Consider the following 998177-nt stretch of genomic DNA (forward strand, 5'->3'; position numbering starts at 1 on the left):
TTTGGACATAGAATTCGGGGGTGGTGCTGCAAGGATCGTATGGGGATCGGGCGGGATGGAACGAAGCTGTTTTTCTGATTCATGGTGGTTGTATGTGTTTCGTTCTTTGGTTTATAGAGCTGTGCATCACATACTAATTACCTTTACCTCCTTGACTCTGTAACCTACTGATCTAAGTGTAATCGTGATATGCCGACTTGCTGTACCTTATGCATACAGTAGACGAGCATCACAGATCCACTTTGGCTGTCGAACACATGGAACTAGAATAGGATAGCCGCGATAAGTTATTATCGTAATACAATCTTCCAGTCAGTCGAGCCAGAGGTAATGCCAGCCAGCCAGGTACATATATATCGCGCGAGCACGTACCTGATTACACCAAATATAAATTCCGCTGTCTTCACATCGCACGAACCCCGTCCCGCGTCAAAGTATCAACAGCAGATCGACTCTCTGATAGGTTGCTCGGGTTACCCCTTTTCTGGGTATAATTCTGGGTTTATATTGATAGGTCCGTCACTACTGTAGGTGATGGACAGTAGGGGCTACCCTACTGTACCTGTCGACCGGTTAGGTAGTCACTCCGTACTGCAATCTGCATAGCAGCATACTGTACTGCGTACAGTATGTATCAGACAAACAACGCAACGGCCAAAGCGCATTCCAGCATACTGCACCGTACTCAAAACAGACAAGTTACTAGAAAGGGGGCTAGAAGAGACGTGAGCCAGGGGGCTTGAAAGGAAAAGGGGGGACAAAGCCACACACGATGCAATACGAGGATGGCAGGGCAGGTACATGTACTTGGGAGATTGGCTACAGTAGATGGTCTTGGATCGAGGGATGTATTGTGACAGGGAAGGCATCAAAGAAGGAAGATGATCATGGTCCCCTCTTTCTTTACCCCGGACTCGAGGGTTGAACTTACCGTTGACTTATACGTCGGGGGTGGGGACATAGTCTAGGCTAGCACTAGCACCAGGACTACTGTACTCTAGGCAAGACCTGTCAGAGATGCTAAGAGTCGAGCTACTGTAAGAAGGGGGCAAATCCCTTCATCCATTCCCCATCAAATAAACAACTGGGGCCTGCCATGCGGATCGGATCCACTATACAGAGTGATGACCTCGACCCGACGTAGGCGACAGCTGAATCTGGTCACAGGTGGCGGGTCCCCGCCACTGCTTTCTTGGGAATAGATTCAAGACTGGACAGGAGAAGCTATTTCTGATTGAAGATCTACTGGCTGGCGGATGAGTCGGCATTTCATAAGGGACGGTGCTGGGGCTTCATGGAAAGTAAGGAAGTTTTTCTGTTCTTCCCGTGGCTGTACCGAGTTCACCCAGGCATTTTTAGCGTTTGGCGTTTGGATTTGGATTTATTGCCATTTTTTTGATCTTTTAACTTTTTTTTTTTGTTTTTTGTTTTCTTTTTTTGCCACCCGGTACTTTTCGCGGGGGATAAGGCTAAGGCTACGATAATGCCCGCGTCAGTAGGGGGTGAACGAGGAGTTGTTACTTGGTTTGGTGAAATGGTGCACAGTTAGGATGTGAGATTTGAATCCAAGAGACAGACTGTACAGAGAGTGCACAACGGGACTGCTGCCACTCATACTTCCTAGGTCTACTTTGATATAAATTTTGCCCGCGATAAGCGATAAGACTAAGCGGTGAGCGACATGCGGTCACAAGTAGCCCGTTTCATATTGGGAACAGCCCTGAATGTCAGACTAAGTTATCTTTATTTCTCACATTAATACCCCTGATTCTACTGATCAGGTCGGAGATGACCTGCAGATCTTATGGCAGACTGGTCGACTTAGCTCTTAGTACAGCCCCCGCTGAATCAGGACACTGAAAGTCTGGTCTAGACGGACAAATCCGGAGATCCTGAGAGTCAGTTCAGTGTACAGTACTCGGTATTCTCTAAAAATATGGCCCTCAAAAAAATCTTAAAGTTCTTCATTGGATATCCGATATGAGACTGCGCCACCCGATCATGAGTGGCGACCGGGGCCGCCAACTTGTACGTTAGAGTCGTCTCGGCGGGGCAGTCATCTCGGGGGTTCCCCAACCACACTGGAGACAAGGCTTTCTCCTTGTTCATCGTTGTTGTTTTCTAGTTAAGAGACGACAATAGACAGCATAAGTAAGCCCAATCTGCCTGACAACGGGTTCAGCCAATCACCGTCGCTGGATTCGGGCACAAGTTCGACTGCAGCCAATCGGGGCTCTGCAAATTCAGCCACTAGGCCTAATGCAGCTCTAGCGCGGGACAATGAAAATTTTTAATCTTTTTTTTTTTTGCGTAGGGTTTTGCCGCCCAGAGCCACACGATAAATATCTTCCCCCCTTCCCTTCACTTCTCCCCTCCTCCACTGCATCTTTTTTCGAGGGTTGGACCTCCTTTCTTTCTATTTTTCTATTTCTCTTCTGTTTAGAACAGGATAGAAATACCACCACGCTCGATTCCTTGAGCGTTGCGTCTGATCTTTAGACGCCCGTTGAGCTTGTTGCTCACGAAAAAAAAGATACCCCTCATAGAAAAAAAAAGGAAGGATTTCTCTTTCTTTACTCTAATACCCCTTCCCGTTTTTCTACGAAAACCGCCAAAATTTCTTCCAAAATGCCTGCCGCAAACGTCGCCTCCTCTCCTGCCACCACTGGCAAGGAGACCGCCCAGTCGATCGCTGTCCTCGAGGATCTCATCAAGAACCTCAACATCTCCACCAGCGCTGATGAGGCTCTCGCTGCCGCTGGCACCCTTGCCACTCTCTTCTCTGGTCCCATTCCCGAGCAGGCCCTTCCCTCAAAGGCCGCTGAGATCTTCAAGAAGCAGCTCGCCAACAAGAAGGACGCCGTTGCCCGTGAGCGTGCTTGCGAGGGTATCCGTGCTATTGCCGCCCACAACACAATCGCTCCCGGTGTTGAGCCCCACCTTGTTTCCCTCCTTGGCCCCGTCCTCGCCGCTGTCGGTGACAAGATGGTTCCCGTCAAGCAGGCCGCCCAGAGCGCCGCCATCGCCATTGTCCAGGCTGTGAACCCCAACGCCGTCAAGGCCGTCATCACCCCCATCATCGACTCTCTGGCCAACGCCCAGAAGTGGCCCGAGAAGATGGCCGCTCTCGACTGCATTAACATCCTTGTCGAGACTGCCCGCGCCCAGCTTGGTTACCAGGTTCCCACTCTCATCCCCGTCATCTCCGAGGCCATGTGGGACACCAAGGCCGAGATCAAGAAGGCTGCCTACTCCACCATGGAGAAGGTTTGCGGCCTCATTGTCAACAAGGATATTGAGCGTTTCATTCCCGAGCTTATTAAGTGTATTGCTAAGCCCGAGAACGTCGCCGAGACCATTCACTTGCTCGGTGCCACCACTTTCGTCACTGACGTGACCAGCCCTACCCTCGCTATCATGGTTCCCCTGCTCGACCGTGGTCTCGTTGAGCGTGAGACCGCCATCAAGCGTAAGACCGCTGTCATTGTCGACAACATGTGTAAGCTTGTCGAGGACCCCCAGCTCGTCGCTCCCTTCTTGCCCAAGATGTTGCCGGGTTTGAACAAGAACCACGACACCCTTGCCGACCCCGAGGCCCGTGAGAAGACCCGCCAGGCTCTTGACACCCTCGCCCGTGTTGGTGAGATCAAGGACGGCAAGATCCCCGAGGTCTCCCGCGCTGGTGACATCTCCACCGTCGCTGCCATCCTCAAGGAGGTCATTGAGGCTTCCAAGCACAAGGCCACCATCGCCTCTTCCGAGGAGATCATCAACTTCGTCGCTGCCGTCTCCGGTCAGCTCGTTGACGAGAAGGAGGCCGACCACGTTATCTGGACCCAGAACACCCTCCCTTACATCACCGCCATCGTTGGTGAGGAGGATGCCAAGAACGTCGCCGAGGCTCTCCGCAAGAAGGCTTGCCCCGACGCCGAGGCTGCCGATGCCGTCGCCTCTGACGAGGAGGAGGGTGTCGATCTTTGCAACTGTACCTTCTCCCTGGCTTACGGTGCCAAGATCCTGCTTAACCAGACTCACCTGCGCCTCAAGCGTGGTCAGCGTTACGGTCTCCTTGGCCCCAACGGTTCCGGTAAGACTACCCTCATGCGCGCTATCAACAACGAGCAGCTCGAGGGTTTCCCCAAGAAGGATGAGGTCAAGACCGTCTACGTCGAGCACGACCTCGACTCTGCCGATACCGAGCAGACTGTCATTGCCTGGACCCAGAAGAAGCTTGCTGAGGTTGGCCAACACCCTCCTCTCGAGGAGCTCAAGGACAAGCTTGTCAACGAGTTCGGTTTCCAGGCTGCCCAGATCGAGGGTCCCATTACTGCTCTTTCCGGTGGTTGGAAGATGAAGCTCGCTCTGTGCCGTGCCGTCTTCGAGAACCCCGATATTCTCCTGCTCGACGAGCCCACCAACCATTTGGACGTCAAGAACGTTGCTTGGCTCGAGAACTACCTTAAGACCTCCCCTTGCACTTCCATCATGGTCTCCCACGACTCTCGTTTCCTTGACCACGTCATCCAACACGTTGTCCACTACGAGCGCTTCAAGCTCCGCCGTTACCGCGGTACCCTCTCCGACTTCGTCAAGCAGCACCCCGCTGCCAAGTCCTACTACGAGCTCGGTGCCTCCGACATGGAGTTCAAGTTCCCCGAGCCCGGTTTCCTTGAGGGTGTCAAGACCAAGTCCAAGGCCATTATCCGTGTCTCCAACATGTCCTTCCAGTACCCCGGTACCCCCAAGCCCCAGATCCACGGAATTACCTTCCAGCTTTCCCTTGGTTCCCGTATTGCTGTCATTGGTGCCAACGGTGCCGGCAAGTCTACTCTCGTTAACGTCCTGACTGGTGAACTTATCCCCACCACCGGTGATGTCTACCAGCACGAGAACATCCGTATTGCCTACATCAAGCAGCACGCTTTCGCTCACATCGATAACCACCTTGACTCTACTCCCTCCGAGTACATTCAGTGGCGTTTCCAGACCGGTGAGGACCGTGAGACCATGGACCGCGCCAACAAGATCGTCACTGAGGAGGACGAGAAGGCCATGGACAAGATCTACAAGGTCGAGGGTACCATGCGTCGTGTCATTGGCATCCACTCTCGCAGAAAGTTCAAGAACACCTACGAGTACGAGATCTCTTGGTCTCTGGGTGACAACATCGGCATGAAGTCCGAGAAGTGGGTTCCCATGATGTCCAACGACAACACCTGGTTGCCCCGTTCCGAGATCATTGTCTCTCACCCCAAGCAGGTCGCTGAGGTTGATCAGAAGGAGGCCCTCGCCTCCGGTCAGTTCCGTCCCCTTGTCCGTAAGGAGATTGAGCAGCACTGCGCCAACTTCGGTCTCGATGCCGAGCTGGTTTCTCACTCCCGTATGCGCGGTCTCTCCGGTGGCCAGCGTGTCAAGGTCGTCCTCGCCGCTTGCTCGTGGCAGCGTCCCCACGTCATCGTTCTCGATGAGCCTACCAACTACCTCGACCGTGACTCCCTCGGTGCCCTCTCCAAGGCTATCAAGTCCTTCGAGGGTGGTGTTGTCATCATTACTCACTCTCGCGAGTTCACTGAGCACCTCACTGAGGAAGTCTGGGCTGTCAACGACGGTGTCATGACTCCCTCCGGTCACAACTGGGTTCAGGGTCAGGGTTCCGGTCCCCGTCTCGACGCCAAGGGTGACGATGATGAGGACAAGTTCGATGCCATGGGTAACAAGATCGTTGTCCAGAAGAAGGTCAAGCTTACTGGTAAGTTCTATTCCCCGTACCCCTTATTACTATATCTACAGTTACTAAACTATTCCCTTTTTACAGGCTCCGAGCTCCGCAAGAAGAAGAAGGAGCGTGCTGCCCGCCGCAAGCGTGGTGAGGAGGTCTTCTCCGATGAGGATGACATCTAAGCTATTCGCTTTTGTGCTGTTATTGATGGATGCATATTATGATGTGTTGATGAATTTCATATGCTTATGCTGAGAACAAAATACATTTCCTGTTCAAACATTCGTTCACTCCTTCCGTATTCCCCTGTATTCCACTCGTACTCCCCCCATTTGCTCTCGGTCAATCTCATAAATGTGTCAAGCCATCTACAGGCATGTTCCAATCCCGAGTGTGAGACAAGTCTCAGGGTATTACTTCCTAGTCAAACTATACAGTAATTCTAGACCTCTATGATAGCCGCTCAACCACATAACACAAACCCTCCCACACTATCGCTTCCCCGACCCAACCTAAATTAGAGCTATTCACCAAATCTGTATTTTAAGTTAATCATAACAATGCTAAACAGATCTCCCTTCCCACTTAGTAGTAGCTCCGCGCCAATTCTGCTGCAGAGCAACGGGTCCCATACTCGACACCTCACATAATCCGGATTCATCGTGCATCTCTCACCGACAGGACCATAGCTAAATCGGGAACCCAGAGCCTCGATAATAATTCCGATCAAGTACAGACGCACAATCTTCCAGCAATTGCAGTCCAGAAATCGAGCATAGCGTAATCATGGCCAGACTTCCAAAATTCGCCACGGTAGAACCACATCCGCATTTTAGCTTTTTCTTCTCCCCCATAGCTTGCTTCAATCAACCAAGTTATGTCTTCGCCAGGTGCCGATCCCCAGATACAAGCCGAATCCGCTGAGATGGCCGAGGCGGCAATTGCAGTTCCCCATACGGGGGACTATGAGAATACTGCCCCGGTCAATACTCAAGGCCCAATTGTTGCGGATGAATTCAGCGGCGTATGTACTGAGTTTCCGAAGGTCCCGAGCTCCGTATGCTTAACTTACCACCTTGGCAGGATGATAACGATGAGTTTGCTAGCGAGGATTCGGATATGACTTCGCTTTCTTCTAGTGTGCTTGACTATGAATATGAAAATGGTCGGCGCTATCACAGTAATAGAACTGTGAGTAAATCCCTCTACGTTTTCCGTGTGCAATGAGCTCAATTGCTAACCCTGAAAGGGACACTATATGTATTGTACTGTCGCTCCTACAAGATAAGCACATTTTGACCCGACAGGTTGCCAAACGACGAAGAAGAGCAAGACCGGATGGACTTGGTATGTGATCATGCATAGCTCTCACAGACAGAGGCAGAGGCAGATAGCTAATAGCTAATAAATACCAGGCACATCATATGTCAGTTCAGCCTGTTCTATTGAGCTTTCAATGCATTGCATTACTGATGACCTAGAAGCTGGCTTCTCCTAATGAAGGGCGAGCTACACCTAGCCCCCGTCACAAATCCCCAGAAGATTCTAGATCTGGGAACCGGAACTGGAATCTGGGCTCTGGATATCGCCGAGTAAGGCCCATGCCGTTCCTACTTACTATCCATTACAAAACTAACAACGATAGGAAATTCCCCCAAGCCCAGGTCATCGGAAACGATATCAGCGCCATCCAACCGAACTGGGTCGCGCCCAACGTGGAGTTCATCGTCGAAGACTTCGAACAAGAATGGCTCTATGAACCCAATAGCTTCGATTTCATTCACGCAAGATTATTAGCCGGGTAAGCCAACAACCCAATCCAACTCAACCCTAACCTCACCAAACAAAACCCCCATCTAACACCCCCCAGCTGCGTAGCCGACTGGCCAGAAATGTACCGCAAGATATACACGCACATCAAACCAGGCGGCTACTTCGAAATCCAAGAAAGCGCCATCTGGGCTTGGAGCGACGACGGCACGCTAAAGCCCGGCTCGCCCATCCTAGAATGCATGCAAGCCCTCGACACAGCGGGCCGTATCCTAGGCCGCGAAATGAACATCTATTGCAAGCTCAAGGATTGGATGATCGAGGCTGGCTTCGAGGATGTCCATGAGGTTACCTATATCCTGCCGTACTCGCCTTGGCCGCGCGATCCACATCTGAAGGAGGTGGGCATGTATCAGGCTTGTATGATTCAGCAGGCGGTTGAGTCTTATTCTTTGCGCATTTTCACGCAGGTTCTTGGGTGGGGAGAGGGGCCTGCTAGGATTTTTCAGGCTATGGTTAAGAAGCAGATGAGGGATAAGCATTTGCATTCTTATGTTAAAGAGTGGGTTTTTTCTTTGTTGTTGTTGGTTTTTTTTAGGGATGATGGGGGCTTGGGCTGACTTTTTTAGGGTTGTTGTTTATGGGAGGAAACCTTCTTGTTGATGGACGGGGAGCTGGAGTGATTGGTTTAGTTCTTCTTTTGCGCCTCGGGCTTTTTTATTCTTTTCTGGACGGATTCTTTACCAATATAAATGGTCATCAATGGTTCTTTGGCTGCTATTCGGAGTACCGGTGGGTGAGAACACATGATAATTCACTGGGTATCAGAAGATCAAATGGTATAATGTACACGAATTGACTGATCAAGCATCTACAGGCCCAACCTTGACATCAACTCTCCTCTGCAGCTTATCCATATCATCCACTCGGCGCAGCTGCTTCCTCTTGACCGCCTCCAAATCCTTGAAGCGTTTCTTACCCCCATATTTCAACTTCGTGATCATATCAGCAGCCTGTCCCCGAGTCAAATCCTGTCCGTTCACAGCACGGTCCCGAATACGAGCTGCATTCAACATCTTGATCTGACCAGGCGTGGCCGCAGCCCGACGCCAGGGTTTTCGCGTGCAGATATAGTGTTGATCGAATTTGCTATTGGCAAACGTGTCTGCCGACCTCACGATGGTCTCCAAATCAGAGCCGGAAGCAACCTTGCGCGGGCGCGTGTATTGCATGACTTCCGTTACAGGGTCTTTGAATTTCATGACGTGGTGGGCGGTGAACAGGTCGTTGTCTTTTTCGATGGTCATCCAACCTGATGCATCGGAAAGCATGTATCTGTCGTCGCCGACTCGGACCCACGAGTGCGGGCTGAGTGACCTGATGTGTCGCTCGGATTGCATGTCTCCGAGGAGATCGTATATGCTATCGTATGTTGTGAATTGAAGTTTCATGTCGTTGTCTGCTCCGTCGTATGGCTCGGCTATATCAGAACTGGGTGCTTGCTCTGCGGGCTTATTCAATTTCTCCTGTATATCTTCCATGCTGGAGTTATCCAGGACTTCATCGGGATCTAAGCCGAATAGAGTCGGCGAAGATAAGACGCCAGTTGCCAGGGAGGCTACCATATCTATTATATGGCAATCCTTTTTTCCAGGGAACAGTCGCAGTCCACGGCCGATCATTTGGATGAGCAAGTTTCGAGATCTGGTCGGTCGAGCCAGAAGCACGCAGTCAATGTTCGGGATATCTGTGCCCTCTGTGAAGAGACCGCAGTTCAACAAGACCGGAAACTCTTGATCTTTGAAAGCCCGCAACTCCTCTGCGCGCTTGCCTTTGGCTGTGCCGGCAGTAATATACCGCGCATCAACACCATGGCCCCGGAAGGCAGCAGTAAGCTGGCGTGCGTGCTCAATGTCAACACAGAAGACCAAAGTAGACTTTCGCTCTTCAGCATTCGCCATCCAAGCACGAACGGTGATACTGTTGATAGTTGCAGTATTGACAGCCTCAGAAAGCGACCCCAAAGCAAAGTCGCCGAAACTATCTTTCTTTACTTTAGACAAATTGGCCCCAGACTTGACAGTCGTAAAGACAGCGTTTGCCAACCAGTTGTCACGTATCATATCCACATAGTCTTTGTGATAGACGATGTGGTCAATAGCCGCACCCAACTTGAGACCATCAAACCGTGAGAAAGTAGCAGAGACTCCAACCAATATCGGTCCATTTGCCGATTGCTCATTCAGCCCAAAGTGTCCCAAAACATCGAGGTATGACCTTGCAACAATGTGATGTGCTTCATCCACTAATACGAGCTTGAATGCGCTAGGGTCGAACTTGTAAACGCGCCCGCGCGCTAATGTCTGTACCGACGCGATGATAATGTCCCCGGCGCCTGTCGCGGTATTCTTGCCCATTTCGATTTCAACCATTTTGTCTGGGTATGCAAGACGACAGTGTTTGGCGGCTTGTTCAACTAACTCTCGTCGATGAACAATGATCATGGTTTTGGTGGCTTTCGCATCTGGCGGAGGGATTCGGTCGATGAGCTGTGTGAAGATGACCTGCGGGGGTTAGTGTTATACTTGATAGACAAAGGATAGAGTCTTACTGTCTTTCCAGCTCCTGTTGCAAGTGATATCCCCAGGCGCCGATGGCCTTCACCCAAGTACTTCAAAACGGATTGTATAGCTTCTTCCTGGTAGTCGCGAAGCACAATGCCCGTCGGAAGGGAAGGCTTGGATGAGTTAAACCGCACATGGCGCAAGGAACGCAAGGCCAAAGACCTCCTTGCCAGATATGTCCTCGGAAGTCTCAATCGCGAGACACAGCGTAAGAACTCCATGACGAAGAGGAAATTACTCGTCACGAAGCTCAAGGCCAATCGGAGCAAACAGTGCAAATCTCTTATCGATAGTGGATCTCAGCTCTCCAACTTTTTTTGACCTCCACAGCTTTCGCTCATTTCATTCTGGTCTGGAGGCAGCTGTGATGTTCTGCTTCCGATTACACCGCATGTGCTGCGAACCTGCGAGCCCAAACGATGAGCGACACTTCTTATGAGCCCGACGACGCCGAGTCCGAGTCCGACTTTGAATCGCGCGCTTCTGACAGACGCTCGCCAACACCCGAACAGACTATAAATGGAATAATACAAGACGAATATAACGAACCAGCTCTCGATAATGTCTCCGATAAAATCGAATGGGGACTCGGCGAGGTGCTTGGGTCCCGCGTCCCGCTGTTGCGCGCTTCGCTCCATCTCCTCGGACCTTACAACAAGCTCCTGGCCGAACTGAAGACCGGTCTCGACTATGCTGCAACTAAGGAGGATGACGAGGTATTTGAAGTCAGTCAGCTTGGATCTGTGATCTGGACTTCTACGGAAAAAGAGGTCTTCTTCAACAGCCTTGATCGAAAAGGCAAAGGCGGCATCCGAGAGCTCGCGACTGCAATTGGAACCAAGTCTGAGCTGGAAGTTTCGGAATACATCAGGATTTTGCATCAGAAGCTGGAAGCTCACAATGCGTCTGATCCACAGTCCAGAGCAGCCATCCTGGGTGAATTCCCATCTGCTGCGCAGGTCAGCCAGGAGTCTAATGCGCTACTTGATGAGTATGCGGATCTGGCGGTCCTCAAAGAGTCCCTTACTGAAGCCTCGGCTGGAAGGGTGCAGCATGGAGACAACTGGATTATCACCGAATCTCGTGCTCAGGATCTAGCCGAGGACGAGGGTGAGAACAACACAATTCGAGGTGATCTGCGTCTAGCAGCCGATATGTTCCACCTCCGTAATTGGATCCGGATGTCTAGAAACCTACTTATGAATTATGGTGGTTCAAAGAAAGAGGATAATTGGTTCCACCTTTCTGTATCACCGACAAATATCACTGCCCAACACCAAATGCCGTCAATAACTGCAGGTAGTGCCATTGACCTCTACGCCCTGACAGTCAGCGTCACACGCCGCTTGGTCCAGTCATCGCTCTTTTTTGCAATGTCCCGTTTGCGAACGATGAGCCGTCGTGGTCGGGATAGAGCCAGTGCAGTCCGAACACAGGATGTTCGCGCTGCCATCGAGGTGCTAAACATGAAACACAAATCACCCTGCTTTGTTGAAATCGCTCGTCGGAATCAATTGGTCATAGTAGACAATCATCATCGCAAGGGCTTCAAAATCAAAAGGTTCAGCTACGAGGAGGCGGAGAAAGCCCTAACAGACAAGGACTATTTCCAGCCCCGGGAAGCAACAAAGAATGGCGAGAACGGCGAAGAGGAAGAAGAAGAAGAAGAAGAAGAAGAAGAAGCAGAAGAAGGAGAAGAAGCAGAAGAAGGAGAAGAAGGAGAAGAAGAAGAACAAGACCAAGAAGCAGATTATGATAGCGAGGATAGAAACAGCGAAGACGCCAGCGGCGAAGACAACTACGATGAGGAGGACGATGACATGGAAGAAGATGACGAAGAAGATCTCGATCCAGATCTCATACCGACTGGAGAAACCGACGAACCCCCTCATCCACCCTCAGCAACAACATACCCCGACGAACACGAATCAGCCCTGGACCCAGAAGAACAGCACGCAGATATGGTAGACGCAAACCACGACCGTCGCGACGAAGCCCACATCCTGCAACTAATAGAACAACCCATTCCAGCGCATCTCGCTGAGCCAATCAAAGCAGAAGACGCCGAGGACGAAGCCTCCAAACAAGCCCCCGAGCGATGCGCCAGAGAAGAACTCGTTGACTGGCGGGCTCGGACTCTCTACCGCAGTGATTGGGAGGAATATGGATATGATTATCCTGATCTGGAAGCAGAAGTGGAAATGCCTCCGCGGAAACGGACCAGATTCAACGAGTCCCTGTCTCCGTCTCCATCCGATGGAGACCTGGTTGGTTATGGTAGTTCTTCCGGTGATGATGGAGAACTTTCTGCAGGTGAACCAGCCCTGCCGGCTGGTGAAGAGAGCTGGCTTGGCTACTATCGTACGCATTTTGGACAATCACAGCCTCTTGATCAGAAGTTTGATCAGAAACCCGCCGGTGGCGACTGAGAATGGCAATGGGAATGGCAATGGCAATGGCAATGGGATGAAAACATACATGTACTTAACCTCGATTCGACGACTATACCCTACTAGCGCTACTCTCACAGCAAGAAAATACATTCCATCAAAGACATCTGATTAGAGAAAAGGTAAACATGTTAACGTCGATGTAGAAGAAAAAAATGAAAGAAGTATTCCCAACCCCCTAGTTCTACCCCATAGAACAATCCACTTTCTGGAAGGAGGGTGAATCAAGAAAAAACAAACTCCAACAGGGAACAAATAAAACTTCAGCGTGCGCCTTTTCCTAGCCAGAAAGTTCAGAATATTCATAACTCAGCGAAGACGAAAAGCAACTCCCTCAGTATGGATCCATGGGATGATATCGTACATTTATTGAGGAAAGCTACAGATCAAGCGTCTTAAAATCCGCCCCAGGCTGGGCACTCAGGGGCTGGGCTCCAACCCGGATGTCTCCACCGACAGGCTGGAAGCTGTAGTGATGCCCGACGCCGGTGGTGGCAGCATCGGCCAGCATGGAGTTAGTGTGCTCGTTAGGGCCCTGCAGGCTGACGGTTTGGAGAGCATCTTGGGCTTCCTTGACGCGCTTCTTGAAGGTCATTCGGTCCAGGAAGAGCTGCTGGCGAGCTTGTTCGAGCTCCCGGCGCTCGGCTTCGATGATCTCTTCCATCTCATTGAACTGCTGCAGCTTGACCTCGAACTTCTGCAGGGTCACATTGACGGCGGCGGAGACCAAACGGGTCATCTCGCGTTCCTCGTGGGAAGCCAGGGCGCCAGCACGGGCGGCGGACGCGGCCAGAGCAATTGTGCCAAGAGACTCCTTGGGCTTATCGGAAATTTGCTGCACGGCTTCGGGATCCACGTCCATGGAGTCTTCTGCCTTGACTGAATCCTTTCCTTTGTCAGATCCCTTCTCCAGTTGGGCGCGCAGCTCCTTGCGGATTTCATCGACGGAACGACCAGCCGCGGCAGCAGCCACTGAGGGCTCTGCCATCTGGGCCAGGAAGGCCACTACAGAAAGCACAGGGTTCTCGGACTGGCTAATGGGGTCACGGCCGCTTCCAGAACGCAGATCGGGAGTGTCGTCAATGAACTTGTCCTCAATCTCCAACCGCAAGAACTTCATAACACACTCTTCGCGAGTCCGGGTGCCAACGTGGCTGGCAATTTGCTCCCAGTTCTCGTCGAAGTTCTCCAGGCCCTCCAGCAACAAGACCAGCTCTGAGTCTGACCACGGGGCGTCCTTATCAGGAACATGGGAGTGGGACTTATCCTCGAGCTTGACGAAGTCTGAGGCGTTGTGGCTGGAAGGCATTCTTGCCTGGAGGAAACAGTTGGGGCACAAGTCATATTTGGTGTCTGGGACACTGGCGTTTGCTGACGTCGCAGTAGACTTGGCGTAGTGGAATCGAAGTTTTGTGCAATCAATACCGCAAGAGAAGCAGTGAGATCTCTTCTTGGGTTCCTGGGCAACATCCACGCCGTTGGATTCGCCATTTGTCTGCTTATCCTTATCACTATCCTTGATCTTTTCGTCGTAGATACCGCGGCGGAGTTCAAGATTGAGATCGTCCTTAATTGCAGGAGTAGAGGAAGCGGCACGCTGAGTGGCGGGGAGTGCCTTGCCAGATGTGACATTGTGGTTGGGTCCAGGCTGGAATGGCTGCAAACCGCGAGGGGTATCGGCGACGACGCGGAAGTGGCCGGTAAAAGGTGGGCCAATGTTGGAAGGCCGTGTCTGGGGGTCAACCTGCGGAAGTTAGCACGGGGGCTTCGGAGGAAGCACGAGGTTACTCACCTGGTAGTTGACCAAGCCCCACTGCTCAAGGAAGGAGTGAACACGCATGATAGCGCACACATCACCAGCAAGGTTACGACGGCAGGCAGTAACGGTCAAGTACTCGATGGGGTTAAGGCGGTAGGTGTTGATCATAAAGTCACGGTAATCTTTGTAGGTAGCAGGAGTCTTGCTGCGGTTGCGACCGTTAAAAAACTCGGCAAGAGCCTTCTTCTCAATGTGATTAATCGTGTTCATGTCGAACCATGTGGCATAACTGGGAAGGATAATGGCGTGTGTTTGAGTGACAAGCTGTTCGCGCGCAGCGGCCTCCAGGGACGACTTGGTGGGTGCAGGTTGGTCTTCTCCCACGGCATCTTCGAGCCCCTCGGTTCCTTCAACTGGCGGGTGCGATTCGCCTACTGCATCCTCCAATCCTTCGGTGTCAAGCTTGGCATCTGTGTCGGTGCCACCCATCTCGGCGTCTTGGGGTTCAGATCCACCGTTCTGGGGTTTGGGGGATGCGGGGGCGTCTAGCGGGTCGTCAGATACAGCGGTGTCTTCAACTTTCTTCACAGGCGAATCCTGGCGCGATTGCGCTTTATTCAATTGCATGAGCATGCGATGTAACACTGTGGCATTCAAGTGACATACCTGAAGCATGGCTGGGGGCGCGGTTGGCATCTGAGGCACCCATGCCAGTCATAGACTGGCCATTATCCGATGCCCCGGTAAGGTTGTTGTAAGTGTCGTCCATGATTGATTCAAGAAGGTTGTCGCGGTCGGCAGGTGAACTCCTTGCCCGTCTGTCAATCTGTCCTTGCAAAGCGCAACTGTGTTGCGGAGTTCCAAGAGCAGCAATCCAACAATGGCTTAAAATAGGGCCAGTGTAGATAGAAAACGAGACCGAAAGTGATGATTGGATATGGGGACAGCTGGGGGAGGTTGATGTCGCGACACGCAAAACTCGCGGGTGAGCGCCAAGAGCTGTATCGCCACTAACTGTTTATGGACTAGTGTGTATGGTATGGTCACGTGGTTTCTTTGTTCATTGAAGTATATGAATCGCCAGGGGCATTAGACCTGAGTATTTACACTTTCAGGTATCAATATGGATTGATTATGCGCTTAAAAGTATTCAATGGGTTACGCTGTGATAGTATCTAGGAGATTGCACGAGGTGTTGTGTCACACTTCCACAATGATCATGGTCCTTTATCGCTATTTAATTTGTGGAATACCAAGTGGTCATCAACCATTAACTTAAATTTTATCCATATATCATTTCTCTATGGCTAAGTCTGAGATCTAAAGTGTGAAACCAACCCCAACCCTCTAGTGATGCTTGGAAACTGCCTCAGCCCGATCCTGGATTGTCTTGGAAATAGCAGGACGCTCCTGCACACGCTTCAACCAAGCAGCAGTGTTGGGGTACTCCTTCTCCATGTCAATCTCAAACATGGCAGCAAGGACATACCACGGCACGAAGGCAGCATCCACAAAGCTGTACTTATCACCAACAAGATACTCCTTGCCAGCAAGGGCACGGTCAAGCACGCCGGTAACACGGCGAATTTCCTTGACATAGCGGTCGATAGCACTCTGGATCTTCTCTGAGTGGAAGCGGGTGAACCAGACAGCCTGGCCGAAGTATGGGCCTTGGCCGGAGGCTTGGAAGTGTAGCCATTGCTTGGCCTGGAAATAGTCCTTTGAGCCTGGGGCGAAGCTGATGGTATTTTGTTTATCATAGGTCTCAACTAGGTATTCGACAATGGCGCCGGATTCCCAGAGGGTAGTGTCGGTGTTTGGGTCTTCGATTGCGGGAACGCGGCCGTTGGGGTTGATTGATTCAAAGGGCTCTTTCTTCATGTCTGGGAAATCGACGATCTTGTGGTTGTAGGGGATGTTCAATTCCTCGAGGATCATGATCACCTTCCAGGGATTGGGGCCACCGGCGTGGCCGTAGACAGTGATGGGCTTGAGAGACATTTTGAGGTTGCAGGGATTATTCTGATTGAAGTAATGGGGAAATTGAACGTTCTTAAATGATTTCCTCTCCAAACCTTGGAAGACCCTGACTTCCCCACGATGATTTAATCACGTCCGGCTCGGTCATAGCTGACAAATAACAGGGCATGACGGGGCGGGATATCGGAGACTTCAAGTGCGGAATTGCGCCGTGAACATGCCAATGCTTTGAAACTGACCCGCAGGTAGCACTTTGCATTTTCTGTGATATCAGAGCTGCGACTCGTAGCTCTAGGAGATCTGAGAGTTGAATCATTGATATCAAGGTGGATTTGCGGGTTCGGCCTCAGAGTTGACGGTGATGTCAAAGCCCTGATCGACAGCATTGGAGACCATCAATCATAGTTGCAACAACGTAACAAAGTCATTATAGTAAGCCATGTCTAATTCAAATCTGCATGCAGTCAATAATAGTGGAAGTTGGCTTGGGTATTTCAGCATTGGCGCTGATCAAGCAGCTTGACCACCCAACCCCTCAGACTGCAGACTGGCGGTGTGAAGACTACCAAGGAGTACGACTCTTTCACCTAGGCATTTTGGCAAGAGTATCATTGATGTGACACATCGTCGAGCCATGGCTGTCCCTTTATTGTCTTGATGCATTCGCATTAAAAAGAACTCAAAAACAAGGCTGCTGCACCATGCGAGTGAAAGTGGAACTATTGTTCTAGTTAGAGTAGAAGATTGCGCAATGGTGGGTTTATTGGCGATCAGTGATTATCATTAACTCCACAGTATTGACTTGAAGAGGGAGAGAAAGGTCGACAACCAGGAGATGCAGTGAGAAAAAGGTTGGGCTAAGTAACACCCTGGACTGGACCGGACTACAATCCCTGCAGGGAACTCCGATGGCGTGTCTGAGCACATGTTTGGCTTATGGCGACCTGAGCTCAAGGCTACCTCGGAATACGTTTTGCATCGGAGTATTTCAAAGCAGCCTAATAGGTCTACAGTACAACACACTTGGTTGATAACGTTATAATTAGATCTCATTGTTCGGATTAGAACTCGGAGTAAAAAATCGGCGTCGGAATAAATATCGGAGTAAGATCGGACTACTGGCCAGAGCCTCTGGATCAAAGTAGATGCACTCATCCCTGTCACCTCTTCCAATAGAAATGTTATTTCCGATCATCCGACTCGGATCAGTTGAGCCTTGTGAATATACTTGCAGGGTCTGAAACCAACCCCGCGCATTGAGTCATTTCAAGCCACACTTCGTAAGCGACGCTTGGAAATCAAAGTCATATGCCAAATACGAACTAATATACGAACTAATATGGTTTTAATGATCATCCATGGAAATATGTCGCTATAACATAGGCGGTTCTAAACAATATCAAATGTCGGAATCTCAAGACCCTAATGATTCGTCTACTGTAGGTACTGTAGGTTTCTAATACTGTTAAAACCCCCAAGGCTGGTGGAGTCATGGGGCCAGAGCCCCAATACTCAATCTTCAGAGATCAAAACTACATTGTACAGACATGTGCAGATTTTCAGACCGACGTGGTTAATTGACCCTAGTGGATATAGCACATTAGCGCCAGGTTTAGGCCCAAAACGTGGCTCAGCAAAGGACTAGAACCTCACAAGCGTAGTCCAACCACGCCCTTTCGCATAATGCTTCTCGACTGGGAATCCAGTCATAGACGGCTACACTCCGCACCCGAGGCCTTGTGCTTGAATTGCCCAATCGGGACGCCGTCTTTGATCGGGGTTGTTATTTAGGCAAGATGATGGACGCGGCTAGTGGTCTCAACGTGGATAATATCAGAAGTTTTGTAAGCAGTTTGATTGATCCAAGGCTCGTGGCCAGTCACGGGTGCCCTTCGCGTGGTCTCAGTGCAGCTAATTCGATGAAATTTTGAACTCCGATTTTTTACTCCGACCTCTCGGCCCCACATTATAAGGCTGTGACGTCGATTCTGAGGCTTTTACTTCGTACTGTAGACAGAAGTCTGGAGTCTGTGGGTCGAAGTCTGATCTATCAGTCGTTAGTTTTTCTTTTCTTTTTTTTTTCTTGGGTGTCATAGTATGTCGGAGTCACGGAGTAAATTATATTGGGCATGATCAACATGGATCGCTATATAAAACCCTAGATCATCCCCATAAAAAGGATCATATTTCAATACAAATCAAGATCATTTCTAGATCAGAGCTCCCTCTCATCCCAGCCTAACCATCGACTTCACTTCTCAACCTAAAGTCATACTTTACTGACTCCTACCTTCGTCAACAATCACCAAACATCACATATCTCCAAACTCCATCCACTTCCTCCAAGAACCCGTCTTCAATCCACGTTACCACAATTCAAACCAGCGAAAATGCCTTTCACTTCTTCCTCAAAGTCCACAAAGACCATGTCGAGCGCAGCCTCCACAATCTCCACCTCCTCCACCCTCAAGGGAACAGACTCGAACAAGAAGTGGTTCTCCCTTCCCTCAAAGACAACAAAGACAACCGAATCCCAACCCAAGTCCAAGTCCACAGCCGAGAAGAAGGCTATCCACTACGAAGCTGTTGCAACCTATCTAGCCCTGCGCTAAATACAGCTTCAGTCTGGTGCATGCTCACATGCATTTATGGAATGGGAACAAATGACAACATTCTTCATACTGTCATCCATTCTCAAAAAGAGTCGATACATTCTCTTGACTTGGCAAGTCTGCAACTGTCAATTTTGAGATGCATTTGCTCGCCGGGCTGATTCTGTTGGCGCGTTTGTTGCCCTTGCTTGGACGCGTTCTTCGGGTCTCTTGTCTGGGTCCTCCACGATGGAATGATTGCATAGATACGATACCACTTTTACGCGCTTTTAATATTTGAATTTCTATGGTCTTGCTTTGCATGTTTTGGTTCTGGATTATGTCTTTCATATTTCAATCTCTTTCTTTTCACGTTGCTCTTTTCTTGTGACTGCCAACGTGACTTTCAAGTACGGGAATGAGAGGGATATATATAACTGTTTTTTTATCATTGTCACTAATTTGACTGGCTCTCAATAAAATTATTTCTATACATTTACTTTAACCGTATTTCATTTTAATATCACTTGAATAGAGTCGTGCATTGTCTCATATAGAACTGGAATCATCATAGAATAAGTTACTGTAGATGCATTCACATCAAAAGCAAAACCCAAATCCAAACACCATCACAAACGCTGGAATCATGAAAATAATACAGCCCCTAATTAAATTACAAGCCTGCCATCAATTCACCCATCGAAATGGGTTTACGAACAGCATTCGAGAATCCCTCATGGAAAGTAACCCAAACCTTCCTCCCAGCCTTGGAAGACTCATCCGCAGCTGAATTAGCACCCTCACAGTCCGCAGCCAGGGAAACAGGCGTCGCAACAACACGACCGAAGAAATCCCGCTGGACAGCTGCATCTCTGATTGCTTTAGCAGCGACATCATCTGATTTCCTGGGTCCCGTCGTGCCCAGTTTTGATGCGTCTGGTTGTTTGCGTGCTGTTGCTTTGCGGTATTCTTGGTCAAGAACTTGGCGGAGGGCATAGCGGACTGGTGCTGTGCTCCCTGATGAGTCGATGGTGCTGCCTTTTGTTTTTGAGAAGTAAACAAGTGAATCGATTGGTCTGTGAGTTTGGTCAGTATTGCGGGTATGTCTGTTATGGATCGTCTTTGCGTTCTTGGAGGTTGGTTCGCTTACGGCTCCATTCTGTACGCCCATCCTCCATAGTTTCCGTCTTGTTCAACCCGAACTTTTTCAAATGTCACTCCCATCCCGCTCATGACGCCCACTGCAGATTGGACGAGTGCCCGCTCTGACTCTTTGCGAACACTGGCGGAACTGCGCTGGTCACCGTTTCCGCGGATGATGACTGGTTTCACGTCTGGTGCGAGCATTCGAGTTAAGTGCGGTATCAGATCTGTGATCACGCTTTCGGATGATCGGAAAATTCGGGCCATTGGTGCAGAGAAAGAGTTATGGAAGGCAATCAATGTCGCGCGGTTGGCCTTCTGGGCTTCGAAGGCAGCGAAGTCGGCTCTTGGTCCAGAGAAAGGATGTGCCTCTTCGACGTCCTCGTTATCGTCATTCTTTTCAATCTCGGTTTTGCCCGCAGCCGTCGCGAATAGATGATGGAAAGCGACGACCGATTGGCTGAGATAAGGAATCAATTCCCATTCCTGAGATGAGTAAACCTTGGACGACATCGTGTCATGGAAATGGAGCCAGTCGTGCGCAGTGTTGGGCTTGGAGAAGTAGTTGTCATCCTGGTATTGCTGTATAGGATACGAGGCGAAACAATCCGACACACAGCGATCTTGATCACCGCTGGAATCTACCATTTCCCGTAATCGGTTAATGGCGTGTCGCTTGCGAAGATCTGCCACGCCGACAGGAACACGGGTGTTGGGGCCGTCATATTTATCTTGGAAGCTCATGCCGACAGGTCCATCTGAGAAGCCGGCGCCCTCTGTGAAGACGCGGTTCACGATCTCGCGGACACCGCCGCGACTTAGCTCCTTGAAGAAAGAGCTGCCTTCAGCTGATGCATTCAGGACTCGCTGCTCGAGCCAGTTCCGGCTAAGCCTGAGTGATGATGGTAAAGACTCGTTTCGAAGTTTGTGTGCCACGAATTCTGCGGCAACAAGCACACTACGGATGTCTCCCTCAGCAGACCCGGTAGTCCTACCGCTGCGCTGCTTTCTGCCAGCTAAACCCCAAGCTGCTTCACATAGTCTTCGAGCACCATCACTGTCGCAGGCGATTCCTTCGCGGATGAAAATCGCTTTGATTCGCTGAACAACGTTCTCCAGGGGTGCCTGGCGAACACTGACCATCTCGGCGATAGAAGATGCTCTAAGAGGCCGAAGACTGCTGTGATAAAGATCATTGCAAACCAGAATCAACGGACGCATAAATCTAAAGTTATCACCCTTGCGTTTCTTGCTGCCGCTGTTCTCTGTCGCCCATTTCGAGTTCCGCTGATCAAGTAAGACGAGGTCAATGAGAGCTTTCATAAAGCCTCCCTCGCCACTGCTTCCAGAGCCACCGACAACACCATCGACTTCATCAACGACAACACAGACGGGTTTGCCGGCACGACGGACCTTTTGCTCGCCGACCTCCACGTTCATACCCTTGACATTCTCTGTTCCCAGCGCATCACGAATACGACCTTTGACAACGTCCCTGCTGCGGTCATCACTGGCGTTGATCTCAAGGACTTCGTAACCGGCCTGTCTGGCACATACATGTGCAAGTGTGGTCTTTCCAAGACCGGGCGGGCCACTCAGCAGAAGAACCTTTCGATGCGCATAGTCATCTTCATCGTCCTTGGAAGCCTTTTTCGCTTTAGATTTGGCCAGGCCTGGGAAGACAATTTGCTCCCAGCCTTTAAGCCAACGGAGCACTCCTCGATGGGTACGCTCGTCACCAATGAGATCTGTAAACTTGCGAGCCCGGTATTTCTCAGTCCACATTGCAGAATCAACTTTTTTCTGTTTGGAGTTCAAATTGTTTGGTTCAATGCTCTCCTGAACGTGAGGCTTTGGCTTCGTCTTTGATGTCTCGGTTTCCTTGGCCGCATCATCTAGCAATTGATGTATGTCGATACCATAATAACTCTTCTTCGCTTTTCCAGGTTCCGTTTCGGATCGACTAGCAATCATTTGTTCATAGGAGGGAAGGGCCCGGGCCTTTTTCGTAGAAATACTATGTGTCTTGCCGGCGCAAGTCTTGATCTGGAATCTCTGGGGGGCCGTGGGCGCAGGTCTTGGTGTTAATATGGGGAGCTGACGGGAAGCCTTTGGTGTTGAGTCAATGATTCCATTTAGAATTGTAGGTTTCTCTACTGGCGGTATACCAGGTAAGGTCGAAGCGGGCTCCTGGAAGAAATGTGCGGGCAAGTCATGTTGGCTGTTCATATGCTCGTCACGGAATGCGTCAAGGTCGTCTTCATCATCTTCATCGTCGTCAACAAAACCTCCAACCATGCGCTGTCGCTTTGGCTCCGTTAATTTCGGGCCTGCCTCGGCTTTTCTCTTTTGCGCATCGTTGGCGGCATTTTCAGACGCTGTCGTGCCGGGCAAGGAGATGAACGGCATCTTCGAAACGGGTGGCGAAGAAGGCAAAAAAGATAAAGTTCGAATGGGAGTGCCGCTAATTGCTCTGGGCGTCGTAGCAGTATTCTTAGTAGGTGTATCTGCTAAGCGCCAGTCAGCGCCAAAACGTGGTAAATTGATATTGAGGTAGCGAACCAGGTCTTATATCGTCCTCACTGCGAAAAACATCCGATAAATCCCAAGCACGGTGCTGGATTACAACCCGATTTCGTGTTTGGTCGAGGCGGTTCTCGTGGATTGCGTCGAGATCGTCGGAGAAGGATTCGGACGGAGGATTGGCGGTGTTGGTGTTTTCAGCTCCTTCGGAGTGGAGGTGGAGAGCGGGGTCGAATGAGGACAAGAACGATGGCGACGACGGAAGCATTCAAGCGTTCGGACTTGTCATGTCTGTCAATTGAAGGTCCGATGTAATTCCCCTCTGATAAAGACGCGACGCGTGCTGGAGACGCGCTAGTCCCGATTCGGTAACATAGTGCTTTACGTTTAACATTTACATTCGTACTTCGTACAGTGCATGTACTGCATGTTATAAAAAAAGACCAAAGATAGAGAACAGATATAAAACGCACAGTAATTTTGTGGCAGCTTAGAATAAATATGTAGTTTAGATATCCTGTTCTACAAAGTGATATTGTTCGGCGATACCGGCTATATCAAAGACACCAAAAGTATGAAGAAAATGTTGGATTCAGAAAGCCAAAAAAGACCCTAATCCTCTAGTCAATGGTATACTGTACGGTTGTTTTAACAGACAAAAAAAAAGCACCAACCTACTCAATAGGTCATGATACAAAGAACAAACAATTCACACACAGCTTAAGCACTCTTAACCTTCTCAGTGAACTCAGGGACCTTGTCAAAGAGATCACCAACAAGACCAACATCCGCAATCTGGAAGATAGGAGCCTCGGGATCCTTGTTAATAGCAGCAATGACCTTGCTATCCTTCATACCAGCCAAGTGCTGAATGGCACCAGAGATACCAGCACAGAGATAGAGCTGAGGCGCAACATTCTTACCAGTCTGTCCAACCTGCAAACTGTTATCGGCAAAGCCACTGTCAACAGCAGCACGGGAAGCACCAATAGCAGCACCAAGCGAGTCCGCCAACGGAAGCATGATACGGTCGAACTCTTCCTTGGACTTCAAGCCACGGCCTCCGGACACGACACGGGTAGCAGTGGCAAGGTCGGGACGCTCAGACTTGGCCAATTCCTCAGACACCCATTCGGTTGAGGCGGGGGCGTTGGGATCAGCGCCCTCGGCAATCTCGGCGGAGCCGCCTTCAGTCTCGACGCCCTGGAAGGCGGTGCCTCGCACGGTGATCACCTTGATGTTGTCGGTGGACTGGACGGTCAGGATAGCATTGCCAGCGTAGATCGGGCGGACGAAGGCTGTTTCGGGTGTTAGTTGGCGGTGTCACATGTCAATATTTCTTCGTCGGTCTTCACGTACTGTCCTCGCTCTCGATCTTGGTGATATCTGAGATCTGCTGCACATCTAGGAGTGCGGCCACGCGGGGTAGCAGGCTCTTGCCGAAGGCGGAGTGGCCGGCGACAATGTGGGTGAATTCGCCCTTCTTGATGTTCTCAACGAGGAGAGGCGCATAGTTTTCGGGGAGGCCCTGCAGGTGGGAAAAGCGGGACATTAGCTGCTGTTTCAAGAAACATGCAATTCTCTGTATAGCGAATCAACCATACCTTTTCGTAGGCATCGTTCTCAACAGCCAGGACCTTCTCAACGCCCTTGATCTTAGCAGCCTCGGCAGCGGAGGTAGCCTTGACACCAGAGCCGGCGACGAAACCTGTTACTGAGCCACCGAGCTTCTGTGCAGCCGCGATTGCGGACAAAGAGGAGGACTGCAGCTTGCCATCGCGCTGCTCGAGGACTGCGAGGGTCGAGAGAAGGCGGGCGAGCGCCGACTGGTTCAGTGTGCGGGTGGGCTGGAGCTGGGTGCGGGCAGCCCGCAAAACAGAGTATCTGGCGATTGGAATCATGCTGACGACTTGATGAAAGAATCTGTGGTTGCTCTTTCAAGGTGGAAAGGTCAAGATTGAAGCTCGGCGATTCACGGTGATGTGATGGTGGCTATCGTCGGGATGCCAAGACCGCCGCCCGAGGTCGGACTCGGTTAATGCGGTGATCATATCGACTGATCAGGAATGAGGATAGGAGAGTGAGAATTTCTTTACGGCGTCTACTGGAATTTGGAGCTCCATTTGGTTGAATCATTTGATCTCGATTGCTAGCGTAATATAGAAATGCAGGAACAATAGACACACGTGATATTTTGTACGCCAGAAATACCTTTACATGCAGAAAACATTAGAGCTAAAACCATTATGAAGTCGACTTTCTCTTCTTCTTGCCTGCGGTCTTCGGGGCGGCAACCTTGCTTGTTTCGCCATCCTCGAGGGCCTGAGCCTTGAGCTTCTGGAGCTTCTCCTTGCGGGCAGCCACTAATGCGGCCTCCTCTTCGTCGTCGGCGGACTTGGTCTTCTTGGTCTTCTTCTCCTCGATAGCCTTTGGCTCAACAACAGACTTGCGCTTCTTTGAGTCCTTGATAGCCTCGGTCTCAGGGGCGGCCTCCAATACGTTGGAGTCCTCAACCCACAATTCACTGGCGAGCCAGATGGGCAGAGCCATGGTATTGGCACCCTTGATGTGCAGAGCCTTGATGTTCCTCCAACCCTTAACAACGAACTTCTCAGTCAGACCGTTGACAACAGCAGCGATGTTATCGGACAGCTGCTCGGGAGTGAACTTGGATGAACCAACGCGGACGGAAGCGGTGGTAGAGGCAGCAAGCTGGACGGGAGCGCAGTTTAGGGCGCGCTCCATCTCCTTGGCGACAATCAGTGGGGCGGCAAAAGAGGAGTTCTTTTCATCATCCTTGGAGTTGTTGTTCTTCTTAGGGTCCTTCTTGACACGCTTGCCATCGACCTTCTCGATCTCAGCGATACGAATAGGAATGGGACGCTTGCTAGACTTGTAGAAGATCTTGCCAAGGGTCTGGACAAGGCGCATGGCGATACGGTCATCAGCCAGGAAAACATCGTGCTCGGCAAACAGTTGGCGGCGGCTCTCGAAGCTCTGGTAGCGGGCCTTGAGTTTTGAGAAACCGATGACCTTTTCAATGCGGCCGGAAAGTTCCTGGGGGAAAGAGGAGTCGGCAATGATATCCTTGACACCGCGCTGGGGGTCGGCGGTGATCACACAGATGCTGAGAGAGGGAGATGTGTTGAGGGAGTGAGGGAGAGCGATTTTTCCGGGCTTCAGGCGGTTCTTGTCCACCACGTGCTGCTTGGTGGTGAGGACGAGCCAGACAGCCTCGTGATTGATGGCGCTGTCCTCGTCATCGGAGTCGTCACCAATCAAAGTCTTCTTGGTCGCAGACTTCTCCTTCTCATCCTGGGAGGACTTGATGTGCTTCAACAGCGCCGACGAAGCTTTGAGGGCCTAATTCGATTCCGATAAGTACTTTGCGCAATTGCGTCTCCGGAGTCATTATTACTAACCTGGGGCTTATCGAGCTGATAGGGTGAGCCAGAGGCCACCTTTGAGGTAAGTTGAGTAGTAGAGGAGCCCATTTTAGCAAGTTGTAGACTCGTTGAACATCTCCAATTTTTTTGCGATGATATCGGGACTCAAAAAAAAAATCGGAAGGCGGTGGCAGTTTGTCCGGCTTGGCAGTCCAGACCCCAGTTGGTGCCTTGCCGCCTGAGGCGCCAACTATTTAGATATCAGGCCAATTTTCATAGTCAACAAATCTGGAATGTTTAATGATGTAAGTTGGGTCATAGGAGAACTAGGAATGGAGCGATTAGCCATGAAAATCCAGAATTATGAGGCTTCCTGGTATTCAGGCTCATATTGTGGAAATAGTCTGACGACGCTAGACATTGCATACCCCAAAACTTCTTGAAAACATCGACAGGCAAGCGATCTCACCAGAGCCCGCTGTGATATCTGGATGTTATTTTGAGTTGATACGAGAATGCCCATATTCTACTCTTGTCTGCTTGTCAGGCTACCATGTCTCTCCTAAGCTGGATCGCAAAGTGGCAACGAGCAGATGCAACATGCAGAAATAGATTGAAAATAAATTCTATACACCCAATCTCAAGCCTTGTTGGAGCAATTGAGACAACAAACATGAGAGGTCTCTCCATGTAAGCCCCAGACAACCCGATTCATCTACTAACCTGAAATATTCCCATCATGGTTACATCGGCATATATGCCAGAGAAGAGATCTAATTTCGGACGCAAGGATTTTCTCAAGCAGTTGATCAACTAAATGTTAACAGCTGATCATGATGTTTCACGACCTGCACATCAACAAGGCGTGATTCGAGATGAAATAAGTTTGGAATAAGCTCTGCTGTCACTACGATGTTAGCGTGTTTCAGGATGTCTAGAGCTACTCCAGAGAAGACCCCTCGCTTCGAGCTAAACATGGATATGAGAATTGATCGCCTTTCTATAAATTGCCAAGTCCGCGGCGGCTGGTTTGATGGCTATTTATAGATATCCACGGGCGGTCAAGGAGCGCCTGTGAAGAGTACCATAGACCCCACGGTACTTACTGCACATGAAGGGGATGTACTGTTGAAAAGCGACATGAGCCAAGGGGCTATTTTGATGACTAGGTTGGCAGTGTTGAGGGCTGGGATAGGAGGTGCAGTGCTGATGCTGTAAGGTGAGGATACGGCTGGCACAGGAGGTTACATAAAGTGCGTTTCAAAATACGCAAGGGTTACAAGTATGGTCAAATCTGGGAAAATGCTACAGCGAGAGCACTGCTCAAGTGTTATATTAACGTTGGTGTTGTATATATAGGCACTAAGCCCTATGACTGGCGTTGACAGCGATTTGGAACACAATTCGATGGAATTAATTAACAGTGATATGAACAGTAGCTGTATAACCGACAAACCATGGAAACACCTCCGGTAATCATATATGAATGCATGAACGTGGAGAGGGGGAAAGCACGCCAGCAGTCACTAAACCAGGAGCCGCGCACGCCTCTCCCCACGATCTGTCTGATAACGGTAGCCGAGTCCGCCCAAACGAGAATTGTAGAGGAAAAAGAGTCGGGCCGATGGAGCTAGCATCGGTACCAGTTAAGATCCGTCGTATTTAGTGTTTGTAGCGTGGCATTGACTGTAGTGCAGGCACCAGCAAAACAATAGACTGGCATCATAGGGGAGCATGTGTGGAGCTTCCGGTATCCTACTATACATCACAAGACTTGCGGCTTTTGTCATTTAGGGTTAGTAAATGGAGCCCTATATCGGACTTGAAGTTCTGTTCGAGCAGCATTGTCATCACAAAGTATGTTTCCGAAGCTGGAAACACGACTGGAAATGGAGAACAACGTGGGTGAACTAGGATACCTCTAGCGTATTTCTAGTAGAGCCATGACGCGGAAAAAGCCGTACCGTGTACGCAATTAAGATTGCTGTGGATCAACACGACCTGCCTCTAGCTCGGCTATTACTTTACTTCCAATAGCCTGAATGCTGCATGTTACAGTAGATGTACAGTGCTTGACCGCCATCACTGCAAATCAAGCGCTAATGCAAAGTCGAGTGGGTAATGGAGCTGGGCTGAGAGGTTAATTAGATCAACGTGGAGTCGTCATCGCACGGTTTCGTTTACGAACTGCGATGAGATCACATTGGACTCTCCATTCGGATACTTTATTATACTTTCACCGTATGAACAAGTCGGATATTAAGAGAACAGAGTCAGGGGAAATCCCCTGCTGTTCAGTCAGGGGGATGGAGATGCATGTACCTGTAAGTCCCAAGTGATCTAGATAGGCCCTCCCCCTTGACGATCATGAGAAGTTTGGAATACTGTACAATGTGAACAGGGAATTGAATTCATCAAATGAACCGGTACCCATGGATACGCAAGGAATTTGAGGTTGACTCTGATTGGCGTACCTGAATAACGGGGGCCCCAAAGGGGCGCGGGTAATGTTTTCATTGGTGGCCCCCTGGCAGTTTAATCTCGTTTGAACGCCAAGGCCTCAGGGACCAAGTAAACAAAGCATGGTCTTGGAGCACCACGGGGAAGGGAAAATAGAGGAGGAAACCAGAAAAGAGTAAATAGGGGAGAGGACAAGGACGAGGACATGGCGTTCTAGACTTATGATATGCCAGTGACTAGGAGTTGCCAAGGGCATCCACTAGGCAGTGTGAGACTATACAAACTTGCTCCCCCTTTTTTTCTGGTCATGGATAGTAATCACGCTAACGCTTTTGGGACATGGCCCGACCCCCCTCCTTTTTGTATCCTCCCTTCTTCCCCAGTCTTCAGTCCTTTCGAAGTTTTCCCATCCGACCAGAGAGATTTAGTCTCTCTAACACACTCCTTTGACCCCCCCGAAAGCTCAACTGTCCTTCTCTACTGTACAGCCTTGTCGAAAATCCCGCGCTTGCTTAATTTGATGTACGTGCAATCTCCCGTTCTCTATATCTGCGACAAGTAGCGCGATGGGGATCCATCGTCTGCTGGGTCGAGGAACAAAGCCCTCCAATGTTGTGCGACAGCAAAGTCAAGCGACAATGCGCTACTTATTCAAAAGTGGAGCGTGTTCGAGCTATGCGACTTGATATGGGCTGGCGAGCAAGATGGACATAATATAGCGATGACACCATGAACTGGATGCGACTAACACATTTCATCAATAGTCTTCAGCTGAAACAATGAAGTTCACCAACACGGTTGCCGTTCTGGCAACGGCTGGTCTCGCGACCGCTCACGGCCACGGACACGCTCACCACCATAACAAGCGCACCGCTGAGACCGATGCTGTGAAGTACGAATTCGTCGTGCTGAACGACGGTGCTCCCGAGGCCATCGGCATCAGTGAGGCTTGCCAGGGTCTCGCCGATGGCAAGCTGAAGTGGCTCGATAGCGCCGTTGCCGCTGCCTGCTCCTCCTCCAGCACCAGCACTGCTGCTCCTACCTCCACCTCCACCACTGCTCCCACCTCCACCATTGCTCCTGCTATCCTCCAGGAGACCGCGGCCGCGATCACCCCCGCGAGCTCGAGCAGCACCGTCGAGCCCACCAGCACTAGCTCTGCTACTGCTACCCCCACTGTTGCTGCCACCAGTAGCTCCTCCAGCTCCAGCAACTCGGGTGCGACTGGTGTCACTGCCGAATTCCCCGATGGAGAAATTGACTGCGGTACTTTCCCCTCCGAATACGGTGCCGTTGCTCTCGACTACCTCGGTCTTGGTGGTTACTCTGGTATCCAGTACGTGACCCTGATCGATGACCTTGTCAGTGACATTGTCACCGCCGTTACTGGCGATGAGTGCCACAGCGGTGCCATGTGCTCTTACGCTTGTCCCGCTGGATACCAAAAGTCCCAGTGGCCCACTACCCAGGGTAGCACTGGCCAGTCCGTCGGTGGTCTGGAGTGCAAGAGCGGTAAGCTCCACCTGACCAACTCTGCTCACAAGACGCTTTGCATTCCCGGTGTTGGCGGTGTCCACGTCAAGAACCAGATGTCCAACGATGTCGCCGTCTGCCGTACCGACTACCCCGGTACCGAGTCCGAGACCGTTCCTCTGTCTGCCGTTTCTGGTGCCACTCACCCTCTGACCTGCCCCGACGGCGACACCTACTTCAACTGGGAAGGCAAGGCCACCTCCGCCCAGTACTACGTCAACCCTAAGGGAGTCTCCACTGAGAAGGGTTGCCAGTGGGGTGACGGCAGCGAGCCCATCGGTAACTGGGCTCCCCTGAACCTCGGCGTTGGCTACACCAGCTCGGGCAAGTTCCTGTCCATCTTCCCCAACACCCCCACCACCACCGAGAAGCTCGACTTCAATGTCAAGCTCGTCGGTGACAACCTCAGCGACGAGTGCCGTTACGAGGGCGGTACCTTCTACGACTCCAACGGTGCCATTAGCGGCAACAGCGGCTGCACTGTAAGTTATCTTCTCCACTTTCTGGATTCAATCCATACTAACCAGCCTCTTAGGTCGGTGTCACCTCCGGCAACGCCTACTACGTCTTCTACGACTAAATGTCTCATTAACATAGTCGGTGGCAGTCTTACCGCAGCCCCCAAAGCGAATGGCACGAAGGCGAGAAGAAGGAACGCTCTCATCTCCCTCCCACACGTGCACTTGTCTATACCATGGTTACTTGTCTGAAGTGTCGTGTTTTCTTTTCTGTGTATCTTAGGTTCTATCTTGTTTTATGTGTGACCTGGACCGAAATCCATACTTGTTGCACCTTTCTGTTCTTTTTCTCACGACCATGCTTTCCCCGGTCGATTACCTTTTACGGGAACGATATTGTTTTATTTTTATGGCTAGATTTTCTCTTTCTCCTCTGTATCTTTCCTGGATACCAATCAGTCTTGATTAAATCTATCCTTTCGTTCCTTTGTCTTCGGCTTGGTCGCTAGAACTTTGGATCTCTGCTCTCTTTACTTCTCGTTGGTTCTGTCACGGTTGAAGGGGTCGGTTGGAGTGTGAGCTCAATTTATCAGTGAATTTGTCAGTGAAGTTGACGGCAATGGTGACAGTGACGGTGAAGCAGTGGCTTGACACTTGAGAATGGACTATGTATTGCAGCTGGTTCTGTAACAGCGGGTGGTTAGCCAGCCCCTCGACTTTCGAAGCTGGCTCCCAGCAGAGGTCAGGGTGCCCTAGTCCTATCGAGATCTACAGTGCTTTTTCTGAATGAGCGTTTTTCTTTCAAGCATTCCCAAGTTGAGTTCCTCGTTCTCGTACATTATTCAATGATAATTATCGCATGAATCAATGACTACTTGATCATTAAAATCACTTCCGGTACAAAACATCAAGAGCAAAAAACATACAACAGCAAGTATTCGCTAGTGGTCACCCACCTAACTACTACTTACCCTCCGTGCAATTTGTGTGGCTCATCCGTGGTCAATAGTTCGATGAGTGTCGGTGTGAGACTACGCTAGTTTTAGGGTTTAAATGGGTGAGCCAGATAGAAACCTGATAAAGCGTGTACAATAATAAGAGAGACATATTGTAGAAGGTAGTCTGAACGCTGATTCTAGGAATCAACGTAGGCTCACATAGCCTAGTTGTATACGCATAATGTATCACGAAGGACTGACCTAGTCCCTAAAATTTAGTAACTTATAAGGACTCCATACTCGTTCTATATATAGGTCAGGTATCGAGGCTTCGACAGCCCCAGTCGGTGGTGGCCCTATCATTAGAATAACTTAACCGGTTTAATGACTTACTTAGAATTAGGACTAAGTTCCTTACTTTTCCCCCTTAAAAACTTACTATTTTAACTAAGAATACAAGAAATTAATTAGTGAAATGGGAGATGCTCGATGGCAGTCTGGTCAAAACAGACGGGTCGACAAATGGTGGCAAGAAAACCGAACAACAAGTCAGGTCTGTGAGCTCTAGACAGATGATGCCTATCAGGGATAATCAGATGCTATATCAAGGAGCATAATGATCATAAATCTTGAATCAGGAAATGAGTGGCATTGTTGTAACTGTCTATCCTTCTCTACAGTCGTAGGTTGCCCATAACCCGTCCTCGAGGATATCACTGCCTGAGGCAGTAATCATACAAGTGTCGTGATTTCCCCACTACATACCACCCCCCTTCATGAATTGACCGTCCCCTGGTCAATAAGCCATCATGATAACTCAAGCAATGTCCTCGCGGTCAAGCGGTAGGGGAGGATCAACTGACAGACCCAGTTCTTTTCTCCTGAAGAAGGAGTCTTTGCCGAAGGCGCGTTTCTCACTGTCTACCATTGTCTGGTATAGACGGACATACTCGTGCTGTGCCTTGGATCTCCATGACTTTACGTATTCAATGGCAGCATCCTCATTCTCTCCGAACAAGGTATCGAGCTCGTCGGCAACACCAGCTTCGGTCCAGCGAGAACCTCCTACCAAGCAGCGAGAGATCAGGTTGCCTGGGCAGAAACGTACTGCAGCAGGGAATGGGTACGGGATACGCCCATACTTCTGACTAGTAAACCCCGAGGGAGTTCTTGATGCAGGAATGAGGTCTCTATGGGCGGCGGCAAGCTCTTCCCATGTGTTTGACTCAGGAACGTCGAGAGTTGAGTGATCCTCTCTGATGCGGACAAACCATGGCAGTATCGTGCGGCGTATCTTAGTGGCAGGTCCTGTAGAACCGTGGGGTAACGTAGGCAGGCTGACCCTAACATCTCCGGCGCGACAGATCTCTTTCGTCCAATCCGTATGGTACTTGGCAACATCGTCACGCGTCCACATCCATGGTTCGATACGGCTGACAGGACCATCAGCAGTTTGCTGCCTCTGCCTAACATCAGACCACCATTCTTGTACGTGAGGGTGCATGCCGCAGAGTAACTCGGTGCAGTTATTCTCATCTTCATCGGTAAGCGAAAGGCTGCCTTGCAAAATGGCGCGCCCACGTCCAGAGTGAGACAAGTCATTCAGGTTCACATCGATGTGCCGAAAGAAGGTCTGTTCTCCTGGCAGAGTGCTTTTGGCGTAGTAAGGGTAAGAAATCAGACGCCATGCGTGATCAGGTCGTAGGAAAACGTAGCATGCGTAGTAGGCAGGGTCTTGTCTCACGACCTGTTGAATGATACTGTACCACATATCGCGTAACCACCCCAGGCGTGGTCGGTGAGGGCGTGGCTGATAGTGGTAGTCATACATGTCTATCTCCTCATTTGCCATAGCAAGAATGCCACCTGGGTGCTGGCCGTCGAAGTCCTCTTTGAGCCATCCGAAGAGCTGCGGGATAACGACGGTGCCTTGTTGGTTCATGCGGTCAAACAAGTCGGTAGGGAGTTGTCCATTGTCGGTAAGGGACGGCTGCATACGTCGGTAAAGACTCTCAAATGATAGCCAAGGAACATCCTTATCAAAGTTCGCGATCAGTGGCTGTCTAGTCTTATGATGAAAGCGGTAAAAGCTCAAAGTGTCAGTGCTAGGGACCTGGTTTTTCGGCTGAATAAACCAGGCGCCGTGTTCTGCTATCACAGTATCCCAGTCGTTAAGGTTCTTGATCATGAAGTCAACACGCCATGCTAATGCCGCATGATTCTTGCTAGCGCTTCTCATTCCAAAGAGGTCAAACACTCTCTTTGCATGGTCCTCACATATCTCAATCTCCGTGACAATAGTGACAGTTTCGGACAAGATGCCTCGGCCTAGCTTCCTTAGCGCTATCAGCTTTTGCCGCTCAGTAGCGTCCTTAGGCAGCGCTAGTATTCTGTTCATAGCAGCTCTCTCAATAGCGCAGCCGCAGTCCACAACGCGGGTACGGCGTGTAGCCAGCGAATCATTATCACCAGTGTCAGCGTCGGCGTCAAAATCGGGATCTTCAAGATAAGAGGGTGCGTCTGAGAGCGCTGAAGAGACGTCACTCCCATGCTCTATCTCAACATCTTCCTGAGGGTAGTCGGATTCTTCGTCCATGTCCATCTCCTCACTGACTTCTTGTAGTACGGCTGCCCCCGTGTCTGTAACTGGCAACGGGTTTCCCATGCCATGGGCACAGCAGTATCCATCTTGGTCAAGCTGCAGTCCCAGTCTTCTTAAATCCTCGATGATCAGTGGCCGGGTGTTCTTGCGGGTAAGTGCCTTTGATAAGTCTCCTTGGATCACTTCTTTGGTGGTGCGAATGCCACGTCCTGAAGATGACAGACGTAGCACGACCTCGTTATTGACAGACAATCTGAGGTCTTCGTAGCTGAGAGAGGATCGCACGAACTTGCTGGCAAGTTCGACCATGGTTCTGGACCCAAGGTGTTCGAAGAAGGCATTCGCGTTCTGTTCTCCCCATGCAGTGATGGCCTTCATCTTGATGCTTGCAGTGTAGGACTCTGTGGATGCCTGTCGTTCCTGGACCCTCTTTGCTTCTTTCCATCTGCGCCTGAACTCTGCGTGGTCCTCTTGTCCTTTCCATAGCTCTTGCTCGTCAACATATCCGTAAAGGCGGCTAATCGCGTCCTCGACGCGTTCGTGGTAGTTCTCTAGCTTCTCGAGTAGCTGGCTAGCAAGCTGGTAGGCTGCAGGTTTGTCACAGCCGCGTAGGATCTCGAGAGCGTCCTCGATAGACTCGATCTGCTGTCCTTGCAGCTGCAGTTCTTGGGGAAACCGTTCTTCGCTCATCGTTGCGGCTCGTGGGTTTTGGGAAGAGGGTAAGAACAGTGGGAGGTAGGGAGATAGGTGGTAAGGAGAGATGACTTTTCGGCTGAAAAACAGATGACTCGTAGAAATGAAATGAATGAAGGACTTCGAATGAAAGACTCGCAAACGCATGAGAGAAACTGAGTACGGCGGTTACAACTTGGAGACAAAGAAAACCCGAAATAGCATCAAAAGACATCAAAACGTAAAGAAAATTTACCATATCACTACCTCTTCTTCCTTGGTCTTCCAACAGGCCTACGCGTACGTAGCTGATGGGGTTGCTGTATAGCTTCTCCGTGAGCTGTGCCATCACCATCATCATTATCACGATCCCCGATTCCCCGAGGGTAGAACCTCTTCAGCCTATCACCATTGATAGCATCTGCTCCTTTGTCACCGATATGGCTTAGCACTGTGCCATCGAGTTCCCTAATCGAGTAAGACCCATTCCCTTTCACTGAGTCAATGAGATAAGGTCCGAGCCACCTGAAGCGGAGTTTCTGTACAGATGTCATGTCCGTAGACCTCTGGCTATCATGTAAGAGCACGTAGTCATCCTTCTTCAGAGGGGTTTGTCTTGTTCGGCGGTGATCGTCGAAGTAACTTGCATTGTTCTCCTTAAGGCGATTCATGCGTAGCACGGCTTCTTCGATATCCTTCTCGCGGCGCTCGATCTGTCTTGTCCGCATGGCAATAAGGTCAGAGCGGTCACGGACAGTTTCCCATGGCAGTGTGCTCCACGTGGGCATCTCCAGCTCTATTGGTAGGACTGCATGAATGCCGTATAGGAAATAATATGGAGAGAGCCCTGTTGTGGCATTGACTGTAACCCTATCCGCCATCAACGCGGCATGAAAGTGAGGTCTCCAACTGTTGATAGGTGCATGTCTTTGAAAAGGGTAACCTCCCGTCATTTTTGAGAGAGCATCTTTCAGTGTCCTCATCGCTCGCTCCACGGGTCCGTTTGAGCCAGGGTGGTAGGCCGATATTGTCACCTTTTTGACTCCTTTGTCTTTGAGAAATGCTAGCGTCTTGGCACGGTTCTCCGGACCATCATCCATAACAATCTCTCGCGGGTAACCATGCCGGCAAATGATATCTTCGAAGATAAATGACTGAACGCTCTCTGAATCTGCACTAGCCAGGGTCCTGGCTTCCACCCATCCACTGACTGCCTCTCTTCCCTGAATGACGATTTTGACGCCATCTTCTGCTGGCATATGAGTTGTATCCACGTACCATCTATCAAACATGCGAAGAAGAGTAGTGACATTCGCGGGCTCACTAAGTCTGACAGGGTCCCGTGCCTGGCACTCAACACACGTACGAACATACGAAGCCGCTTCTTCATACATACGTGGCCAGTAGTACCGATGCTTGAGCAGTGCGTAAGTGGCTTCGCGTCCTTTGTGGGCAAGTTCAGTATGCGTCCCTTCTAGGGCTCGTTGCTGGTCTTCTTTGTTGTCAAGGACTCTTCGGAGAATCTCTGTTCTTCCTTTGTAGCGATAGAACAAATGACTGTCTTGGACCACGAACTTTGTGCATTTCCTTCGGAAGTAGTAAAACTGAGACCTTGACATCTTAGGAGGCCGTTGTAGCGTTATAAGGAAACGCGCAATTTGCTGTGATTCGGCTGAATAACCATCTCCTAAAGGTCTTAGCAACGTTGCTTCTTGCTCAGGTAAATCGTCTTCTTCTCCGTCGTCAGCGTTGTCATCGGATATCATAGCTGCTCGGGCTGGTAGACAGCTCGCCCTAAGGTAAGAGATCTCCGCGTCAATAAAGTCATCAACGTCAACCTCGCGCCGCTGGGCGCTTAGCTCGCTAGCCGTGGGACTCCTTCTCGATAAACCGTCTGCTGCGCTATTTCTCCGTCCAGGTACGTGCTTCACATCAAAGTCAAACAGGCGTATCCAAGCCATCCACCTCGTAACCAATGCACCAGGCAAATCAGTAGCCGGTCTATTCAATTGGGCCACAAGTGTATTCGCGTCGGTTTCTAGTATGAAGTGGATGCCGTATAGCCAGTGGCGAAACTTCTTCAGTGCCATGAGGACTGCGCGGCATTCCAGTTTTCCCGAATCGTAGGAAAGCTGTGATTCAGACCACGTTCCTGACTCATATCTCGCCGGCTTTCGGACACCGTTTCTTTCCTGCATCAGCACAGCACCCCACCCCTTTCCAGAAGCATCAACGGCGACAATGACTGTAAGAGGATCGCTGGTATAATCGATTGGCAGGATAGTTGGAGTCGTGGATAGCTCAGTTTTCACTCTATCGAACGCTTGTTGCTGGTCATCCTTCCATGCGAATGTGACGTTCTTCCTGAGGCATCTGTAGAGCGGTTCCATGATGATCTGAAATTCTTCGATAAGAATACGGAAGTAGACCGCTAGTCCGACGAATGATCGTAGTGCATCCTTGTCAATAGGGGTTGGCCAGTCTAGTAGCTTGGCAACTTTGCTTTCTTCAGCGTGTCTGCCAGAGAAGTCGCAGACCCACCCAACGACCTCAATGCCTGACATAGCAAATTGTGACTTTTCGGCTGAAATAGCAGCTCCGGCAAGCTCTAGGAGATATAGCGTTTTGTCCAAATTTTGAAGGTGCTCCAGGACGTACTTGCGGATTCCTGGCCTGGCAAATTCACCGTCGTACTTTGTTCGTGGGCCATTGATAGCAACATCATCAAGAAATGGTTTAGCAACTATGCCAAAGATAGATTGAAGGATCCATGATATCACACGTTGAAACTGCGCAACAGAATTTGCGCCTCCTTGTAGAATTGTAGTTTGCCGCAAGAGGCCAATCGGGGTTTGAATGGCAGTGAGATCTCTATCTTCCTCAGCTAGCGTGATTTGGTCATACCCTGAGTATAGGTCAACAAGTGAAGAGAGCGCCATGCCGGCAAATTCCTCGGCAAATTCATCAACGTCCGGAGGCATGTTTGCATCTCTTCTGGTGACCTTGTTGATGAGCATTGCTGCATTGATCAGTCGGTATTTGCCGATACCTTTCTTCTTGACCAAGAACCAGGGGTTTCTGTATGGTCCGTCGCAGTGTTCGAGGACTCCCTTCTTTAGCCTCTCGCGTAACATCTCAATGATAACAGGGCCTAGGGCGCGGGGAATCTTGAACCCAGGATGTTGCCATGCTTCATGGGGAACGGTCTTGATACGCTGAGCAGGCATGACCTCTGGTCGAATCCGGCTCATATGGTCCCAGCTCCAAGCCAGCACTCCCTCCCTCTTAAACAGTAGTTCGCGTAGCAGCAGCTTCTCTCGCGGCAATAATCCGTTTCCCACAAGCATGGTTGCTTCTCTCTCAGGGGTCAGTCGGGCACCTCTCGCAATCGTAGCAATTCGCGGATGCAGTAGGTCATCGAACTCGGATTGGATGTCAGTTGCGCGGTACCGGGTGTGGTATTTCTCCAGGCAAATCCTCTGCCAGTCAGGGTTCCCGGCAGGAATAGAGCCATCGGACTCTGACGAGCTCACAGGTTGAACCTTATCTGCCTTTCGTTTGTATAGCGTGTTCACAGGTGCAGCGTGTAGCGCGCGTAGATCTGGTCTGAAGGTTGCCCAGCGCGATCCTTGTCGCGGCAGTAATCTTCTTCGCCACTTATTTGGCAGTCCATGGCGCGTCTCAGTCCTTGCAAATGACGTCCTATATTCAATGTCGGGGTAGGTAGGTGAGGCATGGCCGGCGTAATGTTTATGGTTCGGGGTAGGAACCCAGTTAGGTGCCTCAGGTTTTTGGGGAGACGGTTTTTCGGCCGAAATACCACCCCTCTCTAAACTAACGTCGCTCTCAGCTCGTCCGCTCTGGACAACTTCTTCTTGACAACCACCAGCGACGTCTCTCTTCTTCTTATCCACCATCCTGAGCAGCTTCTCGCCTGCTGCTACTGACAGTGCAGAAAATGAGCTCTGTCTGGCATCCGGGTCTTTGGCAGATGCTGCGATGCCACTTAGACATCTGCCTGAGCATTTAAAGCATCACTCTTCGCTTCACCCGGCCATAGCTGATCCTCATAAAAGGAGCCTCCCCCTCGTGGATGGTACGCCAGGAAAGAATAGCTTGTCCGTCGGTCTGGACTAGAGATAGTACAGATGACGCTGCCGTCTCCTTTCTCGGACGTCTGCAGTAGAGAGTCCTTCGCCCAAATCCTCCCTAGCAGCAAATCATTCGTGCATCCATCACCAACCATGGTATGCGTCCTTGTCGTGATTCCTCCGATGCTGATTGGCAGGTTCTCCACACATGCGCCTACCGCATACTCTCCTCCATCAACAGGCACTAGCTTCAATCTTGGCCTCAGGCGCATCTTTGCCTGCACGGACTGCGCGATCTCTCGTCGAACAATGTTAACAGATGACCCGGTATCGATACATGCTCGCACCTCTCTTTTGCCGATCACTACCGTGGCGAATAACAAGTCTCTGGAGTATTCTCGGGACACGGGCCCGGCTGCCGAGTCCGATAGCTGCACTTCCTGGAAGTTAACGTGAGAAGCCAGGGTGCTGGATTGCAGTGGGCTCCCAGTGACTGCGTGATAGTCTGCTACATCGCTAGCAAGCTGATTGATCTGTTTCTCGACTTTTGCCGGCATAGATGCCCCTGTAAAGTTGGACTGCGTGTGCGCTTGCGAGAGAACGTCTGTGATCCGCTGATTGATAACATCCATGCTAACTCCTTTCCCCATGCCAATCCTGATCTTAGGGGCAGAGCCAGCAAGTTCTCCAATGGTGAGGGTGACTTCCGTGTTCCATATCTTTTGCATGACGATGTCGGATAATTGTGACTTTCTTCTTGCAACTTCAGGGTCCACGGGCCCCCTTCTTCTAACAACTTGTTCCTGAGATATATCTTCCTGTCTCTGGGTTTGGGAATCCTCAGGCTGAGCATCTTGCATAACATCATCTTCAACTTGTGGCTGATACCTTCCAGCGTGAATACTGCGAGTCCTTGCGATATCAGGTTCACGTCTCCGCTTCGCGGCGCGTCCTTCAATCGCGTTCACACTTCCTATTGGTCCAGCTAGATCCTCATCGTCCTCGTCGAGAATTTCCCACACAGGCGCCGAACCTAAGAGGGTAGCCGCAACAGATTGAACCGGCGCTGAATATGACATAGGGATAGCACTATTCGAAGCTATAGCAGTGACCCTGCTAGAAGGTGCCGTTGCCGTGGTATACCCCTTCCACTGGTCATACTGTTCTTGGAAATACTCACGATTCAACCTTCCAGGCGTAACACGTAGGCGCGGCCCTGGTTGGTCCGCAGTCCCTAGTATCATTTGATTCATCTGGTCATAATGCATGATGCCACGTCCTTGCATATCACGGAGTGCCTCGCATTTATCTGGTCTCGAAAGATGAGCTCCTCCGCACGTCCAACAGCTTATTGGCGGGTTCACTCCAAGGTTGTTTGTCGGCGTACGTCTATCAGGCTCATACCGGTAATCATTTCGTAGGTCTTGGCTAGCCTGCAGTTTCAGAGTGAGAGCTTCCATTTGCGACCGTATATCGCGGATTTCTTTGCTCTGATCATGGTGAATTCGACCCTGTGTACTCTCAGCTGTGACACGATGCTGGTGTCCATCTAACCGTTCTTTGCCTTCTCGACCACCTCCTTGGCCTAGGTATCTCTGGAGATCTTCTTCCTCACGGACACAGAGCCTGATCGAACCCCAGGCTTCGGAATACTTGATCAGCGTTCCTCTCGGTAGTAGTCGCCGTGAGTGGCGTCGTACTACCTTCTCTTTCAGTACCTGGGGCAGTCCCTGGATCAACAAGTTCGCTCGTTCGCTGTCGCTAATCTCTCCATTCTGGAGAACGCGGTCCGAGACTTCGTCAAACTCTCTCAAGTACGACTGAATGTCGTCCTTCATTGTCCGAGTTTGTTGGGCCAGAGATTGGAGATACGTCTTCGTGTATCGAAGGCGTTCATCATCGGTCTCATAGAATCGCTCTAAGAACTCTTCTCTAAATCCTTCCCAATCCTTTGCGACCCACAGACTTTGTCTCTTAACCCATAGCTTTGTGATGCGGTCACAGTACTGTGGCAAGATCTCTAGCATCTCAGTCTCTGAGCGCAGCCCACAGCGACGACATGTCTCCTGTAACTTCTCCAGGAACAGGGTAGCGTCAGACCCGTCAAAGTACGGCGCTCCCAGAGTTCCTGGAGTAGGCAGAGGGGAGAAATATGGCATCTGCTGTTGCTGGATAGACGCGAGTTGCGCAACTGGCGCAACGGCTATACCTGACTGAACTGGCGCTGTCGGCTCAGGGTGCAGAGCGCTACGCCTGCCTGTCGTTCTAACTGACTCCGATCTCTCCCTAGCAGGCTCCCTATACTCAGAGAACGATGCTAGTCCTTCATTTTGGCTCCTTCCGCGGTCACGCTCCTCGGCGAAGTCCATTGTTGGTGAAAGCGGAGACTGTTTTTCGGCTGAAATCAATGCTAGCGGGGGTTGTCGATAGAGCTGGTCAAGGGCTTCCTTTTCACTTCCTCTTCTTGAGCATTCTTCCTTCCTTTCTTTTAACTTATAACTCAGGATAGCGTGAGTCAGCATTTGCTGCATGGTCATACGCCATAGCCAGCTAATGCCTGGAAATCTCTTCTCTGCCATCGTACGCAGCGCTGCCGGTCTCGCCTGTAGCAACATCAGCAGCGAATCCGCACTGCCAATGCACGAGCTGGATAACAGATCGCGATATAACTGGGTGAGTTCCCGTGTTTCCTGCATGTTAGCAAGCCCAACTCAGGCTACCTTTGCCAACAACTCAGCTGATAACACAAGGAACAGATGTGACCTGTCTCTCTTCCACGCTTGCTTCTCAGGGTCAAATGCTATCGCCACTTTCCTGCTGCTGTAGGCTCTGCCAGTTGTCAGACACCTTACGATCGTGAGCCTTCCCGGGGACGCCAATTTGAAATGGGAGATGCTCGATGGCAGTCTGGTCAAAACAGACGGGTCGACAAATGGTGGCAAGAAAACCGAACAACAAGTCAGGTCTGTGAGCTCTAGACAGATGATGCCTATCAGGGATAATCAGATGCTATATCAAGGAGCATAATGATCATAAATCTTGAATCAGGAAATGAGTGGCATTGTTGTAACTGTCTATCCTTCTCTACAGTCGTAGGTTGCCCATAACCCGTCCTCGAGGATATCACTGCCTGAGGCAGTAATCATACAAGTGTCGTGATTTCCCCACTACATTAGTCAAAATTGTACCAAAGAGGGAGGCTGATCGCGCTACGCGCGGTCAGAAAACATTGTGATCACTCGTTTACCGGACACGTTATCGTTAAAAAATACAGCAATGACAAGCAATTGAAGACAGAAATAAGGGCAAGGGTCTTTTAGGCTGATGGTGACTGCACACTGCCGTAGTCTTGGTTTTACTTACGCATTGTATCTTTCCAATTACGTACCCCGTTCGGCGTCCTCTAGCCTTTGGGAGGAGACCTTAATTAGTCAGTACCGTTTCTAATAAGTTAACAGAGGTTAGCCTCTATGTCATTATGACCATTACAAGAGAATTAGTTATCAAGAGCATAAAGTGCCTAAACTTGACGTTTATACTGTTTTCCCCTCGTAGAAATTGGGGCATATGAACCAGCTTCGTTCATCTACAAACCGATATTTCTGGTCTTTAGCTATCGTCTCACTATGAGTGTGCAAACATCCGCTACTGTGGCGCCGTCCGGTAACCCTTACTATCTAAACTATTGCGGACAAAGTGACGACACTTGCCTCTCTTGCGGACATGCTATTGGTGCAGAATCTCAAGCCCCTGGTGCCAATAGCGACTGGCTTAAATATTATCGAGCGCGTGAGTAAACCTATTCGATTTGACTTTAACTTCACCAATGTGACTGACGCAAGTGCTATAGTATATTGCACCTCAGATGGTGCAAGATTGAGTGATGTCCACTTTACCAATGTTGATTGGAGCAGTATGCAACGCGATTTTGGCCATCTCGGATCTTCCGAAAGGGCAGCACTTCGAGAAAAGTTTGGCCCTTGGTACGAAGTGTCCTGTATGGAACCTAGCCAGGCTCACATATTCCATGAGAGCTGCTGGATTGTTCTGAGTCGACAATTGGAAGAGGATCTGGATCTGGATCGTTTTTTTGAAGTCTGTAAGGAAATTGTTCCTTCAGGCAGGAATGCCTTGTGTGAGCAGGTTGTCTTTCTGAAAAGGGTTCATAATCTGAAACTAACACGGTTAAAGACGAATCATCATGTATGAAGTACGACGCAATGCACACTTATCCTTTAAAACGACCTATTGTTAAAGGCCTCCTAGCTAGGAATTGTCCTAGGCTCCCACCGACACAGAAAGGAGCCAGCCAAGATCATATCTTGTCTGAGACCGACTGCTTTCGATTACTTCCTTTGGAGATCAGAACTATAGTCGCGAGCAACCTGTCCACTTCGGAGTTTTTCAGGTTACGGCAAGTATCCCGATCAATGGCACAAGTCTTTGAAGTTCAAATATTCTGGATGACAAGGTTTTTTCCCTATGGAGAGCGCGGCTTCCTGAATTCTCTTTTGCCGAAGGCCCAACATGATAAAAGTCCAAAATATCGAGCCCCTAGGCGAAGAGATTGGAGACGGTTATACAGATGTTCCGTGAATTTGGATGTGTCTGATGGTCATCTCTTCGAGCTCCGCCGACGATGGCATAATAATCGATGGCTCGGGGAGAGATATATGATGACCAAGGCCAGTGATGAAGAGATAGAATCTCATCACAGCTTGATTCGTGAGCTGTCCTGGAAAGGTCTCTCTTTGAAAATCAGGTGCGACAGACTCCGTGATCAAGGAGATAGCAGGGGTCGGAATATATGCCCGAGGTGCAGGATGAAACACACTCCATCTGTACAAGCTATTTCGTTGAACAAATCAGTCCGCAGCCTGGTGGTGTATGTTCTGCGTGAATCAGATCACACTTCTATAACTGGGATTGGTCTGCTGGAAATGGACTCTGGCGAGCCAAGCATGATTTTGGGATACCGTATACCGGATCAATACGCTTTGATAAACATCCAGGGGAAGCAGCTCATGGGGTTTAACATTATTGCCGGGGACAACGAAATCTACGCAATACAGGCAGTCTTCATAGAAGGCTCTAGCAGATGGGTGGGTAACCGAGGTGGCTCGAAGAGATGCGAGTGGACTAGCAGACATACCTATGTGAACATGCACCATGATGCGCCGAGATTAGTGCGCCTCACCAGGGAGAAGGGGGTCCAGGCACTTTCGGGAAAGCTCGATGTGAGTCAAACTTCTCGACAAAATGAAATGAAATAGCTAATCTCTTTAGTACTGCAAATTGACCGCGTTTTATGTAGCATAGAATAACATGCTACGGGCAGATTTTCTCTACCTTTCAGGCCGAAGCCCTGAAATTTTGCTTATGTTGGATATGCCTATGGCAGATAATTATGTGATCTCTACTCGCTCTCGCTATATCTACCTTCGCTCACTCATCCTTACCAATACAGACTTCTTGCTTATTGAATCTTTCTCGTTATCCCCACACACAGCATACACAATAAAGAGTTATGACAAATGTAACTACAATTTCGGTTCGTATTGCGGCATTTTTATTTCTTTCTCTTAAAACGTTGCATCTTTGCCGACGACTGATATAGCCTTGGGTGAACCTTGGAATCTCTCAAGAATAAAACAGTGGATTTAACAGAAATAAATATCCCGAAATTTACCGGTAAAAATTAAGAACGATTAGCTGTGTGGATTGTGTGGCCGAGTGTACAGTATGCTCGATCAATAGTTCGGTGGGTGTCGCCCAGGCGAGCAGGAGGGTGACGTCGCTTTTGCATGACATCACCATGCGCACCTAGGGTCAGTGCGTTATAGAGACAGAGAAAAGAGGAGTGATCAGGTGAGAATTCCTGCAAGATAGTTATATCCCTTCCCAGAGAAGGTTTACTGGGAAGTTCATATACGAGGAAGAACGATGATAAGCTTGCAGCTCCTAGAAAAACCCAATAGTGAGTGTAACGTGTAAGTGTAACAATGGCTAATTTATAGAGAATGTACGATTGTACTTGTAGGTCTTAAATACCGGTTTCAGAGGCACCTTCCCATCATACCTAAAGACTATATCGCACGTCCTGTATACGATAGCATTTATCTGTCTATCGCTATATCAGGATGCCATTGTGTATGATGCACTTGCTGAGGCACTTCCTGGGAGTTCAAATTTGTGTGGGTCTTATATCTCTCTTTTAGCAAAGTAAATCACGGATTCAACCATGGAACTACCCCTTACATGCATATGGGCACGTGGTAGGTAATCCGACAGTCACGGAATTTGTTTCCAGTTCTCGGAGATTGTTGACCAAAGATCACAGTTGTATTGAGTGGGATCGAATACAAAACCGGAAGAAGACCTAGACCCAAGTCTCGATTTGAAGGGTTACTTACGCGTTAGTATCTGAGTGGACCATTGGGGTCACTCAGACTAATCTTGAGATGTATTTCACTAAATACCGGATCGCGCAGAATATCGTGGCCTTTGTGCTATTGCCCTCGTATACTGATAGGATATCTTCCGAGTTTTATCTTCCAAAGTCAATTCCAGCAGTAGAAAGAATGGACTCTGATTGGCTTGTGATACAAGTCGCGCCTTAAGTAGAACCGTCTGTGTTCCTCTTCTAGTAATGAGTACAGGTGCAAGGATGGCCAGCAATTCAGCGAAAACGACACGATTGAATGATCTTCTCCTTTTGTTCAGCTAAAGAAGAACCGCCCTTGACTCAATCAGTGACTACTTAAACAACATGTACGTCAATAACCGCCGAAGTCCCATTTTGAACAATACCGATAGCCTTCTTCAGTACCGATTGTAATTTTCCTCGGTCACTGACTCGGGCTGCATGTATGTTTCCATCACTGGCAGCCCTCGCGATACCGGAATAGTCTGGGCTCGGCTCAAAAGATATGTTCAGTTCTCCATTGCTCACCTTGGAGCCGAGACCGTCGGGATGAACAAGGAGCATGGACCGCCGAGGCGCATTCCAACCTGTGAAGACATGGTGGTTAGCTAGACTTTCACTTTGGTTATCTACTTGTGGTGAGGAGCTTCACCTTTGTTGTTGAGAACGACTGTGAGAATTGGGATCTGGTACCGATGCGAGATCCAGTAGACACTGGATGGAACACTAAAGAGGAATGTCCCATCACCCACAATTTGAATCACCATGGGCTTCGTCTTGGATGAGGATTTGTCCGCGCTGCTGAGAGCATCAACGGCAAGTTTGATTCCTAGGGCTCCACCACCACTCCATCCCAAGCCACCTCCACCACAATTGATCCATTGACCGGGGTTGGTAGGCCGGATTTGATCGGCCACAGGCACCGAATTGGTGACGGCCTCAATTGCATAAATAGTATCACCAGGCACAAGGGCCCTGAGTACTCGACATAGATATGACGTGTTCAGCGAGGAGGAACCCGGGGCGAGCTCGCATCGTTTATCAAGCTCGGACAACAGCTCCTGATGCTGAGCCTGAAGCGAGTTCCACTTTTCATCATAAGCGGGTGAGCCAAGGGCGGTTTGGAGGTCAGATGCAGAGTTGATGTATGTCAAAATTTGCGAGAGTGCGGTGAATGAATCTGCTGCATACCGCCGCGTGGTAGGGAGGTAAAACAGCGGCATGAGCTTTTTCAATGGGTCAATATCGATGTGAATTATATGTGCTGATTCCTTGGGACGGCACTGAGTCGGTATCCAGGGAACATCGCAATCAACCACGAGGATTAGATCGGCCGTTTCAATGCTTGGATCCGATCCATACCGCATACCGAGCCAACCTGGATGGTCAGCCGGAAAACACATATCACAGGCGCCAGTGTCCAAGACACGTAGGCCCTTGACTGTATTTGCTAATTCAGTCAATGCTTTGACAGCATCATGATTCCGACCACTATATCCTGTGATAAGAAGCGGCTCTTCTGCACTGACGAGCGCCTCCGCAACGTAACGAACATCGACCTCAGGGAGTGCGGCTGGTCCGCAAGGACCCCAGGATACGATGGGGACTTGATAAGGCGTGATTTCCTCTTCCATAACCTCTCGTGCGCCCATAAGGTATACTGGTCCTTTGGGGTCACTTGTGGCAAATTGCAAAGCTCGACCGACAATTTGTTTGATGTTTTTGCCCGTTTTGATCTCTCCCACGTAGCGGCAGTACTGAGCAACAATCTGCTTCTGGTCCGGGACATCTTGCAACCAATGACTGGAAAAATATTAGCTGGAGGTATTTTTGATTTGCTTCGTACCTGGAGAAGACTTACATGTACTCGGTTCGAGATCCTCGCATTTCGCCCTCTAGTGTGAAAGGTGACAACCCGGCGAAGATCAGAACAGGCGCCCGTCCAGTGGAAGCATTATGAATAGCAGCTCCCAGCCCAGATGTGCCAACATCGACATGGATAATGACACATTGAGGTTGGTTGGTCACGCGGGCGTATCCATCCGCCATGGACAAAGCGACCATCTCGTTTGGGCAAGTGTAAATCTTGGGAAATGCGTCTGGCTTCTCCTTGTATCCTTTCGCCATAGCTTCCATGATACTAGGATGATCCGATCCCAGATTTACGAAGCAGTTGCGCACCCCAAACTCCCATAATGCCTCAAAAAAGGCATATGACGCTGTGTACCTTTATCCATACTCAGCAAAGATTCTCGTTCATTTGAGGGGAAACTCTTAACTTACATTTTTTGATAGTCAAACTTATCGAAATTCTTTTTACCCAGGTTGCCTCAGTCCTATCCCTGGGTTTACCCGTGATTATCTTTATATCTGGCAGTGTAGCAAAGTCGATGCTCCACTCGGGTAATTCCCGAGCGTGATGAGCGGCAAGCGACTGCCGCAAAGTCAACTCAATGACGTAAAATCTCACAATGTCGTTGACTGACATACCAGTGTAACTGCCAGTTTTGTCAGACAACGGTAAATGCCACGGGGGCCGGTTAATCGGCTATACTCCATTCACAAAATTGGGCAATGCATACTGACAGTAAACTCGGAACATACCCGAATGCACAGAGCTAACTACCAGTTACTACTACTAATAGTAGTCATATCCACATGGGCCTAAAGGCTACCTACAATTCAATTAAATAGTACTTCATGAGCCTATCCATTGAACGAACGCATTCGATATCAAATTTTGAGTCTTCAAGATGTTGCGACTGTTACAATGTGTCCCAGCTCGATATCGTTTCCCAGCCCGGCCAGGATCACATACGTTCCGGCAAAGGGTATTTTGGACTTCTCCACTTGGAAGAAGTCAATTTTCTACAGGAAAAGATGCAAAACCTGGTCCAAGTTTTTCAGGCGACAAATCATGGACAAGATCCATGCTGGCAGCCGCAGGAGGATCACTCATCACCGGGCTTTTGCTTTTCAACCTTCGTGGGCAAGTGCCCATCGCAGACGCGGAGCACGAGCAGTATCGAATCAATGAGCAGAAGAAGCCGAGCTATGTATATGCGTCAAAGGAAGATCTAGGCAAGGTAAGTGGATGGGATACTGTTGACAGGCTGACCTTGTACTGATCCTGCTCTTAGGCACTTTTGGAAATCCGAAAAGAACTCGGAGAAGAAGGCATCAGCACCGATGATGATGATCTGAGACAACACGGATTTTCTGAGTGGTCCTCGATCAACATCGACCAGCTCCCTACAGCAGTTGCCTTTCCTAATAGCACCGCGCAAGTCGCCATGATTGCGAGAATCTGTTCCAAGTACAAAGTTCCAATGAGTGAATACGCCCCCAACCCCTGATTATTGAAGAGCCCCATTATAACGGTAATTCCAGTTCCTTATTCTGGCGGATCGAGTGTGGAAGGCCATTTCTCGGCGGCTCATGGTGGAATTAGTGTTGATTTTATGAACATGTGCGATATCGTCGAGTTTCACCCTGAAGAGTATGCCTTCCCCATCCCACCATTGAGCAAAGCCTATACAGAACCGCTCACGTTTAACAGCATGGATATTGTTGTCCAACCCTCAGTGTCGTGGATGGATATGAATGACAAAATCAAAGAAAGCGGGCTGTTTTTCCCGATTGACCCGGGCCCTCCTGTGAGCCACCTCTTCAAAAGTTGTTCAAGCAGCCAGGAGCATAAAATCTTTTGCTCACTTTATCCCTACAGGCAAAAATCGGTGGGATGATCGCCACAAACTGCAGGTAGGTTTATCTGGTTTCCTATATTCAAGCTTCTGGCCTGTCTTCTCAGCTAACATCCATGCAAGTGGCACAAACGCTGTGCGTTACGGTACCATGAAGGACTGGGTAATCAATTTGACTGTTGTTTTACCGGATGGCCGTATCCTTAAAACACGACAGAGGCCCCGGTATGGCTCATTCGCATTGAAATTTGTATGGAATGCTGATTAAATTGCAGTAAGTCATCAGCGGGCTATAATCTGAATGGCCTCTTTACCGGTGCCGAGGGAACCTTAGGATTCGTGACAGAGGCAACCTTGAAGCTAGCACGAATTCCAGAAGAGACCGGAGTTGCCGTCACATCATTTCCAACCATGAGAGATGCGACGAATGCTGCTATTCAGGTTGTGCGTGAGGGAATCCCCGTCGGGGCCGTCGAACTTCTGGATGACGTGCAAATGGATGTTATCAATCGAATGGGCGATACCGGGAGAGTGTGGAAAGCGAAACCCACGCTATTTTTCAAATTTAGCGGCACCAAGGTAGGCGTACAGGACAACATCGATGGCGTGACTCAAATTGTGCATGCAAATCACGGGTCCAAATTGGAGGTCGAAAAGGATATGTCAAAGCAAGAAGTTCTTTGGTTCGCTCGCAAGCAAGCACTGTGGAGTATGCTCTGTCTCAGAGAGTCCGGTCATGAGGTTTGGTCTACAGACGTCGCGGTTCCATTATCCAAAGTTTCTGATCTTGTTGGTAAGCTATAATTCGCTTATTGCATTCGCGACCGGCTTTGGGCAGCAGCTAACGCCGGAATTAGAGGTTTCAAAGAAAGACCTCGACAAGCTAGGACTTTTCGGCAGTATGCTTGGACATATCGGGGATGGTAACTTCCATGAAACAATTCTATACGATGGCAAAAAGGAATATGAGTCGGTGTCCAAGTGTGTTCACGACATGGTTCACCGAGCTATCGAAATGGAGGGTACCTGCACGGTCAGTCTTCTAATCGGATATCTATTATTTCTCCCTTAATGCTGCGGAAATTTACTAACTTCCGTATCTTTATAGGGTGAACATGGCATTGGACTTGGAAAGAAGGAGTTTATGGTGCGGGAAGTAGGAGAAGAATCCCTTTCTGTGATGAGGGCGATCAAGCAATCACTAGATCCCTATTGGCTGATGAACCCTGGAAAGGTGTTTGATCCTTGATGTTAATTAGTATCAGAAAAGTTCATTCATGTTAGTTGATTTGCAGAATTAGCTCCTAGTTTTACAAATTTTCTGGATAAATCCATAATTTAAAATCCATACTTTTAGACGGAGCTATTGAAGATACTCATTCACGGATGACACTATGGGCCATGCATCATGGCAGTCATTCCCAATAACTTTGAACGGTAGAATATTGCCTCAGAATATTTCAGTAGGAAAAACTTCTTCTCCAATATTGATGTAGGTATTTCTTTAGCCGCTTCTTCTTTTAGCAAGATTATAGTCTAGTGGGTCCAGTATTAATCAACATTAAGACTTCTCATTCTGTTAACTTGAAAAGTGAGACCGTCGCCAATTTCCCGAAAAAGAGCTAATACATCTTGCTTCCTGTTTTGACAGCTTTCGGTAGTCCCTGGGCGTAGGTAACTTCGCGGATCAGGTTCAAAAGCATCTTATCACAGCCACTAGCACCTTGAATCTCCAATGCAGCCGGATACTCTTCTTCCACCAGGGAAATCTTGCTCTGGTATCTGATAGCCCCAACAGGAACAGTCACCTCAGGGCTTTCATTCATGACCGAGAGCAAATTCCAGCTGATATAACCAGGTAATGCCGGAGCGTAGCCGTCCTGGGAATAGGAGATGTTCGTATCCCGATACCATGGAACGCCACCATTGCCATTGAAGGGAAACACTACGATGGCCTCGGAGCATGTTTCCTTGTCTGGCACCAAGACAGACGTCCGGTAGAACTTTTGGAACTCGGCCTGCAGGGAGAGACCCATCTGCCCCAATGTGGCGTTCTGGGGTTTCAAAGAGGAGCTGCTCGGCTTGTCCACTGCCACGTACGGGAAGCTTTCGAATTGTTCGAAGTAGTCCTTCCTGAAATTAACCATAAAATCATTGGTTCCTGAGACATAGGGAATGACCTGAGTGCAACTGAGTTAGATATTTGATAAGGGACAGTACATCGATGTCAAATCCTGGCAATGATATGATCGGACTCTGCAGACTTACGTTCGCAAAATAACCAGCCAAGCTGATGTTTTGCTTTGAGTGACGTTGCCAAAGAGAATTTGTGTCAATAACAGTACGTTTTACTCCAAGAAAATGTTCCAATTCCTTGACGTAGTCGTTGCAAGCTGTGGCGTAGTCGGGATTGATGTTTTCCCAGTACTCCTGAGGGAAGAGGATCCTCTTGGGGAACCTGGTGTAGTTCTTGATCCCGGGATCGGAGTACATAACACCACCGAGATGATTGAAAGCGTCGACATCACGAGCAAAATGGCCGGCGACATCAAAAGGTCCAAATTGTGTGGCAGTATTATTGGTGCTATTCTTGGTGGAACGGATCCCGTAGACACCGTTCATAGCAGCAGGGAAGCGCATGGCTAGTCAGAAATAATTGATATCGTGAGTTTAAACCTAAGAGAGGGAGAGAAATACTAGCTCGACTCACAACCTCCTGTATCCTCTCCAATACTATAGTCAAGCCAATCGTACGCAGCTATGGCAGCACCCGAGCCAGCAGAAGAGGCCCCGGGAATGAGGTGGGAGTCGCCACGGGGATTCTCTTTCAGTAAGCGATAGTGGTCGGAAATATTGGGGTTTAGAGGGGAGACATACGAATGGCAAAGAGTAATCGGGCCACTGCGCGACGGTGAACAGTGGGCTGGCGAAAAGTGATAACTTTGTTTTGCCCACGATTATGGCCCCCAAGTCGATAAGATTCTGAATAACTTGGGAAGTGACATTAGAAGGGGGATACATCTTTGCGTATGACCGACTTCCAAAGGTTGTGATGAGCCCCTTTATGGCGTACTGATCCTTCACAGCGACACGGTAGCCAGCAAGAGGCTGTTCAGGCGTAGGCTTATAGTAAAGTCTAGATGGCACCGCGATAGACATGGAGCCAAGTGGGTTCGTATCTTTGACAGGGAGCACCTCATATGTATCTCTGTCATTAACAAACGGTATAGTCGGTAATACGAAAGAGTTTGTATGGTCGTCGTAAAGTCGCCAGGCTTGGTGCAGCCCAGAGACTGTGGCAAAATACGGACCATCAGGAAGTATAGAACCGTTTTGGGGAGAGGCCCAAAAGATGTTGTTAGTTCCAAAGGCCTCAAGTAGAGATTCAGCATTGACATCGAAGTAAGCACTCTTGATACCTTGCAAGTAAAACGCTGCGGAGATGGTTAGTAATGTTTCGAGTTTGTCCGATCAATACTTAAAGAGATTGGAGGTATACCTGTGGAAAATTCCCGAATATAAACATCATCTCGAAGCAGAAAGTCAGAGATAGTGTTGTTAAGCCAAGCAGAAATGTTGCATTGATCAAGTAAAGTTACCACTGTGATCGGAAATGGCTCAATGGCGTTAAAATTATACATCAACTAGACACCATTCCACATTAGCACTGTACGGTAAATTTGGAATGCCGAATTGGATTCAATACCTCAACCTTAGAGGGAACATAATACTGCACGTCATCAACCTTGATCACATTTGAGGCAAAGGTGCAGGTTGCAAGTACTGATGAAACAAGAGTGCTGACACGCATGTTGCCGGTGAGATGCAGAGAGAGAGACCAGGTCACAGAATGGGGTTTTGTATATTTGGCCCTTATCTTAGGGCTGTCAGCCTCGTGCCAGGGGCTTCAGTCGCATCTAATTCGTAAAAGTTCTATAGCAGAAGTGCCAGTTTGTCTGATGCGTATTAGTCAAGCCTCATGTGGTATCTCAGAAGAAGCTTTCATGTCTGAGTCGGCCTCTGAGATTCTGGGTCGGGTAGTTCCCGATGGCCAAAATGCCTGTTATCTTATGAAGAAACTTTTTTATAAAAGTCAATTATTGGCACAATGCCAAGTTAGGTGTGGATCGAATCCACTTCTTAATAAATGATCAATGGCTTTTGCCCAATCTGGAAGTTAAAGACATAAGTTTAGGCTGCCTGCCAAGAGTCCGACCTGGTGAGATTCCAGTCACGGGTATTTCCCGGTGGCCATTATCCCGAACCTTTTGCCGACATAGGCCAGGGAATTCATTCGCGGCAATTGTCAAAGTCTAAATAGGAGCAGGACTTCGTCAGTTCTACCCCGCATCCTAATCGCGGAGTACGAAAGCCAAGTCCGGGGCTAGGATTCTGGGGTATCATCCAAACGAAGCCAATCAAATCCAGTTTTACGAGCATTTCAAATTCAAGTCATTCATGTTCAATGATCCGGATGATTTAAATACAAGTAGCTGCCCTTCTGCCTAATTGCCTCTCATTTATCTTTACGAACGTTATCCTATGTACATCTGAAGCTATCATCATGGATTCAGATATGAAATTGCAGAATAAGTTGGAGCTTGAACATTCTCATCATGACGATATAGGAGTCGAGAGTATTCTAAACAGCTATGAGGCTGCTGAAGAGCTCAAGGTCGTCAGGAAATGTGACCTACGCGTTGTGCCAATTCTGATGCTTCTATATCTCCTTGCCTTCCTTGACCGCATCAATATCGGCAATGCACGGTTACAGGGACTGGAGAGAGATCTTGACATGAAAGGTGGACAGTACAACTCTGCCCTTTTTTATTTTTTTTATTCCCTATATCCTTTGCGAGGTTCCGTGCAATTTAATAATGAAAAAGCTGGCCCCATCCACGTGGATTAGTGGAATCATGGTGGCGTGGGGTAAGTCCTCCATCCCGCTATATTTGGTAAAGTTGATAATGTTGACCTTTTCAGGATGTGTGACTGTTGGCCAAGGATTCGTGAATAGTTGGTCTGCCCTAATGGCCTGCCGATTCTTGATTGGAATATTTGAAGCTGGATTCCTGCCCGGTAGGTGTATGTACTACTAAAATCCAAGGCTCGGTTACTGACAAGATGATAGGCAGCGTCTACTTGATTTCACTGTACTATAAGCGGTTTGAACTTCAGTGGCGATTGACACTTTTCTTCAGTGCCAGCATTCTAGCAGGGGCCATAAGTGGGGTGAGAATTACTCTACCCATACGGAACAACCTGAAGCTGATTAATCAATCATCAATCTAGCTATTGGCCTACGGATTATCCTTTATGGAGGGGGTCTGTGGCTACTCCTCCTGGAGATGGATATTCATTCTCGAAGGAATCGTGACTGCAGTTGTTGCTGCAATAGCAAAGTTTCTGATTGCTGATTGGCCTGAGACGGCTCGCTTTCTGAATGAAAGAGAGCGCAGCATTCTTCTTGCGCGACTACAGTCCGATGTGCAAGTCTATCGCATGGACCGACTCGATCGGACCGCAATGCGCAGAATATTGAGTGATAAAAAAATATATCTTGGGTATGTTATCTGAAGCTTGCTATGAAGGAGGATCTATTTATGTCTAATTTACGACGAACAGCATAATTATGTACTTGGGTGCATTAAACACGGGGTATGCAGCTTCATTTTTCATGCCAACTATTATTCGCGACATGGGTTGGACATCCTTAATGGCACAAGTGATGAGTATACCAATCTATATCGTGGCGGCAATAATGACGCTCTGTATTGCCCTAATCAGTGACAAGACGAGACATCGATTTGGCTTTGTCCTAGGGGGTTGCAGTATAGCGACGTTGGGCTATGCTATTTTACTTGCACAGCGATCAGTTCCTGTTGGTGTGAGATATTTTGCTCTCTTCGCTATAACAAGTGGTGGCTATATTGCTCAGCCTCTTCTCATCGGATGGTTGAGTAACAATATGAGCGGACATTACAAGCAAGCCGTTGCATCAGCTATGCAAATTGGATTCGGAAACTGCGGTGGCTTGGTTGCTAGCAATGTTTTCTTGTCTTCCGAGGCACCATTTTATGCTGCGGGTTACGGTACAAGTTTGAGTTTGATTTGGCTATGCGTCATCGCGTCTGCCGTACTATTTTTGATTTTATTCAGAGAGAATAAAGTTAGAGACCAGGGAGGCCGTGATGAGAGATTTACATTAGGCTCTGATGAGGTTCAAAACCTAGGGGACGACCATCCCGACTTTCGCTTCGCATACTAGTGCGCTCTTTTGCTATGGTGAGTCGGAGGGAATACAATTTTCACTTTGCACTATAGAGTCTAGTATACGAAATAGCTTGGTATGAGGGTAGACGAGGACTCGGAGGTCGACGGGATGTTGTATTATTGATGTTTGCTGTCTTGGTGACTTGGCTTATCACGATTCGGCTTTGAATTTTACTAGTATATTGACCTGGAGAGAAAGATCCTTGGATGCCTACTATAGCTAGTTTATTGTCGCTGTATGATTTAGTCAACAGTGCTTATCAGTAGAGGTTGTTTTACTGTGGGCAACTCTCTTTCCTGTGTCTCATAGAACGTCTGATATCAGATTGATCGAGCGAAGGGTTACACATTCTAACTTTTCGACCAGCACGATTTATTGACTTGAAAGAACAAAATTGAAGTATAATCCTTAGTTCATTTGTATTACTTCAAGTTGATATTTTGGTATATAGCATGGCACTAATACTTCAAGTTTTGACACAATATATGACGGAAACAGAAAACAAAAAAGAAAAGAGAGAAAAATATGAGACCGTACAAGCACACATGCATTTCGGGAATCAACTTCCCCTCCCATTCGCTTTCTGCTTTTGAGGGACAAGAGCAGGGTCGGATTGTCATTGATGGCTTTTTAGAGCCTGGCTGATATACTCGCAAACCCGCGCGCGGGGATCATTCCGAATCCCCTCAGAGGCTCCAATCCAGCTAAAATGGCCCATGGTAGTCTCTACTCTCTTGAAATGAAACTAAATTTTGAGGCCGACAGACCATGCAATGGTCCCAGTGGCCGTTGATTTTCGGTGAAATATGCATCGAGGGCCTTTGCGGCTCGGGGGTATCTTGCCAGAATGACAAACGGTACACCATGATCTTCCTTTCGGGGCCGGTAGGCTTGGTGGAGATAGAGATATGAAGCGGCATACTTCCCCTATCAGCCCTCTACTCCCCGCTACTTTAATGGCCGGGATTTGTTGCGGTGCCATGCAATGGATGCCAACCGGGTATTATCCGAACGGCTACCGAATCAGATCCCGACCCCGATCCCACAACCTTAAATATCCACCTAAGTTGCCTTCTTGGTTCGAGCTTGCGTCGGGTAATTCCCGAGGCCAACCGCCACCCTTTGAAATAACGGGACATTCCCGGGTGTAAGAGGTACTCTGCTACCCACCTTCCACTCCACCGGCTGCAATTATTGTCCGGATATTTCCAGAAGACCATGGCAAACGTATCGGAAGAAAATGTACTCGGATCCCTGCCTAAGGCCGATTGAATTTGCTTTTTGCGTTTGAGCTCATGTACTGACCCTATTCCGATTGGCTATCTAGGCACATCCACAGCCCAGTCTTACTCAAGAACCATCCTCGAAACGAAGGCGTGTCGCACTGGCATGTCAACATTGCCGAGAGCGCAAGGTACGGTGTGACGGAGCGAGGCCAGTTTGTGGTGCGTGCCAGAGACGCGGAGCTACAGATCAGCCTTGCGAGTATTTAGTGATTGCAGAAACGGCCAAATATCAGACAGAAAGAGCGTTGGTGCCCTTGAATTGCATATCCCGGGCCCTGAGTGATTGTCCAAATCTAACTTGTATTAGGTATATCCATTCGTTACGTGCCCATGTTGCAGATCTGCAAGAAGGAGCCCCTCACGAACCACTCGAATCGCCGCCCCGCCCCCAGACTGGGAGCATCCTTCCAAGCCAAGGGTTTGGAGTACAACGCTCATCCCCAGTTGGTAACACACTTCCCATATCTCTCGGTGCTATGGGCGCAGCTTTACCAAGTACGCCCGAAGAAGCGGGTTACGATCAGTACTATGGGCGGTCATCTTTAGTGTCCTTGGTTAACCAATACGCTCAAAAGTCACCTGGCCGCCAATCAGTCGAATCTCAGGCTGGACCTGCTATACCAAGTCTTCTAGCCTCATCAACCAATTCGGCTGGCGCCAACACTTCTTCGACAAATATGGCGGTATTGCTATCGGACGACTTTTCGCTTCCACCCAGGAGATTGGCAGACTGGCTTTTAGAAGTATATTTCGCCAATAATCATATATTCTACCCCTGGGTGCACAAGGACACGTTTATGGCTTCATACGAGAATATATGGACGAATCAATCCGATGATGCAGACGCAGTTCTTCCGGATGTGGGTCTCGGCAGTCACAACTGTCCATCTCGATTATTCCATTGCGCTTTGAACGCTATGTTTGCTATCGCTTGTGAATTTTCCAACATGGATCCTTGCCAAAAACGAAACTCTTCCATGATGTTTTACGAACGAATGAAAAGCTCGATGAACATTGATATTCTCGACAGTGGAAGCTTGGCCCATGTCCAGGCGCTATTGCTGATCGCAATATATTTGCAATGCACGCCATACCCGAAGAGATGCTGGAATGTAATAGGAATGGCACATCGAATGGCTGTCGGGCTCGGTCTACAGAACCGTAGCCAATTCAACAATTTGACTGTTTTGGAAAAGGAAATCCGCTGGCGAGCATGGTGCGCATGTGTCCAAATGGATATGTATGGAATGCTTCCACTTTCGGAGACTTGCATTGACTGATTCGTTTCACAGAATTTCCAGCATGACAATGGGTCGTCCACCCATGACACCGAACTCTTCGCACACACCACTACCCTCACCGGTCGACGACAAATATCTTGCCGCTGAGGCTCAGCAGCCCGAAGGGACTATATCGAGTAATCAGTTTCTACACCAGAATATGAGACTGATAGGAATTCTTTGGAAGATCTTGTTAAAGGTCTACCGCAGTGAGGACGAAGGTCCAGCAGAAGAGTCGTCATCGGCCCCCGAAGGCTTCAAGGCCATCATGGACCTGGACAGATTACTGGAAGAGTTCACAGCTTCACTTCCCCCATCTTCGCGTGGGGCTCGTCAAGTCCTCAAAACGCCGACCACACCTTCCGTCGCCAATCAAATGTTCTACACGCTAGGTAAGCTTGCAGAGTATTCAGAATCATCATCTCACTGATGGCCCTTTTCCTAGATACCTTCATTTGAAGTTGCTATTGTACCGCCCAGCATTTAGTGCATATTGCTCAGGTGTTAGCTCTGAATTTAATCAGACACAGCCTGACTCTTGGTTAATCATGTACCAACAAAATGCGGCTTTAAAATGTGTGCGAGCTGCATGTGACCTCGTTCATTCATTATCGGAAGCAACGACAGAAGACGCAACTGGTGCATGGTGGTACGGGGTATTTTGTGAGTGTTTCCTAGAATTATCTGTTGTCTAATGTTTGATACCTTTTGCTTATCGCTAGTCTAGATTTAATAAGTGCTGGCGTAGTCCTTCTTCTTGCCGAGTCAAGCGGAGCAAGTCTCGAGGGTATCACAGCAGATCAACAAGAATATTCTTGGAACGAATGCCTTGAGACATTGAACCGAATGGTCTCTGTACATCCATCCGCTAGAGACTACTCTCTTGCTTTACATAATATCCGCTCAACCTATCGGTCAGAAATGAATAAAGGTAAGATTCTTTCTTGTCCAGGTTTTCCAGCCTGCTCTTTCCCTCAATATGGTTGGTCATTTTTGATCAATAAAAATAGGGCCCGACCGAACCCGAGACAGCCAAACGCCTCTCGATGTATTAAGCCATGACCAGGCGGATGGAATACAAGCCAACGTAATGCATGCTGACCATGTGGAGCCTAATACACTGAGTCCATTTTTCAAGAATTGGGATGCGGAACTGGGTGACATTATGTTTCCTGCTCAATTTCTACAAGAATTAGACGAAGGGCTTCTGCTACCGAATCTGTTCTAAGAAATAAAAACTTCGTTCTGTGGACCCTATTTTGATATGCCAACATCAGTAATCGCCCCCTAAAAAGATCCTGAACTCCCTTCCGAATATGCGGGTAGTTCCCGAGTTGTGAGTTGTGTGATCCCGACTACTAACAAGTACCGAGTGCCCGCAACGCCTATGCCCAGATCTATGAGTCCCCGCAATTAAAATTAGCCTATAGTAATCTGGAATCTTCCCTGCGCGGGGTATATGATTCAAGTCTGGGGAATAGATCCAGGGGGGCAGTTGATAGTGGCGAGTCGAATACAGCCTGTTAATTTCCATCAGACCGTACGATTGAAAGGCAACGGGCGCCGGCACACGCAAATTTTACCCTCATCTCATTGATGAAGCCAATGTGCTGTCATGAAAATAGTAAAGCACAGACGGCTTGCGTCTAAATGTTTCGTCTGTGCTTGTAGAGGTTTTGAGAAGACGACCCGCTGTCCACCTACGCAGCTACTACTATACTGACAGTGCCAGCCACAATCAATCCCGGATGTTTCCCGGTTGCCAGATCAAGGGGAGCACTGAGAGAGGGGCCAACGAAGCAATGGCGCACTTTGTGGATATTTCCCCACGCCCCAGTTGGGTAGAACGTGGAGATGACCCCAGCATGGCGAGACGGGTGTTGCTTCTCGTCGGCAGAATTCCCGGGATTTGGAATCCCTTCCTTCAATCTCTTATAGAAAAGGGGCTTGCCTTTCTGTAGAAATGAATATTCTCAGTCTCTACCTGTTGGTGGTTATACTACGGAATAGGCCTGTGCAGCTTGTATACACTCTCATCCCATCAACATGGATCCGTCAGCCCAGACCGATTTCTCGGTAAGCGAGCACAAACAAGGGTAGAAGAAGTAGTTTGCTCACTCATCAAGGCATTTTTCAATGTGATCAACAACAAGTTGTGCGCCTCTCTTCAAACTACGCATGGAATCAACCCCGCCAACCTCCAGCGGAATCCTGATGTTCCAGTTTGCAACCATGACGATCTCGATTATGCTGTTATCTATGCCCGGAAAGCGCACAGAGACTGGTCCAAATCATCTATTCAAAAGCGCCGAATTGCTCTACATGCCTTGAGTGATGACCTTGCGGATCATAAGGATGATTTTGTTAAGCTCCTTACCCAAGAGCAGGGGAAACCTCATTCCCAGGCGAGTATCGAAATCACCATGGCAATGAAATGGCTCAAAGAGCTTTGTGCAATCCAACTTCCAGAAACAGTCGTCATCGATGATGATGATTCTCAAGTCATCGAACGTTATGTGCCGCTAGGTGTTGTTGCTGGCATCGTGCCTTGGAACTTTCCGGTTTTGCTTGCTATTGGCAAAATCGCATCTGCCGTATATACGGGAAACTCCGTTATTATAAAACCATCACCGTTCACTCCCTATTGTGCTCTCAAGCTCGGTGAACTGGCGGCAAAGGTTTTCCCTCCTGGTCTGATACAAGTGCTGAATGGTGATGATAGTTTGGGCCCTTGGATCACAAGCCATCCGGGTATCGACAAGATCAGCTTCACTGGATCGACTGAAACCGGAAAATTGGTTCTTGCAAGTAGCGCGAAGACACTTAAAAGAGTCACTTTGGAGCTGGGAGGAAATGACCCTGCGATTGTCTGCGAGGACGTTGACATTGATGATATTGTACCCAAGGTAGGTATTGCCAACGGCAATGCTGTCTGCTATACTATATATAACCTTGGAAATTTTGACTTATTCTAATCTTGATTTCATTCAGCTTGCTACTTTGTGTTTTCTGAATTCTAGTCAAGTGTGTATGATGATTAAACGTCTATACATACACGAGAAGATATACGACCGATTTCGCACCGCATTTGTTGAATATACCGCCTCTCTCAAGGTTGGTAATGGCACCGAGCCAAGTACCTTTTTTGGACCCATACAAAACGCCATGCAGTACGCGAAGCTGAAGGAGTTGATTTACTCAGTCAAGTCCGAAGGGTTGAGTGTTGCATTAGGGGGAGCAGTTACTGAGTCGGAGGGTCTCTATATTCACCCAACTATAGTTGATAACCCACCTGAAAGTTCAAGAATCGTGCAGGAAGAGCCATTTGGCCCGATTATTCCATTGATGAGATGGTCGAACGAAGGAGATGTCATTGCAAGGGCAAACTCGACAAAGAGCGGCCTCGGCGCATCGGTTTGGTCAAAGGATCTGAAGCGTGCTAGTGAAATTGGGAAGCAGCTTCAAGCTGGTAGTGTCTGGATCAATTCCCATTTTGAAGTGGCTCCAAATGCCTCTATCGGCGGGCACAAATGGAGTGGTATTGGCTCAGAGTGGGGGATGAGTGGTTTAGTCTCATATTGTAACCTTCAGACTTTATGGCATAAGAAGAGATAGAGAACCATGATCGAATGTCTACTTTTCTAGCATTCCTTTTCAAGACATGATCTGGACTACATTGCGACTTTATCACCGTCTTCTGGGGCCGGCAATGAGTTCGTTTGCTTCGTGGCACCGAGGCTAAGAAGTCCCCGGCCTGCTGGTGCTAGAGTGGCACATGGTGTTGTTTTCTTTGCCTCCTTCCTTGTATTCACCCCGACCTAAGATTTTTCATCAGACTAACTTTCCACCCGATCATCATGCGCAGTGGATTGGCTTGGCTATTTGGCCTGACTGGTGCCCTGTCCAATCTGTCTCCGGGGAAGAGGGACAGTCCGGCGGTTCTTGCGTGCCATCCGCGTAGGACGAAATATTTGGCAACACACCCCCACCACTCATTCTGTCCAGCTCATTTGTCAAACTTCAAAAGGAGCGTCGCAGTTATTGCTTCATCATGAAAAGTGCGGGGAAAGTAAAAGACGTGCAACCGAGTTCCACTTACTCCTGGAAGACTTGCGACCTCAACTGCCTTACTGTGTACTGAAGCCCGGTCTGGGGACTTCGGACACGAGGCTAGCCCAGAACGCTCCAACAAGCCTCGCATGGGCAGTAACTGGGGAGCCTCTCAGGGATACTCCGCATTTCCTTGGTGTGCCTTGAATCTTTTAATTCTTCGTCCTCGTCCTTTTCGTTGTATCCTTTATGAAGGGGCTTTACCTAGGTCAGATTCACGCTTATTGCCCAAATAATCAGGATGCAAAATTTCAAAAACATTCCTATAATCATCAAATAACCTGCTAGATAAAGAATATTCTCAAGATGTCAACTCCCGTCGAAATCACCGAAATAATCTGCCGGAAGAAATCACAATACGGCCGATACATTAACACCAAGCAATGGGACAAATCTGACCAAGTGGCATTGCCTGATGCTGAATTAATGTTCTTCGATACTGACGGGTCTCTCCTAAAGACCGGGAATACCTCGTTTGCGTTCCCATCTTCTACAGCTTTTACAGAATTTTTCACTAATTTCTTCGCAAATGCACAGATGCTCCATATTTTCGGACCTGGAGAGTTGCAACTGAAAGCTATTGATGAGGTGGGAGCCATATGGGGGATGGAAGATCAAATTATCCTGAAACACGCTATGGGATCGGTTGAGATCAGAGGCGGAGGGTACTATCATGAGACTTAGAAATGAGAAACGGGGACTGGTTCTTGAACTCTCTGCGATTAGAGACGACGTACCAAAGACAGCTTTTTTGGCAAAGATTCTCATATTCTTGGAAAGGTACCTTAGCCTCTGGGTGATTTGAGACTATCCCTATCATCAGTTCAGAACAGTACTATAAGGCTAAGTATGTAATCCCAGCCCCAATTTCAGTATTCTGCGTTAAGGGGAGAAATATGGGAGAAAAAATTAGGAGCGTATGTCAAGTCGAATGTATCATTGATTGCCTTTTCTTGACTGCATACCCTACCAAATACCAATATAAATGCGGTGGGTGTAAAGTGTATGGGGAACCTATCTAACCAAATTTTATTTGATCGAAGGGTCACATTGTCTTTTCTCCCACTTAATATGCTAAGAAGGACTCCGGAGCATGTTTATATTTGTAGGGCTCTGGGGAGGAGCATCAGGCGGAGAAAACGATTAACTTGTACTATTTCGACAAGGAATCAGCAATGATTCCGTGGAGTATTGCGAAATCTGTCCCCATGTTCGTAAAAATCGCGGTCAATATCATCCTCGTGTGGTATATCTTGAAAAGATGGGAAATACGCGTCTCGTCAGTGCATTTTTACCTGCAAAGCCTCATCCCCCCCCCTCTCAAGAAATAATTCAAGTAGGCTACGTTGAAGATCTAGAATTCATAGGGTATATACTTCAAAGTGAGCGAGAGCTTGTTCTTCATAGTCTATAGGGTCATACTTCAGGCTTGGGCTAGAGAGCCAGTTGGAATTGAATTCCCTATGATTGAATCTTGCCTACGTGAACATAATCTGTTTCTGTAAGAAAATCCCGGGTTGGATAGTGCCGGGTGATTAGGCGGAGATTATAAGATGGACTTAAGGTGGAAGGAGGATAGTATGTTCTCCTATAATAGAGACTGACGCTGAAGGAACGTACTAGTGTCAGTTCCTTAAGATGACGTCATACTTGCTTACATGATTACCACCTAACAAAGGTCATGTGAATTCAGGGACAAAATAGCAAGCTACGCTGATTCTAGGAAACAGCGTTCAGACTACTTTCTTACAATATACACCCTTTTTTATTGTATACGCTATATCAGGCTTATATTTCGCTTACCCATTTACAAACCGAGACTAGCGTAGTCTCACACTTAAGAGGGAGGATTAGTTAGGTGATACAAGTGCTAGGGAACTTAATGCACAACCTCGGCGATTTTCACCTACAGTAGCTCCTCACCCTTCTCACTCCCCATCGCGCGATCTGAGAGCGGCGCTCACAAATTCTCATATCTTCGGACTGGGCCTCAAACTTTTATGTTCTTTTCCCTGTCTGATCTGGTAAATACAGTATGATCATAGCATGTGGAAAACAGGAGTTCCCGTCCGTTCAGCCGTACTCAAGCCACACGCCGGGGGTTATTAGTTGGGTGATCACCAGCGAATCCTCGCTGTTGTAGGTTGTTGCTTTTTTTGACCCTTTTTAATTGGGTCGCAGATTGGGCAATGGTCCCGGAAAGCAAAGATGGTCGCTTGCAGGTCAGACTCAACTACTCCGTGCATCAAGAGTGCTTCAGGTGGCATTGATCGACCGCCCTAGGCGAGCGACTAGATCAGATCGGACTTATATGTATTCAGAAGCCCGAGGGCAGCTGAACCAATGGCCAATAACATGCCTTTCATCTGGATCTCAACTCTAAAAAGCAAAAAGCCAGCGTGGGGCTGTGCACATCGATAGTAGTTCGCAAAGACCCTGGACCTTCAAACTAAAATGACGCGTCTGAAAGATGTGTGATTCAATACAGTATGGATCATATTAATGATCATCAGGCAAGGTCCGACCCCTTACTCGTGCATCAAAAATATCAAGTTTGGGTTTACAAATCTAAGAGCCCCCCGTCCTTCTCTAATCCAGACAAGTTAGTTTTGGCTGATGCTTTCTGAATGAATCATTCCTTCCACCCCAGAATCACAGCGTTCGCCGTGGCTCCATTTACCATTACAAAAGGTCGGGAATTCATATCAAATGAACATTCACCCTGAGGTTGCGTCGATCGTGACGCAAGCAGTGAGCGTCCTAGTCTTCGCATTTAGCGGGGTTTCATCCATTTCTATCCTTGTCCGACGATTGACAGGGAAGTCAAAATTATCGCTCAGTGATTCTCCAACGAACAGCTTATATGAGGACGAAGATGGAGTGGCAACGGAGGCATCCATCAAGGCTTTTTCAGATCAATGGCAGCGATTGGCTCTGGCTCTGCTGTCAGCGATATGGTTCGGTTGCGCGCTGTCCTTGACCATCATCGCATTGATCCCGCCTCAGACTCAACTACTTGTCCCAATCTGGCTACTGGGAATCAATTCAGTGAGTTTGATCATTCCTACTGTAAGTTATGTATTATGGTATTAATGATTGCAAATAGTTTGTGCTCTGCCTCGAAACGGTCGCCTTTTTCACCGAACCATCTTCCGTCAAACGCTACAATCTTGCCATTTGCGCCTTTTGGACCAGCAATCTCACCGTTAGCCTTCCTTGCCTCGAGCTCTGTATTTTCAGATCCGCGACAGTTCGCACATACTACACCCAGTGGGAAAATCATACAACTTGGCTCCTTGTTCTGCAGATTACAGCAGGACTCTTGCGAAGTGTGTGCTGCCTCTTGATCCCTCGTCGCCCTTCCGTCTATCACGATGGCCAAGTCGTCGACCAAGAGTTCTCCGAAACTCTGTTGAGCCGCTTTACGTACAGCTGGGTGAATGGCTTGCTGCAGTACACCCGGCAGAATAAGAGTTCCATAGGAATTGACAACCTTCCTCACCTCCGTGCTTCCAGCCGTACAGAGAACCTGCACACGCGCTTTGAACAAGTGCGGAGAACGAAAGATCTATGGAAGGCTATCCTCGTGGCACACTGGCCGTCGATCCTACAGCAGTACGTGCTCAGTTTAGCCCAATGCGTATTGAGCTTTGGCCCACAGGTCGCACTTTATGGTATTCTGAAGTCATTGGAAGCCCGTTCAGCGGTTTCGTGGGATAATACCGAGTCGTGGCCGTGGGTAGCCGCGTTAGGGTTGCTCTTGTTGCTTGGATCCGGTGTTGACTCGTGGCTTTGGTGGCTCATCTACTCAAAACTCGCAGTTCCAGTGTACCAGGAGTTGTCAGCCATAGTGTTTGCCAAAGCAATGCGATGCAAGGATGTGAAGCACACCACGACCGCTGAAGAATCAACAGGCGCGGAGGACTCTAAAGAGAGGGAGACAAGCGGACAGAACACGATAAACTTGGCTGCTGTGGATGCTAGGCGCGTCTCGGACTTCGCAATGTTCAATCACCAAATCCTTACTTCTATCGCGCAACTGGTGATTTCGTCGGCTTTCTTGGTTGGTTTGATCGGGTGGCGCAGCCTGCTGGCAGGAATATTCGTGGCCGGGCTGACGACGCCAGTTAATGTCTATGCAACCAGACGATACTCCGACGCACAGGAGGAGCTCATGAAGGCGACCGACAGACGCACCAGATTGCTGACCGAGGTGCTGCGAGGCATTCGCCAAATCAAATTCTCTGCCATGGAGCAACAATGGCAGGATCGCATCATCGAGAAGCGCAATGCAGAGCTACAGGTATTATGGAAGGTGTCGTTGTACAACAGTGTCCTGGTCTTTATCTGGATCTCGGTCCCAATCATGCTTTCGGCCGCATCGCTGTCCGTATATGCGGTGATTCACGGCGAGCTGACTCCCTCCATTGCTTTTACCTCCATGTCTGTCTTTGCGACTTTGGAGACCTCGCTGTCGTCGTTGCCTGATCTTTTCACACGCGGGCTGGAGGCCAAGGTCAGCATGGATCGCATAAATAAGTATATCACGTCTCCTGAGAAAGAGTCTCATACAACAGATGTGAATACGATCTCTTTTGAAAACGCAGAGATCATGTGGCCAGGAGATGGCGCTGCCAGAGGACCTGAAAAGTTGCACGGCGAGAATCAGTTCGTCCTGACAAATCTGACATTGAACTTTCCCCCCAAGGCTCTGAGCGTCATTTCTGGCAAGACCGGGACTGGCAAGAGTCTCCTGTTGGCCTCTATCCTTGGGGAGGCTGATGTGGTCACGGGGTCCATCAAGGTACCTCACGCACCCTCGCTAGACGAACGATATGACGATCAAGCCACGTCCGCCGATTGGATCATCGACACGGCTGTTGCGTACGTGGCGCAGAATCCCTGGATCGAAAATGCTACAGTTAGGCAGAACATCTTGTTCGGATTACCGTTCGACAACACGCTATACCGCAATGTACTTTTCGCATCAGGACTGGATCGGGACCTCAGTATGTTCACTGATGGGGACATGACAGATATTGGAGCCAACGGGGTTAATTTGAGCGGAGGTCAAAGATGGCGAGTTTCCTTTGCCCGGGCGCTATATTCGCGGGCTGGAATTCTCGTCATGGACGACATCTTCAGTGCCCTCGACACCTTTACTGGACGTCATGTCTATGAACATGGCCTGACTGGGCCCTTAGGCCAGAATCGCACCAGGATTCTGGTCACCCATCATGTGGGACTATGCTTGCCTCAAGCAGACTATTTTGTTGTGCTGGACCAGGGAACCATGAAAGACGCAGGATCAGTGAAAGACTTAATAGACCGTGGAAGCCTGACTGACCTTCTAGATGAGGTGACTGTGACAGCATCAAACGAAGACGAAGATGAGGAAAAAGTGGTACCAGCAAGAAAAACCCAGCGACATGAAGAAGTACATTCCGGCTCCACAGAGCAAGTAGGAGATTCCAACGATGCAAGTGCAGCGGAAACTTCCCCCCAGAAATTCACATCAGACGAGAAGCGCAAGAAAGGAGCCCTTTCCCTGTCATTATATAAAGCGTACGTCGCCCGAGGAAACCGCCTATGGCTTTGGGTGTTTGCTCTGCTTGCGTATGCTCTCTACATGGCATTAATGATTGGCCGAGTAAGTTTTTCGTGCAGTCATCTGTCCTTGCAACGGCTAATGGCTAATTCTACAGACCTGGTGGCTCAATGTGTGGACAAGCTCCCCCAATTCCCATCTTCATCATGCAAATCCCGAGTCAATTATGAGTTATGGAGTTACAAAGCTCATATCTGTCCAAACTGAAAGCAGCCTACAATATTTCCTGGGCCTCTATGTGGCCATTTCTGTCGCCGCCTGCGCGTTTGCGACGGTGCGGTACCTGGCCGTGGTAGTTGCCGCCATTGCATCCTGCCGTCAGATGTTCGACGACCTCCTAACCCCGGTGCTGCGCGCACCCCTTCGATGGCTTGACACGGTACCAATGGGGCGCATCCTCAACCGTTTTACTTCGGACATGTATGTCCTGGATTCGAAACTCGGCTTCACACTGTCTGGTCTAGCGGCCAGAGCATCACAAATTGGAGGGATCCTAGTCGCTGCCGTGATGGTGTCTCCATGGCTACTAGTGCTTGCCAGTATTTTGCTGGTCTGTTGCCTGCGACTCTCCTCCAAGTTTCTAGCGGGAGCACGCGAGATAAAGCGCCTTGAAAGCATTGCAAAGAGTCCCGTGTTGGAGCATTTCGGGTCAAGTCTCACCGGACTTCTCACCATTCGCGCATTCGGCAAGGCCGATGTGTACATCGACCAGTTCAATGCGCGTATCGATCGCCACGCCAGAGCATCATGGAATGCATGGCTCCTCAGTCGCTGGCTAGGTCTTCGCATGACGTTTGCTGGCGCCATATTCACAACCACCACCGCTGCGCTGGTTGTCTACATGCCCACTATTTCCGCCTCCATGGCCGGCTTTGTGATGAGCTTTGCCCTACAGTTCAACTTTGCCGTCTCCCTCGCCATACGTTCCTATGCAAACTTGGAAATGGACATGAATGCGACTGAGCGTGTGCTGGAGTACACCGCTCTAGAGACAGAGGACCAGGACGGCCTACAACCCCCTGCGGCTTGGCCAACCAATGGTCGCATAGAGGTTCAGGACCTAGTAGTAGGCTATGCCCCGGAACTACCACCCATACTTAACGGACTCAGCTTTGCCGTCGACGAGAACCAGCGAGTGGGCATCGTGGGTCGTACAGGCGCAGGGAAGTCGTCGTTAGCCCTAGCGTTATTCCAATTTCTAAAGCCGCGACAAGGCCGCATCTTCATTGGCGGGTTAGATATCGCGCAAATAAAGCTACACGCTCTACGCAGCCGGTTAGCTGTAATTCCGCAGGATCCGGTGCTGTTTTCTGGCACGCTACGGTCCAACATGGACCCTTTCGACGAGCATACAGACGCGGAGCTATACAATGCCCTTCAAAGGGTACATTTGCTATCGACTGAGGATACCATGATACCTTCCTCACAGGATACACCGAGCGGTTCCGTTAACCAATCCTGGCTGTCTGAAACAGACATCAGCAAGACTAACATGTTCTCATCGCTGGCGTCCCCAATATCTGAGGGTGGGATGAACTTGTCACAAGGTCAACGCCAGCTGCTTTGCCTTGCGCGTGCCATTGTCTCGCAACCCAAGATTATGATCTTGGACGAAGCCACGTCGGCGGTAGACATGGAAACAGACGGGCTGATTCAGAAGTCTATTCGCGTTGAATTTGGACGTAATGCCTCTTCGTTGCTGGTGATTGCGCATCGGTTGAGCACAATCGCTGATTTCGACCGTATCCTGGTCATGGATGCCGGACGTGCGGTGGAGTTTGGGAGCCCGCAAGAGCTGATGGAGATTGAAAGCGGGTTCTTCAAGAGTCTTGTGGAAAACAGTGGGGAGAAGGCTGTGGTTGAGAAGATCATTTATGATGAGAATTCAGCAAAGACACTATAGGCAATGCTTGCTTTACATATAATGGCATAATTTAAGTTTTCAAATTTGGTTCATGGCGTTTATCGCGAAATCTCCAGTTTGGCTTCATCTGATTTAAAAAGACTATTTTATGTAGAACGTTTCAATATCTTGTACTGTCTGCAATCATGCAATACAGGTGATAGATAAACAGGAGGGAGTAGCTTTAAAATCTGGTATTGATTGCCAACAAAATTGGGTCAAAAGAGGAGAGAAGGAGAAAGAGAGGAAGAAGAACCACTATCTAAGAAGATCTCTTTGACAGGCCCCAATAACCGTGCATACATCTCCCAACACTCCCACTGGTGGTTTATCAATTGCGCTTTCGTATCCCATCACTTCTCAGCTAACCTGAGAACGCATCAACAAAACCAGCAATCTGATCTAATGCGTTATACTCCCCATATCTTTCCTTTATTTCCAGACACCGCTCTTTTCTTTCCTTGTCAGACAAAATATCGCACACTGCCTTCTTCACTGCACAAGGCTGCACTCTTTCGCACCCAAGGTTGATAGCTGCCCCAATCGAAGCAGCCCGCGAATTTGTATAATATTTATCGAAGTAGACACCGGCAAGAACCATTGGGACTCCACGAGCAAGGGCCATCTGAACGGTTCCGAACCCTCCGTTCGAGACCAACACATCCGTGTACTGAAGCAGTATATCAAAAGGAATGAACTGTGCCAACCTCACATTGCTTGGCAAGTCGACTGTTATCTTCGGCCCCCTGACTAGAGTAGCAATAACAGTGACATTCTCGTCCTTCAGTGCCTCGATAGTGGGAAGAATCAGGTCTGTCGGATCGTTGTTGACAGCCCCTTGACTGACAACTACAATCGGCTTCCTTTCCTGGCCTTGCGCATGAATGACCTCGTTCCACCATTCGGGGAGGTTTGAAGGAACGCTTCCAACAGTGGGTAGGGCGCCAACAAAGTGAATAGACTCTGCAGCTTCGGTCCGCGGGTATTCAAATTCTGGGATCGACAGAGCAAGATAGGCATCGCAGCATGTCCCTTGGCTATGCATGAACCGTGGCAATGATTCGAGCTTATGGGCTGGCACTCCCGCCTCATGAAGTACACTTCGGAGTTTATCTTGAACATCTTCTGATCGGTAGATTTCTCTCTTTACTTCCCACAAATCCTCGGCACTGTCCGGAATTGTCGATTTGGAAGGAATGCCCAAGGTCCACGTAGCAGTATCAGCGCTATCATGCGGAATAGGCGTCGTGCCGATTTTGATAACCGCCTGGGGCTTTATGGCGCCAGGAGCACCGAAGTAGACCGGGAGCATAGCGCCACAAATGATGTCGTCGATGTAAATGATTTTTGTTTGAGGTCCTTCTGTTCGTTGCAGTGTCTTCAACACATCTTGGACGCTTTTGTATTCGTCCGGAATAGTGCCAATAAAGAAGTTTTTGAGGGCAGATATTTCCATCTCTTTGGCCCACGCAGGTGGAGGGTGGTTGTACTCGGTCTTCGTAGGGCTCCCGCCCGCACGGCCTTGCATTGGCGCAAAGAGGGCGCCGATGGACTCAACCTCATCTCGAACCGATTCACCGGCCAGAATGGTGACACAGTATCCTCGTTCAATTAGGCCTGATCCAATGACTTTTGCCTTTTCTAGGTGGGAAAATCGGTGCGTGGAACCGATGACAACGTGCACCTGCTCTTTCGACAATGACGGTAAAGTCCTCATGATGGGATTGATGACAGTTGCAAGGGTCGGACAGAAAAAAAATAGTTGAAATAGAGCTTGATAGATGAATTGTTTGAATTGACTGCGAAGCTGAGCAAAAATTGTCGAATGTGAAGATCATCCCAAGGAAGATATATGGCGACGACCTCACTACTTCGAGTTGGAAAGTATAGTAGGGAATACCAGTATTCACCTTGTATTGATCCAAAAAATACGACTTTTCTATGCAGCATGTCTGGGTGGACACGAGAAATCAGCGCAACCCTAGTATAGTACAACAGATCAGCTCAGAAACGGCACCGTCACAATCAGAATACTAGTGTGAGACTTGTTTTCGGAACAACATTTTTATTTCGAACTGTTCGAACGACGCACCTCCGTTTTTAGTAACAGTGAGCATACTCTAATACTAGGAGTAATAAAAGCTACTGGTATACGGTAATGATATCACTTGTCCCTGGTGTTAATGCCCCCCAGGTCACAGACAAATGCTGATCCCAAACAACCCCACTCCAAGCCCCAAACACTGATGGGGTTTCATGCCCCGGCGGTACTGAGAATGACATTTCTTTTTACAACAGGAATTGAGCATATTGATTTTGCACTACGTGGGGCTGGTCTTGGGTGGCAACACGGACCTAGGCAAGTCGCTCACCACGCATCTTGCCGGGGCAGCCCGCTGTAGTTCCGAATACTGGGCGGGTTTGCAGCTGGCATGATGTTGATTTGTTTCAAAAGTACCCCAGAGTTTCTTACTTTATACCACAACTTAGCGATTCAATAATTTGACCAAAGCCCTTTGCAATCATGACTACGACAACTACCATCAATACGGCAACGAAAGCAACCAATGAGCCACTCAAAAGTGAAGAGAAAGAACAGATTGAAGTTGACTTCACCCCTCAGGAGCACTACGGTGATTGGCGTGATGAATTCCATCGCGATGGATGCATTATTCTCAGGAATGTTATCAGCCCCGAGCGAGCAAAGTATTACGCCGACAAGCAAATAGAGTGGATCAAGAACTTTGAACTTGGCTTTGATGAGAATGATGAGAGTACTTGGACAGAGGAGCATCTGCCTGTTAGCTTCAGGGGAGGGTAAGAAGCTTTTGATGACCGGAAAGGCTGCGAAGTTTCTACTAATGATATGGCAGGAAATACTTCTACGGTGTGACCCATGAGAAGAGTGTTTGGGAAGCACGCACCGAGCCTGGAGTTATGGATGCTTTCGCAAAGCTGTGGGAGACTGAGGAACTTTTATGCTCCTTTGACGGAATCAAGATTGATCTACCACGGCGAAAAGATGTCAAATGGACCCCATGGCCGCACTGCGACCATAACCCAGACGTGAAGGGGTACGCCAAGTCTTTCCTGTCTACGGCTAACGACTAACTGTTATTGCAGAATATCATGTGTCCAAGGACTTTTGAACTTTGCCCCAAGTGGCCCTAAAGATGGAGGTCTGATATGGATGAAAGGCTCCGCAAAAGCTTTCAACGAATTCTTTGCTGAAAAGCGCAAGAATGAGGACACAGCAAACTTCGACCACAAGCACCAAGAATTCTTCAAGTTCCACGAGGACCATGTAAAATGGTTCGAAGAAAGAGGCTACGAGTTCACCAAGCTCATCCTTGGTCCTGGCGACTTGGTTCTCTGGGATTCTCGAACAGTCCACCACTCTTGTTTTGCGGAGGGATATCAGATCCGTCACGCGCAGTATATCTGTATGATGCCTAAGCGACTTGCGACTGAGAAGGCCTTGGAGATGAAGAAGTACTGCTTTGAGAATTATATGAACAATACTCACTTACCTCATCGGTGGGTTACTTCATTTCCATATGTGACTTGTTGGGATAAGGGCTAATTGAGTGGGAACATAGCAACATATACCCATCAACAGATAATCCCATCCGAAATGGCAAACTGTGTCCGAAAGACCGGAGTGAGCCATTTGAAAGGCCCATCCTGACCGACGCGGTTCTCAAACTAGCAGGTATAAAGCCTTACTGATTTCGCGATTCGTGCTGGTATGAGCCTTGCACTGCAATCAGGCATGATTTCGTTAGGGTTCAATGTTCTTTGATCTAATCATCTTTCATTTTCTGTGAATGCATTTTGTTACAGTCCGACGTTTAGGGAACCAAAAGACTTATTCCGGGATTGTAAATATTAGTATCATATAGCAGAAACGAAGAGATTGGATACTGTAGTAAAACCTTTCAACTTAGCTTTTGAGTCGTTCGACGTTCGATCCACGCCACCTCCTTATGACATTCAATTTCAACACCTGTATCTCCATCACTTTGGTATCTACTGTAGCTTCATTCCTTGTATATTGAGGCACCTTTTTACCTAGATTCGTACCTCTCTTTACATTCGTAGTTTTACAGAAAGCTGCGGTAAAAGTAGAACTAAACTACAGCACAGATTCTATCGCAATCCAGCAATAGAGTCGGACACGTCATTGATCACAGTTTCGAACACGATGCTAGTGGCATGTTGGAAGCCACTTCAATTTCCATGTTCGTCTACTACGAATGTTGCATTGGGGGGGCATCATTGCTCTCTTTTGCAAGTGGATCCCTGGTGAATTCATCTCCCATCTTCTCATACAGGTCCTCTTAGCACCTTAGCACACGGTCTAGATGCTCGAGCACAGCGGCTATACCGGCCGATTCGGATCTATCACCCACCACCGAGCCTTCATACTAGACACGCTAGTAGTTCTTGGAATTGGGTCCTTTGCATCAGTGGATCTGCTTGTACCCCAGCTGATGCTGTGGCAGTCGGAATACCTATCATCTCTAGGAGGAACGCCGAGCAAGCTCTCAGGTGTTAGGATAATCTTACGTAGTGTACATGCAAAGCACCTACCCCCTTGATCTCTTCGAAAACTGGGGACCGTGCGTGTACGGTACGTTTGCCGGGCGAAGGACGATCTCGGCGGGTCTATCGAGATTGGAGCATTGATGGTGCAGGTCCAGGTCCAGGTCCAGGTGCAGGTGCAGGTGGCGGATGCGGAGGTGGAGGTGAAGGTAACTCCCAGACGTACTGTAAACCGCGCAAGAGAATTGAATGGCAGTGGTAAATACAGTATTACAGCGCGGTATGTATATTACTCTCTGTATTACATGTGAAATCTCGTAAAATACCCACCTCTGGATCCTTGGCTGCAGGTAAACCGTAGCCGAAAAAGCAATCGTAATCAAGCGAGGTCTATTCGGTAGCCCGGACCTTTTTTCCGGACTATCTGTGGAGATATGGATAATTTAACCGGGTATTCATGGCTGCAGGTCCGTATGGAATCAAGAGGATATGAATCAAGGTTCGGAGCTTGGGCGCTACTGTAGGGTTGGCGGCTCGGGACGCCCGGCCGCGCAGCTGACAAACTGGTCTAACTCACCGCTCTTTGGGTGATCTATCTCTTGCCATTGACAGCATCCTATTTGTTCGAATATCAGATCTGAGCACTTGCAGGCTGTCCGTGCACTATCTCCACTTTGAACCATGTCAGTTCCAATTTCCAAGATCTAAACCTTCAGCTGGACTAAGTGACGCCACATATGCAATCGCAGTTGGCTCATTCCTCGTACATCAGGCCCCGGGGGCGTGATGCCAAAGTACGTAAGTTACCAAAATGTTTCAATTGTCAGAAATGTGACCTGTACACGCTAGTATGAGGATATCTGAGTGTTGAGTGAACCAGATTGTTTTCAAGTTTGTAAAAAGAAAACAAAGATTTCTGATGATGGTCGTCAGGCGGTATTGTTCTTTCTGCCCGTGCTACCCATTGTATTTGAACAATTGATTCAATAGTAAGTGTTGTATGCTTCCTTACCTCTTGAAATCGCCCAAAATGTCACTTCTTGATGAGAGCAAATCAGTTCTTCCGGATTCAAGACCAGCGAAGATTCTAGTTCTCGGACTGTGTCGCACGGGAACGAGTTGTAAGTCACAGACCAGCTATCTGTACATCGCTTACTGACTCAATTAGCCCTTTATGTGGCACAAAAGGAGCTTGGGTTGAAGCCGTACCACTTTCGAGACATAGTGTTCAACACTGAACATATGGAATTATGGCTCAAGGCTCTGAAAGCCAAGTTTGACGGGGTTGGAAAACCTTTCCAGGGGAAAGACTTCGACCAGATGCTCGGAGAATATGATGTCAGTTATTTTATTTGAAGAGTTGAGTACGTACTAACTTTTCAGTCTGTCGCTGATACCCCTGCCTGCTTTTTTGTGGAGGAGCTTCTTGAAGCCTATCCCAATTCCAAAGTGATTCTTACAGTCCGAAGTCCCGAATCATGGCTACGGTCAATGCAGAACACTCTCATCAAGGTTATATCCTGGAGATCATGGACCGTTCTTTCATTTGTCGATTACGAACATTCTGCCTTTTACTGGCCGCTTTTCAACCGTATAATGCGTGTCATGTCGAAAGGGAATGTCCCTTGGAAAGCGTCTTCTTCCCCCTCATTCCTTCAATTCTTTGATGAACATTATGCCTTGGTCCGCCGCGTGGTTCCAAAAGACAGGCTGCTAGAGTGGCATCCATCCCAAAGCTGGGACCCTCTATGTGAGTTTTTGGACTTGCCTGTTCCAGCTAAGGAATTCCCGCACGTTTGTACAGGCGAAAGCAACGTTCAAACACATAACTTGATGTACTGGAACAGATGGCGGCGAGTGATTAAAAATGGTGTCAAAATCGTCGGATTGGTAGCACTCCCTCTGGGAGGGATCTGGTACATTCGGTCAGGCGGCATGCTTGGCTAGTTGCCTTACTATGTGTCTGGAGCCGCGATACAAGCTGAATGAAAGAAGCAGTGGTGGGCTTGTGAGCGGCTGCTCCATTGACTAGAACCATTTGCTTGATTGATATTGATGACCATGGTCCTTTGGTGAGCCCATTGATGGGAAACAGACCAAACTTGTCCTGGAATATGGGTGGGAATGATTACTTGGATGGAGAAGGGGAAGAGATAGGGAAGGGAAGGGAAGGGAAGACGGTGGGAGGCGTATCGCCTTTATCAAGCAATGGAGCAATATAGCAATAGATGGTCTGAATTGAGATAGAAATGACACCACCAGCTGCTTAAATCTCTACAGACTTGCGTCTGATCATTGCTTTGTCTTTTTGCTGCTGTTTGATTGCTGCTCGTATTCTTTCTACCTAAGGACTGGGGAGGAGTCGTGTACGTAGTAGTCGGTCGTATAATACCAGTGCATACATGTATTTTATTACAATACCTTGGTACTGATGACCCAATATTACAATGTCCGGAAACTCTCGGTATTACAATATTGAAATGCGGTTCGAAGGTTGGGATGCACACCTGGGGATCTCTTTGTCCTATTACTCAACAATGGGCAGGTGCTCAATTCAACAACCAGAGACTCGACCAGTTTCGCAACTTTGGAAATAGCATTCACATTTTTGAATATACATATTCGGCACTATGCTAGCTTCCAGCCTTATTTCGTTTTTCGAGACACATTCCTCTTGGACCTCAATAGCAGTATCGTGCGCGCTGGTCTGCATTTTATCCGCCTCCTACGTTGTTTGGTCGCTTCTTCATGTCCCTTTCGATCGAGACATTCCGGTTGTGGGAGTTCCAAAAGGTCTTCTTGGCCGGGCAAGAGCTATCTACGACTCTATAGCTCATGGCGATGTTCCAATAAGAGAAGGTTATCAAAGGGTAAGTCATGGACTTTTCCAATACCAGTGGTTGAAAATAACATCGAATTTGGCAATGGCAGCACAACAAACTCGGTCAAATCTTTCGAGTGCCCTCTTTGATGGATTCGTTTTCTTTTGTTTATGTCATTCCAAGCCCACTCATCCCCCAATACAATGCAGCCCCAGAGGAGCGAGTGTCCTTTACGTCTGGTCTTGAGCATCTTGATCTTACACCCTATACTCTTCTCGAGCATCGCTTTACAAAGAACCCCCTTCATCTCGGCGCTCTGCGAAGTACACTGAGTGGAGGAAGAGAGGTAGAAATTTTGGCAGATGAGGTCGCCACGTCTTTTGCGACGTCTTGGAAATTCCCTACTCAATGGACGACAATTCCAAACCTTTACTATAGCCTTTTGGATATCATCACTCGCGATGTGAATCGCGCTTATGTGGGACCGGAATTTTGTAAGTTTTAACCTTGACTCTCGATCTTGATATGAGTTTGCTAAACGCTTAAGAAACAGGCAGAAATCGTGATTATATTGAGACCATCATTAACTTCACCCCCGAGGTAGTGAGATGCCGCACCATCCTGCGGATGATCCCTCGGTTTCTTCGTCCGTGAGTAGTTAGAAAACTGGAGTTTCCCCGCCTGGATATGTGAAAAGACCATTAATTCCAGACATAATTGCAGAATTTTTGCCCCTTATGTCCTTCGCCACAATCGAGCTCGTCGCGACAAAATCTACTCTATATTGAAGGATGATATCAAGAGGAGGAAGTCAATGATTGGACCCAAGCCAGATTCAAGCAAACCGGTAAGAGAAACTTCATTATTGCGAGTACGCGATGCCTTATCATTGACATAATACCATTTATCAGACCGACCTTCTTCAAGCTCTTATAGTCGAGGCAAACAAAAGCCCCCAAGCGGCCGCTGAGTTGGATCCCAAAATGCTAGTAACAAGGCTTTTGGCGCTAAACTTTGTCGGCAACCGCACCTCTTCAGTTGCATTTACCCACGCTATCTGGTCACTGCTACACTGTGAGTCCCAGCAACTTGGGTACTGGAGTGCCATGCAGAAGGAAGTCGAGAAAATATTTACTTCCGATGAGTCCATCGAGGTTACTCAGTCGAAAAAGCATTATCAGGCCCAGGGCGCTCGATGGATGCGGTGGAATAAAGGCCACACGGAACAGATGGGCCTAATTGAAAGTTTCCTCAAAGAGAGCCTGCGGTATAATACTGATACCAATTTGGAATGCAAGCGAATGATAATGGACCCCGCGGGATATCGATTTAAGAATGGCGTGCATCTCAAGCATGGCACAGTCAGTGCGGTGCCGATTTGGCAAATTCATCATGACCCAGATCTCTATCCCCAGCCAGATGACTTCGATGCACGTCGCTTCTACCAGGGAAATGACGGGACGCAGGCTAGGAAGGTCAGCATGCAGACGACGAGCGAGTATTTCCTTGCCTTTGGTGTGGGGAAACATGCATGGTGAGTGAGCTGTTCACAGTCCTAGTTCAATGGATACTAATTATCGCATTTTAGTCCTGGAAGGTTCTTTGCATCGCAGCATTTGAAATTGTTGATGGCTTTCATTCTGTTGAACTACGAGGTTCAGCCTGTGAGCCGCCCAGACGATGAGTGGTATGGCTCAAGCCATATGCCAAACATGGCGGCTGGCTTGACCATTAGAAAGAGAAAATTCTGAGTGAGGTGATTAGTTCTGAGGGCTATTACTCAAGTGGTGTTCCATCGCTGAGAGCATGTACGAAAACGAAAATTCGATACGATTTCGTTTACGTCTGTTGGATAGAGGCCATATAGATCACGAAATAAACATATCGTATTGCAATGATCTAAGGCGAAGAGCCATGTAGGAGACAAGCACAATGATCATACTATATCAGTAAATCACGGAAAGAGATGTGTGTTGAAAGGCTACGATGCAAGTAGGAATGATGACTGGTACGACCATACAATATAGATAATCTAACAATAGATTACCGAGGTGTTTAAGTCTGGCGATTCTCATTTGTGTGAGAATCTCCTTATATACCAGAAAACTCTGCCTTAAGCTAGTCCTGATTAGATTTCCCAGGTGATGAATCACTGCGGTTGCCGTCATGGCTCATTCATGGCATAAACCATGGCCGGCCACCATAAATCTCAACAATGTGATACCTGTGAGATATTGAAGCAAATATATATACAACAAGTTGAGATTGTCTTGGAACATTCTATGTACTAATAGACTCAGACTGTTGAAATGCACAATATTTCAAGTCTTCAATAGTCAAGACCATTTACGCATTGCACAGCACATTGGCACGAGGCTTTGAAATCCTCAATCATCACGCCAAACATGAACAGATAGCGATTTAGTCTATATCATGTGGTCTAGTTTAAATTTGAGGAATCCAGGGCAACAGTTCGCCGAGGTCGCATATGAATGTTGATACGGCCTCCTTGTGGCAATGATTCGAAAGTAGAGATCCGAACAAATGCCTCTGGTTCAACAATCGTCAGGGTGTTCTTCTTCAGTATTCCGGCAATCAAAAGAAGTATGATGTTGTGTGCGACACTAAAAATAAAACTATTAGCTTGTTGATCATTTCTTAGAAAATATTAATATCCCACCTTTCCCCTAAGCATTGTCTCTGTCCCCGACCGTATGGGTGAAGGTTGGCAGTCATCAGTTGGATCTTGGACTCATCATTGTTAATCCATCGCATGGGCATAAACTTCTCGGGATTTTCAAACACCTCTGGCAACATATGGCATGCCTTATTACTCATTCCAAATACCGTCTGGTAATTTTTGACATAGTTAGTTTGATTGTGAGCTTGACTAGGAATCAAGGTAGGCACGTACTCCTTCTGGAAGAAAATGTTCTCCAATATTTACTCCTTGCGGCCCAGCAACTCTTGGTAGGCGACCATTCACAGTTCCTGAAAGCCGATGCCCTTCCTTAATACAGCTGGTCTTCGGTGCAAAGTACTGTTAGTAAAAGTCATCTTACAGCAAGAGAAGTATGAGGAATCTTACCAAGTAAGGCAGCTCTGCAATTTTCTGCTGAGACGCATTTTGCCTGAAATGAGACTCGTAAACATCAAGCTCCGCTTGCAGAAAAAGCTGAACTTCCTCATCCCGCGCAATATAGAACAGTGTGCTTGATAGAGCAAATCCAATAGTGTTCACACCTGCAGCAAGAAGACTTCTCCCTTCCGCCATAAGCTCGCGTTTTGAAAGGGGTTGGGTTTTATTTCCAGCGTTGCAGCTCAGGAGGGTAGAAAGCACTGAATTGTCTTCGCCCTGTTTCAATCCGTCTCTTCTTGAGAGATAGTTCTCCACTAAATCATCTGAAAACTACCGGGAACGAGCCAGTCAGGATTTGCACAGTACACAAGAGATTTTACGGGACGATCAGTACTCACAGATAATTCGTCCAATTTCTCATTCCCACCCGCAGATGGTATACTCTTGCCCAACAGTTTGGCTAGCTGCCTCCACCATAGCAAGAACGGGTTACGGTTTTCAAAGTAGGTGTCACTGCTATATTGGATTGCACGAACAAAGCCACTGTCAAATCCCTTCTCATCCTCATTGATGCACCCGAAGGCGGAACCTGAGACAAAATTTGACAGCACATCTGCAGAGAACGAGCGGCTCAGATTGAAGACATTGATCGTGGTATGTCCCGCCTCAGTGAGACCGGTGAGCTTTTTCATGACGTTATTGTAGTGATGTAAGATCATCGGCATGCGTTTTTGGACGGCAGCTGGGCTGAAGCTTTGGGATAGTGTATGCCGCCGAATAGAATGTTTTTCGATATTAGTCTCTCGGAAGGCAGAGGAATATTGAGGTGTACCATAAAACCCAGGGTCTTTGGCATAAGTAGGGTTTCGACGATATATCTCTTTGTAGAGGGCTGGATCATTGAAATGGATATGTTTTGGTCCGTATCGAACGATTGGGCCTACAAGAGAATCTTTGAATTAGCCAAGAACCTTTCAAGCCTCTTCTAGATCCATTCAAAGTAGCAAGCTGCGCACCGTATAACTTATGAAGATCCTCCAGGTGGCTGGTGAGCTTTCCTTGCCGATAAACTTCCCAGTACCATTCGTACCTAGCCACACCCAAGTTAGCTGATGATAGAATAGTCCAGTGTGAAGGTAGGCACCAATAACTGAGGGCTGCAAGTTTCGGGCCTGGAAAACGAGACCATGGGCACAGATAGATCCGCCATGTCGAGAAGAGAACTCCGACTGCCACAGTGGCAGCGAGAAGAAAAATCATTATTGGAACAATGGATTAACACAATTAACACAGATGCAAGGATGAGGTGATGGATTGGAATCAGAGATTGAGTTTTCGTGTTAGTTTATATCCTCAATACAGTACCTTGCTAGAGCCGTGAACAAATGCAAGTATACGGAATGTATTACCACGATACACATGTGTGCCCCGGGCTGTGTATTAACGTTACGCTGTAAAGTTGTATCTGTTTTTTACCCCGCAAGGTTGCCCCAAAAGTACATGGGGCGAATTAGTCCGTGGGCCGCCCGTAGTCATTGACCCAGCGAAACGTACCAGCTACATACATATAGTTATGTATTGAACCAACTCTCTTCGATTCGATTACTCCCTGGACAACTTATTTGACCGCTCACATGACTCTACACCGCCTTCACATTTTGTGACGGTACAACTGTGTGTTGTCCCATGGGATGCACGCATGACTAACTGCCCCTGAAAGAAGCACAGGAGGGTGCAGGTGCACCTATGTGTCCTTGTCGAAGACTGCCCATGTGGGGGTCCCGGGATCACCTTGTCTTATGTGCGACGACCCACGTTGCAAACTCACCTGCAAGATTCTTCGCATCTTCACCGCTGGGCTAGCGCATCCGTTCACGCAGATGCCTGAATTTCCGTTCTGCCTCCGGAGTTGTGAAGTCTGCCCTGAAAAACACGTTCATCATCGAAGATGGGACTGTGTTGAGTCTGTTTCATGTGAACCAAGCCTCGTCCAACACAGACAATCTATCCTATCTGATGTCCATTGGCTGATGGTGACGATCTTATCCCGCCTTTGCGTCAGGCCGTTAAACGGGCGCTAACAACAGCGCACTGAATTCGGCATAGCGGCCGGTGAGAGTCAACTGACTATTGGTCATTTGATTTGACACGAGCATATCACTGGTGCATTCCGCCCCCGCACCCCCCCCCTCCAGGCATGTGTTGATAATAGTCACATACTCAGTGATCTGATCCCTCAAAGTCAGAGCTGTTTCCACATTTCCGGAATGTGTCTTCTTCACTCTCCTGAGAACCACCTACACGTAGTCCAAAATGACAGACAGCAGGCCGACCGTCATGGATAGGACTACGAAGCAGTGGGAAGTGATGGTACTGAATTCACTGCTGATTCTCTTCATCAATTTCGCCATCTTTTTATCGGTCCCACCGCAGACCAAAATCTTTGAAGACATAATATGCCGCAAAATGAACTGGGACAGTGCCTTGCATCTGGATCCAGTAGAGGACGGTAGATGTCGAGGCGCCTTGGTTCAGAGTGAGCTCGCTCGCATTAATGGATGGAAAACAACATTTGAGGCGCTTCCGAGTACGTTGAATGTACTGAATCATTATTTTGAGCTACTCGCTCATCAAATTTTCGAGCAGGCATACTACTATCTGTAGCCTACGGTACCCTTGCAGATCGGGTGGGACGCAAGCCTTGTTTACAACTCTGCACACTGGGGATGCTCCTCAGTGAGGTCTGGACCCGTGTTGTGTGTAAGTTGGACTCAGGTTCTTGCCGTAGGATATCACATATCAACCGCCAGGGCTAATTCTGTCATTCAAATATGTAGGTGTATGGTCAGACGTCTTTCCGCTGCGCCTTGTCTGGTTATCCGGTTTGTTGCGATCCATTGGTGGCGGGGAGCCGGTTATTGATTCCATCATGTGTGTGATGGTGATGGATGTCTTTGAAGAACGCGACCGGTCAGTTTTCATCAACACCTCACTTCCGTATGGGGATTTGATACCGAAATCTGTTCCGTTGTTGACATTATTCTTCTTCAGCGCAGTTGCCCTGCTCCGCTTACATTCAGTTTTCATTGTCGCCAAGCTACTTGCTGTGCCTGCCAGTGCAGCCTTGGTAGCATTGAGCTCTCCCTGGACTCCATTCTTGCTCAGTATTGGGATGATATCCGTAGCTCAGGCTCTATCATTTTTACTACCCGAAACTCTGGGCTATGCAGAACCACGAGAATCCGATGATAACAACACCAGAAAACGTATCACACAAGAAAAAGGCAATTTTGTACAAAGATTCGCCCAATGTACACGATTCATTGTTCAGAATCGAAACATGGTCCCAATTATAGTTGTCAATTTGGCAGCTAGTATCACGAAATCCTCGAGCTACTTTTTGCTACAGTATTCTTCCACGAAATATGGATGGTCTTACTCACTGGCAAGCCTTGTTCTCATGATACGTGAAGGTTCAAGCTTGATAACGTATCTCATCCTGATGCCGGCAGCCTCAACTTTCATTCGCCGCATTAGCCGCGACAGCGTCACAGCCCAAGCGAAACAACTTTGCCAAGCGAGTGGTCTTTTCAATGTCTTCGGATACTTCTCTATTGCTACAGCGGGCAGTCCAGTGCTATACATGCTGGCATTGGCATTCTTATCATTGGGATCTGGGTTTGACACCGCGATGAGTAGCTTCGCAACATCCCTGGTGCAGCCGGATCAGATCGCATCCCTGCATTCCGTGGCAGCGACAGCCAAATCGATCGGAGGGCTCGTTGCCGGTCCACTGTTTGCCCGTTTAATGCAAATTGGCTTTGAGCTAGGATCTGGGTGGTTGAGCATGCCATATATTGCGGCAGGACTTTTCTTTATAACGGTTCTGCTGGCAGTAACCTCAATTCGGATACAAGACCGTAACTTAGACGAGGCCGAGCGTCCTTTATTGGAATCAGATGTATAGGCACCTGGTTGCTGCTAGTGAGCATTTGAACATTTATAGAAATATAGAATGGCATTCGGAGAATCAAGCTTTTACTCTGAATCGATGACCCCAGCAACCCATTGGTTTGAATATTGTTATTCACCTCGCTCCAATCAATCATGATTGATGATAGGGCTCGAATTCTCCAGTTGGATGTCCAGCTATCTATCTATGAGCGGTGTGGTCTGGTAAGGGACAATGCGACTCAGCCAGCATTTCTAGATATTCGACCTCTCACCTCTCAGCTCATTCTTTGAGTTAGATCCTTGTGAGCCATTGATACGGGTTATTCGAAGGCGTAACAATACCGTGATAATTACAGCCGTTACATACCATACTTACTTCTACTATCTTTCCGTTAAAACCACGGATACCGTCATCCATACCGCCTGGTATGTAAATACTAAGGGATCGACCTTTATCTCTGCGGGGTCATGCAAAGCGAGATGCTGCTGCATAATGTCCGATTTCACGCCCGAGCGCTTACAGTACACTAGCTTTCAGACACCGAACAACTCCGCTGCCGCCAACGCACTGGGAATATGCTGGTATCAGTGACTTTGTCACGTTCGGAAAATTGGGGAAGTTGGCGGGATAGGCTACCAGAAGCTGTCTGCATGTACTTCTGGGGACAGTTTATCCACCGGGACTGTCCTGCTCTTACTGTCAATCATACGCATCACAAAGAGGCCAGACTAGGTGACCAAAAAGCCGCTTGTGAGCTCTGGTTAATAGATAATCTGCCTTGACAAAATTGAGTTTTCTCGCCGGCTTCTATTATACAGCTAGAGATGGCAGGTGTTGATCTACAGCAGTCTCTGGGCATCAGCCTGCCTCCGGGATTCTTCCTCGAAACCGCAGCAGCTCGGCCAGACATGTACAACTCCCTCTTTGATCCCTCTCACCCAATGAGCTCTCTCTGGCCCCAATTCATTACATCGACGCCTATTTCAGAAAAATACTGGTCACAATTGACAGCGATTCCGTTTTTCGCATCTTACCAGCTGATGATACTCCACAAAGATGTGGGGAACAAACACGAATCTGTGGTGGCTTGTGGAAATTCGATACCAGTATATTGTCCACTCAACGACTTGCCCGATGGTGGATGGGAAGCTGTCCTGCAGAGTGGCATTGAAAACTACCATGCCGGCCATAGACAGCCCCCCAATTTGCTGTCCGCGCTCGGTGTCACAGTAGTCCCTGCTCATCGACAGCACAGGCTGGCTGATATCTTGATCCAGGCTTTGAGATCGCTCGCTAGTCGGGCCCACTTCCAAGCCTTGGTCGTCCCATTGCGGCCAACCAGGAAGAGCGAGCATCCCATGGTGCCTTTGGAGGAGTACGTGCATTGGGAAATTGATGATCAAGCGCATCCTCAGGGTCGTATCCCGTATGATCCATGGCTGCGGAAACACCTCGCCTATGGTGGCCAAATTGTTCGAATTGCTCCCCGCAGTATGACAATTGCGGCGCATGAAGATCAATGGAAAGACTGGACAGGGTGTGACTTGGCTGTCTTAGCTGCGTCGTCCACGGCGACCTCGTCGGAGACCTATGTCGAAGTGCCTATTCCCCGTGCCCTGGTCCCTGTCCGATATGACCCCGTCTCCAAGATCGGTTCGTATGTGGAGCCCAATGTTTGGGTAGTGCACCCAATGCATTAACGTATCCGCAGCGTGTGGATGTTGAATGAGAGACAATTGGAAGTCTTTTTGGGTATTGCAGACCTGCAGTCAAATTTCAAGGCCCATCATATCAGGTGTGAGGAGAGTGGCCACATGCGAGATATAATTTGATGCTAAGTTGTACGTAAAGCCCCAGAGGAGGTATCAAAATATCAAAATCTTCATACCGTACCTTGACCTTCGAGTTGGAGAGATCTACAGTGTCTGTACATGCAGACTGAAACTTTCCAAACTCTCCAGGTCGTCAATTGTGATCGTTTGAGCAAAATTTACATCTTCGAATTTTGTTTTCATCTGTGACAAATGGCGCCTATCTTACACTGTATCGTTGAGGCAGACCCATGTCTTCATCAGGATGCCACTATCCAACCGATCTTTCATTCAAACAACTCAACACTGGTAGCCGTCCTGCGTGAAAACCAATATCAGTCTAGTGTGACCTACCACAAGCTCGACGATGATAGACTGATCCCAGATGTCTTGGGATATTCTTATCTTCAAGATGTTATAGACCAGGGGAACAAGCAATCCTCCGGCAAACTTCACGCCCGAGTGATACAAGCCTACTCAAAGATTCACTCTCTGCTTACTCCGACAACCAAATTCAGTACGATAGGCTCGTACACAAAGGCCCGAGAGCACCAAATCTCCTCGGTTGTTCTTCATGACAAGAGATGTGCTTTCATGGAGCGACTGGAACCGCCTCCAAACACGAAGTCAACTACAGTGAATACTGTGTTCGCTCAAGTCAATTTACAGACACCAATTGGCCCCTCTTTGGATCAATTCGTCAATTGCCGTTCATCCAATATCAAAGCAAATGATTTGAAGGACTCCGCCAACGGTCTTTATCGCCCTATCACAATCAGTACAGGCATATGCCTGTTCTCATCTCGCCTGCTAGGATTCATCCCTACAAATGGACTATCCACGTCCAATGACACTGCAAAGACAGTCATCCCCCCACTGCCATACAGTACGGCTCCAACTTTCTACGAGCTTGAAACATGCGCACGGATGGCGATGACTATTGCAGGCCTGGCCCTTACAGCTAGCACAGGGGGCGTAGCTGGCTCTCGACCAATTGTTGTGAGACTGGATGTGCCTTCTCTCCAGTATTACTGCTACCCATTGGAGCTTCTTGAAGCAGGACTTGTGAGCTTCGAATACGTGGAAGAGTGGTTCAGACTGGTTGATCGCCGGCATCGGCAGGTCGCAACCTTGTTGAAAGAAACCATCATTGAGGAAGTCGGTCGACGGGGCGGTCATGTTCAGGTAGAAGTCACCTCAGGCACTATAGCCGCAACTCAGCTTTTGCGTCTATGTGTGCTTGATCGAAGAGAGTTACCGAATGTGAACGACATGCTATTTGTGCTGGAGTGGATTGGTCCCTATCAGGCAGCATGGCGAGAATTCTTGGAACTCTCTGGTGATAGCCAAAGGCCCAAAGATCTTCGCAGTCTTGCACTAATGGCTTATGTCTTTGAGGTGATGTATCCTGCATTGCATCAGGCAACTACCAAGTCTCGACATGGGCAGGGCGAGCAGAGTGGTCGCCCTTTACTGATTCAGGTAGATGATATCGCTGAATGGAGAATCTTTGACCGCGCAGACAAGCTTCTCAAGCGCCTGAAAGAGCGACGGCATGGTCTTGATGCCCTTTTGGTTGGCGTGTTTCCCTCACCGCGAATCTTTACGAGTGAGGACCAAGGACGCTCTACCCTGTTCCTTCATGACCCTGGTCTCAAGATTTCGCAGATTTGTTCTCCATCTAGTGATGGGGAGAAGGGATCATCTGTTGTGGGTCCATTGGATGTCATTGGTCAGGTCTATGGAAGAGAAATCCAGGAGACACTCGTGCGACTGACCAAGAAACGTGGTTTGTCTACTACAGATTGAGTAGAACTAGATTAGATCCTCAGTTTCAACATTTTCAAGCTATATTATTATGAAAATTTTACATGTTATTGTGGTTTGTGAGAAATTGGATATCCGCTAGAATTCCAACCAGTGGGTTATTATCTAACCCCGCGGGCAACAGACAAGAACCTGTAGACCTCAATAGCTGTACCTTAGCTGTACCTGAATATTCGGCTCTTCTAAGATGACCCTCCTGCATCCTTGGCTACTAGGTACCCGATGATACTCTAGAAATGCATTGGGCATCTCAAAATGACACATGTATATGCAAAGCTCAATAGCTCCTCCTGAAGATAACAAAACAAAGTAAGTTTAGTGGCTGGAGGGGCAAGCCGCGCTGCATACAGTAAACCAAAAGTGAGGTAAATATAAATTTTCTATGATGCATATGCAACTAGTGATTAGCTACGTACTGCACGTGAGATTGTTTGACGCCACCTGCGTATATTCGCCCCTGCACATCTGCAACCACGGCCCCACGAGGCGCTCGATACATCACAACGATTCATTTACCCTCTGGAGTTTGCCGTACCTCAGGTACCAACTGAAATATTTTTGGGAAATCACTAACCTTACCTGGTATCCATCCATACATTACCACCCAGGCAACTGTATTTCGAGGTTCCCCGAGGCCCATATCTCGGTATAGAAATATTCATGGCTCTGTATTTGAATTACAATAATCAACGTATGGTATGGTATTTATACGGTAATTTGAGAGCCTTGTTCCACTGTACGCTTTTCGGGGTAAGCTGCACCTTGGTGTACTTTACGCTTGTAAATTAAAGGTAATTCCGGAAGTGCCCATACCTAGGTCCTTGATATGGGGAGCTGTGGGTGAAAGCTTTACTTTTTGTTTCTTTGGAAGCTCCCAGTACTCTTGTCTCATCATCGTGGTCAATCGGCCGAAGCATTCACATAGGCTACGCTTAGGGCCTCTCAAAATGCCGCGTGTAGTTATTGTTGGTGCTGGTATGCAAAATTAATACGTTCAAGTTATTGAGATCGATAAGTTTGACAATCTCTTCATTCCAGGACTATACGGCCTCATTGCTGCCAAAACATACCTCCAAGTGGTGGACCCTAATTATCCAAACAACCACCAGCAATGCCAAAATACCGACGAGGTCCCCGAATCCTTCCAGAAACCGAAATATTCTCAATCAACACAAGATGAAACTGAGCTTCTTCTCCTAGAATCTGGGTCAAGCCTTGGGGGAACATGGGCCGAGGAGCGGCTTTATCCAAATCTACTGAGCCAAAACTCGGAGGGTCTGTACGAGTTCAGCGACATGCCTCTGTCGGAGCAGGCCATGGAACAAGTCGAGGGCGAAGAGCAGACAAATCAAGACACTCCGGTGGAGGATCGCTTCATTCCAGGGTGGAAGTTGAGTCGATATCTCACAGCCTGGAGTCATAAGTGGCACCTGCCTCAGTACATGCGGTTCAATTGGCAGGTTAGTCACCTCAAGGAGAAAGAAAATTATACGATCTAACCAGAGGACAACAAACAGGTGACCAAAATCAGCCGCCTGCCAACTAAGGAATGGGAGTTGGGAATAGTCATTCACCCAGAACAACCTTCGCAGACAAGATCTATAACTATCATCTGCGACAAACTTATCCTGTCACCAGGACTGACATCCGTGCCGAATATCTTGAATTTCTCACCTGCAAGTGGCCAGCCCTCTGCCTCTGCAGACCATGTCATCCATGCCAAAGAAGTCGGTCAATGGTGCCGTGATAATTTGGGCTACCAGCCGATACCGGAACAAGATGCTCAATCGGGGGAGGCAGGTTCATCAAATGATAGCGCGAGACCAAGCCGTGTACCCCGGCGGGTTGCAATCTACGGCGGTGCAAAATCTTCCTTTGATCTTGTCCACATGTTTGCAACGCTTCACTCAAAAGACCCTAGTTTTCATTTGAGGGGATTAGACGAAACTGATGCGATTGAGCCGGTGCAGGTGCACTGGATCATTCGTGATGGGGGTTCCGGACCTGCTTGGATGTCCCCGCCTCGCTCCAATATGCCCAATGGCCAGAGTATAGCCAGTGACAAAGTCGCCAGTACGCGTTTTGTGGGCGTCCTCAGCCCGTGTACACCATTGGTACCGAAACGTCTTACCCTTCGTCGCTCGTCTAATTTCTTGGGTTGGAAGCTTACAACGGAGGGCTCATGGCTAGCCCGTATTCTTCACGGGAATCCGATAGGCCGATATTTTGTGCGAAGATTCTGGAAGGCACTTGATAAGTCGTGGGCAGAGTTCGCTGGATACAGCAGTGCTCTTGATGACGGGAAGATGGAGCGGCTCCGTCCAACGAACAGGTAAGCTCCTCAATTTCGCCTCTCTTTCTGATGGGATTACTGACATATCAAGTATAATCTACTGTGGAGCCCCATTGGGAATTGCCAACCAGCGTGGCTTCTGGGACGCTGTACGTGCACCAAATGTACACATTCACCGTTCCGTGATCGAGTCGGTCTCTGGGGATTTGTCTTCAAACGATGGAGTCGTCATCACTCTAGCTGATGGTACAACTATCCCTTTGACTAATCTTCTTATTCAAGCCACGGGATGGAAGCCCACTGTTCCTATAGAGTTTTCGCCTCCGTCACTGATCCTTCAATTGGGACTCTCATGTCCAGTTCCGAGAACTATCCTTACGAACACGGATGTCGGCCAAGATATCAAGATTGACGCCGAAATAAAAAGGCTGATTGAATACTGGGAAAATATTGATTCAGTGTCTGCATCTCGCATCCGGCGGGTTTTCGGGCCGAACAGTAAACCGCCAAAGGATGTGGTCTTCAATGACACGGCGCCAACAGATGATTTTGAAAACAGCCCATATCGACTATTCCGTCGCATGGTAGCTCCAGAACTTGTTGAAGAAGGCGACCGATCTTTTGTTGCTCTGGGCTTTGTTCTCACAGCTACCACTGCTGTTGTGGCGGAAGTTCAGGCGCTATGGGCAGCTGCCTTTCTCACGGGTGGTCTAGATAATACCAAGTGTTCCAAAAGTGCCGATGAAAATCACGATGCCCTCAATTTCAATGGGCTGACTCGCAATGAAATAGACAGAGATATCTCAGAAGATGTGGTCTGGGGAGGTTTGACTGGGGTTGGCCCTGGTGTGGATACCCTCACTGTTAGTTTTCTGCCTTGCCCCATTTTCAGACATACACTGACCATATACCAGTACAATGACATGCTTCTCCGAGATCTGGGTCTCTGTCCGTATCGGATGGGTGGCGGGTTTTTCAATGAGCTTACAAGTGTCTATACGCCAAAGGCGTACCGTGGAATTGTAGAGGAGTGGAAGACGAAGCGAAGGTAGATTTCTAGACCCAATATGAAGACTACTTGGGCGTACCAATTCCTTAAAGATAGTGAAAATTTCCACGAGGACGTTTCTCATCCTAAAAACTAAACATATTGTTTTTCTACCAGCAACATGACCAGTTCCGAAATGAGAGGGGTTATCTCTTCTGGCTTTCTCCAAACATCATCATGCGAACCAGCCAAGTCAAACCGAGTATGACATACCGCTCCGGGGGGAAGAGAACATTCCATCACAGTTTCAAACTGCGTAGACTGATCCAAAGGAACGAGTTCATCGTGAGGAGAATGCACCAACATCACGAATTGTGCATTGGACCACGATGATCCATATGTCGTTGCTTTCGCAGGGGATGCAAGGTCCCAAGTGCAACCATCGGGACCTTCGTTGTTTTCCGAATAATTATAGCCCCCTGGTCCAAAGGCGCTTTCCAACATATGCAAATATTCTTCTCTATACTCAACGACCGGCCATATGGAGCTCAGCAGTTTTCGAAAGTCGTAAATACCGCTAGCCCCCAAGATTGCCAGCGGCTTCTTTGGAGTTGATGAAGATTCGGGCTCGGCGGCAAATTGAAATGCCAATGTAGCTCCTGCACTGTGCCCGAAAAGAATATACCGGTCTTCAAATCCGTATCGAGAATTGAGGAACTCAATAGCCCGCTGCACATCCTCAAGATGGTCAGGGTGTCGCGCGTTGCGCCCCTCCGACGGATCACCAGACAAACGGTAGTTGACAGCGGCGAAACCAGCGATATGAGTCAGAACTTTTTCTTCTTTCAAAAGCTCGCTTTGTATATCGCGGAAACTGTTGGATTGTATATTGGGGTCGCTCCAGCCCCCTCCATGAATGTAGCTAGCATGAGGTTAGCCCTTGCTTCGTCAAAGGTTCCATATTACTCACATTAACCAAAAGCGGGGAATTGAATCTTTGAGCGATGTGTTCACTTCGCAAATGTCGACAGTGTGATAGGCCGTCGAATCATTAGAGAAGAGATAAGGAACCCCATTCATGTGTTGATATTGTTCAGCCATCATAGCGAACCGTGTGTGAACACACTGATCAAACGCTTCGGTCGATGATGTAGAAAGTAAATTGATTCTCTGCAGAGGAGAACAGGTTACTTCTCTGAATTGACGAGTGAGCTATTGCCCCTCTCTAATCCGGAAATGGCAAAGCTACTATTTATGGACTTAGTGTCAAATTCTCTCAAGACAGTGTATAGTATCTTGGTCTATCTAGAACTAGCAAGCTCAAGCTGATTAACTCTATTCTCATGTTGTCATAGAACATTTTCGAGATGATTGAAGCAACTTCCTGGTCAGACTCCTTTCTTCGGTACTTTTCTCCCGCCTGAATGGATGTGCAGGGGATGCTAAATGCTACTCTGACTATCCGAATATGAGTTTGTTACTTGGATGCCGGAGCACTGGGAGGAATGAGAGCTATGCGTCACTTGGTGATTAGATGGGGGACACGTAGACATCGGAAGATATCAGAAAACTCACTCTTGTGTCGAAGAAACATACTGGCTACCAGCAAAGTACCGGATCCAACGCCCAGGAGGGTAAAGATAGCATAAGGCTGCGTCTTAACTATGATTCCATATGCGTAGTTCATGCCAGCAGGAATAAGAATTCGGAAGATCGCATGAAGAAAGTTTAGCGCGCCCAGCAGCGCTCCCTGGCGCTCCTCGGGAACCATCTTAGTCAAACAAGATGACATGATAGGCGAAAGAGGAGCACTAGATCCTGCAATGAGTGATCCAGCAATGGCTCCGAGAGACGAGGGGAACAACCCAATTGTAATGTATCCTGCCGTTTGCAAGAGAAGACAGGTACGTATTGTGCCCAGCTCCCCAGGACCAAATGTCGTTTGGGCTTGGCCTTCAGATTGACTCTCGGACTCTTGACGCCGTTGAAAGAGTGACGCAAATAGCGGGAAAATAGCAACAAGAACCAATATACTCCATAGATTCACACCGGTGAGGAATGCGCTTTGAGCAGAAGATCTCCAATGGAACATATATGCGGAGTAGGCCAGTTGCAAGGGAGTGAGTCCCATGATCACTCCGAATACAGCTGCCTCTGTGAACGCGAGAATGAACATGTTCGTTTGAGAGGATCGATCCGACGGAATGAGAGCGCGAGCAGAAGAGATAACCCCAAAGAAACCCGGCTCAGCTTCTGATTTGCCTTGTTTTGCTGCATTTTGCTCTGTACTTCGAGGCTCTGACGTTGATCCAAGAGACTCAGGGAGCACCAGAGCGAAAAGCACTATCAGCGACAGATGGATTGTAAATGCTATCCAATACGCCTGAATCAGAGAATCAGAAATCGTGAGTAAGCCACCTGCTATCAAAGGACCGAGTGCAAGGGCGCTCATAAATGCTGCTTGTATGAAACTGAAACTTGATACTCGAGCCTCTGGCGTACTGATATCCGATATGTAAGCCTGCGAAGCAGTCGTCGCAGTGATAATCGAACCACTGAGACCATCCATGGCGTATCCAACGAGAAGCCATTTCACATCGACTTCATTGGGATAATACAAGGCAGCAAGAACAATAATGTCGGCTAGCAATGGTCCAAGTACACTGAATACTAGAATGGGTTTGCGGCCGATCTTATCAGAGAACCCCATGATATTGGGGCCTGCAATGGCCCCCAGAATACCAGAAATCACTTGACCATAAATGTAAAATTGTGACAAGTCGGATTGCACTTGTGTATTTCCGTCACATCGCTCCATGTCAAACTGGAAATTGGTTTTGTCTGGGGAGTGTCGCTGATGGCAAATCAGTCCCAATGTGGCATTGAATTCTGGGATAATCAAGCTGCCAGCAGTGATTGAATACAGAGTATACATAGGCAGTAGCCACATCGCCTGGTATGAGAGTTAGCATCTCGACACATTTTGAGACACATCTTTGGCCGAACACATTAGGCTTAACATACAGATGGCTTCCGGCATTGAATCCATAAGGATTTGAATCTAGGTTGCTTTTCAGTGGGATCAGAGGACTTGGTGAGAAGTGGCTCTATCTCATTTTCGGGGCCCCTTTTAGAAGTCATCGTGTAAAGAAATTGTATGAAGAAATGCAGAGCTACCAATTTGCATGAGAACCGGGAGTACAGGCTCATTTATGTAGCACCTTAGTTAGGCTGTAACATACACGACAACAGTGAAACAATACCATACTAGTATCAGCACAGGGACGTGCATCAAATTGTGGATTCAAGTCAACTGCTACTGATACCGACGGTTTCATGTGTACTACTTTCCACTCGTATTCAATGGTATTGAATCGATCCGTATTTTTCGTTACTCAGACCACCTTTTGGAATCGCACGGGAACCTCAACAGGCGGAAACAGTACCGGTCTCCTAAACATATGATCGTTAACAAGATATGACTAGGCTTGACAATAAACGTACTGGTCATAGGCAATACCCTCTGGGCAATCGACAATGGAAGTTGAAAATTCCATATAGGTTGCTGCGAGGAGCATTTTGATTTCTGGAGCGTCAGTACCCTCAAAACAAAATAGGAAGCTTAGTATATCTAACCATAAAGAGCGTATTCTCGCGCGACACATCCGTGTGTCCCACTCCCAAAATACCATAGGTGATTCCTCATCTCCTGAGGCTGGATTCTACCAGACAACCTGGGGTCAACGAATTCCTTGTTATCCAGCCATCTTTCTGGCCAAAAGCATAATGACTGAGGGAAAATCTCTTCATTCAAATGCAAGGCTTCTCGCGTGGAGCTCACAACAGTACCGGCTGGAAGGAAGATAGATTGTCCTGTGATATGTCGAGGGATCCAATAACCCCCATCTGGAATCAGGCGAGGTGTGAGAGCTTTGACTTCCGTGTGTGTTCTCATCAGTTCACAAACGACGGCATTGAAAAATGGCAGTGAATCAAGATCATCGATAGAAAGAGTATCGAGGGAAAACGGTTTCAACTCCGATCTAAGCCGCTCTTGAATATCAGTGTAGATAGATAATATATAGACACTGTACGTATGCACGACAGCCAAGTTCTTCTTTGCAGTTACTACAACATCAATTAGCGTCGTGAATGGACGGTTGGACCAAACTCTTACTGAAGTGGTCCAGCAGCTCCGCAGCGACCTCTTCCTCTTGTAATCCAGCACTGTAGAGTGCATCTGCAGTGCAATGACTAACTCTTCGATGAGTAGGTGCTAGGTTTGCCGCTCGATATGCACGGCACATTTCCAGACACCAGTTTTCCAGCTTGCACTTGGCAATTTTCGCTGCATCTGGAGAGCCAACACGAAAGTCTTTCAGCCATGAGCAGAACTGGATAAATTTGTTTTTGTCATTCAAAAATATAGTTGAGAACTTAGGTGTAAAAGCAAATGCAGTCAAGAAATCCATATCAAAGGCTTCATGCACAGGTCGTACGTCTCGAACCACGGAGGACGCATGAGGAATTTCCGCTTGCCGTATCATTCGCTCTACTAATATTTCACGAGTCACATCTCTAACATGAGAGGAGTCTCTCAAAGACTTTGAAAAGACGTTGCTGAGAATTCGTCGTCGCGCACTATGATCTTTCGGACGTGTCATGCCAAAAAGCGACGATTTCCTTTGATTCAAATCAGCACCCAGTCAATCATGTTGATCTAATATAAAACGTAATATACCCATAGAACAGCTTCTTTTCTGGACTCTCATACCACTCTGGCCATTTCAAGAAGCTGGCATAGAGTGTTCTGACTAGTGAGGCGTCCGTAACGACAACCTCGTTTTGTCCAATTCGCACCACTGGGCCTCTCTTTGACACAGTGGAAGATATTTGTTGAGAAAGAACACCCGGTGGAGTGTCAATTGCTGACTTGAATCTAGCTGAAAACGATGTATGTGGTAATGCCCATAGGGGAAAACGTTGGTAAATGATCCATCGTAGTGTAAGGAGCAGCAGCAGGGCTCCCACCACGGCGGTGAACAGTTGTGTTTCCATGCTGGCGCCAGAGGTGAAGGTAAATAGCATTGAGAAAGGAAAAGAATGACAATCAAATGAAAGAGAAACGGCGAAGAGATTCAACAACCTTTAGGTAACGGTGTGTGTTATGTACTGTGTACTTTACCGTTCTTTTTGCGTTTGAATACAGATCGCGTAATTTTGGGGTTGCGCACAGAATACTGCAGCTTGAGTCTCCAACTTCGCGTCTCCATTCCTTGTTCTGCATTTTTTATCTTTTTTATCAATGTGACTAGGTATTTCAACACTTTCTAGCATATCGAAGTTTGGAGCACCGTCATAACATACCTTCTTAGACAACAGTATAACTCTGAAAACTGTTAACAGTCTCATTTCGGCATGTCACTTCACTTGCTGCTTTGCAGTTTAGCGTTCCTCGCAACGCTCACACTTTACAAATGGCTATCTCCCAATTTATCACTCCCTATGGTCGGTATTGGGCCATCGCATCCGATGTCAAACCTTCTCTCCCGGATAGCCAGTGTCTTCAAAAGCAAAACCTGGATTGACAGAGGCTATCAATTAGTTTGTGCAAATTGCTTACAACATGTCGGAGATTATCTTCTAATTTATCACAGTATTCACGTGAAAATCGACCATTCATGGTATCTAGTCTTTTAGAAGAGCCATCTTTGGTCGTACTGCCTCCATCTATGACCTCAGAGCTCATCCTGGCCAAAGAAACCGATCTATCATTCTGGCATGCCCTTGATGACATCGTTTTCTCTGAACATGCTTTTTACTCTCCTCGTATATTATCTCTTCCGTTGCAAACCACCATCATGAGGCGCCATTTGGGATCTGGTGCTCAGCGTTTCATGCCCGAGATGATTGACCAACTCAGAAATACTCTGGATCGAGAATGGGGTCCCGCAAAAACGAAACAGTGGAAATCTGTCAATCTCTTTGATTCATTACTCAACGTGGTTAATAACATGGTGAGCGTGGTATTCGTTGGAAATGACTTGGGTAAGATGGGCCTTCTTGACCCTTTCACTTGTATTCCGATCTTTGTAGCTAATCTCCTCTGTGTAGCCAATGATGAAGAATTTCAGACTAGTATCACCAAACATACAGAGCAAGTCTTTTTTACAATGTCTGTACTCAGGTTTGTGCCTCGAAAGCTAAAAAGCTGGCTTTGTCCAATCATCCGTCGATCTCAAGACAAGTACAGGACTGAAGTTGAGAAAAAGCTCATGCCTATAATTACTGAGCGGTTGAGGCAGCTGAGGGAAGGAAATAATAAGAGTCAAGATAAGCCAGTATGTGATTCTTCGATGCAACAAGTACATGACTAACTCTCGTTTGGCAGGACGATCTACTACAATGGCTTATTGACTGTCAAGCATCTTTGAAAGACTCTAAAGAGCGATCAATCGAGCTTGAGCCGAGAATGATAGTTACCCGCATCTTAATGTCCTACTTTGTCTCGGTCTTTCTCGTTAACGTGGCACTCTTCAATGCCGTCTCAATAATGGAGCGACTGCCTGAGGCCAATTATTGGTCGGTGATTTATACTGAAGCCCGCAACATACTACATGTCGATCAGAGTGAATGGAACAAGCAAAAGGTCGATAATCTCTGGAAAACGGAAAGTTTTGTGAAAGAGAGCATGCGCTTTGTCGGGGACGCTTGCTTTGAAATGCGACGAAAGGTGAGGAACGAAAACAAGAAGAGACAAAATAAAGATTGGACAATATACGTGCAATCAAGTCCAATACAGTGCTAATTGTTCTCTCCTCCTTGGCTCAGGTTATGACTCCGAGTGGCATCAACCTTTCAGATGGCACCCATTTACCGTTCGGCACAACGGTAGGGCTTCCTTCTAACGCCATACACAACGATGATCAATTTTATCCTGAAGCGAAGTTGTTCGACGGTTTACGCTTCCTGAAGCTCCGAGAGAGCCATGATATGAATACAGCACGAGGATCATTGTTGACTGCCACTAGCAACACTTTCCTTCAGTTTGGCCATGGCAAGCATGGATGGTGAGTGTTGATATCTTTACATTTTTGAATGATTGACAGTCTAATGAATCCTCAAGTCCTGGAAGATTCCTTGCAGCCGATATCCTTAAACTTATACTTGCCGAGATGACTCTACGATTTGAGATAAAATGGGATGAGAAGCCAGAAGAAAGCAGTTGGTTTGGTAATTCCCTACTGCCGGGTCAAAAAACATTCATCTCTGTCTTTCCAAGAGACTTTGAGTAACTTGGAATGAATATCACTTAGAAATTTTGTATCGCACATGGTGTTAAGAATTCTGTGATCAATATAGGAGAAGGTTCCCAGGTGTAGGTGCATGCGAAATTAGGGCTACTTGGATACAATATACGTACATTGCTTTTCACCTTCAAAGTGATGTTCTTTCCTTCCAATAGTTCTCATTTTGCCTCTCACGTCCTCGCGCCGTCAATACTTTCAAGGTTGCCGAGGTGTAGAGTACAGTAATACTTACCGACATCTGAATACAATACCTAGGTATTGAGATTTTGGAATATTACACAATTACGAGTATGGTATCGTTGTATGTCAACTTTTCAGTGTTGTACTTTTTGTATTCAAGTAACGTATCTGTACCATATGTTTTGTCTCCACCTAGGCCCGGCCCGTACACGCCCACGGGTGTAAGAGGCGCCCGTAATCATGTTGCACTCTACACATCGAGTCTATCCAACCCCTCTTTGCTCACAGATTGTGATAGTGTTAAACTACCTACCTGGAACATACATCCGCTTTGACCTCGGCTATGCAATGTGACTAGGTCCGATGTGCATGGGCTTAGAGACCATCCGGCTATCATCATCGTTGGATTTCATTCGAATCTGCAGCCACAGTCTTAGTTCACGGATCTCGGTAAGAGGCAAACAGCGGTCAAGGATCTCACGTATATCTCTGCCAAGATTAAGTGCAGAACTAGGGCAGCCCAGAAGGCCATGCCGATTCCCGCACGGCCCCAAGCAGTGAGTTCCTCGAGGGATCCACTTAGATCAGCCTTCACGGCGACAATAGTACCTGCATGACCGCCATTCTCCGCCATGCAAGCGGGGTAAGTCTTCCATAAATGCGATGGCTCAGGGGAAACAGCAAGATCGTCGATCAAGGTACCACAAGAGAATGCCACGTAGCCGAGGGTCCAGCCCATAACCTCTGGTATAATTAGATACACTGAGGAGAATGATCCGGTCGACATTACAGCTAGTGTTCGAAGGATAAACTCTCGGTGGCGCCGAATGTCGATCGCTCTGTATCGTGAGAGATCTCGAGCATCGGGATTGGATGCCCCGTGGAGCTTGAGGCGGAGACGTGATAGAGTGACGTTAGTCGCGATGCAGAAAAATGAGGTGGCAAGGAAACAGATGGTCAGCACGCCTGTTAGCATGATAGATAAGCGAACTGAGGGGTTTTCAGCTGCGCCAAATGCATGCACAGCGACCATGATGCCGCTTGGTGCCCCAAATCCCATCATGATGAAAAATGCCTCGCCAAGGCTCCGGTGGATTGACATGTAGTTCTGAAGAAGAAGTTAATGTTCCACTTCTGTGGACTCGATTCTGCATTTCCGGGGACGGACCCATAAGTCACACATACATTGCGAAATTGAGGGATGAATTGCAAGAGTGCAATTACCGAGCAAGCTGTAGGCCGACAAAGTCAGCCAAGATCATCAACAAGATCTGTACTTAGACCTACGCAGAACACATGCGAGATGCGCACGAAATAATGCTGTGGAGTGGCCGTCAGAAACTGCGAAATTTCAAGAGTCAAGATAAAACAAGAGCAATTGAGGTTTTACTTTTATATCCGGCTATTCGGGTCATCCACGAATATTCGCCTGGTAGAGCATTGACTTGGAATGAGCCTTCAAAATCCAGCTTTCTCATATTCCAAATGTTAAAGGCGGCAAAATAACCTCCAATAACGGCCCCTTGGGTTTCAAAATCAACATTCAATCCTTGAAAAGGTAACAAAAGAGAGGAGATATTTCGATCAACTTACATAGCCAAAAGGTAGACCATTTCTGAAATCCCAATCTGTTCAGGTTTTTTTGTGCTTTAGGGGCCAATTTAGGCTTTGAAGAAATCATGTTCAACATTGATCGGAGGATCTCACTCGCGTTTGGTGATTGATGGAAGCTTCAAAAAGATAGACTGTCAAACGAGTATACAAATTCAAATATGTATCGATCGACTTTGGAATGATTACAACCTTGGAGGGGACCGCTATATATACTTAACTAGTGGAAGCGGTCTGTATAGCATCAGAGAGAACTTGAATACTTCAATTGCCTCGGAAATACGACTTAGGAAGGACCCGCTTATCGGGGCTTCCTTGGATATGCAGAGTGCAAGTCCGTGCCTTGGTAGTACGGTAGGTAGCCCGACGCAATTTCTAGAGTTGAAATATATATACGTGTCTATCTGCATTCATCTCAACATCATTTCCACCTTTCCAAAGTTTCAACATTAAAGCTGAACTGCACGTGGTTGAAGATGTTCAAGTATTGGCAATCGGATCTATTGAATGCCACCACTTGGCCCTCATTCTCTATCCATTCCGTGGACTTGTTGCAGTTCCAAGAAACGACAATATGCAATTTCAAAACGAGCAGTCCCCAGGTAATAGGGACATTTTTCATATGCAGTGTGATTCTGTATTTTGGATATGTTTTGGCCCGAGACCCATTGTCTCACGTTCCCACACTACACTGGTCCACTCCTTTGTCACGATTAAACCAGCTCTACACAACCTACTATCATGATCGCCATTTCGCCAATTATGAAGCGCACAAAGAAATTCCTGGAAAGAGAAAATTCCGCCCAGTGGTGAGGGTCGGCCCCAATGAAGTTAGTTTGATGACTGCAGCGGGTGTGCGCACAGTTTACGGTGGGAACTTTGAAAAGGCCGCTTGGTACGAGGTATTCTCAAACTATGGGTTCGTCCGCATCTCCTTCCAATCATATATTCTCTATTTGAAGTCATTGTAGCCAATAAGCTTACATATGTCAAAGAAAAAACAACATGTTCTCGTTTACGGGAAATGCCGATCACGCAGCGAGACGCCGTATCTTTTCCTCCAATTACCTCAAGTCGAATGTCTCAACCTCCTATGTTCAGCAGATTATCCAGTCTCGGATTCAGAAACTGGTAGGCTTTATTGAATCTGCAGTAGAGGAAGACTCCAAGAAGACTCAGCCTATTGTTGTGCGCAATATCTACCGGGCCATGCAGTCGGATATCTCAACTCGGTTCGCCTTTTCGAATTTCTATGGCACAGACTGGCTGGACAAACTGAATGGACGGGTAAACGAAAGCAAACACACCGGGATGCATGTCATGGACTTTTTCCATCAAGAACTGAGAGAAGCCACTTTCTTTTGGGAAAGCGAACCCCCGTTTCTGTATCTGAACCAAATGCTTGTCCCCAATGGCCCACCAGAGCAGCAGAATGCACAATCGTGGGCAGCTGGGCTGTTTCGCCGATTTGAAACTATCCTAGATGAGAGTTCTGACCGAGATGGGCTCGTTCGTCAAGGGGTATATGGGAAGTTGTACGCATGGCGGAACTCAGAGGGAGAACCATTGTCATTTGAGGACCGGGCCAGTGAGATGCTGGATCACATTGGTAAGCCGAGTTTGAAGTTATAATTTATGTCAACTAACTTGTCATCAAGGCGCTGGTCATGACACTATGTCTGCCTCTCTGGAATATCTAACGCGACAGATCAGTTTATCGCCTGATGTTCAAACCAAGCTTCGTGAGGAGCTTTGCGTTCAAAATGGAGGCAAATTCGAGACATATGCTGAACTTGACAAATTCCCGTATCTGCACGCTGTTGTCATGGAAGGTTTGCGCCTTGTTTACACAATCAACTTCTACCAACCCCGCGTGGTACCAAAAGGCGGTTGCACTATAGAGAATATATACCTTCCGGAAGGGGTACGGGTTACTCCTCGCTAGCGCGGCTGAGAATATCTGCTGACTGAATTTTTCTTTTCTGTGCCAATTTTAGACTGTTGTCGGATCGCAAGCATATCTCGTTCATCGACAGGATGATATCTTCCCTGATCCCGACGAATTCAAGCCAGAAAGATGGCTGGTTGATGAAGAGCGGGCTCGAGTTTTGTTACGGAACTTCTGGACCTTTGGAAGTGGACAGCGAGGTTGCATTGGAAGAGATCTGGCAATCTCAGGTTCGAATTAACCCATATCGACGATTTCAGTCCTTATAACTAACCTATCGTGGTCTCAAGTTCTCAAGAACACTCTCTTCTCTATATACTCGAAATTCGAAACTACTCTGACGAATGAGCATGGGCCGAGAAGACCCTGGGAAGGACACTATGCTATGGCGGAGGTGGTATTCGTCCCCATATCAGCCTGATATTTGATTGCTAGATGAAACATCTTGATATTGCGCCACATATCAAATCAAGATGAGGGGAAAGCCTTTGATGAACTCTTTGCATCTTGCAAAAGGTGATCTGGACACGCCATCGCCAATTCGTCACGGGTGAAAAGCTCCAAGATGCCTCCAGCTTGGTAGGGATTGGCCTCTCGACTCTGGGAAGGTACTTTGTCTTCTATAACATCCAAAATGAAGGCTTTCGTTCGCTTTAAAAGTGAGACTGCGTTGAGTCCGGAGCTGTAATGTCCACACGCTGCTGTCCAAATACGAGCACCCTCGGGCTTTTCGTAAGTTGTAAGGAGAGCCTCTAACCTGGCCAAAGTTTGAATGTGTAGAGTCAAGTCTCCGCCATATGCGTAGAACAGAGGACTTTGCTCATACGCCGAATCTCCTAAAAATATGGTACTCTCATCAAGATCCAATACCACCATATGCTCAGGCGAATGGCCAGGGGCATGTAGTAGCTGGAGATTTAGTTCAACGCCATTTGCATCAACAAGAAAGTGGCCGTCTGGCACACCGGTCAATTTTTCCAGATCAATTTTCAAGGGCGGTAAAGAGCACGATTCTCGAAGTGAATCGTGGTTTAGTCGGGAGTTTGCAATTATTTCAGTCAACAAAATCTGACTGCAGTAGATGTGATAGGAGCTGCCTTCGAAGCTTTCCAGTCCTCCTATTGATAGTTTGTCAGTTGAGTTAACGAGAATAAAGATAGCAGATTTGCAGAGAAATAGCCATACCAATGTGGTCGTAATGACAATGAGAGATCAGAATATAGTAAGGCAAGCGACCGTCGGGATTCAACGGCATTCCCTCATTTTGTTCAATAGGAACGGTCTCAATAAATTTCCGCAGGCTTGTGACAGGTAGCCCTGCATTTCTTGGATTATTGCACCCAGTGTCGATAACGACGATCCCAGTTGGGTATTGTTTCACGTAAATCAGAGGTCGCTCAATGTGGCGGTCATCTTCTACAAGACGGAAAGTGGTTTGGTTCAGACGGGTTGCTGTGAAACTGGTAACCGATGAACTTTCTACCAAATGCGCAGTCATTCGAAGACTGTATGATTCATGATCCTCCTGGTCTGTCGGGGGATTGCACATGGTGAACTGATAATGAGATTGGCTCAGCTGAGAAGCGGGAGAAAAGAAGGGATGAGATACAAAGCGACAACCATATATCTCACCAGTTGGCAATCTAGGAAGGAGTGAAAAGAAAAGCAGGAATAATCCAGGGCTTGGGAGAAGACTTAAGTACTACATGTGGCTTTGACCCCCACTAGGGTCTTAGCCTACTGACTTATCACGGATCCTGCATGATGAAGGGCTTACTATTACACTCACTTAGTTAGAGTAACTCCCTAGTTATTGACAAAGCCAAATCTAACTTGCTGCTCTCCATCGCTGTTTCTTTTGCTTTCTTGCTATGGCAATTTTCAAGCTCCAAGTCTATAGAAACATGAGGATGCAAAAGCTACAGACCCATCAAGGGTAACGATAATCTGGATTTCAACCACTCAATATATTGAACCTAGTAGGAAGACACACATTCATCGATCAACTCAGCACTTCTGCCAAAATTAACCCAACAAGACTACTCCTCGGTGTTCCAAGGGCGACTACAGCTTGAACATCATCCTCAATGTGCTGCAAGAACCGCTCCTTATCCCACGCCGGTTTGCATCCAATGCTCTGCAGAATTTCTGCAATAATATTGGTACTGGCTGAAATCAGATCCTGAGTCTATTAAAATATGAGACAAGACATACCCAGAGCCCCATAGCATCTGCACAAATTGTAAAGGAAATCCCGGCGATCCAGCCGGAGCCTGTTTATCCGAGTATGCGCGTGTCTCCAAATCAGTAGTCACGCTACGATCCCGAAACTCACTTGTCAAATGGTCACCAAATTCACTTAAGTGAATATCATGAGCTAATGCGAAATAATAGCCTTCTCGGTCATTTGGTTATGACTCTCCACGGAGGACCCTTTCAACAATCAACCCGTAAAGCACATTTAAATCGGAAATGTGTCCACCAGCGATCTTGCTTACAAAAGGTCAACAAATTAACTCATATGCCTCAACTTGGCGCATATCTCACGAACTAATCTAGGAAGTTGTACAATGCTTCCTGATTTACAATAGAAGGGGCTTTTGATTGCTCTCATTTATTAAGGTGTTATTGTATAAAACGCAGCGCCCTTATCGCGTTAACAGGCCTTCGGCGGAAGCAGATCATGGATGGGCAATTTAATGAGAATACCGGCTACTGTCCGAGCCTCTTCTAGTTGAAATTTCTGCTTAGGAACGTATGATCACCGATCCTCGAAGGTTGTTGACCAATTCTTGCGCTGGCGTCCGCGAGTCATATTCTAACATAGTAAGGGCGTATGGATTGCCCAGAGAAAAACAATCTTGAGCCATATCCAAGGGAGCTACCGAAGTTTTGAAGTAGGAAGGATGTTCAGCATCTAGATCTAGTTAGTCAACGAAGGGTAACGTGAGGCTAACGTCCACCGGCCTCATCCGTGATCAGCTTAGTAGCCCCCAAAACTATTAGTTACAGATTGTGGCCTACGAAGCGTGAATGTTTTCAAATTATAGGAAATGGATGATATCAATGATTGATTTGGCGAAGGTGGGAGTCAAAGTGCAGAAACAGCGGTCTGCAACAAAATCGCGTTACCACATTAGCACTTTCAAAAGCAGACGCTCTCACCCATCCTAATAGCGACGATATCATTTCGTGATTACTTTTCTACGTTGGATATATCCGACGACAATGGATCACAACGAACCCCTTGGCCTGCTTCACACAGCACAAGAAGCTGATTGGGTTGACAAAGTAAATATGGCTCGTGTTGACGGTCGTCTTTGCGACTGGGCTACGAGCCTCCATCCCGAAAAGCTCCCCTGTCGTCTCATTGGGGGCTTTCTCAATGGGGCGTATAACCTTGGCCAAAAGTTTGTTTTCGAAGACGAAAAATTTTGGTTCCTCCGCTTGCCCCGCGCAAGCAGCATTTCACCGGAACATGCAGACGAAAAGGTGGCGATGGAAGTTGAGGCTCTTCATCTCCTCTTAGAAAGGACGTCAGTACCGGTCCCAAAGGTATATGCTTGGGGCCTTGCTCAGGAAAGTCCCCTCGGCCTTGGACCTTTCATTTACATGAATTCAATCGACGGTGTCTGTCTTTCTGACATTCTGAGAGGAGGCGACTCGAGATTGCTCAACGAGGAAATCTCCGATACTGAGATTGAACTCATCTACAAACAAATAGCACAATTTATGGTACAAATTTTCAACATCGATTTCGACCAAATTGGCAATTTACCAACCCCAAAGATTAAATATAGAACACCTCGTCGTCCCCTTACCTGGAAGGCACACGAAATTCTGCGCGGAGGAGGCGTAAATACGTTTGGTTTGTTGTAGTTTTGATTTCAAGAATTCTGCTGATGATTGTAGATGACCACAAAGAAGCCTTTTCTACCAGCGGCGAGTACTTTCAATACATCAACGGACAAGATTGGCAACAACTACGGCTTCAACCCAACTCAATTTCTGGCCCTTGGAGCGGTATATCGGTATACGCATCATTGAAGATCTTGGAGTCCCTGATACCGGAATTGACTCATTCTGCATACGAACAGGGCCCTTTCAAGCTCATCTGCGATGATTTCGGGCCAGCAAATATGATTGTCCGAAGCAAGGAGGATCTCACAATCATCGGGGTGGTTGATCTTGAGTGGGTGTATGCTGGGCCAGCTCAGTTATTTGGCTCGGCTCCTTGGTGGCTTCTTTTAGATCGCCCAGTAAACAAAGCATGGGACTTTGAAGATGGCAAAGCCCCGAAAGCCACTGAACGCTATTTCAAGTGTCTGGAGATTTTTCAGCGTGTGTTAATGGAAGAAGAACTGAAGATGTCAGGAACTGAGAAGCTTTTCGAGCTCGTGGAGTGGTCCGAGGACACCGGTGCTATGTGGCTTCATATGCTTCTCTTGGCTGGCTTTTTTGACTCTCTGATCTTTCCTTTTATTCAGTTACGAACGCACAAAGGCGAAGACTGGTGGGATGAGCAAGTGAATAAGTATTGGGATACGGAGCAAGCGAAGACATTTATTGCTACCAAGTCACTCCATCTCGTGACCTATGAAGAAGTTCATAACAAGGTCAAGCATTACCAAAGCCTCATGGATGATCAGAAAATGGAACGGACAGATTTCATTCGCAACGTCTCCGCGCTCCTCGGCTGTATTTAATCATTCACCCATTCCTATTCCAGTTTAAATAAAAAAATTCATTAACTGAGTAAAAATTGATAATCACGTTAATACAGACTTCAAGAAGGCCACACGGTGAAAGCGATATTTCTAGATGTAGCTTTTGATAGCAAGTGTGAACATCCGTTCATAGACGAATAAGAATAAAATAACCATGGGCAGTGTTGAATAAAAGCAAATTTGACTCATCCGTATGTTGTCCTTCAGGGTTGCAGCTTAGCAATGATTTAAAGACTCTGCATAGCAAGAATTGCGTCACGAACATCAGCTCCAAGTACTGTTCCAGCATCAGTGTCGCGAGTGGAGCTATCACCAGATTCAAACGTCTTGTCTTGGACAAGGGACTTAGGTAGTTCTGATCCTGAAACACAGCGAGCCGATATCACCAGTGTTGACCGAGTAAGGTACGAGCCGGCGGAGGACCAAAATCGCGTGGCTTCAACCTTTTTTGCAACGGCGTCACTGGTCCCTCGGCTCTTTGCATTCATGTACGCAATGATGAAGCAGAAGTATAGATACCGTCGGCGAGGACGGTTGTCGGAAGCAAACGTCAACGGCTTGTTATCAATCTCCTGTTATATCATTAACATAATACTCAACTCTAGCTTTTGCAATACTGACCTTCAGTTTCATATAGCATCCACTCACAGTACCGATGGTGTTCTTCTTCCTTAATTCGTCTAAGACAATACACCTCCATTGAGTTGAACTTTTCATTGCGCCGGGCATGGGTATAATCGCGATGGTACCATGGTCGAAAAATAGCCCAATATTGTCTGCCAGTGTGATGCCTAATTTTCATGAGTCAGTCATTTCGGGGTTCATCAAGAACTCCATCGCTGACTTCGAATAGGTGGGAATCCTCCTTGGATGTCATAGATTTGGGTACAATATGGGCAGCTTTGATGTTCTTTTAGGGAAGTACAGTGCCCAACACATGACACCACACAAAGCCAGGTTGGCAATGCTCATTGAGACCATAGTACGCATAAATTTTCTTTTTAAACACAGATTGATCAAACTTGGAACCCTTCTGTTTCGCACTTGCACCAAGCACACGGGAGATGATAGCGTCGCGGTAAGCATACTCAAGCAGGCTTTGGTCAACCGTGATGACGATGAACGGAAGGACTTCAAGAATGGTTCAAGATAACATGCGAGGATTGAGGGTTGATCGTATTCAATAAAATGCCAAGAACAAAGTGAAACATTAGGGAAAACATGAGGTAAAATATGAGGTAAAATATGAGGTAGAATATGAGGTAAAATATAATATCGATCCAGGTTTCAATGATAACCATATGGAAATGGGGAAGCTGTATAGTTACCTATTGTTATTCAATCTTTAGTACTAGACATGTCAGTTAACTACCATGGTGCCTTTTTTCAGGGGTGGATTATCAGGTTAGTATAAGAAATGAGCGTGCTCAAGGCCAATTCTGACATCTGGACATGATAATGAAGAGGACTTCCGACAGTGATAAGGTTATTCAAAAGAAAGCATTCCTAGATCCATCTAAGTACAGAAAAAAAGCAATCAAACATGTGTTGTTAGGTAAATATACAATTCTTCGTCCTCCCTCTATTTTGTAGACAGATCGTTGTCGTATGGCCAGCCCTTAATAGAAGGAATGTGAGCTGCCAGAGTCGAGATAAAATGCGAGTGATCGGTCGTGGCTCCAATACCCTCGTGGTAAATCTTGCTGGTGGATGGGATGTCCTCATAGTCGATGAAAGGCAAGTTTACCCAAAGCTTACCTGCAGACTTCCCCTGTTTCTGCAGATTGCTCAGGAGGTCCTTGGCCTCCGTCGACTTAGCAGTTATTTCTCCGCCATGCATCTTCTTGTACCACTCGGCACCCTTCGCCATGTCGATAGCTTTCAGACCGTAATCATCCAAGCTACCCAGACCTTTGACAGTCTTCCATTTGCCATCAAGAAGGTTCTGGAAGGACTGGGCCTTGACGAAAAAGTAGCAATCACCATCCTCGCAGACACCATCAAACTGATCCAACTTTTCCTTGGAATAGTTCTTAGTGAGATCACCCGCGATATTCTGTGCCTTGACAACGAAGATTTGATCCAACTGCCAGCTACCGCTGACAGCAAACACATAGAACTGCTTGGTGATAGTGTGCAGGCTCTTAAAGTTCTTTCTCCAATTTTGTTGAATGTTGTCGGCGAAAGCACCTCCCTTCAGCAACTTCATCCAGCCATTCGATTCATCAATAGGCCTCTTCTTCAAGGGATCGTTAATGATATGGTTACCCCACTTCCAGACAGCGTCTCTTGCGGTGTGCTTGATCTTCTCCAGACTAGCTTGTAGCTTCGCAATGTCGTGGACTTCATTTTGAACGATCAAAGCCGCCTCGCTTTGTGAAGGAGCCATAATAGTCCCTTCCACACTGAGCACACCACCAAGACTGCCTGCAACTGTCCCAACTCCAGGAATGCCACCAAGGACTCCAAGGACACCACCGGCAATACCGAAGACAGTGCTAGGATCATCCGTGCTAATATCGTGGTCGGTGAACTTGGCCGCGATACTGGCAGCATTGCTAATCACGGTTGATCCGGCGCTATCGATCGCATCGCCGAGGGATTGCACAAAGTAGGAGAAGCGCTTCATTGCCATCAAATGGAAGTAGGCAACGGGAGTGATTCCATTCCCCTTACCCCGGCAGTCGCTACGGCTGGCCGCAATATCGCACGAATAGGTGAGTCCAACTTCGCAGTCGATCGATCCGTAGTTCCGGGTCTGGTCCGCTACATATCTCATGTAAGGCTTCTTCTCGTCCGCATCTCTGCCACCCATGCTGTGCGGGTAGGCGTTTCCACTGATTATACCGTTAGATCAAGGTCCTTTTGGGCTCTCATGCGGGCTCACTCACAATAGTTCCACCCAGTCGTCCATATGGAGCTTGTCCCAGCCTTTCTTGTTCATGTTGTCATCGCAGACCCACATGTCATCCTTTTCGGCTTCGATATAGGCGGGCACAGCTGGAACACCGAGAGCTCCCACGGCTTCAGTCGCTCGTTAGCTATGATAGAAAATAGCAATTTTTGCAAAAGAATACTTACCGAACAGTGCAAGAAGCAATGTATTGCGCATGATGGAAATTGAGAAAGCTTTGAGGTAAATCAGGTGTGATTGATGGTTTTCAAATTTGAATGCCGGGATTTTCGGTCTATTCTTTGATAGAGAAAGAAGAACTGTTTGGATGAATTGATTTACCCAGGGCAAGAAGCAGACCTTTATAGCTTTTTCGGCGAAAGCCAAGTGTTCATCGTTCAACTGCTCGATAATGAAAGTATACTACGCTTCCCTTTTGGCCCCTTCCTAATGTTGGAAACTGACTCCACCGTCGACATACGGAAATAGTGAATATCTTGGCAATGCTATGTATAGGCTATACAATCCCGTCCAGACTCAGGGTCACAGCTTAAGCTTCTCCACAAGGGACCCTGGCGCACGGGCCAAGCGGCTGAGCCGCATTTACAACATGGGGGCCTCCACTGTTTACACGCCAGTATCTGGAGAGTTTTGCATTCGATAGAATTATATCTATAAGGTTCTTACTGATGTGTGCACTGATCTTATTTCTTACGGGAGTGGTGTCTGTGCTACAAGACCTTGTATTAGTGATTCTTTCTTCTGTTGTAATTTTGTTCAATCTAGTAGAGCTGGTTGATATCATAACCAGCAAGAAATTTCATGCTGAAATGTGAATCCTGATGGATTCCAGGGTCTTCGCAAGGTCAGGGTCCTAGCTTAGTCTGGGCTCATTCCTGAAACGGTAGCCTTCGCCCCCAGGCGGCTGAGATGATAGTATGCGATATTGGTCTATATGGAGAAATATGTCTGCCAGGATCAGACGGGAATTAGATTGTTTACTGACGATCCCAAAATCTCTATAAGTGAAGACATCTAACGACTAACTAAAAATAGATCTAAAGATAGAACGCACAGCCTTTATGCCAAGACCTTTGGCCTTGGCGCACAAGGGGGGCGGCCCGTGGGCGGCCCATGAACCATTTGTCTACTCCACAACAGTAAATCGACAGCCCGTAGGGACATAGTATTGATATCCACTAACAAAGTTATTGTACCTTGCAGCTCTAGAGGATCCTGGCGTGGCTCCTCCTCCCGTTGCGTTCCGCGATGCTGAACGCCAAGCCAAACTACATCCAGGGGAAAGAGTTTGGCAAAGGCTTGATGTAGTAATTACGAAAGATGCCTTGCGCTAAAAGGCGAGCATCAGGAAACGTGGACGGAGAACACCGTATCTGAGTCTAAGATTTGAAATGTAAACACACATTGATCAAGGGAAAGCGCCCCATAGTCCGCTTGGCTCTACTAAGTTTGGCATCGGCAACTCTACAAAGGTGTATCAGGCTGATTGTATTTTCGTTTGATCTATCTCAACACCATGCGACTGACAGGATCTCATTCCCATATCACAGCAACCGGGTTTCGCCGTGATCGTTTCTCCACCCTGAAACTCACCTCCATACGGTCGGTCTCCTCACCAATCATCAACTGAGCCCAAATAGAGCCTCTTGGGAGGTATACTGGTTGCTCCTTAAGCCCAGCATCTAGCACTGAGCCACATAGATACTTGTCTTCGAACATAAACTGTGTTTCAACCTACCAAATCTTGGGTCTCATGAAATTGCATGAAAATTTAAGCGGAACGACCTTAAGATATATAGTGACGAATTCAATTGGCCACTTCGTTTAAACTTTTGAACTTGATATACTTCCTATACATTGTTGAGATTTATGGTGGCCGGCCATGGTTTATGCCATGAATGAGCCATGACGGCAACCGCAGTGATTTATCACCTGGGAAATCTAATCAGGACTAGCTTAAGGCAGAGTTTTCTGGTATATAAGGAGATTCTCACACAAATGAGAATCTCTAGACTTAAACACCTCGGTAATCTATTGTTAGATTATCTATATTGTACGGTCGTACCAGTTATTATTCCTACTTATATCGTAGCCTTTCAATAGGTTATAAGCCCGGCTTGCCTCAATTAAGCCGGGAATAGCTTTATTTTTGTCTATTCAAGAATACCTACCTCCCTCCGAGCCCTCCGAACACGATGCTAGTTTAAACTAGAAACCGATCCCGGTCTACTAGGCCCGATACCGATCAATCGGAGCCTAATAGCGATACCGAGTCTATTATCTCCGTACCCGATTAGTCCGAGGATAAAGACAATAGTTTTCTATTAGACGACCCCGACCGTACAATACGTTATAATACGTATCTCTCGATACTAGAAGCAACTAGCACTTAACCCTATAATAATTTAGCCTACAATAAGCCCAAATTATTTATAGATAAGGGGAAAAGACCCTTTAACGACTTATTCGGTAAGAAATAGTCGGCTCTAAGAGAGTAATATAGTCTATCTTAAGACTAAAGAGGTTATTTAGACCCTTACAAAGGCGCTTCTAATACCTTTATAAGGTAATATAACCTAAATACGGGATCTAACGGTAATTAGACCCGTAATATCTCTACGAATATCGTTTAAATCAATGAATCAACCCTCGCGGAGCTTATAGAACGCCTTAATTCTCTCGAAAATAAGGCTAAATCTAGGGATTTAATACCGATAAACCCTAGTTCCGACCCTAGGTAAAGACCTAGGGAACGGGAATCAGACGCTAATAAAAAAGCTATTAAATATATATATAGGTCTCAGTAAATCGCCCCTAAACCTAGAGATAAGCTTAAAATTGAGCCCCTAAAATCATCTACTAATTACGTCTAATAGGCGGATAGTACAAATACCATTTGTGCCGGCGCGGCCGGATTCGGCGCCCCCCTCGATCCGGTTTGGCGTGGGCCCCCAGGTGCCCTGTTCGGGTTTAGCCTGTCCAGAAGCGGTTTGGCGCGGCGCTAGCCTCAAGATGGCATCCCGACCCATCCCGTCTACTTTGGGTTTAGCTCGTCCAGATGCCGTCTAGCGGCCCACGCCTTCCCCGAACAGGCATCTGCCGTCCTCCACCGCCGATCGGCCCCAACACCCACGAGTATATAACTCGGTGCGTCGCTCAACGTCCTCGCGCTCGTCGTGCTGCAGTTCCCTCTCGCCTGCCCCGTCCCAGCGATCGGGCTTCCGTGAAATGATACCGTATTTCCGGATCACACGGCACCGGACGCCCTGTTTCAGCTGGTTGCCTCGCACACGGAGCAGTGCTCCTTCTCCACCGGCTGGAGCGCCGGCGTCACGGTCTGCTGGTCCATCGCCCTGGTGTTTTTGTCAGCTACAGTTGCCAGTCCGCAATCTTTGCTACAGAGGACTGGGCTTCTGGATCCGCGCGTGCTGGCTCGTCCGTATGTCTCGGTTGCTCTAACATAGGAATCAACAGTGCCCGATTGTTGGCCGGGTGACTGAATAACTCTCGTCTTTGCACAAATGCGCCTACGATACGACGTAACCCGAATTTCGCTCTTTTGTGCGCTGTCTAATTTGCCTACATGTGTGCCATTGGCTGGTCTTCTCTCGCCGATCCCTCGCCTTGAAGCCGTGGCGCAGAATGAGCGGACTAGCACTTGTTCGCGGACCCCTTTGCCTCGTACAACGGCCTCGGAGAACTCCGCAATTGGAAACTCAAACACTGTGATTGTATTGGCCGCTGACTTGAAAGGAGGCCTTTGGCCGCGACATGCTATTTCCCAAAGGCGATCCTTCGACTCTGGCCCTCTTTTAGCAAGGCGCAGCAAGGCTGCTAGATGCATGCACGGCTGATCAGGCCAAAATTGATAATGCGACGCTACGGTGTTATCCAATGGGGAAAATACCGCATGCTGTAGCGCGTTGCACCTTGGTCATTCTTGCTCTGAATGTTGTTAGTGTATCACGTCTCCCCGCTGACAGGCAGCACTTCGCCCGGTGGCGATAATCAGTCCCATCCAATTTCCCCAGCCGCCCCAGATGGGAAGTCGAGGTGAAATGAAGTGAGACGGGGACTCGGGAAGTGCATATAAAGAGTCTTGGGATTCCCGCTGCGGCGAGGGATGCTAGACATGTGTTGCTCGCTTTCCGTCAATTCAATTCAATTCAGTCTAAAGGGCACCTTGGAATTGTTTTGTTTTTTAGATTATACTACACATTTCCTATTGTTCACCCCGACTGGTTCATTCTCTTCTGCCTCTCGTGAAAACTATGGCCTCTATCGACCTGGACAATATCATTCATTACCACCCTCCCCCCATCCCGAAGCCCCCTTGCAAACAGCCACACCTGACTACTTCTCTTTCCCACCCTCCTTCAAACCAGCCCGTCCTGATCCATCCTCTACCTTCGCGACCCCCGTGCCTTTCTCATGAGTCCCCGCAAACTTTTCATCCTCGTCGACAGAGTCCCTTTCCTGCTGTGTTATCTGTGACTTGTGATCGCGACGCCCATCTGAACGAGTTTGATAAAGAATTAGGCAACTTGGAAATAGCCGAATTCGGGAGCCAGGAGACTCTAGCATTATGCTTTGGGAGCAGGGAAGGGACTCAAGCAGAGGACATCAACGGCATCCATAGAAAGGAGCCGCATGATGAACACAGTGGTAAGTGATCTGCTCATCTGCTGGCTCCTCTAGCTTCTCAGGTCCCCATAGGGTGGCATCAATTGTTTAGGCGAAGATAAGAGAAATGTGCTGACTTCTTATTTTGAAAGGAGCATCACACAGCGACGATCGTTTTGCGGACGATTTAAGGGTCCTCTCAGACGGCCCTGCTACGCCGCAAGATACTGCCGCCTCATCAGACTCTGCCGAGACCGACCTTTCATCAGCCAGTGCACCCACTTATCCTGTAGAAGCTGATGGTTCTGTTTCACCGAACGAACCGTGTCCCGTTCAAGGTTAGTCGTGTATCTGGTGGTAGGGTTTTCTTAGGTCGCTTCTCATCATACGACTACAGATTTTTCACCCACTGAGCGCAATGAATCCCAGCTTTCCGTTTCTGGCTGTGAGACAGAGGTCAACAGCGTGGCGGCTGGTAATGTTTTAAGTGATCAGGCCCCATCACCTAATCCTAGCACACCTGTTCCAGCTGGGGATGAACCAGAACCTGCGAATCAGTGGAGCCCTGAAACTGGTGCAGAGTCCAGAAAATCAAGTCCTCTACCGGCTCCGGAGGTACATGCCATCCAGTTAGACCCGAGGGACCTTTCAGCAACTCGCGACAGCCACCTGGAAGTGCGGAGCGACGGCAACGACATCCACTCAACAGATTGTTGTCTTGACGGCGAAGCGGTATCAAGCCCTATCTCGCCTGTGCTGCAAAAAAGAAAGCAGGAAGTCTCCAGATCAGAGGGAAAGGATTCACCAAGAGATTTATCTAGGTCGTGCTCCGTATCCGTTGTTGTGCCTGTGACCCGACCCCGTGGGATACCAAGAACAGTGTCCACTCGAGCCGGTTCCACACGCTGTACACGGAAAAGGAAAAATCGAGCAAAGCCCGCCTGGAACATTGAAAGCGATGATCCTGACGACAGTGACTATACAGACGGGAACGATTCTGGTGTTGGTGTCGTCGCCAGATTGCCACGTCTAAGAAAGAGGCAGAGACGAACTGCTGCAGCGAAGATCCAGCCCGCTCAGACTCGACGTGAAAGCCTGCAGCGCGTGTTTTCCTCGCCGGCTCCAGAAGAGGAAATTGCAGATCCACGTCCCGGCACAAGTTTGCAGGACATGCAAACCATTCCCATCAGAGGCTTTCTCACGCGGCAAATTGTTCTATCAAGAGTCATCTACTCCTGTACCTTCGAGGAAGATAGGCAGCGTTCTTGTCCGCATGGGCTAACAAAAGCTCCCGTATACGAGGAAAGCTCAGACAAGACAGGGCACACCACGCCGCCCAGCAACAAAGAGCCATCACCTCGTGCGACTCGTTTCTCACCCGATGAGGACAAACTCTTGATCGAACTGAAGGAAAAGCGAAGTCTCCCATGGAATCAGATCGTGACGCATTTTCCAGGGAGGACGAAGGGTGCTCTTCAGGTTCGCTATAGTACGAAGCTCAAGGACCGAGGAATTGGAAGTCTCAGGCGAGGTCGGAGCCGAAGGGTTACATGTCCTCCAACTGCGGCTGTGGCTTGACGCGGCTAAATTATATGCCTCTTTCCCTCGGTTAGTCGTATTTCCTGAGAGCAGCATATGATGCATTTCGTCGTGGGATACCCAAGATGGCATACATACAACCCGGGTGGTCGCCATCATTCGGGCTCCGAGGGAGGAATGCCAACTTGTGGCTTTGAGGCAGTCTTTTGACCGTTTGTGTTCGAGATGTTTATGAAATAGTAGTTTTATGATTCCATACGACGAAAGGTTGAGTATTTTCAAAGGCTCTTAATGGGTTGTTTCTATTTTGAGCAGGAGAGAGTAATCATAAGTTTGAAATCACTCCATGAGGATAGCTTACAAGTACCACGTCTTCCGCGTCATCCAGGCCAACCAATCCATCAACCGACTCACTGGTTAATATCTCCGATACGATGACCAGATGAGTGATTCTAGGAATTCTTACTTCGCATTTTGTCTCTTAGTGTGCAAGTGGTGAAACTAATTTCGATCCTCCCTGTATCGATGTGTCATTCGAGGAAGTCGCTGCCTCGACGATCAGGATTGGCAACAAGTATAGCCTTGATAAACTGAGCCATTTGTGGTTCCATCCCGGCAGCGTCGGTTGAAGGTTATCTTCGAGGCAAGAACTACAAATTTGTGCAAGAAAACCCAGGAGTACCCCATCTTCGGAGCTGACCTACTTCAAGAAGTAAGATCAACGCTAGATGGGTTCAAGGTCAATAAGCGGGATGCCAAACTTGAAGACCCTATCAGCGGAACGGAAATAAGTATCAACTCTACTTCGGATTCCTAGTGTAGTCGATATACCCGGATTTTCCATATACGGAGCTCTGTTTACTGTAACTGCGTCAGCGATTGTCCCTACTCTCCAGTGTGTCACGCTACGTCTTGTATCTGACTCAAGAATTTTGAATTGGATTGCTCAGCGGCCAGGTCTCTCCTGATGATAGGATCGGTGAGCGGAGAAATATTCCTCCTCAGTCTATTTTCGCCTGGGGAATGTGGCAAAAGTAAAATCGCCCTGCAAGTAGAGTACATATAGACAGGATAATGTCTGACAAGTCTTGGCTTTCCCTTTCCGTTTTCGTGCTCACCCCTTGCCGCTTTTTGCTCACTGAGTAAAACTGAGCACACCCCTGAGTAATTACATAAGCATTATTCTCGCTCAGTGAGCATCACCTGCCGCTTACGTAAACCATATGCCTGCTCACTGAGCAATCCGGTCCCACTCACTGAGCGTAACCTGAGCGCTCTGATTTGCTCACTGAGCATCCCGATCCTACTCACTGAGCGGACCTGACCGCTCTGACTTGCTCACTGAGCGACCTGAGCAAAGCGGGAGAGCTAAGTCAGCAGCTCACCTCAATAAAATGCACCACGCTAGCCTCATCCAATGCAGTCTTTGACCAACCCACTTGACCATTGTCCCCTCAACGAAAGGATGGCATGGCGGTCGATCCTGGCTGTTTCTTCTCCAATAGCACAGTGGACCACAGTCATTGGCATTACTATCTTGCGACTAAGCTACTATCCAACTCGTCGAATTTCCCATCCCCGATACCGTCTCTACTTGGTTGCGTAAAATATCCCACCCTCAATTTTGGATTTGCAATATCCAAGAATATCTAAGAATCTCTCAATCAAATGGTTTGTAATCCAATCTGGTGCTTTATTCTGGTTCTTTTTCACCTATTAACCTTCGACGGATTATCGCTGATGCTGCTTGCCGCTTGCTCCTGGGAATACGACTTCAGCTCTAGTGACCTAGACATCCGCAAAAACACACTTGCGTTCGACCGCAACGTGCTCAAAAGCGGTCGGGGGAGTAAACGATAACAAAAGGAAAACGAAAAACGCATCAACCACATGACCGCCCTCATTTTAGAGGCTATTACCTATGAACAAGGCCATTTACACTACCACACGTAGCGACCGAATGAAATGCGGTCGACGCTTATCAGTGCCTGCCTGGTCTTAGTTTCTTTCGAAGGAATGCTGCATAGTCCCATAAAATCCAGCGCATCAGCTCAGTGAAGTTCGCCCTAGACTGTACAATAATCTCAGAGTCCAAGTCAAAAGGCTGCTAATGAGTAATCTCGTGTCAATAAGTCCTACTTCGTCGAAACCGACCTTTCAACACGCCCAAGAAAAGAGCCATGCGAGAAAGGCGTATCAAAAAGGGCAGCGCAGAAAAGAGACACTTTTCAAAAAAGCATTCGAATACTCAACGCAATGCGACGCTGATGTCCAGCTTGTTGTGCGGATAAGGAAGACTGGCAAGATCTTTACTTTGACTTCCAAGTCGGAAGGGTGGCCGCTATCTGCAAAACAGCTGGTGTGTTAATCTCTCTGTTGCTTCCAGTGCATTTTTACTGACAACACTGACCGAGGCAGGATTTGACCCACCCACTACCAATCCGAAAAACGACGGATGAACTCGCGAGGCAATACGAGAAACGTGATACCGTTGTCAAAACCAACCTCTCCAATTCAGATGACACAGAGGAGCCGAACATCACAGACACCAGCGATCTATGTATCCGGGCGTCATGAGTTCTGATGTTCGAGATCTTAAGTTCATGATATGTAAAGACTCATCGAGAAAAATCAGGCATTGGCAAAGCAAAATGTGGCAGAACGTGACCTACCTTTTCATAGGCCTTGTGTAGTAACTTTGCCTGATCTAAAGTAGAGCATAATCCACTTGCATTTGGTAGAAATACTTGTCTAGCGTAGAGCCCTGGTCTCATCAAATTAATCCATGGAAAACTAGAAGGTTCTGAGGAGATCAATGGTATCTAGGATCGCCATCAGGTCTCCCAGGAGCATTCTGTGAAGGTCTCGGGAACTGTACGGGGATTCCTAGGGGTTCGTACGCTCCCAGGAACCCATATTTGAGCCCCAGGAATCAGATCTCCATTCCCAGGTACTTTTTGTCAGAGACAACAACGCACCGAGCAGTTCACTATTTCGTACCCAAAGCGTGGTCCTAGCACTGGCACTGAAGTTCCTAGGAGTCAGGTGGCTTGATGCCGGCAACGGATATCCCCATTCGCGCTGCTGAGTATTTTAAAAAGAGTCTCCCTTTTCAAATCATGTCACAATTTCAATTTTGAAACCAATTTTTACTACGATCCGGCTGGTTACAAGTCAAAAATGTCGCTTTTGGAACTTCCACCGGAAATCCTTCTCTGGGTTGGCAAGATCATCGACAAGAAGGACATTCGATGTCTATGTCTTGCGTCTCGAAAATCCAACTTCATCTTCAGAAAGAGCCTTTTTGATTGCATAGACTTTCAAGGTTCTCCGCCAATCCATTGGGCAGTCGAACATAGAAGCTTGGGCATCCTCCAGCTCTCTTTGTGTTCGAAAAAGGCAGACATCAACGAATATTCCTCCGGCCTTACACCCCTCATGCTGGCTACAAAGTTGCGATACGCAGATGCTGTTAACTTGCTATTACGCCATCATTCCGTGAGAGTCACACAGCGTGACCTACTGGGGCAAAGTGCCCTCTCGATTACGATTTCGCTTGGAATTGTCAAAATTGTCGAACTACTCATCAATGTAAAGAACATTGATCTCAATACCCCATCCTTTGATGGAAATGCACCTTGTACAATCGCGCTGACTTGTCGCCAACCGTATATCTTCCAACTTCTCTTGTCCGATAGGCGAACAAATGTCAATATTCGCGATCACCATAGCCAAACCCCGCTACATATAGCGGTGGAAATTGGCGACTATGGAGCAATTCAAATGCTTATGCGACACCCGCGAGTTGATATCAACTGTCTCAACCACCGCAATGAAACCCCGTTACTTCTGGCTGTCAAAGGATACACCGGTCGATTCCTCCCCATCAAGAAAAAGCTGGTCATCGTTGAATCCTTGCTTCTCAATTCATACACTGACTTGAACCATCAAGATGAGAATGGTCGTACCCCACTGTGGTATGCGGTGGAAAACTCCGATGCAAAGCTGACTGAACTGCTCTTGCAACAACCGAGCCTGAACCCAAATCGCGCCGACAGATTAGGCCAAACACCTTTGGCAAACGCTGCTGCAAAGGGCTCCTTAGCCTTGGTGAAAATTCTCCTTCAACATCCAGGGCTTCATAGAAGTCCTCAATCTGGCCATGCATTACCACCATTTTGGTCGGCATGTCGCGCAGGACAAACCTCAATGGTGGAATTTCTCCTCCAAAATTCGGCCGATATTAACCAAAAAAGCCCATCAGGGACGTCGCCACTTCAAATCGCAATCGTAAACCAGCATCTCGACATTGTCCGCCTCCTCCTCAGCGAAGAATCTTTGTTGATCAATGACCATGGCCATGACTCCTTTACTCCGCTCATGTTTGCGTCAGCTAATGGCTGGTTTGCAGTTGTCGAAATTATATTGGAGCATCCCGACGTAAATGTGAATGCGGTGGACGACGTGGGGAGGACATCTCTCTGGTGGGCTGCAGCAGGTGGGCATTATGAGATTGTTAAGTTGTTAACCAATCAACGTGGCATCATTAAGCGACTGGAAGATTCGAATGGACAGACGGCATATGCCATCGCCAAGGAACGCAACCATTTTAATGTCAGGTTTCATATCCGAAGCCCTTAGTCTTCACTTAGTTATTGAAATCCACAGCAGTATGGTTCTCTTCGTGCAATGCGGTAATACATGTATTAAGATCGTTGTTGCGTCATCTCGGCCACTGCTCATCGTTATCTAGGATCAATCAATTAACAAAGCCAGCGCTAATGAGCCGTATTCCAGAGCAGGGTGCCAGCCGTACAAAGAGCTTGGGCTCACGCTACCTTGATTGAAGCAAGGGTAGTTATAATGATGAGGAAGTGGTAAATTTGGAGAGAATTCAACCAAATAAGCCGAAGTTATCATACAAATGAGTTGGTGGTCATTTTTCCCAGTTTTTTTGGCCTTATAAACAAAGCTTCCATTTTGATCGCGTCAACCCAGGCTCGTGAAGTCTTTCCTGGGATTTGTAGAGATCCTAGATCTTGCGACCTTCAACCCTATCGGGCGATGCACGAAGGAGTATCGGCGCTGTTGGTGGCACTGATTGGAGGTAGCACGTGTTCGGGAAGGCTGTCACCGCATTGCTGCAGGAATCTGCAAGAATCCGGTCCATTAAGAAGGCAATATATCCGCCAAATAGTTTCCCATCGAAATAGCACATCTGTTGTGCAGGACTCAAGGACATATGAGACTCTACCTCCCAACCCAGAGGATGGGGCTTGAACTTGGGACGATAGCCCTGCAACAGTGAGGCCATTGCATCCGAGGGTTCCTGTGGAACAGTTGCAGAGCTTAACTTCAGGATATCAGTATCATTACTGTATGGAGCAGGATATCACTATTTCATTCGTACTCACATCTGTGCTCTTGGCTTATTTTGCTGCATTTATCACAAGATAATGATGGGAGTTGCTCTACCAATGATCGAGATCTGCGACCTGATCGAGAGAAGAAAGATAACATGTATTGCCGCTTCAAAGTTCCATACATTGTTGCTGAAGATCTTGAAGAATAGCTGCACGCTTACGGGCTCAATTGTGGTGTAATTTTATGCAAAGACTTGGGAAGTTCCAGTATTCCTATCAGAAGATTTTACTTTTCTTGAAAATTTGGTTGCCCGGGGTGCGGGTAAGACTGGACTGTATTTGCCCATGCGTTCGGTGAGAGTGGTCTCACATTCGTACACAAACGCCGAGGATCAGGATCCTTATAGAATTAATTTTGAACGCTCATTCAAGCTGGACCTGCTAATTGCCTAATCAGCCTCATCTTTCACTATTTCTTGACTACTCCATTTCATACCTATTATCCATCAAGTATATGCAATAGCAGATAATCAATTTTGAGAAGGCGGCAAAGCAAATCAGCAGCCTAAGATTCGGGCAGTCTGCTGTCTATGAAACAGGTTGTTGTTGACCGTCTGTTGTTGACCGTCTGTTGTTGACCGTCTGTAGTTGACCGTCTGTAGTTGACCGTCTGTTGTTGACCGTCTGTAGTTGACCGTCTGTAGTTGACCGTCTGTAGTTGACCGTCTGTTGTTGACCGTCTGTTGTTGACCGTCTGTTGTTGACCGTCTGTTGTTGACCGTCTGTAGTTGACCGTCTGTAGTTGACCGTCTGTAGTTGACCGTCTGTAGTTGACCGTCTGTAGTTGACCGTCTGTAGTTGACCGTCTGTAGTTGACCGTCTGTAGTTGACCGTCTGTAGTTGACCGTCTGTAGTTGACCGTCTGTAGTTGACCGTCTGTAGTTGACCGTCTGTAGTTGACCGTCTGTAGTTGACCGTCTGTAGTTGACCGTCTGTAGTTGACCGTCTGTAGTTGACCGTCTGTAGTTGACCGTACAACAGTTCATCCGGCATTGGTAGCCGCTCTTTAGGTTGTTGACCGACCTTTGCCTAACGATTCTTTCTGATTTCCTGTTGCGAATGGCCCTTTCGGATTGACAGTATTCCACTACCCTTGTCTTCGAGGCTTCATGGACCCATTTAATGCGCCTAGGATTATAGGTATAGGGCCTGGATCGACATGAGTCTTCATAAAACTTTGTTATGCGGACTAATAGTTAGACTTCTGTTCCTAGGAGTCCAGGCTTCAGATTTCTCAACTATTTGAGGGTTGATGTCCGTATCTGATAAAAGTTCATTGACAAAACGGAACGGGCACATACACTCACAAAAATTTACCATGAAAGGCCGCTCTATTACTGTATATGGGCAGCTGAAGGGCAGCTAATTCGGGACCCTATCAAGGCACGTTTCATAAGTTCAATGTTAGCCCCACAGCAATTTCAATTGGTTTGAATTATAACGCGCAATCGATTTCTTCTGGATCTCATAAATAAATGCTCCATTATTAGCTTGTATCTTATTTAAGTTCGAATTCTCTGCAGAAGCAAATTGTCCCTGTTTGAAGCTTTCTCGATTAGCTTCTCACTTACGACACCAAGTTTACAGCGAAGCTCTTTATTCCTTCCACATGATACAACAACGACAGTGATATGTAAGCTTTGTGAATGACTCGGTGATGTAATCACACAACGTTGATTTTTGTGTGTTTTTTCCCGATCTTTATTGTTCGCCGAAATCTTTATCACGTGAAAATGGCCCGCATTTGCTGATGCAATCAACCCCGCCAACACCCTTGTCTGAAAAATATTCCGGTCATTGTGGTCCGAAGCTCAATCAAACTTTTAATAGACTGTGAGCCGAACTCGGAAGTTACGAACATGTACCCAAATCATCATCTGACTGTCAAAACTCGTGTGTAGATATCCTTCGCAGTGCGCGCATGACTGAGGGTTCTCACCATTCACACATTCTTCGCCACGCATCAACACCCCCCACTCTCTGCTACCCAATTTCGACTTGGCTGCCTGAAAGATAGACTTTGCTTTGTTTCTATCGGAGGAGCACGTTATTTCTTGATGTCTTATCTCTTGGATTCACTCCCCAAATTTTGAAGTTAGTTAGCCGGTTCCCACCTATGCTTTTGAAGTTATCTTGGTCCATTATAGCTTATTGCTCTGATTCGAGTTGATTAGAAATAACTTCATCGACATATCGAGATCCCCTGTTTTGAGTAATACCCCGATACAACTCTCAGACATGGGAGAAACAGAAACTGAAGACTTCGGCATATCTGTCGATGACATCATTGACGACACTATCAAACTCGAAGCAAGAGCGAAAGAGAAGGTAGACTAAAAATCAATCATGACTATTTGCAGCTGTCCTTACTGAGTATGATTCTAGACCAAACAAGACGTCGAATTAGATCCGCAGTGGACGGATGTCGAGAAGATACAATTTTCGGAAAACGTACGCGCCGTATTGTTACGCAAAAGAAGCACACAAAACCAGCCGGGTGGCGTTGCTAGGGTGGAAGGAGAGTCTTCCAGATATGTCAGGACAGACAAACTGAAAGGGATAGTACTTGTTGCTGCATCGCCAGAGGAAAAGATCATTCTATTAGGCCAACCCTCCGTTCGCTGTTTCCGTCGTCGAAGTCCATAAGCCAGAGACATATTGACTCAAATCATATGCTAGTGTGCGGGAGAACTGAATTTTCGCGCTCCATCCCACGTTTGAATCAATATTGATGTCAATATATGGTGGTGATGGCCCGTACCACGGAATGATAAGCTGAACATACAGCAAGCTCGGATACCTTGATTGATAGTCTTGGAGAACACCCACGAGGTGTGTAAATTGAAAAGCTCTGGACGAAGTTGATTGATATTGCTGAACCCAGCTGATGAGTTGAGCAATGTGAAGGTCGACTATACACTGAGGCAGATGATTTTTGAGAATGTATAGTTGCAAACCCGGCATATCATCAATTTCGAATGTCACATTGTGGATTTCGTCGACTGACTTGATCTGTTCGGTATCTTCTAATTGTTAGAGCAAGCTCAAAGAAGTGTCAAGAGCACGTACGTGGTGGACCGCTCGGGGCTACTGAAGATGTGATATCTCGCGCATGACCCTCTGTCTCTGTAACTGGGTCTGATCGTTCAAATTGAGTAGAAGCGTTTGATGCAATCCCACGAGACATTTTGTCTGCAGAACATTTGCGTTTCTTTGGGGATAAAGCTGTAATGCTTAGCAGGGCTTCGAAGACAAATAGAAGATGGAATGTATACTTTTGCCAGAAGAAGTAATGTCCATTAGTTTTCCCATTCCATGCTGTCTATACAGCTCTTGCGTGAAATTTCTAAGCAATGCATTACCCGAATTTTCCTTCGACCACTGCTGAAGCTCCGGGAAGATGAAGTGCAGATTGAGCCGGCATAGCTTGGAATAAGGGTAGGATAGCATGCAAATTACAAGCATTGTTGAGCCAAGCTGAGTATTCACTTTTCGTAGAAACTTTCGCACTTTCATGATCCTGTAATAGGATGCATTTGAAATAGAAACAAGCGCAGTGTCTAGGAACAAGTCGCAATATGCCATCACATTGTTGTTTTGATCATCATCCAGGGCAGGAATACCAGACTCTAGAATTTGATGGGTGACTTCTATTCGCCGCAAAAAATCAATCTTACTGTTCTCTTGGGGCATGATTGGAGGAGGCATGGGGGGAAAGCGACAAGACAAGTGAAAAAGCAGAAGAGCAGATGAGAAAGCAGGAGAGCAGATGAGAAAGCAGGAGAGCAGATGAGAAAGCAGGAGAGCAGATGAGAAAGGACGAAGAGGCAGGCGGGTGCTGTCTAAGCATATCATGTGACCATCGACCTGGCCTTGCTGCCACGTCGCATATAATGATTGGATGACCTTTCAGACTAGCCAATTCAGACACTGCACGGTTGAGCCTTGACGGCAGATGGTTCAAAATAGCTGATAGGCAATCAACGAGGACGCATATGGATGACGCATGAAAAAACAGGAGAATCAGTGAGAAAACGGGAGAATCAGTGAGAAAACGGGAGAATCAGTGAGAAAACGGGAGAATCAGTGAGAAAACGGGAGAACCGGTGAGAAAATGGGACAACCGGTGAGAAAATGGGAGGATCAGGCACAGCAGCCAATGAAGTCGCCTCGTATTTGTCAAGCTGAACCAACCTACCAACTAACGGACCCTGCGTTCTAGACTTGTTTTATCATTGCTCTAGGATCTAGACTTTAGCCTTTTCTCTTGTATCTGATGTTCGCTTCGACCCCTTAAAATAACAATCTATCCGATGAATATGATGTAGCAAACAAGAACCATGCAGCAGCTAGCCCTGGCATTGGAGAACAGTCAGAGTAGCATAGATGCATCGTATCGACATAGCGGAATAGGCCTGCGTATTGATGGCAGCCTCGACGCTGTAAACATTCCAACACATCGCCGCTGCGTCTCCGTTCCCATGAAACCCTTCGGACAGCTGGTAGAGGCAATCTCACAGTTCCAGTCCATATTACCTGCTCTTCATACTAATTCCTCAATCGAGTCTTTCGGAAACCCATTTGGAAAACCAGCAAAGCACAGTGACTACTTCAGGAGGATTTGGTTCTCAGGAGACGCTCAATTTTACCCAATAGAGCGTTAATTTAGGGGTTGCTCGGGCATGGAATAATGTACATGCAGCTGAATGTATGAAATATGGGCTTCGAAAGCTATGCAGAAAGTACTCCGTATTAATACCGCTAGCTCATCGTAGTCGGCAAGTAAATCGACCAATAATTTTCACCACTGGAAATGAGTTGGGAATGATGCACCCTGTTATAAAAGAAGGACTTCTCGTGTTGTAGGACTCTGTCAATTTAAATTGCCTGTATCCATCCTGCCACAACATGTCTGATGTGGAAAGACGACTCGCAATTTTGCTGGAAGCTCTGGTGAAATCTGGCTTGGAATATATCTGTCCTCGATGTTACCAGCTCTTTTCAAACATTTCTGCATGTTACCATCATACTCGTCAGGCAGGGGAAGGAGAAGGGGGAGATGATATCCACAAAGGCCTTGGTTTGATCACGAAGAAAGACTTCCCCGAATTCCTTCGATGCTATCGCGAGGCTATTGGGTTTCAAATAGCTGAAGGTGATCTTCCCTTCGGAGATGGTCCTGGACGTCGCTCATATGATAAATGCTTCTCAATTGACTTCGTGCTTGACTACTGTGGTGAGCCCTCACCCTTGAAAACAGGCTTCGGGAGCTTTTACTGACATGGACTCAGTTCCCAGTAGAGAGACGATGAATGCAATGTTATTGGCCGTGATCAGTCTAGATAAAGAGCTTATGAATCTGGGTAAGTCACTGATGTATATCATGGAAATACTTGCTGAAAGATAACAAAGTAACAGCGCAGCAGCGAATCATTTGAACAGCTTAGATGATTTTTTCGCATCTCATATTACACTTTCGTTCAAAAAAAGAGCTAAAGCGCGGTATGGAAGACTGAGTGGGCAAATTAGGAATGAGAGGGGGGACAAACTTACGATCATCAAATTATCAGAAACGTGCAACAGAGACATGTTAATGTGTTAAAGTTGAAGCCAGCAGAAAGCTTAGATAACAGCGCGTCAGATACAAAAACAAATGATACGTTATAAACAAAGGTCTATGGGTTCATCTAATTTGGAAAATGATTGCGAAGATTGGCAAGCCGTATATTTTCCACAAACAAGTCGGAGCGTATGAACATAGAAACGAGATTACTAGACGATCTTCATACCCATTTTCATCTTCCCTGGCTTTGGTCGGTGGAGATTCAGGTTGCAAGGGTAAATGCAGCTACTACAGGGCCGCTTGCGATCTGGGTCGTCAATATGGCCAATGCTTATTTCACTCGTAAGTAATGCAGGAGAGGTAAGTGGATATTCTTCTTCTTGTCTTGCTGAATGAACAGGGATACTCATAAGAGCTAGCTTATTGCGGTAAAAACCACTAATACCGCACAGATTTACCATCCGCTATGGATAAGGCTCCAGGATAGTGATGACAATATATTGTTGCTAGAACCGAGAGCAGAACGATTAAAAATCTATACATACAAAGCCCATTTTCCTCTGACCACGTAGTATTCCACTATCCCCAGTAGCTCAATCAATCTTCTCTTGAATTTCTTCACGGACTCCGATTTGATGGTTTTGCTGTGCCTGCAATAAATATAGTTGCACACACTGTCGATTGCCTTGGAGGGCTCGACGAAGAAAAGGAGAAGCTGACGAGGCAAAAGCACTTGAGAAGCTGTGTGGAAGTGCTCGGTGAGAAGAGCAAAACTTTGGAGAGAGTTGTAGGTAAGGTCTTCCATCATGCTTTGCACTTGATGTTTCAAGATTTCGTTTGTGGCCAAAAGGTCTCGTCCATTGTTGTAGCCATTCTTCCGAAGCTTCTGACAGGACATAACGAGCGACTCAATCTCTGGGCTGAGATTTTGCTGGCCTTTGCTTACATCTTCTGGATCTTGGATACCCAAACACCATACATGCAAAGCTGTCAATGATTTCTGGGCTGATGTTTTGAGGTCGGCTTCCTCTGTCTGTTCGTCCGAGTAAGCATCAAGAAAGGAATGGAATAAGATTTACTCATACCATCTTCGTATCGATTTTGTAGCAAGAGCCAGAAGGTGGAGAGTGATGGCACAGATATTGATACAGGGACGAAAAAGAGGGACGGGGTTCTCAATCTGTATATAAAATTGTCTTGGGCTGGCCGCCTTTTATGTACTGGAATGAGCTTAGATGCTCTCGGGCCCTCATTATATCACAACAAGGGGTTGTTTGGCCAATTAGAAACAAGAACTCCGTCCCACTTTTACTACATACACGGTCTTTCAAAAAGTCGGTATTTGCATCTTTTTGAAAACTAAACTAAAGTCAGTGGGGAAATATTTCAAGCTCTTCGAAGTGTCGCGGATAGAGCGGTCGTCTTTTTTTCCTCATGAGCAGAGCGCTTAAGGTCAAAATACCGCGGTGCTCTATTGGATCATTCAGACGAACAGTTAGAATGAGGTATTCGACTGTTTGATTTATATGAGTAAACTTCATCTTACCGGATGACATAACAAAATTTGGCTCCCAGACCGTGTCCAAATTTTTTAAGTCTTGGATACGCTCTTAACCATCAATCCACGATTTATTTCTACGAAGGCTCCTATCTAGACGTTCCTGCTGATCATAGCTAATGACCTTTCAGTTCCAAATACGGACCAATGATTGAACAGCTCCTTGGTTACAAGCGGATGATTGCTATAAGCGTAATTTACGGCCTGGGACTCCTAGGAACATAACGGCGTTCATTCACTCAAAGGGGCTTTCCTAGGGGGTATCCGGCTGAACTGATTTGTCCAGGATCTAGATACTTGGAAATTGCATTAGTGGTCAGATACATACGTCTTACTGATGCAGATCTGTTTCAAAATGCGACTGAAAGGTCGCCACTAGCGCCAGCCCAGTCCGTATAAGTTTTCGGAATCTCCTCTGCTTAATTTATACGGTGAGACTGTACTTCAAATGTTCCAGGCATACACTGGGTGATCAGTAGGTTCATTTGCTGATTGATCGAGGGGTCACAACAACTAGCGCGCCGGGGCCCAAGGAGTAAGATTTGATTGAGACGCAAATTCTATATACAATTTCAGTATATATTATTTAAAAGGTACCCGGTGCATGAGCTGTGATGGAACTTCATGACTGCACCTGTGTGGTCCAAGTACATGTGCCTGGCAGTAAATTACAGCGATTGGGGCTGATCTCCGAAGGACCGACCAATTGGGGGGTCACGACAAACCCAAAAGAAGAAACAAAATGAAAGATCAGTAAAACTTATAAGTCTGGACCAAAAACTCTTATTTTAGGTCTATTGTAAGCCAATAGGATATTGAGGGATCTGATCACTATCGAAACTCCATGGCGCCCCGGAAGAGCATCCTCAAGTTCCCTTGTGGGGGTCGGTGGATAATCCTGCGCCACTTCGGTTTGGTCCGACTTGACACTAAAACGAAAACGCAATAAAATTACAATGAAATTATTGAAAAATAATTTGAATTTATAAATGCGAACTACAACAGAGATACTGGAACGGGGCTGGGCCTAGCACTCACCTGCATGTCGCTTGCGCCAATCTCGCTACATGCATACCATGAGAGACTACTGGGCCTCCTAGTCTTTTGTCACTTTTCACAATCACCTGGAACTTCTCTGAAAATTGAAATAGGCTTGCATATTCCCATCTGTCCTTTCTCCTTTCCTCATTTCATTACAGAGTACACATTCCACTCTACAGCCTGGATATTTATTGAATATCTCACTTGACCCACCCTCTCTTCTACGACTCATTTATTCTCAACCGTCTCAACCCAGCCTGTGTCAACATCGTTTGTTTAGGGGCATAAAGTGGCTTTCTCGCTCCTGCATTCCGGTTGCTGCTGACATTCTGCACCCATCTGATGACTTCATTGAGACACTTGCACATTGCAATCTCGAGAGTGTGAGTACAATCTGGTGCGTATCACCATAGGAATTTTCTTGTCTACAAAAGCATGATTCCCGTTTTTCGGCATGCTTTGTCCTACCAGTTCCCGCGCGCGAACGGTGAGGGCTTTCTAGCCGTTTGGATATCCATTTAGCCCTGCGTGTCGTCCTGAAAAAGTGAAAAGCAGTAGACTGATGTGGATCAACAGATTTTAGTGTCAAGCTTTTTAATAAGACTCAACTGCAACTTCCCACTGGAGAGAAAAACATTGCCTCTTGAAATTCCCTCGCCGCCATCAGCCTCTTGATGCGCCATTTTGGCTAAGATTCTACCACCCAAGACGGCTACATTCTTGCTACTTTATCAACGTTACGGTTGAATGATCTTTTCCGTATCTATACCTTGCTTTACAAGGGACCAAATCTCACGACTGCCGCTATGAAACGGTCCGCTTCAGCCCTTGGAGGACCTCAAGTATGGGACGCTGCTCCTGTATGTTGATAACGACCATGTTATTGCTCCTTACTGACAACTGCAGCCCATCACGACAAATTCTCATTCATCATTTCGTCCTCCTTATACTCACTACGCCATAATATATCTAGACCAAGATGGCAAGCTCAAGATTGACGAATCCTCATCCATTCAAGAGCAAAACGCAACCGTGTTCAACCCTGAATTCTGCCAAAACTTCCTTCAGATCCTCGGTGAACGCATTGGCTACCACGCCCCCATTGGCAGTAGGTGATCCAAGCAAAGAACCAGGTATCTATATATACTCACTCGGCAACAGAACCAGTAGATGCATCTCCCCGGCGGGTGAGACGTCGCAAGGTTAATGATACCTCCACCTCCGTGGACCGACTCCTCGAGCCGGCTTCTGATAGCGAAGACTTCTCTGAGGGACCTACTAAAATGGTTCCTCTGCGCATTGGAGACACCAAAAAAGTTTTGTCTTACTATGAGAATGCTCTTAATCACTTCCAACAACTCAATTGCCGCATGGTTGCCAAGGCATTCATCAAATTCATCGAGCCGCGCAAACAGGTTAGACACCCCTACAACGGTGGTAAGCCTCCACCAGGATCTCCACCCGGTACTACGGGTGATCCCGAGAAGACGAAACCCGAGTGGTGGCCCTCGGATGTCCTGCACAAGGAGCCTGACCATCTGCGCAAGAAGTGTATGTCATACTCAGTCAATATGCCAAGATTTCTTGTTGACCGAGTGACAGACCGCATTAAGCTTCTCCTTCACATTATCTGCCACCTTGGTAGCTACGGTGTCACTGCCGATAAGCTGAAGGAAGTCGCTGGGGATACCAAGCGAAGCTTGCAGCACCCATCCAACGTCGAGATCCTCTTCGAGATCCTCCAGGTCCGCAAGATAGAAGAACAGTTCCAGAACGGTGAAGTCGACGCAGAAAGGATCGTCTACACAATGGACCGCGGCCCCTGTCCCAAGGGCAAAGAAGGGAAAGAAACAAACGACGCTCTTTCAGTAAAGTTCGAGGATTCTGAGACCAGCGTGCAAGGCCATATGGCCCCAATCTCCTCCGAGCACGTAACAGCCGCTCTCACAACACCACTTGATACCCTTACCCCCACCCGCTCTCTTTCAAGCAGCTTCTCCGTGCCACAGCCCCTCAGCTTCAAAGTGGAAGGACCCTGTTGCGACCGCCTCTGCTACACCACACCATCTCAATACCCAGACAAATTCCCTTCACAGCCAATGCTCAGCATACCCGTAGCTCCACAGATGATCAGCCCCCACGACGTCTCCGCCTTCAACTACTACAATACCGCACCAACACCAATTAGCCAGCCATCAACTTGCTATCACATGACCATGGCCCCTCGAATATATGACATGTCGCAATCCCATATCGATCAGGGCTCGCAGCCTTTCCGCACACACTCGCTGGGCTACCCTCACCCTAATGGCCTACCTCATTCCGACCCTGTCTTAATGGGTTCAATAGCCGGGCTGGTACCGATTGATTGATTCGCGGTACAGCGATTTTTGTCGATGTGGTGGAAGCATATCCTCACATCTGCCCATTCACTTTGGGAGTGTCGTCTGTAAAAATGGGCTGTGTTTCTCTTTCATCTTCTCTTTTTCTGAAACTTTAATTTGATCTTGAATTATTCTTTTCACGTTCAGGACTTGGACATTGGCTTCTTTTTGTTCCTTTACCTTATTGGTGATGCCCTGGTTATCTCCTTTGTATTTGCTTTTGTACGTGGCTCGCTCTTTTTTTCGAGTCGCGAATTTGAATATTCGGGCTCTTTATTCATAAATAGACTTGCTGGATACTTGGAAGTTCTTTGCTGTTCATATCATCACTCTGATATCTTCTATTATCTCCTTTCTACCATGACCTTCTTTGTCTTCCAAGGTTCGAACGATGGCTTCTTTGTGATGAATCACGTCATTTTAAGAGGTAATCAATATTCTAAATGGGGGAGGGACAACCATCAATGATAAGGCATATTTCAGACTCTTGGGTTGATCGTCTTTTGTGTGCTAGAATAGGATAAGATGCTCTTGGGCCCTCATTATGTCATGAAGACTAGCAAGGGTTGCTTGACCAATCAGAAACACGATCTTCGTCCCACTTTTACTACATACACGGTCTTTCAAAAAGTCGGTATTTGCATCTTTTGGAAAAGAATAGTAAACACGGCGTTAGGGCACAGTGGAGACATTCCAAATCCCTCATGGTCAGGGATAGAGCGGCAATGTTTTTTTACTTAATTTCTGAGCACTCAAGGTCAAAATATAGGGAAGCTCTGTTGAAAATTCAGACAAACCGCCCGAGTGAGCTATTCAACAATTATTGTCATTCAACCCTGTCTTAGAGGGATACAAAACAAGCAAGCTGAATGCTATAGATTCTCTAACGAGGCTGAAGACAAGCTCTGTCTGAACTGCCTTGTTATTTACATCAAGATCGCTAGAAAAGGGCCTATAAGATAATTGGGTGGTATTCGCGTGGATGGTTTTTATCTTAATGACACACGGATAGAAGGTCATATCTATGAAAAGAAAATATACTAGAAAACAAATGGCACAATACAACGTCAACGTGCTAATTTGGAGATATAAATACTCAGGTAACGAGCGGATGCTCTTGACATTGAGTGCAATGGCGTTGTCAGATTAAAAGCTCATGCCTGGTGGTGAATTATTCCCAAGCGCCTCGTACCCAGGCTCCTAGTCTAGCACCGAGTCAGAAAATGCCAGTCATAGATGGGCCCCTTGTGGTACGGCAGCTGTGACCATATTGTCGCGATACGCTGAGTATGTGGAGATACCAGAGGTGAAAGTGGCTCTAGCTATGTTGGGAAATTCGACAGCCTCACTAGCATCGGGATGCACGAGCCGCACGGGGCCCATAGGGGAAGCCACTTGGATATAATTGGTTTGCTGAAGCAGCTCCTGGTGCGAGGCACCTGGAAATCCAATGAGTGAGGAGCTGTAATGGATGTCCTGCTGCAAGTGGCTTGCTGTGCAGACTTGACCTTTTGTCGTACCGTTCAAGCTATGTGATGATTCGGGATACATTGGCAGGCCAGTGGAATAGATTGCATTAGGCCAAGAATGGCTCATTTCGTGCTCGAGTGTCCCGTATGGCGAAAAACTTTGGTTGGCATTGAAGTAGCCCTCTTCCAGGCTTAGGTTGTGGGGGGGTACATATGGTGGCACTGGTGTCATTCCGGAAACTGTTAAGTCAGCTTCAGTCTCGGATTCGGACCAGGTCACCTCGTTTCGGTGGTTGACAGCGCCTTTTCGTCGCTTTACAGGGCCTCTTCGTCGCTTTGCAGGCGAATATTTGTATTCCGGATGGGCTGCGGCGTGAGCGTCACGCTCAAGCTTGGCCAAGTCTGCATACTTTTTGCGGACATCAGGTGGCTCCGAATTCCAGCCTTGACCCGCAATCTTGGAGACTGCCTGATGATTATTCACTCCAGCGAGCTGTTTGATTCGTTCCGAGTAAAACGAACGATAGAGCATGAAGGAGTTCATTGGCCGGGCGACTTTTCCCTTAGCCAGAGCCTCTTTCCTGCGGATTTCAGCAGGTCGAGCAACCCAGGTTTCCATATCTTTGATTGAAAGATCATAATGCTCAGTGAGCTTGCTGATGGGCTCTTCAATGTTCAAATCAGTTCTTTGGATCCCGTAGCGCAGTCCCTTCTCGGCCTTACCTGCTTGTAAACGGCGGCTCGTTGAGGAAGATGTATTTATCTGGGGACTAGATACCATCACCTTTTTGCAAGTCAATGTCCAGTCCTGCAAGCCAATTATTGTTTGGGGAGCATCCATACCATTTCAGGGGAGATAGCTTGAGAGAAGCTACCCGCACTTATCAATGGAGGAGAGACATGTTGCTGTAGGAATAAGCATCTTTGTAAACAGCACTCACATTGTGGACTAACCAAGCAAAGGGCTGTGTTTGAGTTGACATCATGAGGCATGCTCATGACTCTGTACACAGGTTGGTAGACACCAAGACCTGCGAAGGAATCTTCTGTGAAGCTGATTCCATCTGTTGACTTGGAAGGGGAAGGGCGAAAGAGAGCAGTAAATTAGTATCAAAATCACAACGTTAGATTTCAAATTAAATAAGAGAAGAGAGCAAGTAATGGAAGTGGGTTATATACTGTTGGGTGAATGACTAAAATGAATCCTGAAATAAGCCACCACTTTTCCCGGGAGACAAATTCCGCCTAGGCAGCTATGAGTTCCACCGTGAGAGTCATGCTAGTGCATCCGGGTCGTTAATGTTACTTGAAAACCTTTGGGCTGTGCTCCAAGGAATCAAATCCGGTCTCAAGCCCGTACCCAGCCCGCAAATGACTGCTGGAGCCCTGGTCTTAAACAGCCAATAGGATATCATTGAATACTCCCTCCTGATGGCTATCTCAATCTCACGATAGCGGCTTCAATTCAAAAGGTTTTCTCCAGCTGATGAGCGCCAAATCACCGAAATCAGCCTCATATGCAGTTTCCATCTGGCCGTCGGTGAATGTGCATGCAAACCTGAGCGTAGACTAAAGGCTCGAAGGTTTATCCCCAAATTCCGGAATTCGAGACCTTGAGTCTTTACTACGCTTCATATTTCATATTCTAGCAAACACTACAATGGAACATGGGCTCAGGCATCTAGCAGGAAGCCCTCAAGCTATTACCCATATTGAGGCTTTTAAATCAAAATATTTTATTGGTCCCAAATAAGAAAAAACTGGGTAGCTCACAATTCCTTGCCGAGAAGGAGGATCTGCTGTACATCCCTCCCCTGTGAGAAATATGGAGCAGCACAGCTTGTATTATGATTCTCAGTGACTTAATACCATTGTAAAATACCACTAATGAATATAAAACATCAGGCTTCACATTTCTAGCGTGATTTCCATGGTCTGGTGCGGTCTATGGATCAGTGGAGAGCGGTTATGGCCAGGCGATGTGATAGCTCATTGATGATACTGGGAGTGGGAGCAAGAGACATAAGTTCTAATTATAGGCTGTGGGTAATATTATTATTTCTTCACAACGTGTTTTTTTAATTCACTAAGGTAGCTGGAACCTACTAGGGCTTAAAGGGCCGAATTCCCAACATTTTGTCAATCCAGCTTTGAAAATCTCTCCCACGGATTACTTCCGCTCAAACCGCATGCTCAAGGTTTGTCTCTTTGACTCTCACCAAATTTGTTGGCAGATGAATCTAACGTTGCTTATTTAATGGCCTAGATCATTATTTGGGCAGTTTACCAACATGGCCAACAGTTTCTTTCATCTCGAAACCCCATACGGGACCTGTCAAGTCGCAGAAAGTCTTCGAAAATATAGTGTTTCATGGGATATGTATCTTGAAGACTTCCGGGAGGGGCCTGATGGTCCGGGAAACCTTCATCAGGTAACCGGCATTAGTGTGAGGGCCTGGCTTTGCGACTGGAAGAGAGGGAAAGTACGGGTGCTTTTAGGGCAACGCGCCGAGAATGACTCGTCACCAAATCTTTACGAAGCATTTGGTGGAAAATGCGATCCAAAGGAAACAGTACTGGAGGCTTTGATCCGCGAGTTCTGGGAAGAAACCAAGCTGAAAGTTCTGGTTATCCATGACGAAGTGCCCGAGGTCGATGTTTTTTGTACGCCGAATAGTAAACGATGGATTGCTCAAGTCCACTTCTTGCTCTCAGTCAAGCCGACTCGTGAATCCTTCTGCGGCGAAGAATTTCGCATCAAGTTGGACCCTAAAGAGCATCAAAGTTTCATTTGGCTTGATGGCAATCTTGGTGCACTGGGAGGTCTACCACTCACGAAAGGCTCTCAAAGTCATTTTGAGTCTGCAGTTGCAAAGTTCCGTGAAAAGGTACCTTGTCCCGATTGGTAAAAACCTTGGGTCTCATTTTAAAGAGCTGTTTGAACAATGGAGTACGACCGGATAGAATTGGTGGAGAAAAGACCGAGTTTGTTCAACCAAGGACACATTCCCGTCTACATGTATGTAGTTTGATAATCGGAGAGTCTATAGCGTTGATTAATTTATGCGATCATATAATACTGTGTAGTCACACCTTTGCATCACAGCTCTTAAATGGCGGGAGAGTTCGAACGGTAACGTTATTAGCTTGGCATACTCGATGAATTCCTCCAGCACTGCTAGGGACGCGGATGAAGACAGCCACCGTCTAACCATTCAGCACCCACACCGGCCACACATGAGTTCTCTTCGGGAGAAAACCGTCGGTGTTACTGCACTCAACTGTGATACCACTAGCTCTCTCGCGATGGCCGGTGTAGACTGTGCATCCTTGAAGCTCTCTTCCAGAGTTGATGGCAGGGTTTTATTGCACGGCTTTATCTTTTGCACCACCGTGATTTCATCTTTTCTTAGACCGGCTCGCTCGCTAAACGGTTTGTGTGAGTCATAAGAGCTGTCAGACAGCAGTATATCTATGGGAGTCACTTGGGTCTTGCTTCTATTCTGAAGAACATTATATCAAACAGGTTCCCAAGGCGCCCAATGAGACCTGACAGGCCCCTGGTAGCAAAAAAGCCTTTTGCAGACTGAGCAATCTTGTGAATAGCTATAAGTCTGTTCCTGTGATGTGATGTGTGCAGTATGAATGAATATATTAGCTAAGATTCAGGCCATTGTATAAGAAATTCTATATTTAGTCAATATTGAGGATTATATGTGCAGCTGTGCTTGTGGGGCATATATTCTCGAAGCCTCAAAAAACGGCAGATTGGATTTAATGGACCGGAGCTGTAACTGAAACTAGCTCTTTTTGCAACCTTAATGTACCCAATGGTCCGCCAGCCTTAGCATGGGCACGAAACTTCTTTTCAACCCCTTTTGCGGACTCATAGTTATCTCTGACGCTTGTATTAAAATGTCTCAACGTCGGTGTGCCATGTGGCTATCTTTAAAGCTCCCCTGCATGATGGGACATTTGCTGTGACAATGATGGGAGCGGAGGGCCCCAGTACCTTTCGGTGCTGTGTCCCTGCAATTCGTGAAGAGGATAGTGAGGAAGACTGGTAGGGTTGCTCAGGAAGGGTGATGAGGTTGATATTGGACCAACGGCTTCGGACTTCATGTCAGAACTGCGTGGGAGCACGAGGAGGGAGTATGGACCAACCGCTTGTGTGGGTACTCCCTGGCACACTGCTAATTTGAGAAATTCTAGATTGGGAATCTGGCGTGTATGAATGGGATGGTTGAGAGTTTGAATCTGTAGAGTTGCTTGCGAATCCTGTGATAGAGATGTTTCTGGGCTGAATGATGCCTGTGGATTGGATATTGACGTCTCGCGCTTGAGGCTGCGCCGTGTTCTGGACATTTGGACGCATTGTCTGCTGTGCAACATTGCAGTTCGTAATACCAGTAGATATTGACTGCTGGTTTGGGACTCCTTTGGGTGTTTCAGGGGACAATCTTGAGGGATACAAATCTGCCGGTGTGTTCTTAGAGGAAGGCTGGTCGGGGCTTCCTCCTCTGCCTGCAAGGGTGAACGAAAACAGTCAGTGTTAAACGCAGAGACAGATAAAGGGAAAAAGGGAAAAAGGGAGGAAGTCCAAATGACACATAGATTTGACATGCTTCAAGGGCTCCCTGACGATGGCGAGCACTGCATTAGAGAACTTACTTAGTGACCCCTCCTGGGACATATGTTGGTCATTTCTTCTGTGCTCGACGGAAATTCCTTTGGACGCTCGCCGGCTTCCTTGCCAATCAGATGAATTTTCTCGCTCGTTAGACTCCATCTGGGCAAGCGGAATTAATTCGCTTATATCTGGATCCGTGTGGTGGTTATCACCATTAATTGCTGTCAAACTGGCCCGATACTTTAGCGTGATAGCTCGATGGCCTCGATTACCAGACTGGGGGGTATGTTCGAACTTTCCAGAAGGTGTTGAAAGCACCATCTGGTCAGAAGAATCTTCGGATGCAGCCGGTGAATTTAACTCCTTTGCCTCTTCACTCTCATTACAAAATGCAGGGCTGCTTCGATATGGTCTTTCTCTGTTGTCTGGAACCTGTGGATGACCAAATTGTGACGGTCGATATTGCACTGACGGTGGATGCTTGGGGGTAGTACTATCATTGCCTGCTATCGTATGGGATGGCTCTAAGCTGGGAGTGTCGACGATGGTGTTGGTTGGTCGTGATACCGGCATAGTATCGGGAAGGCCATCTTTTTGACGGGAATCTGCCTTTTTTTTTTGCGACAAGCTGCACGAATGGCAGAAGATGTTCGAAAGTGTCCAAAGTCTCTCAGAAACTCAACTTCAAGTCTGTCCCTTGGTAGACTGTTCCGTTTCATGAGCCACCCTGGTAAACGGTCCAGGTCCTTGGCAATCCATGAGCGATGAGAAATCCCCGCTTGAGCTTGAGATTTCTCACGAAGATATCTTCTGATCAATTCTTCTTCCGCCAAAGTTCTCTCAGGGGTATCGGGGGTTGGCCTACCCATTCCGCGGTTTCGAGAGTGGTGCTCAGTCAATTCGTCAGTGGAACTTGCTTCGGGAATTTGGAAGACCGTTGGCGCCCTGGGAACAGTCAACGCACCGATTCCGCTTTCTCGGTGGCTTTCATTGTTAGAACACTCATTTGATGAACCTCCAGTCAATGAAGTTCCCAGTGAAGATTGCGGACAATTTCTTCCTGGTGGTTGGTTGTCATGCGCCGTATCTGTCTGTTCCACATGCATTGCACTGGATCCAGTTGGATGAATGAGTGTTTGGTCGAGCTCTTCATATGTTATATCGCCTTCAGAGTGGTGCCGGATAGGAAATTGAATAGGTTCTGATATTCGAGGGGACTCCGAGGATGAGCCCTGCAAGAGAGAATCAGCAACTGTCATTGACGTTGTGGCGAGGTCATTTGTTAATTTCTCAGTCGTTGGCCGACTTTTGGGCACCAGATCTGAAACTTCAGCCCGAAGGATTCGGTGAGCTGGCCATTCATTCTGACTTATATCTAACGAGCATTCAATCTCCTGAGATGCGCGCTGGCTCTCTAACGTTTGGTTCGCAATGTCGTGTTCAGATACCGCATGAGGGTCGCTGGACTCTGATTCGGGGTCAACCGGTTGAACACCATGAGCGACGTAGAGGCTTCCATCATCGCAATCTTCCGAATTCAGATGCGGAAGCAGGCTCGAGGATAGACTTAGAGCGTGAACCTCGATGTTCGACCTCGTGATGAATTGCTGGGTGGATTCCACCAATTCGAGCGGTTGGAAATGCGGTGAGGAGCGAGGTGTTAAAGACACAGGTTCTGTGCGCAAAGTCCTCTTGTTGCGCTTCCGAAAAGGACTTTTGCCCGTTAAGAAATACACTTTTGCCTCAATAGCGTGGAAGGTCCGCTTTTGGTTGAATTTTCGGTCAAAGTTTCGGGCAATCCCTTCCTGCGTTAGATACCTGCGTACTTGGTCTTCGAACCATAGAGGAAGCTGCTTCAATATTTCTGCAGGCCAAGCCCTGTTCTTGGGATCTGGAGCATCCATGTTATCAGTACATTCTCCAAATTTCTCACTCTCAATGCCATATTGTCATATACGACACTTACAGTTCCGCGTTCTAGTACCATTTTTTGAGCCACTAGCTTGCACGTCTGTTTCCAGAGTCTCGATAGGCATCTCATCGAACGAATATGCTTCAACCTGCGCTGGCGTACATTGTGCCGGCTCTTCGGCTGATTCCATGGGAAAGGGAGAGCCCGCTGACCTCTGACTCGGATTGTGGCGGAGTACTCGATCTCTTCTCAGTATTTCTTCAAGCACAGCGTTATTGACTTTGATCACTGAGTGCTGATGTAAGCAAGTGAATAGGACAGGATACGGATAATGTTGGGGTTGGCTTACCTTCCGACGCAAGATGGCTCACCCGTGATGTCATTTCAGCTGCCAGTGCCAATGTGCTTAGTTCTGTCTGCACGTCTTGTTCGTAGGACCATGGTTGAACAAGCTTTCGGGGTAATCCTGAAAGAATCATGTTGTGTTGGAAAGCAGACAACTCGATAATCACGCCCCAGTCCCGCATATGGAAATGGTAGTTCCCATTCCCTTTATATTCGGCCTGATAATTCTTTTCCTTGACAACGTCCAACCACGTAATATTGGCACTGGCTTCGTCGTTCTGTAGCTGAAGCACACAAGGTGTTGGTGCCTCAAACATCACTTCGATTGTCTTCACTAGGGCGTCGCTTATGAGGGGAACGTTCAGAAATCCAGCAAAGCTCTCTCGCCCCGCCAGTGCCTTGAAATGTGACTGAGAGTGCTGAAGTATCGAAGCCAGCTTGTCTTGAACAGGCTTGAAATTTTCAAGGAACACGCTTTTCATGTCTGGTAAACAGTTCAGCATGCCTTCAACAGTGGCAGTGTTGGAGTCCATCTCGAGCCTGACTAGATCTGACGAAATATTAGTTAAAATCCATTGGACACGTAAGATGACCACAATCACCGAAGACTGCCATATTCGAGGACAAGTATAGCAATGTGACACCGTTTCATGAAAAGGAGTTTGCGACGTTCAAGTGATCAGAGGTGCCGACAGTGCTAGTTATTAATATGTCCGTTGACATCACGTGCGTAGGCACCTAGGGAATTTATGATTCGCCTGTTGGACTATATATCACTCTGTGGGAAGCACGAGTTCCGGACCTGGCCCGTTCAAAGCTGAGTTTATGACTCGTCCCGGCAACCAAACCGTTATCAATACATAACTTTATTGCGGGTTGTTTTCTTTAATCTCGCTTCCAATGCAGGGGGTATGGGAAGTTACTGATTGGGCGGGGAATCGGTTTGTCCCCACCTTGGCGGTAAATTCCGTCATTTATGCCATGGTTCATGCGTGCGCGACAAGCCCGTCCGGTTGATCACCAGAGCCGGATAGTCCCGCGGCCCCTTCAGCTTTGACTTTGCCTGTGAATCATATAATAAACCTGTCTGGAATAGAACGTTAGTAATATCCTGAATAATTAGACGATATGATACCCGTTCTGTATGATAGCAGTCCTACATGTACCAGGCAAATCACTGAGCCAGTTCAGAATCATCATTGGTTCTGATGCTAACCATTGATCTTGACCACTCCTCTTGACCGCTTTGTTTGACCACTTAGGCTCGGCAACCACTTGCTATTATCACTAACCGCTCTGCTTAATTGTATGTTATGTTGGGTGTGTCGTCTAGATACAAGTAGACCAAGTAACGGAGATACACGTCTTCACGTGACCCTAGCCTCATTATCTCAGCAACCGGGATATTCCAACAGCTTAACCGCTCTGCTTAACCGCTTTTTTTGACCGCTTAGTAACCGCTCGGCAACCACTTGCTTTCATCACTTAACCTCTTTACCACTTGGTTGAACCTGTTGGTTTATTAAGTGATGCTTCAGTGGTCATATTATTGAGGGGAGTTGATTGTATGTTGTATTGGGTGTATTGTCTAAGATACAAGTGAAATGTTGAGGTAGGTGAATGTATGCACGTGATCCCAGCCTTTCATTCTCTCAGCGACCGGGATATTCCAACAGAACCACTTGCTTAACCGCTCTGCTTAACCGCTTTTTTTGACCGCTTTTTTTGACCGCTTTTTTTGACCGCTTAGTACCCGCTCGGCAACCACTTGCTTTCATCACTTAGCCTATTTACCACTTGGTTGAACCACCTTGCTTAACCGCTCTGCTTAATTACTTGCATTGCTACGCTGTTAACTCTTCCTTTTGCTAGGACAAAAACCGCAATCTGCCTACCAGTTGTAATCAGTGCGTTGAATCGGCTGGCATATAAAACTCTACACCTAGTGCGAACACAATCTAATTAAGAGCTTTTTATGGTGACAGTATCGAACTTGATATAAATAGAGCCAAGTGCCACATTGGGAAAGTCGATATCGAACAATCAAAAATTACTTGGAATCTTCTATTGAGATTACAGGCTGTAAGTCCAGGATTTAAGACAATCTTCCTCTCGGTACGCACGCAGAATGAAGGACAACATACGTTGTGCGCGTATCAACTGTAACGAGATACTGTAGTAAATAGATTTTGTGCAAGTCTTAGCTTCCTCGACAACGTATGATCATCGAGTACTGGTCCCTAGCACCACGGAGAGGTGCTGCACATTGCTAGGGGGAGCACAAAATTTACCTCACGGGGCTCAAGGCAATGAGGGAGCACAGAATTTACCTCACGGGGCTCATGGCAATGAGGGAGCACAGAATTTACCTCACGGGGCTCATGGCAATGAGGGAGCACAGAATTTACCTCACGGGGCTCAAGGCAATGAGGGAGCACAGAATTTACCTCACGGGGCTCAGGGCAATGAGGGAGCACAAAATTTACCTCACGGGGCTCAGGGCAATGAGGGAGCACAGAATTTACCTCACGGGGCTCAGGGCAATGAGGGAGCACAAAATTTACCTCACGGGGCTCATGGCAATGAGGGAGCACAGAATTTACCTCACGGGGCTCAGGGCAATGAGGGAGCACAGAATTTACCTCACGGGGCTCAGGGCAATGAGGGAGCACAAAATTTACCTCACGGGGCTCATGGCAATGAGGGAGCACAAAATTTACCTCACGGGGCTCATGGCAATGAGGGAGCACAAAATTTACCTCACGGGGCTCATGGCAATGAGGGAGCACAAAATTTACCTCACGGGGCTCAGGGCAATGAGGGAGGGCAGGAAGCCTGCTCCTACTCTTCAATCTGGGTGCGCATCGCGTTTTATCTACTCCCACTACGGGAATTGACAAGTACCATTAACGCAGCCCCAGCCTCGCGAAAATGCAATTACTCAAGATGACGATATACTCACAATGGTGAGACAAGTTAGATCACTTCAGGTAACGTCTCCTAACTGTACATGTACATAATTGTGTTGAATGATTTTCGCGGTGGTCAACCAACTTCGTGATGGGTGGATCGGGAGACCGGTGGATATCCATGTATCAAAAGTCGGGCATGTGAATCAAATGCGATGCACGAAACCGGTCTTCAGACTGCCTCCACAAACATCTTCGGTGGATCGTAATGTTGTGGTCAAATGGCTATTACAGTGCCGCTTGCTACTCAATGTTGCCCGTTATGTTGATTTATCTCGTAGAGACGTATTGCCCCGATTCCCTCTTCTTCCAGGTCTTTTGGTATTCATGTGGATCCGCCCTTTACCAAAACTGGGCAATGTAAGGAAGTTGAGGAACGGCCCCTCAAATTTATCCACTGCTGCCTTTGCCTATCATCCTTCCGCCCTCGTTCGCCTTTTCCCTACCTCCTTTGATTCTGAACTTTCTTTAACACTCGTCTAATATTGTCACGTTCTTTCAATGTCGTACGCGCAAACTCTACAATCCAGTCGCCAACCAGGATCTTATGAAGCACGATTCGCAAGCTTGATGTCGCCAGAAGAAGAGCAAAAACTGACAACAACTTCGTCCCGTCTCAAAGAAACCCCTGGCTTAGTTATCCGTAGCAAGGATGAAGAAGGTACCATCATTCGTGGTCATGGCCCACTGACAAGATGAGTGGTGACTGAATCGACATTCACAGCAGCACGGCACTCTTTGCGGCCAACCCAGCAAATCCAAGAGTGAGCTCCAAACGTGCAGTGATTGGTTTTATTGTGCTGACTTTCAGGATTACAGCCTCCACAAGCGAGTCACGTAAGTAAATAGCCTTCTTGATTTGGAAGACCCCTGCTCCGGTACCTTGCTAGTGTCGAAGTCTCTTTTTCAGATGATCAATCAATATGCTGACCAGAAGGAATAGGAAAATCGAACACTTTGTCAATAGTTGTACACAGAATGACCTCGCCGACGTATTGACCGAAAATCAGAGATTACTCAGCGAAACTACAGCTCTCAGAGAAAGGATCCAAGGATTAGAGAAAACACAGGAGAACATGAAGGCTCGTTTAGATGAACTGTGCAAGGAAAGGCAAGTTTCCACTATTCAGGGCCATCCAGCGCGCAAGAAACGGACAATGCCTCAATCACATTCCTTGGCACTTGATTCAAGTCGGAGAAATGGAACGTTAGAATAGCGTGCTCTAGAGATGTATATATATATTTTAGTGAAGATTGTTGTAGCCTTGTCCTAGGCCAAGAAAAAGCGCCACCACTGGCGGTACAACTAGATGCCGAAGAATGCCATCTGGTCTCTTGCGGTTCTTCCCTGGTATTCAATCACTTCGGGAAGAATGAGAGACAATAGCACAGTCGTGCTCTACCAATATGGGGTTTAAGCTGTTTGTGCCCTGTACGTGGCGGCAACTAGTAGTCTCATTATATTACATGGACTGGCAGTCAATCCCGTCGCAACACAATGCCGACTCATTGACCATAGATCAGTCTCAAATAGGTCCACCAAATGACGGCCAGACCTTCAGTGTCAACATCATTTACAGTCGTTCTCGAAATCGGCTTGACAGATACACTCTTCGTCACTCTTTCTGAACCCACCGCCAAGGCCTTAGCGCAGATCAATCATTGAGCGGGCCGCAAGAAATTGAGGAATACCGTAAGATGCCCTGAGTATGGTATTGTATTTTGCTCGTAAGATTACACAATGCGTACGAGAATTCAGTGGAATTCCATGGAAGCCGATGTGGGCCTCTGGAAATCATCCAGAGGTGGCCGCCTCCCACCTGGTTCCTGGACGATCTGCTAGATGACTGGTGCTACGTGGACTTCAATTACAAATGGATGAGCAGACAGGACTTGCTCTTGCAGCAACAGCATTATGCGGACTGCAGATAACGAGGGTATAGTTATTGCCATATTAGTCCGTCCAGCGCGTTTCGTCTTATGTCCTTGTAAATACTACTCACGGATAACTAATATTAACACCTAGCCTTACAACGACATCCAGCTGCACTAAGTCTAGGGTGCTATTGTGTCGAAAATTGGGCAAAATTTCTATGGCTGTAATTGGATAGATTAATATGAGCTATATCACCGAAAATATAAAACCTTAGGCCCAAATTCAGACTTGACATTGACCTAGATGATATCAGAATGCTGCGTAGGGAAGTCTTTCTGTGGTTACCGCACGTAGCAATATCTTGACTAAGCAGCCTTTGTGGCAAAAGCTAGTTAGTCACATGGATTGGCGACTATGTTAGTTACTACTGGAACTTTATGGAATATTCCGCAAGCAGGATAGGGCCGTATAAATTATCCGCTTCTCCCAGGCCCTTCTTTTTATAAAGGGATTAGAAAATAGAGGAAGAGGGGAAACAAAAATCATTAAGTACTACATACAAAACCCAACAAAGGAAACCCGCCCTGATAAGTGTCCCAGGGCAAGTACATTACCGTTTATCTTGAAACAGCTGGGCCGAGACTCGATCGGAAGCCACAGGACCCTTCTACCATTCAATGCTATCCATTGGCGGTGCTCAATAGAGATGTCTGGAGTTGGATGACGTGGATCAGACGTAGGAATGCCACACCTAGATTGGATGTAAAGGGCGCCGAAGTTGGTGTGGAGATACAAACCGCTATGGGAAAATTCGAGCGTAGTGACTACCCCTTCAACTTCGAAGGTCTGGGTGAGCGCACCCGTCGCCGGGTCCCAGAGCCGCACTGTCCGATCACCAGAGCCGGACGCCAGCAGGCGGCCGTCGGGCGAGAAGGCCACCGATTCAACCGGACTGGAATGACCTTCGAGGGTCTGGGTGAGCGCGCCCGTCGCCGGGTCCCAGAGCCGCACTGTCTGATCGTCAGAGCCGGACGCCAGCAGGCGGCCGTCGGGCGAGAAGGCCACCGAAGCAACCCAATCGGAATGGCCTTCGAGGGTCTGGATGAGCGCGCCCGTCGCCGGGTCCCAGACCCGCACTGTCTGATCGTCAGAGCCGGACGCCAGCAGGCGGCCGTCGGGCGAGAAGGCCACCGAACGAACCGGACCGGAATGGCCTTCGAGGGTCTGGGTGAGCGCGCTCGTCGCCGGGTCCCAGAGCCGGACTGTGTGATCACCAGAGCCGGACGCCAGCAGGCGGCCGTCGGGTGAGAAGGCCACCGAAGCAACCCAATCGGAATGGCCTTCGAGGGTCTGGATGAGCGCGCCCGTCGCCGGGTCCCAGAGCCGCACTGTCTGATCACCAGAGCCGGACGCCAGCAGGCGGCCGTCGGGCGAGAAGGCCACCGAAGCAACCCAATCGGAATGGCCTTCGAGGGTCTGGGTGAGCGCGCCCGTCGCCGGGTCCCAGAGCCGGACTGTGTGATCACCAGAGCCGGACGCCAGCAGGCGGCCGTCGGGCGAGAAGGCCACCGAAGCAACCCAATCGGAATGGCCTTTGAGGGTCTGGATGAGCGCGCCCGTCGCCGGGTCCCAGAGCCGGACTGTGTGATCACCAGAGCCGGACGCCAGCAGGCGGCCGTCGGGTGAGAAGGCCACCGATCGAACCGGACCGGAATGGCCTTCGAGGGTCTGGGTGAGCGCGCCCGTCGCCGGGTCCCAGAGCCGGACTGTGTGATCACCAGAGCCGGACGCCAGCAGGCGGCCGTCGGGCGAGAAGGCCACCGAAGCAACCCAATCGGAATGGCCTTCGAGGGTCTGGGTGAGCGCGCCCGTCGCCGGGTCCCAGAGCCGCACTGTCTGATCGTCAGAGCCGGACCCCAGCAGGCGGCCGTCGGGCGAGAAGGCCACCGATCCAACCCAATCGGAATGGCCTTTGAGGGTCTGGGTGAGCGCGCCCGTCGCCGGGTCCCAGAGCCGCACTGTCTGATCGTAAGAGCCGGACGCCAGCAGGCGGCCGTCGGGCGAGAAGGCCATCGATCGAACCGAACCGGAATGGCCTTCGAGGGTCTGGGTGAGCGCGCCCGTCGCCGGGTCCCAGAGCCGCACTGTCTGATCGTCAGAGCCGGACGCCAGCAGGCGGCCGTCGGGCGAGAAGGCCACCGATCGAACCCAATCGGAATGGCCTTTGAGGGTCTGGGTGAGCGCGCCCGTCGCCGGGTCCCAGAGCCGCACTGTCTGATCGTAAGAGCCGGACGCCAGCAGGCGGCCGTCGGGCGAGAAGGCCACCGATCGAACCGAACGGGAATGGCCTTCGAGGGTCTGGGTAAGCGCGCTCCATCCTTCTTCAACCTGTGGTAACTGACATATCCAAGTAGGAAGCGACCGCTTGAACTCTCTACGGATTATCCCCGTTCGGGGTGCAAATATAAGTCCTGCACAATAAACTTGAAGGGGAGCCTGATCAACTATCTGGTGATTTTTCAGAATAAAGCGCTTTGCATCGTGAAGGAAATCCGGAATCAGGGAAGAGCCGTTACCCTAAAGCTGTCAGTGCATACCATGTATGATTATCTTCGGAACTTACCGATGTGGACGTTTGGAGGCGATCAAGAATACCTGATACTTCTGACGTAAGGCCCAGTAGACTCATTGCTTCCACCCAGTGCAAAAAGTGTACCTGGAAAAATAAATAAGCATTGTGCATCATGCCAGACAAGTCCGTGCATTGTAACAGATGATGCGCCCAGTATCGACACGCGTATTTCAGTGGGGGAGGTATATAAAGCTGAATCGAATCATCGCTAATTTCATTCCTTTGCGTGCCTTCGCTTGGCAGTTTGCAGATGTTTTTCTCCAGGCTGTCCTGCATGATCTGACGGCATCGTTCTGCAAGACACTGGTTTGTATATTTTCCATCGATCCAGAATTTGCTTTTGTCTTTGTGGTGATCCAAAAGAAAATCTCGGAATGACAGATGGAGGAGCCTGACTGGTGTGTCGAAATTGTTTGGTACACTGAGCACCGAGTGGAGCTGGTCTAATCGACATTTGACATCATCTGACTCTCTGTCTATTAGGTGGCTTAGGGAGTTGATCGAGAGCGGAGTGGCAAGAATAATGATCACACCAACTACCTCCTTGAACTCTTTAAGTAATTCCCGTGACTCTGTTTCATTCTGTCCAGTGAGAAGTTGCTTTAGCACGGGAATATATGTGCTGTCCATCTTGGACACATAGGTTGATTGGTCTGTCAATATCGCTTCCAGTCGCTTTTGAGGGTTCCATTTTGCATCACCGATAAAACGACATAAAGTGGCAGCTGCAATGAACAAAGGGATGGTCCTATCAACCAATATCTTGGTAGCTGGGACTCCGGGCCAATCTGGTGGCAATGAGCGCCTCTGCTTTAGGCGCAGGAACTGATCCTCAAAATACAAGGATATGTCATGCGCTATCACTGGCTCTTCGATCTCATGTAGGGCCAAATCCTGATGGGCATCGGTGATCCCTTCGAAGCCCAGCCTGATCGGCAACTCAGGTCTGCTTGTCAACAAAAACCGTAGTTGTACGGAAGTTGACTTTTGAACTCGTGGCAAGAGCCGGAGAACAATCCCTATATCGTCTTCTGAATCGCATTCATCTAGAGCATCAATCACGATCACTCTTCTTGTGGTCTCTTCTCGCTGCTCAATTCCAGATAGTGGATCCAGTAGAAGCCGTTCAAATTGTTCCCTCAACACCTTTTCCGAAATATTCGGGTCATCCTCAATTGCCCTCTGAACTCGAGGCAGCATTTGAGGTATGCCGATGACCAGTTGCTCGGTCAATGTTGGAAAAAGCTTTTTTGCTGTTTCTCTGTCCTCTTCGCCTCTCTGAAAGAAGAAGCTCGCCCCGAGAAGCTGCTGCGCTTGAAGACGGCTTGCAACTGTTTGGGATATTGTTGATTTCCCTGTCCCTGCCATGCCGCTCAGCCAAAATATACATTTTCCGTGTGGCGATTTTGCCCACTCTTCGATTTCTCGAAGCAGGTCAATTCGGGTCCCTGGAAGACATTCACTGTGTTGATTGTCGTAAGAGTCGAATGCTGCTTGTTTTGCAGTCTGTAGTCTGCTGAGGTCTATCTTTTTGTGGATCGAATTGGTAGATCTCCTGAGTCAGCGTCAGAGTTGGCCCTTGATATGAATAATTAAGAGACCGGATTATGGTCCGCAGCCTACGTTTGATCAACCTGTAAGGACAAAGCAAATGTTGTTTTATACCACTCAAGCTCCATGATAGCAGAATCTACCTCCGACCGTACGAGCGGCCATTTCAAGGCTCGAAGGCCCCATTTCCTCATCCGTCTTTGCGTCGTTTCCGGATTGATTTTCTCTTTCAAATATGTAAGTGCTGAGGAGCATTTGACAATATTGTCGACCAGGTCTTGCGTAGCAGTAAGTTCATTGCCATTAGATCCACGGATCAGCCCATCGAGAGATTGAAGCACTTGGGCAAGGGCGGTGATCTTCTCTTGGAAGCGCTGAATATCCTGCGTCGCGTTCTTGACGTTGTTGAGATATTTCCCACATATTTGCACAATAGCTCCGGTTAACTGGATAACTGCGATAACACTTGCTGCACCCGAAAGAGGTTCCATGGTAAAAAAGCCTTCCACAGTATGAATGATATCAAAAGTAAAAAGATGCCGCAAGGGATGACAGACAAAATGGAGCTTATGCCCCTCTCTGAGGGGAAGGCGTCAAAGTGAGGCTGAGAGCAAAACTGGACCCTGATTGGCGCTTGCCCGATCCGATGAGCCACGTGCCTACCACAAGGGGCCGTTCATTTCTGCCCAAGAGGAAAACCATCCAACGATTAACCACGCCCGGAACAACTCAGCTCAAAATGGCATTCAATAGAATATTACGAACAAGGGACACTTAAGAGAATTGGAAGATCGGTCGAAGGACCTGTGAGTGTGTATTGGGGCCAGGTGTTGGTGCATATTGCGATGTATTGTCCCAGGGATCTAACGTTACACCTCGTTGGACGTCACAATCATCATTGCTAAAGAGAGAACTTCGCCTCATATCTCTGAGCAAACTGTAGCGAAAGACTTATGGTGAGTGACTATTAGTTGCGGCCTACGCCATTGGCTGCCAAAAAGGTTGTTGTTCGTCCGCGGCAGGGTCCAGGTCGAGAGAATGTATTGCCCACGATAATCGCTGAGATTCACTACGGCAAAGAAACACCTGTCAAAATCACCGGCAAAGGGAATCAACCCATGCTGCACATGGAGGAAATCTGAAGTCACCTAGCAGAAGACCAGGAACCGGTTGCTAGGCGACCATCCCGTATGGTTTGCAAAGTCCCACAATAGATTTCTACGGAATTCTTTCCATATCTCGTAAGGCTTTCGTAATTTACATGCCAAAATACAGTACCATACTGCGCACCTTTTTCGATGTCCATCAATTTGATGAGGCCCGCTCAATGATTAATCTGCGCTAAGGCCTTAGCGGTGGGGCCAGAAAAGAGTGACGAAGAGTGCATCTGTCAAGCCGATTTCGAGAACGACTGTATATATACACAAACACTCTGGAACCCGCAAGGTGGACAGGATTATGTCCATTGAGCTGTGTACATATGAGGTGGGCGTTGAAGATCACAAGCTTGCAACATTCCGTGGCGTTCTCGTAGCAGCCGCCATGCGATGCACAAACTTCCAGAGGTATGAAACACGTCGTGGGGCCTTGGATATCGGAGTCGGTGGCAGTCGGGTTGTAGAACCTAGTGAATCGTCAGCCCTCCTGTCTCATTGCCAAGAACGCCGCCATATCTCACCTGGTAGTCTCTCCGTTGTATTCGAGTCATTTATCAAGCGTCGACGTTCTGAAACGACCAGATGCTCCAGTGTATGGATCAAATCACGAGTTCTTGTGCGGGAACCTTTGGGTCTAAAAATTGGAAGAGACGGCAAGCAAGACCCCCGAGCTTCTTCGCGTCGGGCTCGTGGCGGCGGAGTCCCCGAGTTGGAAGGCTCAGACTCACTTCTCTGTATGGAATGAGGCTTCCGCAACAAATAATTCTGCTTGCATCTCAATGCCTCGCCGGTTCGTTTCACGCGGAACTGCCTGAAGTATGCCTTAGACCTTTGCTTCCAAGACATCCCTCGGTGCAGATGCAACCAAGAAAGGAGATTTCTTTTTTCCCATGAAGACCAGGCGATCTTCTCATTCTTAGAAATCTTGACTCTGGACATCTTGATGACAGATAACCCTCTGAATAAGAAAAGCAGTGAAGATGAGTTGAAAGATCAGATGCAGTGAGACTGTGAAAGGACTCCGGTTGAAGTCGGGGGTGGTCACAGGTTTATCAAGGATGGAACAGCTCCACAGTGGCCTTGTTTAATTGCGGTCCTCTGTTACAACGGTGGTAATGGGCTTGTCGGACAAGACCCTAGCCGATGGGTCTCCTTTGGATGCAATCGTACTCGGGTCGGTCTTTGGCATCTGTGTAGATACCGAAAGGAACAGTCTGAGAATGCGACAAGAGCAATATGCTGCTACCCAGCAGTTTCGTAGCTTGTTCAACTTGGACTGTGATTTGTGAGATCAATGTGGTGGTCTTTCGCATACTTCACCGGTTGATAAAACGGTCAATACCAGCCCAGTCATGTTTTGGTTGCAATTCGGTCATGGGCACAAGCCTCTTCTGGACCGGCTTTCGCGATGACCCCTGCGCTTGAAAGTGAAGGCGGCCGGAATAAAAAATAAAATACGCATAATATTCATATTCCTATAAACGAGCGTTTAAATGAGAAAGTATTATTAATTCCAATGAGCAATGATATATGAATAATGTCTAGTTAAACAGGCGCAAAATAAAGAGGATCAAGATAATAAACATGAAATAAATGTTAAAGTTTGCTTTTTGTGGGGCATGCCACTTGGGAAAAGCATAGGCCATCTTCAACGGCCATGTCGCCCATTCAAAATACGTTTTTTTTTTCATACTCTTTTTTGGGGTACACTCGGAGATTGGGCAAAAGAGGACCCCTCGGAAAACGGATTAAATTATTATTCTCTTGACATTGGGAGATGCTCGGCTCTGATGACATTTACTAGGCTTGTTTGGGTACTGGTCACTTCTCACTTTGGTTCTTTAAAGGCGCAAACTCTTGCATTTCTTACTATTCCCACTCTCTACTTCAAGTCTCTTCCACGATACTCTGCCTGATCTACTTGAAGACAGTGGCGATGGGCGTCCAGAGAACTCAGGCTAGCGGTTCGCAACGATACACAGATCGAATGACTCGATTGCTTTCGTCAGGCTCACCGGAGCCAAACAATACCGGGAGCCCCTCCACATCAATCATTGGCTCTGAGGACGACGATTGTTATTCTCAGCAAAACGATGAATCTGACGACGATGACAAGGCTACTTCCATGGATGGTTGCAGTGATGAAGAGGCGGCTCAGGGACAACGAACCAAGAAACGAATCAAGGAATTAGCCTTGGGGGAAGCCAGATCTGTAAAGTCCCTGAGCACTAAGGATCTCGCAGAGTTAGTGGTTGAAATGATCGAATGTATGGCAGAGTGAGTCGGAAGCTGTCTTATTGTGAGATATCACATTCTAACGGCTCGGTATATAGATTGGAAGATCGGGTACAGTAGGTTTCCCTTCAAGGCAAAACCAGAGTCACCACACTGACCCGCTTCAGATCTAGCGCAGATTCACTCGCTCGCCAGGGCTTATGGAATCAGGAAATGCAACGAGAGTTTCTAGAAAAGATTGGTACTAAAGGCACGTTGGCGAAAGAGATGGCTGCATTGAAGAAACAGGTGGAGGTTTTGTCGAGCAGTAGTGCAGTCAAAGATCGAGAGATCGTGGGTTCAAAGCGTCAAAGACTGTGAGAGAATACCCGAATAGAACATTCAGAGCTTCGCTTCCATGGGAGGTAATTCTTCGAACATCACATAGCAGTATCCAGAGGGTCACATGTCACCTTCGGCCAGGTCCCGCCGTAGAATCACCATTCGTGACGTACCATCCCATCGAATGGCTATCGTGAGGGTAATTTCTGTACTGCGAACAATCACGGGCAGATGAATATAGCAGCAGTGCTCTTTTCAGTCATTGATGGACAGATCTAGATGGTAAAAGGTCTCTGATTTGTCCGGGGAAAGCTCTGTCGTGCCGGAATCGACCTAACATGGCCCACTTTTCTTAGGGTATCCACCGTTCCCTACAGATCCACGCGCGAGTAAGATTATCATTTCCGTCAATCAGCCAATCATACCCCCAAGCCTCAATGTCGCGGTACGACGAATCAGAGCGGGTCTGTCAATGAATATCCACTTGGGGGACACAAATATCACTTACGCCCTTCTTTCATATCGCGACGTTCCGCTCACATTGCCTTTCTTTTACAAGAGTGATCTGCACCATTGACTCTTTCTCGCTTACGCCTACAATGCATCTAGCCATTACGGGGTCTGCAACATGATTCAAGAGATATAATTTTGCTGACCTGGATTTTTGATTCGCTGAGGGATCTACATTCTGTACAAAGAAAATCCTGTAGGTACCCCTGTCCACACTACTCCTAGTATAGAAATTACCCATCTTTTGAGCCGTGCATGCCGAGGTTCCTGCGCTAGGCCGGGCTCATTTCCAAATACTTCAGCGCAATCAACAGCAATGACCATTAATTACAGCTACGGCTGGAAGGCCTGATGAAGGATCTCAAATGCGTCAGGGTGTCAGTGGCAGATCCAGGGGATCACCTCGCATGGACTGTGCGCTATGCATGCCATGGGGGTAAGAAGCTCGCGTTCCGTGCCGACAGGGGCCGTCTGCGGCCCGATTCGGATCGCAATTTTCGGCGCAATGATGCACTAGTCTGAATGTGGTTACCAGGCCTTATACCATGCACAACGCGCCTATCTGCATCAACCCAATCTTGAAGGCGTCCTTCAATCCTTTAGTGCCATACAAATTCACCCCTTATGTTGAGAGTAATCCATGGGAATACTCAAAGACTAGATGGCCAAGTGGCCTGATAAAACAGCGTGGTTCAATCAAGTGTGATGCAGATTGCCCCAATTCAATCCCGGGTTGCCGCCAACCTCTTCTGTACGGTTCTGCTCTCAGAAAAAGATGCGTCTAGACTGCCAGAAGCGTTGCGATTTGCCCGGGATAGCCCCACCCGCAGATCGAGCCCCGGTTTCCTGAAATCACCCTTTCCCCTGAACGTGGGAGCCAAGTCTACGTCAATTGTTCTACGTTGGACAGCGACATCCTGAGACAGAATCAATCTTGCAAATTGCATGTTTCATAATCAACGGAGCAATTTAGAATCACTACATTCATAGCATTGTCGCATAGTACGCGGCTATAGCTTCACATAGTAGCATACATCAAACTCCACACAATTCCCCAAGATCCCGCACTGTTGCATGTGTCTCACTCTTGGCTCCAAAAGGACGATTTGCGGGTGTGTCAGGTGGACACGAGGACTGTTCGCTTTCGCGATCTGACGCTAACCTCAGATTTAGCCTAGACCAACGCGCGCAACCAGTGTTCGATGCAAATGATGCTGACCAATCATCGGCTCCGATCGGCTCCTGAATCTGCTCAAGCGCAATGACAGACTTGGATAAACAACCAAGTTATGTTATTCAGAGGCTGCTTGACAGATTGAATGATCATAAAAGTACATTCAAGTTAGCATAATAGCGGGCAAGATAGAGGCAGAGTAATGGGATCGTGACACACGGACTGTGCGCCATACATTATGCTCCATAATAAAGGTTTGTGTCGTCCAGACACTAGTCCCAATCTAGCTTAAGTCGAAAGACCAGGCCACCGGCGTCAAAATGATCGCATTACCGCCGTCGTACGATATCTGAAACTAGGCTAGTCAAAAAAGGTATCATGGACGAGTGTATCATGGGCTAAAAATCCGGACTAGTGCTGCAATTTCGGATAACGGATGATACGTCTACGGTATCAATCGTGAAATGCGAACCAGGTCATCTGCGCTTGCACAATGCTCAATCGGCGTGCAACATAGCCTCCGGTGAAGGGCCGTTGACGAGACAGTATCAAACAAGAATAAAATTTACAGGCTTGATCTACGCGATCTACGACGAAGATGGTACGACCGTGAAATTATAGTAGCAACCAATACCCATGTAGTGTTTTCATTGTCCGCCGCTGAGCTTTGCATATCCTGGGCAGCTCTTCACCCGTCCACTCAACGCTCCGGTTTGCTTGACTCTTCAACGTAACACGTACAACCCAGGCACACGGCGTGGATGATAGCATTGCTGATTCATGTCAATTGGCTACAGTCCATGAAATCTCCAATAAGTTACTTGCACTTTCTCTTCAGAATTGCGATATATATTGGCTGGCTTGCTGGAGAGGTTGCTGATTGAATTGGACCGGCGCTTGCTGAAGAGGCGGCTGACAGAACTGGACCGGCGCTTGTTGATTGACCGACGTAAGGGTATTCGACAGTGGATAGTTTGGGAGCGGGTTGGTACCAAACGAGGCCACCTGCCCGTTATGAGCTGTCCATGAGCCTCGTAGCACATCAGAATCAGACAATCCAGCAAATGCAGACTTATTTTTCTCAGCATTTCTCTCCTTCTCTATCTTCTTCTCGAGCTGGTTCTGCGCTTGTTGGAAATTGCCGCTGACCTCCAATAGTATGGGTAACAGATTATCGCCGGTCGTACAACAAGCTTGTGCAAACTCGAGTTGCTGTTTCAGAGTGGATATTTCGAACTCGAGCGTTTGAACCTTGGCCAGATTCTGGTTATTGGTGTCACTCAGCTGGCGAATTGCTGCTTGGGCTTGGGCGTTGTCCTCCTCTAGTTGCTGTATGGATCGTGTGAGCTGGTCTCGGTCTTGATCGGCTTCCTTGAACCCTTTCAAGCATCGTCGATGAACAATCCTCCAGTGCCTTTGTTTCGCAGTCTTTGCTATTGGCGAGGAAATCTAGATCATTCATTGCGTTGAGTATACTTGCTTTCAGGAAACAGTGATGACAGAACGTACCAATGGTGTGTAAAGGTCTACATCTTGAGTATCTGATAGAGAACCATCATGACCAGCGATAGGAGAGTGTTGAGTGTGCTTCGCAGCGGTAATTGACTTGGAGCGACCTTGACCAGTACTGGCGGTGGCTTGGGCCGCGGTTCTGCGGGAAGGCATATTGAACGTCAATACTCTAAGATAGATTCTCTCGCAGGGAGGATTGTCGATTTTTCAGGTTCGACCGTTCGGGGAGGCAATGTGGACTTTTATAGGTATCCAGCGTACTAGTCAGTAGCCTAAACAGTTCTGAACGATGTATAACAAAGCCGTTCAATGTGGGCCGCAGCATTGTGACATTGACCGTTCAAATGCCCAGTCATTGGTGCATGTCGAGACAACCGGCCCGCAATAACGGTTATCCTGCAATTTCAAGATATGGTTGCATTTGTGCGGCGATGACCGTTCGCTTTTTCGTCTCGTTCTCCAGAGAGACTGATAACCACCGGTTGACCAGAAGGTACAGTACCTTAACGGTGATCTTGTTCCGTCAACTAGAATTCTATGGCTAGACTTTGACCATTTGACACGAAGCTCTTCATCTACGAACCAGCATGTAGCGCCCATTCACATCCTCCATAACAATATCTTCGAATACTGACCCCATGCCCGCTTGAACGGTTGAAACTTTCCAGGCCCGTGCAAGTTCCCCAAGTAGTTCACTCGTATTGTTTCGTATTCTGTTTATGTTGTCTTGTCGGTTGCATATTTAGTATTCCACCCGATGTCGCATTGGCGGATCAATCCGTTGGCGGTCTCGGGGTCAAGTTGAGCCACGGGAACTCGAGACAATTTGAAACATGGGCAAAATCCTAATGCGCCATGAAGTGGGTTTACCAAATCGAATTAGGCCAGTTCCAGGACGGTATACCCCGGGTCTATTCGTCGCTATTGATTGCTCGAAGCGCGCTATCAGCTCACGCATACGGTGCCGCGCAGGGACCGAAGGTAACGAGATGTTCGTTTTTTTCCGAGCCAGTATTCCGTACCAACATACTGTGCTAATGATATCCGATCTACAGTATGATAAACGCCATAAGAAATTTGCGGCAGCAGTAGTTGCGCAGATCCACGTTCGTAAAAAGACAGGTTTGGGCGATCAGTGGATATAAGTCGGGGCGGCGCCGAAAGTCTTGATTCGTGGGACTTATAAACTGCCCCACCCTCAATCGATCGCCACTCAATAGTGCCGCCACTCAACCAGATATCAAGAAGGTATTGTAGGCTACCATCGACTACCCCTGTCGCTTAATTTCGGTTATGAGGTGATTAGATTCCAGATACCGGAATAGGCGACTCGGCTCAGTCTCGGCCGTGTGGCCCGCGTGGCCCGCGTGGCCCGCGTTAACCCTGTTACACGCGACACTGGCCCAGTTGACCTTCCCTAACGGGCTTAGCTTTTGTTTTTTCCTTCTGTCGCGTCAGAAGCCGCGATTCGTTTATTCTCTAGGCCAATATTAATTACACGCTATCAGCCGTGGGGGTGCTGTCAGTGTGATTGCATTATGGCTTCTCGGTCAAGTTGTGGTATTGTATTGCAATGCATGCTACCAGACTAACCTTCGCTATTCCAAAGCTGAGACGTCATCTGGTGTAAAGAATAAGGATTCGGTGAGGTTGGAATGGCCAATGCAATTTTTGGGCTCTCTTCAGCGATTCATAATTGGGCCGGTTAACCGTAGGTGGTAAACAGAGCTTAAAAGAACCTTTCAAGGCCCTCCGGACATACGTCTATTGAAGTTCCAAGACTATCCGGAGGCTTACTACTGACATAGAGCTATAAATATAAGCACAGATCCTCTGTTGCTCGAGCAAGCTTATTGCTGCGTGCGTCAAACTCATCTGCCGGTTCCTTAGTACCAATCTTTAATTTGATAGAATGGATTCCTCGGTAGGTTACAAAGCCCTCTTTTAAGCCCTGTCTAATTCCAAGATAGAAATATCTCCGAATTCTTGCGAGGCTCGACAGTCAAGCAGTCGAGGCGGAACGAGCCCAGTCCGTATTCAAAGAGGAACTGAAGGTTTCCAAGGCCGCTGAGAAGCAGGCGAATGAGGATTTGGAGCATGTATCCAGACTAGCGGATATCTTCTTCGAACTTAGCCAGAAATTGGGAAGCGTGGTGGATCATTTGTTGAAGGAGCGCAGTACCAACCAATCCGGCCAAGAGCCGGAGTCAACAAAGGTAATGCTTGACGTGTTGTTGAAACGATTAGAACTACAGGAGATGGGGGACAGCGGTGAGAACTCCGGTGACTCGGAAAGTGATGGCACAAGGGCTGGGGAACAGTGTAACTAAGCCATGGCTTAACGATGGTTCACCGTGCACCGTTCCTTGTTCATGTACATGTGTCTTTACTTGCAAATGGTTACAGTTATAAGTATATATTATATTCAGGTTTTAGTGGCTTTGAATTGCGTTGGTTTCTATATATACGTGCTGCAATTCCCGTAATTCGGCTTACAACACTTCCTTGAAACAATCCCATTCACCTTTTGTTTTATTTGATCTGACTATGGAAGCCCAACTGATTTTCTGTCGTGTCCAGAAGCTGACGCGGAAGCTTCAACATATTCTGGGAGAGGATCTGTCCAAGTCTAACCTCGCCAATTCAATACCACGTGCTGAGCCTTCTTCCCATTCCCTTGAAGCAGCATTCGAATGGGATCGCATTCGACGATCCGCAGCTCCATCGCCAGAGTTGTTATCTCAGGAACTTCAGAAACTGAAGATATATGAAGATAGCCATGAGTATGGAAGTCCAAAAGGAATATTCTCTTCTTATATCTATACTAAATCAACTATAATAGAGAGCTGGCAGAGGGTGATGAGACGGGGAAGGGGCTGTCCTCAGCAAGCCAGCAAACAGGCCCGTTATTGGTGTGAAGCAAGGATGGGGACAAAAGGGCAAGATAGAGGTTAGCAGACAAGCACATTTCGTATTTTTAGTTGGTTCATGGCTGGGGGTGCTTGCTGAGAAATAGTATATGTTTTCCAGATCAAAAGGCCGACAGCACTTCTTGCGGTGTATAGTTATCGGTCTTCATGATCTAGGCGCTGAAATGTATCCTTCTGAATTGACACTGTAGGACAGGCTAGTCGGCCAGCGATGCGCCAATGAAGTGGTCTGGTTCTCATCATTCTGAGGTTGAGTGGGTTCCTCCATTTGACTGGCTTGGGCATGTAACCGATCCATCCATCTCTGGGCGCACTTTTTGGATCTGGAGGAATAACGCCTGCATTCTGGGCATAGCATGTACGCTGCAGCCTCTGAGAGTCTTGTTTTGGGTGGATGACCGGTGGGGAGATCTTGGAACATTTTGAGACAAATCGCTCCATTTCTGCGCGACTCCTTGGACACGTGGTTTTTGCAACAAACTCCATTATCTTCAACCCATCGGCACTCCAGATGATGATTAGGGTCGCCAATAATTTGGCCGAAGATCGACTGAAGATAGCCAGAGCTCCAATTCATATTGGTGATAAGACGATGTGCAGTATGTACAATGCACATCAAAGAGAAGAGATATCAAAGCAGAGCAAGGGACGGCACTCGTAGGTATTCGGAGGCACGTCTTTTATATCAATAAATGGCTCGATGGAAATCTCGCTTGACCGAACGGTCCAAGCTTCTAGTGAAATTGAAGTGACCTAGCGACTTTTGTTGGTCATCCCTACAATTGCAGCTTCTACGTTGCACGAGCTTCTTTCTCCTAGGAGCGCAATCCTTATTCCTAGGAATCTGAGGACCCCTCTGAGTATTTTGCCATTACGGATAATAGAGACCGATGTTGCGTAAGCATTTATGTGGCCAATAGGTAACCTTTTTAACCAACGGTCAAAGGCTGTTAGGTACCCAGGAACGTCATCCTGGTTCCTGGGGCTCGAGTACGGGCTCCTGGGAGTGCATGGGCTCCCGGGAATACTCATTTCATTCCTGGGAGCATCCATTCTGTTTCCAGGAGCACAGATTCAGCTCCTGGGCGACTGAATGCTTCTGGGAGCCCAACATCTTCCCCGCGAGCCATCCAAGTCACTTCACAACCTCGTGCAAAATATTTTATGGTAGCAGAGAAGGATCACTATATATGCTCAAATAAATCCTTAGTGGTGTCTTTCAGTCGCCACCGCCGCCTTGATACATCTCTCGCCTCTCATCCACGTACCACGTTCAAGATGTCAGACCCCCAGTGGCTTTGGAATCCCTTGAATATATGTCAGATGGGACCTCTCAGGGATAGCAAAACCTGCTGTGGTGTTACCAAGAAAGGAGATGCTTGCAAGTTGACTGTGAAGAAAGAGACTCTGAAAGAAGGACGGCACAAGTTGAACGAACTTGCCCGAAGCCCATTTAACCTTTCTACTCTGGAATCCAAGCTCAGCGAACTTGTATCCTTCTTCCTCTGCGAAAGGTGGCATCGAGCACGTCAGCACGATGTTATTCAACAGCAATGGTTCAATGCAGCGGTGGATAACCAGGCTGTTGCACAACTGAGCTCGCACCAGCCTTTTCTACAAGTTATCGGGGAAGAAATCAACGGTCCGCAACAGGCGTCGACCATTCCTGCTTCAGAGACACATGAGTTTGCTTCAATACGGGGTGTTGCTGTGGCTTTTCCACGGCTTCTTGCCTCTACATCGTTAGATGCATCTCAGCCTCCTGGAAGGGATGTCACATCAGAAATGCTCACAATGAATCGGGTGCCCTGGAATGTTTCATCAGACGATCCAGCCATTCTATCCATTCACAATGAGCACGGTGGACTGCACTCCCTCCAGATTCACGCCGTCCGCCAGGACTCCTATCTAGATGGTGAGATGTGCCCCATTTGTCTTGAGAGAGAAAGCGATGAATGCGTCATATTACAATGCGATATATGTAAGGGGGTGGTTCATCTGGGGTGCATGGAGGGCTGGCTCGCCCATAGATTACCAGGAAATAACACCTCTTGCCTGCAACAGTACGTATCCCATCACCCTCTGTTACCCAGTCCATTCACTAATATAGAGACAGCCGATGCCGGGGATCGTTCAGTGCTCTCTTACGTTCATCGGCTTCTGGCGAATTAATAGCCGAAACACCTCTCGATACAACCTACACAGTAGTGGAAGAAACAAGTATTCCAACAGCCCCTCGACAGCGTCGGTCGGCCCAACCTACCCGGCGTTCAGACCGGGTTCCGTCAAGCACATCTCATATTCGTCAATCTCTGAGATCGAGACGGAGTCCCGATCGCTTCCGGCCCTAGGCCTAGGATTCGGGTAGCTAGCAGCTGTATGATGAATAATGAAACTATTTACTTTAGCGCTGATATTCATCGTGGATCTATCTTTGCATTTTCCCGGAGTTGAGAACAAACAGTAGGGAGTTCTATATTCCATTTAGGATGCAGGGCATTCAACCCGTTTGAATTTACGGGCAGTGCTTGGTCTGACATGTTTGGGCCGGTTCAAGACCGGTTTCACCGCGGGTTAGTTTGTCTAACCGCAACTTTCAAGACTTAACCGCAAATTAAACTGGGCACACATAAATACAAACAGCCAACATAGGGCGTAATTTTAGAAACAATCTTGCTCCGCAGAGTCAGCCGTGGTCTTGCACGTCTACAGCCTCACTATATTAGTAGCGATTGTCTTGGAATCTCTGGATACAGACTTCCACTTCTCAGTGAAGACAAATTGAGCAATACGACGTTGCTTGGGTACTTCAGAACCAGGACTGCTTCTTCGGCACATTTCTTGCTTGATGGATTCTTTGCAGCCCTCTCGGCCTCTGACATTGTGGCGTGATGGAACACCTGATTTGGCTGCATTTGAAGGCCCATCACGTCCTTCTGCGCCATCTGCTAGGCCCCAACCCGATCCAGCAGTCACCCCTTCTTCTTTGTCCTTTCCGCGTCCGGTTCCGCTGAAAGATCAGATTACAGCTCAGACGGTTGAGCCAATCTTCCAGAACCCATGGTTGACGTACGAGGCCATCGTGATGATCTATCAGGGACAGTCTGTCTTTCTGGCCCGAAACAGGAAAAACAAAGCAACCCTGGTGAATATTCATCTTTTGAAGCAACAACTCTCATCCGTCAAGCCATTGTTGGACACAATCAGCCAGTTCTCCCATCCCAGCTTTCTAGGTATGGTAGGGTGCTATAGTTGGGAGGAAAAGGTGTTTCTGGTCTGGGAGCCAGTAGAGCTCTCGGTGAGTCACATCCTCGCATCAAGGTGCACTATTACCGAAGGCGAGATTGTTGCGATTGTTCGGCCGGTACGTGCGACTCTCAAGGTCGACATGAAAAGTTGAACGATGCTCATGCCCGATAGGTCCTTGGAGGAATTCAATATCTACTCGGCCAGGGAAGAGCACTTGCCGTCTTGAGTGCTGATTCCATTTTACTGACTGAGTCCGGTGGTGTCAAAATTGGTGAGTAAATATCTGGACATAAGTGATGGACCACATGAGATTGACATTCATCACGTGGCAGCGGGAGTGGAGCAAAGTTGCCAGATCGATGCAGCCGAGATGGACGCAGCCACAATGAAGCTGTTTGCCTTGGCGGAGGTGGTGGAGAGACTGATCATGAAGAATCCTTCGCAATACCCATGGAGTGCTGAGGTTCAGGGTCTGCCTGCCGAGCTCAAGAGATGCAATCAACCGGAGAAGCTACTACGCGTAAGCCCGACCGCCCATCTGTCTCAGTCACGTGCTAACGAATCAGAGCAAACTGTTCACGCTATCTGGAGATGAGGGCGAATTGAAGATGCTGGTGAGCGCGGCCAACAAGACTGCTTATCACAATCTAGAGTCATTCAAGCGCACATGAGCGTGATTCTGCGGTAGTGCGGAGGATCTCGACTCCCTTTTTGCGGAGTCATATAAATACAGCCATTCTAGATAACGTTACATAGTCAGTTCATAATTGGCCTCCAGATAATGCCCTGAAATGATTTGAATCATCTTGCCTACGGTGCTAACTACAAAGCTTCAGGTCTGATTTCTGTCAAGGCAGCCCCGTGAAGCGCCTTACTTACTACTCTGTTTCGAGTGATCACACATTGATCCTGACTCGCAGACTTCAGGTAAGCCACTGGATATGTGAGACAATTACCGTATCATAATCTTCACATATAGGAATGTTGAAAGTAGAATTAATCACGTGTAATCTCTTGATTCCAACTCGCGGGCGGTATGTCACGTGTGTGTTGGCCATCATGGGTTAGGCGCTCAGAATGTTTTAGTAATTGCTTCGAGCTCGAGCACAATTACATCGTAAACCCCTTGGTAGTCTAGGCAATAGTGCTGTAGTATCTGTGTGGGGACAGAAAGGGTGTTCCGGATACAGGTGTACTTGGCATACAATTGATGCAACAAATATTTTGAGAGTGACACCAGGATATATATATTGGTTACTGCAAGTTGAACTTTCAACCACGTACCCCGTGAACTCGGCTGTCCACGATTGAGCCGGGCCCTTCGCGCTCAATAAGTCTTGTATAGATGCTATAATACCAATAACTGCACTTTGACACGTAGAAACGCGATTATGCACGGTTATCACTGTGTTGCGATATGCGTATAGTGATATTTCCCAAAACGGGGGTTCAACTCCAGACCCACTCAACAGCATCCATTGGTCAGAGCCTAGCGCTCGGAGAATAACACGAACACGCGACTCCAATGACAGTCAAGCAGCCTCGTCGCGTAGCGGTATCCCTAGCCACATGTCTCCCTCTGCAAAACAAACAATTCACACCTTTGAATTACAACAATTTGTTTCCATGCAAAGTCGGCAGCTCTCCTCCTGGGTTTGATGGTCCTGCAAAACCTGCATAGCCTTAGTAATCCCACTTGTGACACGAACCAGCTCGTCTTCGAAGCGAGTCGCTCGCGATGAACTATGATCCATCTCGTCCTGAAGCCGACAAAGTTTTGCGTGTAATGTGCGATTCTCGTCGAGGGACTCTTGGAGTCGGATGCTGGTGTGGTCGAGCTCGTCCTGAAGCCGACCGAGTTTTGCTTGTAAAGTGCGATTCTCGCCGAGAGAATCTTGGAGTCGGATGTTGGTGTGGTCGAGCTCGTTCTTCATTTTCAGATTGGCGCAATCCAGCTCGCGAATCTTTGCCGTGAAAGAGCCGCTGTCCTCCTCTTCACCACGGACTGGCCCCGACTATTTTCAAATTCAGCATCGCGTTGGCCTCAGACAACTATAGGGATCGCGTAGCTCACCTCTTCTCTTGGGATGCCGTCCCTTTCTAGCTGGGCAATCTGCAGCGTCTGCGGAGTAACTGCCTCAAGGGACCGGCCTAGTTCTTCGCAAATGGATCTGTACATGCCGACATTTCCACTGCCCAGATTTGACTGCAACAGGCTCTTCTTGGATTCCGTCACCGACCAAGCGTATCCATCCCCAGCCGATGGCTGTAGACGGACTTGGCTGGGAGCGACGACTAGGCCAAGTCGGTCATCTGACAATTAGTTTCGCCCAACAGGCGGAGGATCATCACATACATATATGGGCTGCCAGTGCCTCACGGCACTGTTGTCTGAGAAAGGCGCGCTTCTCATTGCTCGTGAGAACCATGACTGATCCGTCAAACAAGGCTCAAACCCTTGATATATATTCAGCTCAGGCGTGAGCGGTTGTGTCTCTTGACGACTTATCGGTCAATCGTAAACATCCCAGCGGAGCCAACCGGTCAGTGATGACCACAGTTGACCGGTGGAAATTGTCAGCTGGCCATGAAGTTTGGGCAGCGTTGACTCAACCACGACGATTGTATTCGCATCAAATGACCATCTGAAGAATTGTCTCGTTCGACTCATCTTTTGCAGTCCACCCTCTTGGCTGATGTGTCCAATTTCGCTTCTGCCGCTTGTTAGACGAGTTGGGCAGCCCTTCTATCCAAACAACGGGTAATGCGGCCACATCATTCGGATTCTCTCCCGCAGGAAGGACTGGCTTGGGAGGAAGCCGGTAGATGGCTGATACTGTGTTCTCAGCAACCATAGGAAAGTATTGTGACGAACAATCCAAGTGAGTGAACTCCACCATTTACTGCCTTGGCCTATGAGCCGCTGAGCGCAGCCACATGGAGCGTGTCCACCTGGACAGATGACTAGACAAACGGGAGTAAGATGCTTGGATTGGGCTCACAGAATGGCTGACAACTTACCTCGGTTTCCATGTACAAGCTCTGAGCGCAAGTCCATGCACTTTTACTCGTGTCGGTACAGACTGCATCAGAACAACTCTCTGTGGCATCAACCGAAGCATGTGCTTGACGTAGCATACCGTTTGAATTTTGCTGCAGGAAGAGACAGGCGCGGTCAAGAAGACCGTCGCTGATAACGAACCCAGGACATTGTCAACGATATGATCGCAGAAGACCACAGCGTCCTGTGCTGCCACATCGCAGGAATCTCTGCACGAAGATTGCCGGTGCAACAACTTGCGGTTGATGCTCAATGTATTCAGTTCTAAATCGAAAAAGGAATCGACATCGCTCATGTTGCTTTGTACAAGGCGTATCGTCAGGTGCTTTGTGTGTTTGAACATAGCTATACATGCGCGCACAGCTCTCAGTATCGCCCCTGCGAACGTCGATTATGGGGCGCATACTTTCGCATTCTTGAACAGCTCGATCTGCTCTTCTTCTGTCGTTCTGATTACTGAGATTGGGCGTAGGAATCCAAAATAGCATCCTTCCTATCTCACGTGAGTGTGGCCGAGAATCATTGAATCCACCTCACCAGTTCTGATACAACTCCCAAAATGCAGCATGTTGGTCTCATTTTTGTACATGATTCGGCTTTAGAGTGAGTGTGACACTCATCTGGCGCTCCAAACACCGAGCATCTTTGTTGGTTTGGATCTCTGCATTTCGCCTTGAAGTTACTCGCTCGCTTCTTTCTTCAGCTCGCCCTCGCAAGCAGAGTCACTGGCTTATAGGTTCATCAGTACAGAGAAAGCATAGGAGTCGGAACATAGAGGACGTACCATGGATATCCGAGTTGGGGAGTGGCTGGGGTTTTTATAGACGGATCTTCCCAGTGATCGCTGTGTTCTAGCCCATATATGAGATCCAGCGGTCTTCCAGCTTCTGGTTTGAACCCACCCCTCACTTTAAAAAAGCTAATTATTAACCGGTCATGTCTCATTTTTGACCGAGCGATTGAACCAAGCGTTTATGATGTGTCTCGCTCGTTGTGTCTGGCACCGTCATTTCCAACCATCAGATAATCCCGCCCTTACAGACTCGACTGTTAATTCGATGGCGTAGAAACCAAAATTGTTCTCGCACTAATTCCCCTATGATCATGACACTATGGGAGCGAACTCGGAAGAGCGTACAATCAACTTTCTGACATTGCTCAAATCTGAGCTGTGCTACCGAAGTTTCATCTTGCAAGCTGTTAAGTAAGGAACGACGATTTGGGGATATGTATTGAGTGCAACAAGTGAGTGTGACAAGGAACACTTTCCAGTACTGTAAACGTATGCTATGACGACGATAAATAGCATCGGCAGCCCCAGTCGAAACATTAGATTTCATCATCTGCAACTATGCCTGTCATCTCTCGTCAGCCAACGCGCTACTCAGTGGACGAGCTCGACGCTATGCCTTTACTTGGTCGCAATCCTAGCAAGCGACGGCCGCGGAAGTCTAAGGATACCAATAGTCTGACTAAATCAGCATTGCAGCGAGACCAGCCTACACTGCGACTGCGGTTTCAACAGCGATGCTTGAAGCCGGAGACGTGGTGGACATCTCTTACCGCTTTTGGTGCCTACGATGATATCTCGCACATGCTGGAACACGAGAAAGCCATTGCAACGGAGGAAACCCGACAGGAATGGATGCGACGTCTGCGGCCCATGCCTCACCGTCTAAGCCCTCCAGTCAAGCAAGGAAAACAACACAAAAGGAGCTAGATAGTTTCTGCGGGTCACAAAATGCTCTGAAAGGTCGAGCCCTCAATCAATAAAGAAATATCTGATTCAGAGTACACATTGGACATACATTTTCCCTGTATGGTATAAATGTAGATGCGCTCGAAGTCAGTTTTGTCGCTTTACTGTATCTCTTTGATAATTCAGTTCATCCTGTAGGGTCAGTCATCAAATCGACTATTGAATGAATGCCGAAAGTGTTCTCTTTAGTTGGTGTTAAAATACTACAGTATCTATCACTACATAGAGTTAGGAGAGTTTTATCATTGCTGATCGACTTTAGTGCCGCTTAGGGAAGGCTATTGACTCAACAGAGAACGACGGTAGGATTTTGATTGGTATATCATAGACGTAAATACACTAGCTTCGCACATTCCTCCCAGCACATCTTAGCCAGAGTGGAATTCTGCGCCAATGACGGTATTATTTGTGCTCGTTTGCATTGATATGATTCTCAAAGGAGATATCGATAAATGCTTCAGGACAATCCTATACCGTGCTACGTGGAGCAACATTGCCGGCTTGGACCGTTGAACCGTAGACCGTAATGGTCACTGTTCTATATGGTTGTACATAACACTGCAGCCTCAATTTGATGCGGCTCGTTCAGATCTGCCACACCGAGCCTTGGCGGCGGGACCAGAAAATGTTGCTGGATAGATTGAGCACGGAGTGAACGTTGAACGCTAGTTGGAAGTAGCTTGGAAATTAGCTGAGGGGGCTGAGGAAAATGAGGAAGCTGAGGACTGCGAACTTCGTACCACAGTGAAATTTGTCTAATGATGCCCCACCATCTACTGCGGACTGAACCAAGTTATAGTATAAAGGAACACTAGGCCCATGACAGAGGAAACAGTATCAGCCATGGAAACAGTATCAGCCATGGATAGTCCCAGCAAAACGCCAGAAATGAGTGATACACAAAGAGAGGCACCGCTGTACACACAGCCAAGTTCAACCGACCAGACTTTGCTTGCTGGTGTTGATACCCCGCTGCCGGTAAGAATAAGATATGAACCGAACGGGCCACGCTGACTAGCCAGACCCCAAACCACTCCATAGAGAAGCAGACATTGACTGTAGAGCCCTTCCGACCCATACTTGATGTCTTGAAGCAGATCGAAGAGGAAGATTCTGAGCTTGCATGTCGGGCTGCACGTCTCGTGGCGTACGTTCGGAGTTTGTGGGATTCTTGTGTATCCAAACATACAGATGTTCAGCAGCTCGAAGAAGAAAATGAAAAGCTGCGGACCGGAAATATTCAACTATGCAACGATGGAAACCAGTTGAAGCACTGCCAGGATGAGCAAGTGGCTCGCTTGCATGCTATTGATGATGCGTTGGATGAAGTTCGGGGAAGGCTTATCGGCGTGCTCAAAGTTTGGAACGAACGGTCTGTTGGGGACTTGGCAATTCTGCCAGAGGATGGGTTTCCCCGACGTTAGTCGTTGCCGCTGTGAAGGGGAATCAAATGTACAATGGTAGAAATCCAGCCCGACAATAAAACCTACTGTGTCCTAGACTAGGCGATTACCACAATTGTTGAACAGGTTGATGGTTCAGCGACTGAACTTCCAGCATTTTGCACAATGTAATATGAAATGATCATCCAGGTGATCAGAACGCATAATTGTAGCTGTCAAAGTCAGCCAAGAGTGATATTTCCTCGTACGCAGCCAAACTTACCTCTAGAGATAGCAACCAGCAGTTCTGGACAACCCCGAAGATCGCGACGAGAAGAAGCACCGCTGCCAACCCGGTCGTGCAAAGTAAAGCACAAAGTAGTTGTAATCGAGTCTGGGAATGGGTGGTTGTATACCCGTGCAGCCACCATAAGAGAGAAGCCAAGCTCAAATAGTCCACAAAGTGAAGAAAGAGCACAACACCCTGGAGTGGGGGGTAAACATAAGTACCAACGACCGTAGATATAATCTTGACCGAAGACGAGAGAACGTAATATACCGAGTAACAGATTCTCAATCGAGATGGTGTACTGATGAGGCTTTGCAGCAGGATGCTCATTCGGAGAGACTGTCTTGGTGGTCAATGTCGGAACCGAAAAATTGCCTTATACTCTAGCACCTACCACAGGTAAGAATGCAAACATGCTAGCTATCCCGAGTACTAACTCTCTTGGTGGATCATTGGTTCCAGCCCAGCTCAGTCCCATATAAGCTTTCAATAAGAGATCTTTCGGTACAGACACTGCAAGTTCCAGAGCCAGATTGGAAGAGCTTCCCCACAGTGCTCGACGAGACAATTCAAATCGGACGAGGCTGACAATGAGCAGTGCGGTAGCCAGGGCAGTATGAACCGTAGGCGAAACCTGCATGGCTGGCTGGCTGGCTTATTGGTAATACCCGAATACGAGGGAATTGAATTGAACTTATACTGAGGATGACCTGTAACTGGATTAGTTATGATGCATTTTGCAAAGCCTGATATCATGCATGGAAGTCTGAAGATGCTGTTCTAATCTGTAACTGTCTTCTTCAAACCACAGTGCCGTCTGTGAACCGAATGGACGCCCCTAGGAGCAAAACGGGTGTTCCCAGGAGCCCAGGATCTCCCGGGAACACCTAATGGAACCCTGGGAACCAGCTTTCCACTCCCAGGTCCCGAGTACCTTCTAGACTCACCAAAGTTTAGAAAAGGATTGGCTCAAAATCTACTCAACAAGCCCTGGCTCCTAGGAGCAGGAGTGGTTCCTCCAGGAGTGAACCGCTTACCGCGGGCTCATTCAAACTTTGTCAGATTCCTTATAAAGGTGCTTGCGTCCCCACTACCTCATACAGCAGGAATCAAAACCCGTTTCATTCAATCTTTCCTATTAAATCATCATCACGATCACTTCTTGGTAAGATCTCCCTGATTCCTTAGAAGTGAAGGTATACTGATTCTTGTCAACCTCCAGCTCACTGCATCTGCACCATCTATCCTAATGTCTCAGATTCAAAGAGGAATCCCATTGTTTTTTCGTCACGATGGCTATTATGAGATTGCATGCACTGTAATGAACCAACTGACGGCCTCTGATGTTGGCGCCCTTTTGGCTTCACTTCGTATTACACCCACCCAACGTATCAAAGAAAAGTTCTTACAGCCACTGCGAGACTTTGACCATACCATGCAACAGTTTGAGCCTTGGTTCCACGACAAGTGTCAGGTTCTCATCATCGGCCCAGACACCGTTCGATTGAATACCCAAATCTTCAAGGCAGAGGAATACTACAAGGAGAAGCGTCCACATCAAGCTCCGCTAGAGGTGTGCATTTTTGCAATTCCCCACAACTTTGAAAAAAGCATTGAGAAGATCAAACGCCTCAGTGACTGTTATGTTGCTTCCTCTGAATTCTCCTTGAGGGAGCGTGCAGCAGCGCTGATTACCGGAGAAAAGCTTCTTGAAATTGGTTTGATCAGACAGATAAAGAGCACAAAGGCCCGACCGAGCAAAGTATCCGGAGAGTGCCTAGATGTCAAAGTTTTTAATCTTTTTGTCGCGTCCACAGATCATGATCTTTATGCAGCGCATCTCATCAGGCTTGAATTTGCGGGCATGAGCTTTGGCATGGCGTGGAACATTAAGGATTCAATGTCGAAAGATAGCTGTTGGAAGGCAAGATACAGAATTCCGTACATTGAGGCTACCATCTCTGGCGATATAAAGGTAGCCGTGGAAGACCGTTCCCGTCGTCCTAAACCGAAAAGCCTGGTATTTGACTCTGAGTACCCGGATTGGGATCCGGAGACGACAGTTTCTATTCCTATATGTTCGGTATGAATTCTTACGCTTTGTCACAACAAATGCGTTTTTTTGTTAGCCAATTTGTGTGTAACGAGAATTGTAAACGGCGGACCTGTGAATCGCCTTTTCAAGTTAGCTTTGCCTTTTCGAGTTTAGCTCCTCAATACGCCGTCACTTTAACGCCGCCCGCATAAAAGACCCGTCTTCGCTGCTCCTGGCTTTTCTATTAATCTGCCTCTCTATCTTGCACTCAACCCTCCCCCATCCCCCGGGGGCCCTTTTTTTCTTGTGGCCCCACCGACTACCGCACATTTTCTTTCAGACCGACGCACTGTCCCTTTCACTTTTACCAGAGATGCCGCTTGATCCGACATCCAGCTTGCGATGCCTGTCACCCTGAAGCGTAACCATTAGGATAATACAGCATCCCGTTCTTTGTGTCGATGATCCTACTCCTTCCCTAGGAAATTCCAGCTGGTATGACGGCCTAGCAGGTTTTGAGGAATTTACTATGTTTGCTGGCTCTATCTACCGTGCTAGTCTTTTCGAGCCCCAGAGAGAAGACGGCTTAGCATAAGAGTACTTTAACTTGCGCTGTTTCATAAATTCATTTTCTATTTACAAGTTCTATACTGTCTCGTTTAACTTGTATCATGACGAAATCGTTTCTATGGCGGTATGTATTCTGGATTCAAAGCAGGATTAATACACAGCAACTTTGGCAGAGTCACGTTTGGTACTGTAAGTGAAACACATGATTACCATGGAACGTGAGTGATAGCGAGTGGCCGTAGTACAATCGGAATATTGAACTAAACATGCCTCCAGAATTCCTCCACCATGTAACCGATTTCACTTACGTGCTTGAAGTTTTTTAATTCTGACCGAACGACGTAGCGGCTTAGAACTCTGCATGGCCTGCTTCTTCTTGTGCCCAGCACTCTTCATGCCAGCCTCTCTCTTGGACAGTGGAAGTTTGTTAAAATCGGTAATAGGATCTTCGAACTGAATCAGCTTTCCCATGCTTTGAATATTCTCGAAGCACCTACATTCAAGCAAGGAAGGAGCCATCTCTCAAGCACTTCGCGTTCGACCCAGAGGCCAATGTGCAGATCAACCTCATTATCCCCATCCACACTCGGTTTGACATCTGAAACCCGCCAAACATCTAATGTCTGACTGCTATTTGTGTTCCAGGTGACTTTGATTCCGCATATCAACCATTCGTCCAGCATGCTATCAACTTCAATAGATCGAGGCAGGCTCCATCCATTGAATACCCATGGCAAACGCTCTCCGACTTTGGTCTTGTTCGCTGTTGCAATTCCTTCAACAAAATACATCATTGTAGCTTTAACGTTCTTGTAGCACTGGATACAAGATATCATCCTCAGGGGAGCCACAATATCCTGTTTTTCATTAGTCGCTTTGCTCCAAAAAACGAATTTGCGTACCATGGTAATAGTATATTGAATTAGTCCCTTATCGTCTAGACATTTGAACTATCAAAAACAAGAACTCCAGAGTGCTCATATAGGTCAAAGTCGAAGTCTCAAAGAGTTGGTAAATCAATGATCTGCTTATGTAAAAAATGGCATCCTGGGAGCGATACTAGTTCTTAGAAATTATGGGGTAGAAGGGTATTAATACCCACAGGGCAGCCAATGGCTAAGCAATTAGGAGAGATTGGGTAGACGCTCAACCACAACCCATGTCACCGTAGACGCTATGTATCTATCTCTCCTAGGTGACAGAAACAAAGTGCCGACGCCCATTTTCCAAATTGGTCTTCTTTTCAAACAACCAAGTTCTTGGGAACTGCAAACTCGACCTCGAAATTGTACGCCTGTTACTTGCCGGTGGTGCAGGTTTTAACATCCAAGGTCTAAGACAGGGAATGGAAACTGAGAAATCCTATTGTTCCGGAAGAGAAAGCAAGCGCGATAACCCCGGCAGGGAGTCGTTACAGCTACGCCATACAGCAATCTTGACATCGAGGATATTATGAGGATACGGCGCTCCACTGCTAATGATATGACCTCCTTTGCACTTTTCTTTCCCCAGTCTTTCTTGTCTCTCTTGTTCTTCCTTGTATAATTCGTCGCGGACCGCTTCTGGCACGTCTTTATGGCCCTCAAAAGCCCCTCGCTTCTCAACGTGAGTGATACGGCGTTTTATATGACGAGCTTTGATTAGATAGTATTTTTCCCTTTTAGGTCTACTTGATAATATGGGCTATACTGACATATTTGATGAATAGTATCGTATTAAATTATAGATGCTATACTAGATCGGCTTTCGCCTAAAGTATGTTCCTCCGTATTTAGCTATATGTCTCGCTCGCGAAGCATCCTTTGTGTGACGGAGGATTTCCCTCTCTCCTCTCCTTTCCAGCCGGTGAATTAAGCAGAATGATGATCGTCTATATAGTTAAAACTGATCTTTAGCATAAGTTCCTTACCCTTAGAGAAAAGATCAGACCACACCAGAAGCTATTTCTCGATAGTAGACTAATGTTACTGTACGGACATACCAGGCACCAATCAATATGGGGCCACAACTTGTTGATGGGCGGTCACGGACCAGTCGATCGACCGACCCATCAGGATCACGTGACGAACAATCAGAGCGATACGATTGGACGAGCAAGGCAGGCGCCTTTTTCGGCCCTTGATTTACCATCACGCAGAATACATGTTCAGCTGTCGGGAGGGCCTGATAGCACCACCGCATAGCACCATGTATTTAAAACATGCTAGGCTAAGACAATTGAACTCTAATATAGCTCGGGAATTATCCATTGGATTGTAGGATCTCCGTACATGCTAGTACTCATGAAACCTATTGAATTCATTGATTGAAGAACTATCCTGGAGAGTGCTGTTGAGAGCGTCTCAATGCCTGAACGCAGGTAGTCCGAGTTGACCCGGTTTACCACACAAGACACATGGAGGAGTAGGTAACTAAGTTAGTCGCTGATTCAGCCAATTTTTAGTGGAAGACACCTCCTCTAGCTTGACATTATCTGTTGCATTTGATTAACATGTAAAAATTTAAATTGAAAATCTTCGCTAACTGGTGTCTTCTATTTGTTGTGCATGCAGTTTACTGTTCCCTTTTTCGACTTTCACTGATGATCAGACCCATCATAATTTATGCAGCAAAGCGACTTTTCTTGCGGATCTGGGGGCCATATTTGAAAAAAAGGTGCCTAGCATGGCATAATATTAGTATATTTCCCTGTCGCTGGGTTTAGGGAGTGGGGGTCGGAACTTACGGGAATGGCAACATCGCCAGTGTGAGGAATGCGAGAAGGCATGATGCCCAATGGATTCCTAATCGATCGTACACTGCCATTGGAAGCCATGGTATTAGTTATGCTGTCCAAAACGAGTCGCAAGATCCGAACTCACTCTGAGTACCGAAAAGTGGGAAGATGCCCCCAAAGCTTGATCGAGCGAAACTATTCGCAGCTAAAGCACTGGCGGCATAGGCCGGATATGCATCAACAAGGAATGTAAAGATACCGGAGTACACAAGAACGACTCTATGAAAACACAGTTGATCAGAGTTAGTCGCCACTTCTTTACAAGAAAAATACATTTCTTTTTCCCGTTCGACGGAAACTCAAGTCAGTTGTTTGATCATGTTCTGACTGCTTACCCAGCTCCGAAAAGTGCGCTTCCAATAATTGGAACAATCCAATGTATACTCGGGTAAGTTGTCCAAGAAAACATGAAAAGGCCAACAGTGACCAAGGGAGCACCAGCTATAGCTGTGCACTCGTATGGCATCATTAGGTAATTGTGAATATGAAAGAGAAAAAACAGAACAAGAGCGGAAGGACGTACCTGGAGGGAGTCTCCATTCTGGGTAGTAATCGGAACCATCCTCGCTTATAGATCTGTGGTTTCGTTCTAGTCGGCGATAGTTTGAGCGCCAAAGAGAGTCAGAAAGAACAGCGAGGATCATCCCAACCAATAGGCCAAGGAACGTAAGTCCACGCTGCCATAACTCGAATCCATATACCTCCTGGAAAACATCCTGAAAAGCCCCGAAAAAAAGATAAAGAATTCCCAACAAGATAGCAGAGTATACGCAGAGATTCAAGCACATGGGCTCCAAAGTCAGGAGCATCATAGGCCTGTATATTGACCGCAGAATCAATTTCTTCAGAGGTTCCGAAACTTTCTCTCTAGGAGCCAGTGGCTGTAAACTTCCCGTCTGCTTCTGTAGCTCCTGTGCCTTTCGTCTTAGAAGTCTAAAGTAAACTGTCAGCCAACATTCGGATTAAAGGTAGTAGAGGTGACAAACAGAGCATGGTAGGTCTCGGGCACGAAAAAGCATATCAAAAGAAGTATTGCACCGGCCCAGCACAACATTGCATAAAATGTCCAACGCCTGTATTGCTCAAGGTCAGGTCAGTCTTGTAATTTTTAACTCCGATTTATCTCTCGGTTGTCAATTTTTCAGTTGTCAAGTACATACCACATTCCAAACTGGTTTATGAACCCACCAAGGCTACAAATTCATCGTCAGCCCAGTTTGAATTTTCTATACGAGAACAATGCACTCACAGAGGCCCAAGCTCTGGTCCGACAAAAGGACTAGCAGTGTAAACCATCATAGGAGTGGCCAGCTGATGGCGAGGAAATATGTCCCCAACTGTGCCACCTGCCACACTAAGAAAAGCACTACCTGCAAAGCCATCTAGAAACCGAGCAATGAGCAAGGTTTGAATGTTTTTTGCGACAGCGCATGGTATAAGGAAGACTAGGAAGGTTGCAAATGATGCTATGTAGATGACTCTTCGTCCATAAAGCTGGCTGATGAGTTAGCATTCAGTCAGCAAAGCCATCGGTGCTTGTATTACCTCGGATAAAGGGCCGAATACTAGAGGACCAGTACCTAGACAGAAAATATCATCTTAGTCTATAAACGGCAAATGTAAGAGGATTGACTCACCCATGCCCCAGATAAAAAGTGAAAGACCTAATGTTGCGACTTCCCGGGAGCAATTGAACTCAGCCATAACATCGCTATAAGTCGTTGAATATATGGAAGAAGTACAAGCACTTTTAACATTTTCTAGTCAGGCACCAACCAGCCTTTGTGGAAGTCATGATTACTTACACGCAAAGTGATCCCAACGATACAGTTGAAACTGCCACCCATTTCCTCCACGGGCTCATGTTATAAGGATGTGAGGCGTCATTTGTATCCCACTGAGGTATTATCGGAGAGGTTTTCTGATTGCATTTGGCAGTATCAGATTCCAACCCAGTATGTAGTCCGTGGAGGACATTATTTTCGGCTTGCATATCGGTCTGGCGTGAGAAGATCAATGGGCTTTACGAAAAATCAGAAAAACGCCTCGGGCATTTAAGCAATCCTGACTAGAGATAAAATTTTTAAAGAAAGTGCGATTTGACATGTCAGAGCATTCAAAGTTCGGCCCGAATACAACAGGACCGAACCCGGGCCGAATCAATCACGGTAAAATTGCCCAGTAAATGTGACCAACAACAAGAAAGCCCTGCTCCTTGGCGAGGATTGGCATGCCTCACTCCAAGGAGACGCTGCTAATAGGTTGATGTACAGTCCTGAAGTAAAGCCCCCAACCACGTTGCGAAAACCACGTTGCGAAAACCACGTTGCGAAAACCACGTTGCGAAAACCACGTTGCGAAAACCACGTTGCGAAAAAACTCCTACCTTGGCAACAATGCGAACAAAACAAATTGAGGCGTTTTTCGGCTTGTCACGGATGGTCAACTACGGAGCGGGATATTTGGGGCCCGATCGACCTGATCGGCGCACATGGTTCCAAACCTCCAAGACCGAAAGACCCTTCAGAGCACCCACTTGTCGATCTCGGTCCCTTTATGTGGCACTAATAGGCTCCATGTCTTCTTGAATTATATAATTCAATGCTGACCGTGGCTCTGTGTGCCCTTCAATTTTGCTTCTTACTATCTCACATCCTCCTTACCCTGCTTCCCCATTGCATTCTCCAGACTTTAGGAGTTCTGCACAGAGTGACTTGACCTCCTCACCATATCTATTCAACTACTCTACTCACTACCGGGATTGAGCCAGTTACGAAAGACGTGAACTCACACTCGTTATTGATCTGTTCCGTGCGTTGATTATCCACTCCACCTGGTGGTTCTCCACTGCCTCAGAATTGTTTCATTTGATGCAGCTGAAGCGTTGAACACTAGGCTTGGTGCTTACATTTTGTACCTGTAGTGCTCCCATAGAATCCTAGAGCCGCAATTTTGTCCCTGGAGGGTAAAGGTGTCTCCGCTGGAGCTGAAGAATGCTTCTGACAAGTAGGCTCATTGTGGATTCCGCGGCCTCTTATACGAATGACCTTGACTTTCAACCACAAACACTGCAATCTGCCACTATATCTTATCCCTCGGGTTTCTCACTATTCACCCTGCTGTTGCTGCTTGCCTTCTACGCCCGACCCAAGCAGCTCGGTGGTCCGGTGCAGTCCTCGGGAATGCGTTCCAGCCTGGCCATGGGTGCGATAGAGCCGGTGTCGAGCGAAGAGAGGTTGTCAGCACTTCCCTGTATTCCCGACAGAAGTCGAGCCGCTTCTTCGCAACGCACCAGCAAAGCGTTACGGTCCAAAACTTTGTACCAACTGGCCTATCCTCCTGATTATGCGCGCCATAAGCGATTGAAACTTGGCTCCAAGCTCCTTCTGCAGCTGCAGCAGATATCTGGAACCCCTCGACTCCTGCCCATCTTAGATATCTTGCCGGCATCAATCCACATACTGAAAGCATTCCGCAAGTTCCTGGCCGTGTTTCCCGGTAAGCATGGATTGTGTCCCGACAATCTTATCATCGTGATGAACGAACGATACGACCGGGGGGTATCTACCATCTCGGGAAACCACTTAAGCTCGAAAGATGAAAATGAATACAAGCGCCATGTTGTGGCTACAATCTGTCAGCTGCTCCGAGGGTGTTCTCAGATGAAGGGACAGGCGAAAATTTGTTTGAAATCGGGAGCCGTCTGGGAAGGGACGCCTCTTCCGAGTGGATCTTACGAGTTCATCTCACATACGGACAACGGTGTGAAAGTGATGCGTTGGGTCTTGCGCAGCAGCAAGCATCGAAAGATGCCTGCAACTCTCGAACTGCAGCCTCGTGAAGACAATAAACGATTCACCTTCAGCTCTCTCGACCCCACGACCCGACGACATCCAGTCATCGCATCTATGACTTGCAACCAGCTTGAAGTGCAAGATCAGTACTGTTCCATTTTGGAAACCAGCACAGCTGTCATGACGCCAAGCTTGGGCAGGTCTATAATCCATGACGCATCTTACGGTAGGGACACATCAAAAGACCGGAATACGGTCACTCTCGATGATGGGCTTCGAACTTTGATCATCATTACCGGTATTTATGTAGCTTTCTGTGAAGGCTGGTTGCAAAATTTTAGCTAGGGGATGCGTTCCTGTACACTGCCCCCAATTCGACGACCCATGTTTCGCCCACTGCCTTGAGATGTAGGTCACCAGCGTCACCTAAATATTAAACTAGTTTTCTCGATACAGTAAAGCCGAAGTTAAAAGACAGTCATTCGATGTCCGGCCAATGTCGACAAACGCTGTACATCAGCGTGAGCGTGGAGCACACGGCGCGCCGAAGCAAAGTCTCTAGGCACGATCAAGCTTACAGGGGACTTTTCGAAGTAGCCAAACACCGCATAGCCTCCATGCTGAGAAAGCGGTTGAACTAGTACTTCATTTTCACCAGCTCGGGCGAACTCAAACCTGAAACAGTAGTCTCCCCCTCCCCCCTGCGATGAAATTCAGTAGTGGCTGATAACTTCAAACTAGAAATTTGATAGAATTCCTGATCCGGTGAAGAAGGGTGGGGTCAAGTTGAACTTGTCGAATCCTGTAGTGTGATGGTTCATAAGATTAACCGCAAAATTTAGTCAACGTGGATACCGGCCGTTTTGGAGACCCTATCGAAAATCGCGTCTTTCTCCTGCCACATAATCCTCCTCTTCCGCGGTACAGAAAATCAATCACCTGTGTAGGGGACAGCCTTGTGTCCTTGTGGGCGTCCAGGATGCGTCCACGATAAGCGGGCTGAGGTCGAGGCGATCCTTACCCCGGGGATCGAGGCATCCGGTTGTTTCTTCGGGTCAAAAGGCTGGCTCTAAGTATCCTGACAAATCCTCTTTGGGCTTTGGTAAAATTTACCGTGGTCATAATCTGCTGTTCCTTTGACTAAAGATATCTGTGCTCAGCATGTTGGCGACCGATTTGAGCTTATTACAGTGCCGCCAGTGAAGATCTGAAACAAGTATTGTAGGGGCTGTGGTCCGATGTTGAGCTACCCTTGCAAGGTGGCCATGGCAGCCATCCTAGGCCTCAATCAGACAAACCCGGTCATTAATTATATCATTCCTTGCAGGCACAAGGTGGGGATATTTTGAAGTGGACACAAGAGACAACAATCTTACAAATCAGCGTCAGGATGCTCATTCTGACATATATCATCAAAAAATACAAGTTCTAGAAGTGTTGAATCGTGCTACACAGGGACGCACATATTTTTTTTATCAAGAATGTAAAAGCTTGCATTTATAGGTTGTAGAGGATACCACTATGAGTACAGAATGACCTCCAGCATCAGTCGGCGAGGCTTCGGTGCAATATTGAACCGGTCCTCCATCTCAATATCCTCTCCTTTCATTTTTTACTCAACAATAAGGTAAACCCGCCTCGCATCACCGCATCAACTGCAAGATACAGCTCTTCCTATGCTAGATTTTGCCCAATACAGTTACGTCTTCGTTCTGCATACCAACTACCGTGCCAGCAGGTAATATGATGTTCTCTACCTGGAACGCCTCATTCACGATCCGCGGTAGCGTGGAGATGGTGGTAGGGTAGAGGCGGAATGTCTCCTTGATCACAGCGTTGATATACAGGCTGTTCCGGAGCGCGAGGGTGTCATACGGAGGAAGACTAAGGACCTCTTCACGTAGCCTGGTCTGGACCGCCGTATTCTCCGGGCACGATATAGCGTAAAGAAGATAAATTAGTATCGTTGATGTTGTCCCACTACCTGCAAATATGATCCCCATTGCCTCCTCGAGTAACTCATCCTTAGTCAATCTACTGCCCATGAATGAATCAACCTCGTTCAACAACAGCGCTAGCAGATTCTTCTCCGTGGATTCCGACCTGCTCGCAGTCATCCTAATGAGATGATCGACCATCTCGCGCGACAGAACTTGCCAGCACGCCAGTTGGCAGAAGACATTGCCCACGGGACCAGGAAACTTTCGTCCGAGCCAGGTTGAGCGCAACCACGGCATTATAGATGTAATCGGGAGCGTCATTGCACTATCATCGATCGCTTGCATGAGAATTCTTGTCTTGTCATCCTTAGCCTCGGCTGCTGACAAGTCCATAGAAAATGCAGCCTGACATATAACCTCTAGGCTATAACGGCTGCAGAGCTCAAAAGCATCGACCGTTCTAGTAGGCGAGTCTTCACCCCAAGGATCATCTTGGCAACCAGGTTTTTGCTTTTTTGCGGACCATTGGATTGAGGGTTGCGACTGATTGGAGAGAATAAGGTAGGGCGCTGAGTCGTCTTCTGGCTGAATGCTGGTTTAGATTCCTGTCTGGGTCAGCGTCCGAGCTAGCATGGCCGGCGAATGCAGTCGAGGGAATGGTTAAGCTAACATCATCTGAAAGATATTGTCGTGGCCGACGAACGTTGCCCCGGTATAGAACTGGGGGTTTTTCACAACTGATTTCGAATCAGTGTAGATGGGCCGGTGGTACTGATGATCTCCAATGGATACTTCGTTGGGTCCGACACGCACGATTGAGCCATATTTTTGATGAAGTTTATATAATTCCTGCAGGGGAGTGATATATCAGCTTATTTGGGTATGTCAGGCAGTGGAAAAGGCGGGCTTCTACCTGGGCACGTCGTCCTTTAACTGTTGCCGCAGAAATTGGAAGTGATGTTATGCCCGCCCAAAACGGGCCGGGGACATGTCTCAATGGACTTGCGAAGATTCTAACCACTGTCTTTCCACGTAGAGGATGATGATATATGCGAGGCCCTGCTGAGGGCTTCGTAACCCAGCCTTTTCGATGGTGAGACCCAGTGCCATATCAAACATGATTTAGATTTTGGTGCAGAGGTTGTGTCGCAGGAGTTACGTTGGAGATTAGCTCAAAGAGGCGCTACGGTCGATTTGAGATGACCATGTGGAGCCGAAAGGGACGAGTCCCAGACATGAATTTCCCCCACAGCTTCCCCAAATTTTGGGTCGATTAAAAAGTTGGTGCTGGGAAGTGGAGTTAAGTCGGAGACACCTCCGCTAGTGACATTGGCTCTGCCAGTATCTCGATTATTCGGCAACTATTTCGGCAGCTATCTCGGGTCCACAATGAGCTTTTTTCTGACTTCTTGTACTACTGGGATCAGCGATCCAGGTAAGGACAATGATTTCTGGGTGCAAGCAAGAAGGTATCCAGATTAATTCAGACTTTCGAATATTTCACTTCAAACTCAGAAACTTGGTAGGTGTTTCTCTCTTGGAAGGAAACGCATATTTCCTGCACAAGAAGTCTGGTCTCAGTTCAAATTGACTGAGAGAGCCCCATGTAGAGTTACTCAGAGGGGACTGGAGGAAGAACAATGAGAGCTGTCATATACAACGGGTGGATGTTGTTCATATTATGATCATCTGTCATCAAAATGGAAAGACGCATCCGATAGATAGAAGTGGCGTTATCTCAACTCCTACATTAAGATAGACCGAATTCACCTGCAATTTTCTTGAAACTTGTGGATAACGTGATCAAATTCATATTTGGTTTCATTTATGAGCTCTACATAGCTCACTTGTGACAGCCTGTCAAGTCCTACATTCTAGTTGCTTGTAGCTACATCATCATGCAATTCTTGGAAGAGCCAAATAGCTCTCATAGTCACCTCCCGAGTGGATAACATGCTGGCCAATGTTTTCGTCCTGAGGCTCGCTGGGAGCCAATGCCTCAACTTCCGGATAGGACATATCGTGGCCCGAAACCTTAAGCAACATTCCTTCGCCTTCTTCAAATACCATACCAATGGGTGCGATAGGAATCAATAGCTCCACAATTTCCCCAGGTGTGATGGCTTTTCGTGTCCGATGATCGTAAGAGGGAAGCTCTGCCTCGCTGCCTCGCGGCTGTAGACTTACTCTATGAGAGGCACGAAGCATACCCTGTGGGCCGAGATGCTTAGCCACGTTCACATTGGGCACTTTTGGCTGGGGTTGAGGCATGGGGCTCCAGTTCAAAGATTCAAGAGGTTCGCCTGATGCGGAGATCTTTCGAATCTGAACAATCACATCAAGATCATCGTGTGAAGGGCAAGACATAAAAAGCCTTACAAAAGGCCGTCCGCACAGCTCTGTGTACTGTGGGAATACCAACTTAAAATCCTAGTGGTAGTTAGTAGAAGATAGGCTTATATCAAGGAAGAGATGCCTTACCGATGAATCCGTCAAGGAATGTCCTTCATGGGAGACAGCCGCAGCATTCTTCGGATTCAAGGCAGCAAGAGACTTCGTGGCAGCATCCAAGAAAAATTTCTCGGTTCGAAGACTTGCGGGTGGCCACTGAGCCTCAGGCCGTTCAACAACCGTCTTCGCTGGGCTGTTCTCGTAGCCAAGCAGAGTCAATCGAACTCTGGGGGTATCTAGCTCCCAACCGTTTTGTATGCCCTTCGCATAGAAATCGAAGAAACGTTGAAGATCATTGTTCGCCTCGAGGGTATATAGGTCATGCCCTACAAAAGTTAGTTTATCTCCGCAAATGGAATCGCGGTAAATAAGGTACATTCTTGAGATGCGTGTACACGAAGCCACTTTCTGTCAGTGCTTGCAGCATTGAACCCTTCGAAAGATCCGATAGAATGAAGTCCCGTCCTATACGTGTTTAGGAATAAATCTAGAAACCCAAAGGAAAAAGCCCCAACTCACGAGTACGAAGCTGTAAAGTATACTGGTAGGTCACGAATATTCTTCGTGCAGACCCTTTTGCTCTCCCAGTATGAATCATAGAGCAGGTGATTCGAAAGCATATCAGTTGCGCTTTCGACTCTTCCTAAGCCTAGTATATAGTGAGCCATAGGCAGCAAGTGAGTGATAGACATTCTAACTTACCAGCAAACGAGTTTTGAATCAGGCTAGAGAAGAGAGGGCGGGGAATTCCACCTCTGCAGATCTGCTCTGAATAGAAGTCTGCCAGACCCTCCCACGGAGCGATGGCTTTGAGGGCGGGATGAACGAAGCGAGACGCAAAATTGGTTTGCGCTATGGAGAGCCAGGAGTTTCCACTGCCAAAAAAAAATTACTAACGCCACCGTAACCCAGTGATAAGTGGAACTTACGCCAGAACAACAGATCCGCTGCACCAGGGCTGTTCAGATGCCCAAGTAATGGTATCATATATATCCTCGGCCTCCTAGGGTGGTTGTTAAAAAGGCATCAAATGTGATGAGCTTGCGTGATTTTACCTGGAGGCCCCAAAAGACCACATCTCCTTCGGAGTAACCACACCCCCGAGCATCAACATCAACCACGGCATATCCCCTTTCAGCCCATTCCGCAGGGTTAGGGCCTTCAAAGGTCTCGTAGCCACTAAGACGTTGGAATGGAATACCCATCCGGTAGGGCCCCATGTTATCGTAAGTGGTCACGCCGGTATCCACCTTACCGTACGGACTATAAGGTATGATTACCGGGACCTTCCCGCCATTGGTGGGTCGGAACACGTCGGCATAAATCTTGATGCCGTCTCGCATGGGAATGGCACAGTCCTGCTCCCAAGTAACATCAACTGGAAATGCTTGAAAGCCAGGTTGCCTCACGTGACCTTTGGGAAGGCTGGTGACTTTTCCGGGATGGAATCCCTTGGACCTAAATCCGGGGTGTTGCTCTGGGTGAGGAAGTGACTTCCAAACAATCTCAACGGGTGTAGACATTTTGGCTGGGTAACGTGAGGAGAACTTGATTTTGAAATGATTCCCTCCTAAGGTTGGAAAAGTTCGGTATTTAAGTAGCTTTCACGACGGACCTAAACTTGGAAGTGATCGATCATCAACATACTATAATGTAGCTGGCTAACTTGCCCTCCGCTGGCCCCGTATCTTACTCAGCGGAAGCTCGCTCAGAATGTTCCGTGCGTACGGGCTACTTAGCTCAGCGGGGCCCTATACCGTAATTCCTAGCCGATCCGGTCACCCAGCATCCGGTCACCCAGCATCCGGTCACCCCAAAACACCATACTAAATGCAATATTTCATAACTTCATACTTCAACGCTTAAGGCTAATTGTATATCTTAGAGTATCTCGGGGTTAAATATATCGTGCTAAATATTTTTATAAGCTCGAGAAAAGTTTATAAGCTCGAGAAAAGTTTATAAGCTCGAGAAAAGTTTTGGGTCGTGAAAATGTAGATATACATAACTACATCGCTCGATCGGAGCGATTTTTGGTAATGTAAGTATAGTGAAATAAGGCGTATAGGAAGGGGTGGCAGATGCGCGACTCCAAACTATTGAAATGCACTTTAATACTTCGACTAAAGAGTCGTCGCACTACATCGATTAGTCTTATGTCCTGTCCTACCTCCCACCCCAATACACCTTGGAGAAGCCCTCTTGCGTGGTAAATTTGCTTGTTGCGCCGATTCCCGCGCCTCATGCGACACTACCTAGCTATCTTTTACTGGCGGTTCTGGCTACCGAGCTAGCTGTAGCCCTTCTGCAATATATATGCCTCCTTCGTGAGCTATTTGCCGAATTGAGCGTGAACGTTTCTGGCGTTCCGTCTTATCCGTGCAGCGTAGGCTTACCAGACATTCTGGTTCGTGGTCGGCAAAGTGCCCCAACATGCCGAAATTGCGCATATTATCCTTGCTTCAACTTAGCCCAAACTAATTTGTTTCGCAGCAAGAACGCTAAATCGATCTAATATACGCTATGTTTATTCCGAAAGCCATATTGTGGTGATCCAGTGTCCCTTTCTCTGACCCTGCGCAAAAGCACTGCTCCCCGTTGGATCATGGTTGTCGCTGTTGAATCCCAATTTCTGGAATATCCCCGTTATCAACATTGGACCGCGGCTCTCATAGGCATAGCGATACGCTAAAATACGTGCCTATGCTCTACAGGCTTTACTTCCATCCTTTAAGGGAATTTCCGGGTCCACGAGAGGCTTGTGCACCTGACAAGGAATCTACTAAGAGAGTAAGAAAATATTCCCGGAGGTGTTTGAGCGACTGCACCGCAAATATAGTTCGTCCGATTTCGCTCGCTCCCCTGAACTGTCGATAAACACTGATTACAAAATAGGAACAAAGGCGCTTCGAATTGCGCCAAATGAACTTCACATTACCGATATCCAGTCCTACAAAGTGTTTTACCATCAGGCCAAGCGTTTCCCAAAGCATGCACCATTCTACGACGGGTTCAACCACCCACACCCTCTTTGCCGAAACTGATACCCAATATAAAGTGCAAAGAGGCTTGCTGGACCCTATGTTCTCGCGCTAAGATGTTTTCAAATCGGAGCCTGTCATGCGAAAGAAACTGTCGTCGTTACTGGAGAAGATTGATCGACTTTTCCCTTAAGGTCCTATCAGCGTTTATGACTCTGACTATGCTACCCGTAAAACCGGTACCACATGAATTTAACGTGCATGCTGAGCAGTTGGAATTGATGATATCATCTTACCAAACCCCTTATCTCTTGGGCTGTGGGCTCCGCTTACATAAGTCGCAACAAGGCGTACGGGACTTGTTCGCTCGGCTCTCCTCCCTTTGTTTGTCCACATCCCGATGCAACCACGACATGATACCCACTAAGCCCCACTTCTATTGAAGCGATTAAATTATTCAGCAATGTAATACAGTCACTAATCATACCTTGATTGAGTGCCCGATTTCCCAGGAGGAGAATAGTTAGATGAGAAACGCTCTGTCCGACTGCGGAGTCGCTCTTCAAAGCGAGAAGCTTCTAGCGCAGCTAGAGACCCGCGTGATTGTGGCCGAATTCATAATACGGGTAGATCTTTCCAAATAATTCCAAACAACCGAGCCGATGACTCTCGGTGTGGAAGAGGGCGACGAAAAAAAATGACACCTAAAAACAGTGTGACGGAAAGAGAAGGATAGCGCCCGTCAGGAGTGCAGTGCTAGGGCCACTGTACTCACTCGATGCGAGCGAACACAAGAGCAGCAGCCGACAGCCATATGGCTTCGTAAGGAGAGAACTTTGAGGACAGCGTTGAGTATCGTGGGTGAAGGAGGGGGGCGAAAGCGAAGTTTCGTTTAAGTTCCTTGCTTTTTCGTGCTTATGGAGGGAACAATATTCTGCAACGGCCACTCAAGGGGCTCGCTAGGCGAGCCATATCAACGGCTGTTCAGTGTGGGCTGGCAACCACCTTGAAGCTGTCGGCAGGCCTGACAGCACTCCCGCACAGCATAAATATAGTAGTGAGCTACATCAGGCCAACGTAATCATCATCATCACTAACCCGAATATATTCCAGATCATCTTTTGCATCAATGAGCGGGAGTAAGTTACCGCAACAAGTTCGCCCTACATGTAGAGTACCCGATGTCATTTTTTGCCTCTTGCTTCTTTGTTCTTCAATGACAATATTTTCGAAGGCTCTCCACTGCAAAGTCATTGTGTGCGAGACATTCGTCCACAGCTGAAAATCAATATTGAGAATTGTTGGTCTTTACTTGGCAAAGCGCCCCCACCTGCCGATGCCACCTAACGTGATGGGGGAGTCTAATCAATTCAGAATCAAGCCCAATCCTGCCGGTCATATTTACTGTATTTACCCCAAGGTTATTATCCTCTTATCCTTCTTCAGAGCTTTCATCTCGTTCAGTCACAGGCTATATCTTCAATGGATATCAAAACTTGGATGTCCCTAGCTACAATATGCGGGAAGTCATACTAGCGTCGATCCTTTTGCTGAATTAACTCCGCGCCCTTTATGGAAAGCGTTGTGATTCTTTGAAACAATTTTCCGGGCCTCAGGAGGCCGCTCAGTCTGATAAGTGGCTTTGCCAAGAGAGCAAGAAACGGTTTCCCGAGGAGGAGTTTGAACGACTGCACCGCGAATATGGTTCGCCCAATTGTGTCTGATTTCCCTGACCACTGGGTCTGACTGAATAATATAGGAACCAAGGCCCTTCGCATCGCACCGAATGAACTGCATATTACCGACGTTGAAATATACAAGGTCATCTACCATCAATCCAAGCCTTTCTTGAAGCTTGCACCATTCTATGATGGATTCAACACCCCTCACACTCTATATTCCGAGACAGATCCTCAGCTACATAAAGCGCGACGGCGGTTGTTGAATCCAATGTTCTCACGCCAAGGAGTTTTTAAATTGAAGTCAGTAATGCAAAAAAAAACTATCTCTGTTGCTCGAGAAGATTGACCGGCTTTGCCTGCGGGGCCCTATTAAAGTCTATGATGCCTTCCGGTAAGAGGCCCACCCACATGAATCGAAATAATTGATATGTCAATTCATTTTTCCTTCAGCCGCTAATGAAACATCGGTGTGTAGAGTGATGACGACCGAAATCATCATGAAATTCGCATTTGCGAAGTCAGCCGAAATGATCAATGATCAAACAGACTCTTTTGAATCGTGGTTCTTGCGAGGCTTTGACATTGCAGCGCAAAGTATATAAGAAATGCAGTACCGCCCTCTGCTACGAAAGCTGTCCAAGAAAATGCCCCGAAATTTGCTCAAAGAGTTGAACCCCAAGATTGCAAAAATTCTGGATATTCAAGAAGTATGCCATTGGCATGTTTATGTTTGCTCTCTTTTCTAAAAATTTCATATGTGATGAATCTTTTTCATCATAATGATTGCTGATCAAACTACTTTGCAGTACGCGGCATCATGTATGAGGCACCGGCAGACCCATGGAAATAACACGAGCCATCCTGCTATTTTTGAGAGCTTGGATTCATTGTCTTGACGAGGACAAAGTGACAGTGGCGATGGATATCCTTATCGCAGGGGCCGACACCACTGCATCGACATTGACAACGGGGCTAGTTCATATCCTCAGGGATCGGACTGTGTATGCTAAACTCCAGGATGCAATCAAAACTATATTGTAGAATCCGATTGGGGAATTTTCGCTTCAAGATCTCGAGAAATGTGCCTATTTGGTAAGTCTGGATCGGATAGCTTTACGTATTGTCTTAAGAGGAACCTTTTTGACTAAACGCACTTAGTCTCACTTTACAGCACGCAGGTATGAAAGAATGCATTCGACTTAGCATGGCAGTCACTGGGCGCCTTCCTCGTGTGGTGCCTGAGGGGCCACCTTTCATTGTGGAGGATAAATTGGTCCCCCCAGGCGTACGCTTCTCTATCTCTAACAAGCTAATCTAAGACTAACCTTGTGTTTTCAACTTAGACCGTTGTATCAATGTTGGCGTACACCATGCATACAAGTGAGGATGCTTGGGGTCCCGATGCAAGAAAGTTCAACCCTGAAAGATGCATCGGCCCAAGCGCGAGTAGTCTTGAGCAGTGGATGTGCACTTTCTCCAAAGGATCACGCATGTGCATTGGCCAGAAGTAAGAATTATTTCTAAGAAAATTAACTTGACTGTCACCAATGCTAACCCATTTCGATTCTGCAAACAGCTTCGCTCTTGCGGAGATCACCCTCACTTTGGGTTACATCATATCTCGATACAGCTTATCATTTACTGAGACGTCTCAGAAGTCGATCACAAGAGATATTTTTATATTGATGTACCCCAGTGGTGTTGAAGTGAAGTTTGTGAGAAAGTGACCTCGTTAAGTTGGCTAGTCTATCGAATAGTCCGAGTCACAGCGATACATACAAGTTTTCAAACGTCAGCCTGAACCATGAATAGACTAAAATTGAGCAAGAGTAATACTACGGAGATTGGCATTCTATAGGGACGTTGTGAGCGAAAGGCCATGAGACCCATTAGGCCCCCTCATGCTTTAATCTATGCGTTCCTGTCTCCCCGGAAACCCATCTGTCGTCGACTTTAGACCTCAGCCATGAACCTGACTTTTTTTTTCCCATAGCTCCGTCCCACCGAGACTTTCCTAGAGAAAATCTAGTAGAATCCTCGTAGAGTCCTGGGAATGTTCGATAATCATAAAATTAATCTCGGGCAAACAGTACCGCACATGACTACTATCCGTAGCTCTTGTTTCGTGGCTAAAGTGCACTCCGATTTCCGCTCTTGAAGGGCCTTGGAGTTATGATCAAGTGAATGGTGGTCAATTATGTCATTTTAATCCAGATTTGGCCGTCTGCGAGACCGCACAGGTCGCTCGAATGAATTGATATTTAGCATTTCTAGTTTCAGTAGCCATGGGCTTAGAGTAGTTTGGAAACAGGTCACGTCCCTGTCTTCTCGTTTGAATTTTCTTGGAATCATCTCAATAGAGCCACCTGATTACAACGCCTCTGTGAAGGCAATAAGGCACAATAGACCGTTCATAAAGTCAGGATATAAGCTAACGTACCTCCCGCCCGACCGAGTCGCCTACCACTATCTAGAAATTTTGAAATCGATTATCTCCACAAAATTAACTTCTTCGACTATATGAACATCCAAGTTGATTTCCAATAAACTCGGAACTCACGATATATATCTCAGAATAGATAGTCAAACATGCGCTTGAATGCAATATGAAGTCGTGCCGCTCATAGGATGTGTTCGATCGCGCTCCCGCGAGGGTGGTGTGGATCTGCTGATTGAGATATGATGACGTCAGACCACATCCGCACTAACGTAATTCACAACCGAGCGGCCACCACAACCGAGTGGCCACCCCACCAAAAAACGTGTCACAGAATCAGACCTTTCTTGTTTAATCACCCATTATGCCACCAATTCGTACTCAATCTGCTCAAAAACGTACAGAGCAAGAGGGTAGGATCTTACTAGCTATTAAGGCTATTAAGAAGCAAGAAATTGTCTCAATTCAAGAGGCAGCAAACCGATTTGATGTGCCTCGTACGACTCTCCGCCGCCGTATTGCTGGCCACGTTTCTCGCGATGAATCACGCGCCAATGGTCTGAAATTGACAGAGATTGAAGAGGATTCACTTGAAAAATGGATTATCTCTTTGGATTCACGTGGAGCAGCCCCTCGACCGTCAACTGTACGAGAAATAGCCAATATACTACTGGCGGCGCGTGGATCTATACCCCCTGTTACGGTCGGCGAAAACTGGGTTTCAAACTTTATAAAAAGGCATCCTACACTTACGTCTCGTTTCTCGAGACGTTACGACTATCAGCGAGCCAAATGCGAAGATCCTAGGGTTATGTCTCAGTGGTTTTCTCTCGTCCAAAAGACTATCCTTCAATATGGTATCGATTCCGCTGATATCTATAACTTTGACGAGACTGGTTTTGCAATGGGCTTAATTGCGACCGCAAAAGTTGTCACGAGAAACGAATACTATGGCCGCTGATCGCTTTTACAACCCGGAAATCGCGCGTGGGTTACTACAATTGAATGTATAAGTGCGTTAGGGTGGGCGCTTCCTCCGTGTGTGATCTTTAAGGGCAAAGTCTTTATCGAATCTTGGTTCGATGGCCTTCCGGATGATTGGAGACTTGAAGTTAGTACGAATGGATGGACGTCTGATGCAATTGGCCTTCGGTGGCTTGAAAAGCTCTTTATTCCGTCTACTTCGTTACGTACGAAGGGGAGGTATAGACTGTTGATACTTGACGGCCACGGTAGTCATTTAACACCACAATTCGACAAAATTTGCAAGGAAAACAATATTGTCGCAATTTGTATGCCTCCGCATTCATCTCACCTTTTACAGCCTCTCGATATTGGCTGTTTTGCGGTGTTAAAACAGGTATACGCCGAGCTTGTTGAGTCGAAAATGCGTGCCGGAGTCGATCATATTGATAAACTAGACTTCCTCGAAGCCTACTCGACCGCTCGAATCACGGCGTTTAAATCGGAGACTATTAAGAATAGCTTCGGTGCTACCGGTTTAGTGCCTTATAACCCTGATCGGGTTATCTCAAAGCTCAATATCTGCATTCGTACGCCTACCCCCCCCCCTCAAGCCGAGGGAGCGAGTGGGAGCCAAAAACGCCCTCAAATTACGTCCAATTACAAAAACAAGCTTCTTCGATAAAAGCCTTATTAAAACAGCGCTCAAAAAGCCCCCCGAGCCCGCTAAATTCTGCGATAAATCAGGTTTTAAAAGCCTGTCAAATCACAATGCATTCGGCAGCTATTCTTGAGAAGGAAGTTAGTGATTTACGCGCTGCAAACGAGAAGAAGAGGCAAAAAAAGGCTAGATCTACAAGGCAGATACTTTACGAAGGTGGCCTTACAGTGAAAGAGGCATCAGACCTGATATCCCAGCCTATACAGGCTAATTCAGCGCCAGTATTAGGTGAGGTAAACCAGGGTTTTTTACCTTCATTACCACGTACGAGAGCCCCACCGAGATGCTCAGATTGTGGAATCCTAGGTCATAAGAGAACTGCATGTAATAAGGGATCTCGCGTATAGTTTAATGAATTTATTAGCGTTTTGGTTGAGATAGATGCATTAATAATGATGCGTTTTTGGTGGGGTGGCCACTCGGTTGTGGTGGCCGCTCGGTTGTGAATTACGTTACGTCTTGAAGGTTTAGGCGGTGTAAAGAGCATTCACATTTGGCCTGACCCGGGGAGATCTGTCCTCGTAAGTACAAAGATTTCCTCCATGCGAAGCGACAATGGACACTCCTGCAATAAGCCGCAGTCGCTCACAGGGTAATTCCCAACGTTCTACTACTGCATGCCTGAGGTGTAGGAATCAAAAGGTGATTTGTGACTCCCCGTCTTCCGCGAAACCACGTCCCTTACTAAAACACAATAACTGCTAGCTCAAGTGTAGCCGTGATCGCACTGTATGCGCCCGATGCAAGAGACTTCATGCTACATGTATCTATCCGGAACCTCCAAATCGACGGACAACGAGAGATCAGCAGAGCTCCCAGCATACGCGCAGAACGGCTGCCCGCAGCCGAGAGCAAGCTACTGGTGGATCCCCTGTCATTCACAACAATTCTGGCCATGATTCACCAATTCAAGATGGCCCAACCCCTGGTAGACATACATTTATCGCCATGTCAGGCTGTCCAACTAACAATCTGGTAGCCTCTAGCTATACGGAAAGCAGTAAGAATCATGCCTCCTTTCCTAATGGTGACCGATCAGGAGACGAAGCTAGAAGCTTAAGCGGAGCAAGTCCAATTTTGTCTGATGTATGTCCAGGGGCATTCGATGTCACAAAATGTGCTATATGCATGATTTTGAATAATAAACTGACCATTCATGCTCAAGACATACCCGAATCACTTACGCAATATGATCTCTAACACTACAGTGTTGCCTCGTGACTCTGACCAACCCGCTTTGCCATCAATAGCCATCGGTCTGCCATTGCTTGAGATTTATTTTACTCGGATATACAATGCACCACTGCTGTTCTACAAACCCGCTATTTTCCAACAATATCTAGAGGGAAAAGTTCACGCGGTCTTACTCAAGGCCATCTTTGCGCTGGCTGCACTGTATGTTATCTGCCTTTTTGCGGGGCTACTAAGCTAACAATTGTTCAAAGGTTTCTTCACCCACAAAACGAATCCAGCAAAACGTATGTACAGCAACCATATGAGTTGAAGCTTTTAAGTGCATATCAATCAAACGGTCTGCCGTGGGCCAATTTCGCCACAAAAGAGGCAATGCACTTGGTCTTGGAGAATCCATCTCTCATGGTTGTTCAAGCGCTTGAATGCCTACAGCTTTACTGGTTTAGCACTGGGGAGCCTAGGAAAGGCAGCTTATGTCTTGGTAAGCCTTGAGCCCCGAGGATGGTCCTTCGTCATAGCCTAGATTCTATTTCCTATGAAAGGAATCTCTAGTTGACGTGTTAATAGCAATGGCTTATCGCTCCTGCCATCTTCTTGGGTACAGTAACAAGATGATTGGCGATTACAAACAATCTGATACATCATTGGAATCAGAACTTGGCCGACGATGCTTCTGGGCTTGCTGGATATCCACATCCATAATCATGGAACCAGAACCGTACATCAGGTCAGCTTGGGAAGAGGTTGCCATGTTACCACTTCCTAATGCTATATCACATACACCATCCATAAGCCTAACGGAGAAGATGGACCAGAATTGGTGTTCAATTCTTGTTGAATCTCCCAACTTAAACCACATCCCGCTCACGGCATCAGCATTCTTAGCAAAGATGGTGGGTGTCTGGTAAGAAGACGATCTACCTACAATAGCTCTTCAAGTACTGAGAATGATTCATTTACATTTCATAGGGTCAAGGTCCAACTTTTTGTTTCTGACTACACTTTCTCAACAACAGCCCAAAATCTCGATAATGCACGAAGACTATCGCGCTTGGCAACCGCGCTCTTTGAAGACGCAATTTCTACAAGGGACCAAGGTTGTAGAGTCGATGTAGCCTGTGAAAGCAACCTTCTAATCCTTGTCCATGACACCCTTTACCATCAATGCCAAATTACCTTGCACTCGATGGTCGTCCCGTTGTTTTCTCGTATGCCCACTGATCCCGCAATCAGTCCTCAAATTCGAAAGAAAAGCGCTGAAATTGTCATACATCATGCGGATTTATTTGAAGACCTATTGGCTCCTTACTTTAGGGGCCAAAACGATGTCACATGCATACCTCCTCTGGTTGGTTATGGTGCTTTCGTTATAGGTACATTGTTCTTGGCGATTACGATCTCCTGTCGAGGCGAAGAATATGATGAAACGCCTGTCGAAGCGCACACAACAAATCGCAGATTGGCTACTGTTGAATCTATTTTGCATTTATTGGATGCTCTTCGAGTTTATTGGAGACCCCTGCAACACCCAGTAAGTATACTTTACTGAACTCGCTGCGCTTTACTCACTATTTAATCTAGTGGGAAAAGCTCCATGCCGCCCTGCAGGCCGTTTTGCGGGTTGATATCTCTACAAATAGAAAGCTATCCCGATGTGCCGCGGCCCCAGAAAACACTCTTTCCGCCACGGGTGATACAAGAGCCTTGGAGGGTAGCTCCGTCGAACCTACTCGCCCTTTAAATTCAGCCCATGGATATTTTGTCACTGCCCGGCAGCCCACAGTTCGTGACAGCCATGGCCAATCAACATATTCCTCTCACGAACAACCATGCCCCTGGGTGATAGACGCACCAGAAGCCCATATTTTGCCGCAAGACACATTTGTATCCAGAGGTAACGGGCACGACTCGCAGCAACAGGCTACAATGGGATCTCAAGGCATATCAACGTCACTTCCCAGTGCTTTGCAAGATGATAGCTGGTATAATTTACCCTTTGCGGAAGTGGGTGTCGAGTTTGCTGGACTTGAGCCTTCTACCCTCTTTCAGCAAGGGTGGGGAATATTTGGCTAAGCAATTCTGCCCATTCTGCCCATCCTACCAACGTGTTCAATACATGATTGATTCCAGTGCTTGGTCCACCAAAACCGTCATTTCATGGGCCGTACGGAACCAAAGAATCTCGCTTTTTAACGGTTCCCGGCCGATTTGAACACGCGAAACACCATAGTAAATGCGATATTCTACGACTTGATTTTTCAAGACTCAAGGCTTAGCATTAGGTCTAAGTCTATCCTATCACTAGATATGCCTCGCTCAAGACATTTATCAGGTTAACAAGAATTTTTAAGGCTTCACACTCTTGAGATATATATCGGCGTACTAGACCAATGTGAAGGGCTGAAGCCAAATTGATTTAATACTGACTTAGCCAACATTCTGTTTACCAAAAGCTTGGAGAAGAGAATGAAATGGAACAAGCGGAACAGCGGGTCTAACCCGTCACAACCAGAGCGTATTCTTGGTAATGCGAGTAAATGATAATTTTTTGTGTACCTTACTTATGCCATGCTATTTTTCATGCTCAGAATGCTATACTATATAATACCGAAGAAAACTACTTTCTCATTGTTGATAGTACTGTGACCGAAGAAATTACATTTTTTGGTATGACAGTATGACGCTCTGGGGTGTCTAGGACAGCTGGGTGTCTGGGGCCGGGAATTACCTTATGAGACATTTAGTTAATGTACTCCACGGCCGAGCTGTCCACCTATATCGCATAGAGAATGGCCATTTTCCGAAACTGATATCTCAACAACAACCAAGGACTTCATGTGTTCTATTTTCAGACGACATCTTGAAACTGGCCCCATTCTATTAGTCAGGTACCCAATACCAGTCAATACCTCAAAATCCTCGAACCGACACATTCTTCCACTGGTTTTGTATAGAAATTTGGACGTATTCGGGCGTAGAGCATCATCGTACCACATTATAGGAGACCTCGACGATCTCAACAAATTTTCACAATCTTCAATTCATCACCTGTTGAAATGGATAGCCCGAGTGATCTGTGGGACGCTGAATTTTTGGCTCAATATTTTTAACTGATGAGACCAATTGAAACTGGATGGAATATCGCAATCTCGAATATGAGAATGTGGAGCAGTTACTTACGGCTGCCTCCTATTCGTCTTCTTCGTCCCCCGCCTTTCTTTATGTTTTGTAAGTGATTACGGGGTTCCGAGACAGTACTTCCATGTCGATCTCGAGTATCCTATGGGTCCTCTAAGACACGGAGGAATTATTCCCATCGACATATCAACAATGGACCAACTCTGCAGAGGCGTATTTAACATATCCTCTGCGTACCACTCATTTTATCAACAATCAATCAATCGCATATTTCTGATGGTTCCGGTAGTTCTCATTCGCCAACAAATTTACTAGTTCGTACGTTTTTAGCTGGTTCTGACAAAATGTTATCCGAAGATTCGGGGGCATTCAGCCCATGCCGGGGTCGGAGTCGGAGTCGGAGTCGGAGTCGGAGTCGGAGTCGGAGTCGGTCCACCGAACAGTACCGTGACCGTTTTCATCTGATGATTTCATACCGAATTTCGACCCTCCCGCTGTCTGTTAAATTGAGCTAGTTTTCTCTCTTTTATTTTTTTCTCTTGTCTTCTGCCAGACTCACTTGCGAAGCACGAGCAACATACCAAAATGTCCAGTCAATTTCGAGACATCAAGACGGTCGACTCCACGAACCACTCGTATACTTTTGAGCAAAATGTTTCCGTGCCGCTGAGCAACGGTAGTGTCTTACGCTGCAATGTGTACAAACCGAAGGCTGCTTCGGCAGAGAACCCATTTCCCGTGATTCTCACATATGGCCCATATGGCAAAGATGTTTCCTATCTGCAGTGAGTGGCTCAAACATATTCGTAGGTTCTAACCCCGCTAAGTTCTCTCAAACACAAGGTTCAACCCAAAGAGTTTCGCAGAAGTCGACCCAGCTCATCAAACAGAGCACTCTGCATGGGAGACTCCAACACCTCAGTACTGGACCGATCATGGTTACATTGTAATCCGAGCGGATGAGATTGGTATCGGTCAATCGCCTGGTGTGCTGCACGTCACTTCCGCAGCCACAATCGATGGAATGTGCGATTTAATTGAGTGGGCCGCACAGCAGCCTTGGTGCACTGGAAAGGTGGGCCTACTCGGCGTCAGCTACTATGCTGGCACGCAATGGCAGGCTGCAGCACGTCAGCCTAAAGGTCTGACGGCGATTGTTCCTTGGGAAGGATTCTCCGATCCGTACAGTGAATCATTGCGACATGGTGGAATCCTCTCAAACAAATTTCTTGACATGTGGTTCAATCGCCAAGTCGGACCGAACCAATTCGGGCTCCCTGGCCGAGCAGCGCGCAACTGGGGGCCTGATACAGTTGATGGTGATCTCTCCACAGATGACTTACGTGCAAACCGACATAAGGTCGATCGAAATGAGCTGCGATTCCGAGATAGTGAGGAGCAAGCAGCCGTCAATATTAACTTACAAGACGTCAATGTTCCTGTTCTGAGCGTGGCTAATCTTGGTGGGCTGTTACTACATCTACGAGGAAATGTCCTGGGATACCTCTGGGCGGGATCGGAATTTAAGTATCTCCGCTTCATCGTGGGGCGGCACGACTTACCATTCTACTATCCCGAGGAAGTAGAGGTACAGCGGAGCTTTCTCGATGCTTGGCTAAAGGGACAGGATCGAGAGGGGTGGACCAAGAAGGGGTCTATGCCTCCTGTTGATCTTATCCTACGCAAGGGGAACGTGGGATATAATGACCCTATCGCAGAGAAGCGCTACCTTCGCCGCAAGGAAAACGAATGGCCATTGGCCAGGACACAATATACCTCCCTTTTCCTAACCGCAGATAGGGGGCTTCAATTCGAAAAGCCATCCCTGCCATTTCCCAAAAAGGTTAGTTATCGGGCTCTTGGGAACCAGCAAGACCTTTCCAGCATTGTGACATTCCGTTCAATGGCATTTGAACATGAAACCGAGATCACTGGCCATATTGTGGTCCACCTCAATGTTTCTGTCAGTAGAGATAGGTATGGAACCACGCCCTCTGACATCGACTTGTTCATTTCTCTGCGTCATCTGTCGCATTCTGGCGAAGAGATCTGTTACACGGGCACCGCCGGGGAGCCTGTTCCAGTGACCAAGGGATGGCTTCGTGTGTCTCTGCGAAAGACAAATCCTCAGCATCCGCGCCACCGCCCCTGGCTGCCTTACCGTGACTATTACTCCACCGATGTTCTACCTGTCATTCCAAGCGAGGTATATCCCGTCGATGTGGAAATTTGGCCGACGAGTGTGGTTGTCGAAGAAGGTGGTCGGTTGGTTTTGGAAGTGAGCTCGGAAGACACCGCAGGGACTGGATTCTTTGGCCATGACGACCCCACTGACAGGTACGCTTCCAAATACAAAAAATGGGTGTTTGCTTTTCTAACCGTTCTACAGGTCGGAGGCTGTTTTCAAGGGTCAAAATCATATTAACTTCGGTCCTGACTACACCAACTACGTCACACTTCCCATCATTCCCAGTGAATGATTGATCCCTATTACGGTCCACAGATAGCTCTTGTTGATGCCAAATACTTAAGGCATTAACATACTATTTAGACAGCTCTCTCGCCCTCTCTCCTTCCCTTCCTCATGCTTAGTTTTTTCGTGAAATGCTATTACATTGGTTGATCTTCTTCGTCTCGTACCTAAGCGTAACAGGGCCCAAGTTAGGAGCCCTTGGGTCTTTTCGCCCATGGGAATGGAAGGACAGATAGAGAAACAGGAAATAGTAAAGAAACCGGCCAAAACTAGGCAAAGCAACGAAAGTTTTAAAAAGTAGGATCTCGAGCTTCTGAGATTCCGTGCATTCTGCCCCGCTCAAGTTGATTCCTAATCAACTTGATCTTCTCGTTGCATATATAGCCTCATTAACAATGTTTATTCCCTCTGGTACAATTGAAATAACTGATCTTCCTTTGAATTAATCACTAGTTAAAGTACGGACAGAATAGAGTTACATAGCATTTATCACTTGTCAAAGATTGACGAAGCTGCCAACGAATCATGTCAAAAACCTTCACTTTTATAGCTGCGTATGAAGAATAGCTCTACTAAGATGACTGAAACGCCACTAGATTAAGTACTAAGCTACACCCCGTTCTTCTTGCCCTCCTTTGAACCAATAGTAGCCTCAAACTATGCCTTATTTGCTTCACTCGTTGGCTTTTGAATCAAACTTCATTAGTTAGGCCTCTTTATATTTGTAAGTATACTTGCGCTTTTTTCTCTATAATAATGGCACGTATAAGAATATAAATCAATCGTCTAGTTAAATATAGATCGATTACGAGATATCCTAGAAAAGACCTTAATTTAGCTAGATACTGTTACGCACTTGCTTCCGGGTCGTCGCTATATTAGAAGATTCCCTAGGTTATAGTTGCCTGTCGTGCTGACTTCCAACCTCAACGATCTGTCTCTCAACCGTACCGCTGCCTAACAGGCCTTATACGGGCTAAGTCCTTTTGAGGGTATCGAGGAGCGATGCCAAGTAGAGCGCCGAGTTAGTCTATACCGAGATATAGGCCTTCCCGTGGTGTTGTCAAGTTATAATCAAGTTATACGAGTCACAAAGGTTTCTGAACAGTAGACACAAGTAACAATGGATGATTGAACACGAAGAACTAGACTAGATACATGAGGTCCTATATATATCCCGAGTTCTTCCTGTAGATGAGTAGAAAGTAGAACAGTAGAACTGTTCTACTCGACGACTTGTCGACTGTTCTACTACTCGCATGATCACGTGATAGTCGTATCATTGGTTATTGCGGTATAGATCTGATCGGCGCCCTACTTGGCATCGCTCCTCGATACCCTCAAAAGAACCTAGCTCGTATAAGGCCGTTTAGGCAACGGTAAAGTTGAGGGACAGATCGTTGACGTTGGAAGTCAGCAACCAGGCAAGTATAACCCAGAAGTCTTCTAACATAGCGACGACCCGGAAGCAAGTGCGTAACAACACACTGATACATCTGTTATGTAATGGAAAAAGAGTGCTTGGTCAGCTGTAGAAGGGTCACATGAAGTGCCAAAATAAGTTAAATTAGCGAATTTTATGCTAGTGCGGACATTCGTTGGATGTCCGCGGATATGACTTGGACATCCAACGGAACGGATTTGCCGCAGCCTAGCCACTAATGCCCAGATTCGGCGAAAATCACGTGAAAAGTTCCGCTGTCCGACCGGTCCGAATTGCTATTCGGCCACAAACGTTATAATTAACGACTGATTGTGCCCTTTTCACAATGCTCATGCTTCTCCAGCCCTATATAATTATTGGAAATTCCAACGACACAGTCTTTCCGAAAGTCAGCGCCCCTCCTGTTCTTTTCCCTGTTAAGCCCGAGCCAAGCCCATTCGGTTCATTCGGTTCATTCGGTTCATTCGGTTCATTCGGTTCATTCGGTTCATTCGGTTCATTCGGTTCATTCGGGCCTATTTCGGGATTTTATAAACTCTTATCACGCCGAACGGACCTCGTATTTCTGTCGGAGAAGGCCTATCTACTATGGACAAACAATCGCAACTTGAGCTCACGGGAAAAGAATAAAATTAATTACAGGAGGCGATTCTCAAAGGCTGTCCTACCGAGGACCCAGCCCGTGTGATCCAAGGAAGGTCAAAGGGTGCCTGAATTTCTATTCGTAGACTAACTACATATACTACGTGCGGCCGAAAGGGTCCGCACGTGACCGAAAGTGGGAGAGACGATAAACCGCCTTCCACACTGACCGGCCAGACCTCGGCCGGATTGGTGCCTTAAGCAGAAGAAGGTTGTCACGATTTGTACTGTATCCGGCCAATTGGAGATGTAAATGACTCTGTATTTCCATTACCCCTACTTCTCGCTATTTATGGGTCCATTCTAGTTACATAAGCTATGCCGACGGATCATCTATAGACCCGGTTTCATGCAGTATTCGTAAGGTAATTGCGACAAAGGTCCCGAGATGTCACTTTCAAGGATAATTAGGGGCAGAAAATTTAGACCACCTTTATATATTCTGTCTGTAATGTATGCACCGGTGCCGTTGATGTAGGAAGAAGCTTTCTATTTACAATGGCGCTCAAATTGATTCAGCTATGGCTGTAGTCGATGCTTCAACCCGAGCGCTAGGTGAAAGACCACGATTTCCGCCCAAAAGGCAATACACCGAGACAACTTCGAGTACTCACCTTAATCATGTTAATTAAAATCCCAACAACTCATGAAAATTCTAACCTCCGCCGAGTATTCAGAATAAACTCGGCAACCCGTTGACGTCCGAATTGTCTCCGTGCCGACTCCGAACCGAATCCGTTCCGTCTATCAATCCCGAGAAGCCCAGGCACAGTAGTCAGTCGCCCTGGCTCTCGGGAATGGAGTGTGTAGATCGCCCAATTAGATAGTCACTAAGTCTAATAAGCGAGGAAGAAAGTTTTATCCCGGCAATGTCGGGTACTAGCGACAACGTCGACCCGAGGAAACAGAAAACGGCCTAAAAGTTATGATTTGGAACCGTATTTGAGCTGATGGTCCGTGAAAAAAAATCCCGCAATCAAGTTATTCAGGAAGGCCGAAGATTGTTCCTGGCCTGGGAATACATAAAATTGCTTGGCACGACACATCTCATCTCGGTATCTTAGTTACCGATCGTTTTCGAGCGAAAATAAATGCTTAGATGACCGATGCCGAGCGGGCCGCTATTGTTAAAGAGCGTGATGTTCCATAGAAGACAACCATCTTCTGGATCCGAACCGCTTTCTTCCATTCACGTCAACTTTGATTTTCAGGAAGATTACCAGTGTTCACAATCACTATGCGCTTCTCAATGTCTCTCATGCTGTTGAGCGCGGGTTCTCTTCCCGTATGTCTCTTTGCTCGTTCTCCAGGAGAAGTTATTAACATCTTTATAGGTCGCCTGGACGCTGCCAACCCAGGCCTACGCGCCGAATATTACAGTCACAAATGCAACTACGGCAATGTACCAACTAAGCAGCGATTCCGAGTTTGCATTCATCCTCAGCGAGTACCTCTCCCTCGCTAACGAAGGAGGCGCTGCGTCAGGAGAAATCCTTCGTGCGGCTGCTGTCATTGAGGCTGGAGACTTCGAGAGCTGGTACAAAGAGTTCACGTTTCTCGCGGAAAAGATTGGCGCTCAAGCAGAAAAGGCTGAGAAGAACAAGGCTTTGGTTTCTGCCAGAGAAGCCTACTTCAGGTCGTCATCCTACTACCGCGCTGCTGATTTTTTCCTGCATGGCAACCAATCTGATCCGAGAATTTACACGGTGTGGGACAAGCAGAAGGTGGCCTTCAATAAGGCTGTCGGATTGCTGTCTCGTCCTGGGACTTTTGTCGAGCTTAAGGCTGATGGCTTCACGGTTCCGGCCTACTTCTACCCGGCCAACCCCCAACTTCCTGCCAACCAGGGTGCCCCAAAAAGGCGCCTTCCAACTGTCATTGTCGGCACTGGGTATGATGGATCTCAGCAAGCCATCTATCACAGCAACTGTCTTGAAATCATTGAACGCGGATGGAACTGCATTACCTACGAGGGTCCCGGGCAGCCTACTGTTCGCCGAGACCAGGACATGGGATTTATTCCCGAGTGGTGGGAGGTGGTTACACCGGTAGTTGACTACGCGCGCGCGCGACACGATGTCGATATTGACAAAGTGGCCCTTATGGGAGTCTCCTATGGCGGTCTTTTGGCACCACTTGCAGCAACAAAAGAACGCCGTCTCGCGGCGGTCGTTGCCCTTGACGGCATGCTCAGCCTTAAGCGTGCTGTCCTAACATTGTTGGGCACTCAAATTACAGAACTCTATTCTTCAGGCAACGAAACAGAGTTTAACAATTACATGACCGCTGCCCTTGCGCAAGACGTCCCAACCAGCTTCCGCTGGCTCATCGAGCAAGGAATGTGGTCATTCAATACGACGGATCCTTACACTTTCATCTCACGCATGGGTGATATTTACCTCGACAAGGAGAAACTTGACAAGATTGAATGTCCCGTCTTTGTGGGGTCCGGAGAGGATGATAACCTTGCGCCGGTACAGCCCGAGGAGATGGCGAGGTTATTGGGTCCAGAGAGGTCGCATTACTTCTTGTTCAAGACCGAGCTGGGTGCTGGAGAACACTCCGGGCTCGGAGGTGAGCAGCAAATTGCACTTGAGTCGCTGATTTGGCTGGATAAGGTCTTTGAAAAATAGGGCAATGGATCGTTTCATCCATAACTGAGCTCTACACTTGGATGTGCAAGTTTCGGTTCGGTTAGATTTGGGGCAGCATCGTTGTGTTCGAGAGCTTACAATAACATGTTAGTTTTATAACTAAGCACTGTCTCGAAAGTAATGGTCACAACGAGAAAGGAGTTGTTCTAGCAGACCATCAAGCTACTTGGCGCAAGGTGGCATTCCATATGATTTGCAGAGATCCACCATTGAATTTCATATAAATCCATGGGCTTCCTTTCAATACGCTATCGCATACTACTTTAACATACACGGCGCATTTACTGAGCTCCCTCAGTTTAGCGGGGCCTGCTCAATAAATGATCTACGCTTAGGTCTTGGCGGTGGGGCCTGGAAAGAGAGTGTATATCGGTCAAGCCGATTTCGAGAATAACTGTAGCCGCGGCTTGCCTACGATCGAATAGCTCCTCAGCCTGGTCATTATAGCACTAGATTAATACATCGTATTCAGCGGTCAGCTATGTACTTGGCCGCTAAAGCTGACCCTACTCTTATTCGAGCTACATATTTAGTGCAGAATCGACGATATAACATTTCTATAAGCGGATATACCAGTCGAGAAAGGCTGATGATGGGAGCCGCAAGGGAGATATGATGACCTAGAATATATTTCACAAGTGTGTTAAATAGATCTTAAAATTCTTTCATAATGTAGCATGTGGCGTATCTACCAGGGCACAGTTATAACTTTCAACGTTGGCGTTCACGGTTTATTGAACTTGAAATGCCCTCACAATCAAGTTGATTCAATGTTCACAATTGGCCCCGTCGTACCCTGCCCTTTGGCCATTGACCTCGACTGACCTTGCCTCAAGTCGTTGCATTTAATCCATAGCCTCCGAAGACATCCGATATGACCTTTGCAAGTGACCATGGGACGCAGACCTCGATCGCGTCCGTCGCGGATTTCGATATTCGGCTGGGGCTTGATCAACTTTCCTTTGCCTGCAACACGGCGTATGTTAAGGCACTTTTTTTCTCCCGATTTTGCATACGAAGGCCAATCTTCTGATGAATGAGCAGTAGTTCAAGAACATCTAACAATCCATATTGAAGAGCCCTCATCAAAGGAGTCTTTCCACGCAAGAATGTGTTGGCATCGGCACCATATAATTACCATATTCCTACACCACACCTCATAGCCAAACATGGGAGTAATTTTCTGTTATAGAGACCAATCACTAGTCATTTGAGGGTTAGCGTCGCCGTAAGTAAGGCTCCGAGAAAGAAAGTGTGTCTGGGTTGTAACCTGTTTTCGAAATTACATGTACGAGAAATATTAAGAAGAAAGATTACCGTAACTCACGGTCACCCTGGCTACCTCATCAGAAAACGCGTCAACCTACCAACCTATCAAATTACCAAATTCAACCAACTACCATACCACCAGTTCGCTCTGAATCCTCGCAGAAATCGGCTAATCAAGAGGGCAAGGATTTGATTAGCCCTTGATTATATTAAAAATGGCCGAATCAAATCTCTTCGCGCAGCAGCAAAGCTATATTATGAAGAAATGTCTGAAGTACAAAACAGTTGAAATTTGTCAAATTCTATAAATAGTGTTTCAAGGTGTTTTGCACCTAATTGAATTCATACTAACGAAATCCCACGCAGTAACCTACGTACGCGTGCATCTGAGGTAGTCTCTATCGCAGAGAGACGTAACCCTAGTCACAAACTGACCCAATTAGAAGAGGATTCACTTGTTGATTGGATTATCTCTATTGATACGCGTGGAGCAGACCCTAGGTCGTCTACTGTAGGCGATGTGGCTAAAATCCTACTGGCTGCGCGCGGTAGCTCCCCTCCGCTGACGGTTGGCAAGAATTGGCCATCAAACTTCGTTAATCGTCGCGATGAGCTTCGGACACGCTACTCCGTGCGATACGACTACCAGCGCACATTGAACGAAAACCCAGAAGATCAACAAACCGGCTTTGCGACCGTGCAAAGCATGATTAACGAACACGGGATACAACCGTAGGATATCTACAACCTTGATGAGACAGGCTTTGCAATGGGCCTTATATCCTCGCAAAAGGTAGTTACGCTAGTTGAATACTACGGTCGGAGACGTCTTCTATAGTTAGAAAATCGCGAATGGGTCACTGCGATCGAAGGAATTTGTGCAGATGGTTATTCGCTATCACTATATGTGATTTCAAAGGTAATGTTGCTATTGCTATTTGGTTCGATAACCTACCGAAAGACTGGTGATTTGAGGTCTCGGATAACGGTTAGACTACTGATAAGATTAGCCTACGCTATTTACAAAAGATCTCTATCCTGTTAACAAATTTGCGCGTACGCGGCCGGTTTCATTTATTGATTCTTGTTGGTCATGGTAGTCACCTTGAACCTCAATTCGACCGAATTTGTACAGAAATCGATATTATACCACTGTGCATGCCGACGCATTTAGCTCATCTACTATAAACCATTAGATGTTGGGTGATTTGTAGTGCTTAAGCGCGCGTACGGTGGCTTCGTGAGCGATCTTGCCCGTGGGATATAACCATATCGACAAGGCTGATTTCTTAGATAACTTCTAACGCGCGCGACTAGAAGCATTTGAGCTAAATTATATTCGAAATAGCTTTATAGCTACTAGTCTAGTACCACCAATTAATACGGAGAGGGTCCTTTCAAAGCTTAGTATATCTATCCGAACACCTACACCACCAAGCAGCCGGCCAAGCAGCATATCTAGCCAATTCACACCAAAAACGCCTAGAATCGTCGTTCAGCTACAAAATAAAGCTTCAATGCTCAAAAATCTACAACACCGGCGGTAAAAAAGCTTTCCGAGCCCCATGACTGATCCGTCAAACAAGGCTCAGACCCTTGACATATATTCAGCTCAGGCGTGAGCGGTTGTGTCTCTTGACGACTTATCGGTCAAGTGTAAACATCCCAGAGGGCCAACCGGTCAGTGATGACCACAGTTAATCGACCGGTGGGACTTGTCAGCTGGCTATGAAGCTTGGGCAGCGTTGACTCAACCACAGTTTAGCAATATTCGTCAAATGACCATCTGAAGAATTGTCTCGTTCGACCATGCCCTCATACTTTGCAGCCCACCCTCTCGGCTGATGTGTCTAATTTCGCTTCTGCCGCTTGTTAGATGAGTCGTCCCAGTGATGGCTATGTGTTCTAGCCCATATGTGCGATCCAGTGGTCTTCCAGCTTCTGGTTTGAACCCACCCCTCACTTTCAACAAGCTAATTATCAACTGTTCAAGTCTCATTTTTGACCGAGCGACTGAACTAAGCGTTTATGATGTATCTCGGTCGTTGTGTCTTGCACCGTCATTTCCAACCATCAGATAATCCCGCCTGATTCAGAGTAACTTACAGACTCTTGACTGCCAATTCGATGGCGTAGAAACCAAATTTGTTCTCGCACTGATTCCCCTTTGACCATGACACTATGGGAGCGAACTTGGAAGAGCGTACAATCAACTTTCTGACATTGCTCAAATTTGAGCTGTGCTAGCGAACACAACTTTCATCTTGCAAGCTGTTAAGTGAGGAACGACGATTTGGGGATATGTGTTGACTGCAACAAGTGAGTGTGACAAGGAACACTTTCGGGTAAGCGCGGGTAAGCGTTTGGTCATGGCGACGATAAATAGCATCGACAGCCCCAGTCGAAATATTACATCTCATCATCTGAAACTATGCCTGTCATCTCTCGTCAGCCAACGCGTCACTTGGACGAGCTCGACGCTATGCCCTTACTTGGTCGCAGTCCTAGCAAGCAACCGCGGAAGCCCAAGGGTGCCAATAGTCTAACTGAATCGGTATTGCAGCGAGACCACCCTAAACTTCGACTGCGGTTTCAGCAGCGATGCTTGAAGCCGGAGACGTGGTGGACATCTCTTACCGCCTTTGGTGCCCATGGTGATATCTCGCACATGCTGGAACACGAGAAAGCCATTGCAACGGAGGAAACCCGACAGGAATGGATGCGACGTCTGCGGCCCATGCCTCACCGACTAAGCCCTCCATTGAAGCAAGAAAAACAACACAAAAGGAGCTAGATAGTTTCTGCGGGTCACAAAATGCTCTGAAAGGTCGACCCCTCAATCAATAAAGAAAACATATGATTCAGAGTACACATTGGACATAGAATTTTCCCTGTATGGTATAAATGTAGATTCGAAATCAGCTTTGTCGCTTAGTCTCTTGTATAGTTCAGTTCATCCTGTAGGGTCAGTCATCAAATCGACAATTGAATGAAGACCGAAAGTGTTCTCTTTAGTTGATGTTTAAATACTACTGGATGGATCGAGATTAGTTTCACCACTTGCGCACTGGGATTCTATCTCCCCTGAACTCCTGTCTTGGCAGTAACTCAATACACCTGTAAATAACAGCATACATGTAAGAATAGCTTCTGCCATAGACCTCCATGGTTCTGAGTCAAACTTCTAGAAACCCTAAGAACGAAACAGGGGATGCTGGGTCTTAACATAGAAAATACAGAAAATACACGTGACTTGGTACGCTCGCAGTCTCTGGAAGCTTGGGGCCATGACACATTACTTGCTTCTTATCGGGCGGGAGCGGACTGATTACCGCGTCCTGCGCTTTATTTCAAGTTTCCTGGCTCGGTCAAACTAGTTCTCTGGAAGGGAGCTGATCATACGAACCCTCTTTCAAGATACGCTATAGACCTACCAGAGTCGATATCCTGATCCCCGCTCTTGGAAGTATTGTAACGATAGGCTAAGAATAAATCACGTAGGAATCCTGCAGTGTATTTAGTATTTGAGCCGCTACATTTTGCAAACAAGCTAAACTGAAGGACATTCCTGTGACGTTATCATTACGGAAAGAATTCTAGCGATAGTCGGTAACCCGGTATTGAGTGAAGTCGCTTTGTGTCGACGAGGGAGACCAAACCTTTCGATAAGTTTTGTGCATCAATATTATGCGGGGATGCTCTAGGGAGTATAATAGCCAATGAAAACCGATAGTCCGTTTGATAGATATGGATAATCTGCCAATAAGATCGCGGAGTGTTTCTCAATGGTGGGTCCCATAGCTAGGTTCTTTGTTTGCTATGGGTGATTCTCTGTTAAGCAAACAAAGAGAACTGCGAGCAAGGATGTGAAAGGAGAACAAACGGAACTTGAGTCCCTGGTTCTCAGTGTTTCTCCCAAATCCCACTTTCAAATCTGAACCTCTCTATCCACAAAGTGCCGTCACTCACAAAATCCTGCAATGTCTAAGAATAATCTTCTTCGCGAGCTTTTGCCTAGTGATCAGAAATTCAACAATCAGTATCTGAATCTGACCTTGCCGGCAAAACAGCGACGCAAGGTCCCTTTGGCCTGTACCGAGTGTCAGAGAAAAAGATCTAAGGTTAGAATTATCGTCCTCCCTTCGACGACAGAGCTGACCTAGCGCAGTGCTCTGGTACAAACCCTTGTATGACATGTACAACTCAAAATCGCGAGTGCCTGTATGATCCAGCCCGTGATCGGAGACGCAAGACTCATACCGCTGAGCTACTAAACTTCCGTGTCGCCTTTTTCCAAATGACCGCGAAGCTGCGCTCTGGAACGTCGGAAGAGATATCCTCGTTGATTCAGGAGTTTCGAAATCTGCCAACCGACCAAGAAGCCGTCAATTATCTTGTTCATGGACACGGGATATCCAGCAATGTGTGATGCTCATAGATTCTCGACTTTCTCAATTCTAGAATATCAATACTGGAGATGAAAAATAGCTTGAGGACAAATTCATGTAGCCAGGTACTTCTCTTTACAGTACCTACCGTCTTTGGCAGGATTCGGTATTAGCATTTCGGCTAAGGCGAAATAGGTTTAGTGCGTTTCGGGACAGGGTTTGAGATAGAATCTCCGTGTGCAAGTGGTGAAACTAATTTCGATCCTTCCTGTACAGTATCATCCTGTAGTCAACCATACCCTTTGGCACTATAGAGAGAGCCGATAGCAGCCAAGCTCCTGTAAGCAGAGTGCACCCAGAGAAAGGATCCTGTACTGGAGAAATTGTTGTGCACCGAACGGAAGGGATGGCGGACCCACATGCGGGAGGGCCCGAGCCCCCTCGCACGCCTGGAATGACAACGACCAACGCGTTGGACAACTTTAACCCAACCGCTGCGCCTCGGACCAGAAGACAGGCTCGGCCGAGCGATGGCCACACCACCGCAACGCGACCCGAGACCACGAGCTCCGGAGACAACAATGGACGCGTCACGACCCGGGAAATCTGCCGACTGATCGAAGGCCTAAAAGAAACTATCGCCTACCAAACCGAGCTCATCCAATCCACCAAGAACGAACTGCTAGAAGTGAAGCACGACCAGAACGTCCTCCACACGCAGAACGAGAAACTTCACGAGGAAGTTCGAGCCTTGCGGGCGCATATTGACGCCCTCCCTTCACCACAGGCCGCAAACTCATGGGCCACAGTAGCAGCGAGCCACCCACCTTCTCAACCAAACCACCAGCACCCAGACAAGGACCAAGGCTGCGTCCGAACCAGCACTCAGCGCTCTTTTGTGGACCCTAGAGACAATGAAAGCAACGGACCAAACACCTTTGGGCGATATCTCCCAACGGAGACCGCAAACCTCCAAATCCGCACGGCGCTGTCGAACGCACCGCCCACACAAGACGCCCAAGTAGCCGGGGTGGGCACCACCAAAACTGGATATGTCATCCGGTTTAAAGACACAGAGTCAGCGGAAGCGGCCCGCAACAGCACAGAATGGCTGAACGAGCTAGGAAACAACACAAAACTGGTCAAGACGCGGTTCGGCGTCGTGGTACACCGGACCCCGACTGAGGACTTTGACCTCGAAAATGCAAACACACAGGCAATTGCGAAAATCATGAAAGACAACGACCTCACCGAACGAGGACTCCGGATCGAGGAGATTGCGTGGCTGAAGAAGAAAGACAAGGCTTTGGGGCATCACGCGTCCCTCGGCATCTGGTTCGACTCCGCGGAAGGGGTTGACCATATTCTAGGCAAGGGCTTTCTGGCCGGCCGGAGATTCATCGACAGCGTGGAACGCTGTGAACTAAAAAGAAAGAGATGCTTCCGGTGCCAACGATTTGGACACCTCGCATGGTCATGTAAAGAAACGCCTCGATGCGGGCATTGCGCTGGCCAACACGAGCGAGAACGCTGTCCCCCGGGCGTGAGAGCCCGATGTCTCGACTGCGGTGGTGAACACCCAACCAGCGATCGCCAGTGCCGAACGCCGGCAACCTCTAACACCCAATGTTAGAGACAAACCTACGCATTTTACAGTTAAACATCATGAAATCGGGGCCGAGGATGGAAGCGCTTATCAACGACCACCAAAACCAGGACCTGGATATGCTCCTGATCCAAGAACCGTCTATCACCACCTATCAAACACACGTTAACCACAGCGCCTGGCGACTATACCGACCGTCTGCCGAGACCGATGCAGGTCGGTTTCGCAGCCTGATCTATGTCAACCGTAAAGTCTCAACCTCTTTCCATCGACAGATCACCTGCGACCACCCAGACGTCACGGCAATCAAGATCTGGACAGCCGATGCTCAGTATCTTATCTTTTCGGTTTACCTTTCATGTGTCCCGCTATTTACGCCGGGTGAGGCGTCGGCAGAACCAGCCCTCACGGCAATACAGAACACAATCATATACAATACCCAGGAGGCCCAAAAGACAACAAGCGTAATTCTCTCGGGTGACTTTAACCGCCATCATCCGATGTGGGGCGGCAACCACATCCAGCCACAGTTTGTCGAACACGCTAGCGAACTAGTCAACTTCTTCCAGACGCACAACCTCCATGGTTGCCTTCCGCGAGGGACAGCAACTTTCTGGCCCCTCAACGACCCGGGAAAGAACACCACCATTGGCTAGACGGTAACGAACCGACCAAGCCTGCTCATCAAGTGCCATCTCTACCACGAGAACTATGGGTCAGATCACCGCGCAACATACTCAGAATGGAACCTAAGACCCCAACGTCAGCCCACCACTAAGTTTAAGAAAGCCTACGACCGTGCGGACTGGTACAAGATTGCCGAAGACGTACGTCGACAACTGGGCCCATGGAAGGAGGTGAAGACGAGACCGGCACTGGACGAGATTGTCGGAAAGCTCACAGAGGCGACGGCTAGAGCGGTGGATAGACACACCCCTGACCTGCGACCAACACCATACTCCAAACGCTGGTTCACCCCAGCTCTTAAAATACAGCAAATCGAGGTCAATCAACTACGCCGGACGTGGCAGGAAAGCTGTGCAGATATTGGGCGACACGACGCCCGCTCCGCGACCCTCTTTCGAGAGATGCAAGACAAACGGCGACTATGGACCCGGGCTATCGAGAAGGCGAAGGTGGCACATTGGAAACAGTTCCTTGATGAAGCCGGGAAAGGGAAGCTCTGGAAAGCAGCCACCTATATGAAACCACAAGAGGCCTGGGGCTGCGTGCCGGCGTTGCACGTCGGTGCCGAGAAGCTCATAGAGAACGAGGAGAAAGCGCAGGCTTTCCTAGGCGCCTTCTTCCCGCAAATGAACGAACCCGACGAGGACTGGCACACCCGGACGCCTCCAGAACTCCCGTGGTATACCATCACCGAGCTAGAGGTCCAGCGATCCTTAAAAGCTGCAAAGGGATCATCAGCACCTGGCGAAGATGGCATACCAATGCTCGTGTGGAAACAATTGTGGATATACCTCAAGAAACAGATAACGGAAATCTACGCCGCGTCCATTAACTTAGGGTACCACCCGATGCGATGGCGAAGCGCGAAGATTGTGGTGCTGCGGAAACCCAAGAAACCAGACTACTCGGTCCCTGGGGCCTATCGCCCGATCTCACTCCTCAACACACTAGGTAAACTGCTTGAGGCAGTAATGGCACGACGATTGTCGTATCTTGCAGAAAAGCACGGTCTGCTTCCGGACACCCAGTTCGGAGGGCGATTAGGTAGAACCACTGAACAAGCCCTCTTGGTTCTCTCCAACGCGATTGACCGGGCGTGGTATAAACAGAAAGTGCTAACGCTGGTGGCATTTGACTTGAAAGGCGCTTTCAACGGAGTCAACAAAGTGAGCCTAGACGCTTGCCTTCGGGCAAGGAAAATCCCAACTGTGGCGAGAAAATGGATCGCGAGCTTTATGAGCGACCGCCACGCAAGCATTGGATTCGACGACTTTCGCACTGAGATGACGCCGCTGGCGAATGCAGGATTAGCACAGGGTTCTCCCCTGTCGCCTATCCTATTTGCATTCTTCAACTCCGACCTTGTCGACCAAGCCGTCACATTCCACGGCGGGGCATCCGCCTTTATCGATGATTATTTTCGCTGGCGAGTAGGCCGCTCAGCCGACGACAACCTGACCAAGATCCAGTCTGAAGACATCCCCCGCATTGAAGCATGGGCCCAGCGCACCGGGTCTTGTTTCGCAGCCGAGAAAACCGAACTCATCCACATCACCAGGAAGAGAAGCGAGCAGCTCCAAGGCCAAGTGGTTATGAACGGGAAGACAGTCGAACCGTCGTCCACCGCCAAACTGCTAGGAGTGATCTTCGACCACGAGCTCCGCTGGAAGGACCACATCCAGCAAGCGATCAAACGCGCAACCAAGGTCAGCATTGCTTTGGGTCGACTGCGGCATCTGCGCCCTGAGCAGATGCGACAGCTCTACCAAGCCTGCGTTACCCCGGTCGTGGACTACGCGTCAACAGTCTGGCACGACCCTCTACGAGACAAGACTCATCTCCGACATTTGAACACGGTCCAGAGGATGGTGTTGATCCGCATACTATCAGCTTTCAAGACGGTGGCCACTGCCACCGTGGAAGTAGAAGCACACATTCTACCAACGCACCTCCGTCTCCGCCACCGAGCGCAGAACACCATCGCAAACCTCCACACTCTGCCGCGCGACCACCCCATGTGGGACACACTGCGGCGAGCCCAAAAACGTAGGGACAACATCGGATCGTACGCTCGTTTTCCACTGGCGGAAGCCCTGAAGACCATGAAGCTCGAAAGATAGGATGAACTAGAGACGATCGACCCACGACCGCTACCGCCGTGGCGAACCGAGCCCTTCTCGGAGATTGAGATCCACTCAGACCGAGAGACGGCAAGGGCGCGGGCAGACGCCGTGCGCTCCACGTCCGCCACCGTGGTCTATTCTGACGCCTCGGGACGCGAAGGCCACCTAGGCGCTGCTGTCGCTGCACTCGACAACGACCACGAGGTTATCGAATCCCAGCAGATCCAGGTGGGTCCCATGGACCGGTGGTCAGTCTACGTAGCAGAGCTCATAGGCATCTTCTACGCTATCAGTACAGTGCTCAAGATCAGTCACCAGCGGCCAAGAACGGAACATAACGGAACAACAACGGCAACGATCCTCTGCGACAGCAAATCAACGTTGCAAGCAATCCAGAACAAAGGTTTCCAAATGGCGGGAATTTCCCTGCTTTATATACTCTATGTCGTTTAGCAGACTAAGTCTTGGGGAGCGAATGTGTTACATGACCGCGTGAGTAGATGTAAATCTGTAGATAGCTCGCTCCCTTGCCCTCTATCTCTCTTCTTCCTGTCTGTTTTAGCGCTTCAGACAGGTAATTCGAAGCCCAGGAGTAATTGATCCAGCTATACACGACTCCAAATTTGGAAACACAAACCAATGGATGATAGGGGCTGAAGATGTCAACAATTCTTTTTATGAGCGCATCAGACGCGACGCTAGGACAAAAGGGATCAGAAAACAGCGGGAGATGGATATCCAATTATTTAGCGCCTTCCACAATCCATCACATTAAAGCATGCTCAGATCCCACGAGGCAGACTCTTATGAATTCCAAAGTAGTTTGGATCAGCGTTAGAAGGACACTAGTGCATCTTAAAAACGGCATGAACTTACCCAGCAGACCTGACCAGTGGCTGAAAACACTACATCTTTGGGTTGCCTGATGAGGGTTTGCGCATTTATGCGCAAAACCTCATCAGGCAAGACGAGGCAGATATACTAAAACGATAAAATGGCGCCTGACCGGTTGGAGTAGACGCATTGGGATGACTCTTCGGATTGCATATTTGTCACATATATGGGCTACCCCGCTTTGTACCATGAAAGAAAAGCACGGACAGGTACGCAGGGCCATATTGGGAATTTTCAACTACTCTATCCATCTTTTTGGACTCTCCACCGACTATGTCTCAAAAAAAGCGGGTTTTTCAATTCGAAGGCAATGACAATGATTATATAGCGTTCCTTGAGAGTCAGCTTTCAGCTGCACTAAGCCAAGGAAACAGTCGGGTTTCTAGTGACTCGGCGACTTCGCTGTGCAATGCTTCCAGCAAACATATTGTCGCATTCTGAGTCGAGTAATCCTACGACTGCATTAGCGAACTCTCACCAGGGCACTTTGACTTTGACATCAAAATCGTCAACGAATCCTCAGCCCAGAGACCATCAAAATGGATGTTCAGTGTCTCAGGCTTCTTGCCCAAGCGGCCCTGGTTCGACTGAGTGTTCTCCTTTGCCGACTAGAGATGATCTCAAAATTCTCTACTATGACCCGATTCAAAATCGCGACATCGATCTTCCCGGCAACATTCTCTCCAAGCGGCCATCCTTTGAGAAAACGTCGGTTGTTGAGACCCAAGGCAAGAAGGAGCTCAGACATTTCATTGAAGAAATTACGAAGAATGATCATTGGATTAAGAAGAAGAAAGATCTTGGATTATCTCGCCCAGAAACCAATCAAAATACCATCGACGCCCTGTGTGGTGGACTGTTAGCCTCAAACCTGGACAATAAGTCAAACTTATACCCAAACGAAAACCCATCGGAATACAGCGCTTTGATTATGCGAGTATGCGACTATGGCGCGTTGGCAAAGGATAGAAAAATACAAGGAAATCTCCTCCTTCACATTGCCAAATACCAAGAGCTTGTGTTTGTGTCGTTATGTGTTGTCATGCTTGAAATTGGAACTCCGATTGAAAGTGTGGATTGGATGATGCGCCGGTATATCAGTGATACTAGCCCATCTAACCTCCGGCGACTTCGATATGGGTGTAAATGGGTAAATCGGTGCATTTCGAAGTTGTTGGAACGGAACTGGGGGTATTCAAGTTGGGAAGCTTTTCTATTATGTTGGTATTCTCATTGAAGGAGCTTCTTGATGCTGACCACTTCAAGTCCCGCGATCTATCCAACAATACGGAAGGTTTGCATACACGAAAAACAGTTACGAAACCTTCGTGACAGATATGGGGACACCCGATCTAGCACTTCCTCTCGCTGAGGATGGCTTCAGTCCGTACTGCCTTCCTTGTTTCATCAAGATAATCGCCGGCAATAATAAGTTAAAGTAAGTTGAGCTCGTGAATATTGATAAATACGTGCTTATTGATACAGGCTAGTTGATATTTGCAATAGTTTGGGCTATAGCATCCTACTCATTTCTCCGATATACGAGAACTACTTCAATAATGCCCCCCTGGACTTCAATCCTTTCACACATGCATACAGCGAACCCATCGTGGATTTCAATCCATTTACATATGCATACAACGACTCGGTGGTGGATTTCGACGCCTTCAACCAGGTGTTTCCTGGTGGCGCAGACCATTCGTGACACAAGGGAGGGAAAGAAACGGATGAAGCGTATAAGCCGGCAGGGAGGCTGACGAGAATGAACCCTGGTTTAGTAGCTACATGCAAGAGACAAAAGAAGAGATAGTAAGGTAAAAGCTGGAAGCGGAGTTATTGACCCATCAATTTGTCCCAATGCGATCAGCTTAGGCACATGTTAGCTATGGGAAAGGGCCGGGCGGCTTTCCTACATACCTTGTGATATGGGGCACAGCAAAGATAGCTGCGAGCCTAGGCTCAACTGTAACATTCCCATCGATTCTTCTCATCAAACCATGCTTGAAAGCACCTCCCGGCTCGCTTCTGGCTGATTCTGATATGTTGCAGATAGGTATAATGTTGACGGGGCCGGGTAAGTTCTCCCATTTGAAAGATGTGTGCCACATCCAGACTGTAAATTTCCAACCCTGAGAATAGAATTAGTAGGTCATCATCCATGGAAATTCCAACCATACTGGAAGGCCAACTGTTCTGAGAAGAGGCTGAACGAAAGGCGAAACCTCTTTGTGCTCATACTCGAGATTTCCCTTCCCATCGTCTTGGGACTTTATGCTGGAGAGTGCTAGTGCGAGAGCATCTAGCAAGATCTTTGCGTCTTCGCTGAGAGATGAGTCTGTCATGCTGAGTCGAGTTAGTACAAGATATGAACGAGTATTGTAAACTCCGGCAGTAGATCTCAATTGTCCAACGTGGAGTCAAATAAAGCGATAGAGTATGCAGATGGATGCGTGTACCTCTTTGTTCAAGCGAGAAAAAGTTTGAAGCGACCGAGGTGTAGATGAAAGAGGAATGAATTATCGTCATAGAATACTGGAACAATCGCGGGGTGAGAGGGGCACTTTGACGGGTCCCGTGACTTTCGATGCCCGTCTTTCGTCGTGGGCGCATGACAACCTTGTGAGATGACAGCCTGACCAGAGTATATAGTACTTGAATGCCAGACCCCCATCCTGATGCGAAAAATGCTAGAAAAAATCCCTACCAATACCCGACATGTACCAACTTGGAATCTGCGAGAAAGATTTTCCTTGTATTTATTATCCGAAATCTCGTTCCAAGGTTGTAAAGGCATGCTTACGTTATTGTTTGCTTGCTTGCCGAATGGGGACTGATCGCATATATGCGATCAGTCCCCATTCGGCAAGCAATGAATGAATAACTCCATTTACTCAACCACTCAAACTCGAACTACTTAATAACAACCTCATGGGCGGCGCCATATAATATCGGCCCCATGCCCTAGGTTCAAGACATACCTTCACCGAGATATCGCCAGCCCAGCGATCTATGGCGCACTGGCGACCATTCACAGGGTTTCCTCTCCCCGGATGAACTGCCAGGAATATTTGACCGAGACTGCTCAACATTACTACCGAACCCCTATGAACTCCGTCGGTCAAACGTACCAGCCATTTTGTACAGAGTGAATGGATGACCTCCATTTTATAATGGATTAAAGGCTCTATAAGTCCGAACTTTTGTCTACAGTCTACGCTAGAAAACTCATCTTTCTTTTTCTCTACTTATATTTGTATGTACATGCACCTCAGTATATTTGTGTTCTTCCAATAAGAGGTTGGAACCATGTCTCAATTATATGTCAACATTTTCCATTTAGCGTTTTGGAATGATCTGATCGGATGACGAATTGATGTACTGGCATTAATGGACATGCCCAAGTAGAATCCGATAATCGATTGAAAATAAAGATCAGTTGAGCCAACTTTGGGGCTGCTGTCCGCACTCTAGCGTTTTATGACAAAGTATCCAGATTGGGTGAATGATGAAAAGCCTATTACCAAAAGTCATTGCGGTAATTGACCGCTTCCTTGGTTTTTCAAAATCTACTGTTTTGTATGAGCCTGAAATCTGATCTTCGTACTTCGTTCACAATACTTTTCTGGTAAAGCTGAAAGCTATCTTTCGGGATCCCTTTCGATGTACCGAACACTAGAAAGCCTTTGCTTAATTGGTATAAATTTGAGAGATATTCCGTTCAAATTCAGCTTGGACATCACGAATGCATTTTTAAAAGATCACTCCCCGGTCATTGATTCCGAGACCTTGACACCCTAAAATCAAGAGTTTGTTGCTCCCTCCCGCAATGGATCTCAAAAGTCTTCTCGATCGTCAGGGTTCTCCACCCTTCCCTGGTGCTCCACCGCAGCAAGGTCCTTCTGCATCTCAGCACAACTCAAAGCGGTCAAATGGCTACATGGAAAATTCGATTCCATGCAAATTAGATCTCATAACAGGATCTTCGTCGGAAGCGAGGAAGCGAAGAGCAAACCGTGATGCATCTCGGCGATTTCGCAATCGCACACTGGAAGCAAAGCAGCTCAAGTCATGCGTGGAAACTCAGAAAAACAAGATCAAATTTCTTCAAACGCAGCTTGAGTTTTACAAATCTGAAAGGAATCACTATCGTGATGAGCTTCACCGCTATACTTCAGGCCAATTGCCATCAAGACCACCAACACCGCAACCCATACAGTCTACATGATCCCAAATCGCCATCTTCTAGTACAGCTCAACGAAGACGACCAATAGCAATATACAGGCGGTCTTTTGTGCTTTTCTTGTTCCAGCTTGAATTCCCCAAGTGTACTTAAAATCCGATAGTCTTTACCAACTGGGGAGATATCGTGTTCACATCTACTCTGTGAGATTCCTTAATTAAATCTTTCATGAAGATTTTCTTTTCTGGGTTTTCGGAAATACGATTTGGTTTTTTCTCATTCACGATTCATCTCGCACTTACATAGCAAGTAATCCGAAAGTGATATTTAAGATACAAATGGGGTTAATGAATTCAACTGGTCCCTCAAGTCGGAACGAAATAATAATATAGATTCCCAATTTCCAGCCAAAGGGTCAAGGCACATAAAATCGGCGCGTATTTGTGTAGTTCAAAATCATATTGATAACATAATGTATTGCCATATTTTTTTCTATTTGATTTGGGGTTGCTTATTATGTCATAATAGTAATAAAGTCTGTAAATTATCACTCACAAAACTTCTTAAATTTCACACACCAAATTAGCAAATGAGTGACGGAAAGGACTGGCTGCATGAATGTATCTTTTGTGAGCTCTTCAATCGCTACGCTCTTTTAATTCTGTACTCAGAGACCGATACATGGCGATGATTCCATACCTCGAGATAGATATAAAGTGATTTTCTTCTGTTCTTCAGCGTCCAAAAAAACATTTTTATCAACATGAGCCACCGCAATGAAGATAAACTCGGTGACCCTTCCCTACTCGACCGAATCGAGAGTCTGCCACCGGAGCTCATAGATTCGATTATCGAAGCCAGCATTTTCTCTGAACCAAACGGATCACACGAGGCCCTACACACGATGATGGAGCTATATCAAGAGCAAGTGAGAAGCATTATCAAGTCAAGAATTGAGGCTGTCTTCCAGAGTCGCTCGCTTCAGAACCAAATCATAGCAAATTGGAAGATGTTGCCTGATTTTTCCTATGATGAACCAAACCGGTTGAAAGTGGAAAAGGACGCATCCTACGACTTGGCCTCATGGTCTATCAAAAAGTGTTCACAGTGCTTCCAATTCTTGCTTCGTCGAAACACTATTGAAGCTGCATATTTCTGTCACACAGGAGAGAGCCTCTATTGGATTGCATATAAGGACAACAACCTCGAGCAGGGAGCTTTGATAGTAGCATCGATGAGCTATGAGAACCTGCTTCAGCCATTTTTGATAGATCGGTTGGGCGAACATAGCAAATCAATTTTGCAATCTTCTACATGGAGTGAGCCTTGGTTTAGAATTTGCTGGGAGCGCGTGAAATCACAACCACAGGGCGCATTGTCATCACTTGGGCCTTACGAAATTGGGCAGATTTGTCGCTTCGTGGATCCTGGGCTTGCTCAAACGCTGTTGGATCAAGGGTTGGAGTTAGGAAACGCCAACAGATCACCCTGGATCCACGTGGTGGCACAGGAAAACCCAGAAGCAATGTTTGAGTGGCTCTGGAATAAAAATTACCAGCCCCCTGGAAATATCTTGGAATATGCATCGACATGTTGTTGCACCAAGGCTGCAGGCTGGCTTATTGGTCACACTGAGTACCAAGACTGGAGTCGAGCTCTCTTTATTGCAGCTGGGAACACGGAAGCAAGAAGCGCGGAACTGTTTGAAGTCCTGATTCATCAAGAGCACTTTTTATCAAAAAGTGAAGTTTTGGTCTGCGATGTTCTCATCAAAATTGTGGATGAAGTGTGTGCGACATCCGATCAGTTTCACCTTGTTTACCGAGAGGGAATGTTTCCGGATTGGAAGGAGGACGAAAACGAGTTCCATGTCACAATTTTAGACTTACAAAAGATCGCGGAACGAAAGATCCGAGCGCTCAACCGGGTAGGTAGTGGAGTTGGACTTGTGGGCATGAAAGTGAAAACAAGGCACGCTGGATTGCACCAGTTGACGGAGGCTCTAGAGAAACTTAATTGGTGAAGTGTAGTTCACTGATAGTGATTACAATTTTTGCCAATATGTGATTGGCATTTGCGATACATGGATAGTAATGACTCTTTTGCCTTTTATGATGTGATAGACCATAGCACACTGCTGCTAACTTATAAAGTACCGTAATTCTACCCTAGGATCCAGTGGACTTTTCTTTTGGTTTTTCGCATCGATAAAGATGAGAAAAATTACTGTTCAATGGCTGGTAGAACAGACTTTGGGATGGATGCATTTTCAAGTTAGTGTTCCAGTCAATATTGCGTTTTGCTGGTCCCCAAATGATGATTCAGGTACGCATTAAACTTCACACGGATAACAATCCACCCCATCTTTGCTGACGTACGAAAAAAGACATGGAAAGAAGGCGCACCGACTCTCACAATGGGTCGCAACGATCAAACTCGACAGTTAGCGGCGATTGCATTGTTCTTCCAAGTCCACATTCCTTCCCAGAGATTCAATCCACCTCGACGATGAGACCGCGACTCGATGATGAATGCAGATCGGTGCAGCCAATATCCTCCTAAACCATTCTCCTATCATCGCACTGCGCCACTTGAAATGCCCAGACCTATCTATGAGTCTCCAATGAGTCTCCACCGAATACTAGTGTACGAAAGAGTGAAACTGTCGGGTTCCGCACCATATTTGGAACGATCTGGCCCCATTAACGGTAATACCCTAGAGCAACGACATGACCAGAGGGCTTGAGCCCATGATGAGCTATCTCTACATACTGGCGACAATGCATGTCTGTGGTTTCGTGATTTGGGGATTCACTGTTCCCAGGACATTGTGGATCATGAGAAAGGTGGACCAGATTTTGTCTTCGTGTTTCACAAATATGTTATAAATTTATAGGATATGGTCAACCAAATACTACATCGGGTGTTTTACAAATTCAAGTCTGATTCTAAATCGATGTGAGCGGACCCTTTGAAGCCAGGGTTTGATGGATTTTGATCCCTGTCCGAGCAGGATCTCCCAGAGAGCCACAATTTTGTTCAAAAGCCAGCTTGCCCCGGGATTTCAGCTGAAGCATTGTAAGACCAGTTCCCTGCAGCTACCATGGATTCTTCTCTTGGCACTCCATTATCTCAGACACCCGCATTGGTTCATGGACGCCTGTCATTCTCACAACTACTTTTCATACTTTGTTATACACATCTTCTTTCATGTCTACCTTCGGCGGTTGGAGATTACCGACCGATCCATGATCTACTCTGCCGTCACAAAAGGGACTGGGTTCCTTGCATTGGCGGGGAAGAGTTCCTCTGAGATGAAGCAAACACAATGGCACACGACCGACCAAGCGACGCAGAGAATTTGGAAGCAGATTCACAAATGGATGCTATCGCAGAATCTTGTCCCACCTAGTATATCGGCAGCGGAGCTTCGAGACCACCTGTGTTCTCTTCTTTGTCAGATCGAACAAGTATCCGCCCAAGGCCTTAATGCACTCCAGCTAAGGCGCGAAACATGTTTGGTACCAAGAGTACCTGTCAATAGCAAGGGAAGCGTGGTGCTTCTCTGCATGAGTGTTTCTGTGGTCTCAATCGCATCCGAGATCACCACCTTTGGCTTCACGGAGGACCCATGCGCTATGCGATTGATGCTCAAACATCTTCAGCAGTCGGCGCTATTCCCAGATGTTGTGTATTTGAATCAGATCAAGCCAGCGATTAGCTCACTCGAGTTACTGTTGTGCAGTGGAGATGACCTGATGGGCTCCCTACCCCAAACCAACACTCCGGTTTATAACCACTCCGCGAGGAGTGCATACGCGACACAATCAGACCAGTACAGGCAAGATACTGGAGTCCAGCAATCATATTGCATTTCGCAATATGAATTTACAGAGCATTGTGAGGAATCTTACGGGACACTGGCCCCCAGGAAGCGCCGGAAAATGGCCACTGCAAGGGGTACTCAATGACAGAGGACATGGAAGACGGTAGAGTCCTGATTAACCTCGGTCATCAAACATTTATCGCGGTTCACTATGTGGACGCAATTGCAAATTCAGACCAATCCTTAAAGTCGACCTAGAGGCTGTTAGTAGTGGCTCAAGGGGGGTTATGTCTGATTATTAACTGTCCAATAGCGTTGGTGCCCTCCAGCTTTGAGATAGTAGCTCATCGAGTGTAGATCGATCAAAAGCAGCATTCATACGGCTTATTCCATGTGCATATGTGGATTCCATGGCCCCAAAGAGGAGATCTGTGTTCAGATGCTTGAGCATGGGAGATAGTCGCAACGATGGACGTAAACAATAACCAGTGTGTGCTTCATTTTCAATGATCTCAAAGTGAGAAAAACCTACGCTAGCCTGGCTTCATGGCTTGTAAGTACCCTGCTTACGTGCAGCTGATACATTCGAACTACAAAGGACCCTCGGAAAAGACGTCACCGAGGATGGAAAATGCCTCAGAAAGAAATATTCAACATCTCCAGAACAGTCGAATCTACTTCGATGCCGCGTCAATCTTGCTCGAACTGATCACATTTTCCACAAATAGGTGCAGGCAATGGTGGCCACTTCCTGATTAGGAATCTACTCGCGTAGATTCCTTTCTGGGTTTAAAACCAGACTCGACCCGCCGGCGATGTCCGAGGTACCTCTTCAATATTATGTCTCAGCGAATATTTGATTTCCATGGCGACGATCAAGCCTACATCAACTTTCTCGAATGCCAGCTGATCAGCGCTCAATGGGCTAGTCTCATGGACTTTCCCAATCCTGCGGGTGAGGTTGTCATGCAAGAGCCGCCTTCCACGAGTAGCATTCAATTTGTGCAATACACTCCTTCGTTTCCTCCAGCCCGTTCTCAAACTGTTGAGCGAGGTGAGCCACCGTGGAAGAGGCAGCTTGACGACTTCATTTCTGCTCTTCCCACCGAGAAGACCTGGGACGAGGCGAGGGAAAGGGCTGGAATCAATACCTTAAACAAGAACCAAATGGCGGTGCGGCTGATGCTAGGTCATACGAATCCTCTTGCATTCCGCTCGGCACAAGACACTGCGATGATCTCTCGCACACTTCCATCAGAGAATCAGGACCTGGTGGAGAGAGGCTACCAATATGCACAGTTTATTCAGTACTGTTTGGGTGATCTCGACTTCAAGAAATCTGTGGTATCCTTCCAGAGCTTGATATTTGCCAGCTACTGCACAGTCTTGATTCAAGTTGGAGTATCGAAAGCTACGACAAATGATATGATGAGGCAATATATCGATCGGAACAACGATGATAGCACTCTCGAGGGGTATCGTCGGGGGGTGGTATGGATCAATCGATGCATTGCAGGTCTCCTTGCCAATGGCTGGGGGCACAAGAGCTGGGAGATCTTCCTACTCGGTAAGTCTCACGATCCCCGACGTGACTAAGACTAAGCACGACTGGTTTAGAGAAGCGGTCGTTGGCACAGTTTGCCCGATTCGCAGCCTACGACGCGCAAAGCTACGAACAGCTGGTGCAGCGGCTACAGAAAGCCAATGTTCCATTGCAAGAAGAGGGCTGGATACCATACTGTATCCCCTGTATCGTGCAGTGTTTAACGGGCAACAACGTTGAGTTCGTCATCACCGAAGCCATAGAGAATCTCCACTGACCGGCCGTGCTAGACTGCGGCGCATATGTCAAATTCTTGGCTACGGACAGCTCCAGGAATCCCTCATCCTATCTTTGTCCTCCGGGTTCCTGAATTCCTTCAAACACTTGGCTGGCGAGCCAGCTGAACAATCGGTTGGTACCAGCTTACCACCCGCAAAGGCTTCGCGGGAGTGAAATGGAACTATGTCTGCTCCATCCTCTCTCCCACGACCAAAAAGTCCGCCTCAGGGCTGATCACGATATCCATGTGGAATATGTAATAGTATCCAAGCAGCAGCGTTTCGACCCCGTCCCGGAGATTGATGATTTCAGGCACACCGGAAAGAACCTTGATGGGGATCAGGAAGGATGTACGGTACGTGGAGACCATTTTGTTAATGGATGTCCGAAACATCTTGTACTGGCGTCCCTACTTTGATCAATATGATTCCTGTGGCGTTGATCGTGTCTGACGAACTTGTAACCCCATCACTTCGAGGAGAGGGTTGACCAACGGTGCCAGTCTAGAGACCTCGTAAACTCGGTTTCTATGTTCATCGAAAGTGTAGTCTGCCCCCGGGATCCGAAATGCAGAGACCCATTGAACCAGTAGCCGTCGGTGAGACTCGGCCTCCCGCGTGAGCAGGAGAGGACCAACCATTCTTCTTGGATAGAGTTCATTTCCCATCTGTGCCATGGCAACGATGTTCTCTCAAGCCAGCTGGATTCGAGATCGAGGTAAATATCATGGACTGGCTGGACCACGAACCAAGATTGGCTTACCCGCTCGCTGGACCATGGCTCAAAGGGCGGGCGGGGATCGCGGACGGAATAGAATCACGTGAAAGGACGTGTTTTCGATGTCGGCCCTTGGGTCAGAAATTGCTCTTCGAGGACACACTTGGTTGCGTACGCTGTGAATTGGAACGTTCAGTGAAGAAACTTGGATGCACTAGAATATTTAGCACGGATTTGAGTTATATATCCCTGCATTGAGAGCCGTGGTCCTTCCAGATTTACAACAAGGCTTCTCATGGGATGTGTACTCTTAATGGTAATTTCCCGAGCCTGTGTTGTGATACTTGAAACTTTGCCACGTCCAGAAACCCGGTTCTCTTTTAATATACAATCAATTTCAGGGCTAGTTTGGACTAGCTTTTCGCGTAAAGTATGTCTTGGAAATGGCTGTATAAAACCCTTTCCCCCCACACGCAATGGCTCCTTTACACAATTACCGGAGCAAGCCTTATCTCAGAGCGGAGCCAGGACGAAGCAAAAAGTGGGAAAGTGTCGTACACCCTCTCGTTCAAAACTTCTTCTCGCTTCGCATTGCAGCGAGCGACCTTTTATCTGCGCAGATATGAAGCCAAGAAGGTATCGCAATGACATCGCTTGTATCTTCGAGTTGGTCATGACCGACAGCCATTTCTATCAGCTTGCAGAGATGCTGTTGGGCGGACTTACCGCCACGGAAATATCCCTGGTAGCGCATCTGCTCGGGATAACAGACAGTTTCCTTTACGCCAACAAATACCTCAATCCTCTCAGGGAACTGGATCCTTTCATGGTTTATTTTCTGCCACTTATACAGCAAGGCAATCGGCTCCTGATTCTTGGCGATGGTCTTGTTGCCCTGATGGAGAGAATCCAGTCTCCAGCCACGTACTGGGGTAATCCGGTGGCTGCACCGCCGGAGATTTGGATTGCGGCTATTTCGCCCACTGAGCCCCATCATGAAGCATCGGAAGCCTCTCATGACTATTTGATTCATCCGGCGGAGAGCAAGTACCTGTCCAGAGACCCTGATACTAGCATGCCAACGACGCGCTCCAAAGATACATCCTTGTTTCTGAGACCTCGACATCCTAAAATCGAGAGCCAGTGGTCGAAATACATGTGCACCGTGGGCTCATGCTCTTTTGAGATTGATTGGAATGATCTGTATAGCGACATACAGCCCACATCTACTCTTCCATACATCGACGCTACAGAGGAGCCCCACAAGATCAAATTCTCAAGGGCCGATGCCACACTGGAGTTCAAGTCGGATATTCATAATGAAGATCGCTCGATGGTGCTATGGAAGAAAAAGCACAGCCTCGCTTCAAATCACCTTTTCACTGGGAGGGCATTAGATGAAATTGGGAGGAATATCTTAGACGAGGTGAAGTTTTCGTTTAAGTTTCCTTTCGGAGGATGAATTCACGGATTAAATTCAATGCTCGACCTGTCCTTACTGGATACATGTCTTCCATTCAGACCGAAATGAGCTGCCGTCGGTAATGTTCTAAGAGTGTATTCATGCGAATCAGTTCAAAATCGAGCCAGCAGATGAGTCGTTGATCATTCGTCGCGTAGACGGACCGCGTCACCAGGTTGTATCGGTTTATCATTTGAACCAAAGCGCTGACTGCAGTCTCCAGATATGAACGACCGATTTCGGCTGCAAAAAGTGGATCAGAGCTCAACAGACGCAGATGACTCGCGTCAGAAAAATGGTCACGGATTCTCTTGACAGTGAGTTCGTCTTCAACTGCCAAGTCAAATTGATTTTTGCCCAGAGAAATGGCCAGGATGATAGCATATTCGAGACCGGGTTCTATTGATTGAATCTCTGATTGGATATGGGCTAGGACATGGCATTTGTCCGATCCATGGTCGCAAACATCGCAGTCCAAAAAAGCTTGGATGCGCATGGTCTAGGCGTCGGTTGTCAGTCATGATAATGGCAGCAACAAGCCGGCAAGGGATACTGACTATAAGACGTTCCATCCGAAATCCCCTGTGCCACACAGTAAAGAGTGGCGAAAAGCTTTCCATACGAATATTTTTGGGGGGAACCGCAGCTAGATATAGTGCAATTGGTCTCTGTTGGGAGACAAATAGTCACCGCTAATCCGCAGGAAGCCTCGTCCGGTGATGTACATTCGAGTCCAAAAAAAGGAATCTATTGGTGACATAGTATAATATAATTATTATTTTGGGATGACATAGCGCCATTGAGATCAATTTCAAACAAAATGTAAGTACGTATACCTCGCCGCCTCAAACGGCATTTCCTAGTCGTCGAGTATACCATGGGAACGAAGCTTTTGTGCCCAAACCATTTGATACATCAGAGCCATCATCGACTTTAGTGAGGCGGTGTCGGTGGTATTCGTATAATGAACGTAGATGTCACGGCCCTGTGTTTTATTGATTTGCTTGAAAAGGCCGCCAAAATATTCCACCGCACCCCACAAGGTGGTGTCTGAGTCGTTGAATTCAGGAAAATGTCCATAGATAGGTGAATGACGAAGCTTTTCTTCGAAAATATCCAGTTTGTCCAAGACAAGTAGAATGGGTTTGCTTTTGAAGTAATCGCCATTGGCGAAGGAGTCGAAGAGCTTCATTGCGTCCCGCATCTCGTTCTGCTGTCGCATTAGAACTCAAGGTTTAACAGTTTCGGAATCGACACGCACAGTGCAGTGACCATCATCTAGAGACTGGTCATAACTCGATAGCGGGACCACAAAGATAAGGTAATCCACGTCTCCAAAGCACGGCATCCACTTTCTTCTTTCTAAAGATTGACCACCTAAATCCACGATGCGCCAATTTAGGTTGGCTTGCGTGAAAAGGATTTCGGTAGCTCCTCCACTTTGACCATGGATGCGAAGAATATCCTGCAGTGAATGCTCAGAGTTGCCGTCCGAGGAAATTATCCGCATTTGATCGACAATGGTCGATATGCCCGAATGGTCGGGCCCTAAGACTCCAGTCTGGTTAGAAAAACTTCCCATGAAACAAATTGATCTGGCCCATACAGTACGCACCCAATAAGAGAAAAGTGGTAAAATTTCTCGCTGCTCTCTTTTCCGATTTGATAATTCCGTTGATATGAGAGCTACGACGTGATGCTCCATCGTCCCCATTGCTTGCTGTGGTTTTTAGTCCTATCCATCCGGCGACCAAATTCAATGCGAACATGAGTTCAGATCTGACAAGTGTGTTAAAAGGACACTGATCGCTATAATTTCCGGGGTTAATGATAAATGCTTAGTCACAAGGTGAATGACGACTCGATTGCGCACCCGACAAAGATGGGCTATCGAGTCACTTGTCGTCGTTTCCAACTTAACCGTACATTGATACAGCAGGAACAGCTGGATATATCCGTGACCAATAACTTCACCTCTTATTACTCCCAGAAAGACCAGTTGAGTTACAACAGTTCGTCTTGCAGCAACTTTTGGCAAACCTATTACGCCGTGAATGGAACTACCGCATGTCATAACACGCCCCCCTTCACCTGTCACCGGTTGTGGAATAACCCAGGACTGCCCTGAATAAATGAAAAAGAAGAAAAAACCATGGTAGCAATTTTCTGCACTTGTTGCCTGTCGATCCGAATAGCCTCCTGACCCGGAAATCTCGAAAGTCACAGGACATCAAAGCGACCTGGGACGTTCAACAGTATCATTTGTCGATAGCAAACTTGTCTTTCACACAATCCACTGCATGCATGCTCATTCCCGAATCAATCCAAACAGCGCCAAGGATGGCTTCCACCGTCGTTGCACGAGTGCCCAGTGTGATGTGGCCTTTTTGTGCCGGATGCCCGTTTATAAAGTCGTCTATCTCAGACGCCTCACCTTTGCAGCTCAGGTTTTTGTTACAGGCATTAGACTGCAACATATCGTTTCCGCTTTCTGCGTCTAGTTAGAAGTAGTGATACAATTGGTGGACCACAGCGCAACGTGCCGATAGTATCTTCGCTATTGTACCATTCATCCAAGAGCGAAGTGGACAGAACGGAATCACCAAGAAGTGCCAGTCGCTTGTTGCCTTGCAGGGGACGGGTTCCAGCTGGATGCACAGCCTCTTCCAATAGCTCAGTGGTATTGAAGTGATAGCCAAGTCGATCTTGAAGCTCTTCCATTTTGAGTAGACCTGATATTCGACGTAGGATTCTTGATGGATAGCTCAAGCCGCGATCAAATATCGTACTACTTATGTATCTCAGCGTGGCAAAACTGCGCTCCTCAAGGACCTGTCAAGTGTTTATAAGAGAAAAGACAGATGAAAGACAGACTAATCATTGACTGAAGACAACTTCCGTTCACGGATGAGCCGAAAATCACCAACTTTGAATCAGAGACCAGGAGACCAAGAACATGGATGAAGGCTTCTCTATTGACCGGATCCGAGCATGCCAAGGTGCATGAGATGTTGCCACAGAGAAGCGTACACCTGTACCCCGCCAGCCGATGACCAAATCTTGATAGTCGGTGAAGAATGCCAGCCTATACTAGTACGGTGACATAGACAACCGTGGTGAAAAAAGGAACTCTATTGGATTGACAAAGAGGAAACAAAAAAATGGCTGAAGTCCTCCAGGATCACACGTGAGAGGTTGAAAGTGACGGGCAGAGCTTGGATTGGTGCTGAAGGATCTTGACGCAAATATTGAACAACAAAACCTGATATCACGCCTATGACAAGCAATCACGAGATCAAAAGCATTCAGAGTTCCCAGCTTCCCACTATGTTCTGCACAAAGACCTGTGGATCAAGAAGTGGCGTAGAAATGGAGGGGTGAATGCGAGACAACGGAACCGAACTCGAGATGGTAGCATTGAACTCCACCCTGGGCCATATAGCTAATTGGAATAATGATCGTCCAGCGCTCTTCATACTTTGCGTGGTAGAATTCTGCGAGAGGATGCCATTTACTTGATCACGTATCCTCCATAAGTTGCTCAGCATTGACTCGACTCGTGGAAGGAAGAATGGATACTCCTCAACAGCCTCTTCAGTCTCTATATTGAGCTTACTGAGCCGGATTTCGATCCAGTCTACCCGATCCAAAAGCAAGAATGCGGATACATAAAGGAAAATATCATCGCCGCAGGTGTCTGGCGATAATGGATCTGGCCCCATCCAGCTGAAGGCTGGGAAGTTTTCGTAGCTGGGATAGAAAACATATTCGATGGCAGAAGTCTTCTCGGCCCCATGTTGAGCAGGCTCCGGCCATCTGTCGAGCGATGAATCTGAGGAGACGGTGCTGCGACTTTCGGCAAGGCAAGGTGGCGGTGTCGGCATATTGGGGAATTCTCTCCAGATTGACTCCAGATCAAGATCCAAATCGTAGTCTAGAAAGATCATCAGCGCCGACGTGGAGTACTGAAGAAATATAAATTGACCAATTTGATCAAGCTGCTTCATTGTTGTCATGATCACGTTGACGGAGAAAGTTAATGGAGATAGGACTTGAGGGTTTCATTGGGTCTAAATAAATATCAGAATGGCTAGCTTTTCTAGGCTAGAGCATCTCATCGAACAGATGAAGTAAAGAAACCTAGAGAGGCCCTCAGGCTTTGGCCATGTCCAAGAAAAGTCTATGCTACCCATTGATGTGTTCTCCTGATGAACATGCAATTCGTTTAGTTCAATTTCTGTTGGAGATGTGGATTGGTGGTGAGGTGTCGGGAAGGCCCGCTCATGCCCCACCCGTTGAACTTTCTACCGGTCGGTCCTGCCGGCATGGTTTAACATAAGAACCGCACCGGTCACACCGTGTTCTTTGCCCTTATGCCTCGAGTCTTGGTCGAACGAAGCGAACATAGCTCTTCTGTTCCGGCCGAAACTCATTGCATCCCACTTACCTGAAACGACTGTCTCTCACTATTCTGCAATGTTCCGATAACGCCCTGTTGTACAGAGAAGAAGACCTGACGACGATCCCACAGCAGCAGCTCTTGGTGATTGCAGCACTGCTGGAGCCTTTCTTTCTCCGCCACCAGCCATTCCTGTGAGCTTTGCAGGAAGCGACGTTCCTCTTCCAGGCGTATTTTGCTGGCCGACTTGATCGTGTAGCAGTCCCACAAACACAGATAGAGGTCCAACAGCTCGACAGCGGACGATGATAAGAAAGAGGTACATGTATCGTGCTGCAGGATCTGCATCATATGACTGGTCAGTGAGCAGGCTGCGTTGATCGAAGTGGTCTATGTTTTTATTAATGCTGGCCACGACAGGACAACGTAGAATCTGACCTTTGTCTCGCCCGGTGACGCTCGCTTCGAAGAGTCTATCGCTTGTTCGGAGCCCTCTTGCACGCCAACTGGGTTGCCCATCTGATCGGAAGATTCACGCTTCCTTTTATTCACTTGTCCTGCAGAAGGGTCCATTGAACTGTCGATACTCTGAACTTGGTCGTTATTCAGATGATAGAGATAGGAAGCAAGACGCAAGTCTCTTAGGCACATGGTTTCTTTTATATGGAGAGTTGAAAGGACAGAGTACAGTACAATATCTTCTAGGGTTAACCGATTGTAATCGAGAACAGGTGCCCACCACGCGGTTGTCAATCTCAATAACCATGCCCGCACTGTTCTGCTGCTATTCAATTCCATACAGAACTAGAAAATGTTAGAGAATGCCTTGCCTTGTGTGAAACCCCATGCATCTTCAGTCAATCATGCCCAGCCACACAAACATATATGAGGGACGGCAAGCAACAGCGGGTGTGTGCGGAAACCGGTCAAAGTCTCTTTAAACCAGCTCATTCCTTAAAATGAGAAAAATACGAGGGGCTTAACCACAACCATGGACAGTGTCGGTTTGCGGATTGCTTAATTGATAACTTACATCATCACATTCAAATACAGAACTCATCATTGGCATAAACTCACCCAAATCTCCAGTTCGTTCACGTCTTGTCCCAAAGCCCCAGCTTTCCGAGCCTAAGGTACTACCCTCAGCCTAACTTGCGGAATGATCCAATTCAGTCGCTCGTACATCAAATTGAAGACGTACTCACAACAAAGGATTCAAATATGATTTGCGCAAGCAGAAATCCGAGGGACCCGACGCAAATCACATGCCTAAATTAGCATAAACAAGCCTCTTTGATGGGGGCATGCGAGGATGGCTACCTCTTGGAGCTTTGAGTACTGATCCTAGACCGTTCGTAGCCTCTAGTAAAAAAAGCATGATCCTTGATAACTGACACGTAAATTACAGTAGTACTTCGGGAACAAAGGCAGGATCTCTGCGGCGTTACTAAACTGATCGGGAAGAAGCCGTCGAGGCGACTCCGATTAAAGTACAGACAAGCGCTAACCGCACCCCGGGTAGCTGCATAAAACCATTTAGGCCCTGTCATCACGCGTTCGCAACTCTACAGACAGAAAGAGCGTCTAAGCACGCAAGAATACGATAAGTAGCAATGCTCTAGTTCCTCTGATCACGAAAGTTCCATGGCACTAATGCTATGGCCCGAGAAGATGGCGGGTCAAATCGGGCCAATGTTCATTGTCACAAGGCTGAAAAGGATATTAGTGCCAATTTCTGAATTCCAGGCGATTATAAAAACCACATCTGAATACTGACGGGATGTGACCTGAATTCTGCGCATATGAGACTATTTCTTATGGCTCGGGTGACACCGACCCGGAAGCGGTAGACACAGAGCAAGAGACTCAGCAGATTCCAAGACCGCGGTCTCGAGACCTGCCGGGTCATTAGACTGCCCACCAACGTACCCTACGGTTTTGAGACGCGCACAGCCTTGAGTCTTAGATCTCAAAATGCCCAAATTCCATCATTGGCATCAATTAATATCTCAAAATGGCCCAGCCCTTATAGGCCAGCTCGGCAATGGTACGGTTAGGAATAAAAAAATCAAGAACGGTAGTATTAGGTGCCCAGAGGAAGAACAGTTTGTTGTTGGGCCAATAATGAACTCATCTGTGGTGAAGCAATATGGACAATGCTTCGAGCTTTGGAAATTCTAGTAGCGGTGAGTTTGGTTGCATATTCTTAGTTGCGTTCAAGCTCAATTTGTTGTGGGAGAAGAACGTTTGAAATATCTAGGTGGCTTTAACCCACGGGTGGTCCACCAAGTTTCAATTGATGGTCATTTTTGATACGAGAAACCGTCCATCAGCTCTCTTCCCTTTCTCTGCTGAAAAGCTTGGCCGTCAACGCTCGCCTCAACTTGAGAACTCAATCAAGGACTACCGCAATCCAATAAAGGCTTCCGCATATCAATATCTCGCGCGATGTCGGGTCCTCTGGGCAGGAAAATCAGGGAGAGAACCATCCACTTTCCATCAGGGCCTACTCAAAACTGACGATCCAATCAGAGACCCATAATCAAGCAAGCAGATAATCCGAAACCATCGAGTCGACGTATACTCCAGAAATCACAAGGACTCTGAACGTCAAGGGGGCCAAACCGTGTTGGTGCCTTTGGTGCCTGAGGCATGAGTTAACTCGAACCAAGGGGGTGAGTAAGCTGGTAAACCTCTGGACGCATTTCGCCCTGACGGGCCACTCCCCCGCGCCAGACAGCGAACCTCCTACTATGCTGACTTTGATTTGCATCATTCATTTATTTGCTTGATACTGATCTCAACAAAGGATGGAGGAAACAATCGCCGAGCTACGACATCAGCTTGAGGAAGAGAAGAAGGCGCGAGAAGAAGAGAAGAAGGCGCGACAAGAAGAGAAGAAAGCGCGAGAAGAAGCACAGCGCCGTGAAGTAGCGGAGAGAGAAGCGCGAGAAGACGCAGAGCGCCGTGAAAGAGAAGAGAGAGAAGCGCGAGAAGAAGCAGAGCGCCGTGAAGGAGAAGAGAGAGAAGCGCGAGAAGAGGCAGAGCTGCGAGTGCAGTCCAACACACTGTTTCGCCTTCTCGATCGTTGCCACAACTCTTTATCTCAATCGATCCGAGTCGAGACGGATGCGAATCTCACAACTCAGGGCGACGCGACCAACCCAGTGAACCGACTTTACCCCAAGCGCATAGTCCCTTGGCTTGACTTCCCTCAACTCCAAGAACAAGTCTGGAGGAAAATCGACCGCGCGGGCGCCTTCACCTCGCACCCACTCTTCCCTTCTGATACCCAAATCGATTACGTTGTTACGAATATCCAGAACAGGCCGATCTATTCGGAAGCGTCTCTTCGGAACTTTGAGCGAGATACAGTGGATAACTTTGTCGAGAAAGTCATTAAGGCGTTGCGAGATGATGAACTCCTTCGACATGAGTTTGGAATCCAGGGCCGAGTCACCTTCTATGACCGCGCGAATCTATCAGAAACTTCACTGGAGAACAGCTTGGGACAAATGAATCTTCAGGACGCGCGGACACAACGACCAGCGAAAACTAGGCATGGAAAAGGCAGAGGAAGGGGGAAAGGAGCGGCTCAGAAACAGGAGAGGGAAGGCATTACACGAAGACGCAATCGGCGCGCCGACCAGTTCTGCGTCCATGTTGTGGCTGATGAACGAAAAATACCAGTGTATGCAGTGGAGTTCAAAGCGCCGCACAAGGTGACAATCCCCGAATTAGTAGCGGGTCTACACCAGATGGATCTAGCTCGCGATGTCATTGACCAGGAAGGTGACACGTTTGAGTTTTATGCCACCCACCTCGTCGCTGCGGTAGTCACTCAGATATTCTCATATATGATTGACAGTGGAGTTCAATACGGCTACATCTGCACAGGAGAAGCTTTTGTTTTTCTCCATATCCCGAAGGATGATCCCACAGTTGTTCAATATTTCATGTGTATCCCGAACCAGGACGTGCAGGCGGACGATGAATTGCGTCTCCACCGGACCGCCATCGGTCAGGTGCTTGCATTCACCCTTCAAGCGCTAGCCGCCGAAGCTCCGTCTCAAGAGTGGCATGATGCGGCACACGATAAGCTAAAGACCTGGGAGGTCGAATACCTGGATGTGTTAAGAAAAATCCCCGAGACTCTCCGTAAAGACCCGCGAGCCTCCGATTATCGACCCTCGCACTGGAAACTAGAGCCGAAGACGCACAATACACGATCCCGTGCTCGCTGCAAACAAGACATGTCTACTCCAAAGCATTCGTCGACCGAAGGCAGTGGCAGTGATGAAGAATCGCATTCGCCCTCCACCGCTGCAGCGGCTCGCAGCAGGTCGAGCCGTGGCCGAGGCAACAACCGCCAATCAACTAAGGAAAGCGAAAGCAGACGAGCCGGTCGGGACAACAAACAGACCTCTTGGAAAGACGGGCAGTCTACACGACCCTACTGCACAATTGCCTGCATCCGCGGCATAGTCAACCGAGGCCCTCTGGATAAAGAGTGTCCTAACTGGAAACTCCACGGTGATCAGAGACACTCCATGGGACCGCAGGAGTTCACACGTCAGCTTCACAGTCAACTTGCCAGAAACCGAAACCACGGGTTTGAACAACTCCATGTCTGTGGTCGGACGGGTTACCTCATCAAAGCTACTCTTCTCTCACACGGATACACTGTGATCATTAAGGCTACCACGATGGAGAAGCAGCATCTCCTTCAAGCGGAAGTGGACAATTATCGCTACCTCAGGAGCTTGCAGGGACACCAGATCCCCGTCTGCCTTGGGGCCTTTACACCCCGCGTTGCGTATTGGTACCATGGCAAATCAATGGCGCAGATGATGATACTGAGCTGGTCTGGATCACGACTTCAGCATATCATCAACGATGAAAATTTTGGATTCTTTCACCAGGAGCGCGACAAAGCTCTGACCGTGCTCCAGTCGTGTGGAGTGGTCCATGGCGACAGTGAGTGGCGCAATATGTTGTGGGATGACCTAGGTAGCCGTCTGATTGTTATTGACTTGGAGGACGTGAAATGGTTGAAGCGCCCTCGTACCTTTGAACCAACTTCTGGAAATGCACGGCATGGTCATCGCGCGAAGGTGGGAAAATCCGGGCAAAAACTCTTGTCCAGCTCAACCGCTGTTTGCACATGACGCCCAGGCCCATGGCTACAACTCATTTGAGGCGATTCATGTTCTCGGCTTCCGATAATGAGTCGGAAGGAAGTTTTGATAAGTGATCGCACTTTCTGTTACTGGTCATAAAAACAATTTGCGCCAATTGTGGAAGGTATTCTAAATATATGTGATGAAAGCTCTGAAAAGACTTATTATTGGCGACGTCAAACTTATTTTCCTTGCTACAACTTTCTCGACCGCTCTTCTCCCTGAGTGTTTCACGTTTCAGATGTCCCGGCCCCTCCTTCTCTTCCTTGTCAATACTTTGCTTTCGTCACCCAGCTCTCCACGCAAGAGACAGCATCTGAAGGTGACTTCTTCCGCTCCAAAAGGAACGATAGAACTTCTGCCGGGCTGAATACTTGCTCCGGCATCTTGCTGGCGAAGTCACGAGCAAGCCCCTCGATCGTCTTGTCATCATATTCCTCATTGCGTTGCTTTTGGTTCGGCGACTGCTTGAAGACCGTGTGGAAGAGCTGAGTCGAGATGTTCTGATCGGCAAGCTTGAAATGCACTTTCTTGTCTGAGCGCCCAGACCGAATAAGTGCTTCGTCCAGATGTTCAATATGATTGGTCGTCATGATTAGTATCCGGCCTTCTTGAGATGAGACACCGTCAAGCACATTCAAAAGGCCGGATAGGGTGACTGCTGACTTTGACTCGGTTTCTTGGTCTGCGTCAACGCTGTCCCTGCGTCCCACCCCAGCGGTATCCACGTCCTCTAAGAGAACAATACAGCGCGGCGGAAGCTCAGCAAAAAGCTTCATGAGCTTGCTGTCCGAAATATTCGACAATTGAAGCGTATAAATATCCAGTTCGTGCTTCCCCGCGAGTGATAGACTGAAGCTGGATTTTCCAGTTCCAGGGGGCCCAAACAGAAGGTAACCTCGTTTATACGGGATGCCACGTTCTGCGTACCAGTCTTGCATATCTTGGTCGAGAAACTCGTCCACGTCTCTTAAAACATCGTCCTTTACCTGCTTATCCATGATGACTGTGGAGATGGGTCGGACCGGTCTCACTCTGGCTTTCTTCCACTCTCCCTCGCGGTGTTCAAAGACAGAGACTTTTCTCTGCGTATCCTTGAGATACTTCTCGCGACACTCTTCGATGATATCCTTCAAAATATTTGCATTAAGACCAATGGAAGAGATATAGAGATCTTCTCGATGCTCTTTGACCGCGCAGCGAAGGACAAGCAAATGCCCTTTATACCAAAAAAAGAAAGATCCATCCCAAGGCGAAAACGTCAACGGCTTTTTCTTTGTCGAACATTGGTCGTTTGTCCGCTGTGACGATCTTACTCGAGCAATCAATGAGTGGGCATTGTGGACAAATGATTGGTCAGCTATCCAATCAACTAGCATATCGTATGCTTCGTCGTAATATGAGACATAAATTGTCGATGCTTCAAATTGTCAGTCCCATCCGACAATAACAGGAGGTAAACGAACTGAAGTAACTTCTCACTATCTCCCAAACATAGCGGACTGCATAGCGGGCGAAGAGGATAAAAATCCCGAAAGTACAAAGAAGTCGTGTGTAGCTGTCCGGGTCGCCAGCAAGCAGCTGGCGTGCGGAGGCAGAGACCATACTGAAACCGGGAAAGATGATATCTATCGGAGACATTTGGGAGGAGCTGTGGTAGGAACCACCGTTGATGGTGTTCATTGTAAAGAATGACAAAAGTTTCCGAGAATGATTATATGGGTGCAGCTATAACGTTTCTTGAGAAGATGATTGCGAAATATTCAACTCAAAGTTACTCGACAGTATCGGGTTCCTTTATATGTTGGGGATCAGGGAAGAATGAATGGCTCTTATACAGACCTTGTACATGCAACAGCGCCAATCTCGACCGCCTCGCCCCTCGTTCATTCATCATTCTCACGAAAAACAACGTGCGTATGGCTGCACCAACTATCTTGGGAAAGGTCTATCACAGTAACAATCTCGCATCCGGATAGTGTTGCCTCTAACGAGGTGCTGTCCCCGCAAATCTTGCTGTGTGAAGGAGGTGTAAGATCAAACCAATGTCCAAATATCCTGAAAAGAGAGGCAAAATGCCCGAGACACGCGCCCCATCACAAGTTCTGGCCCCATCTCCATGCAGTGGCCTTGCATTGCAGGATCCACACCCCTGTTGACTGGGAGCAGCTAAGTACCCCGCTCTGGTCCAAAGTGACTTAAAAGCTGGGCAATTTGCCCACATAACCCCGACTAGGTGTACCTCCCAGTGATCAGTCCTTTTTTCCCAACAGTCTTCAGCAGCAAATCCTCGCATATCATGGATACCTACATTCGAATGATCAGCTCCTTGGACGAATTTGATCCTCAGGCTTTGGCCCCCGAAGATTTGGAGACAACTTTAACATCTCTGAAGCAGCAGCTGCTGAAAACGGAGGCTGCGAAACTATTGTTGCCTGCGAAGGAGACCTCTTTCAGTCGTGTTGCATTGGGGAGACTCTCTCATTTACTGAATTTGGTGTTTAGGCCTGATAAGCAGCACGAACCGAAACTGGCAGCTCTTAGGGAATTGGACTCTGTGTCTTTGATCATTTGTGGGCTGAGTCTTACCCAAAAAGCCATCGAGGTTATGCGGAAAGAACTCTTCGATATCTTGCTCGAACAAGCTGTGATCGCTTCTCAAACAACTGTGAAGATTATCGCCAAGAGTGATGAAATAAACAAGGTAGTCCTGAGCTCATCGGCCGACGAAGATTTTCTAAAAAGCAAGTTCTATCGTCCGTATCTTGCAACACATAGCTAACGTAGTCATAGATTATATCAGTCTGAGACGAATTGTTAATGGCACTATACGCCCAAGTCTTCAATACTCTCTCTGCGGAGGACCGTCCTGGTGCTATACTACGATCATCAAGCCGGAGTCTATGCAGACTGCATTCCCTCGGTTGCTTATTAAAGCTGTCCGCGGCTACGTCACAACTTTTCTCCCATCCGAGGGATCTACAGATGGATTAATCAGAGTAATGATTATGTTTGATCAGAACCTCCTTCAAAATCTATTCGGCTGTGCAGAGAGCGACACAATGGCTGCTGGTAAGTGACTTCCAGAACGCACTTGGCTAGTACTGACTTGTAGCAGAGCGGTTTTCCGTCGGTTGCGCTGTGAAGAATCAGATAGCTGTGGCGTTCGGAGATGATGTTTTCGAAGCTATTACAAGCAGTCAAGCCTGGAGTCAGGAAACCGGGGAGATTGAGACTAGGTGTGTGAAGGCAGATATATATCCAGCACAACTCATGATGATCAGTTTGACGGTTGGCTGGACATCATGTTACAATTTCGTAAATTCAATCTACCGGTCGTGATTTCGCCGAACCCCCCTTCGCCCTGACCCGTATGCCTGGTGGTAGCTTCATCTGTCCACTCCCCTCTGCTCGAAAAAGGATCGAGCCATCCCCATCCTGAAACAGTATCTCCTCGCAAGATTCGCATGCAAAAAATTGTTCTTCGGTCAGGGACGCATCGATCTGGTGAGCGGCTCTCTTATCCGACTCTTGAAATGTGGCGGTGGTGAAATCTTGCCAGCGGCTCGCCTGCTCAGGTCAGAAAGAGTATCATAAACACAAGGACATGTGCCATACCAAGTCGGACTCTGTCACCTTCGCTTCATTTGCCATCCGATAGAATCAGGGCACCAAGACTAGTGCACCGCGCGGTTGCCCAAAACAATCGAATGTCGAAAAGTGCGTTCTTCTGGGATAAAGGTGACCGGCTGCGTTCACTAAAAACGTATGGATTGTCGCTAGTAATTGTGAGATGTCGTTAAAATTGATGTCGTCGGCTGGCCGCGGCGAGAATATCAGGACGTTGGTCGTTTGGGCTTGACTGAGGGGCAGAAAGTGTGGAAGACGACGACATGATTACTAAGACTGCCCGATACTGCCCGTTACTACCCCAAGTTAGGCATCCATACTACGCGCTTCATCTTGAACCAGATAATGCTAAGTCATAAATCAGCCGTCAGATGCCCCTGCGAGACATTTCATTCGATGTCAATGTTTCTATCTGCTCTGATATACATAAGCCTGCAAGAGTAGGAACTGCGGATGTCAGCAGTCTAACAACAATGCGGTATCCGGCAAAAGAGGATAGTTCGCAATACGACCGAAATTGATGGCCAGAACTCCTCCAAAATCATGGCAAAATGACCGAGACAAGGGCTGCATGCATCATGAGCATGAGTTAGAATGCTATGCGGATCTTGTATGCCGCTCCAGTCAAGTTTCCTCGAAGGCTAGGCATTTTGCCTCAAAATTTCCTTCTCCGCAACATGTAACCCACCCCATTGTCCTGTTCCTCCTCGGTGGCTCTTGAATTAAATAAGACAGAGCCAAAGTGGTTAATGCAAGCCTAGCAAATGTATAAAACCCTACTTAAGCCAAGCTCAGGAAAAGAAAGGTATGGTTTTTCCTATTCGAAACAACGCAAATATCAAAAATTCAGGAAAAGATGTCTTTCGAGATGATTTTCCAACTGGCTACATCCGCAACAGCATCTTTCTGTTGTGGAACGAGTCTTCTTGTTTGGCTCCTGTCTATCAAGGCCTTCAGCCTACCAAGATTGAGCAGAGAATTTCTCATCTCCAGCCAACTTATTATAGGCAGTGCCGCCTTTTTGGGGCTGATCGGATCTATTCCGCTCGTATTGTTTGAATTGAAGTGGACGAAGGGTAAAAATCCAATCTCCCTTTTCTCAATTCCTATCGTACCTAACTCTATTCCAGGCCTATCTTGGCCAATACTACAGCAGGAAATTGGCAGTGTATTTCTTCTCCTCATTTTAAATGAGGTAAGTGCATTGAATCTGAAAGAGAGTGACACTGACCTCTCCAGTACCTAAGTGTTTCTACTTTGCAATCCTCGTTAACCCATATAATATCTGCCTTATTATTGATGGGAACAATTACTATTCTATCACTTTCATTGTATATTCCGGTGCGATTCGACTGATAATTCCTACCGTGCGTGCTTAATTGACCAAAAATGCAGGAGCACCACAATGCTTTGTTTTCTTCATATATGGTCATCAGCTTGGCTAGTCTCAGCTTCGTCCATGCCCAAATCATTCGAGCCTGGGTCATTTGCTTGAGGCCATGGCATATGCAAACAAGTACTTTCAAATTTTTTTGGCAAAGTCCGGACCTCAAAACTGCCAAGCACCAACGAGCCTTGTGGGGAGCTTCCATTGGTTCAATGGGGCTACTTGTCGTTTTATTAGGCTTGACAATCCTTGCCTGTATAAAAACTAACCTGCAGACTCAGATTGTGACGGTACGTGCCTTTGACTAGTCCATCATCATATTCTACTTACATGCTCCATAGCTCCAGATTGCTACAATAAGCCTAAGAAAGGCGGCACTTTCATTCTACCTCTTCCGAGCCCCGGAACGCAGTATGGAAGTCTTACTTTCGCATGGACACGTTCAACAATAAGACCAGAATTTAGAGTAGCGTGCGAAAGTCTACAACAAAGGATACATCTGTGTCACATAAGAGAAATTCAAGACTATCGTCACTTATTAAAATGCAGCAAAGAAGTAGGAGAGCCAATTGCTCACATTTTATACTTTGAGGCTGCCTCTGAATCTTGATAAAATACCTAGAACAAAGGCCTCATGTGCTTATGCCTTCACGGTGCAGCCGTCCGGGTCGTATGCAACTCCATCTATTGGACGCCCGCCATGTACCCCTCTCTGGTCAATGTTGCTCGAAAGTTAGGTATTTTGCCCGAGGACCCCCTGTCCGTAAAATGCGACGCATCTACCCGTCCTTTTCTCCCTTCGAATTCTCTGCACAGACCCAGTAAATGACAGCCAGTGACAGGGTACCTCTCTTCAACTAAGCAGATTTTGATGCACTCAACCGCATGTTTGCTGCGTTTTCAAGCCCTGATGATGGTCGTCCAGAAACGGATGGAAATAGGCAAGTGCATTAATTATCACAGCGCTAAGGAGATTTCTAATTCACATTCCTCCACGGACTTCCAACTGCAAGCTGGAAACCACGTCAGCTAGTGTGATACACAGTAGGTTAAGAACCTCACTGACCTGGTAAATGACAGGGTTCCCCTCTTCAACTGACGAGATTCGACGCACTCAGCCGCATGCACGCTGCCATTCATCTTCACAGATGCTCTGAACAAGGAGGAAACGCCCTCGGTGGGGCTGATCCATGCTTTTCGCATCCACAGCGCACGGATAGGATAGGGGGCCTTGGACCCAGATTGGGTTTCGCCGAAGCCTAATGATCAACAAAGCCACTCAGTCCTATCGATTGATTGGTGCTTGTGAGCCATAATTAGCGCCAAATGTAGGGGCCGTCACCCTCGAGTTTACGGGGAGGCAGCCTCAGTAATCCCATATGCATTACAGACCCGTCAAAAACAATCTGATGCTCACAACACTACACTTAATATAATGAACTCGCCTGATGTTATGCCCAGGTGACCTGTCATGTCTATTACCCCGCTATCTTGTTGTATAAAGAGAGTGCGAAAGTAACGATTGTCTCTTGAATTTCTCAAGAATCACTCTCGTGGCTTTGTTTCCTATAATATCTGGTCAACAGACTACCTACTCTGCACGGTCTCTATTGGATTTGGATTCTCAAACCTTGATCGTTGAAAACCACTTCTCTGAACCGCTTCTCTCAAGCATATACCTAATTGCCAGAGTCCTTACAAGTACAGTACACGTGCCCTCTATTGCAGACCGGTGGTCTCCCAACTAATACATGTATAGTCCCCGCCTCCATCATGACTTCCGAATCCGACATAACCCATCCCGTGGACGCGATCAAATGTTGCACCTGCGGACAGGAGAAGGGCATGGTCCACGGAGATTGTGGGGCTTGTCCTTCTTGCTGCAATTGCTCCAAGAAAAAGGACTGAATGATCGGAGGCGGGAGAGTGAATAGCTGCAATTTTTGAACTGTCACTGAAGCTGCTTGACCAACAACCAGTCGTAAAAATTCTCCTGAATAATGACTCCGCGGGCTCTCCTGAAACGGTTTACGAAATCCACCGCAGCGCATAAGAGATGGGAGAAACCAAGTAGCGGGAATTATACATATACATAAGATTCCCGTTCTGAAATTCATCTCATATTTGTGATCGTTTGAGTTCCACCGTCACTAGATATAAAATTACGTGAACTTAGGCTCCTTGCGAATCCAGAGGTTGCTGGCGTCTACAATACAAATGTAGTCCTTTCAGTGCAGAGCATATTTCAACGTCATCAGAATGGCTTGGAAGGCTATAGGCATCATAATCCAGCCACATTTGCCTTGTTCTCGGAGATTCAGCATCTGCCAATGGTTTTCTGTGAAGTGCAATGGTTAGACAAATCCGAGGATCGATAAAAGCGAACTTACTCATTGCCATTGAAGACTTCAAAGCCGGTGGAAATAATGAGCACAGGCCGAGCAAGGTCGGCGATAATCTGCTTCACTGGGGCGGCAGCAAAGGGTGATATTATGATCGATTCCTCGTCAATTTCCGCGAATCCTCCTGCACCGTGAGTTCCAACAATCTTGAACTCCTTCTTGGTCAGGATCTCTTCCGCGACCTCTGTATAATCTGGGTCCTGAGCAAGTAATGGCAATGTTTTATTGCCACGACAAAGTTGAGCGATAGTGAGAGCCATCGAATGCTGGATCATGCAACCCATAACATTTTTCACCTCAGAGCTCTCATCCCAAGAGCCGTGCTGCCTTTTTAGCCATTCAGGCGCGGAGCGGCAAAAATCACCGAGCCCGAAGCAGAGAACTTTCTTCACAGTGTTTTTACCGAGTATATCTTGGACCAAGGCTGCCAAGTGCTTGCAGGTCTTGCTATTCTGCCACAACAAGTGTTTCTCGTCAAAGACTTGCATAGGCTGTGCTATAAGCTCTCGGAAGTTTCGTGCAGTCTGATTGCTCCAATCCACAATGTAAGAGCACAGGTAAGTTTCATGTGGGCCGTTGGGTTGTGCTTTCACAAGTTGCCAATATTCTTGGTACTTGACATGGGGTTTCCTAAGGAAAACTTAGATTTCAGGCTCAAATTGGGTCAGAAGACCATACCCACGTACCAGATAGGATTCTGTACTTGGAACATGGGATTGGAAATTTGGATTATGCTTCCATCGATTCGACGGACTGAAAATCGCTCCATTGCATAGGATTGGCGCAATTGTTGTTCTATATTTTCGAGATCTTCTTTCGTCCAAAGCCTGGTACCAGAACTGTACAGATCTGCGACTCTTTGGCTACTGATCCGCCAATCCGTGCACCCGTAGTCGAGCGGTCTTAGAGTTTGTGGCATGGTCTCGTAGCTGCTGATCGAGCAAAGGTGAGGAACAAACAATACGATGAGTTGCCGGGAGGAAAAACCCAAGATTGTTTGGAAAGGGAAGAAATTTATTCGTGTACAAGGATCAGAAAAGAAAAGGCTAGAACTGAGCTGTGATACTCGATGATTGTCTGCTTTTGTGTATGGGTACCAGTGTCGGATACAGTGACAACGTTTGCTTTGAGGGATCAAGAAAAATTCGACCACTCTTCTGCTGACTACTTACCTAACTACTTAAGTACTAGTTAGTTAGGTAGGTAAGGGGGTCAAGAAAAAACCCAGGCAAGAGGAAGCGGTGATCGGTCTGGGGCCACATCCAATGTCATGCCACCAAATTCTATACCGCCTTATACCCTACTGCCAATCGGGACGAGCCCCTCATCCCGATTCCCGACATCTTGAATTGCTGATGGGGGCGTGCCCCCGTATTTCGTCGTGCAACGCTCTGCAGCACGGTTTGATATATCATATTTCCGAGCAACCTGCCCCCGTAGAAGTATGGATAGGTCAAGTAGATTACATATGGGTTAACCACCGCGGCATTGGCCTAAAGGAGGCCGAGATGGAAGCGGACTGCACTCGTCACGATGGAAATAGCTGGTCGGAGGAAATTTATTTTGGACAATAATAACATTTAAAATTTCCCCAATACTAGAATTCGTCTTATTCGCTCGCGTCTACTTGCTCATCCTCTTCGCACGCTCAATACATATAGAAATACCTATATCTGCACACGACAACTTACCTCTCTCTGCCTGCTTTGTATCATAAGCAGGCCCACAAAAGAGGAGTCTACTTACCGGCAGTACAGAAAGCATCGAGATATGCGAGCGAACCATCCGGCTGGCCCATCCGCACACGTCGCACCACGCCTTTCGTGTCAAAAATTAGTTCCATTATGGCAGAAAAATCCAGCCATCCCCGCAGCGCGGATCACATACAAATCAGCGCCAGAGAAATTATGAGCCTCCTATCGAAAGGTTTGCCAGAATAGGCTCTCGAGTGCGCAGTAGCGATCGTAGTAGTGCCACACTTCTGAATCCGTCCGGCCCAAAAATTTCTCGAGCCCATATAGCGCGAATCCGAATAGCAGAATCCTTGATTCAGCCCAGTCGATAATCCCTGTGATATTTCCGGTTTTCGGATTGACGTCACCGTGGCTAAGGACAAAAGGGAAGGCTTTTGAGATGAGTGACGGGAGCTCCTTGCGGACCCTTTCCAGGTTTGGTGCAAAGCGATACGGCAGCTTTCGAGCAAGAAGGTCATAATTTGATTGGAACTCCATAAGCAAGGTCGCGGTTTCATCTGAGCATGACCGTAGATCGCGTTCCATGACTGTGAAGAACAAGTTCTAAAATGTTAGTTCTTTTAAAATGAAGCAAAAACTTTGCTAGGCATACCTTGCGAAGCCCTTGATAGTGTTACACCGTCGGGACAGATCGAGGAACTCGTGCCATTATGCGCGCAGTCCCAGGAAGATGCTCCATCTCGTTGATATAGAATGGCCGCGAATCGCCCATGGTGCAGCTAGCCACAAATTCGGGATGAATTCCTTTGGCAAGGGTAATGTTACCCATATCAATGGTAGAGTTCTCATCTCGGAACTGGAAGAGCTTGGGCCCCGCTGTCACGGTATAACTGCACACTCCTTGCATCTGCAAAGCAGTGGACACACCGCCAGCGCGAGAAATGGCCAATTCATCGCATTGCTGTCTGTTACAGTAGTGTTCGAGTTGAAGAATCCATCAATTGCGCCGTCAGGATTGCAAAGAACATAAGTCGTCAACATAAGTCGTCATTGTAGTGAAGGGAAGTAGGACGGGGAGGGAACTGGGAGATAATGTAAAGAGAAGTGAGAACGGAGTGGACTGCTACAATCAGCCTTAAGAATCACCGCCATTTAATACTGTCCGCGAGCCTACCACGAAAAACCCCCCGTTGCTGTACCAAACGTCCCAACCATATCAGGTATAACTCATTGATATGGAATCCCAATGGATCCCGCCTGTTGAGTATCCCATACTCGACGAACTGGAGCTGTTGCGAGACTAGAGGCAGCGAGAACAACTGCACCGGGCAACCACGAAGGTGACTGGAATAGCGGTTGAACGTTCCAGCTAGCTGAGGAATGGAAATCAAATGATTGGCTTGCCCATAGATAACGACAATCCTTCTGCACTCCAGCGCCGCTCGCACGATTCTCGTGTCTCCAGAGATGATATACGGGAAAGCATCCACTAGTCATAATCGTTCGGGAATGGGGGATTTGCGGGATGGATCATTTCATTGCCTGGAAGGTTTCCAGTCTGGATGTGATTTCCAGAATCGGCAGCTTGAGGACGCTGGCCAGCCATAACAGTAGACGGTGACGTAGGCCCGGGAGGTGGAATTCTTCTTCTATTAAGCGTAGACAATCTCAACCAGAACCTGCAATCCAACCCATTGCAACCAAGGACGCCAGTGTGGGGCAGAGGCTGAAAACAAGACAGGTCCATACCGAGAAGTAAGATATGAGGTGCAATGCATCTTCCAGGCAACAATTCCCGCTACGCTCGCCGATGGCCCTCGCAGCGCATGCCCATGATAGTCATCTGCCCGTTCTTAGCTGTTTCTCCGTTCGGAAGGTGACCATGATATGGTTTTCGCAGTTGCAGTCTCGCATTGACCATAAGATGCAGCATCGATCAAGGCTCAGGGCGTGTGCGGCATTTTCGCTATTGGCCCACATGACTGAGCTGTCATTTCGAGTTTTCACCGACAGGGTGGAGAGAAACCGGAGAGACTGACAACTGGGTGCTTGGCCAGGCAACCGGGAGCCATTCTGCGAAGCCGGGCTGTGTAATGCAACCTCAGGTGGGGCTACCGGAGAGGGATATTCAGCTTCGAGGGTATACCGGCACTTTGCAGATGTGAAGGAGGTCCGCGGTCATCAGAGACGGAAAGGCGCACTGGCAGAGGGAGACCTAGATATCTTCGTAGCATGGTGCTCAATCACTACCTTAGGGAAGGAGTAGGATTATCGATACGAAAGAACAGGATGCCGTATCATCCCAGGGGTTACGGTCCTGGGTGACAGGCATTGCAAGCTGGGTGTCGGGTCGAGCGGCATCTCCGGTGAAAACGAAAGGGGCAGTGCGTCGGGCTGAAAGCAAATGCGCAGTAGTCGGTGGGGGCAGAGTAAAAGAAAGGGGGCGGCGATGAGTGCAAGATAGAGGGCTTGGAGGGAGGGGAAGAAGGGAAGCAGAGGGCGAAAGTGCGCGATCGCGTCTTTATGTCAAGGCGGCACAGGGAGAAGGTTACAAAACAGCGTATTGCGGTGCTAAGCCGGAAAAGGCAAAACTAACCGGATACAGTAATTCACAGGTCCGCCGTTTACAAGTTCCATACGCCTACTGTGGACTCGTTGGCTTGAATTCAAAAGCCACAGCTCGATAGTTTCTCGTAAAACAGACCATGACCGGAATTTACAACTTTCTTTGACCAAATTCCCACCATAGAACGCGTTGCAACGCGTAGCAGTCCGTTGCGAACCATGGAGGAAAATCCAGAAAGCGACAATCCAAATCTACAGCTCGTAGGGTGACTCCATCAGCCCGCCCCCTGGGCACGCTGAGAGAAAACGAGCTCCATCCACCACAGCACCGTCCCAAATGGAAGGGTCCTTCATATTGGCCACACAGAAGGGCAGTCTCGTCGTGTCGTCGCATGCAAGGCCGGCACGTCCCTTGCCATCACAGTCGCATGAAGAACAGTTACGGCGTATCAAAAACTGCTGGTCCCTGTATCGATCACCGTGGGAGAAGTCTCCAAACGCGAGGACCTGCAGAGCCGGCAGTCCGTCGGGGCCAAATGCCCAGTCGGCAAATGACACAAAATCCTCGGCCTCTGCAATCGCTGCAGAAGACGCAAGGACTGCCTCCTGCGGGTCTAGATACTCGAGTTGTGACCTGTCAAAGTACTCATCAAAACTGAGATCGCAGTTGTCATCAATGGGGGCATTCCAGTTCATGGAACCCGGCCACGAACGAGGACGCCGAGAATATTCTTTGCACATCTCATGTAGAAAGGTGGTAATTTCTCGTGGGATGTCTCGGTGGATTCGTTCGAGGCCGCTGAACCGCAGATGTAAGATCTGAAGCTGGGATTGCTTCGCCATAGGTTGAAGGCACCGCCGCTATTTCTGTTAGTATGCACACGTCAAGTGGACCGAGGAAGACTTACAGCCACAGATGGACTAGCGCACAGCGCCAGAGCAGACAGCTGGCCAAGGTCTACGATGGCAGACAGGTTTGTGATCCATGCGGGCGACACATCCCGATCATCCTCAAACAAGCCATCAGCGTCGATGGGAGCGAGTTGGCGCTCATGATAGACAAGGCTTTTCAACGTAGACTGGTGGTGTCGGATTGCGTCCTGGATGTCGGATTTTGATGCCGGGAAGTTGGATAACTTCAGATGCAGATGTTGCAGCCCACGGAACGAACACAAGAATCGCACAATCGCAGAGAGGCCACGTCCCTCGCCCGATTCGTGGAGCAGGTAATCAAAAGAGAATTCCAAATGCGTCAGCTGGAGCGGCTTTTGCGACCGAGACAATAGTTGTACGAGACGCAGCTGATTCGGACAGTCCCGCAGCGTGAGCGCTCGCAGGGACCAGAATATCTCATGATGCTCCGATGAGATATCCGGAGGCAGGGTCACCTTTGACAGTGACAGCGTGGACAGAGCGGGAAGCGTGGCCAAATTCCCAATCCCCAGATCCTCGTTCCGTGCGCGGCCGGTCCCGATACCACTGACCTCGAGCTCCGATTTTTGAAGCCCAAGACTTTCCCAGCACAGAGAACGGGCGAACGCAGATGGCACAAATCCAATGCACAGATGATCCAGGTGGCACCAGTTCTGACGGATGCACTGTCGCAGCAAAGCAACCTCGGACGGATGTTGGAGTCCTTCCCATGCAAACATCGTCAGACAGGAAAATCTAGACACGCCTTCCAAATGGTGCACAGTTTCAGGACAGGTCCCGTCAGTGACGAGTGAGAGGCGAGTGAGGCGCTGCTGGTACCGACTGAGATAGCCTTCCTGGTCGAGAACTCCTACCGGAACACATGTCCCTAGTCGCCATCTATTGCTCGTCAATCGCAGGTCTCGACGGATGGGTGCCGGTCTATACGGACTCAAATGTACTCAGTCGATTCGGCTTCAAGTGGGTGAATAGCAGCTGCAACTGATCCCTCACGTCGTCGAGAAATTGCCCATGTGCCGTCGCCTCGTCCGAGGAACCCAGTGTAGTCGGTGAATTTGGCAGCCCGGCCGCACGGAATATATTGTAGTATGCACATCGATTAAACCGGACTAGGTGAAAAGGGGCCTTGATCTGTAGGTGCCGCGCATGCTGGAGATAGTCCGCGGCCCGTGAAGGACCAAAGTTGCGAAAGAAGGGGTCAACATCCAACACATTCAGCGCCCACTCACTAGCTGCACGGAATGAAATAATACGGTAGATCCGAGGGACCAAAACCGCATACAGTCTGGACGAGGCTCGGCTGAGAATACGCAGGGTGGTGGTTGGCAGCTGGGGGGGGGGGGGGTCAATACTTAGATCAAAACATCAAACACATTGGCACTTACCCAATCTGCGATCAGCATGAGAATCTCACTTGGCAAGGTCTCCAGCATTGTACTCTGCTCACTTCACTCCAACTGTCCAGGACAGCGAGAGGTTTATAGCCACGCATATATCTGAGCATCCAGCCATGTTGCCCAGACATGCGCAGAATACCTTTCAAACCCGAGGGTCATGCATGCATCACGTTGGATGACAACCTATTCCATCCGGTTTCCGACAAACAGGCTGACCGCCAGGACCGTAACCGCTCTTGAATCGCAGGTTGTCATATCTTCTGAAGCGCACTGCCCGGCTGACAGATGCACCTGAAGAGCGGCAACCCACGGAATGATCACGACGGTGGCCATGGTATCTCCACCGAAGTAGCAATCAGAACATAATCAAATCGGTCAACCAAGTGGTCACTGTTCGTTACAGACAAGAAGAACGTTCAGAGGTGCAGCACTGATGAGATGTCGGGGCACGGTTCATGTGGGCACGGACCAGGTCGCGGTTGACGGTCAGTCGCGGTCGACGGTCAATCATGGTCGAAACGGTCGAAACGGTCGATCACGGTTGAAACAGTCAGTCGCGGTCGACAGTCAATCACGATCGAAACAGTCAATCACGGTCGAAACGGTCAGTCATGGTCGAAGTGGAAATTAACTGTAACTTCATCCAAGGGCACGCATTGAGCCAAGGGCCATTCCCTACAAAATAGGAAAAATGCTGCCGCCGAGTGACTAAGTCCTGGCGGGCAGTCTTTGCCTGTCAGTTTCATCGGAGCGTTACACAGACTGAAAGTAGAAGTGGAACATGGTCTTTTGTGTTGAAGAAAGCAATTTGAGCACTGAGCGTTCACCACGATTGAGATTGCACAAGCTTGTCACTACGACAAAGCACTGGGAGCTAGGAGCCCCTCACATCTATCGCCGTTGAATAGGAATAGATTATCATCACGGCAAGGGAGAAGAAAATCATACTTATAGCAAAACTACAAAAGCGGTACGAATATATAAAATAACTGCTTGATTCAGAAAATGCAACAGTATGTGTGTTCGAGATATATACAAAACGCAACGGATCCTTGGTACACAAGATCTCCGCTATCACAGTACATTGCAATCCAATAGAACGGGTTAACCGTTTCAGATTCCAGTAACAGGAATGTAGTCTATTTATACCGACAAGGAAAGGAGCCCAAGGTAACGAGCGATATAAGAGGCGCAGTAGCCATGATCAACTATTTCGCTCCACTTCGCTCTAGTGTAGAGGATCACCCAACGTTGTACAGCGTCACGATTTTGCTAGAATCCACCTCATACTTGACCTTGAAGCACTGCGGGTAAGAGGTATCTCGAATATGAAACCGCGTTGTAAGCCAGGACGATATGCATCACATAGAGACTGGGCCGCCAGCCATTCACCAGACCAAGCCTCTCCAAGGGACGCAGCAGATAGAACGTAGTGCCAAGTATATTCCCGAGGGCGAGTCGGCTGAACTGTACCGCCAATGCAGGCGGGCTTTGGAACGTCCCAGTCAGGGCATAAATGGCTGGTATTAGCGAAAGCAAGCCCAGTGAAATGCAGCTGTACGGAAACCGGTTCTGCGCTGCCCTGGCACTGGAATCGTAGACCACAAAGTCCACCAGAATCCCGACAGCAACGACGGTAATGGCAGATAGGTATCCAAGCCGGAGAGAGGGCTCATTCCGGAATAGCACCACCGCGGCAGGAAGGGTGGATGTCCAGATTAGAACTAAAATGGCACCAAACTCCAGATGTTGCCACTCTGCCGCATCGTTGCCCCGGAAAGCATCTAGAAAGCGATAGAAGAGGCTGGACAAGCACCAGATGATGACCCCTGCGCAAAACGCCAACACAGACAACGAGTCCAGAATTCGGTCTGGCGATGAGGGGAAATAGAAGAGCAGGAAATGAATCACAAACAGGTAAAAGTACAATAGCCCAAAGACATTGATTATGGTGAGGATGGCGAAGTCGCGCAAGGACTGCGCTTTGGGGTCTGCCATTAGGTTGTGGGTCGTGGAATTCTTGGATGATGGCGTGGGAAAGCTGGGGTTTTAAGCCGAGAAGCATGGATGAAGCAGGTGCTTCAATCTGGGTGGCTTGTCCGATCCTACCTCACGCAACCGAGAAAAGGATACCAGAAAGGAGAAAGAAAGACATCACGCAACGTTTTACAAATAGCATTCACCATCGTAAGGAAAGGTCCAAGAGGGTGGTCAAGAGAGGGTGGTCAAGAGAGGGTGGTTAAGAGAGGGTGGTTAAGAGAGGGTGGTTAAGAGAGGGTGGTTAAGAGAGGGTGGTTAAGAGAGGGTGGTTAAGAGAGGGTGGTTAAGAGAGTCAAGGCTAATTCTTGGTACAATGTTATGAAAACAACCAGCACGATAATTAACTTGTTTATGTTTCATATGTGAAATGCCGCGATGACTGCAGCTCAGGTGATATTCAGTAAATCCAGGGCTAAAAACCTCTTATAGCTGCATCTCGGGCGATTGTGGTATATTTAGAGCAAAATGATAGAAATGAAGGGTAATAAGCCGAAATATCTATGGCATCACGGAACATAAATAGCTATGGGTCGCCGGTTCTCTTCGTACTATCCATTTGAGAAAATTCTCAGCTGCATTAAGCCATGTCTTCCTCAAGAGCAGATGGAGTGCCAGAACGCAATCGGAGAAATTTGCCAACCATTGATTATAATGAAAATTCGCTTCAAAGACGAAGTGAAGGTGGAAGTAGTTCTCAAGCCAACGCTGCAGCAGCAGGCCTGCAAGGCTCGCACACCAAGTCAAATTCTCTCAAAAAAAAAGATGCCCATACAGACAGTCAGAGCCCGTCTGTTCAACCACAGTCTAAACCTTCGTATAGCCCTCAGGAGGAGCAGCAGAGGCCTGAAGGCTCGAGCGAAGCCGTTGCGGAAGAACCAATTGACCAACCAATGCCAGATCGTGAACCTGAAAGAGAAGCATCGGATTCTTCTTCGACCAGCTCACAATCGGATCATATCGCTGCAAACGGGGCTGAGCCCCATAGTCCCACTGCTGTCGGTATCAATGACTCCCAGGATGAAGTCTTGGTTGATTTGAAGAAGTTGTCCATTGGTCGCGATCATGATGGAGAGCCAGACGCCTGGAGCCGTCTAGGACGATCAGTCGTATTGCTGGTTCGATATGGGCCCTACAAAGCGGCAAAATACCGAGTTCAGTCTTCAAATGGTTACAATACCAAAGATTTGCAGAAAGTGTCGAGCCTCAAGACGCGAATTTCGCATGTTATGTACGAGGGGGAGAACAGTGAAGACCATTATCGGTACAGCAGGAACAACGTCGTCGGAATTGTCGGTGTGGCATTCCAGGAAACTAATTACACAAACAAGGAACCCAAGAAGGCCCCTACAGCCTATATCAAAGTCAAATGGGAAGGAATTGATGCTGCACACCAATGGATGTTGACTAATAACACCTGCTGGATTACCAAAACAGATCTGGTTAGACTTACTGACTTGGCAACAGCAGAGCAAAAGATCTCGGAAGCTTGGGATAAGCAAGAGGAACGCTACAACCACTGGCAAGGGCAAAAAGGAAGAGATAGCCCTGATCGCTCACCCAGCCCCTGTCCACTAGATGATTTCAAAGCACAAAAAGCAGAGAGAATAAAGCGCGAGAATACGCGACAGCCTTCCATGCCGATTCCAGAGAGTTTAGAGCAGTACCCAGAAGTGCGGACTCATCGAGATGAACAACCAAGGACGCAAAACAACCACAAGTCTGCTACAGCTTATGTAAAGCAAGAACTAGATGAGGACAACGACCTGTTCGTCGATAACTCTAGTGCCGATGGTCAGAGCTCGAGTAGTCAAAACGCCAATAATGAGAGCGCCAATGGTCAGAACTCCAATGTCCAGTACAGCAATCGCTTGAATAACGACACAAGCAGCGCATCTGGTCTAAATCCGCCTCCACCAAAAATCAGCAAATTCTATAAGAAATGGTTGAGAAGGGCAGACATTGAAGCAACAGATCTCAAAAACCTTGACGATGCATACTTTGCGAGATTCGAAGCTGCTGCATTTGTTTATGTGAACGAGTTGAGGAAGAAAGGCTACGTTGTAGAAGATGATATGGACATGGATATCTAGGGCCGAGACGACGACGACCGAAGATTTCTGTATCTAGAGTTATTCACCCAATCATCATGGCTGTATTGTAGAGCTATTGTAAGCAATTTCCATTCACATCGCTGGCGATGGGTGAAGTTTGCTTCGAATATGTTTTAACTTGTTTCCATTTTGCTTCTCTTTATTGATTCTCAGAATGAACACTGTCATTGAACTTCGGCAAATTTAGAGAACGGGAAAGTAAAAAAATGCATAATACACAATCAGTGGTTTAGACAGGGCTTTTATAGGACTAAAATCAACAGGGAAGTGGAGGCATTCGATTTGCTATCTATAAGGAGTGTTTCGGCATACATCAGTTAACACAAAGAGTGCAGTAATATAATGACCTTTTTTTTCAACCAACATTATTTTCAATTTGCCTGCTGGAATTTTTAAGACATTACCCTCCCAGGAAGCATTTCCATGATTCAAAAATATACAGTATGCGCATAGCGAGAGGTAAGGGTAAATGACATTAATCCAACAAAGAAACCAATCAACTAACCTACTTTATATGCATAGAGCAAAAGCGAAAGCTCATAGCTGGATAATTGTAACAACCTGAGAAAATCAGAGAAAGGGGCCTTCGTTCAGCTCTAATACACCATCTCTTATCACAGGGAAAGATCTTTATTTATCTAGTCAGCATGTAAAACAACAATGCACTTATCTATCACCGCTGGAAGCTGATTTACAGGTCAGATATCGCCTAGTTGCAAGAAAACTCACTGCGTAGGCTCCGAATGTAGTTATATTGAGGCCTGACAACGAAAAAACAAGTTTTGAAACAAGAAAGACATATAGATTTTCCTGGTACATGCTGCATTTATCTTGATTTATTAGGGACAAATATTCTACATAGTACCAGTTAAGTACAGCTATACTTAGTTTGTCAGTGGATGCACGGTTTCATTGGCGTCCACATGATGAAGTACAGGCGATGGCTCCCGTGAAGAATTCTGGTGTTCAAGTCCCTTCTCGTCTTCTGCTATCACTCTTCTCAATTTGACGAACTTATAGTAAGTAAATAAGAGAGAGAATACTATCATGAGAACAGCAGTCACGACGATTGTAACAATGGCCATTACAGACCAGTGGCCTGATCGGGATGTGTAAATGTTGACGAGCGTGGTGAGAAGCCCAGCGGCTGCATTCAATGCAGCTGGTCTGTAGTCCTGTCAATAGAAGATTCATAGCCCCTCTTTTTGATAAGTTTTACATGAAGATCTTGTTGATGAGCCATACGTAGTTGTTTTGAAGTTTTCGGAAAAGCACGGTCAATGCAGCGGCTCCACTGGCAAGAAATAAGCAAGAAACCACTAGCAAAGGCGGGTTCTGTATAGTGTGTAGTATATTCCGCCCAGTGGTGTTGCTGTTCAGAATTTCCTCTACCTGGTTTGATTCTTTCAGGGAAGTAAATGTTCCGGGAATTACCAAGTATCCAGCAAGCAGGGCCCAATTTGCAATGCTAACAGAGACATTGTATTTCCAATCCATCTGTGCATCTTCCTTTAGCATTGTTGTATAAGTCGTATCATGGCTGAATGTGTTGTTTGCAAGTTGTATGTCTTGAGCTGAATCAGGCTGAGCATGCCCCGCTCGCCTTCTCAGACTCTTTGATATACCGAACTGCATAGCCCACGAACAAGATTTGAGGTGTGAAAGTATTTTAAAATAGTTGAAAGACGAAGGGGAAAGGCAGTTCTTTTATATTAGCTGTTATGGTATCCCTGGAGAGGATTGACTGCTCATTTTTGTCTTGGCCATCGCGAATCAAAGGGATACCGCATAAAGTGGAGCGCATGGTGTAGATAGCCGAGCACGAGAGTGAGACCGCAAAAAATTGGAAGTGCCGATGTGACCCGGAGTTGAATTATAGCCTCGAACTAAGCTAACCCTTGACCAGAGAAAAAACTATCGGTATTGATATTCTGATGGGACACTGGCTTGACCTACCTCATGTAGCTTATGCGTGGGCCCATTAATAACAGGGAATTGTTCTGATTTCTGAAAATTATGCTGGAATAATATGAGGTCCAAATCATTCGTCGCTATATTGGAACTGTCAGATGGATTTATCAAGTAAGTGATGGGAGGACATCCTCAAAAAAATTAGACAAGATGGAAACCAAGGATATAAAAGCACCAGCTCTCTCAGAAAGCCATCTTTTCAGCGAAGCATAGAAGATAAATATGGCAGCGCTGCTCGATATCCTCTTTGACAGCACAGGCAGGTCATTGGTAGATACTGGGCGATTTGAAGAAATTGTTCAGGGGATGAGCCACCCAGACTCGCAATACCCTTCTCTTGTCTATTTCGCTGGCAATGGAAATCGTATCAAAGCTCTGCAAGCTTTGTTTCCTCGCAATAACATCACGCGCAAAGGACCTTCTGGACTCCTTCGAGCACATCTTAGTACAGCGACTGCCCATACTGAATACCCTGTCATATTTACCGAAAGTAACCCTTTTAGTCATGCTGGGTTGAGTGACACACGCTTGCTTAGGTGGTCTGAAGACAGACATCGAAGATATGCACTTAACGTCGGGGAGTCTCAGTCTCTAGCAGAACTTCAACAAGAAGTGATTACACAGAAGATATTACCATGGACGCAGGTTCTTTGTTTCTTTGTTGACACCATCTCTGAGATGCGAAATGTACAACAGCTGTTAGATGCACCGATTGGGACCCTATCGATCGGGGCTTCACATATTCATAGTATGATGCGTGTGCTTATTGTGCTATCAGGCAATTCTCAATTTGAAGTACAGAGCCCGGATGACGACTTTGAATTATCCAATGCATGGTTAGCGCAGCGCAAAGTCACAATTTTGGATCTCCGCGACCGAGCAGAAATGTCTCCGTCCGTTACATTCGACCCGTTGAGAAGCCTTATTTTTGACGAAATTCAAGAGATTCGAGCCTTACAAAAAGAAAAATGCCTCTTATTCTCAGCTGTGCATCTCAACGCACTCTGGGATCGAGGTCTTCAACTTCAAATAGGAAGTCCAAGTCCAGCTAATCTTGACTGCCTTTTGGTGGCACGAGAGGGCTTTAAAAGGAAAACAACAAATATTGATTGCCTCCTAGAGTTGAAAACGCAGGTTGCAAGTTCTGTTTCCTCCGAGAATGAGCTTTACAGCTTTATCGCCTCGGCTCTTCTTCTGGATGCCTATCCACCCGGAATGCATCGTAAGCAACTTCTACATCAATGAAATTACTCCTTGACCCCGCAGAAACTTTGTGTAAGTTATCACTAATCCTCTTGAGTTATAGTTTTTGAACCGAAGCTGGTGTTCAATGCCCTCTATCGGGCGCGTTGTTGGAATGCCTGGGAGGGGGAGAACCCTTCATTCATTTGCGATCAAATTTTACATTGCTTCATCAAGAGTTTCTCCGAATTGATGTCCAAGACATCGGCGGAAATTCGTCACGAATCGCTTGTACAATTTCATCGTGGATGGGGAGGGTTGCACTCAACAACAACTTGCTTTATTTGCATGTGTGGTCCACCAGAGCATATGCTGCCTTGCAGGCATGCAATCTGCGACAATTGCGTTGTTATATATGGGTCTAAAAGTTCCTACGCCGAGTACCATATCAATCTACCGGAATGCCCTATCTGTGAGGAGGCAGTGAATCTCACGATTCGTCAACTTCCACCAACTAAGGGGCCGATCGTGATAAGTCTAGATGGGGGAGGTATTCGCGGTATCATTCAGTTAGGGCTGCTGCGAGCACTAGAAAAACGTATTGGTGGAATATCGATAACACAGGTCGCTGACTTATTTGCTGGGACAAGTGTTGGTGAGCGTCCAATTCTTATTGTACAGACTACACCTTTGAATGAAATATACTGACCGTTGAACAGGGGCGCTTTCAGAACTGGATATGGTTCTAAATGGCTTATCCGCGAAGGAGAGCTGCGCGAAATTTCCGGCAATTGCGCATAGGATTTTCGGATCTCCTACTAAACATGCACCAAATTCCCAACTATATCGGTGTGCTACATGGATAAAGAATATCGCAGGGATCTTGGCCGATTGCCAGTATGACTCAAAAATACTGGGAGATATCTTGCAAAAGGTGGTCGACCCCCAACGCCGGTTGTTTGACGCGACGACGACGACAAGCTCCACCGGTTGTCGAGTCGCCATCATAACGAGTCGCACTTCCGATGGGAAAGCTTGTGTTTTGGCAAATTATCGTGGAATGGGCCAGCGAGAAGTGAATGCAGCATATCACTTCCTTATCCCTAAGACGGCGGATGAGAATCCTCACATATGTCAGGTGTGAGTTGCGTTGAACTGCTATTTGTCCGATGTATTATTCTTCGGAACAACGAAGAGAGCTGATGAATAAATCTCATAGAGCTGAATGCAGTGTTGCAGTCCCTGCGTAAGTATACCTATAGCTTGGAAGATGGTGGCTAATGACAAGCAGCTTGTTTCGAAAAAAAACTCTTCTAGGATTTGGATCGCTGCAGGATGGCGGAGTCCGTGCCAACAATCCCGTGGGAATTGCGCTGAAGGAGTCTATGGTCATCTGGCCTTCAGCAAAAACCCATGATCTACTCTTGTCAGTCGGGACAGGGTCATATTCTTCTATGGCTAAAACAAGCGAGGCTACCAGGGGTATATGGCAAGACAGTGCCATCCCACGCATGATTCGAGCAACAATGTCCTCCCCGTGTATGGATGGGGAGCAAGGATTTCGTGAGGCACTCAATTTCGTGCCAGATGGTGAAAGGTCAAACATATTTCGGCTGAATCACGAGCTGACCGAACCTCTTCCTCGCTTGGATGACGTGAGCAGATTAGAAGAAATGTCCAGAATGCAATACACTGTTCCGACTGAACTAGTGAGAGCCACCCTAGCGACCGCATTTTTCTTCTTCGAACTCGATGAGTTGCCAACCAAAAGACAAGGAGAATTCTTTTGTGAAGGCTCAATTTTGTGCTCACGATCATATTCCAGGGACCTGGTAAAGCTGATCATGGTTGAATTTCCAGGCGCAAGGTTTGAAACAGTCCGAGGCCACCACCTTGGAAACGTAGACCAAAATGATGGTTGTCATGTATGTGGGTACTACCGCAAAAAGGTGACATTTTCAATCAATGGACTTCATGAAATGACATCAATTGGGATTGCCGGTTGTTCATTCTTTCAAAAGATTGGCGGCTTTCCAAAATCCATGCAAGAGCTCCTCGATGATCAGCAAGCAAATTCCCGCTTCGGTCGTTTAGACCACTTGGTTGCTTCCTGGCCCCCGAAAAGGGATTGCTACTGTTCCCCACGGCTCAAACGTCAAATCAAATTCTTGGAGCCTGCCGTGATACACAAGAAGCGGCGACTATAAACTATTATAATACATTTGCTAAAGATCGAACACATTGTATTTTCCCTCCTGTATCTGACCGGTCAATATCTATTCTCGTTAGCTGGTGTCCAATCTATAATAAATTACTCACTGTTGCAAGTCTGACTTTCAGTAAGCTCTTACGTTCGGTTTGGAAGCATGGGAAAGTAGGAGGGGGGGGGGGTTGTTCCGATGTCGATAGCAAAACTTCGCGCCATTTGTCGCTCATCTTTTACCCATTTTCATAACATTTTTCTCAACTAGGCCGCAGAAATAAGAATAAACCCGAATATCAGTGTTCCGCCATATTGTACAGTGAAAAGCATTGTGAAAATACAACTTTGTCAAAGTGAGCGACCCGCAGGAATTTGACACTGGTTTGGTCTTAGCCTTTACAGGCGGGAATTTGAAAGAATTCAGCAACCGCCGCAGAAAAGAACGCCACTCAGGGATTGGTGCTTTGGACATATATAAGACAGTCGAGGTACCAAGAGGAGATATGCAGCTACTAAAAATGTCATTGAAAGCGACTGCGCGACATCCATCTACAGATAATGCCTCAAGCATTTACAGTCGCTCACCAGAATCTCCGAAAAGCATGTTGAATTTGATGCCAATGATACTTCCTATTCGACACGATCTTCCGGAAATAAATTCTCTAGATCATCAGATTGCACTGGCCCGAGGTTCTACCATGGCGTTGGAAACTACCCGAACACGTCTGAAGTGCTCAAAGTCAGGTAATCACTTGTCACTTCAAGAGCTGAAGGAGGAAAGGATTTGTCAGCGCGACCAACAAGAGAATGAGAACGACTTTTATCGGTCTTGTTTCCAAAATTTTCTCAATTTGACAAGGGCGATTATTGAAGTTTCACAAGAGTTGATGTTGCAGTATCACTTCGAGCCAGAGGCAGAACCGCTTGAAAATGAACGGGTGTTTCAAGCAGACCGCAAACTTCGTGTTGCTCTGGAGCAGTCCAGAATTCGAGAAGCCCGGGCCGAGCAGATATGGAAACGACAGTGGAAAGTCTCACGCGTCAACCATACCACGCGCTGGATTTGATCCACGAACGGCTGTGAATAGTCGTTGAATGATTCTTGTCAATAAATTTTCAAAAACTGCAACGGCTACGAAACATATGAAATGATTTACATAGATTTTGATCATAATCTAAATTCCAAGACATTATTGATGAATCTACCGACCTACAGGAATAATTGACGGGACTACTCCATAATTGGCAAAAATATTTAGATACCGTAGCGATAGTACTCCCATCTACTATGCTCCCTGGCAAACGATATACACGTTACAAGAAACACCGAAAAGCATGATTATTTGATCTAATACCGTAGAGCTGCTTGAGGATTACCAAATATCAGAATGAGAGCTTCACTTGATTGCTGGAGGATAAAGTCATAGCTACCTAAAATCTCGTTACCCATAATGGTAAATGCCCGTATTCAGGATCCTGCCTCGTTCACGATAATGAGTTTCAGCCCGCCCGGAGGCTGACCCTTATCCTTGGGGTTATTATTAAGCTTAATGTGTGCGTAAGATGCTCCAGCCTCGAATGGTCTGCTGGGGCTGATATTTTCGAACCTAACTAGCGAGTCTTATACGACGATAAGCTTCTCAAAGGGCCACTTGAAAGTTAATTGAAAATTAAATCCAGAACTCGGTTTCCCTTATAACCTAGGGAATATACGTGTATCCAGGCAGCAAAAGAGGTTTAGCTAGCGTTGTGGCGCTACATAACACCTACTTGTAGCGACCCCGGCACACAAGGCATGTCGCGCGAGCATGACAAGGTCCTCAGTGGATTGAAATCTTGCTGTGATAAGAGGGTGCTGGAAAGCTTCAGTCATGTCCAGTGAATGCGATATGTCAGATACAGAAGGTTTCACCATTTTCAATGAATCGATGGTTTCAGTTGAGGCTGCTGCTAAAAACGCAAAAGCGTCTGAGTCGACCGGCCACCGATCTAAATCTTCGACTCCGGTAATCCCTCCATCCTTTTCGTGCTTTTGCATAAGCGCCATCAGAACACTTGGAATAGCCTTAAAGTAAATTCTATGGCTCTCCATGGGCGATAATTCTGTACATTGATCCAAGCAGGCTGTGAAAGGTTATCAGCAGCATTTTTACTCGAAATAGTCTAGGACCAACCAATCTTTACTCTGCCATCTGTGCCTAGCAGAATCTTTTGGCACGAAAATGATCGATATGAGAGACCAAACCTCCTGAGATAGCATAAACCGTCGAGGACCTTTTTTGTTAGACTATCAGAAAATTTGGACCCAATGAGACGTACCTGCGACATGATTGCAGCCAGCTCTGTATCCGTAGGATATATACCAGGAGAAGAAACGATATTCGACATAGTGAGCGGAAAATCATCCACAAAAACATATATGGAGTTTGAGTCTATGTAGCAGTCTCGAGACGAAAGGATATTGACATGATCAAGGTAGCCAAATCGTTGAATCAGTCTTTCAGCATCCGCTTTGGGATATTGTCGTACAGCTTGCAACCGAGATGGATTGGAACGATTAGTCGCTATGATAACCTCACCCGCGATGTCGCATAAAAATGCTGGTCGGTATTTATTCCAGGGCGACTCTTGCCTCACAATCAACACCGAAGAAATATCCCCTTTTACTTTGCAAATCTGAGGAAGATGCAAAGTCTTGGGGGACCCCTGGATGGTCTTTTTTATATGCCGATGAGACGGAGAGCCACTTCCACGTATGGGTTTGAAGCTAGCAGTTATCATATCGTTTTGTCAAGAAATGTATGCGAAAATTTGAAATTGGCAGTGGTGAGCGCTATTTCCCTTAAATAAAGGGACTTCTCAAGAAATAAAAGAACAAGTATGAATGGGCTTGACAGCTTTGGCCATCAGATTCTTGGGGACAATCTTTATATATACGAAATCGAAGCTGTCTTCCATCTAAGAAGTCAGGGCCGGTTCACCGTGAAAGCGAGGTAGAGCACGCTTTGGCAATATCGACGATCTATGATGTCGGATTCCAGCTTGGTTCTGGTAGGCTTTTGGGCCTATAAGCTTACTCGCACCCAATTTCAACCGCTGTTGGTCTGAAGCACCCTCTCAGCATGAACCGCTGTAACAGTTGGAGTACCTGAATAGTCCTGCACCTCATAATACCGCTATTTGACCGTGTCTATGGCACGGGGCGCCCTCAATTTTGTTCAACAGTAACCTTACCGCTCTCAATATCAACCACTCCGAATATCAACCACTCCGAATATCAACCACTCCGAATATCAACCCTCCGAATATCAACCACTCCGAATATCAACCACTCCGAATATCAACCACTCCGAATATCAATCACTCCGAATATCAACCATTCCGAATATCAATCACTCCGAATATCAACCACTCCGAATATCAACCACTCCGAATATCAATCACTCCGAATATCAACCACTCCGAATATCAACCACTTCGAATATCAACCACTCCGAATATCAACCATTCCGAATATCAATCACGCCGAATATCAACTGCTGTCAATTTAAATCGCATTATAACGGCACTCAAATTTACCGTGGTTGGTTTCATTGCAAAGGAGTGATCGAACCACGCCAAAAATGCACGTTCCCCTTTCTAGCTCTAGAAATACTATTTGTGCGTTGGGTTTTCCGGAATTCCAACCTTCGCTAAAATTGAAAGACGCGACCAGAGTCCATCTATGGCATGAGGCTTTTACTTCGGCACAAATACTTTACAATGGAAAGCAGCTCTTAGTTTCCTCAAAAATGTGGGCATTTGCTATCGGGATACAAAGTGCGACAAATTACTCCATAGCTTATTGCAACGCCCCAACACAGTGATCGCTGGCAAATTTGGTATCATTTCATTGACCGAGTCAGGGGGTTCATAGTCAGCTGGAGACTTGTGGTCCGCAGGATTAGGATGTTGAGACTGTAGATATTAGCAAAGCATACATCCAAAACGCCAGATATAAAGTAAAGTCTCACTATCTCCTCTTTTGTTGGGACTGCAATGTCAGGGTGAGAACAGTACGTGTAGATGCGGCCGTTTGGCATCTCCATAACCACCCAACTTTTGATTGAATACAAGCGCCAGAAATCATTGTGACGGCGTAGCAAGTTATGACGGCGCTTCCGCAACTGCTCCTGTTTCTGTTTCTGTTTCTGTTTCAAGCGATCCTCTACCAACGCCATCTCGAAATTCGATGTTGTCTAGCAACAAAAGCAAGTAGACACCCACCGTAAAAGATGAGATTGTGGTTTAATGGAGTGAGGCAGCTCATGCCTTTTATTTATCTAATCCTGGATTTGTACATATAGAAATAATGCTCTAGGCCGTATCGGTCCAGGGGTGGCAGATTGGTTTCAAAGCCCTCTAAAAAGGCTCTGGTCGATCATACATCGGTCAAGTGAATTTCTTCATTTTTAAACATATAGTACTACACGCGTATTGATCAGTGCTAACCGGTTGGGCTTGGGTCAAACGGCTTTGAATCTAGCATTCCTCATCATATCGTTTCACCTCTGCAGGGACATTTGCCGGGACCTCAATAAAGTTCGCAAAGGAAGTTTGAAGGCATATTCAATGCATATTCAATGCAATATTCTATGCCTATTATTCGAGGTTGGCATTTCTATTAACCGCTTGGTATTCGGGAGATACAATGCCGCCTCGAGAGACGCGTTGCCAGTCGGTGCGAATAAATAACTCATTTGCATTATACTCGCAAATAGTCTAGCAATTGTTCAAAGAGATTTCACCATACAGTGACTACGCATCGCGGATTAAGACCTACAGTGAGCGGTATACGTCATACGGCAGTTGGCAGGTTAAACAAACCAGCGAATCTTCCTGAGAATGCTTTAGGCTGTTGCATTTGCGCGCTGGTTCGGCAATAAAGAGTGAACACATTAGTCTGAATTCCTTCGCAGACTTTTTGTTAGTCTAGTACGCTTAATGTATGAGCGCTTACACTATTTTCGAAAGAGAAAAATATTTTAGATTCGTTCATGTTGGTCCCGTCCACAGGAGCTGGTGCAAAGGCGTGCTTGTTGTAGTTCCGAGGTATAAATTGACATATTTTCTCAGAGGCAAACATGAGGCTATCTATACAAGAATGAGCAACGTTGATTTCCAACGAACTTGATTCTTTGTATAGACATCTTGGGGCTAATTTGGATGGCGCGGCTTGCTTCCTGATATGCACCAGCCTCATATTGAAACAGTGCTGTTCTTCTAGAGGCAGCCAGGAGCTTAAGAGAAGAAAGCGAACATCCATTTAATTCACAGGTAAATGAGCCTTTGAGAAGGGCCTGTTACATGAGGCAAGCACTGGAACCTATCCTTTACTACTCTTTCGAGCAAAGTCGTGTTCCTGATCAATTATACGTCTCAAACATTCCCAGCCAATCATCCGACTCGGTTCGTCGCTTTGTATCGTATAGTTATCATACAAACATCCGCACAAGGTCACATTGGGCCAAATCTATGAAGTGGTCGAGGATATGGAGCTCGATACTGTAAAGTGGTTCAGCCACAATATGAGGAGATGTCAAACTTAGGAAGCGGTCAATTACCGCTATGAGATTTTGGGATAGGCTTGTTCATCTTTCACCCAATTTCCCCAAGTATTGGTATGGTATTCGGACTAACTTCGGATACGGTGTCGTAAAACACCAGAGCACGGACAGCAGGTCCCAGAGATCGCTCAACCGATCTACAGACCTTCAATCAATTACAGATTCTATTGGACATGTTCAGTAATAGCCAGTACATCAATTTCTCGTCCTGACATGAGACCCTAAAAGTTCGGTTCTGTTGCGCCATTTCTGGGCTTCTCGTGCAGCCACGTGACTACATGATTCATGCTGATACTGAAATGGGAATGCAAAAAACTGGTGAAGCTGATATTTATCTGCGAACTGGAGAAGATCCCGGAGCGCCTTCTTACCACGTCTTTGTTCCAAAGGGGGAGATGTTTGAGACTTCGCTGGCTGTAATCCCAGCCAAACAGCTTGAATAGTCTACATTTGAAGTCCGAAACATGTATGATCCTCGTGCCTAGCGCACTGTACCAAATGACGCTTCGTGAAGCTAATACGGTCTGTGGCGCCGTCGATGTTGAGTTGGGTGTCGATGAAATTGGTGGGTAGCAAGCGCTGATGAGTTTGATAAGAAATTCAATGTTAAATCCTGCTGAGACGTACCATGGCTTGCACTTGAGAGCTGAAATTTCTGGGACAGGATATGAGGAGTGCGTAATACAGGTGACTTTGATTATATCAGCTCCAACGTCCGGGATCGCAATCAGACCAACCGACACTACTTATATGCTCGGCAGAACCAATTACAAGGCCAAATACCTGGAGTTATTCGGTTAGTTCTTAGGTCTAAAAGTTGAATCAAACTCACTGACCAAAGAAGATGTGAGTATGAGGGCGAAACAAATGGCTGTTTTCAGGTAGAGCAGCATGGGCGCTTTTTTTATTGTGTGAGAGGCGAAGTTACATCAAAATCTCCAGCTAGCAGTACTTATAGCTCATGAGATAAGATACAAGTTGCGGTTGTTTTTGAGATATGTACCAAGATACCAAGTATTTCGCCAAAAGTTCAACATTTCATGGCTTTCATCATTTGACTAGAATTGCTAATTATGATCATCCGAAGGACGAATTACCCAACGCAAATCTATACCTCACTTTTTTCGTGCCAATGCCCAGATCATTATAAGTTGCAACATGATCTGAGGGCGCCAACTCCACAGAGAAGCATTCAGCCAGTAATAAGAGGCTGAAACATACACGTCGGCAAGACACAGTTAAGCAGACATCAGTTCTGCATCTTCATAAGCGTACATGAACCCTTTAAAAATTACGATTCAGCATGCTTCAAATAACGTGGAGATAAGCCTGTACTGTAGGTAGATATAAATAGCTTGGAGCACTACATATTTGAGAGGGGCTGTGGGCGAAGGTCAATGGAGCTTCCAATCGGCTGTGACCAGTACTAAATAAGTCGTAGCCATCATATTGGCGCTTTAAATCTAACCGTGGTAAATGTCGGCCTACTTTGGTAACTTGGCATTGATATGAAAGGTTTCAATGGGCAACTAACATTGCGCAATCGCTTAAGTGCGGCGATCGACAGGAGGTATAATAAGGGATAGAATAGATGAGGACGAACGTTGAACGAAGAGTTGGTTGTTAAAAGGTGTAATTTAGGGGTCCGATACACGCTATTGATATATAACCATATTTGTTATTCTTGACCAACTAGCGCCTTTTTTCGGGCATCAGTCAATGACATACGCTTATTGAATAGTAATGGGCTCATATCCTGAGCAATTGGCGATGGGGTCCTAAAACTTGGACAGACTAATTTATCGACCCATGCGACACGCGCTACAACCGCAATAGCCTTACAAAATTGCATTGGCCCCCCATAAGATATATTCAAGTTTCCAGCTATCATATTCTGTCTTTGAATCTCAAAACTCATCAGCACAATCCAATTAGTAAGGAGATGGCAGAATGCAATGTTGATCGCGGCGCTCGAGACCCTGCTTGCTGGGATATCTGCTATAGTCAATCAATGCGAGTATCGTCTTGCACATTCGCAACTTTCGAAGTTCACGCTCTCAAAGCTACAAGCAGTCTACAATGGACTATGTCAGATTCAAAAGCAATAGCCGAAAGTTGGACCTCGCCACTTCAAGCCATACAAACTCGCGCCACTATCAGAGAGACGACCAATTGTGTTGCCAGATATTCCAATATTGACGATGATCTAGGGAGCAGCGGCATAGTAAATGAAGATTCACAGAGCTCTCACTTTACATTGCCTTTCAACAGATTTTCTGACGCTGACATCGCGAACGCAGCCAACGGTGGCCCAGATTTATTGCAATATACATGGCCTTCAGTTGACGCTCATCATGATTCTACAGGAGACTTTCAATCTGTTGTTCATATTCCCTCAAGCCAAGCCACTTCATACCAGGTGCCTCAAGCTACTTCGATGGATTCTTTATCTTCAATGAGAGTTTTTCAAAGCCCTGTGGATCAATCTTCAATGGTTAAGTTCGATGGTGATACTCAACTGGGAACTATGTACGCTGAATCTCGATCGGAGGCAACAGGCGTCAATTTAAAAGCCTCTGTGCCATTGACTGAGTTCTCTCGTCACTTTAAGCCTACACAAACACCAAGAAACACGCTCAAGTCCGGTGACCAAGATTTCAGCCCGCCCAATATCAAGACCAAAAGCCAGCTTGTGGCTTTAATAAACACAGTGCAGACGACCACCACGAAGACTGCAATAGAAGAATTGACGACGGATAATTCTCGCGCATCTCGAGCCTTGTCGATCCATGTTGTAGGCCTTATACTGGGGAGCATTACCGGTGCGACGTTGCTCTTTGCGGTTATTTTATATCTACACCAGTTTTTCTTTCCGCGGACTGGCGGGCTCAGTAAAAACGGAGGTTCAGTTTCCCAGTCAAAACCAGATAATACTACGGTCACACTCCCGGATGCGCCTGAATGTTTGGAGATATCAAGGTTCTCTGCATATTCATAATTCAAGGCTGGCACGAGCCATAATTGGAATAAGATGGTATCTCCTATTGTTTCTTAGTTTGGCTTTTAGATATCAACAGGCAACGAATGACTAGGCAATCAAATGTGATACAAACAAAATCTGACACAAATTTGTTATATCATTCCGTGTGCGGTTGCAGTTATATATAACTGTATCGTAGTACAAGGATTTATCCGATGCGCTACGAGAAAACAAAGACTTGTCTTACACGAGGGACATAATCATAGGAAATTACATCCAGTTAGCTGAATTAATATATTATTAAATACAAGTTTAGCAGAGAACAGGACGAGTCAGTAGTACTACGAGCCAGTGTTGGAGTTTATGATATTGGGTGCTCAGGATAGTTATTCGGCCAAGATGCATTGAAAGAAACGATAATCGTAAATGCTTTAATTTACAGTACAGTACATGTATTACTCTGGCAAATTTGCTCTTGTTCTACATCAGATGTCCCTTCCTACTCCAAATCGGGTTCCAAAGTATCGGAAGCGTTCCGTGTCTCTCCTTTCCGCTATTCCACTAACTGACCACGGAATACGGTCCCTCAAATGGCGCATGCGCCTTGCAGTTTCACTGGGTTCCATACCTGTATACTCCATCTTCTCCACTTTCATGTGTAACTGTAGAAGAGTTCGCATGAGAGTCTCGTTCATATCGCCCTCAATCTTCAGATTGATCAGGAATACCCATGTGTCGTACCACACCTCGTTCAAAGTATTGATTCCTTTGCGACCTGCGTACGCGCGAAAAAGTCCCTTTCGAAGCCAGGATGGATGACGCCTTTTGCGAACTTGATTATAATAAACACCATGGCACTGGGCACTTTCTGAAAATGCCCGATTCATGGTCTCCTGTAGAAGCTGGATTTGGTGATATGAAGTTTCCGCGGTAGCTCCATGCTTTCTACCTTTTACGTAAATGTAGTGAATCATCGTTTTTTTCCTGTAATAAACCAGAGTTCTGCTCGTCCCCGCTTTATATATTCTTCGTCATATTACATTGTCTCATAAAAAGAAGCCCTCAGAATATGCTCCTGTAATCGATTCTCTCTGGCTGAACTTTAAGTTGTCCCTAACATAGTGATACCATACAATAAATGAAACCACATGGGAAGTACTGCGAATTTAGGAGCACTCGATGTATAGAAAATAAAACAAGAAATACCCCCGGCAGAAATTGCGGTGCAAGCCCTTCATTTTCCGGTCATCCGCTAGCAAAATGGTAGACACCTGCCGTAGATTACCAAATCAAAAGTTGAAAAGTGAGGTACTATTGCATATATCTTAATCATGAGGAATTACTCGAATCCCTCAATTGGTATTACTTTCTTGCCAAATTAGTTCGTTAAATATTTTGAGTGACTCGGATCCTGTCCCCTTTCCGAAAACCTATAAAGGGGAACTTGAATATCCGTTCTCCCTCGTTCCTAATTTCTCTCTTTTCCCTGGTTGAGAAACTCAAAACAATGGATGCTGTTCCAACGAAGAAAAGGAATAATGAAGATTATTCTGAGCTTCTCCCTTCTGTCGCGTCAACTAAAGTATCCCTAACGTCCTGTGTATTGCATAATCCACTTGAAATGCCCGAAAAAGCAAATCATTTCTACAGTCCTGAGATTTCCGGGGATACCAGTGACTTATTGAATGAAAACAAGCTAGAAACGATACTTCCTAAGTGCCGGATTACGTTGGCCGTTCGCTCGAACAAAGAACATGTATCAGCACTACATTACACAAAAGAAAAAAGCACCGAGACTTTCTGCAAGCAAAACAGAGTTCGAAAATCTTCACCGAGCCAGCATGGCTCCAAAGCCAGTGTATCTATTATATCAGCTGCGTTAAAAGATAGAGCCCTGTTCAAGGCAAAAACATTGGGGCCAATAGCTTGCCGTAGTGCCCTAAGTCTGACTGAGAGGCTTTGCAAAACACAGTTACAGCTAATCAAACATCACCTTAAAGATCGCGGTGATTTTTATACCGATGGAGAAGCCTTGCTACGCGAGTTAGCGGCAGCGCACCCAAAGTACAACCGCATGATTCGAACACTGCCCATATTATTGCATCTTGTTCCTGGCGAACTCAAAAACAAGTTGATCACCGACGAAAACGTGGAACTGTTGAAGATAGGAGCTTTTTTGGCAAATAAATGGATTTCAAAAACAGCCTGACAAATCGCAAAAGTAGGGGAGTCCTTATGCCAATGTACCGCGATACATGTATATTCTCAATTGTGTAGGAGAACCAAACAGTTCTATTTTATTCTCTGCAACCTCATCTACTTACTGTAACATTCTTTCGAGGTCTAAACGTCTATAGCGCTGTCAATGGAGAATTAGAAAATCGATGGTAATACAGTAGGTCGAAGCCTTTTCACCCATTCAGTAGAAGGATAGCTCTTTCTGTCTAAGTTGTAAGCCTTACATACTGCCAGGAATCTGGGTCGAAGTAATGGCATTTCCAAGAACTAGACACGACTATATGCACAAGCCAAATTACTGATCAGTCTACTCCGCAGAGCTCATTGAAGTTGAATATTATTGACGGTGTAAAAACTCTGTTACCGTATATAGTCCGCTAGATCGGATTTTTCTCCCGGCACCGCCACCCGATAACGGAGAATATGTACACCTTGAAGAACAGAAGAGGATTATTTCTACAGTACCTCTAGGCTCGAGATTACTAGCTGGATGAACCTCGAACGGACAATATTTGTTAATTTGCTTGATTTTGGGTGTCCAACTGCATCATGACAATTACGTGGTGCAAGTTTCCTAATCAACGTTGATGACTGGAATTGGAGGAGAGCCACACTAGCTTCTTTGAATTTTTGGGTGCATTGTCACGGATTTATCCAATATCTCATTAGATTAGCATTTTGTAAAGGACTGAACAGAACATAGAGCTCAGGGAGGAAGCTGGCAAAAATACAGTCCAAAACGGAGCGTACGGTCAACACGGACGATTAAGAGACGATCAACAGACGGTCAACATACGGTCAACAATAAACGCTTAAGGAGGGATAAATGCCAGACTGTGCAACCTCTAGACCATCCTTTTTTTAAGCAACCATTTTAAATATTCGCACACTCATACCAAGAGCTCTCAAATTTAAAAGACCTCAAAGATTCCTATTATTTACGCATTTGGGCATGCATCTGCAAAAAGCTCACAGAAAAATAAGACGTAAACTTGTAATAGATAGATAGTATAACTATAGGCGGGTCGTGAGGTGAAAAAAGAAAAGTGAAAAAATTGCACGTTCTAACTCACCTTGGTTAAATGGTGGTGTGAATCGAAATCAACCTTTGAGTAGCCCAGAAACGGCAAATTTCCTGCCCCAGCGGGGTCAACCGGGTCATTTTTTCCTTCGGACAAGCAATTAAAGCCTCTGTATTTTTTTTTCTTGCCTGGTTGAAGAATGCAGTGCTATGCTAACCGTACTGGACGATCTTTACCAATCTTCACAGTCCGAAAGGTATAAAACCCGAAGCCTCCTCGTGCAGGAACATAGATAAAACAGAGTGATCGTGTCTTCAAGCGTGATGAACTGCACGGCTCATCGCTGCTACCTGGCAAAATCACGCAGTGAGTTGCTACCTCCAGCAATTGGACAGACACCTCTTCGTGGTGCTGGGGATCATTACTCAAATGAGAAATCGTTTCAGGAAGCTAAGATCTGTCCTTTAAATGTCATTTTCCTCCATTTATCAGCTTCTCATTTACTCCTCATTGTCTGTTGATCACTTCTATTGGTATTTGGTGACTGTCGTGCCGTACAAGGCAGCTGCTATCGGTGAATTATAAATCCAGTAGCTCTCTTAACAATCACACAGAGATATACCCCTGCCGCTTTTTTCATCTCCTCCGCTATAGTGCTTAAGTCCTCCGCTGTATATAAGCCCTGTATATTATATAAGATATCAATGAAACCGGCATGCGTTAGCTTAGTAGTTCCCTCAAATTCGCAAGTCGGACATGATTTCGCGAGACTTGAACAGAAGATGCAAAAAACTTTTTCTACCTGCTTCATACAGGCGATTTGCTCATTTTTAGTCTCCGGATTAATGACACTTACTGAAGACAAGTACGTTCAGAAACTGGTCGATTGATGCGAATTTTTGCGCAAAATATTTTTACTCAGATAGAGTTCATACAATTTCCCGCTTCTTGATAATTTAATTTCTTGACAGAAAAGCAAACAAAAGCAAATGGTGCAATATCTCCATGATATTATAAGTCTTTGCTGCTACATGCTAGGCTCTACAAATCTCCGTTATATCGAGGTGAAAAATTCCTGCAAGGGTGCCAGCAGTGTAGCAATTAAAGAAATAAAAATTTGGGGCTAGTTTTAATTTAGAATAGACTTTGCTGTACTAAAAGGCAATCCGTTTCAAAATTCAATCTCACATACACCCACCGCAAACTCAATTGTGTCGCCATCAGAGCACCTACATCTGCCTCCTTTGTCGGCGGCGTGATATTCCGATTCCCTAAGAGTTGAAGTTAATATATGAAAACTTCTCATCAAGGCAATATAATCTTACTTAATCAAGCAGATACGACCAATTGATGTTGGCAGAGCTTCCATGGAGCCACGGGTCTGGCTGTGGCTACTTTCCAATCCTAGGTATCCAGTTGAAATTTTTGCACGTGTATACACAGTACGTGATTTGTCACTGGGGCCAGGATATATTTTTCCAATGACGGTTGAAGTCAGCGCTTCGGTCAAGTCCGATATACCGAGGGTGAGGCTCGGAATAATATCAACTTCTGAGCTGGTTGTGATGGGGGAGTCGGACGTAAAATATGGACAGCTCTCGGACTGCTGTTGATCAGATTGCAGTCTCCTTTCCAATGCTTTTCTAGTTATGTTTCCATACGCTAGCGACTCTTCAGCAATCGATAGATGTATATTGTTGCATTGAAGGCCTGGACTGTCTGAACCTGGGCATTTTTAGAGGCGACATACCCTCTGTTGCACAAATCGTACTCACATTTGCCTAAAATTGCACTAAGTTTGCCGTGGCAGTCATTAGATAGTAAGATTGAGTACCCTTCATTGTCCTGGGTGTATTGAATTGCGCTTCTCGTGTTGGTACTTCGATTCCAGATATCGAGCAGATCGCAAGTTCTTTCGGCGAACTCATTGATTTGGAATGTTGCGCTAGCTATAGCAGCACATACTAGAAGTAAAAAGTGTCCATACATACTTAAAAGCTTGTTGTCGAAGATTGGAACTGGAGAAATCTAGACTCTTTATAAATAATGCAGTCTCCGCTATTTATCTTACCGCCTAGCGTTGTTCGGGAGCTTCTGTCTTTGATTTACACATAACACCTCAGGATCCGTTAATCCGGTTAAGTCTTGAAAAGCATGACAAAAATGCAGGGACTGTGTTGTTCTTCTAACGGGCCATTTTGTTGAGAGTTGTGCCGCTGCTTCTTCTGTTCATCGTCCTTTTGTAGATGGCGCCGCCTTTTAATGAGGAGACCACCGCGATGACTCCAGGAAATCATCAAAATAAGACCCAGAATTTAACCCTGACCCCCTCAGAATCACAATGTGTAGCTAACAGCCATCATCCATGCATTTTTAATTTATTCTTGATTGGGAACATTGTTCTAGAAACAAGTTCAGTAGACATCAAAGTAATATAAAATCTACCAGAGATCCCGGTATGAGCGTATCTGCAAGCTTTTCCGTCATGATGAACCTTTCACAGAGCCTTCTCATATTCTGTGTGATTCTATGGAAAGCTGTTAGGGGCTCTTCATGCAAGTTTATGTGTTTATTGGCTGAGTCTGTACAGGTCGGGAGTCCAACGAGTCAGGCGAGCAGCACTCGAGATAGCGTGTTCAGAAGAGAGGTACAAGTTCTTATTTTTCGGCTATCAATGTATGGCTAATATGCAAGGACAGATTTTAGAATCCCCAAGCTTTCCAGCTCCGACCCTTCCAAACGGTTTTGCTTCCAAGAAGCGAGACGTATTTTCTTCCGCCCCCCCTTCTTTCTAGCGGGTGACTTACTTACTCTGTATAGTCTCTATTTGAATGTGACTTTACGCATGGAATCGCATATGTAGGTCCCACTGCAGACAACATTCAGCATCTTCGTGATGAAGGGGAGAAAATGTGTGTCGCAGACTCGAACAGTTGCGCTCGGGTTTCTTACTTGAATCAATCCGGTCTTTTCTTTTGTAATTACGTAAGATGTAACAGCATTATCTTTATCGTATAGTAACTGACATCATGTTTGCAGAATACCAAGCAAGTTGCTGTTAAGTGCGACGACCTTGTTCCTACAGCGAAAAATCTGTTCGAACGCTGCCAGATCGCGAACTATTACACCTTTGGCATGGTAAGTAATGCGACGCAGGATACTAGTTACTACATCAGAATTGGCGGGCAGACAATGTAAATAAATACTCTGTGACTAGAAAGGGGCAAAAGAATACACGAGATGGTCTATATCCCAACACAGTAGTTGCATGTGACTTTTGACGGTAAGAGTTGCAAGCAGTAGAGTAAAGGGAGAGAATAACAATATATGATATCTGTAATTTATAGATAAGCCAGCTCCACAGATTGTTCCTGTCTTCCTGTTTGGTGGACTTTGAGCCTCGCCCGTCGTCACAAATTAGCTTTTGATTGTATTAGGCTGCCTTCATGTCACGGCTAGTTGGCCGAGTGAAGTTAATACATCTCTTTGATGAATTGTCTCTAAATTATCTGCATACTTTTATCTAGTAGTAGGTTTGGGGATTAAAGGACGCGGATAGGGGCTGAGAGAGGTTTGGACTTCCAGGCACCCTGCTTTGCATAAAGTGTTGGATCCCCTGTACTGATGGTATTGTCCTGTCACCCTGATACGCACTACTCATGCATGAGGGTTAGACCTGCAACTATCATACTGGGTCGTGACCCACAGAACTCCATAATAATACAACCATCATACACATGCTACAAGATAAAGAGATCTAATCGAGAATTATGGAGAGCAATGTACAGAAGTACAGTACAGGATTATCACGTGATGTGGAAATTATTAATGCCAAGCAAGCCAAGGGCTAACTATCAGGACCATTCATATTTCAAGGCTCTCGTTTAGATATAACTCACCCCATTTGCTATATAGTTGGGAAGCTCCCAGAATCGTAATCGTCCTCTGATTATCCTTCATATACTCCATTTGCCGATATTTCTCCCATTAATATTGAGCTGTTTACTTCATAACGAAGTCCTACACATAAACAACCATAAAAGTTGAACGTAAAGCTGACCGCCCTAGTTGTGTGCTTCAATTCCAGAAATTGCGAAACTCCATGGCTAAATATCTCAAACTTGAAAAAAAATATTAGTCTTCAACAGGATCAACTCAAAGGGCTTCTTTTATGACGACCAACAGAATGAACAGGCCTTCATGTGTCAGAATAATATTTCTTCACGGCCTAGTAAATTTGTTGAACAACAGATGTGTAAAGTCATCTCCGTTACTAAAACACAGTCATTCTCTTAGTTCATTAACTGTAGGATCACTCGTCTCTTACTATAATCAGACCCTTTTCATAAATCATTCATAGTTCTATCTCCGTCTCAGGAAGACGCATCTCGAATTGATATGCATGTCTTTCTTGTGTCAATTCCTTGAGGCTCGTATTCAACCACTCTTTGGAGGAATTAATTTCTTGTTGTTCGTTCTCGTTCAAACGTCGCTTTTTGCTCCTTCCTGTCTCGTTTTGGTTGGTCGCCTGGTGAAACACCGTTTGGGAAGTATCTGTACCTATATACTCGGCGTGCAAAACTAGGTACTGGTTTCCCAAGTAAAGCGAGTAGCAATCTCTCCCATTAATGCCCCGTGTTGGGTTGTCGCGAGAATATATATAAAAATGATTTCTCGAGAACCCTTCGAAGAATCCAGTCAAAGCGGATTGAATATTTGGCAGCTGCACGAGTGTATCAGGCTCACCGGGAATGATGAATTTCATGCTAAAGCAGCTCGGTTGAATATCCATAGTCGGAGCAACCGATGTGGGATCGAAATGGGGAGTAGAGAATACGGGAAACACACTTGCTGCATTTTCTTCTGGTGGAATGATCGTAGCCTGAATCATGTCTTCGAAGTTTGGATTCCATAGAGAAGCTTGAGAGCCTGTATCGTCGGTTTCAACTGAAGGAACGAATTGACTGTCGGACTCATCTTTGAGATAGCGGAAATATGCCAAGAATACCGATCGCCGAGCAAACCCTGCAGTAAGCCGGGGGGAGCTCCAAGGCTGTTCCAATACCTCCCGCGAAAGCGCAAAATGGTCTGCCTCTACTGAGTCTGTAAATGGCCTTCCACATCGCCCTTCTACTGAGATATCATCTTCCACGTTTGCGGGACAGTCACAGGGGATGAGGGGTGGTAATTCAACGAAGTGAGGCTGAAGCCCATACACAAGAGGTGTGCTTAGCCCTTTCTCCCTGGTCAACCAGGAAAGATGTTGCCATAGGTTCTGTCGTACAATAGTGTGATTATTTTCAGCGAGAGTTGCCGCGTGTTGTGTCCCAACCTTTGTCCGCGGCACGCGTCGTTTTTGATCCGTCATCTCAAACCCGTACTGAAAACTAAAACGCCACAAATCATAAAGATCTCCTCGAATTCCATTTTGAAGATTTGAGGTCATGATGGGGACACTTGTGACATATTGTTCAACTAGGCCTTCATCAATAGTTCTCCTCCGATGAGGATCAGTAATACAAAATTTCTGGAGAACGCTACGGCCGACCTCCAGAGTTTGCCTGTCTTTAAAGAATGTTTCTAGTGTCAGTATGGGATACTGAATCTCTTTCAATCGTTCCCAGATTTCAGAGCGGTCCTGAGTATCTTCAATATCAGGGAACAGCTCTTCTTTGGACATTCGATCCTTTAAGAACTTCAAGTCCCGAGCAGAGACTTTAGGTGCCCTGGATTGTAATAATTCGACAGTCACACCATCCAATCGCGCCAGGAGGTCAGCCCTGTCTCCCATCAAGCCGAAAAATGTTTTTTTTATGTGATTCAAATAGCAGCGAAGAGGCTGGTAAATCTTTTTAGCCCTTCGATCATAGATTTCTGCTTATTTCAATAGAAGCGATTTTCTTACCTCATCACAACGCATTGCCAACAATTTATGAAGCACTCCAATTCGCATGCCGTCCCAGATACCTGCTATGGGAAGTAGATCATCGAAGGCTTGAGGCAGTGTAGGATGTTTGAAAAAAGCTCGCAAATACTTTCCTTTTTTGCTTCCAGGAACCCTTTCTAAAGCAGCCCACCAATGGTTTGCTGCGATTCTGTTTACGGGGCCGTTTAGGTATCCCTCATAATACCTTATCCGTTGATATATTAGCCCATCCGGAGGGGTTTGATCATTTGGGAAGCGTTCTCGAAGTGACCGAATGAATTCCTCTTGTAAGAGTTCTTCACTAGCTTGAGTGAAATCAGACAAAGATCGAATGGGGGTGAGCGATCACTTTGCGTACCTACTTGCTCTGTGACATAGACATCCACAATCCACCATGAATTTGCAGGACTGAGCTGGTTCCTTGCCGCGATAATCAGACTTTCGTGGTCCTGTGCGCGCAGCTGGTAATCAATATCGACATCCAATTGATGAAACTGTCCATCTACCAGTCGGGGCCTGACGCGACGTTCCCAATCACATTCAGGAACCAATATAGGGACATGATGTTCTTCCATCAAGCGAAGACACCCTTGAGTGTTCAAAATTCGCTCAAGTCGAATGATATTCTGACGATTGCTCATTTGCCGCTTAAAGTTCTTTTCAAATACAAGACGAGAAATTTCAACACGTGCGGCCATCTTGAAATGCTCCTTGCGATAGATGGATAATTTATTATCTACCTCTTCTGCTTGGGTTTGGGTTACGCGCGTCATTTTTTAATGAAACGAGTGCGATGTGATTAAACTTGTCTGCTGAGCGAGCAGGGTTACTTAAATGCTCTGAGGAGGGAGCCAATTCATGTGTTGCGCTTCTTCGACGGACATACTATAGCAGCCCTCAACTCGAGACCTACGATGGCACACGTCCCTTTTCAAACGTGAGAGTGATCTTTAGTCTTTTCGCAGAACTTTGAGGGCGTTTAACCAGCTCACCGTTGGAATTTGAACCGTCCTAGTAGATCTGATGATAGTAGAATGCGAACAGAATTGGTCAAATTACTACGTTGGATCAAATTTAGCTAAAAATTCAAAATGAGGGTCGTGCTGCCAATTGCAAAAAAGAAAAGCAATCAAGTGAGTACATGTAAATCTGGGTCCTGATTTAGATCACCGTACTGTTGTATGCTTTTATAACATAAATATAAAACCCATCGCTCTTCTAAAGAGCACATGGTTTCTACGTGCCCATGAACGGGTCTCACTAAGGAAATTCAGCCCCAGAACACTCGACTCTTGCAAGACCCAACTTTAAGTTAGCGAAATGCTCCAGCGCGTGGGAAAGTTACTTCCTTTGACTTTCTCGATATCGGCCTTGGTCTGCCTAGCCGTTGTGTTCGCGGGATGCGTGTCGACCACTTCTCCCACTGAACTGTATTTCTTAAAGGCACGGTAATATAACATAAAAGTCAAGAACAATATATTAATACATGACAGGTAAATTTAAGCGAGTTCCCAAAGCTAGAGAACTTGCATCTACGTCGTTCCCTTAGTATTGCCGGGGTGAATGATATCGCAAGCAAAGCTAGTAGTGAGGCCAACAGTGCTGTGAGCAGTGCTTCGACGGCGGTTATATATGCCTCAGACGCTGCACAGACTGCAGTGAGCCAGATAACAGATGAAGTCCAATCTTTATCCAACGAGATCAGCTTACACCTTCCAGACTGTTATTATGTTGGGCTTTGGGGTTATTGCCAAGCACAGAAGGGAAAATCATCATATTCAAATTGCTCGCAGCCCAGTACCTCTTTCTCATTTGACTTATTAAGCATTTTTGGGGCAGTCTCCTCAGATATCGATAAGGTATTACCCGATGACAATAACAAGGTTCTTTCTGGATATCATGATATTTCTCGGTGGTCTATTTCAGCCTATATCACGGGATTTGTTTTCACATTCCTCGCTGTCATATTCGGTGTAACCACTATGTTTTTCTCTCGAGCAAAACTATTGCTTATCATTTCTTCACTGGTAAGACCTTGGTGGGTTGATTCTAAATGAAAAAGTCTGACTGTGACTAAGTTTGCAACGATTTTCATAACCGGTGCGTCTATTGGGATCACGATAATATACGGGTTGATTATAGGTGCCATACAAAGTGTTCTTCACCCTCTAGGAGCTGATGCAAATTTTGGGGCGCATTCGATTGCTGCAGCCTGGCTAGCAGTGGCATTTTCCTTTGCAGCCCTTTTGACATGGTTGATTGAGATGTTTTGTTGCTGTATTTGATGTAGATTTGGAATAGAACCTTACAAAGCCGGTGCATGCCATTTCAAAATCAATTTCATCATTTCTTTCTGATTCCGCTTAACTCCCGGCTAGGTATGCTCACTCTATATCTGGAGTGTATCACCTTGCTTTGTCAAGTAGGAAAAAGGTTGTTATTGGCGAAAGCTCTATCGTTGAGTAGCCACACTAAGTCTCGGATCACTAAATTCAGATGTTCGACAACCATTTAAAGAGAAGCAAATGATATAATTCCCCATTTAAGGTAAAAATCACTACAAAGATAAAGTAGATACGTTCTCGTTTGCCGAATCGACTCTTAAAAAGAGATCATCCACTGGCACCATTATGAACTGCATCGACCGTGGGCTATCACAAACACCCCGGTTTGCATGATTCTCAACATTGCCAGGTTCTTGGGCGCTATCGGTGAATTTGAAAGCTTCACGTGCTGAGTAACGAGGGTCCAGCTCGCAAAATTCTTCACAGGCCGACTGTGCCTTACGTGACTGGTCAGCCAGGATTTGGACTGATGCTTGGAGCTCTTGCGCGATTTGGTATACGGGGTAAAATTCATCGTACAATGAACCAGAAGCACCAGATTGGTGCAAGCGAATCAAGTCCTCGGAAGCTTGCTCGGTCTTGTCCTGGAGGTGTTTGAAAAGGGTGTAGCAAGCTCGAAAGTATACATTTTCTCCCTGTTGTCGGCCAATCTGTCGAACAACATCCACAATTTCCTCCATTAGGCTTTGCTTGTTCAGAAATGAGATGCGAAAAGTTGTAATCTTTCACAGCGGTGACATCTTATATTATAGGCCGACCTACACGGTTGCAGGAAATGCTGGTCACAAAGATGCAGAGTCTGGCGAAGCCCAGGCAATAACCATCCCTCATAAATGAGCTTTTTACTACTGGACAAGGACTTTGTGACTTGAAAAAATATCCAATGAAGACTATCATGCTCTTGGCCCGAGCGAGTAGCTGCCGCGAATGAGATAGGATATTGAATCACAGAATTGAGGGTGGCGAGGTAGGCGCTGAACTTTGCTAGATCAACATTTGAATAGGGAAGTTTCGGATCAAAGTGATCAATTACTTGATGGCATTGACATGATGGCGCTACTTGCTATATCATTCATTGGCTTAATGGATAGAGAAGACTGAGCCAGTGGTAAACATCCCGTGAAAGCTATGTTTGACAGTCGCTTGAAAGATGACCTCGGAAACAGGGCAGAGGAATTCAAAGGTGAGCATCTCGTCATCATAACCCACTCTTGACCACCCTCTCTTGACCATACCCTCTTGACCACTGTTGGAATATCCCGGTCGCTGAGAGAATAAAAGGCTGGGATCACGTACATTTATCTACCTCAACATTTCACTTGTATCTTAGACAATACACTCAATACAACATACAATCAACTCCCCTCAATAATATGACCATTGAAGCATCACTTAATAAACCAACAACCACCCTCTCTTAACCACCCTCTCTTAACCACCCTCTCTTAACCACCCTCTCTTAACCACCCTCTCTTAACCACCCTCTCTTAACCACCCTCTCTTAACCACCCTCTCTTAACCACCCTCTCTTAACCACCCTCTCTTAACCACCCTCTCTTAACCACCCTCTCTTAACCACCCTCTCTTAACCACCCTCTCTTAACCACCCTCTCTTGACCACCCTCTCTTGACCACCCTCTCTTAACCACCCTCTTGGACCTTTCCTTACGATGGTGAATGCTATTTGTAAAACGTTGCGTGATGTCTTTCTTTCTCCTTTCTGGTATCCTTTTCTCGGTTGCGTGAGGTAGGATCGGACAACCCGTCCGGATTGAAGCACCTGCTTCATCCATGCTGCTCAGCTTAAAACCCCAGCTTTCCCACGCCATCACCCAAGAATTACACGATCCACAACCTAATGGCAGACCCCAAAGCGCAGTCCCTGCGCGACTTCGCCATCCTCACCATAATCAATGTCTTTGGGCTATTGTACTTTTACCTTTTTGTGATTCACTTCCTGCTCTTCTATTTTCCCTCATCGCCAGACCGAATTCTGGACTCGTTGTCTGTGTTGGCGTTTTGCGCAGGGGTCATCATCTGGTGCTTGTCCAGCCTCTTCTATCGCTTTCTAGATGCTTTCCGGGGCAATGATGCGGCAGAGTGGCAACATCTGGAGTTTGGTGCCATTTTAGTTCTAATCTGGACATCCACCCTTCCTGCCGCGGTGGTGCTATTCCGGAATGAGCCCTCTCTCCGGCTTGGATACCTATCTGCCATTACCGTCGTTGCTGTCGGGATTCTGGTGGACTTTGTGGTCTACGATTCCAGTGGCAGGGCAGCGCGGAACCGGTTTCCGTACAGCTGCATTTCACTGGGCTTGCTTTCGCTAATACCAGCCATTTATGCCCTGACTGGGACGTTCCAAAGCCCGCCTGCATTGGCGGTACAGTTCAGCCGACTCGCCCTCGGGAATATACTTGGCACTACGTTCTATCTGCTGCGTCCCTTGGAGAGGCTTGGTCTGGTGAATGGCTGGCGGCCCAGTCTCTATGTGATGCATATCGTCCTGGCTTACAACGCGGTTTCATATTCGAGATACCTCTTACCCGCAGTGCTTCAAGGTCAAGTATGAGGTGGATTCTAGCAAAATCGTGACGCTGTACAACGTTGGGTGATCCTCTACACTAGAGCGAAGTGGAGCGAAATAGTTGATCATGGCTACTGCGCCTCTTATATCGCTCGTTACCTTGGGCTCCTTTCCTTGTCGGTATAAATAGACTACATTCCTGTTACTGGAATCTGAAACGGTTAACCCGTTCTATTGGATTGCAATGTACTGTGATAGCGGAGATCTTGTGTACCAAGGATCCGTTGCGTTTTGTATATATCTCGAACACACATACTGTTGCATTTTCTGAATCAAGCAGTTATTTTATATATTCGTACCGCTTTTGTAGTTTTGCTATAAGTATGATTTTCTTCTCCCTTGCCGTGATGATAATCTATTCCTATTCAACGGCGATAGATGTGAGGGGCTCCTAGCTCCCAGTGCTTTGTCGTAGTGACAAGCTTGTGCAATCTCAATCGTGGTGAACGCTCAGTGCTCAAATTGCTTTCTTCAACACAAAAGACCATGTTCCACTTCTACTTTCAGTCTGTGTAACGCTCCGATGAAACTGACAGGCAAAGACTGCCCGCCAGGACTTAGTCACTCGGCGGCAGCATTTTTCCTATTTTGTAGGGAATGGCCCTTGGCTCAATGCGTGCCCTTGGATGAAGTTACAGTTAATTTCCACTTCGACCATGACTGACCGTTTCGACCGTGATTGACTGTTTCGATCGTGATTGACTGTCGACCGCGACTGACTGTTTCAACCGTGATCGACCGTTTCGACCGTTTCGACCATGATTGACCGTCGACCGCGACTGACCGTCAACCGCGACCTGGTCCGTGCCCACATGAACCGTGCCCCGACATCTCATCAGTGCTGCACCTCTGAACGTTCTTCTTGTCTGTAACGAACAGTGACCACTTGGTTGACCGATTTGATTATGTTCTGATTGCTACTTCGGTGGAGATACCATGGCCACCGTCGTGATCATTCCGTGGGTTGCCGCTCTTCAGGTGCATCTGTCAGCCGGGCAGTGCGCTTCAGAAGATATGACAACCTGCGATTCAAGAGCGGTTACGGTCCTGGCGGTCAGCCTGTTTGTCGGAAACCGGATGGAATAGGTTGTCATCCAACGTGATGCATGCATGACCCTCGGGTTTGAAAGGTATTCTGCGCATGTCTGGGCAACATGGCTGGATGCTCAGATATATGCGTGGCTATAAACCTCTCGCTGTCCTGGACAGTTGGAGTGAAGTGAGCAGAGTACAATGCTGGAGACCTTGCCAAGTGAGATTCTCATGCTGATCGCAGATTGGGTAAGTGCCAATGTGTTTGATGTTTTGATCTAAGTATTGACCCCCCCCTCCCCCAGCTGCCAACCACCACCCTGCGTATTCTCAGCCGAGCCTCGTCCAGACTGTATGCGGTTTTGGTCCCTCGGATCTACCGTATTATTTCATTCCGTGCAGCTAGTGAGTGGGCGCTGAATGTGTTGGATGTTGACCCCTTCTTTCGCAACTTTGGTCCTTCACGGGCCGCGGACTATCTCCAGCATGCGCGGCACCTACAGATCAAGGCCCCTTTTCACCTAGTCCGGTTTAATCGATGTGCATACTACAATATATTCCGTGCGGCCGGGCTGCCAAATTCACCGACTACACTGGGTTCCTCGGACGAGGCGACGGCACATGGGCAATTTCTCGACGACGTGAGGGATCAGTTGCAGCTGCTATTCACCCACTTGAAGCCGAATCGACTGAGTACATTTGAGTCCGTATAGACCGGCACCCATCCGTCGAGACCTGCGATTGACGAGCAATAGATGGCGACTAGGGACATGTGTTCCGGTAGGAGTTCTCGACCAGGAAGGCTATCTCAGTCGGTACCAGCAGCGCCTCACTCGCCTCTCACTCGTCACTGACGGGACCTGTCCTGAAACTGTGCACCATTTGGAAGGCGTGTCTAGATTTTCCTGTCTGACGATGTTTGCATGGGAAGGACTCCAACATCCGTCCGAGGTTGCTTTGCTGCGACAGTGCATCCGTCAGAACTGGTGCCACCTGGATCATCTGTGCATTGGATTTGTGCCATCTGCGTTCGCCCGTTCTCTGTGCTGGGAAAGTCTTGGGCTTCAAAAATCGGAGCTCGAGGTCAGTGGTATCGGGACCGGCCGCGCACGGAACGAGGATCTGGGGATTGGGAATTTGGCCACGCTTCCCGCTCTGTCCACGCTGTCACTGTCAAAGGTGACCCTGCCTCCGGATATCTCATCGGAGCATCATGAGATATTCTGGTCCCTGCGAGCGCTCACGCTGCGGGACTGTCCGAATCAGCTGCGTCTCGTACAACTATTGTCTCGGTCGCAAAAGCCGCTCCAGCTGACGCATTTGGAATTCTCTTTTGATTACCTGCTCCACGAATCGGGCGAGGGACGTGGCCTCTCTGCGATTGTGCGATTCTTGTGTTCGTTCCGTGGGCTGCAACATCTGCATCTGAAGTTATCCAACTTCCCGGCATCAAAATCCGACATCCAGGACGCAATCCGACACCACCAGTCTACGTTGAAAAGCCTTGTCTATCATGAGCGCCAACTCGCTCCCATCGACGCTGATGGCTTGTTTGAGGATGATCGGGATGTGTCGCCCGCATGGATCACAAACCTGTCTGCCATCGTAGACCTTGGCCAGCTGTCTGCTCTGGCGCTGTGCGCTAGTCCATCTGTGGCTGTAAGTCTTCCTCGGTCCACTTGACGTGTGCATACTAACAGAAATAGCGGCGGTGCCTTCAACCTATGGCGAAGCAATCCCAGCTTCAGATCTTACATCTGCGGTTCAGCGGCCTCGAACGAATCCACCGAGACATCCCACGAGAAATTACCACCTTTCTACATGAGATGTGCAAAGAATATTCTCGGCGTCCTCGTTCGTGGCCGGGTTCCATGAACTGGAATGCCCCCATTGATGACAACTGCGATCTCAGTTTTGATGAGTACTTTGACAGGTCACAACTCGAGTATCTAGACCCGCAGGAGGCAGTCCTTGCGTCTTCTGCAGCGATTGCAGAGGCCGAGGATTTTGTGTCATTTGCCGACTGGGCATTTGGCCCCGACGGACTGCCGGCTCTGCAGGTCCTCGCGTTTGGAGACTTTTCCCACGGTGATCGATACAGGGACCAGCAGTTTTTGATACGCCGTAACTGTTCTTCATGCGAGTGTGATGGCAAGGGTCGTGCTGGCCTTGCATGCGACGACACGATGCGGCTGCCTTTTCATGTGGCAACTATGAAGGACCCTTCCATTTGGGACGGTGCTGTGGTGGACGGAGCTCGTTTACTCTCCGCGTGCCCAGGAGGCGGGCTGATGGAGTCACCCTACGAGCTGTAGGTCTGCATTGTGTCTTTCTTATTTGGGGCAGACTGCTATGCGGCGCAACTCGTCGGATGATGAACTTCGTCAGAGAAACCAGTTGTCTTTGGTCATTATAGTGGTCAAACTTAATTTGATTTGTTTGCTCTTTAAGAACATGTCTCCAGTCCAGCTTAGCTCTGTATGACGCCGTACCCTTTAGGGGCCTTTGCGGCAGTAGTTTAGTACTATGGTTTGATGGGCCATATTGCCTGCACCAGTAGTTTGCAAAGAATCAAGCGATACAAACAATGCAGAACGCGTATCGAAAGGCTGCAGTTTATAAACTCAACGCTTCATTCTGCATCGTAGAATCCATCACTTTCTTGGTCGATACCGGTCTCCATCGAATTCTTTTCCTCGCCCACAGCTCTGGCACTTCGCTTGTAAAATCAACATCGTTTTTTCACGGCCACAATTCCCACAATCTCCTATTAAGGGGATGTCAAAATATGAGTCCAGCATTTTCTTCATAAAATTTGGCACTCGGGTAGCGATTGAATCGTACTTTGCGCGGACAGGTTTCTCTTTTAAATGAGTACGAAGACTTTCTCTCGAAAAACGAACGGCGAGCTTTTGAAGTCCGTCATTATGACTCAATGGCGAAAAGAAGACATCAGGTATCGAATCAAGGTATTCAAAGGGGTCAAAGTGACCTAGGACCCTGATGAGATATTTTTCTGCGGCTGCGTCGCAAAGCTCCGGGATACAGTATTTATCGCCCATAGCGAATACTCTTGCATGTAACTGAAGAGCCGATAAGGACAGAAGCTGCAGTGTTGTTGACTCATCTGTCGGGCTATCACCGATAGACTCTGTATAATCACCAGTGTATAGAAAGTCCACCATTTTTCTGACAACGTGTATCGATTCATCTGTCATCTGATAAGTAGATTCTGCTGATTCCTGTGTTTAAAGGCAGGTTAGGTATCAATGGGGAAGAAGCTGACGTCAGGGAGAACTTGCTTTGAAATTCCCGTTGCAAGCAGCTCGAAAAACGGGAGACTGAGAACATAGTATGATCTTATGAACGTCAAGATTGACTCCGTCACAAATAATTTTGAAATCGGTGTAATCGCCCCTCTCACGAGATCTGCGTTGTTTAGTATAGCTTTGCAACTCTGGAGGCGAACGTACTCCGAAATCTTACGAATGATGCGTTGAATGTTTGTGGATGAAGTGTTGGACATTGTTATGTTTTCAGTATTGGTTTAGAGAACAAGGTATTTGCAGACAGCTAGCCAGTTCATGGATGTTTTGGAAAATTAAATATCAGGTGATACCGTAGGCTGAATATTTAGTCAGGGTCCTGACGTAATACGGTGATTTTTCCAGTGACGTAGGTACACTCGAGCTCTTCCCTATGTGCTAACCTGCTGATAAATAAGCTTTTCTTTATCGTGACCTAACGATAGTATCGGCCTATCAAATTTGCGATTGCTGTTTGACAGATTACATGGAATGCCATTTGTAGGTTCCGAGGATGTATATTCCGAGGATGTAGGCGTGAAATGATATATGAGCTCTTTAAATGTACCTTAGCATTGCCCAAGCCTGTCCAACCGATTCGTCCAATCCACATGCAGTCATTCTCAAAATGGGCGAAACCAACACAAACTGACTAACCCCTTCCTGGGCCCTACGCTTAGGCTTTTCGCGTGGACAAAATATTCACCAAACCAAATGCACACATCGAGTAGCATTCTATTAAACGGCTGCTGATAAGAAAACTTGACCGCCAATAAATTATATGGCAGCATAAAATAGATGGCATAATACTGCGGCCCTCACCTAGATGCGGCCTGCTCACTAAAGTATTAACGCTAAATCCCTGGCAGCGGAATGGGGAAAAGTGATTATAAGAATAGCAGTACCGACGCTTTCCCACTATTTTGATTGGAGTTTTCTGAGCCACTTTGTTTCGTCCGTGGAATTGAGTGGGTTGAAGGGAATGTACCCGTTTTCTACCACCCGCGTCTTTTGCCGGTCCCAGTCATATTTGCGTTACCGGGCGTAATTGACCGACAGTACAAGGATATTCACCCATAGCAATTCATCCTCTAGTTGAGTCGACTGGTTAATGAGGACAATAAAATGCGGCGTGGTTAGTGTTATTGTGGCCCACCTGTTCTTGATTACAATCGGTTAACCCTAGAAGATAGTTTACTATACTCTGTCCGTTCAGCTCTCGATATAAAAGAGACCAGGTGCCTAAGAGACTTACGTCGTTAATCCTATCTCCATCATCTGAGTTTCGACAAGGTTCAGAGTATCGACAGTTCAATGGACCCTTCTGCAGGACGAGTGAATAAAAGGAAGCGTGAATCTTCCGATCAGATGGACAACCCAGTTGGCGTGCAAGAGTGCTCCGAACAAGCGATAGACTCTTCGAAGCGAGCGTCACCGGGCGAGACAAAGGTCAGATTCTACGTTGTCTTGTTGTGGACAGCATTAATAATAACATAGACCACTCCGATCAACGCAGCCTGCTCACTGACCAGTCATATGACACAGATCCTGCAGCACGATACCTCTTTCTTATCATCGTCCGCTGTCGAGCTGTTGGACCTCTATCTGTGTCTGTGGGACTGCTACACGATCAAGTCGGCCAGCAAAATACGCCTGGAAGAGGAACGTCGCTTCCTGCAAAGCTCACAGGAATGGCTGGTGGCGGAGAAAGAAAGGCTCCAGCAGTGCTGCAATCACCAAGTACTGCTGCTGTGGGATCGTCGTCAGGCCTTCTTCTCTGTACAACAGGGCGTTCTTGGAACATTGCATAATAGTGAGAGACAGTCGTTTCAGGTAAGTGGGATGCAATGGGGTTTGGCCGAAACAGAAGAGATGTGCTCGCTTCTTTCGACCAAGACTCGAGACATAAGGGCAAAGAGCACGGTGTGACCGGTGTGACCGGTGTGGTTCTTATGTTAAACCATGCCGGCAGGACCGACCGGTAGAAAGTTCAACGGGTGGGGCATGAGTGGAGCGGGCCTTCCCGACACCTCACCACCAATCCACATCTCCAACAGAAATTGAACCAAACAATTTGCATTTTCATCAGGAGAACACATCAATGGGTAGCATAGACTTTTCTTGGACATGGCCAAAGCCTGAGGGCCTCTCTAGCTTTCTTAACTTCATCTGTCCGATGAGCTGCTCTAGCCTAGAAAAACTTGCCATTCTGATATTTATATAGACCCAATGAAACCCCTAAGTCCTACCTCCATTCACTTTCTCCGTCAACGTGATCATGACAACAATGAAGCAGCTTAATCAAATTGGTTAGTTATATTTCTTCAGTACTCCACGTCGGCGCTGATGCTCTTTCTAGACTACGATTTGGATCTTGATCTGGAGTCAATCTGGAGAGAATTCCCCAATATGCCGACACCGCCACCTTGCCTTGCAGAAAGTCGCAGCACCGTCTCTTCAGACTCATCGCTCGACAGATGGCCGGAGCCTGCTCAACATGGGGCCGAGAAAACTTCTGTCATCGAATATGTTTTCTATCCCAGCTACGAACACTTCTCCGCCTTCAGCTGGATGGGGCCAGATCCATTATCGCCAGACACCTGCGGCGATGATATTTTCCTTTATGTATCCGCATTCTTGCTTTTGGAGCGGGTAGACTGGATAGAAATCCGGCTCAGTAAGCTCAACACTGAGACTGAAGAGGCTGTTGAGGAGTATCCGTTCTTCCTTCCACGAGTCGAGTCAATGCTGAGCAACTTACGGAGGATACGTGATCAAGTAAATGGCATCCTCTCGCAGAGTTCTACCGCGCAAAGTATGAAAAGCGCTGGACGATCATTGTTTCAATTAGCTATATGGCCCAGGGTGGAGTTCAATGCTACCATCTCGAGTTCGGTTCCGTTGTCTCGCATTCACCCCTCCATTTCTAAGCCACTTCTTGATCCACAGGTCTTTGTGCAGAACATAGTGGGAAGCTGGGAACTCTGAATGCTTTTGATCTCGTGATTGCTTGTCATAGGCGTGATATCAGGTTTTGGTGTTCAATATTTGCGTCAAGATCCTTCAGCACCAATCCAAGCTCTGCCCGTCACTTTCAACCTCTCACGTGTGATCCTGGAGGACTTCAGCCATTTTTTTGTTTCCTCTTTGTCAATCCAACAGAGTTCCTTTTTTCACCACGGTTGTCTATGTCACCGTACTAGTATGGGCTGGCATTCTTCACCGACTATCAAGATTTGGTCATCGGCTGGCGGGGTACAGGTGTACACTCCTCTGTGACAACATCTCATGCACCTTGGCATGCTCGGATCCGGTCAATAGAGAAGCCTTCATCCATGTTCTTGGTCTCCTGGTCTCTGATTCAAAGTTGGTGATTTTCGGCTCATCCGTGAACGGAAGTTGTCTTCAGTCAATGATTAGTCTGTCTTTCATCTGTCTTTTCTCTTATAAACACTTGACAGGTCCTTGAGGAGCGCAGTTAAGCCACGCTGAGATACATAAGTAGTACGATATTTGATCGCGGCTTGAGCTATCCATCAAGAATCCTACGTCGAATATCAGTTCTACTCAAAATGGAAGAGCTTCAAGATCGACTTGGCTATCACTTCAATACCACTGAGCTATTGGAAGAGGCTGTGCATCCAGCTGGAACCCGTCCCCTGCAAGGCAGCAAGCGACTGGCACTTCTTGGTGATTCCGTTCTGTCCACTTCGCTCTTGGATGAATGGTACAATAGCGAAGATACTATCGGCACGTTGCGATGTGGTCCACCAATTGTATCACTACTTCTAACTAGACGCAGAAAGCGGAAACGATATGTTGCAGTCTAATGCCTGTAACAAAAACCTGAGCTGCAAAGGTGAGGCGTCTGAGATAGACGACTTTATAAACGGGCATCCGGCACAAAAAGGCCACATCACACGGGGCACTCGTGCAACGACGGTGGAAGCCATTCTTGGCGCTGTGTGGATTGATTCGGGAATGAGCATGCATGCAGTGGATTGTGTGAAAGACAAGTTTGCTATCGACAAATGATACTGTTGAACGTCCCACGTCGCTTTGATGTTCCGTGACTTTCGAGATTTCCGGGTCAAGAGTCTCTTCGGATCGACAGGCAACAAGTGCAGAAATTGCTACCATGGTTTTTTCTTCTTCTTCATTTATGCAGTAGGCAGTCCTGGGTTGTTCCACAACCGGTGACAGGTAAAAGGGGGCGTGTTATGACATGCGGTAGTTCCATTCATGGCGTAATAGGTTTGCCAGAAGTTGCTGCAAGACGAACTGTTGTAACTCAACTGGTCTTTTTGGGAGTACCACGAGGTGAAGTTATTAGTCACGGATATATCCAGCTGTTCCTGCTCTATCAATGTACGATTAAGTTGGAAACTGCGAGAAATGTACCCGTTCGAGATGTTTCGTGCCAGGACCGAATCAGTGAACTGCGTAACACCAATATCTCCGGTACAGTTAGGTAGTTTCCAGGCAATGAGCTGAAGTGGAGCAGAAAGCATCTAAAGTCCGTCAGCGAAGCAGCAGAATGAACATTGAATCTACTACGTTGGTGGCCGGCTGAATGCCAATTTCAGAGTATTGCATAGTCGCTACGGCGGAGGCTATAGCGAAAGTGAGCTTTGCTGCTAGTATTATAGATTTCATGGTCAACAAACGAGGATACTGCGAACGACCGGGCTAGGGGACTGCCCAATTTATATCACAAAGATAATGACGTCATACTCGCATTCGATCGGTTTGAACAGGGGATCTCACTCCAGAAATAACAGTATCAGCTTTTTGCACTTGCACCAAGGCCTTGAGCCAAGAAGCGGAGGGCCAGGAAGTATGAGATTTCCTACGTGTTGGACGCGTTTGGGCCTCAAAATGCGGTTCGACCGGGTTTTCAACCGGTCGGGAACAAGCAAGCAGAGTTGAACGGTGCCGTTTGCACGTTGTGAAGACATTTTTCCTTTACTCACGTTCAAGTGAGAAGACAAGTTTACGGGTAGCCACCTTGAGCGTTTTGCTATGTTCCACAGATGCAATATGATTTGCGTGCGATGAACGGTATCGCTTGACTTGAAAACCCTTTCCATGGGCTATTATCTAACTCGCTCTATTTTCTCTCGTATATTTCATAATCCGTGCTACTTCAGGATCACCTTTTCCTGATAGCCTTCAACTCATCTCTCTGCGCATATAATTATGAATTGGTTTATTGGCACCAAATTGTGGGTGGTTGCAAAGTATGAGCATGAGGAGTTCATGATTTATGCATCCCATGTACTAATAACTTCCTGAGTAACAGACGCAAGAGATCCCTATGCTCCTCGAAATATTCCCGAAACGAAAGCAGTCCAGTTCCTGTGGGCTGTGCTAGATCTACAAAACCAAATGGAAACACCAGCCTACCCGAGCTCGGCACACTTCGCTGCCAGCTTTGCCATGGTCGGCGGTCATCCTCCTATCATATCAATCACTCAATATATCCTTCAACTTCCCCTGGAGAAGGGATCTGCTCGCGAAGGCGAACCGGCTGTGCGGCGAAGAAGGCCAGGGTCCAAGTCTCCCATGGCACCCTCCCGGTGATACATGAACTCCCGGCAGAAGACATGGTTGCCAGCGCGCTGCAAAGCCGACAATTTTGCTGATACCGTGTCAATCGAGGCAGACGAACCGGACTGGATGCTTAGTATGCTTAAGCAGCTCTAATTAAGGTGTTGCAACTATGCTATCAGGGAGCAGAATGACGCCGAGAGAAGTTTAATTTTGGTGGCTGTGATTGTAGACTATCTATATCCCTGTGCCAGTTTATTTTGTACCCATTTCGAATGGTTGTCCATTTTGACCTTTCCGGTTTGCGTATTATTTTCTATGGGAGATGAATACTGTAGCTTTCGGTTGTCCGCTGGAAATGGTCGTACTTGGGGAACAACCTTATCCTCCTCTGCTTCTAAGGCTTCTTGTGGTGAAGCCTGGCTAGCAACTGCAGTTTCGACGCTACCAGGCTCTCCGCTATCCGACGCCGGACTCATATCGGGATCGAAAATGATCAGCCGAAGATCTCTTCCAGTATGTGGTCGAACAGTCTTCATCACAGCCTCACGTATCGGCGGGCCTGCACATACTGTATAGACTGTCAGTATGGTAGCGTGTTTTTCCTTCTTTTAGCACGCGATGGTGCACGTCGAACTGGGGACACCTACCCGCCACGGCCATAGCTCCGCATCGGTTGTCAAGATGCCGTGCAACTTCGTCCTCAATCTTGATGGAGCCATAAAAGTAGCAAAGCATTGCGTTGTGCTCGTAGGAGAGTGTTTCCTCGGAACTTGATTGAGCACGTTGGCAGTAGATGCTGAATCGCAAAATCTGAAGCATGTTTAGGTCGCATCGCCAGGACGGGTAACAATAATAGATGACTCACCTTGAACGCTCTCCAGTCGCGGTTGAAAAGGTCTTGCATCCACTTGTTTACCCACTGTGGGTTTTCTAGCAAACCTTCAATCAGCAAATGTGGCTCCTTGGCCCAGGTAAACATACCATCTTTGCCAACCTGGCGCTTCCAAAGAACCTCCAGCTTGCGCACCATCACTTCGCGCTTGCGGCTGGCCTCCACCAACATCTCAATGTATGACAGTGCTCGGAAAAAGCCAATGTCCTCCACCACAAAGATGATTGTACCGTACCGGTAGAAATCAAAAGGGTGTCCGTAAGGTCCGAGTATAAGAACTGGCTGCCTGGCCGGGGATGTCAGGGCGTCATGATAAAATCTTCGCGTAAGCCCAGGTTCGGGATCGGCTACCATGCGGACCATCCGCTGAGTTGGCCCATCTTCCCAGAAAGCAACATAGAATCGAGGAAGCTGGAAGAAAGCGCGAAAGCCGGCCTGTGGCATCCAAAGCTGCACGCACTGACCAGGGCGGATCGCTCGGCTGAGAGGAAGGTCTATTTCCAGCCAGAGGAAATGGCTCACCGAGTTCATGACTACCTCGTTGCTAGAAGATCTCCAAGGCTTCTGATCCCATAGGGCTATGATGCAGACCACAGCGCTGATGAAAAACCAGAGGCAAGTGGCGCCCACCAGGTACCATCGATATAGTGACTGCCGCTCCACGAGATGGTATATCAGCGCGCCAATCCCCGTTGCTGCAAGCAGGTAGTGAGATTTCAGCGCAAATTGCAGATGTCGTCGTTGGACCGCCGCACAGGTCACCGGTACCACGAGAACGAGAGCACAACCGGCCTATATTTGATGCGATGTTAACCTGCGCAATACGCATTGGATTCCGAGATATCTGTGACTTACAACGAGTGGAACGACGTGTTGTGAGCTTGCCAAGTTCATCGTTCTGGCAATCGTAACGAGCAGCGAACAGTGTAATAGAGAGTGGATTGCACAAATGCGGCCAGCCCAGCGATGGAACCACGCGAGCATCTGGCGATCCACGTGGAGCAGATCCGCTGGAAGACCAAAGCTGATACCGGTGCACAAAGGCACAAGGTTGATGACCGCCATAGAGCCCGCCCTTTTCTGTACTTCCACCCAAGAATGGGCTCGAAGCCGGAGGCCAACAATGTTTCCCGCTAGCATGACAGCCAGGGCTAGCGCTTGCCGGTAGCTGGAGATGTCCAGCCAGCGCATGTACCTTAGCAGGTGGACGAAGGCAAAACGTCTCCAGGGAACTAGTACCTTGGAACGGAAATGGCGACGACGAAATACATGGCGTCCTGTCCACGCCCAGGACCACACATCTCGTGCTAGCCAATAGATCAAGCAGATTGCTATAATTATGGCCGCTGAAATGGCATACAAGTTGGGAAGAGAAGTCTCAGCAATCCAGTGATACCACTTGGACCCGATCGGGGCCATTCTTTTGGCTGTCAGCCTAGAGAGAGCGATCATTTGCTCTTATAGAGATGCCTGTTAATTGAATGATGTCTATTGTTCTTCTGACTATGACTTTGGGTTCGTGGCCATGCGTAATCAGAGGGTTGCGGTTTCTTGCAACAAGTTCCTGGCGGGCAAACTATGATACGCTTGGCTTTCCGCGCAATCCCTTGTCAAAATCATCCCGCAGCAAACCGATATTTGCATGTAACGTACAAAATTGAGCACCATCTCTCCGGATATCTTGTTCGGTGACAATCCATGACAACGCCATTATTCTTTCCTCTCGCGGACAATCAATTTCAAAGTTGTCGTTTCGAAATACCGCAGAGTGTGGTACAAAAAGAAAATCCGGTCAACCTGACCTGATTGAAGTAGAATGAGAAGGTTGTGATTTATCAGTCGGGTCCGAGTATTGCAGCCTTTTCTTTGCCAAATTGGACCTCAACTTGTTGTTCTGGAGTTCTTGGGCGCAATTCTTTTGCTCGAGTATCTTGATATGCTCCAGCAAAGACTGATTCTGCTCCTCCAAACTGGCGTTTTCAGATGTGAGAGCCCGTAGCACCAGAACTGCTTCTTTGTGCTCATTCTGTATTCTCGACATTTCGGCATATATGCTCATAATGATGCCCTCAACTCTTTGGGTTGGATGTTGACTGTCTAAACTGATATTAGCTAGAGCTGTCATTTTCTTTGATTCTGGCAACTTACCTTGATGAAAGTTCGAGATTGGAAAGGGGTTCTGAAACACTACTGGTCTTCTCTGTGGAGGCATTTCGGTCATTTCTAGTTGAATGTACAGCTTATCACTTCCAGTAATTAAGTGGTGGGCGTGACAGACTCAATTCTCTGCGGTCATGGCCTCTATTTAATTGTTTTGTGATGACACAGCTTGCCGACGTTCATAGTACAGCCCGGTAATATTTCGTATGACATCAGCTGCCTTGGATGGGAGGGCACTGGCTCCTGGGATCGTGGTTTTTGCTTCCAGGGCCCAGTAGGAAGTTTCTATGAGCTTTTCTCAGGTCCCAGAAAGGTTAATAGTGGGTGCGCAACGTGTCCACTACACTTTGAGTCATCAGGCATTTACAGTACAGACGCGCTCGAAGTCAGTTTCACCTCCAATTACTCTCTTCAATTCATTCTGGAACTCTATTTTGCATGACGCTATTCCATTCATAGTTGGTCTATCCCTGAAAGACTGCTAACTAAAGGTACAAAAGTAGCTATTCGTAATGGAGTTGCAGTTGCCGAGAACTTGGTTGTTTGAAAAGAAGACCAATTTGGAAAATGGGCGTCGGCACTTTGTTTCTGTCACCTAGGAGAGATAGATACATAGCGTCTACGAGGACATGGGTTGTGGTTGAGCGTCTACCCAATCTCTCCTAATTGCTTAGCCATTGGCTGCCCTGTGGGTATGAATATCCTTCTACCCATAATTTCTAAGAACTAGTATCGCTCCCAGGATGCCATTTTTTACATAAGCAGATCATTGATTTACCAACTCTTTGAGACTCCGACTTTGACCTATATGAGCACTCTGGATTTCTTGTTTTTGATAATTCAAATGTCCAGATGATAAGGGACTAATTCAATATACTATTACCATGGTACGCAAATTCGTTTTTTGGAGCAAAGCGACTAATGAAAAACAGGATATTGTGGCTCCCCTGAGGATGATATCTTGTATCCAGTGCTACAAGAACGTTAAAACTACAATGATGTATTTTGTTGAAGGAATTGCAACAGCGAACAAGACCAAAGTCGGAGAGCGTTTGCCATGGGTATTCAATGGATGGAGCCTGCCTCGATCTATTGAAGTTGATAGCATGCTGGACGAATGGTTGATATGCGGAATCAAAGTCACCTGGAACACAAATAGCAGTCAGACATTAGATGTTTGGCGGGTTTCAGATGTCAAACCGAGTGTGGATGGGGATAATGAGGTTGATCTGCACATTGGCCTCTGGGTCGAACGCGAAGTGCTTGAGCAGATGGCTCCTTCCTTGCTTGAAAGTAGGTGCTTCGAGAATATTCAAAGCATGGGAAAGCTGATTCAGTTCGAAGATCCTATTACCGATTTTAACAAACTTCCACTGTCCAAGAGAGAGGCTGGCATGAAGAGTGCTGGGCACAAGAAGAAGCAGGCCATGCAGAGTTCTAAGCCGCTACGTCGTTCGGTCAAATCAAAAAAACTTCAAGCACGTAAGTGAAATCGGTTACATAGTGGAGGAATTCTGGAGGCATGTTTAGTTCAATATTCCGATTGTACTACGGCCACTCGCTATCACTCACGTTCCATGGTAATCATGTGTTTCACTTACAGTACCAAACGTGACTCTGCCAAAGTTGCTGTGTATTAATCCTGCTTTGAATCCAGAATACATACCGCCGTAGAAACGATTTCGTCATGATACAAGTTAAACGAGACAGTATAGAACTTGTAAATAGAAAATGAATTTATGAAACAGCGCAAGTTAAAGTACTCTTATGCTAAGCCGTCTTCTCTCTGGGGCTCGAAAAGACTAGCACGGTAGATAGAGCCAGCAACATAGTTAATTCCTCAAAACCTGCTAGGCCATCATGCCAGCTGGAATTTCCTAGGGAAGGAGTAGGATCATCGACACAAAGAACGGGATGCTGTATTATCCTAATGGTTACGCTTCAGGGTGACAGGCATCGCAAGCTGGATGTCGGATCAAGCGGCATCTCTGGTAAAAGTGAAAGGGACAGTGCGTCGGTCTGAAAGAAAATGTGCGGTAGTCGGTGGGGCCACAAGAAAAAAGGGCCCCCGGGGGATGGGGGGGGGGGGGGTTGAGTGCAAGATAGAGAGGCAGATTAATAGAAAAGCCAGGAGCAGCGAAGACGAGTCTTTTATGCGGGCGGCGTTAAAGTGACGGCGTATTGAGGAGCTAAACTCGAAAAGGCAAAGCTAACTTGAAAAGGCGATTCACAGGTCCGCCGTTTACAATTCTCGTTACACACAAATTGGCCAACAAAAAAACGCATTTGTTGTGACAAAGCGTAAGAATTCATACCGAACCTATAGGAATAGAAACTGTCGTCTCCGGATCCCAATCCGGGTACTCAGAGTTAAATACCAGGCTTTTCGGTTTAGGACGACGGGAACGGTCTTCCACGGCTACCTTTATATCGCCAGAGATGGTAGCCTCAATGTATGGAATTCCGTGTCTTGCCTTCCAACAGCTATCTTTCGACATTGAATCCTTGATGTTCCACGCCATGCCAAAGCTCATGCCCGCAAATTCAAGCCTGATGAGATGCGCTGCATAAAGATCATGATCTGTGGACGCGACAAAAAGATTGAAAACTTTGACATCTAGGCACTCTCCGGATACTTTGCTTGGTCGGGCCTTTGTGCTCTTTATCTGTCTGATCAACCAAGTTTCAAGAAGCTTTTCTCCGGTAATCAGCGCTGCTGCACGCTCCCTCACGGAGAATTCAGAGGAAGCAACATAACAGTCACTGAGGCGTTTGATCTTCTCAGCGCTTTTTTCAAATCTGTGGGGAATTGCAAAAATGCACACCTCTAGCTGAGCTTGATGTGGACGCTTCTCCTTGTAGTATTCCTCTGCCTTGAAGATTCGGGTATTCAATCGAACGGTGTCTGGGCCGATGATGAGAACCTGACTTTTGTCGTGGAACCAAGGCTCAAACTGTCGCATGGTATGGTCAAAGTCTCGCAGTGGCTGTAAGAACTTTTCTTTGATACGTTGGGTGGGTGTAATACGAAGTGAAGCCAAAAGGGCGCCAACATCAGAGGCCGTCAGTTGGTTCATTATAGTGCATGCAATCTCATAATAGCCATCGTGACGAAAAAACAATGGGGTTCCTCTTTGAATCTGAGACATTGGGATAGATGGTGCAGATGCAGTGAGCTGAAGGTTGACAAGAATCAGTATACCTTCACTTCTAAGGAATCAGGGAGATCTTACCAAGAAGTGATCGTGATGATGATTTAATAGGAAAGATTGAATGAAACGGGTTTTAATTCCTGCTGTATGAGGTAGTGGGGACGCAAGCACCTTTATAAGGAATCTGACAAAGTTTGAATGAGCCCGCGGTAAGCGGTTCACTCCTGGAGGAACCATTCATGCTCCTAGGAGCCAGGGCTTGTTGAGTAGATTTTGAGCCAATCCTTTTCTAAATTTTGGTGATTCTAGAAGGTACTCGGGACCTGGGAGTGGAAAGCTGGTTCCCAGGGTTCCATTAGGTGTTCCCGGGAGATCCTGGGCTCCTGGGAACACCCGTTTTGCTCCTAGGGGCGTCCATTCGGCTCACAGACGGCTCGGTGGTTTGAAGACGACAGTTACAGATTAGAACAGTATCTTTAGACTTCTATGCATGATATCAGGCTTTGCAAATTACATCATAATTAATCCAGTTACAGGTCATCCTCAGTATAAGTTCAATTCAATACCCTCGTACTCGGACATTACCAATAAGCCAGCCAGCCATGCAGGTTTCGCCTACGGTGCATACTGCCCTGGCTACCGCACTGCTCATTGTCAGCCTCGTCCGATTTGAATTGTCTCGTCGAGCACTGTGGGGAAGCTCTTCCAATCTGGCTCTGGAACTTGCAGTGTCTGTACCGAAAGATCTCTTATTGACAGCTTATATGGGACTGAGCTGGGCTGGAACCAATGATCCACCAAGAGAGTTAGTACTAGGGATAGCTAGCATGTTTGCATTCTTACCTGTGGTAGGTGCTAGAGTATAAGGCAATTTTTCGGTTCCGACATTGACCACCAAGACAGTCTCTCCGAATGAGCATCCTGCTGCAAAGCCTCATCAGTACACCATCTCAATTGCGAATCTGTTACTCGGTATATTACGTTTTCTCGTCTTCGGTCAAGATTATATCTACGGTCGTTGGTACTTATGTTTACCCCCCACTCCAAGGTGTTGTGCTCTTTCTTCACTTTGTGGACTATTTGAGCTTGGCTTCTCTCTTATGGTGGCTGCACGGGTATACAACGACCCATTCCCAGACTCGATTACAATTACATTGTGCTTTGCTTTGCACGACCGGGTTGGCAGCGGTGCTTCTTCTCGTCGCGATCTTCGGGGTTGTCCGGAACTGCTGGTTGCTATCTCTAGAGGTAAGTTTGGCTGCGTACGAGGAAATATCACTCTTGGCTGACTTTGACAGCTACAATTATGCGTTCTGACCACCTGGATGATCATTTCATATTACATTGTGCAAAATGCTGGAAGTTCAGTCGCTGAACCATCAACTTGTTCAACAATTGTGGTAAATCGCCTAGTGTAGGACACAGTAGGTTTGATTGTCGGGCTGGATTTCTACCATTGTACATTTGATTGCCCTTCACAGCGGTAACGACTAACATCGGGGAAACTCATCCTCCGGCAAAATGGCCAAGTCGCCAACAGACCGTTCGTTCCAAACTTTGAGCACGCCGATAAGCCTTCCCCGAACTTCATCCAACGCATCATCAATAGCATGCAGGCGAGCCACTTGCTCATCCTGGCATTGCTTCAACTGGTTTCCATCGTTGCATAGCTGAATATTCCCGGTCCGCAGCTTTTCATTTTCTTCTTCGAGCTGCTGAACATCTGTATGTTTGGATACACAAGAATCCCACAAACACCGAACGTACGCCACGAGACGTGCAGCCCGACATGCAAGCTCAGAATCTTCCTCTTCGATCTGCTTCAAGACATCAAGTATGGGTCGGAAGGGCTCTACAGTCAATGTCTGCTTCTCTATGGAGTGGTTTGGGGTCTGGCTAGTCAGCGTGGCCCGTTCGGTTCATATCTTATTCTTACCGGCAGCGGGGTATCAACACCAGCAAGCAAAGTCTGGTCGGTTGAACTTGGCTGTGTGTACAGCGGTGCCTCTCTTTGTGTATCACTCATTTCTGGCGTTTTGCTGGGACTGTCCATGGCTGATACTGTTTCCTCTGTCATGGGCCCAGTGTTCCTTTATACTGTAACTTGGTTCAGTCCGCAGTAGATGGTGGGGCATCATTAGACAAATTTCACTGTGGTACGAAGTTCGCAGTCCTCAGCTTCCTCGTTTTCCTCAGCCCCCTCAGCTAATTTCCAAGCTACTTCCAACTAGCGTTCAACGTTCACTCCATGCTCAATCTATCCAGCAACTTTTTCTGGCCCTGCCGCCAAGGCTTGGTGTGGGATATCTGAGCGAGCCGCATCAAAGTGAGGCTGCAGTGTTGTGTACGACCATATAGAGCAGTGACCATTACGGTCTACGGTTCATCGGCCCAAGCGGGCAATGTTACTCCACGTAGCATAGGATTGTCCTAAAGCATTTCCCAATTACTCATTTGAGAGTCATATCAATGCAAGCAAGCAGACATAATAAAGTCATGAGCGAACACTTCCACTCTGTCTCAGATGTGCTGGGAGGAATGTGCGAAGCTAGTGTATTTACGTCTATGATATACCAATCAAAATCCTACCGTCGTTCTCTGTTGAGTGAATAGCCTTCCCTAAGCGGCACTAAAGTCGATCAGGAATGATAAAACTCTCCTAACTCTATGTAGTGATAGATACTGTAGTATTTTAACACCAACTAAAGAGAACACTTTCGGCATTCATTCAATAGTCCATTTGATGACTGACCCTACAGGATGAACTGAATTATCAAAGAGATACAGTAAAGCGACAAAACTGACTTCGAGCGCATCTACAGTTATACCATACAGGGAAAATGTATGTCCAATGTGTACTCTGAATCAGATATTTCTTTATTGATTGAGGGCTCGACCTTTCAGAGCATTTTGTGACCCGCAGAAACTATCTAGCTCCTTTTGTGTTGTTTTCCTTGCTTTACTGGAGGGCTTAGACGGTGAGGCATGGGCCGCAGACGTCGCATCCATTCCTGTCGGGTTTCCTCCGTTGCAATGGCTTTCTCGTGTTCCAGCATGTGCGAGATATCACCATGGGTACCAAAGGCGGTAAGAGATGTCCACCACGTCTCCGGCTTCAAGCATCGCTGCTGAAACTGCAGTCGAAGTGTAGGCTGGTCTCGCTGCAATGCTGATTCAGTCAGACTATTGGCACCCTTGGGCTTCCGCGATCGCTTGCTAGGACTGCGACAAAGTAGGGGCTTAGCGTCGGGCTCGTCCACCGAGTAGCGCGTTGGCTGACGAGAGATGACAGGCATAGTTGCAGATGAGATCTCTAACGTTTCGACTGGGGCTGCCGATGCTATTTATCGTCGTCATAGCCATACGTTTACTGGAAAGTGTTCCTTGTCACACTCACTTGTTGCAGTAAATACATACCCCCAAATCGTCGTTCCTCACTTAATAGCTTGCAAGATGAAACTTCGGTAGCACAGCTCAGATTTGAGCAATGTCAGAAAGTTGATTGTACGCTCTTCCGAGTTCGCTCCCATAGTGTCATGGTCATAGGGGAATTAGTGCGACAACTGTGGTTTCTACGCCATCGAATTGACAGTCGAGTCTATAGGTTACTCTGAGTCGGGCGGGATTATCTGATGGTTGGAAATGACGGTGCCAGACACAACGAGCGAGACACATCATAAAACGCTTAGTTCAATCGCTCGGTCAAAAATGAGACATGACCGGTTAATAATTAGCTTTTTTAAAGTGAGGGGTGGGTTCAAACCAGAAGCTGGAAGACCGCTGGATCTCATATATGGGCTAGAACACATAGCCATCACTGGGAAGATCCGTCTATAAAAACCCCAGCCACTCCCCAACTCGGATATCCATGGTACGTCCTCTATGTTCCGACTCCTTTGCTTTCTCTGTACTGATGAACCTATAAGCCAGTGACTCTGCTTGCGAGGGCGAGCTGAAGAAAGAAGCGAGCGAGTAACTCCAACGCGAAATGCAGAGATCCAAACCAACAAAGATGCTCGGTGTTTGGAGCGCCAGATGAGTGTCACACTCACTCTAACGCCGAATCATGTACAAAAATGAGACCAACCTGCTGCATTTTGGGAGTTGTATCAGAACTGGTGAGGTGGATTCAATGATTCTCGGCCACACTCACGTGAGATAGGAAGGATGCTATTTTGGATTCCTACGCCCAATCTCAGTAATCAGAACGATAGAAGAAGAGCAGATCGAGCTGTTCAAGAATGCGAAAGTATGCGCCCCATAATCGACGTTCGCAGGGGCGATACTGAGAGCTGTGCGCGCATGTATAGCTATGTTCAAACACACAAAGCACCTGACGATACGCCTTGTACAAAGCAACATGAGCGATGTCGATTCCTTTTTCGATTTAGAACTGAATACATTGAGCATCAACCGCAAGTTGTTGCACCGGCAATCTTCGTGCAGAGATTCCTGCGATGTGGCAGCACAGGACGCTGTGGTCTTTTGCGATCATATCTTTGAGAATGTCCTGAGTTCGTTATCAACGGCGGTCTTCTCGATCGCGCCTGTCTCTTCCCGCAGCAAAATTAAAACGGTATGGTACGTCAAGCACATGCTTCGGTTGATGCCACAGAGAGTTGTTCTGAAGCAGTCTATACCGAGAACGTTGGTCGCTACCTGGGAAGACAACAAGATAGAACTATCTCGAAATTATGGCCGACAAGTGACATATCACGTGGTTCTTCACGAGGAAAAGTGCATGGACTTGCGCTCAGAGCTTGTACATGGAAACCGAGGTAAGTTGTCAGCCATTCTGTGAGCCCAATCCAAGCATCTTACTCCCGTTTGTCTAGTCATCTGTCCAGGTGGACACGCTCCTTGTGGCTACGCTCAGCGGCTCATAGGCCAAGGCAGTAAATGGTGGAGTTCACTCACTTGGATTGTTCGTCACAATACTTTCCTATGGTCGCTGAGAACACAGTATCAGCCATCTACGGGCTTCCTCAAGCCAGTCCTTCCTGCGGGAGAGAATCCGAATGATGTGGCCGCATTACCCGTTGTTTGGATGGAAGGGCTGACCAACTCGTCTAACAAGCGGCAGAAGCGAAATTGGACACATTAGCCGAGAGGGTGGACTGCAAAAGATGAGGGCATGGTCGAACGAGACAATTCTTCAGATGGTCATTTGATGCGAATACAATCGTCGTGGTTGAGTCAACGCTGCCCAAACTTCATGGCCAGCTGACAATTTCCACCGGTCAACTGTGGTCATCACTGACCGATTGGCTCCGCTGGGATGTTTACGATTGACCGATAAGTCGTCACGAGACACAACCGCTCACGCCTGAGCTGAATATATATCAAGGGTTTGAGCCTTGTTTGACGGATCAGTCATGGTTCTCACGAGCAATGAGAAGCGCGCCTTTCTCAGACAACAGTGCCGTGAGGCACTGGCAGCCCATATATGTATGTGATGATCCTCCGCCTGTTGGGCGAAACTAATTGTCAGATGACCGACTTGGCCTAGTCGTCGCTCCCAGCCAAGTCCGTCTACAGCCATCGGCTGGGGATGGATACGCTTGGTCGGTGACGGAATCCAAGAAGAGCCTGTTGCAGTCAAATCTGGGCAGTGGAAATGTCGGCCTGTACAGATCCATTTGCGAAGAACTAGGCCGGTCCCTTGAGGCAGTTACCCCGCAGACGCTGCAGATTGCCCAGCTAGAAAGGGACAACATCCCAAGAGAAGAGGTGAGCTACGCGATCCCTATAGTTGTCTGAGGCCAACGCGATGCTGAATTTGAAAATAGTCGGGGCCAGTCCGTGGTGAAGAGGAGGATAGCGGCTCTTTCACGGCAAAGATTCGCGAGCTGGATTGCGCCAATCTGAAAATGAAGAACGAGCTCGACCATACCAACATCCGACTCCAAGAGTCCCTCTACGAGAATCGCACATTACACGCAAAAGTTTGTCGGCTTCAGGACGAGCTGGATCATAGTTCATCGCGAGCGACTCGCTTCGAAGACGAGCTGGTTCGTGTCACAAGTGGGATTACTAAGGCTATGCAGGTTTTGCAGGACCATCAAACCCAGGAGGAGAGCTGCCGACTTTGCATGGAAGCAGATTGTTGTAATTCAGAGGTATGAATTGTTTGTTTTTCAGAGGGAGACATGTGGCTAGGGATACCGCTACGCGACGAGGCTGCTTGACTGTTATTGGAGTCGCGTGTTCGTGTTATTCTCCGAGCGCTAGGCTCTGGACCAATGGATGCTGTTGAGTGGGTCTGGAGTTGAACCCCCGTTTTGGGAAATATCACTATACGCATATCGCAACACAGTGATAACCGTGCATAAACGCGTTTCTACGTGTCAAAGTGCAGTTATTGGTATTATAGCATCTATAAAAGACTTATTGAGCGCGAAGGGCCCGGCTCAATCGTGGACAGCCGAGTTCACGGGGTACGTGGTTGAAAGTTCAACTTGCAGTAACCAATATATACATCCTGGTGTCACTCTCAAAATATTTGTTGCATCAATTGTATGCCAAGTACACCTGTATCCGGAACACCCTTTCTGTCCCCACACAGATACTACAGCACTATTGCCTAGACTACCAAGGGGTTTACGATGTAATTGTGCTCGAGCTCGAAGCAATTACTAAAACATTCTGAGCGCCTAACCCATGATGGCCAACACACACGTGACATACCGCCCGCGAGCTGGAATCAAGAGATTACACGTGATTAATTCTACTTTCAACATTCCTATATGTGAAGATTATGATACGGTAATTGTCTCACATATCAAGTGGCTTACCTGAAGTCTGCGAGTCAGGATCAATGTGGGATGACTCGAAACAGACTAGTAAGTAAGGTTGCTTCACTCCCCATGTAGGGATTGCCTTGACGAAAAATCAGACCTGAAGCTTTGTAATTCCGTTGGCGGACACAAACAGGTTTTCAAGCGTCTCTACAGGGATGTTCGGGCAAAATATGCTAGGCTGAAGAGCACAGGCGACACAGAAGGCCACACGTCATATGAACTGGTTCTTCGTACGACTTCTCTTCTAGTCCAATCATTCTAGGCCCAGACCAGTCCGGAGATGGTCTACAGGTGACCGTGGGTTGCGACCGGCGGTAAAGCCGGACGCTGTTCAGTGAGGATTGATTTCATTGGATCCTCAGCTTGCTGTAGCAGCGGGTCTCTGCAGTGGCCTTTATTGGATGTCAGTATAGCAGCGCTCTGGGGACGCTAGACAGTGACCCAACAGTGAGCTAATTCTGTAGATGTCTCTATCGATAACAATCTCTAGTGTATCGATTGCGCGAGGTTATTTGCAGTGGCCAAATCTACATCCTAGTCGCACGAACACCTTTTTCTCTTGATGCTTTCCCCCTCATCCTATCCCATTTCAAGCGGGCGCTTATTACCTCCCTCTGATTGGACAAGCTTCGTCCTGGGATAAGGCATAAGATTATAAATAGAGCGTTTACACCCGCCTTTCCGTCGCGAAGATTCGACCTCTAGCACTCTTAGCACCTGCCCATACATACAGAACCAAGCAGCTTCTAATGGCAAAACAGATAGATCGAGGTGCCGAATTGTTGACTTTTACAAACTCTGCATTGAAGCGCAGTGTCGCTCTCCTTAACACGGTCAATGGATACAAAACCCGATCAAAGCCTGTACGCAAACTGAGAGAGGAACTCGAGGATCTCAATCAAGTTCTTGAAATCCTGAGCCACGCAATCAACACCAACGATAATGCAGAATTCACTGCTCTTCAAATCCCCCTCCAGCGATGTGGAAACGCCTGCCGGGGGTTCGAAGAATCAATCGTGAAATATTCCACTGAAATTTGTGACGGAGAAATGAGCGGCCAAGACTGGGCAGAACTAAGGTACATTGGCGAAGATATACATGGGTTCCGCGACATGGTAGCTGGTTACAATTCAACTATCAAAATCGCTCTCGCCGGAGTGAATCTGTAAGTCGCCTGTGCTGGTTGGACTTGTATTACTGTGTTAATGCAATCGTCTAGTCGAAAGTCTCCTGTCACAGCCAACGTCTTGGATGATTACAAAGAACTTATCGAGAACACCACCATTGACCTTAAGGCGCATTTAAAGCTCATCGATGAAAAACTCGAGGCAATTGTCGCTAAGGATACGGAAAGCTTACATTCCGAAGTTGAAGATCTACAGCCGGTGAAAGAGGAACGACTTAGCTCCAAAGCATGCCTCAAGATAGCTGCACGTTTATCATGGCTAATTGAGCAGCGTCAGCGGGAAACAAGGCATCGTGATAGCCTCATTAACTCATCAGTCTCAACATTGGGGATGATGACCGACGAAACAGTGCAAGAAATCATTAGGTACTCTGACCAAGGCCGGCGGCGGGAGGTAGAAGCTTTGTCCCAAAAATTGCAGTTGGAATACCTCAAATTTACCAACGAGGAACTATACGGTGACTCGGCGGAGAATGATGGAAGTTCTAGGAGCCATTGGCTTGTGGAAGAATCAAACCCTGATCTCATGATGTTAACGGAAAAAGCCACGGATGCAGGGAACATTTCCACCCCTTCTGATCCAATTCGTGGAGCAGGTGACTGCCAGTGTAATATATCAAAACCTCCGTCTGTTTTTTCGTTGGCAACAATGCCATCGACCACTTTCACCACCGATACTCGGCTTACTGCAGATGAGATACGCACAGCCGTTGACGAGCTTGTCTGCATATTTTCGGAGGATGCAGAAATTGATTACTTGTTCAGAGACGCAATATCGAAACGACACATAGCTTCGGATCGCCTTGACCGGAACTTTCGAAGGCTCATGAAACGTTTTGCTAGAAACTTGAAGGACGAGGCACAAGAGGCAGTTGATCTTGACCTCGCAAACCTCATTTTATCAAGGGTCAGTCTAGTCGCCGAGAAAATTGGCACCAAATTTAGGCAGGAGTCTTCTGGGCTCGACGGCTTTCCTGAAAGCTCACTACAAATGCATGGGAGAGTCGAGGTCGCATTTCGCCATGCACAAGATATTCACGATTTCAGCAGTGACGAAGAGGATGATGGGGAGGAACCTGGAATCGATGATCGATTTGCTAGGCTGGTGTCTCATGGCCGCAGCTTTATCGAAGAGAGTGCTGCTTTCCAGAAGCTGCGGGTGGAATTCAAGGACTTCCTCATGCCGACTGTCAAACCTATCATTTTAGATTTCAGTTTCGATTCAAAGGAATGGATGATAAGGTGTTTCTGGAGTCTAGAAAGTCTTTTATTCAGCATCGGGCCTCGAGAGGAAAGTGATTCGCCATATCTAATTTCTGCCCGACATTCTGCTGTGTCACCAGCTCGAGAGATAATGCTCTTTTCTGAGCCTATAACCGATATTCATTTCACAGAGCTAGCTACCTCGTGGCACTTTTCTCGATCCATCGATTGCCTGGGTTTGAGCTTTAATCTTAACAACTTGCTATGGGCAGCAAGAATATCATGGAACCCTCGAAAGCTTTTTTCCAGCTTGGGCTTGCAATATTTAAACCCCCTGCTACAACATCGAATAGTGTTGCTATGCCAACCATGTCGTCAAACTGAGCCTCATTTTGAAAGTTCAACTCATTTCACGTGGGAGTGCGCGGGAGTGGAAAGCAATGTCGATAAAAGAAAAATCAGGGGGAGAATATCCTGGGATCCAGCGGAACTTCTACGCAGTCTCTATCTGCGAGAGAGAAAAGTACCAAAGCATCACAAGCGATTTAGGTGGACGAATGCGAGTTTCAACTATCTTCCATTTCAACAAATTGCTAACGGTCCATAGCGACACGGTAAGAGGCTATATGATGATTACATTGAACATGAACCAGGTGCACTCCAAGATCTCCAGAACTACTTGGATGCAACCACCGTTCCCATGAAAACAATCACGCCTAATGAGCATGGCCAGAGCCCCTCCCGTGCGGCCTGTCTCTACACACCAAATACCCAATGCACACAATCTACATCTCCATTAACAACTGTTGATATCGCCGACCAGCCTGTAACCAACCCCGCCAATTCTGAGACAAGCGATGTATTGCATTACATTGAACAATCAACGAAGCCTAGCCGCTCACTACTCCTCCTCGCCTGCATAAAACGCCACGGTCGACCCGTAAAACTCCACCAAGAATTTGTCACGCACATCGCCGACGATCGCCAACTCTTCCACGCATTACGCAAAATATATTTTGACCACCGACAGAGGCTTGAATCTTTCTGGTCTCTGAGGACGTTGCACAGTATCCATTTCATGAAAGTGTGTATTTCTATGTAACCATGCTTTGGGTATCAAAGCTGGGACATAACATCCCTGCTAATTTCTCCGCAGTTCATCTACGCCGGCAACTCATATATCGACGTCCGCTGCCATGCCGAAATTTGCACCCCCAATAACCCCTGCGCCTGTATCCCGCCCCCCAACCTTGTCCCACCCCTCGGCGCATCGTATCAATGTCGTCCTATCCCTCCAAGACAATCTCCGCCAGTCGGACCAGAATTAATGATGGACTTTTTCAATGATCCGAACAGCCGAGCCCCCGGTAGTGACCTAGTCATACAGCAATTACCGAAGAAAATGGACTCTGAGCTAAAATCGGATGGAACTGAAGTGATGACAGCGTGGGGAATATTCTATCGTGAGAGCTTAGATTGGAAACGTATTTGGGGAGTTCTTGGGTTAGCGTTTTTCCTACCGAGCCTTTTGTATGGGATCTTGTGGGGAATTCTGAGGAAGGATATACAAGGGGCTTTCGGAGTGGCGGCCTGGTGGATGACAGGAGCGACAATCGTGATAGGGATGATGGGAACTCTTATGTAGCTAGACGGTGGAAGGGTGTTTGAGGGCTTCGGTGCATTCCCTGTGTGAAATGATGTTAAGGTAAACTCCAGCCGGACATTCGATATATTCAGAAAAGTTATATCAGCACCCGAAATAAAGGGTAATAATAGACAGACTTCCTGACGTCCCCCGGGATCAGTTGGCCCAAATAGCTTACGGTATCACCTGACATTCGATCCCTGGCACTCAGAGGCGACTAGTTGAAAATGCCAAGCTATTTAGCCATTATTTGACTTCTGTCACAATACTTCCTCATTAAAGAATAGCCTGAACAGGTTAAATTTGTTAAAACCGCAACGGCAATAAACACGACAGTGGCATTATCGCTACAAACTTCAAGAGCAGGACAAAAGCTGAGGGATAAACTAGTGCGATAACGTTAAACTAGGGGAAAAGTGAGGACCTAGAGAGAACCTCCTACTGCACAGACCGCAACCACCAGGCTTGGCAAGAAATCGTGGATTCGACGGTGAAATATGGCACGCTTTTATTATGCTACTTTGAGTCTTTTTGAGCATTGACGGTCAATTATGAACTTGAAGAGCGCGATCGACGACGAACAGCAGTACAGTGCAGTAATATATTCTTCAAAGAACCCATACATGAAACATTAATTGAATAAAGGGATCTTTTTATCATATGCGGATCATACACCCGAAGACCTATATGCACCACAGTTCAACTACATTTCCAACAATAGAGAGGCATTCTGAGGAGGAAAATCGAACGCACTACCGATTCACATGACCAAGCGACTCTCATTCCGTAGGAGTCTCACCAGGGGGTTCGGCAGGAGGTTTGTTGGCAAACCTTTTCTTTGTTTTCTTTTTGCCACCCTTTGTGGGAATAGGAGCTGCTAACAGCTGCTCCGGCTCTGTGGTATGCTCCAGAGCATACCCATCTTTGGCAGGTTGCTCTGGTAGGTCCGGGCTGGGTGATCTGGACAGTGCGTCAATTGATTCAGAGTCAATCGCGTCAGCTTCTTCATGTAGCTCAACCGAGCTACAAGAGCTAGAGGACAATCTAGCCCGATTTTGTTGTACGCTAGCCTGCAAGTCATTGTTCAACTCTATAGACCTGGTCAGTACGTACACGAACGTAAGCTGAATTCGCTTACCAATGCCTCTGATACCAACGAAACGCTTGCACGTATCTGAACCTTTCGTTAAGATCCACAATTTCTTGTTCAATTGATCCCGGAGGCTCTGGCTCTCCTCGGATTCACCCGCTATTTGACAGACCAAGTCTTTGGGCATCTCGAATGCAATGGTAGGCGTAAAAAGCGTTGGCAGTGCACTGAGAAGCTTGACTTCGATTACTTCGGTCGCAATGTCATCAACAAAACGCTTGAGGGCAACCTATCTCGGCATCGCACAAATTAATCAGAGGATGGAAAAATAAGGTGGGCTGGCAGGACATACCATACCTTGTAGTAGGAGAGCATGCAGTCAAGTGCCTCCTCGGACGCAAAACGTGTCATGTCTGGTATAGTAGTCTGAAGGAGAGAGTTGAAAAGTCCTTGAAGATCGATGGCATGCAGCGCAGGTTCAGAGGTTGAAAGAGTATCAACACCAAAGTATGATTGAAGAGCTTTGCGGAAGGATTCTTTTTGGCGATCAATGCGAGTCTTTTGGAGTGTTTCAGTGAAGTAATGGTTGTAGGTGATGGGATGGCCTCCTTGATGCGGCATAAGGAGCTCTTCGCTTCCATTCTCCAAAGCACGTCGTAAATCCCCCAGAGCTGGCAAAATCACCTGTTTGAACAAGGTCTTTGAAGTGGCTTCATCTGCCACATAGGAAACTGCATGTTGAAGGAATTCTCGTGCAGCCGTCCAAGCCGCTGTAATATGGCTGTGCGTTATGTCTGCCCACGGGCCGCATTGTTCTTGAAATAGATCCTTAACTATCAAAGGGTTAAAGGTACCAGGTAACTCCCGACCCCTTGTCCTTTTGAGGAGCGTTTCGATATGCTGAACATATTCCTTTCTTGTTAGACATACTTGACTTTTGGAAACCAATCTCTGATCTTCACTTCCAAGGACATGGTGGAAATGGCCACGGCGAGAGATCTTTTCCGTGAATTGCTGATTCAGATTTTGAATCACTGCTCGGATGCGCTTCTGGTACCCATCTTTTGTCTTCGCATCTCCGAAAAAAGGCTCGCTGTAAGTGCCGTCCACGGCTGCTTTGGCCAGAGACTGGAATGCTTGACTGATATGCAAAAGATACGACCGTTGTTCATCTAGTGTTGCGCGAGGGTCGCCAAGCTTTTGGAGCTGCGACCGACAAGAATTGATCTTTGAATTTATCTCGTTGATCAGGCTTGGAAGTTCACTTGCAATTTGACCGAGAAGCAGACTGCTCAGACGATTTCGCAATGAGTCCACGCCCACAAGTGATCGAGGCAGGTCTTCCCAGATGCCTTGGGAGAAAAAGTTCCATTCCTGAATGTTCCGGTCGGATAAGCTGCACTGGCCTTTCTCTGAATCCATATTCCTCAACACGTGCCATCCTAGACGGAACTCCACGTCTTGGTTCTTAGCGAGCGATACAAATGAAGCCTCACTCTCGGATCCTGGGACCAGCGTATCTGGCTTGGAGATGACACCTAATGTGCGGTCACCGGATGGATCAGCGTCCCGCGCTAAACGGAGGACGATCTGGTTTGCAAAATCATTCTTGGCGGAGACAACAGCAAGGATGACGCTTCGTGATTCTCTCATGTATGACTGAACCACGTCTTGGACTAGTTGTACATCGGCCGCCGACTGCTGTCGTGTTTCCGAGTGGATCAGACCCGGAAGATCCACAATTGTGAGATGTGGTCGGTCAGGTCCCGAAACCTCAACACGCAGAAGGTCATTTGAAAATGCTTTTCCGTGAGTTGATATCCCCATTGCTGCTTTTGCATTCTCTATCAAGTTCGCAAGCCCATCGAATCCGTCGAGTTGTTCACAAAAGCTGCCAAGAGAATGCTGCTCTGCGTCGCTGCGCGATTGGTGAGGAACAATGGAAACCCGAACTCCCACTTGCGAGTTCTTTCGAAGAACCAATTCAGTTGGGAACCTAGTACACAAACTGCTTTTCACTGGAAAAGAAACGCCGGAAATTGCCTCGAGAACGGAGCTCTTCCCGGAAGATTGGTCCCCGCATACGATTATTTGCGGAAGCGAGACGTAGTGGCTGATGCCTTGTGATCGGAGAGTATCGATGGAATCCAAAAGGTCCAGCTGCTCTTGAGTACACAAGCCATCAAGAGCATCTGTTGTGAAGTTTGTCAGAGTCATGTTTCATTTGAATTTGGAGATAATTTGGAACGAAATACATGCACAACGTTAACTACGGCGCGCAAACCCACATATTTATAGTCCAGAGAACATCCAGCTTTACAACTGCCTCTTTCACCCAAAATTCCTTGTCCTGCGGATATTTCTGTACTGCAGTTACAGTGACGCGCCACATTTCAAAACGCATACCTCTAATCCAAGTTCCAATATTCCCTCACCAATCGACCATTTTGGTCGTATTTCCCATTCTTTGGCGTACTTCATCCTTCATCGTCCTCAAGTTAGCGTAGGCTAACGTCAACCTCAGCAACTTGGAGAGATGCGCTAACCGTTTTCATCCAAATCAAGTATGAGGCTGCAACCTCGTTGCCGTAATTTCTATTGAAAAATGTTGCCTATTAGACCTATATTTACGAAGAGATAGGAACCACCGGGGGGAGGTATAGGTGCGATGACACCCTGTGGCTTTGGGCGAAATGGCCATCTCAGTTCGGCAAGCACCGCGAGAAGGCGATTCTCTAGGCAAAGGGGCCGGTAGCAGAACTTTAGACACTGATAATTCCTACGTATGTAATGGTGAATGCAAAAACCACAAACAAAAACTGGCTTCCTTTTCGCTAAGTTTAAATATTGGCCTCTGTATTTCGGTTGTAGAAGTCTCGAGAATATTACGACCGGTGATTGGATCAATGTCCATGTGACACTCTGTGTACCGATTTCAGTAAAAAAGTTTACGGTATGTGATTGGCGAGTGGTCCTTGCTAGTCCTGCCTGACTCCCTAGTCGCGCTCCACTCCCCAGCCGTTGCTGGGCTAGCTCATTTGCGCGGTCGCCCATAAGATCCAGCTATAAAGCGCCTTGTTTTCTAGGGCACGACATGATTTATGGCTTTCTCATGCTGGTGCTATCCACTGGTCCCTTTCCGTCATGAAGTTTGCGGCGTTTGATTGGACTCCCTAGTCCTGCTGGACAGTTTAGCCTTGCTGGACCCCCCAATCTTACTGGACTCCTGGGATGGTCTAGAGGTGACCATATGGGTTGCGGCCGGCGGTTTAGCCGGACGCTGTTCAGTGAGGATTGATTTCATTGGATCCTCAGCTTGCTGTAGCAGCGGGTCTTTGCAGTGGCTTTTATTGGATGTCAGTATAGCAGCGCTCTGGGGTCGCTAGACAGTGACCCAACAGTGACCTAGTCTGAAGGGCCACCATAAAGGCCACATTGACTTATTGAGTTCAAATAGACACACTGAGGACCCTGAACCGTGGATGACCGCAGAGCAATGGAACCCCCTCTCCTATATAACACTATGGAAATTCGTTTATCTGCTTTCCTACATTTGGGTGAACAAACTTCTCGCCCAAGATGTGCACTCAAGTATCACAGGCAAGCCTTTATATTATCAAATTAATTTCTTATCTCTAAATATTGCGAAGGATCTTGCAATCTGGTGGCATTCATATTCTCGTTGGGAAAGAGAAAAAGCAGTTCTCGATCCATAGAGCTTTAGAGGGTTCTTTCCCGGACAGTGTCCTTCAGCCGTCTATGATTGAGGATGTTGACGATGTTGTCTTTGCTTGTTGCTGTGAGTTCGTGTACTCTGGCGATTATTCTATTCCATCCCCCACTTCAAACCTTCTGGGAAGTGATGCTGGGCAACCTCGCACTGAAGAAGCATCTTCTCTGCGAAATTTGGGACGATGGGATCCTTAGAATCTGATTCACAACATCTTCCACCCAAGGAAGCTTCCTCGTGTCTATAGGCACCTGCTGGAAAAGCTTGACCAGGCTCCACGAGCGGAGGTCGCTGAAAACTCGGCCATTGATCGTCGACATAGTTATGCGAATGTGTTTATGCGCCACGCTGAAATAAACCGTTTCGCTTACAATACAGACTGGACCTCGCTGCGTGTTTTGTCAATACACCGGCTGATTCAATCTCTCGAACACTTCAAACTATCCAAAGACCGGACTAGGGAAATCGTAGGGCTTTTGAAATCTTGTTTCGAGGACAGGGAGCACATAGAGGATTTGCAAGACGTGCTGCGAGACTATGTCGTGTGGAATGTGGAAGTTATGATGCAAGATACCGATTTCTCAAAGCTATTGGAAAGAGTTCCGTCTTTACAAAAGGCTGTTTTTCGTTCAATGTGGAAATAAAGGCTAGATCAAGAGCAATCAAAGCTGACATCTCAAGTGACAAAGCAAGATGAGAGCCACCCGCTGATGACGAATGGATGCCTACCCTTCCTTCACTGTATCAAGAACCGACGATTGCAGCATTAGAATCGTAGCAACAAGAAGACAATCCAATTTATATTTCCATAATCCCTTTGAGATCGATTGATACGTCCGGGATCAGCTGAACAAATATTTGCGATGATCGAATCGATAAATTACAGCTGGCTGGCTTTCATTCATGTCCTCATATCTCCGTCGCAATGAATAGCACCAAATTTAAGTTCAATCATGCATGCAGATGTCACCATGGAAAACGTTCTCCAATGATGATCCCGTGAAATCTTGAAGATCCAAGCCCTCGAGAGGATCTTTCAGTATCGCGAATAATGATGCGAAGGATGCGTCGGGGCAATCGTGGAAATCGCTGGACCTATAACTCGAATAACTTGTGTTCGAGCCATACCACCGTGGGGATCTGAAGGCCAGTATAGTTTTCACCAGACCATTGTAATTCAAATTCAAGAAGGGAGCCTTGGGCTTTGGTGAAAGCAGATTACTAGACTGCATCTGCATAGTTAGAGTCCCATACATGAACGAGCGACACTCAAAACAACAGCCCCGAGTACCATCTAAGAAGGCACCCCGTGTTTCATGAAGGGTAATTACCAAGTTGTGGATGGCATTCTCCCTACATTTGTTTATTGAAACTACCATTCAGTTAGAGATGAAGTGCTTTCAGAAATGGACCGCTCTTACCAATGACATTTGCAGGAATCGGAAGTCCAAAGCTAACAACCCAGCCGTCACTTTGTGACATCGTAATCAAAGTTGATCTTTTGAACTGAGAGTGAAGTTGAAAAAACCAGGCAATCCATAGCCATAAAATCAAATCTCGAGAAACTGTCGGAGGAATGCTCTCCTCCAGATTATCGATCCAAATATCTTTCATGATAAATAAAGCCGTCTTGCATTCATAGTAGTCTGCTATCACAGCAACCTTGGCGAGCATCTCGAGGGTCAGCTTCCGCGGTATATAGTAGTATTGACCATGAATAGCACGGAGTAAAATCAAAAATGCTTCAGTATCCCAGCTTTCTGTAGTGATTTCCACTGAGCCCTTCTGCAAGTAAGTAATGTTTTCTTTCCAACCCCCAGTCAATATTTTCTTGAAAACCGAGGAGGCAAAAATTAAATGCTTCGCAGATACTTGAATGCGGACGTGATTCAGTGTGCCAAATTCAGCAACGGACTCTTCAGCAGCAGATCCTTCAGCAGCAGATTCTTTGACAGCAGGCTCATCGGCAGCGGATTCTTCGACAGCAGGCTCTTCAGCAGTAGGCTCATCGGCAGCGGATGCTTCGACAGCAGGCTCTTCAGCAGTAGGCTCATCGGCAGCGGATGCTTCGACAGCAGGTTCTTCGGCAGCATATTCCTCAAGAGTGGCCTGAGCCGCTCTATATTCCCTCTCCTTCTTCCTCTTCTTCCTCTTCTCCTTACTATTCCTTGCTTTCTCTTCGGGAGGCGGCTGTTCGGGCAGTTCGAAACGGAAAGTCGAAAAGTTGAACAATGTCACAGTGCTTCGGAGACCATTACGTATCTCCAGTGGTATGTCAGAGGCTTTACCAGTAGCGGTACTTTCAAAAGGTTGTGCAAACGGACAGTCTGCATTGCGCAGTATTATGATCACCTCACCATCTGGATCTATGATTTGATTGGGTGGGTTCATGGTGATTTTTGGATTTAGTCGAAGCCAAAGTATCTGTGTCACACTTGGGAATGGGGCAAAGCGGGCTGCTAATACTGAAGCACAGCGTTGGTCGCTGAAGGGGATATCAGTATTGAATAACATGAGGGGCAACAGACTAGACCAGGGGCGGATCAGGCAGATCTCTGCCCAACCCTTCTAATGGGAACTAGACTTATCACTTATCGTTGATTGGGCAGGGCTAGCGAAAGCCGAGGCCGCCCATTTAATGCTCATGCAAGATACTGCCCACATTCACCCACATTCAAAGCACAGGCCGCACTCTGAGAAAGAAATACTATTCCACCAGAAAGCGCCAAGGTCTGTAAAAAAGCAACTGCAAGATGCAGAAAGGCTTTGACGCTCTACCAGTCCGAACGTTTCTCTCTCTAGCATCTATTATATTTGCGTAGGTTCTTCCAAAATTCCACGCTTCTAATTTTGGTACCTTGTAAATTGACTGATGGGTTGTTGAGAAGGGTTTGGAAACGCTGACAGCTCTGGAGACTGAAAGGGAGTATAACGGTTTGCATTCCCTGTGTGAAATGATGTCAAGGTAGACTCTAGCCGTATCTTTGCGAAATGCCACAATTATCTTGGCAGATCTTCCGTTGAAAAGAAATACGTGAGCATTATAGCACCAACGGGTCGAGATGCCCTGATGACAAGGCAATGCATGTGCTGGCAGGTGCATTAGGGGATTTCAAGTCCCACTCCGAAGTCAGGAACGTCATCATTGACCAGGGGTACCCCTAGGTGCGATATCTTTAACCGTAGTGGTCTCCGCAGTAGGCTCTTATTCGACCACACTGGGAAAAGCGAGATGCTCTACCGATGTAAACGTGGCTTATAGATGGCAGTTCTCAGCCAGACAGCCTCGCTGTCCCAGTGAGGATTGATTTTATTGGCTTACCAGCTTGCTGTAGGAGCGGGTCTCTGCAGTGGCTTTCATTGGGCGACAATATAACAGCGCTGCGGACGCTAGACCGTGACTGAAAGCAGAGCTAGGGCCTAGCCGGTCACTATAAAGAGCCACGAAAATTCTCTTCTGTAAAAAGAATATCGAAAATCTGTGCTTTCTCTGCCATCCTAATAATGAAGTGAACAATATCGCCGCCTTAGGCAGACATCTTTCTATCAAATAACCTTTACATAATGCGGCTTGCATATCATAATTAAGTTTGCCCCCTTTTAGATAAAGATTGTCCCAATCCCTAACAATTGCGCAGAGTCCTGCAATCTGATGTTGTTCATTTTTCCGTTGGTAAAAATCAAAAGTAGTTCTCAATTCACCAGAGTTCTTTTCCAAGAAAGGCCCTCGAGCCAGCGATGATCGAGAGTATTGATGAGGAAGTTTTTGGTCGTTGCTGTGAGTTTGTATACTCTGGGGATTACTCAGCTCCATGTCCCGTTCGGCAATCTCCCGGGAACGATACTTCGCAGTCAGAAAACAGGGAAACGCAATGCCAGGAAAAGGCGAACAGATGGGATTCTTCTAGCCTAACTTGGGATCTCTTCCACCAAAACGTGCTTTCGCTTAATTATGATATCGTGCTGGCACATCTTGGCCATACACCACGATCAGGATCTGAGAAGGGCTTACGCAATGAACCTTTCACGAGCTATGCAGCAGTTTTTCTGAGTCACGCTGGAATCCATCGTTTTGGAGTCAGAACAGGCTGGCTCTCTCTTAGTGTCCTATCTTTCTATCAGTTACTACGATTGCTTGAGAATACTACTTTATTTGAAGAACGGACGGGAGACATCGTTCAGCTATTGGTATTTGTTTTTGAGGATAGTCAGTACATGGGGAATTTGGAAACTATGCTACGAGACTACATGGTCTGGAATGTGGAGATTTTGATGCGGAATGCCGACTTCAAAAGTTTCCTCGGGCGAAATTTGTCGTTAGAACAGACTGTCTTTCGTTCAATGTGGGAATAAAGGTGAGTTTTTAAATTGAATGTGCTGCGATCTGTATGCCATCTTCCGTATATGTGGAGATCAGATTAAAATCGCTGACTAAATGTGCGCTAATGCAGTCATAACTAGCCAATGGTTTTAGTGTCAGCCCGAAAGGCGCAAGCCCTCAAAGAACCCGCAGTCAACTGTCCCTGTTTTACGCGAAGGAGCAAATATGTCAAATGCAAATAAAAGCTACCATTTATCAGCTCGCAATACACAAGATGTACACATATTTTTGGGGCGAAAGAGCCGAGAACTGGTAAAAATAAGCAGAAAATGGTCCCATACATTTTTCGTGCATCGCTCAGTATGTAGTTCCATATCAGACTCCGAGGCTACACAGTACTCCACAGATCGTGCACTCACATCACATATCGTGTATGGATCGAGTCAATCTTGAGAAGCCTGGATTATATCTTTTTTTATATAAGTCTATCGAATTTGGACCAAGAGAGTGAGCATTACCACCTCATCAGCAAGAAACCAAACACCATGAGCATCCAGTTATTGTACGTAATGTATGCATCACTACCATGGCGCTGAAGCTGCATGACTCGGTAATATTCACGCCAGACATTGCACTCTACTATCTTCATGTGCCCTCTTCTGACAAGTTTCATGATATTCCCAAGGGAGGTAAAGCGCTGAGTCCAGATCTCGGTGGCCCGAACAAATAAAGTAGAACCAAGGACCAAAAGTTTTCAACGCAAATCGTATAGAAAGCTCTAGAGGGTATTTTTGCTGACATACGCTGCCAACTGCTCATTTTCCCGCTGCTCGTGCTCGTCCTCCTCGCGCGCGGGATTCGTATGGAAATTCTCTGGTCTATATTCTCACTGGATACGGCAAATGTGATTCCATTCAAAATTGGAAGTAAACGGATACCGAGTCAATGGCTTTATTGATTCATCGCCAGCCTGTTCTGGTTTTTGAAGTCCCTGCATCGGGTTCGGGCATCGCCAGCGACTTCGCACGCGATGCACATCAGAAGCATGACGCTGGAACGCCATCCGATGTAGCAAGCCTACTTCACACCAGTTGCATTTCAGTGGTTCTTCTTTAAGATGAATAGCATCAAAGTGGCGCGTAACACACCCGGGATCATGAAACATCTGAAAGCGAACCTTGTCCGGCAGCCCTTCACTTGCGAAGCATTGAAAGCATGCCTCTGGCTGCTTAGCAGTTTCAAGGTACTCCCTGGTGGCACGTAACGGCTTGCCACATACAGGGGCAGGTAACCTTCGGCTGAGCTATCGGTCCAGTCGGCGAAGCGATTTCAGGAGCTTTCTGTTTAGGCCGACCCCTTAATGGGCCTCCTTCAAGGACATCATAATACTGGACAACCGCTGCAGCACCCGTATCGCGTCGATGCCACTCATCCTCCAACGAGTTAGAAACAGGGTAGGAAAGAAGACTCTGCACGAGATGCAACTGAAGGGGGTGCATAGTGTCCTCCAGGGGTGAGTCTTCGCTCTCTTCCTTGACTGCGGTACCCGACAGCTGCGCCTCGATATCCAAAAAGGCTTGCTCTTCATCAAATTTCTCTCGGATCTCATGCCGTAAGCTCCGGTGCAACCTTTTTCGCGTATTTCTCACCCCCTTCTCCCGTTGCTGGAGTCTAGGAAGCAGGCCGGGTTCCTGGGTCTCCTCGTACTGCGCGCGGATATTGTCTAGGTTGCGCCGTGCCTCTTCCAACTCAGGATGTTCTTCAACCTGTGCCCTTTGTTGTTTGGTCAAGTAGCGCGGGCGTCGCGTGTCTCGCCAACGGCTTTGCCGCATGACAGCTCGCATCAGTTCCACATCCGGGTCAAGGCCACAGATCACCCGGATCATGTCAGTGTCGATTTGCAGGGGATGATAGTGGTTGACAAAGGTGCGGGGGCTGGCATGCTTCATGATCAACATATGTTGCTCCTTGCTCACCCACCCTGCGGACTACATCAGCCACCAACTTGACAGGACAGATCAAATTCACAATATCCGCGGAAGAACTCACCACTCTCATTGATCACTTTACCACTTCCATACCGGAACTGATGGGCGTGAAATGCCCCTTTCCACCCACGTATCTCGCCAAATGCGACCAGCAAGGTGGAAATCGCAGACTTGGGCATCTGTGTAGTTCGTCGAATGGTTGGAACGCCCTTGACCAACTCCGTTTTGCAAAAGATATACCAGTCAGACTTTTTCGGATCTAAAGGCACCAGGAGCTGCTCACAGCCTTTGCTGATGGAAAGTTTCCGCAGCTGAGCCTTCGAAGTCAGCCCCTGATTCCGGAACGCCCGCGCGTGAAACAAGATGCCAAAAAGCAACGTGTGCGGGCATATCACCAAAGACGGCCCGTAAACGATTTCGGGAAGTGCAAAAGTAGTTCTGCTGATAGGTTAGCTGCATCACCGTAGTCAGCCATTCCAGAGATGACAAGAAGGAACTCAAGATATATTATATATCCGGAGGTGAACGGGAAATTGAGAGGATAGACAGAAATTGCGCTTGCCGTACAATTTGGTGAGACCGAGAAACTTTTTAGTTTCTTCGGGAGTAAGTTCGATCATAGGGACGGATGGGCCTCCACGGGGATCCTTCTGTAGGGAGATCTGCAGGTCCTTGAACTGCAGACTCAACAGAGCGCTTTTCCGGTGCAGCGTAAAGATACCGAGAGAGTTAAACAGACACACTTGGATACGTTGAAAGCCTAGATGGAATTTTTTCTCCTGTGTCGATAAGATCGTTTCATTAAACGGGCCGATATCCTCGATATAAACCGGCGTCTTCTTTCCAGGCTGCGTGTCCAAGCCAAACTCCTGGACCAAGGACTTGAGGTATATGGTGATATCTAGCAGTAGCCGTAATTATTCTGATAGTTCCTCTTTGAATATGGACTGGGCTCGTTCCGCCTCGACTGCTTGACTGTCGAGCCTCGCGAGAATTCGGAGATATTTCTATCTTAGAATTAGACAGGGCTTAAAAGAGGGCTTTGTAACCCACCGAGGAATCCATTGTATCAAATTAAAGACCGTTACTAAGGAACCGGCAGATGCATTTGACGCAAGGAGCTTGCTCAAGCAACAGAGGATTTGTGCTTGTATTTATAGCTCTGTCAGTAGTCAGTCTCCAGAAAGTCTTGGAGCTTCAATATACGTATCTCCGGAGGGCCTTGGAAGGTTCGTTTAACTGTTGACCATCCTACGGTTAACCGGCCCAATCATGAATCGTTGAAGAGAGCCCAAGAATTGCAATGGCCACTGCAAACCCACCGAATTCCTTATGCGTTACACCAGACGAAATCTCGGCTTTGGAATAGAGAAGGTTAGTCTGGTAGCATGCATTGCAATACAATACCACAACTTGACTGAGAAGCCATAATGCAATCACACTGACAGCACCCCCTCGGCTGATAGCGTGTAGTTAATGTCGGCTTAGAGAATAAACGAATCGCGGCTTCAGACGCGATAGAAAGAAAAGTAAAAGCTAAGCCCGTTAGGGAAGGTCAACTGGGCCAGTGTCGCGCGGGCCACACGGCCGAGACTGAGCCGAGTCGCCTATTCCGGTACCTGGAATCTAATCACCTCATAACCGAAATTAAGCGACAGGGGTAGTCGATGGTAGCCTACAATACCTTCTTGATATCTGGTTGAGTGGCGGCACTATTGAGTGGCGATCGATTGAGGGTGGGGCAGTATATGAAGTCCCACGAATCAAGACTTTCGGCGCCGCCCCGACTTATATCCACTGATCGCCCAAACCTGTCTTTTTACGAACGTGGATCTGCGCGACTACTGCTGCCGCAAATTTCTTATGGCGTTTTATCATACTGTCCATCGGATTTCATTAGCACAGTATGTTGATACGGAATACTGGCTTGAAAAAAAAACGAACATCTCGTTACCTTCGGTTCCTGCGCGGCACCGTATGCGTGAGCTGATAGCGCGCTTCGAGCAATCAATAGCGACGAATAGACCCGGGGTATACCGTCCTGGAACTGGCCTCATTCGATTTGGTAAACCCACTTCATGGCGCATTAGGATTTTGCCCATGTTTCAAATTGTCTCGAGTTCCCGTGGCTCAACTTGACCCCGAGACCGCCAACGGATTGATCCGCCAATGCGACATCGGGTGGAATACTAAATATGCAACCGACAAGGCAACATAAACAGAATACGAAACAATACGAGTGAACTACTTGGGGAACTTGCACGGGCCTGGAAAGTTTCAACCGTTCAAGCGGGCATGGGGTCAGTATTCGAAGATATTGTTATGGAGGATGTGAATGGGCGCTACATGCTGGTTCGTAGATGAAGAGCTTCGTGTCAAATGGTCAAAGTCTAACCATAGAATTCTAGTTGACAGAACAAGATCACCGTTAAGGTACTGTACCTTCTGGTCAACCGGTGGTTATCAGTCCCTCTGGAGAACGAGACAAAAAAGCGAACGGTCATCGCCGCACAAATGCAACCATATCTTGAAATTGCAGGATAACCGTTATTGCGGGCCGGTTGTCTCGACATGCACCAATGACTGGGCATTTGAACGGTCAATGTCACAATGCTGCGGCCCACATTGAACGGCTTTGTTATACATCGTTCAGAACTGTTTAGGCTACTGACTAGTACGCTGGATACCTATAAAAGTCCACATTGCCTCCCCGAACGGTCGAACCTGAAAAATCGACAATCCTCCCTGCGAGAGAATCTATCTTAGAGTATTGACTTTCAATATGCCTTCCCGCAGAACCGCGGCCCAAGCCACCGCCAGTACTGGTCAAGGTCGCTCCAAGTCAATTACCGCTGCGAAGCACACTCAACACTCTTCTATCGCTGGTCATGATGGTTCTCTATCAGATACTCAAGATGTAGACCTTTACACACCATTGGTACGTTCTGTCATCACTGTTTCCTGAAAGCAAGTATACTCAACGCAATGAATGATCTAGATTTCCTCGCCAATAGCAAAGACTGCGAAACAAAGGCACTGGAGGATTGTTCATCGACGATGCTTGAAAGGGTTCAAGGAAGCCGATCAAGACCGAGACCAGCTCACACGATCCATACAGCAACTAGAGGAGGACAACGCCCAAGCCCAAGCAGCAATTCGCCAGCTGAGTGACACCAATAACCAGAATCTGGCCAAGGTTCAAACGCTCGAGTTCGAAATATCCACTCTGAAACAGCAACTCGAGTTTGCACAAGCTTGTTGTACGACCGGCGATAATCTGTTACCCATACTATTGGAGGTCAGCGGCAATTTCCAACAAGCGCAGAACCAGCTCGAGAAGAAGATAGAGAAGGAGAGAAATGCTGAGAAAAATAAGTCTGCATTTGCTGGATTGTCTGATTCTGATGTGCTACGAGGCTCATGGACAGCTCATAACGGGCAGGTGGCCTCGTTTGGTACCAACCCGCTCCCAAACTATCCACTGTCGAATACCCTTACGTCGGTCAATCAACAAGCGCCGGTCCAGTTCTGTCAGCCGCCTCTTCAGCAAGCGCCGGTCCAATTCAATCAGCAACCTCTCCAGCAAGCCAGCCAATATATATCGCAATTCTGAAGAGAAAGTGCAAGTAACTTATTGGAGATTTCATGGACTGTAGCCAATTGACATGAATCAGCAATGCTATCATCCACGCCGTGTGCCTGGGTTGTACGTGTTACGTTGAAGAGTCAAGCAAACCGGAGCGTTGAGTGGACGGGTGAAGAGCTGCCCAGGATATGCAAAGCTCAGCGGCGGACAATGAAAACACTACATGGGTATTGGTTGCTACTATAATTTCACGGTCGTACCATCTTCGTCGTAGATCGCGTAGATCAAGCCTGTAAATTTTATTCTTGTTTGATACTGTCTCGTCAACGGCCCTTCACCGGAGGCTATGTTGCACGCCGATTGAGCATTGTGCAAGCGCAGATGACCTGGTTCGCATTTTACGATTGATACCGTAGACGTATCCGCCGTTATCCGAAATTGCAGCACTAGTCCGGATTTTTAGCCTATGATACACTCGTCCATGATACCTTTTTTGACTAGCCTAGTTTCAGATATCGTAAGACGGCGGTAATGCGATCATTTTGACGCCGCTGGCCTGGTCTTTCGACTTAAGCTAGATTGGGACTAGTGTCTGGACGACACAAACCTTTATTATGGAGCATAATGTATGGCGCACAGTCCGTGTGTCACGATCCCATTACTCTGCCTCTATCTTGCCCGCTATTATGCAAACTTGAATGTACTATTATGACCGTTCAATCTGTCAAACAGCCTCTGAATAACGTAACTTGGTTGTTTCATCCAAGTCTGTCATTTGCGCTTGAGCAGAATCAGGAGCCGATCGGAGCCGATGATTGGTCAGCAACATTTGCATCGAACACTGGTCGCGCGCGTTGGTCTAGGCTAAATCTGAGGTTAGCGTTAGATCGCGAAAGCGAACAATCCTCGTGTCCACCTGACAGACCCGCAAACCGTCCTTTTGGAGCCAAGAGTGAGACACATGCAACAGTGTGGGATCTTGGGGAATTGTGTGGAGTTTGATGAATGCTACTATGTGAAGCTATAGCCGCCTACTATGCGACAATGCTATGAATGTAGTGATTCTAATTGCTCCGTTGATTATAAAACATGCAATTTACAAGATTGATTCCGTCTCAGGATGTCGCTGTCCAACGTAGAACAATTGACGTAGACTTGGCTCCCACGTTCAGGGGAAAGGGTGATTTCAGGAAACCGGGGCTCGATCTGCGGGTGGAGCTATCCCGGGCAAATCGCAACGCTTCTGGCAGTCTAGACGCATCTTTTTCCGAGAGCAGAACCGTACAGAAGAGGTTGGCGGCAACCCGGGATTGAATTGGGGCAATCTGCATCACAATTGATTGAACCACGCTGTTTAATCAGGCCACTTGGCCATCTAGTCCTTGAGTATTCCCATGGATTACTCTCAACATAAGGGGTGAATCTGTATGGCACTAAAGGATTGAAGGACGCCTTCAAGATTGGGTTGATGCAGATAGGCGCGTCGTGCATGGTATAAGGCCTGGTAACCACATTCAGACTAGTGCATCATTGCGCCGAAAACTGCGATCCGAATCGGGCCGCAGACGGCCCCTGTCGGCACGGAACGCGAGCTTCTTACCCCCATGGCATGCATAGCGCACAGTCCATGCGAGGTGATCCCCTGGATCTGCCACTGACACCCTGACGCATTTGAGATCCTTCATCAGGCCTTCCAGCCGTAGCTGTAATTAATGGTCATTGCTGTTGATTGCGCTGAAGTATTTGGAATTGAGCCCGGCCTAGCGCAGGAACCTCGGCATGCACGGCTCAAAAGATGGGTAATTTCTATACTAGGAGTAGTGTGGACAGGGGTACCTGCAGGATTTTCTTTGTACAGAATGTAGATCCCTCAGCGAATCAAAAATCCAGGTCAGCAAAATTATATCTCTTGAATCATGTTGCAGACCCCGTAATGGCTAGATGCATTGTAGGCGTAAGTGAGACAGAGTCAATGGTGCAGATCACTCTTGTAAAAGAAAGGCAATGTGAGCGGAACGACGCGATATGAAAGAAGGGCGTGAGTGATATTTGTGTCCCCCAAGTGGATATTCATTGACAGGCTGGCTCTAATTCGTCGTAGAGTACCGCGACATTGAGGCTTGGGGGTATGATTGGCTGATTGACGGAAATGATAATCTTACTCGCGCGTGGATCTGTAGGGAACGGTGGATACCCTAAGAAAAGTGGGCCATGTTAGGTCGATTCCGGCACGACAGAGCTTTCCCCGGACAAATCAGAGAGCTTTTACCATCTAGATCTGTCCATCAATGACTGAAAAGAGCACTGCTGCTATATTCATCTGCCCGTGATTGTTCGCAGTACAGAAATTACCCTCACGATAGCCATTCGATGGGATGGTACGTCACGAATGGTGATTCTACGGCGGGACCTGGCCGAAGGTGACATGTGACCCTCTGGATACTGCTATGTGATGTTCGAAGAATTACCTCCCATGGAAGCGAAGCTCTGAATATTCTATTCGGGTATTCTCTCACAGTCTTTGACGCTTTGAACCCACGATCTCTCGATTTTTGACTGCACTACTGCTCGACAAAACCTCCACCTGTTTCTTCAATGCAGCCATCTCTTTCACCAACGTGCCTTTAGTACCAATCTTTTCTAGAAACTCTCGTTGCATTCCCTGATTCCATAAGTCCTGGCGAGTGAGTGAACCTGCGCTAGATCTGAAGCGGGTCAGTGTGGTGACTCTGGTTTTGCCTTGAAGGGAAACCTACTGTACCCGATCTTCCAATCTATATACCAAGCCGTTAGAATGTGATATCTCACAATAAGATAGCTTCCGACTCACTCTGCCATGCATTCAATCATTTCAACCACTAACTTTGCGACATCCTTAGTGCTCAGGGACTTTACAGATCTGGCTTCCCCCAAGGCCAATTCCTTGATCCGTTTCTTGGTTCGTTGTCCCTGAGCCGCCTCTTCATCACTGCAACCATCTATGGAAGTAGCCTTGTCATCGTCGTCAGATTCATCGTTTTGCTGAGAACAGCAATCGTCGTCTTCAGAGCCAATGATTGATGTCGAGGGGCTCCCGGTATTGTTTGGCTCCGGTGAGCCTGACGAAAGCAATCGAGTCATTCGATCTGTGTATCGTTGCGAACCGCTAGCCTGAGTTCTCTGGACGCCCATCGCCACTGTCTTCAAGTAGATCAGGCAGAGTATCGTGGAAGAGACTTGAAGTAGAGAGTGGGAATAGTAAGAAATGCAAGAGTTTGCGCCTTTAAAGAACCAAAGTGAGAAGTGACCAGTACCCAAACAAGCCTAGTAAATATCATCAGAGCCGAGCATCTCCCAATGTCAAGAGAATAATCATTTAATCCGTTTTCCGAGGGGTCCTCTTTTGCCCAATCTCCGAGTGTACCCCAAAGAAGAGTATGAAAAAAAAAACGTATTTTGAATAGGCGACATGGCCGTTGAAGATGGCCTATGCTTTCCCCAAGTGGCATGCCCCACAAAAAGCAAACTTTAACATTTATTTCATGTTTATTATCCTGATCCTCTTTATTTTGCGCCTGTTTAACTAGACATTATTCATATATCATTGCTCACTGGAATTAATAATACTTTCTCATTTAAACGCTAGTTTATAGGAATATGAATATTATGCGTATTTTATTTTTTATTCCGGCCGCCTTCACTTTCAAGCGCAGGGGTCATCGCGAAAGCCGGTCCAGAAGAGGCTTGTGCCCATGACCGAATTGCAACCAAAATATGACTGGGCTGGTATTGACCGTTTTATCAACCGGTGAAGTATGCGAAAGACCGCCACATTGATCTCACAAATCACAGTCTAAGCTGGACAAGCTACGAAACTGCTGGGTAGCAACATATTGCTCTTGTCGCATTCTCAGACTGTTCCTTTCGGTACCTACACAGATGCCAAAGACCGACCCGAGTACGAATGCATCCAAAGGAGACCCATCGGCTAGGGTCTTGTCCGACAAGCCCATTACCACCGTTATAACAGAGGACCGCAATTAAACAAGGCCACTGTGGAGCTGTTCCATCCTTGATAAACCTGTGACCACCCCCGACTTCGACCGGAGTCCTTTCACAGTCTCACTGCATCTGATCTTTCAACTCATCTTCACTGCTTTTCTTATTCAGAGGGTTATCTGTCATCAAGATGTCCAGAGTCAAGATTTCTAAGAATGAGAAGATCGCCTGGTCTTCGTGGGAAAAAAGAAATCTCCTTTCTTGGTTGCATCTGCACCGAGGGATGTCTTGGAAGCAAAGGTCTAAGGCATACTTCAGCCAGTTCCGCGTGAAACGAACGGGCGAGGCATTGAGATGCAAGCAGAATTATTTGTTGCGGAACCCTCACTCCACGCAGAGAAGTGAGTTTGAGCCTTCCAACTCGGGGACTCCGCCGCCACGAGCCCGACGCGAAGAAGCTCGGGGGTCTTGCTTGCCGTCTCTTCCGATTTTTAGACCCAAAGGTTCCCGCACAAGGACTCGTGATTTGATCCATACACTGGAGCATCTGGCCGTTTCAGAACGTCGACGCTTGATAAATGACTCGAATACAACGGAGAGACTACCAGGTGAGATATGGCGGCGTTCTTGGCAATGAGACAGGAGGGCTGACGATTCAGTAGGTTCTACGACCCGACTGCCACCGACTCCGATATCCAAGGCCCCACGACGTGTTTCATACCTCTGGAAGTTTGTGCATCGCATGGCGGCTGCTACGAGAACGCCACGGAATGTTGCAAGCTTGTGATCTTCAACGCCCACCTCATATGTACACAGCTCAATGGACATAATCCTGTCCACCTTGCGGGTTCCGAAGTGTTTGTGTATATATAAATGATGTTGACACTGAAGGTCCGGCCGTTATTTGGTGGACCTATTTGAGATTGATCTATGGTCAATGAGTCGGCATTGTGTTGCGACGGGATTGACTGCCAGTCCATGTAATATAATGATGCTACTAGTTGCCGCCACGTACAGGGCACAAACAGCTTAAACCCCATATTGGTAGAGCCCGACTGTGCTATTGTCTCTCATTCCTCCCGAAGTGATTGAATACCAGGGAAGAACCGCAAGAGACCAGATGGCATTCTTCGGCATCTAGTTGTACCGCCAGTGGTGGCGCTTTTTCTTGGCCTAGGACAAGGCTACAACAATCTTCAGTAATATATATATATACTTCTCTAGAGCACGCTATTCTAACGTTCCATTTCTCCGACTTGAATCAAGTGCCTAGGCATGTGATTGAGGCATTGTCCGTTTCTTGCGCGCTGGATGGCCCTGAATAGTGGAAACTTACCTTTCCTTGCACAGTTCATCTAAGCGAGCCTTCATGTTCTCCTGTGTTTTCTCTAATCCTTGGATCCTTTCTCTGAGAGCTGTAGTTTCGCTGAGTAATCTCTGATTTTCGGTCAATACGTCGGCGAGGTCATTCTGTGTACAACTATTGACAAAGTGTTCGATTCTCCTATTCCTTCTGGTCAGCATATTGATTGATCAACTGAAAAAGATACTTCGACTCTAGCAAGGTACCGGAGCAGGGGTCTTCCAGACCAAGAAGGCTATTTACTTACGTGACTCGCTTGTGGAGGCTGTAATCCTGAAAGTCAGCACAATAAAGCCAATCACTGCACGTTTGGAGCTCACTCTTGGATTTGCTGGGTTGGCCGCAAAGAGTGCCGTGCTGCTGTGAATGTCGATTCAGCCACCACTCATCTTGTCAGTGGGCCTTGACCACGAATGATGGTACAGTCGATAGCGAAAACGGCTTCTACCCCCCAGACTGCCTTTCTTCTCCCAGGCCCCACTTCCAAGGCACTAGCCTAGGTCTTTTAATGGCCAGACCACACCAAGCTGAGGGCCGCCGTAAAAAACAACGTACCTCGTACTACAACAACCAAGCTTCACTACTTAAAATTTAGAGCGCAGATGTAATTTTACCAACCAGCTACAGTACCGTACGCGGGCTTGGTACACTGGCCCTCAACTTCATGTACTCCGATCAATAGATGATCTGCGCTAAGGCCTTGGCAGTGGAACCTGGGAGAAGAAAAGCAGTCTGGGGGGGAGAAGCTGTTTTCGCTATCGACTGTACTGTACCTTCTTCATCCTTGCTACGGAAAACTAAGCCAGGGGTTTCTTTGAGACGGGACGAAGTTGTTGTTAAGTTTTGCTCTTCTTCTGGCGACATCAAGCTTGCAAATCGTGCTTCATAAGATCCTAGTTGGCGACTGGATCGTAGAGTCTGCGCATACGACATTGAAAGAACGTGATAATATTAGACGAGCGTTAAAGAAAGTTCAGAATCAAAGGAGGTAGGGGAAAAGGCGAACGAGGGCGGAAGGATGATAGGCAAAGGCAGCAGTGGATAAATTTGAGGGGCCGTTCCTCAACTTCCTTACATTGCCCAGTTTTGGTAAAGGGCGGATCCACATGAATACCAAAAGACCTGGAAGAAGAGGGAATCGGGGCAATACGTCTCTACGAGATAAATCAACATAACGGGCAACATTGAGTAGCAAGCGGCACTGTAATAGCCATTTGACCACAACATTACGAACCAACGAAGATGTTTGTGGAGGCAGTCTGAAGACCGGTTTCGTGCATCGCATTTGATTCACATGCCCGACTTTTGATACATGGATATCCACCGGTCTCCCGATCCACCCATCACGAAGTTGGTTGACCACCGCGAAAATCATTCAACACAATTATGTACATGTACAGTTAGGAGACGTTACCTGAAGTGATCTAACTTGTCTCACCATTGTGAGTATATCGTCATCTTGAGTAATTGCATTTTCGCGAGGCTGGGGCTGCGTTAATGGTAGCTGTCAATTCCCGTAGTGGGAGTAGATAAAACGCGATGCGCACCCAGATTGAAGAGTAGGAGCAGGCTTCCTGCCCTCCCTCATTGCCATGAGCCCCGTGAGGTAAATTCTGTGCTCCCTCATTGCCATGAGCCCCGTGAGGTAAATTCTGTGCTCCCTCATTGCCATGAGCCCCGTGAGGTAAATTTTGTGCTCCCTCATTGCCCTGAGCCCCGTGAGGTAAATTTTGTGCTCCCTCATTGCCATGAGCCCCGTGAGGTAAATTTTGTGCTCCCTCATTGCCATGAGCCCCGTGAGGTAAATTCTGTGCTCCCTCATTGCCATGAGCCCCGTGAGGTAAATTTTGTGCTCCCTCATTGCCATGAGCCCCGTGAGGTAAATTTTGTGCTCCCCCTAGCAATGTGCAGCACCTCTCCGTGGTGCTAGGGACCAGTACTCGATGATCATACGTTATCGAGGAAGCTAAGACTTGCACAAAATCCATTTACTACAGTATCTCGTTGCAGTTGATACGCGCACAGCATCGTCCTTCATTTTGCGTGCGTACCGAGAGGACGATTTTCTTATATCCTGGGCTTACAGCCTGTAATCCCAATATAAGATTCCAAGTAATTTTTGATTTTTCATTATCGAATTTCCCAATGTGGCACTTGGCTCTATTTATATCAAGTTCGATACTGTCACCATATAAAGCTCTTAATTAGATTGCGTTCGCAATAGGTGTAGAGTTTTATATGCCAGCCGATTCAACGCATTGATTACAACTGGTAGGCAGATTGCGGTTTTCGTCCTAGCAAAAGGAAGGGTTAACAGAACTATTGATTAAGGTAGCAATGCAAGTAATTAAGTAGAGCAGTTAGGCAAAGCGGTTGGACTAAGTACTTAAGCATAGCGGTTAGTAGAGCGGTTAAGTAGAGTGGTTAAGTAGAGCGGTTAAGTAGAGCGGTTAAGCAGAGCGGTTAAGTAGAGCGGTTAAGCAGAGCGGTTAAGCAGAGCGGTCAAGCAAGGCGGTTTAACCAAGTGGTAAAGAGGTTAAGTGATTAAGCAAGTGGTCGCAGAGCGGTTACTAAGCGGTCAAATAGAGCGGTTAAGCAGAGCGGTTAAGCAAGGTGGTTCAATAAAGCGGCAAAGAGGTTAAGTGATTAAAGCAACTCGTTGCCGAGTCTAAGTGGTCAAACAAAGCGGTCAAGCCAAGTGGTCAAGATCAATGGTTAGCATCAGAACCAATGATAATTCTGAACCGGCTCGAGATTTGCCTGGTATATGTAGGACTGCTATCATACAGAACGGGTATCATATTGTCTAATTATTCAGGATGTTACTGACGTTCTAGTCCAGACAGGTTTATTAGATGATTCACAGGCAAAGTCAAAGCTGAGGGGGCCGCGGGACTATCCGGCTCTGGTGATCAACCGGACGGGCTTGTCGCGCACGCATGAACCATGGCACAAATGACGGAATTTACCGCCAAGGTGGGGACAAACCGATTCCCCGCCCAATCAGTAACTTTCCATACCCCCTGCATTGGAAGCGAGATTAAAGAAAACAACCCGCAATAAAGTTATGTATTGATAACGGTTTGGTTGCAGGGACGAGTCATAAACTCAGCTTTGAACGGGCCAGGTCCGGAACTCGTGCTTCCCACAGAGTGATATATAGTCCAACAGGCGAATCATAAATTCCCTAGGTGCCTACGCACGTGATGTCAACAGACATATTTATAACTAGCACTGTCCGCACCTCTGATCACTTGGACCTCGCAAACTCCTTTTCATGAAACGGTGTCACATGGCTATAGTTGTCCTTGAATAAATGGCAGTCTTCGGTGATTGTGCCCATCTTACGTGTCCAAGTGTCCAACGGATTTGAACTGATATTTCGTCAGATCTAGTCAGGCTCGAGATGGACTCCAACGCTGCCACTGTCGAAGGCATGCTGAACTGTCTACCAGACATGAAAAGTGTGTTCCTTGAAAATTTCAAGCCTGTTCAAGACAAGCTGGCTTCGATACTTCAGCACTCTCAGTCACATTTCACGGCACTGGCGGGGCGAGAGAGCTTTGCTGGATTTCTGAACGTTCCCCTCATAAGCGACGCCCTAGTGAAGACAATCGAAGTGATGTTTGAGGCACCAATGCCTTGTGTGCTTCAGCTACAGAACGACGAAGCCAGTGCCAATATTACGTGGTTGGACGTTGTCAAGGAAAAGAACTATCAGGCCGAATATCAAGGGAATGGGAACTACCATTTCCATATGCGGGACTGGGGCGTGATTATCCAGTTGTCTGCTTTCCAACACAACATGATTCTTTCAGGATTACCCCGAAAGCTTGTTCAACCATGGTCCTACGAACAAGACGTGCAGACAGAACTAAGCACATTGGCGCTGGCAGCTGAGATGACATCACTGGTGAGCCATCTTGCTTCGGAAGGTAAGCCAACTCCAACATTATCCGTATCCTGTCCTATTCACTTGCTTACATCAGCCCTCAGTGATCAAAGTCAATAACGCTGTGCTTGAAGAAATACTGAGAAGAGATCGAGTACTCCGCCACAATCCGAGTCAGAGGTCAGCGGGCTCTCCCTTTCCCATGGAATCAGCGGAAGAGCCGGCACAGTATACGCCAGCGCAGGTTGAAGCAGATTTTTTCGATGAGATGGCCATCGAGACTCAAGCAACAGACGTGCAAGCTAGTGGCTCAAAATATGGTACTAGAACACGGAACTGTAAGTGTTTGTATATGACAAAATGGTATTAAAAGTAAGAAATTTGGAGAAATATACTGACAACATGGATGGTCCAGATCCCAAAAACAGGGCTTGGCCTGCAGAAGTATTGAAGCAGCTTCCTCTATGGTTCGAAGACCAAGTACGGAAGGATCTGTCGCAGGAAGAGATTGCCCAAAATTTTGACCGAAAATTCAACCAAAAGCGGACCTTCCACGCTATTGAGGCAAAAGTGTATTTCTTAACAGGCAAAAGTCCTTTTCGGAAGCGCAACAAGAGGAATTTGCGCAAAGAACCTGTGTCTTTGACACCTCGCTCCTCACCGCATTTTCAACCGCTCGAATTGGTGGAATCCACCCAGCAATTCATCACGAGGTCGAACATCGAGGTTCACGCTCTAAGTCTATCCTCGAGCCTGCTTCCGCATCTGAATTCGGAAGACTGCGATGATGGAAGCCTCTACGCCGCTCATGGTGTTCAACCGGTTGACCCAGAATCAGAGTCCAGCGACCCTCATGCGGTATCTGAACACGACATTGCGAACCAAGCGTTAGAGAGCCAGCGCGCATCTCAGGCGATTGAATGCTCGTTGGATATAAGTCAGAGTGAATGGCCAGCTCACCGAAGCTTTCGGGCTGAAGAATCGCCCACGGCCCCTCCAATGTTTTCAGATCTGGTGCACGAAAGTCGGCTAACGACCGAGAAATTAACAAATGACCTCGCCACAACGTCAATGACAGTTGCTGATTCTCTCTTGCAGGGCTCATCCTCGGAGTCCTCTCAAATATCAGAACCTATTCAATTTCCTATCCGGCACCACTCTGAAGGCGATATAACATTTGAAGAGCTCGGCCAAACACTCATTCATCCAACTGGATCCAGTGCAATGCATGTGGAACAGGCAGATACGGCGCATGACAACCAACCACCAGGAAGAAATTGTCCGCAATCTTCACTGGGAACTTCATTGACTGGAGGTTCATCAAATGAGTGTTCTAACAATGAAAGCCACCGAGAAAGCGGAATCGGTGCGTTGACTGTTCCCAAGGCGCCAACGGTCTTCCAAATTCCCGAAGCAAGTTCCACTGACGAATCGACTGAGCACCACTCTCGAAACCGCGGAATGGGTAGGCCAACCCCCGATACCTCTGAGAGAACTTTGGCGGAAGAAGAATTGATCAGAAGATATCTTCGTGAGAAATCTCAAGCTCAAGCGGGGATTTCTCATCGCTCATGGATTGCCAAGGACCTGGAACGTTTACCAGGGTGGCTCATGAAACGGAACAGTTTACCAAGGGACAGACTTGAAGTTGAGTTTCTGAGAGACTTTGGACACTTTCGAACATCTTTTGCCATTCGTGCAGCTTGTCGCAAAAAGAAAAAGGCAGATTCCCGTCAAAAAGATGGCCTTCCCGATACTATGCCGGTATCACGACCAACCAACACCATCGTCGACACTCCCAGCTTAGAGCCATCCCATACGATAGCAGGCAATGATAGTACTACCCCCAAGCATCCACCGTCAGTGCAATGTCGACCGTCACAATTTGGTCATCCACAGGTTCCAGACAACAGAGAAAGACCATATCGAAGCAGCCCTGCATTTTATCATGAGGGTGAAGAGGCAAAGGAGTTAAATTCACCAGCTGCATCCGAAGATTCTTCTGAACAGATGGTGCTTTCAACATCTTCTGGAAAGTTCGAAAATACCCCCCAGTCTGGTAATCGAGGCCATCGAGCTACCACGCTAAAGTATCGGGCCAGTTTCACAGCAATTAATGGTGACAACCACCACCCCACGGATCCAGATATAAGCGAATTGACTCCGGTTGATCAGATGGAGTCCAACGAGCGAGAACAAGGAAGCCGCCGAGCGTCCAAAGGAATCCCCGTCGAGCGCAGAAGAGATGACCAACATATGTCCCAGGAGGGGTCACTGAGTAAGTTCTCTAATGCAGTGCTCGCCATCGTCAGGGAGTCCTTCAAGCATATCAAATCTATTTGTCATCTAACCTTCCTCCAATTTTTCCTTTATCTGTCTCTACGTTCAACACTGACTGTTTTCGTTCGCCCTTGCAGGCAGAAGAGGAAGCCACGACCAGCCTTCCTCTAAGAACACACCGGCAGAATTGCATCCCTCAAGATTGTCCCCTGAAACACCCAAAGGAGCCCCAAACCAGCAGTCAATCTCTACTGTTATTCCAAAATCCAATGTTGCACAGCAGACAATGCGTCCAAATGCTCAGCACACGGTGCAGCCTCAAGCGCGAGACGTCAATATCCAATCCACAGGCATCATTCAGCCCAGTAACATCTCTATCACAGGATTCCCGTGCAACTCTACAGATTCAAACTCTCAACCATCCCATTCATACACACCCAATTCCCAATCGATTAGCAGTGTGCCAGGGAGTACCCACACAAGCGGTTGGTCCATACTCCCTCCACGTGCTCGCACGCAGTTCTGACATGAATTCCGAAGCCGTTGGTCCAATATCAACCCCATCGCCCTTTCTGAGCAGCTTTACCAGTCTTCCTCACTATCCTCTTCACGAATTGCAGGGACACAGCACCGAAAGTTACCAGGGCCCTCCGCTCCCATCCTTGGCACAGCAAATGTACCATCATGCCGAGAAGCTTCATAGATAGTCACATGTGCTGTCTAGCCCTCATACTATCCCGTGTCTACCTCGAATACTTCGATAATAGAGCTTCAATCAAATAAGTCATGGCATGGCTTAAATAATGTCAGGGTTCCACCCTCAGTCATTGAGCGTCGTACAGTTTCTGGCATATGTTTGGACGCTTCATTACAAGTATCAGAGATGGTTATGAGCCCACGGAAATGATTTAAAGAAATAGCACGGCCGTGGTAAGGTTACCTGACCATTAGATACATAGAAAGGTTGCAAAAAGAGCTACTTTCGCCGGAGCATCAAATACAAATGCGCCATTTATTCAGGCTTCCAGGAATGCATCACGTAGCGCACACAACATATCACAGGAACAGACTACGAGGATGAGGAGTACTTGGACGATATCTATGCAAATGCTTGAGATTGGTTGAATCTGTTTTCGGTCTCTAAGTTATCTTACACTGATCCATACAGGGTCAGCCTGTAATAGGTTTAGTTGCACCTTGAGACGCATCATAATGCAAGTAGCTATTTCGGTGGTCAAATGGGGAGGCTAATGGACAAGTGGTCAAGGTGACGAGAGAAATGGTCGGTCGGACAAGTGGTCAAGTGGTCGAGTGGTCAAATGGAGGAGGCGAAAGGACAAGTGGTGTGGAGCCCCATCCATGCATGAATCGTATAGGTCAATGCGCTCTGTCCATAGCACTGAAGCACCCGGAAGGAAATATCGGAAACCCCTATGCGGATTCATAGTGAGTGCGTTGCAAGGCCACTTCGAGAAGTCACCGCTCATCTCGGAGATGCATGAACCGCACATCAGAATAATTGACTTCGGTGTTGGTACGTGGCAGGCTCCATTATTTTCATTTCTTCGAACGACACTTCTAATAGCTGTAGTTTCTTGGGCAGACAACTATCTGTCAGATCTGATACAGTCTCCAGCTCTAGGAGCACCAGATTCCCCGCCTCTCTTCTAAGATAGCTATCCGAGGCATTGGCTGGACTTCTTCGGTGTTGTGAGTTGGCTGAATTCGGTCATTAATTTGACAATCGGAAACCTGAAAGAATCGTTGGGCAACAGTCGGTCAACAACGTAACCTGTGGATATCAATGCCGGATGAATCAACGTACGGTCAACGACAAACGGTCAACAAACAACGGTCAACGACAAACGGTCAACAAACAACGGTCAACGACAGACGGTCAACGACAAACGGTCAACAAACAACGGTCAACGACAAACGGTCAACAAACAACGGTCAACGACAGACGGTCAACGACAAACGGTCAACAAACAACGGTCAACGACACACGGTCAACGACAAACGGTCAACAAACAACGGTCAACGACAAACGGTCAACAAACAACGGTCAACGACAGACGGTCAACGACAAACGGTCAACAAACAACGGTCAACGACAGACGGTCAACAAACAACGGTCAACAAACAGCAAATGGTCAACAAGTGGTCAACAGCAGCTTGGATTTCAAAATAATGGTAAAGAGACAGGCAGCAATAATACATGGTGAAAATTAAATCGTTAAAAGCAGAGGGTGACCGGTCAAGCACATTCAAGGGAGCGATAATCGGCAGTCAATCCTTGTTTCCGTTGCCTTGTTGATTATACACCAGGACGTACTGGATATACTTCATGGATACGAATTGTCAGAAAAGTGAAATATACATAAAGCTCGCACTCAAGTTTTGAGTAAACGCAGGAGAATGCTCCGCAAGTCTCAAATCAGAAATCCTCAAGATTTCAATCTCCTAAACGTTCAAGCAAATGGGAAAGTCTCTGTAATATGTTGAGAGAAAAAAATTTAGACTGTAAGATGGAATTAGATAATTCAAAAACTGCACGGTTTAACTCCGCACCGGTGATATTGCTATGTAAAATAAGATCGATCTCGTCAACCATGCTCCAACAAGGGGCAAAAATGCAGCAAAGTTCTTTTCAGTAAGCTCAAGCTCATGAGCTTGAGACCCAACCAGCACTGGCTGTGCATCGTGCTCTCCCCTCATATTTTGGAGTCATAGATGGCTTTTGAAAATTAAAGACCAGAGTAAGATCCGATTTCGATCATCCCCAGGGCTCTTGGCCCAGAGTTGATAAGGGATAGCCATAAGATATAACGTTACAACCAACCAATGATGTCAAGCAACTCTTTTGTAAGTTTCCAAACCCAGAATAGGGTTCACTTCCGCCATGTTTCCTCGGTTTTCCGAGGGGCTGATCTTAATGTCTCAACCAAGCGACCATTTCATTGGTCTCATAGTCCCAGACAATAATACGTTAACCGTAAAACCATCAACATTCTGACTGATGCTGGTGAGGGGTCAACGCTGGAGCAACATGATAAGGTCTGGCGACTTGCACTCAGGGGTGCCAAGATCTCTTCGCTGGTTCCGGTTTGTTGGAAAGATACAGCGCTTCGACGAGATGCCCTAGAAGCTCAACGAGGAGGTATTTAGAGTATTTGATTCTAATTATCAGTTGTATGATAAGGAAAGAGGTGTTACAATAGCACCAATCCATGGCGTGGCCGTCGAGCTGTTCCTAGGAGTTAAAAAATTGCGCAGATCCGCTGTAAGCATTTTGCGCACATTACCATAAAAAGAATTACGACGTGATGAATGGTGTAATTGTCGGTATTTGAACAAGAGGGTGGTTTCTATGATATGAGTAAGGTGATTCATCTAGATTTCGAAAAAAATCCACAGAGAGCAAAGTGGTGAATCTGATTTCGCTCCATTCACGCATGCCAGGGCGGAGGGAGACAGCCTCTCCCAGATTCCAACAGCCGGGTGTTACGATACATTACATACCACTGACATTTCATTACTTACCTGACAAACAAACTGTGGCGAGGCGTTTTGTATTGTACTGTAAGGCTTGTGTAAGGGAAAGTATCCAGCCAAACAAGGTGTCTCACCTAAATGTGGTTTTCTAGGACATCTCGTAATCGATCTATATTCAACCAGACGATAGAGTTGTGTTATTGTACGTGCCATTATCATAGAGAAAAAAGCGCAAGCATACTTGCAAATGTAAAGAGGCCTAACTGATGAAGTTTGATTCAAAAGCCAACGAGTGAAGCGCATATTTTGAGGCTACTATTGGTTCAAAGGAGGGCAAGAAGAACGGAGTGCATTTGAGTACTTAGTCTAGTGGCGTTTCAGTCATCTTAGCAGAGCTATTCTTCATACGCAGCTATAAAAGTGAAGGCTTTTGACATGATTCGTTGGCAGCTTCGTCAATCTTTGACAAGTCGTAAATCCTGTGTAACTCTATTCTGTCCGTGCTTTATCTAGTAATAGATTCATGTATTGCTCAAAGAATGTAAACTCTCTGCACAAAGAGATTCGGCGTACCGCGGGCTTTATGGTCTGCGAATAAATGAATATTCTACAAGCCAGCCTTGATACGTTGCGCCTCAGTGAAGTAACGTATCGAGTGGACCCTCTCTGCATGGCTTTTGAACGCTTGATGTCCACGAAAGGCGAGTCCACATAGTTTATCAGGGCAAGAGATAAATTGGTCACTTTTGAAATTGTGGAGGTGCTTTTCGAAATGCTCTCTGGCCTTCCGAGTCGATGCAAAACAACATTGGTAATTTGGCTCAAACACACAGAAGAGACAGTACCGAGTTGTCAGAGAAATTGGACGACTTCGTGGTTCAGGAGATGGAGAAAAGCCCGGCTCTGCTGTCAATCAACCACGACTTAGCTGATGTTGATGGCCTCAAAAGATACCCTTATCCTTAGCCACTCTCTATAGGTACGCCTTCACTTGCTTTTACTCTTTTTGCGGCTAAAACACATTAGGACTGAATATTGGCCGATTTAACTTCTACGTGACTCTCTGTGTTACCAAGCAGTGGCAGGGAGAACAAGGTAGCTTCATCTACTATACACTCTTGCATGTCGCTTTTCTCCTTGTGAACAGATTGATTTAATTATTGAAAGGAAACGGAATCCTTTGATCATCTTGAGTTCTATCGGGGTAGTCAAATGTAATGTTACTTGCAAAAGAAACATAAACATGGCGATCACACCGAAAGTGTGACGTGCGACCAACTCACATGACGACGTGCATCTGTCATCTGTACTGTATGCTGAAGAAATATTCTAGACCATGCATCTTCAACAACCATGTCAATCGACGGTGGCCAATGGAGGAGTTAATTCGTAATTTTTGATTTTACGCGGGGTGCACTCGGCGAGTTACTAAAGCGGCTGGCTTGTTTAAACAATTGAGGTGGTCAAATGTGGATGCTTGCAGTGGAGACATCCTGAGGTCACCTCAAAATAGATGTGCAAAAGGCGGGCATTTTAGCGCAGTAACCCACGGTCATGTTTAGAAGGCTAACCGGTCAACAGTTGATGTATCTTTGTTTAAGTTGACTGATTCTTCTTTCTTTCATACCCATGAAATGGATTAGACATCGGGCTTGGTGGTGAAACTAAGCTGGAACCTGATCCATTTGCGGGCGTGTAAATTGAAGCTGAGCAGTTAGGTGAGACCTGATGGTCCGTAGGAATTGATTCACCCCTCTGATATCCTCACAAAAAATACGTGTTCTGACATGCCGCCGTATATTTTGTTTTATTTATGTTATGGTCTCACATTGTGCAAATACAGGATGGCACCATGGCAGATTCTTCCTCTTCTTCTTTCTCTTGTACAGTAAATATCTCATCGCGTCTGGCAAAGAATTCCATTCGCTCCATAATTATGAACCTTGCTAGGATGCTAGCTGTAGAAGCAGCTTAGTGACATGAAAGGATTTGGATGAGATGATGAGAGAGCTGTTTCATGGGGACATGTTGTCCTTATATAGCTGGGACTTCAAGCTCGAGTCGGCCGCCGTAATGAAAAAAGACAGGGTAGTTTGATTGGACTATCCCTAATTGGATGGCCTTTGCCGTCTTCTTTGTGCCTCATAGACATGACGCGTTATTTTGGGGGCAAGGGATCCTCCAGAAAACGAGGGCAGCCCAAATATCGTCAACGCACTAACCATCACAGAATAAATGGCCCTGTGGGGCCTGTCTCTATTGGGTAAGGTCTAGATTGAGTTACACAAATCAGGGGTGCTCACTGAGCGTTACTAAGGTGTCCCTGAGCACTCATTGAGCGATCCCGGAGCACGCACTGAGCATACCCGAGTGGTCAGTGAGCACTTACTGAGCACGTTGTGGATCAGTCATCATACACGTGACCGGACCTGAGCATGCTCACTAAGTTTGAGCCGGTGCTGATATCTACTCACTGATCCTGAGCCTGAGCGCCCTCATAAAGCGGCGGCAGCCCAGATAGCAAAGGCCCCACCCGGCAGACATTTTCCTGTCTATAGATGCATATGATTCGAAATTTACTCAAGCACAATGAACAGAAACAACCATCTCCGAGGCTACATTTCACTGAGCTCGTAATCGCCTTGATCGACGTGGCTGATGTTTGATAGTGGACGCCTTGGTTTTGCCTGGATGTTCTTTAACTCTCTGCTGCCTCTCAGGCTGCTTTTCTTGGCGCCCCCTTTTCCGAGATGAGCGCGTCGCATGCTGCGATGAAAATTCTTAGCTAGGAACAGGTTCTAGATTTGCGGCCTGTGCTGCTCTCCTCGTCACTCGCCGTGTAGAAATATCCGCCAACTTTGAATCGGTACTCATCCCTGGACATTCAGAAGAGCGTAAATGTCAATTCTTGACGGGAGGGTTGATGTTTTCATAATGGTGATAGGGCCGGGTGTCATCAATCGAGGATCGATATTTGTCATATAAAAATCGATAGAAGAAGCGGGAGTATCAGTGCCTTCCCGATTCTCTGATTCCATAGATATTTCTCTGGAAGATCCGTCACCATAGCTGAACTGTAGCCTTTCAGTGAGATGACACAATATAATATTGATATCATATTTGTGTTCGTTGTGAGCATGGGCTAAAAATTTGGTGATTTTGGCAAACTTCGGAAGAGTGTTACATGCTTCCTAGTTGCAGCTAATCCTGTCGTATGCACGAAGCAGGTGAGAGTCGATGAGATGACGACGAAGTGAGTCTGGTCGCTTTGAAGGAAATTTATGCGGAGGAGGGTTGGACACCGAGAGACGAGATTCACCGTAGCAGATGATGCAAACATCTTTTGGACATATTTGTGCATCATCAGACGCCAGTTGCTCCGGCTGTTCAGTAGCTATGTCTTCTTTTGCATCGAGATCCCAATCAACACGGATGCCTCGCTTGCTCGGCTCGCAAAGCAGTAGAAGCGCAACCAAGTCCTTGGTAACCTTGATGCGTCGAGCAAGTAATTTGTGGTTCTCCGGAAGGCTGATTGGACACGGATATTTGGCGGTTTGAAACTGCGACCCCTCGAGCCTCCTGATTCGGATTTTCCGCCATCAAAGCTCGTTATTTATTGTTCGTTATTTATTGTTCGTTATTTATTGTCTCGTGTGTACACACTGAAGAAAGCAGGCAAGTCATCAAATCCAGAAAGACCGCTTCTCAATAATGTAAAAAGGAAAACATTCAATAGCCTGTTGATATTATGAACCTAGACATGCTCATAAGCATAGACAAAAGTAGAGTACTTCAATTTGACAGAACACCTGCAAGCCTTCCAATTAATCGGTATCAATGTCCGATCCCATATCTTCTTTGGTGTAGTAATTCCGTTCAGTGCTGAGGCGATGAACCTCTTCTGCATGCCTGCGAAGATGCATTTCATGTAGTAGATTTTCGTCACACATATGACACCTTCGATCCTGCAAGTGCTTCTCTCGAAAGTGTCGTAGAGTCGACTTATATTCGCTATATTTCTGCGTGCGACGATGAATGGGAAGTTCGGTGTCACCATAACATTGAAAACATCGGCGAGGCTTCTTCGCCTTTTTGATATAATTTTTGGCTTTCACAAGAAGAATGTCTTGCTGCGAAGGCTCCGGAGAGCTGCAACTCTTCTTGGCTGGCTCTGGTAAAACGTTGGACTGCTCTTCATCGAACCCATCACTCGGTGCAGCCCGTTTACGTCGTCCACGCAATGGTCCACCTTCAAGGAAACAACAGTATTGGGAGATCGTAGCCACAGCAGCGTTCCTTCTTTGCCACTCCGCCTCCAGGGATTGAGAGGTAGGCCATGTGAATAGTTTCTCAAGAAGATCAATCTGCTCCGGTAGCATCTGGTCTTCTACTTGAAGTACCTTCTTCGCCTCTTCGTCATCAACAGCAGCCCCCGAGAGCTGTCGCTCAATGTCTATGATGGCCTGTTTGCGGTCGAACTCATGGCGCACCTTCCGTCTCAGTGCTCTTTCCAACCGGCCGAATGTATTGGAGGTTTCGCGTATCAATTTCTCTAATCGCGATTGCATCGCTGCACTGGGATCGCATTTGCACTCTTCGGCTTGCTCCTTCATTCGCCGAGTGGCCTCGACATATTCCGGATGTTCGCGAAGGGACGCTCGTTGCTCCGAAGTAAGATGCCGAGGGCGTCTCTTGTCAATCCACCTACTCATCCGGGTGATCGCGCGCATCAGAGACTTGTTGGATTCACGGCCGTTCATAACGCTCTGCATATCGGTGTCGATGTGTCGTGGAAGATAATGATTCAAGAAAGTGCGAGTGTCAGCGTGTTTCATGATCAGATTCTGCTGTGCTTCGCTGACCGCGCTGCTTTCGTTTAACATCTTTCCCCCCCCATAGCGAAAACGATGGGCGAACATTGACTGAAGAAAGCCATGGATCTCCCCTAGATTTCTCAGACGCCCAGACATGGCGCCCTCGGTCATCGGCTGGTTCCATTGGAGAACCGCACGTCCATTGACTACTTCTGTCTTGCAGAAAACATAATAGTTTTCGACTTCGCATTTCAAGGGTAGTTCCATCTGTTGTCGACCGCCTTCGACGAACAGCTTTCGAAGGCGCTCCATGGAGGAAAGCGCAGGGACTTCGAAGGCTTGAAGCCAAAAAAGTATACCGAATATAAATGTATGAGGGCTGAAGACAAGCGACGGATCGTTGATGATTTCGGGGAAAGGAAAATTGTTACTAAGAATTAGTGTTAATTTTGGGATCATCATCGGGTTCAACGCACGATACGATACATACACTTGGGAAGTTCCGAGGAATTGCTTTGTATGCTCCGATTTGATCTCCACCAAAAGTACGGGAGGGCCCCCGTCCGGATTATCTTGTATGGAGAAACGTAGATGGTGGAACTGCAGCGAAAGAAGAGCATGCAGCCGGTTCACGGTATAAATACCGAGCATGTTGAAGAGACAGAGCTGGATTCGTTCGTATCCAAAATGAAATCGTCTTTCCTGAGTTCGGAGAATCGTCTCGTTCAATTCAGTCAAGTCTTGGACGTACACCGGCTCCTTGCCCCGTTCTTGTGTATCGAGGTCGAATTTGTCGATGAGTTTTCGAATGCCCTGGAAGAACTCAGTCAGCTCCGAGGGTCAAACTAAGGGGAATAACTTACCGCATTAATCTCTTCGCTATCTTCAGCAGTTATCCTGGTCCGTGTAATTCTCCGATAATAACCCCGAAATCCTTTCCAATCAGCTTTCAGGGCGCTAGCTTTCGATGTTCCCTTCAGATGACGACCGCCCTCACCGTACTTCAGCTTCATGCAGTAGTTGAAAAATCGATGCACGTCATTGGGGGTAACCTCGCGCAGTGCCTCCACTGGGTCATCCCATTTCAAAAGCGCACCTGCCTGAGCGGCCTTCACTCGGCAGTACCTACGCCTCACATCAGTAATCACCTCCCCATTGCGTAGGTCTGAATAAATGCTCACTTGTCCCAGCGCTTTTCTATTCGTCGAGCCCGAACTTTGGTTTGGTCTGAGCGCCCATAATCAAGTGGTACGCTTGCAATGTCCTCGTCTGTGTCGTCATCAGGGTCATCGCTGAAATCGGGCAGAGCACCAGCGTCCGCTGGGCGGCGCGCGGGTCTATTTGGACGGGTTGAAGGCCTGCCACAATTATCAGGAAGACAGATGGGTTCCGGAGTTGTCAGCTCGGTTGAATTTGAGGCTTCCCCGGAATCGGAGTCATCGGTCGCATCGATGTCAGGCTGGAAAGACACCCCGGAAGTGTCACTGTCGGTCGCAGAGGATAGATCTGCCACGTCGGTCATGGTGCGTCTGGGGAAACAAAGATGTGCGCGAAGCCGCTCCAGACAGGTAGACAAATCAACGGGGATGACGAACGAATGTGGGGCACGCGCTGAAGGAGGGACTGGCAAAGGATAGGTGAGAGGAGAGCTGGGTAGGAGAGTGAGGAGGGACTGTTGGCAGCTTTATAGTCATGGACCCCATTGCCCCAGCGACCAATGAGCCTGGGATGGAGTGTGCCATTTTTGGCGACTTCACAAAACGAAGGTTTCATGGTAGCGCTCAAGGATCAGGCCCGGAGGTGGGTAGAAGTCGATGGAAAGCAGGAGCTGGGCTCGAGGGCAGTGGAAGGGGAGCCACGCGCCCAGGCACCGACATGACTGAACAAGAACGTGACGGTGCACGTTACAAGGGGCAGGCGAGGAGCGCGTGGCTCTGGGACCGAAAGTGCGTGTGTGGAAGAACTGTGCCGAGGAGGCCACTTTCAGCCCCCTTTGAGGCCAGAAATGGCCGTCTCTGCACAAATGTTTTTTGTTTAGGGGGAGAATATGTGTTTGTGCTGAGGGGGCCGTAAGTGGCTTTACCGGCACCTAGCGCTGTGGTATATTCTGGGTGCTGGTAAACCGAGGGCCGAAAAAGGCGCCCGCCTTATTCGTCCAATCGCGTCTCTCTGACTGTTCGTCACGTGATCCTGATAGGTCGGTTGATCGACTGGTCCATGACCGCCCATCAACAAGTTGCGGCCCCATACTGATTGGTGCCTGGTATGTCCGTAACACTTAAGGGGAACTAATAGATACTAGATATGGTTTCTATCGACCCTTCAACGGTATAGAAACGCGAGATTCTCGTATCCTTAGTATTTATAATCGAGATATTTAACGTCTCTCTAATAACTAAGGTCTAAAAGACCTTATATTTCGGCCGAAAAATAGGCTAACTGATCACAATCGAGGAATCTCTCGTTAGGGGGGGTGATACCGCTTAGCCTCCTAGATTGGATAGAAGCCGGGTTAATATCAATACCTAGTACCGCCGGATAGCCTATACGGGTATCTAGGGCGTCTAAAAGACGGCGAGGATAGTCTTAGGCCTAGATATCTCCGGGATATTAGCTTCGAAGTAACCCTACGCGTCCTACGCGACCGGTAGAGGCCCTTACCGTATTAGGCGTAAGCCTATTCTTTATAGATCGGAGAAGGTTAGGGATCTCGTATTTATCGATATCGGCGGCGGCGGTAAAATCGTACCCGCTATCGAATCCGGGGCCCGTTATTAGCTAGCTATAATAGATAACTATAACGGCTAGGCGGAGATTAGATTTCTCGAGAATAAATCTAACGCTAAGGTCAAAATCAAAGAGATAGTGAGATCTTACGAATAAGATAGATCCTACGAGGTTAGTTAAATTATGTCGCTAAGGTTACCTAACTACCCCGTATCCTCTAATTAGACGTATCCCTTAGACGATAACCTCAACTAATACTTACCCGAGATTCGAGCTATATAAACCGATAATAGCGGCGAATTCGTGGTCTAGAAGCTCTAATACTAGGCTAAAAATAGAGGTATTCGGTGGCATTTTATTGCCCCCTACGCCTACCAATAAAATAGGAAGATTGAGAGGTTAATAAGGATTCTTAGAGAGAGAACGCGATATATTCTCTCAGATTTAGGATTACCCCTATTTCTCTAGGCTAAGATTATAAGATCTATGGTTATAATTCGCAATATGACCGTCTATAACGGCCGAAAGATAGCTAGAAAACCCCTAGTCACGCCTTACGAGGTACGCTACGGCAAGAGGCCTAATCTTTCGTTTTTACGTGTCCTCGGTAGCAAAGTTTAGAAAGTCTTCTCTCGAGAGATCGTCTACTAAGACCCTTAGGGTCGCTACCTCGCTAAAAGAGCCGAGCTAGGCTTCTTAGTCGGTTATACTAGCTATAGTGATTCTTAATACCGAGTTTACCGACCCTACCAAAACCCTACTATACCGGGTAGTATAATATATATTGTTAGAGATACTATTATCGATAAAGGATCTAACTAGGATCTCTATAACAACCCCGACCTACCTACGCTAGGCAAGAATCACGGCATAGACGGCCCTCCTATATATTCCAATCATAAATATATATAGGAGAAGTATATTAAGCCCTCTGATTCTATATCCGAAGACGCGGATACGTATATCCTAGATAAATCTAAGTCTAAATTAGACCTAGATGACTTAGTTAAGGTATACTACACAAAAGCTAAGAGATCTAGTATCTAATATCACGAAGATACTAATTTTACCCAATCCTTAGTATTTTTAACGTCGGGATCTCTCTCGGATCTCCCGTTATAGTCTAAAATCGAGTCTAATTTGCCAAAATAGCTCGATTCACCTACCTTATTGCGAGAAGCTAAAGCTTCTCCGTACTAGCCCTAGTAGGAACGAGCCATAAAGTCCGAGATTACGCAATATAATATTCTTAGGGTCTAGTAGCTAGCAAATCCCCTACCGGATACCAAAATCCTCTCTAGACGTTAGGTATTTAAGCTCAAAATAGACGCTGATAGTAAGCCCGCAAAATTCAAAGTAAGATAGGTAGCTAGAGGTAACAATCAGAGAGAGGGAATTGACTATAAAGATACTTACGCGGCTATAGGCCGGTATAAAATATTACGTATCTTATTAGCTTTTATTACTATAAAATCCCTAGTTACTACCTATTTAGACGTCAACCTCGTATACCTTAATATATCTCTTAAAGAGGAGACGTTTATAACCTACCTAGATACTATACCTAAGCCTTAGAGCTATAATAGCTAGGTAGTTAGGCTTTTAAAAAGCCTTTACGGTCTCCGTCAATTAGCTACTAACTAGTACGAGACCCTTAAATCCTTCTTAATTAGTAAGGATTTTACCCCTTCTTTATCTAATTTATACCTTTATATAAAGTATAAGTAAGGGGGTAGTATTATTATCGTATTTATATACGTTAATAATATATTGCTCGCCGCTTCTTTAGAGAAATCCCTTCTTTAGATAAAAGAGGCAATTGCTAAGAAATAGTCTATATTAGATCTTAGCCTAGTTTCGTATTATCTAAGCCTTAAAATCCTACGTAAGGATAGCTTAATAATGATAGGTTAAAAAGCCTATATTGATAAGCTCCTAGAGCCGTTAGAAACTACTAAAAGTAACCCCCGGCTAGTTATCCCTATAACGCTGGAACTAATTCTTGAGAAATATAATACGCTAAAGGACCCCTATAACGTTAAAGCCTACTAATCACTGACTAGTAGTCTAAATTACGCCGTAACGGTATCCCGGCCTAATCTCTCTCTAACTCTAGGTATACTTATAAAGTATAACCTAATACCCTACGATATCCACTTCTCCGCTGCCTACCGTGCAATTTAGTATATAAAACGCACTACAAAATTCACGATCACTTACGGTATACTAGGCAAGGATTAGGAACTATAGGGGTACGTCGACGTATCTTTTACGTTAGATCCCGATACCCTAAAGAGCTATACGGGATAGGTCTTCTTCCTAGTAGGCGGACCTATTTCCTAGGTCTCAAAATAGCAAAAATACGTCATAAAATCATCCGTAGAAGCGGAGTATTACGTATTATTAGATACTAGATCTTAGGGTTTATAGATATATCGGATACTAGTTAATCTCGGAATCATAAAAGCCTCTTCTCCGATACGTATTTTAAGTGATAGTAAGTCCGCTATTACTATGGCAGGATCTCCCAAATATCTCTTAAAATCTCGATATATCGAGACTTATTATCACTAGGTCCGCGAGAAAGTGAAAGAAGGCAAGATCCTATTAGAGCATATTCTAGGAATTATCAACGTCGCCGATAGCCTTACAAAGGCACTTCCTAAGCCAAAATTCGATGCCTTTTGTGAAGGATTAGCTCTTGAGAGCTCCTAATTGGTCTATCAAGATTCCCCGCCTTCAAATACAGCAGATTTAAATGCTTCAGATGATAAGGGGGTATGTTGAGATTTATAGTAGCCGGCCATGGTTTATGCCATAAATGAGCTATGACGGCAACCGCAGTGATTTATCACCTAGGAAATCTAATCAGGACTAGCTTAAGGCAGAGTTTTCTGGTATATAAGGAGATTCTCACACAAATGAGAATCTCTAGACTTAAACACCTCGGTAATCTATTGTTAGATTATCTATATTGTACGGTCGTACTAGTCATCATTCCTACTTGCATCGTAGCCTTTCAACATACATGAGTCAAGATCCTCAATAGACTATCCATCCCAGATAAAATTTGGGCATTATATGTCGGCGGGCAGCTTTGGACCTAGGTGAATAGGACACGGCGATATTGTGTAATATCAATGGGACTGTCACCCTTCGGCAAATCTTCCATCAGGCCTTGCGTTTGTCTTTTTTGCTGCTTCTTTTGAATTGCTTTGTTTTTATTTCTTACTGTTTGTCAAAATGAATACTTTCTAGATTTTACGTTTTATGTCTAAATGTATTGTAGTGGTGGAATTTGTTAAAAGGTTACGATGCAAGTAGGAATGATGACCGGTACGACCGTACAATATAGATAATCTAACAATAGATTACCGAGGTGTTTAAGTCTGGAGATTCTCATTTGTATGAGAACCTCCTTATATACCAGAAAAATCTGCCTTAAGCTAGTCCTAATTAGATTTCCCAGGTGATGAATCACTGCGGTTGCCGTCATGGCTCATTCATGGCATAAACCATGGCCGGCCACCATGAATCTCAACAGAATTGCCCACTGCATGAAGTAACGGTCTACGGACGACTATGATTTTTGTGATAGCTCGACTATAAGTTATATTTAAGGCCTCTCTACGCATACTGAACAAGATAGACACATTCTTCTTTTCAGACCACCCCTATGTGCTCTCCTTTCCTATAGTCCTAGCCGACCTTCTATTGCTAGTATCGACCTGTCTATTTGACCAGACTGCCATCGCGCCTTTCCCATTTCAATATCTATAAAATGACAATCCAAGCACAATTGGCCACAGATTCAGAACCAGTTGGAAGCATTCGTACCGTAAGAGCGCCTTAGTAGGAATTTGAGGCTAGTAGTAAAATTAAGCCAAGAAACTACGGGGCGTCAGTGGATAAAAAAGGGTCTTGTGGTGTTTGTGGGTGAGACATTCCGCGGATATGCCCGGTTTTCTCCTCTTTTCTAATTTATTTCCTTCTTTTCACATCAATCCCAGGTCTCGGGCGCATCCTCGGATGCCCTATGGCCCCCAGAACAGTGCCAAGGATGAACCCTTATGGCACTATTGGACCGGGAAATTTCTGGCCCCCTGAAAAGAAAACTGTTCATATACGGAAGTATCGCTGGTTTCATTTCCCTTCTCAATTTCGAATCATTGATATTTCAACAAAATATGTACATGTCCAACAATATCCTGTACCTGGGATCCCTTTTGGCCCTGCAGGCCTGCAAGGCCATGGGAGCCTCTGCTACATCTGGCGTCATCGAAGTCGACTTGGTCTTCCCACGCAATGAGACATATGCGCCGTCGACACAGATGCCCGTCGTGTTTGCCATTCAGAACCCGCATCTGGTCGCACCACTCAATATGAGAATTATGTACTTAATCACGCCTCCCCGCGACTACATCAACGCCAGCTCCCCAAGCGAGTTCAACATGAACTCCACCAGCTCATCTGACAGCAATCCTTACTTCCTATACAATACCGCTGACTCGGCACGCACCGAGGGTACGTGGGAACTCACTTGGTTTGTGGAATACGGGCGATGCACCGGGTCTAGCGGAGATATCATGTTCTACCCCAGCAACTCTACGATTGACAGTATGATCTTCACAACTAAGAGTGGCGCCGCGAAGGCGGACCTCGTTGCTGCTAGCGCGGAAGAAACCTGCGCGACAGGTATTGCAGCGTGGAATGTGACGGGGGCAATGGATGTGGAAGGCGCTCGTTGGGGTGGCTATGACACCTGCGCGGTGGTTTCGGAGAAATCGCCATGGGCTACTGTGGACCCTTGTGCGGTCAAGTTTGACACTGCTATTGCCTCCAATATTTCGGTTGCTTTGAATATCACGACGGGTGGAAATGACTCGGATGAAAAAGACTCTGGAGATGGGAATAATTCCGGTGAAAAGGATACTGCAGACAATGCGGGTGCAGTGCATCTACCGATGGGTGGAGTGACTTTACTGACAGCAGTTTTCGCTGGGCTCACTTATATTCTTGTGTAATTGTTTGTTATCATTATTTCAATTTAGAAAGATAACGTTAGAATAAATAATAATCGCAGCCACCAGTTTCAGCAGAATTCAAACACCTGTGCTCCTCGCAAGGGTCTGTCTGATCGTGTCGATCAGACCAAACACACGATCAAACTGGGTCCTGTGCTGTTCAGGTGTGGTAGTCGGGATGAAAGCACGCGCGGCCACGATAATACCTGTGGTGTTCTCCGATCGCATGGCGTTGTGGATAGCCGCATTCTGCACGTCCTCCACGGTACGATTTGCCAACATCGTGCGAAGCTCTCGGTCTAACGCCTCAACTGCCGTGACCCGTGCTACGACAAACTCATGCTCACTAGATCTAGTATTCAGCGATCCCAGTGATGATGTTGAGGAGCGGTCTCGTGGATGGCGTTGGGGGGTCCCTCCGACACAGTTTCCACGAGCTGAACCTGTTCGGTTGATGTCGTGATACGGCACACGATGTGCCCATGGGCTATTGTTTTTCATGCAGCTGGTGCACTCTTGGTGTGAAATGTTGCCGACTATTGGGATTAGGACGGACTCAATGTTGGCGGCCTGGGCCGATGCGGTCGTCCATCCTTTTTCCGGTATAGCCGGTCGAAGAGCGTTGAACAGGCTCCCGAAGGGAGTCTGCTTCTATTAACATTCTGATAGCATCGGTCTTGATATATTTTCTATCGCATTTACGGTAGTGTGCAGTCGCCATCAGCTCAAAAGGCCCATATTTCTGCCATCAATTGTTTACTAATGCTGTATTTTTCAACTATATCTTAAGTTTACTAGCCCTGTAACTTATAGTAAGTACCTTTTAAATATAGAACTTCAAACTAAGTTTGCTAGAAGAACTATGTAAAATTATAGAAGATTTCTAGAAATATCTTCGACTCTAAGATATAAGTTAATAAAGATGTAGCACTCTTTCAGTTCTCTCTTAATCCTCCCTGTTTTCTCATTAATGTAAATGATCCTTCCGCTCTAAAAAGTGAAAAAAAAGGTAATAACTATGGATAACATCTATAGACCTCCTAATTCGTACGTAGTGGTAATAGGTAATATAGAAACCTTGGAAGGCGGTATAGGGGCATAGGCCCTTTGAGCTGATGGCGACTGCACACTGCCGTAGTCTACATGCTAGCTAATACTCAATGTACCCCTATTGTACCCTCGGTGGAGGCTAGGTGGAGGTACTATCTTCAAGCTAGGGTACACTGGGGGTAACTGAGTCATAGAGCTCGGGAGAGGAAAAGGAAGGCTGCGTCTGTGGTACGACTCAGATACTCGTAGCTACTTCTTAAAGGAAAGAAAAAGAGACAACATCTTTAATAACTAATAATTGATAATTGATAGACATCTTCTTTTGGGGCCATAGTCAGCACTGGGATAAGTATAATATTGAAACAGAAGCAAAAGAAGCACAGGAAAAATTGCCGGCGATTACAGCCGCTTCATACTTTCAGTCACAGCATTCACCAAATCAGGGCCTGCAGTTTTGCCAGATTCAATACGCCGAATGCTCATGAGGTCGGCTGCCAGACTCATTCCAGCTGTAACATTCCTCTCCGGACTGTTGGAACGCTCAAAGGTCTGTTCGGCAGTGAGATTCTTGGGGATCTCGCATCCGGAGATGCAACGGGCTAGTGTCTGCAGAGTGGAATGCTCGATATATGCACCTGCAGAGGGCCAAAACCTATTCGACTCCACTTTTCGCTCCAATCCGTGTACTGGTTCTCGCTTACACCACAGGTACGAGATCAGGAATCGCATGTACAGATAACGTCGACGAGGGCGGTTATCGGACAGGAACTTGAGAGGACGGTTATCGAGGTCCTTTTGAATTTTTAGCAAACCATCAGATAGTTCTCTGGGTAGTTACCAGGCCGTACCTTGACTCTGAGAATGAAGGGCGTATCTCCTATGGTAAAACCTTCTCTTTTGTAGATGATGTCCATGTTCAGCGATTCGTTAAGCACGATGCATCTCCATTCGGTTGGTACCGCAAATACCCCTGGCATTGGCACGATCGCAATATCTCCTCGATCAAGAAGGGACTCGACTTTGTGGTGCAAGGAAAGACCTATAGAATGGTCAGTCAAACTCCCCGGCAGTGCAAAAGAAAAAACAGAGTTTGAAAGGCTCACCATTTTGCGGAAGTGATACAACTGCATCCTCATCGCCAAACATATGTGCCAATTCTCTCCGATCCAGGCTCTTAGGCACAATGTGGGCCGCCTTCACAGATTTCTTGTCAAAAAAGCCGCCAAGGACATGACACCAGACCAAGGTTCCATCATCGCTGTCAAGAGTGGAATAGTACTTGTTCACCTCTTTCTTAAACCGAGCATGATTGAAACTTAACGCTCTTTGTTTCCCCTCTGCTCTCATAACTCGAGACACAATGGTGTCCTTGTAAGCTCTCTCCAGCAGCCCTTCGTCAGAGGGTGGGTCTGTTCTCAGTCGCTTGTGAACAGCTAGCGTCTCATTCAAATCGTCCTCTAGCAGATGTTTCTGCCTTTTGATCACACGCAAGGTGGAATTAGCAGCTCGAATGCGGATTGTGTAAGGTTCAAGGGCTTTTCTGTACTCTTCATCTATGAGGGCGCCTTTAACGTTGGCTTCGTCCATCCCTGCTTTGATGGCGGCAATGTAGGAGGTCTCATTTTCCAGTTGTTCGATCTTTGTAGCAAGGAATTCCGCGGCAGTGGAATCCACGGAAGCCATAGATATGTCGGAGATCATTGAAGACACACTGACTGATCGGTTTTGATGTTCAGTCAACGCCTGACGTCGAGGTGATGACATCAAAGAAGATATGCGCTCTGGGACTGGGAAGAGGGGGTCCATTTTTGCTCAGTGAGGCACGCAGTAATGGAGACCTGATAACAGAGACGAGGGAGAATCAGAAGAATAATGCGACAAGTTGATTTGGTGCGAGGAAGGTGAAATGAGGCATGGAGAGGGAAGGAGGAGGCGTGGGTCAGAGGAGAGGATAGGCAAAGTTTGGAACACTACGAATGACAGAACAATAAGAACAACAGAACAATACTGTAATAGAAAATTCAGCAATATGACAATACAACAATAGAATGATCTCAAGGCTCGTAGAGCCTTAAACAGCCTCGGCCCTAGAACCATGGAAGACATCCTGAGTCATAAACAAATCTATACCAACCATGGAACTGTCCTCAAGGTAAGAGACTACCCAGTACCTTAGTAATTAAGTCTTTTGTCTCAACCTGTTACCCAACTTGGAAGGCATAGGCAGTAATCACACAAATCTCGTGATTTCCCCATTACAATATATGTATATATCTACGCCTTAATTTCTAACGGTGGTTAAAATGAACTAGTGCGATAGCTCCTGGACCCTAATGCCCTTTTCTAAAGGCCGTCAGAAAAGGGTGTTTAGGACAAGGAGTTATCGCACTAGTTTGTTTTGACCGCCGTTAGAGAAGTAGTACCGAAGCTGAAAGAGCCCATTAAACGTACATCAAAATTGAGATTATAGGAAGGCCTTCACCGTAAGTTAAAAACCATAAGCATAAAGCAACATTCAAACCTCTAGTAATACTAGGAAAGTATAGTGGCTCAGAGTATAAGCCGGAACTGATGTAAAAAACAGTATTTTATCTTGATAACTGAGCAACTTTATGGCTGCGATTATACAAATAAATAGGTCGAGTTAGGCCCAAAACGGGTTTTGCGGAAGTCCAAATAACATTGTTTTATTTAGATGAACCAGCAGGTTTATGACTGCTAAGACCTAGATTTTATGAAAAGTTGGGCTTTCGTGGGCTTTGGCGCAGTCTACTGCAGGTTCCGATGGTGATTCGCCTCGACTGCCGTAACAATCTTTTCGTGGGAGTTGTTAGCTTTAGTCCTGTCGAGATCGACCCGTCTTATGCTACGCTTGTGTGAGCGCCGGTTGTTGTTTGTCCTCTCTGACCATACTATCTTTGGTTGGACTATCTATTTCCTATGGTGTTCCTGTGATAGTTCCCTCTGAGCGGGAGTCGTAATGCTCGTAGAGCCGTTTTCGCACTCTGTTTCCGACTCGAGCTTGTGAATAACCACTGGAACGCACTCACACTCGTTAATTTCTGGCTATTTTATGATCTATATATACTGCTCCTGTACCGTATATTGTACATACGACCACAGGGTGTGGAGAACAGGGCTTCCCGTCCGCTCAGCCGTACTTAAGCCACACGCCGGTAAGTTAGTAGTTAGGTGGGTGACCACTAGCGAATCCTTACTGTTGTATGTTTTTTTTTTCTCTTTGCCTCGTATTATGAGTTCTTTTTCCGTTTCATATAGCCGGAAGTACTTTATACAGAAGACATGTTGAGGTGTTTGTGCAAGATTGAATAGCTCTGGAGGTATAGGATGATCTGCTAATTTGGTCTTTGTTAAGCTCAACATATATGAAAATGACGTTTGGGCAAATATTGGATTAACTGGGGAATATGATCAGAGTTTGACCAAAATCCGGCAATAGAGTGGTCGAACACATAGTCTTGCCTTGTAATTGCTATCTTCCGGAGAGTCAAACTAAGCAAAGAATATTTCTACACCCTGTACTCCGTGACTTAAGTATTCTTTATGTCAGTCAATTATCTTGAAAAGAAAACACCGATCATGAGAAGTCACATGCACATATCTGCGCCGTAATTCGAGTGACTATTTGCGACGCCAAGAGTATGCAAGGCTACTCCCGGGGCCCTTACATCACGAGGAGAGCTGATGGTATTCTTTAAAATGGGTGGAAGCTGAACTGTCACATTCCGCTGAGGAAACACACCAGCTCACTGCCCCAGATCATGTCAATGTTCATGGCCATATATGCTATCCTACTCGATAACCCATTTGCTTTGACAGGTGTTGCAACTTTGATAGTGTTGGCTATCCATCGGTGGATTCAATATTATCAATCATGGGTGCGTATTCCCCTATTTCTCTTCTTTCAATTCATCCTTACGATACTGATTTTCTTATCAATCTTTTTATTTCGCTGATTCAATATTAGGTCAATGTTCCTGTCGTGGGAGGCAAAGGAATACTTCAGTCTTGGGGGGCCGCCCGTCGTTGGAGTAACTCTGCCCCCCAGTTGCTTCAAGAAGGATACGCACTCGTACGATCCATCTTCTTCGCTTTCCGATTTCGGATTCATATCTGACCAGCTGGTTATTTTGAAACAGCACAGGAATTTTGCATTTCAAGTAGCCACACCAACCGGTTGGGATGTCTGTATCTGCGACGATGCGATGATCAAGGAGTACCTCAATGCTTCTGATGAGTACCTATCTTCCACAGCTCCAATTCAAGGAGTAGGTGCTTTTATTATCATCCACAGCGATACTGAACTAATATTCGAGTCTACTGTAGTTCTTTCAGTCCAAATTTACGGCGCCCGGCTTATTTCACAAAATACCCAGCTCAATGATGAGCAAAGCATTGACCTGGTCCCGAACGCGCACCAGATCAGCAGACGAATACTTTCCAAGCTTCGTCGAAGAGCTCAAGTACTCGTTCGAACAAGAGATTACTAAACACATGGATGTTGATGACGGCTGGAATCAATTCGACTGTTATACAATCGCCCGACGCCTTGTAATGGGGCTTGTTGCAAAGTTACTGGTAGGCGATGTGTGTCGAAATCCAGAGAGCATCGATCTCTTCTGTGACTATACAGCTGAAATGATAGTTGGGGGACCATATATCCGGGGCTTTCCCGAATTTCTGAAACCGTAAGCTCTGCTCCATCTCTATTCTGTGTGCGTATATTGATGTTCGTTTTTGAAAAGTATTATAGCACGCTCATCTCGTGTTGTGAAGCTCTCAAACAGGATGCAGAAGCTCTTTCTCAGTCAGATCAATAGACGAAAGATCAAGTCAGAGGAGATGGCAAAAGAAGGAAGGCAGCCTGAGGTTAGTATCTACCTTTCTTTTATTCCAATTCAAGTGCCTCATTCTCTTCTTCTCTGCTCACAATTGACCTGACAAAATCTCCATAATACATCTAGGACCTAACAGACTGGTTCTGGCGATGGTCCCAGCAGAGCAAAGATAATAGTCTGAGTGAGTTAGACATCGCCCAGCTGCTTGCTGCAAACACTTTCGGAGCCAGCTTCAACACAACTGTGGTCCTTGTCCAGTGTCTCTACGAGCTTGCCACCAGACCAGAATACGTCAATCTCATCAGACAAGAGGTGATCATGACTCTTCAAGCCAATAACAATACTTGGACTAAGGAGGGAATCGACTCAATGAAAAAATTGGACAGCTTCATCAAGGAATCCCATCGGTACAACTGCTTCGATCTTGCCGGAACCCCTCGAGTTGTCAAGAAAGATTTTCAATTTAAAAATGGTCTTCGCATTCCGAAAGGGACAGTTCTCTTGACGCCAAATGCGGCAATGTTATTTGATGAAAAGTTTGTGAAGAGTCCCTTTGAGTTTGACGGTTTGCGATTCTATGACCTTGCCAATGGATCACAGACCCCCGAAGCATTCAGATATACTTCTACAAATGCTCATTATCTTCAATTCGGGGATGGAAAACACGTCTGGTAAGGTTTCTCCTACATCCTCTTTATCTCGGTACTTCCCGAGGCTATGAGTATTAATATTGACTTTTGATATTATGTTTAGCCCGGGTCGCTTTTTCGCAGCGGATGAGCTTCGGCTTATTCTAGCATATCTGATCTTTCACTTCGAAATCAAGATACAGGGGGTCATGCCGGAAAACTTCAAGATAAAGAGACATAACCTGCCGCACTTAGGATTGAATGTTCTACTGAAGAAGATTGAAAGATAGAATGGAGTAGTCATTGGTTGATTTATCGGGTACTGCTAGTCGAAGATGGTGTCGAATCAAATCTAACCAACTGAAAGCATATCCTTGCCTAGTTTGCGTGAAACAATTTATTTCAATAGATATTCTTCGGTTTGAATTTGAATGGGATTGAAATGGTCTGGCTCTGTCCAGAATCTCCTAAATAAAAAACCCGAATAGGAGAAACACCCAAAATGAACTAGAGTTACTAGAATAGTTAACTTACCACAAAGTCCAAGTATGAGCCCTGAAACTAGGAAGATCGATGTAAGTAAGATTGTAGAAAAAAGCCAGCATGCATGGTGACTTAAATGGCCGTTGTTCCATTGTGCAGCTTTTTTATGTAAGATACAGTATGTGTAGATGAAGATTAGAGGAATTCAGTCTAACTAAGGAATCTACATCAGGCGTGTGGGCGATAGATCGTCTAATTGCATTCACTGCAGTACTCCATGACAGAAGAAATTGCGGTGTAGTAATATCGTGCTGATATTGATTCGAAGTTTCTTTCTCGTATCACATTCCCATCTTGCATATGTATCTCAGTAGAGCAAATTTATCTCTGTGCAGGATAGATGGCCAGAAAGCTGCAACGAGAGTGTAACGCAGTAGCATATCTGCAAGGCGCTTTTGATAAATTTATTTTGCTTTTTTCTGTTCCTTTTTTTTTTCTGTCGAGACATACAGTATCTCAAAAATACCCATTACATGCACAAGATCGCTGGGATCGAGTACGATAGAAAACATTTAATAATATTCCATGGAAAAGCATGCTATACTCACGTGATTGGGAGTATAAATATAAATGATCGTCATCGAAATCGATATATCTCCGATCCATATCTTGTCCAGAACCTTTTTCAATTGATCAGAAAGTGCCCCTACATTCAGGTCAGTATGTCTATCCCACAAGAATGTACTGTGCTGGTAGTGGGCGGTGGGCCTGGCGGGTCGTATGCTGCCTCAGTTCTGGCGCGAGAAGGGATTTCCACTGTCTTGTTAGAAGCTGATGTGTTTCCTCGGTGAATCATGATCAATTCAAATTTAAGAACATTGGGATTGATAAAAGTCCTAGATATCACATCGGCGAGAGCCTTTTGCCATCTACGCGAGAATTTTTGAAATTCATCGACGTGTATGACAAATTCGAAAGCCACGGATTCAAACACAAGGTCAGCATGGGGATACTGCAAGAGAATGAGTCGATAGCCAACTAACAAGGGTATAGAACGGAGCATCTTTTAGCTACAATAGCAAGCCGGCAGCATGTAAACGGTAACCGTGATGCTACTTGAAAACCAGCGACTGATTTCGTACTAGACACGAATTTCCTTGCGTTTGGGGGACATGCCTGGAACGTGATCCGTTCTGAGTGTGACCAGATTCTTTTCGAGCATGCTGGAAATAGCGGCGCCAAAGCATTTGACGGAGTCAAGGTTAACGCTATTGAATTCAAGTCAAGTGGCTGCCAGGACGGCCATGGTGATTCAAGTCCAGCACGCCCCGTGTCAGCTTCCTGGATAACCAAGGACAAAAGTGCCAGCGGTACAATTAAATTCAAGTACCTGGTAGATGCTAGTGGCCGAGCCGGTCTGGTCAGTACCAAGTACATGAAGAATCGGCGATACAACGAAGGTCTCAAAAATATCGCGACTTGGGGATATTTCGAAAATGCTGGAATATATGGTACGAGTACTCCCGCAGAAGGTGACCCGTTTTTCCCTCGGCTCAAAGGTAATATTTCAAATCATTCTGATATTGCAATTGAAGCGCTAAAACCCACTCTTAGATGGAACCGGCTGGGCGTGGTTTATTCCTCTCCACAACGGCACAACTTCGATCGGCTTGGTCATGCAACAGACCAGCTTCACGGCTAAGAAGAAGGCGATGAAGTCGCCGAATACAAAGGACTTCTTCCTGCAGCACGTCCACGAAGCCCCGATGATTTCTGAACTACTGGAGAACGCCAAACTCGTGTCAGAAGTCAAGTCCGCCACTGACTGGTCTTACAGCGCCACAAGCTATGCTAGCCCTTATGTACGCATTGTTGGAGATGCTGGGTGCTTTATTGATCCTCTCTTTTCATCGGGTGTGCATTTGGCATTCACTGGAGCTCTTTCTGCTGCTGCCTCCATCTGTGCAGCGATAAAAGGCGACTGCACCGAAGAGACGGCAGCCAATTGGCACTCGGAGAAAATTAAAGAAGCCTACACGCGATTCTTGCTTGTGGTGACCAGTGCGTACGCGCAAATTACGGGGCTGGAGAACCCAATATTGAATGAGTATGACGAGGAAAACTTCGATCGTGCCTTCAGCTTCTTCCGACCCAGTAAGTCTCTGTTATACCCCCAGTCTTCCCCTGCGATTAATTGGTTCATATCACTAATCCGATAATAAAAAGTTATTCAAGGAACTGTGGAAGTCGGTGGAGAAAAGTTGAGTGCTGAAGATGTGGCCGATTCAGTGGAATTTTGTATGCGGGTGATTCGTAAGGTGGACGGCACTATGAAACCGACCTCGAATGGAAAGGAGCTAGGTGAAGATGAGCTTGGCGAGCTGACTTGTGATCGCATTAAGAAGGCGGAGCTCAAGTCGGATCTGAACAAATTCAGTGTTGATGTTGTACATGGGATGACGGTCAATCTTCAGCAGGGAGCCCTGGGACTGATGCAAGCTGCTTTATAAACGAGCTGGGATTAACTTGTGATAATGATACAGAAATTATGCAAAGCGGGCTAAGATATTGAACATTTTAATTCGGTTAAAGCTCTAAAACACTTGTTTATTCCTTCCAACAATATAGAGATGGTAGAGGTGGGCAAATTTGAAGAAAATGACGAGCAGATTTGAGTTTTCTCTCTAATTTAGTATGGCAATTTGGAACTCGGATTTTCGTAATTCTATCAGTGAATAAGAGTAGAATGCTTTGGCCTTGCCTATATCATGGATATTCAACTTAGAGCCTCTTCTGAAGCCTAAAGTCTGTATTCCATGAATCCGGCTCATTGAAAATTAATAAAGGCCTGACTATAGTCTAGTCCATGACTTGGTGCCAATTTGGGTGAACGCAAGCTAAATACCTACCTCGTGAGTTACCGCAAACATGCAAATTTGAGTTGACACTTCGATTATTATCCATGTTGATGTTCTACTATACTGTAGGCCCGAAAGTCTATATGGTCATCACCTACGTGTATTGAGATGGAATACAAGTTCAGTATTTGCCATCATATTCGATCAAGCATTGAAAGAGCAGCTCATCTCTCACAGCCTTTGTAGATCATCATGTCAATTTGCCCGGATTACTTCGAGCACCGCTTGTTGATGAAGGCCAGCAGTAGCTGACCGCCACACCTTCACCAATTCCAGTCCCACGGAATCGAGCAAGGCCCGAAATTGCATCTCCGTTCGTTCAAGCGATGAGCACAGGATCATCATATTCAGATCCATGATTGCATCCGACGGATGAACCTTTGCAGCTCCGTCTGGTAAGACGCGCTCGTGAATGAGTAGCACTGAGTCTTTGTTCATCGCGTCTCGGATGTGCTGCAAGATGATTTGTGTCTGAGAATCCGGCCAATCGTGCAGAACACGGCCCATGAAATAAACATGGGCACCTGGTACCGGCTGGGGCTCGAAGAAGTTATGCGGCATAGCCTGCACTGACTGTGTGGTGGTGGCTCTCTCCAGCTCTGGGAGCATACTTTGGACAACGCCAGGTACATCTTGAAGGACAAAATGGCCCCGGAGAGAGGGAAGCGCGTCGAGCAAGACTTTGATTTCGTGGCCGATTCCTCCTCCCACGTCCACAAATTGGATCCGTTCATCAGCAGAGGCTTCGCTCTGGAATTTCTGGAATCTTTGCGTGACAGGAAATATTTGCGTCCATCGCGCGGCATTGTCACGCATAGCACCGGCTTGCATTGTGCGGTTAAAAGCATCGAGCTGGGCCGGATGCGACTTCATCCAATCGAAATAATGTTCCTCTGTGTTAAAGACGTGCTGAAAAGGTCCTGCGTAGGCGTTTGAGGGCGATACATATTTTGTCTCTCTCAAGTATTGGGGAAGTTTGCCGTAAATTTGAAAGTGAATATCACTGGAGATATTAACCTCTCGTTGGGAATCCAAGCTCTTAGATGTGAAGACTCACAAGTTCATCATGATCCGACTTTCTAGATAACCGCCCTTTGCAAGATCTTTTACCACAGAATCCGGTTTATACATCCCTTCTGAGGTCACATTGAAGATTCCAGAAGCTGTCAAAGACCGCAATATGCGAGCTATTGATTTGAGGTCAGCGAGGCTTAAGGAAGACAAAAGGATATTTTTCTTACAAACAAGCAATGGATCTCCATCAACGTGGGATGCAATCTCGCAACCCTCAAATTCGTCTTTTGGGGAATTGTGAACATAATTGAAGATGTCCATATCAATCGCAATGCGGGTGGCTACCACTGGGGTCATCTATTCGACGTCAATTTACTACGCAAAATTTTCACTACACCGGAAATAATTACGGTATGAGTGGCTTTCTCTAATCTTGACCTCGGCTGCTCGATTACTCCAGAAAGCCTTTCGCAAGCCTGTGACAACTCCGCTCGTTGCTGGGGATCAATCGGCTGGCTGGAAAGGATCTCCGTTGCCTCACGGATTGACGAGACGAGCTTGGTGAGATCCATTGCATCACACCAGCAGCACGGATGAAATTGAATGAGAATAAAATCTTGAAGTAAAGATAAAACTTCTTAGCCTGAATTGCCAGGTGGCAAATTTCTAGATACTTTCGACAAAGAGTTGCCATGCAAGACGTGACCTGTGAATCTATCATCTTACGGTGATCTCTCAAATGCATCTGACTAGCGGTGAATGGATCTTGCATAAGATGGTATATTCTTCGATCAGCTGCATGCGGTGCAGAACAAAGGAATTCAAATGCATAATGCATCCCACGCCATTTTCATGCATCCCTCTTTTTTATAAAATCATTTTCGAAATTCAAGCCTGCATCGCATCTGAGAATACCGTATGAGGCTGCCGAGTCCAATGGTCGATCCTGTTCCTCGGAGAAGACCTTTGCTCGCTGGAGATGGTCCTGAATTACCTCCCCAACTGGCAGCCTGGTTCCGACTGCGGCTGCGCAGTCAATTGCATGCCTAGTATCTTTCAGAGAAAGATCCAAGTTTGACCATGGGGCTTCGCCTAGTACCAGTCGTTCCCCTAGTCAGCACAATTCTACTTTGTATCCGGCAAACTTACCCTTGGGTGGCATATATACTCCTTGGGTCAGTCGCCTGGAGATCATCGTCGGGAGAGGTCCAAATTGGGCTTCCAGCAGCTTCTCGAGTATTTCATAGCCCATCCCGCTCTTCTCCGCAAAGACATGAGCTTCACCGACGATTTCGGTCATACCAGAGACGAGAAAGTTTCTGGTATTTTGCTTAGTCGCTGTAATCAAAAAGAAACCCCAACATTACGAGAAAAAAGAAAAGAAAACCCTTTCTCACCCGATAATTTTCAGCAGAGACGCCTTTTCTGGCAGTTCTGCTACTTCGAGAAGATCACGCGCTATCACACCTTTGATGTAAGGGGATATCTGCTGTATCGCGCAGGGCTGCCCGGCAGCCACCATCAGAATCTTTCGCTCGGCAGCCATTGGAGCAGAACCAAATACGGGGCCTTGTCGAATCAGAATGCAAATAATGGCAAAAATAGGCCAGGCAACATACCAGAGACCAGAAAGGCCTTTTCCCGTGCCAATTTAGCGGAAATATCCTTGCTTGTATCTGGATGAACAGTTGTTGTATCCACAAATGTCTTGTTGGTCAGATCTGCGGTGCTGATGATTTCTGTGATGATACCTTGCAATGCATCATCATTGCTAGTCTAAGTGTTGTGATTAGGAATCTAAGAAGAGTCAAGTTGTAGTGCCCCCTTACCGAGATGAAGATGATCTTGCACTCGCTAATCAGTGCGGCAATAGTATGACATTGGATTGCACCGAGTCTCGTGATGGTTTCGCCTTTGCTGGCTGTACGATTCCAGAATCGCAGGGGTGGGTGGCCCTGGGCATGGATATGCCGTTGAAGGTTCGACGCCATGGCAAGACCCATGTTTCCAAGTCCTGTAGCAATTCTCTGAAGTTAGCCAGAGCTCAACTTCTTTTGTTTTTTATTGACAGGACATGCCAATCCACCCCAATTGGGGAGTCGTTGAAATAGTCATTGTAATCTGTCACGTTGAGAGCTGTTTGGCTGCACGCAGAGATGGTTGAATTAGTTTCTATATGTAGCCTGAAACTTGAGCTCATGGGATAGATGTAGAAGGATGGATTCCTAGAAACTCAAGCTTAACTGTCTCAGGCTAACTGCTTCAATTCCGTCTCTACGTCATACAGTACATCTCCATTCAACACACCGGATATGGACATGCCCCAGAACCGATTGACATGCAGCATGGCCCACATGTACCACTCCTTGAACCATACCGTCCACGGTGACTGATTGCGACGCATCCTGCCATTGCGCAATGCAACCTCGTTAATGCGCTGGATGCGCGGACGACGAATTTGATCGAATCGGTCAAACAGCTCCTGCAGGTTCGTGTAGTCACCAGCTTGATAATGGGCCAACAATCCAGAGAGAAGGATCACATCTTCCAGCGCCAAAGCTACACCCTGTCCGGCATGAGGTTGCACTGCATGTGCGGCGTCCCCGATCAACAGCACGCGGGGCGATCCCTGTGGGATCTCTGAAGGAACAAACCACCGACCGCCGAGGGGCATCCGATAGTGCGGGTAAAAATGCACGTCCTGACTAGCGTCCACAAGTTGCCGCAGATATTGGCCCCACTGGCCCTGGACGCAGTCGAGTACAGTTGATAGGGAGCGTCGACAGTCAGCCAGCTCGTTCTGGCGGTGAAGCATCCAGCCATCACGGACATCCGCCGAGGTCGACCCTTGAGGCAGAGGTACCTCTTTACTGAAGAACCAGAAAATCTGATTGGCAGCACATGGCGCAGTTGCCAGCATACCATGCGGCGTGAGTGTCGAATGCAGGCACGTCGCATCCTTGGGCTCCTTATTTGTCACATCGTCGACGATTGACGAGATGGCGGAGATCCCTGAATACACTGGCGCAATCTCCGAATCGACATGTAGCCTGCGCACCGAGGAGTGGATTCCATCGCATCCCAGCAGAAGGGACGCCGTGTCACTAGTGCCATCGGAAAAGGTAACCGTGACGGAATCCCCGCGATCGTCGATGGATTGGATCTGTTTGTCGTAGTGAATCGGGATACCGTATTTTTGCGCACTGTCTCGCAAACACTGGACCAGATCCACCCGGTTGATGCGAAGATAACCAAATCCAGTCTTTTTCTTGGCTTCTGAAGAGATATCCACCTCGCTCAACACGCTGCCAGATGTGGAGTGTAGGACGGTTTTGGTGATGTCGACACTGCGCGGCAGGATCGTGTCCCAGAGCCCGAGACGGTGCAGAACACGCACACCATTGGCAGGAATACCCAGAGAGCCCCCCAGGCCTGCAGTCTTGGGGTTACGGAGTTCATAGATGACCGGGCTCAGCTTATTGTTTTGAGCCAGGCGGATGGCAGCTGCGAGGCCGGTTGGCCCTCCTCCAATTATGATAACCTATGATGGTCAGGGTTTGAATTAACGCGTGGGAAAAAGATACAACAAACCTTTTCAAGATCGTACATAGTGTCTTTGAATCAATTCTGAGGAACAAAGATGAAGAAGGAAGTTGTCCTTTGATATGTATCCCTAGATACAGCCTCGACGCTGAATTGTCTCCGAACAATACAAGAAACGGTAGATATGTCGACTGACTGTACAGTAAATTTCGCATGCATGCAGGTCGCATCCTTGAGTCCATATTGCTTAAGAAGAGATTTACGCTATGCACTTCAAGGCAATTGGGCATGTTCTGGTTCAGGAGCAAGGTGCATGCAGACCTGCAGATATACAAACAGCCACATTACAGACCTCAAATTCACCATATATGATAAGAGATACATTTTAGGTCTCTATAACCCACTGTTGTCTATCATTATTCACTGCATTCTTCTGAGCCCTAAATGTCGTTCGCCAACCTAACCCTCCTCTTGGAGGCCGTCGCCGACCAGGAAGGCAGTGGCCAAGTCATCTGCTATCAACCTCGGAATACCACCAAGCCCAAGTCATACACCTACCGCCAGTTGCTGGAAGATGCGCAGAAGGCTTCTTGGGCTCTTCGCTGCCGTTCGGATTTCTATCCAGGCCGGGTGGTTCTCATTCACCTAGAGACACACTGGGAAAACATAGTCTGGTTCTGGGCTGTCATACTGGCCGGGTGTATCCCAGCAATGTCTACAGCACTTTCCAATAACCCTGCGGCTCGTATATCACACCTGATGCACCTGGCAACCACTTTGAAAAATCCCGGATGTCTCACAACAGCCGATAAGTTGTTCGAATTCGGCGGACAAGATGTTATCGCGCCCATCGCTCTTGAGTCGTTAGATACAGACAAACCCCCAGCGTCGGAATTGCGCAACGTCTGCCGTGACGCTACGCCAGACGACATTGCCATACTGATGTTGACATCTGGCAGTACCAGCAACGCCAAAGCAGTGATTCTCACGCACCAGCAGATCTTCATGGCACTTGACAGCAAGTACAAGGTGGTTTCATTGCCGGATAATACTTCGTTTTTAAACTGGGTCCGCTGTGACCATGTTGCAGCCATTGTTGAAATCCACCTGCAAGCCCTCTTTGCCCATAAAGACCAGGTGCATGTGCAGGCACCGGATGTCCTGTCTAATCCTGTTGCCTTTCTTGATATCATAGACCGTCATCGAGTCTCCCGTACTTTCGCGCCGAATTTCTTCTTTGCTCGCATCCGTACCGCGCTCGAGGCTCATGGCGACCGCTGTACCACATACGATTGGGATCTCAGCTGTCTGCGGTATATCGCCTCAGGTGGCGAGGCAAACGTTACCAAGACTGGTGTTGCGGTGGCAAAGCTGCTGGCTAGATATGGTGCTCCAGAGACCATCATTGCTCCGGGCTTCGGGATGACAGAGACCTGCGGCGGTGCCATCTACAACTTGGACTTCCCTCTCTATGATGTCGAGCGAGGTCTTGAGTTTGCATCCGCAGGGAAATGCATACGAGGCTTAAGCATGAGAATCACCACCTCGGAAAATGCCATGGCACCGACTGGGACCGTGGGAAATCTCGAATTGTCCGGGCCCATCCTCTTTAAAGGGTACTTCAATAACCCAGCTGCAAACGAGCAGTCATTCACCAGCGATGGCTGGTTCCAGACCGGTGACCTGGCTTCCATCGACGACAAAGGCAATCTCCACATAACTGGAAGGGCTAAAGAATCAATGATCGTCAACGGTGTCAAGTACAGTCCACAGGAGATCGAGACGGCCCTAGACCAGCCGGGCAAAGTTCCTGGTCTGGTCCCGAGCTTCACTTGTTGCTTTTCTTCATTCCCTCCAGGGGGTGATACCGAGGTTATCTGCGTGGTTTACTTGCCGAGCTACGCCCCCGGCGACGACGTCGCGCGAGCCAAAACGGCGGACACGGTGGCCAAAATTGCCATGATGTCTACAGGTGCCCGACCACAAGTTCTGCCTCTTGATAAGTCACAGTTACAAAAATCAGCTCTGGGCAAATTATCGCGATCTAAAATCAAGATGGCTTTTGAGAAGGGCGATTACAGCTCCTATCAGGAGATCAATTCGGAAGCGATCAAGCTACACCGGTCGACGGCCCGTGTTAACCCTTCCAATGAGCTAGAAGAAAAATTGCTTGACCTCTTCATCAAGTGTCTCGACCTACCCGAAGAGGAATTCGATGTGCAGTCCTCCCTGTTCGACATGGGAATCACCTCGGTGGAACTCATTAAATTGAAGAAGAAGATCGAAGAGCAGCTGAACCTCGCTCATGAAATCCCGATAATCACCTTGATGACGAACCCCGTTGTCCGCGACCTAACCATTGCATTGGAAGACCAGCAGAGTCCTCAATCAACGAGCGAGTATAACCCCACGGTGACACTGCAGTCCCAGGGCGAGAACACACCGCTGTGGCTTGTCCACCCAGGTGTGGGTGAGGTTCTCGTCTTCCTCAACCTAGCAAAATTCATGGTAGATCGAAAAGTCTATGCATTGCGTGCGCGGGGATTCAACGAAGGCGAAAAGCCCTTCGAGACAATTGAAGAGGTTGTCAGTACATACCATTCCGCCATCAAACGAAAGCAGCCGCACGGGCCGTATGCACTGGCAGGCTATTCATATGGCACAATGCTGGCATTTGAGGTGGGCAAAGTACTGGAGAGCAACGGGGACGAAGTGCGCTTCCTTGGGTCCTTCAACCTGCCGCCCCATATCAAGACTCGCATGCGTCAGCTAGACTACAAAGAATGTCTCCTCCATCTCTCCTACTTTTTAGATCTCATGACTGAGGATCGCGCGCGGGAACTGGCTGTGGAAATGCAAGACGCTACTCGGGAAGCGGTCCTCGCGAGGGTGATGGCCGAAGCTGATCAGGATCGTCTTGCTGAACTGGCCCTCTCGTCTGAGGCTATCACCAAATGGGCTTGCTTGGCCTTTGCCCTGCAAAGCATGGCTGTTGACTATGACCCTGCCAGTTCCATTGCTGGCATTGATGTCTTCTACTGCAATCCTCTGGCAGTGGCAGCTTCTTCAAAGGCTCAGTGGCTTAGTGAGCATTTGAGTAGTTGGAAAGATTTCTCGCGGTCGCCGCCGCGCTTCCATGACGTTGGAGGTGCCCATTACACCATGTTGGGGCCGGAGCATGTCTTTGGTTTCCAGAAAACATTACGAAATGCCCTTGATGCAAGGGGAATTTAAGATTCTTTTTTGGAAAAGCATAGAAATTAATTGAAAAATATACGTTTCTTCTAGTACAAATCCTTGCAAGCTATTCTTTATGATCATTAGGCCTCTTGTTTGATATTTATCGTCAAATCAGCCCTATGGTTACATAAATTACCCTGACAGAAAAGGACGCAATGCTCAATACCTGCCATAATTCATTGTCATCCTACTATTTAAGACTATTGGCAGAAAGAATGTGATGAAATCCGCGGTCATGTCTTGAATATCTTGGTCGATCTGCTTATGGGGCCTTAGAAAAGCAAACAGCGGGAGCTTTGCTAAAAGTAGCGAGTTGTAGGAGAAAGCCTTACGTGTGTCGAGATTAGAGTTGAATCGTTATAGAATGCAGACTCTGAGATCCGGACTGGCACGCGCCTCTAGCTCTAAATTGATCATTGTTGGCTTTCCTTACGGACACATCTACGTCCTCAAACCATGTTATATTCATCACCCATAGCGCCTCTATCAAAATCAATTGCCCAATCCGCAAGATCGAAAAAGTCGAAATCAACAGGGCCAGTATTATCAATATCCGCCATTGCCTCAAAGGATGCATTGTCTAGCGTATAAGGTGTCGTGGCCGGTTCTGGATGGTCAGGAGGATTTGTAGAAATGGATGTTGTAAAGCTATCCAATATGCGGTCGAGCTTGCGCGAAATAGCCTTCGAGGATTTGAGGCAGAATACATGATTGGTGTCACTAGGGCTTGAGACACTTTCGAGTTGATTTACCAGGACAGAGAGGTTGCGAATGAGGTTGGAGGTCTTCATGCTGGGGGAAAGTTCTGTTTTCCTTGATGAACCTTGGATAACAGGATCCAGAGCGGTTGAAAGGATTGCAGCACATGGCAAACCATATGAGAGAATCTTGTGTCCTGTTAATATAAGAGCTACTATGGTAGCGTACCTTCAAAGTGGAATACATACAATTCCAGGAAGATCGGGAGGTGAGAAAGAGGTTCTCCGGCGGTAATTTGCCATTTGTACGATTGTTTCGAGCATTTTCGCTGACACCTCAAGCAACTCTAGCTGGGGAGTCATGTTACCATCACTACTACCAAGTAATCGGTGAATTTGGAAGTTGATGTGCAGATATGATAGGTAGACTTTTGCATGCATATAGCAAAGAATGGGTGGGAGGTTTGATTTCCAGCAGTCCTGCCTGTATTGAAGATAATAGGGTAAACGGTTCCACGCTTGCTGGCAGCGATTGGATAAATCTCTATATTTTCGTGTTCAATATTCAAATCAGGGAGATAGGAAACAAATTGCATACCTCAGCTTGATAGTGTCGGCCGGTTGTATTGATCGGAATTGATATTCGACGGTTTCTTCACGAAACTGTGCTAGAATGTAACGTATTCGAACCCACGTTGCAGCTCTATGCTTCCCATCTGTGTTCCATCCATCCTGTGTAAGGTTGCATTTTGCTTGTTCTTGTTGGTCTGACGATGTGAAAAGTTCATCATCAGACAAGTCCAACGGTAGGCTGCAGTCTGCATGTCGAGAGTTTATTCGAGGTGGTCGATTAAACACTGCTGCGAACACTTTGTCGAGATAGTAAGCCCTAGCAAAAGTTCTTCGTCGACACTGTGCCAAGAAAAACGGCGTATCTGAGTATGTGGCTTCTCTGTTCAGACCTAAAGCTAGTAGATCTGTAGCGAGGTCGCCTACCCGTCTCCAAACACCTAGACCTAGGGCAATGTCAATATGCGAGCGGTCAATCCTGAACTAATTTACTAACTTGCGTCTCCCTCGAAAAGTGTGGTAAGTTGGAGACTTTCATGAGCAAGCCATATCATCAGATCAGTTGTTTGGGGTGCAAGTTCTCGAGACAATCGCAAGCTCAAGTTGCCATACCAAGCCATTTCCTGAATGAACCCATCATCTTGGTATTTTTCGCGTCTGTGACTTACAGCATAGAGAGATGATCGTGCTGCCATGGTATACAATAACCCTATAGTTTCTATGCGCAAATGTGCCCCGCCGAATAACGCACAGAAGGCCCCCAAGTCCAAGTCTGGCGTGATGATAACTTCCGATGAAGATGAGCGTAAAAGATCCTCTGCTAGTCGCGAACAATGGTGAACGGAGATTTCGTCGTCACTCTCTTCCTTTATATAGCCTGCAGTTGCGAGACCAATCCGAATGGAAGCGACCAGCTGCAAAACAAGCGGTCTAGGCACAAGTGCAACTTGACTGAATGAATAATACTCCTGCAGTCGTTTTTCAATGACTGGCAATAGTTTCAGTTGTGAGACAATGTCTTCGATGGTCGCCAAGTGCTCATTGTGGGCTTTTATGCTGTAGTTGTGATGCCCAGGTATCGTGGCCTGCGATGTCGAACCACTGGGGTCAGCCGACATGAACGGCCATGCGTGGAAGATTGGAGTTCCAGCAGGGGGATTGTTGACCTTATTCGAAGGTCCCTCCTGTGCCTCATGGTATGAGAGAGGCGGAGTTGATAGAGTCGGTTCTTGAGAAGTCTGTTGTTTGGTCAGAGGCGCAGGATGATACCAGCATTGTGAGTGGAGACCACGGCGTTGACAAGAGGCACAAATCGGTTTCCGGTGGTCACATCGGATCTTTGATTTCCGGCATGGCTCACAAGAAGCCAAGGAGCGATTACGCCGGCGACTTGACGTTGACATGGCAAGAGACTTCGAAAGACTTTCTAGCCATGTCAGTTTGGAAGGATGCAAGAGTAGATTCAAGTGAACCGGAATGGCATCCTTGCGATGCGCATTTTGATTGGCCAGTTGACATCCTCGCATTGTAATTTTGTTACTGTATCGGACTTGTATCGGCCTAGACGAGCTGAATAGTCCGATGGGTTAGGAATAGCTTCATGACTGCATATTGTTTGATAACTAGTGGAAAATGAAAGTCACTCGATAGTCAGAACTATCGAGATCACATTATTTCTACTTATTCTATACCCGCTATAAATGTTCTAAGACTAGCCTCACCCTCTAGAGACGAAAATTGTTCTGCTTGATTTGAAAATAAGAATATCAACTGAACAAAAACCATGGATCTCGTCGGAGGCAGTTCGTCTCAAGTTTCTCACTTCTGAAACTTCCCCAGGACTTCAATGTTAGACATGCTGTGGCGTAATATGACAGCTTCCTGCCTGATTCGGCCAAATAGATACAGGCCATGCTAAAAACACGCCCCTTTTTGTATAATAGTGGATGTATAACATTAGAGTTAGGATTAGCGCATTTTCAGTATTTTATATATCCTCTTATTCAACCTATTTTCACCTCATATTAACTAATGAAATGGGGATGGCGCGATGGCAATCTGGTCGAGCAGAAAGGTCGATGCTAGCAGTGAAACACCAACAACCAGCAAGGTAGCGGAAAAGTAGATGAGCTACTATTTCATGTAATATGATGCTATATCAAGGAGTATCATCATAAGTTAATAATCAAGAAATTGAGTGGAATTGTTGTCTATCTTTCATCTCGCAAGTTCCCGATCTCTCTCTATCCTGAGCGAGGACATGTATGTCTGAGTCACTCATTGTATAATATAATTTATTCTGATATATTTGATGCATTTTTTGAGTCAAATATGAGGTAAAAAATGAGGTGAAATTTGAGGTGAGGTATAAGGTGAAATATAATACTCAAAATGTGCTAATCTTAACGCTAATGTTTTACATCCACTGTTATACAGGGAGCAGTGTGCTTTTAACGTAACGTTTCAAATTACGCCATACGCTAGCTCTAGCATGGCTTGTAACAACTGGGATACTCGGGGGATAGGTAGAGTTGGTCCACAAAGACGTGGTGCATGGGGATTTCTCACCAATTACCAGGTGTTTCGTCCTTCAATCTCTAACGAGTACCCTGGCGCATTCCTTCTCGATCTCGATCAATTCGGGGCTACATTTGATCGCCCGCTCACCTAGCCGATTTACCTCCAATCTCCGAGTATGACGGACCGACGTGCGACCTTCAAGGAAGTCACTCGCAATTTGGAGCAGATTCGTGCCCAGCTGGGGGTGGTATCTACAACGGTCGAGAAGCAGAAAATGTAGGATGAGGCACACCCAAATCTCAAGAAAATGGTCCTTACACTGCAAACTAGTATTGATACACTGCTTGAAAAGGAGAGCACCGTCAATGCCATGCTTGATATGTTAGGTACTGTGTTAGTGACCTCTAGCAAATCAAGAATTCTCGGTAACCGGTTCATGGATTGGGCATTTGTTGAGATAACAAAAGAGGTCGAGGACATGGGCTTCAGCCCAAATTCGATGTTTGCTGTTCCCTTCAACTAAGACCCAGAACTTACCTAGAGGTTCCTGAAATAGCTATGAGCATGGGTGATGTTACCAAGTCGATGAAGCTCAAGTTGGGTGAATCGATTTCCCTTCGGCTTCCGTGATAGTCTTGCTTGAAATTCCCATATTGCTAGTTTTGCTTGTCATAATTTCTCGTATTGCTGGTCTCGCTTGGAACATGAATGTCACTTCTGATCTAGAAAAGGTAGCCAAGAATCATTTAAGGAAATCCGGTACGTAGGTATACTAAAGCACCTGACCCAGACTGCATCAAAGGGCATTCTATGATAGAGATATTTGAAGTATGCCGCCGTGAGGGTGTCAACGATTGATTGGAATGGCAGAATACCTCCACTGTGTGGGTTTTTATGTTCCCTCTTATGACGGCGCTCTGCACGTTGTTCGCTGTTGGTGCAAATGCCCTTGTGGAGTCGCAAGATCAAGTCGCACTTGACCTTTCGAGCCCCTGGGAGAGTGACACCGCTGACATAAGTCTTGGACCGGCTTCGATGCACTCCTCCGTGTTGAGGGGCTTCCAAGGTTGGTTCGCGACCATTACGTAGGGAGTCGGAAATTTGGGGGGAAGCATCCGAGAGATGACAATGACATCAAGGTGGTCGCCAAGTAAGAGCTCAATTACCACGCCCTTGGTACAGCCGAGGCTAAACCTCGCATCTGGCTTCCTCCCAACTCAACCATCGAATTGAATTGACTGGCTGTGAGGCTCAGTAGTCTCTGGAGATTAGTCTCTGGAGATTGAAGTCCGTTGAACACAGCCGATTGTTCATCGAATCCTTCTATGTCTTTCCAGTCGGTGGTGATGTCTATCTCCAGTATTGATCATGGAAGACAGGACCTCAGACTGCTTGGTTGATAAGTGGTCGAAAAACGAAGATCACATAGCGGGGGGGTCCACGGGGTGTTACTTTGACTTGTTTAGCCTTTGAAGGGGACCTCCTAGGTATAAAAGCGCACGTATAATCCAAACACAATCTATAACTCATCGACTCCATTCTTCACAAGCATATGTCGTCAAACAATCATTATCATGATCAGTTCATGTCAGGGAGTAGCCAATTATTTCCTGTGGTGGCGAACGCTTGGTGATATAGTTTGTGATCTATCACCTACCGTGATGCCATGTAGTGTATGCCCCACATGAGAGGTATAAAAATGCATCATTGTATCATTCCTGATATCACTTAAGATTCCCTAACAAGACTTAGTATAATTCTCACTGTTACTAGGTCTGCTTGCCTTTTCTGTGATAATAGAGATGAAAGTTGCGTTCCAGCTGCTATCTCGTCCGTAAATATATATCCTCATGAACACGGTGGAATCAATGTCGAAGTCATATTTGAAGTAAGGAATGTATACAAAGTGCTCTAAAATTATACATTAACCATTGAAGCCGCTAATGGCCATAGTCATTACAAGCCACTAGAGAAATTCCATTTGGAAAACAGTGCTTGAATGCACCCAAACACATGACCCCAGCACATGACATCAAAAATTCAAACCACCCGCCCCACTGTGCAAACCATACGCAAAACCCAGCCAGCTCCTAACCGCTTGTGTTTTCTTAACCATTGCAGAGAACCTTCCAGACCAATCACGTACCAAATTATATCAGAAAGCAAACCAACTCAACTGGGGGTGGCTGGGAGAAACGCGACTGGGCGGTCGGATGCCTATTTCGTGACAGCAGTGGGGTTGGTTCTGTGCTAATTGTATAGTCGGCTGGGTTTTGTTCAATACGTCGATGCCACTAGTATTGAAGGATCTGACCGACCATCGAGACTTAAGGGCTGCCTCGGTGGAATCAGATCATGATTTCTTATCATTGATAGACATACTTCATCCCAGCAACAATGTTGGATATAGGAAAGATCCCATTCCTGACGGTGACCGTAGCTACCAAACCGCGCTGTGAGGTCACAGGCACGTGACTTGAGACGCGGACGCGCTTTGTCATTTCCAAGTGTATAGAGTTGACGCCCTGAATTACAGCAAACAATCCTCTAAATCGCGCCCTTTCACGTTTTGGTCCATAGTGTGCAGGAAATGTATATCTCAATTACCTATGTAAATTAATTAGAATCGCGAATAAAAGGTGGAGGGTCCGGGGCGCCTATGGAACGCGTCTCGGACTGTAAGCGTGCATTTCCGCGCAGGGACGAGACGCTCCGCCCCAGGACATTCCACCACCACACACCTGCCTTTTTCTTCAATGCTTCTCCTCCTTACTCCTTGACCACTTCCTTTCCTCCCACCCACACCCTTTTCTTAAGGGGGAGGCCCCTGACGTCTTTTACGTCTCTTCCCATAATACTCTAGGTCTTTCTTTCTGTTCACACAACACGCGGTGACGCGGGTCCTCGACCTCGACTCTGGGTTTTTTTTCGTGAGTGTGAGCTCGTGACGACTTCGTCCCACTAAATACCATGGAGTCTTCTCCATTCAAGAGTAGCATTGCTGCTCCAGCTGCTGGCATGAAACGTCCAGCAGCGTTGCTGCCTGCCTTTGAGCCGTTGAGCTCATCACCCTCCCTTCCTCGGCCTCACAAACGTGTAGCACGGGAACCCGAAGTCTCGACCTATCCTACGCCTGTCCCGACCTCTTCGACTCATATTATGTCGTCGTCTCCTCCTCCTGGAGTCGCTGGCTCTCGTCCTTCGCTGACCCGGTCCTTTTCCGCCGCCCTCGAACGAGCTCCCCTGTCCGCCGTGCCTTCGATTATGCTGTTGGAGAGTGGTGAACCTATTCTGATGGGTCGATCCAGTGTCTCTTGCCATCATCAGCTGGCTGCCAGCCGCATGATCTCTCGTGTTCATGTCAAAGCTACATACAAGCCTGCTCCGAACCCATTCGACCGGGATAGGGTTGAGATCGTCTGCATGGGATGGAATGGAATCAAGATCCACTGCCAAGGGAGGAAATATGACCTAGCCAAAGGAAAAACTTTCACCTCGGACATTAAGGATGCGGATATCATGATTGATGTCCACGATGCTCGCGTGCTGGTGCAATGGCCCCGTGGTGACAGGAGGGACTGCCCGTCTACCGACTCGGAACAGACCAGTGATGAAGCTACACCAACTCAGAGACGCCAGTCTCGACGGGAGCTTCAGGAAAGTCCAATGCTAGAACGTCAGCGTCTGGCCTCACCTGTGTCCCCGTCGCCTGCTGTTAAGCATGCCATTCCCCCATCTTCACCTATCTTTACCCCTTCCCGGTCTCGCGTTGATGTTGTTGTCTTCGAGGATGAGCCTTCCCCATTGAAACGTCACAACACGGTCACTGGTGTGACCTCCCAAAGCGCCCGTCGTGCCACTGCTATGCTTAACACGTCACACGCGAGCGAGTTCAGTGACCACAGTAGATCCGAGGAATTCTCCGATAATGACGAGGAGAACGATCCTATTATCCACTCCTTCGGTCCATTTGGCGACAACCTTCTTCCCCGTATGGCGTCTTTCCGGGCAGGTGATTCTCCCGTTCGAACTGCTCGTTCCCCACGCAGCTTGCTGCCAGCCCAACCCCTCCAGCCTACACGTTCTCCCAGGCAACCTGCCAAAGCCCTTGAAGACCAGGAACACGATACCCCTGAGGCTAAGCCTCTGTACACCGATGAACGGTTCGAGCGAGTTCGCAACCACGCTGCCAACCAATTGGCTTTCTCCCGCCTCTCGTCCACACCGTTCTCTACCATCTTGAACAACCTCCCCCCTGCCTTCTGGCGATCCAGCCACTCGAACCTCTCTGGTCCCTCAAAGTCTGAGATTCGTACCATCCTCCAAACAACTAAGTTCATTGGAAGAGTTGCCCGTGAAGGAAAAGATGCAGCGGGCAAGCCCCTCGAGAGTGAATACTATTATATTCCCGACGAGGATGATGATGTGATGAGACGGTCTGCTGTGGTCAATGATCTTCGGAAGCCCGGGCTGCGCAACTGTCGGAAGCAGCACAAGGTTAGTTCCTCACAAGTACCCCTGCAACTCTGGACCTTACTAACAACTCATTAGCAATACTTCTGGCGTAAGCCTAAATGAGCCATTGACTAAAAGTCCTAATGTCTTTCCGTCATAGGATGGGCTTTCTCAGTACATATTTGCAGTGATTCTTTGTCACCCCGATCTATCGACCAGGGTGACTCGCATAGCGTGGCGTGAGGCATACCCTGTTGTTAATTCATTCTTCTTGTTTTTTTTTTTTTTTCTTTTCCTGCTCTGCTTTTTTGGGGGGTATTTCTCTTTGTTGTTCTTAGTATCGACTTGTACGATATGTGGTGTCCCAAAAGCGCCTGTATATCGGCTTGGTTCCGATGGGCCTGATAGAGCCAAAATTGGTTTACCCGGATGCTTTTTGAAGTCGACTTCTTTGTTTGCTTCGCATGGGTTTTATCACTCTTGTTGAAACCCGCTTTCATTGTGTGTTGCCTGTGTCTTTTCTCATTTGGGAAGAAACCCCATTTACCAGCTTTACCTGTTTGTCTGTCTATTGCCCAGACAGCCTACGACTATGTCACGCGTACCTTGCGGACTATGTTTGTACCTTACTCTCTGCCGTTGCCTCGTTGATTTTTTGCCTTTCCCTGGGTCTGCTTTTCGACGGTTGAACGCAATCATGACCTGTATGCTAGCTCGTCAATTTCAATATGTCACTATTATACTTTGGTCCCTTGACGTAGAACAGTGCAGGACGAGCACCTTCGGATGCCCTGCCACCCAATCATTTGGTACTCATGCGACGTTGGTGCGCAGATGTAGACAGTACATTATGAAATTCATATGATAGACATGAGTGCCGTAGCATCTATCAATGAAGTGATACAAAATCTCTCGCTACAGGGTTCGTCTCGTATTATCACCACCATCGCCACCATCCCATCACTATCCCATGTCAATGCGAGTACCAGCACAACAATTGAAATTAACCCATGGATGCTTTCGTGATTCTCAAAATGAATCAACAGTCTTTCCACACTCTTGAGCTATAGCTTCTCTATTTGTCGGGTTCATGTGCTTCCATCGCCACCACACGTCATACCCTATATCCCCATCCCCATTGAACATCGCCCATTCGATCACATAGGACATGCTCCTCTCGACTGCCTTGTACGAGAGTTTTCCAATCCATCCCACTGCAACATCTTCCGGGATCTCAGAGACCTCGCCACCTAGCTTGACTTTACATACCCCTCACCACGAGGTATATAAGAGACATACAGTCTGAGCTGGGTACGGTTGTTCTTTAAATCCAATTCAATTCAATTGAAATCCTCTTTCAGGAATAAGTCCTCCTTAACACATATCACCTCATCCCGCACTGCCGTATCTATTTCTAGTATATTATATCATCGATATACGATATACTCCAGTTTACTACCACAATGCCCCCAACCCAGGAACACAACCCTTTCGACGAGATGCACGGGCAGGCAAATGTCATTTTGCCTTCATCTCAAGACCTCGAGTCTCCCGAGAAATCAGAGTCAACCAATGCCACCCAGGATGAATGGAAGCCGACGTTTAATCGTCGCCAGAGCTGGAGTAATGAGGACCGGAAGCATCAGCTGCAAGGACAGTTGCTTGGGTCCGGACAGGGCAGCGAGATGGGGTTTACGGAGGCGCATAGTGGGGATTAAGGCGGTCGTTGGGTCTCAAATGGATACTGGTACTGGATCTGGTGCTTGGGCTTGGACTTAGTGCTTGCGTTAATGATGGATCGGCCTGAGGAAGTGGGGGTTTGGAGTAATAATGGGATTGAGGTCGAAAATTGAGCTTGTCTAGGTTTAGTTAGCAGTCAGATCGAAGTAAGCGCAACGCAATAAAACTATTCAGTCTGGATGACTCCTATCAGCATACCCTCCAGGGCTGGGATGAAGTAGGCAACGCTATCGCACGGTGGATAAGCAAAAAGTCCACCTCCGCACCGCCTTGGAACGTGGAACTCGGCCTCCGCCAGCTTCTTAGCTTTCAGCTTTCAGCTTCCGGCTTTCTCAGGCGATTGCTACTCTCTTCACAACCTCCATTCCCCAATGCGGCGTTTCAGTCACCCAAGCGCATTCCTTTCGGACATTCAGAAACGACCCCACGATTGAACCTGTGCACACACAGAAGATGGATCGCCAGCGGAAAAGTACAGATTCCAGACCCAGAGACTCACTCCACAAAAACTGACAGATTCTCACAGGGGAGCTTCGCGACCTGAATGAGCGAGCCTGGGCAGGCGAATCCGGTACGAGTGACCCCATCGCCGGTCGTGATGATGACGACGATGGATCTGGAACTGCCTCGCAGTCCCGCCCCATGACCGATCCGGTTCAGAGACTAACGACAACACAGACGTATTCAACACGAGCAAATCCCTCGATTCGGCGCTGAAAAAGAACACCGCCTTTATCAAGCGGCTTCGGACAGGAATCAGTGCCTCCGCCCTGTCCACTTTCCTCGCTGACATTCGTACCTTGTCGCTTCACAAGTACCTCTCCGAGATCATTTCCGCCTGCTATGAAGGACTGTGCAAGCTCAAATCACCCGGAGAAATCGCCGCAGGGGTTGAAGTCGTCAGCGCGCTGCACCAGCGATTCGGACCATGGGAGTTCACGCGACAGATTGGCTGGCTGCTCGGCCGCGGTCTGAGCACACCGGATAAGGCACAGTTGAAGGCTTTGACGCAGGAGATTCGCGAACGGGAAGAAAAGGACCGATTGTCTCGTCATCGCGTTCTTCTCAGGGTTATTACGGAGCTCTGGCTGGTTAATGTTCTCAAGACTCTGGATGACGTCGAGCGGCCTGAAGATCTAGGCGCGAAGGGCAAAGATGGTGCCGTTGGCATCGGGGGCAAGACATCAGACGCGCTTCTCAAGGCTAAATCGCCTGCCGTGGGAACGAAGGACCAGGACAAACAAGCCGAACCGTTCCCATTGGAGGTTCTGAAGGAATTGCTCGGACATGACCGCGACCATACCAATTTGCCGCTTGCTGTGCTCTTCGTGAAGAGTTTCAGTTGGGATATTGTTGGCTCGAAGCTCGCAGAAGATGGAAGGAAGACTGTTGAGGCGGATGGTGCCACGACTTCCAGCGATGCCCAGGCCGATAGTAATGGCGAATCGAATGCCGAAGCTGACCTTCCTCTGACCCCTGAGAAGACTCAGCAGCGATTCCGGAACATCTTGAACCGGTACCTCGACGACGTTAAGGCGCATGTTGTTCGGGACCAGAGAGCACTGGCAGCGCAGAACCGCCGCAACGCTGAAGCTTATGTGAAGAGCGGCGAGATCTTTGAGGACCGTCAAGCCAACTTTGAAAAACAGACGAAATCCTTGGAGAAGCTTGTGGCCAACACCCAGGTGCTATGTGAGGCTCTGGGGACCGAGATGCCTGATCTTGTTGAGAAAGAGACCACCGATGCTTCGGCCAGCGGTGGAATTGGCCTTGTTAAGACCGCTGATTACCTGCGCGGCCAGGGTGAAGGTGCAGGGATATGGGAAGACGAAGAAGAGAGACGGTTTTACGAGAATCTTGTCGACTTGAAAGGGAAGGTGCCGGCGATGTTGCTAGAAGACGGCAAGAAGAAGAAGAGTGAAGCAGATGAGAGTGGAAAGAAGACTGAGGGCGATACTAATGACTCGATAGAGGCTTCGAATGAGAAGTCCTCCGTTGAGGCAGATGATCAATCGACGACAATCGCGAGTAAAACTGTGGGCGCTCAGGTGGATTCCCTTTTGGCGAAGCTTTCTGAGCTGCAGACCAAGGATCAAGTCGACCAGTTTGCTCTGGATTTCTGCTGGGTCAACTCAAAGGCTTCACGAAACAGACTGGTCAAGGCTGTGTCAGATATCCCAAAGGGCCGCATTGATCTTCTGCCGTTGTACTCTCGCCTGGTTGCAACCCTTGGACAGTATCTTCCCGATATCCCGCAAGGAATTACCACCTACCTCGACGAGGAGTTCCGAAGTCTACAGCGGCGCAAAGCAAAGGAGTTCCTTGGTCAAGTACGCATGGGAAATGTGCGCTATCTAGCGGAACTCACAAAATTCGGCGTGGTCCCAGAGCACATCATCTTCCATTGTTTCAAGGTTTCACTCGATGACTTTTCACGCATGAACATCGAGATCATCGGAAACCTGCTAGAAAACTGTGGTCGTTACCTGCTGCGCAACCCAGAAACATCACCCCGGATGGCATCCTTCCTGGAGACCCTGAGCCGCAAAAAGGCCGTGCAACATCTCGCCCAGCAGGAACGTATGGTCATCGAGAATGCAATCTACTACGTGGACCCGCCACCACGCCCAGCCATCCAGCAGAAGGAACGTACCCCCATGGAGCAGTACATCCGCCGGTTGATCTACCTGGATATGAACAAGCGCAATTACACCAAGATTCTGAAGGCTATTCGCAAACTTCACTGGGAGGAACAGGAGGTTGTGGAAATCCTGGAACGCGTGTTCAGCAAACCTGTCAAGGTCAAATATGGCAGTATCCACCTTCTAGCGATTCTCGTCAGTGCCTTGTACCGATACCACCAAGACTTTGTCATCGGAATTGTCGACAACATCCTGGAGCAGATCACACTTGGCTTGGAGCAGAACGACTTCAAGTTCAACCAGAAGCGCATTGCAGAAGTGAAGTACCTGGGCGAGCTCTACAACTACAAGATGATTGATTCCCCGGTCGTTTTCGATACGCTGTACCGCATCATCACCTTCGGCCATGAAGGTGGTACACCGGTTCCTGGAAGAATCGCCATGCTCGACTTGCCTGATGATTATTTCCGTCTACGCTTGGCATGTACGCTTCTCGATACATGTGGCCATTGCTTTGATCGTGGCTCGGCTAAGAAGAAGCTCGATTTCTTCCTTTCGTTCTTCCAGTATTATCTTTTTACCAAGGATCCCCTGCCCATGGACGTGGACTTCCTTGTCCAGGATACGTTTTCGTCTATCCGCCCCCAATGGAAGCTAGCCACAGAGGTCGAAGAAGCGACAAGAATTTTCAGCGAGGCTGTTGCCCAGAATTACAACGTACAAGATTCGGAGAGACCGGTGGAAGCAGACATTGAGGAAGAAGAAGCGGAGAGCAGTTCGTCCGATGAGGGTTTTGAAGATGATGCAATCCCTGACATTGATGAAGAGCAGGAATCGAGTGACGAAGAAGAAGTGAGCACACCCCCTGCTCACTCTCAAGGACCCCAAATTTCTGACAAACCCCAGGCTTCCGGACCCAACCAGGATGTGAATGAAGACAGCGAAAGCGAATCCGAGGACGAGCAGATTATTGTCACCCGACAGGAGGAGGAGCGAGACCCTGCCACCGAGGCCGAATTCGATCGCGAGTTCGAGAAGATGATGGCCGAGAGTATGGATTCCAGACGATTTGAGCGCAAGACCGTTTTCGATATCCCCCTGCCTATGAAGCGGCCTCCCCGTGAGAACATGCCTAGCGATTCGAGTCCCGAGCCTGTTCCAGCTGTCCCGGTTGCACCGAAGACAATGGCATTCTCTCTAATGACAAAGAAGGGCAACAAGCAACAGGTAAGATTCCACATCCACATAACGACATATCACACGGCGTTCAGAAAAACTAATATTATCCAGACCCGCACCATCGACCTCCCATCAGACTCGACCTTCGCCATCGCCATGCGAAGCCAACAACAAGCAGACCGTGAAGAGCAACAACGCATCAAGAACCTGGTCCTGAACTACGAGGCCTCAAACGAGCCCGAGCCCGCAGAAGCAGCGCAGGAAAAGCGCGCCCCGACCAGCCAGCGGATGGACAAGGCCGGCGCCAACCGCTCTGCTTTCCGGTCTCGCAAACTCCAGCTCAGCGATGTCAACTGGTAATGAACACCGTCACCGTCCGGACCGAGGTCTATTCATCCACAAAGGCTCAAACAGATCCAATGGTCATGCAACATGCCATACCGTACCTGGACTGAGATCGGATGTATTTCACTACTTTTTTACCCGGCAATCCCAATATCAGCGCCATTGCTGGCAACCGACGGCCACAAACAGCCGTGTGAGTCTGGCTCGAGTTGAGCGTTCAATGAATGAGTATGTATGTGGCTTTCTGACTCCGCGATGACGACAATGTCTTGTCGCGAATCGAATCGAGACCAATCGCACACGCCCATCTCTGGCTATCGTTTACCCGGCTCTGTTGCAACGACCTACGCTGGACCGAGGCTGTCTTCCCTTCCTGCAGATTCCCCCGGAGACACCCATCATTTCGATAAGGACTTGAAGCCCTTCACGGGTGTGATTCGTGAAAGAGGACTGGTGCTGTTGATTCGGATGATGAGGGTGCACTTTGTTGGTGATGGTCGACTTTTACATGGGAAAGAAACAAGACTGGGTTCTGCTATGTGTGCGATTAACCACGCCCCCCTCCATTCAGCAGAGTTATGTATGACTTAGTAGCAGAGGGTATGCTTCAATTTGAACGCGCTTTATGTTTTGATGCTGTGAATTGGTAAAACGTAACTCAAGCGAGAGTCCTGTATTATTCTCATTAGGCCGAGGCCGGTATGTCATTTTGTGTGTAGAGGTCTTGATACATCATACACTACTTCTTTGTCCGGGTAATCTATCTCTTGTTCCCAGGTATGTGTTGGCCATCAATAGCATGCTGAATGCCTGCTTCATTCAAATTGCAATACACGCAACTTGAGCCAAATTCGTTATCGCAGCATTTCTGTATAATCTAATGGACTAATGGAATTTGTTCCGGTCCGAAAGATCTGTGTTCTCGAGGTAAACCTCGATCTAAGAGAACAAGGATTAGCAATGAAAACAACCCGAATGAAGAACAGCGTAGTTTACCTTGTTGGTCATCTTCGAATCGACATCCTTGCAGCAGAGACAAGCTCCAAGACCCAAGATACCAAAGGCCATTGAGACCATTGCAACGATGCTAGTGATGATTAGAAAACTGAAAGCCATCTAGGGGGGACCGCTGTAGGAGCTGATACTTACAACATAGCCTTGCAATAGGCTTGGCTGAGGGCTGCCTCTGCAGCAGCAGCGACGGCAGGACTATAAGATTTCAAGGCAGATGCGCCTTGAACCACTGCTGCAACAATATCTGCAGTCTTGGACTCGGGCAGACCGGCAGAAATGGCAGCAGAGGGGACGTAAATGGCTGTATACTTGCTGAGGGAGTTGCTGTAGACAGTCTGATAGATGGAAGTCGCAACTGAGACAAGTCAAGTTAGCAAAAGCCACAACCACAACCACAGCCAAACGCGCAAAAAGGACGAGAAACCATACCAGCACCGGCAGCAAATCGAATACACCCTGAGATCCCACCACTAACACCCAAATTCTTATGCTCAACGCCCATTTGCGTAATAGCAATACTCAAATAAATCGCCCACCCAAACCCAGCCTGCGAGAGGAAAATAAACGCAATCATGGTCCCCTTGTTCGTAGGAGTAACAAGACCAAGCAACGAGCCGAAAACAACCATGACAAAAACAGACCCTGTAAGCTGCCACTGCCAATGTCTTAATCTGCTGCCGAAAAGCGTAAGCAAGATTGCACCGAAGAAAATAGCAAAACCCTGCGGCAGAGACAGAATGACTGAATACTTCCAGTCTGCGCCGCCATTCGTATAGAAGGCGGTTATCATCTGCGGCCAGAGAATACTGGACGAGTAGTAGAACATGTTGACAACGCCCAATGCAATGACTGGCGCGGTGAAATCCCGACCCCAGGAACTGGAGAAGATGTATGTTGGCGTCAGTGGGTATTTCAGCTTGCCGAAGGTTTCCCACAGCGCGAAGCAGATCAGGACAAAGGCGCCGATTACCAGCGGTGCTACAACATGTGCGTCGTTTGAGTCGTAGACGCCTGCCCAGACGATGCCCATTAGGAAGGGGACTGCGCCGCCGATGAAGAGGAAGGCGCCGAGGTAGTCGAGGTTTTTGAGGGCTTCTTTGTATGGGATTCCGAGGCTGAATGAGGTGTTAGTTGAAATGAATTTAGCCTTGGAAATGGGATCGCGGTCTTACGGGTGCTTTGGGGGGTGGTAGAGAAATAGAAGTCCGAAGAAGGATAGACCTTGGAAGATGGCCACACCCCAGAAGTTCCAGGTCCAATTGCCCATTTCGTAGCCGTATCTTGCCGTCACTGGCGCTACGATGACGGCGATGTAGACAGTGAAATCGGCTATCACGACGCCGATGTGTCTCCATTTGTTTGGGAGGAGCTCTGGTAAGGCGAATGCTGCCATCTGGGGCTGCTGTTAGCTCGGCCCAGTGTCCTGAATATTGAGATCTTGCGTACCTGACAGTTAGCACCGCCAAAGCCGGAGATGACAAGGCCTGCAATGACTTGGTTTGTGGTTTTGGCTGAAGCTACCACAATGTGACCGACGAAACATACCTAGACACCTGTTAACATGCGATTCTTTTCTTGCTGTATACAGCTAGATCCTTACCAAGTTGCCCAGGACCAAGAACCATCGTCGACCCAGAAGATCAGTGTTGGGGCCACTGTATACTATCGTAAGTATAGAATCATCAAGGGATTAGGGCTAGAACGTACAAGATCAAGAAAGCACAGGTGATCGAGATAGTCCATGCCTTGAATTGCATCAGCCTCGCTCCATTGAAATGCCTCGAATATTGCATACAGGAACAAACCAAATATACCCCGTCGGATCGCCCATATCTGCGGAGACCATAGTGCCAATGGCAGCTGCGACGGGAACAGGCCAGAAGGAAAGGCCATATCCGCACGAGAGAATCTATTGATAGTGACTGATGAGCATTAATGCTCAACAAGTAAACAGAAACACTTACCGAAGCGACAATCCATGTTTTAAAGGCAACGACCGGCTCCGCCGGTACAGGGCCATTATCATGGGCAACAGTAGAAGGAGAGCTTGGCGCATCCTTCACAGAGCCGGTTTCCTGCACCGGGTCCTTTTCCGCGTCGACAGTCATAGTGTAGTTGAACAGGAGAACAGTGGGAAGGAGGGGGAAAGAGAAGAAGTGGCTCTTAAACGGCTTCTATCATAAGCTTCAATCGGCTAGATGGGTCCTTCAATGCAGGAAACACATGGCAGACACCCCTGGCAGCACTATGAGCTATGATACGATGGGATGAGCTAGGGTTAGGCTTTGACCAATGCGCAATGTGGAAAATGTCCCACTCCATTCAATTCCGACGAAAACTCAGAGCTGTGAGACTAGTTCCGAGTTCAGTAACGACCGGCCGAGTTCAGGGATCGGCTTGCACTAGAAGGACTAAATTGACTAGACTGGATATCATGATTAGAAGGACTAGAATTACGAGAATGACCCTCGGCTAGATAGTTGAGCTTTGCCAGATGCTCTTATAGTTTCAGATTCAGTCCACTATCAAGCCCTACAGTATCAATCCTCTGAAATGGGCTCACACATAGAAACCCGCGTTGCAATCGTCACCGGCGCCACTGTTAGTACAATGAACATGCACAGTCCGCGAGTCACCACTAACCCACAGAGCACCACAGTCTGGCATGGGAATTGACCTTGTCAAGGACCTCTGCGCAAAAGGATGGAGAGTCGCCTGTGTGGGCAGACGCCGAAAGGCCGGCGAGGCCCTCCTCAAGGATCTCCCACAAGAAAGAGCCCGCTTCTATCCCGCAGATGTCTCAAACTATGCACAGCTGGCAGAGGTGTTTCGCACCGTGTATCAGCTCTGGGGGCACATTGATGCGGTATGCGCCAACGCCGGCATTGTCGACACCTCCTCCGTCTATATTTACGACTCCAAGAAGAAGGGCGTCGACGACATCCCAGCACCCCCCGACCTCTCGGTTGTGGATATCAACTACAAGGGCGTGGTGTACGGGACACAATTGGCCATCCACTTCATGCGCCATAACCCGCAGCCGGGGGTCGCATTGTTGTCACAGGGAGCATTGGCGGTGTTTTCCCTCACGAGGCCTATCCCGTATACTGCGGCACCAAGGCTTCAGTCAACCATTTCATCCGCGGTGTCGCACCTTTGCTGAAGCAGAAAGAAAACATTCTGATTAACTGTGTCATGCCGGGGATTGTGAACACACCAATTGTCCCGCCAGAGATGATAGCAGCCGTCACGCCGGAATGGTAAGTTCTGTGCGTATGCACGCACACACACACACAAAGTAGAAAGTGAAGAGCACTGACATGTAACGCTCCAGTCTCACCCCTGTGCAGACCATTCTCGACGCCTATGAAACCTTCTTGGAAGATGCCACCGGCATGACCGGCCAGCTATTAGAATGCTCAGCCGAGAAACTGATCTACTGTCCAATGCCCGAGCCTGGAAATGGCCATATCACCCGGCGGGCTACAACAGTGTGGGAGCCTTTGTTCCGCATGATGCACGGCGAGGACTCCAACCTGTCAGAGGCGATCCCATAAGACCGGGGAAGAGCGATATCTGGCCCGAGCCTACCGTTGCCCTAACTCACGCTAACCGGCAAAAGTACAACAGGCTCCACTGGTGATGGTCAATCAAATGGTCGGACTGTGCTCAACAATCCTGCAGTACTGTACAGTGTATTTTGTCCTGCAGCAATAGACTTCTAGCCCGTGTGGGTCTAACGTTCATAAATGTGAGCTCTCATCTGCCATGTCATGTCATATCATATTCGAGAGTGTCTTTCTTGCCGCTGTCTCGGTCTCCACCTGTTTCACCTACCTTGAAGGGTCTTCTATTTGTCTATTGTGGACTGCCCATGTCCAAGCTTTGCTCCACAAGGGAGGGGCGCTCGTCCCGTACGGCCCGCATGCCACGAATCCTGTAGAACGCATGCGATCGATCCCTGGGTTGAACATTGCGTTGCGTTTGGGCCACTTGATCCATGCGATATGTGATTGTGCGTATTGTATCTTTGCATTCCATGTAAATCCTACCGGTTATCCTGCAAGGCCTGCAAGGATTTCCATGCCGGTGTCAGCTCGGGTAAACGCCTCGGGCTTGGGGGTGGATCATAGCCTAAATTTACTCAGCGGCATATTGGGGGCTAAATTTTGATTGGAATTGGACTCTGAATCCTGTGAAGAAAAGTCAAGTCTGAAAAGATTGACCGGAACTCCTTCCGGTGTCTTACTGTGTTGATATTTGGGTACCGCTATGGAGTCAAGCAAAACGTTAATAGGAGACTATCATGCCACCAGTGCGAAACAGATCATTGCCAAGCCCCTAATCTAGAAGGACACCGGTGGAAGGATTCACAAAGTTTGATGAAATCCACGTTAGTCCGTTGAACTACTGTGTTAGTTGGCCATGTCAACCCCGAACAAATCCCGCAAGCAAAGCCCATCTAATCAGCATTCAAAATAGCGCCCACCTGGTTCTCGACATCTGTGGCCGCCATGACTGCCCGCATCCCGTCATCACAGAAAGAGTGTTGATCACGGAAGTACAATCCGCCATCCGATATCTCCACTGCCACTCCATACAGCCTAGAAAGGGGCAGATGCGAGCCCCAAGAATCAGTCAACCCCTGGCCCGCGGGTTCGCCGCCGTCCACGAGCTGGAGGACGACACGGGCGATCATTTCCACTTCGATGAACCGCTCCGGTGGGAAGCTATCCCAGCCATTCGAGTCGACGAGGTTGGTTCGGACAATTCCCGGGCAGATGGCGTTGACTCGGGTCCCACCTACTGCGAAGTGCTGGGAGATAGAGCGCATGAAACCGATGACGCCGACTAGAAGAGACCGGGGGTGTTAGTCTGATACTGAAGTCTCTAGGATGGGCGATATATTATCTTTGATGTGATATGATGCTATGAGAATGGAGAGATCACCTCGACAATACCATCGTATGACAGCGTGAGATAACCAGGAACAGGGAACAAGAGAGACTCACATTTGGCCGCAGAATACAATGGCGAATAAAACGATGGATATAGACCACCACAACTAGCGGTCATCACCAAACTCGTACCCTTGCCGGCATGGGGCGAATGGCGGAAATAGTGCTGAGCCAGGTAAGAGGTCAGAACGACACCCTTCAAATCAGCATCGATTGAGAGCAGGTCTGGCTCTGGTGGCGGGGAGACATCCTTGCCAGTCTCTGAGTGAGTGGCGTAGAAATTGTTTCGCTCGATGACCCCGGCGTTGGCGAATACAAAGTCCAGACTACCACTCTCTAAGAAGGCGGCTTGAAACGCTGCTGCAAGATCGCTGTATTGGGTCACATTTGCGCGGTGGAAGGTTGTTCTCGGCACTTCCTTTGTGGTCTGGGTTCCACGCTCTTCGTTGATGTCTAGAATGTGAATGTGCCAGTCACTGCGGGCGGATAGGGCTTTTGTTACTGCTAAGCCCATTCCACTCGCTATATGATCAGTTGTTAGTCTTCGGACTCATAGACTCGTTTCTGAAGAATGAGCCTACCTCCTCCGGTAATCAAAGCAACTTTGGCCATTTTCATCAACGTAATAGATGTGTCTGTGCTGGTTTCTTAGCAGTGGAAGACGGCTGAGAACCGCGTGGTCCAAATATCAATGTATGGACTCTTCGTCGTACACTGCCCTGGAAGCTGTTAGTGGCTATTGACCTGCAGAGTCTCCACAAGATTGTCTGTCCTCGCGCCTGACAGATGATCAACCAGCCAATTTCCGTCTGAAACAGGCCTATTGTTTCTTGCAAAGACCCACGCCTTGGAAGTTCCATCCCCGGCACGAATTGTCAAATCCTGCAGAAATTAGACTCGTACCACATGCTGCACTCTTGACAGGCCCTTATGCACACTAGTAAGTAGTAAGATATTCTAGGTTGGCCAATAAATCACTAGTAAAACATGAGGGGCCGTTTTTTTCGTTGCCCAAAAAAGGTACCTTGCTCAACTCCTTCAATGGAGCCTTGTCTCTAGTAACCAGTTCCCCGGGCCAGGAACGATGGATACAAACTCGATCCTTCACACGGGACGTATCTCCTGAACGACTACTTTGTATCCATAAAGAAGATCGGAGCGAACGCTGTGTGATCAAGACCTGTTGCCCGATTTGATATATCGATTGCGGCGATCCCGCTGACTGTGGCGCCCTAATTGATACTAATATTATTCTTTCTTTCCTCTTTTCATTCATTCTTGGTGTGTTGGCTCTGTCAAACGAATCTTCCTTTGTCAATTCATATAGTTGCTGGTTTAAACGCCACCATGTCGGCCGATGCCTTGACCGTCGAGACTTTTACTGAATATGGCATCGGAATGGTCTTTCTGGCTATTCGGCTATACGCCAGGTTAGACATGGGAGGCATCCGTGGACTTCGACTTGATGATGCTTTTGCAGTCGCTGGAATGGTACGTCCAATGTCAATCCTAGTCGTGATACTGATCTCGTCCTGACTCCATTCCAACAGATCTTCTGGACTATGCAGACCGTCATCATTTACCTATTAGGTATGAACAGAGAAAAGCATAATGCTGTTTCCCCCGATTGACATTCAAACAGGAGTATTCGGCAACAACATCGGCCTAAACGACAAAACAGCCCTGTTAGTCCCCGATAGCAAAATCCACAACATGATCCTCGGGTCCAAGCTAGCATTCATGAACTGGATATGGTATGTTTGCTACATCTGGTGTCTGAAAGGGGTTCTTCTGTGTCTCTACTGGAAGCTCACGTATGTCAATCTCCACGACGGTCTCTGTTCACCACTCACATATGGCAGACAAGGAACCTGGCACCGTCACCTCGTCACAGCCGCATCAGGATTCTGCATAATCACCTGGCTTGGATGTCTGTTGACGCATATCTGTATCTGCACGCCGGTTGAACGGAACTGGCAAATCCAGCCCTACCCCGGAGGTAGTTCTCAATCCTCTACATAAAAAGAAACACCCCCAAGACTAACAGCAAACACAGACAACTGCACCCTCCGAAGCCCCCTATACATTGTGATCGCCGTTTTCAACGTGATGTAAGTTCCCTCCACATCAACATCAACCACAAAAAAAGCCCTAACCAAAACCCCCAGATCAGACATGTGCATAATTCTAATCCCAATCCCAATCCTCGCCAAACTCCAAGTCCCCCTCCAACGCAAACTAATCCTAGTAATAATGTTCTCCTCGGGCCTCTTCATAATGATCTGCACCATCCTCCGCGCTTACTACTCCCTGACCTCAATAACCAACCTCCCCACCGCGCTCGGCTGGGCCGACCGCGAATGCTTCGTCGCAGCCATCGTCGCCTCCCTGCCAGGCATCAAACCGCTCTTCCGCAACACGCGCTGGCTAGGCTCGACCAACCGCAAGAACACCAAGGCCCCGTACTACAACAGCGATGGCTATAATGCGTTTGGGTCGAAGGCGTCCGGGAAGACGAAGACTTTCGTGACGTCACGGCCGAGGAAGAGCGGCACCTTCGAGATGGACGCGGTTTTGAATACGGCCAAGGAGAGTCGGGATGGGAGTCAGGAGTGTATCCTTGACGGTGAGAGGGTTGTGTCGCCGGCGGGGTCGGTTGGTCAGGCTGGGCTGCGGGATATGGCTATTCGGGTTACCACGGAGTATACGCTTGAGAGTGAGGGGGTTCATGGTGTTGCTAAGGGTGAGGGTCTATGATGGGTGGATTCCTGGTTTGGGGCTCTTGGGGAGGCGTTTGTTTGGATTTGTTTTATATTGCTGATGAATGGGCATGTGCAAGCTGCTAGCACTGGATGTCTGTTCCGTGGGATCAAATGTTGTATATAGTAATGCTTTATCTGTCGAAACGGTTGTTGGGGATGTGTTTGAACAGGGATCAGAGGCTGCTTTGGGAATTCAGGGCTTTGCTCTTTCTGGGTCGGTTAAGCTTTTACGGCCCGTGGGAGGCACACCAGGAACTGGGATCCTATACGATGTCGACAGGGACATGTTGTAAACAGCAATATTTTGATCTGTCGAAATGGCTGTGACCCTTGATCTTTTTGTATAGAGTGGAAACCACTGCTTCTCTGAAGGTGATGTGCAAGACAAGATATGGAGTAGAGTAAAAATGCAACAAATCTATTCTATTTCCCCTCGTTCTTTTGTTTGTGCCAACAAAAACAGCGTGGAGCGTACCAGTACACATAGTTACACAGTGACAGAGTGGAAATATCAGGAACAGTTGGGGGCGCAGATCGGGGAATGGATATGCTCAAGGATGATAGGGATGAATGCATCAATGGATCAAAACGGGATATGGAGAGATGGCAGAGGGGTCTATATAATACATAACTCCAATCCATGTCCCTTGAGGTGCATTACAGAAGAGAGACAGTAGATTGCCTGGGGGGGAAGAGTGGTGTCAAAGAACATGCAGGGTGTCAAGGAGAGTTCAGCTCTAAGCTTTGCTGGACTCGTTCTTGGCCTCGGCATTCTTTTCCTCGGCATCGAACGCAGCCTTGGGAACGAGGGTATCGACCTCAGCAGCGGGCATGGCCTTTGCCTGGGTGTCGATCTCATTGGCGTGGGTCTCCTTCTCGTCGGTTTGAGGGGTGGCTTCAACATCGGCAGCGGCGGGGGGTTGTTCGGAGGAGGCAGGAGCATCGCTCTGGGGCTCGTCGTCGTCTTCGAGTTCGGCGCCATAGACCTCGGGGTATTGGCGGAAGCAATCTTGCATAGCCCTGAAAGACAAAGACCATTAGTAATTGCACATCTCCCCGAAAGTACCTCTTTCACATACTTGAACTTGTCAATGCAGTCAATGCCCTTGGGCTCCTCCTCGGAGAAGACGAAACAGCTGAACGCAGCCTTGAAGTCCTCTCCGCAAGGCCCGTGGGCCATGCCACCGAGGCACGGGCAGTCCCAGTTGATTTCGCCAGTCTCGGGGTTGAATGCTGCCTCCTGGCCAGCCTCTTCCTCAAGCTCTTGGGGGTTCACACCACCTGCCAAAGCGGCGGGCTCGGAAGCTTGCGCGGCGGCGCGTTCTTGACGGATCTTAGGGTTGATGGAATCGAGGGTCTGGGAGGTGGCATTATCGCCATTCTGCTTTTTGGGAGAGAGGAGAGAGACTAGAGCGCGATGATAGAATAGTCAGCGACGATTGGTCATCCGGAGATTTACCATTGGCGTTGGCAGAATTGTCGCGGTTTGTAACCCTCATTGAGAGACAAGGGCAACCCAATCGGCGATACATACACTTCGGCTCCTCGGAGAAGACACTGCTCGTGTTATAGTAGTAGATAGCACCACCGGCCAAGCCCAGCCGGACGACGGTATTCTTCCAGCTTCTCGACTTGGTCGGACCGGTGCTTATGAATCGGCTGGTCGCCGGGGTACGGGATGCGACAGCAGGCGCGCGGGCGAGCGCTCGAGCAGCGGGACGGAACATCGTGTATGTGGATCGAGAGAGTCTCCCAAAAAGGTGTTGAGGGGATTCGGGGAAGTCGAGGCGCGGGAGAAGTTGGATGTGGATTTCGGCCTGAGGATCGTGCTCGGTCAGCCAGTCACGTTCCACCGGCTGATAATTATATCGTCACGTCGGACTCTCACACGAACACCTTCCTTGTCTTTGAGATGCAATCTGATACTTCGATTTCAATGGAGTGGGATCCTAGTCGCTTCTTTCGTGTAGGAGGGAGTCCGTCTCCGTACGCTCTTCTCGTCCTCAATCAGCCTATCAATGAGAACGCATTCGGAGTATTAAGCCAATATGGTGCGTAACATAACACAATCAATCATCTCAGACGAATATACACTAACACTAGCTCAGCATCTTATATCATCTGTGCCGATGGAGGCGCCAATCGACTATATGACATGATGAAACTGAACGGGAAAGAATCTACCGATGTGAGACATATCTATACTACGAAATCTACCATGCAGCAACTCTAAATTGGAAGCTTGCACGGGGAAGAAATATCCCAATGGAAACAGCAGCAACTGTACCATACAGCCAAGATATCATCTAACCCGAGAAACAGCCCCCAAACGCCATCATCGGCGACCTGGATTCTATCCGACCATCAGTGCGAGAACATTACGAGAAACTCGGAGTATCAGTCATGGAAGACCCAGACCAATACTCAACCGACTTCACCAAATGTCTCAAATATCTCAACGCACACGCAGCAGAGATCATTGCCTCTCCCCGCCGAACAAACGGCCCAGCGACAGTCAAAGCAAACGGCAGCTCAAGCGAAGATAAAGATCCCTACCCACCGCCCCCCATTCCATTAAACGACTCACCCCTGGAGATTGTAATCCTGGGCGGTCTCGGCGGCCGCGTTGACCAGGCTTTCTCCCAAGTTCACCACCTATACATGATGACCCAGACGCAACGCACGATCCGCGAGAACGAGAGTAAATCCATATCCACAGGCTCAAGTGCTAGGCCTGCGGCCGGTGGAAACCTTTATCTTGTTTCGGAGGAAAGTATTACATTCATTATTCAGACTGGGATGAATTTAATCCACACGCCTGCGACGAGAAGGGCGGATATCATGGCTGAATCGCCGAAGAAGCGGAAGCGCGGCGAAGAGCATGAGCCGGAATACTTCTTTGAGGAGAATATTGGGATTATTCCGCTTTCGGCGCCTGCTTCTATTACGACTAAAGGCTTTGAGTGGGATGTCGAGAAATGGCATACGGAGATTGGCGGACAGATATCCACGAGCAACCATATTCGCGCGGATAAAGTGGAAATCGAGACGTCGGTTCCAGTGTTATTTACTGTGGAGTTGGCGATGAGGCTGAAGCGATCATCATGAGCGTGAATGATGAGATGACCGTACTGGATTTACTTATACTACACTCTGATACCCAATGTGAAAGACTTGAAACACAAATGGGCCATTAAAAGAAGGGAATAGAGGAAACGCCGAGAAAGTAATCAAAATCCACAACCAGACAACACCGAAGGCGCCATCCTCTGGCTAGAAACAGACACCAAGAAAGAGAGACAGCGAGGTTGCCCAAAAGAAAAATCCCAGTATCGCATATCGCATCATCCATACCCGAGAACTAAACTTGGGCCCATAAAATAAAACACAAGACAAGCCTTAAGAACAATAACGCAAACAGTCCAAAGCATACATAGCGGCAAGAGGGATGCGATAGCCCCTCAAGCAGGGGATATCAAACCAACGGGGAGAGCAATCCAGAAGAATACTGGATTGGCGGGGAAAGCGTCAAGAGAAAGGAGAAGAGGTAAATGTCAATATGCTAAAGCGTATTCAATCAGCCCAGTATTACTGGATCGCATTTCAGTCTCAATTTGCAATACGAGTGGAAGTCACTGTGCAGCTCCGCATCGTACAAGCATGGTATTTATGAACGACGCAGAATAGCCTCGTACAGAGATCCAATGACGCCAACGGCAGTGCCAGTGTACAGACCGAAGGTTCCGCCAGGAACAGAAGCTGAAATCTTTCGAAGAGCGAAAGTGCTGAAAACTCCCCAGAACTTGAAGTCGTTCCCGAAAACGATGTGTACCAGCAGCGCCTTGGCAATATTGAATGTCAATGGGTCGAATTGAGCAAGATTGGGACTAGAGCGGGTTTTGCGCGCAGAGGTAGACGCCTGCCAGCTCAAGTTGATGAAGTATGCGGCCATCAGAGGCAAGACAAGGCAGGAGACGAGCCACAGAGAGAAAGGCGCCCAGAAAGCCCCAGTGAGCAACACAAAGAGGTCAGGAGCTCTGATTGACATGGCGGGGATCTGCGCGGCCTGCACAGGAGGAGTCGTGGTAAGATAGCGGATGGGAACAAGTTCCTTTACAACACTTCCTCCTTCGAGAAGCAGGACTATGATCTCAATAGCCTTGAGGCTGCTCAAAGACTCGCGAACAGCGTGGCACCGATCTAATACGCCCATTGAGGTCCATGCATCTTCAATTCCCTCCCGAACCCGGTTGGTCTGGCGGTCAATGACATCTGTCACGACGGCAGGGGAAGGAGGCAAAGGTAGGGCGTTCTGCAAATCCGTAAGGGACGCCGCAATGGGCTCCGTGATGGGCGCCGCGCGCGACACCCGGCGTGAGCGCTGGCGCAGACTTGGGGTTGCGACCACATCTTCACCGTCCTCACTAATACATATATGAGTATGCGCGACGAATAGTTTGGGGGGTATGCTATGCATGGAAAGACGGTGTGCCGCTTACCTAGTATCTTCCTTTTGTTCTTTGGCTTCCTTGACTTCCTTGACTTCTTTTTTGGAAGATGCGCGGCGCGAAGGAGTCTTCGTAGGACCAGGAGTCTGGACTTTAGATTCGCGCTTCACAGGCGATCCCCGGCGAGGCGGCGAGGCCAAGCGCGAGTAGTATTCAGATAGCGACTTGACGCCGCCGAAGATGGAGGCATTCTCTTGCAGGTGGTTGTCAAGCGCAGTGGCAAGGTCCAGCTTGTTGAGACCATTTGCGCTATACCCCGACAAGTCAGAAATCAGTCAAATTGGCCCATGCGACCACGTTCGCGATTGCGCGACAGGTATAAACTCACCCATTCAGGTCGGTTGTCTCGGCGAACTCCACCAGATCGCCCTTCTTCAGCGACTTTAGATAAGGAAGAGCGGATGACATGATGGCAAGAATCAAAATGCGGATAATATCGGACCAATGCGCATCAAATAGGAGTAAGGAAATAAAGAAGTTAGAGGGGGAGAAGAGAGGATGCAAGGAGGGGAGGTGCATCGGTAATTCCAAGGTTGTTTACCGCCGATCAAAACAAAACACGCTAGCGCGTCCTCTTTGTTCAGCGCCTTTCCTTTTCTTTGATCGTATTGTGAACATTATTTACTCTAACTTAGAGTAATGAGAGTTGAATGAGAATTTATTGTACAACGGACTATAAGCCCAGTCTATTCTATCAGGTACACAGTATACAAGGTGCCCAATGCACCTGGGGTCATAACATGTAAAACCAAAACGCCGCCATTCCCCAAAAAGAAAGAAATATGTCCTGGAAATGCAGATGAAATGTCTCAAATCCCTCGCTCTTCCAGGATCTGGTGGGATTCGAGTTGCTTGAGCAGGTACTGGTACATGACCAGCATAGTCCCGCTTTGAATGCTAGTCCATACACCGCGTGGGCCCACGCCGCGGAACCACCCCGCAAGACCTTCCGTGCGGTAGATCATCTTCAGCCCAGTGAAGACGGATGACGTATCGAGGCGCGGCGTGCCGGGCGGTGGAATTGATGTGGAGGCTCCCGATGTGGAAATGGGACGCGAGTGTGCTCGTGAGTTATGGGAATGTGAGGATGCAGGTGCATGTGGGCGTGGGCTTTCTTTGGGAACATGCTCAACGTGGTGTTTGGTGCCAGAGCAGGGAGGAGTCTCTGGAACGTTCTTTTGGGTTTGAATGCGGGTCTTGACCACGTCCATCGGACAGGTGATGACACCAGCCATGCCACCAGCAGTGGCAGCTGTCACGATCTCCAAGCCTAACCCAATGTCCCGCTTTCCAACCCATTCTTTAGCCATTGACTGTTCTTTCTCGTAGAAAGCGAATTGAAGCGCGGAGAATGGCAGGTCGCGGAAAATAGTAGCCTTGTATCCGTGGAATAATGCTGAGAACCCTTCCTGGCGGACAATCGAACGGAATCCATCTCTCATATTGCGGTAGTTATATCCCGAGTTGAAATGCGGGTTGTTGAATCGACCTTGTAACTGAAGTCGTGTTTTCAGCACCTCGGACGGTACATAGACGACTGACGCAGCCAAGTCGGCCACGAAGCCACCCGATAGATATGCAAGACTGGGATTGATCCCTGAGTCGATCATGAGACGCTTGGTGTACTCGTATACACCAAAGAAAATCACAGTACCGGGGAACGAGCCGAGGAGGGCCGGCGTCACACCTCCATATAATCCACGACAAAATCCTTCTTGGCGGTAGATGGTTGCATACGACTGGCCCATCGATGTGTATTTGGGGGGAAAGTCGGATCGCCTTGTTGTCGTGTCTTGACGGTATCTAACGAGTGCATCAACATGTCGCCGCATGTTCCTCCGGTGCCACCAGCCAACATGGCCTATATTGGAGTATCAGGTTAGCCTTGCGCCAAGTATGAGGCCGTGGGAAACAATCATACATGTAAATATGGTGGCCGAGGCTCCTCCTCTTCCACCAGCGCCATAGCATTATCCTTTGCATGGCCTACTTCATTCAAACCGAGTTGTGTCCATTTTGAAGTCGGGGAGTCACTCGAAGGTGTCGCGGATGTGTCCGAAGGTGGCGTTGTCACGAACAGACCGGCCACTCGCGAGGTCAGGCTCATGGCAATATCACGCCGAACAGCAGCCCCGGGCGGTGTTGGTCAGGACCAGGAGGGAGATCGGGGGTGCTGAGGGATCGACTGGAAGGGTAGCACCCCTGTGAGATAAGGGTAACAGAAAAGAGCGACAAGGAATCAGGAGAGAGTTGATTATTATGGTTGCAAGTTGGTTGATCAGCCAAAATTCTGATCGGCTTCTCTCGCCGCCAAGCCCGATATGATTCCTGAGGCACCAATCACGGGGTTGTCATTGTCCTTGGCGTTAATGCCTGAGGTGTCAACTAATAACTACTTGGCTGAAAAGTGGTCTTTGTGCTTCTTTGGATTGTGTTTGGAAGGGCGTAAAGGTCCATACGTAGAAGATTGGAGGAATGTTCAACTGAAATTGTTCAAAATCACTGCGCACTTGAAATAGTAAAATGAATCCGAGACAAGGTATGTTGGTAAGCGAAAAGCAAGTACAAAAACTATGCATCGCAAAACTCTAGAGAATAATAAACACATGTCGTTGCGTATTGCATCATCATAGCGGCAAACCTCCTCGTCCGCATCTTTTCTATAGCTGAGACATCAAAGTCTCATACACCAGCATCCCCATGTTCATCGCTTTACGGGAGAACATTACAGCGGGAAAGATGGTTCCCTGAAGATCGTAATTTGCATCAGCACCTGTCGCAATTTTCCAAAGCCACGTTATTTCCTGGAAGCAAAAGTTCCTAGGGTCAAAGGCAAGGTAGTTAGCACATGTCTTTGCGACATTTACTGGGGCTTCTTGGCAGCGGTAGATCCACCAATGTAGCGGCTAATATCGGTGACCTCGTAAGCCTGGCGAACAACACCCTTGATGGTCTCCCAAGCCTGACGAGCCTGAGGAGGGGTGCTCTGGTGGGAAATGGAGGCGTCAGCACGGGCAGTGAGCTGACGGACAGCCTGCTGAACGAAAGAGCTCTGGGCGTAGCGGGCACGGAAGAAAGACAGGTAGACAATCAGAAGGACCCAGCTACCCTTGGAGAAGGTAATGGCAGACAGAACCAGGCGGAACAGAAGGGCGATCTCCAGGGTAGCGACAACACCCATGCTGGCATCGTAGTACTGCTTGATGAATCGGCCAATGGTCTCAGCGAGAGGCGACTGCTTAGCAGCAGGCTTGGAGGGAGAGGAGGGAGAGGCAGGGCCTGCGGAACCGGGAGCAGCGGGCTGCAAGGTCGGGATCAGGTACATGCGGCTGTAGGTCGCGACGTGGAAGACCGAGTACACGCTGAAGGGGAGGAGGGCCAGGATGAGCTGGCGGGAGTACAGCCAGACGAGGGCCATACCTGATGTCTCGGTTAGCTTCAACCATCTCCGTCACACTACAATCACTTACCAAGGTATTGCACATTCTCATCAGAGAGGAGCTTGGTGAAAATCTGGACGGGAGTGCCCTGAACACCGCGAGCGAAGTGTCCCTTGTACACAACGATTCCGTAAGTGACGGCGGCCGAGACAAAGGTCAAACGGTAGGCGATCTGAGCAGAGGAGGAATAGTAGTTGAAGAAGATGCAAGACAAGGTGTAGCGGAAGACCGAGAGCAACAGTGTCACATGTCTAGAGATTGTTAGTGACCGCCAATTGGGGCCGTCATCGTGTGCTCAGCAGGTCGACCTACCCAACAAACCAAGCAAACCTACAACAATCATCGCATTAGTATTGATACACAAAGCATTGGAGTGTCACCATTTGACACAAATCAAAGGATACGTACTGCAAGGTCTGCGCCAAAGCCTTGAGTCTCTCGCCCAGAGGCAAGGTCGCGGGAGGAGGAGGAGCCATGGGAGCTTTTTTTTCTTGAAACAAAAAGGTAGAAGATCAAAGATGCTCCTGGTGAGATGAAGAGACGAAAAGCGAAAACGCGAAGAGTTGTGGGAGATAAGAAGGTGGCTGGGGGAGAGCGGGGAGACCAGTTCACACACAACAGGGAGCTTCGACTCTCCGCCTTCGGCCGTAGTGACGTCGGGTATTCGGGATGATGCAACTATAGAAACTACTTCAGGCGATGTCTAGATCGATATCAAAGGGCAATTCTCGAGACGTTTTGGCATATTTTTGTCGAGTATCTGGCCTCTTTGGCATCGAGTCGGTGTGACAGACCCGCTCCAATGCACCAAGGCCTTTTGCATCCACCTGCAGGGTTCTCCAATAGTTCATAGACCGGCTAGATCATGGCAGATCATGATATCTGTGGATAGATACCATGTCTACGATCTTTATCTTATTCATACCGGTGAAAAAGAACAACAAGATTTGTGACATTGGCCTTTTACATTCGTGGTAAAGCAATCACTACGCCCAATTGGCTAAGATGGGTTGACGTAGTGTGTAAACTGGAGCCAAATATTATCAGCAACCTTTTTAATACATGTTTGCCAATGAATGTTCATAATAGACTAGAAAATCGACGGCTAACAGGATTTTATGTTTTAGAGAGACTATTGTTGTATATAGACTCAACTCATCTTAACTTGCATTTCGGGTCATTGGATTTGGCAATTGATGTGCATCTCAAGGACATACAGCCTAGTATCTCAAGTCTCGGATTTGACTCCTACTCTTAATTTTACTTACTGTTTAAGGATTCTACGCTATACACTTGCTACCAATATTCCCCTACGAGGCAGTTCATACTTAGGGTCCATCGAACTGAATATATCTAGAAGTCTTTCCAGAAACCCCCCATAAATTATCAGTCAGTTCTTAAACCTCGACTCATTCACACACACGAGGACTCAGTCCCATGTTCACACTTCAACACAGAGACCCCAACAAAGCCGATGTCCCGGTGTGATTCCCTTTTTCATCACTTCATAAAAAGAGAGATCAGAGATACCAGAAAGTCGACTGCCGCAGCCTGCTTAATTGCGTCATTATCTCCAGGTTCCTTTTTACTCGAAATAGCTTCCCAAGGTAGTATACACTAAAAGCCTATTCCCGTGCCCCTCCAATGCCAGATAAAGCGCGGGATCGAATACGGAAGATCTGCAAGAATCTACTCTATTTTTAGGGCAACTCGAATCTGCCCTGACAGGCAAGGCTCAGGAACACGAGTGCCAAGCTTCATCAATACTCTCATTGAGCGTGTAAACATCAGACACCTGCATGCCATCAAAATCTTCACAGGGTAATACGAAATCTCCTATTCAAAATGCGTTTAGCCCTGCAGATCTCCCTTCCAAGCCTCTTCCATTGCTCGCCCTGCACACCAGATTTAGAGGGTAATCTGCGAATACGAGATTGAGATGTCTATGAAATGGACACCCTATACGAGATTCATGGGGTCCAAATCGAGGCTGGGGTGTCACATTCTTCATAGCGAACATTCTGGACAAACCGATTAAGGATTCCTGGAGTATAAAGGCATTGTTGAATCCGCAAATTCCACTCAATCATCGACTCATACTATCGCAGACTCATTACTTCGAGTATCTCAGCAATCGACAATATACAAGAATAGAGCCTCCTCGATATCCGAATCTTCAAGATGCATTTCCAACTCACGGCCCTCTCAATTACACTACTCTCTTCCCTGATCAATGCCTACCCCATCACTGGTGACACTGTCAACTGCCGCTCTGGCCCGGGAACCTCTTACTCGGTAGTCAAGTCCTACCAGAAAGGCGTGGATGTTTCAATCACCTGCCAAGCATCCGGCACAGATATCAAGGGCGACAGCATTTGGGATAAGACTGCCGATGGCTGCTACGTTGCCGACTACTACGTCAAAACAGGTAGCTCAAGCTACGTGACCAAGAAATGTGAAGGCAGCAGTGGCGGTGGCAGTGGCAGCGGCAGCGGCAATCTACCTGGCCTTACATCTACCCAATCCAAGCATGCCAAAGCCATCATTGGAGAAGCGAAGAAGGAAGATCTCGGTCGTCAGGGTTGTCTTGCCGGTATTGCAACCGCTCTTGTTGAGGTGAGAACTATCGTGTTTAGCATACTCTGACATTCCCTGAATTATCTCTAACAAGTTGTCGACAGTCGAACATTCTTATCTACGCCAACAAAGAGGTCCCTTCTTCGCTCAACTATCCCCACGATGCCGTGGGCTCGGATTATGATAGTGTTGGCATCTTCCAGCAACGCGCCAAGTTCTATCCCGATATCGCTGCTGATATGAATGCTGCACAATCAGCTGCGCAGTTCTTCAAGGGTATGAAGGGTGTTAGTGGGTGGAGGACTATGGAGGTTGGGAAGCTTTGCCAGAAGGTGCAGGGCTCGGCTTATCCGTCTCGGTATGCGGAACGTGTGGATGAGGCTAAGAAGATTTGTGCTGCTGGGGGTTTGTAGGAATCCGACGGAATCCGTCTATTCCATATTATGGATCTGACCTCAAATTAACCATGGCAAATACACACAAACTACTGTAAGAACCCTCCGTATTATAGACTCGTAACTCCCCGTATGGAAATCACAATAGAGCTAGCAGTTACAGCAACTTAACAATCATATACTGTAGAACATACTGTAAGCACTACCACAAAAACCCTAGTCCATAACCCTTTCAACCCAAATCAAGAAACTTAACAACCAAAAAGACCCCAGACCCCTCATCCACAACCCCCCAAACAACAAGCCTATGGAGAATCACATGTACCTCGGCGCAATAAGGCTCCCTAGCGCAAAGTCAGTTCCCGTAGATCCCATCCCATTCCACCCACCCCATAACCCACGACGATAAAAAGCGTTCGCCCAAATGCCGTCTACCCCGGATCCAAACCCCGGACTTTGAATTGAATACGCGTGGAAGCGACGTTCCCCGCTAAGCACATGCGTATGCCATGGCATAACGTGTGGCTTACAGTATAGCATGTGCCATTTGCCACTTCACTTTTCGTTGACGTTAACGTGAACATTAATGTTAATATTAATGTTACCACGCGATGGACATGCAGCCGGGGTCTCCGTAAATGCCGAGTGCATTTCCAGCATTTGGTCGTGACGACTTGATCTGCGGGTCAATTGAGATATACTGTAAGATAACCTGGTTGATCGTTCCACTTTGGTGGATAGGAATGGGGCTGGAGTTTGGAGGGGACTGTTTGCCTCTTTGGGATTTCTGTGGAGTCGGTAACTTCAATATTGTTAACTTATAACGTTAGTTAATATGATGGGATTGACATCCAACAGAGCCCAGAGAGTCCAGTCCAGTTCAGTTCAATTCAATCAATATTTCCCCGAAAACTCTCCCTTCCAACCCCGACCCAAAACCAAGACCATCTCTCAATCTAACCTAACCCAAAATCTAGACTATCCCAGAAATCCCCATCCCTGGTCCCTCTCGCCATTACATACCCACAAACCACCAAAGCAAGTCAAAGCAATCTAATAAACTCCCCGAACCCCGAGCCCAACTCCAAGCCCAGCCTCTTATGTAAATTGACTTAACTTAAACTAACAGTTACTGTAAAGTCAATCTAAAGTAACCCCGGCCCGGCTACGAGATCCATCCCCTAACCTTGGAATACAATAACGTACAATAACTAAAGTCAAGTCCACAACTACAATAAATCTCACCTAATCAAATTACCACCAGTCAAACAGTAATACATATACACACTAGCGCCTCTCCACCGGGCACATGGCACCCGGAGTCTATGCTCCATCGGGACCACACTCCACCCCCCTCCCAGTTGCAGTTGCAGTGGCAGGCTTGCCCTAGTCCGCTAGTGCAGGAGTCCATGCAGGAACGGCGCTCCTGCCGCGTTGGGGCTGGTTGGTTTCGGGTGTTTCTTTATTATTTCTGTATTTGGGTTGTGGTTGTGGTTTGGGTTTGGGTTTGGTCTTGGCTTTGGCTTTGGGTTGAGGTTTTGCTTTCGAAGGATTCTAGATTGTTTGGGTCGGGTAGATAAGTTGCCGTGTTTAGGGGGTGGTGGTTTTGGCTGTGCATTTACTGTACTGTGTGGATTGGATTGGATTGGATTGCGTATCCACTGTTTGGGTTCGGACTGGTCTTGCAGACTGGAAGACTTAGCTCACAGTACTTCCTACAAGGTAGGTTACTGTACTGTATACCACAAACACCAATGCGGGGATAGAGATGAATCAACATCCAATATCCATCATGGTTGTAGTAGAGAACCGCAAGAGCGATATGATCGAGATCTAGATTAAAAAATAAATTACATTTCCAGATGAGTGGGGAGAGCATACGATGCAATCGATGATGTTTCATGTTTCATTGACGTATACAGTGGATATACAGTATTAAAAATAAGTCGGAATAACGTTACCGTGGACGTAACCGAGATCCAGTGAGTGGATTCTGGCAAGGTGAAACGACTAGACACTACTGTGGACACACGTGGAACATTTCCTACAGTAGCCTGAGGCCTGCAGGGTCAAGTCGAGGAATTGAGACATGCTCACACACGCCCTGTAACACCAGTGTCGCGTTCCAGATAACTCATATAACTTATTGTGGGAAGATAAGGGGGATAGAGGAATAGTAAGAGTCAAAAAAGGACCATAAATAATTCTTTTAGGTGAAATAAATAAATAAACTCATGTAAACGTCACAAATACAAAGGTAATAAAAACATTAGTCTCGAGCATACCCCGGGGCAAAAGTCGCCTGAGGATCCCACTCGCGGCCAGGCGTCGGACTCTCAGGCGGTCTAGGCCCGGAGAAGCTCATAGAGGGACGAATATAGCGGGCCTCCTGACCGAAATGGGCCCTGCGGTCGAACGTCGGACTAGGGCTGGCGATCGGACTGCCCGACAGCTCGTGTTCCTGGATGTGGTTGTGCTCGACGGGGGAGGGCGAGCGCATAAATGTATCCGGGCTCTTGACGGACGATGTGAGCATCTCAAAGCCCTTGTTATCGGCGAAGTGGGCGTGCGCGTCGGCGGAGACGAATTCGTTGTGGCGCGAGGCGCGCTTGAAGAGGTCGAGCCAGCCGGCGAACATGGAGGGTCGGGCGAAGAGGATGAAGTTCCAGAAGCCGACGAGGGAGAGGAGGATCACTACGGCGAGAAGGGTGGCTTCGTTGGGGCCGATGGCTGCTGCTTCCGCGCGGCAGGCGTCTTTGTCGCCTTTTTTCTCTACCAGGCAGAGGAGCCAGGGGGTGGCGGTTTTGACGTTTTGCGCGGTTGGGGCTGTTGCGTTGTCTAGTTCGATGAAGACCACGGCGAAGTAGATGACGTTGGCGATGATGATTATCACGAGGGCCACGCCGCGCCATTGGAGTTGGAGGATGCGGCGGATTCGGCGGTAGGCCTGGCGGGCGGTTACGGTGCGCACGCTGCCGTCGTACGAGGGAAGACCGGAGCTATTGGTGGTGGAGGTGGATCGGTCGAAGAGAGAGCGGAGGTAGACGTGGGTACAGTAGGCCATGGTCGAGAGTTGGAAGAACAGCGCCGCGACGGCGAAGACCATGATGGGGATCCAGTAGTCTTGCAGCGCATGCGTGACGTTGATATGGCAGATCTCGCCGAAGCGGAAGGAGACGCCCGTGAGGACGAGCATCACGGTCAGGCCCACGGCGGGAATGCCGAAGCCGCAGATGAAGGCTGCCCACATGAACTTGGGGCCGAGGACGACCTCCCAGCAGACTTGCAGATGGAAGGCGATGGTGCGAATGAAACTCCACATCACCACCATCCATCCGCCGAAGAGCAAGAATGACCCGGAGAAGGCACATGATAGATCGGAGTGCATGTCATTGGGCGTGATGGCATTGTGGCATTGTTCTGGTTTGGCGCCGAGGGGGATGATGAAGGCGATCTAATGCTGGTTAATACAAGGACCGTCCCTCGAATTGGCCTGCGCAAACCACTCACCTCCATGCAACAGATACCCAGCGTAAAGCAGATACTCAAATAGTGCCGATGAGTCCATTTGACCGGGAGCACCGCGTAGGACGCCAGCAGGAATATACAGAGTGGAAGGATGGCGACACTGATCCAGCTGGCGACATCAATTTTCTTATTCAACTCTGTCCGACATTAGACATTGACCATCTTGACCTGGTTCCATCCCACTCACCAGTGTCATATCTCCACTCCGCCAGTGGACAGGGCAGGCAACATGCGTACGTATTGTTGCCATAAGAGAGATTCTCGCAATACCGACCATCAACAAAGCCCCCGACGGAAGGAAAGAGAGACTCTTGTAGAAAGGGAACTGGACAGTCTCCGTTCAATGCCATGATGGGCCAAACAGCATCCCAACGTCAAAAAGATCGCAGGTCCAAGTGGGAACGGCACGTAGTATATAGAGCGCCAGTGGAGACTCCACGGTCTGTTCTCACCCGCATGGCAATTGGGTCAAACTCAGTTCCGAGCCCTTGGCAATGGTATGGTAATATTACTGGAAGCGAACAGGGGGAGAGATCGACATTCTTGACCGGACATTCTCAGAGAAGCAATAAAATAAAATAATAAAAAAACGAGATTTCAACCGACCTGCTGGAAATATGTGAGCGTTACTCCGTACAATAGCTGTGTGGTACAATGGGCAGTAAGAAGGGCAATGTGTGCCATCGGCCATGACAATGTTCAATGTGCCCTCGAACGCCACTGGGGACATCTGGTCTAGATTTCAATGCCCTGGTCGTTGAACTAAAATGATTTGACGTTAGTGTGCTACTGTACAAATGGCACCAAATTAGCCTGTACGGGGCCTGTACTCACCGTTACCGGCAACTCTGAATCCCCTGGGACATTCTTTTCTGAGGCTATACACCTGCTGACAGCTGACAGGTACAGGTCTGAGTCAACCTGGGAACTGCATATCGCCCCTGCCAAGTGTGAGTTGAACATTCCAATCCCACACTTTCGCTCCCAGTCTCGACAGGGAATGCCACTGTCGTAGAACCTCAACTATCACAATCCAGAGAGAGTCGCGTCAAATCACCCAATCATGCCCACCAACCCGCCTCCCGCCGTGATCACGGCCAACATTCGCCCTAAACAAGACCAATCGGAGATTCCATAGATTGATCCTCCCCGTATGCGATCTATCGCCCAGACTGTAAGCTGATTCTACAAATGGCGTACAGCATCCCAGTCCGCCTCCTCGTGTTGGTCCATGACTTCCCTCAGGATCAACCACTCGCATCAACCCGACCTGCCAAATCCATTCTCTCGGCGTCTCATACGCACATCACATCGACTCGGGCCATCGTGACGGTAGCGCCGGCCACTCAGCCCCCCCCCGCGACTCAACCAAACACTCCCTGCAGAGCGGCATCGTAGATCTGGCGCTGTGCTTTCCCCTCATTATCGTGATCGCTCATTTCCCGCGTGTCCAGTTGTGTTTCTTTCGGTTCCCATCCTGGACAGAGTGGCTGGGACGGCCCCAACGCCTGTGCCAGGTGATTGCCCAGGGGTTCTACTGTATGCTTCACATCCCCATGTTGATCACTCTTGTTTTCTGCGGGTCGTCACTCCCTTTGCAGATGCGCGTAGGGCAGAATGCAGAATGCAGAATGCATCTTGAGAATGTGGCCCGGAGTCTCAGGCAGAACAGGTGGGGTAACTAGTTAAGTTAACTTAACTTATCCTGGGAGTCAGGCATACATTTCAGGCATCCTCGAATTGGAAGTCAACGTGCAAACACTCAAACAGAAGGTAAATAGGGATACTTTGTCAAATCTCTGATGAATCAGTAATCAGGATCAGTGCCCCAAGGTGGCTATACTGCATTACCTATTGTGTAAAGTACAGTAGGGGCCTGGACGACACAGACACAGCATAAGTACTTTCTATCCCACTTCCTCGCTCTCTTATAGTTCAACCATGGTCATGATGCACAGCTGCAAACACTTTACACACTCGATAACTCATAATCATGGCAGTATCCTAGGATGCCATATCTCCATATTCAAAACCAGCTCATCAGGAACTGACTACTACTTGACTTATCTGATACACATGATGTGTATAACTTAACTTATAAGTTAACGTTTAATAAGTCGACCAATATTCACAAGGACAGTGACAGTAGCAGTAACCCCGAGATAGTGAAATGAGCCTATCCCACATTCAACAAGCTTCAAGTTGACCCCCACATGCTCCAGCATTTCACATGCAAGAAATCCATCAAAGTTAATCTACAGTTTCTGCCCTGTCCGCCCTAACCCCATTCCATCTCGTTTCTTCACATCCCATCACACTTACCCTGAACCACCCCCAGAAGTCCAGACCTCCCCCATGCGCCACCGCTATACTTTCCACTCCATCTCCCTCTCTCTTCACATGGCCTGATCCTCGTCCTAATCTAGGGAGTACGCAAGGTGTACATACCTACCTTACTTTGGGCACAATAGCTGTACTGTATTGTAGCTAAGTTATACTGTAGGCATTAGAGTAGAGTGGAATAAGGTAAGTAGAGTACTGTAAGTAGAGTAGTCCACACCCCCACCCCGGCCCAGCCAGATAAAGTAAGCCGGGACCAACCCAGTGCCCCGAAAGAACCAGAAATGCTGTATATGTAACTGCAGACTGACGCAGACAGCTGCAGACCAAATTCGAAAATAAATAAATGAAAATAAATCAAGTGTTCGGATAAGTTGCCCCCCGGGATGGTAAATCAGTGGGGGTGAGTGGATTCGGTGACATACTGTACATGGCTGTGGACTGGAGGAAGTTAATGACAGGAAAGCTGCGTCCTGGCGATTCCAGATTCAGAGCTACTGTATGGACAGAGTAAGTAGGGAGGGGTGGGTGTACTGTATGTTCTATCTAGAAGAGGGTGAGAGTGTGAAGAATGGCCCCATGGACATGGAGAAGCAAAAGTACAACTCTGTTCATGGCAAGACTAATGTACACTGTACAGTACTGAATAGGCACCCGCAGACCCCCTCGGGTAGAGTGTCTGGGCAGCCCTACCCCCGCTGATCGACGGGTCGGGCTCGGGTTGGCGAAAACAAGGATTGGGACTGGAAACTGACCCGAACGCAGAAATGTTCGGTCTGATTTTTGAGTCTTTTTCTTTTTCTGTGTTTTTTTTTTGTCTTATTCTTATTCTCTTGGTCTGGAGTTACTAATACTAATACTATCACTATCACTATCACTTATACTAATACTAAATATTTGGTCGTGGTTCATCACTCGTGTCGCGGGCTGTGATCTTATACACATCATGGCCCGCGATGTCTTTCACGCGGGTTCACTCATATGCCCCTTCTCGGCGTGGCGCGTGGGTTGGGAGGGGCAGAAGGAGGGGAGAGAAGAGGAGAGGGCTGGGTCAGCTTTCTATAGGGATGCGGTTTACTTCACCCCATATCTCGACTCCTTGTTATGCTGTCGCACAATGACAGCACTGAGCTCAGAGGATCAAGCATGAACTTCAAGCTGGTCGGTGGTCGGTGGTCGGTGGTCTTCAATTAAGATTCGTCTTCTCAAGAAGCAGGCGACCGAGTCGAGCTCTCCTCCCACCCCCACTCCTTCAACAACTGCTGAACCCGATACTCTGTCGCCCAGCCCAAGTCAGTCTCGATACTCCTGAGCAATCTGACAGTGGTTCGCCGTTCACGCGGATCAGTCAAGCACTGCCCACTAACGAACAGAGGCTGGAGCGAATTGATCCGCACACTACCATCCGGACGCGAAAGTCCTATCCCAACAATCTCCCGACTATGAAATGCAATCTCCGACTCGATAGAGCGGTAAGATTGAAGACGCAGAGTGATCGTGCTGCGACGACTGGTCGATTCGTGCGGTTTATTAATGAGAAGCAGGATGCGCGCCATGTGATAATGCTGCATGGTGGACGCGCACATTGGCAGACTGAACCAGATTTCTTGAAGAGTGGAGATGTCTTCGTTTTCAGCTGGTGAACGGTGATGCGAGAGGCGAGCGGAGTCGATTCGTGCGCAAGGCTTGAAGGTTTCTGGCACGCCATTGATCCAGGCGTCGAGTTCGGACTCGAGTCTATACCAGCGTTCGAGAAGGACTTGTTGAGTCACGCCGAGTGGGCCTGGCACGGTGCGGTTGTCTGTTAACTGCATGTTGTCGCCTGAGCTGATGAAGTTGACGATTTTGGATAGGATCCAGACTAGGCCATTGCTGATGAGGTCTTCTTTCATGATATCTTCGCCTTCTGGGTACCCGGCTGTGCCTGTGTTGCTTGGGCGGAGGAAACCCATATTATCAAGAAGCAGACCTGCTTCTGTCCAAAGGATCGTGTCGTCTGTGTTGAGCCTCGTGTGGCTTTCGTTGATGACTGCGTTTGTTAGTGAATTGAGTGTGATCTATTAAGATTGTAACTCACAGGCTGCCAGATAGTCCTGTCTGGCAAAATTCCAAAATGTCGCCCGGCGTGCTTTGGAAAGCCCGGACTTCTTTGGAGCGTGATACGAGCCATCTCCAGGCGACGGGCGTTGCTGGAGTGGCATCATTCCCACTTCAGCGACATCAAGCAGCGATTTCACACCACTCAGATGCCGATTCCATGCTGGTCCTGCCGCATCGAGGAATTCATATACTGACAAAATTGCCGTCGCGGCAAGCACTTCATCTGAATGAACACCATGCGAAAGTCGAATATCAGAAACCCTTCTCCGACGTTTACGCGGATTATCTGCATCGCCACACAACTCCGAAGCCTGCCATTGACCGAATGCCTCGGGCGTACTCAGCGGGGGCGGGCCTTCATCAGGTTGCAGCTCCTTCATCAACAGCTGGATTGCCTTTTCATAATACTTGGCCCCGTACCACGCAAAGTCAGGGTCTTTATCAGGCCACAGTTCCATGGCGGCTTGCTGTGTGCATACACCCCCCATGGGGGCTTTTGCGCCTTTTACACGGCCTAGTTGTTTGGCTGAGTATGCGCATGCTGCGAACTTTAAGAGCGGGTTGGATCTTGCTCGGACCGGGACGTATGATGCGAAGTATGTTCCTAGATCGAACAGGTCCATCCTGGATCTTTGTTACTCCTAATCTATCAAGCTGTGAGGGAAATTACTCACCATAGGCCCGGACCCTCGGAATAATGTCGAAGGAGGAACGCTGTTTCGAAATCTGTTTCTGCATTATCATCTGGGGCATGAGATATACTCCTCTGTGAGAGTGCCGGCCGTGATGGAAGTGTTGCATTCCTATCAGAAATTTGAATGCTTGGATCGATGGGGGGCGACATCGAATGAGAAGGGTTGAGGAGGAAGTTGATGTTGGTATTGTTGCTGGTGGACGACAGCGACATGGCAGGAGAAGCCGGGGGTAGAGCGACGCTCCGGCCACGGTGAGGAGAGGTATAAGAGGCACTATCCGAGATGGAGTGTTCCAGAGGAGAGTAAGGGAAACGGTCGTGCGATGCGACCGCCGACAACGCTTCCAATCTTTGTGTTTCGGCATCGCTTGTTCGAGAACCACTACTGCCCCATCTGTGGTTAGGCGAGTGCGCAAGTGCTGAGCTACCCGCGACACTCAGCGAGGCTTCGAGGTCGTCGGCGTATGGATCGGAGTTATCGACGAATATGACTGCAGGGGGTATAAGATGAGCATTTATCCAGGACATACACAACTTGTCCAAATAGGCATCCTTTTGGTATCTTACCATGTTTCGGAACATCCAACCAGACACTGTCCTTATCAAAAGTGTTCTTATACGAATAGAAACCGTTCAAACTTCCCCGACCTTCAGGTGACTGATCAGAACTCCGGTTCATCGACGCGTTCTGCTGATGGCGGAAAACGACTCCTTCGCTCGGGCGACATTCTCGGCCGCCCTTGCGACACTGGGAACATTCGGGCTTTTGCTCGTCGCCTAGCGATGGTTTAGTCGGGGTTCAGAAAAACATGGGATACGAGGCGCCGGGGCACCAAGATGACAGGCCCTACATTTCAGCTTGCGCGTTCGACACGTTAAGCTGTGGTTTATTAGTACTGGATACTGGGCATGTTTGATCCTACTTACCATCCAGTTCTTGATCTCATACCGAAATGGTATGAATGCGGAGCGACATTCGAAAGAAAGATGGGGGAGACAAAAACCTGGAGATCAACTTGCGGGGGGCGGGCAGGTGACCTGGGGACGGCCCCCACAGAATTGTTCCTGAGGCCTCTAGAGCAGTCTCCAGCGGCCTTGTGCTCAAATTGAATTCTGCCCTTTGTTATAATATACTTTTTAGGATCATTGTATTACTTCGTTTAAGGGTATTTGCAGAAGAAAGTAAGAAAACGCTTGACCAAATAAACAAGGTAGTGAGAAGGCTGATAGAAGGGGTAATTTTTGGAAGTAGAGCCACGGAATTTTTCGAACTGTTCTTTTATAATAGATTTCTATAACCCAAACTAAACCTCAGTATTTTCCTATATGCCACCTAAGAACTACCACGGTATATTAGTAAAGAAGGCTGCGTGATTGTAACCATGAAAAGGAAAAAAGGCGGGAAGGAGTCAATATCGGCAAAATTGGATTTGACCTCGAGGCCGTTAAAACTTACCGTAGCCCCAAAGGATTTGCGGATTTACACGGAGAAATGTCCGATTTTCTCTTGTACTTTACTCTATGGTCTCTATAAAGGTTCCAATGTCTCGCCTAAAGGGTATTGTATTAATCGTGTCATTGTCCACGCAAGCGTGGCTATCTACATGCCTCTCCAATGTCCCTCGCGACTTGCGTCCAGGTGACAAAAAATCGACATCTGGTATATGAAGTCACAAATCAGACGCATATTCACAAGGGAATCGACAGAGATTGTATCGGCCACATGTGCCAGAGAAAAAAAACTGAAAAAAGGGTGGGGTCGCGTGATGAGAGGCGCGAGAATACAGGTGAACAGAATAAAACATTAATGAGAGCTGGGTATAGCAACGTTGCTTTCGATGAACAAAACAAAAACGCCAACACTGAAGACAATCAGAGGTGTAAGGGTTTTTGGGGAGGGGGAGGGCATTAAAGGACTGGGGCAGTGGGGTTGGGCTGGCGCAGCGAGTTGAAGAGATATTCTGGGGGAAGACGCTGCATATCGGATGGGCGGTCGGTACCAAAAGTCTGAGGAGCAGCTGCGTAGCCCTGGCGGCGGCGCTGCACCTTGTTCAAGATGACACCGGCCAGGACGATGAGGAAGACGCAGCCAAGGGAACAACAAAAGGCCACCAGGACGGCAATACCGTTGGAGTGGTGCTTCTCGTTACTGCTGTAGGTATTCTTGTTTTCAGAGATGAATCTTGACATGCTGCCCGATGACCCATCAGACTTCGAGGAGAGGATGAAGGGCGTAATAGCCGTTCCATTGTAGAGTGCTGCAGATGCATTCCCAAAGTCTGGGATCACAAGGGATCCCATGATCAGGAGTGTCTGGTAATTGTTCAACAAAGAGGCATCGGTATGATCCTTCTTGACGGGAAGCAACTCCAGACCACGGATATCGGAGCCCGGGGAAAAGAGATCACCAGGAGAGTGGAATTCAGAACCATCGTAGCTCAAGAAGAAGGCAGAGCCGTTAGTAGCAGTACCTCCGACCCAGAACTTCGACAGGTCTTCACTAGCGGGAGTGAACGCAGTGATGTTTCCAGGAAGGTCTGACTGGGATGCACCCGCCAATGAGGTCCAGGCTTGGGACTTGGTGCTGTAAGTAGCAATCGAGGTTTCGTTGCCTTCCACGGAGAGGTCACCCAAGGCCATGAGGTTGGTATTGCTTGCCCACAGGAGCTCAGTCACAGTGCCATCGAGAGATATACCGGGACGGCTCCATTCACCGCTGGATGAATCGAAGTAACAAACAGAGGGACAAGGGAATGACCCGACTTGTTCGAACTTGCCTCCAATCCACACTTCGGATGAGCTAGGTCGGTTGACAATAGAGTTGACGGTGACGTTCGAGCCGTCAACGTAGGATTGGCTCGACGCAAATTCGTTCTTACTGAGGTCGTATATCACAAATCCGCTCAAGGTTTCGTCGCCAATCGTGCCTGTCAAATTCCCGCCTGCATAGAGGGTGTTGTTGTACACGAGCATCGAGGTGATTGTTGAATTGCTATCGATACCTGAAGGCAGGCCCGAGATGGTCTCGTCGGTGCCGTTCAGAATGGCAACGTTGTGAATGGTCGACCCATTGCTACCAGTAGCAGTGAAATGTCCACCATAGATGGTGAGGTTACGATCCTCACCAGTATCATAGGCACCGAAATACAGGCCGGTGCTCGAGTTTCGGTGGTCAATCTTCATCGACAAAGGGATGAGTTCGGCGCCATCAGATTCCAAAAGGGAAACTGCACTACCGGCCGTAGTACCGTCGGTAGAAAGGCTGCCTGCTAGAATAAGAGTGTTGTTATGCGAAGCAAAGGTCGACAATTGACCACCGAACTGCATCTGGGTGACATTAAGGTTCTGAAGCCAGTCCTTCTTGGAGGGGACCCAGATGGCGAAACCAGCGACAAAGACCGCGGGGTTTCCATCAGTAGCAATTATTTGGTCAAAGTCGCCGCTCACAGCAATAATAGTCTCATTTATCGAGCTTGATGCATTCAATTCAACGGGCCAAATCGAGGTGACAGGGCCGTTCAAACCAGCTCCAAGGGCGGACCACTTCTTTGAGGAGAAAGAGTAAGATGCCACATGCGCGAGGCCATCTTCTCCTCCATCGGAGGTATCAGTGAAGCGACCTCCGACATACAGGGACTTGTCAAGTGTAGCCATTGTCAGCACCGGGGAGTTCAAGCCAGAGCCAGATAAAGCTGTGGCATTTCCGTCTGTGATCGACATGATGTGGTGGATCTTGCTGTCGGAGAAATTACCGGCAACGTAAATTACATCGTCGTACTCCTCGATGCATGATACCAAAGCATCGTGATCAAGAGAAGTACCCGCCTTGTTAATGTCTGACTTTGTGAGATCGGTGGTATCCGCCTTGGAAGTCGGGTCGTAGTCGTAAAGACCATTGAGATCACCGCTGTCACCGCTGCTACCGCTGCTTGACAACAATTCGAACCGGACACGCGATGCGACAATTGTGATATCTCCTTGACCATCCTTGGCCTTGATGGTGACCTCTGGTCGGAAAGAGTCACTGTTGGCATCGACGTGGCCAGTGTAGAACGTGTCGTATTTGTCGTCGTCGTTGGTCTGGTAGAAGAAAGCAGGGTCGGGTTGGTCGGAGCTGGAACCGCTTGTAAGAGTGGCCGTAACATTGACAATTCCTCTGGAGCTGCAGCTGTCATCCTGGGTACAACCGGGGGTGTAGACCTTGATGGTGTAATTCCCAGATTTCTTGATATCGGGCTTGAAAGTGACAGCCGTGGAGGAAGCATCGGCATCGGTCACCTGCGCGGACACATACCCGGACTCCACGGTCCATGAACCAGTGCGTGTTGACTTGGCTGGGTATTCAATGCCTGCACAGGTTGGTTCGTTGTATTGGTCGACGGCGTATGTCAAGATCTGGTCTTGAAAGACTTCGATTCCGTTCAAACCGGCTCCTTGTCCATACCAATCTAGGAGTTCAATCTGAAGGCCCCGCATACCAACGGGGTTGACCATTGTAAATTCACGGTACTTCTCGTCAGTACTGCTGGAAAGCGGGCAAGAAGAGTCACAGTTGGCCTTGTTGCCTGACTCGTCGGTGTAAGTCAGGTTCATAATACCATTGTCGGGGAGCGCTCGGAGCAAGAAATCCTTAGTACCGCGTCCATCCAGGTGAGTGTTGTACAGGCGAATCTTGGTCGGGAAAAAGTCAAATCCGAGGTCCGCTCTCCAGAATCCAGGAGCGTAGTCGTGAAGCAGATAGGTGCTACCTTTGGCGGCCTTTCCACTGGTCGAACAGATGATGTTGCGGGGATCGGAGTAGCCACTTAACGATGAATCTGAGTCGGACGTGATGGTCGCATTTTGCAGGTTGAGAATTTGCGGTTTGTTAGATGAGCTGGTGCTATTGCCGAGGGAATCGAACGATCCTCCAAAAATGATGTGACCGTTATCCGCCTTCAAAATCGACTCCACGGGTCCATTCAGACCATTGAAGGAGAGGTCATTCCAGCCGTCGCCAGGCACCCAAGTAACAGCGTTGGTTGTGTTTTCGTATGTGAAGTTTCCTCCGACGTAGACGCGATTAGTGCTCTGGTCGCAAGTCACAGCATGAACCGAGCCCGAAAGGCCTGGCAGAGCCGTGATCTTGCTAGTATCCGGGTTGAAAAGCGCAGCACCGGGCGACTTGACTCCACCCAGGCTGGTAAAGTTACCTCCGACAAAGATACCAGCGAAAGTTCCATCTCTTTGCGTAAAGGAGCACATGGCCAGGATGTGCGCGTCGGATGATTCGAGGTCCGTGAGGATGCCGTTCGGTAACGGAGTCAGAAGGGATTGCGAACCATTGTGAGGAATCTGTTCCGACTGTTCCTTGTACTGGTAGAGGGAGACGCCATCAAAGTCGCCGGTGATTGACACCCGTCCCAGCGAGGTTAGGTCTAGTTCCGGAACTGATACCGACTCGAATGACAGGGCGTAGAGGGTTGGTAGACCCGCAAGAAGCAAGCCAGTCGCCGGCCCAAACAATGAAGAGAACCTCATTGTGGGAGCGACGACGGGCAGAAGTGTAGTCTAGTTGAAATGGTTGAAAGTGAGTGTGTGAAGGGCAGGGATTAAGAATCCAGGGCCGTCAGGCCGCAACGCGTGGAAAGAAAGGAATGTAAAGAATGTGGCATAAAAAAGATCCAAAGGAATGTAAATGAATGTATCGAGACCAAAGCCTCTCTGCCCGAGGAAATCAACGAATGACTAGAGGTGAAGAGAAGAGAAGACCCAGGGGGGCGTGTTTTTGCCAAATGAAACACTTGCATTACCCAAACGTATCCAAATTTACCAATTTTACGGGACTCCCGGCTCGACCCAAGGTCGACCGAACATTTGAGCCAATCAGAGGTGCGGGTTGGCTGGCTACCGTGGGTGGAGACCGCTGAACCGTGGATAATGCTCTATCAGTCCACCATGATGGACCTTGGAATCATCATGTTCAAGTATAGAGCTCCGGAAAATAGCCAGCAAACATGAGCGATTGCACAAGAAACATGTATTGGACCTTGCCAATTGTCAACTCATTCCATTCTAACCCTACTAGGACAGGGGACTCGGAGTAGAATGAGGATCTACAATACAGCACTAATTTGCCGGTAATGAGGTGGTATCAGCACTGTCTTTCCCCTGTGAAGTCATGTCCCAGCCTCGATCAGCAGTGCAATGTTATCATACCATACACCTACTGTAGCATGTTATAACTGATCAATGTTCCTACTCTATCTTCATCTTTCAACCATCCGCCACCCAAAACGTTGCGCTAAAACATCAGGTGGATCTGTCTCAGACTTGATCCGACTTGATCCAGCCCCGCGTTCGTTTCGCTTAATATAGAATTGAGGCCCACGATCTCGTTCGGTTTGCGCAATAGACACGCACTCGTATGGGGCGTATATCCTTGATTGGTATGTTTGAAATCCACATGCAGGATAGATTGTGGCTTATCCTTTGATATATACCGTCTCACCGCACAGTTCCAATTCCCGAGATATATATGCTAGTATCTGACTGGCTGTAATTATGCTCATTGTCTATGCACAAGCATCTAGGTAGCAACATTTCTCCTCGGAATCTCTGATTTGGAGATCCAACGTAAGATCCACGGGATCTCAGATTCTGTGGAGAGGCTTGCTCGGCAACAGTCAACATCGAAATGTGGGAGCTGAGCATTGGCAAGATACTCGCGCCCTGATCGGTCAGACGATGGTAGTTCCACTCTGAGACAGCTGTCACAATCTACTGTGCAATGGTCGAGATGTAAAGAATTTGGGGTTGCCGTTTGATATCTCGATTGTCGACTGTTTATATATTTCCAAGGTTGTGCTGAGCTCGCTTCATAATCACACCAAACCATATAAATATGAAGGTTCAATAGAAGTATCCTTATTCAAATATACCATAAAATCTAACGTGAATACAAAGATATACAACAACGTTACGTTCACCTAGCCCGCAAACTAAAGGGAGAGACAAAAAGAGTTGAAACCCAGCGCCGATATTCCATCTATGCCTCAGGTGTCAACACTAACCACTTTTGGCTTGAAGTGGCCGCCTCCCTACGGCGCGCCGCAACGCGAACTCCAGAAACTGAAATCTTAAAGCTGTCACTTCAGCTCTCTCTCGCCTTCCATCCCCCATCTTCATCGCACCTCCTAACCATTTTACTCACAATATCTACAATTTACCAATTTGACTGACACGACCCCACGAAATCTGCAATCTCCACCATGTAAGATCCTTGCGCAGGAATCTTGCCTCGGGGCCGACACTGACCATTCCGTAGGGAGAGCTTTGACAACATCTACCTTGACCTCTCCAAGCTCCCTGGAAAGTGCAAGCTTGCCGACAGTGGTCTGGGATGGCGTCCTTCTGGCGGAGGTGACACTTTCACTCTGGACAGCAACAACATTGGCGCAGCTCACTGGAGTCGCGCGGCGAAGGGCTTTGAACTGAAGATCCTGTCGCGATCATCAGGAGTCATCCAGCTGGATGGTTTTGACCAAGAAGTATGTCCCACTGATATTCGGGGTCCATTAGCTAGGTGGCTGACTGTCTACAGGACTTGGACCGTGTAAGCAAGGCCTTCAAAGTCTGGTATGGTATCAACGTGGAGACTCGCGAGCACGCAATCCGAGGATGGAACTGGGGTAAGGCAGAGTTCACAAAAGCAGAGCTTGCCTTCAACGTGCAAAACCGACCCGCTTTCGAAGTCCCTTACTCCGAAATTTCAAACACCAACTTGGCCGGACGAAACGAGGTTGCCATTGAATTTGCGCTTGGTGTCGGCGAAGGAGCCGAGGCCACCGAGAAGCCTGGAAGCACAAAGAACCGCGGCCGCAAAGCCGCTGCGGGTCCCGACGAGTTGGTCGAAATGCGATTCTACATTCCCGGAACAGCTGTGAAGAAAGAGAAGACCGAAGGCGCCGAGGGCGAAGAAGAGGAGAACGACGAAGAAGTTGAGGAACAAAATGCGGCCAACCTCTTCTACGAGACTCTCATGGATAAGGCTGAGATTGGTGACGTCGCTGGAGATACCTTTGCTACCTTCCTGGATGTTCTGCACCTTACCCCCAGAGGCCGTTTCGATATCGACATGTACGAATCGTCCTTCCGGCTACGCGGCAAGACATACGACTACAAAATCCAATACTCGGCCATTAAGAAGTTCTTCCTTCTTCCCAAGAACGATGATACCCACACACTTATCGTGCTCGGCCTTGATCCTCCCCTTCGTCAAGGTCAGACCCGTTATCCATTCCTGGTCATGCAGCTGAAGCTGGACGAGGAAATCAGCCTTGAAATTAACATGACAGAGTCAGTATTCTACTCTGGTTGTGTAACATGTGCTAATCAGTCTATAGGGACCTCATGCAAAACCAGTACAAGGACAAGTTGCAAGCACACTACGAAGAGCCCATTCACCAGGTTGTGACCAAGGTCTTCCGCGGTCTGTCTGGAAAGAAGGTCATCATGCCCTCGAAGGACTTTGTCAGCCACCACGGCCACCATGGTGTGAAGTGCTCCATCAAGGCCAACGAGGGTCTTTTGTACTTCTTGGACAAGAGCCTGATGTTCGTTCCCAAGCCCGCAACTTACATCCAGATGGAGAACATTGCCATTGTCACGATGTCCCGTGTTGGTGGTGCTGTCTCCGCCAGCCGCACCTTTGATATCACCGTCAGCCTGAAGGGTGGCTTGGGCGAGCATCAGTTCAGCAACATTAACCGTGAGGAGCAAAAATCGCTTGAGGACTTCTTCAAGGCGAAGAACATTCGCATCAAGAACGAGATGGCCGAGGAGGTATGTTTCTTTCCTTCCCACCCTACGACCCGTGCTAAGACTACATCTAGGCTTCTGGACTTATTGCTGCCGCTCTTGAGAATGATGCTATGATGGGATCCAGTGACGAAGAGGCCCGACCTGACCGTGGATCTGCCGATGAAGATGAGGAGTCCGTCGACGAGGACTTTGATGCTTCTTCTGACTCCGATGTGGCCGAGGAGTTCGACTCTGACCACGAGAGCAGCGGTGGCAGTGACGTTGAAATGGGCGATGCTTCCGATGGTGAAGATCAGCGACCAGCCAAGAAGAGCAAGACCGATAATTAAGGGTTGTATAGCATCAAAATACCAACATGTTTCCTACTCCAACCGCAGTAAACAATCGAAGTATAAAATCGGGTGGATCTCACGTGAACAGTGGGGCCTTAACCCCTGATCTCAGCACTCAGGAGAACCTGCTATCTGGCAAGACAGTCCTGTACAGTCTTGAGTCCCGGATTCTACGCAAATTGGTCTGGGAACTACCTGCTATTGGGCCTACTTGGGCTTCCTGCAGGCTGTAGTCCAAAGAGCAATTGACGGTGTGGCATGCCATCAATAACCACGCCATAGACAATCAATAAAGCAAATAGCAAGCAATGCATATGAGACGAGTCTACTCGAAATCAGACCTATCTGTACAGGGCTCTTACATATCTACTAACTAAGTAGTCTAACGTATAAGTGAACTTAACTGGGGGGAAGGGGACGCGGATCCAAACCAACTCCAGAATAGCTGGGCCCGACCTCTCATCTCCCCCCTTTCTTTCCCTAGTCACTCTCCCTCCAACCTTCTCTTCTCTTTCTGTTTTGTCCTTCGCTTGAATTTCAAGAGCTTCTCTGGTCCTTCGCTTAACTGATTTGTTATACCTACCCCCCTTTTTTTGATTTCAGGTACGATCCCCCTGGACTTCTCTCATTTCTCCCTCTTCCCCCCCGATTTTTTCTCCTATCGCGACATTTCGACCCCACTGAACCATTGGAACCAATTCAGAGATTGACATCAACTAGGGGATTTTAATACGCAGTTTTCGATTTCTTCAATACCCCCTTCAGATTCTCGCAATGTGTAAGATTTCCTGTCGCTGGAGCCGTGATCGGGAGAAACAATCCATCCCGGACAGGCTCCCTCCAGACAATATGCTGATAGGTTCTCAAGCTTCGCCGGTTGCGAACGGTTCCCCCGTCGCGTCTCCGGTCGCGTCTCGGGACTCGCCCACCCCCAGCAACAGCATGGATTTGCCTTTTGTCGAGCGCAGCAACCCCATGGGCTCCGGCAATGCCCAAACCGTCACCTCTCGCGACCCCAAGGCTGCAGCTCAAGCCGCCACCGATATGAAGAACGTTGTTCGCCGCAAGTTGACTGGATACGTCGGTTTCGCCAACCTGCCCAACCAGTGGCACCGCAAGAGTGTTCGCAAGGGCTTCAACTTCAATGTGATGGTTGTTGGTAAGTGGGGGGAATCATACGATCAGCCAAACCACCCAATGCTCACACAAAACCAGGTGAATCCGGTCTCGGAAAGTCCACTCTTGTGAACACACTGTTCAACACCTCGCTCTACCCCCCTAAGGAGCGCACCGGTCCCAGCGCCGATATCATCCCCAAGACCGTGGCAATCCAATCGACCAGTGCCGACATTGAGGAGAACGGCGTCCGTCTCCGTCTCAGCGTGATCGATACCCCCGGATTCGGTGACTTTGTCAACAACGATGACTCGTGGCGCCCAATTGTCGAGAACATCGAGCAGCGCTACGATACCTACCTCGAGGCCGAGAACAAGGTCAACCGCAGCAACATTGTCGACAACCGCATCCACGCCTGTGTCTACTTCATTCAGCCCACCGGCCACTCCCTCAAGCCCCTGGACATTGAGGTTATGCGCCGTCTTCACACCAAGGTTAACTTGATTCCCGTCATTGCCAAGGCTGATACCTTGACCGACGAAGAAGTTACCGCTTTCAAGCAGCGTGTATGTTGGATGCAATCCAGTTAAGACTGCCTAGGCTAATTTATCTAGATCCTTGCCGATATCGAACAACACTCCATCCAGATCTTCGAGGGTCCCCGCTACGAGCTCGACGATGAGGAGACCATTGCCGAGAACCAGGAGATCATGTCCAAGGTTCCTTTCGCCGTTGTTGGTGCTAACTCTGAGGTTTCCACCGCTGACGGTCGCAAAGTCCGCGGCCGTAGCTACCCCTGGGGTATTATCGAAGTCGACAACGAGGAGCACTGCGACTTTGTCAAGCTGCGCCAGATGCTGATCCGCACCCACATGGAGGAACTCAAGGAGCACACCAACAACTTCCTGTACGAGAACTACCGTTCCGACAAGCTCACCCAGATGGGTGTTGCTCAGGACCCCAGCGTTTTCAAGGAGGTCAACCCTGCCGTGAAGCAGGAGGAGGAGCGCGCTCTCCACGAGCAAAAGCTGGCCAAGATGGAAGCCGAAATGAAGATGGTCTTCCAGCAGAAGGTCGCCGAGAAAGAAAGCAAACTCAAACAGAGCGAAGACGAACTCTACGCCCGACACCGCGAGATGAAGGATCAACTAGATCGCCAGCGCGGAGAACTCGAGGAGAAAAAGAATCGCCTCGAAAGCGGACGCCCCATCGAAGAGAAGGGAGGCAAACGCAAGGGCTTCTCTCTTCGCTAATGTCTATGTCTATTACTCTCTCAGCCGCTGCTCGGTCTCTGCTTTCGTCTGGTCTATATTCCACACATCCCGAGACCCTCTCACTCATTCCCTTTTTATTTTTTTCCTTAACTTGTCCATCACACTCCCTTATCCCCTAACGCAACAGCTTTCTCACTGGTTGGGCCCATGCACCGAAAAGAATGGTTTTTTTCTGATTGATTGATAATACGACCCTGCGAGGGTCGGCCTGGGACCTTTTCACTTCTTGTGATGTACTTTTTGCTACGCCATATCTTGTCTTGCCGCTTTTCTGTGTGCCCTATTACCCGCTCATTTCGTTATTTTTCTTACCTTTTGGGACATTTGGTTGTTCGCCGCTTGTCCGTGTGTTAGTCAATTCAGCGCTTCAGCTTAATATGATCAGTAGATGTGCAATACACGTAGATGTAGTCTGGAGTTTTCAGTGTGGAACTAGACCCAGTGCAAGAAATGCAATCGAAGGAAGTAAGCGCTTCATCCTGCCTTTCTGTATAAAAATTTAAAGGAAGTAAGAGAAACCAATCTATATTCACCTATATACTTCAAAATCTACCAAACAACAACCAAGACAATCAAAGCCAAGAGTCTATAGTCTATAGCCTAGAGTCTAGACTTTAGACTCTAAAGCTTAGAAACCTCAACCCTCTCCCCACTCTCATCAAACTCAATCTTCTTCCCAGAAATCAAACTTTCCTGCAACGCACACCCAATCCGCACAGCAGCAACAGCCCCTTCAAGGGACATAGGCGCCGGCAAGTTATCAAGACAAGCAGCTGTAAACTCATTCGCCTCCGTAACAAACGCCTCGCGGAATCGGCCATAGTAGTCAGGCGGGATCTCACGACGCACGCCCGTCGACTCGAACAAATTCACCAGGTTCGATTGCGGCTGGGTGTTGACGGCGATTTGACCGTTTGTGCCAAACACTTCCGTGCAGTCCATTTGGCCGGCTGCCATCATGCGCGAGCAGTATAGTTGAGCGATTTTCCCGCCCTAATCAGTTAGTACCTTATAAAACCACATGATTTAAAACAGATATAGAGATGCAGCGAGGCACGATTAGGCCAGGTAAGGTAACATTAAGTCAGGCAAGGGAAGGGAAAGGAAGGAAAGGGGGGAACATACATAAAACTCAATAATTCCAACAGCATTATCGCGATCATTATGCTTCCTCAGATCAGGTTGCACAGCCGTAATGCCAACAGCCGTAACCGACTTGACGCGACTGTCCTCGCCAAAGAACCAAAGCGCAAGATCGATATCGTGAATCGAGCAGTCGACAAAAATGCCCCCCGAGAACTCAGCATAAGCGACGAAAAAGCCGCTCGGATCGAGCTTGTCGCAGGTCTGCGAGCGGAAGACGGACGGCGTGCCGATGTCGCCGTTGGCCATGCGCTTGTAAGCGTCGCGGTATGAGGCGTCGAAGCGGCGCGAGAAGCCGCAGATTACTTTCTGGTCGGGGTTCTTCTTTTGGGATTTCCTGTAGGCGTCGACGACTGACTGGGACTGTTCATGGATGTTAGCTTTTTGCGGAGCTCGCTTTTAGAAATGCATGTCTAATGCAGGCTGTTTATTTACGCACCACCTCGGGACTGGTGCTTAAGGGCTTCTCGCAGAGAACGTGCTTGCCTGCTTCGATGGCTTTGATGGCTTGCTCGGCGTGGACGGTCGTGGCGGATGCAACGACAATGGCTTGCAGGGTCTTTTCTTGGGCTAGCATGTCGTCGAAGGAGAGGTATGTGCGGCAGCCGAATTCTTTCTTTGCGGCGTCTAGTTCGGCTTGCACTGGTGAGGTCACGGCGATGAGTTCGGCGCGTGGTGTGAGGGTTGCGAAGTGGCGGGCGTGACGCATGCCCATGCGGCCGATGCCTGCGACTGCTACTTGGAGCTTTTCGGACATTGTGGATGCTTGGAGATGGAGATGGAGAGGGAGGCTGTGGATGATAAGGAAAGAAAGAACAATTGAGGAGTGAGGAGTGAGAAACTCGTTGGAAGTGGTCTTTAACTTATAGCTGCACCCTGCAATTATTTTCTGAGCTCTCACCCTTGGAAGCTGTGTAGTGTCGATCCCGCCGGATGTGGTAGTTCTTCGGCGACGCTTACTTTGGTCTTTGCTCCACATTTCCCCCGCATTTGCGGTCTTGCCTTTTTTGGTAAGTTCATTTGCCTTTTTATAGATTCTGGGGTTATTCCACGGGTTATTCTGGCTTCCTACAGTATGTGGCTTACCCTGAGCTGACCAATAGGCGACGATTACCTGATCAGGTAATTATCCCCTTCTGCATACTGTACGCCGAGAAAGCTGGAATCCGAATTCCTTTGCATTGGATCTGATTTCAACATTGGATTTGATTTGGTCTGCGTCGAATTCAGAGATCTATGTATATGCTCTCAAGTCCACTCGTAAATATTCATACTTGATCCATGCTTGTTGTGCCCAGCTTACTATTCAATCTTCAATGATCAATAAGTTATGTCAATGCTATCAAGATAGCAATATGACTCGGACTAGGGATAACAAAATCGTCCTACCTATCCATAGATGCAAGTTCAATTGTAAAAGTAGAAGAGTCTATTCAAAATTATATTCCATGGAAGTTCGTAGGACAGAAAATGACGGAGCGTCGAAGACGGAGCAACCCCGGATTCCCCGCACTTGAGTTATGGGGTTGGTGGCGCCGAGAGTTGCCTTCACCTGTCTACATATCTCAACTCTTTGCTTCATCTTCAAAAATCATACGATGCGCAAGACAATTCCCTGGTGAGGTCCCTTGGGTATCTTGAATCTCCACAATTAAACCACTAACATTGTGCCCGAACAGCCAGGAATGCCGTCGTGAGTCCCTACTCATTGGCATGTATCTACTGTATATTGACTGATCACTTCCTCACAGACCGCCATGTCAAGTGTAAGTGTCAGTGTCCAATCACAGTCACTGATAATCTTTGAGCCGTACCGCGCTCAGTTCCGAGACTCTGGTCAACCACCTGACACATTACAGGTGACGGCACAAAGCCGGTATGTCGGCGTTGTGAGCGTTCGGACTCGTCGTGCGTCTGGCAGGCTATTCCGTCTGGATTTCGTCATGGCTCTAGTGCCCGATATGATACCGACTTTGCCGATGATCAGGTTTGGGTGCCGGTTGCTCAAGGTGAGTTGCAATCTTGTCTGGTGTTGTGCACTCGCTCCACCAGTATAGTCTGTGTCATGACGTAGAATTGTTGAAAAATTATTGTTGACAAGGAATAGTCGATGACAAGTATGTCGATGAAACGGCCGAGATTGCACGAGGCTATCTCGACTTGGGCGAAGTGTCACCAAGGACGGTTCAACGACACCAAAGTCACTCATCTGTAAATGAGCAGCTACACAAAGCCACGCCAGATTCTTCTGTCCCCAAGCAATGTATTAGGAATGATACATCTGAATGTTATTCGTCCGAGCACTGCTTTCCTCAACAACAAGATGATATTCTTGCAACTTACTCACCTTACAACTCACAACATTCGCCGACGAACAACTCTTCTCTGTCTTCATCCCCTCATGTGTCCCATGGTAGCCATAATAGTCATGCATCGATTGCCTCACTGGATCTCATACCGGCAGAAATACCGCAAATCTATTTCGACGAGCAGGAGGCATGTCTCATGCGGTATTTCGCGGTTCAGCTTGGGCATTGGGTAAGTAAACACGATCAAAAAATACTGAATATCTATCTGATTCATTGAACAGTTCGACATATGCGACGGGGAAAGGCATTTTGCTTGTACCGTTCCAATGCGAGCACGCACATGCCCACCTCTGCTCAATGCAATCTGCACAGTCGCAGCAAGACACCTGAGTCGAATCAAGAAGTACTATGTCGGCAATCACGTTGTATACGGAGGAAAGTCTCTTCCAAGTCTCACATCCGCCACAGCCATTGAATACCACAACCGATGCATCTCATATTTCGTCTCTCTATCTGACCACTCACGAGAATCTCAAGATGAGAACCTACTCGCAGCCGCAGTGATACTACGTTTCTACGAAGAAGTAGACAGTCAGTCATAATATCTCCTCCTACACCCCCTCATAACACTAACAACATGAATAGTCCCCTCAATGGGCGAAGACACCGAGTCAGCCCTCCGCGGCATCCAAATCTTCCTCGACGCCCAAGCAATCCCAGCAGTATCAGGAACAGGCCTCCGCCACGCCGCATACTGGATAGCGCTCCGACAAGAAATCATAACCTGCTTCTCCAAGCAACGCCCCTTCCGACTCCCCCTAGGACCCTGCGATCCCTACCGCAGCTTCGAACCAGCAGACGACTACGTCTGGGCCGACAGACTAGTAATCCACTGCGCAGACGTCCTCCAATTCTGCTTCGGCTCCGAAGACGAAGAACCCACCACGCCCAACTCATTTCCCCACTACCAGTACCCCAACAACCACACCCACCACAGACACCCAACAACAGAAGCAGAAACCCGCCTCGCCCACTACGATGCCCTGGTATCATTCTCTACCTTCTGGAAAACCCTAGGCCCCCAATCCTTCAAACCAATCTACAGCCGCGCCGCAGACCCAGCAAACGGCCAAATCTTCCCGGAACTGTGGTACTTGAACAACTGCCACGTCGCCGGCCTCCAGCATCTAGAGCTAGCACGCATCCTGCTGGCAGTGTATAACCCGCGCCTGCCAAGACTCGGACCCGGGCAGCGCACAGCAATGCGATCAGTTGACGAGGAGATTCGCGCGATTGTATTGCGGCTTTGCGGAATTGCCTTGTCGAATTTGCATAGTCCGCCCGGCCTTGTCACTGCTAGTGCTGCTATTGGGATGTGTGGGGATCGGTTTTCGAGGCGCGAAGAGCAGGTTGCGCTTCTTGGGGTTTTGGTTATGCTTGAGGATGAATATGGGTATCCTACTTCTAGTATGAGGGAGCAATTGGGGTTGGCTTGGGGGTGGGAGGGGGGGGGGAGGGGGAGAGGATGGAGGTTGGTTTATGAATTTAATATCAGGACTATGACTATGCCATGTTTAGAGGCTTGTATGGTGGGTTGGTTGATGTGATGAGGTGAGTAGCTGGAACTGCTAGAACTCTGGAATTAGGGCTTGCGGGTCCAGGGTAAGTCGCGCCGAGGCTAGCCAACGGGAGAGTTGCCGTTCTGAGAGACCATTTCCCCGCGAAACTTTAGCTCTGGGGTCACTTCTAAGGAAAGCTATCGGGTCAAGCATGACTGTTCATTTCCTCAATCCAATAATTATAGTTTAACTTCTGGCTTGTTCCTTGCTCGGTGTTGTAATCTACGGCCCCAGATTGATTACGATGAATATAATCATGTTCAATAGGCACTCCGAAGAGTTACCATCCATTGACCCGAGTATGATGTGAGCATTTTTGATATGGTACACATACGAGATCCACCCTGCTCCTAAAGCAACTGGCCCCGAGAAAAAGAAAACACGCCTGCATCAAAGGAAAAAAAAAGATAGAAAAAAGAGCACAATGGTCCCAGATTACCAGGCCTCGGTATCAAAGTTCTCCTCGCCAAAGTACGAGGCAACAACTGTTCGGTCTGAGAACTTACGACCAGCCAGCGCCTTCAGGGCACCGGTGGCTGACTCGGCCTTGTCGAACTTGACGTAAATCTTTCCGGCACCGTGGCCGCGGCGGGGGACCTTGAGGGCGAGGACTTGTCCGAACTTGGAGCACTCTTCGCCTACGTCTTCGCGGATTTCTTCGTAGTCCTCGTCGTTGAGGAGCTCGTCAAGGGTGACCATGTTAAGGAGTTGCAGGACGCGGGTGGTCTCCAGGTCCTGGGATGTGGTCTTGGCGAACATTTGCATGGCATTGACGCCCATGTCCAAGCCGGAGGCTTGGGTGGTTCCGATGCTGGCGCGGACGACCTTGAGGTGGCGGTCGCCCAGTTCCATGCCGTTCAACCCTTCCACGGCAATGGGGGTGGCGGCTGGGTCGGCGTATTCACAGAAGGCGATGCCCTAGAAAGGTTAGCAATGATGCACGGAATCAAATTAGAATCAAAACTCACCCGAGACTCCTCGGTGGAGGCATCCTTGACCAGGACGAAGGACTTGAGCTCGCCGAATGACTTGAGCAGCATTGTGACGGGCTCCTCGGGGATGTAGGCGGGAATATTGGAAACGCAAATTTTGTTGGGTGAGTCGGGAACTTCATTCAACAGAACACCCTCCTGGTAGGGCTGTTCTGCGCCGGTGGGAACAATGTAATCCTTGGGCCGCTTGACATCAAGGCCCTTGTCGCCACTATCTGCCATGGTGATTCCGTCGAAAGCCAATGCAACTGTGGCATCATTGGGGTCCTTAAACTCCAAGAGAGCGAACGACTTGTCCTCGGAGACCTGAGCTGAGATACAGGGATCGACGTTTGAGATCACATTAAGACCATTAAGCTGAAGGTTGAAGAAGGAAATGATGCTTTCGCCCGAGGCACTGGGGGGGAGATTGTGCACGAAGAGACGCTTAGACTGGCGGGAGTTGGAAGGCTTGAGGGCAGCGTTTTCGCTTTCGCCGGTGGGAGGGTTCAAGAAGTCCTTCATGCGGCTGGGATCCATGGGTTGTTGACGGGGAGCTCCGGGAAGAGGGAACATTCCTACAATTGTTAGTCAAAGAAACGCAAAGGAAGTGACGGGACATACCAGAGATCTTTGCTTGCTCGGCCGTTACGTTCTCATATCCAGGAGGCTTGATGTCCCATTGAGTCAGACGACGTTGTCGGACCAGCAAAGAAGGCACATCGGTCAGGTCGGGAGTAGGCTCCTTGCGCCGCGGAGGTGTAGCGCTTCTCTTTCGCTCTCTTCGCTCACGGTCTCCACGATCTCCTCGATCTCCTCGATCTCCACCACCTCGGCCACCGCCTCGTCTGTCATCAAACAAGTCCCGACGGGGTCTATCGTCAAAGTCCCGGCGCCGGCGATCACCCCGTTCACCTCCACGTTCACCGCGCTCAGTGCGTTCAGGACGCTCAGGACGCTCAGGACGCTCGGGACGTTCACCACGTTCACCACGGTCCCAATCTCTCTCATCACGTCGGCCAGAGTAGCGGTCTTCACGTTCGCGGGCACGATAGTCGCGGCTAGATGAGTAGGAGTTAGGCTCGCGCTCGCGGCGGGAATCACCACCACCACGGGAGCCGTGGTGAGGCGATCGTGAACGTCTTCTTTCGCCACGATCACCACGATCACCTCGCTCGGGACGTTCACCACGTTCAGCACGGTCACCTCGTTCGGCGCGGTCACCTCGGTCTCGGTCTCGTCGCTCGTCGCGCTAGAATTGGGTTAATTGCCGTGGTTGCGATCAAAGGCTTGTTAGTACTTACGTAATAATCGCGCGAGCGTCCAGAGTCTGTAAAAAGGATGTTAAAGTGCTATTCAAAAGATGAAGATTCATTGTATCTTACCCCTGGAAGAATAGGTATCGCCGTTCATGTTGAGCTGTGTTGCGGGAATGGAGCTCTTTCGATTGCGAAGGGGAAAACTCACTGTCCGGGAGCTGCGGGCGGTCGGGGCACCACCGCCCGCCGGCTCGACCGGCAGAAACACCCCCATCGAGATAATCGAATCTAGAAACGCAAACAGGTTCTTTCAAGTCGCAAAGATGCCGGCATCAAAGTTGACTGAGTGGCGCAAGCTCCCTTTGAGCTTGAGGGAACTTTGCATAAATACAACTTTGAGATGTGGCCAATCATTTAGGTTCGTCGCAAGCAATTTGCCGCCAAAACTCAGCTAACCTTGTTAGATGGCAACACCTCCCCGACAATAACGAATGGCGATGTGTTCTCTATGGCCGTTTCTTGTCTCTCAAGCAGGACTCTGAATTTTTGTACTATCGCTCAACTCTTCCTCCTCATCCTCACCCCCATCTCGCGTTGCAATCCCTGAAAGATGGCGAAGATCCGCTTGTGCGCATTATCAACCATTACTTCAACCTGACGCCTAGTCTGACCGACCTATATTCCCAATGGTCATTGAACGACCCAAATTTCAAGAAGAAGGCATCGCAATTCACTGGAATTCGAATCATGCGCCAGGATGCCTGGGAGGCACTGGTCTCATTCATTTGCAGTAGCAACAACAACATTGCTCGCATATCACAAATGGTGGAAAAGCTATGCACGATATACGGACAAAGTGTAGCGGAAGTTGATGGCCGAAAGTACTATGACTTCCCAATGCCCGAACGATTGACCGGCTCGAATACGGAAAGCGAGCTTCGCAAGCTAGGGTTTGGATACAGGGCTAGATATATCCATGAGACTGCTCAGACGATAGCTGAAATGCGGGAGAAAGGTTGGCTGGATGCTCTTAGCAACCCCGAGTGTCCTGCATTCGGCGTGGAGCCCAAGACCAGCGGCGACATGAAACCAGAGGGGCGAGATGGTTACCGCGAAGCTCATGAGAAGCTCCTGGAGCTCAAGGGAGTGGGACCAAAAGTGGCTGACTGTGTAAGTTTGATGGGTCTAGGCTGGGGAGAGTCTGTGCCGGTTGATACTCATGGTAAGTGGTCTCAATTGACTGTATAAGTTCTTTCTAACATGCGACAGTATGGCAAATTGCTCAGCGAGACTACCGTTTCGGCAAAAGCTCCAGCAAGACCTTGAACAAGACTACCTACGAGGCTGTTGCAAATCACTTCCGCAAGCTCTGGGGTAAGGAGGCTGGATGGGCTCACAGTGTACTCTTCACGGCGGACTTGCGGACGTTTGCAGACAAACTTGCCGCTACAAAGAAGGTCGATGTGAAGGTGGAAGAAACGAAAACCGAGGTCAAGGTAGAGACTGATGTTACAACTATCCTCGCTGTGAAAGAGCCAAAGGAAGAAGATATGGATGTTAAGGTCAAGGTTGAGGATATAGATGGAGCCATCAAGACACCCCGAGGCAAGAAGCGCAAGGAATCAGTCAGCATAATCCATGCTGCTGATACAACAGACACTCGCAGAATTTCCAAACGGTTACGGCGCTGAACTTTCCAGTGGCCAGGACTGCTGGGTTCCGCTTTGTGCCATGGACATATTTGCATGGAGACTCAAGAGATGAAGTGATATACCATGTCATGGTTCAAAGCAGAACTGTACAATAGAACGAAGATTTAAAATAGATAAAAGATTTTTCATTCAGTATATATAACTATATCGATCAAAGCCTATAACCGCAGTTAGTATAACGGTCAAATAACTCAATGACAAAAGTATTAAAGAATTGAGGTTGATCAGAAGTCCAGGTAGATCATCGAGATGGCATCCGAAAACACCATCTCTGACATAAGAGGTACCAGAAAATAAAGTATAAACAAATGCGTTGTATCATCATGATAAAGAGGTTGGGTTGGTTGAGGGAAAAAAAGTGTAAACTGACCTGATATTGGCGATGATGGGTGCACAGAGACTTAGTCGGCGTGAAAATCGTAAAAGAAAACCCAAGTTGACATGGAAAACATCAATTCCAGTCAACTCGAGCGCAAAAAAAGAATTGCTGAGAGTTGAAGTTGGAAGAAAAGCAAACGCGCGAAGAGATGAAGTTTTCCCGCCGGAGGAAATAAGCGAGACACGTGACCCCACACAGGCCGTCTTCCCGCCCACATCTTCTACTCGGATTTCGATCTCTTCATCCACGCCGACAACCGACCAGATTTCCTCCGCCGGACACATCACCAACCAAAATGGGTCGTCTTCACAGCAAGGGCAAGGGCATTGCCTCCTCCGCCATCCCCTACTCTCGCACCGCTCCCGCTTGGGTTAAGACCACCCCCGACCAGGTTGTTGACCACATCTGCAAGCTGGCCAAGAAGGGTGCCACCCCTTCCCAGATCGGTGTTGTCCTCCGTGACTCCCACGGTGTTGCCCAGGTCAAGATTGTTACTGGTATGGAATCCTGGAAAATCTGCGAGTGAAGAAGGAATTGGGTTGACTAACATTTTGCGACAGGTAACAAGATCCTCCGTATCTTGAAGTCCAGCGGTACGACTCCCTCCACCCGCATAATCACATCCGTCGGGTGAAGAGAGCGAATACTTGTGTGAAGAAAACTTTTCTGGGTGATACCATGAACTGCCACTTTCAAGCGCAATGCTCGACTCTCTCCCTGACACTGGTCGCAGAAATGCACCAGCAATAAAGCCTCTGCTTGGTTTAGAATATCTTGACTGACAGAGAGATTGGAATACAGGCCTCGCTCCCGAACTCCCCGAGGACCTTTACTTCCTGATCAAGAAGGTAAAAATTTTCTCCCTCTGGTTTTCACCTATGAAGAATGTTCTAACCACTCAATTTCTAGGCCGTCGCTGTCCGCAAGCACCTCGAGCGCAACCGCAAGGACAAGGACTCCAAGTTCCGCCTCATTCTCGTCGAGTCCCGTATCCACCGTCTGTCCCGTTACTACAAGACCGTCGGTGTCCTCCCCCCCACCTGGCGCTACGAGAGCGCCACCGCTTCCACCCTTGTCGCATAAGCGAATTTTGGGAGGATGTGTGGTTGACGGAGGGAACCCATCGGAACGTCGTAATTGTCGTATCTGGGGGTTTATCTTCTATTAGATACAAAAAAGGATTACGATTACCATTTGATACCCTGTTCATGAAGATCTAGAATTTCGAGTAGTCGTAGACTGTTGTACGAGCAGAGATATTTGAGATCTATTTGCATCTAGACCTGTAATGATATGCCCTTGGCCACAAATTACAGGGTCTGGGTGCTCTTGGTCTTGCTAGAGCGTCTCACGTCCTTTCGAGGGCTTGTTTGACTTGGGAGTTTCACCTCTTCACCTCACTAACTCCAAATCCTTATAATACCACACTTTTGTAGACGTCAAATGGTTTTAGGGTGGTCTATACTATGACGCGCTCTGCTTAGCGTCAGTATGGGGGCTATCTGCTGCCTCTGAACTGATATTCGTTGGGTTCAAGACACAATATAGGGATGACAGTCTACCTCTCGCTATGCCACCGAGTAAGAACAATACTGATCTTCGGGTATCTGCCCATTTCCAACATGTATGGAAGGTGACTACGAATGCTGATTGAGTCACAAGATCCAGATTCGGTTCGATTCGTTTTGTATTTTGATCTTTCTTTTCATCACCGGAGGTCACAACATTCTTACCATTCATTGAGTTCTGATTTCCCTCGAAACAGCATTGCAAAGTTCAACCTTGACACCCGCAGACAAAAGAATATGAATCCACAGACGTTGAGTATCACTCAGCCGGTCATTCTCCGATTTGACCTCAGAAAACATCACTGTCCGTTTCTCATGGTTCCAAAGGAACAAGTCCGGAATTCCTCCACCACGCTGCTGATATTCTTGTGCCATCACCTTACAAATGGTCGCAAGAGCTTCGCCGCGAAAGCAGTGCACAATCTCAACCAAGTCCTCCAGGTCAAAAGACCAGTCAAGACCGACAGCACACGGTTGGGCTTCGCCCTCCCGAGCATGAATCTCCCGAATGATACGCTCTGCGTCCCCATTCGTAATTTCAACAAGTCGATGATTGATTTCAGATGTTCGAGACGGATAAAAGACATCCGTGTGTAAATCCAACGGACATGTCTGAAACGCCGTCTGGAAGACGTTGGGCACATATGTAAACAGTATATCGTAGAAAAGGTAACCAAACTGCAATTTCGGCGTTAGCTAACAGACCTCAGTCTTCTTCCATACCTCATTGTCCGATATACTCACCAAGGTCCGAACAATACCACCCTCAGAGTGATACCCCTTCCAGCCATGATCGCGGTACCAACTCAAACACATACTCTCGACTCTACACTCGCCTCCTTCCCTCTCATCAACCCAAACAGTGGCCTTACCCTTCTTCGGCCCATCGTCATTATCAATCCGGATGCCCTCAACAACCCGCTCAACCGGCTTCCCAAGCATGACATGTCCGAAATCATGCTGCTCCCGCTTAACAACCCTGAGAGCCTTTTCAAGCTTCGTAATCCGCTTCTGCAAGTCGTAATGGAAGATCAGATGACATAACGGATCTTCCAATCCCAGCTCACACGTCTTCAATGCAATCCTCTTCCAATGCTTCCGCTGGTTCTCCTCGCTGCGATCCCCACTCGGCATCAGAGCAGCCATGTAATGTTCTTCCAGCAAAGCTTTCCGCTGATACCATGCGCCGCGCCGCGCAGCATGGAAGAGTCGTTGAGCGAGGAGTTCTTCGAGAACTTCGTGCTCGCGCTTATGCTCCTTGAATCGGCCGAGCGGATGTAGGCTTTTGTGAATTATGCGGGTGAATACCCATGCGGGTGAGAATCGGCGTAGATAGGCGCCTTCGCCGCTGTCATAGATGCTGTCTTCTTTTTGTTGTTCTTGCTTGACTAGTTCTTTCCATCGCGGGTGGTACTTGTTTGCTAGGTCGATGATATGCTGGAGTGATTCCGTTGTGGGTGGTCCGTTGAATTCGAGGATATTGTCTATCGCGAATTGGGTTTGGATGGCGGCCTCGAATTCTAATAGGGCTTCTCTAGATGCGAATATCGCGTTTGAGCGGCAGACAATGTATTCGGGGAAATTTCTCTTGGTCATTTTGGCCAGGATTATTGTTGTGAGAGATTTTTCTGTCCACTCGGTGGATCTGTAGAAGACTAGATGTACTCGCTCGAAGAGAGCACGGGGGATAGATGAGAGTCGGATACATCCACCCGCGTAATCTAGTATCTTCTGGGTGAAGTGGCCATCTCTGTTGTTCGTGTCTTTGAGTCCTGTTTGTGTTTGGCTTGTTTCAAGTAGACCTGCCAGCAGCTCTTTCTTGGATTTGCCTTGTACCTTGGCTTCTTTTGCAAAGACCTTTAGCTCTTCGAGCAGCAGGAGGGACGACGCTTCTTCTAGTGTTGTTATTTCTTCTGTGCCCTCAGCAAATCTAAATGTTTCCTCGAGATCCTCGTTGGGTAGAGTTCGCTTCATCTGCAGGTCTTCGGCAACTGAGAGCAAATCCGAGATGTCAGAGTAATAGTTCAGTCTGTTGATACGATGCCACGCAGAGGTCTTGCGTAGAAATAGCCTCACGTAGCTTGAAAATTATTAGTATCGATATATAGTTCATTGGACTTAAGAGAGAACATACAGATATTGGGATTCATACGATAGCTCCCGCCAATGTCTGAAGATGTTCATTTCAGCCTCGTCAAATAAATGTGATTCCTCATCCAGCACAGTCTCCAGTGCCAGATTGAACGCATCAACATAAATAGAGCTTTTGCCTCTTTGCCAGACTCCATCTCGTAGTCTCACATGTAATCCAGGCTCAGCGTCATTCTTGGAAGTCTCATACTCCTCAATCGCACCCTCGTCGGTCTTGATAGCAGGAAGTGAAGTTTCGAGATCCGTTTGACTGCTGGGAATATAACCCAGATCCTCTGATACAGGCACAGGCGTATCTCTCGGATCGACCGAAGGACTTGGACTCGGCGGTCGTTTGGTCTCAGGCTCCGCCTCTGCGCTGTCACTCTCGTTCAGCTTCTCAGAATTCCGCCGCCGTTTCACCGGCCGCTGTGTCTCCCAAAATTCCAAAAGTGACATCGTGTCTCGCTTCCATAGCATCCAGTCTCTAACAACCAAAACTCCTCGAAGTATCAAACACGAGGCAGACGTGTCTCGCGAAACTTGGAAACACGAGATCACGTGCAAATATCACCGGAAAGTGTTTGCCCTGTTTGCACCCTAACGTCAGTACACGACAGAAAGCCAAGAGAAAATAGAACCCCGTTTGATACAGTAATGCAGAGACCTGATCTATAATAACACCCAACATACCAATGCCGTAAACCACCAACTCCCCTCTCCAGAGAAAGAAGCAAGCAACTCGAAAGCGCAAGAGAAAACAGAGCTCCGCTCCACAGCTTCCACTCCGCAAGCCCACCTTCACCACCAAAGCAACTTCACGGCATACCCCCACACCCTCCAACCACCCAACAACCCCAAAGAACCAATCAATCAACTGAGCCATCCGCAAACTCCCCCATCTACATACAGTAGATAGCTCCAACAGACTCGACACCACCGGAAACCACCACCACCGTCGATTCCGCTCCCGCACCGCAAACCCGATCTCCCGCAATGGGCGAACAAAACGGCTCAAATACTCCTATGGGAGATCTCTCTAGTCTGTCTAGTACACAGGTCCGGCCTGGTGGTGCCCCTGCGCGGGTTTATCTCAATGAGAAAGTTGTGCCGCATTTACTTGAAGGGATGAAGTCTGTTGCGAGGGAACAGTGAGTTCTGCGCCTCATTTCTTTTACGGGTATGACTGGAGGGGGGTGCTTATGTGTGTTTATTCTAGGCCTGCTAATCCTTTACGGGTTCTTGGTGAATTTTTGCTGCAGAGGAGTAATGAGATTGAGGGTGAGGGTAGGAAAGAGTCGGAGTAGAGTGGACTGGGGGATGGGTCCTGTTTCTGTTAGGCGTTTTGACTTTCATGGTGCTGGCGTCGTCGTTTTGGTTGTGGAGATTGGTTGTGTTTTGTCTATCTGGTTATTAGTCGTTGTTTTGGCTCTCGAGACATTGCTTTGGCTTTCGTATGCCTCGGAGTGTGCGCTCGGCACTTCAGCATTGTTTCGGTGCTCACTGTTTGATACCCACTCCAATATCAATCCCTTTCAGTCCTTTCAGGGCTTTGGAAATCAATTGAGAAGCTGAATATATCTGCCAAATATGAATTGACAGGGCAAGGATTCAGGCTGCGTGGGCGCATGTCATAAGCTACGGTTTGTCGTCGACAGCTCTGATCAACCTGACTACGGTATTGAGAATTGCGATGGCAGATTACGAGAGACTTCAAGATTTGAGGCAAGAATCAGTTCAGGTTGGTACTGCAATCTTCATCAGACTGCATATTGTGCAGAGATCGAAGGGCCAGCAACTTTCACACTGTAGACAACTTCATAGTGTACAAAAGACACATAATATACTGTGGAAGGTAAGCACACTTCAGTCCACCAAAAAGGATGAAGTAGAATCCAAAACATCAAATCTGCGGGTTAGCTTGTCACAAATCTCACCTTCAGCTTAGCCAAAATTCAAGCTGACGAAACATCCAAGAATTTAACGCCTGCGGAAAAAGGGCTGGTACTACAAGCGCAAAGTCGAAGGCTTTGGCGAAAAAAGGGCGAATGGTTGTTCATTCAAAGTTGTTTAGAGAGTCGAATACAATCGAGCCGGTTACTGGAGATGTTGAAGGTGTGAAGGTGTGAGTTGACGAAAATGCTGAACCATGAGAAATCCGAATTACAGCGATAATTGTTTTGTTCCCTTTTGCCGCTAGAAGAATTCCCGAAGGCGCGTCGCGAACAGACATAAAAGAGACACATCATCAAGCGACCGAAGTGTGACCGAAGGATTGGCGAGTCGGTCGCAGGAAGGCCGATGGTCCGTTTTGCTGAGACGAGATGCGAAAGAGCAATTGACAAAACAAGACGACGCCCCGTGGCCCGTCGCCCAAATCCCGCATTAAAAGCAATTCCAGAACAAAAAAGAGAAAATTTGGGGAGAGAAATGGGCAGAAAAACGTAAAAACCAGCGAGACAATTCACGGGCCGGTCTCCTGGTTAAGAAACTAAAAGAGATACCTTACCTGCCAGCGTAGCGGTCCTCGCCACCACCGCTGCGTGCCTGGCCTTCGTAGGAGCGGCTGCCACTGCCACCAGCACCAGCACCACCGCCGCCACCACCACCACCGGCGTAAGGATCGCGAGCCTCACGAGGAGGACCAGCAGCATCGAAAGAGGGAGGGTTAGCATCACGGTCGTAGTAGCCACCACCACCTCCACCACGGGGCTCATCACCACCACCGCGGCGGTCATCACGGCTGTAACGATCCTCGCGGCCACCGCCATAGCGGTCAGCACCTCCACGGTAACCATAGTCATCGCGAGACTCACGGCGACCACCATAGTCGCGGCCACCGCCACCACCACCACCGTACTCACGGCGAGGGTAATCACGGCCGTAGTCGCTGCGACCATAGTCGCGGCGGTCATTGTAAGAGTCGTAGCGACCGTAGCGGGAGTAATCATCGTCGCGACGGCGCCAGCCACCACCGTAGGGTCCACGGCGGTCATCGTAACGATCACGGCGAGGGCCACCACCGCGGCCACCACCACCACCACCACCTCCAGGACCTCCACCCTCTAACAAAGAAAGTGTGTAAGCTTGACGAAGAACAACGCGATGGAATGAGGAGGATGTAAACTTACCACGCTTGGGAGGACCAAAGTACTTTCCAGGAGTAGGAGTACGGGGACGGGCGCGACGAGCCTTCTCAATGCTCAAGGTGCGACCCTCAATGACCTCGCCCTGCAGACCCTCCTTAGCGGCGTCGGCCTGCTCAGCAGTAACCATGTTGACGAAACCGAATCCGCGAGACTCCTTGGTGTGGGGGTCCAGCATGATAGAGCAGTTGTCAACATCACCGTACTTTTCGAAGAGACGCGAAATGTCGGACTCGGTCAGACGGGGGTGAATGCCAGTGACGAAAAGGTTGGAGCCGGAGTTGATGGCACCCTCATCCTCTTCCTCAATGGGCTTGCGGGAAATAGGAGCTCTGTAGGAAATTGATTAGAGGAGAATAAGGTATCTTGATCAGAATGAACAAACCTGTCGTCGGAGCGGCCGTTGGGGGAGCGGCTGCGAGCACGGTCGCGGTCGGCTCGAGGCTCATCGCGAGGAGAAGCGCTGCGATCGCGGTCGTACCGGGGCTCGTCTATCCCAGAATCAGCAATCATGTTGATAGCATCAAACCAAAGTACTTACCGGCGTAACGGCCGTTGTCGTTCTCGTAGTCAGCCATGATGTGTAAAAGACTGAGAGGTGTGAGATGGAAGGAGGAAGAAAGCAAGTGAGGTTGAACGATAAGAGCCCGGAAAATCGAGCGATTAACACCCGAAAATTCAGGCAGAAAAACCGCCTCAGTAGTTCAAGAACTCTTGTCAAAATACTTTGGTCAAAGAGAGGGAAAAGGGGGAAAAAGGGAAATTAGGACAATTGGAAATTGGGCTAGTGCAAGCAATGGCTTCACGCTAAGAACAAACAGCTTATACGCGCCAAGACTCGATTGCCATTGGTCTTATTAGCTGTAGCGAAGCTAACTTAACTAAAGAACTAGAAGTACAACATCTCGCTAAAATATCAAATCCTGGACACCGTACGCCTCGCGCTCATGGACATGGTATTATTTTGAGCCGCGCAAACGTCGAGTCCGACGGTTATTCTGTTTGGAGGCAGCTCGAGCTCCATTGGTGGTGGCAGTGCCTCCAAGTGTTTCATCATCCACCAGGTCCTTCAATCCTTCAAGTTCGTCCTCGTCCAGCTCACTGAGCTCCTCACTCATGCCACGCATGACATCACGTCCTGTCCATCGTTCTTCGTGGACGGTGGTACCAACAGGGTCGAATGGCTGCATGTACCATTGGATGCCGCCTTGAGCCAGTGGTAATTCTTGGTCTTGTTCGGTTAAGACAGGTGTTGGGTGTCGATGATAGGCAAACAAATTGTTCATAGGGTCCTCTGCGGGTGCGCCGTCTGCGCCAGATTCGTCGGGGTGTTGTTGGTCTGGAGCAGGTTGAGTCTCGGATGGAGCTTCTGTAGCTTCTTCAACACCTTCCATGGCATCAGGGTGAGTAGACAGCTCAGTATCACCCTCGGGTTCAGCGGAATCGCGAGACATGACACTGTGATCAAGTATCACATCCAGCTCTTTCAATTCTTTCTCGAATGGTTTTCGATTCAACTCGCTTTCTTTCTTGATTGCGTCTTCCAGTGAGGGTTGGATGACCTTGATGATACGTTTGGCTAGCTTCCTCTTCTCGCGTTGCTCTAGGCTGAGTTCTGGGGCACGACCGCTGATTTGTGCCTGCAGTTCAGCAGTGTCACCAGCAGGCTCCACGCCAATTTCTGACGTGAAAAGACTTGCCAGATCAGTAGAGAATGTAGCAACAGATGGGTAGAAACGCTCTTTCAGTCTCTGTCGTATTGACATCAAGCCAGGAGCAAAAACGCCCTTTCCATCAAGCCTGGTTTGGTGTCAGTGAAAGCCATGCCAACATTTCCAAAGAGCCACTTACAGTTGAGCCTTCTCGAGGATCGGCCAGAGTAGGGGGAATGTAGGGAAGTAGACAAGATCCACGATGTTCCGTAACATCTCGGCGTCCTTCAACTTTTCCCTCTCTCGTTTCTTCATTTCATCACATAGCATCCGTAATCGGTCAAGATCTGTGTAAAGTCGTTCGCCAAATTCAATGCGACGTTGTAAACGTTTGTGCCCGGGAACACCCATGGCAACGTAGTCTCTTCGCGTCATCTCCATAGAAGAGAACGTCTCTAGCTGCAATTGAAGTCTCTTGAGCAAAGCTGCTCCACGTCGCGCCTCACGTTTCAGCGTCCAATATTTGGATGCATCCTCGGCATATTGCTTTCTTTGGCGGACTGTGAAACGTTGAAGTGAGGCAACTACCGAGTTCAAAACAACCTGAGGAATCACTGGAGCACCCGAGGGTAGTTTCCAAATCATCCGAGGTACGCGCTTGCGTTTGTTGCCACCAATGGTCAAAGTTATGCGAGGAGCTTGAGAGAGGTCGTCTTCAGCTCCCTCAATAATGGGATGTGAGGGACCGGTTGAAAGTGCTGCTGCCTGGCTGTCCCCCCATTGTCGACCGCTCATGGTATTGCGGTAATATTCCATAGCATCAGCTGTTGCCATGTCAGTTCCGTGCTCTAGCCGCCAATCAGGCGGGACATGCTTGTCACAGAAAGCTTTGAGAAGGTGGGAGTCCATCAGGCCATGGCCAATCTTCATCTTGAGATATAGCTGAGCTCTGCGTGCACACGAAACGTGGAAGGCTACGAAGCAGTTTTTGTTGCTGCATTGAATAGAAGCACCCATCCGCTGCTTGCAGATATAGCAGGTCAACTTCCAGCGACTGCGAGGAACCTTTTCAACGTCGGTGACTGGCTCCATGAGAGATGGGTTGCCAATAGAGACTTCTGGAATCCAGAAAGAGCAAAGCAAATGGGCCCATTTAGAGGAAGTAGTTTGCTTGAATGCACCTTCAGTGTTTGGACAAAAGATACAATTTGTGGCACCTCTCCCCAGCAGCTGGCATTTGCGACACAGCCACTGGCCCTCGGGGATGAAAGGAACACCATAGCATTCTTGATGCACTGCGAGGTCGCAACCGTCGCAGAAAACAATGGCATTTGCGTTTTCACAGTCGCCATCATCGCAAATAGCACACTTGCTATCCTGCTCTTCGCCTGGTCCTGCGGTTTCGCCATTGACGGCAGCTGCTGAGCTGGAACGAGGCCGTCCAGTCTGTGGTGGTTTAGGGTTCGGCTTTGGGATGCGTTTCTCAAGAGCGTGCCACTCCCTCTCAATCTTGGTCATAGTAATTTCAAACACGGCCGGTTTGATGGGTTCAAGCTGATCCTCGCGACGTTTGGAATTATATTCTTCCAACCACTTCTCGTCCTGTTCATCCATATCATACTCCACACGTCCAGTCGTTGTGTTAACATCATCTGTCATAGCCGGCTGAATGACATCCAGGTCATCTTCTTGTGTGCCTTCAGTCAAGCGAATAAAACGGCGGTCATGCCGGAGAAACAAATCGCTCTCCTGATATCCAACGGCTGCCATGGTACGATCAACATAGTTCTGGTGGCCCACGCCCTTCTTCTCGTAAAACGTGAAGGGATCACGCTGCCTGAAAGACGGCTTGGGGAGCGTCAACTTCTCTCTAGGATTAGGACCGGGTGGCGGAATAAACTTCTGTCCTTGATGGCTAAACATGGCGTTCAAGATGGCCTCAGGGCGACGTGGTGGGCGACCCGGTCGACGTTTCATTGGGAATGGAGATGATGCGTCGGCTGAATAAGAGGCTGGTGTTCCTGGGCTATCCAGCACATTCGCGCCACCTCCGAGACCCGGGGATTCTGTAATATCTGGAGTATCAACTTCCTGTGAGGTGAAGACCGCAAGCTTGCCATCGATATCCAAGTCGGGGTGGAACTCCTCCCATCCACGTTCTTCGCGTGGCTTATAGCCATCGCCTTGTTGAAGAGCGAGCGCAGCAGCCGTGGAAGAGGTATAGCGACCTCGGTTTTGAGTCTTATCGCGCCTTGGACGCGTCATCGAGGGGGGTGTTGTCGGCACAAGGGGAGGTGGCGGAGGAGGGGCCTGCATTGTTTCTGCGATCTCACGCGGAGCTGGACGACCTCGAGCACTCGCAGAGTAGCGGCGCGGGGGGCTGGGTTTCTTCGGTGATTCTGATTCTTCCTCGGCGACAATATTGCCGTCGGCGTCGATAAACCTTCCGCCGCCTCCAGGACCGCCGGGAATGTACCTGCGCTTCTTCAAAGGAGGGCCCTCAGGCGACTCGGGAAGCTCGTTGAGAGACGATTTCAATGAAGTTCTGGGTCGACTGCGTGATGCGCGACCGGAGTTCGAGTGCCGAATCGACGGCGCCATATCACCACGAGCGTAAGGGACTGGGTGTGGATCGTCGTCCGGGGGGAGTTGTCAATCGGACGGGTCCAAGTCGCGTTGGGCGGCCAACTCAAGCTGGGTGGCGAAATATAACTTGCACAGATTCACATGCGACAATCAGATCAACGGGATATCGCAATTGTCGCCAGGCCTGTCAAAGCTGAGAGGCGCGATGAGGAATGTTTGGTCATCTGGCCAAGGCGGAGACACCCGAGCTGTCGTGAAGTGGCCTCAGGTGTCAACGGAACTCCAAGCCTCCGCGTCGAGTTGACATATCAATTTCCTTGAGCTACCTAGCTATTGGCGATCTTTGCATTTTGTTCCCACTTCTCATTTCTACACAATATGAGCGGTCATGGCGAAAACAGGTATACATTTACCCTGAACATACTTTGCGCCTCGCAGCTTTACTAACTGCTCTTGTTCTTCCTAGATGGCGGGGTGGACCCAGTCGCCAATCCTCGCAGCGCAACGGCGGAAATCGGGATAAGACAGGGGGACAGGGTGGCGCGCGCGATGGCAATGCTGCCTGGAGCGCATCAAACGCCCCGCAAGAGCAACATGTCCCTGTACGGGGATTCAATGCCACGGAGGCCAAGAACATCTTGAAGAGAGGTATGGTTGTCCTTGTGACCTCGCTCAAATTGTACAAAGCTAACTTGGATTTATTCACGTGTTAGGTCCTCGTGGTATGCTATTATCTGCCTCCGTATTTATACACACCTAACTCATTGCCCTTTCTACAGAACCGAAGCCAAACGTCTACAAGCCTACCACAAATGACGCGCCCAACCGTGGTAGCGGAGCTTGGGGCACCAAGCGTACGTCTCCAAATTCGATCGCCTACTTGAACAGGAGTTAACATATATGCAGCGCATCTCATGGCAAACGGGAAGGACTTCTTCGTCGAGCTTCGCAAACAGATTACATCGCTACAGCGCGGGCTTCCTATCGGCGGATGAACGATGAACATAACGATGACGACTGCGACTCCTTTTTCTCGCAGTTGAAGTATTGCACAGTCGGCCGGTTCGCGAGCTTGGTTCATTTTCATGGGTTACAACGGCGCATCATCGATACCCTGCTGTGGAGGAGGATTTATGGGTGATGAGAGGGAGGTTACATGGCATTGGCGTCTCTGAAATTCCGGGTCTTATATGTCAATAATGCACAGTGAATTTTGCAAAAATTCTATTCATTTTCAGTCCAGGAACTCGAGCGAAAGGTATAGACATGGAGATGGTATTGCGGGCCTTAGCCTAGCCTAAATAACACTATTATACAAGAGAGTTCTCACGGGTATCACTAATATACACAGTACAGACATCCAAGAGCGAAAATCAGACCCGGTACCAACCAGCAGGACCGAGAATGCCTCCATCTTCAGCTTGCGGATCAAGAGACCATTTCCTGACAGGACGACCACTCAAATCAGAGCGCCACCCAGCCTCAAACATCTCAATCCCAGCCCATCCAATCATAGCGGCATTATCAGTGCACAAATGAACAGGCGGCGCAACAACCCGAATGTCTTGAAACCCACGCACATCCAAAAATGACCGAAGAACCCCCATCAGGAATCGATTCGCCGCAACGCCACCACTGACGACAAGCGTCTTGATCTCGTCCCTGTCATCCGTCCCACGCGGCTGCAGCATCTCAAGAGCAATGACAGTCCGCGAAGCAAGATGCTCAAAAGCAACGCGCATGGTCTCCCGACCAAGATCAATCCGCTCTTCGGTGGACATCTCACCATCTTTCTTCTTCTGGAGGATTTTGCCAACCATGCTCGACACAGAAGAAAAGCTGAACTGGAGAGTGCGCGTATTGGCGAACGGCGTGGTGATATACCACCCCCATTTGTTTTGCCGGGTTGCTAGTTCTTGGCCGCGGGTTTCGGGCGCTCTGTAATCGCTGAAATCGGCTTGTCCGCCTGGGAAAACGAATTTCTCGAGCGTTTTACCATACATTGTGCTTTTTGATTGTTGTAATAGCTCCGCGGGGAGGATGTCGCGTGCCGATTTGTCCAATGCCTCTCCAATGGCTATGTCCTCGCTTACTGCGATGATTTTATGCTCTGTGAGTCCGGTGGAGTGAACCAGGATCGTATGGCCCCCAGAGACAAGGATGGATAGAAAGGGAAATTCGGGCGCTATGGCTGGTGTTGGTGTCGGTTTTGCTGTTGCCTCTGCGCTAGGTTCATTCTCATTCCCATTCCCATTCTCCATGCATGAAACAAACCGGGGCGTTAATAAATGTGCTTGCATGTGGTGCACGCCAATCATGGGAATCTGCCATGCGACGGACAATGCCTTTCCAGTATCAAGACCGACAGACAGGTTAGACCGCATGCCAGGGCCTCTTGTAGTGGATATAAAATCGGGTATGCGGCGACATGACCCATCCGCTAGCTTGATACCATCGCCAGTCTTCGACTCCGGTAGATATTTGATCGCTTTCTGGACGAGATTTGCGAGATGTTCCTGATGCGATTCGAGAGCAATGATAGGATGGATGCCTCGGTGTGCGCGGGTGTCAGCAGTGATGTTCTCCAAGAAATGAATCTTAGCTGCATCTCCGGCTGCTTTTTTTGTTTTCTCGACGATGGCTACCGAAGTGTCGTCACTGTCGTTGGCGCGCTCTTAGCTTTCTGGTCTTTTTTTGGAGTCGGTGATCATTTCGGCTTACCATGACGTTTCGATCGCTAATGTGAGCAAGCCACGGCGGCAGCTCTGACATCTTCTTGTGACGCTTATTGCTGATCTGCGCAGAGCGACATGGGTTGGGAACAGCATTGCTGCAGTGCTTGACTTGATGAGCGACGCCAGGGGCGAAAAAGATCGGACCCGCACGGACCGGAGAAGCCCTCGATTGAAGCCCTAAGATTGTCACCAATGCGGTAGTTTATTGATCTACGGATTACGATTACTGATTGTACTAGCAAGTTTCTGCACTTTCTTTCGATCTGTCGGTGTAATGGTATCCGACAGACGCTGATATATTCACAGTAACGAGTGACTAAAATAAAAAAAAGAAAGAAAAAAAAAAAACAGCAGTACTCAGGTCATAATCTGCGATCCAATTCCCATCATAACATCATAAAACATAATCCCTTCCAAAACACTGATACATTGGTATTTTCCCAGCGACAGCACATGTAGTGATAAAAGGCTCAAAGTCGAGCTGGCCCAGAAAGTATTGACAAGACTCTGGGGGCGCAAAACGACGCGAAGGACACTGCTGTCTATATGAACAACCGGCTCGAGGTCCAGGGCCAGATGCACAGAGGATATACTGAAGCAAGTCTCTCTGTGTATTTGCCATCACTGTTGCATTCCAGGGTTCTCAAGCATGCGAAGGGTCGTGATAAACCAGAGATCCGTAACGCAGCGTCAGTGCAGCAACAGATCGCCACAGCTACCCAATTGATCACCAACAATCCAATCGTAGACGGCCATTAATGATACAAAATCTCAAGATCAGTTCACTGTCGGACCGTCCATCGTCGTTCTTCACGAGACATCTTCGTGTGTTTGCCATAGTACTCATCCGGATTCTCAATTGGCGTTACGCAGTGGACAGTGGGTGCGACTTTGAATTGAATGCGCTTGTCAACAGCTCCTGAGCGAGAGTCTGACTTTTTCTTGAGAATACTCTTCGTGGAACAAGAGTTTGTGTATGAATAGCTGGGCACTTGTAGAGTGGAGAACCTCATGGCTGTCGGGCTCGCGGCGGAAATTGGCGAGACTGGTGTGCGAGGAATAGCACTGGGCGATTTGAGGGACAGGGTTGGCCGTGTGCTATTCTGCGCAGCAGAGATACTCAGGGAAAGCTTTGGCTTCATGGAACGGACACCACCGGCAAGCATTGTGGCGGTAGGGTGCACGAAAGATGACGGGAGAAGTGGTATTTGAAGGAAGTATAGGACCGATGACGTTATGTTTTCTTGTGTTAACTGGGCGACTTTGATCAACAAAGAGATCCCAAGTTGAAATTGGAAGGCAAGGAGAGGAAACAGATTATTGACGTGCAAGACGTGCAAGGAGGTAAATGAGCAGAACTCGCTTGGGCCAGCCAAGACGAACAGACGAAAATAGAAGAAGCGAAAATAGAAAAGAAAATCTCAAACGTGTTTGAATATGGCCCCTGATGGATTCGGCGCCTATATAGCCCTGGGGTCGAGAGGGGGGGGGGGCCGTAAGCGCCCACTTGATGCACGACGCACGAATCACCACTTCATCACACGTTGGTTTCTATACTTGGAAAGCTTCGTTGTATCCGCCAATCAGCTGGTCTGCAGGATGGATCGGGCTCTAGTGTGATGTGATGGGCGTTCGGGTCTCGAGGACAGGCCAATGTGGTCGGTGTGCCCTGCAGCCCACTGCAGCCCTCTGCACTAGGGACACATTCTGTTCCTCTAGTGAGTCTAATTGGGACTTGAATGTGAAGAGTTCAAGTGAACTTTGCAGATATCCCAGGTGATGTCCCCGCATCATCACAGTGACGAAAATTACTGGCAAATTATTGGACCAGTCGCAAGGTTTATTGTGTGAATCGGTGCACAGGTTGCAGCCGAAGATAAGGCTATTTTGAGAATACCGTATACAGTAGTGCAGGACAAGGATTGGACTATGAGCAATCTACAGTACAGGACACAAGCCAAAGACCACTGGAAAAGACAATTCGATTGGAGCTTTCTGGCGGATATCCGTAACAACAGGGCCTTCGGTGACAGAATTACGACAGTTTCAGTAGCGCACTTTCAAGTGGCGACTTTTACTGAACCTGCAATATAGTACAGTAGTCTGTCTAAAATAGTGACCCCCACCCCAATGCTTAACATGAAAGCCGAAAGCAAGGTAATTCCACACTAAGACGAAAGGCTCGAATCTTAATACACACCCACTTTAATCGGCGAAATCCTCTTGATTGGAGGTAGCAGTGGAGCGTACTAGGGGAGCCAGGGAGGCCAAGGGCCTCGATAATGCGTTCGTATGAGAGTTTTCGCAGTTCGTGAGACGAGGTCATGAACGCATAAATGCGAGAGAATTGAGGTTCAAGGTACGAAAAGGAGAAGGGCCGCGTCTTTTTTGTTCAGTCTTATGTTTTGCGTGTCGAAGTTGGTAATAGACTGTGTGGTATGCAAAGCAAAAAGAATTCGTAATAGCTGGGATCGAATGACCGCGAGTGCAAAAGAGTACGGTACATGGATTGAGTCTTCTTCGCAGGGCTGATCATTGTGATATTGTACAGTACATTCTGCATTACAGTACTCGAGTACTGTACTCGAGATTGGGTCTACTGTAAATAGCATCATGCCAGGAGGTGATGCTAGCACATACTGCACAGTAAGAAGTTTTGGCATCACACCTAGCGTATTATATCTTCTCAAATTGTTCGCAACATATGCAGCCCATGCATGAATATCACGTTTAGCCTAACTTATCTCTTAACGTACGTACCAGTCAAGGTCACAATGTCTACTGTAGACTGATATCCAAACAGCATCCTAATATCTAGTCGAGATCATGATGTCTACCGTAGTCAAGATCATGATAACCCCTGAGCTGATCTTAGGATCCTCAATGCTTAAAATGATGCTATGCCGTAATGCCCATCTAATTTATCAAAGACCTGATACGGCGGAGAGTGAAGGCCTGCTGTTGCTGACGGTATTGTTTACTGTAAGCCTTTAAATCAAACTGGGTGGCGCACGCTATTGATTTTAGCTAGTTTGTAAAACAGGTTGGCCTTGGTCAGGTACAAAAGTAGATATGCGCCTTGACCGACTACAGTACTGACCAAGTGCATGAGCATAAAAAGGTACTGTACAGTATGATGCCACAACCCTAAGCTGCAGCAACGACTGAATTGTACTGGAAGAACAGCTGAAGATGCCGTGTACTGTAATTCTGTCATTAGTGGAGGTAAGTCTCAGTGCCTATAACGATATCAATGGCATTCTGATTTCGCTTGTGCTGCTCATTGCGTGATTGTCAGTGGGATAACAGTAGTTGAGAGAATCAGAACCTCGAGTGGATGCCCGTCTTATGCATTCTGCACTTTTCCAAAACCAACCTACTAGCCCGAGTTCTCATTGATTGATCTGCCTGTCAGTAGCTCACTCAAGGCTTCAGCTCCCCAATCTCATGATCGTCCTGGCTCATCAAAGCTCTCAGGATCAGTCGACCTTGTGTTCGATCCTCGGGGTTCAAATTACTCAATCCGAGACTTTCAAGGAAATCAGCCTGAGTCTTGTAGTATTTCTCCACCCATGCTTCCTCGTCCGGCGTCAGAAAACAAGATATCTCATACCGAAGCCGCTCAGACATAGACCAAAAAGCATGAATCGAATACTCAGTCGAGGAATTGAGACTCGACGGCCCAAGAACCGGCCCAAAGGGCGGGTCGCTCAGCTGCAGTTCCAAGTGGCAGAATACATGAGCTACAGGCTTGAAGTATGCCACAAGCTGGCCGTGACGCTCGCTGATGATACCAGATGCTGTTGGGGAGCTCACATGACATTCCAGGTTGTAACGTTCTATGATAGGGGACCCGATGATGTTGCACCGAACAGTTGGGGCGTGGAGGACGTTTTCCAGGCGGATGATTCCGAGGCTTGGAGGGCCCATCAGCGGAGGGACGGCGTATGTGGGGAGTAAAACGGTTCCAATTCCGAGGACTTGGACTTTCTCCCCAAATCCGGATTTGAACTCGGTTGGGAACGGTGTGTAGTCGTCACTGAACCACTCGCGATCTCTGGCAACGCTACCTCGCTCGAAATGAGTTAGTCTCGTGTCCTTCAGGGATGGTGATCTGTCACGGCCCTAGAGATGTGTGTATACTCACTGACAGTCGGAGATGGTTGAGTAGATCCAGTCTGGACAAAGTACAGGTCCCCCGGTACCTGCCAGTGGGTTGCTCTGTATGACGCTGTGTTCTGTAGGGTTTAAGGCCATGGCGCTGATATATGATCCTCAGCAACTGACAATGATTGGAATACCAGTATAGTATGCGAGGCATTTCAAATGAAGTCAAAAGCCGAGTTTAGGTGTCGATTCAATTGTCCAGATGAACGTGAGGTGGTCTTATTTGGAAGGAGCGATGGCTGCACTAGACAGTCTGCCCTAAATCTCGTTTGGGATACTGCAAAGACTTTCATAGCACAGAATCAAATAAAGAGTAGATGCCAAAGATTTTTATTAAATTACTACTATTCTCATATAGACATATCACCACTAAGCAAAAGACCAACCACCAGTCCGATCAGCAAAGAAATTATCGGGATCATACTTCTTCTTAATATCCTGCAACTGAGCATAAGTCGAGAAAGTCGAGAGCGGATTCTGATCGTGGCTAGCATCATTAATGAACAGCGGCAAGCCCTCAGCATTAGAAGTCGAAGCAACCAAATCCCGGAAGCTAGACTGAACCGCATCATAATCAGGCCCACTCATCAATACTGGCGTCTGAATCAGGTAATTCAACCAAAACCACGGGCCGTCAGGCATTTGCATGGCATTTCCACCTTGAGCCTTGCTGGCATCGGTCAAGCTCTTGGGGACAGGCTGGAAGTCCAGTGAAAGGAGGGTGTATTTGCCCTTGTTCGACTCGGCCCAGTCGCGCCATTTGTCCATGGCTATCTTGTATTCGTCCGTGTCGGCGCGGTGCACTCCGACGCGGAAGGTGTTGGGGCCGCGGGAAATTTCGGTGGAATATGGGATTGGCATGTTGACTACTTCGGGGTAAGTCTTGGGGCTGAGGGTGTTGAGTATGTGGGGGATGCTGGTGAAGTTTGAGAATGCACTTCCGGAGTCCTCCCCATCATAGACGAGGAACATGATGAGGATTTCGTCGAGGTTCAAGCCTAGGTCTGGGGTGAGGATCTTCTCGTATGTGCCGATGATGCTTGCTTTGGGATCGGTATTGTATTTGATGAAATCGTGGATCGCCTCGAGAACAGTGTCTTTCTGCTCAAAGGCATAGATGACATTTCCAGCGTAAAAGGTTCCAGCTGGGCGACTCTGCACTGTATACTTTGTCACAACGCCATATGCATTGCCGCCGCCTCCTCGGGATGCGAAGAAGAGATCCGGGTTGGAAGTGTTGGATGCCGTCACAATTTCACCGCTCGGTAGAACAATTTCCAGTTCTCGAAATGAGTCGCAGGCCATTCCGTACTGCGGCGAGAGATAACTCATGCCACCACCCAGAGCTAAGCCGGTTCCAACGCCGGCAAGTCTAGCGCCGACTACCGTGCGGCCATACTGTAGGTAGTAGTCATATATGTCACCAAACGTACCACCTGGCTCGTATGTAGCTAGTGTGGTCTCTGGGTCATATGACTTTGCATTAAGGCTGCTCAAATCGATGAGGACGCCATCGTCAACGGATGAATAGAAGGTGTTTGGGTTGTGGCCGCCGGCCTTAATTGCAAAGCGACTGTCCGCGGATCGAATGGCCTGAAGAGCCACAGATACGTCTTGAGAAGACTTGGGGTAGACAATGCAAGATGGTTTGTAGGCATCCTGGACAGTATTGTAGTACTCAATGCTGTTGATATACTTCTGATTGATCTCACTGCTGACGACCTTTGATGATCCCAAATGTGAGGTAATGTTGGAACAAGCTGCTGGACCTGCGGTAGTCGCGTATGAACCAATTGGTCCAAAAACACCAGCTATGGCAATGGCGAAGGATAGCATGGAGGACATTTCAAATAGTGAGGAACCCGTAAAAGGGGTAAACAGTCGCGTCGATGGCCTCAAGAACGGTATCTGCCCTGATCTAAATACTCGAACAGACACCTCTATACTTCCTATCCTTTCACGTGGAGAGGAATTGAAGAAGTTGAGGATGACCTCGGTCAACGAAGTTTGTGATTATACGATAGGAATACGATAGGGGGGATACGATGTGGATACGATGAGTTCCTGTGTTGATGAGCTTAATCGAGTTAAACGAGCGACGATCCTAATGTTCTGAGTATGCTAGCGATGGGCGAGCTTTTTGACTAGTCTGCAAGAATCCAATGAGTCTACTCGGCACTAGGGTCCTCCATACATGTTACTAGCGCGAACTAGTATTCAGCACCCCCATCTGCCTGACGATTAAGCTCCATCCCCTTATCTATTCTGTATCTTCCATGGTATTTCAAAATCACACTCTCAAGTACTCAATTGGCCATGCCCCTAATAGTTCGTACTGTAACGACCACATTCAGACACATCCTACGTTGACGCTTCAATCGTTCATTTGAAATGGCATCAACCATGAGAATAGTTTCGCTAGTAGTGAAAGATATTAGGCGCTTGCCTGCTTTTGTTGAAGGAAAGGATGTCCAGCCAATTCTCCCGCCGTTTTTCTCGCATCTAGATGCCAGACAAGCATTCCGTTGACGAGATCACGGAATGCATCTCTCTCCTCTCCCTCAAGGACGAAAAGACGGAAACTGTCGCGTAGGTTCCGGTCGGGAACCAGGTTCTCGTAGGACTGACTGATATACTGGTCATCCCGCAGAATCCATCTTGAAAGCCATCGGGGTTTCAAGTTGGGAATTCATGAAATTAGCAAGCACTGCTGGATCCTCGAATGAGACCATGATGTTTTCAAGCTTTAAATCTAGGCAGCCTGTTAAATGAGTATCATCGACGAGAAAACAAAGACGAAATTGAACTTAATCGTATGAACTATTCTGCATTCTTTGTGTAGATAATCATGCCCTGTAAGAAGAGCACGAATGTATGTTTTAAAGAGAGGCAGTGGCATATTTCGGTGGGCAAAACGCTGCTGATACATCGACAATAGCTCCCTCATAGGTGGATACACTGGCTTCTTGCGAACGAATGTAGGGAAACGAGAAAGGGATGGCTTTATAGTGTTCATTACAAAGTTACTCCCCGTAAAGCGATGGGAGAATGTGATGGTGATATGGATGGCTGTCGAGGAAGAATATCAAGGCGCGGCTGATCTCACAAACAAGCAAACGAGGCCGGCGAATGCTAGCTCGCCAATGTGCCCGCGGGCCCCGATACTCGTGTGCAGCATGTAGATTGCCATTTGGCCCTAATTCGATTTCTTCTCCAATATGCTTTGCTTCTATAGCTCAACTGTCATTGTTGTTTCCCGTATACATTGTAGCTTTTGACAACCATATTGTGATTATTATTATTATCAGGAAGATCCATGGAGAGACCGTGGTAAATACGGGGTTACCCTGCTATTCAATTTAGGCTCTGACGAAGGGCTCACCTCTCCCCTATTTTGACTTTCAACCGATCATGGAGATCAGATTTGATCAGATAACTCGTCCTATTTAACCTTCGGTTATCTGCTTGTCTACGACAGGGATCTCGGCCAATTCCAACTAGCGCGACTTGGAATAAGGCATTCACACTCTCGGTTAGACTGCTTGCCTCAGGCCCGTCATGGGGTTTCGGTGAGGAGATCTTCGCATTCGAAACAGGGAGTATCATCCATGTACGCGTGAGGGGGGAAACGTACATCCTCCTCTTTTGCCCACAGGCATCACTCAAATCACGACCATTGACTCCGCATGTTAGCTTTTGTACTGACTATACCAGGGAAGCTCTCTCCAACAGCAATTGAGTTTCCAAATTGCAGTGGAACGTGGGGGGGATACGGGGATGAATGGTTACTCGAATAGGTAAGTTGATGCGCCATGGAGCATTGCCAATTATTCCAAGTGCAAGTCTTGGGAAGGGTATTCCTAGACATTCTGCATTCTTGCCATGCCATTGGAAATGACCACATATAACTTAATGCTGCAGAGGCAGATGCGGAGAAGACCATGGCGGAGTTAAGCCGAGCGTGAAGCCTTTTTCTCTCCAACTCTCCGCATTCGGGCCATGTGACGTGCCACCCGGTTTTCCCCTGCGAATCCATTCTCTTGTCACTATTTGTTTTTTACCCCCCGTTCCTAGGTGGTGGCAAACGTCAGATCCAGGGTAACCAGTATTCTCGAACAATCAGAATGTGTTCCATTTAACAGACGTGGCAATCCCGTTCTTTCTGGTGCCTTAAAGATATCTGGTAGGGCCAGTCATGCGGAGATCTGTGCTCCAGAAGGAGATGTCGGTCACTGTGATTCGGCCCCAAGCCCGATCTTCCGGGTAAATAGCTCCTGGTGAAAATTCGATCGGTGATTAAAACTACTGTAGAACATGAGAATAAACATGACTGTAAAAGAGTGAAACTGAAACTAAAAATAAGAAAAGGAGCTTTCGGTGGAGAGAGAGTCCTGGACAGTGTAATTATTGTACTGGATTAAGTTATCCATTCCTTTTGACTCAACCCTCCCCTGCTCCACTCTCTCTCCCTTCCCCCAGTTTTGTGTGTTTCGTGGGTTTTGCAACTTTTGAGACTCTTTCAGGATTGTCACACAAAATGGCCAGCGTCAAGGAAGCCGTCAAGGAACAATTACTGGGTAGCCACGAGGGGCCTCAGCTGTCCCACCAGGCGCGTACCAACTTCATTCGCCATGCGCAGAAGGACGAGAATGGCGAGCTGTTCATGGATGAGGACAACTTCATCAATGCTGTCGCCCCCAAGCAGGAAGATTATGTGAGTCCTGGGAAATCCGATCAAACTAACGGGGAGCATTGGCTGATGGATGGTCTCCCGAAAAATAGCACAAGATCAAGCGCGAACAATACGGGATCCTCTTTAACGTGGCAGACCGACGGAGAGCCGGCAAGCTGAACGTCAACGACTGGGCCACCTTCGAAAACCTCCTCGCGAAGCCCGATGCCGAGTACGAGATCGCCTTCCGCCTCTTCGACCTCGATGGCTCCGGTGCCGTCAAGTTCGAGACCGTGCAGGCCCTGTACAACCTGAACAAGAGCGCCGACAGCATCCCCTTTGACTGGAACTCCGAATGGGCGTCGCTGTACGGCGGCCGCTCCAAGACCCGCCATGACATGACTTACCCCCAATTCGCCCAGATGCTGCGCGGGCTCCAGGGTGAGCGCATCCGGCAAGCCTTCCACACCTTCGACAAGGACGGTGATGGATTCATCAAGCCCGAGGATTTCCAGCGCATTATTCTCGAGACCTCAAAACACAAGCTGTCTGATCATGTGCTGGAGAACCTGCCGACCCTGTGCAACATCTCGACCAGCAACCGCATCTCCTACGCCAACGTGCGGGCCTTCCAGAACGTCATGCTGGAGATGGACATTATCGACATGGTCGTCCGCGAGGCCACAAAGAAGAGCACCGACGGCAAGATTACTCGCTCCGATTTCCTGAACGAGGCTGCTCGCATCACCCGCTTCTCCCTGTTTACCCCCATGGAGGCCGATATTCTGTTCCACTTCGCCGGTCTCGATGCCCCCTCCGGCCGTCTGTCACAAAAGGATTTCGCCAAGGTCATTGATGCTTCATGGCGTATCCCTGTTGCTGTGGCCGGTCAGGTTATCTCCACCGGACAGGAAGCCGTGGAGAAGACCAAGAGTGTCCTGCACGGCGTTTTGGAGTCTGCGCACCATTTCGCTTTGGGAAGTGTTGCGGGTGCTTTCGGTGCCTTCATGGTCTACCCTATTGATTTGGTCAAGACCCGTCTGCAGAACCAGCGCTCTTCTCGTCCCGGTGAGAGACTGTACAACAACTCTATCGATTGCGCCAGGAAGGTTATCCGCAATGAGGGTTTCCTCGGCCTGTACTCTGGTGTCATTCCTCAATTGATTGGTGTGGCTCCTGAGAAGGCTATCAAGCTGACTGTCAATGATCTTGTTCGTGGATATTTCACCGACAAAGATACCCACCGCATCAAGTACATGCATGAGGTTTTGGCCGGTGGTACTGCCGGTGCCTGTCAAGTCGTAAGTAAACCTACCTGTACTGGGAGCGAATAATGCTAATCCACTTCAGGTCTTCACCAACCCTCTTGAGATTGTCAAGATTCGTCTGCAGGTCCAGGGTGAAATCGCAAAGAACGTCGAGGGTGCTCCTCGCCGCTCCGCCCTGTGGATCGTCAAGAACCTGGGTCTGATGGGTCTGTACAAGGGTGCCAGTGCCTGTCTCCTCCGTGATGGTAAGCTAATACCCCAATGCACTCTCTGCGAACGATCATTCTAACCTGCGACCCCAGTCCCCTTCTCGGCCATTTATTTCCCCACATACGCCCACCTGAAGTCCGACTTCTTCGGCGAAACCCCGACCAACAAGCTCGGAGTCGTCCAGCTCCTGACAGCCGGTGCCATCGCCGGTATGCCCGCCGCCTACCTGACAACACCCTGCGACGTGATCAAGACCCGTCTGCAAGTCGAAGCCCGCAAGGGTGATACCAAGTACAACGGCCTCCGCCACTGCGCCCAAACCGTCTGGAAGGAGGAAGGTCTGGCTGCCTTCTTCAAGGGCGGTCCCGCCCGTATCATGCGCTCCTCCCCGCAGTTCGGTTTCACCCTCGCCGCCTACGAAGTCCTCCAAAAGACTTTCCCTATGCCCGGCACCGCCGAAGACATCACCCCAACCGGCCACGTCGAGCCCGGCGTCGGTGGCCAGGGTGCCAAGGCCCCTCTACCCTACCTCCGGTCACGGAACGCTCTCAAGCTCATTCTAGACTTGGACCAAAACATTGGCCGGGTGCAGGCTCCCCGGCCTGAACAGTGGCCTCAGTTCATGAAGGGATCTAAGGCGTAAGGATATCGATGTCATCTAAAGCCTTACGCGGCAATCTCTGTACTTGAGTTCAAGTTGTTTTTATCTTTGATAGCGATACTTACCTTTCTTTTCGCCCTTTTCTTTGTTACCTTTCCCTTGGTTTAGCATGAGATCTTTCTCACTTTTGTCTCGGACCTTGCTCTCCTCGTTACCCACGCCCTAATTCTTGTTTTGGGGGCGTGCGGTTGACTTGGGCGGTTGAGGTTGGGTCTTGCATTGTTGTTTCTCCCTCATCTGACTGGTTCCTTCGAGATCTGTGACTGTCTTGTGTGTGTTGTGTTGTGTGTGCATTGTATCAACAGTGGATAGATTTGGAAAGATGGTGTGGGTTGCGTTAGAGGACCCTGACTGTGGTGACGGGTTTTTTACATCATACAGAATCATATATATCTGGATTGGTTCCGGTGTTTGTTTCAAACATACTCCTAATTTGAGTAGGAAAGGGTTATTCTTAAAGTTGTAGATATATTTCTATCATTAGGGCGATACAGAGTATGGATAATCCCTAAATGTACAGTCGACCAATTCTTAGCCAACTGTAACTAGAGAATCATCCAATTGACAATTGACTGAGGCTGTAATATTCTGCGTTGTATATCCCGACAGGAGATTATCTATATACATGAAATGGGATATACAAGTGAACAAATGGGTATCGGAATTCACCAGGAGTGCGATTTCCCTGTACAGGTGGTGTTACATTCATATCCAAGGACGTTTCCCGCTCATACAAGCAGATTTCGAGTCCAACCCAAGGGAGGATGCGGACGTGGTCCCGTCGGAGTCGAAAGACCAGTCGGATATGGGTTGACACGATGTGCCGAGCTCACTAAGAGGAAGCTGCTCTATCAAGAACACGACCAACGAAACCTCTCAGTAGAATCTGTTCTTCCGCGCCGACTCCGTCGTGGGAACCTCCGGCTCCGCATCTGGCGTAGGTGCAGGCTGCGCGGGCTTCTGGGAGACTGTCTCGGTCTTGGGTTCCTCGAACTTGGACTCGGTAGCTTTCTGATGCCATAACGAGTCTTCGGCTTCGATCTCGCGCAGAACTAGCAGTGGAATAAGTTAGAAAATATCACTTCAACCAGCCAAACGCTATCTCGTAATCAACATACCCTCATCCCACTCTCTCTCCTTGGCTTCATCGCCCGTCCCGAGTAATTTCTCCACATCGACCTTTTCTCCGTTCTTCGTGCGCGTGATTACCTCGCGCAGCAGCTCGATCTTCGCATCTGTCGACCGTGTATATGCTGCATAGCTGTTCTTCAATGTGATCATGCGAATGGCCTGCGAGCCGATCAGTGTGAAAATGATAATGTAGAATGTGGCCGGATTCCACTCCTTGGACTTTTGTTTCGAGGGATCCTTGCGCGGGCGAGTGCGTAGGAATCTAGGAATCATCGCCGTCCATACTGACGTGTCTGCGATCTTGGGAAGGTGGTCGGAGGTCGAGTATGACCGCACGGTGGGAGCGCGGGATTGTCGGGCTGCAATCAGCGTAGAGGGTGAAGAGAGGATCTGTCGTCCAGCCCGGAGGGCCCTGAGTCCGAAAATCGAAGCCATGATCGTCGGCAGTAACACTCGTCGTCTACTGCGCGTTGAAGGCGGGAAAAGATCAAGGTCCGAGAAGTGGAAGCGTGCCTCAGGCTGTAAGGCAGCAAGGCATTAATGCGCTGGAAATAGTCTAGCGCTGTTGTTGCTGCGACAACGCGCCCGTTTGGCCCGATAGCGATTGCACATCAAAGGCCTCCAGACGCGATGACCTCAGTCTTGCAGCTAAGACTCTCCTAATGGCGGTTACCGTCCTACCGGCCAGCTCCTCGACGGAGTCTGTTAAGCAGGCTCTCCGTTCTACGACTACCTGCTCCGATGCTACTGTTATGTCCCTCACAACCCTCCTCCGCGGGTCACCCAAAGCAGCCGAAAACCCCACGAGACGAACGAAATCCACCCGCGAACCGGCGTCCACCACAGCTCGAACTCGGACTGCCCGTGTAACGAAATCTAAGGCTGGGAGTGAGGCTGCGTTGCAATCGCTTGTTGATCATGATGCTGGCTTGTCTTGTCAGGAGAAGCTGGTTCTCGCTACGGAGGTGTTCAATGCGACTTTGAAGTCTTTGACGGAGGCAGCGAAGGGCTCGACGGTGAAACGACAGAGTGAATTGAATGATGGCGTCGCTGCGGGTGTCACTTCGGCTGCGGAGTGCGCGAGGCTTGCTCTGTCTACATTGCGCGCTTTGAAGTCTGATGCTGGAACTGGCGAATTCCCGAATATGCAACTCGAGCAGGGACTGTGTGTTCTTGCTGGGAAGCTTATTTCTCTAGGATTGAACGACATGGCATATAAAGAGCTCCGGTTTCTTAAGAGGAGGATTCAGCAATATCTGGACGGTGGAAAGGCCGGGAAGAAAGCCACGGAAGCTAAGGACTCGACAGATGAGGAAGGAAAAGAACGAATGTCTGATTTGTTGACTTTCGCTCATCTCGCCAATGCGAAGCCATTGTACAGCTTGATTGTTCCGTTTCACTCGAATGTGATGCGATTGTTTGCTTCGGATCGACGTGCCTCGACTATTCAGAAACTTTGCCCTGCTTTGCAATTGTCCGACTCTAGCAGTCCTGCTCAGGTAATTTTGGCTGCTTTGAAGGCAGGGCAGCTATCGAACGACAAAGCTGCACTTCAGCTCCAGCTATTAGCCAACACTGTTCTCTCCCTCTGCTCTGGGGCATCGCTTTCCAAAGACGAGACATCGAACAGCCTTAAGCCTACCACTTCATTAACATTGCAACTGCTTTCTCTCGAGATAAAATGTTTGAGCTGGAAGCTGTCTGGTCACACTTGTGATGAGAGCAAGGAAGTTTTCGATCCTCTGCTTCGCTACTTTGGCAGCTTTTCCCACCGCAGCAAGGGAATAGACAAGACCGAATTTGCCGTTGTCTATAAGACAGTCACACGCCTACAGAGTTCCATTGCCGAAACCAAGAAGAAATCATCAGAATCTCAATATGCTACCCAAGCCGCGAAGCTTATGACTCTTTTAGGGCAGCTGGCTTTCGACGCTGGCTGCTTCGACGAGTCCATGAAACTGTTTACACAAGCCATCAATCCACTCTCCAAAACGCAAAGCCTTTCGCTGGCCACGGTAAGATGTAAGATCGCATCTGTCCAATTCCAGGCATTGAAGACATCAAAAAAGCTTCTAGCTGGAGCTTTAGAGTCTATCTCTGAGGCCACTGAATCACTGGGGCTGCAATTAAGAGGTAGCGCGAATGACTTGGATGAGCTTCTCGTTGAATCCGCAAGATTGAAAAAGTTAGCTCTTGCCTGGTTTGGAGAAGCCATTTCCAAGAGTCTCAGCAGCGAAAAAGAGAAGAATGAAGCTGCCTGTCAGATTAGAGAGTACGTCCAAGCATTCCTAAGGTTCCTCAGGCGCTATGTCGGTCGTCCGCCAACCGAAGACAGCGACGAAAAGGAAAAGGAAATCTTCAACAACCGCATTGTCATTTCCAAAAGCATTATTCTTGCAGCTGTCGACTCAGCCGTTGCAGTTGGGAAACTGTCCATCATGTCCCAAAGGCCGCCATGGGAAGACATGCTCCCAATCCTTGGTGACTGTCATCGCCTGCTTGCAACTATCGACTCCCCAGATGAGCAGGATACAGAGACCACAGAAAATCAGGGCATGGCACTCGTGAAGCTTTCAAATCTGTTTTGGTCGCGCTATATCAAAGAAAAGGAAGCTGGACAAGGCTACCGAGATCTGCTGCCTCTGCTCAAACAGTCTACCCAGCTGCTTACTGGCTGCTCACCGTCACAACGCAACACGGCTTTTGCAGCACTGAAATTCGAGCGAATGGCCCATCTTTACATTGAAGGCAATATGTATAATGATTCAGAGAAGATGTTCCGACAATCGATCGAGGAATACATTTTATCTGGTACATTAGAACAGATTGCCAAGAGCAGCGAAGGAATTAACCCAAGTCCATTAAATCAGGATCCCAAAAGTCCTGGCTTTATGCTTGGACGCGTGCTTTCCGCTCTTCTGAAGATGAAGCTGCGCAGAAAGGGTGCACAATCTTTTGCTGTCTATGATGACATTCAACTTGAATTTGAATCAAGAGGTATGCTTCTTGAGTGGCAAATGGACTTGCTCGTCGATATGCACAGCTACTCCTCCAGCGAAGAAGAGTTCCGCTCCATGCTCGGCTCCGTTGTTTCCTCCCTCCTGGACCTCTACGACTCCCAACTCCATCCAATCCGCCATATTCGTGTAATCTTTTCATCATTACGCCTTCTCCTTGAGCACCCTACCGCGCTAGATCCATCATTAATCGAAAATTTGCTTGAAGAGGGAACTGAAGCTTTGGAAAGTGGGCTGCAAGTCGGAAATGACACCGACATCGCTTCTTTTGCTATTCATATCAGCAACTCATTGCGCGTTCTCATCGGGTTTCACCAAGGCAAGATTAACGCAAGTGAACTGGACGCCACGCTTGACTCATGGACTTCTTTGACTCGAAAGTGCCCCGATTGGAAGACTCTGAGTCTCTGTGTCAACGACACAGACTACTGGATCTTGCAGCTGAAGGCTCTAGTCGATTACACTGAAATCCACGGTCTTTGGAGGGCTCAACTCTCCACTTTGGAGCTCATCCTGCGCGCCACAGAGCTCCAGCAATCAGGAGACATCTCCGATGCAATCATCATTCTCTCTCGTTTAGTACTGCAAAACTGCCGTCTGGGATATTGCCAAAGGGCAGGCGACTTGCTCTCGCGTGGCGAGCAGTATCTTACCCAAGCCAAAATTTCTGCTCTGGCAACCATCTCGTACAAAGTTGCTCGGGTGGAATATCTCCTGGAAACCGGCGAAGTTGATAAAGCTGCGTTGGTGTTCTCTGCCGCTCGCTCGTTATATGAGAAGAGCCAAAAGTCGGAACTGAATAACTTGAGTGTTTTGTCCAAGATTTCTTGGGAGAGATTGGTAGCAGATGCCGCGTTTGTTCAATCCCGATTATTCTCTGCTCAGGGCTCAGCCACTCAAGCTCTCTACTTTGCGAAACTGTCCGTGAGGCTGAATTGCCGAATCTGGGCCAAGGTTGAAAGAATTGCTCAAAGAAAGCAAGACAAATCTTTGCCTTCCACAGGCCCCTCTGATGTCGATGCTGTTGCTGATGGAGTTGCAAAGCTTGATCTATCCCAGAACGGATCTAGCCCAGATGTGTCTGCCAGCTATATTCAAGGTGCACCATTCTGGCCGCACCTAGGCTCTCATCACACCTGTTTGTTGAACCTCGCAACCTTGTCTGCGCACCATGGCTTATTCCAGGATGCCATTTATTATGGAGAACAAGCCTTGAAGATTGATAGGACACTCGATGCCAATGCTCGACTCCTAGCGGCACAGACACAGCTTGGTTGCCATTCAATTCTCGGCGGCCACCTGAGCGAGGGGCAAGAACATCTTGCTGCTGCATCTGAGTCCTCGAAGCAGACATCGAAAAGCGTTGAAACGGTTTCTTTCCAAATTGCACTTGCATCTTTGTACCAAACACGAGGCGAGCACGAAAAGGCACTTCGTGTTCTTCTCGAAGCTGATAAAATCATCACGATTATCATTTCCTCAGACACGCCTGCCAGTGTAGAGGCATCGGATGTTGCAGAACTTGAGGACAAGATGGACAAGCTGCGCGTTAGGGCGAACAGTCGCCGTACCCCAACACCCCGAACACCAACACCTACTACCACAACGACCACCAGACGCACCCGTGCAACCAGCTCTGCTGCATCCAAACCCGCTTCATCGAAGGCTACTGTGCCCAGAACAACCAGAAAAACATCAGCTCCAACATCTACCCTCTCCGAAGCCCAATCTAAAACTTTATTACGACTCAAGGGCGACGTATTAAGACAACAAGCCGATTGTCTGCGAGAATTGCGCGATTTCGAACGATCCGCACAAACCCTCGCTGATGCCCGGCAATATGCCGTTTCTCCCGAAAGCAAGATTGCCCTGGAGATCGGCGAAAGTGAGCATCTTCTGGCTGATGCAATTCGCCGTTTTGCCAGCCATGCTGTGTACTGCGTTTTGCCAGAATCCACAATCTCTCTTCCGTCGCTAATGTCACCAAGCAAGACGGCCGATGAGCCCAGTGCGCCTGCAGCGAAGCCTTCTACGCGAAGAGCCAAGCCTCCAGCTAAAACCTCTCGCACTAAGGCTCAGAAGGCTAGCGAGGATTTTTCGGTCATGCTTTCGAAAGCAACTGATTGCCTTGCCAGTGTCTTCTCTGATGCTACCATAATCGGGTCCACGCTTGATAGTCATGCTGCCTCTCGCTTGATGAGTCGGATCTCTATGCTCTCGCATGCTACTTCTCCTGGTGTACCGGCTACATTAGCTCAGTCACCGGCTAATATGAACGGTAAGTTTTGCAAGTTGCATTGCCTTTCAAATCTAACTTTGGAATAGAAATCGGACGCGTTGGCGCATTTGCCCGGGAGCGCATGGCGATTGATATTGACCGACAACTCGCCGACTTTGCCGATCCTCTCCTCTGGCCTGCTTCTTTCCCCTCAGCTGTTGAATTGGACACTGATTTGTGTACCAACTTCACCAAAGACTATGTCGACATCCTACCTGAAAGCTGGAACGTTCTCTCTTTGTCTTTGAGTGCAGACCAAACCGAGTTTGTGGTTTCACGACTTCAGAAAGATCGCTCTCCGTTCCTTCTGCGCCTTCCTCTCTACCGAGGAAACTCAGAGGACGATGAAGAAGAGCAATTTACTTTTGAGGATGGTAAACAAGAAATGCAAGAGCTCATCAAGCTGGCGAACGAAAGTGCACATGCCGCCAAGGCCCAAACCGACAAAGCATCGAAGAAGGAGTGGTGGAAGACCCGCGAGGCTCTTGATAGTCGTATGGAAAGTGTTCTCCAGAACATTGAGAACATTTGGTTTGGAGGCTTCAGGGGTGTATTCTCGCCTCTCTCGCGGGAGACCACTGCGCTGGCTCGGTTCGCAGGTACCTTCCAAGGAATCCTCGACAAGCATCTACCTTCTCGACAGAAGGGTGGCAAAGCCGCCGGCCCTCGACTTACACTTCATCAAAACGTGGTTGACTTGTTCATTGGGATTCGCGACCTTGAACAGCAAGAAGAACCCGAGGACACGCTGATGGATCTTCTTTACTTTGTGGTGGATATCCTACAGTTCCAAGGCGAGCGCAATGCTTACGATGAGATCGACTTCGACATGATGGTTGTGGATACTCTCGACGCCTTGCGTTGTTACCACGAAGCTGCCCGTGATGAGCTTGCATCACGACCCCCGAAACACACAATTCTCGTTCTCGATAAAGCCCTGCACTTGTTCCCTTGGGAATCCCTACCCTGTCTTCAGGGATATCCGGTATGTCGAGTACCATCTCTGGAATGTCTCCGCGACCGAATTCTTCAATTCCGCGGTTCATCGTCTGGGGCTATCATGAACCGCAAGTCGGGCGCGTATGTCCTCAACCCGACCGGAGATCTGCGCTCAACCCAAACCACCTTCGAGCAAGACTTTTCAAAATTCAAGTCTTGGAATGCGATTGTGCAGCGCGAACCCACCGAAGACGAATTCCGAGACTCGCTGGAGAAGAAGGACCTGTTCTTGTACTTCGGTCACGGAAGCGGTGCTCAGTACATCCGCGGCCGCACTGTCAAGCGATTGACTCAATGCGCTGTTACTTTCCTCATGGGCTGTAGCAGTGGCAGCCTGACCGAGGCCGGCGAGTATGAACCCTACGGCACACCCATGAACTATCTTCATGCAGGCAGCCCGGCGCTCGTTGCTACCCTCTGGGATGTCACTGACCGGGACATTGACCGATTTACCACCACCGCGCTTGACGCGTGGGGTCTTGTAGACAAGAAAGACAAGAAGAACCGCGAGGAAACGGAGCATGTCGGGCTTGACACGGCCATTGCGCGGTCTCGGAGCGCGTGTGTGCTGAAGTATTTGAACGGCGCAGCACCTGTTGTGTATGGAGTTCCGGTGTTCTTGGAATGAATGAGGCTAGCATTTGTATATATAAACCGAGCATTTCCCCACTGTGGGCAGCAATGACATTCGACTTCACATAATACTCTTTCACTCCCAAGGGAAAAATTGTCCCTTTTCATAGATCCGATGTGGACCTTCCCCTCATGAGGCACCGTTTCCCCCCACCATAAAACCGTCAACTCCCGCATCTTCTCTTCTCTTCTTCCGTACACGTCCTCTGCTCACCATGTCTGTCACTACGAACGCAACCATCGCCTCCTTTGGTGGCAAGCTGCTCAAGCTGAGCCATGCTGCCACAACCACAAAATGCGAGATGAAATTCAACCTCTACTTGCCCCCGCAGGCTCAGTCCCAGAAGGTCCCCGTCCTCATCTACCTCTCTGGTCTGACCTGCACTGCGGATAATTGTTCCGAGAAGGGCTTCTTCCAGCACGGTGCAAGCAAGAAGGGCATTGCCGTGCTGTACCCTGATACCAGTCCGCGTACGTACTTTTTTTCCTCTTCTTTTTCTTTTCCATTGCGTCATTTCCTCAATTGCACCTGTCGATCTCTCTATAATCAGCACTTGATGGATTTGATTTGCGCAATATACTGACATTAATTAGGCGGTTTGAACATCCAAGGCGAAGACGACGCATATGACTTCGGCTCCGGCGCAGGCTTCTACGTCGACGCCACAAAGGCCCCCTACAATGCCGGCTATAACATGTACAGCTACGTCACTGAGGAACTGCCCCAGACTGTCTTTGCTGCTTTCCCCCAGCTCGACTCGAGCCGTGTCAGTATCACTGGACACAGTATGGGTGGCCACGGTGCTCTTACTCTCGTATGTGATTCCCATCTCTCCCCTGTTCTATCGAATAGGGTTTTCCGCTATAGGTTTTTTTTTTTTTTTTTTCTTTGGCAAATTCTTACCAGAAAATTGTTTCCAGTTCCTCCGCAATCCGGGCAAATACAAGTCCGTCTCTGCCTTTGCACCAATTACAAACCCAATCAATTGTCCTTGGGGCCAGAAGGCCTTCAATGGCTATTTCGGCGATGATCAGCAGGATAAGTGGAAAGAGCACGATGCCACTGAATTAATTAAGAAGTGGACTGGTGGTCCATTGGATATTCTTATTGATGTTGTATGTATAACCTCTGACCTGCAACCCCCCTCCCCATTCCCATTCTCACTCCCATTCTATGCATTCCACCCAATATCCATATCTAACCAGTATATCCCAGGGCACCGGTGACAACTTCTACAAGCAAGGCCAGCTCCTCCCCGAAAACTTTGAAGCTGCTGCCCGCGACGCCGGACTCAAGGGTCTGAATGTGCGCTATCAGCCGGATTATGATCACTCGTACTTTACCATGGCTTCCTTTGCCGACGATCATGTTGAGCATGCTGCTAAGTATCTCTTTGCATAGTGTGTTTCACCTTTTTTTTCCTTCCCTTTAATGGAACATATATAATGTGATCTTCTTTTTTATTTTATTCTGCCTTGCTTTTTGCTTCTCGTTTCAATACAGTAAACTGGTTCTGATTCGTTGATTTGCTCAGTGTCAGTGAGCGGTCGAGTGTTAAGGTCAGGTCTGTTATTTAGGATGGAAAGTTGTGGACTGGGTAATGTATAGGGAGATGGATGAGTGCTAGACTAATTGGATTGGATTGGATTGGATTGGATTGGATTGGATTGTGTTCGTGAGCCTCTAGATGGGGGGTAAGTATGTATTTATAACTTAAAGAGAAACAAGTTAGACCCGTTTCAGCTTCAGTGTTTAATTCTGCGGCATTTTATAAATATGAAAACTGATATTGAGGCCACTCATTCCGTTCATTCCACTCAGGCCAGTCCGGTCCACAAAGATGGACAGCCTCCCAATTGAATAATCCACGCAACAAGCTTTCACCAAGAAGAAAAATAAGAAGAAAGAACCCCTTGTACCTATCCTCACGAGCTTAGAAGACAAGATATCGCAACATCAAACGACAATGATATTAACCACTATGTTGAGAAACGTGATAATGAGAATGGACATTGATATCGATACCGATATCAACAAGAAACATGGATATGGATATGAATATGGAAGTAAAATATGAAAAGTATCAGAGAACGAAACTCCACAATGCGAATGCACCATGAACAAAACAGAACAGAACCTCAGCCTGAGACAAAGAGAATGCTGAAACGAGCCCGGAAAGCAGACAATAGCAATAATGATCCGGATTCGACAATGGATGGTGGCAAAGTGCGCTATATACTAGGAACTTTTTGACGACAGGTGAATATTTTTTTGATTTTGGGGTTTGAAAGGTTTGGGTTGCTCCCGCGCGTCTTGGATCTAGCCTTATTGATATTTCTTGCGGGATTCATGTGCCCGTGTGTAAATCGGCTATCTTGGTTGGTAGATGGTATAGAAGATGGCGGATGGTGAAAGAAGGCAGTGGGAGGGGATGTTTGAGGATTGGGATTGGGATGTGATTGGGATGCGGTATGAGGATAGACGTCACCTCGTCGCGTCAAAACATAAATATGGCATGGGGGAATCTAGAAAGCAGACAGAGAGAAGGAGAAAAGGAAACTTCATGCGCTCAATCGTTGGATGAATGACTGTTTGGTGGGTTAGCATTATTGCTGGAGAGGAAAGGGAGTTGAAACCATACTGGGAAGAATTGCCGGAACCCTTTCACGTCCGACTGGCTCAATGCAGTCAAAAACTCCTCAATGAGAGGAGCACCCATGCCCATTCCGGGCAGTTCTTGGCCTCGTAAGTATTCTGCATACTCCATGCCTGTCTTGCTGTAGATGGTGCGTTGGAGACCACCGGCCTCAGCAAGGACCTGCTTGGCCTGTGCATCCTTTGAGTTGAAGGACGGCGTGGTTGGGAGCGCCCAGCAGAGAGGAGAGAAACGAGTAATCATGAAACCACCGAAGCCAGGGAGTGCGACTGCAGTTGTTGCTGCGCCGTTGGTAGGGGCGGGGGCAATGTCTGGCCCACCCCAGGAGCCCGCCATACGGACCAACACGGAGAATGCCATCTTGGCGGTGGTAAAGTCGTCGATGTCTTTGGCAAAGTGCTCTAGGGTGGTGATGACAGTCTCAAAGATGGATTGGTTTCCTGTAGAAGATCAGTATTGTTGGATGTAACCGGGATAGATATGAAACTTACTCTCGCTGATAATCACGGCCCCAAGATCATTGTTCAGCACCGCGAGCAAGAAGTTCAGGTACTCCCGCTTCAACTCGGCAAGCTGGATCTCGTCATCAGTGCCGGTAGTGGGGTCAGCAATGCCAGAGAAGACTCGCTGCAGGAAAGGGGTCAAGAGAGTGTCGAGGATGCTGTATATTTCACCCTTGAATCCGAAGATAACCTGGTCCAAAAGGCGAAGGAAAAGGGCCATTTCATCGCGCGAGGATGTCTGTGTCAAGAGTCCATCGATCCAGCGGGGCAGCTGAGGGAGAATTTGTGCGCCCAGAACACCGATGAGACGGGAGAATGCAAAGCGAGCAGCAGTTCGAATGTTGAATGAGGACTTGAGGGACTCAAGGGCAACAAGGGTAGCTTCAGCAACCTGGGAGAAAGCTGCCGACACCTCTGGAGCAGGAAGAGCAGATGGCGAGCTGGTGCCTGGTTGCCAGTCGGAAAAGCCTCGGGCGAGTGTTCCAAGAGCCATGATATCGTGGTGGATCTGGAGCAGCGCGCGCTCGTCGTTGGCCTTCGCGGCTTCGAGGTTACGCTCCATGTCTCCGAAGACAGGGTTCAACACAGACTGGGCATAGAGAACCTGCTTGTCGGCAGCAACACCGGGAGTAGAACAGATGATTCCAACAGACTCGAATAGATACAATTGACTGTTGAAGACAGCATCTGCGGAGCCCTCGTGGTCCTCAGAAGACATCTCATCACCATCGTCACCCTCGGAGGGCAGCTCAGCCTGGATAACCAACAAGTCACCCAGTGCTTCCACAACGGTCTGTGCAACGTTGCCAATCTGGCTGCGTAGCTGTCTCGCGAGACGCTGGAAGAGGTACCACGAACGAGTCTTAACCTTACGAACAGGGTGGTGAACGAGCTGAAGGAAGCTCTCCAAAACACCGGGGATGAGGTGAGTATGGTGAGTGAAGAACGAGCTGTAACGAACACAGATTTCCATGTACTGAAGCTGGGTGGCCGGGTGGGTGAAGGATCGAATGTCAGACTCAACCATGCGGAGCATCATCTCGATGAGACGGCTCGCAGCCACACCGGTAGGAGCACCCTTCAGGTAGAGACTACCGCCCTTGACGGCCATATCTCCGAACAAGAACATCTCGTGCAAAGCAAGATCAAGGTCACGCCAGTCAAGCTGACCTCCAGAGGCTCGCAGATTTTCAAAGGTAGTTCCAACGACCTCAGAGATGGCATCAATGTAAAGCTGCTCATCAGCAGAGGAGATAATCTGCTGCAAGACACCCAGTCTCTTGCGCAAATCTTGGAACTCCGCCTCATCGGTCTGTTCATCTTCGTCGCCCCAGTTAGAGGTCTCATCGTACCGCATCTTCGCTACAATGGCCTTGAGAATCGGAAGCAGAATAGTTTTGTTGCGCGCTTCGAAGGATGGGTTCGCCTTGGAGAGCTTGCGGATGTAGGTGAGGGTATCGTTGACGCAGGGAATAACAGTCGAACACACTTCGTCGTACTCGTCGGAGAAGAATCGCAGAATGTGCGGCAGGAAGACCTGCAAAAGGTTGTCTGCCTTCTCCTTGATAGGCCCGCTGTCGTTCTCCAAAACTCGCACAATATCGACAACTGTGTTGTTGACAAGCTTGGCGACGGTCTCGGCCAGATCTGTATCATACTTGAATGTGAAGCGGTTCTCTCGTAGGGGAGGGCTGTTTGACAGCTGCGTGATGATCGAGTCGAGGTTCAAAAAGACGATCATCTCGATTTTGTCGGAAGGCTTCATCTTCTTACCAATGATCTCCGTGAAAACATCGATAGCAGCATCGCGCACCCGCTGCTCGCCTTCCCGGAGCTCCTGCTTCTCGGCCCGTCCAAGCTGCTGGAACAATAGATCCAACATGGTCTGGTTCACGACCAGGCCGATGTCAATCCAGCTGACCCACGTGCCAACGGCCTTCAGACACATCTCGATGATCAAATCATCGCCGTCCCGCCAGACCGCCATAATCTCCTGCCACGAGTTGGCAATTTTCTGCATGTCCCTCTCACGGATCAAGTCCTTCAGTGTGTTTGCCTTGTCCTGCTCACCGCGGGACCTCGAAACCAGCACATCACCGATCTCCTCATGAATCGAGTTGAGCACGCGCAGGTAGAAAACAATTCCTAGCTGATTGTCCCGGCCCGAGCTAGCTGCGGACTTACAAGTCAGAGCGAGAAGATCGTCGATGCATGTCTCCCAGCCGTTAGCGTAGAGCGAAGAGAAGAGGTAGGTGACCGTCTGTGCAATTTTGTTTTGGATGTAGGGTGCATCGGGGGCGACAGAGGCTTCGGGTCCGTACACTTGGCGGAGGTAACCAAGCAAACCATCACGAACGACCAGCAGTGAGGCCGGATCGATCAGACCGACCTGAGCGGCACTATTGACAATTTCCAAGCTGACATGCCGTACGACCTCGGGCTGCTGTGGAGACTTGGTGAAGAGGGCGAGGCAGACCTGCCATCCGGAGGGGTCGGAGCGGAGTTGGTTGAGGTAGTCGTAGGCTTGCGATTTGAGAGCTTGGTCGGAGGTCGGATTCCAGGCGATCTCAATGGCATTTGCTACCTGTGCGGTGTCAATCATCTCGTGCTGAGGGGAGGGGCTGTAGGGCGGGGGAGGGGCGGTATGGGGATGGGTGTAGGGGAAATTTTGTGCATTTAAATTGAGCAAGGAATGAGAAACTCACCTGTTCTTCCATCTTCCCTGTCTCCCTGTAGCGTGGAAGGGGAGCGGAGAGAGGAGGGGTGTGTGTGTTGTTAAAATTGTTTTTTCAGTGGAGGACGATATCGTCCATGGTATCGTAATCGAGTTTCCGTGCCTGGTTCCGCCTTCGCTAGTCGAATTGAAGATCAAGATAGACAAAGGAAATTAGAAATCCAAGTGAAAGTAGTAAGTAAAGAGTTGAAGTTGTTTCTTTGTGAATGTCTCTAGGGCAAGGGGCTGCACAAAACCCCGTGTCCCCATCTTTCGTCATAGTTTTGCCTCGATACACTTCAACTTAGACCTCATGCCTCATGTTATATTGTATAGGTGAAGGATATATCCAGTCTAGACTAATTACTTTTAGTTGCCCTTCTCTGCCTCCTGCTGCAGGACCTGCTGCTCCATCTTCGCAAAGCCTTCGACAGCCTGGCCGTATTTCTCGAAGATGCCCTTCTGGTAGCCATCCGCAATTCTCTCAACAAATTGGTCTTCGTTCCACCGCTGACCGACCAGGTTTTCGAAGGTCTGACCAGGCTGTCTCTCGATACCCCAGACAGCCTTGTATGCAGCACCAAGAGCACAGGCATTGTCGCTAACATCGAGCTGATACACACCCTCAACACCACCAAGAATTTCACCGGCAATCTTAGCGATGGCCTTGTTCTTGGATCCTCCACCAACGAGGTACACCCGTCGTGGCTGAGCAGGAAGTCCATTACCAGGGCTCTGTGTTAGCTCCTTGGAGCGCAGACGGAGCGAGATCATCTGGCTCTCAACAATGGCCCGAGCTTCGTCCTGGGTGGTCCATCCATCAGTCGTCTCTGTCAGACTCTCTGTGTTAGGATCATATGTAAAGCGCCACTGTCCCTTGCGGATGTTAGGCACAATCTCATGTCGGGGGAAGAACAAGCCCATCTTCATCGGGTCTGTTGAATCCCGCTGGCCCAACGGGGGAGTCTGCAGTGCAACCTTGTCAAAGTTGGCCCAAGGCTGGGCAGGAGTGTCCTTTAGGCTCTCATTGAGTGCATCTCTGACATGTTCACGGGCTAAACCGCCATTTTTATAGCACAGCATGAACATGTACAGTCCGGGGGTGGTTGGGTGGTTGAAGAAGTGTGTTGCGGGATCGGGGACGTAGCTGGGGGTGGACATAAGGAAGGTGGTAGAGGTACCAAGAGACACCATGGCATCTGATGGCCGCAGGGGAAGCGACAGAATGGTCGCTGGGTTGTCTCCGGTTGCTGGGATGACTGTACAATCGGGGCTGAAGCCGAAGCGCTCCACGAAGTATGAATGGACGTGGCCCAGGTGTAGGCCTCCATCTTCCGGTACCTCCCCGAGCTTGCGCTTGAGTTCCTCAACCCCAAAGACACCCGAGCAGAGCTGGAGCAGGCGATCGTCGTAAACCCCCTTCTTGATGTTCCACAGGTTCATGCCGCATACGTCGGAGATGTCGAATGGGGCTACATGGCCCAGGAAGAGGGAGGCCAGGAAGGACGAAACCAGGGAGATTCTCGATGTATTCTGGTATACTTTGGGGTGCTTCCTCGTGAAGCGAAGGATCTGAGGACCTGTGAATCTCTAACGAAATGTTAGCATGCTTGTCAATCTGGATGGGCTCTGGAGATCTTACGTGGTGTGCTTTGCTTCCTGTGGCTTGTGCCAAATGTTCAGGATCACCAAGAACCGCGTCGAACTCATCGCATTCCTTCTGCGTGCTCGAATCCTGCCAATTGGGGCTGTATGGGTGGGAGAAAGCGCCCTCCAACTGCGCCTCAAGGGACTTCTTCGAATCCAGATTGCAGAGGAGCTTCTCCGCGTTCTGGCTCCAGTATACACTTCCATGTTGCTGTCCTGCGCCACTGATTCCCTTCACTCGGCGGAAGTCAAGTCCTTGCTTGCGCAGACTCTCCAAGACGCCATCTAGTGCCTGCAACCACAGAGCGACCGGAGCAAACACCTCGTGCTCTGCTTCATTGTTCATAACACCTTTTTTGATTGGGAAGCCATGCGAGTCGGCATCAAAGTCGAATTTGGCAATGTAAACGACCTTCAGATCCGAGTTGACAACCAAACCCTTCAACTGCTGCGTTGAAAGGTCGAAGCCAATGTAGAGTGGGCTGTCAGACGCCATGGTGGGGGAGTAACGTTGATAACAGAACACAATTACTCTGCGACAGCAATGGTTCGCAGAAATGGGATAGCAGTTTAACAATTGAGATCAGAGAAGAAGAAAAAAGGACTCGGTTTTATTTAGGCAAATACGCAGGGAGAAGGTCAATTTATCAGAGAGAGAGAGAGTGAGTGAGTGAAAGCGGCCAGATCCTGGGGGTGAACCCGCAATGATGTCAAGGGATAACTATAGCCGGTTAAGACTTGCCAACCCCGGTTGATATCTACACTTTCATACATCTTTCAGACTGGGAAAGATATACCGAGCGCCAAGTAGGGCTGTTATGAGTTCCCAGGCATATTAGAGCAAGTTCACCCCGAGACAGCCGGGTAAATAGGGTTCTGCTAAATTCTCGGTTGAATAGAGGTCTCCACTATATCTAAGATCGCAAGGCTTATACGGAGCACAGTAGTCCAAGTCGAGTATGTTTTATATATCTATACACAGTACAGACTGCTTCACGGGTATCATCAACTATTGGTGCTTGTGGTGACTCTCAGGCTCAGGGTCGGCACTGGAATCTTGAGCAACGAACTCATCAGAGAAGGTGAGCTCTTGCTGTTCCGCCGGAATGAAACGGACCTTGATCCGCTTCACACCACGAACGCCGGTTCCAACAGTGTGACGAACACTTTGTTCGATCGTTTGAGACCGGCTGATAGGCCAGGCGCCGGGAACAGCTAGCTCAATATCCATCAGGTAGTTCTGTCCAGACTTCATGCCTTGCACGTCGCGGATCTTGATATCACTGCCGTCCTCGAGCTCCGACAATGCTTTCATGGTGGCATCCTCTACCGAGGTTCGTACATCCTCGTCAACAGTGGTATCCGCCAATTCCAAAAGGGAGGTACAGGTGTTGCCCCAACCAGCTTTAATCACCATCAAAGAGATCAGGAGTCCACCAACCGGATCCAGCCAGGTGGCGTCCTGGAAGACATAGCTTCCTCCAATTGTGAACATGGCGACAATACTCGTGAGGGAATCGATCCGGTGGTGAATAGCATTGGAAGCAAGCACCGAGGATTTGCGCTCTTCGGCAACCTTCATAGCTATAGAAATGTCAGTCATTTTGGAGGATAAACACATCTTCGTCAAGTTTCCTGTACTTACTCGCACGGTAAAGCCACTCCTTCACAACAATGGATCCAGCAGCAATCCACGCCGCGTGGATACTAGGACCGATGGGTCCATGACTATGCGAGTGACCATGTCCCAGCATCCCAGAGTGAGCTACTGTTTCAGCCACCTCTGGGTAGAATTGTGCCAGCAGGACCTGTCCCGCATTGAGACCCATAAACACTCCACCGCAGAGCAAAAGTCCACTCACACCCAAAGCACCAATACTCTCGACCTTTCCGTAGCCATTGGGGAATCGCTCGCTCGGGGGCTTAAGGGACCAGGCGACAGTTCCAAGGGTCAAGAAGTCGGACACGAGATCGGTGAGCGCGTGGTACGCATCGGCAATCAGGGATTGAGAGTGAAAGACGTAGCCGCCAATGAACTTTCCAATGGCCATGCAGAGGTTGGCAACTAGGCCGATTCGGGTAATGCGAACGCCAGCATCGCGTTTGTTCGAAGAGGTCAGGTAGGTGTTGTCATGATGGTGGTGATGATGGTGGTGGCCGTGACCACCATGTCCGCGAGTTTGTGTCATGGCAAGGGGGGTACGGAGAGCTCGTGGTCTGGAGTGAAACAGAAAGGAAGAAGCGTCTTTTAAGAAGGGAGCGGAGGTAAGTATGCGACGCTGCGCGGATCCGAGACTGGAAATGCGGATAGAGTGGAGGGAAGGACGAAGCCTGCACCGCAGGGGCTGCGTCAGCGGCATCTCTCTAGTAGACACGCGAGCACGGCCAACAAGGGTAAATGGACAGGGTGTCTACAAAGAAACCTCAAGTCAGGACGAATGGGGGAATGGCCCCGATCATGTAATCCGCTTCTACCTGGAGATTCTTGACTTCCAAGGTTCGTTCTCCAATCTGCATGCTTGCATTAGTGATCTACTGCCGGCACTTGGGTCTCGGAATTAGGGAAATAGCTGCAAATCATGCTCAAACACAACTTGCGAAGAGTCTCAACGGGGCAATCATCGCATTCCTTTAATTTCTTTGTCAGCCTTGACGAATCCCACCCTTTGCAAGCCTCTCCAAGGTTTCCCGAGCATAAGCCGCGACCCGCAGCCAAGAACTGATCCGTTGGAGAAACCTCCGCTCTGCTTTCCTCCGCCAAGACATCTGCGACGGAGGATGCGTCCTCAATGACGACGCCTGCGATTCGAATCCCTTTTACGGGCCCGCTACCGCCAGCCATTATAGTCCCCCAGTCTGCACGTACCGTGACAGGCGCCATCGATGCTGTCAGTCGTTTCTTCACGGCGCCACCATCCTTCAATCTCCGTGGCGTCGATGTGGGGAGACATTCTCAAACCGTGCTACTGACTGGGGCAGGCATCTCTGTCGCATCTGGTCTGTCAGACTACCGAGGTGACCAGGGCACCTACCGACGAAACAAATCCTATCGACCGATCTACTTCCACGAGTTCATCTCACGTCATGAGTCGCGCAAGCGGTATTGGGCTCGCAGCTTCGTCGGATGGCCGGGTTTGGTGACAGCAAAGCCAAACTCCACTCACTGGGCTATCAAAGCTCTCAGTGACAAAGGCTACATCAGTTCTGTCGTGACGCAGAATGTGGACTCATTCCATTCCCTCGCGCACCCAGAACTGGATACCCTCGAACTACACGGATATCTACGATCAGTGGTCTGCACAAGCTGTCGGAATCAGTTTCCCCGGGCTGATTTTCAGGCGTCGTTGGAGACTTTGAACCCAGCGTGGGCAGAGTTCCTGGCACGCATGGTTGAGATGGGCGCACTGGACACCAACAATCCGGAGGAGCAGCGGCAGAAAGGCCTGAAGCTCAACCCAGATGGTGACGTTGATCTTGCAGAAGCACCATATTCTACATTCCGGTACCCCTCGTGTCCCACCTGCTTGGAGAGCCCTCCCGTGCAGAAAGATGGTACCAAGGGACATGTAGAGGTGGAGAGCGACGGCGCATGGTTACCGAATTCCACTGCTGGGATTTTGAAACCTGCAGTGACCATGTTTGGAGAAAACATCGACACATTGGTCAAGTCGGCGGCTGAAGAAGCAATCGACGATGCTGGGCGGCTACTCATCCTCGGTAGCAGCCTGGCAACCTATTCAGCCTGGCGCTTGGTGGAACGAGCCCACAAACGAGGCATGCCAATTGGTATCATCAATGTTGGCGGAGTGAGGAACGAAGCCATGCTCTTTGGAGACATTGAGGATGAGCCCAGTTCCCATGTGCGTTGCAGCCATCCGTCGCAGGATATCCTACCGACCGTTGTATCACAACTCCCTATGAATGAACTATAGAGTAACTCAAATAAAAACAAACATTAGAGGACCAAATTATCGAAATAGACCGTGAAAATGTCAGGTTTCTCATGTTCTGCCAAATTTCGAAAATCCATGAAGTTGCTCACTCAGCCAAAGTCGATGACTCCCGGGCCGTTCTGAGACGCGGGGCTCCTCCCTCACGTCTCAGCATGGATCGGCTTAGGGATCCTGCACATCCTTTTAAGATCGCCTCCAGTCTTGTCTCCCCAGGCTCTTTTCTTTTCCATTCTAAACCCAAACCAGGGCCGTCGGCTCCCATTCCACAAGTCATGGATAAGTCCCAGCAGCCCAGTTCCTTCCAGCAGCTGGAGAAGGTACGCCCTGGTCTATACCTATCCCCCCAACTCCTAACTCCCGCTAATCTATGATTCCTCTACTTAGCTCGGTGAAGGAACCTATGCTACCGTACGTCTCGATCCTCCTCTCGGTTTCCGTGGTTGCCCCGTCGTTCACCGCTGATACAGAATAGGTCTTCAAAGGTCGCAACCGCCAGACTGGAGAGATGGTGGCGCTGAAGGAAATCCATCTCGATTCGGAGGAAGGGACTCCTTCCACCGCTATTCGTGAGATTTCCTTGATGAAGGAATTGAAGCACGAGAGTATTGTTTCGCTATACGATGTCATCCACACCGAGAACAAACTCATGCTCGTCTTCGAGTTCATGGATCGAGACCTGAAAAAGTATATGGACACTCGCGGTGACCGCGGCCAACTGGACCCTGCCACCGTCAAGTCCTTTATGCACCAGCTTCTCAAGGGTATCGCCTTCTGCCACGACAACCGGGTGCTTCACCGCGATCTCAAGCCACAGAACCTCCTCATCAATAAGAAGGGACAACTCAAGCTGGGTGACTTTGGTCTAGCCCGCGCTTTCGGTATCCCAGTCAACACCTTCTCCAACGAGGTCGTTACTCTGTGGTATCGGGCACCGGATGTCCTCCTCGGTAGTCGCACCTACAACACCAGCATCGATATCTGGTCCGCCGGATGTATCATGGCCGAAATGTACACGGGTCGGCCCCTCTTCCCCGGCACAACCAACGAGGATCAACTGACCAAGATCTTCCGTCTGATGGGTACACCATCTGAGCGCACATGGCCTAACATCTCGCAACTCCCGGAATACAAGCCCAACTTCCACATCTACGCAACGCAGGACCTGTCCTTGATCGTCCCTCAAATGGACCATATTGGCATGGATCTGTTGAACCGCATGCTCCAACTTCGTCCGGAGATGCGTATCAGCGCCACTGAGGCTCTGCAGCATCCGTGGTTCCACGATCTGCCCCAGATCCAGGCTAAATTGCAGCAACAGCAACAGCAGCAGCAGATGGCTGGGTATGGAGGCATTGTCCCTCCCCAGCCTGCGTATTAATGGCCTAGGCCACGCATGACGAGATGACGAGCTCGATTAGAACAATGGACATGGGAGAATTCGGCGTTATACCCGATGATCGTGGTTTTGCTTTTTTCCTCTTTTTTTTTCTTTCTATCTTTCAAAGGGCGGAGGGCATTTTCGTTGAAGACGAGTCTGCTTGGAGATGTCACATTGCGATCCGAGGCAGATAATTTATTTTCTGCTCTATTCCAAAATCGAATGTTATTCAACCCGGACACTATTTAAGGAACAGCGCTTGGGCCTTGCCCGTTTAGTTTGCAATCAGTTGGGGAGTTTTCCTGCTTATGCTTGTTTCAAGTAGTTAAAAGACTCTTAGGGCCTGTTTAATTCCATCCCCAGGCAGAGAGAAAAGCGTTTGGCCATTTTCTTGAACCTCGGATAATATCCCGAGTCTTTTTTCGTTCAGACCTCCGCAGGTAATAGGCTGCTTTTTTCGACTTCCCAGGTTAGTTGCTTGGCTTATGCCATTTGTGTCAGGTCACCTATCCCGTTGAGGTCTATTCATTCAACGCTGCCCAACGTTACATGTCTTGATAGTACCTAACTGCGCATATAGTGATACAGGTCACCCCTTCCATGTCTCTGCAGTCTCCCGGTCCTTCATCCTCACATCTAACAGCAATTCCTGTACTGCCCGTACATCCCAGGCTCGCGTCTTCCCATTACTCGGCCGTAACCTGACTCCCTGCGGTGTGTTTGAGACGGTGAACCCATTTAAAAGACGTCCCTGGAAGCCAAATCAAACATACCAATCGGATCTCTCTTGGTAATTAGCTTTCATTCCTAATCCATATGCGGATGATAAACAGGCTATGTCCTCGACTCGGCCCGTAAGCCCAAGTGTAGCCCATTGATCACGAGCTTCTGATCTATTCTTTCTCTCTCCTTCAGTCTGCATCCTGATAAGATCATCTATCTTCAAGTCAAGGAGTCTCTCTTCTCGGCTACGTGCTCTATATGCCATGGTACACTATGGTGCTATCAGAACAGCAAATGTGGGCAATTTCAGCCACAGAACGGGTCTGCTCGACTATTTCCCTCATTGGCACTTTCGTGATCGTCTCCACATTCATCTGGTCTACATCCTTTCGTAAACCTATCAATCGTCTGGTGTTTTATGCGTCATGGGGTAATATCATGGCCAACGTAGCCGCCATTATAGCCCAGGATGGGATTCATATAGGGATTGATAGTGCGCTCTGTCAGTTTCAGGGCTTTCTAATTCAATGGTAAGTGTTTGTTTCTCTCTGTTCTCTATATCTCACCCCCATTTCACTGCTAATATGACCCGTAAAGGTTCATGCCCGCCGACGCCCTATGGACCTTTGCCATGGCATGCAACGTCTACCTAACCTTCTTCCACAAATACAACTCCGAGCAACTCCGTCAGCTAGAATGGAAGTATGTCCTGTTCTGCTACGGCACACCGTTCGTCCCAGCTTTCGCATACTTCTTCGTCACAACCCAGGCTCGAGGTCGGATCTATGGCTCTGCAATCGTGAGATATCGAGCTAACCATTTGGTACCCAGCATAGACTAACCCAGCTCACTTCACAGCTCTGGTGCTGGATCGCTATCCCGTGGGACTTCCTCCGTATAGCCATCTTCTACGGACCAGTCTGGTTCGTCATCTCACTAACATTCGCCATCTACCTCCGCGCAGGATCAGTCATTTATCAAAAACGACGCCAACTCCGAAACCTCGGCGGTATCGACTCTCTCGACCCTTATTTCGTACCGTCTGTGTCACCCTTTGCTACCCTGGCTGGTATTCAGGTTACTAGGGAAATTGCATGCTACTCGCCTGAGCAGCGGTATCCATCCACCAGTGGTCCACACGGTCTTCCGTCTCCTTCGTTCAAGCCATACTCTGTTACCATTCAGGGTGGGAGCTCTGGAGATGTGCCACTCAGCTCGGAACATAATTCACGGCTTACTTCTTTTCCGCCGCAGAAGGATGGTCAATTTAAGGCTGGACGGGTGGATATGGATTCTGCGTCCCAGCGGAGGTCTCTTGCTACTGAGGCTAATTCGGCTGCTTGGGCGTATACTAAGTATGCCATGTTGTTTTTTATTGCTTTGCTTGTGACTTGGGTAAGCTCTGTTTTTTTATCAGACTTTTGCTCATGAATGCAGGGTTTACTTCGTGCTGTGCTAACTACTCACATCTAGGTCCCATCTACGATAAACAGAGCCTACTCACTCGCTCACCCAGACAGAGTCTCTTTCGGTCTCAAATTTGTCGGTGCCTTCGTTCTTCCACTTCAAGGCTTTTGGAATAGTCTTATTTACGTCTCGATCTCATGGCCTGCTTTCAAATTGCTTTGGCAGGATATCCGTGCCCAAGCAGCTTTATGTCATATTTCTTGCTTTAAGGCAAAGCTGGAGCCTTCTCATACACGAAGAGGATCAGTGAGTTTGAAAATCCCTGTCGCGCTGGAGGAAGGTAGAATAGACCCTTGATATGCAAAATTGCTGCTTGGGTCTGCATGCAAGTACTTAGGGCTGAAATCTAGTTTGTTATTTCGCTTCTTTGGCAACATTACCATACTTGTTATGGCTTGATTCTCTCTATATACTTTTCCAGCTATTCAATATTTCAATAGTATTTCAACAGAAGTATAACCAACGATTGCGTAAAAATAACCAAATCACTCTATGAAACACGTGACCGTCGCGTCGCGTTGAATCCCGGCAATGGAACAATCACCAAATTCCTGAGCATCAACACACCCTCTACACTCCTTCAACATACCCAAAGGCAAGGCTCTCTTACAGCATCTCACTTCTCAGCATAATCCACCTCTTGCAACCACGCACAATGGCCGAACCCGGAACAGACACTCACCAACCACCACCGGCATCAACGTCCCCTCCCCCACCAGCCTCAATCCCACAAGCCCCCGGCCCACGTGCTTCACGTTTACACCAAGTATTCGATCAGGCCCTAGCGCGCACACTCCGCGCAAATTCATATGTGAATTTCGCAAGCTGCTTCCCTACCCCAGCGCGCCATGTCCCTGCCAGCTTAGAGAGTGTCTGGCGACAATTGAACGCGAAGCTGGAGGAAAGCGCAAAGGCAGAGTTTGAGGAGATTGTTGATGAGAGGGACGTTGTGCCGCATCTGAATGAACTGGATCGGCTGGTCGGGGAGGCTAGGGAACGGAGGGAGCAGGAAGAGGAGAATGAGGATTCTGAGAGAACTGTGTACGTTGAACATTACGCTCTACAGCATTCATTGGATATGGATGATGTGATTTTTTTGGACTTTTGATTTCGGGGCTTTTTCTGACTTTTCTTATTTGACAGCCCACATACCCTCGGTGCGGAAGATCTGTACAAGGCACACCTCACGCCGTATCTGCTGGAAGCGCAGTCAACCTTGAATGACAGGCTTCAAGTGACACATGCGGACAATGCGCAGCTGGCGCAGACTGTACAGTCGCAGAGACAGGAAATCGAACAACTGCTGGCGCATCTGGGATCTGTGGTCTCTGATATTGAGGGTGCTGCCTCGGCTGCCACGCAGTTCAGCAAGGAACATCATCTTCGCCAGGATGCGGTCCAGATGGATGAAGAGGTGAATGCTCGTTCGGGTCTGTGAGGCCTGTGTGTATTCGAGATGATTTCATTTGTTTCATGAGATCAGCGCACTCAGTTCCCTTCCATCGACCAGTCCGTCTTCCACCATATCCTGTGCTACGGCGACCAGCTGCTGCAGGGCAGTGATTTTGAGCTGTTCAAGCTTAGTGTTTTGGCCCTCCAGTGCTGCGGCAATTGCTTCCTTGCATGATCCGTCCCGTTCTTCCTCGGCTGCCCCATCGCGACGGGCTAATGCAGCGGCGCCACGGTAGTATGTCTGCGCATTGCGCAGGAGCATGGCGCCATTCTGTTTCGCCATGGCATGGTTCCAAGGTGCGCGGCCCAGTCGCCAGCGGTGCATCTCCACGTCTCCCCGTCCAACGTGGATCTTTGGCAGGTTGTCAGCATCTGGGTGTTTGGATGCAGCTGTCAGAGCTTCCAAGGCGGTCGAAAGTGTTTTCCAACGGACTGCCACGGCGTTCTCGAATGCCTCATCATCCTCGGATGGGGGAATATCGTTAAGCGATGCATTGAGTGATGTGAGTGCATCTGCTTTGGCGCATAGTCCTTCAGGGTCCGCGGAAACATCCAGATCCGGCCCAAACACCTGCCCAACCTCCTGCTGGTATGTTTGGATATCGGTGTGTCCGCCACGGTACAGGAGCTCATTCAAGGCACAGATGAACTTGGCTCGTGCCAAGCCCCCTCATACTGTCTGTCTGAGCCCTCGGCATAAGCAGGGAGCCGCGACTCCACCAGCTCTGACGAATACTCCTGCACCCAGCCAACACCACCAGCACCGGGGTTGAATGTCAACAAGTTGCACAATGTCGTCAGAGTCTCCAACTGCGCCACGGCTGTATCAACCAGGGTGTTCTTCGTAACAGGTTCAACAATCATGGCCCACTGCTCCTGTTCCTGCTCCGGTTCCTCACCCGAGCCCTCAGCTTGCGTCTGCATCTGCTCCACAGGCTCTGGCTCCGGCTCCTGGGGCGGCATAGCCCCAGATTCCATTGCCTCAATCTCCTCCTGTCTCTCAGTATACTTCATCTCCTGCACCATCAAACACCGCTGAAACAACTCAATGGCCTCTTGCAAATAAGTGCCAGCCTGCACCAACTGCTCTTCGCCAGGGTGCTTGGAGTTCGACATGGACTCCGCCAGACTCGTCAGCACCTGGCCCGAATTGAACAACACGTCAGCATTGTCCTGTTCTAGAACCAGCGCTTCCCGGTGTGACTGCAGTGCCACCTGCAGAATCTCCCCCTGTGGCGCTGGGAGTTGTGCCGCCAGCTTGGGATGTTGGGTGATTTCGTATTGGACTCGGGCTCTAGACGGAGTGTCAGAGATAGCTTGAGTAGAAATTCAGGCCAACATTTTCTCTTTTCACATACTTGTTATAGGCTAGGTCGAAAGTCCCGGGATGTTTCTGCAATCCTTCGTCGTAGTTTGTGATAGCTCGCATGAAGAATCGCATGGATTTGGCCGCATCGCCGGCTCGCCATTTCTCGCCTGCTTCTTCTAGCTCGACGCCCGCTGGGATTCGTTAGCTTTGTCTGCATGTAACATGGATACCCTTTGTAGGGTGTTTTTTGTTATGGCTTGTCTTGGACTCACCAGCAAGGTAATCATCGGCTGTCACTGGCGCCTAGTTCGAGGTATGAGATCATGATTGGACTGTGTTGTGTGCTTGTCAATATAACATACCTGCTTTGAAGCAGACTTCTTCTTTGACTTGGTTTCCTTGAGGAAGGACTTATGCTTGGGCATAGCTGTGGTCTGTTTCTGTCTTCTGGGAATTTGACTGGTATTGGGAAGAAGATTGTGCGAGGTGAGCTTTGCACAATTGTGTAATTGAGCCCGGCAGAATCTACGCGGAGTGAGGCGGGGTGCGTGTTCTATTACATAGCTTTTACACCGCCCACCTTATCGGGAACAACTTGTACTCTTTTACTTCTTTGTCTCTTTTTTTCTTTGAATGTCAAAGGGAGGGGGAGTTTGTATAAAGATACAACTAATTGTTCGATTACCTAGGCAACTAGTCAACCTATATGTAATCAATATAGCATGTACCACCTATGTACAGACATTGTCCTTGACGACCAACCATATTGTACTCCAACTTGAATACAGTTTGGACGGGATAGATACTCATATCATATGAGATAGACCACATATAGTGCTCTTTCAACCTCTGATTAGAATTAGTTTTTAACAGTATCCACTATGATTTGAGACGGGGTAGCACTCGTATGATTTCAATCCTGTACTTTCGATCTGGTGTGAAAGGGGTGCAGCATGCCGTGTTGGCCTACATACAGTATTGTACAGGTCAACTGGGCATTTGGATACATATCAGATGGCAATGATTCCCTTGATCATTTCAGTTACGTATACAGTAGACAGAAAATGGGTGTCCTCAAGTCAGGCTCCAGGTCTTGCAAAATGAAGATTACCCGCACTCCCGACAGTCTCTCCAGAACTTCAGGCCAACTTTAAAAGCCGAGCTTTCGCGTGGACCGCACGTGGCAAAGTGGCAAAAGAAGCTCATGATATCAGAGAATGTCTGAGTTTCATCACGTCGATCCTTTTAAGCCACCTCCCATCCAACCCCCTTTACAATTCCCCACCACTTTTGAATCACGACCCACCCCGTTTGGCTTCTCCTAACTTGCGCTTGAACTTTCCCAACTTTCAGCTTTAAGCTTCTGGCTCCCCGAAACCTGTCAACCCCTGCAGTCTCGTATGTGCCCCTTGCCCCTTGCTGAAGAATTGTCTCCGCTTAGAAGACGCTAACAGGTCTTTTCTGCACAGGCATCTCCCCCCATTTAGTCTCTACCCCAACCCGTGTTCATCTCCCGGCGCATCCCTTTTCACGACCTTCACACTATTCAAAATGGCTCGCCAACAGTCTCTCGATTCGGAGCGCCCCATCATGTCCCAGTCGGTAGGTGACCAAACTGCCACCCTGTGCCCCCTATGCCCCTCCTGTCCCACCCGGTGCAGGACATTCAAGATTCCCCGTCTAACACACCCGCAGAACCGAAACTCAAAGCGATTCTCCACCATCAGTGGAAACCCTTCGCTGGCTGCTTCCGATCGCACAACTGGTAGCCTTCCCAGCGGTGACCCCAGAATCGCCGACATCACCCACCTCCATGACGGCTTCGAGCGCCTCGAGAACAAACCCCTCACCAAGCAGCGCTTCGTGCCTACTGAGGAGAAATCAGACAACTTGAACAAGCTCGCTCTCGGCGCTAAGGTCGAGCGTGCTCTCGGCCGGAGAATGACTGGTCAAGATGCTGTCATGCGCAAGCCTCTCTCCGAGAAGGATGCCGCGGCAGATGATTCCTGATTTCAATCCTGTCTGCCAATCCGGAGGTGCGCTCGCAACTCTTTCATTCCACTATACTGCGTGATTTTGTCCCCAATCATTCTTTGTCTCTTTTAAATTCCTGTCCCATTTCTTTTTTTCCCCCTGGGTTGGAGGTCTACAACTTTTTTTCAAGCCTCTGTCGACACGGCTCTCATGATCGTTGTCGATTTTGCAGTCGAGCACCCTTTAACGTCTTATCATACCCCCTTTCTTTTTTGAGGATCAGTTTGCGGCGTTTTGACTTGAGATTCGCATTGTTTCTTTCTTTGAGTGTCAATTGTGGATATGGTCAGTCTTGTTAGATGGCTTGTCTTGCCTTGACTTTTTACAAAATCATATGTTTCTTCTTTCTGCAGCGTTTCTCTGCTGGATACTTGATACTGGCCAGTGCTTATACAGTCCACTGTTGTATTTTCCATAGATATAACCAATATTCGTTCTTTTGTACTAAATCTCGAGATTAATCGGACATATACTCCACAGGTATACAACGCACGAGCAGTGGACTCTGTGGAACCCCCCTATCTGCCCTATCTGCACTATAAGTCTTATTTTTATATTTAACCTCCAATAAAGCAAACGGTCAACTGCTCATCGCAAGCTTCTGATATACTAGGCCTGATCTGGACACAGTTCTGCCGGGCGGTGTCTCGCCAAGCCCACGCGAAACCCGCACGGAGTCACGAAGGAAGTCGCTTTTTCTTCGAAGGCGAATTTCCACAGCTTCATTCCATCTCTTTTACTTCCATTCTCCCTCCAACTTCTTCATCTCCGTCCTATCTCCGAGACATTTATCTTGATCCTTTTCCGTTTCCATCTCCAATCGGCTTCAGATCCCCCCCATCTTTCCGCCACACATAAGAGTCTTCCCGGATTCTCATTGCAGCTATACTTCACTTGCCGCATTCTTAAGATCACTCCGGGTTTCCTTGCCTCGGCTCTTTTCTCCTTTTCCTTTGAATCTCTTCAATTGCTTGCATTGGTGCCAGGTTCATTTCGCATTGTGAGTTTGATCCACATGTCCAATTCCGTCTGGGATGCGAAGACTAATGCGCATTCAGTGAAGCGAGGAAATCAAAACTGCTTCATATCTAGAACTTGATCGCTTTGTTCTCGCTTCCGCCTGTCCTAGAAAGCTTTTGGCTCTTGCGGTGTCCACTATTTCCATCGTGCTCAGTCAAATTTAATTTCATTCCCCAAAGACAAGACCCCTCAATCCGACGCTATGGCCGACATGACCCAAGTTCCCATCAATGGCAACTACCCTGCCCACGCCTATCCCGACTCCTTCAACCACGCAACCATGAACACTGCGGCCAGCTTCCAGCCTGCCCAGTCCTCCACTCCTACCACTGTTACTCCTACCGACCAGAAGAATGACATCTCCAAGGACGAGGTGGGCTGGTACTTCGTCGAGCAGTACTACACCACCATGAGCCGCAACCCCGACAAGCTGCACCTGTTCTACTCTCGGCGGTCTCAGTTGGTCTTCGGCACTGAGGCCGAGTCCGTGCCCGTCACCGTCGGCACCAAGGTACGTTAAATCTATCCATCGAGGAGAAGGTCTCTAACTTATACCCCCACCTAGGCTATCAACGATAAAATTAAGCAGCTTGACTTCCAGGAGTGCAAGGTGCGCGTCCTGAACGTCGACTCTCAGGCCTCTTTCGAAAACATCCTGGTCTCCGTTATTGGTGAGATCTCCAACAAGTCCGAGCCTTCCCGCAAGTTCGTGCAGACCTTTGTTCTCGCTGAGCAGCCCAATGGCTACTACGTTCTCAACGACATCTTCCGCTACATGGTCGACGAGGAGGAGGAGATCGCTGCCGAGCCCTCCACCCCTGCTCCGACTGCTACCGAAACCCCCAAGGCCGTCGAGGCTCCCGTTGAGGAGACCCAGGTGACCGAGGAAGTCGCTGCCACCAAGGTCGATGAGAAGCTTGAGGAAGTTGAGGCCAATGAGGAGGTTGAGCAGCCTGAGGAGGCCGTCTCCCAGACCAACGGTACCCCCGCTGTTGAGGAGGCCACCGCTCTTCCCGCCGTCGAGGCTGAGGTCGTCAACGATGAGAAGCCTGAGACTCCTGAGCCTTCTCCTGTTGCCGAGGAGAAGGAGGAGGTTCCCGAGAAGGACACCGCCCCCACCCCTGCTGTTCCCAAGACTTGGGCCAGCATCGCACTTGCTGGTAAGGGCCCCGCTAAGGCTGCGGCTGCGGCTGCTGCTGCTGCGGCGGCTGCCGCCCCTGCAGCCCCCAAGGCCACCGCCCCCGCTGCTCAGACCCCCGCTGCTCAGGCTCCCGCTGCTCAAGCTCCTGCTGCTCAGTCCGCTACCGCCTCCCCCGTCCCCGAGGCTGCCCGTCCTCAGGAGACTGGCTCCACTGATGCCGGATGGCAAACCGCTGGCCATGATCACAAGAAGTCTCAGCCTCGTGCTGGCGAGGAGCAGACCACCCTCGCTTACATCAAGAACGTCAACGAGAAGGTTGACGCCAGTCTGCTTAAGCAGACCCTGGCTCGTTTCGGCAAGCTGAAGTACTTCGACGTCAGCCGCCCCAAGAACTGTGCCTTCGTTGAGTTCGAGCAGGCCTCTGGCTACGCTGCTGCCGTTGCTGCCAACCCCCACCAGATTGGCAGCGAGCAGATCCTCGTTGAGGAACGTCGTCCCCGTGGCAATGCCTTTGGAGGCAACGGCTTCCCTGCTGGTCGTGGCTCCGGTCGTGGCCGTGGTGACCGTGCCGGTAGCCAGGGCCGTGGTGGCTTCCAGCGCGATGGCCGTGGAGGTTTCGCTCCCCGTGGCCGCGGCGGCAGTGGCAACGTTGCCGCCAAGGGCCGCAGCCAGGCTCAGGCTGCTTAAATAATTATACGATCCCGACGATCCTCCCCGTTCTCCTTCACACGTCGGTGCAGTCATCTCAATGGCTTCTCTTCGGTCGATCTTCTAGGATCTGTATTACTCCCATTTTGGTCCTTTTATTTTCTTTTTGCCCCGTCTCTTCTAATGACATGTTATGTGACTATTGCCTCCCCCCCTCCTTTTTCTTCCTGTCACAGTGCATATTAGCGGTTGGTCCGGGTAGGCTGGAAAAGTTGTGTTTCTTTCCCTTCCTCCTCTGGGCACTTTTGTTTTAACTCGACCTTTTTTTTTGCTTTCTTTTTTTATTCCTGGGTCGGTCTTATCTTCGACATGACGATCAACATATTTCTTATGATTACTTCCCCGTTATATCGCATTTCTGTTTCACTAGCATAGCAAACTTCAGGTTTCAACGGTGGTGCGCCTTTCCGGTCTTTCTTGTATCTCCTTTTTTTTTGACACTGTTTCTATGTTTTATGTATATGTAAATTGAGGAATTCTGGGACCATGGAGTATCAAATACGACAGGAATTGACTTGAAAGAGGACCTTGATATGGGGAAGATTCTAGAGCGGGGTGCCTCAGGCCGCAACGTTCAGCTTGAACTCAGAGCAACCAAAGTCTGAAAGAATTCAAGAATAGGAAAATCAAGCACAATTGCCCCCAGAAACGTCTAGAACTGCTTTATAGAACATATCAACCTGCAGGGGCATCACGTTGCCTGACCGACCGGTGGAAGTTGCTGGATCATCGTAGAAACCCACCCAGAGAAATTTCGGAAACACAAAACGAACCGTCCCGCCTCTTCTGCTTTCTTCATCTCTCTGCTTTGGTTTCTCCCCCCAGAGCTTCTTTTGTTATCACTCCCTTTTTTTCCTTGTAAGCTTGACCCTTCTACTTACCTTCCTTTCAATTCCTCTCTCTGTCTTCTCTCATCTCTCATCTCTCCTATCTTTCTAACCCACTCACTCTGCAGTCACACCGCCATCATGCCCGAGACCTTCGAGTTCCAGGCTGAGATCTCTCAGCTGCTCTCGCTGATCATTAACACTGTCTACTCCAACAAGGAAATCTTCCTTCGTGAGTTGATCTCCAACGCCTCCGATGCTCTCGACAAGATCCGCTATGAGGCTCTCTCCGACCCCTCCAAGCTCGATTCGTGCAAGGATCTGCGCATCGACATTATCCCCGACTTGGAGAACAAGACCCTCACCATCCGTGATACCGGTATTGGTATGACCAAGGCTGTAAGTAACTTTGCCACTGGAGATGACTCTTAATCTCATTGACTCATTTTCGTTTTCTTAGGACCTCATCAACAACCTTGGAACAATTGCCCGCTCCGGTACCAAGCAGTTCATGGAGGCCCTCTCCGCTGGTGCTGATATCTCCATGATCGGCCAGTTCGGTGTTGGTTTCTACTCTGCCTACCTCGTCGCTGACCGTGTCACCTTTGTGTCCAAGCACAACGATGACGAGCAGTACATCTGGGAGTCCGCCGCCGGTGGTACTTTCACCCTTAACCAGGACACCGAGGGCGAGCAGCTCGGCCGCGGTTCCAAGATCATCCTTCACCTGAAGGATGAGCAGATGGACTACCTCAACGAGGCCCGCATCAAGGAGGTTGTCCGCAAGCACTCCGAGTTCATCTCCTACCCCATCTACCTTCACGTCCTGAAGGAGACCGAGACTGAGGTCCCCGATGAGGAGGCTGAGGAGTCCAAGGAGGAGGATGATGAGAAGAAGCCCAAGGTCGAGGAGGTCGATGAGGATGAGGAGAAGAAGGAGAAGAAGACCAAGACCGTCAAGGAGTCCAAGATCGAGGAGGAGGAGCTTAACAAGACCAAGCCCATCTGGACTCGCAACCCCACCGACATCACCACTGAGGAGTACGCCTCCTTCTACAAGTCGCTCTCCAACGACTGGGAGGACCACCTCGGTGTCAAGCACTTCTCCGTTGAGGGTCAGCTCGAGTTCCGCGCTATCCTCTTCGTCCCCAAGCGCGCTCCTTTCGACCTCTTCGAGACCAAGAAGACCAAGAACAACATCAAGCTCTACGTTCGCCGTGTCTTCATCACCGACGATGCTACCGACCTCATCCCCGAGTGGCTCTCCTTCGTCAAGGGTGTCGTCGACTCCGAGGACCTTCCCCTCAACCTGTCTCGTGAGACCCTCCAGCAGAACAAGATCATGAAGGTCATCAAGAAGAACATCGTCAAGAAGACTCTTGAGCTCTTCACCGAGATCGCCGAGGACCGTGAGCAGTTCGACAAGTTCTACCAGGCCTTCAGCAAGAACATCAAGCTCGGTATCCACGAGGACGCCCAGAACCGCCCCACTCTGGCCAAGCTCCTCCGCTACCAGTCCACCAAGTCCGGTGATGAGTCCACCTCCCTCGCCGACTACATCACTCGCATGCCCGAGCACCAGAAGAACATGTACTACATCACTGGCGAGTCCATCAAGGCTGTTGCCAACTCTCCCTTCCTGGACACCCTCAAGCAGAAGAACTTCGAGGTTCTGTTCCTCGTTGACCCCATTGATGAGTACGCCTTCACCCAGCTGAAGGAGTACGACGGCAAGAAGCTCGTCGACATCACCAAGGACTTCGAGCTCGAGGAGACCGATGAGGAGAAGGCCGAGCGTGAGGCCGAGGAGAAGGAGTACGAGGACCTCGCCAAGGCCCTCAAGAACGTTCTCGGCGACAAGGTCGAGAAGGTCGTTGTCTCCCACAAGCTCGTCGGCTCCCCCTGCGCCATCCGTACCGGCCAGTTCGGTTGGTCCGCCAACATGGAGCGTATCATGAAGGCCCAGGCCCTCCGTGACACCTCCATGTCCTCCTACATGTCCTCCAAGAAGACCTTCGAGATCTCCCCCAAGTCCCCCATCATCAAGGAGCTCAAGAAGAAGGTCGAGACCGACGGCGAGAACGACCGCACCGTCAAGTCCATCACCCAGCTCCTCTTCGAGACCTCCCTGCTCGTCTCTGGATTCACCATCGAGGAGCCCGCCAGCTTCTCCGAGCGCATCCACAAGCTCGTCTCCCTGGGCCTGAACATCGAGGAGGACGAGTCCACTCCCGCCGAGGCTACCACCGAGGCTGCCGCTCCCGCTGAGGCTACCGGCGAGAGCGCCATGGAGGAGGTTGACTAGATTTTTAAACTTTAGTTTGGATCTTGGTCTTCTTTGCTCTTGCTAATTTTTTTTAAAGTCTTACGGGAAATGGGAAACGGGATATGACCCTCTGTGATGTTTTTTACTCTTTTTATTACCTATGTGTTCTACAATGAGATTTTATAATATTTCTCACTTTTCCAGCTCATCGTAGATCTGTAAACCTCTCCCTTTAGTAATCGTCAGCATATAATCTATTGTTCCCGAGCTCCTACCTGAAGTTGATAACTGGCCACATCATCCAGTTAAACATGGACCGTAACTCCAAGCCAGCATACAGTATTCGCCCTCGATGAAATGCTTCCCAACTAGGAAATCATCCCCAACCCAGTTCAGTAATCTTTGTGTATATTATAAATTCCCTGTCCCTAATTTCTACTTTCCAGCAGGATAGTAGACAGTAGCAGCGAAAACAGACTGGACCTAATTCTTTCTATTGACAGCAGTATTTACTGACATGAAGCCATAACGTTAACTCATAACGTGTATCATACTCCCCCTGCCCTAACAACAACCAAAGCATTTTTATTATTTCCCAAAGCCAACAAAAACCAATTTGCACATGCAAGGAAATAAACAAAGTACATGCCAATATTCTTTAAAATATCAAAAAGATCATATACATAAATAAATACGTAAAAGCAAAAAAGAATTGGACGGGCGGTGGATCGAACACCGGACTTTTCGCATGCAAAGCGAACACTCTACCACTGAGTTACGCGCCCAGTTGTGATGCTGTGATCTCGACAGTTCGAACCCTGACGAAGGGGTATTTCCACCGAGTTTGGATTGCCACTGAACATGAGAATGAAGAAACACAGTGTTAAACGTACGATATTGACGTGACTAGTTATCCAGTAGATAGATATGAATATGAAATCGCGCAGAAAAGGGCGAGGAAAGATACCAAGGGGCTGTTTATATACATGTGTAGACGTAAAGGTCTCATTGTCGAGGCTAGAAAAGTCACATAAGAAGAGATGGGAGGTTGAAAGAGGCTTCTATGCTAGATGAGTGCACTCAATCCAGATCCAGTAGTCTTAGGATAGCACGAAACAATACAAGATCTGACAAATACACAAGAAATAACTTATCAACGTTCACTGTCTATTGGTATACAAAAAACTAAAGCAAAGTGCCACCGTAGTTCAACTCCAACGCTATCAAAGCAAATAACACAACATAGATCGTAGATCATAGAACAAATTAACTTAAAGGCATAGATAGGGTTACCCTTTTTCCCAACCCTAAACCTAACCCGATATTGTTTTTGGAGACGAGCAAAAGACTTCGGTCATATTAGGACCGCGTGTTTGCGCAAATCACAGATCACTTGGATTCACTTGCATCCTCCTTTTGGGCAGTTGATGCCCCGCCTGTGACCGCGACCTTCGAGTCGTCTGATAATTTGGCCTCCGCCACTGCCAGTTTGGCGCTGGTTGCGTCCAAGGTCATCTTCAGGGCTTTGATGTAGTCAATGGCCATCTCTACGGCGGTGGCCTTGCTGATGGTTTGATTGGCCTTTTCTTTTTCTTTCTCCTTGTCGACGGGCTTGTTCCCGGATTCTGCAGTCTCCTTGGCGTTTCGTGCGTCGATGAAGTCTTTCGGGATGAGGAGCTCGATCTCTTTCAATGCACTGTTGATCCGATTCCGGCGGCCCTGCTCGGCAAGCTTGTGATTTGTGCGCTTGGAACTGAGGTTCTCGGCCAGAGCCTCCGGGTAGGAAACTCCAGACGGAAGAGTGCCATCAAGAATGTGCTGGTAGTTTGACTTTGATGCCAAGTAAAGAGCATCATGGGACATACCTAGATATAGTTAGTATAAGGTTCGTCAAATCTCACGTGGGATAAGCTTACCCTCGCCGCCTTTTACGAGGGGCTGGATGCTGGGGCTGATCTTGGGGCGCAGCTGCGGGCTGGCATGTGTGGAGCTCAAACTTGGACGTTTCCGAGAAGAGGCTTTCGAGGACTCTTTCCGCGGGACCGGTCCACTGGGAGATTGCATTGCAGTCGTACAGGGACTGGGAGCAAGCGAAGCAGACAGAGGTTCCAAGGCTGGCGTTCCATTGGTGGATAAAGAGGGAGTTCGTATGGCAGTCTCAATCCGGTTGATCTTCGGACGCAGCTGAGTAGATGTGGCCGCCTCTGGCAGAGAAATATCTTCCATCATCTCATCTGGAACATCGGACTCGGCAAGCTGGGCTTGACCGAAAGAGCCCGACGTGCTCTGCGCATGCGAGTTCCTCTGGAGGCGCATCAGAAGCGAAGGGGTCGCAGCGAGGCCAGGCGAAGGAACATGGGGAGCAATGGCGGGAGACATCCGAGGAGGAGGGAGAGCAGGGGGTGGCATCAATGGTTCTGATAATGGTTCGGGGGAAACCGAATCTTGACCAGAGCCTTCATTGCTGCTAATCTGTAGAGAACGGATATCCTGGTTCTGCGGCTTCGTGGAATTTAATTCCTGGGTTAGGCTGTTGTAAAACTCCTCTGAATTTGTCGCTAATGTGCTGCGTTTGCGTTGCGCCAGGATGTTGGGCGACTGCTTGACCTTCCGTGCATTGTTCAGCCGGGTAGTGGTCGTTGATGGGCGTCGGCGGTTATTGGGCTTGCGAATGATGCTGGGAGAGCCAGGAGCTGATGTCTCAGGGAGCTGGTTCACTTCTGCGGTCGTAGGAACGAAGCCCACATCCGACACTTGTCTGGCATGGAATTGGTAGCTGTTGGATTCGGCATTTTGAGCCTCCAGAGCAGGAGATGTGAGCGGTGTAAAGTATTCGCCGGGAATCGTGTATTCGGGAAGTCGAAATTGGTTTTCCAGCGGAGTCATGGCTGGAGATACGAGCGGGGTGTAAAGAGCCTAATCTGTTAGCACATTCATTCATGCCAGTGGGGCATCTTGAGACTTACCTGCTCTTCATTAATGCGCCCATATCTATCATAGATCTCGGGGGTCCCGTCCACGCGCTGCGAATAGCGGGCAGCATTTCCATGCATTTCAATGCTGTTCGGGGTTGGAGGAATCATCGTCTGGCCCTGCATGTAATGTTGATGCGTGGGTTGCGACATGGGTGAGGGTTCTTGCGCGCAGAAGCCCGGTGTCATCCCAGGGGCCGAGTACGCCATCTGGTTGACGTGCGAATGCGCCTGGGGATCATGGCTGAAATCCATGGCCATGCCCTCCATTTTGCCGGGGTACTGCACGGCATGCGACTGCGAGTAGGCCATCTCAGAAGGAGCCGACGTCGTTGGTAGGGAATGTTGCTGGGAATGTTGCAGATTGACTGGTCCGTGCCCTTCGATGTCGGGAAACGGCATATTGAACTCGAGGAAGTTGGAAAACTCATCCTCGGGCGCGGCCATGAGCGTATTCTCATGGAGTTGCTCCGGCCACGACATGGCTGGCTGGTCCATGTGGGTAGGACAGAAGAAAGAGGGTAGGCAATTCAATAGAGAGGAGGGGGGGGGCCAATCGGAGAGACGAGATGTGTAAAATAAAGAAGGATTGAAGAGATGGCCTTGTAGATAGAAGACCAAAGACCGTAGGCACAAGACAAAGACAAAGACAGAGAAGAGGCACCGGGGATCTCGAGATCCCAGGAGTTGAACCAGAAAGTGCCTGGTGGAGTTCAACCTTTTCCGTGAAATCGGGCGGACACGGTACTCTGCGACCTTCGGTTCCAACCACCGGCTTGCCACTGTGTGCTTAGTTTTCCCTCTTTTTTTATTATTATGGCGCTAGTTGCGCCTGGCTTTGTAGCCGATGCAGAAGGGAAAAAGTACACTACAGTACTTCCGTATATGTACGCTGTAATTTAACCGTGACTTTTTGAGTGGTACTAGCAGGGATTCCCAGTGGAGATATGCCCGGAAATGGGGGGAAGAGAGCTGGAATCACAGCGAAACCAAGACATTCTACACACTCCCAGGGCTCTCACCAGACATTCTTATGGAACTGAGAAGCCTGAACGGGGCAGACGGGGCAGACGGGGCAGACTATTGGAAACACCTGACTGGCTGATTCAGGCACTCATCGTTGCCTGAGGCAGAGCGGGGTCTTATCACCCCGTGATGCTTACCTATACAATGACATGATCATTCGTATACACTCCGCTATCTGAGCTTCATCCCTTGAATCTATTTGGATCTGGTTCTCTAGAGAAATGCCTTCATGATGAGACCTGTTCCAGACCCTTTCCCACGCAAGCGCTCCTTTGACACCTCTCCTTCCCTCGATCCCCGCACCGCGACCCCCGCGACCTTCTTCTTATCTCGCAGTCCGCATGGCTCGGATCTGGAATCCAGCATCTCGACAGAGAGTCATGGGAGTCAAGATGCCAAAGAACATATGTACGGAGTGCAAAGCCTAGATGAGACCCTATGTCCGGCCGAGTTCGCCAGATCGCCCCGCGATCTCCCCGCAGACAGCCTAAACCATGCCGCCGATGCCACCGATACCACCGACGATTTAGAATCGCACCTTGCACGACGTCGGTCCACTCTCAAGCCGCTGGATGCAGGAGTCTTGGATTCTCCAGAACAGACATCGTCTCTGTCTCAGATAGTCTCTCGGCCGTTGACTCCGCTCGACCTGGGCAACCCTGATGATCCGTCGTCGCTGCCTAGCAGCCCAAAATCAATTTCCAACCAGTCATTACGACCTCTTGATGAGATCTCGATTACCGATGAAATCAATAGTCAGGCTATCGGGTCTGGAGATGAGGAGGACTATGGATCATCACATCCACCCCCGGGTGGGGCGTCCCAGCTTATAATGCCAAGTATCAAAATGCCGAGTCGACGACCGTTCACCGAGCGAGGAAAAACCATGGGTCGGTTCAAAGTTCTTCTGGCTGGTTCCCCAGGTGAGTTCCACGCCTTATCTTGGTAGGGACATGCCACTGATCGTCTTGAAATAGGTTCGGGAAAAACTTCTTTGATCAAGTCGATTGTTCAGACTTGTGACGATATCGTACATGTCGACACAATTCCATCGGTGACCTCAGTAGAACGATGTAGACCTTCTCGGCCTCGGTCGCGTGGTACGCTGATCAGCACCTCCGAAATTTATGCGAGTACCAAACCTTATCCCTCCTGGTGGTCGGATTTGGAAGATTCGCGCGTGCTTCGACGCCGAAAAAGTATCGGGGAAATCGTGCTGGAGAGAAACATATGTTTTGTCGATACACCGGCTACATCATTGAGTCGCGCGGGACAAACCGACGCCGTCGTTCAATATTTGCGACAGCAGTTGCTTCGTGCTACCTCTGCTCTCAATGACACCGGTGTGGATTTCCAAAATTTACTTGCCGGCAATGGTGGATCCCAGGTGGACGCCATCCTTTATTTGATTTCTAATGGTAGGTCTCCTGAATCCCCGGTCTCATACTCCCCCCATGCTGATGTACATCTCCAGACACTTTATCGACCGATGTGGACTGCATTCGCAAGCTCTGCGAACTGAGTAATGTGATTCCAGTAGTGTCCAAATCGGACACACTTTCCGCCGATCAAATTTCCACCCTGAAATTGCGGTTCCATGAACAAGCCTGCGAGGCAGGGATTAAGCCCTTTTTGTTCGGAGACCCGCCGGGGGAACTAGACGGGCTAGAATCATCCCAACCGCCCTATGCAGTGTCATCGGAGAAAACCGTCGACACGGAAACAATGGACGCCAGCACCCTCATGAGCCCGGACTACGTCCAACCCCTCGTACCTTCAGAATTAGATGCACTAGTGCAAAAGATGTTCGACCGAGATAACCTGGCATGGATGCGCCATTCCGCTGCAAAGAAACTCATCCAACGCGCCGGCGTTTGTTCGGTTCCCGCAATGCCCAAAGCGCACCCAAGTCCAACCCCAAGTGGGGCCGACCAGGCCCCGGGCCCAACCCTGACTTCGTCCTCTCCCAGCTATGCCATGGCCCGCCTAGCAGACCACACTCGAAACGAAGAGCGGATCGCTCAGGTTCGACTGGCGCAGTGGGCAACTGACCTACAGCGAAGCCTACAGAACGAACGTGATCGCTATTCCTCACTAGCGCGGGGCGAGCGCGCGGTCTGGCTGACCGAGCGCTTGAGCGAGTGCGTTGTCGACGGCTCGCTCGTACCTTTGTCGCAAACCCCTGGCTTTTGTGGCTTGCATATCCCAGTTGGTGAGAAACATGCACACTCAAACGGGCTGCATGTCATGCGAGCACATTCTGCCTCGCCCGTTTACCATGTTGCCAGTCTCAGCCCGCATGACCCTCTCGGCGTGGTGGGCTGGATTGATGATCTTGGTCGCCGGAGCTGGGTGCTTGTGCAGATTGCGGGTAGTGTGGGTGTTGTTGGTGGGTTGGCGCTCTGGTTTGCGCGCACTTGGGGTCTCCCGCCGCGCAATCTGACTGACTTGCGTCTGGATTATTGGTGTGGCACGATGGACCGGACGTGAGTTTCAGGTTGTTTTGGGTATGATAATGAAGAATGAGTGATGCAATGATTTCCTTTTTTTTTTTTCTTCTTTTGTTCTTCTTTCTCGCGGTCTGGTTTTGCTAGGAGGTTTTGATTTTCCTTTTGATCGTCTCTCTTCTATATTCGATTCCCCGGTTGCCGTCTACTTATCTTCGGCGCTCTGCGACTATATTCTTGATGGTTTGGGTCGCATATCATAGTCACACGGCGGTTGTGCATGAAAATCATAAATGTGATATTTACAGTGCTCTTTACTACTTCGTATTCTTGATTTTTGGTAGTCTGTTGGAATTAAACACCATAACATACCCAAAGATATATAAGTCACAGGATATACACAGCGCCCAATGCCCAAAAAAAGGGTAACGATTAGAAAATGATAGTATGAACATGTGAATAGAAATAGAAATAGGAAATCACGAGTTAATCATAAGATATAGTAATTCATATGGAAAACACCAAGCAACACAACAAACAGGAAAAAAGACAAGTTAAACAAACGTTAGCATACCTCGTTTCACAGTAGCAGCTCATTCATAGAACCAACACAGATCGCTTACTTCATCAAACAGGCAAGATGGCCGAGTTGGTCTAAGGCGCACGGTTCAGGTCAACCTGATCCCGATGGTTTCATAACTATCTCCGTGTCTCGCAAGAGGCGTGGGTTCGAATCCCACTCTTGTCATATCTTTTTGTAGAATCTTTTTGATTCTCTTACCTATCTACCGCTATCAAGGTGTTGGTTGGGGTTGATTTTTGGGTTGTTCCTCTTAATGGCGGTGGCTACAGGACTAACCCAACCCCTGGTTGAATGTTGAGTATGGTGTCAGTTAGATAGAAGTTAGGGCAAACCTAGGTGAACCTAGTAGGTTTGTTTGTGCATAGTATACTTCTAGCTATGGCAAGAACAATGTCATTCGGCCAAGGGTTGATTGCGGTACTGTTCTATACTATACTAATACCCTTGTCGCTTTTATTGGATTTCTATTTCTTCATATAGAGCATTAGATGCAGTGAAACGAGGGTAGTCTCGTGGTCTAACAGATAGTGACTACGAGCCTGTCGGTTATGATTCCAATATGATATTGCCCTGGTGTGACATCGAGTCGCTGCTCAGTATTATTGGACATGGAGACCGCGTGGCTGGTTATTGGCTCTGCAATTGTGAATGGGGTTGTCATGCTCGCTGCTAGAAGGGTTAGGTTATAGATTTTTATCAATTCATGGACTGGTTGTTTCCTTCGATGTAGATTGACCATTGGGTATAAGTTAGATGTCGCGGAGGAAGAAATTAAGGATCGAAGGGATGATGGTGTTCAAGATCAAGACTGGATGTTAGGTCTACAAAGAAAGCGATTAAGTTATGGAAAAAAGTTGATATACTACAATTTATAGACGGCTTCTATGTACAATCCCCGAACGAGCCGGAAACAAAACAATGTCAGAATAGTTTGACACTGACAGGGACATAAACATAAGTGGATAGAGGTGGATCTTGTCCACTACAGCTTAGCCCGGGGAGCAGATTCTTCCTCGAGAGCCTGGGTATACAGCTGGTCCAGGAGGGTGCGGTAGAGCTTGACAGCGGGGGGACGCTTGAGCTTGAGACTGTGGGAAAGTGTGTTAGTGAAATGTAGGTCAGAGGGAGATGGGATGTGTGGAACATACGTTGGGGTGAGGAGGTTGTTCTCAATGGTGAACGGTTCAAGCTTGAGGGAGATGTTGCGGATGCGCTCATATCCGGCGAACTTGTGCTTCTTGGCCATGCGCTCAAGGTCACGGAGGACGGCACGACGGACCTTGTCGTCGTTGAGGGTTTCCCTGATTGCTTCGAGGTCTGTCGGGGCAATGTCCTTGCCTAGAACCTTGCTCACGAATGGAGCAAACATGTCGGGGGAGACGCCGAAAATTCCAACCAAGAAGGTCTGCAGGCTGTCGCCGTGGACGTAGGCCTGGCCGATGTAGCCGAGCTCGGAGAGGACAACTCCTTCTATGCGCTCGGGAGAGATGTACTCGCCCTGGGCGAGCTTGAGGACGTTCTTGCGGCGGTCGATGATGATGAAGCGACCTCTCTCGTCGACGGTGCAGACGTCACCGGTGCGGAACCAGCCGTCTTCGGTTACGGCCTTGGACGTTTCTTCCTCGTTCTTGTAGTATTCGCGGAAGTTGTTGTGACCGCGGAGTAGGAGCTCGCCGCGAGGGAAGGGCTTGTCGTCCACGGAGTATTCCATATCGGGAAGGGAGGCCAGGCATGCCTCCATACTAGGTGCGATGCGACCACAGTTGCCGGATGACAAGTCACTCGAGGACTGGGCGGTGGCCATGGCATAGGACTCGGTCAGGCCATAGCCCTGGATGACATCGGAACCGGTGGCAATGCGGAGGAAGTTGTGCAGGGTTGGGTCCAGAGGCGCGGAGCCGGAAATCATGTATTTAGTTCGCTCCAGACCGAGAGCGGCAGCCACCTTCTTGGCCCAGATGCGGTCGTACAAGGCGTGCTTGCCGGTCGCCTTGGAGGGGTCAGGGTTTTTCAGATTGGCGGTTTTGGCTGCCACAATGTGTCGCGACAGAGCACCCTTGAAACCAGGCTGCTCGACTGTTGCGGCACGGATAGCAGTACCGAATCGGCTGTATAGACGAGGGACAGATATGAAGCCGGTGGGCTTAAGCAGTTTTAGGTCATCCACCAACTCCAAAATGTTTCCGTGGAAGTAGCCGATTCGAGCACCACCCCACAAAGCAGTGTGCTCGGAAAGACGGGCATAAATATGGGCCAATGGGAGGTAAGAGCACATTGTGTCACCTCTAGCTTGAGGAATGAAGGCCAGACCACAGGATGTAGCAGCCACCGCACTGCGGTGGGTTAAAATCACACCTTTGGGGGGACCAGTTGTACCGGAGGTATAGTTGATCGTGACAATATCATCTGCAGAGGGAGCATTGTATCCGCGCTTAGAGGCGACGCCAATCTCCTCCACCTGATCCATGGAGTAAATAGTCACGTCCATACCAGCAGCCATGGACTCAAGCAGCGCACGCTTGGAATGTCCATTCTCCTCACCGCCATCCAGCGGGTCCAGACTGACAATCATCTTCAAGTTGGGTAGAGAAGCCTTGAGCTTCAGCAGGGTGGGAATGTGCGGCAAAGAAGTAACAACACAGTGCAGCTCAGCATGGTTGATGATATATTCAGTAGCGTCTGGTGCCAGGACATCGTAGATGGAGACGGAGTAAAGAGATTGAGAAACGCAAGCAAGATCTAATTATCCCGAGTTAGTTTCGTATACGCATTTTCCTAGCTACTGCCACTCACCAGTGATCTGCCACTCCGGTCGGTTCTGAGACCAGAGACCGATACCATACTGCCCGGGGCGATGGCAGTTGTGCTTGTGGTGGAGCTCCACCAGACCCGCACCAAATGCGGCACGTCTCTTCTGCACCGTCTCATATGTGAGCCATGAATATTCGTCATAGGTCTTGGTTACGCGGTTGTATGGACGCCATCCAAGGCAGTGGTTCTTGGGCTGGCGGACGGCGCTCGATTCAAACATGTCATGGGCAGTGGTGACCTGAAACTCATCAGCAATGGATACCTCGGCCTCATCGGCTATTCCTCATACCTGTGGATCCAGCGTGGTCAACAATTCCTTCTGCGCATTCCATGCTCGGTATACACGACTGCGGCCAGGCTGCTCAGTGCCGGGAATCGCGATCGAGTACGCTGTCCCATTGGGAGGCTCCTGCTTGAGCTCTTCGGCCTTTGCCAGGTGAGGAGGTTGTGTGAAGAACATGGTGTCGACCTGGGGAGCTGTCAATATAAGTCACAGAAAAGAAAAAAGCAGAGTCAAAAAGTAAACAGGAGGACAAACCAGGATACCAGAATATCGAGAAAGAAAAAGGACAAGGCCTCCGAGATATCCGTTGAATCAAGGGGGTGGAGGAAAGAGTGTGGGGAAAATTAACTGGAGAGTCTCAACAGCCCGGAGCGGCCGACCTTTTTGGATAAAACTCCATTGAAGCCATCATGAGCCGAGCTGGCAAAAAAAAGAGACCTCGGCTCCCTGGAGGTACATGTCAACAGGTGGTGATCCCCATAGTGAGTCAGGTACCACGCTAGTGAACTGAAAACAGGGTGCCTGCTGACACATGCACGTCATTGCCCAAGAGTTGCGCACATGTCTTTCACGTGAACCGAAATAGCGAAGTCAAATGATAGAGATAAGTATAGGTATATGTATATGAATATGTTGAATATGAATATGAATATGTGACTAGATAACTATGTATAAATAATTTTGTGATAAATAATATGTGTATGTGCTGTACATGCCAACGCCTTCAATATGCAAATAGACACCTCTAAAACATTACCCAGCAATCCACAGCCAGGCCTTTCCGTACCACGTCGTCGGTTCAACAGTCTCCCATGTCTCATTGTCAGCAGTGGTGCGACCGGTATCCAGGTCAGCCTCAATGGGCTTGACAAAGGCAGGACGAAAGATGATCTTGTGTCCGAGGTACAACACCACAAACAGGATCAAACTCAGGTAGTTGATGAAGAAGGTTTGAACCGAGAACTCGGGGATGAAGGACATGAATCCCTGAGTGATAATGATCAGACAGTTGAAGAACAGTCCATACCAGGAGAACCAAGGCTGCCAGATGGCCTTGTAGGGCAGGACATCACGGGAGATGTTGCGCGCAGCGAGTGCTCGTTGGAAGGCAATGTGGCAGGCATTCAGGGAACACCAGGTGATGAAACCAGCAACACCTGAGATTTGAAGCAGCCAGTTGAACACGGTAGCACCCGAGTCAGAGACATTGAGGAAACCGAGCAGACCAAAGGCGGCGGTGAAAAGCACACTCCAGTAAGGAACACCGCCCTTGGAGGTCTTCTTGAAGAAACGAGGGGCGAAGCCCTCCTGAGCCAGACCAACCAGAATACGACTGCCACTGTAGACGTTGGAGTTGGCAGCGGACAGCACCACGGTCAGAAGCACGGCGTTGATGATACCCGGGAGAGCCTTCACACCAGCACGGTTGGCGGCAATGACAAAGGGCGAGGCGTTGCCGTTCTGGGCACTAGCGCCACTGCCTTCACTGGCCGTCAACAGAGCCGGATCGTCGGAGGGCACAACAAGTCCGATAAAGAAGATAGTCAAGATGAAGAAGAAGACAATTCGGAAGAAGGTCTTGCGGATGGCGGAGGGAACGGTCTTGCGAGGGTTCTCGGTCTCACCAGCGGCAATTCCAACGAGTTCAGTTCCCTGGTAGGAGAATCCAGCCTGAATCAGGACCGACCAGAATCCAACAAACTTGGCCAGACTGTCATTGTTCTTGATCGTGTAGGCAACGAATGGACCAGGGTGAACCCAGTACCGGAAACCGAGATATCCATTCTCACCAACACCAGCGTCCACGCAGATGGCAAAAATCATAAAGCCGATCACAGTGATCACCTTGATACTGGCAAACCAAAACTCCATCTCACCATAGAAGCCGACAGGCATCATGTTGAAAATGATAATCACCACCCAAAAGACAGCAATGAAGATGGCGATTTGAATGTTACTGTCCCAAAACTGAATGATCAACCCAGTGGCAGTCAACTCCAACGCAAAAGTCGACGCCCAAGAAAACCAATAGATCCAGCCCATGGCGAATCCCAAACTGGGGTCAATCAAACGAGCAGCATATGAAGTGAACGCTCCCGGAATCGGGATATAAGTCGCAATCTCTCCGAGGGCAGTCATGACGGAGTAGACGATGGTTCCGACGAAGATGTACGCGATGAGAGCACCCACGGGGCCTGCGTGGGCAATGGCGGTACCGCTACCGATGAAAAGACCAGTTCCTATCGTGCCGCCTTCGCAAAATGTCAGTATGGGGCATCCTTCTCTCCGCCAACATCCCCTGGCGCACAACGGGCTCACTCACCAATGGCAATCATCTGCAAGTGCCTGCTCTTCAACTTCCGCTTCAGTTGTGGCAGCGGGTTTGCCTCGCGCTGGGCGCCATGCTTCTCATAGTCGACATCGTATGAGTCAATGGGGTTCTGCGCCACTTGAATAGGGACTTCAGAGTCCATCTTTCCCTTCTCTGTCCACGGAGCACTGTCGTGGGCCATTGCTGGAAGACGTGAACGGGTGTGACAGAGGAAGAATTTGAGGAGAGCTGCGAAGCGCGTGCAGCGTTCTCCACTCTGCGAGATCTATCGGCCAACGGGCTGCCGATGAACAGGCTTTTTCTTTTCCGGTGTGGAGAAGCACGCGGTGTCAAGCCCTATACCTCTGCCAGATCTGGGGGAATTTATGTAACAGGAAATGAACAGAGGATTGGCAATTGAGAAAAATGCTTTTTCTTTTGATTTTAGTCTTTTAAAGAGGGGGGAACTATAGTCTTTTTTATTTTTTTTGCCATTCCATTTTGTCCCGTATGCCGGGTTCATTTGCCCATGTGGGCCATCCGCCGGGAAGAGTTTTCTCTCGGTGGCGACACATTCTGGACAGAACTTTAAGATTATCAGTCATGCTGTCGTGTAATGTTATCGAGGATCAACCGCACGATGTTACGCTACAGCGGGGAAGTCAATGAAGTCGAGAGTCGATGAAGTCGATGATCTATAAATAAGGTTTCAGAGCTTGTCTTTCTTATCTTCTATAGAGCTCCCCGGGGGGATATTCTCTCTATAACGAGACGATATAGTCTAATTCCCAGCGAGCTACCAATGAACAACCAAGTGATTCTAACATACGGGCACCTGCCTAGTTTAGTGTGGGCTGAAATAGGGTGGGCTCGGCTTGCGCCGGTTGCGGTGGAACCCGATAGTGTCTTCAACTTATCACTTTGGTGACATAACAGTATTGGACTACGTGGGTAGAGGTATATTGAACTACTTCTATAGATAAGAAGTAAGGATGGCATGATCTCATGAAATATTCACACTAAATCCAATTGTACACAACATAATAAACGCAAAGGGTATCGCATCCCAACACCAGTTAAACCAGCATTTCGACCTTCCGAGCTCGGACGAGAAACAAACAGATCAAACACGCTAAACACATCAAACACCAAGATGCGCGTTTGAATGGGTGGCCTTGGCACTCTCTCCACTTCGACGGTGATTCATAACATCCACGATCGCAAAGTATGAAGTCACTGCGAAGAGCACCCTAGAAAAGCGGTCAGCAAAACACTACTGTATCAGCGCCATGAAAGACAGAACGCACCATTCAAAAGCACCGAATATTGTTGCTGCCTGCAGCGAACTGCAAGTACTGGAATGACACCACCGCGGCGCAGGCAGCTGAGATCCCATCGCAATGAACCCAGCAAACCAGAAGATCATGGTAACAACCTCCACACCGGGAATCACATAATGATGCGCCAGGCGGGGGAAATGGAGCGGCGCAAAGGTGAGGTACGGCACTGCGACGAAGGCAGTCCAGCAGCCGAGAAAGAGGAGGAAGTTGACTGTGTCGGAACTTGAATAATAATAGTACGTGGAGACCACTACGGAATGGTTAGAGCTCGCCCTGACTGGGTTGTTTGGGGTTGGTATACCATATCCAGTTAGTCCAATCACAACGATGCCGAAGAGAGCTTGGGCGATCCGAACGGGAAATATCCACGGGATAGCCATGGCTTGTATGAATGTGATCGTGAGTGTGGAAGATCGAGAAGCTGCTCAATAGTCGCGTCAGACGGGGTCTATTCCCTTTTAATGGGGAATCAAGGTAAGGTATACAGTAGGAAACCTGCAGGGATTGGGCAGCCACCGGCGTCGCGCCAGCGTCATGGTGGTTTGTGGCTTGACACCAATCAATAGGGCTGACGTGGTTGCATACCTTGATCTGATGACACTTCTTGCATTCAACTTCTGGAACTGGTTATTTCTTGTTATACAGGTTGTTTAGTGCAAGGGAGTGGTTGGTTTTATATTAACTACCATGCGCCACTGAATGCTGTAAATTCCAGTATTAGGTAGCACTATCGTGCTTCGCTATTAATATACTTGGCTGTATATCTCGGCTGCCTGCTTTTCGTACAAGCCCTGTCCAGACGCTAGTCTCGTATATCCTTGGCTGCCATTCACGTGAAGATATGACGACACCCTGCCGATCATCGTGAAACCTTTCTACGGAAATTTCGGCCAGGAATGGGCCAGTCAGGTTATGCCAGACAACGCGGTTGTGTTTCCAACCGCACGGCCGTTACAATTGGGACCCTTGTTCAGGCAAGGGTTCATCCCTCGTAAGCTAAAAATGCGCCAGTTGGTCTACGAGGAACGCTTCGAGCAAGACTGATATCCATTCCGGCAAGACAAAAAAAAAGATTGTGTAAAATCGTCGCTCATGCGCCTGTACAAGATGTATGCAACTCCACGTCCAGGATTCAGCTTTCCCTACTAGACAATACAGATCAATAATCGCGGAAGACAGCAACCATGTCATCCAAACGAGATACTTCCGCCAGGAGGAGGGCTTCTTTGGCCTTCCAATTGCGGAGATGCTCCAGTTCAGCTTCTGACAGGAACTCCTCCTCGTGGCCCTTGACATCAGTTCGCTCCGTTTTTTCAAGGAAATCTCTCTCACGTTCGCGCTCAAACTTGATGCGCTGCAAGCATCGTGACATAGCCTTGTACGTGTCTTCCAAGATGCTGCTGCACACTCGGTCTGGGTCATAGTACCACAGATAGATGGTCTTGGAGGGCTGGCGCTGCGCGTCACGCGGCACTTCTTGCAAGTCCACAAACCCGCCTTTTTGCATGCTGGCAAGGGTTTGGCGCAGGTCCTTGAAGGGAAGCAGACTGATCTCCTGGAGTCGCTTCTCGTCTAACCGACCCTTTGCGTGGAGAACGCGGATCACCCGTAGTGCGACATCGCCGTAACGCGACTCAATCATACGCTCCAATTCGAGATGGCGTAACTTTCGAGCAATGCCACGGAAGGCGATTCTCCAGGTGTCGAGTCCACCAATGTTGTGTTTTGTGGTGAGATTGAAAGGGGCTTGTGAGAGATAACTCAGGTGTTGATCAATCTGATAAGCACGATTCACCTCTGTTGACTCGTCTCCGTGGTCGTCGCCATTAACACCATTTGCCTCGTCATCTAATGGTCTTTTCCGTCGATTCGACGCAGTAGATGTGGGATTCATGGGCCCAATACATCCTGTAAGGTCGAGATTCGGATCAACATCGTCGACAATGGCACTAAGCTGAATTGGAGCGGAATACTGTTCTCCTTCCTCGCCTTCGCGAGGAATTTCATAAGTGTCTCTGCAGCGGGGTGTTTGGTATTCAATGCGCCGAAGGAGACAATCATAAATTTCAAGTGACGTAGGAGGTGCATATTGTCTAGCAAGTTCGAGGATTTGCGCGTTCCGAAGAGCCACGTCAAGTTTCTCGTAATTCACTCGAACGATGAGGTTGGACTGTAAAATGTGAGTTGCTGTACACCCGGGAGAAAAATGCAAAAACTTACATCCATTGGGGCGGAGTCAATGCCATCTTCATCCTCTGACCAATCGTTTTCCTCGTCTTGCTCGTCCTCTGCATGGTCCCCGTTGACACCATTGGTCCCATTCTCCGCTTTTGAGGCCGAAGTACCTTCAAACTTCCTTTTCACACCTTGAGGGAGGCCATTAAACATGAGACCACGGGAAAGATCTCCTTCCGTTCGTTCCTTAACCATGTTCTTTGCCTTCTCCTCAATCTCGGCCTGCTGTTGCTTGCCTTTCATTGCTTTAACGTCTGGCCGGCCAGAAACAATCCGTTGCGCATCAAGCCAATTATCATTGGGGCTCTGGAAGTGTGCTTCCCGCACTCGATGAATGTATCCGTGGGATGCAAGGCTTTTGAGTGTGGGGTGAAGGCGGGCGGGCTTTTGGCTCGAAGAGTGGTTGCCATTGGTTTCAACGGCCTCTTCTTCATGGTCCCCGTTTGTCTCTGCCTGTTCCGCGTCATGGTTGACTCCATTGGTGAGGGGTTGCTTCGGTTGAAGTTGGGGGAGGGTTTCGAGGTGGGTGATCGAAGTGTGACCGAGGAACATGATCGCTTCCAATACCTTGGCAGCATACTCTCCCAATCGACTTTCCACAAGTTGGAGAACTTTTCCCGAGCGCACAAGGGAGTATGCGGCTTGCGGGTTGGCTTCATAGTAGGTGTTATTTTCATCGAGGGAGGTAAAGTGGTACACGAGGTGGTGCTGGATCATAGCAGAGATTCCATTGTTCAGTTGGCGATCAGTCAATCGCGAATAGAACTTTAACCGAGGGAGCGTGAGTCGTTCATAGCGTTGGAGAACGGTGAAGATGCGCTGCGAATAAACCAATTAATTTTCTACCCCACCGGCACGATGAATCATACAGTCCAAGGGTCTGTATCAAGCACTCACTGCGAAGAGTTCTCCAAAGTTATCCTCGATCAAGAGCATACACAGCTCGGAAGAGCACTGTGCGATCAAAGTCAGTCATAGCTCCGGATAAGGTGGGACAGTCGCATATGTCGCATACCTGAGTCGTCATGACGAACTAAAGATATATTGAAAAAAATGCGCCAGCCTCGAATGCTCGAGAGGGTCACCACGCAAGTTTCATGGAGCAGCTCCGAGATCTGCAGGTCCTAAACCCGGTTGTAATGAGATGCAGGTCCTCTCTCCACGTTCTTTTTTTGCTTATCGCTCGATTGCGGCTCACGTGACGTGTAGATCAGGTGATCCGGCTACTGGATTTCAACGAGAGTCGAGAGAACAACTCTGGGGCTCTGGAGGCCACCCCAGCTGCTTCTTGACTCTCCGGACATGCTTTAGACTATAATAATTCTCGAGATATATTCATTGATCACTTTGATATACTGCCGAACAAAAGTAACTCCGGTTCCGTCCGACTCGTCACTCCAGCCAATCAGAGCCCGAGTAATCAACAGGCCGGGATCTTGAAGCTTTTCGTGACCTCCAAACTGCCTCTTCTCTCCTGCTCTCTCCGCATCCCGCCTCCCTCCCCGCCTCAATTGCCCCCCTTTACAAACCCAATTCGGGTTTATATCTCTTCTTCTTCTCTTTGCATATCTTTTCGGCACAAGCGACGATGTTGTCGGGGTCTTCCCTCTGCCGAAATGCGCCGCGTGCGCTCGCCGCTGGTCGTCGGTCCATGGCCTCGGCTGCCAACCCTGCCTTCCAGTACGAAGTCACTGAGGCCTCCGGTGTGAAGGTCGCCAACCGTGAGGTTGAGGGCCCTACCGGTACCCTCGCCCTGGTCGCGAAGGCTGGCTCCCGTTACCAGCCCTTCCCTGGCTTCTCCGATGCTCTCGAGCGTTTCGCCTTCAAGGTCCGTCTGATATCATCAATTGGATCATCTCAGCTGCCTTTAATGATACTAACCATGCCTTTACTCGACAGACTACCCTCAAGCGTTCCGCACTGCGGATCACCCGGGAGAGTGAACTGCTGGGCGGTGAAATCTCATCGACACACTCGCGCGAAAACGTCGTCCTCCGCACCAAGTTCCTCGCCAAGGACCTCCCCTACTTCACAGAGCTGCTGGCTGAGGTTGCCGGTCAGACCAAGTTCGCTGGTGAGTCGGTCCCTTTTGATGATTGGTGGTAGATTGCGTAATTATAGGAGCATCTTTTTCTGACCCGAATCTTTCGATGATATCAGACCACGAATTGAACGAGGTTGTCAGCAAGCTCCTCAAGTACAAGCAGCAGATCGTCCACTCCAACCCTGAGACTGTTGCCGTTGATGCCGCTCACGGCGTTGCCTTCCACCGCGGTCTGGGTGCCCCCATCACCCCCTCCCAGACTTCTCCTTACGAGAAGTACCTCTCCGGCGATGCTCTGGCCGAGTTCGCCCAGAATGCCTACGCCAAGTCCAACGTCGCTCTCGTCGCCAGCGGCCCCAACTCCGCTGAGCTCTCCAAGTGGGTTGGCCAGTTCTTCAAGGACCTCCCCACTGGCAACGCTTCCAGCCAGTACAATGTTCTGCCCACCGTCGCCACCAAGTACTTCGGTGGTGAGCAGCGCATTGCCTCCAAGACCGGCAACGCTGTCGTAATTGCCTTCCCCGGCTCCAGCGCCTTCGGTACCGCCGGCTACAAGCCCGAGGCTGCCGTCCTTGCTGCCCTCCTGGGTGGTGAGTCCACCATCAAGTGGACCCCTGGCTTCTCTCTCCTGTCCCAGGCCACCAAGGGCTTCTCCCAGCTCCGTGTCAACACCCAGAACAACGCCTACTCCGATGCCGGTCTGTTCACCGTTACCCTGTCCGGCCAGGCCGACCAGGTTGGCGCCGCCAGCAAGAACGTCGTCGACGCCCTCAAGAAGGCCGCCGCCGGTGAGGTCGCCAGCGAGGACATCAAGAAGGCCGTTGCCCTTGCCAAGTTCCGCGCTCTGGAGTCCGTTCAGACCCTCGAGACCGGTCTTGAGGCCACCGGCTCCGGCCTCGTCCACGGCTACAAGCCCTACCAGATCAACGAAGTTGCCCAGGCTCTCGAGAATGTCTCTGAGCAGCAGGTCAAGGAGGTATGTTATTTTTCTATTTCTTGCATTTTCCAAACTCTCGCTAACAATTATTTGCAGGTCGCCAAGACTTTCCTATCTGGCAAGGCTACCCTCGTCAGCGTTGGTGATGTCTTCCAGCTTCCCTATGCCGAGGACCTCGGTCTGACTGTTTAAAATCCCTGTATACAATATACCGTAGAGAGGGAAAAGCCCGTTCCCTTCATTCTGGATTGATGTGACCACTTGTGCCTAGATTCATTGCCGATATCTCTTTTGTTCTTTGATGGTGTAGTTGACTGTAATACAATTGTACCTTATCTTTTGCCTGCTTTACCTACCTAGACATGAACTACTGTTTGTCTCGTTCTGGCTTGTGGTTGGAATATAGTATAGAAGTATACTTGATGTCGAATATCAGGCTGGTACCTACGTATATCTTATGAATCACCAGCGTCCACCTCCCAGAGTAAATCTTAACTCATACACAATGCTTAGACATCTGATATTTGATTAAATATGTCTGTCAATTATGGCTGAAATGAAACAATTAAGTTTGGAGATGTGGTCAAATATGTCTGATATACCAAGGCTATGTTGTATGTGCATGCATCCTCTATGCCCCGTAGAAATAAAGTCTGATAAGTAAAAGAGATAAAACAGAAAAGAACTTCTGTAGAACATAAACAAACTCTTTCAACTTTCAATACTTGATTGATGTTATAACAAAAAGAATCCATATGGTGGGGAGGTCAAAGAAAATGACAAAAAGATATGACAAGAGTGGGATTCGAACCCACGCCTCTTGCGAGACACGGAGATAGTTATGAAACCATCGGGATCAGGTTGACCTGAACCGTGCGCCTTAGACCAACTCGGCCATCTTGCCTGTTTGATGAAGAATGTCAAATCATTTACACCCATGAGCACAAGTGCTCCATTACATGCTTTGAATTTACATGCGGTAGTAATATTAGGCTTGCTATTAATTGATAAGTTAATGTGAATCCCCTTACATTATATTTCCGTTTATCATCTAGTCGTCTAGATTCCTTGTTAAGCTATCTTACAAACCAGGTCTAGCGACAGAGAGAAAATAGATGGACGATATACTCAGATGATGATATTATACGAGAAGAGGGTTGGCAGCCCTCAAAGCTCCACTGGGAGACATCCATACACAGTCCTCCATGTATCGTCGATCTGATTGTATTCGTTCCACGAAAATCGGAAGAACAAGTCGTCAAATCTTTGGCTGCACATCTCTAAATCCTCCTTTCTCATGCTATGTGGATAACCATCTCGTGGCCGGAATACACCGAGTGGTTTAATGCGTGCCTCTTGTGGAACGAGCACTTCTGCTGCCTTGCTCTCCGTATCTGGAGGTGTGGGATAGGGACCTGCGACCAGAGAGGTAATCGGGGTAGTCGCATCGGATATTTCTCTGTTGTTGATAGGAGTGCCGGGTGTATCATTTGCTATTGCGGTTTCGAAGCTGCTTGGGGTCTGGGCTTGATCGATTGCTCTGCCATTGTTTTCCTCTATCATGACAACTGCTTCAATCAAGATGATTCCTTGGTCGCGGTTGTGAAGTCCCAGTACCCGATGCGCCTTGCGAAGCATTGCTATAGCCGTGCGTCGGAGTTTAGGGTCACGACACCTGACGCACGTGAAGAATAGTGGGAGGCCCACGCTGATCTCAAAGGTAAAAGGAGGCTGGCTTCCATCCGGTCGAGCTGATCCATTCAGAGCTATAATGGAATTTTCGATCATATTCTGGAAATTCGGTGTATAAACGTCGGTTGTGATTCGTGATGGTGAGTGGCAGACCCCGAGCATGACGAACAGCATTTCATGATAGGCAAGAAGAAGGGCACATGTGCTGAATTGCTCATTTTTGAATGGAGAAGCTGTTAATCTTGTGAATGCAGCATGCCAGCGTTGTAGTTTGACTGAGAGGGTTCTTTGGCGAACCATCAATCTTGGGGATATATGAGGAGCATGTGATTTCTCCAATTCTTGTTCGCAGACTTGTTCGAATCGATGGATCTCTGCGGAAAGAAGGACAATCGCTTCCCGCGCTGATTTGAGAGACACGAATATGACCTCCTGCGTAAAATCACATTCCGTTTCTCGTAACAAGGTGCTCATCGGATCCGCTAGGCTGTGGAGAGTGACTGCTCCTAGTCGAATGAAAATTGGAACAATCGTGTCTTCTAATAATGAAGATTCGGTTGCTGTCATGGCCCCGCAATCTTTTCGATCCCGTAGTGCATGAATGAGGTGTACACCTTGATTATACAAATGCAATGATTCGTCCATGTCTCCTAGGAGGGCCTCGACGCAGATGAACAAGACACATGTGATCAGACCAGTGAAAACCCCAACACCACCACGCTCGAGACCTTGACGAACGGCGGATACTGAGCGTGAATACCAACTCAAGGCATCTCGTTGGTTTTGATTCAGTTTGTGAGGATGATCCCGTCGGAGGGGGACAAGATCCGGATATGGGTCAGGACTTTCAAAGAGTGAACTTATAGATATCATGGCATCCCATACTGCAGGTTCACTTCGGCAGACCTGGGGAACAATTGTGCGCCAGAAATCAATATCTAATCCCCCACCGATGGAAGTTGCGGTGTGTTGAAAATAATAGGCGAAGGCACGACGCTCTCGCCACACTGTGTTTGGTGATAGTGAAAGTGGGTTTTCGAAAACGAATGATATAGTTGAGCGGGAATTTGCACTTTCATAGTCACACTTGCGGCCTGTACTGGTGCATCGTAGACAATGGGGCTTTTCTTCTCCGCATTTGACTCTCCTGATTCTGAGGTGGAATTAGTATTATTTTCTTTGTGTGGTCAAGGGGAGGGTTTACGAACTTGCAAGTTTTGCAGCCCAATTTTGATCTTGAGGTTGAAGCCCGGGTTGAGCCACCCCTCGGGCGGACTGAGGAACTAACGGACATCTTGAACAGATTCAAGATCTTAAAGCTTTATTTTCTTCGAGGTATCGGTGAATATGCACCCATGTGGATGTAGCAGGGTTTGCTTTTGATGGCCTGTGGTTATTTAGGGGCGTGGCGAAGTTCTGTAAGCTGATCCTTCAGCTCACGGAGTATTATCGCATTGTCTGTGGATTGTGAGGATTTGGCGGTCGGACAGAGTCAGCGATATATCCCGCTGGTAGTCATCAAATACCAATGAAATATAGGCAATTGCAAGGTTGTTAACAAACGTCTCTAAGTTAACGCTATCATGTGACACGTCTTGCAGATTAGCATTTGGGGGCTATATCCAAATGTAGACTAGCGCATTCTCGGATGGGGCTCTTCTCTGTGCACATCAGGGGGCAATGGAGTTGATTTAAGCTTAAATCTACTTTTTGTTTGCTATTGTGCAGACTTGACGTGGCTTCTTCGGATTATTGGACCCTGATATGTGCTATTTAGACATGGTTTCTATGTATCTCAGCTGACCGACGAATAACTCTTTTGATCTCCGCTAGGAGCAAAGGCACTACGGGGCCACCTTTTTGCTTGACATCGCTATTTGGGCTCTGGAAGAGCAAGCATCTTAACAAACCATACCCCAATGATGTCCCCTGAATCAGACTCCATGGAGAAGAAAACCACACCAACTGGTAGTTTCGCGAATACTCCCCCACACCCCCGGCCTCGGAGGAGAAGAAGTTGTCGACCAGTGCTCAAAGCGTGCTGAACTGTTTCAAAGTCCACCAAAAAGGTCGAAGCCTACAATCTTGGTAGCAACACCGGCTCACTCCTGTCCAATATACGGAGGTTTTACGTGCATTGGATGGTGACGAGTCTCTTCGAGGCTACGTGGAGGACAAGATAAGGTAAGTACTACCAGTATTCAGGTACATTGAATGCATGTTTGTTAATTCATGTTATAGGCTCGACTACGACCCTAGACGATCCCGTCTCACTATCCGAGTGCCAAGTCCTCTACATGGTTACTTCTGTGCCGAGGTGGTCTCTGGAATTTTGAATCAATTGACAGAGTTGCAAAGAGTGATGAAGCCTTCGGTGATTTGGCGAGAAAAACCAAACATTTATCGACATCTAGAATACGGCTACCGAATGATACAAACAATGGAGAGCAGACTTGTTCCGAACGGTCCCCAGATGCTTCATTTATACACGAACATGCCAGATATCCCGGTGTTATTATAGAAGTGTGCTATTCACAAAAAGTCCGAGCTGCTGCGGACTTGGCGGATGATTATATCCTCGACACTAATGCCAGCGTGAATGCTGTGGTTGCCCTCAATATTGAATATAGAGGGTCTAAGAAGGCGACTGTATCTGTTTGGCGACCGCATAAAATAACCGTGAATGGGGTGAGGGAACTCGAAGCAAAGGCTGTGATCGATATGATGGTACGTTCTTTTTCAGCCGCGGTCCTAGGAAATTTTGGCACTGACCGACGATTTGCAGCCTTTTCGAACGGAGTCTGGACTTCCAGTCGATGAACCTAAATAACCGGCGCTCCAGCTTTCACTTAGGGACTTTGCCCCCGAGAGCATCTCACGAGAATACCCCAATCTCGATCAAGATATTCCTATCTCGTCGATGGAGCTCTGTGCCTTTCTTTCGTCTGCCGAGGCAGAACATCAGAAACAGCTGCTAGACCAAGGCGTCGATGAGCCATTGTCACCCGGCACGCGAAAACGTCGTCAAATTCAGGGACCACTTCCCTGGGCAGCTTGGTTCAGACGAATAGTTCCGGAAAAATGCAATGGAATGAAGGCGCCTTACGCGAGATTCTTCTGAACTCTTCGTCCGCGGATCTGAAAGCTAGGCTGTGGTGAGATAATTGTTGGATCGCATGGTTATTATTGATTGGCAGGAAGCCCCTATTTAGGTAATCTAACGTTACATTACCTTGGTTATTGACCTAACTTTATTGTAAATTATGTCAAGCTGACATGGGATTCTTAGACCTCTCTTCTGTCTTCTCTCGGTTGGGGGTTGGGTTTAATCATGGTCCCGTTTATTAGAGGCAGGATCAGTAATCTATGTCACAGTCCTTGTGGACTGGGGCTACTTACGTATCTACGTGATAATACTTTGCGACCGGGTGTTAGACGTGTTTATATACGTGTATTGAATTGCAGCTGGTACGGCATTTAGTGCAATGTTGAAATTGACCTGGCAATCTACTGCGATCCGGATATATATATCGTGTGATAGTACCAGTATCAGGAGTAACTACGTTAGCGAATGCTGCTGGCCAGCGATATATCTAGAATGCGCCAACTTAAGCAGATCAGAAAATATAGAAACCAAAAGGGTTCACTGCAATCAACTCATCGACATACGAAACAGTAATCACCGAGGAAATCGCATGAACGGTAACATAGGGCTAACAAAATGAAAGGTCCTGGATAATGGGTTTGGGCTATGTAGTCACGACTGGCTACACCTTCCATCGAACAGGCAAGATGGCCGAGTTGGTCTAAGGCGCACGGTTCAGGTCAACCTGATCCCGATGGTTTCATAACTATCTCCGTGTCTCGCAAGAGGCGTGGGTTCGAATCCCACTCTTGTCATATCTTTTTGTATTTTCTTTTTTTGATTCTCGTACCTGACTAGCTATCTACACACTGTACGCTACTTGCTCTTCGTGATACTTTTTTTTTTCTCTCTCGTTCAGTCCTATCGAGATATAGAACATGCATAATGGCATTTCAAATGATATATCCCCTAACGAAACTACATAACACCATTCGAATCAGTCTCTTATAAAGCTGTCACCAACCTTTCAACATGTAAGGACAGAATTTGATCAGATTATTTTGGATCGTATCCAATACCACTCAGATCAGTCTACCATCCCCTATTGATGCGTAACTGGACTCGTAGTGGAATAGATAACGTCAGATCAGATATCTGCCTTGACGCATGTCAGACTGGCAGAAAATGATGTACTCTATAGACGTCCCTTCTGCGACTGCTGATACGCTGGCATTTTACCCTTCAACCAGCCTCACAACGGTGAGATAAACAATCACATGAGCTACGCTAATCGACTACCTATCCACCACGCCTAGCTGCAGCGCCTCGCCACTATGCCTTGCTGCTCTGCCTTGCTGCTATGCCTCGATTGAGGCGACATAACAGGATTGAAACCAGTTTAGGTCCACCCATAGATATGGGCACGCACTGAAAGTGGATATCCGAGGTATATACCAACAAAACAGAGCACGGCGTATGTAATACAGAAACCATCAGAATGATCAATAGTTGCCTATACCATGTGGCATATCTTCAGCTACCTTGGCCACAACCCCACCCAAGTCTGCACCCGGGTAAATATGGGCCAGCCAGAGTCAGCGACATATAGGGCAGTGTCAGGTAAATATACCAACTTCCATCCCTATATCTCACGGCGTATCCCACTTTCAACATTTCAGAACTCTCCACACTATTTCCCCTACACAATCAACGACATTTACATCAGACCAGAAACCAAGATGGCACCTGGCTGTTATATATGTCAATGTAAGTCTCTCATCAACACGAACCATGATCCCATGACTGCAAAGTAGTCCGTGGACAGCAGCCCCCCGCAATGAACCTCAGCTAAGGACAAATTTTGATAGATGCTGCCCAATGGGACATGTACATTTACTGTTCGGGTGTACCTGGTGACACGATCGATAGCTATCTCTTTGACCAGGGCAATGTGCACTGGTTATGTGGAAAGTAGGTTATATCTTTTCCGTCTAATCCAATTCATTCTTCTTGCAAGACCAGACTTTCATGCCTGGAGAGACACATTAGTCTTATATGAAACAGCTTGGAAGCGAAAACAAGAAGCTAATCTCAATATTCCATTAGCTGCTATGAAAGCTACGGGAACAAGACAAGTTGTCCCTACTGCCGGACCTATCGCGGTACAGTTGATTACTTCTATTGGACCGGTACCAATGCAACCCGCAATGAGGGGTGTGGGACAGTGTCGACCTCAGACTAGACAGCGAGAGTGTGGCTAGTAGACTATGATGGTCTAGAACAGAGCAATACAGACTTCAGTTCAAGTAACCATGTGTAAAAACGAGTACTCCCTGATCTATATTTCGACGGGCGAGGTTGGAAGGACCATTCAATATCCCAGACATGAAAAATTGTGAGATATGTCTAGTTAGCTAGAAGGGGGGAAACAGAATGAATGAATGCATGTAGAAATATAAAAAAACAAAAAACAAAAAATAAAAAAAGAAATGACAAGAGTGGGATTCGAACCCACGCCTACAAACGTAGATCAGGAAACTGCTGAAACAGTAGGAGTTAAGGTGGACCTTAACCTGACGCCTTAGACCAACTCGGCCATCTTGCCTATTCGATGGAAAGTGTGGCCCTCTTTGACTACATAACCAAACCCTACCCAAGATCTAGATCTTACTCTGTTTACTCCCCACATGTTTGGCATGTGCAAAGCAGTAGCCATTAGGCCGAAATTCGGAGTTCAGCCTTGTTCTAGACTAGCAAATACTACAGTTGTCGGACCAATGGACAGGAATGTATACTGTGTAACGCACATTCTATTTGTAGACTATAAATAAGCCTCATACTTAACCCCCAGGGCTATAAGCCGAGGTCAAATCAGCGGATAGATGGAAATAAGCGCCCGTTGAAAAGGTACGGCTGTGTAATTGTGCCTCATAACTACTGTACTAATTGGTTCTGAATATTCGGATAGAATACTCTGCAATACAGGATCTGATCTATAATTACTGTCTCCGGTCGTCCATTGAATTGCAGTCCTCGGGTAGACGACTGAAAGAGCCGATTTACGCACCGACATCGGATATTGTGGTCTCTTGTCCGGGGGTGGATATTTTCATTGACAAGGCGGGGACATTAGCCGTCGGAGGTTATGTTCGGGAACTGATCTTTAGTTGTCATCGGGGTAGTGTGGGGGTGGTTGTTTGTTTCTTGATTCGGAATTGAGTCTCCGAGGTTTGATGGTGGGATTGGGGACTTAGTTAAAGATTGACTAGACAACAGTGTGTAAAACTAGAGAATACCAAGTACAAAATCTGTCTGACTTCATGGGATGTATCGTGAAAAAAAGCCGCAAATGTATTCAGTGGGTATCGGGTCTGTCGAATGTCCAGACAAATTATAAAATAGTAAGAGGTTGCATCTAAACTAAAGACTTCTTCATTCCAAAGACCACTGCACGGCAGAAGGGTATCTCAAACCTTCTCTAGTGCTTAGCGGTGACAGTGTCGCCAGTCAGTTTCTCGACTGCTTCCTTAGCCCTGTTCGGTGAAACGGAATGATTAGCCCGAGGTCTCACATGGAAAAAAGAGGGCGGGTCGATGACCACGGGAGGAGGGAGGAATATAGAGAGGGTATGGAGTAAAAAAAAAAACTTACATATCACCAAGAGCCACCATGCAGACAGTCTGCCAGATGCCGAGACCGATACGGGGAGCAACACCACGGTAGAGACCACGGATACCGTTGTTATCGTAGATGTAGCGGAAGGTCTTGCCGACGGTCAGGTTCTTAGGGCGGTTGGGGTCGGGGGTTTTGCTCTGCATCTCGACACGGATAACCTCAATGGGCTGGTTCCAAGCGGAGAGACCACCACCGAGACTGGACGCCAAGATCTTCTCAGCGGCCGACAGCTTAGTGCCGTCCTCCTTGTTGGAGACCTTGCGGATAGCCGACTCAGCCAGACGGGAGAGACCGAAGCGGGAACCCCAGTTGGTGGTCTGACGGATAGCAACAGCGTTAACACCACGGTTGATACCGCGAATGCCCTCCTTGCGGTAGATATCCATGAAGGTCGCAAAGGTGCCGGGGGGCTTGGCGCCAGTGGCGGCCATCTTGTGCTTGGTGATTTCGACCGTCTTCATGCAGGTACAGAAGCCCATGGTAGCGTAAGCCTGAGCGACACCACCAGCCATACCACCGCTGATACCGGAGACGAAGGTGTTGGCACCGAGGGCGCGGGCCTGGTACTCAGCCTCGGCGGCGACGAACAGGAGAACCGCACCCTTGGTGGATGCCTCAATCCAGGCCCAAGGAATGAGTCCTTGATAGTCTAAACACATCCCACGTCAGCTCCATGTTACACATGCAAAGGTCCCACCCAGGGCGCTAAGAGCGCACGTCGGAGGAAATTGGAACGTCGGGTATATCACTTACAACCGAGGATGCCGCCACGGCCCCAAATCCGACCCATAGCGCCTGCGAAGCTGTCGCCCCGGTTCGCGGCCATGGTTGTCTTGATCACCTCCAGCGGCTATGGGGAGGGATGGTCAGCTACCTTGATTCCTTGTTAGAGTATCAAATATGACGTACCTGTCCCAAAGATGTGACCTCAAACAAGTTCAAACCTGCGCCCAGCAACAGGTTGCTGAACTTGACGGGCTTCTTCTCGAGCTTAGGGGCCGAAGCCGCGGAAGGAGTTGCGGTAGACATTCTATGATGAGGATGCGCTGAAAGGGGCCCTGACCAAGGGATGTAGGGGGCTTCGTGTGGGAAAAGAGAAGAGAATAGGCTGAGAAAAAGTCCGAGGAGGAGTGTGTAGGAGGAAAGAGGAGAGAAAAAGCCAAATGTCTTATAGGGGAATCAACAAGCTTGGGTCAGTAAGCTGGGGACAGCTGGTACCAGGTACATCGGATCTTCAATAGTCCCACTCATGCTAGTGGGTACTCGGTACCTCACATACCAGCACCGGAGCAATCCCTATCCTTGGCAATTTCGAACTGTCCGTTTGTCGGTAATAAAATCCATGATGTCTATTTAATGATCTTGCAATTAAAAATTTGATATCCTACTATCGGCAGTATAGGGAAATTATCCAAATGTGATATTCTTCCCTAGCAACGCAAGCATCACAAGCAACGCATGGGTGGGGACTGCCCCCGATGGTTGAGGGCTGTCCCGTCCCAACAGTCCCGCAGTGCTAGATTCAACACAGGAGCCGTCAGACCGTTTGATATATACGCTGTATCTACAATCCCGATGGACACAAAAATAAGATAGGAATAAAAATAAACATCTGCATGGATATGTAGATCGGCTATGGAAATCAATTTACTCATACATACTACAAATTGTTCATGAGTTTTGACATGGAAGCTCTGTTACAAGGCCCGCTCGAACCGATCAAGTCCCTATCATACATAAAATAACCCAAGACTATCTCGGTCACACAAAGGAAATAATACAAATGTCTATCGGGTCCTTAGCCCCCAGATTATAAGAAGAACAAATCATGACACGCTTAGAGCTTGGCACCGACCAGCTTGGCGTAGGCCTCAGTGCTGAAAGATTTGGGGCGCTCAATGGGCATACCGAGAGCACGGTCGATGATCAACTGGGGAAGGACACCGATGGCACGGGAAACACCGAACAGGACGGTGTAGTAGTTAGCCTCAGTCAGACCGTAGTACTGGAGGAGGACACCAGAGTGGGCATCGACGTTGGGGTAGGGGTTCTTGGTCTTGCCGTGCTCAGTGAGGACACCGGGGGCGATCTTGTAGACCTGGCTGACCAGCTTGAACAGAGGGTCATCGGGGAGCTTGCGGAGAGCAAACTCGCGCTGGGAGACGTAACGGGGGTCAGTCTTGCGGAGAACGGCGTGACCGTAACCGGGGACGACCTGGCCGTTGTTCAGGGTGGTCCAGAGGTAATCCTTGATGGACTCGTCAGAGATGTCGTTGCCAACGGTCTGCTTCATCTTGGTGATCCAGTTAAGGACCTCCTGGTTAGCGAGACCGTGGAGGGGACCGGCCAGACCCTGGAGACCGGCGGAGAGGGAGAGCATGGGGGAGCTCAAGGCGGAGCCGACCAGGTGAGTGGTGTGGGCAGAGACGTTACCACCCTCGTGGTCGGAGTGAATGGTCAGGTAGAGACGCATCAACTCAACAAAGTCCTTGTTGCCACCGAATCCGAGCTGGTTAGCCAAGTTGAAGGAGTAATCCTTGTCCTTCTGGACGGGGGCGACCTTGCCGTCCTTGAAGACGTTGCGGTAGATGCGGGAGGCAATGGTGGGGAGCTTGGCGATGAGGTCCATGGAGTCCTCGAAGGTGTAGGTCCAGTACTCCTTCTTGTTGACACCCTTGGCGTAGGCCTTGGCGAAGGCAGACTCGTGCTCAAGAGCAGTGACGGCCAGAGAGAACTGGGCCATGGGGTGGAGGTCGTTGGGGCAGCGGTCGATGAGCTCCTCGACGAACTTGGGGACATCGGAACGAGCGGCCCACTCGGCAGACAGGTCGCGAACCTGCTGCTCGGAGGGGATCTCGCCGGTCAACAGAAGCCAGAAGAGACCCTCGGGCAGGGGCTCCTCACCACCGGGAGCCTTGGGCAGGAGCTTCTGGCACTCGGGGATCTAGCGATAACGGGTAAGCATGTGCAAGATCAAATATGAGATCGAATATCACCTACGGTGTAGCCACGGAAACGGATACCCTCCTCAGAGTCGAGAACGGAACCCTATAAGCCAAAAAAAACTCGGGTTAGCTGCGTCATTCCCAATGGGAGCTAAAGGTTGTCGAGCTTACCTCCCAGACGAGAGACTTGATACCACGGGCACCACCGTAGGCCTGGTCGAGGGTAACCTCACCAATGACAGTGTTACCGTGCTCCCTGATGCATTTATTAGCTTTGTGGGTTCGAATAGGGATAGCGGGTCACATACTTGCGGAGCTTCTTGACCTTCTCGATCTCGGCGGGGAGCTTGTCGGCGAAGGTCTCCTTCAGGGACTAGATGACAGCACATCAGCGATGATCCGAAGCTTCCATCGATAGACAACGAACCTTGGCCTTAGCGGAAGAGTAGCAGCGCACGCCATTGAAGGCAGCAGTCTGCACGGGCTTCGCAATGGAAGACCGAAGAGCGGCAGTGCCGATTCTGAGAGAAGAAGCCATTTCAAGATAAAATGAAAAAAACAATGGGGGAGGAGATATGGACACAAAGCCTGGGGGAGAAAAAGAAGGAAGAAGGGAAAGACTGGGAGAAGCTCTTTTGCGGGCCCTGCAATTTTCTCGGTATTTTCCATCTGGCCGTATTACAGCCGGTACGGTCACAGTCCCACTCGGGACGCCGTGGAAGGGAACTCACCACGTAATTTTCCCCCAACGGTACACTTCGGGCTGCCGGCAGATCAGCTTCGGTTTGCGAAAAACGGAGCTCCAGCGTGTCCTGTACGTCATGGTACAATATATTGAATTGTGGTTGTAATTAATACATATCTCATGTCTTGTATTTAGTTAATTTAGTATCTAAGTTTATATCAATCGCCAACTTATATTTATATTACTCAAATTATGTCCGCTGTAATTGTATCCGCATTTGTCCCAGGGATCCGGAGTGACGGGGCGGTACGGGGGTAATACCATCCCTGAAGGCAGTGACGTCGGCAAGTCGCCATCTTTCGTGCCGCCTGTCCGTGTAAACCCTCGGTATAAAGTTCTCTTATCAGATTGGTGTAGATGGTCCTTGTTGAGATGCACCTGATACCGCCTTGACCTCTTTGGTTTCCTATTCTCCCCTAACTTATACGCCCGGGTTTCTGTAATGGGTCACCGAGGTCGGAAACTTCGGGCGGGATCAAGGGGCAGAATAGGGGCACGTTCTAGGTAGGATATTCCTCGGCTCAGTTCGAATGTCATTCCGACCGTTTCAAGAATGTAAGATGAATTGTGTTTGAGTCAAGTTCTCCCTTAGCTAGATTTCACTCATATCCATGGACCTAAAAGAACTGAAGATTACACATGTTTACTTTGGCATTATCAAGCGAAGAGCGTCATGAAATCCTTGCTATAGACCCCAGATCCCGCATCAGTCCGAGAATACGGAGTTAATTCAGATTTAACTCATTGATCAATCTCTCGTCCATGCTTCATTACGTGGCTTCATTGTTGGGGCCTTCTTTTCAACTATATCACGTGATGGTCACTTTGATGGTCCATACAATCCATTTATGTTCACTGATACCCACGTGATACTTGCTACGGTGGCGCACGCAGCCCACTTGTGCTGAACTGGGTTTCACGTGATTTGAACCAATCAAGCTAGCGCCCGAAGATTCTGCCGCCCTTCTTCCCCTTTGAAGCTCTTTGCATTCCTTCACCTTCCAACTCTCATCTCTCTATTTCATCAACTCATCGATCTCAGTCCATCTATTTGGACTCCGTAAAACCCTCTGGTTTCTCTCTGGATCTCACTTCGACACTAGGCTGTACATCCCCCCCGTACTCTCGTACTCGGCCAGGCAGCCTCTCCTCCTGGACACAATATCGCTAGGCTGTATTCAGCTGTAGGCGGCTGTTCTCTGTTCGACAGTGAATCCGCTCGTGGAGTCTGTAGTGAAGAATCGCAAATCACCGAGGACCCTAAAATATCTGCTCTCAGAGGACTTTCCGCAGTAGCTGGAACTCTCTCTCTCGATAGGCTTGGGCCAGAATTCTCATCTCTCTCTCCGTCTCTCTTTCTCTTTGTGCGCCTTTCATTCGTTCGCAATAGTCCTTCAGCCATGTCTTCCGCGGTAGCAGAGCTGGAGAATATCCTCCAATCCATGCTGGCTCTTAAGCCGCCTGGTGTATCGGGCTCCAAGATCGGTAGCATCACATCATTGTGCACTGCCAACGTGCAGGTACGCTTTCCCTGTTTGGTCGATACTTCGTCCCATTCAGCCCCCAACCCGCCGAGCGTCACGCTAACTTTGCTGCAGAATGAATCAGTTCTCATCCAAAAAATTTACACCCACTTCAAGAAGGCACCGGGCTCCCACAAGTTGGGTGTGCTCTATGTCGTAGACTCAGTAACCCGTCAATGGGTAGATGCCGCTCGCAAGGCTGGTCAGGCTCCTGGAAGCGAAGCCCCAGATGGAACCTTCGCAGCAGGCGTTAAGCGTGTCACTGATTTACTTCCTGTCCTGATGACCGACATCATTAACAACGCTCCCCAAGATCAAAAGGTAAGCAATAGATCTGTATCTGATATTCCCACATGGCATCCTTGGTGGAGGGCCAAGAACCTTTGTATAGAATTGCCCTATGTTTTCGGACATCGCCCAGGACGTTTCTGAACAACAAGCTCACGTATTATCGTCCCTCTAGGAGAAGATCAAGAAGCTGGTTGACATCTGGGAGCGTGGCAACACGTTCCCGGCGTCCATGCTGAGCTCTTTCAAGGAGAAACTGAACACCGGTAAGTCGATCCAAAGCCCGGGACCATTGTCCGCGGCGCACTCATTCGCTTCATTTTGTTTTCCTCTGGTCATATCTAACATTCATTAGCTGTTGAATCGCATACCCCCGAAGGCTCTCCTGCCCCCAACGCGACCCCACTCGGCGTTCCTCAGCAGCCCGCGGCTGCACCGGATACTTCGAGCATTCTGAAGGCATTGGCGGATATGGCAAAGCAAAACACTGCAGCTCCTGCGGCGCCGTCGGCCCCTGCTTTGGCCAACCCTATGGCTTTCAATGCTGCCGCAGCCATGCCCGCTGCGCCCTCCGCCGATTCGTCTTCGCATGCTGCTGCTGCCATGAACCCGTACGGCGCTGCTGCTCCGCCCATGAACCCCTTCGCCGCGATGGGGGGTGTCGCTCAGAACCCGGTCATTCCTCCCCAAAGCCAGAGTGGAACTCCTAACCCCATGGCCGCTGCCAACCCATTGGCTGCAATGATGCCTCAGACTTCCCAGCAGCCTGCCATGGATCCGGCTGCGATGGCCCAACAATTCCAGCTTCTTCAGATGCTTGCCGCCCAGGGCGTTCCCCAGGAGCAGTGGGCCACCGCTTTGCAGCTCCTCAGCATGAGCAGCAACACCAATGGTATGGGTGGTATGCCACCCGCAGGACAAATGCCTGCTATGCCCGGATTCCCTCAGATGCCAGGCCAGAACGTTGGCGGCTGGGGTCGCCCTGACTCGCAGAACCGGGATGATAGAGGCCGCGAGTTCCCTCGCTCCCCTCCCACTGGATACCGTCGTCGTTCACGCTCCCCTGGCTGGGACAGACGCCGTACTGCCTCGCCCCCTCGTCGTCGCGAAAGCCCTGTGTATGGAGAATATCACGGCGATTCCCCCGGTCGTCGTGGTGGAGATCCTCGTGATGCACGTGGTCGTCGTGGTAATGAGTATCGCCAGCGCAGCCCTCCTCGTGGCGGTGCCGGTCGACGTCGCTCGCCTTCGCCCGCTCATAACAAGGATCCTAACCTGCCTCCTCCCGGCCCCAAGTTCATTGAGTGGGATTACTCAATTGGCCAGGGTGTGATCAAGGTGTTGAGCCGAACTCTCTTTGTTGGCGGTGTCACCTCGTCGGAGACTCACCTTCGCCAGCTGTTTGGTCAGTTTGGAATCGTTCAGACTTGCATTGTTAACGTGGACAAGCGCCACGCTTTTATCAAGATGATCAGCCGTGGCGATGCCATGAGTGCTCGTGATGGAATGGAATCTTACCGTACTGGAGAGATGCAACTTAGAGTAAGTTTTGCGTGTGCCCTACCCCTCGCGACTTAGATCATGTTTGCTAACTTGTTTTTCTTTCGATTTAGACTCGTTGGGGTGTCGGTTTTGGCCCTCGTGACTGCAGTGACTACCAGACTGGTGTCAGCATAATCCCCGTTGAGCGTTTGACTGAAGCCGATCGCAAGTGGATGCTTACCGCCGAGTACGGTGGAACTGGTGGCCGTCCCATTGAATCTGGAATGATCGTTGAGGAACCTGATATTGAGATCGGCGCCGGTGTTTCTTCCAAGGCTATCAGTCGTCGCATCGCAACTGACACTGGAGGCAAGCGCGGTCCTATCTCGACCCGCGACGGCCGCTTTGGTGGACACCCCGGTGCTGCTCCTGGTGCTGGCGGTGGCGGCGCTCGTCGTGACCGTGATGGATACGGTGGCATGGGTGATGCCATCAGCGATCAGGCTCCCAACATGAACAACCCTGCTGTTCCTCCGGCTGTTCCTGCCTATGGTTTCAACTTCGCTAGCATGCCTATGTTGCCTCCTGGATTCATGATGGGCGGTGCTCAGGGTGGACCCATGTCTGGCGCTCAGCCTCCTAACGGCCAAGGCAACTAAACTGTTTTTCTTTCTTTTTCTTTCCATGTGTGCACATCTTGCATAGGTCCAGGGTTGCGCGAGGGACAAAAGGCGTTGGAGGATTGGAAATTTTTCGAGCGAGTTTTACTTTTTTTCTTTTTTATGGGAGGTCATTGTGATCTGCGGTTTTATTCTTATTGCTGTTGTCCTTGCATACCCCGATCATATTTTAGTTCACATACGTTAGGAATTACATCTTCTTGACATTATTACAACTCTGATAGTTGACTTTTAAAACTTCGTAACGTGTTTGCATGCTGAGTATACACTGTCTCGTGTATTCTGAACAAACGCCTAGCTTTGTAGTTTGTATGCTCTCATCTTGTCCTGCAACAGCACTCGGTCACTTACGCACTTCGATCTGGGACGGCCTTGGAAGCGCGGAATGACTGCTCAAAGTCGGCAATGATGTCGTCAATATACTCCGTGCCAACCGAGATACGAATACCATCCTCTGTAACCCCAGAGTCACGACGCTCCTGCTCTGACAGCTGCTCATGGGTTGTAGACCACGGATGGATAGCAAGGGTCTTGGAATCACCAACACTATAGTAGGTCAGTGCCATGCTCACCACATACGACAAACTCGAACGGTATCAAACATACTTAGCAAGATTAGAAATCAGCTTGAAATTATCAACAACCTGTGCACCAGCAGCCGCACCACCCTTGATACCAACAGACAAAACTCCCCCAAAGCCACGCTTCAGATACTTCTTGGCGAGATCATGGTTGGGATGGCTTTCCAACCCAGGATACGAAACCCAGCTAACGTTCTCGTTCGTCTGAAGCCATTGAGCCAGGGCAATTGCATTGCTAGCGTGCCGCTCACACCGCAGACTGAGTGTCTCAATGCCCAAGATGAGCTGCTGCGCTGCAAATGGGTTCAAGGCTGATCCAAGATCTCGTAGAATCTCGACACGCACCCGGATGGCATATGCGATAGAGCCAAAGGTCTCCCAGAACTTTAGTCCATGGTAGCCCTCTGAGGGCTCGATGAACTGTGGGAATCTGGCGCCATTCTTGCCCCAGTCGAACTTACCGCTGTCGATTACCACGCCCGCGATGGTGGTGCCGTGGCCGCCAATCCACTTCGTTGCGCTGTGCACGACTATGTCGGCGCCGTGGTCGATTGGGCGGATGAAGTAGCCGCCTGCGCCGAACGTGTTGTCTACCTATGGAAATAATGATCGTGTGAATTTCCATGTTCCTTGCTTAGATGCAAACTTCGCATACATACCACGACAGGGACGCCCTTTTCATGTGCCAGTTTGGCGATTGCCTCGAGATCGGGGACATTGTAACGCGGATTTCCGATGCTTTCGAGGAAGACAGCCTTCGTGCGGTCATCAATCGCAGCTGCAATATCTTCGGGCTTATCGCCCTGGACGAATTTGGTGTTTATACCAAGGCGCGGGAACATGACCTTGAATTGGTTATAGGTGCCACCATACAAGTTGCTAGTTGAGACAATGTTGTCGCCGGCATGGGCTAGGGCCGAGATGGCCATGAATTGCGCTGCTTGGCCAGATGAGGCTGCAACGGCGGCGACACCCCCTTCCAAGGCTGCAATACGCTTTTCAAATACATCTACTGTTGGGTTCATGATGCGGCTGTAGATGTTGCCGAACTCTTTGAGACCAAATAGCCGTGCGCCGTGCGCAGAGTCGTTGAAGACATACGAGCTGGTGGCGTAGATTGGGACTGCACGAGAGTTTGTAGTTGGGTCCGGCTCATGGCTTGACTGTTTAGCTGTGGAACCCTTTGTATCTGGATTATTTACTTACCCGGCGTGCAGCTGTAGCGTGTCAAAGTGATGGTTTTGGGGGTCGGACATTGGGAAAGCTTGTCGAACCTAGTACTTTTAATGTACAGCACTAAGGGGAGATGTCTTTTTGGAATCTGGTGTGAATTCCTAGAATATTTGACAGAGGAGGAATACAAATATCTAGACTTTGGGGTATAACCGAGGGACAGGGATGTCAATGGCAATGACGGGAAGTATATTGCGTGATCGACTGCGGTTGATCCTTGGCCTCGTGTCGGTTGCTTTGGTAATGGGGTCGTATATTATGCTGTAGACCGATTTACGGATCAAAGGGAACCAAATGGAGGAAAGTCAAATCCTTCTTTTTATGTAAAGCGATCATGTAGTGTGGCTTCCTCAGTTATATATACCAGAGAACCTCACGCATTTAGCCCTAAAACATAAAGCAACGACCACCCTATCAGTAAGAATATTGTATCTTATTGCCCCATCCTTTTACTCGCTATATAGCCAATTTAATTGCATTTTAATGCAATTGATCAGAATAGGTTACAGGACAAGGACACAGGTTTCGGGATACTTTTAGTTTCAAAAACTTTTGCTGGCTCATGTAGTCAAGAAGGGCAGCTCTTTCCATCGAACAGGCAAGATGGCCGAGTTGGTCTAAGGCGTCAGGTTAAGGTCCACCTTAACTCCTACTGTTTCAGCAGTTTCCTGATCTACGTTTGTAGGCGTGGGTTCGAATCCCACTCTTGTCATTTCTTTTTTTGTTTTTGTTTTTTTGATTCAATTTTAAACTGTCTACCATACTCCAAGTAGGCGTCATTCTCGACTAATTTTTTCTCCTCCATCGGACGGAATACACGATTCTTCCCTAAACCCGCTGTACCGGTATCTCTATCCTATATACACCGACCAAGCTAAACCAAACACCGAAACGACCAATGCGCCTGACATGCTTGTGTTTTTGTTTGCTCTCATCGGACAGGATTGACAACCGTTCAGAAAGGTTGCATTGAATACCCTCGCATTTTGTCGAGAAAATAGTTGTTACGATGAGTGAGCTAATTCATATCAATCCCGCTTTAAATCGAGGGTATGAAAGAGGTAACACCAAGACCGTATAGCCACCAGCGATACATACGAATAGAGCACCTGGAGATCCTGAAGCACAGGTAGTTCTACTGCAAATGACGTATGGATGCCTTCTTTCCCGGGCTCACACTCCCCTATAGTATACGATAATGTCACCGAGTAGGCCCCGTGAGCCCCATGACTCTCTCCCAATCTGGCTGCCGTGCAGTCTCCTCGAGGATTTAATAACCCAAGCTGACCGTGATGGCTGATGGTTGGGATCTTTCGTTGCTTGCCGTCTATATTAGATTATGAGTAGAATGTGCGAGTTCGTCGTTACGTCCCTGGGCGAATGATAGCCCCCGAAGATACGACATCCGGCAATAACACATTCATATCCTCTATCCATGTTGTTTTGACTGGTTTAAGTATCTCAAACTTTTCATTGACACCGGGCAGAATTGCAGAAGAAGTCTGTACAGATAGACAAGGGCCTAGCGTGGATTTCATATAGGTCAAGATAGACAAGCAACGGTAACCATAGTATCCACACCATAATTTTCACAGGTATGATTACTATTGGCTATAACTATTTATTAGTATTCAACAGATCCCGAGTCATAGACAGAGTGAGAGAGATGTGATGGTCATTGTGTATCGTGATGCCATACCAAGAGTGAAGCTACACCTAAGCTGATTCGGCGAGAGGGTGGTGACTTGACCTGATTAACGTGATAGGAAGATGTAGGAGCATAAAAAAATAAAACATTACGAGCAGTTCGAAAATAAGTGACAGAATTCATGAGGTTTGTATTATTGACCAGTACGGTTAGGTTACGTTAGGGCTATGGAGATTTATGCTTTCGCGGATGCTTTCGCTTATGTAGTCAAAGAGGGCCACACTTTCCATCGAACAGGCAAGATGGCCGAGTTGGTCTAAGGCGTCAGGTTAAGGTCCACCTTAACTCCTACTGTTTCAACAGTTTCCTGATCTACGTTTGTAGGCGTGGGTTCGAATCCCACTCTTGTCATTTCCTTTTTGTTCCTTGTTGTTCATGGCTTGATTGGCTTGATGGGTACCAAGGGTCGATTTTTTTTATTCCCCTTCGTATGAAACAGCCGCTATACATAGAGAGAAGAATATTGTGAAGGGGAGGAAGGAATAAGGGTATTGATGATCGAAATCGTGAACCAAAGTCTACTAGATAGTGATAGTTACTACAGCTTATGGTTGTTCCTAGTCTCTTTTCACTTTTTGTATGTTTGGTAGGCGAAATGGCCAATAGTACGATTCTACTCGGCACAGTCTCTCAATACATCGATGTACTCTGATGTTAAATCCTAAATTTCGGGCAACTACTTTCATTAAATATTTAAATCTATAGCTGACTTTACAAGACTTGTTGGTTATATGCTTGAAGGTAGGGTAAATCCTGCTATCATATGATCGAGCATAGTATCTAGAAGAGACACTAGAGCCATGTGCCTGTAGGAAGTCTATCTTTTCATACTACAGCCCGTTCTTATAACACAGACCTACGTGATCTTTGTATATGTTACGTACAGTTTACATTCCAGCGACAGTTCGCTTAACTTCTCAACCATGACCAGCTCCTGCTGGTATAACCTGTGATAACACAGAGCAATGCTATTATATTGAAAAGATCTAGACTTACCTCGAGCCGTGGGCTCTAGTAAATATGGACAGTCAGTTATATAGGAGATATAGATTGTATAGACCATCAAGCATATCGCACTATCATCTTCTTGTTATCTCAAATTACCAAGTTATACAAGTCGGAACCCTGTTGAAATTGGCATGTGAGTATCCATGGTAGATATTCTAGATAAATAGCAAAATAAGATACAATGCTAGGTTAGTTCATACAGGAAAGGTAATCGAGAACGAGTTTCAAGGGTTAGTTAGTATAGTACGCACCTCATTTAAGATAGTCAGAGCGTCCTAGCAAATTAGGATGGAATCATATAAGTTAGAGAGGGGGAAGACACATGATATTACACTTAAAATGTCCCCCCAAATATAATAAAATAAAGAGCAACCAGTCGTAGAGATCGTTATTACTAACTTATACTATACCGTGGGTACAAAAATATAATTAAGGGCAAAAACAAAAAAAGAAATGACAAGAGTGGGATTCGAACCCACGCCTACAAACGTAGATCAGGAAACTGTTGAAACAGTAGGAGTTAAGGTGGACCTTAACCTGACGCCTTAGACCAACTCGGCCATCTTGCCTGTTCGATGGAAAGAACTGTCCCCTTTGACTACATAATCGGCAGCCAGTAGAATAGGAAAATTTAACATCAAACTACCAACCCACATACATAGACAGGTAACTATACAGTAATTTTATTTATAATTTTCCATACTCACAGGTAATTTTTTTCCTATATTCTTTTTGCCATATCATATATATCTATGGATAAAGTGTATACGGCTTGTTGATCAACAATTATTCACATTTACAACCGAAATATTTGGTAGGTAGTATACATCAAGCACAGGCTATGAAACCATGGCCTCCAAAACAAGAGAAACAAAATAGTACAATATATATCAAACATAGAGCGGATGAATCAATCATGCCCACTGCCGAGGGTGTTTCAAAACATCCATAATTTCCTTCTCGCGAGTCTTATCCGTGGTCAACTCTTCATCCTCGTCCACGACCATATTCTCTGTCCGTGTACCAGAAACTGGGTCCATGTAGGCCCAGCTAGCAGTGCGAGGGAGACTCATCAGGATACTCTCAATGCGGGCATTCGGTGTGCGCAAGCCGAAGCTGGTTCCGCGATCATAGATAAGGTTGAACTCTACGTAGCGACCACGACGAAGCTGTTGCCACTCCTTCTGCTCGGGGGTGTACAGCATGTCCTTCCGCCGCTCAATAATAGGGACGTAAGAGGGGAGGAAAGATGCTAAGCCATCAGAGACGAACGAAAACAATGTCTCCTGAGGGTTGGAAGATGACCCAGCCGAGGTTTGAAGGAAGTTGGCGTCGAGGTCATCGAAGAAAATGCCACCAACGCCGCGGCATTCGCCACGATGGGGAATGTAGAAGTACTTATCACACCATGCCTTGAACTTGGGGTAGTATGTAGCATCGTGGCGGTCGCAAGCATCCTTGATGGTCTTGTGGAAATGCTGCGCATCCTCGGGGAAGAGATAGGTCGGGGTCAGATCGGTGCCACCTCCGAACCACCAGTTCTTATCTCCGTTGATAGGATCCTTGGGATCAGAGGTCTCGAAGTATCGGTAGTTGAGGTGAACAGTCGGGGCCATTGGGTTGTGTGGGTGCAAGACAAGCGAAAGACCAGCAGCGAAGAAATCCAGCGAGTCCACGTCGGAGCCAACAAATGATTTGTGATCCGCACGCATTTTCTCAAGGGCAGGCCGAGGCAATTGGCCGTACACCACAGAGACATTCACGCCTGCCTTCTCAAAGACGTTACCGTCCTGGAGCACACATGAAATACCACCGCCACCATTGGGACGCGTCCAAGTATCTGTCTTGAATTGTGTTCCATCGATCCGGCCTAATTCCTCGATAATCTTTTGTTGGTGATCCTTGATGAGCTTTTCCATTCGTAACCGCATCGGCGAGGACTCGTTGATGACGGATGATTGCTTGAGGGCCTCATCTATCTCAACCATGGAAGGGGATTCGAGTTCAGTGACTTCTTCGTTCATCTATAAAAGATCTTAGTATATTCACATCCCACAGAGGAAGTGACGATCCCACCATCGAGTAGATGATCGCGCCAATGAACGGCACTCCAATGGCGAGCCGCAAATACGGTCTCCAAACGGTGAAGGGCTTTTGTTGGCTGGGTTTCCCCTCAGTAGAATATCCGCGGAACGAAGGCGCAACTCGACGACCAGCAATGCGCGTGCTGCGCGTGGACAACTGAGCCAGCGACCTCCGCAGAGGCGTGTATGATCGGGTAGACATTTCGCAATTGAATCAACTGCACAATTGGCTATTGCCGGCGCAATACGGTTTGCAGGATAATCGTAACTGGCGACCTTAGACCCTGGACTTTGGAAAATAGGAGGAAAGGGATTCGAAGAATTCGCGGTCAAATAGGACCATGCAACTTTTGGTTCAAATCGTACGACATTCTACAGCTGAGTTTGTGCTGTTTGTCTGGATGAGATAAGCACGATAAGCCCCGAGCTAAGGCAGCAGTAGTGGCAGAATATTAGAAGTCATGCCAGCACCAATCCTATGATGTGTATTAGACATAGTGGCATGCATGAAAGAGTAATACTAAGCACCATTTGCTTATAGACCTGATATGTTTACTCTTTGTCCACGTGAGATCCAACACGCATCTGATTTCTGCCGCGTGACAATGACTCACCGCCCCTGGATCCCGTGATGGTATTACCGTAACGTCAGCGGGGGAGTCGCCCTGTCATCCTCTATCACCCCTCTTCATCTCTCTCTTCTCTTTCTGCCTTTACACACAACTTCATATCTACAGCTTCTTACCAAGAGGCTACTATAACTACTGAACTTCCACCCAGTTCCTCCCCTGGTACCTTGATCTTACTTACTCTCCACCCGACCCGCTCTCACTTATCAACCCGCCTTATCAGTCACGATGCGCTCCAAGTTCAAGGACGAACACCCCTTTGAGAAGCGAAAGGCCGAGGCCGAGCGCATTCGCCAGAAATATGCTGATCGCATCCCTGTAAGTTTCTTGACCGCAATACTAGGAATTTACTTCCGATGGTTGCTGGTTGCTGCAACCAACATCTTGGTCCTCACCGCTTGTTCGGCAGCTAACGGGTTATCACTCTACAGGTCATCTGCGAGAAAGTTGAGAAGTCTGACATCGCCACTATCGACAAGAAGAAGTACCTAGTGCCGGCCGACCTCACCGTGGGACAGTTTGTCTATGTGATCCGCAAGCGTATAAAGCTTTCTCCCGAGAAAGCCATCTTCATCTTCGTAGATGAGGTTCTTCCTCCAACAGCTGCCCTCATGAGCAGCATCTATGAAGAGCACAAGGATGAGGATGGCTTCTTGTACATCACGTACGTTTCCCCCTTTCTCCCATTTCTGTTTTGATGAAATCATATTGACATACCGGGTAGATACTCCGGTGAGAACACTTTCGGTGACCTTTGATGGTTGCTCAGTCTCTCTCACTCGCTCTGCTGTTTAGCTACCATGACCAGCTTCGTTGATAGAGGAACGGGCAGGCGAGAAGACATTTGCAACCTTTGAGTTCTGGTCTTAGGTCACTTTGGCGTTTAATTCGGTGTTCTTTGTGCATTTTCTTTTCCGACTTTGCTTGACAACTATGCTCTACTAGCTGCAAACACAATCATTACGAAATTTTCTGGTTGCAGTATTGACTCTGGGTATTTTGCCGTTTACTGTGAGGATTTCTGTTGCGTTGAAGAATCAGCCCAGCAATTAACCACAGATCAGGCTAGCGAGCAGAGAGATGTTAACCGCTCCCAAGCAATAATTTAGTCAACAAGTATTCTGCTCAATCAATTACCTCAGAGCTGTAGCCAATATAAAGTTAGATGGCTTGACTACTGTACCTAGCGGGTCGACTTCACGTCCTTAGCGGTCTATTAGTGAGCCCAGAACGCCTGTGGCTTTTAGCTGACGTCCAGGCCCGAAGTGATGTGGACTCTCACTTCGGGTCGTGAGAAGCTTATAAGCCGTTGGCATCTATGTGTCCATCATGCGCTGACCTGGCAACATTCAGCCTAGGATGTTCTCATCTTCTATACGCATACCTACCTAGAATACCGTACAAGATATTAGACACATTCATCCTCTTATGTATCATTACTCTTTTTTCACCAAAAAAAACTGACATTTCTAGCCAAGATCGATCCTTGCCGCACACTGTAGATAATATGAAATTAATGAATCGGCTCTAAAACTCTGTGCCTCAAAGCTGATAAAGGATCATGTTGTATTCTCTGATGATCAACAAAGAAATCATGCTGTATAAGAATGCTGCTCTTCTGTAATATTTGTACTGAGATACTTAGGGGTATTGTAGTTGTTATATAAGAAAGCCGGGCTCACAGAGTGTTCTCATATGAGACCAAGGTATTGTTTCTCTGCAGTGCCAAATAAATTAAGAATAGAGCTAGAGTCTTCTTCTAGATAACTTATGGTAAAAGGGCAATGTTGGTTGCTTATCGGCCGACATCCCTCTCAAATGAAGACAATATCAAGCATTTGTGTCTTATGATATTGCGACTATGAACTTGAATGATTCCTGGGTATATTCCTGTCTATACTTGGACTAAGTAGATCAAATGGCATCCGAATCATCCCCCGAGATAACAAAATTGTGACAAATGGCTTCACGAGGACAGGGTGAATTTTTCTTGAAGGCAAATTTGAATGTGTAATGTCCCTTTAAATGACCAGTGAAGAAAATCACAAACATCTCAGACTATAATAGAGAGTACGAGGTGAAAAGAGCCCACGATAACGTACGATGTATAAGACTCCGATGGCGGCCCCCGAAGGGGACTAGCGCCAATCCGTTCGATTAAAATTTAACTCCGAGCATATGTTCCTGACTCCATCACCGGTGTTGTTATTCCCTTTCTTTTTGATCTTTTTCGTTCTAAAAAAATAGAAAATATGTCTCCTGCTATTGCCACCGGTGCTGGCACCGCCTCCAAGGATGTCAAGAAGGAGTCTGCCACTGCTCGTCTCCTTGGTTCCGGTATGTCAACGTGAAACACAATCCTCAGTCTATTGCTAACCTGTGACTTCTCTAGGATCTGCTGGTATCGCCGAGTTGATGATCTTCCACCCCGTACGAGCGATTTACCCTGGTTTCTAGAGCCATTGCGACCTGACACTGACTCCATCCATAGGTTGACACCACCGCTAAGCGATTGATGAGCAACCAGACTCGGGTGAGATTGGGATCATATATGAACAATTTGGATGTATCTGTCGCTGACTGGGATCTTCATAGATTACCAACGCTGCTGGTTTCAAGAAGGTTGTCTTCAAGGAGTACGCCGATGCCTCCCTCGGTCGCAAGTTCACCTCCATGTTCCCCGGTCTGGGTTACGCCGCCGGTTACAAGGTTCGTGACTCTTTTGAATTCAATATGGTGGGATATACAGCTTACAAGAGTTTGAATCTTTAGGTCCTTCAGCGTATCTATAAGTACGGTGGTCAGCCTTTCGCTCGCGACTACCTCGCCCAGCACCACGGTGCCGACTTCGATAAGGCCTTTGGAAAGGGTACTGGCAAGGCTATCATGCACGCCACTGCTGGAAGGTAAGATATTGTATTATCATAAGGGCCATATGCTTTGTTACTAAATTATCCCACCAGTTTGATCGGTATTGGAGAAATCGTTCTCCTTCCTCTCGATGTCCTCAAGATTAAGCGTCAGACCAACCCCGAGGCCTTCCGCGGCCGTGGCCTTTTCAAGATTATCTCCGATGAGGGTATGGGTCTCTACCGCGGCGCTGGCTGGACTGCCGCCCGTAACGCCCCTGGCTCTTTCGCTCTCTTCGGTGGTTCTGCCTTCGCCAAGGAGTACATCTACAACCTGTCCGATTACAACGCCGCCAGCTGGGGACAGAACTTTGTCGCCTCCGTCTGCGGTGCCAGCGCGTCTCTCATCGTCTCCGCTCCCTTGGACGTGATCAAGACCCGTATCCAGAACCGCAACTTCGAGAACCCCGAGTCTGGCTTCAAGATTATCTCTAAGATGCTCAAGCACGAGGGTCCCACCAGTTTCTTCAAGGGCTTGACCCCCAAGCTGCTGATGACTGGTCCCAAGTTGGTCTTCAGCTTCTGGCTGGCTCAGACTTTGATTCCCGCTTTCGGTCAGGTTGTATAGAGACCTCTGGTTCATAATTGTTGCCCATAATTGTTGCAAGATCCCCCCTCCCTTTTCTCTCTTCTTTACGGACTAGGACAAATTCCCCAGGCCGTTTTTGTATTTCTCATAGACATGTTTATTTTCCCACGGGGGTTTACCTAGCTCATATTTCCGAAATGCGACGAACTCACTCTACTTCTTACATCATGGACAAACTGTACACTACATTTGTGCAAAGATAATATTGTTCTATAAAAAAAAGGTATAACAAATTCTATTCCTTATTCAAATAACATGGATTCTATTGCCCATGCGCAAATAACCACAAGAAGAAGGTATGTATGGTGGGGATATGAACAGAAACCCCAATGTAACAATGAGCAAGGCGCAAAATGCAGATGTAACAATATATCTACCGGGTTGATATGACATTCTATTGACCGGCAACAGCACTTCGTTGCTTTGCTAGCCATCCCTTGGAATCTCCTGTGCCAGCTCCATGTCGATATCGTGATACCGTCATGTTGTTGTTCTGCCACCGGCTCTGGAGGTGATACCAAGCTGAGCCCACGAGGCTCAGTTCTCGAGCTTGGCTATCAATAGTCTTCTGGAGTTCAAGCTGATGGAGATCATTAGTATACCGCTATAGTCTGGCGGGGGAAGAGTGATTGATCTGTGATTTACCTCTCTTTCTTTGGGAATGCCACTGTCCAGATTTTCTTCGTAGTTCTTCATACGCTCACGAAGTGACTTGACGAGCTCGTTTTGCTGCTGTATATACTTTACACATAAGTGCAGGTTAGCATGCCAGGAGCTTCAAAAGGTGATAATGACCAAAGACTGACCTCGGCACGTTGAGCAAGTCGCTCAACATTTTTCTCTAGAACCCCGGCGCACTGTTTCAACAGGTCGAAGCTCGATTTCTGAGGTACTTCGCCGCCTTCATTGTGAGTTTCAAACTCGCCCAGCAGCATCTGCATCTCCTTCATCACTTCCTGGTCCTCAGAGCTGATTTCGCTTTGCTTGTTGTCGAGCATCTTGCGCAGCTCCTCTCGCTCTGCGCAAACTTCGCGCACAAGAGTCTGGCTGGCATCAACTTCAGCCTCCAGGTGATGGACATTATGGGTGAGACTTTCCCAATCACCTCGAATTTTCGTCAATTCAGCTGAGTTGTGCTCTTCGAGGCCGCGAAGCATGTCAACCTGCTCTTCATTGACGAGGCCAACTTGAGATTGTAAGCAAAGGGTGATGCGGGATATGAAGCAATGGATGACTTACGTTCGGCTTGTGTATCTGAAAGATCCTTCTTGGCAGTTTCCAGAGTATCTTGGACCTCTGCAATTTTTTGGAGCACCCCAGTATAGTTCTCATAGAGTTTCCAGTACTCGTCACTATAAAATGGGTTAGAGAACACCGACCAAAATCGCTAATGTTCATACCTTTGTGTAGAGTTGACGCGTGCCAGCTGTACAGACGCAGCAAAACCTTCAGAGAAACCTTCTGCGTGGGATTCCGGCTGATAACAGTTAGTCTCAATTCAGTTTAGTAAGTCTATAGATGACTTACAGCTGTCGAAGGTGCCTTGAGGGAATCCATTTCTCGCTTCAGGTCATCGTTCTCAGATTTGCTGTAAAACAGTAAGCATTAGACAAGAAGTCAGAAAAAAAAAGTATACATACAGCTGAGACTCTTTGACCCCGATGGCTTCAAAATCCTTGTGCAATGTTCCTTGCATCTTCGGTGTCTCAGAGCCCGGGGACGAACTGCCTGGCATACCGTCCATTTCTCCGAGGCGCTCGCGCAATTCGCTGATCAAGGCATCATCTCTTTCATGCTGTTCGTCTGCACTTTCTAGTCGCTCTGTCAAGGCATGATTGTTGAACTCAAGCTGTTTCTTTAGGTTCTGGATCTCGTTGCATTCCTGCTCAATGCGTGGCAGAAGCTTGCGGTATTCTTCCAATTCCACGTCGCGCTCGGAGGACCACCGCTGCTGTGAGTCAGACTCCTTCAGTTGTTGCTGAATGTCTTTGATCTGATTCTTAAGAGTCTGGTTCTCTTTCTCGAAATCTTGGCTGGCCTGCAGCTTCTGGCGGTATTTCTCGGCTGCGTTAGCCTTGCGTGCAAGCTGGTCCTTTTCAGTTCGAAGCTCATCATAGTCATCCTGCAGCTTCTGATAGCGTTGATTCTTGACCCGCAAGGACTCGACAGTCATGCGGAGACTGTCAAGCTCGTCTTGCGCGGCTGTCAATTTCGCTTCTTGGGACGCAATGAGGTCATCCTGTTGGCGAGTTTTGCTTTCCAATGCCTTTGCATTGAATCCGACATCGCCCTTTCCAGATTTCAGTGTAACAAGCCGGTCCTCGGTGGAAGCAAGGCGATTCTGGAGGGTATCGTTGTTCTCCTGAAGACGCGCCAAGCGGTTGTGCAGGTCCTCCAGTGCCTTTTCTAGCTCTTTCTTCTCGTGCGTCAGGCGATCATTCTCCGCAAGCACCTTTCCGACGCGCTCTTCGAACTGCAGCTCGAGGTCGACGGGGCGGTCGTGTTTGGCTAGGTCTTCCCGTAGTTCATCTGCAGCATCCATCGGTTCATGTTGACCATTATGCGCCTCCTCGATTATATCTTTGAGCCCCTCCTGTGTCGAAGTGCTAAGTTCCTGGAGGGTTTGCACGTATGTGCCGGCGTTCGGGCAGCTGATAGCCGCGATCAGGAGAAGCTTTAGCAGCTTGTTCGTCTCCTTACCGGTCGCTTTTTCAGCAATCGCTTCGAGATCGGGCGAAGGATCGAGACCGGAGGGTAGGGTGTCATCGTTCTGGTGTCGAATGTAGTTCAGTAGCAACTTGTGGATGTGTTTCAAGTTCTGCCACTTGGCCACCCAATGGTCGGATGGGTTACGCTCTGGGATTTCCTCGAGGAAAAACTGAGGGTCAATGTCCTGCAGGATTTCCCATATGATAATTCCATCAGTCAATTCATCGGTGGCGCGGAGTGTCTTGCCCAAGGAAAAGCTGTTGATCCATTCCAACAAAACCTTGGTGACCATGTGTTCCGACGCCATGCTGGCGATAGTGACGCGTTTCAGAGAATCAAAGGTCCCTGAGACTACAGCATTTGTAAAAGCAAAGAGATGTCTTTGGTTTCAAGGGAGTTTGGGATCCACGCGCGTCGGGGGGGGCCAAAGGACCGAACTCGACTAGCGGGGGATGATCGTCTCCAGTCCCCCCCAGGCTCTATGAAGTGCACCAGTATTTTTTACATGCAAGTCATTCAATTGTGATCAGTCCATGTTACCTAAATACCAAAAAAATAACCCCCCTGTATTCATGTGCCAGATGGGCAAATTTAACTCCACATAAACACCAAAACACCGTAGCCCAGTGGATCTTCATTAGATGTCCAGGGCCAGCTTCAGCATCAAATCGTCCCTAGCGTACTTGCGCAAGACATTTAAAAGGCTCCAACATCACCCACATAATTTCCGTTCGCATTCACAATCTTATCCTCTTCTATATCCGGCTTGTAACGGGTGTCTTGTGTGGTAAGGCTCTGGAGAGCGTTCACGGGTGCCTCGGCAGCGAAACCACTAAATATATGGTTAGATATCAAGGACTGTACTTCGTACAAAGTGCAAGTATTTCGAGGTCTGGAAGGATCGTATGAATTGCGAGGAAAAACGGGGACCATACTTGATCAAATCTATAGATAGCATCAGCATCAATGTGGTACTCAGGGAGATCCAGAAAGGAACTTACGGTATTCATGAGTGATCACACCACCCTAAAAATGTCAGTAAATAACTACAACGGCTTCATGAAAGCAGAGGTGCACTGCGTACAGAAGCCACCAGAGAATCTTTGGCCTGCGTAACGACCGAGTCAGGCGTTCCCTTGGGGAAAGTCACGATCACAGACTTGAGCACTTTGGCAGCCAGCACCATAGGCAAAGCACCCAGCAGGATTGCAGCAACAGAGAGCTTCATTGTGAGGGATTCGAAGTAACGTTAACTCGTATCAAGTTGTTGAGTTGAGTTGAAGTCGAATGCGATGGCGGCTGGCGTCATACCCCGGTCACCTGACCTGGGCAATCCCTTTCTCTTCACTTCTTTCGCGCCCCTCTTCAACATCTTTCCTTAACTCTACAGCGCTGCATTCTCGTATATCCCTGTCTCTGAACCTTTGCTCTCCCATTTGATTCTCTGCATCTTGGTGGTTTATTCCCTGAGACGTAATACGGAATCATTTCTTCCCTCTTCCCCGGCGATCATTGACTTGAAGGACGGTAGATACACAAGGTCTCTGGAAGGTCACGGGCTGGGTTGGACTGAGGGAAAGCGTCATCCTTTTGTTTCAGGTTCTCGCGAAGATAGCTAGAAAGCATTTACAAGTTCCGACTATTTCTCCCATCTTGTGTTGACCGTCCAAGAGAACCTGTTCATTGGAACGAGGACAAGGTCTAAGAAGAAAAGCAAGTGATAGTTGCAACGGAAAAAAAAGAAGCTACCAGAGAACCATCTGAAGAGATCTCCATTGAGAGAAGAAGAAAGAAGAAAAAAAAGAAGAGAGAAAACAGCAGAAGTGAGAGAAAGACAACTCAAAAGCAACAGGTCCCTCGTGAACGTGAACGCCTCGCAGAATCCGATATCCTCTCGACATCCTCTTCGCCCGTCGAATTTTCCATACCCCGTCATGTCCGGTCTCATATCCGACGAGATCGCCGAGGACTACAAGAGCTCCCTAGAGGACTTGGTTTCAAATGATGCCTCGCAAATCCGCAACCTGACCGTCATCGCCAAAGAGAACACAGAATATGCACAGGCTATCTCGCGGGTCTTGGAGAATCATATTAGCTCAGTAGGTGCTCCTCTTGCGCGTAGCTTGAGATGATTCTAACATGTTGTAGAAACAAACGCCACCACCTCACAAGCTCCCAGCCCTGTATGTAGTCGATTCCATTGTCAAAAACATTGGTAGTCCCTACACACTCTTCCTTGGCCGAAACATGTTCTCGATCTTCATCAATGCATACTCATCAGTGGATCCGATGACTCGGAAGAAGCTGGATGAGATGCTGAATACCTGGAAGCAACCAGCTCCAGGGTCCCTCGATACTCGCCCTGTTTTCCCTCCTGAGCTCACGCGCAACATTGAGAGCGCCCTCATCAAGGCACGCACCGCAGCTCTACAACAGCAGCAGGCCAGAGGCCAACCGGACTTTCTTAGTCGTCGCGGAAATACAACTCCAACTGGGTGGAACAATGGCCAGTCTCAGAACATTCCTAGAAACCCTCAGCATCCAGGTAGCAGCCATACCTCGGTAAGATCTCATTCGCCCCAATCATACGTTTAAGCTAACCTAAGCTCCAGACGCCTCCCGTTAACAACCGAGACACCGACCTAAATTACCTCAACCGCGATTTGGATGGCTTGATTGCGTCTGCTAGGAATGACTTTGCGAATAGCCCATTCAATCCTGCCTGTCAACAACGTCTGAAAGCGCTGCTAGATCTCCAGGGTATTCTACAGAGGCAGCAGCTAACTCAGGAACAGTTGAAACTTGTCCGCGACCAAGTATCCATGCTTGCCGCCACCAAACCCCCATCTCCCTCTAACGCTGGTTCGAATGGACCAGTAGCTCCTCCATCCCTCCCTGTTCCACCCGTGCAGCCAGTCTCTCAACCCTTCCAAAACCTGTTGAACCCTGGAACTCTTGCCGAGCTGATCAAAGCCACCGCTTCACGTCAACACCCAACTCCGCCTCCTCAAATTCCCGCTGTGCTGCCTCAGATGCCCGTTCCCCAACAAAGCAGCACTCCACAACCAGCAGCACCCGAGAACCCTCTTATAGCGGCCCTACGGGCGCGCGGTCTTCTACCTGGTGGCTCTACGCCCTCTCCAGTCCCACCTTCGGGCTCGACTCCGGCTCCGGGGCCTTCATTGCCGTTCATGATGCCCAATGGCATGCAATCTATGCCTCCTTCTTTTCCGACTCAAGCACCTCCTTCCAATGGCTCATCTGGCGTTCCCATGAACAACGTGTCTCTGAGAATCCCCCGACCAGGACTCATTGTCTCTCTCTACGACTCTAGGTCCAACAAATGCGGAACTTGCGGTCGTCGATTCTTTGCTTCGGAGGAAGGAAAGGAATTGAAGGCACGCCATCTGGATTGGCATTTCAAGACTAACCAGCGCATGACGGAGGCATCCAGGCGAGCCCAGACTCGTAGCTGGTACGTCGATGAAAAGGTATGTTCATTTGCTCTTCTAGATATACCGGGACAGAAATCTCACCTTTGATAGGACTGGATCAAATCCCGGGAAGCTGGCGATGACAGCGGCGCTCTGGATCCTCAAGCTACGGAAGGTGTCGATTCCACAGATGGCACCAAGCAAGAGCCCCCCAAACCCTGGATTCGGGCCCCGAACGATGCCACACTACGCAACACTCCATGCCCCATCTGCCAGGAGATGTTTGAGTCGACCTGGTCTGAAGATGTTCAGGACTGGATCTGGCAAGATGCTACTAAAGTGGGAGCCCGTGTCTTCCATGCCAGTTGTTACGCCGAGGTTACCAAGGATGGCCCTGCTCCGGCGCGTGGTACGCCACAAGCGCGCACTGGTACGCCAGAATCGGTGCTGGGCAAGCGCAAGGCTGAAGTAAGTTTACATGAGATTCTTTGTGCATCATTCCATACTAATTCTACATAGGGAACTGAGTCTCCAGGTCAGAAAACGCGTGTCAAAACAGAACAGGCTTGATTTCTTTTTTTATTTGTAACATACCCATATATATTTCGCATGGTTCTTTGCATTGCATAGGGAACATCTCCCTGATAGCGAATTGATATCTATCCTATACTTGACTCTATAACTTGTTGTATGTCTGACATGATGCTCTTCGCGGACTGCCCCGCTCGGAGCATGTGCGGAGCTTCCCATTGCTCCACTGATTATAAATATTTTATATAAAATACGACGTTGGGGCTTGAGATTCTTGCTTCTTACACCTTCGGATTCCTGTTCCCGAGCAAACTACATTCATCATGGCACACACTGTTCGATGGGGTATTCTGGGTATGTAGACCACAACGATGAAGATATGAGATCATGAAGCTAATCATGTCATAGCCACTGGTTGGATCGCTGAGAGTAGGCTCACTTCAATGCCATATGAGATGTATAGAAATTCACCTAACCACTGCTGGCAGTGTTCACCAAGGACCTTCTCAACGACCCAACCCGCCGTGATGTCACGGACGTAGCCCATCAAGTTGTTGCTGTCGCTTCATCTTCCTCCAAAGCAAAGGCCGAGGAGTTCATCACAGCGATGGGCATCACCACCGCCTGCGCCGCCTACGGTGACTACGAGTCGCTCGTGGCCGATCCTAACGTGGATGTCATCTACGTCGCAACCCCCCACTCTCATCACTACCAGAACGTCAGGCTGGTACTGGAGGCCGGCAAGAATGTTCTGTGCGAAAAGGCGTTGACCGTCAACGCTGCACAGACTAAGATTCTGGTCGATATCGCCCGCGAGAAGAACCTCTTCCTGATGGAGGCCGTTTGGACTCGCTACTTCCCACTCAGTATTCAGATTCGGGAGCTCATTCAGAAGAATGAGATTGGCGAGGTGCTTCGTGTCATTTCGGATACCAGCTTTGGTGATGATGTTGAGGAGAAATGGGGTACAAAGCACCGTATGGTCAACCCTGATTTGGCCGGTGGTGCCCTCTTGGACTGTAAGCTCTCAAGATGATACACTTTCTCGCAGAACCTTTTATATTGACTGAATTGGTTAGTGGGCATCTATTCTCTTACCTGGGTTTTCCAGACTCTCTACCACACGCTGCCTCGAGACCAGAGGAAGGCGCCTACCGTCTCTGCCCAGATCACTCCCTACCACCTCACTGGTGCTGATGAGTCCACTACTATGCTCTTGACCTTCCCCACCAGCACTCCTTCCAATGATGGACACCCCAAGCACTCGCATGGTGTGGCCATGACTAGCATTCGTGTTTCCACGGATCCAGACGAGAAGGGATCTGCTGGTCCTGCAATTCGGATCCAAGGCACCAAGGGCGAGATCCAGGTTGCTGGTCCGGCATTCCGCCCTCAGTCTTATCGTGTCGTTCCCAAGAAGGGTTGCGGCGAGATTCGTGAAGTCCAGTGTCCATTCCCTAATAATGGCCACGGCATGTTCTGGGAAGCTGATGAGGTTGCTCGTTGTCTCCGAGATGGCAAGAAGGAGAGTGAGTCTTTGCCATGGGAAGAGAGCATTGTGATTATGGAGGTCATGGATGAGGTGCGAAAGCAGGGTGGTTTGACATATCCCCAGAAGATCGAGTCCACCGAATACCCTGTACAGCTATAGAAGTCGACACACCTATATATACGAGTGAATTTATGTTATGGCTAGAAGACATCACCTTGTTCAATATAAAACGGACATACGACAAGTAAGAAGATTGGAATGTATGCCGGTTGAGTGTATTCGGTACTCAAAGGTACACACATACTACTATACATGGCGGTCAAGGGGATCAATCCAGGTCTATATGTGGACGAAAACGCCAGCCAGCAAAAAGCCACCAATTAAGAAACCAACATAAGAAAAACGGTAGGCAGCTTGACTGGCAAATTGTCACAAATTACCCCCCTGATATCCTTTTGAAATGCAATTGAACCTCCTAAATCGTTTACTGGCGGAAGACACCGAGGATGCTCTTCCAGACCTGGCCAGGCTCCTGGCTGGCGTCAATGCCGCGCCAGATGCCGGTCTTCTTGTAGTAGTCGACAACGGGGGAGGTCTGAGCGTGGTAGGTAGCCAGACGCTTGGTCAGGGTGTCGGCGTTGTCGTCGGAACGCTGGATCAACGGCTCGCCGGAGATATCGTCCTTCATGTCATCCTTGGGCGGGTTGAAGATCTTGTGGTAGGAACGGCCGGAGGCAGGGTGAACCAGACGGCCGGTGATACGAGCGACAAGCAGGGAGTCGTCAATCTGCAGCTCAACGGCGTGCTGGAGCGTCTGCTTGCGGTCCGCGAGCATGCCATCGAGACGCTCAGCCTGAGCGACGGTTCGGGGGAAACCATCCAAAATGAAACTTTTCCGTCTATTAGTATTCCTGACCAAGCCGAGAGGAAAACACAGTATGTACGCACCCGTTCTTGCACTCGGTGTTGTTGTCAAGCTCGCTCTTGATCATGTTGACCATGATCTCGTCGCTGACGAGACCACCCTGGTCCATGATCTTCTTAGCCTCCTTTCCGAGGTCGGTCTTCTTCGCGACCTGTGACCGCAGCATGTCACCGGTGGCCTAACCAAGAAGCGTATTAGCGGATAGAGCTCATGCTGTGTTCAGACAAACTTCTACTTACCAGGTGGCACGCGCAGTACTTTTCCTTAAGGTTGGGGGCCTGGGTACCCTTGCCTGGTAAAAATTGTCAATAACCACTCCGCAGCCTTCAATCTAATTGATTGGATCGCGTACCGGCACCGGGAGGGCCCATCAGGATGATGCGCATCTGCTCGGCGACAGACTTGGGCTGGCCGCCATTGGAAAGGCGACCCTCAAGCTCGGACACCTTAGCCTCGAGCTTGTGGATGGTGTCCTTCAGACCAGAGACGGCCTCTTCAGTGATGGGAGCCATTGTAAAAGTGTAGAGAGGAGAGGAGGTGATGTGAAGAGAAAGGCTTGAGTGGACGGGAAACCGGAGAAATGGGGAAAGGGAAGAATCGCACTAGGAGCCCGAGGTTCGGAGCACGGGCGCGGCATCCGTCGCAATCCATAAGCATAACCTGCTTTATTTACATGTTGAGATGCGATTGACTGTGGATATTCTTGTTTTCTATCGCCACAGCTATATAGAACCATAGACCTTTTTTTGTTCTTAGTCTCAACTCGTCAGTTCCTGAGGAACCTCCCAAGGTTGAGGCAGGTGCTGACTAATACACCAGCCTCATGGCGCAGCTCTGTGGCGCCGGAGAGCTCTCAGCACCTGCGCATCATCGCTTTCCATCCACACTCTCCCAGTTCGCGTTGATCTGCTTTTCCACAAGTCTTTCTTTGATCTGCGAGCTTGAATCAATCTCAGAGCATCTGATTCCCTTCGATCAAACCCCCCTGTCTCTTTCACCATGCCTGCCACGACGGCGGAAACACTATCCCTCGTCAACCGCTCCGTGACGGTTGCCCCGTTAGTCCTTCTCTCTGTCGCAGATCACTATGGACGGACAGCCAAGGGTACCCGGAAACGTGTTGTAGGTGTGCTGCTTGGTGAGAACTCGGGTGACAATGTTCGGGTATCAAACAGTTTTGCCGGTAAGTGCAAGCTTCGATCAAGCCAACATCACAAGTCGAGCTGACATCTGTGTTTCTGTTTCTAGTGCCCTTCGAGGAAGATGAGAAGGACCCATCCGTATGGTTTTTGGACCACAACTTCGTTGAGTCGATGAGAGATATGTTCAAGAAGATCAACGCTCGTGAGAAGCTAGTCGGCTGGTACCACTCTGGTCCCAAGCTGCGCGCTTCGGATTTGGAGATCAATGAACTGTTCAAGAAATACACTCCCAACCCTTTGCTGGTCATTGTTGATGTGCAACCGAAGGAGGTTGGCGTGCCTACAGATGCTTACTTTGCCGTGGATGAGATCAAGGATGTGAGTTTGAGTCAATTCAGAGATTATGTCGTGTTCGAATTGCTGACCGATGCCCTTACCCTCGCAGGATGGCACAACAACCTCCCGGACATTCGTGCACACCCCATCGATAATTGAAGCCGAAGAAGCAGAGGAGATCGGCGTAGAGCACCTCCTCCGAGACATCAGGGACGTTGCAGTGGGCACACTTTCCACTCGTATCACGTCGCAGCTGCAGTCACTGCAAGGATTGCATCTGCGACTACGCGATATCGGCCAGTACCTCCAGAAAGTCCTCGACAAGGAACTGCCCGTCAACCACGCCATCTTGGGCAACCTCCAGGATGTCTTCAATCTCCTTCCCAACCTGTCCACCCCCCGGCCACGCAGAAGATCAGCGGTCAAGAGCCACAGATCGAGAATAGCGAGCTAGCTCGCGCAATGAGTGTCAAGACCAACGATCAATTGATGGCCATCTACATCAGCAGCTTGATCCGTGCCATTACCGCCTTCCACGACTTAATTGAGAACAAGATTCAGAACCGACAACAGCAGGAGGAGAGTGACTCAAAGCGGGAGCAGGAGAATGCGGTCAAGGGAGACAAAGACGTTAAGAAGGCCGGTTCGCCAACTGGCGATCAGAAGGAGGACCAGGATAGCTCCGACAAGGGCAAGAAGAACTAAGCAAATCTTAAGTTTTCTTAGAACGATACATTTGAATACGACCATTCAGACTACTCAATCTCTCTATTTTACGTGGAGGGCTAAAGACACGACCTTGACTGCCCACATCCGGTTATCTTTGTGCCAGTACTTAGTCGGTAACATAACTTCTACCATGTTCCGTGGTAACAGTGCAATTACCCGTCATGCAGCTTTGGTTTGCCATCTTGCAGACGTGAAGGTAGACCCGGCGTGTAGCTGCAAGTCACTTTCAAGGCTTCGGGGTCTAGCACAACTGCAGTTCAACCATAGCTGTCGACTGTGCTCTCCATCTGGATAGTCGTTCTTTGAGAGACAGCATTCAGACTCCGTAATCCAATGTAACTAGCGTATGCTCGGCATGATTCCCGTAGTGCCGCTGTTAGACAATTGTCATACCACAGGTCAAACACGACGGTGGTTCACGTATAGACCAGAGGGCATGTCCTGCTCGATCAGATTCATATTGTTATGTTTTAGCATATCCCCGAGTCAGGTCAGCCACCCCAGCCAGCACACCATCCCGCTAGTTCCTCTTTGGAAATCACACAGCCGCCATCCTGATCGACCCCAAACAACCCTGGGCATCGTACACTCAGGATACAGGCTAAGATATGTTTGCACACAGGAGGTGACAGCCGAGCTGTACCACGGGCCATCGTCCCGCCGAAAGGGTAGTCAACAGAGCCCTTCGGGAGTCTCTCAGGATCGGGTTTGTCCTCTGCAGCTGGTGTTAAGATTTGGTGGGTGTCCCTGTATGCCGAGATGGTGAATGTGGGACAGCTGCAATTCCAGGCACGCAGCCGAACCTCGTAGCCCTTTTCCTGATCGTGCGTGGAGCTTAGGGGCGATGCATCTAGGCGAGGAGGTACTGAGGCTGAGATCACGATGAACAGGTCCTCGTTGGCTTCTGCCGCTTTGGGCCCACCATGAGGTGAGGTTCTTCCACCTTGGTTCGCGGGCGTTGGTCGGTCTGCACGCATCACCCGACGCACGAGTTTTCGGTCTAGGATGTCTAGAGCTGGCAGCATGTCGTTCGGGAAAAGGCAATGCAGTGTCAACATGAGTGGTTTGAGAGTGACGAGCTGGGCCGGCGAGAGGCTTGGGAATGCTTGAGTCTGTTTTGCGATCTCAGTGGGAGAATCGGTCTCGCAGACATCATATTGGGCTATTTGACTGATGAGACGATTGATGAAGTCTGGAGTGTGGGAGGAATGCATAGTGCAGAGAGATGGAGTTGACCAAGTGGTTTTCCCGGGCTTCGCGCTTGACATCGATTCGTTCCTACTTTTCTGCCTCTATATATTCTTCCCCATCAGATAGATTGACTGATTCTGACTCTGCTTCTGCTCCAGCTCCAGCTCCATCACCAGCTCCATCACCTGCTCCGGCGTCTGCTTCAGCCTCTACCTCTGTCTCTGCTTCTCCACCCTTGTCGCTCGTTCTGGGGACTTTGGCATTGGCTTTGCCTCCAGCCCCAGCCTTTTTTCTCTTCTTACCCTTGGCTTTGGGTGGCGGCTTCTTTGCTGCCTTTACTGCCTTTAATTTTTCCTTTTCTGCATCCTTCTTGTCCTCTTCAATCTTGTTATGCACCAAACCTTTCACAAAGAGATCTAATCGGGCTGGATCTCCTTCTTTATCGCCAGATACGGTGATTCGGAGTGTTCCACGTCCCCTATCGAAGTCCAAAGGGTTGGATTCATCTGCTTCTTCTGCGCTCTTTTCTTTCTCCTTGGCTTTTTCTTTCGCTTTCTCCTTTGCTTCTGAATCTTTGATTACCTTATAAATCTCTGGCACAATACTCTTCACGGTTGCAGCAATCAAGTCTTGGATCTCCGTAGACTGTCCTACTCTGTTCTCCGTTGTATTAGAGGAACCCGTTGTACCAGAGAGACCCTGGTTGGAAGCAACTGCGACCTGGCTCTCTAGGTCTATCTCCGCGGGCTCTACCTCGAGTTCTTCAGGACCAGGGGCGTCGTCATGTGTAGGAATTCGACGATAGCTGAAGATATGGGCGTCATGGCCGACTTCTTTGCTTCCGAGATCACCAAAGTCGAGTTCTGTGAGTACGGCATCGTTCAAATGCTTCCAGGTACCTCCACGACCCTTGACGGCAATGGTATAATGGCCACCTCCCCCAGCCTCCGCTCCTTTGTGCAAAACCACGCTGGTGAGCTCATATTTGATGTCTTTGTTGAGTCTATCTTTTGTCGCTGCGCGCTCATCAAAATATGTGCCTAAAAGAGTGATCTTCTCTTGCACTTTGATCAGATCAGCGATCTTTTCACCCGCCATGTTGAGACGATTGACTTGGACGAGGAGAAGGTCGGGGGGATGTCCCAATCTTTCTGTCCAAATGGTGGCATTTCCGCATGTATCACAGTTGCCTCGTGCGTCCTCGTTGGTAAACATCTCATCCATCATATCCTCGATCGAGGCTGACTCTTCAATTTCCGCTGGCCACTGGAGCCTCAGGAAGACCTCCTTGCTTGCCCTGAATTTGGGCGCACAGCTTTTGTCGCCTTTGCACTTCTTCACCTCGATGATCTCCACTTTGAGCGCATTTTCGATATCACATCGGCTGATTGAGTCTTGTTAGTCGGGACATTGGGAACACGGTGATCGCGACAATTACATACAACATTGGCTTTGTGTCCTCAATGAGCTGGGTGACAATCTCTTCGAGATACTCCGAAAGGTCGGATTGCTCATCTGCGGCATCTTTTCTCCATGTTGCATATACCGAAGTGGCGATCTTATTGAGTGCAGTCTTCCAATTGCCAGCACCGGCATCCCAGTAGGTGGCACAGAGGGCTTGAAACTGGCACACCTTGCATTCTGTGCCCTTGTCGCCGCGCTTGCAGGTATACCCTACAGGAGCATGGTGATTCTTATACCAGTTGAGCCAGTTGCACAGTACCGGCGCATGCAACAGCAATTGAAGGGTTGCATTGCGGTAGCACTGAACCTCTGCGTTGGGGAACCCAATGTCGGTTGAATCTTCTACCTCGGGGTTCCAGCCCGTAGGAATACCTGACTAGGATCATGTTAGGGCCCACCGCATGCTTCGAGTCGCCGAGTACTTACTCGCCAGCTTAAGCTTTTCCCCTTGGCACCTCTTCTGGCCTTGGGAGCCATATTGACGCGTAGTTACTTGAGATTGTGTCCTGGATTCGGGGATTGTGCTTTTCAAACGAGGACTTTAGTTGAATTTATTTTCTACGGAACGTATGGTTCCAAAACTTTTCATTGTTTTATGTTTCTTTGTTGGAACGGCGTAGTCTCTCGAGTGATTCTCAATCACCTCACGAGGCTATCGACGCTCAGATCAAAGGGTGTGTGGATATCAGACAAATCCAACTGACCAAATGTCGAGTCCAACTCGGTTTTCTTTCAGTGAGATTCTCAAGATCGACACCTGCCCATTTCTTTTTTTTTTTCAATCGTGGACGCGGACAACAAACCAAGTCTCATCAATCCAACAAAGAAAAAACGCCAACGCATGTCCCTTTCAGATTTCTATAATTAACTATCATGGCCTATTGCCCCTCGTCCTGAAAGATGCCCAAAGCAAGACAGGAGCGAGAGAGAAAAAAAAGGAGTGCATGTTGTGACAGGAGATGTATCAATCTTGGGCATCAAGTCCGAAACACAGGTCATTTCACGGGCCGCAAGCGTGGCGATGCCAATGTCAGCTCTCCAGACCCTTCGCAGGTTAACCATGGACTCCCCTGTGATCAACAGAGTCCAGACCTGTCACTTTTTCGACGGGGTTTGGGAACGCGAGTCCACCTCTTATGGTCTAGAAGACGGGACGGGAGGGGGACAAGAACCAGCAGATAAAGTGGAAATCGACTCTTCTATTCTACTCCAGGAACCGGTTCCTATACAGTCTATATCAGTATGGACGGTCTAGAAGACCTTTCTCTCCCCCCCCCCCCACAAGGCAAAGTGTTTCAAATGGAGTCGGTGGAGCCCACGAGCCCTTCATCAGCCAACTCGTCGCCCGCTATTGGTCCTGCAGCTTAAAGATCCGGCCGAAAGCTAGTCAAGTCCGGCAGACGTTGACTCCTCCTTCTGCATCGGGTCTTATTTGATGTCTCTATTTCTCCCTATACCCACTTTTCGGTCTTTTTGAGAGAGAGAGAGAGAGAGAGAGAGGAAGAAGCTGGGTGAGTGTAGGGAATAGGGAGTAGGGAGTCAGAGACATGTCCTCCGTACTATTGCTTCTCCTCCCCCTTGACAGCAGCGTTCGATCCACTGCATATGATCTAAGTGGAACCGTAAAATCTCCGAGATACTGTACATGTACAGTTAGCAGACCGGGTTCATACAGTACTCAGGAGGAGAGGGGGGGGGGGAAAGTAAATTAACTGCATGAAACGACAGGGAAATGAAGCCAGAGAGACCCAATAGAAAAACCGGGTCTCAACGGGTCTGTGTCGGACATTTAGGGCGATCGTGCAATAAATAGAGCAGAAAACCTCCGCTTCAGCGCCACCAGCTCTTCGGCCACTACCACTTAAGTCATAGTCGCGATGATCCAACGTTTGCCTCCCCATGTCCCCTCCACCGACGTCCCAACCGAGTCCGATTATTGGCTAGTCTATCTCCAACAACCCTGTCACCTGTACTGAGTAGGGTGAAGCTGTATCATCACCTCGTGTGCCGCGTCTGACCATAGCCCTGACCGCTTCTCTCTCTCTCTCTCTCTCTCTCTCTCTGTCGTTTCTCTCGTTTCATTCCTTCTTGTATGATCGGCCTCGGTCAATACCCGGGACCCGTTTGGCGCGGAAGGGCGGAAGATGAAATTGAAGCCGAGTTAGTGGAGACCGTACAGTCAGAGTGAAGCCTGACGCCTGAAGAGAGTAAAGATCAACTACGAACGTTGAAAGGATCCACTACCAGGAGGAGAGAGCTCAGGGAGCTCAGTGAGGTGAACTCGATTTCGGAGAGCTTCTAAACGACGTAAACGAGAGAGTGCTGATCCTTTGACATGTGTTTCAGGCCCGCGGAAATTAAAGGGAAAAGGCGAACATCAGAAAGGAAATGAAGACATTCCAACCCGAAATTAAAATCCCCCCCAAAACCAGGGGAAAAATCGAGAGAAAATAAAGAGAAAATCGAGAAAAAAAAAGGGAGAAAAAAAGCGAAAAGGAAATTAAAGAACTCGTGTTCTCAACCCGGTTTTTCGGGTCCAACGGTCGACTTGCTGAAGACCACCAGGGAAGACCAGTCACGACCAGTGACGGCCAGTGACGACCAGTCAGGTCCAGAATTGCTTTGTTTTGCTTGGGATGTCCTATAGACCCCACTGCCCCGTCGTTCAGAGACCCTGGTTGAACGGGTGAATCTAGACTTGCCTTGAGGTTCGACCACACGCGGACGCGGACCATACTGTATATCACCCATATTTAGGGGAGAGGACAGAGGACAGAGGAGAGAGAGAGAGAAGACAAGAAATAGCATTAGCATACTGTAGACGAGACAGCATCAAAAAGACCAGACGAGAAAACACCCAGAGAACACCACTCCAACCCCAGATCCCAGTCCCAAAGCCGTTGAAAAAGCGATCTGGAACGTTCCCGGAGAAGACCGCCTCATTTTACTCAGGATGATGCGGGTCTCTTTGCGTATATAGGGTATCAAGTGTTACAGTAATGTTTGATCGCACTGGCGCCCCCCTCCCCCACTAGAGACGTGAAATTGTAATATTACTTGGCCAACGGCTTGAACGGCTTGTTTCTTCTCTTTTAACCTTTTGACTTCTCGAGACTTCTCTTTTGGGCTTCTTTTTTTCTGTCGTCATTCAGACTCCTTCCATCTGGACCTGCTGCACCTGGACCTTCCCTTGGACGCTTTCGATAGCTGCCTCGTCTTCTTCGTCTTCGTCTTCTTCTTCTTCTTTGCTCTATTTCTTGGTCTTCATCCGCGCATATGATTGCGTTACGACACCAGCCTATCTCGCATCCCGCCAAAGTGGATATCTCACTACTACTCAAGCCCCAAGATGAGGAAGAAGCCACCCCCAGTATGACCACGGGCTTCCCGTCGAGAATCCCAGGCCCGCCGATGGGCTCCATGGGTCCTATCATGACGATGCCAGGCCCAGCGGCGATGGCTGCCATGCCACCACTCACCAAATCAGGCCCCTCCGGTGCGCCCAAACGCTTGCAACCGGCGCATACGGCCGAATCACCAGCAAAGAAACAGTCCAAATGGTCCCCAGAAGAGGATGCCTTGATCATCGAGTTGCGAGGCAGTGGAATGAAATGGGAGGATATCAGCAAACGACTGCCAGGCCGCAGTGCGATCAGCTGTCGACTGCATTATCAGAACTATCTGGAGCGCCGAAGTGAATGGGACGAGGACAAGAAGAACAAATTAGCCCGTCTATATGAGAGGTAGGTGGAAAGCGAGTGAAAGAGCGTGGAAAACGTATGAGCAAGCCATTAATCAGTTGACCGCATTCAATAGATTCAAAGCCGAAATGTGGTCCAAAGTGGCCGAAGAAATGGCCATCCCATGGCGTGCAGCAGAGGCCATGCACTGGCAACTGGGAGAACAGGAAATGGCCCGCCGTGCGGGTGTCGTACCGTTCTCCCTCTCCAGTGCAGCCATCGACCCCCCTACCACCAGAACACGTCGTGCCAGTACCTCTCTCTCCCGACCCAGGAAAGGGTCTTCCTCACGGGCAATCCCCGGTCAATTCCCCGGTCTCCCACCTCAGCTTCCCTCCCTGGAAGAGCTCACAGCAGGCGTTCCGGCCTACGCACCGGCTCCCCCGCAAAGAGAGTTTTATGGACCTGGACGACCGTCTGAAATGGGAATTCCCCCACCAAGTCTGATGGGCCCTCACCTCGGCATGCCCCCTCGAACTCTGCCCTAAGTCGACGACGATGACGCCTATACGTCTTTCCTTGTTTCTTTTTCTTCTTCTTCTTTTCTTTTCTTCTCTTCTCCTTCTCTTTCTCTTTGTTTTGTTTTGTTTTTCTTTCTTTTGTTTGGTTGGTCTTTTGTTACGAATTGCATAGCGCCGGCAGGAGGTATATCGTGATTTGAGGAGACAGTGAATCGTATAGATGATTTTTATCCCTCGGTGTTTGTGGAGGTGTTTTCTCTCTGTTTGCAGGATCTTTGGCGGGACCAGCAGTGCGAATGGATTTGTTTCTCCATGACTCCGAGGCTGGTTCTCGGAGTACATGCGTGCATGCACCACGTTATTTTTTCAAACGTCAGTCGTCTTGGGCGTCGCAATCGCCCACCAATTGTCTTTCTCGTACCCCGCTTCCAGCACACGACCGCCGGCGTTGTCGATATCCCGTTCGAGCTCACCTTGCTCGTACAGGTGATAGTAACGGTGGAAGGTCTGGGGCTGGTCACCCTTGCGAACCCAAGGGACCATTCGATCCTGTTCATCGCCCTTGTCCCAGCCTCTGCGACTGTCCTTCTGTTCGAGGGCCCAGGCATAGATCAGGATCTGACCGCCCTCATGTGTCGTGGAACCGGGTTTGATGGTTCGCAGCATCTCAGCGACTGCCTGAATGCGCCGAGCCGGGGTGGAAAGATGATGCACGACTGCGATCGAGATGGCAAAGTCAAAGCTTGCATCCCGATGGGGAAGGTCGAGAATATCGGCCACCACCGTCGAATGCGGCTGGTGCTGAAGGGCTATCCGAGCCAGGTTTTCAGATCTGCCATTTGGTCAATTGAAGCCATGCAGTACGAAGAAACTGACAGGAAGTCCCATTCCTCTCCCCCCAAGAAGACCCCAAGAGGGGCAACCCAATATCCATAGAAACTATATAAAAAAAATTCCAAACTTTTATCACGTACCTATCCGAAGCCACGATAAAGACATCGCGATTGACCATTAAGTTTTTGCCATTACCACATCCTACATCTAATCCCACTGAGCCAGGAGCCCGACCCTGTAGGAATCGTTCGACTATAGGCCACGGCTGGAAGACGGGGTTAGCTGGATGTGCGGTTCCAGTCAGTCACCTAGACACACCTTATACCGGGTAGCAGAGAAATGCTGGGCTATCTGTTGATATACCTCATGCACATTCTTTTGCTCGTAGGCTTCATCTGCCTGTGGGGTCGCCATGGTGTTTTGAGGTTGAAAGAGATGAGGAATTGAAAAGTGAAGCGAGAAATGATATCACGTGGCCTCAGACATGCGGGCAAAACAGTCAACGTCAACGTCGCGGACGAAGTATGAGAAGTATCAGTAACGAAGTAAGCACAATCAGCAAAATACTAAACTCAATTATAATCCACAGTAGAGAGTTACATATCTACTAGATTCTCTCCAAGTATGGGTTCCTAAACTAACTTACTTCTAATTTACATAACGTTACGGTGTGGTGTGGTGTGTGTGTGTGTGTGTGTGTATTGATCTTTTCAACCCCACGAAACCTATGAGACGAGCACCTGAATACTCAACAGGTCTCCCGTACTTTGTCTAACGTGGGATCAGTTTTGAATTTCGGCATTTCATTGTCAACTGGTTGAGTCAAGCGGTGCCTGTTCCTGGCCAGCTGACTAATGTGATCTAGTTAGGTATACGAGATATCCATGGGTTGCTTTTCTGGTCCACACAACAAATGTAAGTACTACCTGCTCCCTTCCATGGCTGGTTCTTCGTGGAGATCTAGAATGGCTGTGTCACGGAACCATATGTATCCCCTCCAGTTGCATGGGGCAGCTTGTCACCAGCCCCTGAAGGGATTTTGATATTGCCATGTAACCCGCGAAAATCATTGGATACTGGCTCTATGTGTGACTGAAGACATTGTTGGTGGTCTTTGATTTCCAGAACTACTCAGTTGACTTTGGTCTTTACATGGAGAGCCCAAACCCAGGGATCACAACCAATGCTGACGATTTTCCAGAACCAAAAGAAAACTTAACATAGAAGAGAAAAAGATACATCATGGCATTTCAGCCTACCCCGACGGATGTCTCCGTCATCATCACCAATGCTGCATCTGGCAAAGCCAATGGTACAGAACCAAGGTTCATGACCGAACGCCGTATCACTCCTACCTGGACTGTGCTGCAGGTCAAGTCAAAGCTGGAGACCATGACTGGTATCCCACCAGGAAGCCAGCGTCTGCTGGTCAAGACCCCCGGCCGACCTGATCAATGGGCTGATGGAGATGACCGCCTGATCGGAGATTGGGGATTAGTGAAGGGATCGGAATTCGAGGTTGGTTTATTCCCCGAATTGTTTCGGATGTAGCTGCTCGGCTGGCATGTATCAGAATTCACATTTGCTTCAACCCAAGGAACTACCACTGCAACAATGCTTGGGAAAAGACCGCATGCTGAAACTCCTTCTTAGATCCATGATAGTCGTCCGCAAACCATGCGGGCCAATTTCACCGACCTGTCGTCTGTGGACAAATATGTCCTGCCGACTGAAACATACGAGGCCCGATCGGACTCTGTATTGGCATGGAAGAAGAACCAGAAGCTAGGCCGCTTTGATCCCAACGCTCTATCACCAGAGGAGGCTCTGCGTCATCAAGTTGAGAAGGATCGAGCCGAGCTCTCCACCCGAGGTTCGTTGGAAACATGTGAACCATCGCGGTTGTGATTAATCTAACTATGTGTGGTAGGAATTGCCGTTGCTAACCGTGCGATTGTGTTGCCTTCCACTGCGCCGCATATCCGACGAGGCACTATTCGCTTTGTTGGACCTGTTCCCACCATTCCCATTACCGGCCCGGGTCGCGAGCTGCAACAGAGTGGAGAGCTTCCGGCGGACCTCCAGCCTATCTGGGTTGGAATTGAACTCGACGAGCCTATGGGGAAGAATGATGGCAGTGTCGGTGGACAACGCTACTTTGAGTGTCTAGGCAACCGGGGCGTTTTCGTCAAGCCCGAAAAGGTTGAAGTGGGAGAGTTCCCCCCGTTGGGCCTTGATGATGAATTGGATGAGCTTATGGAGGAGATATGATTGTCATTGAACCATCACATGCACTAATTGAAGAAATGTCTTGTTATGTCTGCTAGTAGAACAAATACATCACGTAGATGAGATTTAACGCCCCAGGCTATCTCACTTGTTCTTCCACCACTGAGTATCACCAATACAATAGACTGCATAATTAACAGGACACACAGGCGGGAAACGCCGAACCCCAAGGTTATCGTATGAAACAAATCGCTGAAGAACTAATAAGAAAGAAAGACTGAAAGAAAAAGACATAGACGAACACCAAAAGAGACATTTCTGGGGTATCCAGTCACGTAATCGAAGATAGCATCTTAACGAGCTGTCACTGGCACAGCAAGCCGTTGACAGATATAATCCGGATTGGATTAATCATTTACCTGTCTTTTTCTGCTTGCCCCGAGGGCGTCCCTTTGCCTTTTTAACAGGATGAGAAGGGGGAGCAGCGGCCGGAGATTCAGCCTCGTTCTCGCTCTCACTGCCAGCTTCAGGAGTTGGAGGCTTCTCATTCTTCTTGCCCTTGCCCTTAGGGCGCCCCTTGGTCTTCTTAACAGCAACAGGAGCGGCGGATGCAGTTTCAGTCTCATTTTCACTTTCAGTACCGCCTTCTGGGGTAGTGGGCTGTGTATCGTTCTCGTCTTCCTCTGGGAGCTGTCCTTGGGTGAAGAACAGTCGTACTTCTTTGCTATGAATGTTCGCAAAGCTATAATAGTTGCCTAAAAAGAAGAGCTTTGGGTTAATAAAACCTATAGGCAAAACGCTCTAAAAATTCCAGACTTACCACGAGGTACTTGGAAAACGCAGCCCTTGCCAGCACTGAATTGGATTCCTGAAATGTCTACTTGCACGCGTCCGTGGCACACGTAGAACACCATGTGCATCCTCTTCGAGTTTTTGGGTTTCTTCACTCCTTTCGGTGGAAGCTCCACGACTCCAGAACCAATGAACGTCCCACTGAGAAGCTTTGCGAACCGGAACGATGAGCCTTTGACTTCCCGTGTTTCGATACCAGATGGAGCATATGCAACGTCTGTCATAGGTCAGCGAAAGATGAACCATATCAGTCGAATTGCCAGTCTCACCCAAAACTTCTTCTTCCCTTGAAGATGCCTGTGTTTTTGAATCCCACATTTGAACATAGCCATGGAGAACACCACCTTCTTGCTCCCAGAGGTCAGCATCCTCATCTTCCTCGTCCGAGGAGTCGTTCTTTGACTTCTTCGACTTGGATTTTCGACCGCGCTTGGATTTTTTCTTCTCAGGTTCTTGCTCTTCGGTTCGAATGACTTCTTTGATGGTTGAAAGGGGATAGCGATGTCCCTCCGCAACCTCCCCATCACCAAAGACACAACGTTCATTCCGCCAGTAGGCTAGAGGGCGAACAGATACCCGTCCAGATCTAGTATGCGTTGCACTGGTGTCCTCGGGGTTTTCGCGCTTGAGAATATACAAACTGCGGCCCTTCAAAGGGCCTGTGCGGTTGGCGTAATTGTCCACCACACGGTCTAGTTCTGGTTCCAACGGTTCACGGGCAGCCGGTGCCACTTTGGCCGTCATTTGTCTCTTGGTTGGTCTCGTATCGACATCGCCATCACCGTCACGGCGCTGGGTTTTCGGAGGGCGTCCGCGGGGTTTAGCCGAGGGTTGATCCGGTTTGGCATTCTTTGAAGCGCCCTTGTTCGCCTTGGAGGTTGTAGTCTCGTCTGTCCTTGGGGGAGCCAAGTCAATGATAGAAACATCTTCAGGTCCATTTTGGGTTGGCTCTTCTGCGCCAGCTCGTGGATCCTCAAAGCCGGTGCCGTATTCTTGCTGTAAGCCAGAATTCTCATCATTCTCGTCATTGTTGTCATTTTCATCATTCTCGTCGCCGTCGCCATCGGAGAAATCAGGTAGCACCGAAGGCTCGGACTCTGCGACAATTTGAGCCTTTGTCTTCCATGTGCCGTTCTTCTGATTGAATCGTCCTGCATTTACGGAGCGGGTAGACAGAGGAGAGGGTTCCGGTGGCGAGTTTTCCTCGGCACTAGCTGAGCGGTTATCATACGGACTTGAGGATTCGTGAATGTCCTGCAGTTCCGGGGTTGATCGCAACGCGGATCCGTGCGGAGACCTGGTGAGGCCGGCTTTTATCGGTGACCGCGCAGCGGACGGGGAAAGAAAAGAGGTCCGTGGGCCATTGGCACTCTTGAGAAAGTCCATGGGACCCGGCGCATTGCCTGGACGAGTTGAACCAGAGAATCAGCATGTGTGAAACAAAGACTTTAGGGGAAAGCATCAGTGGCGCACCCTCATCCATTGACATTTCATCCGACCCAGATGAGGCCGCATTTTCCTCAAATGTAGGCAGCGCGGCTGGCGACTTCTCAGGCGAAGAGAAGAGGCCGTCCACTTCTTCCATTCCATGCTCATCGCGTCGCCCCTCTTTGAGAGAGATACCGGTGCGCCTAAAGATCCCAATCGCGTCAGATATTGGACTTTTTTTTAAACAACACATGCCTCCAACTTCACGATAACATGTCTTACCTCCCCGTCTTTCCCACGTTGGAGTAATCGAAGTCGCGGGCCTTTCCGGGCCCTCGTGCCATATTGAAGGTTGAGCACCAGGCAGTGAGAAAGGAAATGAAGTCGTCAAGAACGTGGCACTTTTTGCATCAAAGCAATTTGCGCCAAAATGTATCAAACCAGGTGAAACTGTGCGAGAAGCAAAGATGGAGGGGAGGAATGATGCGACGGAATTTGGGCGGGAGAAACACGCGCCCGCTAATCCCGAAAAGTCGACGCGTTGCATACTTCAGCCATCTTCCCTTGGAGTCCGGACAGTTAGAACTTGAACTCCACAATCTTTCATAATTTCTCAAAATGACTAAAGCAACCGATTCTGCCACTGCTCAGGAATCGTCCACTTTTATCCCCCCCAGCGTGATCCCCGAACGGTTGTTCTCCGGCGATTCCTACGCGTACTACACGCCATGCCCGAGCGGAATTACGCCCCAAAATGCCTCCTCTACAGCCAACGACACAATTCCAAGTACACCCTGCGTCCTAGGAGTTGATGAGGCCGGCCGTGGCCCGGTTCTAGGGCCAATGGTCTATGGCGCCTTCTACCTTCCTCTCGAACTCCATCATTCGCTTTTGACTGAAGAGCATAGCTTTGACGACAGCAAAGTGCTGACACCTGCTGTGCGTGCCAACTTGATGCAACTCTTAAACACACCAGGGGACTCACTCTTTGAGTCCTGTGGGTATGCAATCAAGGTACTTTCCGCACGCGACATCTCTTCCGGCATGATGAGACCACCCACAGCAGCGTACAACCTGAACGCCCAGGCGATGGATGCGACGGTGGAAATCATTCGGGGGGTTGTTCAAGATCGTGGGGTAGATGTGCAAGAGGTTTACATTGACACCATTGGCAACCCTGCCACTTACCAGCAAAAATTGGAGCGAATATTCCCATCCCTGAAGATCACTGTCGCAAAGAAGGCAGACTCTTTGTATCCTTGCGTCAGTGCTGCTAGTGTGGCAGCCAAGGTGACGCGTGATGTCGCGCTGGAGATCATGTACGACGATATCCTCAAAGCTCAGCAATTGTCTGGCCCAGCCCCCGAGACTTGGGGTAGTGGGTATCCCTCGGATTCAAAGTGTGTCGGCTGGCTTCGACGCAACATGGATCCTGTATTTGGATGGGGCAATGAATGCCGATTTAGCTGGGGCACGGCGAAGGAAATGCTTGAGCTGAAAGGCGGTGCAAGAGTTGACTGGCCTGTCGACGAGGAGGATGGCGCTTCAAGGCTCAGTGAGTTTTTAGTATCATCCGGTCCGGGGAAAAGTACAACTCGAGATGGTTTACGCGATTGGTATGGACAAAGGCCAACAGAGATACTATGATTGGCCTCCTTTCCCGGTAGAGATTCTTGGGAATGCATGGATTTAGATATGACTTAATATAACATTGATGATACCCTATGAACCTGCTTTCAAACAGCAAAGCAATAGTGATAACAAATGAAGAACAGACCGACAAGTCTTGACGCGAGTATCATTAAAATATGAAGCAAAAAAAATAAGGGTATCATGGGAACAGAAGCCGGACAAGTCTCAAGGAATCACAGTGTTGCAGTCGAGAAATAATAATTCTCCCACAGGTACTCATAGTCCTCAACAATACTGCCCACCATATCCAACAATGGCTTGCCTTTCATCTTGCCTGTCACACTGTGAAGCCAGGCCCTGATTGATAAGTTAGTGTTTGTTCGGGAACTTGTAGAAACAGTCCGGGGTTCTTACTTGGTAATGTTCTCGTAGAATGCACCTCGCAACAGCCACCAGCCCATCGACCATCCGCGCTTCTTGAGCTCCTCCCGCTCAAGCCCTGTAAGTCCTCTGAGGCCACCCGCAACCCGTTCCCGGAAGTCGCGCTTGGCAAGCTGCCGGCAGCCATACTCCATTCCAAATCCAATGAGCCATGGTCGCCAGCTGCGCTTATCCTTACTCCATTTTTGCATCGCCAATGCGTACACAACGGGGCGGAGGATATATAGCACTTCAGCTAGTTGTCCTTGTCCTGTCGCACGGTGAAGAAGTGCCTTCGGGGGCTTGATATCATCCGCTGTAAGGACCTTTGAGATAAGGTAGTTCGATACATCGTTGACATTTGGAAGAGATGGCAGGGATAGCCCTGTGCGCGGCATCGTCCAGTTCAAGTCCGAAGACCGTTCGCTACTGGAGGTATCCATACCATTCCAGTCCTCCTTCTGGTCATCCTCTTCCGCCGTTCTTGGGTCCACTTCGCGCTCCGGCAGTGGTGGGCTGACCAGAGGTCTGGAATTTGTCAGTCTGAGTAGCAGCAGGCGGCAGATGGCCTTGGCGAATTCGATGAAGACCACCACACGCCAGCGGGTCTTTTGGCCCCGTCGCCGTGCTGTCATCTCCCAGAGAAGTTCTGTGTACTGGAGCATTTGCAGCGCAAGCGCTACTTGACGATATAATGAGGAGCGAGAGGTCCAATATTTGGTATACCGGGAATGGGGGGTAGGTTGCGGCCGAGGAACAGTCGAAGGAAGTCGATCAATTACACGCGAAACAAGAGAATCATGGTATAGCGACAATAACTGGACGCCCGAATGCACTGCAAGGGAATATCAGCAACGCGCGACGGCAGGTAGGTTCTTGCACTGACCACATTCTGAGGGTATCTCTGATTCGCGATAACGCCCTATCACAATAAAAGGTCAACAAATTTTGCAAACAATCAAGCACCAGGATGAGAACTCACCTGGAATGATGTATGTCAGGGATCGTAGCGCAGACTCGACTTGACCGACCGAGCTGGAATTCTTTGTCACGAAGTCTTCATAAAGAGAAAGCCATTTCGATGGATTGAGAAGTGCCGGGGGTATTGGACTCTGGATGTTGCGAACGGTTTCCATCTTGAAGCCAGAGGATGTCAAGATAGATGAAGTGACGGGGGAACGAGATCCGGGGAGAGGTCACAGGCACGTGGTCCCGCGTTTGCCAAGAATGCCTGGGCCGAGGTTGATGCGTTCGGACTTAACCTCCCACTCTATGACATTTATTCGTGAAATGCGCAATTAATGATGTTTGATATATGCTTACGGGTATCATTCATATTCATATACATAAGAATATCCATAGATTCATAGCGTCTTATTCATCAGCCCATGTCCATAGCCCACCAGGGCGCATGGCCTCTCGGTATCGCTCTTCCACCTTTTCTCGCTCCAGTCTTTTAGCAGCTTCACGATCAGACTCCTCATCTTGTGTATCTGGCATTTCTGTTCGCCAGAATCCGGGTGGAGATTGCGCTCTCTGGTGAGCATGTCGATGTCGTCCATACTGGTTGGCCAAGGCCCGGGCTCGCGCTTCCACCAAAACATTCTCACGATCTTGCCCCTTCAGGGTTTTGAGTAATTGCGAATCTTCTCCCAAATACTCCTGTAATATATTCTGGTCTTCTTCTTCCTGTTCAGCTACAGATCTGGCAGGAAGACCTCCAAGACGAGCCATGGCCCTGAACCGATCTCCACAGCATCCCGGGCGAGTGCAGCCCGATATGCATTTACGGTCATCTTTCTTGCGAACCACCGCATTATAGGCAAAATCAAGTCCTTGGTTTCTTGCAGGGTTGATTTTGAAATGCTCGAGCCCCAGGCATTGAAGAGGCCTTGACCTGTAAGGCTCATCGTCGGGATCTATGGCGGGGACAGTTTGACTTCTAATTGTTGCCTTCGGATCGTCTTGTGGTGCAGTATCTTCTGTCGTTGTAGTCATACATGCAGCCTTTTTCGACGCGCTGAGTGGTGATCTGAAGGGTGCCGATTGTTCCAACAGATTTTCTAGGCGTCTCTGACCAGGCCTGTCACCGGCGTTCTTCTTTGATGGCCTTGGGGTTGTGTGAGAGGCAACATCTTCTCCGTCTTCTGCCAAAGATGGTATTGCGCGTTTCTCCAGATCTTTGCCATGCTTTGAATAGTGGCGTTCCTTGGGATCTAACTCGGTACGCGCGTTTCCATCGACAGGCTGAAGGACTGAGTGTTGTGATGTTTCCCGGTCTTGCGGAATTTGTTTCGAGTGACGTGCATGCTTACTGCTGCTATTTGAGTCCCAAGTGTTTCCAGCATATGCATCCCTGTAGGCTTTTCGCTTCATAGGTGTTCGTATTGTGTCACCTATTTCGTCGAGATCTTGTGTGCCTGCAGGTGGTAGCTCATGGTTATAGGTGGAGGGTCGGACTGGACTGGAAGACATAATCTCTTTCTTAATAGATATAGGATGCACAGGGTGAGCCTCCGCCCTCTGGGGATTGGGCAACGAATGCTCGCCAGGCGGCGCCGGTGGAAGCCCCTGCCCTTTCAGCTGGCTATGCACACCGGGTAAATCCCATGCTCCATTCGAAGACCGGTCTGAGCGATCCACATCTGGTGCAGGGGAGCTAGATTGAGTGGAAGCTGGTTGTGATGGCTGATTGAAGCCTGCCTTTTTGTTATGATCTGACTTGACAGCTTCCTCAGAGCTGCTTGCAGGTTTGCGGGTTGACAATGACTTGGGAGTTTTTGATGGAAAGTCAAGACCCCCTTCTCGTGGACGTTTTGTTGCCAGGCTTTGGATTGCTGGGGACTGGACTTTGTCAAATTTGTCCATGGCGGTACTTTGGACTCTGCGAAATGTGACTGGTTCGGCATTGAGAACGATTGTGAATTCTTCCTGTTCTAGTTGTCTATCCCACCGCCGCAATTTCTTCTTGTGCTGCAGAATTCTGGACTTGAGGTCGCTCCAGGTCTGAATGAATGTCTGTAGACACGTATACAGTGCCGTATATTTGGCCTCAATCCTTTTTCGCGAGGTCTGAACGTCGGAAGTATCATCATCTTCCATGCTATTTCCCCAGATATTCTTGGGGTCGAACTCGGTTTCTAGATTGGCGTATTCTCCGGGAAGCTCTAGATCACGCGGATCAAGTTCATGCTCCCGCAGCTCGACCTGAAGAGCATTGATCTTTTGCCAAAGTTCTTGGATTTTGGCCTTTGCTTGTCGCTGGGCTTGATTGGCCTGTGATTCTTTGATTTGTGCCGCTTTAGTGTGGGCGTCAACCTGCGATTTCATACGTCGATAAGCCTCGTCAAAAGAAGCTTCGCAGGCATTTGCCACAGCGGTATGAAGATCCTGAATAATCTCCATTGTGATAAAGAAAGTGTCAAGAGAGCGAAAGAGACGCGACGCGTTTTGGGCCACGTGAGCTTATCGATAAGAAACTCGTCACCTCTTTGCTATCATATCACAACTGTCGATAATCTCGTCTCACAGAATGTTGAAACGGCGCAGAGACCAGGACTCTAGTCAGCCTCACAAGCGTCCTCGTACCCGCGATGCTCAGTCTGGAGACCGCCTGTCCCGCCTGAGTAATGAGCTGTTGCTTCATATCTTCTCGTTTCTGCCGGTTTCGTCTCTGAATGTGTGTCAAAGGTAATACGTCTGCTTCCAGTCTCTCTTAGTATTGGCACTGACTGAACCCTTTTCTAAGACTATCCCATCGGTTCCATGCTCTTGGTGGTGACTCCGAGCTGTGGAAAAGGCAATACTACTCAGAATGGGTGCGACCCCGTGCCCGCCGGCTCGCAAATGTTAGACGTTCAACACTCCCAACTAAGACGGATTACTCACCCAAAGTCGCAACATGGTTCGATCATGGTCACTTAGTACAGGGGGCACAAACCAATTGGAAACGACAATACCGGCTTCGGCATAATTGGTCCAGAGGGCTATGTCGGTTTACTGAGGTCGAGTTTCCTCAGCCGCCATGTCCACCAACTCTAGTCAGATTCTGCGCCGGTGTTGTCTTCACCGTAGACCCGGTGTACGGGCTCCGGGCTTGGACTGCAAGAGACCCGGCATCTTGTATGGCAACATCATCATTGACGACTCATTCCAAAGCACCACCCGTGATTCCAACAGCACTGGCCGCAAGTCAGGTTCAAGATGAGATCGAAATCTCAGTAGGGTTGGATAACGGCCATTTCAAAATGTTTGTCTTGCACCTTGGAACATTCGATCTACGCCTTCGATCCTCTCACGTGGGTTGCAGTAATGGTGCTATCACTGCAATGGCATTGTCATCACCATATCTGTTGATTGTATCCCAGCACAAAGATTTGACACTGTATAATCTGCAACATGGAAGCCAGCAGAGAGGTAAAACTGGAGATACCGAAGAACTACACCAACTCGCCTCCCTCAGAGCGGAAAACATCGTTGCACCCATGACTCTGTCTCTTCGAGTCTCAAGTTTTGATATTGTCGCGACTATTGTGTATAGCTTCTTCCACATTGGGTGTGGTTGGTCGCTCGGGATTCAAGAACTGCGCCTGGGCAAGGATGGCCAACAACTTGACTCGCAACTAGCCACCACAGTAGATTCACAATATGGGCTAAGGTCACCGCAAGATCCACCACAATCCCAAAAAAGACGACACTCAGCGACTCGGCCCGTCAACAGTCAAGGCATCGCCGCTGGAACACCAACCATCTTACACCAGAAACCGCCAACCTCGATGTCTTATTCTCATCCATATCTGCTGACCTCTCATGCGGACAATACATTGACTATGTATCTCGTGGTCTCTACGTCCAACAATTTGTTTGTTCAAGGTGGCCGGCGCCTTTGGGGTCACACTTCTTCCGTATCCGCAGTTGAAGTGACAAACCGTGGTAAAGCTGTTTCAGTGAGCGCCCGAGGAGACGAAATTCGAATCTGGGAGTTGGAGATGGCGATATCTACCTTGGGCAGCCGCACCTATTTCAAAGAAGAGAATGGCGTTCAGCTCAACCCTGAAAGCAAACAAGAGAAAGACTCGGGGGTGATCCCTGTTCATCCAAACTTGGGCAGTGTAGATCATACCCAAGGATTATTGCAAGGTTGTATTGGGTTTGACGAGGAGCGAGTACTGTTACTCCGAGAAAAGACGGGAACCCAACTCCTTGAATGTTATGATTTTACATGAACTAATTCGACAGATATGGAAGAGGCAGGCCAACTCCACAGAAGCAAACATTTGAACTCATGATTTGACGATCGCAATACGGCCAATAACCCCGGGTTCAGGAACGTGGTCGTAGCACAAGGTACTCACCCCGAGCTGGGGACCCTGGCAGGGGGGCCTTTAGGGGGGTATAAAAGTCATGATCGCCCTAAAAATGGGCCATGATATCCTTGAATTTCTCACGACTCCCCCGTACATCCGTACATCCAAAAAAAAAAAGCACCAGAAACGCTACAGATGTATGACGATGCGAAGGTTCATAGCGAGAAATGGAAGAGACGAAGAACGCGCAAATGAAAAAAAAAGCCAAAAAAAAAGAGAGAAGGCAGATCAAACATGAACCTCCAAAGTTCAAAGTCCAGGGTCTAATATCCAAGTGATCCAAGTCCAAAGCGCCAAACTCCTTATACTTCCCATCGCAGACATCCCCGATGAAAAGTGGTCGGGCGGTCAAGCGAGTAAGCTCGCGGGAAGATTTCTCCCCGCACTACAATTTTCAAGACTCAATTTTTTTGACTCCTTCACTCTACACATCTTCTCCCAATATTCTTATTTAAAATGGATTTCCCTACCGGACGTGGCGGCTGCTTCAACTGTAAGTCATTCCCCAATTTTTCTGGTCTGAGCTTGATGCTTTTTTCCGGACTTGGAATTTCTTCCATGCTTGGTCCATTTGTACTGACTTCTGTTCTCCTAGGCGGCGAGGCTTCTCACCAGGTAATTTTCATCTTTATTTGAACTTCTGCATGGTTCAGATGGTTCAATGCGAGCCCAAAAAAAAGACATGAAGCTTATATGATCATTCTAGGCCAAGGACTGCCCCAAGAAGGGTAACCCCACCTGGTAATTCCTCTTTGTCGCCTCTGGTTGATATAAGCTAATTCCTGTCTTCTATAGCTACAACTGCGGCGGTACGCTTTATCCCTCGGATGTTGTCCATGATTAGATATCTGGACTGGTTGGAGCATTGCTAATCAGATCACGTTTCATTTCCAGGTCAGGGTCACTTGAGTAAGTCGACGGGAATTCCCAACTCTGAGCTTCACTGAACTGACATCTCAAAGGCCGTGAATGCCAAGAACCCGCTAAGGAGAAGTCTTGCTACCGCTGCGGTCAGACCGGTCACCTTTCCCGCGAATGCCCCCAGGCCGGCGACAGCAACTACAGCGGCGGTGGCAGTCAGGAGTGCTACAAGTGCGGACAGGTCGGCCACATCGCCCGTCACTGCCCCCAGGGTGGTAACTACGGTAGCGGCGGCTACGGTGGTGGTTACGGTGGTGGTTTCGGCGGTGCTGCCGGTGGCCGCCAGCAGACCTGCTACTCCTGCGGTGGCTTCGGCCACATGGCTCGCGACTGCACTCAGGGCCAGAAGTGCTACAACTGTGAGTGCCTTTTCTCTCTTTTTGATGGGAGTATCTACTAACCTCAAGTTTAGGCGGCGAGGTTGGCCACGTTTCCCGTGACTGCCCTACTGAGGCCAAGGGTGAGCGCATGTGCTACAAGTGCAAGCAGCCCGGCCACGTGCAGTCCGCTTGCCCTAACTAAGGCCTTGGATTGCTGTTTCAGTCGACATGTTTCTGCAGTTTCTACGGGATCGGATGACAATTATCTTGCATGCACGAAACGAATTTCTCTTTTTTTCCCCTGAAAATGTATGATTAGAGATCAACGTCTGGCAGGTTGACATGATCTACCTTATGATGCTTCCCGAGTTTGAATTCCGCGGGTCTTTTGATAACGCGCATAAAATGTGAAGCAGGGAACCCTGCAATTTTCGTATTTGCAACTTGTGCTTGTAGGGCTCAACTCGTAGGCCGAAACGGATGTCAACATACGTATATATCTTGGGTTGGATGAAATTGATATGGTACACTGGGTGTCTTGATTTTCCCATATGTGGCGCGCATGGCTCGACTACGAGCTGCAACTACATAGCATAGCCCTCTTGTACTTAGGAACGTCCCCACAGAAGCGCTGTTCCTCTTCCTTGTTGAGACCCCATTCCTCATTGAAGGGATTCAAGGACATTTGCATGACCCTGTCCAGAATCTCGTGGTCTCCTTTGCGGTCAACGCGATCGATGACCTCATCAAGAATCCACCCTCGGGGCACAAACTAGATGAGAGAAGGGTCAGTGAGTCAACATTTACTAAATGATAAAACCGAACGAATTTCAACGAGCTCTTACGTTTGGATTGACGGATTTCATCGCCTTTTGCCTGTCTTCGTCATGTTCAGCGCCCCAGTCTTCAAGGACACGGGCTTGCCAGTCATCAAGCCATTTTGCAATGCGAGCTCTGGCTGTGTCATCGGTGTATCCAATACCACCGAATCCTTCATTGTGGAAGAAAATTGAGGCTGTTTCCTTTCGGCTTTCTTCGGTTTTCAGCTTGGACAACGGCAACCCAGAGAGCCGGCGGAAAAAGTGGTTAAAATCTAGCTCGAGGGCCTCAAGTGTGTCCAGCATCTCTGAAAAGAGGTTCTGGAAGTCCGACTCGGCTTGTGTCTTCAGTCCTAGCCTCTGGCACATCAATCGCTTGTATTCGTTCAGGAACACTGCCCTGAACTCCTCACCCGTGCGATCAATGATATTTTCTGCGCGTTTGATGATTTCTGGCTCAAGATCTTCTGTCACACCATCTTTCACAAAGCTTTCTTCGTCGACTCGATTTCCAGCTCCAATGAGTTCTCCCAGTGACTCCCCAAGTCGAACCAAGTTCCACCAGATAATACTAGGCTGGTTTCGATAGGCATAGCGCAGCATGTGGTCATCATGGTTCGGGGTATATTGGGGATCGAAGTTATCCATGAACGCGAATGGGCCATAGTCAAGTGATAAGCCATATATGGATGTGTTGTCCGTGTTGAGCACGCCGTTCATGAAACCGTAGGCCTGCCATGCTGCTACTGTCTTTGCGTTGCGTCGAGCAATTTCTCGGTACAGTCTCGCAAACCGATTCTCTTGTACGTCCTGGTGGTCTTGGACCTCATCTCGGGGAATTCCTCTTGGGGGATTGTCCATTTCCGCCGGAGATTGCTGTTCACGTACTGATATAATGGCAGGGAGGGATTCCCACCCACCAAACACGTCTTCGCCGACGTATGTTGCGAGCTTTTTGATGAGCTCACGATCTCCGCGAACACGAAGAAGATCAAAAGTGCCAATTCTCAACCAACTCTCAGCAAACCGTGCAACAATTGCTCCGGGCTCCAGACGCTCCCGCAACACCTTAGCATTTGGTAAGGAGGTGAGTGATAGTGCACGAGTAGTCGGTATACCAAGAGCCGATAAAGCTAGAGAACTTCGTTAGTAGATACCTCTCAGATTCAGGATATTTCATGTATACCTTCCGAGACAACGTATTCACGGATACTCGATCGGAGGACAGCTTTGCCATCCGCAAAACGCGAGTAGGGTGTTCTGCCCGCGCCTTTCAATTGAAGCTCATATCGAGTATTGGTGTGTGGATTGGTGCACTCAAAGAGGCTGATTGCACGCTGATATAAATCACCTCTACATTAGCCATACGGTGTGTAGACTGCATACTTTGAATCTTAACTTACCCCGTCTCCAAGCTGTCCAGCCCATGAACCACTGGTTGATGTCAGTTTGAGTAGACCACAATAAATCTCTAGCTATGGCTTACAATTGCCACCCTGGAAATCCATGTTAAACTCCATGCATTAAATGATCGGAATATGTATACTTACCCCCATAACACTGGGCCCAAGGGTAAATTCCACCCTTCTCCTCATCCCACCAGACTTCATTTCCTGCGACCAGCGCTTTGAATTGTTCCGTTTGATCTTCGCCAGGCTTTAACCCCAAGTCTTTCATTGCCTTGGGACTGACACCTAGCAATTCTGGTGCATCTGTCGGCTCGGGGCGGACATAAGTAAATAGTGCTCCCTTGACCATGCGGGGGCCGAGGGCCTCTCTCGGGGCCTTGTGTGAGATTTCTGGAGTCTCAAAAGCAGGATCAGGTGGCATTTTCGATGTAAAATTGTTTGACTTTGGTAGCTCAACCAGGGAAACCCCGGCGCCACTAGAGAAATGGGACGCCATTTGGCTCAAACGATTCCGAATTGGAGATCTGAGGTTGGGAAGCATACGACTTAAGCGCACAGCACGGTACATAAAGAAAGAAGTTGAGCTGAGCTGAGAAGAGCTGAGAACATGAGGTCGAGGAGCTCGGGAGCTATGTGAAATGACGAAGTTGGCAATTATTAATCGCGTTGCCGACCTCGGGAGACCTACGCGGATCCCCCCCCCCCGCCTTTTACTGTCTGCATCTGCTCTTCTGCTCTTTTGCTCTATATATCCTCTATATCTACTCTTTTGATCTACTTTGGCAATCATGGCAGGCACAATCGGTAGTATTCCCACGTTGAAGCTCAATGATGGTGTCTCGATTCCTGTCGTAAGTGCTTTGCTTTCCTAGATTGACTGTTACTGATCAATCCAGCTTGGATATGGCACTGGCACCGCATGGTTTAAGAAGTCGGCAGATAGTGGAATCAACCGTGACTTGGTTGAGTCCATCAAGACGGCAGCCAAACTAGGATATCATAACCTCGACGGAGCTGAAGTTTATCAAACCGAGGAGGAACTTGGATTGGCCATCAAAGAGAGTGGGATTCCTCGAGAGAAACTCATTGTGACGACCAAAGTCATTACCAATATCGCCGATATTCCTCGGGCCATCGACATCAGTCTGCGAAAGCTCCAGCTTGATTATGTTGATCTGTAAGTCAATCTGGACGTATTAAAGGGATGTGAATTGACGATGGGCTCAGGTACTTAATTCATGCTCCATTCTTCGCAAATACCGAGGCCGAACTTCAGGCTGCCTGGGCTGCCATGGAAAAAGTCAAAGAATCTAAAAAGGCCCGCTCCATTGGTGTATCGAATTTCCTACAAAGCCATCTGGAAACCATCCTCGAGACTGCCAAAATTGTCCCATCTGTGAACCAAATTGAGTTCCATCCCTACCTCCAGCATGGCAACTTGATCTCTTTCCACGAGAGCAAAGGCATTAAGACTATCAGTTATTCTGGCCTGACGCCGACTACTCGTGCTAAAGGTGGGCCTCTGGACCCTTTGCTTACCTCCTTGGCCACCAAGTACGCCGTCAGTGAGGCGGAAATCTTGCTTCGCTGGACTATTGACCGTGGCTGTATAGCCGTTACAACCAGTGGCAAAGAGTCACGCATGAGCAGCTATCTTCGGACGTTGACTTTCAAGCTAACGCCTCAGGAGCTCGAAGAAATCTCAAAGGTTGGCGAACAGAAACATTACCGAGCATTCTGGCAGGATAAATATGCGCAAGACGATCGATCATAGAGTATGAATAGCGATTCAATAGAAATAGACTCATCAATATCATCACTACACTGAAGCACGGTAATACCAATACCAGCTCAATGGCGCATGAAATACTCGGATCAATAGCAGGGTGACAGTACATTACAATTACCCCCGTATTGATAAGATAAGCGGCCCGTCACGTACGGTCCGTACTCCATCTCGGAGCCCTTTGAATCGGGGAAATCTCCAACCGTCATTATCCTCTCTTTCTTGCTTCTTTTCTCTTTGTGATTTAACGGTTGCTTCTCTTTGTCTTGTCCATCCCTTCATTGTGGTCGATCCTCCAGGGTTATGGGATCACTCCCCCTACGCGCAAGAGTAATAGGATGCCCTGATTATTCGTTCTCTCAATGCTCGCGCTTGTCTACCATCCTTTGCTTGACTCGATGCTCTGACCGCCATTCGGTAACTCGTCTCTTCGACTGGCTAGAAGAAAATACTCGGTGACACGCTTCAGCTTAGCCTGTAAAGCGCGTTTGATACTGGCATCTTCAGTGGAGGAACTTGCGAAACCCTGCGCACTGCCATGTCGGTGAACGAGAACCGCCATACCCAAAACATCACGAACGCCCAAGCTACAAGCTCTCCAAGTTTGGACCGCGAAGCGCTTGACCAACGATTGAAGCGCCTTTCCGAGGAAGTCCTCCCGTCCGTACCTTACCTTCTCACTCTTCCCACCAATTCGCCTTTTCGACAGGGAAACCGCCGCGAGTACCATTGGGCGGTAGGGCATGACAGACCATTTCGTTCCGAAGAGCAAGAACTTCAGTACATGACTTTCTTGGCACATCACGATACGGATTCGCTACTTGTCGCTGTTGGGGATTGGTCAGATGATACGGGGCGCATGATGGACGATCGACCAACGGCCCCAAGCACCACAGAAAGCCCAAGAGAATCAGTGGCGAGGAAGAAGATCAGCCTCAAGGATTACAAGCATCAGAAGATTAACGGTCCTGTCGCATCTCCTATGGGCCCCGAATCAAGTGGGCGCAGTACATCAGACTTAAACCAATCCGAAGAAAAACGACGAACAGCAAGTTCGGAACCACTGAAAAACCCTGACCGGGTTGAGGCACCACAGATGCCACTCAAGGCTGACACGCGCCTTTCTCCTGAAAGGGTGGGCCAAAAACGGCCATCTGGCTCGGACCGCGAGCTTCTCAACCCTCGGGGAACTAAAGATCCCGCAACACATTCTCTCAAAAAGCCGCGTCTATCATCTAGCAAAGAATACCGCCGAGACCCCAGCCCTTCGAAATCGCACTCCCCCAAACTCCCGGCTCTTCTCTCGCCCACCCTCCCACCAACCTCAAATGGCCCCAAACTTCCGCGTTTACTGTCTCCTACTCTGCCGCCAGATATTGAGAAAGAGCTAGCTCGCCTCGATTATTCTTCACCGCCCCACAATAGCCGTCCAGGTGCGTCAGAAAAGACATTGCCTGAAAAAGATTCAAATATCCATGATCAACCGAAGGAAAATGCTCGCCCCGGTGTGCCGAAGGTACAACTCATTGCGAAGCTGCGATATGGGAGAGCGAACAGGAAACGGGTTGAGGCTTTGCTCAAATTCTCCGGTAAAATGAAGACGCGTCGGTCAGATTCACCAGTCAACCACGATACCGATCGCGACGACGCCTCCCATTCTAGGAAAAAAGGAGCAGAAACAACGGGATCGTTCCGCGGTAACGCTCTGCCTGGGTCACTGAAAAATAAGACCAAGCCCGAAACCGACGAAGCCCTGGGCCCTCATGATAGTCGCTCAAGGGAGCCGAAAGGTCTCGCAGAAAAGACCCGAACTCCCCTCTCACAACCATTGGCCGCTTCTCTCCCACAGGAAAAAGCCAAACAAGCTGCAACCACGCCGAGAGACCGTAAAACGTCTGCCCCACGCCGGATTGACCTCGGAGAGAGTGATGGAAAAACGCCCTCTCATCCTGCTAACAAACGACATTCTGTTGATACTGGGACAGTCGCGAAAGCGTCTCCATCTCAATCTGATAGTCGATCGCGTGAGCGCAGAGCCTGGCGGGATGAATGGCAAAAGTTCTCAACCATCGGTCGTGAATTGAAACATGCTGCAGACCGCCACAACTCCAAAAATGGAGCTTCGTCGGTGGATGAGAAACTCGCTGCTGTGGTTGCCATTGAGGCATTGCTGTCTTTCATCTTAGCCTTTGTGGCAGACGATCAGTCCAAAGCTGTATCACGCCAGGTTGGAGACTCTTCCACGTGGCTCTCAATTATTCCATACTGGAAAGTGGTAAAGAAGTTGACTTCACCCTATCCAGCGCTATCAAATCTTTGTTTACTACTTGGTGCCGTCTCATTTAATGCTATTCACGCACTTGATCTTGAACGCCTCGCCATAAGCCCAATTCCTGGAGAGCATACTCCAGTACCCACTCCTGGGAGTGATACCAATACGAATTTGTCAGACGAAACCAAGAAAGTCAGGAAAGAGTTCTTGGATTTGAAAAACCGTCTCCCTGAGTGCTATAAAGAGTCCCAAAGGCTGTGGCTGGAAGGCACACGAGGCCTCTCTGAAGATATACTTGCCCGTGAGTTTCCTACGAGCTGGTCTCAACGATCCAGAAATTACTCAGAGAGAGGTCGCACATCTCTTAAAGCTGGCGACTATTCCGGGAGCTTTTTCCTACCGCTAGGTGGTACGACTCCCCCCATCGAAGTAGTTCGTTTTGGGGGGACTTTACTCAAGGAATGGTGCTCGAAGGAACAGGTAGAATGGAATGGGCGCCTCGGTATCTGACGTATCCATTGTTTTCTACAGTCAACATGGGCGTTCTGGCAGCTTTTTCTTGCATTTTCTTTTTCGAGGTTTTTCTCTTATCCTCTCATGATACCACGAGCCCTGGATTTCATGTAGCTATTTGCAATTCGAATTTGCCATAGGGCATGCAAACTACTGATCAGTATCTCTGCCGAGGCGAGACGCTTAAGCGTGTGTATATTAGACGTAAATATGTTAATTCCTCTGGATTCAATGTCGCTAATATATGGAATAGAAAGATCATAATCGCTCAAATGTATGAAGATATTTGCAAATGTGATCATGATGGAAACAAATGCGTCGCCCAAACCCTATAAAATGATACCTTGGCCTAGACCTCCTGGTGTTCATGGTCGAATCGAGACTGCGAGTCGCCAAAAAGCCAACCAGCCTCTCGACAATATCGGGCCTCTCGGCCATATATGCCAACCTCGCTGGCCCAGCAAATCACAGCTGCATCGACAATATCAGCAATGACACCTTCCATCGCACCCAGTATGGTCCATCCAATCATTCCAGCAATGAGACCGACCACATAAGCATAAAGGCTGCCACGAACTGTTCCGCCAGTAGCAGTGGTTGTCAAGCTGCGGGCGGTGGTAACCCAGCCGCCGAATCCCAAAGCCAGTGACATCATGGCCCGGGTAGCATAAAGAATCAGCTTGGAAAGTCGATAGGACAGAAGAGAGGCAGAGTTTCCCGAAGGATAGGAACGAGGATTCAAGGAAGTGGAGGCGGCGGATTGGGCAAGCACCGTCATTTGACTTAGACCTCGCGATGAAGCAGCAAGAGGTTGCGAATGGATTGCGGCATAGGTGAGAGAAAGCGGATTGGTCAGAAAGGTTATAGGCGTGGGAACTAATGAATAGGCAAACAAGCCGAGCAGTGAGGAGATACGACCTGGTAGCAATAGAAGCGGAAGTCGAATCAAGAGCCCCAATAGTCTGGATAGCGATATTGTGCCGAACAGAGTTGTCACAGCATGAACTATGGCTGCCTGGACAATCTGCCTGGAAGTTGGCGCGGGTGTAGTCAAGCGGTGGAAGTACCATTGGCTTACTGTTGCGGCTGTGACGGCACGCTGAATGCCCGCAATGACACCGATGGACCACAGATAGACAATGACAAAATAAACACCAAGCCACCAGCTGCTCAAGTCGACAATGAAAGACCGCGGACCAGCGTGGCCGCCCAGGAAGACGCGAGTGAACATCAGCATCCAGATCCACGTCCAGGAGACCACGCAGACCATGGCCCCTAGACCAAGAGCAAGGAGCTCCGGATTGGCAGCTAGAATTCGACAAGCAAATTCAAGAATTCCTATCGCCTTCCCAATAGATTGACGTCCGCGGACAACATTGTAGATCCACATCGTGGCCATGAAGAGAGGAACTGCAGAGCCCCATCTCATCGCTTTATCTTGTATACTTGCCCCGAGCCATGGTCCCTTGAAACTTGATATAAAAGGGTATAAAGAGAATGAGAATAGGACGACCGGAACAGCAACGATGATCAGGTGGACCAGAAGTCGCACGTAAGACCTTAACAAGGCTAACCAGAGCACAGAGACAAAAATCGACACGGTAGTATAAATTCCGAGGAGAAAGAAGGAGCCATGGACAGTCATGTATATTGTGTCGCCCCATTTTGACTTGTCTCCAGATGGGGTAGACGTGTGAAGATACACGAGGAATGCAGAGGCAAACAGCCCAGCAAGAGATATCAAGAACAGCTGGCCCCAAAATGCATCATGGGCGATGGTTTCCGAGACCAATGGAGATACCGAGGCTGGGAATGAACCTGTCGAGCTGGGTGGTCGTGGGACATCGTGCGATAAAAGACCAGCCTGTTCAGCATGCCCTAGAAGGCCGATCTCAGAGTCCCTCGTTGAGCCTCGCTCTCTAAATAGTTGGATGGGTGGATTGCGGCTGCTGGGGCTGTGTGGTATGTGATCTTCGTCAAAGTCGGCTCGCAAAGAATCTTGCAGGCCGACATCAACCAGATGTCCTCGGACCTTGCTACTGCTGGGGCTAGCTTGAGACCCAAGAGCATGCTCTGCTACCTCTTCAACGGGATCGATGAGAAAATGGCGAGTAGAAGCAACACTCTTTTCACCACGCCACGAACTTTTGATTCCTTTCCCGTTACCAGGACGGTTATCATATGGCGAAGAACCCTCATCAAACCCCTCTGAGCGTTCGGAATCGTCAAGTTCCGAAGAGTCCTTTAAATTGCTGTCGCCAAAATGCCTTCTGGACCGTTGCAAGGCATAGAAATCTGCTATTTCCCGCTCACGTTCCGTCTCGTCATCTTCTTCTCGGAATTCATCGGTGGCACTGAAGAAGAGGGGAGCTTGGGCGGGACCACGGGAGGCAAAGGGGAAATGAGAAGTTTGAGATGCACCCGGTCGATACGGATCGCTCGGGCGTAGGAAAGACCGTGACGATGGGTGACGTGAGGTCGCTTGAGGTTGATGGTTAGGACGACTACGGCCCGTTCTTTGAAGGTCATCTGGGCGAGGCGCTACCCTCGACTGTGACTGGGCAAGGAAGCGTGAGGCATCTGGGATGAAATATCAGTCATTTAATTCAGATCTCAAGGTCTCCTGGTTCCTACATTCGGAGAACATGGCCTGCTATCGCAACAACAAGAAATACGGTGAGCGGACCAGAAATGTTCACGGGGGACCAGGGAGGGGGAAAGAAGAATCAAGGGGTTATAAGGGATAGAAGGGAGAGGAGAGAGAAGCAGAATACAAAGCTTGATATTTGAGGTAAATTCTAGGGATAAGGGAGAGGTCAAGAACCCCAAGGAGGTGTGAAATCTACGATAGGACATGGGTCACGCAGCTGATGGAAGCGTCATACGGGCACGTCAGGCTTGATAGATGACTCAGCGGACAATCACCTTTCAACTACGGAGTACATGGCCATCTCACGCTTTGATTCTCATCTTCTCTTGATCTGCTCTCTCCATGTCACAGCCATGGGACTATATTGCTAAGCTTGTCTGCATTGGTGACTCTGGCACTGGCAAGTCCAGTGTATGTCTTCATCTCTCGAGGTTACGAGCTGCAACTAACAAACAGTAGCTCACCATTCGACTTTGTGAAGGGCGCTTTTCTCCGTCGCATGATGTCACAATTGGTGTCGAGTTCGGATCGCGGATTGTACCAGTTGGTCCCCCAGCCTCACTAGAGCTAGAGCTTGATGGGCCTTCTCCTGGGTCGCCGCCGGCAGGCGATACACCAGATACGCCAGCCACCTCCGGCCTTCCTACTCCGCCACGAAAGCCACAGGATCCTCCCAATCAGAAACGCATGAAACTCTCCCTATGGGACACCGCTGGACAAGAAACGTACAAATCCATCACCCGCTCCTATTTTCGAGGTGCTTCCGGTGCGCTTTTAGTGTTTGACATCTCGAGACGATCAACTTTCATCTCGTGCACCCAGTGGCTTCATGATCTACGGCAAATTGCAGAAGAAGGCATCGTGGTGATCCTAGTTGGTAATAAGACTGATCTGACAGGGGCAGATTCAGGGTCAAACCAAAGACAGGTTCCTCAGCAAGAAGCTGAAGAGTGGTGTCGCATGAACAACGTGGTCCGCTATGTTGAAACAAGCGCCAAATCCGGGGACGGTGTTGAACGGGCGTTCCTAGAAGTTGCTGAGAGAATCTATCGAAATATCAACACCGGGAAATACGACCTTAATGACCGGCGAAGTGGTGTGAAAGGATTTGGCGCCTCGGGGGGAGCAAAGGCAGGGCTGTCTAGGACTGTTACTTTGGGAATGGACGACGCCATGCGCAAAGGCGGCAATGGTTGGACGGGGGGATGCTGCTAAATCTGTTCTGCAGAAATCAGAGTCGGCACCAAATGGTATATCCATAACACGTGCAGCTAGCTGTCTGACCAAAGCAAGCACCTGTCTGGCACAGCGGCCATCTTGAACCTTTTATTTTTATCTTCTCGAATTACTGCTCATCTAGCGTGACTACTAGGGAGATATATGCTTAATCTCTAATGGCATTCGCATTGCATTTTTTCCGTCAAATCATGTACCAATAAAGGAGAACCAGAAGGAAAGTAGAATTATCTGTGTTGATACAAGAATCCATGTATGCGTTAAATCCGTTGACAGCTTCGGAATCGTCAGCTTCACCAGATCAAGCAAAAAGAACAAGCGTGGGGTTTCAAGACATCCCACGACTTAGTTCGAAACTTTCCATCCGGCCAACCAACGCAGGTGAGTCCATTGCTGGTTGGAGCCTTCCATTCCAAACACAATGGCTCGGAAATGGACGAAAAGTCCAATGATTACCACGTAGAGCAAGGCATACAATGCCGCAGCAAAGCGAGGATTCATCCTGCGTGTCACCCAATCAACACAGAATCCGAAGGTGAGGATTGCGTAATAAAGAGCCGGGTAATAGTGGTGGACGTAAGTAACACGCGCCATAATAATGAAGGGGAGATAGTGCAACACCCATCCAATGGCCGGGTACAGGCCAGAGTAGTGGATATGGCGGATATCCTCATCGCTCAGGTCTTTGAAACCTCTCTGCCACCGCAGAACGTACCAGAGAAGAAGAAGACCAAACCCACCAAGACCAGCAGTGCTTGCCCAGTAGACAAATGGATTTCCAAGAAGATAGTACTTGACCACATTGTCATCCCAAGAGCACATGCGCAAGCCAACATTCAGAATTGGCCATTGCCAGAACTTGGATGCCAAGTCATCTTGCTTGTCAGGATCAGGGACCAGAGCATTATTCGAAGTCATCATAGCAACATTTAGATGGATGAAGTCCTTCAAAAATGGTGATTTATAAGAGCCAGGGTCACCAGGAGGCACTGGATACCGTCAGTAAGTCCTGTTTAGCTCACAAGGTGCAAATATTAGATTTTAACTCACAGCGGTCATTAGTGTGAGACTCGACGTTCCAATGTGTGTATACATCACCAGGCTTGTTCTCTTTGGCACAGGTGGTTTCAATCTGCTTGAAGCCCCACTGGGGAAGATTGACGTTTCCTGCCCGTAAATAGCATCCAAGGACGGGATGGCGGAGTCGGAATGCCGTGGTCAGAGTTCGAATTCGGGACCGGTCCCTTGAGGCGACATCATCAACAACTTCCACCTTCCAGTGGTCTTTCTCGTCGCCAATAGTGATGTTGCCATAAGAAGATACTTCGTGGTGAGACTTTGTGATTGGTGCAGGGATGGCATGAGAATGCAAGTTGCGACCAGTCTGACCATGGATAAGTCGGATGACATCGCCATCGCCAACGAATCGCAGATCAGCATTGGCATCGTAGTCGGGTTCCTGTCGGTTGGGGTAGATGAACCAGTCATTGTTCGCATCTTTGTGGTGGTAACAGGTGACCTGCTGCTGCATAGATCCCTCTGGGAAAGTCTGGACGTGGGAGTGCAAGAGTCCTCCTCCATAACCCATGTTCTTCAAAGTGATACGCGATCCAATTGCAAGCTCAAGAGGACTATCCCTACCGACCTCAGTGCCTTGCAGGTTGGCTTGGAAGAGTGAGCTCATTTGGGCGTCACCCGGACCACTGTTTGATAGCACCAAAAAGTGTAGGTAGAAGGAGAACATGTAGACCAAAATTGGAATCGTGATCAATCCCACAACACGAGCAATCAAATGCTTCGCAAGAACTGTCTATCGGGGGCATAGTATATTAGTTTTTCACTCAATTGAGACATACAAGAGCCAAGAGATAGCTGGTACTCACCTGAGGCATCTTCAGATCGCCAAATTTGTTCCACAGATCATCAATGGTATACAACCCCACAAGCGCAGTACAGAAGAAGCCGACCCACTTGACACTGCAGACACAACCAATGCTCAGACCAGTTAGGCAGAGCCAAGTATACCATTCTAGTGAAAAGCTAGCATTTTGCAAGCGATGGAATCTCGCCCAGCACATTGTTGTGGTGAATGTGAAGCAGAGAAGCATAGAGTCAAGGAGGATGAAACGAGAGATTGTCGCATAAGAATTTTCAAATAGCACCATAAGACTGATCAGCCATACGGCAGCTCGGCGAAGGTTCAACTCCCGGGCAGTGTAGTAGGCCAAGGGGACACAAATGATACCAAAAGCAGCATTGAAGGCTCGCATAAAGGTATAGTTCACATCCTCTGGATATTTTTCACCAGATTTGAACTCAAAAGATCCATTGTAACCAGCAAGGTAGCCAGACAGTCCAACTAGCATCTTTCCCAGGGGCGGGTGGACATCGAAGTAGAACTCGCGTTTGAGGTAATGGGATCCGAATTTACCGAAGTGAGCCTCGTCCCACGTAACGATGTTGGAGCGACCGATTCGATACAGACGAGTGAAAAGTGCAAGGGCTATGAGAATGATAGGAGCAATGATTGGCTCCCAGCTAGCAAGCACATGGAGGAATGAGGGGGACTGTCCAGGAAGTTTAGTAGTGCAGGTACCTCAGTGGCTTGGAATCAATTTTACCTGGGGCCTGGATTTCTTCACATCTTCGTCGGCTGTCTCTGTAAGAGACGCCGAGTTGCTTTTGCCAGTACCATGGACATTTCTCCGACGCAGGTCAGAGTCATGTTTGGCGCCTGTGCTCACAGCAGTATCTAATCCCGCCATGATACGCGCTGGATTGATTCAACCTACTGAGGGCTGCGATGGACAAATGTAGTCGGATAAATATGAGAGAGGGTGTGGGTTAAAAAAAAAGACGTGATAATAGTCGGGGGTAAAGAGGAGAGGATGGTTCAATGGAACATGTCCATCCCCGAATCAAATGAGTGGTAGGACAGGAGCAAAGCTAGCGGGCTCACCGAAAGCAATGCTGAAGTAATTCAAACAATAATGAGAAAGAAAAAAAGAAATGGAAAGGAAAAGGCGAAGGCGAAGAGAGAATGGGGGAGAGAGAGAGAGAGAGAGATGAGGAGCGATCCGTGGCCTCAGGATAAACAGTCCACTTTTAGCCCCGGGGCCGTTTTCAGAACGTGGCCCTTTCTCCTGTCTTCCGTTCACATTCTTCTCTACGTTGACTTTATCTTGTTGGATGAAAATGGATTGCAATTGTTCCGCAATAGTTATAAGATCCCATGCGTCTGGCTCTAAAATAATTTCTAGGAAGGGCAGGATATAGATACATTTATGTACAACATTCAGGTTCATCCTAATCAACTATCGGTATACTTCAAGGGAGCATATTAGGGGAAATAAATACATAACTACCTAGGCCTAATAATGTCCCTGTGCGAAGAGTCCTGAAACAGAATATAAACAGTCAAGGTACATACTGCATCCTCTAACGTTATAGTAGTTACAAATCCTATATTCCATACTTCAAGCTGACATCAGGCAATGTAAAGGGGTGAGACAGCGACAACTTATATATGCATGCCGGTAGCACAAGTGTAGTAAGTTCAAGAGAGTCGGAGCATGCGACCGAGGTGTACTGGTTCACCTTCACCCACTCGCGAAGCAGAGTCAGAGATTGTCCGCAATTAATTTCATTGCTCATCACCCCCTCCCTGCTCTAGGCGCCGATACTGACTGCTGCTAGCCCCAGGGCCCGATCCACGGGTTCGCTTGACCATGCTCGATATCCAGCCACCGATGCCTTCTTCTCGAGCATTGCCCTGTCGTGAGTTCGAGCGTCCACGCTTGATGGGGCCGTCTTGGGACGGTGTTGGCGGGTCAATGTCTAGGCCAGGAATGGCATTTTCTGTGCTGACTTGACCATATTGTCGACGTAGGTCAAGGGAGGGGACGGGTGATCCAGCGCCCATCAGTGACCCTCGTTCACCTTGTGTAGCAGGTGTAGGCATGGCGGTGGACGCATCGCCAAATAGGATATTCATATCTTCCAGACGAACTCCGCTGGTTTCGGGATACAGGAAGTAGACTAAAAAGAACTCAATATCGTGGTCTTTGTTAATTGTTTGTTTGTCAGGCTCTTACCTATCACAAAGCTGCATGCGCAGAAGAATGCGTGGACCAAATAGAGCCGCCACTTTATGGCAGCCTGAAGCACCGGGGTAACCTCACCCACGAGCCAATTGAACGCCCAATTCGAAGCAGTACTCAAGCTTGCACCCTTGGCACGGATGCTCAATGGAAGAATCTCGGGTGGGTATAGCCATGGAATTGGGCCCCAGGATGCACCAAAGGCTGCATTGTAGACCATGACAAATATGACCGTGAGTGTTGGAGTTGCAGTGATGTCAATATAAATGAAATAAGAGATCAAAGACAACGAAATGATCATGGCCACAGCACCCGAAAGAAGAATAGGCCGCCTACCCCAGCCATCCACAAGATACCACGGTGGTATAGTAGACAGCAGATAGGAAATTCCATTGATTCCAGTCATGAGGATCGCTTGTCGGCCGCTCCAGCCAGCCTATAGTGCATACACGTTAGCATCAGTCAGGTCATTTGTGAGTATGGTTCAAGGCGGTCAATCTGCACAAGTGAAGAGGGCATTCGTACCGATTCAAACACAAGAGGAGCATAGTATGAAATGACGTTGATTCCATTGAGCTGAGCAAGCGCTTGAGCCGACATTGCGATCAAAACACGCTTGCGATAGCGACGAAACATGTCAGAGTAAGATCGCTCGCCTTCTTGTCGCTGGACAAGGACATTCATTTTGATCTCACGATACTCTTGACGGGCTTTGTCATTGAGTAGATCCCCTTCACCATAGAGATTGGCAATCACAACCATACCCTCTTCGTCATGGTCATTGTCAAGAAGCCACCTGGAGAGAAGGTTTATCAGCGTGACAGTAAAAGAAATATGTTGTTTCGGCTCACCTGGGTGATTCGCAGATAATCAAGCTACCGAATCCAAGTAAAGCACCCATAACGCACTGGAAAAGCAGCGGGAGGCGCCAGGAGTAGTCATTATCAATGAAGCTACAGAAGTAATCCACCCACACGCTAGTTGCATATCCAGCTATATTTCCAGTGAATTCGATGCACGCAAGTTTGCCACGGTTGTGAGGGGGCTGTGGTCTGATTAGCATATTGAAGGTCAAAGTGTATGGGTAAAAATGATAGGTTAAATACCGAAATTTCAGACTGATAAACCGGCACAATAGTAGAAAGAGCACCGACGCCGAGTCCAGCAATAACACGACCGACCATCATCATTGGAATGCCGTTTGAAAAGGTCTGGAAAGCACCACCAACAAAAAATATGATAGAACCATAGAGAATCGTCCTTCGGCGACCGATCACATCACCAATTCGTCCCACAAGGAGAGATGATATAAAGGCCCCAACTTCAAGGACTGCAACAAGAGTACCAATGGTAGCCCGGGAGGGTTGGTCGAAGTAGTCTTTGAAGTGAAAGCCACTGCACTTGTTAGCTACGCTCTGATCAGGTACAGTGAAATGAGGATCGAGGGTTAGAACAAAAGGGACACACGAACGTTATGATTCCAGACATCACACCCTGATCATATCCAAAAAGGAATACACCCAAAGAAACAAATACACTCGTGAAATAGCTCAACGCATACTAAAGTCAGCGAGGTTGGTATACTTTATTCAGATCCAAGACTTACAGTAATGGCTTTCCGACTAAGCCATGTATTTGGGCATTCTGCCCGCTTCTGGGTGACATGATCTTTGCCAACACACGTTCAGCTCTTGAAATGTGTCGCGGTGGTGGTTTTGGTATTCGTATTTTCTCAGTATCAATGCCAGAACGTTCCTGTTCGCCTTCGTCTGTCTGATAATGTACGTGTCTCTGTTTTCTTCGCTCTCTTCGGCCTAGAAGCTCGCGGTTCAAAGATTCGCGAAAGCGATCTTGAAGCGGATCCTCGGCAAACTGCTCGCCAAGGTCGCCGGTATCTGACCAGATGGAGTAGCCAGACTCAACCGAGCGAGCAGACGAGCGAGATGATCGTCGGCTGCCTTTTTCACTGGCGGAATCTATCACAGCTGGTTGTGAGTGGGGATCGGAGTACAGGGAGCGGAGGGGTATGTTGGAGGCGCGTGGGGAGGAGATGGTTGGAATGATGGCGGTGACGGGCTGATATCAGCCCTTGAACCGGAAAAAAGAATGTCAGGGAACTAAGAAATTATATCGACAAAGGATCCAGGGTTTCTCCGCAAGGAGTCAGCGATGAACTAGTCGCAATAGGGCGACGCCACTTAGGCGATGTTGTAAAGACAAGTCGCACGGGATCGACGCAAGATGTCGGGGTTCAGAGTGGTCAGGCGGAGATCCGGAGAGGGGGGATGCGTTTGGGCTTTTCTCTACGCAAAAGAATACCCTGAGAGATGATATATAATCCGAGGAACACTTAGGGCTTTTGTATGAACAATGTGAAAAGGGAAAAGATCTGGAGAGGAAATAAAAAGGGGAGAGCTTCGTATATGAACGCATACGTATCGAGTGCCTCTAATCCGGGGAGGGATCGACGCTTCCGTTACTGTTTATGGTATCCACCTATTCACGCCATCCTCCATACTCTACACCTTACACTTCACACTTCATATAAACAAGTTCTTACTTTTGGGGATCAACGTGAGACGAAGACAGAGAAAAACAATACAACCTCATGTCGCAAGATATATATCGGGGATGTTTCTTATTTACACAGGCCTGGGCACGAAAAACAGGGTATCATATATAGCTATACAAAGTCGCGATTCTCTTGCGAATGGTCGAAATCGAGGATTTTGCAGGCAGGGAGCTTCTACGTGAGAAGAATGTCATATCCATCGCTCTGGATATGAACAGCATCCGCCAAACTGGCATAACGTCGGCGAACCAACTCAAAGATCACCAGACCGGCACTGGTGCTGGGAACTTGGCGAATAGATCTTCCAATAAAACCACGGAACAGCCAGCGCCCCCAGCCGCCAGCCCGCAGGGCCTTTCGCTCGCACCTCTTGAAAGTCTCTTGGTACGCATGATAGTAGAGTTGCATCATTCTTTGTCGTGACGGGATGAGACTGGCCTGGTGATCCAGATACTCCAGACGACCTAGATGAAGATCCTGAACTCGGCTTAAAGGGTGCTGTATGGCTTGCTGAGCAATCGATGCCACAACACCAGCCATCATTAGGAAGCAAGGCTCCAGGGCATAGTGAGGTTTGATCAGGGGTACTCCACGGTCGCTGGACCCCGATGATGGAAGCATGTCCACATGCTTGGATTGTAAAGACCCGTAGTACCAAGTGACGAAAGAATAGTAGGATTGCGACTTGATGTACTCAAACGAAGAGAAGAAAATTGCATATCCAAAGGAATCTCGGAGAAATGAAAGACCCCAGCCTGCAAATACCCCGCGAGGACCAATTTGCTTGAGCTTTTCATGGCCGTAATGCCACATGCTTCGATATTGGCCCTTTAACATGTCCTTTGTTTGTAACCGAACCTGCAAGGCGTCCAAAGGGGCAGCAACAATGGATTGAATAGTTCCAGCGGTGAAACCAGCAGCAAATGTTGCAGAGGGAGGAGCTGGGGGCCAGACTCGCTTGACTCCCTGAGACACAGGTTCATGAAGAGCGCCTAAGACCTGAAGATAAGACGTGTAAAGGACCGCACCAACCCTTTTGGCGTCATATTAGAGCTTCAGATATACGAGAGGTAAAAGGTATGATCGACTCACCCTGCGTTTGCCATCAAAGGTGGTAGGACTTGGTTAGGGATAAAGCGCCAGCCATATGTCCTTACAGCATGGAGTAACAACCCCGGCGTTGTCGTATGAAGAGACCATTTGCCTTCGGCAACACGAGGATTCACAGCTCTTGCAAATGCCTGTTTCAATAAGAGCACACCAAGAGCTAGTGATTAGTTGACTGGGTCTCTGACTTATCGCGGATTGTTGGAGGAGATAGATACCATGTAGCTGGGCTATGTTAGAACAAGTATCGTCAAGGACATTCATGTAAGTCGCTTACTCAACACGTGTACGAAAAAAAGCTTTGATTGGCGCTCTGAAATAGAAAGCTACCATCTGCGCACTCAAAGCCCGGACACCTGCAGCAGATGCACCGGTAGCTGCATCGTTGCGGGAAATCCGCCGTGGGCTTCCCGGCTCACCGTAATTAGGCTCAATGATTGGAGAAATAGAGGAGGACATTGTTCAAATCCAATCAAAGCCACCAGTAAACATCGCAAGAAGTCGAGGGAGAATGAAGACTTTCTTTCTCAGTGAAATTTGGTCGGGGTCAGGGAGATAGTTCGATAGGGTGTAAGTGGATATAGAATAGCAGCATCAGAGGTGTTGATATCTAATTTGAAGAGCCGAGTCAAAGCTCACACTTGACATTTTTGCCGAGAAATAGATAGAAAGAAAGGTGAACAGTCAACAGAGAACCAAACAAGCACAAGTGAGCAAATAGATCAAGAGACATGAACGGAAGCTAGTGGCAGAAAAGATAGGCTAGGCCCAAAGAGGAAATACTTTGACACGGCAACCCAGTGAGGCCTACAACGTAAAAACGCGCTTTTCGCGTCGCTTGCTAGCTAGCTTTCACTTCCCATCTTCATCTCTCCTCTCCATTGATGTCTACAGCATCGATGCAGTTTCATTTCTTCCATCTACTTTGATTCTCAATCTAACTTTACAATTTTTCCGTCAATCAAAGCTCTTGCCTCTCCTGAGCTAGCTTCTCTACCGTCACCCCAGTCTCTTGTTGCGGCAAATCTTGCTCGCAACAGACCGCAACCATGGCAGAGGAGATCGCCATTGATAATAACAACTTCTTTAATCGTCTTTCCAGTTTCTATGCCTCATGGAAGGCTGATAAACGCTCGGGAAATGCACTCTTCGGCAATGCAGGGTCCATAGTCATCCTCATGGGCAAGACCGATGAGGAAAACTCATTTCAGAAGAACAATGCCATGCATGTATGTGATATGTCTTGTTATGTCCAACGATGTATCTGAGATATATCAGGAGCATTGAGGTCTCGCTAACACAACTTTAGTTTTGGCTGCTCGGGTATGAATTTCCAGCCACACTGTTCGTCCTCACAACAGAAGCAATCTATGTTGTCACCACAGCCAAAAAAGGTATCATACTACGCTTTTCTCGAAATGAGCTCCATTTCTGATAGGTCTCGATTCTAGCAAAACATCTGGAGCCGCTGAAAGGAGGGAAGATCCCAGTCGAGATTTTGGTTACCACCAAAGAGCCAGAGTCAAAGACCAAGGCATTTGAGAAGTGCTTGGATGTCATCAAGGGAGCGGGCGTGAGTGTTCACCAGAGGGATTTCCCCAAAAGCCACCGTTCCAGATTCATTTCTCTGTTACTAACCAAGAGAGCAACAATAGGGCAAAGTCGGAACCTTAACCAAGGACACAACCTCTGGACCCTTCGCAGATGAGTGGAAGCGTGTGTTTGCGGAAGTTTCGAAAGAAGTGGAGGAGGTTGATATTACGCCAGCGCTTTCTGCTGCTTTTTCGATCAAAGACTCCGACGAACTGGTTTGTGAAACATCTGTCAATGTGCTAGATTAGTGGATTTGACTAACGTGTGTCAAAGGTGTCTATCCGCAATGCTTCCAGGGCATGCAGTGGCCTCATGTCAGAATACTTCGTTGATGAAATGTCACGACTGCTTGACGAAGAAAAGAAAATGACGCACAAGGCTCTTGCTGCAAAGGTTGATGCCAAAATTGACGAACCGAAGTTTTTCAACAAGCTAGCACGACTGCCATCAGAATTTGATGCTCGGCAGATTGATTGGGCCTACGGTCCTGTGATCCAAAGCGGAGGCAACTACGACCTTAAATTGACAGCAACATCTGACGGCAAGAACCTTGAGCCAGGTATCATCCTATCCAGCTTCGGAATCAGATACAAGACTTACAGCTCGCTCATTGCGCGTACCTATCTGGTCGATCCCACAAAATCTCAAGAAAATAACTACGCTTTGCTTTTAAGCTTACATGAAACAATCATGAAAGAAATCCGAGATGGTGTGGTTGCCAAGGACATCTACGCTAAAGCTCTGAGCCTTGTTCGGTCCAAGAAGCCCGAGCTTGAGAGCCACTTTGTCAAGAACATTGGCGCTGGGATTGGAATCGAGCTTCGGGATTCCAACATGGTCCTCAATGCCAAAAACAACCGTGTTCTGAAGAACGGCATGACCTTGTCTATTACCATCGGCTTGACTGATGTCAAGGATACCGATGCGAAGAGCAACAAAAATGGTAGTTACTCAATGGTCATCACCGACACTGTTCGTGTTGGGGAAAGTGGTCCTCATATTTTCACCAAAGATGCTGGCATTGATATGGACTCAATCTCATTCTACTTTGGCGATGACGAAGAGCCCGAAAAGCCCGTCAAGCAGAAGAAAGAATCTAAGTCCAACGCCATCGCAAGTCGGAACGTGACAAGGACCAAGCTCCGCGCTGAGAGACCTACTCAGGTGAACGAAGGCGCAGAAGCCCGTCGCCGTGAGCACCAAAAGGAACTGGCTTCTAAGAAAACCAAAGAAGGTCTTGATCGATTCACTGGGGCTACTGGCGATGACAATGGAGTTGCACAGAAAAAGTTTAAGCGTTTTGAGTCCTACAAACGTGACAACCAACTTCCAGCTAAGGTCAAAGATCTCACCGTGTATGTTGATTCAAAAACATCAACTGTGATTGTGCCCATCATGGGTCGACCGGTGCCATTCCATATCAATACCATCAAAAACGCCAGCAAAAGCGACGAGGGAGAGTATGCTTATCTACGAATCAACTTCCTATCACCGGGCCAAGGTGTTGGCCGAAAGGATGATCAACCGTTCGAGGATTTGTCGGCTCACTTTGTTCGAAACCTCACCCTTCGATCTAAGGACAATGACCGGCTCGCGCGAGTTGCACAAGACATTACGGAGCTTCGCAAAACTGCTCTCAGACGCGAACAGGAAAAGAAGGAAATGGAAGATGTCGTCGAGCAGGATAAGTTGGTGGAGATCAGGAATCGCCGTCCTGTCAAACTCCCTGATGTCTACCTTCGCCCGCCATTGGATGGAAAGCGTGTGCCGGGAGAGGTCGAGATCCACCAAAACGGTCTCCGCTATCTCTCGCCGTTCCGCAATGAGCATGTAGATGTGCTCTTCAGCAACGTCAAGCATCTTTTCTTCCAACCCTGTGCTCATGAATTGATCGTCCTGATTCATGTCCATCTCAAGACGCCCATCATGATTGGAAAGAGAAAGACGAAAGACATTCAGTTCTACCGCGAGGCCACAGAGATGCAATTCGATGAAACTGGAAACCGTCGCCGCAAGCACCGCTATGGAGACGAGGAAGAGTTTGAGGCCGAGCAAGAGGAGAGACGGCGACGAGCTGCATTGGACCGTGAGTTCAAGGCCTTTGCGGAGAAGGTCGCAGACGCCGGTAAAGACGAAGGCGTTGATGTCGATATTCCCTTCAGGGAGATTGGTTTTACCGGAGTTCCCAACCGCTCAAATGTGTTGATTCAACCGACTACCGATGCCTTGGTTCAACTTACTGAGCCTCCTTTCACGGTTGTTACATTGAATGAGATTGAGATTGCTCATCTGGAAAGAGTACAGGTAATTGTTATAGCTTGTCTTAACACACTGAAACATGACCACTAACAAGAAATAGTTCGGACTCAAAAACTTCGACCTTGTCTTCGTTTTCAAGGATTTCCGCAGATCCCCTGTGCATATCAACACAATTCCCGTCGAAGCACTAGAAGGCGTAAAGGACTGGCTTGACTCTGTTGATATCGCCTTCACTGAAGGTCCACTGAATCTGAACTGGACGACTATCATGAAAACGGTTGTCAGTGATCCCTACGGCTTCTTTGCTGATGGCGGATGGTCCTTCTTGTCCGCTGAATCGGACTCCGAGAATGGTTCAGATGAGGAAGAGGAGTCTGCTTTCGAGTTGTCCGATTCGGAGCTTGCAGCTGGAGACGAAAGCTCCGAGGAAGACAGCGAGTTCGATGACGACGCTAGTGCTGATGCCAGTGAAGAAGATTTCAGCGGTGACGAGGAGAGTGGCGAGGACTGGGACGAGCTTGAGGAAAAGGCCAAACGCAAGGACAAGGAGACCAACCTTGAGGACGATCGTGGAACCAAGCGGAAGCGCTAAGTGATGATGAATCCTGGGTCTTTCTTGCGTGAAATGACTTTCTTACTTTTTTTTGTTCTTTTTGTTCTCTGCCTTTTCTCGTCTTTTTCTTTATCTTTCTTTGTCCGGTTTCCTGGGTTCCGGTGGGCTGGGTCCTCTCGCCTTGCGTCTAGCCCCCTCGTGGTTTTCATCGAATGGGGTCGGGCGATCTTACTTTGAACCTAAGGTCCTAGAGTTTTATGGTAGTTAATCAGGAGAAAGCAGAACTCTTAGCTGTAATTTAAAAACTGGTCATGCATCAATCTGTTTGAAGGGGTGAAAATTTGACAAGTAGCATTCATTCGGTTTTGAAGCAACCAAGAAGCAGGAAGTGCGCAGCTTAGCCCTAATAATGTAACTTGTACAATTGAAAATTGAATGCGAGTATCCAGTGCACTACTTCCCTTGTCGCATCGAGGCCCACATGCTTCGCATGCGTTGTCCCTGTCCGGGTGTGAAGCGCTCATAACATACATCTGATGAATAGTCCATGAAGTCATGTACTGCATCTAGTCCAGGGGAGTCTGGGCAGGAGTCCTTTCTAGCAGGGCAACCGTCTGTAGGCGTAGATTGCTGGGGTGTATCGTTGATGTAGTCTCCAGGATTGTCCGCTGAGCAAGATTCCCCTTGAAAGGTGTGCAGGAGGCCATTCCAATGTCCGATTTCGTGAATGGCTGTTCCTCCTCGGTTGTATAAATCCAGTGAGCCACCAGGCATCGTCTTTGCCAGAACATTACAGCCATCCTTCACATAATCGGAAGCAGGGCTGCTGGCATTAACACTTGGGTCGGGCAAGGTACAAAAACCCAAAACACTGGATGCCAGATCATTATTAACGCTTGCACCCCGGTTTCCCATTGCACGCCCAGATTGCCCAGGGGACGCCTGTAAGTCTGTTTGGAAATAAACATTCAAGGTTTGGTAAGTTCCTTTGCGAAGTGCAGTCTTCATCGCAATATCATCCCCATTACGAGCCCACTCATCATTCACATGGCGAATAACATCTCGCAAGCGAAAGGAGATATCAGAGTCTGCATACGACTGTTGCAAGATAGAAATCTGAGGCACACATTAATAAAAGATGGTGTAGCGATACTCGGGGTCTTAGAAACTGACTTGGGCATTGATCATGTCATCGGAAACCTGCGTCGACTCAGCCTTGCTGCTTATGATATGGAAAAAGGTTTCAATCTCAATAGGGCTTTTCCGGGCTTGGGAATTGATAGGTTTGACTTCATCTGACTTCAAGCGACCGATTTCATTGAGGAAGACTGCGTCTGGATCTTCGGTGGCGCAGGCACCACGCTTCTGAATGGTCAGGGGACTGCACTGAACCTGCAGGAATAGGGATGTGACAAAGACCACGAGCTGGAAAAAAGAGTGACAGACCATGTTGCTGGTGTTGGAAGCTCCTGTGGTTTTGGCGTTACCTCGTCACACCTGTCGAATAGGGGCCGGGAAAAGAAGGGCTAAAAGGGATCAATTGGAACATGGCAGCGCAGTGGTCCTTCGGGCTTATTAGTGAGTGTGCTCAACCCTAAACATGGCCTGATTCCATGATCTGGCGGAATGCTGCGTCATGCAAGAATGCACGTCTCAAGCAAGGGATGTTTTGAGCATGCGGAAGATCAGCGTGGAAGAATTGACAGAGTGAAAGACGATTGGCATGGGTGAGATTCCGACCAGGTCTTAAGAAGCGGGATGAGGTCACCCAAGGCAGGAAGAGAACAGAAAGAATGTTGTATTTGGAGTATCTGCAATCAAGTTAGATACATTTGGGAGGAAAACACCTTGCTAAACTCCATATCCTCAGAGTTCCCAACTATTTACAGCATTGACCCATTGAACAAGAAACATTGCGAACAAAACACCGAAGGCAAACGAATGAAGAAATAAAATTAAAAAAGACAAGACTCGGTTCAAGCGTGATCTTCTCGTCCCGTCGTGGTAGCAGTGCTCGGCTGATTTGAATCCCATGTAAGATAAGTATGGTCACCCAATTTCCTGCAAGATGTTAGTACTTTTCCTTCGTGGAAACTGGTAATAAACATACCGCGGTCGCACCAGATGCGCAACAGTGAACAATGCCCCGAGGAGAACACACACTCCACCAACCGCCACATAGGCGATTCCCATGAAAGGGTTTTTGCCACCAAGGACTGTCCGAGTAGAGATCAAAATCGACTTGGTTCCATCGTATTCAGTGACGGGAAACCCTGGCTGATAGTTAGCAAAACTATATAGTCAAATATAATCGACTAGATGACATACTGTGAACAATGTCCAGAGAATAAGAGCCTTGTTTCATCGTAGTATTATCGTTTCGGCGAGAGAGCTTGCTAAATGATGGCAAGCCGGCAGTTCTCATCCATACCATAAAGTCCTCATCTTCCTCGAGATTGGGGATCGTTGTGTAAGTACCGTTGTACTTGGCCCAATTCTGTGGGGGCAAAACCTCTCCTGGTTGGTATTTTGTCTGCTTGATGAGCTTCTTGTCACTATCCCACGCGATCCCTTTCTTGGTCATGGGATACGTTTCCGGGTTGCTGTTACTTCCGGACCCCGACAGGATATTTGGTTCGCCAATAGTATCGTTAAACATCGAGTTCGCAATCAATCCACACGGGTAATACGCTTTCTTTGCCTCCCCATCGGTCGCCAAAGGGTCACAAGTGCCTCCTTTGAGTGTGTTGTAGGATACAGCGTCGCCCTTTAACTGATTAAGGTCAAGCGATTGGACATATCGGCGATGATTCTGATAGAAATTGGTAAGACGATAGTACATGAAAACGGGTGCTGGAAGGTCATTCGGAAGGGTGAAGTAGAGCGTGCAGACGGTGGCTCCGGAGCTATCGTTGTGTCGTTCCCAGGTAGGCGGTGTTGAAAGCTCGTTTTTGAATGTCGCAGAGTATTTTGGAACATAGGCCTGGTTTCCATATGGGGCCGCAGTGTGACAGTCGGAGTAATCGATGGAAATCTCTTGGACCTGAAAAGCACACGCGTGGATACAGATAAGCGATCATTCTATCAAGGCCGGAATCAAAATTAGAAGCGTACCAGAGAGCTCGCCCAAATAAGAACACCCCCAATCGGAGCAAATATAATGCCGACTATGAAGAAGAGAGGAAGAACGCTTTTAGGGGTCAAGATCGGTCTGAGGACGTCAGCAAGGTTGTCCAGGGGTAGCAAAGTTATCTTTCAAACTCACTGCCATGCTTTCAAGCGTTGCTGGCGAAATGCAGTGTCTAGTACAAGTCAATTATAGAAAAAGAAGAGATATCTGAAGAGAACGTACTGGCTGGGCGACGAGACTTGGGCTTCTTGTCAGACTCCTCTTCCCTTGCACGCTCTTGATCCTCAATGGATTCAGTTCGAGTTGCCTCGGCCTGAGACATGGCTTCAAATTACCAAAGTAATAAGGGAGGGAAGGGGGTGATGTTCTTTGAAGTGAAGTGAATAGAGCGAAGAGTGATAAGAGCAGGGAGACGTCAGAAAAAGGTGGCGCCGGGCGGCAGATGGCGTTGATTGCGCCCCACCGCTTTAGTAACTTTTTAATAGAACACGATCTTCGGCTCTTCGGCTCTTGGGAGTCACTGATTACGGATTTTTACAAAGCATTTTATGTCAGGTCAAGTCAGATCAATTCAATTCATGCAATAGACAAATGTCAGGAAAACCATATCCGGTCAGGGTATCAAGCCTTATCCTATGTGCTGCCATCTGAAAAGGGCCGGAAGGCAAAAAAAAGCAAAGAAAGCAATTCAATAAACGCATAGAAACAGTGACACCAATGGCTAACCGAGCCTACCATTCTAGACCAATGTGAAACTGTAAACAACGCCGAACACCAGGACCTGCGACCGCAAGAGGAAATGAGAAATCCAGTAAACAGGAATGTCTGGATGCAAAATCAAACAAAAGCATGGGGAATCTTGGGAATTGAAAGGCGAAAGTCAAAGGAAAGAGTGTATCGTGAGATGTCATGAGCATGAGAGCAATTGAAAACAACCCAAGAGGATCGCAGAAATCATTGTGCAAGTGCAAGGTTGCTGCCACTGGCATAGACCGAAATTGAATTACCGGGTTGCAGATGCTGTGTTGTCAGCCTGGGAAATTGGACTAGTCGGGCGCATGGGGAGAGGAGAGTCAACATGATGAACTCTGCATTGCGTGACCCATAGGAGAATGCCACCAGGCTTGTAAGATCAATTCAAATGTTCATGGAAGTATTCAGGTTTGAACCAGCCCACACGTTCGTAAGCAGTCCAAAGCTTGCTTGCTTTGTTGACATCAATCTTGCAAGCCTGTTGAGCATCTGTCTTGCGGAACTCTTTGCCAACACTGAGGGCTCGAAGTCGAGCGTCAAAGATGCGGCGTTTGCTGCAGAGGTATGTGGCACAAGACAGTCTAAGAGTAGAAGCAAGGTTGAGCTCGGCGGGACTAAGAAGATGTCTGTCCGGGTCATTGCTCAGATCCAACATCTGCCCTTTCCAATCGGCTTTCAGCGCTTTGGCATTGCTGCCTAGCGTTTCCAGTGGAGGCGAAAAGTCCGGGAGGGAATGGAAATCTGTGTCATCCCTGTTTGTGCCTAGGGCACGTGGCTTGGAGACTGACATTGGGGGGGAGTCAAAAGTATCGAGCGCCTGTTGCTTGGGGGTAGATTTGGGGGTGCGCTTGACTCGGGTCCGCTGCACACGAGGCTGAGTTCCCAACTTCTTGGGGGCAGGAGCAATCTTCTTCAATTTGGGTTCGTAGTCTGGTCGGTAACGGTTCATCATCACCAACTGGCGCTCCAGTGTCTCCCGCTCCTCACGGGCCCAGGCAGCCGGGTTGCGGTTGTACTGGGTCGAGACGATAGGGACACAAGAGAGCGCCAGGAGATATTCGCCCCTGGTGGGTTTATTCACTTTGTTTGCAAACCTCGCCATGTGAGAATTAATGTGTTGCTCCATGAGAGCCTCTGCGGTAGGGTTGACGGGACCAAAAAGCGGTTCATCGGTAGTAACATCAGTAATAGAATCCTGGCGAGGAAAGAGAACAGGATCCCTAGAGGATCCGTCTCTTTCGATAGGGTCAGATGTCTGTGACTTGGATTTCTTGTTTCCTGTGTACGGGGTCACAGGTGGCGATGGAAGATCCATCTCTGACTGCGTCCGCTTTCGATCAGCTGAGATGGGTGGAAGCTTTATGTCACCAATGGAGGAATCTCGAGGCTTTGCAAACGGGGAACGAGCAGCCGAGAAAGTCTCGAGGGGTTTAATTTCGGGGGGTGACATGAGACTAGAGACAGAGGGGAGACGATTCATGTTTGAATCTTTGCCCGCAGGCCAGGCAGCCGCAGATGAGGTCATTTCCAAGTAAAATACCAGGTGGTAAGTTGGTAAAGTGATCAAGTGGTAAGTCGGTAAGTCGTATTCAATTTCGTAAGTTTAAGTTAAGTCGGTCAAGAGATATGTCCAGTATTCAATGGGGGAGGGGTTAAGAGGGAGGGAGGGGAAGGAAGGATCAGAGAGATGGAAAAGAAGATGAAGAGAGCTGGCGAGTGTGGGAAGAAGTCAATGGAAATGAATCAGGCAAAGCCAGATGATTTGTCAGGGCAGCCTCTCTTTGTCTTCCTTGGAGGGGGATTTGGGTGGCGATAAGCCCAAGTCTCGGCGTTAAGGCTACAATTGCCGAAGATGAGTCAAGATGATGAGTGGGGGAGAGAACAGGGAGCATTGAACAGGCAACCAGAAGAAAGATATAAAATGAAAGGGGGAGACTAAGGGAAAAGAGGGGGGATTAAAAGAAAACAAAGTGAGTCAGGGTATTTGCGGGGGGGGGAGGAGTCCGAGTCTTGAAGATGATCAGGCTCATGGGACCAAAACGAGAGTCAGAGCGTATAAGCGCAGAGACAAGAAGACCAGAAAGAAGGGGCGCAGTCCAGTCACCAGAGCAATGACGTCCGTTCAGCTGCCCAATCCACATGACATGCGGGCAGTCACCTGATAGGTAGATCTTATCTCTTCCTCTCTCTCTCTCTCTGTCTTGCTTGTCTTCCTTTTGGAACTTAAGTTCTTGGAATGGATAGTATCTTCTTATCTTTGTATGGGATTGCTATCGCGGTAAAGGTCCCTTATTTTCTCCCTTCAAGTCCGTTTCTTTGGAGTCATTCGGTGGATTGGCCCATGACTCATTCCTGGTGGTTGCCTAATAAGCGCTGAATTGCGTCAATTGCCTGGAGCTCACGTCGCTACCTCATTCGTCAATTGGCTGGTTTTGCATTTCAACCTGCCAGGCTTTTTTACTCGTGCACATTGTTCAAGTTATTGGTTCTTGTTCCCAATGATCGCGTGACCTGACCTCTAAATCTACTACCATCACATAATGGGGATGTCTTCACATGTATGATGAAACACTGAATGCTAAATGACATGACTTTGAGTATCAGGGACTTTTTCATGCTTGTTGCCATGGGTTTGTGAGACTTTACCCCCCCCCCCCCCCCCCGAATGTCGGGGGCAACGCGCCTATGAAGAAGTACCAGCTTTATACGTTGTGCGTTATAAGATAACCCTGATGACCCCATCGAAATATATAAACAGCGCATATTCTAATTAAGCTTGTCAAAGGCAAAGGCTGTAGACATTCTCAACCCCAGAACTCAATCTTACTGGAATCCGGAAAATCCCGATAGCCATCAGATGCAGGATCTACTCAGGTAATCATCCGGATGTTAGGGGCTACACCAAGCGGGGCCACACCGCATGCACCCTGACAACCTTGGAAGCGTTGATGGCTGACATGATACGGGTAACAATCTGGATGAGCAATACAACCGGGGTCATAGGCTTGTATAGAGTGCCACTGATAAAGGATTGAACATGCTACATCTCATTCGCTTTACTCTGATGTATCTTGTCTTTCTCTCCTATTTTTCGCTTGTTGGTCCAGATGTTGAGCCCCTGATTCAGTACGCTGTGGCTGAATCGGAAGCCCCCGTCCAAGCTAGATAGACTGGGGCATACCATACTAGCTCGATGGTCTATCGTTCATGAGGTGGCAGTCTCGCCACATTCATGGGCCTCCACTAGAGTAGGTAACTGAATCACGCGCGCGCATTATATATTCTCTACTATTCAATCTGCTCACCTATGACCCGTCTTTCTGGACGCTGAGGCTATCCAGATATAATGGGTACCTCTGTTTTTTATCGTACTGAGGTACCGTGCACATGATAGCTGTACATTTTACCAGATAACTATTCTATCAGATAGTGGGGATATGGTGGAAGATGAAACAAGGAAATAGCAATAACGTGGTACTGTAATTGAAAGTAATCCTTCAGAAAAAAGGAAGTACTCTAGTATACAGAGGGATTATACATACAGGAGTAGAGGTTTCCTTAGACCTCCCAGTTTTACAGCTTACCCCTGTAAATATCGCCTGTTTAAACCCAAGGTACTTCCAGATTAGACTATTTATCAAGGTTTTATATACACATAGTAGAATTGAGTGGTTAGAGTTTCATATATCCACAACTTACAGCCTATGCAAACTTCCAAAGAAAGGGCAGATATAACAGACAAACATGCCTGTTGCCAGGCGGACAGCCTACGGCATGGTTAAGATATAATGAATAGAAGATAGAAGGGCTGTTCTAGATCTAAGTAAGCTAAGAGAGTTTAGAAAAGTCTGACGTAAATCAACGAGGCTACTATGACTGCCTAACGGCAGTCATGCTCTCTCACCACCCACTCTGTCTAACCAGCAAAGTCCTGTCAAACCATGGTGGTTCCAACAATTTTTATACTAGCCATAGACTCATTATGAAGTTAATACGGAGTGAACACACACCACTTCCACCTGTATTAATTGGCTATAAAACCCGACTTTTAACGCTGTCAGAACCATCATGGTTTGACAGAACTGCGCTGAATATAGTACACGATGGTGGTGGTCACGTGACCTGGAAGAGTGCGCTACTTTATGTGGTGGGAGAGCATGACTGCCTAACGGCAGTCATATTAACCTTTTGGTTCGGTGTGTGCCTCACTAAGCTCTCCTAGTGGGTCGTAATAGTACGGATTCCTATCCAGAAAGCAATATCCGAAAAGTAATGACAATCACATTAGCGGTATGAGTAGTGTAGATCTAATATTTAATTAATCAAGGCTTAACTCGATATCCTCAATATCCTAATAATTTTGATTAGCCTCATCAATTTTACTAATCTGCTAGCTACATTTTATAAAATTAAGCCATCTGATAATAGTTCGCGGTGTAATTGTATACGTAAAACCCCATGTAAGTAGCAATATAAAATAATTGTAGCAAATTGGGATTCCTCTATCTACGATTTATCGAATTGAGACCTAAATCAGAGTGAATAGGTATAAGGGATAAGTAGTAACTTATATCGTTAGGTGGGTAGCACACTAAGTGATCAAGATAGAAATAGAAGGAAGAAGGGTGTAATAGCAAGAAGGTATGATTATAGTCAGGGACTAATCATTAAAGAGAAATCTAATGCTAATATATTGTCACTATAATTTTATTGGTAGGGTACAATATTGACTGTCAGAACCACCTCTTGTTAGGAGCCTCGGCAGCCTGATATGCGACTCGGCTACTAAGTCCCATTCATTAGTTACAAGAACTGACCCAGTTCCTAGTCATATCGTATGAGGCTAGTAGTTGAACAGCAGATCCTACACTGGTTCCTATAATCAGAATTCAATCCATTCCTAGGTATAATACCATTATTAGATTCTAGCATCGTAATCTCACAATTCTATCCTAGTGATAATACCTTTTATAATATTTTTTCTTTGCTTATAGCTAAATAACTAGCTAAAGCATGATTGTTATAAATCTTAATTCGAGTCAATCTAACCACTTTCTTTTATAGGGATGAATAAGCGATGTTTAAGAACTTATAATATATATACACTAAATGATATTAATATAATAACTAATATTATTATCCTTTATATAAAATCTAAAATAACAAGAATAATCAAATACTTTCTTATAAACAATTAGGGATTTCTATAATTACAGGGAAATCCAATAAGATTTTTATCCTCGTCTAAGTACTATTTATAATCGGTAAAATAATAGATATCCCGGATAGATCTAATTATAGTATTCAAATTTTTATATCATTGCTAAAAACTTATTTGACTAAAACATAACTAGACAATACGTATTAGATGATAAATTAATAAAATCTTCTTTATTGGAGAAAATAAACCTACTATTTTAGTATGTCGTCCTAAATGAGCTATAACTAAGCTAAAAGGGACACTACGTGACATTACTATGAGAAATATCTAGTATACTTGTTAAGATAAAGACATAATACATTTTTTTATATTGGGTACTCAAACTTAGATCGAAATAAGTATAATTTTCCTACCTTTAAATTGTTAAGAATTATACTATAGGTGCTAGTCATAATCTTTCTATACCATTTTTATCTAACAAAAGGATTGGTCTTGGCTTAAGGAGGAGGAGCCTTTAGTATATAAGAGGTTCTCTGTATATTGGTGGATATCTAGACTTAATATTCTTAATCAATCTTCCCCTATCTTGTAGGATAAATTATTATTACTGCCCTATATACATCGTACATTTTAATAGGTCATAAGCCCGGCTGACATTCATTAAGCCGGGGTTAGTGTTATTTTTTTACCTGGTTAAGTACCGCTTACCTCCCCCTAAGCCCCCCGATACTAAATCTACTAGAAGCCGTCAGACCGTATCTAATAGGCCCGACTCCGATTATACTAAGCCTACTAGTGATACGGAGTACATTATCTCTATCACAGATTAGTCAATAGATGATAGTGTTGAAAATCTATGGCCGCTGGCTATGACTTATGCCATAAATAAGCCACGACAGCCACTATGATTATTCACTACACGAGAATCGAACTAGGACCAGCTTACGGCAGAGATTTCTAATATCTAATAGGACTATCACACAATGAGAATTAAATCCTCAAACTTTAACAACTAGATTATTCTTTTGAAAGGATCTCTAGCTTGTACTTCCTTCGTCATTACCATTTCCCTTCAGACATCGGAACTTTTAACAAATAATTCCTATTTCTTGCGCTTTATGCCCTCTATACCCATAAATAAAATAGTTAAAATAAACAGTTGATAAGAATTTTTAGTGAGGAAACTAGATATTTCCTATTTAATACTAGATTACCGCAGTCTTAATGTATAGAAAATATAGTATTAGTCGCTACGATATACATAAAATAATATATATTAGTTATAATTATCTAGGCAAGCTGTCTATTATACTATACGAGATTCACTATAATTACAGGCTATAATTTAAATATCCTATATTCTAGGTAGTAAAGTCTAGTAAATATTGTCTTAGGAGATCGTTAACTAATAACGTTAAGACTATTACCTTGCGAAAGGAGCTGAAACAGGGGTTCTTTCTAACTATAAGAACTGAAATAATACCCAATACTATATTTATCCTACCTTCTAATACCCAGATCATAGTAGAAGAATAATATATATGTTACGACCCACTAGGAGGTAATAGAGAAGGTAAGGGAAGGGAGGAGGATTATATTAGAGAACGGTCTAAGTATTACTCATATTGCTAGTATCTATTACCAAAGGCTGAGTTCGAGGGTCTTTCAGATAGCTTACTTAGTATTACGACCGATACCTTAATCTAATAATTAGATCCTTATCTTATATCGTAGATTTAAATACTTTGAGTAATAATGGGTATATTAGGAATTATGGCTACTAGATATAGCCTATACTATTAATTAGACTATAGTTAACTACTGTATTTATTTATTGTTAAAAAATAGAATATGCTTGGCTTAAGAAGGAGCATTTTAGCACATAAAAGGTTTTCTAAACATTAATATGTAAGCTTAAATAATTTATTTTCTCGTTAGGGAAATATCTAAATATATATCTTACTAAGTTTAAGCTTATGAAAAGTCATTTTAGAGCTCTTCGAATATGATATATATAAACGTTGTATCTATATCAATGATATACACATAACGATAATAAAATATATATGATAAAAGTCTAGTGATTCTTACAAGATACCTAGTACTTATACCTTATACTAAATTTCAAAAACTATCTTTTACCTATATTTTATATAAATATAGATATTATAATAAGTATCTTCTATTGACATATTAGGATTACACTACAAGTAGGATTACTCTTTATATGGCTACACGTTCTCTTTTGAATGACTTTTATATAAAGGGTAATAGATCGTAACTCTGAACTTGAATATGAACAAGATAGTGATTAATAGAAGTATAACAGAATATATTTATGGAAGTTAAAGTCCGTATAGGGTTACACGAGCCTTTGATTCCCCTTATTTTCAGGCTCTCAGTAATAACTAGTTATAATTATTTAACTACTATAGATAGTCTTCTTTAATTAAGAAATAGATTAGTCGATATAGAATAAATCAATAAATAGATTATCTAGTCGATTAACTTATTTATAGAAAGAATTGATACTGTTTTATAAGTGAAAATATCATAATTAAATACTTATCTATTTTTATATCGCGTATATTACTTTTAATTTACTGCATGAGGCCGCTAACCTTCGTAAGAAAAATTTATAAAACTAAAAAGGTAATTCATTGTTAATCTATAACTGGTAGCCATATAAGTTGCTATAATATCCATATGTTAAGGCATATTTATCTTTAACAGCTTATTTTTTTGGAGTAAATAGATAGTTTAATACTAATCATATTTACTCTATAAGCCCTATTATTACGAGCTTAAGCTAAATATAACCATATAGAGATATACTCGTTGTAATATTGTAAAACAGGCTACTTCGACTAAAGAAGCCTACAGGTATCTTAATTATTAGGAAAGCTAAGCTATTAACTACCGATATCCTAGCTAAATATTCTTTCCTAATTCTTTAGCACATATCTATCTATTGTCTTTCTTTACTATAAAGTAAACCCCTGTTTTCTTATCGTAATATTAATTTGAATAATATCCTTCGTTATTTTATATATTCACTATATTCCTAGTATCTATCTAACCGCAACTGTTTAAATAAGGGGTTTATCTTTATATTAGCCCCTGTAAAGGGGATGGTCTTTATGTATCGGACCTTTATTATCTAATGTCAATAATTTATAGTATATAGTACAAAATACATATTTTATTTTGCTTGGTCAGATTATATTAGTTCGTCACTAGCGAGCTACGTATTTAACCTACCTATCAATATTAATCATAATTATCCTGGCTAAACACTGTTAACTAAGAAAGAATTTAATTAAAAACGAATTGTATTATAATAGGTATTTTCCCGATAATCTAGCTCCCTTTAACTTTAATACATCTATGATAGTTTCATACCGCGGTTTTATTAGTGATAGGGCCTAGCTTATACTATTTGATATCTACCCTAGTAGTATGTATATCCTTACCTCGACAATAGGGCTAATACCTTGCTAGCTATTAGACTTTTATCGGAGAAAATTCAATAGATAGACCTAATGGCTTTAGGCTTCTACTTTTAAATTTTTACCACGTAGATCTGGTACTTCTCCCTTCAGGATATCGGCCAGTTATATAAGTAATATAATAGGTATCATAACGCTTTTATTAAAGAAGTAATTTTATAAATATGTATTATTGAGGAGCGGATTTAGCTAGTACTTACCATCCTATCGTTATAGGAAGGGATGAGGCATAAAACTATGGATATCGAGCTTTTACATCACCCGATTGGGGTTAAAAAGTACTAGATAGGCGGTAGTGAAGCTATTAAGAATATTTTGTAATCTAAAACGCCTTAATTTGTATATTAGGGTAGGCTTTAAGGAAGTTAGGCTTGTTAATCTAATTTCTTGTAGCGTGATTCACTACCGAGTAGCTACCATACTAAAAACGCGTTAGTCCAATAAATCTTTCTTTCTTCTTTAATCACTGACTATACAACTAATCCCTACGTAATCCACTTATAAACGTAAAGTAAGACGGTAGGTTCTTACTAGTAATTTGGGCTAATAAGAAAGAAGAATTGTATTATTTCAAGAGGTAGTAACCTAAGTGGATATTCCTTATACGATCCCCCGGTACCGCCTTACTAGCTATACAAATTGTAATAGAATACTCGTTAATAGTATAAAATCAATAGAAATCGGAGAGAACTCGCCTTAAACGTCGATTTCCTCTTTGAATTCTCGTAGGGTACCCCCTCGACTACACGAGAAATAGTAGATTTACTACTTACGGCGCGTATATCTAACGTGATTTATACCGACGCTACGTACATACCAAAGCTCTATCCCCTACCTAACGTAACTATTTAAAATAAAATTTCTAAACCAAAACCCTATTAGATTAGCTAAGCTAAATACGAGACCTAGAAGAATAGGACGTTCTATTAAAATACTAAATTCTATACTCTAAATTCTCGGTAATACCCTTGCACGTAGCTACAAATGTAGTAAACCCTGGTTTACCTTACTTAACTCTAGCGATAAATTTGCCTACTACCGCCATACTATCAAGGTAGAGGTATCTCTAATAGTAAGGCCTTCCTAAGAAGCGATTTATTTACCTATATATCTAGCCTGATTCTATTTATTCTTCTCATAGCGCATGAATCGCTTACCTCTTTCTCGAGAATAGCTACTAACTATACTATGATAATAGGCTCATAATTTTAATTTATCATAGAAAGTTACGGACTCAGAGGGCTTTAATTGCTATCTTAATAGTATTACTCGTGATAAGGAGTCCTCCTTTTATATAAGGGCGTTTTTAGCTCCTACTGACTATCCTAGTTTAGGGGGAAGGGGTTCGGCGTGCCTATTAGAATGCTCACGTTTCAGAGTACTTACTTGATTAGGGGTAAGAGGTATTCAACCAGCGATGGAGAAGCTATTCTTAATAACCTCTAATTTAGATACCTTAATGCGCGCGGAGGAGTAGGCTTCGAAGTCTAGTTTATTACAATAGTTTATTTTAGCCCGTATTTTCAATTCGATAAGCTAACCATGAACGATTTTAATACTTTCAAGTAGCTAATATTAAGGGGCTATAGAAGATCAGATAAATACGGCAGTATAAAAATTACTATAATACTACTATTTTCGTAAATTTCATCGAATTTTGGAGTTAAATATCTACTATAGCCGTTAAGCACTAAGACTCTACACGTCTCTTTTATACGAGGAGAAGTAGAATAAACAAAGTGCTTTTCAAGTTATTAAAGGTTAATTGAATTAGAGGTCTATCTGTTTATTAAGACTAAGCTCAGATCTTTAATTATTTGAAAGCTCATCAATTTAAGATTCGATAAAGACTTTAACTCTAAAGATTACGTATAAATGCGCTTACCCTTTTAAACCTATATACTTGATTATAGTTACCTATGCGCATTTTAATCGCCAACCGTAAAATTACTTTCTCACTATAACCTTCGTAGTCAATTTATTATAAAACCAGTCTTATTAAATTAATAAATATTGTTGAGATCGATACCGTACGTTGAGACTTTTTCTAAGATAGAACTATCAAACTATCTAGAAATAACCTTTGGATCTTAATATTTGGCTTGTTCATAATCGTAGCGTCTTTGGAAATAGGAGGATAGTAAGGGATACCTTTCAATGAAGTTTATAATCTATTTGTAGCCGACTAAAGAGGAGGGGTAGATCTATGCATTATAAGTAATAAATCTACTATTTTTCGTATAGTAGGCAGCTAAGGGGCTACCCTAGGATAATCTGCCAGAATAATCTATTTTTTATGAGACTTTCCTTGATCCTAGTTGGATTCAGCTTTTTTAGGCTAATAATTACGTAGCTTAAACCCGATTAAGCCGCTTATAGAGGGTCGATTTAGGTACGTTAAAATAGCGTGCTACTCTACGTACAGATGTTGAATCTCCCTTATAAATAGCTTTAATTAATGATAAGTGTCTACCCTCTTACTTAGTATGCTTTTAAGAGAGTTAAATACGAATAAGTAGTATAGTTAGCGGGTAATGAAAGGAGAGAGGTCTCATTAAGTAACGCGGTTTTGGGTAGGGTACGTAGTTTCGGTGTATAGACTATATTTCATAATAGGCTTCATTAAGACTGTTAAAATATTGCGCAAACGAATTCGAATTCTATAGCCGCCGATTACCTTATCGACCTAGAAAGAATATAGGAGTAATTATAATTTTATTTATAAGGGCTTTTGGGTAGGCGCTTCTGATATGATTTTAAGAGTAAAGTCTTCATCCAATTTCGATTTAATAGCCTTCTTAGTGATGAGGGACTTAGAGTTAGTTTAAAGAGGTAGATCCCTAATACCGGTAACCTTCGATAGCTTATAAAGGCTTTTATCCTATCTTCTTCTATATACAAAGGGGACGTATAGACTTTTTAAGACTCGATAATTATAGGAGTTATTCCACACTATAATCTAATTAATTTCGTCAGGAGAGCGATATTGTCGTAATTTTTATATTTCCCTCTATATTCGTCTTACCTTTCAAGCCCCCTTATTATTGATCATTTAATAGCATTGAAACGTATTTATAGTAAGCTTATTTAGGTAAAATACGAGTAAGAATTCATTATATCAATACACTAGACTTTTTCGAGCCCTATCTAACCGCCTAGATTATAGGATAACCATACGTTATACTAAATCTCACGTTTAATATCATCAACTTAATACAAATTCGATTAGACAATTATATTAAAAATGATATAGTTTAAAGCAGGGTAGTTACTCGATTATAAATTACGTTAAGAATATTTAAGTTTATTGTTAATACTTTATCTGGAATTAGAGATTACTCTAAGCTATAATAAGTATCTGAGTATCATATTATCGAAATACTTAGTACTACTCCGTAGTAATTATTTATATTCGTAATCTAAGCCATAGCAGTTAAAGACTATTGATTTATAACCTTTATCCTTTAATAGTTAATCTTATATATCCTTGAATACCCCTTTAAAATCTAGACTGATCCGACTTATTTTTAGTAGAAGAAATATTATTATTACCGCCTATAACTTATCTAGTATATAAGTAGCAGGGAGTGCGTGTTACGACCCACTAGGAGAGCCTAGCAGTTCACACACTGAACCAAAAGGTTACTATGACTGCCGTCAGGCAGTCAGCTCTCCCACCACATTAAGTAGCGCACTCCGTGAGGTAACATCCACGTACCGTTCGGTACAGTCTCCCTGTCAAACCAGACATAGCGATGCTGATTCTAATAGTGCGTTATATTTGCGTTAGTATTTAAATATACTACCTACTACTATGTAACCTAGCTCTAATTTATACTGAAAGAAAGCTTAAAACGTATATAATAGGGAGAATAGGCTATTATTAGTAACTAGCCCTTTTAGACCCTAACATAAAGCCGACTAGGCGTTTAGGGCGATATTTTAACGTACAAGAGATAGCCCTTCGGCGACGCCTCACCGGTATTAGATAACGCGTAGAAGCCTATGTAAATAGATACTAAAGTAAATCATAGAAAATATAACTTATAATAATTAGATTTTATAATTAGATAATCGTAAAGTAGCCCCTTGGCTTTCTACTATATAAGACGTAGCGAATGATATATTACTCGCCGACCGTAGATCTACTCCGACTATAATTATCGGCAAAATATAGGTCTATCACTTTATCTGATAGTATCTAGATCTGTTAATATAATTTCAAGAGCTCATAATTACCAGTGAAGACTTTATTTATATAGATACTATAAGAATTGGGAAATAGTTCTAACTCGTCAAAAATACTATTAAGAAGTATAGATTACTAATAGCGATATCTATAAGTTTAATAAGACTAAAGTTACTCTCTTATCATACGTACTATAAAGATAGACATCCAAGCTACGTTCGGCTAGAAACCTTATTTGAGCCTGGAAATCGGGGATAGGCTACGTTTACTAAGGTAATAATTACGTTAGGGTAGTAAGTATTGCTACTATACATTATTATATAGAAAAGGCTTCTATAAAGTTCACCCTATTCAACCTTCTTAGAATCTAGTATTTTTCCGTTAGCTACATTAGATAGACTAATGATATAATTAGCCTAGAATAGGTTTAAAGTAATTTAATGATATCGACTACTAGCTATATGAAAGGGTATTACTATTTATTAATATTCATTAGATAAAGTACTTATCTTACGTCGTATTTCAATTGAATCTAATGTTAGAATAAGATTATTCCTATATATATACTAGTGTATTTATCTTATCTTCTTATTATAGCCCACTAGGAGAGCTTATTAAGGTATATCTGGAAGTAAAAGGTTAGTATAAATATATAACCCACCACATAAAGAAGCATAGTCTGATAAGCCACGTAACTTATAGCCACCGTGTACTATTCAGAGCAGTCCCCGTTTAACTTTGATAGTTCTAACATGACACTTCTATAGCCTCTCAGTATTGAGTATGTTATTGGTTTTAACCGTGCTTATATTAAGGTAGTTTTTTATAAATTACGCTAATCTTCGCTAGGTTAATATCGATAGAACCGACTTTTTATATACCAATCTAATCGCAAGAGTATGAAGACTATCTAGTAAGTACGTAATTTACGAGCCTCGCGGACATGATATTTGACTAGGCTAACTAAAGCCCCTAATACTACATATATTTTTTACAGAAGGGTAGTACTTAAATAGTAGTTCCTATTATAATATATCCCTTTTATTATATACCCTTTTGCAAGATCGTATCTCGCTTACCTATCTAAAACCCAGAGACTGGCGTGGTTTTACAAAGAGATAAAGTATTTAAAAAGGGAGAATATCATAAATTTGTTTCTCTATGACTATAGTTATCCTGCTCGATCCGGCTTTTATATTATTCATATATTAGGAAGATTTCGCTTTTGAGGTTTAAAGCGGTATTTATACTCTATTATAGAAGCAGGGTTAATACATATAGGGGTATATTTATAAATGGCTTAAGAATAGAAGGATTGAAGCTTATTATAGCCCTAGAGGTACGTACGTATATCCTCTTTATTCAGAAAGGGGATAGTGTTTTACGATCATATATCGATAAGAATGCATGCCTTAGAAACGCGTTTTACTTAAGAATCGATACCTATCATCTTAAATCATATGGACTTTTGGGATTTCCTTCCTAACATCTAGTTCTTTATAGCTTATATAAAAGAGGTTTATTATAGGATTTTTATCGAGGATACAGATACACAAAATATATTATTCCGAATCGACTACACTCATTTCAATATACTATAGTCTTTAGATTATCTAATATACTAAATATACCTTATACCTTAGTGACTACATTCCAAAGTGATATATATTTTATTTAAAAGAGCTTATAGGCTGTTCTTTCTACTACTAATCGTAATAGGAATCCTAGTTATTCAAGCTATATACCGGATTTTAAGGCTCCTCATAATCGATATATTAAATTTGTTCGAAATATATTTAAGAAAACCTAAAAAAGCTTTTATAGGCTAAACGTTATACTAGGATACCACGGCTTATATATTAAATATTTATCCTAGTATGCTAGTTATTATAGATATATAAATATGCCTTTTAACTTTCGCTATCTTGATAAGACCTACTATTAAAGAATAGGCGAAAATCCAAACTAAAAATATAAATACATTTAGGTGTTAACTAGTATAGTGTGATAGGAAGTTAAATAGATATATTTAGTTTGATAGGAGAGACTACGCCGAACAGTATATAGTGGTGGTGTACAAAGTCACGTGCATAGTCTAACAGAGTGCTCTGCTTAATGTGGTAGGAGGGCTAACTACCGTTAGGTAGTTATAGTAACCTTTTAGTTCAGTGTACGAACTACTAAGCTCTCCTAGTTAGATCGTAATAATAGGCCCCTTTATATGATAATTCTTATCAATATTTAGAATACTACGCTTATTATTAGGCTAAGGTAGGTCAGTAAGGTAGAATCTAATAAATACGTATATAATGATAAGAATTAGCGTAGGAGTGCTATTTAACTACTATTCTTATATAATATAACTAATATATCCGAACTAGGTTAGTTTCTATAACTAGTTATAGGTCCTAATTACCTAATTTACGTATACGATTCTAAGGCACCTAATACCCCTAGTTAGGAAGAGATTTTATACCTCGTTAGGAGATAATCCCAATATAAAGTTTTTTAAGAAACTAGGGAATCTATTCCTTATCTTGAAAGAATCGGCTATAATTCAGTAGCTAAAATCTATATTTACTTTATATAGCCTAATAAATTCTTTCGATCCTAAGTAGCGAACTTAGTATTAAATCGAGATATTAAGGGCTACATATAAATTATATTCTAAATAGATTAATGATATCCTATGTCTATATAATAATTAATATATTAGCGTATTTCTATCACTGTATTTATGAGAACTATCCTGCTACTAGGGGTGTCAGACCCTTATTATCTAATATAAAAACCGGATATCGAGTGTAATGACTAGAACTAACCTAGTGCCTAAGAGTACGTTATATTTATATACAACTTGGTTATATAAGCCTACTAGTTAGATAGCAGTCCTACGCTAGTTCCTATATATCTAGCATTATTATTTACACTTTTATTAGATTATATCTCGCTTACCTATCCAAGTAGAAATAAGCGTAGTTTCACAATTTTTTACCTGAAAAAAGTTAAAACCTAAGTACTTAGATGAATTAGATAAGTATACTTAACATACTTTTATAGTTAGACTTACTAGGTACTTAGTATATATTTAAAGTATATACTAGAAAAAAGTAGACCAAGGAAAGTAGCTTATATCATTTACCTATAGGAGCTATAATTAAAAAGGTTATTCTAGTTTATCTATAGCTTTATCTTATTTTATTTTATATAACGAGAGATTTGATATTTAGAAACCTTGGTTACTGATAGCCGCCTTATATTTACCACCTACCCTCTTACGTAGGGGGTAATCTTTATCTAGAATATCATTCTTCTATTTCTTAATTTTAACCTCAATTTTTATAACTAAATCATACCGAGAAAAGCGAAAGTTAAGCAAAAAGATCACGCTATTGAGCTTAACTCTTATAATTAAGAGGGGTTTTTCTATAGACTATTATTACGTCACTTATTTTAAACTCCGTGGCCGGAATAAGGGATTAATATCTCTATTATATTACCTAAGTAAGAATAACTTAACGCGTTAATTTCGAGCTAGGAAAGATTATTAATACACTATATATATATTAAGTTACCTAGCTCTTACTATATATCTCTGACCGTAAAGGATATCGAGAATATAGTGAATAGGCTTTTAAAAATCCCAGATTTAAATAGTTTTATTAGACTGGTATACGGCTGTTAGTTTATTTAACGTCTACCTCTAAGTTATATATTAAGTAAGTCACGTAAAAGCCTAAAGAAAAATTAAGGATAAGGCCGAGATTCTAGGGGCTATTACGACCCACTAGAAGAGCTTAGTAGATTATATACCGAGCTAAAAAGATTACTATAACTACTGGTAGGTAGTTATACTCTCCTACTATATTAAGTAGCGCACTCCGTTAGGCGATACGTGGCCTTCGCCAGAAATATACCGTTTAGTATAATCTCGTATTAGATTATACTAGTTCTAATAAAGGCTATTAGTATAATAATTAATTATTCTCTATTAGAGGTATAAGTTTAAGCCTGAAGAGATACATAAATTTAATAAAGCCGTCTTCTAAATCGTCTAAGGGCTTAACTAATATATGTTTTCTGCGAGTTAAACTACTAGTATCACTACCGGTAATCATAGATACGTTACCACTAATATATAGTGAGGACTTTTCTAGTATATAGCTAAAGGTAACGTTTATATAGAATCCTAGTATCGCGAAGCTTTAAAACTTATAATAGAATAGAGTATTAGGCAGTCTATATATACTAATCTGGAGACCTCTTTCCTATAGCTATACTGATTATCTTTCTATTATATACGTATTATTAAGATTCTATCTCGCTTACCTATTTAAACCCCAACACTAGAGTAGTCTTATACCTATATTCTTCTATCATGTATTTTATTTATTTATTATTCTGTATATAGATATTCTATAATTCAATTTTATATTCAAAAAGAGTATGATATAGAAATATAGGGCTTTATTTATAATAAAACTTTATCTATAACTATATGTATTATATATAATAAATTCTTTTTTTTTTAAAAAAAAGGCAAAGTAAACCTTATCTTTACCAGGTTCCTTTATTATATTATTTAAGATATGTACTACTTTGTTGTAGCTCAAGATATTAATCATAGCTAGATATAGGAGGTCTCTTTGGTATAGTGAAGGGAAATAGGTAAAATCTTAAAAAGACTTTCGAATATGAATTATATAGTATTACTAAATTCTTTTCTCTCCTACTGCTAGAAAATAAAGAATATTAGTGTACTTAAGGAGTACTTATTATAACAATATTTATTAAAAGAGATAAGGTTATTTATATTTAAATAAACCTTTAAGGTTATACATAATATAAGCACTTTATGTAGTTACTATATCTGTTAAGATCATGTTCTAACTCTTAATACTATTAAGCGACCAATTTATTCAATTTATAAGTATTTAATAAGAAAAAGCCTAAGTATACAAATTTTAATAAATAACGTGTTTTAAATAATATAGAAATACTCGACCTTATCTACTAAGTTCATTATTATACCGTCTGTTATAGACTTTATTCTGAAATATATACCTATTAGAAGGGAGGCTTCAATCTATATTCAATTTGTAACTTAATACCTACTACTGTTTATTGTAAATAATAATATTGATTCTTAATATGTATACCCAAAGTAAGACTTTTATATACCATAATAGGAATTATTGCAAATACTTCAGTAAAAATAGGGTTATTTTATTAATATAGCGACGAAGGACATAGAAATAGAGACCTTCAAAGAATAATCGAGCTATCTAAATTAAGTAGTTTATTGTTATATAGTAAACCCCTTATAAACTAGAAAACCCTATCTTAAACTAGTCCTAATTCAATTTTCAGATAATAATTAATAAAGGTACCTATTATAGCCTATTCATAATATAAACTACAGTTAGTACCTTTAATTCATAATATATGTAGTAGAAAGATAAATAAATATAGAGGCTTTACACTTACGGTATAATTTACCTATATAAATTATTTTTAAATTTAATATTTAGTTAGTTTAATTTAGTAGTAAAACAATTTTAACATAAATTATAACCGAGCGGCTACTCTACTTTAAAACGCGTTCTATTTAATATGATTATCTACTTACAACGTTATTAAATTCATTAAATTGAACGCGAGACTTAGTATTATACAAAGTTCTCTCATGCACTAGTATTCTACAGTGTAAGTGTCTCGGTAGGGCTCTCGTACGTAGCTATAGAGGTGCTAACCCGTAGTATACCTTACACTATACTCGTGCTCACTTTCCCTATATTAGCTAGGATACTAAAGCTGATATCTCTGTGGCTACAAGGTCTCCTTCATAAGGTATTTGCCTTTTAAGTCTGGCCCTTTTTTACTTCTTCTTCTCGTTTATAGCGCGTAAATCACTATCTTCTTTCTTAAGCCTTTTCAGCTATAGATTTTATTATAATTTAATACGCTTTTATCGAAGAAGCCTATTTTTTTTATGATTGGATATAATTTAAGGGCATTTTTAGCTCCGACTAGCTACCCCGGCTCTAAGGGGGTCGGTGTACGAACGTAAACACTAAGCTTCGAGATAACCTTATCGGGGTTATAAGGCACTAAATCAGCGGTAACGAAGCTATTCTTAATAGTCTCCGACTTCAATGTCGCAATTTGTACGGCTAGGTAGGATTCGAGGGAGTCTAGTTTATTAATATAATCGATTCCGGCTCGTATCTTCGATTTAACGAGCTCGCTATATATACGTTTCAACACTATGAAATAGCTAATATCTAGAGGATATAGGATATAAGATAAATATACAGTGGTATGTAAATTACGATAAGGTTATTTTCCTCGTAAACTTATAGAACAATAGTATTAAATAACTCCTATAGCTATCGACTGTTAAGAGTCTATACCTCCCCTTCATAAGTAAAGAAGGAAATAGAATAGAGAACTTTTTAGGTTCTCGAAGGCTAATTATATTAGACGTCTATCCGTTCGAACTAATGTTAAGTCTCTATTATTCGGAAGGCTATCAAATTAAGACTCTATAAAGCCTTTACCCTTAAAAATCATATAAGGAGGAAGCGCCTACCATGACACGTTTATATATATTACTTACAGCTACTTAAACGCGATTTCTAGGTTTTAAAAGCGATCGACGGCTAGAGAATTCGTTTATAGTAATAACTTTTACGGTCGTAATGAGGCCTATTATGAAACCGGTCTTGTTTAAGTTATAGAGTTATTAGTAGGATCGATACTATATAAAAGGATAGTCTTTCAAACGAGAGAACAATACTTATACTGTTTCTCGTATAGTCGATAGTCGAGGGGCTACTCCACGAGAATCTAAAGAGGTAATCTATTTTTAAAGCGAATCTTCTTTAATCGCTATAGGTTTTAGATAGTTAGCGCGTATTTTATTACGATCTATTTCGAATCGGTTTACTCCCTGTTAAATTAAGATAATTTCTTGCTCCTTGATATCTTATATAGCTATTAAGAACCTACCCTCTTACTCTATACGTTTTTAAGTAGGCTAAATACGAATTAGTGATATAGTGGGTAGTGACATAAGTAAGGTTTGATTTTATAACGCGTTTTAAGATAGGGTGGTTACTCGGTTATGAATTACGTTAGTGACTTATGAAGCGCTTTTTAGTAAAAATATAACTCACCACCGAGCGGCTACTATAACCGAGTGGGTATCTCTATAATATACCTTGAATCTAATGGATCATTACTTAGTATCTTAATAAGGACAATCTATATATAGCTTTATTATTGTACTCATATCTTTTAGGTAATAAAAAACTTCCCTAGAGACTTTAAAAATTTTAAGACTATATGAATGCGATATTATATATATCTCTAGCCCTTAGTAACGTAGTCTGTAAACCTATAGTAACATAATACTTCGAGATTATTAAATTGATGTATGGGATGAAAGACCTTTATCGATAGGTAACTAGAGAAAGTAAAGTAAAATAATAATATAGCTATTGAAATAATACACTTACTATATATTTAAGAGATAGCCGCGCGGTAGTAAAATACGTCATACTTAACTGCATAATACAGTAGTTAGATAGTAATAGATTATTAACTATAATATGTAAAATCTAGTTATTAACTTAAAATGAAAATCAAGTTAGTTATAATAGAAAACTATATAAAAATACTTAAAAACTTTTTATTATTAATCTTCTTAACCCCTAGGTATAGTCTTTCGTAGGATAATACGAAAACTAAAATAGTGAAGGAGGATAGGAGTAGATTCAAAGCTTTATAGTATATTTCACGGAGCAGTTCCTACACTTATCTAATTTAACTCCGATTATGCCTATCCATCGAAAGAGAAGAGTCAAATAAAACTTTCTTAGCTTTCTTTAAGTAATTATTAGAATATCCGGTAAATAAGCGGTGGGGATTTGATGATTTCATAATGAGGAAAGTAGTTATACTATTTCTAAAGGTATAACTAATAAGGAAGTCAAAGGATAGAGCGATATAGTTTAAAGTAAAGGACTAAGATACGTCGTATTTTATAGTAATATTATAATATAATTTGAACGTTAGACCGACCCTATTTATCTATTTTCACTATATTAATATACTACTTTTCAATTTTTCTTAGTAGAAGAGCTCCATTTCTTAAGATCTTCAATCGCTAATTCTTAAATTAAAGGTAGTATTCTCGCCCTACTCTTTGTTGACTAGATACTTTATCTTAATATAGGAATATCTAAGATAGATTAGGCCTCTTCTGAGAAGAATTCAGTAGCTTGTCGGGGATATTAAATTGAAAAAGATAAACATGCAGGGATAAATCGGTTAAGCCCTCATTAAGTTTTATTGAAATTTACTATATTAAGATACGTACTCCTTGAGGCTATACGTGACCGTAGCCACCTATATACCGTTCGGTGGAGTCCCTCTATTAACCTATACTAGTCCTAATGGTAGATAAGTATATAATGTTTTCGGAGGAGCTCCCTACTAGATATTTACTAAGAAGGGGAATGAAGGACTTTTCTACTATAACTTTTTATACAGATATATACAGCTTCGACTGAAATTTAGAATTTATTAAAAAGAATGAGCCCGATAAAATAGGTAGCTTATAAAACTATAATATTCTTTACTATTATAATAGAGAATATACTAAAGGTCGATACCTAGAAATAGAGCGGGGTTTATTATTCAGCTACTAACCTTAAACACCCTAACTATATAGGGTATATATAATTCCCTAAAATAGGAGCTAGCGTAGTCTCTATTAGTTAGTTCAGTAGGGAAATATGATAGTAATATTTAAAGTCTATAGCTAGGTTCCTAAGGCTCCTGGCTAACTAAGTTAGGAAGTAGTCGTAGTCACTGAACGCTAAAGAAATGTTATTAGCGCTCTTGTTTTTTTTATGCCTAATAAATATAATATTTTGCAGTTCTAAGTCGATTATAAAGGTCTTAATCGGACTCGAGGGACTAATCTTAAAGCTCCCTAAGAAGCTATGTATTATAGCACTTCATTCCCTTCTAGAGCTAGTTACCCTATATACTTTTGTCCGTGCTAAAATAGTGGTCTATACCCTCGTGAGTAGTAACCTTTCGTATAATGAATCTATTACTTTGAATATTAGCAATTTCGAATGCACTTTTCTAGTACTTATAACTTTTCTAAAGTAATTATTTAAGAAACATTATTGGTTTTTAATAATATTTATTTATAAACCTATATTTTTATTATCAATACTATTTTGCTAATTTAATATAAGAAAAATGTATTAAGATAATAGAGTCGCTGGTATTCAAGATATATTAAATATGAATAGCAGGAATATAGTATCTGACTACTTTCTAGTCGAATAAGCTTTCCTACGCCAGCCTAAATTCTTAGTAAAACTACCTCTAACTAGGTTATTTAGGAGCCTTAGGAACCTGATTATAGGCGTTAAGTACTATCTATCCTTCTTATAGTTTAATAGGGACGGATATAGTTCCTATATAAGTAGATAATATATAGCTAGTAGTTCAACAGCGAATCCTACACTGATCATTAGAAATAGCGTTTAGTTTACTTATTACTATAATACATTTATTATTATTATATAACCTACTATTAGGCTTTATCATAAGACTACGCTAGTCTCGCGGTTTAGATCCGTGTTTATATTTATTGAATATACGGTTCGAATTAGCCTTTATAGGGTAAGACTCAAGTAGGGTCTATTTCAATTTTTATAGGCTTCGACTAATTAGTTATTAAAGATAAGAGAAAATCTTAGGCAAGACATCTTATTTTATTTATCTTCTTTGTTAAATTCTTCTTCGGGAATTTATTTTGAAGTACTCTCCTAAATATACCTATTGATATATTGAGGTATAAGATGGGCCCTCTCCCCTTTCTTATATTCTTCCCTCAATTATACCTCTCTCTCTCTCTCGCTATATTCTTCTTTTATATCTCGAGGCTCTTACGGAATTATCTCTAGTAACTAACTCTGCTCTAACCACTACTCCACGATTCAGTCTACCTATTTATAATATATACCTAATATTATTATATACGTTTTATCAGTATTCTATCTCGCTTACCTATCTAAACCTTAGAGAATAGCCAAGTCTTAAAATAATTCCATTAGTAGGCTTAAATCGTAATTAAGTAGTAGTATAGAATAGTTCTTTAAGCTCTAATCCATTAATAGTATAGGGGACTAGTATATAGATCGAGTAGTTTAAAAAGTGAGTCAATACAGTAGGCATAGTACTAATGCGTTATCTAATAAATAAAGCTAGTAGTAGACTTACTATAGAATACATTACTGGTTTAGAAAAGGATTAAAGGGTATATAATAATAATATACTATTCTAAAAAGTAAACTAAACGCTAAGACCTGGGACTAGCGTGGGATCTACTATTTGAACACTAGCCTTATATGATATCATTACATAAGGTTTATATAGTTTGCTTGAATAGGAACTAGTCTAGTCTCTATTAAATTATTGACTAGAGATAGGTAGTAGTAATGCTTAACGTCAATAGTCAGGTTTCTGAGTCTCCTAAATAGCTAGGATATAGAGCAAAATATAGCGTATATAATTATAATACATATATATCGTAAGGAATAGCTTCAACCTTGATTCCTGTAATTAGCATATAGCTATAATTAAACTATTATTATATTATATAACTAATATATCGGAAATAGGTTAGTCAGTCCCTATGACTTTTAATAGGTCCTAGTTAGCCGAACTCGTATATCTATTTCTAAGGCACACAACTCCCCTAGTTAGGAGGTAGTCGTAACAACTGTAACTAATTAGAGTCATATTTTTTGAAAGTTATTGTAGCTATTGTATTAGTATATTTATTCTATAGATAAAGCTCTGACTATATACATTAATCTAGTCATAATTGGATAATTAAATATAATTTACAAACTATATTTCAAGTAGTATTTTGAATATCATACATATATCTTAGGATCGCTTCCTCCTAACTATAGGTGGTGTTAGTTGGCTTTATAACCGGAGATGTCAAGCCGGATAGCTAGTACATCTCACTAGTTAATAGAGAATAACCTAGCTCCTATGAATTAGCTATATCGTATAAGGATAGCAGTTAAACAGTAGCCCTACGCTAATTCTAAAAATTATAGCCAAAACTATTAAAGAAGAAGAGGTAAATTCCTGCCTAATTACGTGATAAATAATATAGTTAGATATACAAGTATTAATTAATATAAAATCACAATTCCCGTTGAGATATAAGGCTAGCACTATTAAGTAGAGTTGATTTTTAGTCGAATAGTTAGACGTCCTCTTAAAATAATTTCTAGATCCACTCTAGGAATAATTAGTACTTTGGAGGGAGAGGCTCTAGTAGCCTTTACGCATATTGGAACATTAAAGGAACTACGCGATAAGCTAGCGGAATCCTAGAGAAAAGCTATTAAAGGATAAGTGAGAGGGTGTAACTCAAAATATTAATTCATATGATAGAATGAATACCAGTTTATTATATTATATATAAAAGCCTTTTCAAGTTAAAAAATTCACTGAAATTACTAGTAAGACAAATTAGACCTTTTATAATTCTAGAGGAATTTATATCGTAGACGTATTGCCTCTAATTTAATACGAAATACTATTGAATCCATCATATCTTCCAAAGTTCCTCTTCTATATCTTGAATGAAAAGTAATTAAGGAGTAATAAATTATTTTTACTGGAGGTAGAATAGACTAAACATAAAAATAATAATCTTGAAGGATTTCTCTACTACTTAGTAAAATAGAAAATTTAGCTACTAGAATATAACTACAAGGTTATTTTGGAAGTTGCGATATCTCAAGGGAAATAATAATAGCGTATGATATATAAATAAACAATATATAGGAGAATATACCATGTGACTTAAGTCTAAGGATTCACTATTATATAGTAAACTCCCTTTATACTAGAAAACTATACCTTTAAGCTAATCCTTCTCCGATTCCCAACAAATAAGTACTAATATTAGTAGCTATTTTAGCCTATTTATAGTATGGGCTATATCTATTCACTATAATCTTTAATAGTTTATACCTAATAAATTATCTACTAAGCGGACTTAGCTACGGGGGTTAATATAAAACAATTTGATAGGGAAAAAAATTATTCTATTCTATTTAGAATATTATAGAATAAGAATATAGAGGTATAGTCTATTAATATTTTGTACCTATAAAAAGATCTTTTAAGATTCGGCAACTATAGCTAGGTCTTAATATCTATAAGACTAGGCTACTAATTTTAAAATGTATCATCTTTATCTAGTGTACAATTCGAATTATATTAACTTAGAATTATTCCATCTTAAATATGAAATTTCGAATAATACTTCACAAGGATACTTAATTAATTGTCTTTACTATCTGTTAGGTAGAGACGAGTCTACAAGTACTTCGAAAAATATTTACTACAATCTATTATCTCATAATGATATGTCAAGTAGCGCTTCTAGATATAAAGCATTCTTAAAAAGAGGATATTAAAACTATTTCACTAAAAAGCAACGCTACCTAACGTATTAGGCTTTTTTATATCTTAATATTAGGATCTACGAAATATGTTAGAATTAGTTATAAATTGGTGTACAAATTAAAGGAATTTGGCTCCTAAAGTAGTCTTATCTATAGTCGATATAGCGTCGAAACTATAATATAAATTAATTTAGTATATGAGCGAAAATAAATCCCCTGTAATTAAAATATCTTATTTTATTAAAAGTTTAAATTTCTAGAAGTCTTTGGCTATAGTAAGAAATAAATAATAAAATGTAGTAAATATATATAAAAATATTGAAGGAGTCTTTTGTATATTACCGAGACGCCTATAAATCCAAGAAGTATCGGAATATTAATAATACTTTTTTATTATTACGACGACCTATAATAGGAGTATTATGCAAGAAGAAAAGTACGTACATAGATAGCTTAGTTAAAGAAGAGGAAGAAGTATAATATTAGTATACTCTCATCTATATTATAATGGGAGGATTAATTATAATATATAGACTTTATTACACCTATGGCTTAGGAATATCCTGCTCTTAGGCCTGCCTTCAAGGGACCTGATTGATACGAAAGTATATATTACAGATATTTAAGAAATATCTTAAGCTATAGTCTAGTTAGGAAGTCGAATCAAATCAATTAGTACCGAATAGGATATACCGTTCAAGTTAATCCTATCTTAATATACTCGAGGTTCTATTGCCCCTCTATATCTCTGGAATAGCCTTTCAGTAAGATATCGCGAGGCTTTATATAGCGAAGGAGATGCGGGAGTAATTTAAGCCCTATGGTGTATACTTTAAGAATTAGCCCCTAAAAATACCTACTTTAAACTAGATCAAGCCTATCTAGAGATAGTCAATAGTCGGACTTGGGCAATATCAAGTGGCTGTTACTACAACCCACTAGGAGAGCCTAGTGGGTTGGTTGTACACCAAGCCAAAAGATTACCATGACTGCCGTCAGGCAGTCATGCTCTCCCGCCACATCCAGCAGCGCACTCCGTCACACGTGGCCTCGGTCACCGTATACCATTCAGTGGGGTCTCCTATCAAACTATGCTGGTTCTGACAGTGGCTATGTAGGAGGTATTAGATTATGTAGTATAGATGTGCCAATTTTGAGTATGGAGACGTTTAGGGGCTATAAAGATAGTTTATGAACATAATAAAAATAAGTGCTTAGCGAGAAATGGGGTTAGCCCTACTTAACAGTCTGGTAGTTGTAGTTATAAAGGTATAGACTAAATGATGGCCGTGATGTATGGAAGGCAAGTGGTTATATATATTCTGATAATAGACCCCCAAAAAGTGGGATGGGTAATGATAGGCGATAAGTTAAGGTATAACTATAACGTTATAATCCAAGCAACATGTACAACTTTTAGATCAAAAGTGGTTTCATACGTGCAACGAGAAATGTAACTTTGATAATACGTAAAGAGCTCACATTATTGATTCTTGAGATTCTTTCACCGAGACTATTTCAGAAATCAAAGAACTGTCAAGCAGAGCATTTTCTGCAGCTTCATCACCCGCAGCTGCTTTACTCAAGCCTTGGCCAGAGCTTAGATGTCTTTTCTCCCATCCCCACCCAGTGAGGTATAACCCGATAAAGAAGGTTTGGGTGCCACCTTTCAGTTGGACGGACGGGCGTTCTTCAAGATATTCGAGCTTGATATTTCTGCCCATGATCTTCTTAGCGAGAGCCTCCTTGGAGCGCAACCCGCCTTTCTGGCGCCCCAGATTTTGTAGGAATGGCATCCATAAATCGGTCAGCCAATGCTCAGCTACTTGATACCCGTTTACCGGATCTGATAAAATGACTGCAGCAACGTAAGCCTCGAATACGTCCCCTTTGGTTTTTGTCCATCTCTTTGACGAGTTATTGTAATTTAAAGGCACAGCAACCTTGCGGTCGAAGCCAAAAGTTTCCGCAAACTTTGAGAGGGTCTCATTTTTGACAAGAATCTCCCGAATCTGTGATATTCGACCAGATGGTAAATCTGGAAATCTTTCCCAAACAATCTTTGTTGCAATCAGCTCAATATAGGCATCACCAAGAATCTCAAGCCGGTCATAAGTCGTGTTATTTTTATTGCTGAGGGCTGGATGAGTAAACACAGCGGTCCGCAGCTTCTCATCCATGATTGAAGGTAGCACAGACGTGAACGCTTCGTTGAGTCCGGATACATCGTGATCAGAGTTGTGACGCTTTGGAGTCTGCCGAGTCCCAGTAGAACATGCACTGAGCGGTGGATTTTGAGCCCGAAGCAATTTTTCGTCTAGGGTTGAAAGTGCTTTCATAACTTCCGAGTCAGCACCTGTGAGGTCGCAGTTGTCCAAGGTGTCGCGAACAAGCTGCTGTAAGGCAAGGAGACGTGCATCAGTGCTAGTCTTCAAAGCTACACTGCCGTCATTGGTGATAGGTAGGCTGGTCGCAGATGACTGTGCTGCACAATGTACCTTTAATATGTCAGTCATACACCAAGCCTCCGAGATGTCCTAATTGTAACGATATGATAATCACCTTTGGTCTTTTTGGTGGTTTCTGAACAGCCTCAGCGTCAGACATAGAATTTGGCCGCTTCAGATAGGTCTTTGGATCTTCTGGCATTTTCTAGTCTCGTGTCTCATTGTCCTGAGGCATGTTAGGAGAAATGGTTGCGAGTCAGTGAAAAGGTAGATGTTGTTGGTTCAGTGATCACATGACCGTGACAAAGTTCAGCCGACATCTCCGCGCATATCAGACAAGATCCCTTAAGCAGCTGTTTGACAAACAGCCTCATTCTCCAACTGTCGCATGTGATTCATCGCAGGAGGAAATATGGCACAAAGTCGGATTCTAGATTTGGTCAAAGTTCGTATACCCTCTCCAGGCTTTTGTCCTAGTGTTCATTATATTGACTGTACTCTCCCCAGACCCAATGCCGCATATTCTCCCTCAATTTCAACCCACAACGACTTCGACTGGGAAACAAGGTTTTGAGACAGCGCCTGCGAGGCCCTGCACTCGCAGCATGGTACCCAAAGAAGACTGTGTCCTTCCGTGATCTACAAAATACCTACAAACCTCTTGGATTGACGACATTTGACGAGGCGGAAGAGGACCGAGAAGAAGCCATTCAGGTGTAAGAACTTTATTTAGCCTGTTGTTGAAAAGCTCACTAATATCTCTCAACTTCTAGTGCCAAGTTGCGTGGCAAGGGCCGACCGAAGAAGAAACGCACAGCCGCAGGTACTGTTTTGCTTCACTTGCTCCATACGCATGGAAAACTAAAGTCTAACACATCATAGAATCTCGATCCGCCAAGAAGAAGAAATAATCTATTTGCCCACTGAGATGGCTTGCCTGTATCCAGAGCCCACTTGAACATCAGCGCATAACATTCTCATTGCCGTAATGAGATTGGATTTTCACTTGCCCATTTGAAAAGGTTCCCATACACAGTCTTGTATAAATCCTTCTGTTCTGATATATTGTTCCAAAGCATGGTTTATGCGGATGTATCAGTTATCCTTCTGTCTTTCATTCTTATTGTACACTAGATAATCCATGTTTCATGTCACTGCACTCCTTACCAATGATGGCAAATTCGACCTACATGTCTTGTTAGAATTGAGTAAACCCTAGACTAACACTCTTTATCGCGAGTCTTGAATATTGGACGCCCAGGTCTGACCTCCGGCAGAATAAAGGCGGTAAACGAAGACAGCTTCTGATCACGTGTATACCGATGACCGTCGCCCTCTGCATATTTTGATTTGATATCTTGCCCTACCAAACCAACGTTTTTGAGCATTAGAGCCTGTCATCTGACGTACCTTATCCTGTTGGTCTGATGCAACTGGTTTGACAACTGTCAGTCTCTATTGCACTCATCGCTGGTTGAGCGACTGTCAGCTCCCAAGCAACCATGAAACCAAGCAAGAACCAGCTAAGAAGGGCAAAGAAAAAGGCTCAAAAGGCCGAGGTGAGATCAAACCCACCGACGAAGTATCTCACAGAGAAGACCGAAACTAATTACCATGCAAAGGCTGCCACCTTGCCTGTTCAAAATGAGACCCCCATAGAGCCGCCCGCCCCTCTTCCTACTGCCCAAGATACAACAATTGACGACTTTGATCTGGCATCCGAGCCCAGTGATCCACTATGGGAAATGTACAAAGATGTTGCCGGCAAGTTCGACGAAGTGGCACCGGAAAATTTGACTTCGAAGGATTCTGAAAAACCCGAGGTCTATTTTGATGATGGCGATGAAATCCCCGACGAAGAGCAGGAAAATGAGCCTAAGCTGTCAAAAAAGAAACGAAAAGAATTGAACAAACTCTCGGTTGCAGAATTGAAGGCAATGGTCCGGAAGCCAGAAATTGTTGAATGGACAGACACATCCGCCCCCGACCCTCGACTTCTCATTCACATTAAAGCCCATCGCAACGTGGTTCCTGTTCCTTCGCATTGGTCTCTCAAACGAGAATATCTCTCGTCCAAGAGAGGAGTCGAGAAGGCACCATTCGCGTTGCCTAAATTCATACAGGAGACAGGAATCTCTGAAATGCGCGACGCCGCCTTGGACAAGCAGGAACAGTCCTCCTTGAAACAAAAGCAGAGAGAACGAGTCCAACCGAAAATGGGAAAACTCGACATTGATTACCAAAAGCTCTACGAGGCGTTCTTCCGTTTCCAGACTAAGCCCGAGTTGACTCGCTATGGCGAGATATATTACGAAGGCAAAGAATACGAAACTAACCTTAAGCATCTTCGCCCCGGTGAGATTAGTGATGAGCTCAGAGATGCTTTGAACATGGCGCCAGGGGCTCCTCCTCCTTGGCTTGTGAATCAGCAACGATATGGCCCCCCACCTTCTTACCCTGCATTGAAACTTCCTGGTCTCAATGCGCCACCCCCGCCAGGTGCGACGTGGGGTTACCATCCAGGAGGCTATGGAAAGCCTCCCGTTGATGAACATAATCGCCCACTCTATGGAGGCGATATCTTCGGCGTTCTGCACCCTCAACAACACGCCCAGCAAGGAGAACCGATTGAGAAAGACCTTTGGGGCGAGCTTCAAGAATCAGAGGAGTCGGAGCCAGAGAGCGAAGAAGACGAAGAAGACGAGGACGACGAAGAGCCTGATGAAGATGGGATGGAAACAGATGCTCATTCCCCCAGCGGTTTGGAGACTCCCAGTGGCATCGATTCAACGGTACCATCCGAGTTTGTTGGAACTGAAAGTGTCTCTGGGGAATTTGATGTCCGCAAACATCACCGTGGAACTGAGACAGAAGAATCTGTGCACCCTAGAAGTGCATACCAAGTAATCCCAGAGAGACAAACGAATGTGCAAGGCTTTTTCGGCGGCGACAGAGCATACGACCTCGCCGGGTCCTCGGGAAAACCTCCCGTTCTCGGGGCAGATGACTCAAATCGGAAACGCAAAAAGCCCGGCGATGTTGAGGTTTCTGTTGACTTGGATGCAATTCAGTCCAATGATGGCATCAGCAAGGAAAGTCTCCACGACATGTACGAGACCGAGAGACAACAACAAAATCAACCAAGCTGGGGGTTCAAGGAGGACTTGAGTGATATGATCGCCCAGGAGAGCCGTAAAAGGCTGCGAAAGGAAGAGGAGAGACGGACAAAGCACTGAGTGCTTTCCAATGTTGAATTCTGAATTTATACTAGGCGCTTATTTCGTGACGGGCATTCGGGGATTGGCTACGCTGGTGTACTTTAGGTTGTAAAGGTCTCTGGCCTGTAATGTACGGTAGTTTATTTTATTTCTCTTGACCAAAAACATGACAAGCACCTAATTGCCATGTGCAAAGCCTCTCCAAGTTTGGAAGCCAGATGTGGTTTTAGTCACATGCATTCCCCCAAGCTTTGCGTTTCCCGAAAAGGTTTAGCCCACGAACAGTCTTGAGATCTTCCAGACCTTCAACTCCTTGCGCTTTGAACAATCACACCGCAAATCTCGCACTCTGTTCTTAGCTACTCCTATACACAACAAGGAAATAACCAGATCTTCCTTTTCAACTGAGCTGCATCGCTCTGGCTAGAATGGAGTGGGGTCGTAGAAGGTTTGTAGCCGCACCCTGAACGGTTCAAGGAGAATTATTGACTGATATTATTACTTTAGATTTGACGACCGAAGAGGAGGAGAAAGCTATCGTCCGGCTGATAGAACAGGCCGCTCACCCTCTCGGGGTTACGATGTTCGTCACAGGCGCTCGCCGCCCCGAACCCGATCTCCACCTCGACAGCGAGCAGACACCTGGGTGCCTTCGTCTACCAGGGGATATGGACGCCCACGAAGTCGGTCTCCACCGAATTACCGCCGCCGCTCACGAACTCCCCTAGGAAGGGGATTTGGGCCAAACAACTACGAAAGAAGACGATCCCCACCAAGAAGATTCTCACCCAGAAGAGAAGAAAGGATCAGATCACCCCCGCCAATCTGGCGTTCAAAATCGCCTTTCAATGATGGAAGATCTCGCGATTCATCTCGTGGCCGCAATAGCCCGAGATGGCCGCGCGACACAACACCGGGTACCCAGGGATTCCGGCCCTCCAGGAGAGAAGGCCCACCAGCTCCGAACATTGACAAACCCACCAGAGCTTCTTCACCAACAATGCCATCGGAAGTTTTGCCGTCGCAAAGTCCACTACATGGTTCCCGTCGAGATCATGCGCTCGATGGAACTAGCCAGGATCGGATTTTACCGTCACGACCTGCTTCGCCTGCACAAACCATCCCTCCAAAATCCGAGACTATATCTCAACGCTCATCCCCACCTTTAGAAAAGGCTGGCTTCGCGCCACGGGGGTCTTGTAGTCACTCACCGGTCTCCTTGGACCCACAGCGTTCGTCGAAACCATCGGGCCGATCTCCACTCCAGGATCAGATCCCTGATACGGTCTCATTGAATACCCCGAAGCGGTCGGAACCCGGAGAGCGCTTGTCTTCAAATGATCAGCCCGCAAGCTTCAATGCAGAGAAGACACAAGACCAGCATCAAATGAGCGGATCTAGAGTTAACAACATTCCAACCCAGCCCAAAAACCATAGCGCAAGCCCACATCATCTCCCACCATCAGGGCCATATCAAGGACCGAGGCCACCATCTAATCCACGCGGGGTACTGTCGGCACCGACTCGTCCTCGCCGTGGACTAAGCTCGCGTGAATCTTGGATGGGATCTCCCCCGGTACGCCGCGGCCCCGTTCCTGCTTCACACGGTCCTCCAGCAGGACCACGTGCCTCCTTCTCCTCCCCGGTTACAGGGGGAAGTTATCGCCATGCTAACCCACGACAATCCATTTCTGCATCTGGAGCTCAACCGACTCCCCCCGTGGGGGCAACCATCTTGCTGGACTATGTGCTATCGTGCCAGATGGGAGATGTCTTCCATCTCTTCTGGAACCTGCTGTGGAGAAACGGCTGTCTCAGCTTGATATCGACAAAGAAAAACTGCTGGAACAAATGGCGGAAACACAACGTTCTAAGCGAGCCGAGCTTCGAGACTGGGATCGACTTGACCGCGAAAGCTCCATCTGCGCTCTCAAAAGCGAGCTAGCAGAGGGCAATCTCCAGCGAATGGCCGACGAGAGCATCGGCGGTGGAATCTTATTCTAAGACACTCAATGTACATTATGACCAATGGATGGAAGCGACTGTTTACCCTGTTTACTCTAGACTAATTTATGAACTGTATGATTTTCATTTTGGATCCTATTATATAGTTCGAATGGTTGTAGATCAAAAAGGGCCAAGGCAGGTAACCGATAATCATAGATAACGGAAATACATCTGAAACAGGTACTTTTCCCCACTCGGTGACGGCTAAGGGGTACTTCTCCAGAATGTACCGTACGGATACAGGTCGCGTACCTGATCTGCAGTACTGTAATTACAACTGTACCTTCCCCTTCCGTTTTTTGCATTCGTGTCAACTTGTCAACAACTCCATGCTCTCCTTCTCATCTCCTGTTCTACTTTGCCTTTGAAACTCATCCTCACTATGAATATCTTCAGGCTATTAGGTATGACATGCCCTCTCAGGTCAATGCCATCTGCTAACAATCCGCAGGCGATTTCTCCCATCTGGCTTCGATCTTCATGCTTCTGCAGAAGATGAAGACATCGAGCGTACGCTTCTCCAGCGGTTGACCTGGGATTTGCAGCTAATTGGAATCGCAGAGTTGCTCGGGGTTGTCCTTCAAATCACAGGTGCTCTACCTCTTGGTCTTTGTTACTCGCTATCTAGGTCAGTTTCCACGTCATCGTCACAAAAGCCCTGCAAAAGCCCAGTCGCTAACGCGTGCAACTCTCGCCAGACCTCTTCTGGACACTCACCGATTCTTTGTACCTCACTACCTTCAAGCTCCTGTTCATCGGCTCCTCGGCCTACGTCATCTACCTTATGCTCAACGACTACAAACCTACACATGATCCCAATCTCGATACTTTTAAAGTTCAATACCTCCTTGGAATTAGCGCACTGCTTGCGATCCTCTTCCCACGCGAATATCGTTTCGCCGAGGTTAGTATCGACCTTATGCGCAACTACTGTTTCGCTTGCCAAGCTGGGATAGTCGAATTGACAGCTATACAGATTCTTTGGACCTTTTCAATTTGGTTGGAGTCAGTGGCCATTCTGCCTCAACTCTTTATGCTCCAGCGAACTGGCGAGGCGGATACAATTACCACCCACTATCTGTTTGCCCTGGGAATCTATAGGGCACTTTATATTCCAAACTGGATGTTCCGCTACTTCACCGAAGTCTCATTCCAGCGTTCCTTCCATCCTACGCCGATCATCGCTGGGATCATCCAGACCCTTCTCTATTCGGACTTCTTCTACATTTACTACAATAAGTAAGCCGAGTTGCCAACACATATTCCGCAGAATAATATATGCTAACGTCGGCGGGTTCCTAGGGTTCTGAAGGGCAAGAAGTTCTCACTCCCTGTTTAAACAATCTCATGTCATTCACCGACGACTCCATGAGATCTTGGATTGCTTATATTCAAGACTGACATTTGGCATCAATTTTCTGGGGTCTGCTGTTTATCTGCTTGGATGCAGTGACCGCCGAGTTCTTTCGAATACCAAGTGTGATACCCGCAATCCATGCAATGGCCGCCGTTGTCTGTGGTTTGCTGGATATGAACTAATGTTTTTATGTTGCCAATGTATGCATCGACAATCCGGCAACATAGGGCTGCTAGGATAGACGCGTTGGGATCGATTACATAGACTATAGGATGATCTCATCCACTATGTCTGCAAGCGATAGTCCAAATACGCGGCATTGAATTAATCTTGTAGGCAGCTCTTTGAATGTGATATGGGTCGGGTCATACTTTCAAAATGCAAGGATTTTTATTTATTTTGTATCTTACTACTGGAATTTTCTGTCTCTCCATCCATCAGAGGCATGGAGTGATACAACCACTGTCTGTTCTATCCTGTTCAACTCAATGTCGGCGAGGAGGAGTGGAGCGATCTAGAGGCTCCGAACAAGGTACACTTTTGGGGGATACATAAAGTATATCCCGTACAACTAGAATGTGAGATAAGGTCAAGCAAGGCACTTAGAACTCTCGCGGGGGAGGGGCTCCATGTGTCGGAATGTATCCCGTGGTATAGGTCAAATGCGAAGGAGGAATTGATAGATCAGTGGTGTAAGGGTCCAGCGTGCCGGCCATTGAGTGCGAAATGGTGCCCATGGGCTGGAACGACCGTCCTCCGTTGCCCAGGGTTGAACGGCCCTGCACACTTTGGGTATCAAGCCAACTGTTCTGGCCCTGTAGATGGCTGAAATAGTCAGACTGTGTTCTTTCCATGGGCATTTGGCCAAAAGTGGACTCTCGCCGTGAAACCGAAGGTGACGGGAGTTTGGGGGATCGAGGGACAATTTCCAGTCGCGGGGAACTTCTTCGTGAATTTGGTGGTGTCAATCGTGAACCTCCACGGCGCACTTGACAGGTTGGACAGATCTTGACAAAGCGGGAGATCAGTTCTTTCGGAACCCTAAAAGACAATCAATTGCTGAACGGTCATATATACGCATGAGACGACATGAGTATAGCCTGTCCAAAGCTGCCTACCATGAATAGATTCGCCGGACCTGGGCAGAGGTCTTGTCGCGGCCACCATGCTGGCATTGCTGATGTGCCTTGGTGAGGATTTTGAACAATTTCTCTCGAATCGCAACTGGCTTCCCCTCGTGGCAGATCATCTTTCTGCACTTTTTATCAAGACATTATCGTTAGCATTGGACAGCCAGGCACTTTGAAGTAGCAGAGCTTACATCGGGCGTTCCAGTCCCCATGGCCTGCAACTTGAACATTTTCTTAACCCAGAACCTGACTCACTTAGCATAAGTGCACCAGAAACGAGAGAATGTCATACCTGAATTGCGCCGACTCTACCGCTGTATCCTTTGGATCAATCAAAACGGTCCTAATGTTACGGGCTCTTTTAGCATGAATCAATGCCTTGTCTTGTTTCTTGACAGAAAGATCATTGACATAGCTAAAATGATAAGGTTAGCCTTGATCCACGCATGAAGATGACAGGGGTTTGCTCATCACTAACTTCTGCATCAACTGGTCAAATTCCTTAACATCGGGAAAGCCGTCAAGGGCGGGAATCACAGGCTCTGAGAGCTTGGATATCTCATTGCGAGACTCTTGATGTTCAATCTCTGCCTCGCTGAGCGATGGATCGCGAAGAGGTAGGTATCTTGGCGCCTGAAGATAGCGCGTCTGGGGCATGTATTGTGGGGCATGAATTCTGGGATCCTCCTGGGTTGTCATTGATGGAATGGAATGTTCTGACGAGTACTGTAGATGTTGCAAGCTTGATTGTGGACCGTAAGGTTGCCCAAACTGAGACCCGTAGGGGTTGAACGAATGTTGAGGGAAGGGATATGAGGAACCATGTGTAAGGTCATGATTCTCTTGTTGGCTATATGAGCCCGGCACTGCCATTTGATGATTCACGAGATAGGTATCATTCCCTTCGTTGCGCCTTGCAAAGCTGCTCATGGCTGGTATCTAGCTTCCGTTCAGATATCGATCTTGCAGCATATGATGATCTGTGGAACAAGCCCTGAGTACAATGTGGACAGACACGAAATGACAGAGTATAGTGAGACGAGGCGTGAGGAACAACCACTTCCACACAAGTATGACAATAGGATATCAAAGCGAGGGAAAAGTCACTGTAGGCCCGTCTAGAAATGGGGCAGTGATTGCATTAAAAGGACCCCAAACGGCGTGGGCGTCCTAAGAGCACGAGACACGAGACCATATCGAAAAGGCTGGAAACAACAGAGGGCATCCCTGGAAGACCAGCAACAAATATTCCACAGAGAGAAAAAAAAAAGAGTCGAGGTAAGGTACAGAAGGCCAAAAAAAAAGAAAAGGGTATATTTTCGGTAGGGTGATACGCTCCAGAGCCACGTTGGGTATTCGAGGCATCCTATCGGGACAAAGAGGCGGGGGGGGAAGATGAGGATCTCCCCGATTTGCATAGAATCGATCTTCTGCACGTTTGCCTGGTCACAAACAGATTTGCCCTGCAAGTAGCCGTGCCAATTGGTAAGGAACATGGATGCGTTCTCGCCGGCTTGAGGATGAGGATGTTACTATCTTGGAGAGGCTAGGAAATCCCGGTTGCATGTATGCTGTGTGTCCATGTCCCACTGCCAAGTATGTGTTTCGGTTTGACGTGGCAAGCATCTCCGAGTGACAGGTGCAGGGCAATCAATGCGGGACGGCAGGATTGCATACGTTTGGCTCTTAGTGAGACACGATTTGTCGCCCAACATCCAAAGGTTCGGACCCTCGCAGGAAGCAATCGGAATCCTGTTCACAACTGAAAAGGGGGGACTGTTGCTTCCCGATCAGTTTCTTTCCCGGAAATGGTCTGCATCACGTCCGAGTCCGAGTTTCAGTATTTCATCGAACATGGATAGACCTGGGAGAGGTGGGAAAGAGATGAAGAGCTGCGGGAGTCGCGGGAATAGCGGGAGTTGGAGTTGCAGAAGTGGCAGAAGGGGCAGAAGTAGCAGGAGTTGCAGGAGTTGCAGGAGTTGCAGGAGTTGCAGAAGTTGCTATGGAATTCTGCCCAACGTTCTCGGAATAAAACAAACTTGACTCTTTACATATTAATAGTACTGTATAGTTACAAAAGCCAGGCGTGAAAAGTCACCGTAAATTCATGCCAATAGGTCGTAAGGTCGTGTATTTTGCCAGAGGCGACAAGTCGCCCCATCTAGGCTATTTCTCCCCTGCCATCAAGTGCCACCAAATCACGGATGATCCATAGGTGGTATTCGTGGCGGTCGAAGCCAACCCATTTGTCAACCTTGCGCCTCCACTTCTCCTCCTCGGCTCTCTGTCGTCGAATGAATTCTGGCCCGACATCGAATTCCTCGGTCATGGGCCCTTCGTCGGAGGATTCACCGGCACTTGCCTCATCTCCCTGGAACTGGGGGGCTTCAAATGCCCCCGAGGTGCGTCCGTGAGGGCTACTTGCCTCCAAGTCATCTAGACCGGCAAAGACATCATCTTCATCTGCAACACCGTCAAGTGGAGCCTTGAGCCAGCACATACGATGTGGATCGAAGACCATCCCACCGACAGTCTGGACGTTGTGCATCGCGCCAACATTGGTAATGAGAGCAGGTGCAGGTTTGGGTGATCTTGGAGCAGGGTCGAATTCTTGCATCAGGTTTTCGTTTCCTTCCCAACGGAAGTTTGTGGGGTTATACCGCATACCTCTCACAGCTAGAAACGAGGGATAGTGAGCTTGGGTCAATGATTTAAAAGACATATGCTTACATTTGGCATCTTGTACCCCGGATCCCATCGGCTTGATCAAGTGTGGTTTTGATGTTGATTTGGCACTAGGCCTGCTTTTTCGGCTTCGAATTGTTGCTGACGGGGGAGCTCGGGAGATAGGCTGGGGCTTCCAACTCGAGCTGAAACTAGAGAGAGGATTCGATTCCCGGTTTTTCATGTTCATTGCTATGGAAGCAATGCGTTGCTCCCTTGCATTCCTGGATGCATTGGTATCTTGGGCAAACCTAGGAGTCGGGCTTCGCAATTTCAAGGCTGATGGGGATGTTGATGATTGGGCAGGTGACACATCTTGCGGTGGTTCAATCCGACTCTGGCTGAGTCTGGTACGAAGAGATCTTGGAACACCTCGACCCGTGGGAGTTTTGACAAACTTGTTCTCTGCTGCGACCGATGTAGACAAGTCGTCAAACGACTCGAGCTCCGTTCCATCTCCAAAATTACGTCGTTTGGTCGGTCGTGTGAGGGTGCGCTTTGCGGAACCAGCAGAGTCCGGGGTTGATTCGCCAAAGCTTGTACGGAAGGTCTCATTCCGAGTTGATCGAGGAAGCCGGCCGAAGGTTCCCTGTGGACTTAGGAGACCACTAGAGCTGTCCGAGTTTGTGCGACGGGAGGAGCGGAATCCCTTCGTATTGGTATGTGATTGAGATTCTGGGGGGCCAGCTGGTAGATACGGTACCTGGGATCTGCGACCAAATGCCCTCCCATCAATCAAGGGGCGATCCACCGGCGTTTTAGGTCTTGAAGAAGGCAGACGCACCGGACGATCTATCGACGGGTGCTGGGAAGACTGAGCCAACGTCACGGATCCCGTACCACGGATTGAGGGTAGGGAGCGTTTCGTTTTCAAACGCCTACTAGGAGGATTGGCCTCGCTGGCCTGGGAACTCTCCCGAGACGTTCGAGCCCCGAGAAGTCGTCGACCAGAGAGCGGTGGAGTTGGGGATGTTGGAATGACATTAGAAATGGGGAGGCTTGAGGTGGATGATTGAGATGAATGCCCTAGGCGCGACTGAGATGTTCGAAATTTGGAAAGAGGAGCACCGCTTTCTGAGACGGTTTCAAGATGGGTAGAATGTGTCCGGTCATGGCCGGACAAGCGAGGGATACGGGTTCGCGGAGAACCTGTCGCACTGGTGAATGTGAGAGTTGTTGCAGATCGACGAGTTGGACTAGAAGGTCGTTCTGTTTTGCATTTTAAATTAGGGTTCAAAGCCAGCTTCCCCGAAGAAAACGCCTTTCCATTATCGATTTCGATTCCGGAGAAGAAGTCATCGGCGTCAGGGACTTCATCCGGCTGGTCTTTTTGTACATTCACATTCTCAATCTGTGTTGTTTGGCGCTTCTTGAGTGAGGCTTTGAAATCCAAAGGACCTTCGGGGATGACGAGGCCGTCGAGGCCATCGTCCTCGCTTTCGGCCGTGAGGCAGCTTGAGACGCTGGGGCTAGCAATCGAAATCGAGGAGCTGGGAGCCGAGCGACTGTCTCTTGTCGTGCCACCAACCCTGACACCAATGCTTCCCTCGGACCACTCAAGATCGAAATCGTCCAGGGTGGGGCTAGACACGCTGTAATCATCCTTTCGATGTGACAGTTCTAGGGGTTGGAGGGTTTGAGGTAATTCGAAGTCCTGGTTGAAGTCGTCGTCTGTTTCCTGTTCCACGTTGAGAGCCCCGATATTGGATATAGATGATTTCTTCGGAGAGCGAGGGGTCGGAGCTTTAAGTGTTGGTATGTCTTGGGGTTCAAAGCTATCAAACTCAAAGGCTGATTGTAAATGTATCGGCATTTCGTCGTTCCATGATGGCGAGGCCGTGGACTTGATTGGACTTGTGGCAGCAGAGCTCACATTTTGAAGGTAATCAGGAAACACTGTTTCCCGGGGCGTCTTAAGCTGCAGAATAGTTTCGGGGTCCGGGAGCTCAACGTCCTCTGACCAGTCGTCTACAAAGGTCTTTCGGGTCTTTCGGGTGGACAAGCGCTTGATTGTGCCGCCGATGAGAGCCGATTTGGGGATATCTGGGGGAATTGGAATTCCGGCGGTCTTGGCCGAAGCAATTGCTTCTTCTTTGGCAAATTCGTCATTTTCGTAGAGCGGAACCTGCCAATCTTCGTCTCCGACATTGGAGTCGAGATCTGAGCGTGCAGAGCGTCGCGAGGAAATCGAGTCTCGATGCCCAGATGGTCGAAATGACGAATTTGTTATGGACCCAGCACTGGATGCGGTGCGAAATTGAACATCCCCATTGAACTGCAAATCGTCATCGTCATCCCAGCATTCAATCGGTTCATCGGTGCCTGTTCGGAAATGGTTTGGTAGCGATTCCATGGTAGGCTGAAGCAGATCAGGGGAAGGGGCTCGGAGCATGCGGCGCTCACGGAACGGGGACAGATGTCCTTGAAGGGGCGATTTGGGCTCAGATAGTGGTCTCCAAGCTTTGCGACACTGGTGAGGATTCAGGGGGCGAGAACATGAACGTCATTCCGGGTCAGTTGGCGAGAGTAAGGCAAGAACAGGAGATTGTGAAGTTAGGATATCGCTAAGCGGATCGGAGGTATCAACAGACCCCGTGGAACGTCGAAATCGGATCGGCGCTCACGATGTACGATATGGAGACCAGGTTCTCCCAAACCCGAAAGAAGAACCAGATCCAGGTTGACGTTTTAGAAGATGAGCATGGAGAAAAGGGAAGAAGAAGAAAGTTGGTTGTGGCTGGATCTCGGAGTCCTCGTGGGAGAGGAAGAACGTGTTTCCCCCTCTCGGGTAACGCGATGAACGAGGGATTCAAGAGACGAGATACTACTGAATTCTACGATTCTACGGTTTTTTTTCACCATTCACCATTCCAGGTAAACATAAATTAGGCAGTCCACGAAACCCCCAGAACAAAACAAAAACAAAACCTCGGTCAGGGAGTACCCAATACCTTAGCTATCTACTGGGAAGTGGGTGGGGGCGCAGGTAACAGCTACCTGCCTCCCTGGTACCTGGAGCTATATATCTCTCACCTCTCTCCCTCTCTTTTCCTCTCTTGCTTTCTTCCTCTTGCTTGCTGGGGGTCTCTACATAACCAACACTCATCTCCCAAGGCTTGTTCGGATTGTTCTCGCCTCAATGTCTTCCCCAGTCCGAGTGTTGCGGTTCCCTAGATCCGACAAGACTGGAGCATTTGTGCTCGTCCATGTCTTGCAGCACGGCTCTGCGCCGCTTGATTTAACTCTGACAGCAACGGAAGGAGAACTGCCCTACATTAGCCTACGTGGGTCATTGTTAATGAAACTTGAAGATTTCACCCAACTCACACCATTAGTATAGTGAAGCAAGCACATCTGACGGATCTTCGCGCAAAGAATTACCAAGGGTCAGAGGGTGACTGGCTCAACACTTTGTCTCTGATTCTGGGACAATCCTCTCCTCCTTTGGGCGATTTGGAATGGGCCAGTGGCCTTGAAGCTCTGGCCACTGTTTCAGACTCCGAGGAAGACCAGCAAATCGTGATCACTATACGGAAGCGAGTCCAGACTATCACGGTGCGTGTTCCCCCGCATATATATACAGATCAACTAACCGTCACTCTAGCAACGTCTTGGTACACTCGTATTGAAACAAGACGACGAGCAAGCCATTGAACTCTTTGAGTGGAATGGAATTTCTGCTGCTCGAGCTGACATACTGGAGCAACAAGTCTCCAGCTTGAATTCTCGTTATCGCGTGGCCGAGGACACGATACACAAATTAAACAAGCAGCTCGAGGAACTCATGCAGGCAAAGAATCAACACGAAACCCAACTGGTAGCCAATTTCACGCAGCTTTTGAACGAGAAAAAGCTCAAGATTCGCAACCAACAACGCCTTCTGGCATCAGCAATTCCAGATCCAACCAAAGGTGAGACAGCCAACCGCAGACTTGAGATTGTTTACCGTATTGACTGAAACCCGGTAGTCTTCGAAATTGAAAAGACTCTACCTGGAGAGCAGCACGATGTCGGTGAACAGTCCCACTCGACAAAAAGAAGCGCTCATAGTTTGAGCGAGTCGGAGGATTCCGATGGATTTGAAAAGATGCATATCGATGCGGAGCAGGCCGATCAAGAAGCCATCAATGATCAAAATAGAGACCACGAGCGCTCAACTCCTCAGCGTCTGGAAGAGGAGAAAAACAACACGACAGATGATGATTCGTCTCCAGATGATTATGCCGATGTGAAATCTGTACCGCAACCAAGGGACACGGCTCCTCCTCGAAGAGAGCTCCCGTTTATCAGAAGAACCGGAGGAGCAGCCATGAAGTCCTCCTCAACCATGACCCACGAAGATGCAGAAGAAACAGCCGGGGAAACTGATGACGATGAACTGTGAGTGGGCCTAAAATCATCCAAGTAGCCTTTTTCAGATGAGCAGAATCTACGGAGTATGACATCCCAGGAAGGCATTTTGCCAGAGTTGGATTCGTAACAAGCAAAGCATGTGAACAGTGCAGTCTTTTCATAACTACATATACTCCAGCTTGCACTTTCGTACACCTTGAGTATGCAGAATTTCGTCCTAGTGTATCATAGGGCGAAAGTAGATCACCTGCTTGGATAGAAATAGAACACAGCCCGAAAGTTGTCTACGCGAGAAAATGTGAGTCATAATATCATCTCAAATGCCCATCGAATTGACATTTGGGGGGTTCAATCTTTTTATGTACAAGCCAGCCACTACCGATTAATCCCCGGCGACACCGGAGAAGAGCGAGGAGGTCAACCGGAACCGGAAGGGTGTTCGAGATGATAGAAAAAAAAGCGCAGAAGATGGAAAGAAAACAGTACATCAAAAGGGAAGTTTAAGATGTGGTACAACGAAAACGCCTGCAACCATTAGAGAAACATAGAATCAGGTCATTCCGACCCTGATCTAGCCGTACAATGCCTGGGGAGACATCTCTCCTGCGGCCATGAAGTTGGTCTCAGGGTTTCCAGTAGCCTTGGCAGCAGAGGCACGAGCCATGGTGGGCGAGCTGAAACATAATTAGCAATGCAACATAATCCAACATAAATTAAGGGCACTAACCTTCTGGAGATAGCATCAGTAAAGAAGAAGTCCTCAATAACCTTCTTGAAGGGAGCTCCAGTCGCCGAAGAACCCTTGTTTTGGTCCACAAGCTGAACCTTGCTCAACGAGCCGACGGAAACTGGCTCAACAACGTCGTAGCGACGCATCACAGGGCTGATATCCTCCATGCGGTCTCGGAGAGCCTCGATATCATCATAAGGCAGTGGAGCACCAAGGAATTCACTAGTGGCACGAATGATCTTCCAGTCATCACGAGCAGCACCGGGGAGTGATGTGGCAGCACGGGTAACCTGAACACGGCCTTCTGTGTTAACGTATGTGCCGGACTTCTCAGTGTAGGCGGCACCTGGCAGAACGACATCAGCAAGCTGCGCACCGCGGTCACCATGATGTCCTTGGTAAACGACAAATGCGTCCTTGGGGATCTCGCTCTGGGCCACCTCGTCGGCACCCAAGAGCCAAACCATCTTTGGTGTGATTTGAGCAACTTCGGAGGATGGCGCAGTGAAGCCAACTTCGTAAGCGCCAGCGCGAGACGCGGCGCGCTGGAGAACATTGTATCCTTGCCACTCAGGGGTGATGAAGGTGTCAGCATGCTTCTCAATAAAGCCGCCGACAGTCTCGAAGATTGCCTTGGAGTCAGGGTGCTCGGCGGCAGCGCTACCAACAATGATCATTGGCCGTTTGGCGGCAGCAAGCTTCTTGCCAAACTCTCCGGACAGGGCAGTCTTCAAGGAAGAAACATCGGCACCGAGATGGTCGAAGTCAAAGGTACTCTCGAACTCCTCACCAACAAGACCAATCTCAAGATCGGATCTAAGATACTGCTTGCGAATGCGAGCGTTGAGAACTGCAGCTTCATGGCGGGGGTTGGTCGCAACCAGAAGAATGGCATCTGCCTCCTCGATGCCATATATCTTCGAATTGAAGAGATAGTTGGATCGGACATCAATACCGTGAGCAATAGGGGCGCTGCCACCGGGTTGATCGAGAGCAAGGTTGTCGGAGCCAAGCTTGTTCGCTAGGTCCTTCATGGCAACAAGCGATTCAGTGTCAACCAAGTGTCCGGCAACAGCCTTGAACTCATTGGCTTGTGGCTGAAGCTTTTGGTGGGCCGCAGAGATCTCCATAAGAGCTTGCTCCCAGGTTGCAGGAACAAATTTGCCCTCTCGGCGAATAAGCGGCGTGGTGAGCCGTTGGGTCTTCAGTCCATCGCACGCGAATCGCGACTTGTCATTGATCCATTCTTCGTTAATATCGTCGTTCAATCTTGGGACAACTCGCATAACCTCCAGACCTCTGCTATCGATCCGGATGTTAGAGCCGAGAGCATCAAGGACATCGATCGACTCGGTGTGCTTCAGCTCCCACGGACGTGCCCGGAAGGCATAAGGCTTCGACGTCAACGCACCAACTGGGCACAGATCAATGACATTGCCTGACAACTCCGAATTGAGATTCTGCTCGAGGTAGGTTCCAATCTGCATGTCGTTTCCGCGTCCGGCAGTTCCCAGCTCGGGGGCGCCGGCAACGTCATTCATGAATCGGACACAGCGAGTGCAGTGAATACACCGGTTCATCGAAGTCTTGACCAAGGGGCCGATGTTTTTATCCTCCACAGCACGCTTTCCGCCGGTTTCGTGGAATCGACCCCGATCGGCACCATAACGCATCGACTGGTCTTGAAGATCACACTCTCCACCTTGATCACAAACGGGGCAATCGAGGGGATGGTTGGCGAGGAGGAACTCCATCACACCTTCTCTAGCCTTGTGAACCAGTGGGGAATTCGTCTTGACCACCATACCCGGTTGTACTGGCCAGGCACAGGAGGCAACTGGCTTCGGGGCACGTTCAACTTCGACGAGACACATACGGCCTGTAAGTTTGATTAATATGTCTGCTTGTGTGTGAAGGAAAGGAGGACATCAGTTCCACGTACAGTTTCCTGCAACCAAGAGTTTTCTTCAAGGACACTAAGTTAGCTCGGAATATTATGTGTGGCTTGATCCAGGGCACATACTCATGATAACAATATCTAATAAATGGTTAGCACTCGAATAAGGAAGTCAATTGGCTAGTCATTGTCTTACCTGGGGACTGTTGCGCCTGCCTGCTCACAGGCCTGGATAAGAGCCGAACCGGCTTAGAAGGGGAGACGTGAGTAATGGCCCAATGTATTGCCAAGGTTGAGAATTTACCTTCTACCGACACCTTCTTGCCATCTGGAGAACAAATTGTCAGTCATCAATTCATCTGGATGGACTAGGCCGGGGGAGTAGGCGTACCAATGGTGAGTTCCACCTCGGCCGCGCGAAGGGCTGTCGTCGCGAAGGCCCTGGGGGTGACCTTGGGTACCCGGAGTGACCGGGCGGCCGCACGGAACAGCTGCGGCCGCATCATTGAGTACAAAAGGAGATGGGAGGATGGGAAATAGAGTGAAGGAGGGCGAGGGGGTAGAAACGTTGGGAGGTCAGAGCAGAGCACTTTGCATCGGAATCTGCGGTTACATAATGGGGGTGCTGACCATCTCAAGAGCTGACTAAGGACAACGCAAATGGATTCACGCGGATTGGTTCGGTTAGACGGATAAACCTTTGCTCCGGGTTCTCATCAAAACCAGCCCGTTCGGCCCCCTGGAATACTTTTTCTTTCCATATAATCTCATTTCACGGGCATCATTTATTGTAGGAGACCGGCTTTTCCTGTTCCTTTTTCCTCTGCAGTATGTCCCAAGAGCAGAACTGCGCCGTAGCTGGAGCTGTCAAGGGTTCGCCTAATGATGACTTTGTTCCTTACCGACGGTAGCTACATCACTCTGAATTCTTAGCTCTTTTGATAAGTCCTTATTATACTAGTTTATCAATTGAATACATCTGGAAGAAATGACGACACCTAACATTACCAAGTCACCTCTTATGTAAACTTGGGGTTCAGTTTTGTATTGTTTTGACAGATGTATCACCGACTGGGTAACAAGAATGTGTCTTTGTCAAAGGAAGCAACCCAGATGGGTCAAAAGACAAGGGGATATTAAACGTTCACTCCCCGAACTACGCCACAACGCCATCATATCGTACATTGAAGAAATAAAACATGGGTGCTAAGCTGCTGCTTGGGAATCACTGACCTGCCAAGTAGACTCTTGTTTTGTTCCTGGCAACCATGTGCGAGAAACGCTAGCTCCTCTGGGTCGTACACGTCCTGGTCCATCATCCTCCTTCTTGGAGGTGTTTGCCGCCGCGTGTGAATTGTTCAAGTTGGATACATCATAGTTTCTACCTGCGGGGAAGGCATAGCCATTCGAATCCCACGGTTTGCTCGAGTGTCGCACATTCATTGGTAGGATGGACTTTTGGGCACGGAAGTGATCTGCGTTTGCCTTTTGGTCGGCCGCATCGTCATGGCTGTTGCGGTCGTAAAGGTAGAGACCCACAAAGGTGAGACAAATGCCAAATGCTTGAATCGACGTGGTCGAGCTCCCAAACCACACAATTGCCACCACAATCACAAAGACGCGTTTCACCAGGGACGCGACCGAGTATGACACGGGCGAAATCATCGACAGAAGTATAAAAGCCAAGATGTTCTGTGCAAAATGTGAAACTCCGTTGAAAATGAACTCGATGAGCAGTGCACCGTGGTCCAGTGACCCTTTTTTCTCAGAGAGCGAGATGACACCATCATTGATGAAATCAGATACCAACGGGTAACCCTCGGTGACGAACCAAATAGGCAGGGTCAGGAAAAAGGCTAGCCCAGAGCAATAACAAAGAAGATTGAGTTTGTCGAGCTTGCGTCGCCCGGGGTTTTGCATTTCTGATTCCGCACGATCTGCTTCGTTGAAAAGCTTCTTTGAAAAGATGTTCTGCGAGACAAATATGATAGCTGCGGCAAATGCGCAAAAGATGCCAAAGAAATTTGTGGAAACCCCGGTTGAGCAGGCCAGCATCACTCCCATGGTAAGTGGGATCAATGATAAATACGTTGCCCGCGCATATCGAATGCGAAACAATATCCTGTATGCCAGAACTGTGAAAAGAGGAGAAAGACCTTTGATAGTATGCACCAGGGAAACGGGAATTTGCGCCGTAGCCATGGAGCTGAGAATATGACCGGCTAGTTGAAATACCGCCAGAGGCAAGGCAGTCGAAATGACCTCGCGGGATGGATAACGGATACCATGTTGAAGTACTGGGATACTTTGTCGCAATCGAGGAAATATTGTCGAAAGATATACCAACAGCAAACACCAAAAGGAGACGAATGCGAATTGAATGATGGTTAGGGTAATAGGCATAGGGAGGGCGTTCAAGATAGATTTCGAGGACGTGTTTGTCAGGGCCGAGGTAAAGTACCAAATGACACACAGCGCCTTTGGGGTATGTTAGCGCAATGGAGACCCGCCAATTCGTTCATGAAACCACATACAGTCAATCGGTAGGATACTGGCGCACGTAGAGCTTCGGCCAGTTCGTGGGCATTGGCACTCATACTGCCGTTGCGCGTTCTGATGGTTGATATGGCCTCGCTAATACTCTTTCGTGGGCGATGCTTGGGGTTTCTCAATGGCCCGGCCTGGTCTCGCGAATAGAAACTAGTTTTCCGGGGTTCCCAGAGTTCATCTGGGGCATATTTCACGGAAGCACTTCGGTTTGGACGAGGGGACCCCGCGACAGTTTCAATTGTCTCCTCATACGGCGGGAATTTATCAATGGGGCTGCTGGTAGATTGGGAGGCGGAGGACTTTGGTATTTGGAGTTCGGGTTGTCGCATGGAGGAGCGTCGGCCATGACCGGTCACCGTGGTTGTGGCCATATTCTGCACGATTGAGAAAATAAGAACGCAAGCGCGGGAAAAAAACAAGCTCACTTACCAAGGGACCTGAGATTCTGAGAATGGGGGGCGGGGGAGGTTTCCAAGGTTGGAGTTGGGGGGTTGAGAAAGGGTGCCCAGGTGGACTGGGCCGATGACGAATCTCCCTGGGCGAATAAGCGTCGAGTATGAAGGACACACGCTTCCGGACACGATGGCCGGAGCGATGAGACAGTAATTCTAGATGGGTGATGGATGTTAGGGATAACTATTCGATTGCTTTCACAACGGCGACCAAGACCTGGAGGTAATCGGCGACCTCCGCAGTCCTGTTCCACTTCCCCAGTAAGATTTCCATACCCGAACTGCCGTGGAATCTGATATCTTCATGCTTCACTGCTGGACTCTCAACCATCACGTGATGGGATCGGATATAGTTCTCTTGTTTGAGCAACAATGTTACAATTCCCATCTTCCCAATTGAACATTGGGCTCTTTCGTTCTCTCCCTGGCCTTGGATATACATGTGCATATCAATCATGGGTATCAACCCCCCCCCCCCCCCCCCCCAATCGGATCAGTCTACCCTCAATATACTCGGAGCTCACCAACTTGGAAGGCCTACGCTAGTTCAAGAACCGGAAGAATGACTTCAAAGGCATGGATTGTGCTGTCTATTGGACTCCCGTAGACTCCTAAAGCTGTAGATGTTCATCGCTGTTTCCAGCTTTGCCTCGTGTACCTTCCTGATCTTCTTCTTCCTCCTGCTCTCATTTCCTTCTCGCCCTCCCACTTCTCTCCTTTTGTTTTCCCATACTCTTCAACGTTATCTCCTGAAATCCCCAAATCTTGACTGTCATCTCGTGAGAATCTTCCCAGAATCCTTTTCGTTGTATGTAAACTCACTTGGTTCCAACAAACCTGGTCGTTTCAACCTTCACACCAGCGGCTTTCTCACTTGTTCTGTCTGTTCTGTTATTATTCTTCTTCTCATTCGTTCTCTGTTTTCTTTCGTTTGATTCTGTTTCTGTGTTCGCCTCTGCTGGTTGTCAGTATGTCGTCTCTAAGCGGGCCTTCAACGCTTGGTCGTGAAACACGCTTTGTCCCCCCTGATAACATCGAGGTGCGAGCTTGCCCTTTTGGAAACGAGCCATCGGTACAGTCCTGCTCATCTGATGGGTGTGGAATGGCTTTGTTGTGTACTGACTCCCCTACTCATTACAGAAACACCAAGCCACAACCACCCGTTACGGCGCTTCTGACCCCAAGGAAGTTTCTCGTCATGGCAGAATGCCGGTCTCGTCTGGTGAAGGGAAAGACCCTTTGTTGAGCAAGGTGAGTGTTTAGCATGGTACCAACTTCGTATGCAGTGATCTCACAATCCCAGAAGCAGAAGCTAGATCACAAAGCTGAACCTTTGAGTGGACAACCGTCGGATATTGAGAGAATTCTAGCAAGCCTTTCTCCCAAGACCCTCCAACCCACCTGCTCCGATGCCGATCCCTCCTCTGGGATATCCCAGACCACTTCGATTTTGAAACCACCACCTGCTTCATATCCCACAGATTCTCACCAGACCCACAACCAGGAGGATAGCACAGGGGAGTTGCGTCGTCTCAGGCAAGAGTTGCTGGTTGCAAACTCAAAAATAGCTTCGCAGGAGCAAGAGCTTGCACAGACTCGGGTGATAAAGCATACGCTAGACCAAGCCCTTGGTCCTCCATCGGAAGCAGATTACAACAGTCATGAGATTAGAGAACCAAGTATTGGTTCCCTACAGAACATCTTCATCGGGTCCAGCTCCACCTTCGGTCAACACCAAGATTCTTGGGTCGGTCAAGACGACTCGCAGTCTGACATCTCGGACCCGTTGTCTGGAGGGTCCTATGGTGGAGCTCGCGGGCCGTGGGCCCGCCATGAGCTTCCTCTTGACAGGGACTACAGTGTGCCTTTTTTGGCTTCCAACAATTCTTCAAGCCAGGATCCAAGCCACTTTTGGGGCACTTCTGATGTCTATCCTCCGCTCACGGGACCTTCGTCTTTGCAGTCTCAGCGAATCCTTTCAGGGCCTTCGATTAGTCCATGTGGGTTCTACTCGCGCCCCATCGGCGACCAGACGCAGATTCTAACAAGCTCAATTGCTGGACCTCGTCGTTCTAACATTCAATGCAGCCGAGTTGGGTCTCTGTTTCCACCTCAGTCTAATCCTTGGAGTGATCTTTCCTCTGCATCTTCTAGTGATCATACCCCTAAGTCACCCAAATCGCCCGAAAAGAAACCTGTCGGTACCTTTCACCAGGCGGGCTTTTACCCAGTGCCTTCTTATCCCCCTCGGGCAATTGGAAGCCCTCTTTCTCCTACTGCCAGTGAGTTCACTGGCTCCAGTGTTAATGATAGCTCTTGGTCTACTTCTACGGTAAGAATTTCGACCACTGTCCATCGCTCGTTTTGACTTCCTCTGACGGTTTCCAGGTGAGCGGCAATTCAATCCAAACATATGTATCGCCGCTTGAGCCTCTCAACTACCGACGGCTCCTTGACAAGAATGTGTCGTGTGACTGGAAGTATATTGTAGACAAGATAGTCTGCAGTAATGACCAGCAAGCGTCCATCTTCTTGCAACAAAAACTGAAAGTCGGCACTACCGAACAGAAATATGATATTATTGAGGCGATCGTTCGCCAAGCCTACTTACTCATGGTCAATCGCTTTGGAAATTTTCTTGTTCAACGCTGTTTTGAGCATGGAACCCCCGAGCAGGTTGTTGCCATTGCCAATGCAATCAGCGGAAATACGCTCACTCTGAGCATGGATCCATTCGGTTGCCACGTGATTCAAAAGGCTTTTGACTGTGTTCCAGAAGAGCATAAAGCTGTCATGGTGCATGAACTTCTCCGCCAAATTCCCGAGACCGTGATCCATCGATATGCCTGTCATGTTTGGCAAAAGCTCTTTGAGCTTCGATGGAGTGGGGAGCCTCCACAGATTATGATCAAAGTAAACGAGGCTCTACAGGGGATGTGGCATGAAGTTGCTCTGGGGGAGACTGGAAGCTTGGTGGTTCAAAACATCTTTGAAAACTGCGTCGAGGATGAAAAGGTGAGTTTGCAAGTCCCGTTGAGCCTCTTATACCAAAGGAGAGTCTCTTTCCATGTGATACTTTTTCTGCTGAATGCTAATTAATGATTGAAAGCGACCGGCAATCGAAGAAGTGTTGGCAAAGACCGACGTGCTCGCTCATGGGCAGTTCGGAAACTGGTGCATCCAACACATCTGTGAGCACGGTGCTCCCCATGATAAGAGCCGAGCTGTGGAGCATGTTCTCCACTGGGCTGTTGATTACAGCATGGATCAGTTCGCGTCTAAAATTGTGGAAAAGTGCCTCAAAATCGGTGGGACGGAGTTCATGGACCGGTATCTCACTCGCGTCTGCACCGGGCGCTCTGACCGACCTCGTATGCCGTTGATTGACAGTGCGTTATTCAAATTTTGTGCAGTCGGAACGAATAAAAAAGTACTAACTTGTCTATAGTAGCGGGGGATCAGTACGGCAATTATCTTATTCAATGGATTTTGATGAATGCTCCATCTCACCAACGAGAGGTTGTGGCTAGTCATATCAGGTACTATCTACTCCATGTCCAATATTAATTCTTTTTCAAGACTAACATGATTATGATCAGAAAACACATGGTGTCCCTTCGGGGCTCCAAATTTGGCTCTCGTGTGGCCATGCTTTGCTGTAACCCATCTCATGCTACACGCCCAGGTCCTGGTGCCGGTATGCAAATCGGCCGCTTCAACAACTTCAACGAAGACAAATTCTCTACCACAACTCAGTCCAGTGGTCGATTCGGTCGTGGAAATCAATGGGGTCCCAATTATGCACCCGTCCATTGAATTTGCCTCTTAAAGCCCAATGGTCGCCTACGAAGAAGGAAAACGAAAGAAAAGAAAGAAAAAGGATAAAAAAACCAGCCGGCATGATTTATTGAATGCGTCAATTATCTTACCCCTACTTCAAAGCCCAGCAGCTTTGCCTTGTTACCTGCCAGCATTCATTCAATATTGTTAAATCCAAGTGCTCATTAATCTTGCGAGTCCTCCCTGCTTGCCCATTTATTACTTGGCTTGCTATTCTCAATCATCCTTGTGTTACCCAGTCGGATGGATAAAAGCTTCCAGAGTGTCATGCTAGTTACAGAGAAAATAACATTGATATTCCAATATTCTAATGTCATATCAATATCGCCGAGTGCTCAAGGAGCGCCAGCTGCAGTCTCATTAGGAGCAGTTTCCAGTTCCTCCTTCTCCCAGGGTTTTCGCCGTCGAGGTTTCTCACTCGAGATATCATGACCAGTCAACACTGTATCTGGTATATCTTGGATTCCAGGGATTGGTTGTCCAGTTGTGATCAGCTCCACGATGTGTGCAAAGGACGACGGATACGCGGGTTCTGCATTGGTTGAATTTGCTATGTTCTGTTCTGTAGGCACACCAGCAGATACCTGCGACGAGATTTCTGGACTGTCTGGAGCTTGGGACTTTTCCTTTGACTGTGTCGACAACCATGACTTGAATGCAGCAAAGTCGATAGCTGGGGTGAGTTTTTCTTTTCTATATCTCCGGGGTTGTATTAGCCTCGGAATAAGCCCTTATAGGCCATAAAATGTCTATCGCACCGTGAGAAAAAGAAACATTTTGCTTGTAAAACAAGGTCGTCATCCTGATTCATCTCCGCCTCAGTGGCGGGGGTGTTGGGGTGACCGAGTATGATTGAGAGACCATTGGCAAATTCGGGATCTGTATGGAAAGAATATGACCGCAGTCGCTCAAAGTCCCGAATTAAAGGTTGCGCCATTGTTGGGGAGATGTATGTTTGAAGAAGAGCTGAGATGCGGAGGATGCGGAGGATGCGTGGGGCTTCAAGCTAACCGAGGCCCGTTGATCTGAACTTATGCTATAATTTATAACTGATCGACTTACCGACTACGGAGGATAGACTTGGGGGTCCTTAAGACCTTTTATATATTGCTTCGCTTCTGTAATCTGGAGGATTTCTATAAGCTCCGACCCCTTACTCCATATTGCCCATTGGGCTAAAAAGATCTATGGAATGTCCCACGAGTGACGCCAACCCCATGCAGTTTTGAAATAATCATCGACATTAGATTGTGGTATCCATGCCTTCAGTCGTTACCTTGGGTGCCGAGTGCAGACTTGCACTTCTACTTTGACACCCAGGACAGTTGTGTACAACCTCATGTGCAAAGAGATCACAGTCGATACAAAAATGATTCCGGCACGCTGTACACTCGTAGCGACTGCTCACACTCATTCCCTTGGTATGGGTTTCGGTCACTTGCCATTGATCCTCTAGAGGTACCGGCGGAAAAGAAATCCCACAGGCAAAGCAAGCAGAACTTTGTGAGGCTCGACGCCATGGGACTTCGACCCAGTTAATCAAGGGGAATAAATGATGATACGAGCGTGCCAAGTGAGTCGAGAGAATCAATGTAAGTCCACAGGATGGACATTCTGCAGGGAGGCTACACACTTTGCTATTGCATCGTGAGCAGAGATAGCCTCCTCGCGAGGGCTTCGAATGACATGCGCAGAGAGAAGGGCTAGACTCCACCGTCCGAGACGGAAACCCCATCATTAGTAAAGAGCTCGCAGATTCCTTTTGCGAATAAGCAGCAGGGGGTGTCGTTACGTCCATCATCAGCTCCCGGAAGTGTTGTTCGTTCAGTGCCACCCCATACGCTGTCTCGTCCCCGCCATTCGTTTTGGTGCAGAGCTCACGGCAGATGGCAACCTGCGCGGCAAGACCGACGATCCCAACTCGGATCTTATCGCTGATCAGGGTACTTATTGTCTGGTGGATATCCCCGGGGTCAGAGGAGAGGAGAGAGCCGAAGATGATCAGCACCTCACGAGTGCCATGACTTGGGGTATGGCTACATTCATGGATTAGTTTTGTTCAGCAAGGCGGCTAAGACTCGGGGACCTACAAAAGCGCACCACGTGCCATATCCAACCCGTTCTGAAGGCTAGGGAGACCTTTGGGGTCCTGTGTTTTTAGCGCTTGGATGGCCGCGAGATGTTCCGTGGGATTGCCGCTCATATCACTGACGCGAAGGGCTAGACCATCTCTCAGTCCGAGGACGCCGAGCTGGGAAATGGGATTTTGCTCAAAGAATTCTCTCACAAAATCCTGGGCATATCGGAGCGTTAAAAGGTACCGTGTCGGTCGTAGATCTTTCTCGGACATGGACTGTGAAAGATCGATTACGAGGATGAGGTGTCGAATGATCCCGCGCTGCAGTGGTGTCGTATCTTTCAAGAGCCTGCGCAATGAGAACCAAGTTAGTCATGAGATGCGAATAGATCAACTAGGCTCACCTTTTCCGTTTGCCCGCCTCCAGAAGGCCCTCGACGGTGGAATTGATGGTTCCATCCGCACCCTCCACAAGAGTCTCCCAGGTTCTGGATAGCTCCCATTCTGCGCCTCCACGCTGTTTTCTTTTCCTGGCCCGCGTGTCGCCTCGATTCACCTGAAGGTCATCCTCATCTTCTGTTACATCGCCCACATATTCCTCGTCGGAGTCGGCCATAGTTGCAGAGGTGTGAAGAAGGCGGAATCGTTACCCGTCGAAGATGGGTCCAAGCTCCGACGGAGCTCCGTTTGGAGAAGCGCCTTTTTTTTATTTCTTTCCGTTCCTCTGTCCTTCTACCGTGCGATTGTTTTTCTTTTTTTTTTTTTGGTGTGCGTGTTCAGTCCGACGATAGCCGTAGACTGTCAGGCTAAACCCACCGATGTGGGGGAGAAGATCCATTGCGAGGCGAGCTGGCGTAGCAGTTGAAGCCGTCCGTCCAGTCTCTCTCCGCCCCTCCCCCTCCTCTTCTCTCTTTTCCTCACATCTCTACTTGCGTTCCTCTCGCTTGCGCCCTCGTCTATCTGCACCAGCTACTAGGATAAACCTCAATTTCACTCCTATTAGACATTGTTCCGCCGAAGCCCGCATGATGGCGTCCCAAGAGAGAGAGACTCTGCCTGACGTGTGAGTGAATACCCACTGCCACTGGTGTTGTCTGAAGGGTACTCCGTCTCCTACAGCCATGTTTGACCTCTCAGTATCTCTTGACAGTATGTCTTTTACAAGGTGCTAACACTGTAACAGTGCTAAGCCGGTCAACTACCATGTCTCCCTCTTCGACTTGCAGTTCGGTGGCTCGTGGGAATACAAAGGAATCGTCAAGGTTGATCTCAAGGTCACTCGCCCTACTAGCGAGATCGTATTGAACTCGAAGGAGATCGAAGTGCAGACTGCTGAGATTCTGGGACAAGACGGTATGCATGGACGGACATTGTCGACATGGTATGCAGGGAAATACTGACGCTAGTCGGTCACTTAGGCAGTCAGCTGGCCAAATCGTCCAGCATTACCTATGACAAGAAGTCGGAGCGTGTCACCTTTGCTTTCTCGCAAGAAATCGCACCAGCAAACGTTGTCTTGTCGATCAATTTCACCGGTACTATGAACAATGCCATGTCCGGTTTCTACCGCTCAAAGTATAAGCCCGTTGGAGAGCCCTCTGCCGATACTCCCAAGGAAGACGACTTCTATTACATGCTGAGCACTCAATTCGAATCATGTGATGCACGACGAGCTTTCCCTTGTTTCGACGAACCGAACTTGAAATCTACTTTTGACTTTGAGATCGAAATTCCCAAGGGGCAGACGGCCCTGAGTAACATGCCTGTTCAGTCGGAAAGAGATGGAAGTAACTCGGGATTGAAGTTTGTGACGTTTGAGAAGACCCCCGTGATGAGCACCTATGTTAGTACAACCCGGGGTCGATAAGCTACTATGATTTCAAATCACTAACGCAAGCTCTCTACGTGCAGCTTTTGGCCTGGGCAGTTGGTGACTTTGAATATGTTGAGGCCATGACCCAGCGTAAGTACCAGGGCAAGAGCATTCCTGTTCGCGTCTATACTACACGGGGCCTCAAGGACCAGGCTCGCTTTGCCCTGGAGTGTGCTCACCGCACCGTCGATTATTTCTCCGAGGTCTTTGAGATTGAGTACCCGCTTCCTAAGGCTGATCTCCTGGCTGTTCACGAATTTGTAAGGGACCACTAACAATTTCTGAAGTCGACTTGTGCTAATCGTATCATCTCTAGGCAATGGGAGCCATGGAAAATTGGGGTTTAGTGACATACCGAACTACCGCTGTGCTTTTCGACGAAGGAAAGTCTGACAACCGCTACAAGAACCGCATCGCCTATGTTGTAGCTCACGGTTAGTCTCCACATTCCGCTCTCGACCTCCAAACCTCAATACAGCATAAGTAGCTGACAAATATATCATAGAGCTGGCTCACCAGTGGTTCGGTAACCTTGTCACTATGGATTGGTGGAATGAATTGTGGCTGAATGAGGGTTTCGCAACCTGGGTTGGCTGGCTTGCCGTTGATCATTTCTACCCAGGTAAGTATATCTTCAACTAGTGCATCTTATCCTATATAACTGACGTACACGCAGAATGGAACGTTTGGTCTCAGTTTGTCGTACGCAATTCCCGAGGTAATCACCACCCTATCAAGACCCATATTGACGTTATCACAGGCTGAAGGTGTGCAACAAGCATTTCACCTCGACTCGCTACGCGCATCCCACCCGATTGAGGTCCCGGTCAAGAACGCACTTGAAGTCGACCAAATCTTCGATCATATCAGTTACCTGAAGGGAAGCTCTGTCATCCGTATGCTGAGCGTTCACCTCGGCAGAGAAACTTTCTTGCGAGGAGTTGCGGACTATCTCAAGTCGCATGCATACGGTAAAACATGGAATAAGAGGTCTCTGGCATTTTTTTACTAATTGTTCTTATAGGAAATGCCACCACAAATGACCTTTGGTCGGCCTTAAGCAAGGCATCTGGTCAGGATGTGCATTCTTTCATGGTAAGTGTTGAACTGTCGAAAGTCAAGATTGAAATCTAACGAATTACCCAAGGACCCCTGGATTCGCAAGATTGGTTTCCCGGTTGTCACGGTGGCAGAAGAACCTGGCCAGATCAGCGTTCGACAGAGCAGATTCCTCTCTACTGGCGACGCGAAGCCCGAAGAAGACGAGACAAAGTGGTGGATTCCTCTGGGCATCAAGTCCGGTCCCAATCTGGCCACTGTCGATACTCGTGCTCTCACCGCAAAGTCCGACACCGTTGGTGGAGTTGGCGAGGATACTTTCTACAAAATCAACAAGGACCTATCTGGGTTCTATCGTACCAACTATCCCCCTGCTCATCTAGCCAAGCTTGGCCAGTCGCTTGGTCTGCTGAGCACCGAAGATAAGATCGGTCTACTGGGCGATGCAACTGCTCTTGCTGTCTCTGGAGAAGGCACCACTCCTGCACTGTTAACTCTTTTGGAAGGTTTCAAGGATGAGCAAAATTACCTGTGAGCTGTCAACCAACCCCTCTGACATATGTTGATCTCATCTGACAATGCAATTTATAGTGTTTGGTCTCAGATTTCTTCATCCTTGGCCAATCTCCGCTCGGTGTTCTCTCAGAATGAGCAGGTCGCCGAAGGACTGAAGAAGTTCACTCTTCAGTTGGTTTCACCGGCTGCTGAACGGACCGGTTGGGAGTTCCAGGCCAACGAAGACTACCTCATTGTGCAACTCCGAAAGTTGCTGATTGCCATGGCAAGCAATGCAGGTCACAAAGAGTATGTCCCTACTTTCTTGTCTGAAACTTTTTGAATTTTTTTTTTCTGATACAATCTCCACTCTCGCAGCTTCGTCTCAGAGGCCAAACGCCGTTTCGGCCTCTGGGCATCTGGACAGGATGCCAATGCCATTCATACCAATTTGCGGTCGACTATCTTCAGCATCAATGTGTCGGAGGGTGGCCTTAAGGAGTTCGAGTCCGTCAAGGAGGAATATCTTCGCACCGATTCCGTCGATGGAAAGGAGATCTGCTTGTCTGCTCTTGGTCGCACCAAGGATCACTCTCTGGTGCAGGAATACCTGGACTTTGTGTTTTCGGACAAGGTGGCTGTCCAGGACATCCACAGTGGTGCTGTGTCCTTGGCCGCCAATTCAAAGGTCCGCCACCTGCTGTGGCAGTACATCAAGAACAACTGGACTGCTGTGTCTACCCGATTGTCATTCAATAACGTTGTCTTTGAGCGTTTCGTTCGCATGGGCCTGTCCAAGTTTGCTGATCACCAGATCAGTGATGACATCACGGCCTTCTTCAAGGACAAGGAGACTGGTGCCTATGACCGCGCCCTGGTCATTGTTGCGGATAATATCCGGACTAATGCATCATATAAGGAGCGCGATGAAGCGTTGGTTCTCGAATGGCTGCGGGCTCACGGCTACGCTTAATTCAGCGGTCATGTTTATCGTCTATTAATGCTCTATTCTTATTGAATCCAATATGTTCTTTTTTTTTTTTTTAGCTTTGGATCTGTTTCATCCTATGCGGGGAGAAACTGCGATATACTACAGTAGTCTTGTAATCTGTAAATATTTAGATCCACCCACGAGGCGGAGGCTAGCACGGGATAGCGTCAGTTGGGGAAAGCAGGTGACATGGGCATCATCCAGCCTGTTTCTAGCAGGTTTCTAGTAATCAGGCGAAAGTCCACAAGGAAATCCCCCCTATCGAGATTCTTGCTATCTTTTTTATAGTATCCTCCTAACCCCAAAAGGAGTTGGGTTGTGACGTGAAACAAAGCTGCACATCAGGTGCCTTTGGCCACCTGCACCTCCTATCATTTCAGGCGACTGTTCCATCATTGTCCCCTCCCCCGACCTAGCCCTTCGACCTCTTTCATCACTTGCTCTTCCTGGCTATATTCCTCTGGACTCGGGCCTTGACTTACTTCTTATTCTCCTCGATACCGTTTTTCTGTGCCCATCATGAATCCCGAGTGGTAAGCCTTCATGGAGATTCCCCCAAATTCCCCTTGCGCCAAAGGAGTCCGGTTTGGATCCTGATTCTCACTGCGTGGAGTCTAACTGATTGTGCTTGTTTTTAGAGTATCGTCGCGTCAGCCTAATTTTACTCCGACCGGCCCCCCCCCCCCCCCAATACTCGTCGATTTGCGAATATTGCCTAACCATCGAAATAGATACGACTACCTGTTCAAGCTGCTTCTCATCGGTGACTCCGGTGTTGGAAAGTCCTGTCTGTTGCTCCGATTTGCCGACGATACCTACACCGAAAGCTACATCTCGACCATTGGTGTCGACTTCGTACGTGTTGGAATCTGCGGGGTATCAAGCCTACAAGATGCTGACATATGGACTGTTATAGAAAATTCGCACAATCGAACTCGATGGCAAGACTGTGAAGCTTCAGATCGTACGACTTGACTGAATCCAACCCATTTTTGAGGCAAACGCTAACGGTTATGCAGTGGGATACCGCCGGCCAGGAGCGATTCCGTACTATCACATCTTCCTACTACCGGGGTGCTCACGGAATCTGTGTGGTTTACGATGTCACCGATATGGACTCTTTCAACAACGTGAAGCAGTGGCTCCAGGAGATTGACCGGTACGCCACCGAAGGTGTCAACAAGCTGCTTGTTGGCAACAAGAGTGATATGGAGGACAAGAAGGTTGTCGAATACACTGTGGCCAAGGTATGCTTCTCGTTTATATTTGAACATTGGTTCCTAATACCAGAGTCGGGATATTAACGTGTTTGCACCATTGTAGGAATTCGCCGACAGCCTCGGAATTCCTTTCCTCGAGACCTCCGCCAAGAACGCATCGAATGTTGAGCAAGCTTTCTTGACAATGGCACGACAGATCAAGGAGCGCATGGGAACGGCCACCGTTAACAACAAGCCAACTGTTCAGGTTGGCCAGGGACAAGGTGTCCAGTCCGGATCTGCAGGCGGCTGCTGCTAGACGACACGATATTCTATGTGGTGCGGGCTTCCATTTGGCGCAATGTTACATCATGAAATGAGGGTTTCAAGCGTGGTACCTGATCGGCAGGCTTGTCAGACTTCTTTGAAACATGGCATGGTCCAGACGAGCCTGAAGAGAACCCTTGATGGGACTAGCAAATTCGACAGTGCCGTTGGGACTTCTTGCTCGTCTTTACTTTGCTTTAGACGGCCTGCGTTTTGTCCTCGTTTCTGCGTTTGCTTATGCGATTATCGCTGGCTTCTGCGTTTTTATGCTTTTCTGACCACGTCTCTGACTTTCTTGGCCCATCATTCTCCCAGTGTCTTCTCTTTATTTTCTATTTTCGCTTTCTTATTGTAGGTTGGATTTTTCTTGTGAATGGACTAATGGCGAGAACTTGAGAATTTGGCCCACGGCCTTTCGTAAATTATTAAACTGAGCTATAAACTGGGTAGTGCTGTACAGTGGTTTTGTAGTGCCCCCGGGGGCCTAGGTAATGGTATATAATCACATGCAACCTCGTGTTTCAAATCTCCATAGTCTCAGATCTCGATAAGCTCCTGAAAAGGAGACCTTTTATACCATGTGATTCCAGCCAAAGAGCAATCCCGGGCTCAAACATCCCTATTCTCAATGCTGATACTCGTATAGAACAGCCGGAGGTGGAGTTGGGGCGGGAGCCGAGGCACACTTCATTCGGCAAAACGTCATGAGCCTCCTCCCAGCCGAATCATTATCGCTGTAGACTCCTGACTCCTGACTCCTGACTCCGAACTATTTTTCACTCCTTGACTTACTCGGTCTTTTCTTGAATCTCCCTTATATCACTTGCCATCTCCTATCTGCGCTCTGCCCTCTGCGCTCTGCCCTCTGTAATCTATCGTTTGTTATCCGCTCTTCATCTCCTTCCATTTACCATGTCTCAACCCGGAGCAGAACAGAGAAAGGCGGCAGCATCCGCTGCTGTCCAACAGAGTGATAATATTGCACACGCGTTGTCTGGTGCGGGAGGTGGAATTCTGTCGATGGTCTTGACGTGCGCTTCCCCGCCTTTTGACTCTTATGGATGACGCTAACTCCATCATTATTCTAGATACCCTCTGATCACTTTGTCAACGAGAGCCCAGGTCGAGTCGAAGCGCGCACACTCCTCCAACCTTGATGCTGTGCGCCGCATTGTGCAGAGGGAGGGTATCTCCGGACTTTACTCAGGCCTAGAGTCTGCGCTGTTTGGGATCAGCGTGACCAACTTCGTATACTATTACTGGTACGAGTTTACTCGTTCCGCTTTCGAGAAGGCTGCTATCAAATCAAACCGAGCATCCAAGAAGCTCACGACTGTTGAGTCTATGATTGCTGGTGCTATTGCAGGTAGCGCAACCGTGCTAATCACCAACCCGATCTGGGTTATCAACACTCGTATGACTGCCCGCAAGTCTGAAGCCGATGAGCAATCCCTTCCCGGTGCCAAGCAGACAAAGGCATCTACCCTGAGCACACTCATGAGCCTGCTTCGGGAGGAGGGCCCCAAGGCCCTATTTGCTGGTGTCCTCCCGGCTTTGATCTTGGTGATCAACCCTATCTTGCAATACACCATTTTCGAGCAATTGAAGAACGCCGTAGAGCGCCGGCGGCGGATGACTCCAAAAGACGCGTTCTATTTGGGCGCGCTCGGCAAGATCATGGCCACAACCCTCACTTATCCCTATATCACCATTAAGAGCCGGATGCATGTGGCCAGCAAGGATGGTCCCAAGGAGAGTTTGAATGGAAGCCTGAAGAGGATTATCCAAGAAGAGGGATGGAAAGGCCTTTACAAGGGTAAGACTCCGCAGAACATGTTCGGATTCTTTTTGCTGATTTTTGATTTTATCTTAATAGGGATTGGTCCCAAGGTCACTCAAAGCGCTATTACTGCTGCATTCCTATTTGCCTTCAAGGATGTCTTGTATGATATGATGGTCTCTGCTCGCAAGAGAGGACGCATCGGCAAATAAACAAGCAACCGCCTTTTCCGGTCTCCGGAAATATTATGGTGTGCTATGAGGCTTGTTCATATGGACTTTATGATAGGCCATCCTTTCTTCTCACCATAGATGGTAGCAAGGAACCAACGCCGGATCACTGTACTCATTGGTCCAAGAAACTTGCTTGGAGGTGCGCTAGGCTCGTGCTTCACATGTTGATTATTGTGCCCATGTATATCTGGGGGTTTTCCTTCAAGTGATACCCCGCAACTATGTAGTTTAATATGAGGACTCTTTTTTCATTCTCTGCTTCTAATGCACTGGTTAACATCTTACATTTTATAGTATAGTTCCTGCTCTGAATTCTTCTTCACATGCTTCGTCGCATTCTCAATTACTCTTTCTGAAGTTGGATGAAAGTTGAGTTGATGATATAGTTCCTGACCGCCTTCACTTACCGCCCCCAGCCTTCCGCGTTATCGCGTCCTGGACGCGATTCTGCTCAATTACTCCACACTTTCTGTCTAGAGAACATCGAGTATCTCACTTTGACACAGATACTCAAGCATTGGTATATCGCCTTCAATCTGCAATCCGGTTTTTGAGTTCTGTATCTCGATTCCAAGTAAAGAACTTCTGATCTGTTAGACATTTACGCCAACCCACCTCTCGATCATCCCGTTCTCCATTTGCGCTTTTGTGCCTAGCAGGCCTACCCCAAGGCGATACATTGATATAATTTCATGCCAAATTCTGATAAACTGGTGCTGGGACAAGAGAACTGAAGCCTACAAACTTGGATTTTGGGTGAAACATAAGACCAATCTTCTGATTTACAAAGTGAAAGAGCCGATGTTATGTCTCTCTCACTCTGGAATTGCCCAAAGCCAGATGTGAGTGAGAACCAAGATTTCTCGCGAACTGAAATAGGTATAAGACCTTTCTTTCTTTCAGCCCTTCTCATGACTAACTTGTCTTATTTAGTTTGAGTCCTATGAATATGATGTCCCAAAGCTTGCCAAAAATCAATGGCGAGGTCCCTGCATTCCGTGGCCTCACAGCCAGAAGCATCCCAGAAAACCCCGACGTGCAACGAGAGACCCTGCGTTTATTGCTTCAATTCTCAGCTAGCTCAAAATCCAAAAGCCTGGAACCAAAATCTTCTCCTAAACCTCAAGTAGAAGATATACGGGGACACGGAGCCCCTCAGAGCGAATATCAACAGAGCCACAAATCTACTGTTCTCCCAGCTCGTGCATCAAAAAGCTCAATCGCATCCCACTACAAGGCCGTGTCTGCTCAAAATGGGACCCCATTCGCTTCTTCCCATGCGCCGGTCGTCCCTTCTTTAAGGATCTCACAAGACCGGGACAGTCGCGAAATGCGTTCTAAATTAAGAAAACAAGCCGCAATCACAAACGTGAAAAATGATGTTTTGGGACCTCCCTCCGGATCACTGCCTCTCCCCGATATCTTCCATAATGCGTCGCCAGACTCAACGACATCCCTCTCAAGATCGGCCTCCCCGATGGATCAACCCTCTGTCCGTCGTTCCAATCGTGCTAGGGCTCAACCCGCAAACTACTACACTCGTATTAGAATTGGGTCCGAAGAGCGATCTGAGATCGATCTCGACTCGTCAAGGCAAATTGATACGTGCTCAACGCTACCTCCACAACAGCCGAGTCGCAGTGTACCACATCGCAGGAATACCCAAAAACTTCTTTTTGGCCGTGAACTTGGTAGACAATATCCTGTTGATATTGACATGATATCGGATTTGAAGTACTGGAAGTCTTGGAACGGGGCCTCCAAAGATCTTCTGGTGCTAGCCTGGTCTCCCGATGGCACCCAATTCGCAGCAGGATCTGCTGCAGATGTCGACGAACATAACATGCAGTACAACAAAAGAAATAATCTAGTCTTTGGGAATCTTCAAACCAGCTGTTTGAAGGAACTGCCGGACCATTGCATCCCCCGCCCCACGTACTCTGCTGTGAATGATCCATATCTGTTTATGAGCGTCACTGCTATGCAATGGGTAGGAAACAAACTATTCACAGCTAGCTGGGATAAGACAGTCAAAATTTGGGACACTTCACGCCAAACGACTCCATGTGTCCAGACTTTACAACATGACTCTCGAGTTGAAGCCATGTCTGTCTCAAAAATCGATCCTGGCATTCTGGCAACGGGAACGAAATCAATCCAAATTTGGGATACCAGAGATTCTACAAAGGTCACGTCGACTGTGCTCCCCTTTGATCGGGATTCTCGATACAAAGCAGATGAAAATTTCACATCAACCGTCTTAGCTTGGGGACAGACCCCGTCTACAAATCAATTTTTAGCTGGAGGCATGGCTGATCTTAGCGAGGAAGTGGGCTACAAGGGACACTTGGGCTTATGGCAAGCTCGCGAATCAGGATTTGAGCCTCTCCGAACATCAAACTCACAAAATGTCTTTGACATCAAGTGGCATTCATCATTGCCGCAATTTGCGACGGCTAGCCCTGAAAGTGCACACAGTGCACGTATGAAAGGAATTGGATCTAATATCAAGTCCATTGTGCGCGTCTTTAGCCTGAATTGTGATTTTTCAAAGCGTGTGCCAGCTGTGATGGAATTTTCCTGTCCGGCGCTCGACATTAATGAGGTGACCTTTTGTCCGACAGATGCGACTAGCACTTATGTCACGGCTAGCTGCACAGATGGTGTCACATATGTCTGGGACAATCGAAAGGGCGATCAAATTCTTCATCAGCTCCGCCATGGAGAGCCCGCTGTTCCCATTGATCATGAAAGAAATCGAGATTTAGCGGACGTTGGGGTTAGGGTCGCGTTATGGGGTGCTTCGGTGGATCAATTCTACACTGGTGCCTCGGACGGTGTGCTTAAACGATGGGATATTCGTCGCTCACCTGATGATGTTCTCCTGGAAAATACTGCCTCTTTCGACACAGGGATTATGTGCGCTGAATTCTCCCATGACAAATCTCACCTTCTCGTTGGAGATTCTGGGACAGGGGTTCATGTACTGTCATCGGGGCCCTGTGGAAACCCTGAAAACACCAGTTTCAAATTTGAGACTGCCCCAGAACCTCTGGAGGAACAAGTCGACGGTATCGAAGTTGCTAACTCTCTTGTATCATCTGGCCAACTTGTACGACATGGAATCTTTGGTGTAGGCCAAGGTCCTGCCTACGTTGGACCTTTCGCCTCGTGGGCCCGCCAGGTTGAAACAAACACACCTCATACTCAACTGGGGAATATTCCTTTGCTCCAACACTACCAGGACCAACAACTTGATGGTCCGCCAGTTCAGGACCGCCCTACCCTTGATGAAAATCAACGCCGGGATGTCCTGAACCAAATCAAGAATGCCCAGGTTCGAAATGGTAGATGTACTTCTTCTATTCCAGTCCACATCCGCGCCGACAACTCTGCCGATCGTCATTATCAGGCAAGCTCCTCACCTGCATCTTTACTGAATCTTTCTATGTCAAGTAAGAGAAAGAGAAGTCATAAGAAAGATCGTGGCCATCGCAGAAAGAAGAAGAAATCTATCTTGGAAATGTTGGTCACAAAAAACAATGAGAGCGTTGATTTGACTGGTGACTCAGATGATGATGATGATGATGATGATACAACCAGCCATACCTCGAATTCGAGTCCCTTGGGGCCACCATGTACATTCAACCTCGTCGAACTCCAAGAGGCACTTGAAGAAGATTATTGGTGGCCGGGCAGTGGGACTTACAACCCTAATATTCAACAGGAGACAGTCTAACCCCTAGATGCTTCAACTCCTTTCGTCTTTTTTTCTCTCTCGCATTAGCAAGGGGTTCATTCATAATTTTGGTAATTTCAGCGTGTCATGTTGCTAGGTGTTGATGTATGATAATTGGATGTATTGAGTGATAATCAAACCGGATTGAGCTCAAACTTTTTCAGCGATTTTAATGATATAGCGTAGGGACCTTTCAAGCTCTTAAATTTTTGACGTAGAAATCACAGGATCTGTCTTTCACCCGGTATTTTGAAGGGATGTGAGGGTTTGCCCTCCTGAATGGCAAATCTGTCGGTTCAGAGCGGAGCGGAGCGGAGATGAGCGGGGATGCCAAGCATGACTCTCCCACATGATATCATCGCACAGCCACCGAGGCGCAGTCGAGTTGCGTCGCCGCTCACCCTCAATTAAATATCAATGAACCAGCCAAAGGATCTCTTCTGCGACTTTCCAGTTACATCCATCTTCCTATCTCTGAATTCGATCACCCCTGTGGCATTCCTGCACCTTTGATATCCTATCTACACCACCTCTTCCAAAGAGAGATCATGTCGTTCGCCCCGCCTTCCGGGCCTCCCCCGCCCTCAGTACCCGAGGGATGGAAAGCACAATACGATGACAGATATCACGCATGGTATGTTTCTGTTTCTCACCACACAGCAAATATTAATACTGACGGTTGACTAGGTTTTATGTGAACCTCGCCACCGGTCAGTCGCAATGGGAGAAACCGGAAATTACCACCCATCGCGATGATGACAACCTTCCACTTAATTCTCCTCCACCATCGTACAGTAATGGTGGACCCGGTGACCCAGCTTCCATCGCAAGTGCTGGTGACAAGAAGCTTAATATGGGATCAAACAATCCCTACAATCCAGTGAACACTGGACCAGGCAGCAAGAACCCCAACATAGACGAAGACGCCCGACTTGCCGCCAAGCTTCAAGCCGAGGAAGATGCCCGGGGTGGTATGCGAGGCGCCGGAGCTCCAGGCGCATCGGCAGACTATTACAGCGATCCTTCACGGCCACAATCTACCGGTCCGAGCGGGTACGCGCCGGGACCCTCGTCGCAAAGTCCACTGCCAGAACGAGAACAGAAACGCAGCAAAGGTGGCTTTTTGAGCAAGTTGATGGGAAAGAGCAGCTCGAGCAGCCGACCTCATCGACCCCAACAGCAGTACGCCTCGTACTCCCAGCAGCCGCCTCCACAAGCTGGATATTACGGTGGCTATCCTCAGCAGCAGCCCGGATATGGTGGCTACCCGCAGCAAGGGTATGGAGGGTACCCGCCGCAAGGTGGTGGCTACTACCAGCAGCAACCGCCTCGCAAGTCAGGAGGAGGCATGGGAACCGCTGGTGCCGCGGCTCTTGGTGTTGGTGGTGGTTTGCTCGGTGGCATGTTGATTGCTGATGCCATCGAGGATCACCACGATGACAATGACTATGGCAACAATGACTACGGCGGTGGTGGTGATGATTACGGAGGCGGTGATGACTTTGGTGGAGGTGATTTCTAAGCTGGTTTTGTTTTTGACGTTTGAAATGGTTTTTTTCTCACTTGAGATTCGGCTCCATGTAGCCTGAGAGGATCCTGGGCGCTTGTGCACATATGGCTTGGAGAGGATTGCTTTTGTTTTGTTTGTTTGTTTCTTTTTTCATACTGCTTTAGCCATTCAACGGCATTCGGTTCCAACTGAATTCTTGAACTATAAGCAGCTTTAGATAGTAATGTATCATACAACCGGTCTTAAGACAAAGGATGAATTCACGTTGCATATGGTCAATAAACTTAATGATAGGCATCTATCCACGTTTACGGGCAGGGCCACTGGTATCCCTACCAGTCACACCACCCTGAGCTGCATCTGTGTTGGCTGTGGGATTAGCAGAAGTACCTGCCATCCATCCGGCCAAGTCGAAGCCACCGCCGGCCATAGCATTGCTTGTGGCACCACTGATGGGCGAGGAGCGAGAGTGCTGTTCAAACTCAGCGCGGGTTTCAGGATCCACTAGGCATCAAAGTTAGTCACGGAGCATTCTTCCGAAAGAGAGAAAAAAAAGATTGGCGGGCATACGGTTTTCCATGAGCTTGGGCATTCCAAACATAAGTCCCATTGCAACAATTGCGAGTAAGATCATAGGGTTTTTGGCGAGACTCAATGGCGAGACTATGGGGCAATGTGATGTTAGCATAATTGAAGAGTATACCGCCGATGAGATCTGTTGCGGGGAATGTTCATCTCACATTTAGCACGCTCCTCATAGAAGGCCTTGCGGGCAATGACCTTGGCCTCAACGACCACATCGGCCTGCTTGTTCGCAGCAACATCTACCATGTACTTCACGGCACCGCGGTTATCCCACGGGTTTCCCCGGAAAGTCTCCCAGACACCAAGAATAGTTCCATCAGCCGCAACATCGACACGGTAAGGGGCAAAGACGTATTCGCCAGCGGAGCGAATATCGAGCAAGTAAGACTCGGGTTGAGCATTTAGACCAGATGATGGCAGATCATGGAACACAAATGAAGCCGAGCGGGTCAGCGAGGCGGAGAGGATATGGTCTTTGCCGCCGGAGGGGAGCGTAGTGAGAGTGGCATGGGTGGTTGCGGGAAGGACGTGCGGGTTGGGAAGGGGACTGGAGACGGGAATAGTAATTGTGAGGGAGCTGGCTGAGACCAGACTGCTAATGCCTAGCAGGAGCAAGGAGAGAGAGAGAGCTGCATGGCGGCGATGCGTGGTACTGCGGCGATGGAGCGTCGTCGATTATCACAGCTAGTGATGATGGCATCACGTGATGGGACTACCTTAGCTCTTCGATCCACGACTCCCGGACGCAGTTGCCCATCAGCTCTACAGACCAGCTCATTATGCCTGTCTACCTTATTTCAAGGTATGGAGATCCTTCTAAGACCCGGTTCCCCCCATCCCACATGTGACCAGGTTCCCTAATGCTTTGTCCGAACAGGATCGCCGATCCCCTCTTCGCCTTGACCATGGGTGTTGGGGCTGCCCTCACCCGTATTCGCCGTGACCAGCGCGAGATGTTCCCCGAGCAGGCATCACAAATCAGCTATGGCACTGTTGTGAAGACGGGTGGACAGCGGTTACAACGGTGGTGGAACGGAGACTTCCAGGATGTTTAATCGGGACTCCCAAGGATTTGATCTGGGGTACGGAGTTCTGGGTATGATTTGGAAGTCCTCAAGAGGGAGGAATTCATGTTAATGGTTGAATACTGTTTATTATATTCTACTTGTAAAACTACATGAACTGGTCGTCTTTTTACGGGGATTGCATTGAAGCCAATATGATCGACGAAATACATCATCACGAACATGACCAACTCTAGCATGTGCAAGGAAACAGTAGGGAAGGGGCTAAGGTGCAGCACGGCTCAGATCCTTCAAATGGCTCAAAGCTTAGTCTGACACAACAATTTGCAACTTCGAACGGTCAAAGCTGTGGTAAGAGTTTAAGGGCGAATTAAACTAGTGCTACTAAAAGAGAATAGTTGAATTAAAAGGAAATTTTGATTCAAATGGGAGTTTTTTATCCCAGACGATAGCCTTGTATCTATGCATTCATGCGCAAAAAAAAAAAGAAACCGAATCCCATAAGTTCGTAAAACAAGACGTGAAAGGAAACGTCAGCCAAACAGCAAACGAAGAAAAAGAATCACTTAGAGCGAGACGTTTAGTCAAGCTCCTCGGGCTTCTCCTCAACCTCATCGGCGGAGCGGGCACCACCGGCACCGGCGTCAGCACCGGGGGGAGCGGCACCACCGTAGGCAGCGGAGATGATGGGGTTGGCAACAGCCTCGAGCTCCTTCTGCTGGGACTCGTACTCGTCCTTCTCAGCAGTCTGGTTGTTGTCGAGCCAAGAGATGACCTCAGTGATCTTCTCCTCAACCTTCTTCTTGTCATCCTCGCTGATCTGGAGCTTGCCCTCGCTGAGGGTGTTCTTGAGAGAGTAGGCGTAGGACTCAAGGCCGTTCTTGGCCTGGATACGGGTGGCCTCAGCCTCATCCTCCTCCTTGTACTTCTCAGCCTCGGACAGCATGCGCTCAATCTCCTCCTTGGAGAGACGGCCCTTGTCGTTGGTGATGGTGATCTTGTGGGACTTGCCGGTACCCTTCTCGACGGCGGAAACGTTCATGATTCCGTTGGCATCAAGGTCGAAGGTAACCTCAATCTGGGGAACACCACGGGGGCGGGGGGAATGCCAGTGAGCTCGAACTTTCCGAGCAAGTTGTTGTCCTTGGTGCGAGCACGCTCACCCTCGAAGACCTGGATCAGGACACCGGGCTGGTTGTCGGAGTAGGTGGAGAAGGTCTCGGACTTCTTGGTGGGGATAGTGGTGTTACGCTTAATCAAAGCAGTCATGACACCACCAGCAGTCTCGATACCGAGAGACAGAGGGGCAACATCGAGCAGGAGGATCTCGTTGGTGGACTTGGAGGACTGGTCACCAGACAGGATAGCGGCCTGGACGGCAGCACCGTAGGCAACGGCCTCATCGGGGTTGATGGACTTGTTGGGGTCCTTGTTGAAGAAGTCGGAGACGAGCTTCTGGATCTTGGGGATACGGGTAGAACCACCGACGAGGACAATCTCGTGAACGGAGGACTTGTCGATCTTGGCGTCACGGAGGACACGCTCGACGGGCTCCATGGTGCCGCGGAAGAGGTCCTGGCAGAGCTCCTCGAAACGGGCACGGGTGATGGAGGTGTAGAAGTCAATACCCTCGAAGAGAGAGTCGATCTCGATGGAGGTCTGGGCAGCGGAAGAGAGGGTACGCTTAGCACGCTCGCAAGCAGTGCGGAGACGACGGAGGGCACGAGCGTTGGTGGTCAAGTCCTTCTTGTGCTTGCGCTTGAACTCGTTGACGAAGTGGTTGACGAGACGGTTGTCGAAGTCCTCACCACCAAGGTGAGTGTCACCAGCAGTGGACTTGACCTCGAAGATACCCTCCTCAATGGTGAGGAGAGACACATCGAAGGTACCACCACCAAGATCGAAGATCAGGACGTTGCGCTCACCCTCGACCTTCTTGTCAAGACCGTAGGCAATGGCAGCAGCAGTGGGCTCGTTAATGATACGGAGGACGTTGAGACCGGCAATGAGACCGGCGTCCTTGGTAGCCTGACGCTGAGAGTCGTTGAAGTAGGCAGGGACAGTGATGACAGCGTTGTTGACGGTACCACCGAGGTAGGCCTCAGCGGTCTCACGCATCTTGACGAGGATCATGGCGGAGATTTCCTCGGGGGTGAACTGCTTGGTCTCACCCTTGAACTCAACCTCGACAATAGGCTTGGTGGCCTTCTCAATGACCTTGAAGGGCCAGTGCTTCATATCGGCCTGGACCTCAGCGTCTTGGAACTTGCGGCCAATGAGACGCTTGGCGTCGAAGACAGTGTGGTGGGGGTTCATAGCGACCTGGTTCTTGGCGGCATCACCGATGAGACGCTCGGTGTCGGTGAAACCGACGAAGGAGGGGGTGGTGCGGTTACCCTGGTCGTTGGCGATGATTTCAATGCGGTCATCACGGAAGACACCCACACAGGAGTAGGTGGTTCCCAGATCAATACCGACGGCGGGAGCCATTGTGAATGTGTATCGTTAAAAAAGAGATGGGGGAAAAGGAAATTCGTGAGGCAATGTAGAGGTAGTGTACAGAGGATTGGGGTATTTGAAAGTGAAAGAGAAAAAGAAGAAGAGTGTGAGGAACGGCAGCGAAAACCTGCTATATAGTGAGCGGTGTATTGCTCAGAAGCTTCTAGTAGGGGACAGCTTCCACGGGCATCCATGGGATTCCACGGGCTTCGATGCCCCAGCAACACCCCCCTACGACTTTCACCTATCATCTAGTGGGTTCTTGAGACGTCCAAATGGATCTAGATTGGACTCATGACTTCATTCTGCCTGATTCTCGCTCTCACGGACCACAATGCTCGACAAAGGAGTTCTTTGACTCACTGACGGTTTTTTTTTGGCGGGGCACAGATGATGTAATTAGTGGGATGATTCGATGGTATTGCGGGTGTATTAGATTGCAATTCAACTCATAATACCGAATTTACTACCAGGTCTGGACCGGTGGAGAGTGTATGGTACGGTCATTATTCAACGTCATGATGAATTCATACTCAATGATGTAGTCTGAAAATTTGATAGGAGAATTGACGTTGACATATTGTAGTTGTATACTGTATATTGTAGTTGAAATCTACAGTTGATATACAATACACCGCTTGTCCGAGTCTGTCACTTCTAGCCTTGTTAAAATCCAGGCGGTTTTCTTTCAAATGGCCTTTTCGAGGTTTCCCTGGTGACTCCTACTGGGGCTGATGGCGTGATTACATCATCAACCACGTGACTCTATGGTGCCTGAGGCACCACTGGAGCTACTTGCTGCTCCTAGTTTATCCGGTTTGTCTCATTTGCTCCATTTGCTCCGTTTGTCTTGATTCAATTTGACGGTTCAGCCTTGCCAAGATTGTATTCGTAGCTTGTGATCGGGCCCAGTAACGCTAAAGGTTGTATAACAACATATTGGCTGTTATTCTCGCCTCTCTATCACCATACTGGTAAATAATCACTCGTGCATCATCCTCTCTGGTCTCTCTTATGACCTACTGTAGTGTTTTGCACTGTCCAAACACTTCAACAGCCTCGGGGAATATCCGGAGGAATACCTTGTCAGGTCCCAGGAAGCCCTCGATAACGCCATCTACGCTAAGCTTTAGGCTGGAATTCTATCCCAACTAAGCTCGTCGGTCCGTGGTCAATGTAACGCTCCAGTAGTCGCATATCCCCGGGATGCATCTCGCAGTCCAATAGGAGCTCATTTTGAGCATTACAAGTGGTCTGTTCCTCAAACAATCCACAGTCTAGAGGAATCCATTATGTAGTCTCGATTGCGATTTTTGGCTTCGGTCGCACACCATAAATGCTAATGTATAAATACTAGAGCCCCCTGGAGGCCCTGGAGGCCCTATCGAAAAGCCATTTTGCCCCCCCCCCCCCCCTTGTTGGTACCTGGATTTCTCCAGCTCCACCGTCATGGCTGTCTTTCCATTGAAACGACAAAAGGATGAACCGATCGAGGTCAAAACGGAAGCTGTGGATCCTTTGTCTTCCAAAAAACCAGACGTGACAGAAACTGCGATGGATGAGGAGAATCTTAAGTTGCAAGGGGAAACTGCTGCTATTGAACAAGAGACCGAAGAAAACCCCGAAATCGCTGCTTTACCTCTGTCTGTTCGTCAACTGATCAACTTGGAAGATGATCCCACCCTTCCCACCATTACCTTCCGATACTTCGTACTGTCGGTCGTCTTTGTGGTTCCCGGGGCATTTTTGTCCCAAATGAGTTACTTCCGAACTACACAAGCCCCATACTCTGTCTTCTTCGTCCAAATTGCGTGTCATTATGCCGGCCACTTCCTTGCTCGTGTCCTCCCGGCTTGGAATATTGGCATACCCGGCACGCGCTTCTCTTTCAATTTGAACCCGGCGCCGTGGAGTATCAAAGAGCATGTGTTAGTCACACTAACTGCCGCATCAGGTGCGACGTACAATCTCGGTTATGTTCCAATCGTGCTCGCAGAGCTGTGGTATGGGGAACGGATCAATCCAGCTGTTGCGATCTTCTTCATGCTTGCTATCGTCTGGACTGGGTACTCGTTTGCTGCCCTCGCACGGCAAATTCTCCTCCCTGACCCCGATTATATCTGGCCCAAAGCCCTGATGCAGACGACCCTGTTTGAAACATTTCGGAAGCAAGATAACTCATCGGCTCTAGCTCGCCGACAGATGAAAGTTTTCTTCTTTGCCCTTTTGGGCATGACCCTGTGGCAATTTCTCCCGGAATATGTCTTCCCCTTCACTTCATCCCTCGCTTTCCTCTGCTGGGTGGCACCTCACAACCCAGTGGCCAATTTCATTGGCTCGGGAATTGGTGGCATGGGTTTCCTCAATCTCTCGTTGGATTGGTCCAATGTCAACTGGAATGGATCCTCCATCATGCTCACTCCTTTCTGGACACAGGTCATTTTGTTTTTAGCCTTTGCCTTCAACTGTTGGGTACTACTTCCTGCAGCGAAGTGGGGAAACCTGGGGTCCTATAAACATGGTCTCATGTCAAACAGCCTCATGCAGGCCAATGGTACCACATATCCAACCCTTGAAGTGCTCACCTCGAATTATAACCTCAATGAGACTGTTTACCAGGAGTATGGGCCGATGTACATGGGTCTGCAGAATGTGTGGGCAACTTTCTTTGACTATGCCAAACTCCCAGCAGCTGTAACCTGGATCTTGACGTTTGGATTTGTCCAGGTTTCTGGCAATCTACGAAAGATTTTTGGATCAAACAAGTCAGAGAATCCAGAAAAGTCGTCAAAAAACAAAGGCATCCACTACCAGTACCATGATCGCCTCAACGTTATCCAGAGAAAGTACAAAGAGATTCCATGGTGGTGGTATGGTACCTTGTTCTTGGTGTCCTTTGTCATTCTTATCACCAGCATTGCATGTGGATATCTCTTCATTCCCATTTGGACTCTTTTTGTGGCACTTTCAAGTGCTGCTATCCTGGTGGTTCCATTTGCATGGCTCTACGCCATTTCCAACTATCAACTTGAGACCGGTTCCTTCAACGAACTGATGTACGGATATATGGTTCACACAAAAGCCGGCAATTCCCACCACCATCCTTGTGGCCCTTCTGTGTATGGATCAATCGCGGGTGATGCCTGGTATCGAGCACAATATATGCTTCAGGACCAGAAGATCGGTCATTATATGCATATCCCACCTCGCGCAGTGTTCTTCTCTCAAATCTTTGGAACCTGCATGGGTGTTCCAATAAACTACCTTGTCATCCGCTGGATCATGGATACCAAGGGCGATTATCTGACTGGCAAGAAAGCCGACCCACTGAACCAGTGGACGGGTCAGTCTCTGCGGAGCTCGAACACAATGGGAGTTCAGTATGCTGTGCTTGGCCCAAAAAGGCTATTTGGCGAGTCAGAAATGGCAGCACTTCCTTGGTCATTCCTGGTTGGAGCTGTGATCCCTCCGATTCTCTACTGTTTCCATCGATTCTTCCCACGTCTGCGCATTGACCTGTGGAACGTGAGCATCTTCTTCGGAGGTCTGGCCATGTTTTATGGAAATATCAGCACTGGGTATACCTCTGCCATCATTGGTGGCTACATTGTGATGTATCGTGCCTACCGCCATCACTTTGAGGTCTGGAAGCGCTATAATTACTTGATTGCTGCGGCCTTTGATGCTGGATTTAACCTCAACATGTTGCTTATTTTCTTCTTCTTTGGAGCAGGCAAGCAGATCTCGATGCCAGCATGGTGGGGAAACAATAGCACCTCCGTAGAACGCTGCTTTGCTCTAGATAGCTGATAGAATCAGTCACGATTTGTGCACAGAATACAATAATGAAATATGATAGCTCTCCAGCTTGCATGAGAGCAAGTGCCCCTCAATGCCAATCTTTGTGCAGATGCATGAATACATGAAGACAAATGACTCAAAAGTAGAAACTTGAAGAATAAAGTAGAGTCAGGGCACGATTTGTCACGGGGCAATCGACCGTGCGCCCGACCAATCAAGTGGGGGAATCACGCCCTTACTCCCTTGTTTTGGTTCGAGGGGAAGACCTTACTTGCAGACCGTCTTTTAACCTCTCTTACCCCCTCTCATCCCCCATCCATTCCCACCATCTTCCATAACCTCCCTCATAATCACCATGGGCGACCAAGCAACTTTCTCTAACCCTTCCGATGCCACTTTCGAGAAGGGGAAGTCCAAGGATGTTGCTCAGGACTTGAGCATTGACGATGACAGCTCCTCTGAGAGCGAGAACGAAATGGTATGCTTGCAACACCTGCAGCCACTGATTACACATGCTAACTTTATGCGCGTCCCTAGGCCGATAATGGTACGCACATCCCCACTATTACATGGCACAACCTGTGTTTCGATGCCACATGCGCTCTATCGCCAATTAGTCTTCCTGTTACTAATTCTCTATATTTCCAGATGAGGAGGACGATGGACAGGATAACCTCGAGCCTATCGACACCAGCAACATCATCCAGGGTGGCCGTCGCACTCGTGGCAAGGCCGTCGACTACGCCGAAGCTGCCCAGGGCCTCGATGACATGGATGATGATGAAGACGATGAAGAGTACGAGTCTCGCGATGACAACAATGATGACGACCAGATGCGCGACTAAGCGAACTACGTATAAAACTTCCGGGCGGCATGGGACTTGTTTTGAATCATAGGCGCCACGGATCGGCCGAGGAAATTCCCACGGTGTATCTTTTCCTATCACGCGACTTGTGATGACAATGAATCAATGAATATTTTTTAGGATGTTCTTCATCCATATATTAGTACAATCCTTTGACGGAGACTTGAATACCGAAAATGATGTAATCTATAGAGCATTACTGGTCTTTTTCTTATTAAAAGCTGCGGCCATGTAGTCAAAACACATATTCAAGTAGTTTCCAACATTCAAAACATTGTAATCAACAAATCTGTTTCGCGGCAGGTCGCCGTTTCCTGTGCTTCTATTCCAGCACTATAGCTGTCACGTGCCGCGGCGAAACACAACGCTATGGCCACCTTGATGTTTTTATCTCCGCAAGCATCGAGAAGTCGAACGGTGGTGAATAACTTGGATCTTGACCTTTGCACAATGCTCCTTGGCTATCAATAAAATAAAACCAAACTCGCTTGTTACCCTGACTTTCTGCCTCAATCCCAAAATACATTCCAACAAACGTCATGGCTTCACGGTATAGTACCAATCCTCCATCCTCTCCTGGGCTCAACCATTCGGTGCACATTTGACTAATACCAACTAATACTCTTAGATTTCCCCGCCAACGTGATCCCCGCGGGTCCTCTTCTCTTTTCGATCAATACGGTGGCGACTCCCGTCAGCCCAGCAGATCACCAGCTCCAACAGGAGGATATGGATACGGAGGCTATTCCAGTCCAGCACCTAATGGCTATTCAAACACCGGTGTAGCTGGGAGAGGATATCAGAGTGCATCACCCGACAAGAAGTCTGTCAACCCTTTGCTCCTCTGACTCCCTCTTTCTCGATAGTTCAGTTGCTGACTCGATTTTACTACAGAGGACATTACTCCGATGCAGTACTCTCATCACTTGAATCACAAAACGATACCGAAGTCGAAGGCATTAGTGCCAAAGTCAAGATGTTGAAGGATGTAAGATCCCTTTGCGCCTCGCTGGCGATAGCAACTGCTGGCGGAACTATCCAGTCGCTAACTCGATGCTTTAGATCACACTCGCAATTGGCGATGAAATTCGCGATACTACGCATATGGACGACCTGAACAGCTCATTCGAAAACACCCGAGTCCGAATCCGAGGAAATATGAATCGCATGCTTCGCATGGCCGAGAGCACTGGCGTCGGCTGGCGAGTGTGGCTCGGTTTCTTCTGCGCTGTCTTCTTCATATTCTTCTATGTGTGGGTATTCTGAGCACATGTATCTGTCGTCTCTCGCCTCTACGTTATTGCGCTTTACTCCACGACCACGTTCGTTCCACCTATATCCCATTTAATATCTTGACTTGTCACACAGAACCCGTCTATGCTCTTTCGCTTGATCTCTTGGATCGGAGCATGTACAAATTATCAATACTTTCAGCATGGGAATTTTGGTTTTAGCGTTTCTGGTGTTTTGGGAATATGGACTTTTTTGAGCTAATAATACAAGAGCTTACCAGTTTCTTTGGTTGTACATACTGCATGCATATAGCGTCAACCCCGCCGGGATTCTGGTCGGAGATCTCAACTTCTCAAGTTGCTTAGGCTTAATAAATCGCAGGCTCAAGTTAAATCGAAAACATTTGCTTATAGAACGTCTTGAGTATCATAAATCTCTACAAAATCCACAAAACTCCCAAGGCCTTTTTCCTAATATAAAGAAAAACACCATTGATGCAATGAACACCATGCAACCACAAAGCTTCGCACCGATAGTGACTCTGTTTGGCAGTCTTGCCTATTCTAGGCTATCCCTAGGACGGCCAATGTGTCTAGGGAAGCGTCTCGCAAACCCGCTGCGTCGACTGCTTTGGCTCGCAATAGAGGCGCCCATATCCTCATCGTCATACAGCATACTGCTTGAATCAAGGGCATCACCTCCACCGCTCCAACGCTGCAGAAACCGGCGCTGAGCTTCAGTCTCAGGCTGGCGACGAATTGACGGCGGAGGAGGCAAGCCACCACGACTGTTTGGTGTGCTAGTGCGGAAATTCTCCAGCCGGGACTGGATGATACTGGACTCGCCGTCATCTTCATCACTCAAATCTTCCTCACTGTCCGTGTGCTGCCATTCACCCTCCTGCTCCGAGCCCTCTGTCGCATCAGGGATATCATCATCCAAGTCGCGAGTCATTCCCTCACTCATGTCACCATCCGCAACAGGGATCTCGGCATCAAGATCAGGCTGATTATCGAAATCCTCATTCTCCTCGTCGTCGTCATCATAAAACCCAGAACCTTCGTAGTCATCATCAGGAAACCCTTCAGGAATATCATCATCCAAATCTCTCTCCATATACCCCTCCTCATCCCCGATATCCTCCTCCTCAAGCCCCTCCTCACCTTCCTCGATGAGTCCCTCCGCGTCCACATCCGCATCGGGAATATCGTCGTCCAAATCCCGTTCCATCCCTTCGTCCTCCTCTCCATCTGCCCTCTGCATCCCCGTATCATCGTCAATAATGCCCTCCCCCTCAACCGCATCCATCTCCGCCGCCGCCGCCTGCAGCGCCTCTTCACGCTCCGCCTCCTCTTCCTTCATGCCGAGCATAGTCTTCGCACATCCCGCTGGCCGGATCCACGAGTATCCAAATGACGCGATGTTCTGTTTCCGGGCGCGTAGGGACCGTTCCTCTGCGACCAGCGCGGCGAGTGTATTTCCCGGTGAACGGGATGGCATAAATGTGCGATGACTGCTGGTTGTGCCATTGTTGCGGCGGGCGGGATGGTTGGTGGCATTGTCAAGGCCCGTCTCGGTTGATGCGCGGTATGGTTGGGGGGAGCCAAACCATAGTTCATGAGACTGTCCAGTTGTTAATGTCTGGATTGGATTCTTTGGGAGGGGAGGGCAATATTGATCTCACGTCGCGCGGGGTGATAAAGGGAAGAGAGAGCATGATTGCTGTATCTGTGTCGATTCCAGTCTGACAAAGAGAGTAAGGCTGGTGTAGGGGATTTCAGGGTGCCCGAAGCTTGGAGTGGTGATGTTGCTTTGTATTGTTCGAGGTAGGGGTGGTTATGGCAGTTGCGCGTTGTGGCAAGATTGTTGATAAGGGATTGTAGTACATGTAGAGATCAACTCTGCAATTAGTGAGGAACAGAGGACAAATTAGTTCAAGAGCAGGGAACTTGACGTGGACTGGGAGGGAGCTCGCAAAAAAAGCCGCAGCTCCACTGCCAATCATAACAAAGTGTATGCGGGGAACGACTAACTCTATCGGTACTATATCCTGTCGATTGTTTGAGGCTGTAGATCAGGGCTTGCCTTGAATTGGCTCCTGTGAATTTGACATAAGAATTATGAGACCTTATTCTCATCATGTAGGCTTTTCTCTTTTTTGACTTTACTGAAGTTCGTATGCTGCATACTACAAAAACATCCATTGACTAAAGTTAACTTGTGTCTATTAAACATGTTCTGTAAACAATAAAGACATAAGAACAAGATCAAACCAAAGCTTGTTCTGTTTAGTACCATAAAAACCCGTACAGGTAAGCATGGTAAGGATTCAATAGTGAAGAGGATCCTATAAGCAGTAACATACCGTTAGAACTACTGGAACAATATCTTTGCCAGAGCCTCCAAAATCACTAGGTGAATCATACTATACAAGACTGCTCAAGCCCTCCCTACACTCCAAAGTAAAAATCCTAGAGCTATACTGTAGTGTAGAGCTAGCTAGAAAGTTACCCCCCCCCCCCCCATCCCCCACTTATGCACAGTGGCAAAATCAATAGAAGCCCAGACAACTGGAGTGCAGGGCTGCAACTGCAATGCACTGTAGCAAACACAAGCGGACCCCTTCGGCTCCAGACTGTAGGACTGCAGGCTGTGTACGGCGTCTACCAAGACAAGTAGCCAGAGTCGGAAGCTGGCGGTGAGCCTCCAGGAAAGCGGAGAGATCGGGAGAAACCGGGTCTCTTTGCCCCCCCTGACGTCTGACTTTCAAGTCGGAAACCATTGGCGCAGGAACGGGGATCATGTGATACCAACTGGAATCCAGAAGTCACATAAAGATGATAGATCTCAAAAACCATTCGGGTAAATACTGTATACTGTATCATACTATAGAGCCACTAAGACTAAGCGGAAAATGGACAAGAGATCCAGGTGAGCGAGTTAGGTAACATCATGTTCACATCTCACGTGTCTTATCTGCCCACGTGTTAAGCCGAATCTCTTGTCTCCAATGCCCTTTTTGGCGAGAACGCTGAGACCTCGTAAATGCAGACCCCCCAAATGGAAGACCGAAAGGTCATTCAATTGAGATCTGGGAGCGGAGTTCAGTCCCCGGAGTCTGGGGGGATTCTGGGGATGCAGGGCCTCCAGTGAGCGACCAGGTAATTCGATAAGCGGTTTACATGACCTCAAAGAATGAGCCGGGGAAACTGCATGAGCCAATCCGCATGCAGCTTGGACATACCGGAGAGTGACTGGAAGGCCCCGAAATCGGGGGGTGGTATGTTGGCCATTGAAGGGAGAGGAACATCCCGGGATGTCTTGGCTGTCGGGATTGAGAACCGTACTGTAATGATATAACCAATATACAGTGTGTAACAGTTGGCAAATACAAGAGAAACGGTCTTTTATGTCTTTTAACTTGGGAGCCTTTTGAAATTTACTGTACCCTTGGACGTCTCAGGTGTATTATGCCAAGTGGTCTACTGTATAGTACTTTCACCTCTCTTGGTCCTGCATAGTAGGCAAATCAGGTCGGAACACTCTGGATTAAGCACTGCATGCCCCACCGGGACTGCGCCCATCCAACCCGAGTCTCCATGTGATGCGGATTAGCGACTTAATCTCTTCCATTCGGGGCTCCGGTGTTGGTAATCCGCTGGTCAAGTGTCGGTATATCCTGTCCAATAGGCAGCTCGGATCGTGATGGGGTCGGCCCACCTCCCGACCTTGATTTCTCGTGGATCCTGAGGGTGAATGTAGAGAGAGAGTGGGTGTGAGAGAGAAGAAGGGAGCGAGAAAACTACACAGTCTTTCGTACAGGGAATATATACAGACAGACATAAAATGACAGTACCGAGGATCTTGACGTAGCAGAAAGCTAATCTTGGGTTGTAACATGTGTCCGTTGATTGGTTCAATGCTTATCTCGATGATTTACCGTAATGATTATCATTTGCCTCTGAACGTGCTCGAATGGAATGCCCTGTTTCCGGCCAATCTGGTTATGCAACTGGGAGCATCCTAGGTAATCTAATACTGCTAATTACCATCTGGATATTCTCATACTTTTTCCATACGTAGCTCCCCACCATTGTATTTTTCCCTTTTGGGTCGCTGCAATCCCCGGAGTCCCTGCTCTCATCTTTTTCCCCCCCCTCCTTTTAATCTTTTCTTTCTCTTTCTCTCTCTCATCTCCTCCACTCTTAACTACCTCTACTTCGCAGGCCAACGTTGTCTTCGCTTCTGCGCTGCGACATCTGTGACGACATTGCCCGCTCCCTATCGATACGCCCCCCCAAATCGGCGGGGATTTCCTAGAATTTCCAAAACCTTCACCCACCATTCCATTCTCTGTCGGCTGCCGGCGGAAGAATGGGTCTTAACTTAGAGGAGCTCTATGGCAAAGATCTAAGTGAGGAACAGGCTCCCCAGGAGTATTCACAGTATCAGCCTAAGCAAGGCTATGGCTGGGCCAATGCTCTACCCGAGCGGCAAGGTCTCTATGATCCTGAATATGAGAAAGATGCCTGTGGTGTAGGCTTTGCAGCGTGAGTCAATCCCAGCCCAATTGAAACCTGGAAGCAAAGTCTAATTAGAACCAGCCACATCAAGGGCAAGCCGAGCCACAAGATCGTTAGTGATGGTGAGTTTGTGTCAAGGCTATGAGTTAATAATATTATAAGTCAAGACAATGGACTGACCGCAATTGATTTCTAGCCCGCAACCTGCTGTGCAACATGACCCACCGTGGAGCCGTTGGCTCTGACGCGCGGGACGGTGACGGTGCCGGTGTCATGACCAGTATTCCCCACAAGTTCTTCGTCAAGAACTTTGCCCGAGAGGTTGGTGTCGACCTTCCTCCATTAGGCCAATATGCAGTCGGAAACTTGTTCTTCAAGCCCGACGAGGAGGCACTCAAACAGTCTATTGCAAGCTTCGAGGAATTGGCTTCTTCTCTGGGTCTCCGCACCCTAGGATGGCGAGAGGTGCCTCGGGACTCGACTATTCTTGGTCCCGCCGCTCTTTCACGGGAGCCTATTGTTATGCAGCCATTCGTTGTATTGAAATCAGCATATGGCGAGGGCAACAAGCCCGAAATCACCGAAACCGAAAAGTTCGATGAGAGAACATTTGAGCTTCAGCTCTATATTTTACGGAAGCGGGCCACTCATGTCATTGGCCTTGGTAACTGGTTCTACCTCTGCTCCCTCAGCAACCGGAACATTGTCTACAAGGGTCAACTATCTCCTGTGCAGGTTTACACATACTACCATGATTTGGTTAACGTAGACTATGAGGGTCACTTCGCCCTGGTACACTCTCGATTTTCTACGAACACGTTCCCCTCATGGGATCGTGCTCAGCCTTTGCGATGGGCTGCTCACAACGGTGAAATTAACACCTTGCGAGGAAACAAAAACTGGATGCGCGCGCGCGAGGGTGTCCTCAAGTCAGAGGTTTTCGGCGACGAGCTTGACCAACTTTACCCTATTGTCGAGGAAGGTGGTTCTGACTCCGCTGCTTTCGATAACGTGCTCGAACTTCTCATGATCAACGGTGTTTTGTCACTCCCCGAGGCCGTTATGATCATGATCCCAGAGGCCTGGCAGGACAACCCAGCCATGGACCCAGCTAAGTCTGCGTTCTACGAGTGGGCTGCCTGTCAAATGGAACCATGGGACGGCCCGGCCCTGTTCACCTTCTCTGATGGACGCTATTGTGGTGCCAACCTCGACCGTAACGGTCTACGACCCTGCCGATTCTATGTCATGGATGATGACCGCATTGTTTGCGCTTCTGAGGTCGGTGCTATTGATATTGACCCAGAGAGAGTCGTGCAAAAGGGTCGCTTGCAACCCGGAAAGATGCTTCTCGTCGATACCGTGGCTGGACGCATCATTGATGATGCTGAGCTGAAGCAGACCGTCGCCCGCCGTCATGACTTTGCTTCTTGGCTGGACAAGGAACTTTTGAAGCTTCCCGCTATCAATAAGTCACTGCTTGACTCAAATGTAGACCTTTCCTTTGCCTTGGATGATGTCTCCATCCAGAACGACTCCCGTCTTCGTGCATTTGGATACTCATTCGAGCAAGTGAGCTTATTGCTTGGTCCCATGGCCGCTGATTCCAAGGAAGCTCTAGGGTCCATGGGTAACGATGCACCTTTGGCCTGCATTGCCCAGCAGCCTCGTCTACTTTACGAGTACTTCCGTCAGCTATTTGCCCAAGTCACTAACCCGCCTATTGATCCTATCAGAGAGGCTGTGGTCATGTCTCTTGAGTGTTACGTTGGACCCCAGGGCAACCTGCTCGAGATGGACCCCACCCAATGCCACCGTCTCCTCCTGTCTTCTCCAATCTTGAGCATTCCTGAGTTCAATGCACTGAAGAATGTCAACCTGGCTCACCAGGATTGGACTGTCCGCACCATTGATATCACATTTGAAAAGAGCAAGGGTACCTCTGGTTATATCGAGGCCCTCGATGCCATCTGTGATGCCACTACCGAGGCCATCCATAATGGTGACAAGGTCATCATTTTGTCTGATCGCGCTACCTCTGCCGAGCGTGTCCCGGTTTCTGCCTTATTGGCTACTGGCCTTGTTCACCATCATCTGGTCCGCAACAAGTGGCGTTCGCTTGCTGCCATTGCCGTCGAAACTGCCGAGGCCCGTGAGGTCCATCATCACTGTGTTCTGCTAGGATATGGTGCTGATGCCATTAATCCTTATCTCGCTCTGGAATGCATTCTCAAGATGAACCGGGAGAAGCTGATCCGCAAGGACATTTCCGATGAGCAGGTCATTCAAAATTACAAGTCTTCTTGTGATGGTGGTATTCTCAAGGTCATGAGTAAGATGGGTATTTCAACTCTTCAGTCCTATAAGGGTGCTCAGATCTTCGAAGCTCTCGGTATCGATGACACTGTCATTGACCGTTGCTTTGCTGGTACTGCTAGTCGTATCCGAGGTATCACTTTTGAGCTAATTGCCGAGGATGCTTTCGCTTTCCACGAGCGCGGTTATCCTTCGCGTCCCATCATTGAGGTCCCCGGTCTCCCAGAGTCCGGTGAGTATCACTGGCGTGATGGCGGCGAGGCACACATCAACGACCCCGTTAGCATTGCCAACATGCAGGATGCCGTCCGTACCAAGAACGACAAGTCTTACGAGGCCTATGCCAAGGCGGAACATGAGCAGATCAAGAACTGCACTCTGCGTGGCATGCTTGACTTTGACTTTGAGCAGCGTACTCCTATTCCCATTGACCAAGTCGAGCCCTGGACTGAGATTGTCCGTCGCTTTGTGACTGGTGCTATGTCCTACGGATCCATTTCTATGGAATCCCACTCCACAATCGCCATTGCCATGAATCGGTTGGGTGGCAAATCTAACACTGGTGAGGGTGGTGAGGACTCTGAACGTAGCAAGAGAATGGAAAACGGTGACACCATGCGCTCTGCCATTAAGCAGATTGCCTCTGGTCGTTTCGGTGTTACGTCGAACTATCTGGCGGATGCCGATGAGCTGCAGATCAAGATGGCTCAGGGAGCAAAGCCCGGTGAGGGTGGTGAACTGCCCGGTCACAAGGTGCTTGGCCCAATTGCTCGCACTCGGTTCTCCACACCGGGTGTCGGTCTCATCTCTCCACCTCCCCATCACGACATTTACTCTATTGAAGATCTTAAGCAACTCATCTACGATCTCAAATGCTCCAACCCGCGTGCTCGTGTTTCTGTCAAGCTCGTTTCTGAGGTTGGTGTTGGTATTGTCGCCTCTGGTGTGGCCAAGGCCAAGGCTGACCACATCTTGATCTCTGGTCACGATGGTGGTACTGGTGCTTCGCGCTGGACTGGTATCAAGTACGCTGGTCTTCCGTGGGAGCTGGGTCTCGCCGAGACCCACCAGACTTTGGTCCTGAACGATCTGCGTGGTCGTGTTGTGGTCCAGACTGATGGTCAAATCCGTACTGGTCGTGATTTGGCTATTGCCTGTCTTCTCGGTGCTGAGGAATACGGCTTTGCCACTACTCCTTTAATTGCAATGGGTTGTATTATGATGAGGTTTGTACCACCCCGGCTATCTTTAGGATTCTGATGAAACTAACTATTTCATACAGAAAATGCCACTTGAACACCTGTCCTGTTGGTATCGCAACTCAGGACCCTGAGCTCCGCAAGAAGTTCCAGGGTTCACCGGAACACGTCATCAACTTCTTCTACTATGTTGCAAACGAGATGCGTGCTATTATGGCCAAGTTGGGTGTCCGCTCTGTTAACGAGATGGTCGGTCGTGCTGAACTGCTAAAGACCCGGGATGACATTCGCAACGCTAAGCAGGAGCGTGTGGATCTGTCACTGATCTTGACTCCCGCTCACTCTCTTCGCCCTGGCGTCGCTACCTACAATGTTCGGAAACAGGATCACCGCCTCCACACTCGTCTCGACAACAAGTTGATTGCAGAGTCTGAACTTGCTTTGGAAAAGGGACTGCCTTGCCGCATCGAGTGTGACATTGTCAATACTGACCGTGCGCTCGGTGCCACTCTTTCTTACCAGATCAGCAAGCGTTACGGCGACAATGGTCTTCCCCAGGACACCATTCATGCAAACATTAAGGGATCTGCTGGTCAGTCCTTCGGTGCTTTCCTTGCCCCGGGTGTCACCCTTGAGCTCGAGGGTGACGCCAACGACTACGTCGGCAAGGGCCTGTCCGGTGGCCGTCTCATTGTTTACCCACCCCGCGGCGCCGCGTTCAAGGCCGAACAAAATGTCATCATTGGTAACACCTGTCTTTACGGTGCCACTCGCGGAACTTGTTACTTCCGCGGTATGGCCGCGGAGCGTTTCGCTGTCCGTAACTCCGGTGCTACTGCAATTGTTGAGGGTGTGGGTGATCATGGATGCGAGTACATGACTGGTGGTCGTGTCCTTGTCCTTGGACCTACCGGTCGTAACTTTGCCGCTGGTATGTCTGGTGGAATTGCATACGTGCTGGACAAGAACCAGGACTTCCTCTCTAAAGTGAACTTGGAGATGGTTGAGGTATCTGGTATTGAGGACCCCTCCGAGATCGCCTTTGTTCGTGGCTTAGTTGAGGATCACCACCATTACACTGGCTCCGAGTTAGCTGCTCGTATTCTGCTTGACTTCACCCGTGCTCTGCCTCACTTCATCAAGATTCTGCCTATCGACTATAAGCGTGTCATGGAGGAGGAGGCCGCTAAGACGCAAGCCGCAAAGAAGGCCGAGTTCACTCTTCCTCAGCTCCCAAGTGCCCCAATCAAGACAGAGAAGGCCAAGGCTGGTGACGACAAGAAGGCTGAACTGCTGGATATCGAAGATAGCATCAGCGACTCTAAGACCGAGAAGAAGCGGTCTGCGCTGATTCTGGACAAGACAAGAGGTTTCATGAAGTACAGTCGCCGCAACGAGAAATACCGCAATCCCACTACCCGTACTCGCGATTGGGGTGAGATATCCAACCGTCTGAGCGAGGACGAGCTCAAGTACCAATCGGCTCGTTGCATGGACTGTGGTGTTCCCTTCTGTCAGTCTGACACTGGTTGCCCCATCTCCAACATCATTCCCAAATGGAATGAACTATTATTCCAAAATGAATGGCAGGAGGCCCTGAACCGTCTGCTTATGACCAACAACTTCCCTGAATTCACTGGCCGTGTTTGCCCTGCCCCTTGTGAAGGTGCTTGTGTTCTGGGTATCAACGAGGATCCTGTTGGTATCAAGTCCATCGAGTGTGCCATTATTGACCGCGGATTCGAGATGGGCTGGATGATCCCTCGTCCTCCCAAAACTCGTTCCGGGAAGACCATTGCCATCATTGGATCCGGTCCCGCTGGTCTCGCTGCTGCTGACCAGCTTAACCGTGCTGGTCACAGCGTCACTGTCTACGAGCGTGCTGACCGTATGGGCGGTCTTCTCATGTATGGTATTCCCAACATGAAGCTCGACAAGAAGGTTGTTCAGCGCCGTATTGATCTCATGGCTGCCGAAGGTATCGAGTTCGTTGCCAGTACTGCTGTTGGTCCCGATTGTGAAGTTTCGCTCCAGTCTCTTCGTGCCAGCAATGACGCTGTCATCATTGCCACCGGTGCTACTGTCGCTCGTGACCTTAAGGTCACTGGCCGTGAGCTCGATGGTGTACACTTCGCCATGCAGTTCCTGCATAAGAACACCAAGTCTCTTCTTGACTCTGGCCTTTCTGATGGTGAATATATCTCTGCCAAGGATAAGCACGTTGTTGTCATTGGTGGTGGTGATACCGGAAACGACTGTATCGGCACCTCAGTCCGTCATGGTGCCAAATCAGTGACCAACTTCGAGTTGCTGCCTCAGCCTCCCCCCGAGCGTGCCCGCGACAACCCTTGGCCCCAGTGGCCTCGTATCTACCGTGTCGACTATGGGCACTCCGAGGTCAAGACACATATGGGCAAGGACCCTCGTGAATTCTGTGTCATGTCTACTGAGTTTGTCGACGACGGCAACAACCGTGTCAAGGGCATCAACACCGTCCGTGTTGAGTGGACCAAGAGCGCTACTGGCGGTTGGGACATGAAAACGGTCGAAGGTAGTGAGCAGTTCTTCCCTGCCGACCTTGTCCTCCTGTCCATGGGATTCTTAGGTCCCGAGGACCGTCTCCTTGGTGAGGAAATCGAGCGTGATCCTCGCAAGAACGTCAAGACCCCCCTGGCCACTACTCGACCAACATTTCCGGTGTTTACGCTGCCGGTGATTGCCGCCGTGGACAGTCTTTGATTGTCTGGGGTATCAACGAAGGTCGCCAGTGTGCTCGCGAGGTGGACGCCTTCCTCTCCGGCACCAGCTCCCAGCTTCCTGTCACTGGTGGCATCGTCCGTCGTCCTGCCATCGACACCGTTCCCCAGCCCATCGAGACCCAGGTTGTCGCCTAAATCGGGGACTGCGGGAGATGTTTACGACTTTGACGGCCACGACTATGATCAAAACTTCATGAGGCAATCATGATTTGCTCAAATGGGATACATCTGTGATTTAGACGGTTTTTGCTTATGATCGGAGAAGTTTAACAAAAGCCTCAGGTACTATGCCTTTTGATATTTTCCTCCAATTATTCTATTCAAGCGTTGTTTTCTTCGAGTTTGCAAGGGTTTAAGAGCGTCTGCCCCAATACGGCATTCTCTCTATGTTGTTGTAAATAGCCTTTCCATTTTCGATAATCTGACCCTTTGTTCCATTTTTACTATGAGCCCCCTCGTGAAACTGGGCTGTGACTCGTCACGGCTTTAATTCTCTCCAGAGACTAAAAGTACACAGCACAAAGAAGGGGACCGTGAGTGCATGGACCCTACACCCTTAGCAAAAACCGGGGTTTTGGTGGGTTACTAAGCGAGGACTGATGATTCATCCGATTTCTTGAAATGTCCATTGATGCCATATTTGAGGTCAAATTTGATGTAGATTCCAATACCCAAATAGCGCTAAAATGCCGCTAGTGTATTAGTCGGATTTAATTATGGGGGGTGGCTTCTTAGCACTACCCACAAAGAAACCCCAAGTATAGAGTCGACAATAAGCCTGTGGCTAATATTCTGCGGATTTTCTTTGTCTAAGTTGTTCTTTTCTATTTTTGATACCGCCAGCTTTGGTGGGTGACAGAAAAAAGTATTAAAGCGCTCTGTTTCTCTCATATATCGATATATTCTACTTCATCAAAAACATCCAATACTCCAAGCGTTCAAACATTAAACACAATATTCAACCTCGACGATCTCAACCTTGTCAAATAACAGATACAATTTCTCAAAATGCCCGAGGTGACCAGAAAAACGTCAACAAACATGGACAGCGATGAGCCCAGCGATCATCCAAACGGCTTCGTAACCTATCGCGAGATCGATGGCCAGCGTGCAAACGTGCGCGTCTATAATGACGGACGCGTATCAGGAACATTCCCTGATGGAAGCCGAGCAACATCTCGCACTGGACTTCGAGGAGCTTCACACTCTGCCATGTTCAGTGGTGGCAGAAAGGAGGCACAGCGCGAGACTTCAACGAGAAGGGGATCTCGGATGCAAAATAGAAAGCATCACTCTTATGCACGACCAACTCTCGGCAGTGTTCCCGAAGACTCTGAACCAAAAGACCCGTCTGCTTCTGCTAATTCCTTTTCATCACAGGTAGAAAGTCATGATGGCGGTGCTGACGGTGCTGGCGGGCCCACGTCGGCACCAACTATGACCAGTTCACAAGAAGCAGAGTCCGAAGAAGCCAGGGGACGGAGACTCAAGGCCCATCAGGGGCTAAGAGATAATTCAAAGAGCCCTGGGTTTGAACGACGTAGAAAACATGTCCCTAACGAGATAGCCAAGATCCACTACAAAGAGGCGCAGTTCAACAAGCAACAGGAAAAGGAAAGGAGACACTAATTAGTCTAGTTCTGAGTGTGTCTGAGAGAGGAACCTCACCATGGCATTTTCTTTTCCCTTCTCATTGGCTTCGATGCTGACACTATCGAGTTGGTCTCTGCAGCAGGTCGTGCTTCGTGACTGGGCTTTTATACAGGCACCATTTGCTCACAGGTTTCAGGTATGCCAACCTTTTTCCTATAATTTCGCTGCCAAAACTATCTATACGGGTCTGTTTGACTTGTTTTTTCAATCTTACGAGACATGTATCTGCCATGTCTTGAGCTCTGTGGGTTTCTCATTTATCTGAGTGTCTTATGCTGAGATTTTGTTTCTTCGTTTGATTTGGAAATCTTTGTTTCAATGCTGTATTTTTATATCTCATGTTTTAGCGCTGCATTTAAGAGCATAGTATTTTGAGCGCCGCATCGCAATGGTTCGGGGGGGGGGGGGGTTCTTTCATGTTTATACGCTGGTTCAATCCAAGAGCTCTCTTCTTCTGATATCTCACTATAACAAGTTGATAAATTTCGCAAAGATATCCCTTATCTGTAGGCAGAGAAATATAAGTACCGAGATCCTTAGGCCAATTGATGTCTACAGATTCTACAAGTGACTCCCAGACACGGGGAGAATTGAGAAGGTCATATTATACATGAGCTGACACAAGAGGCATATATCTACATATTGTAACAAAAATCCCAAAGGAAAAGGACAAGGGGTATCATGAAGCCGCCTTTTGTCTCGCCGCCTCCTCATCTTCGGCCTTCATTTCCCGCTCCAAAGCGGCAAAGTCTCCCTTGAACGAGTCCCGGGCCGGTTCTAGTCGTACATCCCAGACATCCTCGCTACTGGGGCCAGTCTTGTACTTGATAGCCTTCTTTCGGTTGTGGTCTAGGATGGCCTTCTTGCGCATGTTTTCGGGCCATGTGCGAGTCTTCATGCAAAGCCATAGATTATCCCAATGATCACTGCAGGATCGTAATTCTCCATATCGGTAAACATTCACAAACTGTCCACCAAAAGACTGACAGAAGAAGGCGTAGTCGAAGGCGTTGCGGCAGGACATGTGGTCTTGGTAGAGGGATTCGGGAGCGATCGGTGATGAGGGTGTTTCGGATTGTATTGAGACATTGCCATCGGATGTAAGACCACCGGGGGTACCCTTTGACAGGGCAGTCTCCTCAGCTCTGAGATCGGCGAGGATTGAATTCCATTCTAGATCGGCTTGCTCGCTGGGGGTCAAGGCCTTCGGCGGTGCAGTCTGCTTTGATGCTTCCGCAGGTGTCGCAGGTGATGGTGTGTTAAGTGATGTATCCTTGGCTGTGTCACTAGGACTTGAGCTCCATAGCCAGCCCATCTTGCGCAGTAGAATTGACCTGAAGTGACGGATGGGTGGATGTCGCGACAAGGTGACCGCGGTTATCTTTTTCGTAATCAAACGGCACGTGATCGATAACAAGCCCGATAGTCAAGACCACGACGTCATTCATATCCTGTTGATCGATTCAAACACAGGATTTCTTCCCAAATTTCCCCCCCTCTTTAACATGTCTTTGCGACAATGAGACAAGTTACATTCACAAAAGTTCCTTGGGCGGTGTGCTCTCCACGCTCCCATATCAATGCTCATGCATTTGGCCGAGGGAGGCTTCCGCCTTGGGGACGCTCGATGATACGATACACATCTTCTATCCAGTCAGGACATATCTCACTGGGAGAAAATGAAGGAATACTTTACGTGAATAGTAGGTACTGCAGCTCTCCAAGCTTCAGTGCTCTTTTGCTGACCAGTTCTAGATATCTTTCCGCACCGGTTACAATGGCTGCTGCGGGGTCCCCTCAGTCATGTTCAGCCTCTTGAGGGTATCTTGAGAAAGATTGACAAGCCTGGAATGGCAGCATCTGATCCACTTCGAATCGTTCAAAGGGCATTGCCTAAAGATTTGGACCTAGAGATCAAAGAGGTCATCGCGAGGTATAAAGAAGGCGGTGCATTTGTTAGATATGCACGTAAGCCAGATTTGAATGACGAGACTATTCGGAATGCGGTCGAGGAGCATCTACGAAATAAACCTATCAATCCTTGGTTCAATCCATTCCAGAAGGTTGATGCGGACCTCGTGCGCGGAATACCGTGGATCGAAGACCTTTATCGAATTCCAAGCCAAACCATCAAGGTGGAATTCTTGTCTACCTCTCCCGATAGCTCAGCTGCTGAGCTATCTCAAGAAGCTCTGTACTCATTGTTCCGGCCATATGGAAAACTTCTCGATATCCAACCCCAACCCACCGATTCCAAAGTGGTGCCACGGTATGCGACTCTGCGATTTGAACGACCTCGATATTCTGTCATGGCAAGAAATTGTATGCATGGCTTTACCGTTTCGGAGGAATCTGGTGGCGGTAAATCTGGTACAAGGTTCAAGATCAATTATGAACGCAAGATCAAACTGTTTATGATCAAGGACTGGCTCTTGAACCACCCAAGAATAGTTATTCCCGCTTTAGCTGCCTTGATTGCCACTATCACCGTCATTGTCTTCGATCCCATTCGCACTTTCTTCATTGAGCTCAAAATCAAGTCGACGTTGCAACACGAGGAGAACCAGATCGTGCAATGGATTCGCGCGCAGGTTAGCAAAACCAACATGTTTTCTTTTGGCAAGAGCAAATCAGACCCGCGTGGCCTGGCAGCTATTTGGGAGGACCGACAAAAAGACATCTCACAGCTACAAGCCTGGTTGACTGAAACTGCGGAAACATTCATCGTCATTCATGGCCCACGAGGCTCAGGAAAGCGCGAATTGGTCTTGGAACAAGCGCTGAAGGAGCACAAGTACAAGGTCGTCGTGGACTGCAAGCAAATCCAAGATGCCCGAGGAGACACGGCTAAAATCTCACGAGCGGCGGCCCAGGTTGGCTACCGGCCAATCTTTTCCTGGATGAATAGCCTCAGCAGCTTGATTGACCTAGCTGCACAGGGAATGATTGGTACCAAGGCTGGGTTCTCTGAAACTCTCGATGCGCAGCTCAGCAAAATCTGGCAAAACACTGCTGTTGCCATGAGGCGGGTTGCTTTGGAAGGGAGACGCAAGGAGGACAAAGACTTCAACATGTCCGAGGATGAGTACCTGGAGGCCCATCCGGAAAAACGGCCTGTTGTCATTATTGACAACTTCGTGTATGATTCAGAGGACAGTGTTGTGCTCGACAAGATGACGCAGTGGGCGGCTGGCCTGACCTCAGCAAATATTGCACATGTCGTCTTTTTGACAACTGATTCTTCCTTCGCGAAGCCTTTGAGCAAGGCGCTCCCTAATCAAGTTTTCCGCACAATTGGCTTGGGTGACTGTTCACTCGATGTTGGCCGTCGCTTTGTTCTAAGTCACCTGGACACGGTGGGAGGCGATGGTGACAAGGAGCAGGATGCGAATCGCAAGAAGACACTTCATGGCTTAGATTCCTGTATCAAGGTACTAGGCGGCCGAGTCACTGACCTTGAGTTTATGGCTCATCGAATTGAAGCCGGGGAGACCCCTGAAGGTAAGTCTATATCCCAGTTCAACTGAAGCAATCTCTAACACGCCATATAGCTGCTGTAAACCGTATCATTGAGCAATCATCATCGGAGATTTTGAAGATCTTCATTTTGGGCACAGACTCGATGACACCTCAATGGAGTCGTGAACAAGCGTGGCATTTGATCAAGTCTTTGGCAAGCTCGAAAGACGGCACTCTATTGTACAACAAAGTCCTTCTCTCGGATCTGTTCAAAGAGAACGGCGAGGCCACTCTGCACGCCCTGGAACAATCAGAGCTCATCTCCGTGGGAACCGACAAGGGATTCCCACGATACATCAAACCCGGAAAGCCCGTCTATCGTGCTGCTTTCCAGCGTCTAGTGTCAAACAAGACCCTACAAGGTCGTCTTGATATGTTGGTTCTTGCACAGCTTATGAGCAACGAGAACTCGAGTATCAGCAAATATGAGCAGGAACTCCAGGTCCTTGGCTCTTTGCCAAAGTATCCCTGGGAACTCACTTCTAGAATTGAATGGCTTCTGCGCAAGGTTCATGGATCGCAGGCCAAGATTCAGAAGTATGAGAGCGAGAGCGCTTCTCTGTCGAAGATCCTGCAGAATGAGAACTGAAACAGCTTACTGTCTATATCTCACCTCAATATCTCACCTCAGTATTAGCCCTCAACTACTTGAGTTCAATTTTTTTAAAGACCATATCACTCTTTGCTTAAATCGCAATATACCTGGGAGTATGCACCTGTTTGCCACGTAGCATGACCTCGGCTGTGTAAACAACTAGAGCCGTATCGGGAGCCCATTTCTTGAGTCACCATCTACATATTCAATAAACTCAAATCCTGTATCATACATAGAGACTCAGTCCTATATTAATACAAATCAGAAACATAGCAAATCAGTAAAAAATGTCTAGGTGAGACCTCAGGTTCCAAGATGAGTCAGCAAGGGAAAGAACTCGACCGCGCCCTCCAGTCCCTTTCATCGCCGGAATCAATACATATGTCCAAGAGTCGCTTGTTCCAACATTTTTTATCATTACTTACTACTGACCAAAGACTGCAATCTTCAAACATTGAGTGAGCGTGGGAATTGAACGACCGTGTCATCTCGGATGGCAGTGTTTGTTTTTAATATTTCATTATATCACCATGGGGTATGAAACCTCACCCAACGGTCCTTTCCAGAGTGCCCGTACTGGGTTATCTTATGTGAACTGGCCTATATTCTTTGCTGTGATCATTTTTGCTTGCATCACAACCCGCTTTGTTTCGGGGTTCCAAAGTCAACGCCGTTGTCAAGACCCTTCAAAACCAAGGGCAGTGCTAATAGCACCCTACTGGCTCCCTCGGATCGGACACGGAGTTCCTTTCTTGTGGAATCATGTCAAATTTTTCATTAGAACACGGTATGCTTGTTCAACTTTGGGTTGACTCTGCGCCCGTCACTAATACAATATAGAGAAACCATGAATGAGCCTGTTTTTGGCATCTACTTACGCGGTGAAAAGCACAATGCCGTGATCTCACCATCTATGATGAAAACTGTCTTCTCTGCAGAAGATGCTTCGAGTGCCCATGTTCTCGACCAGGCGTTGCAAAACGTCTTTGGCGACCGCACTCTCACGCGCAAATTGAATCTGACCCAGGACAAAGGCATCAAAGATAATGCGTCTTCCATTATCCACAGCAAGGCCTTTGTTACTGAAGCTTCATCCGCAATTACTCGTTTGGTAGAGAGTCACATTCCGAACTTGGTAAGCTTCTGCCGCAGCCTTGTTGACCAGAATCCCTGGGAGCGTGGAAGCAGTCAGGTAGAGCTACCAAACGAAGAAGACCAATCATTTTGTGAAGCAAACTTGTTTGCTCTTATAAGCAACTTTGTCGGCCACATCACCACTACCTTCTTGATGGGCGATGCCTTTGTAGAGGCGTTCCCTGGTTTATCGGAAGATCTTGGAACCCTTGACAGCAGCTATGTGACACTATTTATTGGTACTCCTCGCTATATACCACATCCTTCTGCTTCAGCAGGCCATGCGGCCCGTGATCGGCTTCGTCATATCATGTCAATCTTTCACCGAGCCCTTGCTGCTTGGGACGATGGTATTGATGCCGGCATTGAACTGCGGGATCTGGACAATGTGTCAGAGCTGGTCAAAGATCGGATGCGAACTTTTCGCAAGTTGGAGCTCTCCTCCGGCGCCAGTGCTGCAGGACACTTGTCCTTGTATTATGAGCTGATCGAGCACACAAGCAAGATTGCTTTCTGGGCAATCACCCACTTATTCTCGGATGCTCCGCTTCTTGAGCAGGTCCGAAAGGAGATATCCCCTTATGTGATAGCTTCTCGACCAAGTCGCCAAGAGACTGGGTTCCCATTCGATGAACCTCCTCGACTCAGCCTCGATATTGAGAAAGTGCTTGAATCTTGCCCGCTGTTCAGAGCGTGCTACTATGAAACCCTGCGCCTTCACTCTGCGGGAATCACTTCTAAAAAACTGGCATCCGACATTACACTTTCCGAGTCGGCGGACGAAGCCGCATACGGCCTGACCGAGCCTCGCTCCTACACGATTCGCAAAGGTGAAAAGGTCATCCTTCCACACGGTGCCTATCATCACGATCCTCGATACTTCTCCAATCCAGATCAATTCGACCCTCTTCGGTACCTTGTGACAGACCCTACAACGGGCAAACAATGGGCTGATCCGGACATCCTTGCTCCATTCGCGGGTGGACTATATGGATCTACCAACGGTGGTTTCATTGAGAGAACTATCTTGATCTTCACCGCCGGAGTAGTTGCCATGTGGGAGATTGAGCCCAAGAATGGCAAAATCCTCACAGTTCCCGGACACAAGACTAGTTGGGGAGCTTTCCGACCATCAAAGGAGCTGAGGGTGAATATGAGGAGTAGAGTGTAAATTCTATCATTACAGAATTGCCTGTTTCCATAGCATTCCAACCATTCAAGAACCAAGTAGTTGACTTTTGTATTTTATACTCCCTCGGCTCGGATTAATATCCGGGTCGGCCTTGCGCCGATGACACCATCCACTAGGAGGAGGGGAATATATAAGCCAAGTTGAAGCTCGTGCTATTATCTTTCAATTGCCTCAACAATGCAGAATGATGCAGAACTCAACAAGGATTATGATCTCACAACCCCGATCGCCTCCACTTCGGGACTTCGCCAGGGTCTAACCTCTTATGGAGATGCGCACTTCTCTCTATTCCTTCGGAAAGTGTTTATCAAGGCACTTGGTTATTCCGAAGATGCTTTATCACGACCAATTGTGGGAATAATCAACACTTTCTCCGGTTACAACCCCTGTCATGCCAATGTGCCGCAGCTCATCGAGGCTGCGAAGCGCGGCGTGCAGCTCAATGGAGGACTGGCTATAGAGTTTCCTACCATCAGTGTCGCTGAATCTTTCTCGTCTCCAACTAGCATGTTTTTGAGAAACCTTATGAGCATGGATACGGAGGAGATGATTCGAGCTCAGCCATTGGACGCGTGCATCATGATTGGAGGTGAGTTTCAATCATATGACACTTTGATAGATTGTTCATAATTTTTTGACGAATTTTAGGATGTGATAAGACTGTTCCAGCACAGCTCATGGGTGGTATATCTGCCAACAAGCCCGTTCTCCCTTTGATCACCGGTCCCATGATGCCAGGGAGTCACCGCGGCCAGCGTATTGGTGCTTGTACTGACTGCCGAAACAATTGGGCAGCGTTCAGAGCAGGCGAGATAGATGTCGAAGAGATCTCAGCAGTCAATGAAGAGCTTGCACCGACGGTATGTGTCGAGCGAGGTATCTCAGCGAGGATGAAACTATCATGTCAGCTAACACCAGCTACTTCTCCTGTAGATCGGGACATGTGGTGTCATGGGCACCGCTAGTACAATGGCATGCGTCACTGCAGCTCTAGGTATGATGCCACTCAAGGGTGCATCTGCACCGGCAGTATCATCAGCAAGACTGCGAATTGCAGAGGAGACAGGCGCAAATGCAGTTGCGATCGCCAAATCCCAAAGAAAGCCACAGACGATCTTGGCGAAGGAATCCTTTTGGAATGCTATCACAGTTCTTCAGGCCATCGGTGGCTCAACGAATGCAGTGGTCCATTTATTAGCCATTGCCAATCGGCATCCAGAGCTTCAGGGAGTAATCACTCTGGACACTTTTGAGGAGATCGGACGCAAAACTCCACTGCTGGTTGATCTCAAACCGAGTGGGGATAACTATATGAACGATTTTCACAATGCAGGAGGCATGGTGGCGCTTTTGCAAGTGCTCAGGCCTTTACTTCATTTATCTGCCACGACAATCACCGGGCAAACATTGGGCGAGGTCTTGGACGCATCTCAGTCCAAGCAAATCTCCTTTGCACAGCACATCATTCGGCCATTGTCCGATCCCCTATATCCCTCGTCTTCTTTGGTTGTCCTTCGTGGCAACCTTGCCCCAGATGGAGCGGTTATTAAAGCCTCAGCCTCTAAGTATAGACATCTACTGTCTCATACTGGACCAGCTTTAGTATTTGAGAATTCAGCCGACTTAGCCAAGCGTATCGATGATCCTAACCTCGGCGTTACGAAGGATAGCGTGCTTGTCCTGAAGAACATTGGTCCAGTTGGCAATCCTGGTATGCCCGAGGCTGGTCTCATACCCATACCAAAGAAGCTAGGAAAAGCAGGAGTTAAAGACATGCTGCGCCTGTCTGATGGTCGAATGTCAGGAACTGCGGGTGGTACCATCATTCTTCATATCTCGCCGGAAGCTGCGCTGCCAGAGTCCCCGTTTGGTGCCGTGGAGACCGGGGACTTGATCATCTGCGATATCGAGACTCGCACACTGAAATTGGATGTCCCTGATTCAGTATTGCAGGCTCGTATTGAAAACCGCCGACAGGTCCTTGCAGGAGATGTGCAGACACGAAAGCAGCGGAGAGGATACCGGGGGTTGTATGAGCGGTCGGTGAACCAAGCTCAGGAGGGAGCAGATTTTGATTTCTTGACCGCTGGGGGTGCCAATTAGTAGAAGACCTAGAAATCAAATGAGACTTTTATTGAGATGTATAACTTCAGTCCAGCGAAAGAGGCCCTTACCCTGAGCCCTGAGCCCTATTTCAGTTCCCAATCGGGTTAAATCAAGGCGCGTCACGCGCGGACGCGTCGGAGATCCCTGGCGTTTACGCTCCACCAGATTGAGATCGAGACTCCAGACTTGTTGATTGCAACTTCGAGTATCTACGTCAGGTCTCGTTCGAGATGAGTTTCGACACTCTTCGCCCGCGGGGGCGCCCAGCCCGTAAGCTACCCGCATGAAATTATCCACGACACCTACTGACATCGCGGTTTACAGACACTCCTGGTACAACAGTATTGACATATACGCCCGACGGCCGACGAATCATTACTGGTGGTTCAAATTCCGCAATTCGCATTTACACAGTTGGGGAGGATGGCGAACCCAAGACCATTGACGAGGGTGTCGACGCGCATTTCGGTATCGGTGCTACGGTAGGTTGGAGATTCAGCGGTCTCGCAAATGGAGCTGACAAGATCATCAGAATCGGTCATTTATCATGGGTGCTGAAGATGGAACGGTTTGGCAGTACGACATCCTGTCTGGCAAGATGCAGAACTTGCTGGTCCGATGCGCTTTGCCAGTGAGAGATATCGCGGTGACGAGAGATGGGGAGTGGGTAGCGGTAGCAAGCGAGTGAGTACGGCGTTAGCGGATATAGAATGTTGGTGTCGGTTGCTAACACAGCTGAAATAGTGAGCTCACGGTCAAAATAGTGAAAGTCGACGACATGACGCAAGTGAAGTACCTCCGGGAACAATCCAAGGGAACAAAGCATGTCACATTCGATCCCAGTGGCCGATATGCGACAGTTTCTGGCACCGACGGTATTCTTTACATCTACTCTCTGCAAGAAGAGGAACCGGAACTGGTCCGTAAACTTGATGGAGTCATTCGACGACTGGAGCCAGATGCTGAGGCGACATCGCGAATTGTGTGGCACCCTGATGGAACTGCATTTGCCTCTGCCGAGGCAACGAGAGATATTTCAATTTACTCTACCAGTGAGTGGAAGAAAGAGAAGACTTTTGCCGGTGGACATACTGGTGATATCACCGCATTGAGCTGGGCCCCGAACGGCACACTCCTGGCTTCCGCAGCAGCAGATGGACAGATTGTGCTCTGGGAAGCAAAGACTCAGAAAATCTTGCAGCGATTCGACTTCGGAAATGTCATGAACCTTGCATGGCACCCGACCAAGAACTCACTTTCATTCACAACCTCAGACGGAGAGCTTTTCATCTACGATAACTTTGTACCGAAAGACCACGAATCACTCCTGCAAAAGTCTCTACAGGCTGCTCCGATCTTCCCTGGGCCCCTAGGCGAGATCTCTAGCAATGTCCAACGAACAACATTGGCAGATCGGTCTAAGGAGGCCATCCAGCGAGCTGCTCGGAGAGGAACCCCAGACTCGCTGGATGATATCCTGGGTCAAGATGAGGAGATGGGTGATTTTGTTGACGACGATGATGGAGCTGGCTATGCCGAGGATGAGCTTAACCTCTATGGAAAGCGGCCAAATGGCTCTCTCGATGACATTGGTGGCCCTGTCAGCAAGCGACTTCACTCGGGGGTAGCTTGCAGCCCTTGGCTCACCCGGCTCTTCAGCCGGGCAGCACGCCATGGGCTGGAAGCAGAAGATACCTCTGTATGTTGGGACTCCGGTTAATTCTGACATAGGATTGCTAACATGGTCAGGTCTCAACTTAACTGGTGCTGTCTGGACCGTCGACCAGGAAACCCACCATACTGTGACTGTGGAATTCTACGACCGTGAGGCTCACAGAGACTTCCATTTCACCGATCCTTACATGTACGACAAGGCTTGTCTGAGTAGGTTTTTCCCTGGTTTGGCACTTGGTCGAAGTGATTGCTGATCAAGTATAGACGACAATGGTACACTTTTCGCCAATAGCCCTTCCGACGGCAGCGCTGCTACTATCTTTTATCGACCACACGAGACATGGACTACGCGAGCGGACTGGCGAACTCAATTGCCCGAGGGAGAACAAGTTCGAGGTAAGCGTCATTGAAAGAGCTGTTTTCATGTATTATCTACTAATATATCATTAGCTTTGGCTCTCAGCGACTCATACATCGTGGCTGTAACATCCAAGGACTATGTCCGTGTGTACACTCTGTTTGGGACCCCCTTCAAGGTGTACAGACAGAAGAGTCAAGCTGTAACTTGCGCAGCTTGGCGCGACTACATTATGAGTATCGGCAATGGACCCGTTGGGCCCGATGGCCGTCACACGAGTTTACGATATACGGTGGAAAATGTCAAGCGTGACGAAATCTGCCAGAACGAAGATACAGTGGCCCTTCCGGAAGGGGCTTCATTGCAGAGTGTTTTCTTCTCTGACTTTGGTGTATGTGCCAGATGAATCCAATAACAAGTACAGCAAAACTGACCTTATGTCTAGGATCCTTGCATCTACGACTCTACCGGTGTCTTGCTGGTGCTACAACATTGGCGCACCCCCGGGCAAGCCCGGTGGGTTCCTCTTCTTGACACAAAGCAAATGGCACGTCTCGCAGGTGGACGGAAAGAGGAAACATATTGGCCAGTCGCTGTTGCACAAGACAAGTTCCACTGTATCATCCTCAAGGGTGGCGACAAGAACCCCTACTTCCCGCGGCCACTTCTCAGCGAGTTCGACTTCCAGATCCCCGTTTCCAGTGCTCCTCCGAAGGACTCCAACGAATCCGAAGAAGCAGCAGCAGACCGTAACGAGGGTTCCCGATTCGAGGAATCCTTTGTCCGCGGAAACATCCTCTTATCTCTCTTCCGTGATTTATTGTCCTCCACCAATGCGACAGCAAGTCAGCGCTCTGATATGGCGCGGAGAGAGCTCGACCTGGACAAGAACCTGCTGCAGATGCTGGCCATTGAATGTAGGGAGGGCGAGGAGCGTGGAATGAAGGCACTCGAGTTGGTAGCTTTGATGACAGACCGCAACGGCAAGATGCTCGAAGCCGCCGCCAAGGTTGCACAGCGTTATGGACGGGGTGTTCTGGAGGACAAGATCCGCGATCTGGCAGAGCGCCGCGTCATGGGAATGGGTGATGATGATGAACTGGCTTGATTTGGGAGGTATTTTACTTCAGTAGCATAATATTCGGACGAGTAGTTGAAGCACAAATTGCCTCTCGTCTAGTCTATTCCTATTTCCTTCGTAGTATTATTATATACTTGCAGTTCTCGTTTGAAATATGGAGGAAGAGGAAATGCCATATCTCTGCCGCTTAGTTATTTATTTAGGGTTGTATACAGCTCGAGCGTGATTGGCCGCGGCAACGTCATTAGAGATGAACACTTTCTCCATCTTCAACTCTCACCTTTCCAACTTGTCGCTTCAGCCTTGTTTTCCATGGCTTGACAACACGATACACAAGGATCAGCTCAATGATTGAAGCATAATGCCGAAGCTGGTCTATCCGCGCATCATCCTTCCTAATCAGAGGTCTGCCTCAGCGCGATCTTTTAGGTCGGTTTCGCGACAGCAGCTTGCACAGCCTCGCCATGGCCTTCTCAACGAGTCATGGCTTCCGCCAGCATCAGTCTCCCCGCTTCCGACTACATATTTCAGCCCGAGCCGTGTACGCCGTGAACTAGACGGAGGAGATGGAGTTCCTCCGAGAAACGACCATAAGCCACCCGATGAGAGGACCTTGAAACTCGGAAAGAGTGAGCATGCTGCTTTCACTGTTCACATCTGTTCGACTAACATGATTAAAGCATTACGGACCCTATCACCCCTACTCCCGACCCTCTTGTACAATACCCTTCCCACTGAAATCCTCGCCCCGAGTGTGAACCTCCACCTCTTCCCATCCACGCATCCACACCTTCCAACAGTCAAAGGACGCACACTATACCGCGCAGCACTATGGACAGTCCCAGTCGCGTGGAGTAGCGTTCCCTTGGTCGGAAACGTGAGGCTGCAAATCCTTAGTGAAAGGATCGTGCGCTCAGGCACACTACTCGATCCATTGCGCAACGGTGAACACCACGACTGCGGCGATGAACGCCTAATAGTCCGCTGGAAGACTGAGCCTCGGACAGATAGCGGGCCTTTTCACAGCCCCTCTACTTCGTCAAAGGCGAGCTCGACCGCAGCTCAAAATGCTGCTTCGTTACAGGAGAGCCATCTATCAGCCTCGACAAAGAGTACCAACAAAGGCCTGAGTGTGCTCCTCGGAGGCGAAGAGCCCATATTTAAGCTCTCAAAAGAGGAGCAATTTACTGGTCTGTTCATCTTCTCTTTCGACGAAGAAGGTCGCATCTTGACTCATACTATTGAGCACGCCGATGAAGCAGACGGCTGGGAACGGACTGCAAAGTTCGTCACTTTGACAGACTGGCTTATTGGCAAAGCGCGAGGCTCATTGGATCCAGTCGCAAACCCTGGGCTGGCCATGGAGTCTTGTCAGGGTCATGAATTTGATTCGAGTGATCACCGTCGATCATAACCACCCCAATGACATCAAGTATATCACCGAATTGGCGGTGACCCTGCAGACCATACTAATGAGGTTGAACCTCGTACGAGAGAAACGACCTCACTTTGATCTCATTCTGGTTTTTGGTCAAATTACCAGACTGCTCTCTTACTTTTTTGAACCTGTCTATTTGGCAGGACCATCTGGACATCTTCTCCCTCACCACTCTATGTATTATATACCCCGTCCTTAGATCATTGACCAACCGAATTAAATGAGCAGCAATTGTACATTCTCCTACTAATTCCATCGAGTACTCCAAAACATTCGAATACATTTCCCAAAATGAGGGCAATGAGCAAGATGATACAAATACATATAACGCATCGACCAGCGACGCGATACGAATGATCAAGACTCAAGTGACACATTCACTCGGTCTTTCTGTGCACAGCAGGCGATTTCAACAGAGTGAAGACACCAACCGCAACGACAGACATAGCCACGCCACCAGCTGTATAAGCAGCCTCACGGCCAGCCCACCAGAACAACGAGCAAAACACAATAGGACCAATGGCCCTACCAGCCTGGCCCCATCCTCGCAGGCGACCCATGACTGCACCGCGGTCCGCATCCTGTGCCTCGAAACTACCCAGGCTGTTCAATCCTGTTACAACGGTAGCACTAGTAACAGCCAGCAGAGCGCCGGCCAAATACAGACCCGAGGGAGAAGACACTTGAGCAAGGCAGAAGAATGAGATGGCACAGGCGACGACACCGGCGCGGAGGGTGATCAGAGAAGGAAGACGACGGACTAGGGTGCCTTGAAGGAGAGAAGCGATCAAGCCCATCAGGGATAGAAGTCGACCATTCAATGCAGCAGGACTGGCTGTTGTAGCTGTCCCAGCGTATAGGGTAGTAGTCAAGAATGGAAGAGAGAATTCTAGACCAGAGAACGGAAGCAAGAAGAGGAAATGGAGAGCGTTGAGAAGAGCAGGATTGTTAGTATGAACACGTTTAGTAGAGTCAGACTTCTTTTCATCTGCTTTTTTACTTGACGCATCTCCCTTGGTATCCATCTTCTGGTCCTCATGCTTCAGCGTCGTCAACCGCGGGTGAGTCTCCGGCAAACAAGCCCAGAGATAGGTAGTCTCGATAAAGATCAAAGCGAAGGAGACAATTGCAGCAACAATAAAGGGGTTCTCAGCAACAATATCAACAGTACTAAGTGCCGCACCGAGCATGGGACCGAACGTAAACGCAATGCTGAAGCAAGCCCCAACCAACGCCATAGATGAGCCTCGGTGCTCAGCATCCGTGACATCGGCCACAATGGCATTGGCCATTTGCACGTTCGCTTCACTCAATCCACCGACAATGCGGCTCGCGAAGAAAGTGCGAAAGTCCCGGGCGGACACCCACAGCGCGACGCTCCACAGATTGCCCATCATGGAGATGAGAAGCGCGCGACGACGGCCATAACGATCGGAGAGACGGCCAATCACCGGAGCGGCGAAGGCCTGGAGAAGAGAGAAAAGGGAGCCGAGGGCTCCACCGAGGAGGACAATATCATAGCGCGAGTCAATTGGGCGAGCAAAGGCATTCTTGTAGGCGTTTAGGTAGTGGAAGATGCGGTTGAGGAGGGAATCCGGGGATGAATCTTGGGCGCGATAAAACGAGAGCAGTGACGGAAATAGAGGCAGAATAAATGTAAAGGAGATCTAGGGGCATTGTCAGTTTGGAGCAACGTGGTTGTTGGCGTGGAGGGGCTTCCATCTTACCAGATCTATCAACAATGAAAGCATCAACACCTTCAGCACCTGCTTACGTTGGGCGCCAGCGATGGCCATGTTTGCTGGCGCCGGGTTGATATATAAAGTGGATTTAAAGAATGTGAAGGATCAAAGAGAGCAAGAAGATGAAAGAAAGGAAGTGGACAGTTGGACTCGAGAATTGATCTGATTGTCCGGAGAACGCGAAGCTCCACTGATTACATGCCGGAGTGGATTTCCTATCGCGGTTAGCGCGGGATGACCTGATGTTATATCACGTGAGGCGGTATCATGTGATGCCATACTTCCTTGTCAACACACGATTGATGTCTATAAAGTACTCCTACTTCTACTTCTACACAAGGAATAGAACAAGCAGCGGTGTCAGTCACCTCAATCAATTCCGATCCATATCCGACCTTGGCCTGTCCGGTCCATTCATACGCGCCGATAAAACATTAGCCATAGAATACATATGTATGTCGTGAAAGCAAAGCTCTCGAAAAATCGGAATATGCACGCTCAAAAAAATAGCAGAACATGGTCCATAAGACTTTGGTAGAGCCAGACGAAGAGATCAAAAAAAGCGACTCTCCGTGAAGAAAATTCGTTGCGTTCGTGATCCATGAAGTCGGACCAGTGATCGTAGAGGGGAATAATGAAAAAGCAGATGGCCCGGAAATCCACTCGATGGAGTCGTATCGAGAATTGATCCCGAGGCACGTAGCGCTCAGCGGCTTAGTTATTTGTGCTGCCGTTGGTCTTGGGCTGGGCCTCAGAAGGCGAACCATTGCCGCCACCGCGTCCACGACCGCCACGACCGCGACCACCACTACCACGACCACGCTCACGCTTGCCATCGCCTCGGCCACGGCCACCACCACGAGATCCCTCACGACGAGGGCCACCACGTCCACGGCGTCCGTTGACTTGACCCTTGGCGTTGTTCTCTTGAGCAACGTCAACGCCAACAGAACCGTTGTTCAAACCGCCATCAGCGCTGGCAGGAGTAGCATGGAGGCCAGTATCAGTTTCGGCAGGGTTACGAGGAAGCTCGACATTATCGGCATCACCGGCCTGGTTAGCAGAGTCATAGCTCTTCTCCGCAATGGTGTTGGCAGCATCGGAAACAAGAGTCTGGGCAGGCGGAGCAAGCTGGTCGTTCTCGGCGGCAGGAGCAGCATTGGCGCCGAACGAGGCATCCTGAAGCTCGGTAAGGCCAGCGTTGGCCATGGTAGGGTCAGTAGCGGGGGTGGTCTCAGAGACAGTCTCGGTGATCTCCTCGACGGGGGCGAACTTGTCAGAGGCCTGCTTCACATCGCCATCTAACGACAAATAATGTTAGGAAACAGACTCCGCGATATGGAGGGGTGACCAGATACTTACAGCTGAACTCAAGCGCATCGCCCTCCACGCCCACAACCTTCTCATCAGCACCGTCAATCAACTTCACCATAGCATTGACTGCATCCTGCGAGCCACCATAAACCTGGAATAGAACACCCTCAAAAGCAAGGCTCTCCACGGTAGTAGCATCACCTTCGCGGCGGAGGTTGGCTGCGGCGCACAGGAACTTGCTCATAGTAAGCAACTGCTCGCGCAGTGCCTTGGCGCTAGACTCAGTCGCGTCGGCAATGACGTTTCCACGAACAGCCTCCAGCTCCTCCTTGTGTGCCTTCAGCAGGTCGGCCTTCTGGGTGGCCAACTTCTCTTCGTATTGGGCAGCAAACTGCTTGTAGATGGCGATCTGCTCTTCAATTTGGTTGACGGCAGCCTGAAGGGAGGGCTTTTTCATAGCCTGGGCCTTCTGGTCGTTGTTGATCTTCTTCTCTTCAATGAGTTCGTCGAGGGACTTGCCCGGGTTCTCAGCGAGAATGGCATCGAGCTTGGCGGTAGAGTTCTGTGAGGGCGGGGACATCAGCACCTGATGAATCGAGGGTGGCGCACAGTATGAGTTGTGGATTAAATGCTTACCAGCTTCTTAATGGCATTGCGTAGAGTCCTGAGCAAAGGGTGTGGTTAGCTCACTGTGTCTAAAGAGTCATTGCGCATTGGGCCAAAGCCGTGCGACAAGATTCACGCGAGGGGAATCATACTTCTGCAGTTCCTTCAAGTGGTTATTCTCAGTTCCATTAACATCATTAACAGGGCTCTCAAGGTCAGCCTTGGAGGTGCTCGAAGCTCGGGAGAGGCCCTTCTCCTTGAGGTCCTTGGGCTTCTGAGAGGCGGAAGCGGAAGCCATGATGGAATGTGGGTAACACAAGTGAAAGTAGTAAAAGGTCTGTACAGGAGCACGATGAAAACGCAAGATGCGAAGTGATGATCAGGAAGAAGAGATGTTAAGAAGGAAGAATCAACATGCGGGTCCAAAACCCTTGGTCGGTGTGTGCAGCCACTTTAGGCTCTCGTTCGCAAACCACTTGATTCTACGCTACGACTACAAGGCTCCAGTTTGATCAGAATTTAATCATTGCTTCAATTGAATATTCTCAGTCTTGCTGGGTATCATATCCCAAGCGCCAGTACGCCAGTGTTCCAAATCACATTATCCACGCGAGTCCGTCAAATCCCAGTACAATAACCCATTGCCACTTGTCGCGAAATCAACCGATGCCGAGGGGATTTCTCTAACCCTGGAACTTGCGCAATGTTTTCTAAGTGAGTATCAAGACTTGTCAGTTGTACATCCCAGTGGTTGTGTGGATCAAGCCCGAATTTCATCACTTCGAAGAGACGTACCTCTGTAACTTTGCGAACTGTATTGGCCGAGATAACCTTTTCGCCAGATTTACGCGACTTGATCGATGCTTCGCGCATTAACCTGCAAAGGCGGATTAGTTTACGGCAATTTCGGAAACTTCGTGGGGCGCAAATTCAAAAGCAGCAAGGCAAAGAGGACATACTCTTGCATGAACAGCATATAGTCGAGGAAGATCTGAACAGTCGTGTTAGGGGGGTTATCATATAGGCGGGGACAGCGTACCAGAATGTCGGCATTTTTGCTCACGTTCCGGTTGGAGTGGGCTTTCACAATGCGCTTGACAGTGCCTCGTGGATAGAGCTTTTGAGCCATGACAGGTGTAGACAAGAGGAGGATGGTCAAACGGAAGTTGGGAGCTTCCCGTATCTGATACGCGTGACCCCAAACATTGCAACATCTACAACTTCCTCCGTCCCTACTAACATAATTGACTATTTTTACATTGCTTTTTCAATTTATAGACCTGGAATTAATCGGCTTCGCAGACTATCGTGATCTGAAAAAAAGACCATAGAAGAAAAAAAAAACAGAACACGCCGAAGGCAGAAAGAATGCATTAAATGTTACATTCGCATCGAGGATTTGGCAAGAATTGCGTATATTAACTTATGGTATGCTTTCTATACTATCGTGCATTTCAAAGACGGCGGAGAAAGCGCCATACGACTATGCCGGTGATTGACGTAACTGCTGCGCGCCATGCTAGGAATACATATATGGCCTTGGTCATGCGCTGGTAATATCCGCGCAATAAAATGCCTACAGCATAGCTCGTCCCATCTGTAGGACTGTGTTTCAAATCATAGTATCTTGCCACACCAAGACCCAAAGTCCCAGCAGGACTAGTCCTACAGCTCCTATCGGACGTATCTTGAGGCCGGGTGCCCGAAGTAGCACTGAGGGTATTGCGCTTCCTCAGGCTGGAGGTCATTAAGCTCACAATGAAGCGGAGGTCGGGAGTAGTGAAAGTGGGATATTCCCACTGCTGAATTGAGCGATGCGGTGGAAGTATGTTAAGGAAATCAGTCATGACTCCAAGTGTCAGTCCCCAAAGCAGCAGCGGGCGAGCAATGTCAGTCGAGTCCGCTTGGTTACTTAAAAGCCACCGTTCGATCTTGTGGAATATTGATCTTTTGGTAATAGCATCAGGGATAAAACCATTAGTCGTCGTGCAATACTGGCTTTCAGAGGGGATGAGACGGACGGCCGAGAATTGCATCTGGCCCATCAAAGAACGGATTGCCAGGCGAGGTAAAAATCCACCTGGGAATGCCAGCCGCAGTCTTTGAGATACATCCACATATTCAACGGTTCGTAGAGAAGGTGAGAGGAGAGCACGCAGCGGGACCCAATGAATCGATGCTACTTCGGTGGGTTGCAAACGAAGAGGCGGGATGGTAGGGCTAGTGACGATGAATACGAAGGGACATAGGACCATCAGGCTGTCATTGAAGTTAGTAGAATTCTTGCAAGAAGTCAAGGGAAGCTCACATTTCAGAGCCGAAGTTGGCATAGACCACTCGCTCCGGGAGGTTTCCCACGGCAATACAATCTGGGCCGGTCAGATCAATACCAATTTCCTCCTCGGCCTCCCGAATAGCTGCAGCTTGGTCATTCTTGTCTTCGGGGTCTCTTTTCCCGCCAGGCAATGCTACGTGACCGGTCCATCGATCTCCCACCCGGGTGGAGCGCTTGATGAACAATACTTCCGGTTCGCCATTTTGTACCCAATCTTGCTCACAAAAATTGTGTAGAGACTTTTCAATCGGCAAACCGGTGTTATCATCGGAGGAGGTCTCAGGCCAATGGTCATAGCTTGGTCGAACGTGGAGAATCACAGCAACCGAGGCTCGTTTTTTGACGGAGGATGGGTTCGGAACATGAGGAAACGGTTCGCGATATAAATCTTGGAGACCATCAAGAAGATGTTTGAGAAGCCCAGGGCACTCTTGACCAATGATTTCGTTCGCCATAGGAAGCGCACTATTTCGTTTGATATATAACTACCCAAACGCGCATGGGGAATCCCCGGGGGCGGAGAGCGGCGTCAGTTCAAGGGAAGCGATAGTGGTCTGTGCGCTACCCGAAGTGCTCTCCTTGAGCCGCGCTGATGATCGCTACTATACAATAAACTTGGGCCCTCCTCTGGGTTTAAAAAAACACACATTAATACTGGACTAAGCCAATTTGTACCAATCAGCAAACAAAAACATCAAAAATATAACGCTACCCACGGGGGTCGAACCCGCAACCTTCCGGTTAAAAGCCGGACGCACTACCATTGTGCTAAGGAAGCTGATTGGAAGAAATAGTCAGTCCATAGTAAACATGTACTCTCTCTCGTCAAAGCCTTTTGCAAGCTCCATTATTGCTACATTTTTCTTAATGATATAACTTACTACTGGCAGAACGAATGGTTTGTTTCCCCCAGCTAACGTTATCTAAACAGTGCTATTGTATCTAGTTACTTGGTATAAGCTGCCACATAGCTGCTACTATACATTCCCTGCAAAACATTCATGTAAACATCACAGCTCTTATTCAGCAAAGCACTGTATACAGTAAGACAGTTCTGTAAACTGGAGAATTCATTCACACCTGTGGGTAGGCGGTCAAAAACAAGTGGTGAATGCCGAAATAAGTGGGGCCTTCCAAAGACTTTTTGACCACAATAAAATTGGGGATACTAACAAGATCATCAAAAAACGAACGCTACCCACGGGGGTCGAACCCGCAACCTTCCGGTTAAAAGCCGGACGCACTACCATTGTGCTAAGGAAGCTGAATGACTTACATTAAGCTTATTTGATATATAGCCTACCTCCCCATGCCACTTTTTAGGCTTTAAGTATCGTCCATGTATAGTTACCCATTACCCAGTCAGTGATGGTTAATTTTGGCGACCAACTCTGTAGATTCCCCTCTCTCTTATCAATACGCAGTTCTCCCTCTTCCTCTCCGCTTCGCTACGGTCTCAAGTCAACTATCAAGTCAACGATGCACGGGGGTTACAACCTTGATTTTAAGACGGTTGACAATTTCTAGTATACTGTAGTCAAAATTGCATTGACCTAGCGCATGATTAACTGACCAATAAGAAACCATATGATGCTCACAGTATCTCGCTGTGTACTGTACAGGACTGTACCGAATACAATAAATCAGGTGACTGGATGACACGTATCACGTGATGCTCTAGGTCTCGATTTAGCCGTCATACATCCTCGAGTGCTGATTGGCTCTAGCTGAGCACGTGCGTCTATCGCTGGTTCTACGCATTCGTTTCAAGCTGCTGCCATCGCTTAGTCCCAAGCTATTTTTTGGGCTTCTTTTGCATTTTATCTCCGGCATAGGATCATACCTTTCACATTTTCTCTACTTAACGCTCTAAAGGCATTGATTTGTCTCTCGATTTCTCCTATCTATCACTCCCTTTATAAAGTGCACAGGGACGTGCCTGAGTAACCAACTGCACCACTCCATTCTCAATCAGACTGGCTCAAAATGCGGTTTGGGAAGACCCTCCGCACTGCGGTGTACCCTCCCTGGAAAGGAAAGTACATCGACTACGCCAAACTTAAGACACTTCTGAGAGAGCATGATGTCACTGGGGAGGATGCCAGCGACTCGGACGACGATCAATGGACCGAGCAGGACGAGGAGGCCTTTGTGCAGGAACTACTCAATGTGCAGCTGGACAAAGTGAATTCCTTCCAGGCAGAGACCTCACAACAACTCCGAGAACGTACAACTGCTTGTGAAGATAAATTGCGACCATTGGCACCCGCCCCGGAGCAAGACGCCCCCGCGCTCGACGATCAGAAGAAGAGAACAATTGCTTCGGAGGTTCTTCAAGAGCTGGACAACATTACAAAGGAAGTCAGTGCCTTGGAAAAATACAGTCGGATCAACTTTACAGGCTTCCTCAAGGCTGCAAAGAAGCATGACCGAAAGCGTGGAGCCCGATACCGAGTGAAACCGTTGCTCCAAGTGCGACTTTCCCAATTACCTTTCAACTCGGAGGACTATTCCCCTCTTGTCCACCAGCTCTCAGTGATGTACTCCTTTGTTCGAGAGACATTGAGTCAAGACATCGTGCAACCAAAAGAGCCAGAGCGTGGATTTGGCCGTGAGACATACTCTTCCTACAAATTCTGGGTCCACGAAGACAATGTTTTGGAAGTGAAGACTCATATTCTCCGCCGTCTCCCCGTTCTGATCTATAACCCCGGAACCTCCAAGGACCTCGATACCCTGACTGAAGACCCGACCATTACCTCCCTATACTTTGACAACCCTCAATTCGACCTCTACAACCAGAAGGTTGCACGAGCCCCCGAGGCTGGATCTTTGCGACTTCGCTGGACGGGGTCACTGAAGGACAAGCCTGCTGTGTTCCTGGAGAAGAAGATTGTCACTGAAGACGACGAAAGCCGACAGGTCAAGATCCAGCTTAAGAACAAGCATATCAAGGAATTTTTGGACGGCCAATACCGGTTCGACAAGAAGGTCAACCGTATGGAGGACTCTGAAAACGGAGAGTCAGCAGCCGCGGAAGCTTTGAAAAAGGATATTGATGAGCTCCAGTCCTTTGTCAAGGAGAATGACCTGCAACCTATGCTCCGTGCCAATTACACGCGCACTGCATTCCAAATCCCCGGTGATGACCGCATCCGCATCTCTCTTGATACAAACCTTGCCCTGATTCGGGAGGATTCTCTCGACACCGAACGTCCCTGTCGCGACCCAGCTGAGTGGCACCGCGCCGACTTGGATGATGCCGACATGACCTATCCCTTCAACAACATCAGAACGGGAGAGATCAATCGCTTCCCCCACGCTCTACTCGAGATCCAGCTTCGGGGCAAGGCCCACAACACTGAGTGGATTAACGACCTGATGGTATCCCATCTGGTCAAGGACGCTCCTCGATTCTCCAAATTTGTTCACGGTGTTGCTTCATTGTTCGAGGACCATGTTAACAGCTTCCCCTTCTGGCTTGGTGGGCTGGAAAATGATATCCGCCGCGATCCCGAAACTGCATTCCACGAAGAGCAAGAGAGATTGGCACGACGAGCCGAGGAAGATGTCGCGGTGGGCAGTTTCATGGGTGGAGCAAACAGCCCAACTCCCCGTGCCCTTGTTGGCTCACCCTACCACCACTCTTACGGAGGCTCTCCCACTGTTGTACGGAGACAATCAGCCATCACCGAGCCTGCACCGCGGCCCTCCCGCCCTTCAATTCCCCATATACAGCCCCAAGAGCCCGAATATGATGACGAACCCGAAGAAGAGCCTGAACCGCCTTCTCGCCTCGAGTCCATTCTTAAGACTGTGGGATTGTCCCCTGAGCGCTGGCTTGGACAGGCTCCTGTTTCCCTGCCTCCTGGCGTCCGACACCCTGGTATCTGGATCAAGGATGCTGGCCCCGTTCGTGTTGAAAGCAAGGTTTGGCTGGCCAACCAGCGAACTTTTATCAAATGGCTGCACATCAGTATCCTGTTGTCGAGTCTGTCCCTCGGTCTCTATAACGCCGCTGGCAAGCACAACCGAATTGCCCAGACCCTAGCTGTGGTGTACACATTCTTTGCCATCTTTGCTGCAGGATGGGGTTGGTTCATGTACGAGAGACGGGCACGACTCATCCGTCAGCGAAGCGGCAAGGACCTGGATAACATGATCGGTCCTATCGTTGTCTGTATCGGGTTGGCCATTGCCTTGGTCTTGAACTTTATCTTCAAGGTAAGAAGTTCTTCCTTTCCCATGCTGCCTTTGGATCCCACTGACTCTCAAATAGTACTCCGCGGCACTTGCGCAACATGATAATCCCCCCTCCGTCGATGTGCCTGTTTACTCCAACTCGTCGGCTGCATTTGACGGTAATTCGGGGGCTCAGTGGGCCAGTCAGGGCCAACAGGTTCTTTAGCTGAGTGTGTCTTATTTGTCCCCAACGCAAGAATTAGCCAGTAGATATCCCAGCTGGCTCTGTCCAGATTGCAATACTTTTTGGAACATGTATCTATGGAACGGTGTAAATGTATCAAAACAAATGATAGTGTGTACCTCGATACCAAATGTCTTCCATCTCCCTCCATATAATTTCGAGCTGTAACTATGTGAGCTGACCCAAATCCACCTCTATTTCACACGAGAGGGGGATCAGCAGACACGGGCTGGCCTATACCAAAAGACAGAAGAGACCCAAAGTACGAAATCCACCCGTGGACATTGAATTCCCAATCCCCGGCTGACAAATCGACTGTCAACCCCGACGTTGAAAACCGTCCGACAGAAGTCCAACTCCAATTCTCCTCTTTCAAACTCCTCACTTTATATATCAGAGCCTCTCACAATGACGAACTTCAATATTCAAATCATATCAGACACCGTGTGTCCGGTAAGCACCCCCAATCCTTCATATCCCAACCTTAACCATAACTATAACCATAACCTACACCATAAAACCCAAGAAAGGAAGAATGAATGAAAGAACGAAATAACAAAGCTAACATCAAAACCAACAGTGGTGCTTCGTAGGCTACCGCCGGCTCTCGCGGGCTATAACAGCCCACAAAGCCACCAACCCAGCAGACACATTCAGCCTGCACTGGAAAGCATTCTACCTCAATCCAGCCAGCGCGCCCTATCCGGGCATCAACAAGGCAGAGATGTACACGCAGAAATTTGGCGCGGAGCGCATGAGCGCGATCTTCTCTCGTCTTGCGGCTGCAGGTGAAGGGGACGGGATCCATTTCTCGTTTGGAGGGAATACGGGATCGACGCGGGACTCACATCGCTTGCTTTGGTATGCTGGCCAGCGGGAGGCTGAGATGGAGAAGAAGGAGGAGGAAGAGGGGGTGATTGGGGGGAGTGCAGAGTCGTGTTGCGGAGCAGTTGTTCCGGGCATATTTTGAGGAGGAGAAGAATATTACTGATTTGAGGGTTTTGGTTGAGGCTGCTGTTGGTGCTGGGTTGGATGGGGATGCTGTGAAGAAGATGTTGGATGAGGATGTTGGGGGTGAAGAAGTGGATTTGGAGGCTAAGACTGCTGCTAGGAGGTTGGTTTCTGGGGTGCCTTATATCTCTGTGCAGGGCAAGTATCATGTTGAAGGTGCGGATGAGCCCGAGGCCTTTTTGGAGATCTTTGAGAAGATCAAGCGGGAGGAGTAGGATGGGTCTATTCAGTTGATAGGTCTGTGATAGGAAGAGAAGAGAGAGGTAAATTGAGCAGGAAGCTTTTGGTTACAATCAGCAATAGCAGTTCTAGTGACAGGCTATGGTAGTGCTGTCTAGCTGGATCGAGTATTCTGCCATGGCTAATTCTATCTTAATGTCCATGTGCCAGTAGGATAGCAACAAGACAGTGGGCAAGCATGAGAAAGGAAATTAACGCCTTGCATGCAATAACGTGTGCTCACTGAAAACGAAACGCAACCGGGTAATGAAACAAGGAGCATGATAATACAAAACTAAGATGCAAATGTGCAAACGGGAAAGAAAAAAAAAAGGCCCATGAACAACCAAAGAAAAAAAAAAGAAAGAAAGAAAGAAAGAACTGGCATTGGCATTGGAATGTGAGATGGCGGAGTCAAGTCATGTCAGAAGCAAGTCATGATACATCATAAGCAGGTCATGAATTGCGAAGCCCCATGTGCGATTGTTTTAGTTGGGCTTTAATGGGTGGTCTGCGTACGGACTTGATGCAGCTCATAATCAGGGAGATAGTCGAACCAGTCGCTCTCAGTGTTGTACCGGTATGCCTTGAAGTCAACCCCATAAGGCTTCGGCTCAAGCATGTACAGCACGCCCATTGGAACGTCGAGGTCGGCAACCTCATCACGCTTCAGGCCACGGAAGTAAGCCAGAAGAACGCGGGCAACAGATCGGTGACTGACAAGCAACACATGGTCGGTGGTGCGCTCAACCTCGACAATGACGGCACGCGTACGATTGATGATGTCGAGATAGCTTTCTCCGCCAGGTCCGGGGTAACGATAGAAGAGTTTGTCCTTCTTTCGGTGGGCATATTCTTCAGGGTACTGATCTTGAATTTCTTTGTAGGTCATGCCCTCCATCCTGCCGGAATGGATTTCGTCTAACATCCTCATCTGTTTGACATCGTAGTCGTCTTCATTGAAATACTCGGTGGTTTGAACAGAGCGTTGCATCATAGATGACCAAACACAGAAGTTGCGAGGTCCCTCTCGGGAGATATAAGAGGGATTGGGAGGTGTGCTGTCACCAGGGCGTGGTGGGAAGTGCTTCAGAAGTTCTTTCTGTCGCTGATATGTCTCCCACTGTTGACGTTGGTGGTCAACGAAGCGAGCCAGCGCCTTCGCATACCGTTTGCCATTCTCGCTGAGATCGGAATCGCCACCAATGCGGCCAGCAGCATCATCCATGCTCTCGCCATGTCGTGTAATCCAAATCTGGCGAGGAGAGAGGTTGAAGTTGAGCAGATAGTAGACAACTTGAGAGGAGAGGAATCCATGGGTCTGGTGGGCGACCACTTTACGACCGACATCAATCATCTGGATGTAGGCCATGCGGTTCCTTTCCTCGTATTCACCCAAGGGTACATAGGACTTTTCATAGAGAGCCACACGCTTCTTGAAATCGTCCAGAGCCGTAGTAGGGTCCTGGCCCTTGTAGTCGGGACCAGAAAGTTTCAAGCGCATATTAGCCTCGAGGAGATCTGGGTCCACACAGCTACTTTCGAGGAACAGGATGTTCAGTTCAGGGCCAGCGCGTTGGCGAATGTGGTCAACAACCGCCTTGCGACGCTCCATGGTGCTGTTGGTGGCATCGAGGATACCAATGCTGCCACCTTCCTCCAGAATGTAGTCAAGCAACTCATCAAGGGTGTCGAGCGCCACTTGCTCTCTCATCTTGACAGCAAGCTGGTTCTGAGGGTCAAAGAAGTTTGCAGTCTGGTCAATTGGTTCGGGAGAAGCCTCGTTGATAGCTTCTTCATTCTCAGCGGATAGGCCAGGTCCCGCGTCAATCGAGGGCACCACGGTGCTTCCATTTGAAGAGACTTGCTCTGGCTCCTCGCCGTTGACGAGAATCTTGGCTGGGAGAACTGGAGGGGGAAGCGGGACATCGTTAAGTGGTTCAGCTGTCTCGGACGACCTCAGATTGGACCCAACGCTGACACTCAACCGACGCACTGAGTCAATGAGATCGTTGTGAATAGCACTTGGCTTGCGGTTGCGATTAAGCGGGGCTGACGACGGAGATTTTCCAGCAGCCACACGACGACGCTGACCAACATTGAAGATTTCAGTGTCGTGTTGGAGCCAATTCAAGTATCGGGCTAATTTCTTGGTAATGTAACTCTTGCCTCGAGCCGGAAGGCCGACCATGACAATGACCAGCTTTGCGCCGACATCACGTTGGGCAATCCGTCCATCTGGAGACACCTTGGACTTCGTCAGTCCGGGGATATCAAGAGTGGTTGCTCGAACTCGACTGGGAGTTCCGGCAGGCTGGTGAGTGCCAAGGCTGTCGATGAAATAACGTCAGATAAGGTTCATTAAGTGCGTAAGGCGACAAACATAAGAGCAATGGGCTGGGTCTTGGGGTCCGGGGTAAGCAGACAAGCTCCGAGTACGGCAGCACTTCAGCCGCCGGGGATCTATCCCGGAGATCTCATCGATCATACTTTGGATCTTCTGATAGGCCAGAGATCTGAAAAACACATACCCCCCGAGGATTCAGACAAGGGAATTGGACACACTTACATCTGTGGGGACGGGGGTGCGGTAGAAACCGGAGTGTCAGCCAAAGGGTTCCCGACTCCACCCTTGGGCGGCTGTGAAGACTCGGAATGCAAGTCATTGCCTAGCGCTCGATTGACGACGGTTTTCGGAGGCAGTAGGGCTCCTTCTTTTCCCGAACCCGAGCCAGTTCCGGTGGACGTGGCGCCGTTGGGCCGAGAATTATTTCTTTGATCTCCTGCAACGTCAGGCGATGTGGCCGACATCATGATAGCCGACCGGGCGATGTTGGAATGTTGCGCCATCCCCTGCAGGGGGATCTTCCGATCTTTATCTTTTATAGAATAAGTGTCGCCTGTTCCTCAGGACTTGCTTTCTGATGCAGATGACCCAGTCGTTGTGATTGCGATGGGGATCCCCTCAAGACAGGATTTTGATGAGAAAAGAGAGAAAGTGGTGGGGGGAGAGGTTGTGGATGAGTCAACCCCCGGCAACCAGAACGTCACTTCGCTGCCCTCAACACCACAAGGACAACAATCTCAGGAGAAAGGACCAGAATAACAATGAGATGCTTATAGGTTGGATTCTTGGAACCCGAATGCTCGCTTTTTATCCTGGCGATTTAGCATGTGTCTCCAGGATGGGCGCTAAGGACTGTCAAATGAGGTAAACGAACCCTTTACGCCCTAAAGCGAGAACCGCTTTCAAATGACGAAATGGCTATGCGGGTCAAGCAGCTAGTGCAGTGGATCAAGACTGATCAATGATGTGAAAGCAAGATCGTCAGGTATGATGTCAAAGGTGAGCTCTATCCAGCGCAGTAGTGACTGGAGTGAGGGGAATGAAAGTCCTGGGACAGGATAAAGAGATCTTATACTTGAGATCTCATGCGAGGGAGGTCTCACAGATCATGCAAGATATACCAGTATTCATCCTATCTCTACAGTAAGCTAAGGGAGAATGCTTGGCTACGGTATCCGAAAGAAACGAGCAACAAAACAACATGATCCCTGTGCTTTACAAATCCACTACAACATGTGCTTACAAGCCATCAACCCCCTCTTTGATCTCCAGACAGGGTCAGCACACCCTCAGTGGGTTGATTCCAGTCATGGCCAGCTCAACAAAAGCAAATTTGGATATGGGCTCAGCCTCCGGTAGATCAAAGACCAATAAACAGAACACACGGCGTGACCTAAGGCTTACCGCGCGGGCTGATATCGCCCTCTTCTCGGGGCATACTCGGCTTCCTTGGTTCGCTCTCTCGACACACCAAGTTGATCCCCAACCAACTGTAAGCTTCCGTTTCAGCACGCCGATCTCCGTGGCCGTACTCCCCGGAAGGGTTGACCCATATCACGTAGACTAATACGGAATACTTGGCACTTGGCGTTAATGCAGGGGGTACCCCAGGTTGCATGCCGAGAGAATAGGTGGATAGCGGAATAGGAGGGATCTGGGATACGGTGTACTTGGTAGAACGGTGCAAGTGATTCCACGCAGACTGCGCCTTATCAGTTACTCAGGTTCAAGGTCAGGCCAATCAAGCATGCGTATGCTGCAATACTGAGTGCTGTGAGAACCAACACCGCATTCCCACTAGTTCTGAATTTATGTCGATGAATCCCATCCTCTCCTACCTCCGAAAAGAATTGTCTGTTTCCCTGGGACCGGCGAAAGAGTCCAATTATGAGGACACCTGTTCCATAAATCGCGAAAAGAGCCCCAATGCTGTAAAATTCCGCGGTGAAGATCTTGAGTACAACTAAGGCGAACGAGAACTGAGAAAGGGCAGTCCGGACATAGGCACCTTCGAACGTTCGTTGAGCAGCACGCACTTCCACGATCTCATCTGAGGTCAGAACAGCCGAACGCGCGCGGTGCATTCGAAGGTGATACCGATCCGCGGCACGACGCTGGGGAAGAGATCGTCAGACATGGCAGGGACAGGGACGGCGAGGGACAGCGGGGAGAGAGTGGGGGAGGGTGGGATAACTGGGAATGAGGGTAGGAAAACATACTTCAAACATGGTGCTCCACTGATCAATAATCAGATGCAGGTATATAGTCCAAAGCGTACGCAGCGCTTGAGAAGGAAGTTGGATTCCGGGGGGGGAAGTTGGGGTAACTGAGCTCTCACGTGTTGATTCAGGTGACTACCGTGTAACTTTAGCTTATCCTTCAATCTTCGATTCTATGCTTCTATGCTTCTATGCTAGCATTTCTTCCCTCTTGAGTTCCTTTTTTGACCCTCATTGGCCATTCTCATCCACATTTATCCCACCAATAACGTGGGGGTGGTTTCAATTACCCTGTCGGCAATCGAAACGGCCCAACAAGGAAAAAGCGGCGACCGACCGTTCCCCACACTCTCTCCATGATGTCTCTTCTTCCGGTCTTCTCTCCTCACCTTGCAATTGCTTTTTATTCCCGGTGTCGCCCTCTATAAGTAGATACTCTGACTTTGCTCCGGTTCTGCTTGTGTCTTGAGAATGGCTAAGGTATTCGATGCGACAGAAGGTACTTTCTCCGCATCTGGCCCTGGTGCCCCCCACGCCGGATAAATTGATGCTGACCGAAGACAAATAGTCGCAAAGCACAACACTCGTGAGAGCTGTTGGGTGATCCTATACGGCAAAGTCTACGATGTATGATTTTCAATTCTATCCTTATTGCTCCCAATCCCCCAATAGATGTCTGACTCTTCCTTATCTAGGTCACCGATTTTCTGGGCAGCCACCCTGGCGGTGCAAAGATTATTCTGAAACTCGCTGGACAAGATGCCACTGAGGAATATGATCCTATCCACCCACCGGGGATCTTAGAAGAGGAGCTCAAGCCCGAGGCATGCTTGGGAACCGTCGACGCCAGCACATTACCCAAAGAAGAGGCCCCGGTTGAACCCCCAAGAGGAGGCTGAGGGCCCGCCGCCTATGGAGAACCTTCTCAACTTGGACGAGATGGAGGAAGTGGCTGCTAAGCAAGTAAGCAAGAAGGCTTGGGCGTACTATTACTCTGCATCCGACGACAAAGTCAGCAAACACTTCAACAATCAGGTCTACCGTTCCATTCTTCTACGACCAAGAGTGTTTGTGGACTGCGCGAAGTGCGAATTGGATACAACTGTACTGGGTCACAAATTAAAAACCCCAATCTATGTGTCTCCCGCCGCTATGGCGCGACTCGGTCACCCTTCTGGCGAAGCCGGTATCGCGGAAGCATGCCGCAGCTTTGGAGCTATGCAGATTATCTCTAACAATGCTTCCATGACCCCCGAGCAGATTGTCAAGGATGCCGCACCGGACCAGATCTTTGGTTGGCAACTTTATGTCCAAATCGATCGCAAGAAGAGTGAGACTATGCTTGCACGCATCAACAAGCTCAAGTCAATCAAGTTCATCGTGCTTACCCTTGACGCCCCAGTTCCTGGAAAGCGTGAGGATGATGAGCGAACTGGTATGACTGGAAGAACAGCCGCAGTCACAAGCGGCGTGAAGGCCGCCGAGCGTTCAGCAGACGATACCCCTAATCCGACAGAGGGATCAGGCGGTGTTGGTCAGCAACTATTCGCCGGTACAGACCCATCTTTGACATGGACGAAGACTCTAGCCTGGCTCGCCACACAGACAGACCTCCCTATTGTCTTAAAGGGTCTGCAGACTCACGAGGATGCATACCTCGCCTCGCTCCACGCACCTCAGGTGAAGGGTATCATCCTTTCTAACCACGGAGGTCGTGCTATGGACACTGCCCCTCCAGCTGTCCACACCCTTTTGGAGATCCGGAAGTACTGCCCCGAGGTCTTTGACAAGATTGAGGTCTACGTAGATGGAGGTATCCGTCGCGGTACTGATGCTGTGAAGGCTCTCTGTCTGGGTGCAAAGGCTGTTGGTCTTGGACGTGCTGCTCTCTGGGGTCTCGCAGCAGGTGGTGTCGACGGTGTCCGTCGTACCTTGCAGAGTAAGTTGATTTGGTATTCGCACTGGAGACAGCTTGCTAATTTTCCCCCCATAGTTTTGAACGATGAAATGAAGACGTGTATGCGTCTACTTGGTGTGGATAGTGTGGATCAATTAGGACCTCAGCATGTAAGCACACTTGGATCCTCTCGCCAATTGGCCCAACTAACATGGCTTGTAGATCAACACTCGTATGACCGAGCAACAGATCTACGATGGACCTGCTGGTCTCGAACAACTACAGGCATTCCGTGCAAAGCTATAAGCGTTAATTAATTTTCGAGTTATATACACCCAATCCAACTTTCTGCATGGTTTTCTTTTCGATATGATCCAGTCCAGGAGTTCAAATACAGGTCGCATAGATTAGGGTTGCGCTGATTCCATTGCACAAGCCCTAACAAGCCCCATGGTACTTCATAGTGGACCAGCGCATTTGACGAACCATTGAGTCTGTTCATGCTCTCCCTACCTGTTTATATATCTCTCTTCTCTTCAACCCATTTCTGACGGTTCCGCCTATGGCGCCACTCTAGATGGATCCCCCCACCACACCCAAAAAAAAATCATCCGCCTCTCCATACCTGCCAAATTAAAGGCCAAAGGGACAAAAAATAGTTTCCCTGGGAATCGAACCCAGAACCTTTCCGGAACAGATGCTTGAAGCAATTGTTAACGGAAAATCATAACCGCTAGACCAGGAAACTGTTTGATGGAAGATGATGCCGTCTTCGAAACCAGGTTCGCAAGTCTTTGAACCCATCATGCTCCCTTCTAGTTCATAGCGAAAAAGCGACCTTCTGGCCATTTCATTATTTTATTTCAAGCCAAATATGGGACACACGCTTGGATAACCATGAACTGGATATATTAGAGGCTGAGGGTTCTTCTCCGAGGAAATGTGATTACATCAACTGCGCGGGGCTGCGTTGCTTACACGAGCATATCGCATTACTTAGTCTGCTCCAGGGCTTATATAGCGACCAAGTCATTCTATCAACCAATTTTGAGTCCAGTTCTGGCTAGATTCATAGCCTCCCAGTTGAACAATGGCAAAGAATCTTCTGAAGCAATGGTTCGCCCATACATCCATTCCATTCATCGCCAATGCACCCATGTTTGGCTTCGCAGATGTCAATCTAGCAACTGCAGTAACAAAAGCTAGCGGGCTCGGTACGCTTATGATGTCTGTTCATTTTAGTAATAGACGATATGATTGCATGGGCCGAGCTAATCCTTTCCAGGCTTCATTGGCGGTGGCTTCGATTTCAAGCCGGGGAGCACACAGCTCCAAAGCCTGGACACTCAATTGGCCAAATCCCGTACTGTTCTCGATCTAGCAGATGGTGATATACTGCCACTTGGTGTTGGCTTCATCACATTCCAGCCAGATGGGTTTGTGGAGAATGCCGTTCTTATCCTGCGGAAGCATCGAGTGGCAGCGATCTGGCTATCATTCCCTCAGGCAGATGCTGATCATCTTCCAATGATTCAAGCTATTCGAGAAGCTCAGGAGACTTCAGACTGGGAGACGAAAATATTCGTTCAGGTTGGGACTGTCAAGGCCGCAAGGGAAGCTATCGAGCAGGGTGTCGATGTTTTGGTCGTTCAGGGCACTGATGCCGGTGGTCATCAATGGGCCCAAGGTGCTAGTATTGTGTCTCTTTTGCCTGAGGTGATGGACATTTTGGTGAATCCTGGCGATCGGTCGGTTGCTGTACTTGCTGCTGGGGGTATTGTTGATGGGAGAGGGTGTGTTGCTGCTCTTGGTCTCGGTGGGTTTTCGTTTCTTACTCGCCCTTCTTTTTCAAGTTGCTAACTAGATCCAAGGTGCGGATGGAATTGTCATGGGTACAAGAGTGAGTTTGATTGCCTGGGATGTGTTGTTCTATACTGATCAGGTCCAGTTCGTTGCAACCTCCGAATGTCCAGCTCCGTCTGTTATGAAGGAGACCATCGTCTCTAGTAGTGATGGTGGAGTCTCGACTATCAAATCTACTCGGCATGATGTGTTCCAGTCAACTGATGTCTTTCCGAGGCAGTATGACGGGAGGGCTGTTATTGGGATGAACTATGAGGAATCCGAGGAAGGGGTTAGTGACGAGGAGGTTATTCGTCGGCACAATGAGGCCAGGGAAGCTGGCAATGATCAGAGAAGAACCGTTTGGGCGTGAGTTTCTCTCCTTTCCTCTCTCTATTTCGGCATGAGCCGTGCTAATGGACGAAAAGCGGTGCTGGCATTGGAAGTATCAATGCAGTGGCGTCTGTCGACGATGTTATAAAGTGTACACAGCAACAGACTCGGACTATCTTGGATCGTGTGCGAGCTGTGATTTAAGGGTTTAATATAATCTCTTCATTTGGGTCTTCGTGGCATAAATTACTTGTATAAAAACTCTGACTGGGAACCCTCACAGCATGTTGAGACTGTCGAGATATATATATGTTCCCAACCCAAAATTCTGGGATTCAAAAAAATGAATATCTCAAATCAATGCAATCTGACTGTAAATCAAACCAATAGTAACGTGAGAATTTCTCAAATGCATATCAAATGTATAAATGTAAGAGCTGAAATGCGGGCATACATCGCCAAGTGCTTCCAGAACAGCCCCCCCCCCCCCCCCCCCCCCTCTCTCTCTCTCCCCCTCTCCCAATTCTTCTTCACTCCTGCAAGCTTTTACTAACCTGAAAATCCGATTTCTCATCTTTTGCGCAACCAAGATTCCCAGGCGTGTTTGGTCAGCTCTGAAGTTGGGACGGCGTTCCCTCCTTAGCTGCCCCTCGCGATCAATTCCGCGATCTCTTCCTCCACGCCAAGGCACGCATAGATCGCGAAACCTCAAGAACTCACCCACTGGCACCCACCAAGGCCTACCTCGCGGTCCTATGCCCACTGGAGTCCGCCCTTGGACGCCCATCAACTACTCCGCCGCCATGAACGAGACCACTCCTTCCCCGAGTCCCGCACCAGCTTCGAAAGCTTCGCCTGCCTCAAAACCCTCACCCTCGCCGACCGCCGGCACAAAACGCAAGAGAAATGGCGCAGCGAAATATTATGCCGTCAAGGCAGGGCATAAACCAGGGATCTACCATGGGTGGAATGAGTGCCTGGCTCAAATAACGGGCTTCAAGGGAGCAATCTGTGAGTGCCATTGTCGCATGGTCGTACTGGCGCGTCAGGTGGTCAACCAACTGACAACTACAATGTTCCAGTCCAATCATTTCCCTCACAAGAAGCAGCCAACGCGTTTTTGAACGGTGTCAAGCTTCCGGACAGCGCCTCCGCAAGCGGAGAAACCAGATTCTACGGAATCCAACGAGGTCGAGTTCCAGGTGTATACACGGACTGGAATAAAGCACAAGAACAGATTCGAGGGTTTGCTCGGCCTCGTTATCGCAAGTTCTCGAGCCGCGAAGAGGCAGAAGACTTTGTGCGGGAAGGGCAGAAGGCAGTTCCTGCAGTCGGATTTGGGCCGCCTGGAATCGAGACTGAGACGCCAAAAGATGCCGAAGGGGTCGAGTTTGCACCTGGTGATGGCCCATTGCCCCAGGGAGCTGAAGATGGCTTTGACCCTAATGTGCTTCTAGATCCGGCCACCGGCAAGGTGATGTACAAGACCACAACCCAAAAATTAGCAACCAAGACACAATCTACAGGTATTCCGGGCATGCTGCGGATATACACAGATGGAAGTTCACTAAGGAACGGTACCCCATTAGCATCGGCCGGAGTAGGGGTATACTTCGGCCCTGACGATCAAAGGTTCGTCTACCCTCGAGCCCGGTGTCTTGATCATTTTCTAATTCGGCTCACTTATCCTAGCAGAAACGTTTCGGAGCCACTCAAAGGTGCTCGCCAAACAAATCAACGCGCCGAACTGACAGCCATCCTTCGGGCCATTGATATTGCTCCCCGGCACCGCGATGTAACCATAATCACCGACAGTCGATATGCGATTGACTGCGTAACGGTGTGGTTTGTCAACTGGCGTCGCAATAATTGGATGACCCGTGATAAGAAACCGGTCGAGAATAAGGATTTAGTCGAGTCAATTCTTGTGAAGATCGAGGAACGCAATGATCTCAAGGTCAAGACCCTGTTTGAATGGGTCAAGGGCCACAATAAAGACCATGGCAATGAAGAGGCAGACCGTCTCGCGGTCAAGGGAGCCCACCAGGGTGTATCTGCCAAGGTCGAGGCACTTGAGGTTGCCCAAGATGTGCCTGACGAGGTTTTTGATGAGATTTTTGACGAGGATTTCTAGACAGCAATACAATCTTGGATAATGAGGATCTGAGAACCCAAGAATCACATACGTATCTCCAATGGACAAACAACCAACCTGTCATCACGGTAAACATTAGAATATCCCCCAAAGACAGCGGAAGGCGGAATGTGTAGATCGGATAAACTGCCAAGACCCCCCGGAGTGACGAGAATCTCTCCCACTTCATCTTCATCTTTCCACTGCATCGCTGCATTTCTACAACGTTGGCACTTTTGCACTTCTGCACGTCTGCACTGCACCGTTACTTAATTCCCCTCAGCATTGCCTTGGATCATAAATGTTTGCTCTGATCAAGCCTTTCATTTTTCTATCACGAATGCTCTCGCTGCGCATCTCACAGGATATCCATATTATGATTGAATAACATTCACTTGTATCCGTGTTATTTTCATCTGTCTCCGGACAAATTCAAAGGACTAGTAGTATCCTCCCTGATATTACCTGATATTACCTGATATCGGAAGACCGACTCGATATACTCGTATTTGGCCCAAACCACACTTGACCGCAAATCATAACCCACGAGGCGGGGGTTGCATGCAATCAACATGCCTACACTCGGCCTAATCAACTTCAACATCGTCTGCGCGACGCTAGGGGGCTTCATTTCCTTATTCGGACTTGTCTCTTACCTCTGCAAGGACGTGTTTTACCTGTCCGAGGCTTGTCAGTGTGCTCCGGCATCACCTTCCCGCCATGACCCAATTGTTAACTATTGATAGTGATCTCCCTCCTGGCTGGCGTCATCTTCTCCCCACATGCAGCGAACTTCATACGACCGGAGGACTATGCCTTGCATGACCCACAGAACCTCGAAACAATCACGCTGCACTTCACCCGTCTCGTCCTCGGCGTGCAGTTGGTCCTTGCTGGCGTGCAGCTGCCCAAACGCTACCTGCAGATCGAATGGAAGAGCCTGGCCTTGCTGCTCGGCCCAGGTATGGCAGCCATGTGGATAAGCAGCAGTCTGATAATCTGGGCCATGGTGCCGAATTTTAAATTCCTTCATGCATTAATCGTCGGTGCTTGCATAACTCCGACAGACCCTGTCCTATCCAACTCTATTGTCAAGGGGAAGTTTGCCGACAAAAACGTACCCCGTCCGCTGCAGAGGATCATTATTGCCGAGTCAGGCGCTAACGATGGACTGGGATATCCCTTCCTCTTCTTTGGGATTTATCTTCTGCAATATACTGGCATGGCAAAGGAGAGTTATAGTGGTGGTGCTGGGAGAGCCATGGCGCTGTGGTTTTACGAGACCTGGGCGTATACGATCCTTTTGAGTGTTGCATATGGAATCGTGGTGGGTTATATTTCGAGGAAATTGTTGCATTGGGCCGAGGAGAAGCGCTATGTTGATCGGGAGAGTTTTCTAGTATTTGCTATTGCTCTTGCAGTGAGTTTACACCCAGAGTATGGAAGATTTGCATTTGCTGATCTATTTAACAGTTGTTCATCGTGGGTACCTGTGGGTTGATTGGAACCGATGATCTACTTGCTTGTTTCATTGCTGGGAACGTGTTCACGCAAGAGTATGTCTACCCTCCAGGCTATACGAGGAAGAATCTAACGTCAACAGTGACTGGTTTCGTCTCGAGACCATGGATGACTCCCTCCAGCCAACCATTGATATGCTACTCAACTTGTCTGTCTTTATGTGGTTCGGTGCTGTCTGCCCATGGTCATCTTTCCTGAACAACAGCGTGATCCCCATCTACAGACTTATCTTCCTAGGTATTCTGATCCTCCTAGTCCGAAGACTGCCCATCGTCTTCGCCATGCACAAGGGGATCCACCAGATCGAGCTAGTCTCGCAAGCCTTGTTCGTCGGATTCTTCGGCCCGATTGGCGTAGGAGCCATCTTCTACCTATCCATCAGTCTCGAATTCCTGCGTGAGATCCAAGTAAACGGCGAGATCCCAGAGGATGTCCAGCAAGTCATTGAGACCATCCAAGTGGTAGTCTGGTTCCTAGTCATCTGCAGCATTGTCAGTTATTGAACCCCCCCGCAAAAAGCCCCAATCCAACCAGCCACTAACCCAATAACAGGTTGTTCACGGTCTCTCTGTGCCACTCGGCAAAGCAGGATATCACCTCCCACGAACAATCTCTACTGCAATGAGCACAAGCATAAGTACACATGATGACCCATCTCCAGTGCCAATCTCAAGCATCAGACATACCCACAGCACGGCTACACCGCTTGAGCAAGTCGACAGCCATCAAAGTCAGCGTCGTAAGCGAGGTGTTGCGCGAGAGCATAACGGACCTTTCACTGGTATTCATCGCTCGGTGATTCGCCCTCGTTCGCCGTCCAACCAGCCTGGTACTGGTCAACCTGATGAACCAGAGAGACCTGTTCATCTTGTCTTCCAGGAACCGACTGCTGGTGAAGCTAATCGTTAATTTTGCATCGAACTGTGATGGTTTGACACGGGGTTGATGATTGAGATATACTTTTTGGTCAGAAGGGATATGAACAGAGAAGGCGAATGAGAAGAGGAGGAAGAGAAATGAGAGAGAGAAGAGAGAGGGAGAGCAGAGGAGAAGATATGGAACAGGTTCTTTATGGCTGTCACAGTCTCCAAGAAAGATAGCAACAGAGTGACATATTGCTATATCGGACATAGACGTTTGGCTTCTTGCACATGCAGTACGTGATACATATGCAACACCATGAGAACCATGAAGAATTCTTCATCCAAAACGCCAGTAGAGTCCCATAGCGCCGAGGCCCAACGACAAGCTAGCACTGTATCAAGCACAAGCCTTGGAACTACAAAGTAAAACCAAAAGAAACCCGAAGAAAGAAAGACATGAAATTGTCATCTCATAGCCACCGAAAGCACATAAAGATAGATACAAGCATCAAAGATGCAAAAAAAAGGAGATACAACGACAAAATCCTACACAGCCCAACCCATGTCCATGATTATCATAAGAAGCAAAGGGAAGAAAAAACACGTCAGATAATCACATTAAAAGCAGAACTGCTTAGACGGCACACGATCTGAAGCCACAACCAACCCATCCTATTCTTGCCCATGAAATCCCCCTCAGAGCCATGCTTCATCGATGCTGAGGTCCCCTCGTATTTTTCTCTGGTCATGCTTCCGATATCATTACAGGTCATACTAGACAGCGCAAAACGATAAGAAAAAAACTCCATTGAATGTACCTGTGTCAAGATCATGATCATGAATACATCGAACTCATATCGAATTCGAACCTTGCGATAGCAAAGTTAAAAAAAAACAGAAAATAAGGATAGCAAAGATGCAGACACTCAAATGGTGGAGTGTAGCTCCCGGGTACGACGAGCAAGGGGTGCGATGAGGCGCAGGATTGGGTCATGCGGGTTGCGCTCGACAATGTTCATGTACAGGGTGTTCAGGCGTTGGCTCATAATGTCCAGGATGCGAGGTGCGACTTCACGGAGATCATTGTCCTAGAGGGTGTATTGTTAGCTTGGAGAAGATGCAAGAGAGTGGTGGGGACATACGTCGGGGTTGGCACTTTGGAGAACCACGTCGAGCCAGTGAAGGCGTTGACCGATGTTGGTCTGCCAGCTGGAAGTCACAGCAACGGCAACGGAGAGCAGAACGATTGCGGGAAGTCGCGACAGGAATGCAGGAGACACGCGAACGAAGAAGTTGTCGAAGAGGTCGGCTTGCTGGTCCGATTGGAGCCACTGGAGTAATGATATCAGTAAGATGGTCTTGAGAGTGAAGAATATGGAAACAAACCTTGACAGTGCCTTCCTCATAGTGGCCGGTGTTGATACAATGAGCGATATCCACCAGCTCAGCTTCCTCGGGAGTCCGAGGAGTGGGTGCCTGAGCAGGCACGGGAACCGGGGCGACTTGGGGGATTGGCGCGGGTTGAGGCATCGGCTGTGGCTGATGCAACTGGGGCATGCGAGCCTGGTTTCCGGAGGGACGACCAATGGAGGCGCGCTTATTGACGTTGACTTGCTGAGCATCACGCTGAGCTTCACGGGGGACCTCACGGGGGGCCTCGCGCGGGGCCTCACGCGGGGCCTCACGGAGAATCTCACGTTGAGAATTTGAGTGGCTCTGGTTGGCGGCCAAAGAGGCAACGGTCTGGGTCAAACCACGCAGCATGTTCGACATCTCCTCAATCTTGGCATTGTCGGCCTGGCGTTGGGCTTCATAGTGCTTGACCTGAGCCTGCAAATGACGTTCCATGTCTGACTCCACCTTCTGTGTAGTACGTCCCAGGCTCTCGAGCATGGGGCCAAGCGACTTCTGCATAACGCGGACCACTTCAGCCTCAATGCGAGGAGAAAGGTTCTGGGCAATGGAATCGGTAACAGCCCTGATCACATGTGGCTGTTCCATAGCATTGATGACTGTCTTGGGGAGAGCCTGTCGCAATTCCTCGTTCAAGGCGCCTCCAAGCTGTTTGGCAACGACACTTTCCAGCTGCTTGCTGACAGCAGCCGAGGTGCTATCAGCGAGACTGGGAATCACACTACTCTCAATGCTAGTCGAGACAATGCGGGCCAGGCTTTTCTCAACATTGTCAGACAGAGAGCTGGAGACCAAGCGCAGAACTTGTTCAATCCTGGAGCTTCCGGCAGCGTCCCAGTGGCGGCGTTCATCATCCAACATACGGTTCAGCTTATCAAACTCAATACCAAGGGTTTTGGTGAATTGAGTCGAGACAGTTTCCTCCACGTTCTGGATGTGTCTGCCAAGGGCCTCGCTGGTAAGATCGAAGCCGGACAAGTTGGGGGTGGCAGACAAGGCCTGGTCAGCGGCCTGAGTCGCGCCCGTCGCAGTGGCAGATGAGGCAAGGGATTCATATTCCTTGGTGACCGAAGGAACTGGAAGAGGCTCGACAATAGCGGCGGCAACAGGGTCCTTTGCCTTTGCCTCAGCAGCAGAAGCCTTCTTCTTCTTCTTCTTGTCAGACTTTTCAGCCAAGACGGGTGCCGCTGCTACATCGGGCTCATCAAAAGCCTTCTTCTTGGACGACTTAATGGGCGATGCGCCACGCGAAGGAGCAACACCAGAAGTCGATTCGCCGAAATCCACCTTCTTGACAGGCTCCTTGTGAGCAGCGCGAGATTGAACAGAGACGTTGTCACCATTGACAGAGGGGTCATCACTGGCAAAGCTGGGGAAAGTCGCCAGGTCACTGATATCAATCAAGCCGTGCTCCACAGCATCAACAGGTCGAATGACCTTATTATCGGCTGTCCAACCCAAGTCCTCCTTCTTGATGTTCAAGCAGGTCACACCACGTGAGTGCATGACGTACAGCTCAAAGAGAGCAGACTCCTCAGTTCCACGCTTGTCAGTGGCGGACTTCGAGATGGGAAGGAGCTCTAAGCTTCTCAGCTGGCCCTTGGAACCGAGAGAGATCTCCCGAATTCCACTCAAGCAGGCGGTCGACTCAGGCTTAGGAACAGTGTTGTCCTTGTCGTTAAGGGCCTGAATGTATGCTGCCTGAGACATCTGAGGCAGGTTGTATCGTGGTGCGGACAGGTGGGCAAAGTAAATCGAATTGCGAGTAGGGTGTCCGACAACAACAACCCCAGAAGCCGGGTGATAGGCAACGCTGCAGATAGCATCAGACTCGTTCTCGTGAGGGAACTTGAGCTCCTGCACAGCCTTGCCAAGCCCGATATCCCAGAGCTGCAAGGTGTGGTTTTGCTTGAGTCCGACCAGAACATAACGCAGCGCCATGGATCGAGAATAAGCGCGGAGCTTGTCAAGGAAGAGGACCGAGGTAGGCCAGGACTTCTCAGTCGGGGAACCAGTGACGAAGGTGGTCAAGGGGACCCGGACCTCGGCCGGGGAGGACCTTCCAGCAAGCTCGCGTCGGTGAGCATATCATTGATATCCCAGAAGCGCAGGCGGCCGGTCTTGTCGAGAGAAGCAATGACAGAATCATCGTCACTGAAAGCAAAGTCCTTGCCGGCTTTACCAGTAGAGATCTTCAAGGCGCGCTCCTTAAAGAACTTCTCTGTGTTGACTGTGCGCTGAGAACCGGAAACGCCATAGGCTGGGTTCATAGCCGCCTTAGGAGAAACAACATAAATGTTCTTGCCTCGTCCGATAGCGAACAGGTTAGTGTGACGAGTGCTCCGCTTGGCCCGCGTTTTCAGCTGGCCGCCAGAGGTGTTCTCGTCGGAGGCTGGGAAAGGTGGGAAGATCAGACTTTCACTTTCCAAAGCGTCCATTTCGAAGAGGTCCTTTCCAGATCGGGAGATCAGAGCCCAGTAGACAGAGCCACTGACTCCGATACCGATGATGGCTTGAACCTCAGAGTCACCGGCTGTACAAAGAGCGACATTGAACACACGGTCACGGGTGGCGCGGAAGACCTGACGGTCACTACCATCATCCTGTCGAATGATTCGAATTCCACCGGTCTTGGCGAGCGCGTAAACAATGTATTCAGAGGTAGCCGCAGTCAACGAACGATCAAGTTGATCGAATTCCTTCTTCAGACGAGCAATGTCCATGACGTCGTCATCACGGAAAGTGTTGAGCTTTCCAGACTGCGGCTTCACAGCAATAGAGATGAAGGGCTTCATTGGGAAGTTGTGAACAGAAACAACTCGTTCTTCTTCCTTTTCAGCACTGTCCTCGGCGCTTTCCCAGCTATCAGCCAAAACCTCGGTGTTATCAATCGCCTTTTGAGAGACGGGAACCGTAGCAACTTCCACCACGGTCTCCTCGACAATGTTATCAACGTCAAGCGAATTGGCGGCTTCCTTAGCTTCAGCAGCAGACTCTCGGAGATTGTTGGCAATAGATGCGAGGTATTCGCTGGAGGGCTCATCCTGGACAGCAGAAAGGGCAGCTTCCGCGTCGGCTGTAGCCTGGGGCTCACCCCCGCTGAGCGAGCGGCCAATCTCACCTACGAGACGTTCAACAACACCGTTCACCGCCTCGCGCTGGCCATCGTTCAAGACTGGCGGATGGGTGATGTCCCGAGGAGCCGGCGAAGGCTCCAGCTTAGCAGTGACATTGATCTTTTGCTTCTGCACAACTTCTACAGCGGGGCTTTGAGCACCCGAGGTAGGCTGAGGGGACTTCTCGCGAGGAGACATGGCAGCCAGTTGGTCAAAGGGGTTGACATAAGTGAACATAGAATCCTTTGAAGGGGATGCGACCGTTTCCGGGTGCGCAGGTCCCTGGGGACTTTCATCCACAACTTCCATAAGAGGATTCTTAACTGTGTCGACCTGGGGCTCATTGAATGCAGCAGGAATCTGGGCTGCAGCCTGGGCAGACGGATCGACAGAGGGACTGGACTGAGAACGGTTGAGCAAGCGAAGCAACATGTCTTGCGTGTTCTCATGAGGACCCTCAGGGTGGCCAGATTGGAATCCTGGTGGAACAGCAGCTGGGGCAGCTGCGGGAACCGCAGGGGCAGAAGGGCTCTGGCCGATCAAACTAGCAACCAAATCAGACGCGGAAATGTTTCGTCCGTGCGACGAGGAAGGTTCGTGGATTGGCGGGGAGCGCAAGTGTTCAGGGACAGCAGCTGGGACCTGAGGTTGGCCGGCACCCTGGTTGAACCTGAGCAGGCTCAAAAGGTCGACAGCACGGTCAGGGTTATTTGCCATCTGTGGCTGATGAGGCCATTCACCACGAGGAGTTGCCACGTTGGGGCTCATAATGTCCGAGCCGTGGTGTGGAGGGGTGTTCATGGGCGCAGGACTCTGAATTGTCGATGACACGGATGGATGGTGGTAACCGTGGGACTGAGGATGCGGGTAGGTCTGACCGTCGTAAGGCTGTTGAGGATGCGGCGGGAACATGCCAGGCTGGTAGTGCGATTGGCGCTGAGCCTGGGGATTATCATGGCCGGGAGTATTCGACGGGGACGGACGAGGACGAATACTGGCCAAGAGGGCCTGGAGGTCGTTGGGGGTGGACATTTCTGCCGCACGCCTTGGTTGCAGGCGACCTCCGTTGATGAACCAAGCTTTGCAAAGCTCTCAGAAGCTCTGCTTCGAGAGCAGGAGTGGTAAATCGAATTCGCAAGCTGAAATGAGCAGTGAATGAGCGAATCAGGGAGATGATTGAGAAAGGAAAGATGAAATTGAACAGTGGAAGGCAAAGTAGAAGAAGGGTGAAGGGAAGAAGAGTTCACTCTGGTAATATTGTTCGGGCGCGGATCTGGCTGTGGCTGTGGCTGAGAACTGTGGCACGGGTGTGGCGGATATCTCTTGCCCGATTCGCGTCATTCCAAGTCAACGTTGACTTCAACATCACTATAACCCTTGGACTATTTTCTACCATCTATCTAGGCTGGGCTCAGAAGTCAAGCCCAAGACCTTCAAACAATAACTACATTCCCCAGTGTCCATTTGCCTGCGTCCTTCTGTTGGAAGGAAGCGGCCCGCAATTGCCATCAGATCATGTTCTGCCTACGAAGGTGTGTGGAATCTCACGATAACATACTTGGTAGTTGTTTTCAGCTGACACGAGCTTGACATGTATTATAGCTGGCTACCGCTTCTCTTCATCCCAACCAACGCATCACCACTCTTCATCGTTTCGTTCGTCGCCTTAACATACATCATCCACCGACCATGTGTCTACTGCTCGGCTCTGCTGTTGATTCTCTTCGTATCATCTTGCCACTGGTCAGACCGTTGTATATTTGATCTCCGAAGCAACTGGTTCGCCCCGCGGTACAGCTCGGAATCTAGCGACTACAGTGCTATATCGGGCAACAGCTCCTCCATTGCGGTACCGAGTGATGGAATGGCAGAGTTCGTTTTCGATACAGTCAACTCTACCACCAAGGCTCTGGCCGGTGCTGCTATGGAGAGTGTGCAACAACGACTCGCTCTTAATGGATTAGAATCGAGACCCGACGAGTGGACTGGAGTTGGGCTAGAATGGATGCGCAGTCTCCTCGGAAGACGGGAGTGGACTCTCCCATGTGTGGATGTGAAGGTCCGGCTTTGAGGAGAATCTTTGTCTTGCAGGTCTTGCAGCCTGGAATGGAAGCTCGTTTTTTTTCTTTGCGGATCTTCCACTTTGGACCTACACAACCTTCTTTGAGAACGAGACTGCATCAAAGTCACACAATCATACATTTAATTTTTTTATATTGTGGCTTGATATTCTCATTACACGCTTACGAATGACCACCTGTTGATTTTGTACATACCCCCATTGGTATTGATTAGCCTACCACAAAAGAAAGCCTTGTTTTAGCTATGAACAGCATGCCTTGAATTCCATAGTAGCAAGTCGTATAACTCATCCGAGCCTACCTTCAAGTTCAATCTAAACATCATCGGGATGACCTGGATCTTCATCACCCCCAGGCGGAGCTGGAGCCACCACCGGACAAACACCAAGAGCTATCAGAACATTATTGAGCGCCGGGATACAGGCAATGCAGGAGCATATCTAGTGTCGAGCACATCAACTTCTCGCACGTCTATAACCAGAAATCAAGGGAGTATACCTGTGTCATGGAAGTTGTCAAACACTTCTGCAGAGCAGCAGGATCACCATTAACAATGGCATTTGCAATACAAGTCAGCTGGGCAGTTAGGTTAAGACAAGCAGCGAGACTACAAGTCTCAGGCAGCATTGGGACGACATCTAGATTTTGTTGGTACACTAAGGATACAGGCTATTAGTTTTCTATTCCGGTCTTGACTCTGATAACCGATCCTAGATATCACAAGGAGTATGGATGTACATATGGGATGAGTTCGATGATTCGCGGTATGATTTGCGGTAGTCGAAGCCAGGCCTGACGCGAGGGTGAGGGCAGTAAGAAGCAAACGCATATTGAGAGTAGGAATGTATGTAGGAAGGTGATTATCAGGGCGGATTTGTTTTGCCGATGTGCCCGTAGGTGGACTCATGTACGCCATTGCAGGATTGAATCAGTGGTTATATACATCCCGAGGTGTGTGTGTGTGTGTGTGTGTGTGTGCTATAGTCGACATGGACAGGAAGCACGAGGTCTGCGCGCCTGTTCGGTTGGATGTCACGTTCGTAATAGGCTGGCGTATTGATAGATGAGGCGAGGAGTAAACTAGGATGTCGCACCGGGCCATATTTGGAGATTTGTACTTCCTCGATGCTGGAATGAGGGTAGGTAGTATCAAGCTTGACAGATGTGGGCAACACAACAGAACTGGCTTGGGGAGATAGGGTCACATGAAGAGGATTTTATGATTATCGGCTCTTCCTAGGGTTCATAGACCTATGGGTGTATATGGCAGAAGGGAAGACTGGAAAGTCGGTTATATGACATGGATTACTATAGCTAAGTACAAGGCTGAGAGGTATCTGACAATAAAAGCAAATGAAGCATGTAAAAATGCCAACGGAGAAGGGGCCGTCCAGGCTAAACCGGGCAGATCGAAACACCCGCAGGAATTTTGATAAAAGTAAAGCATAAAGAGCTTGACCAAGTCACAACGCAAGACATAAAGCCACCGTGAAGGCACATAAGGATGCGATGGCAGGTAAATCGTGAAACATGACCGAGGATGTGGTATCACAAGATTAAGAGTCCTGTTCCAAGGTTCTACATCGAGACTCGTCACAGACATGAAAGCAGGGATGTTGAAGGACCGCATGAGAAAGGAAGAGGTATGTATGGCAGAAGAAATGACATCAAGAGATTCGCACGCAAAAAATCGACGTATTGGATCGAGTAAACATAGACGGAATCATGGAGCTAAACATAAAATCAGTTATTGTACCCACCACCTCCGACGGGGAGAGGCCAGTCGTCTTCGGTGATACTGCTCCAGAAGGTCCAGACTCCGGAGACAGCAAGGAGGGTGAAGAGGGTTTCAAATAGAGCGCCGTTGATCTTGCCATCCGCGGCCTGGCAAAGGTGGGTACTGATCACATAGTTGAAGATTTGACCAATGGCAAACAACAAGGCAGCCCCGGTCAGATACACTGTGACACTGTTAGCATTGAAGCTACTTGCCTCAACATGGTCCAGACTTACACATTGGTCGGAACTCGCCTAGAACTCGAAGCACCAACACAGCCTCTAGCGCATAGAACAGCACGAGGCACACGAGCGGGAACAGCTGGTATAGCACGTAGAGAGCAATATTGCGATTGGGCGCATCATGACTCGACTGGAAATGGCCGGTCCAGTCGAATCCAGTGTCCAGCGCAATATAGCCAGTACCGATGAAGAGCATTGCGGCAGATGCGCAGATCAACCCGATGGACGCTGGTGTACCGTCGTCAAGAAGCTGAAAGCCGACGAGCGCGTTCATGAGAAGAACCCAACATGTCGCTGTGATCGCCGCAATGTGTACCGCAGTAAATCCCTAAATACCAGTCAGCCGCAGCCCAGTGGTTGACACGAAACGCCGTATATCTCTACCTTCCGAACCGCGTCGCTCAGCGGGAAACCGCCCACAGTGAAGATCTCGCAGATCTCAATGATGATAAATCCGAGCAGGAACAATTGCATTTCCCTATCCAGGCCAATTGGTCAGTTGTCGCTTTGTCTCAGATTCCAGGGATTCGTACCTGCGCCCGACAGCGGCATGTTTCTTATCCGACCTCCATATCATGCCCACAGTCAAGACAATGGCGATAAAAGCGAGCAGAATGGAACCTGTCTCAGATCAGCCACCATTGTTCATAATCCCATTCTTTATGCCTCAGTCTGTGCTCGTACCTAGGTTTCGAAGGTGTCTGTCGCCGCTCAGAGGAATGCCAACCAGATCGCACGCGCCAAAGGCAACAGCGGCGGTCTCATTGGTGAAGAGCTACACGTAGAAGATCCAGTCAGTTGATATGCAAGCGATCAGGGGATACGTTCTCATACATTGCAGACTGGTAATGTCGAATCACGACAGAAGTCCTGTCATACCCAATGGGCGTGCGGTTAGTCTCTATTGGACGGGCGGAGCGGTCTCGAGGCCGATCACTCATAACTCAACGATAACTCACGTGGAAATTGCCGAATTGAGTCGAACCCATGGTGAATTGCCAAGCAAAAGCGAGGTAAGACGATGTTGGAACTGAATGTCGAAGCGAGTGTTGGAAGCGAGTGTTGAGGCTAGACCACGATTTTTCGAATCCCCTGACCCGCGCTGAGGACCCCGAATCGCTCGGCGACGGATCTCAGGGCAAAGAGCAGGATGAGAGGGAGAGAGAGAGTTGGGAGCGTGTTGTGAGAGGGGGACAGAGAGAAGAGTTCCAAGTAGCGGGTTACTCGAACGGGGAAGCACCGGCGCTAGTGTGGCTTAGGGCGTTGCTCCAGCAAAATCTTGGAAGCCTTGAAAAAGATGGGCTAATAACAAAAGTGGTCAGGTACGATTTGCTCCTGATCTAAGACAGGGAATTCTGAGGTTCCATGGAGTGGCAACGGGTCATACCCATGGATTCCTCGTGCTAAGAATAGAAGAGCTTTTCCCGCACTGAATCTGCACTGTATCTGCACTGAAGGTCTTCAAGAATATCACTGCACTGACCTGATCTGCGGTGGATACTATATAGCTCCAGAATACTGTAGCTGTTGGATATCCCTAGAACTGGGCCCTTACTGAAGAGAGTGGTCGGCTAGGCGACTGATATTGCTATCGCTCAATCGCGGCTCATACAATAGCCCATGTCTTGATTCTGAGGTATAGTTCTGTTATACCCGAAGGCTGATCTAGTTGATTTTCCAATTATTGGATTTCCTCCGCTCCATTCTCTGAACCCCTTCCATTTCTTAACAAACATCCTCAATAATCTGCTCCTTACCATCGTGCTCGCCCAGGTCCAGCTTCAAAGTGCGACCAAACAGCTCGAGCAGCATCTCAAAGCAGACCTTAGTAATAGCCGGATCGTACCGGCCCTTGCTGAGCTCATCGCGAATGAAGGCATCTAAAAAAGTGGCCTCGTCAGTATTTATGTACCTGCAAACCCCCACCCGTCCCAGAACCATGTGTGCGACTCACGCTGTGCCCACGCAACCTCGTAGAAGCCGAACAAGACATTTTTCTCATGAAGGGTCTTGCGAATAAGGTCCCGTCCTTCGGGCGGAACATGGTTATCGTTTTTGCCGAAGATCTAGAGATTTCAACAACCGATCTAGCCAGATAAGAAATATATCGCATCAAACCTACCATCAGCATCTCACCCTTGATATCACCAGCTCGCTCCAGACTGTCATCATTCTTGCCCAGGGCGAGGGTCTTGCTGTGAATATCCGTGGCAAAGTAGCACACAGAAGCCTTCACACGTGCATCTAGTGCACAGCGATAGGCCAGATGCCCACCAAGACACATGCCTGTAGCACCGACGCGGCCGTTGCAAGTGGGCAGCGAGAGCAGATAATCCACACTGAGACTAGCGTCTTCGTCATAGGCCGCGAGTTTCTAGGGTTATCAGCTTCGACAATCCAAGAAAAGAACAAGGGAAAAAATTGTTAGATAGAGATAATGCACTTGATGCATATGTTATCTGCTTTGCGTACCTTGCCAATCTTCCATGCGTTCCCCTTATCCGTGTCTTCGGCATCGTACTTCAGAGCTTCTGGGCCGGTGAACTCATGGTAGCTCGATGGGGCCGCGCAGATGTAGCCTTGACCTGCGATCTGGCGGGCAAATCGTGCCACGGGTCCGGTAACTGTTATGAAGGTTTAGGCCCTGTCCAAGAATCGAGCATTCAGGGTTGGTCTGGTCTGCTCCCCCCGCACCTTGATAGATCTCGCTGAAGACAACGACTCCGGGGAACCGGGCGTTAGGGTAACCCGGAATAGTTGGATGGAAGATATAGATGCCTAGTAGAAGGTTAGAGATATATATAGGAAAGTAAAATTAAATTGATTCTGGCAAGTGGGATGGATGGTGTAAGCATGCAGTGTACATACGCATCTTGCCCTGGCCATCGGCCGTGGTGGGCACATCAACATGAGATTCCTGGATCAGCATAATGGGCGAAGTATCTTGGCTTTACTGACGTGAGCAGTACTACTCCGAGACAAATTGGAAGTCAATTGGTATGGAATGAAATGAATACAGAGCTCAAGTGCTGCCCGCAGGAGTGAAATCATTATCGATAAGGCGCGGGGGTCAGTCATGTGCTTGGCATATCGACCTCGCGTTTTAGTGTTTGAGCCTCACTTGACAAGAGCAACATTACTTATTTTGAATATAGCTGAAGCTTGCATTGATTGATTTAGTGTTTGAAATCCCCGAATAAGCATCCCCCAAGTGACCCATCATCACAGTCGTACAAAAACCAATTTTGGATTATCGCAGGTATTAATCTATTTGACGTTTTATACATAGAGTACAGTAACCTCTAGTTGGAAAAAAAAAGGTCTATTCGACCAAAAGAGAGAAGAGAAAAAGGTCGGCCCAATTGCAGAGGTCGTACTTAGCCCCGAAAAAGCAGGATGCAATTAGAAGACGTACTGCGAAGCAAGGTTAGCACAATATTTGAAAGAATGATTTAAAAAAAGGTCACTTACAGGAATGAACAGGTAAGGCACCTGTCTCTCATATTCGAGCCAAGTCTCACCGTACTTGGTGCGACACCGCTGGATGTCACGCAGAGCGCGGTGGCTGATCATGCAGGCGAAGAAGACTGGGTAGAACCAGGGGAAGGGGCTTGAAAACCCAGTGATCAGGCCCCAGTTCAGGGCGAAGTAGAGATCGCACGTGTAGTGAATCTTGCGGGCTTTGCCATCTGTATGATTTATTAGCATTGGAAATTGCAGACTGAACCAGACAGGATAAACTTACACCATCCGTCCACGAGAATCTTGGAGCCGTCCTCGGCAGTGAGAGTCTTGGGGTTCTCAACGGTCTGCCACGGGAGCTGGGGGAAAGTGTTACGGGCCACCATAGTGCCACGCTCCTGTTGACGGAAACGGTTCTTCTGGCTGTTGGTGGTGTCCCAGACCCAGTAGACAAACAGATAAGCGATGAAGAGGAAGGCAAGGAAGTACCGGTTCCAGTGGTATTCGGAGGGGTCGTGGTTAGCCAGGTAGATAGTGCAGTGGCAGTAACTCAAAGGGACACCAGCCAAGTTCCAGAAAATAAGCATGAAGCCCCACTTCTCGTAGTACATGTCCCTGCAAAATGTCAGTGTGAATTGGGGTAGCGCCTGAGGGGATTTCTTACCAGGTAGAAACAATGCACTCCTCGCCCTTGGAACATGCGTTGGCATAAAGGAAGTGAGCCATGACAAGGAACATAACCTCACCAGACACGTAGCCATAGTTCTCCCACTGGCGAGCAGCGGCGCCCATAGACAGACCCAGCAGAATATACCAGGGAAGTCGAACCTCAAAGAACATCTTGAAATCGAGGAGCTTGAACATGCGTGGGTTGAGCTCAGCACCCATGAAGAAGTCGTAGATTGGGTAGCCGGTCATACGGTGCTCGGCACCACGAGCCAAAGCCGAGAAGTAGGCAATGAAAGAAACAATGTATCCTGACAGGATGGCCACACTGAGCAAAGGTCCAAACTCATCAATGATGGTGTACAACTTGAAGAGACCGGTGACGTGCAGGATAAGAGCAAGTCCAATGCTAGTGTAGAACGACCACACAGCGGAGCAGTAGTAGGGCAGCTGCTTGCCACCCATGTGTGGCAATGGGCGCCCACTCACGCTGACACCGGGGAGAAGCAAATAACAAGCACCCTCGAAGATGAAGAACACCCAGTAGATTGTCCAGGCCTTGACTGAGGGGAAAGCACCGGTGTAGACCAGATCGACCAAGTGCGCGAAGAACTCGCCGTAGCTCTGACCCTCCGCGGGGCGAGGGAATTTGCCATCGTAATAGGTAGCACCGATCCACATGTAGTACATGAGCATTGGGAAACCAATCATCATAGACAGAACCCCCAGCGAGCCGCCGAACTCAAAGTGACCGCTGTAGTCAATCTTGGGGTCGAGGCCTTCCTCCCAGCCGTCGACGAGGCGTGACTTGGATTGCGACTCCTGCGACTTGGACTTCGATTTGGACGCGACGGCCTTGCCATTGGTCGCGGACTTCACCGGAGTATCATTGTCTTCGATCTTGGCCTTGGCCGAGGTGCGACGACGGGTGGCTGACTTCGAGCGCTCATTGGAGGGGGAATCGACCACCTCGTTCTCGCTGCCATCGAACACGGAGCTGTTGCGGGTGACACGACGGCCAGGTGTTTCGATGAAGCCGGGCCGATCCATTTTTCTGTGCAAGGGAAAGCTAATTAGCTTCACAGAAATGTATCAAAGAGAAAGCTTCCTGGTGGGAATTGGAAAGATATAACCACCACCTTGGATTCAGGGTGTGGATACGTCGCAACAGAGATCCGTGGGCGAACTACTTACCTGGGGGTCTTCCCCGTTTGGGAACGGGTCAAAGTCATGGTTGCTCGATCGGAAGACCAAAGTTCCGACTGCAATTGAGTGAAAGGAGAAGGAAAAAAAGGTCAAGGGGAGCGAGAGTGGGTAGAACAGGAATGTCTGGATGTTTACTTTGTGTACTTCCCCGTTGATTACATAATATACTGGGAAAAGATTTTGAACCACTGCATGTTTTCGCGCTTGATCTCTGGTGTGAAGAGGTTCTTTGTTTTTCAATTGGAGAATATATGGAAGTACTAAGCTACTGCCCGGAAATTGTGTGTATCTATGGGAAGTAGGTGAAAAACATCAACACAAAAGGGAGAATAGAATATACAAGACCATAAAAGGGGGAAATATTGGACAAGCAAATTAGCACCCTTTTCGTCATCCCCACAAAGCAATTTCACTAACTTAAGAAACCTGAATTGCTGTGGGGGCTCGTGGTCAACTGCCTTTTTTATCGCCAGTTGGTTTAATTAACGTTATTCTGCTTAAGCTACCATGAATAGATCCTATTTCTGCTTGGGTCTTCCTCATGATATTTTCTTTCAGACTTATTTGGCGATAGTTTCATTCCCTTTTATGCCAAGGAAAGGAGAAGCAGCAAAAAAGAAAAAAGAAAAAAAAATCATTGGTAAATGTATATCTGTATTCGTTGGTTGTTGTATTTGTATGTGTATTTCCTGTCATCTCCCAGAAAATTCGAATGTAAAACTATGATGGGAACTCAGAACGGGTGCATACACACAAGACTCAAAATATTTGATGACGTAGTAAGAATGATCATGTAGTATGGAGATGATGAGGATTGAGGAAGGGGCGCAACAATAAAAACTCCAACCTATGCTCTCAAATGTATGAAACTTGGATCCATATAGACAATAGAAAGAAGAAAATCTCTCCGTAGAGGGTTATGCTCCTCTTTGGATGTTAGTAGACATCAAGGTAATCTTGTTTTTCTTCTTTTTCTTGCCGCCAGTTGATGGACCGGAAGTTTGATCCACAATCGCGGTTTGAGCCATTAAATCAGACTCTTGCTGAGCGAACAGCTCATCTTCCCAACCTTGCCGCCAGCCATCGCTGGGAGTAACCCCTTGGGCTTCAAGGCTGGGGGAGAGCGAGGCCACTGCCGTGGTTCCCCAGACAGTACGGGAACCAGGAGGGCTAGTAGAAGGAGAGGCCAAAGCACCAAACCCTGATGATGCGCGTGGAGGAGAAGCCGATGAAGTGTTGGCGTCGAAAAGGGGAGCGTCGATATTGTTAGGCAACGGGTGGAAGTCACGAACAGAAAAGGGAGTTTCACTGGAACCTCCGATACTGGGTCGTTTACGTCGAGCAGCAGCCCATCGTTCGTCATCCTCTTTCTTTTCTGCACGGATACGATCCTTTTCTTCCCGTGCTTCCTTTTCTCGATTGCGCTTTCGCCTTCTGTCGGTCTCAGTACGGAACTGCGCCAAGATCTCAGGGGCAACCACGTCTCTCCAATCACACTCGAGGAAGTTGACCTCACATCCCTGTGGAAGATGCCCGAGGTATTTGACTCGCTTCCGAAGCTCATCATCGACTATGTGGCCAGTTGATATGTGTTCCACCCGTGGTAGAATGGTTGCAGGAAATTGTGCGTATTCCCCAAATGCCGCTTTCAGAATGCGAATATCGAGAGACGAGAGGTAAAAATGAGGTAAGGCCTGGTAGAAGTGATAGGGCTGTTCCGATGCAGAAGACGGCTGTTTTTCCTTGCCCCGGCCTTTGTCTTTGGGCTTGGAGATGGGTTGTGTGTCAAGTTGGACTTTGTTCATGGCGTGAGATATGTCATCTGTTTCGTCTGATGTAGCCGGCGTAGATGTGGAAGTTGCCGATGAAGTACTTGCAGACGCAGGTGCAATATGGCGTTCCTTGGCTGACAGGACCTCGGGCGGGTTGCCAATACCTTTCAGCTTCTCAGTGGCATCTGTGATTGAACCGATTGCCTTCCGCGTCCAGGTATTTTCATCTCCAAATAGAACCTCGTCCTCAATTTCTTGTTTCCTAAGGTCCCCAATCTCGAGTTCATACTGAGAGGTCATATATTCTTCGCCTCCTTTCATAATTCTGGCATAGTCTGCGACCTCCGCAACGTGATACCATGGAATATCTTGATCTGCTCCAAAAGTCTCTGACCCATCACGGGGCAAAGCGAGGGTGCTGCCTGATCCTCGCTTCATCAGCCGGAGTATCACATCCCCACCTTCAACAGGGAGGTCGCCTTCCTGGCCACGGAACCACCGAACAGGACGGGTCTCCGTGATGTAAATTGAATCCCAGCATATGGGGCACTTCTTCCACCGGTGCCGTTTTTCAGGCACGGGATTTTCATCATCGGACGAGTGCATGTATCGAATAAGACAAGGGAGACAGAATATGTGACCACATCGTGCCATTCGTGGTGCCACTGGAGTAGACAAACAAATAGGACAACCGGCAGACTGTGTCTGCGCTGAGACAAGCACCTGAAGAACGGAGGCCCAATCGAGATGAACGTCTGCGTTTGCTGCTTGTGCATGGAAGTTTTGATTTGGCATCACAACAAATCTGTAATTTGCATGAACATAACGTGCCTTGTCCACAGTACTCGTTCCCCAAGACGTATACCGCCGGACATTGCGAGGAGGCGGTTGGTATTGCGGGCGTGGTGGAAGGGAAAAGTTCATTAAGTGAGTGATGGACGTCTGTCCTTTACGACTGGTAGTTGACTTCATGGCGGCCTAAGTCAGGTCCGAGGTCAGCAGGTGCCTCTTATTCAAGATAAACCTGTCAACCCACCGATTCGTTATACTCATCATCCAACAGCTGAGGTTTTCTCTGTCGATTGTGTTGGTTCTTACGAGCCTGATTGTTTCTTGGGACGGGTGAACTCCTTGAAGATGAACCGGCTTTAAAGTTTCCAGAGCTTCCACGTCTCTGGAAGCTATTGTCCGTAGGAGCTGTAGGGTGGTATGCCGGAGACGAGCTTGTAGAGATATTTACCGCTTTTGAAGGGAGCGGGTTTTGTCCTGCATTGGATGACATCTCTCAACAGTATTGACCGTATAGCGACAAGTGTTCAGCCTTGCTGCAAAAGCGGCTTGATAGGAAAGAAAACCAACAACTTGTCGAAGGCGAGGGGTTTGGGATAAACCGGCTGATAAGAGGCCAATCAGCTCTCGAATTGCTCTCAGCTTGTCCTCAAACAGAATCATGCACCAAGTGTAGGTCGAGGAGAGGTTGGAAACAATGAACAGTAACCGCAAAGGCCATATAAGAATGACTTGTAGATCAAGCCAGGACGGCCCTCAGGGTGCCAGTTGATGTACAGAAGTCCGAAGAGGGGCGACGGTTACATAACCGCGGACACACGTGACCCGATCAATTCGCTCTTCAGCTTCATTTCCGTTTAACGCATCAAGGTCTACTGCCTCATCTCCGATTTCTTTGTTTTCTTTCATTAGTCTCACATTTAACTGGCCGGCTCCTTTCACACCGGGAGTGACTTGCAAAGGGATTCCTCCTTTTCCACTTCGACGAGATTTGCCATCTCCTTCCAGAGAGTTCCAGCGATCCAACCCAACAGCTCTCCCCAACCAGTCCTCCGCCTTTGCCTAGCAATATATTATACTCACTACCGAAGCCATCATGGCTGCGTAAATGCGCCTGCAGCTTCACACTTAGGTCCAACTTGAACACCATCGCGCATGGCACTCATTTGAAGTAAACGCGTGACCAATCGTCAAGGCCTATTCTTTGGTCAAAATGAACCACCATCTGCCCGCCATGCAGCATGGGCAGCCTCTGCCTCCCCAGCGCCGCCAGCAGGACTTTCCATATAACAACGTTCCCCCGAACATGCGCTCTTCGCCATACATGGGGTACCACCCACACATGAATGGCCACATGCCCCAGTCCTTCGCGCCGCAACCATACCCTCAATGGTATCCGCCATATGGACATATCCAGCAGATGCCGCAACGTCCATACCAGCCGCATCCTTATAACCCAATGATCGTATCCTCATACCCTCATTCGCAACCTGTTATGGCGCCCACTCATCTCCCCCCTCATTCGATGTCGATGCAACAAAGAATCCCGACTCCTTTACAATCGACAATGTCTCCATCCATCCCGATTCCGTCACTTCAGCCCGAGATGCATGAACATCCTGCTGTGCTACCCCAGCCAGTTCCAGTCTACCCTGTGGCTTCCCCGTCGCCGCGATGGGAGCCGAAGTCAAGCATTCCCCGTAAGCCTGACTTCGCCGCACCTGTGAGCTCACTCCACCTCTCCCAGTCAAACGATAACTGACCACCAACTAAAACAACACAGCTTCCTTGGCTGTCCGTCCCTGAGCAGCCTTTCCCGGCTAGAATCCCACGCAGACGTCGCAAGGGCCGTGCGATGCAATACTCACTTGAACTGCCGGACAAAGATGCGCCAAAGAGCATCGAGGCTGACAACCAAGAAGAAACCAAGCCCTCATCATCTATTCAAGTACCTTCGGAACCCCAAACTCCGACCACTCCGTTCCAACAGTCGGATACCGACTCGACACAGCCAACGACGCCTTCTTCCACAGCGAAATCTCAGGCTCCCTCCAAAACTTCAAAGCCTTATACTGCTCCTGTTGTCCCGGTAGTACCTAATGTGCCTGCCACTCCACGTCGTCACAAGAAAGACAACAGCAGTGTCACATCTGGAACACCCAAGTCTACCACAGCTGCCAATGTAGAGACGGAAGCTAACACGGCTTCTGTCGCGGAAACCAAGACAAGCTCTCCTGTTCCCGCCGCAAACAAGCGTTGGGCCGATCTGGTTCGCTCCAAACCATCTGCTAAGCCATCGGGTACCACCGCCGCCCCTACCCCGGCCACATCGAATGGAGTACCTCAAAAAAGCGAATCGCTTGCAGATGTCCTGGTCACCCTGGGCGAGGACGTTAATCAGTACAGCGACAAGATTGCCTTCCTAGAGCCTCGAGGTCTTGTCAACACTGGAAACATGTGCTACATGAACTCCGTCTTGCAAATTCTTGTTTCTTGTACGCCATTCTACCAGTTCCTTGACCATCTTGGCCGGAGAGCTGCGCATAGTTTCCATAGCGATCTTCCTTTGATCGACGCCATGATCATGTTCATGAAAGAGTTCCGCGTTATCGACGCCGCAACTTCAGAAGATCAGCTGCGCCTCAGATTGAAGCCTACCGAGCTTGAGCAATATGGAGAAGCTTTCATTCCAGAATTTGTTTACGAGATGGTCCGACAGCTACCGAGATTTAGAGACATGCGACGTGGGCACCAACAGGATGCTCAAGAGTTCCTTGGGTTCCTTCTTGAGGAAATGCATGAGGAGTGTGCTCGTGCTTCTAAATACACATCGATCAATCTTCAGGAGTCCGATGAATCTGGCGCCGATGGATGGCTAGAGGTTGGTCATAAGCAGAAGGCAGCTGTGACACAGCTATCTGGCTCTATTGCCACGGAGTCCCCTGTCACTAGAATCTTCGGAGGCAAGCTTCGATCAGAGTTCAAGGTGCCTGGAAACAAGACTTCTGTCACATTGGAACCTTACCAACCCCTGCAACTGGATATCGGGGCGCATGATGTTCACAACATCCTCGACGCTCTTAAGGGCCTGACCAAGCCAGAGAGTATCCAGGGTGATTTCAACTCATCGCGTGGTCCCAACGTCACTGCCACGAAACAAATTTTCATCGAGACTTTGCCTCCTGTCCTTATCCTTCATCTTAAGCGATTCCAATATGACAGTATCACTGGAGCTACTCAGAAAATTTGGAAGAAGGTTGGATATCCTCTCGACTTGGAGCTGCCACGGGAGGTTTTCCCTGCCCACCAGCGTAACGCCATGGCAGCTCAGGGTGGTCCTCCGAAGTACCGTCTTATGGGAGTCATTTACCATCACGGAAAGAACGCCAGCGGTGGTCATTATACGGTTGACGTTCGTCGTCAAGAAGGCTTGGAATGGATTCGCATGGATGACACTATCATCCGTCGCGTTCGCAGCGAAGACGTTGCAGAAGCTGGTGGCGAGGAAGACCCCAAGGTACTCGCTGCGGCTTTGGAACAGCACAAGCAGAACAAGACCCCCAACGGCAACATCTTCGACCACATTGACCAGGATGACATGGACTCGGCTGATAATGATAAGGGCTGGAGTCAGGTCAACGGTAACGGTATCAACGGACATGCAAGCAAGAAGTCTGTCAATGGAGTTACTCCATCCCCCGGACAGTCATCTGGCGTGCGGACTCCAATTGGCCGCTTTGGCTCCCGCGACAATAAGGTTGCCTACCTGCTGTTCTACCAACGCATGGATTGAGGCTTTTAGCAGCAAAGGATCCCTTTGATGTGATCCTTTATGACGCCATCTTGTCCAGCCTCGGCAGGAGGCTAGACCTTTTCTTCGCGTCCAAAAGCACAGTACCCTTACTTCCTGCGGCCTCGACTTGTGTGTCGCTTTTACAAATTCTTGCATCAAACCCCCATTTGAAGCGAATACCGTCTGTTTTGACAGGCTATACATAACATTTCTCTACAGCGGCGTGCTTGAACCTCCTCAATCCGCCATTACACATAAACAATACAGTGGACGCTACGAATAGGATGTAGCATAGGGTATGGCGGACCCTTTGCATTCTATCTATTTCAGCATCTTGAGTTTCCGCTCAACCCGGAACTCGACTCCGCGACTCACAACCATCTTCTACCTCTGCTTTACGAGCATTCACTCATGGAACGGCCCTACCCTTCCCAATTCTGCCTTTTATGTGCCATCATGAACTTCGGGCAATCTTCAAATTTGCAATACCCATTGTCTCCTGAGCAACGTCATTTTCATCTTTTTTTTCATCTATCTATGGGCTGTATCTTATGGGAACGTCGAATCTCGGTTTTTATACCCCCCTTTTCGTTTTCTCATGGATACATTCGAAGCCATATCTTGGCCTTGTGCAAGAGGCGCACACGGGGCGGAGGGAACGCACCCTGTGCCACTATCTTCCATATCCCTTCCAGTTTACTGGGGTTTTTTTCGTTACTTTTTATGTACTTTGCCATGTCCATCGACATTGGCCCATGGAAGCAGGAGATCTGTGACGATGTCATGAATTTCCTTGGTCTACTATTGTTGTTTGCATAGATCGCGGGTGTTGAAAAAGGGCTGAGCTTGTTCAGCCCCGGGGCGTCGGGGTTATCTGAGTTTGTGGAGGGGGAGGTGATATGAGCGAGCTTTGGAAGCTGCACGGTGTGAGGCGGGATTTGGAGTGGTGATTGAACGGGCAAGGTGGCCTGGGTGGTTTGGATGGTTATTCGCATCCAAGCCCGGAGACGACATCGGACGTAGGTATATTTAAAAAGCCTGTCTTTACAAAAAAATACAAAGGAAACTTATCTTAAGATTGATTTAGAGTATTTCATGTGCGTTGCAGTAATTTTGTTTCATGTATGAACTCATACCTTGATTTATTGTTAGGAGCCAGAGTCAGATGTGCTGGAATATCTGCACGATAGTGCTGCTTCAACTCAAGCATGGAAGACAGGCCGTTTAGGTCCATCTTGGATATCTTCGTCGCCATATTCCACATATTCAAACCCAAGAGCTCTCCAGTTCAACTCTTTTCTCCAGTGCAACCCGTAGTACTCCCGTCCATCCTGGTCTTCTGTCTCAGTCTCGACAGAGGCGTGCTCATTAGCACCAGCATCCTCATGATCAATTTCATCGGCAGTAGGAGCAACAACCGGCTCCGAAGCAAGACCTCCACTCTCCAACCTTCCTCGTCTAGGGAAAATTACCGATCGGAACCGAGAAAGAAGCATTCCCATAGAACAGCACAGACAAGGCTCGTGGGAAAGATAGACGTCCAGATCTGTGCACAGATAGCCGCCCTGGGAGCGGGTGCGAATGCGAGAAATTGCTCGGGCTGAAGTTTGGGTTGGGGGATCAGAGAGAGATACCGTGGTAGGGGGAGGCGCAGGTAGAGGTGGGTGATGGAGCTGAGACTGCTCGGGGTTGGTTGGGTCGATGGTAGCGCTCGATTCCGGGTTTAGTTCTTCGTGTTTTCTCTTTTTCGGAGAGGAAGGCGAAAGAGATGCTTCGTCAATTGTGATTTCTGATGTACCAGGACGACGACGATACAAGAAGTATGATTCGAGTGGACTCAGATCCTCGGTGTCCTGGGGGTGTGCTGGATTTGATGCGTTTGCAGTCATAGTCGCAGTTAAATCACTACTGCCATCATTCTCTCGTCGCCAGCGGGCAATAAGGCCCGCTGCGCGCATCAATGCATGTAGTTCGGGCCCGCCCTCGATGTCTGCATTGTAGGTGGCGCTGGCTGGGTTTGGTGCTACACCAGGATGTAGCTGTGCCTGGGAGGGCGCACTAGCCTCGGAGCGGGAATACCGCGCATCGCCGGCAACTGCAAGGACTGCCTCGTCCCAATCGGCTGTTGGGTCAGTTCCAGATTCCCAACTTGCTGCAGAGAGGTCCTCTTCAATTGCTGGGTCGACAATCACTGCGCCTACACCGCGGCCAAGCCCGGATTGTTCTGCTTCCTCTGCGACTTTGCGCGCGAGGGCCAAGTAGTACCCGGCTCGTGGCTCAATGGACTCTTGTGCGCGATTCAAGACCTGATGAGGCGGGGCGACTGTTGAGCGAGGTGCAGCCGGGTTGAAGACCACCGGCCAGAGAGTCTTGGTCCATGTATCGGCTTGTTTGCTGTTGAAGGGTGGATAGAGGGGAATTTTGGTTGGGTGTAGATCTATCTTTGGGCTTGGGGAATCGGACTGTGAGACATCTTCCGGTGTCTGTGCTGGGGTGGCCGGCGCAGCGTTCGGCGCAAATGGAGCCAGAAGAGCTTGAAGTTTGTCGAGATCGGGCAGGGGAGGAGAGATGAGGACAAAGATTGTCTGCGCTGGTGCTGCTGAGGGCGCGATCTTTTCTTCAATTGCTGATCGCAGCGGTGGTGGGAGTATTTCTCTTTTGGCAAAGCGACGAAGGTGGGATAGTGGGAGGGCAGGGTCTTTGGGGAAGGCAGAATCGAGAGCTCTGGATTCAAGTCAATTTCATGTTTGCCCCGAGGAGCGGGAAGATGGGACCGACTTAATCACTTTGGAAGCAGCTTTCACGTTGACTTCTGCAACATAGGCATCCGCTGTTGCTAGGTCAGTCGTGATGCCGCACGAGGGCGATGTCGCATAGCATACCAAAATCCTCTGGGGGTCTTGTCTCTTGAACCGTTCGAATAGGGATCACTTTCCCACAAAGGGGCTGAAGACAGCTGATGGTCTCTTGAATGTGCATTATGGTATTATCAAAGAATGAAAATCTCCATGGGCAATGCAGTATTTGGACTATCGCTCCACCGTGGGGCTGAAGTGCAGCGGGACAAAATATGTCGATGTCCGTTAAAAGCAGTTCCAACGACACAATCTGCGAGATTTTTGAAAAAAGGCAACGCCGAGAGCTTTGGGTATTGAATATTACCAATCCAGTTCCTCAAGAGAAAGAATATAGAAAGAACTCTCACTCGGAGGCCTCCAAAAAGGCGGAAGCTATACAAATGAGTCAAACATTGCAAACATCCCCAGTCTCAGCCTTACAATTTACGAAAGAGCAAATGGCAAATGTTACAAGGAGTTGAATTGTCAAAGATTGTATGGTTTTAAAACAAAAAGTGAAGATTGGGAATTTGATCCTAGAAAACAGTCATCATCCCATAAGATATCAAACGCCATATCGTTCCGCTGTAAATGAATCGCTGAAAAGGAACATGGCACCGCCCATCGACCTTTGATATATGCGGAGATAGATCCCTGTTATATTGCGCCATGACGTCTGATGTGTGCGTTCCTCGATATTAAAACAAAGAGAAACATGGATGCAGAGAACTACACCAGCGTCCCTGAAATGCATGTCGTATGTATTAAATCACACCTCGAGTGAATCGGGAGGATGAAGAGTCCACACATGCAACAGCTGACTCGAGGCCGGCCCGAGTTCGCCGTGGCAAAACAACGTTTGTGCAGAGTTGGCATCGGGCCCCCCCGGGTGATTACGCGTTGGTCTAGCCTGACGCTGCTGGAGTACCTGTTGCAGGCGCAATACCGGGTGGCCCGGCCATGGTATCGCCATTGCTGCAGGTGTGCTCAATCTCAAAGCCGTCGCATCGATCGACGAGGCTTTGGTAGTAGTCCACGAGCACTTCGGGCTGTGGGACAATCCGCCATTCGACTCGGAACAAGAATTCGAGTTCCAACATGGCCAACTCCGTCATGCCAATTCCGCCAACTCGAGCATACGTCTTGTTGGTCCAGAAACTGTCGCTCAGTCCCTTGCTGGCGACGGTGGCGCTGGCGATCAAGAATCGATGAATGGTCAAACTCGACACGGTGAAAGCGGGGTACAGTGCGCAAAGTCGATCGATGTAATAGACCATGCTCAGGAGGATAGGAGGCGAGAGGGTGGCGTGGGTGGTCAGTCGTTGCAGGTAATCTTGCACGGAGATCCGGGGTGGAGAGCGTGAGTGAAAGCGCGTTAGACGACCTTGGTGGAGAGGAATTTTGTCGTTGAATCGGATCAGCTCCATGAGCATGCTGGAAATCAGTACTACCATGTCACGGGGCTCTGCAAATTCGTATTCTGCGGGCAAAATCTTAACATCCGGCTTGGAGGCGCGCAAGCGCTTCGACTGGGGACTCTCCAAGTCCTGGCCATCGGACTGACCCCCCGGCGCCGCAGCCGGTGGGTTGTGGTCACTTTGGCTATTGCGCTTGTTGGAGCCTGAGGTGGTAGGGGCGAGCATTGAGGGGGCGGTGGAGGAAGCCGGATGTGGGTTGGCAGAAGCTGTCGCTGTGGTCACAGCGGCAGTGGAGGAAGTGGCTTGAGGGGCAGAGGTGGCTAAGGCCGAATTATTCGAGGTCTTCAAAGAATCAGATGCTGATGCGCGTCTGCGAGGATCCCCTGAGCTTTCAGGAGAGGAGGGATCGACGGTATGGCGATTCAAGGCCGAACGAAGTTCCTCAATGGCCAGACGCGAGGAACGGGGACTATTGAATTGTGGAGCGGCAGAAGGTTCATAGTGTGTATGCGATCCCGAAGTAGGGAGTGGGGAGCGCAAAGCAGCCGACGAGGGCGAGGGCGAAGATGCCAACATAGTGGAATGTTACCAAACCGAGCATTCACAGTGCAAGGTCGGACCACGTGGGTGCACAGTCGGGGCGCTGACGCTTGATTAGGTGCACGGCTGGCCTCATCCTAGGCTCAAAGGATGAAAAAGCAGGCAAGAAGTGTCTGAATGAGAGCAGAAGGAGGGGAACAATAATCCGGAGGGGGATGAGTCTAGAGGAGGTGAAAATCTTGATTTCCTTTTGTCGTGAGGTAATTACATTCAGCCCGTCACTGGTCAGAGGGGTCCCCATGACTGTATTATTACGGTATACATTGTATTTTATCTTGGCTGCGTGAAATATTTGCAGTATGAGTGGCTATATCGACGCATAGTAGCATTGGCAGTTGAGATCTTAGCATATTAGAAGGGTCTAGAGCGTTGGGGTACAGAGGCCTGTACGTTCACGTTAGGGTGTTCTTATAGGCCTTCGGGCTTAGTCTGCCGCTCAATGGAGGCTATGAGTGTACCAATCACTAATAGCATATGAGTGAACTTTTCAGATGACCGAGGTATTACTTCAACTACCAAGAAGTGTATTCTATGTTCAATTCCAAGTCCAGAAACCAACATTTTCTCATGTCAGCATCCCATGAATAGCATGAATAGCCATGAGAAGCTCTCTATACTTCAGTGCCGCTACCCGGTATCGGGCGGTACCCGCTTCGGGTGGCGGTGGAGTCTGGCAGAACAAAGTGCGGAGTACTGAGCTTCGGTTGCGGGCTCTCACCTCCGGCCTTACTATTCCGGCCATCAGATTGCTTCTACATCTTTCGCAGATTTCTTTCAATTATCACAGAAAGCCTTCTGGAGTCTCTTCATTCCATCTATTCAAATTCTTATTGAGAACCCCCTCACCGGGAGGGGTGGTCACCCGATGATGACGCGAGCTGCTGCACCGCCGATTCTGGAACAGCTCCAAAGCGCCGAATCGGCCTCTGCTGAGATAACAGCTCTACGAGTTCTAAAACATGAATTGATCGGTCATGACCAGCGCAAAGAAGCCCTCATAGCTGAGGGTCTCATTCCCGCCCTCTCACATGTGCTGACGTCGAGATGGCCGACAACGAATCATAATGAATCCACATTAAGCCAACACCGATCAACAGATAAAAGCCCAGATGACTATGAGGCCTGTCTTCAAGTAACTCTAGTTGTGGGAAGCTTGGCACAAGGTATGTCAAATATTGGAGCTTAATCTCTTTTCACATCAAGCGTGCTAACTTAATACTATAAAAAGGCGGACCAACCTTTCTTACTCCGATATTTGCCAGCAACATATTACCGAACGTTCTTTCAATATTTGCATCGGAAGACTGCCCAGAATCCTTCCATCTTCCCATTCTAAGGCTTTTGAACACAATTGCGGACCGCTTACCGCTGCAAAGTCAAGAAAAATGGCCTCGAGATACCCAGCTCGCTGATTTGATATTTTCGGCCTCAAATATCTACTCTCTCAAACGAATCATTCAAAGGGATTACACAAACCTGCGCACTCAAGCTGCCATTGAGTTGTCTGCGGCTCTTATTGGGAAATTATGCACCGAGGAGTCTCACAAAACAGCCATTGCTCTATCTGGGACTCTGGATGCTCTAGCGATCAAGGTTGCATCATTTGTTGTGGCTCAAGGATTTGTTCTACCTGGCGCAGAGGGGAATTTACCACTTTCGGCTCCAGAATCTGCACGCCTTGCTCCAATTCTGCGGGCAGTCAGTGTTACTATCGAGGGTTCCAAATGGAGGGCTGAACACTTTTTGTCCTCCCCAGGTATTACTACGGTGTTTCCAAAACAAGTTCCGGACTTCGCGCCGACAGACATCAAAAAGGCCCCCTGGGGTCATACTTATCTGTCTGGCTCGGCAGTCCCCCGTCACCCCGGAGCAAACCCCATAGATCAGCTTTTGCCCTCGGTTCCACAAGTACAAGTCAAGTCATCATCAAACTCTACTAATTTCCCTCCTCTTGGCTACGGAGGCTCACATCGCCGACACAGTCATTCCTTCCCGACACCATTTTCACTGCCCGAAACACCTGTCCCGGAAGATGATGAAAACTCCATTGTTCCATGGCTCATCTATATCATTCGCTCAGAAAGTGGGATGGTGCGATTGATGTCTGCCCGTCTTGTTACTGCGCTCTATCGATTAGGGCTTGCCAAGAAGAACAGAGTTTCGACCTTCGGTTATCTGTTGATTCCTGCTTTGGTTGAGATGCTAAACAAAGAGTTCCGCATATCAGAAGAAGATGGCGCAAACTACGATGGTCTGCTCCCGCCAATCCAACGCCTCAAAGAAGAGGCACCGGCTGTGCTAGCCAACTTGGTCATCGACGACCAGGAGCTGCAGAGACATGCAGTGGAAGGCAATGCGCTGAAAAGATTATCACAACTCCTCAAGGAAACCTACAATCCTGTTCCAGATAGTAATCGGCCAATGTGGAGTGCAGAGGATGCTCCGGCCCGAGACCTTGAGTCACTCCCGTTGGAGTGCCGGCTCGGGCCTTCAGGCTACTCCCCGGCTCTATGTCATGTCATGCGTTATCGGGAGAATATTCTCAAGGCTTTGGCAGCGCTCGTTCCGTTCAAAGATGAATACCGCAAGGCAATCTGTGAGCAAGGTGTGGTACCTTACATTATTGATGCGCTCAAGCCACGACCCAGCGATGCACCGGCCGATGCCTCCATGCCCAAAAATACGGCAGAAGATGGCAACCCAATCCCTACAATTCTAGCTGCTTGTGGCACCGCTCGGATGCTGACAAGATCAGTGAGTGTGTTGAGGACAAGCCTTATTGATGCTGGTGTGGCTAAGCCACTGTTTGCCCTCATTCGACATTCCGATATAGAAGTACAAATTGCAGCTACCGCCACAATCTCCAACTTGGCATTGGACTTTAGCCCCATGAGAGAGGTTAGTCAAAGTCTTTGTCACTCAAACTATCGCATTCATAGCTAACACTTTTCTCAGTCCATTGTTTCTGCCAACATAATTCCGATTCTCTGCGAACACGCTCACTCACCCAACATCAAGCTCCAGATTGAATCATTGTGGGCAATCAAACATCTGGTCTATGACACCACAATCGACATCAGAATGAAGATTGTCGAGAATCTTACACCTGAATGGATCATGCAGGTCCTTTCCCGTGATCCAGTCCGTGTAGTGTCTAGACAGACCGTGGAAGAAGAAATAGATCAGAACGCCGAGATTGCGATGGGCCGATCTAACTCGGCAGGGGAACAGGTTGACATTTTAAACCCTATGGAGGTGTCCGCCCAGTGGGACGAAGATTTTAAGATGACCGATAACACGCCTGCCTCGAAGTTAAACTTGGAAATGTTTGTGGAAGATGCAAGTCGTCGACGCAAACTTGTTCTAAACGGGTCCCTGGCACAAACAACACAGTCTCGCCATGACGACATTGCCGTCCAAGAGCAGACATTTGACCTACTACGCAACCTGACGTGTGGCGACCATGCAACAGAGATGATTGACTATCTCTTCAGAGAGATGGGCCAGGATGAGCTTCTGGATGCAATCGCTGAAGCTATCCGACCCCGAACCATCCAGCTTCCCCATCGCCGAGAATCGGCCAGCCAGGCCAACCAAAACTTACGCATCCCTAAGGAAATCATCATCGCAGTTTCAGCGCTCCTGATTCATCTGGCAGCCGGGCACCCACGCCAGCGTCGTGCTGTTACATTCCACCGCAGTATCCTGCCTCATCTGGCGAACTACCTCAACCATCCCAACATAGACGTGCGACGAACCTGTGTCTGGGTGACTATCAACCTCGCCTTTGAGGAAGACCAGAATGACTTCGAGGGTTGTCGGGAGCGCGCAATCCGACTTCGCTCACTTGGGTTTGGGGAACGATTGACCGCTCTTCAGGATGATGTAGACCTGGACATAAGAGAGCGCATCAAGGTTGTGTTGCATTTCTTGAACAGATTGGCCCCTATCTCATAATTTCTGCATTGAAGTATCAAGAAATGCCTTGTGTGTTGGAGTTAACCTAGCGAAACCTGTACAGTTTTATTTTTACCCAATTTTACCTTGGACTTCTACGACTTGTAATTATTTTTTTTGCTGTATCAGAATCCAGTTCTAAGAGACACCCGTGGACAGTATAAACATCTTGTCGTTATCGATAACAGATCATGTGGAGAAAATACGTCATAGCATTTATCTTGTTCAGATCAGTTCAAGTGAAGTGTTTTCTCTAACATTCTCACATCTCAAATATAACTTTGTACGTCCAAACTAGACACTACAACGAGACCCAAATATGACCTCAATCCCACAGCCTATTCTCCAAGCCCTATCACTCCCCAATTCATCAAAGGTCAAGCTCTCCGGTCTAGGCTCAGGCTTCACAAGTACAGGCGCAATCCACGCCCAAGTCCTGGGAAAAGATGGCCAAGAAGAGGAGCGCCGCTACTTTGTGAAAACATCCACGAATGGCAAGGCCGCAGAAGAAATGTTCCAAGGAGAATCCGAGTCCCTTAACGCAATCGCGAACTCTGTCCCAGGATTCTGCCCACGAGCTCTTGCCTGCGGACCACTAGACAAAGAAGCCACGGATTCCAAAGGCTACTTTCTCATCACCGAGTTCCTTGATCTGAAGGGCTCCATGGGTCGCAGCAAGGGCGATGAAAGTATACCCACCACTCTGGCCCACCGATTGGGCCAGCTCCATACCACCCCAGCACCAGCAGATCCAGAAACTGGCCGGCGCAGATTTGGATTTCCTGTGCCGACTTTCTGTGGCGATACCAAGCAGCCGAACCGCTTCCGTGATAGCTGGGCTGACTTCTATGCGAATGAGCGACTTCTCACGATTCTGGCTACATCTGAAGAACGCAATGGGAAAGACGAGGGTCTTCGCGACGCTGTTGAGAAAGTGGCTTATAAGGTTGTGCCACGTCTTCTAGGAGATGATCATTTAGGATTTAATGTCGACGGTGAAGGGGAACGAGTTTTCCCTGTTGTTATCCATGGAGATTTGTGGAGTGGGAATGCGGATCGAGGTCGAATTGTTGGCACTGGCCGAGATGAGACGCCTGGTGATGTTGTTTATGATTCTTCAGCTTGCTATGGACATAGTGAGTTTGAACTTGGGATTATGCATATGTTTGGTGGGTTTGGACCGCGGTTCTTTGAGCAGTATCATCGTATTGTACCGAAGACTGAGCCTGTTGCCGAGTATGGCGATCGAGTTGAGTTGTATGAATTGTAAGCTTCTCTGATACTTGGGTCTTTCTGCGCTTACTGATGCTTTTTGACTAGGTATCATCACCTGAACCATCATGCTATTTTTGGTGGAGGATATCGCTCTGGTGCTATGTCGATTATGCAGAAGTTGATCAAGAAGTATGGGAAGGACTGAGTGGACATTTTCTTACAAGTTTTCTTACAAATTTTCGTAACAATCTCAGCCTTGCACGCTAAAGCGATAGTTAGAGTGAACTGGGAAGGTTCTGTCCATGAAGTTATATCTTGCTTAATTTCATTTCTCTTCTAGTCCGATAGAGCAACCAATTCCCGCGTACAAGTGCCATGGATTATCATCAGACACTTTTATGCAAATACTTTTGAAGCTAGTATACAATTGACCCTTTCTTTTTTTCTTTGGTCACTTTTGACTGCCTTGAATTGATCATCTAGATCATGTAAAGGACTTTTTGCCTACGCTCTAGTTTAGGACGTCCACCTATAACGATTTAGCTGAGGGAGGAGCTCAAAGGTATCATTGTACTTGAGAAGAAAGTCCCAACATGGTTACACCCAATTAACCAGACAAGAAATAAGACCCAACTGGATTTTTGGAGCGAGATTCACGACACGTTTGTGGTCAACCTTGTTGTCCATTGCAGCACATATCGGGCGGTGTAGTCGAGATTCGATAAGCACGCACGTGACCCTGGATATCAATTCACAGATCGTTCGTCGTTCCCTTGCAACATCCGGGAACAATTTTCGTCCTTTTCATCCTTCTAGGAGAATTGTGCTTCCCGATTCTACCATGGAGAATGATATGAGGGATTTGTCTCCCCGTGGGGGCCCAATGATGAACCCCATCATGCCAACACCCCCAGCCATCCACCCATCTTTTATACAGGTGGCCAACCCATACATCTTCGAACAAACAATCCAGAGCTGCATTGAGTCAATGGGTGTCAGTCCCACTCGCGAGAACTCCTTGCGTCTTCAAGGCGTGACGTGGATTGACAATGTGCGGAAAGCGCTCAATCTGTAAGTCGATTCACAACCCCATTGACAGAGCAAGATCAGGTTTGGTATCAAGATACTGACCGCGCTCATAGACCTATTCGGACTTTCAACACTGCTGTGGGATACTATCACCGATTCCGGTTGATGCATCCAGATAATGAGTACCTCTTCGCGGTAAGTTCTCCAAGTAGTCGTCGCACGAAACCCAGCCTGACCAGTTCGCAGGATGCGGCAGCAGCAGCTTTGTTCACGGCATGCAAGATTGAAGACACGCTCAAGAAGTCCCGAGATATTGTCTGCGCTGCGTATAATCTCAAATTATCACCTTCAGAGCACCTGGCAGCAGATGACCCTGTAAGTCGCGATGCTAGAGACATTGGCCTGACAGTGCTAACCCGTTTCAAAAGATGTTTGAGTCAAATGCACGTGGAGTTATCGGCCTTGAGCGCCTAATGCTAGAAGCTTCTGGCTTTGACTTCCGAACTCGGCATCCACAGAAGACTCTGATGAAGCTGGCGCGGCACTATGGTTTCCCGCAAGGATCAGAAGTTTCCAATCTCGCCTACCGTATTTCAATTGATCTTTACCGCACATTTTCACCCATCAAGCAGAGCTCGTCAACGATGGCTCACAGCTGCCTCGAGCTTGCGGGGCGACTCTTGGACCAGCGCATCGAGCCGGTCGAGGTCGGTGCAGACTATGCGCATTGGCAAACAAATCGCATGGATGTCATGGGTATGTTGCCTGTATTCCACTCTCATTAGTAACCACAGAGTCTCGTGCTGACACTCAATCCCAGAGACGATCCTCGACCTACTCGAATTGTACACTCACTTCCGCAGCCAAACAACCGTCGGGCCAGAGTTCCTCCCAGATAGATTCTTGACCGTCCGCATTCCACTCAACCAAGAAGCAAGCACACAGCACATCCCACGACACGCCCCGTGGGTTGACCAACCACGGCAATCAGCCAATGGCACCGCCAACCACACAGATCACCGCTCAAGACCGGCTCATCCCCTGATCCCCGTTGCTGCCAATGACGATCGTCAACGGACAGGCGAGCGAGGCCGTGATGCTGCCGTGCGGTTCACGATTGACCCGGTTTGTGCAGATGATGAGAGGCGGCAGGTTGTGAGATATTTCAATGTTGAGATGGAGGATTATGAGGTTGAAATGTAGAGGGGCAACGGAGTGATGCTGAGACTCCTCTGTGTTCCATGATGAGGGTAGGGCGACTGTCCGTCGACCTACACAATCCACGATTTTCCGATACCCCCAGACATCTATGAACAGCGCTTTGATAGAGATGCAAATGAACAGATTTAATTTAATGACCACATTACATATTTGGTAGTCATCAAGGTGATCTTGTAGCAAGAGCCTCATGTATTTATTGGATGGCACCATGCCCGAAATCAAGACAAAATGTATGAATACAAAAATGACAAATTTCAGCTTCAAAATTGAATTGAAAGCTATGTACAATCAACAGTCCGTCTCAGTCGCCACGCGTCTTGAACAGCCGCGAAATTAAAAAGGAAATCGGACTGTGAGGTCAAAAAAAAAGAAGCCTGGACATATCCTCAGCATCCTTCCTCTTTTACCTGATCTGTAGGAGAATGTGTCCATTCCACACGTTGAAAATATAGCAATAATCCAGATCGGTATCCCCTAACCGAGAAAACGAGTCATCAATTTGGGTTCAGTCCAGAGCCCGACGTCAGAAAAAGACAAGAAAAAAAGAAAAAAAAAAAGGTACTAAACAGATGTAGGCAGAAAAAAGAACAGCCATGACGTGAAGAGAGATCAGCCCCGTGCCTCGGTGTGCAAGATCGGTCATCTTGACACCGGTTCATTATGATCCTTGCCAATGGTAATTTTTGTCGGATGCGGATGTCGTGTTGAAAGACGGGAAGGTAAGGCGGGTGGTGGGGTGCATGTACATTTCATGCATGCACACTTTGAGGGTTGCATGCATATTTGGAGAAACCCAAGCTGGCCCCGAATGAAGCAGAAGGGAAGACAGGTGAGAAGATCGACACGGCATACGCAATGGGGTGAGAGTCGCAAGGTTGAAAGCACGAGATCGAGTAATCTATCTCTGTATGGATAGAAGCGAAAAGCGAAGAGCGTCGTAAGGGTGGCTTTTTTTCTGGGTCAGGCCGGACGGGTTTAAATTCATCGGCGCTTGAGCTCGGTGACGAGGCAGTCAAGGATCTAAGAAAAGTTAGTGACTCGATCGTTGAAACGAGGAACGGAAAAGGGAAACGTACCGATTCTGAGACGGCCCCCTGGTTGTACAGGTATTTGCCCAGGCCTCGAACAACCTCGAGCTGCTCGTCAACTGTGAGACCGTTGATGACAGTCTCAATGATATCACCCACGCTGGCCTTGTAGACAGCGATGAAGCTGTGGTAGTACATGAAAGCAAAGAATCCCATAATGAACTGGCAGTCCATGCGGTCAGTGATACCACCGTGGCCGGGAATGGACTCTCCAAAGTCCTTGATCTTGAAAGTACGCTTCAGGCCGGAAGCGAAGAATCCGCCAAAAGGAGCGATCAGAGAAGCAAAAGTGGCGAAAGCTAGGATATGGAACTGGATTGGCTCCATGTGGAAGCTGTAGTCCAAACCTAAGAACTCAAGGGAGTAGCGTTGGGTCGTGAAGACCTGGTTGGGCACACACTCCAACCCGGTCAAGACATTGGATCCAAGATCGTTGACAGGGCAAATGAAGTACTTGTAGCGCATCAGCAAGTTGGTCATGAAATAACCGAATCCAATGGTGCAAATCCAGGCACCGAGGAAACCCTCCACAGTCTTCTTTGGGGAAAGCTGAATGAGTTGGGTGCGTCCAAAAGTGATGCCACAGACGTAGGCAAAGATATCGTTGGTGATAACCAGCGACGCGGGGAGGAAGAACCAGATCATGCCCTCGAAGATGTTGTTCATGACAAAGTGAGCCTGGACAACGATAAGGTACAGAGCCATGTGAGTCCAAGCAAACTGGGTAAATTGGAATCGGTAGTGACCCTTTTGCAAAGATCCGACGAAAAACACGAATCCTAGTGATACAGATTAGCGACGGTCATAGGAGCGAAGCCGAGGTACTTACCCATGACGTAAAGCGTGAAGCTGATGAAACGGTGGTGAGTCGCGAGCGGGAGAAGCACCTTGTCAACCAGCAGAATATGCTTGAAGTAGTAGATGACGCTCTCTCCATACAGGAAATACATAGTTGTAGCCAAGAAGTACCAATTCAGAGATTTGGTGAAGCGCAGGTTCTTCTCCTTGTTGGGCACATTGGCGATAGCGATGACTTCCTTGAACGAAACAATTTGAATAGCAGTGACCAAGGCGATGATATAGATATGACCGGAGAACATGGCGATGAAGAAACCAGCAATCATCACAAAGGTCCATATCGTGCGGGTAATAAAGGTCTGCTTCTTCTTCTCATATTCCGACTGGGGTTTCTAAATGCGAGAAGTCTGTCAGAATACAAGTCCCCTATTCGAAGTAACTGAAGCTGACCTCTTCCTGTATCGTGGATGGCTGAGAAACATTTCCATTTTTGTTGGGGCTAGGCTCCGAGGGTGCGTCGCTGACGTCGGAGGACACGCTTAGCCGTCGTTCGCCGTTGCGGTGTTGAAACCTGACATTACGACGAGATTTCGACATGATGATGGGGTGGGAAAGGGGGGGAAGGTCCAGAAGCGGATTCTGGAAAAGGGAGTGGAGAGTGCAAAGTGCAGGGAGCAGAGGGAGTGAAGATCGTCGGATTAGAAGTTGATGAGCTCATGTGAATTGCGCCGAAAGCGGTCAGCTCCGTCCCTATGTTTTTTTTTGTATATATTTTATCTGTATTTTATGGTATAGTGAGTGATGCGAATATTGTAGTATTAGGGAGATTTTGATTTTTCCTTCTATAGATTTCAGGGGTTTGTTGTTTCTCGAAAGGGGGTATTGGAGGTTGCAGCTTGCAGGGTCGAAGGGTGAACTGCCGCTCTGCAACTGAAACACTTCACTTCCCGCATACTTCATTCATGGCGGGGGCATGGACGACGACGACGACTACGGCTCCGACGAGTTCGACTCCCTGCCACCGGGTACGTTGTATGAGTTGGAACAGAATGCTTTCCAAGCAACCCAGGCTACGGCCTCGCAGAACTTCAGTGTCCCGATAAACAGCCACTCCGGTTTGCGCGCCCACGCACCCTCGAATCACACGGGTTCCCTACGGCCACCGCCTCGCTTGCACACCGGATTGACCAACGATTACAATACATTGGAGGTGGGGGAACTCGAAGCTGAGGTATACGACAATGTGGATGGGCAACATGCTGTTTCATTCCATCACCATGAACCGGTTCAGGACATTGAATGGACATCCAATACTGGGATGGGCGATGCAATGGAGGTAGACGAAGGCTATGGGCAGGTAAATATGGCTGAGATAAATGCACGCCTAGTGCAGGTTAGTCCCTCAGCGAGAGCTTATCTTGGGAACAACATCTAACAGCATATATAGATGGAACAAGAACGAGAACAGATTATGCGAGAGTTAGCTGAGGCCAAAGATCAAGTCGCCATGAAAACTGGAGAAATCAGCATCATTCGATCAAAGCAAACAAAGATGACTCAAGATTATGACCGACAGCTCGCAGCCCTACGAAAGTCAATGACTGATGCGACGGCCTCGCACAAGCTCGAGGTAGAGGCCGCAATGTCCGAAGGCAAGGTGTTGGCAACGGAGAATGTGTTCCTTCAGCAAGAACTTGTGGAGGAAGCTTTACAGGCTCGTAACTACAAAGCACGGCGTCGAAACGAAGACAAGGCGGCCCCGGTCACTCCCAAGAAGTCCAGGATACTGCCCTTCCGTGATGGGTTCGATGATGATGAGATCGTCGTGGTTTCACCGACCAAGTCTGCAGCACCCGCGAAGCGAGCCACGCCGACAGTACCTGGGAAACGAAAACGACAAGCTAGTCAGGATAGCCCAACTCCACTAGAGCTCAATCCTGCAGGTGTAGAGCAAATCATGACTGATGCCTCAGTCGATGCAGCAGAGGTTGCCCAGGCGAAACGCAAATCTGTACAGTCAGGTCGCAACCAGCGGTTCATGATGCGACTACTAAGTCACAAAATGCATCATAGTGAAGAGACAGACCTGGAAGCAATGGCCAAGTTGGCCTTTCCTTCGGAACCAGATCGCTCCATGTCCAGAATTGTCATGGATACCATTGCCCATGTTGATATGGACAGCTACATAGTAGAATATACGCAAGCGATTGCCTCGCTATGGCAGCGTGCAATCAACGAAAAGTTCTATGAACCGATCCCCCGATTTGCCTCTATTGTCCGGTTCATTCTCATGTCGGACGACACGCCACTTTCTGAAATTATCACACCTCTAGTCGGACTTTTACAGGACTCTGTGGAAGTGAATGCCGTCCCTCGGTTCAAGTATGCTCCAGCATCGAGGGACAAACGAGTGGCAGGCCAGACGCCGCAAGCAGATCTACAGCCTTTAGTTGATTCCACTGAAGCCTTGCGGCTGCTCTATCAAATTGCCTGTGGATTATTGCACAACAGGAGTGCTCTCCAAACTTTCTGGGAGAACATTCGCATATCGTTTATTCTTGTGATGCTTCACCCGTCACATCCACTCGGGGATATTGTACTACTAATGAATCTACTGTCGACAAGCATTCGTCCAACCTCTTTCGGGTCGATCAGAACATCAGATCAAGACCAATTAGATGTGCAAAAATGGATTGTGGATCGCCTAACACACATGCTCAGCGAGCCCGCAATACCAGATGAAGGTGTTGAGCCATACACTCCATACGATGTCTGTGCCATGCGACTCGAGGTACTACTACTGCTAGAGTCATTGGCATTCAGTCCAGCCACTGTATCTCAAGGTCATGCAAGTACGATTCTAGCCCTACACCCAAATGCACTGGCACGCTTATTCCGATCGATGCACGACGAGTTGGATGCATTGTATTGCTCCCCGCCAGAGCAGGTGCTGCGAGTTGCCCTAGTTAACGGTCTCATGCGGTTGATTTTTGGGGTCATGCGTGAACATGGACCCTCAATCAACATGCAAGAGAAACTGGCATGTGTTCCTGGCAGTAAACAGAAACATCTTGTTGTGTTGACTCGATTAGCATTCTGTGATGGAACTATCTTAGAGGCGGGCATCGATGATGAGACTGTTGATATGGCCCACGAGCTACTTGAGGAGTGGACTAATCCTCAAGAAGCGGAGTCATTGGCAGAGGCGTTTCCGAGCTCTAGGAGGGATTGATAATGGCGAGAAGATGTTCAAATAATGTATGATTGGTTTGGATTAGGGATTGCATTTTGACGGGGCGCTGTGGTCTCTGGAGTTTCTAGCATTTTTTTTAATAGATACCAAAATTTCTTTCATGTTCAACACAAAGTGATTCAAAAACCAAACCCCAGTTATCCAACAGCTGTGGCATCAGAGCATCAAGTAGCCAGGTAGCCGGGAATAGCCAGTAGTAGCGCCTGCCAGTAGAGCTTAAGCATCTCTGATCGCAATGTATCGACACGTCTGGCTGATGACATAAAGCGCGCAGCCTATAGGAGTTGAGCTGCAGTCGCGCCCAGAGACAGAGATGGGAGATGATATCGACAACATGTCGACTCAAGGGGGAGCAGGGACAGCAGCAAGGGGCAAGTCATATATAAGCCAACGGTTAGAGTAGAAGCCGGTGAGGCCAACAGCACCAAGGCATTACATTATGTTTCAAGCTATTGAATATTTACGATCCCTTCTCCAAACTCGAGCCACTGGCTCGAAGGTTGATGAAAAGATGAGTTCCACGAATGGAGGGTGCCAAAGAATGCGCCTGTCAATGACCCGAAAGCCATTGAACAGACTGTTCCGCCGCGCTGTGCAATGCAGGGACCAGACTGTGGTGAGCCGCCTTGATGATCGCGGCCACCCAAACAAGGTAAGTATGAAGAAGAAAGAAGAAAAGAGTAAGGTCGGGGGGAGGACGAGGTATTTATGGCGAGCCGGCTGGTTTATGTCATGTGACTACCCCCTTATCACACTAAGCGAGGTCAGCCAGCCAATCAGTGCTGATCTTAATTAGACCAATCAGCAACCATCTTTGTATGAGTAATCTTCTGCCTTTAAACCTAGGTGTCAATATTATTTTAGTCACGTGGGAGAAGTTTTGAGACTCCGGGAACTCGGGCAGGACAAGCCATACCATCTGCTACAGTATTGTCGCTACACACCCACCATGAGGAACAGGGCTAGCAACACTTTGTCGAAAGGCGTATGTGTTAATAACATTCCTTCAATTCGTTCAATTCGAGAGACTAATCCACCTGTTTAGAAACTCCGTCAATCATGGAGCAAATACAACCTCTATAACATTTCGCGGTTCCGCAGCCCTGCTACCACGAACCGAACATTTTTCCAGCAGAAGTGGTCTGCGAAGGCTGCTTCGCGTGCCTATCACGGCGAGCAAGTCCGCGAGGGTCAATGGAAGCGCATGTTCTCCCGCCACATCAAGAGCGTCATCCCCATGAACACCGCCGACTTGGCTACCGATGATGGATCCTTGGTCTCCGCTGGTCGTGGCTCTGGTCTGACCCAGGAAGAGAAGCCCAGATACACTGTCCGCCAAACACCTTACACCAGTATGACCTTCGCGCCCCTGGAGCGACGTTTGGACGTTGCTATCTTCCGAGCTATGTTCGCCAGCAGTGCTAGACAGGCACGACAGTTTGTCATCCACGGAGCTGTCACTGTCAATGGACAGAAGGTATGATAAAGCTTATAACACGACCAATTGGAGAGACGCACCCTGACTGAGCTCGTGTTACTAGATGAGACACCCCAGCTACCTCCTCAACCCCGGTGACCTATTTCAAGTCGAGCCCGATCGTGTCATGTTCGCTACCGGAACCCCCAAAAATAAGTTTGAGCGTCGGGAGAGCCGATTGGCTCAAAAGCCAGCGAAGGAGGCGGAGGAAGACACGCAAACAGACAAGGCGGAGACCAAGGAGTCAGAAGAATTGAAGAGCCCCAAGGAGACTTTGAAGGCACTTATGGCCCAGGCTAAGGCAATCATGTCGAATGATAAGGACACCCTCCCTGCCAAGCGCAAGCAGGAGCTCCGCGGTTTCCAGAAGGCGGTCCGCCGTGTACTGTCTCGCTCCGGTTCCGAAGCCAGCAACATCCTCACACAAAGCTTGAGGGTGCAATTCTCCCACTTGACAGAGATCCTCAAGGCCAAGCGTGAGACAAAGGGTTCAAAGCAAGACAAGCGGACTCCCAAGCCTGAAACAGATGATTCTCTCGACTTTGAGGCCGACGAGCCTGCCGCCAGTGACAAGCTCTCCGCCGCTTTCGAGCAGGCAACCCTCGGCAAAGATGTCAATGTCTCCGAGCTGTCAAATGAGGAGTTCGACACCCTTAAGCGCGCTCTCACCCAGATGCGCGACAACCCCATTGATAACACCAAGTCTTATGCCACCCCTTGGCAACCGCGTGACTACATGTCCGCCTTTGCCTTCATCCCGCGCTACCTCGAAGTCAACCAGAACATCTGTGCTGCCGTGTACCTGCGTCACCCCGTGGCTCGCCCCGGCTCCGCTGAGGTTCCCACTCCCTTCGGCGAGTCCATCGCCACTCCAGCCTATGGTTGGTACCTGAGAAGACGTTGGTAGATCAAGAGAGAGCTGGTTTTTGGCCACTCCTTTACCTTGTCTTCTTTTCTCGTCTCTACTAAACTACTATTTCCTCCTTACTTCCCATCTGTGTATTAGTGGGCTACTCTTTGTTTCCCCTCCCTTTCTGCATATTTCTGGATCATGTTGACCATGGTGTTGGTTCCTGTTTTGCCTTGTCTTTGGAGCCTTGTGTCTGCTTCACCCCTGTACTACCATAACCATGATGGATTGTCAATGGATATATTATTGATTGATGTTATTTTCTGCGTAGACTAGTTAATTATTTCTCAGTCTGTTAGCTTAAAATATAAATATGTGACTTTTACAGTGATGCCTGAGTGTGCTAACTATATAGTTAACTTCCAAGCCAAGAGCCTCATATCAAGTTGTTTAGATATATTTGCTAAGAGTGGCTTGTGAAAGAATCTCTCGATATAGGAATCTAGACGGTATCTACCAAAAAGCCACGACAGAACCAATTCTTTGTACATATCACTATATATCCAAGCACATCAGCGCATTGAAGAAGTCGAGCACAGCTCATATATTCCCGCGCACGGACCCCGCATGGAAAACCCTCTTGCCCTCCAGCTTAATCTTCTCCACAGATCGACACATCTCGAGGTGTCTCGGATACAGCAGCTCCATGCTGTAGCAACGGATATTCTGCTACTCTAGACTCTAGAGACAACCAGCCTTGTCCCATTCACAAGGGTGTGGCTCCTGCGCAGCAGCCATCCCCAATGCCACGGGCTCAACCACACACATACATCATTCCATCATATCGCCCATCCGCAAGCACATACACAGCACAGGACCTGCGCTCAGGTTTCAGTCCAGCCTCGCACCCCGTGTCTGTGGTGGCGAGAAACCTTCCGGGGACCGATAACAACTCCGAGAGCCGCGGGGAGACACCCGAAGAGAGTTTGATTCCAGGCAATCCACAGGCAACTGGGAGTATTATCACAGAGAGTGGCCTATATTATGCGCCAATGCCCGTGGCAGGCCAAATCAGCGGAGGAAATGACTCAGTCCTGATGTTGGGCTCAAACCCACCAGGGACGAAGCGGGCTTATAAGGCTGATGCCGATTTGGACGTCGACAACTCCCGACAACACCGACGCCTAACGACGAAAGAGGAGGTGGCGCTTTTTGAGATTTGCAACCAGAATGCAGATACCTTTGGCAGTCGTAGCAATCTGTGCAAATGGTGGATATCCGTTGCTGATGAATTTAAGCGCACCCACGATGGCCGTTCATATTCGTGGCATTCGGTGCGCCGCAAGGTGGAAATGGTTACAAGACAGCGAATCAAAGCCCTCGAGGATCAACAGCAGCGTGGCTCGACTGCCGCCGAGGATCTCATGAATCCGCAATGGCGTGATGCGGTTGATGCATGGCTTCCGACGTGGCAGCGGTGGGAGAATGCCGAGAACCATCGGATTGCCAAACGCGACGAAGTCAAAAAACGAAAACAACCACCAGCCAGGCCTCTCAGCCAGGGTCAGATTCAGAGTCAGACTCACAAGAGCGGAGAGTCAGAGCCATGGCGGGCACAGTTTGGGTCTGTTACGAGCCCGACTGATGTTGGTTCTACAATGATAGGTCACTCTACTGCAAGTCTTGGAGACTCTCTTCCAGCAGCAAGCCCGACACTTGCGACCTCAGTCCCCACTACTTCACAATCTGGACCCTTCTCCGAACAATCCCCCACCCCTCTACCAGCGCCGACCTCTCTCAGACTACCACCGGGGTTCGAGAACATGTTCTCAACGCCTCCAATGCCTGCACCACCCACATCTTACCACCCACCCTCTACAACATCGAAAGCCACAGACGCTAACAGCGGCGCGATATTGAATGCCGCCGTCCAAACCCTAAACAGACTCCACAATCACTCCGAGGGAAAAGACCTCGACGCAGCAAGCATCTCACCCATCTTCCAGGCTGTCACCAAAGCAGCCTCAGAAAAACCCAACAGGAACCGCTCCTATCAGCTCCCACCACCACGGCAGTCCTCGTCACATTCCTCATCCACCAGTCCCACTCCAATTGATATCGAACAGATGAAAGAGGAGCTTCGACAAGAGATGAGGATTGAGATGCGTTGCGAACTAGAACGGGATCGAGCTGCTCTTGAAGAGAAGTTGGATTCTGTGCAACGGACCCAAGAGATGATTCTTGAGATGCTGAGACAGGAACCTACCTGATCAACAGCCGGTCCTGCTTACTTCTTCTTCTTCTCCTTTGCTTTGCTTTATTCAAGCTTGGTGTGTTACCATGGCCACTTGCTCTCTCACACTTTGATGTACTTATTCTACCCTCTTTGATATGATACCCCTACTCGACGGCGAGGGCGACCGACGACGGCGTATTTGGCTTAGCTATGACTATATGATGATCAATCTTCATTCACATTGCAATACATTTAACTTACATATTTTCAATTTAGGAATAGGATTAAGAGAAAACTATTCGATGCATGGAACAGGACCCGGTTTGGTAATTGCTCTCTACTCTAGAACAGAAACCAAAGAAACAAACATAAGAGAAACTAGTCATCGGGCTAAATTACAGATAAATGATAGAGAGAAACAGGAGAACGATGATTCACCCCGGCCCTCCACACAGCGGATTAAAAGCTCATCCAAGGAAAGACGAACACAACGTGGAAATGGTACCCCGAAACGCAGCGATCTACATTTAGTAGTAGAAGGTCTCGTCGACGGTACGGCCACGCATCCACTTGGGCTCGGAGCCACGGACGTAGATGTCCTCGAAGAGAATGCGGGAGGTGTTGTCGGGGACGGGCATGGCCTCGGCCTCGGCGACCTCGGCGTCAACCTTGGCGCGGGCCTCCTTGTCGAGGGCCTTGAGGTCGTCCTCGGAGGTGACACCCCACTCGAGCATCTTCTTCTTGAGACCGGCGATGGGGTCGTTGGTGCTGCGCATGCGCTGGATCTCCTCACGGCTACGGTAGGTGGTACCGGGGTCGGACATGGAGTGACCACCGTAACGGTAGGTGACGTACTCGAGGACGAGGGGACCGTTGCCGGTGATGGCGTAGTTCTTGCTGTATTGAACGGCGGCCTTGGTGGCGAGGACGTCCATGCCGTTGACCTTGAGACCAGGGATGTACTGACCACGCTTGTAGTACTCGGTCAGGGCAGAGGAACGGGAGGCGGAGGTACCCATGCCGTACTTGTTGTCTGGAGAAAAAGGGTTAGTGATCTGAGCTAGGGATTCGTCGGAAAGACGCAAAATGGAACCAGGGAGTTTGACGTACTCTCACAGCCGAAGAGAACGGGGAGGTTCCAGAGCTTGGCCATGTTGAAAGCCTCGAAGACCTGACCCTGGTTGGAGGCACCGTCACCGTACAGGACAATGGAGGTGTTGGGCTGCTCGTTGTACTGCTGAGCGAAGGCAAGACCAGCACCGACGGGCACCTGGGCTCCGACGATACCGTTACCACCGTAGAAGTTCTCGGCGAACATGTGCATGGAACCACCCTTGCCGTACGCGATACCCTCGCGACGGCCGAGAAGCTCACCGATGATGGACTTGACGGTAGCACCACGCATCATGGCGAAACCGTGGCAACGGTAGGCAGTAATAACCTTGTCCTGGCGGTTGATGGCGTGCTCAATACCAACAGCGACGGCTTCCTGACCGGTCGACAGATGGCAGAAACCCCGAATCTTCTTCTCCTTGTACAGACGGTCGGCGGCCATCTCCATGCGTCTATAAAACCATAAAAAAAACTCGAATCAGCGCTGCTCCATCTTCCAACGCGTCATGAATGGGGTCCGTACCTCATCGAGACCATGTCGTAGTACATCTGCTTGAGCTCCTTCTTGGTGGTCTCCAGAGTGTATGGGGGAGGGTCGAGCTCGTAGGTCTCGAAGCTCTCGTCGGAGAGACGGACGGTGAACGGCTTGTCATCCTCCTAAGGTAGCGCAAATAGCATCGTTAGCATTGAGTCCGGGGGCCTTCCGGCGATAGATTCCAGTTTTCCGGATAGGCTCAACAAACCTGCGGGACAGGGCTCTCGGTCTGCGCGGAGGCGGCGTCGGTGGTGACAGTGCGACGGGCGAGAGGAGCGAAAGCCTGACGCCTCAAAGGCGCAGCCTGGCGGGCCGCAGTACGGAAGAGCATGATGGCAGGAATTGGAGGTGGTATAGGGTGGAAGACAGCACTCTCGCAAAGTGTTGGGATGCACCTAAGATTTTCGTGCACGTGACATCTTTTCCGCTCTGTCTCACCGGTCGCCGCCGGCCGACTTGGAACTCGGAAAACACTCCGTCAGGACAGGATGTTTGAAGTCGGTGGAAAGTAATTTTGATTGCTAGCGATGGACATGTATAAAAGGATTCAAGCTGGGATTTATCCGGATGGTAAGTCCCTATATCTCGGGTTGGATATCTCAGCAGGCCCATAGCGAGCCCTTCATATCACCCCGTGAGCTCTATACATCGATCTTTAAGCTTACAATATGCCTGGAAGAAAACCCAAATGTGTAGTACCTTGGGAATACAGCTTTACGTATATATCTCAACAGCAAATAAGCTGATATAATATACCGTGTTCACTCTTGTTATCGCGCGGGCTGTCTCGGAACATGCTGCATCTGCTTACTTTGAAGAGATAGACAATAGTCCAACTTATTATGTACATCCAAAACATTCAAAAGAGCAGACAAAAGGGAAACTATGAAAAGCCAAGCTAGACCACAAAAAATGAATCGAACATTACACTTGCTTTGAAGATTCTGTATGAATATCATCTATACCCCATAAGATACGCTCGATAAGGCTCCGACATAGTAAGCCATCACAATGTCCTTGATCAATTGATTGATTGATACTCAGACAGTACAAAGTGATATATATGAGCATATAGCACCGGGTGGTACTGATGTGGACAATCAAAAAGCAGGATTCATTGTGGCGCAACGAAGTACAGCCAGATGACCAGGATGAATGGCTACATTGATGATGTGAAGCCTTTTGGGATTGGGTGATGAGTACAATCTCAAAAAGCAGGAGAGGACTACCTATTGATTTAGCCTACTGAGGTCGCTCGCTTATGGCTGAGCTCGGACTCTGCGAATAAACAAGGACAGGAGAAGATCAAGATGTGAGAGTGCAGATTCAGCACGTTGGTAGAAAGATAGCTGCCCTTTGGCCATAACGCTGGTGATAAGGATACATAGATAAAGAATAAAGATATCTCAGGCCAGTACTCGCATGTAAAAAAAGAAATCCATTTCCATCTCAGTAGGTGTTGAAGTCGTACTCATCGATGAGACCAGTCGAGCCGTCCGCAGCACCGGACGTCGTGTCCATGAGCTCAGCAGCATCAGAGCTTGGCTCTTCCTGGTTGCCCGGAGCAGAGGTGGTAGAAGAATTGGCACAACCTTCCTGTTGAGCACCTTCCGCGTTGGCGCACATGGCGGCCAGAGAGCTCTCCATACGAATTCGTCCAGGGTTGATCAGTCTGTCCCACAACGAGACCATTCCCGAGATCTCAGCGTGAGGAGCCGTAACTCCCATTCTGACGGCAGTTGTTTGAAGTGCAGTCAAAGCATCTTCCACTTCGGTCAAACCCGGAGCCAAGTATTGCTCCCACGCAGCAATAAGAGCGGTAATATCGACGGGAGTTTGTTCCTGCTGCTGGGAGGTGCGCGGTGCGATGGTATGTGGCAGGATGCTCATATGAGCTTCAGAGTTGATCGAGAGAACTACAGGATCCTAGTCGGGAGTTAGCACAAAGCGAAACCAGCACGAAGTGTGTATTCGTCCAAAGAAACCTGGCATCTTGCCCGAGATTCACATACAGTCATGCCAATGCTGCCGGCGGCGTGTCCCTGATTCGAGAGTGCCCAGGCATTATGGTGACGTGCGACATGACCGGGTGTGTCGCAGATAAAACAACGTCGTTGTTCATTTCTACCGACTCCCTTCTGGGCATGAGAACCAATCCAACATTCAACAATGATATAGATGCTTACCCTGCCTCGGCGATTGCCGAGCTCCTGTCCTCGACCACTGTTGGAATTGGAAGACCGAAGACGACGACGATACCAGTTTCGATCGGTTTGTCCTCCATTGAGGTCAAGGTCTTGGTAGTATGCGGAGCCACGACGATTGCGCGCACGACCGGGGCCGCGGACATCGTTGCGATACTCCGACTCACGAATGTATCCGGGCTCACGTGGATCAATCCGGCCACGGTCAGATTGATTTGCAGATAAGTAAGTACGATCAATGGGACGTCCCCAGATATCCGGGGCGCCCGAGGTTGCGCCGCGGACGGTCGTTCCAGGGCTCGCCATGGCGTCTAAGTCCGCGTTAGATATGCCTCGACCACAGGGTAATGAAGGATGAGACAGGACTCGATGGAACGTACCAGGATTATCCATGATGCGATAAGAACGCGAAGAGAGCAGAGAACGTAAACGCGGCTGGGGAGACGACGACGATGCGTTGCTGGCCACCTCCAGAACGACCTACCTCTTTGGGATCGTCACGGCAACAGCAGTCCTCAGATCAGGTACACATGTGACAGGCGGGCCTCTTCTACTTGCTACACAGTGACCGCAGGACTATTGATCCTGTTCAATTGAAAGGTCATTCTAGGCATGGGAATACTATTTGGGTTCCACGGGGACTGTGTTGCTCCGGCTGCTGATGAAAGTGTTAACATCTTCTACAATTAAACAAGGACAGGCTCTCTGGGATTTCCGACTTGATTGACTTGATATATTGCGTTGCGTTTTGAATTTGCGCAGAATATCCCATGAATATCCCGGCTTCCCGAGGACTCAACAGATTAGGGCACGGCAGCCGCATCGGAAGATCCTAGTAAGGAAAACCAGAAAGATGAGAAAGACGACTTGATTGAACAAGCTCTGGCAACGACCCCAATCAACAAATATTCAAGAACGAGGATATATGTTTCTGAACAGGTTTATCTACAGCCAGGCCGTACCTGAACAATGGATATCGCCATGATCCTTTTAAAAGAGGATGTCCAACCATTCGACGAAAAAGCAACTCTGGAAAAGGTGTCAGGCTTGTATATCAATAGATCTAGGTTAAAATTCCCTGCTCGCCGCTTAACCATTCGACTAAAAAGCAACGCTGGAAAGGTGTCAGGCTTATATCTCAACAGATTCAGCTTAACACTACCACTTTGCCGCTTGATCTCCGCAGTCTTCGTCGTCTCCGATCCATGTGGGGATACCGATTCTATATGAGGCCAGAAAACGTCGAAAAATATAAACTGTAAACAGAATGGCTGGTACATTGCTATAATTGACATAATTATTTTTTCCTGTGGGCTTGCCATTGATCTTACTGATGACTTTACTGATCTATATAATATCCATGATCTAGCGGGGAAACATCTCCTACAAAGGGAGAATCCGATAAGCAATAAGCTTGTTTTGTATAGTTTGTCAGTGACACAGAATTTTAATGCACTGCTTAATCACGTTAGCACAAACATGCATACAGGAAGCATATTCAGAACGCTCCTTTGTCCAAATATATCTAACATGTCATCAACGGGGAAGAAAATACAAAAACTAGCCCGTAGAAAGACCCGGACACAGAACAGATGGTCCATTGCCATTGACATGATCTAGAGCCGTCGAACGTGCACACCAAGACTGATGGAATATATGATATATCAGTCACCACGAGCCAACCGGATCATCCCCGCTAAACAAAGACAAAAATGCCAGTCAACAAAGAATGATATACTTTACAGCACACCAAAGGAACAAGTCTGACATCGACACATCACAATTGAATGGCATGATCCGAACCGTTGACAACTGCACAGCATGCAAAATCGATGTATCGTGCATACTCGACATAAGCTCAACGTTGACAGCTCAAGTCACATGTGGGACATCTTAGCGTACCTCCGCGCATGCAAGTGACCCCGCCGATAAAAGTGATAGATCTCGACTCTCAGCCTGTGAATCATTGACTCGGGGAACGAACGGATCTTGTGTTTGTTGACTATTCAACAATATAATATTCCAGGTCAACTGAGGTGTCTACTCGGAGTTGATGGTTTCTCGATCACCTTCCACCAATCGAGTGAAATAACCAAGTATACATTCAATACGGTACCGGCGAAGTTGACCCTCAAGACCAAGTCAGTTGAAACTTGATCACGCCAGGTGAACACACCGGAACATAGTAATATTTACCAAGCACACCTGGGGCACACACGAACTGTCCATCTTAGACACAATGAATCAGCCAACGAGACAATCGGCTGTCGGAGACAGATTCAAGCAGTTCAGTCCCAGCATTGTGGAATCCAATAGTAAAATCACATCAACCGGATACGACAATAACCAAGATTGTCTCTTATAAACAAGCCCTGTTTCGGGATTGTTTCATGTATGATACGATCCTGCTCCTGATCCGGATACTACGGAGTCCGCGCAGGAAGTGAACTCATGAGTTAACTTATCTTTCTTAGGGATTAGTGAATGTGACGTGGTAAAGCCATATTGCATTTGACTTTCAAAAGCAAGAAAAAACAAGATAAGAAAAAAAAAAAAAAGCAAAAAGGCCCCAAAAAAAGAGAAACCAAATCCTGCAAAATGCAAGTGAACCAAAGCACCCCATGTCCAACGGAGCAAGTGCCCCAAACAGCCATAGTACTGTACAGCAAACCCAAGCATTGCATGACCAGTCTGTTGACACCTCGGTCGCAGATTGACACGATATAAGTTAACTGACAACCCCACCAAGGAACACCATAAGTTATATTAATAGAACCACTTACCTTATAGATACAGTAGTACTAACTGAGTATGGCCAGCGACACCACATCCAGCACCCCCCAAATCCCAAATCCCAAATCCCAAGATACCGGCACCTGGTGCCCGGGCACTACTGTACCACTGCAAACAGAACTGCACTATAGAAACGAATCCACCGTTAGACTAGGACACTAGGCGCATCATGCAGGCCGAACCATCCCTGGGCAAGCACACTAAAAGCGTGGGTCTACCAGCCCGAACAGAGTTAGTAGGGCCACATGCTTACAATATGCGACTAACAACTAACGTACAGTACGGAGTTGAACATTGCATTTGGGGTTGACAGCAGTATTTGCTAAAGTTAGTGCGTGCGCGATTTCCGGTTCACCCGTTCTTTATTGTGATTTTGGATTGGGGGGTTTTTTTTCCTTTCTCTTTGTACTGTACTGTATGCGGCTAGGTAGGGCCGGGGTTTCCCCCGGCCAATGGGGGTTGTGGGTTTTTGCCCTGCGTGTTTCAGTTGTGAACTCTATTGGATATATGCATGGTGTATGGTGCATGGTAGTGTAGTGTAGTGGGAGTAGAGGGTGGAATAGGGTAGAGTGGTGTAGAGGTTATGGTATGTTTACGGTGGGTTTGTAAGTGTTGTTTGGTGGGCAGTGATCAGCCTCGGATTTTGACTTGGATTTGAAACACGGGTTTTGAGAGTGGCGGAGTTAGTACAGTATATAGGGGGTTCACGAGCTTGGACTCTTGGACTCTTAGACTAGTGCTGCTCATAGCATCTCCGCTTTGGAATCTCGCAACGGTGATGATCATTTGGTGATCTCTGTCCTGGAATCGGATGAGGCTATATCACCGAAACTGAGGGTTGAGAGTTTGTGAACAAGAGAGGATGGGATGGTGAAATCTTGTGCAGAACACCAAGTGTGCAGAGTACTGTACAGTGTACAGTACAGCAGTGAGGAATCACGAACAACGAATAATCGTCACGGGGAATAAAGATCTACTGCAGACCAAGACAATGAGCTGTCATATAGGCCACGCAGGTTCCATCCGTGACAGCTCCAGCAAGGAGACATCGGAGTAATTCCCCGACTGACGTGCAGAACACGAGCCAACGCCCGTAGACAGATCCAATATCAAATATGCCCCCCCCTTTCCTAGTGGGGAGACAGTGTCCATCATCATCTCACGGCATTTCAATAGCCAAGCACGGCGACGCCTCCACCGAACCAACCCCCATTTCGGAATTTTGAGACAATGGACGATAAACTAACCCGAGCACAGACAATCTCCTACCCAAAAAGCAAGACGATGTCGATCTCCGCCGCTGACGACTGTTCGCTGGTCTGGGAAAGTGATCCATAAACGGGGACATGGAGATAGCGATGTGCACCTCCATTGCCCTTAGCTTCAGCGCGCCTCGGCAGCTCCAATTTCCTGCCTGTTCCGCGCTATTGGGTGTACAGTAGGGATGAGTGGGACGGCAGCCCGTGTGCACAGGTGGAGCTGAAGAGCCGGCTGGATAGGAGATTCGGAAAGGAGGCAGTGAATCGTCCAGCACGGAGGAGCGAGAGAGATTCGACTACCGTTAGCCGAGCCCAGTTGGCCATGGTTACCAATTCCGGTCGATCATTGGGAGGTGCGGAGAATGAAACGCCACCCAGCGGACGGTGAGGTTGTGTCGATCATGGCCGGATAGGCAACGGTGATGGGATGCAGCATGCTGAACCAGGCTGGCCCAGGTTGGTACTGGGGGACGTCATTTGGCTGAACTGGAGATGTTCTGGATTTTCTGGGAACCAGAGATGCTCTTGACAGGTAACGATGATCGGCAAGTATCAGCTGGACGAGTTCCGAGTTTGCCACCGTTTGGGTTGGGCGGATTGGGGAGGATTTCCGGGGGTGAATCTATGCTTAAAGATGGACATCCATGGAAATGCGTGGGAAGGGAATCGCGTTCCAGAGGGGTTGGATCTATGGAAAAGATCGGAGTTCCGAGCGTTGTGGCAAAGTTAGGAGATATACCGTATCTCTCGGAAAGTTAAGACTAATAGACTATTAGAGTAATAGAGTAATACAGCAGACTACCAAAGTCAAACTACGAGACTCCAAGAGTCGAATCGAGAGGGGAAAAAGTATATAAAAAGCCAATTGCACGAAATCGGGAAATGGGTGAATTTTGGGGGCGAAAAAGAACCAACTGCACGATGTTCGCAGTAACGTTAAAGAAGGCAAATCAGTAAATAAGTAAGTAAATAAGTAAATCAAAAGCAATCGAACGAGGTTTCAGATGAAATCTCTCCTTTTTTTTTTTTTTCCATTTTCCTAGGGGGTTTCTCCACTGTCTAGTCAACGATGCACCATGGCTCCAAGGCTTCAGGGCTTCCCAAGGCTTGCAGGGCCAGGGCTCCAAGTGGGTATTGGTCTGTACCTTTTTTATTCACTTTAGTTCCCCCTTTTAGCCTCTTATTTTTGGGTTTCTCCTTTCTCTCTTTTTTTTCTTTCATCTCCACCCTTTGAGAGCCCATGTGGAAACGTTCGCCTAGATCGGACTCCAAGTCTGGGAACTCAACTCAACAACTGACTGAGCTGGGATTCCTAGGTCGGAAAAAGTCAAGTAAGTTTCCATTAGATCGGAATCTGAGACCAACATTCAAGACTAAAACCCTCCCCTGAACTTCGTCACAAATGGTCCTTTCTTTCCCCCCCCCCACCTTGCTAATTAATAGTCAGAATTACAATCGGACTCTCGTTCTCCTCTCCGTTCATTCCGTTCATTCACTCGAGGCGTGGTAGAACGACCGTCTAGTAGTCTTTCCAATCAGACTGACTTCGCCCCAAGACCACCTGGCTCGGTGCATTCCGGTTATCCAAACTCTGCTCAACCAGCGGCAAATCGTTCACGAGCATCCTTTCATTCACGATCTGGAATACAAACCGGCCCGATGGAGGTCGACCGCACCCGCACCCGGCGGGAGAGGACATTTATCGGCAGCGAATGCGCCGTCTGCGAGGAACCCTTGGAACATACGCTACGAGGCGAGCGCATCCTGCAACTAGCCTGCTCACATGTCTCCCACGAGGCGTGCTTCTACGAATTTCTCAGAGAATGCGACGGACAATACTGCCCCACCTGCGATGCGCCGTTGGCCTTGGACACGAGTCGCGGGGGCAATGTTTTGGATATAGGTAGGATGTTCCCACCCAGTTTCAGAATCGACCAGGGACTGACGAGATCGGCAGAAAAAATCAGTAATATCGTGCGGTCTGTGACGGGGAGTGACAGCGCGACCATGCGGAGTGGCCTGACCACGCCAACGCCGTGGGAGCAACAGTCCACCCGACGAGCACCGAGCGACGCGGGCAGTCGCTACACGGCCCCGCGAGAACCATCCTATAACCCATCGGCAAGAGAGCCATCCTATAACCCATCGGCCAGAGAGCCATCGTACAATCCCTCCAGAGATCCGTCGTACACCCGACGCGACAGCCGCGACACTGGCCGCGACACCGGCCGCGAAACCAGCAGCCAGCGCGATCGCGTGGAACGATTGACCGTCGCCTCGAATCCTCGTCAACCACACTCGCGCAATGGCAGTGCGGCCGGCTCCTCCGGCGAATACACGGATGGCCAGCACACCAGCAGTGGGCGACGCCATGACTATGATGTGCAGGCAATGGAATCCGAAGTCAGTGCACGCCCCGGAGTCGCCAAGAACCCGATCCCCCCGCCGATTGTGACCGTCCGTAGCGAGTTCCCAACCATGAACCGATCCCGGCAACAACAGACCCTCACGTGCTTAATCACGGTGGAGGTGCCAGAGGCGAATTGGCGTCCTGATGTAGAAGATCTGCGGCATACGCCATCCGGCCAGTCACAGCCGGATGAGCCATATCAGGGACGGTACGGGGGACAAGATGCTCGCTCGATCCAGCATGAACCGATGGAGAACTTGGATGAGGTTGCGGAAGAATTGCGCACGCGCGTGGACAATTGGCATGGGCTAGAGTTCCCTCGATTTGGCAAGTTGCGCCTCCATGGACATATGCGCGTGGGCAAGGACCGGGATTCCTGGCAGGAGTTGGAGTGCTACTTATTTGGGGAGATGCTTATCTGTGTGAAGGAGAAGAAATCATCCGATCCAAATCAGTTTGACGACAGTGGACGACGCAAGCCTGTCCGCTGTACCCTCAAGGGGTCGATTCTGATCAAGAAGCATCTCAAGTCAATTGAGGCTTCCTCCGATGAGCCCGTTCTCGCTTTGAACCTTTCCGTCAGCGAATTACCCTGTTTCTACCTGCGTTTCCAGAGTCGCAACCAATTGGAGATGTGGCGCCGTTCTTTGATCGACTTGCACCCCGTTGAAAACATCTCGCGCCAGAATGACTATGACTATGACAACTCTGGGGAGGAGGAAGACTACCGTACCAACCGCATCCAGCGACAAGCTTCTATCAACTCATCCTACGGTGCATCCAAGTCCAACAATACCGCCATCACGGATTACAGTAACTCGGAAAGTCCTCCTATCAACACTGTTCACATTCCTCTTGATATTGTTGTGGTCATTCCCGTGTCTTCGTCCATGCAAGGCTTGAAGATCACACTCTTGCGCGATGCTCTTAAGTTCCTCGTTCAGAACCTCGGACCCCGGGACCGTATGGGACTTGTGACATTTGGCTCAAGCGGCGGTGGTGTGCCTCTAGTGGGCATGACTACCAAGTCGTGGTCTGGATGGCCCAAGATCCTCGAATCGATCCGGCCAGTTGGCCAAAAGAGTCTGCGCGCAGATGTCGTCGAAGGTGCCAATGTGGCCATGGATCTTCTGATGCAGCGCAAGTTCAATAACCCCGTCTCTACCATTCTCCTTATCAGCGACTCCTCCATTTCAGACCCCGAAAGTGTCGACTTTGTCGTATCTCGTGCAGAGGCCGCCAAGGTCAACATTCACTCCTTCGGCCTCGGTCTAACGCACAAGCCGGACACGATGATCGAGCTTTCCACCCGCACCAAAGGCTCTTACCTGTATGTGAAGGACTGGATGATGCTTCGAGAATGCACCGCCGGATGTCTAGGCGCCTTGCAAACAACTTCCCATCAAAACGTCAAGCTGAAGCTCCGCCTACCAGAAGGGTCCCCCGCCAAGTTTGTCAAGATCAGCGGTGCTCTCCACACCACGAAACGTGCGACTGGCAAAGATGCCGAGGCAGCACTTGGGGACCTCCGATTCGGCGACAAGCGTGATGTCCTGGTCCAGCTCGTCATTCAACCCGACAACGCCACCCAGGATAGCATGCCCCAGGATCCGTGGGAAAGCTTAGTCTCCGGGCTGGAAGCCCTCGGCGGCGGTCCAGACGGCGATGAGCAGCGCGTGGCCAGCGTGGAAGAGGTCCCTCTCATCCAAGCTGATCTCACCTACGGCGATCTCCTCCGTGACGGCCACCTCACTCACTCCCCTCGTCCCTCGCTCCTCGCAATCACCATGCTCCCTCAGAACCCGCGAGCCAAGGGCGGGCGCCCTTCCACCCCGCCCATTCCACCCCATCCCTCGATTGTGCAGCGCCGCATGGAACTCCTTACCTCCGATATGCTGACTCGTGCCCTAACGCTGGTCTCCCGAGGCCAGCACGACCGTGCCATGCATCTGCTCAACGAAACCCGCAGTATTCTCAAAGGTCTAGGCAAGGGTGGCCTACCACCGCTGCCGCCAGGAGCTTCTCGTCCTTCCGGCAGTGACGCCGGCAGCCGCGGCGATACCCCGATCTCATCCTCCCCCAAGTCATCGACTTTTGGCGAGACTCATTCCTTGGCATCCGAGACAAATACAGTCACTCCCACCTCATCTGTCGACAGCCATACCATGACTGCCCTCAACGCAGACCTTGAATCTTCCCTTGAGTGGATCAACCACCCGGCTGTATTTGGTCGTGATTCCCGCAAGGCCGTGCTGCAGAGTATCGGCGTCATTTCCTCACAGCGTGCTTACACCTTCCGCACACCTTCCGAAGCACACTGGGCCCAGCGAGTCTCGGGTGTCCGTCGGTTGACCGAGCGGTCCCAAGACTGGCGTGAGACCGGCGATGACGCTCTCACTGAGGAGTGAGGATCCATCTGCTCAACCTTCACTTCACCCTATTCCACCCCCTTCCAATCTCTTTGGTCCATTTTACCTCTTTTCCTATTCCATTTCCATCTCAAAGCGGTCTCGACCATCCACGAGTCCACGAGTTCCACCTCCACCTCTCTCCCCTATCGCCATGCCCCTTTCCCCTCCTGTCTCCTGTTATTGATTATTGACGTGTTTCTCTTTTTCATTTTCCATCCCTATGATACCATTTGTTTCCCACCATGACTACGCAGCATGATACCAGGGCCTTTGTTCTTGATGTGTTCCCCTCCTCCCCAGTTGGATTTGTGCTTTCTTTGGACATATCTTTCTGTTTCTATGTAATTGCTCTGCTTGGTCTCGGCTATGGTGCGCACCGGTGGGATGGGTTTTTTGTTTTTCATCTTATATCTTTGGTGAATATCTTGGTGAATCTTTTTTTGGTGTGGTTTTTGGTTTTGAACTTTTTGAACATATGCTGATATCTTATTGTGACCTGACGATATACTGGATTTTGAATTTCTGTTGAATATATATAGCCTTGCATAATTTCATCTGAACCTATTTACGTTATTTCTTTCGGAATCTTCTCATGTCTAGAGTAGTCTGCTTGCGCTGGAACTATATCGGGTTTAAGCCTAGAACCGATAAGGATTCTTATCGCCGGCTCACCTTCCCCGTCACCTTCCAATCCGAGATACCCTCGACTCCCATTCCACCTCACCTCAAGCCAGACCCTGAACTCTTTGAACCCAAGAATATACATATACACATGTGCACATAAATACACCCAAAAAATGGCATCTCAACACACAGCCCGCACTCTCCGCAGCGCATTGAAATTCACATTCACATCCAAACGGGCATCGTTATCGCCGAAACAAGCACACAGCCTGTCGCAGATAGCACCCAAGCGCCCTCTCTCATCCCAGAGCTGCAGATCTACTACCCAAACCCAACCTAAATACCCATTCAATTCAAGCTCAACGACCCGCCGACCTTTTACCTCTTCCCGCAGCTCGAACTTCGGAAACCAGAACCGCTACAACCGCTTCGGAGGTGGAGGCGCGGCGCGCCAACCTCTCTTTGCTCGACTTCTGCATAATGCTAAACCGGGACACTTTGTCGCTATTGGCGTTGGGATCTCTGGGGTTTATCTTTATAATACTGATACTGTTGAGGTGAGATGGGACAGACAAGACAAGACACGAGCATCTATAACTTGTTTTATGCTAACATGTCATGCTTGCGTGGTGTAGATGACTGGCCGAAGACGTTTCAACTGTGTATCCAGCTCCCAGGAACTGAAAATGGGCGAAGAGAGCTACCGCGAAGTTCTGCAGTCTGAACGGGGCAAGGTCTTGCCTGAGTATCATCCGCTTACGAAGATGGTCAATGGAGTTTTGCAGAGGTTAATTCCGCAGGTTGATATGGATGGGATGGACTGGAAGGTTCATGTTATAAAGGATGATGGCATGGCTAATGCTTTTGTTCTTCCTGGGTAAGCATGAGTTTCAGGTTGGATTTTGATTGCGATTGAGGATTATTTCTCCTCTACTTTTCTTCTTTTGCTGATTCCTTTCTGTTCTTATAGGGGGAAGGTATTTGTCTATACGGGGATCTTGCCCATCTGCAAAGACGAGGACGGTCTCGCTGCTGTTTTGGGACATGAGATTGCACATGTTGTGGCTCATCACCCTGCTGAGCGCATGAGTAATAGCTTCATTACGCTTGGAGCTGTTCTTACTCTTTCTTTTCTCTTCGATGTCTCCGGACAGTTGTCTTCTATGCTGTTGAATCTTATGTACAGTTTGCCGAATTCGCGGACACAAGAGGTGAGACAAGCTGCTCTGTCTATGGGGAACCGATTGGCTAACGAGTTATATAGGCTGAAGCCGACAATATCGGACTGAGTATGCATATTGGTCTCGGCGTTAGATTATGAGTATTTGCTGACCAGTGTGAATAGTGATGATGTCCAAAGCCTGTTTCAATCCAGAGGCTGCTGTCGGCTTGTATGCTCACCAAAGATCAAGTTTACGTTTCGAATACCGCTAACTTCTATCAGATGGGCTCGTATGCAGGAGCAAGAGAAACAGACTCCTCCGCAGTTCATGTCCACTCACCCTTCGGTATGCTCACACACTTTCAACTGATACCTCATTGCTAACTTGTTTCAGAGCTACAACCGAATGGAAGCCATTCAAGGATGGTAAGATGGTATTTCGTTGTTGACATAGTTGTTACCCGACTAACCTCACACTGTATAGGCTCACCAAGGCCGAGGGAATATATGAGGAAAATGGGTGCAGCTCTTTGAAAGGATATAGTAAGAGATTCCCGATATTCCCCTTTCTTACAATGCTTACTGACTGTACAGTGCCTGGATTCCGCAGTGCTTATGACTCCATGGCATCTGGATTGGTGAGATGACCAATACCAATGTGACCAGGAGTCAATGTACAATAGAACTAGTTGATACATTCATAAATATGACTATCTCCTACTGCCTATAAACATGAGAATGCCACCACGACCTTAGAATATTGTATAAAAAGTGCCTGATAATTATATACTCCAGCGCCAAGCAACTGGCGGGCTCCCCCTCGTGCAAACGGAGCAAACCCACCACCGCAGCTCCAAAAATTGCCCGGCACAACAGCTCCATCCACTCCCATCAACCCCTTTCATACCCCGTCGCATCTCTCTCGGACGCGACATCTAATCATGTCGCTATCAATTCCAGGTCCCTCCCAGGCGGGGCTCTTCAAGCCTGGATACCAGAGGTGAGTAGAAACCCAAGGACGCACGCCGAAAACCCGCCCACCGCAAAGAGCGACCTCCTTATCTGTTCCCCCTCCCAAAAAAGAATCAAATCAATTGACGAGTCCCGTGTTTCTCTTGCAGCCACGATGCCGAAGATGGAGCCGTTATCCGTAACATCGAAGCCTGCCAGGCTATCTCTGGTACCGTCCAGACCTCCCTGGGCCCCTATGGCCGCAACAAGATCGTCATCAACCACCTGCAGAAGATGATCCTTACATCCGACGCCGCTACTATCCTCCGCGAGTTGGATGTCGTGCACCCCGCTGCCAAGCTGCTCGTTATGGCCAGTCAGCAGCAAGATGCGGAGATGGGTGATGCTACCAACATGGTTATTGTCCTCGCCGGTGAGCTCCTCAAGAAGGCCGAGGAGTTGATCCGTCTTGGTTTGAAGACGAGTGATATTGTTTCCGGATACGAGAAGGCCCAGAATTTCGCCTTGAAGGTTCTAGAGGGTATGTGTTGGCCCGATATGCATTCATCCCGTGGCATTTACTGATTTGGTGTGATTTTGTTTAGACTTGGAGGTCGACAGACTCCAGGATATGCACTCGATCGCAGAGCTGAGCAAGGCTCTCCGCACAGTTATCGCCGCCAAGCAGTCCGGCAACGAAGATACTCTGGCTAACTTGGTTGCTGAGGCCGTTCTGGCCGTCCTGCCCAAGAACCCCCTCAACTTCAACGTCGACAACGTACGAGTCGTTAAGATCATGGGTGGTAGCTTGGAACAATCCCGTGTGGTGAAGGGTATGGTTTTCGGTCGTGAGCCCGATGGAGTTGTCAAGTCTGCTAGCCGCGCCAAGGTCGGTGTTTTCAGCTGCCCCCTCGATATCAGTCAGACCGAGACCAAGGGCACAGTTCTTTTGAAAAATGCCCAGGAGATGATGGACTTCACTAAGGGTGAGGAGGACCGTCTGGAGATTGCCATCAAGGAGCTTTACGACTCCGGTCTCCGCGTCGTTGTTGCCGGCTCCACTGTCGGTGACTTGGCCATGCACTACCTCAACCGCTTCAACATCCTGGTCGTCAAGATTCTCTCCAAGTTCGAGCTCCGCCGTTTGTGCCGTGTTGTCGGCGCTACTCCCCTCGCCCGTCTGGGTGCCCCCATGCCCGATGAGATGGGTCAAATCGATGTCGTCGAGACCACTGAGATTGGCGGTGACCGTGTCACCGTGTTCCGCCAGGAAGATGCCAACGCCATTACCCGCACAGCAACAATTGTCTTGCGCGGCGCTACCCAGAACCACCTGGAGGATGTCGAGCGTGCCATTGATGACGGTGTCAACGCTGTCAAGGCCATCACCAAGGACCCCCGTCTCGTCCCTGGTGCCGGTGCCACCGAGGTTCAGCTCGTTGAGCGTATCTCAAACTTCGCCGACAAGACCCCCGGTCTGCCCCAGCACGCCATCCGCAAGTTCGCTGAGGCGTTCGAGGTTGTCCCCCGCACACTCGCCGAGTCCGCCGGTCTCGATGCCACCGAGGTTCTGTCTCGTCTGTACACCGCACACCACCGCGCCTCCAGCACTGAGGAGTCGTCCGAAGAAGAGGAGGGCAGCTCATCTGAAGAGGAAGAGCCCTACTGGACCACCGGTGTGGATCTCGAGCAGAGTTCCGCTGATGGCACACTCGATACCGTTGAGGAGGGTATCCTAGATCTCCTGGCCTCCAAGGCCTCCGCTATTCGTCTGGCTAGTGAGTCTGCCCGGACAGTGCTGAGCGTAGACCAGATTATCGTCTCTCGGCAAGCGGGTGGACCCAAGATGCCACAGGGTGGCGGTGACTGGGACCAGGACTAAACTACATGAAAAATAAAGATGAAGATGAATATTGAAGAGAGGAGGAGAAGAAGAAGTGGCCTCTCTGGGACGATTCACGAGAAGAAAAAAAAGGTGGTGTGTATAGCTACACTTTTTGAGAACCATGTAAATTGGATTATATCCTCCTCCAGCTCAGTTCATACTCCTCCGACGCTAGCACATACGTATTCTCCAACGAACACTTAACTGTACCTGTCTCCATCGAGTACGTATAAAATTCCCGCCTCAGGCCACAGACTTCCTAATTAGGACTAGCAATTGCAGCATCCGGCTGACATAATCCCAAAGTTGGATTTTCCTGAAGGGGATTTTGCTTCTATCAACAAGGCCTCCAATTCCATTCCCCACCACCTGTGTATTAATCTTCTCTTTTCGGAGCTTTCCTCCTCATCTCAATCTCCGCCATGTCCTTCCCCACCCAGGCCGCAGCCCGCTGCTGCAGACAGCTCTCCGGCTCCGTCCGCCCATCCTCCCTGCGCATCGCGACCTCCGCTTCATACCTCACAGCCCGTCGCACACCCAGCAGCCGGCGATGGGAGTCCACCGAGGCCGCCCCTGCTGCTGCTGCCCCCACGAACCCCAAGATCGCCCAGATTGTCGACCAGATCAGCACATTGACCCTGCTCGAGACTGCTGACCTCGTGTCCAGCTTGAAGGTGCGTTTGACCTCTTTTTTTCTCCTTTCCGGGGACTTTTCCTGCAATTGGGCTCGGGGGTGTAGAATATGCGATGGAGTCATGTCTGCATCGCTTGGAGGGTCTTCAATTGCAGCATCTATCGCTGAACCGAATATTTGCTAACCATCTTCTCAACAGACCCGCCTCAACATCCCCGACCTCCCCGTTGGCGGCTTCGCCATGGCCGCTGGTGGTGGCGCCCCCGGTGCTGCTGCTGCCGTCGAGGAAGAGGAGGCTGCTCCCGCCGCCGCCGAGAAGACATTGTTCAACTTGAAGCTCGAGTCCTTCGAGCCTACCTCCAAGCCCAAGGTCATCAAGGAGATCAAGACCATGCTTGGTCTGTCTCTGGTGGACAGCAAGAAGTTCGTCGAGTCCGCGCCTAAGATGCTGAAGGAGTCTGTGCCCAAGGAGGAGGCAGAGAAGATTATTGAGACGCTCAAGGCTCTGGGCGCTAAGGCTATTATGGAGTAAAAATTGTTTATTTTATAGGAGGATGAGGAGAGAGATGCTTATCGCAGAACTCTTCTCTTGCTTTTGATCTTCTCCGGTTTTTACTCCTTGTTTTGGGGCTCTTGGGCTTTTACTTGTTGTTGGCCTGGTAGATCAAGGCAAAATGTACATTATACGCATTGTGTTCTGGGACCGTCTGGCACAGGCGGCTCTTTTGGTTAATTGATGCATTTAGCATTCTGATATTTATCCGTTCTTTATAAAGTAAACAGTAAATATAGATGTGGCCCCGGGGTAGAAAGAGGTTTATATCAGATGTTGATGCTGTCAGGTCCAGTGACTTGACTTCTCCGAATTCGACTCCCAAAATTTCAGACTCTCCAACATTCATTCCTCCACAACTTCAAACCCATGACGAAACCCTCACTTTCGCCAGCACAATGGCCTCGAACATGCCGTTCTCTTAATCCAATCGTACAAGGCGTGCGCAATCCGAGGCTGGGAGCCCGCGCAGCTCCCGCCATCCACGATGTGACCGCACCTGCGACACCGAAACGACCATTCCATACTACCCAGCCTTGGTCGCTCAGACCCCTCTCAAAATTACCCACTACTTCCCACAAAGCCAATGAATTATCACAAGCAATGATACTAGAAAACAAGCAAGGCATACCTCTGGACCGTGATGGGTTTTTTCGTCTACGTTTAAAACCGGAGAAACTTCGACACCTGGATGAAGACGAATTCAAGCGATTGTATGAAGCTGCCGCTGAACTTTTGCCCCCTCAAGTTGACCTGACTACGTTTACACGCGTGGCCGAACGACTGGTCAAGGCTGCTGGGTCTATTGACTGCAGCGCGGCAGCCATTCAGAGTATCTCTGTAGGTAGGTTTTGCTCTCAAGTGCCTCCTTCAGGAGTTGATACTTACTAATGAACTTTACTTGCTGTAGACGTTGACGCTGTCTATCGAATCGGGTACGTTGTCGCCAGATCTTCTCCCGGCTTCCAGGAATATGTCCAGAGTGCTTGTGCGAGAGCCGGGTCCCGCCGAGCCCTTGTTGCTCTTGTGTCCAGATACCTTCGTCTGGACGGCGTTGATATTCACCGAAACAACGAGTGGATCACGCGGCTCCAGGAGCTAGCTCTCAAGGAAGATTTCCCTCCCGCGATTCTGGTCTGGGCAGAGCTTTTGACCTGGCGTGGTCAGACCCAAGAAGCCACCGAAATCTTAGAAGAGAAAGTCCTTCCATTCCTCCAAAGCTCACGAGCCATCCCCAAGCCATTCACAGATCTTACCCTGGATGGGACTGTCTCCTCTCCCCTGGCGACTCTATGCTCTTGCCAACGCCGACGACCCGGAGAAAGTGAAAGATGCCATGACTCGCGCGGCCTTGGACTTCGGCGAGCCCATTGCTTTGACCGAGCTGGCGATCAGTGCGCTCACCAGCCAGCCAGGCGGACCAGAGGACGCATTCGCAGACATAGACAACGAGCAGGCATGGCAGGAATACCAAAAGTACGAACAGTACATGACCATGGCTGCCACGGCCGGCTACGATCCAGCTTGCTTCTATATTGCCAACTGGTACTACCACATATCCAAAGGCTGGCTCCCCAACCCCGAAAAGCGGACGCGTCTCTTGCAGGAGAGGGCGTGGGGGATCTCACAGCCGTCGGATTGGGACGACCCCTGGAAGAAATACAACCCATACATGCGCATGACGCAGTTACTGTCCCATTTGAATAAACCCATGGAGCCCGATGAATACCACCTGCTCTCGATTAGCTGGCATCAACTTGCCATGTTAAAAAAGAATAACAAGTCATCTCCCCTCATTCTGGCATTATTGTTCCGCGAAAGCGGCTACTTCAAGGATGGCCTTAAGATGTTCCATGGAGCTCTTAAGACGGGCTTTCCAGATTTCCTGCCGAGGAAGGGATTACTCGAGTTGGATAAAAATTGGTTCAATCCGAAATATGATCCGCCTATGAAGCAGATCGCTAAAAAGCTGATGCCGATTGGTTAGATCGGGCTGTTGATTGAATCTCTGTACATTACTTTATACCACATGCATAGTTTTAATTTTTCGAGCTTGAACTGATCTTGTCTATACACATTCGATCTCGTTGATCAATGCCAAGTAAACTCCGTCTCATTCATATTGCAAAGTATATGCCCTAGTAACATCGCCATCTAACCCAGCCTCGCATTTCACTTCATGCAATGCTTCCATACGTAAAGCAACAAACCGAACCAGAAACAACAAAAAATAAAAAAAGAATAAAGAAGCAAAACAAAAGAAGACAACAAGATAAACAAAAACTGTCGATATGATAGAAAAGAATCAAACGCCAACCCTACATCCGCTCCAATTTTCATCCTACCAAGCCCTACCAAAAGCAACATACTCCATGCAGCCCAGTCCTGCCCCCAGCGGCAAGGAAGCAAATAAAAACCAAAGCAAAGCAGGACCCAAACCCGCTCACGCCGATAAGAAAAAGAAGAAGAAGAAGAAGAAGAGGAGGAAGAGAGAGAATCAGCGCCTCTTCTTCCCCTTCCCCTTCCCATGCCCCCTCGTCTTCAATTCCACAAACCCAAGCTCCTTCAAGCCCTCAGCAAGAATACTCGAATCCCGCATACCCGGAAAATCCTTCGCAGGATAAACCCGAAAAGGATCGGACCAAGCCTCAGCAAGAATGGGCATCGACTGGCCCGTATCTTCAACAGAGCCCCAGTTCATAAGCCGGAACTGAAGCCGATACAGGCCAGCGGAGCGAATGGACAGATCGGCAAAGATGAAGAAGGTAGCGGGCTGGTGGAGGCGCGCGGAGGGGTGATTGTAGGCATTTGATGGGCTGGAGAGATGGGAGTTGAGAGAGGAAGTCGGGTGTGGAGGGGCGGAGTTTGGGTCTGGGTCTGCGTCGACGTAGAAGGGGGACATGAAGGCTTTTCCGGAGAGGAGGGGTGTTGAGAAGGGGTCGTCTGTTCTTGCGACGCCGTCGTCGAGGTCTTTTTCGCCTTCTTTGTCTTTGTCGCGGTCTTGGGGTTGGTCTTGCGGGTCGGAGGCTGATTCGGTGGGTTCGGACCAGGGTGATTGGGGTGAGACGGGGAAGAGGAGGCAGCCCACTGTGAAGCGCGGGTCTTGGAGGATATCGCGGTCTTCTTGGGAGTTGGAGTCGAAGTCGTTTAGGAGGATTTGGACGATTGGGGGTGGGTCGACTGGGCGGCGGTCTCGGTCACCTGCGCCGCAGGCTCGTGCTGCTAGGGGTTGTTGGCGGACGTGGAGGTGGTAGCGGGATTGGGTGGATGGGCGTCTTGGAGGTGTTGGGGGTTGTTCAGCTTCTGGTTCGTGGTGGAGGAGCTTGTCGAAGCCGTGAGGCATTCTGTAGGGTACATTGCGGGGTTGCTTTGAGTCTTGTTGCGTGCTGTGTAGAGTCAGAGCTGATGGATAGTTGGCTGCGCTTTTGTCTGACCAGACGGGACTGGGCATGGCCGTGGAACTGCTGCTGTGTCTATATAGATTTTCTGGAGTATTAGAGTGGGATCTTGCGTTCAACGATTCTCCATTGTGTGACCTGTCACAGATGTGACATCAGAGGGAGTCTCTATTGAAGCCAAAAGCATCGAGGCCGGATGACTGACAGATAAAGATGGCTGAAATGAAAAGAGAGGGACTTTACTGGGACTCCACGTCGTATTGCCGGCTCCGTTGGCTATCATAGTCACGGACATTGTTCAAAATTGGGTTTGGTCTTTCTTCCTGTGGTGTAAAGTGTTCACGCGGATCAAACGACGGTGGATGTGATCGTAATTGATGTGGTTGTATAGGTTGTCGGGTCATGTATGCATTGTCGGCGGAGAGAACATATCGCGGATCTACTCTTTCGGGAAGAGGATGCAAGGCAGGAAGCCGAGGAGCAAAAGATGTGGACATAGGGCGTTCAAAGCCCGAGGCCAAGAGCTGTCGAGGTTCATGTCGCGCGTATGGATTTGGAATGGGTGGACGATATTGGACTGAGTCGATGTGTGGCCACTCCGGCGCGGGATGCCCATATTCCTGCGGTGGTCTCGACATCTATTGACTTGTGCCGGGGTAAGACCTCGTGTTATAGTCTATAAAATGCCGTATGCGGACGGGGGCTATAAAAGAACAGGCATCGAAAATAACCCCACGGAATATTGACCCAACGCGAGCAGAGCCAATGCCGCGGAGTTATATGATACTCAAAAACCAGACAAAATAGATTCACGTCAAAATCGTGAATGCATATCCTGGATCTGCCTGCGGTTAAGGCATCTGATAAGCCGCATGCGAATGCAGGTTCAACAGCAGGGCCTCATGACCCCCGACTGTAATTGCTCCGATCTATACTTGCCTCGGGGGTAACGTTGGTCAAATCCAGCTTCGAAACGAAAAAAAAAAAGTTGTTCACGGAGCGAATCCCACCACCAATTTCACCGTGTCCAATCACCTCAGGGCTGGATATGACAAGGAACAGTGAACACATTCAAAGGTACAAATATGTTTCAGCAAAACCACGGCCTTGGTGCATTTACGATTGGCGCTGTACCCACCGATGAACGATGAAAAGGGAAGAGCCGGGGGAACGGGCCGAGCGGGCATGGTTTTACCACGGTAGGGGACATCTGTGTGGGCTTTGTGGGCTGTGTCTCCATTAATTTAGTGCGTGGGAGCTGGATGAACCACTAGGTCTGTTCCTGACAGAGACTGGCTGGCGCCCGAGGGCTTCCGACCTGGAAAGACGGTCAGCCCCCCCAGAAGCCGTTGGCACATTGTGGGACTCTGCGTACAGGCTGAGAAGCTTTTCCTGGGAATCGGGATGAAGTGGCTCGTGTTACATGTGCCATATCCAGTCGCCTGTTTTTAACTCATTAGGCGTTAGGGTGTGGATGGGTAGTCATTAGGGGGACTAGTTGGGACCAATCGAGACAAGCAGTCAAGTCCTTGTCTGCCTTTTCGCGGACCAGAGCGGACCAGAGCGGACCATAAATTGAAGTCCTTAATCAAAGAGCTCCGCAGTGCAGAAAACTTAGATCTCCGCTTGACGAAATTTCTGAACTGCGTGTCGATCGGATGGTGACCGACGCCGGAAAAAGTACCTTCAGCACAGTGGCTAGCTAGGGCCGCGAGGCGCGATTGGCGTTCAACCGTTGCTTGGCGTTCACCTGGATCTGCTCCCCACAACGGGGGATCAACTGGCACCGGGCTCGCCGTGGTAGCCCCTAATTTGCGGCATAGCTGATGAGAACCCGGCAAGCTTTCGGAGGGAAAACAGCGACGGAAACAATCGTCCTGGCTTTCCAGGAAGTCAATTAGCGTTTCACTATACGCTCTGACCATGGCCCGTCTCGAGCCCTGGCAAATTTAGGGGCATGTCAGATCGATCGGCAAGGTAGCTGTGGACTGTGAACTGTGAACTGTGGACTCGCAAGTTGGAGTTAGGGCCCAAGCGTTCAGCCACCGCTTGATATCGCTAAGAATACGGGGCGACAATCTCGGATCCGAGCAGGCCACTGGCTAGTATCAGAACTAACTAATACAGTACAGTACTGTAGTTCAGCCGTGGAAGGTCGTCACCAATCATCCGAAAAGAGGGTTGAACTGTGGAGCTGAAGCAATTTGCAGCTTTGAATCCCGTAATTACTGTCGGCAGATGCGGCCCTTGACTCTGTTAGCCTCCACTTTAGTTCTGAAATATCTTTAAAGAGAATGTCGAGTGTCTTTGCTCGCACTTTGGAGAAGTTTGTGAATTCCATACATCAAACTTTCTGGGATCATGCAACCCAGCAAGGGAATTGGCTGTGCTGGCTCCGAGAGATTACTGGGAAGCCTTGCTGAGCCACTTCAAATCTGCAGGCTGTTGTAGCCATGCAGAAACAAGGATCTTGCCTTCCATGTGCTCGTGGTCACACAACGGCGTGAATGGCTCGAAAGGGCAGGGATGATCTGATAGACACTGCCGTTAATAGTGCTTTACATTCAACAGTTCATACACCTTCATCGATGTCGAGTCGGTGGCGTTTGCACCCTTACTGTCGATCCTGTCCTTGCAATCAGTGGACCCCCATAGCGAGAGAGGCGTGGAAACTTCATTGAGGTGCGTGTCGATGATCCCGACAATAGGGAACCGAAGTCGCCGGTGCAAGGATTAGGATCCTAATTGACCGAGTCCGTTGGCCAAGGCCCCAAGATCGACAAGACGTAGCGAATTAAAATCCGTAACAGGGGAACCCTTGTCTAGACGAAGGAAATGGAAGGTAGGTTCCGTAAGTTAATCGTATAACCTTGAAAGGTAACGTCTGAATTCTGCCCATGCTCACCACGTTCATCACCGCTACATCAATACATACAAAAGATCCATGTACATTCATGCCCAACAGCCGTAGGCTTGCCTCGATTAATGTAAGTCGGGACTTGGATCTACATCCAGGAAATAAGGCCCATGGCAATTTCGAGCAAGCTTAGGGGTACCAAGAGAACAAAAGTTCGTCCTTATAGGATCCGTTGGGAGCTTGAGATTTACCAAGGCTCCAAAGAGGCCATCCGAAGGCGCTGGACCACAATCAATGACCCCATTACCGTTTCTGTTTCCGATATACAAAGCCAGGAGGTCATTGTGGTGACGATCCCATACAACAATGTATCCAGACGACTGCCATGGCTGATCCACACCATACCGCATGTCCATGCAGCCGAGCTGCATCAAATGTAAGGCATTGATTCCCGTTTCGGGCACTCCATCAACGATCAAACGAGCCCGAACAAGTCCGAGTCTAGATGGAGTCCACGGCACAGACGAGTCATGTAGCGCCGGTATTCTGGAATTGGAAAATTCTACCGGTGAGTACTCCGGAGTCCATCGAAGTTCAAGGAATTCCGATTCGGAGCGAGTTTCTCCAGAGTATAGTTCACCGTAACCGTGATGAGTGATAATTTCCTGGGACATTCCGTCATGATCATGCAACAGATCCACAATACCTCCCAATACAGCTGGTGACTTGGAACAACCATTGACCTGAAGTTCTGCATATAGTTGGTTGATGTGATCAGCGGCAATACATTGCCGATCGAGAGTAGGCAGTGCTTGCTCGTCAAATGCTTCCCATATTGTGTCTGAGGACTCTGGGGCTGTGCTGAAATGACTTTGACTTTCGGAATTCCACTGTATACCCAACCTCCGGTCTATGTTCTGGAGGCAATCCTCAAGCAATTCAAGGTAGTCCTTGCCTCTCACTAAATCAGGTAATGCATCACCCACGGTAGGATCGTCAATGAGAGCCTGAAGAGCTCCAGCTCCAACTTGCGCAATATGTGGAAGGTTGTCGCCAGAAACCTGAGACACCTCTTCCAGGAACTGCGCTGCGGTCTCGGAGCGCCCAATTTGGACTAGTAATAGCACCGCTCTATAGGCTTGAGCGTGGCCACTCCCAGAAGACGAGATATCTTTCACGAATTGAGCCCAGCAAGCTCGAAGTACCTCGTTACTCCCAAGCTTTATTAGTAGATAGAGATAGCCCATGCTTTCTTCTGAGGCTGGCGTCCACTGCAAGATGTCACGCAACTTCACGGAGTTTTGGGGTGAAATATCTCCTTCACCTGTAACAACTGCAAGCATAGGATCGTGGTCATAGCTTGGATCATCAAAAGTTTTTGAGTCAAGTTGTTGAGCACAGCTAACGGATATCAACATGATCTCTCGCTGATTATCCACAGACGGGAAACCCTTGCGCTGGTAGTCAACTAGAAATTTTCTAATAGCGGGTACCGATAGATCACGCATTGCAAGTCCGATGCAAAGAGAATGGAGATTTCGGTTGACCGGGAGTTGGAGACGATGTAGCCTGGCATGAAGGTCGTCTAACACTTGCAGAAGCTCTGCCGATTTGCCTCCCTGTCCATGACTTTGCAAAGTGTGACTTAAGAATGAACATATTGTCTCTTGCAGAAATTCTGCACCGTACTTATCATTGGCGTATCTCGCAATAGCGCTTCGCAGGGAACGGACATCGATGATCTCCTCTTTTCCGGGCAATAGAGGAAGTCCTTTGAGAGAATTCCACAATGATGGAGGTGGACTGTTAGATTTCCACTCAGTGTTGAAAGCCTCACGAAGATCTGAAGGTAGAGCATCAATTGGGCTTGCGTTAAGACCTGGCTCGGTTGAGTCTCTTAGGACGAATCGAAGTAATTCCGATGGTGATGGGGGTACTTGTTTTGAGGCTTGTGGTCGAGTGTAAAGACAGCGAGTCCATCTTAACTTCATTCCAGGTTGAAGAAGCCATTGCTTACGCAACAGCATGCGTGGAAATCCCATGGCCCACAAGACACCATCAGATCTCCAAAGGTGGAGAAGATAAACAATCGATAAGGGGGCAAGTCCGGGGTTCTGCTGGCAGATTAAGGGCGGTGTAAATTCCGGCGAAGCGGATCTGATCACGCTTTTAATCCATCGTCAACCCGCCTGTACCACTATTTCAGTAACACTACCTCAAACCGATCACCATTTGACTGTCACTTCGAAATTGACTCCTTCGCCGATACTGTATCATCATGGTTCAAACAAGAAGGGCGGAAAAGTCCGCAAAGGACGAAGCGAGTGAACAACAGACTGAACACCCGATTGAGACAACTTCAGACAGCCCCGACACAAGCTCCGAAAAAAAAGTTGAAAGCAAAAGCGATGAAGGCGCTTCAAAGGCACGCGACAGAATGGAAAAGTTCAAAGCTCTGCAAGCTCGAGCAGTAGGTGAACCCTGATACCGTGAAGTCAAACCACAAACTAACTGGAGTAATAGAAATCTGCCACCGAACGCAACTTGAAAGAAACTGTTGCCGAATCTCAGCGCTTGACAACTGATCCGGCACTACTCAACACATTATCCCGAAAGCATGCATTCGCCTCACACAACCTCCTCAAAGCAGACACAGAAGCTGCGGGAGAAGACTTTGAACGCAAGCGTGCATGGGACTGGACAGTCGAAGAATCTGAGAAGTGGGATAAGCGCATGGCCAAGAAACAGCGCCATCGTGACGATGTCGCATTCAAGGACTACACACAAGATGCGCGCAAGGTCTACAAGAGGCAGATGAGGGAACTGCAGCCTAACTTGGACTCATACGAAAAAGACAAGATGGCGGCAATTGAGAAGGCTGCAGCTAATGGTGATCTCGAGATTGTGGAGACCGAGGACGGAGAAATGATCGCAGTCGACAAGAACGGAAGCTTCTATTCTACAGCGGACTCCACTGGCTTCACAGATAGCAAACCAGACCGTGCGGCTGTTGACAGGCTTGTCAATGATCTACAGAAGGCCGAGGAGGCACGCCTCAAGAAGCGCAAGGAGCGCCGTGGTGACGATGATTCCGATGTGACATACATCAACGAGAAGAACAAGCAGTTCAACATGAAATTGGCTCGTTTCTACAACAAGGTGAGTTCCCAGCTGCTCTTTTCTTTCAACCATGTGAAATCATACTGATCTAGTTTAGTACACTACCGAGATTCGGGACAGCTTTGAGCGTGGAACTATGATGTAATCTTAATATGACATTGGTTGCAATATGGTACACGGCTGGGATTGTGGGTCTTGCCTAGGCCAGCAAGGAAATAGCGAGAATATCGATGACTCCGAATTTTGTTCGCCAAAATATGTTTTACAAGAATTCCTCGGTCACACAGTCCATACCTAGAGCATCGTCTTTCGCCAGGCCTTGGTTGCAAGTGCCTCAATCTGTTTTGTTCCGACTGCACCCTTGGTTGTCTCATCTTCCAATGCCTCGACTACCGCCTCGGCAACAACGTCAACTTTGAGGGGTTTCTCTGCCATCGATCCGAGGAACCCAAGCTTATTTCCGAGGAATGTGTTGAATTCAGAGGCGACGAAACCTCCCATTGCGATTGGAAGCGTGAACTTTCTGCTGGAGTCATACATGAAGCCCGGACGCATGAAGATACTTCGCAAATCTGGGAGTTTGGATGCGATGGCTGCCTCTGCGTCCCTTTTAGTGGTGATGTACCTGGCCGGTAGGAGCGGTGCGCCAGCAGCAGCAGAAATGTAGACGAAAGCTGGGACATGCTCATTACTGGATTCCTGGGCAAGTGCAATGGCTATTACCGCGTGCGAGGCATTAGTTAGCTTCTCAAACACATAATTTATGCCAATAAAGAATTTGTACATACCCGAGTCTCGGTTCATCAACTCATAAGTCAACTGCCCATCCTTTTCTTTTGGCTCAAGAGCCTCGCCCTCTTTCCTTGATAGAGGGTTCTGGCTTCCTAGCTTAGTCGAACTAAAGGCTCGCTGAAGGCCACCGATAATTGGCTCCTTCCCTTGGACAACACCCTTATAGTCTGCTTCCAGGAGAATCCCCATTGTATGAACAACGGCTGAAGCTCCGTTGAGGTATGTCTTGTAGCTTTCTGGCTTCAAGATATCAGCCTTGGCCCATTTCACGGAGCCTGCCCAGCTCGGACGTTCCTTGGAGTCAGTGACTGTATCCCACCGTGGCTCTCCCGAGCGACTAGAGATGGGTTAGTCTCTGTAATATTCGTAGATCCAGGAATCATAAACTCAGCTACCTTAATGATGTGACTGTCCATCCCCTTGCCGCCGCAGATTTGCAGATTCTAGATCCTAGAATGAAAAGTTAGCAATGCTTATCAATATACAAACAAGTGTGTATCACAAACCCAGAAATCCACTTCCTCCAGCAACGACCAAAGTTTTAATGGCCATGTTGTAGCTCTTGATAGCTCCGGGAATGATATCACTGGTTCAGGCAAACTGGTGCAATAGCAATGGCTTGTTGACACTCGCAATTGAGAAAGCTCAAGTTACTAAAAGATATGTTAATGCCAAGTTCTTCATATGCCAGCTCTGAGGTATTTCAAGAATGTCCCTGTCCAAGTTTCCGCAGTTAGCGTCATTCGGTATCGCCTGCTCCGAAGAGGCAAGTCTTGGCATCACGCCTCAGGCCGGAACTGCCGGGCGGTGTAGCAAGAGGCATATTCGCCCTTGTTCAACATAATCTAATCTACGCTCTCTACAATCCGATATTGCTACAAAATGCCATCAGCAATTGCAAACAAGCGTGTCAGAGTGAGTGATATGCCTTGTTAATGTGCATCGAAAGTGAACTAATGCCAGTCTCGCAGGGCATCTCGATCTTCCGACCATTTGGTACGTTCGCGATAGGCGCATCACCAACAATCGCAAGCTAACAACCCCAGTGTTCGGTAGTGTCGCGCATCCATTCGACCCAGAGAACAAGCCAACAGATTGCCCACCCGATCATACTCATCGCTGGCAAATCTTTGTCCGCGGAATCAACGGCGAAGACATCTCCTACTGGCTCAAGAAAGTCCAGTTCAAGCTCCACGAGACATATGCGCAGAATGTCCGCACAATCGAGCAACCCCCATTTGAAGTTTCCGAGACCGGTTGGGGTGAATTCGAGATCCAACTCAAGCTCTTCTTCGCCCCGGAGTCGGGTGAGAAGGCCCAGACCCTTTGGCACAGCCTGAAGCTACACCCGTACGGACCTGATGCGGAGGGCATGAAAGAGCGTCGTGAGACAGTTGTCAGCCAGAACTACGAGGAGATCATCTTTAATGAGCCTGTCGAGGCGTTCTACGAAATTCTTACAGGTGGTCCCAGTGGTGGACAGCCTTCTAAGAGCAAGGCAAAGAATGCCAGACAGATTGCAACGGCTGATATTCCCATGATTGAAACACCCAACAATCCTTACAGTCGCAGTACTGAGAACAAAGAGCTTGATCGGATGGCCGAGGCTACTCAGACAGTTGAGCAGATGATCAAGGAGGAAAAAGAGCGCCTGATCGAACGAGAGAAATTGTTGGCTGATTTGCGAGAAAGTGAAGGTGTGCCTGCCAACACAAAGAAGAGGTGATTGCTTCGCATTTTGTATGCCAAGAAGCAAGCCTATTATCGCTGCTCAGCTACCTGGCTTCCAAGAACCCTACCAAGATGTCTTCGATCAGCAACCCTCACCATCCTGATCTGACCTTTCACCCTGCGCACCAGACCCTGTGAGGAGTCAGCACTCAGACTCAGCGTCGACATTCCGAAATTGAGACCACCATGGATGGGTGCAGAGGGATTCCGAACACAGTGATATATCCTAAGTCCTATGACCTCTCAAACAACGCCCCGAGTTGGTTATCTCGGTCTGTTATCTTTATCGACTCTACGATCCCTTCTACATGAGCGAGAAGTCTGATATGAGTGTGAGTGGTGCTGGATTAGCACGTGAGACCGAGACCGAGACCGTGGATTTCTATGTGGAAAATACCAGTCATCGGGCAGTCATTCTTGGTGATATCAACTTTCAATGATATTGCAATTAAAGGGTTGTGAAACATGAGCAGGATTTCTCGTTCGTGGATTTGTGATTTTCCATAATTCTGGGCTAAGCACAGGAACAGTCAAGTACGTCAGTTGGAATAGTAGAATATTGCAAATCAACATGGTTTATTAACACTATTCGAACAAACAATTCTAACAAACAGTCATAAAGTCATCACTCCTGATCTTTTAAGAAGCTCTCTAACACTTCGCATCTTGGACAGTATCTCTAGTACGTTTGAGGAATGGTATCAAATCCGTACCGCCAGTTCCAGCGAGATGGTGCTCCTTCTCGGTAGCTTGACTCGCTGTGGCCAAGTTAACCCTGCCAGTATGCTGTTTCAAAGGACTCGGCTGTTTCGCCGCCATGACAATGTACCGAGTGACCATCTGGATATGAGTATCCCGGAAGGCCTTGAGCTCATTGACAGCAGCATTGTAGGCTTCTTTCTCGGTTGATTTGTCCGCAGAGGCTTGAATATAGGCACGCACATTCGAGATCTCAGCGAGGCTTTGAAGGAACCGTCTGTGAGGACCAGGCATGTATTTGCGCATTTCCTGAGATGAAGTTAGTATAATTCCTGAATGTGAGCACGGGAGCGACTGAAATCTGACCTCAATGAAGTTCTCCCCAGAAGCCGAATCAGAATGCTTAATGCCCAAGAAGATATCAAGTGCCTGGATCAACGAACTCTGAGCATTGCTTCCACCACTCAGCTGCTTCCAATTCTCCGGTCTCTCAACGCCATCGCCGACATCATAGTAAACACCCCTGGGCAAGCCAGCCGGACCCATATTCTTGCTTCCAGCAAGGAAAGGTCGCAGCTCATGGAAAAAGACCGCAGGTCGGTTATGTTCATACATTCTCTTGAGGGTTAACGTGAGATCGCTCAGACCATCTGCGAACCCGTATAGCAGGGACGTAAGGAGATCAGCGTCGTTGGCAATGACAGCCTTGATGGCTTCGTGCATCTGCGAGATCAACCTGATACCCTTGGCCTCGACAGCGACAGAGATAAGCATGAACCATTCTTCGTCTTTTGTGCCTGTCCAGGAGGTCTGCACAGCCAGGTTGTCCGGGTCTGCGATGTCTGTGCCTGGGGATGGGGCTTTGAAGTTCCACAGGGTCAGGCCTGAGTATGTTGCGCAGGCGGGGACTTCGAGGTGAGAGGAGATTTCAAGGAATGGGGTTGAAATGCAGGGAGGCAGGATCTGATTGTTTTGTTTTGTTAGGGTTCTGCTGCCCCGTGACCGTATGGAGGGTTGAGGTGAGGTGAATGGCTGGATGCTTACTTCTTTGGGCTTGTCTCCTCCCCAGATATAGGCATGGCTCAGATATCCCATGATAACATATGCTCGACGCCATTCTTGCTCTGTTTCGAGATGTTCAACCGAACAAACCGGTAGGCTCTCGATCATGTCTCGAACCTGGCCTGTTTGGATGAGAGCTGGGAGTTGGCCGGCGATGTCTTCCCATGGCTTGTAGTAGGGGCTCGGGAGTCTTTCCAGGGGTAACCCTTCAGGAAGGAAGCCCTGCTGGGCATAGCCCTTGAAAACGGCATCGACGGATGTATTGGATGATTCAAGCATTGTTAACGATATAGATTTGAAGGTTGTGTCACAAAGATGGAGGTTTCGGCAGCAACAACAGTGTTATTTATCTTTTTTGGCATTAAACAAATATGATCAGGCCATGAATAGACTTTCTTGCTGACTCGTCGGCTTCTGTCGGTCAATTTCGTCAAGATCTATGAATCACGGGTGTGACCCGGATCTACTTCCGCCTCCCAGCAAGCTTTGTACTACTCAACGCACTGCTTTGTACTACTCAACGCACTGCTTTGTACTACTCAGCGTACTGATAAGGCTGCGCATTACGATATTATGATTCGGATCGAAATTTATACTGTGTTTGTTGAATTACGCCTATGAAGTATTAAATTGGTCTTCTTACACTGCTGTGTGGCGTATATCAAAGACCTGCAGATGCCATATCACCCATAATAGAAGACCAGCTATTGTACACGGCGTACAGTATTTAGCACACTCGAAGCATTCAGTGCATTTACTAGCATATATTTGAATCGCCGGTAAAAGCTACCACCATGACTAATTTCAACCTTTTCTCAACATTGAAACTCGCATATATCCGAGTCAACATAAACACGGAACAGGAAGCGGAGATAGGTGACGACAGTATGGAGACGGATCGGGGAGGCGGAAGCGGATAACCATCCGGGTTGCATTGCAGTGACAGCTCCTTCGCCTCCGATTTGTCTCTCGTTTATTATAAGAACGACTGCATGTTTGAGCAATCACTTGCACCCTCCTCCATTCAATTCCCCTGAATTTGTGTGTGCTTGATTACCAGCCTACACCGGCCAAATACACCTTCCCAAGATGACCGTCACTAAAGCACCCAAGCCCGTATTCCCTGCAGAGGCAGCAACACTGGAATATGCCGCCTCTCTGGATGCCGCGGACCCTCTGCGTGGATTCCGCGACCAGTTCATTATTCCTTCCAAAGCTAATATCGCGACAAAGAAGCTCGCAAAGCCAGGTATGACTTTCCCTCGTAATGTAACATCGTACAATATGGACGCATTATCAGATCTGACACGGTCGTCTAGATTTATCCTCTGAGCCGAGCACTTACTTCTGTGGCAACTCATTGGGTATTCAGCCGAAGGCCGTCTCAAAATACATGGAGGCCCAGTTGGACACTTGGTCATCCATTGGTGTCCTCGGTCACTTCACTGATCTCGAAGACTCGCCATTGAAGCAATGGCAATTAATGTCCGAGCAGGCTTCTGCCTCCATGTCCAAGATTGTCGGTGCTGCGCCTGAGGAAGTCGCCGCCATGGGCACATTGACCATGAACCTTCATTTGTTGCTTGCTAGCTTCTATAAGCCGACTGAGACCCGTCGAAAGATTCTAATGGATTGGAAGGCATTCCCCAGTGACCATGTAAGCCTTTCCATTTAGAGCCTTTCGGGGATCGATAGCAACCACTCAATTTCCAATCCACTTGCTAACGCGTTCGCAGTACGCGATCGAGTCCCACATCGCCTGGCACAGTCTCGACGCAAAAGAGAACATGGTTCTCATTGGCCCTGATGAAGGCGAGCACGAAATTTCGACAGAGAAGATCCTGTCATACATCGATAAACACGCCGAGGACGGAGCAGTGCTTCTCCTCCCCGGAATTCAGTATTACACCGGCCAGTACTTTGACATTCCTCGGATCACTGAGTACGCCCAAGCGCGGAACCTCGTAGTCGGGTGGGATTGTGCTCACGCCTTCGGAAATGTCGATCTCAAGCTGCATGACTGGAATGTTGACTTTGCTGTTTGGTGTACTTACAAGTACGGAAATGCCGGTCCTGGTTCGATGGGTGGTCTCTTCCTTCATGAGAAACACGGCAGGGTCGACTACAGCGCTGGCGAGGACTCTCCCAAGTTCCGTCATCGTCTGGCTGGATGGTATGGTGGTGACCGTTCGGTCAGATTCAAGATGGACAACAGTAAGTTTTTCGATTCTAGACCTCTGCTGCTAAGACGAAAGTATTGGAACATCTGCTAACTACCAGCAGAGTACAAGCCTATTCCAGGTGCCGGGGGTTTCCAGCTCTCCACCCCTTCAACTATGGATCTCACCTGTCTTTGCGCAGCAATGTCCGTCTTCGACCAGACTTCGATGGCAGACCTGCGCGAGAAATCTATCAAGTTGACCGCCTACCTGGAGCACCTGCTCCTGGAGAACACTTCTTCAGAAACACGCCAATTTGATATCATCTCGCCCTCCGACCCCTATGCCCGCGGTGCCCAGCTGAGCGTTCTTCTCAAGCCTGGCCTGTTGCATGCAGTCTCTGACCGTCTACAGAAGGCGGGTATCGTTTGCGATAAGCGCGAGCCCGGTGTCGTGCGCGTCGCGCCTGTACCATTGTACAACACTTACTCAGAGGTATTCAAATTCGTAGAGGAGTTCAAGGGTGCGTTGGCTTCATCATAATCGTGTATCTTTTTACGAACTCATTATGAAAGCGACATTGCATTTATGGCATACAAAATGAAAAGGCAATAAGTTCAATGATCCAGAATCGAACAAATATATTATCTTTATTTTTTTAAAAGTTTCCAATGCTTTCCCAATTATCCGCACTACGTAGGAACTCTTGGCCCTGCGAGAAGAAGTTCGTAGCAAGGATCGAGAACTCGTCATTCGACAGCGATAGATGCCGCGGTGACACAATGGTATCCCCCCATATTCCTGGGCTGGAAAGGTGGCATTGGCAGCGAATGGCTGCGGTTGAAGAGTTGGAGTGCCTCCTTCTTGTTGGGGGTTCAGTCGGAAAGGTGCTGGCAAAGGAGACGTTTGGGATACTTCTGCGCCGGTAGAAGAGGATCCCGCGTGGAGGGACTCTCCGAATAGACGTCGGGCAGAGTCTGTGTCGCTGTTTGAGGAGTATTCTAGGATTTCCCAGAAGCGGGATAGGTCGATGAGGAGGCTTTGATTTTGAGCTTCTGGGTCTGACTGGTAGGTTGCTGAGACTGCATCCTCTAGATGTTGAAGTCTGCGTGCCTACAGCATAGGAATGAGAAGTCAGATTATTCTTTTGTTGGTACTTTTTCCAAGGATGAGGGTGTACATACCAGTCGGGCCATATGTGGCCATTTCTGTCCAATTTGTTGCACAAACTTGACACATTTGGTGAACCTTTCACGCTTTTGCTCTCTGATCATCAAGTTATCTGTAAAACTGAGTTGGAGTTCGATAGTGGCCACAACAGCAGCGCTGTATCCAAGTAGAGGATCCGAGACCAGGAATGATTTCTCTTCGAAGTAATTGATAAAATGGAGGATCCAGGTTGTATGCGATGAGATCAAATCCGATGTATGCTGCAGAAAGATCTCTGGAATGGTATTCCGGAAATTTCGAAGACTCAGGGAGAGCAAGAGGGGGTGATTCAGAAGACACAAGCTGGTGTGATACATGAACTGGTTCAAGAACCAAGGACCCCAGTATTCGCGATGGGTCTGTAACTCTTCTAGCGTTCTTTCGCCAAGATTCGCAGGCTTGAACCGATGTATGTAGGGCATTCGTGTTTCGAGATCCATCTGCAAGGCGAGAATCTTTGAGTATTCAGAATGGGGAGACCATGGTGGAACATTGCTGGGCCGGCCATGAAGTCGTACGTATCGTGCTGTTCTTGCGAATACTTCACTCAACGTTACCACGTATGCAATGATACCATCGTCTTTCATGTTACTGCGCCGCATTTCCACAGTTGATGGCTCGGGTGAAAGAAGTCGTGCTGGTCTGGCTGGACTTTGAGGAAAAGGCGGTCCTCCAACTTCAGGAATATCTAGTATCGAGAAATCTCCACCGTGCAGTCGTTTGAGGAGGCATATGCTCCAGAAACAGCGTCTTCGTTCTTCACGAGCTATAGTATTCATGGTAGAGCGTGGCTCTTGGCCAAGATTGGCACATTGTGCAAGATTCATTGCTAGACTGCTGTGGATGCTGGAGCGATGCGTGTGGCCATCTAATGGGCATTATTAGCATAAGAACGGAGATGGAATTATGTTTCTCTCCTCATACTTGTAAAGTCAACCAAACTCAATAGGCAAAGACACTGTAGCGTTGAAAGTTCCACGGGTCCCTCTGAGACTCTTTTCATAGTCAAGCCCCGAGCAATCTCGGCGTAACCATTTACAAGACTTGTAGACTCGTTCCTATTGGAATGGGAGTATGAGAATCGAGATGCTAATGCCAATATGGCAAATATAACTTCAGAATCCCGTGTTTGCAAACTTCTAAGGAAGCTGTCCCTGTGAAAGAGAGGAAGAGGCTGGGATTCACAATACTGCAGGTAAAGTTCTGCGATGGGCGTTATGTCTTCCCATGATGGCAGAGTAGAACTTGGGCTTGGTCTTGAAAGTGTCACAGATGGAACGCCTCGCTCACTCGACATCTGTGATTCGCCTCTTGAGCTGCTGGCAACATCAATTAGAGTGAGCCACGATATACATATTGAATATTCTTACCCAAGCACGTAAAGAACCTCGCCAAGTTTATCCTCAAGGGTTCGCATCCTATCTTCCTAATTGCGAGTCAGCATACTGATAGAATTCACGTTGCCTGTGAACTGTGTTCGAGGAGAAGTACCAAAACAGTAGGGGTTCGACTGTCTGCGTCATTGACCCTCGACTGTTCCTCGAGGGGTGGTAAACGGCGCCTTTCTTCGGCATACTGACACTGCTGCCGTAGCCTAGCACAGAGTGAGCAAACAGGTTGCTCTCCAGGGCATTTAGCTTTCTTCCGCCTAGGACGTTGGTCAACGACTATCATTGTGAATGGTTAAGTGGGATGAATACTTACCTGCAAGGCTCACACGCCTGACGGACTCGCTTGGCGGGTCGCTCGGCATATGAGTATTGGTCTTCTTCCATGGTCAAATAGATCAGGGTGCATCACTTTCGATTGTGAGAGCCATGGTAAGGGAAAGTCGCAGTAGGTCAGGGGCTCAAAGCACAATGTCCGTTTTAATGATGTTGTCCTTGCCAAATGTCCTCTTAGTAGATGGTCAGCGGTGGAAAACAGACACAGGAATGAACCATTGGGCGTAACGTTGGAAAACAGCCCATTTAATCGGAGTCTATCCAGGGCTGCAAGATTCACAGCTGACTCAGCACATATGATTCCCAATTAGGAAATTCAGATATCAAAGTGGTTTGAGACTTCAGAAAGTGACTGGCGATGGTTTTAGATCTCGCTAGTCAGATTAGACATGCTAGAAAGACCTGAAATAATACGTATACTTTTCTCTTTTACATATTGATTCGATTTACCAAGTGCGCTGGAGCACGACAGAATGTATTGTAGGAAGACGCAGTGTATGATGCTAATTTATCGAAACCAGAAGAATATAGGTTAATATGTTGAACTGACTTCGAACGCTTGAATTGTACCAAAAAGCAAGAGAGTGAAAATTAGAGTATTACGCCAAAGACTCAAATAAACCACTCAGGCTTAACGAAAAGCTGCACCAGGCCAAATGCTGCAAATTGACCGAGGAACTAGAGAATCCCTCGCAAACCACATCCGAGTACCGCATATCGAACATATCCTTACTTGAGGGCACTGCGCAGTAACTATTCTCTGCATTAAGGCAACATGCCTGTTCCAATGCCAACGAGTCACTCTTTGCAATCGGACATTCGCCATGATATGATACATCAATCTAACCCGAGCCCGTTGAGGAGCACAGTGCAACGCTGGATGCTTTAATGCCAGCATTTGATTCCGTGGGAGAAGACCATTTAATAACTGAATGTTTAGTCCGATATGCTGCATGTCATGGTCTTTGCTCAATCTTTGAGTGTACGGTAAAGTTTCAAGAACACCTGGACAATAACCTATCATTCAAACGTCGTATCAAGAATCTGATTGAACCAATAAAAGCCTCCATAAACGAGGCTTTGTGTTGCCAAAAGAGATAGAGAGCTATAGCCATCTGAGTGCTTATCTTCAATTGTGCATACCGGGAGGGCCTATTTGTTCTAGCACCGAGGAATAGCATCAGTATCCTGTTATTCATCAACCAGAGTAGCACTGTTCAAGCTTTAAACCAATGAGTTTGACGAAACTTATTCATATGCGTCGGACCCTTGCTAAACACTACCGTTCTCGACTGACCTATAGGCTAACCAGTTTGTAGGTAGTCCCGAGTTATTGAAGGCGTGGAAAGCAGGAAGAATACGAGGCAACAATCTTAACTTGGAGCTTGAATTGATCATATGTACAGCTCCAATCTGCGTAGCTGCCAACCCCATCTAACCCCTTCCTGGAGTAGAAATACACCATATAAGAAACAACTGACAACACAGCCTCGCAACCAACGGACCTGATAGTAGCATCATCTATTACCCGTCGAGCCGAACCTCATGGCTGATAGTTTAGATCCAGGTCTTGTGGCCCTATTTAAAAGTCAGTATATGGACATGCCTAGACATTCACCCACCCTGATTGTCGATATACGACAATGGATGAGTTCGGAAAGACTAACGAGAACCATGCGACCCATGGCGTAGGTGGTAGCTATTGCCAGGTTAGCTCTATATGCGCGACAAGTCGAACAAGGATCCACTCACCAGCACCGAGGCCGTAGACGGAGATCAAGTAGGGGTACATGATGTAGCCGGAACGCGAGGTCTGTGAGGCAGTTCCGACGTTAGATATCTGTGGGTAGCTAATTGAGGGCGTATGTGCCCATTCCGGGTCAAACTAACCTTCCACCATTGACGCTTGCTGTCGTGGTTCTGGAAGAGGCGCTGGTAGAAAGGCACACGGTTCTCACGGAACACGAAGCTAGGAGCACAACAGTCAGTACGATTTGTCGTGGAAGCTCGAGAGAATTGTCCCCGCAGCAACACCCATCGCAATTGGACCGCAATTGTGCCCGAACATCGCGAGAGGAAATTCAATTGTCGCACGGTCATAATTGGGGTTGTGTGCGGGGAGAACTTGTAGAGCGATTCAGAGGAACGACGTACCCGGCCATGCGGGAGCTGGTAGCACGGAACATTTTGGCGGTTGGAAGCGAGGAGAGAGGGGAGACTTGAGGTTCGGAGTATGGCGAGATGTCGACGAAGAGCCGGAAGGGACAGGGACGTCAATTGCGTCACGTGAGCATCACCTGATCGAATCAGACGTTGTGTCGAGTCAGCAGTCCCAAAAGGGAAAAGCGTATCTTTCCAAAAAAGTGCTTGAAGCTTCACATTGTTCAAAAACAATCTTGATACTTTCCAATTTGATGCCGGGAGCTCGGAGAAGGATGTTCGACGTCGAAACCTGTTTCTCCCGATCACCTTTTCTTAACCACTCATGCGCCCGGCGCTTCTGCGACTGTTGAAGAGGCCGTCCGCCGTCTCGATCCTTGATACCCTCACAGCTACATCGGTCGGAATCGAGCAATTCGAATTCAGGTACAGGTGCTTACGATGCCATTCACAAGGTGCAAAGCCAGCCCAACTCGACGAACGCGATAGCGATCACACCCGGACTCAACTTGAAGACTCGTGCCGAGGGAAACGGCCATTCAGCTTTGCGATTTACGACATTGAATTACCGAATCAAGCCACATCTGAATCTGTATCTGTCGCATCGATCCAATCACCTAATAATTCACCCCATACCAAGAATCTATCGCTTCGATCGGAAAAGCTTGAATTCGAATCAGACGTCGGACACCTCGACGGCATTGGAACGCGATTTGTGGACCACCCGGAATCTCGGCTTGATTTTGATTTATGGGAGGAACTTCTTCGATACCGCCAGCGTCACTACGGTGACAATGGTACATTACAAATATGGGAAGGATTGACAGTCCGCTTGGACGGGGTTGAACTGCCAACTACTGGAGAACAGGCGGACTTCTTCTGGCAGAGCTTCGTGGAACTAGGACTGAGACGAGAGCTGTATCTTGACAGTTTGATTGATTATGCTGTCAATTTATGGAAGCGCGAAGGCGCTCGATGGCCGCAGCTATATGTGCAAATCGTGGGTGGACTTCTGGACCAGGGCAAGCCAAAGCGTGCTCTTGAATGCCACAAACAGCTGCAAAAATCTCAAATTGCTAGCGCCAGTGACATCATACAGATTCTTCCGTCGGCAATTCGTCTATCATGTCTTCCAGCTGGTATGGAGGTTGCAACTACGGATCGACAAGAACCCTTCTTGACACCTGGATTAGAAGCGTTTCAGGCGATATGCTCTGCTACACCCGACCACAAAATATATGGTCCGGCGATTTCCATGCTTATACAGCAAGGCCAAGGAGAAAGCGCCATTTCCATGCATCATTTTCTCGCTAGGCGCCAGGATCATCCGCAAAATCCAGATGAAATTCAGCCACTTCTTGAATTTGTGGAGAAATTCGGTAAACGGAAAGAGTTCAACAGGCTCCGTGGTTACGCCAAGAAGAGGTTTGATACAGAAGCTTCGATCGATCAACCCGGCCCGATAGATACAACCCCGAAAGCCGATGAAAAAGGCACAAGCAATGGAAAGCCATTCAAAGACGACCTAGGCGCGAAGATGTTTGCCACCCGTGCTCTCAATTTCGACATGGTTCTCGGTGGACTCAAGATGCTCGGGGTATCAGAAATTGGCCCACGCACGCTGCGTGAAATGGCCATCAGAGCCCACGGCAACCAGGATATTCTGGAGAAGCTGAAAGCTATCAAAAAAGCTGGGTTTACCGTAGGAGACTCCATATTTACGCGTTTGCTCCACAAACTCGCAGCGCAAAACCGCGACATTCTTCTTTCAGACATCCTTCGGAGTGACCAACACCCCGATGTTCTCGAAGACGTCCGTATGCAGGAGACAATGTTAGCGTCTTACTACATGGCTCGGGATTGGCGACTATATAATATGACATTGGCAATCTTGACAGAACTGCACCCTGAGGCGCCTGATCTCTTCGACATCCACTTTCGAAAGCACATCGCAGCTTGGGAGCTACGTGCGGCAGTCAAGGTCACCGACGAGCTAGCACTGAATGGTCGGACTTTGAGTGAAGATAGCGTGGACTTTATGGCTGAGCAGGTTCTCACCCCACGCCGAATGAATCACCGTCCGCCTCCGGGCCAGCGCCTCTCTGCCGTTGAAGAGGTTCTTTTCATCTTTAAGATTCTTAAGCGTGTGGTCCCCGCAGGAGGTTATGTCAGTGCTGCATTTTGGGTGGAGATGCTAAAGCGACTCGGCATGGCAAATGCATGGGCAGACTGGGATAAACTTCGTGAATGCTGCCAGTGGCTTGTCTGCCAATATGCTGGGACTGCCAAAGAGACTCCCTGGGCAACAGTCACTTCCACCGCATCTCCGCTTAACCCTACAAAACAAGCCAATGCTCACGATCGACGGATGCTGGATCTGGTCTTCACGCCCCAAATGCAAGCTGCTATTGTTTCCTGGGGATTCACATTCCGAGTGCTAGACACGACAGAATCACGATTCACCATCACCCATCCTAAGACGAGTAAAGAACTCATTCCATGGGTTCGAGGCCTTATCCTTCTCCGAGAATTGGAAGCATCAGGCCTTCGTCTTGATAAACGCTTGATCTCACAAGCGGTCCAACACCGAATGGCGATGCTCTACAGCCGTCCCGTCCTTTCAGCGCGGCGCATGAACCGTATGCTACGGCGGCGAAATCCTTATTCACCACAGAAAGTTTTGGACGACGTACTTCATGCCTGGGGGGACCCAACTCTTTTCGATGGCATGGAGAAAGATTGGGAGCGACTCGTCAATCCGCCACGGTCAACTCGAGCCAAGCGACGTGCTCCTGGTATACGACTGTCCCTGAAAGGACTCTGAAGTGTCCATTGTACATTAGCATGTAATTGTAAATAAATGAATATAATACCCCCTTTGAAACTGAGCCTCCATAAACACGTATATTAACTCATAACCTATTAACTTATTTCATATGAGACATAGTAGATCGTCAGGGACTAATCAATAGTTCAGTAAATGGTTGCCTGAGTGCCCAGACTGAATATGCGTAAGCCCCCAATTGGAGTCGCAAGTAAAAAAGTGCGTCCCCAATGGCAGTGCACTGCAGATCCACGATCTAAGAATAGTTGAGACGGCAACGCGGCCTCTGGTAAACATCTGCCACTTTGCCTCTTAACTTCTACATTCTTGTCTCTTTTTTTTCGTGCTTCTTCATATTTTACACCTTTGACTTTTCTCTCTTAGATACACTATTCTATACTATGCGCGCATTCAACCTCCTGGCCTTGTTGCCCGCCGTCCTTGCGAATCCCGTGATCCACAAGCGTACCACAGCATGCAACAACTCGCCCGACCTTTGCTCCAAGACTTATGGCGAAATCACACATCTCGGCGCTCACGATAGTCCATTCTTACGTGACTCAAGTACTAGTAACTCGGTCGCTGGTGACCAGTATGTTCTCCCCCGGAATTGGGCTCCGCAATCTCCAGACTAACGCAAGCTAGGTACTACGACACCAAAACACAGTTGTCAGCTGGTGTTCGACTAGTAACAGCTCAAGTCCACAAGAGCAATTCCGAATGGCGATTATGTCATACTTCCTGCAACATTCTAGATGCGGGTTTGCTGAGCGACTGGCTGGGGGACATCAAGAGTTGGCTGGATGACAACCCCAATGAAGGTGAGATGAATGCGCGAAGTCTTGACTCAAACAGGCACCAAACTAATGCATTTCCAAAACAGTCGTCACAATCCTTCTCGTCAACTCCGATAGCGCAACTGCCTCCGAACTCAACACCCAGTTCACAACAGCAAACATTACAGACTACGCCTACGAGCCGACCTCGCAAAGCTCCGCCCCAAGCACCTGGCCAACCCTCCAAACAATGATCGACGATGGCAAGCGGCTAGTCACCTTCATCTCCTCTGTCGACGCTAGTACCAGCTACCCATACCTAATGGACGAGTGGACCTACGTCTGGGAGAACCCCTACGACGTGACCTCCGCTTCAAACTTCAGCTGCCAACCCGACCGACCATCCACATACTCGGGCAACCTAGACTCCGCACTCTCATCTAATCTTCTCCCACTCATGAACCACTTCCTATACTCCGACGACCTGTCCGCATTCGACATCGAGTACCCCAACGCCAGTTACGTTGCTACGACCAACGCGCCTTCTGGTGGAACCGGTAACTTGGGTACCGCAGCGTCGGATTGCAAGTCTGCATGGAACGGTCGCCAGCCGACATTCATCATGGTTGATTTCTTCAACCAGGGTCCAGCGATCGATACCGTCGACAGCTTGAACAATGTTACCAACGCTGTTGGTCGCACATCTGTTTCGACTTCGGCATCTAGCTCTACCAGTGATGCCTCTTCTTCGAGCAACGCTTTCAAGGCGTTACTTGAGTTGGCCCAGTCGGCCAAGACTGGGACTACAGTCTCCATGGGTAATTGGATCTGGGTTGGTGGCAATTGGGGCAATCTCCTTGGTGGAGGTATCTCCTTCTAAGGTGATTTGTCTGTTTTCCTTCTGACCTGATCTGATATCAATATTTTGAAGCGTTTTGTTATATTTTGGGCATTTTGCTGGTCACATGTGTGCTTTTGAGCTTTGGTGCTCATTCTGCCATGGCTGTATTATTGGTATACAGCGGATACCTGTTAATCCGTGCAAAAGGCCTGGCGTTTTGGTTAGAATAAGGATAGGCTGGGATGAGCGTTTTCGATAGATAGCCTTATGAATGACACATGAACTCTTTCCAAAAGAATGATAATACGTGGATCTTGGACAGACCTGTCAGCCACCTGCTATTACGTCGCTCACTTGGAATATGATATTATTTCAAGTCTACAATGCGGCACTTCTCCGGACCTTTTATAGATCGCCCGCATAATCGGAGGTGCATATCGTGATTAGTAATGAATCATCCGGACAGCCCAGCTGCACCTCCGACATCAGCTGCCAACCTACAGCTCCCTGGCATGGAATAACTCCCTAAACCCCCCCAATTTCGTCTTTCTGTAATCAGAAAGATTACAACCAAATAAATCATGGACCGGATACGCAGCCTCATGGCCCGTCCAACGGCATATGAGCCAATCAACGAGTCCGCGGAGGATGCCGATGGGACGATACAAACGCAACAACGGGACGAACCTCAGTTCTCAAAAACAGAATATGGAATTTTCTTCCTCCTAGGCATATCCATGTTATGGGCCTGGTAAGTTGGTTCCAGCTCCCGAACCCAGAGAGCAGGCACATCGAACTACCACGAAGCTAACGTGGAGCATCATTTAGGAACATGTTCCTTGCCGCAGCACCATATTTCTACACTCGGTTCCAGTCTGATGACTGGACAATACTTCACTACCAACCATCTATTCTCTCAGTCTCGACCGTCACCAATCTTGGAACTGCCTATATTCTAGCCAAGCTGCAGAAGAATGCATCGTACCCGTGGCGCATAACGCTCTCGCTATTGATCAACTGCGCCGTGTTCACAATCCTTGCTTTCTCAGCCGTCATATTTACCGATGGGTCTGCGCGGGCGTACTTCGGCTTCCTGATGGTAATGGTCTTCGGAGCAAGCTTGGCAACGGGTATCAACCAAAACGGCGTCTTCGCATATGTTTCTGGCTTTGGAAGAGACGAATATATGCAGGCAATCATGAGTGGACAAGGTGTTGCAGGTGTGCTGCCTTGCATCGTCCAAATCTTCTCTGTGCTAGCCGTGCCGCCGAATGGGGACAGTGTTGATCGTGACGCGGGCCAGGATCAAGACCCGAGTATGCCGCAGACGACTTCATCCAGATCGGCTTTTGTATACTTTATTACGTCGACGGCGGTGTCGGTGATTGCGCTATTGGGTTTCCTCTACCTGCTCCGAAACCAACCTCAGTCCAGGCAAAAGACGACAAGAGCGGACGATGAGTCTATTGCGGATGAGCATGAGCATTCCAAGACAGTCAGTCTGTGGACTTTGTTCGTTAAGCTGCGGTTCCTGGTGTTCGCTGTGTTCGTGTGCTTCTTGGTCTCTATGGTCTTTCCTGTCTACACAGCGGAAGTTCAATCCGTCAATGACCCTACTACTTCACGGATCTATGAGTCCAGTGTCTTTATTCCCCTGGCGTTCCTTGTGTGGAACCTCGGTGACTTAGCAGGCAGAATGGGTGTGGCCTTTCCTGGGATGTCCTTGGGCAAGTATCCTCAGGCGGCTGCTATTCTGGCAATTGCACGGGTCATTTTCATTCCAATCTACCAGCTTTGCAATATCAACGGAAAGGGTGCTGTTGTGAAGAGTGACCTTTTCTATCTTGCTGTGCAATTTTTGTTCGGCGCTACCAATGGATACCTGGGGACAAGCTGTATGATGGGTGCCAGCCATTGGGTGGTTGCTGATGAAAGGCCAGCTGCTGGTGGATTTATGAGCATGGTACTTGTGGGTGGTTTAGCTGCTGGAAGCTTGTTAAGCTTCTCTGTTGCCAGTACATGAGTACACTTTCAGTTACTTGCTTCAATATAATAGACATGTTTTTTACGCCACGAATGACGAATAATAAGTTATATTTCACACAAACCACTGTTTTGGTTTGGTTATACCATCTGTCTACTTTGAATTGCCTTGAGTTGGTCTCGAATGATGGTGAGACTAAAGCGTTTACCTTGACGTGGGCTCAAACTCGAACTTAACCGGTATACTCCTTGGTATCCTCACTACTATATTTGTCCCCAACCGTCTAGTATAGTTTCAGCCGTAGAATCAAGGCAATGTCCCTCTTGCTTCACCTAACCTCACTTACTGAAAGCCCTTTCCATCCTCATTTCTCATCCTAATCCTGAATCCCCGAACCCCTGCTCTTCTTCTTCCCTCTTCACCTCCGCCCTTCCCTGCATCCGGTGTTTCTCACCGCCAGTCCGTTTGAAGCAGTTGGTTCTGGCTTGGAAGAGAGGCTGTTCCCGTCTTTTTCTTGTATTCTACATCTTAATACTGGTTCATAATGTTTCGCGATTTTGTGGTTGTGGGTTTTGGTTGGAGCCATGCCCTAACCGACCTGCCCGGCTGGAAACTTCTGTCCGCTTTTCTTCTTCTGGTGAGTGATGAGACAGGAAAGCAAACCCGAGGATATGACTCTCATCAGGATTCATCTCTGATAGCTGTTGAGTTACATTGTTGGTTGTATCGTCTACAACCTGTACATCAACCCTGTGTCTCGTTACCCCGGACCCAAGCTTGCTGCTATCACTCCTCTTGTTCACCTTCTCTGGGATATCCAGGGTAAGCAGCACTCTAAAATAAAGGCTCTGCATGACCAGTACGGAGATGTGGTTCGCATCGCCCCCAATGCTCTAGTGTACCGCGCAGCCCCAGCCTGGAGAGATATCTACGGCCACCGCAAGAAGGGGCACAAAACCTTCCTCAAGGACCCAGCTTTGTATGCACCCACTCCGAACGGAGTCAATGCAATCATCACAGCCAATGAGGAGGACCACTCCCGAATGCGCCGTTTGCTTACCCACGCCTTCTCGAACCAAGCTCTGCGCGCACAGGAAGAAATCCTCCAGAAATACGCAGACATGTTCATCGACAAGCTGCAGGAAATCATGGGCAGCTCTGTCTCCAAAGATCTCGACATCACTCGCTGGTTCAACTTCACCACCTTCGATCTAATCGGCGATCTTGCATTCGGCGAGCCCTTTGGCTGCCTCGACAACAGCACTTATCACTGGTGGGTATTGATCATTTTGGACGCCGTCAAGGCAAGTGCCTATCTGAAAGTCTTTTGGTTCTACCCTTTTCTCGTCCCACTGGTCAAGTTCCTGGTTCCCAAGCATCTCCTCGAAAAGCGCCAAGCCAGCTTCGAACTGAGCGTTGAGAAAGTCCGTCGTCGTCTTGCTCGTGGAACGACCAGGCCTGATTTCACTTCGTACATTTTAAAGCATTCAACCGATGGGAAGGGCGTGTCTCCCGAGGAGATGGATGCCAATGCTGCGGTCTTTGTTCTGGCTGGTAGTGAAACCACTGCTGCTCTGCTGTCTGGGTGTACTTATTATCTCCTTCGCAACCGTGATAAGTACGAGAGACTTCTGCGCGAGATCCGGGGTGCCTTTAACTCCCTCTCCGATATTAATCTGTCTTCACTGGTTGATCTGCCTTACTTGAATGCTGTCTTGACTGAGGCCATGCGCGTTTACCCTCCTATCCCCTCCATGTTGCCTCGCATCGTGCCCGAGGGTGGCGCTATCATTAATGACAAATTTGTCCCTGGGAATGTGAGTTTTCCTATTGATCATTTATTCTATGTGCTACGAACTGGGGGGTTTGAAAGCTTGTCGATAATCAAACATCAATGGATGTTCGTTCTCATCACCAGCAACCAAGGCACACAACCAACCCTATAACTTATACCAACGTAATCTCTAACATCTACAATACTCAGGTCTCCGTATCAGTCTCGCTATTCTCAGCCTTCAACGCAGCATCTCACTTCAAGAACGCCGAGTCTTTCATCCCAGAACGCTGGCTCGCCGACTCCACGGGCTTCGAGAACGACAACAAGGACGCCTTCCAGCCATACTCATACGGACCGCGGAACTGCCTCGGCCAACAGTAAGTACAAACCCGAGACCAAGCCTGAATAAAAACACTAACAATTTTACCCAGTCTTGCAAACGCCGAAATGCGTCTTATCCTGGCCAAGTTCCTCTGTGCCTTCGACATGGAGCTACTCCCAGCTTCCATCAACTGGATCCAGCAGAAGTCCTTCGCCCTCTGGAAACGCCCCGATCTCAACATCAAGCTCTACCGTGCCGGTGAGGCTATCATGCTGTGATACAGGGATCATCTTCCAGGACATCCGCCTGCGCAGCATACAGGTGTATTTCTGCAGATGTCCTACCCGACAACGCCTCTCATCCAGCGAAAAGTGACGAAAGACTTTGCCTTCTCTGATTGTAATTTTTAATTTCTATTTGTGTTAGGTATGAGACTCGAGTTATTTCGACTACTTGGGTCTCGTTTCTGGCGTTTGAGATCTATGGTGTCTGTGATAATCTTTAATCTTTGATTTGCTGGTCTTGGGATTATGATCTTTGGACTGGATTGCAAAAGTCGGTTCTTGGGATGTCTTCGGGTTAGATGGGAGAGATAGAGACAGATCACTTAACTCTTATTCTTAGTTTCTAATGCTGGGGCATCGAGGCTGACTGGGATCCTTAGGGGTTTTGGTTGGCTGCTTGTTCTCTGGCGAGGAATGGAATGGAATTTACATCATTAAGTTTGCTGAAGCTTGTTAGTAGATTGCTCTTATTGGTAAGTCGTAGGTTTGATATTTGATTCGAATGTTTATGTTTATAGGTGGGAGAGTATTCATTTTTCATATTGTGTTGTTCATGATCCCTTTGAAACAATGCGTATGCTCATATCCCAACTCCAACGTATATATATGTAAACTCCCGGCCTTAGGTATATTGCAGAAAGATAACAGCGCCCCAATGTAAGTTCCCAATGCTCATCGTATGCAATATCATTAATCAGAAAAAGTCCTCCTCTCCCAGCCAATTAGAATCCATTGCAAATGCCACCAAATCAGCAGCACAGCACATGTCTTCGTGACCATGTTCTAAATCAAGAAGTTCCAGGACAGACTTCAATCTATCTTCTAGTGTTGCTTTGAGACGGGAGATGCAGGCCTGAGTCTTTTGCTCCTGAGCCAGGGAGCTAGACCCTTTCTGGTCTTTGCCATTGACTATTTCAGCTTTCATGGGTTTCTTATTTGGCGAACAGGGCGCCAGAGCCTTTCTCGGAGAAACAGCAGGTGGCTCGGGTTTGCGGTTCTTGAAGAGGCTTTCGAGCAAGAAGAGTAGCCAGACCAGGTTGGTGCGAGGAGAGTACTCTGCCCAGATCCCGGGGATGTTTGCTGGTTTTTCTGTTTCTGCTGGGTCTCCTGTGTAGAGCGTTGCGCGCATACTAGCCGTCTCAGTCAATATAGAAATAATCACTTGGATAAATAGGGTAACATACTGTCTGTAGGTATTTCGTTGCATAATCTCATCTTCATCTTGACCAATCGCATCGAACAATTGTTTCTTGTCCAAATCGGACGATGCAATTTCGACCGGTCTATTGGGATCATCGCTCAGTCGCAGCTCTGCTCGAGAGAGAGAGTAGTCGATAATGGTGGTTTCGATAGAGCTGAATCCAAACCCACTTGAAGATGACTGACTCATGATGTCCTGCTCTGTGGGAGGATCCATGCAGCCATCCTGCCGAGTAGATCGAATACAAACGTTGCCCAGATGCAGATCTCGATGCTCAAAGAGGGCATACTCCTCAGCCCGTGCCAAAGCCATCGCAACTCCCCAGAAGATATCATATATTTGGAAAATCGAGGACCACGAAAACTTCTCCAGTTCACATCCTGCATCGTCCATTTCGATGACCGCCCAAAGCTGGGTATCAGGGTAGGCTCTCTTGCTCGATGGGTTAGGATTCATGCAGTCGTTTTTCGTTTTCTTGTAGTGATTCCACGCATTCTGAAATGACTCTGGGAAACGGCCTTGTACAACGTGGATCTCCCTGAAACGCGCAAACCCAGGGATCGGGTCGAGATATTTCAGCATCTTGACTTCGGCCACAATTTCTTCGATACTCGTGAACTTTTTGGATCCGAGTCCGCTCTTGGCTCGCAGAGGTACAACCTTGAAGACCCCATCACCATATGATTTCAATTTGGCCAATTTAGACTTTGACACTACCGGCCTGCACGCTTCTTCGCGCAGGTGCAGCTTATAGACTTCACCATAAGATCCCTCCGCCAGCTTTGCAACGTCAAACATGTTTGCCGATCGAGAGGCCCAAGAGTCGAACTTTTGGATACTTTGCGCAGCAATTGGAGCTAGTGCTTCGTTGAGAATCGAGCGAACATAGTCATTGAACTTGTTGTCATGGACTACTCCTGATGATCGTCGAGAGGCAGGGGCTACCTTTCTTGGGGCTTTTCTTTCCGAGGGGTTTCTTTTCTTTTGGACCTCACTGGCCGGCTCTGGTGTGGTGTTGGGGGAGTTAGGCGTGGGAGCGGCGGACTCTGAGGCGGATTCCGATGAGTCAATTGTAGTATTTTTCAATATCCTGACTTCTAGCATCGGTTCCAGGTTTTTTGGCTCTGGAGTGGTTTCGACGGAGAGTGCGATTGAGGTGTCTGGAGACTCTGCTTCTGGGCATGGACTTGTTTCTTCAGAGTACGAATCTATCGATGGATGCTGTTCCTCAAATTCTTCTTGTTCTTCTTGCTCTTCACCTTCCGTCTTCTCGTCGGGTTGAGAGTTCACATCTTCATCGATCGTCACTCGAGCCAATTTCGCTTCTAGACTTTGGACCGAATCGACGTTTTCAGGCTTCTTGAATGTGATATCTCTGCCTGGGCTAGCCTGGTCGAATACTGCTCTGGGCGCATTGGCTCTTCGTTTGCCATAGACTCGCTTCTGGGTGACCGACTTGGTCTTGGACCGGGACTCCATTGTCGCGTGACCTCCAAACAAGACGATGACCTGGTTGGATATCGTGATTTGTTTCAGGGAGTGATATGCACCTGAAACATCCGTTTAGTGTCAGTGGCTCTACAGCTGGGAAGTTGAGCGCACAAAGCGAAGGGCCAGGCAGGAATTTGACAGCTCCTTATTGACGTTTCGCCTAATCCGGCTAGTGGGGTTGCCTCAGCAAAGCAGAGTCACGTGCCCCATAGTCGAAACTGCGAACTGCAAGGAACAGCACGACAACCATGCGACAGTTACATGTGCCGACTTGGGAATCGATGTACAGGGGAAGGGAACGGACCAGCGTTTGAAACACGGCAGGAGGAGACCTCTGTGAGCAGCGAGAATGACTTCTACTTTACAAGACTTTCGATTCCTACCATAAAAGCTTCTGCCATGAAAGCAATCACTTAACTATGTCTTGTTTCCATGTGGTTTAAGATTGAAATCTTCTCCTCACATAAGACTTGAACGTGGGCTAGACGGTGATCTGCAATATCATAGCAGATTCTGGCCCGAGATGTCTCGTATAGAATGATTTGCCCCCTTTCTCCAGATTTTCGTTCACAATCCAGTAGTTCCGTTAGACCAAGGGCTAGGTACATACAGCACCCACTATCCCATGCCCGTGAATGGCCCAATGTCACCCACTGTGGGCTTCAGGCCGGGGCTGACCGGAAGGGGTGGAGGCCCATGCAAGACACACACTGTGACGTATCTGGAACTTGAAATGTGAATCCAGTGAGGGTAGAGACAGGAATAAAGGAGAAACGTAGCAGAGAACAATAAAGAAGACCTTCTCAAGAATAAAGAACCACATGAACAAGAAAAAGCAAGAACAAAGCTGTCACAAAGTGAGATTTCGGAGGAGTCGACTCTCGCGCGTGATCGGGGGTCCCTCGGGAACCAGTTTTTCTTCCTGCTGATCGCCTCCTTCCAACTCTCTTCTCACTTCTACCTTTACTCGTTTATTTTATTCTAATACTCAATGCTTGGGCATGGCGTTCAACTTCAACTGGTCGCCTTTGATGGCGGACGCGAGTTTTTACACTCGTGCCCAAGATCTGCTCACTGCTGCGCTCAATAAGTCGCCGAAACCTCCCATCATCGTCGACGACATTCACGTCACCGAGTTAAACCTGGGCTCTATTCCACCGGAGCTGGAGATCCTCGAGATTGGAGACTTGGCTGAGGATCGTTTTCGTGGCATCTTTAAAATGTCATATACTGGCGACGCTTTTCTCACACTCAAAACCCGCGTCCAAGCCAATCCGCTTAACACTTTTCTCCTCACACGCCCGACTTTCGCGTCACCAGTACCTCTCGCTGCTGCGTAAGTTGATTTTGCGTATAGCGCAACTTGGAATTTGGTTTTAATTCTGACCCTGTCGCGACTTAGTACCCCACTCACGATACCCTTACAAATTACTCTGTCCGACTTTAAACTTTCTGGATTTGTGATACTCGTCTTTTCTAAGCAAAAAGGAATTACGGTGGTGTTTCGCAATGACCCGCTCGAATCGCTCAAAGTATCGTCCACCTTCGATTCAATACCGTTTGTACGCGACTTCCTACAGAAAGAAATTGAGGCCCAGCTTCGGATTTTGTTCATGGACGAACTTCCAGCCATTATCCACCGACTCTCGCTCCGATTATGGGTTCCCGAATATCGCACCGGGGAGGAAATGGACGAACAAGCCGGCAATACCGATCAGGCCACAACCGAAGGCCCCGGCCAAGATCCGTTGGCCAGCCCGCCCCAGGACCCTGTCGATTCCCACGGCAACGCCTTGAACGAGTCCGAGATAGCTTCGCTATCTTTGGATTCATCAGTTGAAACCCATTCGCTCTTCTCACAGAAGAACCTCCTTCGCCTGGCTGCTCTTACGGACTCCCAACGGACCCTATCACTGTTCACACCTTCCATCCAAGAAGTGGTATATCGCGCCTGGACCTCTCCCTCCGACACCAGCGACTTCCCTTCAAGTGTTATTTCGCCACTGAGTCCGACTCTTTCGCGAACACATTCACAAATTGGCAGCATGTCTTCGCTTCATGAGACTGCCAGCACTGTTTCCCTGCAAAGCCGACCCTCTGTTCCGGGTCACACGATCAGTACTTATGGCCTTAGCCTTGGTGCTGGTCGCCACTCCAAAGCGCACTCCCGAAGACGCAAGAAGCGTGTTGTGGATCTGCGTCGCCCTAAGACTACGGATGACGCTATGAGCGTGAGTGACGAGAGCGTGATGACCGAATCATCTCGACCCCCGTCTATCGCCTCGGCGCCTCTACCTATCCTAAACGAGCAGTCGGATGATCCTGTCACCCCACCGTTCGCCCCCGAACCCGACTCCCACTTGCCTATGATCCCCGAACGCCACAGGGCCAGTCTCTCCCGCCCGACACAGCGCCGCGAAGCTGATCTCTCATACTCTTTGGATACCATTCGTGGATCCAAGGAGGATGTGGATGTGACTCCCCGTGCTACTGTCCGTGGCTACCCCCAAGAGAAGGCTGACGCGGGCCCTTCCTCTAATGCGCGCCCGCCACTGCCCGCCACTGCTCTCCCGTTCACCAAGGTGGAGAAGTCCAGTGAGAGTGTTGACTCTGTTCTGGTTGAGAGACTCGCTGGTGAAATTGCTCGTCGCATGCGTGAGGACAAGTTGATGACCAGCGCATGCAGCGGATTTTGGAGCCGTCAACATGAGGATACTCCTCCGCCTGCTTATGGTCACTGAGTGACCATTTTACATTCTCCACTCGAGCAAGTCTTGAGCTTTTATGACCTTTATGATTGTTTTTAATTCTTGGATTCTGTATTTTCTTGTGTTCTGACAGTTGATTTTGTTTCTTTGGAGCGGGATTGTACAAAACTGGGTTCTGTCGTCGAGCAGCTTTGGGCGTTTTTTTTCGTGAGCTGCTTTTTTTTTACAGGATACCACACTCACTGAGCATTTTGTAAGGGATTTAGTTAGAGGGTTCTATGAATTTCATTTGTCTCCAATGTCTCCATTGTCTAAAAGGTGTTAAATGCCGAAATGTTAAATGTCCGAAATGTCCGTCGTCCAGTACTAGAGCGGGTAAAAAAGCTGGAGACGTCCGCGCTAGACCCGGGAGGAACTTAGCTCCGCACTTCGACCTCTTCGATTCCTTCCCACTCCTTTCCCTTCCATCATCAACAATGGCGGGCATGTTCAAGAACGTGTTTGGCTCCGCTGGAGCCAAACCTGATGATGGTATGTTCCAAAGTTCTGCTCAATTGCTGGTGCTGACCATCTAGAATTCGCCGACTTCGTGGAAGCTCCGAACCCGTCACCTGCGTCCCTCTTCGCCGATACGACGACCGTGCCGGCAGCCAACACCTTGGGCGCCGATGTTCCCTACACAGCATGGTACCGCGTGTGGGAGCGGACATCTTTGAGTGACTTTAAGCAGGAGGGCATGATTATGCCTGTTATCCTCTTGATCGTCCTCTTCCACCTCTGGGGCGCGCGCAAGAACCGCAGCAAGGCCAAGGCGTGGGCCCAGGCTCACGGCCCTGCCCTTCAGAAGGAGTTCGCTGTCGTTGGATTCGATGGTATTGCCCGTCCAGCCCCTGAGGATGGTGAGAAGTTGGCCAACCCCGAATCGCTGCTGAAGGAGAAGTCGGCTTGCGAGTTCGCCGCCTATGCCACCGGTCGTCAGAACGTTGCCTTCCTCGATGTCAACCTCAAGATGCCTAAGCGCTACAACCCGATCACCTACCTGATGGAGTATGTCTTCAGCTTCTTTTTCGAGAGCTGGGAGGCCCCCGTTGAGAAGTACGAGGCTCTCCTGTACGCTTTTGATGGCAAGGAGAAGGACCTGGTTCCCGTGCTTGACAAGGATGCCGCTCCTGTCAAGGTGCCTAGCTCAACCTACGATGGATTTATCTGGGCTGTCGTTCACAAGAGCCACATGCGCAAGTTCCGCAATGACCGTTACGATGCCTCCATCACCTTCTCCAAGGATAACCCCAAGCTCCCCTCGTGGGTCACCGTTATGACCGAGAATGCTGAGATCAGTGACACTCTCCTCACCCCAGAGTTGGTCCAGGCTATTGAGCAGGCCGGTAACGATTTTGAATTCCTGATCGTGACTGACCAGCCCGTTGACAAGCCTATGAAGTAAGTTCCACGCCGAACATGTTTTCGGCCAATATCTAACACATCTGTATCAGGATTGAGGAGACTGTGCCCAAGAAGCGCATTCAGCTCTCCGCTAACCTCGCCTCCTCCGCCTCCGGCTACTCCACTACTCTCCCCCTGTTCAACCAGTTCCTTCGCTTGGCTGATAAGCTTGTTGCCTCTGCTCACTTCCGTCCTGAGGTGATGCGCAAGGTCCGCAACATCCGTGAGGAAGAGATCAAGAAGCTTCGCCGTGTTGAGGAAGAAGAGAAGGCCGAGGAGCGCCGCATCGCAGCCGAGAAGATCAAGAAGGAGGAGCGTGAGCGTATCCTGCGTGGCTTGAGCGCCGATGAGCAGCGCAAGTTCCTGGACCGTGAGGCTCAGAAGGGCCAAAGACGTTCCATGAAGAAGAGCACCCGTAAGGGCTAAATTGGTTGTCTGTTGGCGGATTCTTCTTCTGTCTTCTTACTCTTCTTTCTCTTTGGATGAAGAACAGCGAGAGGAATGTTTTCTCCTGCGATTTTGATATACCTTCAAACCCAGATGTATTCATATATGTTGGAGTGGAATGGTCTTGGACCTAAATGTTTAATCTTTCAATGCAAATCTTATCCTGTTCAATCTCGGAAGCAGCGAAGCTATACTTCCTGCCAGCCAAACTCCCACGCTCTTACAACTTCCACTTTACATCTCCCAGCATCCTTACCTACTCATCAGTAATGCGTACACTTCAGATTCTGTTGGCCGCCCTGGCCGCCCTGGCCCACGCCTCCCCAGTCCAAAACGCAGATACAACACCAACCTTCAATACCAGCATGAACGGCACTAGAACCAGCATCCCTCTCCCTCTTCCCCTCCGTCTCTCCCAGATCACAACAATGAATGATCTAGTCCACACATCGACCATCCCCTTCGGCATCTCAATCACCCACTGCACGGTCCCAGGCACCATCGCCCTGACCTTCGACGATGGCCCATTCATCTACACACCCCAGATGCTGGATACACTCTCCATCCACGGTGCTCGCTGTACATTCTTCCTGAACGGCCAGAACAAGGGCAGTATCTATGCATTTCCCGACTTGGTCCAGAGAATCTTCGCCGAGGGGCATCAGATTGGATCTCATACGTGAGTCCAAATACTTCCCCCATTCTCCAGAATCCAGTAGTCTTCCCCAGACCAATGTCTCCCTCACCTTCTCCCCCTCCCAATTCCCAACCCTCACCAACAACACCCATCTAACCACCCCCCAGCTGGAACCACCTCCCACTGGATACACTCCCATACCCAGACATAATCCGCCAAATGACCGCCCTGGAAGAAGCATTCCAGCACATCCTCGGCTTCATTCCTACTTACATGCGCGCACCATATCTATACACCAACCCAGTCGTGCTGCAGGCCATGACCGATCTCGGGTATCATGTTGTCGGAGCTAGTATCGATACAAAGGATTACGAGAATGATGATCCAGGCACGAGCTGGCGCAGTTTCGAGCGGTTCAAGGTTGAGCTGGATGCTGGGGGGAATGTTGTACTTGCGCATGACTCGCATGAGAATACGGTTACGGTTCTTGTTGATAATCTTCTTGGGGAGATTGAGAGACGGGGGTTGAGTCGTGAGTTTTTCTTTTTCTTTTCAGGTATCTTGTGGAATTAGATTTTATTGACTTTTCGTTGCTGCAGCTGTTACTATTGGTGAGTGTCTTGGGGATCCGGCTGAGTTGTGGTATCGTTGGGGCGGTAGATGAGAGTACAGTAGGAGGGTGATTCTTTTCTCGTTTTTCGGGCTTGTTATTCTTTTTGCTTGATGGATATGTCGAGGGTCCTGTCGGAACTGTTTCTTTCGTTTTGTATATCTTATTGTTTGTTCGTTATTCGTGAGACGCTCTGCGGACAGTACAGTCTATATCCACATTCATTAAACGAGAGAGTTTAAGACCACAAGGATTCTGTATATTGCAAGTATATAAAAACAATAAACGGGTATAAAGGTACTTCCATTGCAAATCATCCAACAGAAAGAGCCCCATCAAAACAGTCTAATTCTATCATTAAACTCTATACCAATCCAAAATCTACAACTTCCCAAAAATCTTAACCCTCTCCTCAACAGGCTTCTGCACCTTCTCTCCAGGCCCAGCCTCAGGACTTCCAAACACCATCTGCGCAACAAGCCGCCACTCACTAGGCAGATCCCACTGCTTAGCAACGCCCGCATCAATGAGCGGGTTGTAGTGTTGCAGGTTGGCGCCGAAGCCCAGAGCTTCGAGACCAGTCCAGACTGCATGCATTATTAGCTTTGTGCTTTGTTTCATAACCTGGCAACGGAGAAGAAAAAGAAAAAGAAAAAGGAAGTCCTTACGGAAATACTGATGCATGGCATTGGAGTGGTCGGCCCAGGGCGCGAAATGATCTTTGAATGTGGCGAATTTCTCCTGGAAGGGCTTGATGTGGGCTGGGTCTTCGAAGAAGAGGACCTATTGGGTTATTGGATTAGTTTGGGGTTCATTGCGAAGGACAATGTAAGATGTAGCCATGGTTCATGCTGTACTTGACATGGACAGACATGGACAGACATATAAAGAGAAAGAGAAAAGGAAAAAAAAAAAAAAAACATACCGTTCCATAAGCAGCCTGGAACCCCTTCAACTTGGGCAAAGTCTGATTCTCCCACATCTCCTTAGAAACCTTGCCAGACTCAACAAGCCCGCCAAAGGCCTCGATGGCAATGTCCCACAGCTTGTCATGCTCGCCGTGCAGGAGGACAACAAGTCGGGTCGACTGTGTGTTAAAAGAGCTAGGGACGTGCAGGATGGCTTCATTGACCAGTTCTTCGATCTTGGAGTCTGCGTCCTGGACCGGTGCGGATTTGCCTAGCTTATAGATTGTGCGTCTGTTCTGAGCCAGGGAGATCAACGAGGAGGTGGACATTTTGGCAGTAGATCTGGTGACTGGCGTGTTTGTGAATGGGCGTGTGAATTGGGGTTGGCGTTGGCGCGGGAATGCGGTGCTTGCTCTTGTCTTGGTGGTGTTCAGGACTGTACGGGTTATAGAGGGGAGGAGGGATGATTTGGCGAGGTGGGATGTCATCTTATATGAATTGTGTTTTTTTCTTTTGTCCTTTCTTTCTTGGGTTTTCCTGTTTCGGATATATGCAGAGGTGGACAATTGGGGAGTATTAGAATAGCATGTCAGACGGGGATATTCCGTGATTTATAGATTGTCCCAGGGGGGATTCGAGCCGAGAACGGCTTTACGGAGGTTCGGATATATGCTTAATAATCGACTGTCATTGGTGATTGCTTGTCAGCGAGTTCTGGCTTCCGCGAGCTTAGCCCCATGAGGCAGTTGGTCTGTTTATGGGAAATGGTCGGTGGCATTTGTAGTCTGATTACATGGGGCTATAGTGGCTGGGTTCTGCTTATTTGTAGTCTGGGATAGGGTCATAGGAATGGTGATTTAGACGAGAGAAAGTGTAATTGATTAAGGGTATCCAATAGCTAGTAGTAGTGGTGCGAATAGAACCAGTCATTTCATGCGAGAAATCAAGTTGCCGACTCTTCTCCATCGGCAAGGTCGGCTAACACCTTCAAAGCTGCCCTGAAGGAGCTTCATATTGTCGAACGACTCGAGCGATCGCAGACCCGGGAATTTCACATAACGTTAATGGTCCTGCCGAAATCGCGTATGAAATAGGTAGTTCGTCGTACTGACGGTAATTAACTAAACACTTGAATCAAATTAGCCATTGGTCGTAAAAGATTGACAGCAATAACCAGAGATATTTTGGCAGACTCAGAGACCCGTCTTGAAACATGTAAGGAATCAAATATCACCATGAATGGTAAGAAACGATTGATCATCATCATCGCAATGCCAGAAACACAAGAGAAGAAGAAGAACTGTGGCATACCTGAAACAGCCGCGAGTGGGGCGCCATGGCGGCAACCATCACGGAAAAAGGCATCTAGGTTGAGCCTCAAAATGATAGACCTTTGAATTTCTGTAACTTGGGAGATAAGTGGTCAATTGGATATTCGGGTTAAAAAAGATTTTCATTCTTCATTTTCTTTTTTTTTTTTCACATTCATTTTTTCAGTGAAGAGAATTCCAGGAAGATTCTATCCTGTTCTGTCCAAGTGCACACCCATTACGAGAGGTCGCGATTTGCGCGGCTTGCAAATGGGTTGCAGGGATAAGGGCAGGGGGACAAGGATTCCTCGCGCAGACTTTTTTTTCAATTTATACGGGTCTCTTTACGCGAGAGGGCGGTGGCCCTACCCCTGTTTTCATTGTTTTCAGTTGATGTCGTCATTGAAGTTGAGAGGTGACTGTCGATTGTCGCCTATAGAATCAGGCACACATCGCCTGCGTTCCTGGATCTAGAATGAAGCACTATCATTGGTTGGTTGCATCTGTTGGACTACTGTACTGTACATGTAGTCTTTCCACTGAACATGTAGTGAGTGTTTTGATAGCTTGAAACTTAGAGGTGCAAGTCAATCACTATCACCAAATCAGAATTTGCGGCAGGCAAAGATGAACTTGCAAAATAGGTATTGTGGAAGCTTTGACCGATAAGTAAAGGGCTAGGCATTCCTCCCTCGTAGTTCCTACCACAAGTTCTCAGTAGACATAGCCTTGTGGTTCTCAAAAACCCTATTTGTACTCAGACCTCCGACTTGCAACAGCAATGGTCGGCGCCACAATTACTCCGGCAATGGTCGGAATTGACCATCTTTCGGAATTATCAGACTAGCAAGTCACCTTGCTATTAAGCCAAGAGACAGAATCCGGAGATGCGGGGTAATAAAAGCGTTTGAACTGCAATTAACAGATCCAGTAAAACTTAACTTAGTTGCTGGATAAAAGAAACTTGGTCCCCAGTCCCACGAATACAAACTATGCATTGCCGTCAGGAAATTTCAGGTATTCGATCACTGCTCTTTCGACCATGAATATTCCAATGGCAGAGGACAACGTCTTTTCTAGCATCTTTCGAGGCCAGAACCATGTGAATTCGTACAGTATCCTAGTCATTACCTTCATCACGCTCAGCTCAGCGGCCTATGGCTACACAGCAGCGAATATCGCCACAACCCTAACCCAACCATCTTTCCAAAACGACATGGGGCTGTTGACCAACCCAAATGCCAGCGCCATAACAGGAACAATAAATGGCAAGTGATCCTTCAACGAAGAAAAGGGTGGTATGAGTGTATGTCAGCAGTTAACATGACCTCGAGACAGGGCTATACCAAGCCGGAGCCGTTGTGGGAGCCTTCTTAGCAGGATGGATGAACGACAGATTCGGCCGCAAGCTAACCGCAGCATGGGGAAATGCAATCATTCTTGTATCCGGCGCTCTACTGACAGCATCAGTCAATCCCGCCATGTTCATTTGCTTCCGATTCTTCAATGGGCTAGGGTACGAGACCGAAAGTCCGAGATATTATTTCCCAGGACTAATCAGCTGAGTGCAGTTCATTTCTCATTCAGAACAGCGTTCCTATTTGGATTGCCGAGCTCGCACCGCCCAGAATCCGTGGAGCCATTGCTGATGCGCACGCGCTTCTCATGCTATTTGGATATTGCATTGCAAGCGTTGTCGGGCTGGGGTTCTATTTCGTCTCTGGCAAGAACCAATGGCGAGGAATTGTGGGTATACAGATGGTACTTCCGACGATTATCCTGTGTGGGATCTACTGGATGCCCGAGTCCCCTCGGTATCTTATTTCGCGTGATCGATCCGAAGAAGCGTGGGGAATTGTCAAGCGATTACATGCTGTGGAAAATGATACTAGCGCCCACGAATCGGCTGCTAGAGAGTTCTATCAAATGAGAAAGCAGATTGTGCTGGATCGTCGCTTTCGGACTTCATATTGGGGTATCTTGACAACACCTTCGCTGCGAAAGCGAGCTCTCATGACGATCTTCTTGGAGTTTAGTATTTACAGTTGTGGAGTGCTGGTCATATTAAGTGAGTGAACTGAATGCATCCCCCGTGTGAGGCCCCAGCACGTCTAATGCTCTGTCCGCATTGCGATATTTAGATTATGGATCAGTGGTATGGTCAAGTCTTGGATTCGACACAGTCCAGGTTCTCGGCTTCCAGGTCGGGTTCCAATCCATTGGACTCGTTACCAATGCGTTTTCGATGTTATGGGTTGATCGCATGCCCCGGCATTGGTTCATTTCGTTTGGGCTCGGAGGCTGTGCCATCCTAATGGCGATTGAAGCCGCACTGCAGAGATTCTATCTCGGGAGTACGAACCGCAGTGGACTGATCGCCAGCTCTGTGATCATTCTTCTGTTCCAGGCTGTCTTTTGTGCATTCTTGGATGGGCCGACGTATTTCTACATCACTGAGATCTGGCCCAGTTATGCCCGCCCTCAGGGCTTTGCTCTTGCTATGTGTACCTTTGCCCTGACTAACTTGATGTGGCTGGAAGCGGCGCCGTACGCCTTTGAGGAAATGGGTTGGAAGTTTTATTTGTTTTTTGTGGTTATCCCGGCTATTGCGGCTGTTGTTGTGTTTTTCACCTATCATGATACTAGACAGAAGCCGTTGGAGGAGATTGCTGCCATGTTTGGTGATGTGAATCAAGTGGTGGTGTATCAACGGGAATTGGATGGAGAAGGGGTTGATATGCAGGAGATGGATTTTAAGCCTCGCAAAGAGGAGACTGCTCAATTTCAGGAAGTTGAGAATTAATCAGCTAGGTAGTATGAGCTTCCTTCTGGGCATGTCTTTATATCAGATGTCTACGGCATAGCTTGACTTAACGTACAGACTATTAAGTTATATTCATCCAAACCACTACGCTGTACTTGTTCCATAGATACTTATCATTCTATCTAGACATTATGGGTAGAGATTCATCCACTGTAACATCTTAGGGGAGTCGAACAGCAATTGGTGAAAGTCTCCTTGCAAGGTGACGAAGAGTCAACTGGCTAACTGTATTCACTATTAGACCTTCAAAGGTTTCCTCACAACTTTTAGCTGTCTTTCGTTCTTCGTTATTCTTTTTACTTTTTCTTTCCCTTTTCTTGTCGAAAAAAGCGCGGGTTTCTGCAAGTTCAATTCCGCGGAACAAGAATTCCCGGAATTTGACATAGTTCGTAACCAACCCATGCTATCCCAGTCCCTCCGTTCAATTCTTCCGAAATCAGGACGAAGCTCTCTATTCCGAAGAACGAAGCTGCTGCGAGTCTACATACTTTATGACAGTGCTTTTCGCATCCTGGCTCGAACTGTGCATCGAAAACATGTCTCATATCTTCCACTCAACAACCAGGGTACGCATCCCAACCGATCTCAGTGTGACGGAAGCAACGCTGCTAGACCACTCAATACTCATCCCTCCGACAAAAGTCATATTCGAGGATGCCATCACCGGGAGAACAATGTCTCATGGCAAATTTGTTGCCCAGGTCAAGAATGCAGCAACCTGGCTGCAACAACATGTCAAACTACAGCCTGGGCAGACTGTAAGTATCATATCATCTAGCTGTATCGATTATATCATCGCCGTACACTCCGTATGGTGGGCTGGCGGTATCGTGTCTTTGATAAACGATGCTCTATCACCAACCGAGATCGCATACGGCATCAAGCTTGTCAAACCACACTATATTCTTGTCGGCAGCTCAGCATCTACAAAGCTTTCCCAAGGCCTCGAGCTGAGCGGAACAGCGAGCTCAACCATCCAAGTCATTCCCTTGAAAGAATTGCATTCGGAATTGTCCAGTTGGCTGAAAATGAAAGAGATCCAAGGAAATTTTCAACAAATCGAAGCCTGCTCCTTTGCAAATGGCGACAATCGACAAGTTCCAGCTGCAATCATTCTGTCCAGTGGAACAACAGGCCATCCCAAGGCCGTTGTTCTCTCTCACCATAATCTCATCGCAGTAAACTACCAGCTCAGAGCGGACAATCCTGACAACTGGAATAGTGAAATGCGCGAGGTCTTCTTTCCACCTCTATCCCACGTCTATGCACTATACGTAGCTATCACTGGAGCACCTTGGCTAGGCTACTATGTCTGTCTGATGCCACGCTTTGATTTGGAAACATTTTGTCGTCTTCTGTCCGAGCGACAGGCGACCTTGGCCAGACTGGTTCCTCCTGTTGCCAAACTCCTCGCTGAAAGCCCAGTGACCCGCCGGTATAAGTACCCAGCTTTGAAGTATTTTACCTGCTCTGCTGCACCTTTGAGTGTGAGATTCATCCTATTCTTATCTTTCTTTGGCGTTGAAGAACTGATAAACATGCAGGAGAAATCTGCGGCCGAACTGAGAATGGTATTTCCAAACGTGAAGCTGTGTCAGAGTAAGTTATCAACCCCCACCACCTCAATCTACACAACTGTATTGCAACGAGTATTAATGCGAGTCTAGCGTACGGATGTACTGAAGCATCCGGTGCATGCGTGCAATCCGGTACACGCGATACAGACATGCCACTGAACGCAACTGGAAAACTCATCGCCAACGCGCAAGTCAGATTTATTGATTCCGCCGGTAGCGATGTAGGCCAGGGGGAAGAGGGCGAGATCACATTGCGTGGCCCGCATATCATGATGTGAGCGACTTTCGACGCTGAAGAGATTGACTCTGACCATATCCATCTACTAGGGGCTACCTGGGTGATTTGAAAGCCACCAGACAGCATATGCTCGATGGCGGCTGGTATAAGACGGGGGACATAGGGTATATGGATACACAAGGCTTTCTCTTCGTCAGCGGTCGTATAAAAGACATTATCAAGTCTAACGGGTATGACAAGAGAGAATCATCCCTCGTCAGATTCTACATAAAGAGCGTGTCTAACGTGTTTTTCTGAATAGGTTTCAGGTTTCGCCCTTGGAGCTCGAGGAGATCCTCGCCCGCCACCCGCTTGTCAAGGAGGCGGCTGTGCATGGCGTCTGGAGCGAGCAAGCTGCAACTGATCTCCTACGTGCTTACGTTGTACCAGAGGGACCACTGGCAGAGATTGGACATGAGGCTGGAGAGGTCGCGCGATCTATAGTCGACTTTGTGGCTGGTCAGGTTGCTGGCTATAAAAGTCTGAAGGGAGGGGTCGTTTTCGTCGATTTTTTGCCTAAGAGCCCGACTGGGAAGCTGTTGAGACGGCTTCTCAAAGATATGGAGAGTAATGGTTCTGCTTGTTTGCAGGCAAAACTATAGTGTCTATTGATTACAGGATCGATATTATTATCCGCGGAATGGAAGATTAGTTTGCATCAGTTCCCGAAGCTATAAAAGCCTGATCCACGTATATTTGTACTATTTCCCTCGCTTCTCCCTACAAGCTAGGAATTGTAGTTGTGAAATTGTCCAAACTCTCGTAGCTTTGTTGCAGACAATCGAAAAGGCCATTGGCATGAGCACTCTGCTCGATCGGAATCGAAGAAGCATCTTGCTTTCCAGTCTGACCCAAGTCCCGTGCTTGTGTGCCTTCAAACCCATCTAAATGATTATTCCCACTACTCCGTGACAGAGTCGAAGAAGAATGTCGAACTGCATGCTGTAGAACCAACCCGTCACCCTGGCAGAAAAACGCCGTATCAAGTGTCTGAACTGCATTTCGCGCAGACACACAGCACCTCGACAAATCAACCAGGATCTGGTACGCCGACACCACAGCGGTAGAAGCAGCTTCTGTCTTGCTTGTATCGACCGACTTGCTGATACTGTGGACCAGGTATAAGATGCAATGAACGAGAGTTGAGCTGATGGGATATGCGATTGGCAAGAGAGCTTCCTGTCTTTTGCCTAGGTGGGCTATTGCTTCGATAGTCTGCGTTGAAATATCGAGTCCGTTGCAGCCCGAGCCGTTCTTATCTAGGCACTTGCAGTTTGAAGTAGGATTCCTTCGAAGAAATAGTCGGAGCATATTGATCCGCTACCCACCAGTCTCAAGGTCAGTGAATCGGTGATACAACATAAATTCAAGAATTCGTCTTACCATCAAAACAAGAAGCTGTCGTTGAATTTCATTCTCTACATCTAGCCCCGGGCTCGATGTATTTCTCCAGACAAGTGTAGACGGCAGCCGTTGTTGAAAGATGTTAATTTGGCTATCCAAGACTGCAGCTATTTGCCATTGACATTCCGGCTCCAACTGATTGGAAATTAATTCGTTCCAAATGCGAGCCCAAAGGCGACCCAAGTAAGCTAGAGCCTCCAAGTACGTGGAGTCTCGATCACGAGACCGCTCTAACGTCGTGGCTTGCTCGTCGAACTCGCTTTGGCAATTGATATATGGGGCCCGAGAGAATCTTTCAAAGTGATCGTCCCGCGTCGCCCTTGGTGCATCGATTTCCTCGTCCCTAATAAGGTAGGGTGTCCCGGCAAGACACGCAATATCACGATCAAGTATGTAGATTGTCCACCATAGATTTCGGTCGTGGTCGTCACTTTCTTTTCTGGGGACTGGGGATTGCTGGTGAAGTTGGAGAGCCATTGCCATTTGAACTGTCACGGCGCTAGACTGCATAGCAAGATCAAGAAAGTCCATGAAGAGAAGGTATATGGTGGTCAGAGTATGGCATCGAAGGATTTCTAGGCTCGGAGGCAAAAGCTCAAACGTCTGTAGTAAGCTGCGTGCATGATCTCTAAAATTCGAAGCTTGGGAGTTGATGTTGGAAGACAAGGCGTTGTTCTCATTCACTTCGGCAATAGCGAGGATGATGCACAGCAGTGCAATGGTTGGAGCGGCGGCGTAGTCAATATCGATTTTCGGACCAGAGGAGGGATATTGCAAGCTCTCAAGAGCTTTATGTATACGGGACAAGGTATTTTCACGGTCGAGGGCGGGAAACAGTCTCGACATGTTCTCAAAGTAGACATGCAGTGAGTTTTGGATTTTTGCGAAAGCGGGCAGTTCAATGGAGTATCTCGTGTCAGAATTATACGGTTCTTGTTCTAGCTGAGGTTGTGGATCCTTTCTAGCTTTGAAAATCGCGCGCATTTCTGAGATTTGGGATCGCAAGGAGATACGATTCGGGTCATGTTCAAAAGACATGTACAGATTTGGCGCAACGCTTGGTAGTCCGGTCAATGGCTTTGCATGCACTGGTTGAGTGAACAACAAGCCAGGCTCTTGTATATCATCATTGTTCTCTAGAACATTTGGCCTGCTCGATGTAAGTTTTTGGGTTAAAATCGGGCTGGCTGTGAGGGGTTGGAACTAGTTACGGTAACGGCATATCTCCGAATGGTTTCTGGCCAGGATTATCATCTCGTCTCTCTGGTCTCATCGTCGTGTTTACTGATATCTGTCGCTGTAGATCCGAATGAGACTTTCTCGAGCGCTTCTTCCCCGTTTTGTACGTGCACAATACGTGTCGATCTTGACAACCAAGACAGGGGTCCTGGCCGGAACACTGCAAATTGAATCAGCATTAGAGATTATTATTATAGAAGTTGCCTGTACTTTGCTTTTACGACGCTGGCACGCCACACTGCAGATTTTCGTTAGACTATCATTCTTGAACACCTTCAACAGAGACGGGTGGTTGGAAATTACCATGCGCGAGAAATGTACTTATCCCTCCGGGGTCGCTTCGGGACACTAGGCTCTCCAGGGGAACTCATGGCGCTGTAGAACAGCTCAGCAAAAGCAAGGATATAATTGCACAAATAGATGAAGCCTGAATGGCCGTAGGGCTGGGGGTATATTGGTTATAGGCTGTCGGAATTAGGGCGTCCCCATATCACGAACCACACGACAAGCGATATTTTCCCTCGCATAAAGCCGAAAATTTACAGCTAATAGATGCCTGCGTATAGTGAAACTTCGGATGTGCGATACCCCCCATGACTTCACTATTCCGAGGGATCATCCTCCCCCGCTTTACCCCATAGCCGGCAAAACGACTCGGTACATCTCTCCGCTGAATGTCCTATCAGAGTTGCCCTAACTCGATGACTCGAAAGCGAAGCATTCTCATTGTTCTCGCCGAAGATGTCAAGTTCCATAAACAGACGGAGAACCACAGATGTTCGACATGGTTCCGGGAGTCACTCAAGCGATGGTGTTAACAAGAATCGCAGCTATATACATGGCTCTCGAGATGGTCTGGGGCCTAACTCCAGGTTAAGAGATCTCTGTGAGCGCTTACAGACAGTTCGAAGTTCTTCCTCGGGCCAGTCCGAATCTTTGCGCCAGCCAGCAATCATCTCGGAAACAAGCACATACACAACTAATGAGCCTCGGGCTCCAGCACCATCGGATAACGAAGTCGTTCTGAATCTTCAAATTCTGGAAAAAGAAATGGGACTGCGGCCAGCAGGCCCAGCCACAAAGCCATCTCAGTCCAGTTCTGGTTGCACTCGCACCCAAGGAACTCCAACGAATGAGCCCGAGGGAGCGTTGAAAGAAACGAGCAGTTCTCCACTCACGGTGGACGCTGGGGGTCAGTTGCGGTACTTTGGCTACTCTTCATACATGAGAATGATGTCTGTTATTCCTCGGGCCAAGTCATCTCCGACACAACCAGCCAAAAGTTCGTCAGGCGACAGATCTAGCAATATAGTGGAAGCAGAAGGTCTGGCCGATAATCCGCAGAATCAAAGACACCTAATCGATTTGTTTTTTGAATACCAGAATGGTGCTATACCAATTCTGGACGAAGAGGCCTTCCGACTTGGGTACGCCACCGGGGAACGGTCGGATTATTTCTCTCGATTGCTTCTATACTCGCTTCTTCTTAGGTCCTTGAATTTCGATGGCAAGCAGCCCTACCGAGAGACTCTAGCAATCATTTACACCCGCCGAGCGAAAGCTGAGCTACTATTTGAATTGGAGAATCCCAATATTGCGACGATTCCGGGATTGTGTTTATTTGGCTACTATCTGGCGGGGTTAGGAAGTGACAGAGCATGCTGGCTGTACCCAGGTTCGTGATTTGAATGTCAGCGAATTTCAAAGAGAAATCAGGTTCACTAATCATGCTGTAGGCATAGCGTATCGCCTGGTGTTTGACTTCGGTTTACACGAAGACTGCAACAATTTGGTAGCCGCTGGGCTTCTCACTGGAATTGATCAAAGAGTCCGACAAATTACACTCTATGGATGTTACGTTCTTGACAAGTAAGTTTATTCTCTTTTCGCATGTTCCTAGGGATACTAACGGCATTGAAGATTATATAGCTCGTATCAAGGCCGACCGACCGCCATTCATTTGGATGATCTACATGTGCCGCAGTTCTCTGCGCATACCATGGGCACAAGTTATCAACTTATGGCTGCATGGGTCGAATTAGCATCTATACTTAACGATGTTCTCTCCATGATCAACGGTTCCTTGGCGAGAATATACCAAGACACCTCCGTGAGCAAGTTATCCAAAGCGAGCCAAAAACTGCTCGTTTGGTTCAACAAACTTCCTCCAAAGCTGCAGTGGAATGCAGATCATCCAATATCACCAGGAGTCTGTGCTCTCCATGTCCAATTTCTATCCACCACAATCCTGCTCAACCGCCCATTCGCAGCCTACATATTCAACCGGGACACCAAATCGGCCTCTAGGCGTTGCTTGGAAGGGCAGACGCCAAAATCTTCACAGCAACTCTGTACTACGAATGCAATCCGGATATCAAAGTTACTCTTGGCCTATAAGCAATATCACGGCGCTTCAAAGATATTCTCTACCATCAATCCAGCCTGTCTCTCCGCTAGCGTGGCTTTGATTTCAGATATTACGAGTGCAGGACCTGGTGAGGCGAAGATAGAAGAAAGGAAATGGCTCGGCGCCATTTTGGAGACCTTGCAGGATATTATAAAGTGGTATCCGATTGCGGAACGAAGCCTGGACACGTTAGCCGCGGTTATGAATACTTGTGGGCTGTCAAGCATCCTCAAACAACTTGCCAAAAACTCCGGGGATGCTCAAGTAGAGCCCCTGTCGGACAATGGTATAACAGAGGTAGCAGGGACCAACTGGAATTTCGATGCGGATTTGTCCTTTGGCCTCGGATCTCTGTTCGATCCGTTATACGACGTCCATAACCTTGGTCTCCCGGGTATCTATGCGCAACCTTTGCAGATGATGGATTTCGGAGGCTGGGATCTTCAAGATTCAATAAATAATGCACAGTTCAATTCTTGATCAGTGAAACCAAACATGAATGAATTCTGACTTCTGCGATATTTCAAGTCCCCAAACATGTTACAAGACATGCTATTACTTTGACAAGTAGGCCTACAGCTTCGCCAGCTTCTTTTGCTGCTTCGCAATCATATCCATCAGGATCTCTTCACTCCCTCCAGAGACAACTAACACGCGAACATCTCGGCTGATCTGTTCCACTCTGCCACCAAGTCCGCCCCTGGAGTACCCCAATCCACCAAAGACCTGCTGTGCTTCCCGGGAGATACTCTCGAGGTTCTGCGCAGCCTGGAATTTGAGCAGCGCAGTCCACGGCGAGAAAGCAAGAGGCGCGGTACGCGTCGACCGATGAACAATGTCTTCCATCAAGCAGTGAACAGGCTCGATAAGCCCAGCCATCTTGCTGAACTTAAGCCGAACGGCCTGGTTCTCGAACAATTTCTTCCCAAAGGTCTCTCGTCTCAAGGCATGTCGATAGCTGTCCTCCAAAGCAACACGGCCTAGACGTAGGGCGGTAATTCCAACCCACAAGCGCTCGTGAGTGAAAGCTATTTCCCAAAATAGTCAGTAACTTGTGACTCATCCTGGGGTGTCAAGCAACATACTTGACATGATTATCTCAAACCCTTGGTTCTCCTTCCCAAGAATGTTCTCAGTAGGAACCATGACATCCTGCAGATCAATAAACGTCGAGCCACTACTACTAACACCCGAGTTATACATCTTCTTCCCCTGAATACCCGGCATCTTCATATCAAGAAGAAAAACCGTCAAGCCCTTCGCGCCGGGGGGACCAGTCCTCGCCGCACAAAGAGCATGTGTAGCCAGCTGGCCCTGCGTGATCCATTTCTTCTCTCCATTGATGATCCAATGCTTCCCATCTTTGCTTTTTTCAGCCGTTGTAGTGAGACCAGCCACATCAGAGCCAGCTACAATTATCAAATATGAAAGTCAGTCTCTGCACACTCGATCCTCATCCCCATCCAATAGGACTCACCATCCGGCTCCGTTACCATAAGACAGTGCTTCTGCTGTCCTCGCAGAAGCGGTGCCAAGTACCGCTTCTTCTGATCGGGCGTACCATAAGAAGCGATAGGCGCACCTCCAGTCGTAGCACCGCCATTGATTCCCCAGACAACGCCCAGATATCCGCACCGTGCGATCTCATCGATGAGCTATAAAAAGAAGAGTCATAGTCAGTGCATTGCGTCAAACATACAATACAGCCTGAGCTTAGAGCTCAGAGCTCAATTCCAGCCTCAGCAAACTCACAATAGCATCGTGGAACTCATCCCATTCTGAATAATGTCAGTTGCGTTCCAAGCTACCAGCTATCTCCATTTCCACATACCGTCCGCCGAAATTCCCGCCGGCAGTGTCAATCCCGCAAGACAATCCTTTGGAAGAGGAAAGACCGCCGCAGCCAGAAAGCCAAGCTGAGCATGGCGTTGGAAAGCCTCCTCGGGGATATATCCCTGTGCTTCCCATTCTCCTGCATTGGGTGTGATCTCGCTGTCAACGTACTCTCGAATGAAGCGTTGGAGTTTTCGGTGAGAGTCTTTGTAGTATGGGTGCGCGGTGTCCTTGTGCCAGGATGGGTCGGCGAAGGGGACATTCGAAGTCAGTGCGGAAGATGTCATATTGAAGAAAGATGTGATTAAGGTCAGAATTGTTTAGTGATAATACTGAGAATAGTCAGAATAGTTGCTTTTCATTCGTTTTCTTGGAGGATAGTTGTATTTAAATTGGATTGAATACACTGGCGAGATCCGAATATTCACTGTACTGTATGTTTGTTTCTGTGTTGGCGAATATTGAGGAACAATCACTAATTCCGATTTCCATATTTAGCGTTAGAAGCATAAGAGATATACCAGACTGGTAGTTCCGTGGCCAATTCCGACGCAGTCGTGGTACAATTCCGCGGAATTTCGGTGTATGCGTCGCAAGAGCGGAAAATATGATGTAGAAAAGGTTTCACTGAGTGCTATGAAAAACGAATCGTTTTAATTTCTACTGAATATACCGAAAGAAATAATTCGATTTCTACAGAATGGCTCACCGACTGCACCAAATCTCCAAACAGTTGAACAGCGATGCTGAGCCACGCGACCCGTCCAGGTAAGCGCTCATGCGGTCTTAAGGAATCAACAACATTCGTATTCAACTATTTAGGATCGATGGCCAAGTCGCCCTGATTACAGGCGGAGCACAAGGTCTGTCATGCCATGATCCCAAACCGCTCTACGTCCATGCCAGACTGATATTCCACAGGAATCGGACGGGCAGCAGCAACCCTTCTCGCATCGAAAGGAGCCAAGATAGTTCTAGCAGATGTAGACGAGGTAAAAGCCAATCAAGCCGTGGATGAACTCCGACTCGCCGGGTACGAGGCTATCTGTGTAGTTGGAGACGCCGTCGACGAAGCGTTCCCGGCAATAGCAGTCGGCGCAGCATTGAACGCCTTTGGAAAGGTCAACTGTCTTATCAACAATGCTGGTATGTCAGACACACCTCGGCTGCACCTGCCAGCCAGTTCAAAGAATATTCATAACAGCCCATCAACCTAGGCTTCTGCTACGACAGCGCCATCCACAAGATGAGCGATGAAAAGTGGGACATCATCATGAAAATCCACAATTACGTCCCCTTCCGGATGATCCGCGCGTTGTCGGCACATTGGATGGATCCTCGGAATGAGGACATGCCCAAGAGTGTCATCAATGTGTCCTCGACGTCCGGGCTGCACGGTCAAATGGGGCAGATCAACTACGCGACAGCCAAGTCGGGGGTTGTGGGACTGACCAAGACTGTCGCAGCAGAGTGGGCTAGGTAATCAGATCAGATCAGATGGCATCGAGCACGATGTCGGACTTGTTTCACCGGCTAACATGGAGCAGATATAATGTTCGCTGTAACGCTGTTGCATACGGGTGGATGGATACGCGATTGACGAAACCGCCCACGGAGGACGAAAAGGTTCTTATTGCCGGGCAGAATATCGTTACTGGGATCCCTGCGAATGCGCGCAAGTTCAGGGATACATCGGATATACCGCTCGGACGGCCTGGGACTGTGGACGACGCGGCCAATGTGATGCTGTTTTTGGCTTGTCCGATGTCGTCGTATGTCACGGCGACTTGTATTGAGTGTACTGGGGGGAGGTATATGTGAAAGAATAGACAGATAAATCAAGAACTGTGATGGAGAGATATTGCGATATGTAATATATGTAGCTGCTCGCGTTCAGACCTCATTCGATCCCTTCGGCGCTGTCTTGCCGGGCTGGTTGGCCCAATCGCTCATCCGAACAGCAACGACTTTGTCCCGTTGTACCTTTCTCTGATATCTGGTCCAGAGAACGAATATCGCAACGGTGGCTAGAACCACTCCGGCAATGCAGCCGACGACTATACCTGCAATCTGGCCGCCGGACAGGCCTCCACTTTTACTTGGAGAAGATTTTGAGGAACTAGTTGATGTAGCGGAGCTACTACTCGATGTGGAACCAGTAGTGGTAGGTTCCGAGACATTGAAGCAGAGAACATTCGTGGTGAATGAGGCGAGGGGGACGTAGGTTATGTCAGCGCAGGCGTAGAAGGTACTGTTAGTCTCCGTGTTGAATGTTGAGAGGTAGGAGAGTTGGAGTGTTGCGAGTGCGCCAGAGGTGATGTTTGAGGGTGGGTTTGGGATGGAGTAGCATTCGTGGCCTGGGTCCAGGTCTGGGAAGTTGGTTGAGGATACGATAGTAGTGAAGTCGCTGTTTGAGGTTGGATCTGATTGTGGGTGTCAGTATGAATTGTGCTTTTATTCATTTGATGGAAATATGAAGCTCACTGCTGTTGTAGGAGATTGCTAGATTGACATTGTATGATTCATCTTGGAGAACCAGAGATACTTCGCCATTTGCTGGTTTCGTTAGTATGCTATGTTGAACAAAGATTATATAGGGCAACCAACTCAACGGAAAATCTGTCCGGTTTGTCACTCCAGCGGAGGAACCACAGGGTGCAGTGTTGTCTTGCGCTGCTCCCCATGCCCGATCTGGAGGCCAGAGAAATGCTGCTGGGCCCATGTCTGTGGCCTCGGCTGCATTCACATGAGGGACATAGAGGGTAGCAAGAGCCAGAAGTACCGTGTAAGGCTGCATATTTTCTGCTTTCGAGGAAGTATATAAACAGTGAGCTAAAACCTGATCTTGATTCCGGGTGGTAGTGACATATATACTCACTTATCCTACATGTATTTCTCGGATATCTCGCGTGCCCGACGAGACAGGCCATCTCGGCATCATCTACCGCATCCATAAGCAACACCTCTGTCTACATGTGGAGTCAAGCCAGGATCCAGCGTATCTCGGACACAGCTAACCCAAAGCATGCATCGCTTGCAAAGATTATACCAATAGATGAGTCAAGTCCCAGCAGTTGCATGTGAGTGGACTGCCTTGGCATAGTAATCACTCCATTGTTCAATAAAAAGTGAGCAACCGAGCTGCCAACGAACAGAACGATGTTAGCGCCACATGAAAGTGGAGCAAATTATGGTTACTGTTGGTCATAGCAGCAATCTGACTAGCTTGAGTCGGACTTGATTTCGTCGATGTAACTCTCTGTAGGGATTTAAGGCTCAGGCCGGAAGAGCAAACGCCGGGGTGATGAGATTAGATTGATAAGATTAATTCCGGGTGATTGGACCCTCTTTTGGTTTCTTCTCTTGGCTTTAATCTCGGTCTTTATTTTCCGCTATCTGGAGCTAATGGAGATGGTTCTGTCCGACCCGGACGAGATATCCTTTTTCGTTCAAGGTGTCTGTCACTTTTGATATCCATGTGTGGCGTGTGTGGCGTGTCGGTGCTGTGTTTCTTAGAATTATAGTCGTTTCCTCGCGAATTTTCTCTTTTTGGGCAGAGGTGTTCCAGCTTGTTTCAATTTTTCAATTGTCTGGAATTTTTTTCTCTGTCACTCTCAAATACTAAAGTAGAATTGTACTTTTTTTCTGACTTCCGTGCCGGCCGCAACGTGACATCCGCTTCCCAGAAGTAGTGAAGGAATTGGCCCACTCTTAGCTAACCAGCTAGCTTGGCATCCATTTATTTAATTTGAAGAGACTAGCTATACTGCAAGCCACAGGATGACCGGCTCCGGAGAAAAAGACATCGGAAGACTATCTCACCATTTCATTCATTCTCTTAACCAAAACTATAAAACGACTCTTTTGCCGCTACAAGCTACAATCCTTGATTTATATCTGACCTTTATCAGCCGTATACCACAAGATCAAGATCTGACTTTGCATAATGCATTTCTCACTCCCATTAACAGCCTCAGCGGCCATCTTCGTCTCTTCCACTCTCGCCCTCCAGCTTCCCTATCTATCGTTGCTCTCCAGGCGCGCAGATATAACTCCCGGGTCACCGTTATACAACTGCCATGAAGCATGCGGTAAGCTCCACCACACAGATCAGTAATCGTTATGCTAAAGGTTCCGCTTCGAATATAGGTGAAGTCATCCTCGTCTCTCAAACCACAGACTATTGCTCAAACTCAACCTACACGACTGATCTCAGCTCATGCTTGGATTGCGCTCTCACATACAATATCTGGCAATACTATGGAGATGATGTGAAGGCTGCGGCAAAGGCGTGTAGTGATGACGCTACTCCCAGTGCTTCGTCCTCTACTGCTGCTTCTACTGCCGCTGCTACTGCTGCTACTGCTACTGCTACTGGTTCCGTCACTAGCAGTAGCTCTTCTATTGTAGCTGAGACTACTTCTAGCACAGTCACTTCAACGGTATGTTGGTCTTTGGCTTTGAAATGAATCAGATGGCTAATCATGGATGAATAGAACACTGCAACGGGAACAGCAGCTTCGGCTGCCACGAGTGCAGGTGCTGCTTCCATGACGGAGCATAATGCCATTTTTGGCATTGCGATGGGAGTTTCTGTTTGGGCGCTTTCGCTGTGATATGCAATGTGAATTTGTCATAACCTCATTTTCGTTTGTGGGTTAGCCAACTGGCCAGTTGGCTCCAGCATCGCGAATCGTTATTGGCAATTAAGCATAGTTCGATACTCTGTTGTCCCATTAGAACTCCAGTCTTGTATATTTATTCAGCAGATAAGTCGACTTACTCAATCAGATTTCCATCAGGGTCTCTCACATACACACTCCGGATCTTTCCCACGGCCCCGGTTCTTTCTACAATTTTGGCGCCTTCCAGAACCTGTAGATATTAATTTCACATCCGGCAAAGTCTACATCATCAGCAGGGATGCATACCTCGATTCTTGCCTCGTTGAAGGCAGCAAGAACAGTTTCGATATTGTCGTCGGTCAAGAAGCACAAATCGGCGCTTCCGGGCATGACATCCTGGGCCTTGGGCTCGAATTCCTTGCCTGATTGGTGGAGGTTTATTTTCTGGCTTCCGAAGATAAGAGCGTGCCTTTCCTGGTCAACAAGGAAGATCAAAAATACGATAGAGAATTAATTTACCTTTGAACGGCTTCATTGAGGGGTGAAGTGAAGATTTCATGTCGCATGCCGAGGTAGGTGGTGTACCACGCCACAGTTTTGGGAATCGAGCGAACCGTGAGGACCAGGTGGTCCAAGGACTTTACTGCAAACCTGCTGGCCATTTTGAGATTGGACGAGTTGGTTGCCTAAAGGGAGGAGGATCACTGGTTGGAGGATCAAGCCATGACTCAGCTTATATCGGCGACTCGGTTTAGTACCCGAGGTTACTTGTAAGACTATAAACACTCACCACTCACCACTCTCCGTTCACCGTTCACCACTGTATATAAACTCCCCCTTTGCAATGAGGGGAAGTGGCTGACTTGCATTTCAGTCACACGAATGAGAATCCCGCCTGAAACCCACCAAAGCCACTTATCTACCCCGCTGACCAAGTAAAGAATAGCTTCAAGGAACAGGATATCTTGGCTGTGGCTCAGCAGTGAGATCATTGGACATTGGACGCGCTAAATGCCGCATCAGGACATCATGTCGGGCGAATAGCCCAAGCTATCAATGCTACTGTATATATCCCAGACCCCCCTCCCCTCCCCTTCTCACTAGTCGTTGAAAGCCATCCTGCGACTCAAAACCCCCCACCACCATGTCGTACTCCTCCTACACAGACGCCCGATTATTCCACACCTCCTCTTCTAAACCACGCAAATCGCTCCGCTCACCGCAACGCAACATAGCCTTTCGAAACCAATATATCGCCGAGACCAAAACGGCTCTGGTGCTCAAACCGTTTGGCAGCCCCCACTCCGCAGTCGCATATAAAATCACCGAGGATGACGGCACCCCGACATTCACGGTGAGCGGTCGCAAATACGGCGACCGCTCGTGTCGCGAGTTCCGCGATGCCTCGGGTCTCCCGTTATTCGAGCTGCATCGCAAATGGGGCTGGACGATATCGTGGTCGGTCAGTTTGCCCGGATGCGACACCGCGACGATAGCACGGGGCACGCCGCGGGTCGGCGGGTTTGGCAGCTCGGCTGGGAATCTCAGTCTGGATTTTGAGAATGCCGCGGCGTTTGAGTTGAAGTCGGTCGAGGAGAAGATGCTGACGTTGCGGGTTGAGCGGCATGGGAATGCGCTGGCGGCGTTCGATGTCGTGGATGGCGATCGGAAGGTTGCTGAGATTAAAGAGAGTATTCAGCATAATGAGAAATTGGCTTTGATTTCGAGGCAGGGCTGGCGGCCGGCGCTAGATGTGATCGTAATGCCTGGTGTGGATATCTCGTTGGTAAGTAGAGGGTCTGTTGCGGTCGATGTGTAGAGACTGACTCTCTCTTAGGTTGCGACTATTGCTGTTATTGTCTCCGACTGGGTGTTTGGGTCCAAGTGAGGTTGATTTTTCAAGCATTTCCAAGCGTTTCAAGCAAATGCCAAGCTGATTTCCTGTTCTTGTTTCTGGCTTGGCCGGTCCATGGTCTAGTCTACTTTCTACTGAGTTATTCAATATCATGTTTGCCTGTTCCTTGGGCATACCATTCTACTACATGGAAGTCAAGATCCTTTCCATGTGCAATTCTAGTTCTAGTTTATTCCTGCTGCGTCTCATGAGATACGAAGAAGACGTAGGTTATCCCCCTTTCGACCAGGGGAGACATCCGAACACTCATCAAGCCATCGCCAACCACCAATCACACCAATCAGACTCTAAAATCCGGACGCTGTGTAAACAATTCCGTAAGAGGCAGAAATAGCTCGCGTCCATCGCCCAAGCCAGCCTTCATCTCATCCCACGAAATCCATTCCCAGGCCTCACACTTTTCCGGCTCCATGATCTACAGTACAACAGCACGTCAGCCTCGTATTTCCTCCGTAGCGCAATGCAGCATCAGCAATATCAAGCCACAAGATACACACACAAAAAAGCAAAAGCCGGGACCTGCAGATGGTACAGTATATTGGAAAAAAAAAGGAAAAAAGGAAAAAGCAATAATGACCGCCCCAAGCACCACAAAACGCCATCCGCAGGTTCCTGTCAAATGAAACTCACCTTTGGTTCCTCATTCGCAGAAACACGGGCGCCCATGAAAATAGTCACATAATGTTTCTTTCCATCGACGATGGAATTAGCGGCTGTCAGGAATCGCACATCCGAAATCTTCTGTCCGGTCTCCTCGAGGACTTCCCGCTCGGCGCAGGTCTCGAAGGATTCTCCAAATTCGAGATGTCCGCCTGGTAGAGCCCATGTGCCTGCATTGACCAATGGGTATAATTAGTAGCGGCAAGGATAGCTTGTTTTGATCGTCGTGCAGGGCAGGGCAGGACAGGACAGGCATGAGACATGAGATATGAGGCAGAGGCGAGGCAGAGGCAGAGGCAAAGACTGGGATCAAACATACCAGCACCGAGACTTCCTTGTCGCTTGCCGATGACGAATTTGCCCTCGGGGTTCAGGATGAAGACCCCGACTCCGACTTGTACTTGATCCATGGCGGTAATGGAGGCAATGGAGGTGTGGAAGTTGGCTGTTGTCTCCACCTCGGAAATCGATGAGTCGCTCGATAAGATACGATCTGCACCCCTGACTACTTACTGTCTGGACTACGAACTACGAACTACAGACTGCACAACTGCACATACAGTATAGTATGCACTATGCTTGTGAATGATGCTGATTCTTACAGTAGATGTGAGAACTGGTTTGCATATTTGAATATTTACATCCATCAACTCGGGTCAATAGACACCTTACAGTATGCGACATGCACACAACCAAAACAGAAAATAAACATGCAAATCGTCACAAAAAGAAATCAACTCTGCAGTGCGTTCCGGGAGTTCCTAGCCGCTGTTCCCGACAGGAACCTGCATGAAACTATAAGGGTCTGGCTGCACGAGCTAGATACAGCACCGTACTTCCACACTCGACACAGCAGGTTTAAGGCAGCGATGATCTTTACCGGGAGTTCGGACTCTCATCCTGAGCTGCTCAATATTTGATTTCACTCGATGTGATCTGTAGCGACAGACTCCCCTTGCCCGTTACCTGCCAAGTATATTTATACCTCGTCCATGTCCCAGAGACATCCATCCATCCACCCGAACAATTGCACAATCCTCTCCAGCTTCCTCTCCAACTTCCTCCCAGCCATCCTCTTCTTCTTCTTAATCATAATTATAATAATCTTCACCTCCACCCACCCAAAATGAAGTTCACAATGATCACCCTTGCCCTCACAGCCCTAACCGGCTCAACTCTCGCCCAATTCGGCGGAGCCCTCTCGGAGCTCGCCCTGGCCCAAGAACTAGGACTGACCGGCCAGAGCGCCGAATCTCCCGCCTTCAAGGCCCCAGTCCTCGCCTCATCCACCCCAGTCTCGACCCCAACCGCCGCGCCCTCATTCCCGGCTTTCTACAACTCCGCCGCGGCGTCGTCCACGCCCATGCCTACTTTCCGCCGCGTCAAGCGCACCGTGCTTGCTTCTCACGCGGCTGCTTCCTCGGCGGCGGTGGCTTCTTCTGCTGTGGCTTCTTCGCCTGCGACTCCTACTCCTAGTTCCGGTGCTGGTGTCATGGCGAGATTGGAGAAGCTTTTGTACTAGGTGCTGGGTGTTTGGTATCAGGGGATGTTGTTTTTTGAGTGAGATTGTGTTGGTCTTGTGGATCGAGGAACGGGGAGGGGGAATGAAGATGGGGAATCCTGTATATTTCTGTTGGTTGTGCTTATGATTGTGGGTGGATTGACTGGAGGATGAATGATGCTGCGATGCTAGTTTTTGTTGGTATTTCTTTTCGGGTTTGATTTGTTTTGGATATACATACGCAGCATCAATATAGATTAATCGGCCTCCGTGCAATTTGTCTTTGTGATTGACATTTTGGTTCGTGGTAACGTTGAGTAGAGGACGCAGTGTAGTAGAGGGGTTCATATTGCATGCTTTTCATTTGATGGGCTGACAACTTCAGAGTGTGAAATTTGGTGATTTGTTCCCCCATGCTTGAATGAGATTTTGAGTGTATATTGCTATTCGTTTTAGACCCGTGCCATGTGGGATTTGGATCAGGAGTGTTTATCTTCAGTCTCGGTATATTCTCTCGGTATATGCAATCGCAATTCGTATTTCGGGGATATTATCTTCGCGTTTACGGCGGTATGCCACTATTCACGTGGATTTGCTCGACATATCAACACTTGGCCTATAGCTTAAGTTTAGATATAACACTTCAGTTAATGGATAATTCATTTCATGCTTTTTGTTGCATGCCTCATATGCAGTATTCCAATGATGTACATTTACTGTAGAGCATATCTGAATGATAGATAGGGTCGCAGTTCTCTACTACTTAATTATATAATACCAGACCTGATCCAGAGAACGCATGTTGAATGCTGATCTTGCGGAGATATATGTACAGGCTTCATTTGTCCATGACATCTAAGGGATCCCCTTCGATGATGAATGGCATGTCATGTTCACCCTTCGGGCGATATCTGGAGGGAAATGAGCCTGACAAGCCAGAACACAGTAGACCTGCCTCCTGGTCAGGTAGACAGATCGTTAAGATAAAATTGAAAGCAGGTTGAAGTGCGCAAGGTATGCCTAGCTTGAGTCGGGCACAAACAGGTCAAGAAAGCTCTAAAACGAAGGCTGAAAGCCAAGAAAGTGGCAGTGATTATCCAGTACCTAAGTAAAGGAGTGATGTATTAATACCTGCAATCATTAAGCTCACGCATAAACCAAAAAAAAAAAAACAGCCCGACATCCCAAGAACAAAATAGGAGGGGAAAAGAAGAAAGAATAAGAAAATGTAGGAATCACAACGCCACCAAATCAATAGTGAACGCTAATGTATTGTACAGTACAAACCGAACGAGTCACATGAAAATAATGCAACATATTAGACCCTGATTTACGCGCATAGACGTATCATGTTGAATAGGAGTGAGATGATCGCCGTGAACCAAACAAAGCGCACTCACTCGGATCTTGGGTACTATTGCATCCATGATACCAGCCCTGGTCAATCAACTGGGTCTCCAAGGATCGCCAATATCCGGCCTTGCCCCCGGCCCCAGTCTTGAGATCGAGGTCACCGAGGCGGATTTCCACCGGTCGATTTTCATCCTGGGGAATCTAAAGGGGTATTGGTATCAGTCTCACAGGCCGGTAGATAAGTTCCAACACTCCATGGGCCATGGGAGCAGGGCGCAGTACTCACTTTGATGAACATCGTACAATCCCGTAATGTCATAGCAAGCGACATGTCCCTCGATTTCGCTCCGGGCCCTTGCAGCCCAACATCACCTTCGATCTTCTGCAACGACTGCAGCGTTCGCAACGTCGAATTGGAATACAAAATCCGCGCCAGCCGCGATCGGTCCTTACAACCCTTGATCAACGCCGTCGCTCGCAACACATTATCAAACTTCTCCGACACCAGATCCAGCGGACAAAACGACCGCTGCTCTTTCTGCCCGAGAAGCAGGGACTCTGAATTCTTCATTTCGCGCAGCGCACAAGTCCGACATCTATGCGCTGCCGCCGGCGCAGAGGGCGACTGATTTAACCACTTCGGCTTGAATTCCGCCAAGGTCGCGCCCAGGTCCCCACCAGTCGTCATATCAGTAATGAGCAAGCCAAACGGCTCACTGAGACACAGATAGCCGCCGTGGCGCTTCTTCGGTCGCGAGCCGGCTACTTCTTCTGCGCGGAGCTGCTCATTACAGCGGGCGAGGAGCCCGTCCGGGAGCTGGACGAGGGTTTGGTCGACCAGTTCCTCTGGGGCGAAGAGCGGGCGGATGATGGTATCGAAATTGCGAACGATCTCGGTGTACGAGATATCTGCGGCGGTTGCTTTGCGCAGACGGAGTAGTTTTCCTTGGAGGCGCGCTGGGAGGCTGCTGGGTTGGTCTGGTCGGTCACTGGCCGCGGTTAAGGGCCCTTTCGGGTCTTTTGGCCGCGTGGTTCCCGCTGTGGCGAAGCGGTAGATCACATTTGCTCCTCCCTCGGCGAGGTAGATGAGCTGAACTCCCCGTGGGAGTTCGAGGATACTGGGCTTGGTCATCCGTTTAAGCGGTGGCTGTTGCAATCGGGTTCACGGGCATGACGGGGCTCATTGGGGACGGTGATTGGATCTGGGGGGAGTAACCCGGGGCTTTGGTGCACTGGGAGGGGCGCGAAACAAGCACTCTGGGGGATCGCTTGTGCATGCAGGGCTGGAGGCTAAACTGATTGAGAGGGGGGCTAGGCCGTGCTGGGTAACTGAAACACCTGGATCTCGATCCCGATCTGTGGCGATGCGTGCGAACGTTGATACTGCCGTGGTTCCCTCCTGTAGACCGCCCGGAGCCGATTCTGGGGGGAAATGGACGTTTTGGACGTTTAGGATGTTTGGATGGTTGGACTTTTTGGATTGTTTTCACGATGAAACAGATGTCAGTTGAGGTGAATAGTTTACAGTTCTATTCCGATGACGTGCAGGGGTTTCTGATAGTTTCCCCCTGCCGTCATCCCAAATAAAATCCAGAAGAGAAAAAGAAGAAGAAGTCGAAGAAGTCGAAAGAGTAGAAATAGAGAAAACGGGCACAGACAAGTAATGGCGGTCAGCAATCTGATCCCTCACAGAGAGAGGTGTGTGCATTCGATGTTCAGCTTGAACTTGCTCTGAACATCCAAGTTGACCACAGCAAGACTTGCTTATTTTTCTTCGTCTTCATCTTTGTCGTCTTAGTCTCTTCGTCTTCGTCTTCCTCGTCTTCATCTTTATCTTCTCCATCTTCTGCTTACCCCACTTCATCCACACAAAATGAACCCAGCAACCATCCCAACGCCGGCCCACTGCGTCGCCGACTTCTGTCTGATCCCGGTAAGGAAAAGTGCAAGCTACCATAATCGAACAAACTCCTAACATTCCCCAGATTGGCACGGGCTCGCCCTCAGTCTCAGCCCAAATCGCCGACGTCCAGCGGTTGATCGAAACATGCGGACTAAAGTATGTCATGCATTCCGCAGGTACAACCATCGGTAAGAGATCTCCTCCTCACAGTACAGCGATGCACCTCCGTACTGTAGCTGCATCTGCATAGCCCAGCCCATGCTTCAATCTTGCTGGGGGTTATCTCAGTACTGGACAGTACAGGACTCCCCATCTCCACCAGGTCAAGCTGGCGATCAGAGATGCTCGCCAGAGACATGGCCAGCTGGGACCAGAAGCGGAAGACCTCGGTCTTCCCCGCGAGTTGCGGATCGATGCAGGCGCAGCTACGGGTGCAGCTACAGTACAGGTGGCTATTCTGGAGAGCTGAGAGCTGACTTGGTGTTACCTGTTGTCGTACTGTAGAGGGACCCTGGGATCGGGTTCATCAGGTGATCGGGCAGGCGCATACCGTCCTGCATCAGCAGGGGATTGTTCGGATTCAGACTGATATTCGTGTTGGGTCGAGGTGAGGGCTGTTCTTCTGCTTTTTCGAGTCTACTGTAGTCTTGCTTTCGATGTTTTGTTTCTTCTCTGTGGCATCTGGACTTCTTCCGTATCGGATTTCATACTGACTTGTTGACAGAACTGATAAGACACAGTCCTTTGAGGATAAGGTTAGCAAGGTGCGAGAGCTGTTGGCCAAAGATTGATTGCGAGCCTGTTAAGGACTTCTGATGATGGTCTGGGCTCCAGTCCAATGCTGCTGGCCTGTTGAATCATGTCGTTTGTTATGGATGGGGAAGTTTTTCTCTTCTCCTATGTTATATGAGGTTTTTCTGGCTTTACGAATCAAGCGAAATCACTATATTGAATAGAAATCACTATATTGAATACGGAATGGATAGATACATTGCGTTAGAAGTCGACATTATATTGATACCAAGATTTACACCGTTGCCGCTAACTTACTATCTATCGCAAGGGGGGAAAAGAGAACATGATGCAAAATGTGTATGAGAAGAGATACCTCAAAGAAGAGGTGAGTATAAATGCAGAAAGAACGTTTTCAACAAGAATAAGTGGAGATGCCGTGGCACAGTAGACGGGGGATGAGGATAAAAAGTAACAAAAGGCTGTGGAGTACGATTACTCCTTTTTGCGAGAGGAAGTTTCATCAGCCTCGGCCTCCTCTTCCTCCAGCTCCTGCAGCTCCGGCTCGGCTTCGGCCTCCTTCTGGAGCTCCCAGAGCTGGTCAGCTTCAACAGGCTTTGGCGCAGGGGGGTGGGCCGTTTCGCCGCCGCTCATTTGCCACTCCATCAGCTTGGAGAAGGCACCTTCACGGGAGCTGAGCTGCTCGTATGAGCCTTGCTCGGCGACCTTGCCGTCATTGCCGAGGACAATGATCGTGTCGGACCGCTTGATGGTGGAGAGGCGGTGGGCGATGCTGATGGTGGTGTTGTTGCCGCGGAGGAGAGCTGCCAGTGCGCTGTTGACGAGGGTTTCGGACTCGGCATCGAGCGCGGAGGTGGCTTCGTCGAGAATCAGAATATCGGGTTCCTTGATCAGGGCACGCGCGATGGCAATGCGCTGTTTTTGGCCGCCGGAGAGTTGGGCTCCGCGGGCTCCTACGTGTGTGTCGAGTCCGTCGGGGAAGTCACTGATGAATTGACAATTGGCCTTGCGTGCGGCAGCGACGATCTCTGATCTCGAAGCGTTGGGCAGACCATAAGAAATGTTGTCGGCAATCGTACCGGAGAAAAGGACGGGTTCTTGTGAGACGACTCCAATCTTTCTGCGCAGGGACTTGGCGTTCATTCCCTTGATGTCCTTGCCGTTGATCAGAACCCGACCTTCGGTAGGGCCGTAGAATCGAAGCAGAATGGAGGCAATGGTGGATTTACCTCCACCGGACGGTCCGACGATTGCCACATTCGTTCCTTGGGGGATCTCGAAGTTCAGATCCTGGAAGATCGTCACGGCGGGGCGGGTGGGATAGCTGAATGTGACATTTTCAAATTTGATAGGACCGCGGGCAGACTCAACCTTGAGGCCCTTGGTGGGGTGAATTGTAGGCTGACGGTCTTGCAACTCGAAGAGTCGACTTGCCGCACCCACGCCCTTCATCAGTTCTGAGTAGAAGCTGGACAAGCCAAACATGCTAGATCCGGCATATGCCGTGTACATGAGGAACGAGGTCAGTTCTCCGATACTGATAGCACCAGATTGAACCATTCCACCGCCAACATAGAGCAGACACAGAATGGTCATATTTCCCATCAAGCCAGTCTAATAATGAGTTAGTTAAGTGCAGAAATTCCTCGTGATCTCAGCGAACTTACCGAACTGAAGAAGGTTGCACTGATCAAGGATTCTTTCTTTCCAAGATTGAAGATCTTCCGAACTTGGGTATTGTAGCGGTTGACCTCGAGGACTTCACCAGCAAATGACTGACTAGTCTTCACATTACCCAAGCGTTCTTCGGCAATCTTGGTCAAAGATCCCAAGTTCTTTTGAATCTTGCGACTGAGGTTTCTGATGGCACGACCATAGAAAAGAGCACCAAGACCAATCGGAGGAAGCAACAGAAGCAAAATACTGGACAACTTCAAGCTTGTATAAGCCATCAGACCGAAACCAGCAGCACCGCTAACAGCAGCTCGCAATCCATCGGACAAGTTCTGGGTGATACTCTTGCCAACAATGATGGTGTCGGAGCTGAGTCGGGAGATCAGGTCACCAACTCGGTTCGCGTCGAAGAATTCGGCATCCTGAACGAAGGTTTGGCGGAAAAGCTTGGAGCGAAGTCTAGCAACAATGCGCTCACCGACAATCCGGAGGATAATGATGCGCCCATAGTTGGCACCAGCACCAACAAGCAGGATTCCACCAAGAGCAGTGTAGAACATGGGGAGACTTAAGCCGAATAGTTCACCGCCACCCTCCGCGACGCTCTTGGTCGCGGTGTCCATAATTTTACCAATGGAGAAGGGAATTGACATAGTGATAGACGAGGAGATCAGGAGGAAGAAGAAAGCGAAGCCGAGGGCCTTGGATTCAGGACGTGCAACCTTCAAGAGTCGCCAGATTTCTTGGAATCCGGACTTCTTGCCTGATGCGCCATCCTTGGCCAATCTAGCACTCATGTTGACCTGCGCTGCTTTTGCCGCTCGCTCGGACAACTCAAATCCTTTGTCTTCTTCATCTTCTTTCGGTTCCGGAGTCGACCGGGAGGCTTGGTTTTGGGCTTGCTCTTGGGGAGGCGTGGACGCGGGTGGTTTCACTTGGAGAAGGTTCGTGGTGGAGGAAAATAGGCGGGTCTGGGAGACAATGCGAGACGCTGAATGGGTATATTTGACGTGGTTATGTTGAAGTAATAGCGGACTGGACCCGTCGCGGAGGGCTCCCGATGCGGTTGAGTAGAGTCGGTTCAACCCATTGTGATCGCTGGGAGCCACTGAAGGCGAAGTCTTTTTGAGGAGTAGATCGCGAGTAAAGGAACTGTATGGTCTCAAGATCTGCCGTGGGCTAACGCCCAGGGCTAAGGACACTGGGAACCGGCTACCGCGCATCTCGGAGTTGGATCGGAAGAGGCTCGAAACGGAATTAAGATGTCAAGGAAAGAGACCAAGACATGGCATATCTGATTGAGTATATTCAGTTCGAGACCATCACATGGCAGTCAATCACTCTTTGAAGGTGCCAGCGATGTTGAGATATGATGAGATCTGGAGCTCCGACGCCCGCGGCCATCGGCAAGCGGTTTTCGGGGGCTGATTCTGCCCTGCTCTACCGCCTATAGAAGCCGGTCGAGGGCTTTCGATGCTTCGTTTATTTTGGCGCCGGAAGCTTTGTTTATAGTCAATTTGAACTTGTGTCCGTTCACCTCATTACGATATTGTTCAGCTTCTTTGCTACTGCTGCACTACACGACCGTCCTTGCACGACGTGACCCTCCCACCTTTGCTGATACCTACCCCACCTCATACTGTATAACTTCACTGTCAGCCAAGATGGTTCTTGACTACAGCAAATGGGACGCTCTGGAGCTCTCCGATGATTCGGACGTCGAGGTCCACCCCAATGTCGATAAAAAGTCGTTCATCCGCGCCAAGCAGGCCCAGATTCACCAGCAACGAGAGCAGCGTCGTCATGAGATCAAGACGCTCAAGTACGAGCGCATTATCAACGACGGACTTTTGTCGCGCATCGATAAGCTCTTGGAATCTCTCAAGAAGCATGAAGACTCATCTGCATCCCCCGATGAGTTCATTTTCCAAACCATAATGGACTTCGCCAGCAACCCCGCCGAGGACCAAGCTCCTGCCCCGCCACAAGGAGTCTACACACACGAGAAGGAACAGCCCAAGTTCTCTGCGATGATGAGTTCTTTGGTTGACCAGGTGAAGAAGGAGTTTGAAGACTCCAAGCCAGACAACCTCTTCAAGGCATACATCAAGGGAGTGACGGGACACTTGGAAAAGGTCCAGAGTCTCCAGAAGGAATTGTTCGCAAAGCTTGCACAGCTTGAGAAGGAAGAAGGCGCGAAGATCACCAGTGACCAGATGCATGAGGGCTTCAACCAATCGCACGTCTCTAAGGCGGAGCAGGCGAAGGCTGCTTCTAAGAACAAGGAGAGCTCCGTTGAGCTGCTGAACCCAGGTGCGGGAAGTTCCGCATCAGCTGCCGACGATGAGGGCGATGATGACGATCCCGCCGACATGGAAATCAGCCCTCTAGGAAAGAAGTTTGCTCAACTCAAGCCTGGTGACTACAAGGCCTTTTTACAGTTCATCTCTGCCAACCCGGAGATTGTCGCCGAGAGGGAGACAGACGGTCTGCTCGTAGAAGCATTTAACAGCCAGCTCAAGGGTAATGGGGATTACGCCCGTCAATGTGTCCACCAAGGTTTGCTGCTGCAATACTGCCGGTCTCTCGGCCGTGATGGTATCCAGTTATTCTTCACTCGGTATGTATCATTATTCTTTCAATGTTTGACTCCGAGCTAACATATATATCAGTATCACCACCAAAGACCACCGCGCATCAACCCTGTTCCTCAATGACGTGAACGATACCTACTTCCGTATCAAGTCTCGCGCCGCCGAACTCAGCAAGGAGAACTCAGCATCTAATGACCCTGCTGGTGTAGAGCAGATTCAGCTTCATGCCGTTGACCCCAACACCAAGATCACTATCAACCTCCCCGCTGCCGACAGCCAGGATCCCACCGAGATCGAGGTGCGCAAGATCTTTGACGCTTTCCCTAAGGACCTGCAGAAGGCACTAGAGACCGAGTCCCTCGATGAGGTGAACAAGGTTCTCGGCAACATGACCGTTGAGGAGGCCGAGGTTGTCGTGGAGCAATTGGGCAACGGTGGTATGCTCAGCCTTGAGGAAGGTATCGTTGATGCTACAACGGAAGAGGGCCAGAAGAAGCTGAAGGAGCTGGAGGCAGAGGGCAAGGAGGAGGTTGGCGAGCCTGGTGGCGACGTGACTGAACTTGACTAAGGATATCCCAAAAGCAATTGTATGAACATCTTACGTTCGAAGATTTACCGTAGAATATTCATAACCTGTCCGCGGACATAAGTTTACTTGACTATCCTACCTGAATCATTGATAAGACACTGCCCTACCGCTGAACAGGTAATAGACAAAGAAAAGAAAAAAACCTTGGTATTAACGATGCTATCGATTTGAGACTAAATTACAGATCGATCTCCCTGGACGGTTTGCTGCGTGGAGTAAAAAAAGAAGATAGAGAACAAGAGACGCAGCGGCCAGCTCAAGTTCATTGTCACCGCATCCTTCAACCCCAGACTCCCGCTCCCCGGACCCTTAAGTATCTAAGTGCTTTATCTAGATTCCACTAGCTCCGGGTGCTTCCTGGTCCTTCTTGAGCTCGGTCAACAACTCGCGGAAGCGCTCCTTTCCGGAGCCGCTGGCACCGCCTGCGGAGCCCTTGCCCGAAACATCAACCAGTTTAGCAATGCGCTCCCAGCTTGTGCCTCCAGCGGAAGTATCCTCTCGGCTGGCAACAAATTGTTCGGCTTCGGAGCGGGTCTGGGCACGGCCCTTGTCGGCCTTGTTGTTGTAGGAAAGGTAGAAAGCATCGATGTCCTCCTTGGCCTTTGCGATTCTCTCGGCCTTCTTCTCGGCGGCAATCTCCTCACGACGGGAAATCTCGGCGTCACGCTTCTCACGCCATTCGCTGCAGAGTGAGATGTCAAGTTAGCTTGATGTCATTGATCAAAGGAAACCGAATACGGTTCCGAGGTGGTATGCGCCGGGTATCCGTGTTCTCAGAGGTAACTTACCGAACGAATTGACCCTCATCCTCATCATTTTGAGTGCTCTGGTAGCCGGTAGCGGGGAAAGGAGAGCCGGATCCAGTAATGGTACCACCGGGGGCAACGCGCTGCGTGGGAGGAACCCCTGGTCAGCATACTGTAATCTCATCAGGAGATAGGCAATGGCAATCCCATACCTCATTCTGTGTCTGGGTCTCCATTGATGGGAAAGACGACTCAAATTGGCCAATCTCCTCCACGGGCTCATCGTCATCTCCGCCTAGTAGGTCGTTCCCCGCGTTGATGTTCTCATCGCCAACGTGGTCTTGAGCGGTAGCGAATTGGTCGGCATCTTCACCAAGAGCAGCACGCTCACGAGCAAGGAAGTCATCTCCGGAGGTGCGCTGAGTATCGGCCACTTCGGTCTGGCCTAAATGCGGGTCATGTTAGCTCCGATGTAGCGGCAAGGCAGTAAGGCGGGTTGCATACCCTCAGAGAAGTCCTCCAGAGAGGGGAATCGGTCAGCCATCTTGATAGTGTGAGTGAAGTGACTGGGAGGAGTAGTAAAGCCTTTGTCAGAATCAGAGTCGGAAAGGTCGATCAGCGAGGTTGAGATGGCCACGGGTGTCAACACGGGCGGCGAGGCCCCGTCCCATTCTGCCAGCTGGGCGGTCTGCATGTTGGTAGTCATTGAAGCAATTGGAAGCTCAAGAGATCGCAAACTTGACAGAAGAAGAAAAGTTTCAACTGGGTGTTGGGTTTTATTTACTGACGTTGTTCTTCAGCTGGCAGGTGTGAACTGAGCTCTTCATTGTCGCCGTTGCCTAGTTCGTCGACTTCACTCCAAGTTCGATCTTCAGTTGATCTTGCGACTTCGACTTTAACGATCTGACACGTACTCTTACAAAACTCACTTTCGAATCCCTACATCCGATCTATTGTTTTCATCATGGCCTACACCGATGATGCTGTCAAGGCAAAGCTCTCGGCTCTCAATGACTCCCAGGAGAGCATCGTTACTGTTGCGCAATGGGTCATGTTCCACAGGTACCTAACACTGCTTCTGAGACCAAGGGCTCTGCTAATATAGACTACTCCAGACGACACGCAGAACGAACTGGCCAAATCTGGCTCCAAAGAATTCGCGAATCCCCTCCTCCCAAACGTCTCAACTTGATCTACCTGGCGAATGGTAGGTGTCGTTCCGTACTCGAGCTCCTCTCTGTCCACTAACACATTTGCAGAGGTGGCTCAACAATCCAAGGCGCGTGGAAAGGATGATTTCCTGATTGCATTTTCTCCGGTCAGTCTCTCAATATATGGTTGCTCGACACACGCTGACGGAAAAACAGATCGTCGTTGAAGCTACGGCTGCAGCTTACAAGGGTAACTCGAACGACTTCCAACAGAGAATCCGCCGTGTTGTGGAGGTTTGGAGACAACGCAATGTGTTTGAGAGACCGATTCTGGATGCAGTGGAAGCTACTATAGATGGTGAGTTGAACCACTTGACTATGCTTGGAGCATTGAGCTAATTTATACTTTAGAAATCGACAAGACTCGCTCTACCACCAAGAAGCAAACCCTTGGAGGCTCATTCTTCAAGGACAGTTCATCTGGATCCACTCCGTCCGAAATTCAGCCATTGGTCCCGTTGCAGGTTGCTGTCTCCAAGGCCGCTCTTAGCTCCAACTCGTCTGCCACAACTGCGACTGCCGAATTCGAGAAACTGCATGACCCTAAGAACCCACAGCCTACTCCGCCTGTCCAAGCTGCACGTTTAAGTCAGCTCTTGAAGTCTCTCGCCAATGCCGAGAGCTCAGTCTCTGAGGTGATCAAGTCGCGTCGCGCATTGATCGATGGACTCGAGAAGATGCTTCAGACCAATCGCGCAGAGCTTGCCAAGGAAGAGGCCATCGGCACCGATATCTCTGCAAAGAAGACCCAGGTTGACATCAAGAAGCACGAAGTCGAGGATGCCATTATGCGCGGCATCTCGAGCGAAGACAACTCCGCTGCAGCTGGCGAGGGCGGCCATGACGAGTCCGTCGCCCGTCCCGAGGTTGAGGCGTTGACTCCACCCCCAGTTGAAGCTATCACTCCCGTCGGATCCCCACAGCCTGAGAAGCAGCAAATCGAGAAGCAGCCGATCCGCCGTGGACCCTTCACCGAAGACGCGGACGAAGAGGAGACCCCAGACTGGGCCAACCTCGGAATTCCCTCTGACGTAGTCCCAGCAGGTAATGGAGCTTCAGGCACTCTTCCCCTGGGCCATGGCAATGACATTGATCTCTCTGCTGATGGACAGGCAAAGCGACGCAAGATTTCTCACGGCGAGGAAGACTACTCGGAGTTTGCAGGTGGTGATCTGGATGATGACGTTGCTGCATTGCTTGCCAGCCAGGGCAAGTAGGTCCATGATCTTCTGTTCCTGTGTGGTTCTAATCGGCTGCGATGTGATTTATCCTTTTCTTTGTTGTTTCTTTTCTCCGTTTTCCCGACTTTATTCACATTTTTATTTCGAATACCATTCATGTATGAGAAGCGAATCACGGTACAACCATGGTCGACTTCTCCAAATGCCAGTTTTTCAATTTAGAACATGTCAACCTGGCCAAGATCGCTGCACATGTATATCTTCAACTAAAACTACGTGGATTTACTAACAGCATACTCCTCCGCGCTAGCCTTTACTCGTTCCCGATTCATTCAGCTGTGGGCACTAGAATGGAAAGTTACCAGGCATGACTTGTCCAATATAAATGTACATTAATTCCATAAGCAAAGTTATGGTCTTCTGGTCAAATTGACTATTAATCAATGCTATTTGTAAGATCATCGAAATATATCAGGGTCCATCCAACGATCTCGCGCGAATCGAGTTGATAAATGATGTCCCCGGCCCCGGTTCACAGAAGCCACAGAGCGACGGATATTGTTCGAGGATTCATCTTCAGGTGGCGGCGGGGGTGCGGAGCTGCCTCCCTTGGGTTTGATTACCAGAACAATAATCAATCCTACTACAAGGAGCAGAAGCAAGATCATGACCTTGCGTTTGGTAGTTCGTCGCTGGTAGCCGGTTGCCTAAAGTCCAGTCAGTTAGATTCCAGTCAATGTGAAGACGATGAAGAACCAGGCAACACATACCACTTTCAATTCCTTATCTGCAGCCTTCACCTCAGTGCCCATTCGTTCAACGTTGTAATCTATCCGGTCAAGCATGGTCCCTTGGTCGATGATCATACTCTGTAGCTCGCGGAAGATATCCGACAACTCAATAATTCCCTTTGCGATATCATTGATTTCCCGTTCTCGCTGCGCAATCGCAGCATCATTCGTCCCCGTGCTCCGCTGCGAAGTCTGCTGCAACATGGTCTGCGAAAATGATCGATCCGCATCAGACTCCATCATCGACGGATCCGTGTATGGATTCTGTGCTTGCACGACACCATCAAACGGCGTCGCAATGCCCTCCAAATCTCTCAGCTCTGTCCATCACACATCCAACAGTCAGCACCGACCCCATCCACCTCGGAAAAGAGGTTCAAGAAGAAGAAAATAAGGGACAACATACTCCGCAAATAAGTACTCTGCTTCTTCCTAAAGCGCGCACTAGCCTCCTGCACCCTCGCAGCCAAGGAAATCTGAATATTCTTCGCCATAGTCTCCTCCCCGGAACTGACGCTGCCCTGCGCCCTAGAATCAAGCACCATGGCCTCAATGCGCTGAATCGAACGCTGGCAATCATGGAACGCGCGCGTGATATCCTGCGTGAGGCGCTCGATCACGCCCTCGTCTTGTTTGCGCAGGTCCTCATCCCCAAAGCCCGGCAGCAGATGTTTCTGATGCAGCTTATCCAGCTGGGCGGATTTCTGGGCGATGTCTGCTAACAGCTCGGAGACCTCCTCCTGCACGTCTGCCCAGCGTGGGGGGAGAAGGTCCATTTCGATGACCATGTCGCCATCTTCGTCTGTGTCGCTGATTAGGCGTCTGTTTTCTTCGGGGTGGGAGGGCGTGTCGGCGAAGCCATTTGAGGAGGTGGTGCCGAAGGCGGGTTTCTTGGCTGGGTGGTGGATTAGGGATTGGCGGTAGGAGAGGTAGCTGGTTGTTGGGGGTGAGTTGTTAGCATGGGGGGTTATTCGGGGTGGGTTTCATTTGGTGCTTGGTGGTTTTATTCTTTTGCGATGACGGGTTTGGTCTGCGCCTGTGGTTCCGGATGGGGTATGGGATTGGGTGGGAGGGGAGGCATACAGGTTGGTGCGATCCCGCCACATTGTGTGGGTGTTTTGGGGATCTGGTTGGGTGTGTTTATTGGTTTGTTATAGGAATCATGATCTGGATTGCAGGGCAAGAGGTGTGTGTCTGGGGTGACAGGAGCTCCGGACTCTCTCCACATGCAGGTCGGAGGTTGAAAGGGTGGCCGGTATTGGTTATGTAATGGTAGATACGGTCCACATTGGGAAATGTATTTATGGTATTGTCCTATAATCTGATACGGGCAGTCAGGAACACTACTGTACATGAGAAAAGACTGTTTACTTTTAGTATAAAGTAATGAAATGTCAATTATATATCGACTTTTCCTTATTATGTCCTGCATTGTATGATAGGCAATGTTACTGAGTGACATACCCCAGATTCTGGTCTCGTACGCAATATGGTAAATATTAGTGACCCAGTTCCATATCTAAGGCTGTGGTATAGAATTTGTGAGATGGTCTCTGGAATATTGATTGGTCCATCTGGTATGCCCCGCAGTCAGAGATGAATGGAGACTAATAGAGTCTGCTAAAAATGTAAGCTGTCGGTAGTAGGTGAAAAAGGCTTGGGGGATATATCTAGCTACATAAAGAGTTAGCTTCAGACCAAGCTTTGAGCCCGCCCTAACATCCAAATCTAGAGAAGCAGACTGAGAATATATAGACTCAGATAGTCAGAAGCTAAGATACTCCGATACTCATAGTAGTTTAGCCAGCGTCAGCTGTTCAGCCCTGGGGCTCCCACCGCCCTGCGGTGAAACAACGCTGACTGGGCACCTCAGGCACGCTATTTTGGTCTGGTAAGGCTGTCCCCCTTAAACTCTTCTTCATTTCCCCGTTTGACCCCTCCTTTTGACATTTCCCACTCTCTACATTTTTGCCATCTATCTTCACTATGGTACGTCTCACTGTTCTCGTCCCCAAACCTGCTCTGCAAAAATAAATACCCCACCATGCGGGGCATCCTGTCTGAATCTCGCTGACGCCGCACCGCATCTAGGCTGATTCTCTGACCGAAGAGCAAGTTTCTGAGTACAAGGAGGCCTTCTCCCTGTTTGTAAGTGACCACATCCCCGGATTGAAGGTGTGACAGCTGGACAACATACTGACGGCTTGGTTGCGAAATAGGACAAGGATGGCGATGGTAAGTGTGACCTCGCCCATGAACTCCCGAGTGGGCTGGCAGCCGTTCGCTCTATCCTGAATTGAATGAGGACGATATACTAAGACCGACGCGTCCTCCAGGACAAATCACCACCAAGGAGCTTGGCACCGTCATGCGCTCGCTGGGCCAGAACCCCTCCGAGTCCGAGCTGCAGGACATGATCAACGAGGTTGACGCCGACAACAACGGCACCATTGACTTCCCCGGTACTTTCCCGTGTCCACTAGACCCTCTGCGAAACGGATGTTGACCCGCCGATAGAATTCTTGACCATGATGGCCCGCAAGATGAAGGACACCGATTCCGAGGAAGAGATCCGCGAGGCCTTCAAGGTGTTCGACCGCGACAACAACGGCTTTATCTCCGCTGCTGAGTTGCGCCACGTCATGACCTCCATCGGTGAGAAGCTTACCGATGACGAGGTTGACGAGATGATCCGCGAGGCGGACCAGGATGGTGATGGCCGGATCGATTGTATGTTCATGTTCACCAGTTGACCCACCAAATGCTAACCTCGAATTCTTTCAGACAACGAGTTCGTCCAGCTCATGATGCAAAAATAAATAATGCATTCCCCTCGTGTCCTTTCCCTGTTAGTTGAAGTCGGGGTTTCAAACGATGTTTCTTTTCGATGATATCTTCCCATCTCATTTCCAATACCGGTTTCGTGTAGTCTATTCTCGTCAGACTATATTTCTTGGACGATTCATGATCAAGCGTGTGCTTTTGTAGACGGAATTTAGGGCGGTGCTTTGAACTAAGTGTTCAGATACGAATGATCTCTCTCCCTCCCTCTTGCTCTCTTTCTCTTTTTCCTCCGCCATCCAAAACAAAGTATTAAGAAATGCTGTGTAATATGCGTAGTAAGTCTGCAATATCAATCTAACGATTGAACCGCAAAACCTCCATAAACTGCCTAGCAACATCCGTCCCAGCAGAAGGATCCAAATCCTCTTCATATCGCTCAGCACCAACAACCTCCCCAACCCTCCTATCACCCTCCTTCCTCAAAGACTCACCCCCCTTAACCCTCCTCAGCCTCTCCAAAACCTCCTTCCCAATCCCAGGAACAAGAACAGCCTCCTTAGCCTCAAGCCCCAATCTCCCCCAAAACTCCCGAATCAGCTGCGCAGTAGCCACATACTCTGCCTCAACATCCGACTCCTCAATATCCGAAAAGGAAAGCTCAACACCTGAATCGTCACCACCAATAGCGCCGCCGTTGGTATCTTGCCGATGCTTGTCAAAGCCAGGCAAAGCCTCCACAACAGACGGTCCCCGCCACTCAATTTCAACAACGGTACCGCGCACCCGGGCCGTCGGGACGGTCTGTCGCACGTCGCCGAGTCGCACGCGGAAATCGCCAATGTCGTAGACTATTCCGTTGGGAACTGTCAATGTGAGGCGGTGGCACCAGAAGGGTTGGCAGGCGTAGGTGAAGTGTTGGAAGAGGGATGTGTAGGAGGATGGGGGGATAGTTGTCATTATCATCCTGGGGGTTTCGGGGGTTGATGTGATCCCGTTTTGGATTCCATTACCAATTTCTCTGGCGTTTGCGTTTGCATTTGCATTTTGGGGCTGGGATTGGGTGGCTGCTGCTGGACTCTGTGCTGGAACGGGCGTTGGGTTTCCAGTGACTGCTACAGCCTGTTGCAGGTCTGCTGGCTCGGAGGTGTAGATGAAGCCGTGGGTTGGGTAGTGGGTTAGTGAGAGGAATTGCATGTACCGCGGATTCGAGGCTTTTTTGTTGGAGTTTGCTGATGCTGGGACTAGTCCTGGGGTGTCGCGGAATAGTTTTTGTTCCAGGCCCCAGCGGCCGATTGGAGTTAGTTCTTCGTCTGTGAAGGCTGCGCGAAGGCGCTCTGTTACTGCCGGTAAGGCCGTTGTGGCATTAGGCATAGACGGGATGAAGTAGACGCTTGAGAGTGTTAGTTTGAAGTTCTGAAGTGCTGGTGCATATAGTAATTACCCGGTGATAGGCATTTTGGATGTCGTTTTGTTGGTAGATGAATAGGGATGAAGGAGAAAAAATCCCGGCGGTGTTGGTTCACACGGCAGCTATCAACGACCGAAATGACCAAGCTGTTTTAGAAGTCTCTGTGCGCTTATTGTCCTACCACAGGAGCTGAAGTATCGAGATTGGGCTGTGGTGATCAATATAGCTCGATCAATACGACTGTTGGCAGCTTGGGTCCAGCTTAGAGAATGGACGAATGTAGTTTAGAGTTTGGAACCTACAGCATGATCAGTACCGAAGCATTTTTAACCAGTGCGGACCCTTACCTGGACTTGAATCTAGACTTGGTTTATACATCGACAACTCCAAAGAGATTCGAGATCTCCAACTCCGAAGAAAGAGTGGATGTGCAAACAGTGCAAACAGTGCAAACATGGCCCAAGTCCACCTGGGCAGCTCCAAGCTCCTTCAACTGTACTTGGATCTAAATCCCTCTGATTTTCACATTGTGAGATTCTTGGGGAGCTGGTCATCTATCTGGCTTTATATTGGAAATGATTGGGTTTTCTCTTTCGTCATGCAAAGACTGAACCTCCCTTCAGCGTCGAATCCCTCGATTAAACTACTCATGAGACTGAAACTCCATACTATGCGCTGCCAGTGTCAGTATTGTCCTGGCTTGAGATAGATTCAATATCATCTATCCATGTTTCAGCCAACAGGAATGTTTCTAATCCAAACCTCAAAATCGGAATGATCAACAAAAAAAAGCCCCTACGCCGATGGAGTCAGGGGCCGCAGTGGAGTAGTGGCGTACAGGCTTCAAGACTTAGCACAGTCCACCTAAAGTACTGTCAAGTCTAGACCTGAAAACACCCAAACTGGTCTAAGAATAACTTTGTGCTGGATACAAAGGACTTCTTCGCCCTTGCCTTTACGCCAAAGGGGGTTACATTCTGGAAACACACCAATCAGGACTGTCTGTATATGCATCTTGTCTACAAACCCCAAACCCCCCCGTCGATCAATGGGGCTGCACAGCCGTGTCTATCTCTCGACTGTACTGTAGACCTCTCACAAGCCGTGACGTGCGTCCACATGGCGTCACCCTGAAAAGGGTCTCCTGTCTCTCTGTTTACTTTTCTCAACTCTGTACAGGGGACCAATTCCCATGGAATGTGTTACTTCCGAGGTTGAATAACACGCTTACACTCTTTTCATATCTTTCATTCCTTTTCATTACTTTTCATTCTCTACATCATTTCCTTTCACTATGTATTACAAGCGCAAAACTCGACCTATTCAAACCGCGATCTTCCTAATTACCGCGACATATGTCCTATTCTTCTGGCTACCCTCGACATCATACTACAGGCGCCTACCAAAACCGATCTCTAGAAAAGACACCACAGTCCGCAAGAATGCAATTCGCTTAGATAAAGTCACAGAGCACCACCCAGTGTCAGAATTCATTCCGCTCCCAACAAACCCAGCATCCATCCCACGCATCCAATATGACTTCCAACCCGAAACCAACACCGAGCGAAACTCACGACTCAAGCGGCAAAGGGCGGTCAAGGAGGCATTCATGCATTCCTGGAATGGCTATAAGGAAAATGCGTGGCTGCGCGATGAGGTGAAACCCAGGACCGGAGGGTATCAGGATACGTTCAATGGATGGGGTGCCACACTGGTTGATTCTCTTGATGCCCTGATTATTATGGGGCTGGACGACGAGCTCGAGCTGGCCCTCGAGGCTCTGGAGGAAATTGATTTTACTACTACGGCTAGTAAACAGGTTCCGGTGTTCGAAATCATCATTCGATATATGGGTGGTTTCATTGCCGCTCACGACTTGACGCAGGGGAAGCATCCTGTACTTTTAAGAAAGGCTGTGGAGCTTGGTGATATGATTTTCAATGCGTTTGATACACATAATCGTATGCCACAGATGCGCTGGGACTGGATGAAGTAAGATTTCCCCCGTGGCGAGTCCAGTTGACTGCGATACTAGGTGGTCGCACTACATTATTAGGAATCATATATTGACAGTGCTCAGGTCTGCCCAAGGCGAAGAAATTGAGCCCTCCCTTCGCAGCAGTCTAGCGGAGATTGGTTCCCTGACAATGGAATTTACTCGCCTAACACAATTGACTGGAGACCCCAGATATTACGACGCAGTCCAGCGCATCATGAACGAGCTCGAGATTGGACAAGACAAGACGCGAATTCCTGGATTGTGGCCAACATGGATCAACACCGATGAGATGAAATTCGACGATTCCGAATTCTCCATTGGTGGATGTGCCGATTCTGCCTATGAATACTTCCCCAAAGCACACATCTTATTGGGCGCACAGACAGACCAATATCGGCGAATGTACGAAAAGGCCATCGAAACGTTCAATGAAAACCTACTCTTCCGAGCGATGACCAAAGACGAGGATCAGCATATTCTCTTCGCGGCTAATGTCCTTGCCATGAGAGGTAATGCCAAGTCGTTCCAGTACACGCCCGACCACCTGAAGTGTTTCATGGGTGGGACTGTGGCGATCGGAGCAAAGGTCTTCAATCGACCCGAGGATATGTATATCGCCAAAGGACTGACGGACGGTTGTGTCTGGGCTTATGATGTTATGCCCACGGGTATCATGCCAGAGGTCTTCAAGGTCAGTCCTTGCCGACACCATGATGACTGTCCTTGGGATGAAGAACAGTGGTACTCGGATGTGCTCTCGCGGTCTATCGATAATGAGGAAATCAGAGAGAGGGCTGCGGATCAGATTGAGGCTCACAAGTTCCCTCCTGGTGTTACGGATATCCGTGATTCATCGTATAACCTTCGGTAAGTTTGTTTGTGGCCTTGTATTCCTGTTTCAAATCCGATTCTGACATATCTATTCAGTCCCGAGGCACTGGAGTCCGTCTTCATCATGTATCGAATTACTGGCGACAAGAGCCTGCTGGATACTGCATGGCGCATGTTCCAGAACATTGATAAGGCGACTCGGTCTAATTTCGGACACTCGTCCATCGATGATGTGCGCGAGACACGACCGAAGCAGATTGATAAGATGGAAAGCTTTTGGTTAGCTGAGACCTTGAAATACCTCTATCTCATCTTCTCCGAGCCGGATCATATCAGTCTGGATGACTATGTTCTGTGTGTATTTCCCAACCAAGGTACCACAATGCGTACATGGGCTAACGATGATCCACAGGAGCACCGAAGCACACCCCTTCAAGCGGACGGATGCATCTCGTTAATTTTACACAAATCATTGGGCAATACTGGCGTTACGGGCATTCAGGAGTTGTACTTCATCACAAGACCAAGATCTAAAATGGCACTCACGTATTCTACAGACTCAGCATCAAAGAATGCATCAAGTAGTACCCCTACTTTAGCGTAGACAGTATATATCTAATCAAATAATACAACCCCTGACACAGGGCTAGCCATACTATACACAAGCAGAAACATCAATACAATTCTTCCTCGGATCTTCCCGCTTACAAGGCCTCCCTTGAACATCCTCATCTTCCTCATATTGAATCGAATACCGAATTTCCTTATGAATAACCATCTTATCAGGATCCTCACTCTCACCCCGCTCATCAAGACTCTCATGCCTTGCATGCAATCTCGGCACAAGCTCAATCAAATCTGAATCCGCCGGGAAACCCCTGCCCTCCCCACTCCTCGAACTAAGTCTTTTCGCCCTCTCCGATTTGCGCGGAGTACCGAGGAAAAACATAGACCTGCGCACCGGGACACGCGGAGCCTCAACAGAATCCGGCCTCGGCTTCGGTCTCGGACACCCACCACTCATAACGGGGCCATTCGTTCTCGGCGATCCATGCGCATAGACAGTCCCATCCCGACAAAGCACATCCCTCGACGAAGAAGGCACAGGAACATCGGCGCCCAACGGACCCGAACCCGCATCTGCATCTAGATGCGGCATGAACCGCGCCGTGCCGGCCCTCTTGCGCTGAACTCTTGAGTGGGATCTGGACCTGCTTGCCGATGCCGAATTTGAACCAGACCTCGATCCTGATCCGGACCCAGTCCCGGTTCCTGAGCCCGATTGATCCTTCGAGCTTCCCTTTGCACTGCTCTCCAATGTTGAATCGCCTGCTGTGCCGTAGTTTGTGCTTACCGCTGCCATAAAGGGCCGGAGGCAGAAGACGCTGCATGCGACTAGGGCGTAGTGGAGTTCGACTTGCATCCAGAGAGCGGGGTTGACGGAGGCGAGGGTTGTGTCTTTGTTTTTAAGAGCGTGGTTCAGGGAGAAATAGTGAGTTAGAGAGAATATTATTAGACTGTTTGAGGGGAGAGTGGATTAGTATGGGGTCTTTGGATCTGGGTAGGTATTGATACTCACGGGAAACGGAATATAAAAGCAAAGCCGATGGCTAATTTGCGTCTGACAGACATGAAAAGACCTTTTAGGAGTAAGACTGCCAGGATGAAGAGGAGGAGCTCGGTGATCACATCGACGGCGGCAATGAACTGCCATCTTTGGAACTGTTCGCTGGGGGTGAGATGCGGATTGGATGTTGGTGATGGGGGTGTTTGTACATACTAGGTTGTTGCATTGACCGCCGTCTCCCCGCCAGGGAGTATTAAGTTCACAGTTGATCAACACGATAAATATAGCCGGGATGATCCAAGCCGTGCATAGGGCTAACGTCGCCCACGATGCTCGATTATGTGGTTTTTGCGGCGTGAGGCGGAGGTAGATAGCCACGACGCAGCATTTGGAGAGATATATGATGAACAGAGCGAGGATATCGCTTGTAGCGATTAACTAGATGCTCAGTTTCGACCATGAGAGTTGCAGCGGAAGAATACTTACTGCCTGGATCTGATTGAGTCGACCGTCGATTAGAAGAGCAAGCGATGTCCCGAATCCACGCGAACAGGCGTAAAATACCAGGCTTGATTGTATTACGGCGAGAGCCTAGTCGAAGCCAATGTATCTTATCAGTAATGCTTCCACTTCCACATCGCAATTGCTTGAGACATAGTACAGTCTTTGTCGCGCAGCACTTACAGTAGCACCCAATAATACCCAGTCATCCCTCGCGAACGGCGGGATGAGCATAAGTCTCACATAAAGTCGAATGAGGAAGCAGACCAGGGAGATTACCAGTCCCAGCGCAGCTGTGATAATCACCCATGCCCCGTGATGCAATTCATCGACGACCTCGAAGGGCGGCGACTGGCCTGGGGGCACGTATGGGCCGCCCATGGCAGGGGCCTTGGTTGTACCACAGGAAGATTGGAGGAGGGTGAAGCAGGAGAAAATTGATTACCAGGACGATGAGGCCTGAAAGTGTCTCCTGCTTGTTGCAAACATGTGGGAGGGGATGTACGGTATGGTGTATGGGAAATATAAACGGGTGGACCGTCAGACGTCAGATCGGAGACCCATGTGGGCTTGACAGTAGAATGAGAAGAGAAAAGGGATCGACTGCGAAATTGGATTTGAAATCGGGATTGGGATTGAGATTGGGATTGGGGATTCCGGGTGTATACTTTGCATTTCCATGTACAGCAGTGGAGGCATGCGGCAATTAAGAGTGAGGGTATGCAGGCTACGATAAGCACCGCAAGGCAATTCGGTCTTGCTAGCTCTTGCTTTATGGGATGCTGATATGGGGCTATACTACACTGCTGGGCGATCACATGGAGATACTGTACATGTACTTTTGCTCATCGAGGCGCAGATCTACCTATCTGGCTTAGATGTATGTATGGGGCTCTCCAGGCTTCAATATATTTCTGGTCCGAACGACAAGGCAAGATGGATGCAAACAGTGTTGACTGGGATTAGCCGTGCGTGGCGGGTGATGTGGTACTGGATCGAATTATCCCTTTGCTCATTTCTCATTGGAGCCTGCATTGGAATATAAAGACACCACTGTTGGAACTTGATCGAATCTGAGATCACACTTTGCATGGAATGACTATTGCCTCACGCCCTCACGTCGAGACCATGGCGTTTATCGATGATCGACTGTTAGTGGTTCATGTAGGGCACAGCGGGCCGTAGGGTTGTAGATCAACATGCACGCCCCTTGAAAGGTATGGAGCGTGGATGGTGCGGCGTGTCTCCGATAGGCTGTATCTGTTGCTTCGAACAAAGAAAGCGAGGGGCTGCAGCCCACAGTCTTGGGCTAGGGCGTGGCTTGTGGAATATCTGGGGGATAAGCATCAAGGGAGGGAGTTGGGCCCTGTACTTGAGCTTAGTGCGTTGCATTAAAAATGAAGTGATGCGTACTGGCTGGATACATCTTGACTGATCGAATGAGCTCCACTATGTCTGGTTCGAATTGCAATTCTCCAAATAAGGAGCGGATATCAACATGGCAAACAGGGGAAAAAGGATGGCTCTCATATACAATAGCCTCAATGCCAATAAATCAAGCCTGAATCAAAATGCACGTCCCTCGGCATGCAAGGTCCCAATAGTCCCATTCCAGGCAGAACCAAGGGATAATCATCAAACGCCCCAAGAAATGAGTCTAGCAAAGTTGGCCCGACTGATCGTTGTCCCATCTTCTGAAAGATGTGTCACTCGAAGTTGGTCGTGTCTAATTTCTAGTTCCCACATGGTATCTCTCGCGAGAATTCCTCCTAGGCCATGCCTTGCTCCCACGCCAATTCCACGCCCCCCTCCTAAGTCTTGTAATGCATTGGCCATTATGACTCGGACGCTTTGGTCTCTCTCCTAATACCTGCTTCTTTTGGAACGTCCGGACTTTTGATCCGTGGTGGAATATTTCCGGGCGCGTTTATACTTCTGACCCTTGATCCTTCCGGGCGTTGCGTAGAGCACGGCGGAGATATTGGGCATTCTTTTATTCTGGAAATCTCCCTTCACTGCGGGGAAGAACTATTCTGTCTTGTCTTGTTCGCTGAGCTGGTTGTTTAATCGGTGCTATCTTCAAGATGGCCATTTTCAACCGCTCAAAGCCGGATTCACAGCTGACGATGACTGACCACGATGAAGACAATGACGAAGAATATGCACAGAAAGGCCTTGTCGCACCACGTTATATGGGCACCAGGGCCGATCAACGCGATATGAATGCTCTCGGTCGAGTGCAAGTCTTGCGAGTAAGACGACTCAACTTCCAGTAACCAATTCAGCTCGCTGACATCAAGCTAAGAGGAACTTTCGTTTCATTTCAATTGTTGGTTTCGGATGTACCTTGATCTGCACATGGGAGGTGATTTTAACGTACGGTCATGTCTATCCCTGCCATGTGGTCATGCAAATACTGACCCTGACTCCATTTATAGATTGTTATCGGCTGGCTTGACCGATGGCGGTACAGCGGGTTTGATATGGGGATTTGTTGGCGTCTCTCTTGGCTTTACTCTGGTGTATGCCAGTATAGCTGAGATGGCTTCCATGTAAGTTGTTGCTTTCATTTTCTGGTAACCCAGATCACCGTCGCTAATGAGCCAACCTCGTGTAGGGCCCCCACTGCCGGGGGACAATACCACTGGGTTTCTGAATTTGCACCGAAATGGGGACAGAAGTTCCTCAGTTATATCACTGGTACTATGGTTCAATCTATCGGTGAAGACATGGGGCTGACAGTTCATCTCAGGCTGGCTATCTGCCATGGGGTGGCAATGTGCCATTGTATCGATCGCCTACCTCGCCGGCACTATCGTCCAAGGTCTGATTGTATTAAACCAACCAGACTACGACTTCCAAAGATGGCATGGAACAATGCTTGTGATAGCCATCTCGACATTTTCAATTCTATTCAACACATTCTTAGCCAAGAACCTACCCTTTGTGGAAGGACTCATCCTGATAATTCATGTTGTCGGCCTGTTCGCTATCATCATCCCGTTGTGGGTTCTCGCACCACGGAACAATGCTCGTGCAGTCTTCACCACGTTCAATAACGGGGGTGGCTGGGATAATTCGGGCACGGCTACGCTCGTCGGCTTATCAACTACCATCACGTCGATGCTAGGCTATGACTGCGCGGTGCATATGTGTAAGGCTCGACAGTTGATCCCGTTCCTTAGACATGTCTCACTAACGCCTGACTACTATTAGCTGAGGAAATCAAAGACGCATCAGAGACTTTGCCCAAGGCTATGATGACTTCTGTTGCCGTTAACGGCGTGCTAGGCTTTGTCATGTTGGTCACCTTGTGCTTTACTCTAGGCGAAGTCGACAAAGTCCTCGATAGCCCAACTGGATTCCCATTCATCCAGATCTTCTACAACACAACTGGCAGTTTAGCCGCTACCAACGCGATGACGGTCGTACTAGTGGTTACACTGACAGCCAGCACAATCACCGAAGTAGCGACCGCATCCCGACAACTTTGGTCGTTTGCTCGTGACGAGGGTCTGCCATTTTCGTCATTCTTCGCATATGTAAGTCCGTCCAGTGCAACAATACCACAGAACAAAAAAAAAAAAAAGAACAGAAATGGTTAACTTAGGACCAAACAATCAGGTCACACCGGGCTGGAATATCCCTCTCAACTCGGTGATGGTCTCACTAATAGTAACGATCCTCCTCTCAATGATCAACATCGGATCCCAGGTCGCCCTCAATGCGGTCATATCACTGACCATAACGTCATTGCTGTCGGCGTATATCGTCTCTATTGGCTGTGTGCTGCTCAAACGACTTCGCGGAGAATCACTTCCGAAGCATCGGTGGACACTGGGGAAATTCGGTGTGGCGGTCAATCTAGGGGCTCTGGCGTTTTTGTGCCCGATGTTTGTTTTTGCGTTCTTCCCCCTCACCACTGATGTGACGGCAGAGACGATGAACTGGAGTGTGTTGATGTATGCTGGCGTCATTGGATCGGCGTCTGTTTACTATTGGGTTAGGGGGAGACATCATTTTATTCCGCCTGTGGCTTTGGTCAAGAGGGCTGAAGATCTTTAAGCGGTCTCGGCTGCAGCCTTGGAAAACGGAGCCTAGGCTTGGGATTGGTCTGGGCTTTCTCCTTTTTTTTTTCCTGATGAGTACATGTATTTTCTTTTTCTTCTTGATTGATGCTCTGACTTAGGGCTATGGTGATGGGGGTGTATATAGAATATTCTGTTCGGCTTTACATGAACGTATTTCTTTATTGTACCTGGGTTAGCACTGATTTATTATGTGTCCTGTACAGAGTACTGTACATTGCTACTGGGAAAATATGACGTGACAAGTACTGGTACATTGGCTCCTTTGTTGATAGTTACTCGATTCAGACCCGTCCAACGTCCAAGCTCAAGTTCCCGACAAAGTTATCAGATGGAAACGTTGAGACGGGAAGCCAAGCGAACAACCTTGCATCCTCAACCCGCGACAAGAGTGGAGCAATCCAAGCCTGAGTCCTGTACAGTACACACACATACCGACACACACATACCGAATGTTACTTGTAGAAAGCCACGAAGCAAGGTTCAAGCATGTTTCAAGCTATGTGTTAATGTAAATACAGATACGGTTACACCGTCGAGTAAAGTGGATGCAAAGTCAGCAGTCAGCCGCCCCACGGCTCAGGTCCCAAACACAGCTCCTCCCTATTCCAACAGGATGGGAGACCGAGACGGACACGGAGGCCAGAAGGCCAGACTAGGAGGCCAGACTAGCTGTCTGGGAACTCGCCCCAGGGGCAGGTTTCACGAATCGGGCCATCCTATTTTCTAGAACAGGGCGGAACATCCAATAGGCCCCACTGATTGATATCGAACGGCTTGCGTTACCCACTCCGGACCCGGTGGTTGGGAAATGATCTGGCGTTGAGGGATCGGGCAAAAGTACCGAGTACCTTTGACCTGTACCTGGTACCGGGCATACCGGCAGGGATAGGACTAGTGGGTTTGTCTTGAAGTTAGTAGCCAACGAGGCTGGCTGGTGATGCCCGACGATTCAGAAAGTGGGGGGGAGTCGATAGGATGATCTATCTCGAGATGAAGAAGCAGGTAAGGGAACATGTACAGATTAAATTCTAGAAGTAATTTGATCGTGGAGTCCATCAAAGTAATAGTATGTAACTAGTATCGCAGGATCCTGTCGAAGTCGAGGGTGGAGTCCAAGCTGTCACGGGTTATCAGATGTTATGTAATACAATACACGTATTATCTGATTGATCTGATAACCGAGGTCGGCTTGGGTGTCTTTTTTTCCCTCTTTGTTTCCCTTTAATTTCCTGTGATGTGATTCTTCCCCTTTATTCGGTCGGACCACTCGGGTATCGTCCTTCCTGATTGCTCTGGACAGTAAACATGCCATGTCTACAGTATGGTGGGCTCCGGTCTGGAGCCGGCAATCGCTTCGGGTTCCGTTCACGCCACCGGTAATAGGGTAATCGCTTTACAACTTTCCCATGCACTGTCGATCTGGAGAGATGGATACAATAGCCCCAAATGGAGACACACCATATCCAGTAGTAAGATCCGTATTACCAAGTCCTTATGCAAAGCTCAATAAGAAATATCGTGTTGGATTGCCGGAAAAGTGTAACATACCCGGTGGCAAATCTGATAAATCCTTACCGACGCATCCCTATTTCTGCGGAACTGCCATCCCGAAGAATTCCTCGGGTCCACGCTTCCACACCTCATCCCACCCTCTCTTCTCTTGACTTGTCTTGGAAAGGGTCAACAAAAAAGGGGTTCATTAGTTTCTGACAGTTTGTGACGTCTTGATTCTTATACTCGGAATCTCCTCTCACGTCGGTTTGCCTCCGTCGTCACCACCCCTCTACACTTCACCCCCATGGGTATGCTACGAAAATCCAAACGACATAAACACTCAATCTGACAGTTCGCAGTTCACGCAGTTCAATCCGTCATGCCATCGGCAACGTATGCTTCCACGGGGCCTCGCACCCGCAGAGGCACTTATCAGGATATTCCGGTGTCCTCCACTTCGCACCCAGATAACCCAATTCCCGAAGAGCCTCGAGGCGTGCGTGCTCTTTCGGTGACCGACACCAACTTCAATGTCATTTCCTCTGGATCCTCACAAACCACCGAGTCGGCCGACACAGATTTTTCTTCCGCTACTCCTCTGACACCGCCCGAGTCGCAATCGGATGAAGAGCTTGCAACCGAAAAGGACGATGGCAGCCGCCAACGACGACGGGCGTCGACCGTCCTGATCTCCCAGAACTCGGATGATATGAGACGGGTGTTGGGAACGGTTGGCACCGCAGGTACTCAGAAGCTCGATTCTCTCTGCTGTGGTGGGGGTTGTTGCCAGGGACAAGCATTGCGCCCTGTAGATGGTCCTATTTCAGGCTTCAATGCCATTGTTGGACCCTGCAGTAACAATGCGTTCGACAGCCTGAAGCTGAACCTTGCCTTCCTGACCATGGACAGTGAGCTCTCCGGCATTGCTCCGCTTCCTGAGAAGACCGTCTCATTCAAGCCGGTCCCCGCATCAGCTGCTGCTATGGCATTCGGCCCCGCAGACCACCCCCCAGAGTTTGTGCAGCCGCATCCTCCTTATCAAGTGTACCGTGCGCCTCTCTATCACGCCCGTGAGTTGACTGGGCCCGGTGCGGAGAAGCGCACCTACCATTTCGATATCGACGTCACGGACTACCCCGCCGAAAGCGGGATGGTTGACTTTGTTGTCGGAGGTGCAATCGGCGTGTGTCCCAAGAACAAGGATTCGGAAGTCGAAGATGTGCTGAACCTGCTTGGTGTGCCTCGTTCAATGCGTGATAAAAAGATTCTCATGCGCACCACCAACGGTCGCTGGCCCACAATCTGGGGCGACGACAAGCCCCGTGAGCTGATCACAACCCGCCGCGAAGTTCTCAGCTGGTGCTCTGATATCCAGTCTTACGCCCCGACAAAGCCTCTCTTCCGTCTTCTCGCCGAGCACAGCAGCGAGCCCAACGAGAAGAAGATCCTGGAATATCTGTCATCCGCACAGGGCCAAGGCGCCTTCTGCGATCTCCGCACCAGCTCCTTTGTCTCTCTCTCGCAGCTCCTCCACGCCTTCCCCTCCTCTCAGCCACCCCTCGACCACCTTCTTTCCGTCCTTAACACCCTCATGCCACGCTTCTACTCCCTCTCCCAGGACCCTCAGATCTCCTGCACATACAAGGGATCCGAGTGCCGCCGCCTGATCGAAGTCGCAGTCACAGTCGCCGAGTCGGACGACTGGCGCGGCGGATCCCGCACCGGCGTCGGATCCGGCTATCTGGAATCCCTCGCCCGCCGCGCCATTGCCGCCGAAGCCAAGGGCGAGAAACTCGACATCCACATCCCAATGTTCCGCGGCCTAATGGCCAATCCGCTCGCCACACGCTTCGCGTCCGACGGACCCATGCTCCTCATCGGCGCCGGTGTCGGTATTGCCCCATTCCGCGGCTTTGTCCAGCGTCGCCTGCAATCTGCCAACTGCGCAAACAAGGTCTGGGTTCTGCAGGGCGTCCGCGATTCCTTGCTCGACGAGTTGTACAGCGGTGAATGGGGTGTGCATGAAGACAAGGTGCGCACAGTCGTACAAAGTCGCAAGGGCGAGAGTCGCTATGTGCAAGAAGAAGTCCGCCACCAGGCCGATCTGGTCTGGTTCGTGATTAACTCGCTTGATGGACGGGTTTTCGTCTGTGGTAGCGGCAAGGGTATGGGCGAGGGTGTTGAAGCCGCGCTCATCGAAGTCGCCATGGCGAAGGGTAATCTGAATGCCCAGGAGGCGGATCAGTTCTGGCAGCGCAAGAAGGAGGCTGGCCAATATATTGCTGTAAGTTGTTGCCTAACATTTTGTGGTTAAGGGGCTGTGCTGACTGTCTTGCAGGAAACTTGGTAATCAGCTCGATTTGGTTGGCTGCGTGGTATACGCCACCCTGAGTCTTCTCTTCTCGTTGTCGTCTCTGTATATGCACTGCATAACGACCTCGGGCAAAAGCACATCCTTCTTTGGTCGCTTGTCCTTCATCGTATATATTTCGTCTTTTTGCATCTGCGTACTGTTCGCGGATTCTTTTGGTTTTTCGTTCCTTTTTTTTGGGGTTTCTCTACAAGCTCCATCCAGTATGGCTGATACCTCTTACCGGGTTTATCGCTATTATGCTGGCTTTTCCTCTTTCCATGGGCTTCATTTTGTTTTGTCGTATTTTAGCGAGGCGGTTATTTGTTCTCATCTTTTGTTTTTGCATGCATGTCTTCTCTCATTTTTCGGGTTTGAATTTCTCGTTTCTATACAGTTGATCGAACATGGATACATTTCTATTATATGTCGCTTCTTTTGCTGATTTTATGGTCTCTCGCCGGGTTTACAATAGAATTTCCCGTTCTATGTCTTTCAGTCCTCTGATCGCGACTGATCATGTATTTCCCACGCCAGCAACAGCAATCAAAACTTCTTAGGATCGTGCAGACACAGGGAGTCAAAAGTGTGTACACCAGTATCATGGCTTTTTTACACTATAGAATCTGGCCAAGGTATTCTCACTAATAGGAACGCATTGAACTCTTACATTGGCAGCAACGATTCTTCAGTTCTCAATTGAGTTGGGACACTTTCAGGTTGATAACGAGATGATTTCGGCATAGTCAAACATTTCTTACATACTCCATCAGATCAAGATCCAAGTCGCGCATCAGAAGACGCCTTGTTTAGTTCATGCCCTACCTTCGGGCATGAGAATTAAGTCTGTTTCTTTACTCTTCGTTCCTAACTTTTGACTATCCATCTGTTCTCGTTCAATTTTTTTTCTTTCTTCGCATCTCTTCCATCCTTGCTCGAGCATCAATAACCAAGAATCAGTCTACACTCTTCCTTTCTGAGTATGTCTTCTGTCTTTGCATCGAGACCTTGAATCGACTCTCTCCGAATTTACATCTCTGAGGAAACAATCTCTACTCGAGCATTAACTCTCCCAGTCTTCCTCCTTGTTCCTCATTCCCGGGTTCTTCTGTCTTCCAACCTTCATCATCAGTCAATCCATCCTCTACTCACCTATCCTAGGTTTGTCGCTTAGACACAAAACATGATGCAAGTTCATTCCACTAACATCCCTTCCAAAGGTATCGAATGATCTCTTGCCACAATGGGAGCCGCGGAACAAAATCGTCTGGGCCGCTCGGTACCCAAATTGAAAGGGAAATCCAACTGGATTGCCTGGTCAGATCGGCTGTTCTTCATCCTGAAAGACTTCAACCCTCGGTACCGGGACATACTCACGGGAAAATTTCCTTGTCCCCAGCTGCCAGCCGACCAAGACTTGAGCGAAGTCAACAAAGAAAAACAGAATGCCCTCATCGCCCAATGGAAGGCAGACGACCTCAAAGTCCGAGCCTGGCTAGGCTCAACACTCGAAGACGAACCCGCCCTGCACGTGAAAGAAATCTACGCCAGCCACGAAGCCTACCAAAAGCTAGAAGCGCAGTTCTCCGAGAAAGAAGTGAAATCCAACGCCCGATGCTGGGCCGAGTGGACCAGCCTGAAGTACGAGAAGTCAGAAATGACCGCGCTAGAATTCGTGCGCAAGTTCCAGCAATCCCTCGCGCAATTGAGGATGGCGACGTCACGATCAGGTCTAGGACCGCGGCAGCAACTGCCCCAATTCCTTCAAGCGATTGGAACACCCGCGTTCACGGACTATCTCGACAAAATCGAGCTGGACTACGCCGGCCCGGACCTGATGGAGATTGCCATCGCCGCGTTCCTACAATTCGTCGAGTCCGACGGAAATCCGGACCTGGCTGTCTTTGCAAAGGGCCATAGATCAGCGACGGTGGACGCGAACAAGTCTGCTCCCAGTGACAATGCGTCCCTGGCTTCCACTTCGTCCCATTTCAGTTCGACGAAGACCAACTCTTGCAATGCGAGACTTTCCAACGCCAATCCTAAGAGTTCGAGTTCGGGTTCGAGCAAAGGAAAGAAACGTGCTGCCGAGGGCTCCGGTGAGAAAGTTGCCCGCAGGCCTCGACTCAATGAGGCCGGTCGCAATATGCTCGAGAATGCTGCTGCGTCTCGCTCGTCGAATACCTCTCGATCTCAGCAGCGTGCTAGCTCTCCGCTCTTTGGTCCTCGGAGTCTGGACGGTGGCGTACGTGGAGTCGAGGACGATGAAGGCTTGCCTCCGGTGATTGATGAGAGCTTGCTTGACTCGACGGCGCGATTTTGAATCGTCTATTCTAGCGCGTGTCATACCAAGAAGGATTGGTATTGCTACTTACGGGTATACTTGAAGGTTTGCCGGCTGGTCTTACGCTTTGCTCTTTCTTTATTCTTATCACAAGCGAGTACGTTATGGAGGGTTGGGCATGGTCTATTTTTATCTCTGTCTGGTGGTTTATCATTTTATTGAGCCCTTGCCGGATCACTTTCCTTCATGTCGCACGCGACTACTTCGTTCTATTAGTCTTGTCATTGACGGTAAGAATTGGGTTCTATTGGTGTATAAGGATGCTGGTAATGTGACTAGATAGAGAGGGCCGAAACGAACGACAAAAGAAAGAAAGAATCCGACCGTCGACTGCTCTACAGTAGATAAGCAACAAACCACAAGATCCAGTATTACAGTAGATAGGGCGTCAAGCGAGTATCTCACGATATAACTGAAGCCAGGCAAACACCATGACAGTGACAACACCGACAGCGAAGAACTCTTGCCTAAACAACAACCCACCCGGTCGATCACCATATAAACATGCAATGCCGGGTGCCATCTCAGCGTTACAGACAGCCATATCCCGGCCTCGATGTCGATAGCAAGGTGACATCTGCAAACACCGCACTAAAAAAACAAAAAGAAAAAACACTGAAAAAAAAACAAACAAACAAACAAAGTCCAGGAATGCCCATCGGGTTTAGGGGTTAGGCACCCAAGACAAAGAACCGCTCGCATGACCCTGGCGAGAAACCGATCAGACATGAAGTACAGTAACTTAACTTATCGACGTCCCTCGCTACACATCAAACAGGTCACAAGTCACAGCCAGGCTGTCGGGTCCCCCGAGAGTCAATGAAATCTCCAGGCCCAAAGTCTAACCCTAAAGAGCAAGAGATGGCAGCACCCACGTCATCTAACAGCATGCGACAGACAGCATCCACAGCAGACTATACTGTACATGTGCATGTACTGTATTTTCTGTAGTACAGGTCTGTATAGCCCATAGAGAAAAAAGAAAAAGGAAGAAAAAGAAAAGAAACCCCCAATTCACGACCCATCCCACCAATAACCACATCCTTACAGTGCAGTAAATCGCCCCTCCCTCCCTCCAAGCGAAGGATTGGTTGCCTTCCTCGAATCACGCATGAACTACCGTTCGTGCCACGAGAGAACCACCAGGATAACCCTGTCAGGGTCCAGCTCCAAAGAAACACGCCAAAAAAGAAAGCAAAAAGAAAAAAGGCAGAGAACACAAAAATGCAAAAATGACACCTAGGCAAACAAATCGGATTACTGGATGCTACTGTATACTACTGTAATGTACAATAGTGATTTAGTGCGCGGCTGCAGGCCCGTCTACTGTACGCTACAGTAGCGAGGATGGGATGCAGAACCAGGAAACTGGAAATTGGATCTGCAGCCGGGGGATGGAGTGGCTGTGATTGAAAGGAGCTACTACATAGCTACAGTACGAAGTACTGTACAGCATGCACTGACTGGGACTGCGACTACAGTGCACTATTTTTCGGGGAGGGAGGAAGAGGAGGGGGGGAGACCTGAGTGTCTTGCTTACCTTGCTTGCTGGCGTGGTAGTACATAACGGGGTTTGGGAGATGTGCAGTGCAGTACGGTAGACAGTACTGTACAATAGGCGACTTGGGAGCTGTACTGTACGTGCATTAGGGAGGGGGGAGAGAGGAGAGGAAGGTGTCGCATCATGCATAAGTTAACTTGTCGCATGTCGCATCTACTGTGCTGTACTGTACATGTAGTGTAGTGTAGTGTTTGACTGGACCGTCGATTGAATTTGAATCCATCCCTATCTTGGCTATGGGTTCCCCTGGTGATAGAGTAACATGCGAGTTGGGACGGGGGGGAAAGTGAAGAAATGGAGTGTGGGATGCAAAGGTCCGAAGAGGGAGCATGTGGCGAATACTGGACGGTGAATGTAAAGGGAGAGAGAAAGAGAGAGAGTCAATATTAATTCTAGAAGGAATCTTGGCCAGGGGGAATAATTATAGAAGCTCAAATGTCAGGCAAATAAGGTTAGATCCCAGGTCAACGGAGTAGGGAATAACTAATGAATTATTAATGGATTGAATATACAGTATACAATTAAGTCATTAAATAGATAAATGAATAAATATATATATAATGAAAAAGAAAAAGAAAAGAAAAGAAAAGAAAAGAAAAAAAAAGAATGACAAATATGCGTATTCCACCGTTCTGGAGCAATTGTTCCGTAAACCCTAGCCCCCCCATTCCAACACCGCCCTTCTGGCTTCGACGATCGCAGTTCCCTTCTGCGAGATCCGATGATCTGCATTCCTCTATTTCATGCACGATCTCGGATCTGATGAGGCCTGTAATATGGGGCAAGTATAGCTGATATCAGGTAGTCAGTGTTCCTGGTGAATCAAAGTACTGTACATTGGGAGGGGCGAATATGTGACATGAACATACGAGTCATCGGCAGAAGAATAAATTACTGTTGCCTTTTTGGCACCTGAGCCGGCCCTGTTGCCTGGCTCTGTGCCTGATTCTGTGCCTGGTTCTGTGTCGGTGCCTGTGACAGTGACTTGTGACAGCGACTAGAATCTGCGGCTAAGTGGCTGGACCTGAAGCACTAAATTAGACCGTCCCAGATCTGATCGGGGAGGGCGAATCAGGGGTAACCAGGATGCTGGGTCCGAAATCCACGGATAGAGATAAATGAATTTCTTTTTGATTTTTGATTAAAGGGGAGAGATCTGGGAATCCCCCCGGAGGTGACTACCCTGTTGAGAACGTGGGAAACTCTGAGTCCTGGGTCCCTTGGGATGACCTTGGAATTACCTTTAGATTCCCTCTGGATCCTAGGATTATATTTGGATTACATTGAGGGGGTCGGACGGTCTCCGAAACGTCACGGCACTGAGGGTCGGGTAATAGGTGTCAGATGGAAGAACTATGACTATTCTAGTAATTCATCGGTACCCTTTCCAGCCTCTTTCAGCAGGATGCACCTGGACATGTACTGTACAGTGGGAGGGTAAGGATTAGACGACAGTGAGACCAATGGAGACATCTGCCACGGAATCTTGTTAGAGCGACTCCATGGTTCCATTGGTCTGATTGGCTTGGTTCACAGTCTTGTTCAGCTTGCATCAACTTCGGGTCCACTTAGGATCTCCGAGTGCGCCATTATTGAATTGTCAGATTATGACTAGTTCTTAGGGCGTGGACTAGTATTTAGTGTGATTAGCGCAGAGTCATGTCACTTGAGATCCAATGTTCATCTGCACTGTGTTTGAGATATCATATGCAGGCTAAGCCACAGGAGAGTCCAATGCCATTTGTGATCAGCGGGGAAATCAGAAAAGGGAAAAAAGAATGATTAGAAGAGGGAGAAAAAAAAGGAAAAAAAGAAAGAAAAAAAAGAAACGAAAGAGAAAAAAAAGGAAAAAAGAAAAGAAAAGGAAACGCCACTGGAGTGGAGAGAGTGAAGAACCCCTAGGCGATCTGCCTATCCCTGTCCATGGGCCGCCATGGATCCTCAGGTCACTTCTCTTTGGTCGATCGATCTCCGTGCCCGATGAGAGGCTCCGGGCCATCTGCGATCGAGAGGCGTCATCTTGGGATTTTGTGTATTCGGCGATCTTTTCCACCTTTCAGACAGAATGAAGCCAAGTTAGGGCTAGGGTGAAGGGGGGAATAGTGAGGACTAGGTGCCATGGAATCACACTGTGCTCTGGTTCCATACGAGTTTCACCTCTCAATCTACTCGAAAATAGCCCCAAATCCCGGGGAGAAGAAGATCGTCCTGTCAAGAGCGAAACTCCTGTCAACTCAATATGCAAAGCCTCGGAACTGGTACCCACCACGATCGTCATTTTCGGCCCCCCCTGTTCTTGCTTTTCCATGGTCATTATTTTGGAATTATTGGTTTTTGGGTTAAAATGTGGCCCTAGGATTCCCCAACCTTGCATATAAGCCCTTGTAAAAAGCCTGGCTTCCCGGGTATGTTCCCCTCTCTTTTTCTTTTATGACTTATAGTTCCCCTCTACTGTATCTTTCCCTTTCTCTCTATGTCAAAGTCCCGTGAGGACGAAGATACCGATATGGCTATTTCATACAGTCAGCCGCAGGCCGGCTCTCAAACACTCCCATCATTCCGCGAGGTAGGACTATAGCCATCAGATCTCGCAACTGGTAACCCCTAAGCTAACACTGAACAGCTCCTCCCCGCTCATCTCCACGATGAAATCGAATCTACATCTCCATACTACACCCCACCACGCTCCCAAGACCGACCAGGCTCCGGTCACGAAATTGCCAATCCCCGATCCATCCCCGGCTACAGCCCGCACTCGAAGATGCCCTACGACGCACACCGCGAATACACAGTCAGCCGCGGCGACCACACGCGCCACATGGTCGACCCGGGCCACCACATGCGTCTATCGGAAAGCTCAACCCGCGGCCCCAGTCCCATCCTGCCTCCAATCCGCGACCTGGACTCCATGCCAGGCCGAAACATGAACACCCAGCCGGGCAGCAACAAAGCCTACCCCGAGCGTGGGTCAGGAGGCCCCGTGCCGCCCCCACGCTCCGACCCCTTTGGCCAGGAGTATCGGGCTGGCGCGTCCATGGCGGCTCCCATGCCTGATCGCCGCAGTGCCGAGGCCTACCAACACCCGTCCGCGATGATGCATCCCGGGTCGCCGTATGGCCATCCGGCGATGGGCTACCCGGGCGAGGAGGCCATGCCGCAGATGATGGCCCCGGGCCAGGCGAATTTCGCCGTCATGGGGGATGCTATTGATCCGAAGACGAAGCGCAGACGGGGCAATCTGCCCAAGCCGGTGACGGATATTCTGCGCGCTTGGTTCCATGAGCATCTGGATCATCCGTATCCTAGTGAGGAGGACAAGCAGATGTTTATGACGCGGACGGGGTTGTCGATCAGCCAGGTGAGATCTGCTTTGATGGTGCGCGTGATGTGTTGAATGCTGATGTTTGGCGACAGATTAGTAATTGGTTCATTAATGCTCGGCGGCGACAGCTGCCTGCGCTGCGGAATCAGATGCGCACTGGTGATGTGGACTCGTCGCGACAGTCTCCGTTTAGTGATGCTGATGGCTCGGAGCATCTCGCCTCGCCTCATCACTGAATCCCTTGGACTTGAACAGATTACGGCCTCTTTTCTCTTTTTTTCTTTTACTTTGTCTTCTCTTTTTCCATCATTCTACACGGCATTCTTCACGATATTCGCCACGTCAGCGCTTGTTTTACGACTGGGACGGTTGTGTTTCCCCCTTACCATTTTAACGACTCACGGGGTTGAGAATCCGGCAAGCTGGATAGACTGGCATTGTCCTTTTCTCTCTGTTTTACCTCTTTTTTTCATTTCTTCTTTTATATCCACATCTGGCACCTGCTATCTGTCGGAGTGGTCATATCGCATTACCGTCCGGCACGGAGACTCAGACATTCAGACATGATTTTTTTGATACCCTTTCTGGTCGCGTTTACCAAGCGGGCACTATTTTTGTCGGGAATCAAACGGTGGGAAATTACTGGGAATCTCTTTTTGATTATTGTGACCTTATTTCGAATATTTGCATTTACTGGGTGTTTAGACGGGCTTGAAATTTTACCAACTTACACAATATATGGATGATCCTTTGGGAATATTGATTATTGAATATTGCCTATTATTTTTTTTTCCTCTCTTTTTTTCGCACCTTTCAAACCTGACATGACTGCGGATCTCCGTTCCACAGCTGAGCAGTGAATGCTCCATTTCACTCGAAACGTGGGTTTTGCCTTTCGGCACGGCAACCACTGGGATGATCTCTGGAGTCGAATGTCGGGAATTGGGATGGTCTTTACCTAATGCTAGGGTGATCACCTTCTACGCTACAGTACAGTACGGACATACCGGAGTCGCAGAATTGAGAGAAAGTCGCCAATAATTGAGTTGAGGTTGGAGGTCCGGACCATGGATGGGCCAAATCACTATTCCCAAATGCCCATCCCATCTGGTTCGATATTTGATCGTCTTGGTGTCGACCCACAAACTAGTCATCTGTGGCCATTCTGATTGCCTACTGGTGAAGATCAAGATTGGCTTTAGCTTTTTCTTTTCCATGACGTCGAGTTCCAGATTTCCCGACTAGACGAAACCTCGATAGTTTGACAGCGCTTAGTTTGGGTCCGCGCGGTTAAGGTTGAGGTATTGGCATTCGGATACTACCTGCCTTTGCCAGTCCAGTTTACGGGTTCACTGGGAAATGGAGAATAGGCAGTGCATTGGGAAGTGACAGCTGAGTTCTAACCTTCAGCCCAGCCCAACCCTCCCACCATTCCACTTTTCCTCTTTCTTTGCCGTCTATCATCCCCACAGCCCTAACCGTGGAACAATCTCCCTGAGCCCACGCGAACTCGTCTCGATCAGTGATTTTTCTTTTTTTTCGCTCTCTTTAACATCTGCCGACGGGATATTTTCGGGGGCTTCCTTCTTCTTTGACAGGTTCTCCTCTTTGGTCGTATATTAGACTTCATTTGCTTAATTTGATGTGGTCCTGGAAATATCCAACGCAGCAATGTGATACGCTGGACCAAATGCACACCTAAATTGTCTCCATTCTTTTTTTTTTCTTCCTTTCTTCCTTCAGCTCCCCCTTGATCCGAGACACAACCGAATCCTGTCAACGGATGCTACGGCTGACCCCAGAGGATATTTCATTGGGTCCCAAAGATGGGAGATCTGGTTTCTTGTTTCTTGTTTCTGATTTCTTATTTTTTTCCTTTTTCCTTTTTGCCCTGTAATTTCGGAAATGCGAAATGCCCCCCTGTCGCAATTACGGGGTTTGACCAAATTGACGATCGGCCATCTTGCCGAGTTGGATTTCCGTGGACCTCGGTGCTTCCCCACTACAAACTGGGAAGTATACGTGCTCTCCAATCTCCAATCTCCAATCTCGAATCTCAAATTTGGACATCTGCAGATGCAGAATGTACCCTGTAAATCGCTACAGTACAGTAGTCAGGGGGTGCATAGCTACATATCCAGGTCAGCCTGACTTCCATCACCCAAAACAAGGTACCATGCACAGTACTGTAACCACACAGACATCAACTGCCAACTCAACTCCAATATACAGTACAACCCGCAAAAAGCAAACACAAAGAAGAAGAAAAGAAAAAAAGTATGTTACAGTCACTAAAAGTAAACCACATCAAATCAAGTTGATTCCCACCCACCCAAAACCAGGGCATGGACCTGCAATATGCACCCCTACACAATGCCACTGCCAACGCCAATCCCAAAAGTCCACCGTGTCCCAAAGACAGGAAACAGTCCAGTCTATCCCAGTCCCAGTCCCAGTCCCACCCCCTGGGAAGGAAGCGGTTATGCAAGCCACTAGCACAAACCCCGGTATTTCCGGCGCCTGCGACTGGTCAGAATGACAACCAGGCCGATCTTAGCACACCAACTCGCATGCAACTCGCATACAACTCGCATACATGTACAGTACTCCGAAAGTGATAAGATCGAGTAAAAAAGAGAAAAAAGTCGTGCAGCTTGCATCCTGCAGCCTGCAGCCTGCAGCTTGTAGCTTGCAGCACTTGTTCATGCAAGGTGTCTGATCGCAATTACAGTCACTGGTCAATATCTATCCCCTACTGGTCTATCCAGTCCTGCATCTAATTTAGTACTGTACCGTACTACTGTATAACGTTACTGTAGGTACAGTATATGTACATGTACATGTAGCCAGGATCTGAACTTGACTTGACTTACTGTAGCACAGTACAGGACATGGAGACGCCAGCGGCAGGATCTACATCTACAGTAGCCTGCTGTACTGTATGGCAGGATCTACCGTGATGCGATGAGATGTGCGGAGGTTTTTTCCGTGGCATGTCATTGTCTGATCTATAGTACTCCGTACAGTAGCTGCTGTAGTACCTGTATACCTGTACAGGAGATGATTTACGTCCGAGGGCAGTGAATCCCCCGCTGTGCACTGTACAGTGCACTGCACTCTGCACACTCCATGGCTTCGTCAATACCCGCGTCCGATTCATCATATGGCGGTGTACTTTGTCCGTATCGTGGAAGTGTCATCCGACGCCTCTGACGCTGGTTGCTGGGCTGTGTGTTGTGTACGGAGTACTCCGTACTGCGTTGAGGACTGTGGATACAGGTATGGTGCAGTTACTGTGTACAGTCGGGCGTAGGTGTGTATGTGTGTATATGCATGTGCCTCAGCTCCTGGATTCCTGCTGCGCTGGCAATCTGGAATAGGGCATGACGTCCCAAGGCACGGGCGCAAAGGTGTCACTTTGGCACTTGTTTGGGATACAGACTGGACATGTGTGGTGGCACTTTTTGCTTTTTGCTTTTCTGGGTTTCTGGGTTTCTTTCTTTCTTTTTGGGGGTTCTGCTTTTTCGGCCTTTTTTTACTAGTCGCTGTGTAGGTTTCCTAGGGTCGGAGCTGTCAATTCGGGACTGGGAAGGTTTGTGACCTGTCTCATGTCAGATTGGGGCTTAACCGATGTCGATGGGTTCGTAGTCTGGGTCTGTGGGCTGGGTTGGATTCTGGCTCTGGTCTGAACTGTTATTGGTGGTTCTTGTGCTTTGGGTTCACCTCTTGGAGTGAAACATTTGTGTTTGAGTTATAGTTCGCAACGAACGTGTGGTGGGGTTCACATCTCCCACTCCAACATTTTCACTTGGGGCATTGTTTCTCTTTGTTGCCCTGTTTCCACTGTTGACAAATAATCCGTTTGCTGGCCACTTAACTGGAAACTAGAATCTGTCTGACTATTCGAGGCCCCACTGTGTACGTGCTGGATCTAGAGCATCTTCTTTGGTCGCATCCGCGCCCATTCAGTCTAGAATCAAGTTCCTAAATTCCTAAATGACTTTGACAAACATCCTATCCCACCTTGTCCGAGAGTAGATTGCCATCGAGGCGGTAACACCATCATCCAGACTCCAACGTATAGTCCATGCACCATGATTTCAAATATTCGGAGTACGCGGCGGAAACAAGATATGATATCAACGATTCACCGCAAGGACATAAACTTTCCTTGCGTCTCAGATCAATTTGATTTCCAAAGTTTCAAGGGTTCAGTCTCAAGGTTTCATCCAGGGCGTGGCGGGTTGCAGCGCCGACGCTGCATGACCTCCTCACTATTCACAAGGTTATACTCAGAATGGCTTCAAGCCGAAGACTCGGCTTGGAACTATTGAATCTTCTCATATTACCCCTCCCGGCCTTTTCCCAGTCCATGATCGACGGGACCCACCGTTCGACACTTTTTTAGTAAATTCAATAGCGCCGCTTAGTCGGTCCGCCCGTGGCATGTTTGACACTGAGTTTTTCACTTCTTCTGGAACTTCGCCCGGAGCTTTTACTCCTCTTTCCTGGCTCCACTATTTCTCTTTAGTGTGAGAGTGTGCCGACGGGCTGGAAGTGGGATGGCTGAGCTTCGTTTGTCCCCATGCGGTAACGGTGGGAGTTCACACCGTTCTTTGGTACAGTGTGGAGGTGTAGGGGCAGTTGTGTTACAGTATGTGCATGCTTTGATCGGGCTCATTTGACTACTGTATGTTGGATTATATGATTATTCATCCAGCAATATGATTACGTCTCCTGGTGTTGAAGATTTGGGTCTATATTTATCCATACTGTATACTGTACGGTATTGCAGTAGTCATGGTGCATGGTGCATGGTGCATGCCAGTCATGTTTTGCTGTCTGGCGCCTGTACTGTGCAGTGAGGAATCTAACTGTGATTTACTGTATGCACACTGGGCAGAAGAGAATGTACCGGATACTTTCATACGCAGCGTGATATCTCATCCTGTGAGGGGGGAGGAAAGCAATCCCGAGCATGATATGAGATCAGGTACCAGTGTACCTTTGGCTATCTTTGCATATGACAGTTTGCTGTAGGCACTTTCTGTAGAATCTCAAATTCGATATCACACGCCAGGGCGTGGATAGTGTGGCGTCTGGTCATATGGCTAGGTTACAGCATCCAAGCACATGATGCCCAGCAGGGGATGGACTGCTCGGATATCTCTCCAGTCCGATATGTTTTCTTGCCCTTTCTTATTGTCTCTGGCTCACCGATGTTGTCGTGTGACTCGGGTTCCATCCTGCTAATGGGCTAGATCTCCCAAGGGACCAGCTGTGTTGAGCAATGGTATTGTACACGTCTTTTCGGGGCGAAGGCAGGCATTGCAGTCCCATCTACAGTAATTGTCTTTCCCTGGCATGGGCTCTTGTACTTCCTTTTCGGACTTTACGATACCAACTGATGTAAAAACAAGGAACAGCCTTCGGCCTGACCACAGTGAGTTTTATGTTGAGCTAGAACAATAGCCCTGAATCAGAGATATACACTGATACTTGCACCCCTCTTCTTGCGTCCTTATATACAGTATGCTCTGTTTGAATCTTCCAGGACTTCTGTTGGTCCACACTGGTGCTATATGTCAACAGTAGCTGGAGGGTTTCTGTCAGAGGAACAGTCCTGTCTTGGCCATGTCCGGCTGCATATTGATCTATCACAATATCCTTCATTCTTCATGACAGCTTCATTTCGCAGCCCCTGGGTGTTCAAAAACAACACTAACAAAAAGCAAATATCTAAAGTCTGATATCACAGTATGTCATTATATATAATGGCAGCAATTGCTTTTTTTCTCTTTGAAAAAAGTTAATACAATCCATTTCAAGCCAAAACAACCAGAGTAATTATCCTCTTCCTAAAATAGAAAGCAAATATCAATATTTCACACTCTAGTATCACCTATGTGTTGTCAGGGACATCAATTGCTTCCTTGATGAGTCTCGATTCGACACTGATAACCCTAAAAGTGGGGCTACCATCGCTAAGGAATCCATGACACAATTTTCTCCAGTTCTTCAACAAGTAGGCCGGCTGGCCCAATGGCAAGGCGCTTGACTACGAATCAAGAGATTGCAGGTTCGACCCCTGCGTCGGTCAATTCTTTTTTGTTTTTGGCAATTGTATCCTAATCAGTTTCGACCTGATCACACCAATGTGTGCGCATGCACGGTCTGGTTGATCCTCGCCCTTAGTGTTTTTTTTTACAACGCCCAAGGGGTGAATGAATAGTATAGCTTTGGGCGCAAGAATTGAAGAGTCAGTCAGTCAGCGAGGATCACTCGCCGGGGAAATACAACCGAAGCTACACGCTGAAAGCATAAGGACAAACTATCATCCTATATAAAGATGCGCCTCAATGCATCTCCAAGGTTAAGAGAGAAGTAACGGCAGACCAGTCACCAAGAATAAGCATATTAAATTTGTAACAAAGTTAGATATCCTGGAAACTCATGCTGTCATCCTTGTCATCTTATACGGCCAATTTCGCCAACATATCTCCCGATAGAAACCATCCACGATTGAGATCTGGGTTTCCCCATCAAGGTCCTTCTTGTGATCTAAGCTTCTACAAGCAGGAAAACGCAAGTCGAAAATCTTCCTTTTAGTATCTACGATTTGGGTCATGATATCTTTCATCTCGTCGGTAGTGAGAGATAACTGCCGCGAAGAAAGACTCTCCCTACATATGCTCCATCAAAATATACGCTGCTCCGATGGGATTGCCCGATGTTGTTGATCATACTAAGACATTCGGTATCGGAAGTTCGAGGACAGCTCGCAAGAAGCTCATGGTAATCACCTCACTGGCGGTTGTATAATGGTGATGCCCAGCAATGGGAGTGGCAATTCGCGCGATCACCTCACGGCCATTCTTTGCTCGTAGAAGAAAGACTTTGATAAAACCTCCCTCTGCAATCTTAGTAATATCAGGGTAAGAAATAGTCTTGTTGTACTGTTTCGCCAGCGATCTGTTCCGTGAACAAAGAGCGGATAATGAACTTTCAGTAAGAGCGAGTTCTTGGAAAAGAGTCACCATTGTTGAAAACGAGTAGAAGAGAAACATTGAGTTACGACTATGTTACCCGGTACGAGTTCAAAGTTGACGAAGGAGTGGGAGCTAGGAATATATGAAGTAAGCTCCATAGCCGCTAATCAGATTCAAGATATCTTATCTTGGCAACATCAGGACCGGAGGATGATTAGAAGTGCTGGGTGCAGGATAGCAGTGTTATAGGGCAGTAGACGCTCAAGGGGTGGACGTCCAAACTTACGGAAAGGAAGCCATTTCTGGCCTCAAAAGTGGTCAGTTTCGGTGTCAATCCCACAAGTCCTCATATTCTAGTTGTAGAGTGCAAGAAACACTAAGGAATTGGCAGAAATCCACGGAGGCTGGCGCAAGATGACGGTTTTTGAATTGTAGCGGATGATATTTGATATTACTATCCGTCCAGGTGCCATGTGATTATCTATTGCGGTGTTAGCTCCGCGGGTATAGTCTCATAGATCCAGGACACGAGGCCCATCATTCGATAGTACATCACAGCAAGCTCGTTGATACTATCCGCGGAAGGCTTTGTGAATCGAGTATATAGAAGATGCCATGAAGAGCCACCGCCCAAGCCAAGGGATCAATCCAAAAGCCAATAATGATCACTCGCCGCCAGAAGCCGTTCATGCTCAGCCTTCAACTGTCGAGCATCGTTCTCCTCAAACCAGAAAGCCCAGGTACTCTGAGTATTAATCTCAAGATTGTCACGACTAGATCGTAATCCGACATGCTGCAACTGCTGCGGCGCCAGCGCCAACCGCGTCAAGCCAGTCTGGTCCGCATACTCCTCAATCATGCTATCCGTCTGCCCAGCTTTCTTCTCTTCCAAGCGAGCCACCAAAGCCGGTACTTGTTCACGAGGGAATACCAAACCTTGCGTGCAACACCCCGGACCATTCATCTCCACTACACCCTCCAAGGGGAGCAGGGAGTATTTACCCATCATGTATAATAGTCCCGTGAAAGCGGGAATCACAACTAAACACACGGCTGCGATAGTCCAATTGTTAAGAGAGGCACGGGTGCCAGGCCAGTGTCGGCGAATGAGCAGCAGAAGAGCACATCCAGATCCCATAACTAAGAGGAATGCCAAGGGCATGTTTCGGTACCAGAAATCGTCGGATGACCACATAAGAGAGGTTTCGGTGTAGAAGAGGCGTAAGTAGATCCATGTATTGTTGCGCGCAGTCGATCCATGAGATAACTGGTGTAGACCATTCATAGTCTTGACGAACCAGCCGTCTGCGAGGATGACATCGTCCTCGAGGATGAATATGTATGGAGCACCCGTTTCGAGACATTGATTGAGTAGGTAGACGTAGTCGCTAGCCGGGTTAGAAAGCGTATCCGACCAGCAGCGTCCTGAGAGGGGAAACGTACTATACACCCTTTTCATAGAAGTTATGCTGTTCCTCCAACTCTTGCAAATGGCGAAACTGCTCCTCGGAGACATTATACGAGGACACTGAATCCACTAGTCGTCCAAGCCATTTCTGGCCCCAGCTGGGGTGTTGGCTTGGATCGGTATTTGCAAATAGCACTGATAGATGAAGGGCGTGTCTTTCGCGAGGGTCAAGATCAGTCAGCAAAGATCCCACGGTCGCTTCAAAGTAGTCGTCCTTGTCGCGTTTTACAGTGGCCAGCGCGGCACACATCAAGGGGCGATCAGTGCCCAATTGGTCGTCAATCCCACTGTCAGAAGGGGCATTATGTATAGATGTGAAATGTTGAGCTTGATGCTCTCGCAAAAGACTGTATTTCCACTCGAACACATTGCGAATATCGAAAAAAGCCGAGTGAGGGTCGCGCCAGAAGCGGATTCGACAGTATTGGAAGGCGAGGAGATATGCAAAACCTGCGACCAGGAGAACCTTTGCCGCGGGTTGGCTGAGTAGATGTAGTAGAGATTGAAGACTGCTGACTCTCATGGTTGCAGTCCTGATCGAAAACGAAAAAAATAAGATCGGGGTCTGACTTTGCGCCCAGAGAGGCTTTGGCTTAGCTCGATGCACTTCCTCCCCACTCTAGCTGAGCAATGATCATATTGGGGCCAATCTTCAAGTTGCGCCGTAAATATCTGATGTGTAGGAAATGAATAAGCATGGAATTTTAATACAGGAGAAAATAGGAATCGAGAAGAAGACCAATGTGAAAGTATACACCGGAAGTAGACAAATAGCTTCGGTGTATACAGTAGAAATGCACATTCCGACAGAAAGCCGGGACCCAGTGGCCAAATTTCCAACATCACCTTCCAGCAGCTCTGGATACGACTTGGCAAGTCTTTCACATTCAGGCCCCCAGCCTGGGCTGCCAAATTATGTGAGACCGCCTCAACACAGCATAGATTCGTGCGAATAGGATTGGTCGAGGATCGACGCTCTGGCACGGGTACCATATCCCCAGCAAACAATATTGAACGTCTTTTGGCTGATCATTTTGTCTCCAGTCGGGCATCTTGGCATGCCAAGATCGGAGCGGATATTACGGCTTAAGCCCAAATCTTCTTTTGTTGAAATCCGCTGGCAAATTCATTAGTCACCAGTAAACATAATTTGCCCTGATTATGATCACACAATGTACTGAGAAGATAGAGACATGAAGGGCGGGCATTCATGTGGCACCCAAGTTAGTTCCGCACGATCCGAGATCGATACTCGGGTTCGTTCTTGGCTAGCCCAGCTAGTCCCACCCTTGAGAGTTGGGACTCGGCTCTTTTCGGTCACCTGGAACAAACAGACATGGAAAGGGTGCATAGCCATGAGAAATTTGCTTAGTGCTGTTATCAAAGAGCACTTTCTCCATTCATCTCATCGAATCTTTGGTACAGGCTCGGATTTGTGTCAGTCACAAATAATTTCAATGCTTAGCTCATCATCAAAGGACAGAGAGGTCTGTTCACCCCTAGAACTAGAATAATTCATATCGGGTAAATTTCCCCGTGATAGGCAGCAGTAGAGACTCAGCCCTATGCCAATAGCGATTCTCTCTGAAGATCTTCTTATGGCGCCATGCCCTAAGACCAAGCTTGCCGATCATAGCGTGACCGTTGATATGCCAAGTAAAGAGAGAAAATGGAGAAGAGCCGATGGGAAGGAATTGCAAATCCCGGTAGAACGCCAGTTCCATGGCCAAGGATTGTATATCATCTCATTTCATCAAGGATTGACTACAGCCACGGTGTCGAGAGGCGATCCTCCCTCCGAAGAGGAAATCATGTCCGATATGTCTCTCTTCACGAGCACGAGAAACAGGGCTAGAGCACTTTAATGAAAAGTGGACTTCAGCAGAGTAAAAAAGATTGGAAGTTCACCTGAACCCGCTTGAAAAAGCCAAATCCCACAGTGAACTAACTGAATGCGAAGGATCGACCGAGGCGGGATTTAGCATCGTGATAAATAACCCGACGCAAAACAAGGGTCTACACTCTTTGGGTTAGACAAAGGTGTGCACAATCTATTGCGGGTAAATTCCAACGCAGGATTACTCAGTTTAGGCATCTTCCCGAGCGGGAATATGAGCAGTCAACTGTCACAGAGAGGCTTATCTTTGAGACATAAGTGGTCTGATGCAGGGCCATTATCTGCTCGCAGTCAGATCAAAATGAAAAAAACCGCTTTCGATTGCCACCGCCAGGTCACAAATTGCCTAGTTAGGGAATCCTCGTAAAAGCCTTGATTGAGCTCTCTTGGGGTGTGACTTCATGGCCAACTATTATTGGCGGGTTTCCTGTCAGACAATCCTGCAAGGAAGATGCAGAGAAGCAAAAAGGAAAGAGAGCGAACCTTGATCAAGCCAATGACACCAGATGTAGCCTGTAGCTTGACTCGACTCGACCGACGCCCCGGCGTCATGATTCTAGAGATATGCGGGCTTACTGATGTGCTGGGAATTTGGAGGTCTAGACTGAACGAGAAGGTAAGCTTCGGTGGTTATCACATCATGCAAGAAATTGACGTGGTCCCCGTTTGGAAATCTTCCAGAAGCCTCCCCTGTGAGATGTCTATTGCAATCCCAACCCTAAGATATAAAAACGGCGAAAAGAGGGTTGATCCAGCTCGGCACAAATTGCTTAATATTTGTTCCCCGTTAAAGCTCTGACCAAGTGCATACGTTGATCTCCTCCCCTCCATAGTACCACGCGTTCGAGATGCACGGAAGCGCTGGAGACATTGTTAGATTGGAATCCCCCGACACGCTTGGACCCATGCGAGGTCTACGCAATAACTATCTTAAGCGATGAGATAGTGTGCATGAAACAGCGCCACGCAAGGTCACGATAACGAACAAGCGGGAGGGGTGCATACTTAGTCCACGACTGTGGGCCAGTCCCTACCCCAGAGTTCTCCTGAAAGCCAAGAGAGCCTCGAGTCAGAATACGAGATATATTAAGCAGACCTGACCGCTGGTTGACAAAAGAACATTACGGCTCACTACCCTCGGACAGGCAGGCGCTAAGCCCGCGTGCATAAGTTATATTGGCCCTAAGTGGATCCCCGAGAAGCAGGGAAAAAAAGAGGCCTCGGCTGAGTCGTATATGTTCTTCCGCATCACCACTCACAGGTGCGCGATTAGCAAGATATTCCATGGATTTGCCGTTCGCGTATTCCCGGGTCTATTTATTCCCGATCGTAGATATGTTGGCTACTCCTAGAGACTCGGTTCCCTATGAGGAATCCGTCTATTCGCGGTTGCTGTCGTTCCTATCTCTATTTAGGCATCTCGACACGGGAATGGGGGGGGGGGAGCTGACCAGGCTGATCATGATCAGGCTGATCATGAGACTGCAAGCTTCCAGCCTCTCAAGCCGAAAAGGAGATGGATAAGACTAAAAGGACACTAATGCACTCGCCGACCAAAGACCCGTCGTTAGCCGGGACTAAAAAGGAACTAAAAGTTACAATGTCACATCGATTCAACTTTCCAATCCCGATAGCCACTTCTTTGAGACAATTGCACATGTTAGCCAATTAATCCGACCTGCTTCTCTCCACTTCATCGTCTATAGTCCCCTCCACTCCAAGGCTCATTTACCAATGTAATTGCCAAATCAATTTACTGTACATATCTCGCAACTGGAGCCTGATAGGATATACGATAACAAAGGAAGTTCCAAATAAGCTCCGGGCAAACATGCTTGTTGCTGTAGACTTGGCTGCACACTTTAAAACAAAACCCCGTCTATCCAACGGTTCTCGTCGGGAAAATTTTGTCAAAAGTTAACCAATACTAGTCTATCACCCCCTCTTCGGTGCTGAAAAGCCTGCAGCAAAGCACCGGCCTCATTTACCTTTCTAGAAGCCACCGGAAGGCAATCAGGATTGGTGGATGCCTCTACGATTACCCCAGGTCCGCCAGAAACGGGTTCCAAACGTACCTGCGCAGGCGGAGTCGATATCGTCAGTACTCATTTACTTGTCGCAATTGGCTGCTAGACTCTCTCGGTCCAGCGATCCGCTTTTATAAGGCTTGGATCTCCCTGATAGCAGAGGAATGATCTTCAGGCCTTTAAAACTTGGCTTTCCGAAGGGTCCAGTTGATCTATTTCTCTTTCTTACCTACTCTTTTAAATGATATAGGCTGTACTCAATTGCAATGACGCGGACCGGCCCTTCACATAACACCATCTCTTGGGAGACTAAGAGTGTTGCCCCTGACGAAGGCAACCGAATTGATTCGGTCGCTGGTCACGATGCGAGACCCAAAGGGCGCATTCGTCGATCCATGACGGCTTGTAATACTTGTCGCAAGCTCAAGACTCGATGTGATGTTGATCCACGCGGTCATGCTTGTCGCCGCTGTTTATCTCTGAGGTTTGTGAGGCCTTTCTCTTCATTTGCCACTCTGTAACTGCCAGATTGCCACATCTTCAACCTTTTTGCCCTTGCGATCCAAAACCCTCTCCCAAATGCGACCGTGAATTTTATAAACAGAAAATGTCACGCCCAAGTGCTTGTATATACTGACTGCTCGATTTTATAAGGCTCGACTGTGAACTCCCGGAGACATCGGAGCGGTTCCAGGACAATGCATCCACCTGGTCCGATGCCACTGCTGTGCCCTCGATAGAGGAACGGCTGGTTTCTCTTGAACGAGGCATGGGCGAGATGATCCACCTTATGCGGCAAATGGTTGATCGGCCTCCCAGCATGTTCGGCAGCTTAAACTCGCAGGCGAGAAGCGGCAGTATAGACGAGGCCTCCAGTGATAGCGTGTCGGCATCGTTATACCCTTTGAAACCGGCTCAGCTCATTCGAGACCTTCAGGCTGAATGTTTTGGGGAGAGAGATCACTTTTCCTCTGATGATGATATCCTGGGAGACATCGTCACTCAGGGTATTGTAGACTCTAAGCTCTCCCTGAAGCTGATTGAACTGTATGTCTTCTTTCTGTCTCGCATTCTATCATCCTGCTAACCTGGTCTTAGATTTGTGGAATATTTTGGTCATTGGGTGTCAATAAGCCACTCGTCCAGCATTCAACGATCAAATACACTCTTATTCAACACCGCGTGCCTCCTCGCTGCACGGTATTTGCCTGGACTACCACAGCATACTGTCCGCGATATCTCTCTCCACGTTCAGCATGCTGTGGCCAAGATGCTGTGGAAGCCTCCACCCCTGACAAGCGATATGCTACAGGCATTGACATTACTATGTCTATATTCTACTGCTATTCATAAAGAAGGACTGATGGACGACTGGTTGCTGAGCGGGATCTCAATCAACCATGCCCTAATTTCCTTCAACTTCCTCAATACTCTCCCCAGGGATAGCATCAACCCTGATGATCTACTTGCTCAGTTGCGTCTGTGGAATACACTGTGCGCAACCCAACTACAGTAAGTCACCTCTCTTCTCATGCCAAGTACCAATTCTAACCATGAACCATAGCTCGGCCCTGGCAAATGGCCGCACCGTCAACATTCAACAGCAATACATGGATCAATGCCCCAGGATCCTAGAACACGCCGCCGCAACCCCGGAGGACGGCAAAATCGTCGCAGAGATCCAACTATATCGCATCGCCCTCAAACTCCAACACAGCCAGCATCGTCTTCAATTCGCAGAAGCCGAATACGAAGAAATCGAGCGCTGGAAAATGGAATGGGCCCACCTCCTAAGTAAATCGCCCTTCTACCCCAAGAAAACATCCATGAATCCAACAAATTCTAACACAAACACAGCAAATAACGAAGACTCAACCCTCGACCTAAACCTCTGGTTCTGCCAACTCCTCCTCCACAGAACAGCAACGCGCCTCCAACCAGATAGCGACCGCCTCACGCCCGAAATAAGCGGCACAGCCCGCCTAATAATCTCCAAATTCCTCCAAACCCGCTTCAGCACAGCCCCAAGCCTAATCGACCACGTCTATTTCATAGTCGGCTACGCAGCCCTAACACTATGCGACTATAACCTCACCGACCCACTAATCAGCCAAGTCCGCGGCTTCCTCCTGCACCTCGCCCCCAGCGGCGACAACCTGCCCTACCGCATCGCCTGCATAGTCGGCGAAGTGCAGCGCCGGTACTCCGAAGCCACAGCCGTGGTCGCGACAGCCGAGCATGCTTCATTAGCGTCTTCGTCGCCGATTGATGCAAAGGGAACGCCGCTGTATGGTCCGCACTCGCACTCGCATTCGCAGTCGCAGTCGCAGTCACAGTCGCACCCCCATTCCCAATCTCACCCGCATTCTCACTCCCATTCGCATCCTCAGGGTAGGGCTATGGATTTGTCGTCGCTCATGCCTGGTGCGGAGGTTTTGGACAATCTGGAGGGGTACAGTTGTCTGGATCAGTTGATGCCGGGGTATGGGGCTGCTTCGACGAGCTTTGATCCGCCGGCCTTGTTTCAGCATCATTCTGCGCCTGTCACTGGTGGCGCACTGCCCATTGGTCTTGTTCCTAGGGCTTTGCATGATTGGTGATTGGTTTGTGAGTTCTTCTATCTTGGATTAGGGTTTGGATTTGAACTTGGACTTTGAATTTGGGTTGGGATGGGATGGGATTGGATTGGATTTGGGATTCGTTTGTTGGAATTGGCGATGGATAGCGTTGGGATTTCTCTTCATCTTCTTCATCTTATTTTTTTTTTCTTGGTTCATTCATTCATTCTTATCTTGGACATAGATGTCGCTCAATTGGTGAGGGTGATGTGGTAGTATATTGTCTTGAAAACGAATGTCCCGGAACTGGCAACCAGGGGTGATTTCCTGGCGCATGCCCGCAAGTATAGCTAAAAGTACATTAACTGACCTTACATTGGATCATCGAGAAAAAAAGAACAAATGATTTTTGTCGACTTGAAGTGACTATTGACTTACACCTGATGATTTTATCGATCACCTAAGAACACAAACTCGCTCCTTTGATCAATGATGCAGGATAAAATATCCTCGGTTCTCCCTTCGCCATGGAAACAGGAACATTTCCACTGTTATCAACAGTAACAGTAGTACAAGTAATGATCTCCATCAATTCCTCACCAGCCTTGAAGCCCGTATTAGAGAGTGACAGCGTATATGAGCTTCCATTTTCACCGAGGTTCGAAAGGACGGTAATTGTTTGAGAGCCGCTGTATCCTTTGCGCATGGCTAGCGTGGTGTCGTCTTTATAGATAGGGTAGTTCTGTGAGGAATTATCAATTAGCAAATGCCAAACAAGATGAAAGAAAGAAAGAAAGAAAGAAAGAAAGAAAGAAAGAAAGAAAGAAAGAAAAGCAGAAACAGTGTTGAATCCATACCTGATAAATCGTATACTGAACACTCTTATAGATAGCTTGATTCCGAATAGCATTGGCTTTCGCAATGAACTTATACAACTCGCTATCGGTGTTGTAGTTGGATAGCCAGGTTGCCTCGCGATTGTTCGGGTCACTGCCTCCCTTGTAGTGTTGTTCTTGCCCGGCGTAGATGATTGGGATACCATCTGCCATGATGGTGAAGGCTGCAGCATTTTTGGCTAGTGACATGTCATCCGTATAACTAAATCCAAATAAGCATGCAATTCATAGGAGAATTGGATCAATGATACTCACGAAGCAAAGCGCGGGTTGTCATGATTCTCCACAAAATTCCCTAGTAGAGTTGAATCGGCGCATGTGGACTTGACGGTGTTGATCATGTTGTAGAGATCGCCCATGCTTCCACCTGTTGATTTGAAGGCTTTGAGAAGAGGGTAATACCTAAATTTGCGTTATCAGATGAGAAAATGTTGAAAACCGGAGTGAAATCGTACATTGGGTAGTTGAGCAATCCGTCCATTACCTCTTGGTAGGGACAAGTATAACCGGCATCGCCGTCAAAGACCTCGCCAATACAGTAGACACCTGCGGCTGCGTTGTAACCGGGCCAGAAGCTCTTCTCGACATGTTTGACTGTGTCAACGCGGAGGCCGTCGACTGAACTGGCATCAGTATTTAGATTCTTGAATGGGAAAGGAGCCGAGGTGCGTACTCGAGTAATTGGAGACTAATGATCCAACCCAGTTGTACCACATAGTCCGGACATCTGCTCTTTCGGTACTCAAATCGGGAAGTGAGACGGTCGTATCGCCGAGCCAGCAATCTTGCACATTGGTTTGGTTGCTGTAATCGTTGACCTCGCAGTAGGAGTGGAAATATTTCTTGTCGTTGAATGGGTCGAATGTATCGTAATTGATTGAGGTTCCGGAACCATCGTAGCCCTTGAAGATGGATGTCAATAAATCCCAGGGAGCAAGATATAGCTGGGCTTGGGTCACTCACCATATGGTTGGCTACTACATCGACCATGAGATACATCCCCCGCTTATGCAGAGCTGAGGCAAGGTCCTTGAGGTCGTCTGCTGTGCCATAATGCGAGTTAAGACCGTAACTTGAATATTGTCAATGAACTTTCTAGAATCAAGTCGTGAAGCTGGTTCCCTTACATGTCTTGCTGCCAGTAACCATGATAGGCTTGACCATACTTGGTATCTTCGGTCAATTGCGCTGTCACAGGAGTAATCCAGATAGCTGTGAAGCCCATTCCCTGGATGTAATCGAGCTGAAGGGATACGTCAGTCCACGGTAAAACACTGACAAAGATTTGTACCACGTACTTTATTCTCGATTCCTTTCCAGGTCCCGCCGCAGTATCTCTATTCAACACAGATTAGCAAATCCACGCATTCTTGTTGAATCATGAAAATCATACCCCTAGACTGGCATCACAACTCGCCGTAGTAGACCCATCCGTCCTCGCGAACCGATCAGTGAGCATAAAGTATATAGACTGCGAGCGCCATTGAGCAGGAGTAGCGGCAAAAGCAGAGCCCAACAAGCCAGCAAGCCAAGCCAAGCGCAAGAAAAGCATGAGGTATCAGGTTAATGTTGTGAGCCAAAAGCAAACATCAAACCCGAACTGCAACGAAAAAAGGGGTAACAGAATACCTCCGATAAAAGGATACCACAACAATTCAAAGACGCAGCAAGCAGCTCTATATACCACAATCACAGCACAATCCAAACCCAAGACCAAATGGAGCGAACCAATCATCCCAGAAACGGGTCTTTGAGTCTAGCACAACAGCCCCCAAAGACCAATGAAACACTCAAACCGGCTTCAGCTGTACAATGACATGTAAATTGTATATCGCATTACAGTACAGTACATAAATTCCCGTCCCTCGACTACTGTCAACACATACATCACTCGAACAGAACCCTACTTACTATTCACCAAAACAAGAAATCATGCAACAGTTCCCAATAAATGAAATCTCAGCACTAAGCTTCGCCCCAGTACAGAGTACCCACAAGCAACTAAAAAAATAATAGTCCACAATCCGATCCTTCGCCCCATCCTCTTGAATAGTGAGATTACAGTAACTTATTCGCACGAGTGCAGAGGAATCCGATTCACGTATCACATGTCCTGAAGGATGATTAGTTCCGTTACAGTCCGGGAAATTAAACATCCCTGTCAGCATCGAACCCCTGAACGCGGCTTGGGCGAATCAGCGCGCGCGGAGCCGATTTGGGGTCTAAATTTGCAGGGTCGTGATGGAGATGGGTTACAATGGGCTATGAGGGGGTTTGGATTTCGATGTTGATCTTTGGGGCGGGTTTTAGTCGGGGGGTTGATTATTGGTGTTTGGGCTTTGGTTTTAGGGAGTGGGACTGCTTCTAGGTTTACAGTTCTTGATCGGCTGGTTGTGGCTTATACTGTATAGTATCCTGGTGGAACCTTGAGTATTCAGGTTGATATTGTCGTTCGGTGACTGTTGGATGCCGGTGGGATATGAAATGACTCTGACCTGGCCGTGGATATCTACAGTCTTGTAACAACAGCACTTGACCTCGACTACTTCTGGGTGTACCCACAGTATATACCATGCTGCCTAGCAAATTAGTATTCTTCACTTTGCGTTTAATCATACTACCTCACCGCGATGCTATATTTCAACGTCAATTAGCGGTTTTCCTTCCCCAAGTACCAGATTTCCATAATTCTTGCTCAATTTGATGCCATTGATATAAGAATAACAATTTAGTGTTCCGAAAGTATGTTATTTTACATCTGATTTTACCCTAAGATGGCACCAAATTCTTACTATTTTACGCAGCAGATAATCATCAAACAAGTGGTACGCGCACCTCGCTACATATGCAGAGTAGTCCGTGTAAGACTCAATACTGATTCACTGACAGGAATACCTAGGTATTCAGGAAAACTTCCGATATGTCTTGGAAATTGGAGTTAGATAATGAATCAGAGAGTAAGTGGTGACCAGTTTCGGGAAGTACTGTAGAAGAAACACGAGAGACTTAAGAATTATAAAGGTTACTCTAAGGACATAAATATCACGCTCGATATTCCATAGAAAAATAATCAAAGGGATTAAATAGACCTGAGATTCTATATGCTGTATCAATAAATAGTCTAGTGAAACTGCATCCCCAGAGACAAATCTACCACTTAAGCACCCAGTTCTCACCAAACGCACCACCCGCCGTGAACTTCTCCAACCCACCAACAGAAAGCACATGCGAAGTAGCATTATACCTCACACCAGAGGCCGGAACAGACCGACCATTAAGTGTAACAGCACCGGGTCTCTCCGAAACACCCAGAACAGTAACATTAGCCAGCGGGTTCACCTCCTTCCATTCACCCCGAGTATCAGCACTCAGACTCGAAGCCTGCACCTTGAACCTCACATTCAGACTAGCATCAGGCCGGACACTCTCCCCATCATCGATATACAAATCGCCAACAGCAGTCCCATTACCCGACAGCGCAGCGAGCAGCGACCAAGGCGTGCTGCGCGCTGCCTTCGTAGTCAGCGCCGGCTCCTGCATGGGTAGGATACTGCCGCCGCGCACGAAGACAGGGATATGGCCGAGAGGCGCGGGGATGGTGGTGTTCACGCCCGGGCGGGCAGTCACGGCCGTCTGGTTGTACCAGTCGTACCAGATCTCGCCATGTTTCAGGCCCGGGAAGACACCCTTGACGGAGTCGACTTGCGGGGCTAGGGCTGGGACGATCATCAGCGATGGACCGAGGAGGAACTGGGTGTCGATGGCGGCGAGGGAGGGGTCTGTTGGGAATTCCCAGGCTAGCGCGCGCATGACCGTCGAGCCGGTTGTGTGGGCTTCGTGGAAGAGGGTGTAGAAGTAGGGGAGGATTGCGTAGCGGATTTTCATGGCTTTTTTGGTGGCGTCTGTGACGGAGGCCCAGGTGTAGGGTTCTTGTGGGTTTGCGGAGAGCGTGTTGTGGTTGCGGTAGAAGGGGAAGAAGGCGGATAGTTGCATCCAGCGGTTGCAGAGTTCTTCGTCGCTGTTGCCGTTGAAGCCGCAGGTGTCGACGCCGAACATTGGGATGCCGAAGAGGGAGAAGGAGAGGGCTTGTGGGATTGAGAAGAACATGTAGGCCCATTTGGAGAAGTTGTCGCCGCCCCAGTGGCCGGCCCATTTGCCTGAGCCGGCGAATGTTGAGCGGCCGATGATGAAGGGTCGCTTTTGCTCGTCGACTGCGCGGAGGCCGTTGTAGGTGGCGTTGAGGATTTGGTGCCCGAATAGGTTGTGCACGTCGTATTCCTGGACACCATCGGAGTGAGTGGCGTTGGGGGATACCGCGTGGATGGCTAGATCATGGCCTGTTTGGTCGTGGTTGAGGACGTATGGCGGGTAGTTGATATTGCGCACACCGGCAGTGGGTGTAGTTCGCAAGTAGGAGACGCTGGAAGAAGACTCGGAGCTTGTCGCGGCCGCAGCTTGGCTAGATGATGCGGAAGCCGCAGAGGCAGCTTCGGTCTTGTTGGTCAACTCAAATCCTTCGGGATAGTCGTAGATCACATTGCCAGGCTCTCCAGGCAGGGTGGTGCCGTGGATTGGGTTCAGACTGAGGTTGCCTGATCCGCAGCTACCGGCGCAGAAGGAAGAAACTTCACTCATATCAATCCAGATGCCGTCGATCGCTAGCTTTTTGTGGTAGGCCACAATCTCGTTCGTCCAGAAGTCGCTTGTGTTGGGGTTATGCCAGTCAGGGAAGACTGTGTATCCGGGCCAGACAGCTCCAATGTATTCACTTCCATCAGGGTTCTTCAAGAAGACATTATCTTTGTGACCGCGAGTGTAGGTCTCGTAGCTGGTGGATGTCAGAAAGATGCATATCAAGAAGAAATTGGTAGACTCACGCATCAGACTCATTGTTAGGGTTCGGTATGTAGATAGCGGAGTCAATGATGGGCACGTAGTGACGGCCACTCTTATGCAGCCTGTCAAGGAATTCCTCGCCCTCGCTGTAGGAGTAGCGGTTCTTGTCATTGTCAAAGTCACGGTAGCCATGCATATAATCAATGTCATTCCTACACGAGTTAGCAAATTGTATGAACTGAAATTATAGATCAGCCACTCACCAGATAGTCTCAAGCGGGATTCCAAATTTCTCAAAGTTAGAAACAACATCTTCAACAACAGTCCAGTTCTGGTATCCCCAGCGACACTGGTGGTAGCCAAGGGTAAAGTACTGCTGCAATGCAGGCAGTCCAATGGTGCTCAGTTGATAGTTCTTGGTGACATCGGCCTGAGTAGGCCCCGAGTAGAAGGTGAGATCGATGCTACCACCCAGAGTGCGCCACTTGAGTCCCTCAGACTGCATGATAACTTCCTGGCCATGGGCATTTCGCGAGAAGACACCGTGCGAGTAGGAGACATAGTCTTTTGATTGATCGGCTTTGTCACTCGCAACGAGGGTGTGGTCGCCACTTTCGCTGACATCGTAATAGCGGGTGTCAAGATAGAAAGGGTGAGATCCATAGATATTGCTGATAAACCAATTAGTGTCAAGAATCGGGTTATGTTCAAAAGACTTACTCATCGACTGGGTCACCCTGGTCTGACGCATAGAGAGTCAAGGTAGCGTTGTCCAAAAGACGCAACTGCTGAATATGCTCTCCAATACCGTAAAGGTTGTAATCTTTAGGCAACGAGGTCACAAATTCAATGAACTGGTTTTCGAATACCAAGCGCGACCCGGTGGTATCAAAGATGGTATCACCAGTAGCCTTGCGAGTAATCTTGAACTGGAAAGAAGGCTCATTAGACCAAGTGACCTCAAGATCACTATCCTTCTTGGAGGCGTTCTTATCCGACTTGGCTCGAGGAACGGTACTCTCATCCAACATGAACCAAGAAGCATTGGACGAATCAATGTAAGTCGGAACAATTTGAACATTGAGTCGATCATTGGCAAGGTACTCAACCGACAAATCCAACGAGTCCACATCCGTGCCATAGGCGTTGCATGCCTTACCGGCAAGCTTCAGAGTGGCGGTCAACCCCCTGGCAGACTCCTTTACATTGGACGCTTTGTAACCCGGACAGGCCGATTGGGCATCGATAGCCTTAGGATCATCGATATTGGCAATCAAATTGGCACCAACATCCGCACTAGCAGGCAGACTAAACTGGGAGTATGCAGCAGCCGAGGAAGAGGAGGCTGAAGTAGAAGCAGCATGGGAAGAAGCCTTGGAAGCAGATGTAGAAAAAGAACTGTAGACAGCCGGCACAAGGCAGGCACCCACGAGGAAATCCGACAAACCAACCATGGCCAACTGATTTCTGAATCAATTGCAGAGATAAAGGCTGGTTTATAGCACTGCACGCGCAACCCGGGTTGTTCTTATAGTTTGCTCGGAGCACGGGTCGCCGCACTCTGGTATATGCACAGCAATTGCAGGTTTGCCCGAGAGTTAGACCAACATCCCGAGACTGGATAGTGATTCTCCGTTGATTCTCCGTGAGGCAAGACGGAATATTCCGATCACATTCCTTCCCGAGTGGCTGAATGCTTTTGCGGGGTGAGGCCACTGAAGCCGGGGCTGGGAAGTGTGGAGTCCCTTGCGTGGGGAGTGAAGTGCAACTGGGGATCTGTATGGGCATCGATGCAGATCAGAATGCAATCCAGGCCTGTAGCATTGCTCGTGTACTGTACAGTACAAGCTTTGAAGGATATGCATCCTATCAGAATTTCGCCCTTCTTTCGCCGTCTTCTGCGTTGAGGTTCAAGCCGTTTGTCACAGTGGATTCAACCCATCTCCCACTGCAGGAAGACAAATGTTTGGAAGTGATGATGTCTGTGCATGGACCTCTGAAGAGGCCTCTTGTTGTGAGTCTGATCATGCCATCCATATGGCATGTCCGTAGAGCCCCTGCCTATGCCATGCTCTATCTGATACCTGAAGCTCCAAGCTCCACAATGTCATGGTAGTCCCACAACACATTTCCGACGTAGTAATCGGCAGAACAGAGTCAAAGCAAGAGTGTCGTGCGAGATTAATGATGAGAATTGGGATAATCCGACATCCACAGTGTAGAGAGTGTCGATCCCCAGATTCAACGCCTGTGATTGGCCAAATGCCCGATAAATGTCCGTTTGGCAAGTGAACAAGCTCTCGGAAATATTGGAGGTGTCATCATAGCTGAAATCATAGCTGAAATGCCGAGCTGCGGTGAGTCTTTTCTCCCTAGTGGAGAAGCTTATAAACACTCGACCCGGACGCCAACTGCGAGAAACCTGGAGCAAGTTTGGAGTTTCTGCGTTCGCTGGAACCTCGGTGTTTTTGTTTTCTGGATACTGTAACGTTATATGGGGGCCAGGTCCACTTCTGAAGCTATGAAAGAAGTCAAGAAACTTCTTCGTGATATGAATCTGAGCTCCCAACAGAGGTGAATATGTGCCTTGCTACCGCTGCCTCTCGGCTTCCCGAGGAAAAGACTTTGCCGGCAATTCCACGTCAGAGCCAGGCCCAGAACTATCCTGGGTCTAGTGAGAAGCCGTGACGAAGTTGATTGGAGAAATGCGACGGGTTCTTCGCGAGCCGAGGCACCCAGTGTCCACTTCAGATGAATCAGGTTAAGCGGGGAGGAAAATCGCGCATCGCATCCCAGTTGGTTTAGTTGCAGAACCCTGAGATGTCAGACATAGCCCGGTGCGTCAGGGTTTCCGATCGAAGGTAGAGGTGAGTGTATAATATGAAGTATACCGGATCCGTCGGAATAGCAAGAGGAGACGAGCAAGTCAGCCAATGAATGTCTCTTCATAGTTGACATACCAATTGCCCTCAGTTCATAGTTTGTAGACCCCGACTGCCATCAAATCAGAACAAGCGAACTCGGGCCGACTCCAGGCGTAGGATGCCCTAGGATGTCCATGCCCTAAACGGCCCTAACCTGCCCCTGATCTCGAGATTTATAGTGCAGGGGCCTTGCGGGGGGGGGGTTGATTCCCCCCGCCCTTCCCCAGGTTCTGTTATAACGTCGAGTTTCTCTCTCATCTGCTGCGTAATTCTATAGTATCCTATAGTTTCAACATGGGCAACCCTAAACAAGCATGCGACAACTGCCGTCGTCGCAAAATCAAATGTTCCCGCGAACTGCCCTGCGACAAATGCCAACGGCTTCTACTATCATGTTCGTACAGTGATGTTCTCCGTCGCAAAGGCCCGAAATTCCGAACTCTCTACCCGCTGGCCGTCAACCCAGCCAAAGCCGTGTATCCCGACCTCGACATGCCGTACCGACTCGAATCCCCCATTTCCCCATTTTCCCCCTTCAACATTGCCGAAGCCCAATTCCCCAACGACCTCTCCGAGGCCTTTTCCCAACTCCCTCCCGAACTCGTTTCCTCTCCCGGATCAACGGATTCCACCGCGGAATCCGCAAATGGATACGCACTCCCCCACGCCCGGCGTCTCTCACCCCAGATTCTGCTCGCGCATGTCAATGTCTATCTGAAATACCTATTCCCCATTATGCCCGTCGTGCGCGGGGAACAGTTACGCCAAGATAGCCACCAGCCAACGCGATTATCACGCAAGCGCTACGCATTCCTGGCATCTCTCTGCGCGGCAACGCATATCCAGCTGAAACTGGATGGCGCGACGCCGGTGACGGACTCGGCTCGGGGGCAGAGCATCGGGGATGGGCAGTCGTTGATGTCGGGGGAGGAACTGCTAGCGGAGGCTGTGCGGGCGCGGTGTGAATGCGATGTGGCCGAGGAGATGAGTACGGAGGCATTGTTGACTTGTTTCTTTTTGTTTGCGTCGTATGGGAATCTGGATCGGCAGGCTCATGCTTGGTGTTATCTATGTCAGGCTACTTCGATGGTGTTTTCGCTGGGGTTGAATCGTGAGTCGACGTTTGCGGAGCTGGGGATGGAAGAGGCGGAGGAGAGGAGGCGCATATTTTGGTTGTTGTTTATTACGGAGAGGTGAGTGGGTTGGTGTATGGGGTGGTGTGGTGGTTTGATACTAATCTGTGTGGTAGAGGGTATGCTCTCCAACAAGCTAAGCCGGTGATGTTGCGAAGCTCGATTCACAAGCCGCAGGTTCTTGGCTCGGAGGATCCCATTCTGGCATATGGGTTTATCAACTTGATCAATATCTTTGAAAAACTCACTCCTGATCTATATGACTGGCTGTCAGCGGGAGGTGGAGAAAGTATTCTGGAGAGACCCCCGACATCTGCAATCCAGTCCGGTCTGTGCAAGAATATCTCGCTAGATGGAGTGCTTGAGATTCAGCAAGTGGATATCTTGATCACGCAGCAATGGCTGCAAGCGATGATGTGGAAATTGTCTATGAGCCACGCTACACAGCCTGGTTCCCACGATGATGCAGTACTACCATTCCACCTCCCAGTGATGGTAGGCAAAGCCGTGATGGGGGTGATTGGTGCTGCATCGCAAGGTGCGGTGGATGCTCATGGCATTGGAATGGTAAGTCCTCCACTCCCAGAAAGTGAGATACCCGTTCTTCCAATACTGACGCATGCCATAGGAACAAAAGCTGTTCGACATGGGCTCCTCCGTTGCAGACGTCACAAGATCCCTGGGTTCAAAGGCCGTCCGTCGCCTTGCTGAATCAACTATCGATCCAAACGAATTACTGTGGGGAATACTGCACACGCTTTCCCAGATTCGTGGCTCGCCTTCATACCTCTTCCCGACATTACTGGAGCGCTGCAAGACCGTGTTGGGGTTGGATGGAACCATCAACACGGGGAATTTTCTGCCTATCCTTGGTGCGGCAGTGCCGGATCAGCTTGCATCGTGGTCTGGTCAGCATGTTTGGGATTACTCTGCTGGTTCGGAGGATATCCGTGAGATACCCGAGGCTGATCACGACCATGAAAAGGGGCTGGCTCCACAAGATCTTGTGTTTCAGGCTGGTCTGATGGGATAGGGTATAGTGATTGTTACGAGACTGTTGATTTGCATGCCTGCATTTTATGATACCACAGGAGTTTATAGAAGGATATTGGGATATATAGAGGACACGACCAATCAAAGTGTTCAACGGAATCTTAAAAGTACTTTAATGTAGAAAGAATGGAGAAGTAAAAATAAATATAGTAAGAAGATGAAGAATATGGAGAGAATGAATAATTATATACAAGCCAAGCTATCATCTTTGGCAAGAAAGTCAGATAGCGAGGAGACAGTTCATTTTGGAGGATACTGACTGGTTGACCATAGACTAGGAGAACAGAGCAATTTTGGGTCCTAAATAAATCTGGAATACAATAAGAGATACGGAATACCTTCATACCTTCCCAATATCGAATTCCTCTCGACGGCATTCTATGATTTTTGAGGCTAAAATGACCATGCCAAAAAAACTCCTCTTATGACTCCCCTGAAAATACTTGATTCTTTTCTCTGAGTGCTTTCCAAAGGCTTCTCGACAGAGCAAATAATTCGAAGATCTATCCACTCCTACACATCTTTGAGCATTAATGTTTTGATGTGATATAGTTCTTCATCACATGACTGTCTCCAAACGGTCTTGGCATGTTTGTCTCGGCATCGGCGAATCTCCAATTTGACGATCAGCTTCATGCGACTTTCTTTCCAATTGCTTGCGACAGCCCACATAATGCTCTACTGGTACATTCCAATTGCTCCACATACCAATTCAGGGAAGCTAACTCATCTACACCCAGAGCAAACTCAATTTCCGCACCATCACAAGCTCCCAGAGCCAACCCTCTAGTGCTACCTCTCCATCTCTACTGTACCCAACACCCAAAATGGCCTCCCTCAGAGCAAGGACTGCTCCCCTCCGAGCCCTCCGCTCCATCCAACCGCTCACAAGAACTACACCACTGAAATCAACCCTGTCCACACGCTCAACCATCCAATCCGCAGCACCCACTCCAACCCGCAACCACTCAACCTCCTCCGTCTCAGCCGATGAACTCTCCCACTTCTCAGCCCTGGCCAGCTCCTGGTGGGACCCAATGGGACCCTCCAGAATTCTCCACCTAATGAACCCCCTCCGCCACGAGTTCATCGCATCCTGCCTAGCCGAAGGCTCAACCGAAACAACCCCCTCCCCCACAAACCCCAACTCCGCAACCTTCAACTACCTAGACGTCGGCTGCGGCGGCGGCATCTTCGCCGAATCCCTCGCCCGCACAATCCCCCTAGCCGCCACCGGCCCAGCACCAACCCCCACCCGCGCAGCCTCAATGACAGCCATCGACCCCTCAACCAACCTAATCCAGATAGCGCGCGAGCACGCGCGCATGGACCCAACCGTCGATTCCCATCTGCGCAGTGGCAAATTCAAGTACATAAACACAACGCTGGAGGATGTCCTCGCCTCAGCCCAGCCACTAACACCAACCCCAACCCCAACCCCAACCGACCCAGCAACCACCACCATCACCACCACCCCACCGCAATACGACATCGTCACCCTCTTCGAAGTCCTCGAGCACATCGACCCCAAAACCTCCAGCCCGCTCACGTTCCTGACAAACTGCCTGCGCGCGCTCAAGCCCGGCGGCTGGCTAATCGGGTCAACCATCTCCCGCACTTTCCCTTCGTTCCTCTTGAACCAGGTTATTGCCGAAGCGCCGTGGCCGATTGGTGTTGTGCCGCGTGGGACACATGAGTGGAGCAAGTTTGTGAACCCGCCTGAGGTGAAGGGGTGGTTGCAGGAGGGTTTGATGAGGGCTGCTGATACGGGCGTGTCGAGGGGTGGGGCGGCGGCTGCTGAGGGTATGAGTTGGAAGTGTGTGGGAGCTGTTTATGCTCCTGGGATTGGGTGGAAGATGGTTCCTGGGAGTGAGGATTGGGGGAATTACTTCTGGGCCGTTAGGAAGGGCGTTTAGGGTGGTTTTGTTGTTTATAACTTAACTTCCTGTTTCTTTTTTTTTGTTGTTTGTTAGACTTTGTATAGTATATTAGAATTGAGACTTTGTTTATTTGGGGCTGTTTGATGTGTTTTGGAAGTATATGGTTCTTTGTGAACATGGATCGAATTTCTTTTTTGATGTGAGATCAATGTTGATGTTTGTGTTTATGTTCATAGTTCGTTAGGCGTACTCATACACATGCTGTATGCAATAACAGGCAGACAATCCAGAAGAACAGGCCAGACACAAGTACAAGTTTTGTTCGTAATGCATAACCAGAGACAAAGAAGTCGCTCAAAAATGTGCAGGAGAAAGATATTGCGCAAGAGAAGACAACACCAGACCCTCACTGTGTAAGATAGAAGAAACACACAGCAAAGCACCAATCTACTTCTTGCCCTTCCCCTTTCCTTTGTTCTTCTTCTTGGGGGGATCAGGAATACTAACCGTTCCCTCCGTGACCTCCTCGCCCTGATCCTGCAAGCGCTGCGACCCACTAATAAAGAAAGTAAGATCACGATTCTGCTCCGCAAGATCAGCATTAGAGGTCTTTAATTCTGCAACCTCCGCAGCGAGAAGGTCAAGCCTCTGCATCATATTCCCATTCATAGATTTCTCCTCTTGCCAATTCTTCTCGAACATGCGCGCCAACGCCTCGAATTTGTCAGCGCGTTTCTCGGCGCGGGATCGGTCGTGATCCAACGAGGGTATTGTTTCTAGCGAGAGGGTATCGTATTTGGATTGCAGTTCTTCGAGCTGAGAGGAGCCCGTGCTGGCGGAGAGTTGGGCTGCGGCTGCGGCGGCGCTGGCTTTAGAGGCTTTGTCGACGGCGCGCTCGACAACTTCTTCGAAATAAGCGCGTTGGCTTTCGAGTTGGCTGGTCAGGAGGTGGGTGTATTCGACGCTCATGTTTTCGAGTTTCTCGCGCGGCACGGCGTCGCCCCAATCTGGTGGGTCGAGAGCACTGTGGTCTGCTGCTGGGAGTTCGACGAGCTTGCCGTCTGTTTTGCTTTGGATAATGCGGTGGACGTAGGCATCGCCTACATAGTCCCATACCCGCTGTGTGGTGAGATCCATTGAGAAGGCGTGGGCTGTTTCTTTCCAGTGCTCGAAGGCGTGTGCGCCGTCGTAACGGCCGCAACCAACGGTTCCGCAGATTATGCAGGCCCAGAGATTCATGTCGGCGTGGCATACTGCGCATTCTTGGGGTTCGGCGTCGCTTTCGGCGTCTGTGCTGCTTTTACGGAAGTCGTCTTGGGTGTATCGGCAGATAGGACAACCGCTGCCTTTCCATTTCTGCAGGCAGGTGCAATGGAAGACGTGTTGACAGATGATAGTAAGTAGCCCTGTTGTTTCATCCATTCGCTCTAAGCAAACAGGACAGGTGGGCAATTCGATCAGCGCGGGAGTAGGCGGCGCGAGAGGTTTCCCAGTGAGAGTCGCTTGTCCAGCAGAGGAAACTGCAGGCCGAGTAAGAGTAGAGAGATTCGGCGATAGAGCACCATGTTCATCTGACGAGAACGCATTTGAAGATTCCGGTTCCACAACCTGTATCTCAACCGTCTTGACAAATACAACATGGCAAGTTTCCGGCTAATGAAAGCAGTTAGTATAAATACCTCAAATAACACGAATCCAGGACCACAACATACCTCCATACTATTGAAAACCTTCCCATTCCACTCCTTCTGCCACTCAGCCGCTTTCTTCCCATTCCGAAACTTCATCAAAACCATATACCTATTCGCCCGCGCAGTCCTAATCATCCTAAAATGACTAACTTCATCCCTAGTCTCCTCCCCAACGAATCCCAGGAAGTCAGGAGGCGACAAATAAGACGGCACAGCGAGAATGCACAGTGTAGTACAATCCTCATCAGGATGCACCGCAGACGAAGAAGCAGTAACAGGGAACGGATACGCCGTAGCCCCCGCAGCAGAACCACCCGCCGAAGCTGTACCGGGCAAGTGTCCCTGTAACGTAGCCTGCTGCTCGCCCGGGTTGCGCGCTGCAGCGGCAGATCCCTTCAGGTAGGTGGGGTAGTCGTCATCGCGGGCCAGGTAGGGCGTTTCCTGGGTGTCACGGTATAGGTGGACGATTCCCCATATGCTGTCGGTGACTTGTTGGTCGAGGGGAATGTAACGGCCTTTTGTGCGTAGTCCGCCCAGGATGTCGGTGCCGATTCCGGCTGCGACTAGATTCTCTGGTTCTTGGGCGGACGTGCGCTTTGAGGTGCGTTTTGCGGGGTTTTTTGGTGGGGCCACCATGTCAATGCACTCGATTGAGATGGAGTCGAAGCGCTTGTCGGCTTGGAGGGTTGTAGGTGTGGGCCTGTAGCTTGGTGTGGTGGAAGTAGAGGATAAGGTGTACTGGGAGGAGCTGGAGGAGCTGTTTCGAGGTGGAGTTGTTGTAGCTGGTGAAGAGAGGGCAGAAGGACTTTTTTGGCGATGTGCAAGGGTTTGATGTGCGCTCAGCGCCTGGTTGTTTCCAGCGCTTGTCCCTAGTGCTGGTGACAAGTCACTGGAGCTTGGGGGCCTGCTTGGTTGGAATGGATAGAAAGCTTCCCTTGCAGAGTGCAAGGCCAGAGGGGAACCCGGTGATTCTGGGGTATCTGGGTTGTGTGTAAGAATCTGAACATTGAGATGATAGAAATATGAGGGCATCCCGAGTGGTGGGATCACATTGTCTGGTGTCTTCAGATGTTGAAGACGTAATGATAGTGGCCCGGGGCTGATAAGGATGGCTTACTAATGGTGGGATATCCCCGTGGTTTCAGGGCGGTGAGAAGAGGGCGGTAAGGCGTGACGAACGCCACCTGGGCACTGTTCCTGGCACGTGTAAGTGGCAAAAAGGCGAAGGAACGAAGAATCTAGATGTTTATTCAAGATTTGTTAGTCATTATGGTGAAGTGGCAATGTTTAGACTGGGAACGGTACACAGTACGTCTACAGTAAATGTTGAAGGCCCACTTTACTCTGTAGGTGTCTTGCTTTGGGATGATCTACGTCTCCACCCGCTGTGGATAGAGTACATCAAGCATGATCCTATACAGTCTCAATATGTAAAGCATGATGTTCACCGACATTCTACAGATGTATTCACTATTTAAACATTAAATGGCTCACTTAAGTCATTACAGCTCTTAAAGCCATTCAAGAAAGCGAAGTAGTCTCCAAATTCGTAAAGGAGAGAGAGCACAACAACTTTCTGATCCTCAACCTTGCTCACATTTATGTTTTACGAAAGTATCAGAACACCAAGCAGGACGTACATGTTCCATGTAAAGCTAATTACCCCGACATTTTACGGAAGTATCTCTAAAATATTGTACAAGTGCAGATAGAGGCCAGCAAGAAGCTTGGATCAATTCATAGGGTAAGGTATCTAGTAGATAAAACTAGGTGATCACATCAAGGTGTGAAACATTGTCAAGGAAAGAAAAAGATAAAAAAAGAAGCCTCAGCTTCGAAAAACCGACCAAACGCCATGCAGGTCATAGTAGAACCCATATTGTAGTCGAGAAAAACAAAGAAGCATCATCGTGAAAATCCATTACTGACCACCGCGCAGACGGAGGACCAAGTGCAGGGTGCTCTCCTTCTGAATGTTGTAGTCGGAGAGGGTGCGGCCGTCCTCCAGCTGCTTGCCAGCGAAGATGAGACGCTGCTGGTCAGGGGGGATGCCCTCCTTATCCTGGATCTTGCTCTTGACGTTATCGATGGTGTCGGAAGACTCAACCTCGAGAGTGATGGTCTTTCCAGTAAGAGTCTTCACGAAAATTTGCATACCACCGCGCAGACGGAGGACAAGGTGTAGAGTGGATTCCTTCTGGATGTTGTAGTCGGACAAGGTGCGGCCATCCTCGAGTTGCTTGCCAGCGAAGATGAGACGCTGCTGGTCAGGGGGATACCCTCCTTATCCTGAATCTTGCTCTTGACGTTATCGATAGTATCGGAAGACTCAACCTCGAGAGTGATGGTCTTTCCAGTGAGAGTCTTCACGAAAATTTGCATACCACCGCGCAGACGGAGGACAAGGTGGAGAGTGGATTCCTTCTGGATGTTGTAGTCGGAGAGAGTGCGGCCATCCTCAAGCTGCTTACCAGCGAAGATGAGACGCTGCTGGTCAGGGGGAATGCCCTCCTTATCCTGAATCTTGCTCTTGACGTTATCGATGGTGTCGGAAGACTCAACCTCGAGGGTGATGGTCTTGCCAGTAAGGGTCTTCACGACTACAGCGAATGTTAGAAAAACGAACGAGGAGGAGGGAAGGTGCTCAATACATACAAATCTGCATACCACCACGAAGGCGGAGGACAAGGTGAAGGGTAGACTCCTTCTGAATGTTGTAGTCGCTCAGGGTGCGGCCATCCTCAAGCTGCTTGCCTGCGAAAATCAGGCGCTGCTGGTCAGGAGGAATGCCTTCCTTATCCTGAATCTTCGACTTGACATTGTCGATGGTGTCGGAAGACTCAACCTCGAGGGTGATGGTCTTGCCGGTGACTAATAGCGAAGGAATGTTAGCATGCTGTCAAGACCGATGCCAGGTGGCGAGGGAAGTTGGGACGCCAGGGACGCCAGGGACGCCAGGCAGTCGGGAAACCGGTCAAGCCAGTCAGAGACAGGGGAACTCACGGGTTTTGACGAAGATCTGCATGGTTGCGAGATGAAATGAGATTCAGTGAACGCAGAAGGAGTATTGATATGATGGGAAAGGCAGGAAAAGACCAGAAAGGTGAAAGGGAAGGAGAGGGGGAAAGTCGGCTTATGTATCGGAGGGGGCGAAGGGTCTTAGTCAGGCAAAGTGACGCGAGCTGGGCCAGTGGCTTGTGCCAGAAGATGCCGGATGTGAGTCAAGAGGTGCCTGGAACCGTTGCTTTAACGCCACCACATCAACCACATAAAAAGTCTGCCGGGTAAATGTTCTATTTTCTTACAAAATCTATTCTACTATACTATCCTAGCCTATCGATCAAGATATTACCAGAAATCTCACCCTTTCCTACCCGGGCCACCTCTCACTGCCCAAGGGGTGATGACGTTGCTTATCGCAAAAAGAGGGGGTGGGCCAACGCTAATGCCCGAAGGTACTTGGTACGGGGCTGTATGCGGCAATCGCCTCTGCGCCCCGGGTACCCTGTACCCGCTTCCAAACTTAGCTCAGGTCAGATGACATCCCGGATCCGGATTCACCGCCTCCTTATACTTCAATAGTTCCGAAGTCATCATCCCGCCCGTTACATTGATGTAGGCTCAGATTAAGGTTAAGTGAAAATTCTCTGAGAATTGGTAATGGCCGGAAGCCTTTCAATAGGCAATATATAAACACAGACGCTGGGAAGTCCACACTGGACCGACGCTGTTTCCCGGATCCCAAAGACCACAATTGGGACAGTGTGCAACACCCCTTATTTCACTCTTCAGAGCCCGGTAAACTTTGATTGTTGCGTCTGTGGCGGGTACCAGGTGCCACGATGAAAACAAAACAAATAAAAACACCTTCAGCCGTACACGGTCATGACAGTCGTGATCCTCGTTCATCGCCGAAGACAAAGCTATGCGAAGAAAGGTATACACCAAAGACAAGAGCAAAATAACAAGTAAATAAAAGATTCCGTAAAAAAAAAATAGACAATGATCAAGGAGACAGGAAAGATATCAGATAAAAAATGAGTAAATGAGTAAATGAAACAAGACCAAAATAAGGCTGAAAAAAAAGGAGCTAATGAAAGTCGGTTCTCCATGGAACCGCAAGACAAGCAAAAGGGTCAGCCTCACTGGGAGGGACCAGTCGGAGTCATTCGTTAAAAGAGTGGAAACGTATGCGCTCGCGCATCGTCACGACCAAGTTGGCATATTCTCATCCAGTTCGTGTCATTGAGCAAATCAAAAACGGAATCGCGGAACTGCATTCGCTGCTGGAAACAATAGTCGTTTAAATATCATCATCATAATGCGTTTGCGCATCGAGTCGTTTAGTTGGCGCGAATCACCAGTCGCGACACAAACTTATTTGACAGGCAGTCGAAATCGGCCCGGTTGAATTTGGAGCCGGTGCGGCTGCGGAGGTAGGTCTCTGGAATGTGGGGTTAGTCAGAGTTCCACTGCGTGCAAAGGAGGTCATTCGTACCATGCTGCTCGACGTGTTGGCGCACTTCTGTCATCGTGTTGCACACATCGGGGTTGGAGTAGAGGAGCTGGTGGTGCTTTTGGGAGTCCCATTCAGTGAAAGGAGGCAACTTTTGGGAGATAGCCTGGAAAAGTCCGACAATGACGCCCACCGGGGTGGTCTCCATGTCGGTACAGAACTTGTCGACGGCAGCCTGGTCCTACTCATCGTTAGTATTCCCGACCGCAATTCTTTTCTTGGATTGAACTTACCGGTGTGCGGTAGTGGCTGTCGAACTGCATCTCTTCCCAAACAGCCAGCAGAATAGAGGCAAGGATGAAAATTGTGGGCCAGTTCTTCAGCTTGTCTCCGCTGTACACGCTCGAATAGAGGGCTGATAGCTCCTCAAGGACATCCTTCTGCAACTCACGCCACATGTTCGCCATGGCGCACTTAATTTGGAAGTTGATCATGACAGGGGCCATGGTCTTGCCAGAGAACTTGGAAGACTTGTTCTCAATCTTACCCATGAAACCTTCCTCCTCGCCGATGCCCTCAACCATGGTAACATGGAGAGTGAGGTTGTAGGCAATGACCAGCTTCAACGCCTTACGGATAACAGGCAACTTGGTGCGGAAGTAGAAGCGGAAGGCAGTCTTGAGCATCTGCGTCAAGAACGGTGTGCCCTCGAAGTAGTCGTCAACAAACTTCTCAAAGGTGCCGTTGCCATCAATGTGGCGGTCGAGGTAGTCGGACAGCATGGCATGCGAGATACCCTCCATACCAGCGGAGAGCTTCGCAGTCTCGACCTCATATTGTGTTGGGTCACGCTGCATTGTCTCGATCCAGTCTACAGTGAAGCACTGTTCATCACGCACATACACCTCTCGGGCGTTGATCGGAAGAATCTGGCCATAACCGTGAGTGATGAACAGCGTGCGCTCATGGTCGGAGAATCCCTTGATATTGCCGACCGAGAATCCCATGGAAATATGACGCTCATAGTCGGCTTTCCAGTCCTTCATGAAGTACCCAATCTCCTTGATATCAATGCGAGTACAGGGCACCTGCCATAGCCGGGCGTGAGATGGTTGGCATCCTGCACATGGCTCACCCTTGTCACAAGTTTTCTTAAGGAACTTGCAACGCAGGCAAGCACGCAACTTCCGGATCTCGCTGGCCTGCTTACGCTGATCGGGCTTGAGCGGGCCCTTTCTCTTGCCAACTCGCTTCTCGGTTTCAGGCTTGCCGGTCTGGGACTGCTTACGGACCTTGGTCTCGGATGTTTTGGCGGCAATCGGACTCTTGCGGGACGGTTTCCGGCTTGGTGGCGAGGCAGATGATGCTTGGGAAGATCCTGATGAGCGAGCGGGCGAGGTAGACTTCTTGATCGGAACTGGGATTGGCCGCACCATTCCCACGGGGCTGACAGCGGATGGAGAGCGAGAGCCCGACGAAGATTGCCCACGACGAACGATGGCACTGCTGGTCGGTGACGTGTGAGGCATGCCGATTGAGCTGCTGTGGCTATGGCTGTGGCTGTGACTATGACTATGGCTGTGACTGTGACTATAGCTGTGACTGTGGCCATGGCCATGGTTATAACAAGGCAAGTCCATGTTGTTTTCCGAGCCGGGAGAGCCGATTGGGTTCGCGAGATCCACAAAGCTGCCGTATGAGGTGGAATATGAAGATTCTGAGAGACTGCGGTCGTGCAATGTCTGCGTGGGATTGACGAAAACACCTTGCTCAGGGAAACCAAAGTCGAGAGAGCGGCGATGGTCGATAGTACTCCAGCCGTTGTCGCTGCTGGACAGGGAGCGAACCTCCAGATATGTATCCGTGGGGGAACTGCTCTCCAGCACAGGGTGCGGGGCATACGATAAGTCCGGAAGTCCGTTGGGGAATGTCATCAGATCCGCTTGGAAGTCCTGATACGTGAATGGTACCATATCCACGGGGCCTGACATGGGTAAATAAGCACCATCGAGCAAGCCGGCGTTCATCTGGCCCTGGCCAGCCATGAGATCCACCGGGGAAGACTGCATGGGCATGCCATAACTGGTGGTAAATTGCGGCGCTGACGGGTCTTCGGGCGAATATGGAAGGTGTTGCTGGTGAGGGGTGTGTTGTAGCGGTTGAAAGTGCCAATCGACCATAAGATTCGGATCCTGGGTCACCGACTGTTCCAGGGGGTGACCGCTGGTTTGCAAAGGTGAGAGACCGTGGCCTTCTTCTGACCGTGGGGGCTGATCTACCACGGGCCAGTGTTGTAGATAGCCTCTGGAGTCGTAATCGACCCCGAGAAGGCCATCGCTGGATAATTCGACTTTGTCCATGACTGGAAGATGGAGTTGGAAAGGGAGGAAGCAAAGGACCAGCCTGGATGAGAGGACCTTCTTCAGAAGAGTCACACAGGCAAGAAGAGAGAAAGTGAGGCGGTGGGGGGGACAAAGCAGCGGTGAGGAAGAAATGCGCTAGGGGAGTTGTGGGGAGTGGAGAGAGGAAGTGGAAGTAGGATGTTTCCACGACCGTCCGATACTACTCCGTAGGGGAGATAGTGTTGAGGGGGGATTTACTTGGCATTGGAGGGATTGGAGAAAGAGAGAAACGAGAAAAAAAAAAAAAAAATTGGGAGAAGTTGAGTGGTTGAGAGGTTGAGGTTTGTGGTCCCATGATCTCGGACATCTATTGAACTTTTGCCTATTTGGGTTGGACATACTTCCATTCCTTATGTGCACTACAGTGTGATGCTCTACCTTTGAGTCTCCCACATTATGGTCAGATGGAGAGACTATCATCTCGATACCCATACGGAATACCGGGTCTATCCATCTCCATCCAAGACACGGGAACAAGTCGGGAGGGGAGATCAGTGGAGAGCACACCATATGAGCCACATCACTAGTCGCCAGTGCCAATACAGATCAGCCGTGGCAATAGGAGCACGATCTGACAGTCGGATCGTGTTGTACACTTTCTTCCTAATCAGACCCAATCACAGACAGTCTTCGTATAGTGCGCCATACCGCATTGGTGAGTGGGCCAGTTCTGGATGCTGACCGCGCATGTCGAGCATTCCCTGATTTCCATTCCCATGTCTACAGGACAGGACTGTGTAGGAAGAGGTAGGAGTGTACGGAGAACCAAGGCCAAAAGCCAAGGACCAAGCCACGTTAATCGCCCAGTTAGCCTAACCGTCATGAACCCTGAAGTCGACAGGTCACCTTGGATGCAAGGGAGAAGCATCAGGAAACTGAAAATTGGACCCATCACATCAAGGCAATTGGTCTATGCAGGTCATCTTCACGGAGCAATAGTCTGTATGATATGGGCCACGAGAAGTTCAACCCTTTTGGTGGCTTGGTTTCTTTCTTTGGCCAATTTCTGGTCTTTTTTTGCTCTTTTTTGCCTTTTTTTATTATTTTATTTTATCCTTCTTTTTTTTTTTTTTTTGCCTTAAAGCCTAACCCTAATTTAGAATGATTCAGTAAGAAAGAAGAGAGACTACTGTCCGTAATGTGAACAGCAAAGTCCCATACCAGATGGTAAGTGTAAAAGTGAAGTTGAGAATCGGGGAAAAAAAAACTCCCCCGGACAAAGAAACAATCTGAACTCTACACCTTCATGTAAGAACAATAGCACCCATCGCTTTAAGACCTCGACTTCCCCCTTTAATGCCGGGAAAACGCAAAGTTCGATTCCAACGCACTTCAGTCCAGCCAGTCCCTACCAAACGCACAGGGAAAACCATGACTGAGAAACCGCGCCCGGGGATCCCGGCTCTGTTCACGCAGCCGCCAGCCATCCGTGACCCGCTCATCACAGAAACACTGGATCTGCAGAATGCGACGCGTGAGAAATGCTTGCCTTTTCTCAAGGGTATTCACAGTAGTCAAAAGGGCCCCTTCAATGCCAGCGGGGTGCCCGCCCTCCTCCGCGATGATCATATCGGATACCTGTATGACTCCCTAGAGGATTATCCCGCGGGCTTTGTAGCTATGGACGCTAGCCGCCCGTGGATGGTGTACTGGGCCCTGGCGAGCTTCGCGATGCTGGGCGAGGATGCGAGTCAATGCCGCCGCGAACGGTGAGTGTGTGCTGTACCTTGCTTTTTCGCTTACCTTCCCGCTTCTATTGCTTTTTTGTTTCTGTCATATAAGGCTTCTTGGAGAAGAGAGAGTTCCCCCCCTCCTCCCCCTGGAAGAGGGAAAGATCGTCTTTTATCAGTGGTCCGGTCCTCTATGAATGGCTTTCTCTGACATGTGCATACAGGGTGCTTGCTACGCTTCGGCCTATGCAGAACCCCACCGGTGGCTTTGGTGGTGGTCATGGTCAGACATCTCATCTGGCAGGCAGTTATGCGGCCGTGCTGTCGCTGGCGATGGTAGGAGGCGAGGGGGCCTTTGGATTGGTGGATCGACACGCGATGTGAGTTGTTCGCTTCGCCAGCATATTCCTGCATGCGTTCTGACCCGGGATTTAGGTGGCAATGGCTGGGCCGCTTGAAGCAGGCCGATGGCGGCTTCCGTGTTTGCGAAGGTGGAGAGGAGGATGTGAGGTAAGCCCCATGCAGATGCAGCTCATATGTGCCCCCCCGTGCTGGATCGGTGGCTCTGACATGTCATTGCAGAGGCGCATATTGCGCTATGACGATCATCTCGCTACTGGACCTCCCACTGACGCTGCCTCCGGATTCTCAAGCGCGGCTGGCGGGCCTGGACACGTTCACTCATGGTCTTCCCCAGTATCTCTCACGATGTAAGCGTTGATACATCGGTTTTGGTAGATATATTGCTGACATCACTCCAGGCCAAACGTTTGAAGGAGGCATCTCTGGAAGTCCTGGGTCAGAGGCCCATGGCGCTTATGCTTTCTGTGCGTTGGCATGTCTATCTATTATGGGGGCTCCGGAGGAGACCTTCAACAGGTAAGAACTACAAGCGGGACATAGGAAACCGATGCTAATAGCGTTTAGGCATATGGACATTCCCATGCTGGTGTCCTGGCTTTCTGCCCGCCAGTCGGCCCCAGAGGGCGGTCTTTCGGGGCGCACAAATAAGCTAGTAGACGGGTGCTACAGCCATTGGGTCGGAGGATGTTGGCCACTGCTCGAGTCGGCCTTGAACGGAAAGCCGGGCAATACCGAGACGCCCGTTGGCAGTCTATTCAGTCGCGAAGGTCTGACAAGATACATTCTTGGATGCTGTCAAGGCCATACCGGAGGTCTTCGTGACAAACCGGGCAAGTATGATCCCCCTTTTCCGTCGCAAGCTTCCCGCACATGTAACTGACCGAGCCCCAGACACGTCGATTCATACCATACTTGCTACGTTTTGGCAGGCTTGAGCGCAACCCAGCACAACCATTACCGCACAGACTTGAGTGCCTCCAGCGGGGGATTTGCTTCTGCATTCTCCTGGAAGTCTACGCCATCTCGTGCCGAAGACAATGTCTTTGGGAAGTATGATCGGCTGGAACCCTTGCATCCGTTGTATGTGATCCCGCACAAGGCAGCGGAAGACATGCGGCTCTGGTTCGAATCCCAGCCTTTCGATGTCTGACCTGAAACGGATTATCACCCGAAACCAGAAGAAGACACGGGGCCAAGCGCCAGGGAGGCCACCCAGTCACCCAGACAAAAGTGGCGGATCGCACCATTCTTTAGGGGCTCTGGGCGAACCTATTCATGCAGAAATTGGTCATCCTAAACACTGCAAGCCCCGCGATCACAGTAACATGGGAGCCACGCGGATGAATTCCATGCGGAATGTGAAGGAGAAGACGCAAGGGATACTTGGGGAGTCGAAGCGCTTGAGTATCGTCATAGCTGTTCTGTTCAATTCAATTCTGATCTCTGTATCTTCTCTTCCTTTTGCCAGCAATCGATCTTCAGATCTCTTGAATGTTTGCCACATGCACGAGGCCCAAGATAGCCAAAGTAATCAAATCCAAGCCCTAGCCCTCCCACATATGCCAGCTCATCACTGCATCTCTGAGTAAGTTGCTGCATTTCCTCCAGAATCATCTCTCTGCACAACATCTCTCCCCCTCCCCCTTTTTTTTTTTACCAATCACCGCGGAAGGAAAAAAGCGCGTCTCCATAGGAATATCAAGGGGCGATAAAATTTACTTTCTCTGATGCGTCTACTGCGGGGCAACACAAGTGTGCACCGAACTTGGGAGGCCATAGCCCTTTTCCAGGATCACTATTCGGACATTATCTGAATCCAGATAATTTTCGCTTTTCTGCAGCCGTTGCGGCCCATCTCTCTAGGTCTTTTAGTCTCCGAGTCGGCGAATTGGCCTGTCTTCTCACCCCTGTCCCCCGGTTCTCTCTCGTTCTCTTCGGTTTGAATCTACTGGTGAAGAGACGTGCCAGCGCATCAGTCTTAAACCCGCCGAACGGGCCACGAAACAGGGCTTGGAGCTGTACGGTTGAGTCTTTTCGTTTCGATTATCGGGTTTCTGCCTTCTTGTTGCCTTTTCTGCCTTTGTGCCTGGGTCAATGTATTGTTCAGTGTCTGCTGTCCCGACATGGGCAATCTGTAGTCTATAACTGTTACTCGGTGGACTCGAGAGTTGCAAGTGTTCCAACGGAATGAGCATTGGATTTGGGTTTTGGTCTGATTGGTGGTTTTTCCTTCTTCAGGTCGTCTGCAGCGATTCTTCCTTTGTGCGCTGTCGCAATTGCAACTATACTTCTTGTGTGCGCCGTACTCTGGACAACTCATACCATGACTATGACCTTACACCTTGCACTTCCAATGCTAACTGCCCCACTCGTTTTTCAGTAAATTAACTACTTACGACTGTATCTGGGTTTGCCTCTGCCCCTCACCAATTTCCTTTTTTCTTGTTTTCCAATTTTCGTACGTGTGGTTTGGTTTTGTATAAGACAGAATATAGTATATGGGCATCTTCGTCCCAGTCAAGCTTCGGTTCTAGTCCTCAATTCCTTCCTCGCTCTTCCTTCTCCTTCTCTTATCTCAATTCAGTTCAATTCAATCAGCCCACTTGCACCCATATAGTGCTTTGGCCAAAGTACACCGTGTCTGTACGCCAGTGCCAACACACACATACAGTACAAAACCCCCCACCACGCCTGCCAGCAAACACACTCCCGCCTAATCCAATCCAGCCCAATCCCTCCAGTTCAGTTCACATCTCTCGCTAGGCATTTTGCAGTTTGCAGTTGACAGTTGGGCATCACGATCCACATCCCACCGCATTACCCTTCCTGTCCGCTGTGCTGTACTATACGGCATTTGTGTCTATTCTCGGGCTCAGTCTCAGGCACGATCAGCATCAGGATCAGGAACGGTCTCAGCCTCGACACTAGCATCCCGCGCTCGCAGCAAGCCCCATTTCATCCAATGCAGTCCGAGTAGCGTGTCCATCTCGATTCGAATTGATTCGATTCGTTGCCGGGTCGAACGCGAGCACGCACAATCCAGTCTTTCCGCCTCGCTTCAATAATCCCGTTGTCCTATCCGTGAGCCTTGGCTGTTTGGATTTGCTGTCTGAATTGCAAGATGTATTATATCCTTTACTTGACGAGTAAGTACAGCACAACACAGCACAGCACAGCACAGCACAGCACACGCAGGACATGTCAAGCATTGCATTGTTGCTATCACATTCCAATTTGACGCTACACTTGCATCGACATATCCCAACACAATCATGCAAATGCAACTGCAAATGCAAATGCACACCACTTCCCTCCCCCTCATCAATCAAATCAAAACAAATGAACCAAAAAAAGAAACCAATTCCTAACGCAATCCAGGCCTCTGCCGCCGTCGCCACTGGCCCGAACCAACCTACAACTACTACATGAACGCCGCAGGATCAGGCTACACGTGCGTGGTGCGCGTCAACAACCGCGAATATCAAACAGACACAGACTATGCATCCGAGACACTGGCACAGGAAAGCGCCGCCATGCGTGCGTACCTGATCTGTCGCAATTTCTCCGTTAACGATGGTATGTATCCGGCGGGCCATGACCATGGCGGGGTTGTGCAGGGAATTCCTGTTGCTATTGGGACTGGGAGGAAGATTGGGGGGTATCCTGTGCATGATCATGATCTTGATGGGTCTAGGTCTGGGTCGTCTGGTGGTGGGTCGGTTTGTGGGAGTCGGAGTGGGGGGAGTAGTCCTGTTAGGGTTGGGGAGATGAGATGAGATGAGATGTAGCGTGGGATTACAGGGTTGTGGGTGAGGATGGGGGGGATTATGACTTTATGATTCTAATGACTGTCTTTTTGGTATGATTCTTTGTGATTATTTTCTTGATTTTATAGATGGAAAAGCTGTGTTGCTGTTGTTGATGAGTGCCCGGCTGTTGCTGATACTGACTGTCATTATTGTCGTCGGGGACTACTTACTATACCGAGGTCAGCGATATTGATCTAGATGTGGAATTTGGACTCATCTCCCGATTATGTTTGTTGTTATGTGGAGGCTAGCGATGAGCTTATGAATTATGTCACCTTAACTTTCAGGGTTTTCTGCTAACTTGTACTGGTGTTAACTCATGTGACATGCAAAAGATTTTCTCTAGCAGACTCGATAGCTTGTATCCAATCGGTTTTATTCCACATGTTACTACTGCGATGAGTATAGTTTACAGTTTCTGTCAAGACTGTAGATATGTGATCTAGATATCTTGCTTCAGCTCGGCTGCTCACGGTGACTGGAATTTAAATCAATCTCCGGAAATCTTTCAGAATCTAATGCCCTAAAATATGCAATAGTCAGCACTGTACTCTATCTGCCATGCGACTTGTTTTGGATGTGATTATAAGAATGAAAATGTGGGTTGCACTTGTCTGTCTCTTCAATGGCTCCTTTGTATCTATCCCTTACACTTTACAGGAAATTTTTTCGGGATTTCTCAACAGTCAACCCTGAGTGGACTAGCCAACAAATACCAATAGATTGATTCTTCTGTTACTCCGCTAGCTTACATGAGAATCTGACAAATACCTACATCGATATAAGCAAGTTCTGGACACAAAAGTCTAGAAACCCCTAGATATCTCCGTGAGACTCGAGAAGCAAGGATACATGATCAGGCACTCACCGCAACAATTGTGAAGACCACAAGCTGCATGAATTCCTCAAATACTAACCACTGTACTTGCACAGTCATGATCCCACCAATAGCGTCGCGTCTCGAGCGGAACACCGCCACACCCGCCACAAGTGACAGACGTGGATGTGCCACAGTGACGTCAGACGACTTTCAAGGAAATGCAAGCTGCTGCGGTGCCTGGATCATCCTGACTAAATTGCTTGGGCTGTCAGTAGCCCCATACATCATCTATCTCCACGCGTACGTTGAACGCCGCTTCGTCATGTCTTGAGCTTGCTGCGCCTCTTTTACTCCTACCGTTTCCCCGGACTATACCCCCTCGCTTCCTTCCAGTCCGACCTTAACACCATCATCAGCCACTGGAGCAGTACCACAGCACTCCAGTCTCAACATGCATTTTCCGGCACGGAACTGCGCCCCTATAGTGTCGGCAGCGACAGCCACGGGGCGGATATCACGCGGCATCCCGTATAACTCATTGAGGAGATTGGGTGTTGCGGGGTGGAATGGTTGCACTGCCAACATTTCTGGGAAAGCAGCCCGACACATTCACTCAACTTCGAAAAGAAATTATGGATTTCAAGCTTCGGGGGGTTTCCCTGTAACAAACACACAAAGCCGTGGATTGGGAGTAGTGTCTCCTAATCGTGTTGGCTGGAGCCAATTCAGATGTTTCAGCAAAGCAGACCACACGCAAGTTTCTGGCGATAACCAGAAGACGGAAGACTTATTGGAGAAATTCGAGGTTCAAGAGGGAAACCAAGAGGCTCGGCCTCAGCATCGGATCCTCAATGAGGAAGGCAAGAATCATCAGCCTATGATGCAGGGAGAGCAATGGCCGGAGAGGATGACAAAAGGTATGGATGCCATTGGCTTTAATGGTGGTATCCGTGCTAACAGGTTCTAGGCAAGATGTTGACCACGCCATCACGGCTTTTCAAGCTGATCATTCCTTTAACAATCGTTGGCGACCTCGGCCATAACAAAGGTAAGCCTAAGTTATCTATCTGTGATTGAATTGGCCGGTCAACTAATACACCAATAGAGATTGAACCGATAGCTATACTTGTCCACCCACAACAACCTTTATCCTACCTAGAACGTCTGATCCAGTCCGAGCTTCCCCCTATTAAAGGACAAACAGACAAACTCCGACCACCAGCTATATCCTTTATCGCCCTCCAACACGAAGACAACGCAATCAAGCCCAAAAAGAAGGTCGAAGACGACATCGACGTTGACGCAGACCACCCGGACAATATCAACGACAAAGATTACGTTCCAGGAAATGACGGCATCGGCGGTAGCAAGCCGCTCGGCAGTAAGCCAGCCGTGCAGCGTCGCCGTCGCACCCAAGACGAAGACGCAGAGACATACAGCTACCCACGGAACACAGAAGGCAGAGAGGACGGCGAGCCAGACCGGTTCGTGCGCTGGTCCCAGGCCACCGAAGTAGGCGACTTTATCCGCGACGCATCCAGAGCGCGCGAATTCATTGTGACAATTGAAGGAGCGCCAGTGGGTCTTGGCCAGATCAGGGTCGCAGTGCCATCGTTCAATGAACGCACATACTACCTGCGCATGCGACTGCGCAAGCTCTCGAGGCGGATCCAAACATTGGCCGAAATAAAGGAGACGTGCGATGCTCTGGCGCATCGGGGTGCTCAGCGCGTTGCAATTGGTGGATTTGGAATTCTTTCCGTCTGGTGGTTCACGGTATACAAGTTGACGTTTGAGACGGACTTGGGGTGGGATACCATGGAGCCGGTGACCTACTTGGTCAGTTTGTCTACACTGATGGGAGGTTATCTGTGGTTTTTGTACCACAACCGTGAGATCTCTTACAAGTCAGCACTGGACTTTACGATTAGTGCCCGGCAAAAGAAACTCTACCAGTCACACAAGGTGGACTTGCAGTTGTGGGAGTCTCTAATTGACGAGGGCAACTCTCTTCGTCGGGAGATCAAGAATATCGCTGCTGAGTATGATGCTGAATGGGATGAACGTGCCGATGAGCAAGATCGGCGCGTGACTGAAGTTCTCAAGTCGGAGCGCAGCAGACAGAAAAGCAGCAAGCAGTCGGAGTCCGATGATAAGGATGACAAGAACGATGATTGATCATCTTGTCTCGACCTTTCGTCTTTCGCACTTTACACTGGCGTGTATGTCATACTAGAAACCCTGTCTCATATTGGTTCATTATTGCAGCACTTAGAATCAAGCGTCAAAAGCGGAAGATGTCGGTTTTATAGTTCTTTCAGGCCCCGAGTAATTTCCAGTATCATCTGTAGCTCCCGTAGAAGAACCACAAATGCCAATCCAACAGGTGCACGCGAGTAAAAGCGCCAGTAATATGAACATAGAAGATCCTTGTAAGAAACACTTCCTAAGCTGATTCTTGTATTAAGCGTGGTAGATTGGTCTTCTGTTTACTTCAGTAGCAATTCCATCAAGAGACAAGGCTGAACTTCCAACTACAGGAGATATCGACCTGGCTACCTGATCCATCAATTTGACCAGTTATAAAACCCTAGAAATAAATCAAAATAACCCAGAATTAATACAAATGTGTAGTCCTTACAAAAAAAGAAAGACAGACCAGATAGAACAGAAACCAACACAACACAACAGCCCAAGAGACAGAACCCAAATCACATCGTCCCATTCCGCACAGGATCATAATACTTCTTCGGCGGCTCTTCAACCTGCCTGCGCCTATCTACAATCGAACGAACATCAGCCAACCATCCAACCAACAACATAGAAAAGAACAGAAAACAAGAAAAACTATACATACCAGCCTCAACAGACCCTCCAACCCCAATCCCAACCCCCGTCTCCCCCTTCCTCCGATTCCGATTATTCCTCACATCCCGCGATCGAAAAACACTATACAGCAACCATCCAGCCACCCAATTCGGCTCATACTCGCCATTAGTCATGCCGCGATCGAAGAACGGTCTCGTGAGCGGCGCGGAATTCCGCCAGATCTCGAGGATTCCCCAGCGCTGCCGGTCTGGGCGGATATGGTGCCAGTAGAAGGGGGGTCGCGTGTTGGGGTCGGCGCGGATGTGGTCGAGCAGGTTGGTTGTGTCTTGGTGCATGCGGTTGTAGACCATTATTGCTTCATCCTGGAGGGGGGATGTGTGAGGTATTGTTTCTTATTGTTTGGGGGTTTGTTCTGTTGGTTGGTTTTACTTACTCGCATGGCGCGGTAGTATTGCTCGTGGTGGGAGTCTTGGGAGTTGAGACCCAGTGCATGCATGAATTCCTCTTTGGAAACTCGAGGACCGACGGGCATTTTGGGAAGGGGTGGGTTATTTGATTTTAGTCTTATTTTGATCTTGAGATGAGGAATTGGAGAAAAGAGCGACAGTCAAGAGATTGATCTCAGGTGAATACTGTAGTATCAATAGGAACCCAGAGAAAGAAAACAAGACCTTTATACTGACGAGGTCGGTCCAAATAGACTCCCTCGCTCTATAAAACATGCAGAGGCTTTGACCCTCCCCGGGCCTTCCTTCCAGGCGTTGGTATTCCTCGCCAATGGCATGAATCCGAAGCCGGCCATGAGCCGATGTGCAATCAGATCAAAGGTGCGGAACGAGGCAGAGGCAGCGAACGAGCAGGGCGTGAGCACGAGACAGAGGCAATCGGACAAGCGGGGAATGGGGGGCCGGCAATCAGATAGACGAGGATGGGGGGAGGGAGTGCTCGAGCGTAGCTGGAGCATGAGCATGAGCGTGGGCATGAGCATGGGGATTCTGTAGACGTAAACACGAACGAACACCGGGATTCTATTCTTAGGGCTTGCTGGCCAGATCATCTACAGTAGGCTATATTGTAAGCTAATTACTGGATTGTTTCTTGGGATTTGCATGGGTTAATGATAATTGATGGGGGATAGTGTAGCTGTGGAGTTGGCAGTTAGTACATAGGGCTAGACAGGGGGACCAGTACAATTGTCAGCTGTTGCCTTGCCTTCTGGCGCCTGCGGGTTCTCTTCTCGGTAGACGTTATACTGCCTTGGAGTGCGTTTTCGGGGTTGTACAATGTACGTGTATAATCACTGCACACCCGTTAATTGACAACCCGGGCTATGTCAAATTACGCACCACCCTACTGTATACAAACCGCAAACCGTTGACTGCAGAGTGCAGTGCAGGCCGCGGGTGGAGTACTGTAGGTACTTCGTTGGGGGTAACTTTAGCTGGAGCCCATAAGTCGCAGTGGGACGGTCTCATGGAAGGAACTAGGGCTTGGACTGGAAATGGGTTGGCGAGATTGACAAAACAAGTAAGCAGTCTGAAGATAGGAACCGAATATGGAAAGAGTGCGTTGGAACTAGTGTCTTGTAGTACGAAGTTTGTTTCCCACTTTCTACCTGTCGAAAAGTTGCAGTCGAAGACAAGTAAGACAAAACAGACATGGGAAGGTCTGGGGTCGAGGACTGTGTGTAAATGGCGTATAGCAAATGATAGACTAGGTACCTGTCGAGGGCGATTTGAGGTTGAATCTGTTATCCGAGACAGACGGGTAGGAGATTTATGTAGGCTTGCATGAAGGAGAAGGTTTCGAGGTTGAGCTTTGGATGGGAATGTACATGCCCAGATCTAGATTTTGACTAGACATTCGAGACTCGGAAGCAGCACGGGCATCGTCATCACGAAAGCAGCTGTGATGGCTGGTCTCGTTGCCATGCACCTGTACGCTTCCGCGAGGGGATAGTACAGTAGAGAGAAAGGAGAGCCCAGTGCGATTGTACCAATAGGAAACATGCAGATATGGCCGAGGACGGGGTTCGGGCTTTGCGCAGATGTGTGGAGAAATTGTAGCTCGAGCCGAGAGGTCATTTCGTGTATACTCCAGGGCTGTACAGTACTGGTGAGACCAACCCAGCACCCGCGGAGTAACCCCTGCTAGCGGGAGTTGAGGTCAACTAGCCTCCTGTATCTAGCCGTCGGATTGATCTCTGGGCATCCTGCAGAGAAATGCCGTTAAGGTCTGCTGTGTGACTGGACTGGGCCAGGATGCAAGTTGGGAATTTGGACAAACCGAGATCCCTCAAACGGTGCACTTATTGCTTCTCGGATCTCGACATTTAACTATTGCCTCTTGACGCTTACCTGCGTCCCATTGCGGGGAATTGAGAGTACAGTACAGTACATCTTGTACTGTAGAGTCTAGCTTGACTCGATTCCGGCTTTGTAATGCATGCTGTGCAATGAGATGTATGAAGCCTTGTCTGTTATGAGTGATTAAGGTTGAGGACACAAAACGTGGCGAGTCAAAGTTCAAACCTAGACACTTGATAGGTGCTTGGGTCTATCGATCCAAGTTGAATCCGGGTAGCAAAGTCTGTTTCAGGATTTTCAATCCAATGCTGGCACCAAAGTTAAAGAGCCTGGCCGGTTCAACTTGATATCCCAGGGATCACCTTGTCAATGTCTAAGCCGTCAGATTGTTGCGGTTCCTTTTTGTCGCCAGACTCAATGAGGTTTACATGCACATACAAAAAAAGCCAACCAAGGTTTACCATCTGGACAATGCATAGTTCCAAAGGCATCCTCATATAACCGATGGGAGTCCAACTATCAAACAGGCTAAGCAGCTACCTCTTCGAAATTCCTACTCTCTACAATACTGTACCGCATACTGATTACAGCATACAAATGACAAAATACCACTTGGCAAGTTACTTCAGTCAGCCCATCACAAGTTCAGCATATGATAAGTTAAGATAAATGTACAAAACCCATCACCAACCTGAACTGTATAATCCAGCACTACCAGACCAACAGCCAATAACAAACTGCCCGATCGACCGAGACCAAGCTCCTGTCAGGCCGGGCAGCATTTCCAAATCGGGGGTGCCAGGAACAAGTCGAATCAAGCTTATTTGCGCAGGCCCACGCAAGTGGCTGAAGGAAGCTTTTTAGGGCGCCACCCGGGTCCAGGGCTTGGTTCAGATTGATTAGGGATCGGCTGCACTATGTACGCATGTGTATAAGTACAGGGTGTGGTCCCCTTTCGTTACTTTCTTACGACCCTCCCTGGCGGAATTGGCAAGGTATTGATTTTTTTTTGTGATGTGTGTGTGAAGGTTTTGCAGCCTACGTTGTACGGTACAATCTACGTCTGGATCGAAGGCTACAACACGGCACACTGATGAAAACAGAGCCATACAGAGCCATTAGGATTTCCATATCTCGGTACTGTTCAAGAGTCCTCGGAACCGTCACGATTCTCGCGCCTGCACTTACGCGACAGACAGACCAGGAATACCCGTTCCACACCCGTTTGCCAGGAGAAAGGAAAAGATGGCGGGGAATTGGTTATGTACGTCAAAGAAAGCCAGAAAAAAGCCAGGTTCAAAAGGATAGGAGGCAACGTGGAGGAGGTAAGGAAAGGGTGGGGGTAAGGGTAAGGGTAAAGGGGATAACTTTCAAGGTAATGGGTGAATAAAGATGATGAAAGAGAAAAAGCCGTGTGCCATGCTCCATCCGTCGCTAAAAAAGAAAAAGGGGAGGGATATCAACCAGTCTGCATGACCATGACCATGATAGGCATGATAGGCATGACCTATTTCGAAGCTGGGGCTTCCTTGGTATCTTTCTTGGGCTCTTCCTTTGGCTTTCCCTCCTTCTTTTCCTCCTTCGGTTCCTCCTTCTTCTCTTCCTTCTTCTCTACTTTCGCTTCGGGCTCGGGCTTCTTTTCTTCTTCATCCTTCACTTCCTCGCCGTAGTATCGGCGCAAGAGCTTCTCGACCTTGCGGTATGCAATCTTGACGTCGTCCAGGGTCTTCTGAATCGCCTTGAGGGAGACCTCGGTATCCGGTTCATCGATGGTGCCTGTCTCGTCCTTGCTGGCACCGAAGTGCTGGATCTTCTCGCAGCCATCCTTGACCTTGACCAGACCGAGTGTGGCAGATGAACCCTTAAGGAAGTGACCCAGAGCGGAGAGTTCGTTGAGGTTCTTGCCGGCTCTGTTTGGTATTAGCCATTATCCATCTTGGACTGGTCTCGAGAACCGAACAGCACTCACAGTTCATTTTCCATTTTCTTGAAGGTGTTTTCGGCCTGATCGAAGAATCCGTAGACGATGCTCTTGCTGAAATCGCGATCCTCCTCGTCATCATCCATCTCCAGGATCTGCTCAAATGTGCTCTCATCAAGGATCTCCTTGTAATCAGAAAGCTTGGGTGGGCCCTGCGTGACCAGACTCGTCAGTCCACGAAGCACATCCCCACCAACGACCCGGTACTTACCTCAGGCTTCTTGGTATCGGCTGGCGCCATGGTGTGTATGTGTGGGAGAGTGTGCGAGAGGTGTGAGAATGTGGAGAGGCGAGGGAGGAACGTGGCACACGCCGATCACGGAAGGAACGTTTCTTTTCGTGTTTCCGATATGTCGCCCAATCCAAGTGGGATAGGCAGATCTGCAATTCCCAGTCAGTCAGATCCAAGGAAGATACGTTGAAGTCGTCAATATCAGCGCTCGCATATGTCGTCTTACAAGGCCAGGGTGTTACGGATTCAGGCACCCAGGTGTAGTAGAAGGTGGAGGGGATGGTGGAGGGAGTTCTATGATCAAGGGAGGAGGGGCATGGAAGGATGGGCTGACAACAGGGTCGTAGCTTACTATCAAGCCGGGGAGTACAGGGGAATGGAAATCAAAGGGGGGAAAAGATTAAGTGGATGGTATATGAGCCCTGAACATTCGCATATATAGCCACTAGCGCGGGAAAAAAAAGCCAGGGTCCCATGGAGGGGGAAACAAGAGGAAGGGGAGAGGGGCAAATCAGAAGTTCCCACCTTTGGAGGTATGATTGAGCAGATGAAGCTCCAGAAACAGAGAGAAAAGACAGAGAGAAAGGGGGGAAAGAAGTTGAGAGGGGAAAAAGAGAGAAACGGAGGGGCGGAGAACGTTAGGTGGGTATGGAATCGGCAACTTTGAGCGTCTTTTATAACTTGGCATTTGGCCTCTATTCTCTCATCTTTTATCTATCTTTATTACCTCCGCTTCAGCGGTCTCAAAATGGGAGAATAATGAAATGCCTTTTAGTGGGGATTAGGATAGAAGACCTATTTTGACCCCAAAGGCCTATATAGAGAGGACATCATAGCGCTGATCCTAGGCACGTCATGGTTGCCCTGTCACACATAAACGAGACTTTTTTTTGCCTAGAGACGACGATGGGGGTTATCTCTGGAGATCCACTGAATGTCCGAGACAAAATAAATGACTGTGCAAATTTTTTGGCACGTAATCATACAATGAAAAGGAACCTGATCAGGTCTGGACCGCCGAGGACCGTGTCCAAGAAGTGAGTGTGTGTTGCATGGGTTCGCATCTGACGTAGAGCTGAACGCTCCACGGCTCCTTTGCGGAGGAAGGGGGATCCTGTATGGTGAGATGTCAATGGCAGGTGACTAGTGCTTTTTTTCCTTTTCGGTTTGATCCCGTGGCTAGTCGGAGGCTGGAATTGAGGAGCTAAACTTGTCCTTGCCTTTTACTTATATAGAAACGGGGGCATTTGTGCATCTTCGTGCCCTTTGCTGGTTTTCACGCTAAGTCATTGGGTCCAGTCGGTTGACACCAATCAAACCGAGTCAATATAGCCATGACATCATTAGCGCGGGTATCACATCAGCCTCTGATGTCATTGCACGTAACGGCATTTCCTCACCTGTTTACTCTACGTCATCTCATATTGATGTTAGATCCATGTTACACTGTATACAGTCCCAGTGATAGGTAGGGACAGGGAAGATCGAGCAATCTAATAAATACTCCTGGTGAAACCTATGTTTGAGAGTGGGGATTTCACTGGCGGCTATACTCCATAACGAACCACATTTCAAGGTGGAAAGAACACCAAATTTAGCATCACGGCGAGGCGATGCAGTACAAGTTGTCGTTGGTTACCGACGGACGCGGAGATGGGGCTCCCACAACCGTATAATCTTGAAAGTCATGCACCTAATGCACCACATATCTAAGCACATTCCTATCTTGGCCCTAAGTGCATCTTACAACTCAAGACAAGCAAGAAACAGGAACAGACCAAAACCCCGATATACTGTAGTCTCGGACAACACTCCCAAACTAGCCAAGTCAGACACCCTCCTGCACAGCACACATATATATGTAAATTCCATCACGCAATACGAGGTGACACACGCCCCCTCCCCAAATAATAATATTTGGACTAGATCATGCAGTGGTGCATGCAGCCATGCACACCCTACAGACTCACTGCAGACACACTACGGGGCGACCAAATCAGAATCTCTCATCTTAGCCAAGAACGCCCCTAAAGGAAGGCTTCCGCTTGGATGTCGGCTCATGTAGTGCAATTGCCTAGCGCGCCTAACCAGATTAGCCGTACGCCTCTGCAGGGATGTGGGCTAATGACTATTTCCTTGGGATACACTACCCAGAATAGGGAGATTTAGTACCCGGATCCGACATCCCTGTCCGGACTATGTTCGGAACCAATGGACAATGCCCTACATTGTCTCTGAGGACGTGGCTGAGCTGAGACGAACGACGACAGTCCAGTGGTTTCTCGCCCTGACCGAGTGACCCATACGGTAAAACCGCCAAGTCAGATACAGAGATCAGAAACCAAAAATTAAGCCCTAAAAATCAAACATGAAACACCAATTAAACATCAGATCAAAGCCAAAACACAAACTTACCCCAGATCAAAAGACACTTTTTTCTCCCCGAGGTCCACTCCGATCTTCCAGAATGCTTACATAACAGCCAACCGAGGTCGAAGTCGACACCTGAGGTCCCAACTCTCATCCCAACCAAATCACAACCAGCACCAACCCAGCACGCAATGGCCGCCAAAACCCCCCGTTCTGGGCCTACAGGCTTAACCAGAGGTTATCTCTTCACCTACAACACTCTCAACCTCCTTTCCTGGGGCACCTGTCTGGTGTACACAGCGACTCTCCTCCCCGAACATGTCTCAACAAACCGCATCGCGAACATCTTTAACCTAACCTTCTCGCCATTGCTCCTCGCCACACAATCCCTGGCCCTGCTGGAGGTTGTGCACAGCCTGATTGGGCTTGTGCGCGCGCCACTCTTGACAACTGCGATGCAGGTTGCCAGTCGGTTGTTGCTGGTTTGGGGCATTATGGCGCAGTTTGGTGGGGATATTGTTGGTGCTAAGACTACTCAGCTGGGTGACTATGCTTATCTGGGCTGTGTTGCTGCTTGGGGTATCACCGAGATCATTCGTTATGGATTCTTTGCTATCACGCTTTCTGGGAATTCGGTTCCTAGCTGGTGGACGTGGTTGCGGTACGTTCACTTTTGCCATTGTGGTTAGTTGATGGTTTACTGATTCTTTTTCTGATACAGGTACAACACTTTCTATGTTCTCTACCCTATTGGTATTTCCAGCGAGTGCACTCTCATTATCAAGGCTCTTGGTCCTGCTGGAAGCATCAACCCGCTTTTCCGCTTTGGTCTGATTGCTATTCTTGCCATCTATATTCCTGGTATGTTGCGCCGATTGGTGGTCTCTACAACTGCTCATTGCTGACTGTATCTCTAGGCTCCTACATTCTGTATACCCACATGATTGCTCAGCGCCGCAAGGTCATGCGCGGTAAGCAGCGCGCCGAGTAGACAATACAATCGATAATGTTTGATGTGGTCAACTCGGGATTGAAGGATCAAACTTAAAAGGGGATTGAGTGTGATGGGAAATATATTATGAAGAAGAACAACTACACCATGCCCCGATTTGTTGGGCACATGAGGCTCCTGTGTCAAAAGACTCGATGCCCAAAAATTGATGGCCAAGTACATAAATACGGCCCCGTTATCTTAATAAATTCAAATGATAGCAATATGTTTATTCTATACAGTCTAGCAACCCATAGAGCATGGAATCTTGAATCCAGCAAATATCCTCATAGTAAAAATCAAAGCTCGCGCATGATATCCTGCACAGCCTTCGCAGCAAACCGCCTGCGCTCATCTCCAGGCAATTCAGAGCTCATATCTAAACCCAACGTATGTCAGCGTGGTCCCTATCAAACCCAATACATCAATCAGATCAATGCATGAACACACCTTTGATAACCTGCATGCGCATCATCAATGACTCCATAGACTCAACATCAAGCTCAGCATCCCCATTATCCTCTCCATCTTCTTCATCTTGATCTGCATTTTCAAACCCATCACCACCACCCCGCTCAATAGCCATTCGCAATCCAAACATCTCCCGCTCCAATTCATGGACTTCATTATCGAACCCACGATTCTGCCCAGCCGGCATACCCAACAACTGACCCTCAACATCATCATCAGATTCCAGATCAGAACCCAGTCCACCATCAAGCCCCAGACCCCCCAATCCACCAGACGCAGACCAATCATGCGTTTCAAGCACCTCTTTGATACGAGGCATGCCCACTCGCTCTAAGAAAAACAGCATTAGCAAAAGCCACCCACCAGCAACATCCAACATGATAAAACCCACCTCCATACGCATTCCTCACATCCCCCCCCCTCTCCCTCCCCATCACCCTTAGGATCCCACTGAACAACCTCCCATCCCAACAACCCCATATCATAAAACTGATCCTCCCACCACCCAACCGAGAATGGAGCCGCATCCCCACCACCCAGATCGTCCCCGTCAACACCAAGAGCCAATTCGTCTGGATCTACTGCTCCAGATCCGGACCCAATTGCTCCTCCGGAAGATCCACCGCCCTTCTTCTTTCCAACCAAAACAAACACACCCGGAACATCACCCACCCCACCCCGCTCCTCGTCAATCTGTCCCTTGACAGCTCCAATGTTCTGCATCAGCGCAAGAAGAGCAACGACATCAGGATGAGTGGCTGGATCTGCACCTGCATCTGCGTCTGCATCTGCATCTAGGCGTGGATCCGGACGTGGTAGAGTCGATTCGGAAGGCGGATGCGCGCATACAACCAATGCACCGACGGCATCGCGCACGATTTCAGCTTCCGGGCTGAGGAATTCTGTTTTCCATTGTTCTGCTGTTGGTGTCTGTGTCTGTGACTGTGCTTGTGGTTGTGTTTCCGAGTCCGAGGGTTGGGGTGCGCTGGGAAGCGGGATTTCATCTACCCAGAGGGGAACTTCGGCTGTGTAGTATTTTGTTGAGAGGGATAGGGGGGCGTGGGTTGTGTAGCCGGCGAAAGTGGTGGTTGTTGGTGGTGTTTCGGTGGTCCCAGACAGATCGTCTGGCGGGGTCGTTTTCGAGTCTTGTTGCGGGGGGTTTTCAATTGGTGTGCCCGTTAGAGAGGTGAGGAGGGGAGGGATTATCGAGATGGATTGGGAGGTTGGCGAGAGGATTAGCAGGCGGCGGGGGTTGGAGATCGTCTTGACTTTTGGTTTGGACTTTGTGCTTGTTGAGGGGTTTGGTGGAGGTGGAGAGGGCATTGTGGTGGAATGTTGTAAGAGCTGGGTGGTTGCGTGAGGTCCTCGTGGTAATTGTTTGAAGCTGTTTAGCGCATTGGGAGGATTGGTGATGATGAAGAGGTGAGTGTCCCCCGCATCGGGAGAAAAAAGTTGCGGAGTGGATAAGCTGTCTTCAGAGTATCAGTTACCATAAACTGTGAAGAGCTCTGTAAGTTCTGTAAAGCTAGGTAAGATGAACATTCGTTTCACTGAGAATATTTTACTTGAACTAGTTCTATATATTTCAGGACTTATATAGCTATTGCTAGATACAGAGCATGCCCTTCGGAGGCTCAGTGCTGTCATAGATAGGACAATGTCTGACAAGTCTTGACTTTCCCTTTCCGTTTTAGTGCTCACCCCATGCCGCTTTTTGTTTACTGGATAGAAAGAATTAAGCACGTCCTGAGTAACTTGACTAGTTCATATCACCTGATCGTTATATGAGCCAGATGCCACCCTAGGACGCTCACTAGGTAAGGTCAGGTACCCGCATCAGCCTCGCGGACGTGTAATTGCTACTCGGTCATCTTGGGGCGTAAGCGCAGAAATCTTATTATACGCATACATCCGTACAAGAACCCAAAGAGTATCATTTGGACATTGGGATTCGAAAACGGCTTATATTTATAGACAGGTTAATATCAAGCTACTATAACATTCACACCATCTCGGCTTTTAGAACTTCAGGACAGGACAAAGCATATCCGTCGGCCCTTATTCCTGTCTACATAGACACAGGCAGCCTAATGCTCCTCATCTACAGGCTGTGCACTTTTCAGTAAACGCATATGCACAGCCTAGTTATCCTCACCTCCGTGGCATACACCGTTTGCATGCAAGTAAGATAGCCCTAAGAGGAGCTGAGCGGCAGTGGATCTAGCAGCATCTAGTGGAAACATGAAACTTGTGCTGTTCTTCTCGGATAAGGCAATACTACCACCAGCAGGCTCTCCGACCAAGCACCGATGATATCCGTTTGGACCATGAAACGAGAATTGGTCGAGTAGCGGCGGAATGAATCGCTTTCCAGAATGAGTATAGTTACTCTTCATCAGGTAACGCAGGATGTCCCCCTCGTGACTATCTGGCGATGATCTTGCAGTCAGTATCTTTAGCGATACATAGCACCGGCGTTGCTGATCCCAGGCTAGCCAAAGTTTTGAATATCCACCAAAACCAAGCTTGTGAACGACGGTGTAGCGACCACTACAAAAGATATCTCCGATGACGATTGGGTGGTATCCACCGGGCACATAGTCCTCGAGGTATTCAACATCTACCTCAGGATGGTATATATCTTCCATCAGTAGATCTGACGAGTTAGCCGTGGTATAAAGACATCGAAATGGGTGTGATGACTCTAAGGCTTTGTGATGATGGCATATCTTTGATGTGAATGGAAATTGGCGCGAGAGGGTATTCTGATTTCGTCGACAAAGCATCGTGAGCTGGCAGAATGAGCGAGAGAGCCTCCACCCAGGGTTCATATTCATGTTCTTATAACTGCCTGTCGGCAGTCATGCTCTCCCACCATATCAAGTATCGCACCTTCACCTTGTCAAGCCACTTGACCAGCAGCCACCGTGTACTATGTCCAGCATAGTCCTGTCGAACCAAACCGTGATGGTTCTGACATCTACTCACCGATGCTGACCCTGAGCGCCCTTATAGAGCGGCGGCAGCCCAGATAGGAAAGGCCCCACCCGACAGACATGATCCTGTCTATAGAGCTGCTAATACCAGCGTAGAAAGTTAAAGTATCGGGTATTGATTCATAAATTGAATTGTGATATGACAAAGATCCCACGAGGAGAAATGCCAGTATTTTAAGACTCAGCATGACCAAAGAAGCCTGAGAAAAAAATTCCCCTAAGAAAACAACAAAGAAAAACGCCAACCACTCTGTATCGGTGCGGTCTTGAAACTGCGCTCTCTACCCACTTAACCCCGGCGCTGGCCGCGTGCGCGCTGCACGGTGGCCTTGCCACGCGCCAAACCGACACCGCGCCCGCGCTGGCCTCGTGAACGGAACATAGGAGCGTTTCTATAAAGAAGTCAGATAGCAACTCAATGCGCAATCCTAGCGTAGAAACGTAGAAATGTGGGAGCATGGGACATATGGAAGTGGAGAAAATGCGATGCAAGAGTAGAGCAAAAACGTACCTCAACATGTCTGGCACAATGAAGAATCGCACATGGCTACCGCGGATGTAGACCTGGTCGAGATGCGAGACACGACCGTCGCGAGCGGTAACCGTGATATCCTTGAGCTGGACGTTCATGTTGTCCTCGGCTAATTGAGAAAATGTCAGTCATGAACCGGACTCGCGCAGAGGGGGACCTGGCATGGTCATCACAGGAAAGCTAGACCGCAGTCTGAGACTCCGATCTGGCATTCGGACTGGAAACCCCCTGGGATATTTGAAATCACGCACCTTCCAAAAGCTTCCCCCGGTAAACAACTCCGGATGTGATTTCGAGCGTCACGACATGACCCTGTTTGAAAATTGAAGTCAGCGCTCTGTCACTCGCGGTCCATGCTGCCGCTTTTGTCCTTTGGATTCCAGTATTTGATTTCTTCTCCAGATTTTTCGGCAGCGATTTGGGAGTTTCAACGCACCTGCGCTTCGTTGAGGAGCTTAATTGGGATGCCGATCGTGCTGGTGAGCTTGCCCATTTTGACGGAGAATGTGCGGGGGGTTCGAAAGGGGTATTTGTAAGGACCGCAATGTTCGGCAGCAGCAGTTCTGAATAACAGAAAGTGGACAGAGCAGGTGTGGTGTTGGGGGGATGGCGGGACGATGGAGGAGGTTCGAGGTTGGCGGAAGGTGAGTTTTGCGGGCTAAGCTCGTCCTTTCCGCTTTGGGTCACGCATCAACTTCACTTGAGAATCGAATCTTTCCACAACATGCGTTTATAGCCTCTTCAGCTACACTTCACATACCCTACGCTCTCTACGCTCACCAACTTCAACAATCTACAGCCTCACTCCGCCCACACTCCCATCGAGACCCTCACAATGGCCGGCTCCCCCAACTCCAACCTCCGCGGCTTCAACCACGCCGTACAAACCCTGCTCAAACAGCCCACCCAATTCCTCCCCCATCTGACAATCCCGACAATCACTCATCTCCCCGAGAACCTGGGTCCACATCTTGTCAAACAACCAGCTTCAACTTCCACCCCAACCCCAACTACCACAACACCACGCACACCCACAATCCGCGCCCTAGTCCTAGACAAAGACAACACTCTCTGCCCAGCGAAAACAACAACCTTCCCTCCGCAAATTCTCTCCAAACTCCAATCCCTCCGGACCTCCCCAACCTCTCCCCTTCAACCAAACCCAAAACCCCTACTCAATCCTCATAGTCTCCAACCGCGCCGGCAGCCACGCAACCTTCGACAACGAAGTAAGCGACCTAGAAGCGCAGCTCGCCCATCTCCAGATTCCCGTCTTCAGACTACCCGCCGGAGCGGAGAAGAAGCCGTTCTGCGGGGAGGAGGTTGTGGCTTGGTTCCGGGAACGGGGAGTGGTGAAGGATGCGGACGAGATTGCTGTTGTTGGGGATCGGCTTGGGACGGATGTGCTTATGGCTGGGATGATGGGGTCTTGGAGTGTTTGGTGTAAGGAGGGTGTTTTTGAGGTTGGGGAGGTTGGGAAGCCCGGACGGAATGTGCTTGAGAAGATGGAGGTTTGGATTGAGGGCTTTTTGCGAGGGTGGGGATTTACTGCTCCGGTGCCTGGTGGCTGGGAGGAGGGTAAGAAGAATATTTAGATTGGATGTCAGGTGTTGAGAAGATATTTGAGACCGAGATACCCTTGTATAATAGTGATATAGAACGGCTAACTCGAAATACACTTAACAAAACATATCAAACCAAAGAAAATACTCTTTGAAAGTTCATAGGTGAGTGATAGTAGCAACGATAATCACAAATAGCAAACCCCAAAGCTAGCTCAAGCCTGATCTTCAGTATTCTCATGGTGATGGCTCATGCTGACCGATTCTTGCTTGTGCTCCACGATCTGCCGGAAAGTGACGGTTGGCTTCCAGCCAACAGATTTGCGCGCACTGCTGACTTCAGAATACAGCTCATCAACTTGTTCAAGCGTAAGTCCTTTAGTCTCGTAGATCATAAAGTACACGAAAGCAATACAGAGGAAGCAGCATCCAAACCAGATGAAGAAGATCTTGGACTGCAGATTTGCATTACCAGGGCCATAGTTTACTAGGTACGGGGTCGAATAGGCGATAGCCCAGTTCAGCAACCAGTTGGTAGCGGTAGTCATGGACAGAGACCTAGCTCTAATCTTCAGTGGGAAGATCTCACCAGTGACAACCCTGTACATAGATAAACGTTAGCTATAACTATTCATGATACAGGAACCAACAATCAGACTTACCAAGCAACGGGGCCCCAGGATGCAGCAAAGAAGAAAATAAAGATGCAAATAAAGGCTATGGCGGCATTTTGTGCCGCTTTGTTTTGCACAATGATATTGCCAGCTGCATCCTGGCCGGTAGTCGTCGTGCCTAGAACGGCGACGAGGAGTTGCGAAACACACATGCCGATGGCGCCTAGCAGTAGAACCGGCCGACGACCCCATTTGTCAATAGCGTAGAGGCCAGGTAGGGTTGATGCCACGTTCACGCAGTTGGTAATCAGGCTGATGACGAACTCATTCTTGAATCCGGAGTTCTTGAAGAATTGTGTGCCGTAGTAGAAGATAAAATTAATGCCGGTCAGTTGCTGTAGGGCTTGAAGACCGCAGCCAGTCAGTAATCGCTTTCCGAGGTTCCCTCGGAAACATTCAAGATAGCTAGGCTGGCCTAGTGTTATTTCGTAATCGTGGTTGGCTTGGATCTCAGCAAGCTCTTCTCTAATTGCAGGATGATCCTCAGACAAACGCCGAAGCTTCGCGAGATTTTGGGCGGCCTTCGCATGGTTGTCTTGTTTGATCAAGTACCGAGGAGTCTCAGGGAGGACGAGCATCCCCCCAATCAAGACAATTGCCCATGCAAACTGGACGGCAATTGGAATGCGATAGGAGCCAGTGTCGTTCCGGCTGTGGGTTGAATTATTGACCACGGAGGCTAGTAGTAGGCCAATTGTGATGGCCAGCTGGTAGGAACCGACAATGAACCCGCGAATCCACTTTGGTGCAGTCTCGGATTGATATAGAGGGACTATTAATGATCAGCAAAGAGTGTTGAGCGGAGGTAATGCGTAGGTCATTTACTTAATGCTGAGATCAAACCAACACCGAAGCCAGCAAAAAATCTACCGGCGAGAAATAAAGGAATCCCCGTGGCAGCTGTCTGTAGAATGACCCCAAAGATGAACACCCAGCTAGACGCGATCAGGCCCCATCGTCGACCGATGGAGTCTCCCAAAGGAGCGGCACCGAGGGCACCAAAAAATGTACCGGCAGATAGAATCGAGACAATGGCAGACGACTGGCTAGATGTGATGTTCAGGTGTCCAGTGCTATCTTTGTAACCAGTAGAGAAAAGATCTTGCCAGTAGGGCATGGCAAGTATTCCACTGATGGTGCCTGTGTCGTACCTGTGAAAAGGACAAATGTTAGACAGGATCAACCACTGTGTAGATCAAGAAGCTCACCCGAAAAGAATGCCACCGAAAGCGACGAAGCTAGAGATGGCGATGGCTGGCCATGATGCACCAGGTACACCCTCAGGGCTTTTGAGCAAGATACCCATGATTCTGATAGATTCCAGAAAGAAACAACGATCAGAGGCAAGATGAATGACAATCTCCCGGGCCTGCTGCGACACTTTATACCCCCTCGCCAGTACTCGAGATAAACGAGGGGCAGGGATTTGATCATTCTCACGGCACAAATGACTGGCTCATTGTCTAAGCGTCGAGGTATAAACCGCAATGAACCTTAATAAGAAGCCGCAACTCGACTCGAGCGAACGAGAACGACGTCTGACCTCTTGGCCGAGATATTCTCCCCAAAGTCTCACCGATAGAACCGGAACCTCTGGATAGTCTACTGAACAGACTCCAATCGGACTGGCAGGTCTCCAATGAGCAGGCCGAGCCAGGTACGACCACATACAAAACGATATACGACTTTCAATATGAGACTTGAACAGGCTTGGCCAAAATTGGCGACCATCCCTGTTTCTTCCTGCTCACTGGCATGAAAAGACAGGGAAGCAAGGTCGCATCGGCCTCCCTAGCCATCGCCTTGCCGGAAACTCTGCAGCCCGAGTCCGGAATACACCTACCGTCGAAGTCGGATGTTTTTCGGCGAAAACAAAGGTTTATCTTCGGGGGAAATGGAAAGATTGTTGTCCAATCAAGAGGGTCCAAGACGTTGGCTTCAGGCGATCTACACGGCTTTGACGGGGGCTAGTTCCTGATTGGGTTCAAAGCGCAAGTCTTCCCCATGGGGTCAGCCTGAGACACAGACATGGAGTGGAATATGGTAAGAGTATCGAGCTGGGGCTGATCTTCAACAGTCGACCAGCGAGACAATGTTTGGATTGGGCTCGTTACTACATTATACTAACGATTATCACAGAACGAGCTCCTCCTCAGGGTTATACTTCGACAGATCTCACTGGCATTATTGGCATTGATGTTTACTCTTGAGAGGTCTAATCCAACCCGAGGCTCAGGGACTCCGCCATATCATTATTCGGTCTCCTGTCCTCCGATGGCGTTTCGGGGCTTGCCAAAACCGCCAATGCGGTCCAAGACCGTTTCCAGATATTCGTGCGTGAACTTGACTTTGAATTTCCCCGAAAAATCTGGGGGTCATGCGCGGCCGCCTCAGCCCGCTCATATTCTGCTATACATTTGAATGGACAATGAAGGCAGTTTGGTTAGTATGAAATGTAGGCTCTTGGGTCTTGGGGATTGCCTATATAGCCTGACACTAACACTCTATACCGGTCTGAACGGCGTAGAGCTGGAACAGTGAAAATCGAGATATCCAGACGTTGAATTTTAGCTTGGTCTATATCTACTGTAGAGATTGCATGGCATCAGCCATAGTCAGTGAGGGGCTACGCGTAAGAGATCGTTGATAAGGCATTATTGATGTAGGGAATGGAATACCTTGTAAACGAATAATCTGTATCGTATGGGTCTCTTACAGTAGGTCGGAGAGCATTGAAGAGAGATTATGTGATGGAGTGTCGGGAAACTACCTAGGTGAACTTAAAGAGCACAATTCGTTTACAGTGTACAATCTAAGAGAACAGCGTGAAAAAAAAAAAGAATTGATTTAGAGCCTAGTGTCAATCCCTCACACTCGTATCCTCCAGACCAAGTACTCTCCTACATACATCAAGGACGGACTCTGTGCAGAAAATATCACAACTCCGTGCAGGCCACTGGAGTAGTGTTGGCCGGTTGTCAGACCCAAACAGGCACTGACGGGACAAGCTCAAGTGCAAAAGCCGACTCCAAACCCATGATAAGAATGACGGCCGTAACCACAAGAAGGTCAAAAAAGAACAGAAAAGGAGATGAAATTGTTGAGGGGAATGGAGTCGCCGTCCAAGTCGGTCTGTTTGGCATAACCACGTAAAGAAAAAAAAGTGAAGAAAAAAAGGATCTTCCCGGTCAGTGAATCGAACAAAGAAAGAAAAGGCAAATGACCGGGAGACAAAGAAGAAATCTGAATTCCACCGGGACAGCCGGGAATAGAGAAGTAAAAAGTAAAGCACAAAAATCGCTTCAGGACCGGCCCCAGAATAGAAAGGGTATTATAACACAAGACACAAGGGTATGTCACGCAAGAAACAGAAAAATCGCTTCCCTAGCCATCGCCAGCGAGACGAGAATTGGCCCAAGGGTAGCCAGTGACGATATCTTTGGATTTGAGGCCTTTTTGGCTCTGCCAAACCCAAAGATTCGCCATGGCTGACCACTATAGCCAATTAAGAAACCTCTTACACTTCAAAGTAAACGAAAAACAAAAATAAAGAACCCATTCACATGCACAAGCGCCGTGTGGACTCCAGAAAAGGCCGTGAAACATCAAGAGACAAAGGAGAAACACAAAGTTGAAACTTCCGTCATGACCCGGTGGGCATCCCCTGGGAGTTAATCTCGTCCAAGTTGGTCATGTCGTGAGAATAGTCACCCATGCCTGGAGAGGGGTGAGCAGAAAGGCCATGCATAGGCAGCTCGAAGCTAGGGTTTTCATGAGAAAGACCAAAGTTCACTTGGTGTTTCGAATACATGTCGTCAATTGAAAGACCATCGTCGTAGCCAGATTGTGGATCATGCGAGAAGTTATACATATCAGACGAACCGTGCGACATGTTAGACATTGGCGGTGAGTGATTGGCAATCAATGGGTCCGCAGGGCTCACGCTGGTGTAGGGAGAAGGTGCGTGGGATCCCATTGTCGAGGCATCGGTCGATCCTCCCGAGATAAAGGAGGGCACATTGAACTGAGGGCCCATTGTAGCGACTGGCGTTGACTCGCCTTGACCGGCGTTGCTGAACATTGGACTGGCAAATTCAGAGGGCGAGCCAGTCGTGGTAGCAGACATGGGGTTGGTCCGGTAATCCAATCCGTACCCTTGGGTGTCAATGCGCAGATCAGTGGGAAGATGGTGCACAGACTGCGGGACAGGCGCGTATATACCAGCCTCGGTGTGATTAAAGGGAGGCGGAGGTGGTGGCGGCACGTGGAAGGAACCCATGGGGCCCTGAAGCGTCGAGATGTCAACGGCAGCAGGTACAGAGCGACTTCGTTGACGCTTGTGGCCACGGGCCGCAGGCATGTGGAATCCTAGATGGTTGCTGTCCTGGTACATGTTCATGTAAGTGGGAGCGGCGAACTGGTTGGGTTGAGAGGCCGGGCGCTGGATAAAAGGTGGGGACATGGCAGCTGGCGCAGCAGGTACAGCAAAGCTGTTGTTGTTATACGCCAGGCGGTTCTGGAAGGATTCTAACGACACCAGCTTGGCAAGCTGAACACTCAAGACCTTGGGGTGGCCTCCCAGGTGATGAACCATGATTTGGCTAGCTTGCTGTTCCTCGGTGAAATCACCACACTGGTAGAAGCCTCCGGAGTTGGATGAGTCCATGTAGAAGTGTGGTGGGCGGTTCAGTTCCACAACAAGACCACCTGGCCGAGGGGGTGCCCCGTTCGGACCAGGAGAGGGATCACCGGTTTCCAAGGTGATGTTCTTGATGTATGAGAATGGGTACTCGATCTTGTATCCGGCAGCATCGTTGTTGATGTAATATGTCATGCAAGCCTTATCGGGGGAGTAAAAAACGACCAAGTCCATGGCATTTTGTCCAATGCGCCGCCAACTTCCGACGGTCAAAGAACGGCAAGTAAAGTGAGAAATCACTGTAAAAGATCAGCAGATGAAAAGCAGCGGGTTCAGGCCAAAAACATACCAACTTTGCCAGATGGGTTGGCGTCGTTTGTGTACATGTTAGACGCGCTGTATGCGCCGGCACGTCCGAAAGGGTCTCTCGCACCAGGCTTGTTCGGGTCGAATTGCATCGCGAGATAGTGTCGCATAGACTCGGGGATCGAATCACATCCTTCGCCGGTCTCAATGCTCTTTTTTGCGAGCATCTTAATTTTAGCACGACTGTCTCGGGTTAGCAATTCCAAATTAACAATTGATTCCGAGGAAAGACCTACCGATTCTGGAACCAAATTTGAACGGATCGCTCGGTCATGTTAATGTCCGAGGCAATGCGCTCCCTGGTGGACGCGGTGGGGGTAGGGTTCTTGTTAAATTCCACTTCCAGAGTGACAAGTTGATCCTGGGTTGCCCGTTGGCGTTTGTTGTTCTTTTGCTGTTGAGTCAAAGTGCTCTTGCGCGGAGGTCGACGCGCAGCAGACGAATGGGCCGCAGTGGGACTTGAAGTCGAAGGAGAGGGTGTAGAGGCAGGAGGCGAGGCTGAAGATGCCATGGGCGCATTCGCGCTCGGCGGGTAATTCATTTCTGTCAACGAAGACATAACGGAAAGTGCCACGTAGTAAAAAATATCGTGACACAAATTCAAGCTCGTAGTCAATGTGAATATGCTTTTTTTGGTTTGCGTATGTAGTTTTTTTTTTTCTCGGAAAGAAAAGATGGATAGTGTGACGATCCGGCCGACGAGTAGTGGGATGGATGTACGAAAAAAGGATGAATGGGCGTTTGCCTCTCGAAGCAGCCTCAGGCGCGAGAGTTCAAGTGATAAAAAAGAATGAATGAATGTTCTGGAGTAGGGGAGTCGCGTTGAGAGGCGTCCACGTCAGAGACTGGGAGGGGGGGGGGGGGGGAGGTTGGGTAAGGGCGCGTCGCAGAGGCGTCCAGCAAACGAGGGAATAAATAAAAAGGCTGGCCTAAGCAGCTGATAAGGAAGGGCAAAGGAATAATCCAGGACGTCAATCAATAATTGATGAAGCTCAAGGGAATCGCAATGCCTGGTTGAATCGATCAACGGGGGCGGGAACGGGGGGAAACCGATCGCGAGGGAAAAGAAGAAGAGTAAAGAGCGGTACGGTCGTCGTGAAAGAATGAAACGAACGACCTAGCAAAAAAAAAGAAAAGAATGGGTGGAATGGAGAAGAGACAGATGTGAGGCCTGAGAGGAGTGGAGGATCAGGAGATGCTGACTACTCATGGAGAACCGGACCAAACTTCTCTACGGCTGTTTGGGTCGACTGGCGCTACACTATTGGCACCTCGTGGGGCACAAGCGAGGCCCCATTGTTTTCCCAGGGTCTCGAAGTGCCTATTTTCGTTTACGGTGGGTTTGACGGTCCCGACACTACGTATGAGACGTTCCTCTTGCTGGTTTTCCCTTGGATTGAAATCGAGGAACAGAGAGGATTATGGTCCTTGGTTTTTGGCCCCTGCGTCAGAATCTGCAGGTGCCCAAACACCGTCACGGAGGTCTGGATCAATGAGGGCACAGCCTGAGCCTCCATTGTCGGAGGGGTACAGCGCACTCCCCTTACTCGACAGTGTCCTCGGTGTGACCCCCAGGGGGAAAACCTGTCATGGGAAACCGTGGCGTCGAACCAAAGGAAACAGACCATCGCTCGATCGTCGCTAAATGCCGCCGAACGGCATCCACGTGAGATCCCCGGGGAATCTGAAACACCGGCACTGTTGATAGTCCCTCGATCGGGACCAATCTGCACATCAAAGGGGGAGAATGAGAACTCGAAACGTATATACCTATTCCAGCCATGACAGTTATGACAGCCACGAAGGCCGGGTCAAAAGCTGCAGAGTCTTTTCTCGACACATTCTCCTTGGGCGCCACACAACTTCCAGGGGCTGATCCAGTGGCCTCGGCCAATAAGCTTGCAGTTACACGTGCAGTTCCGTGGACCAAAGGAGAAACATTCAGGTACCCGCCGGAGTATTGATTATGATTGGCTGCGAAGACATGACAGGTCCAGACCAAGACTGAAATGTGTCTCGTCGTGGGCTTGAACTACGAACGGCCGTGCGTCTTCCGTCACTTCCGAGTTCTGCACTCAGGAGAAGAATGCGGGTATAAATTATAGGCCAACAGTACCATGACAGTGGACAGGATTTTATATCGGAACACTATATCTTGGCCACCGCCGGGCGATTGCGTATACCCTCCAGGATTATCTTGCCTTGTTCCAACCACTTCGGTCTAGCGTTGCCTCACTTTATTTTGCTTCGACTACTGCATGCAGTAATCACCTGGCTGAAAAAAGAGAAATAGTGGCCTTATCCGCCATTGTTGACATGCAAGCTACCGGGATTGCTAACTAGGTACCCCTGACATCTTCGACACAGACCAAATCCCGATTCTACTTATAGAAGGATATACATCAGAATAATTATCGCCATGGATAAAACCTCAGATGATAAAGAAACAAGACCCTCTATCAAGCGCCTGAACGTACCCATCCACAATAGAAAAGCCACTCCCCTTCCTATCACTAGCAGATCTGGCAACCCCACCCTCCATCTCCCTCAACGAATCAGTAACCTCCCATATCTGCTCAATAAGCCCCATAGCCGAATTGCGCTGCTGCTCCCGATAGTATGCGGTCATAGACTCATGCTTTTGTCGAACCCAGGCCCGATCCTCGGGTGATACAGCCTCCCTCGCAGCAAGGTAAAACGGTTGCGGCAAAGACGAATCAGGTCCACACCCCGTCGAAAGGTGATCCATTAATCCAAAACATATATGCACCAGATGCTGTACCCGCGGCGAGCATGTTTGGTCTCGGAAGACACGGCGCGCAAGTAAGAGATGTGCCGTCCAATAAAAGCATTCGCTGAGGATGTCTAATGGGGTGCGCTCACTTTGCGCTGGGATTTTGCCGTCATACTTGTACTCGGTGCCCCATGCGCGAAGTTCGCTTTCTAGTTCGAATGCTGAGGCGAGAATGTTGGCTTCACTTTCTGTTTCGGTGTCTGTTTCTGTTTTGCTTTCTAGGCTTTCGCCCATGTTGCATGCCAGGTGTGATATTCGGACCAAGAAGCACATTAATGGGTGTGGGCATCCGGTCATTTCATAGAATGATGGCTCTGTTGTATCCCAGTGGGCTTGATTGGGTTGGTTTAGGATAAAGTTTTGTGGTGCGTATGGTCTGCGCTGTCGCGATATCGCTAGCATGAGATCAACCATACCGAAGCGTTGGATTATCATGCGTGCGATGGGGTTCTGCGGTATTTCTTCAAAGTAACCCAATGCTTCCATGAGCCAAGAGGCGCATTTGACGTGGGGCTCCAGGACACCATCCGCGGTTTGTGCGACCACAATTCCTTGTAGGACGACGGCTGCGAGAAGTGCTTCTCTTTCCCCTTTGTTGATTGTCGTTATGGCTACTGGGTTGGAATTGATATCTGCGTCCATGCTAATCAAGTTTTGGCCAAGGGTTCTTAGCATTCGTTGTTGACGTCTTGCGGCGAGATCGATGCTTGTTAATCCGAAGTTTAGCATATGCTCTGTTGCTATGCAGATGATTGTTTCGAGGAGAATGGGAGATGATAAAGCTGGGATTGAGAGTCGTCGGTAGGGGTTGTCTGGTCCGTCTAGGGCAGGCACATTTGATGAGACGAGCCTCACGTCTTGATCATATTGATTAGGTCTGATGATTGGCTTGGCTTGGATGCTGGCACATACAGTATTCCCATGCAGACTTTTCTTCTGTGGACTCGAAGCATGTGTCCGCGAACAACGCTGGAGACTGAGCTAGTGGCTCTACTTCTGTGCGTCGGATCTCTCTGCAACGGGGCTTATGCCTCGTCAGCGTGGACTGTGCGCGTTGAATCCATTTTATATTGGATGGGTATTTGCAGTTCAGGTCTCGAACTGCACAAAAGGAACATTTTGGCTGTTGCTCGTCGCATTTGTTGTGTTTTTTTCGACATTGTAAGCATCCTGGCAACTATATATCAGCGCGTGCTTTTGAGCTTACAGCATATTCACCTACCACTTCGCGATCGTGAGAATGTCTCTCCCTGTGGCATCTCAATCATTTGCGAAAGATTGCCTTGAAATGCGCAAGTGTTCAGAAGCTGAAGTATGAGCGGGTTCCCCGCAGGCTTATCTCCACTACTCATATTCCGGTCACATGTTAACTCCTGACCAATAAGGATGTCGCGCGATGCTTCTCATCTGTCTATAGATCTTATAGATTGTGTTCTGGTGTGGTTCAAACATACGCAGATGAAATTCTTTCCAGTAATATTCAATTGAAGATATATATTCCTGATGCCAGGATGATTTCATTTTCGAGTAGATCGTGGTGGACAGAGTTCAGATATATTGAGCGAATGTTCATCCGATGACAACAATTCAATCGGATATAAAAAGCCAGACTGCTTAATTCTACTCTCCCAACACCTCTTGAATAACCCGAACAGTCAGATCAACCATCAAGTCAATCTCAGCCCGAGTAGTATTATAAGGAGGCGCCAAAATAATATGATCGCCGTTAACGCCATCAATGCCGCCACTACCAGGCATCAGAGAGATCGAATACTCAGATTTAAGACCCGTGGTATGAAGAGTCCAAGAGAGCGCCTTGGATGGCGGATACGGCTCCTTCGTCGCCTTATCCTGAACGAACTCCATCTATAAGCGAGTCAATAATCACAAATCCCACAACATCAATATACCTAGGGAAAACTTACAGCCCAGAATAGACCCCGGCCACGAATATCACCGACATGAGAATGACCATCCAGCCGCTCATGAAGCCTCTGACCAAGATACTCGCCCATGGCACGAACATTCGGTAACAGGTTATCTTCTTTGATGATTTGCTGTACTTTATAAGCAGCTGCACAGGAAACAGGGTGACCTTGATATGTCTGGCTGTGAACGAAAGCGCCCGTTCCGTTGCTGAGTGTGTCGACGACATGCTTGTTAATGAGGAGACCGGCAATAGGTGCGTATCCTGCACCCAGACCCTTGGCGATTGTCTGAAGATCGGGAACCACATCTTCTTGTTCCCAGGCGTGGAGAGTTCCTGTGCGGCCCATGCCGGACATAACTTCGTCCAAGATGAGCAGGGCTCCGTGTTTGTCGCAGACTGTCTTCATTGCCTTGAGATAGCCGGGTAGTGGAGGTACACAGCCGAGCGTCTGTTTCAGCCGCGTTAGTTGCGATAAACAGAGAGATAAGATGGCTTATACTCACAGCTCCGGTCATCGTTTCTGCCACGAAAGCGCAGACAGTGTCAGGACCAAGTCGCTGGAATTCGTCGTCTAATTCTTGAGCCAATCTCGCAACATAGTCCTCGACACTCTCATTGGTCTTCATTCCCCGGTAGGGATAGCACTGGGAGATGTGGTGCACATTCTTTGAAAGAAGACTCTCATAGATCCTCCGCCGCGAAGCATGATGTCCAACAGCAAGGGATCCCAGTGTATTACCATGGTAGGACGACTTCCGAGAGATAATATTCACCCGCTGAGGCTGGGGTACTGGAAGCTCAGTAAAATACTGGATGGCCATTTTGACGGCTGCTTCGACCGCTTCAGTACCTGTATGGAGCCGGGATTAGTATTGACAGCACTTGCTCATCTGCGGGGATACTTCTTACCCGAGCTGACAATATAAGCACGAGACATCTTGCCGCCAGTGGAGTCGACCAAAAACTTGGATAGACTCTCTGCAGCACTGTTTGTGAAGTACATAGAGTAACAGTACGGAATCTTCTTGAGTTGTTCCAGTATTGCGTCGTGTACGCGCTCGTCACTGTGTCCCAGACAAGACACTGCTGCACCGCATGTTGCATCCAGGATTTCCATGCCGGTGTCAGTAATGAGGTAACTGCCTCTTCCCCCGACGATGTTCAAAGGCTCTCTGCGGAGCTGGTGATATAGAACACCGCTTGGAGGCTTGACATTGGTGGGTTCAACTTGCTTTCCAGCAAGTGTTGGCACCGCAGCATCAGCCAAATCTGGTGTATAGTCACCCATGGTGTCTTTAAGCTTGATATAACTGAATGGTTGAAATTCTTGTGAAGTGTATGTCACTGAACACTCTGAAATGATGAAGAAAAGAAGGAACGGGTGGATGATCGAGGGTGATTTATAGCCCAGGCCACGCCATGGTTCAGAATAAACCTTTGATAACACAAAAGCCCATTTGGAAAGCAACCCAGCCTATCGCCGTGATTGGTGAACTGCACCATTATCAACTTGTAACTCATACTTGTTGGCCATACGCTAATCTCAAAGGGGAAATCTTTGTCGGACCCACTCAAGACACTCATAGTTCATCAGGTGATCTTGGCGTGAATATATTTCAGACCGTGTTCGGAATAACGACATATATTTTAATAATGTCGTGTTATCTTAGTAACTAGGGCAAGTCATAAGGCACAAGTTACGTATCCATTAAGTGGGTTGGTTGGTTTACCTTCTGTTTTCTCCTTTTGGTATATAAAAGCGGAGCCATGTCCCTGTTCCCTTAAGCTCATGGATTGCGAACCCAAGAAAGGTAAGGGAGTATATCTATAAAGTAGTGTCATATCTGAGACATGAATTGACCTATAAAGTAACCCACGAAGTCCATCATAGATAACCTCGCTAGTCAGACAGATTTTCATTAATATGCCACTGAATAGTCCTCTCCAGCCCCTCTTCCAGCTGAACCACAGGTCTCCAACATAAAACCTCTCTCACCAAAGCAATATCCGGCCGACGAACGGCCGGATCATCCAAAGGGGACGGAAGATGTGAGATCGACACACGCGGTTGACTTGTCATGCGGGAAACAAGATCGATAACAAGCTCGGCAAGCCTCTCGATAGTAAACTCTCCATCATTCCCAATATTCACCGGCCCTTTACTATAGTCACTATTCATCAGAGCATAAAGTCCCTCCATGCAATCCGTGACAAACTGGAAGGAGCGTGTCGCCATTCCATCTCCGGTAATCTTGAGATTCTCTCCAGCTAATGCCGATGCAATGAAGCTTGAAACTACTCGTCCGTCATTGGCGCCCATGCGTGGTCCATACGTGTTGAAGATCCGCGCTATGCGGATGTCAACGCTATGTTGCTCGCGGTATGCGTAGCAGAGAGCTTCGGCCACGCGTTTGCCTTCGTCATAGCAGGATCGGGGACCGAATGGATTCACGTTGCCCCAGTAATTCTCTGGTTGGGGGTGGACAGATGGGTCGCCGTAGACTTCTGTTTTTGCGTTAAGACCTGTGATTGGACATGGCAAGAATATGTGTAGATCCTTGTTCTTTACCTGAAGTACTCGTTTGAAGGATTCGAATCTTTTTCGATCTTGCAAGCTCTAGCAGGTTCCGTGTTCCAAGGTAGCAGGTGTCTAGAGTCGAAATTGGATCTTTCTGATAGTGAACTGGGCTTGCTGGACAAGCTAAATTGTAGATTTGATCCAGTCCTTCTATATCTGGAATGGGAGAATAGATACTATGACTGAGTTCGTCATAGTGCATCAGTGATCTAGTGAAAAATGTTGTATATGACTCATGATGGTGTTTACTTAAGGAATTCGAATCGAGGGTGATTGTCCAAGTGTTTCAAGTTTCTGGATGAGCCACTTTGGAAATTGTCTAGCCCGATCACCGAGTGGCCTTTTTGAAGGAGAAAATCAACTAAATTGGAACCCAGGAAGCCGGCTGCCTATGTATAGAGTGAGCTGTATGTCGATTGCACATTCATTTTGAAATCTTGCTTACGCCTGTAACGAGCACCTTAAGTGGACGTTCGTTATTATCCATAGCGTTGTTTGCAACTATCTGCAGATATTGAATCAAGAAGTACGAATTGGAAAGTAAAATTTGGAGAAAACAAAGGCCAAAAAGGTTGGCATAATGGAACAATCTTTCCTGGGGCTGGGAATCAATGAAGTCATGGGATCATGCAGCACAACGAATTATTTGGTGGCTGTATTTGCAGCCAATAAATTCAATTACACCTCTACATTACAATGTGATGACAAAACTTATGCAATGAAGCGGAGCTGCCCAACGCGATGTGTCGACAAGATCGATGGTCTATGAGGAACCGAGTCCGTGCGGGCGCGCATTTCCAGCCCTCACTGTTGTAACGCAAGGAATTTGATCATACATGTAAGCGCAGTAAGTGCCATATCCTTGCTTCATGCCTATGAGACACCTCACATACTCTGCCTTTGGGTTAACTTGTGCTTCTAGGAGCCTTCAGTGACAGCGTGACATTGGCAGTCATTATACTTCACTCTATTTTATGCATGATCTTGCAGTGACAGTCATGTGGCCTTGAAATGGGATTTTCGCCCACGTACATATGTCAAATGGCCCTTTCTTCAACTTCGTCTGCGCGGACATTTTGTTTGACTCGTTGGACCGGGATAGTTACCGTTTAGATTGAGCCCATGAAGAGGTAATTGTTAAATATGGGCTCGCACGTGGGGTGAAAGAACAGAAGAGAATGTATAATCTATCTCTAACACTCTAATATCAATGGCACATCTCTTAAAGTTCGACTCAAATGGGGCTATGAGACTCATGTTGCTTTATGAGCCCCAACAAGCCAAAGTGCAGATATCAATATAGTCATGCCTATAGTATGTCAACCAGTTCTACACAATTTCAATGACTCACTCTAATACCTTTTCTTGAACAAACAAACCGGCATTATATCTTCCAAATCAGCCTCCAGCGGAGCCATATTGTGGCCTCGGCAAAGTGGGGATGACTCAACGCCGGGCAACATTTCAAGGTTGGCCGCGGTCAACTTTGTCAGCTTCCCTATTCACAACCTTGGAAGAGGTCTGCTGTAATGTTCACCCCGCGACCATTATAAGCAATTCTCCTCAGACTAGTTTCAAGTCTCAAACATAATTCTCCACTACATACCATATTAAGAGTTGCAACATGGCAGCATCATCAACCTTCCATTTTCCCATCCAGGGGATCTCAAACGACCGCCTCAAGCTCGTCCCCTTCAACCCAGAGAAACATTGCGAGACATTCTTCCATCTCTCTTCGCCACATCCAGAGATATATGCGCATATGCCCATGTCGCCACCAAGCTCGGCCGCCGAGCTCAAACTCCGCTTCTACGACAACTCACCAGGAAACATCCTCTCATTCTCCAATCCCGACTCATTTGCCTTCGCAATCATTGACAAGACACGCCCTGCATCTGCCGAAGATCCGGAAGGCGAATTGGCAGGCACGGTGAGCTTCATCCGCGCCTCTCCAGTAGATCTTTGCGCAGAAATCGGCTTTATTGTCATTCTACCGCCGTACCAGCGCACCCATGTAGCAACGCACGCTGTTGGACTAGCTTTACAGCTTGCTCTGGACCCTCCGGAGAAGAATGGGCTTGGATTGTGTCGGGTTCATTGGTCGGCGAACTCGACTAATTTTGCTAGTGTTAAGCTTGCGGAGAGGATGGGGTTTGTGCAGGTTGGGATGATTCCTTGGCATATGCGATTTGTGAAGGGTAAAATCAATGGGAAGATTGGGAATGGGAAGGCGCTTCCTCCTGGAAGTGACCCTGATGATTTGTGGAGGGATACGTTGAGTTTTAGTTTGGGATGGGATATGTGGAGGGATGGGGCTAGAGAGATGATTGAGAAGGCTATGGCTCGATAGACGGGACATAGACGTTGATATGAAGGTAAAATATGATTTTAGATAGCCTTTGATTGAAACACTTCCATCCAATGCTTCCTTTCCTAGAAGTCGATTGGAAGTTTGTACATAGGACACTGGAAACCCATAGATCCGTTCTCACAGCGTACCACCTCGTGCATAAAACCAAGCTTTAGTCTCATCAATGCCAAATTTCGTAACAAGTAGCATCCTCCCAAACAGATCGACATCATCTGGCTTTGCATCCTGTAGTAAACCAGAAAAGTCCGCATTATAAACGATGAAATGCAGGTTCTCCGTCCAAGCAACAGCAAAATCAAACGCGCTCTGGGCATTCCAAAGATGTGCAGATTGATACCACGCAAGATCAAGTCCTAGCTTCCCATCACAGACCGGGGCCGGTCTTCCTTGCACAAAATTATGTATAGACACAAAATAGAACACCATCATCACGGTGCGCCGCGCTGACTCCTGGAAGATCCATGAATCCCAGAAATTCATCACCGGGTCCATAGATATAGGCAGTAATTCCAGGGGCTCTGATGGGTGCGGTAATTGGATGCAGCTTAGAAGGGACTGAACTGAAACTTCTAGTACGTCGAATAGGCATTGTGATGATGGCTTTGATCTTGTATTTCCGTCGAATAGTCGCATGATAAGATATAGAACAAGGGCGTGGATTCGAGCGAGAAGCTCTAGAGGCGTTGTAGGTGGTGGTGATGATAAGAGGTCATTAATACGCGAATCGAATATTGATATTAGTACTGGAGCGTTGATCTCATTCTTAGTCATGTAGAGAGAACAGCAGGTGAACGCATCTATAATGCTGTCAGATATACCGTCAACATCTAATCTGTACCCTTTGCACCCACCTTGCATTTCTTTTGGCATGTTATTCTTATAGAGCTGGCGATGACACCATGGTGTTTGTGTATCAACAACCATCATTCTGGGAATATCCTTGAGTACATCAACGGCAAATTGAATGCGACTAGCGAAGATGCCAGAGAGGGGCTTCGGTGGGCTTGTATGTGGCATGACCAGTTCATGTCCATTTGATGGCGCAGAAGTTTCATATAAATCCCCGCGTTGGTCTGGAGGAAGGATAGTGATATAGCGGAATGGCGAATGGACCACAACCGGATGGAGAACCATGTCGATTGCCGCCATGAGATCGGCATCAGGGGGGCATGGAGCCATACCACCGTCAGACGTCTTATATCTATCAATGATGGGGGTGGTATCCATTGTTTCGGAACAAGCTTGGGGCAGTCTGCCAGGGTACATGCATTGGATATTTCTTTGCATGCACCGCGAGCATGCTGGATATGCCAAGTCGCAGCGCCGTTTGGCTGATTTGCATGCCTCGCAAGATTTGCGCCGCGGAGGAGCTTTGATCTCTGTACTTTGCGGCATTGTTAAATCCGTGAAACTGATAGTTGGGAGAAAAGTCGCTGAAGGAATGTTCCAATGGGTCTCAGCCAGCGGAATTCCGCACGCTAGTCAAATGAGGCTGTGGCGCACCAATCAAAAGGCGCTCGGGGTTAGGGTTAGCGGCGGACTTAGTGGAGTTCCGCCATCTATAGATTCGGTCGAGTGAATGATAGCCACTGGAATGGTTTATAAGGCATGCAATTTCTGCTGGAATGATAGATATTCTACAACTATTCATACTTCGCTCCTCGCAGATTCACCCAAAATGTCATCTCCTACCGTTTTCGTCTGTGGTGCAACTGGCACCCAAGGAGGTGCCCTCATCGATCATCTACTCAAACACAACGTCAAAGTCCACGCAGTGACCAGATCACTCAGTTCGACCAATGCTCAACGCCTTCAAAGTCTCGGTGTGGCAATTACCGAGGGCGATTTCGACAACGAAGAATCCGTCAGACAGAACATGACCCACTGCACCAGCCTCTTCCTCAACCTGATGCCTGCCCTGACAGACCTCAACACAAGCCTCGAGCAAGCCCGTCGACTCCTTAAGATAGCAAAAGAGTCCGGCATCAAGCAAGTCATCTACACCAGCGGCGTGTCCGCAGGCAATCCCTCGCGCAACAAATACTGGGATCCCAACGGCATAATCAGCAAAATGATGCTCAACAAACAAGACATCGAAGCCGAAGTTCGAAGAGCAGGCTTTGATACCTGGACTATCCTCCGACCAGGCAACTTCATGACCAACTTCTTGTTCCCAATGAACCAGATGTATCCCGGGTTGGCGGAGCACGGGGTGTTCACCACAGCTCTCGCGCCTGATACACTGCTGCCTATGGTTGATCCCAATGATATCGGCAATTTTGCTGCTGCGGCAATTCTTGATCCCATCGAGTCCCATCAACAGGAGGTTGAGATCGCGTCGGAATTCATGGGGGTGGAGGCGATAATGCGAGCCTTGGAAAGAGCGACCGGAAGGGATTTCAAGGCAGTCTTCATGTCTGATGAAGAGATCGATAAGCAGAGAGGTGTTAATCCATTCATTGCAGGACAGCTCATGATGCGCGATATGTCTTCTTTTGTGGATTTGGAGAAGGTGAAGGCGTGGGGCCTTCCACTTGGAACTTTCGACCGGTTTTTGATCCGTGAGAAGGCTAAAGTCAATGCAAGCTATTTATGAGGTGCAGGTATTCATGAAAGAAGATTTGGAGGAATAAAATTTGAATGTGAGGGGACATCGAAAGATTGACATTGAACTATCTTTTGGAATGGATCTTGCTTTGAGTGAATAAAATTTGATTCCGTTCCTCATTTGAAAGAACAAACATGTGATTTTTAAAACCACAGTTTATTATCACAGCTTCAAGTATCATAAATAAAATCAAATAATTAAATAATCATGCTGGCGCTCTGATTCCGTACGAGTCTAAAGAAGTCAGCGACGAGGAAATATCCAAATAGATCAAAATACTTACGAATGACATCCAAGGGACATTGCGATCATCATCCTTCGATTGTCTCCCGCGCCCATCCCATACAGACTGGAGTAGTGATATCGGAGCTGGATGACCAAAGCCTGCTCTAGCCTTGATATGTTCATATCGCAAGAGGACATAATGACGGGCATAGGAGGATAAAGCATCAGTCCCGGCCATAAATAGCGGCATGACAAGCAATTCGATAAGGTGACAGTTCGGAGGAATCTCTGAAATAGCATCCAAGACAGCCGTCACAGATATTTGTATTATTGTTGCCTCGGCTGGCTGGTACACGTCAAGCAAGCGGGATGTATGTAGTATACAAGCGTGTCGAAACGCTTCAGCGACTGCCGGCCAGCGTGAATGGTCGTCTGGATATACACCAGATGATAGCTGCCATGCGTGAAGGTCATACCGGGCGGCATTGAGAAGTCGCTCGTATTGCCTTGTGTCCATATGGCCTGATTCATAGGCTTTTGCAAATTCCAGAACACTTCCTATTATAAGGAAGAGTTCGCGTGGACACCCATTGACTTGTTCAAATTTTAAATCACTTCGATTGGCTATTGTTTCCCGGAGGGCGGGAGAGAAACACAGCTTTCGTGGGTCTGCAAGGGATCTGATTATGTCCAGCCTATCTCCTATGTTAGAATTCAGGTGGAATGGGGGCTGAAGTGAGGACTTGCCATGCTAGATTACCTAGAAAAAATATAGTTCGTTCATGGCCCTCGCTCAAGATATCGGATAAGCGAAGTTGGTTGCAAATTGATAAAGCACCCGTAATGTGAATGCCATGAGTAGAAATTCCTGTTTCGAATATCTTCATTTGAGTTGACTATCAGTTCAAACTCATATAAGAGAGAGAGAAGTAAGACAACTTACATCTTGCAGTAGTAGAATCTGTATGGTGGCAAATATTCCATCACGTTCATTCTCCCCTAGCTCCCCAGAAATACCGTTCTGGATGGTTTCACCAAGGCAACGAATAGCTCTTGCTTGATATTCGACTGCCAATGTGTCTCGTAGGTAAGCATCATCTTCCTTAATTCCAATATGACATGCCGTCAGTCCGAGTACAGCATATAGAAGACCAATTTGTTCATATGCAAGCGGTAAGATATAGAGTCGGTAGGGATTGTCTGCCTTGTCATCTGATAGCGCAATCTGGTGCGGACAAATCTCCCGATCATCTGAGCACGCTCCAATCAGCAACATTTCAATAAGACGAAGCCAAATTTAACCCACAATGCGATAATAAAAGCCCCGTCCGTTCTAGCATTAATAGATCATCCAGCTCCACAGCTCGTCCTCGATGTGACAGAGGATAATCAGCAACCACATGGGACTTTTCACGATCTGGATTGGCTATTGTTGTGGAAGATCTTTTGCTGGTGTTGGGTTCTACATCTCTTGGAGAATCATTGGCGAGTTCGGTTCGGGGCACGCTGTGGCCCACGGTAGGAACTGCCCGACCTTTCCACTTTCCACGCGTGGCCAACCCCGCAAAACGAAATCTCTCCGGATATCCTTTGCATTCAAGACCCTTGGAGATGCATCGCTGACAGGTAGGTTGTGTGCGGTCACATTTGCGACACTTTTCACGACATGTTATACAGGCTGGGCCTGGGACTGTTAAATCGGGTTCGTTCGGATCAGGATCTCACAAACCTCTCAACGGCATATTCAAGTTTTCTGAAGCTAATGTTTTGATTGTTTGTGAGATATGAGTGAAGTAGAACAGGACAGGAGCTCGGTGATGTTAAGAAGGGAAGATGCCACGTGACGCGATTTATACTCGGCGATTTTGGATGTATGCTAGATTGGCTTGAGCCAAACCTACTGGTTTCCTAGGGGTCAGAGATAAAAATTTAACGTTTCGATAGAGCAACATAAGGCTACTGTCATGCTTGATATCATATGTCCGCCTATTCTATTGCATGCAAACGATGTCGGGCAATCTTATTAAAGGGCTGTTGATCGGTTATAAAGATCGATATAACGTTAGATGATGAATAAACATATTTTATCAACCTGAAAGTCTGTCGGTGCCAGAAACAAGGCATAGAGAGTTCCAGAGAAATTATCAAGCTCACGCTAGATTACAGTTGAAAGGCCAAGGTCAAATATTGAACATTAATCGCAAAAACAAAACAAAGCTCAATAAATCATAATACAATATGCAGCAATTCAGCACTTTAGCCATCTTTCAAGTAGCCATCTGACTCAAAGTCATCACCTTGCCAGTACTAATCTTCCGTAGCTGATTCTGATGCTTATTGATCTTCCCAGAAGTAAGGAAACCATATGTAGTAGGAGGCTGCCATAACCCCAGACTATCAGCACCCTTAGGCTGCCACTTGTCAACACTCTCCAGGGAAGACTTCGACCAAGTCTTCTCAGCTTTCAACTGCTCATTGACCTTGCCGAGAAGATCAGTGTAAACACCAGACTGTTTGGCCCAGCCTCCGTTCCGTTGGTAAGCACGCTTCAAAAGCTCAGCATGCTGGACAGCGAATGCGCCCATCTCGGCTGATGTCACGTCTGTCTGCGTGTGTGATACTTGACGCAGAGCTGTCTCGTGCACTGCCATTGCGCCGGAGTAGTTGCCTGTCTCTGTATATAGTTCTGAAAGCAGGGCTGTGAGCTCTAGGGTGATGCGGTCGAATTGGCCCCATACTCGGCCAATGTTGTAGCACAAGTCTGCGCAGAGACGGATGGCTTGTTCCTTGCGGCCGCAGGAGAAGCGGGCTTCGACGAGGCGTCTTCCGATGGAGATTATTGTATCCGATGACCAGGTCTTTTGGACGATACGGGAAGACCAGAGGTCGTTGAGAACGTACTGCGTAGTGTTAGTTACCGTTGAAATCAGTTATGATGAAGAATAGCTTACCTCTAGGTCCTCGAAGTTTCTGTGTTCGCCTAGGAGAATGGCAATCTCGTTGACCTCGCTCACATCCAAATCAGTGAAGCGGACACTGGTGTCGCGGTAAACGATCAGAATATCCTGAAGTACAACACGTGAAAGCTCATGCATAGCCTTGACCAGCTTAGCGTCCGGGGATTTCTTGACACCGTGACCGAGGAGGTACTTGGCAAGCAAAATACCGTCTTTGGTGTTACTGTGAGTGCTGAAACCATCGATCTGCTGGATAAACTTGTGCAGGATGCTAGAAAGCTCATAAGCTTCCTGGAAGTGGCCCTGCTCAATCTCATGGTGTACAGCACGGACAGTCTTGGAAATTATGTGAGTCCCATATTCGCGCTTAGTGATCTCCGCAATAGCAATCTGATAGAAAGCTTGGATGCTGACTTTGCTCGACTGCGTCTTAACAGAGAAATGCTCAGTGAACAAGCGGAACAGCTCGATGTCGGTCTTTTGGAGCTCTTCTGTGGCATTGCGAGTGCGCTGGAAGTTCAGCAGGCGGACACCGCTGATGAAGATAGACATGAATCCTTTCTCTTTGCGGGAAGTGTAGAATGATTCGTACAAGTTGATCTCGGATACGAGTTCGGCCATGATCGCGGTGTATGTGCGCTTCTGGAAGAGTGATTCTTCAAAAGCGACGATGAAGACTGCAACCTTTCGAGAAATAGTCGTCTTCTCAATGCTGGTTGTTTCACGGATTAGACGAGACCGAAGGGTTTGCAGCAGGGTCCATGCGGCTTCTTGGTGTCCGACAGACTTGTACATCTGTGCAATGGTCTGGGAAGATTTGTACATGCGCTGAGAGTCAATTTCCTGCTCAAAGATAGAAGTAGTGGCAGTTGTCAGAGTCTTCACGGCCTCGGTGGTCGAAGTCTTGGTATTTTGCTTGTGGTATGAAGTCACAAGATGTTCAAGGGCAGTGAGACTGGTCTGCGATGCGTAACCCTCTTGCTTGACAGAAGAATGATAATCTTCTTGGTAGAGTGAGACAGCCTTGGAAACAGTCTCAGTGCTGCTTGAGTACAGCTGAGCAAGCCGCTGCTTGATGATACTGACAGTCGAGGTAGTAGTAGTTGTACTCGACTCGGAAACCTCGCGAGTGTCGACAGTAGAAGAGAACTTTGAGCTCATCTTGAGAGCGTACTCATACAGTGAAAGGGACTCCTTGTGGTACTTCTCGCTGGAATGGCTAATCTCGGCCAGTCTCATGGTGGCCTTGTAGGTGGAGACATGGGACTCGCCGTAGATCTTCAAGCAGGTCTCGCGGTAGCTAGTTGCCAAACTGTGGATTACGGTCACATCTGCCTTAACGTGTGTCTCCAACAAGGATGAATAGCGAGAGTAGATCGTCTCAATCTCCTCACTTTCGATGGACAACTCTTGGCCTTGGAGAGTGACGGTCTTCCACAGAATCTCATACACTTGCTGGGCCTCCTTCCAGCGCTTGCTACTTTCGTAGATAGTGCATAAAGCGCGAGCTGCGCGAATGGAGTGGACATTGAGAGTATCCTTCTTGCCGAAAGCAACGTAGATCTCGTAGTATGCTTTCTCCGCCTCTGCCTCTTGGTGATACTTGATAGCTCGGTCACCCCAGCTGTAGAGGGCTTGGATAGTCCGCTGATCTGTGTTACCAATTTGAGTTGACAGCACGTTATAGACTGCCTGGTACATGGATGTGACCTTGGAGAACTGGTAGGTAGACTCGTAGAAGGAGATGACATCTTTGGTAACAGTAGCAAATAGCTCATCTTTGACAGAGACCGATGAGATAACAGACTTAAACGTATTTTCATATACCATGGAGGCCTTCTCAATTTGCAAGTTCTTGAAGTAGACTTGGGCAAGGCTTATGGCTTGTCGAGCCACGCGGGTGGTCTCAGCGGTGAGCTTGATAACGGAAGTCTTGCTTTCAATACCTGTCCATAACTTTTGCATCGAGCGCTGATGTATCTCAATGGCCTTCTCATACTTTCCTTGCTGAACGTAAGATTCGGCAATGGTCTCTGCCATTTGGACGGTAGCGGTAATAGACTTCTTGGAGACCGAAGTTGACTGAGAGGCAGTCTCAAAAACCTCACGCAAGAGCTCGAACTGCTGATGGGTCTGGACGGTAGTGGAAGAGGACGAACTTGAAGATGTACTGGAGCGAGTCGTAGTAATAGACTCCTGGACAATTTCGCTCAAAGCCGAGGCGACAGAAACAGTTGAAGAGCTGCTAGTACGCTTTTCGGATTTGTATTGACTCCAAAGAGAGGAGAGAGCGAACTCGGCCAGAGAGTACCATTTCTGTGTCTTGATATGGGAAGTAAACTTCTCAATGGTGGAGCTGAGGCTCTCAAAGCGAGAAGATTGTTGTTGCAGAGACACCCACATGCCGCTGACAATGGTCTCAGCTTCATCCTTGCGGCCGTGCTTGGTGAGGAACTCAGAATATTTCAAAGTCACATCGACCTGCTGCTTGATCACCGATTCAGATGTTTGCTCCACGCCATATATACTCTGCCAGAGCTCAAAGAGACTAGACTCAGCACGAGTGATCTCACCACGCTGCTCAAAGACTTCCACACTGGAAAGGGTAGATGTAATTCGACGCTCATCAGTAACCTCCAAATGTTGAATGTTGTACTCATGGCGGGTCTGCATGACTTCAGAAACAAATTCCGACTTGCCGAAAAATTGCAGCTGCTCAAAGAAGATTTCGGTGGTCTCCTGTGTTTCGGAAGAGAAGCGACCATAGCGGGTTACGCTCAGCTCATATAGCTCCTTGCAAATGGTGGTAGCTGCTTCAATGTTCTTAACATCAATGTAGAGCTGAACTAGGGACCTGGTGTACTTGACCGTGAGATCGTGAGACACGCCTCGCTCTTCTTTGGTGCGCTCAATCAAGTAGCGAAGGATAGCCTCCTTCTTCTTGATAACGGTGGTCTCCTTGATATCAATTTTGATCACGGATTGCATGAACAGCTCAGCAGTAGCCTTGACTACACTACTCTGTGAGCCAAGAAGTTTCTCGCTGAGAACCCAAGCCTCGTATAGATAGTCCACACTGGCCTGAAGACCAAGGGTGTAGGCCAACCGTCCGTGGAGTACAAGGCTCTGCAGCAAGGATTGAGAAACATCCTTGAAAAGCAAGCGGCGGAGCTTGACCGACAGAGACAAGTATTGCTCCGCGGTATGCAAGGATAATTGGGTCTGATGGGTGCTAGTCTCAAGTAGAGCCAACAAAATCGAGTCAGGCAGGCATTGCTTGAAAGTGGCAGTAAGCTTGAAGGTATCCTTGCCTTCTACCATGGGGGACGATGTGAAATGAGAAGGCCAGTAACGTGCAGTGTACTCCAGTAGCTCATAGCGATCGAAGAAGTGGTTCTGAGTTGACGTGCTGATAGTGACAGAAGACACTTCCAAGTCATCTTGGACATGGAACTTTACATATGCCAGACAGCGAGTGACGAGATCGTAGTGAGCTTCCTTCAAGTGGAAGGGAAAGCCGCCCTTGTTTGTAAAGTCGGTAACAGCGCTAGCCACGGTGATCAAGTATTGGCGCAAAGCGGGATGACGGAAATATACGAAACCGTCATAAACAGTCACAAAGTTCCCAATAGCGTTGAGGATATCTTTAGTGGTGTCACCGATATGGTGTACAGGCTCCATGCGCTTGATATCAGTTTCAAACAAGGCGTGAACCTCGCTGACACGGAAGGGCCGATGAGCTGCCAGAGTCCAAGCCAGCAGAGAGCGAGTGTCTGAATCTTGGATATTGATGGTGGTCAATAGCTTGTTGAGTACCTCGCTCAAAGACGCGGGGGTGGACTGCACAGCCGACAAAATATCGGGCAGTGTTCGCAGCCTCGTGAGATTGGACACTACCAATGCCGCCCAAATAAAGGATCCATGGGACTTTTGGACAATAGTCTCAAGGAGCTTTTCCCGGTCATCGCGTTTGAGGACATTGAAAGGACTGGTAGACTCCAGATCAGTCGAAATGACGGTCTTGATATCACCAAGTACATGAGCTGGCTCGATAGTAAAGTTATGCGTTCCTTGAGGAAGCGAGCAACGGAGGGGCCGTGACAGCACAACAGCTCGAACACCAGGCCTATGCGAAGTGAGACGAGAAAGGTGACTCAATACTCGAGGAACAGAGTCTGCAGGACTCGAAAGCTCACTCAGACCATCGATAATAATCAAAACCTCGTGGAGGCCTTTTGAAGCAACAAGAGCGGCATTCCAAAGAGACTCTTCGATGTCCTTGATTGAGGTACTGGAACGTGCAATGTGGATGGCTCGGTCAAGAGCCTCAAGGAAGGCAGCGTCTCCGACCCGACGATCCAAAAGCTGAAGCAGCAAGCCCTTAATGACATTGATGCTAGTAGCAGTCTCGCTGATGTCATCGTAGACTCTGTACAGGACTACATCGGTATCATCGCCATCCGGAGAGGAGTGCAGCTTATCCACAATCCACTGAGAAAGAACGGTTTTTCCAGTACCGATTCCACCATTTATGACAGTCAAGCCAGGACGGCGAGCCTGTTGAAGAGTCAATTGGCTCTCAAACCACTCGCAAGTATACTCGGCTGCACGAGGCTGGCGAGCAGACAGGATTGCAGGGACAGCACAGTCGTGGAAAGAAAGGAACTCTCGAATCTCCCGAACTTTGACTACTGGGTTTGTGGTAAACTCCAAGGTAGCTGAGCTGCTGGTCCACAAGACTTCAATGAGGGAAGCACGGTGGGACTGGAAGGAATGAATGTGGTGCGAGAAACGAGCATGGAAGTCCGAAACATCGACAGTCCGAGAGAAATTATGTGCCTTGCGGTAATAGTGTACGCTCACATTGCAAATGAGCTCAACGAGATCGGAATAAGCAGCAACCACCTCACTCTGGGCATCAGTGACTGATTCCTGAGAGCGCCATTGAGCTGTCAGGCGGGAAACATCTTGCGCCAAGTTGTGGAAAGCGCCGAAAACATAGGAAAGAAGGTCGATTTGATCAGGACCAAGCTATAGTATATCAGTCTTACGTTTCGCCTTGGGACAGACGTTACAACATACCGAAAGCAAGACTAAACAAGAACCCCACATAGACTGGACAGAGTCCTCGGAATACAGAGCAAAGGGCTGGATCTCCTTGGAGAGTTGATCCAATTGAGCAATGAGATAGGCGGTCCACTTGAACACACGATCCAGCTGGCTACCATCTCGAGGCATGTAACGTAGACGCTCAATGGCAATGCTGTCGAAGACCTCATCGGCCGACTTTACACTCTCCAATATGGAACGAGCTTCGACATCCAACTTGGAAAAGACTCGAGATGTCATGCGATAGTTCAATTCGCGCAAGACACCAAGACGGTTTGATTGTGGTTCGGTAATGGGGGTGGCAGTGACTGTTCCATTCTTGATTGGGATGAATGGAGCCTTCATCAATGCAGCTATGCCATTGCCATTGGCAGGGGCTGCAACTGGAATGGGAGCACTCTCAACCTGGGCGGCCATGTTGAGGCTTTTAGAAGTTTGCTATGCGGGTTGAGATAGTCAGTGTATATCCAAACATCTCCTTGGAACAGCATAACTTACTGATATGCGCTTTTCTCAATTTTGTGGTATGGTAGAAAATATTTGCGTGGAGCTTTTCCGTTAAGTAACGCTATCTGCTATCGTAATTAGACAAAGGTAGCATAAGATCAATATAGCAAAAATATGAAAGGAGAGTTGATATAGAAACAGCACAGATGCTGTTGAAAATAGAAGAAAGCTGTTTCCTGGCAAACAAATATCCCCGGGTTCTCAACCCATATAAGTAGATATGGCACATTTATCCCCTGTCAATCACCAGCCTAGCCGCTCAGCAGGGGAGCAGCAATGAAAATCAGACAAAATGGCAACACCGGCTGAGAAAAGAAGGGGCTGCATTGCCGGGCTTCTGAATTAGGTATGCACAGAAAGCCACCAAGCATGGATAGGGAAGGGCAGCGAATCAGGAAAATCATGGTAACGACCATGATACGGACCAGGATAGCGCCGGTTTCACCGACTGCACACCATCAGATGACGCTTTAGTACTCGGAAGTTGGCAGACCATCACATAGAGGCGTCGAGACTATCGAGGCGTAGGTTTTGGAGGGGATAATGAGCTCGGCATACCCCGATTTGCTGTGATTGAACAATACATTCGGTAGGTTTGGCCGTTGAAGTGTCGTTCTAGGTACATCCGTGCATAAAATGGAAAGCCATTCAGGAGTTGAACAGAATGGGCGTGCGTGGCATCAAAGCAACCGCCTTACATGGGATGAAACTGCAGTGAGACCTCAAAAGCATGTATTAAATTGTCAGACTCGGTCGGCACGCAGGTTTACCTACACGAGATACATAGGCCGATCTTGTTATCTCAAAAGTTTCTTCAGTAGTTTTCCGGCCTTGTTCTTCGATAAATTTTGACTCTAATCGTGAGTAAACGCCTGCTCAATCAACAAAGAATGCATATGATGTTGAACACCCCCTCCCCATGTCAAAAGCATAGTGCATGTGAATAGTTGAATTATGTCCAATAGGCAATCAATGCCGAGACCTGGACCGCAAGGTTAATGCGAACCACCTCAGAGCTCGTGCTGTCCGGAGCAGCCGTGGTTGTGGCTTGCGCATACACCCACACACATATCCTGGAAGCCATTGGTTAGCACTTCCAAACACTCTAATCACAATAGTACGAAAGAACAATATAACAGTTTTACACTTTAGGTGGGCTTTTTCTCCGCAAATTCCTGGCGAGATTCTGCTGCAAAACAATCATGATTCTCCGAAAGCGGTTCAGGCCCAAATTTGGGTGGTTTTGCATACCGTACTCAGCTCGCTTTCTCAGGGGCAAACCTCATTGGACGCCATTTTGGGCCGAATGGGTTTGGATCTGCCGGAAGTGGGGAGGTCTAGCTACGCCACAACACGAAGATAGCAGTTTGACAGCTGGGGGCCGGAGTTATGGCTGTTTATCCAAAAACTTAACAGTAAGCCCGTATCCTCGTCCAGAAGAAGCCAATATTGCCGAGTTGCAAGCCTGGGGGGAAATTATTATTTGACCTTTGCTGTAGTAAACTCAGCAGACCAGTACGCTGGAAACATAGCATATTCACAATCACCAACCAAATAGCATCGAATGGGGCAACTCACATACAAGTCTCAAATGATACTGTTGTAGAGCTCAGATTTAGTGGAGAAGCGGCAGCGATTGGCCGGGACTGACAATTGGCTCGAGTGAGATCCACTGTTCGTCCGGTGTTTCCTAGCGTGATCGAACTGGTACAGGCGCTAATAATGCATTTATGGTCAAATTGGCCGAGTTATCACAAATTTCATGCAGAGTGCTGCAAGTGCGAGTGTCTGAAAGAGGACAGTATCCGAAGTATACAACCCGCGTGTTCCCAAACCCTAACTTGCCTGTCATTGTTCCCCGCATCAGATTGATCGTAAATACATGAAATCCAAGTGTACTATTACATTCATGACTCCGCCATCACTCGCTTAAGGCGGATTTCTAGCCCTTGGGACCCGGGCGGAAGATCGGCTCCATTATCATGCTGGTCAAAATACAAGCGCCAAATCTCGCCGCCATCGCCGATCTCCAGGTCTGTCTCCGCTTGATCCCGCGTGTCATCCTCAGGCAGCCGAATCGCCAGCCACCCTTCCCATCCCTCTAGCGTCATGCATAGCTCGTCTGCTGTCCAGTCAAAGGGCCCAGATACGTGGCCTTCACTGTCGGGACGCCCTCCCCAGCGCATCTCATGCGTGTTAGCATCCAAGAATACCCATCGCAGGGTGGGGGTCTCTTCCCCAGTAATGGTTACCACGCCGGAAGTATTATCTGGCGGGAAATCGGGGTGGGTATAAAAGCCACCATTGAAGGGAGACAGGGCGGAGCTGGGCTTTTTGGAGATATAGAGCTAAGAGAAAACATTGGTTAGAATTTCTTTTTTCTTTCTTTTTTCTTTGTTTCATATGCGTGACGATACTTACTTTCCCGTCTCGGCCCACATACACGCGGGCATTCTGGACTTGTGCACGCTGGCTTTCGGTGCCCTGGCTAAGAGAACATGTAGCCACCAAGTGACATCGTTGCTTGCGATGTGAAGTCTTGCGGTTCTCTTCCTGTTGGCGTGTACCCTGGGTAGCTTCGTTTAACCCAATCATGGTTGGCAGCATTGTCGCCATCATGGCTACTCCGAGAACCATTGTGGATGGTTTTGAGACCGATGCCAAAATTTCAAATGAGCGTGAGTGTGCGTATGGGAAAGATGTGCGGACATACATGTAACAGCTAAATACCGAGCTGAAAGCTGTACCCTCAGCTCTCCTTAGCGCTATGGGGAGTGGATGGCACTAGGAACGAACGAGTCCACTTTACTCCATGAATTGCATCATACTTTCTGCAACTAAACAAATCGATGCATCTTTTCCTTGCACGAATTTCAGATGAACGTGAAGAGATATGTAGATCTTGCTGTTAGCCCATCCAGTCAAGATTGTATCATACAACAATGTGGACCCTAGATAGATTGCTCTATCGAATGAACAGATCTTTCACAACTCCAGCGGCCTATATATTTTTTACTGTCTCATGCGGCGACTGAGAGTATATCTTCCAGTCCCCTGTCCTCTTCTCCGCTCAACATCCTACCTCACATCAACCCTAAGCCCCGTCCCTTAAAACCACAATGTCCAGGTATACTTCAACCCAGTTCCCCCATGCCATACTACACCCAAGGATCCTCTTCCCATACAATCGCCTTCCATAACACCCAAACTCTCCTTCCATCATCAAACCCACCCCCCACAATGGCAAACAAGGCTACAAAAAAGTCCAAGAAGCCCAAGAACCTTCAACCACCACCCCCGATCGAATCCCCAAGCCACCATCAGCCACCAGAAACCATTCAATTACCACCCGATACTCCTCCCTTGGGCTTAAGTGAGACTGACTTCCCCTCGCTCCCACACAGCCCCGTCCTCGACAACACTCTCGGCGCCCTCTCCTCGCCCCCCAAGGGCGGCCGCCAGGAGCGTGACGCCGACAACAACCCCCTCAACACCGCTACCGACACTGCCAATGGTGCCGCTTCCAACCTTGGCATGGAAATGCCTGGTGTGACTCCCGGTACACCCGGCAAGGATGACAAGAGCAGCTTGCAGATCAAGATTCACCTCAACCTGCATGCCAAGGTCCGTCTTGACCTCGACGCTAAGATTTATGGTGATGTTGTCATTGGACTGCTGTAATGATATTGGCTTTGCTTTTCTCTTGATTGGTATCTTGATATGAGATGTATGTTGTTTCACGTGTTTTAGGTTCTTTTGGGGGGTTCGGTACTGATGATTGGTTTTATATTAGACTTAACTGGCTAGTATTGGGATTCATACTGAGACTAAGACTATACCCAGAAGCTGTGCAATGGTTAGAATATATGGTTGTATATAAATGACTTCTTTCTCGACAGCTCCCACAGTGTGAAGCCTGGTTCGTTTGAACCATTCTGACATTGGCATCTATTTGTTATATTTCAACACCTGCTCGGTAGTAAGCATTAACAAGTTTGGATCGTAATGAAGACGAGTAGGGTAATTGGCTCCATTACCCCTACCCAACTGTAGAAAGCAATAATAAAATATCCTACTGCATTCTTACACACAAATGTGCAAACTGTACTGTATCCGGGGCTTCGGGTCCTCAGCTGTACCCACGTCCGCCACCAGACCTTGTCTATAATACAGTAATCTGAGTAAACAAGTTAATCAGACTAATGCAAATGCACAGGAAAGGGTTAGGGCCATGCAATGCACGAAGCAAAGTACTTCCATGCATCGATGGTTGTACTGTATGCACAGTATTCGCCCCCTTGAGCCGAAACAGCCTCCACATCCACTGTCTACTGTATCTTTCTCTTCGAGCCGACACTCTATCGGATCCATTCCATGCTACAAGGGCTGTGGGTATTTGCTCCCCCAGATACACGTATTGTTCTGGTATTTGTTACAGATTATGCGCAATTAACCCCGTTTCGGTTTCGGGGCTTGGTCTTGAAGGAGCTGGAAGTGGCACCGTGGTGGTTCATTGTTTATTTTTGTGCCCATGGGGCTTACCTATAAGGCTTATTCTTGGGGACTATGTTGATGTGTGGGTCATTGTCTTCGTGGCTCATTGCTGGGGTTTCTGCGTGGGTGAAGCATGCGTTGGTGGGTTGTTTCCTTTTCTGGATGAGCTTATCTTGACCTCTTCCTCAATTCACTGACTATCCAACTAGGTTCTACCTTATGTTACTTTCCTTTATTTGTTCTGCATATCAAGTTTTGTTTTTGACAGCATTATACCCTATGAAACAGTTGATGACTTACTGGGTGCTGCTGACGCTGCCCCAACGCAGCCAAATATTCGACAGTGAGGTGCTTAGCTTGTTAAGTTGCATGCCATGTTAAATCCTAAGAATTATTCAAGATACGAAAGCCAACAGACAACCGTCAATAATATAAATTAAAAGTCAAGATCTCGATAAAGCTATATACGTAAAGTCAAGCCAAGAACGAATGTCTCACGTGTGCAACAAGACAATCTCAAAAGAGTATAAATAAAAAGGCCACTACCAACCAGACTCGGGGTATGGGTATCTTAGTTTGTCAACGACTGTGCAGAAGCAAACAGATATACAAGGAAAGACCGAAGCCGAAGACTGAACCCGAAACAAAAAGCCACACATGCAACATGCAAACCCAACGCCGTTCGGCGTTGAGGCCCTTTTTTTATGGTGAAGGGAGTGAGAGAGGGATCGGAGGAGGGAAGGGAACGGTAAGCATGGGGATGAATGGATTTGTGCAGGTCACGGAGGGAAGCAACGCAAATGCAAACGCTATGAGGAAATGAATATTTTCAGATGGAAAGTCAAACGAACAAGCGACAAGGGAAAACAGCCACACGGGTATACATGTATAAATCAAAGAAGGAACAGCCCCGATCACTTGAGTTGGCCCTTCCGAACGGTTCCGAAACCCTTGCTGAAAAGGTCCTGGATTTCGATTGAGCGACGACGATTGGTACTGTCAGTGGTGGAAGCAGTGCCGGGCGCCTGTCCAGGAGTACTCTGGGTGTCTTGGGCGATAGGAGCGGTGCGACTAGGTACACTGCCGTTCTGGCTGGCAGAGGCACTAGCACTGGTGTACCCATCCATTTCAAGCTCCTGGGTCGCAGGTTTGGAATCTGTCATGACACGCGGTCTAGCCAGCAATTCCGCAACATGGCATTCGCGCTCACGCTCCAGGGCTTCGGCATCGGCGTTCTCGCGTGCAATCTCGAAAGAAGATTTCTTTGTGCCGCGATTCCAGCCCTGCTGGAGTTCCGAGGCGGCAGCTTCTTCGAAGCGCTTGCGGATGTCGAGATCTTGTTCGTATTCCTGGAAGAGGTCGACGTCTGTGGGGAAGAAGAGGGCGCGCAGGGTGCTGACGGCGAATTCGAAGAGAAGGACGGCTGTCACAGTAAGAAGGAGGACTGTCCAGAAAAGAAGGTTGTGGCCGGCGTGTTGGAGGAAGTTGTGAGGTACATAGTAGACGCCTTTGCCGGAGGACATTGTGTATTGTTGGTCAAGGATTATGTCCCATAGGAACCAGCCGCCAACGGAGATTATGATCACGATTAGGGAGAGGTAGGTTTTGTTGTGGACTTCCAGGGCTTGGAGTTTGAGGTTGATCACCACGATGCAGGCGGAGAAGGTAATCAGGCCCAATGTGAAGATGTCGTTGTCACTTGGGTTCACGCTAGCCATGGCGAAGAGGCCGTACATCGTAAAGAAAATTATGACTGCTTCGCAGGTTGCCATGAATGACCATCCTAGGTAGATCCAGATATTGAATCCGCCGTGTCTTTGACCCTTGGTGTAGAGTTCCGGCACGGCGAGCAGAGTTGATGCTGAAAGGTCTTTGGTGAAGATGCCGAGGAAGATAACTGCCAGTGAGGTGAAAAGTGTGTTGAACATGCTCAGACTCCACGGCTCGTACAAACTTGTACCGGTGTAGCCGTTCCAGCGCTGGTACAACGCCTGAGTGAGGTAGAACAACATTTCCTTCCAGAAGGTGCCGAGTGTGTACTTGCAAGCACGCATGTAGTTCCAGCGGCCGTGTACCAGAAGTAGCTTGAGAAGGAAGCGGAACTGCGCAATCGAATAATCCGAAATACGAGCTGCCTGCAACCCTTCCTTTCCAGTGATTCCGATGCCGACATGCGCTTCCTGGATCATGGCAATGTCGTTGGCACCATCACCGATAGCAAGAGTGATCGCGTCGTTGAGATGCTTCCGAATCTGTTTCACCAGGAAGGCCTTCTGCTTGGGGCTGGCTCGGCAGCAAATCACCGAGTCAACCTTGACAGCCAATTGGAAGAAAAGCTCGCGAATAGGCTCATTCATTTCGATGGAGGACAGCGTCTGGCCATCCACCACCACAACAGAGTGGGCCACGCGGCCACGAGTAATCTCTCCAATGAGATCGATGATGCTCTGTTCCACATCACCAATCTCTTGATCCAAAATGGTGAGAGTAGAGTACTCCTTCACAAGACGACACGAGTGGCCAACATTGATGGCGGTCTCGCGCTTGTCACCAGTCAACATCCACATCTTGATATTAGCTCGTCGCAGCTTATCAATGGCCTCAGGGACACCCTTTTGGAGTTTATCCTCAATGGCAGTAGCGCCAGTGAGTTCAAGGTTCTGCTCAATTTGCTCGCCAACCTGTTCAATCTTTTCCTGGCGATCGACGATACTGGTGGAAGCCTCATTGTAGGCAGTCTTCCAATTCGTGTAAGTCGTTTCATCCAAGAAACGATGACCATATAGAAGAGTCCGCAGGCCATCAGTGGCAAAGTCATTCAAATGCTGGAAACAGCGCTCGAAAATGGCAGTCTCGTCAACAACAAGAGCCTCCTCAACGAGATCCTCTTCATCTTCGCCATTGGTAGAACTTCCCGAATCAGAAATCGCAGCAGAGTGCCGACTCAACTGAGCCGAAGGCCGAGGGCTGTAGTACTCGCTATCAGCCTCCTTGTTCAAGATTCCACCATCGGTCTCTCGATCCTTAAGCCAGACATCAATACTAGCCCGAAGAGTAGAACCGTTCTGGCCCGTGATAGATGAGCGTCGACGCGTGAAACTGGGCCGCGTCATGCTGCTGCGGACACCGCTGTTTTTCCTACTATGGTGTTCACTGTTGCGTCGAATGACTTGCGTCGCCTCGGCGGCCTTGCGGCGACTAGCACGGCGCTCAATCTCATTCGCTTTCTCCTGTGCAAGTGTGGCTTGCTTCAATAGACGCATAAGGGTCGTATCGGCTCCTTTGCAGAACAGACAGATGCGGCGATCGGGCATGCGGACGACGACGGACATGCGTTTTCGTGCACTGGAGAACTCGATCACGTCTAAAATCTCGTAAACCTCGTCACTGGTTGCTTCATCGGGGCCGTTGGGTTGAGTCCGGAGAGTAATCGTTTTTGACTGGCGGTTCATCACAAGATATCCCATTTCCTGAGCAGCGAGGACAAGGGCTAACTCGTCCGGCGAGGAAGCCTGGAAAGTGGTGACACCATGCTCGTCTTTCTCAGGAATGCAAGTGTGGCACAGGGCCATGGACAGGATGAAAAGCTTAGCTTTGCGGGCGAAGATCGTGTATGGCTTGCGTTGGATATATTCAATCATTTCCTCGGTGCGGTGAGTAGTAGCGGAACGACCAGGTTGGCGGATCGCATCAAGAGCGCCAGATACATTCGATGGGCGGGGCCCCATGTGCATCTCTGAAACGTTGGACTTGCGGCCCATGGCCTTCTTTCCTTTGGCGGTTCGCTTCTTGTGTATCAACTTGGTCTGGTCTCCTTCGCGGGCGGCTTCCTCTTGAAGATCGGTATCGTGCAACCAGGCGGTACCGGCAACACTCATCTTACGGAAACGCATCGAATTGTTTGTCAGGGTACCAGTCTTGTCAGAGAAAATGTAGCTGACTTGACCGAGTTCTTCGTTGATAGTGGAAGTGCGGGCTTCGAGAGGTGTATTGGTTTCAGGGTCGTACATGTCGATGTCGTTCAAAAGGAGCATCTGCGCAACTTTGACGATTTCCATACTGACGTACAGCGAGATGGGAATCATGGTGTTGAACATAATGAGGAACGAGGTGAAAATGGGGCCGTACTCGACGCGGGCGTCGATCAGATACCAAGATTTGCTTTCCACGTCTTGCGACCAGTATTTGTAGGCAACCGTGCAGACAACAGCCAGAATGACAACCAAAAACACAATCAGCATGACAACACGGTTGACCTTGTCCTGGAGCGCAGGCTTCTTGATACGCGGGTTCTTATTGGCGTTCATGCGAATCTTGCACTCTTCACCAGTGTAGATTACCATGCCGAGGGCGCGATCAGTGTTCCGAATGATACTGCCCCGGTAGACGATTTCGTTGTTAGTCAATGGTAGCTTCTCTTGGCCATTGACAGTGACGTGTCCATCGAACTTATAGAGATCCAAGTTTGGGTCCTCAACGACGAAATGCAACGAATTGCTGGTGATATCTTCGACTGTCGAGCACAGCTTCGACACGGGCTGGCATGGCTGTTTGTTCTTCAGATTCGTCTCTCCGTCAAGAGCCATGGTTTCGATGTAGGCCACGCCATTGGGTCCACTGGCATGGAGGAGAGCAATATCAGCAGGAATCGGCTGATCACGCTCAAGTTTGATAACATCGCCAACACGGATATCCTTCCACTTGATCAATGCCCAGTCTTGAGCATTGCTCGTGATCGAAGCACCATCCGCGATCGTGCCATGGTTCGGACGGAGCACGAAAGCGTCCCGGTTATTCTCCTCTTTGTCGAGTCGATACCGACGCCAGTCATCGAATCCTTCCTTGCCCATCGAGATACAAACGAAAATCAGAAGCGGGACAATGGTGGTGTATGTTCCAGTCGTACTCAGACCAGGGATCATCTGCAGGATCGCAACTACCAGGAAGTAGAAATTTGCCACCTTGGTAAACTGAGCAAACAGCTGACGAGGAAAGAAACTCCAAAGATTGTACCGACTAGAGCGAATCGAATTACCAATGTAAGGCTTGTTGGTGCGCTCGTCAATCATAGTATCAATTTCCAAAGGGTTCAAGTCAAGATGGCGACCATCCTTCGTGGGTGGGACATCCTTGATACGCAAAATGAATTTCTGAACAGTAGTCAAAACTTCCTGAACACGCGACTCAACAGCACTCTTTCTCGCGACCCAACTCTGATGCGCCACAGGCATAGAAAAGCTCTTGAAGCCCTTCTCTGAGGGCTCAGAAGAGACATATGTCGAAACCTCCTCCTTATGCTGCGAATCCAGCGTCGTCGTTGGTGCGAAGCTTAGCGCATTTTTTTCATCGGATACAATCCCGTCAACAGCCTGAGCTGGAGCTGAGGCCACCTCCACAGGAGGTTCCTTGGCCTCGCCCAGCTCAGCCAGGGCAAGGTCGTCCGGTTCCGTACTCGAGTGAATAGTTTTATTAAAAATAGTGCGACGCAGCGAATAACCACGGTTTCGCGATCGAGACCGACCGGCGGGCTCAGGACCCTGTGGGGAGGTCGGAGAGAGGGTAGCATTTGCATTTGCGTTCGCATTTGCGGTCTGGGTATTAGGCGAAAGCGGCGAAGTGGGCGAGCGGCCAGCGGGCTGAGCAGACGGAGGCGCCAGCGCCGTGTCGACAATCAAGCCGCGGGAATTGGGACGACGGTCCCAGTTGCTCTGTCGTTGTTCCTCAGCCGAGGGGCGGTCGACATCTGTTGAGAACCGGACATGTTGTGAGGAGATGCGACGTCCTGAGTCGGAGAGTGTTCGTGCCGAAACGATCGAAGGGCGACGGAGCACATCGCTGGTCTGGGTGTTCTGCTCCGGTCGGAGGCCCTCGTTGTCGGCGGGCTCGTCGTGGTGGGACATGGCGCCAGGCTGGAATTCCTCGCTATGCCTGCGCGGGACAGACCCGGTCGATCACTTGAATTTTTCGTTTTCTGGTCCTGTTGATTCCTTCTCGTGCTTCCTTTTGCTTAGATATAATTGTAGCTGGAGTAATCGGTCGAACTGAGTCCAGTCACGCTGTCAATCATCCTTCTCTCTGGCAGGGTATGGCGTGTTTTCCCCTGTCGCAAAGCAAACGAGGGTTTTCTGTTGCGAGGATCGAGCTCAAACGAGAGATGCTCCGACGCAAGGAACAATAAAGGGTTTAATCAACGAGTGTTCAAGAGTGTCCAAGAGTGGTAGAATAAGAAAGAGTGTGTAGAGTGGAAGACCAAGAGCCTTGGGGGCAACACGAATCCGGTAGTATACCCAAAACGGTCTAGTGGCAGCAGGTCTAGAAGAGTGCCATGGTGTATAAGATTTGATAGGCAGAAACGATAAAAAATTGGAGTTTGCAGGCGAGTTTGTTAAATCTAGGAAAATCTAATAAAATCTAAAACAAACTCCGCATGAGACCCTTTCTGGTTCGGTGGAGAGCGAAAGTCTGGACAACGCGTGTAGGGATGCAACCGATAGCCCTGGCATTAGGCACAGCCCCCCTCCACGCAACGGTTTAAGAATAGCCGTCAGGGCCTTAAGTGGCTATTTGTCTGCATCCATGGGGCGAACTGGGCTGAACCCAGTTTTATACTTGGTTGTGGCCGCTATTGGCCACCTCACATTCCACTCCGAGTGCGTCAAAGTCTGAAACTGACAAGTGAGCTTATGTGGTAGCCTTGAACCAACGTTAATCTTACACCCAACGTCCAGAAACGCACATACACCAAAGCCACACACCACATATTGTGCTCAGGCCTCGTAGGAAACCCCCGAACCCGTGGCCCTTCCTCGCAACTTGTTCTTCATGGTAGCCTTGGCGGGGGCGATTCTGGGAAATTAATACCCCTTGAGGAAGAGTTTGGTACGAATAAAATTTCCATATATTGGGTTTACAAACGTCAGTTGTGGAGGATAACCGTTCATTGAATATCATTGAATATCATCGAATATCATCGCCGATCTTTCAAAGCCGCATGGCAAAAGAAAACGCCCTATGACGTCATGTGTCACTAATAGCGTGGCGGTTGGCCGTATGGCGGATATCCAGATCCCTGTTGGGGTGGATAACCATATTGCTGTTGCTGCCCATACGCACTGCGGGACGCCTGGTACTGGGGCTGTTGGGGGGCCTGCTGGGGTGCCTGTGGGTATCCGGGTCCAGCTTGGGGGTTGTAACCTGGAGGCGCACCTGGTGGTGGGTTGAACGAAGTGGGTGGACCTTGACCTTGAGGAGGCTGGTTGTATCCTCCGTATTGACCTGCCGGTGCAGGTGGGGGCCCACGACGTTCGTTGTCTTGCTCGTCCTTGGTGTCATAGGAGGAATCGATGGCACCGAGCATTAGCTTGGCACACTATAGAACAGTCAGTCATGGTACTTTGGTAGTAACGGCATGGTAAAAAAGCATACCCAGAGTTCACGGGTCAAGTGGACTGGTGGGTTAGCACGGGACATCTCATCCTGCTCGACCTCGAAGTCTAGAACAACACGTTAGCTAGGTCCACCGTGGACACTGGGTGGGACTTACTGGATGTGCAGTCGATCAAGTGGCCAATGTGGGGGTCCTCATCGAGGGAAGACAAGAAGTCACGAGCCCGTGTATCTGTGCCCACCTGCGAAAACTGGAAAGACACGGCGCCTTGACCGTAACGGGTGCGCGAAGTTTCATCGACAGCGTGACGAATGACATCGCCCACAGTACCGTGAGGCTCGCCGGCAGGTTGTCCGTCAGTGATAGTGATGACAAGTACAGGCTTTTCAAGACGGTTGGCACGGGCTGGTCCCACAACCATGGGATCAATGACTTTACTCTTCAAGCTGGTTCCCAGGGGAGTGAGTCCGGAGAAGCGTACGCGAGACACGAGGCGGTTAACATCCTCCGCATCACGGATTCCATCTCCCTGCTCTGGGGAGTTCATGAAGCGAACGGAGATACCATCCTCATCAAAAGTCGAGGCTGCAGTAGCAACGATACCGAGGATCTGTCTCAGCTGGTCCTTTCGGAGTCCCTTCTCTTCGAATTCAATGGAACCACTGTCATCCACGTAGAGGATAACATCAAAGAGCGCTAGCTTCATGACATCGGTAGCAACCTCCATAGGGACGGCCCATTCGTGGATCAACCGGGCGAGCTTGCCGGGTGCCTGAGCGGCAAGTGACTGAACAAGTCGGTCCAGGCGTTCCGGTGGGTAGAAAGGTTGGAGATTCTTCTCTTGGATGCAGCTAATTAAGAGCTGTTTGTATGCTGCGATCTGCTGTTGCGTGGCCGGTGGAGCTGAGGATGAAGGGCCGCCAGGGCCACCTCCGGGAGGACCATACTGGCCGGGAGGTGGTCCGCTGGGTGGTCCAGGTGATGGACCAGGGCGTCCTTGACCTCCGGGGTACGGGGCTCCCTGAGGAGGTCCCGACGGAGCTCCCTGTGACGGATAGGGTGGTGCCTGTCCCTACTTTGGTCAGCGTGGTTCTATAACAAGTGCAGCATTTAAATGATGATTGCAAGCCACATCAAGCACGAAACAAAACATGTGGTCATAGGGTACTGGGGTTCCACTGTACATAAGCGGGCTGTTGTCCAGAGTATTGTTGTTGTCCAGGGTATTGTTGTTGTCCAGGGTATTGTTGTTGTCCAGGGTATTGTTGTTGTCCAGGGTATTGTTGCTGTCCGGGATACTGGGGTTGTCCAGGATACTGGGGTTGCGCGGGTGCTTGTTGTCCCGGGTAGGGCGATCCAGTTTGTCCCGGGTGTCCATAGGGCTGTCCCGGATGAGGCGAACCGGAGGAGGCATAGGGCTGGCCTTGCGGTGGAGGTGGAGGTGGGCGCCCGTACCCTTGAGATTGTGCGGGGTAGGGTGAGGTGGGCTGTGGAGGAGCTCTCGAGTAGGATCCAGGCACTGGCGAAGACGAATTTTGAGACTGAAATTGTTGGTGTGAGCCATATGGCGCATATCCTTGGTTGTATCCCGACATGGTGGGTTTGAGGTCGATCCAGAGGATGCGTGAAGAAGGGAAGAAAACAAAACAAAACCAAAAAAAAAACACTAGAAAAAGTTGCTTACCGAGCCTTGAGGGGGAGGGGAGCCTGGATATGCCTGGTATTGACTCTACGTGGGGTTAGTGATGTTCATGACGTCGGATCCTCGATACTTGCATTTCCAGGCTGCAGTGCTGAAGGAGGTCCTCCCGTGTACCCCGAAGGAGGTGCGCCGCCGTATGTGCCCGGCATTTGATTCTTCTGACTTGCAGCGATCTTCTGTGCAAACTAAAGTGATGGGTCAGATGGGTTCAGATAGGTTCAGATGGGCCAGATCAGTGTATGTAGAAACTTACACCCATGATTGTTGGAGAGTTGAAAAGTAAAAGGAAGTCAGCCCTTGCTCAGGTGGTCCCACGGGTTAATGACGTTGAGGAAAGGCTGTGCCCCTCTTGGTGGTGAGGCTGAGTATACGCGTGGTACCTGTGGGTACTTGGCAGTCTGCCTAAGTTAACCCCGTGACAAGGTATCTGCAGGTACCTCCAGTGATGTCAGCCTGTTTGCTTACAATAACGTTAAGTTGGACATACTGTTGTTGTATACATGTACATTGTGATGTAATTGATTGTGACTTGATTTGTTTGGGTTTCCAGTGTTGGTAACATGCCATACAGTGTACCGTAGACTCGATCAAGGCTGATAACTTGGTGCCTGAAAGGCCCACATCCCCCACGATGCTTCCAAAAAGTGTGGTTACTCTTCAGATAACTTACTGTAGCTTGGTATTATATAGTTCAAATATCATGGCTATATACTCCGTACTATCGAGTGAATCCCTGCCACTGTTATGTATGGCGTGGGTCTTCTAAGTACTCCTTGCATTGAGTCCATCTACTGTACATGTTCTGTACAACCACCTCTTCCCCCATCTATAATTGACAGCTAATTAGGCTCCCAACAAGATCCAGGATCTCCGATCTTGATATCATGGACCGGGGAACACCATCCGCTGCACCGTGGGATTCGAACACGAACCGCGGGTGGAGGACGTCACAGGGCATGTCCCCTTGATACATCACAGCTTCCTGCTTTCTCAGCCCAACCTCATATTTTCCTGGAAACAAAATGTCAGTCCGCGCACTTACCTTAACTTCAGTTTTCATCGGCTTTTGCCTTGATCTTGACTTTCACAATTCCTAGGCTTGCTACAAAGCACATTGTAGCTTGCTATATCATCCCTGTCATTCGCCACACTCAGGCACAAAGGACACAAAAGCAATTGAATTATCGAAGTACTCCTCATTATCTTTGACTCCCATCACTCAACCATTCAGCCCTCCTCGACATGACCAACACCATCCTCCGCCTAGGAGTTCTAGGCGCAACGACCGCAGTCCAAGCCACCTACCTCCCAATCCTACACTCTCTCAAAGGCCACTACGTCCTGACAATAATCTACGACCCCAGCGAAGAGGTCGTCCAGCAATGCCAAACGCGCTTCAACATACCCCACAGCACAACCACCGTGGAAGATGTCCTACTCCATAAAGACGTGGACGTAGTGCTGAACCTCCTCCCAATTGAATCTCACGAAAAGCACACCGTGACAGCCCTAGAAGCTGGAAAAGACGTAATGGTCGAAGTGCCCCTCACCATGAGCATCCCAAGCCTGCGCCGAATCCGCGAAGCAACCAAGAAAGGCAAAGCTGCCCGTTCCAACAACACCACGAGCCCAGACGGGCCGAGAGTCTTCGTCGGATGCGCGCGTCGCTACGCGCCTTGTTTCACAGAAGTCTTCCAACAAGAACTCGCAAGCCTGGGCCGAATACACTATGCACGCTGCCGCAACATCGCCGGTCCGATGAACATCCCAGCCCCAACCCCAACCCCAACATCAAACTCAAATGAAAACGGAAACAAAACAAACGGAGCGAGCACAGCAAACCCACTAGACAGCCTCAATTGCGCAGTTCAATTCACCAAGCTCCTCGAAGACGTCTTCGGCGAGGATATCACCCCGGACAGAATCGCCTTCTGTCGCTACCTGAGTATGCTAGGCTGTCACGATCTCTCGCTAATGCGGGATTCTCTGGGGTTCCCAGACGCAGTCTCGAACGTGGCTATCACCGACCCTTTTTACTCTGCCATTTTTCATTACACGAATGCCGCCGATGGACATCCTTTCACGCTTGTCTATGAGGCTGGCGTTGACGCTGTTCCGCGCTGTGATGCACATCTGACCGTCTATGGTGCTAACAAAACGATCAGCGTTGAGTATGATTTCCCCAGGCCTGGTGAAAAGATCAGTCAGGGGACTTTTGTCAAGGTTATCGTGGAAGAGGTTGAATCCGGACAGGCTGGAGAAGGGCTTCTTGGTAATGGGCATGAGAATGGGAATGGACATGCCAATGGCAATGGCGAAGCAAAAAACAACCAAAATGGAAATGGAAACCAACTTGTCGGTCCACGCATCAAACGCACTGAGACGGTCAGCTCCTGTGAAGAGGCATACGAGCGTGAATTCCTCGCGTTGCATTCCTATCTGCTTGGTGGGAATTCGGCTGCGAAGACGACTGCCGATGATGCTGTCATGGATTTAAGATTGCTGCTCATGATCTTTGAACATTATAATCGACAGTGTGGTACCATTCGTACTCCGCTGGGCTGAGGTCTAGGCCGATGTCTGGAGGTATTTCATGGGCGTTAGGGCCGGATATCAAAAGGGAAATTGCATTTGAACTCATTCGTCTGGTGGGTTTGTGTTTCCTCGCTATTGACTCTCCCTAGGCTTCCCCAAAATAGTTCGATAAATAATCTTAATCTCCGCTCTATGCGTCATGGTGCCAATATCGTAAATCGAGATGTATGTTATCTACCAGCCGAGCTGACAAGTTCTGCACAAAGTTCATGTTGGGCATTTAAGTTACTCGATGCAGACACGGAAGTAGATCCATCACAAGCTATACACATTCAAAGCTAACAATGCAGCGTAATAATCTCATACAAAAAAGAACTGAATTACCGCTTTCCCTTCTTCTTATTCTTCTTTGCGTTGGAGCCACCACCACCACCACCAGCAACCTTCTGTTGCTGACTAGCAGCCTCATTGGCCTTCTCGTCAACAACGCCACCCTGCGTCAACGCAGCAGCACGCTGCTTACCCTTCTTACCCTTGGGTCTGTAAGAGGAGCGGTCACGCACAGGCAGCCAGCGCTCAGGATCAGCCTTCTTGGCAGGATCAAAGTCCTTGGGCAGACGGGACTTGCGGACCCGTTTGTTGGCGCGGTCGTCGGCTCCAGCGGTGCGTTTGCGGGCACCTGCGATGGCGGCGGCTGCTGCTGCGGCCGATGAGGCGGAGGGAGAGACGCCGGCGGATTCCAAGGCGGAGATGTCGACGTCAGCAATCAGGTCGGAAACTTGGGGGAGGGCGTTGAGCTGAGATTCGATCTTCGAGTAGTCCAGGGTTGCTTGGGAGGCGACATAACCTGCGATCGCGAGGCGGTCGTTCGGGTTTTGCTTGTGCAGTTCTTGGAAGAGATCGCCGGCTGTGGAGAGGTCGGCACGGTCTTCCGAGTGGAGAAGGGAGGCGGCTGCGGCGCGGAGGAGGGAAGCTGGGGGCTCCGGCTTGCTGCGCCAGTAGGTGGCGGCTTGGGCTAGAGCTGTGCGAATCTGGACTTTGCGACCTTCGAGTTGGTACAGGGAGACCAGAACGCTGAGGAAGCCTGGGTTGAAGCGGGCATTTTGGTCGGCTTCAGAAACAGACTCCTCTAGGCTGCGGAGGGTACGCTCCATTGCTTGGATGGCGGAGGTAGTGTTGCCACCATTGACGTACAATTGGACTACTGTCAGGAGAAGACCAAGATCTGTAGGACGTCTTTCAAGCAGAGGAAGAATCTGGTTCAGGGCCTTGGATCCAGTTTCGCCTTGGGCCTGGGCTGCGGCGTTGTAGACAGAGAGAAGGTTGGTGTCGGCATCGGTTGAAGGCGACGGGCGCTTGGAGAGGGCATTGGATGTAGACCGAATGATACCATCGTATTTCTGGACAAGCAGATCAGCGGCATGAGCGTTGCCGATTAAATCACGATCCTGGAAATCGAATAACCGGTCGTTGTCGGTGGCATCTGGGGTCTCGTGAAGGGCCTTGTAGAGGATGAAGGGGTTTGCGACAGTCTGGCGGGCGAGGACAATGTTGTTCCGGGCGATCTTCTTGGTCGATAACTCAGAGATGCTAATAGATGTAAGTTTCGATCCAATCTAAGCATGTATATTTCACTTACTCGTCCACAGAGATATCTTTCAGAATTGCCTCGGCCTCTTCCAGCTTGCCAAGTCGGATCAAGACGTACAGGTACTGCACAGAAATTGGCAGTAACTCTGCAGCCTTATCCTCGGGTGAGAGCTCCTCTGATGTTCGGCAAATATCTATTAACGGTGTCAGTCCAAACTCAATGTTGCACTGGTAATGCCGGGGTCTGACTTTGTGCACGGTTCAGCAAGACTTCGCCTTGCTTGTATGCTCCCTTTGCAATGTTCAAGCAAGCTGCATTGTAGGTTGTTTCGAACGACTCCAAATCCTCCCTCGACAAACGGTCATGGCGCACAAACTCTGGCTGCCCTTTCCACTGTAGTTGCGCGTCGGTGGCCCACGAGTTGATGTTCAAGTCATTAATTTCATGGCTGTGGGATGTCGTATTTTGTGAGAGTTGCTCGTAAAGCTCAGCGGCACGTCGGAATTCTTCGGCACGGTAGCGCTATTGTTGCAAAGACGTATTAGCATGAGTGCTTGAATAGCAATGAATAGGACACCGTACCACTTGTGCCTCCAAATGATCAGCACCACGCCCAGAGGCCGTACGGGTGACAGCTTCGGAGGCTTGCTCGAGTTTTCCACACTTGTATGATGCATAAGCGTACTCCAGCCCAGCGCTCTTCTTCAGCGCATCACCTCCGGCCTCGAATGTGCGGAGAGCCTCTTCGTAACGGTCGAGTTTTAATAAAGCAACAACTTTCATATGTTGCGCTTGCAGGTCCGAATTGGACTTGGCAAGGACTGCATTGCACGACTGAAGGACTTCCTCGTGGTCGTCAATCGATGCTCGCTGCAGCAGCGAAGCCAGCGATTGCGCAACCATGGCGGGGGAGGTCGAGGTTTCGGGCGGGTATCAAATTCGATTGCGGCAATTGCACCTGGGAGTTTTGAATGAAGGTCAAGCAGATACAGAAAAGCACGGTTCACTGAATTCCCCGGGTCATCTGATATCAAGGTCCCAATGTGCGGAACTGTTCTTTCCCCATTGGGGCAACGTTGCATCTTTGGCCGTGCGGGCCGCCGTATATCACGTGGTATGGGGTTGAGCAACTTCCGAGTCGACTTGCCGTGTCCTGCAAATTCTCTTGCTCTAATATCTATCATGTTCTTGTACAAGTCGCACGAAACCCATCCAAACACATAAAAAGGACCGGTTCTAGTGTTGTTCTGCAGCCAAGTTTGCACTTTCTGTTGTCTTTCTAACTAGCTTTTGCGCTTCTGGCTTAATTGATAGCTTCTGATGAAGCTAGATATGAAGCTAGATAGGACAAGCACTCTTGACTAAACCAGTAAATTGTATCTTTGCCAAATAATTTGCTGCAAAAAAGGCAAAAACAAAGTAACAAAATAACCCTGCTTTCGAGAGTTCTGTAAAGTATCATCTTCAATCATATAAACCATTATGCAATATGAGCTTTCAGTCTGAACGAGCACGGTTTTATTAAGGTCTACTGCTTCCATGGAGTTTTCCATTTTCGGTATTGATGCTGATTCCATCTCATGATATATCTTCTTAGTATAGCAAATGTACATCTTTGGAGCACATGCGGCAATGGCAGAAAGTAGCCTGATTATAGAATTCCGAGCTAGATCTCAGTAGAATATAGCGTATTCAAGGGGAAATGAACCGTTCAAAATAATCAGAGTCAGAATGGAGACCATACTCTTTGCTCTATACTCTAGTCTCCGGAGCAACCATGCAATGACACATCACCAAATCCGGTAAAATGAACGATATATCTATTTACATGTATGACGGGTGCATTTTTAGCTATGAAATGCGATCGAACAGACAATTATCATATCTCGAAGGCTTGCAGTACTGTATTTAAGTCGACCATGCGCCGAGATTACCTATCATCCCTCAGTCTGATAGTCTACAGATAACGTAGTCCGTAGAGTAGAGCACCGGTATAAGCTACTGCATTGGCTACCAACTTTGAAATAGACTCGGGAAATAATTCCCTAGTCTCCAATCAGTGCCCTTAGCTCAGTGTATTGCGGCGAAGAATGGTCTGCAGCGCCATATATAACAGTTCGTTGAATTAGGGTTTGGAGGATGCAAATGAGGTTGCATTGGTCGCAGGCCTTTGCGCCGATTCAAGTCAAGCCCCAACAGCGATCATTGACTATGTCAACAAATTGCTCTGGCTCACGGCTCAGGTTGACTTTGGGATATGATCAAACTCTTGTATGAAAGTCATGCTTGAATTCTTTTTGTTATGCTGAGCTAGTTTGAAGGTATGTGAAATAGCACCTGTCTATGAGCCACGACTTCCCTGATTTGACACAAGAAGAGCCTATGCCAACCTCGGGAGAAAAAAGGATCTCATAATGGCATCGGACTCGGGGACTTCAGAGATATGGATTGACGAAACACCGCTCTGATAGGATTGAACTGGTTGGTCTTGATACAAGGGGGGGGGTGGACGAAGCTGACGTCTTTCTTTGCCACTATGCACTCTTGCAACAATCGCCATCTGCACCTCATCCAATCCGGCTACCTCAATCATCACGGGAGTCTTAAAAATTTGATTTATCCTCTCTGTAACGAGTAACAAAAGCTTGATTCACGTGGTTTCAACGGTCCAGCCTGAACATAGATCTCGACCGTGGCGGAGACAGCTGACTGAAGCAATGGTCCGTATGTTAAAATGTAAATATCTGAACCTTACCTTTCTTTAAGTGGGGAGTGGAGAATCATTGCCGAGGAGGCAGCGGTACTTGGATGCAGCGGCATTTAGATGCAGGACAAAGACCATGGAACTTGAGCTAAATTATGCGGCCTCCTTGCATATTGTAACCTCACCGTACATTCTGTGTAACCAGATATTACGTAGGAACTCATTTTGCGCTCTTTGAAACTACTTACATTTGCTCCCTTCAATTTGAGTGGCTGGCTCTTCCCGTTTTGACTTTTAGGGCTGCGGATCACAGCTCCACTGCCGGTATATCGCTGAGCAAAAATGGCTCGTCTGGCCATTTCTACGTCTTAGTAGATCCACTCATGTAACTTGTCATGTTATCTATGATCCTGATACCCCTTCACCCCTCAATGACGGCAGGATTTCATATCTTGCATGCCGGCCTTACATCTCGAGTTATGCAAAGGTCAGTTGTGGCTACCTGAACATACTGAAACTGGGAGGTTTAAAGATCGCTCAATCCGCGGCTTTCCACAAAGACGACAGCTTGAATGTCTCTAGTTTCGGTAATTGTTATTTTAAACTAGAAGACACTCATAGTCTTCGTTCCCCGGCTGCTACTTTGCTTTTGCACCACTTACACCACTTTACCTGCCACTGACAGAGAAGAGCACCATGAAAACTTTGGGTTTTGTCCTCTGTCTCCTGACAGCTGTCACTGCATCGTGCATCCATGACTATGATTCGGCATTACATGGCGGCAAGTTTAGCTACACTGGACTTGGCGGTCCTTTAAACTGGCACGGCTTGGACAAAAAGCACAACAGCCTCTGCGCCAGAGGTAGGAACCAATCGCCCATCAACATCGACTCCAGCATTCATACCGGAACTGGGCGCCTCAGTTTATCAATTCCAGCCAGCATTGCCGTATTTGAGAACCTTGGCCCTACTGTCGAGGTTACCCTACCAAAGGGCCAACTTTTTACCCGGACTGGTAAATATGCCTTGCAACAGTTTCATTTTCACACTCCCAGTGAGCACCGTATAAATGATGAATATTATCCTTTGGAAGTCCACTTCGTCTTCAAAGATACTGGTAGGTGTAACAACATGACGTTGCTCTCTGATGAAGTATATCATTGCTTCTATTTTATGAATGTCTGGGCTGATATGATGTCAATAGCTGACCGTATCGCGGTCGTCGCTTTTGTATTCGAGCTCTCCGAAAACGGAAGGGGAGATGCTCTCTTCGAGAATATCTTATCGCTAGTTCAAAACATCGCCATTCCTGGTAAAGCTACTAGGACCGGACGCCTGATGTTCGGAGATCTTGCTAGTCATCTGGAAAGTAACCTTGCCTACGAATACTCTGGCTCCCTTACTACACCCCCGTGCACTGAGCACGTGTCCTGGTTTATCAGTGCTAAGCCTTTGTCTTTGAGTGTGAAGAACTACAATGCCGTTAAACACGTCCTCAAGTTCAATTCCCGTTATACTCAGAACACCCCTGGTCAAGATAACTTATTGGAAGTGGCTGCTTGTCAAATTCCTGCTATCACCACTGAGTTTGAGTCTGGAAGACAAGAGTTACGATAGTGTCACGCATTGAGGATTGAGAAGGTGTTGTCCTTTGCTACGTCGATTTTCTGCAGTAGGTTTGCTGTGAATGTCAGATGTGCACCGATGCGAGACAATAGGATGCACTCTCCATATATGTACATCATTTCCGCCATCAATCTTGGGTATTTTCGTTGTCTCAAGAGCTGGAATAAATGACAAATTATCTGTTCAACTCAAACGTTACGCAGAATACCAAAGACACTTAGGTCATCTCTGTAGACGAAGATATCGATTGGCCGATGAATTCGAGCTGTTGAACAATAAGCTCCCACATGGATTTGTAGGGCATGAATTCCAATCAATATTATGCAGCCGTGAAGCCCAACGCAGCTTTAGTCGCTTGTAAGCACGGTATTACTTGAAATAAAACTTATAATAAAGATTCGACGCCTGTGTTTCTGTGCCCCTCTAAACTCTGGCAATTACAAAGTGTTTCAGGGCTCGAAGCCCTATACAGATCATGTAGCTAAGGTTGTGCCGCGGTTGAATGCTGCGGGAGAAACGTCTTAGTTTTGAAAATCCTTGGAAATACCCTCTCATCCCTTCTTTGTTAAGTTCTGTCATTGCCAGGATGCCCTTCGTTCGCTATATCTGCAGAACTAGAAATTGAGCACATGCCCCACCATACCAAAACTCTAATAACTTAATATTGTTCACAGTCCTTGTTATTTTTCTATTTCTTCGGAAGCAAACATGGCCCTTAATACCCTTCGAATATGCATAGTCTGAAACACACGCATCGAGGACCCATCTAGATACCGGACTGCTAGGAGAACACGTACCCGTTCATGAAAAACAACCCCCGAAGATATCCATCTAGATAGTGCTCAGCTCGTTCGTCTTCAAACTTGAGAAGTCGCTCCACATCATACAGCAACATCCCGATCGCCTTCTACGACTCTAGTTGCTGTTTTGTTATTCTGCCAAATCCCTGCGCAGCAAGGCTAGCCAGAGCCCGATCGTAAAACGCTGTCTCGAGTTCCCGACGGTCCTCCGTGTCTTGCCAACCACTTGGGGTCATGAATCCGAAAAGACTATCCATAAAATAAGAATTCGACCCCACTGGGAGGTATAGAGTACCATCCCAGTCTAGAACAGCTTGGACCCGGCCCGTAGAGTCGTCGATAAGGTAATTGAACGGGGTGAGATCCTGATGGGTAAGGGTGACGGGGAGGGTAGCGATATTACGTAGCCCCGGTAGAAGCTTGCTAATGCAAGTAGAAATACAGTTTCTAAGGGTTACGTGTCGGAAAATGTAGTTACTAACCGTATGGCGGATCCTCTCAAGAGCAGAAGTGAGGCCGAACATAGTGGTATTGAATGTAGCAGTGTTCGCTCTCGCTCCCCGAGTAACGAGGTCTGCAAGGTCCATAACAGTCACCATCTTCTTCTGGAGCGGCAGTTGAAAGTCCTCAGAAGACATTAAGACGCTGATATACGGTGTCCCTTCTGCAAAAGGCGATGTATACACAAATAGACCTTCGTATATGCCCTGGTATGTGACTAGGGGTACAATAGGTCTATGGATGCGGCTAGCCTCGTTGACTCCAAAAAGGTGTTGCTTGTCGCTTCGGAACTGGACGGCAATGCGATGACCTGCGTTTGTGGAATGAGTATGTAATATAGCGGTATAGCTCATGCTTCCCTGGAAAGGGCTAGGTTGAATATCTACCTTGCCGGTAGAGTTGGGAAGAAGGATCGGGGCAACATGGTGTAAGAGAAACTGGTGACATGAATTCTGGGATAGGTTTGGCAGTGGTTCGAAGAACTGAGCCACGACGAGCCTCCGGTAATCGTCCATTGTAACAGCCTGCCCTCTCTAGACACAGACATTACCCATTCTGCCTACAAGATAATCACGAGACTTTGGGAAGCGAGTCATGTCACGACTTATGGCGCAGCGTATTGGGGCGCTAAATCTAAAAAAGCATAACTAACTTGAAATGGCAAGTCACAGGTCCGCCGTTTGTGACCAAAAAAAGATTGGGAATCCATAGAATAAAGCCCCTCAATCACTTCTTGACGATTTTCGTCATCAGTTACCCCAATTCCCTGAGATTCTAGGAATTCCTTACTTCCAAATCAATATCGGTGTAACGTAGTAAGGTGATAGTTGACCGGTGGGATGTAGCAATAAATTCTATCTATTACACGTTTAGAATAAAAAATTTAGATCAATTTTTATTATAACTAGTATAAGGTCAAAAGAGAGTAATATATTAGTATGAATTAGTAGGTTTATATATACCAAGGCCATAATTTTATACAAAAAAAGTTTCTATTACGGCCTTATTAGGGAACCGTAAGTGCGGTTTAGGCGGTTAGATACCGCACCTACTACGGGTTGGGTTTACGGTTTTTGGCGCAGTCTAATGCTACCGTTGCTAGATGATAAGCTGATCAAGTCTGGTTGATTGAGAAGTCTTGACCTGCCAAAAATGGCAGGTCGGATGACTAAGCTATGTTATTGGCCCCGGGTCACCATGTAACACATCCGGGAGACCGGATTGGATATAATTAGATAGATGACACCTTCAGGGGCTTTCCAGGACTATACTGAGTATTCCATGCAGAATATTGTATTAGTGGACATCAAGACCCTGAAAGTGTATGGTTAACTAAGCTTTCGTTAGTCTAAGGGAAAAGTTCCCAATGTGTCAAAATTTGGTGGGGTGTGTGAAGAACATCCAGTCATCGGCAGGGGCAGATCAGCACAGAGATCCTTTTGCATAACGCCCCTTATAAAGTGCCCAAGCTCCATCAAAGTGTCTAGGGGCAAACATGTAAGTGGTTTGCGCCTTGGGAAGCCCTGCGGAATGGGCGCAAACCAATACGAAAAACTTCGTTCCGATGGCTTGTAGGGCAGAGCGTAGCGGCTTGGCCTGCTAGAAAGAAAGCCACAATAGCAATGGGGGCGGACGACGCGCGGACGTGGAGCTCGGAAGTCCCAACGGCGAGTGAGAGAGAGGAAATCCAGGACAGAGGTCTTGGCACCGGCAGGGTTCAAGATAACCATGGGGACCGAGTTATGCCCAGGGTCTTTGGAGCGTGTTTCTCCAGGATCCAAGAGACGGAATTGCCATCCGGTGTGAAATTGAAGCAGAGGACATGTTACATCGCCAACATCATAGACAGAAGAAAAATCGAGGGACAGAGAAAGAGAGACTGTAACATTGAGACTTCACGTGACCCGGAGTCCGCCCACGTCATGATCGTCTGGCCCCTTGGGGGAGTCGGCGGCCAAAAAACCATGGAACTATGATCGTCCCTCGTTTTCCCGTCTCGTCCCTGCTTCTTTTTTCCCCTTACCCTCGTTACCTCTGGCGTTTCAATCACCCTCGCCTGTGACCGCGGGCCCTAACTTGTGCTTGAGATCTCTGTTGTGTCCGCAATGCGGTAGGAACCGACAATCCAACACGATCTAAATATACACAATGCTTTTCAACGCACGAGAAGGAGCCTTCCCGGGCGCATCATGGGCATGGAAGAAGATTTTGCGGTTCGGCGTCGCATTCCTGGTCATCCTAGGGTTTGTGACCATCCTATGGCCTTCGGTTGAGACACCCGATTTGCCCTTGACAGCCGTTTCCAACATCACGATCTCGTCCGACGTCAAATGCGAAATCGATAACGATCTGTTGTCCCGACTGGACGTCCTCAAACTCGCCAAATATACTCGCCGGGAAATCGTGGTGGACATGACGGATGAGCACCTGCCCATTACACAGAAACTCGATGCGCCACTCATGATCGCAAACGGTGGCGAGGGCGCGCAGGACGGATGCTCAATGCCTACTCCAATGGAAGTGAAGGTTCCTAGACCTCCGAAGTTGGCCATTGCGTCCCATATCGATTTCGGAGTGGCTACCAGTGTCGGCCGATTGAACGATTCTCTGAACGCCTTCCAGCACTGGGCTGGGTACACTCGAACTCGCATCTTCGCCTTACTCGAACCCGATGAGACAGGTGGTGAGGCTATTCGCGAGCTCAAGACCAAGGCGGACGGCATGGGAATCAACCTCTTCATCACCGAGTCGGAAGATGACTATCTTCGCCGATACTTTGCCCTGATCCCTCTACTGGAGGAGAATGCCCGCGAATCCACCCAGTGGGCTTGCATCATCGACGATGATACCTTCTTCCTCTCCATGCCTAGGCTCGTAGACGCGATGGCCAAATACGACCATACCACCCCCATGTATATTGGTGGTTTGTCAGAGTCGATCCCGCAGATTGCGACATTTGGAATGATCGGATTCGGAGGTGCAGGCGTCTTCCTATCACGACCCCTCATGACCCAACTCACCGCAGTATACGACCAATGTTCAGCAATGGACTTCACCGGTGACCGCCGCATCGCCATGTGTGTCTATTCATATACCACAACCCGTCTGACCGTGGACCATCGTCTGCGCCAGCTGGACCTCATGCACGATGCCTCCGGATTTTTCGAGTCCGGCCGTGAGCCTCCTCTCTCAGTACACCACTGGAAGTCTTGGTTCCAGGCGGACATGCCAAAACTCTCGGTGGTTGCCGAGCTCTGCGGCGACACCTGCCTTCTCCGCCAATGGCGCTTCGGCGACGGCTGGATCATCACAAACGGGTTCTCGGTCATCAAGTACCACTACGATCCTGAAGGCGAAGACCTCGCCATGGAGCAAACCTGGGACTCGCATAACGGTGCAAACCTCGATGCCTACCTACACGAATTGGGCCCTCTACGTCGCAAAGATGACGACAAGAAGAGCTACCTGTTGCAAGATGCCGTGATTGTGGACCAGCGTGTCACGCAGTGGTACATCTTGCGCGATCCGAAGTATGGCGATCAAGTCTTGGAACTGACATGGCGCGCAAGAGGTAAATAAATATGAATTGACATTTCGTTCTTTTGTCTTGTGCAGCCGCCAGCTTGGTTGTCTCTTGCAGTTTGGCGCTTGGGATGGCTCGCGGCTTGTACAGGCTCTTATTTTCATGTATCTGGGCCCAGGTGGTCCCGCCAGCTTCATGTGGCGCTTGATAAAGGATCCACACTTTGCATGGAGTTTAGTTGTTTATAGAGCAGAGATACACCTTATATTTACTCTGTATAATGAATGCCCTGGATGAGTCAATATGTGTCATGGTACTTTGGATTATGTCAAAGTAGATAACTTGAATTAACTTATTTGTTGTTTCATTAGCTATACTGTGCGTGTTTATTATATTTCATTTAGACTCTGTGCTAACTGAACCGACCTTGGTTCCTTTGCTGCATGTTGAGATATACATCTGACCTTAATAAGCATTGCTACTTTTTGGTCGAAGGACAAACCCATGGGTTTCTAGGCCATACAACAGGCATTGATTTGATTCTAGTCATGATTCCAGAGATTTACTATGTGAGAAGCATCACAGCACAACAAGCAGATATCACGAAACTAAACACAATTCCCTGATACATCCAGCAATGACGCCACAAGAGATCCCATTTACAACAAAGTTGATCTGGCTTATGACGTACTTAGTCGGAACTAAAGCCATCTCTGCGAAGATTTGATAAAAGTCAACAGCTTGCTACTCGACTGTATCAATCCACCATCAGACCACAAGCACATGTTAATTGATCCATCAAGTAACTCACAAGCTATGGCCATATGATGCCGTCTCAGCCGAGCTACATAACTACGAATGGACTCACAGATAACCCGAAAAGGGGAGAAAAAGGGATAGCCACATCGATTGCATGACCAATATGGACCATCCATGAAGTCCAGAACACATAGCTCAGGAGGTCAACAGAACAAACAAGGATATCACCACCTCGATCCCCTTTACAGATCCAAGACACGGCACGTATTCTACAGTAATAGCAACACTGCATCCAACTATTTTGGGTTAGCACAAAGCACGTAGCTTCACCATGACCAGCAGCTTGATCACCACCTCCCTTGCACAGAGCATAGAGCAAACCGTTGCCCCGTCCCAGCCCAAGCTCGTACACATACGACGACCGAAAAAGCAAAAACACCGAACCATCAGCCCGAACACCGGCCGAAAGCGACAAAAAAAGAAAGAAAAAGAAAAAGGGCAAAAAGTAAAATGCCACACCGACGCCGTTCCTCCTGACTATCGTAGATCTAGATCCACCGTCATGTCTCCTCTCACCACCGTTTTCACGCCGCCCCGTGATCGAGCCGTGATTCGTAATTGTACTGTGCTCCGTTCACAGTCAAAGCCCCGGCGAAGATCCTATGGAACCCCTGAAGATCGATCGGCGTTGGGCGTCGATCGAGATGGACGTTATATACGGGATTTGCGATGTGGAGTCGGGCAGTTGCGCCCAGTGCAACTGTGGTGTAGAAGCGTGTTACAGATCGCGAGAGCAGGTGAACAGGGCAACCAGGAACGAGGAAGCTCGGCTTTGCGCGGAAGGCTAGAACGTTGATGTCCACTTTTGGGTTTTGTTAGGTGTTTCTTTTTTGGGGGATTGGAAACGGTCCCGAGCCAGACCTGGTAGACGGGAGCTGGGAGAGATGAGAGGATAGGAGAGAAGGGAAGGTGTGTATAGGATTGTTTCAGTTGCTCTGCGTGAAGGCCCTATAGTAGCGATTCTTTTCGCCGAGCCAGTCTAGTGGAGCCAGGAACATTGTCCGGGACAGTAGGTGCATTAGCTTAGGCCTGAGCGGAAGGACGGGGGATTCTCAGGACGATCGTGTTATCCACAGAAGCCGGAGACGAAGCTAGTGTTGCTAATTACGCCGTGAAGACTTGCATCAGTGGGCCAGTGCATTTTTTCCCCAGGAGAATCGTGACATCAGAGCGGGAAATTGTGTCAGTCATAGCGTGTCGGTTGATTCACTCTCCATCGTCCATGGCACCCCCTCGAACGATGACTATCAAAGTCATCAATAGGGCAGGCAGTGTGCAGTATACCACCGTCCACGGGCAGTCCTGTCAGTGCAATCTGTCAGAAACCAACATCCCAAACCAACATGCTAGGGGCATTCTACTAATAGAAAAATGGAGACTAGCGCGGGACATGATACACCAAGACACGTCTCAGCCACAACCATGTGGGAATAGTCTCGTGTCGAGCGTCCAATATGCGGCCTAACCCGCGTTAGCCTCTGCTCCCCTGCAAAATCAAGGAAAATAAATCATACACGCTAAATCACCATGCTGGTCATTGGCCACACGCCACACCTGAGACGCAAGGCTTTAATTATCTATTCTTTTTTACTATTACCTCTTTTGGTATACGGGATCCTCGTAGGAGATTATCTCCGCAAGCCTCCGAGTTTCGAGAAACCTGGCAGATGCAAGTGTCGTCATTTTCGTCACGGTCGCCAGGGGGGTTGAGTTAGTGTCTGCACAGGCAGATATACGGCAGTGATATGTAGAAGAAAGTTGATCACGACAATGAATAGAAGGAATAGGGAGTACATTCGTACCTGTACTCCGTAAAATAATAGTGAAAATGGGAAATACTAGTGCCCAATTCCCCCCCTCTTCTCCCCCCCCTTTTTTTCTTTTGCAGCCATACGGTGTTTTAAGTCTGGTTAGGCAGCTTCTTTTGCCTAATGTCGCAAAAAACAACCCCCCGGCTCAAAGTAAAGAAACCGTCACCATATCGGATAGTTTTGGGGTTAGTCGTGACTCCATAAGATAGGGCTCCGCACCGTCCAGGAAAAGGACCGGGCAAAATCAACACAGGGGATTTCCTTCTGGAAGCCTGCTAGAAGGTCAGGAGAAGGCTTGGCAGAGCCGAGAGTGGAGGCTTGATGCCGGAGTCTCATAGTGCCCCCGGGGAAAAAAGGGGCGTGTAATTACCGCAGTCCAAAGGGGGGGGATTCATTGGAAACGGAAACCTTCTAGAAGGACTGCAAATCTCCAGATTAGCGTTCGACCGGGCTAACAATAGTCGCAGCAGACTATCGAGATAGTCTACGTTTGGGTATCACGTTAGTTCTGTTGCACATGTATATGCTTGTGCTGTGGTACTCTATGCTATTCTTCGGTGTATGGCAGGGTGGTGTCTGTTTGTATCTGTCGGATTCTCTGCTCTGACCTGCTTCTCTATCTGCAAAAGCCGATGGAAACCCACCGTTCTATTGTTTGGCATCTCTGAGCTTCAGGGGTGGTTCGGGCAATTGCCCCTTTCACTCGAATCCACTCTTTTAGCCTCACTTCGTCATAGCTAACTAGGGATTTAGGGGAGGAAAATCTGATTCAGATCGTCATCGCTCCACTGTAACAGGGACGGGGGGGGATGAAGCGCACGTTGTGGAGCCCAGTGCTGACGGGGGAGCCTTCTGGTGCCAATTTTCCTTCTAGCGGGCTTCGCTGGGGCAGACTAGGACAACTAGACTACCCAAAAGGGCGATACATGGATTGGGCATCAGGGTTGTGATGTATAGCATGGTGAGATAGAAGATGGAATTCATAGATCGAATATCATATACGGAATCTGACAGGGACCTGAATCAGATATTTGAAATGGAAATGCTCTCCAAATAAGTTACTAGAATAATAAAGAAATGTATGCAAATAGCACCTACCACACCTAAATAATACCAGGCCCCCCCCCCCTTTCTATTTTCCTACTTTTATCTTCCTTTAATCTCCCAACTTCATTCCTACTTCTTTCCGGCCTTTCCCCCTCCTTACTTTTCTCTTTTTCTCTCTCCCTTCTTATTAGTCACTTTTGAAAGGTATGTTCCTTGTTCTGTGGTATCCTGTGGTATCCTGTGGTATCTTGTGATATGACGTGGCTCTGCCTTTCTGGGTTGAATATACACAATCTTCCAGCTATTTGACGCTCCGCAGTTTGTGAATAATATTGCATGTTGCAAAAAAACTCACTAGACATGCCTGGTCAAACTGGAAATGGCCTGGCAAATGCTAACCATCTTTGTTTCTAGAAAAGACGGCAATACTTCTATATCTTCCCGCTCACCGATCACGCGTTCCGTCTCCAGCCGACCACTGTTTTTCAATCTCACCCCTCGCGACAAAATCATCCCCGCAGACAAGCTTCGAGCTTCGACCGTCCAACTGCAACACTCCGCTTGGATCATCGTAAATAGATCCGCTACGAAA

At 48.4% G+C, this 998177-nt stretch overlaps 363 protein-coding genes across 363 annotated transcripts; 182 read left to right on the forward strand and 181 right to left on the reverse strand.

Annotated features, from left to right (window-relative positions):
- Positions 1-2628: 2628 nt before the first annotated feature.
- Positions 2629-5901, forward strand: N7511_000761 (putative translation elongation factor eEF-3; the record flags this gene model as incomplete). The annotated part of the gene is made up of 2 exons (XM_057123186.1): positions 2629-5749; positions 5816-5901. The coding sequence occupies 2 exons, from the start codon at positions 2629-2631 to the stop codon at positions 5899-5901; spliced, it is 3207 nt and encodes a 1068-aa protein (XP_056988919.1).
- Positions 5902-6596: 695 nt separating this feature from the next.
- Positions 6597-8172, forward strand: N7511_000762 (class I SAM-dependent methyltransferase; the record flags this gene model as incomplete). Its single annotated transcript, XM_057123187.1, has 9 exons — positions 6597-6743; positions 6803-6910; positions 6969-6979; positions 7027-7066; positions 7135-7145; positions 7201-7311; positions 7365-7520; positions 7590-8055; positions 8119-8172. The coding sequence occupies 9 exons, from the start codon at positions 6597-6599 to the stop codon at positions 8170-8172; spliced, it is 1104 nt and encodes a 367-aa protein (XP_056988920.1).
- Positions 8173-8352: 180 nt separating this feature from the next.
- Positions 8353-10334, reverse strand: N7511_000763 (DEAD/DEAH box helicase; the record flags this gene model as incomplete). Its single annotated transcript, XM_057123188.1, has 2 exons — positions 8353-10053; positions 10101-10334. The coding sequence occupies 2 exons, from the start codon at positions 10332-10334 to the stop codon at positions 8353-8355; spliced, it is 1935 nt and encodes a 644-aa protein (XP_056988921.1).
- A 198-nt stretch (positions 10335-10532) lies between these two features.
- N7511_000764 (uncharacterized protein) lies at positions 10533-12542 on the forward strand (the record flags this gene model as incomplete). The annotated part of the gene is made up of 1 exon (XM_057123189.1): positions 10533-12542. One exon carries the CDS (start codon positions 10533-10535, stop codon positions 12540-12542), a length of 2010 nt encoding a protein of 669 aa, XP_056988922.1.
- Positions 12543-12942: 400 nt separating this feature from the next.
- Positions 12943-15091, reverse strand: rscE (uncharacterized protein; the record flags this gene model as incomplete). Its single annotated transcript, XM_057123190.1, has 3 exons — positions 12943-14307; positions 14356-14933; positions 14989-15091. The coding sequence occupies 3 exons, from the start codon at positions 15089-15091 to the stop codon at positions 12943-12945; spliced, it is 2046 nt and encodes a 681-aa protein (XP_056988923.1).
- Positions 15092-18692: 3601 nt separating this feature from the next.
- On the forward strand, positions 18693-18914 carry N7511_000766 (uncharacterized protein; the record flags this gene model as incomplete). The annotated part of the gene is made up of 1 exon (XM_057123191.1): positions 18693-18914. The coding sequence occupies one exon, from the start codon at positions 18693-18695 to the stop codon at positions 18912-18914; it is 222 nt and encodes a 73-aa protein (XP_056988924.1).
- A 652-nt stretch (positions 18915-19566) lies between these two features.
- N7511_000767 (putative sister chromatid cohesion factor (Chl12)) lies at positions 19567-22827 on the reverse strand (the record flags this gene model as incomplete). Its single annotated transcript, XM_057123192.1, has 3 exons — positions 19567-19969; positions 20044-22543; positions 22599-22827. The coding sequence occupies 3 exons, from the start codon at positions 22825-22827 to the stop codon at positions 19567-19569; spliced, it is 3132 nt and encodes a 1043-aa protein (XP_056988925.1).
- Positions 22828-23279: 452 nt separating this feature from the next.
- Positions 23280-24460, reverse strand: N7511_000768 (electron transfer flavoprotein subunit alpha/FixB family protein; the record flags this gene model as incomplete). Its single annotated transcript, XM_057123193.1, has 3 exons — positions 23280-23857; positions 23919-24087; positions 24164-24460. 3 exons carry the CDS (start codon positions 24458-24460, stop codon positions 23280-23282), a joined length of 1044 nt encoding a protein of 347 aa, XP_056988926.1.
- A 343-nt stretch (positions 24461-24803) lies between these two features.
- N7511_000769 (uncharacterized protein) lies at positions 24804-26053 on the reverse strand (the record flags this gene model as incomplete). Its single annotated transcript, XM_057123194.1, has 2 exons — positions 24804-25922; positions 25982-26053. The coding sequence occupies 2 exons, from the start codon at positions 26051-26053 to the stop codon at positions 24804-24806; spliced, it is 1191 nt and encodes a 396-aa protein (XP_056988927.1).
- Positions 26054-29184: 3131 nt separating this feature from the next.
- On the forward strand, positions 29185-30518 carry sun1 (SUN family protein UTH1; the record flags this gene model as incomplete). Its single annotated transcript, XM_057123195.1, has 2 exons — positions 29185-30420; positions 30474-30518. 2 exons carry the CDS (start codon positions 29185-29187, stop codon positions 30516-30518), a joined length of 1281 nt encoding a protein of 426 aa, XP_056988928.1.
- A 1633-nt stretch (positions 30519-32151) lies between these two features.
- On the reverse strand, positions 32152-34626 carry N7511_000771 (uncharacterized protein; the record flags this gene model as incomplete). The annotated part of the gene is made up of 1 exon (XM_057123196.1): positions 32152-34626. One exon carries the CDS (start codon positions 34624-34626, stop codon positions 32152-32154), a length of 2475 nt encoding a protein of 824 aa, XP_056988929.1.
- A 245-nt stretch (positions 34627-34871) lies between these two features.
- On the reverse strand, positions 34872-38525 carry N7511_000772 (reverse transcriptase family protein; the record flags this gene model as incomplete). The annotated part of the gene is made up of 1 exon (XM_057123197.1): positions 34872-38525. The coding sequence occupies one exon, from the start codon at positions 38523-38525 to the stop codon at positions 34872-34874; it is 3654 nt and encodes a 1217-aa protein (XP_056988930.1).
- Positions 38526-38614: 89 nt separating this feature from the next.
- Positions 38615-41068, reverse strand: N7511_000773 (retropepsin-like aspartic protease; the record flags this gene model as incomplete). The annotated part of the gene is made up of 1 exon (XM_057123198.1): positions 38615-41068. One exon carries the CDS (start codon positions 41066-41068, stop codon positions 38615-38617), a length of 2454 nt encoding a protein of 817 aa, XP_056988931.1.
- Positions 41069-45459: 4391 nt separating this feature from the next.
- N7511_000774 (uncharacterized protein) lies at positions 45460-47259 on the reverse strand (the record flags this gene model as incomplete). Its single annotated transcript, XM_057123199.1, has 3 exons — positions 45460-45710; positions 45776-46926; positions 46985-47259. The coding sequence occupies 3 exons, from the start codon at positions 47257-47259 to the stop codon at positions 45460-45462; spliced, it is 1677 nt and encodes a 558-aa protein (XP_056988932.1).
- Positions 47260-47876: 617 nt separating this feature from the next.
- N7511_000775 (Vanillyl-alcohol oxidase C-terminal subdomain 2) lies at positions 47877-50076 on the forward strand (the record flags this gene model as incomplete). Its single annotated transcript, XM_057123200.1, has 7 exons — positions 47877-48209; positions 48264-48456; positions 48514-48798; positions 48935-49052; positions 49103-49620; positions 49685-49860; positions 49936-50076. The coding sequence occupies 7 exons, from the start codon at positions 47877-47879 to the stop codon at positions 50074-50076; spliced, it is 1764 nt and encodes a 587-aa protein (XP_056988933.1).
- A 373-nt stretch (positions 50077-50449) lies between these two features.
- On the reverse strand, positions 50450-52638 carry N7511_000776 (amidase signature enzyme; the record flags this gene model as incomplete). The annotated part of the gene is made up of 6 exons (XM_057123201.1): positions 50450-51007; positions 51096-51469; positions 51538-51649; positions 51705-52261; positions 52327-52471; positions 52534-52638. The coding sequence occupies 6 exons, from the start codon at positions 52636-52638 to the stop codon at positions 50450-50452; spliced, it is 1851 nt and encodes a 616-aa protein (XP_056988934.1).
- Positions 52639-53743: 1105 nt separating this feature from the next.
- On the forward strand, positions 53744-55095 carry N7511_000777 (uncharacterized protein; the record flags this gene model as incomplete). Its single annotated transcript, XM_057123202.1, has 4 exons — positions 53744-53906; positions 53959-54059; positions 54120-54391; positions 54453-55095. The coding sequence occupies 4 exons, from the start codon at positions 53744-53746 to the stop codon at positions 55093-55095; spliced, it is 1179 nt and encodes a 392-aa protein (XP_056988935.1).
- Positions 55096-56429: 1334 nt separating this feature from the next.
- On the forward strand, positions 56430-58097 carry N7511_000778 (fungal specific transcription factor domain-containing protein; the record flags this gene model as incomplete). The annotated part of the gene is made up of 3 exons (XM_057123203.1): positions 56430-56593; positions 56695-57627; positions 57680-58097. Exons 2-3 carry the CDS (start codon positions 56864-56866, stop codon positions 58095-58097), a joined length of 1182 nt encoding a protein of 393 aa, XP_056988936.1. The 5' UTR covers positions 56430-56593; positions 56695-56863.
- A 1616-nt stretch (positions 58098-59713) lies between these two features.
- N7511_000779 (aldehyde dehydrogenase family protein) lies at positions 59714-61282 on the forward strand (the record flags this gene model as incomplete). Its single annotated transcript, XM_057123204.1, has 3 exons — positions 59714-59743; positions 59794-60573; positions 60659-61282. 3 exons carry the CDS (start codon positions 59714-59716, stop codon positions 61280-61282), a joined length of 1434 nt encoding a protein of 477 aa, XP_056988937.1.
- Positions 61283-62083: 801 nt separating this feature from the next.
- On the forward strand, positions 62084-62461 carry N7511_000780 (uncharacterized protein; the record flags this gene model as incomplete). The annotated part of the gene is made up of 1 exon (XM_057123205.1): positions 62084-62461. The coding sequence occupies one exon, from the start codon at positions 62084-62086 to the stop codon at positions 62459-62461; it is 378 nt and encodes a 125-aa protein (XP_056988938.1).
- Positions 62462-64486: 2025 nt separating this feature from the next.
- N7511_000781 (uncharacterized protein) lies at positions 64487-69288 on the forward strand (the record flags this gene model as incomplete). The annotated part of the gene is made up of 3 exons (XM_057123206.1): positions 64487-64846; positions 64884-67427; positions 67483-69288. The coding sequence occupies 3 exons, from the start codon at positions 64487-64489 to the stop codon at positions 69286-69288; spliced, it is 4710 nt and encodes a 1569-aa protein (XP_056988939.1).
- Positions 69289-69652: 364 nt separating this feature from the next.
- On the reverse strand, positions 69653-71005 carry N7511_000782 (UDP-Glycosyltransferase/glycogen phosphorylase; the record flags this gene model as incomplete). The annotated part of the gene is made up of 1 exon (XM_057123207.1): positions 69653-71005. The coding sequence occupies one exon, from the start codon at positions 71003-71005 to the stop codon at positions 69653-69655; it is 1353 nt and encodes a 450-aa protein (XP_056988940.1).
- An 807-nt stretch (positions 71006-71812) lies between these two features.
- N7511_000783 (uncharacterized protein) lies at positions 71813-73017 on the forward strand (the record flags this gene model as incomplete). Its single annotated transcript, XM_057123208.1, has 4 exons — positions 71813-72105; positions 72162-72362; positions 72412-72825; positions 72888-73017. 4 exons carry the CDS (start codon positions 71813-71815, stop codon positions 73015-73017), a joined length of 1038 nt encoding a protein of 345 aa, XP_056988941.1.
- A 1846-nt stretch (positions 73018-74863) lies between these two features.
- On the forward strand, positions 74864-75780 carry N7511_000784 (sulfotransferase family protein; the record flags this gene model as incomplete). The annotated part of the gene is made up of 3 exons (XM_057123209.1): positions 74864-74954; positions 75002-75171; positions 75217-75780. 3 exons carry the CDS (start codon positions 74864-74866, stop codon positions 75778-75780), a joined length of 825 nt encoding a protein of 274 aa, XP_056988942.1.
- A 1023-nt stretch (positions 75781-76803) lies between these two features.
- N7511_000785 (cytochrome P450) lies at positions 76804-78406 on the forward strand (the record flags this gene model as incomplete). Its single annotated transcript, XM_057123210.1, has 5 exons — positions 76804-77149; positions 77209-77305; positions 77379-77502; positions 77567-78189; positions 78244-78406. 5 exons carry the CDS (start codon positions 76804-76806, stop codon positions 78404-78406), a joined length of 1353 nt encoding a protein of 450 aa, XP_056988943.1.
- A 689-nt stretch (positions 78407-79095) lies between these two features.
- N7511_000786 (uncharacterized protein) lies at positions 79096-80459 on the reverse strand (the record flags this gene model as incomplete). Its single annotated transcript, XM_057123211.1, has 5 exons — positions 79096-79279; positions 79336-79505; positions 79570-79695; positions 79744-80064; positions 80133-80459. 5 exons carry the CDS (start codon positions 80457-80459, stop codon positions 79096-79098), a joined length of 1128 nt encoding a protein of 375 aa, XP_056988944.1.
- A 1588-nt stretch (positions 80460-82047) lies between these two features.
- Positions 82048-83701, forward strand: N7511_000787 (uncharacterized protein; the record flags this gene model as incomplete). The annotated part of the gene is made up of 3 exons (XM_057123212.1): positions 82048-82321; positions 82381-82494; positions 82572-83701. The coding sequence occupies 3 exons, from the start codon at positions 82048-82050 to the stop codon at positions 83699-83701; spliced, it is 1518 nt and encodes a 505-aa protein (XP_056988945.1).
- An 812-nt stretch (positions 83702-84513) lies between these two features.
- On the forward strand, positions 84514-85389 carry N7511_000788 (uncharacterized protein; the record flags this gene model as incomplete). Its single annotated transcript, XM_057123213.1, has 1 exon — positions 84514-85389. One exon carries the CDS (start codon positions 84514-84516, stop codon positions 85387-85389), a length of 876 nt encoding a protein of 291 aa, XP_056988946.1.
- Positions 85390-85713: 324 nt separating this feature from the next.
- N7511_000789 (uncharacterized protein) lies at positions 85714-87309 on the forward strand (the record flags this gene model as incomplete). Its single annotated transcript, XM_057123214.1, has 1 exon — positions 85714-87309. One exon carries the CDS (start codon positions 85714-85716, stop codon positions 87307-87309), a length of 1596 nt encoding a protein of 531 aa, XP_056988947.1.
- Positions 87310-88274: 965 nt separating this feature from the next.
- N7511_000790 (uncharacterized protein) lies at positions 88275-90672 on the forward strand (the record flags this gene model as incomplete). The annotated part of the gene is made up of 5 exons (XM_057123215.1): positions 88275-88302; positions 88366-88787; positions 88845-89659; positions 89712-90483; positions 90535-90672. 5 exons carry the CDS (start codon positions 88275-88277, stop codon positions 90670-90672), a joined length of 2175 nt encoding a protein of 724 aa, XP_056988948.1.
- Positions 90673-90761: 89 nt separating this feature from the next.
- Positions 90762-91712, reverse strand: N7511_000791 (alpha/beta hydrolase; the record flags this gene model as incomplete). Its single annotated transcript, XM_057123216.1, has 2 exons — positions 90762-91530; positions 91579-91712. 2 exons carry the CDS (start codon positions 91710-91712, stop codon positions 90762-90764), a joined length of 903 nt encoding a protein of 300 aa, XP_056988949.1.
- Positions 91713-92085: 373 nt separating this feature from the next.
- N7511_000792 (uncharacterized protein) lies at positions 92086-93749 on the reverse strand (the record flags this gene model as incomplete). The annotated part of the gene is made up of 3 exons (XM_057123217.1): positions 92086-92120; positions 92205-93561; positions 93633-93749. The coding sequence occupies 3 exons, from the start codon at positions 93747-93749 to the stop codon at positions 92086-92088; spliced, it is 1509 nt and encodes a 502-aa protein (XP_056988950.1).
- Positions 93750-94239: 490 nt separating this feature from the next.
- On the reverse strand, positions 94240-95272 carry N7511_000793 (cytochrome P450; the record flags this gene model as incomplete). Its single annotated transcript, XM_057123218.1, has 2 exons — positions 94240-94736; positions 94786-95272. 2 exons carry the CDS (start codon positions 95270-95272, stop codon positions 94240-94242), a joined length of 984 nt encoding a protein of 327 aa, XP_056988951.1.
- A 1889-nt stretch (positions 95273-97161) lies between these two features.
- On the forward strand, positions 97162-97682 carry N7511_000794 (cytochrome P450; the record flags this gene model as incomplete). Its single annotated transcript, XM_057123219.1, has 2 exons — positions 97162-97341; positions 97440-97682. The coding sequence occupies 2 exons, from the start codon at positions 97162-97164 to the stop codon at positions 97680-97682; spliced, it is 423 nt and encodes a 140-aa protein (XP_056988952.1).
- A 757-nt stretch (positions 97683-98439) lies between these two features.
- Positions 98440-99200, reverse strand: N7511_000795 (uncharacterized protein; the record flags this gene model as incomplete). Its single annotated transcript, XM_057123220.1, has 2 exons — positions 98440-98517; positions 98580-99200. 2 exons carry the CDS (start codon positions 99198-99200, stop codon positions 98440-98442), a joined length of 699 nt encoding a protein of 232 aa, XP_056988953.1.
- Positions 99201-100714: 1514 nt separating this feature from the next.
- N7511_000796 (uncharacterized protein) lies at positions 100715-101898 on the forward strand (the record flags this gene model as incomplete). Its single annotated transcript, XM_057123221.1, has 3 exons — positions 100715-101318; positions 101368-101633; positions 101707-101898. 3 exons carry the CDS (start codon positions 100715-100717, stop codon positions 101896-101898), a joined length of 1062 nt encoding a protein of 353 aa, XP_056988954.1.
- Positions 101899-102125: 227 nt separating this feature from the next.
- Positions 102126-103206, reverse strand: N7511_000797 (MBL fold metallo-hydrolase; the record flags this gene model as incomplete). Its single annotated transcript, XM_057123222.1, has 2 exons — positions 102126-102775; positions 102843-103206. 2 exons carry the CDS (start codon positions 103204-103206, stop codon positions 102126-102128), a joined length of 1014 nt encoding a protein of 337 aa, XP_056988955.1.
- A 453-nt stretch (positions 103207-103659) lies between these two features.
- N7511_000798 (uncharacterized protein) lies at positions 103660-103883 on the reverse strand (the record flags this gene model as incomplete). Its single annotated transcript, XM_057123223.1, has 2 exons — positions 103660-103845; positions 103872-103883. 2 exons carry the CDS (start codon positions 103881-103883, stop codon positions 103660-103662), a joined length of 198 nt encoding a protein of 65 aa, XP_056988956.1.
- A 1002-nt stretch (positions 103884-104885) lies between these two features.
- N7511_000799 (uncharacterized protein) lies at positions 104886-106363 on the forward strand (the record flags this gene model as incomplete). Its single annotated transcript, XM_057123224.1, has 2 exons — positions 104886-105525; positions 105570-106363. 2 exons carry the CDS (start codon positions 104886-104888, stop codon positions 106361-106363), a joined length of 1434 nt encoding a protein of 477 aa, XP_056988957.1.
- A 248-nt stretch (positions 106364-106611) lies between these two features.
- On the reverse strand, positions 106612-107113 carry N7511_000800 (uncharacterized protein; the record flags this gene model as incomplete). The annotated part of the gene is made up of 2 exons (XM_057123225.1): positions 106612-106956; positions 107006-107113. The coding sequence occupies 2 exons, from the start codon at positions 107111-107113 to the stop codon at positions 106612-106614; spliced, it is 453 nt and encodes a 150-aa protein (XP_056988958.1).
- Positions 107114-107189: 76 nt separating this feature from the next.
- N7511_000801 (uncharacterized protein) lies at positions 107190-107838 on the reverse strand (the record flags this gene model as incomplete). The annotated part of the gene is given in 3 exon segments (XM_057123226.1): positions 107190-107294; positions 107310-107515; positions 107829-107838. The coding sequence occupies 3 exon segments, from the start codon at positions 107836-107838 to the stop codon at positions 107190-107192; spliced, it is 321 nt and encodes a 106-aa protein (XP_056988959.1).
- Positions 107839-108041: 203 nt separating this feature from the next.
- N7511_000802 (uncharacterized protein) lies at positions 108042-108710 on the forward strand (the record flags this gene model as incomplete). Its single annotated transcript, XM_057123227.1, has 1 exon — positions 108042-108710. The coding sequence occupies one exon, from the start codon at positions 108042-108044 to the stop codon at positions 108708-108710; it is 669 nt and encodes a 222-aa protein (XP_056988960.1).
- Positions 108711-112098: 3388 nt separating this feature from the next.
- N7511_000803 (uncharacterized protein) lies at positions 112099-113142 on the reverse strand (the record flags this gene model as incomplete). The annotated part of the gene is made up of 4 exons (XM_057123228.1): positions 112099-112118; positions 112192-112332; positions 112432-112651; positions 112882-113142. The coding sequence occupies 4 exons, from the start codon at positions 113140-113142 to the stop codon at positions 112099-112101; spliced, it is 642 nt and encodes a 213-aa protein (XP_056988961.1).
- A 427-nt stretch (positions 113143-113569) lies between these two features.
- Positions 113570-115499, forward strand: N7511_000804 (SANT/Myb-like DNA-binding domain-containing protein; the record flags this gene model as incomplete). The annotated part of the gene is made up of 3 exons (XM_057123229.1): positions 113570-113963; positions 114074-114259; positions 114319-115499. The coding sequence occupies 3 exons, from the start codon at positions 113570-113572 to the stop codon at positions 115497-115499; spliced, it is 1761 nt and encodes a 586-aa protein (XP_056988962.1).
- Positions 115500-117570: 2071 nt separating this feature from the next.
- N7511_000805 (MADS-box domain-containing protein) lies at positions 117571-118037 on the forward strand (the record flags this gene model as incomplete). The annotated part of the gene is made up of 2 exons (XM_057123230.1): positions 117571-117819; positions 117879-118037. The coding sequence occupies 2 exons, from the start codon at positions 117571-117573 to the stop codon at positions 118035-118037; spliced, it is 408 nt and encodes a 135-aa protein (XP_056988963.1).
- A 603-nt stretch (positions 118038-118640) lies between these two features.
- Positions 118641-120101, forward strand: N7511_000806 (ankyrin repeat domain-containing protein; the record flags this gene model as incomplete). The annotated part of the gene is made up of 1 exon (XM_057123231.1): positions 118641-120101. One exon carries the CDS (start codon positions 118641-118643, stop codon positions 120099-120101), a length of 1461 nt encoding a protein of 486 aa, XP_056988964.1.
- A 1310-nt stretch (positions 120102-121411) lies between these two features.
- Positions 121412-121876, reverse strand: N7511_000807 (uncharacterized protein; the record flags this gene model as incomplete). The annotated part of the gene is made up of 1 exon (XM_057123232.1): positions 121412-121876. One exon carries the CDS (start codon positions 121874-121876, stop codon positions 121412-121414), a length of 465 nt encoding a protein of 154 aa, XP_056988965.1.
- Positions 121877-126981: 5105 nt separating this feature from the next.
- N7511_000808 (uncharacterized protein) lies at positions 126982-127534 on the reverse strand (the record flags this gene model as incomplete). Its single annotated transcript, XM_057123233.1, has 2 exons — positions 126982-127479; positions 127532-127534. 2 exons carry the CDS (start codon positions 127532-127534, stop codon positions 126982-126984), a joined length of 501 nt encoding a protein of 166 aa, XP_056988966.1.
- A 2317-nt stretch (positions 127535-129851) lies between these two features.
- N7511_000809 (DUF2841 domain-containing protein) lies at positions 129852-131417 on the forward strand (the record flags this gene model as incomplete). Its single annotated transcript, XM_057123234.1, has 4 exons — positions 129852-129905; positions 129952-130153; positions 130207-130596; positions 130648-131417. 4 exons carry the CDS (start codon positions 129852-129854, stop codon positions 131415-131417), a joined length of 1416 nt encoding a protein of 471 aa, XP_056988967.1.
- A 1242-nt stretch (positions 131418-132659) lies between these two features.
- On the reverse strand, positions 132660-133679 carry N7511_000810 (HMG-box domain-containing protein; the record flags this gene model as incomplete). The annotated part of the gene is made up of 1 exon (XM_057123235.1): positions 132660-133679. The coding sequence occupies one exon, from the start codon at positions 133677-133679 to the stop codon at positions 132660-132662; it is 1020 nt and encodes a 339-aa protein (XP_056988968.1).
- A 1510-nt stretch (positions 133680-135189) lies between these two features.
- N7511_000811 (NUDIX hydrolase) lies at positions 135190-135807 on the forward strand (the record flags this gene model as incomplete). The annotated part of the gene is made up of 1 exon (XM_057123236.1): positions 135190-135807. The coding sequence occupies one exon, from the start codon at positions 135190-135192 to the stop codon at positions 135805-135807; it is 618 nt and encodes a 205-aa protein (XP_056988969.1).
- A 1039-nt stretch (positions 135808-136846) lies between these two features.
- N7511_000812 (uncharacterized protein) lies at positions 136847-138101 on the reverse strand (the record flags this gene model as incomplete). The annotated part of the gene is made up of 3 exons (XM_057123237.1): positions 136847-137176; positions 137229-137422; positions 137570-138101. 3 exons carry the CDS (start codon positions 138099-138101, stop codon positions 136847-136849), a joined length of 1056 nt encoding a protein of 351 aa, XP_056988970.1.
- A 583-nt stretch (positions 138102-138684) lies between these two features.
- On the reverse strand, positions 138685-140318 carry N7511_000813 (uncharacterized protein; the record flags this gene model as incomplete). Its single annotated transcript, XM_057123238.1, has 4 exons — positions 138685-138760; positions 138792-139419; positions 139495-139728; positions 139790-140318. 4 exons carry the CDS (start codon positions 140316-140318, stop codon positions 138685-138687), a joined length of 1467 nt encoding a protein of 488 aa, XP_056988971.1.
- A 4992-nt stretch (positions 140319-145310) lies between these two features.
- Positions 145311-149304, reverse strand: N7511_000814 (uncharacterized protein; the record flags this gene model as incomplete). The annotated part of the gene is made up of 4 exons (XM_057123239.1): positions 145311-145381; positions 145428-147207; positions 147254-148817; positions 148886-149304. 4 exons carry the CDS (start codon positions 149302-149304, stop codon positions 145311-145313), a joined length of 3834 nt encoding a protein of 1277 aa, XP_056988972.1.
- Positions 149305-151957: 2653 nt separating this feature from the next.
- N7511_000815 (uncharacterized protein) lies at positions 151958-152565 on the forward strand (the record flags this gene model as incomplete). Its single annotated transcript, XM_057123240.1, has 3 exons — positions 151958-152247; positions 152304-152321; positions 152373-152565. The coding sequence occupies 3 exons, from the start codon at positions 151958-151960 to the stop codon at positions 152563-152565; spliced, it is 501 nt and encodes a 166-aa protein (XP_056988973.1).
- Positions 152566-155044: 2479 nt separating this feature from the next.
- On the reverse strand, positions 155045-155875 carry N7511_000816 (uncharacterized protein; the record flags this gene model as incomplete). The annotated part of the gene is made up of 2 exons (XM_057123241.1): positions 155045-155659; positions 155720-155875. The coding sequence occupies 2 exons, from the start codon at positions 155873-155875 to the stop codon at positions 155045-155047; spliced, it is 771 nt and encodes a 256-aa protein (XP_056988974.1).
- A 1759-nt stretch (positions 155876-157634) lies between these two features.
- N7511_000817 (uncharacterized protein) lies at positions 157635-158052 on the forward strand (the record flags this gene model as incomplete). Its single annotated transcript, XM_057123242.1, has 2 exons — positions 157635-157646; positions 157693-158052. 2 exons carry the CDS (start codon positions 157635-157637, stop codon positions 158050-158052), a joined length of 372 nt encoding a protein of 123 aa, XP_056988975.1.
- Positions 158053-161500: 3448 nt separating this feature from the next.
- On the forward strand, positions 161501-162572 carry N7511_000818 (uncharacterized protein; the record flags this gene model as incomplete). Its single annotated transcript, XM_057123243.1, has 4 exons — positions 161501-162016; positions 162073-162172; positions 162234-162421; positions 162468-162572. The coding sequence occupies 4 exons, from the start codon at positions 161501-161503 to the stop codon at positions 162570-162572; spliced, it is 909 nt and encodes a 302-aa protein (XP_056988976.1).
- A 924-nt stretch (positions 162573-163496) lies between these two features.
- On the reverse strand, positions 163497-164330 carry N7511_000819 (uncharacterized protein; the record flags this gene model as incomplete). Its single annotated transcript, XM_057123244.1, has 3 exons — positions 163497-163916; positions 163976-164214; positions 164258-164330. 3 exons carry the CDS (start codon positions 164328-164330, stop codon positions 163497-163499), a joined length of 732 nt encoding a protein of 243 aa, XP_056988977.1.
- A 1983-nt stretch (positions 164331-166313) lies between these two features.
- Positions 166314-166682, forward strand: N7511_000820 (uncharacterized protein; the record flags this gene model as incomplete). The annotated part of the gene is made up of 1 exon (XM_057123245.1): positions 166314-166682. The coding sequence occupies one exon, from the start codon at positions 166314-166316 to the stop codon at positions 166680-166682; it is 369 nt and encodes a 122-aa protein (XP_056988978.1).
- Positions 166683-167582: 900 nt separating this feature from the next.
- N7511_000821 (uncharacterized protein) lies at positions 167583-168145 on the forward strand (the record flags this gene model as incomplete). Its single annotated transcript, XM_057123246.1, has 2 exons — positions 167583-167699; positions 167744-168145. 2 exons carry the CDS (start codon positions 167583-167585, stop codon positions 168143-168145), a joined length of 519 nt encoding a protein of 172 aa, XP_056988979.1.
- Positions 168146-169641: 1496 nt separating this feature from the next.
- N7511_000822 (uncharacterized protein) lies at positions 169642-170481 on the forward strand (the record flags this gene model as incomplete). The annotated part of the gene is made up of 1 exon (XM_057123247.1): positions 169642-170481. One exon carries the CDS (start codon positions 169642-169644, stop codon positions 170479-170481), a length of 840 nt encoding a protein of 279 aa, XP_056988980.1.
- An 816-nt stretch (positions 170482-171297) lies between these two features.
- On the reverse strand, positions 171298-171788 carry N7511_000823 (uncharacterized protein; the record flags this gene model as incomplete). Its single annotated transcript, XM_057123248.1, has 2 exons — positions 171298-171450; positions 171495-171788. The coding sequence occupies 2 exons, from the start codon at positions 171786-171788 to the stop codon at positions 171298-171300; spliced, it is 447 nt and encodes a 148-aa protein (XP_056988981.1).
- A 1810-nt stretch (positions 171789-173598) lies between these two features.
- N7511_000824 (MFS transporter) lies at positions 173599-175766 on the reverse strand (the record flags this gene model as incomplete). The annotated part of the gene is made up of 10 exons (XM_057123249.1): positions 173599-173656; positions 173723-173795; positions 173859-173992; positions 174109-174214; positions 174297-174706; positions 174760-174846; positions 175023-175267; positions 175319-175353; positions 175411-175484; positions 175579-175766. 10 exons carry the CDS (start codon positions 175764-175766, stop codon positions 173599-173601), a joined length of 1410 nt encoding a protein of 469 aa, XP_056988982.1.
- Positions 175767-176766: 1000 nt separating this feature from the next.
- Positions 176767-177912, forward strand: N7511_000825 (uncharacterized protein; the record flags this gene model as incomplete). Its single annotated transcript, XM_057123250.1, has 1 exon — positions 176767-177912. One exon carries the CDS (start codon positions 176767-176769, stop codon positions 177910-177912), a length of 1146 nt encoding a protein of 381 aa, XP_056988983.1.
- A 1334-nt stretch (positions 177913-179246) lies between these two features.
- N7511_000826 (uncharacterized protein) lies at positions 179247-180626 on the reverse strand (the record flags this gene model as incomplete). The annotated part of the gene is made up of 2 exons (XM_057123251.1): positions 179247-180099; positions 180526-180626. The coding sequence occupies 2 exons, from the start codon at positions 180624-180626 to the stop codon at positions 179247-179249; spliced, it is 954 nt and encodes a 317-aa protein (XP_056988984.1).
- A 777-nt stretch (positions 180627-181403) lies between these two features.
- On the reverse strand, positions 181404-183481 carry N7511_000827 (uncharacterized protein; the record flags this gene model as incomplete). Its single annotated transcript, XM_057123252.1, has 8 exons — positions 181404-181832; positions 181887-181937; positions 181989-182284; positions 182335-182423; positions 182478-182607; positions 182661-182833; positions 182888-182961; positions 183014-183481. The coding sequence occupies 8 exons, from the start codon at positions 183479-183481 to the stop codon at positions 181404-181406; spliced, it is 1710 nt and encodes a 569-aa protein (XP_056988985.1).
- Positions 183482-195659: 12178 nt separating this feature from the next.
- On the forward strand, positions 195660-197554 carry N7511_000828 (CocE/NonD family hydrolase; the record flags this gene model as incomplete). Its single annotated transcript, XM_057123253.1, has 3 exons — positions 195660-195859; positions 195918-197411; positions 197464-197554. 3 exons carry the CDS (start codon positions 195660-195662, stop codon positions 197552-197554), a joined length of 1785 nt encoding a protein of 594 aa, XP_056988986.1.
- Positions 197555-200882: 3328 nt separating this feature from the next.
- Positions 200883-202266, forward strand: psoB (hydrolase psoB; the record flags this gene model as incomplete). The annotated part of the gene is made up of 2 exons (XM_057123254.1): positions 200883-200918; positions 200968-202266. 2 exons carry the CDS (start codon positions 200883-200885, stop codon positions 202264-202266), a joined length of 1335 nt encoding a protein of 444 aa, XP_056988987.1.
- Positions 202267-205987: 3721 nt separating this feature from the next.
- On the forward strand, positions 205988-206350 carry N7511_000830 (uncharacterized protein; the record flags this gene model as incomplete). The annotated part of the gene is made up of 1 exon (XM_057123255.1): positions 205988-206350. One exon carries the CDS (start codon positions 205988-205990, stop codon positions 206348-206350), a length of 363 nt encoding a protein of 120 aa, XP_056988988.1.
- Positions 206351-207512: 1162 nt separating this feature from the next.
- On the forward strand, positions 207513-207985 carry N7511_000831 (Zn(II)2Cys6 transcription factor domain-containing protein; the record flags this gene model as incomplete). The annotated part of the gene is made up of 2 exons (XM_057123256.1): positions 207513-207677; positions 207725-207985. Coding segments are annotated over 2 exons (426 nt in total), but the record flags the coding sequence as incomplete, so codon positions are not given.
- A 5808-nt stretch (positions 207986-213793) lies between these two features.
- On the forward strand, positions 213794-214959 carry N7511_000832 (uncharacterized protein; the record flags this gene model as incomplete). Its single annotated transcript, XM_057123257.1, has 4 exons — positions 213794-213804; positions 213867-214396; positions 214521-214692; positions 214761-214959. The coding sequence occupies 4 exons, from the start codon at positions 213794-213796 to the stop codon at positions 214957-214959; spliced, it is 912 nt and encodes a 303-aa protein (XP_056988990.1).
- A 436-nt stretch (positions 214960-215395) lies between these two features.
- Positions 215396-215596, reverse strand: N7511_000833 (uncharacterized protein; the record flags this gene model as incomplete). The annotated part of the gene is made up of 1 exon (XM_057123258.1): positions 215396-215596. The coding sequence occupies one exon, from the start codon at positions 215594-215596 to the stop codon at positions 215396-215398; it is 201 nt and encodes a 66-aa protein (XP_056988991.1).
- Positions 215597-218198: 2602 nt separating this feature from the next.
- Positions 218199-219458, forward strand: N7511_000834 (uncharacterized protein; the record flags this gene model as incomplete). The annotated part of the gene is made up of 1 exon (XM_057123259.1): positions 218199-219458. One exon carries the CDS (start codon positions 218199-218201, stop codon positions 219456-219458), a length of 1260 nt encoding a protein of 419 aa, XP_056988992.1.
- A 2643-nt stretch (positions 219459-222101) lies between these two features.
- Positions 222102-222857, forward strand: N7511_000835 (uncharacterized protein; the record flags this gene model as incomplete). Its single annotated transcript, XM_057123260.1, has 1 exon — positions 222102-222857. The coding sequence occupies one exon, from the start codon at positions 222102-222104 to the stop codon at positions 222855-222857; it is 756 nt and encodes a 251-aa protein (XP_056988993.1).
- A 407-nt stretch (positions 222858-223264) lies between these two features.
- On the reverse strand, positions 223265-223453 carry N7511_000836 (uncharacterized protein; the record flags this gene model as incomplete). The annotated part of the gene is made up of 1 exon (XM_057123261.1): positions 223265-223453. One exon carries the CDS (start codon positions 223451-223453, stop codon positions 223265-223267), a length of 189 nt encoding a protein of 62 aa, XP_056988994.1.
- Positions 223454-224422: 969 nt separating this feature from the next.
- Positions 224423-225262, forward strand: N7511_000837 (uncharacterized protein; the record flags this gene model as incomplete). Its single annotated transcript, XM_057123262.1, has 1 exon — positions 224423-225262. One exon carries the CDS (start codon positions 224423-224425, stop codon positions 225260-225262), a length of 840 nt encoding a protein of 279 aa, XP_056988995.1.
- Positions 225263-226121: 859 nt separating this feature from the next.
- On the reverse strand, positions 226122-226772 carry N7511_000838 (guanine nucleotide-binding protein alpha-2 subunit; the record flags this gene model as incomplete). The annotated part of the gene is made up of 2 exons (XM_057123263.1): positions 226122-226475; positions 226524-226772. 2 exons carry the CDS (start codon positions 226770-226772, stop codon positions 226122-226124), a joined length of 603 nt encoding a protein of 200 aa, XP_056988996.1.
- Positions 226773-227520: 748 nt separating this feature from the next.
- N7511_000839 (ribonuclease III domain-containing protein) lies at positions 227521-227983 on the reverse strand (the record flags this gene model as incomplete). Its single annotated transcript, XM_057123264.1, has 2 exons — positions 227521-227749; positions 227829-227983. The coding sequence occupies 2 exons, from the start codon at positions 227981-227983 to the stop codon at positions 227521-227523; spliced, it is 384 nt and encodes a 127-aa protein (XP_056988997.1).
- Positions 227984-228567: 584 nt separating this feature from the next.
- N7511_000840 (uncharacterized protein) lies at positions 228568-230234 on the reverse strand (the record flags this gene model as incomplete). The annotated part of the gene is made up of 3 exons (XM_057123265.1): positions 228568-229260; positions 229710-230051; positions 230100-230234. The coding sequence occupies 3 exons, from the start codon at positions 230232-230234 to the stop codon at positions 228568-228570; spliced, it is 1170 nt and encodes a 389-aa protein (XP_056988998.1).
- Positions 230235-232471: 2237 nt separating this feature from the next.
- N7511_000841 (uncharacterized protein) lies at positions 232472-234829 on the forward strand (the record flags this gene model as incomplete). The annotated part of the gene is made up of 1 exon (XM_057123266.1): positions 232472-234829. One exon carries the CDS (start codon positions 232472-232474, stop codon positions 234827-234829), a length of 2358 nt encoding a protein of 785 aa, XP_056988999.1.
- Positions 234830-235110: 281 nt separating this feature from the next.
- Positions 235111-236524, reverse strand: N7511_000842 (BCS1 and AAA domain-containing protein; the record flags this gene model as incomplete). Its single annotated transcript, XM_057123267.1, has 2 exons — positions 235111-236261; positions 236308-236524. 2 exons carry the CDS (start codon positions 236522-236524, stop codon positions 235111-235113), a joined length of 1368 nt encoding a protein of 455 aa, XP_056989000.1.
- A 616-nt stretch (positions 236525-237140) lies between these two features.
- On the forward strand, positions 237141-238183 carry N7511_000843 (uncharacterized protein; the record flags this gene model as incomplete). Its single annotated transcript, XM_057123268.1, has 3 exons — positions 237141-237597; positions 237635-237913; positions 237960-238183. 3 exons carry the CDS (start codon positions 237141-237143, stop codon positions 238181-238183), a joined length of 960 nt encoding a protein of 319 aa, XP_056989001.1.
- Positions 238184-241977: 3794 nt separating this feature from the next.
- On the reverse strand, positions 241978-243225 carry N7511_000844 (uncharacterized protein). Its single transcript, XM_057123269.1, has 3 exons — positions 242947-243225; positions 242249-242890; positions 241978-242196 (listed from the first exon to the last, which is right to left on the reverse strand). Exons 1-3 carry the CDS (start codon positions 243177-243179, stop codon positions 242031-242033), a joined length of 1041 nt encoding a protein of 346 aa, XP_056989002.1. The 5' UTR covers positions 243180-243225; the 3' UTR covers positions 241978-242030.
- Positions 243226-244176: 951 nt separating this feature from the next.
- Positions 244177-244995, reverse strand: N7511_000845 (uncharacterized protein; the record flags this gene model as incomplete). Its single annotated transcript, XM_057123270.1, is given in 3 exon segments — positions 244177-244557; positions 244634-244915; positions 244927-244995. 3 exon segments carry the CDS (start codon positions 244993-244995, stop codon positions 244177-244179), a joined length of 732 nt encoding a protein of 243 aa, XP_056989003.1.
- Positions 244996-246205: 1210 nt separating this feature from the next.
- Positions 246206-246591, reverse strand: N7511_000846 (uncharacterized protein; the record flags this gene model as incomplete). The annotated part of the gene is made up of 2 exons (XM_057123271.1): positions 246206-246473; positions 246551-246591. The coding sequence occupies 2 exons, from the start codon at positions 246589-246591 to the stop codon at positions 246206-246208; spliced, it is 309 nt and encodes a 102-aa protein (XP_056989004.1).
- A 180-nt stretch (positions 246592-246771) lies between these two features.
- Positions 246772-248885, reverse strand: N7511_000847 (uncharacterized protein; the record flags this gene model as incomplete). Its single annotated transcript, XM_057123272.1, has 4 exons — positions 246772-247380; positions 247428-248331; positions 248384-248781; positions 248838-248885. The coding sequence occupies 4 exons, from the start codon at positions 248883-248885 to the stop codon at positions 246772-246774; spliced, it is 1959 nt and encodes a 652-aa protein (XP_056989005.1).
- A 1248-nt stretch (positions 248886-250133) lies between these two features.
- Positions 250134-250847, reverse strand: N7511_000848 (uncharacterized protein; the record flags this gene model as incomplete). The annotated part of the gene is made up of 1 exon (XM_057123273.1): positions 250134-250847. The coding sequence occupies one exon, from the start codon at positions 250845-250847 to the stop codon at positions 250134-250136; it is 714 nt and encodes a 237-aa protein (XP_056989006.1).
- A 626-nt stretch (positions 250848-251473) lies between these two features.
- Positions 251474-252979, forward strand: N7511_000849 (uncharacterized protein; the record flags this gene model as incomplete). Its single annotated transcript, XM_057123274.1, has 1 exon — positions 251474-252979. One exon carries the CDS (start codon positions 251474-251476, stop codon positions 252977-252979), a length of 1506 nt encoding a protein of 501 aa, XP_056989007.1.
- A 905-nt stretch (positions 252980-253884) lies between these two features.
- N7511_000850 (uncharacterized protein) lies at positions 253885-254518 on the reverse strand (the record flags this gene model as incomplete). The annotated part of the gene is made up of 3 exons (XM_057123275.1): positions 253885-254167; positions 254220-254335; positions 254393-254518. 3 exons carry the CDS (start codon positions 254516-254518, stop codon positions 253885-253887), a joined length of 525 nt encoding a protein of 174 aa, XP_056989008.1.
- A 675-nt stretch (positions 254519-255193) lies between these two features.
- Positions 255194-258360, forward strand: N7511_000851 (patatin-like phospholipase family protein; the record flags this gene model as incomplete). Its single annotated transcript, XM_057123276.1, has 4 exons — positions 255194-256193; positions 256278-256808; positions 256873-257291; positions 257416-258360. The coding sequence occupies 4 exons, from the start codon at positions 255194-255196 to the stop codon at positions 258358-258360; spliced, it is 2895 nt and encodes a 964-aa protein (XP_056989009.1).
- A 1737-nt stretch (positions 258361-260097) lies between these two features.
- Positions 260098-261137, reverse strand: N7511_000852 (uncharacterized protein; the record flags this gene model as incomplete). The annotated part of the gene is made up of 2 exons (XM_057123277.1): positions 260098-260480; positions 260531-261137. 2 exons carry the CDS (start codon positions 261135-261137, stop codon positions 260098-260100), a joined length of 990 nt encoding a protein of 329 aa, XP_056989010.1.
- A 17548-nt stretch (positions 261138-278685) lies between these two features.
- N7511_000853 (uncharacterized protein) lies at positions 278686-279153 on the reverse strand (the record flags this gene model as incomplete). The annotated part of the gene is made up of 1 exon (XM_057123278.1): positions 278686-279153. The coding sequence occupies one exon, from the start codon at positions 279151-279153 to the stop codon at positions 278686-278688; it is 468 nt and encodes a 155-aa protein (XP_056989011.1).
- Positions 279154-280331: 1178 nt separating this feature from the next.
- N7511_000854 (uncharacterized protein) lies at positions 280332-281045 on the forward strand (the record flags this gene model as incomplete). Its single annotated transcript, XM_057123279.1, has 1 exon — positions 280332-281045. The coding sequence occupies one exon, from the start codon at positions 280332-280334 to the stop codon at positions 281043-281045; it is 714 nt and encodes a 237-aa protein (XP_056989012.1).
- Positions 281046-282293: 1248 nt separating this feature from the next.
- N7511_000855 (uncharacterized protein) lies at positions 282294-284407 on the forward strand (the record flags this gene model as incomplete). Its single annotated transcript, XM_057123280.1, has 4 exons — positions 282294-282341; positions 282398-282795; positions 282848-283751; positions 283799-284407. 4 exons carry the CDS (start codon positions 282294-282296, stop codon positions 284405-284407), a joined length of 1959 nt encoding a protein of 652 aa, XP_056989013.1.
- Positions 284408-286711: 2304 nt separating this feature from the next.
- Positions 286712-288385, forward strand: N7511_000856 (uncharacterized protein; the record flags this gene model as incomplete). The annotated part of the gene is made up of 3 exons (XM_057123281.1): positions 286712-286846; positions 286895-287320; positions 287726-288385. 3 exons carry the CDS (start codon positions 286712-286714, stop codon positions 288383-288385), a joined length of 1221 nt encoding a protein of 406 aa, XP_056989014.1.
- A 584-nt stretch (positions 288386-288969) lies between these two features.
- Positions 288970-289432, forward strand: N7511_000857 (ribonuclease III domain-containing protein; the record flags this gene model as incomplete). Its single annotated transcript, XM_057123282.1, has 2 exons — positions 288970-289162; positions 289200-289432. 2 exons carry the CDS (start codon positions 288970-288972, stop codon positions 289430-289432), a joined length of 426 nt encoding a protein of 141 aa, XP_056989015.1.
- A 1451-nt stretch (positions 289433-290883) lies between these two features.
- Positions 290884-293261, reverse strand: N7511_000858 (uncharacterized protein; the record flags this gene model as incomplete). The annotated part of the gene is made up of 6 exons (XM_057123283.1): positions 290884-291072; positions 291214-291518; positions 291598-291760; positions 291816-292634; positions 292698-293010; positions 293203-293261. The coding sequence occupies 6 exons, from the start codon at positions 293259-293261 to the stop codon at positions 290884-290886; spliced, it is 1848 nt and encodes a 615-aa protein (XP_056989016.1).
- A 1736-nt stretch (positions 293262-294997) lies between these two features.
- Positions 294998-295492, forward strand: N7511_000859 (uncharacterized protein; the record flags this gene model as incomplete). Its single annotated transcript, XM_057123284.1, has 1 exon — positions 294998-295492. The coding sequence occupies one exon, from the start codon at positions 294998-295000 to the stop codon at positions 295490-295492; it is 495 nt and encodes a 164-aa protein (XP_056989017.1).
- An 819-nt stretch (positions 295493-296311) lies between these two features.
- On the reverse strand, positions 296312-297079 carry N7511_000860 (uncharacterized protein; the record flags this gene model as incomplete). Its single annotated transcript, XM_057123285.1, has 1 exon — positions 296312-297079. The coding sequence occupies one exon, from the start codon at positions 297077-297079 to the stop codon at positions 296312-296314; it is 768 nt and encodes a 255-aa protein (XP_056989018.1).
- Positions 297080-298644: 1565 nt separating this feature from the next.
- N7511_000861 (uncharacterized protein) lies at positions 298645-299207 on the reverse strand (the record flags this gene model as incomplete). The annotated part of the gene is made up of 2 exons (XM_057123286.1): positions 298645-299046; positions 299091-299207. 2 exons carry the CDS (start codon positions 299205-299207, stop codon positions 298645-298647), a joined length of 519 nt encoding a protein of 172 aa, XP_056989019.1.
- An 877-nt stretch (positions 299208-300084) lies between these two features.
- On the reverse strand, positions 300085-300450 carry N7511_000862 (uncharacterized protein; the record flags this gene model as incomplete). Its single annotated transcript, XM_057123287.1, has 1 exon — positions 300085-300450. The coding sequence occupies one exon, from the start codon at positions 300448-300450 to the stop codon at positions 300085-300087; it is 366 nt and encodes a 121-aa protein (XP_056989020.1).
- Positions 300451-301514: 1064 nt separating this feature from the next.
- Positions 301515-302258, forward strand: N7511_000863 (uncharacterized protein; the record flags this gene model as incomplete). The annotated part of the gene is made up of 2 exons (XM_057123288.1): positions 301515-301932; positions 302002-302258. 2 exons carry the CDS (start codon positions 301515-301517, stop codon positions 302256-302258), a joined length of 675 nt encoding a protein of 224 aa, XP_056989021.1.
- Positions 302259-304703: 2445 nt separating this feature from the next.
- N7511_000864 (uncharacterized protein) lies at positions 304704-306592 on the forward strand (the record flags this gene model as incomplete). The annotated part of the gene is made up of 3 exons (XM_057123289.1): positions 304704-305119; positions 305174-306382; positions 306535-306592. The coding sequence occupies 3 exons, from the start codon at positions 304704-304706 to the stop codon at positions 306590-306592; spliced, it is 1683 nt and encodes a 560-aa protein (XP_056989022.1).
- Positions 306593-308767: 2175 nt separating this feature from the next.
- Positions 308768-311295, reverse strand: N7511_000865 (dynamin family protein; the record flags this gene model as incomplete). Its single annotated transcript, XM_057123290.1, has 3 exons — positions 308768-309078; positions 309127-309367; positions 309436-311295. The coding sequence occupies 3 exons, from the start codon at positions 311293-311295 to the stop codon at positions 308768-308770; spliced, it is 2412 nt and encodes an 803-aa protein (XP_056989023.1).
- A 2460-nt stretch (positions 311296-313755) lies between these two features.
- Positions 313756-315199, reverse strand: N7511_000866 (uncharacterized protein; the record flags this gene model as incomplete). Its single annotated transcript, XM_057123291.1, has 2 exons — positions 313756-314180; positions 314230-315199. The coding sequence occupies 2 exons, from the start codon at positions 315197-315199 to the stop codon at positions 313756-313758; spliced, it is 1395 nt and encodes a 464-aa protein (XP_056989024.1).
- Positions 315200-317907: 2708 nt separating this feature from the next.
- N7511_000867 (DUF3435 domain-containing protein) lies at positions 317908-320182 on the reverse strand (the record flags this gene model as incomplete). The annotated part of the gene is made up of 7 exons (XM_057123292.1): positions 317908-318007; positions 318068-318320; positions 318409-319110; positions 319179-319555; positions 319685-320018; positions 320094-320124; positions 320171-320182. 7 exons carry the CDS (start codon positions 320180-320182, stop codon positions 317908-317910), a joined length of 1809 nt encoding a protein of 602 aa, XP_056989025.1.
- A 1717-nt stretch (positions 320183-321899) lies between these two features.
- On the forward strand, positions 321900-322730 carry N7511_000868 (uncharacterized protein; the record flags this gene model as incomplete). The annotated part of the gene is made up of 2 exons (XM_057123293.1): positions 321900-322055; positions 322116-322730. The coding sequence occupies 2 exons, from the start codon at positions 321900-321902 to the stop codon at positions 322728-322730; spliced, it is 771 nt and encodes a 256-aa protein (XP_056989026.1).
- A 2534-nt stretch (positions 322731-325264) lies between these two features.
- N7511_000869 (uncharacterized protein) lies at positions 325265-325874 on the reverse strand (the record flags this gene model as incomplete). Its single annotated transcript, XM_057123294.1, has 2 exons — positions 325265-325325; positions 325534-325874. The coding sequence occupies 2 exons, from the start codon at positions 325872-325874 to the stop codon at positions 325265-325267; spliced, it is 402 nt and encodes a 133-aa protein (XP_056989027.1).
- A 1191-nt stretch (positions 325875-327065) lies between these two features.
- On the reverse strand, positions 327066-327509 carry N7511_000870 (uncharacterized protein; the record flags this gene model as incomplete). The annotated part of the gene is made up of 1 exon (XM_057123295.1): positions 327066-327509. One exon carries the CDS (start codon positions 327507-327509, stop codon positions 327066-327068), a length of 444 nt encoding a protein of 147 aa, XP_056989028.1.
- A 3941-nt stretch (positions 327510-331450) lies between these two features.
- On the forward strand, positions 331451-334387 carry N7511_000871 (uncharacterized protein; the record flags this gene model as incomplete). The annotated part of the gene is made up of 3 exons (XM_057123296.1): positions 331451-331957; positions 332034-332274; positions 332352-334387. 3 exons carry the CDS (start codon positions 331451-331453, stop codon positions 334385-334387), a joined length of 2784 nt encoding a protein of 927 aa, XP_056989029.1.
- A 1633-nt stretch (positions 334388-336020) lies between these two features.
- N7511_000872 (uncharacterized protein) lies at positions 336021-336407 on the forward strand (the record flags this gene model as incomplete). Its single annotated transcript, XM_057123297.1, has 1 exon — positions 336021-336407. One exon carries the CDS (start codon positions 336021-336023, stop codon positions 336405-336407), a length of 387 nt encoding a protein of 128 aa, XP_056989030.1.
- Positions 336408-341535: 5128 nt separating this feature from the next.
- On the reverse strand, positions 341536-344047 carry N7511_000873 (DUF3435 domain-containing protein; the record flags this gene model as incomplete). Its single annotated transcript, XM_057123298.1, has 4 exons — positions 341536-342955; positions 343016-343338; positions 343389-343650; positions 343707-344047. The coding sequence occupies 4 exons, from the start codon at positions 344045-344047 to the stop codon at positions 341536-341538; spliced, it is 2346 nt and encodes a 781-aa protein (XP_056989031.1).
- A 5392-nt stretch (positions 344048-349439) lies between these two features.
- On the forward strand, positions 349440-350276 carry N7511_000874 (uncharacterized protein; the record flags this gene model as incomplete). Its single annotated transcript, XM_057123299.1, has 1 exon — positions 349440-350276. The coding sequence occupies one exon, from the start codon at positions 349440-349442 to the stop codon at positions 350274-350276; it is 837 nt and encodes a 278-aa protein (XP_056989032.1).
- Positions 350277-351725: 1449 nt separating this feature from the next.
- N7511_000875 (HNH endonuclease signature motif containing protein) lies at positions 351726-353132 on the reverse strand (the record flags this gene model as incomplete). The annotated part of the gene is made up of 3 exons (XM_057123300.1): positions 351726-352118; positions 352139-352365; positions 352430-353132. 3 exons carry the CDS (start codon positions 353130-353132, stop codon positions 351726-351728), a joined length of 1323 nt encoding a protein of 440 aa, XP_056989033.1.
- Positions 353133-355318: 2186 nt separating this feature from the next.
- On the forward strand, positions 355319-357104 carry N7511_000876 (cytochrome P450; the record flags this gene model as incomplete). The annotated part of the gene is made up of 5 exons (XM_057123301.1): positions 355319-355615; positions 355674-356035; positions 356093-356216; positions 356312-356856; positions 356939-357104. The coding sequence occupies 5 exons, from the start codon at positions 355319-355321 to the stop codon at positions 357102-357104; spliced, it is 1494 nt and encodes a 497-aa protein (XP_056989034.1).
- Positions 357105-358319: 1215 nt separating this feature from the next.
- N7511_000877 (NAD(P)/FAD-dependent oxidoreductase) lies at positions 358320-359807 on the forward strand (the record flags this gene model as incomplete). The annotated part of the gene is made up of 4 exons (XM_057123302.1): positions 358320-358323; positions 358443-358856; positions 358912-359451; positions 359524-359807. 4 exons carry the CDS (start codon positions 358320-358322, stop codon positions 359805-359807), a joined length of 1242 nt encoding a protein of 413 aa, XP_056989035.1.
- A 603-nt stretch (positions 359808-360410) lies between these two features.
- Positions 360411-361801, reverse strand: N7511_000878 (uncharacterized protein; the record flags this gene model as incomplete). The annotated part of the gene is made up of 4 exons (XM_057123303.1): positions 360411-361218; positions 361273-361402; positions 361457-361586; positions 361640-361801. 4 exons carry the CDS (start codon positions 361799-361801, stop codon positions 360411-360413), a joined length of 1230 nt encoding a protein of 409 aa, XP_056989036.1.
- Positions 361802-363477: 1676 nt separating this feature from the next.
- N7511_000879 (FAD-dependent oxidoreductase) lies at positions 363478-364838 on the reverse strand (the record flags this gene model as incomplete). The annotated part of the gene is made up of 2 exons (XM_057123304.1): positions 363478-364770; positions 364821-364838. 2 exons carry the CDS (start codon positions 364836-364838, stop codon positions 363478-363480), a joined length of 1311 nt encoding a protein of 436 aa, XP_056989037.1.
- Positions 364839-365216: 378 nt separating this feature from the next.
- Positions 365217-368006, forward strand: N7511_000880 (non-ribosomal peptide synthetase; the record flags this gene model as incomplete). The annotated part of the gene is made up of 1 exon (XM_057123305.1): positions 365217-368006. One exon carries the CDS (start codon positions 365217-365219, stop codon positions 368004-368006), a length of 2790 nt encoding a protein of 929 aa, XP_056989038.1.
- A 455-nt stretch (positions 368007-368461) lies between these two features.
- On the reverse strand, positions 368462-370806 carry N7511_000881 (uncharacterized protein; the record flags this gene model as incomplete). The annotated part of the gene is made up of 4 exons (XM_057123306.1): positions 368462-368899; positions 368960-369254; positions 369309-369726; positions 369777-370806. 4 exons carry the CDS (start codon positions 370804-370806, stop codon positions 368462-368464), a joined length of 2181 nt encoding a protein of 726 aa, XP_056989039.1.
- A 1169-nt stretch (positions 370807-371975) lies between these two features.
- On the forward strand, positions 371976-372323 carry N7511_000882 (uncharacterized protein; the record flags this gene model as incomplete). The annotated part of the gene is made up of 2 exons (XM_057123307.1): positions 371976-372076; positions 372131-372323. 2 exons carry the CDS (start codon positions 371976-371978, stop codon positions 372321-372323), a joined length of 294 nt encoding a protein of 97 aa, XP_056989040.1.
- A 2447-nt stretch (positions 372324-374770) lies between these two features.
- On the forward strand, positions 374771-376378 carry fhdA (putative transcription factor Tos4; the record flags this gene model as incomplete). Its single annotated transcript, XM_057123308.1, has 2 exons — positions 374771-376297; positions 376352-376378. 2 exons carry the CDS (start codon positions 374771-374773, stop codon positions 376376-376378), a joined length of 1554 nt encoding a protein of 517 aa, XP_056989041.1.
- A 1340-nt stretch (positions 376379-377718) lies between these two features.
- N7511_000884 (regulator of nonsense transcripts 2) lies at positions 377719-382176 on the forward strand (the record flags this gene model as incomplete). Its single annotated transcript, XM_057123309.1, has 4 exons — positions 377719-377962; positions 378522-378566; positions 378674-381864; positions 381928-382176. The coding sequence occupies 4 exons, from the start codon at positions 377719-377721 to the stop codon at positions 382174-382176; spliced, it is 3729 nt and encodes a 1242-aa protein (XP_056989042.1).
- Positions 382177-383046: 870 nt separating this feature from the next.
- N7511_000885 (uncharacterized protein) lies at positions 383047-385283 on the reverse strand (the record flags this gene model as incomplete). The annotated part of the gene is made up of 10 exons (XM_057123310.1): positions 383047-383100; positions 383158-383248; positions 383311-383530; positions 383605-384290; positions 384348-384568; positions 384622-384720; positions 384776-384830; positions 384883-384920; positions 384971-385084; positions 385140-385283. The coding sequence occupies 10 exons, from the start codon at positions 385281-385283 to the stop codon at positions 383047-383049; spliced, it is 1722 nt and encodes a 573-aa protein (XP_056989043.1).
- A 445-nt stretch (positions 385284-385728) lies between these two features.
- Positions 385729-386732, forward strand: N7511_000886 (uncharacterized protein; the record flags this gene model as incomplete). The annotated part of the gene is given in 4 exon segments (XM_057123311.1): positions 385729-385776; positions 385835-386251; positions 386269-386435; positions 386510-386732. 4 exon segments carry the CDS (start codon positions 385729-385731, stop codon positions 386730-386732), a joined length of 855 nt encoding a protein of 284 aa, XP_056989044.1.
- Positions 386733-387637: 905 nt separating this feature from the next.
- On the reverse strand, positions 387638-388745 carry N7511_000887 (uncharacterized protein; the record flags this gene model as incomplete). The annotated part of the gene is made up of 3 exons (XM_057123312.1): positions 387638-388026; positions 388188-388655; positions 388715-388745. The coding sequence occupies 3 exons, from the start codon at positions 388743-388745 to the stop codon at positions 387638-387640; spliced, it is 888 nt and encodes a 295-aa protein (XP_056989045.1).
- A 735-nt stretch (positions 388746-389480) lies between these two features.
- On the forward strand, positions 389481-390890 carry N7511_000888 (uncharacterized protein; the record flags this gene model as incomplete). Its single annotated transcript, XM_057123313.1, has 5 exons — positions 389481-389624; positions 389684-389723; positions 389776-390132; positions 390190-390244; positions 390302-390890. The coding sequence occupies 5 exons, from the start codon at positions 389481-389483 to the stop codon at positions 390888-390890; spliced, it is 1185 nt and encodes a 394-aa protein (XP_056989046.1).
- Positions 390891-391632: 742 nt separating this feature from the next.
- N7511_000889 (coiled-coil-helix-coiled-coil-helix domain-containing protein) lies at positions 391633-392636 on the reverse strand (the record flags this gene model as incomplete). The annotated part of the gene is made up of 3 exons (XM_057123314.1): positions 392430-392636; positions 391975-392302; positions 391633-391915 (listed from the first exon to the last, which is right to left on the reverse strand). Exons 1-3 carry the CDS (start codon positions 392620-392622, stop codon positions 391633-391635), a joined length of 804 nt encoding a protein of 267 aa, XP_056989047.1. The 5' UTR covers positions 392623-392636.
- Positions 392637-392831: 195 nt separating this feature from the next.
- N7511_000890 (thiamine diphosphokinase) lies at positions 392832-394003 on the forward strand (the record flags this gene model as incomplete). The annotated part of the gene is made up of 3 exons (XM_057123315.1): positions 392832-392946; positions 393004-393083; positions 393218-394003. 3 exons carry the CDS (start codon positions 392832-392834, stop codon positions 394001-394003), a joined length of 981 nt encoding a protein of 326 aa, XP_056989048.1.
- A 559-nt stretch (positions 394004-394562) lies between these two features.
- Positions 394563-395811, reverse strand: N7511_000891 (uncharacterized protein; the record flags this gene model as incomplete). The annotated part of the gene is made up of 3 exons (XM_057123316.1): positions 394563-395319; positions 395395-395652; positions 395732-395811. The coding sequence occupies 3 exons, from the start codon at positions 395809-395811 to the stop codon at positions 394563-394565; spliced, it is 1095 nt and encodes a 364-aa protein (XP_056989049.1).
- A 401-nt stretch (positions 395812-396212) lies between these two features.
- N7511_000892 (putative mitochondrial carrier protein) lies at positions 396213-397235 on the reverse strand (the record flags this gene model as incomplete). Its single annotated transcript, XM_057123317.1, has 1 exon — positions 396213-397235. One exon carries the CDS (start codon positions 397233-397235, stop codon positions 396213-396215), a length of 1023 nt encoding a protein of 340 aa, XP_056989050.1.
- Positions 397236-398266: 1031 nt separating this feature from the next.
- Positions 398267-399319, reverse strand: N7511_000893 (uncharacterized protein; the record flags this gene model as incomplete). The annotated part of the gene is made up of 4 exons (XM_057123318.1): positions 398267-398823; positions 398874-399094; positions 399156-399173; positions 399252-399319. The coding sequence occupies 4 exons, from the start codon at positions 399317-399319 to the stop codon at positions 398267-398269; spliced, it is 864 nt and encodes a 287-aa protein (XP_056989051.1).
- Positions 399320-401024: 1705 nt separating this feature from the next.
- N7511_000894 (uncharacterized protein) lies at positions 401025-401833 on the forward strand (the record flags this gene model as incomplete). Its single annotated transcript, XM_057123319.1, has 2 exons — positions 401025-401459; positions 401525-401833. The coding sequence occupies 2 exons, from the start codon at positions 401025-401027 to the stop codon at positions 401831-401833; spliced, it is 744 nt and encodes a 247-aa protein (XP_056989052.1).
- Positions 401834-404084: 2251 nt separating this feature from the next.
- gprM lies at positions 404085-405693 on the reverse strand (the record flags this gene model as incomplete). Its single annotated transcript, XM_057123320.1, has 3 exons — positions 404085-405269; positions 405326-405480; positions 405531-405693. 3 exons carry the CDS (start codon positions 405691-405693, stop codon positions 404085-404087), a joined length of 1503 nt encoding a protein of 500 aa, XP_056989053.1.
- Positions 405694-408888: 3195 nt separating this feature from the next.
- On the reverse strand, positions 408889-411424 carry N7511_000896 (uncharacterized protein; the record flags this gene model as incomplete). The annotated part of the gene is made up of 6 exons (XM_057123321.1): positions 408889-409712; positions 409761-410407; positions 410458-410968; positions 411045-411254; positions 411329-411357; positions 411405-411424. 6 exons carry the CDS (start codon positions 411422-411424, stop codon positions 408889-408891), a joined length of 2241 nt encoding a protein of 746 aa, XP_056989054.1.
- Positions 411425-412385: 961 nt separating this feature from the next.
- Positions 412386-415997, reverse strand: N7511_000897 (uncharacterized protein; the record flags this gene model as incomplete). The annotated part of the gene is made up of 1 exon (XM_057123322.1): positions 412386-415997. The coding sequence occupies one exon, from the start codon at positions 415995-415997 to the stop codon at positions 412386-412388; it is 3612 nt and encodes a 1203-aa protein (XP_056989055.1).
- A 1363-nt stretch (positions 415998-417360) lies between these two features.
- On the forward strand, positions 417361-419608 carry N7511_000898 (FACT complex subunit POB3; the record flags this gene model as incomplete). The annotated part of the gene is made up of 6 exons (XM_057123323.1): positions 417361-417366; positions 417464-417603; positions 417784-418006; positions 418060-418814; positions 418862-419300; positions 419351-419608. 6 exons carry the CDS (start codon positions 417361-417363, stop codon positions 419606-419608), a joined length of 1821 nt encoding a protein of 606 aa, XP_056989056.1.
- Positions 419609-420385: 777 nt separating this feature from the next.
- On the forward strand, positions 420386-421980 carry aspB (septin AspB; the record flags this gene model as incomplete). Its single annotated transcript, XM_057123324.1, has 4 exons — positions 420386-420389; positions 420480-420770; positions 420827-421293; positions 421342-421980. 4 exons carry the CDS (start codon positions 420386-420388, stop codon positions 421978-421980), a joined length of 1401 nt encoding a protein of 466 aa, XP_056989057.1.
- A 642-nt stretch (positions 421981-422622) lies between these two features.
- N7511_000900 (uncharacterized protein) lies at positions 422623-423901 on the reverse strand (the record flags this gene model as incomplete). Its single annotated transcript, XM_057123325.1, has 3 exons — positions 422623-422994; positions 423127-423507; positions 423584-423901. The coding sequence occupies 3 exons, from the start codon at positions 423899-423901 to the stop codon at positions 422623-422625; spliced, it is 1071 nt and encodes a 356-aa protein (XP_056989058.1).
- A 1000-nt stretch (positions 423902-424901) lies between these two features.
- On the forward strand, positions 424902-427060 carry N7511_000901 (uncharacterized protein; the record flags this gene model as incomplete). Its single annotated transcript, XM_057123326.1, has 6 exons — positions 424902-424910; positions 424935-425020; positions 425098-425153; positions 425252-425682; positions 425735-426044; positions 426099-427060. 6 exons carry the CDS (start codon positions 424902-424904, stop codon positions 427058-427060), a joined length of 1854 nt encoding a protein of 617 aa, XP_056989059.1.
- A 447-nt stretch (positions 427061-427507) lies between these two features.
- Positions 427508-429576, reverse strand: N7511_000902 (splicing factor u2af large subunit; the record flags this gene model as incomplete). The annotated part of the gene is made up of 6 exons (XM_057123327.1): positions 427508-427990; positions 428041-428621; positions 428668-429295; positions 429348-429373; positions 429429-429462; positions 429511-429576. 6 exons carry the CDS (start codon positions 429574-429576, stop codon positions 427508-427510), a joined length of 1818 nt encoding a protein of 605 aa, XP_056989060.1.
- Positions 429577-429625: 49 nt separating this feature from the next.
- Positions 429626-430993, forward strand: N7511_000903 (8-oxoguanine glycosylase OGG1; the record flags this gene model as incomplete). The annotated part of the gene is made up of 3 exons (XM_057123328.1): positions 429626-429720; positions 429767-430524; positions 430572-430993. 3 exons carry the CDS (start codon positions 429626-429628, stop codon positions 430991-430993), a joined length of 1275 nt encoding a protein of 424 aa, XP_056989061.1.
- Positions 430994-431688: 695 nt separating this feature from the next.
- On the forward strand, positions 431689-432476 carry N7511_000904 (40S ribosomal protein uS15; the record flags this gene model as incomplete). Its single annotated transcript, XM_057123329.1, has 4 exons — positions 431689-431890; positions 431954-431986; positions 432195-432241; positions 432303-432476. 4 exons carry the CDS (start codon positions 431689-431691, stop codon positions 432474-432476), a joined length of 456 nt encoding a protein of 151 aa, XP_056989062.1.
- Positions 432477-433129: 653 nt separating this feature from the next.
- On the reverse strand, positions 433130-435550 carry N7511_000905 (fanconi-associated nuclease 1; the record flags this gene model as incomplete). The annotated part of the gene is made up of 3 exons (XM_057123330.1): positions 433130-433639; positions 433706-435041; positions 435096-435550. The coding sequence occupies 3 exons, from the start codon at positions 435548-435550 to the stop codon at positions 433130-433132; spliced, it is 2301 nt and encodes a 766-aa protein (XP_056989063.1).
- A 456-nt stretch (positions 435551-436006) lies between these two features.
- Positions 436007-436398, forward strand: N7511_000906 (DPY30/SDC1 family protein; the record flags this gene model as incomplete). Its single annotated transcript, XM_057123331.1, has 2 exons — positions 436007-436242; positions 436311-436398. Coding segments are annotated over 2 exons (324 nt in total), but the record flags the coding sequence as incomplete, so codon positions are not given.
- A 1198-nt stretch (positions 436399-437596) lies between these two features.
- N7511_000907 (RNA recognition motif domain-containing protein) lies at positions 437597-438815 on the reverse strand (the record flags this gene model as incomplete). Its single annotated transcript, XM_057123332.1, has 3 exons — positions 437597-438569; positions 438623-438728; positions 438779-438815. 3 exons carry the CDS (start codon positions 438813-438815, stop codon positions 437597-437599), a joined length of 1116 nt encoding a protein of 371 aa, XP_056989065.1.
- A 381-nt stretch (positions 438816-439196) lies between these two features.
- N7511_000908 (putative PHD finger domain protein) lies at positions 439197-442490 on the reverse strand (the record flags this gene model as incomplete). Its single annotated transcript, XM_057123333.1, has 2 exons — positions 439197-440037; positions 440089-442490. The coding sequence occupies 2 exons, from the start codon at positions 442488-442490 to the stop codon at positions 439197-439199; spliced, it is 3243 nt and encodes a 1080-aa protein (XP_056989066.1).
- Positions 442491-442853: 363 nt separating this feature from the next.
- Positions 442854-443470, forward strand: N7511_000909 (uncharacterized protein; the record flags this gene model as incomplete). The annotated part of the gene is made up of 5 exons (XM_057123334.1): positions 442854-442876; positions 442942-443123; positions 443189-443197; positions 443255-443329; positions 443382-443470. 5 exons carry the CDS (start codon positions 442854-442856, stop codon positions 443468-443470), a joined length of 378 nt encoding a protein of 125 aa, XP_056989067.1.
- Positions 443471-443848: 378 nt separating this feature from the next.
- Positions 443849-445303, reverse strand: N7511_000910 (N(6)-L-threonylcarbamoyladenine synthase family protein; the record flags this gene model as incomplete). The annotated part of the gene is made up of 2 exons (XM_057123335.1): positions 443849-445133; positions 445197-445303. The coding sequence occupies 2 exons, from the start codon at positions 445301-445303 to the stop codon at positions 443849-443851; spliced, it is 1392 nt and encodes a 463-aa protein (XP_056989068.1).
- A 689-nt stretch (positions 445304-445992) lies between these two features.
- On the reverse strand, positions 445993-446376 carry N7511_000911 (uncharacterized protein; the record flags this gene model as incomplete). The annotated part of the gene is made up of 1 exon (XM_057123336.1): positions 445993-446376. One exon carries the CDS (start codon positions 446374-446376, stop codon positions 445993-445995), a length of 384 nt encoding a protein of 127 aa, XP_056989069.1.
- Positions 446377-448633: 2257 nt separating this feature from the next.
- N7511_000912 (uncharacterized protein) lies at positions 448634-449467 on the reverse strand (the record flags this gene model as incomplete). Its single annotated transcript, XM_057123337.1, has 2 exons — positions 448634-449276; positions 449358-449467. The coding sequence occupies 2 exons, from the start codon at positions 449465-449467 to the stop codon at positions 448634-448636; spliced, it is 753 nt and encodes a 250-aa protein (XP_056989070.1).
- Positions 449468-449746: 279 nt separating this feature from the next.
- N7511_000913 (FAD-binding oxidoreductase) lies at positions 449747-451213 on the reverse strand (the record flags this gene model as incomplete). Its single annotated transcript, XM_057123338.1, has 1 exon — positions 449747-451213. The coding sequence occupies one exon, from the start codon at positions 451211-451213 to the stop codon at positions 449747-449749; it is 1467 nt and encodes a 488-aa protein (XP_056989071.1).
- A 2701-nt stretch (positions 451214-453914) lies between these two features.
- On the forward strand, positions 453915-456170 carry N7511_000914 (citrin; the record flags this gene model as incomplete). The annotated part of the gene is made up of 4 exons (XM_057123339.1): positions 453915-454091; positions 454160-455350; positions 455400-455562; positions 455620-456170. The coding sequence occupies 4 exons, from the start codon at positions 453915-453917 to the stop codon at positions 456168-456170; spliced, it is 2082 nt and encodes a 693-aa protein (XP_056989072.1).
- Positions 456171-457064: 894 nt separating this feature from the next.
- N7511_000915 (DUF5321 domain-containing protein) lies at positions 457065-457754 on the reverse strand (the record flags this gene model as incomplete). Its single annotated transcript, XM_057123340.1, has 2 exons — positions 457065-457240; positions 457307-457754. The coding sequence occupies 2 exons, from the start codon at positions 457752-457754 to the stop codon at positions 457065-457067; spliced, it is 624 nt and encodes a 207-aa protein (XP_056989073.1).
- Positions 457755-457981: 227 nt separating this feature from the next.
- N7511_000916 (C50 family peptidase) lies at positions 457982-464241 on the forward strand (the record flags this gene model as incomplete). Its single annotated transcript, XM_057123341.1, has 2 exons — positions 457982-462614; positions 462662-464241. The coding sequence occupies 2 exons, from the start codon at positions 457982-457984 to the stop codon at positions 464239-464241; spliced, it is 6213 nt and encodes a 2070-aa protein (XP_056989074.1).
- Positions 464242-464461: 220 nt separating this feature from the next.
- N7511_000917 (S-formylglutathione hydrolase) lies at positions 464462-465648 on the forward strand (the record flags this gene model as incomplete). Its single annotated transcript, XM_057123342.1, has 4 exons — positions 464462-464717; positions 464841-465061; positions 465168-465362; positions 465463-465648. The coding sequence occupies 4 exons, from the start codon at positions 464462-464464 to the stop codon at positions 465646-465648; spliced, it is 858 nt and encodes a 285-aa protein (XP_056989075.1).
- A 1160-nt stretch (positions 465649-466808) lies between these two features.
- N7511_000918 (Ran GTPase-binding protein LOS1) lies at positions 466809-470123 on the reverse strand (the record flags this gene model as incomplete). Its single annotated transcript, XM_057123343.1, has 4 exons — positions 466809-466835; positions 466889-467343; positions 467395-469990; positions 470112-470123. The coding sequence occupies 4 exons, from the start codon at positions 470121-470123 to the stop codon at positions 466809-466811; spliced, it is 3090 nt and encodes a 1029-aa protein (XP_056989076.1).
- Positions 470124-470488: 365 nt separating this feature from the next.
- Positions 470489-472262, reverse strand: N7511_000919 (xylulokinase; the record flags this gene model as incomplete). The annotated part of the gene is made up of 2 exons (XM_057123344.1): positions 470489-471709; positions 471762-472262. 2 exons carry the CDS (start codon positions 472260-472262, stop codon positions 470489-470491), a joined length of 1722 nt encoding a protein of 573 aa, XP_056989077.1.
- Positions 472263-472775: 513 nt separating this feature from the next.
- Positions 472776-474126, reverse strand: N7511_000920 (cation diffusion facilitator family transporter; the record flags this gene model as incomplete). The annotated part of the gene is made up of 2 exons (XM_057123345.1): positions 472776-473350; positions 473412-474126. 2 exons carry the CDS (start codon positions 474124-474126, stop codon positions 472776-472778), a joined length of 1290 nt encoding a protein of 429 aa, XP_056989078.1.
- A 429-nt stretch (positions 474127-474555) lies between these two features.
- Positions 474556-475698, forward strand: N7511_000921 (putative SIR2 family histone deacetylase; the record flags this gene model as incomplete). Its single annotated transcript, XM_057123346.1, has 1 exon — positions 474556-475698. The coding sequence occupies one exon, from the start codon at positions 474556-474558 to the stop codon at positions 475696-475698; it is 1143 nt and encodes a 380-aa protein (XP_056989079.1).
- Positions 475699-475871: 173 nt separating this feature from the next.
- On the forward strand, positions 475872-477097 carry N7511_000922 (cyclin-dependent serine/threonine-protein kinase phoA; the record flags this gene model as incomplete). Its single annotated transcript, XM_057123347.1, has 3 exons — positions 475872-476036; positions 476104-476127; positions 476192-477097. 3 exons carry the CDS (start codon positions 475872-475874, stop codon positions 477095-477097), a joined length of 1095 nt encoding a protein of 364 aa, XP_056989080.1.
- A 996-nt stretch (positions 477098-478093) lies between these two features.
- Positions 478094-479584, forward strand: N7511_000923 (putative cAMP receptor-like protein; the record flags this gene model as incomplete). The annotated part of the gene is made up of 4 exons (XM_057123348.1): positions 478094-478350; positions 478418-478619; positions 478679-479215; positions 479294-479584. 4 exons carry the CDS (start codon positions 478094-478096, stop codon positions 479582-479584), a joined length of 1287 nt encoding a protein of 428 aa, XP_056989081.1.
- A 358-nt stretch (positions 479585-479942) lies between these two features.
- On the forward strand, positions 479943-480725 carry N7511_000924 (PMF1/NNF1 family protein; the record flags this gene model as incomplete). The annotated part of the gene is made up of 2 exons (XM_057123349.1): positions 479943-480328; positions 480431-480725. 2 exons carry the CDS (start codon positions 479943-479945, stop codon positions 480723-480725), a joined length of 681 nt encoding a protein of 226 aa, XP_056989082.1.
- A 33-nt stretch (positions 480726-480758) lies between these two features.
- N7511_000925 (uncharacterized protein) lies at positions 480759-482473 on the reverse strand (the record flags this gene model as incomplete). Its single annotated transcript, XM_057123350.1, has 5 exons — positions 480759-481325; positions 481382-482033; positions 482098-482239; positions 482321-482351; positions 482411-482473. 5 exons carry the CDS (start codon positions 482471-482473, stop codon positions 480759-480761), a joined length of 1455 nt encoding a protein of 484 aa, XP_056989083.1.
- Positions 482474-483599: 1126 nt separating this feature from the next.
- N7511_000926 (uncharacterized protein) lies at positions 483600-484058 on the forward strand (the record flags this gene model as incomplete). The annotated part of the gene is made up of 2 exons (XM_057123351.1): positions 483600-483650; positions 483744-484058. 2 exons carry the CDS (start codon positions 483600-483602, stop codon positions 484056-484058), a joined length of 366 nt encoding a protein of 121 aa, XP_056989084.1.
- Positions 484059-485304: 1246 nt separating this feature from the next.
- Positions 485305-486930, forward strand: N7511_000927 (NTF2 and RRM domain protein; the record flags this gene model as incomplete). The annotated part of the gene is made up of 2 exons (XM_057123352.1): positions 485305-485613; positions 485668-486930. 2 exons carry the CDS (start codon positions 485305-485307, stop codon positions 486928-486930), a joined length of 1572 nt encoding a protein of 523 aa, XP_056989085.1.
- Positions 486931-487907: 977 nt separating this feature from the next.
- hsp90 (chaperone Hsp90) lies at positions 487908-490083 on the forward strand (the record flags this gene model as incomplete). Its single annotated transcript, XM_057123353.1, has 2 exons — positions 487908-488177; positions 488239-490083. The coding sequence occupies exons 1-2, from the start codon at positions 487920-487922 to the stop codon at positions 490081-490083; spliced, it is 2103 nt and encodes a 700-aa protein (XP_056989086.1). The 5' UTR covers positions 487908-487919.
- Positions 490084-491433: 1350 nt separating this feature from the next.
- On the reverse strand, positions 491434-493514 carry N7511_000929 (phosphate-sensing transcription factor PHO4; the record flags this gene model as incomplete). Its single annotated transcript, XM_057123354.1, has 3 exons — positions 491434-491909; positions 491961-492960; positions 493011-493514. 3 exons carry the CDS (start codon positions 493512-493514, stop codon positions 491434-491436), a joined length of 1980 nt encoding a protein of 659 aa, XP_056989087.1.
- Positions 493515-494274: 760 nt separating this feature from the next.
- On the forward strand, positions 494275-496532 carry N7511_000930 (uncharacterized protein; the record flags this gene model as incomplete). The annotated part of the gene is made up of 3 exons (XM_057123355.1): positions 494275-494965; positions 495020-495460; positions 495517-496532. 3 exons carry the CDS (start codon positions 494275-494277, stop codon positions 496530-496532), a joined length of 2148 nt encoding a protein of 715 aa, XP_056989088.1.
- A 468-nt stretch (positions 496533-497000) lies between these two features.
- N7511_000931 (uncharacterized protein) lies at positions 497001-497250 on the forward strand (the record flags this gene model as incomplete). Its single annotated transcript, XM_057123356.1, has 2 exons — positions 497001-497053; positions 497076-497250. The coding sequence occupies 2 exons, from the start codon at positions 497001-497003 to the stop codon at positions 497248-497250; spliced, it is 228 nt and encodes a 75-aa protein (XP_056989089.1).
- An 804-nt stretch (positions 497251-498054) lies between these two features.
- N7511_000932 (putative AMP-binding enzyme) lies at positions 498055-500343 on the reverse strand (the record flags this gene model as incomplete). The annotated part of the gene is made up of 4 exons (XM_057123357.1): positions 498055-498160; positions 498221-499811; positions 499866-500121; positions 500173-500343. The coding sequence occupies 4 exons, from the start codon at positions 500341-500343 to the stop codon at positions 498055-498057; spliced, it is 2124 nt and encodes a 707-aa protein (XP_056989090.1).
- A 576-nt stretch (positions 500344-500919) lies between these two features.
- N7511_000933 (putative arginine transporter) lies at positions 500920-502679 on the reverse strand (the record flags this gene model as incomplete). The annotated part of the gene is made up of 2 exons (XM_057123358.1): positions 500920-502418; positions 502490-502679. 2 exons carry the CDS (start codon positions 502677-502679, stop codon positions 500920-500922), a joined length of 1689 nt encoding a protein of 562 aa, XP_056989091.1.
- A 939-nt stretch (positions 502680-503618) lies between these two features.
- Positions 503619-504197, reverse strand: N7511_000934 (MARVEL domain-containing protein; the record flags this gene model as incomplete). Its single annotated transcript, XM_057123359.1, has 3 exons — positions 503619-503727; positions 503785-504067; positions 504119-504197. The coding sequence occupies 3 exons, from the start codon at positions 504195-504197 to the stop codon at positions 503619-503621; spliced, it is 471 nt and encodes a 156-aa protein (XP_056989092.1).
- A 779-nt stretch (positions 504198-504976) lies between these two features.
- N7511_000935 (uncharacterized protein) lies at positions 504977-507079 on the reverse strand (the record flags this gene model as incomplete). Its single annotated transcript, XM_057123360.1, has 4 exons — positions 504977-505987; positions 506038-506871; positions 506950-507006; positions 507068-507079. The coding sequence occupies 4 exons, from the start codon at positions 507077-507079 to the stop codon at positions 504977-504979; spliced, it is 1914 nt and encodes a 637-aa protein (XP_056989093.1).
- A 561-nt stretch (positions 507080-507640) lies between these two features.
- Positions 507641-509225, forward strand: N7511_000936 (ubiquinol--cytochrome-c reductase subunit 2; the record flags this gene model as incomplete). The annotated part of the gene is made up of 4 exons (XM_057123361.1): positions 507641-507880; positions 507952-508126; positions 508213-509072; positions 509130-509225. The coding sequence occupies 4 exons, from the start codon at positions 507641-507643 to the stop codon at positions 509223-509225; spliced, it is 1371 nt and encodes a 456-aa protein (XP_056989094.1).
- Positions 509226-510200: 975 nt separating this feature from the next.
- Positions 510201-512019, reverse strand: N7511_000937 (uncharacterized protein; the record flags this gene model as incomplete). The annotated part of the gene is made up of 2 exons (XM_057123362.1): positions 510201-511878; positions 511934-512019. The coding sequence occupies 2 exons, from the start codon at positions 512017-512019 to the stop codon at positions 510201-510203; spliced, it is 1764 nt and encodes a 587-aa protein (XP_056989095.1).
- Positions 512020-517288: 5269 nt separating this feature from the next.
- On the reverse strand, positions 517289-518514 carry N7511_000938 (putative mitochondrial DNA replication protein (Yhm2); the record flags this gene model as incomplete). The annotated part of the gene is made up of 4 exons (XM_057123363.1): positions 517289-517343; positions 517462-518134; positions 518239-518335; positions 518395-518514. The coding sequence occupies 4 exons, from the start codon at positions 518512-518514 to the stop codon at positions 517289-517291; spliced, it is 945 nt and encodes a 314-aa protein (XP_056989096.1).
- Positions 518515-519322: 808 nt separating this feature from the next.
- cit1 (citrate (Si)-synthase CIT1) lies at positions 519323-520968 on the reverse strand (the record flags this gene model as incomplete). Its single annotated transcript, XM_057123364.1, has 5 exons — positions 519323-520429; positions 520486-520533; positions 520602-520686; positions 520739-520803; positions 520858-520968. The coding sequence occupies 5 exons, from the start codon at positions 520966-520968 to the stop codon at positions 519323-519325; spliced, it is 1416 nt and encodes a 471-aa protein (XP_056989097.1).
- A 1607-nt stretch (positions 520969-522575) lies between these two features.
- Positions 522576-525127, forward strand: N7511_000940 (Nrd1 complex RNA-binding subunit; the record flags this gene model as incomplete). Its single annotated transcript, XM_057123365.1, has 5 exons — positions 522576-522695; positions 522774-523019; positions 523162-523252; positions 523342-524528; positions 524600-525127. 5 exons carry the CDS (start codon positions 522576-522578, stop codon positions 525125-525127), a joined length of 2172 nt encoding a protein of 723 aa, XP_056989098.1.
- Positions 525128-525495: 368 nt separating this feature from the next.
- Positions 525496-526985, reverse strand: N7511_000941 (O-acetylhomoserine aminocarboxypropyltransferase/cysteine synthase family protein; the record flags this gene model as incomplete). Its single annotated transcript, XM_057123366.1, has 4 exons — positions 525496-525694; positions 525755-526323; positions 526389-526887; positions 526936-526985. The coding sequence occupies 4 exons, from the start codon at positions 526983-526985 to the stop codon at positions 525496-525498; spliced, it is 1317 nt and encodes a 438-aa protein (XP_056989099.1).
- A 3607-nt stretch (positions 526986-530592) lies between these two features.
- On the reverse strand, positions 530593-531964 carry hem13 (coproporphyrinogen oxidase; the record flags this gene model as incomplete). The annotated part of the gene is made up of 2 exons (XM_057123367.1): positions 530593-531702; positions 531755-531964. The coding sequence occupies 2 exons, from the start codon at positions 531962-531964 to the stop codon at positions 530593-530595; spliced, it is 1320 nt and encodes a 439-aa protein (XP_056989100.1).
- Positions 531965-532619: 655 nt separating this feature from the next.
- On the forward strand, positions 532620-533149 carry N7511_000943 (autophagy-related protein 8; the record flags this gene model as incomplete). The annotated part of the gene is made up of 3 exons (XM_057123368.1): positions 532620-532709; positions 532823-533055; positions 533116-533149. The coding sequence occupies 3 exons, from the start codon at positions 532620-532622 to the stop codon at positions 533147-533149; spliced, it is 357 nt and encodes a 118-aa protein (XP_056989101.1).
- A 1494-nt stretch (positions 533150-534643) lies between these two features.
- On the forward strand, positions 534644-535868 carry N7511_000944 (putative mitochondrial GTP/GDP transporter Ggc1; the record flags this gene model as incomplete). Its single annotated transcript, XM_057123369.1, has 6 exons — positions 534644-534728; positions 534784-534821; positions 534883-534924; positions 534987-535100; positions 535164-535297; positions 535355-535868. 6 exons carry the CDS (start codon positions 534644-534646, stop codon positions 535866-535868), a joined length of 927 nt encoding a protein of 308 aa, XP_056989102.1.
- Positions 535869-536283: 415 nt separating this feature from the next.
- Positions 536284-538905, reverse strand: N7511_000945 (putative microtubule binding protein HOOK3; the record flags this gene model as incomplete). Its single annotated transcript, XM_057123370.1, has 7 exons — positions 536284-536469; positions 536535-536630; positions 536696-537075; positions 537129-537241; positions 537290-537366; positions 537417-537477; positions 537530-538905. 7 exons carry the CDS (start codon positions 538903-538905, stop codon positions 536284-536286), a joined length of 2289 nt encoding a protein of 762 aa, XP_056989103.1.
- Positions 538906-539294: 389 nt separating this feature from the next.
- N7511_000946 (uncharacterized protein) lies at positions 539295-539826 on the reverse strand (the record flags this gene model as incomplete). Its single annotated transcript, XM_057123371.1, has 4 exons — positions 539295-539430; positions 539534-539543; positions 539600-539624; positions 539683-539826. The coding sequence occupies 4 exons, from the start codon at positions 539824-539826 to the stop codon at positions 539295-539297; spliced, it is 315 nt and encodes a 104-aa protein (XP_056989104.1).
- A 706-nt stretch (positions 539827-540532) lies between these two features.
- Positions 540533-542602, forward strand: N7511_000947 (putative mRNA cleavage factor complex component Pcf11; the record flags this gene model as incomplete). The annotated part of the gene is made up of 5 exons (XM_057123372.1): positions 540533-540697; positions 540747-541160; positions 541211-542089; positions 542144-542500; positions 542552-542602. 5 exons carry the CDS (start codon positions 540533-540535, stop codon positions 542600-542602), a joined length of 1866 nt encoding a protein of 621 aa, XP_056989105.1.
- Positions 542603-542886: 284 nt separating this feature from the next.
- Positions 542887-544214, forward strand: N7511_000948 (Gfo/Idh/MocA family protein; the record flags this gene model as incomplete). The annotated part of the gene is made up of 4 exons (XM_057123373.1): positions 542887-542917; positions 542972-542992; positions 543052-543582; positions 543643-544214. 4 exons carry the CDS (start codon positions 542887-542889, stop codon positions 544212-544214), a joined length of 1155 nt encoding a protein of 384 aa, XP_056989106.1.
- A 325-nt stretch (positions 544215-544539) lies between these two features.
- Positions 544540-545492, reverse strand: adk1 (adenylate kinase ADK1; the record flags this gene model as incomplete). Its single annotated transcript, XM_057123374.1, has 4 exons — positions 544540-544945; positions 545004-545158; positions 545220-545272; positions 545333-545492. The coding sequence occupies 4 exons, from the start codon at positions 545490-545492 to the stop codon at positions 544540-544542; spliced, it is 774 nt and encodes a 257-aa protein (XP_056989107.1).
- A 487-nt stretch (positions 545493-545979) lies between these two features.
- On the forward strand, positions 545980-547163 carry rpn8 (proteasome regulatory particle lid subunit RPN8; the record flags this gene model as incomplete). The annotated part of the gene is made up of 4 exons (XM_057123375.1): positions 545980-546163; positions 546229-546500; positions 546568-546848; positions 546905-547163. The coding sequence occupies 4 exons, from the start codon at positions 545980-545982 to the stop codon at positions 547161-547163; spliced, it is 996 nt and encodes a 331-aa protein (XP_056989108.1).
- Positions 547164-547678: 515 nt separating this feature from the next.
- Positions 547679-548401, reverse strand: N7511_000951 (uncharacterized protein; the record flags this gene model as incomplete). Its single annotated transcript, XM_057123376.1, has 1 exon — positions 547679-548401. The coding sequence occupies one exon, from the start codon at positions 548399-548401 to the stop codon at positions 547679-547681; it is 723 nt and encodes a 240-aa protein (XP_056989109.1).
- A 64-nt stretch (positions 548402-548465) lies between these two features.
- Positions 548466-550319, reverse strand: N7511_000952 (ubiquitin carboxyl-terminal hydrolase; the record flags this gene model as incomplete). Its single annotated transcript, XM_057123377.1, has 3 exons — positions 548466-549762; positions 549821-550218; positions 550269-550319. The coding sequence occupies 3 exons, from the start codon at positions 550317-550319 to the stop codon at positions 548466-548468; spliced, it is 1746 nt and encodes a 581-aa protein (XP_056989110.1).
- Positions 550320-553118: 2799 nt separating this feature from the next.
- Positions 553119-554070, forward strand: N7511_000953 (MYB DNA-binding domain protein; the record flags this gene model as incomplete). Its single annotated transcript, XM_057123378.1, has 2 exons — positions 553119-553585; positions 553659-554070. 2 exons carry the CDS (start codon positions 553119-553121, stop codon positions 554068-554070), a joined length of 879 nt encoding a protein of 292 aa, XP_056989111.1.
- A 339-nt stretch (positions 554071-554409) lies between these two features.
- N7511_000954 (tRNA (carboxymethyluridine(34)-5-O)-methyltransferase) lies at positions 554410-555291 on the reverse strand (the record flags this gene model as incomplete). The annotated part of the gene is made up of 3 exons (XM_057123379.1): positions 554410-554875; positions 555018-555142; positions 555196-555291. The coding sequence occupies 3 exons, from the start codon at positions 555289-555291 to the stop codon at positions 554410-554412; spliced, it is 687 nt and encodes a 228-aa protein (XP_056989112.1).
- An 828-nt stretch (positions 555292-556119) lies between these two features.
- On the forward strand, positions 556120-557148 carry N7511_000955 (tubulin-folding cofactor B; the record flags this gene model as incomplete). Its single annotated transcript, XM_057123380.1, has 3 exons — positions 556120-556395; positions 556531-556750; positions 556808-557148. The coding sequence occupies 3 exons, from the start codon at positions 556120-556122 to the stop codon at positions 557146-557148; spliced, it is 837 nt and encodes a 278-aa protein (XP_056989113.1).
- Positions 557149-557517: 369 nt separating this feature from the next.
- Positions 557518-559730, reverse strand: N7511_000956 (Cupin domain protein; the record flags this gene model as incomplete). The annotated part of the gene is made up of 5 exons (XM_057123381.1): positions 557518-557861; positions 557927-558175; positions 558228-559361; positions 559432-559589; positions 559669-559730. 5 exons carry the CDS (start codon positions 559728-559730, stop codon positions 557518-557520), a joined length of 1947 nt encoding a protein of 648 aa, XP_056989114.1.
- A 274-nt stretch (positions 559731-560004) lies between these two features.
- N7511_000957 (ribonuclease H2 catalytic subunit RNH201) lies at positions 560005-561033 on the forward strand (the record flags this gene model as incomplete). Its single annotated transcript, XM_057123382.1, has 1 exon — positions 560005-561033. The coding sequence occupies one exon, from the start codon at positions 560005-560007 to the stop codon at positions 561031-561033; it is 1029 nt and encodes a 342-aa protein (XP_056989115.1).
- Positions 561034-561251: 218 nt separating this feature from the next.
- N7511_000958 (peroxisomal membrane protein PEX16) lies at positions 561252-562574 on the reverse strand (the record flags this gene model as incomplete). Its single annotated transcript, XM_057123383.1, has 4 exons — positions 561252-561375; positions 561433-562273; positions 562325-562360; positions 562421-562574. 4 exons carry the CDS (start codon positions 562572-562574, stop codon positions 561252-561254), a joined length of 1155 nt encoding a protein of 384 aa, XP_056989116.1.
- A 238-nt stretch (positions 562575-562812) lies between these two features.
- N7511_000959 (SAE2 C-terminal domain-containing protein) lies at positions 562813-564843 on the reverse strand (the record flags this gene model as incomplete). The annotated part of the gene is made up of 1 exon (XM_057123384.1): positions 562813-564843. The coding sequence occupies one exon, from the start codon at positions 564841-564843 to the stop codon at positions 562813-562815; it is 2031 nt and encodes a 676-aa protein (XP_056989117.1).
- Positions 564844-564970: 127 nt separating this feature from the next.
- On the forward strand, positions 564971-566663 carry N7511_000960 (WD domain protein; the record flags this gene model as incomplete). The annotated part of the gene is made up of 2 exons (XM_057123385.1): positions 564971-565128; positions 565187-566663. 2 exons carry the CDS (start codon positions 564971-564973, stop codon positions 566661-566663), a joined length of 1635 nt encoding a protein of 544 aa, XP_056989118.1.
- A 597-nt stretch (positions 566664-567260) lies between these two features.
- On the forward strand, positions 567261-568277 carry N7511_000961 (uncharacterized protein; the record flags this gene model as incomplete). The annotated part of the gene is made up of 7 exons (XM_057123386.1): positions 567261-567297; positions 567400-567419; positions 567511-567545; positions 567600-567613; positions 567699-567713; positions 567767-568084; positions 568138-568277. 7 exons carry the CDS (start codon positions 567261-567263, stop codon positions 568245-568247), a joined length of 549 nt encoding a protein of 182 aa, XP_056989119.1. The 3' UTR covers positions 568248-568277.
- Positions 568278-568616: 339 nt separating this feature from the next.
- N7511_000962 (uncharacterized protein) lies at positions 568617-570840 on the reverse strand (the record flags this gene model as incomplete). The annotated part of the gene is made up of 5 exons (XM_057123387.1): positions 568617-568817; positions 568891-569996; positions 570050-570200; positions 570267-570334; positions 570414-570840. The coding sequence occupies 5 exons, from the start codon at positions 570838-570840 to the stop codon at positions 568617-568619; spliced, it is 1953 nt and encodes a 650-aa protein (XP_056989120.1).
- A 220-nt stretch (positions 570841-571060) lies between these two features.
- Positions 571061-572046, forward strand: N7511_000963 (aldo/keto reductase; the record flags this gene model as incomplete). Its single annotated transcript, XM_057123388.1, has 3 exons — positions 571061-571123; positions 571169-571449; positions 571500-572046. The coding sequence occupies 3 exons, from the start codon at positions 571061-571063 to the stop codon at positions 572044-572046; spliced, it is 891 nt and encodes a 296-aa protein (XP_056989121.1).
- Positions 572047-572596: 550 nt separating this feature from the next.
- N7511_000964 (uncharacterized protein) lies at positions 572597-574840 on the forward strand (the record flags this gene model as incomplete). The annotated part of the gene is made up of 1 exon (XM_057123389.1): positions 572597-574840. The coding sequence occupies one exon, from the start codon at positions 572597-572599 to the stop codon at positions 574838-574840; it is 2244 nt and encodes a 747-aa protein (XP_056989122.1).
- A 352-nt stretch (positions 574841-575192) lies between these two features.
- On the reverse strand, positions 575193-577490 carry N7511_000965 (uncharacterized protein; the record flags this gene model as incomplete). The annotated part of the gene is made up of 2 exons (XM_057123390.1): positions 575193-577423; positions 577478-577490. The coding sequence occupies 2 exons, from the start codon at positions 577488-577490 to the stop codon at positions 575193-575195; spliced, it is 2244 nt and encodes a 747-aa protein (XP_056989123.1).
- Positions 577491-577835: 345 nt separating this feature from the next.
- On the forward strand, positions 577836-578708 carry N7511_000966 (uncharacterized protein; the record flags this gene model as incomplete). Its single annotated transcript, XM_057123391.1, has 2 exons — positions 577836-577904; positions 577953-578708. 2 exons carry the CDS (start codon positions 577836-577838, stop codon positions 578706-578708), a joined length of 825 nt encoding a protein of 274 aa, XP_056989124.1.
- A 366-nt stretch (positions 578709-579074) lies between these two features.
- Positions 579075-581494, reverse strand: pmt2 (uncharacterized protein; the record flags this gene model as incomplete). Its single annotated transcript, XM_057123392.1, has 4 exons — positions 579075-579718; positions 579780-580539; positions 580613-581296; positions 581351-581494. 4 exons carry the CDS (start codon positions 581492-581494, stop codon positions 579075-579077), a joined length of 2232 nt encoding a protein of 743 aa, XP_056989125.1.
- An 878-nt stretch (positions 581495-582372) lies between these two features.
- N7511_000968 (putative MFS monosaccharide transporter) lies at positions 582373-586967 on the reverse strand (the record flags this gene model as incomplete). The annotated part of the gene is made up of 9 exons (XM_057123393.1): positions 582373-582767; positions 582824-583265; positions 583355-583625; positions 583681-583874; positions 583936-584224; positions 584436-584795; positions 585580-586434; positions 586494-586631; positions 586786-586967. The coding sequence occupies 9 exons, from the start codon at positions 586965-586967 to the stop codon at positions 582373-582375; spliced, it is 3126 nt and encodes a 1041-aa protein (XP_056989126.1).
- Positions 586968-587557: 590 nt separating this feature from the next.
- On the forward strand, positions 587558-590952 carry spt16 (chromatin-remodeling protein SPT16; the record flags this gene model as incomplete). The annotated part of the gene is made up of 6 exons (XM_057123394.1): positions 587558-587737; positions 587818-587902; positions 587960-588081; positions 588164-588316; positions 588375-590405; positions 590461-590952. 6 exons carry the CDS (start codon positions 587558-587560, stop codon positions 590950-590952), a joined length of 3063 nt encoding a protein of 1020 aa, XP_056989127.1.
- A 414-nt stretch (positions 590953-591366) lies between these two features.
- N7511_000970 (zinc metalloprotease) lies at positions 591367-592362 on the reverse strand (the record flags this gene model as incomplete). Its single annotated transcript, XM_057123395.1, has 2 exons — positions 591367-592029; positions 592087-592362. The coding sequence occupies 2 exons, from the start codon at positions 592360-592362 to the stop codon at positions 591367-591369; spliced, it is 939 nt and encodes a 312-aa protein (XP_056989128.1).
- A 527-nt stretch (positions 592363-592889) lies between these two features.
- Positions 592890-594365, reverse strand: N7511_000971 (CDC50/LEM3 family protein; the record flags this gene model as incomplete). Its single annotated transcript, XM_057123396.1, has 6 exons — positions 592890-592974; positions 593024-593186; positions 593242-593956; positions 594028-594124; positions 594179-594215; positions 594266-594365. The coding sequence occupies 6 exons, from the start codon at positions 594363-594365 to the stop codon at positions 592890-592892; spliced, it is 1197 nt and encodes a 398-aa protein (XP_056989129.1).
- An 810-nt stretch (positions 594366-595175) lies between these two features.
- On the reverse strand, positions 595176-596321 carry N7511_000972 (SWIRM domain-containing protein; the record flags this gene model as incomplete). Its single annotated transcript, XM_057123397.1, has 1 exon — positions 595176-596321. One exon carries the CDS (start codon positions 596319-596321, stop codon positions 595176-595178), a length of 1146 nt encoding a protein of 381 aa, XP_056989130.1.
- A 25336-nt stretch (positions 596322-621657) lies between these two features.
- N7511_000973 (ribonuclease III) lies at positions 621658-622828 on the reverse strand (the record flags this gene model as incomplete). Its single annotated transcript, XM_057123398.1, has 2 exons — positions 621658-622677; positions 622742-622828. 2 exons carry the CDS (start codon positions 622826-622828, stop codon positions 621658-621660), a joined length of 1107 nt encoding a protein of 368 aa, XP_056989131.1.
- Positions 622829-623038: 210 nt separating this feature from the next.
- N7511_000974 (mitochondrial 37S ribosomal protein mS33) lies at positions 623039-623537 on the forward strand (the record flags this gene model as incomplete). The annotated part of the gene is made up of 4 exons (XM_057123399.1): positions 623039-623071; positions 623134-623342; positions 623400-623449; positions 623509-623537. 4 exons carry the CDS (start codon positions 623039-623041, stop codon positions 623535-623537), a joined length of 321 nt encoding a protein of 106 aa, XP_056989132.1.
- A 591-nt stretch (positions 623538-624128) lies between these two features.
- Positions 624129-625862, forward strand: N7511_000975 (U2 snRNP complex subunit CUS1; the record flags this gene model as incomplete). Its single annotated transcript, XM_057123400.1, has 1 exon — positions 624129-625862. One exon carries the CDS (start codon positions 624129-624131, stop codon positions 625860-625862), a length of 1734 nt encoding a protein of 577 aa, XP_056989133.1.
- An 833-nt stretch (positions 625863-626695) lies between these two features.
- Positions 626696-627013, forward strand: N7511_000976 (uncharacterized protein; the record flags this gene model as incomplete). Its single annotated transcript, XM_057123401.1, has 1 exon — positions 626696-627013. One exon carries the CDS (start codon positions 626696-626698, stop codon positions 627011-627013), a length of 318 nt encoding a protein of 105 aa, XP_056989134.1.
- A 1220-nt stretch (positions 627014-628233) lies between these two features.
- Positions 628234-629190, forward strand: N7511_000977 (uncharacterized protein; the record flags this gene model as incomplete). Its single annotated transcript, XM_057123402.1, has 5 exons — positions 628234-628255; positions 628303-628361; positions 628413-628479; positions 628550-629090; positions 629154-629190. 5 exons carry the CDS (start codon positions 628234-628236, stop codon positions 629188-629190), a joined length of 726 nt encoding a protein of 241 aa, XP_056989135.1.
- A 620-nt stretch (positions 629191-629810) lies between these two features.
- N7511_000978 (integrase zinc binding domain-containing protein) lies at positions 629811-631268 on the reverse strand (the record flags this gene model as incomplete). Its single annotated transcript, XM_057123403.1, has 5 exons — positions 629811-630249; positions 630327-630466; positions 630530-630584; positions 630631-630753; positions 630817-631268. The coding sequence occupies 5 exons, from the start codon at positions 631266-631268 to the stop codon at positions 629811-629813; spliced, it is 1209 nt and encodes a 402-aa protein (XP_056989136.1).
- A 1231-nt stretch (positions 631269-632499) lies between these two features.
- Positions 632500-635454, reverse strand: N7511_000979 (putative cytokinesis regulator (Byr4); the record flags this gene model as incomplete). The annotated part of the gene is made up of 1 exon (XM_057123404.1): positions 632500-635454. One exon carries the CDS (start codon positions 635452-635454, stop codon positions 632500-632502), a length of 2955 nt encoding a protein of 984 aa, XP_056989137.1.
- Positions 635455-636201: 747 nt separating this feature from the next.
- On the forward strand, positions 636202-637446 carry N7511_000980 (uncharacterized protein; the record flags this gene model as incomplete). Its single annotated transcript, XM_057123405.1, has 4 exons — positions 636202-636346; positions 636403-636617; positions 636667-636973; positions 637031-637446. The coding sequence occupies 4 exons, from the start codon at positions 636202-636204 to the stop codon at positions 637444-637446; spliced, it is 1083 nt and encodes a 360-aa protein (XP_056989138.1).
- A 540-nt stretch (positions 637447-637986) lies between these two features.
- N7511_000981 (putative NADH-ubiquinone oxidoreductase, subunit G) lies at positions 637987-640548 on the reverse strand (the record flags this gene model as incomplete). The annotated part of the gene is made up of 6 exons (XM_057123406.1): positions 637987-638089; positions 638143-640024; positions 640101-640183; positions 640239-640290; positions 640347-640370; positions 640434-640548. 6 exons carry the CDS (start codon positions 640546-640548, stop codon positions 637987-637989), a joined length of 2259 nt encoding a protein of 752 aa, XP_056989139.1.
- Positions 640549-641248: 700 nt separating this feature from the next.
- N7511_000982 (putative ER to Golgi transport protein (Sly41)) lies at positions 641249-642963 on the reverse strand (the record flags this gene model as incomplete). The annotated part of the gene is made up of 2 exons (XM_057123407.1): positions 641249-642520; positions 642577-642963. The coding sequence occupies 2 exons, from the start codon at positions 642961-642963 to the stop codon at positions 641249-641251; spliced, it is 1659 nt and encodes a 552-aa protein (XP_056989140.1).
- A 1051-nt stretch (positions 642964-644014) lies between these two features.
- N7511_000983 (Pumilio-family RNA binding repeat-containing protein) lies at positions 644015-646860 on the forward strand (the record flags this gene model as incomplete). Its single annotated transcript, XM_057123408.1, has 7 exons — positions 644015-644116; positions 644185-644295; positions 644348-645376; positions 645433-646059; positions 646154-646433; positions 646493-646583; positions 646644-646860. The coding sequence occupies 7 exons, from the start codon at positions 644015-644017 to the stop codon at positions 646858-646860; spliced, it is 2457 nt and encodes an 818-aa protein (XP_056989141.1).
- A 359-nt stretch (positions 646861-647219) lies between these two features.
- On the reverse strand, positions 647220-649577 carry N7511_000984 (TFIIH/NER complex subunit SSL1; the record flags this gene model as incomplete). Its single annotated transcript, XM_057123409.1, has 5 exons — positions 647220-647577; positions 647643-647890; positions 648518-648920; positions 648975-649310; positions 649366-649577. 5 exons carry the CDS (start codon positions 649575-649577, stop codon positions 647220-647222), a joined length of 1557 nt encoding a protein of 518 aa, XP_056989142.1.
- A 409-nt stretch (positions 649578-649986) lies between these two features.
- Positions 649987-653361, forward strand: N7511_000985 (M1 family metallopeptidase; the record flags this gene model as incomplete). The annotated part of the gene is made up of 12 exons (XM_057123410.1): positions 649987-650024; positions 650145-650314; positions 650380-650804; positions 650873-651094; positions 651151-651268; positions 651340-651456; positions 651511-651536; positions 651595-651805; positions 651859-651929; positions 651982-652424; positions 652485-652697; positions 652767-653361. The coding sequence occupies 12 exons, from the start codon at positions 649987-649989 to the stop codon at positions 653359-653361; spliced, it is 2649 nt and encodes an 882-aa protein (XP_056989143.1).
- Positions 653362-653898: 537 nt separating this feature from the next.
- N7511_000986 (Rab family GTPase YPT1) lies at positions 653899-654897 on the forward strand (the record flags this gene model as incomplete). The annotated part of the gene is made up of 5 exons (XM_057123411.1): positions 653899-653909; positions 654111-654234; positions 654296-654343; positions 654399-654626; positions 654703-654897. 5 exons carry the CDS (start codon positions 653899-653901, stop codon positions 654895-654897), a joined length of 606 nt encoding a protein of 201 aa, XP_056989144.1.
- Positions 654898-655817: 920 nt separating this feature from the next.
- On the forward strand, positions 655818-656897 carry pmp47 (putative peroxisomal membrane protein Pmp47; the record flags this gene model as incomplete). Its single annotated transcript, XM_057123412.1, has 3 exons — positions 655818-655936; positions 655994-656721; positions 656782-656897. The coding sequence occupies 3 exons, from the start codon at positions 655818-655820 to the stop codon at positions 656895-656897; spliced, it is 963 nt and encodes a 320-aa protein (XP_056989145.1).
- Positions 656898-657867: 970 nt separating this feature from the next.
- On the forward strand, positions 657868-660657 carry N7511_000988 (WD repeat protein; the record flags this gene model as incomplete). Its single annotated transcript, XM_057123413.1, has 1 exon — positions 657868-660657. One exon carries the CDS (start codon positions 657868-657870, stop codon positions 660655-660657), a length of 2790 nt encoding a protein of 929 aa, XP_056989146.1.
- A 548-nt stretch (positions 660658-661205) lies between these two features.
- N7511_000989 (WW domain-containing protein) lies at positions 661206-662179 on the forward strand (the record flags this gene model as incomplete). Its single annotated transcript, XM_057123414.1, has 2 exons — positions 661206-661291; positions 661345-662179. The coding sequence occupies 2 exons, from the start codon at positions 661206-661208 to the stop codon at positions 662177-662179; spliced, it is 921 nt and encodes a 306-aa protein (XP_056989147.1).
- Positions 662180-662465: 286 nt separating this feature from the next.
- On the reverse strand, positions 662466-663509 carry N7511_000990 (uncharacterized protein; the record flags this gene model as incomplete). The annotated part of the gene is made up of 4 exons (XM_057123415.1): positions 662466-662671; positions 662738-662830; positions 662908-663404; positions 663469-663509. 4 exons carry the CDS (start codon positions 663507-663509, stop codon positions 662466-662468), a joined length of 837 nt encoding a protein of 278 aa, XP_056989148.1.
- A 22-nt stretch (positions 663510-663531) lies between these two features.
- N7511_000991 (uncharacterized protein) lies at positions 663532-663807 on the forward strand (the record flags this gene model as incomplete). Its single annotated transcript, XM_057123416.1, has 2 exons — positions 663532-663554; positions 663630-663807. 2 exons carry the CDS (start codon positions 663532-663534, stop codon positions 663805-663807), a joined length of 201 nt encoding a protein of 66 aa, XP_056989149.1.
- Positions 663808-664357: 550 nt separating this feature from the next.
- hsp70 (molecular chaperone Hsp70) lies at positions 664358-666267 on the reverse strand (the record flags this gene model as incomplete). Its single annotated transcript, XM_057123417.1, is given in 2 exon segments — positions 664358-664855; positions 664867-666267. The coding sequence occupies 2 exon segments, from the start codon at positions 666265-666267 to the stop codon at positions 664358-664360; spliced, it is 1899 nt and encodes a 632-aa protein (XP_056989150.1).
- A 1458-nt stretch (positions 666268-667725) lies between these two features.
- On the forward strand, positions 667726-670086 carry N7511_000993 (OPT family oligopeptide transporter; the record flags this gene model as incomplete). The annotated part of the gene is made up of 1 exon (XM_057123418.1): positions 667726-670086. The coding sequence occupies one exon, from the start codon at positions 667726-667728 to the stop codon at positions 670084-670086; it is 2361 nt and encodes a 786-aa protein (XP_056989151.1).
- A 346-nt stretch (positions 670087-670432) lies between these two features.
- Positions 670433-670922, forward strand: N7511_000994 (histone H2A.Z-specific chaperone CHZ1; the record flags this gene model as incomplete). The annotated part of the gene is made up of 3 exons (XM_057123419.1): positions 670433-670555; positions 670615-670624; positions 670726-670922. The coding sequence occupies 3 exons, from the start codon at positions 670433-670435 to the stop codon at positions 670920-670922; spliced, it is 330 nt and encodes a 109-aa protein (XP_056989152.1).
- Positions 670923-671482: 560 nt separating this feature from the next.
- Positions 671483-672209, forward strand: N7511_000995 (SNARE domain- containing protein; the record flags this gene model as incomplete). The annotated part of the gene is made up of 4 exons (XM_057123420.1): positions 671483-671493; positions 671572-671766; positions 671838-671931; positions 672006-672209. The coding sequence occupies 4 exons, from the start codon at positions 671483-671485 to the stop codon at positions 672207-672209; spliced, it is 504 nt and encodes a 167-aa protein (XP_056989153.1).
- A 525-nt stretch (positions 672210-672734) lies between these two features.
- Positions 672735-673893, reverse strand: N7511_000996 (uncharacterized protein; the record flags this gene model as incomplete). Its single annotated transcript, XM_057123421.1, has 2 exons — positions 672735-673799; positions 673861-673893. 2 exons carry the CDS (start codon positions 673891-673893, stop codon positions 672735-672737), a joined length of 1098 nt encoding a protein of 365 aa, XP_056989154.1.
- A 2657-nt stretch (positions 673894-676550) lies between these two features.
- Positions 676551-683108, forward strand: N7511_000997 (glutamate synthase (NADH); the record flags this gene model as incomplete). The annotated part of the gene is made up of 5 exons (XM_057123422.1): positions 676551-676726; positions 676781-676821; positions 676896-680241; positions 680298-682926; positions 682947-683108. 5 exons carry the CDS (start codon positions 676551-676553, stop codon positions 683106-683108), a joined length of 6354 nt encoding a protein of 2117 aa, XP_056989155.1.
- Positions 683109-683981: 873 nt separating this feature from the next.
- N7511_000998 (uncharacterized protein) lies at positions 683982-684602 on the forward strand (the record flags this gene model as incomplete). Its single annotated transcript, XM_057123423.1, has 1 exon — positions 683982-684602. The coding sequence occupies one exon, from the start codon at positions 683982-683984 to the stop codon at positions 684600-684602; it is 621 nt and encodes a 206-aa protein (XP_056989156.1).
- Positions 684603-685305: 703 nt separating this feature from the next.
- On the reverse strand, positions 685306-685941 carry N7511_000999 (EMI1 family protein; the record flags this gene model as incomplete). Its single annotated transcript, XM_057123424.1, has 1 exon — positions 685306-685941. One exon carries the CDS (start codon positions 685939-685941, stop codon positions 685306-685308), a length of 636 nt encoding a protein of 211 aa, XP_056989157.1.
- Positions 685942-686145: 204 nt separating this feature from the next.
- On the forward strand, positions 686146-688734 carry yme2 (uncharacterized protein; the record flags this gene model as incomplete). The annotated part of the gene is made up of 3 exons (XM_057123425.1): positions 686146-686329; positions 686382-688127; positions 688178-688734. 3 exons carry the CDS (start codon positions 686146-686148, stop codon positions 688732-688734), a joined length of 2487 nt encoding a protein of 828 aa, XP_056989158.1.
- Positions 688735-689587: 853 nt separating this feature from the next.
- On the forward strand, positions 689588-691045 carry N7511_001001 (uncharacterized protein; the record flags this gene model as incomplete). Its single annotated transcript, XM_057123426.1, has 1 exon — positions 689588-691045. One exon carries the CDS (start codon positions 689588-689590, stop codon positions 691043-691045), a length of 1458 nt encoding a protein of 485 aa, XP_056989159.1.
- A 198-nt stretch (positions 691046-691243) lies between these two features.
- ilv3C (putative dihydroxy-acid dehydratase) lies at positions 691244-693169 on the forward strand (the record flags this gene model as incomplete). Its single annotated transcript, XM_057123427.1, has 3 exons — positions 691244-691655; positions 691715-691926; positions 692000-693169. The coding sequence occupies 3 exons, from the start codon at positions 691244-691246 to the stop codon at positions 693167-693169; spliced, it is 1794 nt and encodes a 597-aa protein (XP_056989160.1).
- Positions 693170-693402: 233 nt separating this feature from the next.
- N7511_001003 (WD40 repeat domain-containing protein) lies at positions 693403-696312 on the forward strand (the record flags this gene model as incomplete). Its single annotated transcript, XM_057123428.1, has 8 exons — positions 693403-693442; positions 693497-693654; positions 693705-693856; positions 693917-694875; positions 694922-695056; positions 695111-695242; positions 695297-695595; positions 695650-696312. 8 exons carry the CDS (start codon positions 693403-693405, stop codon positions 696310-696312), a joined length of 2538 nt encoding a protein of 845 aa, XP_056989161.1.
- A 334-nt stretch (positions 696313-696646) lies between these two features.
- On the forward strand, positions 696647-697699 carry N7511_001004 (uncharacterized protein; the record flags this gene model as incomplete). The annotated part of the gene is made up of 1 exon (XM_057123429.1): positions 696647-697699. The coding sequence occupies one exon, from the start codon at positions 696647-696649 to the stop codon at positions 697697-697699; it is 1053 nt and encodes a 350-aa protein (XP_056989162.1).
- Positions 697700-698100: 401 nt separating this feature from the next.
- N7511_001005 (putative tetracycline transporter) lies at positions 698101-699519 on the reverse strand (the record flags this gene model as incomplete). Its single annotated transcript, XM_057123430.1, has 2 exons — positions 698101-699390; positions 699451-699519. 2 exons carry the CDS (start codon positions 699517-699519, stop codon positions 698101-698103), a joined length of 1359 nt encoding a protein of 452 aa, XP_056989163.1.
- A 660-nt stretch (positions 699520-700179) lies between these two features.
- N7511_001006 (uncharacterized protein) lies at positions 700180-701683 on the reverse strand (the record flags this gene model as incomplete). The annotated part of the gene is made up of 4 exons (XM_057123431.1): positions 700180-700766; positions 700828-701365; positions 701416-701443; positions 701538-701683. The coding sequence occupies 4 exons, from the start codon at positions 701681-701683 to the stop codon at positions 700180-700182; spliced, it is 1299 nt and encodes a 432-aa protein (XP_056989164.1).
- Positions 701684-702068: 385 nt separating this feature from the next.
- On the reverse strand, positions 702069-702514 carry N7511_001007 (uncharacterized protein; the record flags this gene model as incomplete). Its single annotated transcript, XM_057123432.1, has 4 exons — positions 702069-702095; positions 702181-702262; positions 702345-702376; positions 702425-702514. 4 exons carry the CDS (start codon positions 702512-702514, stop codon positions 702069-702071), a joined length of 231 nt encoding a protein of 76 aa, XP_056989165.1.
- A 325-nt stretch (positions 702515-702839) lies between these two features.
- N7511_001008 (NUDIX hydrolase) lies at positions 702840-704175 on the reverse strand (the record flags this gene model as incomplete). Its single annotated transcript, XM_057123433.1, has 2 exons — positions 702840-703644; positions 703694-704175. 2 exons carry the CDS (start codon positions 704173-704175, stop codon positions 702840-702842), a joined length of 1287 nt encoding a protein of 428 aa, XP_056989166.1.
- Positions 704176-705706: 1531 nt separating this feature from the next.
- N7511_001009 (SPX domain protein) lies at positions 705707-708128 on the forward strand (the record flags this gene model as incomplete). Its single annotated transcript, XM_057123434.1, has 2 exons — positions 705707-707944; positions 708000-708128. The coding sequence occupies 2 exons, from the start codon at positions 705707-705709 to the stop codon at positions 708126-708128; spliced, it is 2367 nt and encodes a 788-aa protein (XP_056989167.1).
- A 426-nt stretch (positions 708129-708554) lies between these two features.
- On the forward strand, positions 708555-709372 carry N7511_001010 (DsbA family oxidoreductase; the record flags this gene model as incomplete). Its single annotated transcript, XM_057123435.1, has 3 exons — positions 708555-708599; positions 708727-709059; positions 709118-709372. 3 exons carry the CDS (start codon positions 708555-708557, stop codon positions 709370-709372), a joined length of 633 nt encoding a protein of 210 aa, XP_056989168.1.
- Positions 709373-709875: 503 nt separating this feature from the next.
- Positions 709876-712226, reverse strand: N7511_001011 (6-phosphofructo-2-kinase PFK26; the record flags this gene model as incomplete). Its single annotated transcript, XM_057123436.1, has 2 exons — positions 709876-711706; positions 711946-712226. 2 exons carry the CDS (start codon positions 712224-712226, stop codon positions 709876-709878), a joined length of 2112 nt encoding a protein of 703 aa, XP_056989169.1.
- Positions 712227-713435: 1209 nt separating this feature from the next.
- Positions 713436-713951, reverse strand: N7511_001012 (uncharacterized protein; the record flags this gene model as incomplete). Its single annotated transcript, XM_057123437.1, has 2 exons — positions 713436-713837; positions 713943-713951. The coding sequence occupies 2 exons, from the start codon at positions 713949-713951 to the stop codon at positions 713436-713438; spliced, it is 411 nt and encodes a 136-aa protein (XP_056989170.1).
- A 462-nt stretch (positions 713952-714413) lies between these two features.
- Positions 714414-716145, forward strand: N7511_001013 (FMN-dependent alpha-hydroxy acid dehydrogenase; the record flags this gene model as incomplete). Its single annotated transcript, XM_057123438.1, has 6 exons — positions 714414-714441; positions 714511-714569; positions 714638-714817; positions 714861-715881; positions 715936-716009; positions 716062-716145. The coding sequence occupies 6 exons, from the start codon at positions 714414-714416 to the stop codon at positions 716143-716145; spliced, it is 1446 nt and encodes a 481-aa protein (XP_056989171.1).
- Positions 716146-716929: 784 nt separating this feature from the next.
- N7511_001014 (nitronate monooxygenase) lies at positions 716930-718218 on the forward strand (the record flags this gene model as incomplete). The annotated part of the gene is made up of 5 exons (XM_057123439.1): positions 716930-717053; positions 717125-717655; positions 717711-717739; positions 717788-718050; positions 718110-718218. The coding sequence occupies 5 exons, from the start codon at positions 716930-716932 to the stop codon at positions 718216-718218; spliced, it is 1056 nt and encodes a 351-aa protein (XP_056989172.1).
- Positions 718219-718817: 599 nt separating this feature from the next.
- Positions 718818-720148, forward strand: N7511_001015 (RNA-DNA hybrid ribonuclease; the record flags this gene model as incomplete). Its single annotated transcript, XM_057123440.1, has 2 exons — positions 718818-719025; positions 719097-720148. The coding sequence occupies 2 exons, from the start codon at positions 718818-718820 to the stop codon at positions 720146-720148; spliced, it is 1260 nt and encodes a 419-aa protein (XP_056989173.1).
- A 572-nt stretch (positions 720149-720720) lies between these two features.
- Positions 720721-722578, forward strand: N7511_001016 (putative Na/H antiporter; the record flags this gene model as incomplete). The annotated part of the gene is made up of 5 exons (XM_057123441.1): positions 720721-720838; positions 720895-721568; positions 721622-721704; positions 721752-722160; positions 722222-722578. The coding sequence occupies 5 exons, from the start codon at positions 720721-720723 to the stop codon at positions 722576-722578; spliced, it is 1641 nt and encodes a 546-aa protein (XP_056989174.1).
- An 880-nt stretch (positions 722579-723458) lies between these two features.
- Positions 723459-725886, reverse strand: N7511_001017 (uncharacterized protein; the record flags this gene model as incomplete). The annotated part of the gene is made up of 3 exons (XM_057123442.1): positions 723459-723620; positions 723675-723863; positions 723919-725886. 3 exons carry the CDS (start codon positions 725884-725886, stop codon positions 723459-723461), a joined length of 2319 nt encoding a protein of 772 aa, XP_056989175.1.
- An 86-nt stretch (positions 725887-725972) lies between these two features.
- On the reverse strand, positions 725973-728093 carry N7511_001018 (uncharacterized protein; the record flags this gene model as incomplete). The annotated part of the gene is made up of 1 exon (XM_057123443.1): positions 725973-728093. The coding sequence occupies one exon, from the start codon at positions 728091-728093 to the stop codon at positions 725973-725975; it is 2121 nt and encodes a 706-aa protein (XP_056989176.1).
- A 559-nt stretch (positions 728094-728652) lies between these two features.
- On the forward strand, positions 728653-729132 carry N7511_001019 (uncharacterized protein; the record flags this gene model as incomplete). The annotated part of the gene is made up of 1 exon (XM_057123444.1): positions 728653-729132. One exon carries the CDS (start codon positions 728653-728655, stop codon positions 729130-729132), a length of 480 nt encoding a protein of 159 aa, XP_056989177.1.
- Positions 729133-729456: 324 nt separating this feature from the next.
- Positions 729457-729769, reverse strand: N7511_001020 (uncharacterized protein; the record flags this gene model as incomplete). Its single annotated transcript, XM_057123445.1, has 2 exons — positions 729457-729582; positions 729641-729769. The coding sequence occupies 2 exons, from the start codon at positions 729767-729769 to the stop codon at positions 729457-729459; spliced, it is 255 nt and encodes an 84-aa protein (XP_056989178.1).
- Positions 729770-730885: 1116 nt separating this feature from the next.
- Positions 730886-732150, reverse strand: N7511_001021 (chitin synthase export chaperone; the record flags this gene model as incomplete). The annotated part of the gene is made up of 7 exons (XM_057123446.1): positions 730886-731103; positions 731156-731489; positions 731546-731639; positions 731695-731782; positions 731846-731936; positions 731996-732031; positions 732121-732150. The coding sequence occupies 7 exons, from the start codon at positions 732148-732150 to the stop codon at positions 730886-730888; spliced, it is 891 nt and encodes a 296-aa protein (XP_056989179.1).
- A 736-nt stretch (positions 732151-732886) lies between these two features.
- Positions 732887-734090, reverse strand: N7511_001022 (dienelactone hydrolase family protein; the record flags this gene model as incomplete). The annotated part of the gene is made up of 6 exons (XM_057123447.1): positions 732887-733041; positions 733116-733227; positions 733284-733535; positions 733634-733785; positions 733856-733939; positions 734030-734090. The coding sequence occupies 6 exons, from the start codon at positions 734088-734090 to the stop codon at positions 732887-732889; spliced, it is 816 nt and encodes a 271-aa protein (XP_056989180.1).
- Positions 734091-734563: 473 nt separating this feature from the next.
- On the reverse strand, positions 734564-736339 carry erg4 (c-24(28) sterol reductase; the record flags this gene model as incomplete). Its single annotated transcript, XM_057123448.1, has 4 exons — positions 734564-734575; positions 734633-734850; positions 734907-735238; positions 735288-736339. 4 exons carry the CDS (start codon positions 736337-736339, stop codon positions 734564-734566), a joined length of 1614 nt encoding a protein of 537 aa, XP_056989181.1.
- A 1073-nt stretch (positions 736340-737412) lies between these two features.
- N7511_001024 (RING-type E3 ubiquitin transferase MAG2) lies at positions 737413-739549 on the reverse strand (the record flags this gene model as incomplete). Its single annotated transcript, XM_057123449.1, has 2 exons — positions 737413-739245; positions 739304-739549. 2 exons carry the CDS (start codon positions 739547-739549, stop codon positions 737413-737415), a joined length of 2079 nt encoding a protein of 692 aa, XP_056989182.1.
- A 263-nt stretch (positions 739550-739812) lies between these two features.
- N7511_001025 (uncharacterized protein) lies at positions 739813-740151 on the reverse strand (the record flags this gene model as incomplete). The annotated part of the gene is made up of 2 exons (XM_057123450.1): positions 739813-740118; positions 740140-740151. The coding sequence occupies 2 exons, from the start codon at positions 740149-740151 to the stop codon at positions 739813-739815; spliced, it is 318 nt and encodes a 105-aa protein (XP_056989183.1).
- A 118-nt stretch (positions 740152-740269) lies between these two features.
- Positions 740270-742849, forward strand: N7511_001026 (mRNA-binding ubiquitin-specific protease UBP3; the record flags this gene model as incomplete). The annotated part of the gene is made up of 2 exons (XM_057123451.1): positions 740270-740779; positions 740840-742849. 2 exons carry the CDS (start codon positions 740270-740272, stop codon positions 742847-742849), a joined length of 2520 nt encoding a protein of 839 aa, XP_056989184.1.
- A 1202-nt stretch (positions 742850-744051) lies between these two features.
- Positions 744052-745828, reverse strand: N7511_001027 (putative tRNA-specific adenosine-34 deaminase subunit Tad3; the record flags this gene model as incomplete). Its single annotated transcript, XM_057123452.1, has 3 exons — positions 744052-745573; positions 745628-745679; positions 745732-745828. 3 exons carry the CDS (start codon positions 745826-745828, stop codon positions 744052-744054), a joined length of 1671 nt encoding a protein of 556 aa, XP_056989185.1.
- A 763-nt stretch (positions 745829-746591) lies between these two features.
- phoB (regulatory cyclin phoB) lies at positions 746592-747680 on the reverse strand (the record flags this gene model as incomplete). Its single annotated transcript, XM_057123453.1, has 1 exon — positions 746592-747680. One exon carries the CDS (start codon positions 747678-747680, stop codon positions 746592-746594), a length of 1089 nt encoding a protein of 362 aa, XP_056989186.1.
- An 889-nt stretch (positions 747681-748569) lies between these two features.
- On the forward strand, positions 748570-751661 carry N7511_001029 (armadillo repeat protein; the record flags this gene model as incomplete). Its single annotated transcript, XM_057123454.1, has 3 exons — positions 748570-748867; positions 748933-750602; positions 750660-751661. 3 exons carry the CDS (start codon positions 748570-748572, stop codon positions 751659-751661), a joined length of 2970 nt encoding a protein of 989 aa, XP_056989187.1.
- Positions 751662-751980: 319 nt separating this feature from the next.
- Positions 751981-753081, forward strand: N7511_001030 (putative fructosamine-3-kinase; the record flags this gene model as incomplete). The annotated part of the gene is made up of 2 exons (XM_057123455.1): positions 751981-752927; positions 752982-753081. 2 exons carry the CDS (start codon positions 751981-751983, stop codon positions 753079-753081), a joined length of 1047 nt encoding a protein of 348 aa, XP_056989188.1.
- A 636-nt stretch (positions 753082-753717) lies between these two features.
- On the forward strand, positions 753718-755108 carry N7511_001031 (putative cyclin; the record flags this gene model as incomplete). Its single annotated transcript, XM_057123456.1, has 5 exons — positions 753718-753947; positions 754019-754100; positions 754152-754280; positions 754334-754661; positions 754726-755108. The coding sequence occupies 5 exons, from the start codon at positions 753718-753720 to the stop codon at positions 755106-755108; spliced, it is 1152 nt and encodes a 383-aa protein (XP_056989189.1).
- Positions 755109-756107: 999 nt separating this feature from the next.
- Positions 756108-757609, reverse strand: cds1 (phosphatidate cytidylyltransferase; the record flags this gene model as incomplete). The annotated part of the gene is made up of 4 exons (XM_057123457.1): positions 756108-756146; positions 756203-756993; positions 757044-757404; positions 757463-757609. 4 exons carry the CDS (start codon positions 757607-757609, stop codon positions 756108-756110), a joined length of 1338 nt encoding a protein of 445 aa, XP_056989190.1.
- Positions 757610-757985: 376 nt separating this feature from the next.
- On the forward strand, positions 757986-760244 carry N7511_001033 (uncharacterized protein; the record flags this gene model as incomplete). Its single annotated transcript, XM_057123458.1, has 2 exons — positions 757986-758405; positions 758460-760244. The coding sequence occupies 2 exons, from the start codon at positions 757986-757988 to the stop codon at positions 760242-760244; spliced, it is 2205 nt and encodes a 734-aa protein (XP_056989191.1).
- A 970-nt stretch (positions 760245-761214) lies between these two features.
- Positions 761215-762649, forward strand: N7511_001034 (mitochondrial 37S ribosomal protein uS4m; the record flags this gene model as incomplete). Its single annotated transcript, XM_057123459.1, has 3 exons — positions 761215-761250; positions 761311-761742; positions 761807-762649. 3 exons carry the CDS (start codon positions 761215-761217, stop codon positions 762647-762649), a joined length of 1311 nt encoding a protein of 436 aa, XP_056989192.1.
- Positions 762650-763395: 746 nt separating this feature from the next.
- On the forward strand, positions 763396-764862 carry N7511_001035 (uncharacterized protein; the record flags this gene model as incomplete). Its single annotated transcript, XM_057123460.1, has 1 exon — positions 763396-764862. One exon carries the CDS (start codon positions 763396-763398, stop codon positions 764860-764862), a length of 1467 nt encoding a protein of 488 aa, XP_056989193.1.
- Positions 764863-765355: 493 nt separating this feature from the next.
- N7511_001036 (pyruvate dehydrogenase (acetyl-transferring) subunit E1 alpha) lies at positions 765356-766807 on the reverse strand (the record flags this gene model as incomplete). Its single annotated transcript, XM_057123461.1, has 4 exons — positions 765356-765861; positions 765939-766393; positions 766465-766598; positions 766685-766807. 4 exons carry the CDS (start codon positions 766805-766807, stop codon positions 765356-765358), a joined length of 1218 nt encoding a protein of 405 aa, XP_056989194.1.
- Positions 766808-767925: 1118 nt separating this feature from the next.
- Positions 767926-769073, reverse strand: N7511_001037 (uncharacterized protein; the record flags this gene model as incomplete). The annotated part of the gene is made up of 4 exons (XM_057123462.1): positions 767926-768402; positions 768489-768614; positions 768663-768991; positions 769061-769073. 4 exons carry the CDS (start codon positions 769071-769073, stop codon positions 767926-767928), a joined length of 945 nt encoding a protein of 314 aa, XP_056989195.1.
- A 5318-nt stretch (positions 769074-774391) lies between these two features.
- On the forward strand, positions 774392-777550 carry N7511_001038 (VWA and PH domain-containing RING finger protein; the record flags this gene model as incomplete). Its single annotated transcript, XM_057123463.1, has 1 exon — positions 774392-777550. One exon carries the CDS (start codon positions 774392-774394, stop codon positions 777548-777550), a length of 3159 nt encoding a protein of 1052 aa, XP_056989196.1.
- An 800-nt stretch (positions 777551-778350) lies between these two features.
- Positions 778351-782172, forward strand: N7511_001039 (chaperonin-containing T-complex subunit CCT8; the record flags this gene model as incomplete). The annotated part of the gene is made up of 11 exons (XM_057123464.1): positions 778351-778734; positions 778813-779054; positions 779148-779388; positions 779442-779466; positions 779523-779568; positions 779622-779685; positions 779734-779765; positions 779824-779882; positions 780135-780339; positions 780461-780831; positions 780896-782172. The coding sequence occupies 11 exons, from the start codon at positions 778351-778353 to the stop codon at positions 782170-782172; spliced, it is 2946 nt and encodes a 981-aa protein (XP_056989197.1).
- A 425-nt stretch (positions 782173-782597) lies between these two features.
- Positions 782598-783341, forward strand: N7511_001040 (mitochondrial 54S ribosomal protein bL12m; the record flags this gene model as incomplete). The annotated part of the gene is made up of 2 exons (XM_057123465.1): positions 782598-782849; positions 783009-783341. The coding sequence occupies 2 exons, from the start codon at positions 782598-782600 to the stop codon at positions 783339-783341; spliced, it is 585 nt and encodes a 194-aa protein (XP_056989198.1).
- A 390-nt stretch (positions 783342-783731) lies between these two features.
- On the forward strand, positions 783732-785349 carry N7511_001041 (uncharacterized protein; the record flags this gene model as incomplete). Its single annotated transcript, XM_057123466.1, has 3 exons — positions 783732-784206; positions 784273-784562; positions 784612-785349. The coding sequence occupies 3 exons, from the start codon at positions 783732-783734 to the stop codon at positions 785347-785349; spliced, it is 1503 nt and encodes a 500-aa protein (XP_056989199.1).
- Positions 785350-785859: 510 nt separating this feature from the next.
- N7511_001042 (velvet factor family protein) lies at positions 785860-786813 on the reverse strand (the record flags this gene model as incomplete). The annotated part of the gene is made up of 1 exon (XM_057123467.1): positions 785860-786813. One exon carries the CDS (start codon positions 786811-786813, stop codon positions 785860-785862), a length of 954 nt encoding a protein of 317 aa, XP_056989200.1.
- A 2929-nt stretch (positions 786814-789742) lies between these two features.
- On the reverse strand, positions 789743-791659 carry N7511_001043 (uncharacterized protein; the record flags this gene model as incomplete). Its single annotated transcript, XM_057123468.1, has 1 exon — positions 789743-791659. One exon carries the CDS (start codon positions 791657-791659, stop codon positions 789743-789745), a length of 1917 nt encoding a protein of 638 aa, XP_056989201.1.
- A 236-nt stretch (positions 791660-791895) lies between these two features.
- N7511_001044 (pre-mRNA-splicing factor SYF2) lies at positions 791896-792882 on the forward strand (the record flags this gene model as incomplete). Its single annotated transcript, XM_057123469.1, has 3 exons — positions 791896-792087; positions 792141-792776; positions 792835-792882. The coding sequence occupies 3 exons, from the start codon at positions 791896-791898 to the stop codon at positions 792880-792882; spliced, it is 876 nt and encodes a 291-aa protein (XP_056989202.1).
- A 149-nt stretch (positions 792883-793031) lies between these two features.
- Positions 793032-794081, reverse strand: horA (ubiquinone biosynthesis protein COQ11; the record flags this gene model as incomplete). The annotated part of the gene is made up of 4 exons (XM_057123470.1): positions 793032-793453; positions 793526-793866; positions 793925-793979; positions 794036-794081. 4 exons carry the CDS (start codon positions 794079-794081, stop codon positions 793032-793034), a joined length of 864 nt encoding a protein of 287 aa, XP_056989203.1.
- A 330-nt stretch (positions 794082-794411) lies between these two features.
- On the forward strand, positions 794412-795255 carry yaf9 (YEATS domain-containing protein YAF9; the record flags this gene model as incomplete). Its single annotated transcript, XM_057123471.1, has 3 exons — positions 794412-794444; positions 794501-794525; positions 794576-795255. 3 exons carry the CDS (start codon positions 794412-794414, stop codon positions 795253-795255), a joined length of 738 nt encoding a protein of 245 aa, XP_056989204.1.
- A 656-nt stretch (positions 795256-795911) lies between these two features.
- N7511_001047 (indoleamine 2,3-dioxygenase) lies at positions 795912-797300 on the reverse strand (the record flags this gene model as incomplete). The annotated part of the gene is made up of 2 exons (XM_057123472.1): positions 795912-796268; positions 796326-797300. The coding sequence occupies 2 exons, from the start codon at positions 797298-797300 to the stop codon at positions 795912-795914; spliced, it is 1332 nt and encodes a 443-aa protein (XP_056989205.1).
- Positions 797301-798110: 810 nt separating this feature from the next.
- N7511_001048 (kynureninase) lies at positions 798111-799723 on the forward strand (the record flags this gene model as incomplete). Its single annotated transcript, XM_057123473.1, has 4 exons — positions 798111-798270; positions 798341-798678; positions 798758-799235; positions 799305-799723. The coding sequence occupies 4 exons, from the start codon at positions 798111-798113 to the stop codon at positions 799721-799723; spliced, it is 1395 nt and encodes a 464-aa protein (XP_056989206.1).
- On the reverse strand, positions 799672-802164 carry N7511_001049 (uncharacterized protein; the record flags this gene model as incomplete). The annotated part of the gene is made up of 7 exons (XM_057123474.1): positions 799672-799731; positions 799874-800293; positions 800365-801257; positions 801314-801708; positions 801760-801815; positions 801881-802037; positions 802094-802164. Coding segments are annotated over 7 exons (2052 nt in total), but the record flags the coding sequence as incomplete, so codon positions are not given.
- Positions 802165-803670: 1506 nt separating this feature from the next.
- On the reverse strand, positions 803671-804299 carry N7511_001050 (cytochrome c oxidase subunit 7; the record flags this gene model as incomplete). The annotated part of the gene is made up of 5 exons (XM_057123475.1): positions 803671-803691; positions 803781-803812; positions 803866-803926; positions 804004-804082; positions 804268-804299. The coding sequence occupies 5 exons, from the start codon at positions 804297-804299 to the stop codon at positions 803671-803673; spliced, it is 225 nt and encodes a 74-aa protein (XP_056989208.1).
- A 299-nt stretch (positions 804300-804598) lies between these two features.
- Positions 804599-807097, forward strand: N7511_001051 (uncharacterized protein; the record flags this gene model as incomplete). Its single annotated transcript, XM_057123476.1, has 1 exon — positions 804599-807097. The coding sequence occupies one exon, from the start codon at positions 804599-804601 to the stop codon at positions 807095-807097; it is 2499 nt and encodes an 832-aa protein (XP_056989209.1).
- A 401-nt stretch (positions 807098-807498) lies between these two features.
- N7511_001052 (uncharacterized protein) lies at positions 807499-808753 on the forward strand (the record flags this gene model as incomplete). Its single annotated transcript, XM_057123477.1, has 3 exons — positions 807499-807689; positions 807743-807918; positions 807981-808753. The coding sequence occupies 3 exons, from the start codon at positions 807499-807501 to the stop codon at positions 808751-808753; spliced, it is 1140 nt and encodes a 379-aa protein (XP_056989210.1).
- Positions 808754-809295: 542 nt separating this feature from the next.
- N7511_001053 (nucleoside transmembrane transporter FUN26) lies at positions 809296-810737 on the forward strand (the record flags this gene model as incomplete). Its single annotated transcript, XM_057123478.1, has 2 exons — positions 809296-809465; positions 809543-810737. The coding sequence occupies 2 exons, from the start codon at positions 809296-809298 to the stop codon at positions 810735-810737; spliced, it is 1365 nt and encodes a 454-aa protein (XP_056989211.1).
- Positions 810738-811242: 505 nt separating this feature from the next.
- Positions 811243-813075, forward strand: N7511_001054 (cytochrome P450; the record flags this gene model as incomplete). The annotated part of the gene is made up of 4 exons (XM_057123479.1): positions 811243-811335; positions 811400-812515; positions 812683-812852; positions 812907-813075. 4 exons carry the CDS (start codon positions 811243-811245, stop codon positions 813073-813075), a joined length of 1548 nt encoding a protein of 515 aa, XP_056989212.1.
- Positions 813076-813775: 700 nt separating this feature from the next.
- N7511_001055 (uncharacterized protein) lies at positions 813776-815761 on the reverse strand (the record flags this gene model as incomplete). Its single annotated transcript, XM_057123480.1, has 1 exon — positions 813776-815761. One exon carries the CDS (start codon positions 815759-815761, stop codon positions 813776-813778), a length of 1986 nt encoding a protein of 661 aa, XP_056989213.1.
- A 1013-nt stretch (positions 815762-816774) lies between these two features.
- Positions 816775-818514, forward strand: N7511_001056 (MDM34 family protein; the record flags this gene model as incomplete). The annotated part of the gene is made up of 2 exons (XM_057123481.1): positions 816775-817109; positions 817176-818514. 2 exons carry the CDS (start codon positions 816775-816777, stop codon positions 818512-818514), a joined length of 1674 nt encoding a protein of 557 aa, XP_056989214.1.
- A 443-nt stretch (positions 818515-818957) lies between these two features.
- On the forward strand, positions 818958-820350 carry N7511_001057 (CCDC47 family protein; the record flags this gene model as incomplete). The annotated part of the gene is made up of 3 exons (XM_057123482.1): positions 818958-819012; positions 819057-819921; positions 819975-820350. 3 exons carry the CDS (start codon positions 818958-818960, stop codon positions 820348-820350), a joined length of 1296 nt encoding a protein of 431 aa, XP_056989215.1.
- A 290-nt stretch (positions 820351-820640) lies between these two features.
- On the forward strand, positions 820641-821672 carry N7511_001058 (chitin deacetylase; the record flags this gene model as incomplete). The annotated part of the gene is made up of 3 exons (XM_057123483.1): positions 820641-821050; positions 821176-821540; positions 821608-821672. 3 exons carry the CDS (start codon positions 820641-820643, stop codon positions 821670-821672), a joined length of 840 nt encoding a protein of 279 aa, XP_056989216.1.
- Positions 821673-821999: 327 nt separating this feature from the next.
- On the reverse strand, positions 822000-823014 carry N7511_001059 (uncharacterized protein; the record flags this gene model as incomplete). The annotated part of the gene is made up of 3 exons (XM_057123484.1): positions 822000-822205; positions 822287-822401; positions 822544-823014. The coding sequence occupies 3 exons, from the start codon at positions 823012-823014 to the stop codon at positions 822000-822002; spliced, it is 792 nt and encodes a 263-aa protein (XP_056989217.1).
- Positions 823015-825101: 2087 nt separating this feature from the next.
- On the forward strand, positions 825102-826639 carry N7511_001060 (uncharacterized protein; the record flags this gene model as incomplete). Its single annotated transcript, XM_057123485.1, has 4 exons — positions 825102-825134; positions 825171-825352; positions 825408-825904; positions 825978-826639. The coding sequence occupies 4 exons, from the start codon at positions 825102-825104 to the stop codon at positions 826637-826639; spliced, it is 1374 nt and encodes a 457-aa protein (XP_056989218.1).
- Positions 826640-827196: 557 nt separating this feature from the next.
- N7511_001061 (uncharacterized protein) lies at positions 827197-829116 on the forward strand (the record flags this gene model as incomplete). The annotated part of the gene is made up of 5 exons (XM_057123486.1): positions 827197-828147; positions 828205-828259; positions 828328-828511; positions 828565-828705; positions 828777-829116. The coding sequence occupies 5 exons, from the start codon at positions 827197-827199 to the stop codon at positions 829114-829116; spliced, it is 1671 nt and encodes a 556-aa protein (XP_056989219.1).
- A 718-nt stretch (positions 829117-829834) lies between these two features.
- Positions 829835-830902, reverse strand: N7511_001062 (fungal specific transcription factor domain-containing protein; the record flags this gene model as incomplete). Its single annotated transcript, XM_057123487.1, has 1 exon — positions 829835-830902. The coding sequence occupies one exon, from the start codon at positions 830900-830902 to the stop codon at positions 829835-829837; it is 1068 nt and encodes a 355-aa protein (XP_056989220.1).
- A 1305-nt stretch (positions 830903-832207) lies between these two features.
- Positions 832208-834044, forward strand: N7511_001063 (fungal specific transcription factor domain-containing protein; the record flags this gene model as incomplete). The annotated part of the gene is made up of 4 exons (XM_057123488.1): positions 832208-832584; positions 832648-832832; positions 832894-833026; positions 833078-834044. 4 exons carry the CDS (start codon positions 832208-832210, stop codon positions 834042-834044), a joined length of 1662 nt encoding a protein of 553 aa, XP_056989221.1.
- A 93-nt stretch (positions 834045-834137) lies between these two features.
- Positions 834138-835684, reverse strand: N7511_001064 (acyl-CoA dehydrogenase family protein; the record flags this gene model as incomplete). Its single annotated transcript, XM_057123489.1, has 5 exons — positions 834138-834592; positions 834650-834973; positions 835042-835219; positions 835317-835342; positions 835396-835684. 5 exons carry the CDS (start codon positions 835682-835684, stop codon positions 834138-834140), a joined length of 1272 nt encoding a protein of 423 aa, XP_056989222.1.
- Positions 835685-836097: 413 nt separating this feature from the next.
- Positions 836098-837218, forward strand: N7511_001065 (SDR family NAD(P)-dependent oxidoreductase; the record flags this gene model as incomplete). Its single annotated transcript, XM_057123490.1, has 5 exons — positions 836098-836165; positions 836220-836260; positions 836319-836543; positions 836615-836876; positions 836945-837218. The coding sequence occupies 5 exons, from the start codon at positions 836098-836100 to the stop codon at positions 837216-837218; spliced, it is 870 nt and encodes a 289-aa protein (XP_056989223.1).
- Positions 837219-837290: 72 nt separating this feature from the next.
- Positions 837291-838194, reverse strand: N7511_001066 (copper acquisition factor BIM1-like domain-containing protein; the record flags this gene model as incomplete). Its single annotated transcript, XM_057123491.1, has 2 exons — positions 837291-837820; positions 837882-838194. 2 exons carry the CDS (start codon positions 838192-838194, stop codon positions 837291-837293), a joined length of 843 nt encoding a protein of 280 aa, XP_056989224.1.
- A 1149-nt stretch (positions 838195-839343) lies between these two features.
- On the forward strand, positions 839344-840013 carry N7511_001067 (uncharacterized protein; the record flags this gene model as incomplete). Its single annotated transcript, XM_057123492.1, has 3 exons — positions 839344-839488; positions 839547-839839; positions 839894-840013. The coding sequence occupies 3 exons, from the start codon at positions 839344-839346 to the stop codon at positions 840011-840013; spliced, it is 558 nt and encodes a 185-aa protein (XP_056989225.1).
- Positions 840014-840176: 163 nt separating this feature from the next.
- N7511_001068 (VOC family protein) lies at positions 840177-840684 on the reverse strand (the record flags this gene model as incomplete). The annotated part of the gene is made up of 3 exons (XM_057123493.1): positions 840177-840272; positions 840329-840491; positions 840542-840684. The coding sequence occupies 3 exons, from the start codon at positions 840682-840684 to the stop codon at positions 840177-840179; spliced, it is 402 nt and encodes a 133-aa protein (XP_056989226.1).
- Positions 840685-841166: 482 nt separating this feature from the next.
- N7511_001069 (uncharacterized protein) lies at positions 841167-841910 on the forward strand (the record flags this gene model as incomplete). Its single annotated transcript, XM_057123494.1, has 2 exons — positions 841167-841808; positions 841860-841910. The coding sequence occupies 2 exons, from the start codon at positions 841167-841169 to the stop codon at positions 841908-841910; spliced, it is 693 nt and encodes a 230-aa protein (XP_056989227.1).
- Positions 841911-842217: 307 nt separating this feature from the next.
- N7511_001070 (nucleotide triphosphate diphosphatase NUDT15) lies at positions 842218-843007 on the reverse strand (the record flags this gene model as incomplete). Its single annotated transcript, XM_057123495.1, has 3 exons — positions 842218-842352; positions 842568-842767; positions 842917-843007. 3 exons carry the CDS (start codon positions 843005-843007, stop codon positions 842218-842220), a joined length of 426 nt encoding a protein of 141 aa, XP_056989228.1.
- A 716-nt stretch (positions 843008-843723) lies between these two features.
- N7511_001071 (uncharacterized protein) lies at positions 843724-844119 on the forward strand (the record flags this gene model as incomplete). Its single annotated transcript, XM_057123496.1, has 1 exon — positions 843724-844119. The coding sequence occupies one exon, from the start codon at positions 843724-843726 to the stop codon at positions 844117-844119; it is 396 nt and encodes a 131-aa protein (XP_056989229.1).
- A 1326-nt stretch (positions 844120-845445) lies between these two features.
- On the reverse strand, positions 845446-846583 carry N7511_001072 (inositol-pentakisphosphate 2-kinase; the record flags this gene model as incomplete). The annotated part of the gene is made up of 2 exons (XM_057123497.1): positions 845446-845652; positions 845738-846583. The coding sequence occupies 2 exons, from the start codon at positions 846581-846583 to the stop codon at positions 845446-845448; spliced, it is 1053 nt and encodes a 350-aa protein (XP_056989230.1).
- Positions 846584-847324: 741 nt separating this feature from the next.
- Positions 847325-848145, forward strand: N7511_001073 (thiamine-binding protein; the record flags this gene model as incomplete). Its single annotated transcript, XM_057123498.1, has 5 exons — positions 847325-847384; positions 847437-847510; positions 847658-847785; positions 847859-847961; positions 848079-848145. 5 exons carry the CDS (start codon positions 847325-847327, stop codon positions 848143-848145), a joined length of 432 nt encoding a protein of 143 aa, XP_056989231.1.
- A 436-nt stretch (positions 848146-848581) lies between these two features.
- On the reverse strand, positions 848582-851004 carry mdr2 (ATP-binding cassette permease mdr2; the record flags this gene model as incomplete). The annotated part of the gene is made up of 2 exons (XM_057123499.1): positions 848582-849721; positions 849775-851004. 2 exons carry the CDS (start codon positions 851002-851004, stop codon positions 848582-848584), a joined length of 2370 nt encoding a protein of 789 aa, XP_056989232.1.
- A 441-nt stretch (positions 851005-851445) lies between these two features.
- On the forward strand, positions 851446-852943 carry N7511_001075 (Hsp90 co-chaperone CDC37; the record flags this gene model as incomplete). The annotated part of the gene is made up of 2 exons (XM_057123500.1): positions 851446-852401; positions 852454-852943. 2 exons carry the CDS (start codon positions 851446-851448, stop codon positions 852941-852943), a joined length of 1446 nt encoding a protein of 481 aa, XP_056989233.1.
- Positions 852944-853294: 351 nt separating this feature from the next.
- Positions 853295-854404, reverse strand: N7511_001076 (clathrin light chain CLC1; the record flags this gene model as incomplete). The annotated part of the gene is made up of 4 exons (XM_057123501.1): positions 853295-853646; positions 853753-853853; positions 853923-854155; positions 854215-854404. 4 exons carry the CDS (start codon positions 854402-854404, stop codon positions 853295-853297), a joined length of 876 nt encoding a protein of 291 aa, XP_056989234.1.
- Positions 854405-854674: 270 nt separating this feature from the next.
- Positions 854675-856138, forward strand: N7511_001077 (CTD-interacting domain-containing protein; the record flags this gene model as incomplete). Its single annotated transcript, XM_057123502.1, has 5 exons — positions 854675-854772; positions 854826-854917; positions 854970-855028; positions 855078-855219; positions 855273-856138. 5 exons carry the CDS (start codon positions 854675-854677, stop codon positions 856136-856138), a joined length of 1257 nt encoding a protein of 418 aa, XP_056989235.1.
- Positions 856139-856560: 422 nt separating this feature from the next.
- N7511_001078 (t-SNARE syntaxin TLG2) lies at positions 856561-857999 on the reverse strand (the record flags this gene model as incomplete). Its single annotated transcript, XM_057123503.1, has 4 exons — positions 856561-856809; positions 856873-857213; positions 857300-857826; positions 857977-857999. 4 exons carry the CDS (start codon positions 857997-857999, stop codon positions 856561-856563), a joined length of 1140 nt encoding a protein of 379 aa, XP_056989236.1.
- An 880-nt stretch (positions 858000-858879) lies between these two features.
- On the forward strand, positions 858880-859712 carry N7511_001079 (calmodulin; the record flags this gene model as incomplete). The annotated part of the gene is made up of 6 exons (XM_057123504.1): positions 858880-858882; positions 858985-859041; positions 859113-859128; positions 859230-859355; positions 859411-859623; positions 859678-859712. The coding sequence occupies 6 exons, from the start codon at positions 858880-858882 to the stop codon at positions 859710-859712; spliced, it is 450 nt and encodes a 149-aa protein (XP_056989237.1).
- Positions 859713-860031: 319 nt separating this feature from the next.
- Positions 860032-861132, reverse strand: N7511_001080 (uncharacterized protein; the record flags this gene model as incomplete). Its single annotated transcript, XM_057123505.1, has 2 exons — positions 860032-861067; positions 861119-861132. 2 exons carry the CDS (start codon positions 861130-861132, stop codon positions 860032-860034), a joined length of 1050 nt encoding a protein of 349 aa, XP_056989238.1.
- A 1247-nt stretch (positions 861133-862379) lies between these two features.
- On the forward strand, positions 862380-864373 carry N7511_001081 (glycoside hydrolase family 47 protein; the record flags this gene model as incomplete). Its single annotated transcript, XM_057123506.1, has 4 exons — positions 862380-863077; positions 863166-863951; positions 864012-864269; positions 864328-864373. 4 exons carry the CDS (start codon positions 862380-862382, stop codon positions 864371-864373), a joined length of 1788 nt encoding a protein of 595 aa, XP_056989239.1.
- Positions 864374-864570: 197 nt separating this feature from the next.
- On the reverse strand, positions 864571-866364 carry N7511_001082 (uncharacterized protein; the record flags this gene model as incomplete). The annotated part of the gene is made up of 5 exons (XM_057123507.1): positions 864571-865432; positions 865495-865637; positions 865696-865920; positions 865969-866073; positions 866167-866364. 5 exons carry the CDS (start codon positions 866362-866364, stop codon positions 864571-864573), a joined length of 1533 nt encoding a protein of 510 aa, XP_056989240.1.
- A 1703-nt stretch (positions 866365-868067) lies between these two features.
- Positions 868068-870048, forward strand: N7511_001083 (putative GABA permease; the record flags this gene model as incomplete). Its single annotated transcript, XM_057123508.1, has 7 exons — positions 868068-868235; positions 868289-868359; positions 868422-868535; positions 868601-868683; positions 868736-869137; positions 869200-869525; positions 869608-870048. The coding sequence occupies 7 exons, from the start codon at positions 868068-868070 to the stop codon at positions 870046-870048; spliced, it is 1605 nt and encodes a 534-aa protein (XP_056989241.1).
- Positions 870049-871872: 1824 nt separating this feature from the next.
- On the forward strand, positions 871873-873918 carry N7511_001084 (FAD binding domain protein; the record flags this gene model as incomplete). Its single annotated transcript, XM_057123509.1, has 3 exons — positions 871873-871876; positions 871928-873852; positions 873907-873918. The coding sequence occupies 3 exons, from the start codon at positions 871873-871875 to the stop codon at positions 873916-873918; spliced, it is 1941 nt and encodes a 646-aa protein (XP_056989242.1).
- Positions 873919-875161: 1243 nt separating this feature from the next.
- Positions 875162-876241, forward strand: N7511_001085 (uncharacterized protein; the record flags this gene model as incomplete). Its single annotated transcript, XM_057123510.1, has 1 exon — positions 875162-876241. One exon carries the CDS (start codon positions 875162-875164, stop codon positions 876239-876241), a length of 1080 nt encoding a protein of 359 aa, XP_056989243.1.
- Positions 876242-880296: 4055 nt separating this feature from the next.
- N7511_001086 (homeobox domain-containing protein) lies at positions 880297-881381 on the forward strand (the record flags this gene model as incomplete). Its single annotated transcript, XM_057123511.1, has 3 exons — positions 880297-880389; positions 880447-881181; positions 881238-881381. 3 exons carry the CDS (start codon positions 880297-880299, stop codon positions 881379-881381), a joined length of 972 nt encoding a protein of 323 aa, XP_056989244.1.
- Positions 881382-888777: 7396 nt separating this feature from the next.
- N7511_001087 (uncharacterized protein) lies at positions 888778-890125 on the reverse strand (the record flags this gene model as incomplete). The annotated part of the gene is made up of 2 exons (XM_057123512.1): positions 888778-889522; positions 889578-890125. The coding sequence occupies 2 exons, from the start codon at positions 890123-890125 to the stop codon at positions 888778-888780; spliced, it is 1293 nt and encodes a 430-aa protein (XP_056989245.1).
- A 3667-nt stretch (positions 890126-893792) lies between these two features.
- N7511_001088 (uncharacterized protein) lies at positions 893793-896126 on the forward strand (the record flags this gene model as incomplete). Its single annotated transcript, XM_057123513.1, has 4 exons — positions 893793-894010; positions 894181-894573; positions 894625-895038; positions 895091-896126. The coding sequence occupies 4 exons, from the start codon at positions 893793-893795 to the stop codon at positions 896124-896126; spliced, it is 2061 nt and encodes a 686-aa protein (XP_056989246.1).
- A 418-nt stretch (positions 896127-896544) lies between these two features.
- N7511_001089 (alpha-amylase) lies at positions 896545-898532 on the reverse strand (the record flags this gene model as incomplete). The annotated part of the gene is made up of 9 exons (XM_057123514.1): positions 896545-896826; positions 896942-897182; positions 897236-897382; positions 897436-897598; positions 897654-897882; positions 897944-898052; positions 898108-898223; positions 898279-898317; positions 898374-898532. The coding sequence occupies 9 exons, from the start codon at positions 898530-898532 to the stop codon at positions 896545-896547; spliced, it is 1485 nt and encodes a 494-aa protein (XP_056989247.1).
- A 1598-nt stretch (positions 898533-900130) lies between these two features.
- On the reverse strand, positions 900131-903270 carry N7511_001090 (glycoside hydrolase family 31 protein; the record flags this gene model as incomplete). The annotated part of the gene is made up of 4 exons (XM_057123515.1): positions 900131-901808; positions 901858-902028; positions 902080-902487; positions 902537-903270. The coding sequence occupies 4 exons, from the start codon at positions 903268-903270 to the stop codon at positions 900131-900133; spliced, it is 2991 nt and encodes a 996-aa protein (XP_056989248.1).
- Positions 903271-905019: 1749 nt separating this feature from the next.
- On the forward strand, positions 905020-906906 carry N7511_001091 (putative C6 transcription factor (AmyR); the record flags this gene model as incomplete). Its single annotated transcript, XM_057123516.1, has 3 exons — positions 905020-905933; positions 905990-906440; positions 906502-906906. Coding segments are annotated over 3 exons (1770 nt in total), but the record flags the coding sequence as incomplete, so codon positions are not given.
- Positions 906907-907753: 847 nt separating this feature from the next.
- On the forward strand, positions 907754-908842 carry N7511_001092 (3-demethylubiquinone-9 3-methyltransferase; the record flags this gene model as incomplete). Its single annotated transcript, XM_057123517.1, has 1 exon — positions 907754-908842. The coding sequence occupies one exon, from the start codon at positions 907754-907756 to the stop codon at positions 908840-908842; it is 1089 nt and encodes a 362-aa protein (XP_056989250.1).
- A 411-nt stretch (positions 908843-909253) lies between these two features.
- Positions 909254-911529, reverse strand: N7511_001093 (putative RING and UBP finger domain protein; the record flags this gene model as incomplete). Its single annotated transcript, XM_057123518.1, has 2 exons — positions 909254-910459; positions 910519-911529. The coding sequence occupies 2 exons, from the start codon at positions 911527-911529 to the stop codon at positions 909254-909256; spliced, it is 2217 nt and encodes a 738-aa protein (XP_056989251.1).
- A 3311-nt stretch (positions 911530-914840) lies between these two features.
- N7511_001094 (Zn(II)2Cys6 transcription factor domain-containing protein) lies at positions 914841-917313 on the reverse strand (the record flags this gene model as incomplete). The annotated part of the gene is made up of 3 exons (XM_057123519.1): positions 914841-914941; positions 914996-915194; positions 915247-917313. The coding sequence occupies 3 exons, from the start codon at positions 917311-917313 to the stop codon at positions 914841-914843; spliced, it is 2367 nt and encodes a 788-aa protein (XP_056989252.1).
- Positions 917314-918726: 1413 nt separating this feature from the next.
- Positions 918727-920538, forward strand: N7511_001095 (CAAX farnesyltransferase subunit beta RAM1; the record flags this gene model as incomplete). The annotated part of the gene is made up of 7 exons (XM_057123520.1): positions 918727-919064; positions 919250-919405; positions 919461-919535; positions 919608-919735; positions 919787-919904; positions 919953-920222; positions 920280-920538. The coding sequence occupies 7 exons, from the start codon at positions 918727-918729 to the stop codon at positions 920536-920538; spliced, it is 1344 nt and encodes a 447-aa protein (XP_056989253.1).
- Positions 920539-922509: 1971 nt separating this feature from the next.
- N7511_001096 (uncharacterized protein) lies at positions 922510-923164 on the forward strand (the record flags this gene model as incomplete). The annotated part of the gene is made up of 2 exons (XM_057123521.1): positions 922510-922534; positions 922767-923164. 2 exons carry the CDS (start codon positions 922510-922512, stop codon positions 923162-923164), a joined length of 423 nt encoding a protein of 140 aa, XP_056989254.1.
- Positions 923165-924468: 1304 nt separating this feature from the next.
- Positions 924469-926195, forward strand: N7511_001097 (uncharacterized protein; the record flags this gene model as incomplete). The annotated part of the gene is made up of 3 exons (XM_057123522.1): positions 924469-924934; positions 924985-925065; positions 925123-926195. The coding sequence occupies 3 exons, from the start codon at positions 924469-924471 to the stop codon at positions 926193-926195; spliced, it is 1620 nt and encodes a 539-aa protein (XP_056989255.1).
- A 533-nt stretch (positions 926196-926728) lies between these two features.
- Positions 926729-927378, reverse strand: N7511_001098 (uncharacterized protein; the record flags this gene model as incomplete). The annotated part of the gene is made up of 3 exons (XM_057123523.1): positions 926729-926796; positions 926875-927208; positions 927280-927378. 3 exons carry the CDS (start codon positions 927376-927378, stop codon positions 926729-926731), a joined length of 501 nt encoding a protein of 166 aa, XP_056989256.1.
- Positions 927379-930659: 3281 nt separating this feature from the next.
- On the reverse strand, positions 930660-931374 carry N7511_001099 (Hpt domain-containing protein; the record flags this gene model as incomplete). The annotated part of the gene is made up of 3 exons (XM_057123524.1): positions 930660-931062; positions 931122-931285; positions 931345-931374. 3 exons carry the CDS (start codon positions 931372-931374, stop codon positions 930660-930662), a joined length of 597 nt encoding a protein of 198 aa, XP_056989257.1.
- A 2552-nt stretch (positions 931375-933926) lies between these two features.
- N7511_001100 (protein tyrosine phosphatase-like domain-containing protein) lies at positions 933927-934726 on the forward strand (the record flags this gene model as incomplete). The annotated part of the gene is made up of 3 exons (XM_057123525.1): positions 933927-934396; positions 934457-934596; positions 934653-934726. The coding sequence occupies 3 exons, from the start codon at positions 933927-933929 to the stop codon at positions 934724-934726; spliced, it is 684 nt and encodes a 227-aa protein (XP_056989258.1).
- A 299-nt stretch (positions 934727-935025) lies between these two features.
- N7511_001101 (adaptin-binding domain-containing protein) lies at positions 935026-936520 on the reverse strand (the record flags this gene model as incomplete). The annotated part of the gene is made up of 3 exons (XM_057123526.1): positions 935026-935105; positions 935177-935525; positions 935597-936520. The coding sequence occupies 3 exons, from the start codon at positions 936518-936520 to the stop codon at positions 935026-935028; spliced, it is 1353 nt and encodes a 450-aa protein (XP_056989259.1).
- Positions 936521-937338: 818 nt separating this feature from the next.
- N7511_001102 (uncharacterized protein) lies at positions 937339-937845 on the reverse strand (the record flags this gene model as incomplete). Its single annotated transcript, XM_057123527.1, has 1 exon — positions 937339-937845. The coding sequence occupies one exon, from the start codon at positions 937843-937845 to the stop codon at positions 937339-937341; it is 507 nt and encodes a 168-aa protein (XP_056989260.1).
- Positions 937846-938482: 637 nt separating this feature from the next.
- On the reverse strand, positions 938483-939245 carry N7511_001103 (putative small nuclear ribonucleoprotein SmD3; the record flags this gene model as incomplete). The annotated part of the gene is made up of 4 exons (XM_057123528.1): positions 939162-939245; positions 938977-939037; positions 938705-938834; positions 938483-938585 (listed from the first exon to the last, which is right to left on the reverse strand). The coding sequence occupies exons 1-4, from the start codon at positions 939216-939218 to the stop codon at positions 938483-938485; spliced, it is 351 nt and encodes a 116-aa protein (XP_056989261.1). The 5' UTR covers positions 939219-939245.
- Positions 939246-939560: 315 nt separating this feature from the next.
- Positions 939561-940320, forward strand: N7511_001104 (phosphatidylglycerophosphatase; the record flags this gene model as incomplete). The annotated part of the gene is made up of 2 exons (XM_057123529.1): positions 939561-939773; positions 939805-940320. The coding sequence occupies 2 exons, from the start codon at positions 939561-939563 to the stop codon at positions 940318-940320; spliced, it is 729 nt and encodes a 242-aa protein (XP_056989262.1).
- Positions 940321-940502: 182 nt separating this feature from the next.
- Positions 940503-942267, reverse strand: N7511_001105 (sugar porter family MFS transporter; the record flags this gene model as incomplete). The annotated part of the gene is made up of 4 exons (XM_057123530.1): positions 940503-940887; positions 940950-941733; positions 941787-942112; positions 942170-942267. The coding sequence occupies 4 exons, from the start codon at positions 942265-942267 to the stop codon at positions 940503-940505; spliced, it is 1593 nt and encodes a 530-aa protein (XP_056989263.1).
- Positions 942268-944604: 2337 nt separating this feature from the next.
- Positions 944605-946525, reverse strand: N7511_001106 (homeobox domain-containing protein; the record flags this gene model as incomplete). Its single annotated transcript, XM_057123531.1, has 3 exons — positions 944605-945899; positions 945950-946149; positions 946203-946525. The coding sequence occupies 3 exons, from the start codon at positions 946523-946525 to the stop codon at positions 944605-944607; spliced, it is 1818 nt and encodes a 605-aa protein (XP_056989264.1).
- A 1872-nt stretch (positions 946526-948397) lies between these two features.
- On the reverse strand, positions 948398-950028 carry N7511_001107 (Zn(II)2Cys6 transcription factor; the record flags this gene model as incomplete). The annotated part of the gene is made up of 3 exons (XM_057123532.1): positions 948398-949617; positions 949673-949930; positions 949983-950028. 3 exons carry the CDS (start codon positions 950026-950028, stop codon positions 948398-948400), a joined length of 1524 nt encoding a protein of 507 aa, XP_056989265.1.
- Positions 950029-950380: 352 nt separating this feature from the next.
- Positions 950381-951978, reverse strand: N7511_001108 (uncharacterized protein; the record flags this gene model as incomplete). Its single annotated transcript, XM_057123533.1, has 4 exons — positions 950381-950626; positions 950686-951138; positions 951194-951540; positions 951600-951978. The coding sequence occupies 4 exons, from the start codon at positions 951976-951978 to the stop codon at positions 950381-950383; spliced, it is 1425 nt and encodes a 474-aa protein (XP_056989266.1).
- A 612-nt stretch (positions 951979-952590) lies between these two features.
- On the reverse strand, positions 952591-953755 carry N7511_001109 (UDP-glucuronic acid decarboxylase family protein; the record flags this gene model as incomplete). The annotated part of the gene is made up of 4 exons (XM_057123534.1): positions 952591-953195; positions 953260-953477; positions 953518-953657; positions 953714-953755. The coding sequence occupies 4 exons, from the start codon at positions 953753-953755 to the stop codon at positions 952591-952593; spliced, it is 1005 nt and encodes a 334-aa protein (XP_056989267.1).
- Positions 953756-954892: 1137 nt separating this feature from the next.
- On the forward strand, positions 954893-955618 carry N7511_001110 (GNAT family N-acetyltransferase; the record flags this gene model as incomplete). The annotated part of the gene is made up of 1 exon (XM_057123535.1): positions 954893-955618. One exon carries the CDS (start codon positions 954893-954895, stop codon positions 955616-955618), a length of 726 nt encoding a protein of 241 aa, XP_056989268.1.
- A 138-nt stretch (positions 955619-955756) lies between these two features.
- Positions 955757-956866, reverse strand: N7511_001111 (uncharacterized protein; the record flags this gene model as incomplete). Its single annotated transcript, XM_057123536.1, has 1 exon — positions 955757-956866. The coding sequence occupies one exon, from the start codon at positions 956864-956866 to the stop codon at positions 955757-955759; it is 1110 nt and encodes a 369-aa protein (XP_056989269.1).
- Positions 956867-957317: 451 nt separating this feature from the next.
- On the forward strand, positions 957318-958235 carry N7511_001112 (NmrA/HSCARG family protein; the record flags this gene model as incomplete). Its single annotated transcript, XM_057123537.1, has 1 exon — positions 957318-958235. One exon carries the CDS (start codon positions 957318-957320, stop codon positions 958233-958235), a length of 918 nt encoding a protein of 305 aa, XP_056989270.1.
- A 201-nt stretch (positions 958236-958436) lies between these two features.
- On the reverse strand, positions 958437-960214 carry N7511_001113 (Zn(II)2Cys6 transcription factor; the record flags this gene model as incomplete). The annotated part of the gene is made up of 5 exons (XM_057123538.1): positions 958437-958481; positions 958531-959223; positions 959416-959723; positions 959779-960162; positions 960202-960214. 5 exons carry the CDS (start codon positions 960212-960214, stop codon positions 958437-958439), a joined length of 1443 nt encoding a protein of 480 aa, XP_056989271.1.
- A 525-nt stretch (positions 960215-960739) lies between these two features.
- N7511_001114 (tetratricopeptide repeat protein) lies at positions 960740-966955 on the reverse strand (the record flags this gene model as incomplete). Its single annotated transcript, XM_057123539.1, has 3 exons — positions 960740-961372; positions 961424-966460; positions 966512-966955. The coding sequence occupies 3 exons, from the start codon at positions 966953-966955 to the stop codon at positions 960740-960742; spliced, it is 6114 nt and encodes a 2037-aa protein (XP_056989272.1).
- A 1997-nt stretch (positions 966956-968952) lies between these two features.
- Positions 968953-969682, reverse strand: N7511_001115 (uncharacterized protein; the record flags this gene model as incomplete). Its single annotated transcript, XM_057123540.1, has 2 exons — positions 968953-969393; positions 969467-969682. The coding sequence occupies 2 exons, from the start codon at positions 969680-969682 to the stop codon at positions 968953-968955; spliced, it is 657 nt and encodes a 218-aa protein (XP_056989273.1).
- Positions 969683-970285: 603 nt separating this feature from the next.
- Positions 970286-970726, forward strand: N7511_001116 (uncharacterized protein; the record flags this gene model as incomplete). Its single annotated transcript, XM_057123541.1, has 1 exon — positions 970286-970726. One exon carries the CDS (start codon positions 970286-970288, stop codon positions 970724-970726), a length of 441 nt encoding a protein of 146 aa, XP_056989274.1.
- A 1727-nt stretch (positions 970727-972453) lies between these two features.
- N7511_001117 (aminophospholipid-translocating P4-type ATPase DNF3) lies at positions 972454-977439 on the reverse strand (the record flags this gene model as incomplete). The annotated part of the gene is made up of 1 exon (XM_057123542.1): positions 972454-977439. One exon carries the CDS (start codon positions 977437-977439, stop codon positions 972454-972456), a length of 4986 nt encoding a protein of 1661 aa, XP_056989275.1.
- Positions 977440-978566: 1127 nt separating this feature from the next.
- rfeF (uncharacterized protein) lies at positions 978567-980887 on the reverse strand (the record flags this gene model as incomplete). The annotated part of the gene is made up of 7 exons (XM_057123543.1): positions 978567-978908; positions 978965-979032; positions 979083-979998; positions 980026-980445; positions 980611-980653; positions 980683-980813; positions 980882-980887. The coding sequence occupies 7 exons, from the start codon at positions 980885-980887 to the stop codon at positions 978567-978569; spliced, it is 1926 nt and encodes a 641-aa protein (XP_056989276.1).
- Positions 980888-981870: 983 nt separating this feature from the next.
- On the forward strand, positions 981871-983193 carry N7511_001119 (Gfo/Idh/MocA family protein; the record flags this gene model as incomplete). The annotated part of the gene is made up of 1 exon (XM_057123544.1): positions 981871-983193. The coding sequence occupies one exon, from the start codon at positions 981871-981873 to the stop codon at positions 983191-983193; it is 1323 nt and encodes a 440-aa protein (XP_056989277.1).
- Positions 983194-983543: 350 nt separating this feature from the next.
- On the reverse strand, positions 983544-985657 carry N7511_001120 (signal recognition particle subunit SRP72; the record flags this gene model as incomplete). Its single annotated transcript, XM_057123545.1, has 4 exons — positions 983544-984753; positions 984803-984947; positions 985003-985276; positions 985337-985657. 4 exons carry the CDS (start codon positions 985655-985657, stop codon positions 983544-983546), a joined length of 1950 nt encoding a protein of 649 aa, XP_056989278.1.
- Positions 985658-988154: 2497 nt separating this feature from the next.
- N7511_001121 (uncharacterized protein) lies at positions 988155-989075 on the forward strand (the record flags this gene model as incomplete). The annotated part of the gene is made up of 2 exons (XM_057123546.1): positions 988155-988575; positions 988663-989075. 2 exons carry the CDS (start codon positions 988155-988157, stop codon positions 989073-989075), a joined length of 834 nt encoding a protein of 277 aa, XP_056989279.1.
- Positions 989076-989991: 916 nt separating this feature from the next.
- N7511_001122 (uncharacterized protein) lies at positions 989992-990900 on the reverse strand (the record flags this gene model as incomplete). The annotated part of the gene is made up of 1 exon (XM_057123547.1): positions 989992-990900. The coding sequence occupies one exon, from the start codon at positions 990898-990900 to the stop codon at positions 989992-989994; it is 909 nt and encodes a 302-aa protein (XP_056989280.1).
- Positions 990901-992533: 1633 nt separating this feature from the next.
- Positions 992534-993964, forward strand: N7511_001123 (glycosyltransferase family 31 protein; the record flags this gene model as incomplete). The annotated part of the gene is made up of 1 exon (XM_057123548.1): positions 992534-993964. The coding sequence occupies one exon, from the start codon at positions 992534-992536 to the stop codon at positions 993962-993964; it is 1431 nt and encodes a 476-aa protein (XP_056989281.1).
- Between the last annotated feature and the right edge of the window lie 4213 nt (positions 993965-998177).

Source organism: Penicillium nucicola, assembly GCF_028828085.1.
Source record: "Penicillium nucicola strain IBT 29836 chromosome Unknown utg000001l, whole genome shotgun sequence".
In the NCBI taxonomy this organism is placed as follows: domain Eukaryota; kingdom Fungi; phylum Ascomycota; class Eurotiomycetes; order Eurotiales; family Aspergillaceae; genus Penicillium; species Penicillium nucicola.

Bases quoted from the DNA above. Each gene is read 5' to 3' on its own strand.
- N7511_000844 (XM_057123269.1), bottom strand. From the start codon at position 243,179: ATGCCACAAACTCTAAGACCGCTCGACTACGGGTGCACGGATTGGCGG. The intron at 242,891-242,946 runs GTACGTGGGTAT...AGTTTTCCTTAG, and splicing joins CAAGTACAGAATCCTATCTG to GAAACCCCATGTCAAGTACC. The intron at 242,197-242,248 runs GTAAGTTCGCTT...TGCACTTCACAG, and splicing joins GAAGTCTTCAATGGCAATGA to AAAACCATTGGCAGATGCTG.